The 947,613-nt window shown below is 40.7% G+C and overlaps 12 protein-coding genes, 3 long non-coding RNA genes and 1 pseudogene across 52 annotated transcripts; 10 read left to right on the top strand and 6 right to left on the bottom strand.

Moving 5' to 3' along the window:
- The first annotated feature begins 4,887 nt into the window (after window positions 1–4,887).
- Window positions 4,888–28,788, top strand: HHIPL1 (HHIP like 1). Its single transcript, XM_061376494.1, has 9 exons — window positions 4,888–5,187; window positions 11,408–12,054; window positions 14,289–14,432; window positions 14,673–15,001; window positions 16,881–17,007; window positions 17,855–18,000; window positions 21,044–21,125; window positions 22,887–22,969; window positions 25,580–28,788. The coding sequence occupies exons 1-9, from the start codon at window positions 4,924–4,926 to the stop codon at window positions 26,182–26,184; spliced, it is 2,427 nt and encodes an 808-aa protein (XP_061232478.1). The 5' UTR covers window positions 4,888–4,923; the 3' UTR covers window positions 26,185–28,788.
- A 5,929-nt stretch (window positions 28,789–34,717) lies between these two features.
- Window positions 34,718–57,265, top strand: LOC133224681 (cholesterol 24-hydroxylase). 4 transcript variants are annotated; one of them, XM_061376424.1, is made up of 15 exons: window positions 34,718–34,868; window positions 39,788–39,865; window positions 40,172–40,253; window positions 40,803–40,876; window positions 41,910–41,996; window positions 42,639–42,777; window positions 43,606–43,716; window positions 44,499–44,655; window positions 44,987–45,049; window positions 46,125–46,197; window positions 46,640–46,724; window positions 48,574–48,684; window positions 48,942–49,030; window positions 49,918–49,984; window positions 57,059–57,265. In XM_061376424.1, exons 1-15 carry the CDS (start codon window positions 34,741–34,743, stop codon window positions 57,113–57,115), a joined length of 1,401 nt encoding a protein of 466 aa, XP_061232408.1. In that variant the 5' UTR covers window positions 34,718–34,740; the 3' UTR covers window positions 57,116–57,265. The 4 variants fall into 4 exon arrangements, with proteins under 4 accessions (XP_061232408.1, XP_061232407.1, XP_061232409.1 ...); XM_061376423.1 differs by lacking the exon at window positions 57,059–57,265 and adding an exon at window positions 50,859–52,446; XM_061376425.1 differs by lacking the exons at window positions 43,606–43,716; window positions 57,059–57,265 and adding an exon at window positions 50,859–52,446.
- A 1,899-nt stretch (window positions 57,266–59,164) lies between these two features.
- Window positions 59,165–67,830, top strand: LOC133224566 (extracellular tyrosine-protein kinase PKDCC-like). Its single transcript, XM_061376122.1, has 7 exons — window positions 59,165–59,831; window positions 60,012–60,134; window positions 62,224–62,495; window positions 63,619–63,698; window positions 63,791–63,895; window positions 65,359–65,535; window positions 66,964–67,830. Exons 1-7 carry the CDS (start codon window positions 59,304–59,306, stop codon window positions 67,065–67,067), a joined length of 1,389 nt encoding a protein of 462 aa, XP_061232106.1. The 5' UTR covers window positions 59,165–59,303; the 3' UTR covers window positions 67,068–67,830.
- A 1,171-nt stretch (window positions 67,831–69,001) lies between these two features.
- Window positions 69,002–71,183, top strand: LOC133224571 (uncharacterized). The gene is made up of 2 exons (XR_009728882.1): window positions 69,002–69,509; window positions 70,065–71,183. It is a non-coding gene; the product is annotated as an uncharacterized LOC133224571 (long non-coding RNA).
- A 30,572-nt stretch (window positions 71,184–101,755) lies between these two features.
- On the top strand, window positions 101,756–235,443 carry EML1 (EMAP like 1). Of its 11 annotated transcripts, none has more exons than XM_061376214.1 (25): window positions 101,756–101,949; window positions 175,321–175,503; window positions 180,894–181,026; window positions 186,594–186,641; window positions 189,921–190,055; window positions 196,232–196,260; window positions 197,706–197,732; window positions 199,854–200,084; window positions 200,887–201,016; window positions 205,213–205,362; window positions 206,824–206,893; window positions 208,794–208,904; window positions 212,721–212,816; window positions 213,347–213,481; window positions 214,951–215,050; window positions 216,394–216,548; window positions 221,309–221,434; window positions 221,690–221,821; window positions 225,149–225,216; window positions 226,734–226,822; window positions 227,301–227,398; window positions 227,522–227,609; window positions 227,808–227,903; window positions 233,444–233,574; window positions 233,885–235,443. In XM_061376214.1, the coding sequence occupies exons 1-25, from the start codon at window positions 101,922–101,924 to the stop codon at window positions 234,008–234,010; spliced, it is 2,715 nt and encodes a 904-aa protein (XP_061232198.1). In that variant the 5' UTR covers window positions 101,756–101,921; the 3' UTR covers window positions 234,011–235,443. The 11 variants fall into 11 exon arrangements, with proteins under 11 accessions (XP_061232198.1, XP_061232196.1, XP_061232197.1 ...); XM_061376212.1 differs by lacking the exon at window positions 101,756–101,949 and adding an exon at window positions 145,713–145,995; XM_061376213.1 differs by lacking the exons at window positions 101,756–101,949; window positions 197,706–197,732 and adding an exon at window positions 145,713–145,995.
- LOC133224725 (translation initiation factor eIF-2B subunit alpha-like) lies at window positions 219,974–221,185 on the bottom strand (annotated as a pseudogene).
- Window positions 235,444–245,297: 9,854 nt separating the features above from the next.
- Window positions 245,298–400,923, top strand: EVL (Enah/Vasp-like). 8 transcript variants are annotated; one of them, XM_061376429.1, is made up of 15 exons: window positions 269,710–269,924; window positions 273,679–273,789; window positions 326,687–326,855; window positions 334,256–334,433; window positions 380,778–380,841; window positions 384,291–384,352; window positions 388,384–388,613; window positions 389,271–389,392; window positions 392,783–392,843; window positions 394,878–394,944; window positions 396,260–396,326; window positions 396,430–396,492; window positions 398,779–398,845; window positions 399,223–399,280; window positions 400,317–400,923. In XM_061376429.1, the coding sequence occupies exons 1-15, from the start codon at window positions 269,902–269,904 to the stop codon at window positions 400,352–400,354; spliced, it is 1,380 nt and encodes a 459-aa protein (XP_061232413.1). In that variant the 5' UTR covers window positions 269,710–269,901; the 3' UTR covers window positions 400,355–400,923. The 8 variants fall into 8 exon arrangements, with proteins under 8 accessions (XP_061232419.1, XP_061232421.1, XP_061232416.1 ...); XM_061376435.1 differs by lacking the exons at window positions 269,710–269,924; window positions 273,679–273,789 and adding an exon at window positions 245,298–245,592; XM_061376437.1 differs by lacking the exons at window positions 269,710–269,924; window positions 273,679–273,789 and adding an exon at window positions 269,191–269,456.
- A 3,181-nt stretch (window positions 400,924–404,104) lies between these two features.
- On the bottom strand, window positions 404,105–431,574 carry DEGS2 (delta 4-desaturase, sphingolipid 2). 3 transcript variants are annotated; one of them, XM_061376442.1, is made up of 4 exons: window positions 430,996–431,574; window positions 427,132–427,231; window positions 411,303–412,045; window positions 404,105–404,939 (listed from the first exon to the last, which is right to left on the bottom strand). In XM_061376442.1, exons 3-4 carry the CDS (start codon window positions 412,017–412,019, stop codon window positions 404,796–404,798), a joined length of 861 nt encoding a protein of 286 aa, XP_061232426.1. In that variant the 5' UTR covers window positions 412,020–412,045; window positions 427,132–427,231; window positions 430,996–431,574; the 3' UTR covers window positions 404,105–404,795. The 3 variants fall into 3 exon arrangements, with proteins under 3 accessions (XP_061232426.1, XP_061232424.1, XP_061232423.1); XM_061376440.1 differs by lacking the exons at window positions 427,132–427,231; window positions 430,996–431,574 and adding an exon at window positions 423,863–423,899; XM_061376439.1 differs by lacking the exons at window positions 427,132–427,231; window positions 430,996–431,574 and adding an exon at window positions 421,296–421,730.
- Window positions 431,575–431,878: 304 nt separating this feature from the next.
- On the top strand, window positions 431,879–455,826 carry YY1 (YY1 transcription factor). The gene is made up of 5 exons (XM_061376438.1): window positions 431,879–433,000; window positions 442,584–442,746; window positions 451,506–451,566; window positions 454,078–454,236; window positions 454,737–455,826. Exons 1-5 carry the CDS (start codon window positions 432,304–432,306, stop codon window positions 454,917–454,919), a joined length of 1,263 nt encoding a protein of 420 aa, XP_061232422.1. The 5' UTR covers window positions 431,879–432,303; the 3' UTR covers window positions 454,920–455,826.
- An 8,312-nt stretch (window positions 455,827–464,138) lies between these two features.
- SLC25A29 (solute carrier family 25 member 29) lies at window positions 464,139–473,454 on the bottom strand. Of its 2 annotated transcripts, none has more exons than XM_061376447.1 (4): window positions 473,349–473,454; window positions 471,768–471,811; window positions 467,171–467,254; window positions 464,139–466,563 (listed from the first exon to the last, which is right to left on the bottom strand). In XM_061376447.1, exons 1-4 carry the CDS (start codon window positions 473,380–473,382, stop codon window positions 465,820–465,822), a joined length of 906 nt encoding a protein of 301 aa, XP_061232431.1. In that variant the 5' UTR covers window positions 473,383–473,454; the 3' UTR covers window positions 464,139–465,819. The 2 variants fall into 2 exon arrangements, with proteins under 2 accessions (XP_061232431.1, XP_061232432.1); XM_061376448.1 differs by lacking the exon at window positions 473,349–473,454 and adding an exon at window positions 469,804–469,838 and having other exon boundaries at window positions 471,768–471,795.
- A 7,334-nt stretch (window positions 473,455–480,788) lies between these two features.
- SLC25A47 (solute carrier family 25 member 47) lies at window positions 480,789–496,093 on the top strand. Of its 4 annotated transcripts, none has more exons than XM_061376445.1 (6): window positions 480,789–480,811; window positions 492,942–492,985; window positions 493,269–493,340; window positions 493,597–493,779; window positions 494,784–495,057; window positions 495,793–496,093. In XM_061376445.1, exons 4-6 carry the CDS (start codon window positions 493,618–493,620, stop codon window positions 496,077–496,079), a joined length of 723 nt encoding a protein of 240 aa, XP_061232429.1. In that variant the 5' UTR covers window positions 480,789–480,811; window positions 492,942–492,985; window positions 493,269–493,340; window positions 493,597–493,617; the 3' UTR covers window positions 496,080–496,093. The 4 variants fall into 4 exon arrangements, with proteins under 4 accessions (XP_061232429.1, XP_061232428.1, XP_061232427.1 ...); XM_061376444.1 differs by lacking the exon at window positions 480,789–480,811 and adding an exon at window positions 486,664–486,967; XM_061376443.1 differs by lacking the exon at window positions 480,789–480,811 and adding an exon at window positions 487,226–487,316.
- A 5,275-nt stretch (window positions 496,094–501,368) lies between these two features.
- Window positions 501,369–525,402, bottom strand: WARS1 (tryptophanyl-tRNA synthetase 1). 2 transcript variants are annotated; one of them, XM_061376428.1, is made up of 11 exons: window positions 525,330–525,402; window positions 520,309–520,525; window positions 519,012–519,219; window positions 512,718–512,826; window positions 511,738–511,857; window positions 511,139–511,321; window positions 509,812–509,912; window positions 508,435–508,547; window positions 507,173–507,346; window positions 503,170–503,310; window positions 501,369–501,839 (listed from the first exon to the last, which is right to left on the bottom strand). In XM_061376428.1, exons 2-11 carry the CDS (start codon window positions 520,420–520,422, stop codon window positions 501,681–501,683), a joined length of 1,422 nt encoding a protein of 473 aa, XP_061232412.1. In that variant the 5' UTR covers window positions 520,423–520,525; window positions 525,330–525,402; the 3' UTR covers window positions 501,369–501,680. The 2 variants fall into 2 exon arrangements, with proteins under 2 accessions (XP_061232412.1, XP_061232411.1); XM_061376427.1 differs by lacking the exon at window positions 525,330–525,402 and adding an exon at window positions 523,428–523,475.
- A 2,958-nt stretch (window positions 525,403–528,360) lies between these two features.
- Window positions 528,361–599,818, top strand: WDR25 (WD repeat domain 25). Of its 2 annotated transcripts, none has more exons than XM_061376422.1 (6): window positions 528,361–529,944; window positions 567,901–568,048; window positions 576,372–576,502; window positions 591,300–591,470; window positions 598,114–598,158; window positions 598,544–599,818. In XM_061376422.1, exons 1-6 carry the CDS (start codon window positions 529,231–529,233, stop codon window positions 598,763–598,765), a joined length of 1,431 nt encoding a protein of 476 aa, XP_061232406.1. In that variant the 5' UTR covers window positions 528,361–529,230; the 3' UTR covers window positions 598,766–599,818. The 2 variants fall into 2 exon arrangements, with proteins under 2 accessions (XP_061232406.1, XP_061232404.1); XM_061376420.1 differs by having other exon boundaries at window positions 528,364–529,944; window positions 598,018–598,158.
- An 11,413-nt stretch (window positions 599,819–611,231) lies between these two features.
- On the top strand, window positions 611,232–614,387 carry LOC133224587 (uncharacterized). Its single transcript, XR_009728889.1, has 3 exons — window positions 611,232–611,264; window positions 613,256–613,302; window positions 613,912–614,387. It is a non-coding gene; the product is annotated as an uncharacterized LOC133224587 (long non-coding RNA).
- A 6,085-nt stretch (window positions 614,388–620,472) lies between these two features.
- On the bottom strand, window positions 620,473–797,358 carry BEGAIN (brain enriched guanylate kinase associated). 10 transcript variants are annotated; one of them, XM_061376411.1, is made up of 9 exons: window positions 797,236–797,358; window positions 794,448–794,577; window positions 748,505–748,533; window positions 701,573–701,662; window positions 688,055–688,216; window positions 679,710–679,776; window positions 629,182–629,289; window positions 625,777–625,860; window positions 620,473–622,587 (listed from the first exon to the last, which is right to left on the bottom strand). In XM_061376411.1, the coding sequence occupies exons 2-9, from the start codon at window positions 794,493–794,495 to the stop codon at window positions 621,211–621,213; spliced, it is 1,965 nt and encodes a 654-aa protein (XP_061232395.1). In that variant the 5' UTR covers window positions 794,496–794,577; window positions 797,236–797,358; the 3' UTR covers window positions 620,473–621,210. The 10 variants fall into 10 exon arrangements, with proteins under 10 accessions (XP_061232395.1, XP_061232398.1, XP_061232396.1 ...); XM_061376414.1 differs by lacking the exon at window positions 701,573–701,662 and having other exon boundaries at window positions 797,236–797,357; XM_061376412.1 differs by lacking the exon at window positions 797,236–797,358 and having other exon boundaries at window positions 794,448–794,588.
- Window positions 797,359–917,289: 119,931 nt separating this feature from the next.
- On the bottom strand, window positions 917,290–919,707 carry LOC133224588 (uncharacterized). The gene is made up of 2 exons (XR_009728890.1): window positions 919,618–919,707; window positions 917,290–917,553 (listed from the first exon to the last, which is right to left on the bottom strand). It is a non-coding gene; the product is annotated as an uncharacterized LOC133224588 (long non-coding RNA).
- Between the last annotated feature and the right edge of the window lie 27,906 nt (window positions 919,708–947,613).

Here is a 947,613-nt window from a genome sequence, read left to right as displayed (position 1 = left end):
TCGTTCCAAAAAAGTAACATTTTTGTGGTTGCTAATAAAAAAAAAAAAGAAGCTTATTCTCTCCAAACTAGAGAAGAGACTGAATGGTTCTGGGACAGAAGCATGGATCCAGCTGGATTTTCCCTTTTCAGTATGGGCTCAAGCTATGATTAACCACCTTTTCTTCCAGTGGAATATACTTGCTTCTGTAACTGAGCTTTCCCACTTCTCAGAGGGAACTAAAAAAGCAGGGTATTGTATTATGCCTTGGATCACTGATGAGAAAAGGCTCATTTGTACAATTCACTGAGCAACTCTTTTGGTCTATTTCTTGTTAGAGACAAATTATATGGCTGTATGTAATTTTCAACACAAAGGATTCAGATGTTACATAAAATCAATACAACACTTTCTGAAAAGAAACTTACATTTTAATGCCTTTATTATTTCTCTTGTGACCAAAAAGTGGAAGAGTTCCATGTGCTGTAAAATAGAACCCATTCAAGCATTGTTATTTATTGTTCTGTTGCTGTTACTGCAGGAAAATAGTAGTAATTTTTAAAAAATCATTTCTGCATGATCTGCTTTCATGTGAGCTGATAAGAAAATATGTTATTTTTGCATGTGCAACACATAAGGACTGCTTACTGCCCATATGGTCTCTTTAGGGCCCTTGCGTTAGAATTCCTATGGTAGCAAGTTGTGAAGTAAAAGAAGCGAGGGAGTTCTCTGCTGTAAAACTGTGACATCCTTCCTGTGCATAAAATGAGCATAAGAAGGAGAGGAAAAGCATTTATCAGTGTGCCACCTATATGGAAATCCTGGATATCATATGCTATGGCTGAGCTCTGCTGATTTACACCATCCAAGGGGCTGCCCCAGTGCTTTCTGCAACATTTGCTGTGACATACAACACAGAGACCTGGAATGTGCACCAGAGGGTATTGCTGAAGCAGGAGGAGGTGCTTCTTCACAACAGGATTAAAACTCGCATGGTTCTATTACCAGGATAAATTAGGTCTTTGATGCTGCAGCAGTACATTTCATTCCACATCTAAATCATCCCAGCATGTCTAGAAGCAGCAGGATTTCTGCTTATCAAATCCTCTGACAGTATTCTTGATATAGAATGTGATATTGCTGACACTGGGCTGGCTTCTCAGGTTTCTTGCATTAAATGCTTCCTCCTAATATCAAAATGTGTTGGTAGGCCTACCACAGCCTGTGTGGCTTCAGCTACCACTCAGCACATACATGTGTTGCTTGACAAATCACCTTAAATGAGAAGATGCCGATTTGTTCTCGACTGTGCTGTAAAACTGTTCTTGCATCTTTCCAAAGCCTTAATGCATTTTTTCTGTTGTTCATGTAGAATACTAGAAGCTGTGTGAATGAGCAGTCTCCATGCCAGCAGGTCACTACCATGCTGCCAAGCATGGATTCTGTTCACTGAAAAGCAGGTGTTACCTTGCTCACATCTGTGGGTTTGTGTGTACATGCTACACACATGCACATGCACATCTTCTTTCTTGTGTCTTCTTAATAATAATCTGTTCTCAGTGTCTCTACCAGCAAGGAAAATAAAACACTTTGGAAGACAAATGAGGAACAGAAGGGTTTCACAATCAGATGTGTAATGAGAAAGCAAAGCTTAATTTCCTCTACAAGGAGTTATAGCCCTGTGTTTAATTCCTGACTGTTAGGTTTTTAGGGATGGTGTTCACAGTTGGCTTTTGTATGAGCAGTGTGTGCTTTACTTGTTGAAGCTTAGAGTATTAAATTCCTCTCAAGGATGGAGTTCCAGACACTCGGTCAAACACTGGTCATTTGATCAAATGTGATTACCTTTCTAAGCAACATTCTCCCCATCCCATGTATACTAACAAATTCCAGCTTATGGAGAAAGAGTGAAGAAGTCTGGATATTGAGCATTCAAGGAGTTCATCTTGAGGAACATAAGACTGTCCTTTTGAGATGTGGAGTGCCTACAATTATCAGTTGCTTTAATTGTCTCTAAGGACTTCAGGTTTGATAACCCAAAATGATCAACATTTTTTCAATGTAGGCTTTTGGTACCTTAATGTCTTGTTGCTTGCAAGCACATACTGCATTTACACACTTGGCTTCTTGAATTTAATCCATCAGTACAAATGCTGATTCTGAGAATCGACTGAAGTCAACTTGGAAAACTCATATGGACTTCAGTGGTAATGGGAGCAATCTTAACAAAAAAAACCCAAATCAAATAAACAAAACCCAACCAATCAAACAAAACCCCCAGACAAATTACATGTTTTCAGTAGCTGATACACAGCACAAAATATTCAACTGGTTGATTCAGGTCATTAAGCACAAGGACAAGTGTTCAAATTATCCAAATTAAAAATGAGTAATTTTAATATGAAACCTTCTGAGTAGCAAATTCTCAAGGTACCATGTGATGCTGGTGAGTACTACCTAAATCAAACCTCACCCCCATTCTGTAACTGTTCCACAGATGCATGTTATTGCCCTCAGGTAGCAGCAAGGGCAAATTCTAATTCAGCACCTCAGGTTAAGGACAATAGTTCCACTCCTGACCTTAATCCCTAGCAATGGCTTGGCAGAGAGCTCATAAAGAATGAAAAGGCAGTGATTAAAATATCAATAAACTACACCTTGAAAGACTGCCATGGAGTGGGTGAGCATTGACTATCCTCATTTTGTGAAAGGGAGAACCCAGGCAGAAGGATAGTGACTTGGGAATCAAGCTAGTTGAGTCTCCAGGGAAGTGCTGGAAAGAAAAGCCAAGAGCAATGTGCTCCTACCAACCACAGCACAGATCCCTCAAACACAGTCCTGGAGCTCCTACCTGTGGCCTGGGAAGCCTCTAATTAGAGCTCACAGCAAGATGTGAAACAAGCTGTCCTTGACAGAACTAGCTTGTTAGAGAGTACGAGGCAGCCACAGTCTCCATTTCAGCAGAGCCTTGACCATGAATAGCCATTCAATCCCCAGCATGAGGGGTAACTGAAAAATTGCCTTGCTGAATGAACAAAACACTGGGAGTTCTGGCATCGGCGTGTGTATTATAAACGCAAACAGGGGACTTCCCAAAGGTATTTAATGCCATTTTGCCATGATGAGCAGATCAGCACTATAGTTCTAGTTCTGCAGTTCACTGCTAAATATGCGGAGCATTGAGTTTTCCTTTCATTTCTGAAATGTTGCATGGATGCCAAGCTAATCAAGAGCTGTAATAGCAAATCGAGAGGCTATAGGATAAATCTCATTATCACAGAAAATGTTTGGTTACTGCAATCCATTCTTTGCATATTAAGCATTCTTGCAATGTTAATTACCAATAGCTAAAAACCATTACAAACACTGAGACAACAGTGTTAACCACAGGAATAAAAGATTAAGCGGTGTAAAGAAGAGATGCCTTTACATCAACTGTTTTTACACAAATATGGGGTGTATAACTGCATACACTTTTTTTGCATGGCATGCAAAGTCTTTAGGGGCAGCGGCTAGATCATGTGCTTTCCAATGCATTTACCAAGGTCATCCATGAAAAAGTGTGTGTAAATGACATATAATAAAGGGCAGGGAATTCTCTAGTGAGATTATCAGGTATTCTGGTTTCCTGCACATATGCAAAGTTTTTAGTGACCTTAGCAGCAGTTACATAAGCAATACAGAGAGCAAAATAAACTTGTGCTAAATGCTGTAGCACATATGGTCTCTTGACAGGATGTTCCAAGCCATGCAGTGATTTTACAGTCCATATGCACTGTACAGCAGTTCTTTGGTCTCAAAGCAGGAGTCAAAAATAGCATATCAGCATGAACTCCATATTCTTTGTCTTTTATGGGCAGTCTGCATGTTAATATTGAAATGCAAAACAACTGTGGCTAGCTGTGTTTAACAGCAAAAAGAAAAAAACCACCTACATGGACTTGAACTTAATAGCTGGCAACATCACATACAACACAATACATAATATGCAAAAAACCCAGCATTTGGAGTAAGTATTTTCCCAGGGTATGCCATGAAGCACTTTCAGGTAAGTATCATAGGTAATTTTATTTCATTTGGGCAGGGAGTACCTGAACTGGAGGAAGCATGGAGGGAGCACCACTCTGAATGGGGGGAGTATCTTTCTAAACGACAGTATGTTGCCCAGGCTATCTAAGGACACACAGTGTAAGGACTACACCAGACCTCTTCTTTCCAGCCTTAAAGATTAATCTAACCAGAATATCATCCCAGGATGGGATCGCCACAGGATGCCAAAGGATGTAGAAGCACTAGCTGTACTGAAGCCAAGTTTCTTGGTTTTAAATATGTCCATCACCCCTATAAACTCCAAGTGCTATTATCTTTCATATTTTGGTCATCAAGAGATTAAAGGGCACAGCCGAGTCCAGCAGCCAACACCTGAGGAGCTGGTCCGAGGAACTCGTTTCCAGCGTGCTACACAGGAGGGTCACAGCCCCCCGCACGGCACGCTGTGCGGACTGCACAGACAAGTATCCGCCAGGTTGTGGTCTAGCTGCAAACAAGTAAAAGCGCCTTTCCAAAGCCATCACCCCAGCGCAAGGGTGCCGTGAACGTCTCCAAAAGCCCAGCGCTGCCGGGAGGGCGCCCAGAGCTCTTGTGTCCGCGGCGCTGACCTCACCCGCGGCACCGGGGGGACCTCGGGGCGGGCGCGTCGGAGCGGCCGCTCTCCGCGCCCCTTCCGCAGCGGGGGGAGCGAGGCGGCGGGGCCGACCGGGGCTCCGCGCAACCCGGCAGGGCAGCGGATACATAAACACACACACACACACGCACACACACACACACACACACACACACACATACACACACACACACACGCACACACACACACACACACACACACACACACACACCCCGCCGTTCGGCAGCCGGCTCGTCCAGGGCGCAGCGCTGCGGGGGACCATGCGGGGTGTCCTCGGCGCGGCGCTGGCGCTGCTACTGGCGGCGGCGCTAGGGCCGGCGCGGCCGCACCCGCAGTGCCTGGACTTCAAGCCGCCGTTCCGGCCGCCTCGGGGCCTCGCCTTCTGCCGCCGCTACGCCGAGTTCGGCTGCTGCGACCTGCGACGCGACCGCGCCCTGCTCCAGCGCTTCTACCGCCTGAGCGCCCGCCTCGACGGGCCCACGTACGCCGCCTGCGCCGGGCACCTGCAGGACCTGCTCTGCCAGGTGAGGCGGGGCTGCTGCTGCGGGGGGCTTTGAACAGCGCAGGGAGTGTCAGCCGTGCCGTTAGTTCCCAGGCCCAGGCAGGGGTATATGGACCGCCCCACAGGCACATCAGCCGTGGCATGAGTGCCTGGGCACAGGCACGGGTCCGTTGGCACACATATGGGTACATCAGGGATCAGTGCAGCAGCCTAAGCATGTGCTTCCAGGCACCGTCAGGAGTGACTGTCCATCATTAGGTGTCCCAGTGGACTTCTTGTCCTTTGGCAGGAATGGGGATCTTGCTCTGCTTTAGTTTATGAGTAGCAGTGCTCTGAGATGGGTATATAGGCAGTTGCAGTTTTCAGACATCCCTCACTCTCCCATGGTTGGATCATGGGACCTGGTGAAGACACCCAGGAGGGGACCCGCCTGCACAAAACATGTTCCTTGTTACACCCAACTCATGGGATCAAGTGGTTTGGGTTTTGTACTGGGTTACAGCGTGTTGAGCTGGTTTTAAGCATGTGCCAGTTCCTGACAGTCCTGATGATGGGTGCGGAGTAATGCCTGAGGATGTGGCCTAGAAACCTCTGTAGTGGCCATCCTGCATAGGGAAATTACCACTCAGAGCTGATGTTCTGTGGCCAGATGTAATAACAGGATGATCACAGACTGCACAGAGCAAAGTGTCTGACCTGATCATCAGTGGTGGCCTCGTGTGTATGAAAATGCCCCTGAGACAGAGCAATGTCAGCTCTGTGCTGTGCACGTGTAAATCTTAAATTCATTCAGACACTGGAGTCTTGTCTACTATGCTCAGATGGGATCGGAGTGGCTTTTCGGAAATCCTGCTCTTAGCATTTTAGAAGGTCCCTCTTGTGTTGCTGAAGTGTGAAGAGAAAAACAACCCCTTTCCATATCTACTTCCAGAGATTTGACTTCTATTTCACCTCACATTGGTTTGGAACCAATAACCTTTGAATATGTTCCCAAAACAAGAGGTGTCCAAAAATCCATTTGCAGATAGGAAACCAGTTACCAGTGCACGCTAAGCACTCCTCCTGCTCTGAAAGCAATGAGTAAGTCTTATGTACATCACAAACCCGACCACTGAAAATTTGTTTAGAATCAGTGAAATATTTCAGTGTGGGAAAGTGATTCACTGGGATGTTCTGAAGAGCTCAGTGCATGACCAGCCCAGACAAAGCTGCAAACCCCCACCTCTGGCCAAGCAAGCACGAAATATAAGTTCAGGTATTGCAAGCACTCCAGAACACTCTGCTTCCATTCATTAGAATCATAGAATCATAGAATAGTTAGGGTTGGAAAGGACCTTAAGATCATCTAGTTCCAGCCCCCCTGCCATGGGCAGGGGCACCTCACACTAAACCATCTCACCCAAGGCTCTGTCCAACCTGGCCTTGAACACTGACAGGGATGGAGCATTCACAACCTCCCTTGGGCAACCCTTTCCAGTGCCTCACCACCCTTAAAGAACTTCTTCCTTATATCCAATCTAAACTTCCCCTGTTTAAGTTTTAACCCATTACCCCTTGTCCTATCACTACAGTCCCTAATGAAGAGTCCCTCGCCAGCATCCCTATAGGCCCCCTTCAGATACTGGAAGGCTGCTATGAGGTCTCCACGCACCCCTCTCTTCTCCAGGCTGAACAATCCCCAACTTTCTCAGCCTGTCTTCATATGGGAGGTGCTCCAGTCCCCTGATCATCCTTGTGGCCCTCCTCTGGACTTGTTCCAACAGTTCCATGTCCTTTTTATGTTGAGGACACCAGAACTGCACACAATACTCCAAGTGAGGTCTCACGAGAGCAGAATAAAGGGGCAGGATCACCTCCTTCGACCTGCTGGTCACGCTGCTTTTGATGCAGCCCAGGATACAGTTGCATGTTCAGGATACGGTTGCATGTTCAGGACGCAGCCCAGGATACAGCTCATGTTCATTTTCTCATTGACCAGCACCCCCAAGTCCTTCTCCTCAGGGCTGCTCTGAATCTCTTCTCTGCCCAACCTGTAGCTGTGTCTGGGATTGCTCCGACCCAGGTGTAGGACCTTGCACTTGGCATGGTTAAACTTCATGAGGTTGGCATCAGCCCACCACACAAGCGTGTCAAGGTCCCTCTGGATGGCATTCCTTCCCTCCAGTGTATCAACCAAACCACACAGCTTGGTGTCATCAGCAAACTTGCTGAGGACGCACTCAATCCCACTGTCCATGTCACTGACAAAGATGTTGAACAAGACCGGTCCCAAAACCAGTCCCTGAGAGACACCACTCGTTACTGGTCTCCAGCTGGACATTGAGCCATTGACCACAACTCTTTGCGTGTGGCCATCCAGCCAGTTCTTTATCCACCGAGTGGTTCATCCATCAAATTGATGTTTCTCCAATTCAGAGACAAGGATGTCGTGTGGGACAGTGTCGAATGCTTTGCAGAAGTCCAGGTAGATGACATCAACTGCTTTACCGCTGTCCATCAGTTCCGTAGCCCCATCATAGAAGGTCACCAAATTGGTCAGTCAGGATTTCCCCTTAGTGAAGCCATGCTGGCTGTCACCAGCAACCTTGTTGTTTTTCATGTGCCTTAACATGCCTTCCAGGAGAATCTGCTCCAAGATTTTGCCAGGCACAGAGGAGAGACTGACTGCTCTGTAATTCCCCGGGTCATCCATTTTACCTGAAAACGGGGGTTATATTTCACTTTTCCCAGTCATCGGGAACTTCACCTGACTGCCATGATTTTTCAAATATGATGGCCAGTGGCTTAGCAACTTCATTCATTATATATACAATTTATACCCTAGACCTGAATCAGTAAGTGTGTTTCTGTGACTTATTCAGCACACTTCTGTCTCTCATACATCACATAATTTGTGATTTATCTCAAATGTGATCAAATTATTTTGACAAGTGGCTTGGCTTGTACTTGTGGTAAGAATTCTGACCTTCTCTGAAATTGTGATTTACTACATGGTGCTGTTTCTGTTCCCTGTGGAAGGGCAAGTGGAAGACCAGTGATAGGACAAGGGGCAGTGGGTGTAAACTGGAGCATAGGAGGTTCCATGTGAACATCAGGAAAAACTTCTTTACTGTGAGAGTGACAGAGCACTGGAACAGGTTGCCCAGGGGGCTTGTGGAGTCTCCTATGTTGGAGATGTTCAAGGCCCGCCTGGACAAGTTCCTGTGTGATGTACTCGAGGTTACCCTGCTCTTGCAGGGGGGTTGGACTAGATGATCTTCTGAGGTCCCTTCCAACCCTTGGGATTCTGTGATCCTTCACTCAGTGCTGCCTATGATCCCCCAACCCCCAAATCTTCCCCACCCAGAATCAAGCTGGGAGGATGCCTTTGGCCATGGGTGAGAGGAAGGCTGCAATGGGACATACCCCCTGCCTGCCCCATGGCTTTGACACCCAGGGCAGCAGGCCTCACAGTCTGGATGTGGATTATTGCGCAGTGGGATACAGGACACCAAACTGTGGGAGAGCAGATGCCTTGTTCTGCGTCTCAGGGAAAAGCTTGCCTAAAGGTTTTTGTTTCCAGGTGGAAGTGGACAGGGAATGCCAGGGGTTATGTAAAAGTCAGGCTCTAAGGAGTCCCATTGCCTTCTTTGGGCTGATAGCAGCAGTAGATAACCATTGTTTGATGAGGGTGTTTGTCCAGATTCAGACTGCAGTTCCTCAGAGCAATAGCTGCTTCTGAATTCCTGGAGCAATTAGGATGGATTTGGCTAACTTGTCTCCATGTCACTTATTTTCTAATGAGTTATTTTCATAGTGTGAACTTGTTCCATCCCTACTGAAGTTACTGAACATCTGCCCATCAGTTCCTTGATTATCATAGATTAAAATGAATGAATAGACAATGCCATTTAGAAATGAGAATGCAGATCTATTAGTGATGCTGGACTGTGTCTGAATGTAGAGTTGAATGGTGTTTTGAGTTAGTGAACTGACAAGATGATGTGAAGGGTGAAGGACCACAGCATTTGCTTCAGAAACTGAGAAATTCAGGATCAGTCACCAGGCTCCACCTCTTGCAGAGTACAAGTTGAAAGATACTCCACATATGACTGGAAAATACCCCAGGCACAAGCTTGGGTTCTGTGTGATGGATCTCTGAACATCACTGCCAGCATAATGCTCCTGTAAACAGATGTATACTACCAGGGATGTGGTAAGGGGTGAGGAAGTTACCCACAATTGCTGTTCAAACACACCTGAGGCTGGGCCCACAGCAGTAAAGGGACAGGGAAACCATACCACTGTGCTGTTTTTAATGCCAGTGCTGAAGCCAGGACATTGCTTTATAATGCATAAGATCACTGTGTGCTTTGTTAGAGGCTTTCAGAGAACCAAGAGCACCCCAGTAATCAACCAGGGGGCTTCCTCCCTCTGAATGTGAAACCTCCCTAGGCAGCAACAGACTGAGCTCCCATCCAGCCTTGCCTTTCTAAAAGCCCATTCTGTCTTGTTTCAGTTTGTCTTCTAAGGCCAATTTTTCAGTCATAACAAATGCATGGGCAAATGCTTCGGCTCTTTCTGTCCCTGGCACACCTCGTGTAACTGAGCTGAGTGCCGTTACCCAATCGGCCTGTGTAATTTCAGTGCTTTGTGTCACGCTCAATCTCCTTTTTAGTACATTAATTGCTGCTCATTTGAACGCATAATAACCTTCATTTTGCAATGAATGACTTGACATTCCAGGAGGAAAGCTTATTGTGCACTAATGATCTGTTGTATGGCCTCTCAGTTTATTATGGTATGTAATGGAAAATAAAAATTAAATATTGTGTGTACTTATCAGCTAATTTAAATATTTCAATATCTCAGATGTTGTATCTTTTCAGCTATTGAATAGTATAATAATCTGCATTAAGAAATAGCTCCCTATAGGTTTAGAAACAGCTCCCTATTTTTTATTATTCTTTTTTTTAACTGAGCTGGTTTTGCTTAGGTGAAATGCCAGCTAGGAATTAAAAAATGCAGAATTTATTCAAGAGGGATAACATCTTCTGACCTTTCTTGCCTTAGTTATTTACTTAACCCTATTAAAATGACTGAGCCTTCACAGAGTCATATTATATTGGTTGAAGAGCACTTTTGAGATGATTGTTGAGAAGATGCATTGCAACTGGAAAATATTGTGTGCTTATTACAAGGAAAAGTCCTTCCAAAGCAGAACTGAGTTCTTTTGGCCAATTTGTAACTTGCAGACAGTTTTACTGGATTTCAGCTTTTTACGTAAGGAAAATATGCCTGTAGGAGTTCTCATGATGGAGAATACAATGAATTGTGTCAACTTGATTCAGTCCTTGGGTAGATTTCCAAGGCTGCACCATTCATAAATGAGGGCTGAGCTGCAGTTGCTGCCGGTGGACCTCTCTTGGACTACAGCCGTTTGGTGTTCACTGTCTGAAATCCTGTAGCCTGAGCACTCCCTGCAGAACTTGGTGGCCAGTGTCATGATTACAAGATACATTTCACTGCATTTCACTCCTTACAGTCAGGTATATAGCTGTCTGTAGGCAAAGATCCATTAGCAAAGGCAGGTGGACCCCAGCAAGGATGGAGTCTAGCTGCCTTTATATCACAGTGTATGCAGTGATAGCATCCCAGGCTAGGTGCACTGTGCAGTACAAAGGATGGGCATCCTTCTCCTCTCCTCCTTCTCATCCTGCTCCTTCCAACCTGCAAATCGTACCTGTGTTTGAGGTGCATGTCTGGATTATCAGATGATGAGGTATGAAAGTTGCAGATTTTGGCCTTGCAGACCTTTCCTTTTCCCTCCTCATCCTGGAGATGCAGGACCTGAATCTTCTTAGCTAACTATTAGGTTTTACTTCTGTGCTGTGATCAATCTGCTCATTATTCCACAGAAGAAGTCAGAGCATCCAAGAGAAAAGTGTGTTTTTCCCCAGTGCAGTCCACTGGGGTGATGTAGCAAGATATGTGGCAATGATGGTTTTCTTGAGTTAGTGCTATGTTTGGAATAAATGAATAACAGCATGAGGAAGCCAGCTTTCACCAGGAATATTGAAGATCATTTCCATGAATGCTGAGATAAACCCCCTTTCTATGATCTCTTCCTGTGTTAATTTCTCTTCAGAATAAACCACAATGTATGTTGTAATTAAGGTGAATTTTCTCCAGTTAGTGTTGCTGCTCAGCTGTTTCAGATCTGGTCCAAGAAATTGCCTGAGGCTTTTTCTCTGTCCCTCTAGGAATGCTCTCCATATGCAGCTCACTTGTACGACGCCGAGGATCCCTCCACCCCTGTGCGAACAATACCAGGACTTTGCCAAGACTATTGCCTGCAAGTGTGGCAAAAATGCCGCTCCATTTTTCACTATCTCTCTGCAGACCAAGAGTTAATTGCATTGGAGAATAACGCAGCAAAATTCTGCCGCTACCTGTCCTTGGAGGACACAGACTACTGCTTCCCACACCTGCTGGCGAACCAGAACCTTAACCAAAACCTGGGGTTGGTGACTGCTGATGCAGAGGGCTGTCTCCAGCTTTGCCTCATGGAGGTTGCCAATGGGCTGCGCAATCCTGTTGCGATGGTGCACGCCAACGATGGCACCCACAGGTTCTTCATTGCGGAGCAGGTTGGCCTGGTGTGGACCTACCTCCCCAATCGATCCAGGCTTGAAAAGCCATTTCTGAATATCAGCGAAGCCGTACTTACCTCACCTTGGGAAGGAGACGAGAGAGGTTTTCTAGGTATTGTCTTCCATCCTAAATTCAAATTTAATGGTAAAGTGTATGTCTACTATTCAGTTCAAGTTCATTATGAAGAGAGAATCCGAATCAGTGAGTTCAGAATTTCTCCTGCTGACATGAATGCTTTGGACCATGGTTCTGAAAGGTATTGTACACACGTTTCTTTGGCAAATGTATGTGGATCTCAGAAGGCAGCTTGTGCCTTTTCAAAGGCTATTATTGAATGAGGCTTATTTAGCTGAATATTGTTCTTGCATTCTAGTGTGTTAGCATATTAGTTCAAGTCTGTTTATAGCATATTGAGACAGAGAATATGCATGTCCTTCATGGATGAGCTGCAAGTGCTCAGGGATAAAACATTTACATCTCTCAGTTCTTCTGTGTCATCAGACTTAGCTGAACATTGTTTAAACATTGATTACGGTTAGTATTTTGAGATTCGATTTTTAGTTGGTGCTTTTTTGGTATTGTGATGATTACCCTTTAAAATGGACTTCTGCAGTGCATGAGTGAAATTCATTCCAAAGGTTATTAAATTCAGTATGAACAAACGCAGTGATACTGGACTGAAGATGGATTTGGGCCCATATTTCTTTATCTGGATGACAGCTCAACCCTGTGATATTACTAATTTAATATAAAATTAACTAAAATGAAAGCCGCTATGTTGTTACTGAGTGCATTTTGATTGGAAATTTCATTTGTTTGAGTCTGATCCTGCAATTGATCCACATTAATATGCACAAATAATAAGAGATTTGTTTGTGTAGTAAGTCTATAGATTTATAACCGCATAATAGAACCACTGTTTTAAGAGACCCTTTAATATTATGTCAACATTTTTGCTTTGCTAGAGGGGTTGTATTAGGAGCTTTCCAAATACTCAGCAGTGGATGATTCTAGCTCAGAAATGCATGTAGCTTAATGTTTAAAAGAGGATGCTGATTTATAAAGAAATTACAGTGTAAGCAGTACTGTAGATAACAGGTAAGGGGAACTGAAACGTGGTCCTCAGGAAGGCAAGTCCAGAGTTTAAACCTGCAGAGTCAGGGCCCATGAACTCTCTTATTAAAACATCCTCAGTCTCTCCATTTGTAACATTTTCTGTACTTGTTTAGCCAATGGTTAGTACGGCAAAAACTTAAGAAAACAAAATTATGGTCCGATTGTGCTTGTGTAGGCACAGGTCCCACTGACTTCACCCTGAGATGCTGCCCAAGAGGGAGCTCAGGCCGACATGTGGTGTGCATTGCCATAGCAGGAAGGCATGTGTCTGTGTGTCCACAGATTTCTGCTTGATGTGTTTTGTTTTCTTCTGTCTTATTTGGAAGGATGAGAAGGATTCATCTTTGTATCCATATAGGATCCTCCCTGCTCCTGCAGCTGGAGTCTGTGAGCTTGTGCACAGTTGCCTTAACTCAGAGGTGGTGACATTTCGCAGCAGGAGACAGTAATTACATAGTTGGGTTCCTTCCCACAATTTGCAATCTGATCATGATTGTAGCTATCAGTACTTTCAGAAGGGAGAAAACCTGACTAAAAATGAGGTGGATAAGTGATTATTCTAATTAGGTTTGCAGCTATTAAGAGGCACTGCCAGCATGAAATCCGGACTTCTTTAGAAGCTGGAGTAAAATAAACTTTAATTATTATACCTAGGAACCTCCACTGCATATATTTGTGGCTTTATAAAGTTATACTTTATGTATTTCACTCTTTTCTTACTATGAAAGGAGTGCCAGGTGCATGAAATAAACATAAGAGTCAGTTTGGATTCAAAATTAAGGTAAAGGTTGTTGGTACTGCTTTGAATAACCTTTGTCAAAATGTTAATTTGTTGGTGGGGCTCCTTTTAACCACTCTTTAAATTCATGAAGTCCTGTGTAATTCTCATTTAAGGATTCTTCTTTAAGAATTTAACTGTTTCTCAGTGTTTGAAAAGTTTTAGGTTTGTCTTGACAGCGCCTGTCAGGATGGTGCCAAATGCTGGCCAGATGCACAGACAGACAGGAGTCCTTTCTCTTGCAGTTCACAACCGGATTTAATCTGAGATGACTTTTCTTAAAAAAAAAAAAAAAAAAAGAGTTTAGTAAGGGGAAGGAAGAATCAGAGGAAAAGTATGATTAATTAAAAAAACCTTCTGTCATGTGACTTCCTAGATTTTCCTTATTGCTCATCTTGGTATTTCTGTAATCTGGAAAGTATGCACGAATTATTTAAGATTAGAAGACCATCTATGCCTAAGCAAAATGCAGTAATGTGGGTATGGAGGAGTTTCTGTCGAAACAAATCTGTTTCTGATGTGTCAACATTAGAGTTGCTCTGCCTTTTGTTTAGGGATTGTGCAATAGGTAATGCCTCCTCCCTGTTTTCATTTAGGATAATCCTGGAAATAGAAGAACCCGCTTCTAACCATAATGGAGGAGAGCTGCTTTTTGGAGATGATGGGTATCTCTATATATTTACTGGAGATGGAGGCATGGCTGGAGATCCTTTTGGGACCTTTGGAAACGCCCAGAACAAGTGAGAGTGGACCCATCCCTATGGCAGCTCCACACAGCGCAGTGGGTCGTGGGAAGTCAGTGCTGCTTGAAGGCTTACAGTTGTTGAGATGTTTGTTTTTCCAGAGATGTTGAAAGACTTGTCTTTTCCAAAAGAAGAACAACGAAACCCTAGACATCCCAAAAAAAACCACCTCTGATGTTTAACCAGGGTCTAGTTTTATTTCTTTATTTTTTCCTTTCCTTTCTTCTCCCAATATAGATCAACTCTGCTGGGCAAAGTGCTGCGGATTGATGTAAACAACAATGACCGCGGGCCTCTGTACCGAATCCCTCCTGACAACCCTTTTCTTAATGACCCCAAGGCTCGCCCTGAAATCTATGCATATGGAGTGAGAAACATGTGGCGCTGCTCTTTTGATCGGGGCGAGCCTCACACCAAGGAGGGGAAAGGACGGCTCTTCTGCGGGGATGTGGGGCAGAATAAATACGAGGAAATTGACATCGTGGAGAAAGGGAAAAATTACGGCTGGAGGGCGAGGGAAGGGTTCAGCTGTTACGATAAAAAGCTTTGCACCAACTCTTCAATGGGTAAATAGATGTGCTCTCCAAATTAACTGCGCCTCCCACTGTGCAGTTTTGTGCACTGTCATTTTTAATTCCTGCCCTCAGAGCCTGGCTGCCTGATGGAGGTTTACATCTTTTTTTGAGATGTAAACCTCTGTTGTCTCAGGCTAGAAGGAAACTGACTTGGGAATACATATTGAAAGTCCAAATGTTACCGTTTTTGAGTTAGGAGGAAAAGGAAACACGCTAGCTGCTGTTTTTCTAGGTGGCCTGTGTTAGTCAAATTCCTGGGTGATTCTGTGATTTAGGGGAGCAATTTAATGTTTTCCACATAAAGTAAGCTTCCCTGCAGAAGTGAGAAGAATTTGGAGCAATTGTATTTCTCTCCATAACTCAAAAGTAGTGTCCTTATTTTTTAAAAAAGAAAGAAACACATTGTGTAATCTGGTCAAACACTGTACGCACTGCCCGCTTTGCAGGCAGCAGAGTGCAGTGTATTTTTGTTTCTTTTAGCTATGCCAAAAAAAGGAAAACCTTATTGCTTTCTTTTAACTTTTGAAACCTGGATGCAGGGTATTTGCTGGGTGGCTAAATTCCAGTGCCCGTGTGAAGTCAGACTGTATTGTGTTGCAAGGTCTGATGTGACCACATCCTGTGCTGGAGCATCTCCCCTGAGATTCAGGGGGCAGTAGGCTGGCACTGATTTGCACTAGCCAAGATTCTGATATTTTTTCTCTTCTATGAGCCACATGGTGTTGTTTGACTTCCTTTTATTAACTTAGTTTGACTTCCTTCCTTTTATTAACTTAGCTACAAGTACAGTGGCAGTGATTGTTCTTTATAGAAATTTGGAGCACAGGAAGCAGATTTTTTGCACTGCCTTTGCTGAAGCAGTTCTCAGAGAGCCCGTTTAGTGCTCTCCTGTGTGACAGCGTCTGTGTGAGCATTCATGGCAGGCACTTTACTGACATCTCCAGGGATTCAGAACAATTTCTGATGCCTTTAGAGACGCTTTTGTTAGAACAGTGAAATGTCACAGCCCCTTTAAAAAGGTAAGTGCAGCTGAAGTGTAGAAAACACCTGCTTTAGATGAAATGCCACTGGTGCAGGTTCCTCTCTGGCAGAGCTGCTGGGTTTGCTGCTTGAAGCATATCTGTTACACCAGCAGGATGAGGAGGGGTGAGTACCACGAGGAGATACCAGGAGTTCCAAAAGAAAGAGGAAGAAGCATCTAGTGGAGACTCAAAATCAGGGCATCTCCCCCTGTTTTGCCTCTGCCTTGTGTTTTAACTTGTATTTTACAATTAATATACCAGTACTACACTTTGCCTGTACCATACCATAAATATTTGATGGTCTTTTCAGGTTAAGCTCCTCTGTGTCAGAGAAACAGAAGCTATTTGTGCTGACATCTGACATATCTTTTCATCAGTGCCTGCAGTCTGGAGTTACCTCTCTCTATTTTGCCCTTTCACCCCTAAAACAAAGCTGCATTGGGCACACATCTCTGCATGGGTGCAGTGACTCTAAGAATAATCTGCAAATTTGTAGCAAAACCAGCATCCTGTAGAAATGGGCCAGAAGCTGCACTAACAGAGCTGGGTTGGAGGGGGAGGAGAAGGGCTCAGGAGGACAGTGAGGTGTCTGGGTGATAGAGAGCACTTGGGCTTACCAGGGCTTCAGCTTGTATTGCAAATGAAACACTGACCAATCTCCTTTAGCTATGGTGAGCACAGCCAGCTAGGCAGGGCTATCAAGCGTGGTTCTGAAAAGGTGAAAATCAAACTAAGTATGACTCCATTGGCACTTCATTTGTACTGTGCTAGTCTCAGACCTGTCTAGAAAAGCGGCTGTTCTGCATCGTGTAAAGCAAAGTAAGTCACAGATCTTTTCTCTCCTACAGATGATGTGCTCCCAATTTATGCATACCCACACAAAATGGGGAAATCAGTTACGGGAGGCTATGTCTATCGGGGTTGTGAGTCTCCAAACCTGAATGGCCTGTACATATTTGGTGATTTTATGAGTGGGTAAGTAAATACTTCAGATACTTGCTGAGCTGTGCCCTCAGCCAAGCTCCTCCGGTGGTATTACACCTGTAAGTGCACATGCAGTCTAACAACTGAGGCCATGCTTCTACTTGCTGGTTGGAAGCACCATACAAAGCCTGACTGCTCATTCCAGAGGGTTCACATGGCATGTTTTACATAACCGTTATTCCATGGTGCTGTGCATTCCAGCAGCCCTCAATGTCGCTGATCCACATTGTGCCAGTACAAATAAAAAGGCAATGATATAATGTTCATTTAAAGTCCTGGAAGTGGTGTACAAAAGCATTCAAATACATCCTAACCCCCTCCAGATGCTCTGATGCAATGTTTTCAGACACTGAAGAAACAGAAAGAAAAAACTACATTGTCTGGCATTGAGTCTGCTGAAGACCTATGGTGAGGCAGGCATGAGACTGCCTTGTTTCCCCTGTGCCTTTGCCACTTCTGCATCTCCAGGTCTCTTGTCTGCAGTGCCTGCACTGCCTGCCCTGGGTGATGCATTGGTCCTGGGTGGTAGAGAGGTCACAGAGCTGCAGCGAGGCCAGGCACTCTGTGTATCTGGCAGCATCTGCCTCCTCCCCAGTAGTCTGATATCCCTTAAACCTTCCCCTATTGTGTTTTCATGTGCGTGTGTTGCCCTAGAGAGACAGGGTCTTGTGTGGGCATATACTTGTTTTAATATTAACTATCCTTTGTTTTTGAGGAGCTGCAGTTCGTGTTGCAGCTGATGTGGGTATGAAGCAATAAGGATCCTTCCAGCTGTCTTCATTAATGTTCATAGATCATATTCTTGGTTGTGTTGTGGAAGTGTTATTTTGCCTTGCAGACGCCTGATGTCTTTGAAGGAGGATCATGCTACTGGAGAGTGGCAGTACAGTGAAATCTGCATGGGGACGGGACAGACTTGCATGTTCCCTGGGCTTATCAATAACTATTACCAATACATCATCTCCTTTGCTGAAGATGAAGCAGGTAATCCTCTAACTTTGTCACTCTGAATGGTGTGCTTGTGGCTTCTCTTCAGAGGAAAACACCAGAGAAGGGGTCAGAGAGGGCTCTTGGGGGGAGTAGAGTATGATGGGGGGGCAGAGCAAGACCCCTTCAGTCTTTAAAAGTCGTATCCCAAATATCAAATCAAAGTTGCAACCCTAATTTTGAGGCCAGTGTGCCAGATAGTGCCTGCAGGGGGAACTGGAGAGGCACATCCCTCGGCGCTGGGGCTGTGTGCTGTTGCCTGCACACCTACCCTCTGGGGGGACCGGGAACGAAGGAGTAAATACAATAAAGCACAGCTTAGAAAAGAAACCTCAAGGTGCCATGCCTTCGGGAATGCAGGCCCTGAGAAGATGATACCCAAGAGAAAGAAAGTCTATGCCTCTTGGCTAGTCAAGGAGGCTGTTAGTGGTTTTAATAGATGCAGGGAATCAGAGGTAATGAACAGTAATTATGAACCCACTCACCCAGGCCTGGAATATTTGTACCTCTTGAGGAGAAGCAAAATGAAAACTATGCTATGTCTTGAGTGTAGGCATCTGCAAAAGTCTGCTTAAGTCCATGTTTTATTAGTGCCAGCTCGGATTTTGCCTTGCATAGGGCTGAAGGATGCAGTCTCAGTGGAGCTTTGCATAGCTATATTTTTTAAGACTGGAGACATTTTCATTCTAGAAGGGAGATGCTGTGATTTGAAAAGGAGAAAATAAAGAGTCGTGGGTGGAGGGAAAGCTGGTGGCCTCTCCTTTTGGTCATACAAGGGTTGGTTAATTGCCCAGCCCTGCAGTGGGGCAGGCAGAGTGTGCAGCCCCCCGGCTGCGGATGGCGGCAGGATGAGCCCTGCGGTGTTTAGCCTCCTTGCTAGCTAGCCTTGTATGTAACTTGGAAATGCAGGAGTTGATGTTCTGCCCTGCTGTGGGGAGGTCTTGGCTCGTGGTCGCAAGCACCTGTGTCCAGAATGCCCCAGTTTTTTAACATCTGTTTTTCCTGCAGATAACATTAGGTATGGATGATGCACAAACAAAACATCCATTGCATGCCACATAAATGCAAATTTTATCATGTAAATGCAAATCATCTGGGTTAAGCATTAGCTCAGAAGTTTGGCTTTGGAATTCTGTCTTTTGGGGAGGTAAATATATCTCCTTTAATGGTTAATGTTCACGGAAGTTAGAGATGTTTCACAGTGCTGTGGTGAGAAGGCTGTCTTATCCTAAAATCAGCATAACTTAACTTAAATCAGCTTTATGCCAATTCAGAGGGCTGCTAAGTGCGGTATCAAGCCATTAGTTGTGGCCCTTGCTCATGCCCTCATCCTGCAGGGCAGAGTCTGTGCAAAGGGGGGCTAAAACCCTGCTACCCTTCTTCTGTCCTGTGCTTTTGTGATTTGCACAAGCACAGCAATGCTGAGTGGAAATTGGGGCAGGAGTCTGTTCTCAGACGTAGGTATTTGCCTTGTGTTTGCTTTATTATAACGGAAAAAAGTTTGTTGGTAACAGCTTAGGGAAGTTGCTTTATCTGCAGTGAAGAGTATTCTCTTGCACCTTTATGGTGTGCTGGGAATCTTGGGTTTTACACAGCTTGTCTTTTACAAGTTTGTTTTAACAAGCTTTTCTTCACAGAAGTGTTTTCTTTTTGGGGTTGTTGCTCCGATGAATGTTAATGTGGCTGGTGCACTGGATGTGTGTATGTGGTTGGGGACACCTATATATTTGGCTCACTGCACAGCCATTATAAAGCCAGCAGCCCCATTCCCTGGCAGCTGAATGTGCTGGGGACATCCCAGGCACTGTGCTATGTGTGTGGGGCACACATGTGACAGCCTGTGTGCTTCATGGCCTGAGCATCCATATTTCTGCCTGGTAATTTCCAGGAAAGGGGGGTGGAATGTAAACCACCCATCACTGCACCGTAAGACACAGTGACAAGTGTTTCCCACCACTGTTTGCATCAAGGCTGCCTGTGGCCTGTCATTAATGGAGTTCACCAGAAAAAGGAAGAAATCACCCAGGGGTTGCTGGGATGCTGGGAGCATATGGAGGAGCTCAGCCCAGGGCAGAGCAGGAGAGCAAGGAAGAGGAGGGAGGCTCAGCAGCCAGCACCAGCTGCCACCAACTACCCACACCTTCTTTTGCCCACTCTGACCCCTCTGCTCCTTCCCCTCTTCCCATTGGAAGTATGGGTACCCATAGGACACCCGAAGAAATCTGCCTTACCAAGCAGTTCTCTGTTGCTGCTGCTTCTTCTTTTTTTTCCCCTTTGAAAAAAAAAAATCGGAAGTGTATTCTTTCTTTCCAGTTCTTTTCATTGCACCGCTCAAGAGCTTCAGCTGGCAAAAGGAAAGGAAATTGCTGGAGGGATTCCTTATCCTGGTGTCACCTGCACAATGGGAGCAGAAGGATAGAAATGCAGTTAAGAGAAAATAAGTTAAATAAAGGGTGGTGGATATTGTTTGGATGAAGGCCAAGCCCTACCCATGTGGCTTGACAGAGCTGTGATGAACCAAATGCCTTTCGTGTGAGATACACCTCACTGTGTGCTAGACAAGCAAAAGCAAAATCTTGTTCTCCTGTAATTCACCCCAAAGGAGCACTTCGTCCAAAAGAGCAGAAGACAGTGTGATCATTCTTAATTTCCTTTCATTTCATTTTGAGAAAGGGAATTCAAGGTTTGGCTGTTTTGCATTAGAGAAGTTAAAGGGCACAGAGCAGACTGAGATGACAGCAGAAGTGTGGGCAGCTGAAACTGCAGTGGAAACTTGTCCAAATAATATTTCATGACAATATGTAAAAGCTACCACTCACTAAGTGTATTTTATGCCACTGGACTGTGGATGAACTCTCACTACAAACCCAAACACAAATCTGACTAATTTCCTTTGGTAGACAGATCCCCACATTGGTCCCACGTTTCATGATGCCCTCTGACCTGTGATGCAGAGTTGATGCCTTTTTGCTGTACAGGACAGAAGCTCTATGGAGAGTTTTCATAGCTGTGTCTGTTTGCTTTTTATCTTTTTCCCCAGGGGAGCTTTACTTCATGTCCACCGGCGTACCAAGTGCCACGGCTCCCCGTGGAGTGGTGTACAAAGTGGTGGACACCTCTAGGTATGAGATGCTTTTGTTGCAAAGCCTGAGTGTGGTGAAGTGTGTGTCCAGATGTGGATGTGATGAATGATATTGACTGAATAACTATCTCTTCTCTTAAGCTGGGCCCTTCTGTGAAGCTTCATCAAGGAATGGCTGGAGCAACCCATTGTGGGTCTGCTTTGCTCCTGCAGTTGTGGGAGTCTACACTTGTTATAGGGCTTCTTGGTGTTATATGGGTTGGGAAATTTGTTCCTGAAAGCTAAGGGAGGATTTTATGGGTGTTTTGTCCTTCTCAGGCAAAGTTTCTCTAGATCCATGCCCCTAAGGAGGCTGTTTTTCCTCAAGGTGTTTTCTCTCAGTTCCTCTCTGTCCTTTGTAGCCAGCTGCATCTCCTGTAAGAGTCCCATGCACAGGAAGCTGACCTGCAGCATGACCTGCAGTGCTTTCTTGCACAAACCAGAACTTAATTCAAAAAGTACATTATTTTTTGTATTTCAAAGAGGAAAATGTCTTGGACAAGGAAAGAATACCACTGTTAAACCTTCTGGATCCTGTGTGTGTATCTGAAACTGGGCAAGGCAGGGAATAACTGTGTTTCATTGGAAGATTTACAACTGTTTTTTTCCATCTTACTGTTTTTAAGCATTACTATTGTTGGCTAAACACCAAACTACTTTCAGCCAGACACGGAGAGTAAGACTTTTGTAGCTTTTATGTTGTTTTTGTTTTCAATAGATTACATTTACAGCTTTAGCTATCTGAGCACTTTGAATAAAACCACTTGTCTGGTTTTATGTTGGAACCAGACTCCAAAGTTAAGCAACCCTCAGAGCTGCTGCGTGTTTTCCTCTGACTCTCTTCTGTCAGGAGCATTTTCCATTATCTAACACAGTGGCAGAGTTCCTGTAAATTGTGCATTAAGAGGCCGGTATTACGCAAGGTCTGCAAAATTAAAGCAGAAGTAAAAAACAAGTCCTAAGTTTAAAAAGAAGCTTCTTTCATGTGCAGAGTACAGAAAAAAATCATAAGAGTAGGGAACATCCATGTGTCAGTAGTAGAGAGAGAAGCTCTTGGCTTCCACAGAAATACAAAGGCAAACAATCCTAATTACAAAGGAGTTACACCTTCCAAATGCAAATATCATGCATTTTTGAACCAGTTTGAAGACCTCTGAATACTGAAGAAGTCTGCAGATTAACAAGACGGGAAAAGTGATGATGAACTGGATGTAAGTTCTCAGAAGTGAGATACACCTCCATGGCAAACCATGCTAAGAGGGAATTTCTGTAGGAGACAGAGCTCTTTTGTGAAACTAATGCATTTCTGGTACTACTTTAGTAGTAGCTAGCCTTTTGTCTGGCCTTTATGTATGAATAATAGCGTGTTATTTTGCTTCTCTGAAGACAGTCGGAAAACTTGCATACACGTGACCTTTATGTCAGATGTTCAGCGTATACTGTAACTTTTTTTTTCAGTTTGATTAATCTTTCTGTGATGCTTGAACCTGCCAATGTTTTATTTCCTTAATGGATTTGACAATGGCAAGTGAAAACACAGCCAGAGGACTCCACTCCCTTGTGAATATTTGGACTTTGATCAATGCAGAGATGTGATTGTTTAATTATGTTTTCTACTGTAAGAGATTACATGGATCATTTAAACAGACATAATTTTTTTCCCAATGAGCATTACATTCTTAGAAAAACAATGGGAAGTAAAGACTCTCAGTGCCAGGAGAAAGGAATTAATTGTGCACTCTACGTGCCCCTTTTCTTGCAGGAGAGCACCACCAGGAAAATGTCGAATTGAGCCATCGCCAGTGAAAGTAAAAAGCAAGCGCATCCAGTTTGTGCCAAAGGAGAGTGAGTGTCACTGTTGCTGTTTACTACTGGTGCATGTTAGCTGGCAGTAAATACAAATTCCAGGCTCATACTATCTCTGTGTGTGTGGGGACCACCCAGAACTTCACTCTTCAGAGTATCCTCAAAATTAATGCTTACCAGCTGCTTTTGGATAAGAAGAGTTGGTTCAAATAAGGCATAACATATTTCCCCCTCTCCTGGCTATGTGAAATCTTCTCTGTAGTTTCTGCCCCTTTTCCCTTTTCCACGTTACATCATGCCTGTTTCATTACCCACCAACTTGGTTTCCCTGTAATTGTTTCTAGAGTGAGATACTGTCTTGCTCAATGGCACTTTTCAATGATAAGTGATTTTTTGCTGTGCCTTCAGGTAGTGAGGAGCACTTCAGGAGCTGAAGGATATGATGGCTAAAGGGTTGGGAAATAGCTCATTGAGCAAGATGAGAGCTGAATCATTGTTAGATGTGAGAGAATATGGGATGAGAAAACACTCCCGAAAAACTTGAAGAGATCAGCCATTCAGGTGAACTTTTGGCTTATCCAAACCCTCCAGGGCTTTTTGCTTGCTTCATACTAAATTAAGTATTTTACTGCTAAAGCTGGAGCACTCAATGATGTTGCTGAATCTGCAGCAAGACAAGTACTATTTATGTTAAGTGCGAAAAATTAAATACACTATTAGGATCTCAAAATTAAGATTAGGCAGCATCATCTTTCTTTCCCCCTGTGCATTTTGTTTACACACGTAAGTACCTAGGAAGCACTCTAACAACTTTATCATGAAATTACTATTACTGCAGGAACTCAAATGGCAGAATACATGATTTAATTTTTAATAACATTCATCATCTTACACTGCATTTGAGTCATTGACAGTTCCTACAGCTTTGACTTCAGGTAGGAATTATGGCACTCAGCACCTTGCAAGATGAAGTCTTTAAGGCGGAACAAGATCTAAGGCTAATTATTGACTGTTGACGTGTCTGAACACTCACCACATCTTCAGAAACATTCTCCTTTGCAAGCTATGCATGCAGTTTCCAAACATTAGTTATCTGGTTTGTGTTCCACAGTTCTTGTCTCTGCTTAGGTGTTGTTCTCTATGCAAGTCCAAAGTTCAGATTTTTAAACTGTACATATAACTAAATCTTTTGGATTTATTTACAAGGTAGTTTTCATCATGAAGTAAAGCTTAGAAATGGTGGGAGAGATTCTGCTAAGCGTCTCAAGAACTAAATTCATTTTTAGCTGAAAACCAAGCATGAAAAATTTGATTCAGAAGCATGCAAGCAAGGATTTGTAACTGTAAATATTTTGCTGTTTTGGGTAGTGTTTAGTATGAATGCAATAGAATCACCAAAGCATGTGTCTTGCTTTAGCAAGATAAGTGCATTTGCTGGAAGTATATTTAATAAATACCTTAATGAAGAGTAATATACAATAACAACTTGATTCAGTGCAGTGAAAAGCATTCCCAGATGACTATTAGCTTTCATGCAGTCCTACATACCGTTATATGGATTCCAGGATTTTAAACTGCTTTGCCAGATCAGTCTCCAGCAACTGAGGTGTACACAGGTAGGGCTTTCGTATCTCTATTGCCTTCAGAACCTCAGTTCCAAACCTCAGTTTCCAAAGAAGGGAAATCTTTTCAGGCCACAAATACAATTTGGAAAAACTGGACCACTGCAAGGGTTTGTCTTCTGGGGACAATAGATATTAAGCATGAATAAGTCAGTCATATTTTTCTCTTGTCTCAGTACTACAAAGCACATGATGAATGAGAACAGGTAAATCTAGGATATAATTCAAAAAGTTGTGATGTCTTTGCAAATGTCTCTGACACTTCCCAGCTCAGTCGATTGTTATTCTGAACAATTCTGAATTGCTTCTTTCTGACAAGGAAAAACTTATTTTTATGCTAAAAATAGAGCCCATGTGAATAAGCAAGTCCAGTAATGCCTGGAAACTGTGACAGCAAAGAATTTTCAGCTCTTCAGAGTTCAAGACTCTTTTTTTTTTTATATAAGGAAGAAAAAAAAGCAACTCCAAATCCTGTTTTATGTGTTGTCCTGGCAACTCCGTTCCCTTTGCACATTCCAGTTGCCAGAGAGAATTGATTTTGAATGTTCCTGATTTCAGCTCCTCTGAATAAAGCATCTGACCCAGTGGGGAGGCCAGCGCTCTTGTCTAGTAATGATCCAATCATTAGTAATGAAGAGAAGGGCAGAAACAGTGCTTGTCTTCAACATGCTTTCAGCAGTGGAGAAGGGTATGGTGGGGAGCTCCGCTTCTGACTGTGAAACTCCAGTGCCCACCCTTTAATGTCCAGGCTGAGGTTTTGCCAATAAACTGCTTGGAGTTTCCTTCCTGAAAGAGGCTTGCTTGTTGGCATTAAGCCCTGCAGTCCTGTCTGCTAACTAAAAGCAGCCGACATCTTTTGCTGGCAAAATACTGGTTCACCAGGAGCACTGTTACTTCTCAGCATGATCAAGTAAGCAGATTCCAAGAAACAAGTAAGTAAAAAATCAGTGCTGGTTTTATGTAGTTGTCCTTACATGTTGTCCATGGAGGGACAGACTCATAGTTTCCTGTTTTTTTTCCTCAACAGAGCTGATTATGAAGACACCAACACCACGTCCCCAGCTGAAGGCTATGACGGAGGCCCCACGGGGTGGCAGGCCGGACCCCGGAACCCCCCGCATGCCGTCTGGGGACTGGGTGGCACAAGTCCCACCACCACCAGGGAACCGAAGCAGGACATCCACCACAGCAGCACCGAGTGGCAGGGCCTCCAAGCCCAGGAAGGGAGCAGAGAGGAGAGGACAGCGCAGGAAGAAGAAGCCCCCCAGCACAGCCCCACCACTGCAGAATGGCGCCGTGCGGTTGATGCAGCAGCAGAACCGCGGCCAGAGCTGGGGCCGGGTGGAGGTTTATATTGATGGAGAATGGGGCACAGTGTGTGACGATGGCTGGAGCTCACTCGGTGCTGCTGTGGTGTGCCGCCAGCTGGGCTTCCCCTACGTGGTGCGGGCCAGCAAGAAGGCAGAGTTTGGGGAAGGATCCTCCCTTCGCATTCTCCTGGATGATGTCCAGTGCTCCGGACAGGAGAAGACGCTACTAGAGTGTGCCCATGCCGACATCGGCACACACAACTGCTCCCATGAGGAGGATGCTGGTGTGGTATGCAGCCAGGAGGAGGTGGCAGACTGGTGACAGAGGAGCTGGGGAAGGCAGCTGAGGGACTTGGAGCATGTCTCTTTCTTGCCCAACACCCTAAACCAGCGTCAGTACTGAGGAGGGTGTGCCCTGCCTTGAGGATGATGAATGTGTTTGAAGTAATCTTGTAGTTTTCTTCATATTCTTCCCCATGCATCTGTCTTGGAGGGAAAGAAAAAGTAAAATGAAGCAGTGACATGAGTACGATGAGGGCAGGCACTGCGTTTCTACCCCAAACATCAGCCAATATTGATGAGAAAAGAGATGTATCCTGTTGCCCTTTCTGAAATACAGCCTTCCCCAGCTGTGCTTCCCAATGTTTTGCCAAAAACAGATTCCCAAATGACCCTGTATCACTCCTGCAGAAGTGTTTGTGTTATTTGGCTTGCTTTGCCACCTGCAGCTCTGAGTGGTAGTTTCTAACTATGCATAAATCTGTGCCTTCCTTTGTAGAATACAAAAGTTGATTTTATTATTTTTTTTAACTTTCCATGCACTAGTTTAAAGGAAATGATTCCTCTGACGTGCTTTTTATTGATATAGGCCTACTGGTCATCAAAGGTGACTGTGTCCAAGCGAAATCAGATGAATTAGAAAAAGTCATTGCATACTGCCTGGAAGATATTTCTGCAGTTTACACTAGCCTAAGTGAAACGAAAATCTGGCCTTTGTTACATGAACAGGATCGTTATCCAGTTTAACCCTGAAGATAGTTGTACATGTTTCCCAAACATTGTGAAGCCAACATGTTTTTGCACTCAGTTTCCACAGGTGCAAATAACTAGAAAAGAGGTAATGCACTGGAGCAATCATCTGGTAACATTTACCTATTTTTAAAGGATATAAAAAAATGCAACACAAAAGTAATTTTGTCTGAAATGTGTTTTTCACCTGTGTGATGATTGGAGACACGTGTTCTCCTCTTGTGGTCTCTCTGCATTTGATAGCATTTTGCCTAGGGTTTTTTTTTCCCTGTTGTAATCAGGATAGGTTTTATCTTGCTGCTTACATATGAACATGGGAAAAACAAAATAAATGTAAAATGACTAGTGCATCCAGAAAAGTTCACAAGCAAAACCCAGTATGTAAAGCTCTTACTGTGGATATTTACTTCAATTCCCTGATTAACTGTTCTCTTTAGCCTAAAACATTGATGTATAAAGTAGATAAGTTTGGTTTAAGTATTTTTTCTGAACTTTCTGATATACTTATTAAATATTTTCAATATTAAAGAACACCTTCACTATACAAAACCAGACAGTCAGAAAAATAGCACTGTCTCCCTGCTTCTTATGAAGTATAAAGTGGAGAACAAACATATAAAGTGCCTTTTGCAAAATCCTGCTCATTTCATTGGAAAACCTACAAATGCCATCAGGCACCAGACTGCCATTAGGCTTTTCCCATTGCAATGAATGTGCAAATGCTTTTGTTTAACCTGCAGAAATTCACTTCAGGCACATCAAAACGTTCAGGGAACAAGAGAGTCCTTTGTAAATTCTTCTGTTAAAAGAGCTGGCACCTGATGAGCTGATGGGACTCCAGGTCTGGAAGAAAATGAAAAGCAGATACAATCTTTCTTCTTCCAAATTCCTCTTCCACTTCTTCTGGCTCCTTAGCCAGATTTCATCTAGCTCTAGCTGTGAGATTTTAAGGAGAATCTTGGTCATAGTTATGCTTAAAAACTTCTGGTTAGAAAAAAGGCCTGCACAACAGAAGTTACTCTTGAGATGATTCAAGGATGCCTGCCATAGACAGGCAGTCTCTGGTGACAGCGAAAGGCATATGGAAACCAGCCCACAGGGCTCTTGCCATTGGCAAGAGCAGGCTGTACTGTGGCTTGGCTGATGGCAAACACAGAGCCGTACACCCCCGTGTTTGCTGACGGTGTTCCACAGAGGAATTATTTATCAGCATAGAAAGAAACAAAACTTGTAAATAAGTTGGGTTTTTTCTCTCTTACCCTTTCTCCCAGCCTACACTGAGTAGGGAAAGCATTCAAGTGGGAGCATGACCAGCTCCGTACGCATGGATGTGTGTGTGTGTTTGTGCCTGCCAGCTCAGTATGCTGCTATGATGCTGGGAAGATATTTCTGACCATCATAGTCCCTTCCAAGCTTGAAATGTATCTGTTCTAATCCTGGTATTTGTCAGTCTAGTTCCTTGGTATTTAAATAATGAGCCTGTACTATTTAAAGCACAGGAACACATGTGCATTTCAATACCTGGTATGTCATCTGCTGTTTAATAGGATTCTTATTGATAGCTTTTTTGGTTGTTTTAAAATGCACTTGCATACCAAGATGTCACACAAATTCAGCTTTAGATAAATTAATAAACCCTGCCGTTACATTTGAACATGCCAGTAGTCTGTGTGGATGCTGTTTCAGGATAAAGGTCTTAAAATAGCCCAAAATAATGCTGGTTACCACAGTGTAGCCGCCCTTTTGCATGTGTTACGTAGCAGTCCCAGATTTTGTCCCATAGCAATATGGTTTATTGCCTTCTCTCCTGATTCACCTCTGTGACTGAGACTGGAGCATCTGCATTTTTCCTTACAGTTTTCCTTTCCTTATGTTAGCACAGGTACATCACACACAGGATGAAGCATATCTCTAAGGGAACAATGTAGACCCAGCCTTGCTACATCTTTTTCTCTACCTCCAAGGCAGAGTAGCTCTGTGTGAAGCGCAAGGGTTTTTTTTCACTTACATTGCTTCTGGTACCCAGCAGCCAGCCCGAGGACCACCCATGCTGTGTTGCAGTCTGTGGTATAGACATTATCTTCAGGCCAAAATAATTTGAATTTGACCATGTTCTTTCCAAGACATCCAAAAGACAAATCCTCCCACATGTATCTAGTAAAAAAAAGCCTTAATATCTTGCTGTCAAAGCAATGGAGAGACAGTGAAATAAGTAGGGTGATGCAGTGGGGATGCTCATTCAAATGCTGGCAAACCCTTCTGGGTGCTGCGCCCTGGATGGAGCAAACCGTGAGGACATCCCCCATGCTGGGGGAGCTTGGCCTCTGCCCAGCTTCCCTGTGACAGATTGCAGGGTATGAATAGCACGAGGCACATGTACCACATTACTGAGCACAGCAGCCTTCAATTAAATGACACTGAAGCCATGACTCCAGTTCAGAAAGCTCACCAGTGGCACTGTGGGCTACACTGGCACCAGGAAGAGACGTGAGCCTGGGGGCACAACTTCGCATGCTGCCAGGGTGTTTCTCCTGCCTTCATCTCTCCTACCAGCCCCTCCTTCACCTCTCGCCAGTCATACCTTCATGCTGGGCCTCAGTATGGCCAAGGGAGAACAGCAGCTCATACACTGCTGCCCCCACAGCCCAAACCAAAACACTCCCAGGAACACACTGAGCAAAGCCTGCCTTTTCTTTAACCTGTTAGCACTGATATGGTTGTATGGGGTGGGAGATCCACAGTACAAATCCTTCCTGCTGTGCATTTGCTCAGCCCAGCACTGTTTGGTTGTGATGAACATAGAAATTCAGAAGTGCAGAGGAGAAAACCAGTCACAACGTATCAGTATCCAAGCCCGCTTTTCCTCTCAGAAAGATGCCAGTAGACCTCTTTAAAAGGTCAGCTCAGCATGTGAGATGTGTTGGCCCCCTTAGATACTTTCATACACAAATACATATTCTTCTATATGAAAAAACATGTAGGCATCATTTGATAACTAATAACTTCATTCCAAATTTAAGTTTTAAGAATTCACAGTTTTTCCTCTGTGAACAAACAGGACCTCAAACAAATTTGATGTGTGTCTGTCTCTCGTTGCCTTGTACATGTCTTTCCCAAGGTTTTCATATCTAGACTTTAACCTGGGGCACAGGTGCAGCAATAGAACTGCTTTGATCAACTTCTTAATGTAGTCAGAAAAGTAGCTACGATGGAAGCAAGAATCACTCCTTAACAATAATGTGGTAAATAGGGATGCTATTTTTAAAGAAAAAAAGTAAGGCTCTAGTGTTCAGTCGGCTGTAAGCACTGACATCAAGCAGCTTGTTCCTCAGGGGCATTAGCTGTTGGCAGTGACTAAACCCTTGGACTGTTTTCTTTATTATTAACCATCTTGCCAATTACTTGCCCACTCCATGCTGGAAAACCTTACTGACTGAGAAGGATCAGGACCTCAGTGTACATGAACTGGGTGACAACTGATTCAGTGTGAAAATCACTGGAAAGGTCTGTATTTAGGATTTTGTTTCAGAAAGGTATGGTTGACTCCTATATCCAGTGTAGTTTGATCTGTGGCGAAAGATCTGCTGTGTAACCATAAGCACACAGCAGCAAATACCTTCCCACATGGTCCCTTGCAAATGACTAGTAACAGAGCAATCACTGACTGAAGTCAGTGGAAGGAAGGAAGGGCAATTCAGGTAAATGTCTCTTCTGTATTTGGCAAAAAATTCTGTATGATCTTTATTTAAATAAGTTTATCTACCTCACTACTTTTCACATTGGCTGTCATAATAGTAGTAAAAACCAGACAGATACTATTACCTGGCTGTCAGGAGAACAAGGTGTGTTTTGGAGGTGTACTTCAACGAGTATTTTGAAATCTGGTTCTATTCCTCTGCCAGTGTTGCTCTGAGCCAGACAACACTCTGCTGGCATCGCAGCATTCGTATCCTGGGTTCAAAGATACGCAAAATATGAATTTATCTGAACTCTCAGGATTAAATTCAGTAGTAAACTGAGCTGCAGTCATGCAGCAAGAAGGCTTGAGAATACACATTTTCTGTCCTGAACTTTCCAATCCTTGGAGCAGAGAACTTTATCTTTTGCACTATTAAAACCAAATTATTATTTGCCACAATGTAGCAACTACATGGGATGATTAAAGGGAGGGAAGTTGAGGCACACTGTGCACAAAAACAATGAGTATGTGGGACACTTCCTGCAGGATTGCCCATGGGATTGCAGAGCTGCTAGTGCTGGACAGAAGGGCCAAAATCCCTGAACAGCAGTTGGTCCTTGGATTCCACCTAGACAGTGTTTTTGCCTAAGAAAGGAGGAGATGCATAGTAAAACCAGTTCTGAAATTTGCATTTTCGCTGAAGATGGATGAAGTGCAGTGCTCATGTCCCAGATCTCCACTAGTTCCATATGGACCTTTAGATAGGGAGTGAGGTCTCAGACTGTAAATTCTCCAGGAGAGGTACTAATTTAATCACCATCTGCACTTAACCAGTAGCACACAACAGATGGAGACATTTAACAATAAAATTAAAAGCTCTTTATTTAGAAATGCATTTTATTGGTAAATTCAGAGCGTCCCAGGATACTCAGCCCTCTGGCTGTGTGCTGCCGAAGGCATTTCCTAGCACAGGGGATGCCTGTGCTATGCCTTCTTCCTGTCCTCACAGTCTATACAATGCTGGACATCGAGGGAGAGCAGTAAATATTTTCAAACCTAAATAGCTATGCAAAGATAAGCAAAAGAGCAGGAGTTTGGACTAACCCTACATCCCATCAGTTGCAAATCACATTGTAACTTCACAGCGGTTAACAGTTCCCAGCGCTCTGCTCCTCTGTTCGGCTTCCAAGTTTTGTGTTTATGGGAATGTGCAGGTTGGGAAAGTGTCCACGCGATGGCAGTTCAGTTCCCAGCAGAGAGGTGACAGACGACGAAGTTCAGTTTGCCCAAGCTGCACTCCTTTAGAGCAGCGTGGGGCTCCCAGGCAGGTAAACATAACAGCCCCTTGGTGTCCTTCACTCAAGAGTATAGAAACACGTTAGAACACAAGCAAAAGGTTTTATTTAAGCTTATCTTTATGGCCTGAAATAGAAGGTAATTTCTGTAGTCTACCAAGGCTGAATACTCAGGGGAGTTATCAGCTGATAATTATATTTGCATGATCAGCTGTACTCTGAGAGCTTGCCTCATCCACTCAGGGATCAGAACTATATCGCATGGCCTCTTTATCCCATCAAAATATATAAAATGCCAAATACTTTATCACCACCACGTGAGCTGCTCACAAACAAGGTACAAGCAGGAATTTTCCACAGGAATTATTCCAAGAGTGATTTCAAATGAAAGAACACCTTATAAATAGTTCTGATTCTTGAATTATGCTGAAAAGAGCACTGATGAAACTCAGAAAATCCATGTTTCATCAGGAAGATAATTGAGTGGCTTTAAAAATGTGGTAACATTAGTTAGCTTTACTTTTTAAGCACTTCCTCTGGGTGATGCTATTTTTGTGATTAGCTGTATTTCCTAGTGATGGGTATTCATATCATGATATCATGATATATATCATCTGACCAACAGGAAGGAATGATAGCTTTTTTTTCTGAAGAGGTTGTAAAAACCCAGCTTTAACAGGCAAAAAAAAACCAAATCCCCCCCCAAAAACCCAAGCCGCTGGTTTCAATTAAGGTAAACTGAAATAATATTTAGATAATATTTTTGTGTTTGAGAGCATAACAATGATGTAATTTCCAGATTAAAAAAAAAGAAAAAAAAAGGTCTGTGTGAATGTACGTGTACCCTAACCAGAGGGGGAAATAATTTCAGGGTTGTTGCAATTATTTTGAGCAAAACAAGGAACTAGCAGTTCAAGAATAATCAGTGTTGAGATTAACAGAAAGAAAAACAATGTTTAAAATAAATACAACCATAAATGCTCCATTATGTACTGACAGAGACTGGTTTCCAGCATTTTGCACCATTTGACCAAGAGTCAGTGATCTGCTAGTCTCTAACACAAGCAGAAACAACGCAAGAAAACAAAAGAAAACCTGCAGATTGTGGCCGTTTAGCACAGCCATTGCTTCAATTTGAAAACAGAAGCAACCTGACTCTTGGAGGCTTCTGGCAGATGATTGCTGCATCAGATGAACAAAACCGGGGGGTGCCGTAAGTTACATCCTCTTCCTCCTGCTGCAGAGAGGCATGGCCATATGGGCGCTGCCATGGGAGGGAAGCAGGGAAAAGTCAGCCCATTGGAAATGGCAGATAAAAACTTCAGCAGCCTCATATGGTGCTGTGAAACAAGTCAGAGACCCACAGGTGGCAAATAGATATTGATAAAACCCCAGGTAGCTTAGTATCCTGTGTCCAGCCAGTTGAGTAAAGCTTGTGTAGAGGAAGAGCAAGTGAATGGCGTTGTCCTGTGAAAGTCTGATAGGCAGGTGGTGTGGGTGCTTTTCTCTGAAGGGCATGATGGGGTTGAGGGCAGAATGGAAAGACAGGAGGATGCACTGGGTGGTTTGTGTGCCCTCTTGGTCTTCTTGGGCCATTTGGGGTTCCTTACCTGAAATCTCCAGAATGCAGAGCTCCTGCTGAGGCCAGTGACAACACCTGGATTCATCCCACATCACTTTCCTTGGCTCCTTGTGAGCCAGTGTATTCATTTAGCATCCAAAACAGCTTGTCACCATGAGTTCCTTCATCTAACAGTTTGTTGTGAAAAATATCTTCCTCTTTCCTGCTGCTATCATTTCAGGGACTTCCTCCTTGCTCTTGAACAATGCAAAGTAATGATTGGTTTGTCCCTACTTATCTCCAAACCTCTGATGGTTTTCCAGACCTCTATCACAACCTTCTCCCTCATCCTTTTGAGGCTAATTTGTTCTGTCTCTATTTCTACACCTCTGCTGAGCTGGGAGGAAGAGCATGTATGGCATTCATACGCAGTGGGTGTGCTCTGGCTTTATAGAATCCTCTATGTACTGATATAGTTAGGCATCTTGTTCACTCACTCTCCTACCTCTAATCACTGCCAATGCTCTGCTTGCTTCTTTAATCTGTAGTGAGCATTAAGCTGACATTTCCTGAATGAATGCCGCCACTGAATACATATAACAGGTTTGGACTTAGATACATAATTTATTTTTGCCTGTGAATTATTTTTCATTTACCAAAAATGAATTTTCACCACTTTATAGCTTGGTACCTTGTGTCCTGCAATCCTTATGCAGTTTGTGGCAGCTTTAAATCACCTGTTTTGAATAGAAGTGTATAATCTCTCATTTCCATGTCTGGATGATGAGTGAGTACATTGTATGACACAGGGCCCAAAGCAAACTGCTCTGAAAGTCTTCATCTATTGATTCCTACAGGCATCAATAATATATTCCCTCTGCCTCTTCTATTTAAGCAGTTAAAAGTCAACAAAAAGCCTTTGCCTTCCTTGTCCTGATTTGGCTTAGTTTGTGTAAGCCTTCAGCAGTGAGACTTACTTAAAATGCTTCTGTAAACAAACATGAGGATGCAGCATCCTTCCTGACCTGCTCATGCACTGGTACAAAGCACACCTCTACCCAGGAAAGCAAACATATGTATGTACATATACGTACATAGACGTTCATATATATGCCTGTATATACCCTTCGCTGCCAGGCAGTTACCCGTGGTCCTGTAACCCAGCGCTCTTGGGTCAGCGCACCCCCACCGCCGCCGGTCTCTTTAAGCGAGGCCGGCCCCGCCCGCAGCCGAGGCCTTTTCCGCCCGCTCCGCAGATCTGCGCAGGCCGCCCGCTGCCCCGGGACGGCGTTGTGAGGTGCATACTCGGTAGTAATGGAGGCGCTGAGGGCAGTGGCGGGGCTCCTGCTGGCGCTGTGCCTGCTGGCCTTCGGCCTGTACTGCTGCTATGTGAAATACATCCACATGAAGTACGACCACATCCCCAGCGGCCCGCGGGCGAGGTAAGGAGTGGGCAGGCGGTGCGGCAAGGGGGGATTTTCAGGCGTCTGCAGGGCGAGTCACTCCGCTGGCATTAGCCGCGATGCCCGTCGCCGTGACCGCGCACAGCAGCGGACATAGCACCTCGGCCGCGCTCTCTGCAGGAGCCGTGAGACAGTGTCAGCGCAGAAAATAAGCACTCCAGCCTGTGGCCTGCGGGGTGGCCGGGCCGGGCCTTGCTGATGTGGGCAAGGGCAGCGGCGAGGAGGTCACACCAATGGCCCCTTCCCGTGAAAGGTTGGCACAGTAAGGCGTTGTCGGGGACTTTTGCAGCGTTGGCTCGGGCTGGCGTGGTGGGATGTGCTGACCTGCATCTCCTTGCTTGCAGCGGCATGAAGCGAGTGGCACAGTTGCCTATCTCAGTTGTGCGCTTGCTGGTGAGACCAAAGAGGGGCCTGACAGCACTGTCCATGCAGGAGGGGCCCTGTGCTATCCCAGCACAGCTTGCCATCCTGCACAGCTCCAGCAGGCATGTTGATGCCAACTCCACCAGACACCTTCCTTGTGGGCTTCCCATCCGATATAACCTATGGGTGTGTGCGCTCTCCATCACATGCCACAGGAAAAGACACCACACCAGCACTTGTTTACATAGCCTACAGTTTAAATGGCTCTACAGGGACACCAGGCTTAGCTGCCTGCTGCAGAAAATATATGGACCCACTTAGATATAAATATGATCAGACAAAAGCCGTTTATTGCAAAGCCTTAACCCCTTATATACTATTGCTTACATACAGTGATTTGGCATATTATAGAATCATAGAGTAGTTAAGGTTGGAAAGGACCTTAAGATCATCATGTTCCAACCCCTCTGCCATGGGCAGGGACACCTCACACTAAACCATATCACCCAAGGCTTCGTCCAACCTGGACTTGAACACTGCCAGGGATGGAGCATTCACAACCTCCCTGGGCAACCCATTCCAGTGCCTCACCACCCTAACAGGAAAGAATTTCCTCCTTATATCCAATCTAAACTTCCCCTGTTTAAGTTTGAACCATTAGCCTTTGTCCTGTCACTACAGTCCCTAATGAAGAGTCCATCCCCAGCATCCCTATAGGCCCCCTTCAGATACTGGAAGGCTGCTATGAGGTCTCCACGCAGCCTTCTCTTCTCCAGGCTGAACAGCTCCAACTTTCTCAGCCTGTCTTCGTACGGGAGGTGCTCCAGTCCCCTGATCATCCTTGTGGCCCTTCTCTGGACTTGTTCCAACAGTTCCATGTCCTTTTTATGTTGAGGACACCAGAACTGCACACAATACTCCAGGTGAGATTTCACGAGAGCAGAGTAGAGGGGCAGGATCACCTCCTTTGACCTGCTGGTCACTCTCCTTTTGATGCAGCCCAGGATACGCTTGGCTTTCTGGGCTGCAAGCGCACACTGAAGCTGGCTCATGTTCATTTTCTCATCGACCAGCACCCCCAAGTCCTTCTCCACAGGGCTGCTCTGAATCTCTTCTCTGCCCAACCTGTAGCTGTGCCTGGGATTGCTCCGACCCAGGCGTAGGACCTTGCACTTGGCATGGTTAAACTTCATGAGGTTGGCACCAGCCCACCTCACAAGCGTGTCAAGGTCCCTCTGGATGGCATTCCTTCCCTCCATTACAAGACAAAACATTGACAAATGGGTAGGTCCAATGGAGGGCAGCCAGGATGCCCAGGAAGCTGAGTGCTCAGCTTGCTTTAGGTGGAGAAGCAGCTGCTGAAGGGCAGAGTGATCCACTATCCATTTTCAGCTACCTGATGGGTGGTTATGGAAGTGTGGAGCCTGACACTCCTTGGAGTTCTGAAATGGACAAAAGGCAATAGGCACAACTTTTTGGCCAAAAAGTGTCTCAAGGGAAATCCCAGTTGCATGTAAGGCAAAACATTTTCACCATAAGGGTGAAACCCTGAGTCATGTACCATGTGTACCATAGCTCTGAAGTTGACTGGCCTGGAGCAGGGAACTTGACTGGTTGCCTCCAGAGGTTCTTGCCAACCCAGATTACTCTGAAATGGGATTAGTCCAAATCCAAACACTTCTCAGCTGGGACTGTATCTGGTAACCTGGAGAAGAGCAGCGCCAGAAGGCTTGTGTCTAGATTGCTGACCACTGGCAGGAGGTTGTGGTCAGCAGACCTGCTCCCCAACCAGCCAGTCCACAGCCTGTGTCCTTTTGAGTTGTTACTATGTCCCACATGCATGACTTTCCCTTTTTCCTTTATCAAAGGGCCCTTTGATAAAAGCTTAAGAAAGCCTTATTTTTAGGGTGAAGTACAACAGAATCTTATCAAAACCTCAGACTTTGCCCAGAGTCTTACGGCTGCATGATAACAAGATTGTATTAATGTCCTTAATTTCCTGGGCTGATTTATTTTATTGAAACTAATACAGCACATCTCTAAAGGAGACCTGTGCAGGACAGCCTGGAAAAATGAGTCTTGGTGGCATTTTGTACTTTTCACCCCATGAATGGCTCACCTGTGAAGACAGGAGGTCGTCTCTTCAAAGGTTTGCTTCATATTGAAGATTTAATAGCAAGAAATGGGTAAAAAGGATTCTTTGCAAATACATGTTTTCAGCTGATAGTGTCACATAGTTACGTATGCCAAACCAAGCCCTTATTATTTTTTTTTTCATGGCATGCAGTAATTAATTGGGACTTCCCATTAGCAGATTAACACTTTAGGCCTGTTGTAACACCTGACTTAATTGGGTAATGATGCTACAGCAGGTGAAAAGTATCTGAGGATTCATGTGTTTCACGAGAGGAGTCATGAATGGGACCTTGCCTCATGTGCTGCAGATAAAGTGGGTTTTGGAGCTTTAGCTAATGAAGAACTCATCTGGTACATTTGGGGCTTTCCCGTCTCTTTGGAGTCCAGTTACACTGGAGGAGTCAAACAAGTGGAGAATTAAAAGTTTCTGTAGATGTTGGGGAACTTAGTTGAGTGTTTGCTATTTTAAACCTGTATTTTATTTTAAAATAAGAGCCTGGTTTTCCCCTATTGCTTGTTTATACTGAAAAGGGTGGTGGCATTGCTGCCTGTCTCAAACAAAAAGCGGATCTCAAATATACCTTGCTTCATGTCTCACCTGTGTGCCTGGCAAAATCTTGGAGCAGATTCTCCTGGAAGGCATGCTAAGGCACATGAAAAACAACAAGGTGCTTGGTGACAGCCAGCATGGCTTCACTAAGGGGAAATCCTGCCTGACCAATTTGGTGGCCTTCTATGATGGGGCTACAGAACTGATGGACAGGGGTAGAGCAGTTGATGTCATCTACCCGGATTTGTGTAAAGCGTTCGACACTGTCCCACACGACATCCTTGTCTCTAAATTGGAGAGACATCAATTTGATGAATGGACCACTCGGTGGATAAAGAACTGGCTGGATGGCCGCACACAAAGAGTTGTGGTCAATGGCTCAATGTCCAGCTGGAGACCAGTAACGAGTGGTGTCCCTCAGGGATCGGTGTTGGGACTGGTCTTGTTCAACATCTTCTTTGCTGACATGGACAGTGGGATTGAGTGTGCTCTCAGCAAGTTTGCCGATGACACCAAGCTGTGTGGTTCGGTTGATACACTGGAGGGAAGGAATGCCATCCAGAGGGACCCTGACACACTTGTGAGGTGGGCTGATGCCAACCTCATGAAGTTTAACCACGCCAAGTGCAAGGTCCTACACCTGGGTTGGAGCAATCCCAGGCACAGCTACTGGTTGGGCAGAGAAGAGATTCAGAGCAGCCCTGCGGAGAAGGACTTGGGGGTGCTGGTCAATGAGAAAACGAACATGAGCCAGCTTCAGTGTGCGCTTGCAGCCCAGAAAGCCAAGCGTATCCTGGGCTGCATCAAAAGGAGCGTGACCAGCAGGTCAAAGGAGGTGATCCTGCCCCTCTACTCTGCTCTTGTGAGACCTCACCTGGAGTATTGTGTGCAGTTCTGGTGTCCTCAACATAAAAAGGACGTGGAACTGTTGGAACAAGTCCAGAGGAGGACCATGAGGATGATCAGGGGACTAGAGCACCTCCCTTATGAAGACAGGCTGAGAAGTTGGAGCTGTTCAGCCTGGAGAAGAGAAGGCTGCGTAGAGACCTCATAGCAGCCTTCCAGTATCTGAAGGGGGCCTATAGGGATGCTGGGGAGGGACTCTTCATTAGGGACTGTAGTGATAGGTAGGACAAGGGGTAAGGGTTAAAACTTAAACAGGGGAAGTTTAGATTGGATATAAGGAGGAAATTCTTTCCTGTTAGGGTAGTGAGGCACTGGAATGGGTTGCCCAGGGAGGTTGTGAATGCTCCATCCCTGGCAGTGTTCAAGTCCAGGTTGGACAAAGCCTTGGGTGATACAGTTTAGTGTGAGGTGTCCCTGCCCATGGCAGGGGGGTTGGGACTTGATGATCTTAAGGTCCTTTCCAACCCTAACTATTCTATGGTTCTATGATTCTGTTCTATGTAAGAGAGGAGTTTGGCCAAATTTTCCTTCAGAAGTATGCAAAGCTGGTGGGGACATTCCACTCACAGCTGAAGGAAGGAATGATCTCTGAGTTTTAATGCAGATGTTCAATTTGAAGAGTTAAACTTTTTTATTCAGTTTTGCAACTGAATATTGACCAGTGATTATCCTTTAATGCAGCAGCAATAACCATCTTGTCCTGCATCTCTGCACTGGTCTTTCTGGCTTCATGAGTGAGCAGCCTGAGCCCAGTTCCCTGCTTACTCACGTGAGGGCTGGGTATTGGCACAGCTAGGTGTTACTTTCCTTTTTCCTTACAAGGAGGAAACCATGAGCAACACTTATATTGCAACACTTACATTGCATCACTGAGCACAAAGGTTGCAATCCATACAAAACCCTGTGTTTGCATTCTTGTGACACTAAACCTTATTTTTTGCAGCTTTTTATTTGGACATCTGCCAATCTTATGGAGAATGCTGAGGAAAGAGGAGGTGGTGCATGATTTCTTCCTACAGTGGTAAGTTGAGACACATCAGTAACGTCAAATGGAGTAGCCCTGTAGCACAAATTGGAAAATCAAGGTGCAGACACCCTGAATTACGTATTTAGCATCATTCAGAAGGTTGGTAGAAGAGCTAGGGAGAGAGCATTGATCTTTCTGTCGATGGCTTTATGCACTGAAGGCTGCAGTAGCTCCCAGTACCTGCTGCTTGGTCCTTAAAGGTTATTAGGTCTGAACTGTTACGTGTTGGTAGTTTGTACCATAATTCTCTCTCCTTCTTTTTTTCTTTTTTTTTTTTTAACTTCCCTTCTCTTCTTGTAGGGCAGAGAAATATGGACCTGTTGTACGGCTTAATGCCTTTCACAGAGTCTCAGTAATGGTTCTGAGTCCTGAAGGAGTGAAGGTACTGCAAAATAAAGCTGAATCAACAGTGGGGATTGGCCTGTCCCCCCAGAAAGAGGGAAGTGGTGCCTGATGTTCAGGGCAGCACAGTGCAGCCAGTCTGTCCCTGCAGAGAGGGCAGCTTTGGCTGGGTTAGTACCAGATGCTCTGCTCACCCGGCTGTCATGATTTATTTTCCTCCTCAGTTGGTTGATTTACTTTGTTACCTTTATTTAAACAGCCGACAGAGCAAGCATCCACCATTCCTGAAAAGCAGACTCTCTGCAAGAGCTTAATATCTCTAATGAGCAAGGCAGAAGGGACTGAATTTCTTCCTCTAAATCTTTGCAATAACCACAGAGTGAGATTTCGGGTCATTTGGCAAAAAGTACTAGAGGCATGCAACACAAGCTAGTGGCACAGGAACTGGGAAATTAGGGCACATCAAATAATTTTCTAGCCTTCAGCCTATTGCTATAGGAGGAAAACAGTGAATATGTGAGCAGCTTTTTATGTTTTGTCTGGGAAATGGACAACACTCAGTATTCGCTGACCTGAGATTTGATTTTAGGAGTTCTTGATGTCACCACAGTACCCAAAGGATCGGTTCGTATATGGTCGTATCTTCAACATATTTGGTGAGAGGTAAGTGAAACCCATCTAAAGCTGTAGTGATCTGAAAATCGCAAGATTAGTAGAGTTGCAGGCATGACACGTCTTTTAACTCAGACCATTTACCTTTGCGGGGATTAATGACTAATTTCAGACATACCTAAGAGTGTGTATCTGTTAAATTATGTGCTAAGTCATATGTCTTCCCAGGCAGAGAGGAGGTTATGTTGGATTTCTTTGACCTTGATCATACTTTTTTTTCCCTATGGGTCTTCAGTTCGTCTCAGAACAGTTAGCTCAAGACCATCATCAAACTTCTCGCTTAAATTTTAGAGGACTGAATTATTCCTTAATACATGGGACTTTCCACCTCCTACGTCCAATAATAAAAAAGGGGATTTTCTCTTAGGCAGAAGCTTTTAAATGTATAATAATCCAGTCATAGAATCATAGAATAGTTAGGGTTGGAAAGGACCTTAAGATCATCAAGTTCCAACCCCCCTGCCATGGGCAGGGACACGTCGCTCTAAACCACATCACCCAAGGCCTCGTCCAATCTGGCCTTGAACACTGCCAGGGATGGAGCATTCACAACTTCACATATTCCAGTGCCTCACCACCCTAACAGGAAAGAATTTCCTCCTTATATCCAGTCATTATCCAGTCATTACCTTAATTATTTGCATAGCAGTTGTAATGAACCAGCATCTTTTTGGACTCAGCGGTCCACACCTACCAGGCAAAAGTATGAAAGTTTAGATTGGATATAAGGAGGAAATTTTTTCATGTTAAGGTGGTGAGGCACTGGAATGGGTTGCCCAGGGAGGTTGTGAATGCTCCATCCCTGGAAGTGTTCAAGTCCAGGTTGGACGAAGCCTTGGGTGATATGGTTTAGTGTGAGGTGTCCCTGCCCATGGCAGAGGGGTTGGAACTTGATGATCTTAAGGTCCTTTCCAACCTTAACTACTCTATGATTCTGTGTGTAAGACTTACCCTTGTGGCTGCATGGGGCTTGGCTGGCTCCCTTGGTGAAAACTGTTCCTGTCCTTGTTTTCCTAAATGATAGGTTCCTAGGGAATGGCTTGGTAACTGTTTGCAACCATGAGCATTGGCACAAGCAGCGGAAGATAATGGATCCAGCTTTCAGCCGAACGTAAGGCAAACATTTCTGGGATGAGCTAGCTGTAATTTCTGCTGTATTTTCATGATTCTCTTCATCATTGATCCATTGTGTGATATTTAGAAAGAGGTAAAAGCTCCCAAACATTTTATGCCACAATCACATTTTGCTTAAGAGTCCAACACACCATTTCCATGACTAGCATAATGTGACCAGCCTTCCCATGGGGTGGTGGCACCCATATAAGCTCAGTGATGGCAGAAAGATCCCAGGCTTGTGTATCCAGGAATATGGTGATGGCTGCTTTATCCTATTGGAAAACAGACCTTAGGGTCTTACCATTCATCTGATTGATAAGCAGGGGATTGTTCTGGTTTGTTTGTTTGTTTGTTGCATTGTGTTTAGGGTCTGAAGATAAAGTCCATTTGCTTTTGCATGCACAGGGCCAAAGCTCTTTGCCATGATAGCTGTTGTTTACATGGCAGGGTGGAGTAGGGCTGCTGTAAGAAGAATTTAACTAATTTTATCTGTTTATTTTTTAAAGTATTAAGGCAAATGTATTATTACTACTAATAATAACATCTTTATGCTTTATGGAAAATAATGAAGGTAATTTTGCCTGAGCAAAGATGTCCTCTCCAGAGCCCCCATCACTCATTCTTATTGATTGTTCAGCTACCTGATGGGTCTGATGGAAACTTTTAATGAAAAAGCAGAGGAGCTGATGGAGAAGCTAGAGGAAAAGGCAGATGGAAATAAAGAGTTTAGCATGCTGACGATGATGAACCGGGTGACTATGGATGTCATTGCAAAGGTACCAGCTGTCTGCTTTCTTGTTTCCTCTGCAATTGGCAGGAAGATATAAAAGTAACGGGTACCAGCAGCAGGACGGAGTGAGGAACTGGAGCCAGGGAACAAGACCTTCATTCAGTAGTGCGAGAAGAACTGAAGGACTAATTGTGTCATAGAATCAGCTAGGTTGGAAAAAACCTTTAAGATCATCAAGTCCAACTGTTACCCTAGGACTGCCAACTCCACCACTAAACCATGTCACTAAAAGCCTCATCTAGATGGGTTTTGAACGCTTCTAGGGAAGGTAATTCCACCACTTCCCTGGGCAGCCTGTTACAATGTTTGACAATCCTTTAGGTAAAGAATTTTTTTCCTAATACCCAGTCTAAGCTTCCCCATGCGCAGCTTGAGGCTGTTTCCTCTTGTCCTATCTGTCACTTCATTTTGGGCTGACCCATAGGAAGGGGCAGTTAGGCAAGGGACTGCACAGCCTGAGTGTGGCCTGCAGGACAGGGATCATTTGCAAAAGCCCTTACAGCCTCATACCTCACATCCCTCTGTGCCAGAAGAGGTGGATGTTGCATTGTTGCCATTATATGTCAGAATGAAGTCTGCCTTACACTGGCTTTTCCCTTCTTTATGCAAACAGTTTGGATGAATGGAGAGTAATAGTAAATTATTAATCCTCCGAATAAGGAGGAAGTAAAATGTAGATACTGCCCTTCCCTTGCAGTCTCCTGCAAGGCGGGGTCTACTCTGAGGTATCTATAGGCGAAAAGGCAGTGGAGTGAGGCAGCCATAGGGAGCCAGGAGAATGCAGTGAGTTGCCTTTTTCTCTCCCACTCCTCAGGTAGCCTTTGGCTTGGAATTAAATGCACTGAGCGATGACCAGACACCTTTCCCGCATGCTGTGACCATGGTTTTGGAGGGAATGACCAAGATGCGTATCCCCTTCTTGCGGGTCTGTATGCTCCTTGCTTCGGTCTTCCCCCTTTGTGTCCACATGGACCCTCTGCTCCTGCATGAGTTAGTGGCTTGGAGCTGTGCAAGGCCCATATACAATGGGGAAAGTCATCAGTATCTCTTCTCCAATGTGCATTAAGATAAAATGCAGTAAAGCTTTATAACACTTGCAAAACTTACATTTAATGCTTCCTCTCTGCCTTTTCTCCACCCATGCATGTGTCATCATCTCATACGGCTTTACACTTTCACACCCATAGCTACAAAAATTGTGGGTTTTGCCGTTTTCCCAAGAAGGATAGCAGCTATCACTCAAGGTGGAAAAAATCTGAACAGTCTTAAAATAAGAAATTTGGTTTTTTGACCTAATTTCATATAGTAGGAAATTATGTGTGTAATACAAAATATTTAAGTTGAAAATCATTCCAGTTTCTCACAAAAGCTGTAGTTCAGGCTTTTAGAGCTCCTGTTTTCCTTTTTGGGTCCAGAGGTGAGATTCTGTATTGCATGCTGCAGCTTTTTCCATGGAGAGGTGAGGAATTTTGCTTACTGTGTCCAAAACATCAGCTCTGACAAAGCAGTACATCAGCATGCAGTGATGGAAATATTTCTCATGTCAGCCCAAGCCCTCTGCCTTGGGGATATTCACTTTGTTCCGTGGAGAGCAGATTTGTGACAAATGTAGCTTAGCAGAAAACAAGGTGCTTGCTTGAAAAATAACACTGGCAATGTATTTTACCAAGAAAAGGAATAAAATGACTGAAGAAATTCTGTATTCAGTACATGCCAGGGAAACGGAAGCTGGTAAAGGAGGTCCAGGAAAGTGTGAGGCTGCTGCGGCGTGTGGGGAAGGAGTGCCTTGACCAGAGGAGAGAGGCCATCCGGAGTGGGAAGGGAGACACACTGGATATTCTTACGCAGATACTGAAAGGAGATGGTAGGGAACGCATTGCTGTTTGAGTGAATTTCTCTGTGTTATGATTTGTCATGAGATTCAGGGGGGATTGTTTCAGAAGTCTGAACTTTGTGAACGTTGGCCCTTCCTTAATGTATTTTTCACACTGAAGATGGTGAGAGCAGGTTTGAAACTTCTCTGTTTGTTTGTGTTGGATGAAATATTGATTGCAGCTCAGTGCCGAGTTGAATGTTCAGCATCCCCTCCCAATGCCACCTCAGACAAAATGTGCAAAATGGGGCAGAGCAGTCTGGCTGTTCCAGATGGTGCATGGCGGTAATTTCTAATCTTGTTTGCTTTTCTTTCCTGACAGCTCTGGAGGAAACTAGAGATGATGAAAATATTCTGGATAACTTTATCACTTTCTTTGTTGCAGGTTGGTATCTAACACTTGGATATGTTGCATGGGAATCTGTACTTGGGGGCTGTCTTACAGGGCCATGATTAACATACTTGCTCACTCTATGTGATGCTGCTGTAACAAGGAGTCACTTGCTTGGAAGACAGCTGCATTACACTGGCATAGGACCAGCTGGGTGAGGTCGGAAGAGAGCTCAGTTTCTCATAGGCAAATGCAATGTTATCCTCCTTCAGGCATATCAACATAGCAAATAATGCCAGGCCAGTGGTTTCCAGCCTGCAGTGCAGAGGGCACCACTGCTTCCTGGGGTGCAGTGCTATTCCTTATGGGGTTCTGCTCTTCCTCCCTGATACTGCTAAATCTGTAACATGTTCCACGTGTCTTCATGTCACCCCACCCACATGATTAAACACAGTTCTTCCCTTAAGAACATTAGTCAACACTTGGTAGGAGAGGGCACTGTCAGGCCTGTCAGAAAAAGCAGGGGCTGAGGTGAGCACATGAGGTAAACAACTTAGAAAGATAAGTCTTGCAAGTCAGTAGGATTTAGGTTCCTAAGAAGGTGAGGTACATACACTGTTCTTCTGCAAGAAAAACGTTATTGCAACAAAGACATCTTTGTAGAAGTCTGTTTTTAAATAGTACATATGCCCATCCATTAAAAAATTGAAACTATCCTCATAAAGCAGACATTTCAAGGAAAGATGCTTAGAACTCAGTTTTCCCTCAGAATCAGTAAGTCCTTGCATCACGGCAGAGTGGTGTGTCCCATGATGTGGCAAGGCAAATACTGAACCTCACTAGCCTGTATGTTAGGGAAATCATGACCAGTAGGTGCCATGTGCAGGCACTGAGTTGAGCAAGATGGTTCGTATCTTTACCAGCTACAACTTGTTCTTGTCATTCCTGGAAGCTCCTTATGTAAGATTTATAACCTTTTTAGTATTTCTTTTCATTTCTAGCATACTTGAAATAAAACATCTGGGGCCTGACATTTAAAGATTCCTGTTTACAAATCACACTAACAGACCATCTTTCTGTCATGATATTATTTCATACTAACAGTGAAACCTATTTTTGGTTTCATTAGGTCATGAAACCACTGCCAATCAGTTGTCATTTACTGTAATGGCACTGGCTCAGCATCCTGAAATACTGAAAAGGTATGTGTGCTCCTGCTTGCTGTTAATTTTGAGGTGAACTTATTGATAAGGATTATTAAAAAGTTAGGATAAATTCCCAGTAAATTCTAGCCTCCCTTCAAAAATAAACAGTTTCATTGTCTCAGTATATTTAAAATATAAAAAAAAGCTTAAGGGGAGTTATTTCAATTCCATCTAGCTGGTGAAGTTTTTTATTTCAAAGCCTTTATACATACTGGTCCTGAATCCTACCTGATTTGCCTGTGCTGTACACCCACTGCTGGTATCAGCCGATTGCTGATACGAGGAACAAGTTCAGGCAGGCTGGCTGGAATCAGTAGGCATTTAGCCTGAGGATGGGAGTCAAAGTCCAACTCAGTGTTTGGGAAATTACAAATGTAATTGTCAACTTGCCTAGCAAGAAATGGGCGTCTGCAGCTAACCATTTTTAATTGAACTGCAGGCTTCAGGCCGAAGTGGATGATGTTCTTGGTGCTAAGAGAGACCTTGACTATGAGGATCTTGGCAAACTCACCTACTTATCTCAGGTACTCCAGGAGTGAGGTAAAATATCAATTGTAGCTGTTTGTTAGCCCCTCTGCCGTGTCGTGGAGAAGCCCCACACTTTTAACATTTTAGGGACAATGTCGAATCTGATCCTGATGGTGTTTGCCCCCAGAGAGTCAGCAAGCAGGTACCATGAGCCGTTTGCAGCAGCCCAGGTTGTTGGGAAGGATGCTCCTCAAATTGTTTTCCAAAATCCCACACAATTCCTTCACTGCTTTCCTTAATTATTAGCAAGCTGGGAGCTAGAGTGGAGTTGCTTAATCCCTACCTGTTTATGCTGAAACCACAGTCATATTTAAAGAAGGGTTTGCAACTCTGAGCCCAACCTGTGTCTGAATCCCACACACTTCCCAAACTCACAGCTCTATTTTTGTTTGATTATTTTTAAAGCATTTCCAGCTATGATCTCACCATGTGCCGTAAACTCAACAGGATTTGAGGACGTCCAAAAATAGAGGGTAGTTTTTGTAATTCCAGTTTTTTATTACTCAGTCTTGACACCCTCTTCAGTCACTTGGGGGGTTGGGATTGAATAAAAGAAAGTTTGGTCCTAAGAAAGAGGTCTTGTGTATAGAAGTGCTAGTTGGTAATGAACTGCAAAGCCAGGGCTTGGCTACTTGCCAGTGTTTGTATTGCATGTCCTTTTTTACAAGAAGGGGGATACCAGTAGCCCTCAGGAGAGGCTGAATTGCAGCCATGGCAGCTATTCTTCTGCTTAGATTTCCATGTGATTTTAGTATTGTGTTATGATTGCTTTTCTCTTAAACTGCCCTGCTGAGGAGATACGATGCTGTTTTACCATTTGATGTATCCTATTCCACAAATCACTGTGCTTTGACAGTAGGTGCATTTCAAAGGTGTATTTCTCCTAAGAAAAAGGCATCTCTGTGTGATTACAGAAATCAACAGGCTTTTCCAAACACCATCACAATTATACCACTCCAATTAGGATGAGGTATCTAAGCCTTTCAGTTTTGAGACAACTCATATGACAGCCTCTCAAAGCAGATTATTTAATGAACAAGCTTGGATCTATACAACCAACATCACAGTCATCCTTGGTCAGAGCCAGTCCAACACTGAAGTATCAGAGACCATGGGACTCCTCTCCTGCCAGTCAGGCAATTCTGAATCCTTTTGTCCATGCTTTATTTTTCATTAATCCACTCATGCATACACACTTAATTGCATTTGTAGTGCGATGCTAATGTGTGCTGTTAATTAGGTTTCACTTTGATGAAATAAACCGTTCTTACAGCTCACTGCCACCTAAAGAAATGGTCTCACTCCATTTATTTTAACTGGCTGTTCCCTATTCATTTTCCTTTGCCAAGTTGCTTTGTCATTTTGGTGCTGTGACCTGGCTCAGCTCCCTGAGCAGCAGAAGCAGGACAAAGGTAGGAGCGGTGCTGAGAGTGGGAAGGAGATGGGAGCAACCAGTCATCCTCATGCCAGCCAGCACTGGGAACAGCTCATCAGGAGCATGAGAGTTACGTCTCAAAGACACTGTCTTTGATTTTGCTTCCCAGTATTTTTTCACTTAGTTGTTGACTTGATTTCAGGTGTTAAATCAGTTCAATGTGTGGGATCTCTTGTGGTTCTACTTTTTTTCTCTGTGTTTTACCAGTTCTAAGAAAGAGCCAGGCCTGAAAGAACTGACTTAGCCGTATATTTTGCCCACAGGAGTCCAAGGCAGGTACATCAGCATCTATTCCACAAGCCAAAGCTCCCATTTAGCTAAAGTGAAAGGCCATAGGGAAGTAATTAGTTTTATTTCTGCTTCCTACACTGTATTTACAAACTGACCTTTTGCGCTTTTCACTGATGCAGGTTTTGAAGGAATCGCTGCGGCTGTACCCACCCGTCCCAGGGACAGTGCGCTGGACAGACAAGGAGCATGTCATCGATGGCATCAGGATTCCTGCAAAAACAACTCTCTTTGTGAGTTCCATCCACCATCAGCAGCTTTTAGCTGCTGCAGTTGATCCAAATGTGATGGATTTGTGTATCAGGGGGCAAAAATCCTCCCTGAGCATATTTCTACCAGCCTCTCTAAAATATTGTCCAAAACTGGGTTAAGAATTTGGATTCCTTTTGTCTGGGGTATGGAAGGAAGTTATGATTTTGTACCCATGACAGTGAAAAGGCATTTTCAGTGTTCTGCTCCTGACTAATATAAATAAACTCTTTCTTGACAGTTCAGCACTTACATAATGGGAAGGATGGAAAAGTATTTCAAGGATCCACTCACTTTCAATCCAGACCGATTTAGCAAAGATGCACCTAAGTGAGTTTCTTTTTATTCCTAGGTTATTAAATATGTAATAAGGTACCATTAAAGGAAGAGATTTCAAGGGGGAGGGAGAGAGGAATAAAACTGTTTTTCCATTCCAGTATGAGTGTTGCTAAACCCTTATCCAAATGCAAATAGAGAGTCATAATGCACAGCTTTTGTTCAGAAGTTCTTTAGGCCACATGATATTGTCTAAAAAAGACCAATTCTAATGTTGTGTAATGTTTGTATTGAGGTCAAAGCTTTGGGCCAATATGAGGTTGAATATTTTGCCAATACAAACATATAATGTATGGTAGCCCTGGCTCCAGGATGCTTGTTATGTCTCCACATTAGAGAAGGGACAAGAGGCTGAGGGATAGAAGATGCTGTTCAGCCACAGGACAGGCAGCCTGATCAGTAATCTAATCAGTAGTCAGGAGTGCAATAGGAGGGACCAGTTACCTAAACAGATGGTGCTGATCCCTGCGTCTAGCTACTTTATGAGTCATGGATTTTGCTTCAGCTTAGTCTGGTCTCCTGAACCAAATGCCCCTTCACTCACATGGTTCAGAGCTGCTCGAAGGAGCAATAACTGAGTGGATTGTTATGTCCTCATGATGGGCTGGAGAGCATTTAGAGTATGCTTAACATTTGGCTTTGAAATAAGGTTTGCACATATCAGAACAGCTCTAGAAGCTAAGTCATGTACATGACAAGGAAACTTGTTGCAGAGCTGTACTGCTGCTCTGAAACAAAACCATGAGAATGTTGAGATTTTCTTAAGTGAGCTAGGTGAGTTGGTATTTAGACCATTTCCTTGCTGCAGTGATCAAATATTCACTTGTTGCTTGTAAGCTGTCGAGGTGACAGTTTAGAACATTTTTTTTTTTTTTTTGCAGGCCATATTATTGCTATTTTCCATTCTCTCTGGGACCCCGGTCCTGCATCGGGCAGGCTTTTGCACAGGTGAGGCCTGGAATGACACTTTATTAGTGAGCATTGGGTCAGCTCAGGGTGTGCTGGCTGCGGCTGGTAGTGATGGTACCAAAGGCCACACTGATGGTGTGCTGGCCCTCTTTCCTCTAAAGGGAAGATCACCACCATGCCCATGACCAGGAATGTCTCTCAAATGCTATCAGACATACATATATCAAACTGGTCCCGTATCACTCCTGCACTCATTAGACCAAAGTGTCTGCAGGGGAGAGGGCAGCAGGCTGTTCTCCCTCTGAACTCTCCTGGGTCACCCTGCTTGAATCCAACCCCATTGATGGGAATTGCAGTCAACATCCCTTTGCCAGCCAGGGTCAGACACACGGGGGGTATGCAAGGGCTTAAGGGCCCTCCCATGAGTGCAGCTGGCAGAATCAAGACAGGGAAAACATCAGCCGACAGAAGGGCACAAGCCAGAATTGGCACTGAGGAGGTGAGGAGGGGGCTCCTTGGATGGGAGGAACAACTTAATGAAGTAATGAGCATGGCAGGGAGCATTTCAGAACAGCAGGAGGCCGGCTCTTCGGGTCTGTGCTGTTGAGTTCATCTAAGCAACAGTGCTCAAAATCTTCAGGTTAAAGTGCTTAGTTTTACACTCTGATTTCCAAAACGGGGTTAATGCATAAACACAAGGACTGATCTTAGTGCCTGTCAGTGGTCCTCAAATCCAGGAAGCCCCAGGTGATGACTCTTCCTGCTCAAACTCAGCCAGCTGCATTAACAGAGTAACATTTAACTTTTAAATCTCTGTATTGACAGAGCAGCATGACATAATACACTGACTGTAAGAAGCTGCAGTCCAAGCTGTATTTGCTGTCACTGATAATGAGTTTGCTTTTCTTAACAGATGGAGGCGAAAGTGGTGATGGCAAAACTGCTGCAGAGGTTTGAATTCGAGCTGGTACCAGGGCAGAGTTTTAAACTCTTGGATGCTGGAACCTTGAGGCCACTAGATGGAGTAATGTGTAAATTAAAGCCAAGGAGTGTTGAAAGAAGCTGCCAGGAGTGACTACTCGGGGAGGGAAGCATGACATGGTCATGTTAATATATGTTCTAATTTTGAAGATCTTCACACTAATCAAAGATTAGATTTTTCAGGCACCTTCAGAGGGTTACTGGACTGAAATTTTTCTTAGCCTTCCTCATAATTTACTGAAGAAAAATGTAGGAGTCACTCTAATGAGCATCTTCAGTCTGGAAGTGTACCGGGAACTGCAAAGCCTGTTATTTTCTTGGGGGGCTATTTGGTTCTGACCAGTTTTGGAAAAGAATGTCCTTTCACTGGAGTATCTCTGGAACTCCACAAAAACCTGCACTCAAATCCCAGCTGACAGTTTCCACTAAGCTTCCTTACAACACAACATGGTCTAAGTAAGCCCTTGGTGGGGAGTTTCCTACTTACACAGTGAAATTGGAAAATTTTGTAGAGCACAAGATTTGGGCTGAACTTGGGAAGAAAAGCTTGGAGATATGCTCTTGGTGAAAGCAATTTTCCCATCCCTACTGTAAATGAGAAGAACAATTAATAGGAGCAATCTGAAATGAAAATCAGAAACTGATGGGACTACTTTCCCTGTTGCTATTGCCTCATTTTTATTCAGTCTCTCCTACCTTTCTTCCAGTATCATTAAGAGCATAGATTCCCAGTCCATGCTGCCAAAGGGTGCTCTTCTGCTTCCTCCCCACAGCTTGTTCTCATTCTCATGAGACACTGTTCCTTTTTATGGGGGCCCTTGCTGGGTATATTTTAACCTGGACCATTTTCCCTGTCTGATTTACCGTGAAGGTACACCAGGACTTGGATGAGATGGTTTAGTAGGTGCTGCAGGGTTGCTGGTAAGTGCCTGTAGCCAAATGCTGCTTAAAGAGATGTTGCTGCTGAGGTGTGTCTATAACTTGAGCCACAGGCAGGAAAAGGCCCTGCACCCCCTTCTGCCAGTGTGCCAAAATTGCCCACTGCATGTAGGCTTGCAGCCTAGTTCTGCTAGGGAAAAAAAGTATCATGTGAAATTGCCACTTCCCATAAATATGTGGATGCCTCATATGAGTTTGGGCCTCATCTATCATGAAATACAGTAAATTCAAGGCATTTGATGCCGCCATTGTTGTTTCTTACCTTTTTGAATTGAAAGGGCAAGAACACAGTCGGTACACTGTCAAGTTTCCGTACCAGGAGTGTAACATGAAAGAGCTTTCCCTGTTGTACACCATTTCATTCAGTGCAGCAGTGGGATAGGAGGCCAAGAAGGGTGATGTGGTTTTTGGTAATACAAGCAGTGTCATATAATGTACTGATTTACACCCTGCAGTACCAATAGCTATATTGCTAGTGAAGGTTTAGTACATCTATTAGTAGACCAGCTCTTCAAGCCCTTGTGCTGGACATACTCTTGTATCCTTCTAGACATTAATAAAAATGTCATTGGAAAACCTGAGGACTTTCTTGCTGGATGTGTGTTCCTGGGAGCTGATGTGTTCAAGAGCAGGATGCTCAATGCCTTTTGGTCTAGATAGGCTGGTGGTGTAACAAAAGGATGAATTGTGAGAATATGTCAAAGGGAGGGAAGGATCTCAGTGGTGCGGGGAGCAATGTATGCTGTGAACAGCACACAGCTTGATAGACATGCTGGCAAATTGTGCCATGGAAATGTGAGGCACAAGCGTGCCAGCTCTTTGCTCTGCCCGAATGACTTAGCTGAAATGCATTAGTTGCACAAACAGGTGTTGCTTTCTGCTCCCCCTGCAATGGCTATGGGCACCTCCAAGGAGAGCTTAAGGGGAGTGATAGCATGTTAAAGCCCTGCAGAAAATTTTGTCAGACCTTATCTGCCTGAGACCAGAGCTTTCTGTCTGCTTAGTGCTTACCCTCCTTCTTGGATGCTCTTTCAGTTCTTTCTGCAAACCCAAATGCCATCCAGCTCTCCAGGGACTGCTGACACGGGCCTTTCTGCCATTCGGACCCCCAAGAGCTCTCGCCATTGTCGCCTGTCAATGCTGATTGCCTTCCAGCAGATGGCAAGCTCTCACTGGCGATGCACCTAACAGGAGCAGTGCTCTTCATTGACAGCTCCTCTTTGGCGACAAGCTGTCCTGACTCCTTCAGGACATCCTACCATAAGATGATACCCTGCAGTGTTGTGCAAACACTCCACAGTGTTCTCATGGCTTCATCCTGCACCCCCAGCCAGGACATGATCCCTGCTCTGTCAAAAAAAACCCAAGTAGGGTCAGGAAAGCTGCTCCCTGGTGCCCTGAATGCCATTTGGGTGCCGGTACAGGGTTTGCCAAATGCTGTGGAGAAACTTCAGGCCAGAAGTGGCTTTGGAGAAATAGCTGTGTCTGCCATAGGCTGTAAAAGACCTGGGAGCTGCAGCTTCCTCAGACACCACAGGAAAAGACAGTTTTCCTTATTCTGGGAAAGAGAAAAGTGTTACTTCACTTCTGGAGCAAACAACCACTACCTGCACCAAGAATTCTGCTAGAGATCATGGTTGATAAGGCAAAAAAGGAGAGCAAGGTCTGTCTCCCCAGTGCTATTCCCAGCTGGCTGTAGGAAAGTATCATAGCTGTAGCTATTTTTTCCTGTACCCTTTTCCTGGCTTTTGGGCAAAACAAAGGAAAACCTGGAAGTGGCTGCTGGGGTGGTTTTACCCTGGGTGCCATGCAGCGCAGCTGTGTGTGGGATGCCTGGAGGATGGAGACAGAAAGGTTTCTTGGTTGACATGGAACAACAAAGCCAGGCTGCTTGGGGCAGCTCCTGCCCCTGCATCCTGCAGGCAAGAGCCTGTCCTCTGAGCTCCTCTGGCTTTCACCCTGCTCCAGATGCACATGCTTGCAGATGGACAGGAACCATCTGGAGGCAGCCAGGAGCTCAGCTTGGCAGGACTCAAGGTAAGCAGCTGCCTTCACTAAAGGTGTGGGCACTGGTGGTGACACTTACTCCCAAGAGTCTGTCTTTATTAGCAGTGTCTAGGTCTTCATCTTGTTCTGACACATGGCTGGTGCAGGTTTCTGATGCAGGTTTCTTTGATCCCTTTCCCAGACCTATAAACTCTTTGCCTCCCTCTTCTGGACTTACGCCCAGGACTTTCATATATGAGTTCAGAGCGAAGACTTCCCTCCAGGATTTCTCCCAGTTGTTTTTTTTTTTTTTACGCTAACCCAAGAGCTTCATTTTATCCCATTTAGATCGGTGTTGAAGACAAGACATGAGGAAAAAGCTGCTGCCTAGGCCTCTTGAGAAGGAGGGAACCGATTAGGGGACATGCACCCAAGGAGCCTCTGTCTTTTAGAAGGCAGCAAACCCCCTCACTGCTGGCAAGGGAGAAGGTAATGCTTTTTCACCCCAGCTAGTCTGGAGCACAGGAGACTCTCTGGTTTTGCATCTACACCTCATGTACAGACTCACCTACATCTCCAGAGGTGACCCCAGCTCTAGATTAGTGCCAGGACAAAAGTGGAAAACATCTCCACAACTTTTCATGAGAGGAATCTCATCATAACCCTTGCAGGAAGCCAAGAGAAGCTCAGAGGCATGGGATTCAGTCATGCTGATTGAAACTGTAGCTCAGCCTCATATATTCTGAATGGGGACAGCCTTTTGCTCCATCTATAGCCTCTGGAGGACTAAGTGTACATAAGCAAGCATAAAATACTGTCTTTCTTTGCTGGAGTCAGGTATGCAGAGCACAAACCAGGATATTTCAGGCTCACCTATCCAGCAGTGGTCAACTTCTAGTTACTTTCTTCACTGCACCAGCTTTAGAGCACTGTGCTAGGTGTGTGTGGCACATTTAATCACTGTATGTTCAAAAAACCTGGGGCTCCCAGGATGTGGTGCAAGCATGCAGGTTAACCGTACATGTATTTGAGCTCGGTGTGGTTATACGATGAGAGCTGTAGAAGGAGGCCTTTGCTGCATCCAAGCAACATTTGCTATTGAGACAACACAGTCACAAAGCAGGTCTCCACAACACAGCCCATTCTTCTTCTAGCTCATATGCTAGCAAAGGCAATAATGTCAGAAACTTCTTTCTGCTGTGTTACAAGAGAGGGATGGCATGTATTGGGTCAGACAACTGTTGTGCCTTCTCTCAGTTTTCCCACAAATTGCAATATCTTATGTTCTCCCGGACTTAGAGACAAAAGAAGTACTTGCAGACGAGGTGATAATACCTCATTGAGGCAGTGGGCTCACTCTTCTTCCCTCCTTTAGTGATACCAGTGACAAGGGAGGCACCAGCAGGGTCATTGTCAGCATCTCAGTGGGATCATTTTAAGGTTTCTCCATGTTGCTGCCCATGCCAATGCTTTTGTCTGCTCTACAGGACACTTGGTGACATTATTTGTAATTAATCACTGCTGGTCTGCCTCGTGGTAAGGTTTGGAGGCTGCACCCAGGTTACGCTGAAGCTGAAGGGGGCCCTTTCCCTGTGAGCTCAGTCCCTTGCTGTAGACTCGCTGGCCCCCAGCAGCAGGTACTGCAACTCAGGGAGGCTCAGAAAATGGAAATTAAAACGACATAAAGAGGTCAAAGCTAGTGAACTCAGAAGTCTTTTTACTGTGCCTTCCCTTCTCATGTGATGTCTCCATGTGAAATATTTGGTGGCAAGTCCTGCCCTGCTCACCATGCCCATGTACTGGTCCGTGTGAGCTTGCAAGTGGTTTTTGTCTGTCACTGAACTGGCAGTGATGGGTGTTTTATGAAACAGGAAGTACAGATTCAAATATTCTCCCTTCAAGCCCTGAAGTGTCTCCTGGACTTGTCTTGCTGTCTCAACAGGCTTTGTGGTAGACGTGGTCAAAGCTATCTGCCTCCCACTACAGTGAGCAGGTAGACTCCTCTCTGAAGGGAGTTTGCTCTCTACATTCAGCACTTCTTCGTCCCTCCCAGGATGCACAATACACGAGGTCTACTCTGAATCAGTATTTTTTCAGAACAAGCCATCTTCTGATCCTCCTCCTGCCAGCAAAGGCCCCCAGATTTGCTGGGAGTGGAGCAGTGCTCAGAAGCAGAACCTCCTCAAACACTGGTACTGTTTCCTCTCTCTTCAAAACACTTAGGTGACACCTATATTAACAAAGTATGTCCTGGACCTTTCCCTGGCACTGAAGTGGACTGAGACAAAATAACTGTGTCTATCGAGCTCTCTTACCCTTCAAAATAGGGTGGTCATGTGCAACTTGTGTATCAGGAAGGCTGTCTGGCACATCTTGACTCCAAGATCATACCAGAAATTGTCAGGAGAGTGACAGTGGCCAGGGGCTGCTCTAACAATGTAGCTATGGGGAAGATCATGTACCAGAGACCTAGGAATGTCTCTGTCACTTTTAACTTTTCCAGTCTGTACTAGTGCGAAGCCTGCCCGCCTTTAGAGTCAGTCTGTATTGATAGGCTAACCCTAATAGCAGTTTGTTTAGTTCCGATACTGAACTTCTGCCTCTCATCCTTCCCTTTCAGCTCTGTGCCCTCCCTCTTTCAGCAATGCTGCTTTCCACACATCTCATTCTCTCTGAAAACATCACAACACTGATGTCTCATGGTCCAGTTGTCTTTCTTCTCTTTGGTCCACCTGTAGGATTTGCTTCTGCTCTAAAGTGCCCCAGCACTGAGCTCCAGTTGAGGGTCTTGCACTCTTTAACCCATGCTACTGTCCTCACTGGAGTGGTGTGGGAGAAATTGTTCCTCCAGTACAGACCTATTGTAACGACATTAAAGAACTGCTTCCTCCTTTTCAAATGGACTTTATTTGATTAAGCCTCATTCTCAGTTCAGTTCCTCAGAAGATCACAGCACTGTAAGCTACAAGCAAGCACTGGAGCATCTCCAGTACCTGAGGCACCAGCAGCATCCAGTAAGAGTTTATGCTGGATCCACCCTGAGGATTCTTGCAGGGGATACTGGTGCCAAGCACTAGGGAAGACTCCAGTTCTGTGGGGTCTTTAAGCTTGTCTGGTAAGGGTTGATCCTTGTCTCGCTTACCTTCACCTTCCATCTCTTCCCTTGTTACCTCCTCTCCCTTCTTTTGTTTGTGCAGTGCCTCCAAGGAACTAAAGGACACTCAAATGACCACCTACTCTTCTGCTACATCCTTGCTGCAGTAGTTTGCCCTGTTTCCCATTTAAGGCATCAGCTCTAAAGGTGAGGCCACCTCTTGAGCCATGGTCTGCAAGAAGCCTTGTACAGCAGAGCCATGATATTGGCAGGAATCCTCAAGTGCTACTATAAGGCAAATAAATAATCAACCATTATTATTTGTATGTATCTGTGAGTCTTCTCTAATAGACCTTGGTAATATTACAGTGCTGAGGACAGGCTAAATTAGATAATACTATGCTCAGCTGGCATCTATTCCCTTGGAAACAGAGGTAAAAATGCATTTAATAGCTCTTTGGTGACAATGAATTTTAATTATGACACAGGTGTATTCCCGATTTGAAAATAAAGATGTTAATTAAAGAACTATTAAGGTTAAAAAACAACAAAGGAAATTCAGCTGCTGAAAGAGCCATGCTAGGATCATGCCTCTAACCTGTATGTGTGTGGATTACTATAGGCAGCGAGATTTCCTCCTTTATTTTATGCACTGGCAGACTGTGGGTTCTGGAACAGACTGTGGCCAACTCTGTTTCTGGAAATGTCCTGGTGAATCCAGAGTTCATTTTTCCTCCTGCCTTACAGAGCAGGGCCTTACTGTGCCCTCCTGCAGTGCTTCTGACCCACAGGCTGCTCCAGTGAAGCTGAACCAACAGGAAGTGGAGAGGGAACTTTCTGCAGACTTTGGGGAAGAAAGCTATTTATAAGGGATCACTTGTATTCATTGTTTCTATTAAAATGGTCTTGGGGACTCACTGGTCATGATAACTGCCTTGCTGTAGTCTCTGAAAATCTCAATCCTATGGGCCATGATATTAAAGTCGAGTTTCTTAGGGAGGTTTCACAGAGGCTCCTTTGCAGGGGTGGCTTGAGAAAGCAACCTGAGCAGTGTGCTCTGTGTTGTGAGTCAGGAGAGAGGCAACAGCACTGCTGTACCTTGAGGGAGCCCAGGAGGAGCAGACGTGTCCCAGGGCAGCACCAATACTGCAGGACTGAGCGGTCCCACTGCCTGGTCACGGCTAAAACAACCCCTGTGTAATCTCACCCACCACCACCGCTGGTCTCCTGGTGCAGGCAGGAGGGCTGTCATGAGGAGGCTACCTCACCAGGCTGAATGTCACTCTGATCCCTCTGGGGAGGGTCCCTTAGGCCGGTTGTGCCATAAAAGATTACAGCAGATACTGCAGTAAAGCAGGCAGAGAGGCAGACCGTTGTTTAATTTCTAACCCAGTAGTGCAGAGGTAAATAAAAAAGTGAATCAAGCTTCTGGGCTGGTGTTTCAGGCCACTCAGGGAGGAGAGCTAGCGGTATACTGCCTGCATCAGAAGCAGATTAAATGCATCTGCCTTTGGCCTAAGCTAACCCCACTGAGCTTCCGCACAGCAGCGCCCGGTGCAGACAGGTGTATAAACGCAGGGACAGAGAGGAGGCAGCACTCCGCTCCGCTTCCTCGCATCCATCCCGGCAGCGCTCTCTGTGCAGGTGTCTGCGTGTGGCAGAAGGCAGCCCTGCGCTGCCTGTGTACCACCAGCCGTATGGATGTCCTCACAAATAAATGATATTGCATTTTCTGCCTGGATTGGCTGGTTTAGGCAGAGGGGGTTCTGGTGGTGTCTTTCCTGGAAAAGAATTACAGTTCGATGCTTTCGCCAGCGTTTTGCTGTTTCAGCATTCTAACCAGAGAGACTGCCAGCGTTTGCTTTCTTAGAAACCTAACCTGCGGCTTTTCGGAGGCACGGGAACGTGGTATCTCAGCTTGTGCTAACTTTAGTCCGTTTCCAATCCGTCGGGTGCACTCTGCGGTAGCCGTAGCAGGACGGACGGATTTCACACCCGTAAGATCCACGGGTTTTGCCATAAACAGCCTCCGTCGGGAGGGCGGGGGCAGGCGTCAGCGGGGATGTACCGCTGCTCGCGGCAGCTTTGATTCCCACCGCGGGCCGCCTCTCCCTGAACCTCTTCGGCTCTGCCGCGCCAGCGACCTCCCCTCCCCGAGGGGATCCGGTCACCGCCGCCCCGTGGGCCCCTCTCTGGGAGCGGCTGCCCTCGCAGGACCGGGCCGTGCCGGGGGTGGAGGCTTCGGGCGCGGGGAGGCTCCCGCCCGACACGCCCCTTCGGCAGCGCTCGCCTTCCCCGGTGCGGCTCAGAGCGGGCAGCAGAGCGGCCGGAGTCCGCTGCGGCGCAGCCCCGCTCCCCATGGCGGCGGCGGCAGCAGCAGCAGCAGCGGTGGGGCGAGCGTGGCGGGGCGCTCGGCTGAGCGCGGCCGCGCTGCTGGCCCTGCTGGCACTGGCGCTGCTGGCGCTGACGGCCGGGCGCGGTGGCGGTGGAGGCAGCGGTGTGGAGCAGCCGGGATCCCCGCCGCCGCCGCCGCCGCTGCTGCCGCCGGGCTTGCGGGAGGAGTTGCGGCAGAGGCGGCGCGACCTGCGGCGCCTGAAGGCGGCGGCGGGCGGCGGCGAGGCGGCGACGGGCGGGCTGGGCTGCGGCGACCTGAGCCTGGCGACGGGCGTCAGCGTGCTGGGATGGGGCTTCACCAAGGTGGTGGCTCGGGCGGCGCTGGCGGGCGGCGGCGCCGTGGCCCTCAAGTCGGTGCACGGGGCGGGCCGGGAGGTGCGGCAGTGCGTGCAGCGCTACGGGGCGCCGGGCGGCTGCCGCCGCCTGGCCACCTACAAGCTACTGAAGGAGGTGACGCTACTGCAGCGCCTGCGGCATCCCGGCATCGTACAGGTACGGCGGTGCTGCGCCCGCGGCACGGAAACCTTTGGGGATGGGGAGGGGGGAGGCTCAGTGCTGGGGCTAGGCCGATCCGCCCGTGTTGCCCTCTGTGTCACCGTGGGGGGGACACGACACGACCCGCTGGCACTGGCAGCGGCATCCCTCTGACAGTCGTTTTTTCCATCCCCACAGCTGCACGGTCAATGCTATGATAATAGCGGAGATCCTGAAATACGGGTCACAGCTATGCTGGAGCTGGGATCCCCCCTGGAGATGATTCAGCTTCTGCAGACCCCCTGGGAGGAGAGATTTAAAGTAAGAAAACAAGACAAAGGGAGTTTTATCAGTCACTTTTAGACCGCAAACTGAGTAAATGTGAAGAGCCCCTGGTGACTGCTGGGCAAACGGGGTTGTCATGCTGACACTCTGTTTGCTCCCGAAAATTGTTCTTAGATTGGCTTGCTTTCACTCCTTTTAAAGCACATTAACATTGCCCTAGCCTGGCGTCTCAGGGTTATTGTCCTTCTCTCTAGGGCGATGTTAAAAGAGCTTCATCTGGGATGAAATGGCTACAGAATCTTTCTCAGCAGAGGAGTGGTGTTTAATACCCAGTATTACACTATATTGCTGATTTTGCTTCGATGTTGTTCCAATCCACAGAGGGGTGTCCGTAGCGAGGCCCCTCAGCAGCATGGTTCTGACTGGGGAAAGCTGCCTTGCCACACTCCAAGCTTGCTGTTTCTGTGCATTACCTGTCCTAGGCAGCTAGCTGAGCAGCCTGTCTCTCACCATATGTATGTCTGATGTTCCTCATCATAGCCCTTTAGGCATTACTGTAGTACAAACACTACTAAATTGCTTTCCTCTTGCTGTAGTTTGCGTCCCTGTTAGTGAGATCTGCCTTGTATCCTAAGCATCCTCTTAAGCTCCCCAGGAACATAAATAACTTGTGACATAGCACTTATTTTGGTTATAGCTTGTATTACAGTTTGCCTCAAGGTCTCGGTTGGGGGTTCACTACTACTTGCTTGGTTCTCAGGACGGAAGAGAGCATCAGATAGAAGCATGGATACCTTAATGTCACCAAGAAATGCTTTAGGCAAAATAAAAACACAGCAGAAGTCCCAAAATAAAAATCCCTGCCTGCATGTGGTCCTTAATGTTGAAGAGGAGCCTTGCCATCCAAGGCAGAGGGGAGTGTGGCAACTGCGCTTGCTCGGCAGCGGGATGTGAAGCTGGGATTCCTATGATTGCTTCACTAATCAACTTAAAATAGTGTCAGAGCTTCCAGAGTCATTGCTGTTGGCCTACAGAATTCCCCTTATGCTTACAGACTGTTTCATACTGGCTTCTACACAGCTTTCCCAGCATCTCATCTCAAATTAGTCAAAGCTCTCCTGCAGAGCTAGAAACCCATGATGCTGGATTAGCTGTTGGTAAGGTCTGGTACAGTGGCATTAAGGCTTTAATAATCTTTTAAGTGATAAAGACATGGATTCAGGATTTACACTGGTACTGTCTAGTCCTGTGTACTAATTAGGGCGTCTAATGGATGGGATTCCCCTCTGATGAGCCACATCAGATACCAGGGATTCTGCAAGCTGTTCCAAGTGAACAAACCCTCACGCCTGCACAGATCACTATCACAGACAGTGAGGGGTGGCACGGGTCCGCCTGGCACACCTCGCTGATGATAGTCTGATGCCAGGGCTCCCGATACTGATTGAAAACTGATGCAAAAAACTACTTGAACAAAGTGGTGTTGCGCTGTGCATGTGCTCTGCTATCTCTAGTTTGTTCAAAAATCATTTGCCGAGCTTTCTGCTGGATCAGGTGTTGCCTGACCTTTCCCAGCTGCCAGAAAGATGACATAGAAGCAAAAAAGCTGGCAATAAGTACATTGCGTGCTTTGGCTAATTCTGCAGAAGCACGATTGTGTGCCCAAATTCATATTGCTGAGTGATGCAGCAAGGCATGAATCTGGTATTAATGACCACGGAGCCTCAGTCTGTATGGAGCAGCATGGGGGAAGGGAGGGGAATGTATTAATTCTTTGCCGGAGTGGGAAAAACCCCGTCTAATTTCAGCTAGCAAATCAGTATAGCTCCTGAAACATGAAGGCTGCTATTGTTTTCCTCACAGCTTTCTCCTCTAGTTCCTCTAACTGCAAATGTCTCTCTTTGTATGTGCATGTTTTTTAAAAACGTTGCTAAACTACTTACCAGTCAAATCCTGTGGCAATGTTGATAATAAATTTTGTAGCATACATATAATTACCTTTTAAGTACCATATGCATTTTTTGCCTTTAATTTCATTGAATGCTCCCTCCCCTTTGTTCTACTTCCAATTTAATAGCCGGTTTTCATCTGTTTTTCCCATGCATATTCATCTTCTCTTTCTCAGATTTGCCTGAGTCTTGTGGAACTGCTGTTTTACTTGGCACATTCTCCTCTGGGTTCAATAGTCCTCTTGGATTTCCAGCCGAGGCAGTTTGTTATGGTGGATGGAAACCTAAAAGTGACAGACATGGATGATGCCAGCACTGAGGAACTGTCATGCAAGGAAGATAATGACTGCACACTTGACTTCCCTACAAAAAGCTTCCCTGTCAACTGCTCTGCAGTTGGGAAATGTGAAGGAATAAATGAAAAGAAGAATCTTTTCAATGCATATCGGTATGTCCAGAGAGATGGGGGGAAAGATCTGGGGTGGCTGAGCTCAGTCTGCCGTGTAGCCTCTGGCACCTTGTGTTTCTTCCATGCAGTGATTCCCCTTCACCTCTGTCAAAGGGTAGTTAAGGATTGCTTTGAAGCAAGTTTATTTTCCTTATAAGGCAGGAAAACAGTGTAGTTGCTGTCTGGTGAGAATGAAGGCATCTTTCTTCTGCTGCTCCCTTTCCCAACGTCCTCTAGAAACCTGCCCCAAAGGTTGCACCTGTGAATTTATTGTTTGCCAAACAAGCTCTGGCACTTGACTTCCGTGGGCTGTGTTTGCTGGAAGGAATGCAGTGCCAGCTGCCTGCCACAGCCTGCCAGCTTTGAGTCCCCACTGCTGGGACCAAGCAGGCTAACTCTTCCCTTTAACTCCAGGTCTCCCTGTGGAGACTATGGGAACCTATGGAAGAGCAGTGAAACAGGAAAAGGGCAAGGGGCTGAGATTGCTGTGGCATTTGTTATAGGCCACCAGCTGAAAGTGTGAAGACTTCGCTCACCATTGATGCTTGGCAGGTCGAGTATGGGGGGAAGCCTTGGCAGATGGATATTTACATAGAAGGACTTAAGGAGCCTGAATTTGCAGGGTTCAGTGTTAAAGGGCAAATCCCTGCATAGATTACTGCAGCCTTGCAGTAGCGAGCTTGTCTCTTGTGGAACGGTTCTCTGGAAGCTTGAGGGAATGAGTTGTCCTGCTTTTCCAGGGACAATAAGAAGGCCAAACATTTTCAGGGCAAGGGAAAGGTCTTGCGTGAGTCTTCTTTTGGTTTTGGTTTTTTTTTTTTTGTGAGAAGTGCACTGCTTAGTGTACAAAATGGGCCCCGAGAATGAGGGGAAGTTCCATTGTGTGTGCCTTTGCAAGGTTTTCACGCAGTGGTTGCCAGCATGCTGTGCTGCAAGGACCAAGCTTTCAGCCCAGCTCACAGGAACGGTCTGTGAGATACCAATGAAGGGCTCAAGCATAGCTGAACAAACAAGTAGAATTACTAGTTGCATATGGATGCTGGAGTCACAGGAAAATGTAGACAACTTAATTACCATGGAAATGAAGCGACTGCATTCTCATCAGTGTGTGGGATTTTTGCAGGTATTTTTTCACCTACCTTTTGCCACACTCTGCACCATCAGCTTTGCGGCCCTTCTTGAGCGATATTCTGAATGCAACAGGTACCAGCTAATATTCATAAACTTCTTTATTAGAACTCTCTAAATGTTATTTTTTGAATTGCTCATCTTGTCATCTTTTTCTTTAAATGTAGGTGATTTGCGATATGGAATAAATGAAACCCTGAAAGCTTTTGAAAAGGTTTTACATCTCTACAAGTCTGGGCTCTACCTGCAGAAAAGACCTCTGCTTTTAAAAGGTACATGATTTTGAATGCTTTAAATAACATGACTACTGAGGGAGTGAGGAACTTGGTAACTGGTCAAATTCTGATCTCCCATACGTTCAGGCAGGGTGTAGTCACTGGGAAAAGCACCAAAAGTATCTTTTTCTTGAGCAGTCTTTTGTTGTTTTTTCATGGGAGCTATGCATGATTGCACTGCTTTGCAAAGTAAAAGCAGTGCAGACAATCTGGCCTCCATATGGAGGTATGCTTGCACTGCTTCTAAATACTCTTCTTATAATGCACACCAGTGTTTCAAGTGAATATATTTGGGATTGCTTAAGTGAGTAGACAAGAGTGGCAAACTGAGTGTTTCCTGTCTCTCTTCAGGGTCATCTTATCCTATGGACCAGTAGGTCAGTTTTCCAGGCTGATATTGAAACTTCCCATTTCATTTGGTAGCTTCTGGCTGTTTAGCACAGGTTATTGTGGGAATGTGCAGTGGGGGGATGACAACACTGAAATGAATGTGGCAGAGGAGCTGGGGCATGGGTGCCCTCTAAATTTCTTCTTTTCTGAAGACCATCCTATTGGACCTGTGGATAGATAAATGAACTTTTATGAGGAAGAGACCCATTTGGTGGTAGAAACGAGGCTAATCAAAAGGAATGCTTCAAAAGCCAGTGGTTACTGTGACTTACATTTTCCTGAGTGTTCACTTGAGATGGAGTGGCACTGGTGGCCTGCAGAAGGAAATCTCTTTATGTGTGAAAGAACTGGAATTTGCACCATTATGAACAAAGACATCCTGTCATTTGCACTGAAGGACCAGCAGCTTTAACAGAAATTACTAATATTTTCCAACAACACCTACCTGTTGGCTTCACAACTTGCCCAGTAGCAATGTGCCAAAACAATCACCATCCTAGGGGTGTGGGAAGGTAGGGAGAGACTCTTAGTAGTCAACGAACAATAGCCTGAACATGTCTGCTCAGGCTTGTCAGGTCTTTTGTATCCCACTGGAGCAAGAGCTGGCCTCCCTTTCCCCCAGTGAGGTTCCTAAGTCTCCCACACCTATGGGTGGGCCAGCGTGTGCCCCATGTAGCTGAGTGCTGGATCTGTGATGAGCTGGTTCAGCTGTTGGGGCTGGGGTGTAGGAGAGGCCATTGTGGTGCTGGCTTCTCTGGAGAAGCAGCACATCAGCTTTCCCCTCTCACCTCTGTGGTCACTTCCCTGCCCCTTCACCCTTGAGAGCTCTGCTCCCTCCCTTACATCTGTGGAGAAACTGCTGTTGTGTGCTCCATAGCAGAACCAAAAGTCACGATTTAAGTTTCTTTGAACTTTGCAGCTGCACTCATTCCATTAGGTACATCAGTTCAACCTATCACTATCACATTCCTTACAGCTTCACTAAAGTGCAGCACACTAAGTATATAGTGTAACCAGCCACTGGAAATGCAGCTAAAGAGTTTCCCTAAAAACCTTCTTCCTGTTTCCAGACTACATCTCCCTAAAGGGCTTCCGAATGGTGGAAGGAGAAGACTACAAGTGCTGGCCCTCCTACAGCCATCTGAGATGCCTGCTTTCCGTTCACAGTGCTGAGGAAGCTGCTGCAATCTGTAACTCCCAATTGCAGTGTCAAAGCTTTATCATCACCCAGCAGAGGACCTGGACAGGTGAGCTTGGGCAAACGTGATGGGGTCCTGCGGTCCTGCTATGTGGTGCCCCTGCTTCCTTAGTCATGAGTGGGGATGATGCTGCTGCCCTCCTTGTGCTGCCATGAGTCTATGGGTGCATACAAAAACTGCCTTCCTTAATCTCAAGATCAGATGGCTGCTGCGGTGGGCATCGAAGGATCCCCTGAGTGTTCATAAGAAAACATGAAAGAAATTACATTCTCTTTCTGCACTTTCTTTCCTCTGCAAATTTGGCACAGGACAGCTAGGCATTATTAAACAGTTACTTATTTCATGTAGAGATAGCCTCACTTTGGTGTTGGGCTAAATGATTCCTGTGGTTGTATAGTTTGCTAAAGCTGTGGGGTTTCTATAGATGAAAGAAGCTATGTAAAAGAAGGTGGTTGCTATTGTTATAATTAAAAGAATCATAGCTTACAAGTTGTTATCCCCTTTATCAAAACTAAAGCCCTAAACCAATGGATTTCCAAGTTGTCCCTGTAATTAGCTCTGATTATAGCTTCCTATGGTTAGCAGGTTTTCAGAATTATTATAAATCACCTCATTTAACTGACACTTCAATCACTGGCTAAATTGTTACTTGTGAAGTGAAACACTAAGTGAGGTAAATGGGTGTTTTCACTCATGATGGTGCCAAAGAATCATGTCTTAGTTGGCTTACAAGACATGAAAAAGAAACCCCAAACACCAAAACTGCCAAAACCACAGCTTTTCCATCGGTTCGTGTGCAATTGGCATGTGGCTAACTATTGACATAAGGACGCTTATATCAATGCAATGCTCTTTGAGCTCGTTTCACACCAACAATGGACTGTGTGAGCTGTGTCCAACACATTGCATCTGGTTTCTCACAAGGCAGCTGTTAATTGCTGTGTTCAGTGCCTGGCTGCAAGGAACCCCCTTAAAACAGCAGTGGGGATGAAGAAACAGCAGTGGGGATGAAGAAACAGCAGCAGAAGACCCTTCCTGCTGCTCCTGGCTTGAATGCTGTTCCCTGCCATCCTGCACCATGCCTGTGGTCTGTTAATATTTCCCTTCCTGACAGTTTTCTTCCACATTTTTGCAGTTCATCTTTGCAGCCAAATATGCCAAAAGTGTGTGGCTGAAATGCCGAGTGCCTAACTTTGCCACTTGGATTAAGAAGATTTGTGGGAACATGCTTAGTTCCTCTTAGGGCAGCTTGGTAAAGCAAATCAAGATGTAACAGCCTCTGGGGCCCGATTGTGTGTTGCTTGTGCACATTCAGTGAGCATCTGGAGTTTGCTGGGAGTGTGAAATACATCTCTGGCAGGGTGGAGTGGCTCTCTGTTGAGTGAGCTGTGTGTTGCTATGTCTTCTGTAACAAATAGCGTGGGTCAAGGTGAACCTATGTCCTCTATTAAACTTGGGTTTTTATTTTCTTTCCAGGACGCCCACTCGCCTCATTTCAGAGTAGCCTGACTGATTTAATACCAGATGCTAACGCTGTAGTCTATGTTAAACGATCGCCTTCCTCAGGGGAAAGACTTTAGAGACAATGAGATCACATAAAATGATCCTGGGAGGAACAAACCACTGGGGAGAATTTCATCTGCTGAAAAGAATGGCTTATTTTCTTTTGCTTTGGGATGGGATCACCCTGCCAGCCCAGATAGAGTCAGATGCTGCTGCCTCCTTGATCAAAGCTCAGATTTCTCATTGCAGCCCTGCTAGCTTCCGTATTTGTTCCCACACTGCTGTTCTGCAGTCCCAGTTGTAGTCAAATGTCGCTAGACTGTGCAATCCTTCGCCTTGCTGCTTTGGTAACCAGCTTGTCAGCCAAGAAATAGAAATAGCTGCACGGGCTCCAGCTTGGGTATGCTTAGTTAGTTCAGTCACCTCTGAAAACCTATGGATAACACACCTTGGAGAAGACAATGGCTCCTTCTGCAGCTGCCGACCAGGACTTCATACCACTGCAGCTGTAGAAGACTGGATCTGAGCTATGGGGCCAAGGTTGCAGGGTTGGGATCCATAACCAGAGGTTGATGATGGGGGTGGTCTTCCAAGGAGGGTCCTGATTCCATTCCTTCCAGGGCAGGGGAGGGAGGTATCGTATAAGTCAGCTTTGGAGCCAAATGTCTGCATGTTTGGATGCAGGATTTGGGTTTGACCCTATGTGATTTGTAATGCCAGATCCCATGTATCAACCTTGAAGGTTTTTCTCTGTTACTTTCCATGAAAGAACAAGACATTCAAATTATTTATGTGTAAGGTGTGACTCTGTATGATAAAGAATTACTATGTTTATTCTAAGCATGCTGTGAGAAGTTTTTGTCTAAGTCTTTACTGCAACCAAATGAAGAAATGCAGTCGTTTCTCACCTTGAGCTCAGCTTGCATCATTACCCACTCCTCAGGACAATCTGTGAGTGCTCTGACCTGTGTACGAATATGCCTGAGCCCCTTGGGCACTTAGGTCTTGGAGAATGTTCTGTGGCTCTGCTTGCAGACTCATAGGTGTAGAAGAAACAGTCTGGTCCCAAGAGCCTCCTGCATATGCCCTTCGCTAAAACGGCCATTGTAGATGTGGCCAATGAAAAAAAGGCAGGGGTTAGTCTAGTTTCAGGCTGTAGGAGATGGCAACATAACGTTCCACTCCTGAGAGTGCCTGGAAGCAGTGATCGTGCAGTACCTCATACAGTACCTCTTCTGCTGTAGCGCAGTTGGGGAAAGCCCAAAGCACTGCTCACCTAATGCCTTGCAGGGTCTCCAGCCTCGTGCAGGAGAGCCACACTGCAGCCTCTGTGTAATGCCGTACTGAGTTTTCCACATGGCCCATAATTCTGGTGGAAATGACAGCTCTTGGGACATTGCCATTGACTCCTTGTAGCCTATGACGTTGTGGCTATTTCCATGTGGACCTCTGTAGCAGCTGGGATACCGTCTGGCTAAAAATGCCTGAGTTCTTGCCTGGGGTTGTGCTGTTTTTCATGACCTGGTTCTGTGTTTCCTAGTGCAGGATCTCACCTTTCAGCTTGTTAGTACTCTATTAACCCACAGCAATGCCATTGCACGTGTGCTCTCTCATGCACAGCAACGCCTGCTGCTTACACTAAAGCTTGAGGACTCTGATAGTCATATCAATTAAAGAGAATTCCTAGTTAATACAACAAGAAGGCTCTTCTTAGTAACGGCCACATTGCTACAGGCTTTGTGATGGCAAGGCTTTTTAAATGGACAGCCACAGACCACTCTGTCCATTACAGTGTGTCCTGTGGAAGTTGAAGGAAAGCTCCTGCCAGGGGTCCACTATTGTTTTACATTGAACCCACTGAGCAGAGCTTCAGGCAGGTGCTTTACATTAGCAAGGGGTAATGAGTGTTTATTCCATGTCTCTCAGGCTCCTGAGATACAAATCAAAAGTATATTCCTCAGAGCAAGAGCAAGAGCAAGGGCCAGCCTGAGGTCATTTTGGTGAGGAAGAAACAGAGAGAGAATGCAGAAGTTAAACTGATTCCGGTTTGTGTTAGAACAATATTCCCATCCTAAAAATCTCTCCTGGTAAAAAAATTTATGTGTGTATTTTAGCCATGTGACGCTCCTTTCACACTGCAGAATTTTCCATCAAGTTTTCATTGTGTGACTGCCTGTCAGGCAGTAAGGTTCAGGCCCTTGGCACACGGGGCAGGGTATGTCACTGTCACTTGTCTTAATGCAGGTTCCAGCTTCAAACATGCAGTTAGTGCCTGGGAGCAGAGGCCCTATCATCCTGCCTTAAAAGGTTTGAAGACACAGTGCATAGCAAATAATAATAATAATAAATAAATAAATAAATAAATAAGAAGGAAAGCCAGGCTTCAAGGAATCCCAATGCTTGATCTGCTCTTGCCATTGCAAGTGGCTTTTGGAGGGCATTTAGATCACTCCCTGCAAACAAGTAGGTACATTCTTAGGACCTGGACCCCTATGAGCACATTCACTGTGCTAGCTGTCGTGGTTTAAACTCAGCCACACAGCTGCTCCCTCACTCCCCTGCTTCCTTCCCCCCTGCTCCTGGAGGGATGGGGAGGAGAATCAAAAGAATGTAACTCCTATGGGTTGAGATAAGAACAGCCCAGTAAATAAGGTATAACACAGATCACTGCTGATACCACCAATAATAATAATGATAAGGGAAATAACAAGGGAAGAGAATACAACTGCTCACCACTCGCTGACCAATACCCAGCCCGACTGAGCAGTGATCTAGCCCTTCCGGGTAACGGCCCCCAGTTTACATCCTGGGCATGATGTGCTGCGGTATGGAATACCCCTTTGGTCAGTTTGGGTCAGGTGTCCTGTCTCTGCTTCCTCCCGGCTTCCCCTCCTCCCTGGCAGAGCATGAGACTCAGAAAGTCCTTGGTCAGAGTAAACATTACTGAGCAACAACTAAAAACATCGGTGTTATCAGCACTGTTCCCAGGCTGAAAGTCAAAAACACAGCACTGTACCAGTTACTAAGAAAGAGAAAAATGACTGCTACTGCTGAACCCAAGGACACTAGCACAGACAAAGAGCTAGGGCACAGGCATACATTTATGTCCAATTCTGTTCATGTGCTAGAGACTTAGGAGATGCTGCAAATACGCTGGTAAAAGCGCATGCACCATTCTCACTGTATGTCTGCTAGCTCCCCACAGCACGTAGCACCTGGTGGGCATACCAGTTTTAGTGGTTTGGAGTGACATCCCAGTGCAGCCCAACGGTGTCCAGAGAATGTTGGGTGAGGGAAAATGTTTTATCACCCCGCCACATCTAGAGCTATAGTTTGTCATGCGTTTGAGGAAACATAATCACTGGAAAAAGTGGTTCCCACCCTGCTTTTCCCACCTTCTTGCTGTTATCATCTGCTAAGAAACCTTTTCCAGTGGCTGTGCCAGTTTAAAAGCATGTAGAATGAATTCTCTGCTAGCCTGCAGTGAGCAGCTTGTGACCACCAAGCTCCTGCACCAGGGCTGTGTGGAGCACCCGGGGTGCTCACAGCCCAAAGGGGATGCTACAGGAGCAAGCATCTTCTCTACAGATTGTGGGCCCATGTGGTTGGTTTGTAGTGTGCTATCTTTATGTCTCATCTCACTCAGTCAGTCTTTATTCAGTCTATCCTTTTATTAAATTATAACTGCCTCAAGCAACTTCAGACTTTCAATGCCAGTGAAAATTTCAGTGCATGCCTAAAAACTGTATTTCAGTAACTATGGTTTGTATGGAACTCAGATACAAAGATTTGCTGCCCTTAAAAAAGCTCCCAGTTGCTGGAGTCAATTTGTCTCTGCTGTCGCTGATCAGTATTTGAGCCACCATCGTGCAATATGTAACGGAGGAAAATGCTTAGAAGGAAACAGTGGGAGATCAATTGCAATGGAAACCATGTGTGTTGGAGGAATAATATTTACCTAAATGTGTCTATCACTTCTTCCCAAAGGATGCTGCCATTAGGAGAGAATGGATATGAAAATGTTGCCTCCATAGATAAAAGTTAGGAATATCATTATTTTAAACACAAACTTTAATATTCTTAATTAATTCCATGTTGTAAAAACAGAGATAAAGCCATATCCAGGAAGAATAATACCATGTACTCCAAAGATACAAACCGCAATTTAATAAATAGCAACAGATGCCGCATGACTCATGTTCAGTATGTTTGTGCAGGCTTTAACATAACTGGTGACTTCATGACAGATTGGGAGGCAGAGCAAGAAGGACAGACCCTGATAAAGAAAAAGCAACTCCTGGAGCATCACACAAGGTTGAAATAACAGTGAAAGTCATATCTGTATTCTTACATGAAGTTCTGCAAACTTTGGTGATCATCACTCAAATAAATGAACTTTCAAGTTAGGTTTGGGAAAAAACAAGAGTTTATTACAGGCAGCTGCAGGCCCAAATCACACATGTGGATTAACATTAATTTCTGTAAGGTCTCCTATAAATTCATGTACCAAGCACTGATCCTTGTGGGTAGCAGTCAGAGCACTTTGGTCCTATCGGGTTGAAAGATCTGGTTTGGGGTCCAGTTTGAGGAATTAGTGACATGCAACTCCAGCATCGAGAATAGCCCATGGTTACAGCTTGGTAGGACTTCAGAGTGAATCTCCCCCCCTAACTATAGCACTTGCAGCAATCTTTCTCCGTGGTTCCACTGTCCCAGTTTACCAAAGTGCCATCAATAACAGTGTGGAGATAGCAGTGGTGAAGGCAAACTCACGGAAGAGAATTTTGTATGAGAAAGAACCATGAGCCTCTCTGCCTCCTCAGTAGCATGTGCTTAGTCCAGGATGGTGGATTTGTCCTGAATGGTAGCTCCTGGTTAATGGCAAAATGTTTCAGAGTACATCAAACAAGTCTGAGTGCACCAAGGAGGGGTGATAGCCAGAGGGAATGTCTGCCAGACACCTCTGCTTGAATTGACCTCCTGACTTTGTGCGAGGGCTCCAAACAAGGGCTTGTGCTTTGGAGCAGCCCTCCTGGCCGGCCAACCCAGATGGCAAAAGCACTGGGTTTACTGGTAGGGGAAACTCCCCAGCGTAGCTGTGGAGGAGATGGAGATGCTGATGGCTTTTTAAGAAATATATAATTGGCCTTTCTGGGCACCAGATTATGTCCCTGCACTGCACTGACTACCACAACTGCCCTATCCCAAGTACCACAACCACTGTTCTTCCCTACCCCATAATCTATACCTCAGGCTGCACTCAGGTCTCTCCCTCCTGTCACTTACTGACCTCCCACTCCCCATGTGCTATCCCAGCCCACACATTTCTTAATTCATAGACCCACACCCTCAACATTCACGCATGGCCCCACAGCCTCTTACCTTCACAGCCAAAACCACAGGCGGTGGTATGAGTGGGGAGCCCTTGTTTCTATACTATCAGAAGCAGAATAGTCCCACATGTAGCAGGAGGCCACATCTGAATGGTGTGACCACAAGATCACCCTGCCTTTGATTTGTAACCTTTCTCTTCATCTACCATCAATGAATTTTAGATTAACAAGTACTAAATACAATGTAGTAATAGCCTCCTGCAAACAACCAGGGTTAAAGCCATGCATTAAAACTGCAGTGCTTAGACTGCATTGTGTTATTCACATGGTGCCTCACACCTTCCAAATCCAAGTCTAAGCAAGGCTTAAGAAAACGCATATTCCTACATTACATTGCATTTATCAGTATTCATCCTCAAACCCCATCAAAATCAATGGGAGTCTCTCATGGACTTTATGGCTGAAACCTTTCGCCCTACTCACAGTACTAAGATGCAAGTAGAAAATGAAGTAAAACATCAGTGTCTCCTAAAGCTACAAAATAAACACCCAAATTTCCAGATTCTGTAAGTTATATTTCCCACATAATGTCTTTAGCAAGTGAATTGTTTTTCTTTTCTGGGAAAAGTCCTGCTGCAAATTCCCTCACTACTTCAGATGACAGATCAGAGAGTTCAGGCTTAGACTGAAAGCTTGATAATGGAACCTGGGGACACAAGTTAATCATCACACTGGGGAGCCAGGGAGGCAGTTTATGAATATCTTGAGGACACTGGGGTGCAAAGGAAATTCTCTCAGAATGGAAGGAAGAAGCATGTCAGCATTGCTGCTGTGTCTCATCTGGTGCTGTTCCTCATTCACTTGGAGAGGGAGTCGTCAATTCCCACTCCTAATTAATCTCACCCTTGTTTGTTTCTTTTGATTCTTTAAACACACAAGAGACAATTCACAGTCCCTCCCAGTGAAGTTAATGCCATGGTCTGCATTTTTCAGAGCTTGACTCTTTCACTTTGTGTAGCAAAACTACTGTTGTAAGACTATGTCATGTTACATGACATTACCTCTGAAACAAAGAAATTGCACCAGCCTATATTCACTTGTACTATAAAGCAGTGTTGAACCCCAAAGTTTTACTGGCACAGCTAAAGGTCAGTTCAAGAAGTGCTCTGGAAATTGTCTAATCGTCTCAACTGGCTTGCTCATTCGCTTGCTGTATGGTAAGAACAATTAAAGCCTCTACAAAGACCCTTCTAAACCAGCAAAATATTCTTCAGTTCACCCAGGGAATCTTAGGTAGAATAACTGACTTTTCAATTAAAAAAATAAAGTGTTTTAAGAACTGTATCTAATTAAATAGTTTTTATTTTAGCTGAATACTTCATCTTTGAAAGAACTCAGTGACGTGTTATTTTAACAGTGCTTCCTCCATCTTACTAAGATAACACAGAAGCATAAGGATTAGTCTCTCATCCTCACCTTCTCTGTTTTCCTCCTGATAGCAGCTGCCATTCAGTGCTAATGGAAAAACCCACATGCACAGGCTCTGTGATGCTGCCAGGGAGAGGGAGGATGGTTGGCAAAGCCTCGCTGCGAAGGACCCTGTAGGATGTCACCCAGGCTGTCAAGGGAGCTGTCACCCATAGGCTGGGGACATGGAGATGGCATCCCCCTTGTCAGAGCCCTTTGCAGCATCACCCTGACACAGCCCCACCAGGAGAGAAGGGCAATGGCTGGTGGCCGATGGCCAGTACAGAGCTGTTCAGTAGGCTGGCAGCCTTCAGTAGCTAGCAGGCTGCATCTGCCCATGGGAGGAGGTTGGAGGCACTGCATGGAGGGATACTGTCTGCCCATTGCTGCCTCTGGCAGCGTGAATGGAGGCAGAGCTCCAGCACCCACCAACACAGACTGGAACCGCCTCCCTACGTCCTGACATCTTTCAGCCTGTGGTCTGAAGCATCGCCACCCTAGGCTAGATCTGATGGTGATTTGCTAAAAAGTGCAATGGCCAGCATGCACTGTAGCTTCTGTTTTAAATAGAGATATCAGGAATTCTTTGGAGACATTGTTTAGCAAAGGAGCTTCAGTCCTGCCAGTCTGTAGATGAACTATCTTGGGAAAGTGGAATTGTTCCCGTGCCAGGAACCAAATCAAAGTTATACCTTCATCCTTAGAAGTGCAGTTTTACCTTGCCTGACCCTCCCATCCTCTGGAGGACCCTGAACTTCAGAGGATGGGCTTTGCACGTTCATGCACAGGAAAAGAATAGGGAGAACAAACAAACACTCCACCCTCTTCCACTTATGTAAGATCAGAAAGAGTGTAGACTGAGCCCAGAGGACTGGATTTATGGATTCAGAAGAACCTCGTTATTAAAATGTTATGAAAGTTTTCCTCTCCTTTAAATGCATAAATATGCAGATGAAAGGAGCCATGTGATCTGGCCGCTGGCCATGCTGCTGCAGGCTCAGCCTAATTATCAGCTGCCAGCTCCACTGCATTTTAAGTGGTGAACATGATTAAAGATGCACAGACAATTGAAGAAAGTTAGATCAGTTCTTACAAGGCCTGCTTTTATTTTATAACCACATGGCAGCTTGGCCTTGGGACTGAATCTGCCCTTACAAGCTGAGGGAGAAAAGTTCTGCTGATCACACGGTTTCTTTTCAACCACAAGCTCCACTTGCTTTTGAATTCATAATATTCATAGCAAGCTGTTTGCCAAGGCAAACTGCTTTCCTTCCTCCCCCTAAGAAAAGAAGGAGTCTTAAGGGGACCAGGTAGCAGAGGGTCAAACACTGCAGAAGTGTGGCCCAAATTTTCACAGTCTCCCAAGCAGAAAAGTGCTGACTGTTTTCAAGGGTGTTGTAGTAACAGCATTTCTGGGGGTTTCTCCTTTCCCTAGGGATGGAAAATATCACTGAGAAACCCAGATAGTTTCACGCACTTGGGGGACAGCTGCGGTCCTGTGGGCAACTGAACTCCTCTTCTAGAGCTGCCGGGTTCTGAGCTGTGTCAGTGCCACTGCAGCAACAGCAAGGGCAAATAGCCTGGCAGCATCTATCCTTTTGTCATCCGCATTCACTGGGGGATGGAGTCTGGCTCTGTGAAGTGGCAGATCCATCGAGTCTCACATGCTGGGTGTGAATCTCATTCCATGGGCTTTTGCCTCAATGCTTCCCACAGCTACACTGGGTCTTGTGCCTTTCCCAGCTCTTTTCCTGGGCTTACTTGGCTACTTTCCTAGGCTCTGCTTGGGAATACACCATGCCTTGAAAAGTGAGTGGCAGGCTTCTGAGTAACCTTAGTTTACTGTCTTTTCATGGCTTTCCAGAAAGACAAGTCTTTCCAAAACACAGAGATCTGGCTGGTTTTTAGCACCACCACAGAGTGTGGCACAGCTACCCGCTATGGTCCTGGGAGCGAGCCAGTGTCTGCAGAGCCACTGCAGCCCATCCCCAGACAGGCTGGGGTCACTGCATGCCTGCACATCCCTTGGATGGGCACAGCAGTTCCGTGCCACCGTGATATGCCAGGGCTGTGCGTGGCAGATCGGTTCCCCTATATTCATCATCTCCAGAGAAGACTGTATCTTAAGCTGACCAGGTAGCACTTTGCACTGGAAGGGTGCGTCTTGCTGCCACCTAGTCAAGGTATCCTATTTCATGCATGTTCTCCTATTGCTTAAGCAGATCCCCAGTTTCAGCTGGGATTTCAAGGTGCCTTGGGCATGCATTGACTATGTGCGCACCCAGACAGCAGGTTCCCTGAAGAAACACCCTGGCCCAGGGCACCACGTATACCCTGTCTCCAAGCAGCTCACTGCAGTGTTCCCACAAGGGGCATTTGCTCGGGTGCCACCATGCTGCATGCCAAGGTGCTGCCACCTCTGCTGTGAAGCTGTGGTTCTCCATGGCCACAGTCATGGCCCTGTGCTGCAGCAGTGCTGAGTGGCCAGCATGTGGGGTGCTGTGGCCAGACAACTCTGCCACAGGGGTGAGGCCTTGTCCAGGGTTTTGTGGCTGGCTACAGCAGAGGCAGCAGTCTTGGCAGTCTCTGTAATGAGCAGAGAGAAACAGGCCCTTTCTGGGGTAAAGCATTTGACCTCTGTTAGCTAGGTACTCCTGCACTGGATGAATTACATCCTCAGACCACCTATTGATTGTAGAAGCAGCCCAGCTCAGACACAGACATAGGAAAAGAATCCTATGCAAGGAGCCTCTTGCCAATACTCAGCAGTGTAAGCTAAGAGATACAGCTGGCGCACTCAGTGAGCTGCTGGAAATGTGACTCTATCCTTCTGCTGTGCTGAGGTCTTCAGGACAGAAGGGGAGCCAGGCTGTCTCCTTGCCCCCCTGATTTGCGAGTTAGATACTCACAAAGTCACTTCATCCTTTGAAAAGGAGCAGCACACAAATGAATGTAGCTCTATCTTTACAAGATTAGGGCCTCCTCCAGTTTCTTGCTGATTAAACCACCTTCCAATGGATAAATTGATGGGAGACAAAGCTGATTATTATGTCTTGTAACTGGGCAGCCCCCATAGCCCCATGCTCTACTGCACTAGCTTTGGGGTTTTAACTTTCTTATGTCATATTATATTTGTCAAGACATAAACCAGTTAAAGAAATGCAGCTCCTCCATGCCAAAGTTATGTCTTAGGAAGCCCCACTATAATTTTATGTTTCCCTCAAATGTTCCCTGTTTCAATGGTGAGACTGCAGCACTGCTGTTGTTCCGGGATAACCAAGGATCCTTAAAGACCCAGTTTATGATTACAGATTTGCTAAGGTGGAGATTTCCTTTTTCGCTATTATGCTTGCCCTGAGCTGCTTCCCAGATAGTGTTCTCCCTTTTAAGAATAAAGCAATGTTGGGCAATAACTGCTCATTAAAAGCTATTTCAAAACATAATTTCTTTCACTGTTTGATAAAATACACATGCCTCATCCTGGAGATTACTCTGTGGCAAAAGATAAGCAAAATGGGCCAGTTATCAGTGTTAACTATCCTATAAAAGCCATTCCATACTGATCAAATATATACAGTCTGTTTTTCCTAAATCATTAATAATGCATAAGCATGCTGCTCTTTCTAGTCTCAGGCAGATGCCTCTGTATTATAATCCCGCTCTCACTAACATATTTTCTGGTAGAGGAAAAGAGGATTAATCACATGCAGGGAACAGCAGGAATATATATATTTTAATAATTCTCTGGTTTTTGTTGTCGGCATTTGTTTGCATTTAAACATGAGGACGGGGATAGGAAGGGGTTTCCTGTCAGTCTGCTGGCTCTTCACTCTGCTCCTCCAGGGTTGCTCCTGAGGTGCTGCTACAGCTGAGTGTTAGGACTTCTGAGAGCCTCTTCCCTGCAAGCAGCTGCCCTGAAGTCAAATGTTATCTGTAGATTTGCATCCCAACCCTGCTATCAACTCACTATTTATCCACACTCCAGCCATATAATAGTGTTCCTTTGGGGGTAGTGAGCTGTTAAATGGATTGGTTCAGTGGCTGAGGAAAAAAAAATATGTGAATACATTTACAAGCCAAGTTCACAAACCCTTTTAAAAACTCCATTTTTTATCAGTGAAGTGCAGGAAAAACACAAATAGTTAAATTGGAGAGTGAGAGCAAACAGGATCATTTGACTGGCTTTGCCAAGCCAAGGCAGCATCTCACCCACTGCCAAAAGGGTGTCACAAGCTCCTTGCTTGCCCTGCCTCCATGCTTCTGCCAGGTATCTGGAGCTCCTGCTGTCTGGAAAACCAGTTTCACCCACCAAAATGGCAGGAAACTTTCCAGGCAAAGAAAAGAATGTAAGTATTCAAGATTAGAGAGAAATAGATAGCTGAATAAATGCCAGACTAGGACAGAAGCTATTGAGGAATTAGCATCTATTAGCAAAGAAAGGCTGGAAAAGAGGCAGGAGGACATGGAAAGTATAGGAGGAAGGGCAGAGCTGCAGCACAGTTGTCTCAGCGTACCACGGTACAGAACCATTGCCCATGTGCTTTCATGCTCTATTAAAGTAAAAGCGAATCTGTGTTTCTGGAAAAGCTTTCTCAGCACTTCTCTTGCACCATCCTCTATAGCGGGACTGCCTCACAGCTGGCCAGATCACTAGAGAGCCAGAAACTAACCTGAAAAATGTACTGGTACTAGTAAGGAGAGCCCCTGATGGGGAGCGTGTAGTCGCATGAGTGTGGTCAGGAGGCCACAGAGGCAGTGGGAAGGTGGCTGAGACCCAGGGAGCTCCACAAACCCCACTTATCCATCAACCACCAGTGCAGACAGAGACTGACTGAGGTTAATTAAGGAAGTGCACTCTGCCTCTCCACTCCAGTGGCTGGGGTCTTCCATCCTGAGGCTTCTTACAGCAGCTTCTGAACCATATTTAATGGGACTTGGAATTGCAGAATGCATGTAATGGAGCTCTAGACGTCACCTTGTCCAACCTCCCTGCTCAAGCCAGTTGCAGAGAACTGTGTCTAGATGGTTTTCTAATATCTCCAAGGAGAGAGACCCTACAACCTCCCCAGCCAACCTATTTGCAAACACAGTGTGAACAACCCAGGTGTACATGCAGGCTCTCTTCTACAAGTGATTTCAGGGAAGACTTCAAGTTTTAACATGAGGGGTACTTCATTTCACCATGATGCCAGGACTCCCGTGTCTATTTGTCCCTTTATACGATAAGGCAACAGAGCCTGCTCTACCACGCCATTTCAAACTTCCTTTGGCCAGTGTTGGCATAGGCTCCCTCTCCCCAAGTGAAGATAGCTCCTCCAGGCCCTGAGGAGCACTCCCATCCTCCTGACCCTGCAAGGAGCCAGCACAGCTTACCTAGCAGAAAGCAATTATCCTTTTTTGCCAGGTCAGTTTTCTGCTTGTTTATTTTCCCAAGCTGACTTACCCCATGCTCAGATAAACATCAGTGCCAGCAACCAGGCATGCAAGAGGGGCTGGGAAACCACACAGGATGAGACACATGGTTAATGATGCCTAACTGTTGTGTAACCAGAGGTTGAGCTATTCAGGTGACTACTCGTAAAGCTCTCAGCCTCAGAAAACCCCAAATCACTAGGTGTAATACTGCACAAAGGAGTTCCTCATACCCATTCACTTCTATTTTGAAAGCACGGTGAGGAAGGACAGGATGATGGAAGTGCGATATATTTTGGATGACCCCAGCTGGAAGAGGTTTCATGCATCTTTTCTATATTGACTCATGGCCTGCTTACTGATGGCAACCATGTGCTGTCTTACAACAGCAGCAGAGGCAGACATGCTCTTCTTCAGCTTCCTCAGCTGTGCAGGGACTCTGCCAGGCTGAGGGGATGTCTGTTGGGGAAGGGGCTGTCACATGCTGTCCTTAGTGAGGTCCCAGAGAAGATCCCAGGTGCCCTTGGATGCTTCACACACCAGCTATTGCACTGCTGCATGTTGTAAAGAGCTTTTTTCTGAGGAAGAGCTGTGCTCTCCACAAGTCCTTGTGCTTGTTAGAAAGAGCCAAGCATACAGTTTCTTCCATGATCATAAGCTTCCTTTCGACTCTGCTGGTGGAGGCTGGTACGCAGTTTTGTCACTGTGAGGCTTCTTCTGAAAGCTGGTCCCAGGGCTGCAGGCAGCTGAGGCTCACCAGAGAACTGGCATGCTCAAAGTCACTCACAATGGGTTTAATTTCCTTGCAAGCCATTTACAGTTTGGGTCTGTGGGACACACAGTAAAATTTAAAGGGATGGATTGCATATGATTTGTGCATCTATCATCATAAATATAAATCATTTTGATCACTTAGCCTTCCACCAGAGATGAATTCTTCCCCTCATTTGAGTCAGTAGAAGAGAATCCATAGCCATGACTCAAACCCACAGCTAAAAATTGTGAAGAAAATATTCATCAGTTTAAACAGGCAGAACCCAATGTTCTTCCAGTGTTTCTGAAAAACAAAAGAACAATTAAAACAACAACAACAACAAAGTAGGAGGGCTGTATCACCAGGTGGTGCCAGGGTATCTAGGGACTAATGCTGGTGAGCCAGCTAAGGCTTGGCTGTAAGTGAACAACACCTCAGAAAAGTTCTAAACCTGAAAATAGAGCTCTATTAATGAGCAAAATGGGTGTTGGCAAGGCATACATGGCACAAAGGTACTGGGATTTAGGATTTAGGAAGAACTTGCCTTATGTGCCCTGTTTTATAGCCAGCCTTGCAGTAATGGCACCAGGCTTCCTTTCGGCAGTGATGAAAAGTTTTCATGTTTCCTTCATGCTAACAAAGGACACCTTTTAGGACAGCTTTCCAGGAGACTTGCTGGAATTTCCAAGCTCTCCCTGTGGCAGAGGCGATGATCCTGAGCGGCATTACTGTGGGCTCCCCTCCTTGTGCCTCTGGCTCAGCCCCACCTCAGTGGAGCTGTATGGAGCTGCGCTGGCTCCGTGCTCTGCTGTTGTCTACACAAGGAAAAGAGTGCCTGCTATGAACTGTTTTTAAGCTGTTTTAATTAAACTGATACCAATCTTACTAATGTAAACACAAAATAAGAAAAAAAAATGTATCCCTGCTTTAAATCCTGTGTAACGTAGCAAATGGATGGTAAACAGAAGGTTGAAGGGAGGGTTAGCTGGCTTGTGCATGTTTAAATGTGGAAGCTGCATTTAACATTTGATTTAAAGGCAGGCAATGTAAGCTGCTGCCTAGCGTTGACAGAAGGTAGGACAGCAAAAAGTTAAATTTGCAAGAGTGAAGCCATTCTTATTATTCCTGTTGAAACTGTCAAAATCTAAATTCTCAGTGGATTTTAGTGTGAAATTACAAAGTTACCTGGAAAAGGTGGTGCCTGTGCAACAAGTGCTGTGGCTGGGAGGAGGCAGGAGAGGCTGGGACAAGGAAGCATTGGCAGTGCTTTTGAGGAAAGGCTGAGCTGCCTGAGCTCAAGGGGTAGTGTACTGCTGGCTGGATGGATGTGGTGGGAGTTGCTGTTGTAGATCCACCCTGGGGATGGTCAGACTTTCAGAAAAGCTTCTTGTCTTGGCCTCAGGTCCTGGTGAATATTTCAGGTATGTGAGGTTCCTCCCTGTGGCTTCTCTGAGACCACGGAGACTCCAGTAGAAGTGTGCCACAGAAGAGGAAAACAGACACTTGCAGACTTTTGGCTGCATTGTCTGGGATGAAGTATTGTGGGAAGCAACCACATCTTTTTCCTCAAAGACCGTTTGCTGTGCTCTCCAGTCATGCTCTCCTGATGCCAAATGCACCGTATGGAAGTTTGATTCATCAACCAGATGTGCTGGGAAATGGGAGAGGCCACAGGACAGCCTTTCCTGAAGTGCTGGGAAGGACAGATTCCATGGGCTATGCCTCTGGAGCAGAAGTCAGGAGCGTGCAGGATGGGTTGAGTCTGTTTGGTCAACAGATTTCCCTGCTGTTCATCAAAGTGAACTAACTCATAGTGCTTAGTACTTCTTCAGGTACTGAAACTAAGTTGATGATACACTTGCCAGCTCCTGCATGCCATGGCCCCAGTGCAGCTCCAGAGGTGGAAGGGGATGCTCAAAGGTGGCTGCTCTGCAGGCTCCCAGTTCTTAACCGCTAACTTCTGCTGCTGAGGGCAGTGCTGGCATGGTTCATTGCCTGGCCACGTTACTAAGGCCTGGGGTGGAACTATGTTGTATATCTCTCACCAAGATAAGTCCCATAAGATCCAATGGACAAAGTGATGCTTCCTATCCTTTTTTTTCAAGTCAGATTTGGTAGATAGAGCTGCCACATTGTTATCAGCCCTTAACATACCTATGTGAAAATCCAGAATCAGAAATGAATTGCTGCATAGTCCAACCAAGAAGAAACGGGGCGTTTTGGGGCACTTTCTTTAACTGCTGTAGAATTAAATACTAGGAACTAAAAATTTACTAGTTCAGATGATCCTCACTTGTCTATACAGGCAGAAAAACTGAGGCAGCCACCTACCATCACCCACCGAGTTTGCAGCAGAACTAGATAGAAAGCAACAAATTCCTGAAGGTATTTTTGCTGGTGTTTCCCAGGCTGACTATGAAAAGGGTTTGTTAACTTCAGCACAGAGCTGTGCTAATGGTGACTTCTCAGCTCCTGACACAGAGCTGCCTTGTATCTGTGCAGCTTGGGCATATTCCCTGTGGCACAGAGAAAATAGGTCCACCTTCAAAAGGCTGGACAGATATGACAGATTTCCTGTCTTGAGCCTTATCTGTTAATTTAGGCTTTATCCCCATTGTAGGTAGGGTATTCAGAAGAGCCTGATATTGTTGGTAAACTAACACTTGCACAAGTACTACTGTAACTGGTTATGATAGAGAAGAATCATACCTTATCCTGCAATAAAATACGAAGACAGCATACACGCTGGGGAAGTTGTATGCTAACTTAAAGTCAATGCAATAGCAGCACATCAGAAGAGTCATACAATTAAATGATTTCACTCTTTCCACCTTCCATTTAGCAATCAATGAAAGCTGTCCCTTCAGGGAAAAGCTAGATGAGGGAGGAGCACTCGGCCCATTGTTTTGCCTGGGGTGCAAAAAAGAAATACACCGTGATTTATATGTTAATGAGCAATTCTTGTTAGGCAATGCATTCTGCAAGGTGTTGCAATGGGGGACTGGGTGGTTGATCCGTCAGAGGAAATTAATTCATCATCAAAGCAAGACAGGGAGCTCCCTGGTGAGAGCTGTAAATAGGACATTGGGAGAGTGCTGGGTGGCATGTCCCTGCCATTAGAGCTCCCATTGACAGTTCCGCCACTGCATGCATTCAGGCTCTGGCTCACACCCATTATTTATAGAGCATTTCACATTCCTGGTCGGTATCCAGTAGATGTTGGCTTCAATTAGAATAAATTCTTATTGATTAAGAGGAGATGGGCCGGCTGATTAGCTCCTTAGGAAGCGGAGCACGCTTGGCAGAGGGCAGGCTGGGATTCTTGCAGAGGCAGGAGCGTGTGGGGCTCTGAAAATCTGTCATGGAAGAGAAGTCTAGATTAAATCAATTCATTGAGAAGTCCATTTAATAAAGATAAATGGCTAACTTCATTAGGGAATTAATGATAGGCCTGATTAAAAATCCCAGTGGGAGTCCTGTTGACTTCAGCAAGCTTCTGATCCAGCCCAATATTTGCCTTAAAGCCATGGTCCCCAACCTTGGTCTATAGGCTATTGAAACCTATGTGCTTACAGCCAGGCAGTAATCAGAGCAGACACACTGCCTGCTCTTGAGCTAGATATAAATGGAAACCAAGCATCTCGAAATGCCAAAAAAAAAAGGACAAGCATCTTTATTTACATTAACGAGGACTTTTTTTTTTTTTTTTTTTTTTTTTTTTATACTCCAGAGAAGAGCCTTAGCTGGACGAATGCTCCAGGAGCGTGAAATTGCAGCACGTTTTCCCTTCCCCAGTTCTTCCTGCGTTATCATGAACACTGCAAGATCTAGACGCCGTGATTGACTTCGCTGCGTGTTTGGGCACCTGAGACATTTAACTCGCTAACGGCCTCATGCTATGTATGACACACACCGCTGATGCGATTACACACTCTCCTCTTGCTCGTCATAATAGTGGCTGGATGCCTGCGTTCATTCAAATCCTTTACCCATGACTAAGCTACCCGGACCCTTACCGGTGTGCTATCACGCCGAGACTTGTCGGGTCGGGGGGCTCCTGCCCCGCCCCCGCCGCGCCAAGGGCTGAGGGTCCCGCCGCTGCTTCCAGTCGGGAACGGGGGAAAACCGCCCAATGCGTGCTGCAGCGTTACCCTCCTGTGGCCAGGACCTGCCGGTGCAGGCAGAGCTGCCGGCACAGGCAAGGCAGCTCCGAGCAGCACAAGCGCTACGAGCAGGGAGCACAGGCAGGGTTGCTGCGGGGAGCACAGGAGGCCGTACAGGGGAGCTGTATGGAAGGATGGCGGAGGCGGAGCTGGAGGGTCCTAGAGCATGGAGAAGAAGGGTGGGGAACAGAGAGAGGAAGGGAGACAAGGAGCTGAGCAGGCAGTAAAGGGGTGCATTGAGGAGACAGAGCACTGAGAGGTGATGGATGAAGAAGAGTAACACTTAAATATGAGTTTGGGGTTTTTTGTTTGTTTGTTTGTTTGTGGTTTTTTTTTACTTCTTTTCGCATTTCCTTCTGTTATTTGAAGAATGTGTGTCCCATTGGGTTCCTGGGTACTCGCCCAATGTGTCAGGTATGAGCTAAGGTAGGGATACCAAGGTGGCCAAGCTGCCTCCCCTGCTATTTCCCCACCCTAGGGACAGTGTGACCTTGCCAAGCACAAAAAACAAGTGATGGGTGGGATCAAAAGAGAAAGGCTTCAGCGTGAGTCTCTGACACTGATAAATCCACAGGAACAGCAGTTCTGTAAATGATGAATGAGTCCTTTCATTATTCATGCCTATGTCAGGTGCTGCCAGGGAAAGTCCCATTGCGATCTGCCGTTGCCTGCATGCTGCCTCGCCAGAGATGCTGCTGCTGCTGCCACACGGGCAGGTGCTCATGGGATGCAGTTTCTGTGCAGTTTTGATTTGCCAGATGAAACACCGGGGCACAAAAGTGCTGCTGAGACACCACTGCCTTTTGTGGGTCTTTTTTTTTTTGCTGTAGGCCATTAGTGGATAGGTTTTAAAGTTTAATAGAGTCGAGGTATTCAGTATTAGCAGCTTGTGCTGTAGGTCACACAGCACGTTACGCAAGAGGATAGACTGAAGGATAATAATGATGTTTTCTAGTGGTTAAGATCTAAAACAGGTCTCATCTACCATTCTGTCTGTGGTCAGCAATAGGAAGGAAATTCCCTTGGTGTTCACACACAGAGGAGCAGGAGTAAAATCACTTGAGCTGGACTGTACTTCAGTTCCAGGGTTTTCACATCTGGCCTAAACCTCTGGATCTGAGTCTGGGATGCGCTGCCCAGGAGGGATGTTCATATCTGACCTCCATGGCTCTTGTACCCTGCAGCTGGAGCTCTAATTGCCCATGTCATTATCACTGCCTGCTGTGCTGGAAATGTTATCAAGGAGTACGGGGATTCGCTAGAAAAGCTCCTTCCAATGTAGGATGATGTAATTATTGCCATCAGAGAAGGGAATGACTAATAGGGATCTTCAGAGAGCATTTCATTCATCCGTCGCTCCATGGCTTCAAAGACAATTTTAAAAGGCATAATTAAGTAGCTCAAGTGCTAAAACTGCCTTGGCTCTTTTAGCTAATTTCTTTCCAATACCAAGATATAAAGTGGACAATAATTTCCCAGCAGGCCAGCATCTCCACCTTTAATAAGCTAATGGAGTTTACATCTGTCTGCTCTCCTGTTTTGCTCCTGCTGTGTATTTCTACCTGTTGTTCACTATTTTCCCTGCTGATTCTAGTAATAATCCCTGGAAGAGGTGACTGCCCCACTTCCATCTCACTCCAGCTTTTCTTTGCAGAGTAGCTCCTCACACACACAGCAGAATGCTGGGTTTTAATAACCATTTGTATTTATATGAAAGATTAGCCTGATTTTGCAAGAGACTTGAACAGGCTGTTTCATTTATCACTCACCACTGGCCTATTCTCTAGTTTGGTAGAGCGTAGGATGTTTTTCAGTCTTTCTGGGCCTGCACAGGGACAAGCTGGACATCAGCATGGGTGACTATGCTCCCCTGCTACCTTAACCAACCATCCCTAACATGAACCCACAAGCTGATACTGTTACAAAGGCTCCTTTGCTTAAAATATTCTACATAGCACATTTCTACACATTTGAGACTTGTGGGTTTTTTTTTTTTACTATGAGGATGACTAAAATAGGGAGAAGTCCTATGTAACACATCTGTCAGGATCTCAGAGCATGACCATGGTGGCCTGCCCCTTCCTAACTCACGGATGCTCACCCCATCAGCTAACAATTAGGGGCTTGCTTTCCTAGCACAGCTACACTGTGAATGGAAGCAGGGAAAGGGCTGCATCTGCTCTCACACATCCCATGAGTGTGGCATCCTTGCCTCTGTTAACGGGGAATGAATGACTGCAGTTCATCCCTGCTTCTTCTAGTGAGGTTGTCCTTGTAGTAGTCCCTGTGGTATCAATGTCAATGTTTTAAAACCATGCCAGGGACACAGCCAGGTCCCTAGTTCCCATTGAATCAAGTGCCTTGTAGTATAGATTTTAAAATGTTCTTTTCTGTTAAAGCAAGTCTATCTGCTTTAGGTTCTTTCTTCAGTAAAATGTCTTAAAATGAGTTATTGAAAAATAATTTTGGAAGGGTAAACCTTCCCCTCCCCACACAAATGTTTATATAAGACCAAGGATGCTTTTCTGACCTTTCTGGATTGAAGACAGCATCCAAAAATAGCAAAGCAGGTGTCTGGAATTCCTTTATACCTGCATGTGTCAAGAGAGGCTGCTAAAATTAATGGAACAATATCAACATAAAGGAGGGATGATGAATTTGATTAGTTTTATTATTTGCCCTAGTGCTACTGAGAGGTGACAATCTGTTTGCAGGAAATACTGCAAGACACTTTCAGGCAGATAAAGACCTCAGCAAATGTAATACTGAATATGGGGCAAACCTACTGAGCTTCCTAAATGATTAACTACACATCAACTTTCCCACACTGGAGACTAATTAGCAACAGCAGACATTTTGGTAGGCTATTCAAAACTAGGCCAGACATTTTAATCTGATGTGTAAACCCAACCTTTCTGCTCCATGGCTGTGGTTAAATGAGCTGTGCTGCCACAGGATGTTACACACCGGCTTTTTCCTCACTCTTCCATCACTGGATACCAGTCCTGTTTTGAAGTAGGCAGCTGTTATGTCAGTCCCTGACACCGTGATGCACAGCCCAGCAGCAACAGCACCAGTCAGTACAGCATCGGTCATGATGAGCAGGAGGCTGAGCTTGCAGCCAGCCTGTCCCAACTGCAGCAGCCTCTGCAGAGGCTTTGCTGGGTGAGGTTGGTACAGTCCAAGCAGCTGCATCAGCGAAGATGGGGCTTTGTGCTATGAGCTGCATTTGAAATCTGCCTTGCTAGATTGAAATTTTCAGATGGGAGCTTTCTGAGTTGCCCAGAAGAAAAACTCATATTTAAAATAATGCTTAGTAATAACAGTACAAAAGGCCAGGTTGGATAGGGCTTTGAGCAGCCTGGTCTAGCGGAAGGTGTCCCTGCCCATAGCAGGACAGTTGGAACTAAATGATCTTTAAACCCCTTTCCAACTCAAACCATTCTATGATTCTATGAAACTTTGCTGCTCTAGGTGATATCTCACCACCTGGTTATAAGAAACTCTTAAAAAATGAATTTAGACAGAAACTAATACAATTTCCATCACTCATTTAACATTTATGAAAAGACTATATTTGGTTGTGGTTAAAAACCTCTGTATTAATTACTTAATTCTTTACAGACAGTCAAATTCTGTTTACACTTTGATGAAACTGCTAAAAAAAATAGATGGCAACTTGTAAAAGCACAAGAAATCTATACATGTCCTTCATTTAAACTCAGTACAGTCATTTCTATTATTAATGTATAGGTGAGAGAGGGAATGTACAGATGTGTGTACCTGAACCAGTTGCTAAAATACTTTTCAGTCAACCTACTAAGATGATAATACTGGTAGCCAAAAATAAAGCAGGTATGTTTATAAACTATTGCATGAAGAAGAGGTAAATCCATTATAACCATGCACTTACAATTGCAGAAAATTCAGGCATACGTTCCTTTGGCTCGTATATGTGTATTCCAGTGTTATGTACATAGCATATAGATTACATATGTGTTATATATGGTATAACTCTAAAATAGCAAAAAATACCATTTCTGTAGGTTTAACGTTCAGCTGGTTGGAAGAATGCGCTAGCAACTCCATCAGAATCCAGGAGAGGGCAGTCATATATATATATGTCCACAGGGTTTAGAAGAGCTTTATAAATCCATGCACACGCAAAAGAAATGGCTACTCTAAAAAACAAAACCAAAAACAAACCAAAAACCAACCAACCAAACCCCAATCCCCCCCCCCCCCCCAACATTTATTTCAGCTTTCATGATTGCAGTGCTGCTCTCAGACTAAAACATGACCCTGAACTTTCTGAACCATCAGTCTGGGGTCAAAACCAGTGCTACAGCCAAAGTTTTAACAGACCTCCTAGACAAAGCCGCATTATAAGCAGCTGACAGATACTAAAGCACTGCCTAAAGCTCAGTATAAGTACGATGGAGCGGGTGATCAGTTGACATTTTCTCTTGGGCACTGCTTTGTCAGCAAGTCTTGCAGAAGAACTGCATTACCCCTTCCCTACAGCTCAAGCACCTCAGCAACAAGTTAGCAGCTACATCACTAAAAATCATTGGAAAGGTGCTATTAGTCTCTTTTGTTATGCTAATAACAGGTGGAAGTCAACACAAGTATTAATTGCAAACCTGTTCAGCTGAAGTGCTTTGAGCCAGGCAGGACTCCTAACACAGCTGAGAAGCTTTGTGTTTTATTTTAATTAACCCAACAAGGAAGGCAATTGAAATGAAATGTTTTCAGTTGTGTTCTCCAGCGCTAATCAGCAGCTCATTATCTTTAATCGCACTGTTTCCAGCTCCATAAGAGAGGGATGAGCCGGAGTCTTCTGCAGGTAGGGTGAGCACAGCAAGCAGAGGGTGAGAAGAGAAAGAAACCTCGTGCCTGTGTACACAGAGTTGGGTCTTGTCACTGGATTCAGGGGTCTCCTTTCCAGCTCCTTCTAGGGCCTGCGCTTACCTGTGAAAATGTGAGACTTTGAATTCTTAAGGAAATATTTACAGCTTGCAACTGTTTCCAGTTCATTATTTTCCTACATCTTCCTTTCCACCAGTACAAGGCGGTTAATCAGAAGAATGAGAGCTCTGTTAACTCTTGCAGCCTTTGGGTACCATGCTCTTTTCTACCTTGGTTTCTGGTGTCTTGCTTCTCTGTCCTTAAGACCCTCACGTCCAGTATTGATATGCCTGTCTCCTTTAAGTGTTCTTTGTCACTGGTTTAATAATCTGTGCCACTTCACTGAAGTTGCTTTAGTCCCTGTGTTTTGGGAATCATTTTGGAAACATCAAGTATCTGCATGAGCCTCAGAATTTCAAGGTTTGATAATTTTCCTCATTCTTGTGTATTGTCAGTCTTGCAATATTTAATACTGATAAATTTATTTGTGTTACTCATATAAGGACTATTTCTATGGCTGCAGATACATGCATAAAGCAGTATTTTGCAGTATTGTATTGTATGGTGGAAGAGATGTGGGTAGTGGATAATAAGCTGTAGACGAATTACCCAAAAGAATGGAATCTTTGTTTGGAAGATTCAAAAGCCAAATTAAACCCAGTGCAATCTAGAAAAAGAACTAGACAAAAAGCCAAGTTTTGGATATGGTTTTATCAAACCTTATCCAATAGATGGAGTTTGCAGAGCCATCCCACCTCTGAGGTTTTATGTATCTGCATCACTGATAAGAGCTAGCAGTGTCTGCTATTGCCAGATTCCAGATTAAATAGTTCACTATAGTGCAAATGCAGGTGAGCAGCAGGGTAGACCTTAGAGCCAGAACACCAAACATGAAATCCTACTTTTGGATATTAAAAGTGCTCAGGGGAATGTACAGGGTCTATAACCAAGCTGTAAGTATTACATACTGTTGGGTATTGGCCTGGTCCCCTGAGGGCTAATGGCAGAGCTCCCACTGAGTTCAGTGCTGCTGAATCAGGTGCTATGTGATTGCCTGGCCCCTGGACAACTAGGAGCAGAGTCTCTGCAAACAGTCTGTGCTGAGCTTGGAGATGGTCCCTGCCACTGTGGCACTGTATCCCTGAGCAGGGCTGCTGGATAACATTACAGCATCTCCCTTCAAACAGAGGCACCAGGCTCAGCAGCCTCAGCTTTTGCATACTACAAAGCCCAGGGAAGGAGCAAAACCTATTTTTTTTTTCCTCCTCATAACTTAAGATCCATAACTTGGTGTCTGAAAGCCTTTGGGATCCTATGGTTCATACCACATCAGGTCTTCTCAGAGTTAATGTCTGTGCATCTCCATCCTGTTGTAAGCTATTTGTTTTGTGATGGATGCAGTTCACATTGTGTGAGGAGATCTTGCACAAAGGCTACCACTTTTTTCCTTCCTTCCCCCCCATTCAAATCGGTTAGAAAAAACGTAGCTCATCCAATAGTTAGTAGGTACATACACCCAATTGCTTTATTGTTCCTCATATTTTGGAGAGCCTCTGTAACCTCTTCATAAAGGTGAAGGAAAATGGCCATCGTCATTATGAAAAGGATGGGTGTAAGTGACCACCAGAAATATTTATCGTGGGTGACAAGAGCTAAAAACTAGCCACTAGCTGGTGCTTAGAGCACCAGCCACAACCAGACCACCCCTGTTAGGAAGTGTGTGATGTATTTCAGGTTTCCCACCCATACTGTTAGATGCCATGTAATGCTGTGGGTCAAATCTATTCCTAGCGTTAAGTTCAGTGAAATCAAATCGTCTGCCTTTGCATTACTGGTGCTGCAGCAGGGACTGGTTTGGCCCATGGTGTTTAATTCTGATTATATTCAGTTTGAATTAGCGTTTGGTTATTTCACACAGTAGGCATGCTTTACGTTTTCTCCTCACCTTCTGCTATGTGTGCCCCCATGCATCTTCCTCCATCTTTGGAAAATTATTCCTCTTAATCCTGTTGTACCTAAGTGAAGTATTCACCAGTGGAGAGAGAAAGGTGGATTAGCCCCATATCTGCTCACCTCTCCACTAAGGAGTGGGGTGAAGCTGAGGGGTTTTGCTAAGGGAAAGAATAACAGCTAGTACTGTTGATAGAGGTAGAAGTAGAAAGTCTGCCCCAGGACAGCTTGTCAAATGGAGCCTCCTGTGCCATTAATTATTGTTCCAAGGTGCAGATGAAATACGTATGTGATAGAAGAGGTTTGCTTTTTAATGTCTTGTTCAAGCAATTTTTTAAAGAGACGGCATCAAGCCGAGTTTTCAGCTCGTACATAGCAGGTTTTCTTTCCTTGTTGCTCATAGACTCCTGTCATTTCATTCCCAAAACACAGACTGTAGCTCTGGTTACAGAAGTTAGTCAGAAGGCTGACTTCTTCCTGGGGAACCCATGGGAAGGACTCTAAGACTGACAGACTGTCTGTGGCCACATCAGCTCTCACATCAATATTTAGAATTGTGAGAGCAATCCCAGAGTAATTTTGTTTATTAGGGAATTACAATTTAAATGGGACTACACAGCATAGAAAGCATAATGTGAAGAATTATAGTTCAGCTCTAGTTAGTATTTTTCTATTTCATATCAAAAGCGTAACAAGACCTTTAATTAAAACATAACACGAATGTACAAGTTACAGAAGTACACTGAGATCTTGGCCAGGGCAGGAGCTCCAGTGGTAGGTGCAGTGTAAACAAGCAGTACAAACCAGCTCCTGCCCCAGACAGTTTGCAAGGGGAAACTTTGCAATCTACAGAGGGAAACTGAGGCAGGGAGAAATTTAATCTTTGATCAGTGTCACAGAGGCGATCCCTGGCAGAGCCAGGAACTAAACTTAGCCTGCTGAGTCCTGGCGGCTGCAGCCCTTTCCCCGGGACAGGCTGCATTCCTCCCCTGAATACTGTAGAGCAATAAATAGCAGCAAGCAGGGAAAAGGAAAGGAGAGCTGGGGGCTCTCCACTGGGGCTGGAGGTGACCTGATGAAGCAGTGAAATAGCCATGGAGGAGGATTTGCATCTGGGAGAGCTGTGTCTCCTGCTTCAGAGTGGCATGGGGGGGATGGGCAGTGGAGGGAGGAAGGTCAGGAGGAAAAGTGAAAGTGATGAAGGTGCATGCCAGAAACAAAGAGGCAAGTTTTCAGCTTTGCCCTGAGAGGGCTGAGCCCTACAGGGATGGGTTTGAGGCCAAGCACAGCCCTGCTGGGTTTAGGGCGTTATTGGGCAGCGGGCCCTGGCCAGCCTTCCTTCTGAGATGGGAGCAGCCCCTACACCCCTGCAATGATGACAGTCACTGGCTTGCTATAATTTTTTGTCCTCCCAATTTTTCTAGCTGCAGCAGTGCTTGTTTTCCTGCTGGGTTATCTAGAACATCCCCACCACATCACAGCCATCTCCCATCGCTTCTCTGGCAGCCCCTGCTGCAGTACTGATGGCACACCAGCCTCCCTGTTCGATCTACACCTTCCTCCTGTGTAAGCCATTACCCTGCCTGTGTCCCCATAACCCTGCCTGCACAACTGGCAGGGCTGGAGGTGGCACACACAGGCCAGCTTCAGGGCTCTGTGCATGCTACATGGCTGGCCTGGCCACACACACTGACTGGTTCACAGTGCCAGATTACCTCTTGTCAGGCAGCCTTAAACTGGTCCACTCTCTCCCCTTTAATAGATGTTTTCTTGGAGCTGCAGGAAATTCAGCACCTTTTGGACCTCATCATTGCTTAGATCTAGCTGGTAGGCTGAGGATTTATTACCAAAGGGAGTGTGCAAACCTTGTTTCTTGAGGAAACAGCGATGAAAATGAACATTAAATTGGCAAGAAAGCAGCCAGCATACTTTGCCTGTAGACAGGAGTATGGTAGTTATTTCAGTGCCAGCAGTGTGTGTCTTTCCAACAGCTTGCTTTAATCTGAGGAGCCTCACCGAAGAAGAAGGGAGACCTTAGGAAGGGAGGACCAGCAGCAAAGGTGTGTTTGGCCAGGCTGCGCCCACTGGGAGGAGTGGGGAAGGCAGCCGTAACCTTTATAAAGTGAGCAGCCGGGTTTCTGACTGCGTGTGTGCTGAAAGGAAACGTGTACTTTGCCTTCTCTCTCTCCTCTTCCCCTGCTGAAAAATTCGTCTTGAAGGAAAAACCTTCTCTCCAAATGGAAATACAATTGCCACATTGCCCTTTGCAGCAGAAGGAACTTGACATTTGACCATATGTGGAATTTCCTTAGATGTGGACTCTGCGGAGAGATGGATTTCTCTTAGGCTTCTGCTCCTTTCTGAATTAAAAGGAAAAAAAAAATCAATGGTTGTTTAATTTTCAGCTCTTCAGCCTTGGGCCTTCTCTGGTCTATTCCATGCAAGTTTAACTGCTCATTATTAATAAGGTTTTGTATCTTTTAAGTATAATTTTATGATAAAATGGAACTAACTGTATGCTGATACCGTATTTCCAGAATGCCAGGATCCCTGATTAGTCACATTAGGGGTGGCCTGGGAATGGCTCTTCACATCTGACTCTGCTCTGCACTACCTAACCATGATTTTATGTGCATGGTGCTCTTGTTAGCTGTATTCCAGGGCTCCAGAAGCAATCGTTCACCTGCTACTTCTAATTAATTTCATTTCTGTGGATTAATAACATGATAGATGAGGAATGGATCCAGAATACCTCAGGAATACTGACTTGGGTTTGTGCCGAAGAAGCACAGTAGGGACAAGGTGTCACTAAGAACTTCAAGAGGCAGCCCCAGGGGATGTTGGGAGGCAGCAGCATCCCTGGTTCTGCGCTGAGATGGGAGCTCTTGGTTTTTTTTCATTGCATGTGAAAATGCTGGGATTCCCATAACTGCTCCACTCCAGTGGGTGCGATGCCTGTGTGCAGAAACGGCAGTGGGAGAAATTTGGTCCCCAGATTAGACCTGGAGGAGAACTGGAGGGTGAGAAGGAAGAAGCAGCTTCATGCATCAAATTAGGAAACTGCAAGGAGGCTTGTCCCTACAATTTTAAACCATAAAATGTTTGATCTGTGCTTCCTGGATGCCTCACACTTTTCATGAGCACTGAATGGAAACACGGACTTTTTTTCTATTACCTTTTTTCTTTTTTAGTAACAATAAGCAAATTAGATTTATTGAGACTCTCCTGTTTGCAAGCAACACTCCAATTTGACAACCTGATTTAGTGAATTCTCCTGTTTGCCTGCTGTAGAGCAGAGCCCAGGCTCCCCTGCCACCATGCCACAGCCTCATGGGGTGAGCCTAGGAAATTCACTTTACTCCCTTCCAGGGTTTCCTCCTCTCCATGCTGGCAGGGGGGGTCCTCGATCTCCTCCCCAGGGTCTGAGTGCCTGTCACGCTGCAGTGCCTGGCTCAGCACTGAGATGCTGCATTCCTGGCCCAGGCTTCCCACTCCCAGAGCTGATTTTAACCACATCAAGGCAGTCTTGAATTTCTCCTTGAGGCAACTGGAGGTGCATGTAGTGAGAAACATCAATATTGGAGAACTTAAAACAAACTTAATCCTGTTTTCAATGAAAACTGCTTGGAAATACTACTTATGTGCTATTGAAGCAGTCACAAGGAAGTTTTCCTTTTGTACCAGCTACATGCCTCACCCTAAACGTGACTTAGAGAGGTCACTTACATGGTAATAATCTGCTTTATTCACTATTCCCACAGAGTCTTGTCCCCTTTGCAGAGACTGCCAGCAAGGTCACCGCTTCCGTTAATTGTGACTGTGTTTATTGTGAGACAGAGGCGGCTCCAAATGACTGAGAATGAAAACTCCTCCCAGATCATTCCTTCTGTTAAACCCCAGTGACAAACATTTGCCAAGAAGAAAATAAAAGCAGGTTGTAAAGTGCACCATGTTACAAACTTCACAGATACCCAGATTAATAATTTCCCCTGCTGTTCAACTCTTATTCCATTAACAATCCCTTAATTCTGTCTTCTAGCATGGCAGACCTTTGCTCTGTGTTGTGGAGACAGCATTTGCTTTGGTAGAGAAGATCACTTGGACAGGTGATCAGATGGAGCATTACCAGACCTCTCTGGTGCACCCTTTCTGGTCATTCCCAAAAGCATAGTTTGCTCCTGTTCAATTTTGGGATGAAACTCTGATTTTTTGGCTACTTGTGGCTAACCTTGGCCAGTGGCAATTTCAATGACATATTTTCAGCTTGGTGGAAGCCTCTTGCTGTTCTTTGCATAGAGCACGGAGAAAGTATCTCAGGGAAATGAGAGATCCTTTATTTGAAGGTAGAATTGGTTTTGGCTGTTGTAAATATTCGGCATTGGTAATGCACTCTCTGGGCCTGGTTTTAATAAAGACTGAAGGTGGGTGAAGGTGCAGGCTCCCTTTGACCTGTGGTGGAAAGGAGGAGGCTTTTGCTTCCCCAAAGCACATTTCAGTAATCCCAGGATGATTCAGAGTGTCTGACACCTCACCTTCTTTTATTACCAAACTGATGTCCTTAATCATGGATGGCTGCAATTAGTCCCCAGAGCACTGACAGTACATGACAAACACTGTGGCTTTTGTCTTCTGAGAGGATGATACTGCACCTCTGTAATTCCTCTTGGGATTCTCCAGCTCTGAAGCCTTTGTCAGCCAACCTTGGATATACAAGCTGTCTAGGGAAGTTATTGATTCCTCTTGTCTCCACCTCCCTGCCCAGTCAGGCTGATTTATAGGAATTTCCACAGGAATCACTGAAAACCTGGCAGAGCTCATTCATTTGTGAAACTTCTAAAGACTTCCCTCATGGCAGAGACCATCTGTTTGCCCGAGTGCTATTTTTGCAGCTGCCAAATCAGGTTTGCAAGACTCTCACCTTCTCCTCAAACTCACCACTTGATACCGTAATATTTACATTCAGGACTCAGCACTCTTTTTTCCACCGGATCTGTGTGGAGCAAATGCAGCTATGCTTTGCTGTGCAAGACTCAGTCTTAATCCCCTTGAACCAAACAGCAATAACGTCATTAAACCCAGAAGCAGCAAGATCAGATTGAATTTTCTGTTCACTGTGAGACTATTTAGTAACACCTGGAACATTTGCAGAGGAACCTCTCATTAATGCTAATTGCAACTGTGCATGAAAATCTACCATGTATTGGTGGGAAAACAGCTTCAGCCTTGGTCCCCTTGTGCTGGGTGACTCCTGCAACGCCTGCCAGCAAAGGGCCACTTGTGTTTATCAGCAGATGCTGAAAGCCAGGCTCACGCTCTCGCACTCACCTTCTCTCCATCCCTGTGAATATGCCCTTCACTTGAGAGCTAGGGCAGGTTCATTTTGGTATCCAGTGTGTCAGGAGACATTACCAGCAACAACTGTGACAGCTCAGAAGCCAATTTTGTCCTTTAGATGTAGTTTTTCTATTTCCTCACTTAATTTCAGTGGCTTTTGTAACTCCTCCCCAGAGGATAGAACCACTTATAAATTAGATGAGACTAAAATGCCACCAAGATTCAGACTATCCACTCAGTTCTTCTTTAAGATAAATCCTCTTCCGAGTCTTTGATCTTCTTATATTATTTACCGTATACTTGCACGCTTGCATAAAACATTTCTCTGTGAGCCAGCAGTTATCACTGGTAAGGTTCACATTCCTTGCACATAGCTGGAATTTCTCCCCCATTTTCTCTTTGAATGTGCAAAATTATTTTCCCTGCCATTGGATTGGTGTCATCTGACATAGTTAATCTTCTAATCTTCTCTCTGGGGTGACATCAGAAGAGATTATGCAGACGTTTCCTTTCTTGAATACAAAGCTCAGATTCAATTGTGACTGGTGAAAATTGTGTTAATAAAATAACTTTAAAAATGGAAAGTTATGATATATAACTGTTATTATAGCTATTTTGCTAATACTTTTGTATTTGTTCTTTCCTAGAGGACTGGTTTAGCTGTCATCTGTATCTTGCCTTTTTTCACTCAATTTCCCTTCACTGGATGCACCCACATGAGATCCTGTCAGGCATCAGCTTCTCTTGTGGTTGCGTTATTACACTTCCCATCCATCAAGTGGAAATGTGAACAGAGTATGTCAGAAAACAATAATGAAATAAAATCCCAATTATTGGGACTTGCTGGGCGCTCTGCTTCTAGTATGAGCTGGGCTGCTTTCCTCAGGGCAGGCTTCTGCAGATGATGTGCAGAGCTTGAGGCCTATCTGACAGCTCTGGAGCCATTTCTCTGCAATGTGCACATGGCACAGCATCCCATGGACCCTAGATTTGGCCTGCAGGTCCCCTAGGTATGGCCAAGGCCCCACCAGTGACTCAGGAGCAGGGGAGGACTGGCCAGCATGGTCCCCCCTTGCTTCTCTGCACTTCATCTGGGTGCAGTTCCAAAGCTGTGGTTAATTTTACCCCTCACACTACAGGCCAGAAAATCCCATGCTCTCCCCACCAGCTGCAGGGTTTTTCAAGGGTTGAAAACCATTCTTTGCTAACAAGTTCTTAATTGTGACTCCCAAAGAAAACAGCATGAGGAGCAAAAGACTTAAAGCATGTTCTGAATTTATTCAGCTCATCTATCAGTGAAAGCAGGAATATTAACTTGTTGATGAGTGTGGGTCATGCTCCGTAAATGCCCCCGTGCCTGGGCATGGTCCCCACCAGCAGGACTGTGTTTTGGGCCCTTTAGTGCTCTGAGAGAAGGTCACCCACATCCTGATGCCAACCTCCTTATATCAGCCTGCAGTTTCTCTTCTAGCCCTATTCCTCCCCTCCCCCTGCCCAGGCTGTGAATCCTCCCATATCCAACAGGCAGAAATCTCTTCACACAGCAGGGAAAACCCAAGGGAATTTGCATAAATTAGAAGGGAGAAGAGCATTTCAGCCGTTCTCTATTTAAACTGTGTGGAAATCACACTGATGGGAGATAAAAATGCCTGCCAAAGCAGGCAGTAAGGGGCTTGCTTCAATCTCACGGAAAATTGAAGGTTTAATAATCAGATCTGACTTGGTTTGCTAACTTGTGAGTTCTCTCTGCCAGGAGAGAGAAAGGCAGAAGGAAGGAGAACAACTTGCCTATGCTGCTACAGTGGTGACTAGCTTAGCGAAGCCAGTGGTGCTAGCCACCAGTGATGTTAGCAGGTGGCCAGCATCTGGCAGGGCCTGAGATCCCTGTGAGAAGTGCAGTTCCCTGCTTTTCCTATTGAGGTTTGGATGAGACTGGCTCCATCCTTGAATGAGACTGAATGAGAGGTGAGTCAGCAATGGCAAAAGCCCTGGTCCAGCTGGGAGTTTTTTGGGTGGATCTGGCCCTCTGAATGGTCAGAGGGTTGAGCCTGTCTGGATGTGGGAAAATTATGACCCCTCATGGGATTTAAAATCCTGCATACTAGATTTTCCAAGGCATTTAGGCACTTAGATCAGGAGTATAATGGGATATGTAAGCTTCTAGTTTAGAAAGTAAGTCCTGCTAGATGAAGTATTTGGGCACTAAGGTGACTGTGTACTTGTACTGTTGTAGATGTCCTGCATCCAGATTTTCCCACATACATCCTCTTTCCCTAGACATATCAGCTCAGCTCCAGGTTCTTGGTGCCTCAAAAGTCCTTTGCACGGTCCATAGTGTGGCTTGTCTGCAGGATTTGTGGCATAAACAGCAAACAAGACATTTATCTTTCCTCCTGGAAAGCTCCAGAGAGGCCACTCTAGCAAGAGATTAAGTATTTCAGGATGCATCAGGGCAATGCAACTGTCCTGGACCAAATGAGTCCAGTTAAACCTTCTTTAGGAAATATTCCAATGACTTCCTCCCGTACATTACATTTACAATCCCCCTCACTGTACTTGTCGGGATTTTATGCAGTGGACTATCTGTCAGTACAAGTATGAAGCAGAAAGATTCATGACTGGTTCTCATTGTGTGTTGAGGGATAATCATCTTTTCAGTTCCTTGGAAATCCCAAGTGAGAACAGTTATTGACAGGCTTTTATCACATTTCCCACATTGTTTTAATACACCTAAAATAATATGTGTTTTACTTCCTACCTTTTATTGTTTAGTTCAATCTTTGGCTTTTGCATTTTTTGCCATGATAGACACCAGGTTTATTCATAAATTCCCCAAACTTTCTCCTTTTAGGCTTAAATTTTCCAGGTTTGGTCTTTCTCCAGGAATCAGCATGGATTTACTTCAGGATGAGGAACAGAAAAAGTTAAAAGAAATGCTCAGTCTTAATATAAATAATAAAAGAAGCCTTATACCTTCTCAAATAAGCAACACAGTAACTAAAATATCCAGAAATAGAAGCTATTTTTTTAATTGGAGTAGTCCTCATCAAAGGAAAGTGTTTGTGAGTGTCATTGTAAAAACTGGGTCTGATTTGTTCAACTTTTGACTCCATGGATAACTTCATGTTTAGTGTTTCACTGAAGAGCTCTCCCAAGGCCAAATCCTAATAATGGTTCTGGCAGACAAACTCTTGCCAGCTTTGCTGTAATAGTTTAAGATGTATTTGTCCTCAACATTCTTTGCCCTCTTGCAGAAGATGTTGACTCCCTGTAGAAGACTTGGCCAAGGACAACACAACAGTGGTGACTAAGGCATGGGTTTCTTAACTTGCTCTTGAAGATGAGCTGGAGCTAAGACACCAGTCTGTGATGTGGTGTGCCTTGGCTGCAGGCACTTGTCCAGCTCTGCTGGAGAGCTCAGACCTTCAGTGGAGGAGCACCAGCACACAGCTGTGAGAGGTAACTCCAAAATCGGCTGCAGCTGTTTGCTCAGCAAGGATGGTGAGATCTTGATCCTGCAAATACTTATGCATGTGTTTAACCTTATAACTGTGAGTAGTTCCAGGAACTTCAGTGGGGCTTGATGTTGTACTGGCACGTAGATGCCTGCAGAACAGGGAGCCTGCATTTGCAGAGAGTCCAGCTAGGAAAGCTTCAATTCTCACACATTGGAGCAATATGTTTCTGCAGCAAAATTGCATCGGAAAAAAAAGCCGTGTGGTCTGATTTAGGACTTCTTCCCTTCCCAGATGCCTACTGAGATTAAGATCATACATCTCCACATCTCCCTATCTTCCAGAGGATCTAGGGACTGCTCTTTGAGTCTGTGGTGGCAGCAGGATGGAGAGGCTAAACATGATGCCCCGTGCTTCTCCTTTGTACAGCTTCTTTGGCAAAAAGCATGACCTGAAGCTCTGTTTCTCCTCAGAGCTGCTCTTCAGGTAAGCCTTACACCAGTGAATATCCCTGTGTTGTTGCATGAGCAGATCTAGAAGCAGCCCCTGACAAGCGCTGTTCCTGGAATGATGCCAACAGATCTTCATGCTGGCAGACCCTTATGGCTATGGGAGACTCGGGGCCCTCTCACCTGACAGGCAGCCTGAGGGATGATTTTGGGAACATGTAACTATCTACATTTGCAGTTATTTTAGCTTCTTAGTCACTGGCCTGACATCCTGAATTGAATCTGTGGCTAGCTATGCTGATGAGTAACCACCACAGTATTAAAAAGCTTCTCTTCAGAGAGAAAACAGGTAGAGCCAGCAGTGCCAGCTTTTGGGTCCTTAGACTGAGGCATCTAAGTAAAAACAGCCCAAAATCTTGAGAGATGCTGAGCACGCTGAGCAACCAGTATACTTCACGCAAGTTAATGCTTTGTTCTTCAAGGCATTTTGAAGAAAGGTGGGGGCTCTGATAGCTCATTCCCCTGAGGAGCTGTGTTTGGCCAACGGTCTGGAAGCGTTTCCCAGAGTCCCCCCCAAAGAGCCTCCCTCTCCTCTCAGCCCTCACAGCGGCTCTGGGTCCAAAGCCCAACATTTGTGAAGGGCTCAGACACTAAAGGTCTATGTCAGGTAAAGCTCAGACTGCCCGACTGTTCCCAGAAGACAAAGTGGCAGCAAACCACCCCCCAGGTGCTGAGGACACCTACCAGCTCCCACACATCTCTCTGCCAAGCCTACCATGTCTCTAAAGCTGCCAGAGCCTTTGTTTCCACTTCATTCAGGAGCCTAACGAACACACCAGTGTGCAGTGGCACCCTACTGACTGCTCTGGAAATCTCATACCAAGCAAATTCCACATAAACATTTCCAAAGATTAAAAAAATAAGTTGTAGGAGCAGCCACAAAACACTTTACTAAGGCAGCATTAAAATGGCTTATTTTGAGGAAGCAAAAGGCATGAAGTTACAGAGAAATCTGTGCTCACAACAATATTACATACCTCAAAACAGCCTTTAGTTACAGTGTTGAAAAAAACCTGTTTTTCAGATATAGAGTATAAACAGAAGATAATTTTTTTCCTTCCCCCTTAAACAGATACACCCTGGCTCCTGCCCCATCTTCAGCAGCAAGTACTTCTGCTCAGACCCTTCCTTAACCTGTAGAATGAAAAGATACAGAGCAAGATGTCAGAGCATATTCCCAACCCCACCACGTCCCCCCTGTACCCCCCTGGGAAGCAGGAGTGCTCCAGTGGTGCGGCTCCCAGCACCAACCCCACGGCACAGCAATTAGCCCAGTTCTCCAGCGCAGATTTGCAGCGTAGCTCTTAAAAGCCGTTTCATAAATATTCGATGGCCTTTCCGACAGGGTAATGTGCCTCTGTGACATTAAAGAGGAAACTCTGCGAAGGGGAGGGATGACAACAAATTTATCCACCAATAGCACACTCTTTTGGCACAAAAGCACATTCTTATCTTTACATCCCATAATGAGAAGGCAGGGACGGGACTGTTGCTACAGCTCTCTGGGTGGGTAGATGTACAGTGTAAGAGAAGGGTGGCTGTAAATTGTTAGATATTCCCCCCCCTGCCTTTGCAAGCAGAAGGACCGGTGCTTGCAGTCCTGCTGTGGTTTTCCTAAGCCCCCAGTGAGGAGGACTTCTCGCACGATGTCAGACTGCGAGGGACTGCCTGTGGGTAAGTGCCAGATTTATATTTACCCCAGTGTCCTGCCGACTAGTTCACATTCTCAGATTGCAAAGTCACACACAAAGCCGTTCGCTCTCAAAGGGAGCTGGAACTGCAGCAGGGAGAGGAGAAACTCCCTGCAACCACTGCAGATCCCGGTGCGGCTCCTTACTTGTCCGTGGCGGAGGGCTGGTGTGGGTAGTAATGCCTGGATTTTCTCTAAAGGCACAGGGGAAGGATCGGAGGAAGGTTTGGGAATCCAGGCAGATGGTCTGAAGTGTCTGTAGAGATGATAGCATTGATGTGCATAGTCTCAAGCTCGCAAAGCAGAGTTTCCGGGGATGTGTCCTGCAGGACCAAGCGTGCCGCATATGTGCCCTGTGTTCATGCCTTGATAAAGCTTCCGGGATGGTAACAGATGCCGCAAGGGCAAATAAATGTAATGCAAAGGGTTTGTTTGCTGAAAGGAAATAGAAATGTATCTTATTTTCAAAATAAGTGTCTTACATGTTTTACTTATATGTGGGAAGGAGACCTTTACTGGCACTTACGGCTGTGTATGTCAAACTTCACTGAGCACAAGAGCACATCAGCAAGAAACATGTTTCTCTGGTTTTTTTTAAACTTCTATAGGAACTATAAACACTCACTGGAGTGTCTGCACAGAAGGAAACTCCTGTCAAAATGCTGGAGTAGTTCTCTGCCAAGGCATTTTACTAATAAAGAGATGGACCACTGGAAACATCTTTTTAGTTTTGTTTTTCCTTTTGCCATGGCAAGCATTTCTGTTTTCATATATATATTTTTACATAGACATACTGTATAACACTTGTGTTTCACTGGCCTGTGAAGGCTGTATCACAGAGATGAGGATCTGGGCTTAAAAGTGTAGCTGGAGAAGAAGGTGGCTGCAGCAGTGCTTTTTTTCTCCTCTCTCTGCTTCCATTTTACAAACACAAGCTCAAGTTCAATAATGCGTACTCAAAGCCAGAGTGGAAAACTATAAATTATGTATGTGGTGCAGAGCAAACTGCACCATCCGCAATCCCCTGTGCTGTTGCTAGTGTTGTCTAAAGAGAGATGAGGATGAATATTTCCTGCTTAACTTCTCAAAGGGCTGATCTGTTACCAGCAAAGCTTCCCTTCTGCAGACTTTGATTTAAGGGCCTGACCTCAGCCTGCTTGTTAAGCACTCTGAGTTGAGGGTGGGATATTTCAGTGACAATATTTAGCTGGCATCTGATATTAATGTTGAAATTGATACTGGCAGTGCATGGCATGTTGTGTGCAGAAGTTACTGATATCTCAATTACCTTTGCTGCTGAAAGGTCTTAGGAGGTTTCCTCCATAAAAGTGTTTGTAGATGCATGATTTGAGGGAAGGAAGCAGTTTGTTATGGGCTAGAATGAAAAGTAAAGCCAAAGTCACGTTTAGATGTGGACATGAATCAGGAATGTGCCACCATATGCAGAGGAAAGGTTTGTTTCTCTGTGTTCCCCCAATAGTCTTCCTGTGTTCCCAGAGCTGACGGGGCCTCCATTCTAGCTCCCTGGTAGCAGGGCTCACCCTGCCTCCTGCTGCTCTGACCCATGCTGGGCACAAATAACAGGTCATCACAGCTGAGTGGCCACCCCACTGCATTATTTTCTGGTTTGTGTATGTATAAATGTGTGCATGCATATATGCATGTACAAATACACACAAAACCAGCACTGGAGATAGAAATGGTGGCACTCCTGTGCAGTTATTAAGCAATTTTAGTGAACCAATTGCTGACAGTCTTCTTTTCACGTCAAGGTATTTCGAAATCAAATAATTCTCTTTGTGGTTATTCATCTTTTACTAGCCAGTTCAGAGTTTAAAACTTTAGCAGTAAAAAAATCCATTAAAAGGGTTGCAAAAGTCATTATCAGACTTTCTAAAATAATGATTAATGTCCACTAGTGCAGAAATACCACTTTGCTGACTCCAATAATCAGAATAAGTCTGGCATTGTACTTTTAAAATACTTGGTTTTGCATGAGGCCCGATAATATAGCTGCAAAACGGGGTTGCAGTGACAGATATCATTAGCACTGCGATGTGGCTAGAATCCAGAGCCCTGCTTATAACACAGACCGCACGGACGTATGCGTGCGCCCATGTATACACATGCACACCGCTATAAATAAGTTTAGCCAAAGCACAATATTAGTGTCAAGTGTATGTGTTGCTTCACCAACCAACAACCTGGAGAACAGCGGATTGCAGTTACAGTAAATTAATGCCAGAATTTTTAGCCTGCTTTCAGCCTACACAGGAATGTAGCAAGAACAGCTGCGTAATTGTTCCCTCAGACAAGCAACTCAGATGGAACTGCTGAATACAATTAAATAGCTGGGTACGAAAGGGCTGATATACCACAATTCTTCACAGAGAAGCTTTATTCAGTAAGAAGATCCTACTTCTATGCTGGAAATTATTATGCAATTTTTCAGGATGAAGACATTGGGTGGTTTTAATTCGCTGTTTTATGTTCACTTCCAGTGTGGCTGCACCTTTTCACTGATGTCAAGTGGAAAATTAAACATGTGATGCAAACAAAGTTTTATGTTGTTATTTGAGTGTAGCGCAGAAGAGTTAAGCAAAGGATCCTAGATGTCAGATTGCAGATTAACTGTAAGCATGTGTACAGTTATTTTGGACTGATTTAATACCAAAAAAGGCCTTTGAAAGCATCACTATCAAAATGATCTATTAGTGAGCAAGTTTCTAAAATTTACACTATTAACTTCCCAATGTATCACAGGGAACTAAAGAAGAAAGATCAATCACTTCAGGGCAAATGCACTCCTATTGCTTTCTTATTAGCAATTACTGGCATACTGATGCTATCCATTAGTGCCAGCTGCATAGATTTCCTGTCATTCCTACATGCAGATAAAAGAAAAGCACAACAATTATTTACAAGTATACTTTTGTGTGCATTATTTTTCTCTGTAAGAAGACATAGTTCAGTCTCCGTACGACTGAACAGCTTTTCAAGCACCCAGCATTTTGGTTAGGAATATATGAGTCATGATGGTTCTGGTTCTTAACACAATCCTTTTGACTTCAGGAAAAAACCCTCTGAAGTCATGCAAAGGTTCTTAAAGTGCCTCTTTCCTTATTTTCTTATTTATCTTTTCAGCCACAGACTGACTCTGAATGGCATGAGGAACTTTTTGTGGATAACATCACTTTTGCAATAATAGAAGGGATTCAGCCATAGTAGCTGAAGATTATATTGCTGAAGCAGGAACAGCTATTCAGACACTGCTTCCTCTGGTTTTTACTACAACAGGGCTAAGAAGGGAAGAAACAGAATTGATGTAGCTTGTTCTGCAGCAGATGTCATGAGAATCTAACTGAATTTCCCTAAAATCTCTCCCAAACTTTTACTGGCCTTGTTCCAACAGAGGAGGAAGCAAGACCTTTCATCTGAAATATGTTCCTGACTCTTTAGTTAAATACTTCCTTTCAAAGCTAAAATTACACATTTCAAACGTGTCTTTAAGACATACTGGAACCAATTTGCTAAAATTGGTGTTTTCAGAATGAGGATATCCAGAAATCTACAGGAATTTAGATTTTCTGAAATTCAACACATACTCTTCACTGTCGGGGGGAGTCCATTCAGCTCTGTCAGAAAGGCTGCTAGTGAGTGAGACCTCCAGCTCCCACACTGGGCTGTCTCTAACCCGTCACTATGAAATATAACACAAATACATTTTTGTGACAAAAAAAAAAAGATCACTGGAAATGACTCAGCACATGCATGAGCAGTACTCCTCTCCAATAAAACTGCCCACTTTCACATACTCAGAATAGGGCTTTGCTTTATATTAGTCTTTCATCAAGTTTGGTAAAAATGCCTAGTTTTTGCAGATAACTTTGTGTCCATTTAGGGCTGGAGCACCATATCTGCTTTGTAGTTTAGACCTTAGGTAAAAAGTCTTGACTCAGACATTAATGTTGTCATGTGAGTGGTCCCACTGAATACTACTTTTTGCAGGGGGAGACTTTAAATAAAAGGCAATACACTGAAACTGCTTTGCAGAATTGCTGTACAGAGTGCATTTAGTCCCCTGGGATAAGCAGGGAAGTGGCAAGGAGATTTTTTTTTTTCAGCACATCAACCTGCTGCAGATTAGAAAGATAATGGCATTTCTTAAGCATCTCAGGAAAGCAGTCTGCAGGATAGATGACAGCTCCTGACCCCATGAAAGCCACCAGCTCTGGCTTCCATGCTTGGAGCTCCCTAGGAACATTCCCTGGCCAGGAAAAAGTGAGGCAGGGGTGCTGGTACTTTTGGACCTACAGAGCTAGCTTTGCAGAGTGAGGATGAGCAATCTTGCAGTCAGTACTCTTAGAAACAAAAAAAGCAAAACCATATAAAACTTCCAACTTTAGGAAAGAATGGGGTTGAAGCCTGAATAAAGTGACTGTGGATGCCTACTGTCATTGAAGGTATGCAGCCTTGCTCAGGTCACTGGAGTTAGGTGCCACTGCAGGTTGCCTGAAGTCTCTCTATGGATTTAATCTGAAAGTTTATGAGGCCGGCCTTGCTCATGGCTAATTTGCTACATGCTCTGCTGCTGCAATGGACATGGCTGAGTCAAATGTCTTAAAGAGAGAAGGAAAAATGTCTGTCTGTCAGACAGTATAAATCTTCAAGAAAGAAGCATTTCCAAATGCCAGCATTTACCCCGTTTGAATCATAGAATCATTTAGGTTAGATGAGACCTTTAAAACCATCAAGTCCAAACATTAAGCCAGCACTGCCAAGTCCACCACTAAACCATGCCCCTAAGTGTCACATCCTCACATCTTTTGAATACCTCCGGGGATGATGACTCAACCACTCCCCTGGGAAGCCTGTTCCAAAGCTTGACAACCCTTTTAGTGAAGAAATATTTCCTAATATCCAATTTAAACCCCCCCCCCCCCGGCATAGCTTGGAGCCATTTCCTCTTGTCCTATCACTTGATACTCAAGAGAAGAGACCAACATCCACCTCACTACGACCTCCTTTCAGGCAGTTGTAGAGAGTGACAAGGTCTTCCCCCAGCTCCCTTTCTTCCATGCTGAACAACCCCACTTTCCTCAGTCAAGTTTGGTAAGTCTGGTCAGAAGATTAATGTAAATTATTACAGCCGGTCACAGATTTACCAATAAAGTGTTCTTCTATCAAAAAAATACAGAGGTCACCATGTCAAAACGCTATATTTTGTCTACAATTTCAATACATTAATACACATCTAAAGACTACATTTAAATATTGAAATCGAATGGGAAGTAAGACAAAAAATATTGGAATGTATGGGTAAAATAACCCCAAATATAATATCTGGATTCTTTGTCCCGGTTTGATGCAAATGAAACTAAAATCACAGAGTTCTCTCAGCAGCTGGGAATACTCAGGCTGACATAACTCTGTAGCTCCCCCTGGAAATGCTGCGGGTCCTTGATCTGCCTGAGCAGTGCCTTGAGCAGCAGAGGCAACCACCACAATAATGAAGCAATCATTATTTTTGAAACATGAGGAGGTTTTGGAACATGAGGATGAGGCAAACAGCAGTGGAAAATGAGTGACTCCAGTGCCACAGGAATCCATGTTTTGCAAGAAAAACCCCAGCAGCAGATTTATGGTGACAAGCAAGCCCCCCTGTCACAAGGTTGAGACCTGCCAGAGGCACACCTGGAAAGTGCTCTCTTCCCATGAGGCATTTCAAGACATCCCCACGATCCAAAACATTCAGACAACTGTCCATAAAGGGTTAAAATTGCCTACGTGCAGCCTTCACCTTCTTCCGAGGCGGGTGAGGGCTGAGCCTTGCTCCCTGCTGTGGAGGGACTGCCTGCTTCGAACACAGCCTTCAAAGCCATGATGCTGCGGTGCCCCAGCTGTAGCCTGTCCTCATCCACCTTACCAGATTTTTTCTTGGGGAAAAAATATGCTTTTCCGTTTGGCAGAAATCTGAGGCTTCTCAAATCAATGGAGCAGTTGCTTCAGTGCTGGGAAAGGGAGAGAGCCAGAGAGCTGGAGCACTTGTGTAAAACACTGTTTTTGCACTGTGTAAACACTGTGCAAACCCTGTTTGCACTTGTGTAAAACACTACAGATGGCAAAGCTGGTTCTTTGTCATCAAAAGCATAGAAGCTGTTCTCTGCTGCAGCCAAGCTTGTTCTCAACGGGAGTTTAGCCCAGCTCAACCAAAAGTAGCATACCTGTACATAGCAGTGTAGTACAACCCCCATTTACTACTCATAAAGTTTCAGGTTCAAAGTTTTCACCTTTTGGAAACAGGAAAACTATAAACGCTGCTGCCAACTTCCTTTTCCTCCCCTGAGATTTGGTTTAGGATTAAGCACAGGCCCAGAATCCCCGGTCCTGCTCTGCTGGCTTGGCAGCCTGGCCAGCCACTCTTGCCCTGCCTCCCTGTGCCTGCTGCAGCGGCATGGTGGCTGGGGACAAGAAACATGGGTGTCCAGGCTCAGTGTCACAGTGGTGTGTTTCCTGCCGGAGTACAGGCTCAGAGGTTTACTGCAAACAGTGTGGGAGCAGCAGGACACAGGTGTCCTGTCCCTGGGGCTTGGCAGCAGCTAGGTGGGAGCTGACTATGTTCCAGGAGTGTCCTGAGCAAAGGCACAAGGCTAGTCTGCATCTTGAGCATCTGCATTTAAAGCGTAGCAGGTGAGGTGTGCTGCTGGATAAGTATCTGGCTGGTAGGCAGGCAGGGCTGCGCCTGCTCAGCGTGTTCCTAAAACAAAATGTAAGTATGTGTGCTGTGTGCTACTGGGGTTCCAAGTGGCAGGTATCTGAGCTGGCAGAGGCATTAACACCGTTTTTCAAAAGTCTAGGTTTACAGAAATGTACTGAAATCATATCTAAGAGTATAAGAGAGGTTTTATTTCCTTCCCCCCCCCCCCCCCTTTTTCTTTTCTTTCTGAGTGTGAGTGCTGAGGAAGGAGAACTGTCTCAGGCAGTCATTAGAAATGGTTGAAGTTATCATGAAAGCTGGCAGGTGGGAGGCTGGTTAAGGATCTAGTTAAGGAAATACAGAAAATGCTACATAATTCCCCAGTGCTCTTCCTCCCTGCCCTGTCCCACTGACAGGAGGATTGTGTTTACCTGTAGAAATACTTGGAAGCTGTAGTTTGTCCAAGGGTCTGTGATCAAGAGCACTTGCACAGGCTGTACAGCAATATGTGAAGAGGCTAATTCCATGATGTTTACAGTAATTTAAGGCATGCAAAAAACAACCGATGTGTTTTTTCTCTTCCTCTCCTCATGCCTCACAACATCTGCAGCATTTCCAACATAGTCTGTGTTAAGCCATCGGCATTTAGAAGCTGTAATTGCATTTAACATTTGTTTCTTGCTGTCTGGAGCCCTCTCTTGCTACAGACCTGGTTTGTAGGCTGTAATTTAGCGGGTGGGACACCCTTCCCTTATTTTGCCATTCAGACTCCAAACTAAATGCCCAGTTTGCCCTCCCACCAACCTGGTGAGTGTTAGTCTCTCACGTAGTCAGTTGCTTCTCTGTCCCTGTCATTTCTTTCCTTTCTGTTTGTAATCACCATGCACTAATGATTTCCACAGATAAATTTGTTGCATTCAGGATTCCCTTAGATCTCAAATCTCCTCTAAAACTCACCGGAAAGACTGGCAAGATCCCCCAAATGCTTTCTTCCTTGTGGGAAAGAAACTCTGGGGCAGAGGAATGGGCTCCTGACAGATGCCAGGTGCTGGGCATGGACCATGTGGATAACGCCCAGGATCTGTTCCCTGAAGGAGTTCTGGGTTCCATGGAGCATCTGAAGTCACCATTGAGTCAGCGGGGCACGTGGGGACTGGTCAGAGCTGCTCTCTGGTTCTGTACGCAGCCTGTCAATCACAGAAATTGCTTTGGGAGGAAAAGCCTGTCTTTGCAAGTCCTCACTCAGATGAGTCCAAACTTGGCTCAGTAAATTGGCTGTGGCTGCTAAGCAGTCACAACAAATTCCAGTAAAATTTAGGAAAATATACTGCTGTCTCCATCACAGATAACAGGGAGCATTTCAGAGAGGTTTCATCTCAGACAACTTCTTACCACCACCCGGGCAGGAACCACCCAGCACCCCATCACTGCTGTCAGCACCATTTGCATGGATGCTGTTTCCATCATTCAGTGCTCCTTGGGAGAGCAAAGGCTTTCAGGCACACCAGTTAGTGTGAGGGAATTAAATGAGGAGTTTAGAAAGATACTTGAAAAGCTTAGGTTCAATCTCCTCATAAATCCATAGACAATACTTGGCAAACTCAGCATTTTACATGGATTTCATCTATTTTTCAGACAAATACACTTATTTGCTTATTTGCTTATCTGACAATAAATATGCTTACTTATACAGCATGTGTGCACACTTACCCTTTGTGATGTGCTCTTTTTGGAGCTGCAGGATATGCTGTGTCTTTGCCAGTACCCTTCAATCACACAGCACACATAGAACACTTGCCGGTAACTAATAAAACCACTGTAAAAATGTCAAAATCCTTCCTGCTGCAACCGGCAGTGGGTGAGGAGTCCCAGGAGCTGGGGCATATTTGTGTGAGTAGCAGCTCACCTAGTTCACTTGGATGGTCCTGGTGGTTCCTGCTTCCTCCCAGAAGCTCTGATGAGGGAATGACCCTGTACTTCAGCAGCTCCATGTATTGTAAAAATGTGTCAGACCCTAGAAGGCAGCCAGGTACCCAGGCAAGGGGACTTCAGCCTGAAGTCAAGGTTGGGTAATAACTCCTGTAGCTAGATAACTGGCCTAAAGAGGTCTTTCTGACACAATGAAGAAACTAAAGCACATGAAAAAGACCTGTGTGCAACATCTTGGCACCTAAGTGTTCTTCACAGATATGCAAAAGTCTGCAAAGCTGACAGAAGGCTGAGGGTCTCAGGATGTGCTTGGTCGTATTACAGGTTAACTTCAGGCTGGACTTTCAATTTGTGTATCTCCCACTCTCTGGGGGAAGGAAGAGCTTTAGGAGCCTGACCTGGACCCCTTGGAGTCAAGAGAAGCCTTTCCATTCACTCCAAGGAATTTGGATCATGACTCTTGAAATCTCATAAATACCTTTATCTACTTGAACCATAGGTACAGACAGCTGGGGCAGCTCCGTTCTAAAGACAAACAGCCTGAACACTGTGCGGTGAGGCTGGTGAGACCTCACCAGCAAGCACTCTCATGGTGGGTGAGAAGCACTGTGTATTAGTCATACATTGTCCCAGCTTGATTGCTCAGAGAAGTGTATTTTTGTTTGCACCTAATTAAAACTCAGTGACTGTTTTGTATTTGCCCTGCTGCAACACTGCTAGGTATGACTTAGCAGTAAGTCACAGCCATGTGTGTGGTATTATTCAGAGTTCATATGTGAGAAACTGAGGCACATCAAGGTTAAGCCAAATCCAGTTCCCGCTGATGTTGGTGTCCAATAAGAGATCCTGAGGAGGTCGTCTTTCAGAGCACCCAGCACAGCACTGTATTTCATATAGTCAAACTTCATTGCAAGCTGTAAGTGTTGGGCATAAACCAGATCTGTGGTCTTTGCTCTGATATGAGAAGATAAGGAATCTGTCATCAGTGACCATTTGTAAAAAGCTTGGTTTCCACAGTTGCCCTGTGGAGCAATTCTCCCTTCAAGAGCTGCTCTGCAGCTGAGGCACAGATGCCATTCAGTTCCCAGTAACACTTTTCAAACTGTCTTAGCCTGAAATTGTCCTTAATCTTCTTGGAATTGCATTCTATACCATGTTCAGTATTTCCAACAGGTGAAATTGTGATGTTATGATAAACAGCTTATTGGAACCACATACGTCATAAAGTACAAAATACTCTGACACCTCACCTAGTTCTGTAGCAATAAGTATATGCGTTATAATACCTTGATAGTTCACCAACTGTTTGAAGACATTTCACAGTGTCAACAGCCTCACACACAAGCACCTCTGATACAGGCAGCTTGTTGGTGGGACACTATATCTCACATTTTCTACAGCTCTTCTAACCCAAATCAGAGGCTCCCAGGTTCATCCTGTTGCTACAACAGTCAGTGGCCTTCTGACACCTGTCTGACTTAGACGTGAGATTGCAATCCATTTGTGCTGCAGGCATATGGACTGCATGTGGAAAGGATTTTGAGAAGGAAATTATTATTTCCTGCATCTATCATGAATTCCAAATTGTATATTCAGGCATAACTGTTGGAAAACAGAGAGTACATTGATGAAATGGAAGCAATTTCTCTGGGAAATTTCACCTCAATGGTTTGATTTGGTTTAGTGCTGCCAGCTCTTTGATGTTTGTCATAAGCCTCATAAGAGGTATCTTGATTCTTTTTTTCTAAAGCCAGGTTTCTTGGGCCATGAGGTTTTGGTGGTTGTCAAGATGTTGATGCAACGTCTGTTTTCACCCAGTCGGCAACATATGGAGAGTCTCATGCCACTGGAGAGTGAGGATATTTTATTTTTTTAAGACATTTTGGGAAGGTATTTAAACATCTAAGGCATAGGGAGAAGCATCATGTGGCAAAGCGCAAGAGAATGTGCACCGTCTGGAACAGATACGGCAGGATGAGGCACACAATGCTCACATGTGTAGCCTGGAGAATAATATTTCTCTAACAAAAACTGTCTTTTTAAACACCAACCACATTTCTGCATGTTTTCATTTTGAGTCATTTAATGAAAAAACATTGGAGCACTCCAGGAAAAGCTTTCAATCTGCTCAGTTTTATGCAGGAGGAATATTTGTTTTCTCAGAAAACTCCTCACGTACAACTATTTGGCTTCTTCAGATTTTTGGGGAGCCTCCCCACACATGAAGTAGCTGAAAAGTCTTTGCTGTCCTTTACTACTCCCTGCCTACACTGTCCTATGAAGCTGGGGGAGTAAGAAGACAGCTCGACACTCTGCTCTTACTACACTGGAAGGAGACTACCACTGAAAAGTGACCAGATGACACATTTTTATCAAGGCATAATGAGTCTCCCTACAGTAGGAGCCTCAGTGCTCAGATCAGTAAAAACATAACTGACATAAAGTAGGCTTCATCACTGTTTCAGCCTCTGAGGATCAGAAGGACCATCAGACCCTGAGCATGAGCATTTCCCTGATTCATGCTGCCATTGGAACCTCTGCAGGACAGGTCTGTTTCCCAGATCATCATGTGTACTCCTGTGCCATGTCCCTGCAGGGGAAAGGAAACAGAAGAGCACCCAAAGGTGCACAAGCAAACTCGCAGACTCACTACCCTATGGCTATGAGACACAATGGTAGTCAAGAGCTGAACATCCCCATTTTGACCAAGGGGAAGATGCAGGCTTAAGAAATAGTCAGTTTTCTTAAACTGGTTTTACTTTCTCCTGCAGAAATGTGCCTCAAAGGTGAGTTGCACGTTTAGCATTTGTTTCTTTTCCTAATGAAGTTCAGCAGTTGGGTTATCCTAGATAATGGTGCCAAATCTGTAAAGATTTCCTTGTTCTGAGGAAATTGCTCAGCTGACAATCTGCCTTGTTAATTAAGCTGCCTTCAGGGACAGAGAAGAACTGGAAGCAACAGAATGCTTTAATGAGCCGATGTGAAGGGCAAGACAAGGCTGTAGCATGAGTCCACCCCAGCATGGCTCTGAGCCCACCCAAACAGCTGTGGCTGCCTGAAGAATGCAGAGGGGCAAATGCAGCTGGAGTAGTTTCTCCAGGCTTGGTCACGTTCCTCTGTGCAAAATCACTCACTATTTGCAATGAGTCCCTGACCTCACCCCTCACCAGTAGCTAAAGCATCTGATGAGCCTATGTACTTGAATTTCTGTGTATTGATCTGGTATCAAACATCTATAAAAGGTATGAAAAATCAGTAGGAATGCTAATTCTTCACTGAGCTTCATCTGCAGTCAGAGATAGGCCCAGGTTTCTGACCAGAGCTGGAGGTTAATTTTAGTTCAGTAAAAGGTTTTTAAATCCTTGGTTTTGCTTCCAATATTTCCCAAAAGCCACTTAGGAGAACTGAGTTATCTTCCTTGTCTAAATTCTCTGGCTACTGATGATGCTTGGCTGCTTTCTCTGTATTTTCAAGGCCATATGCTTAATTTAGACAAGGAGGGGGGATATCTTCTCTGGACCTTTATTATATGCATTACTCACTGACTGCTGTGGGCACAATGTGATTTAAAAGTCTCATTAACTGCACAGCCAAGCAAGTTTGGGCTAGGAAGACTGATTTCTTCTTGACACCTCCTCGAGTTTCACATGCCTTTCATATGGAGCACACTGCTGCAGGCTTCCAAAGACTTAGGACCACTTCTTCCTTTCTGATATATTATCTTAGGCAGGTATTTCCTAAAAGCTCTCTTCAACTGTGTATGTGGTTCTTGAGACATCCTAAATAAGTGATGTCCCTACTGCAATACAGTACTCCCTGGAGACACCCAGCCTGAGACCTCTCTGCTCTTCCTTGGTTCTTCCAGCCCTGCCCATCAGCTGCTGCCTTCCTTTCTCTGCTCAGCAGCAAATACTGGGAAAATACCTTGGTTTTATCCAGAGATGGAATAGGAAGTATTAAAATACCAATCATAAGAGGTTAGGGTTTTCTGCATCTGAATACTCATGGAGTAGAAATGCAAAAGCCATTTTCTACTTGCAGTGAATATTATGAGAAAATTTCTTTGTGCTTATTAGAGAAAGGACCTTCTACTATTTTCACAGCTTCAATACATGCAGGTTTATCCAATTATTATGCAATAAAAGTGGAACTCTACCAAGTATCCAATGACAACCCAAGCCACTATAGTGAAATTTGAGTCACTTGTTCAGGTCACTGAAAGCCCAGAAGGGAATTACAGCCTTTAGCAGGGTTCATTTGAGGTATACTACTTAAGGTAATAGGGTTGGACAATCTCATTAAGATTTATTTCCACCCCATTTAAACATGGGTTCAAAAGTACAGCTGGAGCTGTACTGGCTTTATCTTTGCTTATGGAAGAGATTGGAAAAAGAAGTAAACAGAAAGCACAATTGGTTGGGCCAGGACACTGCAGTATATAGTGAATACACACTTGCTTGGAGGCTGAGGAAAACAGAACTGACTTTTATCCTTCTGGGATTTAGGAGATATTGCATTATTTTGGGAAGGAGGGGATAACACACAACAATTGCCTCTGCTCTTTCCTAGTGGCAGTTTATCATGCTCACCGGACTTGTTCCAGGCCTGAATTTGCTCATACTCATTTGGGAAATGCATGGTTTAGGAAAAATACCTTTTCAAACACTTTGGCTTGTGTTGCAGATTCCCTAAGCAGTCAGAGATGTTTACAAAGCTGCCAGTGCATCGAGCTTGTTCTCCCTCAGATAACTGTATATAGTGACAGTAATCCTTCTATCATTCTCTAAGCGCTTGTTCTTGCTTCTGTTGAAGTCATCCATATTGTAGGATAATTTGAAGCATTTACTTTCTCTGCTTCTTCAGTATAAAAGAAGCAGAGAATCCTTCCACCTGGGAGAGGAGAATTTGCTAGATAGCAAATGCAGAAGCCCACTAAATTTGCTGCAGTGTCTTTCTGGTAAGTGGGAATAGATACTCTGGGATGTTTCAAGCGCTACAGAGAGGTTGCAACTACCAGAAGAGACTCATGGTGATCGTGGCCTGAAGCTAGGGGCTTTAGGGATCAGACACCCTGTAATCCACAGGCCAAACTCAGGCTGACAGCATGGTCCAGCTCTTCTTACAGCAGGCAGCAGCTGGGCTGTTCTAGGGCTCACTCTCATGGGAGGGTGGACTGCAGGCTGCAGGGCCAGCACCAAGGGGGGCTTCAGCAGGCAGATGATGCAAACAGCAGAGGACATGACCTCAAGCATGTCCTTGGCGTTGCTTTCACCTGGCAACATACCCAAGCCCTTCAGTCTGTGAGTGTATTTTCTTGTTTGGGCAAAACTCACTGCACTCTCACCCCTCTCAGATTTGGACTGTCCTTTGTGGTTTACCGAAACCCAGGGTAAATGAGTACATCCAGAGGCCCCTGGAGATACCAAGACAGGGAAATGCATTTGGCTCCCTCCTGCCTCCCTCCTTGTGTGAGAGGCTTGACTTGGGAGAAGATCCAGCATTGCTATTCTCCAAGTATGATTTCCTTGGCACTTGTTTGATGCATAAAAATGTACAATCAACACTGCCATACAGAACAGGACTAAGATTTGCATGTTTGGAAGAAAACTAAGGGGTTGAATAGAAAGACAAATGGGGTCGTCAATTCTAAGGACCCATTACCATAGTATCAAACCAGTATTTACAAAACTTCTTTGTGAAGAAGTTTCCATAGGCTCTTTCCTTCAGTTTCAGTTAAACTCAACCTAGTCACTGCTCTGGATTTAAGCTCTGCTCCAAAAGGCGTGTAATCTAAACATGGAAACATTTAAGTCATGTGCTAAAACAAGAAAATGAAGCTGCATAGTGCAAGCCAGTGCCATGTGAGGACCCTCTGTGCTGGTGCTAGTGAAGCTGCTACAGCTCCACTGCATGGAGCAACAGACAGGGAAAACTCTCTTGCAAGCTCCAGAGCTGCTGTGCTGGGGGAAAACTATCATGCAAACCCCAGAGATGCCGTGCTTGGAGGAGAAACCCTCCTGCAAGCCCCAGAGCCGCTGTCCTTAGGGGGAAACCTTTCTGCAAGCCCCAGAGCTCCTGTCCGCAGGGCTTGAGGCTGGGCCAAAGCTAACAAGAGCTGCCTGGGCAGCTTGACAAGGAGGACATAACGTGGCCTCTCTGCATCTCTGCAGCTGCCTTTGCAGCACTGCCTAGTGCATCTGTGCACTGTTCTCTCATACAATGTAGGTGTGCTACAGCCTGAAAGCACCGGAATAAAGCCCCATCTGTTTTCAATGGCTGAGTTGTGTGAAATACAGTTCAGACTCTGGCACAAAGAGGGGGGAAATTAATAGGGTATTCAAACTTCATTCTATTTTAATCTGGAATTATTAAGGACATTTATGTTTTTAAACACAATAATTAACCTGACAGAGTCCTATTAAAATGCTTTATATAAGATCATTAGGAGTTTCTGTGCAGTATCATATTTATTGCAATTAGCAAATATTAGTGGCTCAGCTGAATGGCAAGATATTTTTTTCTGTCCTGCTTCTCTTTTGTTCCCCCACCTCCTGCCTCTCATAACCTAAGCATAGCCTAGATTAGATCCTTTCACACATCCGCCTTTCTGTCTGACAAGTCCTAAAGAAGGAGAAATTAAAAAAAGGAAAATACATAGAAAATTAACCAGTAGTAGCCTCTGAGAACTCAAAAGAGCCTCTTAGACTAAGTCTGCACCAGTGTCAAGGCTAGCAGCAGTGCCAGTGGCGTTACTGGCACTAAGTCACTTAATTCCAATATGATTCAGAATCATTTGTAGCTATCAGCTTATTCAGAGTAAATCCTCTTCCTACCAGGTCTTTTGTTTGCCATCTCTTGACAAGCTATGTTGCATATAAATGAACTCACAAGATGTGTGAAGGAGGGATATATTTTCATTTGCACTGGAGTTTCATGCGTACAATTGCTACTATAGAGATATTAATAATGAATAGTAGTAATAGTTAATTTATCCAATCCTTATTTTTGTTTTGTTTCAGGGTTTTTGAGCCCTTACTCAGATATAAAACGTGTGAAATGAAAGGGAGGGAGGCTCCTGAATAAGGACAGGGCCCCATTTTTAGAAATACTTAGATATTGCTCCAGTCAGTGGCAAAGGGTGGCCCAGCTGGCCATCTCACAGGATGACTGGAATTTAGCCTGTGAGGTCCTTGGTGGTTCCTGAGTGAATCAAAGGCTGCTAAGCCACTTCAAGCCTACAGAGAGCTTGGGTTCCCAAGGAGGAGCAAACGTTTGGGTACCTGAGTCTCAAATCTTTTTGTGAGTGCTGGAGCTCCAATACAAGCACAGGTTTGGACCTTTCAGCCCAACTTGCCACTTCTGTGTGTACCTGAGTCCTGACACTGCTGAGCACATAAGTACTAGTGCTTATCCTACAGCTTCTTGAGAAGACTCAAATCCTCTAGCAGAGGGGAGCCTAAGTAACTGGGCCAGGATGTTGTGAACAGATGGTGTGGAGAAGCATTTAGGAAGTGGCACAGGAATTGGTACTAGGCCCCCCACAACAGACCTCGACCTTTTCCCTAGCGATGCCGTGTGGCTGCACCAGGGAAGGACTGCTGGTCCCCTGCCAAGCTCCAGCCCCATTTGGCTTGTCTGCCGTGCTAGACATTAATAATCTTCCTGCTCTGCGTGCTAGCCTGCACTGCCTGTGTTTGATGATAGCTGGAAAAGAGTCTGAATTTTATGAGGCCATCGGAGGTTTTTTTCTTTTTCTGGAAAGAGAGGAAATAAAGGTGCCCCTGTAGCTCACCCATTATATAAAAATGCACCCAATCATTATCTTCTTTGCTTGCAAAGAACTCTCTGCAAAAGTGCCAGACATGTGGAGCAGCAATCAGAAAAATGATTTTTCATTTACTGTAAACATCAAACATATCACATGAAGTGCAGAGACCAGAGTTTAGAGCGTTCACGTGGGGAACTTGGGCAATGAAGGTCCTGTTTCAAGGACACCCATTCCACAGCTATTAATAATCTAGACTTAAGGGCCCAATTTCCGGATGTTTTCTAGTTCTGTTCTTTTCTACTGGATCTGCTTGGGTCTCTGTTTCTTTTCCCAGCTGATGCCTTATCCTTCTAATGCCCTCCGGCAGGACAGCCTGCTACTCAATCACTTGGTAATCAATCTGAGTATTTTGTGCAGGGGATCTACTACAAGTTCTCACCACTGAATAAGAACGAACCCCTGAAGGGCATTGAATAGTGCTATGTGTCACTGATACAAGCAGAAATTATCAGTGGCAAGATTCTTGGAGGTAGCTTGCAGTCCTGCTTGGAAATCTTATTCCTGAGTCTGCCTCATTTCTTATTCAAATCTTTAACTGACTTCAGGGAGCTCAGCTTGGACTTACTGTTTAGGACTAAATTTAGGTTCCTAACATCTTAAAATCTCATCTTTTTTTTTTTTTTTTTAAATTGTTTGACCCAAATATGCATCAGCTGACAAGTGTATCTTTGTCCTCTCGTGTCTTGAACAAGTGTAATCTTTATGGCATGTACTGGTTGAACTGAAAAATATCATTGATTCCTATTTCCATTGCCTTTCCAGGGATGGATTTAGGACACAGACTAGAGATTAATGCCTTGGCTGATAGAGAGGAGCATTAAGAGTGGAACCAAGACAGGGTCAGATTACACAACAAAAAAGAAACACTAGCTTCAAGATCCACTACTAAGCAGAAGAGAGCAGAATATCTTATGGGTGAATTTGTCAGTATTTCAAAGCTGGCCTGTTGGAGATGAAGCTAGCTAGCACACTACAAAATAGAGTCTGTGTTCCAGTTATGTGAGCTGTGATTTTGCACTAGTTGGTTCACAGAAAACTTGAAAAGGAGGATAAATGTTGTCTATAACCCCCGTTGCCAAAGAAAATATAAGTGGTATTATTTTCAGCTGCTTACTCATTCAAAGGGAGCCACAGCACATGAGTCTTGCTGTGCTTTTTGGCTGCTGGGAGCCAGCAGCTTTCCTCTTTGAGTGGGGAGCTGTGCATGCCTGGCTCTTGAAGGAAACCGGCGATAAATCACAAGATTGCTAATGTTGCCTTGCTAACGTGATGTGTGTAGTCTATGCATGTGCAGAATGGATCGTGAATATGCTGTTGGAAGAGAAAGTGTTTGGGGAAACTTTTACAAATGGGAAGACAAATATGCTGGTATCTCTTGTGCTCCAGTAAGGACACATAATATTATGCCTAAAGAAATCGCTACCTTTATCAGTGGTGACATTTCCTAACAAAGACAGATTGTGTCTACAGAGAGAAATAAAAAAGGTGACTGCCAAATAATATCAGTGAATGTATCAAGAAAATACTATTTTGTTGCCAAAAAAAATAATGACATTAAAATCTGCTTACATGGCTTGTCTAAATATTCGAGACTAAATATTCGATAATTAAGTAGCACTACCCAAGAGTTTTATTTATTATTCCCTAGTTATCCCACTGAAACTTAAATACGTCAAAAATGACCCTTAGCAGTCAATATTAAAACCAGCTATATCTTATTAGTTACCAGGCATCCCAACAACAAAAGATAAAAGATGTCAAACATGAGATCCGATTAGCAAAGTAAGTAAGAAAGCATTAAAGCAAGCAAGAAAGAACTGTTAATTACAGCATCCCAGTTTTGTTCCCTCTGAAGCCAGTATTTATGGGCACACTAAGTAGTGATTTTTCAATCCCAGAAAGGCCTGACTCAGCCACGTGCAGTTGAAGTGATACTCCTGAGGAAAATGAGGTTTTGGTTCCTCTGTGTTTGGGGCTTATGTCAGTAACATCAGTATACACTATTGCCCTGCTCTCTCGACTAAACTACCTGATTTACTTGCCCTTTACATTGGAGCAGGCATAAAGAAGCCCATAGTGCAACTGAATCTTGTTCCCTCATTCTTCCTAGGGGTTATTAGTGATGGGCAGAGCTTGCTTACAAAAAACATAGGATAGTTCCAGAAATACAGTGATATTGCAGCAGGAAATAAAAAAAATCCAACAGGTCCAAACAGAGCCTGCTTCAGTTTCAAAATGCCTACCAATAAGCTCAGTCATATGTTCATAACCTGCCACTTGCACTACAAGGATGTCACCAAAAGGCCCAATTTCATTTTCTCCCAATCCACGGCAATTTAAAGGACTGTGATTTAAATCCTGGTCATCACCTCGAGTATGTATGATTGGGGGATGGGGAGTTAAATCACATAAAGCTTTCCTTCTCACATGAAGCCTTCTTCAGCTGTGCCTCAAGAAGCTATTCAGCACAATTATTTATTACTTGCATAAATCAGAGCAATGCAAAGAGGTCTGTCACTGAAGTTTAACAGCAGATTTCTGCTTCTGTTATTGTTCCAACAATAACTTCTAACCTGAGAAAGGGGTGATTCCTTGGGTTTGGGTTTTGTTGTTGCTTTTTTTGTTATTTTGGGGTTTTTTGTTTGTTTTGCTTTGGGCTATATATATATATATTATTTTTATTTGTGTGTGTGTGTTTGTAATGCTATAGGCTTCCAGGAAAAAAATAGACAGTGATTTATTTACGAAATTCCTGGTGTGGGAGGAAGTCATGCTTGGGTCTCACTGCCATGAAGGGAGATAAATAGACTGTCCTAATATATTTAGCTAAAGAAGATATAACCCATAGGAAAAAAGACTGAGCAAGACTAGAGAGACATATACAAGCTGGCAAGGGAGATACTGAGCCAGAGAACAGACTGTTTAGATAGAGGCACTTATGGGTACTCCCCACCAACAAATGAATCATCGAGGACATAACTGGCTATTTTTAGCAGCAGTGCCTACGTTTCCTTTTACCTCAAGAAAACTGTGAACTACATAGGAGCCACTGAAAATCCATATGGAGCAATGCTGAGATTCCTTGTATGGATGGGATGGGCAGGGCTCTGAGTGCCCTTGGCTTGGCTCTGCAGCAGGGCCCACAGACATATATATAGTTATATATAAATGTGTGTCTGTGCAGAAGCAGTTCATTCTCCCAACATATATCCTCATGTGCTGGCTAGAATGGGAGTGCTCAGGCACCCTTTCTGATGCCAACCCCCTTGTTCCTATGCTTTTCCTCAGCTCCTCTGCAGGGATCAGGGAGATTGCATCTTCTGATTCGTAATCATTGCTCTGGGCAAAATCCTTTGACTTCAGCTCTGGGGATCATGATTTAATCCAGTAATTTATACCAATAATGGAAACCAGTGAGTAACACAATATTTGTTTTTATCATTATATTCGCCATTTGGAAGTAAGGGACTGTAAACCCCTTCTGATTTGTAGCAGGGTATTCCATTTATGCATCCATAAAAAAGCAAAGATGTCTCCATTGACAGCACTTAACAATTTTCTTTATTACTTTGATGACTATTCACTTTGAATGGAAAGTGCTTTTCCGCACTATTGAAGCACAGCTAGTGTATAACCTTCGAGCACTCAGAAATGCTGAGGTGCTACAAGGAGAAACACTTAGAGCACATCCTCTCTTCGGCATATGCTGCCCTGCTTCAGACCCCTTACGGCTCACTGCCTGCAGTGCTGCTGTATCACGCACAAATCAGGACAAAACATGCCCTGTGGCATCAAGAGCGGAACAGAGCTGTTTCATTTGCCTTCCGGTTTTGCATGGTTACCAAAAGGATTTTACATTAGATTCCTCGTATGAAATTGGTGGTAAAATCTACACAAGTCTAAGCTTGTTTCATAAGCTTTTATTGGCTAGCAGAAACAGTGAGTGCTTGTCTGGTGGTGGGGGATATAAAGGCTGTAAGTTGAGAGGCTGCTGTTCAAATCCAGCAAATCAGCATAAAGCCCTCAGGATAGTACTCTTGTTGCAATTACAAGTAGCAGCTATCAGGAAAAGGAAGGTTAGAAGACTGCCACGTAGCGAATAATAGAAATGTTTCTCTTCAGCTGTTTGCATGAATGCTGTAGACAAGGATAAATAGTTGTTACCATAAAGTTCTCAGGGACAAATCGATTACCATCTCTGTCTCTAGCTGCCTCTAGCTTTTCCTTACAGGAAGCAATGGTGGGTCACCAGTGTGGTCATTTTAAGCTTGGTACAAAAAAAAAAAATAAACCTGATTTAAGAGTCTCCTTGTGTGACCTTTCCTTATATTCGTTTTTCTCACACAAACAGCCCCAGTGATGCTGATGCTAATAGGTAGATGGTAGAGACAATTTCACTGTGACTGTTAGAGACGGGAGACAAGGAACAAAAGCTCCTTTCTGAGAGCTGCCCATCCATCTCAAATGCTCTGACTGACTTCACCTCATGTGGGACTGACTGCTTAGAAAAACCAACACTGCCATCTTTTTACCACGTTTACAGGATCACAGCCTTAGGATACACAAAGCATTACTCACTTCAGCTGATTCCATTAATGCCAAAGACACAGGCTTGCACTTACCCTGTACAGGCTGTAGAAAAGGCTTCTGTATGAGAGGATTATGGCTACAGTTCAGATGCTCAACATTTCCTAGTAGAAATATTTCACAATGAAACAATAGCATCACTAAGAGCTTGCAATGCATGAGCATCTGCTTCATTTCTTCCATTCGAGTCTCCCTATTTCTTTTTTTATTTTTTTTGGTAAGGTTATGAAGAAGATCAAAGCTGACTGCTGCTGTTCTTGATTTTTACAAAACTAGTTACTTACTTAGGAAATAGAGAAAAACTTCCCAGGCTCAGCTGTACAACATAATCAAACTATCAGTGCAAATTGCAATGCCATGCCATGTCAGTGCAAGTGGTAAGCTGAGTGGATTTCCAGTGGCCTGACATGTGCCTATCTGAGCATGCTTGTATGCAAACACAAACCCAGTCTGTCATAAATTATGCAAACCATGGTATCTTGCATCTAAATATTTCCCCAGCTCTGTGTGTTTCCAAACATACATATTTCTGAGTATGTAATGTGTGTTGCTCAGAGCTGAGGCAGGTGCACCAGCTCTTCTGTTTAAATCACAGATGCTGTAGGACATTTCAATGGATAGAAAAAGTACTTCTCTGGGTCATGCCAGGTATGAAAAACAAGCAGTCTGACAAGTCCACACAAGGCATCCAGCACAAGCCCTCCAAATTCTTTTATTGCAGGGCATGTACTCTCCTTTTCCCGTGACCTTCCCATCCTAAGCAGGTTCTTATGACATCACCTTAATGCTGTGGCTTAAAAACAGCTTAATTAATTTAGTGTCTATACATTGCTGTCTGCTGCCATTGTAACTTCCACATAAATAAAAAGAAGTTAAGGCACCCAGCTGCCTCTCATGCAGAGCCCTTTGAGTCCTGGACAAAACCCACCATCTGCTCTGGGGGCATCACTGAGGAACATGAAGTCCATCCCCGAGGAACCGGCCCAGGGAGACCACAGTGGAGCACCAGAGTTCTGTGCAGGTCACTTGATTCTTCTGTTACTTAATTCTACATTGCTGTTGACATGAGGATTAACTTGCATTTTATTACAGCTGGGATTTTAACTCCATCTACAAAGTAATTAATTTTCCTTAAGTGTGATGGTGGCTCAGTGTTAAATAGTAAGTAGGCAGGGTTACTGCAGTGATGTTTTCTGGATACGATACTGTAACATGGCATCTGTTCCTGTATTGTCTGATTTTAAATGCTACAGAAAAAAAAAAATCATTCTGATTCAGAGCTGAGATCTGAAGACCTCACAAACTTGTTTCTTTTTAAGTATTACTTGTTCATGGTGTTTTAGTGTGGGTTTAGAACAGAAAATAGCTTTCCTTTTCCTTCACTACATTCTGGAAAGCAGACAGGTGGCAGTAAAAAAAAGGACTACAAATCTAAAGCAATCTATAATGCCATTAATGGTTTAAGTTACTTTAATAAGAAAGGATTTCTTGCTTACTATTTTGAGATTATACCTAACTGTACTTTCAGTTAGTAAGGAAAAAAACAAGATAAGCAATCAAAATACCTGATTTTAAATATATTTCATTTTCCTAAGTAGTAGACTTGTAGATCTTTTTATGTTACTCATTAGCTAACAAAAGTAATCCCCATCCTGACATCTAGGCAAGAAAATCCAGGAATGGAGTTCACGCAGAGGCTAATCTATGCAGATTAAATAGCTGTATTGTCTTTCTCCCTGAAGTGTACAGCTTGGCAGCGCACCCCAAAACAAAAACCCTATTTCAAAGAGAAGAATGTGTTGTATTTCTAACCAGGTTCAGAAATACCATCTATCTCTTACCAAGGTAGAGGGACTGCTGTTTGCGCATAGCAGTGACTTTGTGATCTGCAGGTGTAATCCCAGGAGGTGCTGTCAGTGATTGTTGTACACTGCCAATGCCCTCAGCAGTCTTTCTCTTCACAGTGCTTGATCCCACAAAGCTGCCTGAGTCCAGCAATTGGCATCACAGAACCAAACAGTATTGTATTAATCATGCATTTATCAAATCTGGGCTCTGCATGGTGATAACAGGTTCAAAACCCCTTCTGACAGCCGCAGTGCTGTATTATAGAGCATGTGAGCAGCTGAGACAGCCCAGGTTGAAGATGATACTTTTGGAGCTGGCTGCTTTGTTCAGAGAAAGCTTTAAAACAATGTTAAGCTCGCTTTTGTGAATAGGCTCATGCACACTGAATATGGAGGTGATCTGTTAAGGAGCTGAGGCACTTCATCCCATCACATGCCAAGTGTAGGGATGTGTCAGACATCCAAGAGCTGTTACAGACAGTACAGTTTGATGTCTGAAGCTGTCTGACTGGGAAGTTGAACACCAGGCTTTGTGGAAGAACAGACATTTTTCCTTTCTAATAAAAATCTTTGAGAAGATCCTGGGTCAGGTATTGCCTGAAGTCAGTAACAGATTGAATGGGGAATCCATCCTCATGGGTGGATTCTCAAAACATTATTTGTTCAAAATAAAGAGAGAAGCTAGCTAGACATGAATAAATGATACTACTTTTAATCATACTGTTGGAGTTCATGTTGCCCAGCATGTGCAGGAAGGGAGCCCCCAGCATGCCAGGCACCTGAAGGAGGTGGAGATAGTGGCTTTTGGTGGGTACCATGCAGATGTGCAGAGAACAGACATGTTGGGTTGCCTCCTGCACATGTTCTGTTATTGACACTGAGCCATGCGTGCAACCGGGCACTTTTCCTGCTTTTACTGTACACTGATGTTCTCGCCCAACTGTGACATCCTCTAAGATGTTTTTCCATCTCCTTTAATCAGATTAACCAGCTGCTCATGCTCTTAGGACACTGACTCTGTGGGGATGTATTTCAGACCTTGCCCTGTCTTGCCATCATATTTCCCCCCTTAACAGCTGTGTGCTTGAAGCAAGGGGGTTGTGTCTGGATTGATTTGCTGGGGCAGCTATATTCTGTTTTCTGTGAGAAGGGCCCTTTTAGTACCCTTGGACATGCTGCACTGCACTTGTGTTCCCTCCAAAATGGGGCATGAGATCGTACCTTCCCTACAGAGATGGCAGGGGCAGACCTGGACCATCTACTTTGTACTGGTATCATCTTCCAAAACATGTTAAGGGATGCCTGCTGGAAGAAATTAGTTTTTTATGTCCCTTAGGGTGACACTGGGCCCTGTGGGGTTGTAGCAAGTGATTGAGTTGTTACCTATGGAGAGGGCAAGCTGCCACCACAGCTGAAGCTCCTGCTTCTTAGCAAGGACATGATAAGGAGCTAATTTGTTGCTAATTTGCTGTAAATAATAAGCAAAATGGGTATGTGAAACTGACCATGAAGATTTCCCATACTTACATGGTGCCTGTTCTCCTACTCAGACTTTAAGATGGCATATTACTGGGGATGTAAGCCAACTTTTTCATTTGTGTCCATAATCCATATACACCACTGAATATGTATGCAAGCCAATGAATAAATATTTCCATTATTATGTTTGCAGTCTGAAAAAAATAGCCCAGTTTTCTGAAAAGCATCAAATATATCCAAACTAGAAAATAAATGATTTTCCATAAGTACATGCATTTCAGGATACCTGTTACTTTGTTCTTAAAACAGAAGGAGAGCTAATTGCTGATGAAATCAGGAGTCACCCTATCAATCAGATGATCAGCAAAAAGCTAGTGTTTACAGGACAAAGCCTGAGCTTTGCTATGCTCCAAAGCGCCTAGAAGCTGTTGCCATCACTATTACTTTTTGCTGTTAGTCTCCAGGATCTTGAGCTTTACTGCAACTGGGCTTGTGAAACAGTAATTATTATGAATATGCATATATCTTTCCGCATAAATTATTTCTGACACATGTTTTAGTAGGGCAACAATGATATATGAACTAGACAGACTGTAATTGTTTGTATGGAGTTATTTCTTATTGAATGTCAGGTATTTTTACTGTGGTGTTCACTACAGCACTGAAGTATTGACTTTGTCTCCCTGAACACTAAATACCATTTTTAATAAAAGTTTACTTGTATGGAGCTGATATCTCTGATGCTGTGTTGGTTTCTATATTGTTTCTACAACAAACATTACCTGCAGAAGATGAGATAAGGTACCTGCACCCAGCTCCTACCCTGGTTATACCAGAGCTGAAAGCATTAACTGTACACGTTTTGCATAGCTTTTGCAGAGTTTTACATATACTGTCTGGTTTTACGTATCCTTATGCTTTCAGCACAAAGCTGCAGGTATATTTACACATTAGAAAGGCTGGATAAATGGTGACATGTTCACTACCCATTTGCCCTTATCACTAATTATAAAGCTCGTCTGTTTTTGAAAGGAAAACTAGTTTTAAGTTAGCTAGTCTACTGAAATGCAACTATTTATATTCAAATTTCCTTTTTGCCTAGAAATTATGATGTTATGAAAAAAAGTATATTTTTATCATTTCTTCCTTAATAATCACCAAATACGGTTGTCAAAAACAGTGAAATAGAAACATTTTAATTTTATAGTGTGAGAGGTCTTCTGGAAACATAGGCTTGTGTTGGAGTCTTTCTCAGAATATTTCTTTAGATCCATCTGTCAAAGGAAGATACTAAAAACGGACATTCTTTTATCTTTTTATATATTATGGGCCTAATTTGACAGCTTTTTCACATTTCCTGTTGTTTTCATTGCCGTTCTGAAACATTGATGATACCATGTAGGAACAATCCCTGGTATATTTATTTACTATTTTTGGATGATGAAATTTTCCACATCCCAATTTCTAGGCTTATAAGCATCAGTATTTAGAATTATTGACTCCTAAGCGTATTTATGCTGTTATACTGTCAGCACCAACTCAGAAACATTTCCGCCCCACTCCATCTTCTATATATGTCACCCTATCAAAATCCAGGTTTCTTTCATATTCTGTTTAGGTGCTTACTCCATGTCTCTTTTTCACATCATCTGTTGTTCATAGATGGATGCAGCAGTGTGTCATTACATTCCTAAAAAGTGCTCAGTCAGCTGGGGTAGGAAGGAAGCTGGAAAGCTCTGCCCTACAAAAGCCTTGCTTCTCTACCACAGTACAAGTGAGCATCATGACATCCTTCCCCTGAATGAAGCTGTAATATCAGCCTGAGCCCGTCACCTCATTTGAACTCCTATATTCTGTACAATGAAGAAAAAGGTTTTAATTTATCCAAGAACATCCCCATGAAAGGAGTTTTAAGTCATTTCACCGATTATGAAATCTCAGCCATGAAACTCTTATTCAGGCAGAACTACTGATGGGAAGATCCCTATTACAGCTAGATTATTTTTTTTTCTCTCCTAACAATAAAAAACCTGCTTCATATTATTATATTTTGAATGAGGGCTTCTATGCATTAGGGCTTTAATGATCTCACTGTTGCCAAGTTTTGCTTCCAAAATCCCAGGGAACATTTTTACCAGGCCTATTAGGTAATACACATAACTTTTGGGCACAAATTCACTATCTCCTATTCAATGTCCTCACACTAGACCTTGCCAATGACACAGATGTTCTTTTTCCATAAATTCCATCAACCATGGTCTGGGAGCCATCATTTTTGTTGTTTTGTTCATCTCTGCTTTGTATGCATTTGTTATAGTTAGTCATTACCCTTTAACAAAACCCTTTCTGTCTAATTAAGCTTCTCTTCAAAACAAAATTTCTGAGGTAAAATGAAGAAAGATCGTTCTTTGCTATGGGCCAGTTTTGATGGTTTTGTAAGCATCAAGAATATCCTGATGGGATAGAATTTTAGATAGTATTAGATTATTTTACATAGACTTTAGATAATATTTAAGATGGGAAATTTGTTATTGTCGCAGCCAATGAATAAGGAAATATTTATTTCCAAATCTCAGCATATGTCAGTTATACATATTTTGCAGTGCTTCCTTCTTTATAGACTTATTTCTAATGGAATAGCTCACATTTTGTCAAGCTAAAAGTAGTTCTAAAATTTATGACTCGTTCAAGTACTACTTTCTATTGGGCATTAACCACTTCATATTTTCTAAAGATTTGAAGATCTGAAGTGCTGTAATAAAATACATTTGACTCCAAAGCAGTTTCATTGAAGTCTTGTCCTAAGAAAATACATAAATCTAATCAGTGATTGAAATCTGGGCTGATTCTCCAATCCTCAAATAACTGCTTGCCCTAGAGCATCAGGGCTGCTGTCACTATTTAGGGCTCCTGCTGTGAATCATTCTATCAAGGAATGGCCAGCTCATCTTCGGTCATTCCTATTCTATTACCTTTCTGTATTGCTTAAGAAACAGTCCTGTACTAACCAGAAGATTAATAACATCTCCTAATTGGTTTTGTTATCCTTAGAGATGATGGGCCAAATTAATCCCTGTTAGAGCTCCATTAATCTTTATGGATTTACACCCAAGATTAATTTGTCCCCATGATACTAATCACCTGCTGTGTGGTCTGTGGAAAATCACTTAACTTTGCATGTCGGTTTTCCATCCTGACTGGAAAATGGGGGCAATACTTTTAAGTTCAGTGAAGACAAACACTCCTATGATTGGTTAAAATGGAAGATAACTTTTAAAGAAAATGCACATTTCATTTCTGAATGTTAGTTTCAGTCTGCACTTGTTTTGTTGCCTCTTTGTGAAGCTCGGATAGGAACATCTCCCTTTGCAGGTAAGGATGTGCCTGCTGTTTATACTGAGCAGTCTTGGTACTGTAGGGCTTGGAGGGAATTTATGTGCTGATTATCCCAGGCCCAGGGTGTCACACTTCAGGTTATACAGAAGTCACACGCTCACACCCAGAGGCAGAATTTGGCTTTTCTCATTTCTGTTTCATTTAGGCCAATTTCAACAGCTGTTCCCCAGTGAGAATCTTACTGAAGATAGCAGAAATTTTGTGTAAGTAAGGATTACAGGATTAATCCTTCTATCTCCACTCATGTTTATTTTGGCACTTGTTTAGATTGGAGATCTCCAAAGCTCCCTAGCTCATGTTATCTTCATTCTGCTCATTGATATACATCTAAAAGCACCTCTCGTGGATAAATGTATCAATTTTATTCACCAAGGGAGTTCTATATTTGCAGAAAAAAAAATCTGGTAATGCCACTAATTAGATAAAACTGGAATTTCATGCAGATAATAGTAAAGAATCTGCTGATAAGGTTTGCAGCATTTATTTTAGCTGGAACCCATGCTAAAGGTGAATAATAAGCAATCCATCAGTTAGATGACAAAAAGTACACTGGAGTTTTACAACACATTCCCTTTTAATAACCCCAGGAACTATTACCCAGCCAGAAAATATATTTGTTGAAACCTGTTCTTCTCTATTTATGCATATTTAGTGTGTTGAATTGCCCATATTAGCAAATATGTGTATAATAAAGAAGTTACAGGATCAGTTGTAGTCTTTTCTAGTAAGAAAATATAGAATAAGATTTAATGATCTTTGCAAAAAAAAAGAAAATGCAGCTTGTTCAGTAAAGAAATAATTGTAGGGTTTTGACATGTATTTCATACATCACCTTTGAGAGATTTATAAATTGCTATGGAAGTGCAAGTATTTTTCATCTGCGTGTTTTATTTCACAGTCAGTATTACCTGTTTCTTCTGAAGTCTAGATATATAAAACTGTCTTACCTCCTTACTGGAATTCCAACGGGCATGCTAAATATACACTGAAATCATTGTCAATTATTTATTTTAGTTGGCAAGGAAAAATATTTTTAAAGTTTAATGAAGCCAGCAGTGATACACAGTTCCATGTTGCTGAGCAACAATACTGGTGGCCAGCATTTTTAACGTAAAAGAATACACTATAATCATGTTGATGCTTCAGGGCTCCGTGTACCTCCCTCAGTAAAACTCAGGGGAGCAGGATCAAAGGGCTCAGCGGACTGCTTGAGCTCACTGAATTTCTCATGACTAGATGATCTTTAAGGTCCCTTCCAACCCAAAGCATTCTATGGTTCTATGATTCTAAGAAGCAGTGGCTTGCAGGTCAGGAGGGGAAGTCTGGGACAGCCCCCAAATTCCACAGGTCCCAGAAACCCATGAGGAAGGAAACTGTCACCTCCTTCAGGGCAGAAACGACTGAAGGATTTGGGTAAAATGAAGAGGAAGCTTGAGGGTGATATAGAGAAAAATTCAACTCTAGAGAGAGAGTAGTTCGTCTGTCTCTTCTCGGGGTTCAAGGATAAAGAGACATTAAGCAAAGTAAGAGGCATGACATAAATTTGATTAAAAGAGAGGCTTTTGCATAATACATAATTGATCTGTGGGACTAAGTACGTCAGAGTGCTACCAAGGCCAAAAGCATAAAAGATTAGGAGAGTGACTAGCATTAATACAGGCCATGCAATCCTCATTAGCTACATGAGGTAGAATTTAAGACAGAAAAAGGTGTGTGTATATAGATATAGATATATATATATTTGAGCTTGCCTCATATACACGCATATATATGTGTGTATATATATGTATCTATAAATATTGATCTTCATGCTTGTTAGGACTAAATAGCAAAACTGGGAAGAAAATTCTCCTGAGGACAAGCTATTTTATAAATGCCTGTTGTGTGGCAAGCTGAGGCCCATCTGGTGTTGATCCAGACAGAGCACAGGTCTGGGTTATCCTGGTAGTTCTTGTTCATGTGGTGTTTTTTACGGATTTCTCCCTGTGGGGTGGCTCTTGCCTGGGGCTACTTCCTTTGTCTTTGAGCCAAATCCCAATTCAGTGAGACTTCATCCAGGGGTTCTCAAAAGCCTCTGTGGCTTTGCAAGCAAAAGGAGAAGCCTTCCCACTTGGCAAGGCCACGGAAGTCGCACACTGCCTTGACTGAGTCTTTCCAAACATGTCCTTTACAGATAAAAGCAGTTCCAGCTGCATGGCAGTCCTGTGAGGAAAGGTGCAGGGCTGGAAGGAGCAGAGCAGAACACTGTTTCCTCCAGTGCCAGCTTCTGTTTCCCCCTGATAATAGTAGGGCTGAAAATACGCAGCACTACAGCTCCCCAATAAACACACGGGTGCAAAGCGGTACCAGATTATCATCTTGATTTGTGTGTATTTTGAAAAGTGTACTCCGTGCCTACTGGGAATTATGTTTTTGAGCATTCCTTTTTCTGTACTCTCTGAGTCATATTCCCATCATTCCTATACCTCACAATATTTTCCCATTGCCATAGTGACTGCCTGTGAAGAAGGCACAGCCTAGTAACTTCAGGTTTCTACTGAACCCAAATTGCCTACCAGACTGGACCTCTGCTTGAATTTGTCTTACCTCAAGCAGATGGTATGAACTAAATAGTGCTTTTGCTTTTTAAGAGAATCATAGTTCTTTTGCCACACAAAGGTGATATTGCCACCTGTCTGATCAAAAAGTTCTGCCACCAAATCATCATTGGTCTGGTCCTGAATCTTCTGAGTACGTCCAACTCCGTAAGTAGTCAGTGACTCCAAACCTGAATTCTCACAAAGCAGCTAAATTAATTGAATTTCAATAGTAAGGTACTCGCTGCTTACTTGCATTTGTGTGTGCTCCTCCTCCCCCCTTCTGCTGAATTGCTTAAACTTAGAAAGAGTTTGGACCAAATCCACGTTTCTGAACACCTCCCTCTGTTGGACACAGGTCCAAATGTCACAGCTTTCTCAAATGTCGTACTACTACAACTAAGCAGAATGGCAAACCTGAGTTTCACAAGTGTGAAGATACAATTTTAAACTTTGTGGTTTAAGTTCTGGAACATATTAAAAAAAAAAAAGTATTCTATGAATTTCAATGTGTATCTTAGATAATATAAAAGTCAGGTTTCTCCTGTAGAAACTCCTTCCGTTAGCACTGTGAAGGGCAAGTCCAGAAAACAGATAATCTAGCCTTCAAGGTTAATGATAATTTTCAATGCCTGCTTAGGAGATTGTGCCACTAAGAGATAAATCATATTATATTATTACTCTTTTATGGGATAAAGGGAGGACAGTTTGTACAGAATGCCTTTATGTGTAGATGTCTGTGAATGCAGACAAAAGAGGGGCATAAATGCCTTTCATCTCATATAAGGGAATAATATAAACACACCCAAACATTTGATTCTGTCCCTAGCCGTACTTTCCGATATGAAGACACATACAGGCTGAGCTCACTTTAAAATATTTTCAGATGTACTGATTACAGATGCTCAAGTGCGTCAAGCCCAGAAACAGCTCTCCTCTCTGCAGGTGTACGTGTCTTCCTGCTAAACAGCAATTAGACACTTTTAACTGAAAGCAAATACTGCAGTCAGTGTGAATAGCCTTTTTACTTCATCAGCTTGTTGAGCATTGTAGGAGTGGATCAAAAAAAAAAAGGGAACAGAGTAGAAATATGAAATCCCAGACATTCCATATATAGTTTTGGAAGCAGACAGTAAGGATACCTCAGCCCTAATGCCTACTCGGGCTTTTGCATTTCACTATTGCAAGTGTGATAGATTTTTTGCCAAGTTTTGACTCTGCTTTGTACCTTCTCATAAGAGAAAAAGGGGCCTTAGCTCATTTTATAACAAGCACTAGTGGACTGTGACTACTTTGTGCTGACCTGACCTGACACACACCAGTGACCATGAAGGATGTTTATTCATCGCTAGCCCCCAGAATAGTAGCACGATACACAAGTGTTCAAAAAAGTGGCTTAATTATTTGGTATATCAACTTTATTTTATAGTATGATACTAACTAAACTGTTTTCTCCATCAGCTTCTCTGGGGGGGGTAGTAGGAATATGTTGCCAATGATTTAAATAGGGGGAAGATTTGATCTCCTTGGAACGGAAAAATGGAGTAATGTCCTAATTTATATTACTTCACCTTGATAGCAATTGAGAGAGATTTTGTAGGTAAAGCAGGAATTATTTGAAGCACTCCAGCCAGTTATTTGTGAACCTCATGTGAGAAGAACAGCAAAATGCCCATGGAAGTGGGCCTGCAGCTACTGTTCTCCAGAAAGCTTAATGGGCTGGACAATAACTCAGTGAGGTGGATCTCAGGAAACTTAGGCTGGAAAAAAAACTTGAGAGTTCATCTAGTCAATGTGAACCAAGACAAGACCATCCATATGATATCAAACAGGACATAAATCTGTCTAAAATGATCTTAGAAATGTTCCATCTGTGCTCTGTAACTCCCAGGCAAGTTATACCAGTACCATACTGCCCTTAACAGTTTGAAAGATTTTTTATTTTAATGTCTAATCTGGATGAGATTTTTTCTTGATACAATTTAAGATGGACTTGATGCTCCAACTGAGGTGTTGCTAATGCTCAATAGGGTAGAAGGATTTCTTCATACATTTTCAGAATTATTCATGAATTGCATTATGATGCTTGACTTTTCCACCCTGCATAACAGCTGATTCAGTGTTTGGTTTGTGGTCTCTCTTTGGTCAAGCTATTTCCTAGCCAGTTATTACCTACTTTTCAACAGATAATTCATGTCTAAAGGTAGTCCCTTGATCCCTTCTACTGGTCCTTGGTATGTTTTACTTTGCTTTTACACGTAGTTCCTTCAAGCTGCCAAGATCTTTTTTGGAATTTTAATCTGCCTTTTGACTCACATACTTGCAGAGCTCCCAGGCTGCAACCTGCACATTTGCTAAGTATGCCTCCTGTTCCCCTTTTCAATCAGTAATGAAAATGTGGACTATAATGGGAGAAAGGACAAATCTGTGCAGAATCATATTTCATACATCCTTCCATTCTGTGTCACTTTTTAGGTATAATTACCTGAGCAGTCTTACATCTGTTAGAACAGGTATAGCAGGGTCAGCGAGGTTGCTTTTCCTTCTTTGTTTATGAGAGTGTCATAACTGCAAAAAGCCTTACTAAAGTTGAGCTGTGACACCAGCTGCCTTTCCCCTGTCCACAGCACAATACAGTCAGAAGGAGCTAGACTGGTTTGATAGACTTTGTTCTTACAACTGAAGCTGAATGCTACCCACTTCCTCTTTATCTTCTAGGAACTTAGAAGTAGTTTGCTTAAAACATCCTAAATTTTTGGGCAGGAATTGAATTTAACCAGACTGATCAATAATCTCCTAGATCCTTTCCCCCTCATTTTAAAGACTGGCACCTTATGCATCAAATCACTCAGAGACAGTAACTACCCATCCTGGGATCAGTCTGCCCTAAATCTGAATACAGTGCAGCCATGAGATGAATCAAACTGCAGAACTAATTGATACTAGTAACAATCACCTTATTTACTAGGTTAATTTTCAGCTGGATCAATGCCTCCATCCAAACCATAATGCACCCTTCCAAATCGCTGTGGAAATGGGATAAAGGCAGGCAGCAAGGAGGTAGGAATGGAGTGGAGCAGGGAGGATGTAACTACATGTTTCGCAACACTACTGGCTTAACACATTTGTTGAAATACAATTTTTTAATTTAATGGAGATTTAATGGAGACAGATACAAAAAAAAAGTCACTAACTACTTGTACATCCCCTGTGTCATCTGTTGATAGCTCTCTTGCACCCTTGAAGTAGTGGACCAGCACTCTCCTGGCCTTCTTCATATGCATGTAGAATGACATCTTGTAACCTTATTGCCCCTGTTTCTATCTTATTTTGTGCTTGCCTTTCTGATTTTACCTCAACATACTTTTGCCATTCATCTATACTTAGCCTGAATAGCTTAAACCCTTTCCATATACTTTTTTTCTGGTAGGGTCAGAAAGGAGATTGTGGTGAAGCCAAGGACTTTATTACTACATTTCCTCTCCTTCCTCTACTCTGGGATAACTTGAATTTCTGCGCTCAAAAGGAAAACATGCAGGGATGGAAAACCCCTTGGTTTCAGTCTTCATATGCCATATTTCCTACTTTCACATGGAAGGAAATGGTGAATGAATGACACAGCAATAACTCTTCATCAGACAAATGGAAAAAGTACAAAATACTTACTCCTATCAAAACTTTCCCCTAATTCTATTGCTTGACTACGAAGCAACTCTAAGCAGGACATAGCCCATGGAGGGCATGAAGCAAGAACATTTTTTCTGCAGTCCTCCAGCAGTTCTGATCTGCTTAGCATAGCTAAATGTAAACAGCTATTTTGCTCTTCTTCTGGTCTCTAACTATATCATTTTCCACAAGTTCACATGTGTAACAGCTGAAAATCATAAGTCATATGTATTCTTTTCCATCATAAAGTATTATTTATTCTTGGATGGTGACCAAATGACATTTAAAATAGTGAAGCTGGCAAAATGTCCTTTTACACAGTCTTATAGAGGTTTTCTTTAAAACATCTTGCTGATATGAAATGAATGCCATCAACTTGTTTGAAATGCATTTCTTTCTTAATTGGTCATATGACACTAAATTGCGTCAATATTGTTAAGCTTTTTTTTCCCTGATGAATTGATTGCTGAATAAGAAAATAGTGCTGATGTCTTGAAATAAAAAATGTCAGGAAGGAATGGGGAGACATTATAGATGTGTAAATTGAAAAATCTGTATGAAGAATTTTGACTTTGCCAAAAGAACTGTTTCATTGAATGAAGTCTCTGATGAGCATTAAGCAGATAGCTAGGTTATTTGTAATTATTTCCGTTTATAGCGCCGTAAAGCTATATAACACTTTTCCTAACAAATAAAAATTGGTGAAATCAAGACTCCAGCTGTAGCTGGCAGTGCTCTGCAAGGTTACAGCAGATGAAGGCTTGGCCCTTGGCCTATTCTACCCATCCCTTAGTCTAGAGGGACTCATTCACCTTCATGTGAGAGTATTTGTCTAATGGATGTTTTGGGGAAAAGATGCAAAATTCTTTGTTGCAAGATTTCATGGATATCTGAAAAATATACCACTAGCTGGTTATGGCAAAAACATTAACTAAACTGCTATTGATATGTTAAAGAGCTGTTTAAGAGGAATAGTGAGAAGGGAGAAGTAGCAAGTAAGTCCCTGCATGACAAGGCTGAAGGCTGATGTTTAGAGCAAGATCCTAGCTTGGGCTGCACAGCGGTCACACCAGCCCTTCATGAGCCAGTGCACACTGCAGGCATCCTTAATTCTTTTGTTCATGGCTGCATCTGCTTATATAATTTATGGCACACAATACATATTTTTCTTTTGAGATTCATTCTGTTCTTTATTCCATTATTTATTTTAACAAAAAGTGGTGCAACAAGGAGGGGTTATCAGGCATCAAAAAGCTGAAAAGAACTTATCTTTGTGCCCTTTTTTCCTTGAATTATGATTGCACTAATGACAAAATCATTTCCCTTATCTGTAGTTCTTGTTTTCTCTTGCTTCTTTGAAAGCTTGAGACAGAAATGTCAGGTGGTGAAACACTTAAGAATTAAAGGAAGTGTTTTTAATATTAGGTAATTTGGTATCTGAAACAAATGCACGGTTGTTCTTCATGCTTGGATGAAGGCAGCTGGGTGGCAGGGCCTAGGCTATTTCTCAGGGCTTCATTCAGAGACTGTCATTATTGTTCCTATTACTTTTTCCTCTGTCCGGGACTCTTGAATGCCACCACCAAAGAGAAGAATGCCATGCATGGTTTCCCCTGAGGAGGATTAGTAATCCTACACCTTGCACTGGCTGGCAGAGGTGTTGTAAGAGCAAACAGCATTCTTTTCCCAAAAGCTAAATATTTTATTTCTATAAGGATCTGATCCTACAATTTACATTCTAATGTCTATTGATGCACCTGGGCAATTCAGTAAAGGCTTCTTTGCTTCAACCACTTACTTTGGTGTATTTTATTTTTTAAGTCAAGACAAAATGAAAAGTGGAATTTATCTAAGTTTCTGGATACACTTGCTATGAATATACAGAAAGAAATTACTTTGAAAGAACACGTGTAACCCAAAATTGCTTTGATCACACTGTGGGGCTTGAATGATCCCACAGACCAGAACAAACAAGTTTCTTCCAAGCCAAATTCTGTTCCAAAGTAAATAAAAAAGTTTAATTCAAAACAAAACTATGGTAACCTACAAGAATAAAAGCTGTAGCCCATGTTTGAAAATAGGGTAATGTAATGCTAGAAACTGTAGGAAAGGATTGCTGTCTATTGCTTTTTCCTTGAGCCAGCTGAAGTTTACATTAGCCAGTGATTTAACTGTTTTCTTCCATCCCCAGGTTGTGTCTTGGGATCTTGTACTGGGAAAGCAGAAATGGGTTAAGGCAGCAAAAGCAGTGGAGGGATGAAGGTCTCAATGTAGGTGGTCTTGGGCTTCAGCAGATATCAAAGAAATCTGTGAGTGTAGTGGGCTGAATTTCCCGCTTATCCCTTGTAGGTCACCCTGCCTTCCACCCTCTTGGTCCTCCACCCGCTCAGGAAAAGCTCATGGAAATTCAGTGAGTTTGAATCACTGGAGTTTCTATTGTCCCCTGAAGAAATAAGCCACACTGTACAAATGGAACAGTCTCTTCTTTCTTCCCATACCTCTTTTGGCATAATTAATATTGTATTTGATGAAAGATACAGGAGGTGGATAAGCAAAATGTGAAACTAGCTTAGTAGAGGCAGTAAATGGGCATATGTGATGACAGGAGCTATGACTGCAGGTAAAGTCTCGGCAGCTATTTTCTACAACTTGTTTAGGAGCACAAATTAGCTTTCCCAATAAACCCCCAACTAAAAGCAAGTGTAACATATGAAATCAGTAAAAGAAATGCAGTATTTTTTCCAACTGCCTCTCAGAAGACTCTTGCCATAGTTAATTTTCCATATCAGGGCAAATTTCCGGTAACATAAAATACCAATTTTAACTTTTATTGCAAATGCAGAAAGTGACATGAGATTGGCTAGCCCTTTCTAGCATTAATATATTGAACGGATGTGGTGCTTCATCTTGCACATACATTTTTATGTCTGCTGTATTATTTACATGGCTGACAGTAAATTTTCCTAGTATGTATCAGTTCCTGTGAGATGCCTTTAATTTTGCTGGATCCTGCAAACAGTGAAACAGTGATGTGGGAAAGTAGGAAATTATGAATATGAGTTCTGATAAGGCACAAGTTTAAACCACCATCCTACTGACCAGAGAACATAAAGAAGTGATGAGATACTTCCCTCTGTTCACAGGCGCTGTGGGTATCTGCAGAGAGAAGACCTGTCTCTCACAGTATAGCTGACATACATCCTTTGGACATACACCCAGTTTTCTGCTTCTTGGTTTTACGTATTCTTGCAAATTATTACAGTCAAATCAAAGCATTAATTTTAAAAATTTAACAGAATGACTATTTTAGTACTGCTTTGTGAAAAAGGGGCGATTTGTGTGGACAATTTGCTATGTTGTTATTTAAGTACCATTAAAAAAAAAGAATATCTACCTTACAGTTTTCTCTAGTATTATTCTCCTGCAATATAATTCAGAAGGTATAGATTTATATTGCTGTGGCTTTGTATAAACAATGTTAAATTGTAAAAAAATGTGACTTGAATATATGCACAAAACAGACTTCTGCCATATTTCATGCCACAGTAACATCTGTATATTCATAACATAAAAACTGAAATAAAAACAGTGATCTCAGCCATGTGCAGGAGGGCTGATGTGGTGCTAGCCACACAAAAGCATCTTTTCTTTTTGTACTTGCTGAAAGCATTTCTCAATGCCTACATGCCTGAGACTCCCCAGGGTTTCAGTGAATGCAGGAAAGGTGCTTCTGCTGGGAAGGAATTCCCTGTGCAGAGTGAGACAGACCTGTTAAGGATGACCCTCCTGTGCCCTGGATAGTGAACTGGTGAACCTCGTGTACCTGAAACCAGAGAAGCCACTCTCACAGGAGGTAGGCTTCATGTCCCAGAACACACAGATCTCAACTTGCTATTGGAAGCTTTCAGCCTCTATTGAGGGCTGAAAACACCAAAAATAGGGTTGCAGAGCTGAGCTAGAATTGAAAGCTTTCAAGGAGTATGTTGAAGAGTGGATGGATCATTTCTTCACATAATGCCATCCATCATTGTGCCTCTTCACATCAATCTCTCAGAGTATTAATATATCTGAAATGCTGTTCCCATCAGCACAGATTGCACAGAAGGTGGAAAAGGAGTTGCATTCCTATGTGTCTGTAATGAATTTTTGCTTCTCATTAGTTCAGTACCATAATATCTGTGGATGTAACAAGCCTGCAGTTGGCCTTTACATACATTGATGTTCATTGAACCTAACTTGTTAGGGGACCTTAGAAAATAAAGATTTTTCTATTGCAGGCACTATGCTTGAAAGCACTTCATAATAAACCATACAAATAATACCTTCAGTGTTTGCAGGCAGGGTAGTCTAATGCTTAGTGCATTCAACTGGTAGTTGATCTGGTTTGATTCTGTCACTGACTTCCCGGTGTGACTTTGGCTGTGTCATGTTTTCCCTCCCATTTTCCAAACAAGCAAAATAAAGACAACATTTAGCTCAATAAGTTGTTGCAAGTCTGAAAGCACCACTGTTTCCTGAGCAGTCTCCCATCTTTGAATGAGAATCATAGATGTGCAAAGCATTATGCTTTTCATCTTCAAAGCTTTCCCTTTGGATTTACAAATTAATCAATCTGCAAAGCAATATTTTTTTTCTCCTGGGCAATATGAATCAGAATACTCTTATTAATTATAGGAAAAAATCCACAATTCCAATATATGTCATTTGAAACAACATGATGTGTACAGACATATTGCAACATATTTTCATTTGAACTGTAAAACATGCATACCTTTGATGGTTTCATCCCACATTTGTTATACTGTATTTTTAATGTGTTCAGACAGTGCTGGCATAATGGTGATCCTCCCCTTATACCCCATCTTTCCCACAAGCATGAAGCATGCTTTGTAGTGACATTCATGAAGACCCCTGCTGTGGTTGAAAGCTAGAGTCCTGCTATTTAGAATGAACAATTATTCCAGTGGTTGAAGTGTTTTCACAAAGGAGACTGGTCGGCAAGGCACTTCTTCCTTTTCTACACCACAGTAGGAGAGGAAATCCTTATTTGAGCCTATGATAGGACCCTGACAGAGAACCCCACTCTAATACTTGGAGATAGCCTAGCGGTGAGGAAACTTCTGAAGAATGAAGACAATTTATTCACTGCATTAAATTATCTTGAAAAAATCAAACAATCTCTGATGCTGCTCACTGAAGAGAAAGGACAAACAAAAAAAAAAACCCCAAAACAATACAACCCAACAAAAACTGTCTAAATCAGGATTTCAGCAGACTTTAGGCAGCTAAATCCAAAAGTTAACCACAGACTCCATCTCTGCTAAATTCTGATCTCATCCTGCACGTGCCTAAAACCCAGGCACTGTTTCTTCCTTACTGGGGCTGCTGTGGTGTGTAGCATGCTGCTGGTACTGATGCTGCCTAGTACAGGCCCCCTGGCTTCTTCCCAAGCACCATGTCCTCCAACACTGAGGCAGAGCACACTGCGCCTGTGAAACAAGGTCTTTTCTCTGACACCAGCTTTCAGACCACCTAACTCCCAGTGCTGGTGATAACAGCTGGAAGATGTGCCCATTTCTTCTGTCTTGAATGAGTGATAGATGATTCAGGAGAAGCACATGCATAGTACCTTGTGTTTTGGATTGCATTCTGTGGCCAGACATCAAGTGTTGCAGTGCTTCTGTTCCCTTGTGGATGAAACCTCTGACTCACAGAGGAAAAGCAAAACTTGAACAAACACGCAATTTAAAACCTTCCAGGCTCAAGCAGAGAATGACTGACTGCTGCATTAAGTAAGACTGTAGATGGTGAAATGAACTCTTATGTCTTCAGTGGAAACACAGTGAGCTACAGAACTGAGCTCAGCTCCCTTTGATCATGCTGCAGTAAATGTGACCTATCAAATGATCGCTAAAGAGCTTGAGGGGCTCTTCAAAAGTTAGTCATGGTAAAATAAATGCTGTCATTATTGACTGATAAATTTTAGCAAAACCAGCACATTTGCTGATGCTGCTAGATGCTCTGCCCAATAATTTCTCTAGTTACAAAATATGGGTCATGTGTGCAGTGTCCCAGCTTTCCCGATCTGTTCAGAAGACATGTGTTGCACTGATCTGAAGGAACCTTCCAGCCCCTGTGGTGAACCAAGCCCTCACCACCTGTAAACTCTGATAAGAAGGGCCCACTTCACCTGATGCCATTAGCAGCTTTGCACAGCAGGCTTTTCCACTGACAGCCAGGTCCCAGTGCCCTTCCCCTACAAAGTGCCATCATTCCCACTCCCTGAATAGGCCCACTGAAGGCATTGGTGTACAGCACAGACCCAGGTGACAGGTATGAAGGGCACTGTCCAAGCTATCACCACACAGTAATAACACCCTGATGCTGTCAAATAACAAAGACACTGAAATGATCCAGAAAGGAAAATCTCTCTTCAAAAGTTCTTCTCTACCAGCCAGGCAAAACATGCTTGTATTGGGCTTTTTGTCTCAGCTAAATGCAGACAGTACAGAGATAAGATTTACCTAATCAGTGTCTGCTATTCTAGGGGAATTTAAGAGGATACTGTAACTCAGATTTGTTTCATACTGATATGGTGACTGAGACAGCATGCTCCTGACTTAAGAGTATTGTTAGCTATACTGTTGAGAGTTATGAACTACCATACTTCTGATATGAACCTGCTATAGGGTATTTTTTGTACGTATTAGTAATGAAATAGAATTAAAAGAGGAACAGTAATACATAAAACATCAAAATTATTTTACTATAGCCTATTAACAGGGGGTGAAAACAAGCTTCTTTACCCTAAAATTGGAGAATTAGCTCCTGAAAATTCAGCTAGGGGTGAGTAAAAGCTCTTTTGTTCTCACTTAACAAATAGTAATTTGTATTACACTACTCAGTACATTGAAACTGAAATTTAAATTGTTACAAAATACAGCTTTCACAAATGCAACACCATAGAGTTTCTGATGCTGTGAATAATAAGTGTGTACAAATGTACAGTAGCAATCCTTCTCTGCATACATCAGTCCCACTATATTGCTCAGGGTGCCACATTCTCATCTATATGATCTCCCATTTTCCGATGCACCAGCTTTGATCTGTACAAATGATTAAAGCTCTGGTTTACTGAAAAACGGACAATAAAGTGTTTTCATTGCTTCATCACGCCATCAGAGTTCCCAGGCACATTAGTGCATGCTTCCAATCCAGTGTCCCACTGTTCCCACAACCAGGCCGAATTTCATTTTGTGCCTTGTGGTGCAGTTTAGTGTAGAAAGATTGAAACAGGTCTCGAAATCATTGCAGTTAAATTATGAAACTGTTTTCCTTTTCTAACCCTTGCCCTCAGAATATAATGGCATCATAGCAGCATGATCTGATCTCAGACTGGAGCTGAGATCACTTTCTGTCACATCACTGAGCTGATTTGCAGCACGGTGAGCTGATTGATAGGCTCCACCTGCACCTTTGCAACTGATTTTGGTGAGTAATCTATCATTAAGGCTTTAGATGTATCTTCCTTTAATGATGCCACATTCAGGTCAGGTTTAGATTTGAGTTTCTAAATGACTTTTAATTTCTCCTCACCAAAACAGTGCTATGCTTCCCCTTTTTGTCCTTTCTTCTGCTTTGGCAGATACTGTAAACGTTATTGGGCGTTTACTTCTCTTGTCTTTGTAGCACTCTCACTGAGAACACATTTTTTACTATAGACATAATACTTTCAGATAGCAAGGATTTCACGGATTTGCCTAAACTTGCACATCTGAAGGAAGCTTAGGTTAAGCCAACACTCACATCTTACGGCAAGTACATTACTTGTGCTGAAACTGTTTCTAGCCGGTGGAAAATTAACATATTTGGACATTTCTCAACTTCAAAAAGAATAACGTAACCATGGATGGCAATAATGCTTTAAAATTAAGGAAATGCTTAATTAAAGTTTGTATTAAAAATGACCTTCATTTTTCTATTATTGTAACTTGTATGCCCAAAATCCCATGCATGTAAGTGTTGACGTGTGTACAAGTTTTTAGAACAACATGGCATTTGTGAAAAGTTTGATGGCTTATGAATGAAAAGGTCATGAGAAAACCTAAGGGCTCTGTGTTAATTTTAAAGATGAGGAAGAATCACGCCTCATTTAAAACATTCAGAAAATCTATTGTCTTTAGCATTTTCAAAGTAATTTTCTCTTCCATGCTTCTTTGGGTTTTGGGTTTTTTGGGGTGTTTTTTTTTTTATATAATTAAACTACCACAAATTTCTGTTATTCTATAGCCCATGGCTACAAAATGAAGTTGTTTTTGTCAGATACAAGTTAAGCACTGTCGGGCTGCGTAAGTACTTGTGTTGGAGATTACTTCAACTTCACCAGTATTGGCACTGGCAATTCAGAAGGGAGCACTTTTCACTCCACTTTAATATGGAACTGATATCTCTGCCTAATTTTATAGCATAGTTTTTGTGTTAGCACTACCATGGTTTAGTGGTTGGTGAAAAGACTCATAGATACCAGTCCCATGCCTGTAAGGGGACCCACGTGATGGAACTGCTCTACAAAAAGCTGCTGAAAGGACTGAGACCTGAAGAAATGCTTTGTTAAGTGCTTTGGCATTTTTCAAGATGAGAGGTGCTATGGATATGTAATGCATTATTTCTCTTGTGTCTTTGGAGAAGCTTGAAATAAAAATGCCTTTCAGTCACTGAACACTTCAACATCCCTAGCACAGAAACTGAAGCCCATAAAATACCAGTTTTGTGCCACTACTCCCATCTCGCCATGAATGAGTATTATACATAGACAAAATTATTGAAACCAGTTGAAATTATTTTAGTATCCCGTACTGGGAAAGTGTATAATATACTTCACATTAAGCAGTTAAAACTGTATAAAACGTCATGGCAAATTACAGTATGTATCTTTATGATTGCAGGAGGGTATCGATCACAGTATTATCTTGACAGCTATCCTGTAGCCAGCGACTCGCCACTGCAAGCAGTGGAGGAGGACACGAGGTACAGTTACACGCAGTCTGTTGCTTCAGTCGAAGAAGCGACAGGAGCTTCAGCCAAAGCCGCGATGAGCAGCATTGCTGCGGCTGGGGGAAGGGATACTGAGGCCGTGCACTGCGCTCTCCAGCCGACAGGCTGCCCCAACGCTACTGCACAACTTCTGTCCCGAGTCCATCCTCATTCTGATCTCTCTTGGCGGTGCCGTACTTCTGTCTCAACCCCCCTGGCCACCCGGCGGCTCTTCCCCTCCGCAGAGACGGAGGTGTCAGTCCTCAGAACGCTCCGACAGGCTGGGTACCGCCGTCAGGGCACCTCGCTGCGGCACGGGGAACAGCGGCTCTCAACTCTTTCAGCCGGGGGCCCGGTTTCGCAGGGGCAGGGGCCGCCTGCTGCGGTACGGGGCCTTGGCGGGGCCGCTGGGGGGAAATGGCCGCGTCGGCCGAAAGCTCGTCCTCCCGCTGGAGCCAGCGGTGCCCCGGCCCTCACCGTCGCGCCCTCCCGCCACCCGCCCAGCGGCTCCCTTCACGCGAGATCCCGCCGGCCGTGCTCTGACAGCGCTCCGCCGCCGCGATCTCCCCTCCTGCTGAGAACCCCGGGCGGAGACCGCGCCACCAGCCGCGGAGCCCCAGGACGAACAGAGGAACGACCCCGCAGACGGTGAGGGGTGCGTCCGAACGCCCCACCGCCCCCCGCCCGCCTCGCCGTGACGGCGCCCCGCCTCGCCCCGCCCCGCCCCGCGGGTCTCCCCCCTCGCCTCGGCGGCGGAGCGGCCGCCGCCCCATCCGCGGCGGAGTGAATGGGTTGCTATGGCAACTGAGTGAGGCAGGCAGCAGGCCGCCGCGGCCCCAGCCGCCTCCGCTCCGCAGCGTGTGGGCGAAGAGGCAGCGGGCGGCAGCCGGGACCGCCGAGGGGAGGCCGGGAGTGCAGCGGCAGGATGGAGGACGGTTTCTCCAGCTACAGCAGCCTCTACGACACCTCCTCGCTGCTCCAGTTCTGCAACGGTAAGGGCGGGGGCAGCCTGCCGCTGCCGCCCGAGGCGAGCAGAGCGGGGTCCCGGAGCGCCGGCGGGGCGGAGACGGAGGCCGGCGCTGGGAAGGCAGCGCCGGGAGCGGGCCTGCCGGAGGCTGCCGGCGGCGTCTCCGCCGCCCAGGGCCGCCGGGCTCTGCCGCGTAACTCGGGGAGAGGAGGAGGAAGAGGGAGGAAACTTCACCCCCCTCAGCCTTCCCCATTATACAGCTGGAAACCTGCCAGCCTCGGCGCCGGGGTGCCCCTGTGAGGAACTTCTGCACCTCCTTCACGGGAATATGTATAGATACGTGTGCGTACGTATACCCTATAGGTGTATGTGTGCATCTGCCTCCAAGGCAGATCTGGTAGCCCAGGCTATCGCTCACCGCTGCGTGTCTCCGCTGCGCGTATGCCAACGAACATGCATACATATATACAGCTGCACATCATACAAGTATGTATGCGACCGAGCTGTGGGTGCACGTATGTGACCCTGAGCCGCGCACGGTCCTTCCGCCCCCCGCACCGCTCTGCTCCGCTCCGCTCGCTCCCTGGGGAGCTCATCCAGCGGTTGTCCACACCAGCCAATGACAGTTCTTAGGTGTCGGATTCCTGCGTGGAGTTACGGTAGTTAGTCTGCAGTTATTGATTTAGCTTTGTGTTATTTCTTAAGGTAGGGGTTATTGGGGTGGTGGCGTCACCTAGGTGGCAGTGTGAGAGAGGAGCTGCTGGGCTGCAGTGTAGGGTCGTAAAAAAGGAAGGAGGAGGTGAGGAACTCTCCTCAGAGGAGGTATTTGAAGATTGGACTGTGTAGTATTTGGGATTATTCTACTAGGTAGTGTTTCCTGTTATTTGAGGGGAAATAAATCTAGTATCCTAAGTGATACAAAGAGTTCTTCATGGTAAACTTTGAACTCGGAGCACTTAATTTTGATTCTAGTTATCGCTTCCCAGCAGCAAAAATGGCAAGCATTCACAATCTCATATTTAATAAAAAAATGAGTTGTGGATCTCTTATTCCTCCAGGTTTTAGTAGCAGTCTGGCTTTCTACTGCTATCTGAACAGCTGGAGTCATGTTCTATTAAATTACTTCATGACAGCAATGGCATCAAATGTAGCTGCTGTTTCTTGTGGAAGAAATGAAGACGATAAATTTCATGGGGGGGGGGGGTTGGTGTGTTTGTTTTTGTTGTTGTTGTTGTTTTTTCTTTTTTTTTTGTGATGTGATGCAAGAAAGGGGCAGGTTAGCAGAAAAAAACACTTGTAGACCTTGAGATTGTGGGAGCAGTTTTTCAGGGCATGAGGAGTCATGTGTCTGGGCTCTGCACTGTATTCTCAGAGCTCTTCAGGAGAGAAAACTATGACTATGTATGGGGGTTGTACACTCATAGCAGATGCCTGTTTTGCCTGAACTTAATAAATATTTCATTGTAAGTACTTAAAAAAAAACACCAAACCCAAACCATACAACAATCTATTTCAAAGTTAGTACTCTCACCCGTTTATAAGCAAGCTCTCCTCCTACCAAAATCCTCAGCCTTTGCTTTTTATGGTGTTCATGGTAGTAACATGCATGTGGGAACAGCAGGAGTAGCAGCACTTTCTGAATAGTTTGAATAAGCAGAGTTGCTTATTTCTGAGAACCGTCAATCACGATTTTGTAACTCTGAGCACCTATTATACATGATGGAAATAAGCCCCATGTTATTTCTGTTGTGCATAGGTTTTAAAATCTTGGTTAATCATCAAGTCTTATGTTCTGGAATGTTAATGATGAGATCACTGCCTAGATGTCATCTCATTGCAGATAGTGAGCTCAAGGGCTGTTGTAAACTTGCATTATTCTGTGTTTATAAAAGAAAGTGATTGAATATAGAAGCCTTTCCTTTATGAGTGAACATTCAGTGAAACTGTATTAGATGAGATGAGTAAGAACAAGAGAATCAGGCCTTTGTGGACTGCCTTGAGGTGATCAGATATTTCACACGGGCACACATGACCCATGAGTGGAAAAAATACAGATAGAGGATGCCAGTGAGGATTTTGAGTTTAGAAGAGGAAAAGATTACTTTACAGGGAAGTGGAAAGCTTTTGCAAGTGTAATGGGTAATATGAAAGACGATGTGAAGTTGGGAGTGGGGCAGACATAAAAAAGAACCAAACAGAGCTAGAAAGTAGAGGTGAGAGGGAAAATATGATTTTGGTATAGGATATTATGAAATACAGAAATGGTTGATGAGCACTTAAAGTGATCATCACTGTATCCTGTAAGTTTTTCTGTTCTGAACATAGAGGAAAGGATTAATTTTAGTTCTACAAGTAAGGGCATGATGGACTTTTCTGATGGTCTCAAAAGGAAGAAGTCATAAAGAGGTTACATTGTGTTTGGAAAGATTAGGATACAAAGCCTGCACTCCTGTAGACGAAACTGTGGATCACCTGCAGGGGAGCGACTGAGCTCTAGCCTGGGTTCAAGGGTGGCTGCGGTTTCTCCCACCTCCCGGTCCGTTCTCCCTGCTTTGGGCTGGAACAGCCACAGAGGGCGTGGGGCAGGAAGGGAGCAGTGGTAGGCAGGAGGTTGTGATGGGGATGAAGGAGCAGGATCTTCGCTGTTGGAAGACAGCAAAGAAAGGAGTAATCTGAAGGCAATCTTCCTCTCTTAAGAGAGAAAGCCTCTCTTTCTCTCTAGAAAGGACATAGGGTTCAGGAGAAGAGCTTGTATCTTTTTTTTCCCTCTCCCTGCTTTACTTATATGAAGCTCTAGTCTGCATGATTGTGTTGTAAGGTATGGTTATGGCTTGCAAAAAAAAAAAAAAAGGTGGTAAATGGAGAAGGAAGAGAAGAAAGTTGAGGAAAATACATTCATTTTGAGCTGCATGTCTAAAATCTAGGGCAAATATTTAGCACAGCTAGTTCAAAGACACCTACTTTCTTCAACTCTTACAGAACAGTGAGGGTAAGGTTGGTGTTTTGAGAAGTGTTGTGTTAATGAACACAGGTGTCAGTCTGAGGTAGCATCAAAGCAAGACATACAAACTTGCATGTGATTTTAGGTAAGTTATTTCATTCTTGTTGCCTTAGATGTAAACTCGGAGGAAAGTACATGCCTACTTTCAGGAGTTTATTGCATTTGTTTGAAATCCCCCACATGATTTTCAGAGGACAGTCTCTTCAGATGCACAAAATGTTTTGCTAGTTGTAGATGCCTATTCTGTTTGTTTGTTTCTTAAGGAAGGCACTAAAATAACTCTTCTTAATGCCTGTGTTAAGTACAGTTCTGAACTTAAATCTCACTTTCTAGGTAATGAAGACCATTACTGGCTTATTTTGTGTGTTGAAAAGTAGAGCTTGGTTGTAGATGCCTTCCCTGGTATTGATTTCATTTTTATGTAGTTCTTGGGTAGAAAGCCATTATGTTTATCTACAGTCAGTCAGGGTGTTAATAGTGTTTTATTTAAGCTGAAGATAAAAGTGGTAGAATACTGATGAGGCAAGATAATGTAAAGGTTTCTAGCTTCTGCTTAAAAACTGATGGAAAGAACCATGCTGGACATGAAACTCTGCGGAACAAGGCACATACTGGAATTAAATACAGTGCTTATCTTACCTCCAGTTGATTTATTGAGCCACAAGAGTGATCAGTAGTGATTATAGGCAGCATGAGGAGGCATATACGGTGTGGGCAGAGGTTTGTAGGTCCTCTGACCACAATTCTCTATCCTCTTAAAGCCGTAACAGTGACCTAATAAACATGGCCTTCACTGTGCTAATGGCTGTAGGCAGGGTTATTAGGCATGTAGAATGTAAAGGGTAAAATCTGTGATTCCTGTGCTCTGCAAAATGCTGTGTGGACTAAAAGAAAGAAATGTGAATTTATCCTTGATCCATTTACAACTTGTAGCATCTTTTTATCTATCCCACTTGGCTAGTGGGAAAATTTTAGCTGTCAAATGGCTATTTCTGCAATGACAGACGCCTTGCTTATCAGAAACTTCAAATGTAGAGTATCTGAGTAAAGCAGTAAAAGTGCATAACAAATTCTTTCTTAATGAAATTGATTTGTTTGGCAAGGGATTCCATAATATTAATTACAGTTCTATTTAACTGATTACCTGAAGTGTAATTGCTAGTAAAAAAATCTAGAGTTTGAGAAAATTTTGAAGTAATACCAGCTATATTACTGTTTATGTTAGAAAACCCAACCCTCTTAAAAAGAAGCAGTTCCTTTTTACTCCCCTCCTTCCCTCCCAGGTCACCAAATCATATATTGAGGTTTCTGACATGAATGGTTTTGATAACCATTAGTCACTGTTTAAGTCATGGAAAGTAAATTGTGTGAATAAGTCCATATACTGTTTTGCTCAGTTTATTTCCACTTTCAATCTTGTGCTTGTGTAATTAATGACCATTCCATATAATAAATCAAATATACATACCTTTTCTCTCGACTCATGTATCTACAAGTGGATTGATGCCCTGTCGTTGAGGAAGTGAATGCCACAAACAGGAAACCTTTACGGACAGTGTTATTCTGGCAGTCAGCTTTTCTTTCCCATTTGATTATCTGACTTCCTCTGCTAATATTCCCAAACGCTTTCAGTTACCGTCTTCCTATGACTGGACCAAAATTGCATAGTATAGTATGGATTAGGGAAGTAACAATGGTAAGTTCAACCTTCTAGCTTTTGGGTCACTAGTTCAAATCTGTGGAGGCTTGGAAGAGACTGTAATTTGTTTTATTGTGATAACTTCCTCGGAATAATGCAAAAACAAAATTAGATTTAATTTAGTTCTCACTGGGCAGATTAATGCACTGTGTGTATGAGGAGATGTTGCAAGAATGTTCACAAAGATGTTGCAAACATGTTAATAGCATTATGCTGCTTTGTTGTTTTTCTCAAAATTTTGTAACAAGAGAGACAGGCAGAAGGCTTAAACCAGGGCATGTCTTTAGACCTGTTCTGTCCAGGACAGAAGTGTGTTTTGAACTCCAGAGTGGAGGACATGCCCTACATGAAGCTTCTATCGATTTTGTAGGACAGAAAAAAAATTTATTACCTGGAGCTGTTTGGACAGCATTTTCTTTTTTTTTTTTTTTTTCAATACTTTCATAAATGTTTGTTGTGTTTCTTACAATCAAACGCTCAAATGTAATGCTGGATTGGGCTCTACATTACGTGTCTTTTCCATGCATTTTGGGACTATATAGAATATAAATGGATTTCTTTTATCAACTTGCTTCTAGAACTTACTTTCTTCTGGGATAAAGGGGAGGGGTGGCATACAGAAACACATTTTTTCGTACATGCAGTAATCGAACGCAGGATAAATCAGTATGCCAGGAAATAAAAATAACTTGCCATAATGGACACTTTCACAATATATATTGTTAGCCTGTTAAAGCTTAAGCTGTTATTTTTAATAAGACCCTATATAAGTAAAAAGAATTTGTTGCCCTTTAATTAGCTGTGTATTTCCAAATAATGAAATATTAAAACTCATTTGAGTCATGAATACTGTTCATTGAAGTTACTAGAATTAATTTTTTCTTTCTTTTTTTTTAAACTGAGCTTTTAAAAACAAATGAAAATATAGACCAGTTATGAGAGATGCTTTCAGTAATAGGCAAAGCTCAATACAGAATCTGTGTCAGTGCTAGCAGCATGGAGAGAAACTACAAGTATCAAGTATTTTATCATGAATAAAACAACATACAGAATTTCAAATGAAAGCATTGGGCTCTCAGCAGGAAAACATGCTTTATCTGATCTTCAAGGAGTTTTTAAAAATTCAATAATACTTTACTGAGCTGATAAAATGTGTGTTTTAAAGTCTAATTAAGAATAGCAAAACTCAGATTCTTTTATTGAAGCTTAAACGATGAGCAAAAATTCAAATAAGGATTAAAATTATATTAGAAGTACATTATTAAAAAGTGAATACATCAAGAGGCAGTGAGGGAGTACACCAGTCAGCAACATACATTTTGCCAGGTTGTATCTTGACTTCCCTCCTGTTTCTCCTTTCCTTCAAAATTTAAGACGAAGATTTTAAAGTTGATGTTGCAGTTCTTTTGTCAAGAGAAATTTTGCAAAGCTGTAATGAAGAACCTGTCTTTTGATCATTAAAATCTGGAGGAAGATGTGAGAGAATAAATAGGAAGGTTGTGTGAAATGGTATAATGACTACATTTTTATGGGATGCTTGTTTTTCTCAAATGACACTAATTGGACAACCATAAGGAATTGTGAAAGCTTAGAGGGAGCGTGGGAGGAATTATGGGTGATGTTCTTCTTCCATGAAACACAATTTAAAATGTTTGTCCATTGCATAATTAAAATGTGGAAGTAGCTCCCTGAGGTTTTTTTAGGGAGGTGGGGTGGGGATAATGATATGTTAACATGATTTCACCAAATTAATTCTTTGGAAAGTAATTAAGTGAGATTGTCCTCACTCCATTACTTCCTCAGAGTGAAATCTGACATGGTCCATCATTTTCTTCTCTTGCTTTGAGATGACTGATTATTAAATAAGTATAATATACTTGTTTGAAAACTAGTATTGGGTGTCTCTAGTAGTGTTTTTAGTTACTGTGAGATGTTGAAACTAATTGAATTCTTGGATTTAAATACGTGTGAACAGGAACCTAACCTAAGATTTGAAATGTGAGGTTCTAAAGATACATGATAGATGAGAACATTTCAATATATAAACAGAAAAGTTAGAGGAACAGTCATTGTTTCAAGCTAGTAAAGGCAAATATTTTTTAATGAAAACTTGTAAAGAACCTTGTATTTCATGAAAACTGGATGTTTCTTTTTCTTACAACTGTGGTGAAAAAGCACAATAAATGTAAACAGCTTCTGAGATTTCCAGTTGCAGCTCCTGTATACCCAAGTGGCGATGACAGGACAATGCTGTCTAGAATTTCCCTGAGGCTGTGCAAGGTTTTGTACTCTGAAGTCAGCAGGGTTAGGAACAGGTTATTTGTTTGTTTATTTCCCTTTGGGGAAAAAAATCATCCTGAAACTTGAGAAAGATGCAAAGATGCTGACAGCCAGTTTCATGTTTATTTTATGTTTGCTAAAGGTAATTACTATTCTGTTGCTTCCTTTCCACCTCCCTGTCCAGCATTTCTCTGTTTTATGTAGACCTATTGTTGCCTATGAAGCATCCTTCCATTTCCAAAATGGAGATGCTGCTTTAAACAGCTTGCGAGTCCAGCAGGTGAGTCCGCCTCCTGACCCTGAAGTAAGCACGTCAGACTTAACAGTGTTGCATGACATGGTCCTGCTGCTCAGTGTCTGATGAATTGCATGCTGACAGAGGATGGCTTCTTGGAGGTGAGCAAGGTCTGTGGCTAGATGGGTGGTCTGGCAAGGCTAGCTGGGCTGCAGGGGGCAAGGGGGCCTTTATCTAAACTGCTAAAAAACCTTCCAGTCATTAGCATATCCTGAGACTCAGGCCAGCCTTTATTCAAATCAGTTTGCACTGCTGCCTTTTTGCTTTGCATCTTCCAAGTACAGGCCAAAATAGTAAGACAGCGACAGCCAGGACTCTGTGCAAGTTACCTGAAAAATCAGGCCATCTTTTTTAGGTTCCTATCTGTGAATCTAAACATTTAGTTCTGAATTATTTTAAAATTGAATTTAAGGAGTTTGTGTCCATGGGTTGTATGAGGCGTGGTTACAAACCATATATAAAATAGCTCAGTGTAACACAGTAAACAATAGCTGATGTGATTTGGGGTGAGAGATGAAATCCTGATGCTCTGCAGGCAGTAGGAGTTTGGCTGTGGACTTAGTAGGACCGCAGTTTCAAACTCTGGAAACCCTTATGGCAAATTCCACTTGTGTCTGAGAAAGTGAGGATTCTTAGAAATTTTGGCTCTAACAGTAAAAAATATACACCTCTGTAATTTAGCTAATTCTGATTAATGCCATGCGTGGAGGGAGGTGTGAGGGTAAGCTATGCTAGGCAGTATGTGTGTGTGTGATTGAGATCCTTGTAGTGGCTGTATTTCAGTTTGAAAATAAGTAATTTCCTCTGTGTTCAGATGTTTTAATGAACTAATTAGGGATCCTTTGGGACCGAAGATTTTGTACATAAATTTTTTAAGTTAAGCGTTTGTATGTTTTGCAAGGCTTGAGGCCTTCCTGTGCTGAGAAGTGAGAAGAGATCCGTTTTTAATATTCAGAGATTTGCTGTGTTCTGGCAAATGTGTAGGCTGGGGTCAGCTACTGGTGGCATGGAGATAAACCTTTCCTCGATGGTGTGCTGCAGGATCTGCAGCTGAAGGGCAGAATGCTTTAAAAGAGAAACTTGTAAGATGCAGTAGCTCTAAGATGTTGTATTTTAGTGCTTTAGTATTTTAGAAGGAAATGTGGGATAAGAGGAAGATATCTGTAAAGCAAAACAGTTTACAGTGAGGACTCGAATATCTGTATGTCTGCATTTACTGCGGACTGGCTCTAACCTGATGCCATGCGCCAAAGAAACACACAGCAGTATTCAAGTGCTCCCAGTGCGCTCCTGGAGTGCAGTTCCAAGATTTGGCCATGACATGAATCAGAGGGGTGATTGGTGATTATTGCTGTATGAGTACCCTCTGGGTCCAAACTCAAATATGCAGAGGGAGACAGTTGTCAAAGTTAGCAGGCAATGCTGCTGGCACAGCTACAGATGGGGTTCTTGTGCTGAGTTGTCTTTGAGAGATGTTGTCTCTTAGTCTTTGGTCTCTTACCATTGTTCCTTCTAATTTGGGAAGAAATATGAGTCACTCCTGAAAAGTTTCTCACTTGTTCCACTCTGTTCTTCTTGAGAAGAGATTCTTAACATCATGAACAAAGGACCATAGGGTTTGTGTTGGGCTTGAACACTTCTGTAGATCTGAAGACTTATTAATGGTTTGTTTATAAAAAAGCTTATTATGGTCATTGATTGTGTTCCGAACTGAAAATGGAAAACTCTTGACTTACTTTTAGCAAAGTGTAATGGATCAGATAAACTAAAATCAAGGCTTTACCTTTACTGAAAAATCTAAGCCCATCATTTTAAGGGGGGGGAAAGGGATGTGGGAATAGCAGTTTATGTGGGCTTTTTATTATTTTAATAGCTCAATGTTTCCACCTCTGATTTTAAAGCTAAAGGATAGATATAATAAGTTTCTTTGGTTAAGGGATTCCAACCCCTTTCTTGGTGTTACTGATTACTGCGTGGTGGGTTTTGCTTAGATTGTTTTTGGTACATTTGTCAGTCTGTTATCCGAGAGATTTACAGTATGTATATTACCTGCACCAGTCTGAAAAAATCTTTTTATCACACTAGATGTCTTTCAGAACAAATCTATAGCTGAATTAAATCATTAGTGATCTGTACTGTATTTCAGCTGTCTTTTATGACCTGGGTGCTTTGTTTTGGTTTTTCGAAACAGTTAGGAAACTGAGTCCTTGGGATTAAATGTTTGGCTATCGAATTGAAAAATGTTTGCTGCTGTGTTAAGCGAATGCTTTATAACTAAAATTCATGGAAGCTGGAAAATAAGTTTGTTGGTATGGTCTCCCAAGAGCACTAAATCTGTATCTACTCATTTTTTTTATGGAGTTCACAGTTGTAAGGCATTAAGGTGAAACTTTGCAGCAGTGAACAGAGTAGTGTGGTTTATTCCAGCATTTTCTCATGTGTAAATTATTTGAGAGATTCCATTCTGTAGCTGTTATTCCTAAACAGGATAGTACTGCTGGGACCCTAACCTTACATGAGTTCATGCTCCTGAGTGACTGACATGCTTATTTGTAAAATTTGCTTAAACAAGGGGAGTCAATACCAGGGTAACCTACCACTTCCCTAAAATATACCTTTCTGATACACCCTGATGTAATAAAATCATTCTACTAACTTTGAAGATCAGTAACAATAACAGCTAATTATTTTTGTTTGGTTTTGGTGTTTGTTTTCAATTAAATGAAAGGATACAATATAACATAGATGGGAGCGACTGAATAAGGTATGTTAAAGATGACAGGCCTGATCCTTTAGTTGTTATGCAGTAAGAGGGTGTATAGAGTTGCTCAGGAGTAAAGGTTAATAAACCAGAGAGCTGTGGGAGCTGGAAAGTAACAGCATAAAATTCAGGAGTCTGAGGGTAATTGGATTCTTGTCTTGGGGACAAACATGATGGCACCCCCGTCTCAGTCATCCATTCCCATTTTCAGGCTATGGTGGCTTGGGCAGTTAACATACCCCATGCAGCTGCTTGGGATGAAGGTCTTGATTCCTCTTATCTCTCTTGCTCTCCGTGGTTTTACCCACTCAGCACTTGACAGACTAATTTGTCAGAGCTAATTCAACGTGCTAATCCAACAGGAAAAAAAAATTATCTCTGCAGTGTTTGTGTGTGGTACTTCGGTTTTGCTTTTGCTGGGTTAGTTTTCTGCCACGTTGGAGAACTGAATCAGCTTCCAGTGGCAGCAGAAGATTCATTATAGGAGGAGCAAGTGCTGCAGGCAGACTGGGTCCTTCTAGATTGGCCATTGTGTCTTGTGGAACTGGATCCTTGCTTTTGTCATTGCAGCTGCTTGTGGCACCATGTGTTGCACGGCATCAATAAATTAATCCAAATTAGAAGTGATACCCCTCTGTTTTGTATTGTAGCAGGTAGAAGCGGTTCCTTTTTTTCTGTGTTGTGCCAGGTGTAGTGGTGATAGAAACAAACACAACCAAACTACAGGGAGAGGCAGGCAGCCGCTAGAAGACAGTAATAAAGAAGAAAAGTAATTTTTAACTGCTGCAAGTATGATTTATAACTGAATTAAGAGCCCATACAGGGTGGAAAATTACATCTGCATCATCAATTTCATTTTCAGTCCAGTTACCTGTTCAGAGTAGGGTGGAATAACATATTTTTTTTAACCATTGAGATACTTGCATTTCTTTGGTGAATGTTGAGCTTTCGTGGTTGCTTTCATGTATGTCTGTGTGTGTTTTGTGGGGTTTGGGTTTTGTTTTCTTTTTTCCTCGCTGGAAGCTGTGAATCTCAATATTTTTTAAAATTCTTGGTATGTTCTTTGCAGAATATGACATCAGATTTGGTTAAAATAAATCATAGTTAGCCCCAGGCACACAGGTGTACTCACAGTATTTTTATACACAGAAATTTTAATTCCTAATTGCAGATCCTCTACTTTTTTTTATAGAGCTTTAAAACTTTTTAACTATGTTTTCCGTAGAACTTAATTTTGTACTTTTGAGAGAGAAGTAGAATTTCTATTAAAAGAACAATGATCTTTTCTTTCTTATATTTTCTTTCTTGGAAACATACTGGTTTCATGGGCATGTTGGTCAGATTATTCCACAGCTTTGCAGGAAAAAACCACAACCTAAACCCAGAATTAATCAGTAGCAAATGTCATCAGTGTGATGCTCTCACTCTGTTCTCGAAATTAAATCTGGCTACCTGCAGTTGAAGCATTTATTTTGAATGCATCAGATTGATTGCAAGGGGAAGAGAAAGGTCCACAAGATCTCTGTCCATTGAGGAGTTCAAACAAAATACTCTTGCAGGAGCTAGCAGTCATCAGTGGTCCTGTTTAGGAAGTATTAAAAGCCTTGCACTGAAGGGAGTAGTTATCTCTCCTGTTTTTTCACTCTTTGCTTCCAAAAAGTTTAAATAAGCCTAAAGCACCTCTAGTGATTCCTCCAAGGCTCTGTGGATTTTGCAAAGCCCAGAAATTACCTGGTTGATGCTGGGTTCTTAACCCTGGTAGCTGTGACTCAGAAGGTTGAGAGATTTGTGTGCATATTGTTCCAGGAGGGGTAACCTCAGGGTTTTTCCTCCCTTCTAGTTTTTAATTTAAAAAAACGTTTAGCCTCGGGGAGCCCTCTCAATCCAAGCCTTTTACTGCCTCCTGAATTTGGCAGTTGCTTCTCTTAGTTTAAGTCTCTAGGCATGTGAGATGTGAAGCTTTGAAATAGCTGCTGTCTGGGTGAAGCCTCTCTGGAGGCAGGGAGAAGCATAATAAAGTTTGTGCTTTTGACATTTTATTTCTTTGTAGCAAGTAGATATTTTAGCACAGGAAAAAGTGAAATGGCTGATTTTTAGTAAAGACCCTAAAATTGCAGAATTGCAAAGTCTGTGTGTCTTTGGTTTTAATACAGAACAATTGCTAAAATTGAGGTGGGGAAAGCCACATATTTTTTGTCAGAGTTTTAGTATCTACCATTACAAACTAGTTAATCCATTTAAGAAGCAGAACATGAGATTCAAGGGGGAGATATTTTGTTACTGCCCAGTTTTCTTATGTGATGCCCCATGGACCATTGACAAGAACCAAGAAAGTTGAAAGTATTTGGGAAACCAACAGAAGATTTTGGATCTTTGTCTGTTTCTACATGATGTCTGATAGTCCCCTGTTCAGCTTAGCAAGCAAAGATGTGCGAAGTCTATGGCAGTCTATATCCCAAACAGCAAGCATAGGAAAAAAAATCCCTCTGCCTTCACCTTTCCTAGCAAGGCTTTTCAGATGTTGTCTCAGAACTGCTCATGTGCTTCCTCCAAGTATAAAATTCATATAGGCCACCTTCTCCTGGCTATTCCTAAGTTTTTCCAGTCTGGCTCCCTTAAAAAGAGTGTCTTGAGAGAGTGTGTTAGAAGTAGGACAAATACATCAGGAAGGAAAAGAAAACTATTTCAACATCTTGACTGGCAGTGTGAAGGTCTTTCTGTTTGGCTGTTCCTAGCTGTGGCATAGAGCACTTCCTACACTGCTCAGGTTAGTATTAATGAGGATTATTAGGTTTAGTATTGGCTAAAATACAGAAAGTGATTTGAAAACTACTAATGTCATTGCTCAGTTTACCGGGCTGTCTGGGCTTATCTGCTGCAGACATCCCAGTGGCATGGGGTGTCATTTCAGCTGTAGTCCAGGGCACAAACCCTGTGCAATATGGGGAGCATGCCCCATGGTGCTCTGCAGAGGCACTAATGTTTTCCAAATCTCAGTTTGTTTAATTTGGACCATTTGGTTCCAGGTTGAGCAAGGCAGCTTGTTGGGATTGTGAATCAAAGTTGTTTAATCAGTCCTTACTGATGCCTGATGTCCAACAGAGCAAACATTTTGTAAGCCAAGGAAAAATAACTGTTGTCATGACTTCTGTGCACTGTGGAAGCTTTATCACTGTGTAATTGTAGTAGTATGTTTTTAGTAGAAACTTCATTTATATTAATAGTCTAAATGATCCATTTTTACTTGCAGTTTATTATAGTACCTTTTGCTTTGCTGTGTAGATATTTATTCAGTTTTTATTTGTACATGGCTATTTGTCATACTAAAATTAAATGTTAGACGTGTATAAAAGTTTAAAATCTATCTGTGCTGGAAACAGCAATTCTGTGACTCCCTTGACAAGTCAGCAACTTTCATGGTTGTGAAATCTTTTCTTTTTTTTCCAGGTATAACCACAAGAACTGATATGTTGTTGCTCTTAGGAGTCCCTGTTACCTGTCCTTTAGTGTTCTATGGTTAAGAGCTGCATACTAAACCTCAGCTATAATATGTTGCAATCTGTATGAGCTGAATTCCCACATCCACCACTGTGGGAGTAGAAACTTGAGGCAGTCAAACAAGCTCAGTCCCTCAAGCTTCTCCTAAGGTGGCTGGTGCAGGGTGCAGTAAAGGGGATTCTTCCAACCTTTTACAGGCACACACCTTGGAAAACAGATGAGTGTTGTTGAAGTGACTACATCTTTCAGATTTTTTCATCCTTTTTTTTTTTTTTTTTTAATGATAAAAGTAACAGCTTCAGGAAAAAAAAAAAGCAGCTTTTGACACTTGACAGGCTTCCACTTGATAATTAGATAGTAAAAAGGTGTGGGTTGGCAAGGCGTTAGAGATGAATGATATGCGAGTTCCTATGCATTTTTCTTTAAGCACTGCTGTGCTGAAGATGAAGCCCTCTGCATACTTGTATAAAGCAGAGGTTTTAGAGTGAAAACAGATTGTATCCATTTGAAATAAACCAAGAGAATCTGAGGAAATCTACTGGCACTCTCATTTCTATTCCTGAATAGCTCCTTTGTTTAGGTAAGAAGTTCTTAATACAGCATGTTATGTGTATATTCTTAGAACTGTGTGCCTTACCTTCCAGTTACACCCAGTGGTTTCTTCACTTTCACATTACCTTTCTGGAGTAATAACCTTTTTCTTGCAATGTTTATTCTAAGCTTACCCTTCCTGCTTTTACACCCTGTTGAGGGTGCAGAAAGGAGCAACTGAAGAAGGGTTTTGTAGTTTGTGCTGAGGATGAAGAATGGACAGAGGGAAGGCAAATGGAGTAGTGGCTTGATGCAGCTATAGTATATGAAATTTGTAAGTAGTTCACAGGAAAATGGATTATGGAGAGATGCGTATAAGATAATAGAAAATACATGGCATTTAGTATTCCTGTGGGATTTTGGGACATTTAGTTTACCCTTTGGCAGGTTATCATCAGCTGTCAAAGGTAGTGGTGGTAGCAGGATTGGGTTCAGGTAGTGGCAGTTGCCCCTCTCTTTTTACCATGTTTCTGTCTGCATGCTTTGGGTTTTATTGCATATTCTGGGTGTTGTGCCTGCTGGGAGCCTAATTCCACTCTTTTCACCTTCGCACTGGATCCCAGCTCCTTCCCATGACAAACAGGGCCTCAGTCCTACCTGCTGACGCCCCCTGAGCTGCTAACTGTCTGCAAGTACTGGTGGGAGTGCTCACCCCGCATCCTGGGACTGTGATTCCTGAGCACAGCTCGCAGAGGTAGTTGTGTCCCTGCGTGTATTGACTTGAGATACGGGGCAGTCTCTTCCATATAGTAGCAGCAACAGCTGCCTGTCTTGCTGGGACTTGTCCGTGGGCAGTCAGGAAGCAGTTGTGATGGCCAGGTCCATGCTGCCAATTTTTAGATACCATTTTCTCTGCAAATTTTTAGTGCCATTTTGATTTCTTGCAGGAGTTTGGCACTGTTGAGGGAACCCTTTTCCCACCATGCTGCTGCTCTGTCCTGTTTGACAGGCTGCTAGTCGTTCAGAAATCAGATGAGAGCTGACAAAACAGCAGATGATATTTCTGCTCTGCATTCTGTTGTCTCATAGTGCTGATGTTCATTATGCTTCATATACAGGTCTCAGCAGCACATGTGAATGTTCTCCAGCTTTTGCCCCACCTGTGTAGTCTTTAGCCCTACAAAATAGCTAAGGAGACCCTGTCTGAGGCTGCAGGTGTAGGAGTGGGTAATTTTTTTTCTACCTATGATTGACACAGGGGACATCTTTCACTGGATCAGGTTGTTCAAAGCCCTGTCCAGCCTGGTCTTGAACACTTGTAATGGTAGGGCATCCACACCTTCTCTGGGCAACCTGCTCTGGTCCTACTCCACTCACCACATACTGAGCAGGTAGAAGAGCAAAAGCCTCCAGAACCTGTAGTTCCCTGAAGAGTTTGTAAGGAAATGCAGATTTGAGTCTTCTCTTTATTCTGCTGTAGGCAGTTGTCTATGAAACTAAGTAATTCTTTTGTTTTCTGGTACAGATCCACTATTTATACACTGTTCTTGCTTTTGGTTTTTTCTGTGGATGAAGTAGCAAGCAGCTAGAAAGTTCCAACACCAACACCACACAAAATAGGAAAATTATTAAGTTTTCCTTTCCAAGCTCTGGGAAGTTAGAAAATGTTAGAACTAAGGCTGCATAATGAGGCTTAAAACATAACTGTTTTATTCTTGTGTTACAAGATTTTATAATTGCTTCTTCACCCCCTTTAATTTTCATAGGAATTGTGTCTCAGTCATTTCACAAGACCGACTTTTCCTAAATCTAATAAATCCAGTAAATGTATTTAATGTAAATTTGAAATCCAGTAAATATATAGACATTAAATTTGATAACCAGTTCGAACGCCTCTCTTTTTCTGTCAGAGATAGTAAGGCATGGAAGTACTTGCAATACAGAAAAAAATACATATCAGAATTAATTATATTTTTCTAGGAATTTTGCTTTTAATGAATAGGAAAGTGGGAACTATCCCATTCTGTAAGTAACTACTCAAAATGTACTCTTGTTTCTATTTAAAAAAATAAAGTAAGGTGTGAATAGAATACAGTTGCTCAAGTGTGTGACTCGTTTGCCTTAATGGCACCCATTGCTGGAGGTGTTGCTTGTTGGCTTCAGTGTAACTGGGGATGCCTGATCAACCAAATCCCTTTTCAACTTTTGACTTTGTGAATATGAAATGCTTTGTTTTAGTGAGGAATCAACATTTGGAAACAGTTACAAATAAGACCCTCCAGTATGAAGAGTTTGTTCACTGGCTCATAGAAGCTTTAGCCCTGAGGGTGAGACTTCTCTGCCATGGAGAGAGCCTGACTTCTGGGGCTTCCATAAGTGGCCATGTTAAATTTTGGGAATATGACCTTCTGATATCTGTATTTTACCATGAGATTATTATGTTTTTTGTCTTTTTCATGACTAAGTATTTAATGCTGAAGCTTTTCTGTACTAGGTTTTACTTTTGTCTGTTTCCTGCTAAACTGAAAGTTATTTTGAAAAAGGTATGTCCTGCTTGCCTTGTCTGGCTTACAAAACTGGTGTGCTGTGAGCAGAAACTGTTTTCTGAACTGTCTCTTCTGTGCTGTAGTGAGAAATGTTTTCCAGTCAATTTCAGCCTTTTTCTCACCTCTCATAAATCTAGAGATTTCCAAGTTGAGTATGTTGCTCGGCTTATTGCCCATGGAAGTCACTGTTCTGTGCTGTGTTGAGGAAGTTTGCTATACCTGGGTGCTGTTTTGGGCAAATCTTATCACTGAAATAATCTTTACATACTTGGAGACCACTGATCTGTGTTCAGGACTACTTCTAAAAATGTGGCTGTTTGAATTGTACTTAAGGATTGTAAAGTTAAGTTGTGTCTTGGCATGTTTTGAATTTGACTTCTGAAGCTGTAGCCTACAAAACAAAACAAAACAAAACAAAAAAGAAAACAGAAAAAGAATCAAATAAGTAAATAAATAAATTCCAGGTTCAAAAGTGAGAATCCTGAAAATATTAAATTTATTTAGTTCAGTTTGCTATACTTCCTTACCTAGATTCTGTAGACTTGGATTACAGAGGTTTGACTTATGTGAGGTCCACCCACATCCAGGGCTAAGAAAGCGGAAGAGAGCTTTTGCTCTAAAGCTGTATGGCTTTAAGAGCCATACAAAGCCTTAAAGGTTTGTCTTTGCTGGTAATATCTACCTCATCATGAAGGCTGAGGTTCAGATGTGGCTTAGTCATGTGGCTACAAGAGCTTTATCAGCCAGACTTTCTGCACGGTTTGTTCACACTAGTAGTTCAGCTCAGTTCCATTAGGAGATGCCTTTTGGAAAAGGATTTGCTCTGCACAGCCTTTGCCCATCTAATCTCTTGGGTGAAACTCATATGGAAGAAGTACTGACTGCCGCCAGAAGGAAATCAGTCCCAGAAAGTCCTTGAGGGAGAGGACCGGTCATGAGCCAGTCTCTGCTTGGACCTTGGCCTTGGGCTTGTTCCCAGCCAAGGGTGGATCAGACATCAGCTGGCACTCTCCCTTTTACAGAGGACTCTTTGTGTAGCCTTGGGGAGATAAAATACTGCATTAGTTGAACAAAGCATATTTGTAAACTTCTTTTGACAAAGATAAAAGCTATAAAATAGATTATCTCTGTCTCCTTGTTTCTGATTCCATGAAAACCTAGATTTCTTTTAAAAACAGGCAAACATGCATGATATTAAAATATTGCCAAATACTGTGGAGGATGGGGCAAGCCTTGTGGTGCAACTCTTTAGCTCTCACAGGGTGGCAGGACCACATTTACACAGTATGCTGGGAATGGCATTGCAGCTGGGTGAAATCTGTGACAATGCTATGCATCCCACTATGGTAAAAATAAGAATATGATCTCATGCTAGGGAATCCAGTTAAAAATAAAAAGAATGCAAATTGACTTCAATTAGAGGAGTTGCATTTTAAACCAAATAGTTTTTCAGATGATGTATGTTTTTCTGTTTCCTGAAAGTAACCTGAAATACTTTTTTTCTTTTAAGGACATATAAAGGGATTTTCTTTCTACTCTGTATTCTAAAAAGCACTAAACCAGACATTTTCCTAATTGTTACCGGGACACCTAACACTACCAAATTCAGTATCTCTGGCTGTGTTTGAGTCCTTGGCAAGGGCAGTTTGTTCTTTCTGCATTAACGTCAGTAAAGATTTTGCGCTGGAGAGAGGGAATGTGTGATCTGAAGGTTTTAGAATAAAATATTATATTGCTGTTAATTATATTAGTGAACCAAATTATATTGCTATTAATTATATTCTTGAACCTGTCAATTAAATGAAACAAAGATTTAACCCGAATTGAAGATGAAGATGGACAATAAGGGAAAAATTCCAGTCTGTTGTGGGCATACCGTGTGCTTTTTTTCCTCCCCTATCCAAGCAAGGATGTCACTATTTAATTCAGGTAGTTCTCATGAACACTAGATTAACTGGCAGTAGTGACAAAATTGTACATTACTATGAAAGACAGTTCTGAACAAGATGGGATTCAAAAGAAGACTTAAAATAGTTTTCTAAATTTGATTTTTTTTCCTTTAAATATTTAGATTGTGATTTATCTTTGTGACAACTTGTAATGAAATCTAATGTTATACTGCATTAATTACAGCAACTAAAATATTAATAAGGTACAGAGTTCTGAAGAAAAGTCAGATCACTGCTGGAAGTGAAACCATTAGCTGAGAACAGGTAACCAGAGTTTGCAAAAGTGATATATATCTACTTTTGACCTCAGTAACTCCTTGTGCAGGTGCAGGTGGGATATTTTATTCTTTTTGTGTTGTGTTGCTTAGTTTGCATCTACAGATTAAATTGAAAGTCAGATAACCCTTTAAGAAATGTAAGCAGAATGATGGGGGGTTATCTTACAAATAAAAGATATTGGTTAGAGGCGGAGATTTTCCAGTTCTTAATTCTCAAAGGATACACCTTTGAAATGAGACAAAACACAAACTATTTCAAATTGATAACTATGGTTTACTTGCTACTGATGTCATCTCAGCTTTAGTAAATCTTTAATTTCTTAAATGGAAAAAGTTGGGTTTTGTTTATGCATTTCTTAATTTTAATAGTGTTTTCAATAGTTTTTTACAAACTTATCCATATATGATTATAATTTCCATTAAAATGCAGATTTAATGAAATTGTAAGTAAAAACTTAATTGTCCAAGTAAATTTGAGTATCAGTTGCCATTCTAATATTGAATATGGGGATTAGAAAAGTGAAATGTATGATAACTTAAGCAGTTTTGTAAGTGTTTATATAGTGCTATCTCTATTGTAGCGTAAAGGCTGCATTTAATTGCAGATCAGCTAGTGCTGGGGAGGGACTTTGCATTAGGGACTGTAGTGATAGGACAAGGGGTAACGGGTTAAAACTTAAACAGGGGAAGTTTAGATTGGATATAAGGAGGGAATTCTTTCCTGTTAGGGTGGTGAGGCACTGGAATGGGTTGCCCAGGGAGGTTGTGAATGCTCCATCCCTGGCAGTGTTCAAGGCCAGGTTGGACAAAGCCCTGGGTGGCGTGGTTTAGTGTGAGGTGTCCCTGCCCATGGCAGGGGGGTTGGAACTTGATGATCTTAAGGTCTTTCCAACCCTAACTATTCTATGATTCTATGTCTTAGTGGTCTCTTGCTAGTGTGAATAAACTTTTCTCCAGGTAAATAAGTAGTACACACAAACAAGATAGAATAAAATTATCAGTAACTTTTAAAAGAGCTTTCAATCACTTTTCTTGCCTTCTAGATAGTCCTGACTGTGTCTCTTTGCTTTACTTGCACAATTGAAAAATCCAGTGGAGACATCTGTTTTTAAATTTCTTTTTAAAGGCAGTGAAGATACATTGATCTAAGTACTGGTAAAGTTTCTGATAAAAAGTTTTCTATGTACCCATGTATGGTGTTTATATGAATGTGGTTTAAAACTAATTTAGGAGAAGAAAATCTTGCATTTTAGTTCCTTCTTTTTGTCTAATGGTGCTAAACAAGAGCCTGAGGTCTTATCAGTGTAAATCATGGGATGAATTTGAATTCATGCTTTGCCAGCTTTTGTAGGATGGCGTGGATGCTGGGCCATAGCTATGATGTGGAGATGGGAGTTCTTGTAAATATTCTTCCATGTTCCACAATCTGTTTTCTTTTTGCTCTTAAGGGTGTGGCATAAGCACATCCTCAGCACATCCTGGAGAAGGTGGTAAAAAACCCAGCTCTTCTGCCCTGGGATATTTTGATTAATTACCCAACTGGTTCCTTTCTTTACAAGTTTGTATTTGGCTGTATCTTCAGCTTTTTCAACTCCAGGCAGATCCTGCATTGTTACTTTTCTTAAAGCTACTATCCTTGCATTAATATTATGCTACAGAAAGTTGTCTTTACTCTCCTGGCTTTTGTTCACAATGTTTTTTTGGTTTTTTTTTTTTTTTTTATGGTACAGACTAATCCCAGCATAATATGGAGGAATGATAATTTGTTAGAACATTTCCTATTGATTTCTGTGCTCAATGGCACCATCATGTTAATTCTGAACTGTAAAGAGTTTACATTGATACATCTCTTCTTGGGAAAATTCCTCTAATTTATTGATGTGTCAAAAAAAAAATATTTCCATCTTCCACTTAAGCACTATTGGGCGAGAGAATTTTTAACTGATTGATTTCCAAGTAGAATCTCATCTACCATCTGCCAGGGAAAGAACAGTAAGCTGCTGGTTATAGCTTCACTGCTACAGGCAGGTCAAGGGCACATGCTTATAATTTTGCTACAGTGATTGCTGACTAATTAGTCACAAGGAGCTTTCTTAGAATCTTCTCTTAAGATCATTTTCTTCTCTCCCATTTTGTTAATGAATACGGTGCACCCAGCTGTGAGGCTCTGAGTGATGATTGCTCTTATGGATTTATCCTTTGAAATTCTGCCTCTAGTTTTAGGAAATTATATTCCTCATATTTAGTTTCTAGTGGTAGAACTGTAAAAGGACAAGTTATTCCTCAGCAAATGTTTGGAAATACAGTAATAAGATTTTATGAATGCTGGGCTATAACAGCTAGCTGTATTAGAGGAGGGAAAATACTGTTCACAGAAACAACCATCTGTAGTCCATACATAGTAGATTAAGAAATATTTTTTATTACATTTTTTATTATTATTAAATGGTTTAGAAGTCGTCTGTTATCACAAGATGATGCTTTACATTGGTGTTAGTGTGGTCACCTAGCTCTTGGGTTCCCAGTGCAGTCCAGAGTATGGCATTAGGCAGATGTGTGGGATAGAGTTGTCGTCTTCCTTTTTTCCTCCTACACATACGTATCTTGTCAGGAAATGGAAAAACTAATCTGGTCTGTTCAGATTACTTACTCAAAGATGTACCTGATTGTACTGAACTAGGGCACGTCCTTGCAGTGTTAATCACTCTTATCTTAGGTACATGTATTAGAATAGGGATTGAGCTGAAAAGTTGTCCCACCTGTTCAGAGGCTGCAGGCATGTATACATATATAAGTTTACACATAGGCATGCCATTGTTCCAATAGGTATCAGGTTTAAAGATTAGATGTGATTTTTGGTTCCTCACAGTCAAAGGTTTCCAGCTAAAAAAGCGAGTATGATGCTTGCGCTTTTATCCTATTATATGTACTTCTACGAGAAAACACAATTAGAGTATTTGACATAATAAAGGACATTCCTTTAGTGTTCAGCTGGCAACCAGTTTTGATTTCCAAACCTTCAGGTAAGGCAACATGGTTTTATAGTTTTATCCTTAGATAAAAATTCCCATTTCTTCTCTAACCACACAAAATAACAAGATTAAATAGGATAACATTATTTTGGGCTTCAAATCCACTTGTTTCTCACAGCGGAAAGCTCTAATCTCGTCGAATCAGGGTCTAGCAGACCGGTCCAGTATGTACCAGACTTTATGATAAGCTGTTGCCCATATGTGTTGTCATTGTCCCCAAGAGACAAGCCTGGAAAGCTGCTGCTGTGTTTTCAGGTACGGTACAATGTTTTGCATTAGAAAAGTGGATGGAGAAGAGATATTTAGTCTGTGAAATACTGTCGACACTAATCTTTTAAACAAAGGAGCTTGGCTTGGCGTTGTCAAAGGAAACTAAACCTGCTGTTTTATTTTTCCATTGTTCTATTGCACATAGAGTCTTTTGGTCTGCAGATGACTGCTGACCTTACGCCACAGAAATTGCTACAAGAATACTTGGTACTTTCCAGATCTTCCATCTAAGCCTGGCGATGGGTGTCATGGCTGCATTTCCCTGTTTATGTGCCACAGTAAATTGCTCGTGTCCATTTTAAAATGCAGATGGGTGTCTCTCTTCCTAATTCTCTTTTTCTCTCTGTTGCTGTCAGTTCAGACTGTATCTATCAAATAGGTCGTCTGTCTGACTTCTGTGCCCTGTACTCAAAAATGAATTAAATGAACCGAAAAGGGAGGACAGGATTTTAAAGACACAGGAGATGCCTGCCACAGAGTGATGTTTTTCTGCTCTGTTAGAGTTTCAAGCTGAACAGATGGCATTGAGAGAGGTGAAGCAGAGAGGTCATTTGAAAGTTAGTGGTAGTGTAACTCCTAGGGAGCTTAAAGAAAATAGTTTAAGTAACTCAATTACTTGCATGACATCTCAGTAATGATGTGAGCAGGAGAAGGGGAAGTTGCCAAATGTGTGCCAAGTGACATGTGTCACATCTGACAGTTTTGCAGAAGTAGTGAAGCCCCAAAAATATGGGCATTTACTAGTGGGAAAGTGTTTCTGGAAGTGCAGCATCTTCTATGTTCTTACCTACTTTCTAGTATGTAGGGTCAAATCCAGTCTATAGTTCTCCCTATCTAAATTCAGCTGTGGGATTTTGCTTTTTTGTGTGCTTATTTTTTAATAACTGCTATACTCAACTTTCCTTTGGTGTCATGGGTTTTCTTTTCTGCACAGCTACTGTGTTCTGCTGTACTGTTGGCTGAATGCTGGGGGTGGAGAATTCCTTTCTGCCCATGTTTCAATAGACACTAGTAGTGGTCATGAAGTTCATAGAGATTTCCAAGGAATGTAAATAGAGATTTCCAAGGAATGTAAATACTTGCACCAATTAATTTCAGGTGAAATGCAAAGCATGATGCACTTACCGGTATCTCGATGATGGAAAGTATTCACAGAATCCCAAGGGTTGGAAGGGACCTCAAGAGATTATCTAGTCCAACCCCCCTGCAAGAGCAGGGTAACCTAGAGTACATCACACAGGAACTTGTCCAGGCGGGCCTTGAATATCTCCAATGTGGGAGACTCCACAACCCCCCTGGGCAACCTGTTCCAGTGCTCTGTCACTCTCACAGTAAAGAAGTTCTTCCTGATGTTAACGTGGAACCTTCTATGCTCCAGTTTACACCCATTGCCCCTTGTTCTATCACTGGATATCACTGAAAAAAGCCTAGCTCCATCATCCTGACACCCACCCGTTACATATTTGTAAACACTGATGAGGTCACCCCTCAGTCTCCTCTTCTCCAAGCTGAAGAGACCCAGCTCCTTCAGCCTCTCCTCATAAGGGAGGTGTTCCACTCCCTTATGAGTGGAACATATATCATATATATCATCTTTGTGGCTCTGCGCTGGACTCTTTCAAGCAGTTCCCTGTCCTTCTTGAACTGAGGGGCCCAGAATTGGACGCAATATTCCAGATGCGGCCTAACCAAGGCAGAATAGAGGGGGAGGAGAACCTCTCTTGACCTACTAACCACACCCTTTTTAATGCACCCCAGGATGCCATTTGCCTTCTTGGCCACAAGGGCACATTGCTGGCTCATGGTCATCCTCCTGTCCACCAGGACCCCCAGGTCCCTTTCCCCTTCACTACTTTCCAGCAGGTCAACCCCCAAACCTGTACTGGTACATGGGGTTGTTCTTCCCCACATGCAAGACTCTACACTTGCCCTTGTTGAATTTCATCAAATTTCTCCCCGCCCAACTCTCCAGCCTGTCCAGGTCTCGCTGAATGGCAGCACAGCCTTCTGGGGTGTTAACCATTCCTCCCAGTTTAGTGTCATCAGCGAACTTGTTTGAGCTCAATTCAAGTGTGTTGGCACACTCTATGCTAGAAGAAGTGCATCTGTATGTAGGTGGTGCTGCCTTTTCACTGCCATCCTTTGCCATGTTTTCTATCGTGTGGTTTATCTTTAGTTTTTGTTGGAGACCACTGCTGGAATTTGCTTCCCCAGAAAGCTCTGGTTTTCTGCACAGTGTCTTCAGGGACAACTCTGATGAAGACTGATGAAGACACTAATTTTAAAGTGTATTATAATAGTGTCTAGCAACAAGACCCCCCATTGTGCTAGGTACTTTACAAACATATGATGCATTACATGATGATTACATCCTGAAAAGTTTTGGAAGTACATCCTTTGCAACTTGATCCTGTTAACTGGTGCTCCAAAGAGACCATGTACATTGAATAAAGTCAAATTTGTTTGCCAGTCTTTTGAAAATCAATACCTAATGTTTCCACTGCTTCATCAGCTGCCAGGGTCTGAGCTGGATGATTTAGCTTCAAAATTAATATCTGAATAAGCAAAGGTGGAATATGTTAAATGAAGTAGTTCTTCTGGAGGAAAAATGCCAAGCTTGTTTTAATGAATTCCTACACCATTAATGTACTGTTCAGGTTTTCCTGCAGGTAAAATCTATAGAAAATGGTCTGCATTTTCACGTACTTTCTTCTAACTAATAGTGTATGTATGTCATTTTGCTTTAGTCTACATATAATGAATTAATATTGAAATAGTTCTTGTAAGCAGCATACACATCCTGTTGTTGGCCTTGCTTCAGATGTTTCTTCACATTTGGCTAAATTCAAGTAATAAATTGCTGAAAAACTGAAAGACACTCTGGAAGCAGATTAATCATCTGACTCAGTATTGTCTTATACTTTGCCTCAAGAAATCTTTCCAATCTATGAGATCATAGATTAGCTGGTTGGAAAATTTAAAGAGAGGCATGAAGAACATTCCCTTTTTTTGCAGCCTTCTCTTTGAAACCTGTAAAATCTCAGCAAAGCATAAATGACAAATGACTCTTCTTCCCAAACTTTACCACAAATAAGTATTACGATGCAAAATCAGACATCTGAATTGATACCTCCTCATTTCATCTAATTTTGGAAGTTGTAGGTGGCATTTATCTCATGAGATTTATGCGTACGTGTTTGAGACAGTGATTTAGACTTGTATTATAATCCATAAAAAGAAATGAACACTTGTAGAAAGCAATTCACTACAGATTTCTGAAAACAGATTGCATAAATTTCACTTCAAAAGTCCTTTTTCTTTCTATAAATGAAAGAAAAGCAGTGATTAAGTCTGACATGCTATCAATGCTACTCACAGGTAGGTGATACGGTGTCTGTGCTTTCTGTCCATGGGCAAAGTGGTAGTAGTGACTGATAAGTAGATCTGACTCTTGAAGGCAAATTATTTGGATTTGTAGTCTTCTTCATATGTCCCTCAGGATGGTGAACATCTGTGGATTTTGACAGCTAGACTGTAAGGAGGTCACCAAATGTATTGACACTGATAAAGAGGACTTAATGTTACTGAATTTAGTGTTGCAAAAAGTAACAAGTATTGACATAATGGTATTCTTATATTGTAAAATTGCAGAAAGGTTTGTGTATTATTATTGCAAATTTATTTCTCCATGGATTTCTTTTAAAAGCATGTTTTTTATATTCTTGGATTCATCTGGAGTGTTTTGGGAATCATTAGTGCAAAGTGCTTTTCTCTCAGTTCTTGTAACCGTACAGCCAAAGAGCACGTGTAACCCAGCTGCTGTGTGAATGTGTATGCGTACCCTGTGAGGGGAAAATTCAGCCCAGGCTGGACCCTCCCAGGGCACAACAGTCAGTGGTCTCTTGTCACCCCAGAGCCACCTTCTTCCAAACCCTTGTGCTCCCCTCTCAGCTCATTCTGTGTGATGTCCTTGAGGCTATGCTTTATCAATGAGAAAATGTGGTACTAGGTGCTGTAAGAGATACAGTTGCTTTAAATTTAATATTCGCTTGGGAACAATAATAAGATTGCGGCTTTACTCAGGCTTTAAATTGCATTACAAATGTGTGCTCTAAATTTCCTTGCATATGTTCTTTGCTGTGAGAATGAGTGTTCTTTGCTGCTGTGTACTGCAGAGGCAGATCACAAGTTAAGCTAACAATATAGGTTTTGCTCTTGTGGGCAGAGTAGATGACATTTGTTTCGACTTTTTTGTTGTTGTTGTTTGGTTAGTTTATCTCTTTTTTTTTTTTTCTGATACCATACCTCTTTGCTTATTTGGCTGTGTTGAAGTTGCAACTTTGTTGCTCAACATACTTGGATGGAATGATCTCAACAAGCAAGAACATTCCATCCTCTTACTTGCATAACAAACAGGTTATGCTTATTTTATAATTGCTTCAGTAAGCATAGTTATGTTATGTACTGTGTCTCTTTTCTAGCTAATTTGTTTATGCAAAAGGCAGGCAGAAATGTGGACTGGACTCTAAGAAATCTTAAGTTGCAATCTTAGTGACAGTTGTTACAAATATTATTCTTCATCTTTGGAAGGGAACTGCCTTCAGTGAGGTAACCACCATAAAAAAGCAAGTTGTATGTTGCAGCAAGGGTGAGGGTTATGTGGTTACGTTCCCAAGGACTGGGAAGAATAGTAGTGTCCAGAGCAAGGGTTTGCTGGTGCCTGTTGGTCAGTGAGGATATGAGGGGAAGAGTCAGTGGCTGCTGAGGGAAGGGGGAAGAAGAAAAAGAGACGTATCTCTTAGTAGTTATTAGTGGAAGTGATGTCTACAGGGCTGTAAATGAACCAGTGACACTGGTTTACTACTTGGAGATTTATGTTTGAGTAAAAGTACTGTTTCTACCCTCTTAAAATTAGTGAAATTGATACTTTTATGAGAATGTTTTCTTTTCTAACAAGGGCTAACTTGTTTTAACACTAGCTGATTTCTCTCTGATTTACTTCTCTGCCCTAAATTTGGGAATTTGCTATTTCTTGTTTACTGAATTCAGAAGAAAACTATGCCCTATTGTACTGGATTTGGCAGAATGGCTGAAGTTTGAATTTAGCTTGTATTGATTAGATCAAGCTTTTGATTTGGTTGCCTATTGTCCACTATGCTAATCCATGTTATTTCCAGCTGAGTTAAAGTGTAAAGTCATTAGAGCAGCGTGGGCTTTTTGTTTGTACAAGGAGAGGTTAAGTTCTGCAGTCAGCTCATACTGCTGCCAGAATGGCTGCTGATCTGAGTTTGGGGATTAGTTACCTGTAACAGCTGCAGGACAGAGCACTGTGCTGAGCAGAAGTCTGATTAGGCCAAAGTCTGGAAAGCTTTGTCATGGGGAAAGTTTCTCAGCATTTTTTCAGGAACTTGAATTCTGATTTAGTTTGTTCAGAACCAGATACTTACATTACCACTGTGTTGAGTTCAATAATATCCTAATGTTGATATTTTAAATATGCTCTGAAAATCCTGTAACAATTAACAAGCAATCTAAACTGTATTAGCCTATAGCTATTTATGGACCCTCAGTATGTTTATAGTCTTTGTTTCTGAGTTCTTTCTAATTCAGCTTTGGTAACCACAGATGGCTCTTGGGGGTCCAAGGGGTAGGGAAGCCAAAATGCAGTTTATGAACAGATTTTAAAAACAGTTTATATGAGTTTAATAAATATTTTTCTTTTAATTTTAAAAGCAGTTTTTCCCCAGACCCTTCAGATTAGAAGCTTGTATGTATTAAGATTTCTGGACATGCTTATTAAGTTCATTTAAGTGCACTTAGAAGCTGTTGCTTTCCTGTTTGAAACAACACTTTGGTTTAAAATTTAATATTAGTTATTATCCACGAGCCATTTAACTTTCATTTTATGCCCTTGCTCAAAAGAAGTGGAAAACTGGTTTGGAATGGAGGAAAATACACAAGAAATGAAAACAAATACCAGCTAAATACCAGCTTCTTCACAAAGGGAGATCATCTTTACCAGAAGAAATATGTGCTGTGGACTTGTACTGGAAACAAGGGAGATGTCAATTATGATTGTAGATAGTAGCATAAATATCCATGTTTTCTAAACTAGAACTTACTAAGTCTTCAAATGAAAGCTATATTCCACTCATCACTTGACTAACATCACTTCAAATTATCCAGTAATTTAATACCCAATTTTTCTTTTTTTTTTTTTCAGGTTTCAAATCCCCCTAGTTAAATAAAATCCTGCAGTTTGCTTTAAAAATTACACATTTATTTTTTTTCCTTAATAGATACCGACTTCAACATCTTTGGTCTTGCTTTTGTCTTCCTTTCTTCTTTTTCCTAACTTAATATTGTAAGAAATTACAGTGTTTCTACATGATAGGAACTGCAGTGGAATAAAAGTGCTCATTTAGGAAAAATATTCTTATTAGTAGTTTTGGGTGGAAAGAATGTGTAGTTCTCATCAGGGAGCTGCAGGCTTTAAGCTTCTGTGGTTTATTTCCAAATAATGGGTGAATTGTATGCAAAGTAATGACCCTTTTATGATTTGCAGAGCTAAGTGTACAATTACAGAGTAATTCTGAATTTATTTAAAGTTTCTATTTCAGTCAGAGGGAATGTTCTCATAACGCTGCTGGTATAAATAAGGAATTAGCAGATGGGGTTAATATCTGTTCTCCAGTCTATGGACAGTAACTTCAAAAAATGTAAGCCTGTAGGTTGCTTATCTATGTCTAACATACACATTCTATCACATATGTAAGAAAGAAAAATCTGGAAGGGTGTGTAGCGCATCAGAAAGTAGAGCTATCTACCTGAATGCTTGCCAGTGCCAGAACTGTTTTGAGCAGGATGGTGAAGGGTGATGGTTGATCACTCCTGTTCAGACATGTAGATAATTGATAGTGGGGCCCAATTAACAATAAGTAGCCCTGAAGCCAACTTCATCATCACATCTTACGTAAGCACTCAACCTGTTTCATTTATTTATTTATTTACCTGATTATTTATATATTTGTTTCCCTGATTATTTATGTATTTATTTCCATCTCTTCCTTTTGGACACTTAAAAATTTTATTTCTCAAGAAATCATCAGGTCTGAGGAGAACCTTGTTTTTACCTGCAGCCAGTTATATAAAGTATTCCTTGATGGTTATACACTGTAGATAATTCATATTTGTCTGCTTTTTTACTTAGATGACAGTGCCTCTGCTGCAAGCAGCATGGAGGTAACAGATCGCATTGCCTCTCTGGAACAACGTGTCCAGATGCAGGAAGATGACATCCAGCTGCTCAAATCTGCCCTTGCTGATGTGGTTCGACGCTTGAATATTACAGAGGAGCAGCAGGCCATGCAGAACAAGAAAGGACCTACCAAAGGTTTGTATTTCAGATATATGTAGAATAGGTAGTGCAATTCAATGAGTGTTTTATATGTATTAAAAGAAGTTATTCTTTAGATCTTTAAATACTCAGAATCAACAGATCAAACTCAAAAGACATTTGAAATTTTACCTGTTAAAAAGAGCGCATAAAAATCCAAGTGGTTAAATCTGTGAGCCTTCTACAGTTCCCATGAACAAGCAAAGCATTTGTGTATTCTTAGTGCTTCATCCACTATCTACATTTAACCATGGCTACCACTTCCTGACTTCTGATCAAGATTAGTTTATGAACTCTTCAGAGAATGCATCATCTTCTGTGGGTGAAACACCTAATAGTTTTGTTTTGTTTTGAAATCCAAACCCATAAATTTAAGTCAAATGTAATTTCAATGTAATTAAGAATATCTTAAGTGTCTTGTGGCAGGCATAGCCAAAGACAAAGCTGTAAGCTAGCACAGAGAGGACATAACCAAGGAGATGATGCAACACCAGCTGCTCAGCTATGAAGGAAAGGTAGAGCTGTGGCTGGTGCCTGACTGTTCCAGAGCAGCAGATTTAGGGCCAGCAAGGTGGCAGGTGTGACAGACATTGCCCTTTGAAATATAGTGTGTTGTGCTGCACCATGATCTGTCTTTGTTCCTGCTTGGCAAGAATGAGTTTGTCTGTACACGAATCAGAAAAGCTGGAATCGAACATCCAGCACTTTGCAGTAGTAAAGTTTTACTAGAACCCAACCAGTGTGATTTATTGTAATCTTTGTGGCTACAAAAGCCTGGGAGACTCTATCTCCAGTTTAACAGAATGCATGAGGTATTTTTGGGTAGTCTTAGGACTCAGAGTGGTAGCAGCCTAGATGTAGAAAGTTTGGCTGACTTAATAGACTCTCTGTTGTGTAAATTAAGAAATTGTTTCTTTTGGGATCCTGATATGTATTAATATAAATTTAAAACTAAATTCACATTGGAAATATAATATGTAATTAAGGATTCATAATTTTCTCAGTTGGAAATTAGTACTTCCTTTCAACTTGCTTATTTATTTGTGACTGCAACAGATATTTACTTTTAGGCATTGATTTAACAGAATAGGTAAGGAACTCCTTAATTCATTTGCTGAACTGAGAGGTGTTTGTTATCATGCTTTGTGCCTGGGGATGAGGAAAGGAGAAAGGGACAGAATTACAGAGGCAAATTAGTTGATTGTACATTGTGCTTAGCTGTCGGACAGAACACCCAGTAAATGTCTCTGGTCTTGTTTTCTTGTTGTTTTTGCTTTCTGCTGTATTCTCCTCATTTTGTCTTTGATTAAAAAAAAAAATAATCAGATAAGTTAAATGTTACTAAAGATGGTCTCTGCTACAATAAAATGTTCCACCATATCTGGTTGTACAAGGGATTCAGAGGCTTTATGTTGCCTGTAAAATAGATATTAAGTGGTGCGTGGAGGAAATAAAGTCTAGTAATTACTACTGAGTTGTAACTGAATCTGTTCTTCTTGCCTGCTGGCTTTACTTAGCAAAACACAGACCAGATTTTCATGGATCCTCTGAGCAGAGTTGAACTCTAAATCAGGAGATGCTTTCTTGGTTGTGACAGATCGTTAAAGCCCTAGTTCAATGTACATTGAAGAAAAGCTGCTGTAAGCCTATCCCTCTGCCTTTTATGGCTCTTTGAGGGGGGTGGAGGGGTGGGGGGTGTGGGTGGGTTTTTTGTTCGTTTGTTTTGTTTTAAATGTGTATGTGGCATGGATACTTCCTAATGAATGTGTGAAACCACAGTGTAAGAAGTTTTATTGTGATAATGCAAGTGGAAGAATACAAATGCCAGTTGCTCTTCCATTACAAATTACTGAAATGAGTCCTGATAATTGCCAACTAAATCCACTTAATTTCTGGAAATAATTGCTACTGTAACAACTTATGAAAAGAGCTTTAATTTTACTATATATCAGTTGTATCATTAGTGTATGGTCAGCTGTATTAAACGTACTCTGTAACATGAAGCAGAATCTGAAGTATTCTGATCATTTGTTTCTCCCAGCTGCTATTTAAAATATGATGGCCTATTTTTCCTGTCATAGGCACAGCTAGTTTATAACAAATAGCATGCAATTACTTAGCATAAGGTGAAGCTGAATTTCAGTATTTTAACTTGGAAAGCATTAGCATTATGGAAGCTCCTGGTGGAGAGAGACTGTTAAGAGAGGAGCTTGCATAGACATGGGTGAAACTGGAGTTGTGGCCTCTTGTGTTTCACCACTTGAGTTCCATGGACGCAGCCTGTCATTAAATGACTAATTTCACATTTAGAATTGTAAAAAATGGAAGTTGATTTCACAGTGTGTCACAAAAATCTTTTCTATATAAAACGGGTTTGAAGCATATTGTATGTTGCTTCTTTCATCTGATCTATAGATGGAGTAGATCAGGGTTAAAAATGTATGTGTGTCAAGGGAGGTTTGGAAAAACAGCATCCCCAATGTACTGTTTAAAGTGTGGATTGAGAAGCTTCATGGGACAGAACATTAAATTTCTGAGTACTTCAGATTTTAAAATTGATTTCAGTATTTCAAGTGTCAGCCTCTTAAACCAATAATAGAAAAAAGCTTGAGCTTGTTTTCAGTCTTTGTGTGTGTTCTTGTTCTAGACTTGAGCTAGGCAGCTTAAAAGCAGTGTACATAGTGGAAAGCAGGCTGCTTATCTTGTCCATTTGTGGAGCTCCCTCACTAATGGTGATTTGGGGTTTTGTTTGTTTTGTTTTGTGTTTTTTTCCCTCCCCTGTTCCTTATTTAATTCAGCTACTTGGTGGAGTTCAGTATGGCTTCCTGCCTTTGTTTTACTTGTGTTTGTTGTTCTTTCCTTTTGCAATTATTAGTTTGTTTGTAAACTTAACAGCCCTATTAATCCATAGATCAGAGTATGATTAAAAAAGCTGCTGCTGAGGCTGATAAACATGTCAGTCCTACTACCACAGGTAAGACCTTGAAGCAACAGAACTTCCAAAATACATATTACTGACAAAGTAATAATACTGATTAGTGCCACTTACTGACTTCTAACATCAATGACATGTTTGGGGTTTGACTGTTATGTCAGTTACCACTGGTGTGAGCTAGCTGTTGTAAATAAAACTAAGCAGCTCCAGAGTAAAGAGTGGATTAATTGAATAACATACAGTTTTTCTGTGTGCTGTGTGAGAGATTCATGGTGTTGTTTTCTACACTATCTAACCATAGGGCTAGATCTTTAAATCTCTAGTTCCAGAAGTGTGCGTTCTGGGTTGGTGCTGGATTTGAACCAAAACCTCTGTTAAAGGTTGCAGGTGTTATTCCTGGCTGCTGCTAGTTTCAGTTTCCTAAGGTTAGGAGAGTAAACAGATTCCAGCTAGTTCATTCCAGCTTACTTTTTAATAGTCATTTTTTTTATAGAACTACAAAGAAGGAAAACAGTTTAATTACTTGTTGATTTAACTTTAATTGTTGTTCTAATTTATGATCTCAAAGCCTTGTTAAAGTTTTCTGTGCTACAGAGGTCTAGTCAGGAAACAAATCCACAACCGGTCAACTGTAGCTATCTGTGAATCTGTAGTATGCAACAGAATCAGTTTTGTACATACAGATTAATTAGGGCTTTGCAGCGATCAGTCAGGAAACAAGCACTAGAGTGTCCATCACTAAACTACAGAAATAATTTAATTTGGAAGAATGAATGCTGTAGCAGTAAATAGGATCATGATATCTGAATCCCTTAATTAAAACCAAAAAGTAAAAATAGACATGAGAAGCTAAAGTACAGTAGATTTTAGGTGTTTTATATAAGCTCTGAAGATAGCGTTAGCCTGTTAAAATAGATCATGGAAGCCAGGGCTCAAGGGCACCATGAATTCAAGTCTTGTTTAGCCTTTCTGTGAAGCTTTCAGTAAAATCAGGGAGCCCTTGCTCTTCCCATCCTTGGGAAGATCAGTACTGTCTCGCTCTATTGATACCTGTGCTTATAGGCTCTCGGATCCTCAGTGAACCTGGAGAAAAATTTCTTTGTTGTTTTTATCTTGTTTTCCTGTTATCCTTCAGTCTTCTAAGCCAAGTAAACCTTGTTCCTGCAATATTTCCTTATCAGTTGTTTTCTAAATTTCTTTACTCTGAACAAGTAAATCATGAATATGTAACAAGTGTATATTCTAACAAAGTTTCAAGACAGAGTTTGTCTTGAAAGTTGCATTGCCTGTATTTACTGACCTAATCTTCTCAAGGCACAGGCTTTCACATCTATTTTCTTTAGTTCAATATCTGAAAACTTAAGGTGAACAATGAATGCTTGCCATCGGTGCTACAATTAAGAGTTATATTATAACTTAGGATTGTATACATCTTTAATGTTTCAGTTTAGTTTTTTATATTATTTATCCTCAGCAATCTGTTTTTGAAGGGTATTTGTAGGCATTCTCTCTGCAATCCTCTCCAACTTCAGTGAAATTTTATGTTCCTTAAGTGACTTGTGACTGCTGCCTTCTCTCAGGTGTTGTTTCACTGAAACCAGAGACTTTTGGGATCTTTAGAAAGCAAAGTTCTTTCAAATTTCAAGTGATTCCAACCTTCTTCCCTGCTGCAGAGAGAGCACTAGTCACGTTTGTGTCTGTTTTCAGACTATGGTCCACTGCAGTTTTCATGTTTATACTCATTGCTTGCAGGTTTAACCACTGTTTGTTTTGTAACTAATTTCTAATGTACTTGAATGGGACTTTTCTGTTATTCTAATATTAATTATAGGTATGACATGTATATGCTTTTTTAACCCAGTGTTTGATCAGAAGAAGTAGATATGTCAGCTCATTAAGTCTACTGTTATGCTGATTTCAGTTACTTCTTCTGACTAAATGGCAAAATTCCTCCTGTCAAACATAAGCCCACGTTCATTGAAAGAAGACCCTTAGGGGGAATAGGGATTTCTTAATAGATAATTTGCTTGTGAAAAACCTGCAAGGACATTGAGGGGTGAAGAGCAGGAGTTTGTGGGATGCCAGCCTGCCTTCATTTTTATCAGTCCTCTGAATTCTATCCAGGAGGTCAAGAGACTTTGGTATCTTAAGAGAGTCTTTTAAGAGAGCAGGATTGTTTTTGGTGGCGATGACTACCATTGCATTTGCCAGTAAGCTCCTTAAGCTAAGATAGAGTTTTACAGATGAGAAAGGTTATAGACTTGTGTGCATAAGCCATACGCAGATGATTGACTTGATATGATCAATATTGATAAAAATCCTCTTTGTTATATTCCTTATCTATGGTGAATTTGGCAATAATGAAAATGATACTTTAAAATATTCTTATGTTGTTTCGGGTAAAAAAGAAGGCAAATTAAAACAATGACTCCATCTTATGCTTGTTTTATAGCAAGACCGCTGGTACAAACCCTGCCTTTAAGGACTACTGTTAATAATGGAAATGTGTTACCAAAGAAACCAAGTGGCTCTTTACCTTCCCCATCAGGAGCTAGAAAGGAAACTGCATCACCAGCAGTAAAAAGGTATGCATCGATCATAAACCTTATAATTGCAAAATTGGTGGTATATTTCATCTTTCAAGCTTCTAGATGTGTGGATTTTCTTACTTGCAAAGCAATGGTCTATATATTTAGTTTGGAAAGGAGAGATGGATTTCATTCTAAGAGGCTTTAAACTTATTTGTTCTAATTAGAATTAAGGTTTTTCCATGAATATTGAAAGAATGCATAATGCTTGGTCTACTAGATTGTGTTTGTTTTTTCTTGCTAATACGGTTGAGCATGTAGAAAACAAAGCGTTTCTACTGTGCTGCTGCACGACATGAAACGTAGTTGAAGAACTGTTTTAGTAGATAGTAGAAAATGTATAGTTTAGAGAAATTGCTGTCGTTACAAATCAGTATGTTACCTTTGGCTTTCTCTCACTTAAAGTTATTATGGAAACTGCATGTGCAATATTAGAAGCATTTCAGGGAGGAAGAAAATTCCACGCCTAACACATAATTATGCAAATGAAAGCATCCATCTTTAGATTTCTTACCATTAGTATGTATTTAAGTACTTTTAAAAATGACTGCTCTCTCTCAATTTGCTCTGTGTGTGTAGTTGTTTTTAAGTGGGCTAGATGTTTTATAGATCTGAGTTATAGGATTGAGGTGGATTGGGTCCAGCAAGTCCAAGTTACATGTGACAGTTATTGAGGTTCTAATCTGCTGTATGGTTTGCCTGTATAAGCTAATAGCATGAGGTTTTATTTAATTTTCTTACATTGTTGTGTGTCATCCTCAGCATCTTGTAGTGATGATGCTGTCAGCTCTGAGGGGGGCAAGTTGTGGAGATGAGAGCATTAATCTAAAGATCTGAGGTCTCTTTTGTAAAGAGAATTTTTCCTTAAAGGAGAGATGGTGACTAAAGATATGCCACTCTTTGTTACTGTGATGAAGGGAGACTGATTTTCCAGGAAACTACACGTTCGGTTACTGCAGAGAAGAGAGAAGCTGTGCTATGTGTAATCAAAACTAGAAAATAACTTACTTTTGTTGCACAAGCGCAGTCCTGTGAGCTCGTATGAACTGGGCTCGCTGCAGCTGTAGGTTTTGGCAGGTTAGCCTGAGCAGCCCTTAAGACAAGGAACTCAAATACTGTATGAACAGTATAAATACCATTATCAGAATTATATTACCAGAATTTTGAAAATGTGTGCAAAATCAGTGTTTAAGAAGGAATACTGTTTTGTATATGCTGAATTTTTAAAGAAGTCTGTTCTTTACAAGTCTTTTTTTTTTCTTCATTCTCATAATAAAGTTTCAAGTGGTAATTATGAAACACATGAGAGAGCACAAACATTGGCATACTTTACTTGTGGATAGAAGGTATGATTTCTGAGAGTTCAAATTCCACCCCTAAGGTTCAACATAATGCTTTCTGCCACAGAGCAGGGTGGATGAAATGCAGGTCAAGATCATACTTGTGTTTCCTGTAGTAGGAGTGTCCTTTGCGTAATTCAGGTGGTCCATCAAGTATTGCTGCAGCCTGTAGGTGTTATCCTAGATCAGGGTCCCTGTAGATAGGTGACACCCTACAGGCCTTCTACCTGATCCATATGCAGTCTGGATACCTGGAGTGCTGGGGGGAAAATATCTAGGGAGCATCCTTAGGGAGTATTTTTGGACTGTCTTGGATCCTATATGAGAGAGTCTTCCACAGGTTAAGGATTTAATGTTCCTTCATTATGCTTTATCCTTTCTCTTTGCTGAAGAAGCTAGACTGAAGGTGCTTTAAATCTGCAGTATGAAGATGTATATTTGGTTTTGGAAAAGAAAAAATACAAATGGGCACTTTTGCTAAAATAGATTGACACTTAAAGAGTGCTTAGGAGAGTGGAGTTATTCTGTGTCCTGAAAACAGCAGCTATAAATCCAGGTGCTGTGGAGTCCCCGTTCTCCTCAAAAGCCATAAAAATCTATATTGATTTGCTTTAATACGCAAATGTTGTTCTTTTATATTTTATAAATTATAGTGAAATATATTTCTGTGCCTTGCCTATAAATATACTTCATGAGGAAGAGAGTAAAATGGTAAGGACCCCACCAGTGAATTACTATACAAAATGTTTTTTGGTAAATTAATGCCTACTCTTCTCATTTGATAATGAACATTAAAATAACTGATGAGGTTTCATGTTTTTATAGTGAAACATGCTCCAAATATTCAGTATTCAAAGATGGGAGGGGAGTTGGAACTAGGTGATCTTTAAAGTCCCTTCCAGCCTAAATCATTCTGTGATTCTATGACGTATCGAGTGTTCCAAATGGCTGTCTTGCAAATAGTCAAATAGATTAATCCATTTTGCACCCATTAAGATAAACTCATTCATGCTTTGTATTTATACTGGACCGTTTTACCTTCAGGAGCTGTACGTGTGTATACATAAAACAGTGATGGAAATACATCAGCAAGATCAAATAGCTTTTTTATTTTTAAGGTGTAGGACTTGTTTATTTGTGTTAGAATCTTCACTCAGTGTTGAACAGTTTATAGATGGCATGTAATTTTGAATATTTTTTTCAGTTACGATTTCTGCTAAGCAGTCATGTTTTTATAGTGCTCTTTCCATATAAACTAATTCCAAAACTGCTGCTGTTTTGTAGTGTAAGTTTTCTTTAGTCCTAAATATAGTAATGTGGCAGAGCAGCTTTAATTAATATCACTTACAGATGTTTCAAAACTTAATTTCTGCTTAGATAATTTTAAGTTTTCCTATACAACATAGATGCAGAATTGAAAGAAAAAAAAGAAAAAAGGCAAAATTTGAAAAGTGATAGAAAAAATAAGAAATTCGCCCCCCCCAAGTCAGCTTCTAAACCTTTGGTCTGCTGTTGGGAATTACAAGTATCTGCTCGGATTACTACAGTAGAAAATATCATCTTCAATTTTTTCTTACCTGTGACCATATTTTCAAAACATGCAAACATCCAGCTGAAATGGAGCCCTTCCCAAATGTTTTACTGAACAGACTTATGAAAAGGGGGGTTAGAAACAACTTCAGATTCCTCTGTTCTCTGCTACTTTCACCATTTGAGTTAGGAAGTGTGTGATGTCCTATTGAAATGCCTGTCCCTTGAAACAGTATGTTATGTGTATTTATATATGTGTATATATATATGTGTATTTATATATATTTATATATGTAAATGCTTATATATATACATATATATAATTATATATGTAAATAATCTGCGTGGGGACTGAATGTGCATCCATACATTCCTCTGCTTAGAAACAGATGTACTTGTGTGTATGTCTGCAGACGCAGTCTTATTTCTTACAATAGCTCTATTTAAACGTGTTGGTTAACTCATTTGAACCTACAGGTTGGTATGTGGTTTATTTGCCTTGCTGGATTACCAAGGAGAGGCAGTTCAGAGGTCACTACATTTTCTGATTTCCCATTTAATATTTGAAATGGAAATGACTTCTTCTGACAGGAATATAAAATTGGAGGTAATAAAAAAGGCTTGAGGCTGAAAGGGTGGAGCTAGCAGGCTTTTATTTGTGTTCTGCCGCATATTCTCTCAATGACCTTATGCAAATCATTTAACCTCTATGTGTATTAGTTTTCCATATGTAAACCATGTATCTCTGGATATCAGTAGGTTGTTATAGTGCTTAATGTGATAATTAGATCCAGATCTTGCAGAGTGTTCGGTAACCTCAACTGACTTTGACTTCAATTAGAATTGAGGGCACCTAACCTTCCTTCCGCATTCAGGTATCATATAGTCAGCACCCAGTTATCCAAGTTACGGAAGGAATGAAATAATCTGAATAGAGCAAAACCACAAATCCAAAACATAGGTGAATTGGACTATAAAAGTATATGGTGGTAATACAATGCAAGACAGAAAGGCTGGTGATACAGGGGCCAAAAATTCTGATCCAGCACCAGTAGGTGCTGCCACACTCAGGACCTGGGTGCCCTGGGAACACAGCTGGGCAGCTTCCAGGTGCAAGGCAGCTAATGCAGAGCTGAAGTGATTTTGTGATGGGCTGGATAATCACCTGACACGGAGAACTGAGAGTTTCAAATGCTGCCATATTTTTATTCTGAACTTTGTGCTTGGAATAAGTATTTGAAATTATTCAGAATAATATGAGCTTTGTGTATTGTGAGCAAGAGTTTCCCTTCCCCCATTCTTTTGCATGTAATATGGCTTGAAGTTCACTGCTTAACACAAAGTTTGTCTTTGGAATTTGGCCAGTGCACAGTAGTAATGTTTTGTGTTCCCTAATAAAATCTATGGGTTTGTGACTCATCTAGGATAGCTTTGTTTCCAAGAGGTTTTGGGGGAAAAAAGGAAAGAAAAAAATAATTAAGGGGGGAGAATGCAGACAGTACCTTTCCCTGTAGGGATGCTGCTTCAGGCTGCAGGCTAACACATACTTTGCCTTTCAAAAGGAGACAATCAGTCATTCTTTCTTCCCCAGCAGATTGCAAAGTCATACAATGATGCAAAACTCTGACAATGGAGATCAAAAGGAAGAAGCTGGAACAAAGAAAACATAAAGATCTTTGTTTGTAGGGAGAATAAAATACTTTAATATGATAAATTCCTGATCTTCTAAACTCCAAACACATGGCCCCTAAGAAATTGTTCAGTCGCCTGGAATTAATGTTCTGTGTTCTGTTCTGAGGGTAGCGATGGTTTTTAACTGGCACATACACAAACTCTATATCAAACCTTCAATTAAGTCTCCTGTTTAACACTTAACTCTCAAAGAAAATGTTTTAAAATAAACAGAATGTAAACTAAAAAGGAAATCCCTCTCCACTGACCTTTGAGTGGCAGAACTATTATGCCACTTCACCGTATCTCTAGCGGTTAAAGTTGTTAGTTCATTTTGCTCAAAGACATAATGAAATTAAAGTCATATGTTATTCTTGAATTTATTCTAATTGATTTAAATGAGGATCAGAAAGAGAGCTAGACAAGTTTCAAAATATTGATATCATCAGTTACTGTCTTAAGATGATTGTGCTATTTTTTAATTTATTAAAAGGCTTTTTTTTTAATTGGCAAAATTAAATATATCTTCAGTGTATACATATATATATATATCAATTGTTGCCAGATTTGTTCACCACAATTCAGTAATGCAACCATCTGAAACATTCATGCTATGCAGTGGTATATGTACGTATATATGAGGAATTATTTTCTTGTCTTTATTGTTGCTTTTTTAATAGTCTTTGTCTTCTAGCCAGATCATCTGTCTTGTTTCTTCAGCTAGACTATTTGATTTTCTTTTTTGTTGTTTTGAGTGGCTTTACAAATGGTTGGTGTACTGCAACATTGCTGAGATTTTGTCATTCAAAGATACATTGGTGTTCTTAAATGTATGGTTTGAAATGATCAAACATCTGAGTCAATAAGCACTGAGTTTACTCTTGCACGTGACTTCATACCTTGAAAGCATGCAGTTATGTCTCTTAATGTAAGTTTGGTTTAAATGTCTTGTTTCCACATTTTATTGTTGCATTCACTTTTTATTCTGCTTTGTTTACGCACCTCTCAATCTGGATTAAGCAGGTCTGTGAATCTTCTCAATGCATGCAAACTGAAAAAGCCTGCTGTAAGGTGAGGGATCCTTAACTGAGCTTCAACACTACAAAGCTATTGTTTTTCCTTTCCATTTCAGTTAACCACGGTTTAATACAAGCATTAACATGGTAGAACTGTAACTGTTATTCCCATTTTTAGCATTTTCAGAAGTACATGTTTCAAACATTCTCATCATTGATAAATGCATTACAAAACTTTGATAATTTTAGCATGACATAACACAGATACCATAACTAACATAACTTTTATTATAGGGGTGTTTCATTAGACCACACTGCTGTCTTAAGCTAAAAATTGTGATACCAAAAGTTATCTTTTTAAATAATTGAAAATGCTCTCTTTTTGTATCACTAAAGTGAAAGCCAGGTGCTGGAATCCAGTTAATAGTGTTACAAACCTGTAAGTTAAATGAGTATTTTTCTGTCATTTTAAATTCCTCCTCATATGACAGTGTTTCTACTGTAGCCATGGATATAATCAGTGGTGTTTAACACTACAGCTACCAAAATGTGTGTACACCAAAATTGAGTTAATATGTTGGAGTTATAATCCTCATTTCCTACCACCTGCTAATAATTCTCACTGGGCTATTGTTGTTGTTGTTGAAAGTTTAAAATAAAATTTTTGAAGAGATAGCATTCCTAGTTAGTTTAAGCAGTAATGAATGTAAGCCAAAAGAGTTTAAAAGAATTTTGTTCTTGTGGTAAAAGTAGTTTTTGTACTGATGTGAGACTTCATTATTCAGAAAGAAGATAGCATTGCACTTCTAAGCTTTAGTCCCACCCATTCGGGATTTTTTATCCACCAGTTCATCTTCTGAATGTTGATAGCTATAAAAAAAAAACACAACCAAGCAACATTAAAATTAGTTTAATATTGCTTCTGAAACTTACGTTTTTTTCTAACATTAATATAATTTGGTAATTTCCTTATTTTGATTTCAGTGTAGGCTGATATTGCCTATTCTTTTCCTTAACCAGGAAAAGATGCCAAAACGAAGGCCTGATCCTGTAAAATCACACAGAGAAGATATTTTTGCAAAGACTCATGCTAATAAAGCTAATAAAGCCATTTTATTTGAAGAAAAACATCTGAATATCAAGACTTGATTTTTTTAACTGGAGTAGTATTAAATTGGATGATGTTACAAGATGCAGGGAAAACTGTTAAACGCTAACAGTATATTATTTGATTTACTAGAGGAGGTTTTTTCATGCATTTCACATTGAGATGACTTGGATGATGTTAGGCTAGTGTAGGAGACACTTATTTCTGAAATGGAGACAGAATTCTTTTTACTGCCTTTTCCCTTCTCCTAGGAATGTATTTTGTTCTGTGCCTGTGTGTAACTTTGCATTCTGCTTGCTCTCTTACATTGCCCTCTCCACAGAAACACTATTTTTTAAATATCAGCTTAATCATTTGAATCATCCTTAATTTTAATACAAAAATGAAGCACTCAACATCTGGCCTACCATCACATGTTCCAGAAAGTCTTTTTATCAAGCTGCCTGAGCTGCATCTTCACATGTGCCTGCTCTGTTGATCTCGCTCTGGATGAGGGTTTCCTTTTGGAAGGGCGGTTGCTTTGCAGGAAGACTCTGATTCTGTTAATTCCCATAGTTTCTGTAACTGAGCTTCAGCTGAGGTGTTGAAGCATTCCTCACCATGCTGGTAAAGAGACATGAGGGAGCAGGAATATATTTGTTGGGTTTAATTTGGTTTTGCCCTTTTTAGAAGTATATCAGTGGTGGTGTACATTTGATAAGCTGAATAATTTTTTTACTAGAAAGAAAAGTCTATCTCATTTGTTTTAGTTATGAAGAGCCAATGCCTCTTACACCACATATGAAGTGGACAGAGCATGAGAAGCTGGCTGAGGAAACAGAGTAAGAATAGTTGTTACAGGCTAATGGGGAGCTTTGGAATAGTCCTCAGGGATGCTTGAGATGAGCCTTACGGTAAGCAAAGCATCCCTGGAGGTGTACGGACGTCAAGGGGGAGCTGGCTGGAACTGGTGAAAGGGGTGGCTGGAATGAGACTGGGGCTTGAAAGAGCAAGAACAAAAAGAACCGACATTTTCACAGAGGGAGTGAGCTTGAGGTTGGGATTTGGATAGAGAGGTATGAGCTTAAAAGCAATCATTGGTGTCCATGGCTTCTGGAGTGAGAGAGTTGCTGAAGGTGGTCACTTAGTTACTGGGATGTTATGGTTAAAGGACATTTCTGTTCTGCTCTTTGAAAGGGAGAAAACAGTACAGGACTGGGGGTAAGGAGTAATGAGACCCTGACACTGAGTCCTGTAATTCAGGCACTGCCATGGGGAATGATTCCTGCCTCAGACTGGGTAATGCTGCTTGCTACTCTCTGCTGCACATGGAGTGCACCAAAGTAAAAAGCATCATGCAGCTCATGGCCTTACCCTTAGCTGGAAGTGCTTCCTACCCTTCCTAGGAAGCACTGCTTTGGGGAGAAGTGCTTTGGACTAAAGACTAACCACAATAATTTATTCCTATTAAGTGTAAGCTCTGAGTGGTCTTCTCATTCACTTACTAAGTTATACTTCTGGTTTGGCTCATGTTTTTTCATCAGAGAGGGCTGGATATCTAAGGGGTGCCATAAAGTCATTCAAGAGCTCCCTGATAGTTATCTTGGCAGGAAAGATGGTTGAAGAGTGAGAGACAAGGCAAGCTTTAAGCCTTTGAGAAATCCCTTGTCAGGAGATGTGGGAAATCTAGTCATACATGTAAGTAGGAAGCATACTTTTTCAACAAGCTAATAAAAAACGCAGGCTTGTTCACCATTAATCGCACTTTGGGGTATGTTAAAGCTAGCTTTGAACCACAGAATAGTTGATACTGAATGAAGACACAAAGTTAGCTTGCTGGTGCTCAAATTTTGACCTACTTTTGGCATTCTCTGTAGTCTGCCTGGAGCTGTAAGGTAATATGCTTTCTCTTTAAATCTTTTCCCTTTCTGATTAAGAAAGTCCAAAAGTCCAGAAGAGTGGAATAGTATTCAGAGATTTGAAATGCAGTGTGGAAAATAGGTGTTGAAAATTACTCTATGATACTGGTTTAGCCTGTCTTCTATTTCATGATTAAGGAAAAAGCAGTATGCTTGTTGCACCAGGTACTCAGCAAAACTGTTTTTAACAAATCAAGTTATGATTAAGAACAAAGTTGTGGTTATTTTTAGGCTCAGCATTCTCCTTGATATATTTTCCAAAAATATCTGTTGCAGACATAAGTGCTTTTACAAGTGCTGCTGTAAAACTTGCTCCATTTTTTATTAGCACTATTAAGAGAACCAGTTCAACTGAGCGTGTGTCCCCAGGCGGTCGGAGGGAAAGCTATGGAGATTCCAAAGGGAGTCGCAACCGCACTGGATCCACCAGCAGTTCATCTAGTGGTAAAAAGAACAGTGAAAGGTAATGTTATCTAAATATCTATCTCCTTTCTCTGCCTACTGCCCTGATGATGAAAGCAGTTTCTTTAGTGAAATTAGTTTCTCTAGTTTTGCAAATATTGGGAGCTTTTTTTATTTTTTTTATTTTAAGCTCGAACAGTTGGACAAAAGTATATTTTAAAACATTTCAGATAAAATAGGTTTTCAAATTCAGATGACATTTATTTGACTGATTTCCAAACCATAAACAATGTGAGAGAATTGGAGTTGCCTGGAAAAGTTCGTAATTATTAAACATGCTCTTTTCCATTATCTTAATGGTTTCCTGTGGTGTTCAAGTTCCTGGAATGTACTTCTTCAAGTTCCTGGTTGTGGTACATTGACCCCAACTGGTAGTTAAGGACCGCATAGCCACTCCCTCTTCCCAGACAGGATGGGGGAAGAGAACAGGAAGAGCCAAGGTGGTAAAACTCATAAGTCAAGATAAAGGCAGTTTAATAAGTGAAGGAAAGAGGAAGAATGAACAAGGGATGGAAAGCAATCACTCACCACCACCCACGTGTAGACTGGTGTCCAGCAAGTCTCTGGGCATGGCCACTTTGGTGTGATTGTCAGATTAAGGAGAAATTGAGAGAGATCATAGAATCATAGGGTTGGAAAGGACCTTAAGATCATTTAGTTCCAATCCTCATGCTACAGGCAGGGACGCCTCACACTAAACCATGTCACCCACGGCTCTGTCCAACCTGGCCTTGAACACCTCCAGGGCAACCCATTCCAGTGCCTCACCACCCTTACAGTAAAGAACTTCTCCCTTATATCCAATCTAAACTTCCTCTGTTTAAGTTTTAACCTATTCCCCCTTGTCCTATCACTACAGTCCCTAGTGAAGAGTCGTTCTCCAGCATCCTTGTAGGCCACCTTCAGATACTGGAAGGCTGCTATGAGGGCTGAACAGCCCCAACTTTCTCAGCCTATCTTCTTACGGGAGGTGCTCCAGTCCTCCATCATCCTCGTGGCCCTTCTCTGGACTTGTTCCAACAGTTCCATGTCCTTTTTATGCTGAGGACACCAGAACTGCACACAGTACCCCAAATGAGGTCTCATGAGAGCAGAGTAGAGGGGCAGAATCACCTCCTTTCACCTGCTGGTCATGTTCATGTTCATTTTCTCATCAACAGCACCCCCAAGTCTTTCTCTGCAGGGCTGCTCTGAATTTCTTCTCTGCACAGCCTGTAGCTGTGCCTGGGATTGCTCTGGCGCAGGTGTCGGTTAAACTTCATAAGATTGGCATCTGCCCACCTCACAAGCATGTCAGGGTCCCTCTGGATGGCATTCCTTCCCTCCAGCGTATCAACCGAACCACACAGCTTGGTGTCATCGGCAAACTTGCTGAGGACGCACTCAATCCCACTGTCCATGTCAGCAACAAAGATGTTGAACAACACAGGTCCCAACACCAATCCCAGAGGGACACCACTCGTTACTGGTCTCCAGCTGGACATTGAGCCATTGACCACAACTCTTTGTGTGCGGCCATCCAGCCAGTTCTTTATCCATCGAGTGGTCCATCCATCAAATTGATGTCTCTCCAATTTAGAGACAAGGATGTCGTGTGGGACAGTGTCGAACGCTTTGCACAAGTCCAGGTAGATGACGTCAACTGCTCTACCCCTGTCCATCAGTTCCATTGCCCCATCATAGAAGGCCACCAAATTGGTCAGGCAGGATTTCCCATTAGTGAAGTCATGCTCCCATGCAAGTACTAACCATAGAAATAGAATACAGTGATGGCTGTCTCTGTGTATCTTTGATGATGCTTGTCTGAGGGTTTCAGACTTACGATGGTCTTGAACAAATAGGTGATTCATTGAGGTTTGTCCGTATTGGTCAATTGGTTCTCTCCTGTATTTCCTGTTAGTCTTGGCTATTTCATTTAGCTGGTCCTATCCCAGTTTCCTATGCAAAAAGTGGTGTTGATGGTACTGTTTCACTGTCTCGATGACGATGTGACTATAGAAACACAGTGTTAATGAAGATCACATAACAACCTCATTTACCTGTTCTGTCTGGGCATTAGTGCCATCATAGGAGTCATTGAGCTGCTCATAAGCCGATGATATGGCACAGAGCATCCATTTCTTTTCCTCCCTTCAGTGTCTTTGCTTGATGTAAGGAGTGGCTGAGGCTGTTGTGTACTAATGGACAGCCTAAATATGAGTGATTACAGTATTAATAGTTTGTTCTCTGGCTTATTTTTTCAGCTATGAAGCAAGAGAGCAAGTGTGCAAAGCTTATGAAACTTGTGAGAGGCTTAGCAAATTACAGCAATAATGGAAAAATTAAGAACACTATCAGACAAAATATTATAAAATTGTAACTAAGGAAAATGTAATATTTATACAAACTAAAAATTGAGCCAGCTAAATCTTACTGGTATTGTGTGTCCATGCATACAAATGAGCTTTTTATAAGCTGACTGAATTCTGCAGGACTAAAGGGTAGGTTTCTGGAATATGAACAGGAATATTTCACCTACCAGTGGTGACTGTCATTACATTTCCAATTTACTGTAGCAATTTGCTGTAGCTTTTGGAAGAAGTTTTAACAAACATATGGTGGTCCTGCAGTGTCCTTTCTCGGAGTATTTTATTTTGTATAAAAAATTTCATTAGATCAAGTCCCCAGAAGGTGAATTTTATGTGTGCTGTTCAGTGGAAAATATACCTGTCAAAATCTAAACACAGTGCTTTGCCAAAGCTGTTTTTTTTTTAAGATATCCCTGAGTTCCTGCTACCCGTGTAAGGTGATAACTATCTGAAATTAGTAATATGTTAAAGCTGCTATAGACATAAGGCGAGAACATCAATTAGGTTGTTCATTTAAATTAAAGAAAGATAAGACTTCTAGTAGTTGCATAGAGGTACTGTACACTTGAAAAATGGATTCTGAAGTAGTTGAGAAATAACAACATTATGACATAATGATTACCTGCAAAACGGTTTTGCTTCCGCTCCAAAGTTGATTACGGTACTTGAGAAGCATTTTTAATTTTTTCATAGTATTGTAAGAGAAATCCAATGCTTATGTCATTCTGCAGTTTTTAAGCCACAAATGGTTGAGCAACACCACTGATCAGATACCAGTTACTTTGGACTGAAGGGAGAGGTCCAGCACACAAGTGATGTAGTCCTTACATAATGTGCAAGTATCCCAAGGAACTAATTGAGAGCATGTGTTAGATTGCTGTAGCTGGACCTAGTGATGTTGGTGCCACTATGAGAACAATCATTGTGTAATTGGAGAGTTTTCCGTGATTTCTGTCACACATTAGCCTCAAGGTGTTCAGCACCACAGCTCTTAACTCCTCCAAGAGTGTCCTTATCCTGTGGAAGAGGCTTGCTAAAGACTTGCCTCATGTTTCCTGTTGAGGCTGCGCTACTGCAAAATATAAAGCAAGAGTCATGGGATTAGTGAGAAATGGCCATGATTCTGTATGCTAAGACCTAGGCAGCTAAGGCTGTCCTCGTAAAACTGTGTATGTATCAAAGGGGAAGAGAGAGTTAGTTAACCATCTACTCATAGCCTTATTATTAGTATCATTGAACCTTATGGGTGCCTTCCAACTTGAGTTATTCTGCCTTGGGTCTTGTGATGAAGCTTAAAGCAAAATGCATCCCAGAAATCTAAAAAGGCAATCATGATGTTATAGTTTTTTCAAAGTATATAGAATTGTAGCCTGTTACACAAAACCATTATGCTATGGAAAGCTATTTTTAGGAGCTTTAAGCATAAGGAGTAAGGAGATGGCTGTAATCTCCTGTGCTACTCTGGTGTATCCCAGCTATGAGCCAGGGGTAAGCCTTCTGAAGGGTTATCTAAGTAGGAAGTGACTCAAGTTAATGAGAAAGTCTAGTCAGAGCTCTGAGCTTTTGTTTAGTTAGGGTTTGCATAATTAGAAAGTACTGATGATTTATTTTATTACTGACATGAATCAGTCTTTCACATTAACTTGGTTAGCTTGAATAAGTCAGCATGGTCTCTTCAGAGCTAGGGACTCTTTGTCTCTAACGTGGCAGCATTTCTGACTAGTATTTCATCTTATAAAGCTTTTTTTTTTTTTTTCTAAAAATACCTTCATTCATAAGATGTTAATGTGGGTGTTAACAATGGCAACACATCATGTTATTTATATAGATGAGATTGGCTGTGCACACCAGCTTGAAGCATGAATTTTGTCACATGATTAATACTGATACAACAAAAAGTTCCTAAATTGAAGGGTAGGATCAGTAGAATTTGTTTTTGTTGTTTTGGTTTTATCATTATGTAAATGTATTATTCTCAGTGTAAGTGTCAAATCAAGGCAAAAGAAATCATAGAATATCATAGTTAGGGTTGGAAAGGACCTTAAGATCACCTAGTTCCAACCCCCTGCCATGGGCAGGGATACCTCACACTGAACCATCTCACCCAAGGCTCTGTCCAACCTGGCCTTGAACACTGCCAGTGATGGAGCATTCACAATTTCCTTGGGCAACCCATTCTAGTGCCTCACCACCCTCACAGTGAAGAATGCTATGGTTTAAGCCCAGCCAGTAACTAAGAGCCATGCAGCTGCTTGCTAACTCTTCCCCTTCTTCCCCCACAGCTTCCGGAGGGGTGGGGAGGAGAACTGAAAGATTGTAACTCCCACAGGTTGAGATAATAACAGTCCAGTAACTAAGGCATAACACAAATTACTACTTCTACCACCAATAATAATAATGATGAGGGAAATAAAAAAGAGAGATAATACATTTCCTCACCACCTGCCGACCAATATCTAGCCCAAGCCCAGCAGCTATCTGGGCCTTCTGGGTAACTCCCCCCAGTTTATATACTGGGCATGACGTGCTGTGGTATGGAATACCCCTTTGGCTAGTTTGGGTCAAGTGTCCTGTCTCTGCTTCGTCCTGGCTTCCTGAGCCCCTCCTCATTGGCAGAACTAATGTTCTGTCATTCACCAAGAAACAATTGAGTATTTTCTCTTTTATGTAAACTTTTTGGAAAAGCAGGATTCAAGCTTTGTTTTGCTCCTTAAATCCAGAAAGAAACAAAGACATGAAGTAAGTGAACACCCACATGTGCAGTGATACAGCACTCCTATCACTCTTCATATGTAGAGAGATATTGTAGTTAAGAACATACTCCTTGCTTTTTATTACAGTTGTAAACTGCTTTGGAGTAACAAATCTCACTGACTGGGAACTGCCCTGGTTTCGTCTGCGATAGAGTTAATTTTCTTCCTAAAAGCTGGTGCAGTGCTATGTTTTGGCTTTAGTCTGAGAACAATGCTGGTAACACACCAATGTTTTAGTTGTTGCTAAGTAATGCTTACCCTGATTGAGGGCTTTCCAGTTTATCCTGCTCTGCCAGTGAGGAGGGGCACAGGGAACTGGGAGGGAGCATAGACAGGACACCTGACCTAAACTAGCCAAAGGGATATTCCGTACCACAGCACGTCATGCCCACTACATAAACTGGGGGAGTTAACCGGAAAAGACTGATTGCTGCTTGAGTTGGACTGTGTATCGATCAGAGAGTGGTGAGCAATTGTGCTTCACTTGTTTAGGTTTTTTCTTTTTTTCCTCTTTTAGTTATATCTCTCTCTCCCTGCTATCTCCCTTAACATTATTGTTATATTGTACTTTGTTTCAGTTATTAAAGTGTTCTTACCTCAATCCGTGTGTTTACATTCTTCTGATTCTCCTCCCTGTCCCGCCTGGGAAGGGGGGGAGGCAGGGATGAGTAATCAGCTACATTTGCTGGCTGGGTTTAAACCACAATAGAAACCAAAAGTAATGCAGCTGCTCATGACCACTTTCTGTGTTGTCTTATAACTGGAATAACTTTGCAGAAGAGGAGGATTTGGTAGTTAGTGAAGGGAAATCTATAGTTTCAAGAATACAAGGAGAATTGAATGTGAAAATGTTAACATCTGCCGTCAAGGAGCCACAATGTATACTGGTTTTAACTGTGTCTACCTGGAGATTTACATTGTAAATAATTGAATTGAAAAAGTATTTTTATTTATATGTGTGCACAAAAGTACTTATATCTTTTGTGCTGCATTTTAAATTTTATATTGTTGCCTTTATATATGCTGACTATATGTGCATGCTTTTTAAAACAGACATTTCTTCACTGTTTTCACAGCAAACCCAAGGAACCAATGTTCAGTGCAGGTAGGAACTTTTTAAAAATTTTAAGCAGATAACAATTGTGATAATATAATAGTATTGGGGTTTGGTTTTGTTTTCTGTGGATGCCTAAAAACTGGCATTGGGGATCTAAACATACTTAACAGGCTCATGGTGACATATTTTTTAAAAAGTTTTAAAAAGTAAAAAATTTTTACTAAGTTTTATTAGCCTGGTACAAAAGTTTATTTTATAGTTGTTAAGTAGAAAAAGGCCATGTCTTCTTACCTCAAATATGTCTTCCCTTTCAAAGCAATATTAAGGTTCTGTTAGTTACAGTATATGCCAAGTTCCACCCATGATACAGTCATGTTAATTTAGTCATAAAAGGGAGCCCTGAAATACTGTTAAAGAATGCCACATCTGTCCCAGTGCCTTATAACAAAATTTGTCAAATTCCAAAAAAAAAAAAAAAAAAGTTTTTGTTACTACAGTTTTGGAAATCTATCTTTAATTTGAAAATCACTTCATTTTTGCCCACTTAGATATTATTCCTGCAAACAGATAATTGAGAATTAAACAGTAGGTGTAAGGGAAAGCAGTTTGTCCTTGTCATTAGACAGTTACATAGTTTTGAACAATTGTGATAAAGATACGAAGCTGAATAGTGTATATGTAACAGTTACTTTTGTTCTGAAAAACCAAGGACAACTAAAATAAAAGCTTTCTTTTAACAGCATAAGGAAGGAAAAAAACTGATGATTTATCAGATATTTTTATAATCATACAGTTTTTCATTCATTAAGCTGAAAAAGTAGAAAGTCTTCTGTTCAGTGCACTGTTTGTTCATCATCCAACAAAGCTCTTAAGCCAAATTTCAGGGTTTATTGTAATTGATTTTGAACTCAATAATGTATAAAACTAAGTACCTACTTGAGTCTCTTGTGAGAATAGAATCACGGTTCATGTCCCTTTCATGAAAACTGTTGGTTTAGAAAAAGAAAACTGATTTGCACAGAATGTACTTTTCTTGTGTAACATTTCTCCTTCCTTTGCACCTTATAAGCAAGAAATTGCAAAAGGTATTGTGACACTTTCTCTATAGATAAATATCATTAATTAAAGAGATGTGACACTATTAATACCCTTCTCACCTGGATGAAATTCCTACTAAGATTAATGTTGTGGGGTTCTTTCCTAAGAAAGTTATACTTGACATTTTACTTACTTTAAGCATATAGTTGCATAATGGAGCCTAAGCTAGTATTTTAATGATAGAAGAAATAAACGGAGCCCCTAGGTGGAGGAAAATGGTTTTGACTGTAATTAACCACTTTATGGCATGGAGTATGGCTCAGGATTATGTCAAGCACTAGGTTAGCTTCCAGCAGAATGTAACTAGACACCCTGTAGAGCAGGTATTTAGTGAGTTTATTGTATTCAAACACATCTTTATCTAGCCCTTCTGTCTCTGTCTCTGTAATCACAAGGGAAGCGCCGTGTGACACACTGCAAAGGTAGGCTTCAATTCCAAAACCTCATAGCTCTCGAAGCAAGATGGTGCTGGTGGGATAAAAGCTCAATGTATAAACATCTATTTTCTAACTTGTGCACATTTTGCAGTGTTAAAACTTTTCTAGTTCTTGTCAATGAAACAAAAATATTATGCCATGTATAATACAGTCTGCTGAATTATAGCCCTCAGGTGCACTTCAGTAATAATAATGGGTTATAATTAAATTCCTGTGGACTTACTCCGAAGAATCTGAATTAGGAAAAAAAAAATGTTGAGAGAGCTATATGGCAACACGTGGATGTTCACTGTGTTTGAAATGGCGTTCTGCACTTCTGCTGAAATTCATATAGAATTGCCCCATTGTTGGCTGTTCTGCTGTTAGCCTAACATGATTATAGAAGCCTTGGTTTTTCCTGTGCTTTTTCTTACTGAGTAGACTGTAGATTTTTCTGAATGTTGAATAAATATAACTAGGCCTCCAACTAATTTCCCAGTGCTTTTTGCTTAGTGTTGTAAAGTAGAGGTATGTTTGGTAAACATACTGTATTGTTTTCTAAAGCTTTAATTTTAGTGTAAATGTGCATATTTGATGCATGTTTATGTCTGTGATAGAATCACAGATTTATTTTGCTTTTTAGATATAGCTAGATGCTAACAGTTTTTCCACTAATCAGCATCTTTCAGCTTTGCAACAAATCTAAAATTTCACAAGGCAAAAGAGTGTTTGTTCTAAAGGCAAAGTCTCTTAAAGAGTCTCTGCCTATGTGTATTCTTTGTACAATTTTATGCCTGCAAGCAGTAGTGGTCTCCTTTCCAGATCCTACTGGCATTTTATTTCAGTTCAGTAACTGTTAATCTTTTCAGTTATTTTCCACAACAATTTCAAATTTACAAAGTTGCAGATGTAAAAGATACATTTGTCTAAAAGTTTCATTATTGGTCTGTCTTTGTAGTTTAATGATTGTCTGTTCTGTCCTTGCATCTATATCTTCACATTTAGAACTTTGCTGTCTTAAACTTAGCTAAGAAAAGTACAATGACAAGTATGTATATTGATTATGTAGATAATGTATTTGGATTAGTGCCAAAAATAAGTACAGATGGAATTAATATTACCAAAAAATTGAAATAATGTATGTATTTCTATACCCAACCTAGTTAGCCTAAGTTCTTCTTTATATTTAGGGGAGTGAGAAAGGCATTCTTAAGGTATTTATATACTTGTGTAATTTACTATACTTGCTTTTGGACTTCTGCTTTAAAATGTGATTTATTTGTCCAAAAGTACCCATTTCTCCCTATTTAATACAGAATTTTGAGTGACTAGGCCAAATACTTTCACTGTAGATGGCTAAATGCAAGTTTTGAGTCCCATAAGTTTCAGGTGAGAAAAGCAGTTCAATGGATTAAGCTTTTGTTCATTCCTAGACTGATAAGCACAGTCAGTGGTTGTCAGTGCCAAAAATCGATTGACTTCCAGTGCACCAGTATCAGTAGTATCGGCATGTGTTTCAAGCTCATTAAATAGATGTTGCATGTGCATACAAATAGTGCTGTAATGCTCTGCTGTTTAACGCTTTACCCTCTATATTTTATTTTCCAATGCAGATCTATTAGAGTAGATTTTTAAAAACAGTTCCACTATTCTAGCATTTTAACAGGCATCTTAAACTCCAACCATCTGTCACTATTATTTCATCATCATCATCACCACTGCTTCTTTTTATCATTCAGTTTTCTGTTGTTTTCCTTATATGTATGAATTCTTTAGATGAAACTAGAGAGCCTTAGCTGTAACCTTACTGTGACAGATCAGGTAGGTCTTTTTCCCAAATGAGTTGGTCTCAAGGCAAAATACACATATATTTAGGCATTAAAGCATAGCTATAACGTTTATTTGTTCAACCAATAATTTGTATTAATTTAGTGAGGATTTGTAGAGTATGCCTATTTCCAATTAAAATAAAGTCTTAGTTTTCAAATTTTAAAAAAGATATAGTTGTATTATTAACAATTCATAGCATAATTTTAGCAGTCCTAAATTGTATAATTTTTTTTCATTTACATGATTTTGTTACTTTTGCCCTTCCATTTCCTCTGTGCCCACGATTATTCTGTCTAGTAACTCTACAGATGTCACTGACTCCAAAACTGCTTGAGTCGCATGAGAACAAGGCTGAACCCCTTGATCTGCCGATGGAGCAGCAAGAGCCAGCACGTTCTGAATCTGGACAAACTTCACCAGAAGTTCACAGGACACCCACTTTGGCCTTGCCAGTTCCCAAAAGTCCTAGTCAGACCTTCATGGCATTTCCCAGATCTCCTAGTTTTATAAGCCCCATGAAGTCCCCAAGTCAGTACTTCCAGATCTGTTATTAATCTTGCTTCTCTACCCCAAAAATATTTCTTACCAGTTCAACACATTACTTCTAGTATTTTCTTCTAGAACTGTTCACTTCTGTCAGCCAATTCAGTTTTTGTAGCTTCTTTCCTGTATGTCATTTTCCTTTCTTTTATTGTGCTGTCAATGTTGTCATTCCTTTTTTCAATGTTTAGTAATACTTAAAGCATGTGTCTTTTCTGCATGTACATCAGCATGATTCCTTTTACTAACTGTTTGTGTTCCTTATCCTCGAATGTATCTCTAACACTGTATCGAGTGTAAAGCATATCTTTACACCGAGATGCAAAGAATGCGACTGCGTGTTGGAAAATACTTTAGATGCTGATGCTCAACTGTAAATACTGATTAAAAAATAAAATTAATTTAAGTGGTATTTCTGTGTTAATTGTAGTCTTTGATGTTTTTCCTTTAGTTTTTTAAAAATGTAATATTGAAACATTATTTTTCACCAAAAAAGTTTTGATTTTAGTCCTTTCAGTTTTGTAGTCCTTCATGACATTGTTTAGTCCTAATTCTGCTGCTCAAAATCTTTAGACGGAAAGGGACTTTGAATGTTAAAAAAAAAAAAAATCTGCTTAGTTGTTATGATAAGAGGAAAAAAAAGTACTGCTTAATTTCTAAGTTTGAGATTGCACGTTGTTCTGTAATTGTAACACACCAGACTGTTAAGTGGGAAGGGATGGAGGAGCATGGGAGTTCTCCACTGATGGTTTTTTTTTGTGTAACATTAAACATTTCTGACCTTTTGTAGAGGAAGGATACGTAAAAATGTTTCTTCGTGGACGTCCTGTTACCATGTACATGCCCAAAGAGCAAGTGGAATCTTACAATTTGGAAGCAAAAGTAGAACTACCAGCCAAGAGGCTTAAACTGGAATGGGTGTATCCTTTCTGTGCGAGAGGACTACTGGAAATCAGTAATTTCTTAATAATTTGTTTTAAATAGTTATTCAGGCTGAAATGTGGTAAAATAAAGCTCATGGGTTCATTTCATTACTGAAGCAACATTCCAATGTAAATAGGTGTTAATTTCTTGAGGCTGGAGTTCTGTACCTTTGTGAGGTAAAGAGTGGCACCTTAAAGATTTTGCTTAAATGTTGCCTGAAGGTTAAGTCTGAAGCATGCCAATTAGCTAAAGATTAAGCTAGGCATATTGCAAGAATATAGTGAGCTATGATTATTAATTAAAGTATGCATAAAACAGGCTCAGGTTTTTTGCTGATTCTTGGCAGTAATCTGCTGGCTTAAACTGTGTTTTCTAAAATGTGCAGCACTGTCTTTTAGAGTAAGTTATAATCAACTACAGTACTTAAATAAGCCCTGAATTGAAGAATGTTTTGCAACCAACAGGTGCTTAGCAATAAAATTCATAAGCTACCATATATAAAATAATGTTTGAATTTAGATTTTAAACTGTATTTAAGCACCATAAACAGTGAACAACCAGAATTTTCCGCTGAATTCTTTGAGTGGACATAATTATAGACTTTTTAAGAAATCTGCGTTTCATTGCATACAGAAATCTTCACATTTCACTTTTAAATGTAAAAAGAAAATACATTCTTTATTGAAAAAAGAAATATTTCAGCTTTGTATAATCTTAGCAATAGGTTTACTATGAACACAATAAGATCTTAGTCTATTTATAATATCCGCTATCTTTAGAGGAATGAAGTCTTCATAAGATGTTCTATTTTAAGAAAGAGACTTTTTTTTTTTTTTTTTTTGGTCCTAAACAGTGCAAATAGGAAGTTTCTTTGTCTTCATAAAAAAGAAGACAGGCTGCATATAGTCTTTTTTGGAGTTGTATAAATAGAACTGCATGTGGTTTCAGAATGCACACAGAGAGTTTCCAAAAGTCCCATTGTATTCACAGGAGATTAATGACAGATTTAGTAACCATTCTTGCCATTTCTGTTGCAGCTGAGCCTGTAGGTTCTACCCCACTCTGCTGGAACTGCGTAGATAATGCATACAGAAACAACTGAAGTTTAGTTAAAACCCAAAAAATCAATAAAATTAATAAAACAGCTGAGATTAGAATGTTAAATACTGCATAAAGCATTTTAGCATCTAATTGTTGTACAGGCTCGCTCCATATATTGCAACAAAATTGAATGATGTCTTTTTATACTTGTAAGGGGCACCTTGCTTAGGGGGCCTAAGAATGATACAGGAGAAAGTGTCATAATGCTTGCTGAAACAGCAAAAAAAACACCCATGAAACAAAACAGATTGTTATTTGCAGTGTGTAGGTGGAAGCTGAAGTTAGTATTTCAGACTATTATAAGAAGTGATAAGTAGAGTAGGTCATAATTTCAGTCTCATTAGTTTCTCACTTAAGCTTACTTAAGTAACTGAATATTTGCCAGATGGAGTATTATTATTAGTTTGAATATTCATATGTCCTTTCCGGTGTGTATACCCAGCAGAATCCTTTATGTAAAGGTTGTGAATCAAGAAATTATGGATTAGTAAAATGATCTAACTAACCCTAAATGGTTACTGAGGAGGATGCATATTTTTCCAAAAATGCCATGCAAACCTTTTCAGATTTTAATTTATTTGCAGTTAAACTCAGTCATGATATCCATACTTAAAAGTTATGCTCAATAGAAAGGTGTATGAAAGGTATATGGAAATTATATATATATGAAAGATGTTTAAAAAAGCCCCAACAAACAAGGCAAGCCCAAACCAAAAACCCAAAACAAGCAACAACAAAAAAAACCAATCACCACAAAAAAAACCAACCCCCCTCCAAAAAAAAAAAAAAAAAAGAAGAGAAAAAATAATGCCTGATTTACTGACTGTAGTGATGATAAGAAAAGCTGGGGAGAGAAGCATAAAATAATTTAAGGAGAAAGATGAAGACTGCAGAAAACCTACCAATACTGCAAGCATTTGTTCCAGTTAAATTGTGGAAGCCAATTGGATGGTAACCAAAGTGGAGTAGGAGACAAATCTTTGTAGCAGACAAATCAGCCTCTCTATGGAATTACAGCCAGAAATGCTTTATAACATAAAAATGGGGACAGAAAAACAGGATATTGGAGGTGAGGTGGACAAACGGAAAGGGCAAAGCAGTCTGTAATGGAAACAGGAGGATGAAAATCTAATGTGTATAGATTTCAGGGCACACGTTGAACCGTAAAAAGGGTTTTATGGTCATGTTAGCAGGTATCTGGGTAAGCTAAAAAAGGTTAAGGGCACATCAGATATAATCAGACATGAAGAAACAAATGACTGAGTGTTGAAGCGTGAGGGCTGGAGCAGAGGTGGTAAAATCTGAGTGAGAAATCAGCACTGGGAACATTGGGGTGGGAACAGTGATCTGCACAGATCCATTTGAGACCAGCTCGCTTGGCAATCAGGAGGTTTGAAACAAAAGCTGCAGGCCAAATGAAAATAAAAGGTCAAGATAACATTTCCTGAAGTGCCAACTTACCAAATCCAACTTGAAGCCACTGAATCAGAGTGTGGGAAAGAGTGAGGAGAAGGAGAGATCAACCCCAGGAGTTTGCATCTGACAAAAAAGGCTGATAGAAACCGAGTGTTTGACAACAGCAATCATGCAAAGGGTTGAATGCAACATTATTCCCCTCAGGAAGAATTGTAAAGAAAGGGGATTTTCCCTAAAGAATGTAATCTTTCCCATTTAATAGCTATTTTTATGTATTGAGATTCATTCCTTTTGAATGTCTGTATAATGTTTTTACTTCACTTTTTAAAAAGGTTCAATTTCTTATGCTAGCTTCAACTGCTTGTTCATTATAAACTTGATTATATATTGTTGAATTATGGGTGTTTTATGTTGGCTTCAGTTAGTAATGGTATCTGGCCTTACAGAGGAAAATAAATTGAAACAAATACTGTCCAGCAATCTAGAGTGGTTAACTCTAACCATTACAGATAGGTTCAAAATTGATAGTGAATGCTTTGTAATTTGAAGATCTTGCTGTTTCCATGTCTTCAAATTTTAGTACCTCGAACTTGAAGGAACTTTGGCTGAAGTATTTCAATTTGTGAGTCCATAAGCTGTATTTTTGAATGCACATCTTGATGGTTGGTATGCAGCACTAACTTCTGCATTTACTGGGAAAGAAACAGTAAGCTGTTACTTCTAAATTTAAACAAGATAGCTATTGACTTTGCTTCTTGAATAACGTTGACATGAGAATTTTAGCTTGACTGAGTTATTATTGACCACAGAGAATAGTGCACAAGTATCTTCTTAATATCATATAATTGGGGTTTCAGTACTTCTCCATATATTTATCACAGCCAGCTTCTCCATACTGACTGAATTAGAATGCAGTCCTGTTTTGCCACAATTCTGCTAATTCTGTTTCTCTCAGTTCCCATAAAAAAGGAAAGCCAAAATAGTTTTAAGTCCCTAATGACTCTTCAGAAGAATAAAACTACATAATTTGGCTGAATTAACATTCAGTCAAAATGAGATTGTATCTGGATTAATTCCAGTTATTTCATTGGATTAACTTTAGTGTTGATATGACTAACATCAGAATCTGGGCTGCTGCCTTTGAAATACTATGAAAATAAATTGGAAGGGGTGATGTAACCCTTTTACAGTTTTGTATCCATCTGGCTGGTAATGCCCAGAATAATGAAATCAATCAACCTGCACAAAGGATAATGCAGTCAATCCTGATGTAATGCAGGGAGATGTACTGAATGATTTATTAGCGTTTCTGTCAAGTCTAAATTTTTATTTTAATTAGTCAAGCAGTGTAAATAGTAAATACACTTGGGAGAAAATTAATATTGCCTTAGTCTGGCATTTAGCAAATTCCAGGGGATAGTGAAGGGATAGTATGTCTACAAATTACTGTCTTGTTTACCATGTATTTTCTGTAAGAGAAGTATAGGTTTTCAGTAGCTCACTAGGTCTCTATTCTAGTAAGGAAGAGAGTTGGAAAGACTGGCAAGTGTTAAAGCTGTGCTCAAGCCAATAGGTGCAGACTTCAGGAAATAGAGGGGCGAGAATCCCTTTTGGTTTTCATTATTTTTGACATTCTTCATTGGTAGATAATGTTGCAACTTGACCAACATGCTAGCTATGGATATAGGGGTCGGGATTGCCGCAGTAATCTCTATCTTCTTCCAACGGGCGAAACCGTATACTTCATTGCATCTGTAGTTGTGTTATACAATGTTGAAGAGCAACTGCAGAGACATTACACTGGTCATAATGATGATGTGAAGTGGTAAGTCACCTAATAATCTTTCTTTTTTCTTAACAAAACAGTATTCAGGGTAGATCTACTCATTTTCATTACTGTGTTTTTAGGATGATTTAACATTAACTTCTTCAGACTTCTTCCCTTTTTTAAGTGGGATTGAATTAAGTCATCTTCACCTGGGTCCGGGTTCCAGATACAGGTCCTTTAGGTTCAATCTAAACAATGAAACAGTTTTAATCTCATCTGCAGTCTTTATTGTAGTCTTCAGGTATGTCTACATCATAGCAGATATCCTGTAAACTAGTACTGCTAGCCATGTAGGCATTTTAGCTTCAAAGTGATTTAGCTGTGTTGAAGCTTGAAAGATACTAGATACCAGGAAATACCAGTATCATTAAATTGAAATCTAAATAAACATATGGTTTATTTTGACAGTATCAGTGCTCAAAAAGAGCATCCGTATTATATGATGGGCCCTAATGTATGAAGTTAGTTTGACATCCTTCTTCAGATTAAGCATTATGAAACACCTGTTGTCTCTCAAAGCCAGATATAGACCTGATAATCTTGTGAGCATGTTTCATGAAATTGAATTATTTGTATAATCTAGTTGTTTTACAAGGAGATTTTAAACTTGGACCTGTTCCATCTCATGTCTTTCTTTCAAATTTTCTGACTCCTTAGATTATTTCAAAGCTTTCAGGTTTATTGGAAAGAGGATACATTTCTGCATTATAAAGCTGAATGTATTGTTGCCACAGTTCATTTTCCAGGGTACTTGGCCTCCAGAACTGTATGCAAAGCAGGTATAATGAAAAAAGAATTGTGAGGATTTAGGGCAAAAATAGACTGTACCCCAGGCTTTAATGCAGATTTTAGATGTTTTTTTTCTTAGAGACGTAAGTTAACATTGATCACAGTTTTAAAATATCAGTTTAATTTTAGAATCAAAATTCCTAATTTGTTTATCCTGTTCTTGCTTACTGAAGGACTTTTTTTACCGAAAAGTATTAAGGGAAGTTGGTGTCTCCGTATAAAATCATTGAGCGTATCTGGTCAATACAGTCTGAAGAGCAGTGTTTGAGTGGATACATCAGTTTGATCTGGAAGATTGTCACTAGACAGCATTGACTGTACTGACCAGATCTCTGGAACCTCTGATTAGAGATGACTGAAATTAGATAACTAGCTCAAGCTGTAAACTCCTGGTAAAGTAAGCTGCTGTCATTTAAATCTTGCTGAGATGAATGCAAACATGAGTGAGACTGGGGCTTGTTTGATACATGGTTTTGGGTATTAAGGCTGAAATTACTGTCTTGTTTATAAGGAAAGAAGAGTTTTCTGAATGAAAGAGCATGAAAATTATTTTCTGAGTTCTGGGTTTATATTTTGAAAATGTTTACATGTCTGCTATGTGATCTATGTGACTAAAATAGGGCTATTTATTATAAGCTTATATTAAGTTTGGCCTCTCTCCTTTTTTAGCCTGGCTGTCCATCCTGATAGGATCACTATTGCAACAGGTCAAGTTGCAGGGACATCCAAGGATGGAAAAGTGAGTGATTCCTTTGCTGATGTATAGTTGCTTCTATTTCATAAAAATATATAACTGAGAAGATACATGCTATATTCTTTTCATGTTGTACTAAATTGGTTTTACATTTTAGAACTGAAAGTAAGGAAAAATTAATTTGAAAGTGCCTATTGCATGCTATCAGTTATCTAGTTCCATTATCAAGATTGGTCAGTGGTTATTACTGGTTCCATTACTTTCACAGACTGAAGGTAAATTTGGAGATGGTCTCCAAACGAGACATAAATGGGTGAGGCTACAAAAGAGATTTGAGAGGTCAGATAGATATTAGGAAAAGGAAGGGGAGGAGCAGAGATTAAACTGTACAGTATAAAACTTCATTTCTTACCACAGCTACCAAAACTAAAACATAAATAAAGATGGCTTTGAGTTATTTGCCGGGAAAAAAAAGAAACTCTTGCCATCATCTAGGCAAGAATATTTTTCTATCAGTTATTACCTGTATTATTGTAAAGCTTAGCTGTAGGCTAGGAATTTATTTGAACAGAGTAAGATGAAAATTGCTCTGAAGAGCTAAGACAAGTGAGAAAGAATTGGGTACAAGCAGAGGCAGGAAACACGTGAGGAAAGCAGAATATGCAGCTGATGTCACAGCCAAGCTATTGTGATTTTTTTTTTTTTTGTAGATATCAAAGAAGAATTTTAGGATTAAAAACTATTTTAAATGAGGAAAACAAAATCCCAGTTATGCAATATAAGTTTTATGCAAAGATAACTTAGTTGACTAACATAAACTATTTAAATTCATGGTGTGTTGGAGAAGTTGCTGGTATGTATTTTTTTAACTTCAGAAATGTAATTACCATTTTATGGTGAAATAAAATCTACAGGTTTGATGTTTACACTTGAGGGGAATGTGGTATATAGGAAAGCTTATATAAAGGCCATTTATATAACTAAGGTACTGGAGTGGCTTTGAATTCTTGTTTTCATGTATTTATGTTAAGAGCAATTTCATTACTTACAAGCAAGAAAGACTGATAGCTGTTGTGTTTTGTTTTGGTTTTTTCCTGATATTGTAACAAACCAAATTCATTTTATTTAAAAGGGTAGGGAAAAAAGGGGAAATAAAACACGGCCCTTGTTGTTTTTCTTGCAGAGGTTGATGGCACTGTGTTAAACTCCTATTTTTAAAAGAAAACTTTATCATCAAGTCCTTCCTGGGGTTCCCTCTAGTGGACTTGAGGAGCATTTCTGTCTCCATGAGGTTGAGCCGGCGTGGGGCTCTGTGCTGTACAAGGTCAAAGATAGAGGGAAGGAAGGGGCAACCATGTAGCTTTCACAGAGAGCTGGATCTTGGGCCGTTGTGTATAACTTGAATTTTATGTACAAACAGCAGTCTAGTTCTGATTACAGTTGCAAAGAAGAGTCAGAAGATACAGCTCTTTTTCACAGCCGTTTGTATGACATGGAAATTATTACATTTTAGAAACTCTTAAGCTTGTTTTTGCATTTCCTCTTTGATGTTGACCAGTTATCTTGGTTTCTACAATTTAAAGTGATGATCCTGGACCTGCAAGTAAGTCTCGTGGTGCAAGTTCATCTACAGCTTTCACTTAATGAAGAATGTCTCAGTTCCTATTAACTTCTAGTGAACTAACTGATATCACTGAGAGCTGACATGTTGTATGCTCTGGATAATCAGTCCAAAATACTGGTCCTAGGCACAGTAATCAGTGAGTCAGTTATGGTGTATCTGTGTTGACATGGGTGAATCTAGAGGATTTATGATCATTTTTGTATCTTAAATTGTGATAAAATGTTTTGGAGTTTTTTTTGGATGAATTGCTATTTTAAAAAATCCTGATAGGGTTTTTTTTGCCACCATTGTTTCAGCTGTTTTTTTCTGTCTGTCTTACAGCAATTGCCTCCACACGTGCGTGTCTGGGATTCTGTAACTCTGAATACGCTGCATGTCATTGGAATGGGGTTTTTTGACCGAGCTGTCACTTGCATTGCTTTCTCTAAATCTGTAAGTAAAGTGAATGAATAGTCATACTAAGAATCAATGCTGAAAAGGTCCTTGAAGTCTTTCAAATTTAGCTGCCTTGATCAAAACAAACTCCAAGATGTCTTTTCTCTCAGTTTCCTCTTTAGAGGAAGAAAGCTTTCAACCCAGTGGTTTCCAGCAGTTTATAATGCTGTTAAATTTAGCAGTATCTCAGCAGTCTCAGAGACATGTGTTGTGCTTTTCATAATATGCAATTAATTTCTTCAGGACATGGAGCTGCAAAAAGATTCGTGTTCTTGAAATTTCAGTATCGTTACTGCATACTTTATCTGCATCCTTTAACACCCTCACTATGCCTAAAAATGACTAATGAAAGACCTTTAGAATGGCCTGTACCACTGATTTTGAATTAAAAAAATGGGAACTCCCATAAGAGAAGCAAAATCTTTTGCTTGTAAACAATAAAGGCATATTGATAAAGGATTGTAAAGAATTAGATTCCTGGTTTTAGCCTCTTGGCACCATCCTTTGAAATCTGCTCTATCAGGGAGGTAAGAAAAGATGACATAGGCAAAATTCAAGTCCCATATGAAAAGATAAGCCTATAACCTGACATGTGCAAGTCTAGAAGCCCTCCATGTAGAACGGAATCCATAAGCAATGTATGTGATGGTGTCCAATTGTCTTAGCAGCATTTTTAGAAAGGAGGGGGCAAAATGGTGTATTTCCTAGGCAAAATGTACTTCAGTAAGAGTTTCCACGATTACTTGAAATATATTGATGACAATATTATATAGAAAGTAGAAAAGACATGAGTGAATCGAGGGAGTTGGTGAAGAATACAGAGGTTAAAGCCAACACAGTTCAAGATGACCTTTGAAGGATAAATAAAAAGTAATAACAAGGAAATACTCTGTAAATAACTTCCTGGAGGAAGAAATAGGCACTTAATGGAGGATTCCTCCTGGTAGATGCCAGAAGAAAGTGTTTAATATATTTTCTTTATGCTGTGATTTCACAGTTAGAGCTTGGCCAGTCTTGAGCATCACTTCCTATCCTGTAGCAGTACTGCTTATCTCATGTTAGACAGCCCTATCTTCAGGCTACTCAGTCCTGTCTCTGTCCCATCTCTTGAGTTGCCTTGGCACAGTTATTTTTGTAACTGTGTCTGAAACGCGTATTAGGGGCCTGATTCATCAGGAAAACAACCGAGCAACCTCATACAGAAACAAAATTAAGCAGAGTTTGCTTGGGTATTCTTTTCATAGAATCATAGAATAGTTAGGGTTGGAAAGGACCTTTTAAGATCATCAAGTTCCAACCCCCCTGCCATGGGCAGGGACACCTTGCTCTAAACCATATCACCCAAGGCCTCGTCCAACCTGTACTTGAACACTGCCAGGGATGGAGCATTCACAACCTCCTTGGGCAACCTATTCCAGTGCCTCACCACCCTAACAGGAAAGAATTTCCTCCTTATATCCAATCTAAAGTTCCCCTGTTTAAGTTTTAACCCATTACCCCTTGTCCTATCACTACAGTCCCTAATGAAGAGTCCCTTCCCAGCATCCCTGTATGCCCCCTTCAGATACTGGAAGGCTGCTATGAGGTCTCCACGCAGCCTTCTCTTCTCTAGGCTGAACAGTCCCAACTTTCTCAGCCTATCTTCATATGGGAGGTGCTCCAGTCCCCTGATCATCCTAGTGGCCCTCCTCTGGACTTGTTCCAACAGTTCCATGTCCTTTTTATGTTGAGGACACCAGAACTGCACACAATACTCCAAGTGAGTTCTCACGAGAGCAGAATAAAGGGGCAGGATCACCTCCTTTGACCTGCTGGTCACACTCCTTTTGATGCAGCCCAGGATACACTTGGCTTTCTGGGCTGCAAGCGCACACTGCCAGCTCATGTTCATTTTCTCATCAACCAGCACCCCCAAGTCCTTCTCCACAGGGCTGTTCTGAATCTCTTCTCTGCCCAGCCTGTAGCTGTCTGGGATTTCCCTGACCCAGGTGTAGGACCTTGCACTTGGCATGGTTAAACTTCATAAGGTTGGCATCAGCCCACCTCACAGGCATGTCAAGGTCCCTCTGGATGGCATTCCTTCCCTCCAGTGTATCAACTGAACCACACAGCTTGGTGTCATCGGCAAACTTGCTGAGGGCGCACTCAATCCCACTGTCCATGTCAGCGATGAAGATGTTAAACAAGACCGGTCCCAATACCGATCCCCGAGGGACACCACTCGTTACTGGTCTCCAGCTGGACATTGAGCCATTGACCACAACTCTTTGTGTGTGGCCATCCAGCCATTTCTTTATCCACCGAGTGGTCCATCCATCAAATTGATGTCTCTCCAATATAGAGACAAGAATGTCGTGTGGGACGGTGTCGAACGCTTTGCAGAAGTCCAGGTAGATGGTATCAACTGCTCCACTGCTGTCCATTAGTTCTGTAGCCCCATCATAAAAGGCCACCAAATTGGTCAGGCAGGATTTCCCCATAGTGAAGCCATGCTGGCTGTCACCAAGCACCTTGTTGATTTTCATGTGCCTTAGCATGCCTTCCAGGAGAATCTGCTCCAAGATTTTGCCAGGCACAGAGGTGAGACTGACTGGTCTGGAATTCCCTGGGTCATCCATTTTCCCCTTCTTGAAAATGGGGGTTGTATTTCCCTTTTCCCAGTTGTTGGGAACTTCACCTGACTGCCATGATTTTTCAAATATGATGGCCAGTGGCTTAGCAACTTCATTTCTTCCAATATTGATCTGTTCCCCAAACAGGCTCACTCTATGATAGCCCAGACTTTTGTGGTGCCTTAGCTCAAGAGGCAGCAGCAAGCAGCTGTGCTATAGGTAGCAGAGGAAGGACTGTTCGCTGCCAAAGGACTGCTTGTGTAACCACAGCCTCAGTCTGTTCCAGCAAGCGCATCTGCAGTCAAAGCTAATGCAGCTGATGTCAGGAGGCTACAGAAATCATATTTGAGTGGGTTGGAAAGCAATTAGGCATTACTGGATGGTTTATTCCACTGTAAACATGCGGCTAGGAGTAAACACCAAAAGAAATTGGGAAAAACGAACCAAAAAGTACCTTCCAGATACCTACTGCTTGAAAGAAAGATCTGATGTTTGTACAGCAGTTCCCATCACTAGTGAGACTGATGTCAGTCATTTTCCCTCAGTTCAGGTAGAAATCACAGTTGGAGTTCTTCATCTGGATTTTGGATTCACAGATATGAAAAATGGGTGCGAACTGGAAAATGCTAGGAAATATGGCACATGAAGAAAAATTAAAGTAATTAGAGCATTAAGATAGGAAAAGACTGATAATAGACGAAACTATAAAAAAAATGTCTATCAGGAATCAGTTGTTTTCTGTTTTTTTTACTATGACCGATTATTCCTATATGAAGAGTAATGTTTTTCCCTGAGTCCGTTCCAGGTCTGAGAAGAAGCAATTGGATTATTATTACAAAGAAAGAAGCTCAATATAATTATCAGAAAAAGCTTTCTTAATAGAATAGAAAATGATGTGTCATTTGCCTTTATAATTTCTATCACTGGATGTCTCAAAAGATAACCTACATCATTCCTGACAAAGGCTGCAGTTTGCATGATTTAGTCTTCTAGATCTCTTTTTAGCCCTATTTTTTAATGACCTTATAAATTATTATATTTCATGGAGATCTGTGGGATAATTTACAAGTATAATAATTAAAGTGTAAATAGATATAAACATTTTCACCTACACCAAAGTATTTAATTATTTTGAATGTGTATTTCTGTGTTTCTCATGTTGGTTGGGCTATGCATTAATATTTTCCATGTTCTTCCTCAGAATGGAGGAAGTAGCCTATGCTCTGTGGATGACTCAAATGACCATGTGCTTTCTGTGTGGGACTGGCAGAAAGAAGAAAAGCTGGCAGATGTCAAGGTGTTGCAATAAGATATTTAATACTACTTGCTTGTATGTAGATCTGGATTTCTTGCCTGAGATGTCTTTCTATCTTTAACTTCTTGTGCCTTTTTAAAATTTTCATCTTATAAAAGGCAAAGAACATGACGGAAGGGAATATTTTATATCTGTTGAGATTATCCCAATAGTTTGGGGTTTTGTTTTGAATTTTGCTATTTTTGTCATTTTAGAATTGATTAGAAAAGTCAAGGCAGCAGTGATAAGAGCATGCACATAAATGAAATGTCTTAAATTAAACTTTAAATGTGTTAAACTAAACTTTTCATTACCTGACATGGTTTTGAAGGATAACTTGTGATTCGAATTTATAAAATCCTAAAATCCTCTGACTTCAAAGTATTCTACCGAATTCTCCTGTGTTAATGAATAGTTCAGAATTTGTATTGTACTGAGAGTTATCGGTTTATATAACTAGAGAACCGTTTAATAGTGTTTGTTTTTCTTTGAGTTTTAAATTTTGATGCAATGTTTTTCTTTTTCCCTCCAAGTGCTCTAATGAGGCTGTATTTGCTGCAGATTTTCACCCTACTGATACAAATATAATAGTTACTTGTGGAAAGTCACACCTTTATTTTTGGACACTAGAAGGGAATTCCCTTATTAAAAAGCAAGGATTATTTGAGGTAAAGTATTTCTTTAATTTTATGTTAATAGTAAGTGCTAATAACAACTGATCATTATTAAACCTGAAATTTTGCAGAAGCTCAGGTTGTATTCATGATATGACACAGAGAACGTTTCCACGGGTAAGACTTCCACAATAAAGTTTTGAAATATAATTAACGTTTTGTTCCCTGCATCCTTTTTCCTATACTCTTTATGCCAGGTTGCCCCTGTCCATCCTGTCCTGTCCTGTCCTGTTCTCCCCTACATAAAATAAAATTACCTCAGGTTTTCTTTTTTTTTTCTTTTTCTTCTCTTTTTCTTTCAATTTGTCAGAAGAAACACTTGCAAAACCACATAAATTATGTGACTATGAATATTCTGTATGAATATTCTTACCTGTTCCCCTGTTCTGCTCAGATACATGCATGTATGTAATTCAAATACAGGTTGAGCTGCCCACCATTTGGTAAATGTAACTAATTTCAAGGTCTGAATTTGGTTTTGTTCTTAAATGTATATAAGCTCTACAGCAGTTGCACGCACAAGTGAGGATGTGTGCAGTGACTGCAGATAACTCAGATAACTCCAATAGGGCTTACTTAATTGCTTGTGGAGTTGTGGTTCACAAGAACAGTCAAAGCAACCATTTTGCATTGTCAATTAATATACCCTGTGTGGTATCAGGAGGAAATGCTGAGATAACATATTTAAATTTTGTTACATTTTATTTTAGTTTTCATTCATTTTTAACTCCTGAGCTACTTGGACAGATTTCTGCGTCTGTTATGGCTCTGTTATTCTAATAGTTGTTGCTAATGGAAAAGTGCGGTGGCCCTAGTTGAGAGCAGTTCTTAGTTTGAGGGACAGAGAGGGTATACACACTGGTAGCCAACAAACATTGTAAGTAATGTCCTTAGAAGCTACTATCTAATGAATTTTCTTTCTCACTCTACATTGCACTGTTTTGTTGCCATCAGTATCTTAAATGCAGGGTGTTGAAGCAATGTTTCCTTTACTGAGCTTTAAGATTCTTTCAGAAGATGATTTCTGAATTCTTATCCACAGCTAAACTCTCTAACAGTATTCTTCTCCTAGAAACTTTGGAGTTAAAAATTACAATAATAAAGCTTGTTTGCCTCTTTGGCCATTTCTAAATACTTAAAGCCTTTAGGGTTATGCACAATTTGGGGGACTTGGTTTATCTCAGAGCATTCTTGATCTGATGTTAAAAGTTGGCAAGGCCGTATCACTTGCTCTATCTGGAACTTGTAATTAAAGGGTGCAGGATTGGGCCACCAGCCTCAGCTGATCCATCTTTTGCCCTTGCAAGGACAAGTGTTTAGACTGTAGAAATGTGTTTAACTCCTGTGTAGATATTTAAGTAATAATACAGCTGTATAAGACTAAGCTAAATTACTCAAGTGTATACTGTTAAAATGAATGGGTCATGTGTTGCTGTAAGTGTATATTTTTCATAACCATGCAGAAACAAGAGAAGCCAAAGTTTGTCCTGTGTGTGACCTTTTCTGAAAATGGTGATACTATTACAGGAGACTCAAGTGGAAACATTTTGGTCTGGGGGAAAGGTAAGGCAAGATTTAAGCTATTAGTGAAATTGTAATACAATGCTGTGAATTTTTACATGAGTGCACCCTCACTTTCAGAAGAATAAATCTTATTTATCTAGAGTTCTTTCCCAGGACCAGTCCGGCAGATTATGTCTGGATTCTCCTCTATAAGCACCTAAAGAACTGACAAAACACCTACCTGACTGCTAGAGCACAAAGTCCTATAGAATGTGCTCCCTACGGTCAAATGTTTAATCACAGAGCCATGCTAGCATGTATACTTTTTACTGATTTAAGAAATGCAGGAAGAGTTCTTTTCCTTAAGAAGTGTGGTAGCAAGAAACACTGTTAATATAACTGCCTATCTCCAGTCTCCTATACTATCACTCTAGAATTTTCGAAAGTTATGCCTGTTGACACACACTTTAAAAAAGACATCAAATAGCTGTATTTGTTTTCATAGAAAGTCAAGCTAAAATATATGCAGATCTAATTGAATTCCTCAGCTTTATTTCAAACAGACAGATAGGGTGAACTTCCTAAAAAGCATTTTCTAGTAAGACGAATTTTTTTAAGCAGCAGAAGGCACTGCCTGCTGGAAGGCAAACAGCAGCAACATCCTAAACATAGATAGAAAGAAATGGGATTTATAAAGGAAAAATTAGTTGTTTCTTCCTAACTTGCATCAGCCCCTTGCTTGTGCTAAACGTAGTTAACCAAGCTTTGATGCAAGGGGCATATTTAAGTAATAGAATCGTTAGTAATCATTTCTTTATACTTCATAATAGTAATGCTTCATTAGAGATGTTTAATTTAGTTGTTTTTGGAAGTGTTTTGAGTCTAAGAACATACTTGAACAAGCCATGTACATCAGTAAAGAAATACAGGCTCTTTAAGAGAGTGATTGAGCACTTTCTGCCAGGTATACAAAGACCTCAAGCTTGGGTTTTGGTGCAAGCTTGGCGTTGGAAGGCTGTGAAATATCGTGAGAAGATAACAAGTGACTGGGTTATGGTTTCTTTGTTCATGAGATGAATAGTGCTACTGCACTAGCAGATGTCAAACGGTTTAGCTTAAACACCCACAAAAAAAGTTTAACCTGTTTTACTTTGTGTTTGAACTTCACTGAGTGTGTATGCTTTTAATTTCTGAGCCTGGGGAAATGCACTCTTAAGATGTACTACTTTAGTCTCTTCTGCAGGTTTGCATGTTTTGGTGCAGCACCCCATGCCCACCATTATTATTTTATAAATACAATCCTTGTCAGGTAGCAAAGAAACAAGGTAGGGTGAGGGAGGAAGGAAAAAATGAGCTATTAAGCTGAGTATTTCAGGAGCAATGCCTTCTCTCCTTCTATCCAGGTACCAACAGAATAAGCCACGCAGTTCAAGGGGCACATGAGGGTGGAATATTTGCACTGTGTATGCTGAGAGATGGCACATTAGTATCAGGAGGTGGAAAAGACCGAAAGCTGATATCTTGGAATGGAAATTACCAAAAACTTCATAAAACTGAGGTAATATAATCTATATTGAAGTTATTTTAGCTATCTTCTGAAGAGACCTTTTTAAATAATTTTTTTTCTTACGGATACATGTTCTGTGGGAAAGCAAATCAGTGGTAAACTGCAATATCAATTGCATCATCAGGTGATTCCTATGATAACCTATTCATTAACATAGTATTTCCTTTTTAAGACCTATGGGAATTGGAAAACAAATCTTGTATTCATACTTTTTTGTATTCTTTCTTTCTTTCTTTGTAATTAATAAGGTGAGAAAATTTTTCACTTTAGGGTATTACAATACCAAAATGGGTTTGTAATTTCATAGAATTGTAGGATAGTTAGGGTTGGAAAGGACCCTAAGGTAACAGAATCAGAATAGTTAAGGTTGGAAAGGACCTTGAGATCATCCAGTTAAAATCCTCCTACCATGGGCAGGGACACCTCACATTAAACCATGTCACCCATGGCTCTGTCCATCCTGGCCTTGAACACTGCCAGCAATGGAGCATTCACAGCTTCCCTGGGCACCCCATTCCAGTGCCTCACCACCCTTACACTAAAGAACTTCTTCCTTGTATCCAGTCTAAACTTCTTCTGTTTAAGTTTTAACCTATTCCCCCTTGTCGTATCACTATAGTCCCTAGTGAAGAGTCGTTCTCCAGCATCCTTGTAGGCTACCTTCAGATACTGGAAGGCTGCTATGATGTCTCCATGCAGCCTTCTCTTCTCCAGGCTGAACAGCTCCAACTTTCTCAGCCTGTCTTCGTATGGGAGGTGCTCCACTCCCCTGATCATCCTAGTGGCCCTCCTCTGGACTTGTTCCAACAGTTCCATGTCCTTTTTATGCTGAGGACAGCAGAACTGCACACAATACCCCAAGTGAGGTCTTGCGAGAGCAGAGTAGAGGGGCAGGATCAACTCCTTCGACCTGCTAGTCACATTCAATTTAATTTTCTCATCAACAACACCCCCAAGTCTGTTTCTGCAGGGCTAGTCTGAATCTCTTCTCTGCACAGCCTGTAGCTGTGCCTGGGATTGCTCTGGCGCAGGTATAGAACCTTGCACTTGGCATGGTTAAACTTTATAAGGTTGGCATTAGCCCACCTCACAAGCATGTCAAGGTCCCTCTGGATGGCATTCCTTCCCTCCAGTGTATCAACCAAACCACACAGCTTGGTGTCATTGGCAAACTTGATGAGGGCACACTCAATCCCACTGTCCATGTCAGCGATGAAGATATTGAAAAACACTGGTCCCAACACCGATCCCTGAGGGACACCACTCATTACTAGTCTCCAGCCGGACATTGAGCCATTGACCACAACTCTTTGCGTGTGGCCATCCAGCCAGTTCTTTATCCACCGAGTGGTCCATTCATCAAATTGATGTCTCTCCAATTTAGAGACAAGGATGTCGTGTGGGACAGTGTCGAACGCTTTACACAAGTCCTGGTAGATGACATTAACTGCTCTACCCCTGTCCATCAGTTCTGTAGCCCCATCATAGAAGGCCACCAAATTGGTCAGGCAGGATTTCCCCTTAGTGAAGTCATGCTCCCATGCAAGTATTAACCATAGAAATGGAATAGAGTGATGGCTGTCTCTGCATATCTTTGATGATGCTTGTCCGAGGGTTTCAGACTTACGATGGTCTTGAACAAATAGGTGATTCATTGAGGTTTGTCAGTATTGGTCAATTGGTTCTCTTCTGTATTTCCTGTTAGTCTTGGCTATTTCATTTAGCTGGTCCTATCCCAGTTTCCTATGCAAAAAGGGGTGTTGATGGTGCTGTGTGAAACAGTGTCTCACTGACGATGTGACTATAGAAACACAGTGTTAATGAAGATCACATAATAACCTCATTTACCTGTTCTGTCTGGGCATTAGTGCCATCATAGGAGTCATTGAGCTGCTCATAAGCCGATGATATGGCACAGAGCATCCCTTTCTTTTCATCCCTTCAGTGTCTTTGCTTGATGTAAGGAGTGGCTGAGGCTGTTGTGTACTAATGGACAGCCTAAATATGAGTGATTACAGTATTAATAGTTTATTCTCTGGCTTATTTTTTCAGCTATGAAGCAAGAGAGCAAGTGTGCAAAGCTTATAGAATCATAGAATCATAGAATAGTTAGGGTTGGAAAGGACCTTAAGATCATCAAGTTCAAACCCCCTGCCATGGGCAGGGACACCTTGCTCTAAACCATATCACCCAAGGCCTCGTCCGACCTGGCCTTGAACACTGCCAGGGGTGGAGCATTCACAACCTCCTTGGGCAACCTGTTCCAGTGCCTCACTACCCTAACAGGAAAGAATTTCCTCCTTATATCCAATCTAAACTTTCCCTGTTTAAATTTTAACCCATTACCCCTTGCCCTATCACTACAGTCCCTAATGAAGAGTCCCTCCCCAGCATCTCTGTATGCCCCCTTCAGATACTGGAAGGCTGCTATGAGGTCTCCACACAGCCTTCTCTTTTCCAGGCTGAACATCCCCAACTTTCTCAGCCTATCTTCACATGGGAGGTGCTCCAGTCCCTTGATCATCCTCGTGGCCCTTCTCTGGACTTGTTCCAGCAGTTCCATGTCCTTTTTATGTTGAGGATACCAGAACTGCACACAATACTCCAAGGGAGGTTTCACGAGAGCAGAGTTAGAGGGGCGGGATCAACTCCTTCGAGGTCACGCTGCTTTTGACGTAGCCCAGGACACGGTGGCTTTCTGAGCTGCAAGCGCACACTGCCAGCTCATGTTCATTTTCTCATCGACCAATACCCCCAAGTCCTTCTCCTCAGGGCTGCTCTGCATCTCTTCTCTGCCCAACCTGTAGCTGTGCCTGGGATTGCTCTGACCCAGGTATAGGACCTTGCGCTTGGCATGGTTAAACTTCATAATGTTGGCATCAGCCCACCTCACAAGCATGTCAAGGTCCCTCTGTATGGCATTCCTTCCCTCCAGTGTATCAACCGAACCACACAGCTTGGTGTCATTGGTAAACTTGCTGAGGGTGCACTCAATCCCACTGTTCATGTCACTGACAAAGATGTTGAACAAGACCGGTCTCCCACCACCGATCCCTGAGGGACACCACTCGTTACTGCTCTCCAGCCGGACATTGAGCCATTAACCACAATTCTTTGTGTGTAGCCACCCAGCCAGTTCTTTATCCATCAAGTGGTCCATCCATCAAATTGATGTCTCTCCAATTTAGAGACAAGGATGTCATGTGGGATGGTGTAAAAAGAAAATTTTAGATCTTTAGAAGCTGTAGTAACTTTTTTTTTAAACAGTGGTCCATCATATGCAACACGTTGGTTTAAAAACTCAAGAAGGCCAATAATTACATGAATCCTTATAATGTCCTCTCCTTACCATGTCAATATAACTTGTATCATCTTCCAAGGTCTTACGACTGTGACAGTCACTGAAAATGATGCTGTTACGGATAGAGTTTAATTACTTCATCACTGACAGCTGAGGGAATAAATACATTGAGGTCTGTAAACAGTAATCTAATGAGTGATCATGATGTGTAGTCAGTCCAGGGATGCTCCTCTGTTAGGTTCTGATTTGATTTTAGAGTGTCTGCTTTGTACTTAAACTTACCTGGGACGTCCTGCTGATTCAGAGGGAAAAGCCTCACAAACTTGAAACTTTCAGCTACCACATAAAATGGTTTATTCTGTGCTTTTGCACACACAGCAATTCAGTTGGTGCCAATCTTGTTGATAATGCCACCACTTTCAGCTGCTCCTTCAGCACCAACACCAGGTCCGCTTTCTCCACAGTGTAGCCAACTGTAACATCCAAAATCCGAACGGGAATGTTCGGGTTCCTCAGGGTTGTGCCATTTTTTGCCCTGCTTGATCTGGCTGCGATTCAGTGGCATAAACACTGCATCACTTCTTTGCCTCAACAACTGCTTTCCTCTTTTCCTAAACGATATGAGGATTTTTTTTTTTTGAGGTTTTAGTACTTAAATTTTGTAGTAATTTCTTGGTTAGTGTTGGGTTTTATTTAAAAAAAAAATTCCAAAAATTAATTTAGTTGTTATGTAGAAACTTAAAAGACTAAAGCAAAATTTGGGCAAAATTGCATAGCTGTTTACATACCGAACATAACAGAAAAATCAGCATAAAACTCTGAGGAAGGGTTTCAACTATACTATATGGTATTAAATGTTGCAAATATATATGCAGCTGGAATGACATGTCTGTTTTGGTAATTTAGTTTTTCACACAGCACAAGGTATATGCTGCTTGTGCTGTTTCTAACCATGGCATCCTTCTTTTTCTTTTATTTGTTCATACAGTGGTATTCCTTGTTATGTTAAGTTCAAGGGAGGATGTAGAATTTTGTATTTGAGATTGGCATTGACTCTTCCAGAACATAGGCTGCAATTAAATAAACATTAATTGCAGGAAAGTACTAGTGATACAAAGCCTGACACTAGCCCTGAATAGAAATGTAGAAATGTCACAGCTGCAATTAAAATACGATCGAGTCAACACAGCATGAAGGAACTTCTGTTTGTTGAAATACTTGGTTTAACTGTACAGTGTTCTGTAGATAAGGATGTCTTTTATTGTAGTGTTATAAAGATCATTATTGAGCTGATGCAAGTGGTTACAAACTTTTGAAAGTCAGGCATATATGTTCATTAATTTCTTCTCTATGCAGCATTTATTAAAATGCATTTGCTAGGCCACATATCTTTAAAAATAGGAACACTTGGCAAATTGTCTGATTTTTTGTTTGTCCCTTATGTCCACAGATTCCAGAGCAGTTTGGTCCAGTAAGAACTGTAGCAGAGGGAAAAGGGGATGTTGTATTAATAGGAACCACCAGAAACTTTGTCCTGCAGGGCACACTAACAGGGGATTTTTTCCCCATTACCCAGGTAAGCTGTTGTCTTACAAGAACCTTTCAAAGTGTATAATAGCAGTAAGTTGCTTAAAGTTAAGTTTCATAGCCATGCATCTATTTGATTCATTATTTCAGTAATTTTGGCAATAATATTATAAATATGCATTTATCTAAGCCAACATATTTTTCTAATGCTTTAATATATGGTTTAGTAATTTTAATCCTATTTAAACATCTTTAGTTACGATGGTGCCATCCTTCTTGTCAAAAATTATTTCTGTTTGTGTAGGGTCACACTGATGAGCTCTGGGGACTTGCAGTCCATTCCTCTAAACCTCAGTTCTTCACTTGTGGACATGACAAACACATTACACTCTGGGATGCAACCACTCATCATCCTATCTGGAACAAGATTATAGAGGTACAAATTTATTAAACACAACTCTGCTCTTATAGAACTTCTCAAGTCATTTAGGTTTTCAAAAGATAATTGATTAAAAATGTCTTCAAGTATTGAGGGATAAAAAAGAGAGTAATAAAATTTGTCTTTCTGAAAATGGATGTAAGACTCTTAAAACCAAGAATTATAAACCTAGGTTATATGGGTCCATGTCCTATATTATATAGAAGTGTGGTTTGGGGGCCTTAAAGCTCGTGTTGATAAGACTTTCTAAATATAATACATCTGCAAGAAGTGTATGCTGCCGCATCAGGTTGAAGCAGTCTTAACAGAAGAGCATTTGCCAAACAGTCTTTCGTAGTATCCCTCTCCAGAGATATGGACTTGTTAAATCATCCTTACTTGGTGAATGTGGAAAACTGAATTTATTCTGTCTAACCAAGGTCATATGTTTTAAGGTACATATTTTTGTTGAGTTCTAAATTAACTGGAGAGACCAGATCAACAGTTCTGGTGCCCCACAGATGGAGCTGTGTTTCCATAGTTCAGTGCCTTGGTTATAAAGACAGATTGGCCTGTAGCGTAAGAACTTAACAGAAAGGAAAATAAAAGTAGTTATTTCATTCTTAAAAAAAAAAAAAGGAAACCAGTAATAGTAAGGGTTTGGCCTGAGAATCAGGCAGATAACTGCGTTTTCCTACCTTCTAATAATTTTAGGGCTTAAGATATGTTAATGTGATTTGGGTTCTCTCCCCTTCATTCTTTAAGAATACTGTAGTTGGGCCTCAAGGGAATGGTCAAACCTTGAGGTGCACCAAAATCTTAATGTGCTTGCAAATCTCTTTAACTGCTACGAGGATGTCAAATGGAAGATTAAATAGATAGCAGCACACTTAGGTTATGAACTTCAATAATAAAACATATTTTTAGAAACCAGTGAGCAGTTACAAACCAAATTTTCCTGGACCTGTCTTGGTAAACTCTCTAAGAAAAGATTACCCCATGCCTTTTTTGTTCTGAAATACAACAATAGCAGTGCACTGTATTGTACAGTAAGGAATATGAACACATTAGATTGCAGATGTCCTTCATGTGAAATTCAGAGTGGCTCAAACAAAGATACAAGTGGAAACTTTTACATAGACCTTTTTCGTCTTCAGCATAGAGTTTTATTGTGGAGACTTCATTTGATTATTTAGAAATAGCGCACGACTGGTTTTGTGCAAGCTTTGTTTATAAATATCCTGAAGTGGGGAGTAAAACCATTGGTACCACCTTTTATGCTTTCCTAATAAGTTTCTTTTTTTGTCAAAAAAAACCCGCACCATTGTTTGACTCAATTTCAGGTACTACTATGATCCTTCGCTCAGTTTAAATGTGTTTTTGTATACTTGCTTCTTGCTCAAAACCACTGGGAGAACAAGAAGCTAGTACTTCTGATACATTTCTCATTACAGAACATTTACTGAGGAGGGCCTATAGTCATTAAGAGAAGTGCAAAATTTGGCACTTGTTTGCAGTTTAAAGAAAAGAGCATTTAGATGTTTGGTTTGATAGTGAAACATCATTAGTGGAGATAAGCAAAATATAGGGAACAGGAACAAGTCTATTAATCAGATAAGCTGTTGTTTTAGAAATAAAAATACATAAGTAATCATCAACTCAAAAAAGGGTGTAATTTCTGTTGTATTATCCTTTATGTCCTCTGAAAAACAGAGCTGGAATTTAGCTTATTATGACTTACAGTGGCTTCAATTAATACTTAGCAGTGGTTTTCCAAACATAAGGCATTCTCTAAGAAACTGTTGTTATTGAAATATTTAAGAAACTGCTTTATTTACCTGGATTCTTTTGAAAAGGTTGATGGCAACAGCAGTAGGGCTATTAAGCTAGACTTAGATATATTTCTTTTCCCCTCCAAGTACGCACTGCTTCATTAAGGCAAGATTTCTATTGACAATAATCTCCTTATTAGCCACTTGAAATGTGTGAGACTGTTTCATAAATCAGTGATTCATTGTCCAAAGTAAATAAATAATTTTATGTTAACCTATTTTTGTCTTAGAGATCTATGTAAAATCTTTTTAATGTGGTTGTGAGTGCAATTTACTGCTCAGTTTACATGCACTGTTTGAATCTCCAGTTTATTCAGGAGAATATTTCAGCATTCACTATGAAATTATACTTTAAAAAAATCAGCAAATTTTCCTTTCTGGAATACTGAAGTGGATTAGAACATGCATACAGAAATCCTGCATCTCAGAAATTCTCTGAAATTTCTTGAGTGTTAGTAACATCTCTGAAATTAGTCACTTGGTTAAAAGTAATGAGCATATCCCTTATACCTAACCTTTAGGGCTAGTAATTACAAATCAGTAGAAATGTGAACAAATTTACTAAAATGGCTACAATGTGATACTGGTTTAGGATATAGAAAATCCAGGAGGAAAGCATTTCTGTGAGATATATTGCTGGATTTTTTCAGTTTTTTTTCCTGCCAAAAATAACTAAAATGCATCAGAAAGGGAATGGGGGGAAGCTATTTATTTGGGGACTTTCTGCAGTAACATGAAGGGCTCTGGTGCTCATTCTTTGTAACTGAACAAGTATTAGAAAGAAAACGCTTACCTGTTTTTTAGGCATATGTTTAAATTGTAAGAAAAACACTGCAATTCTACCTCCATAATAATACTGCAATTCTGTCTCCATAATAATACAGTATGCCTAGTAAAATGTTTTAAAATGTCCCATAATAATACACTATACAAAGTAAAATGTTTTAAAATAGCATATCAAAATAAGAAACCCAGTTTATGTGCTAAATCTCCCACTAAGCTGCAACTGGCAGATGCTGAAAAAGGTGTTTGTGTGCTTAGAAGCTAGACGTTAGCCCTCCATGCAAAGTGGTACATACCTTTGTTGAATAATTGCTTGTCCTTTAGACAGTAGGTAAGCTGCAGCTTTGGTACTTAATTCTTAGTTCAGCTCTAATTTAAGAAGTTATTTTTATCTCTTACTTGTTTGTGATTTGTTGAGAAGCTGCCTTTGCCAATGTTACTGTTATGAAATCGCTTGCCAAGTTATTTTTAGATAGTGAAGAAAAAAAAACAAACAATGGGCTTGTATGGAGGGGGATGGGAATCTATTAGGTAATATTTCAATCAGTTAAAAATGCTTTTTTTGCCTCAAGTTTGTATTGAAGAGGAAAAAAAACAACCTCAAAACAAAACACTAAACCCCAAACAAAACAAGACAGACTTACTCTGCTCCTGAGACAGATAATTGAACTGTGTTTCTGTTCTAACTTGGACTGGTAAAAAAAGTGTTCTTCCTTCTGAAACATTTTAGGATCCAGCACAGTCCTCAGGTTTTCACCCCTCAGCATCTGTTGTTGCAGTAGGGACACTGACTGGAAGGTAAGATGTGCAGAGCTACACCTGAGGCACCAACACAACATGATACTTCCAGGTCACCTACAAGTTCATGATCTTGTTTTGCAGATGTATGCATGACATGTATTCATTCCCTATTGATTTCTGTTGAACTTCAAAGTGAAATTTATGTTGCCTTAGTGCCTAGAAACCCTAGCCTTAGACCAGTACCTGTGTTTGCTGAGAGATGGTTTCTGCCCTGGGAGAGCAGCAATCTAAGATTAGTGGGAGGAGGTGGATTTGAACAGGGCAAGGTGTCTAGGTTATCAGTGAGGCCATATATGTGAGGTGCTGCCACCATAAGTGACCTACATCTTAAATCTTTGTGTCCATCATGGCAAAGGAGAGACTAAAGAAGGAATTTGAGATAATGGGTTAACTTTGCAGATAGTTTAGAAATCTCTGAGTCCTGTAGGGCAGTGTAGAGGAAATTGCATATAAAAGAAGTTGCTCATTGGAAAATGTAGTGAGTGGTTTATTATCTCTAATGCAGTGACAACAAGAGGCTGTAACAAAAATTTGACAAATGTTCCACTGTGCTAGACACAGTGTAAAAATGCATATTAAGAGACTTGTTCTGTCTGAAGAGTGTAAAGCAAAGACAGACAAAACCGAGATGAAAGACGGTATCTTTCAGGGCAGATTGAGCCCTTAGTCATGTAGTGGGTCAATGGTGGCCCTGGGTATAACCTTGGAGGTCTGTCATAGGAGGCAGTGCCTTTGCCATAACTTCATCCTTCCCTTTAATGTCACTTGAGGGCAGACTTTGTATATATATATATATAGTATATAAAACAGTACCACTTAACTGAGACCGTATAGGATGCTTGGAGGTTAAGAGCCAAGAGTGTTTTGGGCTGTATATCAATTCTAAATAAAGGATTTATTTTACTTACTGGGCAAAGTAAATCAAAAGGAGAAGCTTTGAAAGGAATCTTTACTTTGTCTTTAGTAATTTGATGCAAGTATTGAGTGCAAATTTTATCTTTATCCTATCTATACATTTTCACAAATGAAATTTTAGTTCTTTAAAAGTAATTACATTAGATAAAAAGTTAATAAATCAATTAACTTAAAAATAAATAAAGAAAAATAGCTAGTCTTTCAACAAAAGAGAATGGTCCTGATTCTTGCTTGTGTTTTCCTTTGCCCTAGGATTTAATGTAGGCATCAATTTAAACATCAGCATAGCATAGAGGAAGGGCATTAAAGGAAGTCATTATATGTAATGCTTACTTTATTCTAATGCATGACATAGTAAAAAGACTAAAATCTGAAAATTTATATCAAGGTCAATGTCTGATTGTTTTTCTGATTAAAAACATGGGAAAGAAACTATCTTTGTCTTAAAGTAAAAACAAACCAAACGAAGTAGCAGTTGCTGTTTTTCTTTTTTGATGTAAAACTTATGCTATTTTGACAGAAGAAAAGTTGGTCAAGATTACATTAGATTTAAATGCCTTATGGAATGATTTATTGGCCTCTTTCTGTATTTACAACAGGTGGTTTGTGTTCGACACGGAAACAAAAGACTTGGTCACTGTACACACAGATGGAAATGAACAGCTGTCTGTAATGCGTTACTCACCAGGTTTGAGAGCCTTTATTTACTGGGTAAAAAAAAAGAAAGTGTTGAATTTTTTTTTATTAAATTTGGGTTTGGTTTGTTTTAAAATAATTCCCCACTTGTCATACTGAAGTTGAAAATAAATACACCATGAAACACCAGCAACACTGAATGGGTGGTGTCTTAAGCTCTAGTTTTCCTTCCCTCACTCCCACACATATTCAGTATGGTTTCACTGAAAAGAAAAAACCCGAATATAACTTAACTGCACAGGTTATTGCAATCAGGTTAGTCCTAAATGGACCGTGGCTGCTTCCAGAAGTGTCATGTGCTTTCAAGAATAATGTTTGCTGCATAAACTTGCTGTTTTGTAAACTTCAAACATGCATTGATATTCATCTGCAAAAGAAAAAAATAGAGCAATTCCTCTTGCCCATGACACACTAACTTCTCCTAAGTTCTTTCTTAGAGAAATAATTACAGTTCACTTTTGTGTTTATAGATGGAAACTTCTTGGCGATAGGTTCCCATGACAACTGTATTTATATATATGGCGTAAGTGAAAATGGAAGAAAATACACAAGAGTTGGCAAATGTTCGGTAATTAACCTTTTTCTCCTAGTTCAATATTAGTAACTTAAGCATGTTTTGTAACACTGTGTTAGTGCTGTCACATTTAGAGATAGTGTTAGTGCAGTTAATACAGTATTTTTCTCTTTGTAGGGTCATTCCAGCTTCATTACTCATCTGGATTGGTCTGTTAATTCACAATATCTTGTGTCTAATTCAGGAGACTATGAAATCTTATACTGTGAGTAAGAATTATATTTAGTCCTTTTGTGCAAAGTTAGGGCAGTCTAATGCAGACTTGAAATTTAAAGGAGACCATATAACTGCCAAGATAGACCATAGGTTTTAATTCATCTGGTGCAATCAAAAGTCTATACAATTTGAGAATTCAAGATGTTATCATCTGGTTGTTGGTTTTGTTTTTTTTTTTCTTTTGTAGGGATCCCCTCTGCTTGTAAACAAGTCGTGAGTGTTGAAACAACTAGAGATATAGAATGGGCCACTTACACCTGCACTTTAGGATTCCATGTTTTTGGTAAGTATATTGCAAACTCTTACCATTCTTGTTATTAACAAATCCTCGGATTGCCAACTCTTTCTTATGAAACATAACTATTCGTATTTCAGGAAAAAATGCAGAACTTCTGTTATGCCATTTTTATTACAATCTGTCCTCTTATTTCAATCCAGAAAGACTCTGGTTTAATATCGTTGCTAGCTTCAAGTACAAAAATTATAACAAAAGTAGGAGACAAGGAAGAAATCGCACACTGCCCTTTCTGTCACACTAGTTACTTCTCATAATTTTTATTCAAAGTACCAGTTCTATGGAATTATTTAGGCAGCTGCTGCACCAAATCCCCTTGCCAGAGCTAGTTTTGCTTGTAGTAGGTGCTGTGCAAACACAAAATGGCTGACAAGTCTCCTTTATGAAGTACTTGCAATGTATTTTGATACATTATATAGCATTTAGGTGAAAGGAATGCAGGAAGAAACAAGAAAAACCTAACAAAATCAGGACAGTTTTTTTCCATGGGACTTCGTGTGTAGAGCACAAAGCATCATTATGCTATGCACGCAGATCATTACAAAATGTGAGTATGAGAAGCTCCTGTTCTTAAGTCCTCAAGATAAAATAGGAAGCAGTGGTAGAGTTCAGAGAAGAGTGTGGTTTTGTACAAGCAGTAAGCATTGAAAATTTTCACCCATGTTTCAACTAAAATAGATGCAGTAATGTTTTTCCAGGCAGCCAGAAAGGACGTTTTAAGCACCTAAAGATGGGATGGCAGTATCAACATGCTGGGAAATCACATTCAAATTTTATATAATTTAACTGACAAGCAGTGCTTGGAGATCACTACAACATGCAGATTTAGTAATAGGAGGAAATCCCAGAAGACTTGGCTGCATGTTGACATAGTGTGCTCCTCATAAGAGGGGTGAAGGCCCTTATAGTAGAAATGTTAAGGTATTCCTGGGGTTTGAGTATATGTGAGGCACAGTTGCAGAGCTACAAAGTCTTTGCATTTAGCATTACAGGTTCAAATATTCTGACATACTACTTTAAGTGAGTATTTCTCGCTTTACAATTTGGATTCATGCAAAATATAGTGGTGTTAGAATATGGGGCTGCTTTTGGTGCATAGAGAGTCATAGGAGAGGAGTGTCATACCTGAGAGGGGTTTTTTCCTCTTGCTATAGATCAGCTTTTGGAGCCGGACCCTGGAACAAAATGATCTCCTGGGCCAATGGGGAATTTGTGGATACTGCATATACATTGTTATACTTTCAGTCCTCCATGCTGAACTGGTTTATTGTAAGCTAAAGCAACAAGGACAAGGATAATAAGTAAAAGTAACTGCTAAGTTTTCATACTTATCACAGTTATTATTTTAGTAATTCCATAGAGATTGTGAAGATGTTTTAAAGTAATTTTAAAGCAATAGAATATAACTTAGAAAGGATATACAATGCACAAGAAGAAAATATAGCACCATATATACTGAGGATTCATAGCTATACACTTAGGTTCAGACTGGGAAGTTGCAAAGATAATGCATAATAATTGTAGATGAAATGGTAGCAGGGTTATACTGTTGTTCATCCTTCCAGCACAATCAAATGGAGATTTTTTTAATAGCTAGCAGTATCAGTCAAAAAGGAATTGCGAAGAATGTGAGCTTTTAACTATTCCAGTCTCTTTTGGGAAAAAAATTGCACTATAGTGGCTAACCTGCAAGTTCTCAAAATTCTTCTGATACAGGAAATAGATAAGCACTTCAAGGGGAGTTTCTTCCAGATTTGATTCCAGGGAGTTGGAAAGAATTTGCTGAGAAAGTGAATGAATCATGTGTAGGAATGACTGTGGAAATAGGGAGGTGTGATCCTTAGTACAGGAAGCAAAATGAGCAACTGAATGGAAATAATGGACTTGAGGGAGGCAAACTGCAGAATCTAAAGCCCTGTTAGGGAAGATCTGAAGCTGGGGAAAAGGCGAGATATGGTAGTTCCTTAGACGGTATGAAGTGCACAAACTGCTAGCCCAGAGGAAAGATAGGAGTGACAGCAAGACACAAATTTGGTTAAAGTGCTGTTGCCTTTTCCTAAAAGGAAGAGGAATGCAGAAAGTAGAATCTGTTGGAGGACCAAGGAGACACATAATCAAAGCTAAAACATAAATGCATATGCATCAAGCACAGAAATAACAGAAGGGCCAGTGACAGTATTCGTCTGTAATGCAGAGAGGACAGAGAGAAGACACTGCTAAGGCTGAAGTCTTAAAAAACCTTAACACTTCTCTCTCTTTTTTTAATGTCTTTATTCGAAGACTTGCTGCAATCTGATGTTAGCCCAGTTAGTGCCAGTAATGAAAGGATAAGACCTCTGCTTTCAGTAGGGAAGGAGTACATTGGAAAGTTTTATCTGAGTGTGAGGAACCTTGTTCCATCTGTCAAAACAACTGGTTAGCATAATCTCAAGACTATTAGTACTTATTTTGCAGAGAACAGTCTGAGTACTGGAAAAATGGAGAAGAATGAATGTAATACCTGTGAAATCATATATTTACCTTCAGAGCTCATGTGGAGAGGATAAAAGTGCAGAGTTAGTGAGTAGAATAATAAATTGAAGAAGCTTATAAATTATAAATTGGAAACCAGTAATTTTGGAAATTACTCTACTATTCAGTACTTTGTGGCCTCAGAGCAGCTAGTATGACCACTTCAAATGCTTGTCAGTATTGCCCCACTTTTTTACAGAAGAAGTAATCACATCATCAAGGATATGAGGCTTCTATTATGTTGATTTTTCAGTAGCTGCTGGCTGACTGAAACTAGGTGTATTTTCTCACTCTAGCAGAACCACCTAAAAATCACAACTAATACGCATAGCACTAGCAGGTCAACATAACCAATGGAGAGGGGAAGGAATATTGATCTGTTGAACACCTGTCTTCAAGCATACAAACTGATTAGTCAGCCTGGAAATGTTTATAGAGACAATTCAACTGAAAATCAACAGCATACAACGAAGTGTATTCAAGGGAGGATATTTTAGTGATACAAACACATGTAATTGTGAAGGACTAAAGACATTAAGACACTTACTGAACTGTATGCCTTTGCAAGAGCCATGTGCTGCTGGATATGCAAGTAAGGCATCAGTGCGTATCACATGCCCCATTTTGGAAAAATGGATATTTGAGAGTGAAGGACAGGAACAGAAGAAATGTAAGATGCTGTGCAAAGCCAGACAACACTGCAAGCAGGACAGAGCTCAGACTGGTTGCATTCAAAACTGACTAGAAGAATATATGTTTCATATTATATTTGTTTGAATATATTTATTACTGGCATGTATATAATTACAGTGTATATAATTTGTAGGTGTTGTGAAGCTGCAGGATTAGCAAATTGTCTTGAGAAATAGATGACTGGTATGAAAAAAAGAGGCAATTCAACAGAGGCAAATAGGAGGTTATTCACTTGAACAGCAGAACCCAGTTGCACAAATACAGAAGGGAGGAGAGAAGGTGAGAGAGGAGATCTGCACAGAAAGATCAGATTACTCTTGCAAACTGAACATGAGTCAACAGCATTATGCTGTTGTAGGAGAGGCAAATGCATTAGTGGGATGTGTAATGAAAAAGATACCATGCAAAATGTGAAGTAATCATCCATTTATCAGTATCTGCTCCAGTTGCAGCTGGAATAGCTGCTTCTGGTTTTTGCACATTGGCCCAACAGATAATGTGCTGAATAATTATCCATCTAAATACTGTTCTGGGAGAAAAGATGTAATTAATGCATTTTAGAGATGAGGAGGAGAAGAAAAGCATAGCATCAGTCTTCAAATATAAGAAAGGAAATGGTTGTCTTTCCATGTCTGCAGAGAATGGGGAAAAAACCACGTAGTTTTTCAGCCAAGCGGATTCACTTTACACATTAAAAAAAAAGGCTATGAGGCATTAGAATAAATTTTGTATCCCTTCCCCATTTCAAAATGGCAGTCTTATTTCTTAAACCATTTCCTTTATCTCCAGCTTGTCACAGTGACTTGTTGAGAAGACTCCTGCCTCTTTTCAGCTAGCATCTGATGTTCATACAGCTTCCATTTTGTCAAAGCAGTTATTTAAAACAGTTTGTCTCTTCATTCTATGTGTTCATAACTCTGCAAGTAACAATTACCATGTTTCTTCTTTGCACCTTCCTTTAAGCCTCTTTTCTACTGTCCCTGATCTAGCAAAGAGGTGATTCCACACATACTAGGAGAGTTACGGGCAGTCCACAAATCAGTACTTTGTGTTTAATTTTATTTACTCCAAATTGTAATTCCTTATAAAGGCATGGAATCACTTCCTCAGTGCCTTTGAATACAATGATATAGTGCAATGATACAAAGACTGTATTTGGGCAGAATCCCATGTGGGTTGAAGGCAAGCTCTTTCCACAGTGCAGGGCAGATGGCCTGCTTTGGTGTTATGACTGGCCCAAAGAAGGAGAAGCTGGAGTGTGCCTGCCCTGCCCACAGGCTTAGGCATCCTTCCAGGAGATGGAAGGGCAAGCAGGAGGAGACTCAGACTTAGCCACCCTGACCTGTAATAACAACAAAGACCATGCACTCAAGTGGTGGGACTTCAGGGGGACACTGCAGAGGATGTGTGACATAGGGACTGTTATTGAAAATTATAATGCCAAACCATAATGGGAAAACACACATTATAACTGATTATGTTAGTTGTCTCTGAAAGTTAGGTGTCAATTATGTTGAGTAGGGATTAGATAAAATCTGAATTACAAAAATGATTTAAAAAAAGCAAACCACCGCAGTACTGCATACATAAAATGAAACTGTAGTAACTGGTTGGATTTTGTTACCATTGCAGTTTATTACAGGCAGGTATTCAGAGGCTTTAAAGATGTGGCGCATAGATTGGGTCCTTGCATTGATGAGCTTACAGTTTAATTTTAGAACACCACTTTGTGCAAGAACAGCAAGCAGAGTATTTGAGGAAGTATGAGAATTACAGCAAAACAAAAGCATTTTAAAAATTTATAGTAGGTTCAGTTTCTTTTTGAGGGATCTCTTAATTATTAAAAACATTTTAAACTATATAAATTCTTGTTTCATAGATTTTAAGCTTTAGTAATATAAAAAGTGTGTTGAATCATATATAGGTAATTTTTCAGACTACAGTAGTATAAAGTATGTTAGCTTATACATAAGCAGAAGGAAAAATAAAAGCAGTAACTTATTTTTCTACATAAACACATGAAAATTGTTTTAGACTCAGACACATGTCCATAATTCAGCAGAATTCTTTTTTTTTTTTCAGAGTAAAAAGCACTTTGACTAGGGGAAATACGGTGTTTGTTTATGTGCTTGATTTCCTATTAGTATCTGGTCTTTGCTGGTATGGAAGTACACATAGTGGCTCAGCAGCAGTTATAGTTCTCTTTTTATCTTCTCTCTTTTTTTTTTTTAACAAGTAATCCTTTATTAATATTTTAATAAAAACTTAAGCTGTCACTTCAATTTCCTTTACGAAAACCTTTAATTAGTCCCTCTGTGTTTCAGGTGTATGGCCTGAAGGTTCAGATGGAACAGATATCAATGCTGTCTGTCGATCGCATGGGAGAAAACTGCTATCAACAGGGGATGATTTTGGCAAAGTACATCTCTTCTCATATCCATGTTCACAATTTAGGGTAAGGTGTTTCCAAAAAATTTACTCTTGTAATTTGCAAAATTGCATTAAGTGTTGTTTTCCTATGGGCAACAAAACCTCTGAACAGCAAACGAATATACAAGCCCTCTCCCCAAACAAAAGAATGCAAATATGTTTATGCCTGAGGGTTTTACTTAGGGTTAATCGAAACTACAATTAAATTTAAAGTTTAGCTTAATATCAAAATACTTTAAGGGAATGATGTGATGCCTTGGTTTCACTGTTGTATGAATGTTATAACAATACGATTTTATGACAGCTTATATTCTCACTACTGTGGTGTTTTCTAGGCTCCAAGCCATGTGTACGGTGGACATAGTAGTCATGTAACTAATGTAGATTTCCTCTGTGAAGACACCCATCTCATCTCCACAGGCGGAAAAGATACAAGTATTATGCAGTGGCGAGTCATTTAAGGGAAACATCAGTGTGAACATACACAGTTGAGTCAACCATGCACAGAACTTATGTATAAACTGTATATTTAAAACTGAACAGTATGTTTGCAGTTTAGCCTGGTCACTGTGATTTTTTGTTTAAAAAATTCTTACAAACCTCAGGAAAATGAAGCCCTGTGCTGGTTATCTTACTCAGTCTAGTGATTTATATTTTTTTCATTGTGTCACACCTTAAGAATGATCGTTTTCTGTTGTACAATACACAGTACAGTACAAGTTTAATATAAGACATGTGGCTTGACAGTTTGCAATACAGTGGTATCAGCAGAATGTGACTATCTTAAATGTTTTCTATAAACACTGCTAAAATGGTCACAAAAAATGCCTTTCAAAGACTGTATATATGTGCTTATTTGTTTCACTATCTACACTTTGTACTGTATATCTACTTATTTAGAAAAATTTATTACAGTGTCAAGGTACCGAATAGCTCCTGGTGGAGGATGAAGGGTAGATGCAGAAAGTATAAACTGAGATGTAAGATGCAAAAACTAGTGTTCTAGACCTAAAAATGTGAATGCTGGTAAGTTTGCATTCTCTTGGGAACAGCACACCTTGGGAATCACCTGTGAGGAGCTGTGTTCCCTTTTAAGTGAATCAGCAGGTTATGCCCAGTTTGACCTGAATATCTCAGCAGGGTTTACAGATGTCTATGTGGTTCAGGTGTTCCATATGAGTTTAAATTAAAAGTATTTTTACTTGTACATGATCACGTTCTTTTTGAAAACAGAACAAAAAAGCTTGGCCACATCCCCATTATTGGTTGCTGTATTTAACTAATATGTATATTAATCCGCATGATGCTATATTGTACATGTATAAGATTTTAGCAGTTCATAACAAATGGTAAGGCAATCTAGCTTTACTTTTTTATGCTTATGGATATTGTATATTTGTATTTTAAGACCAAGTAGACCAAGTCTAAAGATATCTTTTTAAGTGTACCATAAACCTGCAGAGGGTAAAAGAAGTCTTCGAAGCCTACATGAGATATTAATGTGTAACTTCTGGCCCCTGTGTTTTGTGCATGGATGGATATTTATAGTACGAAATAAGATTGTGTTTTGCAATGAAGTAATAGTGGAGGTGGCATAAAATGGTTAAGAAGGCCTTATCAATGTTGATTGTGACACAGATTGAAATGTATTGTTTACTTCAAGGAATGTATCTGAAGAATTTAAAAATGGAGTTTTAAGCTCTCTCAGAAAAGGTGATATTAAAATTTTGCTTGTAATGGACAGTAAACATTAATTCTCTGAACTCTAAAGCACTGGTTGTTTAGAGTGATTTACGTAAAATGGAATCAATAAATTTTGAATTTTTTTTTTTATTGCATCTCCAACCTCCTACACTGAAAGTGCAGGACACCAATAAACATGTATTAAAGTGTATTTTCAATGCATTCTTCCTGTTTAGTGAAATATCTTTGTTTCAACATGAGAAACTTGTAGAAGAGAGGGCTTTACTTAATGACTCACACTTGTAATTTCTCTATTAGAGCTGTATTTGAAAATATTTGGGGAATAAAATCTAGATTTTTGGGGTACATAATGAGTGAACATGATGCTGGAATGTGATTCTTAATGCACGCCTAGAGGGTGAAACTCCACAGCAGGGAAGGACAGGCCACATGCTTTCACCTGCAGCCTGCCTTGGTTCTGCCTCTAGTACACATCAGTTATTTCTGAGTGCTCAGCTGGTGGAGGGGTGTCATTGCAGTGCACAGGGCTATGCTCATGGGAAGAGCTCCTGTGTTAAGAGCTTGTTCTCAGGCAAGACTTTTCAAGGCCAGGGTTTTAGGGACACTTTAACATGACATTATCTATCAGTGTCACTGAAGGAAGAGGCTTTGCCCCCAGATGCAGCACAAGAGTTGTTGTGACTATAGGGAGAGCCCAGCTGGAAGATGGACCCCAGTTAAGATCACTTCAGGGGAAATACAAAAAAATAAAGGCCGAGCAAGCAAACAGCAACAGAGAAAATCCTCTTTGTCGTCAGTTTCCGCATCTGATTTAGCTGTGCAGCTGTATCAGTCCACATATTGAGCTTCTACAGAGGAAGGAGCAAGGTGAAGAAGAAAATAAATGGGCAGAGGAGCAACTTCTGATCACGATGTCAATATCTCTCTGTATGAAGTGTGTGAAACTAAGGCATAATTTCCCTACCATCTCTAGGGTTGATCCAGTCCCAAGAGGTTTTAATATGCAAGTGACAGGTTCTCATCTTGTCTGGATACTTTATAGATTATGCCACAGTACTTTCTGTTTATTATTTATTTTGTTTTGCTTTTGCAGATGGGGTACTTTCAGGTTTTCTGCTTTCAGAACTGTAGGTGATTTGTCATTACTTGCAACAGAGAAAACAGAAGCTGTAAATTGGACTGGGTCATTTCCTTTTCATCCTTCTCCCATGGTGCTGCTCTTGGGATGTGATAATGTATTTGTGATCCCTTTCTTCATTTTAAACTATTATCCCTTACAAGAAAAAGATGAGGAATCCTGCATGTTCATCCCTAGTGCCAATGATCAAAAGGGGTTTTCAACAATCCCATCCCATCTGTGCCTCTGCTGCTCCTCCGTTTCTAACTTTTTGCTGTTAAATCTGTCTTTGTTCCTCTATGAAGACCTGATAAACGTATTAACTGAATTGGCACATGGTGGATAACATCTTGAGCCAAATATCTGTTTGATGACTGTTAAAGTGATTCTTCTGTCTTTATCCAGGAAATACTACACAATTTTGCCATTGTTATATATAATCTTCAGCTCTCCCTACTTCCACCCTTATTCCTTGGCTCTTGGGTTTATTTGTTTTCTTGGGAGTGCTCTCTTTTATACTTTAAAAGAGAAAAAAAAAGGGGGGGCTGGAATGGTGTGTGGAAGAAAGAGTTATTCCTGAACTTGGCATATTTCATCCCCTTAGCAGCACCTGGGACTCTTTCACCTAATGCTCACTCTGTAGCAATTGTCTTTTCCTGACCTTCCATGGAGTGTAAGGCTGGTTCTCAAGTCTGTGGCTGGAGATACAGCCAGGCTTCTTCTGCTGCTCCTTCCCTCCCCTGATCTTGGCAGCAGCATGGGTAGCATTGCTCAGAGATTCATCTCTTCATGTTTCTTGTGTACTGAAAACCAAAAGGGGAAAGGAAAAAAACAATAAACAGCAGTGCTACACAATACAATTACTCACCACCTGCCGACCGATACCCACCCTGACCCAAGCAGTGATCAGTCCCTTCTGGTTAACTCTCCCCAGTTTATTTATAGGGCATCACGTGCTGTGGTACGGAATACCCCTTTGGCTAGTTTGTGTCAGGTGTCCTGTCTCTGCTTCCTCCCAGCTTCTTGTGCCCCTCCTCACTTGCAAAGCAGGAGAGGCTGAAAAGTCCTTGATCAGAGTAAGCGCTAAAACAACTAAAACATCAATGTGTTATCAGCTCTGTTCTCAGGCTAAAGCCAAAGCACAGCACTGCACCAGCTACTAGGAAGGGAAAAAAATAAAGGTTACAGCAGAACCCAGGACACACAATCTTAGATTTGGAAATATTTTTAGGGAAGGGATTTTTTCTCTCTGTTGCTTTAGGGAGATTAGCAATGGGATTTTGAAATCCTACACTCACTGCAACAGTACAACTGTCATGCTTTTCCAAAATGATGAGTGTATGTATTCAGGTAACGCTTCTGCATCAGGATACTCAAAGTAATTAGCTACTGAAGTTGACAGTATCCAAATCTTAAATTATACAGAAAACAGTACATATGTTTTCAAAAGACTTTTTCTGTTCTCTGCTATATGCTTATACAATAAATGCAGATTTAATCTGCTTTTTAGGTTCATTGCCCATTTTCAAATAGTGGCTTTTCATGACTTTGTTTACTTCTGCCTGTTTCCATATATTTATGCCCTAAAGGACACGTATTTGTATTATATCACAACTTTTTCAACTCAATTCTATATGTACCATTTGAATTACTACCTTTGATTATTTACTATTAGCACAGAGATACTTCTGGTAGTGCTTGGTTTTGACAGGTTGTTGAAACCTGACAAGTATTAGTTAAACTTAAACAGGAATTTCAGGTTAAATATAAGGAAGAAGTACTTTGCTGTGAGGGTGGTGAGGCACTGGAATGGGTTGCCTAAGAAAGTTGTGAATGCTCCATCCCTGGCAGTGTTCAAGGCCAGGTTGGATAGACCCTTGAGTGGCATGGTTTAGTGTGAAGTGTCCCTGCCCATGGCAGGGGGGTTGGAACTTGATGATCTTAAGGTCCTTTTCAACCCTAACTATGATTCTGTGATTCTAATTTCCAGCAGATGAGCTCTACAAAAAGCAGTCACGGTATTAAAAAAAATAAAGTAAAAAAATAGCAGTGAAGCAAGAAGATAAATGTAAGAGGAAGTAGTTTTTCAGTGCTATTGAATTAAAAAAAACTCCAAAACACACCGTTTCAAATTATTAAAAGAATCTTCTCACAAAGCAAATCAGTTTTGTTAAAATGGATTTTTTTACTCTTCTAATTAATACAAGGGCATGTTTCCTATGTGAAAAGTTTAGGTCAAATTTATTCTTCTAAAGAACTAAGATTAGAGGATATTGCTTCCCTTCAAAATCATTCATGTGGCAAGAATGTCCAAGAACAAACGGAGCCTTTTTTGCAAAGGTTGGCATTTTTCATCTCTACAGGTTCTGTTCAGAGAAGCAGGAGGTCTTTTTGCTGTGTTTTCTCCTCCATCCCTGGAAGTAGGGCTGCTGATAGATCACTTGATTGCATCCTCAAAAATCCTACAGATGGCAGAGAAAATGTCACTTTAATTACTGGTGAAAAGAACAGACTTGGGAGAAGCCTAAACAGAAATCTTTCTCTTCCATTGCTGGCTGGGATTCAGAGACATGCTGGAGCAGTCTGATCACGGCTGTGCTGCTCTGGCTGTCACAGGCTTCCCTTCAGAAGACTTGCCTGAAGGCAGAGCATCTAGCCCAGAAGATGGGAGATAAGGAACCGACTCCTGAGGGCAAGGACAGAATTGCACCCAGATCTGTCTGCTCCTTGACGGAGGCTGCTGGATGAGTGAGTACCTTAGCAGTTCATACTCTTGCTGGGAGAGACTGATGTTTCTCCTTAGTCATGCAGTTCCGTGGTTATTTCATTTTTCTTAATGGAACAACTTTGCTCCCTCATTAAATAATTGTAGAAGACTACATGATCATTTACATGGAGGCATTGAAGACAGCTCAGCCAAAGCTGCCATCTCATACTGTCTGGTAGACCTAATTTGTGTCAGTGGTGACACCAGTGGGCTCATCTGTGAATGCCACTGGGGGAACCTTTGTCAGCCAAGACGGTTTGCAGCATTGTGGGTTCCCTTGGTCACCTGCCAAATGTGGAAATACAAGAAGATGCCTCCTTTGACAGAGCCGCTATGCTGTGAGGGTCACCAGATTCTGTAGGCACTTCCTGTGTTTTGTCTGTGTTGTTATGAAAGCTTGAGATCTTGGACTCCATGAAAAGTGGTTCCTCCGCACCAGCTTCACAGTCCCAACTCAGCACGGGCTTGGTTTTACCACCTTTGGCTATCTACAAACTATATTAAATTAAGGCAGACATTTCCATTTGCTTGTAGTGGACATATCTGTACCTTAAAAGCTGCTTCTTTGCGTCTAGTCTGAGGTGCTGAGGTTATAACCATGAGAGCAGAAACCTGTTTTCTGGGTCTCTGTGCAAGTGAACGGGCTTTTAGTAGGCACTTCTAAAAGATGAACTTTTTCAAGTCTGACCCGTGGAATTGCCTAAAATAAACATGTAGCCAGAGGGAAGCAAATTCAGCTGTTCTGTGGATTCTGGCCATCAGTGCTATGTGAGCTACGTTTCCTACAGATTCCAGATTGTAGGCTAAAGAAATATCCTTCAGGCTGTTCAGTCATTATGGTTAGAAAGCAAAAATTAAAAAGGCTGGATGAGTTCTGCAGCCACATTAGATGACTGTAATTTGCCGTTGCCTTGCATTGCCCTTGCACTGCAGAGGCGTGCTGAAGAGGGAACTGTCTGCTTGAGGCAGCCTGAAGAGAATGCCTCTCTCTACAAAATCAGTTGCCTTGGCTGTTCGTTCTGGATTCAGTTTCTCATTAAGATAAATGTTAACATTTAGGGGCTCCTTCCTTCCTGCCCAGCTTCTCCTTTTCAGCAGCTTTCATTGACATCATAAGTCCAAATTCATGACATCAGTGTATAACCACGGGGGAGGTTATTACAGCAGAGGTTCAAGCGTTTGGCCTCCTTACAGCACCTAAAAAAGAGCAGAAGCTGAGCTCTGAGAGTCCCTGTCTATGGCTCGAACAGTTGGAGAGCAAGCTGACAGGAGGCTCAGTTTAAGTGAAAAGCCCTCTGGCATTTCCCGTATGCACAGCTCCTGCTCAGCAGCAAATCTGGCCATGCGCAGTTAGGCAGCCTGGAGTGACCCAACTACTTCTGACTTCAGGAGCACAGCATCGCTTCTGTGCTGGGATCTTTGCGATTAGTTTGGGTGAGAACACTGCTGCTTTTGCTAAGGAAAAATCACGGATAGCCTTGAACAGATAAGACTCTGCCAGGTCCCCAAGGTCTGCCTGCAAAGCAGAGCTCTACCCAGCAGCAGCTTCCTGCTTCAGCCTTCCTAGTGATTGTAAACCCCGCTCTCCTGAGGCAAAATGGGAAAAATATAAGTGCCAGTGGGCTCCTCCCTTTCCAAGAGAAGGTACTGACTATCCCACACACCATCCTGAGAGCACAGTTTGGACCCCTCCTTTTGCTGGTTCCCATCTTCACTTGAGGAATATAATAAAATACAGAATTAAAGTATATAAACAATGTATTTTTTTCCTACTTATTCTCTGCTTTTTCCTATTCCACTCCACCTTCTTGTCTTTTTCCCCTTCTTTATTCTTTTGTTAAAAAGATTTAGCCCTTTTCATCTAATTTTCTATTTTCTTCCTTTCTTGTCACAAGAATCCCAAACCTCTGTATTTCCCTCAGTTTTCTGTCTCGGTTCTCTTACTCCCTTCAGCTCCTGCCAGACTCTTCTGCCACTTTGTCCTACCCTCTTCTTGCTCTTTCCTCCTCACCCCAAGACTGGATGAAGCCTTGCTAAAGGAATCCAGGTTTTGGGGACTCTGGTTGCAGCTTTATTTGCAGTCCCTGCAGCATGGGCCACACTGGCTGCCTGTGCAGCAGTGGGTGATGTGCGCTGTCTTGCTGCCAGGGCCTCACAAGGGCTGCCCTTTGGGCTCCCATAACAGATTAGAGGTGGAACTTAGACCTTTGCCAAATGGTCCTGAAGATGACAGGGAATGTTTAGGTGGCCAAGCACTAGGGCATGGTAATAGGTGGAAACCGGACTGAAGCCCTCTGAGTTTTGGGAATCACTGAATCACACTTTGTGGCTGACTTTGGTGAGTGTATTCTCTCTCCCCCAGTGAGGTGCCTGTGAAATTGTGCAACTGAAACCAAACTTGAGCTTTGGTGAAGTTGTAAGTCACGTTGTCTGAGGAACAACTGTTCAGAAATAGATGTGTATGTGTATTGCTGGACATGGTATAATGAATTGGTATAATGAATTCCTTTCAAGGGTGACTTCCACAAGGCTAAATCCTCCATGCTTAGGAAAAGCCTTCCAAAAAAATCCATGTAAACCAGGTTATTGTGGACAATAGTGTGGCCCACAGAAAAGCTTGAGAGTTCCAACAGAAATCTCTGAGCTGGACAAATTCAGTGGGAAAAAAATCCCTACAAGACTTTTGCAGCAAGGGCACGTAGCTCTGCACATGGCATTGACTCACTGAGAACAGCTGGATGACCCTGAGCTCCTGATAGGAGGATATTTACAGAGGATGTAGCCCCAGGCTGCGTGACTGTTTAGGGAGGGTGTCCTCCTCCTCCTTCTTCTCCTCACATGAAATCTCTGAAGTGGCAACAGCAGTTGCTGCAGCAGGACCCTGAGGGGGAAAATCCATCAGGGTTTGCCACGCAGGAGGTCTCAGCCAGGAAAGACACACCCCAGGGACAGCAGTTTGCTTGTGCAGGTCTTTGTGAGCTCTGCAGGAGGATTCGCAGTTAGGGGTGTGAGGGGAAGCAGGAAGGCCAACAAGGCCAGCAGGATGGAGATACACCCTGCTGGGTCAGCAGTTCACCCTGGGCAAAGACCAGGTAAATTGGCAGGACTATGTCTGGGGTTATATATTTGTTCATACAAATTAACAGCTTAAGTCTCTTGGAAGTCTTACTGTTCTTATAGCAATATAGTGTAAGATGTGTCCCAGCAAAACAATTACACGGTTGAGTCATGAATTTCTGTCAGTGAAGTGATGTGGTGGGCACCCATGAACCTGTAGGAAAAAGCTGTGTGGATTCTGATACAACAGAGATTTTTTAACACTGATCCCCTCTTTCTGTGCCATTAGTGGCCAGCAAGATTAACATGTGTGACTACATAAATTTTCTTCTCCTTTTCTCTCTTGCTTCTTTATGTAAGAATAAATAAAGCAGACAGTATAATTGACCAGTAATCTTACACATTCTGCATTTCTGCGTCAGTTCTCAAACTGCCTCATGGGCAATTAAGCCTCCCAGGCCTCTGCACGGGCAGACATTGCACAAGTTTATAGCCAGTGAGGTGTTGCAACGTGCCCAAGGACAGCACCTCTTCTCAGGAGGCAATGCAGGTACGGAGCTGCAAGTGGTGGTGCCCTGCCCGGGTGTTTGCAGTCCCCTGTGGGCAGCTGGATGTGTCAGCACCGGGGCGTGCAGTGGGTTTAGTTTAGCTCTTTGTAAAGACTCACGAGTATCTCTGCAGCACCAGATGCCCCTTTCTGCCGTGCAGCCTGCACACTCAGATGAAGTCTCTGCAGAAGACGTTTTTGCTCACTCTAGTTTTATTTCATAACCATGGTACATTTTGTTGCCTATTTGATTTGTGTCTGTTATAAACCTTGCTGAAAGACATTACATTTAAAAAACCCACATTATCAGTGAACTCACATATGGATTTACTCTTTGTGTTTTAAATTCTAGTGCAATTACCACAAAACTTTCTATTTTAATACACATCTTCCTTGCCTTATGCTGTCTCCCATATGTTGCATGCGCTGGTCAGTGACCCACACTCTAAAGGATTAGTCAGATGATAGTAATGAGAAAATAGGTTTTATTTTTGCTCATTATTTCTTTGTAAGCTTGCTACTTTCATCGGTGCCATTGCAAATTATGGGGGTGAGATTTCTCCAAGCCACTGTCACTCTGGAGAGGCTGCATATCAGATCTGTGGTGTGACACAGTTATTTCTTTATACAAACAACACCTAGTGTGCCTTCTAGGAAATTTAGGACTATAAGCTTTAGTTTCAAACAAATGAGGAGGCCCCTTAGTAACAGGGGGAACTGCTTCAGTCAGAAAGACCTTCTCTGTCTGAAGGGAGCTTGGATTAACTGGTGGGGTGACTTGGGAAGAGGGTGGCCCAGACCTGCCAGGGGACTCTGTCCTAGTGAGGTACGGAACAGATGGGGGCTCCATCCCCCTGACCCTTCAGTAACTCTGTCCTCACTTATTTTTTTACCATCTTACTGGTAATTGAAAACAGCAATTATCAGATTTGCTTTAGCTATCACGAAACAAGCATGGCCTTGAATAAAAGGCATACACATTATTGCTACCACAAGTTTTGTTGCTGTCATATTATTAATGTTATTGTTGTAGTATATTTTCATTTGGAATGGAGCTGCCATAGGCAGCAGCAAGACTTGACAAGCCAATAGTGAAATAGGTCTCTAGGGCATCAAATTTACAGGCTTGATTTTTACAACATTTATTCTAGAGGCATAGACTGCTATTACAGTAAAAACAAGTGTTGCATTGGTTTGAATATTTGGAAACCTCAACTTTTCAGAGAAAGAGAAAAAAACCACAAAGTATTTATATTAAAAATAGCCCCCACAGCTTTGCTCTGTACCCCATGCACAGGCTGTGCTGTGCCACATTGCCTCCAGCATGGTCCCATTGCCTGCTTGCTTTGCACCCTGGGTACCTTACCAACACTTGGCCCAGCTTTCCAGGAGTACGTGGGTGCCCACAGCCCGTCTCCCTGAAACTGCCACTGCACACAGGAAGAGGAGCTTTGGCCTCCTTGCCCTGCATGTCATGAGCGGGTGGAGGTGGGTCTCAGGGAGCGATTGGAGCAGTGTTAATTGGGGCACAGATGCATGGAGCGAGGGAGAGGGACAAAAATCACTTCTGTTCCAGACACACTGTGCACAGACTTGCTGGCTGCCTGGAAACCCACTGCTTGCTGTGAGATTACATGGCTGCTGGTTTGTGTTTTTTGGGGGTGGGTTTTTGTGTCCCAAGTTGGATGCTGCAGAACTGCGGGAGATCTGTGGGAGAGGAACGCACAGACTGTCAGTCTGAAGAGCCTTTAATCTTGAGAAGTGCCAATAAAATGATGGTGACCAATGTATGAAAAACTTGAGAAACAACTGCAGTTTTTGGTCCCTTATTGTGCCAGACCCTTGAAGATATCCAAGCGACACCATTCTCAGTATCATCTTTTTCTAATGGGTGGTGTATGGGAGGAAGCAAACAGATGTGGAGAGGGGCAGGGGAAGCTTCAGTTTCTGGACCAGTAAAGAAGCTGTTTCCACTAATGGAGATGCGATTCGCCACTTGCTTCAGAGAGCTGGCAGGAGGTGGCTGGAAGAAGAACAGAAGGCTGGGATGTGGAGTGGGGCACGAGAGCTGCCAGGGAAGAAGCAGGGCTGAACGAAAGCCCAAGGGCAGCCCGTGGTGGGGGGAGAGGCAAGATGCAGAGAATGGACTCAATGGCAGCAGTGAGAGACCTCGGTAGGAAACTTCTGGGGCAAGCGTGAAGGGTGAAGGGGCAGAAAACGCAGCTCCCCGCAATACCAGCTGGAAATCGAGTTTTTGCCCTTGGTTCCATTCACAACAGCACCGGTTCTTAGCGCTGGGCCCCTATAGCACTCCGCAGAGGAGAGGTCTGCCACCGCGGCACTGCCCCTGCTCCAGCCGGGACGCGGCACCGTCAGCTCCCCGATCCCCCGCCGCGCCCCAGTTGCCCGGAGCCGCCGATCGCTGCCACGTTCTGTGCGCGGCCGCTGCCCGCCCCCCGCTGCCCGCCCCGCCGCACCTGCGCTGCCCGAGGGGGACCGCGCCGGGCTCCCCCCGCGCTCCGCCCGCGGAGGCTGCGCGGGGCGGGGTGGGGCGGTGCCGCGGCCCCGCCGCGCGTGGGAGCGGAGCGGCGCGGGGCGGCGCGGGGCGGGCGGTGGCGGCGCTTTGTCCTGCCCACAGGCGCACACAGGCACACGCAGCAGCCGGGCGGGAGCCGGCAACATGGCCGGGCCGGCGCAGGGGCTGCCCGCCGCCGCCGCGCTGCCCGGGTAGCGCCGCGGGGCCCGGCGCTGCGAGTGGGGCGGCGCCGCCGCCAGAGCCCCCCCCCCCCCACCTCCCGCACTCCGCTGCCAGCCCCCGGCCGCGGCCGCCGCGCCCCGCAGGGAAGATGAGGTGAGTGCGGGAGGGCGGTCGGGGATGCGGAGCGCACAGAGGGGGTGCCGCGGGTCCCCCCGCGCTGCTGTCATGCCGCGGGGGGTGGGGATTTCCTGTGCGAGGGGAAGGCGGCGGGGAGGTTAGGCAATGCGGCGCTTCCTAGTCCTTCACCGGATGGATAATGCGAGTGGGTGGTGACATTGCTGGCGCGTTTGACTGCCGGTGCCTGAATCTGAGTGACAGATAACCGGGGCGGTTGCAGGGGGCTGTGAGCGCTGCGGGAGCGGTGCTGCGGGGCACGGCCAGGCACCCCGAGCGAGGAGCCTGGGGCCGCACTGGGGCTGTGCGGGGAGCTCCGGAGGGGAGAGCCGGCGAGGCTGCTCCCCAGCATCCAGCACAGGTCGTGCCGGCTCTCCTCGGCAGGCAGCGGGTGCTTCAGCTCGTAGTTCGATCGAGGTCAGTTTGTCTGTTGTGAATATGAAAAGCAAAACAACAGCAACAAAAAGCCCCAGTAAAACCAACCCACAGATTTCCTGCAGCCAGTGAAGCGCCTTGTGAAAAGAAGGAAGGAAGGAAGACATTATTTGTTTTAGTTCGTACTCTTCCAAATCTCTCTCTTCCCTCATTTATTCACGAGTTCACTGGAGCTGTCAGTATCTCGGAGCAACCCAGCCCTCTGATTCATCTTCTAATACTAGTGCTTATTTCCATTTAATTATTACCTTTAGTAAAGTAAAACCGCTTAAAAATGGAAATAACTGTTTGAACCCAGTTACCTTTCTGTGGTTGATCCTTGAATTGCGAGGTTGGCGTTGCTCCTAGGATGCACACTGGAAGTCTAAAAGCCCTTGCCTGCATTTACAGTTACTCCTGGCACTATGGTGTGTGTCAAAGTCTTGGAGCTACAGTGACTTAGTTAGTAATTTAAGTTGCCCTTAGTGTTTGTGAGTTGCTTAAAATTATGTTCTCGTGGAGGGGCAAAAGCCAAGAGCCAGGAGTGTCACATTGTGACTGGCGGCCTAGACCCCTCTGATCTCCACACAGGGGGGATATCTGCATCAGTCTGCCCTGGTCTGATCATGGTGCTGCTCAGAGACCTCCAGAGATAAGTCATCCAACACAACAGATGGCTGTGAAGTTTTCCCTTGCGCACTCCCTCCCATTCAGTTAGTAGCCCAGTTGGAAGAGGTCTTCCCCACGATGAAAGGTTGGTAGAGCTCTTGCCCATGAGGAACCTGACTTTCTGACTCATATCACATCTTTCACCCCCGAGAACATACCATACACTAGTTGGAAGTCTGCAACAATTTTGAGTTCCTCCCAATGAAGGTACCGTGCTCCTCATAAACTTCTGCAGTTGGTGGTTGTGCTTTTCATTGAAAGAGATAGCAGGAAAAAGAGAGACCCACAGAGACAGGCTGTGAATTAGGGTACTGTAATGCACCCAAAGTAGTGCCTGCGAGGAGAGCTAGGGCACTCTCAGAGAAGGTGTGAACTACAGGGTGTTTTGGAAAGAAAATGCAGCTTAACTCCAGGAGGGGCTTCAGGACTTCCTCATGTCCTCACTTTTGAGGCTGATGGATGGGGTGCTTCTCTAGTTGGACACCTAATGCCAGGCTATGTCTGGTCTAGATGAAGGGAGCTAGCACCCCTAGCTGGTCTGTGTGTGCTGCTGTGTGTGAAGGGCTTTGCACCATGCCCTTCCCTGATTTCCCTGTATGACACTTGACATTTTCAGGTGTATCACACTTACCATATTTTTTTCTTATTAGTGCCACTTTTATATTGTAATATACCTGCTTTTTTTTGGTGTTTTGTTTTTGAATGAGTTCTTGTTTGTAAATATTTCTATTACTGATTTTTTCCCCTTGCATATACAGATCTTTCTGAATAGATTGTACTTATCAGTAATTATATGTCTGAAAATCACCTTAAATATTTTTAAGTAAAAATTCATGTTCAATAAATATAGGCTATATCATTCCAAAAGACCCTGGCAGGCTCTATAAGCCATGTGTGTTTTATTTATATTGCTTTTTTTGGTGAATAGATTACACAATCGCATTTATGTGGTGGTTTCCATTTTTTGATAATTTCTTTATGCCTTCACTTCAAAGGTATGAAGTGTGTGCATAGTGGGTGTACCACAGGTCTTGAAACAGATTATAGTAGATGTTCTGTCTCAAAAATGGATTAGGATTCCTGGGTAGAAAATGCTGAAGAGCAGAGGTGTTATTATCTCTTAGTGTTAAAAATACTGCTTTGGTACAACAAATGTTGAGGTTATTCTACAGCAGAGTTTTATTCATGGAAGTAACAGAATTAGCTCATCTTTGGGAAAATATCTATGAAAATTGCCACAGATCAAAAGAAGGTCTTTTACATTCTGTCCGCAGAGGTGTAACCTCACATTTCTTCGTTGTACATGTAGTTTATAAGGCATCTGTGTTTCAGTGGACTCTGTTCTTAAAAATGAAAACCAGCTGCAGCTTTTTGGGTGTATCCCTGAAAGAAATCTTCCTTCCCTCTCCTTGCCATGACTGTGGTGAGTGTAAGTTGGCTCCCTGTGCTGTGGTCCCAAGGCAGTGATGTGGGGGAAAGCCTCCCACTTTAAGCACTTTCTTTTTTTCTAAACAGAACACACAGTGAATATCCACAGATGGAAACAACCTCTAAATAGGATTATTCAGGTTGAAACTATACCTCGTTATTCTTTTGTGGTAGCACGTGCTTTAATCCAACCCAAGGTTAAGGACTTCAGTACAGAAGTTGCTGTGGAGAGCCCTGTCCCTTAGCACCTTCACATTTATAGAGTTTGTTAGCTAAAGTCAGCCTTTTTGTTCTATCTCTGTACAGCTGCCAACTGGAAGCCCTGAAAAGCTGTCATATTTAGCCCTAATTTAGAGGGATGGAGCAACACCCTGAGAAAGAGAACTGAATATTCATAGTATAAACCTGTTCAAATAACAGGAAGCATATATACATCATTCTTTTTAAACCTTTTGTTTTCAGACATAAGCAAGTAACATCTTTGAGTTTGTTCCAATGAGCACAATATATTGAGCATTTCATCATCTTCCACGTTTTCTGTTCGTTACGCAGTTCATGAGATAACTCTGGAGTTTTCACAGTGCTTTTAGTTTGCTTGGAGGGTAGCGGGAGCTGTTTGTATGAAGTGTGAATTTCTAAGTTGTCTTTTTCTTTACTGTTTGTTTCTGTTTGCATTTGTAACACAACAGAGTGCGGTGTTTGCATTTATAATGTCGCAACTGGGGCTACTGACCTCACTGGACTACTGGCCTGTGTAGCCCAGTGTACTGTCTCCTGCAGGAAAACAGTAGCATCCCCTGAGATGGATAATAAAATCAAGTTGTCTGTAAAGTTTCATTGAACCTTGTCACTTAGTAACTGATTTCTGAGCTGGAGTGATGTACTTGTAACTTGGCTGATTTTTGTTTAATGTCTTGCTATGTTCTGACTTCTGCTGTGTGCCTTGGAGTTGTGGTGTATGTGGCTGTGGGGTCCTGGGGGTAGTTGGGAATTGTCATACCCCCTTCTGCAGTCAAGCCTTTGGGTATGTTTAGGTTTGCAGCCTTTCAAGCCAAATCTGTGGTAGGCAGTTCTGCTGGTGTCACCCAGTGCATTGGCTGTCACGGTTTTGTCAGCAAAATCCCAAGTGTGGACACTGTGCTGCTGCCAGAAAATTGGTTTTGTTAGCTCAGCTTAGATCCGTAGAGGGGTAGTTTCACTCTAGCTGCAGACAAACTCCTCTGTCAGCGAATGCTGGGCTCTGCCAAAGGTCACACCATGATGGCTAAGCCATGCAAGGGCAGGAGCAGTGGGTCACTTGGAACCAAGCAATGATGGGTTTTCATCAACATACCCTTACTGTCAGGATATGTGAACAGGCAGGCCAGTTGTACCTCCCTCATGCGAATTGTTATTCTGTATACTTAAAAAATAAGCTTATTTTACCCTCTCTGAAATAAAGCATAAACTCTGGATAACTTTTTATGCATTATCTCTGCTTTGGAGTATTTGTCTTGTATTCTTGTGCTGGTATAATCAAGGCTGAAGGTAGTCTTTCAGGTGTGTGCAGGTCTGTTTAGCTAGGTGTTGTGATTTTGTGTGGTATTTCACTTCTGTCCTTTCCTGGATCACTAGGACTGTGTTAAACAACAGACATCCTAATGCAAAACAGTTCCATTAAAAGTGTGCCATGATTAAAGGTGTCTGCATAGTCTTTCTTTGTACTTGGCTAGTACAAAGAACTTGGCTAAACCAACTTTGGTTGGTTGAACACTTCTCTTTTTTTTAAGTATTCATGTATTTCTAAGTATTTTCTGTTTTCTTCACAGCCACTGCAGAGCACAATCAGATCCACAGTGCTTACCCTTTTTCTTTTTCTCAGCCTCGTACCTAGGTCCAGTTTCTCAGGAGCAGGGAGGAGAGGTGGAGTATCTGCCACTGTTTCTTCACCTTGCCCCGTTGTTTGCCTTTAGGCAATTTTCATCCACAGTCACCTACCCAAGACTTCCATTTCCTTTGCCTTTTGATCTAATGCACTGTAATGAGGGGAAGCATCCGAAAGCTACCCTACTACAGCTCAGAGCTTCTGCCAGGATGCATCTGAGCCTTGCAAAGCCCCATCCATTCTGGAGTACAGCCTTAATGCAGCCCAGGGAGAAGATACCAGACCTCCAGGCAGGCTGCCATCAAGCCCCTGGGGTGTAAGTCGTGGCAGCACACAGCTTTGCTTGGATTCATCTACCTTGCTCCTGCCTAATTAGCCCAAGGGGAGCTTTGCAGTGTAAGGATAGGCTATTGCCCACTACCTGGCCCAACGGGGTTGTTTCTGGCTTCCATGGTAGGTAGTGGAGTAACCAGATGGTTCATCCAGCCCGTTCCCCTTGTAATGGCTGTATGCTCATGGGTGTGTGCATACATCACCCGGTAGCGCTCCACGTATTTCAGCCTGGGTTGTGACTGTGCAAAATTGAAAACAGTTCAAATAGGGTCTTTTTTAATGGTCTTTTTTATTTTTAATTTCTGAGGTATTTAGCACTGCAGAATGTTTCTTCTTGTGAGGCTGCATATTTGCATTGGGCGAACACTCAGGATGGTATTGACAGTCTTTCTGAAACTATCCTTTACTTGAGAGTTCTAAGAGTATTAGAGTATCTATTAGAGAAGATGGACTGGGCAAGTCTTTACTAGAAATTTGAGCCAGGAAACCCCCTTCACATTTCTGGTTATCCAAAGTGCCATTCTGTAACATCACAGCAAGTAGAGAAGCATTAAATTTCACAGGACATCTCACAGTCCTGGAGTGGGAGAGACATGTGGGGGCCAGAAACTTTTGATTTTCCTTCTTGTTGTTGGCATCCAAGCCTTACATTTGTTTCAAGCTCTGTGTTAGTTTATACATTTCTTCTGAGTTCTCATTCCTGCTCCCCTCAGCTGTGCCAACTTAGCCATTTGTGGTTTGGTGGGGTGAATCAGATCATGAAGTCTTGACACAAAGACAGAAGAAAAGAAAATTCACACTTTCCATGCACAATGGGTGTATATACAGGGCAGGAGCAAGCAGGAGGCTGCAGGGTTGAGGCAGTGTTCCCTGGCACCACCAGAAATGCTCATAAAACTTTTTCTCCAGGGAATGCTATTGCTGCAAATTAAAATTTGGCTTTTACTGAGACGCTGCTCCTGCTCTTCCTCTTCCTGACAGCAGACCCTCTTACTCAGGCTCCCCAGTGCTTGCACTACAAACTCTGTAGCCTTGCTGGTAGTATGGATGAGTATTTTCTAACTACTATAACCATGTTCCCTGTCTTTTAATTTTAAAACCATTTCTCCTTGTCCTGTCGCTACAGGTCCTAGTAATAAAGAAGTCCCCATCTTTCTTATAAGCCCCCTTTAAGTACTGAAAGGCTGCATTAGGGTCTCCCCAGAGCCTTTTATTCTCCAAGCACCCTTCTCAGCCTGGCTTTATAGCAGAGATGCTCCAGCCCTCTCGTCATCTTTGTGGCCTTCCTCTGGACTCACTCCAACAAGTTCATGTCCCTCTTATGTTAGCAGCGCCAGAGCTGAATGCAGGACTGCAGGTGGGGTCTCACAAGAGTGAAGTAAAGTCCCCTCCCTCGACCTGCTGGCCATGCTGCTTTTGGTGCAGCCCCGCATACAGTTGGCTTTCTGGACTGCATGTGCATATTGCTGGGTCATGCCCATGTGCCGGTTTATTCCCTGGAAGGCACTCACCATTGAGTGCAGATCTCATTTAGGTGAGCAATTCATTTCTCAGGCAGTAGGTGTCATTCCTGCAACTTGAGATCTCATAGGTTTCTTCTGTCTTTCTTCAGATTTACATAGGTGACAGGATGGATCATTTTTTTTATTTACTGGAAAGAAAAAAATATGTAAGCTTCTTAGAGCAGCTCAGCTTAATGTAGTACCATGAACTGTAGTGTGCCACGGGAGCAGGCATGGGTAGATGCTCCAACAACAAGGACGTAACAGTTCGCAGCAAAGCTGCTCAGGCCTGGCCTTTGTCAATGTGGTGAGCTCCATGGTGCAGATACGCTGTGCTTCCTCAGCTGGTCTGCGACTGCTATATCTCTTTACCTTTCTGGCTTCATTTCTTTATCTGCTAGAGGATGGCAGTACTCACCTGAGAGGGAATTAAGATAATTAAAGTAGCTAAGTCTCAGCCTAGCACAGGATTTAAGGATATGCTTAAGCTTGGTCTTGTTGAACTCCTTGCTTTGCTAGAATGGAGTCTCCTGTTCAGAAAGCATTTCTGAGGATGACGAGCACATTTGTACTAAGTGCTAAGCATCGCAGTACATTTCCTCATGTATTGACATCTCTTCATTCCCTCCTTCCCTTTCTTCTTTTCCCTTTCCCATCATTCACTGCTTCTTCTTAGTCAGCATGTCCGTTGCTTCCTTCCTGTGCTTCCTTCCTTTATCCCTCATCAGTAAGCCACTCCCATCGTAATGAAGAGATCCAGAAAATACACTGAAATGGTATTAGCCAGAGGCAGGGCCGTAGTCACCATAATCCCTTTAATTGTGTGCTGTATCCTTTTTTTCCTGTAGCTGTACACAGATCAGGAGATTGGCTGCATGGGTGTTCCCTGAGTGTATGGTTGCATACAGCAGGAACAGCTAAATACAACCAGGACTGTGAATGCTCATGGTAAAAGGTTAGCTTAAATAAGTAAATTCAAGTGGAAAAGATGTAGTTGGAAGTAAGGTTGTTACATGTGTGCTGGATGAGTAGGAGTGTGTCTTTAGCACTGACTAGCCCCGCGCTACTCAACTTGTGGTTTGTGGTCCAGAGGACATCAAAATACAGTTAAAAAATGCTTACAAACACCTTTAAAAATCAGAGTCAAAGAAATTAAAATCATTACATATGCACATATATTTCATACAGTTTCTATGTATGTACACATGTCCACTAGTTCCTTACTGTTCTACTACAGTTCAAATATTTTTGAAACCAAAATCATCATTTTATTAAATGACTGTTTTGTCTGTCACTCACTTTCCACCTGCCAAACAGTACTGGGATTTGAGGTAATCTGTGAATTGCTTTTTGGAAAGGATTTGTGATTTAAAATGAGAGAAATACTGGACTAGCATATTTTGACAGAATGAGGTAACTTTAATATTATGACTTTGTCATGAATTAGTGTTGAGTGCTGCAATATATTTGCATGCTAATCTTTCTATTAAATAACTGAATACATCATCTAGGTGAACCTAAGTCAATTTTTGATCCCACATTTATTACATTTAGAAGTAAGGGTTTGAATCGTCCAAATAAAGCAGCCTTGCTATTCTCAGGCAATTAATTTCTTTCACTAGTCAGGTACGTGGAAAGGAGAAAACGTGGACTTATCTATTCATTTTACCTGTATGCTTAATAAAATGTCCTGTATCTCCCTATCGTTTCGCTTGTCTGGTAGTAAGAGCCATCTGTGAGTAGGTGAAATGAGGAGTTATGTTCCTTCATTGTGCTTTGGCACATTCAGTGTTTTCCATTAGAGGAGTTCATGGAAGTGCTGCTTCATCAGCTGCTGCCAAAGTGATCTGTAACTCACAACGTTGTTTCGCGACTCCACCTGTAGCTCAGCATTGTGATGGGTCCTCCCTGTGCCTCCACTGGTAGCCTGGCATTGTGATGGATCCTCCCAGAGCCTGACCTGCCAACTCTTGCCTTTGTATTTATTTGTTTTAATTAACGTTGAGCTGTTAAACATGACTTCCCAGCATATGAATCACATACAACTGCCACCTGAATTGCTGTGGTGAGCGGTGATCTCCGGGGCTGTCTAGCTCATTGCATGCCCAGAACAGACCAGTGCAGTGCCTTGCTGTGCCTGCAGGTCAGCCTGAAAATGGCCATCCCCCTCCATCCACGGGTGTTTCAGCTGCCCACATCTGATGCTGGAAGCTGGAGGAAAGCCAGCTGATGCTACGGCATTAAGGTCCTAATCTTGAAAAGACTTGTACACATTTGTGACCTTATTACTGGGAACAGCATCCTTGATGTTTGTGAACATAATGACTGTTGTGATAAGACCACTGACCGTAATAAATGTAAGTACATGTGCAAGTATTGACTGGATTGGGGTCTGAGGGAGCAGTGAAGGCTTGCTTCTTGAGGGCAGAGCGCAGCAGGGGAAATATTTTAGCTTTTAGGAAGGGAGGCCAAAGCTACTCTATTCCTGTCCTTTGCATGGAAATCCTCACTTTTAGCATATGCAGATAGGAACATAAGCACCTCCTGTTTAGAATAGTCCCTCCCCATATAAACCATTATTAACTGAAAACCTGGCAGTAAGTCAAAACCAACCCCTGCCCTCAGGGGAGCAGAGGAGGCGGGTGTGTGGTACAAGGTGTGCTGAGAAGCTCTGGGGAGGGCTGGGGCCGGTGGAGCCATCCTGGCAATGCAGGTGAAGTGAGTCCTTCCCTTCTGGGGGTTCGTGAGCACAAATGAAAATGAGAAGTGAACAGAAGGGTGGGCAGAGAATTCAGCATAACTGAGGAATGTGTGTGTGTGTGTGTGTGTGTGTGTGTGTGGTGAGGGTCTCACTGCGCCTGTCCTGTTGAATACAAGGAACGTTTTGCAGTTTTCAAGATGTCACCCATGGATGAGGTTCAAGGGCCTGCTTGTCTCTTCTGTCCTGTCTTGCTAAATAAAAATAGTGCCAGAGCTGCGTGACTGCAACCCTTTGCAGGAACTCGAAACCCTGAGCCAGCAGACTATTTTAAAATTTCATGGTATTAAATATGAGAGTGTTACAGAAATAGCGGAGGGGAGACTGAGCCAGGCAGCAAGCTAGGGAAATGGAAGTGAGTTTGTAAGGGCAATGCGTATGTCTCAAGCCATGAAGCTTGTTCAGAAGAGTGCAGGGTGAATGCCTCCCATCATGCATTTAGCCGTTACCACTGTCCTGAGCATGGTGGGGGCTCTGGCACTGCTACTGGAGTGGGTCTGGTTTAGTCAGTGCTCTCAGGCTGAAAGCAGAGTGTTGTTTTCCGCTGTCTCCATCCCCTAAACCAGTTCACCATGAAGGTGTGCAAATGTCAGGATCACATCAGCAGTGCTGCGGGGCATGGGAGGGAAGGCTGTGGTGAGGCCAGGGCAGTCAGGGCAGCCCGAGTAGAAATGATGCTCCATGCAAACCCTCCTCTCAGTGGTGACTTCATGCTTCCAGAGCTGAAGTTGAAATTACTGCATGGTCTGATAAACCCAGTGGTTTGGTAAGGATGGCCATACTGAATTCCTTACTCAGGAATGCTTTCTGTGGCTTCTTATTCTTGACACTGGTCTCTAGTCTTTGATCTCTTTGTCACTTTGGTCAAAATCTGTCACTGCAGACTTTGTTGCACCCTGGTATCAGCTGTCATCTGTTATTGCCGTCAGTGTTTGTTCATCATCCTTTTGCTTCAAAGGTTTGGACACCTTTTGTGACCCTTGAAAGATGATAATACTGAGTGGACACTGCAAAACAAACAACACAGCTAGAGGTTCCCTGAACAAATATTTTAGAGGTATGCTTGGGTATTTTAGAGGCTATGGTTAAGCCTGACCTTGCTGGAGTCCTCATCTTGTATTTGAACACAGGGGGATTATAATCTAATGTCAATTTCCATGTCTGATTCACCAACACCCATATCAATATGATATTCCTGAATTGCAGTTCAGCTTCACAGATGGTACCTGCATCGCAGAAAATATTAGAAGACTAGTGCCCTAAATACTTCAGATTGCATTTGTCTACACATCTGTGTATACAGAAAAATCTCTTTAATGGTAAAAAGCATAGACACGTAAGAGGAATGTGAAGAGAGTGTGCTAGGAGACTCAGTGATGACTTTGTAAGTGCTGAAGCAGAGTAAGTAGAAGTAGAGAAGATCTTAAATCTGTGAATACATGACAAGTAATTTTAACACATCTGCCTGAGAAGCAGACTTTTATGATTTTTGTTATTTTTTAAAAAACAACAACTTTGGTAACTTCTGTGTTTTCCTAATGGTACAAAAGACATCAAATATTTTAGTGAGCTGCTACTTAAAAGGTAACCACATCAAATACCTCAGCTTCCTTGAGGATTGTCTCAGTTTTCTTCAAGACATGCATTTCTTAGGACCCATCGCCATCTGTCCAGCTATTGCAAATGCAGGAGGGTGGAGAGGACTCGCAGTCTGATTCTCTTTCTCCAGCCTCTGAGCTCCAGAGGATCTTTAGTAAAGACTGAGAGACAGGAGAGAGCCTTCATGGAGAGTGAGCCCTGCCAGTGTGTTGTCAGCAGGATACACAGCTTCTAGTACCCCTTTCCTGGGGATTTAATTCTTTGACAGCTCAAAACTGTTGATTTTGGGGGGACTTTTCCACCAGCTCTTCTGTTCTCTGCTCTCTCTCTCCCCGTTCTAAAGCTGTCTGCACAAGGATATGAAGGAAAATTAATCCAAATCACTTAAAATGTGAATGCAAGGTAAATTAGGTAAACTAAATGAAACCATTGTATATATTTTCTGATTCAGCGTTCAAGTGACCTTAATTTGATTAAGCTTAATTCACATCAAAGCAAATTGTACGAAATATGAAATAGGGTTGATTTAATTAATAGTGAGTGTGTCTGCAGGGATCTGATGTGGTTTGATTCATTACAGAACTGTTAATTCAGGTTACCTTTCTAGAGTTTTCTCATGCAGGTAAACCCTACAGGGCAGTTTATTTGTTATGCCTAAACTGGTGTAATTGTGTGTTTATTCCCTCTGGCTCTAGAATGACCTTCCCACCACTCTCCTTGTGTAGGACTTTGTGAGCGTTTTGCTGTTGGATGTCTTGTTAATCCAGCCAGAGAAAATCCGTCAATTTTCTGTTGGATCAGCCAGCTTTTGACCTGGTTTGTGGCTGCATGGTGCTCCTCGGGGTAAAGGCAGGAATGTGAATGTGTAATCAAGGTGGAGAGGCTGAGACTCGTTTCACCTCAGGTCAACACTCTGTGCAAGAGACATCTTGCTTTGAGCACAACTCACATGCTGCAAGTTCACCCTCTGTTGGGATATGTAGTTGGGATACTAGAAATGATGAGCCGTGCTGGGGTTGCTTGAAGTTAAGTACCACCAAGTTTGATTTGCTTGGTGTTTAGGTGCAACTGTCATGTATTACTTGCCTCTGGCTTGTACTGTTCTCCTTTGACTTATTCTCTCCTTTGTGCCTATGTAGTACTATAGCATGTACATTTTGAATAGCCATCACCTAAGTAGCTTGTTCTTTCAATATACGCAAGCTCTACTGACCCACTTTCTTACTGCTTTACTTTCTCTTCTGTCCATGGCTTTACAGTTCTGTGAGTATAATTTTTGCCATATGATTATTAGAGGTTCACATTTTAACTGCAAAGATGGGATAACTGGAATGGCTGAGACGTGCAAGTTTTTGCATATGGTGTTTTTTAAAGGCTTTTTTTATTTTCAAAGGACTGTGGAAAAAAAAAATCTGATTTCATAGTGCTGTGCTTCAAGTGTAAAGCAAGTATCAGAACTGAAGCACCTGATCATTTTAAACAATTTGCTAAGTTGCAACTGTTGGAGCAGCTTCAGAAGGAAAAAGGATAATAAATATGAACTAGATAGAGCAAAGTTGATCTTATTCTGTGACTCTTTTTCTTTCTTTAAAGGTGAGTAAATTAGTCTCTGAAAAGTAGACTAATGACTTGAAACCTGGCTTGAACTTAACATGAGCTCTCACTTCAATGCAGAAGTCTTTGAACTTTTGGAGGCTGGAAGGAATATACCATGCTTCAAAATTTGACTGAAATCTAACCCCTGAGTACTAGGATATGCTGGCTGTCCATGTTAACATCTTCAGACCAATAGCATCCTGGCTTGTATCAGCAATAGTGTGGCCAGCAGGACTAGGGAAGTGATCATCCCCTGGTATTCAGCACTGGTGAGGCCTCACCTCAAATACTGTGTTTAGTTCTGGGCCTCTCACTACCTAAAAGATCCTGAGATGATAGAGCATGTCCAAAGGGCAGCAAAGCTGGTGAAAAGTCTAGAGCACAAGTCCTGTGAGGACTGACTGAGGGAACTGGGGTTGTTCAGCCTAGAGGAAAGGAGGTTGAAGAGAGATCTTATCATTCTCTCCAACTATCTGAAAGGAGGTCGTAGCAAGGTGGGTGTCAGTCTCTTCTCCCAGGTGACAAGACAAGAGGAATTGGCTTCACATTGTATTCAGGGGAGGTTTAGCTTGGATACTGGGAAAAATTCCTCCTCCAAAGGAGCTGTTAAGCATTGGAACAGGCTGCCCAGGAAAGTGGTGGAGTCACCATCCCTGGAGGTATTTAAAAGATGTGTAGATGTGGCACTTAAGGACGTGATTTAGTGCTGGACTTGGCAGTGCTGGGTTAATGGTTGGACTTGATGTTCTTAAGGGTCTTTTCTGATGTAGATGATTCCATGATTCTATGATTCACACCTCCTAGTTTCAGCTCGCACAAGGAGTAACTCCAAAATTGTAGCCAAAGGGATGCTGTCGGACTCTTGAACCTTCCTGTGATTATTTGGTTCGCTTTGTCAAGAAACCAGGCTTTGAAACCACCAAACTGTGCCCATCTCATCCTGTTTTAATATCAGCACACCCAGACACATAAACAATGTGCTTCCTCATGAGGCAGTGAAAATCACTGAGGCTTTGAAAAGACATGCTCTTTAAAGTCATGGCCTTATTTGGAAAGTTGCAAGAAGCTTGGCTGTCACAAGAGAATATTTTGGCTCTGTGACAGTTTCCTTTATACGGTTCTTCAGCAAGGAATCACCTGTGTTTCTGCAGTGATAACTTGTAAGTGTTGTGTGCCTTTTTTCCCCTCCCCAGGAGTATTAGCTGGAGGAGAACCCAGTAGGTTGGTGAAAACAGGCCAAAGACCTGGTTGGACTTCTGTCTGGTCCAGAGTATGTAAAAAAAAAGAAAAAAAGTAGGGTTTCAAAAGTGAACTGAAAACCTGGTATTTCAGTATTCCTGAGGAGATTCACAGATGTTTCTATCACAATTATTCATCTATACCCTTCTTTTTTCACTACTCATTTGCTGAGTGCTACCTTCGGTTTATGTAAGTGTGGGATTGTTTAGAAATAATCCATTCTGCCATCACCCTTTTGTTCCTTACACTCGTTGGGAATGTTTCCTTTATGTTCCTGACACGTTAGGAACTGTGGGGAGGATAAAAGAGCCTTCATGATAAAGATTAATAAAAAACTGAAGGGAAGGTGTCAGAGACAGTACCACTTTAGTCTTGGAGTTGTATGGAGAGAATGAGAAGATTATCACAGCAGCATTTCAAAATGATTTCAGGAGAGGTAGTTGAAAGGGAAATAGAGATTAGAGAAGAAAGTTGTGATTATAAGCTAAAAATCGCTGTGGCCATTGCTGAATCCCGTGTCCGTATGATGAACCAGTGGCATATAACAATATTGCAGAGTTAAGCTGCAGTTTAGTGAAGTCCTGAGGGAAGAGGACCTCCAGGCCACACTGACATTGGAGACCTGAGGCACAATGGTGAGCAGCATCACATAGATCTGGTCATGAGACTGATACCAGAAAGGACACCCTCAAGCATCAATGGTACTGTTAAATAATACTAGTTTTTGGAGGCGTTGAGAAGTCAAGGGACAGAGGGTGAGGCAACATAGTCTAGCTGTAGGACTAGTACTTACTCATCAGATTTTACATCCCATGAAGGGTACACATCTCCCCAGGATATCAGATCCTCTCCTTCACTATCCTCACTAGGTTTGCTTTGATCTGTTGTTGTACTGCCCTGCCACTGGAGTGTCCAGGATAGTATTGGGCTAGTGCTGGTACATATTTGGAGAAAGGGCAGGTGGAGGAGGTGGTGAGCCTGGAGCAGAGACAGCCCAAGGGTCTAGCACTACTTGTACTTCCCAGGCACCAACACTATCTAATAATCCTAATATCACTTAATATTATGCTCATCTAATAGCAGTCTGAGGTAGCAAAGAGTGGTAGCACCCATGGCAGCAGATGGGAAAGCAGGATACTTGTAACTTAAGAGAGCTGGAGCTATTTGCAGACTATATGGGGAATGCAATTAGGAATGTGAAGCTGGAAGGAGCAGGCTTCAGGGACAGGCTGATCTGCAGTGCTCTGAGATAGTAATGTGAGTTCAAAATGTGGAAGAATGCCTCTCTGTGGCTGGAAACTTAGTAGGAATTTTGTGAGCAATGGGAATAAGTTTTGGATAGTATTTGAGGTTTTGTGATTATCTCTCATATTGTGCGTCTTGGGCATTCATATTCAGAGCCTTGCTGTTTCTGTCTTCCATTCCAGGGTCACTGGGATGCACTGACTGCTCTGTAGGTTCACTTATTAGAAATTATCTAAGTCAGGATTCAACTGGGATGTTTATCTACGATGATCTGTCCATTTCCTTCAGGAAGTCATTCATACTCGGAAAGACAAATGTATCTCATGTTAGAGGACAGGTCATGCTCACCTCTCTTTGCCTCCAAAGTAGGATTTGGCTCATGAGTAAATATTTAACATGCAAATATACGAGTCCGTAGTCTAAACTGAATTGATGCCTAGTTCCATTGCAGATGATCCGAAATACTCAAATGATGGATGGGTGGCGGATGGTCATGACCTGTGGGACACCAGAGCCCAGCTTAATACCAGACACTGTATATGTGCTTGGACACCCGGGTTTAGGCAACTGGTTTGAACCCCAAGCAGTGCTAGGCAGGATGGCAGTGAGACTGCAATGTTACAGCAGGAATGCAGTTTGGAGGAAGAAGCTTTTGTTTGCTGCAGGTTGCTCTGGGGTTTGATGTACAAATATGAGTCAGTGGATCTAAAGCCAAGACCACTCTGATTGCAAAATACACTCCTGATTTCCCCTTCTGTCATTTCCTGGTCCTGTACTCTGCCTTTGTGCAGTTTTGAGGTGGACGAAAGTGTATCCCATTGCTTTTCCCAAGGTTGCAACCCAGTTGTGAGACAGACTGGATGTATTCTGCATGGGATGCCTGGTGTTCCAGCCTGGGGGATGAAAAGGACTGACTCAGCACAGATAGGGAGGCAATAGGTGTTGTACTAAGCTTGATTCATTGTAGTGTAAGGCAGTTTGTACTGCTGCTCCTTACGTGGCTGTAAAAATGCTGCTAGCTCTACCGTAGGTAGTTAATTACAGTTGTATAGCCGAAGTAGGTGGTTTTTTAATGAGAGAAAATGAGATCATTCAGTTGACAAATGACAAGCTGTGCAATTATTGCTGGCCAAGTTGTATGTACATGTGACCTCCTACTTTGCTCTTGCTCCTGAGCTCTCCTACTTTCTTTTGGCTACAAGAAACATTGCTGGGTCTTGAACAGTAGAGGCGGATGGCCAGGACATGGGGGCCACTTGGACAGGTTGCAGTACTGGTTTGATGTCTTGAAGCTACCGCTAGTGCTGTGGGCAGAGGTCTGTCAGAGCCAAAATGAGAGTTCAGGTTTCATCAGTAACTTTACTACGCAGTCCTGAAGCAAGCAGTGTGACTTCCCTCACTCTTCCATTCCCCACCTCAGAAATCTGGGCCTTATTAGATAAGTCATAAGAAAATTAGGAGAGGTATGGAAAAATCTGGGCATAGAAAGCAAAACAAGGTGCCTCAAACCTATGTTTGCTTCATTGTGAATGTTAGCGTTTATCATTTTGTTAGGAAGCTGAATCTCATCTCCGCTACTATTGGAAACTAGAGAACTGATGATGTTCAGATGATACGGGGTCCTGAAAGCTGCCTGGTTTCATGGATTGTGTAATGGCTTTTGCTGGTTTTGTAATTTAGATGCATTTGACTCTAAAGTGTAGCATGCGACCTATGTAAAAAAGATACTTTTGTATTCATTTTGACACTTTCTCTAATGAAAGGGTCAGACCTAATGCTGTTTCACTAAGAAAACCCTCTCCAAGAGTCCTGCAGGAGCAGCAAAGAGCAAGAGTTGTGATATTTCTCAGGTTCTTAAAAAATAATAATAAAAAAATCAGTTTTTCAATCTTCATTTTATCTGAAGAATAAAGAATACAAACATAGTATTCAAAACAATACTTTGCAACTTAAACTGCCTGCTATTTTGTTTTGCCATGGAATGTCATAAAACATATCTCCTTGCTGTACCTGGCTCAAAAACATTGGGTCTTCCTGGTGCTTTGCAAATAAGTTGGTAAAGCTGGCAGAAACCTACACCTTGGCTGCACTGACCCTTTGCTGAGTGCAGTTTGGCCAACCCATGTGCAATTCAGAGAAGAGCATCCCTGAGCTGTCTCCTGTGTTGTAGAATATACTCATGGCCACCCCTAACTTTCCTCCAGCCTTATAGGAAGAAGGCAGCATGAAGTCCCAGAGTTATAGTCTGAAAGCACTGGTGGTTCTTGTTACAGATTGTGTATAATCTTTTTCCACTATGTGTTCTTTGCCTAGGGAGCATGCCTTGTCAATAAGTAAATTCCATGAGAGATATCATAAAAGGAAAAGGTTGTGGGAATTACCTGATACTTTTCATGCAGCAGCTGCTGTAGCAGTCAGGCCCACTTTGGGAGCAAGCTGTGCTATGCCCAAGGGATGCAAAGGTCCTGGTCACACAGCAGGGACATCTGGAAACGATCTAATCCAAGCCCTGCTCAGGACCTTGTCTGGTTGAGTTTTGAATGTATCCCAAGAGGGCGATGCCACAGCCTCTCTTGGCAACCTGTGCCAGTGTTGACCACCCTCATGGTAGAAAAGTTTCTTCCTGTGTTTGAATTGGATTTCCTATATTTCAAAATCTGTGCCCTCAGTCTCTTTTCCTGTCACCTCTGAGGAGAGTCTGACCATCTTCTTTACTCCCCTGTCATGTATTTTTACATTCATAGTGATGAATGTGTCTATAAGGAAGTGATGGGAGACACCATCAAAAGCCTTACTGGAGTCAAGACTTGGTGCAGAGTAGGCCAGAACCTGACCTGTGTCAGGTATGGTGTCAGTTTTCTCTGTATAGAAGCATAGCTCCGCTAGCATCAACACCACTAGCATCGCCCTCCTGCCAGCAGTGGGTTAGGGTATAAAACTGCTGATGGGCCTTGAGGAATCAAAACTTTTGTATGTTCTTATGGGGGTGAGCAAATTATGTTCTGAAACTGCCATGGCTTATGTCCAGTGCTGCTGTTGGAAGCTGTTTCCGAACAAAGAAATCCACAGTATATAATGAATAATCACTTTACACATTTATTCTAGCATCTTTTGCATCCGTTGCAAGGGAAAGAAAAATTTATTCTTTTTTGTTGCTGCTGGAGGCAGGGGCAGTGTACATCTTCATGTGACAGCACTGCAGCTAAGTTTTGGCAAATTCTTCACCATCAGTGTCTTCCAGCCTTGTATGTCGCAGGTGAAATTCTGGGTCATGGTCTGATCTGAAGTTTGACATTATGTCCATGTAAAATCCCTGTAAGCTAAGAGCATATAAGGCTTTGATGCTATGCTTTTATGCTATGGGGAGCTTGCTCAACAGATGCGTGGTAACCATGGAGTGTTATCGACTCTGGTGTGAGGTTACTTTTGGCAGACAGAAGCAGAAGTATAAACTTGGCCTTGATTTCTCTCCTGTCTCTATTTAACTGGGAAGTAGAGAGGCATAAGAAGACTCAGTTGTTACTAGGAGTACTCTTCTAATGTTTACCAGAGAAGAGGTCAAGTAGATGAGATATTTTCCATGCAGAATACGTTCTGGCCTGCCAGTATACGTGATAATGAGTCCCCAGTTCAGTAGGCACTAATGTGCTTGTCTGTGTGTGGGAAGTTGCTTGCTTCATGTTGGCTGCTGCTTTTCACTACAAACATGCTACTGTATAATTTAAATCCTTATAAGATCTGGGCCATTGGCTTCCTGGGAAATGGCTAGAAGTTACGGTGTTTATGGTAGTATGTGAATACCTTTATTTGTATTCATGTCTAAAGTACACAGGTTTGTGTTTGTTGATACATGATGTATACAAGGCAAAACAAATGTCCCAGGTGTGCTTCAGTGGATGACTGTGGTTTATTCAGGTACTGCTTTCATATCTGTTGACATTTCATTTGACAGTGGTGATAATGCAAGTCTAGTTTCAGCCTCCCACTTCTCTTTTTTTGCACTTAATCCCTCAACAACTTGGAAAAAATCAGATTGACTGATTACAACTACCTTGAAGGAAGTTTCCAAATGGAAGCCCACAGTTCCTTTTATGTTCTTGGAAAGAGTCCTCTATGTCTGCTGCTTTGTGCTTGTAAAAAATAAGATGCTATTCAGCAAAGATATGGAAGGTATATGGTGTAGTTGTCAGGTGAATATTGAGGCAGCATAATTCATAATTACTAAGGGGACTTCCCTGTGCAGTATGATTCAAATTAATCTGTGCTGTATTGAAAAGGCTGTGGTTGATAATTGGAATAAATAATACATTACTGCCTTGCACTTCATACTCATCTAGCCCTGTATCTTACCTTGTAAGGGATTTTGTATGCTTTGAAATAATTTTTCATAAGCAGGCAGGAATACCCGGGTCTTGGTCATATCAACCAACATTTGCAAGCTGTACAGGCTGAATCTTAGTTTTTGGATGTTTGGTGCTTTGCCCATATTCCTTCTTTTACTGATTTGATGTTTATCTCAAATATCCTTGTCGGTTGCTGGCTGTTACGTCTTGTCTGCGTAAAGTGCTAAGGACCTTTTTCATTTTCAGCTTTATATGGCAATCAGCACCATGCAGTGATGAAGTTGCCTGAATATTTCAGGCACCATTGCAGTGATCAGTATGTTAGCAATCCGTATAGAGCTTTCAGTTTTCATCCCGACTGGCTCAGTTCTGCTGGACTGCAAGTTGTGACTTGGTGCTGTCCCCAAACGCTAATTAGAAAATCAGTAAGAATCCCATTCTCTCTAGTTCACTTCAGTGCATCTTCCCTTAAGCACTAGAATAAGGCAGATGGGGCTGTGTTTGGAAAAACATCCCATTTCAGCCCTTTGAGATGCTCTATGCTCATCTGCACCTGGTACAGAGTATCTGTTAATGAAAGTGGTATGTGCTACTCCCAGTATGATAAGAGTAAAGCTGTGGGAGGAAAACATGGGGAAGACCTCGCGTCAGCTGTCCTGAGGTCAGGCCAAGCCTCGAGAGTTGCAAGACATAGGTCATATTTGGGACAAATACGATTTTTGCTGGGCAAATATGTATGTTCTGTGGTACTTTCAAGCTACATAAATGGGGATGGAACACAGGCAGGATTTTGTTTTGGTGAAGGTTTAACATCACAAAATCAAACTTTAGTGGTCAAACTGGAGATCAGAGTGTTAAAGGAGCTGTCTGAATGTGGATTAGACTATTCTTGTGGACCAAAATTAACGTAGCATTTTAAGGCAACATATAACAGAAATCACATTGATGAAAAGAGGAATAATAATGTTAATTTCTGCCACATCCACCCTTTCCTTTAACAGCTGAAGGTTTGTGTTAATACTCCAATATTGAATATAGCATTGCTCTGTAAACCTTAGGGCACTGTAATTATTTCTACAACTTTCCACAAACTAAGGTAGCTATTCCTTCTTCTATTTCAGTAATCCTTTTAAATCTTATTTTCTTAAGCCCAAGAAAGACTTCTGAACTCAGAGACAATCCTATTGAAAGGAGATTTTTCAGCATATTCTTAGATGCTGCCTGTGATCACCCTATCTTCCACTAGGCAGAAATGTTCAAGCTGTGGTGGATGTATACCTATTATATATGCTCTTGTTGGCTCATTTCCCTTCTTTCTGTTTTCCTCAGGAATGGAAGTAAATGCTGGCTTTTCCAGTGCACTTGTGGTTTTTGTTTTGTTTTTTTTTTAGAATGGTCTAGATATCACTTCAGTATAGTGATAATACAGGCTTAAGACATAAGTCCACTGTTCTACCAGCTTTTTCCTTACTTCAGCAAGGGAATAGATAATTAACTCATTAAAATACCTCAGTCTGCTTGTAATCTGATAATGTCATCTAGGACTTGACTGAGGCTTTGGTAGAATCTCAGCTCAAATACACTGATACGCTGCATACCAATAATGCAAGATGTGATTCTTGCAGAAACTAGGTTCTTATGCATGGTATTAGCACATACCTGTTGATGTGTTGATAGCCTGTATTAGTATCATAATACCCTGTAGTATTTATGTAGCATACAAGGGCCACTTAAATACTAGCTAAAGCCAGAATTTTCATCATTATCCTCTTCCTTGTTCTGGTTTGTCTATTTCCGGGCTTTCTTTATATCCTTTGCTTCCTTGTCACGCTTTCATTAAGTTTGACAACTTCTGTCACAGTCACACTTGTTTGTTAGAGCCTGGAATTACATCTGCAATAAGCTTTTCAAAGTCACTGATCATCCTCAGTGGTAGGGAAGCCCTCACTGTCACATCTATCCGGCCTGGAATCAGAAGGTGAGATCTGGGTCCTACAGTTCCTGTTACATTAACAGTCCCACCCAATCTTTAGTGTCATTTTAATTTTCCTTGACATGATTTGGTTTTATGGCAAAGTGTGGGACACTTTTCATCAGAGGTCTGGGCTGATTATACAGCCAGGCAGGGAATAAACAACTCCTTGTAAGAAATTTCGTTGCTGGTTGTGGTTTCTATCTGCTTCTGGAGACCTTCAGTCTGGCCCAGGGCATGAGAAGATAGTCATCTTTGCTAAGAAGTCATAAGGAGGTATTATAATCCTGTATTTATTTATGTGTTTTGCCACTGCATGCATTCATGTGACTTTCTGAAGCCTCTGGAGGTTCTGTTAGCTAATTGCATGCTGAGCCTTATTCGTGTCAAGAATATGACGTGATGGTGTCACATCTTACCATCTAATATGGGAATCCTAGTAATTAATTAACCAGAAGTGACACTACCGGTTATCTCACAGGACGGGAGCCCTGCTCTTGCTGTCTGTAGTGCTATGGGGCATTTTGAAAATGCTGGCTAAAAAAATTAAGTTAAAGTTATCGTACTGAAAACTTTCGGCAGCTGACCTCTGCTGAATAGAAAAGCTTTCTGGAGGATGTTTGCCTTCCAGGTCCTTCACAGTGAACTCATTGATGATGGAAGCCTTGACTTGAACAGTTGACTATTTATTTGCATAGTGGCTCTTAAGAAATTGCAGAAATTGGAAGACCAGACTGTCAACTGTGTTTCAAGAAGAATGAATGCTTAGGGGAAACAGTACATTTGCTGTTAATTCTGTATATGGCTTTTTATTTTAGCTAGCATGAAAAATAAACACATTTCAAGTAAAAAACAGCCCTCCTCCACTTGAATTCAAGTTAGAGGAAGATTGGGGTGAACAGGAAAACAGATCAGACTTCCCTCGTTCACCCTTGAGGAATCTTGGCTAGCTCTGTCTTTGAAGGTAAAACCCTGTTTCTTACAAAGTCAGTAGCAGAACACTTGCTTGACAGGGGCCACTTCACCCATGTCCAGCTGCTTGAGTACTGTATACAGTAAGCATACTTCTGGTGAAATTCAGCCTAACATGGAAGATGACTTTTCTTGCCAGTTGTATTTTTCTCCTCTCCACTAGCTGTAATCTTTCATTAGCCTGTAGCCAGAAGCACCTACCTCACAGTCCTTTTCCTGGATGCTTATGGAATAATTAATTTCTGTCAGATGGTGTGACTGCATGTGTTTTGGTGCTCCTGCAGCGTGCCTTTATTGTCACTTAACACTATCACATTTGTTTAAAAGGAAATAAAACAAAACCCAAGGTCACTTCTACATTAAAACCATCATGTCCCACATAAATGCGGATTTTCTTTGTTTCCAGTGCTGGTGGTTTCTTTTGCCATGAAAGCCTTTCCCTTTTACTTCAGCCCTTTCTGCCTTTCACGGATCACTGTGTCCAGGAGATGTGGCTGGCGTTACTTCAGATGCTTTTCCAGTCTCTGAATCCTGTAGCTCAGTGGGGCAGCCACTGCCCTAAAGCAGGGTGAACCTCAGGTGCTGTAGTTGGGTCAGGATATTTCAGACTCCAGCCAAAATCATCCATATTTCCTTATACTGGAAATCAGCCCTAGTAGTAAAAGAGGCAAGTCAAGGTTGGGAGCAGACCTAGAGGATTTGTGTTCTCCCACTGCCCCATTCTCTCTCCTACCCAGGTGAGGGGTTGATTTCCCAGGATTTGAATCTCTGTCATTTCCAGCAATCCTGTCCCTTAATCTGCTCTCTACCCAGCAGCCAAGTGGCAGAACCTGTTCCCTTTCTACCTGCACTATGCTGGCATCCTTAGGTGGCTAGACGCTGTTGTGGCAAAGATGCTGAGGCTAAGCTAGTGGGTGCACATGGTAAAACCTCCTTCCGTCCCTCCTGAGCACCATTGCAGAGTTCAGCTGTGGCTCTTGGCAGCCTTGGCAAAGTCTTCCCAGTCTCTCCCATGAATAAGACCCATGCAATCCCTAAACAAATGGGTAGTGGCATTCGTCCAGCCTGTGAGTCTTTTACATCCAAAATTTCCAAGGGTCTTGCTGTGGGGATGGTGAGCTTGGGCTCCTGGAGTTTTGGGGTCTGCTCCCCTGCACTATGAGCTGTGTTTATTCAACCAGGGTGTGCAACATACCACATTATTTCAGAGGAGCAGATGCATTGTCCATTGCTGAGCTATTCCAGGAACATGCCCATCTGCTCCCACACTCCACTTCAGTGGGCCTGCCCTACATAGAGTAGGTGCAAACTTCACCCTTGAGTCCAGGGTACCTTGTTGCTTCGAGTTCTCCCTGCTGTTGCTGAGGCTGGTCCTGCTGGTCCAGGGTGCATGGCACAGGGATGGTGTGCCTGGCCTGGGGGAGATTGGCTCTGGTTTATCACCCCTGGGTGTGTGTGCAGCAGTGATGCTCTGACCCCAGCGCTCACTGTGCTGTTGCCATGGAGATTGCGTGTGCTGTTGCTAGGCAGCTGAAGCATCTTCACTTGCACACTGCAATGCCACGAAATTCTCAACTTTCCTCATCGCTGTCTCCCTTCTTTGATTTCGCAGCTATGACTCCTTTGGCTCTTATCCCACTTCATTCAGTTGCACCGCTGTGATTTTGTGGTGTTAACCCTGTAAACCCTAAAAAGCCTGCATGGCACTGCAAATGGGATTTATGGCAACGAATTCAGGGCTGAAGGAGTTAAAGCGGTTGGGTATAGACTACAGAGGAAATGATTTCTAGCAGATAAACTACTTAAAATGTTCTGGCATTCATGGAAGGGGAGGTTTGTGGCTGCAGTCTTTTGTTCCATCACTGATGGTTCATATGAATAAAAACACAGACTAAAATATCACTGCAAGGTAAGAAAACTAGCTTGAATGGGCCTAATTAATCTCTTTGGTTAAGATATATACTTAGGTTTTTAGCATCCTCTGCTTGCATTTACTGATTTTAATTTAGCATGTGAATGGTAATTTAGCCGTGGGGCCTGTCATGAGCAGTATTTGACTTATTTGGCTTGAATAATAAAGATATCAGCCTGTATTCTTGGAGTATACTGCATTAATCAGACTTGCAGGAATGATCACATGGTACTCTATCGCCTTTTCCTGTTAGCTGCTGCTTGTCAGCAGCTGGCTGAGCTGTAGGCTGCAGGCCAGTATCTGCATACCCTTTCTCTTCAGAATATTTCAAATATACTGTCTCGTCATTATGCATTTTGCTGCAGCTTGACAAACTAAATGGTCCTCCTGCACGTTAAGAAGATTATTTTAAATTTCAGAGCATTTGTGTAGTTACTAGGCCATGTATGCATTTGAAGAATTCAGGTAGGCTCTCTGTTTTATACATCAGTGTGCTTGGTTTTTGTTCTCACAAGGGTTTTGCTGTGTAATGTCAGTCAGCTCTTCAGTTAGTTCTTCATGTGCAAATATTTCTCATGTTTTAAAATCTCTACCCTCTGCATGGGGAGAAGTGCTTGAGGGGCAGGATGCAGGTAACGGTAGCTAACCGCATGATGAAGTGCAAAGCTGGGTAATTGATTATATCTTGCACAGATTTCATCGCTGTGCAGCCAGAAGCAGCGAGTACAGCCTAGTTATAAATATAAACCAGAAACTGTTCTGTTTAAAAGGGGTCTTTGCTATTTTTGGGTCTGGAGAATCTGGCAGATGCTCATTTGAGATAGAATACTGATTGTGATTGAGAAGAGAAATTTGATGTTGGGATTGTATATAGGATTATCTTTTATGCTGCTGCAGAGTATACGTCTCTTTTTCATAATCTTGTAGCCGCAGAATTCTGTATGAGTTACATTTAAAATAACAGTATGGTTAAGTTTGTTGGGGTTGGTTTGTTGTTTGCAAACATTTGAGCAACTGCGATTGTTAGGATATAAAATTAGCACCTTTTATTTGATATTGGTTCTGCTCAGTATTGCCTCTGCCCCCTCTCCTCATTCAGTCCCACCCCCACTATAACTCCATCCTTATGCAAGTATTGAGGTCTCTTAAAACCATAACAGATTTTTTTAAGACATGAAACCAAATTTCTGCCCTCACTATGAGAGGTGATTATTTTATCTGCAATAAAACATTACTGGACTTGAAAAAATTCTGGTCAGTAGTTATGGGGGGGTGGGTTTCACTTCTTTTTTTTTATTTATTTTGTTTAGTATGTTCAGTTCTTGTAACTCATGTTATAAAATTGTCCAGGTAAAATGGTGACAAGGTTGTAACAGCGTTAGTGATCACCTCATGATATGTTTGTCTATATATCATTATTATAATGTACCTTAAAAATACCCTTTTTGATTCAGAAACAGAGATTATTTGAGCGAGTGTGTAACTAGAGAAGAGGATGTATCCTCTCTGTATATACAGTGTATATACAATGAGCATTCTCTAGCAAATATTTTCAGATGAAACGTTCTAACTTCAGATTAAATATTAACATTATTTCTACCTTTTGTTAAAGCATTTAATGCATTGGCAATTTCCCTTACTTGTGATTTGGTAATTGGCTCTATGTGGAATTAAGTGGTGTCAAAAGCAGTAAAAGCAGGTACAAGGCATCCCCCACCTGCCCAAATGTCCTGATTCTAGCCTTAAGGGCTGGGGAGATAGAGGCTGATCATGTCTACTGTTGTTGTGAAATGCAGTATGATGCTGTCTGAGGGAAAAGATTTTACTGGAAGACCAGATAATGCTGTGTAACTGCTGTTGTCATAGGGCTGTCAGGAGATGCTTGAAATCTTGACGTAGCTGATTGTTGGCAGTAAATTAAGCTGCAAATGGGCCCCAAACTCAGCTGTGCCATTTACTAGGCCCACAGAGCTATTTGTATTTCACCCAGTTGGTTGGGTCTTGTTCTTAATAGAGTGAAACTCTCAATAAATCTACAAAGAAGAAAATAGGTATTGTAAAAATTTTGTTTTAAAAACCTTGGCTATCTTTCAGTGGCTTTCCTAGGCGTCTTGGGGCAGGAAGACACCTACTTTTATGGCAAGAATGGTCAAATGCTGATTACACACCCATTAGGCTTATTAAATTACTTGACCTCCTCTCTTAGACTTGATTTGAAAATAGTATTAACATTTCATGTGCAGACTGCTAGACATTTTCTTTTAAATCTTAACTGGTAGGGCTGCGGCTTCTGTATAGCAGTGTTTAAATGGCATTTATTTTATTAGGCATTTCTATGGTGTTTTGTTAAGGTTGTATCTGCATATTGATGGTTCTTTTATGGTATGATTATTCTCATGCCTGTGGCTATATTACATTTTGATGGGATCAAAACATAGCTTGCAAGATGAAGGAAAAAAAGGGTCTATTAGAGCAGTGGGGTGTAAGTCTCAGTCCCACGAACTCCTGGAATCAGAGTTGATGGAGCAGTAGATGGCACTCTTCTCTGGATTACTGGCCTCATGCGCTTAGTGGCCCCATGCTCTTTACAGGTGCCATTTTCCATGTGCATAAAACTTAAGCTTGCACTTCCCTCTCATTTTGACTTTGATGTGAAGCTGGTGCTCATGTGCATGCTGCAGAAGCATGGCTGTTTCCATCTTCCAGTGCAGCTACAGGGCTTGAGTAGCCAAGTATCTCGGGAAGCAGTGATCCCACTGGTGCCTGCGCATGGAAACCCCTGCATGTCATTTTGGTATGTGCTATCCTACATTTTCCTTTCTGCCTTCACACTGGGCCTTAAAGACCCGCAGGACCCCCTGTATGGATGGTGGGGAACGTGGCGGCCCAGCCCAGTGCTAGGAGGTGTCACCACAGCCTGGCTGCCCGAGTTCCCCATTGGTTTCAGTTTGATATGTCTTTCTTCACTTCCCCGGTGAAACAGTGCTGGGGTATTTTTGTGAAGTTTTAAGCAGTTGCTGGATCTCCCTGCAGAAGTGTCTCACTTAAGGGCTATAAGTGACCCTGGTGTGCTGTTTGTGGAACACTGAGTTGTAAAGCCCTTTCGGATGAAATACTAGTCCTGCAGTTACTGGCTGGATGAACGGAGACTTAACCCTCAGAAAAAACAGTGGATAAATCCATCAAATAATCGCATACTTCCTTGTATCGGCCAAGCTTGGTTTATCTTCCTCTTGAGAAGAACCTAATATCCCCTGAAAGAAACTTCAATTGCTTTTAAAGTGAGGGTTAAAGGAGTTAAGCCTCTTCAGAGTTTATATAGGCTCCTGGTTTCTATGTGATACCAGTTGGGTCCATTTTCTTACTGATTTCCTGCTCCATCTTCATAAAGCCCCAAAGCTCACGTACATTTTGTTTATAATTGGAGGTAAGATTGCTCATCAGCCACACTTTCATGAGCCCCTGCTGACCACTCTGCTGTCAGATGACTTTGCACACGAAGCAAAACAGGAGGGTTGTACAGTTGGCCACAAGCAGTACCCCTCTTTTGGTATCTTCAGATTTAGCTCTCTAGCAGCAGAACACAAATGCATTTTCTTTTGTTGCTATGCCTTTATCTTTCTGGGATATTACTTGATATTCTTCGCAGTGAGCTAGTGTCTTGTCTATTTCTGCTATACCGCCCACCATAGCATTGCAGTATTTTTAACTGCATCTTCTATTCCCCCGTCCACTGAGCAAAACTGAGAATGCTACAGGAAGGAAAATGAGTCTCTGAAAGTAAGCTGGCTATGAGCAGCGGAAAAGGAACCTGCTGATGAATAGAAAGCAAAGTTCAAAATGAACAGTGGCACATGTGGCACCTCTCATCTGCTGGTACCCAAAGCAGCAGTCAAGCAGTGCCTCCTGGGAGTAGGTGATCCCCTGTGTCTTTGAGCAAATGCAGGCATTGAGTTTATCTTAACTATAAACATTTCATGACAGAGTTTATCTGCAGAAGTGGTTCAGCACCAGGGAATTTTGGTGCCCTCTATATACTTTCAAGGTTCAGCTGGACCACCTTATCTAGACTGTGCTTTTGCCAAGATGGGTTGGAGGATCCAGGCAGATGATCCTTGAGGTCCCTTCCAACCTGATTCAGTTCTGTGATTTGGTATTCACCAAATTAGTGAAGAATTCTGGGTTTAATGAGATTCTGTGGATTGAATCCTTGTGGCAGGTGCCCATCAGATGCGTGCTCTGACTTTAGCTGCAGCATTCACAGCATCACAGCCAAGAGTTCAGCTACCTCCTGGGTAGGTGGCACATTTATTGAAGAACAGTGTAAAGGGTGAGCATGATAATTTTGTGAAGGTGGACATGATATTAAAACATAAATGCAGGTGTCTTTTCCTTCTCTCTCCCCCAAAGAAATGGCAAGATGATTTAAGGAAGGGACAAAAGGCTGGTGCTCCAGACAGGACTGTCTCCTGCTGAAAATTCCTAAGAAGGGAGCCTTTTAAATAAACTAATTTTAAGAAGTGCAACTTCTGCAGTCTGAATAGACAAGCAGCTTTAGGAAGCTGTAGGAGAAGCACTTGAAGGGATTTAGTGGTGTTGTGAATTGCTCTTTAAAAACAACATGAAAAGATTGCTGTTCTTTTCTGCAAGAAATATGATCATATTGATGAGCAGGAAGCATCAGGAAAGTTGCCAAAGGAGTATTCTGGTTGCTACAAGAGAGTAGTTTTTGTGGAGAGGGGTAATGGGGTTGCAGCGCTACAGATCAGTGGAAAAAATTGTCATTCCAAGTCGGTGATTTTGACCTCCCAGATTAGATGGAGCAGCTAGTGAAAAACACGCCAAATAGTGCACTTAGTCTTTTCTGACAAGAGAGAAAAAGAATTGGAGTGTAACTGTTGTCAGAAGGTGTTAGCACAGAAAGGAGAAAACAAGTTCAAAATGGAGAAAACCCGAGGGTGGTATTTTGGCAAACCAAAATCAGTATCTCAGCCCCTTATAACCTGCATTGCTGAACTCACCAATTGCGTTGTCATGTTCAAGCTATCCTTCAGGTGCTTAATAAATAGCCAGAAATATGTGAACAAAAGCTTAAAGTGGCCAGCCCATCTTCAGCAGACAAGTGGTGCTCCAGGCCTACCCAGTCTCTGCTTGCTCAATGCTTCCTTTTTGGTTTTCCTCCACCAGCGAACCAGCTGGCTATCTTCCTCTCATTTGTCCATAGGTGAATATGGGCAAATTGATACAAAACTTGATAAAAATACATTGCTGAGACAGAAGCTTTTGGTTGCACACAGGAATTGGCAAGTCTCATTGTTCACATTGCAAATGTGAATATTCCGTACGATGCATCTCATCAGAGAAAATGTGTGTGCCCAGAGGGGTGCAAATTATGATTCCTGTAGATCCATAAATACCCTTTGCATCATTTGTCTCTTAAGAGTTTACCCTTTGGTTTGTGAACAAGAAGCTAAATGCTGTGTGTTTTTTTCTGACACAAACTTGCTCTAAATTAAAAAAGGAGGAAAAGGAACTAGTTTTGCATTTTCCTTTTGCTGAAGGTAGTTGCCTGAAATCTGCCCTTTGGTATTTGAAATTGATTTTAGAGCCTTTATTTTTGGACAGTTGTTATTTATCCACACAAAGCATACACCCTGAGGAAATGTGGCTTCCTTAAACAGCAGATTGAATCAAATATTTTTGCTGACATATTTTTCCCTGTGACAACTGACACTGCAGTTGCCACATATTTCAGTTGTTTAGCACAGACATTTGAAGAGAAGGAGGGAAATACTTCTAAGGGTGTAATGTGAGAATACCATTGCTGGGAATAAAGATAAGCACCTACTAGTCGCACAGTGGCTATGTTGTAATATTTCTGCTGAAGAGGAAGATAGAGACTCTTTGTTATTGATGGTGGAGTTAGGTTTGGACAGATTTTAAGGGGAAAATATCCTGATGCCTGGCAGTATAATCTCATCCCAGCTATAAACATGAAAGGAGATATATCCCAGGATATTCACTGGATTAGAGAAGCTCTGGTGTTTATGTTAGGTAATTTCCAGTAACATTAAAATCAGTGTAAACTGTGGGGTGTGTATTTGGTGCCTGAAACATGGGGCTGTCTGTGAAATTATGAAGTGTTCCCATCTTTTCCCTGATCCAACTGTACACCCTACAGAACAACAGCCTCACTGGTGTCAAAGGCTGTGTTTGGCTACCTGAGATCTACTGCAGTAAAATTAATTTGCGAAACCAAGAGATTTCCTCTCTGTTCCTTTGCCTTCTAGGCATGGTAACCTGGTTTTGCATTTTTCTGTTGTCTATCTCATCTCCTATACATGTTTATCCCCTCATCCGTTTTTTTTTAGCAATCCTTGCAGTAATACAAGCACGAATTGGCTGCTGTTGTTTGATGAGGATCCACACGCACTTTTCAGAACTGAAACTACTTATGAAGACGCATGGAAATTGATGTCTTTAAAGTGAAAACAAGCACACGAGTACAGATGGTTTCTTAAAAGAACAGAATTTATGATAACTTTTAAGTCCACCTATGGGCATCCGTTATAACAAGTTACTCTCAGTCCTGCCTGCCTCTTTTAAGCCTTAATGTAAAGTCTAGAAAGATTTGAAGCACTTTAGCTGAACTTTCATGGAAAACAGCTGCTGCCCACTGCTCCTTATTGCATTGCCAGCTTCTTAGGGCTGGATGCTTGATTTTGCTATTGTGGTGTCTTCCAGAGATGCTGATTACCTCTGTATCTTAACTTCAACTACATGACGTCAGGGATGTCCTACTTCCCTCTTGCCTTTTTTTGTGCAGCAAGGCCAAACAGGTCAGATTGTTTATCTTGCTGTTTCTGCTATTTGTAAGGTAGATACAGGATATGGGGGCTTCTTCCTGTGATGCATTTTAGTCCTTAAAGGTCATCACTGCTTTTGAAGGGGAAAATTTATTTTTCTACTTATTCTAGCATAAGTTGGGCTGGACTCATGACCTTGTTCTCCTGGGAGTTTAGTTGATTCCTGCAGGAATCAGGAGTACAGAGCTGGATGGGGTGAGTCATGCCTCTGTCTTTTTACAAAGGAAGGAGGGTAGTACCTCACAACATCTGCTGCTAGGAGAAACTGACAACACATAGCATGAGCTCAGACCCCATCCTCATGAGCTTTATGTTCATCAACTAAAGGTGGAGAAGATAGGGTGCTTATGGGGAGACAAAAAATGACACTAAAGGTGATGCTGCGTTAGTAGAAGCACTTCTCATCTGAAGAAAGCAATGAGCCTTTTACTCTCCCATTGGAATTTTGTTTGAGAACAGGCAGAAAGCAGAAGTTGCTCCCTGCCGTTCCTACACAAGAGCCTCTGCACAGAACTGTATCTCAAACCCTCCTCTAGCTTTAAGAGTTTTGCAAGCCTGGGGCCTTGTGTCCTCAGAGACTTTCTGGGTAAGGTGTGTATATTCACTTATTCAGCCCAGGATCATACAACCTTGTGTGTTTTAGATCAGCTGCCTGTAAAATGAGGTTGAAACCCCCATGATTTAAGTGGCTCATGCAAAGCTTCATGAAGGTTTGTTAAAACACACACAGGAGCCAACAGGACAGATGAAAAATCGAAGTTGAAAACAAATGTTGAAGTTTCTTCATACTGATGTACTGCTGTGTTTGCTTGTGAGATTACACAGGATTAAAAAAAGTGTTTAGAGTTTCTTCTCTTGAAGGTAGTATCTACAGTTGCAGATTACTAGCTGACCAGCAGCTGGAGAGCTTCTTCATGCCACCCAGGGAGAATATGGGTTTAGTTTCACGCTTTGGACTGCATAGCACTGCTGGGTCTCTCTCCTTTAGAAATCATTGCTGCCTCCTGCTAGAGACTAATGTGGCTCAAGTAAGGATATGAGAAGAAAAAATTGTCCATTGGCTGTTTATTCACTGTATTACCTTTCAAAACCAGGTAGAGAAAGTTGACCCTTGGGTTTTTTACACTTGCAACTAGTGTAGAGCAGGGGAAGGTGAGGAGAGTGAAAAGTCTGTGAAATAGTTTGTTTCTTTCTGTCTAGGTGCAATGTTAGCAAAGCTGAGTTCTGAAGAAGAAAGAATGAGAAAAAAGTAGAGGAAAACTCCCAGGCAAAAGATGCACGTAGCAGATGGAGCTGATACTCTAAAGTGCCATGAAGTTTGGGGGGTAATGGTCAGCAAAGATGATTGCTAGGCTGGGCTCAAGGATAAGGGCTCTGTTTCACAGATGTAGAGTTGAGGATTTGAGTCTGAAACTGAATGAGAATAAAGCTTTTCCAGGTCTTCTTTAGTGAAATTACCCACTTTGATACTCTCCATTGTAGTACGATTGGAATGGATCTGATGCATGCTGTCCCTGTGTTGGTTCAGGATATGAAGGCTTAGAATTCTACTTTGCCGGATTCTGGATGACTTGGGATGAAAAACTGTTCTTAAAATGACACTGGGTTTGTTTTAAATCTGGATTCTCCACATCTTAGGCAAGTGTCTTACGTATTTTGCTACAGAGCATGAGGGATTGTGTTGTCTTTATGGAAACCAATGTATTTCCGTGAAATATGCTATTGAAGTGCTGTTGTAGTGGTCATGGTCAAATGATATAAATGAAGCAATGTTGGAGGGCAGAGGGAACATCTCTTATTAAACCTACTTCTATAACTGGCAAAAAAAGGCAAGCTTATGATTATGCAAGCCCTTTGCAGATCTGAGATGGAAGCTTCAAACAAAGAAAAACATATCAAAGTCACCCAGAGAAAGATAATTCTCTGAAGTAAAACTTTGACTTCTCTTTTCATTAAAGTATCAATTATTAGCAATGGTGTAAAGCCTCAGACTGCACTTTGTTTTTCAGTGCTAAACAGTGTGGGAAATGTGATTCAAATTTGCCTGTGTGTGCTGCAGAATGGAGGGAGCAGCTACATAACTTTGTAGAAGCTGCTATTTTCTTACATCTGTGATTTTTCAGTCCATCCTGTTGTGGGAAAATAAGTCTAATAGATGAAGACTTCTTCCACAGGAATACACTAAAACTGGCAAGCTATAACATCTCCTGTGTGATTTCTACATCATCAATGAGATGTATTAGTAAATGTTTGATGGAGCAGTATAGGTAAGCAGTGGTGGTCATAGCCTTTTCAGAAGCACATACAAGAGGGACAAAGTGAAGAAAAAAATCACTTGTAAGCCGGAAGGATGCTGTCAGAGCAAATGAAATGCATTTTGGTTGTGACCTTGTTACCAGAGAAATAGGCTCTTGCCTAGAGCCTGTACCTTAGGACACACACAGTTACAGTACTGTTTGCTCATAAATAAATGCATGTCCTAGTTAAGCCAGATAATTGCACTATCACTATATGTCATTTGAAAATAGAGAACACAGTGCAAGCTTCATCATGCTTTAAAGTGAGTAAGGCAGCTGTTGAGTCAAACGTAGGCATGCTATGCAATGCAACTGGACTCATCTCATTACAGTATTGGGACACTTCTGTTGCAAGAGAAACAGCAAATGATTTAGGAATCTGAAGTACTTAGAAATATACAGGGTGAGCAAAAAAAATCCACAACCACGTTTGGAAAAGGATCACCTTCTGAACTTGAGGATGACCCTTCAGAGTGTACTGGCTTGTTAGACAAGATATTTGGTGCTAATAATAGGTAACTCATTTATGGCAATAATCCCCTATAGCAATTTTTAGCTACTCATGTAACTAATAGTATTTTCAAAATGCATTCAGAGAGCACAGGCTAATTAAACAAAGATAGGCATTTATGTAAACTATTTATAAAGTGCAATTTGTAAAGGAGGAGAAAGAAAATGTCCTATCACAGAAGGTGAAATATACCCACAGGGTGCAGCACATGTAGGTTACCTAGGTAATTTTACATGAAAAAGATGTCTGATTAGTTGTGGAAAATCCTGGCATTGCTGATAAAGGTGCAACATCTTCGCTTTGAAGGTTGCAGTAAGAGAAAATCAATTCTGAAATACAATGTGATTTCCTAGCACTGAGATTTAGGAGATTGAGAGGTTGCTTGGGGGGAGACGCAGTGCGCTTGACATTGCCTCTGCTCCTGTTGCAGTTGCACTTTTTCTGGTAATGTTCCCCTCTCCCCCGAAAAGGATCACATCTATGCCTGAGTGCACAAGTGCTGGGTGTGGGTGTGAGCTCAGTCCCTGAAGCTTCCTGGCTCCCTTCTGAGCTCCGGCCACTCTTGTGTGACTGGGTCTACGTCAGGGTAACCTCTGTTGCCAAATACTGGGGATTTCAGCTGGCTGCCATTGCGCATGTAGGCGAAGGGAGAGCAAGGGGTCAAATAAGGACCAGTTTTCCCTGCGGATGTGTGATTTGGCTTCTGAGGTCCGGAATGTTGTTTTGCTTTGCTTTATTTTGGTTTGTTCTGTCTGCAGTATCTGGGTTCAGTCTGGTTGGCCAGGTGATGCTGAGGACGGCAGCACCAGCTTGGAGGTTCAGGCAGAGAGGCTGGGCAGCTGCTTCCTTGCTGCCATGCACAGGGTTTGTTGTGTTTGGGATCCTGCCAAGGTCAGAGAGCCTGCTACGATTTTAATTCTTGGGCTTTCCCCCTCCATGGGTTTCTCCAGTATGTGTTTGATCCAAGTACAGCACTCAGTTGGTCGTCCGGCAAATTAAAGTTTCTGGTGCTTTCTCAGGCCTTCTGAGGTTTCTTTGCCTGCAAATTGAATGTATATAAGTTAAAACAACTAATCTAGGAAAGCAGTCAGGTCTTTAGTTGTTTGACAGTAGTTTAAAAGAACGATACAGAGCCTTTTGGTAGGTACCATGAAGAGAAACTTGAATTGTAAGAACTAATTTTGAGACATGCATCCTGTTTTATTCTTTACTGAGCCCATCTGGTAGAGGAGCTGTTGAGAAAATTTCATGTAATGGAAGCAAAACCCTGCCGTTGTGTTGATACAGTGGAAAAAATACACACCATACTGCAGCTTAGCATCTGTGGTTTAAAATGATGATGAGTAAAAAGCATATTTCCAGGGCTTTCTGTGTTGAGCAGATTATTTAAACACAGCTTCCTTCAGATGTCTGACTTAAGCCATGGAAGCGCTAAGTAAAAAAGTCAGAAACTTGACTCAGACTGCTCACAGAAACCATTATTAAACTTTAAAGGAGGCAATGAAGCAAGGATTAGATGTAGCTGGGTGCAGAAAATAGCTGTGGAAAGAGGTGTTGCTTGTCACTTTGAGTTTTACTTCGATGTTCATGCAAGCTGAGGCGAGCAGGGACAGAGCTGGTGGACAAGTGAGGAGGGGCAGGTGCACTGACCTGGCTGGAATCAGCCTCTCACACTGGTGCTTGCTGTAACCCCTCGAAATGTGTGTCACTGGAAGCCATTCATCCAGGAACATGGGCTGGAGGAATCATCTGTTTTTCATGATCAGTGTTTAGTGTGCAGACTCATGTCTTCAGCCCAAAATCTCTGTAACTTTGAGAGGGGATCAAATCAGACAGTGATGGTTGAGCCAGAGAACTGAGGATTTGTCTCTAATGCTGAGATTTAGTGCAGATGCTACCAGAAATGGTACATATGTGCCTGTGGACACGGGGCACTGTGCTTCAGACTGCATGCACCACAGCAGGTACCTGCCTGGAGCTCTGTCTGCCCCTCACTGAGGGCAGCCCTGCGCGAGGGCTGGAAGCTCTCAGGGAGTTGGGGGCCTCCATTCAATCAAAAAGGGGCAGCACAGCAGTGATGTGATCACAGTTTTTTGGGGAGAGGCGGAAATTGGTGTCTGACAGTTGTAACTGGGCTGAAACTGGTCTCAGTTGCTGTCAGCATGCTGATTTCACTGCAGCACGTATCCTTCATGCCATGAGTGTGGTCGCAGGAGTCTGCCTTGGCACCATGCTCCTCCAGAAGTTTTCCTTGCTGTCTTCTTCCCCTCAACGTGGCAGTGTGCAGCCAGCAGCCTACCTGGATGGGGTGCCCCAGGGTTTCTGCAAGCCACAGGAGCTCCCTCTTTGCTTTGCACAAGGTGCTGGGGTGTGTGTAGGATCAGTCCCAAGGCTTTTCCCAGAGAGTGGTACTGTAGGGCAGTAATTAAAAGGAGCAGAGATGTTTTCAACCATAAATGTCAAAGAAGAGGGAGGTTACTTACGCATGTATTAAAGCCAGAGAATTGGAGGGACAGGGTGTTCTAAATCCAGAGAGGCACTGATGAGTGAGGTCCTGGGTCCACTGGCCCTGCCATGCATGTCTCTCTGGTCCAAGCATGCCTTCCCTCTGAAATAAGATTGTATGTGTGTATATATACATATACATACTTACATGTCTGTATATTTCTGTGTGTGTATTTCTACCTTGTGCTGTAAATGGAAGCCATTTTCAGATTAAAACGTTTGTGAGCACTTTCCTTGAGCTTTCCTTGCTGTAGTTGTCAGAATTAGAAGATGGAGACAATGATACTTTCTTCTGATTTCTAGCCCAACTTACTGTGTACAGTGAATCAAGTGTGGCTTCTACACAGGAATTATTCCTATTTGTCCATTAGATTTGACAAAAGGCTACAGATTTGTTTACATTACCAAAATTCAAATCTATTTGTCTGCTAAACTTAATGTCACAGTGTGTGGGCTTTTACATAAATACATAGATCTATTTATATATAGTCATATTTAGGCAGAAAGCAAAGGCTGGTTTGTTTTTTTTTTTCTCCATTAGCACTTGATTTTAATGAGCAACAAAAAAAGGAATATGTTGGTAAACTTGCAAAGTGTCATATCAGAAGATACAAATCCCAGAGAAATAGGCACGTGAACACCACTGACAAGGACTATCAAAAAAAACCAAACCCACAAAGCCTCACACATGTAAAATAATTTCAGCTGGTTTAAAGGTAAATATCAGATAAATGCTGACTTTGTAATGGTGATCATTATAGTGTTCATAACAGTATCTCTGTTTTGATGAGGGGCCCTGGAATCCCAGGATACTTTAAAGATGTTCATCTATTACGACTTACTATTCTTGCAGAATTGTAATTATCCATGCTTTACAGGTAGTAGGAAGAATGAAGTTAAATGACATGCCAAAGGTCAGATTCCACACTAGATGTAGTGCTGGGAATAGGGATCATTACTCAGATTCTTTCAACCCATAGTCTTAATTCAAATGTTTGAAATGGAAAGAAAGCCATTGCCATGTTGGGAATTGAGATTTGAGATTGCTCTTCAGAAAGCTGGTAGCCTTCTGCTTTTGACTTTTTCCTGCAGTGGAAATTAGCCCCACTTTCAGCCATGAGAGAATAAGCAATGCTGTGGATGCAGTTCTGCACATGTCTGAAATGGGCTTTAATTCCCCTAACTCTGAATGTCTACATCCAACCTGGCCCCTATAGGCTCCTTTTGTAATCAATGGAGAGAAAAAGCTGCTGCTAATGTGATTCATCTGACCTGTTTTATCCACCTACTTTAGGATTAGATGAAGCATTCTCTAGAATACTTTTATTACTCCTGATTTTAATGGAGTCCAAATAATGAACTGAAACTTACAGGTTGTCTGCAGTGGATGAGGTGAAGCAGAACTCAGGACAGTGCAAGTGGCTCTAAAACGTCATTTGGCCCAAACTGTGGCTTACAGCAGTTTACCTTTTTATACTGGGGTTTTACATGTGGTACTTTCATTTTCTGATCATCGTTACTCCAACTTCTGGCCCATGTGGTTTAATGTCCATTAGCTTTAACTAAAGTTAAAGTACAGACATGGGAATGACCCAGGTACTGCCTCATTGACTTGAGTGGTATCACAGCTTTGAATTAGGCTTATTGCTTGAATGAATCTTTTTATTTCAGGAAAGTGAGTAAATAAGCTCCCTTGTAAAGTGTCGTGTTAGTCAAGACAGAACTTAGCTTGTGATTAGGGTACAAACACAAATACAGAATGGCTTCAGTGTTACTTGGGATGTTTCATGCAGCTCTGATTGTATCTCTTCAAACAAGATCACCTACTGCTCTCTTGTAATGAGCATTTTGCAGTTCTGTCCTTTGTTTCTCTGATGCTGACCGTACCCCAATCATGTTCTTGTTCTTTAGGTTTACTTTAAATTCTCCTTGAAATACATTTCTAATGCAATGTCTGTGGTGCTTACACAGCCATTGGAAGACCACCTTTATAGAGGTACTCGAAGCCCTACCACATCAATATTCTCAGGTTAATGTATCCTACCTGATCTTGCATGTCTGTATATATTCACACACAGGCTATTTGTAAAAGCCCTCCCTGTGTGCTGAGTTGTATGATGTGCCTTGTAGTTTGCGGACACTTTTTTTGCTTTGGCTGTGTTTTGAACAGGTAATAGCACCTAAACCACTTAAATTTCTGTATTTAAAAGTCCAGAGAGCTACCTGTGCCTGGGTAGCTCTCCAAAGCTATCCAAATGAGGAAGACTAAGAATAGATTCAACCTGGTGCACCCGACAGACTACTACCTGCTGCTGGTCTTCCAGACAGGTGAAGGGGAAGCTGCTTCCCGCAGTCTGAGGGGGATGAAGAAAGACTACAGGGCCTTGGGGCGGATGGTGAAAGAGTCTGGGGCTCAAGTGATCTTCTCCTCACTCCTTCCATCTTCCATTGATGATGTGGGACGGAATGGGAAAATTCAGCCCATAAATGATTGGCTTCGAGGCTGGTGCGTCAGGCAGGGCTTTGGATTCTTTGGTAACGGCTGGTTTTATAGGGCACCAGTCTGGACAGTGGCACGTGAGAAAGGTTTATCTCACAGAGGCAAAAGGATGCTGGGGCACGAATTAGCAGGGCTCATTTGGAGAGCTTTAAACTAGATTCGAAGGGGGATGGGGTTGTATCTGGGCTTGCCCCAGTGGGGCAGCACTCCAGAATTGATGAAGACTGGGAGGCCTCCTATAATCCTAGGGTGAAATCGGTGTGCTCAGCTCACTCCCTGAAATGTCTGTACACCAATGTGCGTAGCATGGGAAATAAGCAGGAGGAGTTAGAAACCTGTGTTAAGTCAGGAGATTATGACCTGGTGGCAATTACAGAGACGTGGTGGGACAGCTCACATGACTGGAATATAGTCATGGACGGCTATGTCCTTTTCAGGAAAGACAGGCCAGCCAGGCGGGGTGGTGGGGTTGCTCTTTATGTGCAAGAGCAGCTACAATGCGTTGAGTTCTGTCCAGGGACAGATGATGAGCGAGTTGAGAGTCTGTGGCTGAGAATTAAGGGGCAGGCTGGCAGGGGCGATACTGTTGTGGGGGTCTGTTACAGGCCACCGGATCAGGGTGAGGAAGTTGATGAGGCCTTCTACAGGCAGCTGACAGCGGCCTCACAGTCACAGGCCGTGGTCGTCGTGGGGGATTTTAACTTCCCTGATGTTTGCTGGAAGGACTACTCGGCAACCCAGCCGCAGTCCAGGAGGTTCCTCCAGTGTATGGATGATAACTTCCTCATGCAAATGGTGGATGAGCTAACCAGGAGAGGTGCGCTGCTGAAGGTAAAGGGGCCCAAGATAGTTGGTTGGCATTCAAGGACTGCTTTTTCCGAGCTCAAGATCAGAGCATCCCGACACGTAGGAAGTCAAGGAACAGGGCCAGGAGACCTGCGTGGCTAAATCAGGAATTGCTGGGCTGAAGTATACTGAAGTAGAAGAGGAGAGTTTACAGATCATGGAAGGAGGGGCTGGCCACTTGGGAGGAATATAAGGCTGCTGCTAGAGGATGTAGGAAGGCAGCTAGGATGACTAAGGCCTCCTTAGAATTAAATCTGGCAAGAGCCGTCAAGGACAGCAGAAAGAACTTTTTCAAATACATGGCAGGTAAAACTAACACCAGAGGCAATGTAGGCCCGCTGATGAACGGGACAGGTGCCCTGGTGACAGAAGATACAGAGATGGCAGAGTTACTGAATGCCTTCTTTGTCTCTGTCTACTCTGCCGGAGGCAGTCCTGAAGAGCCCTGTACCTCTGAGACCTCAGATGAAGTCAGGTCAACGGAGCGGTCTGCCTTAGTCGATGAGGAATGGGTTAGAGACCAGTTGAGCAATCTGGACATCCATAAATCCATGGGTCCAGATGGGATGCACCCGCGGGTGCTGAGGGAACTGGCGGAGGTCATTGCTAGACCACTCTCCATCATCTTTACCAAGTCTTGGGAAATGGGAGAGGTGCCTGAGGACTGGAGGAAAGCAAATGTCACTCCAGTCTTCAGAAAGGGCAAGAAGGAGGACCCGGGTAACTATAGACCAGTCAGCCTCACCTCCATCCCTGGGAAAGTGATGGAACACCTTATCCTTGGTGCCATCTTAAGGCATATCAAGGATAAGAGGGTTATGAGGAGCAGTCAACATGGCTTCACCAAGGGGAAGTCATGCTTGACCAATCTCATAGCCTTTTATGAGGAAATAACACGGTGGATGGATGATGGTAGAGCGGTGGATGTGGTCTACCTTGACTTCAGCAAAGCGTTTGACACAGTCTCCCACAGCATCCTCGCAGCTAAATTGAGGAAGTGTGGTCTGGATGATCGGGTAGTGAGGTGGACTGTGAACTGGCTGAAGGAGAGAAGCCAGAGAGTTGTAGTCTATGGGGCAGAGTCTAGTTGGAGGCCTGTGTCTAGTGGAGTGCCTCAAGGGTCAGTACTGGGACTAGTATTTAATATATTCATCAATGATTTAGATGAGGGAATTGAGTGTACTATCAGCAAGTTTGCTGATGACACTAAGCTGGGAGGAGTGGCCGACACACCAGAAGGCTGTGCTGCCATCCAGCGAGACCTGGACAGACTGGAGAGTTGGGCAGGGAATAACTTGATGAAATATAACAAGGGAAAGTGTAGAGTCCTGCATCTGGGCAGGAACAACCCCAGGTTCCAGTATAGGTTGGGGAACGACCTGTTAGAGAGCAGTGTAAGGGAGAGGGACCTGGGGGTCCTAGTGGACGACAGGATGACCATGAGCCAACACTGTGCCCTTTTGTGGCCAAGAAGGCCAATGGCATCCTGGGGTGTATTAGAGGGGGGTTGGTTAGTAGGTCGAGAGAGGTCCTCCTTCCCCTCTACTCGGCCCTGGTGAGACCTCATCTGGAATATTGTGTCCAGTTCTGGGTCCCTCAGTTTAAGAAGGACAGGGACCTGCTGCTGGAGAGAGTCCAGCGCAGGGCAACTAAGATGATTAAGGGAGTGGAGCATCTCCCTTATGAGGGAAGACTGAGGGAGCTGGGTCTCTATAGTTTGGAGAAGAGGAGACTGAGGGGTGACCTTATTAGTGTATATAAATATATGAAGGGGGAGTGTCACGAGGATGGAGCCAGGCTCTTCTCAGTGGCAAACAATGATAGGACAAGGGGTAATGGGTACAAACTGGAACACAAGAGGTTCCACTTAAACTTGAGAAGAAACTTCTTCTTAGTGAGGGTGACGGAACACTGGAACAGGCTGCCCAGGGAGGTTGTGGAGTCTCCTTCTCTGGAGACATTCAAAACCCGCCTGGACACGTTCCTGTGTAACCTTATCTAGGTGTTCCTGCTCCGGCAGGGGGATTGGACTAGATGATCTTTTGAGGCCCCTTCAAATCTCTAGCATACTATGATACTGTGGTAATAGCTTCTTTCATGATCTACCTACCTGCTCATTGGGATGCTGGAGAAGTCATGGAGAGAATTGCAGGGGATTTAAGAAGTTTCTTGGTGTAGTAAACAACTGAAACATAAAAGTGGATATGTTAAAGTGTAAGCTGAACTTCTCTTACCTGTGACTTATACTGGCAATCTGTAACTGTTCTAATACCGGTTGGATGATACTGTTTTTCTGCTTTGAATCAATTAGTTAATGAAGTGGGATAGCTGACATTTGCCTGAAACCACTTGTTTTTCTGAAGTGTTTTGTTTTTAATGTCATCCTAGACCAGCCTAGTTTCAGTGGTGCGCTACTTCCTAAACACTAGAAAGGAAATTTACGTCAAGAAAATAATCCCTGTGCTCCTGTTAACATCATCTTGTCAAACTCTCAGATTGTTGTGTTTTGTGTAGAGAAATTGGGGATCTTCTCTATGCAGTACTACTTTATTCCTGTCCTCGTTCTGGGTTACAATTCATTAACCAGTGAAATAACAAGGAATAACGAAAGCAAACAGCTCCAGCATGGATCTTGAACATGGCTCGTGCTTTCTGAAAACTCGGGGAGGTGGCCTCATTACATCTAGATAACATGTTAAATCCCTTCTCACAAGGCTAACTAATAACTCTCTGTTTTAAAAGTTGAGCTCTGGGAGAAGAAATCCCATATCCCGTCTTACACCTGACTAAGCTTCTCACTAATCTGAGAGATGCTGTCAAGCTTTGAAAAGTGCATGTGAATACCCTAAGCCAACAGTTACACCAACTGAGCTTATGTTGAACTGCAGGCTACAATTACCTACACGGGCCTACAGGAACTGATCTTTTCTTCCCCTGTTCTTGCCAGCTGCAATGAGTGAACTTGACTGTTTACTGGGGCATGCTTCCAATTGTCTAATTAAATATTAAGCACATGAATATGTCAAAGATTTTTAACGTTACTGTGCTAACATCTTCATCGCAGTTATAATAAACTACTTGCTGTCCCTTTGGTTTGGTTTTTGGCTTGTTGTTTATTTTAGAAACGAATTGATAGTTTTCTTCTTGCCGGTTACGGCATGGAAGAGAATGAACTTCACGGTGAAATTTGGCTGTAATAAAACACATAATCTGTTTTACTTAAAGAAGGCATTTTTTTAAAGCAGCTGGTTAAATACACGGGTATTCTGGTTGAGGGCAATCCAATATTAAAATGGCATAATGTGGCAACAAACTTTCATTTAAAAATGAATGGCTGACAAAAATAATTAGTTAAACACCCTACTGTTAATTATAGTGGCAGATATTTTTGTTCTGGAACATGTGTTTAAAAGGTGCTGCAGAACTAAGCCTTCTTTCTAACAGAAAATCAAAGACTGCTTAGAGTCATCTAATGGTTAGGGTTGGAAAGGACTTCAAGATCATCTGGTTCCACCCCTCTGCCATGGGCAGGGGCACCTTCCACTAGACCAGGTTGCTCAAAGCCCCATCCAGCCTCGCCTTGAACACTTACAGGGATGGGGCATCCACAGCTTCTCTGGGCAACCTGTTCCAGTGCCTCACCACCCCCACAGTAAAAAAGTTCTTCCATATATCTAATCTAAATCTATCCTCTTTCAGTATAATACTGAAATTGATCTTTCAGTAATAAAATATTTTATATAAAAATACTCTTTGTTAATTACAAGAAGCAATTACTCTTTCATAAATTGAATTAGTATTACCCAAAATTTAAACTCTTGTTTAAAGTCTATTTAATCAACTAAAAGGCTTGATCTCTGCAAGGAAAATCTTTTAAACTGTGAGTTTGGAGCTTCTATAGTTTTCTTGGGATATTAAGGAAGAAAACTTACTAGAAACCTTCTGTAAGAGGCCTACTTGGACATGTGAAGAGAAGTATAATGTTTCTGTAAGGTGGGAGGGAGAATGAGATGTTACTATTTCATATTCCCATAACAATAAAAAGAGGCATGGTGTCTCCAATTACACCAATTAAATGAATAAAACAGTAACTTTCCTTCTTATTGAAACACCCCTACTTTATACAGGTTTGTTCTCTTCTGCGGCCTTCAGCATCAGAAGCTCTTTATAGCCTGCCCTCACAGTTCAAAGTCCAGGGCAATTTTATATTACCTTGTGCCCAAGGTGAGAGCTCCTCACAGAAGGCACCCAAGAGCTGCGGGAAAAGGGGGAACTAGGGTCACCAGAACACTTGAACCTGCAGGAGTATAGAACAAAGAGCAATTGTGGGTATCCTCCTGTTCCCTCTTCTGGCTGCCCAGTTCAAAGCCATCACTGGAATAAAGACATAGATGAGTCTAGTCAGAAATGGCTGGTTGGTAGGTAGGTAGCTAAGTGACGTGAAAAGTTTCATCTAGGACTTATAAATCCTTTTGGAAGTATTAAACCATTCTGTCTTTTTCCATGGCCTCACCTCTCAGCCTTCATGGATTCCTCCCTTGGTGGGGACCATTTTTGCATCCTTCCCTGAGCCCTGCCAGCTGTCAGTTCATCACTTTTACCCCCAGGGCTGTCATTCCTGCCTACCTTCCCTGCCTGTCAGCTATCTATCATAGACTTCAAAAGTGCTGTTAAAGACCTTCTGCAGCTGTCAGTGGGATGTGGTTGCCTGTGTATCAGTAGGCTGTTGTCTGATGCTCCCCAGCAGTGTGGGGCTATGCAGAGACTATGAAATTCATCAGGACAGATAGCAGTCAACTAACCTGAACTTTGTACGTGCATTGGTGTGATCACAGCTCTATCAGTGCCAGGATAAATTTTAACTGAGTTGTAAGCATAGAACTTGAAGCCACACCTCTTGTTTGCAGGCTAGGTGCAGTATTTGTTCTTCTGCCATCCTTCTCTGTGAAACAATTTGTCTTTCCTACACCAATGCGCAGCATCCAGTGTTGTTTTGATTAACTGGTCACATTTTCCAGAACGTATCATCAGAGAGAGCCCCCTGTGTCTCACATTATCATAATCTTACTGCGTGCTTACGTGGTCTTGCAGGCATGATAAGAGCCTTGTTTTAGCAGTGTTGTGTCTTGGCTCAGCCTTTGCAGAACATGAGGCATGTATGGCATGCAGGAGCTCTTCACTGAGTTTGAAGAGCTAAGGTAGAAAGTCCTGATCCCAGCAACTTCAGCAGTTTAGTGCAGAGGATTGTTGGATTTATTCTGATTGCCACTCCTGTTACAGAGACCTAGAGTCAGGATAGGTTTCAGAAAGGAGATGGTGGGATGTGGTAAGTGGATTTGGAGCAGGGCCTTGGGAGACCTGGGGTTTCTTCCTAGGTTTGTGCTAACACTGGGGCGACTTTGGGCAAAACAGGTTCATTGTCTGCAAAATGGGGAAGTGAGACTTCTGGGGTACAAACCTACTAAGGTTGAGACACTCTTCTTTAGGAAACAGCTTCTACTTAGGCATTTTTCTGTTAAGTATCCCCTCCTGGACAACGCTGCTTCTATATTTACATGTCACAGTGCTTTATAATGTTACTCCCCAGAAAAGCGCATCTGTGCAGGAGGTGAGGAGATACAAGCTTTAACACATTAATTCAAATTTAGCCACCTCACCATGAAAATATTTAAAAGTACTTTCTCCAGATAAGAGGTTTTCTATTGCTAGATGTCTTCAAAACGAATGTGCTACCTCCAGGCAAACACGGTGTCTTGCTATTGCTCATAACAGAGTTACTTTAAATTTTCTGCCTTTACTGAGGAAATTATTATCGTTGTTGAGGATTCCTCCATTAGTCTATCAGGGATGCTGTTAGTTAGAGAAGTAGATGAGTCATGTGTAGCCTTGTGTTTCTTGGTGCGTGTTTGCAAACCTAATTTTAGTCAGTCTACTCTATTCTGCTCTGCCAAAATTAGATAACATTGTTACAGCTATGCCACTGCTAAAATCAAAAAGATTCTCCAGATAAATGTAATTAGGAAAACCAATTCCCTTTAGCTGTATTCAGTCATGGATCACAAATACATCCATTATATATATTTTTTTAACAGGGTACCTGAATTTGGGGTTCTAAGACTGTTCTCAAACCCATTGTCTTCAGCAGGCTTTGTAGCAAGTCCCTAACTGTACACACATCTAGAAGTGTGTCTTAGCATTTCCTGTGTGTCTTCTGCTTGCAAGTAATTGTTACTACTACGACTGTCTTCTGCCTGCAGATGTCCTCCTGGGGCACAGTGGCAGTTCAGGTAAAGATTTCTTGATTTGGCAGCAAATCATTCTGTTAATTTTTGAGATTTTTCACTGCCTCCATTAGATTTGTGAGTACCTCTCACACTAATGAATTGAACTACTTTGTCGTGGAGAAGTAGGGGATCTGATCCTGATTTTACAAATCCTCCTAGTCTTACTCTCCAGCTGATCAGTGCTAGGTGAGAAGAGTTGGATTCAAGTCAGGATAATGGACCCAAGTTTCACAGAGAACTTGAGTGTACAATTCAAAGCATGTGCTTCAAAGTTTTATGATAGCTTAGGGCTTAAACATATCTTCATTGCTTTATCAAACTGAACTTAGCTAATGTACAAAGTTACTCTGCTTTTGGACAAGTTTGTTAATATAGGGTTCTGCTCTGTGAATCCAATCTGAAGATTATGCAACCCTGGAGAGTGGTGTAGAAGCTCACTGTAATGATGAGGTTAGGTGGTAGAGGTTGGGTAAGCATATTTGCCTATCCAGATACTCGGTGGTATTTTGTATTTATTTTCAGAGATGCACAGCTGCCACAGCCCAACACTGTGAGGAAAGAAACACCCTGGAGATTTAGCGGATGCTGAAAGAAGAGGGGGAATGGGTAACAGAGAGAGGCATCCACTTACAAGCGGAAGTGAATATGGACTGGGAGAGGAGCAGGACCTCGAAGAAATATAGCTAAACACATCAGCTGTGCGGATAGCCTTTGCAAATTGACTATTAAATGGTACATCTGATGCCACTGCAAGAGGCTTTTTGCAGTGTTAGTTACTCCTGATTAGATTTGTGAGATGTACTAGATGATGAGTCTATTTAAACATCTATTCATATTCTTGCTCTAATGTGGTTTAGAGTCCTGTGTGGCTTATATTTGGTGTTGTGAGGACACACTCACACAGCCTCTCTTCTTTCTTCCTGTAACTCTTCTTCTGATTTGCCAGCTGTGGCACCTTGCTCCTAGGATCTCTTTGGCTTTTTTGTCTAAAAAGGATCAGACTTGGAGTGTCTGTACTTGTGTTTCTTTCCAAATGCTTATGCTGGGGGAATGAGCTAAGATGGAACTTAGATGAGGCTTCTTGCACGATGAGACTTCTTGCTCCTCCACTTCCTCCCAAACATAACCAGTTGTCAGCCAGCACACTTTACCTCTGTGCAAAGTTTACTGCCTAAGCGTGGAACAGGCAGCTAGTGCCAAACAGCAGAAAGCGACTGCAGTGGTTAAAAAGGAGAAGCAGGAGTGACCTGTCTCCCGAGTGTGGAGCCTGCACCAGGAACATGTGACTCATGCTTTGGACGCCCATTTCACACTTCCCTGCAGCTGTGCCGCATCTCACATGCCTACAGAGCTGTGCTGCAGGGCTCCTCACAGCTTGGGATCCCACAGTTGCAGCTGGCCTGTGACCAGCTATCCAGCGTGGCTGGAGTGCAGGGCTGTGGAGTAGGAGAAATGCCAGGGCATGGTTCAGAAGGAGATGTCTAGAAAATCTCCTAAAAATGTATCACTTAGCAAGATCTTAATGCTAAAAGAGTATTATCATATGGCACAGTCAAGAGCGAATGTGGGATCTCATCCTCTGGGATAGCAACAACCTTGGGAAGGGAGACAGAAATCTCTCCCTCGTGGCCTTCTTGATCCTTCAGGCCTGCTATCTCTTATCCTGAGGGTTTTTCCCTTTCCTTCTACTGCCAGGGCCCTGCTACATGCCAAGGGAGGGAAGTGCCTTTGCTTTCATTGCACCTGTTGTGTGGGTAAACAGGGATTCACTGCTGTTGACATCGGTCCACAGGCCCTGCAGTACATTTAAGTTTCTTTCAAACAAACAAAGCATATTTGTAGTTGCGCACAATGTTTGGCCATGATAGCAGAGAGCTCTAGCAGGTGTCTTTAAGGCCTCTAGAAATGAGACAGCAATCCCCAAGCGGAATATGCAGTGGGCTGTTTGCTTAGCTAATGGAAGCTGGCCAGCCTCCTCTGGATTTGACCCCGGACAACTAGATTAATGCAAACCCCAAAAGCCCCACTTGTTTTCTTTCTGTCAAGCAATGTCCCCTTCTGTTCCATCTCTCAGCAATCTGTCCTGCCCCTTCCTGCTGCGTCTTTCCGCTTCACCATTTCCCTGATCTTCTCCCTTCTCCCTCCTGCTCCAGGGATCAGACCTATAAGTCCAGTCACTTGGCTGGGGTAACACAAGAACAGTCCTGCCTTCTTGGCACTTCAGTATTCCAGGAAGCAAATACTGCCTTTAGTGTTGCAAAAGGCTGATGGAGAACTGCCAGGAGGGAGGTGAACTTCTGTGACACATGCATGCAACAGCTGTGCTGGCACCAGCAAGTTGCACAGGAGAAGTGTTGGACTGGCATTGCAGGAGTGATCCTGTAAAGCTGAGCTCTGTGTGAGGTTAGGAAGCGCTTGAGAAGCACAAGACCCTGGAGCAGCCCCTTGGCAGGTCTTGTTCCTGGACTGCATGTGCCAGCTGGACATTTGCCTTCTGGTGGTGCATTTCCATCTACAAGTCCTTGTAGAGGACCCATTAGAGCTCTTCCAGGTGCTAGCTGTGGCTGAACCATCTTGCATGTCTGTCAAGTGTATTGCTGCAAAAAGAGTGTCTTGTAAGCCAGCAGAGAAGGCTTAGATAAGAGGGTATCACCAGCCTAGTGTTGGCTGAGTTAAGAAATAAACAGCAAAATGCTTTATTCTCAGGATTTTTTTAATTGGATAAAAATATGAGCAGACAAGTAAAAAAGACAGCTAAATGTGTAACAAATAGAGAAGGTAATGGAGTTAACGGGATTAAAGTTTATCTTGAAAGGTGTACTTGTAATTTTTTATTTATCCTGGTGTCTCTGTTAGTGGGGCTTTAATAATGGCATACTCAGCAGACTTGGTTAAAATGAGGACTTAAAGCAAATAACACTTTTATTTAAAAAGAGATTTCAAATAGGAAACAGCAGGAAAAACAGGTGTTGAAAACTGTAGGCTGAGAAAACCATTATTAGGTTATATTCTGCCATTAATAGATCTGATTACCTGGTCATTATTCTGAACACTGTTTGCAAAAGGTGGGAGATGTAAGAGATGCACTGTGAAGTTTTGCTATGGGTGTTGAGATACTTCTGTAGCTACATGTCAATGCATGGCTGAGCAGCTTCAGAGGCTGGGAGAAGCTTCTTTGGCTGATACTTGGTTAGAAGCAGCATCCAGTGGTAAATTATGACTGAAATCAGAAATCAGTACCCCTGTAAATGTGAACTATGGAAATGAAATTAGTGTCTAGATCTCATTCTGAAACAAGAGGGGAAGCTTTTAGTGAGCATGTACTGTTGTTAAAACTAAGTAATATGGAAATTCACACAGGGTGGAAAACCAATACAAGAAGGCAGCCCAGTAGAAGGACTTAGGGGTTGGGTTTTAATAAACCTCAAATATGTAAAAGATAATGTCTAACCTGTATTTTATACTTATTTTAGTCTGAGAGCTTTGTCTGTGTGTGCCACAGCTCATTGCTTGGCTGGATGAAGATTTTTGCTTGATTGCTTTTTTTTACCTTTAAGAAAGAATTGTTATAATCTGACTTCACTTTAGGATATTTTATAGTCAGAGCTACAGGCTGGCTCTTGGAGTTATACAGAATATCTACTTACAGAATAGGTGGGATGCTGAAAGTAGTTTGCATTTGAGTGTTAAACCACCATTACCTCTTCCTCCAGAAGGACAGAGCACAGTGTTCATTCCTGTTAGTTCACCTGCATCAGCTGAATAATGCAAATTCAAAACTTGTAAACTGAATAGAATAAACATAAAATCAGAGTTTGGGGGTTTTGCTTGGTTGGTTTGGTTTTCTTTCCTCCTGGTGTTCTAATTATGAATAAAAATGTAATCAAGGAGAACTGTTAGCTCTAAAGCTGTGGAGGAGACCAAGCTGAAAGTCTGTCAGTTCAGTGTGATGGCAGATGTTATTTTATCTTTATTTAGTAATATTTTTAAAGTTAATTTTTAGATGGCATGGAAGGTGTTATGTAGGCTTATTTTTCTATGTTGTGAATTTAAATTAAAATTCCCATCACTACATAGCATGGCAAATCGAAACCAGAAAAAAAGGCAAATTGTACATAATTCACTTTTGTCTAAGTTAATGTAAAAATTAAAATTCTAAATAAAGGTATGTTTAATCTGTGTAATTCCTTATTGTGTTCTCATAGGAGAATACAGAACAATGTATTCTCCTGATCACTTAAGAAAGCAGTAAGTTTCTTCTAACCAATGCGAGTTTCCTTTGGGAGAAGAGCTTAAAAAAGCAAAAATGAAAAACAAAATGGAGATGGTGCAGGAAACCCTGTTTAATTAATCTTACTGATTTAAATCATAGTATCAGTGATACAAGTCAACCCATGTACTTAGTGCTTTTGCAAGAACAATCTGCAAGCTCCCGTGGAGATGAAGGTAGTGGGCTCAGAAGGAGCCTGGGCAGTGAAGAGGGAGGTAGTACCCTGGGCAGCAGCAGTCACCCCAGCTCACTGCATCTCTGCAAGCATTTCTCACTGCCAGGGAAGAGAGCTGGCCAGGACAGAGACCTGCGGCGCAGACCCAAGGCAACTTCCGCAGTGGTTGTGAAATCGTGCTCTTAAGTCCTCTTATGAAACTAGCCTTTGCTTTTATTAGAAAGGTTTTAAAGTATCCCAAATTGGAAAGCAACACTTAGTTTCTAGTTTAATGTGAATAAAAGGATATTGTAGGCAAAAATTGTGGGTTTATTATTTGTCATTTTTTTTATGATGTTCATCTATAATAGTTCAATTTTTCTGTTTTCTGTAAGAGAAATAAATCACCATTATGTGCTGATTTCTCCTTATGGTTGTTTATTGTAGTGTGATGGTTTGTTCTGCTTTCAAGTGTCATTAATCCCCAAGAAGTAAATCAGTTTCTGAATAAGCTTTTCTTTGTTTTATTTGACTGGGATTTAATTCTCAGCATTGTTTAAAACGCTTTTCTTTTTATGGAGGTACCTTGTTAGGAAGTGCAGCATGAGAATGGTGAAAATATAGAGACTGTAGTTGTCTCCTGTTACTTCTGTTATTTCTCCTTTTCCTTTCTCCTTCAGCCATATGTAGCTGTCTAGGGTTTGGGGTGAGGTTCTCTATAAGCATAGTGGTTTGCTTGAAAAGGGTGAGCAGAGGAGGAACTGTGATGCAGTCTGGTCTGGGGCTCCTTGTCTGATTCTGGCTTTGCTGCTCACCTGCATGGTGGCTTTGGGTGAGTCTTCTGTCATCACCAACTGGAAGTAACTGCAAGGTAGCATTTAGTCTTGGGTGGTGCAGCATCTGTGCTGATGTCTCTATGCAATGGAAAATTTGGACTTTCTGTACAGGAAGACTTGCTTCAGAGCTGACAGTGAGACAGAAGAGACTCATTAAAACAAACAAAAAACCCTCAGTAAAACCAACATGCTACGAAAGAACTACCACAAACCATGTAAGTTGCCTCCCATGCTTCTTTACCTGCTCTTCCCAAGCAAATTTTGTGGCACATCAGCCAAGAGGCAAGTAATTAAAAGCACTCCAATACTGTGTCCCTGAGAGGAGTCAACAGAGAGGAGTTCTGTCTCATAAGCAGTGGTATCTTTGGGAGAGAATGATTCTCTTCTCTGTTCTCTTCCTTGTTTCTCCCATAGGGAGTATTGTGGTGATGATCCCAATTTAATTCAAACAGAATTGAAAAATTGATGCTGTGTGTGGCAGAAGTGGCTTGTTCTCACTCTAGTCAGCTCCAGAGGAAAAGCTCCATAAGACCACTGGGCACTTGGAAAGGTTTCAGATCTAGAAAGAGATTGCTGGTGGTAGAGTCCCTGCTCTGTTGGAAACACAGAACACTCTGGTGGTATGCAAGGCAGCAGTAAACCTCTACACAGAGCGGCAGAGGAGCCCATATGGAGAAGATAGCATACATGAAAAGACAAGAAAAACAAGGATAATTTGTTTCTCCTTTTTGTCACAGGACAAATTAGGGGGGTTTTGTTTGGTTTTGGGGTGGGTTTGGGTTTCGTTTTTTTTAGTTTTGGTTTCTGTGGGGTGGTTTTTATTTTGGTAGCGTCATGTAAATTATACCTTCTCCTTTGCAGAAAGGACTCATAATCTCTACGACAATAGCTTTTATCAGTTTGGGGCTAGTCTGCACGCGTGATGATGATGCTTCACTGTTGTGTCTTTCTGGGCTTTTCATTTGTCGCTTTAGATCTAAAATTTCTACTTAAATACATTTGGGTTGATGGAAACTAACAGTATCCCTTGTTCTAAGGGAGGGGGAGAGCCTTTCTGTTGACTGGAATCTGAGGTGCAGGTTCAGACACTGGATTTGGCGTGGATGTGTGATGTAGTTGCAGAATGAACGTATGAGATCGGCAAAAGGATCTCTGAGGAGAAGAGGTAGGTATAGAAAAGGCAGAGATAGGGATATCTTGCAAAATCCTCAGAAATGCCTCTGATGAGGAAGGGATATCTTCGTTGCTGGAGAGAGTTTGCCATCATATTTAAAGAATGGTTACTCAATCTGTCTTCAAGACTGCTACAAGAAATAAAAAATTACATCTGCTTCATTGAAATTGACCCTTCAATCTGCAGAAATAAAAGAACTGGTGGCTTTTCATTATGTATTGAATGTTTTATTGTAGTATCTACTGTCCCTCAGGCAACCTTGCTAATATACTCCAGCATATGTAAATGATGTGCTCTGAATAGGCAAATGATTCCTTATCAGTAATGTGCGCTGCATAACCCTTGTGCCTTAGCAAAATGCCAAATCTGCAGTGAAATCTGGTAGCTGAATAATGTGTTGGGTTTGATGCTGCAGCTGGCTGTGGGCATGGAAAGGAAGATTCTCCAGCCCTGGCAGTGGGACTGCTCTGTGGAGGACGACACTGGAGGAGGTTCAACCACAGTTTCTCATTGAAATTGGAAGGCAGATTTTACTACAAAGCAGTGCCCAGGACCAGCTGATTTGGCTTTCTCCAGTCCCTTCATACTCCTTTTTAAAAGCAAAGCAAATTTGTTGAAACAGAATGTGCCCCTGCTGCTAGGCTTGGGGGAATACTCAAGATGTCCTCTTACGACAGGAAGCGCAATGCAGCAGTGTCTACCAACACCAAAATGAAAGAACATAAACACAACTGTGTGTTGTATTATGGGCTTCTAAGTGATTTTTTTCCTGTTTGTTTCTAATTTAAGAATTGCAGTAAATCATTATAGGATGAATGTATCTTAGGAAGTAACTCGTGTTCTAATAAGGATGTCTGTGTAGGCCATACTATATACTAAGTGGCACTTTCTGTCACTCTGTATGTCATCAGAGCTGTTTCAGAGCATGTTTTCAGCTGTGTCAGCCACTGGATATTTTAAAAAATGCTTTCCTATTATGCCATTCTGCTACTGACTCAAAGAAGGAATACGGTACGGCCAGCTTTCAAACTGGTGCATACTCTGTCTGCTTCAATGAAATCAGTATTTTTAGTCTCCACCTACCCTGGCCTGGGGTTATGTTTGTGAACTGTATATCAAAAGAACATTTTATCATCACAAGTGTTTGAAAATAATTTTCTAAAATCAATGTTCTATTTTCTTTTAAATTTGCATTTAGTAAAAAATTCTCAACATTTCTTTCCTCTAAAAAAGTTAGGGGCTATTAATCATGGGAGAAATACATCTGATATTATTTTCCCCAGTGACACGGTTTCATCTGTACTATGCCCCACATAATTCTGTCCTTACCACAGTGCCATTCCAGAGGTTACACCCAAGATAAATTTATCTCAATGTATCATAGGTTATTTAGCCATTGAAATGCGGGGTGGATGGGGAACCCAACACAAAATCTGGCTGTTTCTGTGGGTGTGCACAAGCTAGAAAATCTGCTGGCAGCAAACGTGGCTCATGGCAAAAAGTTAGTTGCCCTGATTCTGTCTTTTCAAGAGTCAGAGAGACAAAGGTAGCCCTGAGCCTCCTGAACCAGCAGTGCCAACCATGAGGCATGTGGGGGTGCTCTGCTTGCTGGTGCAGCTGGATGTAGCATGCAACTCTCCCTGCATAGCACCAGCCATCATTCTTCATAATGTCTGTACCTCACAGAACTGATTTTACACAGTATTTCACTAAATTCGCTATTACACTAAAGGTCATCTCCACTCTCATAGTTACCTCTTTATGTGGCCCAGCACTGTAAAAATGAGCTGCACTAATGCTGCAACCGGACAGGCAGAGAACCACACTGTGTAGCTGTAGGAACAGAAATGTATGTATGTCCATCTAATACTGATGTGTTAACTTCAGAGCTGCTCAAGGGTCATATCTTCATCCAGCGAATGGACAAAAATTGCCATCCTTTCTCTCTGCTTCCCTCAGCAATTGCTTATTGTGGATTTTTAATTTCTTTCTCCAGCAATGGTCTGCAACCTTGAATTGTGCTAAAAACACATGCCAGATTGATGATCATGCCACACAGGCTTGGTAGCAGGGTTGTCGTAGTGCAGCCAGCATCCTCCTCATGGAGATTACAGCTATGAATTTCCATCTGCTGTGACTACCTACAGTGTGATTCCTGGGTATGGGAACGTCAGTTGGCTCCCAAGGCTGAACAGGTTTCCATTTGGCAACCATCCCTGCACCCCCAGCATCAGTGCTATAAAGACATCAGCAGTAGGTCATTTGCTTTGAAGCCACAGTCTATAAGCCTGCAATTATATATTTTCCTCTACTGCATTATACTGGTACCCAGATTGGTACCTTGTGAGACTTTATGCACACCTTATAGCTTTCAGTCCAGTAGCAGTCATCTCTTTTGCTGGCTAATCAGAAGTGTTATTGTTCAGTATTGATTTTTTTGGAGGGGGAGGGGAAAGAAAAAAAGAAAGCTTCAAACCTTAATACCTTAATTAAACATGGTGTGAGCCAAGCCTGCAATTTCAGGATGGCAATGGAAGAAGCAGATCCATTTGGAGGGCAGTAGGCTGAAAGCCTCAGCAGCTGTGAAGTAACATCCCTTCTTGGTATGGCAGGCTCAGCACATGCAGAACTTATTGTCTGACTTTGGAAACCTCTTGAAAACTTGACCTACATGCTGCTGTCACCCTGCACCCCATCTGGCAGTACTGGTCCCTTCTCCTCAGCCCTATTTGCTCTGACTGCTCAAGCAAAACTCTGACTGTGGCTTGTGAGCGTATAATTCTGTTGAAACACTGGTTTCCTGGTGTGGGTTCCTGTAGCATCCTTTAGACAACCCTCCCCCTAACCATAGGCATGGTCCCCTTATGAACACTGGAAGTTAAGAGCTCATAGATTTCCCAGTGGAAATTCTGAGAGCTGTGAGCAATACTACTTCGTGTATGTGACTGGTGTTACTGGGACACCCTGGATGAAGCTTCTGGGGATTGTGGAGTTGAGATTGATCCCTCCAGGAAGCATTGGACCCTGTAGGCTGCAGCCAGTGAAACCGACAGCTTTGAAATGAACCTCGTGAGGGATTTTCAAGCACTCATTCCCAGGATGTTTCTAAATAGAGCCTGTGATTACTCCAGAAACCACAACTGTAACACTTTGGAGGAAGAAAAAAGGCTTAATAAAACCAAATGTGTTTGTTAACAGTAATTCACAGCAGGCTCTGTTTCTGGTCCTGCCAGCTGCCATAGTCTGCAATGGTTGCATTTAGCCAGCCTTGAAAGCAGGAGCAGGACAGGCTCTGGAGGAAACCTTCTGCTCTCTCCTATTGCCTGGAGAGAGAAATTGCTTTATAGTGATGCTTGGAAATCATGTGCCAGTCACATGCTAAACAGGTAACGAGGAAGAGGAGTAAAAATATGTGCAATAGATTTGAAAAACTTTCTCACTGAGGTATCAGTCTTTTGGGCCTCCTATTACTAAGGGGCTTGATTCCTCCCTGTTTTGTTCCACATGATGGTTTGTCCCTGCAGGGGCTATGTAAAGCACTGTCATATCAGATGCTGTTTTGTAACACTTGGCTTGTGCAAGTGCTGACAGCAATACCGGAAAGTAGCATTTATTTCTTTTTACCATGGTATGTTCTAGATCCATCAGGAGTTGCAAATGTTCTAGGATAAATATAGCTTGTTCCTTTGCTAGCTCTGAGCCTGCTTTCCTCCTGAAAAAAAGGAGGATATGGTGGAAAGGAAGAGGCATCTCCCGTGCTATGACAAATCTGAACGGTGACATGTGGGAACAGGATCTTGGACTTTGAATACCACCATAACACCGTCTAACTGTGAACTGAACCATGCATGATGGCATTATGCAGGCCAGCTCTGTTCTCTCACAGACTACTTGGAGAGTGCATTTACACCATCCTTAGTTTCTCTATTGTAATGTTCATCTGCAACCTTCCACACAAATCTGTCTCCAAACTCCTCTCCACAGATGGCAGCAGGAGCTTTGCGTTTCTGAACTCATGCTTCTCAGGTCAGGTTCTTACCTGGGGCAGCTCTCCTCTTTGATGCACATGCTGCATCACCCACCTTGTCTCCCTTCTCTTGATTCATTAGCAGTAGCTGTACCTCCTGTGTCCTAGTATCTTGTTGCTGCTATGTGTATGTCTACCCTTTCCTCTGGCATTTGTGGTATCTGCCTTTAGTGTCCCAGTTTTGCTTAAATGGTCTGATTTTTGGAGCAGAGAATTTCAGGGAATGGAAGGATATGTCCTTGCAAATGAGAAAAGAACTCTTACAAGATCAGTGGATTTCTGCAGTATAAAGTGAACTTGAGGGAGAAGAATCTCCCTCATTCCTCCACATTTCTATGTCTTTTTCCCCAGAGTATTGTAAACAGCAAAACTGCTGCTGGAAAGCACTATCCTGGTGGTGGAAATGGCTTTCTGTGGCTACTTAACAATAACTGGGGAGATCAATAGGGACTAGCAGCCATTATGCAGTGAAGAGTGAATGATACGAACTTTCTCTCCCCTGCTGCAGCGTATAGTGTACCATGGCCCTCTTTCCTTCTTTATACATGAGTGTTATTTCAGGCTTGATTTTTCTTGATTTCAAGAAAAAGGTGCTGATTTCACTGTATTGAGGCAATGCAGAATTTTGCTGCTGTTCATAGGGGAATGTCTTCTCATAATCGGCCTTTCAAGCATGTTTGCAGGCTTGCAAGTCCCTTCACCTTAATGTATTTTAAAATCATCTCATTACCTTTCATATATATATGTCCATGTGATGCATTTGGAGCTGCATGGGAAAGACATGAGCTTCGCATGCCTGCCTTTAGAGTGATGCTGGCCGCATGGGATGCCAGGCAAAGCAATGTGGAATAGACTTTAAAAGCTGGGAAAGAAATGAAAAGTATTCATAAAAGAATGGGAGGCATTTGGTGTAATCTACATATTGCATAGTCTTCATTTTTTAAGCTTGAACAGCATGCTCAAATTGTTAGAAGTTAAAGGTTAAATTGGTTCTTTCAGAAATAATTGACAATACCAATTGCATTGTAGTGGTTTTGAACGCTGGACTGAACAGTAAGATAAATAAAATTTACATTTTTGTTTTGAGCATTATCATATAGCTCTAATTCAGCTTAATGAGTCAATTATCCACTTGCAGAAATTAATTACAAAACAGGCTCTAAGAGTGTCCAGGATGGGTTATGTCCAGCAAGCAGCATACTGTGGGATGTAATGAGTGATGCTGAGTCTCTTTCCATCTCTGTAGCTGTAGGAGACTTCTTTCCTCAGAATACAGGAGGTGGGAATGGAGAGCTTTGGTCTTGAACTTCAGTAGGAAACCTCCTGTCCATCTCTTATACTTAATATTCTGCTTTGCCTTGAGTAAAAGTGGGCTTAAGAGCATCCTATATTGGGGAAAATATTTGAGGGGGGGCTTGTAGCCAATTGAGCTGCAGTGTTAAGGGCTCTCCATTGTTCTAGGGTGCTTGGATGCTGCACAGAGCATTTCCTGCAGGGATTTTGATCTGTAAAATGTTAAGCACCTGTCTGTAGCAATGATGCAGCTCATGTCAAGGGAATATTATGCAATAGATCAGAGTTAAATTAAAACTCACTTTGTGTATTTATAAATGAGCAGAGGTATCTGTTTCCATCCTTAGGAGAATTTGACACATGCAAATGTGACAACCACAGTCTCTGGTGGTTGTCATAATTTTAAATGAAAAACCCAGAGAGAACAAATTGCTTGTGTTTCTTCTTGACAAAACTGGATTACATACGATCTGGAAGGAAATACTATACTCGGCAGACTAAAACTGATTCATGTATTGCCTCTTAATCTTTCAGCGTTAGCACTGACTGAAGTTGGGGTTGTTTTTTTGGGATTTGGAGGTTGTTCCTTGTAATCTCTGAAAGAAGTTAAGCATTGAATTGATTATTTGAATATTTAAAGGGTGCACTGTGCATCACCATGAATGCTGTGATCTTTAGAGGCACTGACAGCTTTCCCTCTGGCTGTTAACATGTCTACTTTATACAACATAAATGTCAACATCACTACTCCTCTAATTAGAGCAGTAGGTCAAACAGTGTCTTTGTAGAGGAACCTGAGCCATTAGCCATGTTAAGAAGCAGCCCCTTTGTTAAGATGGATTTTTTTTTTAAGGTTTTTATCCTGTGACAACCTACAAATGCTGTTTTCCAGAGTGAGGCATTTTGCTTTATGCAGAAAAGGAAATACATAAAAGAGATCGTCCCTCAACCCGCTCAGCCACCTGAGCTGAGAAGCAAACCTTCCCCAGCAGTGCCAGCTCACTGCAGGTCTGACCTGCATGGATTTTGTTCTGTTCAAACACAAGAAATGTATGTTCCCAGAGACACTTCAAATACTAATAGTACTGTAAGCTGTAGAAGCTTATGAAGGTAGAGAGATATAGTGCTGTCCTTTAAAACTGTTTTCTGTTAACTCATGCAAAGCAAAATTGTCATGATCGTCCTCATTTCAGTATTCTACTGGAGGCACCACTTTGGTTTTGCCTTTTCTCATTTGTTTTTAAGTAGAATTTAGCACCATTTCCGTAATGATAGATCTTCCATTTAAGACCAAGAAACCAATACTGACCATCTCGAATATCTGAAAGATGTGATTGCTATTTACAGTTTATCACATTTATTTTTCTGAGAGTCTTTGCTTCTCTGAAATTGCTTCACTGAAATTGCCTGTGGCATTATGGAAATAGATGGGAAGGTATTTTTAACGAGACATTGAATTCAGCATTTTTTTAATATAAAATAATGTTAAAATGTTTTAAAATACATTTAAATAAACTTTTTTTCTATTTTTATTTCTGTGATTTTTTTTTTTTTTTAGTGCATAAGTAGTTAGTGAGTCTCTAATGGATATTCTCAGATTCCAGAACTGCAGGATTTTTCCTAAGTCAAATGAGCTAACCCAGGCAAGAGCTACTTTAATCTGCCTAGTGGTTTCTCTGGAAGGTGAGTGACAGCAGTAGACAGAAGTCACACAATGTTTCCTCCTTAAAGAAAAGCACATTGAAGAACAGTGGCTAGCACAGACAGACAATGGATGGTTTGGGCCTGGTTTCCCTGTTCTATTTTCTCATTAGCATTTGGCACAATGCCTTGTGCTTCCTTTCTCCTGGATTCATCACAGATTGAATTGGTAGCTGAGAACCTGAAATTGCTTGCAGTGTCTCAATGAAAAAAGTCTCTTCTCCCTTTCTGCTGTGCCCCCCCCCAGCACCGTGCTGGCATGCCGCCTTGGGGGAGCTGAGGCTCCTGCAGAGGGGTGGTCTTCCATTTGTTGGAGAACCTGTGCCTTTACTGCCATGGGTCCTTGAAGTTTCTTTGTTTTGTTTTGTTTGCTTTCTTCTACATTTGCTCAGTGACCATCATAACATAGAAAATTAAAGCTGTTCATACCCCCAGACAGAAGCTGTATTCGCAAATTTATTATGCCCTTCTCTGAAGAGCCACTGCTGCTTCTGCCAAGTTAACTGCAGCAGATCTATGACCTGGAGGCTGCTCTTCAGTAGGCTGAAATTAAACTATTCAACACTTTTCCAGTATTGTTAATACTGCTTCTATAAAGAAGCTGGGGCAGAGGATGCCAGGTGCCAAGTCTCCCTTGGATTTTAGAGTGGTATCTAATGTACTTTAAGAAATCCCAGTCTTACCACTAAAAAACAAATGGAACTGAAATAACTGAGTCAAGCTTAAATTGTTTTTGTTATTGCAGGACAGATGTATCAATTGCTGTCTTTTAACTAGGTTTTCCACTTCTTGTTGAATCTAAGTTGAAGGACTAAGGTATACTGTTCCCCCCCCCTTTTTTTTTTTCAGAATAAAAATGTCCTTGTATGTGCACCAAAATATTGCAAATAAAGAGAATGAAATAATTTTGTCTGTTGTGTGTAAAAGAAGTTTTACATGAAAATTATACGTAAGTATAACCAGTTTCTTAGTTTGGCTCACATTGGCCGAGTACAAGTATGACCTGTGGGCTCTTCTGGCTCTTGGCTAAGTGATGCTTTCTGCACCCCTGAGCACAGGTGGCTACTACATTTAGGAATGAGCTGGGGAGCTCTGTTGTTTTGGAAATGTGGGGTTTCCACAGCTCACACACCGTCTGTACCCTGGTTATTTGCTGGTAACCCTGCTCAGCAGGAGTCATTTCTTTCCCTCCCTCACCTGGTAATGTGGTAATGTCTCTCACACTGCTCTGTGCAGTTCCTTGAGGCTCCAAAGTCAGAGCTGGGAACTGAACATGGCAGCAGTATGGCAGCGTGCATGGCAAGCACTTGGCAGTACCTGCCTCAGGCATGTTACAGACCAACAGAGCCTGCATAGAAACCAAGACATAGAAAACCTCATGTATCAGCAGGACTTATTCCCATTTTTTAAGTGGCAGTGGAAATGAGAGACTGAGAGCAATGAGGCATTTGGCACATCAATTAATAGGTGTTGTTTTATTCTGTTTGGCCTTTTCTCTTGTTCTGGGGCAGGCAGTAAGGAGTCCTGAAGAGCAAAATGCCACTATCCAATAAAGATACAAGGGAGAGATGGAAATCCAGCCAGATGCTAAGGATTCCATTAGCTATATAACTCCAAGCTGGAAGCTGGAAATTGTTCCCTGTGCAGGCTACCATAGCCATCAGGGTGAGGCAGGGCAGTTTTGTCTTCACACATCACGTATTTCAGAGGAGCATTCCCCAAACCCATGGTCTGATTTCCAGCTGTGATTGTATTATTAAGTAAATAAAGACCATTGTCTGGGTGTTAGAAGCCAGTCAGCCTAGGCAGAAAGAGATGAGACAGGCAAGGACAGGCAGAAATACTGAAGAGAAAGGCTTGTGGCAAAAAATGCAGACAATACTTAGGAAAATGCTTCTTTGAAACTGTGCTTCCCTAACCCAGTTCCAGTGCCCATCACAGGAACAGAAGCTGGATTTGAATAGGGGTCTCAGAGGTCAGTGTTTTATTCATTGAGCTGTAACTGCTTGAACTGAGTCTGCAGTCCAAGAGACAACTCAGAGCTTTGCCTGATTTGTATTATGTTTGCACTGTGGGAAATTGGTTTCAGCAGACCAGATAATGCTGAAACGTTGCTCAGCTGATAATACAGCAATTACAAAGTTCACTGTGAAAGATCCTGCTGTGAACTGGCTAAAGGTTTCTGCATCAATTCTGGTTTTGGTAAGGTCTTCAGCATATAGCGAGAAGGCAGCATGGATGTAGAGGGAAGATGTTGGAGGTTATGGCAATTTATTAAATCTGTCAAAAATCGTGTGTTTTACTTTGGTGTTAGTTTTTTGGTTTTTGTTTCATTTTGTTCTTTTTTTTTTTAATTAACAATTTAATTGTAGTACAGCTTTGGATGTTGATTTCCATGTTCTTGTCAGGGATGAAAAATAATGGTTGCTGCACCTGAAAGAGGAATTTGCCTTTTGATCCCACCTGGCCATGGCCGTTAGCATCGCTGTAGAGGCTAGGGTGCTTTAGCACTGGCCAGGTGGAAGATGTACTGCAGGTAGTATGTTGCTCCTTCTTAGAAATCCTCCACCATCTCATGTCAGCCCTCCTGAATTTGTTATCTTGGGAGATGATGGACCTTTGAGAAGTTCAGGAAGGTTTTAGCAGGAAAGAAGAGTTGAGTTACTTTTGAAACCTTCCTGCTCTCTATACCAACCTCTTCTTTCTGTAACCTGTTGACTTGGGAGTAACTTTTTGTTCTCTTTATTTTTTTTTTTCAAAGCATTGTGTCAGTTATGCAAAAGAACAGTTCTAAATGCTTTGGTGCTGTTATAATAAAAACAGGGTGCTATTATGAAAGCATGTCTTGACACACAGGCTGTTGAACAAATGCTCCCCGTCTGTATATTGGCTCGAGGGCTGAACTTCTGTATTAAGCTGGAAGGGTTATCATTTGGCAAGTCTGTCTGGAGTGCTGATAAAAATATTGCATGTATTAGGCATTAAAAATTGTCAGAGAACTAGAAAGTTATACTTCTTTTGAAAAAGTGTGTAATGGCTAACCACCAGAAGGCTGTGCTGCCATTCAGCGAGACCTGGACAGGCTGGAGAGTTGGGCGGGGAGAAATTTGATGAAATTCAACAAGGGCAAGTGTAGAGTCTTGCATGTGGGGAAGAACAACCCCATGTACCAGTACAGGTTGGGGACTGACCTGCTGGAAAGTAGCGAAGGGGAAAGGGACCTGGGGGTCCTGGTGGACAGGAGGATGAACATGAGCCAGCAATGTGCCCTTGTGGCCAAGAAGGCAAATGGCATCCTGGGGTGCATTAGAAAGGGTGTGGTTAGTAGGTCAAGAGAGGTTCTCCTCCCCCTCTATTCTGCCTTGGTGAGGCCGCATCTGGAATATTGCATCCAGTTCTGGGCCCCTCAGTTCAAGAAGGACAGGGAATTGCTTGAAAGAGTCCAGCGCAGAGCCACAAAGATGATTAAGGGAGTGGAACACCTCCCTTATGAGGAGAGGCTGAAGGAGCTGGGTCTCTTCAGCTTGGAGAAGAGGAGACTGAGGGGTGACCTCATCAGTGTTTACAAATATGTAACGGGTGGGTGTCAGGATGATGGAGCTAGGCTTTTTTCAGTGATATCCAGTGATAGGACAAGGGGCAATGGGTGTAAACTGGAGCATAGAAGGTTCCACGTTAACATCAGGAAGAACTTCTTTACTGTGAGAGTGACAGAGCACTGGAACAGGTTGCCCAGGGGGGTTGTGGAGTCTCCCACATTGGAGATGTTCAAGGCCCACCTGGACAAGTTCCTGTGTGATGTACTCTAGGTTACCCTGCTCTTGCAGGGGGTTTGGACCAGATGATCTCTTGAGGTCCCTTCCAACCCTTGGGATTCTGTGATTCTGTGTGATTCTGTGATTCCCAATACAAATGAAAAGACAAGATGGAGAATCTAGGAACTATAATGAACTTTCACACTTGTAAGATGTAACTGTGTTTGCTGCAACTTAGCAAGTGTAGATTTGCAGTCAAAGGAATTTAGGCGGTCTGTTTTTACAGCTCAGCACCACAGAATAACTGAGTCTTCCATGTCTCATGGTTGTTCAAAGATGATTTGGTTCTTCATACTTCTTAATCAGCATTAAATTAAGGAAAAATCATTCCATCCCCCCTCTTTTAAATTGTTACAGCTTTCCTGATTGGCAGAAGGACTTTAAATTTCTAGTTTAAAGTTCTGGAAATTTTACTGAAAATTGTTTTGCCTTAGGTTTTTTTAATTTCCAGTCCTCTTATATTTCCCTTTGCTGGACGCTGTGGCTCAGTAGAAATAGAGGATGCTGCTTCACAAAATCTTGGCATTTTTCTAGACCTGCTTTCTCTTAGAGCTCAGATAAGGGTCTGTATTATTTGTCGTCTTACCACACAATGGTCTCAAAGTGAGCTGTTCATAAGACAATCCACTGGGGTATGGGAAGAAGATACTAAAAGCTCAGTAGTACATGTATATAATTTATAAAGCAGTATATATTGGGGTGAATGAATTTTTTTCTGATAGGAGTTTGGGGTCGAAAAAGTTGGGAGTACATTTTCATTACAGGGGATTGCTTTCATAAGATTTAATGAAATCATCAGCAGGCTACGGGTAGCCAAAATGCCTAAATTTATTGCCTGAAGTGCTTTTAGTAGAAGTTTAGTCCTGGATACTGTTGCGCATAGACATCAGCAGTAAAATTATATTGTATTTGGCAATAGCCTGAAGCTGATTTTAAAAGGGAATGTGCATGCCATTGTGGAGGCTTTGGCAGTTGTTGGCTGCAGATGTAGGAGCTGAGAGCATGGTTGAAGGTGAGTAGCAATTCTTTGGGAGGCCCTTAACTACCAACCTCTCTTTAGATTGCTTTCTGAAGGAAATAAGGCTTATGCAGTTGCTTCACTTTTGTTACATCCTTTTTGATCTCAGCTGTCCCAGTAGCTGAGCAGCAGACTCATAAACATCAGTCTAGTTTGACAAAGGAATAAAAATCTCACTGATTCGTGAGACTCAGAAAGTGAGTGGAGAAGAGAATGATTCAAACTGAAGCTCCTCCTGAGGTAAAGGCAGCACATGGTCTAGATGACCAGCCACTTGCTGCCAACCTGCATGTGTTGGGTAGCTGACCATTTAGTAGACACATAACCCCTGAGAAGTGTTGCTGTATTGTGTCTCTGCAGGATGGGAATGTCACAGGGGACGTATCAAAGTCAAGAACATCATTTTAGAAGATGTAAGGAAGATTGCTAGGGGAAAAAGAGTGCAAATCATGGGAAAGCAGGAATACTTCTGCCATTATTTGACAAACACTGCACACAAACAAGTCTGGTGCACAAATGTGCTCAAGGATTCTGTTTCAATTTTGGCTTTCATAAAATATTTTTATCTGCCAGGCAATGGGGACAAATCTTTGCCAAGAAATAATGAAAGGAGGGAAGGGGGAAAGGAAGGGGCTGCTGGGATAATTTTTCATTTGTTTTGTTCAGTATTGTCAGTAGTTTTGGACAAGGGACTTTCTTACTGTGCATCTCTTCACTGGCTCTTCTTGTGTTTGTTTTTACTAAAATAGTCTGAAAATCATTCTTCTTGTAAAAGAAGATTACAGCATGTTAATATAGAGGTTTCTGAGTATAGTTTATTTACATTTGCTGCTGGTTTATGCCCACCTTGAAGACGGGTATACCTTTTCCATGCTGGAAATCTACAAATGATCAGACCTGCTATGTTCGCTTTTTGTCAGAATGAAGATACTTAATCTAAAAACGTCCTATGACTCAGGTGCACAGATTGTTTCTTGTGCCCAGGCATAATCTGTTATTCTTCCTATCTGAAGCATATCTGCAAATACACAGATGATACAAAAGGTAAGTTTCTGATGGAGCTGAATTTTCCCACCAGCTTCAGCAAGGATAGAGCAGGTATCAAGTCACATAAAACTAGCTCAACATCCTGTTAAATGTTACAAGGGAATATTGTAAGAGCTACTATTTATGTACTATAAGACAAGGAAAAGGTGGAAGGAATATGGATGCTATAGTGTTGTTATAAGAGCTTCCCTGCGTGTGTGTTCCACAGTGTGTTGCATGGTGGTGAAAGATGTGGTGAGTTGACATGACAAACTTCTGGCTGTACCCATTCCACCTTCAGGGATCCTTCTGCAAGTCGAAGTTTCCCTTCAGACTACTGTTCCCAACCTGTCCTGTTCCAAGAAGCACAAATATCAGAAGCAAGGATAGACACAAGCCCATTCTTCATCATGGTGTGAAGCAGTCTCTCGTCCTCCTGTAGCCTTAACAAATGCTGTTGTAGGACATCTTTCTTCGCTAAGCAGTAGAGATCACCAGCTTCTGCAGCTGTCCTGCACAGCATGGCCTTCACTTCGCTGTTGTGCTTTGGGCCATGACTTTTAAGGGGTGGTGTTGCTGTCCTGAAAAGTGCTTTCCCAATGAATATCAAATGTTCTCAGTGTGGCAGCCTCAACGCCAGGGAGGCACATGCCTTCAGAGATCTTCAAGTAATAAAAATGCAGTTAAATGTAATTTCTGATAATTTTTTGTCAGGTTCTTGCCCTTTTATCTCTGAAGCTGTCCTTACATGCCTTCTCTTCACTCCAGCATCAGAAACATCAGAAAATCACTCCTTATCTTCACACCTGCTAGGCTGTACCTCACCCATCCATGAGCCTCTAAAAGGCTTATGATAGAAACACTTCCACTGGGTTACAGTGACCAGCAGCATGCTATAGAGGTGTCTCACAATGCAGGTATCTTATCTGCTCGGTAAAACACGATATTTGAATTACATTACTTAGTGGTGGATAGCATTAAATAGCAAAGGTTAGTACTAGAAATGAGCAAGTGCTAGTTTGGAGTGAGAACTTCCTAACCTCACTTTAAGACCATGGTAAAGTTGGTATTTCTTGTTTCACATCCAAATCGTAGAAATGTATATGACCTCCCTGTAAATCAGGAGCTACAAAAATAATGTATGCAGTTCAGTTCACCATTGCCCACAGCTGCTGGAACCACTCATGATAATCAATGTGTTTACTAAAGTGTAAGGGAAAATGTAAGCTGAAAGTGAAAATACATCTGCTGTGGAGCAATGTCGGGGATTAGCATGTGTTTGGTGGCATAAACACAAGAATGTTTTTCAGCTGATAACCCAAGTAAGTTTGTATTGACACTCAGATCGCTGCTAATAGCTCTTCAGATCAAGGTCATTGCTTTGCTTTAACATAAAAATAAAAATACATGGAAAAGAAAAGTACACCTCTTAAAAATTTCAGTACAGAAGAAGGTTACACACCAAGTGCAAGGTCCTGCACCTGGTTCAGGGCAATCCCAGACACAGCTACAGGCTGGGCAGAGAAGAGATTCAGAGCAGCCCTGCGGAGAAGGACTTGGGGGTGCTGGTTGATGAGAAAATAAACATGAGCCAGCAGTGTGCACTTGCAGCCCAGAAAGCCAACCGTATCATGGGCTGCCTCAAAAGGAGTGTGACCAGCACATGGAAGGGGGGTGATCCTGCCCGTCTCCTCTGCTCTCGTGAGACCTCACTTGGAGTATTGTGTGCAGTTCTGGTGTCCTCAACATCAAAAGGACATGGAACTGATGGAACAAGTCCAGAGGAGGGCCACGAGGTTGATCAGGGGACTGGAGCACCTCTCGTGTTAAAATAGTCTGAGAAAGTTGGGGCTGTTCAGCCTGGAGAAGAGAAGGCTGCGTGGAGACCTCATAGCAGCCTTCCAGTATCTGAAGGGGGCCTATAGGGATGCTGGGGAGGGACTCTTCATTAGGGACTGTAGTGATAGGACAAGGGGTAATGGGTTAAAACTTAAACAGGGGAAGTTTAGATTGGATATAAGGAGGAAGTTCTTTACTGTAAGGGTGGTGAGGCACTGGAATGGGTTGCCCAAGGAAGTTGTGAATGCTCCATCCCTGGAGGTGTTCAAGGCCAGGTTGGACAGAGGCGTGGGTGACATGGTTTAGTGTAAGGTGACCCTGCCATGGCAGGGGGGTTAGAGCTAAATGATCTTAAGGTCCTTTCCAACCCTAACTATTCTATGATTCTGTGAAGGTTTATAATAGTCTCTACTATAATTCTCAGCCTCTGGAAAAGACAGATCATAGCTTCAACTGAGGCTACTTATGGGAGCAGTAACTGCTTCTTGAGCAGGTGTTACTATGAGTAAGGAGGTGCCTCCTGCCTGCTGCAAGGAGATGCCTGTGCTGGTGGCTGCAGTGAGATTAGAAGATACATGACGGCTTAGAAGATACAGTCCTTTGTACCACTGGCTGTCATGAAGCCACATGGGAGTGTTTGTTTAATACAGACTGTAAAATGTCCCAGGCACTCAGGACTCTTAAGTACTTTCATACTTCCAGGGGAACTTTTCCTGGGAAACTTTGATCATATTAAATAAATTTCCCATGATATCATAACGCTCCATTCATTATAAATGTGCTGATTTGCGGATGTGCAATTAGCTGACTCAAGCAAAAAAGCAATATAGATATCCTGTGTATGAAGTGGCAGTTTATTTCTCTCCATATGGTCTATAACTTGTTCCATGTTGTTTAACGTGGGGTCTGGGCTTACTGCCCATTGCTCATCACAGTTTATAGGGAGGAAAATTGAAGGCAGCCACAGAGTTAATTCTTTGCAATACCGTTATTTCCTTAATGCATTACCTAAGCTGTTTGCATCAGCCAAAATAGTCTTGAAAGCAGGTGAGTCCTGAGTGTTCCCTCTGCAGAGTGAAAGTGGAGAGGAAATCATCTTAGAAAAGGGCACTGCATAAACTGAGAGTTGGGCTTCCCAAAAGGAACAAATAGGGCTCCCAAATCCTGCCTCAGTCCCTTTAAAGGATTTGGTATATATATCTATTTTTTTCCTGACATATGTTTATTTATCTCTACTTGAAATACCAAGGGTTAAGTCTTGTCCCTCTTAAGTCCATGCAGAACTTCATTGGACCTCAGCAGTGGTGGGGCTGCACCCTAAATTAAGCCTCAGGAAGACTCTCATGTAAAATGCGCTCAACACAGGATAATTGTTTTGCTGTCAAAGTGGCAGTTAGTACCTTACCTCATTCACATTTTTAACTCTCATAGTACTAAATAAGTAAATTCTACTCTCCAGTATCTCTCCTGCTCCTTTAAAAGGAGTGGAGAGCATGAAACAAAACAGATTTGAGAAAGAAATAGCATATATTAATGTACAGGGTTAAACTTCTGAGAACAAGGAATCTTTTTTTGTCTTATCAGCATGTTTAGCAGTTGCAAATCTCAGTGTATACGGAAATGCCTTATATTCAAAGGTTATTAACAGCTGTGACATTAGTTGTGCAAATCTCATATATTTACAAATCTGAACTGCATATTTTATGTTTTTATGTAGCATTTATGCATATATTGATGCAATTGCCTTGTAGTTTATGAAATCTGAGTGTACAATTTCAGTGTGAACTTTTTGATTCCTTAATCATGAGGTCATTAAACGAAAGCCATTGCCATATGCGAATTTTGAATTCTGTGCAATATAGTAAGATGCCTTTTGGGAGTAACAGTGAATTAAAACCAACAGATACATGTATAAAAACTTCATTTAAGGTGTGAAATACATGTTTATTAAGAAAAGAATGTTTTAATCATGTCTGCCTTCAAATAACTCCTAGGTGGTTACAGGTTTATTTTTGTATTATGACTGTAACAGTCTTTTTAGAGTACACGCCACACATTCTACAGTGCATCTCCAAATCATTTTATTTAGAGGTGAGTCATTTTTGAGGCTGAGATGCTTACCTTTCTGCATTCAGCTTATAGCTCTAAGGATTTAAAATATGTAATGTGTCTTACACAAATCATGTTTCATCTGGTAATGAAACTCTCTGAAAAAAAATAAAGCGAGAATGCAGTACTTGGATGTCTTTGCAACGTGAAAATCAAGTATATGGCCAGCAGACGTGCTGCTCGGAAACCTATGGGAGTATTCACATGCTTGCAACTAGAGCCTTGCTTCTGTGTTCAGGAATCCTGATCTTCTCACACAGATCTCAACACATGACTGAAATAATCTCTTTATCCAGCATACGGTCCTTTGTGAGGACTGGATAGAAATCAGCTACTGGGTCTTATTTGTCATTTGTCCCCGAGTGCTGTTTCCTTCTAAGTGCTCCCTTTCTAGTTCAGGTCAATGGAGGCATTTTAGCAATGCAAAGAGGTGATTAGAAGCACTTCTGCTGGAATGTATGCTGTAGTGCTTAATGAAATTAATTTGGCTTATGACGAGGGCATTGAGAGGCAGTGCTGGGCTTTGTCCCACTCACTGTCACTGTTTCCCAGTGTGACATTGGAAGTGTCAGTAGTGACCCACTCTTTTCTGTGCTTCACGCATGCACAGTCCTACCAGGAGCTGGGGAGAAGCTGGGAGCTTTTGTGCCCAGGAGAACCGAATCTTTAAACCCAGATTATTCTAGTTGATATTGTTGTAGCTGATACTTGTGTGTGTAAGGAGAATCATACCTGCTTGGTTTAGCAGGTAAACTGTTCTGACAACAAAGTGCTGTCTCCTTGCCCAAAATCAGTGATAGTGTCGATCCCAGACACGTGAAATCAGAGAAATAAAAAGGCTGCTCAGATCTTTCCTTAGTTCATTTTCCTGCATCTCTCTGCCTAGAACAGTGGAGCTGATCTGGGCAATTAGTGATTTGAGTCCACAGGTATTTGGAGATACATTTTTCAGGTTATGTCCTTATTTTATAAGACATGCAGTCTTATAAACATACTTACAAACATACATAAGTACCGTTTGCACAGACAAACTCTACAATAATAGTCTAAGTGGTGTATGAGCTATACAGAGGAACTGCCACTTGCCTAGTTGAAATCCCAGAAAGAATTATATTAAAATGCTTCATTAAACAGAAAAAAAAAAAAAACACAAGAAAAACCCAGGGGAAAAAAAAAAAGAAAAGAAAAAAGAAAAGCACAACAGAAAAAGCATTACTTGAATGTCAGCAAGAACTTTTATTTGTTGTTGGGTTTTAAACTTCCCCCACCAGCTGAAAACTGAAACCCTTCAGTTGCACAGAGATTTACTGCAGAGGAATCGGAAGCTGCAGCTGAACGAGAGATGGACTAACAACTATGGGATCAAGTAAATTTTGACACCCATGTTTTCACTAGCTGCCATTTCACCAACAGTTTCTGCAGATCTTTCAGTTAGACCATGAAAGTGATCTTTTGTAACAGGAAAACTAGAGAACATGAAAAAGCACTCTGCTCCTCTGCTCAGGTAGAGAGGCGTTTGCAGCCCTTTCTCCCCAGCAGAAACTGCTGAAGTGTTTATGTAGCTGGTGTGCCCTGCCAAATTAAGCCTATTTCGTACACTCCTCTCTTCTTGCTATATTAAATGGGGATCTAAGGTTATTCACATGTGCGTTACACTCTGAAACCACTGCAAGGACATGAGGTATTGTATAATCTCCTGAGGACTGGTCTTCTCAGGCCTTTTCAGGTTTTACTGTCATCAGTGTTTAAGTTCTGGCAGATGTGCAAAAGGCATCAAAGTAGATGAGAAAGATAAGATTTTGTGCAAGGCTTTAGAGAAGGGAGTTAGTTCATTTGCATTGCAATTAGGCAAACTGGGTTTAGATTAGGTAATGTGCCTGTTTCTGGTTTGTGCAATGTCCGGGTGGGCACAAAGTGGCTAAGCAAAATGCTGTAGAGAAACACAAATGGGTGGGAACCCTCCCTCCTTCCACATGCTGATCCTACACTACCTTCCTGGGGCCACGCCATGACATGCTCAAGTAGTGGCATGGTAGAAGTGTTTTCTTAATCTATGTGAATTTTAAAAGTGCTATTAAGGTAAAGGATGTAAATTTGTGAACTCGATTTGTATTACTAGGCCATCTTTCTGCCATAGCCAAATGGCAATACCCAGTTAGTGGAGTGGCAAAGCAAGCAAATGACAGCCTGTAGAGATACAGCAAAGGAGATGGAAGCATTATTGCAGGGAAAACCCAACTTCCTTGTTAACGGGAATGTGGATGCATGCAAACACATATGTGGGCAGCTCATGGCAGGGTTGAAACAAAAGTTTGTAGTCTCTCAGGAGTCTTTTGTAGGCACAGTGCAGTCAAGGAGGCTTAGTTTTGCAAGGCACTCCATTAAAAAAAAGACAGAATACTGGACAGAATTGCCTGAAAGGTATCAGTGGATGGCACATCTTCTACAGCAGAAGCTGTGAGATAAGGTATCCTCCTGCTTATGGCTATGACCTCTACAGTGGTTACTTAAGGCCAAATCCCATATGCCATTTGTGGAAGGCTTAGCATGGGACAGGCAGGCAGGGGACACATGATAAAGTCTCATCTTCGCTATCCCCAGGTGCCCCAGCTGGCTGGAGGCCTGCCTGCTGCTGAGCCACATGGGCTCTCCCAGCTCCTGGTGATGGAGGGCAGGCACGCACTACTTGCACAGCCCGTGGAGCAAACTTTGTCTTGTTTTGTAAATGTTAGAGATTTCTCCCATGTCCTTCTATAAACTGCTTAATCAACTACCTCCTTCCGGGAAGATGTTTCTTAGTTTCTGCATTTACGGTGATGCCCAGATAGGATCATAGGGTTGAAGAGCAACCAGAAAAAAGCTTTTGCTCTGGCTGGACCTTGATTTATCTAGGTGTAAGGCAGCTCCCATCTCATCTCATCATCTCATGGGAGATGAGTCAGCATGCAGTGTCCTGGGGAGCACCTCCCATATGAAGATAAGCTGAGAAAGTTGGAGCTGTTCAGCCTGGAGAAGAGAAAGCTGTGTGGAGACCTCATAGCAGCCTTCCAGTATCTGAAGGGGGCATATAGGGATACTGGGGATGGACTCTTCATTAGGGACTGTAGTGACAGGACAAGGGGTAATGGGTTAAAACTTAAACAGGGGAAGTTTAGATTGGATATAAGGAGGAAATTCTTTCCTGTTAGGGTGGTGAGGCACTGGAATAGGTTGCCCAGGGAGGTTGTGAATGCTCCATCCCTGGCAGTGTTCAAGGCCAGGTCGGACAAGGCCTTGGGTGATATCGTTTAGAGTGCGGTGTCCCTGCCCATGGCGGGGGGGTTAGAACTAGATGATCTTAAGGTCCTTTTCAACCCTAACTATTCTATGATTCTACGTGCCAGTTCGAGTCTGGGGATGGAGCTGACCCCAGCCAGCTGGTGGGCAATGCCAGGTTGGCTGCAAGGCAGGACGGGGCCCCTGGGTTTGGTTCTGCAGCATGCAAACGCCCATGCCATAAATGAATAATAGCGATATTTTCTGTCTGAGGTTTGTTTGCTTTTGGTTTCTCTTGGACAGTGAACCTGTACCTTGAGAAAATAAGCAGAATGTTTTTAATATCCATGCCACCAATGAGACAAAGGCAGTGCATCTAATCTTAATCTATATTGTTTGGACTTTTGTTCGGTAAATTAGCTGTAAGAAAGAATACATTTCTTCTTTAAAGTCTCTTCCCCGCCCCTGCTGTACAAGCGTTACTTCCTGCCCTTCTGCTCTCTCAGTAGCGCTTCCCTTTCCTGTTTTGGTTATAAGCCTTCATAGAGACTCCTAGCTTGTCTCCTTGCCAAATTTGTCTTCTCAGTAATCAGGTGAAATAGTCTATTTTGATTTAACCACACGTGCTGGATTTGAGTGTACACTCCTGTGGGATTACCTGACCAGGTCTTCCTCAAATGGCAGGCACGTAAGTATCTGGGAACCGAGCAGGGAGGCAGGGAATTCGTTGACCAGTGTTAATGTGACTGGATGGGAAGGAGAGCATGCATTGTCATAAATACAGAAGGCTTGTGTTTTGGTTATAGCCTCATGAGATAATTTATAATTGTATAAAATGGAAATTAAGCTTTTATGGAAATGCTACATTAATATGCATCCCCTAGCAGTGAGGGAGAGGTTGACTTGACAGAGTGATCCTCTTTCATTCCTGGTCTGCCTCTCTGAGCTCCAGGGGAATTGTCGCAGGTTTATTTGCATTTCTTCTGGGATTGAAGGGAAACCAAAGCAAAGCAATTCCAGCTTTAATGAAAGATCTTTATGTTGATTTCCTGTACTCACGTATGAGTCTGCCTCTCCTGATTATTAATGATTATGATCTTTCAAAACCTTTGTTTAAGGTACTGTTCTCCTGAAATATGGGTATGGCTAGCCCATGAGTGAGAGCCGTAAATCATGTATTTTCACTTGACAGTTCAGTTTTGGGTTTTGAATAATGTGTATTTTACAAGATTAGTTACCTGTCGGTTTTATTTCTGTAATTTAACGGTGAGGGAAAGTAGCTTATATTAATAGCAACCTGATCTAGTCAAGTTGCTTTTTTACTGGTTTTGATTAACTGGGTTGATGGTGTTTCCCCAGGCCATTTGCTAGATTAATTTTTAGGAAGTTCTAAATATTTACTTAGGTTTTAATTTTAGGAACTCCCAAAGTATATCTTCAAGGTGGTGTGCAAAATCTGAAAGCGAACCACACTTCACTGCAGAAAGAAATGTTGTGTGAATGGAAGCGTTACTGGAGCAGTGGAGTTTCTCCATTAAGAAACAGCAGCAACCCTACCTTTTTGGAGCTGGTGGCAGCTGAAGGGCATGTTTCCTGAAGCATGGCATGGCTCTGGGAGTCTTCTCAGAATTACTACACTTCCTCCGTGAAGTGCTTTTGCAAAGCAGTTCTCTTAAAGCATGTTTTTAACATATTGAGGTACTGATGGCTGGAGTTCCCCTTAGAATCATTTGCACCCTTCCGCATCAGTTTGCAAAACCTACCAAAAAAGTGGTGGGTTAAAATTAACTCCACTGTGTAGTTTCAAAATCTCAGCAACATAACCTAAGCAGATGTGCTGCTTTACAAGGGCATCAATCTGCGGCCGCCCTGCTGGCCCTGAATCTCCACTAATTGGTAGATGTGCTATTTACATGCCACGGCGGACACCAAGAGGTCAGGGCTCTCTGAGGACTTTCACTGGTGGTGCTGAGGTCAGAGCTGTTTTGGACTGGCTCTCAGGCCCAGGTGGAACACCTCTTCCCCTGCGCTGTCGTTTTGCATATGTGATTTTTGTATTTCTGCTCATTTCTCCCATGCCCAAGAGCACTGAGGGGTGTCAGAAGGTTATGTAAGTTTCTCTGGGCATGCCAGGATTGCATGCATGTTCCCAAATTTAGCAACTCGTCTCCCAGAGTCCTGGCTTAGTGTGGGACCTGGGTGCAGCACAAACTGTCTCTTTTCTGGTTTGCAGCTGAAGTATCTGCAGTAGATGTCTGCAACAGATACTGGACGAGGGAATTCCCACTGGGTATGCCAGTGTAATAAGGAAGAATTCAAACTGAATGTCTTACTGCTAGCAGAGAAAAAAGAGTAACTCTTAGATACTCTTCCTTTTGGAGGTGAACTGGTGTTCATATTGCTCCTGTTAATGCTGTAGGCACTAGTGTTTCCATTTCCTGCTCTGTAAAATATGTATTTATCTTGCAGGTGTGTCATTAATTTATTTAGCAGTGTCAATCTGTTTTGAGAGCTGCTTATAAAGGAGGCTTTATTTTTGTACTATTTTCTTGTAATTATTTAATATTGAACTGTTTAGATGCTGGAGTTTAACAGCAGAGAAAGGTGACGGCCAGTCACCTGCAGCAGATGCTCAGTGCAAAACACTCATTTCCCACTGGCAATGCAGCCAAAGCCCAGCACCAAAGGCAGGTCTGCAATGTGTATATGCAAGATGGGCAGGAGACCAAAAAAATAGCAGCTCCCTTGGGAACTGAGTTTCACTTCAGGCTGACTGGGGCAAGGGCAGCACTGCTGGCAACCAGGAGTGATTGCCAGCTGAGGACTTCTGACTACTGGTTCCCAACTGGGTTCGTTTTTTAAGGCGTCCCAGGAAGTGGGACTCAGAAAAGCAAATTGAGGCAGTCATTGTGGTACCTCCATGTTATATATGAAACTGTGACTGCCATTTTTCTAAATGTCTGCTAGACAGTATTTGGAGGTCTGCATTTCACTGAGGCTTAAAAGCTCCCATCTGGATCTAAAGTCCCTAGGGGCTTCTGCTGTCCTTTACTGTGAACAAGTGGCTGGGTACTGTTGTTTCACTATGAGGTTTTGCTGTGTTGCTGAGGGTGTATGCTCTTCAGTGCTCTGGGACAGGGGTAGAGTGAACGATGGTGACACCAACTGTCCTGCAGTTTGGTTACAGAGGGAAGTAGACTTTGAAATAGGAGGTCCTGGAAGGAGTCACAAGTATGACTCTTGATGTGTTGGAGAAATGAGGCTCCCAAATAGAAATGGGATCATGAGTCAAGCTGGTGATGAATCTCTGGTGGGAAAGCTGGACAGCCACTGCACTACAGCAGGTTTTATCTGTAATGAGCTTGGATCTCAGGTATGGTCTATATGAGCCTGGAAGACCTGACTGACTTGTGTGCAGAGGGTCTCCCAGGTTTTTTTGTTCTGTAAATCCAGTTGTCAGAGAGAAAGGTCGTCCTGTTTCTATAAAGACTAATTCTAAAACACTTTCCCTGCATTACTCTTTACTGTAGTGAAACTGATGAAAATGTTTAGCAAATTAGTCCACTGGAGTTTGTGGTACTCTTTAAATGCTCCAGGAACATGACTTGTACATTAGTCATTTCGAAGTTAGCAGAGACCACACATCCCTGTACACCAGATTTTGTATTTATGTTAGCTGTTTAAACTAACATCGAGAGAATTCTATCAGCTTCTTAAATCAGCACCAGCGCCTATTTGTTGCACACCAGGTTTAACCATGGTGGTTCAAGAAAAGAGTCACAACTGTGACTTTCTGTAGGCAGACTCATTGGACACGTAGAGTGAGATGTGTTAAATAATTTGTGAATTATCTCACATGTTGTGTATGAATATTATTATATTTAAATAATTGTATTATGTTATGAATATTATTGACTTATGACACTAATAAGGATTACTAGATAAGTCCCCCAAAAAACTTAGTTATTAATCATTTGAAGGTTGAGGCGGGTGGACGGATGGGAAATGGAAATAAAAAATAAGGTAACTGTTTGTAAAAGCAGCTAAGAATGCCAGAAAACAGCTTGTTTGAAGGTAAGAGAATCATGAGCAGCTTGAAACAAGGAAAATCCATAATAGGTTCAAAGCATGATAGCTTTATTTCTATCAGGGGAGCTTTCACAATGCTAAGTGAATGTCTGCCCTGAGGAAATGGTTGTATCTGTAAATACAAAGGGTAGTGGAAGTCTCCTGGTCCAGCTGACATGCCTGAGTAGAGCCCACAGAATTTGATATTCACCCCTGAATTTGGTTAGTTAGTCCTGGTCCATGGTTTCCCCACTCCCAGCCTCCACAATCATTACTGTCATTTCATGCCCCTCTGTGTTTCTTCCTCTTACTTAATTACTTGCAGTCAGCCAAACAAATCCATTAAGTCTTATTATACAGGCATTTTTTCCCTATGACTCCCTGTGTTACCTTTTCCATACTCCTTGGTGGCTCCTTTAGAGCTATTAGACCTTAATAATCAGAAATTTACTATAAAACCAGAAAGAGCGAGCTGCAGTTTTAAAGTTCTGCGAAGGTGGAAGAGGAGAGAATTTCTTGATGAAGCCATCTTCACTGCAGCAGTGTCTTGAAGTGCAGGCTTGCTGTTGCCCCTGACTGCTCTCCCAAGTGCAGCAGTCTGTGTATATTAACTGGAACCTTTAAGCTTGACGTGACTCATTTGGGGCTGTAAGTGCTGCTGGTGCTGTAGCTAGCACTACAAGGAGGATAAAACAAAACTGTGTGGCCCGCATGTGTGCTTGGCTGCCCACTCTCACCAGGACTGAGAAAGAAGGGTCAAAGCTAACCCTTCAAGGAAGGATTAACTCCAGATCAGCTAAGCTGCTAATTTGTGAAAACAAATCCTAAACAGAAGAGACTGTGAAAAAGGGCTACGCAAAATTAAGCAAACAGTGTTACGTTCAAACACTTCTCCTTTTTCAATTTATAGTTTCATAATATTGAAACAATATTCAATAAATCTCAACAATGAATGCTGGATTTTAGATACCAGCTGTGAACAAAGGATTTCCCAGTGCAGCCTGCTTCTATCAGATAGGAAGTTAAGCAGATTTGCTTTGACTTCAGGCAAACAAGTTGTCATGGTGCAGAGGTTTGCCATCCCACAGATGTAAAGCACTGAGGAGAAAATGCTTTCAGAATAAATAAGGGTGGGTATTAGGATTTGAATGTAAGACATCCCTAGGAAGAGCTCCTTCCCCTCCACATTTGAATAAGATGTCTTACATCTGTCCTAGAGCAAAGTGTAGTATGTTGGAGTAGATGTTATGCAGAAACCTGAACAATGATGTAAGTTTCCTTTGCAATGCAATTTTTATCTTTCTTACACATAACTGCCTGTAGTGGAAACTCAGCAGATGAGTCTGACCACTTGTATGTTAATGTAACGTAACAAAGACCTAGAAGAGTTAGTAATATTTGGCATGATGTGTGGAACCTGGTGGATCTTCTCCAGCACATACCCATTTTTCAGTAACTCTTGTGTTTTCTTAGGAAAAGAAGGCAACTTCTAGAAGTCTACAGTAATGATTTTGTGTATGAACTCTAATACCTGCCAAACTCTTCTCATGGAGAAGGCCTGTGACTATGAGCAGTAGTGTGAATAAACCCCATATTTATTACCTGTTGTGTGTAGTTGGTGTAAGTATCAATGGTGTAGGGTCCCAGAAATAACAAGACAATTTTGCTGGATCTTTCTGAAACCACTGTTCCTGGATTACATTTAAAATAGTAGACTCCACAGAGAATAATAGATTGATTCTCACTGACCTTTGTAAGAGTAACATTTTCTGGGCTGTTTTCAGGGAGGTCGCTTAAAGTGGCAGTGGGACAGTTGTCCTTTTCGTGGGTAGGACAAGTAAAGAGTCTTCAGGCATAGAGTTACAGCTCCATTTAGGGTGAGACATCAAGCTAGCAATGGGCTCCTGGGGGCATTTTAGGTTTTGAAAGATTGATGAAGTGCTTTGTAGGAATGGACTCCCCTCGTGCTGTACTTGTTTTATTTTCCTTTCTGTTATTTCACTGGAGGCCAAGTAACAGGCTTAATCCTGTTTCCATTTAAATGAATGATGAAAAAAATCCATTGACTACAGGGAGAGCAGGGATTGAGCATGGTGTGTTGTTTCATGTTACAGTAACAATTCATTGTCATGCATTAAATATTACTCCTGGAGTCTATATCCATATTTCAGCCTTGGGGTTGTAGAGGGGCTCTTTGCTGCAGTTTTTAGTGACAGCAAATTTTAAAGGCAAAGTTGCTGGATCTACTGGAATCTGGGTATGGCATGATGAATATCATCACAATAAGGCCATAATGTCTGTATGGTTAGGTGCAATCTCTTTAAGTATAATTTAATTAATTTTGACTAATTAAGGAGCCCATGGTAATTGTGGGTTCCAGAATTAATTTGAAATGGAGACAACATTGAGTCCCAGGCTGGCTCTAATGAAACCAGTGATGTGCTCTTGGTTACTTCAGTGCAGTGAGGCTTGTAGTGACCAGCAAAGCTTGAGGAGAAGGACATGGTGTCACACTGACCAAGTGTGACTCTCCCAGTAACCACATTTCCTGGGAGCCTTCACACTTGCTGGGCAGGGGGTTGCTGTGGCCCAGGCAGCTGATCCCCCCACCAGCTCTGGTGCTGGAGCTGCCATGAGACACCTGATAGCACAGTGCACCCGTGAGGATAGCACCTCATGGGCACCATCCAGCCACACCAGAGATTAATTTTAGCCATTGCACTTCCACATGGCAAAGCTAATCCCATATACTTGCCTTTTTGCTGATGCATGTCTCTCCCATCCTCCCCATCTGTGAATCCGAGACTGACTGGGCATCCCTGGGCATGTCTGGAGGATGCAGGCAGCGCCACCGCTGCTGCCAGTCTGCGGTTCATGCACCAGTTGGAGGATTAGGCGTACTGAAGTGAGCTCAAATCCCTCAGCTGCTAGTTTCAGATATGGAGAAGCTGCCACAAGACATTAGCTTACCTTAGAATAGGGAGGGAGAAGTATTTTCTTGGTAAGTGTATCAGCAAAGCCACAGCTGTTCTCCAGGTGTCATGTGCAGCAAAACAACAGCAAATAGTAGATGAACTTGATTTTACAAATTCTGAAGAATATAATAAAAAGTTTAGTCTTTCTGACCTGGATATATTGTTCCAGTACCACAGTCGAGCTGTTTCCATGCTATGTGATAAAAATACGATTAATTCTGAATTTTCTTACCTTATTATTTAGGGAAATGATTGTCAGCATAGTTGATCCATCAGTAAACACTGTGAAGAGTTTTCAGGCTCTTACCTGCAGCCTGGGGGAGATCTGTGAGCTGCCTGGAGGCTATGGAAAGTGACTGATAAAACAAGCCAGGGTCGGTAGGCTTTAGTTTGTACAATGGGGAATGCATCTGCCATGGCAATCTTTTTTGAGACCCACAGATCGGAAAAGATTGTAAATTGCTGCTGTAATCTACCCAGATCCTCTTAATACTTACAGTAACGTGTTCCCTTTCATTAAAATGATGACAGTGATGAGGTTAGGTGTGTTTGGGTTTGGAGCAGTTAGTATGAGTGGTATAATTTGGCATGGTGGCAGTGCAGCCAGGACAAGAGTTTAGCATCAACCAGGAGCTTCTAATTCATTTCTTTGTGTGCTAGTGAGGCATTACTGAGGCAAAGCCAAAACAAAGACATACATGCAAGAGAGGGGAAAAAAGGGATTTTTGTGCAAAGCGGATTACCGCTTGACATTGCATTGCTGAAAATTATTTAATACAGCTTGGGCTAAGGAAGGGAGGCGTATGTAAATATATAGGTCTAAGGTTAATAGGATGGTCATGATTTTTGCAGGTCTTAAAACTTAATAGTTTTATTTAGCCCTAACATACACTATTTGCTTGTTGGAAATCTCTGTTGTATTTGAAGATCTCAAATCTCCAAAGTTTGGAGGATTCATTTTTTCCTTTGTGTAAGGAATTCCTGTATCTTCTGGTATAAGAAAAGTGACTGGGAAGTCAGGAGGGTGGGAATTTGAAATCCTGATCTGTATTGACACGTCAGCTCAACAGTATTTGCCAGTGGCATTTCTTGTACATGCAGAATGTGTTTTGCGTGAATCAGGTATAGGTATGTTTGTCATGAATATGCAAGCAAGAGGTAAATAACTGATGAATTTCTGTGAGTCAACAGAAGAAAAATAGTTATTAATGCCATAGAAAATGATGCAGACATTTGTGGATAATGTTTTCCTACTTTCTTTGCTACTTGGATGAAGGAGAAAAGAGTTGCTGTGTGTTCTGCACTGTGTATTCTGGGACTTCTAAGTACGTCAGCGTGGCTGGGTATTAGGTGTTAGCTGGATTAACATAATTGATTTCCTCAGTTTACCTAACATGGCTTTTGGTTCAAGATCTGCTTGCTTCCAGTTTTAAATGTGTAACTCAGCTGTGGATGTCATGTTTCTTGTTTCAGTAAGCTGTAAAATATTGCTAAGTTTTCATGCAAATGCAAAAGCCTTCACATGCCAATGGGCACATAAAATAAATGGAGCATTCATACTGTTGGACAGTTTTCATAGCATTTAAGTGATACAGTTTATTCCTCAGGGCCTAATATTTTTATATAAAATAGATTATCAGTTCAAAACAGCAGCATGCTGGAGGTTTTTTAATTCTATGAACACATACAAGCCAGCTTTAGCAGAGAGATTGCGCTCAAAGGATTAGCAGATCTCTTATGAAACATATGTTGTAAGCAGTGCTGATAATTTCTGTTCGTTTCTTTTCCTTTAGATGTTTTCAGTAGTATACAGCAAATTCACTGCTTTTTTTCTGATTTTGTTGTTTTTGCTCTCCAGTGAACAGAGTATTTGCCAAGCCCGAGCTTCAGTTATGGTCTATGACGATACCAGTAAGAAATGGGTGCCAATCAAACCTGGACAGCAGGGATTCAGCAGAATCAACATATACCACAACACAGCCACTAACACCTTCAGGGTAGTTGGAGTTAAACTTCAAGATCAGCAAGTGAGTAACTGTATTGGGTTTCCTGTAAATTAACCTTTGATCTCATTTCATACCATCAGTTCTATGCTTAATGCAGTCTAGCAACATTTCCTGTTCCCTGCAAGATGCCTATGAGTCTGTTTACAGCATTTATTCAGATTTTGTGTAGGTTTTTTGCACACAGAATGTATTGCGATTTACTGGTGGTTTTTTTTGCAAACAACTTTCGGTATGTGCCAGGATTTTAATTTTATTCCCCTTTCATTTTTGCTTATGAAATGAGTCTTATTTCATTCTGCGGAGTTTGTTCTTAGCTCCACCTGACATACTTTCTGCTGTTTTTGTTTCATAAAAATAAAGCAATCATTCTGCACTGCCATCTCGAGTGATTGTTACATTGCTGTGGTAAGCAATTAGTTCCTTGTAGTGCACTTTAAAATTCTAGGTACACACTGTGATCTGATTTATGGCAGCCTAAGTCTGCGGGGCCTCATTAGGTATTAAAGGAGTTAAATGGGATTTAGATTATCAGAACTGCTATCAGGCCCCACTCAGCCACCAAAGCACTGTGCTCAACCTGGGGCTGCCATGGCATGGCTCTGGGCAGCCTGGCTTGCAGGTTTGCTGGGCAGCATGTGCCATCAGAAGCTGTGTAACCAAAAGGCATGCTTAGACCCTAAATTACAGAAGTTCATTTGGGCGGAGTAGCAGTGCTATACTATAGTGCGATTTGCATTTTATAGCAGAAATGTAGGAGTCAAGGACTCCCTCTGTGTGGTGTCATGAGGCTGGTACAGCAGTGGCAGTCCCCCCCTGCCCAGTCTCCCTGCCTCTTGTGCTCACCTCGAGCCCTCACCCTGGCAGAAGAATCAGGAAACAGTGGGCAACTGATTCCTGCTGGTTCAGAAAGTAGTGTTGCTTTCTGCGAAGATGTGATGAGCACTGCCATCAGTGTGAGACAGGCAGGGCCAGGGCAACGCAGGGCAAGCCAAGGCAGAGAGCTGGAGCTGAGCCACTACCATCTCTCATCTGCCACAGATGTTGAGTTGACTGATCAGCTCATGGAAATGCAGATGATATCCCTCAGCTGTAATGACGCTTGGGCCAACTGGAAAAGTTAGGTTGCTTACTGGAAGTGTTAATGACCGCTATGCTGTCCATATACACAGTGCACTTTTGAAACATCTGCCATATCTCTTGCCACTTCTTTTATGCTCCTCAGTAAAGGCAGTATATAAATGTAGTTCCATTTCAAAACCAGAAAATATTTTGAAAAATAAGTGAAATACAGTGACTTCTTAGTGAGTTGTGAAAGCCAGTGCTGCTTTATAACAGGCCATGCTGATACATTTTATATAGACAGCAGGTGGATGTAAATTATTTTCATGAGACTACAATCTAAGATGGGTCTGACTAGGCTATGTAAAACAAACAAAAGTCATAAAGTCTACATATATATATGTAAGGGATACCATGTACTAGAAGTCTGTCTTAATCAAAGTATGCAATTTAAAAAGTAAGATACATTAAAAAATCAGATCTTTCTCAGATATATTAAAAAATCAAATCAGATCTGTACTTTAAACATGCTTTACATTAAGTGTAACATTACGTTTACTTGCAAATGTTCCTTCTAATGAAGAGGCTGCATGCCATCTAAAACTCATCTCAATACAGAAGGAAACAGATAGAATAACATTTTTTTTTTAGACTTTAAAGACTAAAATTCCTCCCTTGAACAAACAGTTTCTCTTAGTCATTTAAAACCATTTAAAAGAAAGTATTCATCTTGAATATGATTACAAAAAAAACCCCAGTATTGTGAATTCAAGATGGTGTAGCATAGTAGTATTAATAGGAACATTCTGAAAGTCTCAAGATTCAGAACTTAGTATATTTTATATGAGTCTCACATGGAATCATAAGCTTGCTAAGTATTTGCATTTAATGAGAAGAAAAATTAATTCCAGTTTAAAAAATTCTCTACAAGCCATTTCATGCTTGCTCTCAGGTTGTGCTAAATCACACTGAAAATGAGGTTTCAGTAATAGCTGTTGCTTTGCCAGGAAAGCCGTATTTTTCTGAAAAGGACCAATCGTATGTGATTTGGCATATAATGAAGCTGCACAGATTTTCAAGAATTGAGCAGCTAGTTTAAAAAACATCACACGACAATACCACGGAGGAACCATTTTAAGTTTTATTGTATACTCTTTGGCGAGGTGCAGACCAGAGTAATCTTTCTGACTTCACCCTCGTGTGCCTTTAATGTCTCCCTTTTAATTTTTGTTAGTTTATATTATACCCCACTCTTTAACTTTCATCTCTTTTTTTTCCCCAACATGTCTTTTTCTGTAGACTCCTTTATTCTCTTTGTCTAGCTGCCTTTCTGTTTTCTAGCTGGTTTTTTTTGTGCACTTGTTGGAGTTTATGATACTGTCTTCACATGCTGCTTACCTTATATGTATTTATCTTCTCTAGCTGACAGTGTCTAAAAAGTTCACTGCTAAGAAATATGGTTCTTAGAGTGGCAACTCAAGCATCATTCTCACCACCAGGAAGTGGTCACCCAACTTCTTGTTCTCCTTATGTATGTGGGTGACATGCTTATCACATGCTTGCATGCAAAAGCAGTGCTGAATTCCCTTTTCTGATCTGCACAAATGTGCACATTTGCATAGACTCATGCTGACATGAATGGTAATCTTCAGAAAGCCAGAAATAGACTTTTGAAGCTTTGAATTAGTCACAGAGGGCAGAACTGGTTTAAAGCTAAGGCCGGATCAGTGCTACAGTCATTTCATATCATGAGCTTCCATGTTTCCTTGCAGCCTTTGTTTTCTCAAAGCCCAGCAGTTGCAAGCAAATGGTTCACCCTCTTGTTGCAACTTGCCAGCTGTCCTTGTAACCTTGCCTGTTGTAAAGGCAAAGCTCCAGTCATCACGCAAGAAGTTCACAAAACTAAAAACATGCAAGTGGTCCATCTTTATGGCATAACTGACAAGCTGTACCTCCACAGGTCAGAGTACTGATCAACCAAGGGCTTAAAGTTATGGTCTTACATCAAGTGACTTCAGCTCAGCATGATGTCATCAACAAAAGGCATGTGCTGAACAAGTTGGCGGGGAGGAGGGTGCAAGTCAAAAGTGAATCATACCTTCTCCTGAGGGTCTGGTGTATTGATGTTGCTAAGAAGTGAATGTAAAAACAGGGCCTTGGGGAAGGTAGGACATTTTACATTTGAGCTGAAGCCAAAACTGAAACAGGGACAGCATTCATGGGGTATAAACTAAACCACATTTTTTGAAAAATAAAGAACCAATTAATCACTGCTGTGATTTATCAGAAGCTGGTCAGGTTTAGGCCTGCTTACAGAAATGAAGAATCTTGCCTCAAATGTACCAGGTTTTAGCTGCTACACCATATCCTCCCTGTGTTAGCAGCCACAGGACGGCTCTCCATGAGAAAAGTCTGAGCCCTGGCAATGCAGCAGGCCCCAAGCTCATACGAAACTTGTGAACCATTTCATGCTCTGGAGAAACAGACAAATGTCTTGTTCCGGTTCGATAAACAAGCGTATGGGTGGTGAGACTACTGTAAAAGCTCTTCCTGTGATCTTGCTTGTGGTTACACCTCAGATGCAGACCTGAGGCAAACTTGATCCCTTCTAGCCCCATTCTTGTGAGTCCTGCCAACCACCACCATCATCGTTGCTGACAACTTACAACCGAGCAGTCTGCGAACTGCAGTCATAGGGAAGGGCTTCTTGATTTTGAGCTTTTTAATAGATACTAAAATTCCCTTCCTGCCCCAGAGAGCCTGCGTTTCAAACCGAGATGAAAGAGTGAAAGACAGTACCAGGTAGAAGTGAAGTAAATCTTTTTTTAACATTATATTGATGGGAACGTTGAAAGGTGTCAACATATTAATACTGTGCACAACTGGTCTGTAAAACTCCTTGCTATACAAGATCACTGAAATCCAGAATTTAATAGGTTTCAAAACAACACAGATATTTCTATCCATAATGAAACTACTGTGTTTTAGGATAAAAAATACTAAAAGGGGTGGAAAAACAAAAATAGGCACATAAAATGACACGTTTCATCTTTTAAGACAAACTCCAGGTGAAGATTCTAGGAAGAAATGCTTGTAATAGACAAATCCATTACTTATTTCCGCAAGATTTCCAGTAAGTTTCTCTAATTCATCTATTATAGACTACAGTTGAAGATTACCAGCTGAATTGTTCGTCTGCTCAGCATGGCAGATGTTATTGTACTAACATATGAAGCTTTAGAGTAAAGATCCCTTAGAACCACCTGTAAAAACCCTCCTATAATTCAAACAGGGAGACCTTCTTTGTTTTAGTTACTGCTCTGAAGCACTTACTTATCATGTGGAGCCTTGCAGTCTCCACACCATCTGTACAGAATACCGTTGTACATTCATCCTTAACAACAGCAGGAGCTTCTTTTTCTGTTTTCTAGAAACATTAGCCAAAGGAGATAACATAAGATTCTGGCTATTTTATGTTTCACTTCCCATTTTTAAACTCTCTGTTTTGACTTTGGAAACAAGGTATTACATGTGTAGGCATCCTGATGATTACTGAAGGTCAATATTCAAATTCTATCTTTATTCAACCGAAGGGATCAAACCATCAGAAGAGAAGGGATTCTCTCAGTTCCTTGGGTTAATGTTCTAGGAAAGCAAATTTTGAACGGTTTGCCTGACTGCTGTCAAACAGGTTTTGGCATAGTTTTTTGCAGTTTTTGTTTTTCATTTTAAAACTGCACTACACCCTCTTGTGCTCTTTTGACTTTAATAGTGCTGTCCTTTGAAACAGAAGGTTCTTTCACCAGGTGAGAAATACTTTGCAAAGCCTGGCAGAAGCTCACAGTCTTTCTAAACATTTACTCAAAGGTACTAGCTGTGCCTTCCCTTCTTTAAGCTGCTTGGAAGTGGTAGGAAGACGTAAAAATTGGTATATGTTAAAACTGTTGAGTTAGTAATCTGGGCATGAGTCTACTTGACACTCCAAAGACTTCTTAATTGTGAGCAACATTGGTCCAGGCTCTCCCAACGCTCGGTGTTAGAATGGGGGTGATGTCACCATTTTTCCAGACAAAAGGGCTATCTAAGCTGTCAGCTGTAAGAGAGAGTTCGTGGCTTTGCTCAGTGATCAGTGCAAGGTGGTTTCTGCATCATTCTGGTTGGTGTGGGTGGCTTTTCATGCCGCATGCTGGCAATGTGGTTCCCATTTTCAGGGAACCAACTGTTAGGAACCTGCGTACCAAATACAGACTGCTCTGCATCTCCCTTTGGATCACAGATCAGGAATCTATGAAATGTCCAAAAAAAGCAGTGTAGGTCTGATTGCTGCCCAGTGCATTTACATGGGAACTTAAGTGGTTTGAGAGCAAAACTTGGACCAGATACTGAATGTTCAATAACCATCAGGATAATTTATACCTAAAGATAGACCAAGTATTCAAAGACTATCTGCTGTCACTGTTTAATGCTGGCTCAGGTAGGTAAATGCAGTATACAACTAGAGTATATCTGTAACTATATACTTAGAATAGTGGCTTCATTGCTGATTTCCGTATTTTTTATATATTAGTATAGTATAATTATCAGACATACTAACTGTATAAATGAGACAATGTCATCCTTCAAAAATAGGAATGTGTGAAGAACAATTTGCTCCTTTTGTATTAGGTGACTGTCCAATGTTTTTCTGACAATTTGAATTAGCAATCCACTGGAAAGTCAAATCTCAGAGGTAGGAGTCATTCATCTTTGAAATTAGTTTTAAAACTAGCTTTTATAATTGAGAAGAATTATCAGTTATCTAGCAAAAATATTGCTAATCTAAATAAATACGTTGGGAGTGTCTTAGATGCAATAAAACTTTCCAAAGTACTGGTCAATCAGACTGCAAAATAGATGTATTTGTAAGTTTTCTGGTGTGTGGGGCCCGCCTGTATCAGTAAATACTGTGGGCAGCGTTTATTCATTACTGGCTCTCTGTTCCCTTGTATTCAGTTGTTGCTCCCATCTTACCAAGTCCAGGATGGTGAGATTTGCTCTGACAGTGAGCTCCCTGACAGTGTGCACCAAGGTCCCTCTTCCTACTCCTGCCTACCTCTACTTCTTCCTCCTACCACTATCCAGCCTGGCTAGTTTACAGATGAGCCATACAAACTAGTTAGATTTCCATTGATTGGCTTTCAGCAAGGACCAGAAACTGGGGGATTGTACTGGCTTTGATAAAACTCCAGTCAAAATAACTCCATTTGTAGAGACAATCTCAAATATTGAAAACCAGACTTGCTGTGTTTGAATAATGAACTTCAGACTGTCCCTGCTCATAATTTTAAGTTTCTCTGTCCCTGGTTCCCTTCTGCCCCCAGCCTGTGTCGGCTGATGAAGAGGGAGCCTCCATTTCCTATTTCTTCTCTGTTTGCAAGTTATCTGTGCCTATTTATGAGAATAATTATGATCCCTTCTGTTGTCATTTTGTTTCTTAAATTTGTTTCACAATAGAACGCTGTTGTCAGTCCACAGAGGGGTATCTCAGGGGTGCATCTCTTCTGTGGGTTCTTCTGGCTTATTAGTGGTGCAGTGGACACTTCTACCTTTCCACCTTCAGCTAGAGCAGCATTTGGGGGTTTTGCATTAGGGGTTTCTGGTTGGATCTCAGGTGTCCCATGTGCCTTGCCCCAGCATAAACAGGGCATTGGCCTAACTATTCTATGATTCTATGACTGTATTTAGCAGATTAAATCAAAACATGCAGAAACATCCTTCTACCGCAGTCACCTCTTGCCTGGAATTAATAGCATGTACACCAAGGGAAGAGGTGGGAGAGGAAGTGTTTTCTTACCTGCTTTTGTCATTGCCTACCTGATCTGAGAAAAAAAACCTCTCTCAACGTAAGAAGTTGATGGTGATCAAGCACTTGAGAGGAGGAAGGCAGAGCTGGTGCAGTGAGTTGAACATTTGTCTGCTGTATGGCAGGGTTAGTGCCAAGAGCTCTCTGTGGCTCTTTTTCTGACAATTGCGCCTGATCATCCTCCAAAAGAAGGCAGCAGCTGCTGGCACTGGTTGCTGACATCTGTCTGCAATATTTGCACAGCTGTATCCTGCAGAGGTGCTCTAGAAAGCACAATCAGGTAATAGATTTTGCAAAACTAGCTTGCAAGCCCTTAGGCTGAATTGAACCATTGTAAATCTCACCCCCAGATGTGAGTTTTCTGTCACTGAAACACAGACTGCCTTACCATACAGCTGTGTAGGAGCTACCATACACATTGCCTCTACCAATTTAATTAACCTTTACCAAAGGGTTGGGTTTTTTTCTCCACTGAAGACAGAACTGTTTTTAATTTTTGCTCCTCTGTTTCAAATCACAGGTAGTGATTAATTACTCAATTGTGAAAGGATTGAAGTACAATCAAGCAACACCTACCTTTCATCAATGGCGCGACGCACGGCAGGTCTATGGCTTGAATTTTGCAAGCAAAGAAGAGGCCACCACGTTCTCCAATGCAATGCTATTTGCTCTGAATATCATGAACTCACAAGATGGAGGTACGTTAGCAGCCACTGCACTCTTTATTAAGCTGTGAGATTTTACAGTGCTTGTTATCAATCACCTGGCACAGTTGTCTTGCATAGTATGCCATTATAAAACATGTTATTATCATAGAATCATAGAATAGTTAGGGTTGGAAAGGACCTTAAGATCATCAAGTTCCAACCCCCCTGCCATGGGCAGGGACACCTCACTCTAAACCATATCACCCAAGGCCTCGTCCAACCTGGCCTTGAACACTGCCAGGGATGGAGCATTCACAGCCTCCCTGGGCAACCTATTCCAGTGCCTCACCACCCTTACAGGAAAGAATTTCCTCCTTATATCCAATCTAAACTTCCCCTGTTTACGTTTTAACCCATTACCCCTTGTCCTATCACTACAGTCCCTAATGAAGAGTCCCTCCCCAGCATTCCTGTAGGCCCCCTTCAGATACTGGAAGGCTGCTATGAGGTCTCCACGTAGCCTTCTCCAGGCTGAACAGCCCTGACTTTCTCAGCCTATCTTCATTTGGGAGGTGCTCCACTCCCCTGATCATCCTCGTGGCCCTCCTCTGGACTTGTTCCAGCAGTTCCATGTCCTTTTTATGTTGAGGACACCAGAACTGTACACAATACTCCAAGTGAGGTCTCACAAGAGCAGAATAAAGGGGCAGGATCACTTCCTTGGACCTGCTGGTCACACTCCTTTTGATGCAGCCCAGGATACAGTTGGCTTTCTGGGCTGCAAGCGCACACTGCCAGCTCATGTTCATTTTCTCATCCACCAGCACCCCGAAGTCCTTCTCCGCAGAGAGAAGCTGGTAGACAGCCTTTTGATCTGCATTTGCTGTGGTATGAATTGTACATGCGTTCAGGTTTTCCTCACCTCCCTTCCAATTTTTGTGGTGCCTTAACTCATGATAGGAAATCAGTAGTTATGTGGGAATGCCTCAACAGGTAGATAGCCCACTGATTTACGTGCATCTGCGTGTGCATTGTGTTACAGGTAAGATGGCAGAATATAGCTTTCAATAAGCAGAAGCTAAATTATCAGCATTTTATAAGGTAGGACTCAGAGTTGATATTTCCATTGTGTTCAGTGTCAGCTATAGCCATTGGCTCTTGTGAGCTGGCATTCAAGAAGAGGAGCATGTGGCATCTCAGTTATTTCATAAGGTAAAATGCAAAGGCTTGTACTCTGGACATTGACTGATGTTCTTCCTAAGTGTCATATTGACTGTAGTTGAAATTTGTGAAGTTTACTGTTACATGAAATTGTCATTGCAGTAGCTTGATGCTGCTGCATGAAATGGCCCAGAATGAAGTCCTGGTTTCTTAGTGGAAACCAGTTTCTGGTCTGCAGTATCTGAATGAAATTCTGTCCTCAGTTACACACTTACGACCTCCCTGCAGCTCCTGGGCTGGGAACAGAATCCTATGTGATGTCTTTTTCTGCAAAATACACACCACAGCCCTATTATCCCTTTGAAAGTGTAGTGAGACAAGGTTTTCATCACTTGCTGCCACCCAGCTTTCACTGAAGTGGTGATGAAGGGCAGCTCTCTAGAGAGGGGCTGTCTCCTGATGATCTTCAATACAAAAATATGCCTTCCTAAGAGGTGTATTTGTGATATGAAAGTTTGTATTTTTCTTTTGCTGTTCCTGTTCATCCTCTTAAGTTGACAAATCAAAAGTCAATAAATGACTTAAATTCTGAGCTGTATTTAGAACTGAATTCTGACTTCTTCAACTTGAACCTTTTCAGCTGCAGTTGTGCCACAGCAGGAGACTGCAGGAGGAAATCTAGCTAACACTCACCAGTCCTAAACTCATTCAAGTGTGAAGAGTGCAGAGCTCTTTGGTTACTCATATGTGCTCAACCCTTTTAGACCACCAGATGAGACTCCCAGTCTTTGGATATTGCAGCTGTGGTCTTGATGTAGTGATTGGTTTACTGTCTATGATGAGTCTGCCTTTCTTCCAAAAGCCGTTAAGTTTGTTTTGTGGATTTTTTTTTTTTCTTCCCATCTATCTCATTCTGTCAAAGGGAGTGAGGTTTTGACAGGATATTGAGGTCGTTCCAGGCAAGTGCCTGGTGGAAACACAAGTCTCAAGATAAGGATTTTTTGGTCTTAGGCTAAAAATGAAAGAAACTATCTGAAAATGGATACTTTAGTTGTGTTAGCTACTCCTAATAAAAACAACAGGAATTTTTAAGGAAGTATTTTTGAGTACTTGAAAAGGCTATTAGGTTTCTCTATGAATGTACAGCTAATAATAATTTGCATTTTGTGGAGTATTCTTTTATTCATTTACACACCAAAGTAAAAACCTCTAATTCTATAAAACAAATTCACCAAATATGCATTTTTATCAATTGTATCAATCAATAAGAATTATTCATATAAATATTTATCTTTAAAATTACATTAGCTACACATTGAGAACAGATTGTATTGAGGACTTTTATGTCATAATAAATTTCCTAGTTATTGCAATGATCTCAGCATGTGAGTTGACAGCAGAAGTGCGTAGCGGTTATAAGGTATAAAATGTTTTTTCAGATCTGCTCTTCTAGGCTCATACAGCCCATAAGTTTTTGTGGGTATGAATTAATGTAGATAGGAATTCACATAAACACACATATCCATGCATCTTTTCAGACACTGCCACTGCCTGCATACTCCATCCATTCTGCTGCCTACATGGTGCATTAGGGCTTGCTTTTTCACATGGAAAAATCATTAGGAAAGAAAGTATGTATTATATCTATGCACCCATGTATTAAAGTTGCTCATGTGCTTATGCAGATGGATGTGTGCTTTAAGGAATGCTTTTGTACACACAGAACAGCTTACACTCTTATAAAACCCTCAATCAAACCCAGAGAGTTAAATAGAGGTTCCCTCTGGCACATTCACAGTACAGAATACCCTATCTGTCTGCTAGCTCTACAGACTGAGATATGCTACACACACTATTTGGTATGTGCTATTTCTAATGTTTACTTGTTTCATATATTCCCTGCTGAGATATTATTGTGTTTAGGTACTGCTAATCTTCCCATAGTTGGATACAGATTCTGGCTTCCATGACTGCTTCTCCTTTCATTCTACCACCCACTTACATAGACTAAAATTAATCATGGTAGACTACAGCAGAAAATTTGAAACTGCATCATACCTTCAGCAGACCTGGAGTCAGGGTTCTGTAAGATTTGGGAAAATAACTAGTCACTGTTGCAGAGCCGTGGTGTGGGTTTTTGAATGGCGAATTAGTTTAAAAGGAATTATAGTAGTCTGTGTTTTGGGGAGCTGTGTTTTTAGGCCATGCTGACTTTCAAATGAATGAGTCACTTTAAATGAATATACAGTTGTGAACTAGCATTGAGAATTACTGTACTGCCCCACTTCCTCACAAGAGACTACAATATCAGAGATCATTCCCTGCAGGCGCTGATCTCTCTATGCTGCTTACATGGGGCACCACTGAAAACTGAACTGAGTGCTTTGTTAAATGCCTACAGTTAAATGGCTGAATCAGATCCTATACCCAGCCTGTGTTAACCTTGCTTGCGTGTCAAGATCATCCCTGGGGAGGGATTCTGCTCTCGTGAAACCTCACTTGGAGTATTGTGTGCAGTTCTGGTGTCCTCAACATAAAAAGGACATGGAACTGTTGGAACAAGTCCAGAGGAGGGCCACGAGAATGATCAGGGGACTGGAGCACCTCCCATATGAAGATAGGCTGAGAAAGTTGGGGCTGTTCAGCCTGGAGAAGAGAAGGCTGCGTGGAGACCTCATAGCAGCCTTCCAGTATCTGAAGGGGGCCTATAGGGATGCTGGGGAGGGACTCTTCATTAGGGACTGTAGTGATAGGACAAGGGGTAATGGGTTAAAACGTAAACAGGGGAAGTTTAGATTGGATATAAGGAGGAAATTCTTTCCTGTTAGGGTGGTGAGGCACTGGAATAGGTTGCCCAGGGAGGTTGTGAATGCTCCATCCCTGGCAGTGTTCAAGGCCAGGTTGGACGAGGCCTTGGGTGATATGGTTTAGAGTGAGGTGTCCCTGCCCATGGCAGGGGGGTTGGAACTTGATGATCTTAAGGTCCTTTCCAACCCTAACTATTCTATGATTCTTCCCAGGAGTGTGATATCCCAAAGTTTAAGAAAGTTGGGAAAAAAGCTGTAGTCTCAACTTGATGTGTAGTTCTATTTCTGCAGTGGATGGACTCATACTCTTACCCATGGGGAGGGCTGGCCATATTACATGTGGCCAAGTTTCTCAGTGCTGTGGTGGGAGCGTCTCCCAGTGTGCATCCTCGGGGTGGGGTGAAGCAAGCCCTGCACTGCAGGAGCTGAACGCATACTCAGCTCAGTCTTGTACTTTGTAAGGACATTAATGATCATATTAGGAGTATTCTGAAATGAGATAAAATAAGACTAAAAAGAAGTAATAGTACAAATGTGTACCATCCTTTCTTTGGAAGTTGACAGTTGCCTCACTGAATCACAATTGTTTACCTGCCAGCTTGTTTATGTGCCTAATTATTTTGATTTCCTTATAAGGTTCTTTAATCTGTTCTCCTTTACAAGAAAAAATGAAGAATTGGTCCTGAGCCAGCCTGCAAAATGAGAGCAAATGATAACATTGACTTGCTCATTACCAATCTCTTGCTTATGGTTCTTTAATGGTGTCATTTAGTAAGACCATTAATATGACAAGTGACTTTGCCATTAAATTACTTTTCTTTCATGGGTGTTCTCTTCGTGAAGCCAGACCTTTTATTGGCATAAGTTACCTGGTGCAAGGAGTGTCACCAGCTTACCTTGTCACCTGCAGCCTGCTTTCACTAGGGACAGAGCATCACCCCTTCTGGATACTGTGGGAAAGGCATTTTGCACAGATCCTGCCTGCAGGCTGTTTGATGTTTGATAAGCAGATAAGGTTCATGTTCTTCAGGGCTTATATCCTCTTAGCTTTAACAAATGCAATGACCTGTGGCAGCACAGCACAGTTACTGAAGTAGGACATAAGGTGAGGAAAACAGTAAGCTAAAATGGGTAAGTTCTTCCCTGGCATAATTTTGTAGAAAAGCTGTTGGTGCCCATGATGAAGGTAACTCTGTGGGGCTTAACAGAGCCTATACACACTCTGTGTTTCTGCCGGTGAGTGGTTACACTTGCCTGACAGGGACAGTGAGACTATTTTCTCTCCTTTTTTGCTTCCCGGATTGCTTGGGGCATGCAAAGGAATGACTTAATTTCTTCCCTTCCTTATTTGCTTACTTCAGACACTGTCCTTGTTTCCCTGCTGGGTCCTGACAGCACCTCCATGGTTCCATGCCGCAGAAGGAGTCAGTGGCTTGGCTTTGTGGCTTGGCATTATCGGCTCTGAGGGCATCTTGGGCTTCCATGGATTAAGAGCTTAGTATCTCTTGGAGAATATGTGAGAGTCTGATCTATGCAACCCACTGGTAAATGCTGTTTATGGCATAGTGAATGTAATATATCATGGACTTTTGTTTTTCTTTTCACATCTTTGTCCTGGGGACCTGGATAGTTATTGTTGACTTGCAGTGCAAACCCCCCCTTATTTTAAAATGTAAATACTACATGCTAGAAAGCCTTATTGCTGCAGAGTTAGTTAGAGGTCAGCTGTCTTCTCTGGCTAAGAAAGGAGAAGTTGCAGGCAAGAATGAAATAGTAGGAGAGAGGTTTGAAGAAAATGAATAGTGATACTTTTATATTTTTTTATGCTTGTAAGAAAGCTATTTTCTTGCTCTGGCTCACAGGCCACATAATATAGACGTATAGGTCATGGAGGGTGCAGAGTTCAGCCCTGTGCTTTATGACATGGAGTTTCACAAACCCAACTTTATCTACGGGGGGGCGTTCTGGCGCTCAGAAGGATTGCTCCTCACTCTTCTTCTGATTAGCAGATCTGCTGGCTTTTCTTTTCCACCATTGTGAATTATTTGACACGTATTTCTTCAGCCGCCTTTCCCATAGATGGATTTGATTAAGTTCTTCAGAGTTTGAGATCTTTTTCCATTCCTTCAGTCATTCTGCTCTTATTCTCATCCAGAAGTGACTGAATTTCTGTGTTGCTGGGAGGAAATTCTTTGGAAAGCACTGTGAGTCCTCCGAAATAAGGGGAGAAATAAAAGAATAAAGCATCGATTCATCAAGCAATAGATAAACTGGCAGCATACAGTATACATTTGCTCTACAAGTTAGATGCCTTAAGTACTTGCAAGGTTTGTGTCAGTGCAGGCTGTGTGTGGAGATTATGGTGCACTGGATTTCAGATGAAAGTCTACACAAGTTGCATTTTTTTTTTCTAGTTTTGTGATGTTATATTCAGTTCATTAGAATTTTTCAACTAGACCCACATCTCTCTGTATTTCAGTGTCACTAAAGTGTGACTGCTGGGAAAGTCAGTCAGCTGCATTCATCTTCTACAATGCAGTGACTGGTTTTTTGATAATATTGCCCCAAGACTTCCCAGCACCACAGAGGACACAATGTGGGAAGACAAAAGACTGCATCTTCATTACAGTACTGCATAATACATAAAATAACTCATCAATAATGGAGGGGACCCACCAGAGAGCACAATGTCCACTTGCAGCCAGCTGGTTCCAAAACTGTGCTGGTGTAAAGGGATCTGTGCTGAATGCAAGGTGCTTCGCATACTGCACTGCGAACTCATTTTCCATGCTGTCAGGTGTGTTGGTGCAGATTATAAACCACTAAGGTGGTATATTCTGTGCACATTGTACTTTTAAGTGTGCTAATAGTATTTAAAGACTTGTGTAACTTCATGCTGTGCAGACAATGCAGGACTATAAGCATGTCATTCTGCTGCCCATCTTTTCACCAAGTCTTTCCAGAAGCTGCCCCTATTTATAATGCAGTCTTAGAGAACTTGTAAATAGCAAATGTTTAAACTTACTAGTGTAAATATGATCCATGTGGTCAGACACCTAGTGCTAGCCAAAATAGCAACCCACAGGCAATGGTTAATTGAGTGTATGTTAAAAGTACAAAAAGCTTTTGCTCGTTTAGAAAACAAAGGAGCTTTCCCAGGAGAATAAATCTTTCCCAAGTGACATCTTCCCAAAGCACCAGAGAAAGGTTTAGAGAAATGAATTTCAGAGTTTTTCCAGCCTACTCCAGTTTCAGTATAAACTTTGGTTGCTCAGAAATGCTCTGCAGATAGGGCAGTTTCTGATCTAACTTGCTGCGCTTTGTAAGTCAATGAAGAGGGAAGGAAAATTCAAGTAAGATTGAGTTTTTTCTGTTCATATGCTGCATTGCTTTATCACTGGAACTGTTCCCGAAAAAATCCACTTGACTTATAAATAACCTTTTAGTATATTTCTTACTATAGGAATAAATTTCTTTCCTTGCGAACTGGACAGAGATGATCTGTTACCCAGCAAACTAAGTGTGAATTTATTTTCCCTGCCATGTGCTCAGTGCATCCTCCTCTGCCTGACCCTCTGAGAGTGTAAGTCCCTTGTGACCCCAGCTGAAAAACATCAGCTCAGGCTATAGCAGCACTTGTGTCATGCTCCCAAGGCTCTTACTGTGCTGATGGGGTTGACAGTCCTAAAAAAAGCCCACTGCCCATGTTTCCAAATCAACCAACACTTCTCCTCCTGGAATTATGGGCTCTTTCCTTGCAAACCTCCCCTGCCTGCACAACGGCTCAGTGCCCTCTTCTCAGGTTAACCTGTGTTTCCTGTGGTGGACAGATGACATTTATATGAACATTTATATATGATATTTATATGAACCTGGGTACACTTCATAAGCTGAGTTCACATTAAGAGAAACATGTTTAAAAACAGAACTGGAAGAAGCTGACCCATCTGGAAGAAGCAGTGAGTAAAGCTGATTAATTTGCATTAGTTTGGCTCCAGCTGACTGGAGCACAGGAGGTGACTTGAACTCCTGGACAGATAAACTGGGGTTACAGACTCCTTTCAGTGTTAGAACTGTAAATATCATTCCTGTTACTCATCTGTCAGGAAGTCTCTTAACTGTTATTTAATTATTCTGCTGTACAGAAATAGGCATCACTTTTTTCAAATCAGTCTTTCAATCCCTCCAATGGACAGGATCCACAGCAGAAAGTTTTCCAGGGCAGTGAAGTGCTCTCCCAGTGTTATGCTAATAAAAACCCATGGCATGTTGTTTGTATGCATCTTAGCCACTTTTCTGCAAGACTCCATTATACCCCTGCTTAGAGCAGCAGCAGCGCTGGAGCTGCTGTCGCATGGGTAGAACAACAAAAGGTGCCTCTGTTCTTTGAAGAGCATAACAAATCTAATGGCTCTTGAGTCTCTTGATGATGTTTTTTGCCTTGCTGAATTCTTCACTAAATAAAAATTGCTTCAGGAAGGAAACTGGGGGGAGAAAATTGTTGAGAGATTTAAGAGAGTCTTGTGCACACTGAAAGTGAAAACTTCTGCTAGCAAGACTCTTTAGCACTGTTGCCCACAAACCCTGTTTTCTGAAGCTGTGCCTGGCTCTGCTTCACTGACCTGTGCAGGCAGTGAGCAAAGGGATGCGTTTACACCCCAGCCTGCCTTCTTACCTTCTTCATGAGTGCAGTCTGCGCTTGCAGGCCACAGCTCTACAAAAAACAAGCATATGAAAAGCAAATGGCTTTTTGTGATGGAACAGTATTTTTCCCTTTACCTTTTCCAATTCCATACTTCGGCATGTTGAATCTCAGTACATTTTGTTTTGCTCAACAGTAATAGTCTTAAGTAATTAAGGTAGGTTTAGGTTATTAGTTGCTTAGCTGGTTATTGGTTTTTTTTATTTAGTAGACTTCCCAGGTTCCTAGCTAAGAGCCAGACCTTACAATAGTTTGTCTCTACACAATAATTCATACACTCTCCTAGGTATGATCCCGATCCAAACAAGTAGTAATTGTGTGACCACAATCATCCCATTAACAATAGTAAAAAGGTGGGCATCTGTAGCACAGTGTTTTGTACCTGAGCTGGGCTATCTGTGTGGCCAAGGAACAGTAACAGATGCTCCTGGGACAGTCGGTTACACATTTTAAGTGTCTCTGTCAGGCAGCTGTAAGCGAAGTTCAGCTTATTTTTCTTCTGTTTTCGTCACTGACTGTAAGGGATTGCTGCTAAGAACCTTTCTTTGGTTCATGAAAATTTTGCTATGATACTCTCCCAAACTTTATAATTAGTGGATTAATTCCTCCTAATTATGTTATAACTAATTTGTAATGGCAATAATAATTAAACATCTAGTTTAATAATAATAAATTAGGGATGTGGGAAATAATATGTATAAGCTGTATTTTTCGTGATGCTCCATGGATTTCTCTTGGAAAGCTAGTGAAAACTTGTAGGAATACATGTGCATTGTGCATGTCCTCGTGTGTGTTCACATGAGCAACACACATCAGATTATCACTTCTCCGACTGCAAACAGAAAGTCTTTGTACATGCTAATTTTGGATTTTATGCCAGAAGTGAACTCAGCGAGGAATTCACACATATATAGGTAGAAGTCAGGAGTAAGTTGCCAGGTTGAGAGGATTTTTCACATATAAAATTGATTGTGTTTTGTATTTTGTTCTCAAACTCTGCTTTCATTACGTACCATAGAATACTGTATGCACAACACTCACTAAAAACCTGTCCCTGGTCAAAACACACAGTGTTTAGGACCAGAGAACTGAATAGGCACTGCCAGCAGTGCAGCTGAGGAGGGAGGACACAGCTCTGCAGTCCTCTCCAGAGGCAGGCTCAGCTGAGGGGAAAGTCTACTGCTTAATTCCAATCTACCGAGTGAATCGCCATATGCTGCTGCCAGCAAAGAATATAGAGCAAGTTCTGCTGCTGGCTGGTAATCCCCAGGAGCTCACCCAAAGTCTATTAATTGCCTGCTTAGATGACTCCACGTGATCATCCAGCATCTTATTTTTCAATGCCAGGGACCTGAAAGCTCTAGGTTGTGTTGCATTCTACAAGCAGCATCTCAGACCCTTATGGCAATGACTTTTAATTTTTCCAGTAAATCCTAATGAAGCAGTGCAGCTGAAAATAGGGTTCGTTTAATCGAACTTCAGCCATGTAAATTCTAGGCATCTCATCTACAACAATTGTATAGTTTCCTTTCCAATCCGTGGATGGCTCACCTCGTGGTGATGAGTGTGGATGCAGCCCTGTGCTGCTGCTGGCTGGTGGCTCAACAAGCCACACAGTCCCTGTGACACAGCAGGGAGCAATCCACAACCATGATAAAATGGAACAATCTTGAGTCATCCTGCAGCTCAGGAAGAAAGTAATCTGCTAATAGGTGATTTCAGTTCACGAAGTGCCTAGCGTTTGCACTTGTACGCACTCAGCTGCACAGCAAGGAGAAGGCAGTGTGATTCAGGTCTTGAAGGTGCATTTAAGAGTGTGCTCCAATTCTACTGGTAAAAAAGACAAGCCCTGCAAAGCAATCACCATCAATCTGACTTGCATGGATTGCTTTATCTGTTGGTCTTGATTAGTATTCCAGAGTGCTCTATAGAAAACATCGGTTTTAATTCTTTTCCCTTCACTGCTAGTTTCCAGGGACTCCCTCTGCTGGTTAGTGCAGCGCCTGAAAACTGAGTGTACATCTTCGTCTGTGCCACACATAGATAGCAAGAGTAGATACTGCAGGCACAGCAATGTGAGGGAGAAAATTAAGCTTATTTATTCCCTAAATGCAAGGAAATTAACAGCAATTACTTACTGTACTGGTTTTGTACTATTTTGAAGCAAGCCTATTCTTTAAGCTAAGGGAGAGAATCAAGTGCTTAAATAAGCCATTTTCCAATATTGACTGACTCTTTCACAAGAAACTCATCTTGTGCTCCTCTTAATTTCCCCAGAATCTCACTGAGGTGACAGTTTAGTGCCCAAGAGCTACTGAGTGCTCTGTTCTCAGTTCTGGTTGGTGGGATCCAAGGATTGTGGGGTGGATGATGGCCTTCCAGTAGCATTGCCTTTGCTGGCACAAGTAAATGCTCAACACCCACACTTTCACCTGTCTTAGACATGTGAAGAAGCATCTGCCTCTTTGTGTCTGCAAAGCAGTGCTCCATTTCTTCACTTTTCTCTGAAGCAGTGAACACTCTCTGTGTATCTGCTGCTGGTATCTCTGTTGTTTAACCAAACACTTCTGAATCCTCTGAGAAATCACCCATGACAGCTAGACTAAAAGATGTTGGCTAGAAACTAGTCCTTATACATGGACCAGAGAGCTGATACTTCATAGTCATTCAGACTGATGCCCCCAGTTCCATGTGCTACTGTAACTACCCAGTGCTTTTTGCTCTCATCTCCAGGGCATTCCTCCAAGTCCTTTCTAAGTCGTCCGTTTTTATGTCTGTCTCCCTTCCTCCTTTATGGAGACAGTATAAACACATAACCATTTCCATAGACAAGAATATGTGCTAATATCTTCCCTTGTCTTAACCAATGACAAGCCCCAAAGGCAGTTCACCCGTGATCTGCAGGTAAGCACTGAGCATCCTGATCCACCACTGCTCCTCATCTGAAGGTCCAGTAAGAGGGAAAAATGCACTGACAAAGGCATCCAAGAAGGAACTGTTGCTGTACTAATGGCATCCTATCCCAGCAATGTAATTAAACAAATTTTGTACTTTGCAAAACCAGGTACCCATATCATCGGAAAAGTAAATTTTATTTCAACTCTGTGTAGGAGATGATTGTGAATTTGAGGCCAATAGTTACAGAGTACCACAACCATCCAGGCAATAGATAGCAAGATGATTGTATTTTAACACATAATCAGTGGAGCTATCACTTACAATGGGAACATAACTTTATTTGACTCTAAGACCATGCATAATTCAATGTACGAAAGTCCTTTTCATTGAGATCTTACACAAGACTCAGAGGACATGAGAAGGAGCTAAGGGAATTACAAATTTAATTCTTCTAATTTTCTAGTGGTGTTCTGCAAATTAGCAGAATGCTACTGTGGGGAAGCTGGGAGGCAGCTGGCTTAGTGGTGCTTCTCATAAACGTGCTCCCACTATCAACTGCAGGAGTTAAACAGAAGCGCAGCTGTAAAACTAAATCGCATGTGGAAGCTGTGGGCTTCTAAAGTACTGCCCAGGAGACAATGCAAGAGAGAGAATCCCAATGTGTTTTGTAAGGCAGAAATTTTAGAATCAGTTGTTTGTAGTAGGTGGCAATGAGCTATAATTTGTCATCTGCAAGTGCTCTCTTGTATGATGTTGTCAAAGCAAATTAGTGTAACTATTGTGAATAGCTTTCTGCAATGAATTATTGCAAATAAAAACATTGTTAGGGATAAATCTGTTGTATTAGTATTTGAACTGATCATATGTGCATTGGTCATGCTGAGAAAGTTGCCATCTAAAGGTTTGACATATAAGCTAGAGACATATACTGGGGGAACTGGGAGAAGTATAGGATCTGACAGTCTTGATCTGACATTCCTATCTTGTTTCTCCTGAAAGAGTGTAGAAGTTAGGAATGGTAAGGTGGGAGGGAGCCAGCCATATAGACATTAGAGAACACTTGCTATTTTCAGAAGGGCCTGGATCCCCAAAGCTAGCTATGGTAAGTTAATGTTTCCAAACCCCTTCTTCCTGGCCAACGCAGGCAATGGTCTTGCTCCAGGCTTCCTCAGACTTCGTCTTCTGTGGTCATAGACTTCAGATGGTAAGTTCAGACTCCCAATACTGAGCTCAAACTTACAAGTGGTGGAAGCTGATAGTAAACTTCCCATGGTACAAAGCCCAGAGTGTCATTCTAGGAAGGAACAGTCTTAACACACCCATAGCTGGTTGTGTGGCTTCTCTTGGTGCTGTCGATGTAGCCGTTGCAACACAAAAGCCAACATACAGTGTGGCAGTGTCTTTGCAGCTGGTGATACATGCAAGTTGGTCGTGTCTGTACTTACAGCCTACTTGGGTGTTCACTAGGAGGAATATCTTGGGTTTTCTCACACCTTTAAAAACAAACATACTGTCACAAGTCATTGGGCTTTGTCACCTCTTGACTGCTTGAACTCACTAAATGTGATTTGCTTGTTCCTGTGAAGAAATTGAGCATTTCCTACAGCATGGCAAAGAGGAGCAGGACTGCAGCTACCCACGTGCCACTCTGGTGCTTTGTGAACAGGGGCAGGAGGATGTTCAGAAGGTTGGATATTGTCAGAAATTCATCTGACTATGGATTGTCCTGAGCTTTAATAGATGCTTAATTCCACTTCACAGACATCTGTTTTTTCTTTTTCTGGTATACCATAGGCAACCAGTATTGTCATCCACTATAGAAACGACGCTGCACATTTAGATCTGAGTGCTTATTTGCACATTTAGAAGTGATGCCCCTGCATCATTTACAAATACATACACTTCAATTTCACTTCTCAATGCTTTGCCAGCAAATCTTACAGGATCCTTGCTAAATGAAAAAGAAAACACTTTGAATCAGCAAAACAGCAAGGCTAACTGAACTCGGACAAAAAGAAACAAGCCTTTCAGTGTCCTCCAGAGCCTGCCAAATCACTAAGTGCTGATGATGACTAACAAAGGTGGCACATCTAGTGCAAAGGCTGGCATGTGCAACACTGCAGGAGGGGGAACCTTGTCTGGGGATGGAGGGATGGGTGGATGTAGGGAGCTCCTTACACCCCTCCTAGGGTGGATGTAGTTGCTCCCTGCAGCACTCTGGAGACGCAAGGCCAAAGTGTGGAAGGGTTTCTGGATCTGCAGCAGAAGCAGGAAGCACGAGGAAAAAGCTTGGTCCCTGTAGAATCAGCAGCAAAACTCCTGATTCTTTGAGATAAGTGAGGAATTTACCCCTACTTCGTGAAAGGAAGAAGGGTTTGAAAAGCATAACAAAGGAGGATCCAAAGGGGAGCATGCCTCATGCTTTCTGTTATTTCATTCTTCAGCTCTCTGACCTTTCTGATCACTCTAAATCTAATATTTAGACTTCCAGGTTTAAGCTTGAACAATAAACGTAGATGTATTGCTCTTCAGGCAAGCTGGCATTTGATTCCTTTTTTTGCTATCTGCTGTAACATCCCTGTAAGTCAGGAGTAACTGTATTTTTTGACAATTCTTCAGTGATTTTTTTTTTTTTTTGCAGATGAAATTGCCCCTGAGTGGCCTTTCATTATCTCATCAGCCTGAGAGTGCAGCCCCAAACTGCATTCTTTTTGCTTATCAGAGTTTACTGCCATGTCCAGAAACTGCCCAGCAAGGGTCGTGCTGTATACATTTCTTGCCTTAGATCCAATTATTTTGCAGTTAGATCTTTCAACACCGCTGTATTTTTAAATAATGTTTTCCCTGACACTGCAAATGGTGCAGAAAGTTGTAGGCAGGCAACAACCAAATTCAGCTGTTAGAGTTGGGGGCAGGAGGGTTGATCAGCAAGCCTTAATACACAAGGAGACTATTTTTACAGTGACACATTGAGAGGCTATTGAAAAACCTCAGCAGTGCACAAATATATTTTGCCCATGCTGTAAAGGCCAGCCTCAGCGTGTTGGGCCCTTCAGCAGGGGCTGAATATGCAAGTGCTGCTCCAGTCTGTCATACTCAGGTTTTTCATGCATTTCAGTGCCACAGCTTATATTCATTCTAGTTTCTCTTCAGCTTCTAAAGTTAAATTACAGATACAACAGATTTATGTATTTCTTCTGGAGCATTCTAGAGGCCCATCAAGCCTGAGGAACTCACCAAAAGGTCTACACCAGGCATGGGGTGGGTGCTTGTCATAGAATCATAGAATATTTAGGGTTGGAAAGGACCTTAAGATAGAATCACAGAATCATAGAATAGTTAGGGTTGGAAAGGACCTTAAGATCGTCAAGTTCCACCCCCCTGCCATGGGCAGGGACACCTCACACTAAACCATATCACCCAAGGCATCGTCCAACCTAGCCTTGAACACTGCCAGGGATGAAGCATTCACAACCTCCCTGGACAACCTATTCCAGTGCCTCACTACCCTAACAGGAAAGAGTTTCCTCCTTATATCCAAACTTCCCCTTTAAGTTTTACCCATTACCCCTTGTCCTACACTACAGTCCTAATGAAGAGTCTCCCCAGCATCTATATGCCCCCTTCAGATACTGGAAGGCTCTATGAGGTCTCCAGCAGCCTTCTCTTCTCCAGGCGAACAGCCCCAACTTCTCAGCCATCTTCATGGAGGTGCTCCAGTCCCCTCATCCTTGGCCTCCTCTGGACTTTTCCAACAGTTCCATGTCTTTTTATGTTGAGGAACCGAACTGCATACAATACTCCAAGTGAGGTCTCACAGAGCAAAAGGGCAGGATCACCCCCACCTGCTGGTCAGCTCCTTTTGATGCAGCCCAGGATACGGTTGGCTTTCTGGGCTGCAAGCGCACACTGCTGGCTCATGTTCATTTTCTCATCGACCAGCACCCCCAAGTCCTTCTCCGCAGGGCTGCTCTGAATCTCTTCTCCGCCCAGCCTGTAGCTGTGCCTGGGATTGCTTTCAACCCGTCTGCCATGGGCAGGGACACCTCACGCTACATCATGTCACCCAAGGCTCTGTCCAACCCCACCTTGAACACCACCAGATACATTCACACTCCCTGGCACCCATCCATGCCTCACACCTACAGAAAGAATTCTCCTTATATCCAATCTAAACTTCCCTTCTTTAAGTTTTAACCCATTACCCCTTGCTCTGTCACTACAATCCCTAATGAATCGTCCATCCCCAGTATCCCTCTAGCCCCCCTTCAGATACTGGAAGGCTGCTATGAGTCCTCCACGCAGCCTTCTCATCATTCTCATCAATGGTGACTTCCCGTCAAAGTCACTATTTCATCAGTGGTGGGAAAATTGTTTTCAGTGGTTTTCAAGGTTCTCTTAACAGAAACCAAAAACTTTTCCCCAGCAATGTGCTACATCTGATTGTACCTATCATTTTAGTAAAATCAAAATGGAACTTTTGACCTTCCTAAGAAGATAAAGCACGCATTTTTCATTCTGAAATTACCTTCTACTTCACTTTTCTTTTCAAATGCAAATAATGATTATCTTGAGGGCAATAACAAAATCCCAGCTTTCCAATTCAGAAGAAAGAGAAATTCAAGCTACTCATTATTTCTTGTTTCCATTTTAAAGCTGAAATTCAAAGCAAATTACAAAAACATGAAGAAAACACCTGTTTTGTTGCTTTTTTTGAAGCCAAAATGAAACATTCTGATATTTTTAATGAAAAGGAATATCTTTTACTCAAAACCAAACCCCCATACAATTCTATTCAAATTCACACATTGTCTTTAAATTTTTAAATTAAACCCTGAAATTTTACTGTAAGTTCTTTTTTCACTGCTGTACTCGAAGCAGTAATGTGGTAGTGATTCCTGGTCAGCAGTATCTTGGATTGCTGGATTTCACATTATTTTTATTAACGGGTTATTTTTAGCAGTAATATTCATTTGCAGCTAACGTGAGAACAGTAGCTATTTAAACAAAACTGCAAAACATATTGTCAGCTTTCACACCACATAAATTAAGCCAGTATTTTCTCAAATTACATGAGAAACAGATATAGTAGGGTGTTTGGTGTTTTTATCATCGATTCTGAAAGGGTATCTTTTTTTCATTGGTGTTTTTGAGGAGAAACTTGCAATATAAAATGTAAAATATATATATAAAATATATTGCTAATATAAAATTAAGCAAATGTATGCATAAAATCTGAAGGAATGTGGATGTAAGGAGTAGAAAGCTGTATAAGTCAGAAGTCCTTGCCCTTGGCCCCTGGCCGTGCCCACATGTGCCTGCCCAGGGTTGTCCCTGCTACTGACCTTCCTATTTCTGGGTGCAGAATGGATGGAAACACATCATTTTGAGGTGTCATTTCTGGGGCTGTTTCATCCTGTGTTCATTATAAGCAGTTGTGCTAATCAGCCGATTTATGGGTTTTATTTTTCTTTCTTCAGCACTGTGAAAGGGATAACGATGCCTCTGTTTTCTGTTTTACATGTGCTTTAATTTTAAGTGGATTTGAGCTATTTTCATTTTAACCTTGGTCAGAGATTTTGAAGTGTCTTTACCTGGGCTTTCGTCACCACATTTCAGCATTCTCACTGAGCTCAGTGCATACAGAAGTTACTGATAAATCTCATTTTCTTCCGTTTTCTTCAGCTGGAGCATGTTTTTCCCTTCATGCAAGTTCCTATTAATGTAGGTTTTTGAGGATCAACTGTAGTCTGTAGGGTTTCTACCATCAAAACCCAAGTTGTTCAGAATATGTCCTCTGCAATGGGTTTGTCAACAGAGGTGGTTGGCCTGAGCAAATTTAAACCAATCTTTTTTTCTCCCTGTCGCTGGTAGAGAATGGACTTCCAGTGCTTTTACTTAAGTGTTCTGGTCATATTGTCAATGGCTTTTTATTTAAAAGAGAGCAAACCTGAGATTCAACTTGTTGGTAGGGTGAAGCATAGCATCTGAGCTGGCTTCTTTGTGCACAGCATTAAAAAAAAAAGAAAAGAAAAAAAGAAACTTCTGTTTTGAGGTGATATATTTTCATGGTATATACAGTTCTCCTAAAAGGAGATGCTCCCACTGCTAGGAATCAGGTGGTACATTTTTATAGGGCTCAGTGAACACGGCTTGTAGTACATTGGAAAAGAATTAAATCCCCCAAGTCAGTCAAACAGCCAAACAATCTAATAGCCAGGAGCCCTTGGTATGAAACTGTCTCTAAAAGAGGAATAACAGCTGCACCTTGTGGGCTTGAAATGCCTTGCAGAGATTAAGGAAAGAAGTCCTTTGTCATGACTGGCTTTCATGAAAGTCTTTCATTAGCTGACTTTCAGGAGTTATTGTCAGGGCTTTGTCTTCTCAGAATAGATCTTTGTTTTGGGGTAGTGAAGATGTGGACACATTCACAATGATGACTGTGTAGAGAGAGTATTATTTAAGGATTTATGATCATTTGCATGTCAGTTTAAGGTCCTGTGCTATTCCCTGTGTGAATTAAACACAGTTATGAAAGGTATGCGCTTTTCTGATGTATTTCTATGTTGAATTGTGGTGACATATTATCAGATGAAAGTGCCTGCTCCCATTCATTAAAATCCTTTTGTATATGGAATACATATAAAAATAGGCTTTGCATTGTATATGTGAATAGAGTTCCATATTCACACAGATTTTTATTTAAAAGAAATTATAGGTTTGTACCATGCACTGGCTTTGTCTAGTATCTTCTGATTTACACATTTGGTGGAAGCCAAATCTGTTGAGACCAGCAGGTTTATAGAACACTCTCTATTCCTGCTGAAGACTGAGTGTAATACATGAAATGATTGCAGCATGATTGTTTTTTTTCTGAATGGCCTGTTTTAATGTGGCTTGCGTGAGAAGCTGTCTCTACTTGCTAATTCAGCTGACCTCTGCTCAATTTCACCTTTCGCTTGCAGTTGAGCTTTGTGAAGAGATTCACAGAGCCATTATATAATTAAATTCAGTATAACAGAAGGCAGATATGCAATTACACCTATATTTTGTTTTATTTTCCAGCTGTAAAGTGTGGTATTTTTCCTTCCTTCTTTCTTTCTTTTTTTTCCTTTTTTTTTTGAGCAGATCCAAGCAGAAGGGATGGCCTATCTCAGCAATGAGGATTGGTGGTGATTTGTAGTGCCAGCTTAGAATAAATGCATATTGCAAGTTTAACAGGACAAGTTAGGTTTAATAGTTGGTTTATTCGAATATTCTGGTATTTTTGTAGTAACCTGACAGCAGGCCTGCTGTGGGCCCTGGTAGCATATCCTCTCCTTGTGCTTTCTGCAGAAATGAGAAAGGATGTGTTTGCTCTGGGACACCATTTAAAGCAAGCTCAGTCATGTATGTGTAGTTAAATGCAGTAACTTACGTGTGTGTAATGTCTGATGGGATGGAGTATGTAACTGCTGAGGGGAATAGGAGGAGGATGGAGTACTTTTCTTGGGGTTTTTTCTTCCTTTGTTCCCTTGCTCAACTTCCGTTCAAGACAGAAGTCCAGTTCAGGAATGAGCAAGTGACTGCTATGCAACTATATGAGAAGACCTGAGCAGCTCAGTGCTCTGTGCTGTCCTGGGAGTTAAAAACTCTTCATGTCCTTCAAAAGCAAGCCCTGTCTGCCTTTTTATGAGCCTGCAAGTCCTGGCTGCCCTCTGGTTCCAGCTGGTCCAGAGTGTATCCAAGTGTATCCAGTCTATCCAAAAAGCTGTCTGTTGGTCTCCAAATTGAAGCCAAAGAGCCTGCCTTGTGGATTTGTCCTGGTTGAATGGAAACCATGAGTAAAGCATATCAGCTAGTCAGGAAGCAGAAACGTATTCAGCCTCTCCAAATCAAACCTTGTCAATGGGAAGAGGATAGGCTTTGGTTTCCACGCTTTTAGTTCACAGAATTACAGAATCCCAGAATCCCAAGGGTTGGAAGGGACCGCAAAAGATCATCTAGTCCAGACCCCCTGCAAGAGCATGGTAACCTAGAGTACATCACACAGGAACTTGTCCAGGCGGGCCTTGAATATCTCCAACATAGGAGACTCCACAACCCCCCCGGGGCAACCTGTTCCAGTGCTCCGTCACTCTCACAGTAAAGAAGTTTTTTCTTATGTTAACGTGGAACCTCCTATGCTCCAGTTTACACCCATTGCCCCTTGTCCTGTCACTGGACATCACTGAAAAAACCCTAGCTCCATCATCCTGACGCTCACCCTTTACATATTTTTAAACACTGATGAGGTCACCCCTCAGTCTCATCTTCTCCAAGCTAAAGAGACCCAGCTCCTTCAGCCTCTCCTCATAAGGGAGGTGTTCCACTCCCTTAATCATCTTTGTGGCTCTGCGCTGGACTCTTTCAAGCAATTCCCTGTCCTTCTTGAACTGAGGGGCCCAGAACTGGACACAATATTCCAGATGCGGCCTCACCAAGGCAGAGTAGAGGAAGAGGAGAACCTCTCTTGACCTACTAACCACACCCTTTCTAATACACCCTAGGATGTCATTGGCCTTCTTTGCCACAAAGGCACATTGCTGGCTCATGGTCATCCTCCTATCCACCAGGATCCTCAGGTCCCTTTCCCCTTCACTACTGTCCAGCAGGTCAACCCCCAACCGGTACTCGTACATGGGGTTGTTCTTCCCCAGATGCAAGACTCTACACTTGCCCTTCTTGAATTTCATCAAGTTTCTCCCCGCCCAACTCTCCAGCCTGTCCAGGTCTCACTGAATGGCAGCACAGCCTTCTGGGGTGTCAGCCACTCCTCCCAGTTTAATGTCATCAGCAAACTTGCTGAGGGTACACTCAGTTCCCTCATCCGGGGTGTTGATGAAAATATTAAACAGCACTGGTCCCAGCACTGACCCCTGAGGTTCTCCACTAGTCACAGACCTCCAGCTAGATTCTGCCCCATTGACCCCAACTCTCTGCCTTCTTCCTTTCAGCCACCTCTTGATCCACCTCACTACCTGATCATCAAGCCCACACTTCCTTAGCTTACCTATGAGGATGCTGTGGGAGGCAGTATCAAATGCCCTACTGAAATCCAGAAAAACCGCATCTACCGCTCTACCATCATCCACCCACCTAGTTACTTCCTCATAGAAGGCTATAAGGTTGGTCAAACATGACTTCCCCTTGGTAAAACCATGTTGGCTGCTCTTAGTGACCTCCTCAACCTAAAAGCACTAGATGTCTTAGAAAAAATAATAAATAGATTTATTATTCTGCCAAGGTTTATTTGATTTAAAATTCCCAGTCTGAGGGGGGAAAGAGTATAATTTCATTTTCTAAATGATATTGAAAGGTTCCTTATGAACTGAAAAGAGACCAAGAAATGAGAAATATTTTCCTTTTTAACTTGTGCCTTTTTTAGGACAGTAAAAGATGACAGGTAGAGAAAGTCTGACAAAAAATCTTGTGCTTTGGCACAGAAGCAACATAAAGTCTTTCAGACATCCGTATTGTGAAAATTATTTCTTTTCAATTGTTAAAGTGGAAGCACAATATAATAATGCTTCCCGGGCTGCTGTTGAAATGCATCACTTCTATTTATTCACTCCAGCCCAGTTTCAGGACTGCAGCTGAGTGTTTGCTTAGTTGTCAAATGCAACAGTTCAGATTTCTGTTTAAGTGGTAGGATTCCAAATGGTGTTGTAGTATCACAGTGCAGAAAAGCAAAGTATTGGTGTTGGGAGGTTTGAGAGGACTCACTATGCTGCCAACTTTTTTCCCAAGCGTCCTAAACCCCTGGGGCAGGAAGGAGATGGGCCACGAGACCTCAGCTCCACAAAGGCCATACGCTGCTCTGTTGCCATGAGCTCTGCAGTTCAGGGCACAGTCTCATTATCACAGGTAAGAAGTAGTTTATAGATCTGTTTCACTGAGAGTGAAATTGTGACCTCAGTCGTTGTGCAGCGTTACTGATGAGAGCGTGACCTCTGGAAGAGAGAGACCTTCATCATCAGGAAAATTTTAGATTTCACGTTTCCTTGTCATTTGTTGCTTGTCATTCCCATCTTCAGTCAAACATACCTTTGTTTATTCCTCAAGATACCACACAACAGCATGACAGCTGCACACAGCATGTATATCTGTCAGAAAGAAAGATCACAAGGAAGGATGCCCTTGAGAGACATTGAGATCCTTCTCCCTGAGCACAGCCGCAGTTTCCATCTGCAGTGTCCAATCCCTTACCCATCCTATTGTCCGTCTCTGTGTTAATGGCCCTGGCAACTGAGAGCCCTGACCTATGCACCATTTTTCTTCTTACTTTTCCTCTGGGCATAGACCTGAGAATAACATCTTTTTTTTTGCCTTTTTCATCCTTTCAGAGCATGTCCAGATCTGTTGACTCTTTCTTCTTGTGCTGTCCCTGGGTCAGACTCTGGTCTTTCACACGCACCCTCTCTCAAGTTATGGCAGGGCTTTTTGGGGTGCTCACGGCTGAGACGCCTGGACTACAGCACTGCCAGCTGCACATCCAGTTAGGGTCCCAAGCAACCCAAATCAGTGGAGCATCACCTGCCAGTCACAGTGGTGGATGCCTCCTCCCTTGGCTGTCACCATTCTTGAGCCTGCAAGCCTGCATCCCCTCCATGAGCTTGGCACATTCTTGCCTCATCTTCAGTTTGTCTTCAAACAGGCAGCAATGTTGCCCACGGTCAGTTGGTGAGGACACGCAATGAGAGAGGCACAGGACAGGAAGATTCTTCTGTCATTTCAGTCTTGCAGCTGCCCCCCAGCTTCCCTTACTCTGCTCCCCTCTTCCCTAATTTTGGACAGGAAGGGCTTGGGCAAGGGGGCAGTGCATGTGGGGCATTTAGGCAAGCACAAAGCACTAACGGCTGATTCTCCAGTGCCAGGTTGCAGGTACAGCAAGCAGCGCTGGATCCTGGAGACATGGTGCAGTACAAAGGTTGACAGGAGTTGCTGTGCATTACCGTGAAAGAGGGTGCATGCAAAAAGGTGGCAGGGGTAGAAAGAAAGAGCATCCCTGTGTTGTATTCAGTCACATCTTTTACAGAGAGGAGGTTTCCTATGCAGTACTCCACACACACACACACACACACACACACACACACACGGTTTTTAGCCAGCAGCGCGGAGGTATAGAGCAACCAGCTGCTCCAGACTGGAAACCCCTGCACATATGAGAATGGTCACTCACCACAGGTCGTGAATTGGCATCTGTGAAAGTACACACATGAATAATCTCTCACCAATATGGACAAGAGGTTTGCTTGTTTGTGCTTAGTCCTATATTTTCAGTTGGGAGTTTAAACTGGAAAAGAGCTGCAAGATCTGTCTGATCTGTCTGATGTATGACTGTGTGTAAATTGCCATGGTAACCGCTGCATCGCATGTGCTCAAGGCATTTTCCTAAATGCTGCAAGAAGCTGTAGATGTGTTTCTTTATGCAGCTCAAAGCCAAGTTTCGTTAAGCCACTAGCTGTTCTCCTTTTTCAGTATCTCTTTCCCTTTTCTTACCATTATCAATTTTAGCTCTCTATTTTTAATTTTCCTTTACAAATATGAATGCTGTTTTGCAGCACCTTATCTGTACTAGAACCCCCTTTTAATTACAAGAGCAATCACAACCTAGAACAGCTCTTCTCTGACACAGAAGGATTTAGAGTGGCATTGGAGAAGCTGTCATCATTTAGCTCACAACCTCATTTGGGAATTCTGAAGTCTGCAAACAGTGTTCCAGGTCAAAGATCCTGAGTTGTCACATTCTCATGAAATTATTTATTATTAAATGAACATAAATCGTTTGGCTTGGACTACTTTGCTGTAGCATATAGGATAGTATTGTGTCTTTCTGGAATTTTAATACTAAGTCAGCATCCTACTTTTTGGTCCCTTGTTTCATACAAGGTCATCTGTAACAGCAGAGCTTAAATTCAGGAAACCATTTAGGAGAATATTAAGTATACTTATGTACTAAATGCTGAATTATCTTTGAAGTACCTACCTTAATTAAGATCTAAAAGCTGCTTATGGACCCCACAGCATCGGGAGATAACTCATTTTGCAATAAAAATCATGTTCAGATGAAGTTCCTTTATTTGCTCTCCATATGCTGCGGAGACCAGTGATACTTGCTTCCTTAATTTCCTCAGTGTCTTCAGACAGCTATTTAGGAACCTCTGGAGATCATCTACTCCGAGCAACTGCTTAAAGCAAGGCTAAATTCAGAATTAGATCAGGTTGCTCAAGGCCTTTTCCCAGTGAGCATTGCCAAGAATGGCCACATGTCCAAGCCCTTATTCCAGGGCTGTGCCTTTCCCATCATGAAACACCTGAGCATGTGCACCAGCAGTGAAATTGTTCCTCAGCCTTCCCTTTACTGAGCTGCACAAGACAACTCTCCTGGCCCCTTTGCATGTGCCATTTGCATCCCCCAGGCATCTTCATCACCCTCCACTGGCTCGTACGACTGTGTCAATGGTTCTCTTGTATTAGGGTCCAGAGCAGGTGCAGAGTTGACTCAAGGCCAGTTACGTACAGAGGAGTGATATTGCCTTTCATCTCAGCTTTCCTCCTTCCAGGCCAGTATTTAAAATATCTTGTCAGGGTGAGAATAGCAAAACACAAGCATTTCTACATTAAGCTCCATCTTGTCAAACATGAGGGGAGTCAGCATCTCCCTGGCACAGTGCAGAAATCAGTGTGGGAATAGAAGCACACCCAGTGGGGTAGAGCACTTACCCTGCACCTAGGTAGCTTGCCTGGGTTGCCCTGCCATGTTGAGTAGGCATGCCCTAAGGAAATGAAACAAACGGGATTATTGCTTCATGAACAAGAAGTATTTCTTTTAATGTAGGGTATATACCGTATCTCCAAATCACAGCTGTGCTTCCTGGGAGTGTGGAGTGTGAAGGGTAGAAACTCTGGTGTTCCCCAAAGAACCTGGAAACCAAAGAGCCTTCTAGTTTACCTGTTCGTTGTCAAAGTGTTGATAATTATATGTTGAAAGTAATGAACTTGTCAGTATTGTGGTAACCATAGATTACATGCAAATTGAAAACATAATGTTACAACAATCTTAGGTGTTGTCTTGTTTCTCCTTACATCAGTAAAAGGATTTCCATTGACTTCCCTTGGGGGTTTTGTGTGATGAGTGTCTGCTGTTATTGTATTGATTTCATGGTTACTTTTTGTGTAGTAACAGAGTTTTAGCTAAGAAACACCAGATTCCTTTATTTCTTTCCATCAGTGATGTTTTATGTTTATTAAAGATGCGTCTGAACTAGAGAAATAGGAATGAGAGCAAACTGTATTGTTACACAAAAGTTGGTTTAGCTATCAGGAATATGCAGACATGTCTGCAGAACTCCACTGAAATTTAACAAGTAATTAAGCTTATCTCCTCAAATATAGGATACTGTTATTAGCAAAGCATTTAATTAGCTGTCCATTGCAATAGAGCTGAAAGCCAAACACCTCATCTGACATTTTCCAAGTAGCCTGTCTGTAGTTCACAGAGCAACAGTTTGAGACTGTGTGTCATGTAGAGACTAAAATTTTGCTGCAGGGAGCTTTACAATAATTGTATTACTATTACCAGCCAAAAAAATAAAAGAGCACTTTTTTTTTTTAAACAATTAGAAGACAAATTAAACTGATCTGACTTCAGACATGGAAAGAATTGTCTTAACAAATGCCCTAAGAAGGTGAAAAAGTAATATAAACCTTCAGGACACTTTGAATTGTCCAATACCAGTGTTCCGGCTTCTGCTCCAGCACAGCTAATGAATGACAGAGGGGTTTAAGAAAAGGCTTTTGTGACACATCCTCCAGGTATCAAAACAGTTCTAGGTAGGATTAAGATGAATGGCAAGGAGTACTTGTGGAGGGGTTTATATAGTAAGGTGCTGATTTCATGTTCTCTTGACTCCTTGTAATGCCAGGAGAGGCAGGGTGCTGGCTCCTGCTCTGCACAACTCAGCTCTTTGCAGAACTGGGCCTTTATCTACCACTTCAAGCATATTGTCCCAGATCAGGCAAGCACGTGACTGTGAAATAAGATGTCTTCACCATTACCTTCTTCCATGAGATGAAAACAAGGATATTGACAGAGACAGGGATTTCCCTGTGGTTGCAACAGCAGCACAAACACCCCATATGAGAAGACTTCTGTGCTTTGGGTTTCACTGAGGCATCCTTGGTGTATTTTGTGTTTGTGTCTGTCATACAGATTAAGGCTCAGGACACCGCAAGGCTCAGGGCTTGGCAGCACTCCTCCCCATCTGGATGATGGGTGATCTTGCCTAATGGGAGTATGGCCAGAGGGTATCCCTGCCTCTCAAATAGGAATCCTTTATTAGAAGATCAAGACTTAGTTGCCTAGATTAGGATCAGTCCAGGACAGGGAGAAACTCCATGCATGTATTTGTCATCACCTAGTAAACTGTATCTAAAAATAAAACCACGACATCATTGACAGTAGCCCCCAAGTAAATGATTTATTAATATGGGTTAAAATGTTTATTTTCATGATATTTTTTTAAACAAGAATATTAAGCCAAATAATTGCCTTAATATAAATTATCCATATATATTAATGTGCGTTTACTGTGTAGTATGTATTAATATGCGTTACTGTGCGTATCCGTATATATTAATGCATTTACTATGTAGAATGCTAACACTATTTATAGGAGAAAATATAAAAACTGAAATTCATTGGATAAATGTTTTGCACTACAATTAGGTCTGATGCTGCTTAGTGTGGAGTTTCTATTTGTTTAATTCAAGATGATGTGCAGGCAAGACTGCAGAACAAGAAAAATACAAGCATATATTTAATATTACATTGTTTGTTCATGCGTACTTTAGCTAAGGTCTTGGTACTATATGATTTCAGATTCTTTTTGTATGTCTGTAATCAATATTCAGGGTTATATTCTCACATAAAGTATGTTCTCTCTGCTAAAGATTCTGAAATATACCTTGAAGTTAACACAGAAAATAAGGCATATGTTCAGCCCAAACTTTGGTCTTCCTTATGCACATATGGACTGTAGCAATAGCTACAACCAGCTATGTGTGTGAAAATCAAAGGGCAGATGTTGCTTAAGCACAACTTTAGCAATGTGAAACTACTAGACTTTCAAGGACTTAGACACAGTACATTCAGAACATGTGCAGTCCTCATTTTTCATTTCAGCTAGGGAACAGGAAAATGCTGTTTACCCAAGAGGATACATCAGCACAGAAACCATCATCATCTAGGCTCAATTTAGCAGGAAATCATGTCCATTGGGTTCAAAGAAGTACACCACTGAGTTCCAGGTGAGGGGCTGGTTTTTAATAACATATTATCATAGAGTCATAAAATGGTTTGGGTTGGAAAGGACCTTAAGATCACCTAGTAGCAACCCCTCTGCCATGGGCGGGGACACCTCGCAGTAAACCATGTCTCTCAAGGCTCTGTCTTAACCTGGCCTTGAACACTGCCAGGGATGGAGCATTCACAACTTCTTCAGGCAAACCTGTTCCAGCGCCTCACCACCCTCTCATTAAAGAACTTCTTCCTGATATCTAACCTGAACTTACTCTGTTTGAATCCATTACGCCTTGTCTTATCACTACAGTCCCTGATGAAGAGTCCCTCTCTGGCACCCTTGTAGGCCCCATTCAGATACCAGATTGCTGCTATTATGTTTAGCTTTCACTCTTCATTCCTATTTGGGGTAGAAGTGCAAAAGACATCTAATTCTGCGCATTATACTATTAAGGAGTAATACATTTCACTAATAATACCTTTCACAGTAATAAAACTGTAAAAATATACTAATAAGTGATTCGATATTTTTTTTGTCAATTGAATAGAAAAATGTAATTTGGTGTGTGTATCAAAGCAACTTCAGAAAGTATCACTGTGTTTGAACATGAGTCATTCTTAAAAAAGCATTCATACCATCTGTTAAAGTTATTTAGCTCTATAACTTTGCCTGTTTTGGATACTTAATCTCTTGACAATCATTTTAATGTTTTGTACTGTGTTCCTCTCTAAGTTGCTACACTTAGAAGAACTAAAATTGTTAGTGCTGTGTATTTTTTATGTAACACCCTAGGCAGAAAGAAACTGACAAGATCCAACCTCACCTTCGCTTTAATTCGTAGGGAAGGATGTTTCATTATTTTCCCCCACTTTGAAGTATCTCTGAAATCTCTTTGGCACTGAAATCACTCTCTGAAATCAGTTTGGCAGGCCTCTGAAATCTCTTTTTAATGATACAGATGAGAAATAAATATGTAGAGGAAGAAGTCAGCATGCAGAGTTTGAAGAACACAAGACATTTTGAGGCTGTGCCATGCAGGGGGGTGGGAGCAGCATCTCAGTGTTGGAGGGTGTGCATTCCAGGTCCCTGGGCTCCTGGCCCTGCCTCTGGCTCAGCAGCCAGGCAGCAGTTTCTCTCATTGTCAATGAACCAGCTGTTACGGCAGATGATCGTGCTGAATTTCAGGTCATTTGATAACTAGGGCAGGCAGCCGTGTTTTGCAGTTCAGCTTGGGTGACATGTAGATTAAGAATTTCATCAGCATGATGCAGAATTGCTCACATTTCTCAGTTGCTCAGGTGGGTCTGTGCTGGGGGTGGGGAGGGAGTATTCAACCATGTCCTGTCCTTGGCAACCAGATAACAAGAGCTGCCTCCTGCTTGGCACTTATGCATGTGAGAAAAGAGCAGGATGTTGCTAGTTTTTCATCTTTGTTATGAATGACATTCAAGAGTGGTTCTTATTTAGGCTACCACTTAAATCTGCAAGCTGTTTGCAGGCTTGGTAGGTTCTGCTTGGTCATGTCAGCTGCTTTGTCAGTATGAATTGTGGTGCCAGCTTCTAGACTTGCAAAGAAATTCTTGCACCCATGTCAGGGAAGGCAAGGGGAGCTTCTGAATTCCTTCAGTGGCTTGGCAATACCTGAGAGGGGATTGCCCATAAGGAGCAGTAGAGGAACAACCTAACCATGCTTCTTGCTCAAGCTGCTCATAAGAAAAGTGGCAAGTCTTGCTCAGCGCCAGGGGAAGGATTACTGTAGAATTCTGGGGAAAGCAGCTGGAAATACTATGGTAATTTTCTCAGCTTGGCAGGCTTTTTAGTTTTAATGGATTCCCAGAAGAGTCGAAGAGATCTTTGGTGTAAAGGAAGTGATAACAGATGATGCTAGATTCCTGGATTTTTGATTCAGAAGAGATCAATAAAGCCATCTACTGTAACCTCTGTGCTCAGACCTACAGTGTTCTGAACATAAATTCTTTACCAGGAAGCTAATGTTCTGTTTGTGCTAGAAAGGCATACTTTAGAAAGCCACAGTCTCGATTTAATAACTGCATGTGATAGGGAATCTACCACTTCCCCAGTTAAGTTTTCCCAACTGGCTCATTATCATCACTGATAAAATACCGTATCTGAAAAGATACGCCTTGCCTCTGAGAGCACTGAGCTCAGGCACCTGCCTTGCTGATGCTGATACACGGTTTCCAAACCGGACTGTCTGGTCTTCTCAGCACTGGGCAGGACATGGCCAAAGTGCCCTCCAAGCAGGAGATCAGCACAGAGAGGGGCAACAGGGGTATGCTGGGGATCTGAAACAGCACTGCTGTAAGAAATGTGGGAAGAAAGGCAGGCCTATGTTAGATTTCAAGAAATAACCTTGAAGAGCCTTTTTGGTGTGATCAAGGTTGGTTTTCATTAGAAGGCAGTCTCTGCCCTCTCTTCCCCCAGGCTTCTCATAATATAGTAAAAATCACCTACAATTCAAAATGGTAAAAATTTAGGGAGAAGACAAAAGAACAAGGCAATAGGTATTTTGACAGAGAGCAGGCTGCTAAAGATGCTTGCCTTATTAGAGGTGGCAGCTAAGACTTGTTTTCTGTGTTTCAAAGTGAATACGCCCTTTAAGGCAAACAAGCTATTTTTAACTCTCATTCTGGCAAATCCTTTTTCCCTGTGCTGGCAGGGAAGATATGTGCCCTGTGTCAGAGTTGTCTCACAACCATAAACCTCATCAGCCTTCTTTCAATAAGGAAAGCCAGATAATAGGACAGAAAGTTTGTCACCCAAGCTCAACGATTAATAAACCACTCCTCATTTGAGGGGATGAACAGGGAGGAGGGAAACCTGTTTCATTTAGGAGGAATGGTCCCATTGTGTGGATGGTGAGACAGATCCAAACAGGTGTCTATTACTCACTAAGAGGAGTGTTTGCACGCTGTGCCCCCCACAAGGCTTACTCTGGCACACCCAGCAGTGAGTCAGAAGTGGTGCACAGGATGGTGAGCAAAAATACAGAGTGGCATTATGTTTTCTAAACCCTCCCTGATTCTATGGGTATTTTGGTAGAGTCTGTGGCTTAGTCTCTTAGGATTAAACTCATCCCAGCTATATTTACACAACTGAAAGTCTGGTGTGGAATCTCATCCAGGCTCCTCCTGTAATCAGCAGAAACACACGCTGCCAGGGAGGATTCATCCCTCTTTTGGATTGGCACTGTTAGGTGAGGAGGTTTTAGGAGACTCGTAACACAACCAGAAGTTTTCAAAGCTGAAACATTTTTTAATTGTGCTCTTTACAGGAGTTTGGGGCTTCTTTGTGTGTGTCAGGCTTTCTGCATTATATGAAATATACATCATAGTCACCTGCAAAATGGCTGTTCTTATTCTCAGGGAACAGAATGCACTTTCTGAACATTTTCAAGTGAATCATAATCAATTTGCAAGTTTAAATTAATTAAAGTTAAGCCCTCTGAGAAGTATCAAAACTATGCATTTCCTTTACACCAAATGATCATAATAGCAGTGTAGCACAGACTTCAAAAGTCCCCATCAGTTAAATTAATGAAAATTTTTTTGCCAAAGACAATTTAGAAAGCAGTATGTTGTAATACAGGTATGCTACTAGTTACCATTTAATTGTTACCATGCTATGGGCTACTCACAGGCAGCAGCTGAAATAACTTGCAAGAGGGGCAACTGTCATCAGAAATGACTTACCAGCCTTCATCTTCCCTGTGCAGCTATTTTGCCCCTAGCAGTACCCTGCAAAGAAAATATATGTAAAGTGCAAGCATACCTTTTTTAAATAGTTCAATTTAGTACCACAAACACTGATTTAATCAGAGCATATTGTTGGAGAATGCCATCAGTACAAGATGCTCCAATGCAGATAAATTTCTGGTGGCTGAAATCTTTACTTGAGTTTATGGGGGTTTTCTGGGCACAGTCTGTGAGACTTGCACCTGCTTGGAATGCTTCTTGCTCTTTTTTTCTTGCAGAAACTTCCTTCCAGTCTTGCATCCTAGTCAAAATTGCTTGTAACTGGGAATATATATTAGGCTCTAGTTTTGAAATAGATGCTGTGCCTGGTGGGTCTTCTCACTCCCGTGGGTAAGTCTTGGTTCCGGCACCTAAATCTGGGCTGTCCATATAAGGAATGAAGGTTATGTGCTGGATTCCTAGGTCAGTCTCAGTCCTTTGTGCCAGTACTGCAGATAGTGAAATTCAGGAGAGGATCCGTCAGTATGGGCTGGGCCAAGGTCTTTGTGCAGGGAGCAGCTCCAGAGAGACAAAGTGTGAAGATGAGTGGGGTGCTTTCTCCCAAGTCTTAAATATGCTCCATACAGTCATACTGCCACCAGATTGCTGGGGTGTGTGTGAATGTGGTGTCTGTAGACTATGTAGTGATGGGGAACACTTGGGTTCTTTTTTGCATGGCACCCAAGAGTCCTTTGGAAGTGACAGTGGAAATGGATGTGAAGAGCAGAGAAGAACAAGTTTAGCCTGATTCAGTGTAATTGGCTTCTACAGATAGAACAAAATATTTGACATTGATTCTCAAGAAAATAAACTGGTTTCCATCTTCAGGACTACAATGATCTGGGCAACGGCATGATGATGGTGTTTTTAGTATATTTGCCCATCTGAGGAACTTAAAAGTTCAGTGTTCTTGAGTGTTTTCCAGAGCTCTCTAGAGTACAAACCTTCTCAGAGTGTCAGTGGATAAAGACACTACTAAAACCATTAAACCAAGCACTCAATTCACTTCCTAGTGTTACTTCAGTTTTGGCACGGCCTCTAAGTTCTTAGCTGTGTGCTGTTCAGTGCCTCCCCAAGCATGGATAATAGATATTTGGACTAAGAAAGGAAAGCAACTTTTTCAATTAAGGGCAAAATGTACAGAAAGTAAAATGACACAAGTTTTATCAGCTGTCTATTGGCTTCTATGTGCACAGTCTCCAGATACAATCAGTAGGTGCTCAAACAGATAATTACAGTCTTCCTGCAAAAGGCTTCATGTAGGAGAGCCACCTGCCTGCCTGATACCACTTGCAGGATCAGAGCTGTTCTTTATTTTTACTGCTGCAGATTGTGAAATCACACTTTTCAAACTTCTGTTTGGAAAAAAGAAGTGTTTTTCTAGCACATCTCCTTTTAGAGGACTGCTGCACCAGGTAAGTGCTGGGCATGGAGATTTCTCAGCCTTTGTTACAGACCCAGTAGTGATTTATATTTGTCAAAATGCAATTTGCACAATTGATATCCTCTTGCAAGGATTACAGGAGCAGTTAGCTGAGGAAGTGTTTGCCTTCTAGTCAGCTGGTATTGGTTAGTGCTCAAAATATGGTCAAGATTGTTTTTTATACTGGAGTACTAGATGGTCAGTTGAGTTGTTACTTAAAATCTTTGCAAGTGTTGCTCATTCAGGGATCATCTGTCCTGCCACAAGCAAGCTGGCTGAAACCTTTGGGAAGGCAGGAGTCAAATTATGATAGTAAGAAAGTAGGTTTTTTAAGGGATTTATGCCCAGTACCAAATGCTGCATGGCAGATTATCACTTAGAAGTGACTTCCACGCAGCTGGTGGCACATGTGCCACACTTTAGGAATCCCAGTACGGGTGTTATAAAAACATTTGGTTGCAGTGTTTTCAGCCACACCTGAATTACTTTTTCCCGTACTTAGACCAACACTGAGAGCATCCAGCAAGTCATAACTTTGTCCAAAGTAGAAAGCAGAGGTGGTCATACTTCCAGGGCAGCTGCTTTCTCAGGTTCTTTAGTTATTTTTTCCTGTGGTCCGCACTGCTGTTTCCCACTTCTGGAGGTCACCTTATGGCTCATGTGATAGTGGATCCCAGTCTTCATTTTAGAGTCAGAAGTGATGGTAGAGTCCCTGGGGGAACCTCTTTTCTGTCCATATGTACTTTCCTTGCAGATCATCTAAAGCCATGCTGTGCCATTCAGTCATCTTGTGGCACTGGCTCTGCTGCCCCACTTTGTGTTTAAATGGGCTGTTTAAAAATATTATGTTAACTTTAGGGTTAATTAGAGGGAGAAGTAAGCATACTCATTTACTCATTTTCCTGTTGCATGGCAGACTGTTGGCAGGGTGTTTACTGTGCCAGTGGTAAATCTGGGCAAGGATCTTCAGGAATTTGTTAATCTCTATTAGATCAGTCTGAGATGCTTTTTGGCCTTGAAGGATATTTTTCAGCTTTCTATTAGTCATGAGCATATTTAACTCCTTAGACACCACAATCTTAGTGTGTAAGACAGAATAAAGAAAATGTGGGGTATCAGATAGTTTTGGCCAATTAAGTAACTGAGTTAGATGAATTCTTATGACAGAATGAAGTTGTTTGTTTACAGATTCACTCATTATTTTTGTCTATTTTTTCTAATTGTCTAAATTGTGTAGTACTATTTTCTTTTGAAAGAGCAGGTGATTCTAGAGGTTGCACAGAGTAAGTCAGTGCTTCAGAGGTGAGAACTGATATTTTACACCAGCTAGATGCTTCTCTTCATTGTGAGATATAGGAGGAAAGCACAGGAGAGCATAAAGGATTTGGAGTGTCTTCAAAACTGAGAATGCAATGTTGTGATCATACTTTTTTCTCTAGAAAAGTAGAGACCTAATGATAAAATATAGTCTACAGTTTTATCATTTATATGTCAATTTTGTTTATTTAAATGTATTTCTGGATTTTTTTAAAACCTTCAGAAAGTAATTACATAAGACCATTGACATTTATGGCTATGGGAGCCTGAATTTACACTCAGGTTTGGATGTAATATTCCTGTTTGCTTATGTGCCTCTAATAGCTTTATAAGCCAGCAAGCAAAAAACAATGAGCATATGCAGGTAGATTTTAGACCATCTGTGTGCCATAGTGGAAAATATAGCTTGCTATTAACAGAGGTTTTGCTGCCTCAAATATTGAATAGTTAATATTTGTTTTGCTGCATCTGATAGTGGAGCGTACCTAAGAGGTATCAATATTGTAGACTTACAATGGGACATAAATAATTCATAACAACAAGCATTAGAAAACATATGATAAGCAGCTTTGATATTAGAATATCTATGTTGTAGGAGGCAAGGTGCAGGGAGAGAACAACTACCGAGTTATGCTGAATATGTATCGTTTGAGGATAGGAATTGTTCTGATACATTGCAAGGTAGTTATGAACCTGTCTCCACCTGGGGTTTCACCTGCCCTACCCACAGGAAGAGCCTTATAGTTTTTATTCAGTATATTCTAGAAATTACATATTAGATAAAAGAGCTACCTTATGAGTTCAGTGGGTCAAAACATTAATCGATCTAAATCAGAGTAGTGTCACTGAGGACTACTGAGATACATCCCCTTAAACTAACTATGACATTGCTTGGGGAGTACAAGATCGGGCTGTGTAAAGTCCACTGCAGATAGAATAATGCAAAGGCAAGGAGAAGGGAAACAAATGGGTCAAAGGACTGGCGATAAGGCAAAGGTGACAATCTAAATACTGTTTAGCCAGCCTCCTCATACAAATGGTCCATTAACTTCAACCTGATTGCCTCTGAGACCTGCTGTACTTGCACAGAGAAGAGGAAAGTGATTAGCAGACAAACTAGAAAGGGACAGAAGTGTTGGGATCACAGGAGATCAGGAATGCTTGAAATAACTGGAAGCCAGTAGACAGGATTTTAAGCCACACATACATTTCTAAATCCAGCTTGTTCACACTTAAATTTGCAGACTAGTGCTCAACATTCATTGCTGGTGTAAACCTGTTGACTTCAGCAACTACACTGCCACTGAACTTGATCCTGCATGTTCATTTGCAGTCAAGCTAACTTTCTGTGTATTCACACTTTGCATTTATTGTAATTACTTGCATGTAAGCAAACATATGGTGGTCTGATTGGAGCAGGAGGCAGAAAATGTAATTTCTTTATGACTTGCCCGGTATTATGTGAAAGTCCAGACAATGAAGTCTGGCTTCAGACACCCTGAAGCGTTGTGATAGGTGAGGCAGAGGATCCAATTAAATATTTAAGTGGCCGGGCCCACTTTGCTGCTGCAGCAGTGGATAGATTACACCTGATGAAACCTGGTCTGCAGCGGGGCGGTTGGTAAGTGCTGGGCATGAGGAAGGTGCAGGGGGGAGTGTGCTGAGGTGGCTGCTGCCATACTATGGTTAGCAGGGAATGGATTTGGCACTGCTTCTGCCTCTGCCACTGTGACTGCATCATCCTGTGCCGAATGTCTTGTAGGTTATGGAACCTCCCTGCTGCCTTGCATGTCCCATCCCTTGCATGCCATGTTCTGGTGGGAGCTGTCCTGGGAAGTGGGAAGGGATGCTTGCACCAGGTTGCTTTGCATGTAATGTTCTGTGTGCTATCCAGTTGTGCTGGGAAATTGCTTGCAGCTGTAGCTCATTGATGGATTGTATTTTGCTTGCTTTTAATTCCAGCAGGTGGGCAGTAGGATGTTCGCTATGATTCTATGAAATGACCCATTAGGTTCAGATGGCATGAGCATTAGTCAGGGCTGTTAAATCAGGGAAAGTCATTACAGAAAGAAAGTGGGATGATGACTTCTGAATCAGTGTGTTGGATTGCTTCTGTCTTTATTTGCTAATGAATAGCCTCTGTATTCACAGAATAGATACTGGTTTAAAAAAATAGTTATAAACAAGGGCAGCATTTTATACCGGCTATAGGTACCTGGATATATACCTGCATTTTTTTCTCCATAATGACCTGCTTGAGAAATCCAAGCGCTGTTAGCTTTTTAGGAAATGAGGATTTGCAGGGTTGTGTAGGGTTGAGGGATCAGGTTGAAGGAAAATGGTTAGATTTACTATGGACCTTCCTGATTACAGGGACTTCTACTTGCCTTAAGCAGAGAGCTTGGCTTTTGGTGTGTGAATGGGATCAGGTGCTGTATTTGATTTTTTTTGTGGTTACTGTTTATCCATTGAATTTATTACACTTGTGAGTTTATTATCAAGGAGTACTGCCCATTTCTAATGACGATTTTTCATGGCTTTGGTTTTGGGTTTTTATTTGGGTTTGTTGGTGTTTTTTTTCTTTTTTCATAAATCCCTCAACTATATCTCCATTTAGTTATGTTTTGTAGAGAATTCCTCTGGCTTCCAGCACTCTGTCCAGGTACAGGTGCCCATCCTAGTTATCTTACAGAAGTGTTGGGTTTAAATCTCAGTAAAATGGATCTTAAACACCCAATTTACATCTAGTTAATGGTTATAATGTGGTGTTTCCTATGTACATGTGCATGTTGCTTTGGTGCACATATGGGACCTTGTTGTTCTCCATGGTGTGGAGAAGACTGCCTGAGGAGTTTACTCTCTCACCGGAGAGTGGAAAAGGAAGGAGACATTTAAAAACTCATAAGATTCTGTGAAGTTGGGCCATGGTGCTCTAGACATCTCAGGTGCTGCACCAGGCTACACTATGTAGCTGTATTTTTCTGATTTAATATGTCAAAAGTCTTATTGTTAAGCAAAACTTGAGATGATGTTTGACCAGCTAAGTATATAAATAGCTGATTGAACTTCTTTACATGTCCTGTTTCCCTGTAGCTTCAGAGATTTTAAGGGATTCAATTTGTCCCCAAAAAGGCTTGAATTCCTGTTTTTTATTTGATGTAAGGAATTTTAAGTGTGAAGTGGGTATTAACGGGTATAGGCATGTATTCATGCAAATACACACATGGTCACACTTAACTGAAGGAAGATACTCAGTTTGTATATCGTGGAACAGTTGCACGGGGCTTGAGATGTCAATGGGAAAGTGCTTTCTTAGCTCAGTGGTTCTCTTACTGCAGAGCACAAGGCCAGCATGGCCAGTGGTCACTTCTCTGTTGGGACAGCACCTGGCAAACTGTCACTGGAGCGAAGCAATTCATGTCCTCATTAAAACCAAATTCAGGAAAATACCTTTGCAATGCAAGCTATATTTTAGATGCTGTGTACTAATTTACACCCTCAGCTTCTTCAGAGCATCTACTGCCTTGGCTCTGGCATTAACCAGATCCCCATGCAGTGGTGGGGATGTGAAAGCTTCTCAGTATGGCCAGTGCTTCAATTTTAACAAGAGTCTGATGATATTTGCCATTTCTTGAAGCTCCATTACTGCCTAAAGGCACAAGATTATGACTTAATCTTAACCTTTATTGAAAAATTTCAAACATGAGTGTGCAGGGAAGTAGGCTTGATGCGCATTCTAAAAAACAATAAAAAAAGGTGTGGAACAGAAAGGAACTGAAGTGCTTGTGGGCTTGTTTATTTAATACTAGCAACCGTGGGGTTTGTTAAATACTTTTTTTTTTTTTGCTAGTCTTCTGGTCCTGAATTGCATGGAATATTTTTTTCACTTAATGGCACTGGTTGACATCTTGTCCCTTTGCCTTGCCTGTATGTGTTTATAAAGCCAGCTACATTGGAATTGCAGCCTTAGAAATTCAACAATAGCTTTTTTCCCTTAAGAAATATTAAATAAAAAAGAACTATTCCCATAGCATTCCATGCACATACTGTTTTTTTCTCAGAGCCAGAGGCAGTTCCCAGAACAAAAGCAACTGGTCATCAACGAAAGAGGATGCTTACTTATCATGAAACTGCCTGTGGAAACAAGGCTCTAAGTGAAGCAGAGCCCCAGTGTCAGCCCCTGCAAAGGAGGGAGGTGCTGATAGTCCCCCCCCCACTGCTGCATGGCAGGTGGCTGCCTTATCTGCCTCTATTTCATTAGTGATTAACTGAGCAGATGCTGAATTAGTTCTTTCTTGCTCAGAGCTCAGTGCAGCAAACAGAATCCCCCCGGGATGCTCCAGTTCCACCTTCCCCTACCCTACACAGGTTTCCTGTGCTCATCTTACTGGCCATACTCTCAGTTTCTTGGAAAGCTGGCACTGCACAGGGTCTGGTCCTGGCCCAGCACATTCACTGGGTTCTGCAGCACTGGGGCCCTATCCAGTTAGCAGTGTAGGCATCACTTTCTGCTTTGCTGCCACCCTGAAGGGTCCTGTGCTTGAAGCACTTTGCTGGGAAGTGAGCGACCAAGGTTCAGCCACTTCCCCTGCCCAGAGGGAACTGCACATTTAATTTCCCACCTCCTCCCACCCCAACAAGTTCATGCTATTCTATATCACTGTGCGTTTTTTTCTTCCTGTCAGGGCTGAGTTGCTGAGAGGAAAATAACTCCCAGTCCTCCTGCAATTCTTATATTTTATGTGAATCAGTCACTGGATAAAACACAGGGAGTCCAGACCAGACACGTGGACACCCCACCCCTGTTGCATGCCCTAACAGTGGGGATGCAGGCCTCCCACGCCAGGTTGCGTTCTGACCCCTGATAGCCCTGGATCCACCTCGTTGTGGAAGGCTTCCTTTTTGCACAGTGACCTATATGTAGTTTTAAATTTCTTTTAAAGCTGGCTGTACTATCTTTCATGCGAGAAGTAAACCAAGCTGTGCTCCTGAGCTGAGGCACTGATGCTGAGATAAATGCACCAGAGCCATGTCCTTTACATATTAAATATGATCCCTGCTGTCAGAATGCAGTCGTTTACTGCAGGAGCTGCTTTAGCATCATCTCATCTTTATTGCATTCAGAATTAAAAGAAATAAGTTTTTCTCCTCCAGCTCAACCAGGACACCAGCATGAAAAATCATCAAATGTTGTGCCAGTGCCATGACGAATAAACAGCCAGGATCAAACAATAGCCATCATATTTTATGCAAAATAACTGAATGAACAGCTTTAGCAGTTGAGTCAAAGGCATGCTGGTTTCATGTTCATGTGTTCAGTAGCACTTCGGTGGTGAATTGAAGACCATTTCTAATCATCTTGCAGCATGGGATCTTTGCATGACCTTTCTGTTCAGTAACTCCTCTCTGCATCTCAGTGCACATGCACAGCTGTGTGCCTGTGCACGTAAAGACCCCTGCAATTCCATTTGTTGGTTTTCCTTAGAAAGATAAAAAAGGGACTGTGCACAGTGCACACACCTGTACCTATGTACCTGAACTAATGATAGGGTAGGGCACTCCCATGTTAAATACAAGGCTTGTTTTTCCAGCTCTGTCACTGTCCTTAAATCTTATCTACATCAGAAAGTTTCAGTGGTGAATGTTAAATCAATTTTTAGTTTGAGTGAACAGAACTCATATAGCCCCCCTGTGCTCACACCCTTATTTCAGTTTAAGGAGGGTCTGTTTCATGTTAGATTAATGTAATCTTACAGCTAAAAGGTGAAAAAACAAAATAAAGCAACCTTGGGAATGGTGCTTTTAAGAGCTTCTAATATGGGGGTTTCTACAGCTCAGCTGAGAGTTGGCTCCTGGATGCGCACAGCTCCTTGTCTAGTGTAGTATAAGGTAAAATGAGGTTATATAAAACATCGCAGGGGTTGGTTTTAAGAGGATGTTTACTTTGCACTGCCACAAACTTGCAACACTGTCAGTCACCAAGGGACAAGGGAGGGAGGTGGAGTTTTCTGGCACAGAGCTGGAAATGCTCATTTCACTGCACTCTTCTTGCCATAGGTCAAACCAAATTTAGTCTGCATCAGAATAAGAGTGCCTAAGGTGACCTTTTGCATAGGTTTAACTGTGTCAGTAGCAAATTTCACCTGTAGGTAAATTGATGCAACCAAATTTTACTTGTGCAGTCATAGTGTAATTGAGCCACTTAACTTCTGCCTTCCGGTGAAGCTTAATTAAGACTGATAAAGTTATTTGCAGTTCTCAGAGAAAAGGTTTGGTCCATGTGTAAATGATGTTATAGAAGGTGTTTAATGTACTCTGTTACAAATGTTGTGGAGGCACCCAGCCTGTGAATAACTCTCTCTGAAACTCTTTTCAGTTCAAGTTAATGTTTAATAGGAATGAGGCAAACACTGCCTGAAAGCAGGCTTTGTGGCACTGCACCCAGACCCTCCCTTCAGTGGGTGTGCTCCCTCTCTCTCTGCCAGGGTGGTTTTGCTTATCATGAATCAAATGATCCAACAGGATCCTATAGTCGCTCTGCAGGACATGTAAGAGTCTAAACCTGCCCGCATGGAAACGCTGTGGCAGCACATGTGAGGCCTGTGGCTCTCCTCAGCTGCAGTGATGGGGCACAGTGAGCAGGGTGACTCCTCTTCCAAGCCGTTTAACTCACCATGGACATTTAGGTCCACATGGCCTGGTTGTACTAGCTTGGGCCCCAGGAGTAGGCATATCTACATGCTTATCTAGGCTAATTAGGTCGGTGCTTTGTCCCGGATAATTATCTCTACTAATGAGTCAGAGTGCAGTGTCACCAGCACAGCCATGATGCACCCGGTTCCTGTGCTGGCTCCTTCAGTGGGCACTGACTGTGGCATGTGGCTGTGCCAGGATGTCTCTGGCTTGTGCAGTCCCCATCAGGACAGACTGAAGGGGACAAGAGCAGGTTGAGGTCCTCAGCGCAGAGGCAGATGTTTGAGGTGCTGACAGAGTGTTGGCAGCAGCAGTGTGATTGCCCAACAGCAACGGCAAGAGCTAAAATTACAGCCAGGCTGTGGACGGAGGGAAGCGGTGGTGAAGGAGGGGCACATAACTTCTCCCCTCCAGCTGGAGCCCACTTGACCACACACCCACATCGCAAGGCTGTGGGGTGCTGTGGGATGGTTGGGGGAGATCAGGCAGCAGCACTGCTGGGACCGAGGAACACCCCCAAGTTTGTGGAGGTGAAGGGGAGAGGTTATGGTGAAGACCGCAAAACGCACCACCCAGCCGAGTCCTGGTGCAGGTTTGCAGGTTGGCCCCAGGAGCTGGCTGCAGCCTGTCCAGGGCTCCTTCCCCAGTGCCCTGACACGAGGAACCATGGCCCAGACCATGCCTGAATGAGGACACTGGGATTAGCTTTGGTCAGAAATGCTTTTTACACACAATTTTTTTCTTCTGTCACATTCCTGGGATACAAATGACAATGGGTTGGACCTGGTGCCTGAACCTGAATCTCCCACAATCCAAGTACCTGCTGAAACCATCAAGCAATGAGGGAGAGCTGGCTGGCTGTCTCTCACCTCCTTTCCTCCTGTGGTCTGCTCTGGGTATTTTTTTTTATTCACACAAAATCATCCTGTTCTGCTCATATGCAGAACAAAAATTTTCCATCTCATGAATTTAAAGTTCAGATATGTTTCTTATTTCACTCTGACTCGGGACCCTTTCCTTAGCCCACCGCATTCATCACACTGGTCAATAAGCACCATGGAGGCTATAGGAGTTGCAGAAACCCTACCTTGGTCTGCATCCAGTGTCTATAATGAATAAAAGATCTGCAAATGCGTTAGATTGGACCTTCTGCATTGAAGAAGCACAAAATCCTGGCTCCTAATGGAAATGGGCCTACCTTTGCCGTTTTCTTGAGTGCATGCAGTCAGGGGCATTTGCTGTCATAGCATAAGTAAAAGAGGGAAAAGAAATACTGCTTGGGGCTACCCCAGCAGGAGAAAAATGAAGACATTGTTCCTGTCTTCTTGTGCCTTCCTGCCACAACTATAACAGAGTGGAAACTGGAGCATGGGTTTTCCCTCAGTGACAGCTTTGATCCTATTTTGTGACTGGCCATGAGTCCAGACATCTCTAAGCAGTAGTAGGTTGCAGTAGTGCAGGACTGGCCACTGGCATATGGAAACCATCAACCCCACTGTGAAGCAGTGCCTTGTGCCAGGAGTTCCACATTGCCGTCTTTAAGGACAAGCTGGGGACGGACGGGCAGAGCCAGTGCTGATGCGGAGGAGCAGGAGGAAGAGCAAACATGAAACTGTGTGCTCCCAAATTTGCCTTGAGCTGAATCACAAGATGCTTACATAAAAACGTGGTTAATTATTACCAGCCAAGGAAGTGAGGAAACACAGACATTCACAGTATCTCCTGCATTAATTAGTTGCTAAAATGTAGATTGCAACAGCTGTGAAGCTGCAAACTGGTCAGTAGCAAAACAGACTCTCCTGGTTATTGTGCTGAGAAGCACTTTTCTCTTTGAGAATGATCTCAAAAGCTGTCAGGGTCAGAAGCATCTCACAGGGCAACTGGAGAAGCATCTCTAAGCAAGGATGCCAACACCAAGAGTACTTACGCTTCATGTCTGCTCAGGTCTGAGAAATATCTAAAAACGTGGAGACGAGTTAAACCTAGAAATCCACTTGTGTTTAAAAAACCCTCAGTCAAACAGGTGTTTGCTGTATGTGCACTGCCGAGAATACACGTAGGGAACCAAGCATAAAAATAACCCCTGCCTTTCAGTACTGGTATGAGCTCTGGCTGAGCAGGCTAAAAGCAAGTTTAAGGATGAGAGAAACAAGAAGCTTCACCATTACAGAAACTGAAGTTTGCAGAATTCACATCAGATGGTGTTTCACCTGGGTCTGCTGAGAAATCAGGATTAGAATGGGAGAAAAATCCAGTAGAATTTATGTTTCGGGCAATGAACAGACCCAAAAGCTTGGGCTGGACTTTTAGATCTGTTGCCCGCTCTCAGGCAAAATCAGGGCAGGCCAAAACAGAAAACATCCAACCTTTTACTTCAGGGTTTGCAAATAAAGACTTCATATTACTGTATAAAAATGCTTTGTTTGAGTAAGATCACAAGCAGGATACCAGAAGGAATTATTGCTTATAGTCATGAGTAACACATACAAAACAACCAGTGTCAAACAGAACTGGTGTGTTTCCTCAGTGGTGGCAAGAAGAGCTGTAAGACCACTGGAGTGTGACTGCCCTTAACGCCCTTGTGTCCACATGCAACTTGCCTCAAACTCTTTTCCAACCACTTTCAATCAATACAAACAGGTATCCCTGTTCCCACAGGCTGAGATTGACCTCTGCAGCTGGTCCAGGCTTTTCCTCAGGTAGCATTATCTTACCAACTTTTACCCCACAGCTTCTTGTTTTACACAGGAGAGAAGATAAGGTACCTGTTACAGCTTCAGTTCTCCTCTTCTGTTCATGCTTGCCTTTTCTGCCTCCCGACTTTGTTAAGGTACTTCACTGCTCAAGCACATGGAGAAGAAATTGTGTTAAACAAAACTAACGTGCAGAAGAGGACATTTAAAATAGGATGGGATATGAAGTGAATGCAGTTTACTTCTCACTACTGGTCACTAGTGAAGTAGAAGTAAAATGAGTTTGGAAAAGATTTAAATAAATGAATGATGGTTTACTGCAGTGTGTTGATTGAGTAAGAAATCTAAACTTGTAAAAGAGGAATTAGTCATTACTCAGAAATCTTGTTACATGTCAGGGTCAGAAAAAAAACAGTGTCAGACCAATTACATTCATGATTCCCAGAGTGAAATTAAGATGCAAACGATGTCAACTACCACACTCAGTCAGTTTGTTTGTTATAAAAAGACAATTATTATAAAAAAGGAAATTATTATAAAAAATAGTGATAGGACAGATCAGAAGAAAGATAAAAATTAAGCAAGCATTCAGAGTGCAGAAAGATAGTCACCACCGAGGATCCAGCGGTGTACCGAGGGTCTGTAGTCGTCGTCTTCAGTGGTGGGAGTCCCCCAGGGTCCATAGTCACCATCAGTGGAGGGTGTCCTGCATGGAGATGACCTTTTTCCCCTTTTGTTATGTGTTGGTGGGAGTACTTCTGTTCTTAATGTCATGTGCTGCACATTCCTGGTGGACCAGTTTCGCTGGTCTTGCAGCCAGCTCTTCAACTGGGTCTCCAGTTCAACTCTCCTGGAGATAATGGGCAGCAATTTGTCACACCAGTCCTTGAGATAATGGAGTCCCATCTCAGCTGCTCACATCCATCTGTCAGACAATGGACAATAGAGTCCCATCTCAGCTTCTCACACCCATGTTCAAGATAGTGGAACTCAGCTTCTCATACCAATCTTTGAGACAATGGACAGTGGAGTCTGATTTTAGTTCAGTCTCTCACACATGATCAAGATACTGGTGAAAGAATTAAGGTGCTTTGGGGACCATACATTCATGTACCCTGTGCATCTGAAGAGTTGTCTGTCTTTTTAAATTAAAGTGCAAATAAAAATACCTGCAAATTTGTCACCACTTATACAAAGAGTTTTCAAATGTTTATTTACTGAGTCAGGTCTTAAGTAGCTTCTTTTCTTTTGGTTGGGTTTGTTTGATTTTCATCTTATATATCCAATTCATGACAGTGCCCACAGAAAAAAGAAGGTGGATTTTTTTTTGTGTGGTGTTGATAGTCTGGTGTTTGATTCCTTCTCTGTGTCTAGTATTAGTCAAACTGGCCATACTGACTTATTTTTCTGGGCATTTGGCCCCAAGAGAAGACTCATGTCAAAGTACTGGATTAAGATGGCATCATTAGAGCGTCCTATACACTTTGACATGATTTATAGCCAGGGAATAATTGTTGTTTCTGCTGTGTCATCCTCTGGCCTTTCACGTGGGTGCCTAATTTTAGCCCTCTTTCCATCAAAGTGCTGTCTTCTATTTGATACTCTGAGTCCTTATACAAAGGAAATCTTTTGTGATTAAATCATATGCAGCGATGAGCATGGTAAGGCTTTTTATGGTGGAATTTGTTGCCCAGTGAGGAAAATGTAACTGACTTAAACCTTGAACATCCTTCACCTGGAAGTCTATTTATTTAAGTATCTCACAGGTATGTGCCTGTGAACGTGCGTGTCACCTGCACACACCAGACCCAGGGTCCAAACCGGTGATGCTAATAACTGTGTAGAGTCTGGATCAACTCCTTACCTGTCTTCCTACTAAGTCACAAGTTGTTTACATTCACACTGTTAACTGCTGCTCAGGGGTAGCTCTGGCCTTCTTTCGCTTCAGTGGTGAAGATGCACAGTACAAGCATTTACACAGTAACATGACATCCTGGTTGCACTTTAAACACCTTAAACATGCGAGCCTCCTGCTCTGTGCTTCCCAAACACCTGCAAATTTTCTTTCCTGAGGCTTGCTTCCAAAAAATCTAATCCCCCCCACTTCACTGTTTTGTGTGATCTTTACAAAATGTGGCATTTCTGTCTAAACAGTTTGCTGAAGGCCTGTGGCAAATGATATTAAGTTGTCAGTCATGAGACATAAAAGAAGTGAAATGTCTTCACTTCATACCCAATCCAAAGGTATTTTAAAATGTCAGAGCATTTGACTCAGTGGTTGTCACTGGCTCCATTTTTGGGATACCCAAAACTGGAATACATGGGCCCTACTTCCAGAAAATGCTGTGTTCCCTTTCTGCAAATGTTAGTCCTTAAATACATTTCAAAAATATGCACAGTTTCATCAGGATCAGTCAGCTCTGGAATTTCTGACTGATGCATTTATGCCATCTCGCCAGTTTTCACACAGTCATACTTTCTAAATTTGTTTCTAGATGACATTCTGCCTAGCAGAAACATGTAAAGAAACTGGAGAGAAATATCCTTAACGATTTGTGAGTGACATATTTGGGTTTGTGTTTAATTCTTGGATAAGTTTTAAAAGGATGAAATTTTACATTTGAAAATGAAAGAAATAAGATAGACATAATACTTTCAAGCATATAAGTGACCTGTTTCTCAGTGCTGTTTATCAGGAATATTGCTATTTCATTTCCTAGAACTCTTCTCTCTTTAGTCTCACTTGAAACCCACCTCTTCAAATCAATGGAACAATCCTCCTTCCACCAAATGCAGGACCACTGTAGCTTATGTTACCAAGAATTATTGTTATTTTCAGAATAAATATTTCTGAAAATAGCATCTAGTGTCAGTACACTGATTAAATGTCCAAGAACAGAGATTAAATGATCAGAGTCAACAGAGGAGATGTGACTTAAAGGGCAACATGCATAGTTGGGTTTTGTTGGTGAATACCAGTGAAAGCTCACCTTGATGTGGGTCCTGCAGAAGCAGAAGACTGACAGCACTGTAAAAAGAAAAGCCACCTTTGTACAAGGCTTGTTTAATTTTTCATTTCCTTGCACCTTCCATCAGGTAGCATCACCAGGTAGCTGGTGATGGGCGTCCATCACCAGCTCAGCATCAAAGCAGCACTAGCTAGCATGTATGCTCATAAACTCAGCATTGTGGCTGAATCACTGTGCAAGCACAGAATAAACCAGGGATCTGAACTAGATCTGAACTCTGCAGAAGCTAGAGATGCACCCCAGTGCGATGGACTGCCCTTCCATAGGACATTTTTTGCAACACTATGGATCTTCACTGTCTCCAAGGGGTTAGTATATAGTCTACAGCTTCGATGGTGCCAAGTTTCTGAACAGTGGACAAATCTGCTCACACATTTAGGCATTGGATTCTCTCAGTGGGACTGAAGATTTATAGGAGGCTATGATTTGTGTAATAGGAAAAAATTAATTAAAAAAAATCAAGAAGAGGACAATAATTCTTGAGGTTTTTCTCTCACAGTAAGATGGAGAAGCCATTACTCTGAGCGGCACTGTTTTTTGGAAAAGTCAGCCACATTTGCTTTCCTAATTGCATTCTCTCATTTTTTTCTGTAGGTCCAGCTGCCCAGCGCCAGGTCCAGAATGGGCCATCTCCAGATGAGATGGAAGCACAGAGAAGGTGAGTTCATCAATTACGGTAGAGTTCTAGTTTGTAGCTTGGATGAACATGCAGGCCTTGATTAGCAATAAGCTGTTCTTTTTGCTTGTATCTATTTTAAGCTGATTCTAAGTTTCTGTATTGCTAATGATTCTGTATTGGCTTTTAAAGGGTGAGGTGAACTGAAGCTCTAGGCAAACTCTTTGCTCAAAAGCAAGCAATGTTCAGAGTTAAAGACAAAACACGTTTAGAAGAGATTTGTAGAGTGTGTGTTTCTCAAGCATATTAAGTAAGAAAGCCTAGCCTTTTCCTGTTCTGGATCATCTGCCGGTGGTTGACAGTCATATTGCCCAAAGAGCATCTGATGGACTGCACGCTGAGTAATAGCTTAGGCCCTTTTTGTGTGTAGCTATTTCCTATAACATATGTTGTTCCTTTTATGAATGTTTTTTCTCTAAACAAAAATAATAAATGAAAGTATAAAGTCATGCCCTTCACCTTTACACTTACATTACACTTGGTGCCATTTTCACACATGTCCTTTTCTCTAGCTGCTAAGAGTGTTCTTCTTGACATCAAAGGGGAGGTGGGCAGGAATCTCCATAATGAAATTATGAGGCCCATCTCATGGCAGCTTTGCTGATTCAGGCCAGACTCCTGTGGCAGCGATAGAAATACCTGGTGCAGCAGTATCCCAGGACTAAGGTTTCATAGGGATTTACATATGACTATTGAACGGGTCAGCAGATAATATTTCACTTAAGATTTGTAAGATTTACTATGGAACAGCAAAGCTATCACAAAGGCCAAAGGAGAGCTCCTGCTCACCCAGAGGTGGGGGGATGCTGCCTGTCCTGGCTGAAAGGCCTCATCCAGGTCTTCATTTAACCAATAGAAATCACTGATTCTTCAGACCATATGTAACTCAGACCCCAAATTTAGGTGTCTAGGTGTCATGTACATTTAAAGTGTGAGCAGCTTAACTACATTAATAAGAATATATGTATATTATTTTTCATTTAGAGGCAGTAAAAGCCTCTTACATAGGTATTGTCTGACTGCTACAGGGCACATGGTTCTAGGAAAGCCTCTTCTGCTCCACTGGGCTGGAATAAGCTATGCCAGTAGATGCACTGCTTCTGTACTGGAGGATTTTCAGCTTTAATTATGCTGATGCCTTCTATAAGAGAACAGACCTAATTTTAGGCCTAGCTTTTTTTGAACAACTTACAAGCAGGCAAGAAAATCAAGTTATGATAACTACCCTGCAGATCTGTCTGTTTAACAGGGTTTTAGAGACCTTTACACAAATGTTAGAAGAATATATTTTTAAGTCAGAGTATAATTTGTCCCCTCTCATACTTTACTCCTTGCACACTCCTTAAGCAGCTCTGTGCCAATGTCAGGCCTTATTTAGTTCCACTGGAATAAATTGGATTTCCTAAGAGTGTAGGAACTTCTCTTTTTAGCACTTCTTTAGCACTAAACTTTAGAACTTCTCCTTTTTCCTTTAGTGTGGGAGACACATATAAGCTGCTTCTGCCCAAGTGCAGACAGGACTGGCAATGGCTCACCCTTATTTGGGGGAGCACATTGCACTTCTTCTGCTCTGCAGCAGCTGTAACAACTTGAAGATGTCTTACCCATATTTCTTTCCTGGGCTGTCAGACTGGGGTTTTCCAAGTCTGTCCTCCAGATAAGTCTAGAATTTCCCCCAGGTCTAATGTGGAAAATCTGTGTGTCGTTTTCCATCATCAAATTTTGCTAATAAATGCCAAACTAAGGTAGGGGATGGTATTCTTAGGAAATCCTTGGTATATGTGTTTACTACTGAAATTTTAGCAGTGCAGTTGATGCTGTTGCATTGTGTTCAGCCCATATCAAGTATGAGCCAGGGTATGTATTGAAGTAAAGATTTCTATTTATTTGGTTTAAAGTGTCAGAGTTTAAATGAAACTAGTTGAATCAGCCATCTAAGACTGTTATCAAAACTGCCCCCTTTGCAACTCTAATAATTTTCTCAGATGCCTAGAATAGCCTTCCAGAAATTGCCTGCATTTGATGGACTGCATGTCCTAAACATAAAACTAGTTTAGGATTGATCCCTCCACTGTGAAATCATGGATTTTCATTTCCCATCTACTGAATTAGAATTGAAATTTGGGAAATTTATTTTGCAAATTAAGACATTCTTTTTTCCTACCTAACATACCTTTATATTTCTGGACTTTTTTTCCTGTTAAAAAGCTGCTCTTGGCATGTAAATAAGATAGATTTTTATTATTTTTTTTTTCCTAATTGCAGACTCAGAATGAGACAAGTAAAAAAATTTAACAGGGAGATCTGTCTAAAATGTTATGTAAGGAGTGAAAATAGAAGTGTTGCTTACAGTTAAGCTTGCCTTACTGTACAGATCATGAAATAAAGCCTTTGCAGAAGGAAGAAATCTATGTAGTTAAGGCTGGACCAAACATATTCAAGGCAAACTTGCCCTAGAAACCATGGAAGAAAATTACAAGAAGCCTTATACCCAGTGCTTCAGTAAGGTAATTTCAGAGTTGGTTTAGAGTTGTTGAAACCTGTAGCCTATATCCAAAAAAAAGCCTGGCAAATATTCTAGGTTTTAGCTATCAATCTTCTTAACGAGAGAAACGACAGGGTGGGTTTGTGGCAGGGGTCAGGTACGGCTCTTTCTGCTTGCAGCGTGCAAGAGAAGACCTCTGCTGATAGACCTTGGGAACTGCACATCTCTGGGAAGCGGAGGCAGGGAAAAGGCTTGGCGGTGCGTTTCCGTGTGGGATACCAGGCCTGGGGAGCACAGGAGCTAGCAACTCCCGGGCAGTAAGGTGCCCCAAAAGAAGCAGCACAATGTTGTGATCAGCTTTTCATTTGTGGAAGAAACACGGTGGCTGGGGTCCAGGAGAGGCTGTGCTGGGGTGTCAGGCTGGCAGCCAGCCTGGCAACACCAACATAGGGCTTGGATGTGCACCTGGTGTTGTACAGTCAGCACTTAAGACCTTCCTTATGTTTTCATTCTCACACAAGTCCTGTGGGCTCTTGATCATGAAAGACGCAGGACTGTGTCATTTTATCTTAATCTTTCCTAGCAATGCTCATGCATTTCAGATTAGCAACACTCATGGCTGCTGTGCTGTCCTGGCCTTGGGCACTGACTGTTCCTCACACAGAGCCCACTGAAGAGCTATTTTGAATGGATCATCCAACCCCTGCCATGTCCAGCAGGTACAGGGCAATGTCCTAGTTATATTTCCCCAACGTGTGCAGTGGCATCGCTGCAGCCAGGGCAAGTGAGATCAAACCCACCTCCATCTCAAGGGGTCAGCATTTCTGTGATGGACTGGCTCACACCACCCAAGACATACAGCTTGAGTGCTTCTCAGTATGTAAAGCTTTTACTCAAAATCATAAAGAATACATAATGACTAAGGGTTTTTGCATTGCTGTTTTAGACAAGTGATGGAGCAACAGCAACAGCGCCAGGAATCTCTGGAAAGAAGAACCTCTACCACAGGCATGTATCAAACCAAGCAGATATAGTCTCTTCTCGCTTGTTTTCTCTAGATGTAGTTGAGTTCTGTGTGGTGCTATGCAAGAGCTAGACTGCTACAAGTGGTTATAGCTATGATTAGATTTTAAAGCATTTTCAGCTAGAGACTTACATGCATTTGGGCATGGTTTTGCAGAGGCTCATGTACAGGTGCATGTGCAGGTGGAGCTAGTGCAAAAGCACTTTGAAGAACTTGTACAGCTGAGGGGCACTTTAGGCATACCAAGGGGCTCTGGCCGTGCTTCTTTCACCCCCATGAGGAGAGCAGGTAGCACAGCCACCACACGAGTTGACTCCACGTTTCCAGGGGATGTCAGCACACAGTGGTTAATGTGCTGGATGTGCCAGGTCAGGCACTTCCCATTACTCTGCAGCACAAAACAAACTACAGCGCAGAGGAAAATATAGCTGTAGATGCTCACTGATGGGGATTTTGTGATCATGAAGTGGGGAGTCTTCTGTAAGCTTGATGGAAAAAATATATATATTTAATGAGCTTACGAAAATCTTCTATAGCATATTAAGTTCCATTAAGCTGAGAGATGACAGGAATAGCTTATAACAACAAAATGGCTTTGCCTCTCTGAAAGAAGGCAGAGCAAGCAAGCCAAGATGGCCATCTTGTGTTTGGGCTTTTGTTTTGGGGATTTTTTTTCAGTTAATCTGACCACATAAGTGCAGTGTTTTCCCTCAGCTGTTACAGCTTTTAAGGTTTTGGCTTGAAACCAGTTCAGACATACACACATATCTTAGCAACAGAAGTTGTTGGCCTCTGTTTCAACAGAGGTTACTGTGTACAATTCTGCATAGGGAGCATAGCCAAAATCCTGCCTCAGGATCTGTGAGGAGCAGGAAGTGGTTCCCAGGGGCTTCTGGCTGTTCCCTCCCTGGCTGCAAGGTGGCCACTGCAGTATTCAGCATGCCTTTGCAGCTCCCCTGGTGCAAGGGTGGTGCTCATGATCCTGACTCAGATTCACATGGGGCGTGGAGGAGCTTCACTGGCACTGGAGCAAGCAGCCCATCCCGTTCAACACATGCTCAGTTCTGCTGAGGATTGGAAACTCCCATGCCAGTGCCTGCACCATCTCCTCTTTGCTTTGTTTGAGTTTCTGTTTGCATTTACTTCATGGTTCCTTTTTCTCCGTTACGCTTTGCCTTGGTTTCATTCCTGCCACGTATCCATCTTATTCTTTTCATTTGTCTTTTCTGTTCTTTAAGTTTCCACCTGTCAGATAAGCGTGTGCTCTGCCCTCTCTCAACCCCAGTCTCCTCCTCCCACCTGCAGTGACTGCGGTGCTCCTGCCTCTGGTGCTGTGCCCCTACCAGCACCTCATGCCAGTGCTGTCTCTTCGGCACCCACTGTCCCCGAGCCCACTAGTCCATTCTCTTTCAGACCCCTCTGGACAGCCAAAGACACACTGCAGCTCCTGCACAGTCACTCAACCTCTGAGCTGCAAACAGTCCCAGGTACCCCCTCTCCAGCCTGCCCAAACCTCAGGACCATAATGCCAGGCATCAGGCGAACCTCACTGTCTCCACCGCCTCCCCATCCTTCCCACTTCCCCTTTGCCTCTCGCCAGACTCTCAGGCGCCTTTCTCTTTCATGCTCTCCTTGGTCTTCTGCTTCCTCTGCCACAAATGCACCACCTCTGCAGAGGGGTGATGTCCTGCAACCACGAGGTCCCACTATCCTGCCTTTGATTCCTGCCCTGTCTGAGAGAGTCAAGGGACCTACAGATAAAGCAAGCCAGGAGACCTTGGCAAATGTGCCTCTGAATGGCCATCCTGAAGAACAAATTGCTTTAGGCCCCTCTGTGACCCATGTGAAAAGTGCAGACAGGTCCTTCTTTCCACACCTAGGACCTGCACCCTCTTCCCGACTGCTCACCATCATCACCACCCCCAGCTTCTTTGTCCAGGCTCCCTCCCCATCCTCCCATCCATCATCACATCCTCCTCAGCAGTGGTATCAGCCCGTGTCACACTGTCTTCCATTGCCTCCCCCTTACGCTGCTTTGTCTGAGGTGACTATGCCCAGGAGGACCCCTCCTTACATGACTTCATCAGCCATTGCCCACTTGAGTAAGTACTGATTTTGAATGAGTTGTGACCTGTACAAAGCCTTAGCTTTAAGCTGTTTAAAAAGCCCCATTGGCACTGCCTGTGACCACTAGAAAAAGAGCTGAGAGACCAAAGAGTACTTCTGCTTCATGTCATTTCTGAAAGGTGTAAAAGTACTGAAATCACTCACAACTGGTCCAGGGACCCTCTGAGCTAAAAGCAAGGCAGAAAACAAGAGTTACAGGACCAGGGCCCTGTAGCTGGAATCTTGCAATGCATATTCTTACTGTATTAGCCCAGAAGGAGATTTTTATCATTCAGCAGAGTCAAAATGCACTTTGCGGTACAAACCCTATTTTCAGCTGGTCCAGATGTAGTGGATGGGCTCATCTGAAGCTGGAGGCCAGATCTGCAGTTGACTAGTTGTATAAGTACTGGTAGAGGTTGTGATTTTTATTCTTTTTCTTCACTGATATTTCTGTTACTAGCAAAAGATGTAACATGGTTTTGTTATAGAATCCCCTGTGCTTGTGTAACTTCCTGGTATAAACTACATTTGTAGTGGAGGACTTATAACTATACCTATTCCAGCAAACCTTTTTCATTGCAGGCAGATCAAGAACTTGGGTCTGCCACTTTGCATATGGTCTTGATTTTCAGTGTTCATCTTAAAGCCTGTGGAGTTAGAACAGTCACAAGTAATGCCTATTTGCAATTCAGTTCATACATCTTTTCACTCGGATCCATTCCTGTTCATAACCATATAGAATGCTTAAATAATGTGCTTAGAAAAGGAAGAAAACTGAGACATTTCCTTTCGCTTTCTGTTAAAAATATTATTGCAACCACTAGAGGCTCAGTCCTTCTGATAAAAGCCCTTGAAATCTACTTAGTTCAATAAAGTTATTTTAAGCTCACATCAGTCCATTATTTTGACTCAGTTCAATTTTTGCCTCAGGCTGTCTTCTAATTAGGTGGGTGTAGTTTTGCAATTACAATTAACTGTGCCCAGAATGAATTACTGGCTGTTATGTTTGTGAGCCAAAGAGGGGTTGAAATGTTTAAATTATTTCTAATAGCAGCTGTGGTTCAGTTCAAGAATGGAATTGGGAGTGTGAAATAATGGCAGAAATAACCACAGAAATAAGGCAGTATTGTAAGAAAACCTAGATAAGAAGAAAAACAGGCTGTTAAATACAGTTCCCAAATGATCCTCAGTCAAAACCTGCCTGTCTTTCAAAATAACACATCCTGAACAACTGAACTTGTGATTACATGTTAGGAGCAGCCTGTTCTGAGAGAGTATAATGTGAAGAAATACCCTTGGGCAGGTGCATTTGTTCAATTGACCCATTAGAGACAGACAAAACAGTGCAACAGAGTTACCCACCACCAGCCCCTCCAACAGGCTGCTGCTGAAGAGCTTTGCTGAACCTCGGGGCGCTTGGAGCTGGAGTCTCCCCCATTGTTTTTAAGACTGGCTGAGGCCATACACCTTGCATTAGCAGAAAGGAGGCTGTGTCCCTGTAGTCCATGAGTCTGGTGAAAAACTGATGTTAAGTAAAGTCCATGGAGTTGGTTGATGCTGTTTATTATCTGCATGTGGAAAGCTATGAGACAAGTGGAACATGATACTTATGGACTGGGAAGTGTTGTCTGTGTTTTGAGTTCACCACAGAATAAAACACTAGCTCAGCCAGGGAGAAGAGGAGAGAAAAGGCTAGTTTATCAGTGACAGGGTGTTGCAGGACACACCTGTAGCTGATTGACCACTGATATAAGTACCGTTTCCCATTTTCCTATATGCTTGGTGCTTCCTTGCGTTGATCGCTCATCATGCAGTCAGGTCATGACCCTGGGAGCAGAAACATGACCTTGTGTACAGGCTGGAGGAGATAGTACGTCAAGTGTAACTCGTGTTCTCTGCATTTCAGGCCCAGCACTTCCACCTGGTCATCCCAGTGGCGCTGCTGTGATCCCCACTTCGTCCGGGGGGCCCCCACCTCCGCCACCCCCCCCAGTCCCTCCACCACCCATGGGAGCTGCGCCCCCCCCACCTCCCCCCCTGCCGGCAGGCGCTGGCCAAGGGGCTGGCACTGAAGATGGGTCAGTGTCAGGGCTTGCAGCGGCTCTGGCTGGTGCCAAACTAAGGAGAGTTCAACGGGTAAGGAGGTGGCACCCGGACTCCCCCAGGGTCTCTTCTCTGCTGCGGGAAAGCCTGGTGCAGCTTGGTGTAATGATCCGCAAATCCAGTGTGAAATATGGTGAAACATGCTTCAGCTGCACCCCCTTAGGTGAACTTTGAAATGTGAATTTGTAGGGCAAATACAGCTGAGCAGCAGATGTTTGGTGGAATTCCTCCTCCTCAGAAAATGTTAATTATCAAATCACTGTGAGTTATCACGTTGCCAGGATTTCAGTACTTCTGCAAAGCCCACCATTGCACTGTTAGTGTTTTCATTATAAGTGGTTAAAACTATGTCATGATTACCACAAACAGTGTAGACTGTTGAGGCAGCACATCAATGGGTTGTCCACTTAGGTAAAGGTTGCATAAGCATGCATAAACATAATCATGAACAAAGAGCACTCTGGGGGTGCTCTGAAAACTCTGGTTTTTTTCATCATTTGCCTGTATATTTGCCTCACCCAGACAGCTCCTGGTCTTAGTAAGGTCTTTATTCCAAGGCAGAACACATCCTATGCCTGGTTTTGGGCTGTGATGTTGATGACTTCTTCTAATAATTAGGAAAACTGATCATTGAGGGTGTGGTTGTAAATGAAACTTTTCATTAATTCCAATGCTTATTTCTGTCTTAAGCCAGAAGATGGTTCAGGAGGGTCCAGCCCCAGTGGGGTCTCCAAAAGTGATGCCAATCGAACAAGTAGTGGAGGAGGCGGAGGAGGACTAATGGAAGAAATGAATAAATTGCTGGCAAAAAGGTTTGTATTCAGACTTCAAGTAAGCACTAGCGTGAGCTCTGCAGCAGTTGTGGAGCAAGATGCTGTCAGTTTGGTTATCAGTGGGTCACTTTGATGCTTCTTTGAAATTTGACCAGATCTACATAGATGCTAGTCACCAGCATTGCCGGGTGAAACTGTGTATGTATATGCATATATACATACATATATATATATCTGAAACTGTAGATGTTGCAGCAATGATACTTGGCAGAGTTTAGCTGCTGTAAGAAATCCTTCAGTGTGGTAGCCTTCAAAGATGGTGACAAATATATCCTCTGGACTTTTGCCATTTTACCATATCTATTTCAAAGTTACTGTATTCAGATAGAGTAAAGTATGAAGAAACTTAAACAAATTATTCTTTATGCATTCAGGATGCTGAACCTAAAAACATAGCAGAAGTGCAATAAAAGGGCAACATCTTGGCAGGTGAATTGATTCTCAGTGCATTTCAGACAGGCTAGCCAAGTTATTCTCATATAAAGTGAGTCATGATATATCAAGCTACCAGCTGTTAAAAGACACTCAATTATTCCAATTATTTTTTTCTTTCTGCTTTCCCCTGATTCCATCAATAATGTTATGTCAGACTCCCAAGCTCCTAGTGTTAGATGTTTGATTTTTAGCTCTATCTTTTTCAATGTATGAATAGTGAAAGAAAAGGATAAGTAAAATAATGAAGAATAGGTACAGTTGTATAGTGCGCAAAGATGGAGTTCTTAAATATATTGTCCAATACAAAAACAATTTCCAGTTCAGAGGATGGATACGCAACACTATAAAATGTTCCCAGCAGTGTAAAATACCAAACAGATCACTTTCTTTCTTTTCTGAACTAAAATAGCTTAACAGCTTTTAATAGTTATTTACTGGTTCACCTTGTGATCTATTTTGTGCTGCTGCCTGTCAAGACTGACTGCTGAACTGAATGATGTCTGTAAGCAAAGTAAGGTTCCGTGACTAGATGCTGGGGTAACTCCTTCACAGTATCACACAGTATCACAGTATGTTAGAGATTGGAAGGGACCTCAAAAGATCATCCAGTCCAATCCCCCTGCCGGAGCAGGAACACCTGTTCAAGCAAACAAGTTAAATGGACATCTCATATGCTTGGTTATAGAAATCCTGCAGATTTCTGTGGTTCTAGTCTAACATGTACTCCAGTACAGCTTTTGGCAGTGGGTTCTGGTGTCTTCAGGTATTCAGGGTCAAATTCTCTCAGTATCTTAACGAATAAGCTGCACTACCATAAGCATCCTTTCCCAGGGCATTGACAGCAGCAGAAATGTTTCCTGAGTTTTGCTTCATAAAGCCATGGAATTGTAATGAGTTTTCAGTCAAGGGTGCAATCTGGCCACATGCTATTAAACTGTTACTGAGAGGATTTCTTCCGGCTCCAAAGCCGTTTTTATTTGTGATGACATAGAAAAGGGAAGAACCTGTCAGTGTGTTTCAGGTTGCTCTTACCGAGCTGGCAGGCAGGAGTTAAAAAGATGGTTTCTTTAAACTGAGCATGTTCAGTACAGAAATCACTGAGTAACAAGCCTGGGATACCAGGGGCCCTTTGCTGAGCAGAAAACCACATGCTCAGAAACAGGGAATGTGTCTAATGCTGGGTAAGTAATGAAGGAAAATGCTTTTAAGAGGTCAGGTGGTATAAAATACTGCTCTCTAGTATTCGTGTCCCCCGTGAAAACAGCCCTTTGCTTCAGGACTGAAGTGCAAGCAGAATAATGAACTCTCTCACAAACTACTATAATTTCTAGCCCAGTTAAGTTTCTTGCAGGACATAAATCTAACACTGGTCTCTCACCTGGGCAAGTATTTCCCTCACTGAAATTCATAATCATCGTAAGCTTTTTTCTCAGAAGAATCAAGTCAATATTAGAAAAAGAATATAAAAATTAATACTGATCCAATAAAATTATTAATTCAGTTGAATATCTGGAAATAATTCCCACAGAGCACCGTGTCCTACAAACGCATGTGTTTTACTCCTAGTTTTCTGTCAAATTTACATAAAAACCTCCAATTTTTGTATCCAGTGAGGATTTTCTTTTGCCAGTGATATGAAAAAAAAAATCCTTTGACAAATCTGTAGCAGTGCTTTGAAACTCAGAAGCCTTTCTAAGTGTCATTGGGATTTTTTGTTCTGTGAGATTAATTTTGTCCACTTCAGAAGCAAGACTAAATGAAAAATCTATCATATTGGTGTTTTAAAAAACGTCTGCTAAGGGTAGCATTCACGGGTGGATAAGGATCATCATAACCAAAGTTCATGTGGAGACTACAGCCACAGTTCCCCTAATTGTCTAAAATGGGAAATCGGATGTCTAGAGAATCGGTGCCTGGCACACTGGAGTACTCTTTAGACCCTACATAGGGCTTGAAAATCAAGAATTTGGTTTTCCTCTGCCAGTGTGGTTAACACCCGAGAAGTTTGACCATGTGCTCTTCAAAGATAAACAACCAACATCTTTGCTTACTCTCATGTCCAATTGATCCAGTGAATGGACTGCAGCTGTTTGCCACTGCTTCTCAGAAAGTTTTGCCTCTCCTCAGGAAGCAGGACAGTGTGAGAGTCTCAGGTGCTCAACTTCTGTAGGCATCACCAACACTGTCACGGGGTTTAGGAGCTCTGCTGCCTTTGAACTGGATTTGAGACTCACCAAAGGCACTTGAAAACCCAGGCTGGTGCACTTGGTTTCTGGCTTTCCCACCCTGAGGGGAGAAGGGGTCTTCACTGAGCAGAAACAGTGCCTGATCATTTCCAGTGGGGATGGACGTGGGTTGAAGGGCTTTTCTGACTCTTATCCAATCACATGGGATCACTGCCACAGCCGTTTCTCTGAGTGAGAATAGGGATGGGGAGGGATAAAGGACAGGTGGCAAAATGATCCTGGAGCTAGCTGAGAAGTGTCATCTTTGCAATACCCACCTGAGCCACCTGGGGGACGGTTAGCTTGGTCTTAAGAAACCCTTGGTGATTTGAGGTGTTCATCTTGTGTTAGACCACAGGAGCCACCATCTCCTCAGCCCTAGAGAGAAGCCATCCCTTTCTCACCCAGTTTCATATCCAGCTGTGCCTCCTTCCCCCACTGCAACACATTTCCTTGTGCTCAGCACCCTGTGTTCCTCTGTTAAACAACACCTCATAATTTTGCCCCTCTCCCTGAGTTGTATCACCAAGGTCTGTATTCCTCCCCTCCATCCTAATCCCACGCAACCAAACACATCAGCCTTTATCACATTCCCTTGGATGTACTAAGTAAATAAAAACTCCCACCAGAGCCTGAATCAGCCTTCCCACATGGAAGATATGTTTCTAGAGGGTTGACTGTGTGTCCTATCTCATGTTCCTTTGCAAAGGAGGAAAGCAGCGTCGCAGTCAGACAAGCCAGCTGACAAAAAGGAAGAGGAAAGCCAGAATGTAAGTGAAAGACTCCTCACTGTTCTGCTCTTGCAAATATGTTGATGTGCTGCCTTGTAAGCCAAAGTCCTGTGCTCATTCACTGTGTGTGGCAGGCAGTGACAAGCAGTGCTGATCCAGGAATAGATTTGCACATTCAGTCAAAAGCTAAATGTAACTGCTTCCACCTTTCCTGGGAACAGCAGCCTATAAACAAGAATTGCTGCCTTATTCATAGGTGAGGTATTGTCCAAACTAGGTTAATAGGTGCTTTCTCATGGTCTGATCCAAGAATTGTAGGTATGGTAGGTTCTTGCTTCATCAGAAAATGCATTGAATCTTCTGATAAGTAAATTTGAGATAAAGTTTATGATTCTTATTTTAAATTTGCAGTTTCAGCTAAGCTGAAGTGGATCATCAACTATGTGGTGTAACTTTGGATTTGCAGCCTCCATGCAAAGCAAGAATCAGCTCACTTCAGATCCCAGGGTGCACATGCAAAATGTCTGGGGGGGGGCGGGGGTGAAGGGGCAACAGTGCATTAACCATTAGACCATTCAAAGGTTAAAATATGTGTTCGTGATACCTCCACTAAAATGAGATGCTAGAGCTTGAAGAGCCTCAGAGAACATTGAATCACCTCTGTTTTAACTGTTCTGTTTTTGTCCACAAAAGCAAGTAAGAGGTTTTATTTTACTCAGTCTTTATGCTGAACTTGATGCACTGATTTTGAGTTCAGCATGCAGATTAAAACACTTATTTTTTACCCACTGAACTGGTAAAGCATGGGAGACCTTTCCAGTCTCAAAAGAGACCCGGATATACACTGGGTCCCTTCCCATGTGGTGCTTTTCTGGGCTGCTGCTCATACAGCATTCCTGTTGCTAACCAGCACCCTCATGAAGGCTCTCTGTCATGGCTGCAAGTTTGTAAAGCATTGTGTGTGCCTTGTATCACCTATATAGAGATCTTGCCACCAAAGACAAAGTAACAGCTGCTCAGTAGGAAATCCACTTGGAAAATATAGGTCTAACCCTAGTCTGAAAGGTTTGTAGCAAGGGCAGGCATAAGCACTTTGCACTGTTTAAGGAGAAAAGCAGTTATTTTCACTTGTTCCTCAAGGGATGCTTCAAGCATGGAATTTGCTTACTGAACCCTCTAGGCAACCATTGCTCTAAATTTTGCCCCAAAGCTTGTTTTGAGCCATGTGCTCAGAGATGAAAGGCACTATTTAGCTTCTAACTATTCAGCCTCTGCTGTCTTTCTGCCCTTTCTTCTCTCCCACTGAAACTCTGCATTAGTTTACATCCTACATCAAACTTTTTGATAGCACCAAACTGTTCCGAAATGTGTTTTAGAGGACATCTGTTTGACAGGTATCTTGAAGACACTTTGTGGTGAGGGACCTTCTGTTAGACTGGGTGCAATTCCATTTTACAATGCAGAGTTAATGCTTTTCCTGAGTGCGTTGTGAGGGTTACTAAATGATATTGACATATCAAATGCAGAGGTGAATGTTTTATGATCTGTTATAAATCTCAGAAAAAAGAGTCCAAATATGTGATGTAGTGTTTAATCTTCTACTTAGGAGGGGTATTGGATTACTTAGTTACCTTTGGTAGTACCTGGACTATTCTTACTAATACCAGTAGTTCTCCTGGGCTAAAAGGCTGGGATCTGGCCTACTGCTCCTTCAGACAGCTCAGTTCCCATATCTAAATTTGGGAAGTGGGTGGATTGTATATAAACATCAGCAGCCAGAACTTTAGAGTGGTAATGCAGCCTGGTTTGGTGTACAGGGGTGAGGGTGATTCAGTGGAATCGTGAAAAGATGTCCATATTATCAAAAATTAAAAAGTATGTATTTTGCCATGCTAAAGGGAGAGAAAGGTTGAAATCTAAATGAACTTGAGCCCATACCTTGGCAGTAGTGCCTGTTAGACATGCTTGGAGGAAACTTGCCTTTGTACCACCTGTGTTTCAACTGTGTACAGAGCAGAAGAGGACTCTGCTTCATCTCCAGAATTCAGTAATGTCCTGTTTTTCTCTTTGTAGGATGATGCTATCACCTCTCCTTCACCCAGTACACGAGGTTCCACCCAGCAGCAGCAAAATTCATCAGGTATTAAATCAAACTACTAGTGTTGTAGTTGTCTTCTTAATCTAGTCTTTTCCAGCACTTGCAGACTCTGGGTTCATCATCCTACTTCTGAATACGACTAAGAGAAAAATTCTCAAATACCTGTTGTTTTAAAAACTATACTCATAAAGAAATTGTGATTTTATACACTTCACAGCCAAGACAATGCCAATACAGCCAATTTAGTTAGCGGGGTCCAGTCATGTAACTAAGGATCCGTGTCTTCAACATTGTGAAATCTTCTAAGAGTAAAAAAGCTGTACTATTTTCTTTTTTGTAGTGTAGCTGTCTCCTGGTTTATGCAGCTGGGGAATGTGTCTTGGTAGCTTGTTGCAGTGAGCCTGATCCTGAGATTTGCTAGGTGAAATTAAGGAACCCCCAAAATATGTTTTTCCCAAGACGAGTTGAAATGACTGTCTCTGAGTAGATAAGCTGCAAGCCAGTCAGATTCATTCTTGCATCAGTCTTGGCTTTCATATGTGCTAAAAGAAACCTTTCTGAAGGGAATGGGTATTTAACCATACCAGCTTCCTTTTGAAACAAAGCCACTATTTGCATGCTTTGCAAGGAAAGGGGGAGAAGCTAGGAGAAGATGCATGTAAATGAGGAATGATATCTAGACATTTCCTGAGAGTGACATAATTCTTTTAAGGAGCTTTTTAGGACCTCATGGAGGAGCAACCCTTGTGCATGAAGCTGTGGGTTACTGAAGTCTCTGAAACAGTTCACTTTATTTTAGGAGGGGATTAAAACAATAGCAAGCATTTTCAGTAACAGGTTGCTTAGTGCAGCTTTTAGGAATGTTCTGCAAGTTAGAAATCTAGACAACATTAAATTCTCTGTGGAGATTTGCATCATGGGGGGTCTCACTATTTTTAGATACACCCATATTTTCTGCCAACTATGCAAACAAAAAAACTAGGCCTTTTAAACTTAAAATATAAATAAGGATTGTACGTAATAAAATAAGCCTTATAGCAATTAGCCTGTATTTCTTAATAGAAATGATTTATGCATTTCCTCCTACTGATCCAGTTCCATGTCTTTTTAGTATTGTTTAACTATCTGGTGCCTAATTAAAGGGATCACTATGCAGATTTTTGCCAATGCTTTCTCTGTAATACAGGCAACCTCTTATATTCATTCAATATTCATTCATCCAATCAGTCCTGCTTTCCTGGGTCTAAGTCGCTCATCCTTACTGAATGAAAGCAGCTGTGTAAGACAGTAAACTTCAGGATATTTTTATCTTTAGAGAAAAAATAATCAACAGTAACTTTTAATTTTTATTTTCCAGACTCTGGGAAGAAGCCATGGGAAAGGAGCAATTCTGTTGAAAAACCTGTATCTTCATTACTTTCTAGGTGAGCTGCATGGGGTGTCCCTCTGGCTGGCTAGCAGTTGGGATGGTCATGCTGTCCTGTGGCATGTGCACAACTCATTTCTCGTTTCATTCCATTGCTATAGAAATCCATCAATGGTGAAGAGCTGTGAAGCTAAGAGCCCCACACAATCCCACGTGTCTTCTAGGTACTGGCTAACAGCCTAGCTTCTTAACCGTCTTGGCTTGTCCTTTGGCTAATCCCATCGTTCAGCACTAATGTTTGTCTTCTGTGACGTCTTTTACTCATTCTCTTACATTCTGCTTTGTCTGTCGCTGCACAAACTGTGAAGGTGGAATGTGTCGTGTCAAAGGCTTGTTCCATGGAAACAGCCCCCTGCTCAGGTGTGCACAAGCATCACAGACATTAATCACACTTTAAGCAAGCGCTTAAAGCATCTATGCTTGTGAAGCAGAGGCACAAGCTTGGCAGTACACTGTGTCATGTGAAAGGCAGGCTTTGGAGCATCTTTTTACAGCAGGTACAGGATGACCCTGCCAATCAAAGAGCTCTTCATTGTCCAGCCTCTGCAGAAATTCAAAGCCAAGGCAGAAATATCTGAGGAGCTTGCAGCTGGGAGAAGGAAAGTTATTGCTCCATCCGTGTAACTGCAGTGGATGCATGAGAAAGAACAGCAAAGCTTGGTGCAATAAGTTAACATCAAGCTGTAAAAAGTTCTAGCCACAGAAAAGGCGTTCAGAAATACAGGGTATAAAAGCTGGCAGGTGTTAAATCCGAGAAGCCTGAAGTAGGACTCCAAATGTCCCATCAATGTGAACAGCCAAGCTGCAGTTTTATCACCCATATTCTTACCAGTACAAAGATTGAAATGAAGTTTGTTGGACAGCTAAAGAGACTTCCTTCCAGTGCTGGTCTTGAATGACACAGTGTTACTGCAGTAGTGGACACTGAGATAGATGGATAAGCTGAATAAGAAGGCAGAACACAGGCTTGCGTATGTTTAGCATTCACTGCAAGAGATGTCTTTTGGTTTACACTATTATGTATATGATGGTGCTGATAGTCTGCAGGGAGAAAGTTACCAAAGGCAACTATCTGCATGTACTTGCTGCTATGTTAAAGATGCTGGAACATGCCCTGCGGAAACATTCAGAGGGATGCATCAGTGTTACTAGAACAAAATAATAGTCTCTCCAGTTCTCCTAAAACCAATGGGACATGTTGTTTCTAGGAAATAGGTGAGAGTTTTAATATAGAAAGACCATTCATTTTATTCAGTTGGGAATGAAACATGGGCTATTTGAAACAGCCATCAAGTTTTCACCAGCTATCTTCTATAATGCCATCTCTTCCTGGGAGGAGGACTAGTTCAGTGGGAAAAAATCCCTTCTTAGTTTAATATCTGGAGTGGTGCTCCATCTTTGCTTGCTCAAACAACTTCTGTGGGAGGAAACAGAGCAGGTTTCCAAAGCCCTCTCTCAGCAGTGACCTGTTTCCATTCCTGTTCAGTTTGATGGCATTTGTATCTGTCTTAATTCCCAGCTTAGCTGTGAGATGGTAGGAGACCTGTTAAGATTTTCCTGAGAAGGGGTTGCTAGAGCAAGCATACTTTCAGGACTGACAGAATCTCCACCATCCCCCAGTTTGGGCCCAAAGATGATGGCAAAGTTATTTGAAGCTTTTCCTGTTATTTAGATAGCATAGTTAATTTTTGAAGTTTTTTAGAGTTACTGATTAAAAGAGAAAGTCAAGCAGCTTCTTCTTTCTTCATTTTATCAGCCATCGTCAGAGTTCAGCCCACTGACTTAATAACATCCTGGAAGATCGATAGCACTCAGGTGTACTAGCCAGATTGGTTTTGTTTATGACTCAAGAAAAAGTACCCGTGCTACACAGTGTTACCAAGAAGCTCCACTTAAATCAGTCATGCCTTCCAAGGAAAGGATTACTGGGTTATTACTTTTCCTGTAATATTTTTCTAACTTGTTTTCTGCTATTACTTTAGCACCAGTTGAAGTCTAGGTGGCTAGGACAGGGTTGCTATACAGAAAACAGACTGAGAGAAAACCAGACATGTAGCTTGCAAATTTCAAATGCTGTAATAAAACATATCATTAAACAGGCTTTATCCCCTGAAGACATCTCAGCATTTTCTAGTCTGAAATCATTGAGACTCCCAACACCAAGAAAAAAACAATAAACAGAGCTTCATTGCAGTCTTTGCACTCCCTCCAGTATGTCTGCAGTAGGAGAAAGCAGCATCTTTGAGGGTCAGGTTGCAAACAGGAGCAGTGCTGCTCGCCAGCTGCCGAACACTCTTGAACAGCACAATAGGGAGCCTCTGGTTCAGCACTCAAAACACAGGTGCTCCTGCTCTGGGGTGTGTTTCATCCACACTATCAGGCAGGTGTAACTTAATGTCCACTGCAAGGAACTGATGGGCTTTTTTAATGTTTTTTTTCCCTTTCTCCAGGATGAAGCCAGTGAGCAGCAGCAATGATGTGGCTATGGATGCCTTAGATTTTGATCGAATGAAACAGGTGAGTGTAAAGGTCTTTCACACCTCAGAGGACTGATGAGCTACCCATTTTCCCCCATGCATGCGCTGTACAAGCAAAACAGCTGTTCAGTCTTCTGATTTCCTCTACAACTAGGTGCTTAGAGGAGGGCTAGATGGTAAGCAGCAAGAGAGCACAATCTCACTGCTATTTCATCAAGATGTCTGTACAGAAATGGGCAAATAAATATGCCAGTATCTTCTGCATCCTTGGCCTGGGAGTGCAGATGTAGCTGTTAGTAGTGCTAGGCTCTGATCATCAGAGGAGGTGGGGGACAAGCACAACCGTGTTAAACTTGCATTTTCTTCCACCAGTTAGAAGGAAATTCTGAGCAGCTGACTTGTGTTTTGTCTCATCAGGAAATATTGGAGGAAGTTGTAAGAGAGTTACACAAAGTGAAAGAGGAGATAATTGATGGTAAGAAAGAGAAAAATTATTATTTTTCTCATCTTTATGACTAATTTCCCATAGATAAGATGATAGGAACTGCAGAGAGTTCCCTGGTGTTTTCAGACTTCTATGAGCAGCTCTGATTTATATACACGTTTGAAGAACAAGCATCTACTTTAAGTGAGCTCTGATCGTGACACTGTGTTTACATCCTTTATTTTTATGGTGTTGATGAGCATTTTCACTCCCAGCCTGTGAGAAAATCACTGGCTGGTGTTTCTCACAGGTGAGAGGATGAGAGATGGCCTTCCCATAGCATGTCAGTTTATCACAGTCAGGGAGCGTGAAATCACTTGTAACTAGCTGGCCACACAGGTTCGGATGAGGAGAGGACAAAGGTACCAAACCGAAAATCCATCCCGATCATCTTCTGTAGGTTTTGTATTCTTGTAGAGCTATTTCAGACCTTCATTCAATTCCAGCTTTCCAAATAGCCATGTATTTTTATAATTTATTGAAAAGTACAACTGTACTAAATGTATCAGTACTGTTTTACAAATTGCTGTGCAATATATAACTAAATGTGTTTTTCAGGGCCATTATTGAAATGCATAGCAAAATCTGTATCTGAAGCCCACATTAGGGCATATGAAGATGCATTTCCACACCCTGCGCTCCCCATCTTAGATTCACATAGAAGGGGAAAGAGAGGAGACTGTAAAACAGCTAAAATCCATTCCCCATCCCCTCCCCCTAGACCTGTGTGCTCACAAACCTTTGGGCAATTTGCAGTTGAGGAGACCCTTGCTAGCATCGCAGCAGCTTGGCCCTCAGAGCCTTCCTAGTTCATTCCAGTGCAAAATAAGACATTCACATAAACCGCAGATGCAACTTCTTAGCACCAGTACTGCAGTTTGCAAGCAAACAGCTGCCTACCCTTACTCATCCTTTTACCCTCCACTCATTCTTTTACCAGCGTGTACTTTCTGCAACCTCTATACTTAGCATTTTCCATCACACTGGGTATGACATTACGCATTAACCTTTTGGTTTGGTTTTCTAGCCATACGGCAGGAGTTGAGTAGAATCAGTACAACATAATGATTGCAAAGCATTTGGACGGTACTAAGAATGCTAGGAAGATCGGATCATTTCTAAGTGTACCAAGGTCATGCAAGATGGTGAGAGAGGACACCGGCACTGTCTTTGTTCTTATACCCTTTTTATTAGCAGACTCAGCACACTTTGAAGCTTGCTGCTGCCTTGGATTCACTTCATTTTAAAAGTCTTAATCTAAAGAATATTAAATTTTAAATTTCTGGATTTTTTAGATTTCATCTGACACTGCACATTGGATTTGTCAGCCTTTTTTGTATTTTGTATTTGCTTATTTAAATGTATTACCTTTCTTTTTAGTAGTAGATAAGAACACACGTGAACCATTTGCTTTTGATAGATGACTTCAAAGTCATTTTACTAGTAGTCTGCAATGTAAATGAAGATCCTTGCCAACAGAAATGTATTGAGGCATCACAAGAAGAAACAGAGACATGTTAGTTGTCAGCCAACAAGTTCTTTGTCTCAGAGTTATCACAATATAAAAAAATGGTACGTCAGTGCATCACAGTATCTGTGTTCATATTGGTAATAAACTGTTTATTGTCCACATGGCCCTGCCTTTCTTTGTTTCATTCATCACTTGAGCTGCACTTTTACATCACTTGAGTTAATGAGAGGAAAGTGACTGAGACTCACTGTGGGTTGACAGCTCTGCCCAGCCATTGCCACTGAGCAGACCCAGGAGAGGAGGCAGGGTGAGGTGTGCTTTGCAGTTAGTTGTAAAATCTTACCTGCTTTGGCTTGAAAAGCATGGGATTGCTCTTTAGCACTCTTCAAATTAAGGCTGCCTTTTAGAAGACAGTCTGGTCTTTACAAAGTGGGTCTAGTGCAGATTAAATACAAAAGTCCATGTTTAATGCAATAGTGAGCTCCAGCCTGACCCTGATGCTGTTAGCCGTTTAATGCCAGCAGGAGGTGAGAGACAGGTTAAACAGTGAGGTAAGATTCCACATGGGAATTAAAGCTGTCAGACATTGATGTGCACCACAAACAACAGCCCCAGAAGCACAAGAAGGAGCCTTTCCACTAGGAAGAGCACAGGCAAGGATCCGTAACAGCAAAGATTATAATGATCTCATACAGTAGCTCATGTGTTTCTTAGTTATAAACCCATTTAATGGCAAACCTGACAATGTCAAGTATTTTTCAGAACTGCTGCCTCTCAGATAATCACAACCATTCTGTGAAACTCTCCCATAATCTTAATTAAGCTTGAGGAAGTTGGGGGCTGGCATGGCTCACGTTCTCCCTTGGAATGTGGCATTATGCCTAAGGTCAGTAATAACCCTGTTGTAATTCAGGCCAAGTGTACACCCTGGATATGGTGTGCCCTCTGTTAACATCAGCCACCTGCTGTAAATGAGTTTTTCTTACATTCTTCTGCTTTTGCAGGCCTCATATAATTAAGACATAATAAGCTGAAGTTTGCACAGGGCCACTTAATAGCTGTAGGAGCAAGGTGTGCCCGAGTCGAAGGGGAAGCTTGGCTGATAGGAGCAGGAGAGCAGACCTGGCAGCACTAGCACTTTGCTGGTTCCTAGCTTATGGGGACAGGGGTGCCCAGCGTGGTTTATTTGCAGATGCCAGAGGATTTCCCCTCCCAGACACTAAGTCAGGTTGCCTGTTTACTCTGTGGAGAAGGGTGTCCTTTCATGCTGGGCTTGTTGAGCCATTATGACAGGGCAGGCCATAGGCATTTTACATAGCAGAAATCAAAGCGGGCATTAACCTCCACTCCTGGCTTCAATACAGCAATTTTATTCCTATCTCGCTAGAGCATTAGTGTGGCCACACAGTGAAGTGGATCTGAATTTATTATTAAGTGAAGAGAATAAACCTATACATAGCCCTAATGTACTTTTAACCCAGACCCACATACTCTGTGTTTATCAAAAAAAACCCTGCTGCCAACATTAATGGTCATGGCCAAGACAAATGCCCATGCAGAGGATGGGATCACAGCCTTCTTCAGCAACACCCACACACAGTGAAATAGCTCACACCACACATCTGCCCATACCAGGCTTCCAGCCACTTCAAATTCCCAATGGAGGTGGAAAGCACAGAGCAGGAATTACCCGGGCAAAGCAAGCTGGGACCATAATGAAAATATTGATGGGAGGCAGGATAAGAAGCAGTTGCCAGGTTGGTTACCCATGCTTACAGCATAGCCTCTGTGTCAGGCTAGGCTAGTAATCTGTAGACCGCATATGTCAGTGCATTATGAAACAGCTGAGTAAAGAACTATAGAAAGGTCACTTGCCATAGAGGAGAAGGACAATAGTCAGGTTGAGGAAGAGAGATAGTATAATCTTTATTGTGGTTTTTATATTAACTTGCTAAGTCAGCCAGGAGAGTTCAGGAAGGATACATGAAGTTGAGTACATGATCGTGAAGTGCCAGCAGCTCTGAAGGGAATTAATAAAAGCCTGAAGCTTTCTGACATGAGCACTGATACAATGAAGTTAATGGAGGTTCCCATACCAAAACCTCTTCCTCTGGGAGAAAAATAAAAGGCTTTAATAATTAAGATACAACATCTTAAGCACATTCTTCACTGAAGAACCAGTTAAGTCTGAAGTGTCAGAATAGGCCCCAGTCTTCCTCTTCTTTTCCAGAAGCACAACCCACTAACCAAAACAGTATCTGAATGAACTAGTATTCTGGCCCTGCATCACAAAGGGTCTTGCACTGTTGAGCAAACCTGTGTATGTACCAGATTCATCAGACAGATGAGAAAAATGGAGAATGGGAAAATGGAGGAGGAGGAACCCAAATTGGAGCGGACTGGCTCGGCTGCCTGATGTGCCAGGTAGCAAACAGACAGGCTTACTGGATCCAGTGATGTAGAAGGAAAGAATAAAATTATGCACATTAAGGAAATTGGGCTTCCCAGATCTAATAATATACTTTGAGGAACCAATGAGAATGCACTATAATCCTTTCCTTTGCTACAGACATGGATTTCCAGGAGAAAACATAAAAGTTAAATTGTTAGAGGGTTAGAGTATAAGAAGGCCTTTATAGAACTCTTTTAACCATTTATTAAGGATAGAAATAAGTTGTCCGCTTTCCAGGGTGGAGCAGTTATTAGATGGCATCTGAATTCCTGACCCACGAGATACTGTTCTGCTTGGAGAAAGGTATGGTGAATAAGATTTTTGAAGATACAGAATTATTGATGATAGCAGAAGTTTATAGCTTGAGAGTTTAGGCAGGACAATTCAATTGTTCCAGTGGTTGGAAATGGCAGGTGAAGGCTAATGTCAATAGCCCGAAGTAAGACATGTAGGGAGGGAAACTACCCTACCTCCAAGTGTATACCTTTGACGCCATCAGAGGCAACTTTTAAAGAGCTGGAGAATCAAATGCTTCCCAAATGTCAAGTTGGTGTGCCTGAATGATAGAGGAAAAAACTTACAATTATTCTAAAACCAGTTAGGAACAAATCCCACTGTAATGTCTCTATGTCTTCACTGACACATACTAACTCCTATGCACAGAAAGGGGTATAATGTAGAGAAGACCAACAAAAGTGATCAGGAATGTTAACAACCTTGGTAAGCAGTAATTAAAATGAGAATCCTTTCATTCCCAAACAGACTTACAGTGAGGAAATGGATGAGAAACACAAAGTTTTGAACACTGTTGAGCAGGTGGGTGAGAAAGGACTGCCCATTTTCTCCATGTGCACATCCTGCTGCTGATCAGGCAGCCAGCAGAAGACTCCATACTACAGTTCAGCTCTGCCGGTTAGCTACAATGAGTTATATCTGAAGAATAGAAGTGCATTCAGAAAAGGTTTAGACAAAGTCCTGGAGTAAAGGTCAAACAGCAGCTACTGAAATAATGACACAAATGTACAAAAAACATACACATACTCCATTGCATATACAAAATCTCAGCTACCAGCAATTATCAGAAGATACTGGATTAGATATGGCATTGAACTAAAGGCACTCTTGTGTTCTCCAGAAAGTATTGTTTACTACTGTGTGCCAGTCTTCCCTGCTTCCACAGTCCCGTGCACACAGAGCATCTACATCTTACCTGGCATGAAGCAAAACCAGTCCAAAACTACACACATTCATGCTCACACATACACGCATCAAGCAGTCTACATTCAGATAAGGCCAAAACTCAGATGTAGGCACATGTGGCCCAGGAAGTTAATTCTAAGCCTAGGCCAAAGTTCATATAATCATAGCTTACTCTAATTTCTCAAGGTTACATACACAAATATCCTTTATTAAAAAGTATCAATAGTCTAAAATAGTGCATCCAGTTGCTTCATTTCCATACTTCTTCGTCTAAGGAGCACACACCAATGCCAATTCAGCACACACGAACATCCTCCTACTTTTGCAGAGAAGTCATTCAAATGAACAAACACAACACCAATGCAGCTGGCAGAGCTAGTCTATTAGCTTGCTTTTGCCAGCTTGCATAGTCTCTTAACCCTTGAATAAGGACCAATAGTGTCATCAAAAACGAAGTCCCACAGAACCCGAATCCAGGACTGGTGATGTGGAAGGTTATCGTAATATTCTGCTGCAATCTTCTTCACCTGGAAGAAGAGAGAGAAAAAGATCTATTTAGCTGCAGTGTCAAGTATTCAGTCCTTGCATTTAGATCTGATAGCACAGCCATAACCTGAAGTTACTTGTTATTGCTTGTGAGCCTCTGAAGTTCAGCCAAATGAGATGTACTTAAACACATTTAGATACTTCTTAGCAGATTTCTGATGTAAACTTTGCCTCACAATGTCAGAATTTGAAAGATGATGGATCACTGCCTTCAGTCAGAACTATTTTGTCTCATTTTGGTGGTGGAGTGATCTCCACAATAAGATGCCACCTTAAAAATCAGTGAGAATCCACCTATATTTAAAGCCCTGTTCACCACTTGTAATACTTGTCTTCTGAGGGTTCGGGGTAGGAGAGAAATACCAATTGAAAAAATACCAGACGCAGCCTGGCCTGCGCTTTAGGGCTTTTTTTCCTTGGTTCTGCTGGCGTGTTTCAAATCTGAGAGACGGGTTCCTCCAGCAGGCAGAGGGAATGGCAAGGGTGGTCTGTCCCCCTCAGTCTGGTGTTAAAAATGCTGCGAGATTCATTATTAGGTCAAAAGTCTAATAAAATTTCACCCCTTTTACAAATCTGCAAGCCTTAGGACTGTTGCCATCAGAGAACCATTGTGCACCACTGGGGGTGGCACCTGTAGCAGGAGTAAGGCTGGAACCAGAAGACAAAGAGGTTTCAAACCTGGCAGATTCAGGGAACTATGAGGATTCCCAAGTTGTCAGTAGTTCCTGCTCTAGCTAGGTGCTCTGCTTTCTGAACACACTTACGAAGCAGCAACGTCTGCTAACTATTGTACACTTGCACATAAACTGCTTGGGCATGGTTTTATTGCAGCTCGCCTCCCAGGCACACAGCTCTGTTCTAGAGTAGTTTGTCTTGCTGGACAGCATGACTCCTCTCTTTAAAAACCCTGCAGGATTTTAAAGCCAGCTATGCTGAGCACAGCATGGGTTTCCAGTGAAGAGCAAAAGGGTTACACAGAAATTGTCATCCAGGAGGAGAGTCTCATCAGCATCTGAGCTGTAACAGTGGAATCTTAACACAGCATTTTGACTGTAAAAAGGTAAGAATCCCAGCAGAAGTTAAATTATAAGCCAGTATGGCTCACTGATAGTTACCTCATTAATTCAGCTTCCTAGCAGGCACTTCCCTGTGAGGTAGCTGGGTAATGTACAAGTTTCATTAAGATCGTTTACCTTGTTACCTCAGCCCCTAAGTGTTCCCTGTGCTCATGGCATGGTGATGCTGTGTTGGAGGTAGAAGATTCAGTTAGGTCTGGTTGTATTCTGCCTCTCACTGAATACCTCTGACTTTCTAATAATTCCCTATATCCTGCTTTCAAGTGTTGTTCTGTAAGCTCCCTTGACTCCCCTGAATGAAAACCACTAATAAGGCCTGCTGCAAACACAGAGGGAGTTTCAGACACCCAGCCCCAAAAGCTTCACTCCGGCTCTGACATGGTCATTCCGTAGCACACTGCTGCTTACAGACCTTCCCTCCTACCTCCATTTAGAAGTTCTGCTTGAATTTTGACTTGCAACAGTAATATAGCCCTCATCCATACTAGCCAAGTTCATTTAGCAAGTCTACCATTCCCCTCTTCTCCAGACAGTTTTCTTGCTCACAGAAACAGTGCTCTGAAGCAGACACATTTTCTCAGCTAGTTATCTACAGAGTTCTTGATCGCGTTAGTCTGATGACTATGAGGGCTTCAGAAAGTCTTTTTGTATTGCCCCTTGCACATGGAAGCAGATGGCTGGAGATTAACAGAAAACAATTCAGCTCCTAGGAACAATGTCTCAGGCAAGGGCTGTGCCCTCTGGCACTAAAGGCTAACTAAAAATTACCCCAGTGATGAAGCAGGAAATAAAGGGCTCCAGAAGAGGCCAATAAACAGCCCATTTATGTTCAACCCAGTAGCTTCTGTGTTTTCAGCAAACACAAGCAGCAGTATAGTCCAGGCATAGGGCTGAAAAGTTCAGTGGACACGACATGCAGGTCTGGAAAACTGCACTTAAATATATTCCATACACATATTCTGCAGCTGCATCATGGATTTAAAATGGGCACCTAGAATACAAGTGTGATTTCATAAGATGATTAATAAGAATAATCAGCCGTGAATTTTGAAGCTCATACACATCATATTCTGGAATCAGGCAGCCTGCTTCAGCATCAGCTGACAGAGGAGTTGCTTGTTCACCAAGTATATCTGTTTAGCATCTTCCTGCAGTGTATGGTGGCAGCTCATTCTGGCTGAGAAGGTCAGTATGGAAACCACAAGAGATAATCAGGGGCTTGCACTGGAGTGTAGGTCAGTATGCAAACCACAAGAGATAATCACGGGCTTGCACTGGAGTGTATCACCCTAGATCAGCCATGGGACAGTGATTCACACCTACATGAAGTGATTCTTGGCTTTGCGCCCAGCAGCACCTTGTGCAGGAAGGCAGGCAGCACTTCCACCATTGGGAAGGTCCCTGTGCTCTGGGCAGGGCAGTTGTATGGGATGCACTGAAACAGTGGAGAGGGGAAGGTAAACTACAGTAAAATATTTGTGACAGAGGAATTGGGAAAACGGAAAATAAGGGTCTTCTTACGGAAAAGACAAGGAAGTGTGTTACATGCATCTTCCCATTTTGCTATCACATGGCAGGAAAGAATTTTTAAAACGGTTTCTCTTTTACAACGAATCTATGCAGAAGTTTCACAACAAAACCAGCTCATCTATTATAATTTCTTTCAGCATCTCCATATGTAAAATAAAATTATCATCTCCTCCATACCTACCATAAAATCTGGGGGTGGGAGGACAGAAAGTAATTATGTTTAAATGCAGATTCCCTTTTAAATACAACATTTAACTAAATCTATTAAGTATGTTTGAGGCTGAAAGAGTCATCCTCCATGTTGCATTCTGGGTGCAGTACAAAACCTGCAGTTTCTGTATTGCAAGTTTTGCAGCCAGATTATAGATAGTCTCAAAGAGGATTGCACTGTGATGAAGTATTCCTAAATCCTGATCCTGACTTCCTCCTCAAGCTCTCCATATTGCTTTGGAGAGAGCCCATGGAAGGATAACAAGAGATCACAAAATCTGCAAGAAGCTTATCAGGCACTTGGCATCTGGTATCTTTAGGCTTCTCTTAAAACAGATCAAGATGGTAGGTAACAAATCACATCTTTTAGACTGAAACTTTGCTTCTGGTTTTGTGCTTGTAGAGCCCAGGAACAGGACTCCAATCCAACACCATTGTATCTGGTAGGTGCAAAAGTTAAATGCGACCTAGTATATCACCACAGCTGTTATAGACCCTTTGTCCTGGACCTATACATAACCTAGAGATCCTTATGACAAGACTGAAAAAGTTTTCTTTAGAATGCTAGAAAGCACATTACCGAAGCTTATTCTGTAGTCCTTGATCAGCCCTGGAGCACTCAAGCTAGCCTTCCTGGACATCACAGGGTTAATGCAATCTGCAATTCAAAACCAGCACATCTACCATGTTTTCCAGTCTTGTCTGTCTAATAAATCTGGTTTCATACCATGTCTTTTCCCACAAGCTTAATGAGTAACTAGTTTGCCTCTGGTAATGCTGCAGTTTTTATTGCAGTTTGTAGGACAAGCTGAGTTTCTCCTCCTCCTGTCCCCTCTCTGATAAGTATATTCAATCCTCCAGATAACAAAGAATGGCTCTTTTACTCATTTCATAAGCAATGCAATGTTTTATAATTATAAGGCTTCATGAAAAGACTGATCCAGTCCTACGTTTTTTTTTTTAAAGCAGGTCCTTCATTGTAATGTTAAAGTTCATGCTCTCTTGCATAGTGTCTATTATACTAGTGGGAAAAGTTCTTACGTCACTCATCCTTAATATCGATAAGTTTACAGCACAGCCTAACTCTTCCTCTTTCAAAGGTCTTTCCAATGGCAAACACATTACTCAGAACATTCTGAATGACACACCTGTAACAAAGGACAAAACTGAATTTACTTTTCTGATAAGCAAGCAGAAGAGCCAGTTAGTTTCCAAGATCCAGTTATTCTTTGATCCTCTTTTTCCCCTGCTCTCAATCCTGCAGGAACTAAATAAAGATCTTTATTCCACTTTTTACTTGCCAATTATTAAAAACTAAAATATGTATACTGAAAGGTCATCCATATTACACAATTCAGCTCTTTGAAGTGCATAAGAGACTAGAACTGAAAAAAACGGACTTCTGTTGAGTGAGGAATTTGCTGGGAGGTTAAGCAGAGGAGAGCAAGGGAAGGATTCTACCCCTACCTGCAGTGGAGCTCAAACGTTAAATCTCTCCAGAGAGAATCTGTTCCCTTATCTCTTTCTGCTATAGACAGAATTTTTTCTTTATAGAATCATAGAATAGTTAGGGTTGGAAAGGACCTTAAGATCACCAAGTTCCAAACCCCCTGCTATGGGCAGGGACACCTCGCTCTAAACCGTATCACACAAGGCTCTGTCCAACCTGGCCTTAAACACTACCAGGGATGAGCATTCACAGCTTCCCTGGGCAACCCATTCCAGTGCCTCACCACCCTAACAGTAAAGAACTTCCTCCTTATATCCAATCTAAACTTACCCTGTTTAAGTTTGAACCCGTTACCCCTTGTCCTGTCACTACAGTCCCTAAATTCTTCTCATTTTGTAGCAAAAAACAAACAACTTGTTTTAACGGACAAAGGATTTTCTTCAGTAACTGTTTGCCAAAGGACTTTCACCTCCTAATACATTCTCACTTGTGATTGATCACTCATGAAAGACTCAGTTTTTCATATAGTTCAGACAGACAACAATGACTGACAAGCCTGGTATCTCCTTCACCAGCAGTGCAAGTCTCAGTTGCCTGAGAGTGAGAAACATATGAACATGAGCCCATCAAATTCAACTAATAACTCTTTCCTCTTCAGACAGGAAGGCAGACACTTCCAGCTGCTACACTGCCTCAAGTAATTAGGCTGAACTATTTGTGGGGTGGGTGGGGAAGAGCTTTGCAGGTCTCAATCAGGTCTGGTGCAACAGTCCCAGCAAGTTCAATTAGTCACTCACCTCCCTTGTGTAAGATACAGAGCTAACCTTTTCTTCTATTTACATTTCAGTAATTTAAGTATCTAAGCCTATCTAACAAGTTTGAACATTTCAAACTAAAGCTAAGCTCATGCACTTCCCCACTGAGCTATCGGGTGTATCAGCAATGGGAGTGCCTGTCAGGAGAACTTCACATGTGAACATGGGCTGCCAAGAATGGCCAGCTTCTTCAGGACAGACTTCCAGCAGTAAAGGTGTGTTAAAACAGAACTACAGGCTATACAGAGGCTCCCCATACTCTTCTACACCACAAGAAAATCTCCTCTTGCTTCGAATCTCCTCTCAGACTGTTTCTGTGACATTAAACCATAAATCAGGGTTTGCCTGGACATACCATCATAAAAGTTGCACGTGTTACACAGGAGTGAGAGGTCACAGCTCCTGAACTTCAGGTTCCTCAGCTCTATCTCCAACTTTGCATCGGACCAGCAACAGAAGATGTTTCCTTCCTATTACGCCAGAGGATTTGTATGTAGGAGTAATACTTTGAAGTCACATACCTCTAACACTGTGAGCACCTGTTGAGGAACCCTCGTATTAAAACCCAGAAGAGCAGCTACGTACCTGGAGGCAGATTGAAAACCATTCCTAGACACCTGGGCTTTGCAAATTTGATTCCCACAACTGATAAAACATAAACAAAAAGCAGCTTGACTTTCAAAAGAGGAAAGCCACAGCACTTTCCCAATGACAGATCATCCTCAGTTTCTGTGGGTGGGGCAGCAGAGCTAAAACAAGTCATGGAGAGCGGGGCTTTATTTTCTAGTGCTATTTGTGTCAGGCTAGAACATGCCCCAGTGCTTATGTCATCTGTAATATAGAAAGACTTTTGTTTGATGTTAATCAAGAAATATAATTAGCAGATTGATCATTAGACAAATTTCAAGTAGTAATTGCCACCTGCCTTCCTTTAGCTGGGCCTTTAAACTTTCTAAGAGATGAAAGCTAGTGGCTAAAGGAAGAAAACTGAGAAATTTAGAGCGTTGTTGGAGGGTTTTATCAAGAAGTATTTCTCAAGCCATATAAGGCTCAGATGTTCTTGTTTCCATAAACTAAACTAAATATTACAGCAGTTTGGTAGCCATTTCTCTCAATCTCCTGCTTGAAATGGATGAATTAGAAAAAAAAGAAAAATAAAATATTTTTTCTTTTCAAAATGATCCATTGCTATGATTTGGAGTTATTTCTTTGAGACAGTCTAGCAGCTCTTATAAAAATCCAATTCACTCATGCCATACTCACCATTGGCAATCTGCATCCAGGAATGCTGGGGAAGTCATGATGCTCCATGTGGTAGCCTACATTAAAGGTGAGCCAGTTCAGAGGTCCATAATAAGAGTATGTCTCATACCCTTTTAAGAACATGTAGTGTTCAGCTATGAAGTGTCCAGAAATGGGATGTAAACCCATGCAAAGAATTGAACCTGCTATTAAATAAACAACAGGTTTGAGCCCCCAAAGGTAATAAATTATAAGGTCTATGGAAAACTGGGCAAGAGCATTAAAAATTTCCATCTGTGTAATTGCTTTGGGGTTCACATACAGTGGTCTCAGACTGTAGAACAGAGGCTGGAAGAAAAGCCAAAGCAGTTTCCGAAGAGGCGTACAGAAAAACCAGCCTTCAAAGTCTGTGGGAATGTCCACATCCAGGCTGTCCCCACCAAGATACCGATGATGGTCGATGTGGTATTTCTTGAAGGAAGCAGAATAAGGGACGCCAATAGGCAAGTTGGCAAAGACTGCAAACCATCGGTTCCATTTGGTCTGCTTATTCCCAAAGGCGACGTTGTGTGAAATATCATGGATGGCTAGGGTCAGTGAGTGGTTGATGCAACCCCCAAAAGCATAAGCCCAGAAGATAATCCATTTCCAAGGTAAATCTTTTACCAGGTAGCATGCTAGAAACTGCAGGAAAACCATTCCAGATACAATCCACTTTAAATGTGGATCTGGTCCCATCAGAGTCTTGATTTCTGGATACTTTGCTAAAGGGAAATATAAAGAGAAACGTCTCATTAGTTCACAGTCAGGTATACGTAATCACCACTGGGCTCTCTATTTTCATCACCCTCTGTCTGAGGTCCTAGATTTATCAAATGGCTATTCCAAAGTGGAGTTGCCACTACAGTAAAAAATTTTACTAATGTATGGCTTCTATTCCCACTTTCAGCATCATGTTCAATTGTGGTCGATATTATTAAATATAAATATATAGAGTCACATAAAAAAAAAAGACAGTCAATATGTGCCTTCAGAATGGTATTAATATGCCAAACCCATCAGGTTTAAGCTCTAAGAAACACCTTCTGTAAGTTTTTTATTTCCTTTTATATTTTTCCTAGCCCAGATACTATATTCCACAAAGGGATACAACTGCTCTCTTTGTAGCCCTTTTCACACTGTTGCTTCAAATGTACAGCAGAGAAATAAGGCTGAGCAACAGGCTTGTCAGGTTTTGCTCTGTGGTTAGATGACAAATGTAGCATTAAGAAAAAATAAAATTCCTAAGTATTTGAGTGTTCACCAGTGCTTACAGCATGAACAACTCCTTACACACGGTAACATCACAAGAAGGTCAGCAAAATTATCAGGAATTTGTAAGACAGAACATTTTTCTCTGTTCCCATTCATTAGCTTGTTCCCAAGTCACATACCAAAACCAGGCATGAAAGTCGCATAGAGTGCAACAGCTCCATGCAGTTTCACAAACGCTACAATACAGTATCAGGGAGACATGGCTTGGCTTGACTTGTGTCAGGCCAAGACCACGTTACTGATCTGTGGTTCTACTGGCTATTTGTTTAGCCTTTTAAGAAAAAGAAAATACTCAGAAGTGCAGTTTATCTTCCAGGTGCTGTTCATTGCTTCGGGCCTCTTCTTTACAAACCCATACTTCTCACTTCCACTATTAATGTACACATGAATTTTTCCACTGTTTTATGGCCTTTAGCCATATATTGGCCTCCCTCCTTTAACTCATACTCTGTATTTATCAGTAATTACAGCTTACATAGATAAGACTGTATGACAAGTCACTCCCTCTGGGCCCTGAGGTTACAGTGTGCTCCTGTAAACTTGAAGGGCAAATTTTACAGCTAGAAAATTTTTATTAATTTTATGATAGAGAATATCACCTGACTGTAACAGTATGGTATCAATGCAATAAAATTGGATTATTATGATTTTCATCTATGCAGCTGTATATACTACAAACACTGTAGATGATACACATAACTTCACGTGACCTTCCAGGCAGTGGCAGGTACTCAGTGGCGGACTCAGAGAAGGTTGTTTATAGAAATGAACCCTGACAAGTCTGCAGGTGCTTCATCAGAAACATGAAACACTATTTAAGGAAACATGTTGATGTGGTCATGCTCTGCTCATGCTTCCAACAAATTTTGAGCTTTCTGGCCCACTTCAGCCCAGCTTGACAAAGGTTAGATGCAATAAAGATGACACAAATGCTGTGGAAGCTGATGAAAAAAGAGATACCCTTAATTTTTCCTCTTATGAGGACAAGGGGCAAAAAACACCATGAGGAGTATTCAAGCAAGAGAGCTATTACCCTAAGTGGTGGGAAAGGTTTTCAGTAAAATTCGCTGGAAAGCCCATGGTTTTTGTTTTGCTGTTTTGGTTTTGCCCTTGTGTTTGCAGTTTTTGAAACTATGGTTTTCACACTAGGAATGCTAGCATACTAGAAGTTGTTCTCTGGTACCTACACAGGTACCAAAATTTTACACTAAGTGTTGGTATATCCACTCTAGAGAATAACTTGATATAATGACCTGGCCAGAAAATCTGTTACAGAAATAGAATTTCGTGTAGCTTAATGTCCTGCTTAGGGGCATCTGTCCAAAACCAGGAAAACCCTTTAATAAATCAAACCACCCCAAATTCTCAGTCATGCGGTTGGTGGAGATAAGTTACTGCAGTCACCAGAAGGGATGAAGAAAGGTAAACCAAGCAAATCTGTTGCTCAGCCTGGTCAAATTGAGGCCACTTTGACCAAATAAAAATATATATATAGTTTTAATGGGATAAAGAAATGACTAAGAGATGCTTTATATTGTATTTTGAGGAAAATTAAAGTTTTCAACCTATTTCTCTCTGTGGCAGCTAACAAGGACTGCAGATTAGATTTAAGAGGTTTCAGAGTAGCGACTGCCAACCAGCAGCAACAGTGTCTGCAAGCGGCAGTGCAGGTAGGCTGCATTTATCACAGGTGACTGCTATTAGGTAACTTGACAGGGTTTAATATTAAATTCAACACATTATTAACTCCAACAGTAAATTTTTGCATACTGGTTAAACCACAAGACTGTCTGTTTATCATTAATACTGATAAACCCTTCCTGTTTCTGTGGCATGGGGTGACCTCAGGGAGCTAAGAGACCTAGGTCTGCTTGGCTCACAGGAGGCTAAAAGCCCCACTGGTAGAGTAGCCTGCTAGTACGTAGACCTTTTGGTTCAGGAACACTTCACATGCAAAATGTTGAATGCTGACCCTTTCAAAACTTGAGGCCACATACTCTTCAGCAAGACATATTTAATATCAGATCAAGTGATCCTGATGTCTGTGGTTTATATGTAACATGCTGACACAAAAATGTGACAACATCAATGTGCATCTCATTTTTCCCTCATGTTCATGCCTTGCAGTTAGCTGAAGCAATGCTCGTAAGGCAAGATAGAGCACTTGCAGTTGAAGAACCTGGATAACCCTGTAAGGCTGCTGAGAAAAGTGTCTGTAGATGCTGCTCAAACCAGACGTCAGCCATCTGCACATCCCAAATGTAACAGAGAAGACACAGGGCTACTGTGCAGTGCTGAACCAGGAGCCATAAAGGACTATCAGACCTGTGGCAGCTACACATTAAAGACCACCTTCATTTCCTACACATTGCACTTAGAAAAATAAACAGACACCTACTCTTGAAACTGCTAAACTTTCACACTTCATATGAGCAGAGATTTTCATCATGCTGCTCTTTCCTGAATTGCTTCCATGTTGGTCTTCCTCAGCACTTTTCCATTACAAAAATGATCAACTATATGACCAGAGTCCATTGCTTCCCAACAAGCACTGGGTCAGGGACAACGCATGATGATGGGCATAACATGTAATCTATAGTGAGCTCTTCATTATGTAATTATGGCATGAAGGGGCACAGGAATAGGAGGTAGAGGGAAATAGAACCAGAACAGCTCCAGCTACTCTGTTGACTCCACAGCACATTTTCCACCCTGAGGCTTATTGAGAAAGTCTGTTAGCTCCATGTGGCAGATGGCTTACCCACATGTGCTGCCTCTAGTTGTCCAGACTGAGCCTTCATGTAATTGAGAGGATGGGGATACTGGTGTAGATGTACAGCAGTGCAGAAACATGACATTTCTGTCTCCAAGGTCAACACACTGCAAATGCAGTGCAAGCACTTTAGTATAGTGGGTAGATGTACTTAATAATTCTGCCCAGCCAGCTCCATGGTCTCTATATCATAACCTTAGAGGAACTGCAATCTGTACCATGACAATAAAAGACAGCATTTTGCCTTTGTACAACAGCGTGGATGAAAGAACAGCAGTCAAGAGACAACGAATGCTGCAAGTATATTTTCAGAATCACTCATGATTCTGAAACAACTTATTTACTGAATTAGCATTATACAGAGATCACTCCACTGTTGTGTGTAAGCAACAGTCACCTTTCTAGAGGCATGCTTCCCTCTGAAACACTGCTGACAGATTACTCTGACTACATATTTTTTACCTTGATGGTCCTCTCTGGAGTTCCAGGAGCGCTCACCATAGCCCTATGCTGACCCTCAGCTTGGACTGGAGTAATGCTTCCTCGAGAAGCCATCAGCTGCTAGGTCCTGGTGTTGTTCCTCCTCAGGAGACAGGAAATACCTTGTTCTGAACCCTCACTCACCCTCTATTCCACTGACGTGTTCCTAGAATGACTCAGGGGAGACCCAGTTAGACCTCAGCAATGGCACCAGATACAATTTCCCATTGATGTGACAGCACATATTTAGCTCTCACATTTTGACATACATTGATTTGGATGTGGGGAAGAGCAGGAGCTGTCCACAAACACAGTGGTAATAGAGGTTTAAAGGAGCCGCAGCCCTGCCTGCATCCACGAGAAGCTAGTAGTAACAAGAGAAGAAGTTTAATTTTCTCATCTTCCTTTATTTTGACCACAAGTGCAGTATACAGGTATAGTCCAAGTGGAGATAGTACTCAGTATAAGAATTTTAGAAGGCCTGTTATAAAGAAAGCGGTGTGGGGATTCTTGTGATGCTGCTGTCCTGGACCATGTTCTGTCAACACTAAGTCCCTGCCAGAACAAATAAGAGACACCAGGCACAAGATATTAGCTTTACTGTGCCATGCCCTATGCTGGAGCTGGCATTTGTACCAAAATAAACAAAACAAAAGAAGTCAGTTTGCTGACATGACAGTGTTTTGTGTTTTAGCAGCTCAACTCATAAACATGTTCCTAAACAGCACAGCACACCTGAGTCCTCAGCACAGAAAAGATATAAACCTGTTGGAGTGGGTCTAGAGAAGGGTCATAAAAATGATCAAAGGGCTGGAGCACCTCTCCTATGGAGACAAGTTGAGTTGGGGTTGTTCAGCCTGGGGGAAAGAAAGCTTCAGAGTGACCTTACTGCAGCCTTCCAATATACTTAAAAGGAGCTTATAAGAAAGATGGGGACAAATTTTTAGTAGGTCCTGTATCAATATGACAAGGGTTAATGGTTTAAAACTAAAAGAGGGTAGATTTAGACTAGATATAAGGAAGAACGTTTTTTATGAGGGTGATGAAACCCTGGGACAGGTTGCCCAGAGAGGTGGTTGATGCCCCACCCCTGGAAATATCCAAGGTCAGGTTTGACAGGGCTCTTAGCTCTGATCTAGTTGAAAATGTCCCTGCTTACTGCAGGGAGGGTTGGACTAGATGACTTTTAGAAGTCCCTTTCAACCCAAACTGTTCCATGATTAATTCAAACCATACATAAGCCAGGACACAGGTAGGATACACACAAAGGACAATGTGCATGACAAAAGATTCCAGCTTTGCACAATTTCCTGCCTGATTCATTATGCAAACTATTAAGAAACCTTTTTGGCCCAACTAACCATACTAAAGTTTTATATATCCACTGTGAAAGGACGAGGGTCTTAATTTTGTATTTGCCACCCACAAGCTCCTAAATCACTTTGTGCTAGCTGGTCACACAGAAGTGGCCACCAGAGACAATGCACTGCAACAGTGCCACATGGCTGGTGACAACAGAGATGGATGGTGTCAGCACATCACTATGACAGCAGCTATGACCTGTTTGTTTACACTTGTTTATTAGCTGATTCAGAGCAAAGGGATGTAAGAAAGCTAAAAGAGGGCTTCCGGCTTTCTCTGAAACAAAAACCTGCAGCATGGTGTAAGCTGAAGCCCTCAACTGCATTTGATACGTTTTCAGCAGAAGACCACAGGTGTCTAAAACAGTGACATTCTGCTCATACGATATTTTTTAGAGGTGATCCACACAGGAAATTGGCATAAGTGATGAAAGAGCAGCTATTCTGAATGTGCTCATCAGAAAACATGCACATCAATGGCAGCACTGTGCCCACATACTGCAATGTAAAGGGGAAACAAACTCACAGTTTCTTCACCAGAAGCATCTGTAATTCAAAGCTTTGATTTAAGCTAAGGAGATAAACATCTTGCCCATTTTGGTATGTTCAGTTTATAAGAATTTTCATAAATGTAAATTTTAAATATGCAACAGAAGAGTCAGCTGGTAGAAACAGCAGACTAATTTCTAGGTAAGCAAACAGAGCTGGAAGCTATTATATTCAAATCAGCTAAATGCTAAAATAAAATTTATTTGGGCTTTTTCAGTTGTTCTACCTCCTCCCCCCAGAGACAAACATCTCAGCCCTTCTACAGGATAAAGCTCATATAAAACATTTGCACCATCTCCACTCTAAAATAACTAGCCAAAAACCCAGCTATATAATTAATAATAATTCTTGGATGTTAGAGCATCTTTGGATGCTCTTTGCACAACACTGATTCAGCCCTCATCCTCAGCAGCAAACAGCACTTCCCTCAGGATCATGTGAGGCAAGACATTTTCTGACCAACCTACAGTAATTTTAAGAAGCTAGATCAAATCCACGGCATAAATGAGATCTAATTCTTTCCATTGCTTGTATTTTGAAAACTGTTTGCAGGTGAAATGATCATTCATTGTGTGCTTATTGTATTACCAGCATCTGAGCAATGATTTTTTCATCTTCTCTCAAGACCAAAAAACCACCAACACTTCCTGCTGCAAGTCCACAGTTCTCTAAGTGTTTCAATCCAATGGACCCTTACTGCCTGTAAGTAGAAATTCTACTTCTACAACTACTTATTTCTACACTAGAAGTATTTATCCTCTCTATGTTATACCCTTTGATATATCTACCTCTAATAACTATACAGCAAGGCTAAGCAGATCCTGATGAAAAAACTTTCTTCCATCAGGTTAGTTTTTACCAGGTTTTTTCCTAACACGGCTAACTGCAGGGCTGCACAAATCTTAGCCCTGACACAAGACAGTAATAGGCTTTTCGCAAACAACAGGGTGAGAGAACAGCAACAAAACAATTCCATTTCAGAAACTGAAAAGCGTGAATAACATGTTCAGGAACATGAATAACATGATCAGGAGAGAAGTGCCAGCTTGGCAAAAGATCTCCACTGTAACTTAGAAGCAGCTGGCACCCAAACAGTACCAAGCACAAGCTACATTTTAATACCTAGAGTCTAAGAGGAAGATACTACAAAGAGATAAGAAAGAATCACCCCTCCCTTGCACAAGCTGTTAATCTGTTTGCTGATATAATTATTGCCATTAGGAATCACATCCCTAATAGGTTCATCTAGTGCAAAATATCTTGCCATAAGCTAGCTGCCAGCCAGCCCAGTTGACATACACAGTTCATAGCTCTGCTGCCCAACGGGAATAGGTTTTCCAGAGAAGCTGTGGATGTCCCATACCTGGAAGTGTTCAAAGCCAGGTTAGATAGGACTTTGAGCAACCTGAACTAGTAAAGTGTTCCTGGCCATGGTAAGATGACTGGATTCACAGAGTTATCATTCAGACATATTGTCACTAACTACAAATCTCTTATAGACACCTGGGCTACTAACTCTCAAGCCAGGACATACAACTTCATGATAGACAATTATTATCTCTCAGTTGCTCCGTAGCAACTTTCAACTTTGCTTGAAAGCAAAGAAAGAAACTGCCTTATGTGTTTGCCCATATTTCTTTCCTAATGGATAAATTCAATTTGCATTTAAATCAAGTAGCCATGCCTGAGAGAGAACAACATATTAAAAAGCTGCAGCCTAAACAGAAAACAAGTTTCAGTGCCTAGCAACTAAATCATTAACCTATTGGGAGGGAAATACTTCCTTTACCAGTGTGGAATGCTGTCCCCAAGGCATTGCCATATACAGAAACATACACAACACATGGGCAATTGTAGATGTTTGTTCATATGTATGTAGGATTCTTATAGTGCACTCCAGCTCAACAGACACTAAACACTTTGGCAAATTCATATTCTAAATTCCATGGGTCTGCTGACCCTCAGGCTTTGGATAATGCAGTGGTGATCATTATACCAATATTATATGTGATGTCATGACCATTTCAATAACTTTCAGTAACAATTTGGTATTCATGACACTAGTTTCATGATCCATGCTGCCTCATCAGAGGCAGATACAGATTGTCCTGCTCACATCTTCTATGTCTCTTTCCATGTTATATGTCTTTATGCCTTTCCTTCTGCTCCCACAGCTGGGATGGAGGCTGTGAGGAAGGAGATGGACCCTGATTCCGATTGCTCGTTCTAAACCCAAAGATAGTGGGGACAAAACCTCTGTAAGTATGCGGTTGAAAGATCTTAAAAAGGGTTTGCTGCTGTAAGGGTAAAGGAGTCCAACCACTACAGCCCTTCTTACAATACAACTTCATCATGGTTTGCAGTCCCCACTCTATAACAAGACAGGAAAGCAAAAGATTTGCAAGGAGAGAGACCCACCATACGCAACCCCACCCATAGCTCACTGAAACATAGCTCCCTTGACTGGAATGATGAGTAGCATGATGCCAAGAAGCATCATCTTATATAATTTACATCATTTGACTCTCTATCATGATTGCATAGTAAAATAATTATAATTTTCCTGGATGTAACTCAAACCTGGACCAGGAGAATCCACCACCACCACGGAAAGGCTTTTGTAATTTGAATTAATTCTGGGTTAATCTATTAGATTGTGGGGAGTTAAAAAACTGCCTCTAATTATCATGGATCCTGTGCAGCACCTCAGTCACAAGCTCTGGTGCCTCCCTTTATAAAAGATCTTTTTAAAGTTTATCCTACTCATTAGAGGAAAGACAAAACCCAAGCAAACAACCCAAATAGAAACAGAAGAAAAATAAATCTTTATTAATAAAAAGTCAAAAATGTATTTTCAGGAGATATGCAACAATGTTCTGCAATAATTCTGAATTATTTGTTCTTCTCAGAAATGATCTTCAGAAAAGCCTAAAACCTCAGTCCAATAGTGAAAACCTCCCAGCCCAACATATTCATGTGCACAGTTAATCCCTGCGTGTACAAAGTGGAAATACAAGAGTACCTCACCTCTAATGAGCGGCGGGCACTTTCTCTAGCAAACATTCACCCACGTCCTCATTTGTTTTATTGCACTACCAAGATATCGGGGAACCCTGCCTGTGGGGTGACCCAGCTCTGGGCCGGCAGCCCAGGGGGAGGCTCAGGGAGGGTGGTCGCAGCCGCGGCCGCAGGTGCGGTGGGTCGCCCCGCAGTGCCACCCCGCCGGGAGCCAGCCGGGTGCAGCAGGACGCCGTCCAGCAGCCGGTGCCCTCGCTACGCCGCTCCACTGCCTCCGTAAGGCGAGGCGGCGTCGGGAGAGCTTGGGAGAGCAGCACCCGCGGGGAAAGCACCCCTCTGAGCCCACCGCTCTGCAGCCCTCCCTCTCCACAGCCTAGCCAGTGCCCCGAGCCGCCCTCACCACCGACCTGGAAGAACCCGTGCTGGACCCCCAGCTCAGCCCGCGCCTCCCCTTCCAGGGCTGCAATCCAGCCCGGCCGCCAGCCGCGACGGCGGCGGCTTCCGAGCCCCTCGACGTACCCAAGATCTCCTTCCTGCGCTGCGTGTGGGGCTGTTCCGTGTAGACCCACTCGAAGTCCTCGCGGGTGACACGGTTCCCCATGGTTTCCGCTGCGCTCCGCTCCGCGCTGCTCTTATAGCTCCGCGACCAGCGGAGGAGCGGCTCCGCCCGCCACCTGCCTCCGCCCCGCCGCCTGCCTCTCGCCTCCAGCGAGAACCGGGACTGCTCCGCGACGGGGCGGCCGCGGGGGCAGGTGCGCGGCTGCGCTCCGGTGTGCGAGGATCGGGGCTGCCCCAGGACTGGCTCGGGGAGCAGAGGACGCTCAACCGAGATTCTTCGTGCCGTGGGGGCTCCAAAGGCAGCCGAGCGAGGAGCGCGGGGCAGGCGGTGGTTTGCACGGCAGCAGGATACCCATCATGCTGCTGCCAACACCGTGGTGCCCACTGGAGCTCAACATAGCCACCGCAGCCTTCCCCTCCTGGGGGAGACTCGGGCAGCCGGGCAACACCAGCAGTGCAAGCTGATCCCCGGGAACTTCCAAGACAAGACTTTTGGAAAACAAGAGTAGTCTAAATGCCATAAATCCAACACCACAGCCCTAAGCAGAACATGACTTAGGGCGAAGACCAGTCATGTCAGCTCCTCCCAGGGGTGGAAGACCTGGGACAGTGTAAAAATGACCAGCGCCTGACACACATTTCCTTGGCCCTCTGACAAATCCTGCGTGAGCTGTTCCAGTAGCATCCAGCCTTTGGCTGGGTCACGCTTCAGTCCTGGGAGTTTGTGGCACATTTCCCAGGTCCAGCACCATCGTGGCTGAAGCAGCAGGAAATCCCTTGGTAACAAAGCCAGGCAAAGGACTTGCTAACCTTAAACTCTAAGGCAAGCTTTCTAACTCCTTTAGCCTCTCTGATTCACAAAGAGTTACATGGTGATGTTTCTCCACACACCCAACCCAAAATTAAAGTGTTGCTCTTGTTCCCACTATGCTCTTTTGCAAGCCCATACCTGACCCACTGTCCATCTGCAGCGTTTGCTATCCCTAATCATTATTCCTACCACTGACAGCATCCCATTTGCGTCAGCTTCATCCTCTGAAGACAACTTTGTTTCGTTCTGTTTCATGAATCCTTTAGCCCCCTCCCTACTCTCTTACCCTTACCAATGCCTATCATGCCTAGAAGTGAAAAGGGGCAAAAATGCAGCTTTGCAAATCTGAAATGTGAATATTTTTCAGCAATAACTTTTGCCTGCAAACACTGACAATACTGTCACCTCTTACTTTAGCCTAGTTTAGATATTTAAGATGTCTTGGTAGCACAGTCACATAAATGGTATGGGTTAAAAACCGCTAACCAAAAAACAACCCCAAGCCCCAAACCCTGCCTCTTGACTGCTAGAAAATTTTTGGAGGCTTCTTTCAATTTTTTATATTTTTTTCCTGAAGTGGTCTAAATACAAACCCTTGAATGTTTAATGTTCAAAGAAGGTTCAGTGGAAGGAGTATGCGGTAAATGTAAGCAGCTCTACCCAGAGCAGGAGTTCAACCACTTTTCTTTTAAAGGTCAGCTCTCTGTAGGTACAATGGTTTCTTCACCTCTCCTCCAGCATAAGGTTGATGTTCTCCCATAAAGTTGTAGGGCCCAACCCAGTTAATGGACTGCTAACCCAAGTTAAAGTTATTGCATGTCTCTGTAAGGAATGAATTAGGGTATCTCAGCCTAAACCTTTAATTGGCTCAGTTTCGGAGGAGAAGCCAATGACAACATGAATGTGATGACACCTTTCTGTCAATTCCTGCTCAGGAGTGCTCAAGGTGACTAAAAACCCAAATTAGTGGGGCAGTCCATGCAGTTGCAAAGAAAACAAATATGACTTAATCCCCAGAAGTTTATCCAATAGGCTAGTGCTATTGCATATGGTAAGTCTCCATGGAAAGTTAAGTATCTCCTTTGCAGGCAATGGCATTGTCTTCATGTAGCTTATTACTATAGCCTCAGCCTAACCACATCAGAAGAACAGAAAGCTTTTCTGCCTCCAGTGAGTTGCCATCTCTTTTTGAGAATAGAATTTCATGCTTTATTTTTCTATAATAAGCCAAACAAATTATACTAATTTCAGAGTAATTGTGAATGCCAGACAAATGAGAAAGGTTGGCTGTAGACCACTTTCTAGAGTTGGAAGACCTATCGTTCAGCTCTGACCATTTAGTATCCTTAGTTTTATAGCACCCTAGTAAAGTGCAAACAGGCTTACAATCATTCACAAAGGAAGGAGAAGGGGTATTTTAATGTCACCTGGCAATAATTGCCCTTTTAATGAATGCTGACTGTGAACTCCATAGGTTCATATACTCGCTACACTTTATGGCAATTCAAATGTGCTTCATACAGGCTCTCCCAGCTGTAGCCTTCCTTTCTTCAGCAATTTCCTATACGGGTTCAGGATTTCTGTCTGTATGGGAAGCCTACCTGAGAGAAATTCCTAACACGCTCAACAAAAGGAGCACAACTGTTGACACTATGGTGGGTACCACCAAATATCTCATCTACCTCGTTACCTTGTTTCAAGTACACATCATGCTCACCTTCAGCATCCCAGCTGGCAATTTCCATGGTAAAAAAAAAAAACCAAACAAAAACCAAAAATCCTTTGCTGCACTGAGGCCATGACCTACAATATGCAGCTCTGAAACAAGACTCCTGGTCCTCTCTTCCACACGGCCAGGCAAACTCATGCTTCCCCACCGAAAGGTGGCTTTCCACCAGCTGACTTCCAACAGGAATGTATTTCTGTATGCAACCCAGCAACCTCCTCCATCCACTTACTAAAGTAACAGGTGACGCAGTAAATATAGCAGGAACACCTGCACGTTTCCCAATGGCTATTGCCCTGGTGTGCAGGCCTTAACTCCTATTCTTCTGGTTGCCAGAGATTAAACTTAATGTTCTGGAAGTAAAACAAAGTTGTCTGGCAATTTTGTCTCCGAGTAAGTATTTCCTCCTCTAGAATAAAGAGCTCCATGTCTGATGACAAGCTTGTATTTTCAGTTCCTACATTATTTAGATTCTTCTCTGCCCATATAAATTGCACCTGCCTTCATAATTGATTACCTGAAGAAAACATAGCTGTATGTTCGTATGTTTAGAAAACATCCTGCAGTCATTTCAAACTGGTGTCATGCTCTGTGTTGATGTAACTAGCGACATTTACAATGTGATGCACTCTACTGCACAAAGTCAATTTTTCATAGGCAGTGGAATTTGTCAGCGAGCCACATCATCAACATACACTCCCACCAGAGTTCACTCAGGGGAAATAATTTGCCAACAAGTCGTATCTTCTGATTCCCCTCTTACTTGCGCTGGCCCTTCCCTGGCCAGTTCTGCCTTTTTCTTCCCACTGGGATAACGTGACACCAGAACAAAGGTGTTACGGAGCTGGTGCAACAGAATCTTAGGGGGAGGAAGATGTCTTCCTGTTGCCGGTGTAAGTTGTTAGATACATTTAGTTCTGTTATATGTAACCCGCCGGGTTGCGACGCGGACCTTTCATGTCGGTTCTCACCAAGCCACAATTGGCCAGCTCTCAACGAATCCTGCAGGATGCAGGCTGGTGCACGGCGATTCTGCCCGGGAGCTCCCAGAACGAAAGGCGAGGTTCCAAGGCAGAAACAGCTCCCTACACCACCAGCTCACCCCTGCCGTCCCTTGCTGTCACCCAGCCCCGCACTGCTGTGCGCACAGCGCTCGCCCACCGCAAGGCCCGAGCCCGGAGTGTGGCCACCGCCTAGTGCCGCGCCTAGAGACACCCTCCCGCGGCCGGGACCGCAGCTAACGCGGAGCGGCCAACGCCCCGCCCAACGGCTACTGCGAGCGCAGGCCGCCCCCTGCCGGCACCATGCCGCCACTGCAGCGTCTCGTCGGGCCCGGGCGCTCCCAGCGGCCGCGGAGCCCCGCTCTGAAGGGGGGCGGGCAACGGGCAGGCAGGGTGCAGGCTGGGCTGGCCTGCTGCGCCCTGCACTGCCCTCACCCCACGGTTCGCACAAGAGCATCTTACCTCAGCCGGTGGGACCACGCGGGGGTACTGCGTGTGCGGGATCCTGGAGGTGAAACCCCTGGGAACCACCTCCGGGCCGTGAGTAGTAATGCTGTGCGTGCTTTGCCTGCTACAGCTATGCGTTTTCTTTTATTCCAGCAAGTCTCGTTGTCCTGTGGATGCAATGGAAGCTAGCAAAAGGCGAGACTACAGATGACGAAAGGCTAATCTCACAGGAGCAATAGATGTGAGTTGGTTGCACTCAGGTGTTCTCATCTCCTTTAGAAATACGTGCTTAAAGAATTTTAAAATCATAGGATGGTTCAGGTTGGAAGAGACCTTAAAAATCACCTAGTTTCAACTCCCTGCCAGAAAGAGACACCTACCACCAGACCAGACCGATCAAAGCCCCATCCAACTGAAGTTTAGCAGATGTAGGTCTTCTGCAATTAATGACCAAATACTGAATGTGTTCAGGACCACTTCTGAAAATTCAAATGGAAACAATTTCTTCTTCTAAAATTTTTTTTTCTGATGTTACATTTTTACTCTTATGCTTCTTAGCTTTCTCAAAGAATCACAATCTTTCTGGAATATAAGTTACTACACAGAGTGGTTTATATTGTTCAAAGCATTTGCAATTGCTTTTCACAATGACATGTATTTGCTGTTCACACCAGAAGTACTTATCCTATGAGTAGCTTACCCTACACTCCCTGCAATCTTGGCATGTCAGGAACAGTTTCACGAGCATCGTAGTACAAATACCTGAACAGAGTATATTAACTAGACTCCCACAGCAAAAATGCTATATACAAAAAGTATCAACACTTGTAATTGATTATCCTAACATGAGAACCTAAGGGCTTTCCTTTTCATACAGAGTGTCACGTTTATGAAAAGATGTCAGTGCTGTGAAGAAAGGCATCGGATTAACACCGGGTTTCTCTCCTCCCCCTCTAAGCATTGATGAGTCTCTCCTCTAGAACCCCATGCTGCCACAAACCAAAGGTACGGCAGTTCTTTCTGGGACACAGTTAACCAGAGCAGATCTCCTCTTTCAAACACCCTTCCTAACACTCAGGTTTCAACCCAATACACTTAAACCTGATTCATTTCAGTGCTGCTGAGCTCACTCTGACAATAGGAGTGACATGGGGTCAAGAGAGGGCCTTTGTTCAACCTCTTGAAGTCAGAGCTTAGAGTAGAGGGGAAAAAAAGCCACTTGAAAATGGCTAGTTGTGTCAATGTGTGGATGGGAGTATGGGAGGAATTCCCTCTGCAGGGAACAGTTGGAGAACAACTTTGATAACAAACTGTGCTAAATGTATAGACTGTGTCATACAGTCTCTGTTTTTTTGCTCAAGAGAAATATTTTTAGCCTGTATTTATATTGTAGCAACACATACAGTCCCCTCCAGAATGGACTAGGATTTGACTATAAAACCATGAAGTAAAATTACAATATTTCCACCAATAAGTTTGGGTTATAAATCCTTCTATTATAAGCACTCTAGAAAGAAAATATTGATCAGATTTGGTTACGCCCAAGGAGTATGAGTTTTTATACTCAGACTTTAACAAACTGTCAGAGAAAACTGAGTCACAGTGTCTATTGCCATGTAGAAATCTAGATAAGCTGATTTAAGAAAAGCATACTTGCCCTTGGGCTTTCACTGAGACTGCAGCAATTTATAATCTTATTTATTTCCAACTATTTACCCTTATTCATTTCAATCCGAGATTTATTTTTCTTTTAAAATGTAATATGAACTCTAGGGGTATTTTTTTCTTAGTGCTACTGGGATCTATCAATACCTGGTGACTTTAATGGAAGCTCAGAGCTCAGCACTTCCCAGCATCATGTCTGGCGTCTGTAACCCAAGCAAACACACATGCAGGAGGAGGGCTAGGAAGTCTGTAAGACAACAGGACGGATGGATGAGAGCTGTAGGTTTGCTCCCAGCGTGTAGAATGAGCAGTTAGGACACAAATGCACACATATTGCCTATGCTGTCATGATTTCATGTATCATGACATATTATTTCCCAGAAGCTTCTGCATCTTGTGTTGTCCACGATTTACAAGATATAAACTATTCAGATGTCTACACACATCCTATGTTGATAAGTTTAAGAAGGCTGAGGATTTTTGGAAGAGTACTTTCGTATCCTGAACCATCAAATCAGGAACGGAGGAGAAAACCTACATTTTTGATCATCAGCTTTACAACTCAATAATAATTATTTGTGCTTTCCAAACACAATTAAAGGGTTAAATGTTTCTGGGGCAAGGATTAGGCCCACTGATTCATGTATCCTTTCATAGAGTCAGAAAAACAAATTACATGATCTTGTCCTTACAACAAAACCTGTTTAATGAGACTGGGTTGTCAAGTGACCATAACTTGGAAATTAGTTTGGAATGGTGGCAGTGCAAGTCCTATCTCCCTCCCTCTGCAAGATTACAGATGAGAGAAAGCCCTTCCTTGCTTTGCTCAGTCTAAAAGATGCAAGCAGACGACAAATGGAGAAGAGCGCAATAAATCTCAGCAAACTGGTTGGTGTAGGTTTGTTAGCTGCTTCGTTTATTTTTAGAAGGGGAATCTGAAGTAGGATGTGGTACAGCAAAGAAAACAGTATTAAAAGCACCAGGGGAACAAACAGAGAAAAAGAGGTGCACACAGAATTCACTGCTTGTTCCTAGGCATGGTCAGCAAGCAGAACCTTACGCTCATAATGGACCTGTAAATGTGTTTTGTAGGAGTCCATACATAAATTGGGATCAGGGATTTCCCTCATGTTTAACTAGCAGTCTGAGGAGAGAGGGCAGGGAAATCTGTGGCAGAAGCTAGTGGGCCATAAAGGCCAGGCATGGTGGTAGCTATATTAGATCAGCTGAAGATAAGGAGGCTAAATTATAGAGGACTATAAAGGTAAAGTTAAAACTGAATTTCTTACAGAGCTGCAAAGAGCTAGGACAAGGACTCTGGGAAAGGGTGGCATAGCTAATTAACACATTTATTAGTGAATTGCCTTAATGGCACCGGAAATCCTACTTTAGATTTTCTGAGATTTTTGTCTTTTTTCTTCAAGATTTCTCCTGTTTTAATTGATTAATAAGCCATTCCAGATGCAGAAGGAAAACCTGATGTCCTAAACTGGCAGAACTTCTTGATTTGTCTTACCTAGGTTTTTAACAGGTGTTAAGAAGAGAGCAACTTATTATAAACTACTGATTTTCTTTTCCTCCGTTAAGTGACTCTATATCTGGTCTTCTTTATGAAAGAGCAAAACCACCTTTAAAGCTATTCATGACATATTTAACTAGATAGGTAAGTATTATCAGTTTAGTTTATTGGTGTCGATTTACAATAGGAGGGCTAATCTTTCTGATCAAGCATCAGGCAAATTGTGTGAGAATGAGAAGAAAAAAATGGGGTATCAGAAGTTTCCAAATCAGTGGATTTGAATGGCTGAGTGAAACAAATTGGGAAAAGGGTATGTTGACCCCATTAGAGGCAAAAGAGGAGATTGTAGATGATGACTATGAAAAGGTCACTTGTTTCTCAAGTTTCACACTTCAAATTTCTTTCTCTTTCTCACTTCCATGTAAGCTGAAGGGGAAAGGAATATGACTAAAACAAAAAGAAATTTAGAAAATAAGTGATATTTGTGTTCATTCTTTCATACTTTGCGTAAGACTAACCTATTTTCTGTGAGCTTCGTTTTCTTAAAATACAACAGCTTATGTATTTAAGAAGTAATTCTTATTTAAAAGAACAGTTACCTAGTTTTGGCTTGATACAGGTGTAATAGGCTAGAACAATTAGTTTCTGCAGTATGAAATGAGAATCATAGGTTAGGGTTGGAAAGACCTTAAGATTGTCTAATTCCAACCCCCCTGCCATGGGCAGTGACACCTCACACTAAACCACCTCACCCAAGGCTCTGTCCAGCCTGGCCTTGAACAGGACCACGGATGGAGCATTCACAGCTTCTCTGGGCAACCCATTCCAGTGCCTCACCACCCTCACAGTAAAGAACATCTTCCTTATATCCAGTCTAAACTTTCCTTGTTTAAGTTTGAGCCCATTATCCCTTGTCCTATCACTACAGTCCATAATGAAGAGTGCCTCCCCAGCATCCTTGTAAGCCACTTCAGATACTGGAAGGCTGCTATGAGGTCTCCACACAGCCTCCTCTTTTCCAGGCTGGTTTCTGCATACTGATGGGGGATGACAATTTACTACAGCAGATTTTAAGGAAGGAACCAGAAAAAAAACAAAAACAACAAACCAGATAAATCTGAGGCATCTAGAGCTTGTAAAGAATATATATTCTTATTAACTTATTTGTTATGGAAGCTTAAAAATAACTTTTATTTCTAATTGAAGGTTTTAAATTTTTTAAATAAAGTTCCCCTGCCTCCCCTCCCCCGACTTTTTAAATATGGCTGAGAAACAAGCTGGAGTTCTGAAGATGGGGAGTAAAATGATGTGTGGAGGGCAGGAAGATAAGGGATTATCAAGGGAGTAAATTCTGCTGCTATTTGGATAGAGGACAGCATTTTCTTTTAAACACTTTTTCATTGGACAGCTTGCACATCTTTATTTTTGCTTGTATTTGTTTTCTCACCAAGCATTTGGAAAAATTGTCTAATTCTTGCACTTAATGAAAAATAGTCACATGCAAGTTAAGCAAATTATCTTGCTCGGGATGAAGAGAATTGTATAATAGAAAAAAACACAAGATCTGATGAAGAGTATTTGCTTCATGTAACATTTCTCAATGAAAAATAACGTAATGTGAATGTTGCAACAAAATATTAAAACACTGGTTTTAGGCCAAAGTATGGGGAAAGTAGAAAACACTAGCAATATTCAAAATAAGTTGGTTCTGATGCTTACAAACTTCAAAGTGCCTTTTCTGTCCAAAGTTATATATTTGTTTGCAATAAAACCACAAAAATGAAAATAAGAAAATTGTTAAACTACTATCACTAACCCAGACAAAAAATTACATTGATAAACAAGAGAAACTTGCGACTTTGTTCCTATATTTGACAAAGCTCATTTACACTAACACCTTCACCCAAAATAATCAACCCAGGGCCTGATCCCACTTGCTCTAGTAAATGACAGCTCTGGTGTGAATTCAAGAGCAGAACAGAGTGCACGTTGAACATGTAGGTGAGACTACTATTTTGTCTAAACAAGCTTAGAATAAAAAGTGTATGTGAGTTGTGCATTTTTCCCATTAAAAATGAATAAAGAGTTCTGTAATGACTCACCATTTTTTATTATGCTTAACTTTTACTGCAGTACAATGGAGACTTCATCCTAATTTTCAAATACTGTTTTTTAAAACTCACAAGCACTATTTTTCCCACACTCTTACGTTCGTCCTTCCAAGTACAGATAGAGAAGCAGAATTTATATGTAACAGCCTGGAAATCTATTTACAGGATCTAAAAATAACCTTTCAGTTTATGGGAATTTTGCAACGATAAACCCCATGTTGCAGTTTGTTAAAATGGGAGTGCTGAATATGATTGGAGGGAAGGAATTCCCAGATCTACACAAGTTAAGTAATTTTGTTGCTATTTTGATTACTTGATTTCCTAATCTCATCATTAGCCCAAGGCTCAGTACTGCTGTCTTGAGACTTGGACTAGACTAACCTTGAAAACACTTAATGCTGAGGTAGAAGAAAGTATTTCTTAGCAGGAATCTTTTATCGGTTTCTGTATCCTGGCAATTTGGGATATGAGCAAGCAAAGCAGTGATGTAGTGGGAAATGAAAATAAAAATTGAGTGCATTTTGCACTCATTTGGTTATTAGCCTTGTAAGGGGCCAGACCTGCGTAACCGAGTACACGAACTTGGTTAGTGATCTCCTCCACGGGCTGTGACTTCGGACCGCGCTGCCGTTTCCGGCGAGCTGGAACCGAGAGACAGCGCTCCGAAAGCGACCAACTCGCTTCGGGGCAAGTTCGACTGGAAGGAAGTCTGCAGGGAACCGCTGCGCTGTACCCAAAGCTGCTCCCACACCACCACCAAGAGAGGAGAGAGAAACGCTGCCAATTGCCCGTAGCTGTTCAACCGCAGAATTCAAACAAGGCGATCCCGCCTTCACCACCCCAAGGCTTCTCCGGCGAGTGCGCATGCCTAGCCCAGCGCTCCCCCGGGGCCAGCGCCCGCCCGCCCCGCAGAGGGACCCCACCGACAGCAGTCGGCTGCAGGGCAGGCAAGGGCCGGGCCCCGGGTTCAGCCCAGCTGGGAAACGCCCAGAACGCGGCCGCTGCTCGCGGACTGTGTTTTAGGCACGGAGCCCCAACCTCCGCATCACGAGACGGCTCACGCGCCGCCCCCGCCCCATCCATTAACGGCCGCTGCGGAGGCGCGCCACCTCGGGGAGCAAAGCGCGCCCCCGCGGAGGGGAAGACGGGACGGTCACCCTGCACAGGCAGAGGGGCAGGGCGGTGCTTCCGCGCGGGGAGGGGCGAAAGGGAGAGGCGGGGCAGCAAAGGGGTAACAGGAGGGTGACACCGCCGCCGGCCGATTGGCTTCGCGGCGCCGGGAGGTGCGCTCCGTATTCGCAGCGCTCTTTCATAGGCCGGTGGCAGTAAATGGGGGCGGGCGGCTGCGGCACGGCGCGCCCTCGTAGGCTACTTGGCTGTCCTGGGTGAGCCGTGGGCGCGCCAGGCGGTGCGATTGGCCGCTGGGCTGCGGGGGGGCCGGGTCCCGGCGGCAGCGGCCTCCCGGGGCTGGGGTCCGTCTCGGCGGCAGCAACGGAAGTCTCGCGAGGGAACGTAGCCGGGATTTGGCGGCTGGCTGCCTCCCTCTCGCTGGCTGTGAGGAGCTGGTGTTTGTGTGGAAGGGGGAGGAGAAGAAGAAGAGAGAGGAGCCCGAGCCCCACCATCCGCTAAGGGGAGCGGACCGGAGTCCCCTCGCTGCCCGCGGAGCTCTCTCCCCCTCCTCGCCCCGCCATGGCCTCGGGAGACACCCTGTACATCGCCACGGACGGCTCGGAGATGCCGGCCGAGATCGTGGAGCTGCACGAGATCGAGGTGGAAACCATCCCGGTTGAGACCATCGAGACCACCGTGGTGGGCGGCGAGGAGGATGAGGAAGAGGAGGACGAGGACGAGTGCTGCGAGGAGTGCGGCCCGCACCACCCACCCCATCACTACCACCACCACCAGCCCATGATCGCGCTGCAGCCGCTAGTCTCGGACGGGGACCCTAGCGGGGCGGGCGGCGGCGCGGCCGGTGGCGGCGGGGGACAGCTCCATCTGCACCACCACCACCAGGAGGTGATCCTGGTGCAGACCCGCGAGGAGGTGGTTGGGGGAGATGACTCGGACGGACTGCGAGCCGACGACGGCTTCGAGGATCAGATCCTCATCCCCGTGCCGGCCCCCGCCGGTGAGGACGAGTACATCGAGCAGACTCTGGTCACCGTGGCCGCTGCCGGCAGCAAGAGCGGAGGCGGCGGCTCCTCCTCGGCCGGCGGAGGAGGCCGAGTTAAGAAGGGCGGCAGCGGCAAGAAAAGCAGCAAGAAGAGTTACCTGAGCGGGGGAGGCGGCGGCGGGGCCGAGGGCGGCGGCGGCAGGAAATGGGAGCAGAAGCAGGTGCAGATCAAGACCCTGGAGGGGGAGTTCTCGGTCACTATGTGGGCCTCGGGTAAGTGCGCGCCAGACCCCACCCTCCCCGGGTCCCGGGCCCCACCGACGGCTGCCCGGTTCGCCTCGGACAGTTTTGTTTTGAAGGGAGGCCATGTTTTGATGTGTGTGATGGGCGCCGCCATGTTCATCGCCAGGGCAAGTATGGCGGCTCCCCCGAAAAGATGGCGGGGTCTGCGCTGCTGCCGCCGCTACTCCTGCCCGGCTCCGGCGGGGGGAAGGAAAGATGGCGGCGGCCGCCAAGATGGCGGCTGAGAGGGGTGCGAGAGGGAGGGAGACAGCGCGGCGCTGACTCCAGCACTAGGCCGCAATGGCGTAGTTTCTGCAGCAGGGGGAGGCGGGGTGTGCGGGCGGGCACAGGGTGCGGGGCGAATCCAGCCTCCTCGCTTCTCCCCCCGTCCCCGCCCTGCCGCCGCCGCTCCCCGCGGCGACCGGCCGTTCGCTCCACGCCTGCCCTTCGCCATTTCCTTCCCCGGCTGGCGCCCCCGGTGCCTCTCGGCGCCCTCTGTCCTCCTTCTCCCCCGTCTCCCGACCCGCCGCTGCCGGCCCGCCTCCCCTCCCGCCCGCCGCGGCCTCCGGCTGCCCGCTCGCCGCACCTCTTCCTCCCTCCGCTCGGGGCTGCCGCTGCGCTCCCGCGGCCCCACTGGGCTGCGTTCTAATGCCGAACGCGGTCGGCGGCCCCGGGTACGGCTTGTGCTCCATGCCGTGACCGTTATGTGCGGGGGAAAAGCCAGCCGCCCGCTGCAGCGCCGCCCGCCCCGCCGGCGCTCCCCGGCCCAGGGATGGCCATCTCCCCGAAATACCGTTTTACCGTCCGCACGGTGGGGTGGGCCTTGGGCCGCCCGTCCCGCCGGGCCTCTGTGGTAGCCAGGCGGGGTGTGGGTGGGGCCTCCCCGCTTGAGGCCAGCGGTGCTGGCGAAGGGGAAGCGCCTCTTCGCTCCCGCGGGGGCTGCCCGCGCCGCTCGCCGGCCGCGGAGGGGGCGGCCACAAACCACCGGCCCTCCAGAGAGCGCCTTGTCATGAGCCGGGGTCTGACAGCCCGGGGAGGGGGGGGGCTCTGCGCTCTGGAGGCAGAGCTGAGGCCAGGGAACCGCCGGGAGGAACGGACCAATTTCTGGGTGGCTCTCGGAGGCTGTTCAGCTAAGGAAAGGTCTAGCACTTTAAATAGGCTTTTTAGGTAGGCTCAGGGCGTCTGCGTTTTTTGAGGTTGCGTATATTTTTTGAGGAGTTGGGTTTTTCGTGGGAGTGTGTCTTGGAGTGAATAAAATTTTGTGAAGGTATTTAGTATCTGCGCGGCTTGGAATAAAACTGGAGTATGCCTGCCCTGCCACAATTTTCTGATCCTTTCCTTTAATAGTTGGAGGGGCGGAAAGAGAACCCTTTTAGTCAGTGGAAGTGTTACATTGGGTTTTTTGTTTAGATTGGGGACCTGGTGGTTTTGTTTGGGTGGCGTTTTTCTGGATTTCAGAAAAGGTACTGCTGGCAGCTAGGCTCTGTAGTCAGAGTTCTGTGCTGAAGTTATGTAAATGCGCAAAAAAAGCAGTCAAATAGTATCAGTTTATGCAACATATAAATGGGTGTGTAGTCTTTGAATAGTCGATTGGTAATCTATCTTGCTAATTGTAAATTTTGTTCTCCTTTAAAACTGATCGAGTCTAGTAAGATATACTCCATAAGATTCTAGTGTAGTCTAAAACATTTGCTCTCTGTGGTGTACAAAGGGCAGTGTCAAAGGGAGACTATTGGATGGCTAAATTGACTTGTCTGAAAAGATGTATAGTATTGTGATTCGTATTTTGCTCTCTTTAAATACAAGCAATTACTTAGCAAGTTTGACAGCGTGTATAACAGTTCTGGTGTATAGTCAGTTGACAGCCCAATGAGTCCTATCAATTCTTGGTGAACAGAAAAGGACTTTTATTTAAGATTTTCCCAAATACTATTTGAGAGTAGAATGGTGTTCTGTATGCTTCCATGTATTTTTGTATGAAGCCTCAATAAATCCACTTGGGTTTTTTTCTTAGAATTAACCATCCAAGAAAGGAGAAAAGATACAGAAACTAATACAGTCTTCTGGTTTGTGGAAGCTACCTAAGATAGCAGCATGCAAGTGAATGTATGACTCATGAGCTGGCAGGATACAGGACCTCGCTGAGATCAATTGACAAATTCTAGCATACATTTGCACTTTGAATTTCAGAGTGCCTGATAGGATGCTTCCTTAGAACTCCTGCATGCTGATTATTACTTAAGTGAAGTGAAGCATGTGTGTAATCAATACACTTGATTCTCTTCCCACATACACAACTTTTACATCAGGGCAGCCCTATTGATTTCAGTGGTTTGTTCTTTATGAGCCTAGCTGTGCAAGCTCAGTGGGGAGCAATACCCAATTGTAATTTACTGGGGGTTGAATTGCGTTGCTACATTCATGTCAATATCCATGATACAGAATACCTATTCTGACTTGACTTCTAATGTCCAAAAAGTACCCTCCCGGGGGAAAAAAAGGGGGGGGGGCTGCAAACCCACAAAATACATAGGTGAAAGAAAAGTACTGAAGTTTGACCTCCCCTTTCTGCATGTATGTGTACTTCCTCGTGCAGCTTATTGAATGGGCTAGAAGTGGTCTGAAGTGGTCAAATGCTGAGGCTTCATTGTCTGTTTTCTGAAATTTAAGAGGGGGAATAGTTGCCAGAAAAATTCCAACAGAAGAAGAACTGGAGGGGGGGCAGGGAAGGAGGGTACACGATGACCCAGAACAAGCCACTGACTTGCGAAAGGGTAGTTGCGTTAAAGTTCCCCTGCAGAACTGTGCATACTTCGTTTTGAACAAAGATAGTGGTTTTGTCTCTATATTTTGACATAATTAAAGACTTGCTTGAAGACTTGCTTGTACACTGATGTAATTGACTGGTTTAAATGCTGAGCAAAAAGTTTATCAAAAGATGAATAGTATATAAGGCCATGCATCAAGATAAAACAATGAGCCCTATATTGCTGTGCATGGGTATTTGAATTTGGAACAAGGACACTTTGCTCACTACCGTGTGGGAAGACAATATGAATTAATTCCTTGTTACTGTTTTCTAGTGCAGCTATATTAGCTTGTACACGAGTGGTACCAACTTTAGCCAGTCATAAATCTTTTTCCCTTAAATGAGTATAACATGTTTGGTAGCACCTCTAGAAATGTGTAGAAATAATATGTGAAATATACAGCAGTGTGATTAAAGGGGACGACTCAGTCCTTGTCTTGTTACTTGGATACTTAGAGGTTGCAGTACTGTTGTTGGCAATGGTTTAGACTTGCCATAACTTCTCTTATCACCTTGGTATCTATGGTGATATCAAACTTGTGACCTGTGATTACTTTAATGTGTTTAGCTTGAAACAGGAATGCTTTGTTCTAGTTCAAATTAGCTTTCTAGATCTTCAGAATGGAATTACTTGTCTGTCTTCACATGTGAAAACAGGAACTGAACAAAGGCGTTCTATTTTCTGAAAGGGTTCAAGAGGTGTATGTGATGGATACTTTAATCATGCTCCTGTAGTGTGTTTCCACTATACTATCTCATTATTTTCATTTGGGTGTCCCGTAATAGATTTAGAAAATTGTATACAATTAATGGGGCTCTCCAGTTACAGACACCAATTTGTACTAGGAAAGTTGTTTTTATTAAGTGGAATATATTTGTGTCTGTGCTAGACTCAATCATTTTCTTCAGTGACTGTCTCCAGGTTGGGTACACAATAGTGATGAGAGAGGGGAAGGTTCCTTAGAAACTTTGTTAGATTGTGCTTGTGAAACTGATTCTTTGATGCAGGAGGGCTTGGAAAAGTGGTGCTGAAATGCTGGCTCTACCAAATACTGGAATTTCAAGCAGTTGGGGCTTATTTCTTATTTTTGCAGAGGGGAAATGTATTAGTGTACATCTACTTCTAGGTAATGACTCTTGACTCTGTCAAGCTTTCAAACCTAAAATGGGTGTTAGCTTAAACTATTATTGTTAGCATAGATAATCTGCAAGGTCAGGGCTGAAATAGCACAACCAAACTAAACATTGCCCACAGATGTTAAACTGCTCAAGTATCTTATTCCTAGATGTGAAAGACAAAGTGCAGATGTTAAGTGTATGGTTTGGAAATGGTTTTTGATAATCCAGGAAGCCATTGCTGCGGACCCATATTAGAAAACTCAGGAGTTCATGTTGGGTTTCTAGAAGGTTCTTCAGAGCATCTTAAAAATACTTTTTAATGTCTTAAATTAAAAGCCTTCGATTTTTTTTTTTTTTTGCTTTTATCAGGTTGCAGGGGTGTGAAACATAGTCATCTACTGTCTGACCAGTTGTTTTACATAGTATAAATAATAGACGAGTCAGTTCTGTTGTGGGCCTATATCAAGGATAGCCAAAAGTCTTTATGATGACAGATAGGCAATCAACTTCTTATATGAAATTTTTTCATAATGCAGGCAGCAAGTGGTTGTCTGGTTCCTTTAAAATGTTAAGATGATAATTACTTCTGACTAAGACAGTAATATAGGCTTTTGGTATCCATAAGCACTGAGTCTGCCCTGACGTTTTTGCCAGTGAACCTTAGAGTATGCTAGATATTTTCCTGCAGCTGTTTTAAATATATTTTCAGATTTGAAAGTGGTTTATGGATGTGGTTGATGAACCACATGGACCTGGTTCATTACTTAAAATATCTGTTAAGTTGCCTCTCACTTTCAAACTAGAGGCTTCAAAGTTGCTATTGGATCCTTCTGTGAGAGGTCCATGTCACTTTTATGTCAGTGATTCAGAAGGTCATAGTACTTCAGCACAGTGTCTCACAAGTGTTGAAGTCAGATGATGGCTATTGATGTATGTGGTGTTTTTGTCAGTTCGTGTCTTGGTGATGTGAAATAAGAGATGGGTGACATGGGGAAAGAAGAACCTGTTCTCCATCCGTGTGTGCAAAGCATATCAGAGAGAAAGTAGCCTAACAGCTGATTAGGATAAAAATTGACATACTATGCAAAATGGAATTTTAACATTCAGAAGTTTCTGCTAAATAACTGTCTTATTTAACAAGCTAATTATGGCCTTTTGCTTCCAAAAGTGACCAATGAACTAATTTGCCTGAGGAGACTGCAGTGTGGTAGCAGAAACCAAGCTGCTCCCACAGTGCCTTAGTACTGTACTGTTGCTGAATACATCTTTTATAATGTAATTGCATTTCAACTGCTCCTAAAAACAAATGTGCTTAGCCATGTAATCATGAAATGAAAATTTAAGCTGAAATGTTTTTCATCTTTTAGTGGGTAAGCAGAATGTCTCTTAACTTGGTACCTTGCAGACAGAGCTATAGGATTAGGTTTCATTGCTTTGCTACCAAGTGAGCCTTCTGAATTCCTTTTTGCCCTCCTTATTTTCCACAGAGAAAGACTGATTGAATAACAGTGTGCTCTCCCTGCTCTGTAATAGAGGAGGAGAAGGGTGGATTGGAAAATTGGAGATCTGAAAGCGAAGTACAATGCCTGAAATCAAGAATAACTGACAGGGCTTCTTGAGTTGAGAGTTAAAGGGGTCGTCTTACAAAGTTGGGGAGTTCCAGAGATGTCATCTGGAACTAGCTACTATTCTAGAAATGTGTGAAATAATGGTTCTGAGGTGGATGGGTTTTCTGTGCAACAGAAGGATTGCAAGAGATTCAGAAGGCATAGTAATAAGAGCAAAAGGTAATAGTCTTTGGAGACAGTGTCTACCATCTTTTGTCATTTATCTGTTGCATGAAATCTGCAGTTACTATCTACAGGTTAGTTTTATCCAGTAATCTGGCTTCTTCCTACTTCAGTTGGTACTTGGGCTTGGTACTCTTAAAACTTCCAGTTATTTCACCAGTAGAAATCTGTTCTAAGTATTAGTCAAACGATACAGCTGGCTAAAATGCTAAACTTTCACTGATGTTAGGGGAAAAAAAAACAAACCCAACCAAACATACATGTTTGCTTATCTTGCATACTTGCTTTGAAGTGCTGAAGTGATTTCAGTTGAAGTTGTGTATACAGGGTATGAGAGAGGTGGGATGGAAGGACGTTGAGCATGAAGATTTGTTTGAGTATGTCGTAAAAAGGTACATAGACCAACCCAATTTAGACTAAATATCTAATGTGGTTGGGCATGAAAAGATGTTGGGATTATCTGTGGTGTCTCTAAGAAATTAGTATTTCACAGCTTTGTAAGATAGGTGAATATTGGACATAGCTATTGCAGTGACTGGTACTGCATGTTTTTTGTGAAGAGAAAGTGATTAACTAACTGACATGCATTCAAATCTTCCATATCTTTCAAAAGACTGGGCTGAAAACGTACTCCCAAATCCCTTACAGTAGGCTGCATTAGAACTCTCAGAATAGTGCTAAGTACACATTTTAAGCAGCATGCTTTATATTTGAGTCTGCTATACTCTCAGTTATTTTTAAGGAACAAGACAAAGCAGCTCAGATAGTATGTAACAGTTAATATCCTTTTACTGACTGCCTTCATGGCTCTGTCTGTATTTAGCTTGCATGGGTGGCATCCAGATTAATTTGGCATGGACATAAACTGCAGAGAGGTACTGTGCCTTATTTGTTTTGTACTTCCCAGAGGTGTCACTATAATGTGTTTTGCTGTGCTTTGGATGCAGTATGTTTGATTCTCTGATGGTTCATGAGAGGAAAAAAGGAAAGTAATTTGGTTGTATTGAGTATCAGGGCTTGTTTTGAAGGCAGAAAACATCAAGCAGTCAGCTTGCTCTGTTTGCGATGAAAATATTGGTTAACTTGTCAGCCGGAGTGAAAGTTGCTTGGACTTTACTCTCCAAACTTTGAGCTGCCTATTGCTGGTTGGTAGGGGATCACAAATGAACTTGCGATAAATTTGTGCATAGAGGACATAGACAGAATTCTTCCAAAAGTTTTCCAAAGAAGTGTGTGTGGGGGTTTGGGTTTTTTTGTTTGTTTTTGCAATGAGTTCATAGTGTCATAGGATGGTCTGGATACTAAACAGCTACTGAAGTCTGCTGCAACTTAAGAAAAGTATTTGACTTTTGGTGTGAGTCTCAGGCCCTTCTACCTTGAAGGATGTTACCCTGGCATAACACTTTAAGGTAACTGGTATGTTGTTTTGGTTTAAATCAGTTTTTAAAACTGCTGTTATGTGCTGCCTTAGAGATACAGGTTTTTGATATAGGAAAATTTGATTTTTTCTTGTTTTCACATACGTATCAATATATGAAGTGATACTTTCTTATTTTCTACTGTATTAAAGTAACGTATTCATAATTTTTCACGTTTTAGTTCAGTAGCCCATGGAATTGAATAGCTGTGAAATTGATTTCTGTGGGTGGGCTTTTTGCAAGTAAAGGCACTGAAGGCTGACTTCGTTTGAGTTTTGCCCTCACATAGCAAGAAAACGTGGAATAGAGAGTCTTCACACCATGGAAGGAAAGATCTTAAGGAATGTATGCAAAATTTCCCTGTTGACTCATTGTATCTGATCTGAGGCAGGAAATGAAAACTTGTTTCTGTTATGAATGTCATCAGACAAACTGGAAGTTCTGTGGACCTGTTGAAATAGCTTCATTGAAGGCAGCTGATCTCATTCTAGTCTGGTACATGGCAAAGGTGTCACTTTTAGCTTTCCAGAAGTTTTGTGCTCTTCTGAGTTTCATGTATTTTCTGCCTGCAGAGGTGCTGCCAAGTATCTTTTCAAAGGCTTCTGTTTGGAACAAAACATTGTTGCCAAATTGGAGATTTATTGAGTTGAATTTATAACTCCTGCAGCTGCTCTTAAATTTACCATATAATCCTTGCTTAAGGTAAATTCAGTTGCTTTCTTTAAAGCTCTGGTAAAGAGTGTCAGGTAGTGTGGTGAGTGGAAAGCTGGATTAAAATTTAAAAAATGTCCAAATAGTCAGTTTTGTAGTTTGTTTTCAGTTTAATGCTGCAGACAGTATTTTATTAGGAACATTTCTGTCTTGTGTCAGTGTTGCAGTCTATTTTCTTCTTTCACCATGGAACATATACTTGAACTGCTATTTGATCTGGTAGATCAGATTAAACCCCAAACTGGCAGTAGCATTTCTAGAAATAGCTTGGTGGCAAATATAAAAGGTAGGCATTACAAATTGAATAGAAATTTGTTCTTAGTATATAGCTTTTATTTGCATATGTCTTGACTTTTCCTTCCTACAGTAAGTTACTGATTAATGATATACTGATTCTTCCACTTTCTGTGGAAGAAAAAGGAAATAAAAATGTTGCTTCGTTTTCTGCCTTAAGTTTTGGTATTTATTTATTTATTTATTTTTTAACTGGGGGAGTATTATTTCTGTCCTACTACCTTGTATTTCAATTCCTTAAACACTACTCATAAAAGAAAACTTCCTGTATTTTTTTAAAGCCTCTTGTGTATAAAGTGATTTGCAGAATCTGCTTCCCATACACAGGTTATAAGAAGTAGTGTAGTGGCAAGTTTACTAATTTTTTAGCTGAGTAGTTAAAGCCATATGTATATACATATATTTACTGTCCTAGGTGTATTTGAGGGTGAAAACCCTGGTAGATCCCGTGTCTGTCTTCCTTTTGGTATGAGTGCTGCAGGGAGGAGCATAGGTGGGTATTTCCATTCTTTCCATTCTCTGTCTTCTTTGTGCGTCTCTGGTTTCTGATACAAAATGGCAAGACGAAAGAGGAAAACATTTGTATCTTGGTATATTCTAAGGTCTGGATGTGAGTAGCTGGTAATAGCGGGTCTTCCACATGATCTTACTACAGTCCTTCAGCACAAATCCACAGGAGGAGCTCTAGAGCAGACATAATAGCACTTAAATGGTTTGCAGATCAAAGCTCCGAATAATCTGTCTGCTGTTTATATAATAAAGTGGGAAAGATCTCAGACTGGCCTCTGCCACAGAAGAAAGAATCCCCCTTGGGAGAGAAATGTACCGTTTAGGTTTTTGGTTTCTTTCAGACCTGTCTGCAGGAGTTGAAAAACTTCAGTTTTATGGGCAGGTGCTGAAATCCATTAGCAGTAATTTTAAATTTTTTTTGTCCCTCTGTGGCACTTCTGTTGGAGGTCAGTGGAGTCTGAAGGCTCTGAAGTAAAAATCAGTAGTCCTGACATCACAGGGTAAGTATCTGCCACTCTTCTGATAAGCTTGCTTAGGTACTGGTTGCTGTCGAGATCCAAAGTGGGTATGGTGAGCGCTAGTCTTTAAGAGGTTAAGGGAATTAAATATTTAGGCACTGTTTCAGGCAAAGTGCCTTATCTTTTAAACACAGCCAACATTCATAGGATTGTTAAACTTATTTGTGTTTAACTAGATATGCAACTTTTGCTTCTGTTTTTTTTGTCACCATGTTATTCCTGTGCTCTTCATTCTCTAACTATATGGATGTCTTTTTGCTCTTTGCAATTGGCATGGAAGTCTGGAAGTACAGTGTATTCTTTTAAGTGTGCAGCAGTGGGGAATTTCTGTTGAGATACAGCCTAAAGCTTATATGATGTTTTGATCATTAGTATGTATTGAATTTGGTATTCTGTGTGTTTCAGATGATAAAAAAGATATTGACCATGAAACAGTGGTTGAAGAGCAGATCATTGGAGAGAATTCTCCTCCAGATTACTCAGAGTACATGACAGGGAAGAAACTTCCTCCTGGTGGAATACCTGGCATTGACCTCTCAGACCCCAAACAACTGGCTGAATTTGCTAGGTAAGTAGGAAGGAAGTATCTTTAAAATAAAATGATTTTCTTTTTCCGGTTTAATGATGAAACTGTTAGCCAAAATAAATGGTAGCTTTAGTACAGCTTAGTGTTCCATTTAATCATTTTTTAAAACAAGTGACTTAATTCAGAGCAGAGTAGCTGATACTGTGTTAAAGCAACTGGGTTTTATATTCACTTGTTCAATTACTTCTGGTCTCTAGTTCCTCTTGGGTAAGACAGGATCTAAATACATTGATAGACTGCATCTTTGACATGACAGAATGTAGCTTTCATGTGAGTATCCTTAAATTCTTTAGCATCAAAGGATCTGATATGTGAAATGCTGTGTTCAGGTAGTCCAGCACAAGAAAGCTAGAGTACACTATCACTCATTTACATATCAGTACCTTGACCGGAGTTACAAGGGTACTTTTACTTTCAGATAGAGGTGGAGTGGCTGAAGCTTTGTTCTACAGGAAGTACTGAGTCATGTGTCTCTTCCCTCCTCCCTCTGCAGAGTTTTTGCCTGTGGTACTGAGTGCTCAGGGCAACTGGTGTCCATCCGAGGGCAACCGCAGGATCACCAGGAAAGCCTGCTCTGGCACCTGGGAACTGTGATACTAGAGTTGTCACTGCAGCCTTTATTTGGTTTCCTACTTTGTGTGCATATGCTTGTAATTACCAAAGGCATTCTCCTCCACTCAGTGCATGGGCAGTGTTAGTCTGGTGTCTCTAAATATTTGAGCACCACTGTTAGCTTCCTGCAGCTGCTGTTACCAGTTTTTTCCCCATGTTGAGAGCCAATAGTACGTATGAAGAAGCTAGACTCATTTACCAGCTGGCTGGTTTTCAGGGCTCTGGTGCACAATTCTGACAGAGCAGATGGATGGTCGGATGTTGTTACTTTTATTCCTGGATCAGCTAGGAGAGCAAGAAGTATGTGTGGTGGGTTTTTTGTTTGCGTGTTTTATTGTTTTTTTGTTTTCTTTACCACTGGGTTTTTCAGGTAGTTACTAGGTGGCAGAAACTATTGAAACAAATCCTGGTCTAGCTTCTTGTTTAGGTGGATCTTGGTGTCTCCTGTGTGCATCTACTGTTGTTTCACCTTTTTAATCTGTTGCTTTATACAAGCTTTCTCTGTTACTCTTAGGTGTCTTTCTGCTGGAGGATTACCAACACAACCTTGTCTCACAATTGTTTTCAGTAAAGCCACTGAACTATGTATTTTGAAGATTCCTAGTAAGATAGTTTTGCAGGACTTGCTCCCTGCTTCAGGTTATCTGATCTGGAAATGTGTCAAAACACATTACAAACAGCTGAAAATGGGGTTCTATCTAAAGTGCTGGGCGGTTCTAGCTATTGATACTGTTGTTACTTGTTTTACTGTTGTGATAAAAATGATTGTGTTTTCTTCTGAGACCTGCTGAAAGTTCAATTTTTTTTTAGTGGTACTCTATAGTATCACTAAAAGTATACTCTATATATACTCTCTATATAAAAGTATTATAGATATACTCTATCACTAACAGTACACAGCATTGCTGCTCATTGTGTTTAGAATGGTATTCTGTTATTTTAAAACATGCTGAAACTTCCACTTCTATTAAATGTTTTAAGTACTGCATACCTGTCTTTTGTTAGGAAGTTTAAATATTTTCTCATAGGGTATTCTCCATGCAAATACTGAATATTTTTTTTCCAGATTGCTCTGAAGTACTTGAAAAGGTTGTCAGGATTTGGGCTTCTCAAAATGATCAGATTGCTTCTGTTAGATCTGTCTGCATATTTCTTAATGCTGTAAAATGTACTGCATCTCTGGGTTTTAGTTAGTTTTTTGTTGAGAAAATAGTGGCAGCTGGCAGTAATTTAAAATTACCACTTTTTATTCATGGTAGAATGTCCTAGGAAGTTCTAGAGCTAGAATTTTTAGCAGATGATGTAAAGTTTTGAGTTCTCTGTGTACGGTCAATTTTCTATCAATGTATTTCTTTACAGCAGATAAAATGTAAACCCCTTCAGTCAGAAGACAAATATATGGTGGTAGAGTAAGCAACTGGGGGGATATCACATTTAGCAATATCCCCAAGTTGCTCAAACCTGTGAAGAATTGTTCTCATAGCTTAAGTGTAGGTAATGTAGAAACTTCACTAATCTTCTGTTTTAAGAAAGTTGGGTTTGTTTTTTGGGTTAGGTTTCGTTCTTTTGTTATTTGTTTATTTATTTATTTATTCATTTATCTATTTATTTATTTACTTCTTGCTCAGAATCAAATTTTCTAAGGCCAGAGTAAAAGAGAGAAGAAAAAGAAAACTGTTAGATTATGTTAATCTTAAATGATTGTGTATAGCTGAGGCTGAAGAATACGGGTATATTAGAATTTGACTATTGCTTAAGATTTTGGTCCTCTTGCAGTGAAGCATGTTAAAGGGACTCCTTTTAGCTAATAACATAAGTTCAAGCACTGTTGCCTATAAAGCTCTTTTTATACTGATCAATTGTCTTGTTGATCTAGGTTGCTCTGTGCAGCATCACTGAAAAGTTTGCATGGCAAACTAAGGAAAAAAAAAGGGTTTATGTGTACGGGAATTGGGTATGGAGGTCCTAGGAATATTTTATGCTTAAAGAATGTGTTTATTTAGTGTAAAGTTCTCTGAAAGTTTCAAGCATTGCTGGTTGTTTTACAGTTCACAATTTTGAAATTCTCAGTAGCTGTATTCAGAAAACTTTGAGCAGCATGTGAGTTGAAACTTACCTTTAAGTAGCTTCATGTGCTGTAGTGTTTTTGAATAACAGATTTGTATTTTGGTGACTTGAAAAAAGAATTGTGCTCAGCCTGTGTATAAGGAAGCATGAACTGGCTAGTAAAATCATATACTCTGTATTTTGTGCAGTTGAGAGCAAGTTGTTTTGGGCTGCTTTCCTATTTCTGTGAAGGTTCTTGGGAGAATTTCATTATATATTTGTAGAAATTAGCTACTCAAAACCAAACTAGATTCACTGTTTATAACTAGACAGCTTATTTTTATTAAGATACACTGGCATCAGTTATTAGGAACAAAGTTCTGAGGTTAAGTTTAAATGGGCAAAGCTTGAATTCTAGTGGTAATAGATTTCAAGGAAGGTTCTGGTTAGTGAAAAATAAGGCAGGGGTGGTGGACTCGATGCTTGAAGTCCTCTGTAGCTCTAAAAATAAATAAACAAGCACACGCACATACACACACACACACACACACACATATATATAAAATCATAAAGATTTAAAAACTGTAGTAATTCAGCATCTGCAGTGGACTCCTGCTCAGCAACTGGGTGGCACTAGCAGAGTGAGCAGTTATGCTATCTCTTGTGATACCATTTCATTGGCTTTCGCTGCTTTTTTTTTTTTAGTGCATTTGTCATTGAGTCATGTAGGAGGAATGCAGGTCCTTTAACTCTAACTCTTACAGCTTTTCCTAGAAAAGGCTTTATACATTTTAAAACTATTGAAAATACTGAATAAACAAGCTTTGTCAGAACATTAACATGTGTTCAGTAATACATTGAATGACCATAAATCATACCTCATTGGGCAATTTATTGCCCTTTACAAATTATTTTGTTCTATTGTAGGACTCATGCATTTTCTTTCATATGCTTTAAAATGCAATAGAAAAGTGTATTTCTCTTAGGCAGTCATGTCAGAATGTGAAACATCAGTTGTGAATGATCTGCTCAGAAAGAAATAAAACCTAATAACCACATTCCCGTTTGATATGTTAGACTTGAACACTGGAAATCCCTTCAAGTGAAATAAATGTTTTATCCAGGTCTTAACTGATTACAAGTAATTCTTTAGATAGCTGTAAGGAAGTCATAACTACTTGGTAATAAAAGCTTGGGGAAGTAGCATGCATATATCTAGTTGGTGCATATGGCAAATTTGTTCTTAACAAAGCCACTAAAAAAGCTATTCGTGACTGTCCGCTCCTCCCTTTTACCCTCCAGACAGGTGCATGACTTGAACTGGCTAAAGACAGCAAAATACAGGCATCAGTAAAATAAAATTGAAAAAAGAAAAAAAAAAGAGGGAAATAGGCTATAGGTGGAAAATTGGCACAGTAGTGGGTCCTAGTGGTAAAAACTTCACTGTCCATGGCTTTATTTTCTGCTCTTCTTAGTACCTTTTCTGACTGAGAGCTATTGTGAGAGCTGCCTTCTCTTTCTCTCTGCTTAACAAAACAGAAAACAAAGAAGTGTTTGAAATATGATGCCCTTTTTAAAAGTGGCAAAACATTCTGGTCTCCTAGATTTACGACTTGGGCCTCTTTACAAGTTGTATTTGTTCTTATTACAGAGATGCTTAAAGGGCAGTAAACTGACAATTGCTTTACCCAGGGTGTTCTTTCAGGGGAGGGCAAATCTCTTGCTATGTGTACATGTGTTATTCTTCACAACAAAGCCAGTAACTATTTTTGCCAGAATCTCAGACTGAAAGAGAACTTCTAATGACATTTTCTGCCTGTCTGTAGCATAGTAAGACACTAGATGTGTGCTCTTTGGTTGTAGATAGATTCCTAGGACACCTTGCAGCACTCCCCTTTTGTCTATTTATGCAAAAGCTGGTCTAGCCAGTTTCGGGAGTTCTTCAGCACAAATAAATTCTTGCAGCAGCACGGGGCCATGATGCTCATGTTATTTCTGCTCATGTTATCAGCAGGGCAGTACCAAGGGGAATGGCAGAGCGGAGGAACAGATCAGAAGCAGCAATGATGCTGCTGATAGGGAATGATTTCCTCCTCTTAACTATTCTTATGAATGTGGTCATCGGCATAGGTGAATATCACTGTCATCGGGGACCTCTAGGATGTGTCAAAGGAGTTGCCTGAGAGAGAGTAACGCTCTTTAGGTTAGATTTATGTATAAAGGGAGAAGAAAGGATGTGAGAACACAGAATTTTAACAGAGATAAAAAAGGAAGATGGTAGAACAAGGAGGAGATTCTATACTGCTACTGTTTTTTTGACTTGGGGATTTTCTCTATTTCTAGCCTTAACATTGTTGTAACTTTTAAAATTGGATCTATCTATAAGATAATAGGTTGTGGAGATTGACAGGGATTTGAGGTAGGGATTGATTATGTCAAGGTACAGTTCTTTCAGTTCAGCTGGGAAGATTAAAAGAGGTAGGTAACTGTTACTTTCTGATATTGCACAGTGACAGAGTTGCTTTCTCTGTTTTAAGGAACTGGGTGCTCTTAATACCTGTGATTTGTGGTTTTTTTTCACTCAATCTTTATGCATGGATAAGAGGGTGCGCTTTTTTGGAATTCATTCTGTGAAGCTGTTGGGTTGCACACCTTCCAACTCCCTCTGCTGCCCCACATTCCCTCTTTCCATCCCCCTAATACAAGTTAACCAGCTTGACCTTTAATTGCAGCATCCCAGTGCCTTGATCTGAAAGACTAGCTATTCTGCAGTTGCTGCTACTAGGCATGGCCCATATGAACTAACTGCAGAAATGAAAATTCTGGTCTTGCCATGTAAATTGACTTTCTGCAAAGGCAGCCATTTCAAAAGTTCCACCCAGGTATTAATGTGTGTGTCTGTAGTCATTTTAAATAGTGGCATGTGTTAGAGTTCTGTTTTTGATTAATGTTTCAGGCTAAGAAAACTTGGACGGAGCTGGTAGAGATGCTCTACTGGGTGGGAGCCAAAAGTCTAACCACCAGCAAGAGCTACCTGCAACAGTGTAATTAAGATCAACTGCCCAGGTTCTAGTCTGGTCTCCTTTTGCAGAAAGTTAATTTTAAAGTAAGACCAAAATCTTTTATTCTACATTTGAATATGTAAGTCTTTAAATCCTTCTTTGAGTGATTGTCCATATGGATTCCACAGCCTTGTGAGCAGGACGATGTTTTTGGCAAAATGATCTGTTGTAGCCGTGCCTCTGGTGTACATGCCCTTGTGCCTTTAATCCAAGGGTCGAGCAGCTTCTTCCTGCATGTGGCACTGAGATGTAACCACGATATTGTTTGCCACCTCTTCCTGTTGAAATGCCTGCTTCTGTTTTACTGAGTAGCTTGGTTGCTTATGGAATACATAGTCTTGTTTTGCTTTTTAAGCTTAAGTTTCCCGCTTCCCATACTTGAGGGGGAAGTGAAAAGATTTTAAATCCGCCCCTTTAATAACTAAACTTTGTTGTCATTTTGTAGTCAATAGGGCTAAATGTTTTTATCCAAGTATACTTCTGGGCTGATACTCCTCATTTGAGAAACAAAGCTTGAAAATTATAAAGTCAGCTTATTCCAGAATGGACACTTACAATTTCGTGTGCCTGCTCAGGCACTGAACTGAAAAGTGTATGTTGAAACTCCAGTCTGTCCCATGTCTGACCCTCCAGTTCAGCTGTGATTGATTCCTCAAGCTTCCTGACTACACTGAACTGGAAGCTTCCTGACTACACTGGCCAGGATATTTTCTCTCTCAGTCGACTTTGACAGCCTGTTACAGATAACACTGTTGCAGCAGTTCTTTCTCAAAGACTGACTTAATAACAGGGGCAAGACACACAAGAGTTATCAGTAACACTTAACATGATCAGTGGGATCATATGCCAAGTGTAAAAAATGCAGGCACTGCCCGGTAAAGCTGATGACCGCATCTTTTGTCAGTGATTCCTTTTCTATCTGTTCTCTCCCTTTACAGGTGGTCATTTGAGACTTCAGAACAATAGTGGTTTTATTCATTATGATGATGTCACAACACAGATTTTAGGCCTAGGAATTTTTTGCTTTGCTTTTTTGGGGGCTGAGGGAGTGACTCAGCCAACACTTAACAAGTTGATAGGGTTAGAAGTAAAGGAGGTGGTTTTGGCACCAGTTTTGCTCCCTAAGGGTGTTTGTTCTCTAACAAGGCACTAAGTTCTTTCAGGTCCCATCTTGTCAAGACATTCTTCTATGTGCCCATTTCGGTCTAACAGGCACTCATTTCTATGCCTTTTCCTTTTGTAAAAAGCATAAAGACATAATAAGGAGAATCCCATGCAAAAGGGTACTTGGAAGCTTTCTGTAGGGGTACTGAAAGAAAGCCTTTGTGGGTGTGTTTTCCTATAGCCTCAGTACCTGTAGTACTATCAGTCTAGAATCTCACTGGAGAATGTAGCCAGTTAATCCCAATCACTTTTTTCGATTTAGGTATTTGATACTTAGAGAGGCTGGGTAAACTAAACACAGCACAATCATGCTCTATTGCAACTGGATTATATAAATTAGATCTAATCAATAAGGCCATCTGAGTTGAAAAGTTATGAGGGAGATTTAATAAAGAGGCTGGTTTACAGGAACAGATACAGCTTCCTGAGTTCAGGATTTTTCTGCCCTTAAATTGACAAAATGTTTAGTTACGCTGCTGGCAATGGCGCAAGAGGAACTTTTTCAACACAAATATTTCGTACCTGTCTTTTGGAGCTGTTAGTATCTGAGAATAAGGGAATTGTTAGATGTGATTCTCTCCAGTTTCTTTATTTTTGTAACATTTGTATTTTTAACCCTGCAGGAGACTGCCGTATTCTTTAGCTAGCACTGTATATATTCAGTGTAATCTGGAGGTGCTGAGCCAACAGGTGTTTCCTAAACATTGACTTAGAGAAAAGAACAAAAGCCACTTATTTCTGTTTCATTTAGAGACTACACCAGAAAACCTTTTGTTTAACTTACAAATAGCCATATGTAGTTACCTTGTCATACATAACTATGTTGTACCAGGAAAACTCATTCAGGAACTCAGATACACAGACTTAACTTCTACAACAAGGTGTTGGAATGCACAAAATCTCATTACTTCAAAGTGAATCTCCAGCTGTATGAGGTGCATTTGTTTACATCGACTTGCCTCTATTATAAGGTGGAGATAAGCCACTTCTTTTTCAATATTTTTTTTTTTTAAACAGCACTTCTGAGAAATAAAAATAGGTAAAAGTGCAGTGCACTTCCCTGGAATAGTGCCAGAGAAGTGAGCTGTATGGACACTGAGACAGATGCCTATGGCACGACTGTTCTAACATTGTTTTCTGTGTATTATATTTGAAACAAACACCTGATACATTCAAGCAGTAGTTGACTGGTCTCCTTATGTAGTCAGTGAAGACATGACACCCATGAAGTAGTGGTGAAGATCCCTGTCAGCAGCCAAGAATAAATAGATGATTGTTTGTCAGTTGCCAACAGTGGAATCCATGTGTACAGTAACTTAAAGTAAAAATAATTGCATTTTCTGTGGTTATGATGGATGTCTACATTGTCTATGTAGAATCCACAACTTGCCTGCCTTCCCTGCTTCTGTACTGTTTTCTTCTGAAGTCTTGTGTGGTGAAATACTGAAAAATGATTGAGGCTACTCTGTTCTTCATGTCCTGGTGAGAGAAAGTGAAGATAAATAGGCTATGTGGGTACTAGCACAAGAAAACTAGAGTTTTCAGAAAAAAAAACCCTATTTACAATTAGTCTAAGTCAGAAAAAAACCCAACTCTGTTTCTACATATTCAAAGGACTAAGAAGGTAGTATTAAATGTCTTATTGTGTATTTCTGAGGTCCTTCTGGAAAAGCTGAACTTTCTGAATGCCAAATTACACTGTTAATTTTATTATGAAGGTTTTGAAAATACTAAGCTGAGTAACTGATGCATGTAATGCTATCAAATAAATGTGTGCATTATCTAGGCCATTATGTGAGAAGAGCTGTCTACTAATTTTTCTATTAATGTGTTGGTTTTTTTTTTTTAATCTTTAAGAATGAAACCAAGAAAAATTAAAGAAGATGATGCTCCACGAACGATAGCATGTCCTCACAAAGTAAGTGCAGCCTCAGCTTCTGACTAGGTAGTAATTTTTAGACTAGAATTTTGTATTGGTGTTTTCTCTTGAGAATGAATAACTAAAATATATTACTGTTAATAGACTACACTCTGTTAACTGTATTTTAGTTATAATTCTTTAGAGGCTGCTTTAAAAACCTTTCACTGAATAATATATTATTCCCATTCCTTGTCTTAAGGTTAGTGCATCCCTAATCTTCTGGTAACCATGATGCACAGTCCCTAACATGCTGGTTTTACTGTTGTGATTTCCTGCCACCCAAGAATACATACTTGAAAGAATATTCTGAAAGCTGTTCAAAGTACGTTCGTAAGATCTATATATCCTCTGCTTGGAAACTATGACAGATTTGGAGTCTAGATCAGGAATCAGCAATTTATGATACAGATGCCAAAGTCAGCATTATTGGAAGACTTTGAATTATATTTCAGAGATGGAAGGTGCATCATCTTGAAAGAGGGAGAGAGGCATCCTGGAGACAATGATTCTGACCCATTGGTAGTGGGGAAGCCTCTATCTTGAATAAATGTTCCCAGTCACCTAGATTGGTAGCATCTTGCTTTACTGCATTATCCAGCTTTTGTAGAGCTTCTGTTAGCTGACTTAGTCTGTAATGAAAAAAGGCAAATACAATTTTGCTGACTTCTGGTCCAGATAAGCGATGAGCCTAGCCAGATAATCAGGGCAGACAGCTAATAGTACACATTAGAGAGCATGAATAGAAGGCTGCTTTCTCACAGCCGTAGTCTAAGGAATTTGGTGGATTCCGCTTTGTGCTTATATTTATTTCAAAGTCTTTATGTTCTACGAATACCATATATTTATTGTAGTATGTTATGTGGAGATACAGGAACAGTTACTCCTTACAATACTAAGGAATGCTGCCTTCATTTGTTTGTTTTGCTTTGTCATAGCCTCAACTTCATCTGAACAGGAATTAACAAAAAAAAAAAAGAATATTCTGTCCTTCCATTTTCTCTTTTCTAGTGTTTCTAGGCTTTGTGCATTTATGACTTCAATTTTAAAAAAGAAAAATACTGTAGAAGATGTAACTGCTCCTCTCAGAGGCAAGCAGGGGCTTTGAAATAAATGCAGGAAACTTGATGGTGTATTTATTTTGGTGCTGCTTTGCCGGCAGTTCTGTTACATGAAATGAATGGTGGCACAATGCTTCTTAAAATTAGCCAAAGAAATTCTAATGCGTGAAGATCGAACTCTTCCTGAAAGTGTCATTTCCCTTTATTTTTATTTTTTTTTTTAAGAAATAAGGCATACCTAAATGTGATTATTAGTTAAAAAAAAAAAAATTCCAGAGAGGAAGCCTGCAGAATTAACTAGTGATTTAATGTTCCTTTTAGGTTCTATTGAATTTTATGCCTATGACAGTGATGATGGTAAACTAGTTTTATGGAAGCTTAAACAGCATCATGTGGAGTACAGATAAAATTTAGTCTTTTACAGAATTTTATGAGGGATTTTGAACTTGAGGAAGACATTTATAAACCATATGATAGATGTCTGTAAATTGTCACTAAAAAGTAAGAGGTGGGGGGGAATAAGAAGGTATCCAACGATTAGGTAAAGAGAACCCCAGGTTGCTGCTGGCTAAAGTGTACTCTGGAATCAAAATGTTGATGCAGCATGGACCTCAGACAAAGACTTCTGATGCTGTACCTGAGTTAATATATCTTTTGCTTTTAGGTTGAGCTGGCAATAACGTAGGTATTCTGCCTTATTCAGTTGCCCCATATCACTTTATAGGTTTAAACTGTAGAAGCAGTGACAATCTCTTTATATCTCAGGGTGGTAGTGATCAATCTGCTTCTGCCAGTTTGGACAAGGTAGTTTCTGTAAACTGTTACCTGCTGGAAACCCTCTTGCTCCATTTCTTGTCAGCAATGAGGAGGACAGAAAAGTGGACAGAATGTTGGGAGGCGGAGTAGTGCACATACAAATGGTACTACAGAATAATCTGTAGTATATTAGAGAATATAATGCACATTGAATTGTAGTACTCAGAATAGCACATTGAAGAATGTACCGTAGGTATCCATGAACTATCATTCTGTCTTTTTTGGGGGGAGTTGTTTGTTTTGGTTTTTTTACTTCCCTTTTTTCCTTCCTTTAAACTGTAAGAGCTTTTGTTTGGTTTATTCATTTGCTTCTGTCAGAGCTGCATCTTTTCCATGAGACTGTCCTGTTACTCACTTGACTGCACATGGCTCATAATACTGGGGAAATGGTTTTGGAGGCTTTTGTTTGGGATTGTGTGTGTTTGTTTTGGTAAGCTTTTCAGATGATTCAAATGATTTGGTTATCTTTGGTATTTTTTTGGTTTTTTTTAATGTAAGGGTTTTTTTCTGAGGGCCAACTTTTAAGGCAGCACTCAGGGTGAAAAAGCATTTTAAATGTATATGCTGTAGCAGATAGATAAGCTAGTGCTGATAAAGAAGGTTCTGCTAATTGAGTGTCACTGTTCTTTTCAAGGGCTGCACAAAGATGTTCAGGGACAACTCTGCCATGAGGAAGCATCTGCACACTCATGGCCCTCGAGTACACGTATGTGCGGAATGTGGCAAGGCCTTTGTGGAGAGTTCAAAACTAAAGCGACATCAGCTAGTTCATACTGGAGAGAAACCCTTTCAGGTATTGTTAATGCTCAGACTTATGTACCACAGTTTATTTGGTGAACAGGTGTAGACTGTAATTGTAACCTAGCTTCTGTATGACTTTAGGGATACTATGTTTCTACATCCTAAAAATAAAGATGGTAAAGAGAGCAAATCTTTGCAGATTATCACTGAAAGGAGGAAATTTATATATAAAACATTTTTTCTGGTTTTAGTATGCCATAGCAAAATACAGTTTCAGATGCAGAGAAGGTGTGTTTTTAGTGAAAGCGTTTGCTTGCAATCTGGAAGTTATTTCTCTCTTTGAAAAATGGATCTACTACTGTGGTAAAGCAACCTGAAATATATATATGTATTTTTTTAAATACATTTCACAAGTGATGCTCACAGCTTCACTGATGATAACCTTTAGCATCTAGCTTCATGCATGGGCAGTCTAGTGATTTAAAGAATAATACTGTTGATAGAAATGAGCAATATTTTGTTAGCTAATGGAGTGTGTCTTCCTTTCAACAGTGTACATTTGAAGGATGTGGAAAGCGTTTTTCACTGGACTTCAATTTACGCACACATGTGCGAATTCATACTGGCGACAGGCCCTATGTTTGCCCGTTTGATGGCTGCAATAAGAAGTTTGCGCAATCAACTAACCTGAAATCTCACATCTTAACACATGCTAAGGCCAAAAACAACCAGTGAAAGTTGGAGGAGAAAGTTTTTGAACTCAAAGCATCTTACTTACAGGAGTATGAATTGGAAATAAATATGCCTCCCCTTTGTATATTGTTTCTAGGAAAGAATTTTAAAAAAGAACCCTACAAACTAAAGGACGTGTTTTGATAAGTAGTAAATAAAAAGCAAAAAACACACAAAAAAACTTTAAGGTGACGTTGCTAAGATGCTCTACCTTGCTCTGTAATCCTGTTTCAAAAGAACATGGTGTTTTGTAAATTGTGGCCCCAACCGGATGGGTCAGTTCATGAACTTGCATCAAAAAAAGACAATTCTTTATACAGCAGTGCTAAAATTGGACTTCTTTTCACATTCTTATAAATATGAAGCTCACCTGTTGCTTACAATTTTTTTAATTTTGTATTTTCCAAGTGTGCATATTGTACACTTTTTGGGGATATGCGTGGTAATGCTATGTGTGATTTTCTGGAGGTTGGTAACATTGCTTGCGGTAGATTTTCTTTAAAAGAATGGGCAGTTACATGCATACTTCAAAAGTATTTTCCTGTAAAGAAAAAGTTATATAGGTTTTGTTTGCTATCTTAATTTTGGTTGTATTCTTTGATGTTAACACATTTTGTATAATTGTATCGTATAGCTGTAATGAAATAATGTAGTATCAAATATTAGATGTGATTTAATAGTGTTAATCAATCTAAACCCATTTTAGTCACTTTTTTTTGAGAAATACTGCCAGATGCTGATGTTCAGTGTAATTTCTTTGCCTGTTCAGTTACAGAAAGTGGTGCTCAGTTGTAGAATGTATTGTACAGGCACTGACCTTTTAGTAACACCTTATAATATGTACATCCCATGTAATGGAAAGGGCAACAATAAAACAGTGGTCCTAAAGAAAGAACATGGCAGAAAATGATCTGCAAGCACAGTCTATTTTCTTTTTTTTTTCTAGAGCAGCCGTAGTTCCTCTTGATCTTGCAGAAATTGCAAGCGTAATAAACTCAGGTTTCCTTTATTCTGCATTCAGTTGCAATGATTTGTGATTAAATTACATAATTCTATGTCAGGTGGTATACCCAGACAGAATTGCTGACTGTAATTCTAATTCTTGAGTGACCTAGTCTTCTGTTAACCGGAGCAGTGGATTTGGAGGCTTGGCCATGTAGTGGTGAGTTTTCAGTGTGCCTGGACAACAGCTAGGTGAAACAGTACAGTAAATAACTAATGTGTACCTTTGTTTAGTCAAGGTAAGGGATCTTGCAGGTTTATATGCAATAAGAATACAAAGTTAGGGAACGGTAGGGTTTTGAGTGCTCATACCAGAAAAAAAAGAAAGAAAATAGTCTTTGTCTTTTGGCTGACTTATTTGACTGAGTACAATGATGAAAATTCTTGGAATCTCGTTGGACATCTTTTATTTCAAAACAGCATCTTGGAGTTCTCGGAGAACTTGATGGAGTTTTGATGGTCTAACTAAAAGTGGTTACTACTCATTTGTTTGAGTGTTCAAACTAAGAAAGTTGCAGATACTATAGTAAAATGTGGCAGATTAATAAACATAATATGCACATAAATGCACAAGTATTATTTTTTAGATGCATGCGGCATATTTTAACATAGTAAAAACTGTTGTTAATCTTTTGAATTCTGTTCTTACACGGTTAATCAAATTTTTCATTGCTAATTGAGTCCAGTTTGGTGGTAGTGGAAAAGCCATAGGTAATAATGAAACAATAGTTAAGACCAAGGGAATTTTCATCTGAACACAGGTTAATCTGAACAGGGCAGCTCTAATTTGAGGTTATTAGGGGTAAGGAAAGATGGGTATGTAATTGATTTAATTATAAAGTATGCTTTGGAACTTTGGCAGTAATTTTTATATATATATATATATATATGTAAAAGCAGTTCTTGGAACAGGACAATATACTGAGACTTTTATAGTTAAATTCTGTATACATTTAAATTAGTGTCCATACTTCTTGGAAGGAAATAAAATCAGTCCAGTAGTAGTTCTAAATGACCTTTTTTTTAGACAGTATATATGATGGTGTTAGGCTTGCTCAGGTTTGCTTTCCTATGTCATACTAGTATCTGTTTCATTGAATTGCAGGGTAAAGAGGTTCCTTGGTGATGTCAGTGCTTCATCCTTGGACATACATTTGATACTAAATTATTTGTTAAATATTTATTTGAGGATTAACTTGGAACCGAAACTTTTATTGCCCTTAGTTATATTGTATCTAATTACAAAGAGAAATCTAAAAATTTTCATCTAGGCTTCGAATGAGTAGCATTCAATACACTCCTGAGTGTAAGTAGCAACACTTAGTAACATGAAAGATTTTGCTTTGTAACTAGCTAATTTCTTCTTGGGTGTGAATAAATACTTGCATTGAGCAGCTTCTGTAAGTTATTTAAGCTTTTAGAGTATAATTGGCACATCTTGTTGATCAAAGTTCATGCTTAGCTGATTCCAGTCTTCCTTACGGATTTTCAATGAAGAAATTGCAGGCATGGAGAATAGCAACAGAGTTGACTCTGAAACCACCATTGCCGGCCTGCTGTCAGCAAGTTTCAGCTTTATGTGATCACCTACTTCAGCGTGATTTTGGGTAAGGGGAGGAGAGTAAGGGGTGGGGGAGATCCAGACAGTGGGTTTAAAGCTGGCAAAACATTTAAGTATTTACTAGTCATGCCTGTTCTGCTCATCTGATCTTAACATTTCATATTGCCTCACCTCCTTCTCTTGCTCCTGAAATGGAAGGAGACAAATTCTGTAGTTGTGTATCTCTTGGCCTCAGATCAGTTTTTAAAAGGTAGAAGTGCCTAGACTAAGTGGCTGTGACGTTTGTGGTCTGCCAGTAGCAATAAGTCCTGCTTTAAATAGAAAACAAACTGAACTTAAATACCTGTTACTTCTGGAAACTGCTTCTCTTGAAAAGGTTGTAGGAGGAGCCCAGTTACAGATTTGAAACACCTAAGTGAATAAATTCTCAGTGAAATGGAATGCCAGGACCTCGGCTGAACTTGCACTTGGTTTAAGTTACTATCTTTTTGAAGAGGCTCACTATTGAATTGAGGTGGTGCAATTTGACATGCCCCCCACCCCAGTGGCTACAAATTGTCAATCAACAAAGCCAAGTCCTAAACACATTATAACAACGTAACTTAGCAGCAGTAATGCAGGTTTAAATGCAATCAAAGGTCCTTTTCCCTCTGCTAACTCCACAGGAAAATCCAAAAGAAGCAACAGAAATGGCAAAAATATGAGGCTTTAAAATATCTGGAGAAAGCTGATCCCTTCAAAGTACCAGATGAAGAGGAATGGCGGCGGTAATAAAAGGTGTTTCCATCATGTGCCCTAAAGTGATCACAGGATATTGTATCAGTGTGTGTCTTGAAAAAATAGACGCATCAATCTTTTTACTTGGTTAAGATGTACAAACTCGACAGTATGCGCTGAACCAGAGTTTTTCAAAATGTGGTTCTCTAATGCCTAGAAGAAATGAAGAAAAATCAGGTTGTTAGGGCCACACAAATCACTATTTGGAAGTCTAATGGCTCAAGCAGTAGCTGTTACTGGCCTTGGTTGATCAGTTGTTTTATAATGACAGCATTTTGGAGTAATAAATTCTTCATCTGTACAGCGCTTTTCTTAAGTCTGTTACAGTGGCTTGAGATGAGGGAAATAAACAATGCTTGTTTCAGCATTAAGCTTTGATTTCTTAGTAGAGGCACAAGAGTTTACGTATTGCTTAAAACGGGGGGGGGGGTTGGAATCAAAGGTCTTTCAAAAGCTTCAGAACTTGGGGTGGATTTTAAAACTGAAGGTAATTTGGGTGTAAGTTTTTCAGGAAGGAGTAGAAGTTGGACTCTTATTCAGGCAGAAATGAAAGTATGCTTCTTCATAACTGTGTAAATGAAATGGTTAAAAGGTAGCACTGTCCTTGGGAAGAGTCCCAGTGCAGAAGAATGGGAGTGTGATGTGCGGAAGAGGGCGTGAGACCCTGCTGTGGAGCACAACAAGCAGAAACATCTACACAGTGATCCACAAAGGTATAAACAGATTAGAGGATAAATGTATGTGTTTGTATTATGAGACTCGGTATTCATTTTGATCATATAAATTCATTTAATGCCAAGCTGCAGAAGTCTTAACAGTGTGAAGATGGCATTTACAGCAGTGCTTAAATACCACCTGAATGGCTACCAGTCTCATTTTGTAATTTAATCTCTGATCCTTTACTCAGTTTTATTCTCTGCCTAAAGTAAACAAGCTTGGGCATGTTTATATGTACTTACAGTCATCCTATATTTTTTGTGTAGAATTTTTTTCAGTCTCCTTATTCCTCTGGAAGCAATCTGGAGAATATTGAATTTCCTTTTGGAGAAAGCACATAAGAATCAATGTAAGAGTTCATATGAACTTTTCAGATGCTGTCAGAAGAGCACTGTTTTGCTGTAGGCAAATAAGTAAGATCACCTGTAGCAACTGCTTTTTAGGCAACTCCAGTTTTGGGGCTTAAATCTTCTATTGATTTTTCCTGACAAAAAAGCTTTAAGACTGGATACTGTTTGAATACCATTCCATCTGTTGTACGTTACAGCGTGGACATAATATCCCTCTTGTGAACTGTGTTCTCACCAGGTTCCAGCATAAACTGGAAGCTCTCTTCAGGAGGATGACTGAAGTTCTGTAAAAATGGTCGATTAGGGGAAGAAAGGGATGGAGAGTTGTTGGGCTTGGGGCAGGACTTCTGTATGCTTCTCTTAAAACCACTTTTGTGTTAAGTGTTCTTGAAAGTTTCTAATTGGGCTGATAATTGGGTAGCATCTATGTCAGTGCTTTATTTTGCTCTGTACACATGCTCTTGAATAGTAGTTTGCCAGGAGATGGCAGTGAATTACCAGTTTGTACAGCATGACCAGCAGACAGAATAGCGAAATGTCAGGCTGCCTCTGTGAGGTCAAGTGTGTGTAGGGTGTGCTGTGGTGTTCAGCAGACCTTAACAGACTTGGAAGATCTGATGTTGTATAGTATTAATGAATGTGCTTTTAGCTGTAAATGGCTATTTTAGTTAGCTGATAGACATGTAAAACACCTGTGCAGTGGCTTCCTGAAGTCTCAGGTCACCTGAGAGTTAGGACCTTGCCATCTTGCCATTTGACTTCCTTTCAGTGTGTTGCTGCTCCTAATGATTGCAAGGTAATAGCAGGGCAGATCATCAGAGCGCCCCTGCATTGTTGCTCTTCAGGGAATCAAAGATCTCAAACTGCTTCTCTCTCCAGACCAGGCCCACAGTAAAGGTGTATTTCAAAAGAATGTTTTTCGTGAGTAACAGATATATTTTTGAGATACATCATAGAGCAGATGAATACTAGGCATAAGATGGGCTGCTTGTTAAACAGTAAAAGATGCATACACAAAAAAGCTTGGTGACCAGATGTGGTGTAATGTAGCTAAAGCTCATCCCAGCAGGCAGTTGCAGGAAAAATCTGTATAAAAACTGTCTTATTTAGTGTTCATTTAAGGGCTCATGAAGTCAGGTGTCCTTTAGAGAGCTGCAAGGTGCTTGCCAAGAACCTCACTAATGGTGCCAGTTGCAGTTTTGGCTTGCAGTGTTTTTGCCTGCCTCATGCATGGGTCATCATGCAGCTTGTGTTTTGACTTATTTTTCAACAGGTTTCTGTTTTTCTCAGCAAAACAGAAGCTTTCCTATACCCTGAAAGTGCTTGCCAGTGTTTATGGTTTGAAAATGGATTGCAAGGAATAACCTGCAGATAGGCCATAGTATTTTCCTTTTGTGTGGTTTCTTGTTCATTTATTTTTTATTCTTTCCTCTTGCATAGGTTAGGGATAAGGGATTTCATCTCATTTTTTTTCCAGTGTGTGAAATGAAAGTGTACAGTACTGGCAGGGAAGCAGGTATCTGCCTGGAGGAAATAAGACGGTGAGAGTTATTTTTACTTTTACCTCCTTCAATTACAGTTTGAATACTTGAACTTTATTACTAGCCTGTTTGAAAATTACCTTTGTAGACTCTTTCGTAAGTGAAAGATGGTATTAAGTGAAAATACATCAGTGCACAAGGTGTGTGGCCTGGTTGATTGCAACACTTGAGTATACCTGATCTAGTATACATCTCTGCTTAAAGCAACTAGATTAGAATCATAAATCATAGAATATTTTGGGTTGGAAGGGACCTTCAGAGGCCATCTAGTCCAACTCCCTTGCAATGAGCAGTGCAGATTGGGTCCTAGAAGCGTACTAATTTTATTTAATACCAGCTTTAGTCTAGCCAAGTCAGATTACTCCAGCAGTAGTTCTTCCTATTTGGATATATTTAGCAAACAGTGCAGACTATGAGGTCAACCTTCATTATGATTTTAGTATTTTATTGATTTGACACCTAGATATGGTTGAAATGGAACAACTATTTTACTGTTAGTAGAAAAACAGTGTTTCAGTAAGAAAAAATCAGTCAAGATACAATAATGATTGATCATATAGTCGTAGAATAGTTTGTTTGGTTTGGAAAGGACCTTAAAGTTCACCTAGTTCCAACACTCCTGCCATGGGCAGGGACATATTCCACTAGACCAGGTTGCTCAAAGCCCCATCCAGCCTTGCCTTGAACACTATGAGGGACGGGGCAGCCACAGTTTCTCTGGGCAACCCGTTCCAGTGCCTCACCACCCTCACAGTAAAGTATTTCTTCCTAATGTCTAATCTAAATCTACCCTCTTTCAGTTTACAGCCATTCCCCCTTGTCCTGTCACTACATGCCCTTGTAAAAAGCTGCTCTCCAGCTTTTCTGTAGGTCCCCTTTAGGTACTGAAGGCTGCAGTAAGGTCTGTCCCAAGATTTCTCTTCCACAGCCTGAACAACCCCAACTCTCTCAGCCTGTCAAATGATGCCAAGAATTTTAACTGTGTTACTTGAAAGTTTTAGACTTGAAGGGTATTTTGTGAACACTAGGACTTGCTTTTTTCCGTTTATATCAATATATATGGTATTATTTTTCACTGCAGACCTCTGCTTGCTTGCTTTTAATTTATTGCTGAAATTAAAGCTTAACATCACATTCTAGGTCAAATCAGAAGTGATAATAAATGCTAAGACAAACTTTTACTGTATATTGTGTTATTGTGACTATTATGTCACTTTTTTTTTTTTGTTAGCGATAACCATTTTTGTAGTTAGTGAGCATAACACTAGTACAAAAATTGCAAAGCAGTTGCATTGGGAGTTTGAAAATGGTTTATTTTCCTCTGGTTCAGTCCCTTACTGCCCATGAAATTACATAAATTCCTGGACACTGACAAGCAGTTTGCTTCCTTAGGATTTCAAAGCCTATCTCAGCTAAGTTTGGCTCAGCAAGTTTTCTGGTTCCCTACTCTTGCTGTGTCTCCTAGAGTCATACAGTCCCTTGGATCCTTCATTTATCTCTTTGACTGTGATGCTTGGTACATCACATTGCCTTGTTAAAGCTTCTGTTTTCTCTAGCTGTTTTTCTGGCAGAAGAGGGTTTGAGCACACCTTCTGCTAATCTAATGGTGTTTGGCACACTTCTGGCCTTCAGGTTGTTCTTTAACTACCCACAGATCAAAAGCCTGGCTAACAACATCTTTTAATGCCTGTTTTCCAGTATAATAGTAAATATACTCAGGGAACAAACAGATCTCTTCTCCGAAAGGTCAACTCTGTACTTGTGCTGTGGTAACTTTCCCAGTATGCTACCTGTCCTGCACTTGCAGTGTACAGGTTTTCATCCCTTGAATGTCTTGCTGCTTTTTCATGTGAACTGTAAAAAAAAGTGGTATGCAGAGAAAGGCAAGGAAGAAAAGCAAAAAAAACCAAAAACACTACTGTTGTGTTACAGTTGCAGCCATGATAAAATAGCGTCTTTAAAAACTTGGGGGGGGGGGGGGTAACTGCCTACTTTTTATTCCTCTTGTCCTAATTGACTGTATTTGTGGCTGCAACTTGTGACAGTGGTATCTCCCATCCACTAGCAGGGTGGATCATAAGAGAGTAGGGTACGGAGAGTTGATAGTAGGTGAGTTTTACTTTCGGTTAATTTTATCTTACTCCCTTCACTTGCTGGGGTATTAATAGAGCATCTCCTACCCAGTATTATGATGCTTGATAATACTTGTAGGAAGGAGGATCTGGTGAGGCGGAATACAGTTTGTCTGACTTGGTTAAATTGGATGACATATCAGAAGTCTAGTGGGAAGAAACAATCATGTTTGAAAACACTGAAACTATTGCCTAGCTTGGTTTAATAATTAGAAGCTGCACAGCTTTTGAGCAGCTAATGTCAGACAAGGTTGAAAGCTGGCTTTCTCCCTCCTCTTTGGCTTGTTGAGTAACCTCTAGTGTCTGCTACTGATTTTTTTTTTTTTTTTAAAGTTCCAGATAGATGAATTTCTGGAGAGAATGTTTTAGTAAATACTGCAAGTAAAACATTGTATGGCCCTTTCTGTTTTAATGGTGTTACTGTCCTTTAGGGACACAATGTTTGCTTATTCTTTGTTTTGGTGCCATAGTTCAAAACACAGTTGCTCCTTCTCAGAGAACATTAGGTACTTCACTGGAACTGCTCCTGGTTGGGGTTAGTTGGAGAAGGGGTGGCCTTTCCCTTTTCTCATCTAGCACCCTGTGTGGCTTTTTATTTGGAATATTGATGCTCTTTGTGAGCTGGTTGTGCTGTCTAGAAACAAAAAGCTACGTGACACAGCTTTTTGCTAAACTTGTGCATCTTGGAGCCAAGCATTCGTCTGATTCAGGTATGAATGGTGCTGTTGGCACACTTCGTACTTGATTCTGATCCGCTTTGCAGGGACCCTTGACTTCTGCAGTTGTGCAGCCCTGGTGCTGATCAGCACTGCTTAAACCAAATAAATGCACAATATGAAAGGGTGAGGCATGCTGCTAGCTCTTTGACTCTAAAAGCAGGATTTTTCTCTTAGTAGCTTTAATATCTTCGAGTGAGGTACTCACTGAAAACACCGGCTTGAAAAAGCAAGTTCAGGCAACTTCCCTCCTTTGCTTCAGTGAACACTAAGCCAGAACAAGGCACTGCACTTCCTGGTGGTGTACGGGAAGTTGATGAGGAACAAGCTGCTTCAGGTATAAGCCAGAAACCCCACTCTTTTCAAGCTAGATTTAACACAAGGAAGCATCTGAGCAAAACAGAAGAAACTTTAAAAGAACCAAAGTCAAATTTTTTTAAAAATTTATTCCCTCGATTTTATATACAGTAATTACAGTACAAAGGTGTAAATGGTCTTTGTTGTGAGTTGTTGTGCATATGCAGCTTAGTAGAGAGATTTAACATTCAATTTGAATCTCAGTGCAAGTAGGCACTAAAACATCCAACATACCTCCAAGGTATAAAAAGACATACCAGTTTTACAGGTTTCTCCAGCATATTTTGTTACAGTGCAAAATGCTATGAAATAAGGTTTCTTCAGAAAAATTCACATAAATTAAACACATATTGCACTTGTCCCAACCAAAAGGGTAACAAATTATATTTACTGAACTAGTTTATGTTTCAGAATATTCCTCACACACATGCACTCCTTCCTCCTGACTATTTGTGCTAAATATGTGTAGTTTAAATCTTTAACTGTTTATAGATCTTTGAACTAATTCAGTCCCTCTTGAGCAGACTGCTAAAGAAAAAGAAATCACAGCAGGTTAATGTAACAAGAAAATTCTCCAAATTCTATTCAGGCTTCTATCCAGTAGCACTGTAACTAAATACATAAAAATCGGCGTTGTTTAAATTCATAATACAAGTGTATTGAACATCAACAATTTCGGGTGCTTGCACCCCTGTTTTCTGGGAAGGTATAAAACCTCCAGTTCTAAACATGTACATATTTCTGCTGTACATCAAGCTGCTAAGCTAGCATTGCACCCACAAACGTTTGTGCAATACCACAGGTAGGACTTCGATTTCTGTACATCACTGGCTGCTATGGGGCATATTGGGAGAAGGAGGGCAAAGTTGCATTAACTTTGGAGAACAAAGTCTACTTGTGCTGAATCTGTGTCAATGGAATCTGTGCACTGCCAAACAAGAAATAGAGGTGAAGGCAAATAGCATCAGTGTTGCTAGATTTGAGTTTCCCTAAACCTTTACAAGTCTTGAGAGTTAAAGGAACAAGTGCATATGATTGCAGATGATAACTTTGTGCTTAAGATACTTATTAAAAGCTGAAAGGTAAGGGAGTGGCTTAGGAACAAATAACTTTTTGGTGGGTTTTTGGGTTTGGGTTTTTTGTTTTTTTTTTTTCAGCAAACCAGTATGAACAAAGTTGCTACTAAAATACTGACATATAAAGGCAGAAGAAAAGTAAAACACATGGCTAGCTGAATGCTAGTTTATGTCTTAAACAGTCCAGGGTTACCTGCAAAATGCCTCCAACATTTCATTTCTCCCCACACTTCATCTTAGAGGACTATACTTATTCCTGTCACATACAAAACCAGCATTTATTTTCTGAAAACATTTCCACATTCAACTCATTCAGAACATGAGTGGAAGAAAACCTGATTTCTGGTACTACAGCATTCTTCAGACCCAAATCTGGAGCTGCAACAGTGACTGTTGCAGGACTTTCTAAAGACAGGTTCCCATATTACTTGCATACTACTAGATACAAAGTCCTTAATAAGGCAGCAGGTTCCCATCTTACTTGCATACTACTAGATATGAAGTCCGTAATAAGGCAGTATGCATTTTATACAAGTAATGAGATGAAATCCTAACTTGACACTTAAGAATTCTTTATACAGATAGTATATGTTCACACCACTTGTGCGGATCATGTTAAAACTCAAAAATCCCAAGCAGCCAGGCTTTGGATCAGGAGAACAAACAGATAAGGTTCACAAACTAGAAGGCTGCTGTATTACTGGACCTGGTTCACATTCATGAAGATTGTCTTCTGACCTCATATACATTAGGAACACAGTGACGGTAGCAAAGGTAGCTGCATTGACAGGAAAAGCACGGAGAAGTGTGGAAGTAAGACCTCTTGTGAACACCCTCCAGCCTTCTTCGTGGTAACTCTTTCTGACACAGTCTAAAATGCCATTGTATTGTGTAACGCCTCCAACTCCATCAGCCTGAAGTCGGGATTTGATCACATCCATGGGATAGGTTGAGAGCCAGGATACTATTCCTGATATCCCTCCAGAAAACAGCAGTTTTGGAATAACATAACTGTCTTCAGCTTCACAGCCTAAATACCTGGTCATTAAGTCATAGGTCAGGAAGTAAAAGCCAAAGCTTGGAGTCTCTCTTATGAATGTGGAGACCATGCCCCTGTTGATACCCCTTAGCCCTTCCTTTTGATAGATTTTGATCAAACAATCCAGAGAATTTTTGTAGTTCTTTGTTTTTAGTTTATATTCACCTGTTCCTTGAAGCTGCATTCTTGTCTTTGCCAACTCCATGGGACAGCAGATGATACACTGGATAGCCCCTGCTGCTGACCCTGCAAGGAACTGGTTTAGAGGAGTGTCTTTTCCAAGAGCACGAAGTGTGTTTCCTTGTACACCAAACACAAGCGCGTTAATGAAGGTTAGTCCCATCATTGGTGACCCAATACCTTTATAGAGTCCAAAAGCCTAATGGAAGAAGGAAGGAAAACCCCTTTTCAACAGTTATATTCATAAACCCCCTGAAACTGTGCAGAATGTGGCTTTTCTTGCTCTCCCTTGTGTCCTAATTGTCTAGCAATAATAATAATAAAATAAATAAAATAATAATAAATAATAATTTAATCGCTGCTTAAGACACAAAAATCTAACCACTTTTAGCAGTTCAAATACAATGCTGAACACATCCAGAAAACAATCTCAGTCCTTCCACAGAAAAGTTTTTCTAGCAAAGCCCAAAGCCACCGTTTTAGTTATGGTATTTAAGCTTCAGCAGCAAAAAAATCCCTTCACCAATTTCTTCACTCATTGCTCAAATTGCTTGGATTCTCAGAAAACTAGCTATTTAAATAACTTAATTAAAATGTTACCTTCAAAATAGCAACTGTCAGTTTAGTGATCTTCATGAAGTTTCTGGCAAACTTCTGACTACCCTATCTGCCCTATGCTCAAGTGAGGTTGAGTATGCCTGTCTCTTGTTCTTCGATATTTGTAGGGGTTTTAGCAGCTTTCCCCACCCTTCTGATTGAAAATACATGAAGATACAAAGTATGAAAAGCATTAATTTTGTACTTACAGATTCTTGTTTTATGATGGATTGAAAGCAATGGAAAGTCCCACGGTAGAGAGGTTTCTCTACATTTTGAACTTGCAGACGAACCTATAAAAAGTTGTACAAGGTACCGATTTGTGTGTCAAGAACAGCCTAATTGGTAAATTAGTGTCTTGTGTATGTATGGAGATTTGCTATAGCAGTGCATATGCAAGAGCACAGGTTGGACACTGGAACACCTCATGTGGCAAAATAATTTAGAAGTATAGTGTGTTTTGATTTAATTTTGGGGATGAAAACATGAAAGTAGGAGGGTTATTAACTACTTGTGAATAATAGAACAACACTATGCGGAAGTACAAGAGGGTACACGGTTCTCTAGAATTTCAGACAGGAGTTTCCAGTACTGACTAGAATAATTACTTTCTTTAGCTGTCAAAAATACTTCTGTTCACACTAAGAAATAACTGTACAAACCTGATGTAAATATTTTTATAAAATTCTAAGCATGAAATAAGGATAATGTTTAAAAGGATGGGAACTTCCAATACCACCCCCATAGTATTTCTGCTGCCAGACCTGGGGACCCTTCACTAACATCTGGTATTTTCCAGAGGGTAGCTGGAAAGTGGCTCTTTAAGATGTGTCTTTGCATAACAGTAAAAATCAACTTGTCCTTTTAAATCTTAGTCTGTTTTTTTTAACCTGCTGAACACAAACCATTGGTGAGGGTGTGGCCATTTTAAACCCTTATTGTTAGTAATCAATTAACTTGTAAAATGGAAATGTTATGATCTGCTGGACAAATAGATGTCACTGTAACTGGCAATATGAGGGGAAAGTCCCTTTCTAGATGTTTTTTAACTTGTAATGGAAAAGTCCACTCCTGTTTTTTCCTGCTAATTTGTCCTTGACACACTTAAAGTCTCAAAGCTGCCCAGTTCATGCAAAGCCCTACACTGCAGTAAACTCAATAAATTGATTGGCAAAGTTAGGAATCTGTCTTTGATCTCTAGCATGGAGAGCTGCAGTATTCCTCAGAAAATATGCTTATCAGCCATTTAATGCTGCTGCAGCTCCAGGACAAAAAAAAAACCTTCAAGTCTCTTAGTCTGAACAGAAGAAAATAGTATCAGATCTGTGTGAAAAATTCCTGACTTTATGATCTTTTTGTCACTGTTTCCCTAGAGTAGTAATAAACACCACCCCAAAGATGATAGCCCTGCACAATGATACTGGCCTAGAAAAGGACCGGGGACATGGTTTGTCAAAATTCTATAATTGGGGTAGCTTTCTTTTTGAGACAAAAAAAAAAAAAAAATATATATATATATATATATATATATTTTAGGGGGTTTATATTCTTACAACATGTGACTTTTGATTTACAAAACAAAGTTTAGTTTTCAGTGTCTTTTTAATATGCACATTAGTGTTTGCTAGCCATGCTGAGAGGCCAAGATAACTTCATCTTCCAAGATGGAAGAGGGTTTTAAAACATTTTAGTATTAAAAGTAGGCTTAGGGTAGAACTCAAAGAAAACAAATCCTTTGTTATCCAAAGTGACGTTTGAGGGTAGGCAGATTGTTAAACCTTATCCACAAGCAAGGTCATAAATCTCAATAAGCTGTCAGAATTGGGCAAAACAAAGGTTTTATTCCATTTTCAGTTTACTGCTATGGTTTCAAACCCCCTCTGTAAAGTCAGGGGACCTCCATGTGTATGAGCTTTGGGAGAATTGCAGCTTAGGAACTTTCTTACTTTAATGTTCCTGTACATGTCTTCAGTAGTTTAGAATTAATCATATTCTGTATATAGGTTGAACTTCCTAGTGGCATAAAGCTCCCACTGTTTTTGTCTAAATAATTTGTGAAATGTTGACCTATGAAGCCTTGTTATGGGATAAAATATTTAGAAAATACTAACACTCTAGGTCCAAGAATGAAACCCAGCTCTTTCACTTGAGCACAGTGCTGATCACATAGGGGTATCCACATCAGCAAGCTACCGGATCAGGCAATGAATGCATATGAACTTTATTTCAGTAGTATTAAAATGCCATATTCAACAAGCTCTTTAGTGTGTAAAACTATTGGAAGGATGAATCATGTGCAAAGTTTAACTGTCTGTTCTATCCCTTGCATAATATTCTTGCTTTCTCCTTATTTGAAACCCCTAGTACTAAAGTTTTAGGTCCAATAGTAACACACTGTAATTTTCATGCCACTAAGGACTTGCATAGAGGTACTCTAGACTAAGCAAAATAACCCACCACACCCCCACAACAGTCCAAACATTTAATAATGTGCAAATTAAGCCATTTGGGAGTGTTTGAGCAGTGAAAATGGCCTCCAAGGATATGCAATGTTTAAGACCTCAATGACAGTGTACCTGAGGTTGTTTTAGAGCCACTGTATGTAGAAATGTGTACAGCCAGAAATGCATACCAGAAAGAAGGTTCAGAATAAGACTTTTAAAAAAAATTGTATCTTTAAACCCCACTCCCTCCATGCCCTAGCTGTAGAAGAGGGACACACCAGTATAAAACTAAAAAGGGAAAAAGCTTCATAATTCTTTTAGGTCTTTATTTGAACTAATACATTTTGGAATAAATTAAGACTGAGAGAAACAGAAGTGTTCACCTGGGCTATACTTACTAGGTAACTCTCCCGTGATGAGGCTTATCTGTCATCTACAACAAAGTAACACTTTTGCTGTTAATGAAGACAGCCCCTAGCTCAGAAAGTAAAGGCAGTTAAAAGCAAAAAAGCAATTTTATACATTTATACAACAAACCAGGGTCAAGGAGTTTGCCAGTTCTGAGAGCAGCTCAACTGTGGGTCTAGCAGGGCAAATTCACAGGCTTAATCTCTCCCTGTGTGTCCCACCATCCCCCTCCCCACTATGTGAAACATGATCAACAGCCAAAAAAAAGAGCTTTAAAGCCAAGACAGAAGTAAAATTCTGGCTTAACTAAACAGCTTTCCCATTGTTCAGTTACATTAAGAACTTACAGTCTAAGATGACTACCATTTAGCCCTTTAAACACTACAGAACTATAAAAGAGGTTAATTCTTAGCACACATACATACACAGCTAGTTTTATGCAATGTCTTCTTTTTTTTTTTATATACTGGTTATAGTGTTAGTTTTCCCACACAGAGTGGTGGCTATGCCAACTAATAACACAAACATTAGTATTTAACAAAAAGAGATAATTGTTTATAATGCCTTCTAATGGGTATGAAAATGTAGTGTGCCATGCTGGATTTCATAAAACATTTAAAGTCATCCAGAAACAAGCTATTTGCTCTACTGTAAAGCAAGATGTTTTCTCTAAAGCCAACACATCTATTCGCATTAATGGATCTGCTGGAACTAATGTGGGAGCCGCAGTTTTGCAGACACTGCAATGTTTGGTTTCATGCACTAGAAGCTATTCCACTTTACAAACCAGGAGGACCCCACACATGGTTAACTTCAGTCTGAGCACAGAATTTTAGCAGTTTTGCTGGCTTCAGTGAAATGACCCATCACCTTCAGTTAAGCATGTAAAATTTGGCAGGATGGGGGCATGCGAAGAGAGACAGCTGGCCCTGTACTACCATAAGAAAATGTGCAAGTCTGGATAATACTGCTCCTGAAAACATATACTAGGATCCAACCCAATTATTTAACAGTTAAGCGTGCCATATTCTGATAAGCATACAGGTTTTGCTATGTGAGCAGCTTGCACTTGACTAGCAAGGACTAATATCCAGGTAGGAAGGTCTGTGTTGAATTAGCCATGTGATAGAACACAGAATATGGTGACAACCTCAGTAATACTATCCAGCCCTTTGCATATCTAAATTCAGGAAGGTAGACTTATTCCAAATATAGGTCTAGTGGGTGGCATGCTGCCTGCTGCAGTCAAGTGATCAGCTGTATTAATTCAGCAGGGAATATACTGACATGCCACCTTCTATTCTTCCAGTGAGAGACTTTGGATTCAAGGATTTTAGGATTCAAATCTTATCTTTGAAGGAGCTATCCTTAGTACATAGGATACATACAGCTCCTAGACTATCAGAAAATCAATCTTAACTTGCAGAGTTACAAAAATATACTTAAAAGGAGGAAAAAGCCCCTGACAAACTTCATGCTGTGGATCTTTATGCACTTACGCCCTTTGGTTACTGTAACAAGTTAATACTTGTTGGGGTAAGTATCAGAGCTTGAGAGGAAAACAAAGCACAAGGTTTCAACCTAGTAACAAAGTGGGTTTGAGTTACAAAAGCAGAGGGAGGCAGTTTCAGCAGTTAGGGATGAACAGTTGCAGAGAAGCAAGCTTAGGACAAAACCAAGTTAAATTGAAGATTGTACTTTCTAATACAACATTTTTACTACACTAACAAACTTTAGACCAATAGTTGTCATGTTCCTGGACTGAATCATACATACAGAGCTTTTTTCAGTTCTGAATAGCTGCAGATCTACAACAGCGGTTGGGGAGGGTTGCTTCAGGCTTTCCCGCATGGATTTATGCTCCTACAGTGTCTGGGGATTTTTGTTTTTATCTCCCCCACTCCTTGAAAAACTTCTTCTGCCTAGAGACAAAGGTATTTCATAATCAACCCACCTTAACAGTGTCAAACGGGTGTCCTACCAGTACTCCTGCAGCACCTGAAATAAAACAAATGCCATGGTTATGACTCACAGGTTTCTTCTTTCATCAGTTTTCTTCCTGAATCCTTGGGGCTGCAGTACCCCAAGCAGTACTCCAGACTGAGGCAGAGCCTTATTGGTAGGCTAGGGAAAGAGCATCGTATCAAGTCAGAAGATGAGACACCTACAATTCAGTCGTTTAAGCCAACACTTGGTGCCTTTATGCTCCAATCAAGCTCCTGGGCCCCGGGGGGGGTTGAGGTGTGTGACTACAGAGCATGCCACACTATACAGGATGGTCAGCAATGATTCTGAGCCTCAGCCCAAGGTGAGCCCAGTGGGCAGAAATCACAGGTTTCCTCTGAAGCAAAACGTTTCTCATACATGCCACCCTGTGGAGGCACAGAAAACCTGGAAGTTTCCCTAAAGGCAGAAAAAAAAAATCCCTGCACTCTGCCCACAGCCTTTCCAGATGCAATGGTAGCACCTGCAGAAGGACCACGCATTACCAAAGCCTTCTGCTTTATTCTAGCGTCAAAGGATTTTTTTAGAAGTTATATGTAGGCCTCTTCGTTATACCAATCTGGATACATGCATTTGACAAGTACTGGCTGAGGCAAGGAATCCTCTGGCTCTGTATTACTCTGAACCACTGATCCATTTATGTTTGCTGACAACAGCAAGAACTACAAAGAGTGGTTCAGTGCACCTTCTTGCGTTGGCAGATAACATCCCTCCCTCTTCCGAGAGGATGTGGCAGAAGTACAGTGCCCACTGTAGGATGGTGTAGTCCAGGTTGTTCAAAGCCAGCACAACGGCAAGATAGTCCAAATCACAAAAATAGCGATGTGCTGTGTTCAGCATGAAAAGACTGGTGGCACAACCAATCCTGTGGGATCCCTGTCGAGGCAAGGATCACTAGGAAGAAGGCAGAGGCTGAAAAAAAAAGCAAACAACACAAAACAAATTCTCTTTGCCAGGGTGGCAAGGAGAACATCAAACGTGAATATCTGAAAAGACGCGAGAATAAATCTCCTGAATGCAATTTAACAACTGCTAAAAATAGAAGGAGAGCCATAAGCAGATGCACAGGGACGAGCAAGGCGAGCATAAGCATTATCTCCTCTTCGTGTTCAACCTCCCCGCTACGGGCCTGCTGCTGCCCGTGTGCTCACCAGAGAGCTCCCTCCCCGCCAGTCAACGCATCCAGCCCCTTCGCGCAGGCCGGGTTCTGCCACAGGCAAGGCGGCCGTGGCCGCGCTCCTGCGGGAACCCCCAGAGACCTTCCGCTCCCCCTGCCCTTCTCCGGGCTCGGCACCACCTGCTTCGGGGCGGCCGCTCCGTCCCCGGTGCCCAGCTCAGATCTCCGGTCCCACAATAAAAGCGCTGCGCCCAGCCCTTGCCCTCCCTCCGCCCCCCGCCTTTTTCTCACCCATTTTCCCCGCTATTTAAATTTTTTTTTACCCCCCCCTCCCTTCCCCCCCTGTTTTCCTTTCCTCCCATCCCTTTTTCTTTATTTTCCTTTTTCCCGTTGCCCCCTTTTCCTGCCCCTCACCTCCGACGCATCCAGCAAGGAAATCCAGAGCCATGCTGGCACTCTGCGTCCCCGGCGGGGCCCGGCCCTCGCGCGATACCGCTCTGCGCACTGCCGCTGCCCGCCCCGCCGACCGCCCTTTCTACCGCCCGCCTCCCCCCGCGGCAGGAGGGGGGCCGGACCGTGCCTGCGGAGGGGCGGGCACCGGGACAACTCCCCCCCGCCGTCCGCAGCCACTGGCAGCTGCGCCGGGCGGCTCCGGGCAAAGGGCGGGACGGGACTGAAGCAGATGGGGGCCGGAGCCTTGCGGGACGGGACGGGTCTGTTCTGTTTTGCAGCTACATCCGAGCAGTTAACCTGATGTAAAGGCAGAAATAAACATTGGAGGCTGGGATGTGGTGGTCTGGGGAGGGCGATCAGAAGTCAGAGCATCCCTCCTGCTGAGAATCAACACCCCGAGCTGTTTGGGGTGGTTAGGGACGCTGTCCGCGTCGTCTTGCATTCTGGATGAGGCATCCCTGGGCGCTGGTGGTTGGAAAGCCCGCAGAGCTTATGCCGGAGGACTTTGGAGGGGGTGCGTCTTTTTAATAGCGGTGAAACGCATGTAACACCTCTTCTATGAAGAATGGCTGAGAGAGCTGGGGTTGTTCAGCCTGGGAAAGAGAAGGCTACAGGAAGACCTTGTTGTGGCATTTCCATACTTAAAGGGGGCTTATAAAGATGGTGAGAGACTTTTTACCAGAGCCTGTAATGGTAGAAGAAGGAGTAACCATTTAGTCCTAAACCTGAAGATACAGATTATAAACAAAGAAGAAATTCTTTAAGATGAGAGTGCTGAGGTGCTGGCACAGGTTGCCCAGAGAAGATGTGGCTGCCTCGTCCCAGGCAGTGTTCAAGGCCAGGTTGAATGGGGCTTGGAGCAATCTGGTCCAGTGGAAGGTGTGCTTGCCCATGCCCAAGGGGTTGGAACTGGATGAGCTTTAAGGTCCCTTCTAACCCAACACATTCTGTGATTCTATAACAGACTCCCCCACCAGTGTTAAACCAGAGAGGAGAGGAAGGGCTGCACTAGGAGATGTGGGCTCTAGGCTAACTCCTGCCCCCATGGCACAGCTTGAAGCACAGGGATGAGACCCTACCTCTGATGGTCATGGCCACAAATCAGTAACCTGCTGCTCATGGGATTTAGCAGAGACCTGGATCTCAGTATTACACATTGCTGTCGAAGAGGCTTCTCCTGTACCCTCCTCTCAGGCTTTTCTTGGTTTGTATTAACTGCTTTCTTACTAACATTACCTGCCTTCAAGGTTCCCTGCTGATGCCAGAGACTTTAAATAGGAAATTCAAGCTGTTGACAGTTTCAAAAGGGAGCCCTGTTTAAGCCACTCCTTGTCTCTGCAGGCAACGTCTGAGAAAGGGGCATACCAGTGGCCTGGAACAGTAATCTGCCTATTCAAGCTTTGCTTAGAGAGAGCAACTTCCAGAAGCAGAATGGAAAAGCAGATGGATTTCTCTTTTTTTTTTTTTTTTTTTTTTTTTCCCAATTGTCACGGCAGCCCTTTCTCAGATGTAGCAGCTCAATACAAAGCTGATAAAATCTTGCAGTGGAATAGCATATTAAAAGTTAAGTCAGCTTTTCCTTTCTGTGCAAACAAAAAACACACAGTGAATGAGGAAAGAAAAGGATCTTTCCCAGGAGGTCAGAAACTACTACTACAGAACCTGCCCAATTTAGCTGCTCTTAGACCATCATTACCATTAATAAGCAGATAAGACGAGAATGCAAAGCACACAATGAATTCCTGATCTTTCCCATACCTTCTTCCAACCCAACACTCATTTGGGGCCCTTGTCATCTCTAAACTCTGTCAAATCAAAAGAAGTGTCTCCAGGATGCTTTTGATTCTCTGATTCACATACATGTTCTACCTGGGGACAAGCAGCTGGTGTTAGAGAGCAGGCAGGTAGGCTGGTCTTGCCCTTTGCCACAGCACAGAGGGCTTTGGGAGCTGCCCGCTCCTGTTGTACCACACACTGTTCTACCTCCTGACACATACCTTAGACCTTGAGCCCATGCACTGTCAGCCAGTACTTGAAATAAGACAAGAAGCCCCAGACAGTCTTTTTCCTAAGTAGAGGTGGAAGTGAATTTCTGGGAATCTTGTGTGCTCTGGTATCCATGAAAGGAACTACAATCATGTACACAGCTTTGCAGGTGAAAGTCCAGATGTTATGTACCTCTGCCTTGCAGACAAACCTCAGAAGGATCAGTTTGGTCAAAGTGTTCCTGGCCAAAGTGGTTTTAATCTGTTATTAAATCCTCTGATCTCCCAGGCAATCTGCCTCAGAGAAATTACCTTCTCCCCCAGAAGTGTTTTATAACTTTAATATTTGCCCACAATGGACAGGGAAAACATTTCCTCTCTCTTTGCAGGCATTTATTCGGTTATCTGAAGACAGCTTCAATATTAGTCCTTTCTTCTCTGAATTATATTGATTATTATCTTTTGACCTCTGATTCTTCTAACCCCCTCTTCAGCTGATCTGTAGTTCCTTGAACTAATCATTAAAGCCTTGCTGAGTGAGTACTGGGAGATTATCTTGGATATTTGCAGACAACAACTCTTTGTCATACATCTGAGTATGAGATCGGATATTTGTAAGAGTCGTAACATAACATTTTGCTCATTGTGGGCAGCCTGTGATGCATGATGCTCCCCAGACCCTTTCCAGTAGGTCAGCTTATGTCACAGTGTTCCCTGTCTTATATTTGCCATTCCTTCCTACATAGTCATTTCTAGCAGTCCATTCTAAATGGGGTTTTCCAGATTGTTTTTCCAGTTCGTCAAGATCATTTGAATTCTGATCTTACCGTTGATGTTTGTGCAGCCCCTCCCAGGTTGCTGCAATCTCCAAAGGCCTGCCTTGTTCCTGCATATTTGAGCTGTTCCTACTAAACTTCATTCAATGCTACTGAATGTTTTACTCAATTATTGAATGCTATTGAACCCCACTGGAGGAAGCATGTACTTCAAAGGGGGGTGGGGGTGTGGGGGGGTGGTGTTGTGCTTTACATATTAGTGCAGAGAATGTCAAGGGCTCCTGGGTATAAAGTTTGAGATGTCAGGGGTTGATTCACTAAGAAATGAGCATGGCTTTAGCCCCACTGGGGTGTTCCCTTTTGATCATTTTTTCTTGCTTGGGGTTTTGGTTTTGGTTCAAGTTACACTTGTGAGGCAGTGTTGTACGATGGTATAGAACTTTATTAAGAGGGGTGTGGAGGCAGTGAATCAATACATGTGCTTATATTTGTGCGTGGCTTTCATAGGAGCTTTGCAATAAAGGGAAGGAGGTCATATAGCTCTTATATTTTAGTAGTGTTACTTAGGCCAGACATTTTGCCTGTTGGTCCAGGGCCCTATGTGTGCAGTAGAGACATACTTTTGGAGAGGAAAGCTAACCTGACACTCAAGGAAACCCAGATTTAATGGTTCTACTCTACTCTCAGGCTGTTTTTCTAGATAGTTCAAAAGCTATGTCTGATCTTGCATCCAGTTTGTTGATGTGTGATGCCTCCAGGTCAAAGCGTGACTCATCTGTTGGGAGTTCTTGTGCCCTTCAGGCTCCATAGATCCAGCTCACCTGTGACCACTTTTCTTTTTATTCTGCTAAGGGAGATCCAAACATAACTTGCAACTGGCTGAGTTGCATCCCCTAGAAAGATGGAGTAAGGAGCTGTGCTTTTCCTGCTTTCTTCTTCTTTGGGAGCACTTTGCTTCCCTGCTGGGTAGTGAAATGGGGGTTTATGAAATAGAGAAAGTAGAAAAGAAAGAGCTAATGGCAGCTTGGAACACATATAGTCTACCAGCACGTATGGCAGCTGCACTGCCACATGTCTGAGAGAAAAGGTTAAAGTTATAATTTAATGTTATCCTTCAAAGACCCCTTTCTCTTTGTCCTGTTGTCCCTCAGGTCTGAAAGTTAAGGTGGAAGAGGTTTTGCAGATGATGCTGGAGGGATGAGATAACAGAGGCTTCCTTCATTCTTGTGGCAAGAAGTGAGTCTGTTGGCTGTCTGTTGTCCTTGATGGCACCCAGGTCTGGGAAAAGATGAGCCCTAACAGAAACCTGGGAAAGGGAGCTGGCAATGTAGGAAGGGGAATAGAATAAGGCCAAAAGTAAAGAAGCAGTAGGGCAGCGTTAACACTGCAGGTAAACGAAACACAAAGTGCAAAAGCAGAGTGAAGAAGGAAAGGAACAGGAATGGGGAGCTGTGACAAACTCATAGAAATTCTGGTGGCAATGGCATACAATAAAATGCACATTGTTGACTCAGATGTTTCAAAATCTTTCTGTTTGCATGTGAATTTGTCATCAACTGGTCGTGTCCCACTAGACATGTCCCAGTAGAATGTGGAGGGTCATGGGTGTCCTGAGGTTCTCCCAGCTCTTCCCCACAGCGTCAGTGGGGCCTGGCCAGCTCTGGGATTACATGGCATGGAGAATTTCCTTTCATACAGCCCTCTGCCCTCAGGCCTTTCTTTATCTTCTGCTGCATCATCACAACTTCAGTACTCATTATGTTATCAAGAAAAATGCATTGATTTCTCTTTTTATTTTGAGGGGGGACTGGATTTTGATCTTCCTAGCATCCTGAATCACTCTTCAAAGGCTCTCTGGGGCAGCAGTTCTCTCTATGCCCTATTTATGATGTGAACCTAGGCTGCATACATGCAGCTGTTTGAATGTTGCATTTACACTAGCAAACTTCTTGCAAGGAAAACCTTGCATTTTCCAGAGACTGCAGACCAGCATAACTGAGATTGAAGATCAGCTAATGCTTTACCAAATGGCTGACTATCTACAGCAGTAAAAAATAAATCAAAATGGTGAATGAGAAAAATACTGGGACATAATAGTAAGTGCATAAGAAAGAAGCTGAGCTGGGCTGGGTGGAAACAACTAGTGTCAGGAAAAGTATCTTCTCCAGGTGAATTCACTGAGTACCTTTGTGTGGATTCAAGTCCATTTTCTTTGTTTTCCTAAACACAGATTGTGTGTTTAGGAACACATCATTGCCCCACTTGTACTCATTGCCCCACTCAATGTTATGTTGAGACAAGTCATCAGAATACCCCCAGATCCTCAGGATGCAGATGTGTTTGAAGACAGAGTAGCAAAGATGTTACTCAAAGAGGCCTAGGTGCCTTTATTATCCGTTAACTTTATGACCTTGGGTGGGTATTCTCTGTTGTTATTATCCCACTGACTTTAAAGGTATTGCCTTTCAAATGTTGAAACATCGAAGCCTCATCAAATCCCTTGTTGAGACTGGTGTTTCAAGGCATGATATGTAACTGACTCTTTTGTACAAAAGTCAAGTGCTGCTGAAACAAAGGTGCTTTGCTTACGGATCTGCTGATGGGCAGGGGTTTTGTTATCCCCCCAGATGTTCTGGTCAGGATCCCAGGGAGTGAGGCCCCTTCTGTTCCAAGGAAAGCCATGGCAGTTTAACAGCTGTCTAAGATACTTATCTCAGATGCTGAACCTGCAAGAGGTGCTGCAGGAAGGGAGTGTCTTAGTATGGCTATAAATTGTAAAGTGCCCTGAAAAGTTTGGTGTGGCTCCAACTTTCCATGCTTTATCCTGATAAACTGAGCACACATATCTTCTGAAAATCCTGACCCTTGCCATTTTAAGTGGCCAAGTTCTGACATGTGTCTACTGTTGTTTGTCTCAGCCTCTGCTCCATGTGATATCATGTGTATGGAGGAGCGATTTAGTTTGGGTTAAGATTTTAAATATACTGGTCTGCTGGAGAAGGCAAGATGAAGGAGAACAACCTGCACTTAACAGTCAACAACAGGCAACCTGGTCTAGTAGAAGCCATTGTCCTTGGCACAATCTTTAAGGTTCCTTCCAACCCGAACCATTCTTTGATGTATCATCACTCTGAGGAATAATTCATCCCTGTTCATAGTATGTTGTCTTGTGCTTTGTTTGAAATACAAATCCATAACCAATGCCCTGGGTGCTTTCCTGAGAAATAGACAGACTGAAAATTCAGAAAAAGCTGCCTACAGGCATTTAGTCCAAAGTCGTTTCCCTGGCATTATCTTTAATTTCAAAGATCATATATACTTCGAGTTCTGTTAACTAAACTGCTGAGTCTTTGCATTTTCTGGTGTGTTTGTTTTTTAAGCAGCCAGCAAATAGACTGGAGAGAGTAGACCTGCACAAACACAGCCCTATGCTGATCTTGGCTTCTCTTATCATAGGTCCCATCTTTATTCTCTGGCCTGTTCTAGTACTATGATGCCTTAGACATGATAATTGGTTTTTATGTATGTTTGGGGAAAGGAACCAAGTCCAAAGTACCTGAAGTATTATGAGGACTATGTCCTCTTATGTTTGCTGCAGGTGGAATTATTTTTTTTGCTGCTGGCCTTCCTTGGAGAAGACAAGAAAACTGCATGTGCATGCGGTTTGCGACACGAAGAGCAGATCTCCAGCAGCACCCAAATGCTAAGCTACTTAGCAGCAGTTTTAAGATGCCAGAGACCACAAAGAGGCATGCTGAGATAAGTGGGTGGGCACTGAGTCCAGTTACCTGAATTAGTAACTATCTGTCAGCTCAGCAACTTTATGCATCTCTCCCTCTGCACATTACTCAGTCACTCATCAAATGAACTTGTGACTGGTGACAGTGAGCAAAAACTACTGGGAAATAATTCAGAAAAGGGAGATAAAAACTCAGGAGCTGGTATTTTTATGGTATTTTTCCAGTCTAGATTTACGGACAATATAACGTAACCCTCAGGCTGCTTCTAAAATGTACACTTATGTCCATTTTATCCGTAAGAACACTGGTAAAGCTGACTTGACCTTGGAAAAGAGGAGGCAGAGGTGGGAGGACAGCCTCCTCTGCCTGCCTCCTGTCTTTGTTTTTAAGCCACCTTGTTCTTACAGGAACGTATCTGTGAAGCAAATTGATTTTCACTGCCAAAAACTATACAAATATATCTTCAATACCATGTACTTCAAATCCTCTGGCCCAGTTTGTATCCACATGCAAAGTCAATGACTGGGGAAACAGGTCTCCATCTGAATCTAAGTGCTAAGTAATTCAACAGTGCAGACACAGAGTATGGTGCACCAGTTGGTAATGAATGAGGAGAAACAGCAGAAAAAAAAAGCAGGAATATGTTGTGAAGCAATGCCACTAAGGTTTATGTACAAACACATTTTTAATATCCTGGCCTGTCTTCAAGGCAGCTTCCTGCCGGGTCACATGTAGGCTTCCAGCTGTCATGTGGAGTATGTTTGTTGTTGCATTAGTCACACAGAAAAGGCACCCACTTCTTAGAAACTGAAAGAACAGGTTTAGCAGAATGACTAATGTGCCTTTGCAGAAACGTCTCCACTACTCTGCGAGATGGGTGCTCCTATGGCTCCTCAACTAACGCCAGGGAAAAGACAAGAGTGGTAAGTGTGGCTGTGAGCTTCATATTTTACTTGGAGACTGGTACTGTTAGTACTGGTATCTAGGTATTCTTTGCTAATGCTGAGAGTGTTCCTGAAAAGAGGAGAGGAACCTAAATTTTTCTCCATCTCAAGCAAATGAAAAAAGTCAGGTTAATATTGGAAGCACAGAATTGAACACCTGCTGATGGAATGGGTCTTTATTTCCACTAGGACAGTGCACACTGCTTACAGAGATTTACAGCAGAAATCTCTGAATTAGTAATGATCAAGCTAGCACAGGTATCAGCAGTTCTTTTCCCCCCAACAATATAGGCATCTCCTCTGGCATTAAACTTGCTTTGTAGCAGAATTTCTAAGGGAGATGCTTTTGTTTTGCTTGAATGCATTAATTAACTCAGTGTAATTTCACTTGTTTTCCACTCCTGCAAGATAAAGTCTTGAATTCTTTTGTGTATATCCCCTCTTAACATAAGCTTATAATAATATTTAGAAAACATTCTCTCTTCTAAACTCATTGGTGCCAGGTTTGCCAGCTTAGTATACTTATAGCAATCTTTCCCATGTGATTTTAGCAGCTGATATCAAAGTCCTAACTAATAATGCTTTATAATTCTAGAGGTGTGTTTTCTTCCAAATTTCCAAGTAGCTCCAAGGTTACTAAATTAAATCAAATCAGCTACTTCCAAAGGAAAGAAAGACTGTCAGCTAGTCATAATGATGTAGCATCTCATACATTTTTCACCAGTGTATAGCAGACATCTAAGTGAGACATAGTTTGAGAATATTGAGAAAAAGATACAGACATAGCCTCTGGAGAGAGCACTGATATTGAACAGCATTACCAGTGGATTTGGGGCTTGTCACTGTTCTTACCACAACAGCTATGTTTTACTGCCTAATGGCTGAACTACCCCTGCTGAAAAGGTTGAGAGTTGTATATTAATATAATAATAAAGAGTATATTATTGCTTGGTGAGGAGGAGGAGGCCAGGAAGGTAAGTGCCTCCCTCTGCTCCTTGCCCTCCAAGGTCATTGACTATGTGTTCTGTTCATTAAAGTGCAGAAAATGCGCAAGAGGTTGGAAAAGAGGCTCAAAGTGCAATTGGAAAGTCAGTAGCTGTCCTGAAATCCCCTTGCTCCATCACAGCCAGGAGTCATTCCAAAGTGCTAGCAATGTTGCCTGGCAGAAAATCCCTTCCCAGAGTTGACTGCAGTGGTGCATGAACTGTCACATTTCCTCCTGCTTAGTGTAAAGATCGGGACTTAGAGGGAAGATTTATATAACATTTTAAAAGAACCATGACACCAATGCTATTTTTAATATATATATACATATAGATAGATAGATTCACATGGGTGTTCATGTAGGGTGGGTGCTAATCTTGCTACTTCTAACTTGTCCCATGATTTATTACCAAACAGAGACTTATTTCAGTGACTTCATGACGGTGGACACACACCACTGTGCTGAGGAGACTAAGTATAGGGAGACTGAGTGACTTGCCCAAAGGCAGAAAATCTGTGTCATTTCTTAAATTACTGCAATCATCTTCAGCCCTCTTGGAAATGTATCATTGTCCCTTCCCTTGGAAATGCGTGTAGAAACATTACAACCTTCTATCAGCTTTCCAGAAGTGAAGTCACTGAGCACTTATACCTGGCTAAAAGTGATGCAGCTGCCGATGCACAGAACGGTTTCCTTACCAGTTTTGTTTGTTTTGCTGTGAAATTCCCGATACAAATGTTTGGGTCCTTGGAATTATTGATTTTTCATTAGTACCTGAGGTAAAGGACAGTGAGGCGCTTTGATTAGAAAATCCACACTACAGCTGGAGCCAGGCGGTTCCACCCCCTTCCCACCCACCACCACGCAAGCCAAGCACCAGGCTTTGCCAGCTCAGCACTGCTGGTGTCACTCTTCCCTGTTCTGCAATGTGAAAACACCCCCGTGACGTAGCAGGGTAACGCTGTTTGAACAGCCTTTTCAGTAAAGGATTTGTGTATAATAAATAAACTGGAAGGGAGCTAATGGATATGCACATGTGTGTGGTACCACATAGCACAGGGGCAATAGAAAATGCAGCACATTATGGCAGCAAATCATGGCACCAAATCTGGCTTGACAACCTGTCAGGTGGTTGCAGAGTCGGAAGAGAACAGGCTTCTCTCTTGCTTTGCAGAATGGGTGGAGCTGGAAATGTCCTGGGTGGGAGCTGTGGAAGGAGAGGGGTAAAGGGATGCCCCTGTTTTTGTCTCACCTAGATGTTATTCAACGTGATCACAAACCTAAAGTCTCCCTCTTCACGTTTCCTTTTGCTCCACATACTTTTATCAGTCCTGTGGAGCAGTTCTCTCTGCCTGGGTGGGCAGACAGCTGCCTCCTCCTGTGTAGCAAATGGAATGTTTCATCCATCATGCACTGTGCATAATTAAGGCCTTCCTCACTTCTCCATGACTTAGTTTCATAATTTCTTGCAGATTACTTTGTATCGCAGATTGCTCCATGTCATATGTTTGTATTGCTTTCATCTGATAGCACCTTCCACACTCTGCTTTCTCAAAATCCGCTGTGAAATTCAGCCATTTTGAACAAATCACTCTTAAACAGTTTGGTACTGGAGGAACAGATTTGTGAGGTCTTTTCGTGGAGTACTATCCCTTGTGGACGCTCAAAGCATGTGTTTTGTGTGTTATTTCCCAGGGCACGCTTTGAGCAGACCACCTGGGTTGGGACCAGGCACTTCTGTTTATCATAGAATCATAGAATGGTTTGGGTTGGAAAGGACCTTCAGATCACCAAGTTCCAACCCCCCTGCCATGGGGGGGAACCCACCCTGCATAGATGTGACAGCTTTTTTTTTGCAAGCTGGACTAGCAGTGATCTCTCAGTCCTTGGACATTGTATCAAAGAGTGACAGGAATACTCATATTTGGGTTGTCTTGAAGATATTTCTGATAATTCAGGATTTATCTGAGCTGGGGTTTTGGGGCTGTCTCTGTTGACCTGTGGCAATAGGGGGCTTGATTCTGGGAAGCATTTCTAATGAGGCTGGTATCAGAGAGCTGGTATATCTCTGAAACCTGGAGAAGAGGGGGTAAGGGAGGAAGCGCCTTTAGCAAAGCATGAAGAACAGTGGGTTCTCAAGGACTCCACACCTTTAGGAGGACTCCTGTCAAGGAAGGCTGCCTTGAGGGTCTCTTTCTTTAGAGGGGAGTTGGTCTGTACTGTTTGGGGCATGCCAGCGAGCAACAGCAAATGCAGTAACACAGGTTTCATTTCTCAGAGAGCTTTTCCCTCATGCCAGATTGCACCTTCTCTGTACTTGCTTGTGTGTGAACACTTCAACACTTGTGCAGGGCTCCTTTTCCAGAAGGCTCTGCCCTCACAGCCATCGTGTAGCAGCTGGTCGAGTCAGATCAGGTCACACAAGTCCAAGTCCTGGCCAGACACCAGGAATAAAGACTACAGGAATGGAGACTACAGCAGTGGCCACTGTGTTCGCCTGAGGCTCGTGTTACCATGCTAAGCCCCGTCAAGGCAAATGTCCCTGAAGTAGCTGTGTTATGTGCATTCCTCCAGAGCTGGCTGTCCCCAGCGACACCTTTATGGGACAAGGTGAAACATCGCAAGCCCCAAAATATTCTTCTTTCAAATGTCTGCCTTGTGAGCAGCCTTTATTTACAGAGCAACTCCAGTCAAGTGGAAAATGAGACTTCTCCCGGTATACCTCCGTATCTGAAATCATTATCAGAAGGTTATCAAAATGCTTGAATTTGGAGTCATCTTTGTGCTACATAAAGCGAACTAGCATTTTGATAGAAGCAGTGTGGATGAAAGTTAAAATACTAAAAAGGGTTAATTTTCTGTTGCAAAGAGAAGGTTCTGGGCTGTCTTGGTTGTTTGTTTTACTATCTCTGAAGGTTTTGTGAGGAAGATCCACTTCGAGCTGTTCAGCTCAACTAAAGAAGGTAGACCTTTTGCTTGGTCTTGTGACATTTCATGGGAAATACTCCAGTCAGCGTGACGTGACAAACAGTCTCTGTTTTCCTGCTGATATTGCACCAGTGCAATAAAGCAATCTTTTCTATGAAATACATACAAGAATCCTGCCCCCCAAATGACACCCTGGCCATGTGATGGGAGGGAATGCATGGTGACACTTTCATGTTGGGAATATAATGAATATCTTCACTTTGCCTGGAAGTAGCTCCCAGAAAAGCCATATTAAACAGTGGTGACTAAACAGTAATCCAAAGGCCGCAGTGGCTGCTGTGGTGTGGGCTGGTGCAGCTCAGCAGGTTCCCCAGTCCCTGCAGGAACCAGGAGTCTGGAGGCTCCCAGGCAGCCCCTCCACAGGGGAGCTGTGTTCTTGTCCCCAAGTGTCACTGACACAGCAGATGCCACAGCCGGTCCTGCTGCTGGAAGGGGCCTGCAAGGACAGCAGCTGAGAATGGATGGTTGGAGAAGCGGAAATGTCACCTTTCCCTGCACTTGGCATGTGTGCGCTGTTGATGAACCATTAAAAACTGCCCTGGGGTCGCCAGGTGTAACAAGGAAGGGCTACTGAGTAACACGGTGTGTTTTAACAGACAGATTGTTGCCTCTCTAGATAATATTTTACTTCTGGTTTGAAGTTTTTGCTGTCCTTGCATGATGTTACCCTGTAATAAACTGTTCTGTCATGCACAGAAAATGTTCAGGGAAGGACGTGTAAGAAATCACGGGAAACAAGCTTTTAAAATCCTTTAATTCTCAGTTCCCAGAAACTCTGAGGCCTCGCAATGAGCTGTGCTGTAAGTCATTGACACTTCAGCCTATCTAAAATACGTACCTCACTGAGAAATAGGCTCTTGTGAAATGTGCAGGAGAGCGCTGTGGACCAAAGTCCTCAGCTCCTCTCTGCAGCCAACGTGGGGGTGATTAGCTGTGAAATTTTCTTTTCCCTTTGCTGCCCATGAGCCTTGGCTCTGGCCCTGGGAAACCTGTTCAAGAGGAGTACAATTCAGGTCACAACTTGGCAAGCCCCTCACTGCATTAGGACTTTGGTTTCCAGGTTCAGTGGGGGTAAAACTTCACCTCTCCCATGTAGATGTGGCAGCCCTCTGGTATGTGGCTGTTGTGCAAAAATAGGCAATATGGCATTATCTTGATCTCTTTACTAGCAGGTCTCTCTCTGTGCTTCTCTCTTTACCCTGCTGAGAACACTGACCTGTGCTGGGGGTAAATTAGGAAGAAAAAAATAGGTTCTGGACCAGACTCCTGGCAAAATCCACCTCCCATCTCCCCTGAGGGGTAAAACAGCGGAGTATGGGCAGCAGCAATTGTGATTCCTGCTCCACCACTGAACTCAGCAAGGAACTGACACTGGAAAGGGGATTGGGAGACTGAGCAAGAAGTGAAGAAGCAAAGCTCCTCCAGGGGCTGGGAAAACTGGAACTACCCTGCAGTCTGAAAGGGAAACAAGCACATTGTATGTGGTTGGATTAATTTCTGGGCTTCACTACATGTATACACAATGAGCAGGTAATAATTCATTGGGAAACAGGGTCAGCTCTGTGGGTTAGGAAACCCCAAAAAAATTCCTTAGAAAGGGCATGAGGAATTTTCCTTGATAGGAGTCTGCTCCATCTGAAGGAGGAAGCGTGGAATGGGATGAAGGAAGTGTCCCATATCCAGCCACACGTGCCACTTCTCCACAGCACAGGGCAAGAGTGACCTCTGGCAAACAAGCATGCAAGACTGTCTTCTAGGGTTAATAAGTACAATGGGGAACGGTCCTTTCACATCCAGCTTTATCCTGCAAGGCACCACCCCTCGTGATTTTCCAAGCAGAAAGGCAATGGGAACAGCGGCTCTGGCACAGCGTTGCAGGGCTTCACAGGATTACTTATTCAGTGTGCCTGGAACAGCTCCAGGCTTCCCCTCTCTGTCTCCAGTGTACAAATTCATCAGATATCCACAAGGCTCACAATCCCTAGAGGCAAGAGAAGACAGTAGGAAAGGGATTCATACTCCAAATCACTGTCTCCGAAGGACCTGCGGGGCTCTGGAAAGACTGAACCGGTATCCTCCTTTCTTCTACCTCCCTAACGCTTAGTCGGGGTAATTAAGGCAGCAGTCAGTCTGGATGGATTTCGTTGCCGGGGCCATTGGAGGTAAATACATAAGTAGTGCTTGTTGATGAAAGCAGATCGCTGTTTCCTTCTTGTCCAGCTAAGGACAGGTCTCATTGGCAGAGCTGAGAGTCTTTCAATGGGGGCTTGTTAAAACTGCATTCTTTGCTAAATGGAAAATGTCATCCAAGCAGGTTCACAGACTCACTGGAGAGGCAGTGCTGCAATTTGGTCAGCTGAGGTCATCACCCTGCAGTCTCCTCCAGTCTAATTGTAGTGGATCAGGGCAAAACTCTGGAAGAGACAAAGTGAAACATGCTGTGTGCAGACACAGATGGGCTGGTACTGCCTGGAGAGCAAAACCTCATGTGTCTGATGCCTGGGGGTGCTGGTAGGCTGCTGGGGTCATGGCTCTGGAGGGCTGAGGATGGGAACTGTGGGACAGTAGGGGAGGAAGCATGACTTTGTTGCAGTGAGGAAGGTCTGAATGAATGACCTTTGCATTATCTTGGGTTAAGATGTGTTTGCAGTTGTGATAGTGTCATGCAGGCATGCTGCGGAGCAGGCTTTGATCTGGGAGAAAGTAGGTTAGTTGTAAATAAAAAAAGTGAAAGGAGAAAAGTGTGATTTAATTCCAGCCGTTTTCAGCGCATGTGCTGCTCAAACCCAGATTTGCTTTAAACAACAAAATATAGCCACTGGTTTAATTTCTTTTTTAAATCTTGTCAGATTAATGGAGTATCAAATACCAACACAAGAGCTTTGGCATTGCTGCCAGAAAGGCCAGGTAAACCTGAGACACCCAGTCCAAGCCTGGATGTCTGATCTCGCTTTGAGATCGGCTGGAATTTGGCAGTTTCCTTCACCAGGAACAGCAGCCTGTGGTCCTGGTGCAGATGTGCGTTTCCTGGAAAGCATTACGATTATTTTTACCTTGCAGTCCCTTACTGCTCATCACCCAAAATGTGCAAGTGGGGCAAGGTCTGGTGTCTCAGCAGCATCCAGCCCCGGAGGTGCCTATTGCTTGGGCTGTTGACTTCCCTGGGGTACTGGGGGACCCTGCTTGGCAACAACCTTTCATGGGAGAGGGGGATACAATTAGCCCCTCCATGACAGCTTCCCTTTCTCCTCCTCTTTCCTTACTGACCTCAGAACACCCAGCGGAGATGGGAGCCCTGTGTTGGGGCTCACAACTGCATGTCCATCCTGTAGGGATTCACCAAAACTCCTCTGAGACTTCATGTTAATGGTGGGGCAGTGATGATTGCATTCACTGTTTGGACTCCTTTCCTTTTGTGGGCACAGCTGGAGCTGGGTCACTTAAAGATAATCTTGTTCTGCAAGAGAATATGGAAAGCTGAAAACACAGTTTCATAGTGACAGCTCACCTGAGCATTCTGTCCCCACTTCCAGGCAAAGCCATGGGTTGTGTGGTGCCCCCCATCCTGGCACTCGCATCATGTGCTACCCAGCCATGCGGCAAGCATCTCCCATGGGTGCCCTGGAAACAGGTTCAGCCTGGGAGGATGCCAGCTGGGAAGCTCCAGTGAGGACCAGAAATGTCTGCATGTTTTAAGGCACTTTACTGATCTCAGGGTGTCACAGAGAAAGATTTTTTATCCTGTCATTTGTGTTCAGCTCATGGCTTTTCTAAGAGGGTTAATGCAACTTTCCTCTGGCAGAAAGAGGTGTTTTCTGGAATACTGGTCCCTGCTGGGAGCTTGCATATAAACATGTGTGAGGTACCTGTACAGGGCTTTAGGGCCATGGTCCCTACCCCACCACAGGACAGCTTCCTGGGATGGGACAGCTTTCCTGCAAGAACCGGGATGTTTTTGGTGCTGAGCTTATTTCATGGCTTATGTTAGAGCTGAAGCAGTTTTCATGTTCCTATAAGGGCTACAAACCCAGCTGAAGTGCATCAAACAACTCAAAAGGCAACACAGATAATAACAGGGTTTCTGTTTAGTAAATTACATTCTTGTGACCTTGACCTGTTTTCAGAGGGTTTTAGAAAAAGTGTGGCTTAAAGCACCCCTGATAAATGGCTGAGATGCTGCTTGTTTTAATCCCATGTAACTATCCAGCCTGGCTCAGGCATCTCCTCCACAGAGCTATTGCTTCTGTGGCCATGGGATAACCTCAGCATCTTCAGCCCAAGAAACAGTGACCTGCTGTGAACCCAGATGGAAAAAAAACCATGAAAGAAACATGCTTAATGACTGTGGAAACTTTCAGTGACCACCAAATGGGCCTGCATGTTGCAGAAAGCAGCTAATCTGTAAGGATGTCCTCCTTGGCCAATAAAGCTGAGCAGGAGATTGGACTAGAAACATCAAGAGATCCCTTCCAACTCAGTTTTTCTTATGATCTCATGTATGTTCTAGCCCTGCTGTAGCAGCAGCCTGAGTCAAGACAGGTGATTGATATTGATGATTAGGGCTATTTATGACTAGGAGATGACTTGACCCTTATGCCAGGTATAAAGAATTGGGAAGGGGATACTGAGGTTTACCCAGTGGTTTTAGGGCAGCAGGGTCTGTAGCACGCCCAGGCTTTTCCCCATCCTGCTGCAGGGTTACATACCCAGTCACATGCAGTTCAAGGATAGATAAAATAGTCCACTTATGGAGGGAACATGCTGTCTTGTCCATGCAACTAAAGCAGCTCCTACTGGACACTGCCAGGGTCACATTACTGGATGGAGTTCAGCTTCCTTAGGGTATGGGGCACTTCTTATGTTCTCAGCTCTTCAAAGAAGTTTGAAAGCTGTTGTCTACCCATCCAGCATATGGACCATTATTCCTGCTTCTCTGTGGGTCTCTCAGCCATGGGGTTGCCAACAGCTGGGAACTGTGGCAGCCTGCTGGGCTGCTGCTTGCTCTCTGCTGATTGCCATTGTGGTGGTCACCATGTCAGGATCCCTTCTTATTTGAATTGCCTGGTTGAAGACACCTGATTCATGAAAGGATGGTGAGTAGCCGAGTTTTGTACCTGTGCTCTGTATGTGTGTGTTTGTAGGGGATGCCGCAACCTCTGCACAGTACCTGAGAACATCTCAGATAAAGTAGGCATAAAAAATATCTCACTAAACCCCAGAAAGATCATTCACCTGATCTTGGTAGTTATTTTTGTCACAGCTTGTGCAGTGTTACTCAGCAGGAGTCCCACAGGAACCCTCCCCAGTATGCATGCTATACATTGCTGGTCTTACTCGATTCTGCTGTGCAAACAGGGCATGTGTGGGTCATGCTATCTTCGTCCTGGGCTATTTATACTCTGTGAAATTGTGCAGAGCCCTTCCTTGGCCTTTGATGGACTTGGCTGAGCTCCTCAGCTCTGACAACTTAACTGCTGAGTGCTTTGGCTCTTACAGAGTTTGGTTCATGGCAGGCGGTGGTTGTTTAGAGGTTTGGGGGCTCACTTCTCCACTTTGGTGGCAGCACCGAAAAACTTATCTTTATGGCCTCCTCTCAAGAGGATTTTGATCTTTGCTGGAACCAATCTGCATGGAAGCCCTTAGGACTGAGAAGCAATGGGAAACAGCCTGGTTTGGGGCAAACCTGCTTTATTTTGTCTATGTTGCTGTTGTCTCTGCAACTTAATGTGTAAACCGGGCAATTTCTCCAGAAGGGAGGACACTTAGAATCACAGAATTATAAAACAATTAGGGTTGGAAAGGACCTTAAGATCATCCAGTTCCAAACCTCTGCCATAGGCAGGGACACCTCAAGGTGTCACCCAAGGCTCTGTCCAACATGGCCTTGAACACAGCCAGGGATGGAGCATCCACAGCTTTTTGTCAAAGGCTGATGCAATCAGCCCTGGTTCCTGATGTTCATGAGCCAAGGCTCTTGAGCCTGTGAGGCAAGCGAGGGTTGAGCTGTACGAGGCTCACAGTGACCCTGCTCATGTCTGGTCAGCTCATGGCCACTGCCTCTAAGGTTGAGGAAGGCTGAAGCTGACGCAATGCCAAATCATTCTGTCTGGGATAGGGTGCTTGGGCCAGGACACTGCACCTCTGAGGTCAGCGCTGTCACACTGACAGTGACTTTTGTACTGCTCTTCCCTGGCTGGCAGGGTCCATGTTTGCAGGCTGTCTCTGCCCGATGGCCGGGAATCCCAGACGGTGCAGGTGGCCCTGGGTGACTTTGTGCGTTGTCACTCTCTGCCCGGATCAGAAGCATTGCTCCTTCCAGCCATATTATTCTGCTGGTATATTCCCCCTCACTATCTATCTTCCAGCCTGATCTCCTTTTAGTTTTGAAATACAGAAGGTGGACCCGTTTTTCATCTTCGTTGCTGTTTATCTGGTGGCAGATTTGGTAGAGATTTTTGAAGAATAAGCCTCATTTTTCTGCAAGCAAGATACTGTTGGTTGTTTTCTCCTGAGTAATGCGCTTGGGGATCATCTCTCGGTGACTCACACCAGCAACTGCTGATTTTTTCCAAAACAAAGTAGAGCCTTCCAGAGCTCCCAAGCTGCCGTGTAACCACACATGAACATGCCCTGTGAAACGCTCATGGCTACCAATACTTTTCAGTATCTTGGGTTTTGTGTTTTTGTTTTTAAAAGAAGGACTCAATCAGAAGCAGTTTCCAACCTGTGAGCCACCGTATGTGTGCTGTATCTTTGACTGCCTGGGTCCCCATAGGGCTTATCCAGCACTTTTACGAACTGATCTCTTAAGTAACTCACATGGATGTAGCTCTGTCATCCCCCCAGCCTGATTTCCTCTCAGATGACTTTGTGGTTGATATACTAGGAGGAAGTTAGCTGGTCAGCCCCTTCATCATCTGTTGATGTACAATACAATAGATATGATATGAGATGCATTTAAACCAGAGATGGGAAACGCAGTGATGTAAGGCCAGGAATGGTGGGTGTTCTCTTTGTTACTGTGAGCAAGAGAAGTCCACATTGGAGCTCTTTTACTCTCCTTATCTGCCATTAAGGCAGTAACTTTGTCTCATGGGATTAACATATTTTCAGCTCCAGTGGCTATTTTAAGGTCTCAAAAGAAGACTGGGTATCAATAGAGGATTGACCCCCTCACATGCCGGACATGCCATCAGTGCTGCAGGTGGGGATTCAGCAGGTGTGCAGGCCATGCTGCCTTGTGCACACCCAGTGCTAATTCCTCACTGCCCCTTAATCCTGCTGATCCCTGAGCGGCAGAGGGCAGGGGGCACCGCAGACCAGCACCACTGGTTGTCACACCAGCCTGCCAGGGCTCCAGCAGCCTTTGCTTTTGTTCCTTGTTCTGCTTTTTGAAGCAGTGCTGCATACAAGAGATGAGATGTGCTCCGGAGGCTTAGTGCAGCATGGTGCCATTGACCCTAGTACCCAGTGAATTCCTCACCCAAGGTCCTACATGTGCTTTGTAAGCTTGAGCCAGGGCACATCCAGTCCCTGGCGTGCAGGAGGCAGCAGGAGTACCTCTTCTGACCTCCAGACAGATTGCTCAGAGCCTGTAATGTGTGAGGGTCATCCCTCTTTTATAGATGTCCTTGTGAGAGCTGCTTTTATTCCCTAACATTTCCAAGTTAATCATGGAGAACCAAAATTGCTCCAGAGACCCTCTTGTCTGAGTGGGGCGCTCTGCACCTCACATGAGGGTGCTTGCTCATAGTCCAAAGATGCATTACTCCCTAAGCTGAGAGAGGGAACAAAACCAGTCCAATATACATGTAATCCCTTCAACCTTCCTTCAGCAGTGCTATCAGTGTTTCTCCCAGTCCCAGCTTTCACAGTGGTGGTATTCCTCCTGATAAGTTTCCCATGACGCTCGGATTCCTCCTCTGAGCCTTGGTCTTGCAGAGAAATCTGCACACTCTGCTCTGTCATTCTTGGCCCAGGCGTCAGCGCTGGAGCTCGGGAGAGGTCTGGTGCCAAGCACAGCACGGCTCCGAGGCTGCATTTTTCTGTCATTCCCCTAATGCCTTTCTCTGACAGGGGAAAACAGTCTGTTGTGCCATGTGCTGTTAACCATCTCCTGCACGCTCTCTGTTTCAGGTGGTCTAAGCACAGCAGTGGGTTATCCGCTGGACACAGTGAAGGTACTTGTTAGAGCTTTATTTCTCGACTACAGATTGAAAACAAACAGGCCCTTTGGCTTTCCCCCTCGTTTTTTAAAAAATCTATTCCCATGACAATGCTTTCATTTTTGTTGACATTTCACTTTATTTGGTTGTGCTGCTTTTCTCTTAAAGAATTAAAAAAGTCAGTTGTTTGGTGATGCTATTTTATGGTTAATTGTCTGGTTTGCTGCTATGGCATTTGTTGATTGTATTTTTTTTTTAATCTGATATCTGCATTTTAAATTTGCCCCTGTATTTCTAGGTAAGAATTCAGACTGAGAGGCGTTACAATGGGATTTGGCACTGCGTTCAGGAAACATACAGGACAGAAAAAGTAAGTAGATCCCATCAGAATTTCTGATAGCAGTCATGGATCCTTGTTTGAGATAAACAGAGCTGCCTCTGCCAGCTTGGGAAGGATGGGCAGCAGTTGCATATGGTCATTTTTTGGGAGAAGGGTCAGGATGAAATTTAGCTTTGCCAATGATCTGTAAGATGCAAGTAACTTTTGGCTCAGCTATGTGTGGCCAGTAGATGCTTTCCCATGCCATTCCCTCTTAAAAGTGTTTTTTCCCTCTGTTTCCAACTAGGTTTGGGGATTTTACAAAGGTATGTCTGCATCAGTCCTCACGGTATCGGTGATCTCTTCTGTTTCATTTGGCATGTACAAAAACTTCCTTTGTGGCATCTGCAAGCTGCGATACGGGGCTGCAGATGTGAAGCCATCCAAGCTGGATGTTTTCCTTGCCGGCGGTGCTGCTGGTGCTGTCCGGGTACGTAAACAGCTGGAAGGGAAAGAACAAGAGATCTTGTTAGCAGACACAGGAGGCTGGAAAAGCAGTGAATGTCTGCTGTCCAGGAGGCTTTGTTTTCACAGGGGGGTCATGCTCTGCCCCCTCTCTGGTCAGCTCTGCCGCATGGCTGATTCCTGCTGTGCAGCTCGTGCTGGATTTGGTTTAGAGTGCCAAAACACTTAAGAGCATGTTGTTAAGAATGACATGGGCCTTGGCAGCACAGACAAGGACGTAAAAACAGCCTGGGCAGCAAACTTTCAAAGTGACTCTGATGGTGTGTTTGTATGCAAAACTTAACTCAGTGTGTTACAGCACAAGCCAGGCACGGTGTTGCTGTAGAAATGGGTGGTATGTAAGCTCTGCCTTGTCAGGACTCAGAACTCAGCAAGGCATCACTGAAAAGTGATGCTGCCTGGCAAATGTGCATGATACCAGGATAGGGAGGTGAGGCTGAATCCAGGAACAGTTTCCCATAAGCAGATGGATTTCTGTGAGCATCTGCAGATGACCCAATGGCATGCTGGGCAGAGATGCATATCCAGTCACAGGCAATCCTCTTACAGAGCAGTCCAGATGGTCAGGTTTCTAGGTGTTTCCTAGCAGGCAATGACTCTACACAGGCTAATTTTTTAAGTCTTTATGGCCTTGGTTCCAAATATAGATAGATACAAGAGCCCTGATGTATGTTACCCCATAGCTGAGGACATCCTCTTTTCATGCCCATCTGGTTTAACAAGTTGTTACAGGTATATGATACCTTCTGTTGATTTCTGCCTCTCCTTCCACGCAGCACAGTGCAGCTCAGACATTATGTCCTGCTGCTGCTGGGTGGGATTTAGCACAGAGAGAGGGAAGGAGGCTGGAACTCCCTGGCTTCAGAGAATATTATTGCCTGAAAAGGTGGGAGACAAGCAATTTGCAGGAGGGGGATCAAACCACTGTTTAAATGTGGAGGGTTAAAATACCATCCTCTGATGTTCCAGGTTCTATTTATGGCTCCTAGTGAAGTGGCCAAAGTCCGCATGCAGACTCAGAGGAACCCACATCCTTCCATCACATCTCCCCAACCTGTTTCCAAACCAAAGTACCGAGGATCTCTGCACTGCCTGAAGGTGATCGCCAAGCAGGAAGGTTTTGGGGGTCTCTACAAGGGCTGTTCTGCATTACTCTGCAGGGATTGCTTTTCTTCTGCAATATATTTCCTCACCTATTCTGCTCTGTGTGACTGGCTCACACCAGCTGGGAAAAATAAACCAGGTAGGCACCAGAAAGCATCTGGCATTACCCGCAAAAGTGGCTTATTTAGTACCACTCAGGCTCTCAGCAAAAATCAGCCAGTGTCCATAAAATCTCACCCAGATGTGATCTGTTTGCTTCTTGGTGCTACAGGGCCACTTTGCTGGCATGACCTTGCCCCTCAGCAGCTACTCCTCTCCATACAGGAGGGGTATTTATGGCATGCTCTGGTGCCTAGTATGTGGGTATGAAATCGTCTTAATGCAGAAATAGGACATAGGACTAGAAATGAAACGTGGTCAAACCTCCCAGGAGTCATCATGGAGCACAGGTCAGGATCAGTCCAGAAGTCCAGGGGCAGAATTAAAGACACTTCAGTTTCCTGGTTGTGATTTAGCTCTGAAAAAAAAACCCTGTCCACTTTGAGAAAATATCAAATAGGTGACAATTCTCCCTAAGAATTTTAAGAATCAGTAGATCCAGCTGAAGAGAGCGTGATCAGCTCTCAGGCTGCATCACATCTAATTCGTGCAGTGTTAAAAGCGCCATGTAGGCGAAAGCAAGCTGTGCAAACCACGGCAAAAATGCTGTGAAATCAAGAGGCACATGGTTTGTGAGATCACTGGAACTGGAAGAGCTGGGCAAAATAACTGCTGAAAACCACTGAAGTTAACATTAGTTGACAAATCTGAGATGCTTGTGGCTATATGAGTGCAAGGCTGGGAGTTAACTGCTCCTCCCTTCTCTCTCCTGCAGATTTCCTTGTTGTGCTGCTTTCAGGTGGTTTTGCTGGAGTCCTGGCCTGGGGATTTGCTACTCCCATGGATGTAATCAAATCACGGATGCAAACAGATGAATCGGACCAGCACAAGTACAAAGGCCTTGTCCACTGCGTTAGGGAAAGTGTGAGAAAGGAGGGTGCAAAAGTACTCTTCAAGGGACTGGGTTTAAACTGTATTCGTGCCTTTCCTGTGAACATGGTGGTGTTTGTAACGTATGAAGCTGTACTGAGATGTACAGATTATTATTTAAACAAAAAATAGCTTGTTCCACTCTATTCTGAGGTGTGTTTCATTTAGATTGTTTTTGTAACACGACATCCACAAACAGCTGCTGAATGCTGTCTCCTTTGATGGGCAGCATAAGAAGCATGGGCATTTCAGCACAAAGCTGGATAACTGACAGCTTTGTCCTATTCTTATAGGATTACAAACTCACCAGGGAGCCTTGGCCTTACAGACAACTTCCCTTTTATCTTGTTAATGTATTTAGACTGTATCCACTGCTTAGGCCCTTGAAACATTTGCAAATATTGATGTTCTAAAAGGCTGCTAGTCTGATTAGAGATTTTGGTAAAGGATTAATTTTGTTTTCTACTGGCACAGAAATAAATCCTCACAACCAAGGCAAGGGTCGGGGGCAGTCTGTGTAAGATTCAACACTCTTCAGTGTGTGCTCTTTACATATAATGCCTGTATCACATTCACTGAGTAACTTGCATATTTGTGCTTCAGGCTGCAGCTTTTCTTTCACAGCTATAATTCTCCCAAAGTACTCTACAATTATATCCCTTTGGTGGCAGCTGAAACATGACTCTTTTTGCTTTTTCCTGATGTTATTTAATGAGTGGCAGACACGTCCTGTTTACATAATCGTACTAATGGCCTCACTGAAAGTGAAGCCAGGCACAGTTTCCCATAAGCCATGTAATTTCTCCTTGTACAACCCCGAGCCCTACAGCATCGGTAACCCTACAGGCTGACAGTACTGCAGCTCTCCAGAGCTTGGCACAGCTTTGGAGACAATCTGTTCTGATCCTGGGTAGGAAGAGATGCAAAACCTCTTTGCTTCTCAAAGGAAGGCTGCCATAAAATCTCCGCACTAGCAAGTTAAGGAAAGTTGCAAAGTTGTAGAGTATAATGAAGATGTACAACTTTTAAAAGGTGCATACTCTTCTCCCTTTACACTATGCTGTCAGGAGCAGCCAAGTGTTTTTTTTTTTTGTCATGGGTATGTTTTGAAAGAATTTCTGACTTTTCTATCAGCTCTTTTTCACAAAGGTAGGAAGCTTCATCAACACATCACTTGAAGAAAACAACATCCACACTATTGCTTCAGAAGATAAAAACCCTAAACCCAGAAATACTTTTATTTGCTCATCCTGGTTCTAGATACAGCATGTATTTTCTGTATATGCTGTAATTCCTAGATGACACCATCTGGAGCAGACTGGACCCAGCTTCTGTCAGATTCTGCTGAAAGTGCATTTTTCAGAGGGAAAGAGGAAGCCTGTATTTTTAAAGGAGTTCTCACATTCAGGGTTGATGCCCTTCTGGCCCACGGCCACTTTTAACCAGTTAACATGGCTCTGACTACACTGACAGCAAATTTGCAACAAGCAGGACTTGTCAGCTACCCTGGATGTGTAAAAAAGGCTCTTGTGCTAGAACAAGTTTAAAAATCTCAGGTATTATTAGGAAAGAATAAAGGGAACCTCTTCAGCTCCAGACAGACCAATAAAAAGCTCCAGAACTGTCCTTCTGAGATTTAGGCCTTCAACTGGCTTTTAAAACAGGCTCACAGACATGTTATCCACCAGTCACTAAACTTGAGTCTACCCAGACCTCGCAGCTGATCCAACAGGAGGGTTAAAACACCAGGCAGGGTCTCCTACCCTCACCTCTTTCTGCAAGGGATGCATTTCACTGAGTGCTGTCCCACCTGTGCCTGGTTGTTTTCTGGAATCAAACTCCGTTAAGCTGTATTATTCTCAGCCAACCTTGTTCTCAGGCATCATGTCCTTTGAACAGAGACAGTTACAACATGCTTGCAAATCAGACTAAACAACCATTTACTCTTAGGCAGTGTTGATACCATCCATCGTCAGCCCAAGGTTTGAAAGTAAAGTAGCTCAGCTTTCCTAACTGGCTCAAGCATTCAGATAACTAAAAATGTCTCTTCCTGTGGGTTTAACTGAAATAGAGCTGGTTTCAAGAAACAGCAATTACAGATGAATTGTAAAACTGAGTGGGAATGACTGCAGAAGCCAGAACTGTAAAGCCCCAGGGTATCCAGCACCGTGTAAAAAAGTAGGTTCTCATGTGGCCTGAACAAATGCTATGCGCGAGGTGAGTTGTATCTCCAGGCAGCATATTTCAGGAAGGTAACCACTTTGCAATCCATCCTATTCACAGCCCTTTACTCGAAAAAGATATACAGCATATGGGGGACAACCTGCCTTAGAGCAAGAACTCCTCTGATTCATGCTGATGCAAACTATCAACAGGTACAGGAATTGACTGTAGAAGTACTGTAAACACAGGCACATAAGCATGAACTGATTTTTGTTTAACAACATGACACACTGTTACATACTATGTACTTCACCACACTCACCCCCCAAGCTGGGTGTTTGGCTTCTGGATTTCAGAATTTGACTGCTTTCTTTTCTGATTTATTTTACCTTGACCTTCAGCTGCTCTGATAATCATAGCACAATTTATTCTGACAAACTAGCTAGCTGAAGGCCAGCTAACAGAATGAAGACACCACATTTGTTGTGCTGAAGTTGGGTTTACTTTGCTGTAGGGCACTGCAGCTTGCTGTATAGGTGTTTTTTTTTTAGTAATAAAGTTGGTTGCCTTGAAAACAAGACCTTTAGAAGAGAATGTGCCTCTTTCTTTTAGATGGCACATTCTGCCTCATGTTTTCATGTTGCTGATAGTTCCTGTTTTCTCTGACAATGCTAATGGATATCCAAGTAGGTTTCAGGAGGCCTCTTGGTGACTGTGGAGGAGTCATATGAAGCTACTTGGAATCTGTGCTTTTCAGAATACAGCAATTGTGGAGGATCATGTTTCCATTTAAGTACTAGTCTTTACGCCATACCTACTGAAGCATCATTGTAAACGGGTCAAATCAACCTTCCCCTATTTCTGAGATGGCTGTTGTGCACAAGGAAATGCAGCATCAAGTCTTGTTTGCAATCAGTTAATCTGGAGAACTGACTCTTATTAGCTTGCTCTGGGAGCAAGCTGAAGTCCACCTGGTAGGATTGGATAGAGGGGGTTGTAAGGCACCTTATTTCACTACTTAAAAGGCACTGGACGTCAAAACAAGGGCCAGATCTATGAGATGACTAAATCAACACCTAAAAGAGTAGGAAGAGAGGTCAAAAATAGAGTAAGTGTAAATAAAACCTTTTAAATTAAAAGATAAATAAAAAAAGATTAAAAAAGAGTAAAATCAAAAGTTTAATGCAAACTTTTATCTACATTTTTATTACAGTGAGATGAACAAAATATGAGCAAATTGAGGAATTCTTAGATATTTCACACCTACTTTTGAAGACTGCCTTCTCTTGTCTTTTAAATACTCTTGGGACATGAATTGTAATTACAACAGCTTTAGGAATCTGCTAAGACTCCTCTGAGAAACTAGAAACTATCATTTCAGAAGCATGTTTGTAAGAATTCATCAGAGTACTTGAGTAAGGCTCTTGATCAGTAAACAAATACCAAACAATTTTATCACATTATTTTCTAGAATGTTCAAAACAGATTTTAACTGTTGTGTTATAAAATCAATCCATATGGTTAATTGAACACCACTATTTGTTTCTCCTACCGCATATTTCCCTTCCCTAAATAGCTAAATAAATTCTTGCAGGACAAATCTACATACAAGATTTTAAAGAAGAAATCTTTCACGTATATCTTAAAGATGGTCATGAGAAGACTGAAAGAACAGGAAGGTCCTAATTAAAGTCTAAAGTAAATAAGAATTAGTTTATTTACTGCTGGAAATAAGCAGCTGGGTTTTTTTTTTGTCCATAAGGATTGCTCCACCACTTTACAAAAAACAGCTTTTGTACTAATTGTTAAACACTTGTTAGCATGTGGATGCTATGTCTGTGGGTTATAAAGACACAGTCGCTAGTAAATACCTACTTTGATACATGCAAGTCAATGACATTAGTGATGCCAGCACATGTAAACTGTGAAGAAAAAGACAAAAGCTAAGCACTGCTATTTTCAGCACAAGTTTGAAACACATGCAATAGGACTAAATTTGCCTCGAGTTTCAGTCTTTTCTTGGTCCCTTGCACAAACATAATTTACATACAGTTTGGCCCACAGACATTTCCATCTCAGAAATGCAAGGTCATTGCCAGAGAGGACGTGTATGCTGCGTTACAGAACCGCTACTGGTGGGATGGCAGCAGCATCAGCTTCAGGCAGCATGAGCAGCCCAGCATGTTCTCACATACTAACAGGCTGATCCAAGGTCTGTTGAAGTCAGTGAGAAGACTCACCCTTGAAAATGCTCCCTTAACCCAAGTGTAACCAGCTGACTTCAAGGGTTTACAGTGAAGTGAAAAGTGTGCTTTTTTTGGGTTTCTTTCAGAATGCTAGTCAATATATGTCCACTAGGCTCCATAGTACACAACCTGTTCAAGCTTAGATCTTTCACACCTCAAACTACCTTTCTCATATTTTTAAATGATTTGAAAATACCACACACCATTACCCACCTGTGTTATGAAAGGTATTTTTATTTGATGTAGATAAGACTACATCTGGGCTAGCAACTTTCTATTCTATGTAAAACCAAGATAGATCTAAGTTTGCATTCAGCACTGTACATATCAAACCAAATCAGCCAGTAATTTGATCTTTTTGTTCATAAATCATAGCAAAGCCATTGAAGTTCTTTTTAAGAAAGGAGATAATTAAATAGTATGTGAGGTATTTTAACAAATTATACTTTCTCACTGGAATACACCTTACAGTAAGTACCCCTAATTTAAATGACTTGGTGCAATAGAACAGCCAGTACTAGAAGTATCCAGCAGTTATTTCATTTTCACAGTATGGTTTAACACTTGATATTTTTTATAACTAGAAATAAAAATTTGCATGCCTATACTAGCTTGCACCTGAGAACATTAACAAACTTTACAACCTTATGATAACCTCCTCCCTCCAGAAGCAGTCAGACCGGTTAAACAGCTGCAGAAACAAAAGTACAGTGAGATTTCTGTGACTTGCTCCAGGTCAGAAAGGAAGGCTATAACAAAACTAGTCTGATGCTCTTTCTCTCATGCTCAACTTGCAGATCTCCATTCTTTCTGCATCAGTCCCAGGCCTAAGTACTGTGTAATCTACTTTGTAACACGCACTATCTTTTTGTGTGCAGCAAGTTCCCAGTAGCTCAAAAGGACATGCGGTCTGCTATATCAAGGTACACAGTATAAAAGAAAATGGAGTTACTAGTTATTAAGTTGAGGTATGACCTCTTACCAAGGTATTTAGAACAATTTACAAGTTAGGTTTTATCATCAAAATGGAACTTTTATTTTATATTTTCAACATGAAATACAATAAAATAACAATGCTGTACTGAAAGACATGCTTTTCTGCAAGATTGGGCAATTCTATCTTGTATATTCTGATTTTAAATAGATACAAGTCCTATTTTAAACTTTTCCTGTACTGTGACATACATGTTAATTAACACATTAACAGCAGTATTTATAAAGCACTGATTGTAGGCTGTACATAACTAGGGAGTGATGACATACAACAGAAGACAACAGTTATTCGGTTTTGGTTTATCAGGTGATAAGTTACATACACATTTCTTCAAAATTCAAAAGCTAGCTTCCGTGGAGTCATGAACTGCTTCACCATTTCATCTGTGACCTGCTTCCGTCTCTCTTGATGAGCTGCTATCAAGGGCTGCAGTGTTTCAATGAGTACCTTCTTCAGCTCCCCTGTGAGCAATTCCCCACTTGTGTATGCCTGTCAAGGAAGTGTTGATTGCTAAATATGGTGCCATATGGAAAAAGACTCATGACAAGTACTGCTTTAAGAGCCTGGCCCTAGCAAATACAGATTTGGATGTCTTAAAAATAAGCACATGCCTTAGAAGACCATGTGGTATCACTCTGAAGATGTAACTTGCAAAATTGCTTGTTGCCTTCTGAAAGATTAAGGCAGCTGTGCAATTTCATATGTGACAAGTTATATGGACTAAATAAGCTACATTCACAAGAATTTAACTGGGAAATCCTGTAATTATTTGGAAGAAAAGGTGTATTTTTCACCCCAGAATCCCAGTTCAAAAAAGTCACCTTAAGCTTTTTTCGCAATAAGTACAAATTCTCACTTGGGGGGGGGCCCCCCCCCCCCACTGCATTTAGGTATGAGATCAGACGTGATTAAAATATCCTTTTTACAGCAAAGACACTCAGAAACTATGTTCACACTAGTAGTCATGTTCACAGCTGGGAACTCATTCAGTTACTGTGATATTGGAAATAGCACAGGCTAACTGCTGATGGGTTCAGCCCTGGTCAACCTTGGCTGGGGCAGTTCAGCTACGATATGAAATGGCAATCTTATCTTCTCTTGCCATCAAGCCATCTGTAATACCAATTCAAGCTGTTGTTGCTGATGCTTACTCAAACCATTCTGTGAGTCTATGAAACCAATGTGACATGGGTACTTTCAACTGTGGATACTGCCTTCCAGAGAATGTTTACTGCCTAGTGTTGATGACAACTGTACAGCTGAAGGAAGTGTAGTGTTTTGCTACCAACCCCTGGGGACAGAAGTCTGACAGATAGGTTTAAGGAAAATGCCAGTTACATGAAGCATTTTTTGCTTGGGAACAGAGAATCAATTCCTCATAACTACTGCATTTCTTGTGATAAGAAAACACCCCAAACCCTAGCAAATTTAGTTGTGAAGCTTTCGTACTTTTGCACAGTATATTGGTTTGTTGCACATAAGGAACAGGCAGAGTGCATTATACAATAAAAATAACACTAATCCTAAGGTGGCTTCATTTGAAAGGTAGGGGAAATGTTCTACACAGTGTTGGAGCTCTTTATGAAAATACTAGGAGTTTATTTATTTTTTATTTATTAATTTTTAAGAAGAGATGGATTGGCCTGTGATAAAGAACACTGCAAATAAATACAGATATTTATATTGAGACTTGCAAGGCTACAGAGTGCAAGAGTAACACCACAATTACTTTCGTGCAGCAAGTTCACAGGAGGACTTGGTTACAGCTTTGTCCTTACAATAAGGTATGAATAATATTATCTTCAACTTGGTTACTTACCTGCTTCAGTTGTTCAAGCCTGTCATCATCTTCTAGGAAGAAAGTCAGGTACATAAAAGACACGTCAACATCACAGTTACCTCCATACTTCCTATGCTCTTCAATGGTATCTCTGCCTCCTGAGAAGGCATGCTTGTTAATCTGAAACAACACAAAGATTTTATGGTATAATTTCTCCTAAATTCTGCACTGCTCTATTGTAAACAGAGGTGTATCACGATCCTCAAAATTCTGTACTAAGGACAAGGGTGAAGGGTAGTGCAAGTTAACGCAGAGCCTCAGGACCAACACAGGGTGGCAAAAGGTCATTACAATCCAAAGACAAAAATGGCTATATGCATATTCCTCAAACTGCATAATCAGAATGAAAATGAATCAAAATTAAGAATAATCCACCCAAGATTTAATAAAAAAAGTTTTAAGTCCCTTTTGCTGAAGCAGTTGACTCTCGGATAGAATTTGTGCTCACAGGAAATGTACTTCATGTAAAGAAAAATTAGATATTCACTTCATCAAGAAATTAATTTTGAAAGAGATGAAGAAGGCATGAAGAATTTTGAAGACATCCTAGAGAGAACTTTGGCTCCTTCTCTCTCCAGTGAAAAGGAAAATAAGAGAAAGTGAAGTTAAAGATTACAAGTCTGGCTAGAATGGCTAAAATCAGAAAACGCCCAGTTGCTCAGTATGAAAACTGAATAATTCCTTCCTCTCTCCCCTCTCTTTCTAAGCATAGCTTCCTATGGGCAGATGAACTGCACTGGTGAATACACCTACTTGCTGATCCCATTCCCAGTAAACTCAGAAGCCACTAGCGTATTTTAAAACTTTACACATGTACAGAGTTCTCAGAGCATGCTAATCTTCCTGCAAATTTAAAGAAAATAAATTGCCAGGAAAAGGAAAAAAAGTACTTCTCAACCATAAGTGGAGTTTTCATTTGGCTCTTGTATCTTTTCAGATACCACCATCAACCAGCCAAGAGACACACATACATCTGAAGCAGATTTTTTTCTTTTTTTCAGTTCTGATATCTAGGAGCTGTTATATATTTACAATTTCTGAACATTCTCACTATCTGGATGACTGTCTAATGCTTTTTTGAATCTTTCTAACCACCACGTTACAGATGATGTTGTGGCAATGAATTCCATTAAAAAATGATGCACTGATGAGTGTCTTCAGAAAATGAACTGCCATCTGCCACATCACATCTATTCTTATATTGCAGGACAGCCTGAAGACCTGTCTCAGTATCTGTAAAACTAAGTTTTTACATATTATTTTGCACTTGCCTCTCTCTCCTCTATTAGACTTTTGAAATCCTTGGTATGAAATCTTTTCTGTCATCCATCTCTACAGTTTGCCTTCTTACTAAAGGGAGAGGGATTAAACACAACAGGCCAGGTGAAGACACACTGTTGTTTTATATGAAGTGTTTTCTACATGAATCTCAAGTTTATTTTTTACATATTCTGGCACTTAGTCTTCGACTGAAAGTTTCAACGATTTATTTATAATGATGAACTGACCTTTTCCCTGAATTAGTACAGACAGAATCTAAATAACACTTTCTAGGAAATCAAATAATTGAGCTGTAATTTGATGCTTATAGGTGTAATAAGAATAGTTTATTATAATGTTGACATTTATCTCCTTGGATTTCCCAGACGCTTCTCAGCCTTTCTCAATATCTAGTTTGTTTTTCATCTACTATTATCTGTTAAGTTTTTGAACATCATTACTTTATTGGCCATAACAATATTTGATCTTTCACTCCAGCTCTATTTCCATAAAGATTTGTTTCTGACAAGCTTCAGAAGCTGAAAAAAACCCCAGTTCGTCCTCTGTTACCCAATACTTGACATTATGTTCAGAATTTTTTCTTTATAGCTTTACACTCCAAGTAGCTGGAATTATTTTTTATTTTTCCAACTAATTTAAATATACCAGAAATACAACTTATTAACTGGACATAGGACATCTTGGATCTTTTTGCAGATTACTAGCTACTTGCCAGGTAAAGAATGGAAGAATATTACCAACATTCACACTAACCGTGTATTCTCTATTCAGAAATTACAGTTTTATTTAAAAGGCAACTCTGTAACTGTGCAAATAAACTGGAGTTATTATAATCCAAACACATGAAGAATTTCAATTCCTCAAAACAGTTCTGTTTAATCAGTTTCTTCATAAGATAACGAATGTATCTACAAGATGGCTGTAGAAGAATCTGAGCCACCATGGGTTCATCAACCATAACAGAACCAATCCAAGCCCACCCAGTAAAACAACATACACATCCTTCTTGTTCTGACAGTTACTTAATGTCTAGTTATCATGCCTATATGAATCCTTTTGCACAGACTGATTTATATTTGTGTTTTTTAAATACCACAACACAGGTGGACTTCTGCCAAACAAGATGTACTTTCTCTTGAGCTTGAAAAAGCACTCATAATGTACTCAGACAGGAGAAAATACCCCTTCTAAATCTTAGGTGAAATTCAACACAGTATTTGTTTGTCAGTTGGAGTGCATGGCAGCAGCAGATCCCCAAGGCTCAATGTCCAGCTGGAGACCAGTAACGAGTGGTGTCCCTCAGGGATCAGTGTTGGGACCAGTCTTGTTCAACATCTTTGCTGCTGACATGGACAGTGGGATTGAGTGCGCCCTCAGCAAGTTTGCCAATGACACCAAGCTGTGTGGTTTGGCTGATACACTGGAAGGAAGGAATGCCATCCAGAGGGACCTTGACACGCTTGTGAGGTGGGCTGATGCCAACCTCATGAAGTTTAACCATGACAAGTGCAAGGTCCTACACCTGGGTTTGAGCAATCCTAGGCACAGCTAAAGGTTGGGCAGAGAAGAGATTCAGAGCAGCCCTGCAGAGAAGGACTTGGGGGTGCTGGTCGATGAGAAAATGAACATGAGCTGGCTTCAGTGTGCGCTTGCAGCCCAGAAAGCCAACTGTATCCTGGGCTGCATTAAAAGGAGCGTGACCAGCAGGTCGAAGGAGGTGATCCTGCCCCTTTACTGTGCTCTCGTGAGACCTGACTTGGAGTACTGTGCACAGTTCTGGTGTCCTCAGCATAAAAAGGACATGGGACTGTTGGAACAAGTCCAGAGGAGGGCCACGAGTTTGATCAGGGGACTGGAGCACCTCCCGTATGAAGATCGGCTGAGACAGTTGGGGCCGTTCAGTCTGGAGAAGAGAAGGCTGCGTGGAGACCTCATAGCAGCCTTCCAGTATCTGAAGGGGGCCTATAGGGATATTGGGGAGTGATTCTTCATTAGGGACTGTAGTGATAGGACAAAGGTAATGGGTTCAAACTTAAACAGGGGAAGTTTAGATTGGATATAAGGAGGAAATTCTTTCCTGTTAGGGTGGTGAGGCACTGGAATAGGTTGCCCAGGGAGGTTGTGAATGCTCCATCCCTGGCAGTGTTCAAGACCAGGTTGTACGAGGCCTTGGGTGAGATGGTTTAGAGCGAGGTGTCCCTGCCCACAGCAGGGGGTCTGGAACTTGATGATCTTAAGGTCCTTTCCAACCCTAACTATTCTATGATTCTAAGTGTTGTAACTCACACTGTGCAACACTTGGTGCTCCCAGCATGGAGAGGCAGACAACAGAAAGAGCTGTTTATTAGATTTACATCATGGCTTGTCAGACTTCAAAACTATGGCAACATTATTTTCAGAGCAGGAACCTCCACAGCTCTTATTCTTACACCACTGCTATGCAGACATCAGAAAAATAAACACAACGTTTTGTCCATTATTCTAGCTAATGTTTGTACTGTTTGACTAATAGGCAAGGCAAAAGGATATGTTTGATAGGCTAATAAAATTTGCATAACTCAGTCAATTTGCCATGAAATGTATGGGAAAAAGGATTCAGATATGTTTGAAGATAAATTTAGAAAACTGTCATTGTAACCAGGAGGACCACCATTCATTTTTGTTATAAAGCTTTTAACTCTCAGGTTTTGTAGGTCCTTACCTTTGTCTTGATTTGTTTGGGTGTATCTGTGAGGAAGATGGAGGAGTTAGGGTCACTAGCACTCATTTTCGTCTGTGCTCCTTGTAGGGCTGGGAAGAAGACTGAATGCAGTAAGGCTGGCTTAGGTTGTCCAATTCTAGGTGCTACATCCCGGGTCATTCTAAAATAAGGGTCCTAGAACAACCATCAATAAAAATACAGAATAAAGCTGAAAAATGTAATGTAAAAGCTGACTAGTGCAGACTCCTTCATGCTTTAGCAGGTGGTCTCAAAAATAAAACAACCAAACCCCAAAAAAAAAAACCCAAACCCCAATATTTTCCAGAATCTACTTCAAATCCAATTCATCCAGAGGAACAAACAAAACCTCTTTTTTCCATCTCCATAGTTTTCTTATACACATTGATTCCCTCAACTAGGCATATTTACAAAGATTTACATGAATTCAAATAGCTGTGAGAACTATGCTTAGTATACCAGCAGATGGATGAAGACTAAGATGCAAACTTCCTCCGAAAGTGTTTTAACAACCAGCACAGAATCTGAAATAAATCAGTGATCAAGCCAGCAGTGCTGGGCTGATGATCTGACTTAAACCAATTGTAATATTAGTACATAATATTGTGGCTGATGAGTATAATTACATCACTGACCCTGTGACTAAAATAGCTAAATATTCAGACAGTGCAGACTTTGATTTCTAGAAACAATACTTATTTAAAGTAATGGCACTACCACTGTCATTTGTAGCTGATGTTCTTCTAATCTCTCTATACAGACCTAAATTGTTAAGGTTCTGCAGCCTTTTCAGCAAACTACTTCAATGCCTCTTTATTCTTACTGACAGAAGGTTTTTCCCTATGGTCCGATATAAATCTCTTGTGTTGCAAGTTGAGCTCATTAAGTCTTGTCCTAATTACCAGGGAGATGGCCAAAGATTCTTCCTAGACCCATGTCAGTATACTTCTGCATAAATTTTAGTGTCTTTGCTTTCACAGATTTCAGCTCACTGTGAAATGGGTTGAGATCAAGAAAGATCCAAGACTGGCAAGAATGAGTAATGCACAAATACATATAGTTGGCTTAAGCCTTCATATTTGTCAGCACACAGCACAACATACTTCTAGCTCTTCCAGCTTCTGCCCCAGAAAGGTGCTTGCAGGAATGTTTTACAGATGTTCCAACATACCACCATGACGCTTGAATCGTACATCATAAAAACAAATCCATGAAAAGCAAAGTAAGTAATACGATTTTCTTACCTGATCGATAGCACATGGGATAAGACACTGAATGTTCTCCTTGCCATTGAATATCTGTGGAAATGATGAACTGAAGGATGGAGCGGCTTGAATAGCAGGAAAGCTGATCTTTCCTAGGAAACAGTATATTTGGAAAAGCTAAGCAGCCAATACAAGCCATGATAAATAGAGACAACTTTTTGAAATATGTCAAATGCACAAGTAAATCATTCAGATACTCAGTTGAAAACAAACAGCTATCTTTTTCAAGCAGTCTTGCCTTATCTGAGGGAATCTTTTAATCTTTACCTTCTATGATGTCAAAAACCTTCAAAGTAACATAGAAACTAATGAAAAGAGGCAGCCTGTGATCACAAATGTTTCAGAAAAGGTTCATCAGCACATAATCTCTTCATCATTGAACTATCTACCCTCCCCAGAAATTCAGTTGACTATATCATCACCCTGAGCTGCTCTTTTTTTCTTTTAACTCTTTGTGAGAATGACTGTAGAGCTACTTATTAGGCAAGTTCTGCTCTAAGATCTTAGAATCATTGCTATATGCATGCTATGTTTATGAAGCATCTCAGATATGCCTAGTTTTCTTTTTTATACAGTGCTTAATCACAAGGTGCCCAAGATGCTTCCTTGATCAAAATCCTCTTGGAAAGAAAGCCAAGGGCAGATTTTTCCAAACACATAATGAAGCCATTATCACAATACCAACTTTCATTAGAGCATGCTTAAAATAAGTAGGAATCTGTTGCTTGGTTACAGCAAAGGCTAAAAGCTGTCACTGGCCTAATTACTGGTCAAAGAACGATGTTAGTGCTCAGGACACCAAGGTTTTAATGCCATATTTGACACAGAATACTTTTTTTTTGGCCAATGTTATAGAAACCTGCAATTGCAGTGAAATAAATGGAAGACAGAGTTACTCAGCACCTTGATAATTAGGCTTTTGAGCACTCCTTAACTTTTTTCATATATGCATATGCATGCATGTGTGTATTAATACGAAAGAGAAAAGCTTCTATATAAATTTGGAATAAAAATTTCTAGGAGGCATACTTGACTATAACTCCATTATTAAAAAACAAAACAAAACAAAACAAAAATACAAGGGAAAAGAACAGTTCTCTATCTTGGGGATTCAACATTGGTCTTGTATTTTGCTGCTATTAAGGTTGAAAAAATAGCTATCAATCACGCTAGAAATTTCACTGTAAATTGTTTTCTATACTGAGGGAACCACAATAACACCCTTTTAGAAGAGCCTAGAAACATGGATCTTCTTGCTTTTTCTATCAATTTCATGATACTAATCTCTTTAAATTATTAAATAGTGCCATACAGAGTGAAAGTAATCATCACTTCCAGTAATGCATTATTTCCTACCAATGCAATCACTGTCTGTAAAGCCAAAGATTCCTTTCACTTGGTTAAATGTAACATGCTTCTGAACTTTGACGACATTTTTGTAGAATCCAGTACTTGTCCTGTGAGAAACAAAGTAGAAAAATAAAATGAAAAGAGCAGAAAAGTGCAGGCAGAAACTACAAGCTAAGAATGTCATAAAACCTGCAGGATTAAATCTCACTGTTTCAGATTTTCTGTGGCCCACTGAGATAATAATTACAGAATTATTTACAAAAGAACTTTATTCCTTGAAATTTTAATTTATTCTTCCCTCCCCTCAACATTTACTGCAAACATTTACTTATCCTTATGCTTCTCTGTGAACTGAGGCAACCTAAATGTATTACGTCTTCTGTGTTGCTTGGCATCCCCAGTTTGTATCCCATTCAGGACACTGCATCTTGTCAAAGTAATAGTAGCTCAAATCCTCCAAATTCTTGTTTTCTACAGGCTAAATTCCCTGCTTGTATTTCCAAACCAAAAATAGCTCAGCAGCTTCTTCCTTTTTTATTTCTGCTGAGGAGCTGAAGCAAAGAAATAGCGATTCTGTTATTCAGCCTTATTCAGCCATAGGGCAGATCTGTGTTAATGACACTTTTCTAAGGCAAGAAAATCACAGGAGTTAAAGGAAGAAAAGCTGCTTTGTAGGTTCCACATTCTGGGGCTGTATGTTATACAGTTCATCTCTAAAATATACATTCTCTCATCCAAATCTTTAGGGAAGCTCATTTCCCCACATGGAATAACAAAGCTCACAATTCTGGTTCTGAACTCTGTCATAAAACTTATTCCTTCTGAGAAGGCAGTTCCCATAGACACTTCTTTTTCTTAAATTTTCATTAACTTTACTCAAAGTCCAAATAATAATCTTGCATGCTCTATTATTAAATTAATTAATCACAGTTGCTGAAATGCCTTTTGTTAACACAGATAAAGTGGAAGCACACCACAAAGATTTTGATAGAGTGTTAAACAAATCAATCTGGAGGTTTCTTGGAGGTTTAAATATTTTCAAAATTTAGCTGGTTTACAGAATCACAGAATCACACAGAATCCCAAGGGTTGGAAGGGACCTCAGCATTGCACACAGAAGTATTTTTTCATATGTTATACAGGAGAATGACAATACTATATACACAAAATATTAGACAGCCAAAAAATTAATTATGTTTCTATTGTAAGTATTGTAAAACTTGTCTTGAAGCTTTCAAATTTAGACACATTTATCAAAACATTGCTGGATGTCAAAGTTGGAGAGAAAATAAAAGCATTTCTTCATTAGAGCCCTAAAGAAATTTATACTTACCCCAAATAGTCTAAATCAGAAAATATAAAGGTTTTATTGATGTCAAAACCACATGCAATGATGTCTTTTGCATTTTCTTTAGCATACTCATATGCCTTCTCGGTTGTCATGTCCTTCCATAGATATTTCTCATCATCAGTTAACTGTATAACTAAGGGAACATCAAATACTTCTTGCAGCCACCTAATAAAAGCAGGAAGATTTTATCTCAAAGTAAGTTGAAATGAAAACGTTAAGTCATGCAACTAAAATATTTTTATACGTTGAAACAGAAGTGTATAAAGAGGCCTGCTTCTCCTCTTTGCATGGATATGCAGTTGCTGATGTGAACAGAAACTGCATTATAGAGCAATGTTACCAAGTCTCACCACAAACTAATTTTTAAGAAGAGCAGAAATTCTAAGGGATGCCACAGGGCTAAGAGTGCAAGGAAGAGGGTTTCATGGCAACACAGGGATAATGATAATTTTAATGAAAAGGTAAGATTGCATTGTTTAAGTTCATTAATATTTAGCTCACATAAGGAGTTCCATAAACCATGTTCAATATTTTCTTAGGAAAAAATGTTTTGATTAACACAAATAGTAGAAATAACTTACTTTGTGAACACAAATGGGATAAGATGACCAACATGCATTGCCTGAGAGGATGGCCCTCTGCCTGTATAAAGGTAAAAGGACTTCTTATTTTCATAAGCATCAAGGATTTGGTCCATATCTCTAAAGAAAAAACAGAGAAAACAGATGCAACTCTTTAGGAAGAAACATCACAGCAAAAAGCTTCTATTCAAAATCTGACTCCTTCTGAAGCCAAACACACTTATAAAATATGGTATGTTAAATGTCCTAGAAACAAAAGGGTTTTGTTTGTTCATTTTTATGTATTGTCCCCTTCAGACTTCATGAAAATAAAGAAAAAAAGAAATTAAAAATCAGTATTTAAATTTAAATAGAAAATGTATAACTTTTGGAGTTACTTAATTGGATACTAATTTCTAAAGGCTAATTAAAAGAGATGGAATAATTTCTCAAGTAGGTTCAAACAACCAGCTTGAAATGGTATCCGGTGGAGGCTATGCCCTGGATCCTGCTAAGGCACTTAGCTGAAATGTGCTAGCTGCTATGTGTTCTAAGAATTAAACAGTGTAGATGACTGGCAGACTGGTGCTTAAGGTTATTCCCTGAGTCTTTTTTATACAACAATACAGATGCACAGGTCCCACAGGCCATGTCAACCCTTGTTTAAATCAGCATTGACACCATATGAGCCCTTAAGCTCACTGCTAGAACAATGCTTTTGTCTGGCTGCTAACATAGAATCAAAGTGAAACCTGTATAAAGCAAAGATCCTGTGCACATTTCTTCAATTTGGGATTAGTGAGGACACATCAGAAACAAATGCAACCAGGGGTTTCAAATGTTGACAGTGGAAATCTGCAGTAGTTGCTAACTTCAAATGACAGAGTTGGTTTTCCTTGTTATAGAAGAACATAGCCTTTTGCTAGTCACAGGTTCCTCCCAAAAATGCTCACAGAAAGTCTAACAGGACCTCTCTGAACGTTAAACCAAGAAAAACTCACCTGTGAGAAAAAAAGATTCCTCTACGTAGAAAGCGGTGAGGTTTTTGCCCAATAGCTCTTTCTATTCGCTTGATCAGGTCAGTGTCAATTTTACTGCTGCCAAACCGAACTATAATCATAAAATGTAAAAAAAATTAAAGCATAGCACACTTGCAACCAGATCTTGGATCACCAAGAACATACCGACGCAACCTAGATTAAAAAGAACATCCTCATGTCTCAGGTAAAAAGGCTGGATTTTCCCGATTCTTCCCCGAAGTCCCAGTAGTTATTCATCCCCAGAAATAACTCTATGCTAGGAGACCCAATCCATTCACAACATGTAGTACTGCTCTATCCATTACTGATTATAATTGCAGTCTCCTTACAGCAGAAGTATTGATATTCAGCACAAAAAAATATTACAAAGAAATATATTTAGGTCAATAACTTGGCCTAACTAAGCCATAGGATAGAAGTAGCTGTGAGGCTCTAAATGTCCCTCTGTTGATGTCTGATTTTTCACGGTTTTTTACTTGTCAACTCCAAATGCTCCTCTGCAAACTTAATTCTGCTTTCATATGGATATGGTTACAGACACTGCTCCCCTCAAGAGGCTTGAAAAGGTAATGCATAATACTCTTAATAGCAACCAAGCAGAAGTTGTTACTCGGTGGTTCAGGAAATCAGCTGATTAATAAAACAATATTTTCAGATGTAGTCATTTCATTCAAAAAAGGTTTTGACAGAGTGGAATAACAGTATTTCTTCCTATTCCAAATTGAACTGGGGAAGCCTTTTATTTCTTCAATAAAGTTTCCTATATTCCAGTCCCATTTCTTGTACCCTAATAAGCAGATCAATGCTCTGTGATTTGGATTTGATAAACATTTGATAAAATCAAGACAACAATCTACTCTTTGCTACTATTGTGCTCCATGCAGCATTGGAACAATTTTCACTTTTAATTACAGAAATGCCAAAGTATCCAAGAGAACAAAACAGAGACTCTGGATGTAAAGGTAACATTTTATATGCACAAAATATCTAAATCCATCTCTTATTAAAGAGAGACTGCCCTGGCAAATTCCATGGTTATAAGACACACACCCACATGGGAGAAGCACTTTAGGTCTTCCTGACTATAACAGAAAACAATCATTCCACAGGGACATATCACTAACACTGATAAATTTCAAATATCTTGACAGTTTCCTAAGGAAATTGGAAACACAGAAATTAATTTTAAACCATTCATTATGCAGCTAGTAAATTATGGCTTACAGAACTACTTAGCTCTGCTCTGGTGAAAACAGCATATTCCTAAGTTTTCAATTATTACTTGTTTCTTGTTTTTTTTTTTTTTTCTTTTCCAAGCCAAGAACCAGTGACATTAAAAGCCTTCCTGCAAGAATATTGTAATTAACAAAAATGGTTACAATTACTGTATTTATAATCATTAGTATTTGTTGAACAGGTAGGCTTCTAATGTTACATCGTAGCACATGGCAACAATACCTAGCTGGACAGTGCAATGGTTTACATCACTGGACAACAGAGACAGACTGATGCTTGATTCTAGCTGGAGGCAGAGCTCTCTACCTGTGCTGGTTACCCAATGTAATACAAATCATTTTACAAAGAAAATTAACTCACTGGGGGAGCAAGGAATATTAAGCACATTGGTGTAGTTTGAAAGTAAATATTCAGATGCAACTTGTGTATTATAGTAGACTAATTTCTTCCCCAGAAAAGGGAAAGAGACCTTTAATCCCTTTACAGCACAGGTTCTCTAAGAACAACTTGGAGGCTATTTTAAGGCTTTACATACATCTCAAAAAAGACTACTGAAAACCATGATCGTCCTAATCATTGAGACTGCAGTGCTTCCTAGGGATTATGAGGGATGGGACAGAAGAATCAGACCAATATGTACCCTGGGCCACTGCAATGCAGAGAAGCTCTGAGCAGAGGGAATTCCTCTTCTACACTCTGGCTGACAATGGGGATGTGTGTTTAAGTTTGTTACAGGAACTGTTTTTTAATTTTGTTATATGAACAACCTTTCACAAACAAAAATCAGGAATACCCGCTTAAATACTCAATTTTGACAGAAGCGTGGTAATGTATCCAGTTTGAACATTAACCTGGAGGTACGTACTTCTGCTGTTCCAGACCCTCTATATCCACTTAATTTTCTTATAGAATTACTGGTTTTGCACAGCATTAATATAAGGCTTTGCATATACAATTAAATTTTAAGTTAGTAGGAATTAATTTCTAAATGGGAGGGAATACTAGGAATGCTAGCATAGAATGGTTTGGGTTGTAAGGGACCTTTTAGAGGTCATCAGTCCAACCCTCCCTGCACTAAGCAGGGACATCTTCAACTAGATCAGGCTGCTCACAGCCATGTCCAGCTGGACCTTTAATGTTTCTAGGGATGTGGCATCTACAGGTTGTTCTCTCAGCAACCTGTCCCAGTGTTTTCATAACCCATACTGTAAAGTCTTTCTTCCTTATATCTAAATCTACCCTCTTTTAGTTTAAAACCATTGCCCCTTGTATTGCTACAAACCTTGCTAAAAGGTTTGTCCCCATCTTTCTTGTAAACCTCCTTTAAGTACTGAGAGGCCACAGTAAGGTCTCCCTGGAGTCCTTCTCTTCTCCACGCTGAACAACCCAACTCTCTCAGCCTGTCTTCATAGAAGTGCTCCAGCCCTCTGATCATCTTTGTGGCCCTTCCCTGGACCTGCTCCATTTCTTTCCTGTTCTGAGGGCTCCAGAGCTGGACAAATTACTTCAGAAAGTGGTCTCACCAGAGTGTAGTGAAGAGGCAGAATCACCTCCCTCTGCCTGCTGGCCACATTTTTGATTCAGCCCAGGATACAGTTGGCTTTTTGGGCTGTGAGCTCACATTGTCGGCTCATGCACAGCATTTCATTCACCAGTACCACCAAGTTCTTCTCTTCAGGGCTATTGTCAATTCCTTCATTCCCCCAACCTGTCTTCATACTGCAGGCTGCCTAACTCAGGTGCAGGACCCTGGCCTTGTTGAACCTCATGAGGTTCACGCAGGCCCACTTCTTGAGCTTGTCCAGGTCCCTCAGGCATGCCAACCACACCACTCAGCTTGGTGTCTATACCATTATCCAATGGGAAATGAGTTCTTGCTTAGAATTGTTCATTCACTCCAGATGAAGCAAGCAGGGTATCATACTGACCCATTAAAATAAATGTCACTAAAAAAAGACAAATGCTGATACATGGTTCAGCAACCACTGCTTTAATTCATATGTTTTCCAAGCATTATCACATTTGTTTGTCCTAAGCAAACTTTAATTACTGAATTAATTTCTTTCTAGCAAATAAAAGGCATTACAAAATGGCAAACTAATTATAATTTGGATGAATGCTAAAAAGAGAACAAATGAACATGAAAATGTTTGATTCAGCAGAACAATAGCAGCTGGTAAGAGGCTAATCTCACAGAAACAGAAAACATAAGGTTTATCAGCTAGCCCCAGGTTAATGAGCTAGCCACCCCAGAAATATTTGTGTACTGTCATGTAAAGTGATTAAAAAGTCTCTGATATATAGAACACTTCACTGGAAATGCCTAAATATCTTCATTAAACAAACATTCACAGGTTGCACAACTGCCATTTCTTTGCCCATCTTCATCTTCCTGGTTAAAAAATAGGGTAATTTTTTCCTACCTATTTTCTCTCATGAGGGTGTTCAAAACATTTTAGGCTTTCTATCCACTAAGAATCTGCTTTCCTAAACAGTTTCTGACAAGGACATAGTCTCTACTCCTTAACAAGCTTTTAAAAAATTCTTAGCATGCTTTGGATCTCTAGTGTTTTTACACTCGTGTTTTACTAGCTTTTACCAAAAGACACCTTTCAACTTGCTGTATGTAAGAAGTCCTGACACCTGTCATATTCAAAGGCATATTTGCATTTTCTGAAAATTTATTGTGTACTTTTTCTTTTTTGCCATTGCCATATTATATTTGCATACAGGAAACTAATACCCTCCTATTTGTTATACAGTAACTTTATTGATCAGGCCAGTACAGACAGAACAGTCACAGCATCCGGGAAAGGCTCCTGGGGCTGGAAACGCCACTCCTACCTTAAGTAAGGGCAAGAAGAAGGAATTGTGGAACTACAGGCTGGCCAGCCCCACCTCAATCTCTGGGAATGTGATGGAGCAAATAATCCTAGAAACCACTCCCAAACATTATTAAAGACATGAAGATGACTGGAAGTAATCAGCATGGATTTATGAATGCAAAATCATGCCAGATCAACCCAACAGCCTTCTGTGATGATATGAGTAGCCTACTACATGAGGCAAGAACAGCAGATATTTTTTATCTCAACTTTAGTAAGGCTTTAGGCACCATCTCCCATCTCATTCTCATAGCTAACTCATGAAGTCTGAACTAGATAAGTGGATGGCAAAGTGAATCAAAAATTGGCTGAACTGCCAAACTCAAAGGATTGTGTCCAGCAGCACAAAGTCCAGCTGGAGCCCAACATTATTTGTGTACCCCAATAGTATTGGCTACTGGGGATAAAACTATTTAACATCTTCATTAATGATGTGGATGATGGGACAGAGTATACCCTCAACAAGTTTGTGGGTATCGCCCAATATTGCGAGGGGTAATTGATACAACAGATGGTTGTGTTGCCATTCAGAATGACCTTGGCAGGCTGAAGAAATCGCTGACATAAATTTAATGAAGTTCAACAAAAGAGAACACAAAGTCCTGACCTTGGGGAGGAATAATGCCATACACTTATACAGGCAGGGGGCCAACTGGCTGGAAAGCTTGGCACAGAAGGACCTTAGGGTCCTGATAAGACTGAATTGAACATAAACCAACAACAGTTTTGTGACATTGGAAAGTCAAACACTTTATGTGTTGCTTTAGGAACAGCACTGCCATAATGTCAAGGGAGGTGATCCTTCCCCTCTGCTCAGCACTGATGAGACATATCTGGAGTACTGGATCCAGTTCTGGACTCCAGCTTGAAGAGGACACCCAAAGTGAATCCAGCAAAGGGCCATAAAGATGAAGAGCATGTAGCATCTTTAGTATGAGGAGAGGCTGAGAGAGCTGGGATTGCTGAGCTTGAGGAAGAGAAGGTTCAGGTGGGGTCTTATCAATATGTATTAATATGTGATTAGGGGAGGCATGGGGAGTAAAGAAGATAGCACCAGCCTGTTCTCAGTGATGCCCAGTGAAAGGCCAAGAGGCAACAGGCACAATTTGAAATAAAGGAAATTTCATTTAAACATATGAAAAAACATCATATTGTGCCTATGGTCAAATACTGAAACAGGCTGCCCAGGAAAATCATGGAATCTCCAACCTTTACAATAATAAAATTCCTACTGCACAGGGTCCTAAGCAACCTACTTCAGTTGACTCTGCTTTGAGGTTGGGGGTTGACTAGACAACCTGCAAAAAAATCCCTGGCAACTAACTGCTTTCTATCACTTGCAATATTCAGCTCACTGAATTATCAGCATGGTTGATAATGTAACACACAAAGGTCTCTCATTCACCTCTCTGCCCTCTGCTCAAACAAACAAAACAAAAATTCTATGGATGTTCATGTCCAGTGCTTAGCTAACAGAAACTTTCTTCCCAAAATACCTTCAGGCTGTTTTGCTGTGCAAACATACATTTAGGTGCATCTAGGATAATCATTTGAGAAAAATATCCCTTTCAATTACATAGTGCTTTTAGCACTTCTGTTTGAGTAAACACAAGCACCCTGGAAACTTTCTCTGGTAAGCAGATTTTAGGTAGCACAAAAATATCCTTTATTGTAAGATCTATCAGATGTCTATTTCTTGGCCAATATCTTTAATTATTATTTTAAAATGGGGAGGAAGAACAGGAAGTTTATCAATAATGAGCAGTAACTGTTTCATAACCTGAAGTTGCTAGGCTAGCATTCTCTGAAAAATTTCCAACACATCACTTGATCAAGCAAAATGACTCATCCACTAAATTCCCCAATCTGCTAGTACTGTAAGTAAAAACCCTTAACCTAACCCACCCTTCTAGGGTAGATCAAAAGTTCATACCTATACACACATACACAAACAATTACTGGGAAGAAGGGCATTGCTGTCAGGCTTTAACATGGCTTTAGAGAACTGATTTACAGTGACATCATGATAATCATGATGGTTTTGATCAGGATTTTTTGTGATCCCTTGCTGTATTTGTGGTCATTAGGATCACTTAGATTAAACTCCTTAGTAGCAGTAAAGAAAGAGTTATACCTATGAGTTTATCATAATCCACGCCTTTAGCATTTGAAGTCTGCACTGTCCAGGGGTCCACAAAATCTTCATCCTCTTCTTTAGTTGTTCCATTGTTTATTAATACAAGATCTCTTGGAGGCAAGCCTGCCTGATAATCTTGTCCTGTTGCTGATTTATATGACAGTTTTAACGATAATAGCATTCTCACTGCTGCATCAATTTCATCCTGAATAAAGGAAAAAAACCTGTTTGCCTTGATATACTTAAGATAGGTAATTACACTAATGTCCTAACCTTTTAAAATCCTGCATCCATGCTTTGACTTTAACTGCATTATTCATAAACTCTAAGTTTTAATTTACATGTTTGCAGCGTTACTACCAAAGGTAAAAGAAAAGCAAGTAGCAGGTAACCAGTTTTTACTTCACAGAATTTAGAGCATCACTACTGCCAAGATATTTAAAGCACCACTGTCTCACTTTTCAATTTCTGCCTGAGGGAAAAAGAAAATGCATGCCCTTTTTTGGGGGGCATAACAAACTTAACAGTTTAAGCACAAATTACTAAGATACATAAATATAACTTCTTGTCTAATTTACTTTAAAATGCTTTTAGTGGTCCACCTTAAAATTGTTCATTAAAATTAACTGACAAACTTGAAGAAAAAATAAAAAAAAAATTCTTCACAACTTTCATGGTTATGACCTTTTAAATTCAAGGCTATTGTAATATTTCATGCAGGCAATAGATAATAGAAATATATAAATACTTGACTCCCAATTTTCAAGGCTTACTCCCACAGGCAATACACTAAGAGAACCCATATTAAAACTGAACTCTCTTTGCCAACATAGAGAAGACAGGACAGGGAACTTGAAATTAATGGCAAACTACTAAATTAATTAAATGAGATTAAGCAGGGACTGTCAGTACAGTTACAGAAAGACATATTTACTAGTGTGTACAAATACAACTGAAGAAGATTTTAATGAAGCATCTAAAACCATTGAAAAATGTGATACAAATTTTACTTGAAAACCAAATACCCTGAATCCTGTCACAGCATGGCAAGTGGCTAAAGCAGACTTCTAAGCCTATGACTTTCTTTTCTTAACTCAGGAGTAAAAAGTGCTCTTGCTAGTGACTACCTTGCTCCAGGTACGGCTACAGTTCACAAAACGGACATAAATGCTTTTAAAAAGATTTTTTTCTTACTGCAATACAAAAAAGATCTTAGAACAATCATATTCTTCATCATTCTTAAAGGCAGACCTAGCTTGGAAAAGGATGGGTTCAAAACATGAAACAGAAATACCTTTGGTGCTTTTCCTGCTTTCAGTGCTCTGACTTTCTCTCCTTGTTCAGTTACTCTTTCAAACAGCTGGAGCGGACTGAGAGACTTCAAATCACAGTTTGGACTATCAGCCATTTTGCCAGACTGCAAAAGACTTGCTTATTTACAATTCAAGTAAATTTATTGTCTTCCAATTCTTTGGCTAGTAGATTCCGAACAGCAGCAACAACAAGGAAAACTGTAAGGCAAAAAATAGTGTATTTTATTCTTTTGTGTTTATCTTGCCAACTAGAAGAACAGAATAAAAGTACAAAAACTACATTTACCTAATTCTGTTCATATCAGATGGATAAATGTGGAGGCATCAACACAAGAAGTTTCAATTTCACACAGAAATGGACCGAGACTGACAGAGTACCTAATAAATTTAGAGATTGCTTGTAATGCTGTCTGTTTTTAACACTAGAACACCTTTTCAAAGACAAACTCTTGCCAAAAGTAAAAATAATTAAATATATTATGATTCAGAGCATCGCAGAACAGTTGGTAGAGGTTATCCTATTCTTCATTAGTTAATGGTTTTGCACTACTTGATATCCTGTCAAATTCTGAATGAGATTTTTATGATTGTCATATGGAATTCTGTCTTAATATATGTAATGTAGTACTTCAGCTCAAAGAAAGATATGCAAGAGAAAAGCTTAGTCATCTTTACTGCTTTCCTCTAGAGGTTACAAAACACATTTGATTATTAGTGAGAAATGCTGCTTTCCAAAGAATCGGTGGGTACGCAACAGGCTATAAATTTAAGGAACTATTTTGCTTCTCAGCAAAGCGTAGGAAAAATCATAGGAGGTGGGTTAAGATGATGAGATAGCTGAGAATAATAAAACAGCAGCCTTCCTATGTCCAACGTATACACCTTGTTCACTGGAGCTTCTTAGCACAGAGCATTCCCATGATTCCACAAATGGGCTTCTCTTCCAGGCTAATATCATTGTACATATTAACAATAACACCATCTCAAAGTTTCTTACCAGCCTAGTAATTAACAGTGACTGAGACTTTGGTAAACTACAACTGCATAGTTTACAGTACACTAACAGAGAAAGTACAGGAAGTTAAACAATGCTGTTTTGTTAAGTAAGCATACTTAACATACTTACATGAAACATACTTAAAGCATAAACATACTTAAACTTACTTAACACAAACGTACTTAAAGTGTAATGTTTTCTTATCAAAAGCATTAAAATAATTTTCACTCTACCTCAGAAACATCTTGATCTTTTCCCAGCAGTTGTAATCTAAAATGTTATAAAAAGCTCTACTGTACTTAATTTTAATGAATACACTGAACACCTCTTAGTAATTTCCAAGACACAAATGCCTGTAACATGGATTACATTGAATTAACTCGTACTTTACTACACATGCCTCCCATAAAGGTTGGCACAGCAGTTACTGATATCCCAGAAATTTCTTCCTCTAATGTTAAATGATAAACTGCCTTCAGATGACCTCTGATCTAAAAATACAGTTTTATTTATGTCTAAGAAATCCAGTGAACGTTAGTAACCTGCTAGGAATAAAAATCCATTTCAACTGCAAAGGAAGAACTAATTATCTTAAAAAATCCTTATTTTCAAAAATTATTCATGCTCAGCAGCTCTCTGTACAAAATGATGAGTTCTTTAGAACTACAAATGCTCTAAATATTTTTTTTCATAAAAATTCAAGCATCATGCTGTTTAAATATTCAGAACTGAGGATAAACAAGCTTTAACTTGACAGGCAAAGAGAATTTAAAAACCATTATGGTTCTGGTTATAGTGAGCTTGCCATATTTACACAGAAGAAAATAAGTATTAAAAATGGGTAAGGAGGACACCATCTGTCAGAAAAACAACATTGTAAGTGAAAATGCAACTATCTCGAATCTATTTGGGATGAACATACCATAATAACAAAGTACATAGAGAAGCACAGAGAGAATTATAAAAGAATTTCATAAACTGTTAAAATGAGTTAACAGTGCAGATCCTAATGACAAAAGTACATTTTCCATGAAAACTATCACTGCGAGTTGTCCAGTGTTGTGAAGTGCTGCCTCACAAACTGATGTGGTCAATTTATGCAATCACCCAGGCTACTGTATAGCTTTTTTACCTGAGGAAAGCGATGTCATCTTAATTCATAAATTTATGCTTATTTTACCCGCACTGTATTCAGACATGATTGCAACAAATTCAACAAAAGGTAATTTCATTCTGAGTTGCAAACAGTGGGGTGGTGGAGTATCGCTGTCACAGCATGGTTTAGTGGTGGACTAGGCAGTCCTGGAGTAAAGGTTGGACTTGATGACCTTAAAAGTCTTTTCCAATCTAGTTGAGTCTATGATTCCATACCCATGTTTATGAAGAAAGAACTCTGTGCCCATGTAAAGTGCTACTGACTTGTAAAGGATTATGTCTCGTTGGAGACACTCCCTACCATATTATGAATCCATTGCTATGCATGGAGCATGACTAGACTGAGTTACAAGATACATACATAAGTGACTCATATAAGCTGTTAATAAAAATACATGTTCATTTGGCTCCCTTTTCCCAGAATTAAAAAAGAAGAAACAAAAGCATGTAGCAGTTGCATTAGTTGTTCACCAGTATTTCAAAGCCTTCCATCTACAAAAATAATCAGCCTAATCACAACCTTGGTTATATTTACACAGTATATATTTAAAGGCTGTAAAAAGGCTTCACCTGCCTAGAAAACTTACACAGGTTGATTCGGTAACTTGCTGGCTACCAAAACATATCTGTCATTAAGGCTTTGTTTGTCAGACAGCTGCGGCATTCCCAGATTTCAGCTTCAGTTTAATACCAAAAGAAAGCTAAGAAGCATATCTGTCCACCTGCTAATTTAATTCACTTAAGTCTTTTAACACTGACACCATGTTGGGCTTCCATAACTGACTAAAATAAGGCTAACATATTACCAGTAATACTTAAGTATTACTTAGTTTTTAACCTAATCTCGATCTTTTCAAGTTTGATTATTTGCAGTTTAACAGCATTATTCTGAAGAGGTAATCTGAAGCATATAAACAATTCTCTGATGTATTCCTGCAGTTTACTTACATTCTTTTATTTGGATACTAGTGTTTTTTTCATGAGCACAAGATAAAGAAATACACCCTTTCTGTAAGAATATGCCAGTTATATTTACTGGCTTCAAATTTTACAAAATAGAATAATGTAAATAAGAATTAACCTTTGGTGGAGAACAAATCGTGATTTGGTGCGTTCCTGAACAAATATCCTTACTGACAGATTACATCTGCTCAGAAATGCTGAAATGGCAGAGTTGAAACTGAGCACATATAGTGGAGAGTGGTGAAAGAGAAAGACTCTTTAAAGATTTTGGAATATTAGGGATTTAAGCTGAGCGAAGTATCACAAAATACAGTGCATTTTCATTAAGAAGCAGCAAAAGTTATCTAGGCATTGTAACAAGAGATATTATGATTACAGAATGTAAAAGATATTGACTGCTACATAAAACTTATCTCTTTTTACCTCAGTACTGTCATTACTTGCTGATGGAATTCAAGCCAGGAATTCAGTAATATGGAATAGGTCTGTATCTTTTGATATCCATAACTGCAATTGTGAACTGCTTACAAGAACATTTGGATATTCTGTACTTTATCAGGACTTTTTTTTCGTGCTCTCTTATTGATACTATAAAAGCCAGCAGTTAGATACTGTTGATTTTAGACACGTGTCTAACATATAGACACAGTATCTAATTGCTCTGTTAGACACATTAGATACTGTATGCAGACACATGAGATACTGTATGCAAACAGATCTGGAGGGAAAAAATGATACATGAGAATGGACTACTAGGATATTCAGGACCAGAGTCTTAAATGAACTTAAACACCTCAGCACAGTTTCACAGTGTGAATTTAAAAGCCAAGAATTGTCTGCTTTTTATATTTATGCAATGCATAGTAACTTGTAAGGGGCACTGCTCTTGTGACCTTTTCAGAATATTAGATCATCATGAGACAAAATAATAACTCAAAAATAATCCTTGGCAGAGATATCAGGAAACAACTATGTCCTCCTCTTTCCAGCTGGGTGACAACCACAGTTCTGTGATAATTTTCACTGTTTCCTATCTGATTTGGTAAGTTAGAGACCAGAGAATCAAAGAACAGGGCTTCATGTTATGTTAAGAAAAGCTTTTTCATGACAAACATTTCATGAAAGAGAACAGCAATACAGAAGTCCTGAAAAGGTTTTCGTGATGAATGAAAGAATGTGAATTTAATTCTGACAGCACTTATGTTCCTGAAAACTGTTCTGCCTCCTGGAAATAAAAAATAAAAAGTGAAATTAAAGCAGGTAGTATACACACAGATGCTGTGAAAAAAATACCTTAAGTACTCCAAAACAGGCTGCATTTTATAGTAGCCCTACCTTCCCAACCATGGCAATCATCAGCTTCTGTTTGAAAACACTAAAGTGTGCAAGGCAATTTCCTGAGATGATAATATGGCCACTCAACCACTCTAATCTTTAGAAAGTCCCATATGAATCTCTACTATCCCAGAACTGTTAAGAGCTAAGCTCTTGTGCAGGGATGGTCATGCATGAGATTAACCAGTAAGCTAATGTTTCTAACCTGCCAAACCTTCTCTACCACACACGCCTGCCCGGCCAAAGCAAAGGTCCTCGCCTGCTTGGGCTGGGCCGCATTTTCCAGTGACCAGAAACCCTATTCCCCGTCACTCGCCAGGGAAAAGGGCTTTTTCTACTGCCGCACCGGAGACGTAGCCACGGGGACTGCGACCACGCAGGGAGCGCAAGGAAGAGCCCTCAAGCATACGGACATGCCCCGGAGGCAAGGTGCCCAGCAGAGACCCCCGCTCCCAGCATGCCGTATCGGTCACGGGGCCGCAATAACCGCCTCTAGAGCCCCTCTCCCGCCCGGGTGTCTCGCCGAAGCCCCAGGCCGGGCCCTGAGCTCACCTCCCACCGGAGCACATCCAGACCCAGCTCCACTCCACTCAACTCTCCCCTGTCACTGCCATTGCATCACACCCCACCAGCACGGCACTCACAACTCCCGGCTGGGAAACGCATGCCCGCGGAACCATTGCTTCCCACTGTCTTCCTACTTTCTAGAGTAACCAACCAGATGAAACCCCTCTACATCGCCCACAGCAGTGGTAGAAAAATTCTTATACGCACGGAGAACTGTAAGCTAACCCCTGCTCTTCCCAAGAAGCAGTCCCTAGTCGAAAACTGTAACACGTGGAACGGTTTGAACGGAACGCCCTGTTTCCACCCGGCGAGCTTTTAAACACGGAGCCGCTGTAGGCTGGTTGGTGAGTTCCGGGCTACGCGGCCAGTGGCGGCTGGTACGGCGTAGGTACCTGTGGGGTGGAGCAAGCGGCCCTGGGCACGATGCCGGCCTCTGCGGAGGGACAGCAGTAGAGGTGGCCCCACTACTGGCCACGGCGGGTGGGTGCACAGTGCGTATGGGTGGAGGGAACGACAACAGTTCTGGTGCCAGGAGAGACGGGAAGGAAGCGGGGTCGGGGTGCTTTGGCGACCGCAGTGCTGCTCCTTCGGGCGGTGCAGTTCGGGGTTTGGGTTGGCGGTCGTTCTCCCCGCCTCGGGGCTGTGGGGCGGTGGGAGCGAGGAAGCGCTTGGAGAGGACTCGGGGCTGTCCGGCCAGGGTGCGAGTTAATCTCGCCGTGAGCGGCTGGCAGTGCTGCTCCCACCTCTTACGTCGTATCTCGGATGACTTTCGTGGTTTCTTAGCTGGTGTGTGGCGTTGTGCGTGTAAGCCTAACGCTCTTTGGTTTAATGCGTTCGGATAAATCGGTCATGGGAAAAAGACAACCAAAACTTTATAAACTTCCGTGTTAGCTCAGTGCGTTGTAAGTCTTGTTGTTAATAAATTCGGTCTACTTACAGTATATTTCCAGTGAAGTACATTCTGTCTTTTCTCCCCCGTGTTTTTCTTTAGTTGGGGCACTATGATAAACTTTGGGGTGGTGTTTCTTTAAAAGCAGATGTTGAATGGGAAATCTTAAGATGGCAGAGTTGTGTTGTTGTTACAAAAATACTAATGCTTATGAGTGATGTGTGTGAGGGGAAGGATTTATCTGACCCGTTACTAACCAAATGTAATGGGACAGCTTCATTCTTGTATGTCATAGGAAACCTTTTTTTAACCTTGCATGTGCAAGACACCGTCTCTGAATCTTAGCTTAGGGTTTTTCTTGGTGTTAAACCAAACTCCAGTAACTTTGAAAGTCCAGCCCAATCCAATTGTGTATCTTCATTTATAACTTTCAGCCAGAGGTTAGCTTCTTACTGTATTTGTTCCTTGAACAAGATGCTTTTTGCCTGCGTCCTGTTTCCAGTATTGCAATACAAATAGTAACTACTTGTTTCAATTACTGGAGTCCTTCAAAGTTACTATAGATTTGCTGAGAAATTTCAATTTATTACTAAAGTCTTCAATTTACTCTTTTTGAATTGTTATTTAAGTTTTCCTCAATCACTGCTTATTTTTTTCCTTTACACTGTTTAAGTGAGATGCTGGTTTAATAAATGAAGTTGCATTATTAGAAAAAGAATCTTTCCTTGCTCTTAGTTGCTCTCACTTTCAGCTGTCATAAACTTCAGATACAGACAAAATGTCCTCTAGAGGGAGACCTTGATGCTTTTATGTGCCAAAATGCTGGTCACCTTGTTCCAGTTAAGCTCTTAATCACTTATCTTGGAAAGATCTGTTATGAGGTTCATAGGAACCTGTCTTCCACGTTTGTGCTTGGAATTTCATTACAGAATTTAGACCATAGCCAATAACATAACACTTCCGTAGGTTAAGTGAAGCATTCTTGTTTTAATTCAGATAGATCTAATTCTGAAGTTTGGTGAGTAATCTTTACAAATTCCAGAGTACTACTACTCCTGGAGTAGTATTTGGATGACCTGCATTTGTGGCATCAGTTCTGCAGATGCTTACATAGATACTGACTTTCATACCCCAGGTTCCAGTATAGATTGGGGAACGACCTCTTAGAGAGCAGTGTAGGGGAGAGGGACCTGGGGGTCCTGGTGGACAACAGGGTGACCATGAGCCGACACTGTGCCCTTGTGGCCAAGAAGGCCAATGGCATCCTGGGGTGTATTAGAAGGGGGGTGGTTAGTAGGTCGAGAGAGGTTCTCCTTCCCCTCTACTCAGCCCTGGTGAGACCTCATCTGGAATATTGTGTCCAGTTCTGGGCCCCTCAGTTTAAGAAGGACAGGGACCTGCTGGAGAGAGTCCAGCGCAGGGCAACTAAGATGATTAAGGGAGTGGAGCATCTCCCTTATGAGGAAAGACTGAGGGAGCTGGGTCTCTACAGTTTGGAGAAGAGGAGATTGAGGGGTGACCTTATTAGTGTATATAAATATATAAAGGGGGAGTGTCACGAGGATGGAGCCAGGCTCTTCTCAGTGGCAAACAATGAAAGGACAAGGGGAAATGGGTACAAATTGGAACACAAGAGGTTCCACTTAAACCTGAGAAGAAACTTCTTCTCAGTGAGGGTGACGGAACACTGGAACAGGCTGCCCAGGGAGGTTGTGGAATCTCCTTCTTTGGAGACATTCAAGACCCGCCTGGACACGTTCCTGTGTAACCTTATCTAGGTGTTCCTGCTCCGGCAGGGGGATTGGACTAGATGATCTTTTGAGGTCCCTTCCAATCTCTAACATACTGTGATACTGTGTGATTCTCATTTTAATCAAGATGCTTTTAAGGACAGTTTATATGTTGACCTAAACCAAGAATTTCAGCAGCTGATCTCAAAGTGGTGTGGGTTAAATCAGTTTAGCATAATGAGTGCTAGCAGCTGGGCAAGGAAACAAAGCAGAAATGAAGTGTCCCATTTATTCAATCCTAGCAACTGAAAGTTAGCAATACTTCTTGATTATAAACAGCAGAGGGTGAAAGATTATTTCTACAGACACATGAATTATTTGAATGTAATTAACCCTATAGTCCACATGCTTCGTCCAAATTATTAGCAGAAGCTTGGTGGGATTGTTATGGTGATGAGTTATTCAACGTGTTACATACACTGTCTCTGTATGAGATTTATAATTTACAGACACTTCGGAAAAATTTATTCCACTGTAAACAAGCATCTATGCTCTTATTTTTTGGTGAGTAAATGCAAACAGCAAATTCAGTGTAGTTTCTGGCATAATTCTGTCCTGTAAAAATAAAGGCTGTGTGGACCTTGCTGTGTGTACACATTTGGAAAATTTCCTCACACTGGAAGACTGCTGAATGGGTTGTAGAATCACAGGGGCAAAAACACATGTACTTTTTTAGTTGCCAGTTGAACCCCTTCATACTTCTTTCAAGTCATCTGCACTGTTAAGAAATAGATATTGTTAGACTGACTCCAAAATAGTTGTAGTATTTGTATTCTTTGAAATATACGCACCAAAACACTGCATAATCTTTTTTCTGTGTATGAGGGGAAGTGCTGCTGCAAATAAGGTAAAAGTGATTTGCAGTACTTATTTTGCAAGTTTGTTTTCCTTTTCATACTCATTTTTATTGTTTTATGGTATGCAAATGCATCTCTGCAGTGCATTAAAAATGTATGTAAAGTGCTTGGAGGCAAATGGTGGTGCATAATTGACTGTGCACATGTGTTATAATAGAGGAATAAATTCCATTAATAAAGAGTAATAAAAGTTATGTTTTTTTTCTGTGAAAAAGAGCATATTTATATCCTTACATTACTCATGTTGCAGACTAATAAATTTTGCTCTGAATAATTGATTCTTTATTTTAGATCATATTTTTGGAGGATTCCAGCACAGAGGTTTCTGGAGTCTGCTGTGTCTAGCCATAATGAGTTTGTCACTGGTTGCTTATGATGATTCAGACTCTGAGACAGAAACTGAAAACACTGAAGTCCCCAATACTTCGAGCAAACAAGCAAGCCAGCCAAGTTCTTCTGTGAATTGTGTTCAGTACTTTGCACCTGGTAGTTTGGGTACGAAATCTACATATGAAATGCAGCCTACTGAGAACATGGACTGTTCTGGCACAAGCACTGCTTGTGAAGATGCCTCTGAGCATTATGTACAGAATAACAATGCTGATTTGACATCTCCTTATTTTAAGAGCGCATACTCTGGCCATATTGCATTATGTATGTCCTACAAAAACTATGAACAAGCATCAAGCTCTTCAACAAACTCTGGAAATGTCGTTTCCCACAAGAGAATACACAAAGACAGTACTACTGCCATAAAGGGGATTAGACCGTATATCCCTAAAAGATTGCGTCAAGAAAATTCCAGTATGCCTGAGGAAAAAGAATGTGATCAGAGAGAAAACTCAGATTGTGATGTTAAGCTAGGCATATCAGGAGAGCAGACTTTGAGAAAGATCTCTGAATTAATTAAGCCATATTTGGGATCCAAATATAAGTTAACTGAAGTCCCCAAAAGCTTAATATTCATGTCTAAACACAGTGGCCCTGTCAATGAAATCCAGTGGTGTCCTGTACGGGAACAAAGTCACATGCTTCTCTCTGCTTCTATGGACAAAACAGTCAAGGTAATGTACAAGATATTTTGCGGATCAGTCATCAAACATTAAAGTACGCCATTAGATAATGATCTGGGAATAACATAGTTGCTTGTGTGTGTTTAACAGTTCCAATGTATTTGGAATCTGAGGAGCTGCTTTTAAGTACATTTGCAAGTTATGAACTTGCAGCCTGATCCTTCACTATACCTACAATTTTTTTTTTTCTTGTATTGGGCATGTCAGTGTTTTAGAGCTTAAGTTATATTTCTGCGGTGTCATTTCTTGTGATGTGTATTAATGTTTTCATTATTTCCTGCTTTAGTTTCATAATGGCCATAGGCACTGTGGTCTGACTACAGATTTTGCCTTCAGTCATTAAACAATTGACTGCCAATACTGGAATAATATTTTGAGGAACTTCACCTTTCTGTCAGGGCCTAAGGTCTGACAGTTCAGTTTTTCATCTGAACTGATGTTTTGCATCCCACAAAGCTGTCCCGTCATGATCTAAGGAGTCTTCCCACTTTAACGTTGTTTCAAGGGTTAATTGTTCAGTACTTGAAGTGAAATTTCCTTCTGGCTTTAGTGAATTTGGCTTCATTTTTTTGTGTATTAATTTATTCCAATGAGTCTTATTTTAACACTGTGTAATATAAAAGTATTTTATGTGTGTGTTTTCCCAGATACAGGGCTAATGCCACCTCTGGGTTCAAATGGTAGTGTGAAGTGGGTTTACACAGGTTTTAATAAGAGCGTACAGAAAATGTCCTTCTTGGTGGAAGGCATGCTTTATTGTATTTAACATAGCAGGTACAATTATTTTAAAATTTGACCCTTTAAAGTAAGCCTTAGTAAGTAAAGAGGCAAGAAGAACACCCATTGTATCAGCCTGCTTCTAACGCCTCAGGAGAGGTTTCAGAACTTTAAAACCTGATTTTAAATTCTGATTTCATGTAGGAAAAATACTGTTAAATTCTCTTTTAAAATTGAGATTGTTTGTTTCTTTTAAACTATTTTGCTGATTAGCTTGTAGTGGAGAAATGGAGTTTCATTTAGTTTGGCTTTTGTATGACTTTTCTTCTCTTAGAATTTTTTTTTCTCTTTCCCCAGTTTTGCCATGTGCTCACTTTTCATCTTTGAAGCAGTGATGTTCTTGATTGTTGGACAGAGTTTTTGCTTTTTTCTCCGAGTGTCTATTAAATCACTGATGCTTGCAGAGAAGTCCAGATTTATAGCATGAATCAAATTTACCCCTCTCAGTTGCCTTATCTTCTCTTCAGTTATGACTTCACTGTTTCTGTAGTCAGCATAACATATCACACCATCACACCAAAGCCTGAATACTTTGAACTGTGGTTAATTCCTCCTTCATGTTCTTTCTCAAGATTTTTTTACATCTTTCTCTTAAAGATTAAATGGAGGAAAAAAGTACTTTTGTTTTTCTTTGCAGGTATTCTTTGATATATTGAATAAGCTAAATCTTGCGTGTTACTTGAAGAACTGACTTAGGAAGACACTAAGATATGCAAAAAGTACTGATGGAGGGTTTTGGTAAATAGCAATTTAAATTAGGACTGTATGAAACTATGCACCTCTAACTTAAATATGTCTGAATTTGACTTTTTTGTTTTAAACTGTCACACAATATGCTTAACATTTGTTTACCACCCCAGAGGCTCATTTTACTGATAAGAGGAATTATGGATGTATTAAATTTGGTAAAACAATCTAAAATTAAAGTTGTTACTGCAATGTAAAATTATTAAAAAATGGAAGTAATAGCCTGTCTTGTATTCTAAGCAGAAAGAAAGATTACTGTTTGGAAGCATTCCTTAACATTAAAGTTGTTTTTTGAAGAAATTTAGTTGCTCTAGGTGCTCCAAACCATGGTAATTTAATATAAAAACTGGCAATACTTCAGAGCATGTGACTAAAACGTTAATAAAGTAATAATATGACTGTTACAAAGTATATGAAAACACACTTATGTATTTGGGAAGGTTACCTTTAGAGAAATGCCCATGAATGTTTCCTGCTGTTATTTCTTAATGAAATTGAAGACTGTAATGTTATGAGCAGTAGGATCTTCAATTTGCACCTTTACACAAGTATCTTTCAGGCCAGTAGAGGGCACGTTTAGATAAAGTATTGACTTGATGTTACCAAACTTAATTTCTTCAACTTTCTAGGGTCAAGAGTCCATAAATCTGTAATGACTGTGACAGCAGTAGTTTATCTTCTGAGAATTTTTTGGCTTCCCGCTGCTGCCTGAAGTTCTGCATTTTCTGATATAAGCATAAAGCAACCAATTGAAGATACAGATGCATTTTTTTTTTTTTCTGATCCTGTACTTTCCCACAGCTTACCTTTTTTGCTGTTTTCATCCAAAAACACCTGCTTAGAATTGCTAGTTTAAATCTGGGCACTGGAAGTTGGTCCTCTTTAATGGGAATTTACAGACACTCAAGATGTTTGCACTAGTTATTTTCAACATGTGATTCAGATAAAACTCAAAACAGAGTTAGAAGCCCAAAATCCCTGTATGATCAGAGAGAGTAGGCAATCCATGGCCGCAAAACTCTGTACTTCCAATTAGTCATGCGAATAGATGTGACTGAATGTTTTAATGTGTAAATATCTTGGATTTAACCCTTACATTCAACCTATGCATCAAGATATATATCTTGTGAATAGTTTAATATTAGTGGAGATTTCTCAGAACTAAGAGTTCTATCTAAGCATATCTGATTCAGTATGATAGTTTAAGTTGTGCTTAAATAAAAAGATCTTTAGTTGAATGCAATTTTTGTAGTATTTAGCCAGTTTTGCAGTTTTAAACCTTTTATCCATTCTTATGTGCTTATTTTCCTCTTGTACTATTTCAGTTAATTTTATATTTTTCGTTTAAAATATTTGCTCTTAATTTTTTTGTGTATGGCTGCGTTTTAAAAAACCCCAGTTATCAAGTGGTACAATTGAAAAAAAAGCCACACCAGCTCAGGGCTGTAATTCTCTAGTGTAATACTTCTACCAGCAGATGGGGCTCCTCAGCATTTTAAAAAGGGATGGTGACTAAACTGTGCCTCTAAAGACTGGGATGATTTAATATTTGCCTCCATGTTGTGTGCTGAAAGACCAAAATTGAAAGTTTATGCTTGTGTTGCAAAAAGTATAAGTTAGAGCTTCATATGGGAAGTGATACATATTGCAGATTAATTGCCCACAGCTCTTCAAATCCAGAGCATTAATACAAGAATATTCCATTAAGAATTTCATTCTTAATACAAGAAAATTCCATATTACATTTGTAAGGAATGGGGGAGGGAAGCTTAGATTTAGGCTTTGACAAGTCTTTTGCCCTCTATTTTCTTAGAATTCCAAGGAGGCGAAGCAGATAGTACTTCCAGTTCAGGTAGCTGGAGAAAGGGGCAAGAAACCTGATTCTTAGTGAAAGTACTGTTGAGAGCTCTTGCTGTGACAGTGCTCTTCACTACTGCATTTTAACTGTATTGTCAGTGGCTTATGTTTTTACTTTAAGTATATATTTTAAGGATTGTGAAACACAATTGATTAAATTTGTTTTCTTTAGATAACACTTCTTAGCTAGCTTCTGTTTGAATAGCTGCTGTAAATGAAAATTAGGGTGCTACTCTTGTTTTTGGTTTTGCCTACTTAAAACCCCAAAATAGTGTTTGTGATTTTAGTATTTCATCTAGTATTTTTTGCATAAATTTTGAGACTCAACACAATTACTACTATGTTTGCATAGTGTGGATAGTTAACGTTTTTGGTTTAGAACGCCAAATATAGAATCCAAAATCACAGGTTACTGTTGAATACAGCTAGGTAGCATGTCTCTTGCAAGACATGTTTACCAGTTGCAGAAACCACTATCTTGCATTTGTATTGTTAGTGTTTTTATTTGGGAGACCTTGTAATAACATAGCCACAGAGATGTAAACATTTTCACTAGTTACTGATACTGGACTTGGCTTTTTAGCAACTATTCATAACTTCAAGCCTCGCAAACCATTATTCCATATTTCCTCTTTTGTCTTAAAATTAGGGTAACATCTTTATATAATCTTTAAACTTTCATTTGTGTGTTCCTGATTTTCTGTTTAGAACATTACAGCAGATATTCTATTTGTTGCAAAGTATTTTTTTGTTGTTATTTTTTAATTTTGAGCACTTTCATCCTCCATTGATGAACAGGACCAAGGAAAGAAAATAATGTGATTCTTCAGTACACAAAATATGTATTAATAGCCCTTTAACGGGATGATTTATACACATTTTTGGAAGTTTGTCTAATGTATTTTTTCCCTATTTGACTAGTCGAACTGTATTTCCATTTAATCTATAAATATGTGGCTAAATCTGTACAAGGAAAGTAAAAGTCTTTAAAATTTGTTAATAATGTCAGCCTGTTGAACAGAGGTGTTGCCTACTTCTCATGACTAAGAACACAAGAACAACTGTACTGGTTCAGACAGACCAAGGCTCTGTGTAAGCCCAATAGTCAGTCTCTAGTAGGGTCCATAAGTTGCTGCCTGGAGAAAAAGCAAATCAAAGGTTTATATTGCCTTTAAGTCCTCTTCTGGTCTTGGCTTGTTTTCATATCAGGGGATTTCTGAGTTCCAAAGTCATTAATCTTTGTAGTTTGATATCTGAAGAGTTCTCTTTCAGATATTTCTGCAGTTTTATGAGACTTGGTGATCATTAGATCAAGAGTGGTATATTACCCATAATGGTGATATTTAATGATTTTGCTTCCAGTAATATATCAAGTACTATGATAAATACCATTTTTATTCATACTTTCAAAACTTTTTAGTATTTTGCAGTTGTGTGTTCATTAGGAGAAAGATAGCATAGTAATATATTCCAGGAATTACTTATTCTTGGTCTGTTGTATTGGACTGAAAGCAGTGGAACATGGTAACCTCCATTCATCCATATAGTATGTGTAGCACTGATGGTAGCAATTCAGATTTCGTAGTTACTGCTGTTACTCTGCATCGAGGTAACAAACTAACATTTCAGTTTTCAGCCATTCTGCACACAATTAATTTGAAATAGGCAGTGTTTCTTTCACTGTTCTGTCAGATGCATGTGTTTTTAATGAGGAATAAATTTAAACTGACAGCATATCTCCTATACACTCATGTATAGCTGTCAAATGGCCATAGCCCTGTCACTGCTAGGCCAGATTCAAAGTCTTCACTAAACATTATTAGCTATTGTGCTGCTGGTACCCTAAGTATTGCAATTCTTAGATTAATGTTTAAAATCTAATTGTGGCAGTGCTCCTTTGACTATAGCTGATGCATAAGATGAGAATTTGGGGCAGTCATACTATTTAATACGTATATTCAACTTTAACTTAGAAAAGATATATCTCTGATGTTGGTATGCTTCTAATCCTGTATTTTAAAAATAACCAGTTCTCCCTTTTATCTTGGAAGTGGCAAACACCTGTATTCCAGAGCTTATGTGCTGCTTACCTAGATGCATGAGAAAAGCTTTGCTTTCTTGTTGAAGAGGCCACTATCTAGGCTATTCTGAAATAGCAAAGCTGACATTTCTTTACGATGCCTTGTTCTGGCCTTCTTCCCTTGTCCATTTAGAACTAAGTATATTTTTTTTTAATCACTTTAAGCTTGCTAATGGAAGGAATGTGCTTGACCATAAGTTAAAGCTTCTGACTGTGCTTAGGCTAGATGAGAATTCAGGTGAAGATGTAATAGCTAGCTCTCACACAACTGTTCTGCAAAAGCCATTAACACAAGTCAGCAAAGAACAGTCCTTGAAGGTGGTGGATTTTGGTCTCTTCATCCCAAAGGTATGTGTAGGTAAGGGTTGTTCTGCATTTGGCATGTTAATACCTAGATACGGTTAGAAATCACTGTTGCATAGAGATGTATTTTTTAATTATTTTGTTTCCAGCAATGCTGTTGTCAAGGAAACAGATCCTTGTAATGCCTTTGTTCACTTTCTCAGAATCCACAGCTGGAGATGACTTGTATAGTTTATTTTATGTTTTTTAGTAGTTGACACACTCTTGTGCCTCAAAGGATTTTTTTCAAAAGAGTACATTTTCTGTATAAATAACACCATCCTGATCTCTATGCTGTTTGATAGGCCATTGGTTTTTTTTTTCCTTCTGCAGTAACAAGAACTAAAATCAGCCCTGCTTTGGATCAGAATTTATCATAACACTTGTGTGAAAACTGATGATAAAAACCCCACAAAACGAAAACCCCAAACCAAAACCAACCAAACAACCAAGACCAGCCTCCCCAAAACAGGGCAAAAATGCAGTGAACCTTTCAGTTTCTGCGTTAGATTTTCAGCTCTGTAAGGGCATTAGTTTTTCTTTGCACTTGGAAACGTCTCCTGAATTACTATCTAGTCAAAGAATACAAAAGTAGTACCTCAGATGGTATTGCAAAGCATTTTTGACTGCTTTAAGGTCATGTTGGAGGATGTGGCTGTGGGGGGAAGAGCCGGAGAAGATGGGTATTTCATGGCACAGCTAATATGCCTGTGTTTCCCCCTAGAATTGGGAAATTACTTAGAGAAAAATTCAGGAAACGTAGCTCTTCTAAGAGCTGTACAGTTAATGGAGTCTGGCTGTATCTTGAGGCTGGCTGTAGGTCCTCTTCAGTTTCTCTTCCTGTGAAGCTTCTGCCATGTTTTTCTCTTTTATTCAGCTGCTTAGTTTGATCAAACTAGGACTTGGGGATGCTGGTCAATGAGAAAATGAACATGAGCTGGCAGTGTGCGCTTGCAGCCCAGAAAGCCAACTGTATCCTGGGCTGCATCAAAAGGAGTGTGACCAGCAGGTCAAAGGAGGTGATCCTGCCCCTCTACTCTGCTCTCCTGAGACCTCACTTGGAGTATTGTGTGCAGTTCTGGTGTCCTCAACATAAAAAGGACTGTTGGAACTGTTGGAACAAGTCCAGAGGAGGGCCATGAGGATGGAGCACTTCCCATATGAAGATGGGCTGAGAAAGTTGGGGCTGTTCAGCCTGGAGAAGAGAAGGCTGCATGGAGACCTCATAGCAGCCTTCCAGTATCTGAAGGGGGCCTATAGGGATGCTGGGGAGGGACTCTTCATTAGGGACTGTAGTGACAGGATAAGGGATAATGGGTTAAAACTTAAACAGGGGAAGTTTAGATTGGATATAAGGAGGGAATGCTTTCCTGTTAGGGTGGTGAGGCACTGGAATAGGTTGCCCAGGTAAGTTTTGAATGCTCCATCCCTGGCAGTGTTCAAGGCCAGGTTGGGCGAGGCCTTGAGTGAGATAGTTTAGTGTGAGGTGTCCCTGCCCACGGCAGGGGGCTTGGAACTTGGTGGTCTTAAGGTCCTTTCCAACCCTAACTATTCTATCATCAATTCTTGAGGGGAAAAATACTGAAACCTCTGTGAAATTTGGTTGACATTGACCAATAGGAGCAAAGTGGCCACAGGTGACATGCACTGGGGGCATGGCTTTTTTTGACAGTGTTATTTCAAAAACCTCTCTTTCTCTGGAAATTCAGAAGGGTGAAAAGTGACTTCTGTATATTCTTAACAGTGATGTGGAAGAAAAGACTCTGTTTTCTCATGTTACCTAAAAAGAGTTTTGGTTAGTTGTGTCACTACTTAGAGAAAAAATCAAGAATATTAAGTTTTTATCTATTTTTCTTAGAAACCCATCTGTCCTGAATGGCTGAGTTCCTCACTTCCTTTCTGTTGAGGACTCTTCCAGCTGTGTACTAAGTGTATCTGAAATAGCCTATATTAGGGAAATAAGCAATCTTATCCTCCCCTCCAGCATAGCCCCCCTGCCAAGGTAGAAACAGTCATAGAGATGTCTATGAAATAGTGTCTCTAACAAAGCTTAACTGACAATGTCATAAAATAAGCCCTCCAATTATGTGTAGGATCTGTGTGGGCAGCTACTGTGCAGTCTAACATCACAGTATCACCTGTATGATGGTGTTACCCCCTTTTGGATGCTTCAGTGGGATCGTTGGTGAAAATGTTAAGATTTTAGTGCTTGGAAAATGTTGAACTAGGATGGTTTTAAGTTCTTAAGTGACTGTAATACATTATGGAAGTTTTTTTTTTTTTTTTTAACAGTTGAGAAATTGTGAAGTTTTTTTGCTGTTTAAAAAATAAATAATATCAGTCTGACTTTGCTTCTTTTCTGGCAGTCTAGCTTTATAGATGCATCTTTGATACTGCTATTTTTTTTTTTTTAAATAATCTGCTAACAAAGCTACAAGGCACCTTATGACTTCAATTCCTTAGCTCTCTTGGTCTGTTGATGTTGTCAAGGAAACAAATTCTTGAGAAGCTTTGCTTTATTTTTTCAGGTTCTATAGAGAGATTACCTGTGTAAGATTTATCTAGCATCAGGAATAGAAAAAAAAAAAAGAATTGCCTCAAGTTTCTGTTCTTTTTAGTATGTTCATGTCCTTGTTTTTTTTTTTTTTTTTTTAAGGCACATTTTGGTTTTGGCATGTGTGGAATATCTGCATCTGTAAGATCATAATATTAGTGAATGTACCAGAGATTGTTAACACTTGTTCTTTAGATGAAGCCTGATAGAAAGAACTTTAATGCTATTTTGCTTTATCTCTATAAAGACAACTGTTAGTGATAGATTCTCTTTAGATTAAAGGGGGAAAGAAACATTAAAAACTCCCTTGTTCTTTAGAAAAGTTGCTTCACTACTGTGGAACTAATGGCTTACTGTCCTTTATTATGCATAACATGTTTCATTGCATTAATCATCCCTGTGCAAAGAAAAGCATTTTGTGGCTAGTCTGGAACTGTGTTTGATTTATCGTGCAATACCTTTGTGCTGGCTGACTGGCTGATTTGGATACTGTGACTGAACTTCACCTTCAGTATGCTTGTGGAGGCTTATTTATTTATTTATTTAAAGGAAACTGCTGATTTTCCTCAGGGACACATCTAAAAATGTAGTTATACAAATGTCAGTTGGTTAACTGATTAAAGATACTGGTCATGACAAATAGTAAAGACTGCATGTGCTTGTGTATTATGTATGTGCCAAATCTGTAAGGCATTGCTTTCTAAAGTCATGTTGATCCTGTTCTCTGATCTTCTTGTCTTTTTCCAGATTGTGATTTCCTCATTTAAAAAAAAAAAAAAATAAATTCTCATTCTGAATACTGGGACCTGTGGTTGGAATTCTGTATTGTTACACAATGAAGAAGGACACAGCTGGTTCCCTGTGGAAAGGGCAGTTAAGGATGCAGGTGGTTAGGGATGACATAGTCATATAAACATGTTAAGGCTTGGCAGATACGTTAAAGCTAGCACTATGTTAACAATGTAAAAGAAATTAAAATTAATTAGGTGGTTCAGTCTTATTCTGCTTGCTAGTATTGAAGTAGTACTAGTTACGAATGTCCTCACTGGCAGCAAAACACATAGCTGCTTGACATAATTAGTAGTTTATTTTCATAATTAAATACCTAGTTGTGCTCATGTTTGAGACTGGGTTATCTCGGTGACATCAGTGGGTTTCAGATTGCATCTATTTTACCACAGCCTAGGATTTTATTTTATTTTTTTTCCAGTTATTAACTTAGCTTTGGGAATAAGAAACAGTTTATTTTTCAGTTGAAAGAATGAAGAGTTCTAAAGAATATGTTACTTGCTCAGGCTCACTGATAAATGAATGCAAGATTCATTAAAGCTGTGGTTTTCAGATAACTGTTCTAAGTCACTAACTGTATTCTGCCCCTCATAGATACTAACTACTTCATGCAAGTGTGGGCAATAAGGCTGTAATAACTACTTTTAAAATAAGAAAGCTACCTGGTGAATGCTGCGGATGGGACAGGACTTGCCTGTAAATGTGGATTAGATTATTTCTTAAAGATAGAAATTTGTCCTCAAGTACAAGGGTTTACCATTATTTTTAGAACTGTTGTAGCAATGTGTTACTTTGTGCTATTGCACTAATACTTCCAGTTGTGCAGCTGCTTACAATGTATCCAGCTCTGTTGTGCTGTCAAGCAGTTGCCACTTCTCTCATGTTTGGTCAGGGGAGCTCGTGTGTAGCTGTTGTCCCTGCGGTGTCAGGTTCTCCCACTAGATAATATTCAAGAATGAGACAACTTAAATTGCTCCTTTTAATTTGTTGTGTTTGTGCTTATTTATTTTATTGTCTGTATGAATAGAAGAGATGGTTATCAAATTTTCATATATGTGAATATAGCACTATAAAATTGTAAAGCATGAGTGGCCTTAGTTGATTCAGTTTTATATTAAAAAAAGTGATATTGAAGTACAGTACAAATAGGTAAGTTTTGAATTTTGATAGCCGCTGTTTAACCTGAGCTTAAGGAAAAAAGCCCAAAACCAACAAACAAACAACTTCAGAGTTGGTCAGTGTTGTTTTTTTGTCTCCTGCTTTCAAGGACTAAGTCATAGGTCAACAGCAAATAGATGTTTCAGAAGGTGGGGAGTACAATTGCTAAGACTGTACTTATGTTCTGTCTAGAACAGTGTTTCTTATTCCAGCAGTGGGTGATCAAAATCTATGGGATGCAAGTATCTATGGGCTATGTTTTTTTTGAACGTATCTATCCAGTCCTTAGTTACCTGTAGGAATTCAGGACACTTCAGATAGTTTGCCTTCAAAGTGCTGTAAGGCTGAAACTGAGGTGTTTAACACTTAAAGAGTCCCTTTTTTTAATAGAGCATAAATGTATGTGACTTGAGAAAGTGATTGATACTAATGAATATGATACATAAGGGTGAAGGGAAAATCAGATTATTTAATACATGGCTATAGTTATTTAGCTTATTATCTCCTGAGGAGTTGTAATACATTTGAAGTTCTCCTTTGTGTGCTGGTAAGATATTGACTGCTTAAGTGTTTTCTAGACATGAATACTAACTACTAATAGCCACGACTGTGACTACTTTTTAGGTGTTCTGAACGCATTTATATCCTTCTTAACGTACTGCTGTTGCAGTCTAAAGTCAAAATGCCAAATGTATGTCATGTTATTCTTTTCCCATATAGTTTCAGCAGTGGAAAATTTCTTCTTATTTATTCCTTCTATTATGTGATTGTGTTATTCTAAAAAGGCAGTACCCATGGAGAGTGCGCAGCTGCTCTGTGGGGATTAAAAGCTGCAGTATCTTTGAGGACATGTGCCATAGCAGTTGGCCTTCAGTGAATGTCTGTTTGCCAATGTGGCTTGCTTTAGGGTTAACCAAACTTTTTAAGTTTAGTCATGTTAGTGTAATGTAACTTCCCACTGCCCATTTTATGCAGCTGACCACTTATTTGGGATCAGAAGTAGGTCTCATTAAATTTTCCAGAAGTGACTGTTACTGAATTTGTAAGAAGGCATTTCAATGGTATTTATGGTGTTCCTGCACAAAATAAAGAGAGGGACAAGAAATATCTATACAAAGTTTTACTCCTCCACTGTATTTCTTTTTTTGGATTAGCCTAAGTAGGTTCTTTCACTTTTTTTTTTTTTTCTCTGAGGTGTGCATTGAGCACTTGTTGGAGACCTACAGTTGTGATTTTATTGACTGGTTCAGTTGAAGATTGCTTTTATCTGAACTTGTCTTTAGTAGGAGTGCAGCAGCATGGTCTTAATTCTCAGTGTTGTTCATCTCCAGAGATTTTATAAACATTTTTTTCTTGATTTCTTAGTCTGTTACAGCTTAAGAAAACAGATATTGGGGAAGATGGGTAACATGTAGATCTCTTGAAGTTCTCCCCATGCCTGGAATTAGGAGTCTGAGATGTATGTGCTGTTTAAGGTCAGGTAATCTCCTTTCGCTGATGAGAAAAAGACCAGTGCTTTCTTGGAGGATGGCATCCTCCTGAGCAATGTCTACTGTTATAACCAGGGTACAGACTTGGGGATTAATAACCAACATTGAGTGTTGCATACCCTGCCCTGTTCTCTGGGCAGTTGGCATTGCCAGTGCTTGTAATGTGCCTTTGAAGCAGGTCACTAAATGGGCCCTTACGCAGCTGGGCAGTAGCAGGAACTGTCTTTTAGACAGGAGTTTATTGGCACTGTGCCCTTTCAAAACATTTGATTTCTTTTTTTTTTTTTTTTTTTTTACCTAGACAGATTTCACCTTATTTTTCCCTCCCAACATAAACATTGACAAAATTTCCACCAGGAGAGACTTTTCAGGTATAGACAAACTGCTAGTCAAACTGGGTTGAGAGATACAGACCAGTAGGACATCCTTACAGCATATAATTATTCACACTGATATTTTGACTGATTAAAAATCTATGTTGAATAGCTGGAGAATAATAAAGTAAACTTAATCTGTTGTACTTCAGAATGCTGTCTCAATGTTTCTTTTCCATCTCGGAGCACATCATTCATTAATCTCTTTTCTAGCAGAAAGAAGCGTTTTTTACTCGTAAAAGAATAAAGGATAAAATACAAGGCATGACTATTTTGACACCATAATTTTGGGGTCAGTTTTTTCCTATTTTCAGGGTGTATTTCTCCAAGAAGTCTTGATCAGGACCAAGATCAGTGTCCTGCTCAAGCCTCCTTCCTTCTCTGAAGACAGTAATGGTTATAACCTTTTCCCCCCAACAGAATCATTTCAATGATTTTTCTGATTTTTCACATTTTTACATTATACATTGTATTTCATCCCTGAATTTGGTTGAATTTTTCTTTTGGTAATGCATTTGACTTGGCTGCAAACAAGACTGAAGAAAGTATACAATGAGGGTAGGGTATACGATGTGGTATACAGTGTGCAAAGTAGTGGTATCCTTGGCTTGATGATGAATACTTTCAAACAAGGATCCTTCATGTTAGTCTTGTGCTCTTGAGTTCAGTTAAGGAAGCTCAATCATTATTGGTTTCATTTCCATCTCATGGTGTAAGGAATTTATTTTTAACTGTCTCTTCTGAGAAAACAATCAGAATTAGTGTTTGGTTTTTTTTTCTTCAGCTTTTTCCCTGAAGGGGAGTTTCTTAACAAAAGCCACATACTTGCATTTGAACTCGTATCTCTATATTAGCAGGTAAGCAAAGGTATCCAATTTTCCAGAGCAACAAAATACTTGATTACAGGTCTAATGATAGTTTAAGAGGTGTTTTCAGATATGCTAAAATCAAGGGCTTAAAGCAGATGAACTTAATTATTTTTGTGAATATTCACAATCACATTATGTGCTTTAAATGTCACATTGGAAATAGTGCCTCATTGCTAGTTAATTAACAATAATTACTCAAGGTAGCACTTACGTTTCTGGAATTTCTTACCCACTGTGAAAAATGTTGTTTGCTACTAAAGGTTTAGCAGTATAAAACCCAGGTTTTACTTAAAGTGTTACTATTGCTTAGACCTTTGGTATGTTTACCTCTGGCACTGCAAGGAGAATCAGTTATTGCATTACATTTCCTCTGCTACATCTGGGCAGTGTTTTTAATATCCAAATCAGGCTGTATATATTTTTTTGCTTTTTGAAAAAAGCAGTCACTTTTTATTTTTTTTAGCAGAGAAAGAAAAGCAGTAGCAAATTAGACTGTCAGTCTAGACCCATCATGAGGCATTACGAAGGTTTGTTGGCATATTTAGCTAAAGAAATACGTCTTATGATAATACCAGAAGGGTTTTTTCAGCCATAGCACCTATGCTCCATATGTCTTTCTCTCTGGAAGGATTCTTTTTCTTGGCAAAGAGCATTATACAAGCCAAGATAGCTTACATTGTGTCGTGGTTTAACCCACAGCCAGACAGCTTGTTACCCACTCCCCCCCTTCTTGCCCTCCCCCTACTCCTGGGGGAACGGAGAGGAGAATCAAAAAGAAATGCAACTCCCATGGGTTGAGATAAGAACAGTTTAGTAACTAAGGTATAACACAAATCACTACTGCTACCACCAATAATAGTAATGATAAAGGAAATAACAAGGGAAGAGAATACAACACCCCATCACCAGGTGACCGAAAACTTGCCCCCCCAGCCCGATCAAGCACCAACCCATACCTCCTCCAACCCTGCAGTCCACCCAGTCCTCCCGGCTAACTCCCAGTTACATCCTGGGCATGACGTGCTGTGGTATGGAATACCTCTTTGGTCAGTTTGGGTCAAGTGTCCTGTTTCTGCTTCCTCCCGGCTCCCCTCTTCCCTGGCAGAGCATGAGGCCCACAAAGTCCTTGGCCAAACCAAAATATCATTGTTTTTCAGCTCTGTTCCCAGCCCTGCACCAGCTACCGAGAAAGAGAAAAATGACTGCCACTGCTAAACCCAGAACACATTGCAACAACAGAAAAAAAAAAAAAAAATCCCAACAAAAAATCCCCCAAAACCAAACCCCAAACCCTCATAGATCCTAGAAAATCTTCTCTCTGTTCTAGTTTCCAGCTTCCCTCTCCTATCTTCTCTGCCTTTCACATAGCAACTTAATTTAGATGTCAAGGGATTCTCGTCAAGCTTTTTCCTTCGAAAAAATAAATCTTTCTTCCTTGTTTCCTTGTTTGCAGAAGCACACTTTACATGTGATTGTGTCTGTGTGTACATATGTATTAAAATATATATACTTATGTATAAAGAGATTTAAATGAGCGGAAAACCACTTGTTGATTCTTGTACATACAAGCTGGATATTCTCTTTGCATACTTCATTCAACTGTGTGGATTGGGTGTCCATTGAAATCCTGGTAATGTATAACTACAGAAAAATTTTATTGTGAAATATATTAAGTGTCTTACAATAAAGTTTTTAACTTGTGACAGCATTTGCAGCATGCTAAACAGATGTTTGAATTCTCAGACATCCATTCAAAGTTATTCAGAGAACAGCAAGAAAACCTACTGAATTTTAGAAACAGTCATGAAGATTAGTTAAACTAATTGTCTGTGCTTTGTGCAGTGGGAGTGGAGATGACTGCATGTAGGTGAAGGCATAACCAAGGGAGTGATCAAGGGAGTGTTTAGAGTGGTGAAAGTAATATAGTGATGGCAATGCAGATGAAGAAGCTGAGTGATAGAAAGCTAAAATAGTGACATGAATTTAATTGTGAAGGGTCTTCAATGTATTATGTGAAAATAGCATTGGAAGTGGTAAGCACTTTGTCGGAGAAACTTCCCAATAATAATTTTCCAGTTGTAGAATAACTTGGTGACCAACTAACTGGTTTTGACTGTAAGTATTTGGAGGACATCATAGACCCATCCTAACTGAATGGTAATGTTCTCAATGTCAAAAAGCTTTCACCCATGTCTGCTATGTCAAATGGGTTGAAACAACTGCTTAATTTTTTTCCCACCATTATACATGAAGGACTCTTTTCTTCAGAAGGACTGATGAGAAATCTGTTTTTGGGTATTTGTGTACAGAGCCTGGCTTACCAAAAAACTTGATATGCAGCTGCTGACATGGTGATTGTTTATTTTATAAATTGTTCATTTATATGTGCTTAAATAGGAATTAGATACTGAAAAATATTTTCAAAATTGGCCACTAATCTTAAAGTTTTGCTAATATGCAGAAGCCTGTAATTTTGCTGAAAATTCAAGTAAACTGAACCCAAAATATTTACATTAATTTTTATTTTTAAAATTATTTATTCAGTACTGCAGTGATAGGGAAGTAAATGCAATTAAATACTTCCATTAGTGAAGTAACACTTTCTCTAGATGTGTCGTACTGCTGTGAGAAATACTGAACCAAATTCTACCTAATGAGTGGTTGTATGGCTTAAAAGTTTATGTTGCGGTAGTGCCAAAGACTTGAGCACCCTGGGATCTGTGGTACAAGTTTTGAGTTCATGTGTCTGTTTCAGTGCTGCACTGCATAGAGCAATCAGCCAGCTTGGGCACTAGGAACTGCAGAGCTGGCTTGGTGTGATGCCCTCTTGAGGCAAAGAGGTATTCATCTGGGATGAGTTTAACCGTGGGATGTCTCGTGCTAACCACTGTGCTGATGTGATGATCGAGTAGGTTTGCATATGCGAATGTAAGCAGAGGCAGCCCTCACTGATAGAACAGAATAATTGTGTGTTCTCACTTTATAAAATAAAGTGTTCATCAGGCTTTAGAAAATAAGTGTTTAGGAGGAGCAGTGGTGCTAATTTTGCAGGTATCTAAATATTGCATTTATTTACATAGTTAAAAACAAATGAGTTCAGTGTAAATGCCAGACAATGTTTGAAAATGTCAGTATGTTCATATTTGCTCCCATGATAACTCTGTCATTAATTCATAGTTTTATGTCAACATCCAAATAGGAAAAAAATTTAACTTGGCTCTAGACTTCTAGTGTGAAGTCTTACCAGTTTCATTTCCAGCTTCTAAGGTATGCTCTTATACCATTTGTAAAGTGAAAGTAATACTGTCTCCTTAATATGACACAACCACAAGTGTGCAAGCTTGTTACTTAATGTCTAACCTATTACCATAGAATTATACAGTAGAATCATAGAATGGTTAGGGTTGGAAAGGACCTTAAGGTCATCAAGTTCCAACACCCCTGCCATGGGCAGGGACACCTCACACTAAACCATCTCACTCAAGGTTTTGTCCAACCGGTCTTGAACACTGCCAGGGATGGAGCATTCACAACCTCCCTTGGGCAACCTATTCCAGTGCCTCAGCACCCTAACAGGAAAGAATTCCCTCCTTATATCCAATCTAAACTTCCCCTGTTTAAGTTTTAATCCATTACCCCTTGTCCTATCACTACAGTCCCTAATGAAGAGTCCTTCCCCAGCATCCCTGTAGGCCCCCTTCAGATACTGGAAGGCTGCTATGAGGTCTCCACGCAGCCTTCTCTTCTCCAGGCTGAACAGCCCCAACTTTCTCAGCCTATCTTCATATGGGAGGTGCTCCAGTCCCCTGATCATCCTCGTGGCCCTCCTCTGGACTTGTTCCAACAGTTCCATGTCCTTTTTATGTTGAGGACACCAGAACTGCACACAATACTCCAAGTGAGGTCTCAGGAGAGCAGAGTAGAGGGGCAGGATCACCTCCTTTGACCTGCTGGTCATGCTCCTTTTGATGCAGCCCAGGATATGGTTGGCTTTCTGGGCTGCAAGCGCACGCTGCCAGCTCATGTTCATTTTCTCATTGACCAACACCCCCAAGTCCTTCTCCGCAGGGCTGCTCTGAATCTCTTCTCTGCCCAACCTGTAGCTGTGCCTGGGATTGCTCCGGCCCAGGTGTAGGACCTTGCACTTGTCATGGTTAAACTTCATGAGGTTGGCATCGGCCCACCTCACAAGCGTGTCAAGGTCCCTCTGGATGGCATTCTTTCCCTCCAGCGTATCAACCGAACCACACAGCTTGGTGTCATTTTCAAACTTGCTGAGGGCGCACTCAATCCCACTGTCCATGTCAGCGACGAAGATGTTGAGCAAGCCCGGTCCCAACACTGATCCCTGAGGGACACCACTCGTTACTGGTCTCCAGCTGGACATTGAGCCATTGACCACAACAGCCAGTTCTTTATCCACTGAGTGGTCCATCCATCAAATTGATGTCTCTCCAATTCAGGGATAAGAATGTCGTGTGGGACAGTGTCGAATGCTTTACACAAGTCCAGGTAGATGCCATCAACTGCTCTACCCCTGTCCATCAGTTCTGTAGCCCCATCATAGAAGGCCACCAAATTGGTCAGGCAGGATTTCTCCTTAGTGAAGCCATGCTGGCTGTCACCAAGCACCTTGTTGATTTTCATGTGCCTTAGCATGCCTTCCAGAAGAATCTACTCCAAGATTTTGCCAGGCACAGAGGTGAGACTGACTGGTCTGTAATTCCCTGGGTCATCCATTTTCCCCTTCTTGAAAATGGGGGTTATATTTCCTTTTTCCAGTCGTCGGGAACTTCACCTGACTGCCACGATTTTTCAAATATGATGGCCAGTGGCTTAGCAACTTCATTTACCAGCTCCTTCAGGACCCACAGATGGATTTCATCAGGACCCATGGACTTGTGCACATTCAGATTTTTAAGATGGTCTCGAACCAGATCCTCTCCTATGGTGGGCCCAAGTTCTTCATTCTCACAGTCCCTGCGTCTGCCTTCCAGGACCTGGGTGGTGCGGTCAGAGCCTTTGCCAGTGAAGACAGAGGTAAAGAAGTCATTAAGAACCTCAGCCTTCTCCAAATCCTGTGTAGCTAGTTCTCCCAAGAGCTTCCTGAGAGGGCCTACGTTCTCTCTAGTCTGTTTTTTATTTGCTATATATCTGTAGAATCCCTTCCTGTTATCTTTAATATCCCTAGCCAAGTTTAATTCTAACTGGCTTTAGCTTTCCTAACCTGGTCCCTAGCTTCCCGTACAACATCCCTGTGCTCTTCCCAGGCTGCCTGTCCTTGCTTCCACTTTCTATAAGCCTCTTTTTTCATTTGAATTTTCCTCAGCAGCTCCTTATCCATCCAAGGAGGTCTCCTGACCCTCCTGCTGCACTTCCTTCTAGTTGGGATGTAATACTCCTGAGCTTGTAGCAGGTGGTCCTTGAATATCAACCAAGAGTCTTGGGCCCCCCTGCTCTTTAGGGCTATATCCCATGGAACCTTACTAAGCAGGTTCCTGAAGAAGCCAAAGTCTGCTGTTTTCAAGTCCAGGGCAATGAGCTTGCTGCATGCTCTTCTCCTTACTGTCCTGAGGAGCTTGAACTCGACCATCTCGTGATCGCTGCATCCGAGGCTGCCCTGGAGCATCACATTTCCAATGAGCCCTTCCCTGTTGGTGAGCATAAGGTCAAGCATGGCCCCTCTCCTTGGTGGTTCCTCTGTTACTTGCAGAAGGAAGTTGTCTTCCACACAATCCAGGAACCTCCTGGATTGCTCGTGCTGGGCGGTACCGTCATTCCAACAGATGTCAGGGTGGTTGAAGTCACCCATAAGACCTTTCACTGTCTAGATGTACATTAGGTTTGCAAGTTACCTACCAATGCCCTCTGGGATAAAGGCCTTAATGAAATCATTATTTAGCACTTATTTTTTTGGATTGACTTATATGATAGGTTATTTGAGATTTTGCAGGAGAGAGATTAAATCTTTTCAGGTATGAAGTACAGAAACTGTAGGGCAATCTAAATGATGTTATAGGAACTATAGTACAAAGAATATTGAACACATTTGCAGTCTTGTTATTTGTCATATGAATGCCAGGTCTCTTTCTGTCTAATGGATTGCATAGATATGCAAAAGAGAAATAACAAAAGCTAATCAGTTTTGTGTTATGTAAATCTGTTAATATGTAGATACTTGAGTTCTCTAAAAAAGAAAAAGAAAAACTCTGAGCATCTAATGATGCATGTTGATGTTGTGTAAATTGCTTGGAGAAGAGGAGCTGCTGTAATCACTTCACTTGAAAAGTGAATATATTTAAAAAGAAAATAGGATGACACAGCCGATATACATCTGCACTAAAATTACTGTGAATCGATCAAGGCTCAGTTAACCTGAGACAGTTGGAGTAATGCTGGTGGGGGTTTTACCAACTGGCAAAACACGCGAACACTGTGCCCGTTTTTTCAGCCTAGGCACACATGCATGTAAAGAACAGGAAACAGTACAATGGCTCCAGCATGGTGGAGATAAATGTGAAAGCAAAATAGTTTTGTCTTTAGCATGGAGGAAGCTGGAAGGGAAGGTTAGACTTCTTTCAGTCCCAGTAAGCTTTTTGACATGCTTAACAGCCCTACATCTGTGCCTCATGAGTGTGCCAAAGAATAGTTGCAGTGATGGCAGCACTGAGTGAAAAAAAATGGGTTCTGTTGTGTGTTTGGAGGGAAACTACAAGACAAAGTTTAAAAAATGGCAAGATGTTTTATAACTGGCTTGTTTCATTGATAGCCACTGCAGAGCAGGATTGTCTCTACTGCATTTAAATGTTAGGAATATGCTGAGGGAATATCTTTTGTGTGTGCTGCTGCACACATTAAGGAAAACCTGTATCGAAGACTGACATCCCCATTTCTGGTGCAAACTGTTTTCTTTGAGTTGGCAGATTCTTATATGAGGCACTGAATATCCTGGAAGCCAAACGTGAATCTTTGAGAAATCCCGTGGTTTTTGGAGCATCTGCCCCTTACACTTCCCAGTATCTGCCTTTTATACTCCTTGTGAGTGGCTAGGAAATGCAAACATCCATAATGTAACAACCACTTGTATCTCACTATGTTATTCATTCTGTGATGCTCTTTAGCTTCCAGTATTTAACAGTATTTTTCACAGACTTCATTCTGGATTCTACTATGGTGAGCAGTCCTGAATTAATTATTTATTTAGATATTAAAATATGCAGCCAAAATCAAGTATCTTCAAATCCATGGTAACATGGATCATGCACCTTAATATGTATTCATCTTTTTGCAGTTCCCAGTGTGTCTAGGTTAGTATAGTTTTCAGATGTTGCAGTTTCCCTGCCTTTTAGAGAGACAACTAAATGCTGTGTGTAATTTTACCGATTCATTTGCCTTCATTTGAGGTCTTGGTACTGCAGTTGAGGGAGCTATGTAATTCAAAGGATGATGAAATGGTCTGAGGAGCTGGTACCTCTCTCCAAGGCTATTTGCTGCCTTGCACGTGTCTTGCTGGCCTCTAAAGGGCTCTTAGCCAACAAGGCTATATTTAGGGTGGTCTGGTACCAATGAAAAGCAAAACATTTTCCCAAGTCTTTGAATAGGGGAAAAGGGTAAGAATAGTGCTCTTGCCTCTCTTGCACCTCCATTCTTTTGGAATCTCTCCTCCTAAAGAACAACAACAACAAAAAAAAAATGGTAAAACTCTACTTGTCTGCCAAAATAAAAGTCAAAAGAAGGATCAGTGTGTTTGGAGATCTTGATCTCACTACATGAAGAGTTTATGCTCAAAATGGCTGTAATTTTCTAGTGTCTTTTAAGATGATACATAGGATAGAAAATATTCTAACATAAAAATATGTGCTTTTGCAAAAGAAATCAGTGTGTTTTGAAAGTGTATTGGTATAATTTCCCTGAAGTTTTTAAATGAGCAGGCAACATAAAATGGTTTCAGGAGATTTTTGTTATCAATGATGTTTTGGTTTCAGGGAAGGAAACTCGAACTGTGAAGATTTCACTGGGTGATGTAAAAAAAATACCTAAAAGTAACAAAAATAAGCATGTTGGTTTTCTCACAAATTTAATGCTGTAAAGAAATGTAACTAATAAAAAGCACTAGCAACTGCAGAATGATTGTGTTTTGAACAGCTTTATACCATAGGTTCTAACCAACATGTGAATTAAACCTTTAATATGTACTACCAGAAATTAAGCTACTTTTGCACACCACTCTGTATACTTGCTCAGCTTGGTTATAGTTTAAAGAGATGATAAAATTTGATAGCTTGCTGCTCAGCAATCAGTCCTGTAGAGAAATTTAGGTGATGTCTAAGGAACGCTGAATTGTGTTAGTACTGCTTTTCATTGCCCACTTCCTTGGAAGTATTTTTAAATAGCGAGATTATCTTACTGATCTTGTTTTAATATCTTTTCGAGGGGTTGAACCTGTGCTACTTGTGCTGGTCATTAAACAAGTAAGACATATAGCTCCTACTGTATTTAATTTCTTGAAACTGATTTTATCACTTTTTAAATGTGCCTTGTATTCCAATGTGATATTAAAAATAAATGCATATTTGAAACTTGTAAAAACTTCTTAAAAAAACAATATTCTGTTCCACACACAGTGTACATGAGTAAACTTTGTGTCTGTGAAATTCAGAGCTTGGGGCCAAACCTTAACTAGATGTTCACTGCTACGGAAACAGCGAACTGAAGTCGGATGGTTCATGACTGCCTTATGAAACCCATTAAAAAAAAAACCCAACCAAACCAACCAACCCAACCAAACCAAAGCCACTCAAAGTCCTCTCAAACAGTGAACTGCAGCTTGTTTTTATTAAGTGAATATGGGACTACTCCAGCATTTAAAAATGTTTTTAATTTAAAAATGTCTTTTTAGAAAAAAAGACAGCCTCAAGTTTAAAAGCTGTTTATTTAAATAGTGTTCAAAGGTTTTAAGATTTAAAGCAGATATTGATCCTTAAAGTATGATGCTTAAAAACATAGGATGCTGCTTTATCTTGTCCTTTAATGTGGTATTTAATATCAGAGGTGCAACACATTATGGGATATTCTTTCATTTGTAGAACCTAGATCTGTCTATGCTGTTTCATAATACTGTTGTCACTATTCAAACTCATGATTGATTTTAACTGCATAAGTTATTCTTAAGGTTCTAGTTGTTGTAGATATTGCTTAAACAGTGTATATATATATATATATATATATATATATATATATATACAGATGATTAGTACTTTGACTCTGAAATGTATTCTGAGTTGGCTGGGGAAAAATTTTTCACTTCTAAATGGTGTGGAATAATTTATTCCTCAGAGAAGATGCACTGGTTCCGAGTCTCACCACCCTTCATGCTTTCAGCATGTAATTATTAGAGCTGAAAAATCAGCTACTTTTGAAGATAATAAATTTTCATTTATTTTGGGTAAGAGGTTCAAAGCTGAAGTACCTGTATAACAAATGATAGGCCAAAGCTCACACAGTAGCGATCATACTTCAATAATGTAATGATACTCTAAAAATATCATTTAATACGTAGTAGTAATGTCTTAATTCTGTGGTTACTGGATCCTCAGGAGCACAGGTTACTTCTAAGAGATCCATAAAAAGTAAAGTGCGTTACTTGGCAGTCTGCGTAAGGGTTTAAGGTGGCTGCATAGTCTGTGTCCCCGCTGGGGGTTTCTTTCTGTTCTGGAAACTGAAATAGATTGCAACTCATTTTAGTATTGCTTTTTTTTTTTTTTTTTTTTTTTTGAGTTGCTGTTGATGTTTGTCACTTATAGCACACTCTTTAAGTCTTTTAAAAACATATTTGGGACCAAAATTGTTTCCCTGAGCCCCTCTCCCAGGTGATGCCTGTGTCATCTCTGCTTATCGTTAGGAAGACATATCTGTTCCGCATTCAGCAGCAAGTCGCTTATGTTGTGATGTGGCTGTACTGGTGTGTGAAGACACGATACTGCTCTGTAAGCATTGTGTAAGCTGTGGTGTCACAAAATGCTGAGGCCTAGACAGCTCTTTCTGACCTGTCTCCTGTCTGTGAAACTATTGATCAGTCACTGTGGCAGAACCATGTTGAAGTAACTGCTAGTTTAGGTTTGTAAATTCATCTGAAATAACCCAAGCTTTTCAAGGAATGGCTTATTCCACCTTTGAGGGGAATGATCTTTCTGATGGAAAGTGAAGCTAATGTTAGAGAACCTCTTCACTGAAAAGGGAAGCTATCTTCAGTGCCTAAAGGTGAAGAGTCACTATGTATTTAATGAATGTAGAAGTAATTTTTTAATATTCTTCCAAACACAAATTTTATCAAGTGGTCATAAATATATTGTCTAATTGTTCTTAACTGCACACTTATGCTTTATATGTATGAAACCACTAATTGCTTAATCAGAAGTTAATAGTGATGTTAATATGCTCTCAGGAGGGTAAATTTTATTACAAGCTATAATATCGAGAGATTAAAATCCAAATTTCAAACTAAATCCAAATCTTAAAGTTTATTAACCCCCCACCATCAACTTCCATTGGCATTAATGACTCGTGTAAATGGCAGCACATCTGGAAATTGGATCACTTGGATCTTAATTCTTAGATGAGCAAGCAGAAGGTTAACAAACTTTGAAATTGCAAATAAAAGAGCGGAAAGGAGAGTGATGTAGTTATTATGAATTAGAATACCTCTTTTTGGTGAGAATTGCTTTTTGCTCTTTAAAATGATGGTATGACTTGTAATGACGTAGCTTTAGCGTTGAAGTTAAATACTATAATGGTCTTTTAATGACACCGTAATGGTCTCTCTGAGGATTTGCACTGACATAATTTTACCTTCTTATAATTGTGCTTCATAATGGACTGTAGCAGCATGATTTAAGGTCTCCTTAATTTTTTCATTGTTTTTTTTTTTCAATATAACAGATGCTCTAAGTTACCATTCTGTGAAATAAAGGAAGTATTGTTTTGTGTTTTTTTTTTTGTTGTTTTTCTTTTGTTTTTCTTTTTTTTTTTTAAATTGTTCTGTTAGGTTTATGTTCCACACTGAAATATTTTTGTCGGTGATATGGACAGTGGGATTGAGTGTGCCCTCAGCAAGTTTGCTGACAACACTAATCTGTGAGGTTCGGTTGATATGCTGGAGGGAAGGGGTGCCATCCAGAGGGATCTTTGCACACTTGTGAGGTGGCCAGTGCCACCCTCATGAAGTTCAACCAAGCCAAGTGCAAGCTCCTACACCTCGGTTGGAGCAATCTCAGGCACAGCTACAGGTTGGGCAGAGAAGAGATGCAGAGCAGCCCTGCGGAGAAGGAACTGGGGGTGTTGGTGGATGAGTAAATGAACATGAGCCGGCAGTGTGCGCTTGCAGCCCAGAAAGCCAACTGTATCCTGGGCTGCATCAAAAGGAGCATGACCAGCAGGTCAAAGGAGGTGATCCTACCCCTCCACTCTGCTCTCCTGAGACCTCACTTGGAGTATTGTGTGCAGTTCTGGTGTCCTCAACATAAAAAGGACATGGAACTGTCGAAACAAGTCCAGAGGAGGGCCACGAGAATGATCAGGGGACTGGGGCACCTCCCATATGAAGATAGGCTGAGAAAGTTGGGGCTGTTCAGCCTGGAGAAGAGAAGGCTGCATGGAGACCTCATAGCAGCCTTCCTGTATCTGAAGGGGTGCTGTAAGGATGCTGGGGAGGGACTCTTCATTAGGGACTGTAGTGATAGGACGAAGGGTGATGGGTTCAAGAAAAGGGGACGTTTAGGTTGCATATAAGGAGGAATTCTTTTCTGTTAGGGTGCTGAGGCACTGGAATAGGTTTCCCAAGGGAGGTTGTGAATGCTGCATCCCTGGCGGTATTCAAGGGAGGTTGGACAGAGCCTTGGGTGAGATGGTTTAGTGTGAGGTGTCCCTGCCCATGGCAGAGGCATTGGAACTTGATGATGTTAAGGTCCTTTCCAACCCTAACTATTCTATGATTCAATGGTTTTTGTCTGTCTTGGCAATAAGGTAATAACTGAGTTTTGTAAAATTTGTCTGCATTGCTTAATGACCCTGTGTATTGAATTTAGGAGAATTTCTCATGATGCACTCTTTATTTCATGTGCATGTGTGACTCATAAGCTAGGTGTCATGAAGGAGTTTATTATGTATCCAGTGTTTGTTATTCTGTGCAAGTAGCCTGAAAGAGGGTGCCTGTTTAGCTTTGTTATTTTTGTGAAGCTTAGGTGTTGAATGAAAATAGTTCACTATAAATCTGGCATGACTTCAGTGCAACAGGCACAGGTGTAGATATACCCCAATAAAAAGGGAATTTTACAATGAGATGCTGTGTCATGAAAGCACTTTGGTATAGCTGCTGTGGAATAAATTTGAAACTTTTACTGTGTTTCCATGTACATGACCTGACAGGCCAAGATTTCATCCTGTGTTTTTTCATGCTTTGACAGTTTATTTCAGTTCTCATCACAGAGATGTTAATTTTGGGTAAACATCCTCTGTAAACAAACTAATTCTAATCTGTAGCTTCAGTTTCTAAAGGTATCAGTGCCTATTTCTGGATAATTATGTAATACTCTAGCATTTACTTTAAGTAAGTGTTTAAATGTTATTAGCATTCTGATATATCATGTAACAAGGTCCATGCATGTGTTGCTTGTCAGTGTTTAGCGATGTCATCTGGACAAGGAAATGTGTGTGTATGTGCCATCCAAGGAATTGAAAGTGAAGGCCTCCTTCTGAGAGGTGGTGAAATGCTGGAGGATTGAGCTTGTTTGTCTAGAAATTGCATATTATTAACAGGGGAAAAATATTAAAAACCACCAAATGTAAATAGTGCCTTGTCCCAGCTATCGATCTTGTCTGTCTTTCTGTAATTCTAGTCATGAATAGCATCTAAGAAATAGGAATTCACTATTTTCCACTTTTTTTTTTTTTACTTTTTCCATTTTTAAATCAAGGAGATGGAAAAAGTTATTTGCGTGTGAGATTAGTATGTTCTGAGAAGAATACAGGACATGGGGTAAAACTTCAGCTTTTGATACAATAGCAATATATAACTTCACAAGTTCTGAAGCAGAAATGTCTGTGAAATGTTTATATCAGTCTTGTTCAGTTTCTTACCATTACTCTTTTTAAAAGTAACTTATATGTTTCTTAAGAGTTCTGTTTGCCAGTTTTAACTTCAAAGGCTTCCATGGAGTCTACATTAATTATTTGTATTGGAAAATACCCTGGCCAATTTGTATACTTTAAAGTCTTGTATGTTTTCAGTATTGATTGGCTGATTAGATCTTCCATGTGCTACAAGCTGGCTTTTAAAGTATGGAATCACTAGGTGTATTTCCAAGAGTAGATGGCAAATAGACAAGCTTAGGTTAAGTGTAGTAAATCTTGTTATTAAAGCCTTACCAAGAATGTTCCGTTATTGTATACAGTCAGGTGGATTCCTCTTGTGATAGTGGTGTGTGGTGGTTTTTATTTTTAAACAGCTATAGAATAGAATAGTTAGGGTTGGAAAGGACCTTAACATCATCAAGTTCCAACCCCCTGCCATGGGCAGGGACACCTCACACTAAACCATCTCACTCAAGGCTTTGTCCAACCTGGTCTTGAACACTGCCAGGGATGGAGCATTCACAACCTCCCTTGGGCAACCTATTCCAGTGCCTCAGCACCCTAACAGTAAAGAACTTCCTCCTTATATCCAACCTAAACTTCCCCTGTTCTTGAACCCATTACCCCTTGTCCTATCACTACAGTCCCTAATGAAGAGTCCCTCCCCAGCATTCCTATAGGCCCCTTCAGATACAGGAAGGCTGCTATGAGGTCTCCACGCAGCCTTCTCTTCTCCAGGCTGAACAGCCCCAACTTTCTCAGCCTGTCTTCATATGGGAGGTGCTCCAGTCCCCTGATCATTCTCATAGCCCTCCTCTGGACTTGTTCCAACAGTTCCATGTCCTTTTTATGTTGATGACACCAGAACTGCACACAATACTCTGGGTTAGGTCTCACAAGAGCAGAATAAAGGGGCAGGATCACCTCCTTCGACCTGCTGGTCACGCTTCTTTTGATGCAGCCCAGGATACGGTTGGCTTTCTGGGCTGCAAGCACACACTGCCGGCTCATGTTCCTTTTCTTATCGACCAACACCCCCAAGTCCTTCTCTGCAGGGCTGTTCTGAATCTCTTCTCTGTCCAGCCTGTAGCTGTGCCTGGGATTTCTCTGACCCAGGTGTAGGACCTTGCACTTGGCATGGTTAAACTTCATGAGGTTGGCATCAGCCCACCTCACAAGCGTGTCAAGGTCCCTCTGGATGGCATTCCTTCCCTCCAGTGTGTCAACCGAACCACACAGCTTGGTGTCATTTTCAAACTTGCTGAGGGCGCACTCAATCCCACTGTCCATGTCACCAACAAAGATATTGAACAAGACCGGTCCCAACACCAGTCCCTGAGGGACACCACTTGTTACTGGTCTCCAGCTGGACATTGAGCCATTGACCACACACTCTTTGTGTGTGGCCCTCCAGCCAGTTCTTTATCCACCGAGTGGTCCATCCATCAAATTGATGTCTCTCCAATTTAGAGACAAGGATGTCGTGTGGGACAGTGTTGAATACTCTGCACAAGTCCAGGTAGATCACAGAATCATAGAATAGTTAGGGTTGGAAAGGACCTTAAGATCATCTAGTTCCAACCCCCCTACCATGGGCAGGGACACATCACACTAAACCATTTCACCCAAGGCTTCGTCCAGTCTGTTCTTGAACACTGCCAGGGGTGGAGCATTCACAACTTCCACGGGCAACCCATTTCAGTGCCTCACCACCCTAACAGGATGACATCAACTGCTCTACCCCTGTCCATCAGTTCCATAGCCCCATCATAGAAGGCCACCAAATTGGTCAGGCAGGATTTCCCCTTAGTGAAACCATGTTGGCTGTCACCAAGCACCTTTTTTTTCATGTGCCTTAGCATGCCTTCCAGAAGAATCTGCTCCAAGATTTTGCCAAACACAGGGGTGAGACTACTAGGCTGTAATTCCCCGGGTCGTCTGTTTTCCTCTTATTGAAAATGGGGGTTATATTTCCCCTTTCCCAGTCATCAGGAACTTCACCTGACTGCCACGATTTTTCAAATATGATGGCCAGTGGCTTAGCAACTTCATTTACCAGCTCCTTCAGGACCCGTTGATGGATTTCATCAGGACCCATGGGCTTGTGCACGTTCAGATTTTTAAGATGGTCTTGAACCAGACACTTTCCTACAGTGGGCCCAAGGTCTTCATTCTCACAGTCCCTGCGTCTGCCTTCCAAGACTTAGGTGGTGAAGTCAGAGCTTTTGCCAGTGAAGACCGAGGCAAAGAAGTCATTAAGAACCTCAGCCTACTCCAAATCCTGCATAGCTTCCTGAGGGGGCCTATGTTCTCCCTAGGTTGTTTTTTATTTGCTACGTACCTTTAGAATCCTTTTCTGTTATGCTTAACATCCCTAGCCAAGTTTAATTCTAACTGGCCTTAGCTTTCCTAACCTGGTCCCTAGCTTCCTGGACAACATCCCTGTGCTCTTCCCAGGCTGCCTGTCCTTGCTTCCACATTTTATAAGCCTCTTTCTTCATCTGAATTTTCCTCAGCAGCTCCTTATCCATCCAAGGAGGTCTCCTGGCCCTCCTGCTGCACTTCCTTCTAGTTGGGATGCAACACTCCTGAGCTTGTAGCAGGTGATCCTTGAATATCAACCAAGAGTCTTGGGCTCCCCTGCCCTCTAGGGCTTTATCCCATGGAACCTTACTAAGCAGGTTCCTGAAGAAGCCAAAGTCTGCTGTTTTCAAGTCCAGGGCAATGAGCTTGCTGCACACTGTTCTCACTGTCCTGAGGATCTCAAATTCAGCCATCTTGTGATTGCTGCAGTTCTACATTGCTTCGTCTTCCCCTTTGCAGCTGAAAATGTCAATGTTTTCTCTTAGTCTATCAGTATTTTCTTAAAATCATAATGGGATGATGGCAGCTAAAAGTACACTTTGGATTAATTTTTTATTTTCCTGTTAATGGCAAAACCACCTGAATGAAGCTTCGCAGTTAACATTTATGGAGCCTTCCTTGGCAAAAGGGCTGCTGAGTTTCTGTGGGAGGGAAGATTAAAATAAAACACAGCAAATAATTGGAAATGTATTTCATAGGCATGCTTAGTATGTTAGTGCTGCCTCCTGAAGCTAAATGTAATGCTTGTACTTAACTCAGCCTTTGCTGGATTCACCAGAATTAAAGCTTGCTTACATGTTTTTCAAATCAGTTTTCATACTACCGACTAGTTTCTAGCAGTACTTGCTACCTTGGGTAGCAGTATGTTACTCATAACTCAAAATGGCTCTGCCTGGGTAAAGCCCCATACAAAAAAGAGCCATCTTAAGTTTTGAGTTTTGTATTCTGTTGTTTGTGGGTTGGTTTTTTTTTTGAATTTTTTTTTTAAAAGTAGATATTCCACTTTATTGGTTTGATGAATGTACTTTAAAGATTTTAATATTAAAATTCTTGGTGGGAAGAAAATGAAGTAAGATCTTATGCTGGCTTTCTCAGCTAATTAAATTTGTTATATTTTGCTACTTTCCATTCTTCTTTCTACAGTAGTAAGGGTAGTCTAGTAATAAACTATCCAAATAGAAACTTACACAGATATTAAAGCAATAATAAGGTTGGCTCTTTTTTATCAGTCTCTAGTCCTGTGCTTTGGGTTAGTAAGATAATTGTGTTTTGAGTTATGACTGCTATAGCAAGAAGCCTAGTGGAAATATGTAAGTGCTTTTTCAAATGACAGCATTGATATATGCTTCTTACACCATGTCTAGATTAGGAAGATGGATGTCATTTAAAATATGTTCCCTGGCACACTTTTAAAAATTCCTGGAGTAAGTGTTCAACACATCTGAAAATGTGTTAGCTTTATCTGGCTTTACAGAATCCTGATGAAAATTTCTTTTTTTTTTTGGGGGGGGGCACTTGGCTTACACTCGGGTATGCCCAAAATGTCATCAGTCATTGTCTATCTGAATATCTATTTACGCCCTTCATGATTGTACAAAAATAAGTTTATTAACACTTAGAGGATACGTTCTAAGTTGGACCTCAGCTCATAGTTTTTCCTAGACCTTAGGTCTGATTTTTACACAGTTTAACTACATGTTTAGACAAAAGAGTGCAAAGACAGTGACCCATTTTCTAATTCTCCTTTCAAAAATTTTACCTTCTACTTAAACTAGAATATTTAGGTCACTATTTTAAGAAGACACAAATTGAAACATCAACATCCAAATCTTCCTGTAGTTACTCTAGGAATTTATACATATTGCATTACATGCCATTTGAGATCAGAATTTTTTCAATCATGGTGGCTGGAGAGACTTAAGTACACTTACTAGTTCTAGTGCTTGGCTATTTATAACCTTTCTCCTGTTTGTTCCTTTTTCCTAGATTTCACTTGGCTCAATTCTCTAAACGAAAGAATGTACCTGTTTGTGAGTGACTTCTTATCCTTACTGCTATTGGTTAGAGATAATTAAGGGACAACGCTTGCAGTGCTGCCCAAACCTGCACCTCATTCAAGTGGGGAATCTGAAGAAGCAACATCAGCAGCAAATGTATTTTTCTAATTTTACTGTGGGAGTACTTCTGCCCTCTGGCCCATTGATTTTCAAACAATCTTTTAAACTACAGTTCTGAGCCTACTTTGCAAACCAGAAAAAGCATGAGTTTTTGGAGACAGTGCAGGGCTTCCTTTACTGTATTTGTTAGAAATTACAGTATTTAGATATTAATGAGGGCAGAAAAGCAGTATGGTCCACGGAGTACCATTCTCTTAAATCTGTGCAAGTTAGCAGGTATATTTTTTTTCCTCCTTGAAACACACCAGGGAGCAATGGTATTTGAAAAATGAAAAGCAGAGGGTCATGTCTCCAACTTTGTGTCTGTGGAGCAACCTGAGCATGCTTTGGAAGGTAGCAGCATATATTCTAGTCAAAGCATAGTAATTCTTCATTCTTTCTGTAACTCATTACTATCCTACATCATCCTAGAACAGGACTCTTTCTTAAATGCCATCTTTGTATTTAGATTAATTGAGAAGTTGAAATGATTTCTTGCTGTCCGTGTAGCCACTGACAGAGGAAGTTGGTAATCACAGAAGAATAACACAACTTGCTTAAACTGAGGGGCAAGAGTTCTGTTATTTTAGTATGGATGTTATGTTGAAATTAACTTGAATTTATCCACTATAAAGTTTTAAATTTTGTTATACATGCTCCAGAAAGTAATTTCTTGTTTAATATTCTTGGTTTGCTCTGCTGTAGTTCCTTTATGCATCCAAATTCAAAATGCATACAACTGAATTCCTCATACTTGCGCCCAGCCTCTAATTTGTAACAATTTATCACAACTTAATCATTGTTCTTGGGTTCACTGTGCAATTATAGTGACTGTCTGTTTGAATAGATGCACCTTTCTCTTCCTAAAAGTAGTTTCTTTACTGCAACCAGATTTGCTTGGAGGCAAGCATATTATAGATAGTCATAGAATGACAATGGAAGACATGCTCACTTCCTAATTTATCAGTCTCCATATGCTTTATGAGCTCTCACATTACTTTTGTTATTCTGCTTGTGTTGCTGTGGCTTTTTTTCTAGGAATGAATGCCTAATTTGTATGGTAAGTAAGATAAAAGCCTTTATTTTGTGTCCTATGAGCTGGTTGATAGCATAGCAGACCCCTGAACATTCTTCTGTGGCTGCTGTTCATTGACCTATCAAGCGCTTACCCTCCCATTCTTTTTTTTTTGTTTGGTTGGTTGGTTGGTTGGTTGTTTTTTTGTAGAGATTTACCAGGAGATTTTGTATTATCTTCAACCCAAAGTACTATATTTTTAGGGGCTGTTTTCCTGAAAGCTTTCAGTCAGAAAATAGGATCTGGAAACACATCATCTGTAATAAGTCTTATCTGCTGTATTGATTGGTTGCTTATGTGATTTGTGAACTTTTGATCTCGAGGGTGAGAAGGTCTGTTTATGTTACCTAAAATGCTGGTTGCAGTTTTTATACAATATTCGTAAGCTATGTGGGAAAGCAAGCAACTTCTAAAGCCTTTATTTCCAAATATCATGAAAAATGTGAAAGAGCAATTGAATTACAACATGCCTTGGAGAAAGTAAAATGAAAATTGCTTTTCTAAAAGAATATGTAGTATAATCTTGTCACTTGAATGTTTGTATCTGCCATTCTGGCACAATATATTAATCCTAGCAGATAACAATGTAATCATCATACTTTCTATAATATGAGAGGAAATGAAATGAAGTGAAAGCTATTGATGGAAAAGAAATAGGCAATGTTATAAATAGTGAAGTACGTAAGGGTAGGAACTAGTAGGGAAATATGAATGAGCTGACAACTTAAAACCAATTTTAATAAGACTGGAAAAAATGTAATTAAAAAGTTCATGATATCTTAATGCCAGAAAGGCATTAAATATAATCTTTGAAAGTAACTAGGTAATTTCAAAGCTTTGAGTCTTGACTATGTATTTCTTTCAAATATCGCAGAATTCATTAGTTTATAATTGTAGGTTTAGGGGAGGTAATACAGAAATATGTGTCTTTTTCCAAATAACAGTTGCATATTTCATTGCTTTGGGGGTTCTTTATAAGGATGGACTCGTTACTATTTATAATGTAAAATATTGCTTGAATCCATGGCAATAAGCAGTATTTTCTGGGTAGCAGGCTGAAATGTGTGCTTTTAACTTCTTAGTTCAGCAATTAAAATCACATCTGACATCAGAAGATAAAAGAGCAACACCACGTTTAATGAGAGTTTAGTATTTCATCTAGAAATAATACTGAGTTTCTGTAAGAGCTGAGTTTTGAAGTCAAGCAGTTGATCTCTTGGTAAAAATAGTTGATTATAAATCTGTCTTCATTTGACAGATGCATGATAGCGTCTAGTCCTATAATGCTTGATAAACATTTCAATGCCTATGAAGGAGATACGTATGTATCTCAGCCTGTGTATTTTTTAATGAACTGTTCCCCCTGCCCAAGTAATTTATTATGTACTAAATATGTAAGCCTTTATTCCAGGTAAATCTTATGAGTTTATTTTATAAAACTTTTTAAAAAGCATTTGTTATTAGATAAGCTTAAAGTTCACCAGCCTTTGGTGACTTTCTAAATGGTTCGAAGACATCTAATTTCTTAAAAACACTTTGAAAATAAAGCTGTGGTTGTTACAACCATGACTTCATAGTGTTGCAGCCTTTGCCTTCAGCTTTAGACTGCTCTTGGGTGCAAATCCTTTTTCTGAAGCCACACGGAAGAATGAGTTTGGGTCTTTTTCTGGGAAAGAGTCTGTGATTCCTGTTCCTCTTTGGCAGGCAAAGCATGATCAGCATTTTCACTCATTTGAAATAGGAATTTTTTACTGGCCCTAATTCCTAGGGAAATCTCATCTCCTGTTTTGTATCAGGCTCTGAAAAATTTTTCTTTTGAGACTGAAGTCTGGTGGCTGTATTATAACCCAGTTTTATATTCCTAGCAGAATTGCCACAGTCTAACCCACTGGTTAGTAACTGTTTATCGTTTACCTTGGTAATTTAGAGAATTCTGGGTTCAGGCATCATGGTGGATGCTCTTTGGTCATTTCATCAACTCTGTTGGTTACTGCTATGCAGTCTTTTAGGCTTATTGTTCTATTTTAGTTTGAGCCAGCATACCCAGCATATGGAAAAAGTGAAGAAAAAATACTAGGAAAAAATGAATTTCCACACACATTATTCTTGAAGCACTTGGCTATCTCAGTTGCAAGAAAACTTCTGAAATGCCTGCCATCCTGGAGAATCTGTTAATCTGACATCTGAGTGTTTGTTGGAGGCAAATTCACATGGGAAGGACTCATATAATTTTTTAAATGACAGTGGCTGCCTGTTTGGAGTAAGCACCAACTGCTGAGTTGGCATTAGTCTTAAGCTTTGGATAGGCTACGTTGGAACTCTCCCTCTAGCAACATTTTCCCCTAATTATGATTAAGCAGTAGAAATACGCAGGAATAAGGAACTACTTAAGAGACTGTAGGAAAATGCAGACTTGATGGTGGCTATGTGATGATCCTCTGATGAGAGTTGAAGCATCTTTCCTTGGTAATGAAATACAGTAGATTCTCCATTTGTTGGTGTAACATGGTTCACATCTCTGTCACTTCTAGGCATGGAATGGTGTTTGTAACTTGTGGCATACACATTCTGTTATAGTTGAGCATTCACATCTCCCACCCTTTTGTAGTTTATTTGTACAGAAAGTGCATCGCTTGTCCTTTAATTGTCTTGATTTCAGTTTTGCACACCCATTTTTGTTTGCACACCTTTAAATGACTTTCTGTGGGTATGGTTGCATTTCTCAAGTGATTGCTGAAAAGTTAACTGTAAATATCAAATACCACTTGCAAATAGGAAGCAAAGCTTTTCTTTTCCTATGGAAGATGAATATTGAAACATAAAGCTCTGAAACTGTTCTTCAGGGGGCACACTGCACTGTATCACTGTTGCATCAGGACACACACTAATGTGTCAAAGTTACACTGAGCTAAATCCACCAGATGTGAGACTTTAAGGAAAATCCCAGGTGGGTTGTATGGAACCATACCTAGGACTGAATGTGCCTGGGGAAAGCTTGCAGAGCATTGCCACTGCACAGCAGGACAGGGTCTGCCATCTTCTATTGCCTTGTTTAACTTCTCTTCCCATTAGGCTGCAAAGCCACAGTAGAAGTGGCAGCTCTCACCGTTATTTCAAAGCACATTAGTGGGCTCCAGTGAATTGCATGGGACCGTACGTTGATGGAGGTCTGTCCTAACTCTTCTGTCAAACTGATGGATTGTATTAGTCATTAACTGTGGGGTTTGGTAGCCAGACCTGCAGGGGTGGCCTGTATGGGAGGGGGTTGTGAGTTCCCCTGTCACACATACTGAAGAAAGGGCACAGCCACAAGGACGCGCGAGGAAGCAGAAGGATGCATGTGAGGACACACACAAGGCAATGTGAGGAGATAAGGAAAGAGATGTGCAGTTGGACCAAGGGAGCATAGAAGCAGTAAGAAGCAAAGAGCAGGGGATGAAAAGAATGAAGTGCAATGAGAGGCAGCAAGAAACCTGTCCTGACCCCAGCCTCCTGTGATGGCCATTCTCTACCGGGGATGTGGAAGGGGATGAGTGTATCACCCAGTAAAAACAAGTGAAGCTGGGGTAGGAGCAGGGGAGGAGAAGCACTGGACTGAAGTGGCACCTGAGGAAGGAAGGGGTTCCCCTAAGTGCTCGTTTAACTCTTGGTCTTTTTTCCTCAACACCTGAATCTGTTATTAAAAGTTTATGTTAATTCACAATAAAGTGAATTTCCTCAGTCAAGACTACCTTGCCCACGTGGCTCTAATTCCAGAAGGCATTGCACCATCATCATTATGTGAGCTAAAAGACCTGATGAAAAGCTGAACAGTGGGGAGAAATGCAGTGCTCAGTAACTTGTACCTTGTGTGTAGTCTGTGGTCTCATTCACAGGATTTGATTGCTTGTTGCATTTCATGTAATGAAGGAAAATGTGCAGTTTTAGGGGTGCGCTTTTTGCGTTTACACACATTTTTAATCAAGCAGAATCTCAGAAGTGCTGTTGAACTTGCTTTGCTTCATACTTCTCATGAAAATTGAGTTTCATACTTAATCATTAAAACATGACAGAAAAATATCTGAAGCATGTACCATCCTTTTTTCCCTTTCATCTTAGTTCTTTCATTAGCTTCCTCGAAGCCCTCCAAGACACAACTGACCCTTTTTTTAATACTGTGAATCTTAAAATAATCATTAAATCTCATTAAAGCAGAGAAACTTACTTTCAAAAGCAGTTTAATATTAAGATTTTCCTGATTTCTTTTCCTGTGATAGGGTAGAATACGTATGGTACGGCCATCACGGTTCCAGTCTTACCTGACTGTTAAAGTAATTAATGATATTGGTTGCTTTGCATTGCAGAATTGTGCTCCATGCTAGAAGATTCTTTGAAATAATTTTCTGCAGTGGAATGCTATCTGCTGAGTTTGGACTATGTAAGAATGATATTGTCTTAGAGTCCTTTTTGTTCAGTGAGAAGAAAATATGACTGAAGATAAAAATCCATTACCAAGAGTCTTGCTTTTTTATCCCCCTTTACATTCTCTTGTATTGTGAATTGTGCTGTTGCCACAGCAAAGTAAATGTCTACTCATGTTTTCTGATTTACCAAGTTGGTTTTATTTTTAATGTCCTTTAAAATGCACAGATATGCAGTCAATTTTATTTTAGTGCTAACTTCAATGCTCTTGTGCTGACGTACATTAAGGTTGAATTGTTTCTCACTTTAAAAAAAAAAGGTGGGTTTTTGTTTTGTATTCTCTTAATTGCTTAATCTGTTCCTAGCATTATAGAAATGATCTTAGAATTGAGAAGTTGATTGGAATAGACAAAATTCAGAACAAACTTTGAAGATCCTAGGCAGTTTGCTTTCATTCTGCAAGTTCTTGCAGGGAGAAAGTGACACATCTTGAAGTGCCATGAAGTAAAACGGTGACTTTAAAGCAATAAACTTCCTTGGGTTTACTGAAACTGCAATAAAACTGTCATGAAGCACTGTCAAAGCATTGATTTATTTGTACTACTAATATTAGAACTAATAAAATGTAGGATTTACTGGTATGGTTATAGCATTTGTTATCTATTTTATTATAGAACTCAACAGGTATTATATTGCATTTTGCAATCATAAAATATTTTATAATCTTTTACTGAAACAGAATGTTGATAGGGAAAATAATTTTGACATTTATCCTTCTCTCAGAGGTGAGCATACTGGATATTTTTATGGGTCATTTGTTGCTAAACTTTTAATTTTAAAACTGACAAAAAGAGCACCATGGAAAGGATGTGCTTTTGATTATTATGTACTATATGTGGTAACTGAAATTGTAATTCAGACTAGTTCTATTCTCTAAAATATGTTATTTTGGAACAGTTGCATTTCACTTTAAAGATTCTTTTTAACATATGAGTAGGTCTGTCTTTGTTCTAAAAATATTAGTTGTTATGTACTTTAAAAAAAATGATGGATAACTAGTAGAACATGATTTTTAGAAATGCTCAGCATCAACCTTATTCTGTCCAGAAGAAACTGAAAAATTACTTAGGCCACTCCTTAGAAGTCTCCATGTAGTTGCATGATGATATTCCCATCTGCCTCCTCAGTGAAGTGAATTACAAACTGAGTGAGAAATATTACAGTAGCCTATCTATAGGCAGATGTGAAAGCTGTAATCTGCTAGCATTCCTTTTACTCGATAGAAAGCAAAGGCATGATAGAGACAATAATTTGGAAGAAAAGTTATTTTAAGAGCAAATGTATTTGGATATGTTCCTGCACAGAGGTAGGACAGCATTATGAGTGGGAAAGTATTACATGAATAGCCATTGACAGCTGTGTAGACATTTCAAGAAATGAAACAACTCATAAAGTCATAAACCTTGGCAGTGTTCAAGGCCAGGTTGGATGGGGCTTTGAGCAACCTGGTCTAGTTGGAAAGGCAAGGGGGCTTAAGATTCCTTCCAACCCAAACCATTCTATGTTTCTATAGAAATGTAGTCGTGATTTGTGCCTTGTTAATAAAATGCGCTATTTCTTATAAACCATGCTATTATTTCAAACAGAATTCTACAGCTTAGCAGTATTTGAATTCAGAATTCAAAGCTTTCTCAGCCACAGTGATTTGCTGTGGCTACTTATCAATACATTGAAAAAAATGCCATGATTCTTCATGAGGTTTTTGTTTTCCTTTTTTTTTTTTAAGGTATGGGATGCTGTAGATACAGGCTGCTGTTTGAAAACATACTCCTGTCACTCTTGTGCTGTTCGAGCTGCCCAGTGGTCATCTTGTGGAAGAAGGATCCTTAGTGGGGGCTTTGATTCCATGCTGCATTTAACAGATGTAGAAACAGGTAAAGATCACGTAAGGGGCATTATAGGATATATTTATCGAGTACAGATAACTTTGTATCTCACTAGCCTTATTCTTTCTTTTAAAAATATAGATAAAATCTGAGTTGCAAGTTAGAATTATTGAAACATGGCCTCACTAAAAAGTCTCGGCAGTTAAGGGTAGTTGGAGATAGTTAAGAAAATTCAAGTATCTTTAACTTCATGAACATATGTAATTTCTATCATCAGATACAGAATGTGTATTTTTTGTATGCTGTGTCATAATCCTTCATTAAAGTATTTGAAGAGCTTCTTAAAGCTGACTTCAGTAACATATATACATATGGTTAATTTAAATATAGGCTTGTATCTCATTCTCAGTGGGATTGGTTTTAAGTTTGTGCTTAAAGTTAATTATTTTTAATTTTTTTAAATAGAAACTTAAATTCTGTTATGAAACCTTGAGACTGAACCTGTGTTGTTTTGATGCAGTTGTGATTTGGGATTGGAATGTTGTGACCTTAGCAGCTAATTTCCAGGATGCGTTTCTCCTCATGTTGCCTTCACAAACTAAAGTGGTTCTATTAGCTATATTTCTTTTCTCCTTTATGCATGTTACCAGCATTCAAATGGCAGCATTCATTGGGGCTGTACATAATAGGACACCTCTGCGTGTGTATAAATGATTAGACCTAAAATAGTAGCTTGTCAACTGAAGAGATGTAAATTTATTTTTTCCACTTAATTTACTTTTAAATGTTTAACTCCCGCAAAGGTGCAATTTTTTTTTTCTTGGTAAGACCAGAAAAGAAATACTTACAAAAATTACAAGCAGTTCTCATCTAGGAGGGTTCTCTGTTATGTAAAGGAAGTACATTGTATGCAAGTATCTGGAGAGCAGTAATCCTATTCAGATGAACTGGGAAAGTGGCCAAGGAAATTTGTGAATATTGTTCACGTGAAAAGAAGATTCTTTTCCATGCTGTAAGATTTTATTTTTCTCAACACTTGTCATACCAGAAATATTTAAATTCAGTGGTGACTGGAAGGGAGCTGCCATAGTTTGGGAATGTAAAACCTGTGACACAGTTACCAAATATTGATGTTTGAGAATATTGATGTTTTATAATGGGATAAAAGAGCTTTATATATCTGATATAGTAATATTACGTGAGGTTAATGTACCAAGTCATTAATTTGTTAAACTTACTGTTAAATTTTTTATTTTCAGTCTCATTGCAGCAACCTTCTAATTTTTAGCCTCTTATATATCTGAATCTTACTAATGCGAGTTGTGCTTACAAATTCTAAACCGAATGGCTACATTCTTAATGGGATTTATAGCAGTAGAATAAATTTGATGTGCATGAGTGCACAGGGGATTACTGTGGGGAAAATCTCATTTTATAAAGCAATAGAACAGATTCCAAAGATATAATGATATAATTTAATTATATGCTTTAATTTCTAACGTCTTTTTGACTCAGCTGTCCAGTAGTGGGATAGTAGTCTGGTTTATCTTGTTGGTAGTGTTTCATTTGGATGAAGGTACTTCCGTGTTTTAGGCAATGACAACAATAACAAATTTGAAACCAACTTGTGAGTTATGTAGTATTTCTAACTACTTAAACTATGTGTAAAGGTAAAATGAATGCTTATAATCCTTGCAAATACCAGATATTCATTATTGCCTTCTTTCAAGGACACGGGATTCCTTGTAACTCATGCGAGCTGCGATTGTAATGTTGATGTTTAGACCTGACTTAGTGACACACACTTCATTTGCAAAAAATCACACAAGTGATCAGAATTTCATTGTAATTTTCTATACATACAGATCAGTTTCTGATTTCCTTCTCTTTTGTCAATTCTTTTCAGGGAAACAGGGCAAGCAGTTTCCCTCTGGAATCCAAACCAATTTGATATAAAAAGACTCATTTCCATTTGAAAAACACTAAGATGGCTATAAGGTTTTGATTTACATTAGTTCACTGAATCATTCATTCCTCCTCACTCTTCATCAGTGCTGAGATGATTTCTTCTTTGATTAACTTCAGATAGTTGTTAGAACTGTTCCTTCACAGAGAACTTAGATGCATTTTTGGATTTCGATCTTAATTACTGTCTGTTGCTAGACTGAACTAACTACCAGTGTGTTTAAATCCAGTAAATGCATGCTGATGAGATTTTATAAGCAATAATGCACAGGCTCTGTGCTCTGTCTCTTCTTTAGGTTCTGGTTCAGCGTTTTTCTTGTCATGTTTGCCAAGGTCTAATCATTCTTGTCTTTTTCAGTATGGATTCTATATATGTCATCTGTGCTATAAATGTTTCTACATGTCCTTCACCAAAAGAAACCTAACAATCTGAAGAGAATTACTTTCAAAAGTTTAGTAAAGGTTGCAAATGGAGCTTAGAACATGCATGGTATTGAGCTGCTTAGTTGGAGCTTGTTTTGTTGTTTTTTTGTTTGTTTGTTTTTTTGTCATTTTGTGATTTTGTGTTGATTTTCTGTTAGGAACATAGTTTCTGCCCTATTAAATCAAAATTGTAGTCTAGCTAATTGTTCTGGGTCTGATGACAGCTAGTTACAAGATTCTTCAAGAGATGTGCCAGCATGTTGTAACAAGCAGCGACAGAATAAATTTCCCTGGAAATCTCGTTTCTAAGCTTGGACTTAAGTTTGGGTATCCCTTGTCCTAGGAGGTTATATGTTCTGGAGTGATTTTTTTTTTTTTTAAATATCTTTGTGATCTGAACTTTGGGATAGAAGCAGACACTGAAATCTCATTAATCACAAAGCAGATTTTTTTTTGTTGCTGTTGGCATAGAAATTGTCATGCAAAGGTAAAACACATGCATGAAATCTTATCCTGAGTTTTTTTGCCATCAAACTGCTTCCTCTTGTCAAGTGTCTTTAATGAAAGCTCTTATATATAGGGAGGTCTAAGATGCTGCAAGCGGGGAAAATGGGCTAAGAGGAACCTCATAATGCAAAGTCCTGCATCTGGAATGGAATGATCCTGTGCAACAGAACAGTCTGTTGCTAAACTGTCTATAAGGCAGCTTTGCAGAAAAAAACCCTGGGGGTTCTGAAGCTGAAGATGAATCAGCATTGCTTTCTTGCAGCAAAGGTTACCTTCATCTCGGGCCAGATTTGTAAGTGTTTACCTAGTACATAGAGAAGATTATGACAGGCTCTTTTCAGAGATGTGCAGTGAAAGAGTGAGAGGCAAAGGACAAATGTAAGAACACAGGAAACCTTTTGCTCAACTCAAGGGTCATCAAACACTAAAGCAGGCTGTCCAGAGGGACTATACTTGGAGATACTCAGATACTTCAGTAACCCCTAAGTAACCTGCTGCAGCTGGACCTACTTGTTGAGTAGGGGTTTGGACTAGATGCCCCCTGGAGGTTCAACCTGTACGGTTTGTTGATGCTATGATGGAAGAACAGGGAAAGAGAAGAGTTCAAATTATCGTGGTACAACAAATTCACTTGTCCTGGTTTGATGAAATAGACACTGTTGTACAAGTCTTCTTTTTCTAAATTTGTTTTTTTTATAGATCATCATTTATTATCTTAAATGGTCGTCCATATTTCTAACCTCAGGATAGTCAAGCTAAGATGCTCCACTTTTCTGCAAGTGGTCCATTTTTCCACAAGAAAAATTCAGTTTTCTTGAAAACTGATGTACTTATTCAGTGCATAAGTCTGATCTGAAATATGCATAAAATACTTAAAGAATTCAAGGTTATTCATGTGCTATTTGCATGAGTGGTTCTTTGGCTGCCATTTATATGAGGCATGTTCAGTACTGCAATGTGGAGATTTATAAATATTAGTAGATGCAGAACCTGCAGCTGAGCTGCCTGTAAAGGTTACTTGTTAATGTTTTTTATTGTCCTATTTTATATAAAGTATTTTTTATAAAAGTGAAACTTTCTGGCATTTTTCACAAATGTGATAATAATGCAGCAGTCTGAACCAGCTAGACTGCCCGGTTCATCTACTAGCACCACACTTGCAGTCAGTTTCTAATAGTGGTAGTTCAGACACTTTGTTGTTTACAGATTAGTAGGTAGTGCTATATTCACAGAACACTGAAAAAAAAAGCTTTTAAAACAATTCCAGGTCAAGTATATTTGACATTTAGCTTTTATTATGTCCAGATGCAATGGAGATGCTTTACCAACTTTAGGAAGGTAATTTTAATTTTAAAATTTATTTATAACTATTTTATTTTTGGAATATATGTTTTATTCATCAGTGGATTTTTTTATTAGACACAAATAATTGGTACAGTAGCATAGGCAGAACACTGGCCAGATTGGTACTATTTGCATATTACAGATACTTCTCATTTCTTTAATACTATGACAGAGGGAATGTTCCAAGACATTCTGGCACATTTCCTATGTTGCCAAATGCTGCAGTTATATTTTAGTTCATGGACTGAGCTTGATTTCAAATATAACTTCCTCAGAGTTTTATAATGGGAAATATAATTTCCCATTATTTTGAAAGTTTTCACATTACCATGGGCAGGATACTGAAATTAGGCTGTTGGTTTTGAAGGAAAGTTCAGATTATATATAATGTGGTCACTTAAAACTGTCAGGGTTTTTGAAAACGAAACAAACTTTTTGCATTATTTTGAGTCTCTTAATGGAACATTTTGTACCCTCCAGTAGGATGGTGCAAGTTTGTTTTTCTGTATTTTCTTTTATATTCTAATTTGGTAATCCTATAGATATAACATTATTGTTAATAAATATAATTGTATTTGTTCACGTAGGAGATTCTGGTTCACCAGGACAAGTGCTCATACATAAGCATCACCTCAGGAGAGCTGTGACTTCATTCTATTCCTCCTCTTCTCTCCCAGTAATATGTTGATAGTATGTTGTTTTAATATGCATAAAAGTTTTCTACAACACTTCAGAAAAAAAGCCCAGTTGACGTGATTTTGTTTGTTTTTTTTTTTTTTAATGCATATGGTCAGGGAAGTTCTTATTCAGCTAAGTGAGCTTACTCTCATGTCCTTGTAATGTGGCTTCACTTTTCCTACAGAATAGTGTAAGGCAGTGAATGATTCTGGATTATGCAGGTAGGGGTGTGAACCTGAGAACCACTAAACACAGTTACAGAAGCATCCTGTGCTCAGTAACTGTGCTGATATTCCCTGAAAAATTCACCATGTTAAACAGCCTTTAAAATATCTGATTTCATAGTTGAGCAGTTTCACAGTAGGCTGCCAGAAACATATGTTCAAGATCTTTTAAAAGATTTTTTTCATACTGCGTATGTTACTGGTGAGCCTTTAATAAATGAAGAATTGAATTAAAGCACTTTAAGAATAAAAAACACACTGTAAAGATGAGGTAGATCTTGTTACTGAAATTGTAAAATTAAAGATTGAGAGAAATATTTGTTTTCTGCTTTTGGAAGAACAACCTCTTATACAGGAAAATGATATGGGATATAGATTTTCCCTCTATTAGCCAAATAGATTTTTAGAAGATATAATTTTTTACAGTCTATGAGTTGGTTGAATCTTTGTTATGCTGCCTTTATGAACTAAAATGCAATAAATATATGTACAGTAAGTATACACAAGCTTGCTGAATTATACCTGTTGTATTCTTTTGTGGATAAGAGAGTCTTCTGCTCGAAGAACATCTTTCGCAACATATAAAATAAGGCCCCCAAAAGTTGTATGCTTAATGTTAATCAGCTGTATAGTTTTAGAGAAAAATATACCTAACTGTGAATACCGACTTCCAGGAAGGTGAAGCAGGGTCTCCAACAAACACTGAAGCTGGGTTTCCCAACCCATGTAGCTTAGATCCATCATAGCATGGTTGCAGCCTGGAAAGCAGGAAATTCTGCTTATGGTAGTAAAACACACTAAGTAAAGTTTGCACAAAAGAGAACTAAAAGTTGAATTTGTTGTTTTAAAATACTGGATTGCATGAGCTGTTTTGCCACATATCATGTTCTGCAGTGATCTGTTCTGTCTCTCGGATATTTTTCCTAAATATCTGAAGTTCAGAAAGATATACAGTGACAGATTTCATAACTGTGTAGAGAATGTGCCTGAGTACTTCAGCTCTGCAGTCCTAATATATAAAAGGAAAGGTTCAAGGGATATATTCAAGATTCAAGGGATATATTAATATCCCTTTAGAGAAGAGATTCAGAGAAGCCCTGCGGAGAAGGACTTGGGGGTGCTGGTCGATGAGAAAATGAAATGAGCCAGCAGTGTGCGCTTGCAGCCCAGAAAGCCAACTGTATCAAGAGAAACATGACCAGCAGGTTGAAGGAGTTGATCCTGCCCCTTTACTCTGCTCTTGTGAGACCTCACTTGGAGTATTGTGTGCAGTTCTGGTGTCCTCAGCATAAAAAGGACATGGAACTGTTGAAGCAAGTCCAGAGGAGGGCCACGAGGATGATCAGGGGACTGGAGCACCTCCCGTATGAAGATGAAAACTTGGTGACTACACTCACAGATTGTTTATTAAACTAGATACTACTAGGAACCAAATTCCTTTAGGAGCAAAGAGCTATTAAACTGACTAGTGTGTCTCCACAGGGAAATCCAATATTTTCTCAAGTGTTGAGGATGAGAATAAGATGCATGTGTATATGACCTTTCTAAAGCTTGCAAATGATGCCTGGTAGTGGTGTACTTGAGAGCAATATCTTGTTGTTCCTATAATTAATGATTTTAATATTTTCTTCCTTCCCTGTGGATTTTTTTTTTTTTGTGGGTTTTTCTGGTTTTCTTGGGAATTTTTTTCCCTGATTCTGTAGCTTTTGGGGTACTGAAAGCTCCCATGGTGAGATATGGTCACTGTTGCATATTTCTTGTAGAGAGAAACTCTGTTGCCCTTATGACTTTTTTCTCTTTTGGGGGAAGGTACTTACGGACTAAATTAAGTCTTTCACTCAGTAGTGACAGAGAGACCCTTTAGATCTTGCATAGGTAATTAGTAGAGAATCTTTATAAAAAGAGCAGAAAACCCCTACAAAAAACAGTGTTCACATGGAACAACACTCACCCCTCCCTCCTGCTCCCTGCAGTCTATTCTCCCTGGCCCTGCTAGCTCAAAGAACATGTGTGATGAAGTAAAATCTCTCCTTGTTAAAATGAATAAATAAATGAATTGACAAGTCTTAGCCTCTTGACTGTAAGTTGAGTTCAGCAGATGGAAATGATGATGAAATCAAATAAATTGGCTCCAACTTCAGCATAAAAAACCTCATCTAATAGCAAGTAAATATATCCATCACCAACATCTTTAACTCAAAGTATTTTCAGTTAAGAAAGCCTGTTGTAAGAAAGCCCTTACTTGCTGAAAATGTAGATTAATGAATATTCTAGGGAGTTTTTGCCACAATATTTTAAGGGTTTGTTGTGTGTGATTTTTTTTTATTTTCTTATTTTTATTTTTTTTTACATCTGCAGTACCTTCTTCACTGTGGCTTAAAGCAGTAACTTTATTTACTGTAGATCTTTATGTGTGATACATAGAAACTAAAGCACAGTTGAAATTGCAAACTGAGTAAATGTACTTTTCATGGTGCATACTGCTCTTCTAAAAAATGTATTTCAGCAAATGCATTAGTATCATGAATTTGTTAGGATTAAAAGAAGCAGTTGACTGTGGAAAAGTCGCATAAATTAACCTAGCTGAATGCTGTTGCTTTTGAAAGTGTCGACACTCCAGATGATGCTAACCACAGGATCCTGCAGAGATTAGTGTACACAATTAAACGTTGGGAACAGTGTATCCATGGGAACAGCTATTGCCTTCATATGATGGTATGCAAATTATTTCCTACTTTCAAGATGAAGTTTCACTCCTACCTTCACAGAAAGATAAGTAAACATCACAAGAGTTGTAGTGCAGTTTGGGTATGGTATTTATGTAAAACAATATTTTGTTCTAGGTATTTTTATCCCTCTGAAAGAAAGCCTATGGCTTCTCTAGGAAAACATTCAATCATTGGATTTGTGGATTTAGTCCCTCATGTCAACTGAACTGGGACCTCGGTGGATCTCCTCAGTATGGGGAACTGCTTGTTCTCTCCTTTCAGTAGGAAGCAGTCAGTGGTGCTGAAGCCCATGAGCAGGAGCAGTTTCACATGTATAGAAGTTAGTGAGGTCAGTCTTGTATTTCCAGTAAATCAAGAGTAGTCCTAGATACTTGAAATGTGTTCACATAAACATATTCACTTTTGGTAACATTGCTATTTTTAAAACCAGGTTGAAATAGATAACATATTTCATTTTTGTTTTTGCTCAAATGTTAATCTCTGCTTCTTACTTTATTCTAGGGAAGCAGATATTTAGCAGCAAAAATGAATTTAGGATCAGCTCACTGAAGTTCCACCCTACAGACTCAAATATTTTCATTTGTGGAGGGTTCAGCCCAGAAGTTAAATCTTGGGATATAAGGACTTCTAAGGTAATGGAAATCTTTCTTTCTGTTTCTCTTTTAAAACATTTCCTAGCTTGGATGTGCTATGCATTACCAATCTGCTAGATGTACTGGTCTTTCAATGAAATCTTACTCTGGTATATTTTGCATTTGTCATTGATTTTGTTGCCATTTATTAATATGAACATTTGTAAAGCTCATGGAGAGGAACATTGTACACAAAAATATTTTTGTTTGTTTGTTCATGTAAGTATGACTAACATACAGTTGAATTAAAGGAAGCCTTTTTGAGGCTCATTTTGAGGATTGTTAAAAGCAGTTGTGTACTAGGAAGCAGTACAGCTAACTTGCTGTTCAAGCTGCTACATGTGGGTCAGGATGTGTTTAACTGTATCTTTTGTATAGAAGCTTGGAGTAATATTTACATTCATGAAGGGTCACAGAGAGGCCTGTATAGCCTGTGCCTTCATCATGAACCACCAAAACCAGTGTGCTTCCAGCTGCCATTCAGAGCTCAGGTATGACCAGTGCTGTACTCTGCCGGTGGAAACATAAGGCAAGCCGACAGAACAGCTCAAAGAGCAGCAGTGACTGTAAAGTGAGTTGTTTTCCTTTGAATTTCTATGTGGGTAGTTCCTACTCATCTTAGTTAGCCATCTGTTTGCTCTTGAGGGTGACAGGAGGGATCTGAAAAAGATAAGATTGTTTATCCAAACTTTGCCTTTGATGTACTAAGAATAATAGGTGAGAGATGTAGGGAGACGCATTTCATGTATGAGGGCTCTAACAGGAGAGCTCTGAAATCATTATGGGAGTTGCACTACTGAGAAGACACAGTATTCTTGTACAATTAAGAATCTAGTTCCTGTGCTGCAGTTGTTCCTTTAGATTTGTAACTGTTTTAGAAAAGGATTTAACTGTATAGGATCTATACCATAGGCTTCCCTCACAGGTGATCAATCACAGGTGATACTTGCAGTTCAAAGTTATGCTTCAAAAAAGATTATTCCCAACCCCCTCACCCCAGCAATTCTGATACCAGAGATTGTGATGACGTACCTGAGGACTATGCAAAATTGGCATTGACTCAGATAGAGTTAGGGGGCTAAATAACACATTAATGTTTGTGGAGATGTTAGTTTTGAGTCATCTCCTGAGTCTGATTCTCTCCTATTGTCAGTATCTCTACCAATCAGTGGTATTTTGGTTCTATCTTGGAACAGATAGTGTGTCAGATGGTGTCACCAAGAAAAATGGCTTGAAAAATGCTGTTCTTGATCATTTTCCCCATTTATGAAGTGTCAGAGTTTCAGTAGTGCTTTCCCTTGGTACAAGATGAGGTATCAAGCAATGTTTTATTCCAAGCAATGAAGACAATAAATGTGTTCATCTTTTAAAGCAGCTCCTTTCTCTTAGGTTTTCAATTCTGGTGGTGCCTCAGCTCAACTGATATGTCTGGCAGACCTGATTGTAGTTCAGGCCTGATTGTAGTTCAGGCCTATGTAAATACATACTCACAAAACAGTTCCTTGTAGATAGGAGCAGGTCTCAGACAGCGTGTTCTTTTTCACCTGGACAGAAGCTGCAAAGCAGCCTGTGCATCCCAGGCTGTGGTTGCCAGATATTGCCAACCACCTTAGCTTGATGTTTCACAGAAGGTGCCTCTTACAGAAATATGTGCATGTCCACGCTACAAGACTGGAGTTTTCTGACTGATAAAGGGTGGTTTCACTGTCTTGGAAAGTCTTCTCCATGAAACTGTTCCTGAAAAGTAACAGTAGAGAGGAAATGTGACCTTCATCAATGAAAGGTGTTTGCTGGAACGAGAAGAAGGCAAGTGTAGAGAGATGTAGAACATAGTTTGCATGAGTCATTATTGCAGTGAGGAGCAGACAAGTGTGTTGAAATGAAGCTTACAGTAGATGATGGAAAGATAAGGGGCAATGTGCAATTTGTGAGGTATTGCTCTTTGTAAAAGGCCTTGTCAGCAGGCAAAAGAGCAAAACCATACTGATAAACTGTAGACTAGCTCACTCATTCATTTATTCTGTAATTCTGACTACCAGAAGCTTGGCTTGAGATGGTGTTCTGATATAGTAACTTTTGGGTAAACTACATGTCTAGCAAAATTGCAGGGGAAAACTGCAGTTTTCAGTACTTTACCACTGCTCAGTTATAAGAAACAATAGTTATACTTGGGATTGCCTTTCTGTAGGTTGCAGGGGGTGACATATAAGCTCTGTGTGTGTATGCAGGCAGAGCCAGTAGTGAATGCTTTCAGTGACATCTTGTGATTCATTTTCAGAGGACAAACAGACACCATGAAAACCTATTTATATCTGTGTAGAATAGTAACATCAATACTTAACGTTTTATTAATTTGAAGGTACATCTGGTCTAAACCAGCCCTCACATTTTCTACTAATTAGGGAATATACTGTCTTTATGAGATTCAAACAGAATCTGATGGTATCTTTATGCTTTACTGCTCAGATCTTGGTATTTGTTTTTTTGTGGTTTTTTTTTTTTTGACTCCTTGCTTACTTATCTGAGCAAGGTGCTTTTTTTGAATGGGTACAATAGTATATTTATCTTTCCATAGGCCATTACATGTCCACTTCTAATATTGTTGCCAAAGTAGGTGATGCTCAGGATTGTTAAATTATGAGGTTTTCTTTTTCATTGTGAGTATTGCTGTTGTGGAACATGTCACAACATTGCATGCTGTGACACTCTTTGATCCCATCTTGCAATGTGATTTCTCAAAAAAACAGTACATTTCTGTGGCCAGAATGCTGTATACAGCTAAAATGAGACTAACCGAATAATGCATTTTTATTTCTGTGACCCACCATAAACTCATTTTTCAATGCTCAAGCTCCAGTGTTGGAACCTGCCTTAAAGAGCTGTTGACCTCTAATGAATACACACAGTGGTGGTCTCTCTACCTGCAGGATACTCCAGTGCTTAAAACGATTGTCTGTAACTCCACTTATGTAAGCTGATGCTAATGAAGAGATAAGGGAAACATCCCACCATATTGCAGGAAAAGAATTTCTTTCTGAGAGAATAATAAGTGAATGAAAGTATACTCTAACAGGTAAAATAGGGAACCTTTTAGGCTTGGTAAAACAAAAGCCCCAGCCTCTTTCTTTTGTACAGAGCCTTTACTGGGTTCTCTCTAGAAGTTTCTAGAAGCTGTTGCCTGCTTTATTCATTAGGAAATAGTTATATTCATGTAGAATTTCACCAGCTGGAAATCTAGCCAATTAAGTAGTGCACAAGCAATATTAATTTTAATAATAAGCAGTCTCTAATCACCTTGGAAAGTGGAAAGCTTGGGTTTAGCCTGGTAACAGATACTGATCCCTTTTTCTTTTGTTTGTTTGATATGTTTGCTCATTTGAAAACTGTAATTTTGTATGTACTATGATTGTCTAAAGCAGCAATGTGGTTTATTGTCTTACTCTGAAACCTTTATAAGGGGGGAGAGAGAGCTTCTGTTATCCTTTGATATTTTTCCCCTGATACGAGGTAGCTGTAGCTGAGTGATAGATATAGATTGTTAGACACCTGTATTTGTATTGATTTTAAAATTAGAGCTGTGTGCGTACCGAGTGAATGTGGAAGGTCATAACTGAGTGGGGAAAATATAAAACTCTGATTTGATTGCTTATGGCTTCTTCTTGCAGAATGGCAAGTATCACGTATGCATTATTAATGCAAAATAATGTTACATTTCAAACTCTCAGTCATGGAACAGTATGTTGGTTAGGCATGAATCATCAATATCATCAGTATCTCATCTCTTGCTAGTTTGGAGGATTTCAATGGATTCTTCAGGAATTCCTACTTTCGGCTTATATTGTTATCTTTATTCACAAGATAAGACCAGCACACCTCATGTGTTTTCCATCTTACACAGTTATGGCCATACTGATTGAATGAAGTGTCCTGGCCAGTCCTGTTCTAACAAATGGCATTTGGTCTTAACTGAAATAGATGTCTGAGGCCTCTTACCATTGTTTCAGCTTTGGTGCAAACTTTAAAGCACTTTCACCCTAATTCATCACAAGATTTTCCTGTTGCTGGTTCCTTCAAGTTGTTTACCTGTCACTCAGCTTGGAATGATGTATGAGTGAACTAATGATTCTTTTTGTTCGCATGATCATACTACTGATAGCGTTTTTGGACTTTGCAGCATATTTTGTCAACAGAGCGAGCACCCTAAATCAAGAGGTTGAATCTTGTTAGTCATTGCCCATTGAAAACTCAATTTCAGCATTCACTGGTAATTCTATTTCAGAGGTCATTCTTTAGGATATACACGTGTTTTAACAAACTACCCACTTGCACATCTTAAATTTAGCTATGTGAGGCAAAATAATAATTGCATATCAGGAAATGAGGGATTTTTTGGTGGAAATTCAGGCCAAAACATTAAGCATCACGAACATAGAGAGAATGACTGACAACAAAACTATTATCCAATTACACATACATGCATTAGTTGAAATATGCAGCTCTATGCCACTGTGCCACATTGACTGCTGGTGGGAAATGACATAGAATAGGTGGTAGTGGTATTTTTCCAAATTAGTACTTCTGAAATCTCTCTTTGATTTTATAGACTGGAAGTTTGTAGAACAAGTTACTAATATTTATTCATGTATTGAATGTGGTATAAATACTGGGTTTCTAAGTCCCAGAGAAAATGTATGATGATAGCTTTGAGGCAGTCTTTCAGCTACTAATACATTGAGAAGTGTACACAGGCTATTAATCATAAAGACAGTTATAAAAAGAAATAAAAGCAGGGATATTGAAAGACATTTATTGCTATTCCTGTTCTGTTGAACAAATAAGCAAAATGATTTCAAATGTAGCATTGTGTATTGAGCTAGAGGAAGAATGAAAGAACAATAAGGGAGTTAAAATCTTCAAGGTAAAGGTAAGCAACATACTTCGGAGAAATGAACGGATGGCATAGCTTGTTAACTGCTCAATGAAATGTAAGATACACAGGCATCTCAAACTTAGAGAGACAAGTAATCAAGGCCTGAGGGGGGAAAAAATGAAAGAATAGAAAAGGCAGTTAAATAGCATGTAGAGTTTTATTATAGTGGTATTCATTTGTGTTAAACCCAGTTTTGTCTCTGGTGAAGGGATTATTTTGGAGATCTTATATTGCTGTATAACAGATTCATTGCATTTATGAAACACTTGGAGAACGTTTATAGAGACTTTATGAAAAGACCAGAAAGCTTGGAAGTGAGCTGCTATGTTAAAAAACCCCAAACCAAAACCATCTCTGCAGTGTCTACCACAGAGAGAGAATCATATTGAACAGCTGCTGTGGGATCTTTGGACCTCGGAACTGAACCAAGAAAAAAACTGTGAAATGCCCTGTAAAAAGAACTGTGCAATAACACTAAGACCTTAAAGTACTTATGTATTTAGGAAGTATTTCCTTTCTCTGAGCTGTGGAAGAGCTTCTTAAGATGTTCAGCACAAACCAGTTGAATTATACAGTTACTCTCCATTTTGGCTGAACTGTATTAGCTTTTCAGACAGGAGACAATATATATTCCAAACACTTATTCTACCTGAAATTTTGATATTTCTTGAAGCACCAAAGAGAACATAGGGTTGAGACCTGTATCCTTTAGCTAAAATTACACAGATGTAATATCAGAACAATGCTACAGCTCTACTGCTAATTTAAAGTTAGCCAAAGGAGCTCACATTCCTTACCACATGAGTGTAACTTGTCAAACTGAGTTGAATATTTACACAAGCCAGCAAGGTTTGCATAGTGTAAAGCAGGGATAGTATTATCTCTGTTGAAAGGACAAAGAGCACTCAAGAACTTGCATCTAAATGTATTAATTTACATTTTCTAAATGTATCCATATAATTATTTTAAAGTTTTGTCTATTTCACCTTTTATTTACATTTTGCTTTGATTGACGAAACATTTTGTAAGCATTCAGGAACTGGTTCTTTATCACGTGCATACAGAAATGCAAGGAACTCTAAAGGTAGGGAGATCGCTAACATTTTTTTTTACTCTGTTAAAAACAGAGGAATAGTTTATTCAGCTGTTAGATGTATTCAGTTCATGTGTTCTGTCTCATAAACCACTATTGGAGCTTTGGCAAGAGCTATCTGCTGTAGCTGTCAGAACAGCAAGTCCTGAGGAAGCACAGCACAGTGATCCAGGGAGGGAATAAGTGGAAGGTGACAGGGCTGTGGCTCTGATCTTTAAATAATATTAGAAGACCTCCATAAATGCAAATACACTCCTTATATTAAGCAAGGAGGGAAAAGAGAGGAAGGGCATCGACCAGTGGAGACCAAGTAGTATGACCTGACATGGCCACAGAACAGACTTGGGGGGAAAGATTGGTTATAAATGTGGGAATAAATGAAATTATTAAAAAAAAGTTAATTATGGGAGTTAAGCAGAGGTTGATTGTATGAAGTTTACTTGATGTTACTCTACAATGTTGGACTTTTTTTTTGAACAATTAGAGAAGCTGAAGAAGCAGCATCCATGTCCAAAATTTTCCAAAGCCAAAATTAAGGAATCTGGCGGAGCTATATTAATTTTGCATTCAGTCTGTCACTCCATGTGATTTCTTAAAGTGAAAAACATATCTGCATGCATTACTTCATCCCATTTTCCTTGCCCCCTTAAAACAACATTAATTGTAGCAATGTATTATAGTTCAGAGTTCCATTTTTAGGCCATTTTTCCTGATCTTCCAAAGTATACAAAGGCCATCATTGGTTACAATATTTTACCAATGTTTTCATTGGTTACAATATTTTACCAATGTTTTCTTATTTACCAAGCCCCCAGGAGACCCTCCAAGTTCTTTCCAGTGTGCCAAAATGCACCCAAAAGGATTCTTTTTCAAGATCTCTTCACTCTGCTGATTTTCCATTATCAATCTCACATTCACACACACACACACAAACAGGATCCCCCAGACATACTCCACAGTTACAACACTTGAGGCAAAGACAGAGACTTAAATTCAACCAAACAAACAACAGTTAATAACACAGTTATAACATCCTGTCACCAGTACCAGAATCACAAGACCAAAATCATTACTGTAACAAGCCACAAAATAAGACGAATACCAGTAGAATCAAAATCAATACTTCCTAACCCCTATGGCTCAGACCATATTGTAACATTAATAGGGGGGTTTCCTTGAACCTTTATAGTTGACCAGCCTGTCAGTGTCCCAGGAAGGACGAGACCGTTGTGTCCGACCATCCTGTCTGTGTCCCACTGTGGGAACCACATGGGACAGCCTGCTGTATTGGAGGGTGATTCGACTAACCTATTCAGGGACCCATGCTGACAGCATCACTGAATCAAATCCCTTATGGGCTGTTGATAGCACACTGGACCCGAAACCATTTCCACAAGACACCCCTTGCGTCTTGTAGGACCCAAACCACAAGATGCCCCCTGCTTAGTTATAACAGTCTGTCACTGATACCAAAATCACAAGACTAAAATCCTTAATGTAACAAGCCACAAAATAAATCAAATACCAACAAGATCCAAAACCATTTCCACAAGACACCCCCTGTGTCTTGCAGGACCCAAACCACAGGAAAGCCCCGTGCTTCCTGTGAGTGTATACCAGTAAAATCCAAAACCTTTTCTGCACCAAAACCCCACAACACCCCCCACCAACCCAAACCACAAACCCCCCCCTACCAGTAAAATCCAAAACCTTTTCTGCACCAAAACCTTTTCCACAAGGCACCCCCTGCATCTTGCAGGACCCAAACCACAAGAAGCCCCCTGCTTCTTGTGGGTGTATACCAAACGGACGCTAGCAGCCAGGTATGCACCTTTATCTATGAGATTTCCTATCTCGATTTACGGAAAGCTTCCAAACCATGCGTACGCTTACCAAACCAATTTACCAAACCAATTTACCAAACTGAGATGCCCCCTGCATCTTACAAACTGTATAAAAGAGAAGAATACCTTTTATGAGATGGTCCTTGTCTGCTCCCGCAGTGATCTGAATGAGTCGAGGGGTCCCTCCAGGAAAAATTCCCCAGGGTTCTAGGGAGCCCTGTCCTCAGCGGGTCCTGCAGCCGAGCAGAGAGGGTCCCATCTGGGTCGCCAAATTGATTCGGAGAAAACTCCAGGAACAAACTTGCCAACAAAGTTTTCAAGCTGACAAGCAGGTATTCTTTATTGTGGCACTGGCAGACACGGGGGATAGCTCCTCCTAATGTGTGTTCCCATATTGCTATACAAGCCATCCTTATATAGTCCCAGGGCATACATACATATTCATGAGGCTACATATGGATTACATCATTTTCCAGAGAGTTCCCGCATGCGTACAGAATTGTGGTGGTGGTCTCTGAGGGTCGGTTACTTCTTCCAACAATCTTCATCACTTCTGGCCGCCTTTGAAGCACGCGCAGTAGATGCTCATACCAGTTTAATTGGTTCGTTAGCACCAGAGAGATAATAATCCTCCTGTCCTCCTACTTAGCAGTTGGTTTAACCATAGCCCATCCTGGACACCTACCATTCCCAGATACTCCTTATCTCTGTGTCCTGTTCTTCTAGACTGTTTCTCTTGAAGCTATGTCAACTATAATGATTTATCTTGTGAGAATTCTCAGTATGTTCTCTAGCTGTATTCTATGTTTTTTTCTCTATGTATCATGCACCTCAGTAATTTTCCATTGCTACTGTTACAAAGCCATCAAACTTAACATTACTTAAAACTAATTCTAAGGGTTTCCATATTCCATTTTGTGATTTTGTGCCTGTTTGTCTCAAGACTAATGTATGTACTGTAAAATGAAAAAAGCTAAAGGGGAGAACTCAAGAAAAGAATCGGGGAGGTATTTGGTGACATGCTTCAGGCATGGCTCCAAATGGAGACACCATTTATTATTTTAATTTTGAAAATATTTGTTACAGAAAGTATTGCACTAGCACAATCAATTATAATAAAAAAGGATTTAATACCATGCAGAGAAAATGCCCGCGACTTACTAGTAATAGGAAGAGTACAAATAAATACGAAAATCCAGCCTTTTGAGATTAATAACAAAATTTTGTCAGGACGTAAGCAAGGTTTCAAAAAAGATGAATGCAAAGTCAATGTGTTGGAGTGATAGGCAAATTTGAGGAAAATTTAGATTTGAATATATACACAGAATTCCCATTTTTGAAATTCAGATCTTATAAGCTATAGAATATATTTACTAGAAAATGGTGGAAGCAGTTTGAGCTTTTAAAATTAGTCTAGAAATGCACTGCAGAATTTTTATTATTATCAGAGACCAACACAGAGTATAAACAGGGGCTTCTCCCCCATCTTCCCATCTTGCTTTATTGCTCTGGATTGAATATTGTTTAGCTACAAAATTTCAGCTATCATATATATAGTTTTACGCTTAAGAAAATAAATCTTTATGTTGAGCTATTTGTCTGTACTTGAGTTTATAAAGAAAGAAGCCAAAGTCATTAAAACACAGTTTAAAAATTAATGAATTCAGAGTGCAAGTGCAGTGCATTTAGTTCCTTGGAAACATTCTATTGCAATTTCTTTCAGATGAGATGCTGTCAATTTCAGTAGCATGTAGCATTTAGGAAACTTTAACTATGACACTAATGAATTTGTCTCTGGATAACATATAAATATGAAAAAAGGTTGTAGAAATTGGTGGTTACTTGCACTTCTGGTTTCTATAGAAACAACCATTACATTGTCATGTACTGATGGTATTAGGAAGAACAATGTAATTAAAATAAGATGATTTATTCAGTTCTTTAGAAAACTAAAGATATTCTTCTCACAGTTTGAGAAAGCCTGACTGTAACTATGGACAAAGTTTGAAGAAATCTGGTGAGGCATACATTTGTACTTGTGTAATGGTATTTGGTTTTAAATGTGAACATTCAGAAGTCCTTTCTGAGTGTGAAGACACATTTTATGTGGATGTATCATATACATGAGCAGTCCTGCTGTGTTTATTTGGAAACCTCATATGGTGGTATCTCAGATGATAATCACAGACCTGTCTGTCTGTGACAGACAATCATAGCAGCTGCTCCCGAGGAGACTGAAACGGGCCAGAGACAAAACATGCCTCTTGGTGGAGCGTGAGTGTTCAAATGAGAAGCTGTTGGGGAATAACCATTCTGGTTTCAGCCCATTTCTAGACAAATTTTAAACCCCCAGCAGCTACCAGTATGCTTTTAAACAAACAAGAATATGAAAGCATAGCAAACTTCATCTCTACTCCCAGCAATGGTTACCCAGACCTTTCTAATGTAGAGTGTGGGGACTTTTTGCACCACAGATACTGTCTTTGTCTTTCATGGTCTGTTTAAGTTTTCAACTGTAGAATTGGTTGTTCTTGATTTTTCTCTCTCTCTTTTTTTTTTTTTTTTTTTAATGTCTGCAACATCCTGTAGCAAAAAATACAATTAAATATGTATTGTGGGAAGAAGCATCTTGTTTTGAATCTGCCTTCTGCTAGTTTGGAGTCTGAATTCTTATCATGGAAGAAATCAGTCACCTTCTCCATGCCACTCAGACTTTATTTCTGATACTTTCAAATTCCCCATGGTTGTCCATTTCTGTACTGTAAAGTTCTGGTTATTGCTTCTCATAAAAAAGCTGTTCTGCATCTTGGATGTTCCTCATCTGTTTCCTGTATACAGATTTCACTTATCCTATTTGAGATGAGGAGATAATTTTAAATAAAATTCTGATGGGAAAGTATTTTTTCTCTAATAAATGGTTGACACTTTCCATCACAAGAATCCTGTGCTTTCTCAAGCAATCTGAAGTGACTTAAAAAAAGAGTACATTGTTCATATCGTAGTCATCTGTTTTAGCACCTTAGTCTCTAGAATAGATCAACACAAATGGCTTGCACTGCAGTAGATAAAAAAGCTTTTATTTTGTGCAGAATTAACTTTCTCTTAAAGTGCACTTTTTATTACTAGTAGTGCTCTATTACTGTTTTGCAGAGGAAACTTAAGTCAGTCCCCGATTGCTTTAGTTACCCAACATACCTACAGGAAGAGACAGTTTAATACCAAAGCACTCAATCTAAAAAGGTATGACAAGAGGTGGAAATAAAAATATGGCCATTTTTATAGGTTGGAAGGCATGGCACTGGCTGATTAAGGTTTTTTTCCATGACCATCCAGATTACATGTAGTCCTGTTAGATTTGTTTTGAGATCTCATCTGCTGATGCTCAGGACAATAAGAGCCCATTTCTTTCTCACCACTTGCTTAAAGTTGGAGGGACTTTTTAGGAAAGTGCAGTGCATATAGATTACAGGGGACCAACACAGAGCTTGGGTGAGCAGCAGTTTCTGAACTGCTTCTGTTGAGGCTTTGGGCTTTCTTGACAGACAAAATACCAGGCATTGCATGTACATTATGCAGCAAAATATTATAGAACACCCATCTGAAGTATATACCTTGAATTCCGTATCACAGCATGGTTTTCAAATCATCAGAACCCTAAGAATCTCTTTGAAACTGACTTAATTTGCTTAAATTACCTTTGTTGAATGCCTGCAGCCATGAGCTCTTGCCTTAGTGAAGAAGCTCTATTATTATGTTGTATTGTGTTGACACCAGAAAGTATTAGGACTTCTTTTGAAATTATTTCTTTTATGTACAGGAAATGCTTAGATTGAAGAAGTGGACTGTGTGGATTTCCAATGCTTATTTGTGATAAATCTGCAAATAGAAAAAGGGCAAAAGCTGTTACTAACAAACTAAAGCCAGCAGGGTAAGGAAACTGGTGCTTTCCCCAAGCAGGTTCCTCAGGCATGTCATGAATTAACTGTCTAAGGTAGAACAAATCAGGTTTAATTATGAGTACTTTTCTGAGCAGCAGTGTTGCAAAATTTGAAAGCTATCTTTATGGAAGAATTTAAATACTATGTATATCAAGTTCCCAGCTGCTTGTTAGTTTATTGTTCTCTGAGTCAGCTCTTACTGTGTGGTTTGAAGATTAAATAGCATAGTTTTTCTGAGGTACATATGGAAAAAAATGTTTTTTTTTTTTTTTTACTTATTTTTATGGATCTTCCAGTTGCAAAGCTAACATACATGGGTAATTTAGTTAGGTGTCCTATTAACAGACAACTGTATATATGTAATGATTAACAGTGAAAATGTTTAGATTATTAGTGGCAGTTTATGCAAGAGCCCAAGAGGATTTCAGCAAAACATTAAAAGCATGTGCATGTTACTTACTGCATGTAAGTATACTGCATACTCTACTTTTTCCTTACTGAGAGATTACTGTTGCTTCAAACAGACAATTTTAAGTCCCAAGCCTAAAAACCCCTTAACAGTGCTGAACACAGTGTATATATGGATATGTGTTTACATACATTTCACAAGGGGTTTTTTGGAAGATGAAGACCTAAACAGTACGTTTGAGTTTTTCACCTTTAAAATAAAAGAATATTATCCAATTACTACCATGAAGCACCGTTTGGGACTTTATTATCATTTATTGCTCTATATGGTTCTTCGTCATTTCCCAGCACCAGTTGGCCTTTGTTTCTGCCTTCCTGTCCCTGTTTCTACATGTTTATGCTACTCTGCACTCTGATCTTGCCAACTCTTCAGTTGGGACTTTTCACATCTGTGAAAGTGCCTGCTGCTAAGTAGCTGCCTCTTCAGTCTGTTGGGGTGGTAGAGCCTTTTGTGCCCCCTCTTCTCAATTTAACTTTATTTCAGGTCACCTGCAGTTCCTGTATGATTTCTCATTTCTCATTCCAGACAGCTGTTGTATTTTGTGGGTTTATTTTTTATTATTATTTTTATTTTTGCTCCTACAGAATACCTTCATATTCTACTTTACTAATGACTATTGACTTCCTTTTATAAGTCTTTGAAGAAATAGCGGTGTGTGGTGATTTCTCCATAAAGGAAAGTGGAGGCAAATATAATTTTTGGCTTTGCAAAGTTTAATTGCTTTGTATATCATGCATATTCCTCGGCTGAAAAATCTGACGAGAGCAAGTAACACATTTATATATTCATTATCTTAAAAAAGCAGGCAGATTGCTGAAAAGCATGCCAGGTCTTTGAGTCTGCAGGTTCAGATCTTGTTGATGAACTTACAGGGTGTATAGTGTGCTTGCATGAGTGAGGTTCTTCAGTGAATGCAAACATTGTCTTTCTAAAGTGTACATTTCACAGAGCCTATGAAAAGCAATTGGAGCAGCTGTTGCTGCTATCCTTCTACATACCAAGATCACAGGAAGCAGGGATGCAAGGGACCTCAGGAGATGATCTAGTATATTGCTACCGCAAAGCAGGATCTGCTATCTGAACATTTCCAAGCAGTCATAGACTTTTGAGCTGAAGGGAGTAAATCGGGAAGTTCTCATGTTGTGTTTGATATTTGAAACTATTTTTCTTTTACTGGTTAAAGTATAAAGCAGAGGTATAATCCAGGATTTTTCACTGTGACACCTGAAAATTATTTTTATTAAAAAAATGTATGTGCTTACGGTATCTGTAACAGTTATGGGCCCTAGAATCGGTAGTCCCGTGTTGCTAGGAATGCAAAGTAGGCACTGAAATGCCTCACAAAGCTGGGGACTGTTTCAAGCACTCTCTCTGCTCTTTTCTTCTAATGACATTAGAAGGACTAACCTCTCAACACCCTGTTGGAAGTGCAGGCAGCTACTTTTTAGCTGTCTTGGCAAGAGAGATATATATTTAGATATTAATAAGTAAGAGTCTTCCAGTGTCCTAGTTTCAAGGATCACCATATTCAGAGAGATGGATTCTTTTGATCTGGCCATTTGCCTTGAAGTTGCTCTCTGCTGGAGGCAAATAAGAGAAAAAGAAAGCAGAAATATTGATTTGCAAAATTCAAAGTAGACAACACAGATGCAGAATTTCATGAAGAGTGGTGGAAAGAAAGGAAATTCAAATGGCTCATATATTCTTTAGAATATTTCAAAATCTCTTACATTTTAAGATCCAGGTCACAGGCTGTTAAAAGATTCAGCATCTGGTGGCTGAGGACCCATTTCTGTATGGATCCAACCCACTTTGGTGTGAATTGACATTTGCCTTCTTCCAGTTTTCTAGAATGCCCCCCGATCTCGATGACTTCTCAAAGGTTATGGAGAGCATCCTTGCAATGATGTCAGCCAGCTCTTACCCTTGGGTGGATAATGTCAGGGCCCACTGATCTGTAGGGGTTAAGCCCCTGTAACAGTTGACATACCAAATCTTTTTTTTTTTTTTTTCCTCTGACAGTGGATCTGTGTTTTCATCAACGTGGATTTTTTTGTTCCCAAGTCCTGTGGCCCAACTGCTGGTAAAGACAGAGGTGTAGAAAGCATTGAGAACCTCTGCCTTTTCAGCATTGCTAGTAACTAATTCACCTCTCTTGTTCAAGAGTGGGAAAATATTTCAATTATTTACCCAATTTTAATTATGTACCTAATTTCAGTTCAAGCTGAGCTTTTGCTTTTCTATCTGCATCTCTGCACACACGGGCAATGCTCTTGTAGTTCTCAGTGGTTCTACTTTTCCATCTCTGGTACTCTTCTCTTTTGGTTTTGAGCAAACTTAACAAACAGTTAAGCCAATGGGGTATTTTTCCTTCTACCAGTTAAAAATTAGGTGCTTTTTCACATATTACATTTGTTGTTTATTAATACAAAGAGAATATGTTGGTTATTAATAAAAAGAGAAAACTTAGTTTATTGTGTTTTTCTAATCTGTCAAAAAATAACAAACTTTTTTATCCACTAGGTGTTAAGAGTGTACAAGGCTGCTCTGCAACAGACATTGGACATACTCTTTCTCCCAGAAGGAAAAGAATTTCTTACAAGCACAGATGCAGTAAGCCGTGACTCAGCTGATCGTACCATTATTGCATGGGACTTCCAAAGTGCTGCAAAAATCTCCAATCAGATTTTCCATGTAAGATTAACAACTAGTATTGTTTGAGATTTAGCATTTCATGCTTGTCAGTGTTGTAAATAATACTTTTAATTTTCTGAAAGTTCATGTGATGTATAAAATGCTCTTACTGTAAGTTGAGGTCTTTGTTTAGTTCTGTATATATATATAAATATATATATATTTAGTTCTGTGTGTATATATATATATATATATATATAGTCTTGGAAGGCAGATGCAGGGACTGTGAGAATGAAGACCTTGGGCCCACTGTAGGAGAGGAATTGGTTCGAGACCATCTTAAAAATCTGAACGTGCACAAGTCCATGGGTCCTGATGAAATCCATCCGCGGGTCCTGAAGGAGCTGGCAAATGAAGTTGCTAAGCCGCTGGCCATCATATTTGAAAAATCATGGCAGTCAGGTGAAGTTCCCGACGACTGGAAAAAGGGAAATATAACCCCCATTTTCAAGAAGGGGAAAATGGATGACCCGGGCAATTACAGACCAGTCAGTCTCACCTCTGTGCCTGGCAAAATCTTGGAGCAGATTCTCCTGGAAGGCATGCTAAGGCACATGAAAATCAACAAGGTGCTTGGTGACAGCCAGCATGGCTTCACTAAGGGGAAATCCTGCCTGACCAATTTGGTGACCTTCTATGATGGGGCTACAGAACTGATGGACAGCGGTAAAGCAGTTGATGTCATCTACCTGGACTTGTGTAAAGTGTTCGACACTGTCCCACACGACATTCTTGTCTCTAAATTGGAGAGATCAATTTGATGAATGAACCACTCGGTGGATAAAGAACTGGCTGGATGGCCGCACACAAAGAGTTCTGGTCAATGGCTCAATGTCCAGCTGGAGACAAGCAACGAGTGGTGTCCCTTAGGGATCGGTGTTGGGACTGGTCTTGTTTAACATCTTCGTCGCTGACATGGACAGTGGGATTGAGTGCGCCCTCAGCAAGTTTGAAAATGAAACCAAGCTGCGTGGTTCGGTTGATACGCTGGAGGGAAGGAATGCCCTCCAGAGGGACCTTGACACGCTTGTGAGGTGGGCTGATGCCAACCTCATGAAGTTTAACCATGCCAAATGCAAGCTCCTACACCTGGGTTGGAGCAATCCCAGGCACAGCTACAGGCTGGTCAGAGAAGAGATTCAGAGCAGCCCTGCGGAGAAGGACTTGGGGGTGTTGGTCGATGAGAAAATGAGCCGGCAGTGTGTGCTTGCAGCCCAGAAAGCCAACTGTATCCTGGGCTGCATCAAAAGGAGTGTGACCAGCAGGTCGAAGGAGGTGATCCTGCCCCCTTTGCTCTGCTCTTGTGAGACCTCACTTGGAATATTGTGTGCAGTTCTGGTATCCTCTACCTAAAAAGGACATGGAACTGTTGAAACAAGTCCAGAGGAGGGCCACGAGGATGATCAGGGGACTGGAGCACCTCCCATATGAAGATAGGCTAAGAAAGTTGGGGCTGTTCAGCCTGGAGAAGAGGAGGCTGCATGGAGACCTCATAGCAGCCTTCCAGTATCTGAAGGGAGTCTACAGGGATGCTGGGGAGGGACTCTTCATTAGGGACTGTAGTGACAGGACAACGGCTAATGGGTTGACTCTTAAACAGGGGAAGTTTAGATTGGATATAAGGGGGAAATTCTTTTCTGTTAGAGTGGTGAGGCACTGGAATGGGTTGCCCAAGGGAGGTTGTGAATGCTCCATCCCTGGCAGTGTTCAAGGCCAGGTTGGACGAAGCCTTGGGTGATATGGCTTAGTGTGAGGTGTCCCTGCCCATGGCAGGGGTATTGGAACTTGATGGTCTTAAGGTCCTTTCCAACCTTAACTGTTCTATGATTCTGTGATACACAGAAAAAAAGTAGAGTACAGCTAGAGAACATACTGAGAATTCTTGTACAACATAAATCGTTATAGTTGACAGATTTAAGAAAAACAGTCTAGAAGAATGGGACACAGGGATAAGGAGTATCTGGGAATGGTAGGTGTCCAGGATGGGCTATGGTTAAACCAACTGCTAAGTAGGAGGACAGGAGGATTATTATGTCTCTGGTGCTAACGAACCAGTTAAGCTGGTATAAGCATCTACTGCGCGTGCTCCAAAGGTGGCCAGAAGTGATGAAGATTGTTGGAAGAAGTAACTGACCCTCAGAGACCACCACCACAATTCTGTACGCATGCGGGGAACTCTCTGGAAAATGATGTAATCCATATGTAGCCTCATGAATATGTATGTATGCCCTGGGACTATATAAGGATGGCTTGTATAGCAATATGGGGACACATGTTAGGAGGAGCTATCCTCCGTGTCTCCCGGTGCCGCAGTAAAAAATACCTGCTTGTCAGCTTGAAAACTTTGTTGGCAAGTTTGTTCCTGGAGTTTTCTCCGAATCAATGAGCTAGAGGCTGCATGATTCTGAGCTTCTGGCTGGCCTTATAGCACGACAGTTTTTTTGTGGTGCCCAACATGGGGCACGAAGGGTTGACATAATGACAGATCTGACCAGAGTGTGTCTAAGTGTATTTGTGATAAGCATTCATTGTTTTGGATTAATAGTCACTCATCACAATGCTGATTTATTGGTTCTCAAAGTTGTTGCTCTTGACCTCGGAGTTTCATCATGTTGTACCTTACTTACAGCCAGTATTTGCTGTGTTACTGTTCATCAGCTGGGGACCTTGGGTTGAGGTTCTTGTTTCATTGTACTTTATGGTAATGACTTGTAATACAATAGAATCATTGATTGTGCACTGATCTGGCTTGCTTTCCCAGTGTGTTCACCACCTCTTTACTTTGGGAGCTATGTAATGTAAGTGTTTAGCAATTACACATCTTTTTTCCCCTCCTCGGGTGGTCAACCTGTGAAGGAGACATTCTCTTACCTTCCCACCCTGCCTACCAGACTGTTTACTGCATAATCTGAGAGTTCTGAAGGTTTTGAATGGCCTTTGGGTACCCTTGAGACCTGCCTGCTGATTGTGATGGGGGTCACCATGTTGGCATGCATAGAGAGTGTGTTTTATCCATGACCATTTCATCTGATCTCGAAAGTTAAGCAGAGTCAGGTTTGGGCCTTCTCTAGGGCTAGACGATGATATAGGAGGACCAAGAGAATTTCCCCAAGGCTGAACAGTCATGAGTGGCAGTGTGTGTGGGATAGTATGGGCAAGTATCTAGGCCAGTGGGCCCCTCCAGTGCTTTGGAACTTCACCACTGAACAAGTGCAAAATCCAGAAAAATTTGTAAACCATTTAAATTAGGTGTGTTGTCATCCTGGTCATACCAGAGAGGGACGAATCATGGCAATGTGCTGGGGATTGGCCTATGCTTACAGAGACCTGTTCAAAACCATCCAGTACCTTCAGAGGGAAAAAAACTCTGGATCTGATGGCAGAGCAACCAACAACACAGCTACTCTAACTGCAAATACAGCAACTACACCAACCCGTGTGACAAGTACAGCAGCTACTCAAACTCTGACCACAACAGACAGCGCAGCTACTCCAGCTCCAAGCACAGCAACTACACCAACCCCAGTGACAAGTACAGCAGCTACTCTAACCCCGACAACACATACTGCAGCCACTCCCTTCACAGTGATGATCACTGCAGCTAAACCAGAGTACCAGTTTGTGCCAGTATTGGTTGCCCCTGTACGAAAGGGGAAAAGCAAAAAGAGACAAGAAAGATGAAGAAGCAATGGCAGTGCACTTACTACCCAGGACAGCATCTGATCAGGAGTGATATCACATGAATCAGAGGAAGAAGAGGTGACTTCTGGATCCGGGACCTCAACCGAGCTACGGAATATATGAAAAGATTTTACCCATCAATCAAGGGAGCGCATCATCACCTGGTGGTGGATGGGACAATGGGGCTAACAGTCACGAACTATAAGGTACAGAAGCCAAGCAGCTGGGATCACTTGCTAGGGAAGGGGGAACTGACAAAGCAATTGCAAGAGAGAAACAGTCCCTCAGCCTTTGGAGGTGGCTCTTGGCAGCTGTGAAAGAAAGGTTTCCATACAAAGATTATGTTATGAGTCATTTGGCCAAGTGGACTGACTGCTCTAGAGAAAGGCATCCAGTCTCTTATGAGTTGTTCGGCCAAGTGGACTACTCTAGAGAAAGGCATCCAGTCTCTGAGGGAATCAACCATTGTAGAGATGATCTGTCACAAGATGAATGCTGGGGATGCACCCATAGATCCAGATGAAGTCGAATGTACACAACTCATGTGGTGGAAATTTACATCATCATATGCACATTCACAGGCAACAGAAACCTGGAGTGACATAGTACCACCAACAGTGGATGAAATGATTCATAAATTGTGAGAGTTCAAAGACAATCTCACACCTACCATCATTTCAGCTGTGGAAAAACTGTCCCAGGAGTTCAGACAATTGAGAGACGATCTATCTAATCTACCCAGCTCCCCACGTGTACCAACACATGTCTCAGCTATTAACAAGAGGTGCCCTACTGCTCAAGAGAAGATACAGAAGGTGTACACCACGTGCCACCCTATGGTTTTACCTGTGGGATCACAGAGAATACATGAGGAAGTGGGATGGAAAACCTACCTCAGCTCTGGAGGAACAGGTGCGTGCATTGAAGAGGTCAAGGGTGATCATCCCATGAAAGCTGAGGCTTCAGTCTCTGGTGAGCAGGTTCCCAGATGGAGTGGAAGAACTGATTTTACTCCAGCTCCTATAATAAAGACATAAGTGACCAATATTGTGATCACTATTAGAGGGGCCTTGCCTCCAGCCAGGTGAAGGTAGTAGATGATTGGATTTACTGGACTGTGTGGCTCAGATGGCTTGGCACATCAGTCATCAGTCCCACAGAAGTATAAGGCTCTAGTAGATACCGGTGCACAGTGTACCCTGATGCCATCAAGTTGTCAAGGGGTGGAACCCATCTGTATTTCTGGAGTGACAGGAGGATCCCAAGAGTTGACTGTACTGGAGGCTGAAATCGGCCTGACTGGGAGGAAGTGGCAAAAGCACCCCATTGTGACTGGTCCAGAGACTCCATGCATCCTTGGCATAGACTACCTCAGGAGAGGGTACTTCAAAGACCCAAAAGGTTACCGATGGACTTTTGGTATTGCTGCTTTGGAGACAGAGGAAATTGAGCAGCTGTCCACCTTGCCTGGTCTCAGAGGATCCTTCTGTTTGTGGGGTTGCTGAAGGTAGAAGAACAAGCGCCAATCGTGACCACAACAGTGCACCGGCACCAATATCGCACCAACTGGGACTCCCTAATTCCCATCCATAAGCTGACCTGTAGGCTGGAGAGCCAAGGAGTGATCAGTAGGAACTGCTCACCCTTTAATAGCCCCTTATGGCCAGTGCAAAAGTCCAACGGAGAGTGGAGACTAACAGTAGGCTATCATGGCCTAAACGAAGTCACACTACCATTGAGTGCTGCTGTACCTCACATGCTAGAACTTCAGTATGAACTGGAGTCAAAGGTAGCCAAGTGGTATGCCACGACTGATATTGCCAATGCATTTTTCTCAATTCCTTTGGCAGCAGAGCGCACGCCACAGTTTGCTTTAACTTGGAGGGGCGTCCAGTACACTTGGAACCGACTGCCCCAGGGGTGGAAACAGAGCCCTACCATCTCCTGTGGGCTGATTCAGACTGCACTGATACAGGGGCAAGCTCCAGAATACCAGCATAACAGCACAGTGCTCCTGTAGATTACATTGTGCTTTCTGATCCCTTACTGTTAGACCCAGTTTCCCCCCAGAAGCATGCAGTGCTGTGCCATGGAGCATACTCCCAACCAGGCACACTGCCTAATCCAGTTTTGATTTCTGTTCCCAGTACCTTACAGTACCCAGAACTTCCTTCCCAGTTCATTACTTCCAAACCACACAATAAAACTAGTCTGATGTTCTTCCTGTTTTGCCACATAGCCTGTGAGTTCCAGTGGTCACTGTCAGCCTGTAGACATCACACGCAGATACATCGTGCCGCCAATGCTCTTTTAGTTTGTATTCATGGCACTAAAATTCAGCACTGTGCCTTTAAGTTAGGCTGAAACTAGCAGAGGTTTGGACCTGGTGAAAGCTTTGCGAGAGCAGTTGATTTCTAGTGCAGTTGTCATGCAGTTTTTCAAAAGTAATCTTAATTCAGTCTCAAATAGGAGCACTAGACTAAAGCCAAGTTTTTGGTGTTTTTTTTTTTTTAAAGATATTTATGAATTTACACCCAGCAATAGCCTACATGGCAAATCGCTGTCATAAAGAACTTCTTAGTAGGCTATTGAGTACCATCAAGTTGGAGTTACCTTTCTGCAGCTGTTCTGCAGGAGATTTTGGTCAGCATCTATGGAACCAGGGTAGATATTTCATTTAAGATTTGTCTTGGTGTAAGACTTTCAGTGGATTGTAATGAGTTAAATATCTTTTCTATAATGTATGCTGTGGTTATGACTTACGTATACTTTACCTTTTATGGTCTTCCATAATGTGATAAGATAACCTGAATCATTTCGACAAATCTTTTGTTTCATACAAAACTTTCTTTAAAATTATTTTCAGGAGCGTTACACTTGCCCGAGTCTGACTCTGCACCCAAAAGAGTCTGTGTTTGTTGCTCAGACAAATGGGAACTACATGGCTTTGTTTTCTGCGCAGCGACCTTACCGAATCAACAAGAAGAAAAGATACGAAGGACATAAGGTATCCTTCTTTACTGGGAACTTAGTATCCAAATCTAGAAACAAGATGGTTAGCAGAGTACCTGTGCTTTTTAGTATGTCTGCTAATAGTGGTTGATTATAAATCAGTGGTAGATATTAATTGGCTTCATTTGCTTTCCCATGTGCCAGTCTATTTTGAATCATACGTACTCTGAAGAAAATAGTTACTAGAAAATGCTATGAATACTTAATAGCTTGTTTAAATAAGTTTGTGTTATAGCCGTGTCTTATTAAACACCTGGAGAAGTCCTTAGTGTAAGTTTATTTAAAGATACAATTTTTTTTGGTACTGTATTCTTTTTCAGTATATCACAATGAGCTTTCCTTACCAGCATCAGGAGTTACACTGTTATTGATTTTCACAGGTGGAAGGTTTTGCTGTGGGCTGTGAATTTTCTCCAGATGGAACACTTTTGGTGACAGGAAGTTCAGATGGCAAAGTGTTTTTCTATAACTATCATACTGCTAGGATTATTCGCACTTTGTCTGCACATAACGAAGCTTGTGTGAGTACAATATTTCACCCAGTCTTGCCATCACTTCTTGCAACATGTGATTGGGCTGGAGAAGTCAAGATCTGGCAATAGCAAGCAGAGTTACTTTTCAGGCTGTCTTCTGTTAGTCTGTCAAAGGCACAGGAAATAAACCATGGTATGCAATGTGAAATTTTGTTGTGATGTGGTAAACAAAGAGGCTGTTGTCTTTTCTTTTATGACCTCTAAGTGTATGCTTTCATAATGCAGTTAAGATGGCCTTGTCATTAGCTGCTTAGCAAGTGTTTTTACTCTCTCCCTCAGCCCTGATGACAAATTTCTGCCTGTGACAATTTTTTTGTGTCTTCTGCTACTCATCTGGCCCCACCCTGGTTTGAGTAGCTAAACTTAATAAAATTATTGCTCTTTTAATGGAGCTTTTCAGTGCAGCTTTCTTAAATCAGGCTGTGTCATAGAATTATTTAGATTGGAAAAGACCTCTAAGATTGTCAAGTCCAATCATTAACCCAGCACTATATAACCTTATGTCTCTACGTGTCACATCTACACATCTTTTAAATACTTTCAGGGATAGTGACTCAGCCACTTCCCTGGGCATCCTGGTCCAATGCGTGACAACCCTTTTGGTGAAGGGATTTTTCCTAATACCCAGTCTAAACCTCTCCTAGTGCAACTTAAGGAAACTTCCTCTCATCCTTACCAAAAGTTGGTGAGGACATATTATTTAACAGAGGATGACATTCAGATCAGTTAATACCTATTTTATCTTCCTGGGATTTCTTTTCGTTGATTTAAACTAATTTTCACTAGGTTTGCTCCCTGACCTGGTCACTGAGGGGTTGATGGGCGCTAGTGTAGTTCAAGGTAAAACAACTTCCTTGCACAAAAAGGGGGAAGATCACAGGGCAGGTGGGAATGCTTCTTTTGGAAATGGGTGGATGTCACTAGCTCAATTTATTGTAAAATGCCTTCTGTGAGTTCCAGGGAAAGGGAAAGGTGTGCCAGATAATTTGAAGCTAATTTTGAAGTCAGTAAATTTGTGTTCTTGAAATCCTGGTGTTTAATGATGAGTTTTAAACTTACATTTATGTAAACAGAGCAAAACTATATGTAAACACTTTTAGTGAAAAAATAAATGGCTTTTTTTTTTATACATGGTTTCTGTATTTCACTATTTTACTCCTGTTGTCAACAAGTCAGTACTCAAGACTATTATGGAATTGCTAATTGGGGGGGGAACTTTTAATATGGTACCTTAGTTTATTGTGAACACACATGCATTCCTCCATACTTCTTGATGTCATGCAGACACAGAAAATTGTGATAACACTGTTTAGTGCAGGGGATATTCTTTTCCACATTCAGACAGGAATTGGGCTATTCTGCAGCAAATAGAAAATTCATTAGGCCGTAACTGTGTGTTTACAAATGTATAGATTGCTTGTAAATGCCTTTGAAATTTGTATACCCTTCACTTGTATTGATAGGTGTATGTATACATACATATATGTATATATCACTGGAAAAATGGTGCCTGTGCATCACATAAACCATATACCCAACCTCGAATCCATATAGATATGTGTTACCTTGCAGTGAGTGCTATAAGATTGTTTTGGTCTGATTAGTCTTTAAACATATTTTAACATACACTGGATAATTGTGTTTAGTAAATTGTCTCTGTCATGGAATCCAGTAGTCATATATAATAGCTATTTTTCCTCTGTAGCATCTTTTTATTCTTCGGATCTTTTCTTATTGGCACAAATAAAAGGGGGGTTTATCCATTTTCCACATACTCAGTTAAAACAGATTTCCTGGAGAAAATTTTTCAGAACAGTCTTGCAAATGGCAGATTTTAATTAATTAACGAGCAAAATGTTCCACAATAAGCCTGTACCAAGACTGGGGGTCCACAATTATATTGTTTGGTATGTGGACCAAGATATTGTAGCTGCATGGTTTTAATCATAATATCAACAGTTATGATGAGTGTTAACACCAGACATTACATTTTAATGAACCATGCAATGTAGCACAAATAACTTTTGTTTGTTACTTTCAGACTGTTCTCAATTTCTTGCTTCCTTATTTTGCAATTATCTGTTCGACGGGAGCCTGAATTTTGCACTTCTCATGACTGTGCCTCTAGCATACAAGCCAGGTGGACCCCTTAAATGACAACTGGTTCAGTGTTTTGTTGAGTTACTCCTAATTCAGGCTACGAGATCTTCATAGATGTCAGGAGTTCAGCTGAGAGTGAAGTAATAGTTGCCTATCAATCACTGTGCAGGATGAATGATGGCACAACATTTTCTAAGATGTCCTTCCTTCCAGGTATTTTAGTTCAAAACGTGCTATTGCTCTTTAAAACTTCTGGAAACAGGTTTTGTCTGTATGGGCAGCATTGTAGTCCTGTTATCTCCACAGGACTTATCTGCCTGTTATTTTATTAAATAGTATTGAGAAAGGCATCTGAAATAAATGTGAGCTCATGGTAGTAATGCTTTATTGGGTGAAGCCTCAGCTTAGGTGAAGGCTATTCTGTAGCTGAATGAGCTCTTAGCACATTCAGCCCCATTTCAGAGCACGTATGGGTAGAGTAAAAGATCTGAAAGAGCAGTCTTTGGGAATCATTGCACATATTGCATAGAAAAGTGACTGTATTTTGTAATATTACCTGTGTTTTTACTTATGTCTGAAGGCATGATTCTGATGTTTAGTGTTTATTCTTCTTTAGACTATTTTTAGGTGAGTGAGGTAAAAGCTAAAGTTTGATTAAAGGTAGTAAAGAAAAATAAAAGAAACTTGAAACTGTATAATCTTGAAGAATATTAAAATTAGGACTGCATTTGTGTCAGATGTCCAAGATGGTTGGAATTTTAATTACTTATGAGATTCAGCCAAAGGTTTTATAATGCAGTAAAATGATATTCACAGCATTATCTTGTTAAAATCTCTTTCTAATATGAAATTGATTAAGACACAGACTGAAACTTAGTCCTTGGAAATATTTTAGGATGGTGCTGCCAATTAAGTTTTCATTATGATTCAAAGACAAATTCTTCCTTGTAATCTTATGTAATGAACTGCAATAAAAAAATACCCACATTGCTCCATGACTCCGTAATTACGAAATACTGTTTGTTCTGCAAACAAGGATTATTATGTTCCAGTGATGCTTTTAGAATGTAATGAATTGTTGGTTTATTAATTTTATTCATAAAGTTATAATATAGAAATTTTTGAATCTTGCTTTAGGAACAGTTCTTCTAGCTTTATATAGAGCTCTCTAGGGCATCATATATTAGAGCTGAGATCTCTAGCATGTTGAAATGGTCTAGGTTGCATAGATAAACAAGTCAGATTCATTTTAATCTATTTTCTACTGCATGAAACCATTAATAATTCCAATCTCTACCACTTTATTATTTGCTACTGAAGCGTTATTAATTTGGGGTGTCAGAGGATGCAGCTATTCAACTGTCTTTATCTCAAAAAACCTGTTAATTAGCAGACAGTTATTAAAATCATAGTGCTCACTCAGCTGAGAAGTCACTCTATATTTCAGCTATAGGCCTAATCATGGAAATAAGGTATGGCATTACAATGGGATGACTCTTTCTGTAGGGGACAGGCAAATGCAAGGATGAGGACTATGTCATCCTCACCATTTTCTTTTCAGTTTTTCTGTCCTCACTTTGTCTTCTGCATTTAACTATATAATACTCTATATGTTCACTCTACATTCATCTTCCCTTCAGTAAATTTAATTTTGCTGTGCTCTGTCTTTTGGCTTTCAGGCTTTCATTCCAGCTGTCACTAGAACGGTAGCCAGAAATGCCAGAGCACTTTGCACTTCGTTCTTGTATTTCTGTTTTACGGTTTTAATGAGGCTTGTTACTTTTGGAGGTTCTCCACTTTTTCTTAATTTCTCTTCTGTTTGCTTTTGTTTCTGCCTTCCATTACAGGACCTTTACAGACCCTTTGTATTATGACTTCTCCTACAAAGGGTACCTACATCAATATCTTAGTTTGTCAGGAGTGTACTTTTGGGGAATAAATAATGACAAACAAAAAGTCTCCCAGTTATTGCCACTTTTATAATGCTTTGGATCACATAGCACATAAACTATACTTCTTTCAAATGAACCTAAATGAGGACATGTACCTTGAAGGCCATACTTAACATGTCCCAGCAGGTGGGACTATACTAGAGATAGTTCACACTATCCCTGCCCCTACCAAATGCAGGTAGGTTAGATGCTGCATTTTCAGAAGTGATTCAAACTTTACAGATTTACTCTTGTTAAGCCTTACTACTTGCTAACGTAAACGTAGCTTCACGAGTTTCAAAGAGCCTTTGGCACTTTCCCATTGATAAATCTCTCACCTGTCTCTTTACAGAATCATAGAATCATAGAATAGTTAAGGTTGGAAAGGACCTTAAGATCATTAAGTTCTAGCCCCCCTGTCATGGGCAAGGACACCTCACACTAAACCATATCACCCAAGGCTTCGTCCAACTTGGCCTTGAACACTGCCAGGGATTGAGCATTCGCAACCTCCCTGGGCAACCCATTCCAGTGCCTCACCACCCTAACATGAAAGAATTTCTTCCTTATATCCAATCTAAACTTCCCCTATTTAAGTTTTAACCCATTACCCCTTGTCTTATCACTACAGTCCCTAATGAAGAGTCCCTCCCCAGCATCCCTATAGACCCCCTTCAGATACTGGAAGGCTGCTATGAGGTCTCCATGCAGCCTCCTCTTCTCCAGTCTGAACAGCCCCAACTTTCTCAGCCTGCCTTCATACGGGAGGTGCTCCAGTCCTCTGATCATCCTCATGACGCTCCTCTGGACTTGTTTCAACAGTTCCATGTCCTTTTTATGTCGAGGACACCAGAACCGCACACAATACTCCAGGTGAGGTCTCACAAGAGCAGAGTAAAGGGGCAGGATCACCTCCTTCGACCTGCTGGTCATGCTCCTTTTGATGCAGCCCAGGATATGGTTGGCTTTCTGGGCTGCAAGTGCACACTGCTGGCTCGTGTTCATTTTCTCATCCACCAGCACCCCCAAGTCCTTCTCAACAGGGCATGACTCACCACTCTGTGCAGGGTGTCATATATCTGTGTTTTCACCCTTCAGAAAGTGGAAATACAGAAGTTTAATTTATGAAGGGAAGATAAAGTAATTTTAGAAGCACTTGATCTCCAGTGGCAGTATGACAGACTGGCCCCTGCCCAGAGCTTGGTGAATTCTGCCACACGTGCGGAATGACTCCAAGCTGGGACAGAGCAGCCTAGTCTGTAATGAGAATGGTGGATCTTTGGATGGAAGTAGGGCTCCCTTTGATGGTTTCAGATGGAGGTTTAAAGGAATTAAGCTTATACACCTCTCTTTCCCAGTCCCTGGATATCCTTCTAAGCAAGCTTATTTAGAAGCCTACCATAAAGTACCTCTATACTGCACAGAAATGATAAAGCTTTATCCAGATATAATTCTCCCTATGTCTTGACCATTTTGGATTACTGCCTCTTAAGATTAATCTAAAAACTCTTTCAGGAACATTTTGGAGAAGGTTGAAATTCACCAAAGTTACAGTTCAGACAGCTTCAGCTGTTCCATTTGTCTCCAGTTTCTATTAACAAGGCCATAAAACTCAGGTATCCTTCTTAGTTCTGAGTAAGATTTATACTGACAAATTGTTTGAAGTGTGTCCTCAGAAGAGCTATTTATGTACAACTTGTGCGTAAGCATACCATCCCTGGTACAGACGTGGTTAGCTTAAGAAAGCAATTTTCCTGTGTTCAGATTATTACCAATTTCTTATGAGGAAGTAGCAAGTGCCTCAGAATATCATTAAATACGTCACCCATGAATTATGTTATTTTTTGTGTTTTACTGCATAATGTTACTGTATAACCACCTCCTTTGTTACATCCTCAATAAATAATACAAGGAAATTCTAGACCCCTTCTACCTCATAGTGCATAGGAAATTGAGTATTAGGTAAAGAATGTCATACTTTATAAAGCAAATCCGTTGCCTTGCTAAGGCAAGCTTTTCTTGTTTCTTATATGTCAAGATTAAAGATCCATTAGCCACAGCCAGTCTTGGTGGTTAATGTCACATCTTTGCTATTTGTTTCAATAGATAAAAATACTTGAAATGCAGAAACCATTTCAAATCATGTACTGTTTTAGTACAAAAATGAAAATGCTTATTTATGCCGTTAGCATGAAACATGCAATCTGTGAACTTCAGGCATGTCATGGACTAATTTTTATTTGTTGTAACCTCAAACAGATAATGTTTTGACCCTCTATGCGTCCTCTGAATGTGGGCAAAAGCAATGAAGTTAAATCTTAATCATATGTACTTTTCTCAAACATCAAACACGAGAGATTTAAGAAACAAAAATCCTGAGAGATTGTAATACTGGTGAGGGAAAAAGAGACACGGGGTTCTCTCTGCAAGTACAAAGGAAATAACAGCTCTGTCAGTTCACTGGTACTGATCTCAAACTCTTTTCAGTTTTGGTTCTTTCCTAGTTGTTAGTGCCTCAGAAACTAAATGGCTGTTGGGAATACTCAGGTGAATTGCACCCTCATGTAAAAAGATACCTGTGTCATTGCATGCTCTCTATAGGATGTGTGGTATATACAGATCTGAATATATACAGACAGACGTTCTTGGTGTTGGTGCTAAATCACTGTATAAACCAAAGACCTATACCAAGCCCACAAAACCTGTACTGCAAGACTCAATTCTACAATACTTTTATGTAGCACTGACTTTCGTGGATGTATACCTGAAGTGGGAGGGAAGGTGGCAGCATGCAGCCAGAAGCACAATGTCTCAAAGTTTTCTAGAGTTGTAGGAGATTAGAAGGAAAAGGGAGAGAATGTGCTTGGAGGATAAGCAGCAACATCAGGTGAAAAAGTAGCAGAAGAGAAGATGAGAAAGGCAAGATGAAAATGGAGAAGAATGGATGTGGCTAATCATCAAATAAGAGAAGGAGATGTGAAATGCTTAGCACTCTTCACAGACGTGTACACAGGACCGTTGCATCGGGAAAAGGAGCGGGCCTGGCTGTGAAAAGTAAGGGCAAATATGAGACACAAAAGTGTGAGGGTCTAGTAAATTTCACAGACCTTGTCTTCTAGTGAAGGGCCTGTTGTGCCCTTGGTCAAGAGGGTGGCTTTGGGAAGCATGAGCAGGCTGGGGCTTCTCATGCTTCAGCAAACTGAAATCACTGAAGCTGGGAAAATACCTGCTAGGTGAGCACAGTCTCTGGGCAGCAGTCTTCCTGGAGTGAGGAGGGACCGGAGCAGAGCCTCTGTTCTCATCAAAGTCTCAAGCTACTACAGCTAGGGGTTACTCCATGGTCCTTTTCAAATGGACAAACCTCACTGTGCTCATCCTGTGACCCTGCTAAAGATGTGGAGCAGCAGTAAACTGGTGACAGTCTCTAGCTAATAAATGCCTCTAGCTTGCTCAGACTTGATTGCCATGCTAGCCAGAGGTGAGAGACTTTCTTTGACCCATACTGCACCTACCTATAAATGACAGTGTAAATTTGCCACAGGTCTGTGGCTGTGCTTGCAGCACAGCCCTGCAGCACTTTAGTTTTCAATTAGTAAATTCTGATGGTACTATAGCAGTCTGGTCACAGCTGCTTCAACATCAGGTGAATTGCAAAATTCACTGGAGAAGATGTGCACTTCCTTGGGTAATTGGCATTTTGAGAGCTTTACAGGGAAGGCAGTGAAGACATTGTATCATTAATAAAATAAAGACAATGCTTTGGGGATTCCAGCATCTGACATAATTTACATTTGGACCTCTGGTCTCCAGAAATGCAGTTTTTAATAATCTTTTTATTAATGATGTATAGAATGTTTTCCTTGTTTTTCAACACACTAGCTGAATTATTGCATTAATTATGCACCTTCAGGGATTTTTACTATTTGATGCATTCTGAATGCCCTTCAGAGAGAGGGAGGTCTGCAAATGCAAAGTCTGATGAAGTTTCTCTGATGGAACTGGGAATTTCTCCTCTTACTTTTGCAATTGCTTAAATTGAATGCTGTCTTTGGTGCAAATGAACAAAATGCCACTGGGATAATAGACAAATGTGTCCTTTTTTTATAAGAGGAAAATGTTACTAGTAGCTGGGCAAAACAGTCCTTGCCTTAAATGCCTGCATTTTGGCCAATACAGGTCTTTAAAACAAAAATCCTGTGTCCAAACTTGAGCATGCTCATACAAATACTTGACATACAAAGTGGCCTTTGGAACTGGTATTCCACCAAATGAAAACTCCTACTTTTCTGTTGCTGTTTGACTGTTTGATGGTCCGGGCCTTAGCAGTGTAGGGGTTGCTGTTCTCTTGCTTCAGGAACAAATAACAGGTAGACTTGAGGCTCCTTTCCTCACTTTTTTCTCTACCCTCCCATTTTCCATTGATTTTAAAGGATGCTGAAACATTTCCTTGGGGACTGCAGTCCTAAAAACAACCCCAAAATGAAACCAAAGTATATTGACTTGCTCAGTGTGTTTTAAAGTGTCTTTTACTTCAGTGTCTGTCAAGGGAGACCTTTAAGAGAAATCATATTCTTCACAATCTGCACTGAAGTCTTAAGATAGCATTTTTAGTCAAGTTAGGAAGTCCATCTGTACTCAACTTTCCACCAAACTCCTCTAGTTTATTAAATTCCCATTAAGTTTTGCATGAATTATTCTTAAACCTGAGATGTTCTTGGAAGGTGGCAACTGTATGAGAGAAAACAAAAGTTTTGTAAGATAGCTTGTCAGAGGAGAAATTGGCAGTAATTTGAGTTAATTATGACAAAAATATCAATGGATTCTTCAGACATTTTCTAGAGGGATGTTATTTTTCTTCATAACATAAGGGCTCATCATTTGCTCCTGAAATTAATAGCTCTGTTTTTATTTTTAGCATTCATAATTAGACATTAATTTTCTCTCTGAATGCTTACATTTCACATTCTACAATCATTCCCTTTTGATCAAGTACTACTCTAGATCTCTGTGAGAAAAAATCATGACAATTAAGTACATTTGAAGTGTTATTACTTTATCTGGGTGATTTATTTTTAGATTCATGTGGAGCACGGTCCCATCCATGCTGAAGTCTCTGTCAGACAGAGACAACTCAACAGGAATTCCAATACAGGTTTCCACGCAACGTCACTGCACAGGTCTAACCCTCACCAGCTCTTGCACAGATCTTTATGCCTTTGAAAGTAACTTCTGCCATATATCTCAAGCATTGTTTTAAACTGCCCCATATTTTCTTGTTATTTTTTCCTTCTGTTTCTATTTCTGCTTGTCAGTCCTTAGAGGCTCTTCAGGACAAGGACCACTGCATTGTTGAATTCTGTAATGCACCTTTCTCATTAGGAGCATAACCACAAAGAAACCAGTTTGTCTGGTCTGTAGAGAGTGTGTCAAAGTGTGGTGGTAGTAGCTATGACTGGGAAGTTATTAAGTACATATCAGCAAAATAGTGGCATCATTGATCTCTCTATTTTGAGTGCCATCTTCCATCAACCAAGTAATAGGATCATTTGTGAATACATGAGACAAATTCTTTCCTGTTCATCTAGGTGTGCTGACTAGTTCTCCAGAAGCTAGCCTTCAGAACAGCCTGTCATCTAGGCAACTGTTAGGAACATTTTACGGTGTTATGGGATGTGCAACCAGAGAGATGATAAAACTTGGTTTCTCTTTAGTACTGCTTTCACCTATATGTGTCTAGGACACAGGTGATAGGCTTGAACATCTTCTACTTTCTTCCTGTAACACACTGTAAAGGTAAAAACCATGTTATTCTTCCTAGATTAGTTATAGAACAGAAGGTCCTGAAGCCTTGTTTGCAGAAGACGACTTCACAGGAGAAGACATTGGGGTGAGAAACACATAATGCACTTGCCACTTCACTCTGTAACTTCCTAGGAGAGCTCCAGCTGTGTGATTACATTGCAGGTCCTTTGTGCCAGAAGGCTGTGTGCCAGAGCCCTGTCCTCCTAACAGCAGGGACCCACGTCTGCATGAACCTCATGCAGAGCCCTGCGAAGAGCAGGTGGAGCCAGATTTCTGTGTGTACTTTGGGAATTACTCTTACTGGGTTTTGGAAGATTTGGTAACAGATGTTTTAAAAGGATGTGCAGGCCCTGGACTAAGCATTCAGGATGTATTTATGGGCAGTTGCAGTGAGAAGTCTTGCTGGCATTGGTAATCCCCACTGGTCATGTAGTTTACCTGGTTCCAAAGCATAAGGGTGCAGTGATGTATTGCAGCACCTTTAATTTAGAGTTTGATCTTTGATCCATCTAAACCTGTGATAAAACTGTCTCTTTGCAGAAGGGGAAACCTAGTGTTTGGGGAAGGAAAGCAGACTCCTGTAAGCTTTTATATTGTATTATGATTTTTAGGAAATATTTTGAACACTTTAGTGTAATAAATAAAATAAATAGAGCCAATAGGTTGCCCTGCACCTTTATGATGAAGAGGGAAATAATCAGTAGATCCCATACTCCAGAAGGCTGAACACATTGGATGTCAGCCTGAAATAATGAATTCTGCTCTGGGCTGCACAAGAACCAGTTTCTAACTGGCAGCCGTTTCAGGTAGGAGCCTCTTGTGCAAAGAGAGAATTTCAGGGGAATGAAACCCTCATTTTTCAAGGAATTGCACTTCTTTACTGACTCATTTGTTCCTCACTCTAATGTCATTGTACAGTTCTCCATACTGTTAGCTTTCTTTTTTTAAATTAAGGTTTTACTTGTGTGTTGGCAGCCTGCATTTAATGTGGCTGGGGTAAAAAATTGTACACCCAGCTTTTATAATGCATCCAATTTACTTCTCAGGTTTCATTTCAAATGCTCTTGCTGAAGGGCTGAAACTCATCAAAATTATTAATACAAAATTTTTAATGTAAGGAAATTGTAATGATTTAAGTACTGGGAATAATACATGCAAGTTTGCAGGCTTAGAAAATATCTTTGGTAGAAAATATCTTCCTCCTAATCAGGGTGTGGGTATACATGCAAAGATACATGAGTGGCACAGGAAAAATCTCTGCTATTTTCCTAGGCAAGCAGTGCAATACAGCAGTCAAATGGAAATTAGTTTGTTAAATAGAATTCAGAGCAGGTTGTGGTAGCTGCTGGGGAGGTTATACTGACAAGGATCAAGATGGGTAGTTTATCTGAAGTTTGTATTTGTCTAAATTCCTGAATAATTTTAATGTGATTCAGATGTATAAGGCAATTAAATGCGATGTTCCACCACCAGATAGCACAGTCTGTGTATCATCAGTAAGTTTAAAATGAGCCCTAAAGCTTTTATAAGATTTGGTGTGTGGGATGTCCTAGGATGGCTAGAGGCATGAGTTGAATGTACTGTAAATAAACCATGGCATGAAAACTTTCACTAGAGCCCAGAGAGGAGTGAAAATGCTGATGAATGTCAAAATGATAACTTTTGAATGCAGTGGGTAGCTCCTGCCTCACACACGTAGGGCTGGAGCAGAGAAAAATTGATTAATTCAGCTACAACAGTGAGGGAGAAGCCTGACTTTGACAGCACCATTAATTAGGAAAAATTTTCAGAGGCAAGTTGAGCTATATATTTTTTTTTTCATCTTTTTTTCTACATTTCTGAGGAGCTGCTGCCCTAGTGCCTACTCCACAGATGCAGGGCTACAGCATGATGATTTTCTCAGGTCTCCCCATCAGCCTGTGGGAAAACTGAGAGCTGATCCTCTCCTGGTTCTCATGCTCTATTGCTTGGACAACAGGCAATAGGTTCAGCAACAATAATGGTAAACCTAACTGCAGCATGAGGCTCTGGGATGTCCTCAGGTTTAGTTGCTGTTTTCTCCCTTGTTCTATGATGTGTCTCACTTCATTCTGTTTGTTGTTTGTTGATGTACAATCCTCAGCCAGAGTTGTATACCCCAAGACACTGTACACATGCCTCTTTCTCTCTTGTGCTCCTGCTTATTTTTTACCTCCTTTTCCACCCCCAGTATTCACAGCTATGAGGTCCCTGCATTGTGCATGCCACGAATGTCAAAACCTGCCCAGACAGCCCACGGTACCTTTATCACTGATGCAATGAGGACATGTTCCCATGTGGAGTACAACTAATGTTACAACATCTGTATAGCAACTGAGAGCCTTAAAGGAACCATCCTAGATTGTACTGGTGTAAATGTGATCAAAATCTGACTGTCACCAGGCTCTGAAAGTCCTACTGAAAAAAAAGACTTTGCTTGTTGCCATCTGTCAGCAATACTGCATTCACGAGGCTTCTTGTAGGCTCTTGCAAGTTAGCCACCTGCTGAAGAGAGTGAGTGGGCTCTGCAATGAAGTGGGTGTCTCTGGGAATTACTTCCTTGTTAATAGCTGTACCAGTGCAGTGAACTCTCAGAGCAGTCCTGCCTCTTTGAAGCCTTCCTCTTTTTCTTTTTTTTCTTTTTTTTTCCCCAGGAAGAGCTGTTTCTTTCAGCAGTTGCGTGAAGCAAGAGAATGTGAAAAGACTCAAAGCAATCTGTAAGTATCAATGTGTAGCTAGCGTGGGTGGCTCTGCTGGAAGTCGGTGCAGATGTGTCAAGGTTGTTTGTAGCAAGGATGGTGCCTTTTTCAAGTAGATCTTTTGTGTGAATTGATAAATAGCATTGGCTTGCAAGCAAGTATAAATATAAACTGAAGAGTTTTTAAAATGTGGTACCTGTGATGTCAGTGCCTGTAGAAACATGAGGTAGAGCCCAGCGGCCTTATAGTAATTTCTGAATGCTATACACTGAGACATTTGCTCTGTTTCAGTTTAAGGAAGCTTTGTAAGGAGAAAGGACTAGCAAGAGCAAGGGAGGGCCTACAGTAACAAGCTATCTGCAAACACTGGAGGGTACCCAAAAGCGAATACCAGATTCCCTGACACTGAGGAGCTCTGTCTTTCATCTCCTGCTAAGCCTAGGGGACTGAAAGGACTACGGTTGGAATCAGAGGCTGGAGCGGTTTCCACAAAGACTCTCAAGATGCAGGGGAATTTCTTGGTAACACTGTAGTGAAGTGCAGGCAGCCACATACACATCAAAAGAAATCGTTCTAGCTGAGGTGGGTCTGTGAGAGGGTGAGCATGCATTTAGCTGTTTAACTATGTTTTCAGACTTAAACAACATGCTTGGCCTCAGAAAGATCAAAGTATACCATACTTGCTCTTGATCTTAGAGAAAGGAAGGGGACTACTTGGACTTCATCCAATGTGTGAGGTATGCTTAGCTGTGCAGTGAGGTATTCTAGCCCAGGGTCTGGCCTATGAATAAGAAATTTTAGATTTCATACCCAAAATGAAAAAAGCTAAGGATAAGAAAACATAATATTTGGTAAAGCTATGCAGGTAATGCAATATGCATGGCCTATGCAATTACAATCAAGAGACTGTTATGTCAAGCGCTGTATAATCAAGTAATAAGAGACAATCCATCCTTCATACACTTACAAGATAGAATTATACTTACTTTTCTTAAGGATAAAATACAAATGTTGGACAACCTAACTATTTGGCAGGGCTTGAGAATTATATGTGTATTTTCATGAGCTGCAAGGTAGGTTGTTTGAGTGGAAGCTACATTTTCCCTCTAAACAAAGCAGAAATTTATAGCTCTAACTAAAATAGTCTTAAAAGTGAGAGTCAAGTGGAGTTATGAGGAGCTTAAGCAAGAAAACAAGTTTAATTGGTGCCGTCTAGAGTGCTAAAAGGTGCATTTAAACTTCATCAGCAATAGAGAATGAAAGAAAACTGAAAGACAGTCTAAACCTATTTTAAAGAAAATACTTGTTCAGGGTTTTTCAAAATGTGACTTCACTGGATTAATTTTGTTTCCACACTGTGGCTTTCTGGATTTTGAGATCCCAGCCGTGAGCTGTTTACTGGCATTCTTTTCAATTAGACCATTTCTCCTTGAGTGACAAATGTTCTTCTTTTAAACTGGTTAAGTCTCAGGGTTGTTTTTCCCTACTGACACAAGTCAGGTCATTGTAGGCAAGACTGACAGCTCTAGCAAAAAATGCTGTATCACTGTAGCTTACAAAAGACGTTTTATTTTTCCTCTTTGTAAAGCGGTTTTTGGGGGAGGAAGCCAAAATGAGAATGAAGAAAATAGTCTCTGTTGCTAAAAGCTTTTCTCTGGGACTTCTTCATAATGTACCTGAAAGATCAAGGGAACACAGTAAATGCTGTGACCAGAATGTTTTACTGCATTTTGTGCTGACACAGCCATCATCCTTTCTCAGCCTCCATTCACTTATCTATCCTGCAGCTTGTCAGGAAAATTTAAGCTGGTCCAAAACAGTGAGGTGCAAGTTCTCAGCTCAGTTACACATTTCCTCTGGGCAGCTCCATTGTGTGTATTTCTGGGCAAAATTTGAAAAAAATCTGTTTTATTGTACATGAGCACCAATGTCTTAGAAATATTTTGAAATTTTAAGAGTTTAGATGCACAGGGTAATTTTAGAATTTTCTTTCTTCCTTCCAGTTTCAGTTGTTGCCTTCCTCACCTTCAGGCTATTGTGGACTCTGAAAGCACAGGTGAGTGGGGATGAATTAGTAAATGATGATTCAGCTCCTGTGCTAAGACTGAGCTTGAGAACTTGAGCTTCATTCTTTATCTATTTCTTAAGATACAAACACAAGGCCAAGATCCTTAAAATCTGTTAAAACTAAAATAACTAGCTTCTTACTGTCTCACTGGGATTAGGCATCTTCGTGTAACTCTCTAGGCTTTGGGGATAAGAGCATTTCCCTCACTTATGGAAGGTAAAGACTGTGAGGTGCTGAAGGTCCATTGAAGTAAACTGTCAAATTACGGTCAAGTAAATAATAAACCCTGATTTATCTCCCTGCCAAAAATAATCCCACCAGAGTCAACCCTTGTAATTCCTCAGTTAGAAGTGCTGCTACTGTTGTCTTTACCTGCTCAGGTCAGTGGTGCACTAACTTCCTTCAGGTGAAAGGTTGCATGCTGTCCAGACTTTAAGTGTAGGGCTTCGTCCTCATACCACCCTACATAATTGGTGTCCAGGCTAACAGGCTTTCTACCATAGCAGAAAAGCTAAATAAGGGTTTGAATGGGAGCCTGCTGAAATTCATAACCCTTACGTGCTGAGAATACTATTTATTCCTTGCGATCTGTTTTAGGATGTCACATGTGAAGAACTGGAATGGGGAAGGATGCTGAGTGACACTGACATTACAAGTATAATTACTTTGGGACTTGCTGCTGTTTCTCTTCTAAATCATAAAGCTGTCATTGCTCAGCCAGGTATAGTAAATACTGGTGTGGCTCTGCAGCTTGTATGGGTGTCATCTCTGATTCAGAAGTTATGAGGAACAAATCTAGATGGGTGAATAGATTGAAATATGAATTAATTAATGCTGACTTAAAAAAATGAGAAGTTGCCTGAATATTCATAGTTAGAGTATTAATATATATATATGTTAGTGATGGCTGTGCTGCTGAGCAGGCATTTCTCTCCCACCAGGGATGTTTTCCCGTGACTGCACCTTGTATAAGTCACAGTTTTGGCCCTTGCAGATAAAGACATTCTCCTTATTCTGGGATGTAGTAATTGTCTCCAAGGATGACTCTTGCCTCAGAAACGAGCAGCAGGAGTGGGAGGGACCTTGTCACATCTCATAGGTGTAGGATGTGGGGCTGTCAGCAGCCTTGAGTAGCTCCCATCTAGAAGAAAGCAGAGTGCACTTCTCTGCAGCATCTATACTGCAGAAGCCTGTAGAAGAGAAAGCTCATGGGGCTCTGAATAGCAGCATTCCAAAACCTGCGAAGAGGTCATCAGGAAGACACGGTGGCCTTAGACAACAAACTCGTGTCTAAGAAAATATTGTGGGATAAAAAGCTGTTTGGGGACCACTGATGCTCCCCATCTGAGCCTTTTGTCTACCTCTGCTGCAGATGGATGCTTTACTCCTATATCTCTCTGGGTGTCTGACATACAGCAAGCTGCAACTTCAGTTATACTTTTCAAGGCTTTAGGAAACTTTGACAGTGTTACATGGCAGTAAAGATGGTGTTAGAATCCTGTTTCCTTTGTTATTCCCAGAAAGGTGGAATTCTTATCTGTTCTGTCCTACTCTTCAGAGGTTTGTGGGGATTTGGCTTTGTGGGTATTTGGACATGTATAGGGAAAGTTATTTGAGAAAGAAGGGATTTACAAGGTAAAGTCTTAATAAATCTGTTTGCACTTTGAAACCTAAATTTAAGACCTGTTTGTTAAAATTGCTTTACTGTGGGGAAATGTCATTTTAACTCTTTTGAGGCAATTAAGAAGTTATGGGCTTTTGTAGGTAAAAGTCCAGCAGTGTAGCTTGGCATGAAAATGCTCAGTAGCTATTAGTTGGAGACAGAGTATATCTACACTTTGCTGCTGTAAAGGATTAGGATAAATTGCTTATATTCAGACAAATTCTCATGGCACTTAGTGGATCTGCAGATGATGGTACATCTACAGGTAAAGATACAACCACATCACATAGGACTTTGCTCAGCTGCTCACTTAAATACATGATCATCAGGTCATGTTTCTCCTCAAGACTTTATTACTTCATATAGAATGTGCATATAGAGGAATTAAAATACCTGAGAAGTGATAATAGTGGCTTTTTAAGGGAGACAGCCCTTGGATCCAAGTGTTATAAAAGATTGTTTACTGAAATTGGAGAATATTTGAATTGAAACTTTCTCAAGCAAGGAGAAAAAAAGGGACCTATATTTCCACAGATTAAAAGTGTAAAACCAGCAAGTGAAAAGGGCAAGACTGAATGTCAGTGGAAGTGCATTCACTGCGCAAGCAGCAAAACCGTTTATTGCATAAGGATTCAAGTTACTCTTTTTAGCTTCAGCTAAACAAAACCTCTCAATGACTAGGATAGCTTTGCTAACACAGTCAAAACACCTAAGAGTAAACAACTTGAGAGAGAGGCTGTTAAAGAATGACTGAATTGTTATGTTGTTTTATAACAATGAGGTTTTTAAAAAAGACATGGAGGAAAGATGGCAAGACCAACGAAAATCTTCTGATAATGTTGATATAAGACCATGTAGACAGGAACTGCCAAGTTTTAGTGCATACAGATCTGGCTGACAGTCATTAGAAGATGCTGCTTACACTGAGAACTGTTGTTAGACCCAACTTACTTGTGAAAAGTTGACTTAGCTCTTTTCTGAAAAGTCACATGGATCTCTGAGGCAGGAACTGCTGTATGGTGGTTACAGGCTTACAAAACCTGCTACTAAGGAGCCTCAGATCTGTTGATCTGGGGAGACACTAGAGCCTAACAAACCTGCAACTGAAATTCTGTGCAGGACTTGAAAAAGGCATAGCTGACAACAAATCCTCAAACTTACCAGTGACGGAAGAAGAATTCAAAACAACCCTACAGGGCTCAAGTCCCTCATGAGCAAACCCAAAGCTCTTTGAGGACATCCAGATGCTACTGTGTAAGCGCTGAAGAAATTCTAGGCAACACTGAGGGGGAGTATATAAAAATTGCTTTTCCAATGCACTGATTTCCAGTAGAAAACTCCCATTCTAGAAACACGGTCTGGCATTCTTTGCATCAAAATGCAAATCTTTAGATTTGGCTATATGAAAATACATTTTGTTTGAGTAAGGCTTTTCTTAAGGATGTCTCTGACCAACTACCTACATTTATTGAGAATTTTAGTGCTGGGAGCATCACTCACACAGTTGCTGTAGTCTGCATAGTCCTCTCCTTTTCTTGTACTGCTTTTTGTACAGTGGGTTTGAACATCTCAGTGTTCATATGAAAATATTCTGGTTTTCAGCAATAGAAAGGTGAGGAATGTGTTGCTTGAAAAGAATTAGAAAGAGCTAGAGACCTGAAGGGAGTATCTTTCAGGGAAAAACTGACAGGACTGCATCTGCACAATTTAAGCACTATTTAAGGGGAGATAATAGTCTGTAAGGATTACAAGGTTGTAAACATGAATGGCAAATAAGAATTCTCTAAGAAAGTCCAAAGGATGTCAAATAGTATTTTAAAATTAAACATGGGAAAATTAATCTAAGTAGCTATATAATCATGTTCTCTGATAGATGTTGGAGCGGAAATTCTTTTTAATTAAAAGTGCTGGAGGGGGAAAGGATTATTTTGATAAATGTTCTAGTTTGTGGGAAGAAGTTAGAAACTGTTGAATTGAAAACTACCTATTTTGTGGCTTGTCATAATTTAAACCCAGAAATATGGCTATTTCTAGACTTCTAAAAAGTTTAAAAGAAAGTCATATGTGTTATTTAAAATTATTGAGATTTTTTTGCTTTTTTACTTTTTAGTCTTAATTTGGAGTGATAAAAACTATTTTCACATCTCAAAAACCACATTTACTTTTCATGATTTGATAATACTTATTCACCTATGTTCCTAATGAATTGTATCCTAGTTCCCTGGTATCTTTTTCATATTCTTATCTATTTTATTATATGATTTTATGTGCTTCTCTCTGATCTCTTTCAGCCCCCTTTGTTTTTCCCTGATCAGTGTTCTGTGTCATGTACATTTTGCTTTCAGTTTTCATTCATTAAAATGACATTTCTCATCTTCTGCTTCACCGCACTGTTGAGGACTTGCCACTTCTTTTCCTCACCCTTTCTATCCTTACTCATGGAAAGTGAAATAATTTATCAAAGCAAAAATCCTGCTATAGGTACCTATAGACCCTCCATGTGGAATTTGGCTACTTCAGACATTACCTGGAAAATTGAAGTTTTGTAACAACATGGAGCTATCTTGGCATTTTTATAATTCTTAAGAGAAAATCGAACATTTATGTCCTTGGGAAAATCTATTTTGAGGTAAATTATTAGAAACTAGAATGAAGAGGTCTATGACACTTTTCTTTGGTTGAAGATCTATGTTTTGTGTTTCTGGAGTCATTTGTCATTAAACAAACATAAGAGTAGGGTCAAGTTCATCAAACCACACCTGGTTGAATGAAAAATTGAAGTAAGCTGTTCTGAGGACAATGTTTTAAGTGCTCCTCTCCATCAGAAATCTCCTAAAGAAAGACAGTGCTCTGAGGAACACTGCAGCAGAGAGGCCTAGCATCCCTTTCATCTGGGTCAGTGTATCTTCACCCTCTGAACAAGATGTCGTTGATTTGCTCTCCCATCTGCTGCTTTGTCTGTTTTTGATGATGTTCAATGTCCCAAGAACTCAGTCACAATTTAATCTGTACTTGGCCCCAGCAGGATCTCTGATGGCACAACAGAGCCCTCCAAAAGTTACAGTGCACAGCAGTGAGTTTTGAGAGACCAAGTGAAGGCAAGTGCGTATAGTTGGTTTTAAATATCTCCAATTACATACTCCAAAAATCTCTATGGCAGGATTTTTGTAATGATTTTCTCCCAGTATGAAAACTGAAGGTAAGCACAAAACTAAGACACCACACAAAGAAAATATAAAGCTACTGTGAAAAACACCTAGTGCCTTTCTAGCCTCATGCCTCAGGTCTTTCTCTGTGGTTATCTCAAGAAATCTAAACTCAATGCACTGAAAAAATAGATAGAAAATCCTTTATTATAATCTTTCCAAGCTCTTTCTGTTTGGGAAAATTAAACCAAGCCATAGTTAAACCCATAAACCTGAGAAAATTTAGGTAATTTATTTAAACTTTTTTTCTCACATTCATAGAAAATCTGCAAACTTTCTGTCAGTTTTTCTAAATAAGGAGACATTAAAATTAACACATTAAAACTGAAAAGCTTTTCTAGCCATTTTGATTGATTCAGATGAAATTTGTTGGAGGGTTACATATTGTTCTCTAACAGAATTCATTATAGAAAAATGTCACAAGGTTATAGACTATTTTACAAGGAAACCCCAGTACTAATTGGCTGAAAAGACTGATTTCAATCAACATATTAGTGCACATGAACTGGGAAAAAGCATCAAGTGAAGCATAGAAGCAGACTTTGAAACTGCAGCAATATAAAAGAATATAATAGAACAGGGTATTAAATAGTCAGACATAATATCTAGCAGAAATTTAGTTTTGTGTAATTGCCAAAATAGCAGTTTAGTCTCAAATATGAACGGTATTATAAAAGGACTAGTCTGATACTGCATTCCAGTTCATAAATATCACTATTTACTCTTCCATAGCTTACATATTTTCTTAGGTGAGAGAACAGTTAATTTTCACCTCTTGCATACAAATCCTTCTATTTGTTGACCACAGAAATTAATGTCTTGCCTTAGACATTGTCTAAGTTTTATATACCTGAATGAGTCAACAGTGAAGGTTTTTTATATGTTTTCTATCTTAGCATTCCAAAGGTGAAATAACAGCTTTTCTGGATCTCCAGGTCTATTTACTGCCTTTCAGATTCTGCCATGAGAAGCAGCTGGCCTTTGGAAGATTTATTCTATGGGGTTTTTTTATGGATTTTGTGGAATTAACCTGTGGCACGACTTGCTACTCATACTCTGTGTGTGCTACTGCTTTTGTCTTGAAATAAGCCTTGCTTTAGAGTTATGTTGTTCCTTATGTGGGTGATACTATTATCTACCATTGTTCTTCACAATGTGGCTACAGATCTCAAAGGAACTCTACAGATCCGATGCCAGATCTTCCAAACAGCATAGCAAGTACTTGCACACAATAATGGTCCATTTTTTACGTTATCCATGAAGACTACAGAGAGCAATGAGAATTAATGATGCCAGATGCATTGAGTCTGTGGCCTCGTAATTTAATATACTTATGTAGGAAACTAGTATTCCTATAGTCCTGGTTCATAGTTATTTGCCAGGTAACTGCTTTCAGAGAATCCACAGAAAACATATCTTTTCTTAATAGGTATTGAATGGTAGGCCATTAATTTTGCTTTATAAGGAACTAATTTAGACTTCCACAGTGATATCACTGATTACTACCACAGATCGCACTAAGTAAGGTCTTTCCTCATACATAAGCTGGTGAGAGTCAGTATTTCAAGTACAGGACATGTGTTCCATAAAGACAAAAGAATTGTTAAATATTTATTGCTGTAGTCTGCCTCTTACCAAACAGCAATACTAAACCCAGGGAGGAAATCCACATGATTTCCCTTTTTCTCTTTTTTGTTTTTCTCCTCTTCTCCTTTCGCTCTTTCCCTCCTGCTACTGTCCAAGTTATACACTCCTTAATCATGAACTGGTGAAAAACAAAAAACTTGATGGAGGAAATGGAAAATGTACAGGTAAAGCTATGGCTTCTCAGAGCTAGGGGTGAAATTCCCATATGCTGCAGAAGGTCAGACTTTCCTTAAGATTTAGAAAAATTCTTTTGTTTGGAATACCAAGCTATATAGGAAAAAGAGCAGCTGTGGAAGGTAACAGTCCTAAAGACATAAAAGATCGTGTCGAGTATGTGTGTAATGGAGGAGGTAACTGAAGTCAAAAGTTTTCAAGTAGTTTTCAATTTTCTTTTCAGTGTGCAGAGCCTTGCTCAGTGGACAAGCTTGTTGATACACAGTTTTCCTTGTTTACTTTTCACAGGCTGATGAGAAGCCATCCTTCCACACCCAGACTAAGAACTAGTTCTCTGGAACGTACAGAGAAAGGGCAATCTAAACCAGGATCCTCACTCATTAAGTTTTGCTGGATTGATGACAGCCAGAGCAATCCCATATTCTATTGTCCAGGATATGTTTTAAGGAAGGGAAATATACCCCAAAATATCTCCACTGGTGTCTTTTATTAAGTAATGCAAAATACAGTATTAATTATGACACTGCATGCATTTTAGACAATATAAATGCAAGCCTACAGAAAATGTGACAAAGAAACCCTCAATTACTTTTGAGGTAGTATACAAGGAAAAATAGGAAAGCAGAAACACAGTGGATTGAAAGAACAAAATATTAGTATCACTTTGTGCATACATTAGTCACTCATAAATACATTTGTATGAAATAACTTAAGATACAATTCCATTCTTGTTAAAAAATATACTTCTTCAAATTCACCATCTTTGTTTGCTTTGTGGTATTTTATATGACATTTTGTGGTATTTTATCAAGTGGATTTATTTTTTATCATCGCTGTCATGATTTTACCCTTTTCCTCCTAGAGTTCAGGCACGGATGGCCTCATGCACAAAAATAAATAAGAAACCTGCTTGAAGGGAAAAGAATTCTGCTCAAATAGCTTAGCATAGTCTAATAAATACCATTTTGTTTATAAAAATATTTCAGGTTTATAAAAGAGGGAAGGGGGCAGTCTCCCATGTGGAGAGGATGTTAAGTGAAAAGTGCTGTATAACATTTTTTAAGAGATTTTGCTTTAAACATATAGTACCATTATGAATATATATTTTATAATAATCCTGTTTCTTAGAACCTTATTGTTCATTAGAAGTATCAAATGCTCTTTGCTTCCTTTTGCTTGTTGTCTTATTGCCGATTTGGAAGACACTTAGTTCAGAAGGGTTCCGTATAATTGTGCTTTTGTAAGGCTGTCCTTCCGAGTCAAACCAGTACTCCCAGTCCGCTGAAACTGCTGCTGCTTGCTGTGAATACCTGAATGGCTCCCCTGCTCCATGGAAGACTGGTGGATTTCTGAAGCCTCCACTGAACTCTGATTAAGGGATTCTGCTGAGCTGTTGGGGCTCACGTCCACATATTCTCTTTTCAGTACTGGGCTGCTTTCAATGTTTTTGCTACTGCATAACTGGACGGTGATCCTTTCATTTTTTTGGTCTCTTGATTCTTTTGTTTTGTAAGTGGGCAATTTGTCCTGTTTACAGCTAGTGCTGATGTCAATATTTAGGCCACTCTCTGCTCTCAGGAAGCAAGAATCCACAAGTCTGCTTTGGCAGATATCGTCTCCCTCTGAGCAGCTATCTGCTTTATAACTAGCATAGATGGGGCTTGTTCGACTGTCTCCTTTCTTAATAGGGCTGCTGTAGTACTGCTCGGAAAAACTACAGGGTGACAGCCTGTCTGTGTTCCTGTAAGAGTATGCACCAATGTCTTCCACACTCAACTGCCTCCATCGCCCAGGCAAATCTTCTTCTGAAAGGTGGGTGTTCCTGCACTCATTCCTCATTTTCTGATTTGCTAAAGCCTGCTGTGGTGTTATGGCTGAGAAATGAAAAGGTTCGTTTGCATACGGAGGCACAGTCCTTGTAAAAGTAGGTGAGTTCTCATTGTCGTCAGTGGCAAGCTCCATGTGCTGTGCAGGTTTGGACTTGGCAAACCTAGGACTTCCCTGGTGCTCATAACCTGCAGGTGACTTTCTTTCAAATAGTTCATCTCGGTTGCTCATGTAGATTGCTTGCTGAGAGGCTGTCAGTGTGTTGGCTTGGGCATTCTCCTTCTCCTCGGATGTGACGCTGAAGCTGGAATAGGAACTGGAGGTCGGCAGAGAGGTAATGTACTCTGGGAAGGCTTCATGAGAGAAGCTGGAATGGAAACCGTCTTCCTCAACGGTGCTGTCTGTGGAGTTCTGGGACCGCAGGAACCCCATGTCTTTCGCTTGTGTGTCCACACTCTGCCTCCTCTCCCTCCTCCGCTCCTCAGGGCAGTAAAGGGCAGTGTCACTGCAGTAAATGTCTGACTTGTACTGGGGTCTTTGTCCGAGTTTTCCCTCAGAGTCCTGAAAACTGAGATCCTTTGTAGATGGGCTTGATAAGTGTGAAGACAAGCAGTTTGGATCTGGTTTTTCCAGTACTTTGGCAATGACGCAAGTGGGTATGGAATCAGCGTAAGATGTGTGACACAGGGGGACAGAAAGGCTACACCCATGTTTTTCCAGATGGATGCTGACTCTTTCCTGAAAGTCAGATGGCAACTGTAACATAAAGATGGCAAAGGGGAAAGGAGAATAGAGTACATGTCAGTACTGTTGTCTGCTTGGGCTAATACAACATGGATAGATGAGTGCTCTTTATAAGATTACATAGCTCACAGTGATGGCCATAATCTTTGTGCATTTCTGAAAACAAACATGATCTAATTACTTTCATTTATTTACTTAACATTTGGAAATGTTCATCTGCTTCCTGTCATTGAAAGCATTTTGAAACTGAAAGGTTTCCTTCCAAATTAATTCAGGTTGGATAGAAATGATACAAAGAATGTAGAAAGCAGTCTTAAAAAGGCAGGTAGAGAACTGCAGCCTACACCAACACTTTCCAGAGAGTGTGCATGAGTGCAATTTGCATTTGGAATGTGGGGGTACAGAGGTCTCTGCTGGGAAGAGGAAAGACAAGGAAGAGATCTGGTCTATTCTATTTTTCTTTTGCCTTTGAGCTCATCTTGCCTCCAACCCAGTGCCAAATTTGCTGCTGCCCTCCAGCGTCACATTTGATAAGCAATGCTGTTTGAAGAGGTAGGAAAGTTGGTTTCTCTGACACTTACTTAAAACAGTGGTACGTGCTGCTATGGCAGCAGCTGGGAGAAGAAAATCAGACCAGTTTCCTTGCCCCAGCAGTTGGTTATGGGCTTGTCAGATCAACAAATCACATAAACCTCAACAAGTACCCGTCTTCCAGCAGATGCTAGCTGACTGCTTTTTTGGTTTCTTTACTACACTGACAAAAATAAGAGCTGAAGCCTGAATTTACATTATGGTTCCTGTGACGGAGTAGTCAGAATTAATCAATGTCTGCTATGCATCAGAAATTATATAGTTTTTACAGAAAGTCAGGATCAGCTCTGTGGACAGCAGTTGCACCTGCTATTCTGTCATATAGACCAGAAGAGACTAAGAGACCACATTCCTTGGTGTGGCTTGAAAGTCTGGTAGGTAATGTCTATGCAGGTATCACTAGTCATTTTTTATCTGCCTTGCTCATTTCAGATCTCTGTCAATGATCAGACAGGGATATAAGAGACAGCTGCATGATGTTTATCACTCAGCATTTCCTGCTGGAAGTCAGAACTCATGTTTAGACTAAGTTTTGAGTTTGTGACTGTGATAGCTCCCTTGAAATCCATGTTGATTTGCACCACTTAGGAATTTCTTCCTGGCTAAATTTTTATTGACTCAGCACTTTACTATTTTAAGTAGAAATCAAGTTCCTCTACCAAGTAATCAATGGTTATCCTTCTAGCCCTAAGGATCTCACTCCCTCCTTTACTTTGTTTCTCTAGGGAAGTCAACCCCAAAAATGCTGAAGTCATCCCCCTCCCCTATACTTTAGGCAAGAGAAATTTAAGGTGCCTGTTCCTTGTAACCATCTTACATGGTATAGATATACAAGATATAGAGCTCCTCTTTTAGATTCACATTGGAAAGTTTTTGAAGTTGGTTTAATCCCCAAAAGTCAATGTATTCAAAATATGGCATGTTGTGAAATGGCATTGTTAATGTGGAGTAGGATGAGTGTTTTTTCAACCAACAGGCCTTCCAGGATTTTAAATTAATCATTATGCTTTCAATTGGCTCATATGTCTTCCATTGGAAATAAAGATTATGATATTGCCAATCTGCTGGCAGGCAGTGATATTAGTTGTGACAAGTACAGATGCAACAAAGATTGAATAAGCAGGTTGTAAAATAGGGCTACTCTAAATTGTCACAGAAATGAGGCAAAGAAATACAGCTTATTTAACATAAAATGCTATATGGGGCAGCTATTATTTTAATACCAATGTTTGATCTATTTTATATATGCTATTTAGACTATGAAATTCATTGAGAAAAAGAACGTTATTTTCTGGGCATTGCAGTGGAAACTGGAATTACTAAAATGACATTGCTGTCTCATTATTATATTGTACTATAATTTAGGCTTCTGGATAATATACAATACTTTGTCAGGCAATATTCACATTTGTAAGGAATTTATTGTCTGTGATGGTATATTCACACTCACTAAATTAATAAATACATGGACTTATGAGTGAAGACTTTGCCTATTTAATCAAGTGTATGACAGTCTGGGAAATTGTTGAGAGGTCCCACATTTGTGATAGTTTTCTGCAAGTGAACCACTAAGTACTTTTAAGGTCCTAATTTGTGCTAACAAGTAATGTGCTTTCAATGTGAGCAATGATAATTTCTGGATATGAATTGCTAAGAGAAGTCAGTAACTGGAAAAAATAACAGAACAAAGATAATGGTTAATTTGGAACTTCTGTCTCCATTCCAGAAAATCACTGCCCATTTGATGGAAGAGTCTTGCCGTATCTTTATTTACCAGGGTTGTTTAGTGCTCTGAAGCCATCTACTGCCTTAGAAATGGTTTATACATTCCACATTCAATTTTGCATCATCCCATTGAAGAACTGCACAAGAGAGACCATTTGAAGAGACATTAACCTGATGGGACTGATGAAAGTAAGGCTTTCTTTGTGACCTTCACCAAGGCAATGTACATGAGGGAGGTGCTATTGCTTTGTGTAGGGCCTGCATCCCTAAAGATAGCCTTGGTCACTAAGACAGTATTTACCTCCCCTTTAAAGAGTCTGTTTCTCAAGCCTACTTTCCTTGGAAGCAACTAACTAAAGTTTACACCTTGGAAATCAATCATTCAATGCTCTGGTTGCTTTAGAACAAGATATTTGTTCTGTCAGTCCATTTTAAAATTTGGGTTTACAAATTAGCTGGACTGGAAAATAGCTACAGGAGGAAAATTGATAGTATCAGAATCTCTGATGCTTGTAGCATGTCATTTCCCTACTCTCAAGTCCCAGTTTCCCCCCAGCATTTTGCATTCCAGATTTCTCAGCACTTTGATTTTGCTAAAGCCTTTATTTTTCATGTGATCAGTGCAGGCCCTTTCTACTGGATAGCAGAGGTTTTGGGAAAGAGAGTACCTCCAAGTTCCATCACTGGCTGTGATTTCATCAGCACCTCCCTCAGCTGCACTGAATACCAGGAGGTGCACAAGCCTTCTTGTTGCTTAAAGAGGGTGGGGGTTGTGGAAAGCAAAGCCTTAAGGTCAAACAAGTTCTGGAACTGACACATATAAAATAACCTGTTTTCTATAAAATATTTATTTCTTCAAATATTCACCAAGGTCGGTCACATTACCTCTGAAAGCTTATGTGCCCTGTCGTAATTCTTGCTGCACTGGAGCAACTGAGCAGCTAAATTGCAGTCCTTCCTATAGAGCTCCTAGAAAAACAAAAAATAGCCTGTTTTTAATTGACTTGGGGGAAATTTGGAGCATAGTTTAACTTTTACATGCATTAAGATTCCTTGTTTCTTGCATGGTCCTGAGACGTTTGTTCCTTTGCTCCTGAGAGCTGATAAAATTACTAAAAAAGAAAATTTCGAGAACTCTTGCTACAGAACACTAATCTGCATTTCAGAAGATGGATACTTACCATTAGGAGCTGGACTTTATACTGTTAGCATGCATGGTGCTATGAAGGCTAAAATAAATATGATCTTTTAAGTAAAAAGAAAATTAAGAACAGACAATTTTTACTGAGTATTATCCAGATTAGATGATACTAAAATGTTACTTTAGAAAATGCTCAAATAATCTTATGAGACTGTGGGAGAAATTTATTGCAGAAATATACATTATATTGTTTTCTAAAAATAAGGCTTTTGTCTCTTTATGAAACTTCCTTGCTGGTTCCTGACTCCTTCCATGTCTTGCAGGACAGAGCTATACAATTATATTAAATCTCAGTGCAAATATTTGATGCTGCAGAACAGGATATTTTTACTGGCTAAGAAATTACCATGAGAATTCCACACAGGGAAAAAGGAAATTTAAGCAAGCTACTTATATCGTTTTTGTATTGAATGGCTCCCACAGCCTATTTAATAGGTAAGTTCGCTACACAGATTTGCTCTTCATCTAAATTTAATGGCTGTGTAACTGTATCTTTCAACAGCATCTTTGGGTTCCTGAAGGTGAGAGTTGTATGTTGCTTCCCCTGACCTAGGTGCCATTACAAAAATGTTGGCTTCAGAAGTTGACTTTATAGGTGACCATAGATAGAGAAAGCATAAAGGTAGTATGGACACTAGGCCGTGTTAATCTGTGAAAATCAGAAAACGTTTATAAAGAAAAGGTGTTGAATATTGAAACAATTTATTTAATTTTTCTGTGGAATTAATGTTATCATTTTATCATATGCAGAAGTTTTCTATAAAAAGTAAAGGTAGAAATTCTCTCTGCTTTGAAATGCCATTTTAAAAGTATTCGGTAATATCAGGTGCAACAAGATGTTCCTGGGAGTCTGTGGGGCATGGGGTTGTAAATATAGTTTTCCTATGACCATTAGTTCATTATATCTTCATATTCAACGGTCTGTAGATACTCTTGGTTTGTAGTAGGATTTTTTTTTTTGTATCTATGTAAGCCTACATACATAACACTTCTGCCTTAAGTGTGCTGGGGAGATGCATTCATTTATGTAGGTCTTAGATTTTATACTAGAAGACATTGTTTTTATTCCTGAAAAATTCCTGGTTTTATTCCTGTGAAGCAGCAAACAGTAGGAAACCAAGAATTCAGTTTAGAAGCAAAATATGTTGTGTGCACATGTGATCCTGACATGTTACATGCACATTAAATGCATAATGCGGTGCAATGTATAACAGACAAGAACTCCAGGTCCCCTATGGCATTAGTAGGCACACAAAAATGAAATCACTCCAAAATCAAATCCTTTCTTCAAAAGCTGTGTGCCTCTGTTTCTGTGAAGTGGTTGTCATGGAGAGTACAAAAAGCATTTCTGACGCTTTATTTTTAGCAGCTTTAAAAATTACTACAGAAAAATGACATGTGAGTTAAAAGTGCCACGTGTACTTTGTTCTCCGTATGCTGGTACATGAGACTGGAGTGACTCTGTCCTTTGTAGTTTACCTGAATGGTAACAGGCCACATATGTGGCAGCTAGAACAGTAATTGGCAATTAATGCCAAAAATGTTTCCCATAATCTAAAACATGTATTTGCATCAAAAGCATAATTTTACGTATCTGTCAGAAGAATAAGGAGTAACATAAGTGAAGGAAGAAATACGGGCAAGACAAAAAGATGTTCTCTTCATGTAGGATTCTTCAGTTTAATACCAACTCTACTTATTAGATACAATCTTAATAGTTTGTTTCATAGTTCTTTATTTTAAAATTTGGAATTTATCCTTTACTTTCATTTGTGATGATACATAACTAAGGGCAAAATTCTGTCTGTGAATTAAACTCAAGTATAAAAAAATGGGAGGCTTTTGAATCAGTGTAAGCTGCCTTTTAAAAGCTATGAATATTGAAAACTCTTCTTCAAATTGGGCCCAAACCTGACCCCATGAAGTAGTGTAAATGCATGCATGCTTACTGGGAGAGTTTTACAGTTTTTTTTCCCCTTCTATTTTAAATCTCAAATAACTCCACTGATTTCAGCTGAGTTCCTCTGGATGTATATCTGTGCTTATAAAATCTAAATGTAGCCCATTGCATTTACCACATTCCATTAGTTACAGCTATTAGACTTATAAAGTAACCGTTGTTTCAACACAATTTCTGTCAAAGTAAAGGATCAGATTGTGAAGTCTTTGTTTCCGTTGGAAAGCTATTAATTGCATAGGCACAATTCACATCAAGAGGCATATTAATGGGATCAAATGCTCCCTGGTTTGATTAAGAGTTCATATGAAATATGGGAAGTTTTAATGTAAGATGCTGAAAAATAGGTGCTAACAGAAACATGTCTTCTGTAGATGAATTTTTTATTAAGGTTCTAAGGAATGGCATAATAATGAACTAAATGCCTGCACTCTTCCTCTCTTTGCTGCCTTTCTTGCCCTGGAAGGATTTTATGATCTTGCCAGCTGCAGTGTGCATGCCAGTTTTCAGCAGTGTTTAATGAGATGCAGGGTGACAATTGCAAGAGATGTTCCCTTTTTCATTCCACACAGAGACAAGTAAAATGTCACACATGAACCACAGCTGGGGAAAACCTGACTCTTTCCAATAATCTGAGCAACCAGGTTGGGTCAATCCTACTTTTTGCTAGTAGGGCTCACTTGTGCTGGGCATCTCATTTCAGTGAACAAAGATTGAAAGATCAGAGGAACTGCAGGAAATGTATGGGTCCACACTTAAATTCTTATGGTCAAGTCTCACTCCACACGTGTCCACATAATAGCTCTGAGCATGTGCTTCTACCAGTTTGCTGTGCCAGACTGAAACTGATGGCAAAATCAATACAGGAATATTGCCATTTCTCAGGACATTTTTTCATCAGTTTTGAGTTTGACATAAGGAAACAAACATAAATGAAAAGTCTAAGCCCAACCCGATAGCATAAGGAGAACTGAATTGACAAAAAAATGGAGCAATAAGCACGGATTATAACTATCAAGGTGACAAGTTACATTTTGTGTAAACAATAAGAAATTATTCTTTAAATTCATGGGCAGTGCATGGCTTTATTTCTGCATATAGTATCAAGATACATCCATAATTAGATACTTACATTGTCTTCTGACAACTTATCTATTGTCACCTTGGCCTCTATTAAGTGATTATTGAGTGCAATTATTTCATGGCTCAAAGCCCGTTTTTCCTCTTCATAATGTTGACCCTGTGTAGAAAATGGAGTAGTGAGTGTTTTTTCTACTGTCAGAATATTTCAGAAAAAGGCCCAAAGGTTGATGTAACTCTCAAATCCAGGGAAAAGCACAACAGACTTCCCCCCTCCTCCCTGTTTTTTACTGATTTCCTTCAGCAAACGAGGCAACGTACTTTAATAATATACAGATCAAACTGAACCCACATTAGGAACCTTCACAAAAGGCCATAGCTAGCCTGTGCAAAAGCATTTGACTGAGTATCAGCTATTCCTTCTTCATCACAAGACAGGGTTTCTAACTTGGAAGGGACTTGAGCTGATGTTGGCTTTTGCTACAAGAATGTTTCAGTTACACCATTAGCTCTCATTCTTGGTGGAGAGGTATAACAATATTGAAAAAGGAAAGTAGCTGTGTTGGAGCCAGTTTCCTTTTTAGCTGTTGACTGTTATGGCTGCTTTAAAACCCCTGAATGAAGATGTTCGTTTCTCAAGGTGAATGTTTGCCTGATTGCAGGGTTAACACTCATTAGCGAAATGCAGCCCCCTGTGGGATAACAGGAAAACCTCTCGCTGCCCACTAATTTAATCTTGTTACCAGTAGGCTGTAATTCTTTATTATAAATGCAAAGAAATCAGCAGGAAAAGTGCCAGTGGTCTGTCCCATACTGTGTCCCACTTTCATATTGCAGTGTTTATTGCACTGCCTCATATATCAAAAATTATTTTGAAACAATCATCCATATTTCTGTCTCCAGGCATATGTTAATGTTGAAAAGTATGGTAGCTTCTGAATGCTCCAGCTGAGATCAAGGCATCTTCTTTTGTGCTCAGAGTTGTACAAGACCATGATAACAAGGTTTGCCAGTTATCTGGAGCGTTGCAATAAGAACAGAACGGAGGGTAAACTTCAATGTACACCTGTTTCATTCTGCGAACTCAATCCAGTGGCTAATTTACAATCTCACTTCCATTCTAAAATTGTTAAAGTAATTTGTGAAGGACCTTCTCCAGTGGGATTACTGTATTAGCTACTGAAATTTCCCAAATGCGATATTTCTAGGGTCCCACAAAAATCTTCCTTTAACGCACACATGACATTGTCAGCTAATTGACAGCAATGGGAGTTCTCTGTTTTGAAGTCTGAATGAATATCAAGGTTAATTATCCAGCTGGAAGGCACCATGGTATGATAAAGAAGGGTGACTAAATTGGAAGTTGCAACTCTTGTGCTAAGTTGCTATTTAAAGAAAAACATCTTCTCAAATGGTCTAAGCATGCTCACTGCTCGCTTTAAACAGCACAGATATGATTTAAATGTCTTTGTGAAGGTCTGGACTATCCTGTGTCTATGTCAGCTTTTTTTTTTATCTGTTGCCTGCTGTTGCAAGACCTCTGTCCTGACAGACCAGCTGTGCCTTGAGGCTGGTTCAGGCTTGACACCTCTCCCATCCTCGTTCCCATGGATCAGGTGCCCCTGCTAGCTGCCAGGAGAGCTATATCATGGAGAGCCAAAGTGTGGTTTTCACAGCTTGCAAGAGCTCCAACCTCACTGATTTTAACAAGACACGTGATTTTAGGAGCTAGCATTTTAATTAGGCAGATCAACACAGTTTTATATGAAGCCCTTAACTCTTATTGATTTTGTTGTGAACCAAGCAACTAGGCACTTTGTAGACTTCCTGGACATCTGTACACCTCTGAAAATCTGACTCTTTTGAGAGTAAGACTGAAGATTATATTTTCAAAGGTATTTAGCTGCATAATGAAGTAGACAAGTGGCTAACTAAGTACCTGGGAAAAACATGTCCCCTCAGTTTTCCAAGTGATTTCATGCTTTTGAAGGATCCAGGTCCACTGAGTACAGACTTAATCTTCCAAATAAAGATTTTATCAGTCCTTGCATGAAAAGTTGTCAGTGGCAGGGCAGCTGATTTGCAGGACTGCCTTTTGTTCTAATTCTCTGATCTCAGTATGTGTTGCTTTCGCCTAACTAAATTGAACTATATATTGACATATATTTTACAGATCATGAAAGATCATCTAATTGATAACTTATAGCCTTCAGCAGAAACTCATAAACAGACAGAAGGATCGAGCCTTGGATGCAGTACTTTCCATTGCTTTGAGTAATGCTGAATCTGACTGAATTATGGTTTCCTTTTATTTCAGTTATGATAACTTTTGGGCTTTCTCTCTGACTGAGTGTGACTTTAAAAAATATTCTGTATTTGTTGAATGTAAAATTTGCTAATTCCAAATTTATACTCTACAGATAATTTTATACTCTTAGCAGATAAACACGGAACTAATTAATGAACATCCCAGCAGTGCTGTGGAGGAGGCAGAGTGAGAAAGAGGCCATTCCCAGTCTTCTTCACCAGTATGCGTTTGCATGTGCATGTCACTTTTGAGATCAGTGTTTTTGACATAAGCAAAGTCTGTCTCATTGTAGCACAATGAACCGGCTTAAGGATGGACAGGACCCTGAAGGGCTTTGCATGTGGATCACATACTGTGTGTCCATCTTTGAAAGTTCAGGGTTTCAGCTGGATTTTACTGTGGTCCAGAGGTGGCAACAAGAGAACAGAGACTTAACCCTGACACCACCTTGAACAGTGCAGCTGGAGTAGATGGTAGTGCTGGATCATTGCATTAGAAGGATTCCTGGTTACTGGGGACTGCAACTTTGAGCTCTCCAGTTCCAGTCAGACGATCATATTTTCAGCATCAGGTATAGATGTCAGAGAGGGATGAAAGGAGGATGGGAATCACAGTATCAATGCTGTGATTGTGAGTTACGAATAGAAATGCTTATTTCACTTACAAATACTTTTGGCAGCTCCCTCTATTTCTGGTAGCTTTTAGATGCCTGGTCCTCCTGCTCTTCCATAAGGACGGTGATGTCTCTACTTTTGACACTGTTTCCTGCTCTGGAGGTGCTAACAACCTCTCTCTCAAAACTCAGTAACAGATGAAGTTAATGATGTTATTGATATGCCAATAGCTTGCAGCTGGGTTGAGGGTTCCTTAAGTCCACTCCAAAATGCCATAGCTATAGGCTGGAAAGGGCTCAGCTTCTGATGGATCTTTGTTCAGAAATCTTTGTTGAGTCAGCTCAGTGCATCTTGCCCCTGCCTCCTTCCCCGGCACAGAGCCAGCATAAAAGAATACAGCTCCGTAGTGTTTAACTAACAGGAGAGAACTGCAGTCATGTGCCCACGTCTGAGTCAGAACAAATGTGCACTGCTGGGTGACTCCAGCAGTGCACAGCCCTCACAGTAATGTTGGGAGATCCAAGCTCTCACAGACCTTGTTCCTAGCCTGGATGAACCTCGCTGCTTCCTTCTCAGATCTGATGAGAGAATTTGGTATCTGCTCTTGACAAAGGGATCAAATGATATAATAAAAGATATAACCTCTGTGTGAAACTTTGTTTTTATTATAATTTGTATCTATCATAGTGACAACATCCCTCATATATTTACAGATCCACAAAAATATAAGGTGTCACTTTCAAAAGTGTTTGGTATAATCTAATTGCTGCATCTGTTATCTGTGGCATAAATGGGGTGAAAAGAATTTTGGTAGGTTAATGCAGCATGAAATAATTAATAGAGAAGTGTATTTTGGAAAGGGGCAAAAGCTGGATAAAAAGATCTTCTTTTCTTTCCTGTTAGTTGACCTGCAAAGGTTCCTACTCTAGTCCTTCAGCAGAAATGGAGCAGCCTAAAAGCTGGCTGTCTCTCTGGTAACGTTTCAGTCTCCCTTTAAGGCTTTCCAGCATCTGGAATGTGTCCTGCCTTAAAGCAGTGTTAGCCTATTAGTCTAGGCTAGGCTGCTTACTGTCACCTCTGTGCTCCTGCAGGAGCTTTGAGATGTGTAGAGACTTTTTGAAATCAGTCTCAATTTTGCAAATAAGCAATGCAGGTCTGTGGAAATGTCAGCCTTTTCAAACATGGCAAAGTAAATCTGCTCTTCATGTGCCTGTAAGGAGCATTTTAATGTATAGCATTTCAATGATACTGTGAGAATAATCCAATGGTAGTAGTGACCATCAAGGTATCAGTGGTCAGAAGCATTCCTTTGGAAATAGCTCTTCATAAGTAATGCCTGAATGATAGACAAAAAGAGAGACGTGTTCAGTAATGAATACCATCCAAGTGGCAAAGGTACCCCATCCTGAATGCCTGCACAGAAGTTTACTCTGATGTTTCTGGATGCAGAATACAGGCAGAACTTCTTTCTTCACTACTGTGCTTGTCCAGGAGGAAGATAATACTTCCTGAGGAGAAATTCCCCACCTTTTTTAGACCAGTGTAACACTGTTACCTTAGTACTTTTCTCACAGAGGACTACTCATAATGTTTGTAAATATTAATAGGTGCTGTAATGCGCCTGCTAAGCAACTGGAATGTATTTACTGTTCTGTGGATCACAGTAAACAAGTTCTTACAGGGGTATTCTTTATATAAGGTCTGCACATTTTAAGGAGGCACATTATAATCTCATTGAAACCATGAAGGACAAAACAGTGCAGTTGCAGATGACAGAAAACCATGAGGAGCAGCTGATACACCAGAGGGTTGTGCTGCCATTCTGAGGGACCTCAACAGGCTGGAGAAATGGACTGACAGGACCCTCATGAAGTTCAACAAGGAGAAGTGAAGTGTTCTGCATTTGGAGGAACAAACCCATGCACTGATGTATGCTGGGACCCACCCAGATGGAAAACAGCTTTGCAGAAAAAGACCTGAGCCAGGTGGACATCAAGTTGAGCATGAACCAGCAATGTGCTTTTGCTGTGGAGAAGGCACAAGGTAACCAGAGCTTCATTAGAAATGTTGCCAGCAAGTTGAGGGAGGTGACCCTTCCCCTTTACTCAACACTGGTGTGGCTGCACGTGGAGCACTGTATCTAGCTGAGGTCCTCAGTACAAGAGAGACATGGACATATTGGAGAGAGAAACCAACAAATAGCCAGGAAAGTGATTAAAGGATTGGAGCATCTCTGTTATGAGGAAAGGCTAAGACAGCTGGGACTGCTTAGACTGTAGAAGACAAGGCTCAGGGGGGTCTCATCAATGTGTATAAATCCTGAAGGGAGGGTAGAAGGCAGAGCCAGGCTCTTTGAAGCTCTGCCTAGTGATAGGATAAGAAGCAATGAACATAACTAAAACACAGGAGGGTCCTCCTGAACACGAGGAAATACTTTTATTGTAAATGTGACTGAACATTGGGAAAGGTTGCCCAGAGATGTTGGGGAGTTTCCAACTTAAGAAATAGTCAAAAGCTATCTGGATGTGGTCCTGGGCAGTCTTCTCTAGGTGTCTGAGCAGAAGGATTGGACAAGATAACCTCCAGAGGTCCCTTCAACCCTCAACCATTCTGTGATTCTGTGAGTTCTGTAACAAATTATAGCTGCCATGTTTCACTTGACTGCTGTGATAACTAGTATTCAGCATCTGGGGTTGTTATAATGTATGGTATTTTAAAATCCTGTTACTAGCAAATAATGTAATCTGCCATAGAAGTAAATGTTCCTGTTGTTATTCAAAAATTGAATATATAATTAAGGCATCACTAGGTTGTAATAAAATAGGGAACAAGTATGCATTGAATATGGCATGATTTTATTTATATTTTTTCCTAGTATTCCATTGAGACTTCAAACAGACCTCAGGTTAGACATGGTGCATGTGAATTTATATCTTCTGGAGGCAGTGAAGCAGCATCTAATTATTCCTGATAGTTAGACTAATAATGGAGTATGAGAGTGTGTTATTTATCACAAAGGGCACTCAGATGCTCCATGCATGCTCAGTGACTGTTCAGTGATGATACTTCAATGATAAGTAAGGATGAATTTGTTTTATAGCATCTGTCAGTGCATATCTCAGATCATGCTGAGAAATAAATAAAGTAGTCGTCCCCTGTGGAACTGAGAGTTGGGAGAGTATGTAACAGTCTCTCCCACCAGGTGTGGAAAATTTCTTTGTTAGAGAGGTAAGAATGCAACTTTGTTCAAGCTTATGTGCTCTCTTCTTTCCATCCAGCTGTGTCATGGTCTCTGCTGAGCAAGGCACAGTTTTGAAATACAATCCTTGAGCCAAGAGACCTCTTAGCTGCTTGCTAGCAGGGTCTTAAATAGAAACCAGGGTGGCGGAGGGATGACTTGGCCAAGGGTATATACAACAATGTGAAGAAAACAAGAATTAGAAAACTTGTGGTGGAAATAAAACCTTTTATCTATTGTAACTTACTGTTAACAGCTTGCACTGTTTACAGTACTTCCCCATAGACCATATGCATAGCATGTTTTATCAATTGGCTCATAGAAAAGCAAAATATGGTTTAGATTTGCAGATATTACTGGATATTCTCTGCAGTTGTTCTTGACTTTTAGCGTTACTGCATGTTAGTTTCAGCTCTGCAGATCTTCATGTTAATATGACAGTTTATATGTTTATGTGTGTGCATGTTTATGGATGCTTTAGAGCTATATAAGTGTATCTGCCAGTTAAGAGCCTAGCTATGGATATCCCCTACTAAAACTCACTTGCACCCATGGGCAGAAACTATGATAAAAAAAACAACCTGACAAGTTGAGAACAGGTAAGAATAATGAAAAGACGTTCGAATAAATAATGAAACTGCATCAACTGATACCAGTTTGTAACATAATCCTTGAGGTACAGGACCTGATGCTGATCATTGGTTGAGAGCACCATTTACTACTTACTACATTTTTGGTTTTAGTACTTTATATAATGGTCTGATTTTGGTTTTACAGTAAAATGAGTATTGAAAGGAGCTGTTTACTTACACACTCACTGAACCCACTAGTCTGTTTAAGAATGTGCATCTTTACAAGCAGCTAGAGAAAGAGAGACAAATATTTAGCTAGTTTATAAGGTAATTCTTTGTCAAGTTACAAAAAAGCTCCTGCAGGAATATGTAGGGACATATGCAGAGGCTGTAGGAGCACCCTGACTGAGCACCCTGACTGCTTTTCATGATGTACCACTGTCTCATTTTGCTTCTCACTGCAGTAATCCCCAGAACACCCATCCTTGTCTCAACACCTCTTCTTAATGTTAATAGAGCCTGGCTTTCAGGAACGCTGTTACATTACAGTAAGGAGTGACTAATCCATTATATTTATTCTATGCTATATTACATATTTATTTAAAGTGATTTTCTGTTTCCAAGCTGCCAACAGTGCAGGCAAGGCTGCACTCTTCACAGGCAAATATATGACATTAGGATTTTAAAATGCTTTTTTTTCAGGAAGGGTCAAAGAAGATATGCTGTTGATATGTCTTGTGCCTAAGATTTTACCTACTGCAAAAATCTATGTTGTGTTGGAGTTCTTCCATGTGAAAAAGAGTGGCAGGAGCATTATTCCAAAGTGACAGGCCTTTCTTATGGTGAACATACAGGGTAAAGGGAAGTGAGAGCTGTATGAGCCTTGGGTTGGCTCAGGAAAAGACTCAATTGTCCGCCCTTGCCATAGATTTTTTTTAATTTTGTAATTTTACCTAAGAGCTCATCAAAATAATTAAAAATAATTATATGGTCATAGTGAAATGAAAGGAATAGAGGCTTCAACTGAGCTACTGTAAAGAGCAAAATGTTTTGTTAAAAAGAAAAAGAAGTTATGTAAATGGGTAAAGAATGAAAACTATCATTACTGCAGGCCACACAAAGTAGGCTCATCAAGCTTGCAGCTTGAAGCTGTCACTCTAATGGCTGTTTGATGCTCAAACTTACTAGCCATGGAAATGGAGAAATTACTGGAGAAAGGTTATTGCTTAGAATCTGCTTAAATGGACTATGAAGAGAAAGCTCCGTTAATTACTCTGAGTAAAGAAATAAAATGGCTTAGGAAGGAGAAGATAGGATTCTGAACTTTGGAATCTTATATAATTCATATTAATTGCAGATCATTTTAATATGCAAGTGAATTCTAATTAGAGTTGAGTACCTAAGCAAGGGCAATTTCCCAACCAAAACTAAGGATAGACTATTTAAAGTACTTTGCTCTTTAATATTTTGTTCAGCTCTAGGAATTTTTAAATTCACATTTCCTGTCATCTTTTGACATTTTTTCTTAATAATTAGTCGGGTAGAAAAAAATAAACTCCCCTCCCTTTCCCCTTGTAATTGCTGTCTTAAAATAACTGTTCAGCTAAATGCTCTCTCTTGGGAGTTAAGATACTTCTCTTTCAGAAAAGTTTGCTCCGATTTATCACACTCCTGTGGCAAGACCGACTTTCCCTCTCTAGGTTTATACTTGCACTAGAGTGCACAATATCCATTTCTGCAGTGAGGACTTGTGCTGAGCAAGATTTGTTTCCAGGCCCTTCTCGGTGTTGCCTGACCAGCTCAGAGCCAGTGCTCTGTGCTTGCAGCTGTTGTCACAATAGTGATCCTGGTATTAGTCTGATTGCTGTATTATTGGTATCCTGCAGGCTTCTGTCTCCTGACTACCCCAGGTCACATCTAGGGCTCTTCCTCTTGTTGAATTCAGCTCTTATAAACATGTCCACGTCCAATGTGTCCGTACCTTTATATTCTGCTCATCTCATCTCTAAAATCTGTTTAATATACACTGGGATATTGATTGGAAAGATTTGGTAAGCTGGCTAAAAAACTGCAAGTCAGTAGAGAGAATAAACATCATGCATTTCGTTGTTTTTTTTTTTTTTCCCTGTGTGAATTGGTCTCTCCTTTTTTATTAAAAAACATCTCTGCTATTTACTTTGTGAAATCTCATGATGTGTAAAGCTATTTAAGGTTTGGTGGGGTTTTTTCTCCCCAGTCAACCCCAGGTCCTTGAGAACAGTCTAAGAAAATCCCTATAAGTTCTTTTCAAGGCAGATCAGGGAAAGTTCATTAAAGTAAAATGCTCTGTTCAAATATCCAGGCCCTCAGGTCTTGCTGAACAGTGTCTTTTGGAAGCATGACAATTCAAACTGCCATAACCAAGTATAATGACTGTATTAAATAACTAGTGTGAAAAAAGACAAAAAAAAAAAGAAAAAAGAAAAAAAGGGAGTCATTATGTAAATTGCTTGAACAAAATGAGAATTTTGCTTCCAGTCCTGCTAAAATATTACTCAAATCTTCACTGCTTCCTAATGCAGTTCTCTGCAGAGCTGTTTTATTGGTAGGTTTTGTAGGGCTTTGTTTAAATGGGTTTAACTGTGCCTCTGTGGAATTGCTGAGATACCCTGGGTGAGAGGTAGGCAGGAGTATGCTAGAAAGCTGAGGTGAAGTTTGCTGCATGGTTGTGGCCACATATGGCTTTGTCAGGTAAGTTTCATTTGATCCTCATATTAGGGCCACTGTTTCTGCTGACTACTTCTTGAGGAGTAAACTCTTCTGCTATAAGGAAAGGCTGCAGAATAGCTCTCCCAATGTACTAAGATTTACTATAAAGGAAGTGCAACACTTCCTCCCCATCTGACTGCTGGGATCAAATCCAAGGAAAATAAAACACATACATTTTTATGAAAGAATTTGCTCCTACAAGCAGATGGGAAACTCACTGCTGTATGTTCCCTATGTTGCCATTCACGGTGGTCACTTGAACTGCTGCCTGCAGAGTCTGTGTAGATGAAACTCTTCTTTTTGGTCAAGAGAAATGTCATAACCTTTCTTCCACTGTCTTGTTTGAATCAGCTCTACTCTCCTCTGTGCCATTTCAGAGCTACGCGGAATTTCATTTGTGTCCTTAACTATTCTGCATTATATTGTAACTCCACAGTCCTTTTTTTTTCAGTCATGATTTTGCTTTAAAAGTGGTTTGCTGCCACACTGCATTTCATGGCCCCATCAAATGTGTTGGCACAAATTTCTTGTCATCTTGAAAGCCAGGCTGATGAAAAATAACCCTTTAAAATGGAAAAAAAACCCCTTTGTTTTGGAACGAGATCTTTTCAGCTATCTTTGCCATTAAGGAAAGCATACAAGGATTCAATACCCTCAGTATTTCTTTGTGGCATTCAGAGATCTGGCTCACAGACTGAATACTGTCCCATACTATCTCAGAATTCAGTTTTATTTCACCCTAGAACTTTGCAAAAATTTGAATACTGTGATTTCGGTGATATAATTTATCATAGTTATATTAAGTGTCTAAGGTATTATTTTCATAACAGCTTACGAATATTAATACCCTCTTCAGTGGAGGCTAAGGCAGGCCTTCCCTTTATTTATGTGTGGAGTGTCGTTAAGTCTAAGTCAGTCACCTTCCTGCCTTCTTTCAGTCAGCATAAAGATTTTTTCAAAGCATGAAATTCCTCATTGCAGAGTGATCTTTTTTTTTTTTTTTTTTTTTAATTTTGAGAATTGTCAGAGGAGCAGCTCTCCAACAGTGCCTGTTTTTCTCCGTTGGCTGACAGAGATGTTGAGGATAACAATTCTTCAGACATTTACATGCTAAATAGAGAACTAGCTTTTATATACCTAAAACCAGGTAAAATGAAGCTTACTTTAAGTAACTAGCTCAATGGCATACAAATCATGTTTGGCAGAGGAAATGACTGAATCTCTATCTCTGTATCTCCTAAGACATAAGTCTGGTAATTCATGGGAGGCTTGCATTTCTGGGTCTGTAACTGTCCCCAGGGAAGAGCAGTGTGAAGGGACTTTGCAACTAATGTGAATCTAGCTGAGACAGACTTTCAGTAAGTAGATTGGAAATAACTTGTTGCCAGCTTTAATGAGAAAACCTCAAGAAATAGAGAATATGCTACTTCCCTGGGTAACAGAAGCTCTATGTCTCAGCATTTGCAAACACTTCTCCCCATTTGAACAGGTCTGGATCCTGAGTGTAGTCATCATTCTTGCTTTGCCTGATTATAAAGCTGTCTGATATTTAGCGTTTTCTCCCTGTAAAGACACTTATACAAGTCAGTCATCTTTCTTCACTACACTGAGTTCCTTCAGTCTCCTGCTGAGGCAGCTTCTTTAATTGTCAGTCTCACTTTTCAGTTGTCAAGCAGCTTGAGTGATTTTCCACACCCTTTAAAAAAATGTAAATATCAGAACTTCATCCACTGTCTTCAAACTAGATTTTCTCTTGTCTGAAACTGTGGCAAAATTATTATTCTAATATACTGACTTTTTCCATGGTTATACAAATACTGTTTTTGTTGTCCTTGTCATGGCATGCTGCTGGGAGCTCACGTTGATTTGTTCAGCCAGTCTGACTTTCAGAGTTACTGACCTTTCCTGAGTTTCTGCTTTTCAGTGTATGACCCCCTTCTTCCCCCACTTCCCCCTTTGCATTTTTCTTGATACAGTCTGCAAAGCATCTCATAGATTTTATGCTTCTAGGTGTTTGTGGGAAAACATGTTTTGACTGAATGGGCAGAATATATTGAAAGGGACTGGTCATTCTGAATGGCTCTTTTCTATGAACAATTAAGAATGTTGCTAATCTTTTTTATCTCATTTTATCAGCAGTAATTTCATGTTTACTTTAAAGAACCTGTTGGAAACACGGATTAAGACTGAGAACAGTACCAATCACTGGGCTGTCCTGATCCAGTCCTCTGAAAGGACTCTTTTATAATGGAAATACCCCAGTGCCTGCTACTTTTTTAATGTGGCTTTTTAGTAATTCTGTAACCCATCTACTAACTGATTTTGATAGTGTATTACAATAGTTTTATAATCACAATCCTATGAACTGGTGTTTGTCATGTCTTACTATCAAAGTATATCTACCTGTTTGGCTTTGCTAAAGAATTTGTGGTTTATTTAACAATTTCTCATAAAAATCTGTTGACTTCCATTATTTATACTCCTGTGATTTACTTTTCTAGTAGCTAAATGTCATAATCAGTTTGCATTTTGCACTACCTCTATTTACCCCCTTCTATGCTTGATCTCTTGCATGTCAGTGCAGACAAGCAATTTTCCACCTCTCAGAATAATCCCAGCTTTCAGAGACTTATTTAAAATAAACATCAGCTTGCCACATTAATAAGTATTTTTAATTTAGCATGGAGTAGGAAGCTGCGAATCTGCTCAGGCAGCTCTTTTAAGACTTAAGTAGAAGGTTATGTAGGCTGCTCTTTTCTAAAACAATATATTTCTTGCAAGCGTTCCCTGAGACATATTGCTCAATGTTTTCTGTAGTTTTCATTGAATTTGGAAGTTGGATTGCAATTGGTAGTAAAAGAATGTTCTGGCTTAAAGCAAAGTGTGTCACAAGATCTCTGCCCTCTTCTAAGAGCACCTAAATGAAGAGGAAAGATGATCAACTGGTTTCTGTCCTACATGGCAAAGCAAGTGGCATGAATCACCCCAGTTAGGTCAGAAGGAGGTATTTTTGGGCACTGCTTACAATATGGGCTTTGCAAAGCTGGTGTAAGAACATTGCAATTACAGCATAATCAGGAGAGAGCTGCTTCACTTTTGGAAAACACAGGCCTACAGAACCAAGATGAAAATTTCCCCAGTATTACTGACCCTGAGTTTTGAGGTAGAACAGCAGAAGCATTTAGTATATATCTGGGTGTTACACTGAGTAGCATCAAAGCTGGAAACTCTGTCTGTAATGAGTTTTTCAGTCTAACCTTTGCACGCTTGATTTCTTTTCTTTTTTACTGTGCTGTTTGCCAAGTGATATTGCTCTGAATGTTAATTACTGCTTATAACTAATTTACTTTCAGACACAGCTTTCTAGGAAAAAGAAAAAAACAAGACCCAAAAGCAAACCAAACCACAAAACTTCCTGGTAAACACACAATGTTAAAGAAGTTAATTATTTTTAATTTGCTTTTTTGTTAATCTGGATTTTTTCCTTTCTCTAAGGGATGGTCATTCAGTCATGGATGCCAAAATCATTTGGCAGCTCTTCCTTCCTGCCAAGGAAATATGAACAGGCCTGGGGATCTGGAAGGTAAGCTATTCTCTGGCATTTAGAAAATCAGATTTACATGGCATAACCAATAATACTTTTCTCACTGTGAAGAGTAAGACTTTATTAGCCTATGGGAAACATAAATTTTGGGCAGGAAGTTAGGCCCCAAACCTGTCAGAAAAGGAAGGAAAAAGAATAGACTTGTGCTTGAGAACAGTGCTGTTTGATGGTTATGGCTTTGATCTCGGAAAAGAACTTCCAGGGTACTCCTTATAAAATTTGGGAAGAAATGGGAAATACTTGTCAGAGAATACCACCACAAAATTAAAGGATGGAGGCCAGACCCAAAAGCACTGATCTAGAAAAGTCCTCCTGTTGCTTGCCTTCTGATTTCTTTCTCCCTCCATCTTGCTGTTTTTCAAAAGTATTTCTAGGAATATGACTTTAAAATCAGAGAAAATTTTGATCTAACTAGTCTGACTTTGTCCTCAACTTTTAGTTTATGACTTGCTTTATTGGCTTCTGTTTTCCTTGTATTTCCACATTGTTCTGTTTGAACATATCCTCCACGAAGCATAGTATATTGCATTCCCAGTTGCCTTCAGCACTGACATCTAACATGCTGGTCCTTTTCTACATGTTCCTGTCATAACATTTTATGCTTTAAGAATAGGAATATAATTTCTTATTCAGTAACTGAGGTCTTCTTATTTAGAGAAATGTGCTAATGTAGAGGACACTGAAGAGCTGCCTTAATTCTCATTAATGATAAAAAAATTGAGTCAAGGATTTAGACAAAGTCTCTGTATAAGGGGTTCTTTTATCCTAATTTTTAGCTTTGGCTTTGAATCTTAACAAACATTCTCTCTGTTCTGCCATTCCAAAATAAGAGAATTATTTCTCCATGTGTGAGTATATGTAAGGCTACAAAGAGGCTAAACTTCAGGCAACCTGACAGCTAAAAAGTAGTATTGAATGCCTTTTCACTGCTCTCAAGTTTCATCAGAAGTCATAGAGTGATTCATAAAGGTAAGGAGGTCAAATACATTCTGAATCAAAACTTTAAAAAATCCTTTTCTGTAACTTGCTCTGGTAGGGAAAGGTCCCTACTACATGTGTGGTCCAGAATCTAGCCCCAGTTAATGACTTAAAGTAGCAAAACTACAGCTTGGTTCCCTCTCAATGTACCTGTTATATCTGTAGTAATAAAAACAAACCCTAATACAGACATTTTTACATGTGTTACAGTATAATTTAATACAGGTAGGTAAGAGGGGAAAAAAACCTTTCATTGCAGGCAATGGAAGATCTATACTGTTTAAACCTCATAACAGCCTGTTCTAACTGTTGTGGTAATAAAACTAGGCACTCTTGGGAGGTACAGAAACACTTCCTACTCCTCTGGCATGATTTCAAAGTCCATATTTTCCAGCAGATTAGATACAGAAGGTTGACTGAAAGCAATGTTCTAATTGCTATTTGATAGCTAACAAAAATGAAAATTAAGAGCTGGCAGGAAGTGCTGTGTCAGATTATTGGTTCTCTAAATCTGTCTTGTGTGAAAATCCAGCCATTCATAAATAATGTAGCTAACCCGGTAAAAAAACATGTGTTTTTTAATGGGTTTTCTATGAGCAAGAAGACCACTCATCAACTCATCTGATCCATCTCACTCATGCCATTTACTTTTCAATCAGCAATTACTGTGTTTGAAGGATACATTTTTTTTTTTTCCCAACTGGTAACTGATAGAAAAATCCTGCAGAAAGCTGGCTAACATTTTGTGAGATGCTTGTTACCTAGTTAAAGAAGGCTGAGTCTGTACATGTCCCCTGCATGACCCAGTGCAGTAAGAACCCCCTAGAGGTGTCTCACTGGTCCATGTAGCAGAAGGTCAGTAGCGGAGCAGCATGTCTACTCCTTGGGTTTGGCATTTTGTGAAAGCTTTGAGCTGTGGTGGGCTGCTCTGAATGGCCATATGAGTCTGTCCGGTCTTCCCTGGGAAAGCCTTGATAAGGGTCATCCCACATCAGCATCAATAAGAAGAAAGGCTGCCACTGATTTGGGCCTAGAGTCATATCATTGACATAAAAGTGAATGGGAGCATGAGGACTGTAGGAGAAATGGAAATGAAAAATAAAAGTCTAACAGTGAGATCTTTAAACTACAACATGTACGAAGACTTCCCCCAAAGCACCAAGTGCCCTTGCAGAGCTGTTTCATTGCTTTGCAGACTGGAAAGACCTGTCACATCAGGAGAGATGCTGGAGCTGAGTAAGGCAGCCTGATCTGCCCCCTGTTTAACAACCAGTGCAACTAAGAAAAGCCAGTGATGTATGATACTAGTAGGCAACTCTCTCCTGAGGAGTTGGAGGCACCCATCTGCCAACCTGACATGCTCTTTAGAGAGGTGTGCTGCATACCTCATATCAGGGGTGTCGCAAAGAGACCACCAAGCCTTGTACAGTCCACTGACTGATACCTGCTGGTGTTGTTTCACAGCCAGGAGTCTGAGAAGTATCAAAAATTATTATAGAGCCCTGGGAGAGGTGGTAAGTGACTCTGGAGTGCAGGTAGCTTTTTCATCAGTCCTCATGGTCAAAGGAAAGGCTTTGAAAGGGCCAGTTAAATCTGGGTAATCAATACAGTGGTTACAGGACCGGTGCAACAATCAGTTCAGCTGCTTAGATGGTGGGACTTGCTTTGAGAAACACGGTCTGCTGGGGGCTGATGAGGTCCATCTGTCAGAGAAGAGGACGAGTGTCTTCAATCACACGTTTTCCAGACTGGTGAAGAGGGCTTTAAACTAAAGCTGGTGGAGGAGGGGAAGATAAATCCATCCCACTCCTACCACTTTAATGCCAGTGGCAGCAGTAGATGCCTAGAGCCGGGGAGGGATTTCAGGTCAGCAGGAGAGTACCTGAAGTGCAGTGCAAAGGACTTCAACCACTCCAGCCAATAAGACAGCTTCATTGGTGACCCAACATAAGTGCCTCTATGCAAATACACATAGCATGGGGAATAAACAAGAAGAGGTAGAGACATGCACACATCTCCAGGGCTGTGATCTTATTGGCATCATGGAGATGTGGTGGGGTGGTTCCTGTAGCTGGAGTGTTGGAATGGAAGGGTACAGGTTCTTCACAAAAGACAGGCAGGGGAGATTAGGAGGAGGTTTTGTCCTCTATGTCAGTGACCAGCTGGGGTGTATGGAGCTCCACCCAGGAATGGATGAGGAGCAGACTGAGAGCTTATGGGGCAGGATTAAAGGGAATACAGTCAGGTGACATTATAATGGAGGTCTGCTACAGACCACCTGACCAGGAAGACTGAGCAGATGAGTCTCCTGTAGACAAATAGGAGCAGCCTCATGTTCCCAACCCTGTTCCTCATGGGGGACTTCAGCCACCCCAGTATTTCTTGGAGGGACAACACAACAGGGCATAAACAAACCAGGAGATTCCTGGAATGACTGATGATAACTTCCTTCTCCAAGTGACAAAGGAGCCAATGAGGAGAGGTGCTATGCTAGACTTTGTTCTCACTTACTGGGAGGGACTGGAAACATGAAGCTCAAGGGCAGCCTTGGCTGCAGTGATCATGAAGTGGTGGAGTATTATGGCAGCAAGGAAGGCACACAACAAGCTTGGCACCCTGGACTTCAGGAGAGCAGAGAGTGGCCTTTTCAGGGATTTGCATGGTAGAGTACCATGGGATAAAGCCCTGGAGGGAAGAGGGGCCCAAGAAAGCTGGATAATATTCAAGGATCACCTCCTTGAAGCTCAGGAGTGATGCTGACTTCCAACAGACAGGAAGTCAGGCAAAAACACCAGGAGACCTGCATGAATGAGCACCATGACAAAAAGAAAGCCTGCAGAGAGTGGAAGCCAGGTAGCCTGGAAGGAATACAAAGAAACTGTTCAAGCATTCAGGGATCAGGCTGGGAAAGTTAAAGCCCCAGTAGAATTCAATCTGGCCAGGGACATCCCTGACAAGAAAAGCTTCAGTAGTCATGTCTGTGATAAAAGGAAGACTAGGGTAAATGTGGGCTCTTTCCAGAAGGAAAAAGGAGACCTGATTATCCAGGACATGGAGAAGGTTGTGGTACTCAATGACTTTTTTGCCTTTGTCGTCACTAGCAAGTAAGTGCTGCATTCACACCACCCAGATTCTTTATTGCGGAGGTGATGAGACTGTCGCAGGTTGCCCAATGAAGCTGCGGGTGCCCCACCCCTGGAAGTGTTCAGGGCCAGGCTGGATAGAGATTTGAGCAGCCTGTTCTAGTGGAAGGTGTCCCTGCTCATGACAGGAGGTTTGAAATTACATGATCTTTAAGGTCCCTTCGAACTCAAACCGTTCTATGATTCTATTTTAATTGTCACTATTTATCACTGTCAGAATTGAGAACCTTAATGTATTCTTTATAGGAACAAAATCTCCTGAATTATGCACCAGCCTAAAATGTTCCTACTACAGGTGACTCAGCTTCTCTATGCATTATTTAGAGTCCTGTGATATCAGTCTGCTGCTGCGTAACTGCAATCTATACCACTCTTTTCCACTGGTGTGTTTTTATGAATCCCTAATTCTAATTGCAATCATTGGAAACAGTCCTACTAATGGACTTCTACAGTATGCATTCATCTTCATCTAGATTTGTTTCTGTCTCTAGCAATATTTTAAATATCAAGTAGAACTGATGGTGACTCCTAATTTTGGAGAATGAAAGCTGAAATCATATTTGCATTTTTAGTCTAAGAAAAGACATTTCAAGAACATCAAAGCTCTGTGCTAGGAGATTGTCTGGAAGATGTGGAGCATCATGAGAACAGGAAGTTAAGATACTCAAGAGCTCTGTGAATAGGAAGGGATGGAAACAAAACTTTACAAGTGTTTAAACTATATGTCATGTTAGATCCCTATACCCTGACTCTGGTATTTTTTGTGTTAATGTGATGTAGATGCAGAAGAAAGGCTTGAGTTATGGCTTCTTTTCAAGCTTCAATCAGAAAATCACAGGCCAAAACCCACACAATCTCTTACCCTTTCAAGAACTTCGACATTTCCAGAAGATGTTTCTTTCTGTCATTGTTGTTCTCGTGTTACATAAATAAAGTTGCCTGAACATTTAGATATATTTTAAGGGATTCCCTCTAAGGTTAGTTTTCCATTATTCCTGTGTTTCTAAAAGATTTTTTTCAAATTGTCACCATGAAAACTCTCTTCTGTATTTCAAAATGCAACGGAAAAAAGAGCTTTATAATAGAATTTTCTTTCCAGGCTTAAAATTGAAAAAAATTACTATGTGCTCATAACATGAATGAGACACACATTTCTTTTAAAAGAGGATGAAAATCCAATAATCTCATTGGAAAATATTATTATGTCAAAGCAGATTTGATGAGAGAACCATTTTATCATGCAAGTTGTGAGGATAAACAGGAATTTCCAAATTAAAAAGCAGAGTGTGTGTGTGAGTAAAATCCCTCCAACCTGAACCTTTTCATAACAGTGATGTTAATTCCTCTCCTCTCTCCTCTCCCAAATCCCTCTTATCTGCTGGATAAGAGTTACAACTGAAAATCCAGTCAGAATATTCATTTTTCATCTCCTCAATTACATGCAACAGTAGTTCTCAATGACAGCTACTATCAGGTCCCATTCTTAAAGTTACTCGAATTTACTCTGTATCTCAACCTATGCAGGACCCTGAACACCCCACTGTTCTGGTAGTTCTAACTATGAAAAAAACAAGGGTTAACAAGTACTGAATATGCTCCTGCTCCCTCAGATTGAGTACAGAGGAAATTCAGTGGTCAGAGCTGGAAAATGAATGACCTGAGAGTGATGACGATCTAACTAATACTCCTGCTTCCTCAAATGCCTTTTGAGATCAGGAGAAATAAAATGTATTTTTGCCCTTTAGGAAGTATTAAAAATAATTAAAGTCAATTATGACCGTAATACTGGAAGAAAAAGTCCAGGTGCCATATGGTGTTATAGCATATACAAGCACTGCAAAGACAATCACACACTGAAGCAAATAGAAATTTACTGCTGGGATGTTACTGTATTCCCTAATATTGCAGTAGTGCCTGGGAGCCTTATTCATGGACCATGACCACATTTAAGAGCAAAATGCCATGCAGAGAAGAAAAATTAAGAGATCCCAGTGTCAGTGGGGATCATTATAAGCCTCAACCACCTGAACATATTTCAGCCAAATCCTATGTGCCTGTAGATAGGAGCCTGATTTTCTTTGTTAAGAAAAACTTTTAGGATTCGAGCTATTATATCTGCATTATTCCTTTGGATTCATCCTTAAAAGATGACTCTTGCCAAAGACATACAATTCTCAGATCTCTTCACATGGCGGAAAATCTGGAATATTTCTAATATGTCAGCTAACATGTACACATTTTGTGTAAACAATGCTCAACGAGTGATGGGTGGAGGCTGCTGCCTTGCACAGGGGATGCTGTCATGGAGATGTTGATGCTTACCTAAAAATGTGATTAAATGGTAGTATTCAGAATAGGAGAAATTACCTTTTATGTTCTATTTTAGGCCGTGTTTCTATGTCTTTGGATATAATTCTGTATCAAATTCTGTGCTGGTAACTCACTGTATCTACTCTTAGCCTTCATCATTGCTTTGCTTTCTCTCCCACCACCTACTCCGCTTTGTAAGCAGTCAGCCCCTGTCACTTTTGCTCTAGCCAGACTCAGCCTGCAGCCTGCCAGCTTTCAGCTGACTCCCTGACTTCTGTTAAATATCAAGGAAACAAGGACTCTTTCTCACTGGCTTAGATGATTTTAGTTGTAAGCTCTCAGTAGGCCTTTATTTTCGTTTCTGGCACACAACATGATGCCTGAAAGAGTATACAATAAGAAAAGAATGAATGTGTGTTGAATGGTCAACACACTCAAGTGTGTATAGCCAAGGAGAGTAGCCCTGCAACTGCAGACCACTTCTGAAAATTTGGCCTTGGTCTCTGTGAGGCACAAAAGTATTTGAAAATCTGGCACTACACATATAAATGCATTGAATACAGAGCAATGCAGAGAAAATGCTCAATTTACAAAGAGAAATGCTTGAGCCTAACAGTGCATTGTGCTAGAAATGACCCTGTGAGCTAGAGTCACAGTCCTTGCTAGTGCAGGCAGCTGTGTTGTAAATCCTAAATGTAAACTGATCGGCATCAATGTAGCTAAGCAGTTTAGCTGCCCTTAATAAAAGTTGTTCTAGTCCTCTAGGGATCTGCAACCTTTGCCTAATATTCAGGATAAATTTATTACTGGTTAGTGTCTATCCATTTGTTACTGTAGCAGCAGTGTCTTTTAGCTTAAATAGCTCTTAGCTTCTGCTAAGTTTATAGAAACTTAGACTGATGAGTTTATATACAGCAATCAGAACCCTCACAACTTTTATTCTCTTAGGGTAAACAAGACAGCATCTTTTAATCTCATTTCAGAGGATAGATTCTTCATTTCCTTGATTATTGTAGTCCTGTTACAGACAGAATTAATCTTCCTTGCATCTGGGTGCCCAGGACTGCATATTGTATTCCAGATGGCCTCATCATGGTCTTGTTCTCTAAAAATGCCTCACAAGGGACATCTGAAACCAAATTACATTTCCAGCTATGATTGAATAATCAAGCCAGAATTTTCTTCTTTTCTGGCACTTCCAATGGGTGATCGCTTATTTGTAACAGATTTTTTCATTAGTTTCTTGGCCATATCTTTGTCCTTCCTACAGGTGGCCACATACCCAAGTAAACTTTTGAAGCACAGGGGCCTTGATGCTCATGTAGTTACTGGAGTAACACAGCCAGTCATTCTAAGAAGCTGATAATAGTTAAACTGATGCTGGGAGTGTCTATCCTTCCCTGTTGAATATATAGAAAGAACATGGGAATTTCATGTTCCTAAATTGGGTTGCTTGGTTAGGTGGGCAGAATCTGGCCCTTTGCCAGAGTTTAGTGTCTGCTGCAGAATTTTGTCTTGCTCCTATGACCCAGGGGCATCCATTCTCTCATATGCTTTTCAGTTCCCACCATGGGAGCATACTTGCTGGAGCTGATGCAGGACAAGTGATCAGTGATTGTAAAAAGGCAATCAATTAGCTTTCTCTGACCATAAAACTGCATTCTGGGTTCCCTAGGATGTCATTGGTTCAGTTGCCTTTTCCCCTAGCATGATTATATCCTGCTTCCATGTAGTAATTTTCTATTTCATATCTTCACTTGTGCAAGTCATTATTTTCACTTTGTTCCATGTGAACTTCTTTTGGGGCTATTCTGACCACCAATTTCTCCACTTTCCTTTTAAACAGCTTATTTTTTTTCTTGTCCTACTATTTACACAGAAAAGGTTCCTTCTGCTGAATGTTTTACTTTCCATGGTGAAGTCAAGCTCACCTTGAGTTTCGGCAGCTTTTACTTTATTTCTGTGCTTTATGAAATACATGTTTCTCCTTCCAATCCTTTCAGAAGTGCTGTTTATACAAAATATTACCTGGGAGGCAGTTCCTCATTTAATCTCAGAACTGCTCTATACATTTAATTTTTCCCCTCTAATTCATTGTGAGCAATCCTGTATCTTTGATTTTGAGATCTTTCAGGCCTTTTTTCACATTGCAGGTTAGAATCATAGAATCATAGAATAGTTAGGGTTGGATAGGACCTTGAAATTATCAAGTTCCAATGCCCCTGCCATGGGAAGGGACACCTTGGGCTAAACCATATCACCCAAGGCCTCATCCAACCTGGACTTGAACACTGCCAGGGATGGAGCATTCACAGCCTCCCTGGGCAACCCATTCCAGTGCCTCACCAGCCTAACAGGAAAGAATTTCCTCCTTATATCCAATCTAAAATTCCCCTGTTTAAGTTTTAACCCATTACCCCTTGTCCTATCGCTACAGTCCCTAATGAAAAGTCTATCCCCAGCATCCCTATAGGCCCCCTTCTGATACTGGAATGCTGCTATGAGGTCTCCACGCAGCCTCCACTTCTCCAGGCTGAACAGCCCCAACTTTCTCAGCTTATCTTCATACGGGAGGAGCTCCAGTCCCCTGATCATCCTTGTGGCCCTCCTCTGGACTTGTTCCAACAGATCCATGTCCTTTTTATGTTGAGGACACCAGAACTGCACACAATACTCCAAGTGAGGTCTCACGAGAGCACAGTAAAGGGGCAGGATCACCTCCTTCAACCTGCTGGTCACACTCCTTTTAATGCAGCCCAGGATATGGTTGGCTTTCTGAGCTGCAAGCGCACACTGCTGGCTCAAGTTCATTTTCTCATCAACCAACACCCCCAAGTCCTTCTCCACAGGGCTGCTCTGAATCTCTTCTCTGACCAACCTGTAGCTGTGCCTGGGATTGCTCCGACCCAGGTGTAGGACCTTGCACTTGGCATGGTTAAACTTCATGAGGTTGGCATCAGCCCACCTCACAAGTGTGTCAAGGTCCCTCTGGATGGCATTCCTTCCCTCCAGCATATCAGCCGAACCACACAGCTTGGTGTCATTTTCAAACTTGCTGAGGGCGCACTCAATCCCACTGTCCATGTCAGCGACGAAGATGTTGAACAAGACTGGTCCCAACACCAGTCCCTGAGGGACACCACTCGTTACAGGTCTCCAGCTGGACATTGAGCAATTGACCACAACTCTTTGCATGCGGCCATCCAGCCAGTTCTTTATCCATCGAGTGGTCCATCCATCAAATTGACATCTCTCCAATTTAGAGACAAGGATGTCGTGTGGGACAGTGTCGAACGCTTTACGCAAGTCCAGGTGGATGACGTCAACTGCTCTACCCCTTCCATCAGTTCTGTAGCCCCATCATAGAAGGCCACCAAATTGGTCAGGCAGGATTTCCCCTTAGTGAAGCCATGCTGGCTGTCACCAAGCACCTTGTTGTTTTTCATGTGCCTTAGCATGCCTTCCAGGAGAATCTGCTCCAAGATTTTGCCAGGCACAGAGGTGAGACTGACTGTTCTGTAATTTCCTGGGTCATCCATTTTCCCCTTCTTGAAAATGGGGGTTATATTTCCCCTCTTCCTGTCATTGGGAACTTCACCTGACTGCCATGATTTTTCAGATATGATGGCCAGTGGCTTAGCAACTTCATTTGCCAGCTAGCAACTTCATTCACCAAGTTCTAGAATTTAGTTCAGTTAAACAGTCATCTTAATTCCCCTGAATTCTGTCAGTCCAGAATAGTTTCAATATCCTTAAATTCCGCTGCAGAAAAGAAAGCCAGATCTGCACATACAAATCTGATATTATTCTGTCTCTAAGGTATCTCTCAAAAAGTGTATTTCTAAATATTGATTTTATTCTTTAATGATAACCATTTGAATGCTTCTGAAAGTTAGTACTAGTTGAGCTTCTCAAAGTACTTTTTCTCAGTGATGTGGATCATATCCCATTTACAACTGTGTGGACCTTTTCTGTGCACTGATTTCATGGTGACATTGTAGTGACTAAGCTATCTCCTCTAATTGCACTCCCTGCTCTCTGTAGAAAGTGTCTTTAATAGATACTTTGATAAAAATTAGTAACAAAGAAATAATCTTGTGTTCTGTTACACTTCTAACTGTGGTTTTATGTAGCTGTTCCCAACCCAGGCAGTGAACTAGTTTCAGCCCAAGCAGTATCCCACATTTCTGTTTACTGGATTTTAGTTACCTTTTCTATTGTATTGTAAGAATTGTGGAAGAAAATACTTATATCATGGGAAATGTTCGTCCAGACCATTCACATCACTATGAAATGAACAATTTCAGCTCTTCCTCTGAGTATAAATACAGCTCAGACAGAGTTAGATCTCTTGGGTTTGTGGGGATGGAAAGAAAAAATGGATATTTTTTTGTGCAGATCTCATCTAATTGGGTGACTTTCAAGTAGATTAAGCTAATCGCACTGAAATGATGGGGTGCATAGCAGTTAAAGAAACTTAGAAAATTTAGGAATTCACTTGTGTTGTGGTTTAAGTCCAGCCAGTGACTCAGAAACATGGAACCGCTTGCTCACTGTCACACATTTTTTACCCCTGGCTCCCAGAGGGATGGGGAGGAGATTCTAAAGACTGTAAATACTGTTGGTTGAGATAAGAACAGTCCAGCAACTAAGATAAAACACAAACCACTACTGCTGCCACCAATAATAATAATGACAAAGGAAATAGCAAGGGAAGACAATATAAAACTAAAAGAGGAAAAGAAAACAAACATAAATGATGCACAATACAATTGCTCACCACCTGCTGACTGATACCCAGCCCTACCTGAGCGGCAATCTGGGCCTTCTGGGTAACTCCCCCCAATTTCTATACTGGGCATGACATGCTGTGGTATGGAATGCCCCTTTGGCTAATTTGAGTCACGTGTCCTGTCTCTGCTTCCTTCCAGCTTCCCTTCCTCCTTGGCAGAGCATGAGATTGAAAAGTCCTTGATCAGAGAAAACGTTACTTAGCAACAACTAAAACCATTGGTGTGTTATCAGCATTGTTCTCAGATTAAAGTTGAAAACACAGCTACTAAAAAGGAGAAAAATAACTGCTACAGCTCAACCCAGGACAACTTCTTAGATTTACAGTGCTATCCATAGAAAATTGCTATCTTAGCTCTATCTTTTCTTACCATTTCTTACCAAATTAGGCCCATTCCTTAGGCATATGCCCTAATACACCAGAGTTTGAGCAGAGGATCTTTAAAAGTCAAGACATGAGCTAAAAATCTTCCTGTACAGATAAGGCCTGAAGCAGGCTTCTATTACCTGATGACATACAGCACATGGACGTGCTAATTTAAAATAAACCGTGGGCTACAGACTTTGGTTGACATCTTATTCTTTGTTTATTTAGTTGTTCTGGTGTGCTCGCTTACATGCTCTTTCTCTCTTCTCCCTTCCTCTCCTCCTCTTTTCCACTGACATTAAAGCTAGGACTTTGGAGATCCTTATTTGCTCACCCAGTCAAACTCCAGTGAGATATATTTCACTTCTTTCACAGTTTATATCCTGGGATGTTTGGCTGAAGGTAATTTTAGCTCCTTGAAGCATGTTAGAGCAGGGCTGGGATTTCAGTTATCCTTGTAAGAATGAATTAATAGGACATAAACATGCCACTGGAAGTAAATGTTTGCCTTTAATTTTGGAAAGAAGGTAAATTTGGAGATTTTTTCATCCTCATAGGAAGAAAAAAATCTGCTACACCACCAGTTCCATGTACCTTTTAATTAAATTATCTAATCAAGATGCTTTTGATCTGAATATTATTGTTCTGTATTACAGTCCAGGGGGACTGATCAGTCTTGAATTCAGCTTCCCATGGATAAGCAGAAGCATGTGGCTGAAAACAGGATGGTCTCTTAAACTACCTAGAAAATTCTCTTAAGAGCTATTTCAGAACATGGGGATTAATCTTAGTTCTGTATTTCAGCTCCATTTCAATTCTTTAACTGTTTGCTTACAGTTAAATAGCCCTTCAGCCCATTCTGAGGGGCTTTTATGCAGACATCTGTGTATATCAAGCACATAGATACTTAAGTAGAATACAAGCTGGTGATTTAAATTGGGTTATGGGAATACCACTGGGAAAGGCTGAACAAATAAAAGGAATAGTTCATTCATCATTTTGATAGCATTTAGCTTGCCTCGTAAAGTGTCAGGTTTTATTGCTCATACAAGGACTTATGCCACTACTAAAGAACGATGTTTCAGCTACTTCTGTTCAAACTGCAGAATGTGACAAAACTCAGTGGACTGAATTCTACTTACTATTTAGCACCTAAATGCCAACTAATAAAGCAAAGTGGAAGGGCAGTGTTTGGAAAAAGCAACTGTAATATTTAAAATTTGATGGTAGGGAGAATAATAATACCTAAACCAAAAACATCTGTCTTAACACATTGAAATATAAGGTTTTTCCAGATTCAAATCTGTTGACATTTCTGACTTCATATTGCATTAAAATAGCAAGGTGTAATAGGATTAAAGCTTCATCAAAGCACCGCTTTTGCTCTAAAAATCTTGGTGTGAATATCAATCACTATGGAGAAATCTTGCTAGATACACTCCTAACTCTTCCTAAGCCTGCCACTGCTTTTCACCCAACCTCTGCACCCAAAGTTTTAAAGAAAATCTTATTTATTAGCACTGACAAATCATATAGGCTTGCACAGATTCAGGAGTTATGCTGCAAAAATGAAGGATGAGGAAGAGGCGTGAACTCACTGGTTTTGCCCAGAATGTCATTTCAGAAGGGTTTCCTCCAGAGACCTATAGTGTAGATAGCTCCTGCATGCTTCTGCTTTGTGAAGTGGGATCCCTGCACTGTTCATGTATTCTCTAGTCTATTTTTGCTTTGAATCACTGCTGTACCTCGTGGGAATTGTTGCTCATTCAGGGCAGATGGTGCAGAGATGTCAGTGAGACAAGGAAGCAAATGACAAATTCCTGGGATACTTTGGTGCCATTTCTGATGCAGACTGTTCAGTTGAGTTTGCAGTTACAAACTAAACTCCTTTTAATTACTTTCTAAATGAAAAACTAAGGTTTCCCATTAAAAATCTGACACTTTCTGAGAAAAAAAGTCCATTACCATATTGGAGATCAAGCATCAGACTCAGTAATTTTCCACTGAAGAAGAGTTTAAACAGAACTTTTCTACTAGTCTTATAGAAGGTCTTCTAGGCTTTTATTCTCTGTTTCTACTAAGTTAAAGTTATCCACTCCTGCAGAGAGCAATGTAGGTGTCTGTCTGTCTTGGATGTTTCTGAATCATATCCAAACTCTGATTAATTTTTACTGATACATTTACTTATGGTTTTCCCCCGGCAAATAGCTGGACATAGCTTCTAACTGAGTCCCACAGTATAAATAGAGTAGCAGTTTGCTAATGGGCTATGTGAAAAAAGGTGAAGCAGGAAAAACTGTGGGAGGTGGATCTAAAAATATCTTGGTAACGTGCCTAACCAGGAAGGAATGAAATATAAGCTGTTGTTCTCTCAGATTTATTTTGTTTTCATGGTTTACCCTTCTGGCTTCTAGGTTACATCAGCTTACATTTTCCAAACTGAATATTTTATTGAAACCAATAAAAGGTCTAAAAAACAGAAGAATTGTACTAGTCAGGCCAGAAGCGCATCTAGCCTACTACCTGTTCAAGAGGTGCCCAGGGTAGTGTAGAAGAACAGAGCAAGCATGGAGTTGTAATTTCACAGAATATCCTCTCAGCCTCTAGTAATTTGCAATTTAAGGACTTCCTTACTTATAGGTGGATACTACATCTAAGTAGTATCTTCTCACTTTCTTGATCCAGATGTGATTTTACCATCTGTAATACCCTGTCACAAGAAGATCTTTAAGTAGGTGCTATGTGGATAGGTACCACCCCTTTTTTGTTTTGAATCTGTCACTTGCTCCTGTCAGGTGATGTCCTCTGTTTTTTTCACTGGCTGGGATGAGAAATCATGCCTGTTTGCTTGTTCCTTGCTTTCCCATGACTTTTTAGATGTCTTTCCTGACACCCGCATCTCGCTGCCATTTCTTCCACAAGCTGGACAGTCCTGTTCATGTATTTGCACTTTGCATGGAACATTCTCCAGAGTTGTTTAATCCTGTTGCTCTGAGTTCTAGTTTATTATTTCTCCTATATCTTTTTTGAGATGGAGAAACCTAAGCTGCACACACAAGTCAGCTTATGGATGCACCATTAACTTTTACAATAGCATAATAATGTTCCCGTTCTGTTCTTTTTGGAGATACTGGTGGATGAAAAGCTAGTCATGATCCAACAAAGTGAGCTTGCAGCCCAGAAGGCCAACTGTATCCCTCACAGCATCAAAATATGATGGCCAGCAGGTGGTGAAAGACTGGAATATGTTGCCCAGGGATGTGGTAGATGCCATAACCCTGGAGCCATCCGAGGTCAGGTCAGGTCGGACTGAGCTCTGAGCAGCTTGATCTAGTTGAAGATGTCCCTGATCACTGCTCAGGTTTGGACTAGATGACCTTTAAAGGTCAGTTCTAACCCAAACTGTTTTATGATTCTATGATCTCAGGGCATGTGTGAAGTTAGAGCTGGGTTTCCAACAAGCTGTCAGTCACAGCTCAAAAATACAATAACAACTTTATTGTCCTTATTCTGAGTGCATACTGTGACTTCCACATCACAACTTTCCAGTGCAGACAATTAGACGTAATGAGTATGAAGATATATATCTGGGGTTAACCAGTTTGTTTAGGCATTTGATTGCATCATGTCCACTCATGTGTTGTGTCCATGTTATCTCATCCCCATATCCCATTCTTTTTTTTATTTTTGGAGAAAATTTGTCTTTAGCTGTTAAAGACATCTTGTAAAGCTAAGGCTATGACATTTCTCCTGGTTTCACCAGTCATCTGCTTGGTATACCATTCTGTTTAAGGATGTGCACAGTCAACTTTAAAGCTCTAATTTTCATGCTTTGCTTAGTGTTTGGTTGGAGAAGTGGAATGATTGGCTGTAATAATGAACTGTTCTCGCCTGCAAAGTAAAATGAACACATTCATGGGTTCACTTCCTTCTGCTGTTGGCGCAGGCTGCTTTTTTCAAGCTGATTTGCAGTGGGAGCTTATCTCTAGGTTCTGGCTGTGAGAGGAACAGTAAACAAGCCTAAGCAATTAAAGTAATGTTCATGCAGGTGCAAAGAGCCTGCACAAAGCTCTGTTTACTCTTGCCTTCAAGCCCCTTTAATCATCATTGCAGAGCTTAAGTTGTACATGAAGCTTTTGTGTGGTGTATTTCCCACATAGAGTATCTGAGTGCTTCTATGTCGCTATACAAATCCTCAGCCCTGGAGATACATCTGGTACCAGAATAGCTCTGAGCATCTTCTCAGTCCTTAATGGAATGAGCCACTTCAGTAAAAAGTGGGTGAGCTGGACAGTCTCCAAGGTCATTCAAAGGTTTATAGTACTGCTTAGTAGCATTGTAAATAATAATAATAATAATAATTCTGATCTGTGCAGTTCTACAAACAATAAATAGAGGCAACAAATGTAAAGACAGTAAAATGTTGAGAATCAAAGGTTTCTGAAAAGCATCTGGTTTACCTTGGTAATTATCTGCACATCTAATGAAGTGTAAATCCCTGTGGAAATTAATATAGCACTGGGATTGTCTTTTCTGCAGCTTAATATAATTTTTTTTTCTCTGCTAAATGAATCTCTTTCTGTTTCCTTGTGCTACTGCTACTCTAAGATTGAGCTGTTAAAGTTGTATTGCAAGGTTTTTCCCCCAAAGCTTTATTCATGCTATTGAAATTCACAGTAAGTGCTTATTTCTTTGTTTTTTTGGTGCATCCTAAAAAATGAGGGATTTATCTATTAGGTTTACATTAGTGGTGGCCTAAGGGGGCAATTTCAGACAGAAATTCAATAATATTTTCAGCAGCAAACTCTTCCTTGAAGAGCAGAAGAATCACAAGGCTGTTGAACTGATGCATCTGCTCTCTGGTAATCTACAACAAAATAACAGTTGTAGCCCATTTATTATGAAAAGCTTTATGTATAAGCAAATATTTGAACAATATGTACTCTATCATTGGAGGAAAGGTATCTAAAATTGACTGAGTCATAGACTTAAGAGTTTAAAGGTAATGATAAATCAGATAATATAATCTCATCTATAAATTAGTTAATTGAATTCCAGTCTTTCATTAAGACCGATATGTGTTGGCTGAGGAATATCTATAATGTATGTGAATTTTGTTGTATCCCCTGTCAAAATATTTTTTGTGAATTTCTCTTTGTTGGTTGCTTTGCATCTTGTTTTTGTTTGTTTTTTTTTTTTTCTTTCCTTCCCCTCCCCCCCGTCACCAGTTGATTTCAGGTATAGAACTTGCTGTCATGTCTCTCATGAGTTTTATTCTCCTGTGAAAGTATCTGTGTATCTGTTTTTCCGTTGGTATCTTCTCCTCCCAGGCTGACCAGGTAACACATTTTTTCTCACAGCCAGGATATTACTGGGAGGAGAGAATAACAGGCTGTTAAAAAGAAAGCTGGAGAAATAAAAGAGAAGAGCCACCATCAAGCCAGTCTTTTTATTCACTCTTTCTCTCTGGGAATTAGAGGGCAGCCTCATATCTGAGTGACAAAACTGACCAAACGTCTCACTGAGGTAGGTCATATTGGAATTTTGGAATAACTGAAGATGATGGAGTAGAAGGAAAGGAGTTTTTCAAGGGTGATCCACACAAGAATCTTGGGCTTCTAACCTCTTTCTCCTATTCCTCTGGAGCATGGAGCTTCATCTCCCCTCACTGCCATGTAGATGACCATTTCCTACAAGAACTGCCTTGGTCTCCATCCTTCCTTCCCATACACTTGGCAGAGGATAAGGAAGATGAAGGAGGTGAAAGCTTTTGTGTCTACCTTTCCAAATCTATCCAATTCCAAATCTGTCCTCTTCCACATCTATCATCCCACAAGCCCATTCTTACACTAGTAAGAATACTCTGTTCCTCTTAATTCAGTACTTGCTTGATGAGATACAGAAGCCATCTTCTGCAAGAAATGAAGGATAAAAAATTACTGGCCTAAATCATACACCTTTCTGGTAGGGTGTTAGTTGGTCTGTACTCAGTGTGTTCATGTATTTTCCCAGTTACACATTCAAATTAACCTGACAACTGAAATGCAAGATTTACTTGCCCTTTATTTTGGCTTTTGTACAAATATGTTTAAATTGTCCTATTTTTTTTTTCCCAAACATGATGTGATTTTTCAATCATCATGAAGAAATGAATCCTGTAGATTACATTTTTGAATTATTTGACTTCTACACTTGTTTGTTAAAAAAACACATATATATTTAATCTGTCAACTATTTTTTTGAGGGAAGATGGAGTTGAAAAACAAATGTGAGAGTTGAGGGGGGAGGGTGGACAAATGCACAGAAATGTCCTTTTTTGTCTCAGAAAATATTTTTCATGCTTCATTATGGCAAAGCAGGCAAAAAGGTTTGAGTTTCATGCTGCAAGTGTAAAGCCAGTCCCTTATGAGTAATGGCTGCTATTCTTAAAGGTTGTCATTTTGGATATAACACATTTAACAGAGGCTTGCATACAACACTGTCCTATTGAAAAGTACTAAGCTGTAATTTTTCTTCATGAGCATACAACAGCTGGAGACATCTGCTCTGGGAAGGAAACTTGATGACTTGGGGAAAGGTGAAGATTCCTGGGAGAAATAAACCTGGAGCCCCTGGAGGCAATAAGACAGCCATACATGGGAACTGGTGACTGAGGTTATGGTTCTTCACATCCAGTTAAAGCATTTTGCCTTTCAACCCACACACTTTAAATATCAGGAAGTGCTTTGCAAACTAGCATCTTGTCATGGTTTAAACCAGGACATACCTCCATAAGACATATCCCTTTTCTGGAATGCATTCTTCAACCCCTATTTGTAGGGAAAGTGCTGCTGAAGTCACATAGGATAGCAAAAGTCTCTGGATTTAAGTGAGATAATGCTAAAACCACCATGCAGAGCAAGTTAATTTGAAAGAGTTTAATTAGGATAACCAGTTTATAGGGATATCTCCCAGGGAACTGATTTTGTCTAATGAGAATGGATGGTAGTATCTACTGATTAACTGGAAGAGTGTTAACATATGTTGACTTAATAGGGAAGGAGGACTCCAGCAAGTTTCAAAGTGTGTTCAAGGTTTTTCCTAGCTCAGAAGAGTAAGGCCTGACTTTGTGTTACTACTGTCAGAAGAGATTTTATTTAGTAATGAATCTCATTCAGACTGTTTTACACACAAATTCTTCCTTCCACCAGCAGATTCCCCAACTGTGATATAATAAGGGAAATATATATCTTTGAAAAGTCAGACAATCTGTCTTCCTGCAATAAATACAATTAGAGAGAGCTTTAAGGTACCTTAACAGAGAGAGGAAAAGATGCCAATGGACACAGCAGACAAGACAGGATTGGCAGATGCTTGTGATATTTTAACAGCTATGTTCCTAGACTTTCTACCCTGTTTGCCTTAATTGGGTGCTAAAAAATTATTCCTACTCTGATCACTTCACAGACTTATATGCTTGGCTTTACGGAATTTGTTGAAACCCCAGCTAGATCATTGTCTTGGTTTCAGCTGGGATGGAGTTAATTTTCTTCCTAGTAGCTGGTACAGTGCTGTTTTTGATTTAGTATGAGAATAATGTTGATAGCACACAGATGTTTTATTTGTTCCTAAGTAGTACTTACCCTAAATCAAAGGCTTTTCAGTTTCCAGTGTTCTGCCAGCGAAGAGAAGCACAGGAACCCAGGAGGGAGCACAGACAGGGCAGCTGACCTAAATTAGCCAAAGAGGTATTCCATGCCCCATCACGCTCATTACATAAACTGGGAGAGTTGGCCAGGAGCTACCAATTGCTGTTTGGGATGGGATGGGTGAGTGAGTGGTGATCAATCGTATTGTGCTTCTCGTGTTTTTCTTGAGTTTTATTCCTCTCTCTCCCGTCTTTAAATGGATATTATTATTATGATAATCATTGTTATTATTATATTTTACTTGATTTCAATTATGAAACTGTTCTTATATGAACCCGCAAGTTTTACTTTTTCCTAATTCTCCTCCCCATCCCACACTGGCTGTGAGGTACTTAGTTGCCAGGTGGGATTAAACCATGACAATCATGTACAAAATTTTGCCTTCAAAGTTCCTTTTAATGTCATGTCCAAGATATGTCTCCAGACCTTGCTTGTACTGACTTTTCATATCCTTTCCCTGTGAAACAATTTGTGTTTCTCTAAAATTCTTAGTATCCAAGTTTAATATAATTTGGAATGTCTTATGCAGTGTATGCTGTAATAAACTGTACTTTAATACCGATTAATGTTGCCCTTTGATTACCCTTAATTACTTGTATAAAGTCACCTTTGTTAAGAGCTTTTACTCTGAATTTAAAATTCCCTCCGGGTACAACAAGGTCCTGCTGAGAAGGTTCACATTTAAGATCTCCCTCTGTTGAATTTTAGTACTGTACCCAGAGATTCAGGGCAGAAAAGTTTGAGTGCAACAGTAACACAAATGATTGATACAGCCTCTATCAAAGTTACCAAACTTTCTAATTTCTATATTTGCAATGTTAATGTTTTCGATAAAATTGTCAGTTAACTTGTCTATTATGGTATTAAAAAACCCTAGCTGCCAGAGCTAAGCTTTGCAGGAGTCAGCTACACAGTTATTAAGCACATTAAAGTAGAAGACAGCAACAAAAAACATTTTTCCTTCCTCCTGGCACCTTTCATTTTTGCAGGTGTTTGACTGTATTTCAGGAGTTCTAGTAGAAAATCTATGAAAACAGGTTATTCCCCAGGATCCCGTTTTACTGTAAAGACAGCAGTTTACATCACCATTCTGCTCCTTCCTCATTTCTGCTTCCAATTCTTGTTACTTCTTTCAACTTTCCAATCTATTGCACTGTTTCTGTATGAGACCAGACCCCCTACTAAGAAACTGTGGTCATAGAGAAACCATTCCACTTTTCTCTCTAGCCACCATTTTCCAACCCCCAGCCTGCTCCTATTAAGGTTGTCAATCATCTGAAGACTTTTGGATTCAACTGCCCTGTCTGGACTCAAAGCATTCTTCCCCAACAGCAGTATCCTACTCTATCCTCAGCCACTGTAAGCATGATTCCTTTACCTGTGTAATCACAACATCCTCTATCACAACAATAGGACAATGGCTGGTCCTATTCTGTAAGTAGGCACCTACTGAGGCCACTTTCTTGTGCACCACATGCTCTAGCTTCAGCTTTCTTATACACAGGTGACTGTGTTAACAGGACAAATATACAGCAAACATGTCTAATCTGGAGGAAGTATGAAAATAGTGTTTCACACTCCATAAGAAGTGTGTAACTTTGTAAGTATTTACAGACTTTTGAAACTATAAAAAATGTATTGCCGAAAAAAAAAAGGGGGGGGGGGGGGGCAAAAAGCAGCAGTCCCCTGCCAAGTGTCCCCCTGCAATTTCCTGCAGCAGCTATATATCAATAAAAGCATTTCATATTCCAGGAGAGGTGTGGGGTAGAGCTTTGTGTTTCAAATAGGAAATAATGGATCTCATCAAAGGAAGTATTCATCCAATTACTAAGTCATTTTCAACATGAAAAAGTTGCATCTACCAGTTGACTTTGATACCTATATCTTCTCCCCAGGCATTTGCTATTGTATTCTATGGATACAGGGTTATGCTTAAAAATACTGCATTTTCACTATGAAACCTACATTGACACTATTAAACCTGACCTTGTCATTCTTCCTCTTTAGTCAAATACTTCCTTAAAACTCACTTGGTAGTGTAATAACAGATAGAAAGTTCTAAGAAAAAGTCAATTATCTGAAAAAACAGATTCAGGAATCTTGGTCTCTCTTAATTACGTTAGCAAATTTTGACATCGTGACCAAGAACTTACCATCCTGCAGTATTGGAAATCTCCTCAGAATTACTTAGGACACCTGTTACTGGTGCAGGAGGAGGGAACAGAGTCTCAGTAGGAGGCAAAAAGATACCTGGACACACTGCAAACTCACAGCATAAGACTACACCAACTCTCATGAAAACCCAATATGCTGCTACAAAGCTGAGTGGCTTTAGTGTCTTTAGTAGAAGGAGGATGAGAGCAGGTGGAGAAGCTCAGTAAATTTGTAAGAGGATCTCTGTAGAATTGACCTTTCTCTGAGGCTTTTTCCAACAGTTGAGACATTAAGAGGCGATGATCAAAGCCCTTAGAGCTCATCAGATTTTGATTAAGAAGCCCCAGGCTTTAAGTCACAGGGATCCCCTTCATATTATACAAAACATTTGTTCAGATCAGGTTAAAACTGGTTTCCCCTTTATAATAAATCAAGGCTTTTGTAACCCTCAGACCTTGGTAAAGTTATTGTTTTGTTTTAAAAAGCACTGCTGGAACAACAGGAACATATCCCTTTTCTGGAATGAAATTTTGTACCCTGCTAAACACAGAATGATACTTAGAGATGCTACTTGTATAGTCATTTGTACAAGACCATATTATCTCACCCCAGCATACTACCAAGCATTGACACGGAACTTAGAGAATCATGCCTGGAATATGAATTTAATGTTTAGATAATGTACAGAAAAAAACCATACAAAGCTCTCATCATAAATACCCTGGCACTGGGTAGCTGTCTGCTAATTCTTCAGTGCTTTTGGCTGAATAGAGTCCAGTAAATATGAAAACTGTATTTAGAAAAGGACGTATGCTTCAGGCCCTTGAGGAAAGCTCTGCATACTTGAGTAATAATTCTTGACTTGTTTTTAATGGTTGTCCTGCTTCTTTTCCCGGTTTGATACACTGTTTTCAAGAACAAATTTTATGGCACCACCTTTTCACGGATTGGAATTTTTTTTTTCCTAAATGTTTGAATCTTCAGTCTTTTTTCTTCTTAAGAAGGATAATTTTAAGTGTTTTTCTCTTTTAGGACACAAAATAATAAATACAGATATCCAAAGCGAACAGAAGAAGGGATTCATAGCTTTAAATGACACAGTATTATCACTGTCACAGGAGCCTGCTATTTATCTCTCATAACTTAACCTTACCTCGCCATCTGCAAGTAAGGCACTGGATAAAGCTGTTTCTAGTCTCTAATTGGTAGAAGAGGGGTGCCCAAAAGGTGTTTATGCCCATGGGCTTTGACACTTGTTCTAAGGTGACAGTCATGGTGTAGAGGTGTTTCCACCTCTTACTCAACAAGAGAGGAGCCCAGGAACTAGCTGAACCCTTATGCTGAATTAAGTCTGAAGTAGGTGACATCAAAACACTCATTTTGTCTTAAGTTCTGACTAGTGCTTTCTTTTATTAACTTTGTTGAAAATCTAGTAGGTGAACAAAAGTGAAACTCTTAGGAAAAATAAAAGAATAAGATTTCTCCTTCAGGGCTCGTTGCATTTCCATTATTTATAATAGCATTTAGTTTTCTTTCAATCATCTGGAAATTCTCCATGGTTCTAAAATACATATTAAAACCTCAAACACCTGTTTTATATGGTCATTTCAAACCCTGAATCTGTGCTTATAAGATTTGCTAAGTTAAAACCATCCATTTTTAGTTATCTGTGCTTCCTATCATCCTCAGTTACTATGAAAATAAAAAATATTTTGTCATCTCATGATATAAAAACATTTTATTTTCCCAAACACAAAAAACCTAATTGACTTCTCCATTACAGCCAATGCACAACCACCATGCCTAGTAGGTAAAATACCAAAGTCATTGTTTAATTTTATTCTAGTTATATAAACTTCAGCTGCATCATTATACCTAGTATCTTACAAATTCTTTTCCTGTATCTTTTTGCTTACTTCACCAATTCTTTCTATTTCTGGGCTTGTAATTGGTGTACTGACTGCTATTTGTTCCTCTTTCCACCTGCTACTTGCATAATTTCCATTTTATATAGCAGGTTTTACTTCTTCTTTTAAAGGTTTTTCATCATAGCTTTCTTCTGTTTTATTTTTAAATGTGGGATCTGCTTGTAGCAAAACAATGTGAATGGTGATTGGTAAGTGTTTAAAATCTTTTCTTCTGGATTGTATGGCTCAAAATAATGATCAGTTTTGCAAGATTCACTCTTTTGCATGAAACAAATATATTAATGTTTTGGGGTTTATTTTGTGTACAGATATCAAATGTAATAAATTCATGATCTGTCACCTCTTAAAACACAACTCAAAGATGAGTCTGTGTTCTTATAATGAAGGCAAAGAGAAAATTCCTTCATGTTTAATGCAGCATTTTCATAATCAGAAAATTGTTATTTATATTTTTTAGCACTATTAAAGAGATCTTTATTACCTGTAAGTGACCAGGATCATAGGTCATTGAAGATGAAGATAACAGCATTTTCTTTTTTTTCTTCTGTGGGCTACAAATAGCTGTTTATATTGCACAAATTGTGGCAATGTTATGGTCTGTAGCAGGCACAGATCAGCATGTGATCTGCCTCTGCCTTTTATTAATAGTTGAGGAATATTCAAGACTACTATTTTAGAGTTGCCAGGGGCAATACAAAATACTCTTCCCAAGCTCTGCAATCAGCTTGATCTATCCCAAACAAGCTAATTCAGTCTTTTTAGTTGCACAAGTCTTTTCCATGAGCTTCAGTCATAGTCTGGCACCAATGCACATGCATTGCTTCCAGTTCTTCTAGTTTATGACTAGATTCTTAATGCTGGCATAATACGCAGCTCTTCTTATACCCTTTGGTGACTGGATCGTTTTTATCATTAACATCTTGATATTATGGCAAATAAGAATGCTCAATTTTTTTCCTTTCAACTTCCTTTTTGTTATTTTGGTTGACATCTGGCTCACAAGTTCCACAGACAGTACTTTCCTATTTGCTGTTGCAGAGTACAGCCAAACCAGCTTCTTTCCTCATGGCAAACAGATCAGGATTCCACAGAGCCTAAATCTGCCACCTAAAGCCATATGCTTAGTTAGCAACTCTCTTCCTGGGCCTCCTGCTTTCTATTCTATTTTCTTTGAAGGATAGCAAGGCTCTGTGACCTGGAATTATAGGGATGGTTTCCATCTTTCAGCAGTCTACTGATGACTTTTCTTTTGGAGACAATAAATCTAACTGTCATTAGTCTGTGAGGAAATTACCATTAAAATTCCTCATTCTAATCTCTGAGTCTTTAAAATTGTGTTAAATCAGCTCAGGGAAGGGTATATGTAGTTAACATGTTGGAAGAAGCAGACCCATGCTCCTTTAGCAGTCTCTTCCAAAAGGACTTCTGGCCTGTATTTCTTCTTCCTCATGCAATATATTCTCACTCTTTATTTTTCACCTCTGGCTATTTACCCAGAAGAAAAATTCCTGGAAGCTGAGCAATGAAAGCTGGGCAAGACCATGTAATGAAGGTTTACCAAAATTTCATTGCAGAGAATGAAACCAATTACACGTATCACCGTGGAGTAAAATAAGCCTTGTTCGAGTGGTTTCCCCTTGTGATGTTACATTTACTGAGCTGATGTGTCACTGTAACTGGGAACCCTGAGATGTGGATACATTAATATAACAGTATGAAAATTCGTGGAGGAGCAGAGCAGGTACCAAGGAGGCATCTAATGGGGAGACAATTCTCCAGTCACCACGGGATGGGAAAAGGAGAGAGCTGCTTTCCTTGGTACAAAGTGTCTCACAGGGCTGTCAGTATCTCTCCTGCCTACAGACTATTTCCTTCCCCAGTGCACTCCAGAAAAAAATATATAACTGGGTTAAAAAAAGTGATCAAGGGAATACATTCAGCCTGAGGTTAAAAAGTTCTGCTTTCAGGTTTCTGCTGGCAGTATGAGCATAAGGGTTTCTCCTGCTTGTAGGGTAGGCTTGGTGTAGCTCCAGGAGAGGGTTTTGCTTGCTCATGTCAGGTTGATAAAGTCAGATACATAGCTTTACATATGGGAAATCTTGACAAAACAGGTTACATGTCCATGTTTTGCACTCCCTACATTCTCTCATTAGCATCTTGAGTTGGTTATTGGATGGTTGCATCCTATTAGAGGAAATCAAATCTAGATTTCTGATAGATTTTAATCTGCTTTCCTGGCATCTTATACATAAATTAAAGTTTTACTTTATTCATCCTTTGCGTATGTATGCACTGCATTCTCTGATATCTCGCTGCATCCACACTAGAAACTTGAGAGAAAAATTGCTAAAATGTTTAAACAGGAAAGTATAGAAGTTTTTGAAAAAAAAAAAACAAAACAACCCCAAAACAACCCTTGAACTATAAGGTAATTTGAGACAAAAAAAGTCCCAATATATTGTACTGTGCTCTCTTCAATTAAACCTGCAATACCGAAAACTATGTTTTGTGACAAAACAGAATCCTCTAATACTTTAACACCACCCAACACTAGAACAAACTTCATTGAGCTTACTAAAGATGATGCATTAAGATCCATTCAGCAAATTATGCTTTAAAAACTGCATTGAGAGACTTGGGCTAATTTTATTAGAGGTTTTAATACTGATTTTCTGTCTAGTAGTTGGATAACTGTAAAAGAACTATTTATTAATTTAAAGCTCCTACAGCTGATTGATGCATGCTAATGCATTTTAGATTTAATAATCACATCTTCCTTAATTGAATTGTATTTGCTCAGACAGAGCATATAATTAAATCAAGTCTTCTCTAATCCTTCTCATGCCAGATTATTCTATGGTACACTGGGGAAGAATAGTCAAAAGTATTAATTTAGTTAATTTAAGCTCATTGAAAAAATCCATAGTCACACTGTGGATATTTGGGATATTCATAATTTTCCAAAATAAAAAGATCTATTTTTCCACATATATCTTCTGCAATAGTGAAGAATTGTATAGAAGTGGCAAGACTGAAAATAAGGCTAAGAAGGAAATAATTTGAAGAAAATCCAGGAAATTTATAGAGCAGACAGTGAAATCTGCGTACCACATGACCAGCAAGCTACTTCAAAAAATGCCTTCATGGAGATCAGGGCTATCAGAGGGAAAACAGAAAACAAAGTCAAGACATTTCTAAGAAATCACAGAAGAGAAGAAGGAGAAAATGTTTTACGGAGACTGAGACGCCACTGTGCTTGCATGCACCTGGACGGCTGGTTTCAAGACGCAAATCCAGGACCAAGGGTATTCCAAGATATAAAGGATTAAAAAAATTGGCTTGAATGAGGAGAAAAAGTCCATTAGAGTTGGGGATGGATTTCATGAAGACATATCAAGGAAAAGCAAGAAAGGTATTTGTAAGGCAAGAGATTTATCTGTCAGCTGAAGTTTTTGTAATCTACTTTGCCTTTCTACTAAAAGAGTTACAAGTGAGGAAGATAGAGTTTAGGCTTAGAAAGGTTTGCTTTTTTAACACCTTTTTCTGCTTACTGTGGACTTCTTGATGTAAGAAAAATACAGGAATATAATTCATAGGGGGATGTTCAAGCTTAGTATTTTCTTTTTTTTATGATAAATCAGAGGAACTGAATATATGGATGTCCATAACAATTTAAAAGATTTAGTCTGCAAAAAGAGAGCTATGGAAATAAGCTGTATCTTTTCCCTGATAAATGATGTGTTGTCTCAAATCTAAATTACTTATCTGATCTAATTTGTCCATCAGAGCTAAATTATAGAATTTATCCTTTTTAATAAACATTGTTTTCTGATTAACAATTACATGCAGCAGAATCCAATTTCTCTTCTTGATTTCCAAACAATATAATGTTATTAAAGATAATATTGTGGGGCTATAGAGTTTTGTCTGATGATTTTGATCTTATGCTCTATGGCATTTCAGTTCAAGAAAGATTCGCTCTTAACATCAAATTCAACCTTGTACTAGCAAAGGACTCATAAAAATTTGTTTCCTTGACTACTCAAAGTCACAGGCTTGAAATTTAATTCCATAGCAGTAAAGGAAAAACCTGAAATTGACACTGTTATATAATTAATAGCATATCAGAGAAAGAAATCTGGTTAGTGAAGTGCTGTTGAGACACTGCTTGTGAATTAAAGGCATGCTTTCCTTGCAAGTGATTTGTAAAACTTATACAAGATAATGACTTTTCTTTCCAATACAAAAAGTACTCGTGTTGGTCTTTAGTGTCTCTTCATGAGGCAAGCACACGTTAACTTAGGTCAATAGGAGTATTGCCTTTCAGAGCAGTGTACATCAGTTCACATGACTTATCACTGATAGCTGTAGGGGTTTGCTCCTTGTTTGAAATAAGGCTATCACTGACAGTTGTAGGCGTTTGCTCTTTGAAATAAGGCCAACATACATGGCATACAGTATGCAAAAGTGTATGCAAAAATTTTATTATATTATAATAAAAACTGCTTACATCTGCTCCTCCTCCTGAAGCTGGTCTTGTCACAGTGTCATCTGGAAATATTCCTGAGGCTTTCAGTTCAATGAGTACCCTGTGTCTAATATGAGCTTGGGGTAAAGGCACCTATCTCCTCTTACCCAGCTCTTTTGGAATGGAAATCTGAGCAGCAAATTTATGTTATAAACAGGAAAACTTTATCTAAATTCAGTGGCTGCAAACCTGGTCTTAGCATGCTAAGGAAGGATTGTGTCAATCATTCCTCGCCTAGGTTCTGCTTAGATAGACTCTGATATAAAATATGGATGAACAGGGTACCACTGCACATACTGATTGCTCCTCTAAGGATGAATTAGCTGGCTGCTCATCTTTTTAAAGTGCTCAGGACTTTACTCTAGGCACTAGATATCTTCTGTGGCAAAAATATTCTTTTCAGTTTATAACTGTTTTATCTTGCTGGCTTAAGACCAGTTCTTTACGAAACCTTCAGTACTGAGGATCTGCTGTTTATAAATTAACATAATCAGTTCATTGCCTAACCTCACTGACAGCAGGACTAACTTATTGGAAGCCAGAGGGATGGTTTTGCTTGCCATAAGATCCCTTGGTCTCCTGCAGCATTGAAGCTCTCCTTGAAAAAATATCTTACCTATTAACTTATTAAAAGCCTTTCAAAGCTGGCTAGTAAACTTCATGGCCTGTGCTCTTTCTACTAGCAATTTAGGTGAAGCTGACAAAATGTGCTCATAGTCTTTCTATGTACCTATTATCTCCCATATTTCAAATCAGTGACATGCCTTGCCAGGGTAGAGGCCTACTGGATAATAAAATGCTAAATAAATTATAGCTGGAGGGTATAGAGATGGTGTTGATTGATGCTGAAGTCAATGTACTAGTATCTTTGGAGGCTGTGTTAGTGACAATAGGTTGAAAGAAGAAATGTTTGTTTCTAGAGGGAAAAAGAAAGAAGTAGAAGATTATGTATTATATCTTGGTGAACAAAAAGGACTCTGCTGGAGCTACAGGCCACTTGTGGTAAAAAAATTGACCAAAGATAGAATCATAGAATAGTTAGGGTTGGAAAGGACCTTAAGATCATCAAGTTCCAACACCCCTGCCATGGGCAGGGACACCTCGCACTAAACCATCTCACCCAAGGCTTCATCCAACCTGGCCTTGAACACCAACAGGGATAGAGCATTCACAACCTCCCTGGGCAACCCATTCCAGTGCCTCACCAGCCTAACAGGAAAGAATTTCCTCCTTATATCCAATCTAAACTTCCCCTGTTTAAGAGTCAACCTATTAGCCGTTGTCCTGTCACTACAGTCCCTAATGAAGAGTCCATCCCCAGCATCTCTATAGGCCCCCTTCAGATACTGGAAGGCTGCTATGAGGTCTCCATGCAGCCCTCTCTTCTCCAGGCTGAACAGCCCCAACTTTCTCAGCCTGTCTTCATACGGGAGGTGCTCCAGTCCCCTGATCATCCTTGTGGCCCTCCTCTGGACTTGTTCCAACAGATCCATGTCCTTTTTATGTTGAGGACACCAGAACTGCACACAATACTCCAAGTGAGGTCTCACAAGAGCAGAGTAGAGGGGCAGGATCACCTCCTTTGACCTGCTGCTCACGCTGCTTTTGATGCAGCCCAGGATACGGATGGCTTTCTAGGCTGCAAGCGCACACTGAAGCCGGCTCATGTTCCTTTTCTTATCGACCAACACCCCCAAGTTCTTCTCCACAGGGCTGCTCTGTATCTCTTCCCTGCCCAGCCTGTAGCTGTGCCTGGGATTGCTCCGACCAAGGTGTAGGACCTTGCACTTGGCATGGTTAAACTTCATGAGGTTGGCATCGGCCCACCTCACAAGTGTATCAAGGTCCCTCTGGATGGCATTCCTTCCCTCCAGTGTATCAACCGAACCACACAGCTTGGTGTCATCGGCTAACTTGCTGAGGGCGCACTCAATCCCACTGCCCATGTTGCTGACACAGATGTTAAACAAGACCAGTCCCAACACCGATCCCTGAGGGACACCACTCATTACTGGTCTCCAGCCGGACATTGAGCCATTGACCACAACACTTTGTGTGCGGTCGTCCAGCCAGTTCTTTATCCACCGAGTGGTCCATCCATCAAATTGATGTCTCTCCAATTTAGAGACAAGAATGTCGTGTGGGACAGTGTCGAACGCTTTACACAAGTCCAGGTAGATGATGTCAGCTCTTCTACCCCTTCCATCAGTTCTGTAGCCCCATCATAGAAGGCCACCAAATTGGTCAGGCAGGATTTCCCCTTAGTGAAGCCATGCTGGCTGTCACCAAGCACCTTGTTGATTTTCATGTGCCTTAGCATGCCTTCCAGGAGAATCTGCTCCAAGATTTTGCCAGGCACAGAGGTGAGACTGACTGTTCTGTAATTTCCTGGGTCATCCATTTTCCCCTTCTTGAAAATGGGGGTTATATTTCCCTTTTTCCAGTCATTTGGAACTTCACCTGACTGCCATGATTTTTCAAATATGATGGCCAGTGGCTTAGCAACTTCATTTGCCAGCTCCTTTAGGACCCGTTGATGGATTTCATCAGGTCCCATGGACTTTTGTGCGTTCAGGTTCTTAAGATGGTCTTGAACCAGATCCTCTCCTACAGTGGGCCCAAGGTTTTCATTGTCACAGTCCCTGCATCTGCCTTCCAAGACTTGGGTGGTGTGGTCAAAGCCTTTACCAGTGAAGACCGAGGCAAAGAAGTCATTCAGAACCTCAGCCTTCTCGAAATCCTGGGTAGCCAGTTCTCTCAGTAGCTTCCGGAGGGGGCCTATGTTGTCCCTAGTCTGTCATTTATTTGTCATGTACCTATAGAATCCCTTCCTGTTATCCTTAACATCCCTTGCCAAGTTTAATTCTATCTTATGTTGACGTTCATATACACCTCTGACACTGTTCTCTGAGCATAAGGGATGCAAGTGAAAGAAGACATTATCAAAATTAGTCTTTCTCCATCCCTCTTTTCATTTTCTCTCCACAAATATAATTGTCTTCTTATCTCAATTAATTCCATATTCCCTTCTGTACAGATAAAATGACACGGTTTTGAGTTGTGTAGCTGCTATATGATTTCCAAAAAGTGTTTTTCTTTATTTAGAAATGAAATGTATTATAGAAACAGGTGACAACCCCCCTGTAGCAACCTGGACTGAATACCAGTACTCCACTTGTATATGGTTTTCTTTTCCTTTCTTTTTTTTCTTTTGTTCAATCTATGATAAACGCTGTCTGCCATTTTCTGTTTGTTCTGTAGACAGGAGTTAAGTAACTGGCATTGTAAATGAAATCTAAGAGAATCTAGGAAATGCATTGATCTTATTTGTAGTCAGTGGATTTGCATAAATAAGGCCTTTAAGTTATTTTGAAACTTGCTTCTTGCTTCTCAGTGACCTTAGCTAAGACACTTTCCTCTTCTGTGCCTTATTTTCCACATTCATAGGTGATACCAGCTTTCACTGAGGACTTTGAGATGAGAAGAGCCTTCTTCAGAAGGCCTTTTCAGGCTTATTCTTACTTCTTCATTTCCCTTTCTTTGTGGTGAGTTGGCAGACATTCAAAGGCCGAAGACACTTACAAGGAAGTCACAGGTCAAAGATACCCACATCCCAGAAATATTTCTATTATTTTCAGTTACTTTGAAAACAACAGCTGTTTCTATTCCCAGCTTGTCAAAATGGTAGCCCCAGGGGGTGTCCTGGGATGCAGAGCCCTAACCATGGAGATCAGGATGAAGAAAACAATCAAAAACCTCAGGTATCAGAAATGTATACTGGGGGACAAGAGATAAGACACATGTTGAGAAGGAAAGAGCTCTGTCATCATGTAATAGAGATGATGTTGGAAGCAAGAAGCACCCACCACCACTTTACTGCTTTATAAGGCTGTAGTCATGCCTGTGGAAGAAGTCCTACTGAGAGGGAGAGACAGAAGAATAATCCCATGGCTTTGGAAAAAAATGGAAACTAGTTTTCAGAACAGTCTCTTGTGTTCACCTACAACAATTAGGAAGAGGATGGACTGCCTTATGAGTCTCTGAGGAAGAAGGATCGCTTTGCCAGCCACATAACAGTGGGATAACAATGGGAAATGAATCTCTATTCAGACAGAGAAAAAGAACTGAGGATTACTGAAAGCCTGTGTGCTTGTGTGAAGACATATTCCAAATTTACCCAGAAGGATTCATTTGACTGCAAAACTAATGGATCTACTCAGTCTGAGCCTATCTAGTTGCTGCAGGTCTTAATGTGTGTAGGTTTAAAAGGCTGATTCTACTGTCCATTTGGCAATAAGTTTTTACTTGAAAAATGAGTGTGAGAACAGCCAGTGAGAGATGGAGGTCTTTAATACAAAATGCCTGTAAGCATAAAAAGGTAAAACCTAAGGTCCTTTTAGAAATGCATTTTTTTCAACTACTATTTTTATAAATGACTTGTTTCTGTGGCATTTATAGTCATTTCCTTCCTTAGAAATGTTTTTTGCAGTTGTTTTAGTCCACAAAGCATGGACCTTCTCTGGCTTCTGCCTTAACTAACCAACCAGTATAAATTTCTTTTGACATTCACAGCTGTCTTCACTGAATGTGAGCAAATGAGCCTGTCAGGTTGAGCTGACTCTAAACTTTTCTTGTCTTTGGGATGCAAATCCTTTTAAGTATATTTAGGTAATCTCTGTTAGATTTTCACGAGACATACAGTGGGGGGAGAAGCAAGTTATTCTTCATAAAGAAAAGAAAATAAAAAAGATGTGCTTTAAATCACTCCTTTCAAAGTCACTGTCAAATTCATCATAGAATCACAGAATGGTTTGGGTTGAAGGGACTTTAAAGATCATCTGGTTCCAACCCTCTGCTATGGGCAGGGACACCTTCCACTAGACAAAGCTGCCAAAAGCCGCATTCATCCTGGCCTTGAAGACTTCCACGGATGGGGCTGAAACATAATCATGTTAGGCTTCTGCTTTTGTTAGGTTTATGTCAGAAACGGGCGTCTTCTTCATTGCCTTCATCTTTCGTATATGATTTAAACCACACTGAGGGGTAACTGGTAGCTGTCTTGTAGCTGTCTTGGGAGACTCAGGTACAATCTAGTGACCAGTTTAAATTCCAAAGCCAAAGCGATGGGTTCACCCTGCTAGTTAGATGCTTTTGATTCTTGACTGAAATTGTTCATCAGATTCGTCACCACTGTCCATATTCTTTATCTTCTGGGCCTGGACTTCCAGCAAGCTGCTTCCTTTAAAACAACATTTCCCTGACGCAAAGCCTTAGAGCACCACATAAAATTCCCCAACTCATAATAATTATTCGTTGGATTTCCTCATATAGAGATGCTTAGGAATATCTTATGTCCAGCAGACCGGAAAGCCAAAGGTATTGAAGAGTTGTATAAATAACTCTCATTAATCAGCAGAGAGTATATATTATTTGCTGTACGTTGTACTCCTCCTTGAGCTCATAGAAAGAAGCAGCATAAAAATCAGTGTAGTGCTCAGATAGTTAAGTGTTTCAAACACGATTATCCTTAACACAAATCCCTCTTTACTGTTGGTTTATACAGTAATTACTTCCAAATTTATGGCAGAGTCACACCCTCTAGCCTGCTTAATGTAAATGAAAAATCAAGCACTAATGTGATATAACAGTTTTCATCTTGTCAGATGATAAAATGTATAATGCCTGATACTTGCTTTGCAGAGTGGGGAACCAAAGTGCCAGTAGCTATGGCCAAGGTGGGGAGCCTTGCAGGGCTGATGGAACCAGTGGGCAGCATCTCCTACACATCAAAGCATAGGAGTCCAGTCGTGTTGCTGATGTCTGACAGCATTCAGTATTGCCCACACTACCGAAAGGTCCTGCTCTGGTGCTGAGGGAGAAAAAAACAATTTCCTGCCTTAAAAACAGCAACCAAATCCAACAGGACTTTGAAGAACCAGAGTTTGGCAGCAGGCTTGAGGGATATGAGTTGGCAGTCCAAGGTGTATGTGGGAGTAAGGGTTTATGGACTGGGTACATTGGTTTATCTGCTCTTTCCCCAGGTCATCAGAGGGCTTTGTTCCTAACCATACAGCTGTCACCTTCCATATTCGCCACTAATGCTGCCTGTGTATTTTTGCATTAGTTGCATATAGCACGTATTTTAGATTGAACAGGGGTTTCATTCTGGCTTCTTGAAGGACTTTGCATGAGAAGTGAGCTTATACCATTGAGCTGTCTGTCTGTCAAGCTGTTGCTTTCTAATTACAAAAGACAAAATTTAGGGTGTTTCTGGAGAATGAGGTCTCATGAGCTTTTTGCAGCTGGATTTCCATGATAAAGTTTTCAGCAACATTCAAAATACAGATGGGAGAGAAGAAATGGGTGTGATTTTCATTGGCAATTAGGCTTATTAAGCAGCTCTTATTAGGTATTGGTTCTTCCCAAATGTAGATACCACTAAAAATCTGGCTTTAAGGGTAAAATTACAGGAACTAACTGCAACCAAAAGCCTTAAAACTTCAAAAGCTTTTTAAAATACATTGCTTAATTCCAGTGATGATCATATGGGGAATACCGTTGGACTGAGATCATATACAGGATTTATTAACATGTGGTTGGGATGCCTTGCATAATTGACTTGTAATTGCTGTTTGTGAGCAACAAGACCATGGCAGAGCATCCTTGGGAAAATCAGACAAGTATAAGGGAAAATGCGGACTACTTGTGACAAGTAGTGACTTGGAACTAGATATTATAAAAGGTTCTTTAATTGAACAGTCCTGTGATGTAATCACAGTGCAAAATTTGAGGACTCTGTTTAGTCTTTTCCCACATCTTAATGGAAAAAAGAGTTATAAAGCTCAAATATTTAAGAAGACAGCCTGTATATTCCTCTGCTTAACCAGTGCTTACAAGGTGAAACAAATCTTCTCCAGTTAAAGACCCAGACTGTGGTAAGAGTGAGAGTTTTATGAGTAGTGACAGCAGAATTTTAGCTCTGTGCTACATCTGCCTCTACTGTGCTATATGTTTGGTCTTGCCCAGTTTAATACAGCAAACTCTCCCAGCACAGACTGGTTTATATTTTGTATTTTTATTTCCAGTTTTGATGTGACAGAAGTTTCAATTGGATACAACTTGCCACGATCAGAAGTGTGCTCTCAAATTTTTTAAAAAATATTTTATAGATTTGCACTCAAAAGGAAGCAGAGTCTAGAAGAAAAATAACAGCTGCTTCAGCTTCTTTTCTGTGATTGCTAATGAATTTATGATTATTTTTTACATCCCTTATACCAAGAGCAGGAATGAAAGACTTTAACACTCAGGATCCCAAAAAAATTAGAAGAGGGTGGCCAAGGTGAGTCCTAGATTAATTATGATGAGCTGGGGCCAGTCACTGGTAGAGAGGGAGTTGTAAGGGCAGAGAGAACATGGTCTCCTGTGAGCATCCCAGGTCACCTGCAGACAGGGGGAGTGAGGGACCACTGCTCCAGGGATCTTCTTGTTCCTACTTGTTGCATTTGGACACATAAAATGGTCAAAACTTGTGTATGAGTCTGAGTGCACATATGTGTGTGTTTATATACATAATGTACCTGTGTATATAAAGAGATGGGGTGGGGGACAGAGGGAGAAAGTAAACACATAGTTTGTACATTTGGATATGTATAAAGGTAGAGAAGTCAAAGGCTTTTGACTCTGGAATGACAAACTGAGTAACTTAAACAAATATACATGGCTGTTCTTCCTAAGCAGGAAAAGGAGAGAAAGGTATCCAATAGCTCTGTCCTCCATAAGCTGTTGATTAACCAGACCAGCTGTTATTTAATCCAACTTTCTCTGAAGTATTGAGGGGTTTTCAAGTGCCCTGAAAATCAGATGGTTTGTCTTATCTAAATCAAATATGGTAGTATGTTCCTCATCTTTTTGCTTTCAATAGGATTTCAATTTGACATTTGTTTGGTTTTGTGTCTTCAGTTTCAATTTTTCAGACAACAAAGCAGTCTGGAGTTAAGTGCTGTACAGACTCTGGTTGATCTTCAAGCCTTTAAAGCTGCCTTCAGTGACTGTCATATTAGCGGGATATAAAAAGGTAGAGTGTTCCATGCAACCAGCCTTCTTTCTTTCTGTACTGTGCTCTGAAATAATTTCTCAGGGTTTTTAAGTGGATGCTTAAACATCAGGTTAAAAATTCTTTGCTTTGATCTGAAATACCTGATAAAAAAGCATGGATTTTCTAGAGTCCCTCTTTCTATGTTTGTAATATTTTTTTTACCAGTCAGAATGCCTCTACTTTATTTATCTTTTGTAATGCATATCTAATAAATTTCAGGCTGCAGATCAAGAAAAAGTCCCAAAGGAAAAAGAATTAAGAAAAGAAGAGGGAAGAAAAAAAATGAGAAAAAAATTTATACTTGCACAGTGTTTATATAAATTTATGAACAAACATCACTATAACCCAAATGTAACTTTGCCCTGTTGTTAGCCGGTTACAAAGGCATCAATGTTCTATTCATTGTCAGCTATTTCAACAGACTGCTGAGATAAGAATGATGTTATTTTCAAAGATTTGTTTCACATTTCTTAGTAAAGGCTGGTATCTCTCCAGTGTGTTGCCACAGTCCCTATTTACTGTGAAAGCACAATAATCTGTCTCACTCATTCCAAGCTGCCCACCTATGCAAATGTTACATATGATGCTTGTGTAAAATGCAAACTTATCCTAGCGTCCTTGTAGCTGTACATCAGGACTCTGGACCTATAAACCTTGTGCTTACATGTATGCATTATGCTTTCTAGGGCCACACCAGGTCTGGGGCTGGGTGGAAGTGGACGAGAGGACCACTGATCATCCTGAGCCAGGAAAGGAGGAAGTGGGTCAGTCTACAATTCTAAACTGAGGATCTTTGGAAGTTTAAAAATTTCCTCTTTAAACCTTACATTCACATTTCTCTATAGATTTTCTCCTAACAGCAAGTCCGATGTCCCAGCAGCATTAACAATGAGCCAGGGCACTATTTCTTTTTAACATCTCCAAACTATTTTGCATCAGTGGAGCTGTCTTTCAATACTAGTCCTAGATGTGAAACCCATAAATGGCACAGTGATTTCCTCACTGAGTTATAAATTGGCCTGTGACAGTGACACTGTGGTTGCAGACACATGCAGATTGGAAATTAATACACTGAGATTGAGAGTTATGACAGCATATAAAAGTCAGACCATTCAAGCTCTATTAAATCCCTTAATAAAAGCTGAGTTAAAACATCTAAGAAGCATGAGAAAACCTTGCATTACCTTATTTAAATTTGTCATTAATGAAAACATAAATATTTAAAACCCATGAAGTTATTAACTAAATTAACCAGAATTATTTTGAAGGTACAATTTTCTCATCCAGATCATCAGCCAGTGGAATTTCTGTTTAAACTGATAGACTTATGCCACCACACACAGCTTTAGCTCTGAAAGCTGATACTGATAAAGTCAGTATCTTTTTAAAGCATACTACGTTTGGAGCATTAGGGTGTTTATTTTTTGTCACAGATACATATACATTTGTCCTATGATTTAAGAGCCATAAACCCACATTTAATTAAAAAGGAAAGTTCACTTATGACAACTTACCATTCTGTAAAGTTTATCCTCCAGATCCTGATTAATTCTTTGTAAGGCTAGGTAATTGTTTTGTATCCTAAAACAAAGATGATATAATGTAATTTAATGCATTGATTTTCATGTTGTTCTTTACCTGTAATTTTTACATCAGTAAAAAACCTTGGCTTGCAATACTTGAAATCTTCTTTTTTATGACTCCTGTTGCAAGTCAGCGGTTGTCCTTGAAATGTAATTACCACCTACTTCCTAAGCAAGCTTCTTTTTTCATGTTTGCTTACTATAATTAGCATCAAATTCCACCAGGAAGTGAAAATATGTTTGCTGTTCTCCACTTGTGCGCAGATATGCATCACAGCATGGGAACTTGCACAAAGAGATTGTAGCTTTACAACAGGCTCAGGAATAATATGCTAGAGAGGAAGCTTGAGCTGTATGCTTTCTTATGTGTCTTTTAGTACAGAAAAAGATTCATGTGGCAATCTTAATAAGGAAAATTGCAGCAGAAACCTAATGACTGTAGCAAAAACACCATATAAAGAGAATATTCCTTCTTTTTACAGAAGTTCAAGGAATTGCCTGTTCTCAAGAGGTAAACATATCCTCTTTCTCCAGGATATACATTCAGATAGCTTAGCCTGGAAAAGGTTTATTAGCACCAAAGGATTGAATAGCCTCACAAAATGAGGCTTCCCTGCTTATTATAGAAAGATGCACCGAAGTTTCAATTTGTACATCTTTAGGTTGCTGAGATGGTAACCTTGGTATTGTAATAGACAAGCTGCACTGCCTGTGGGAAAAGCATCATTATTTTGGTAGGTGTGAGAAAGGTTTCCTTTTCTCTTCATTGAAGGTATGGAGGGTAGCTCCTTGGTCATGTTTGCACATACCACCTCAGCAGGATGTAAAGCAAATGTTAGAAGCTCAGCTGTGAAAACTTTGTCTGAATACATCTATATGTTTGCACTGGGAATCTTAGGTCAACAGGTCAAAGTATTTCCAATAGTGAGTTGATTTTAGGTAGAATGCAAGTGTTAGGGTTAGTTCACTGTAAGAGTGATCACAGATTTAATGCATGTTTTTTTCAGCAGAAAGCCACTGCTCTGAGAAGCCTGGATCTCTGTGTAGCTTCCATGATAATCAGGAAGGGACTGGGATTAAAGAAGTCTCTTTGGTTTATTGTATGTTTAGGAGTGGTTCTTAAAACTGGAATGAAGATTTGCATTTGAACCATGCCATTGACAACTGAGGGGTCCAACTCACCCCTTTGTGGCAGTGAAGCAATGTGATGGTTTAGGTCTCTCCCTGTATCTGTTACCATGGAGATTTTCTTTCCAGTTAAATGATAAAAATTCTCTGTTCAGGACAGGCCAGTGGCTCACAGTGCCTCTCACAGGGCATGCAGTGCTCTGGTTTGAGGCTCCCAGTAATATGGTAACATCTGCCCCACAGACCTGGGAGGGGAGTTCTGTGCAGGGGACATCTGCTCTGTGGGCATAAATGATGACACCCCCATGGATGAATCTCCCTGAGGTATCAAGGGTCAGCCCAGCCTCAGGCCATCCATTTCAAATGTGCACTGAGAGCCTGGGAGAAGTTTCAGTGTCATGTATATTTTGAAGAGCTATAGAGTGGAGATTTTCTCACTCTAAGGTGGATTTGTGGTACAGTGTTTGCTAAGGTGGTGACCCAAATGGGCTGAAAATCTGTGAGACTTGAACTAACCTGTGGTTTGGTCATTACTCACCAGTTCTCACAATGCCATTGTGTGAATATCTGTGTGACTTAAATGATTGATTGAAGTTTCCGGATCTCTGTATTGTCTGTGCTCCAGTTAAAAGCAGCATTTGCCACTAAGCCTCTGTATAGACATTTATTTGTGCAGATCTAGGTATACTTGGGATTTTCATGGCTATTTAGCTGTCAACACAACAGAGAGAAATCTCAGGGTGCCTTGTACACAGTTTTTCATGGCACCGTCAAAATCAGAAGTTATTTTGGTAAATTAGTGGAAGCAAAAAGGCTTAGATTAGCTTTGCCTGCAAACTGCTACTCAGCATAAACATAGTTATGTTTTGCTGGTAAGGCTGTGTGCTGTGGTGTGGAGAAAAAGGATTTAAAAAGTATGATAAGGCCTGCTGCCTGAGACCTGAAGTGCCCCAGGTCTGTCTGATCTCTTCTGTCATGGTCTGCAGTTTTTCTCTAATAAAGCAAAATAGAAAAGGTTAACCTTGGTTTTCACCCAGGCAGCTTGTGGCTCAATTAGAGGCAGCGTTAAACTGATGGAAACTTTTAGCACCTGAAACCTCCTAAAATTTTGCATGTGTTCAAAACCACCTGTATAAATTCCTGAAAGAAAAGGGGGAAAAAATATTGGTTCAGGACTTTTCTAGCTCAGGTGTCTCTGGTCTGTTCTGCAGTGTAGACCTACAAGGAGAACTCAAGGAAGATCCTGAAGTTTTTATTTCTAGAACTTTGAGTTCATTAATAAAACCAGCAGTAACTGCTAATTGCCACTTGGATATCTGGCTTGTGAGGGTGGCAATACAGCACTGGGTTTCCTCCTCAGCTTCTGTTGGTACTTTTTCTCTTGATATATATTATGGCAAGGTTGGTTACCATTAGTATAGTTGCTCTTTGATGGCAGCACTTCCATGCCATAGAGGATTTTTGCAAGAGCTTGTCACAGTCTGCTTCTCTGCTTCTGATTTCTTTTTTCTTTGACCATCGAATTTTCCTCTGTTGTATGTTTAGGAGAAAGTAGGCCACAAACCCTGGTTCTCTAACACATTAATTTAGCATGGATAAAACCTGACCACGTCCCAGTAAAATAAAATCCAATCTAATTGAAAAATCCACATTAAGTAGGAAACTGTGCTTCAAAAAGTGTTTCTATTGAGAACAGTATGCAAAGGTAGTCAAAATAAGCACAAATATGTGCACACATAAATAAGGACATATGCATGCACATATTTGCATATAACCCAAACTGGAAATCCACTGTGTCAAAAGAAGTGTCAGCAAATGTGGGTGGTGAGGAGAGAAATGGACTTAGAAATATTTGGAAGAAAGTGTTAAAGGGATAAAAGAGGAACAGAATAGTTAAATTAATCTGTGGGCAACACTGTAAAAAAAATAAAAAAAATTGTGAAAACTTCAAATCTGAAAATGACCAGATAGACAAATTGTAACAGCCTTGTTTGCAGAAAAAATATACCCACATAACCTGAACGTTGTATGAAACATTTTAACACTGTAAATCAGGCTTCTTTGTGATGAAAGCAAACAGTAGGTCAGCTTCGCTACCCTGTGAAACTGCTGTAAGAATAAGCTCCTGTGGATCAATAACTTATTACCATTTTTTGATGGCTTTCCTTGTTGTTTGTATTGTTAGGTGATACCCATGTACCTCCAGGTGCATATATGGGCATGTATTAAATGCATGTTTAGATTCTTGACCAAAATAGGGTCAAATGAAAAATATTCTGACTATATTGAACATTACATGTCTGGGTTCTAACCCAGCAGACAACACACTCTTCTCTAAGACTGCAGATCACCACTAAAGAAGAAATCTGCAAAAGCCTTTGTTTCTCTGTTTCCACTCAGTCTCAAGCCCTCTTAAGGCCACAAAATACATCTAAAGTAAAACACAGGCTTGAGCTGACCTTCTTGAAAGAAGAGAATTTCACCAAAAGTGCAGCTTAACTTTGAAGAGTGACTGCTAAAACAGTAACTTCTTGTTCAAAAATCCTTTCTTCTCTCTGTTGTCACCAGTTGGACTTTCTCACGAAAACAAGGGAGTTATCCCTTCACTTATTCCAAAGCTAAAACAGCTACAGGATTTCTGTTCAGAACACCCTGTCAGTCCATGAAATATCTTGCTTTAGGTGAAACAATTGGGGTGTGTGTGTGTGTGTGTGTGTGCAAATCTCTGTATGGGTTTATTTCTCATGTTCTGGCAAAAGGAAGTCAAGGAAGAGGGTCAGGAGGCCTACGTGGCTAAATAGGGAATTGCTCGGTATGCTCAAGTGGAAGAGGAGAGTTTACAGGTCATGGAAAGAAGGGCTGGCCACTTGGGAAGAATATAAGGCTGCTGCTAGAGGATGTAGGAAAGCTGCTAGGATGACTAAGGCCTCCTTGGAATTAAAGCTGGCGAGAGGGGTCAAGGACAGCAGAAAGAGCTTTTTCAAATACATGGCAGGTAAAACTAACACCAGAGGCAATGTAGGCCCGCTGATGAACGGGACGGGTGCCCTGGTGACAGAAGATACAGAGATGGCAGAGTTACTGAATGACTTCTTTGTCTCTGTCTACTCTGCTGGAGGCAGTCCTGAAGAGCCCTGTACCGCTGAGACCTCGGATGAAGATAGGTCAACGGAGCGGTCTGCCTTAGTCGATGAGGAATGGGTTAAAGACCAGTTGAGCAATCTGGATATCCATAAATCCATGGGTCCAGATGGGATGCACCCGCGGGTGCTGAGGGAACTGGCTGAGGTCATTGCTAGACCGCTCTCCATCATCTTTACCAAGTCTTGGGAAACGGGAGAGGTGCCTGAGGACTGGAGGAAAGCAAATGTCACTCCTGTCTTCAAAAAGGGCAAGAAGGAGGATCCGGGTAACTATAGACCGGTTAGCCTCACCTCCATTCCTGGGAAAGTGATGGAACACCTTATCCTTGGTGCCATCTTAAGGCATATCAAGGATAAGAGGGTTATGAGGGGCAGTCAACATGGCTTCACCAAGGGGAAGTCGTGCTTGACCAATCTCGTAGCCTTTTATGAGGAAATAACACGGTGGATGGATGATGGTAGAGCGGTGGATGTGGTCTACCTTGACTTCAGCAAAGCCTTTGACACGGTCTCCCACAGCATCCTTGCGGCTAAATTGAGGAAGTGTGGTCTGGATGATCGGGTAGTGAGGTGGACTGTGAACTGGCTGAAGGAGAGAAGCCAGAGAGTTGTAGTCTATGGGGCGGAGTCTAGTTGGAGGCCTGTATCTAGTGGAGTGCCTCAAGGGTCGGTACTGGGCCCAGTATTATTTAATATATTCATCAACGATTTAGATGAGGGAATTGAGTGTACTATCAGCAAGTTTGCTGATGACACTAAGCTGGGAGGAGTGGCCGACACGCCAGAAGGCTGTGCTGCCATCCAGAGAGACCTGGACAGGCTGGAGAGCTGGGCGGGGAATAACTTGATGAAATAAAACAAGGGAAAGTGTAGAGTCCTGCATCTGGGCAGGAACAACCCCAGGTTCCAGTATAGGCTGGGGAACGACCTGTTAGAGAGCAGTGTAGGGGAGAGGGACCTGGGGGTCCTGGTGGACGACAGGGTGACCATGAGCCGACACTGTGACCTTGTGGCCAAGAAGGCCAATGGCATCCTGGGGTGTATTAGAAGGGGGGTGGTTAGTAGGTCGAGAGAGGTCCTCCTTCCCCTCTACTCTGCCCTGGTGAGACCTCATCTGGAGTATTGTGTCCAGTTCTGGGCCCCTCAGTTTAAAAAGGACAGGGACCTGCTGGAGAGAGTCCAGCGCAGGGAAACTAAGATGATTAAGGGAGTGGAGCATCTCCCTTATGAGGAAAGACTGAGGGAGCTGGGTCTCTATAGTTTGGAGAAGAGGAGATTAAAGGGTGACCTTATTAGTGTATATAAATATATAAAGGGGGAGTGTCACGAGGATGGAGCCAGGCTCTTCTCAGTGGAAAACAATGAAAGGACAAGGGGTAACGGGTACAAATTGGAGCACAAGAGGTTCCACTTAAACCTGAGAAGAAACTTCTTCTCAGTGAGGGTGACGGAACACTGGAACAGGCTGCCCAGGGAGGTTGTGGAATCTCCTTCTTTGGAGACATTCAAAACCCGCCTGGACACGTTCCTGTGTAGCCTTATCTAGGTGTTCCTGCTCCGGCAGGGGGATTGGACTAGATGATCTTTTGAGGTCCCTTCCAATCTCTAACATACTGTAAAAGCTATGACGGGGCAAAGTTGTTGTACAAGGTAGGGTCTCAAGGAGAAAACCCAGCATGAACTTTGGAGTCCAGTTTTGGTTCCATGATTGGTATTTGATTTTTTTTTTTAATTTTATCCTAAAAAAAAAAGAGTTATGCTGATCACGTCAGATAGGGGACTACAGTGAGATATATGAAAACCCCAATCTCTTTTCAGGTACTTTTCAAAGCTGAACTTATGCTTTACAGTTAATACATTAAAACTTGCTCAGCAGTGCCCTGCTTTTGCTCCCATGAGAAATAAAGAAAAAGGCCACGTCTAAAAGTTTGTAGAGAGGTCAAAAACTTGACCATTAAGCCACATAAATGACCTCCTTGTTTGGCTAATAGAGGGGAGGCCTAGCAACAACACAGGTAATTCTGGATAAATTAAGATACTAAAGGCATTCATTCAGAAAGGAATATAAGTGGATGGCCATTCAGCTCTCAGAAAAATTCTGCACTTAGTTATGGAAGTTTAATAACAGAAATGTTTTCTAGTATGTGAGTGAATCCTGTACACAGGGCTTATTTATTTTGGGGTTTTTGTGTGTTAATTTTTCTCCCTTTATTGCTCTTGAATAAAGCAAGAGATACATTATTGAAACTAATTCAAGTTTCTCGTTTTTCTCACACTGATTTTCCTTGTGACATGTTGTTGACATGCTTTTGGATGACAGTTCTGTATTAGACGTTATCCTTCTCCAGGCTGGGAAATCTAGTTCAACTTGTGGTATGCCTTGCTATTCTCAATTGAAACATATTTCGCGCTCACCTCATAAACTATTTTGGACTTCAAATATGATATGTCTTCAGGGGAGTAATCACCTTCCTGAAACATAATTTCTAATGTGAGTTTTCTTTGTAATACAGTACAATGGCTCATTAGAATATTGGAAAGTCAGTTCTACCAATCTGATGTTTGGTGTAGATTCTGCCTAGAGCAAAGGAAGACTGCCTAGCCTGAGTTTTGAAGGGTGCTTAAGTCATCAGTGTCCAAAAGCTAGGAAGCCCCTTTGTTCTAACAAAAGTTGAGTGGTCAGCACCTCTGCTAATTTATGGCAACTGTGTCTGAAATAATTCTTCAAAAGAGTACCATCAATCCCTGTCTTGTAATGTACTGGAGCAAACCTATGTCAAGAGTGAAGTTACTTTTCACAGCTCAGTGAAGTGATAGGAAATACACTGTTAGCAAGAAAACAGCATGGACAGCCTCCAGACTGCTCTTGATAGATGTGTGTGGATTTTAGCCTTATCGTAAGAAGTGTCCCTGGTTAAGGAAGTGTTTAAGTTATAAGATCACATTAGGTTGTTTCTTAATTTGAGGTCCTACAGCTTCATTCTCTTTAAAATGTGGATCAAATGATTAGACTGACTTAGTTTGTTGGTGGTTTCTGGCTTTCTTTTGGTTTGGTTTTTGCCTTCTGCAAGGAATAAAAGATATTTCTTTGGGTATGAATTGGGTCTGAAGCCCTGGGATGATTCATTCTGAATTTTGTTTTGACTCATCCAATGAGCTAAATCAAACAGTTCGATTATCTACATCATTTTAGAAACATCTCACAAGAAATGCAAATACATTCCTGCATAAATGGATAATTTTAGGTTCAGAAGTTTTGCAAACAATGAAAAAATTGATACTAAGAATCACTGATAAATTTAAAGCTAGATTACAGACCATTTTAATCAGCACCAGGAATGTCAGCAGTGCATGCGTATTATAATTTATCATTAACATTAACTGGGCCCCTGATTTGCAATGGCTCTGTACCACAACTTCAACAATTTTAAATAATAGGTTTTGGTATCATTCCAATCTATTTGAGACTAAAAAGTGAATGATATGCTATAGCATAATGTAAAATGTCATAATAGCATTTGAATTGTACATAGTCTCCGCTTTGAGTGGTGGAAGACCAGATTCTATTCTGTTGTATCAATGCAATGGAGAATAACAACAGGAAATGTACAGCTAAACTAATGATTTATCTCTATATATAAATTATAAGTATATATATATAGATATATAGTGTGCTTATAATCTTTGTATGTGTAACATAATGTGGCATGAATCCACATGTATATTTACATATAAAGTGTCATATATGCAGTTATATTTGTATATTTCTATATGCATATTTGCTATAAATACAGAGACATTTTACATATCACATGTAAATAACTTCATGTATGTAGCATATGTTTGGATAAATGAAACATGTATATTCCATGTGAAAGCTTGATGCATAATGAATAATAAGTTATGTATGTTTGAGACTATATGATTATATTTTTATTCATGCATCTTAATACAGCCACTTATAAATTCCTAAAGACTGTTTATTTCAGAAAGTTAGTTACTAACCTTCTCAGTTTTTCAGTTACTTTTTCAAGTTCCTCCTGAGCACGTCTCAATTCTATTTCAAGATACTGACGTGTAGAATCAAATTCTGTTTCAAGCATTTCCAGTTTATGGGTAGTGTACGATAGACGCTTTCGTAATTCCCCCTTCTGTTCTTGCAAAGTACTAGAAAAACAAAAACCACAGCTGTAGAATTTAGCTGCTCCCAAAAAGCTTTTCATGATCCACTCTTTGATCAGTTCCCTAGAGTATAGGCTGGCATTAAACCAGATAAGTGTGCTTAGTAATTTGTTTACTTCACTGTGAAAATCTGATTTAGACAGTTGACTATCTTCCCATCCGCCCTTTCCAGTGCATTAGTTGCTAATATCTCATTAACTAATATTTTGTAAAAGAATCCTCATTATAATATAAAATACAGTAGAGTTTGGTTTCAAACAGGACCTGTCATTTAGAGTTATCTTAATGCACCATGACTGAAGTAGCAGATATCTATAAAGAAGTATTTCTAAATAAACTGTGCAAAACTATTTCCTTGCTAATAATACAAGTAATATTTTGTGGGGAAAGAAAATTTTATCTTACATGATTCATTTTCCACCCTAATCCCTGGCCATAATGCTGCTGGAGATGGTAATAAATAATTATAGTAATTCTAAAGTTATAGATCGTCCCCATTTTCCCCCTTCTGTGGGAGCAAAGAGTATGACACAGATGTGATCCTTCATTTTTCTCAGTTCTTTCACTAACAAAGAGTTTATGCCCTGCTTGAATGCTAACTTCAGTCATACACTTTGGCTAAACAAACACTAGGCACAGAATTTGGAGAAATGAAGTTTTCAGTGTTATTTTTCTCTTTAATTTAGAGATCACATAAAATAGCATAAAACTGTGAGATAGATACAAGCAAAATTTTTATCATGAAGGTCAAATTGTGATCTGCATCCAGATAATCCCTCTGGAATTTCAGTGAACCTCAGGCTCCTTTTCGTGCTTTACTGGAGCTTGGCTGTGTGACTTCAGGTAAGCCATTTCTTATCTGCACAATCCTTTTATCCTTATTTATTTAGTTTGTAAGCTCCTAAGTTTTCCAGCACGTTTGCCAGTTATATAGTAGGATGGGGTTCTGGTCAGAGCTGGTGTTTTCTGGAGGTGATTGTAACTTGGTTCAGATGCTGCAGTCTCAGTACTGAGCTGATCTCTTGACATCAGGTGGGACCTCTGAGACACTTATGGAACTGAAGTCTGCTGTCACCTAGAGACAAAAGTGCTACTATATGATGCATTGTGAATTGTCTTGCTTGTTTTTAATCATATGATAAAAATAATTCTTCATAAAAGAATGGCAAATCTTGATTCCCTTTGATGTCAAGTGAGTACTGCCATCAGTAGAATAACATTTTGGGTCTTTAATTAGACAAGAGAGTTGGGAACAACATGCCATTCTTCAAGAAACACTTATCTTAGCTGTCTTCATTGTTACTGCCTTCTCTATAAGCTGTGATAGGAGCTTCAGTAACTTAATGTAAAAGCTTTACAGTTGCTGCTTACTTGATCCATGCAGGTTAGAGGTAGGAAAAGTTTAATGTTTTGCCAACACAGTGCTCTATTTCAATTACACATATTGCGTGGTTGCAGTTACACTTAGATTACTACTTGTAGTTATATTCTCTTGATATAACCTAATGCAGACATTCAATGCAGCTCCAGGTAATGTAGTCATTTAGCTTTTATATTTCACTTGGTGAATTAAACCCCCAAGTTATCTAGTGAAGTAAGAATCTGAACCCATGTTGCTCATTTCTGCATGTCCTCATTCATGATGTTACCACATCACACTGCTTTTCACATGCTCTGTTTATAGCTTGGTTTTGCCAGTCATCTGCTTATCTTGGGAAAGAATAGTGGTTAGTTTTCCTTCCTGCAGCCTTGCAACTTGGTTTTTCTTCCGTGAAGTGGGAGTTACAGTGTCAAAACTGTTTAGAGTGAAAAAAAGATTTGATCTCAAGTCTGCTGCTCTAAAAATCTAACCACTAGGATTTGTACTAAAAGTAGACAGTCGATTCTCCAGCTACAGTTTCAGATAAAAATGACAAGGCTGCTGCTTTATGCTAGGCAAGTGCTGTTAATGCAAGTTAAGCCATCTCGGGGAGGTTATAACATCCTGATGCACTTGGGAGTTTTGGCCACAGGCAGAGTTTGACCTCTAGGGGGAAGAGGGGCTGTAGGAGTACAAATATATTGGGAATGACATGTTGAAGTCAGTAATAGCTGGAAACTGTTTAACAAAGAAAAAAGAGATAAGTTAATGGCCTCCAATAACTTTGTCTTCTACTTCCTCATGCAGGTACCTTTTTGCTTTGGGTCTCAGTTTTGTGAAGATTAGATAGGAACAAAGCACACAGCTTCTGAAATGAAGTTGCTTCTGCATATGCCTGTGTGCCTAGGCCCATCTATGTGGGGAAATTTGGGCTTCAAAATTTGAGTTCTGGATAAATCTTGATCTTTAGGTGTAAGGCAGTGATTTGTTAGGGTCCCAGTTCAGAAAATTTTTGAAGGATATACTTCACTTCAGGCTCAGCTTTTTTTTTCACTTAAAGCTCACTTTGAAACGTTTGTATTCTTGAATTTTTTACTTTCAAAGTGGGATCATTCATTCCATTATAATTAAGCCTATTTTAACAAGCTTCACTGAAACAGTTTTCATACATGCACTCTTCCACATAATGCTTTGGGTAGTAAAGCACAGCTGTGTCTTTGTACAAAATAAGAAAAAAACCCCAGACGTTAAGGCATAAGTTAGGAAACTTCAAAGACCAAAGTTATTCTCCTTCAGCAAACCATAATTCTGAAAAAGCTCTTCTCATTTCCACCTAAGCTAGAAAGATGGGGTGGCATCCTGATACCATCCCAAACATAGCAGAACTCCTGTTCAATGTCTGCTTTGGTTCATCTGACACAAACAAAATCAGCTGGCTATTTTTGAAAGAACTTTTTACTTTTAGACAAGAATAATAACACTTGGTTTATGATAGGATTAAAGATGTAGTAGTATGTGGTTAACAGTGAGTAATTATTAAAGTACAAGTTATAAACAGAAAATAATTTTAGAGACCATGAAATCATGTTTTTACATGAACATGCTGATTAGCAGAAAATTTATAGCCACCTTTAAGGAAAGGGAGAAGGAAAACGAGAAAAGGAAAAAAGAAGGAGAAGGAGAAAAGGAAGGAGATGGGTATGGAAGGAAGGAAGGAAGGAAGGAGGGAAGGAAGGAAGGAGGGAAGGAAGGAAGGAAGGTAGGAAGATATTTATATATATAGTTATATATATGTAACCAAGAAAATAATTAAATGGGAAAAAGTACAGCCAGTTGAAAGGAGAGTACTTCTTCGCAAATAAAATATGTTCTCTGGGAATCTGGTGCTAGGTCTTAGAAAACACATATCCTGTATTTTGTGGTCAAAGTTTCAGGAAGAAAGTTTAACAGCTGGAAGGAATGTGGAATTACAGAATGGGTTCAAAAATCCTGTAGAGTAGGACCTTTTGTAAAAGTGGTTCTCTTTTCCTTTAAATAAGCTCTAAAGTCCTGCTCTTTTACAACCAGTGGATTGCAAGTCACTACCTATTTTGCTTCATTAAAGCATTTCTCTAAAAACAAGGACAGTAAGTACAATACTAAATATTTAGACTAATGGAAGAAAACTTCTCAAGGGAAGCTACTTTAAAGGTTATTAAAAAGAGGTCTTCAGACTTTCTAAAGTATTATTTTCATCAATTAGCTCTTTTTATACTCATAAAAATGTAAAGTAAATATGAAAACATATGTTGACAGAGAAATTTGTGGTCCCAGGTATTTTATCCTTGCCAGTTCCTGACATATTTAAATTCTGGAGTTGTTCCTTGCAGGACACTTTAAAGCCCTCTTCCCTCAGACAGTGTTCCTACAGAGAAATTCCAACCCTCAGTATTGAACCCTATTGCTGGAGTTGATCCTTAACAATAATTCAGAGGCTGTTCAAGGGAGATATTATGACGTGGGAGTTAGTAGTGCTCAGGGTCTACATTTAGTGAAAAGAGGTTTATTTTACAGGAGAAAAATGAGAAGGCTGTGCAGGCAATTTCAAATACCACCAGATACTCTGAGTACTTTCCTAACATTAAAATTTTGCCATCCCAGCTTGCACGAAAGTCGAAACAGAGATGTTTTTATTCCTGGTGTTACCTTTCCCTCTCCAGTAGGCATCTGTCCATAAAGGGCAGTGAGTGGTCAAAATAGTTAATATTTTCCCTAAGTATTCTTGCCCGCCTGCACATGAAGGTGAGTACTGATGTCACTCTGTACAGCTTCAGCCCCAGGGAAAGGTGTGCAGGTTGATGAGCACAATGGAGATGGACAACATGTACCTATCACCCTGCAGCTGTTGGGCAGGATTCGTGTGTAATGATGGCTGGAGAAGCTCCAGGTGAACATATTTCCATTGGAGCATTTCAGGCAAAGCTAAGATACCATGTGGCGATGGCCTATTCTGAGGAATACAAACAGGTTTTCACTGTACCTGTTACCTGTCTGATCTTCTGCCAGCTTATCTGCCTGGCAGGTGGCCTGATGACAGAGGAGTGCTGGCATGCAAAGTTGGGGCTGTTCAGCTGCCTGGGGGCCAGAAGATTTCTTGAGATTATCTTTGGACAATCCGCAAAGAGGGTGCTCCCTGATCTGTTACTCCCTGAGAGTAAATGTCTGTGGTTCTGCCCCATTGTTACAGCGTCCTGGAAACCCCATATTTACACCTGGCTGGTCAAACTGCTTCAGCGGCAGCACTTTCACATCTGTCTGCCACTCCAGGGCTTTGATTTGTAAATGGTTCTGGCATGTTGTTTAAACCCATTTTTTGACCTATTGAAATTCTCCCTGAATGATTGCATTCCTTCTCATAGCTCTAGGATTGAGTAAACCAAAGTATGATTAGCGGTATTAGGAAGGAAATTAGCAGTGAAAGGAATGCAAAACAATGGCAACATAAATGCCCTTATCAAATATACTGAAAAAAGCATATTGAAAGATCTACTTTCTGAGCAGTGAAATAGACCTTTTAATGCAGCTGTGAAATCCTAAGTCAAACTAACAGCATTTTGCAGGTAAACTTCCTGCCTTGGAAGAGGGAATGTGTAAGTAGCAATTAACTGGGATTGCGGTCTGGGGCCTCTGAGTCTTGTACTTGGCTTTGACAAACGTACCTGGTGCTATTCCATCCAGTCAAGTATATTAAGGCAAGACTGACTTGACCAGAAAAAAATGTCAGTACTGCTGATCTGCTCTGGCTCCCATTCTTTGTCAGCTGTGATGAGCAGGCACTATCATCAGGATGAAGTTTATCTGATCTGTTTTAGGAGACTGCTGTTAGATGAGGTGACACAAATCTGGAAGTACCCATTTTCATTAATTACAAAGGGAATCTAGTCAAATAGCTCAGACACACAAAACTGCATCTCATCTGCAAACTCTCCCTCTTCCTGACTCAGTACTGTGTGTATGAGATGAGGTAACAGCATTCTCTTTCTTGTTTGTTTGGACTGTGTGGAAGCCCACAAAAAAACCCCAACCAAACAACAAACCACCACTAAATGCTTTCAAAGTGTTTATCAGATCTGTTTCATGTCTGTGGTGTGTCACATTCTGCAAAAGGGCTTCGTAGGATCAGGAATTTGGGAACACTGAAGGAAATTTAAAATATAGGTTCTGAAAGAGAATTTCAAAAAACATCTTTTCTTCTTCCAATCTGTGTGGCTTTATCTAGGGAAAAGTAAAAACCAGTCAGCCTTGCATGTTGTGAAAGAGTCTGAAGAGCAGGAGAGTATCTGGGAAAGGTCAAGGGACCACTTGTGAATCCAGCCGTACTGTGCTGACTTACACCATGGAATGGCAGCCAGGAGTCTGGCTTTGTGGTGGGCAGCCAGAGAGTCTGGGACCAGGTTTGTGCACTTGTTCTGGAAGTAATTTCCCAACACGTCTGATTGAGACTTCTGTGGACCTCTGAAAAGAGATGCTTAGCTAAAGGAGCGCAAGCAGCCACATTCCTGGTTTTGTTTCTGATCTTTGAACAGAGCCTACCATCACAGAGACAAGAGCAGTCATCCAGACAGGAGGCAAGGCCCCAAGGGACCTCTTCTTGACATGTAGCTCACACCCGAGAGAGCAGAAAGCTAGGGATGGAGAGTCTGGGGACATTTAGCAGAGATATCAATGTGTCCTTAGTGCCACTGTATTGCTGCTCAGTAGAGCTGGACTACACTGCAAACTTCATCTTGGGACTACCAGGGAATGTTGACTTCATCAACTCCTGCTAATCCATGGCTAGTGGTCTGCATTACCAAGGACCTTTTATTCTAGCACAGCCCTACTGCTGGTGATAGGGCGTGGCTCTGGCATGGGTCAAATGATGTCTGCATCCTCCCTTGGGTAGAAGTGCTGCATGAAAGGCACCCCAAACCTTGGCTTAGGAGGAATAGCTTTGAGATGGTAGTTGTGTCACTAAATTTGAACCCTCAGCAATATTTTTTAGATTTTTAGTTGTTGGGAAATTAAACCCAAGCATTTTACAAGTGTTTTTTAGATTAATGAAAGATCTTTAATGAAGCGGCAATTGGATTTCTATGTTAATCAAGTTTTGATTATGTGTTACATGATTGGGGTCACCATTTCAAAAAGCAGTTTTTGTGGCTACCCTCGCAGTTGCTCCATCTGATTAGGAGGGGGATGGGATCAAATTGCAAAGTCTAGATCCAGATTCTGAGAATCCAGCTACAGAATTGAAATTAATTTTATGGGGGAAATAGATTGTGTTGCTGCACCTTAGACACAGAGCCCAGTCCACAAATCCCAGTGTCCTTGTGCTCTTTATTGAGCATCTCCTCTAGTACCCAAGCAAATACCCAAACAAGCCTCAACAATGTGTATCCAAGTTCTACAATAAGTATTTTCTTATAAATTCAGGCTCACACAAACTTTGTTCAGATCACCTACTTTTTTGTAATTTTTCACCGTCTTTTTTTTTTTTCCCACTATAGCACATCCACCAAATGACTCCACTACTTTCAAAGAAGTTTTATAAATATTTGAAACTCTGAAGTATGAGCAGTTTGCCTGTCAAATTGCATGCAGATCTTTCCTTCCTATAGATATATATACACACATAGAGACACATAGCCACATATATAGATAGCTTTCTGTGTGGTTTTTGGTGTGGGATTTTTTTTTTTTCAAGTATTAAACCATTTGAATTTTCTTTCCAGTACTCATTTCGAAATAAACAACCTGAAGCTGGGGTTGGATTGTGAGAGAGAAGGCCTATACATATGTTTCAGAACAAATGTGTGGGTGATACAAATCTGAAGCTCAGATATTTTACAGATGACTGATGGAAACAAAACAAGTAACAGAGTCCTTTTCTCAGGTTCTAGGCATTCTGTCAGAATCTAAACCAGAGAGGAGGGATGCTTTATCAGGACCAATAGAGTCACTGGGAGTGGAGGTGGGGAAAAAGAGATGTTTAGCAGCTGATGTCCAAATTGCTGTGGGACAGATCCTTATATGAGAGCTTATTTGCAGCACCTTGGAGCACGGATATATCTATCCTGAAACAGAAATACTGCTGGAGTTTGGAAGGTAGATTTTCTTCACTTAGGATGTGACTACCTGCCTCTTGCATAATTTGCACAATTAAAAATTCAGACCAAGCAGGAGGTATTATATGATAAATATGTCTAAACTCTATTGGGCTTCTTCATAAGAGGTAGAAAAGAAGCACCTATATTAAAAAAAAGCTAATTATGTTTTGGTTATACAGATCAGACAGTCTTTCATTGCAGAAGGGAAGACTTCTATAACAAGTATATGAAACCCACAGACACATCTATCCAATAGAGTGTTCAATATTAATCATGATGTGAGGCAACAGAGATATGAAAATCCAGTTACATGTTGAGATGCAAAATGCCCTTAGAGGACCAGCTCTCAACACTGAGTTGTCTTAACTGAACGCCATCATTGGAAGTGGAATATATCAAGATTTTTTAAATATGTTCATAATAAAGACATACAGATTGTCCTTTGTTTAAAGGTACTATTCATAACCTAAGGCTTTGAATGGATTGAATGGAAATACCATGAATAAAATTACAACTTTGAGAAATAGAAACTAAAGGCGTTGTGATTGATTTAAATGAGGTTTCTTCAGCAGGCTATTGTGATTCCACCAGCATGCTGAAACCTGCAAATGGCAAATGAAAATGAACAGTGAGAATCCAGACCTGCATGTAAGGGAGCATGTTATTGTGCAGATCACCAAGAAATCCAGGGTACAGAACAGCTCATGGAGACAGAAAAATGTGGATTTACAAACCAGGACGTGCACTGTCCAGCACAAGCAGCTGCACTGGCTGGCCCAGAACTGTGCTTGATAGAGATCTCCACAGAGACTGAAGAGTTGAGCCAGGACACATGATCTATGAGGACTGATTTAATACTTCTGCTAAGTTGATTTGGGCCTGGAGTATTTAAAATACATTTCTGTTTCCCATTAATGGGATGACAGCTTTTGTTTATGAGACACTTTTGAGGTTAAATACTGGAGTGTAGTCAGGCTGGCTGTATGAGAGAAATAAATGTAGTGCACAGTGAAAAGGAAGGAGCCTTGTGCCCAAATTCAAGTGACTAAAGCGTACAGAAGTAAAGGCAGCAGAAGCTGTCATGATTTCTGCTTTCTTTCAAGCTGCCTCCAATACATCTGCTAGGATCTACCTAAAGTCTGTGGGGACCAACTGATTTCAGTTCTGGCAGGTAGTCAGTGGCTTAAATGGAAGCCATTAAGTTCAGTAAGTGATCCTACATAAGTCTGAATAAGGGCTGCTTCTGTTCAATTTGTTTCTCTGTGTTTCTAGAAAATGAAGGGATGAACGGGTAAAAAATAAGGTCACAAAAGAAGAAAAAAAGCATGCAATTCAGGGAAGAATACGTTTTCTGGCTCATACTCTAAAGATGACTATGCTTATTTTCTCATGGTAATGAAGGCGTCTGCTCATGTTCATGCCCTACTTCAAATTGCCTGCATTATCCAAATGTTGCCTAGTGCTCTCAACTACATCTGTAATGAGTCAGCTGGTGAAGCTGGGAGAGAAGAGAGTTAAATTCTGGTATGGCAAACTTCAGCCAGCGTTTATACGAGAGAGTAAAGACATAACTACCCTGTCTTTTCCTAGGGATGAAGGGATATTTACACTGCTTGCTGCCCAGACTGCTCTTGACATGACTCTGGAAGAAGGTTCATCTCTGTAAGAGCCGCTGTTTTCCGTCTTTTCATAGGCCAATATCTTTGCACAAGATGTTTGGTTAGAAAAAATGCTGAGTTAGAGTGCAAAGTTGCAGGGTACGAAAGGATAAGAAAAGTGACAGAAAAGGCTGACTGCAACAAATACTTTTTTCTATAACAAAGGCTACTGGGGGGCAGGGGAACTGTCTCACACAGAAAGTGATTTAGAGTTGTTGAACAGATGTTGCCAGCTTTTTAATGTCTGGCAGCCTGCATGGCATCTCACTAGGGAATTCAGACTACTACTCAGTGATAAGAAAGGATCCAAAAAAAAAAAAAAACAAACAAACAAAAAAACCCACAGAATGAAGTATTGAGAAACTGAGGTAGCAAAATTAGAGGTAGACTTCAATTTATGATTTGAAAGCCAAAGAGAGCTCTCCAGGCAATTGAGCAAACTGCCTTCAGTTGCAGCAACTCTCCTTACAGCTTTGAGTGGCCAGCTTCTAGATTGCCTTGGTTTGTAGTCATGGATAAGCACTCCCTCTGGAAATTACTGAAAGCAGCCTGCCACATCAGCTCACAAGCTTATAAAGTTATATTTTAATTGTGTCATTAAACCTTTCTCAGTTTTGCTTTTGTCTCTTTATCTCTTTACCTTCCTGATTCATCTGGATCAAGCTGTGCTGGAACACGAATATGGTTCCTACTGAATTGTTCTGTTTATTTGCAATAGGACATGTAATGAGAATTGGTAAACCCACTGCCCAGGAGCAAGCTGGAATGTATCTTACTCTTTCTAATAAAAGACTGAGGTTGGAGGTGCATAAGGGAGTACTATAGGAATGTAGTAGGGAAAGAATTTTATTAATGCTTCATTTGATATAAAGCATACTGACATAGGTAGATGGGCAAAGTTCTCAGCTTAGCTATATCCTTGCTTTCCAAATCCTTTTCTTTTTCCTCTAATTCGAAATTGATCTTTGTCTAGCTCAAGGGACTCATTTTAGTGGGCTGGATTAACATTTCTCATCAGAAAGGTTATGCTAAGCAGGTGCAAAAAGTAAATATACTCTTTTGGCTTCATGACCAGTCAGACAGAATTACTACTGGGACTGGGACTGGGGGTAGGAGGAACTGCAGATGTAGCTGCTTTTTTTTTCATTCTAAACAGTGTTTATTTCCTTCTTTGAGGAAATGACTGAATTTTCTTCTTAATTATATCTAGTCAGTTGCATTCTAATCTTCTTTTGTGACAGAAGACCTACAAGACAGGATCTCATCTTTTATCTCTTAACTTGAATCCATAGGTGACTTTAAAAAAGTGACAATGCTTGCCAGATATTACTAAAGAGCATGGGAGATATTGCTGCTGTTGGTTAGAGTGAGGTACAGCACTGACCCCGCAGACACATTCAGTAGCCATTGGTGTGTCAGTTCTAATGCAGTCTCTGCTCTTTATCATTTAGTTCCGCCATCACAAACAGCTGCATGATATAACTTCAGTGACATGCTAGAGAGGTGAGCTCTAGGGACTTTTTGGAAGGTTTTCTGGCAGTAGAATAGATCAGTGGTTTGTTAACACAAGCAAATAATTAAATTAAATACATTAATAAATTGATTTAATGAATTGATTACATAATAGTCCTTAACCTGGGCACACCCAAATTCTCAGCAGTTCTTCAGCTTCTGAGGGAAACTGTTACTACACACAAACGTGTATAAGATGTTGAACAGGAACGATGAGAGGTACTGGCTGCTATCTGAATGAACTTATTTTGCCTGAATATTTCCAGATATTTTTAGTTTTCCTACAATAACAAATGATAGTTCTTTGATCAATTTGATATTGCAGCAAAAGAAGAGAAGGGAAAAAACAGAAAGGAATTGCCATCTGTCATCTTTGTCTAATTATTTTAAGCCCTACCTTGTTTTTATACACTGCAGCACACTATTTTAGGACTTGTTAACTGAGAACTCCTCTAATCCAGAAGAGTATAATTGAGTTCACCTCTAGCAAGTTGCCCACTGTTCAACATGCTGTGTCATCATTTGATGCAATCTTCCTCCCAACATTATGTCATGATTTATTAGTTCAGTCAAGTCTATTTCATCCTGCTCCCCTAGCTGAACTGGCTTTTCAGTGCAAGGCTCTGTTTTGTTGTCTTTTATTCTGTGGGTATATCTGGACGGAGAGAGAACAGGACCGCATTCCTCTGAACTCCTGTTAGCAGTCCAGCACTCTGACATTAGCTCTTTACTTTTTTGACTGAACCAGTAAATGAATGAGGTCTCTGCAAGCTTGGAGGGAACAAATCAGGCAACAGGTATTAATCTGAAAAGATGCTTGCACAATTCATGTGAAAAGCAATACCCAAAATGCTTCTTCAGAGGGGACCCAAGAGCCCTCTCATTTCACGTACCCTGCAGAACCACCAGCTTAATGAACCAGAGTGAAGAAGCAGCTACCTTACTATAGGCTTTCCCAAAATTCCTCGATATGGATTACCTAAACACAGGGCACTTTTTTTTTTTGTTTGTTGGGGTTTTTTTTGTTTATTTTTGGTGAATTGAGACTTATTTTAACACTCTTGCTGAAATTTTTATTGCTTTCTCTTTAGTTTCTTAAAGACTAAGGTGCATGAGGCTTGGTGAAATAGAATCTATCCTAATTTTGTAAGTGCCAACAGTTGTGACAGTTGTAATACTATCTTTCATTTTCACAAATGAATGTTTTCATTTTGATTTGGTTTGTTGGTTTTTTTTTAGTTCCTTCAGCAAGCTGATGTTTTTTAATATAATTGGAAGGAAAGTTTCCAGATACATTTTTAAAATCTAGATATCTTGGATCAGTGTGATTAAAATGTGAGTTAATGAAAAGCAAAGAAACAAACTTTCAGGAAATACTAAAATCTCCCTAAAATTTTAGATCATTGTGGGTCTTTTAAAAAAGACAGAGGGAAATGAAAAATATATTTCAAAGGCTGTTTATGTTTTTTTTATGCAATTGCGAAATATCCTGAGCTTTGGTATACTTGGAGGTAAACTGTGATATTTTCCTCAGGAGAGTAAGACACTTTTCTGTTGAGCGTAAGAACTAGAAGTGGAAAACTAGAACTAGAAGGTAGGAAAAGACTCTTTCCCCCCCCCCCCCCCCCGAGCCCTACAGAAGGGCAGTTTTATATTTCCTGATCATATTTCACTTTGCTGGTCATCTCCTGTTACAAGGACAAGCAGCAGAACAAAGTTATTTTTGCATCAAGCTTTCCTAAACCCAGATAAAAGTAGAATGCATGTACAGAGCCCCAGGGTACTGAAAAAGAGGAATTCAAAACACTTTTCCAAGATTGTTGTTTTCTTCACTCCACAGAATGTAGACTGTGCCAAAAAAATCCAGAAGAATCTCACTTCTGTTTTTCCTACACTAGCACACTCTTAAATTGAAAATTCACACTAATTATTCAAAGAAAATCAATAGACTGCAAGAAGGCAATCTGAAGCTTAGCCTGTCTTTACTTCTTTTTATCTAATTATTTTCTTACTTTGCAATATATTTTGATATTTCATATGTCATTGAAAATTATGTAATCAGTGAATGACATTTCTTCTACATACCTGCCACTAGAAACAAAGTCAAAGGACAAAGAACAAAGAGTATATTCAGGAGAAAAGCAGAAGAAAATCTAATCAAAATATGGAAAAATGAATCATTACTTAAACTTATACTATGGGCTGCATAAGAATGTAAACTAGAATCAGTCATAACTCCTCCACCCTTTTGACATCTCTGTACCTATAACATTGAAAAAATCCTTACTTCAGGAGACTGACAATTAGTGTAAACCTGATAAAGGAGAGAAAATACATACATACCAGCAGTTGAGAAAGGTGCATGGATAACTGTATCATCAACCATAAAACGCAATGCATCTGTATTATAAGAACGACTCAGCCAGAAAAAAACATTAACTGGTAGTAGGCAGCTGTGGCTTTTTTAGATTCTTAAAAAACTTTCAGTTTTTATATATGTTAATAACAATTATTACAGGCCTGGCTGAAGTAAGCATCTAGACTACTATTCCCCTAGTTCAGAAAACATAGAGCAACTGAACGATGAAAGACTACAGAGTGACGTGAAGAAATGACACATTTTTATGGACATCAGAAAGTTAGAAAGAAAGCATAACTTCACAAAACATCACTTATTAGTTACCTGTCCCAGAGAGTAGGTGAAGATTTTGCGAGCCTGCCCTGGAGAATTCTAGGTTGCCATAGGCAGGTTGGCACCCAGGAATTTCGTACCCTGTAGCATGAATAGAGGATAAACCATGGCTAGGTATGGCTCATAAGACATACGAGTGATAACCTAGCTAGATTTGCTGCATATTAGTAGGCTATGGCATAATTTGGTATTAATTATTATTCAGAATATCTTACTTTAAAGCAGTATTAAATCTACAAAACAAGGTGATGTTACAGCACACACATTTAGTGATTCTCTTGTATGACTATTGTAGATCAGAATAAGCATTTATAATTGACCTTATGGTGGCTTTAAATGGGTGCTGCTCCATCTATTTTACTGCAGAAGCATTAAGATTTGTGAATCGAGCCCTTATATTTTTGCATTGTAAACACATCAGATAGATTAAACAAATTTGTGCTTTGTTCAGAGAGGGTCAGCAAAATTCCTTCTGAGCACTGTAGTGAGAACATGTTTAGCAGCTTTAATTAAATTTGGGCTGAGGTTCAATTTCCACATACCAGGTTCCATGCATATCTAGTAGCAGCAGAACAATAGCTGCAAAATGTTTACTGGAAATGAAAAGAACAAAGAGAAGCAATCTGAGCTAGCAATATAAGCTATGAATAGCACACAGCAAAAGCAGATCCAGAACCCAGGAGAAGGCCAACGAGGCAGGCAAATTAGCAATGAGAACTGTTGCCCAACATTAGCATCAAGCAATGCTGGTAAGATTCAAAACACACTGTTCGGTCCTTAGTCAAGAAAATTCTCACTCAATTCAAAGGTGTTTTTTCCTGAGTAAAATCTGAGTAAGGACTACCATATTTGGCCATGCTGGATAACTCATACTGTATTGCTGTGTTCCTCTGCAATAGCAGAAATGCAATGTCCTTGAAGGACAAACTCAATAAAATATCAGTTTTTCCTCACTCAAATGTATTCATATTTATGAACCAGAGTTTTTGCAGAAGTTTTCCCTGTGGTCAGTGAACACTGCACATGCAGAAAATCCTACCTTCCAGTTTTCACTATCAGTTACCAGTGGGTACTGCAAAGTAGGGACCTCCTGGACCATGAACACATCTTTACATATAGGACACATTTCAGAACTGTGCTACACAGAGCAGCAGAGAATCTCAGTGTTTATGGGAAAGGAGAACTCTGCTGAGACTCTTGCCCCTGCTCTAAGCCCACTCTGGGACCAGCTTCATGTCAAGAACTCCTGGCAGCAAGATGATGCTCTTTAAAGCACCCTGAGGAAAAGCAGTAAGTGAATTCCAGTGCATTACTTGTACCACAGAGTTATTCATTGAATAAGGAAGGAACATTTAAGTATCTTTTAAATTATTCCATACCGGACTTGGATTAAGTATGTGAAGATACCCAGAGACAACAGAAAAATAAGGAGACCTGAGGTTTAGGTGTTGTCATCACATGCCCCTTACATCAATATCAGCTTTAAAATTGAAGTGGAGGTGAGAATAAGTCTCTGCAATCTGTAACTCCCTGGTATTATCGTCTCTTCAGCGAACTGTATCACTTCAGATTATGTATCTCTCACAGCTTTTCTGACATTCTCAATCTCAGACTACAAATCTCATAATCAATAGGTGTGTACTTACTTAATACATACCAGTTCTGTGGTCCTTCACTGTGTAATTTTGTTCTCAACTGTGGGTGTCAGGAAAACAGTTCATTGCAGGATTGCAGAAATTGGAAATGGTCTCTACCTGACTCTCCACTTTGCATCTTCATATTTTTAGGTACAAAATTGTAAACTGCTTACAAAACTAAGGTCTTTGAAATCTTAATTTAGAGAAAAACCAGTGAGTATTCTTCCATGTAGTCTTAATTTAACCTATCTCATACCTTTACCTGATATATAAAAATAGCTTTGCTATAGATAAACTTGACAAAACACTTCAAGGTTGTGAGACATTTTGACAGAGAGGGGAGGTGTGCAAATTCGACTTCAGCTGTTTGCTCAGTGTTTTTCCTGACATCTTTTTGGTAGAAAGTCCCATGTAATTGCTTCTTAAATGAGCTAATGCAGAGAAAATCTCTCTGCTCTAAAAGTGGTGGTCGTTCTAAAGCTCCCCAAAGAGACTTAACATCATGTCTCAGACAAGTGTCAGTTGTAGTCAGTCTAATCACATTCTCATGTGCAAGGCCCAATAATAATTAGGAACTGTAAGAGTTATTTATTTGCCTGATTTACAAACACAAGAAAGAATTTGTCGGTTTCTGCAATTTATGTGGGATATTTTTTTATCACTGGAAAACAAGACATCAGCAAAGCATACCAACATTTTTGCTTAAAGCAGCTGTAAATTTTAAAGGAAACAAAATGGAAGAAGCTCACAGTTCTGTTACTGTGTTATTTCGCCTCTGAAATAACAGTTGTAAGAAACATAAGTATTGAAAATAGTGAGCAAAACTATCTAAAAAAAGTACTGTATAAAGTATAGAAATAGAAGTTTACTACAGGAAAGATATCAGTCCAAAAATCCCTTATGACAAAGTATTTCAGATTATCAAATTTTAATATTGCTTTTTGTGATGCTGTAGCATGATGAAGTATCTCATTTTCCTCTTCTTCCTACAGAGCTTCCCTTATCCCTCACTGATGTGATTGAGACCGACTTCACTGTCAAGAGCGGTTTGAATTTGGGCATACTGCTGTAGTAGTCTTGGTTTCCTTGTCTTGTCCAAGAACATGCAGTATGTTACTTCAAATACTGTCTGAGGCTTGTGTGACAATAATCACAAAGGATACTTACAGACCTGTAGCCAATTTGAAAAACATTGATTTCTCAGTTAAACGTGATCAACACTTTATTTCACTGTCTAGAGAAGAGCAAGTAACAATTTGTCAGTTTTGGAGGCAGATGGTGATTGATCTACTGTGGCTGAAGTAAACTCATAGAGACTGCTTTGACTATTTTAGAAATACTGAAAAAAAGTAAACACAATTCCTCTTCTCTTCCCTCTCCATATTTCATAGCTGAGTATAATTTACATCATCAGATACGTATAAAGATCCCTGACTCGCGTACTGTTCAAACGCACTGCTCTTTTTATGGTAGGAGTACTCAGTTAGCATGTGAAGGTGCTGGTAGCAGGGGCACTACAGAGGTGGCTTCTATGAGAAGCTGTTAGAAATTTCCCTTGTATCTGAATGAACCAAAGCCGGTAGCTCCAAATTGGAACTGCTGCCAGCCAAACCCATCAGCAATGGCAGTAGTCCCTCTGGGGTAGCACAGTCAAGAAGTGGGAGAAAAATCCAGCACCCATCACCCCCGCCCCTTGGAACTGTAACCAGAGGACTGAGAATATGAGAGAGACAACTCTGCAGACACCACCAAGATCAGTAAGGAAGAAGGGGAGTAGGTGCTTCAGGCAGCTGAGCAGAAATTCCTCTCAAGCCCATGCGTCCCCTTACAACCTATGGAAGCTATTGTGATGCAAATATTCACCTGTAGCACATAGAGGGCAATGGTAGAGCTGATATCCACCTGCAGCCCATGGAGGACCCCATGTTGGAGCAGTGGGATGCAAGAAGGAGGCTGTGACTCCTTGGGAAGCCCCTGTAGGACCTGTGGCTGTGGAGAGAGGAGCCCACGCTGGAGCAGGTTTGCTGGCAGGACTTATGACCCTATGGGGAGCCCACACTGGAGCAGTCTGTTCCTGAAGCACTACTCCCCATGGAGGAGATCCATGCTGGAGCAGTTCATGAAGAACTTCAGCCAGTAGGAAACACTCATTTTGGAGAAGTTGCTGAAGAACTGTCCCCAGTGGGAGGGACCCCATGCTAGAACAGGGGAAAAGCGTGAGGAGTCCTCTACTGAGAAGAAACGAGCAGTAGAGACAAGAGTGTGATGAACTGACTGCAACCCCCATTCCTTGTCTGTCTGTGCCACAGTGCAGGTAGTGATAAAGAAAATTGGGAATAAAATTAAGCCTTGGAAGGAAGGAAGGATGAAGAGAAGAAGTTTGTTGTTTTGTTGTTTTTTTTTTTTTTTTTTTAAGATTTGGTATTATTTCTCATCCTAATCTAATTTGATAGGTAATAAACTAAACTAATTTCCACAAGTCATGTCTGTTTTACCTGTGATGGTAATTGTCAATTGACTTCTCCCTGTTCTTACTTAGACTCGTGAGCCTTTTGTTATATTTTCTCTCCCTTTCTAGCTGAAGAAGGGAGGGGTAGAATAGCTTTGGTAGGCATCTGGCACCCAGCTCACAGCCAAGGTCAACCCACAGCAGGAAACACATGGCTATTTCACAAGTGCCAATGCAAATCTGAATGAGTCTTCTGAAGTAATGTGGCTTTCAGAAGTTTGAGAATTTAATGGTTGCTCCACTTGTAAGTGGAGAACTTGGTGAATAGACCTCAGCAGTCTCTAAGCAAAAACCACTCTAAATCTTACATGTGTTGAAGGGAAAAGGATTTTCTGTAGAGCAAGAAAGAATGTGTCCTGTTCTGATTTTAGCTTAAAGTAAGTGCTCTTTAAGACCTGAAGGAGATTGGAAAGTCACCTTTAATGGGATTGTGCTATTTATGATTTCTGTACTTGCTCAATTTATCCCTATTTTACCCCAGTATGAAGAAGCACAAGAACTGCTATTTTTATTTTTTTTTGCTTCTTTTAATACCATGCAGCTATTTTAAGGTTATGCTTTTATAAACACTAATAACCCCAGATGAAACATTGACAGAGCAAGGTGGAACAATCACAGGGATACCTTGGAACATACTGTCACGACTCTACCTCCACCTCCCATCCTCCTCACTGAAGAGGTACATTGCAGAGATGCTGATAGAGCATCACAGACTTGCAAGATGCTGTCAGCTGTGCTTGCTACCTACTTTCCTACCAGTCATGCCAATGTAGGTAAGTGGCTGTCACCCCCAAGGAACAAAGGCTGGAGTTAATATAAATGTCAAAGAATACATTTTCTGTGAGGGGGTGGCAGCTCTATTCCTGGAGTTACCCAGAACTGTCTATGACCTCAGGATTAAATAATGTAAAACTGCTGCAAGACAGCAACAGTATATCTTAATTAATATTTTAAATATAATTCCCTGGTTGAAAAACAGAGTCTTATGGAACTGTGCAATCCCCCTTTTGGGGTAATCTGCAGGGACTGGACCAGTAGCTTCACAGTGCAGACACAGATCTGGGTCTGCAGTGTCTCGGAATATAGATTAGGAATGTCCATCAAGTTTCACATTTCCCTTCAGCCCCTTCTTGTTGGTGAGAACTGGGTCCAGCATAACATCTCTCCTCACTGGCTCCTTTGTTGCTTGGAGAAGGAAGCCATCATCAGTGCATTCCAGGAACCTCCTTGATTGCTTACGCCCTGTTGTGTTGACCCTCCAAGAGAGATTAGGGTGGTTAAGTCCCCCAAGAGGAACACGGCTGTGAACATGAGGCTACTCCTGTCTTTCTACAGAGGGCCTCATCTGCTCAGTCTTCCTGGTCAGGTGGCCTGTAGCAGACCCCCAGTATAATGTCACTTGTCCCTGTGCTCCCTTTAATCCTGACCCATAAACTCTGGTTTCTCATCCATTCCTGTGTGGAGCTCCATGCAACCCAGCTGGTCATTGACATAGAGGACAACACTCACTCCTCATCTCCCCTTGCCTGTCTTTCCTGAAGAACCTGTACCATTCCTTTGTGTATCAACAAAATGTAAGGGTTTATGACTAAATGGATAAATGAAATTTCTGTTGTCAAAATGCTAAGGCATCATACCTTCTGTGAATAATGGCATGGCAGACAACATGAGCTAATCAGCTTCGATAAATTTCTAATCATTAACAATTAGTTTAAGGTCTCAAAGGAATCCATGGAAAAAGACCATGTTTTTTCAAACTTTTGCTAACTTTATTTCATTAGCTGGGTACCCTTGTTTGCATATTAATATCCCCCACTGGTTTGGATCTAGTTATGTATTACAACAAAATCCAAGACTGTGCAAAGCTTTGCAAGCTTGGCAATCACTTCTCTTGGTATTACTGTGGCATTTTATTGTGGCTATATGACTTCATATTTTGTCATTCTACAAATGCATGAAATATACTAACTGATCTGAAATTTAACAGCTGGCTGAGTAGAGTTTTACTGATGATTGGATTTGGGGGAAGAGGAACAGGTGCAGAAACACTCCCTCCTGCAACTACAGAAAAATATGATAAGAATTAGTCATTCAGTATCTGCATGGAAATAATCATAAATTGTTAATAGCATTTCATTTGAGTCTCCCACTTGGGAAGCTGTTCATCTGCGCATTGTGAAGAACATTAGCTAGCTTTACTGTCTTGTAGCTTATAAACTGTTCCTACAGAATAAAACCAGTCACACTCTTCAGGATTATAGATCATCTTTGCAATATAATGCAATGTCGGCTTATAGATTGTATACTGCTTAAATGCATTTTCATTTTTCCTGTGGGAAGCAATAGCGATAAATGCGTTGCATAGGTGCCAAAATACACCTGTTGTCTGTAGACATTTTCCGCTGGAAGTACACTTCCTTGTATGTTTTATAGTTCTCATGAAGTTTCAGTATTAGTAATGGGTCTCCAATGCTGGCAATGATAACATCTAACAGCTTCTCTCAGGCATTTATTTTGATTATGAATTTTTGTATAATGGCAGAACTCAGTTTTGATGAATGCTTTTCCACACGCAGGAGTACAAATATCAGACTGACCTAAGTGCTGTCCTTTCCTCCATTTCCCTTGGGTCCTTTACTTCAAATAGACAAATAAGTCTTGTTTATAATGTAATTAGGCTGTCATAAATAATTTCCTCCCTACTTTTCCTCTGTTATGAATGCTTTGCTCCAGTGTTCCAGCACTAGATCCATTTTTTGCCCTTTTTTATGGTTTGCCTTCAAGTAATCTTTACAAAGCTACAGCTTTCCCCTCTGAGCGCACCTAACAAAGATTTGTTTCAACATGGAGAACATTATGGGATAGCAGTCAGTAGGTATGTGGCCAAGGAGACTTTTGTGTCTCAAAGTGAATTTTTATCAATTTAAATGAGACAAATTTGGAAAGATGTTTGAATTTCCTAATACAGATTATTAGGATGCTTAAGGTATCAACTGCATAAACTAACAATACCTTAAAAGTTACCCTCTAAGTCTTTTATTGCCAGTGTAATTCTCTCTTTTTCCCATTTTCCTGCAGTCTTTCTTGGAGCCTCTAATTTTGGGAGCTTAAGATAATCAGTGACTCATTTTGTCATCTAGGAGTGGACTATGTAAAGAGACTTTTCTAAGTATATGGCTGTATTTACAGTCGACATTAACTGTGCTTGTATTTGTATTTCATACCTTTTCCAAAATCTGGTATGATGTTTTTTAAGTAGGGATGTAAATGTGTGAACAAAATCATACTGAATACAGAATAGGATTAACTTTACTGAGAATATCAGCTCTTCTGCGCAAAAACTGGTCTGCGCTTCCATGGTTGCAGCAATACATGCCTGCTGCCTCCAGAGATTCTGAAAGAACTAATAATCAGAAGACATTCCTTTAATTTGACATGTTTAACATGGTAACTAGAATAAAGCTAACACTTCAGACTGAAATATACTCCTTTTACCCCAAAGAAATATCCTAAATTATCGTTCAGTAACTTTCAGTTAATCTCTGAATACATAGGCCAAAGATCTGTTTTCTAAGCAGCTGCAATAAACTATGGTGTGAGATTTTTCAGCAAGAGAGGGAAGTGCTGGCATACCAGGGAAAGGGCAGTGATGTTTCTCTGGGAACGTTATGCTGCATCCCTGTCACCCGTTTTCAAGAGAGGGATTCAGTCTCAGAGAGATGCACAGAAAAGGCTTTTCCTGAGACTTAAGAGTCATGTTTGTTAGAAAACAAACTCAAAAGCAAAGCTGGTCTAGATCAGTCCAAGAAAACAAAGTAGGGATACATCTGCCATTTTAAATATAACAGGGAGTGAGGAAAAATTATTTCCTCTAAAGAAAAGCGATGGCATAAAAAGAAAGGGAACTGAAATGATCACAATTACATTGTTTTTCTGGAATTAGAAGACTTCTAATGACAGAACAACATGGCTCTGGAACAACCTACCAATAAGAATAGCAGATAGAAAGCTACTTAGAAGATGCATTAACGTACTTGCTTGTAACTGCAGATAACTATTAAAAAATATCCAGGTCCCTAATTGTCTTTTTTCCTATGTCGCTTTTGGACAAAAAAGTTATTGCCAGTATATTTATATTAACAATAGATATCAGTCCTTCCAAATCTTCTCCCCTTCTGTATTCAGTGATATTCAAGTAAATTCGTACCTGTGGGAGAATAGAACCAGGTACCAGCACAGTGCTGCCAACGGGGGAAGTCAGAAATGGAAGAATTCTCATTGGGAAAGCCAGTTCCAGTTCTACCTTTCAGAACCTGATGTAGCTAATGAATTTGTCATTTTATCTCTGCTAGCAATGCATTTATCAGTCTGACACTTTCACGTGTTTACAATACAATACTGCAACAGAGCAGTTATATTTTCAATTGCGAATACCATGATTACAGAGGTAATGTCTAGAGAAACATTCTCAGGAGATGTTCTCAGGCAGCTTAAAATCAATACAAATGAGGAGCATTTTACATCTTTTCAGATCTGGCTTCTGGTTTGTATATAAACCTCTTATCTTTTACCCCTGAAGAGCATGGATGCACTCACTGTGGATAGGTTTCTACATTCATTTTGCCGAGAAAATTAAGCACAGACTGATGTTCTTCAGAATTCTGCTCACTGCAGAATTGGTAAATGTGCCAGCAACTGCCCCAGAGTATAATCTGAGCTATTTTTCTTTTACGGTTTGGTAGGTTAGAAGAAGGAATTAAAAAAAGAGACTAGATTTCAGTTCAGAAATTGTTTCTTTTTTTCTATCTGCTCAGAAACCCACTCAAGTCCTCGTCTCCTCTCACCATAGATTTAGATTACTTTTGCTAAATTCTCTCTTAGTGAAGATGTTATTCATCACTGGCTGTACCTCTGATGAAATAATTCAGTGGAATTGCCTGGGCTGGTTGGCATGGAATTTTTCCGTTGCATTTCACACTGTCCCATATGACATCCTTGTCTCTAAGTGGGAGACATTGATTTGATGATGGATAGACCACTCAGTGGATAAGGATTTGGCTGGATCATCACATCACAGAGTTGAAGTCAATGGCTCAATGTCCAAGTGGGGACCCGTGATGAGTGGTGCTCCTCAGGGTCAGTACTGGGACCAGTGCTGTTTAACATTTGTGGTGGCAACATGGACAGTGGGATTGAGAGTACCCTCAGCAAGTTTGCCAATAACACTAAGCTGTGTGGAGTGCTTGACATGCTGAAGGGAAGGGATGCCACCCAGAGGGACCTTGACAGGCTAGAGAGGTGGGCTTGTGTGAACCTCAGGGCAATCCTGAGCACAAATACAGGCTGGGTGGAGGATGGATTAACAGTAGCCCTGAGGAGCAGGACCTAGGATGTCGGTTGACAATAAGCTCAAAATGAGCCAGCAATGTGTGCTTGCAGCCCAGAAAGACAACTGTATCCTGGGCTGCACCAAAATAAGTGTGAGCAGCAGGTCGAGGGAGGTGATTCTCACCCTCTACTTCAGTCTTATGACATCTCACCTGCAGTACTGTATTCAGCTCCAGGACCTCCAAAATGAGAAAATATGGACTTGTTGGATTGAGTCCAGAGGAGGGCCATAAAGATGATCAGATGGTTGGAACACCTCTCCTATGAAGACAGGCTGAGAGAGTTTGGGGTTTTGAGCCTGGAGAAGAGAAAGCTCAGGGGACACCTTAGAGCAGCTTTCAGTACCTAAAGGGGGCCTACAAGAAACCCGGTGATGGAATTTTTAAAATGGAATGTAGTGATAGGACTTTAAACTGAGAGAGGGTAGATTTAGATTAGATATTGAGAAGAAATTCTAGTGGGGGCAGTGAGACCCTCACACAGGTTGCCCAGAGAAGCTGTGGCTGCCCCATCCCGGGAAGTGCTCAAGGTCAGGTTGGATGGGCCTTTAAGCAACCTGACCTAGTGTCTTTGCCCACAGCAGGGGGGTTGCAGACAGGTGATCTGTAAGGTCCCTTTCAATTCAAACCATTCTATAATTCTATGATTCTGTGATAATCCTGTATGATTATCATGTTGTCTCATTCCATCTTGTACTCTGGAGCTACCTGAAATTGTTTTATGTGTCTTCTATTATAAATGATTTTCTGTTGTCTTAGGTTATACTAGATCAATTTTGAAGACACTTATCCATGACTGCTACATTGGTCTCTCCCATACATCAAATAAACAGTATGACTTTCAGTGTAGAGAAAATCAGCTCACTTCTCTGTCACTCTGCTTGCTCTTCCACCATTTTCCTTTCTTATCCATTTAAAGTACAAGTTCACTGAGGAAGAGGAAATCTCTTAGGATTTAGAGAAAGTGGCATAGAGTATAATGTATCCTTATTTCAAGGAGGGACTTCAAGAGATACAGTAAATAGAAAATGATTGGAAGATTCTGGTGGGGTCACCTGTTTGGAGGGGCTTTTGAGAAATCTAGAAAAAAGGCTAGAAAGAAAATATCTGAGGGATGGCAGTCCTTCAGATAGATGAAAACCATCCCAATACTGTCATAGAATAGAATCATAGAATCATAGAACAGTTAGCGTTGGAAAGGACCTCAAGATCATCAAGTTCCAAGCATCCCTATAGGCCTCCTTCAGATACTGGAAGGCTGCTATGAGGTCTCCATGCAGCCTTCTCTTCTCCAGGCTGAACAGCCCCAACTTTCTCAGCCTGTCTTCATATGGGAGGTGCTCAATCCCCTGGTCATTCTCGTGGGCCTCCTCTGGACTTGTTCCAACCGATCCATGTCCATTTTATGTTGAGGATACCAGACCTGCACACAATACTCCAAGTGAGGTCTCACAAGAGCAGAATAAATGGGCAGGATCACCTCCTTTGACCTGCTGGTCACACTGCTTTTGATGCAGCCCAGGATATGGTTGGCTTTCTGAGCTGCAAGCGCACACTGCCGGCTCATGTTCATTTTCTCATTGACCAACCCCCCCAGGTCCTTCTCCGCAGGGCTGCTCTTAATCTCTTCTCTGCCCAACCTGTAGCTGTGCCTGGGATTGCTCCCACCCAGGTGTAGGACCTTGCACTTGGCATGGTTAAACTTCATGAGGTTGGCATCAGCCCACCTCACAAGCGTTTCAAGGTCCCTCTGGATGGCATTCCTTCCCTCCAGCGTATCAACCGAACCACACAGCTTGGTGTCATCGGCAAACTTGCTGAGGGTGCACTCAATCCCACTATCCATATCAGCGACAAAGATGTTAAACAAGACCAGTCCCAACACCGATCCCTGAGGGACACCACTCGTTACTGGTCTCCAGCCGGACATTGAGCCATTGACCACAACACTTTGTGTGCGGTCGTCCAGCCAGTTCTTTATCCACCGAGTGGTCCATCCATCAAATCGATGTCTCTCCAATTTAGAGACAAGAATGTCGTGTGGGACAGTGTCAAACGCTTTACACAAGTCCAGGTAGATGATGTCAACTCCTCTACCCCTGTCCATCAGTTCTGTAGCCCCATCATAAGAGGCCACTGGATTGGTCAGGCAGGATTTCCCCTTAGTGAAGCCATGCTGGCTGTCACCAAGCACCTTGTTGATTTTCATGTGCCTTAGCATGCCTTCCAGGAGAATCTGCTCCAAGATTTTGCCAGGCACAGAGGTGAGACTGACTGCTCTGTAATTCCCTGGGTCATCCATTTTCCCCTTCTTGAAAATGGGGGTTACATTTCCCTTTTTCCAGTCATTGGGAACTTCACCTGACTGCCATGATTTTTCAAATATGATGGCCAGTGGCTTAGCAACTTCATTTGCCAGCTCCTTTAGGACCCACGGATGGATTTCATCAGGTCCCATAGACTTGTGCATGTTCAGTTTTTTAAGATGGTCTCGAACCAATTCTTCTCCTACAGTGGGCCCAGGGTCTTCATTCTGACTTGGGTGGTGCGGTCAGAGCATTTGCTAGAGAAGACCAAGGCAAAGAAGTCATTCAGAACCTCAGCCTTCTCCAAATCCTGTGTAGCTAGTTCACCCGAGAGCTTCCTGAGGGGGCCTACGGTCTCCCTAATCTGTTTTTTATTTGCTATGTACCTGTAGAATTCCTTCCTGTTATCCTTAATATCCCTAGCCAAGTTTAGCTCTAACTGGGCCTTAGCTTTCCTAACCTGGTCCTTAGCTTCCTGGACAACATCCCTGTACTCTTCCCAGGCCACCTGTCCTTGCTTCCACTTTCTATAAAACTCTTTTTTCATTTGGATTTTTCTCAGCAGCTCGTTATTCATCCAAGGAGGTCTCCTGGCCCTCCTGCTGCACTTCCTTCTAGTTGGGATGCAATACTCGTGAGCTTGTAGCAGGTGATCCTTGAAGACCAGCCAAGAGTCTTGAGCCCCCCTGCCCTCTAGGGCTATATCCCATGTAACCTTACTAAGCAGGCTCCTGAAGAGGCCACAGTCTGCTGTTCTGAATTCCAGGGCATTGAGCTTGCTGCATACTCTCCTCACTGTCCTAAGGATCTCAAATTCAACCATCTCGTGGTCGCTGCATCCAAGGCTGCCCTGCAGTGCCACATTTCCAACGAGCCCTTCCCTGTTGGTGAGCACAAGGTCAAGCATGGCCACTCTCCTTGTCAGCTCCTCTATTACTTGCAGAAGGAAGTTGTCTTTCACACAATCGAGGAACCTCCTGGATTGCTTGTGCTGGGCCATACCGTCCCTCCAACAGACATCAGGGTGGTTGAAGTCACCCATGAGAACGAGGGCCTGTGAGCGTGAGGCTTTTCCTGTCTGCCTATAGAGTGCTTCATTTGCAGATTCCTCTTGATCAGGTGGTCTATAACATATCCCCACAGTAATGTCTCCCATTGCTGTTTTCCCTTTAACCCTGACCCACAAGCTCTCTGCTATGTGCTCACCTGTCCCCAGACAGAGTTCCATACACTCCAGCCTATCCCTAACATAAAGGGCAACTCTCCCTCCGCACCTGCCAAGCCTGTCTTTTCTAAAGAGTCTGTAACCTTCCACTCCAACAGCCCAGTCATAGAAGCCATCCCACCATGTTTCTGTGATGCCTATAATATCATACCCCCGTAGACGAGCACACATCTCTAATTCCTCTTGTTTGTTCCCCATGCTACAGGCGTTTGTATAGAGGCATCTGAGCCGAGCTCCAAATGAAGCTGGCTCATTGGCTGGAGCAGCCGGAATATCTCTGCATTGCTCTGAGCATTTATTATAGGTGCTGGCAACTCACTGTGTGTGTTGGGATGGAATGATGCCCCCCCTCCCCCAACACATTTAGTTTAAAGACTCCTTGACCAGTCTGGCAAGCCTGGTCAGATTTGTTTGGGGTTAAATTCCAGATTAGCTAAAGTAAAGGTCTGAAAAATATTTCATTATCCTGAATACCATTTTAAACCAGACAAATACCAACTAAAAGGTTGAGTCCAGAATAATGCAAGAATCAGAGCAGCCTCAGAGGTAAAGAAAATACACAATTTCACTAGCCTGTGAATGATAATTGCCAGGGAAGATGGTAAAGATGGAATGAAGAAGCAGGAATGGTGTTCCTGCTCATGCGAGAAAAAGGGGCCATGAGTGTTGCCTCTGCAAGAGGGATGAGCAAGAGTTTTCAGTCTACTCACAGCATCCTTTCCTTTGGCAGTAACAGTGGCAGGTCTCTGGCAGAGGCAAACAGGCTGCTGCCCCAGCAACTGCATACTCTGTCTATATCTAGAGCTGGCTCTGAAAATTCTGTTAAATTTCAGGGCTTGAATTATACCTGGTTCAAGGCCCTTTCTATGTTTTGAAAGTGCTTGGGGGGGGGGGGGGGGGGGAAGTATTGCAAAACAGAATTGCCAGGTGTGCAATCAGGCACAATTAAATCTATTATGAATGGTATGAATTATCTCCTTAAAAAAATATTAGCTATTGTGGAACATGTCTCATGTAGCAATTAAAAAATGTATACACTGAGGTGAGTCTTATTACTGCTTGGCTAAGTTCTGTCATGTATTTCTTCATACTTTCTAGGTTTGCCAGAACTGGCTGTGTTGCAAAAAACAGACTCAGTCTTTATCCAGATGTACATCAGTGAGTCATGACCACGAGACTGCTGTATTCAGTATAGACAATATGTAACTACGATAACAGCAAACAAATGGATACTTTTAAAATTAGAGAGATATAAATGCAGAATATGTAATGGTGAGAATTCAATGACATGGAATAAACCTTTCAAAGGGAGGGTATAGAGGATTTAAGGTAAGACAGGCTCTGAAGCTGGCTCTGAATCAAGGAAGTCTGCATATCCTTGTCTGAAGTTCAGGTCCTGTTTTCAAGACATGAAAAGTTATTCTCTCTAACCAGTCTTACAGACAGCTACATTTGTGATTCTGGAGTGCCCTGGGAGGTTGGACAGACACTGAGCTGCCTTGGGCCAAGTGGCTGGGTTCCCCAGCACTACTGTGGTAGTGGTACAGGACCCAGTCACAGTGCTTCAAATCCACCTAAACCATAGGGACAAGCAGTACAGAGTCAGCAGAGAGCCCAGCAGCAGTGATCTCTTTTATTAGCAAGTACCCAGTGGTGACAGTATACATCCTGGACTTCTAGTGATTTGTTCAGGGAACACTGCTTTGCTTCAATTTGAAAGACCTCAGTCCTGTTCCTACCTTTCCACAGAATATACTGTTGCTAAGTGGCTATTGCCACAGATTTCCATGCCTTCCATTGAAACCTGGCATTGGATAACTAGAAGCACAAAGTCATGAAATCAGCAAGAAGGGAGAAACAAACAAATAAACAAAATATCTGTTCTGTAGCTCTTGTTTCCTTGATATATTTTTCTCTTCAGCTGATTAAGTACTTAGAGCTCTTATTCAGGTGATCTGAAAGTCCACCCTGGACCCAGGGATTGCTCCTTGAGGTAGTGCAGTGCTTGTACCTTGTGTCCAAAATATGATTTGTCTCAGATACCAGAAGAGCAAGCATGCGTGACTTAGGTGAGGTATGCTAATTCTAACTAGGCTGTGCAAATAATTGAAATTTTAATACATTCTTTTGGATTTGGTTGCAAAGTGCAACTGATGGCTAATTGCGTCTGAGGTTTGTAACAGTGTTAGCTTGTTACAGTACAAACATGGAAACCAGAAGGTCTGATCTGGTACGTGATCCCCTCAAACAAAACAAAAACAAGTACAGGAAGCCAGGGAGGAAGAATTTACAGTATCATAGTGGGGCCAAGACACACAGAAATCTGGCTTCTACTTGTACAAGCTTTACTGCCCATAAGCAATTCAAATCAAATTCACATCTCAGCCAAAGGATAGCATCATAATACCTCCCTAATGTATACTGAGGCTCTAGGTCAGTCCTGAAGGAGCTGGAAAAGTATCATGTGGCCCATTTATCCAAATTTTTTAGGGATGTGAGGTCAAGCATGCCTGTGAATAGCAGACTATATATATTCTGTTCACTCCATGTAACTTCTGATCCTGTAACTTTTCCACAGTCTCTGCTAAAATGTGTCATCTCCTTTGCCAGAAATGTGTTACTGCTTAGTAGCTGGGTAATGGGTTTTGTCTCTTTGCAAAAGAGACTGGCGGTTTCCTGCCAGTTCCAGACCAGAGCTGCAGCCTCTTGGCTCCTACAAGTGTAGAAGGTATCGGATTAAACCAGGGTAGGTTGGGGGGTTGTCTCTAGGTAAAAGAACTGCCCTTTTTGACTTCTGAACTGGGAAAAGCATCATGCCTGATAAACAGAAACCACAACTCAGCTAATGAAAATGACGGGGACTGGGTAGCACCTGATTAACAGATAAATAGTCCTCTTCAACCCCCATAATCTGGGTGGTACTTGCAAAAGTTAGTGACTACTTCATAACATTATTGTCTAAAAGGGACCTCTGGGAATGTGAAAAGAGGTGTTTGTGGGAGAAAGAAGCCCTAAATAAGTTGGAGGACCCTATGTCTGTGTTTAAGGTAGCTCAGGCATGAAAACTGTAATCCACAATTCTTAGATAGTTGATTCAGAACAGTTTAGCTTTTCTTTTTGCTGTGAAATGTTCACTTTGATATATAGAAAGAGAATTTCTGGAGCTGAAAGGCTACACTCCATCAGCTTCATTGGTCTTGCTTGTACATTGTTCATTCCTAACACCCCTGTGATACCTTCTGTATAATGAGAACGGAAAGTACAAAAATAAAGAGAGGTGTAACTTTCCTATGTCCTTATATTTCATACATACAGCACAAGACCACAGAAAAGATTGAAATACCTATTCTGTCTGAGCAGTACCTGTTCTGAAGAAAGGGTGACAAACTTGACTATCACCAGATGATAGCATCAGAGGCTGCTCTGGCTCACTGTTAACCACTGCAGCTAGTGAACCTCTAAGCTCTTGGTTTTACAGCTTAGGAATGTATTTTTCTCCATTTCTCTGCTTCTGAGCATAGCTAAACAGTCAATCTTGTTAGCTATTTCAACAGCTGCTAGACACTCTTTCAATCTCTTTTTCATCCTCTTTTGGAAAGAAGCTGCACAATTCCATTGCTAGTGGAAGGCTTAGGCTTGATCCTGGCAGCTGTTTTACACCTTTAGATGAGCAACCTTGAGTACTTCTTGAGTACTCACAGGAGTATCCAGTTAAAGTCTTTATGGCTTCTGACAGATTTTTTCTTCCTGACTCTCTCCTTTGCAAAGTGTATTTTAGCATACTTACTGGCAACTACCTCTTTGCTGAGAAGTGACATTCTTTCACGGTCTAATGCCCAGTATCTTGTTCCTGTCTTGTTTTCATGTAATCTGCTTTTAAGAGCTCTAGACATCTTGGCAGAAGGGCTGAAGCATGCTCACTACCTGTATTTCTTGGCCTTTTACTAATAAGAGAGTTTCTTTGCTCCCTATGAGCCCTCAAACGAACAAGGAAGAAGAATGCAAAGTTCTACTCTCTCCCTTGCTCTGTTAAGTGCAAAAGGAATGGCAGTTCCTGCACTGCTGGGAATAGAGACATGTTAAGCTGTTCGGATAACAAGAGGGTGCAAGAGTAGAGGCTCAGGTCCTCTGCCTGCATCACTAGCCAACATCTGGTATAGCAGTGAAGATCCACAGTTTTTTTTCATAGAATGTGTCTTAAAGGCACATTTCGATACTTCAGGATGAATTCCTTCCCTTTGAAGTTAATGAAGATTCAGTGGGAATTTGTACTTGAGTTGATTCCCAGTGAGTTCTCTGGATAGACCTGTGGCAAAAGTTAACAGCACTTGTATCTCATGATATCAAAACATCCTTATGCTCTTAAGTCTACTAATAGATTACGTATTTACATCGTGGCAGAACCATGTTGCTTTCTGACTCCTGAAGACTAATCCAGGAAGATGATCAGTTCATATTAATCAGACCTGAGTTTGCAAAAACCTCCACATATTAGAATGATCTGTCCCTTTTCATTGCATTTCTTTCTCATTTCAACGTTTCAACCAAATAATTTGTTTTGGACAAGTAGTCTGAGATAAGTCTACAGAATTGAGAAACTGAGCGAGAAAAAGGAAAATTTAAACATTAGCTAGTGATACATTCAGTTAGCTGTGCACATTTCTGGTTTATAACATGATAATTGAACTGCTGAGGTGAGTAGCCCGAGAGAGGATGCCTTCAACACCTGAAAGGGGGGAACTTCAGCGCTCAGGAGCCTCAACTCAGAGTGGCAAGAGCCACCGAGGGAGCCTCAAGTCTTCGACAGGACCTGCCCAGGAGTTGGCAGCTCAGCTGACATGAGCATGGACTCACATGGGTTGGTGCCAGGAAGGATGGCACCAGCCCTGAGTGGTTAAAAACCCGGCCCAGGGAACATGAGTGACCAGGGCATGGAGTGGCAGCTCGTGTGGGCAGGCGAGCAGGATGGTGAGCACTCTCCTTATGACCAGGGCCCCATCTGGGAGCTCTGCCCTGGCTGCCCCGGCAGTGGCCAGCATAGGCACCCAGACAGAGCTGATGAAAGGGGAGGCTGCAGTGCAGAGCTTGGAGTGTAGAGAGTGCCTGCACTGGTCTGGTGCGGGGAAGGTGCACAATGGGCAGGGCTGAGCTGTGGGATGCTGTCAGTAAGCTGAAAGGTGTCAGGGAAGCTGAGAGGAAGCAGGAGTGCTTGCTCCAGGCCCAAACTGTGCAGGGGCCTCAAGCATCCACTGTAGCTCATGGAGGAAAGAAGAAGGCCGTTAACCCGGGAAGCTGGGAATTAGTAACAAAAAAAACAACGAAGTGGGTGTCAGTGGGACTTATTAGACCAGGCAGCCTCTCTGCAACACCCCTGATCCGTGCCCTGGTAGGCAACACAACTCCCTTGAGACTGGGTCAGGCTAACAGATAACTGCCTCTGTGTCTTTCAAAGTAGAGTCCCCTACTACTATAACTCACTGCTTTTTCCTGGCAGCATCAGTAGTGATCTTCTTCAGCAGCACACCATCTGGCTGTTTCTGGTGTGAGTGTGTCTCCTCATTAGCCCCCTGCAGAACTGCAAAGTGGTTCTGGGTGGGGACATCAGGTTTAGGAGGAAGCCCCTTGCTTTTAATTGTCCTCTTCCTCCTTTCTGGGGGGAATAACAAGGAAGAGAATACAGCTGCTCACCGCCTTCTAACCGATACCCAGCCTAACCCAAGCAGTGATCTAGCTCTTCTGGGTAACTGTGCCCAGTTTACATAGTGGGCATGAGGTGCTGTGGTATGGAATACCTCTTTGGCTGGTTTGGGTCAGGTGTCCTGTCTCTGCTTCCTCCCAGATTCCCCTCCTCCCTGGCAGAGCATGAGACTCAGAAAGTCCTTGCTCAGACTGAACATTACTAAGCAGCAACTAAAAACATTGGTGTTATCAGCACTGTTCCCAGGCTGAAAGTCAAAACCACAGCACTGTACCAGTTACTAAGAAGAAGAAAAATGACTGCTACTGATGAACCCAGGACAATCTGTCACAGATCGCCTGATCAAGAGGACACTGTGGATGAAGTCCTCTATAGACAGACAGGAACAGCATCATGCTTGCAGGTCCTTTTTCTCATGGGGGACTTCTACCACTCTTATATCTGCTGGAGGGATGGTAGGACACGAAAGAAGCAGTCCAGGAGGTACCTCAATTGTGTGGAAGACAACTTCCTTCGGCAAGTAACAGAGGAGCTGACAAGGAGAGGTGCCATGCTTGACCTCGTGCTCACCAACAGGGCTGGTTGGAAATGTGATGATCAAGGGATTGAGCACCTCCCATATATAGACAGGCTGATAATGTTGAGGCTGTTCAGCCTGGAGAAGAGAAGGCTACGTGGAGACCTCATAGCAGCCTTCCAGTATCTGAAGGGGGCCTATAGGGATGCTGGGGGGGGACTCTTCATTAGGGACTGTAGCGATAGGACTAGGGGTAATGGGTTAAAACTTAAACAGGGGAAGTTTAGATTGGATATAAGGAGGAAGTTCTTTACTGTAAGGGTGGTGAGGCACTGGAATGGGTTGCCAGAGAAGTTGTGAATGCTCCATCCCTGGCATTGTTCAAGGCCAGGTTGGACAGAGCCTTGAGTGACATGCTTTAGTGTAAGGTGTCCCTGTAAGGGGAGTTGGAATTAGATGATCTTAAGGTCCTTTCCAACCCTAACTATTCTATGATTGTATGATTCTAAAAGAATTTGTATACTGAATATCAGTAGTAAGTGTGGGAATAACACACTAAAACAAATGCGGATTTTGTGCGCCTTGTAGCAAATTATGTAAGGATTTCAACCTTTGCTAAATATTTCATTAAGCGTTATGGAAAAGAAAACTTTATTTCCATTTGTAAGGGCTTTACATCCCAGTGTGAAAAGGACTTTCATTTCAGACAAGTCTTGGTCTCTCATTAGCTCCTATGGATATGCTAAAAATATTAATAGCTTTTTTGACTTCACTGATACTCAGTCTTTCCAATTCTACACTTTTTTACAAGACAGGAATTTACTGATAGCATCCTTAGCAAGTTGATGTCAAACTGACTACAATTAACAGTACGTTCCATTTCCATTTCCCTTCTTCAAACGAGGTTGAATGATGACAGTACAAGTCAACAAAAGTCTTTAAAGTAAATTAAGGTCTGTCTAAATTTCTATAACTTTAAGATTTTTTTTTTTTTATGGTAGGCAGCAATTTGTAGTACGCATTCCAACACCATTCTCATCATTTGGACCCGACAAAGTAAATGAGTAATAAATGTGAAACCGGAAAGGTAGGTGCAAAGAAAATGCAGTTGTCTGGATTTATTGAGCCCACTTGATGGTGTTGAAATTATTTTTTTCTTATTTTTATAGCTATTCATTCTGTTCTGGCCTGCTAGTGTAAGTCAAGCCCCACACAAATGAATAAAGACATAAACTTTTCTTATGTGTTAATGAAAATGATTTACTCTAAAATTAGAGTGTCTAGTGTGGCACAGAATAATAGATACTGAACAACTTGTTCCCTTCTCTGCAAATTGAAGTATAAATATGAAATATAACAGCTTTTGGTTAAAATGGACAGTCCCAGTAATTCAGAATGTGGAAACACATGGGTAGCCCCACTAAAGACAAATAAGGAGCAGGCAGTGAATCACCACAAGTGCTGTGGAGGTAGAATACAGGCCAAGAGGGTTGGGGTATGCTTCCTACACCATACATGGACACTAAATCATCAGACTCTGGTGACTGCACTGGGGCATAGGAATGCTTTGTTGGAAGGCTTTGACTTAGAGGTTATCTTGTGCAGGTGGGCTAAAGGAACTGACTCAAAAAAAAAGGAGAGTTGCTCCCAGCACTGGATCCTTCCAGAATTTGCTGAGGATTATATGAAAAGTTCTTGAGAGATACCACTAGGATTTGGGAAGCCTGCAGAAAGAGATGCCTGACACAGCTCCTGAGAAGGTTATTGTCAGTCTGTGCTGCTCCAGATGAACTGTGATGGGGAAAGAGTTGAGAAATCCCCATTTTGAAAACTTGGACTGAAGGAGAAAGTTTAAAGATGGGAGACAGAAAAAAATAACACACTTCTTTCTCCAACAATTTGTTAGGCATTTGTGCCTCCTTATTCACCACAGCTGAGGTCTTTCTTGCCTGGGGCAGCTGTAGCCTCATAGGTCCTCTGCAGCCTGGGAAAGGAGAAGTAAGTGAGCTTTATCAGACACTTCATTCCTTCTAAAGCAGAGACTTCTACCTTTGTGGTGCCTAACACAGACAATAAAATCTAAACCCAAGGTCCCCTGCAGAGAAATTTTAGGCTGAATTGTCAGTTTACAGGACTGCTGTTGAACCTACAGTCCAGGTAAGCTTTCGGTTTGACTTAAAAATAAGGTTTATAATACGGCTTTAGGTTTTGTTCCTCATACCATTTATTTAGTGTGACTGGGAGAGCTGGTTAAAATTTGAGGTTGAGACATTTGAAGTATCTACAGTCTTAGAACAATAACGCTACAGTGAAACATCATTGGTGTGAAATACTCAAGTATGACATTTTAGATGTAAAACTATGGTAGAATTTGTGTACTTAAGGTTAGGGTAATGTTGAATAACCTTGGGTAAGATCTGTGCTTTTGATGCTGAAGTGCTGATGGCAGATTGAAAATACTTTTCCCGTGGTAAATGTCAGACATGAAGGTTTTAAGTTACGTACTTAAAGTTATTGGACTTTTTTGTTTTGTTTTTCAATTTACATGCTCTTCTCACTTTTCATGGAAGGTACGTTTGCATCACACAGTTGGCAAGGAAACCTCCATATTTAACAATGTAGATGCAGTGTTGGTGTTTCTCTCTTGTGGCCCTGAAGCACTTAGGGTTATGCAAATGCTAAATAAGCTACATGAAGCACTTTCAGACATGCATTGTAGCAAACAGTCTGCAAACAGTCTGTGGGCCAAATTAGCACTACTGTGTTGGTTAGTGAATGTGTACATTACTGTTATTAAAAATGAATGCAGCACAGTGGCTTCATTTTTCAAACAACAGTTTTAAGATCATGAAGGGGCAAATTATGGCCATTTATATATGATAGTATTGTGTATTGTGCTTAATTCTTGTATTTCACAAACCAGACACAGTATCACAGGCAGTATTTGCAGAATACGAGAGGAGTGTTTCATTTTCCAATCTCCACCATCTTGGTGACTATAAGGTTTTGAAATTATATAACTGGTGCAAAGAAGGTAAAATTCAGGACCCCAAATTATGAGTACCTTCTGACATGTTGTTTTCTGAGAATGAACCACAGCAATAAATGTGTAATGGACACTCAATGGTCAATTTGTTACTGCTATCAGTGATAAATATCTTATTGCCTTAATCTCCCTCTCTCTTATGGTTCAGGGGTAAAGAAAGCTTGTGCTTGAAGGTTTATCAGATCTGTCTTTTATCTTGTCATATGAATACACTGTGGGCTACACAGTTTATCTCCTTCTCTCCTAGATTATCTGTCCTCTGCCTTTTATATCCCTGTTTGTCTTTCTTCAGCTACTCATCTAATCAAATCTCTCGGACAATCTAAACAGAAAACAGTGCACAAAGAAACAGTTAAAGTTATCACAGGTTTTATGGTAATGGAAAACTGAAATAAATAGCTTGGGCCACAAGGGTGTACTCTCTACTATCATATTCTATAATCCATTTAATCAGTTGATCAGGATTTTTCTTAAAATTGATTTAGTTTTAGGCTTTAGCCCCATTTTTGTGGTTACAAGTAGATTTTAACTGCAAGACTGAATGTATTCCTGGTCAGTTCAGGCTCATTTTTTTTTTAATACTTTTGCTGTCCTGCAGGTTAAAGCATTTATCTCCCCCTCTGCTCATTCATACCTTTTGTCTACTTATAGAGTATAGCAGCCAACATGGTTTTACCAAGGGGAAGTCATGTTTGACCAACCTTATAGCCTTATATGAGGAAGTAACTAGGTGGATGGATGATGGTAGAGCAGTAGATGTGTTTTTTCTTGATTTTAGTAGGGCATCTGATACTGTCTCCCACAGCATCCTCATAGATAAGCTAAGGAAGTGTGGGCTTGATGATCAGGTAGTGAAATGGATCAAGAGCTGGTTGAAGGGAAGAAGGCAGAGAGCTGTAGTCAATGAGGCAGAATTCAGTTGGAGGTCTGTGACTAGTGGAGTACCTCAGGGGTCAGTGCTGGGACCAGTGCTATTTAACATTTTCATCAACAACCTGGATGAGGGAACTGAGTTTGCTGATGGCATTAAACTGGAAGGAGTGGCTGACACCCCAGAAGGCTGTGCTGCCATTCAGTGAGACCTGGACAGGCTGGAGAGTTGGGCGGGGAGAAACTTGATGAAATTCAACAAGGGCAAGTGTAGAGTCTTGCGTCTGGGGAAGAACAACCCCATGTACCAGTACAGGTTGGGGGTTGACCTGCTGGAAAGTAGTGTAGGGGAAAGGGACCTGGGGGTCCTGGTGGATAGGATGTCCATGAGCCAGCAATGTGCCCTTGTGGCCAAGAAGGCCAATGGCATCCTAGGGTGTATTAGAAGGGCGGTGGTTAGTAGGTCAAGAGAGGTTCTCCTCCCCCTCTATTCTGCCTTGGTGAGGCTGCATCTGGAATATTGTGTCCAGTTCTGGGCCCCTCAGTTCAAGAAGGACAGGGAACTGCTTGAAAGAGTCCAGCGCAGAGCCACAAAGATGATTAAGGGAGTGGAACATCTCCCTTATGAGGAGAGGTTGAGGGAGCTGGGTCTCTTTAGCTTGGAGAAGATGAGATTGAGGGGTGACCTCATCAATGTTTACAAATATGTAAAGGGTGAGTGTCAAGATGATGGAGATAGGTTTTTTTCAATGATGTCCAGCGATAGGACAAGGGACAGTGGGTGTAAACTGGAGCATAGGAGGTTCCATGTGAACATCAGGAAAAACTTTTTTACTGTGAGAGTGACGGAGCACTGGAACAGGTTGCCCAGGGGGGTTGTGGACTCTCCTATGTTGGAGATATTCAAGCCATGCCTGGACAAGTTCCTGTGTGATATACTCTAGGTTACCCTGCTCTTGCAGGGGGTTTGGACTACATGATCTTTTGAGGTCCCTTCCAACCCTTGGGATTCTGTGATTTTGTGATTCTGTGAAGAAGGTGGGTGGGAAGGAGAGGGGGAGTAGGGCAGTGAAAAGAGTTACTTGGGAATAAGTGAAGTTTAACAAGGCATGTCTGTGTAGTTGAGATATTTCTTGAATCTGGAGATTAACATTTTATTCTCCTTTGTCCTCCTGCTAGTGTTGGTTTAAGACAGGTATATCAACTGATTGTGAGATTTGGCTCCATGAAAAAATAATTGCAAAAATCCAACTAAGGGAAATGTAAGGACAAACCTGCAAGAGCACCCTCGTGGGGATGGTTAAAGTGTACTGAGCAAGTTGAGACCGGGCACTGGTGGAAAGGGACTGACCAAAGGTTGTGTGAGGACAAGAGTGCTCCTTCTGTTTCTGTCTTGAAGACTGACCTCTTCTACCTCTTCCCTTCTGTATAGGTAGTCTTCTATAGAAGGCTATCTCTTCTGAAGACCGATTCTCTTCTATGAACTCTGGATCCCATTTACTTTTGTTACTAAAGCAGTTTCATTTTATCCATAAAGATCGGATAGTTATTTTGATAATTGTTTTAAAGAGGGCTTGCTGACCGCTGCTGTTGAAACCCTGCTTCCTGTGTTCTCTGAATGGTATAGATGTTTGTTTACTGCTCTCAACTTCAGAGCACTTTTATCACCACAGTAACAACGCAATGAGGTTTTTAAATGCATCGTCTCTCCTGGCAAATTTAACAGCAGTGAACCAAGGAGACCTGGGCTGAAAGCCCAGTGTCAAGCCAGGGAGGGAGCTAGATCTTCTTGCCTCTGAATTCTGTGTGCAGTGCTGTACCCTTTGCCCAGGTGTCTTTGGTTTTGCTGTGCTTTGCAGGCAGGCCTGGGGTGGTGGCAGTGAAATGAGAAGGGTTTCATCAGAAATCACTCTTCTGAAACAGTAACATGTTCCCTGCATAACAAGGCTGCATGCTTCCCTGAGAAGAATCCATTCCTTGGCTTAAGCTAGGGCAGTTCCAAGTAAGAAGCCTGTTCTATGGCAGAAGCACATGTATTGTAAATGTCAAATTACATGTACTTTTCTGTGTCGTTTGTAGCACAGGCTTCAAATATTTTTTGTTCAAGTAATGCATCTTGGCTGAGCAGCTGATAAGGAGACAGATTTATTTATTTGTTTGTTCATTTGTTTTCTACCTTGCAGATACTTTCTGTGTGGCTTAATCCCTTCCAGTCCTAAGGAAAAACTTTAATCTTCTCATGTATTCTTGTGAGCTGCACAAAATAATCCCAAATAAAATTTTTGTCTCATGACCTTTTGTCCTGGGTTCAGCAGCAGCAGTCAGTTTTCTCCTTCTTAGTAGTTGGTGCAGTGCTGCGTTTTTTGACTTTAGCCTGAGAAGAACACTGGTAATACACCAATGTTTTGAGTTGTTGCTATTACTTACTCTTATCAAAGGCATTTCTGTCTCTCATGCCCTGCCAGTGAGGAGGGGCACAAGAAGCTGGGAGGAAGCAGAGACAGAGCACTTGACCCAAACTGCCAAAGGGGTATTCCATACGACAGCACATCTTTCAGCAGGATTCGATCTGCACAGGGAAACCCTCTTCAGACATGATTACCAGCTGGGCTTAAACCACACCACCTTCTTTGTTAGTATTAAGTCCTCTCCCTTCACTGGTCAAGTGAAGTCCTCCAGGGCAGGTTAAAAATTCTGGCAGTAAATTGTTGCATTTGTCTGCTCTGAGCAGTCCCATCGACTGCTTGACTCAGTGACACAACTCTTCTTACCTTTGGTGCAATCTGATTTTCATTATGGCTTGTTTTAACAACACACAGTCCTCTTGGCAGATGTTTTTGTAATTCTACAACCAAGCAACCCTCTTTCTTCTTTTAGGCTGAATCCAGTATTGTAGTGTTCATAGACTGGAAATGTTCAACTTTTCATGTTGAGGAAACAATCTTTCTGTGAGGTCACAGAATTAACAGGAATCTTCATTAAAAAAAAAAATAATATTCAAACTAAAGACTTTACTCCTCCAAAGAAACCTGAAATATGCTAGATGGATTTATGGGATCTTGAGCAGGGATTTTAAAGATTTCCTCAGAATGCTAAATCAATATGGGTTACTGTAAGATCTCCTTAGGAAGAGATTGAAACCACCTGGTTTTCAAAATAGGTGGTGTTTATAAATTACAATTCACATGAATAGCTTATAGTGAGAGGAGAGTAAGAATGGGTAGTCATGGACAGGCTGATTACACTGTACTGGAAGGCCTATTGATTGGGCAGTGCATCCAGTCCAGAACATTTAATAATTTTCTACTTTGCTTAGGCTGCTTTATAGCCCTGACTTGGCATGGTTTTTGCCTGCGCATGTGGGTAATGGAATAAAAGCAAAGGGCTCTGAGGGAATATTGAACTGAAGAAACATCATGTACTACAAGTAATAATCTTTTCTAGGTAGGTGTGTAGAGCTTGGTAGCATTTTCTTTTATTGTTATTTTATTTTGCAGCATCAGGCACATAACTGTGCCTGGAATCACACCATTCACATCCCTGTTGTAAAACATGACAGTCATCTATCTATTAGTAGTAATGGCAGTTTCTTAGCAGTGTTAGCAGGGGTGATTGGAAAAGAATGAAGAATTCCACTGTTCAGTTCCAAACAAAACCCAGTTTTATACAACTGTGTGTCATACATCAATTAATTTTCTCTCTAGCTCTGAGCTGTAGCTAAACTGTGTGCTTGCAGCATACCTATTACTGCAACACTTAGACATTTTCAGATTCAGTGTTCAGAAGTGTCTGATGTTTATTTAACTAATTGGGGAAAATACAGACTATCCACTTTTGTAAATGAAAGAGCAAAAATTAATCAAACAGTAACCACATTATACTGAAGTACTAGATCAACTAAGTTAAAATGGAGTTCCACACTAAGATTAATTATGCTCTTTCCTTCCTGTTGAGTAATTATATTCAATGAAAATAATTCAGTACAATTCAGTACAAGCTGCCATTTCAGCAAGTATTTAGTGGTGTGTAATGGGCAGAAATGCATATCCTGATGTGTTTTATACAAGAGACTTTTGCAAGCCTATTCCATTTAGTCTCTGAGAAAGGACTTTGTATGTTCATGGGAAATGTGGGGCCTGGCTTACTGGGGTCTTTGAGAACTGTGATATAATGAGTGCACTTTTATGGCAGCTGGAAAAGTACTTTCCCCTGGGCACAGGCTCTAAAATTGAGGTGTTTTGTTTAGGATTTTTTTTTTTTTTTTTAAATCTCCCATACAAACGTTTTCTGAGGAAGTGTGCTTAAGGAATGGGAAGCACACTGGGAATGGAGTAGGAGAGATGGTGTTGTCAGAGATGGTACTGAAGAGTTCTTGTGAGGCACTGTGGTGAGCAGGAGCAAATGGAACTTTTGACTTTCAGAAGCTTCTTGGGCATTTACTGTTGTGACCGTTTCACATCCTTGGTTGGCACAGAAGGACACAGATTAAGGTGCTCTCCAAACTGACTGGCTGGAGCAGCCTTCCTTCTGAGGCTCCAAGTCTGACCCTGTCATCTGTTCTCTACTCTGTTCCTTGTTGTTCTCATTAAAGCCCCTTAGATTGAGTCCCCAGAGGAAAAAGCAGCCCTCAAATTTTGTCAGATAATACATCTATTGTCCTGGACAAGTGTTGAACCCCATATTCCATCAAGTTATTTGAAGCATCTTATTTCCCACAACTGCAGTTGTAGGGGTACTTTCTTGAGATTTTTTCCTTGAGGGACAAGTTTTGGATCAAAAAAAGCTTCATAAAGGTTTTTCTAAGTATTTTGAAACTTATCACCCATTAATTAGTTAGCATAAGGTGGACAAAAGGGGCATCAGGCACTAGAACACATTGCCCAGGAAAGTGATAAAATTACCATCCCTGGAGGTATTTAAGAGACATGTAGACAAGGTACCTCAGAACATGGTTTAGCAGTGGACATAGCAGTGTTAGGTTTAGGGTTTGACTTGATCGTAAGGGTCTTTTCCAAACTAAAATGGTTCTATGAAACGAAGATGTACGTGCATTTCCCCCCTCCCTTTGGTTTCCCTCAGTCCTGACAGAATACTTCCAAAGAGATGGCATTCAATTGTGTTATAACTTTGTATAATTGTTTTTATCAAGCAACCCATATTCTCATGTCTCAGGAGATTAAAATTTTTCTATAGGTATTCTAGTAGTTATTTACGATATTTATACTCTGGCTTTCAACTATATCCTTACATTGTATTGACTTCAATAAGGCTCTAGTTACATTGCCAGTGTTAGGCTTTTGGCTCTTCATTTTTACAGTGATAATTAGGAACCTCATCAGGTAAAATAGCACACAGTATTTCATGCATGAGCGTAAGGATACACAGAAATCTAACACTGGTATTGTGCAAGCATGGAATGAATCACCTAACCACAGCTACAAGGTATGTGTATTTCTACACATGAGAAGTGTGTGTGTGTGTGTGTGTGTCTTCATGTCTGCCTACATCTGTTCACAACCTAAAATTTTTAAAGGACAATAGGAAACTTGTCATTGTAATTTCTGGATAGAAACACTTTGTCTCTTTTTGGTAAACACTTTTCTTTAAATGAAATAGAGTTGCAAAAACATAATTATAACTGATTGAGCTTGATGTTTTATCAGAAATTACTCTGCTGGATGGCATATTTCACAGGGGAGAAAAAGGAAATACTTATGTCCTTGAATTGAACCATGTAAAATAAAAACTACTGAAATGAAATTCATCTGCAGTTGACACAGATATTGCCCTTCAAAATCCAATTCCCTCCAATAGGAATTCTGGTGTATAAGGGACCTGGACTGGGGGTAGGTACAATAATAGAATAAATTGGATGAAAGGTGCTTCTGGAGGTCAATGGCCCAGCTTCCTGTTCAAAGCGGATTTGGTCAGAACAGGATTCTTAGGGCCTTGGCAAGTCATATCTTGAAAATCTTCAAGGCTGGAGATTTCAAAGTTTCTTTAAGCAGTCTACATCACTCTTCCTCTCCCCTATGGTCTGGTCAGGCCTTTGCCAAAGGCAGAATTAAATCTGAACAAAATGCACACCAAGAAAAGCTTTCTATTTAAAGAAAATCAAAACCAAAGCCAAACCAGTGATTCCACAAAATTTGCTACTAACTTTTAGGAACAGAATAAAAACTGGTGAAGGGAAGAGAGGGTTTGATTCCAGTTTTGTTCTTGTGCTTTAGTATCACCACTGGTGTGACTGCAGGAATGGTCACAAAGGCACTTTCTCCCAGCTTTGTGCTTCTTAGCCAGCTCTTCTGAGTGCAGCTGCAGTGTTTATTCATTCTCATTCCAATCTTTCTTCCTTTGATTTTTTTTTTTTTTTTTTTTTATTTGGATGCATGACACCTTCCCTGCTAGAGCAAAATGCCACAAGCAGACAAGGTGCCCACTTGTGAAGAAAAGCAGCCTGATGTGGAAATCGCTTCCTTGAACTCCACAGATATTTTTCCTTCTTTCTCTCCCCCTCTCCCCTGTCATTCTCTCTGTTGGAAAGATGAGGCTTGCTGCCTGCATTGCAGAGTGCAAGCAGCTCAGGCTTAGCATTATTTTTAGGAAGAACTTTTGAAAGTATATATTAGGGAGAATCCAGTGGCAGTTAGAAATGGATGTGTGTATAAGCAAGTGTGTATTTATAATGCTTCCAAGCCTGATACTTGAATAGATGCAGAACTGGTACAGTTTTCCTCTTGGAAACCACAAGAAGCTAGGGGTGGCTGTCTAGAAGCCACAGATAAGAAAGGAAGGTGAGTGCCTTAGAAATCAGAGCTGAAAGCTGCAGCTATGAAAAGGGAACATGTAGTGCAGAATCCCTGTTGCTGAACCCTAGGATCAGGTAATCTCATGGCCTGCCCAATGGCTGTGAGCTTGGAACTGACAACCATAGGCTCTTTGGTGCTGGGCTATGGAAACTACAGTTGCTGAGCTTTTTCATGTAAGTGCTGAATGTTTTGTTTTAAATTACATGCTTAAAATGTCCATTTGTTCCCATCTGAATATAGTCCATTCAAACTTGCCAAGATTTGTGTTCTAAAATGGGAACTGATGTCCCATTCTTTACAATCACTGTATTAGCACTCAAATAGTCTTGCTATCCAGCTGGAGAGTTCTTTGAACAATAGGAGCACCTAAATATGGGAGATCCATATCAAGAATGCAATTTCTAATGTAGAATTTGAAGTCCAAACAGTACTTCGGAGAATGCGAGCAAAAGATACAAAGATCTAAGAATCATAAAATAGTTAGGGTTGGAAAGGACCTTAAGGTCATCTAGTTCCAACACCCCTGCCATGGGCAGGGACACCTCACACTAAAGCATGAAACTCAAGGCTTTGTCCAGCCTAGCCTTGAATACTGCTTTGGTGTTTTGTTTTTTTTTTCAAATCAAAGCAAGTATATAACTTCAAATGTGAAGAACTGCATAGACAGTATCGCAATACCATATTCATCTAATGAAGACTGAAGTGACTCATAAGTATACATAAAGATGTAGATTCAGATAGCAAATACTAACTCATGCAATGACTCTTCTGCAGATCTGAATCTTCCTCTGGTGTAGTACTAATCAATAAACTCCTATGTCCTATGTATAGCACCTGGTTTTTTTTTTTAATATATTTGAATATATATTTGAATTTGATAACCACTTTATGGAGTTGGCCCATAGTTTTCTACAGGCTTAATTAATGTTGTTCTTTTAGGCCAGAAAAGCTCTCCATCATCCTCATTTTACAGATGAAAAGTGAGGCCTGAAAATGTAAAGGTCAGATGCATACAGTCATTAGAATCTGGAATTCCTTCTGAGATGTTTGCATTATCTGCATATTTGGTGTTTCTGAGAGGTAAAGTAAATTTCTTCAACTTACGTGTTTCAAGATTTTCCTGCAAAGATGCTTTGAGCTTAGGTACAATGGTCCCTCTTACTAAACAGTCTTCTTTGGTTTCTTTAATCCTTGCCTGTAACGGGTCTGCATGGCGTATCCTATGTCATCAGCTGTTTTCTGTCAACAGCTGCTACTGCACTCCTGCCCCTCCTGCCTAGATGTAGTTTGCATTACCCTCAGTGACTGGGCAGCAAAAATGGCTCAGGTTTTCCCACATAGTAGAAGAGACTCTCCACTTTGTTACATCCCTCTAAATGCCTCCTCTAGTGGTTTATGCAAGAAGAAAAGGATCTGAAAGTCTGAGTTCTTCTGCTGCCTGTTTCACCTAGCCTCTGCCACTGGTAATTTGTTTTTAAATGTAATGGATAAGCTTCTGAGCCATCCATCTCCTCCTTTAACCACAACTTCTTTCAGTGCCTTAGTGACTGAAAAATTATATTTTCATTTAATGTGACTTTGCAGTGAAACATTTAGATAACAGGCAGCTCTAATATTCTGACATCACTGAAGCTATTAGAAGAATAAATCAAAGAAAATTCTCCTGCAGCTGCCTATGCAAAATGGTGAGGATAGGGCGGAAGCCCCCTTACTACAATGATACACAACAGCAATTACCATAAGCTGAAAATGGCATACAGAAATGGTCATTAGAATTGAGCTTCTCTTTCTGAAGCTGAGAGATGTCAGGAAGGGGGGGGGGGAACCCCACTATTGAAAGTGGAAGTCATGTTAATTGCCTTAATTTCACACTTTGTGTTTTATTTGTTATTGGATGACCTTTTTTTAATGCACAGGAAAACCTCAGAGTACATCAGAGACATTACCTGTAGAAACTGCAGTAACTATTTTCATCTGAATGCGGTTGAATCTGCTCACACTGCTGGTGGATTTAGCTCTTAAAACTACTGCTGGTGGTACTTGGCTTGCAAGAATGTATGCAGTAGTTCTTATTCAGTATCCCTAAGTGATGTTAAAAGCTGGTGTCTGTGCAATGAACAGCATAGATTTTTTTTATTTTTTTTTTTTTTTAGATTATTTGTACTTGAGAATAAGTTAAGGAGAAGTCTGTGTATCTGCATCCTTCCTAATAAGGGTTTTATGTTGCTGTGCTGTGGAGCCAAAATTGTGATGAGAAGAAAAGCAGTCACAAATGATTTTTGAAATAATTTGTGGAATGGGGAAAAAGCAAGCAGTACTGTGAGCATTTTATTTGGCTGAGGAATGTTATGCCTTGGAACTTGCTCCTCTTGTTTGGCTGGATAAAACTACTCATACCAGACATGGTTATTCTGCTCCTGGAGCAAGAAATTTGTTCCCTTGTCCTAATTTCTCTGTCCCTTTTGTCTTAAGGCAAATAACTTGCATGTACTCTCTTGGCTTTGACAGAAGCCCCTCAAAGGACTTGAAGAAGTCACTTAACCATTCTTAGTCTTGCCTTTAAGAAGGCAATAATGCTTGCAGGAGCCTCATAGGGTTTCTGAAACATGGTTGACATCCAGAATTGTAAATGTTCATTTATTGGCCAAACAAACCTACACAGTGCAGATGCAGAAAGTAATGATTTCAGATTTCAATTTCTCTTTCTGCTATGCTTCCACTCTTTGTTCAAGGAAGGGTAGTAAAAAAGGCATGCTTTATATTTTGCTTACATTACAGCTTCAATACAACATTTACATTTTTAATGCTGATCTAGTGGGGTTCTTTTTATGTATCTGATATTCAAGTACTTTAATGATTACTCACATCACTCTCATTATGCAGGTAAACAATATATCTACCTTTACAGTGTAGATAATGCTGTACAGCTGATGAGGCTTCAGAATCATTAGAAATTTGACCTTCCTGTCTCATTTGTACTTATGAATCTAATAATAAATAATCACATGTGGAAGAGTCAATATAGAAATAATGTAATACACTTCTTTTAGTACCCTAATTCAACAGAACAAACCATGAGAAGCATTTGAGTAATTTACTATAGTAAGTGCTCTCAGCAGCTTCTGTATTTCAGCCGTTTGGTGTTCCAGCATGAAGATAATTATCTTGGTAATTAGTTATATTGTTACTTAATAGGACCCAGACAATATTCCATTTTTGAAAGAACAAACCTTTCCGTCTATATCTCTCTCACCCATTAAAAAAACAGAAAAGTTTATCTATGAATCTCTCCTCTTGCCAAAGGTTTTTCTTTTTTTTTTTTTTTTGTTTACTACTTTCTCCAGAATGATCCCAGTTATTGAAAGACCGCTTCTGCTTAGCAGTTGCGTTGATGGAGCTGCAGGAAGCTCCCTCTTGCATCTCTCTGAGAAAGACACAGGAATTGCTTCTGAACAAGTGGGACTAGCAAGAGAGTGCAAATGAGGGGAGAGCAGTGGTATGCAGCACTGTGGACTGAGACCACAGAACTGTCCTTGGAGGTCTGGGTTTCTATTCACGTGGGCCTCCAGGGAAATAGGTAAAATGAAAAGTTGATGAAATGGACTGCCATTGAGTGAACATCAGTCTCTGAAGTTTGATGAAAATTAATCTTTGTTAGAGCTGTATGACCTTAGGCAGGGAGTTTTCAAACATTCCTGGAGTAACAATGGTGAAAATCAATAGTCTGAGGATACAACCACTTCTTGGGAGATTTAAGCTTTAAGATGGTAGCTTAAATGAGTGATTAATATTCCCACACCTGCTTCGGTGGAAAGCATCTGAAGCTGACATTCTGCAGACCTAAGTCATCATTTGGGAATTGGTGAAGCTCTTGATGATTAACGAGGAGAATCCCTCCAAAATGTTAAGGGCTGTCAAATGCCTGAGAAAAAGGCGTAAGGCTAGGGAGAGGTGGGGAAAAACGCTGGAGAATTTTACATTTGAGTGTATTATGACCTCAATAAAAAGACACTTCCCCCAGTGTCACCCTCTCTCTCAAAGTGGTATTTATTGTTTCTGTTTAAGAGGAACAGACTGTTGTTACTCTTTTTCTTTTTTTTTTCTGTCTTACATACTCCCTCTGTGGTACTATTTCTTATGGCCTTAGCAGAAAACAGCTTGTACCTTTTATAATAAACAACATTGTTTCTAGTTTATTTAATGCTTCCAGATTTTGTGCATTCTGGGAACTGGCCTTGTTGTAGTTGTCCTTTAGTACAACTCCAGCTGTAAGGAACCAAGATTTTCTCTCTAACTTTTTGACTGCATAGAAGATGGTCTTTTCTTCTTTTTTTTTATTCCCCCCCCCCCCCCACCCCCTCCCCCAATTCACTTAGTGACTCAAACTTCACAAAGTACGATTCCTACTTCTCACCAGCTGGTGGTCCATATGCCGCTGCATCTCTACTCTTGTAAATACAGGTTTGAAGTCATGCTCACAGATAAGACTTTTGGTGGCTAATATGGCAATATGTTAAAATGTCAAATGATGCAGAATGAGTGAGTCAGGATAAAAATAATAAAAAAAAGGAAAGGCGGTATTCTACACATTCGTAAGACTTTCCTTCTAAGGGGCTCCCAGTAGTCTGCAGACATCAGGGGATTTCTCAAAGTCTGACAGAGTGAGCACAGAGCTGGGATTTGGGATCTACAGCATCTTGATAGAAGCATCTGTGAGAGGTAGTGGCTCCCAGCTTCTCAATGTTGTCTACCAACATATTTAAACTCTAAATTAGACACAAAAAATAGTCTGGCACATTGCCATGAAAAATTGCCAGCTTCTAGTTGAAGCTCTTTATTGCTCTACTCTAGAAAGGGTTCCCCTGAGGAGACAGAAGTTTGTGACTTAGTGCTCAAAAAAAAAGGGGGGGGGATGGGGGAAGTAAAAATTCTTTGAGCTTTGACAGTGCTTCAGAAAGAATCTGAATGGCTGTGGCTGCAACCTGTCTATAGTAAGACCATTGGATGTTTCAAAAACTTTAACCTCAGTCAATGTTTTCAACCAAGTAATGGCAGCACCTTCATCACCTGCATTTTAAGCAGATGTGTAATCTGTGACCTGTTATACTTTGCCTTTCCATTGCATAATTGCCCTTAATTTTGGCAATCAGGGCATGACTCTGCAAACCAATGTCCTAATTTCTAATGCTGAAGGAAACAGGGTAAGAATAGAAAATGTAACTAACAGCTTTCTGCAAAAGTGTCACCATTAGTAAAGGGATAACAGTTTTCATTGATTTTTACAGATTCTGCCATTAATAACAATCTGCCATTAATTAATATCAATTCTGCCATTAATACCAATGCCTTCTGCCACTGTGAAAGCTGTAGTTAACTAGTCTTCAGTTCAATGTCTCATAGCAAAAGTATAAGGAAACAAGTTCTAAGTGGGTTTTGGAACCTTAAGTAGTTTAGTAGGTTTGTGTCATTAATCTATGCTGCACGTATACACCAGCTATGTTTCCAGTTACTGCAGAATTGTAGCAGGCAACACTCTAGATATGAGAGACAGGAGTATCACACGAGTGCTTTGTTCTTCACATGAATGTAAAAAAGTATAAATAACATTGCCCTTTAGATAAAAGAATATGTTGCTTTCTTAAGTCTCTTTCTGATTCTATTAATCTCTCTACAAAACTGTAGTCAACTGTTTTCAGCTTGTGTGGTCTGTGCAAACTGATATGTAATGTAACTAATCTATGCATAATGAGGTAGATAACACTCACAAAGGAGTTGTAGTGCTGGGAAAAATTTGAGTCCTCCAAGGATACAGTAATGGATTCATTCAGTTACTTAGAATTCAGTATGCAACCATATCTATGCCTATTTATATCTTAAGATGCTTTCCCAATGTTGTGTACATAGATATGATGAATAAGGAGATGGGACGGTCTATAAATCTAGGTTGGCAATTTAATCAGAACTTCTGCTCTGTGTGCCATGATAATTAGTAGTTCAGTGCCATAGGAACCTCAAGATGAAAATCCTGGTAAACTTTGTTTTTATTGTGCAATAGGATTTGGAGAGCAATTCAGAGTCTGGAGGTGAGAATGCAAACGCAACTTCATAGCCACAGTGGAGAACTCCAGTCCACATTGTATTAGTAGCAAAGCATTCATTAGAATTTTACTATCTAAACTGTTACTGAAGCTTTCCATGATTCTTGAATCCAAGTAATGTGTATCTTGTCACTTGTTTGCTACATGTTCCTAGGTTATCATAGAAGTTGTTTTCCACAGTGGACTGTGGGAAGGTTATTGCTACATTAAAAAAAAAAGAACAAAAAAGAACAAAAAAGCTTTTAGATGAGAACAAACGTTCTTCAAAGCTAAGCATATTAAGCAAAACTGGTTAGATTAGCACTGTTTCTGTCAATTGGCTCCAAGTGCGCTTTGTGCTTTAATTAATGGGACATCTCTCTGAGTTTTTTTTTGTTACATTTAGATGATATTCAGTCCTGGTTTGTATAGAAAACCCTCCAGAAGCTCACAGCATGTGAAATCCGTCAGTTCTAGTAACTGAATCTGCTGAGGCTTTGTCAAATTAGAAAGCATAGCACAGTTACAGGAAAGCAAGTTGAAGTCTACAGTTACTGTAAAAATCTGCATCAGCAGATTTGTCAAGGTGGAGAAAAAAAAGTGTTCCTGTTGCTGTAAGTTACCCGTTGTCTAGAAATTTTGCACCATATGCAGTCGATAGCACAGCTTTACTCTTCTAAACTGACATTTCTTAGCAGACTACTTGTTTAGTGCCATAATTTATTATACTCTTAACTTGTCAGAAAAAAGAAATCATGACTTTTAGGATGTGATTTCTCTTGTAGACTGAGAAGGAGGGAAAGGGGGCAGGGAATTTGCTTTGTTACCAAACAGTATAGGTCAGCTAAATTCGGCCCAAAGAAACCATGTCAGACTTCTCTGACTCATTTCTTCCCTCTCCTGCCCATATGCTCTGTTGCCAAAGCTACTGCTTGAGTTATACAAAGGGCTAATTAACCTTCCTCATGGAAAAGCCAGGACTCTCAAATTTGGCCCTTCCTTTACATGGAACTGGAGAGGGCTTTGTATCTCCTAGAGCCTGACTGCTTTTGGTTCGCTGTAGCGAGTTTAATAAATAACATCTGACGTAAAGCTGAGGCACAAACTGATGGCATCTTGTGAAGGACTGAAGAAACGTGAAGACAGGCTTCAGAAGACTCCACAATTAGGGATGTCATTTTAGCAAGGGGTCTCCAGCACATACCATGTCAGTTCTAGCTGCAGGGCAAAGGTGCTTCTTTGATTTCCACAAGTGAGAACATGGAAGCAAAATAAATGACATATGGGGCTTTCTATCAGCCCACCCCTGCAAGCTTGCCAAATATCTGGGGCTCTAGAGCAAAGACTGGCTTTAAGGGGGCTATCCTAGACTACATTTCAAAGCACGGGTTGAAAATCTTCTCAGAAACCTGCCTCTCATGCCCATTGCACATGGTGGTATTGGTACAGTGAAGACAGCGATAAGCCGGGAAGATTTTGCTTTTCCTAAAGCCTTGTGAGAGGTCAGAAAGAAGTGGAACTGTTGATGCTCAGATTTGGCAGGATTGCACTGCTGATGTGGGTTAAGAAAGCAGGCACTTCCCAGTGTAGCTCTGCCTGGCACTGTGTTTGTGAGGTTCCAAAAGATGGCAGAGTGGGAGGACTAGGGCCAGCTGCTGTGCAGATTCAGACAAAAATAAGCCAGGCCAGCCATGCACACCTTTTAGCTAGAGCTTGTCTATGAATTCAGCACCAAAAAAGCATAGGACTGAAGGCCCATTTGGACTTGTATGAAAGCTGCTTGCTCTGTTTTTTGACTAGGACAATCAAAGTTTCAGGTGTGTTGAACTATGCTATTGCTTTTCAAGAAATTTACTTAAATATTATTGCTGCTCTTTCACCACTCTACTTGCATTGCTGTGGGCCAGTTTGTTGGGTTTCTCATTTTTATAGAGTCTTTGGAGTATCTGACTCACTTGATCTTTCAGTCTTTAACTGTTGGTGTCTCGTCAATCTAAATCAGAATGCAAATACAAGAAAAAACATCAGTGCTATTCACAAGCTGAGAGACAAAACTAAGCATAAAATTTATTTTGAATTGAAATAGAACTGTTTCTGTGCTATAGATTGCTTGTATGCAGTCTAAAAATCTTTATTTTGCTACAGAAAGCAGCACCTTTCTCCTCAAGATGTGATTCTGTCTGTGAATGTACTTTATCAGTTCCCCATTGAGTTAAGTATATTGGTTAGAGCTGCAAAATATTTATTTTTAAGCAATTCATAAATGTGCATGAAGTTTTGGAATAGATTTTGTACATGTCCGTCTGGACTGTTTCTGGTTTAACTCCCTGGAAATACTGCTTTCTTGTTACAGGTCTGAGATGGAATTCATACAATGAGGAAATAATATCTCAAAGGGCAAGTGACCCAGCAGTTCCAAACTTAGTTAAATATGCATGTGCAAAGTCATTTGCCATGAATTTACTGCTATTTAAATGTCATTTCAAGCACCTACATCTGTAGGACTTCTTGGCAGTAAGACCAATTATACAGATATATAGACAACTTCTTTTTCTATCTGTATACTACTCTGTACAGACAAAGCATTGAAAACTATCTTAATTTGTGCAGTACCTTGGTTGAGCCAGGATCCCTGAGTTAAATAACAGCACAAAGATTTAATAATTTTTAAAGAGAAACACACAGAAAAGAGGACTGATGGTTGCTTATCTCTTCAAATTGCCTACTGGAAGAATATCTTGGGGAGCGGTAAGGGAAGAGATTAAGTTGCCGTTCATTGCTGGGAATTCCAGTATAGCTCCTGGAAGGCCCTAAAAATAGAGCAACTCCTTATACTGATCCTCTTGTCTGAACAGTAGTTGCGGATAACAGAAGCATAAAATGAGCTCGTTTGACTTGGTTTGTATAGAAACTTCAAAGTTAAAGGTCTTTGGCATGGATGGGAAACTTGGTTTTGTTGAACAGAGGGCAGCAATTTGAAGGCTTTGGGTCATGAGAATTTCTTGCAAACATGAGGGGTTTTGTAGCACAGCAGGGACTCCTTAAAGAGCCCAGTAGCTTCCTGAAAAAGTTTGAAGCTCCCCTTTTCTTCTAGAAAACCCTCCACCTCTTTCTTTTCCTTCTTTAATAATGGGCAAAATCAAGGTGAGGTGGTCAAAATAAGTATTTTGCTCCAAGTAGCTTAAATAGCTTTTGTGTAATAATGATGTGCTAGTATGTCATGCAAGTAATTCAACTACTGCTTTGCCAACAATATTACTCCCAAATACTCTTTGCCCTCCTAGATGCAGATCTGCTGCATGAGGGGTGTGTATGTTCTTGCACACAACTTCTTAGTTATGGTTTTGCCAAAAGCTGGGCAAATTCAGGCTGAAAGCTCTATTTGTCAATGCTTTTCAGAGCTTTACAAATGTGTATATGAAGGTAGTCATGAGGCAATATAACTGCATGTTAATGGAGGCCTTTTTTAGCCCAGTATGAGCATTACTACAACCAGGCAATGAGCAGTGACTCTGTACTGTTCAATGAGGTGGATCTATTTACTCCTGGAAGAGTTGAATAACAAGAGTTGTACAGTTCACATGAGTGGAAGGATGGTCACACACATGAGGGAAATCCAGCAAGGAGCTACAGGCAGTTAGGATCCTGCTATCCCACTCAAGAGCTCTGTAAATTAGACAACCTTTGTATTACTGAATTCCTAAAAGCGCAATCATAGCTCACTTTCTACTGCCCATTTTTTGGCATATTGTCTTCATGCTAAGTTGGCTCTTGGTTATCACTAAAACATTAAGACAATTCATCCCTTCAATTTTTTTTTAATGTGCAAAGCTTAATAGTTTGGATATATTTCAGATGCTTTTGATTTTTAAAGAACATTGAATCAAATGTAGTGATACAGAGTTTTTATCTGAAAGCATTTCAAAGACACTTGCGTGTAAATCAAGAATTGATTGTTAAATTAAATTGCCTAAGCCATGCCAGCAGCAGCAGAGCTGGCAATTGCAGAAGTCTGTAATAAAGTTTTGCAGACAAGTTATCTCCTTCCTTTCATCAGTGTGTGCAGTGTAGCAGCAGCAAGCATTCAAATTGTATTTGATTTCACAACAGAGCACACTCAAGTGTGGTTCAAAAACTATACTGCCCTTGAATCATTTGGGGTTTGCAGCTTGGAACCTCTTATAATCTTCAAATTAGAGGACTGTTTTGTTCCTGCTGCACTCATTGCCACTGTTTGCTTTGTAAGCTGCTGCTTTCACTGTTCAGCCCATATCCCCCAGTAGCTTTGGTCAAAGCACTTACATTAACTGAAGCCTAGTTTTTATTAGCAATGATGGGGGAGGCAGAGAGCATCCAATTTTCTCACCTTTGAATTTCCTCACCATCAAGGATCATTGCAACTTAGGAGGAGACCCAATAACAAAAGAAACTGTTCTGGAAGCTATAAAGTTTTAAAATAACTACAAACACTGTAAGAAATGCACTTTTTTTTTTCTTTTCTTCATTTTTCAATATTTGTCAAATATGCACCCTCCATTTTTTTCTTGAGCAGCATATAGTATTAGTCAGTGATGCACTTTGCCTTGCAAGAAAGGGGTAGGCAGAGCATTATTTGTAAGCTTGGTGTCACCCAGGTCCAGCCTCTTCCCTGTGACTCACTGCAGCTCACAGTCGATGGCATGGCTCATCTCCTCCTACCCACTTCCTTGGTCTCTTCAGATGTTTGCTCAGCTCCCACTTTTTCCTGAAGGACACTTTACACACCTATACCTGGCTTCATTCAATCTGTTTCGTCCTGTTTCTGTCATGTTTCTTGTCTGCTGGACACAGTATCCAGTGAATATTTACCTAGACCTAAAAGATATTATAACACAATAATGGTTATAGTGGCTGTCTGGAGATGATTCCTTCCATAGCAGCGTTACTACTTTATAGATCCTTCTTTCAAGCAGCAGACAGCAGTCCAGTGCACAGGGTTACAGGACAACATAACAGTAACACTCCTGCCTCAGCTGAAGTCATGCTGATTTGACTGACTAGCACAGGTAGCAGTAATAGTGGACATGAAGTGTGATGGATTTTAGGAGGGGCTATACTAGCATATTGTGCCCCTGACAGCATTAATATCATTCTCAGAAGTGCTAGTATCAGTAGATCAGCATAGCTCTGAAGCCCAGCCAATCCCAGTTCCAGGGCTATAGTTCCCCTGGGGCTGTGAATATATCCTTACGTGTTCATTGCTCCCATCCCTGACAACCACCAAACTTAAAGCTGAGCATAGTCTCAGTGGGAGAGATATGTGTGGTTTAGTTGTGCTGCAGTCACCCCTTGGATGGCAGCATGAACAAACCAAATGCCCCGAAAACAGCACTGCAGGGCTGTCCTGCTGCTGGGACTGTCTGGGAGATGAAAACATCTTGCAAAGCAGAATAAAATGAAAACCTGCTTTGCTTGTCTGAATATGTTAGGCAGCTCTATTTTCATTTTCTTTTTTCTCCCTCCCTCTTTCAACATGGACCCAGCATTCACCCAGCTAGGTGACTTCTCTGTCATAACTTTTAATGACCTCAAGTTTATGGACCTTTCACACCAGCATTTCCCTATGCTCTATTTCTTCTGAGCTTGCCCTGTGCTTTTTCTTTACCTGTGTCCTCAGCTAGGGTTTCAAACCCCAGTATCAGCTAAAGCCTGCAGATACTGCCGAGAAGATGCTGGAGCTGCTGCTTGCACAGCCCAGCTGCTATCCTGTGATATTGTGCCACTGTAAAAGGCAGTGGATCCCAGCATACCAGCTCTGGATGTGAAGACAAGACCTAGGGTGAAGTAAGCCATGTTTGTTGGTTGACTTTCTGGGGAAAAAAAAATAATTATCTCCTTCTCTTCGCCTAACAATGGTAAAACTAATGTAGATAGAGTCTGAGTGAAGGAACAAAACCAAGGTGGGGATAGCAGGAGATTGCAGTGTGCTCATTAGCATATGAAGAGCCCAAATGCAAGAAAGGCAGCATGATCTACTGGGCATTTTGGAAGGTATTCAGTTTCAATAAACTGCTGCAGAAGCTTTTTCCTAGGACTGCATATGCCTCCGATCTTCCTTTTGAAGACACTGATACTCCTTCCTTAGTGCATTACTTAGTTCATTCTTGCAGATGAACTCAAATGTACTTGAGAAAAGTCCAAGTCAAAAATTTAAGACTTAGATTGAGTTCCTGACTTGCTACTAGCTGTGTATGCAAGCAAATCACTTTGTTTTAGTCTGTTCTGAAACAAGTACTACAATCAAATGAAGATGTTGCCTCACAGGTTCCTTGAGACACGGATTATTTTTATCAGAGATCCCTGGGTGGTTGGTAAAGTGCCACTATTGACACTACCAAAATAAAGTAATCCTCAGTTGCGGAATATCATGGTTACATTGCAAAGTAGAAAGTCAGCTTCCTTACAAACACTAATTATGTGAGCCTGGCAGCTGATGCTGGTGATGAAATGTCCTGTTTTCTGTGCTTTTAGATATACAGTTCAGCCTATTGTGCGTCTTGAAAGCTTAGAACTAAAATACTGATTTATAGCATTTCTGAATTGCCACTGAAATTTTTAGGAACATATTTAAAGACAGAAAAAACTTCTATTGAACAATATCTGTTACCTTAAATGACATTTCACATGGAGTGAGCTCCTCTTCATTGTAAGAAACACTGAGAATTTGGTCAATACTTGTGTAAAAAAAATATAAATTTTATATGTATTTATATATAAATATATATATGGAGGTGCCTTATGCCAAACCTTAAGTAATTTTTACTTGAAAGATTAAATGTTATAACCCGTATTTCAAGTAGGATTAAATGGAAGCAAACAAAAATCTACCAGGATCTTGTACAGGAGATGTGGTGGAACTGGTCTGTCATTTGCACATCTAGACATGGTATGGATTTGATCTGACTTAAAGGAGCAGCTTCCAGAGTACAGATCTGCAAGGCCTTGGAAAGCATGTGCTTCTCCTGAACACATACACCAAAGAGTTCAAAATAAAATATAGTACAGGTATATTTGAAATTTAATTAAGTAACATTTTCAACCCTTGTTTATAGACACAAAAAAGAACCAGATCTAAAAAACTGTGTTTAAAAGCTTATAGTCAGAAGTAATTAATGTTTAAAGTGGCTGTATAACCATACACAGCCAACCTACATAAGTGCAGGTCCTCAAGAGGTTTGTGATTAGTAGTTAGCCTTACTTCCTGCCTAATATATTGGTACCTTGAGATGTTATAAACACTATGTACTACTAAGAACTGTTCACAGTGTGAAGACTTCATTGCAGTAACTGATTCGTCTAGTTGGAGTTTTAGCACAAAATAGCATGTTTCCACTTTTAGAGGAAGTTGTCTCTGTGCCAAGCTAAATACCAATAACCTCCTATCTCTGCTTCTTACTATTCTTTCCACCTGTAACACTGTCATGACAAACTCCTGCTAAAAAGGACAGGATGTGACATTGCAGATCACAACAGCTCCTTGGTCTGCAAGGAGAATTATTACTTTGTTATGTGAGAAGAATTGCATCTTTCCAGCTAGATTCTGAATGAAGGAATGTAAGAGTAAGGGCTGTACTATTTCTTGTGCTGCCCTGGGTCAGTGAATTTGCGGCTTAATAAAGCACAGGTCATGTGGATCAATGATCACTGGATCAATTTTGCAGGGTCCTACATTTGCCCCTCTGAATGGGTATGACCATTTCAGTCCTTGGGGGTGCCTCAGATGCACTAGGCTGAAGAAAGTGCAAAACTCACCCAAATGCTTCCAGAGCTGCCTTAAAGTGTTTCATCCTAGGAGCCCCCAAGGACTGTTAGTGTGGAGCACTTCTTCTGAAAATTGTGAATCTCTGCACCTCTTCTTTGTATTGAAAATACTTTCTTATCTTGAAGTGCATTGTGTAATGCAAACCTGGATTTTTCTAATCCTGAGGGTTTTCAGCCTGGGTGTCTAGGTTGTCCTGTGGTTATCCACCTTGCTCCTCTTCTCCTGTTTCTTTAACAAGGCTTTAGTTTGTTTCCATTTTGCTAATTCCAGACCCCCTTCTCCTCCCTTTCTTTGCAGGAGTCTCATACCCTCTGTGCAGCCCAGTTCCACAGCTGATGAGGCTTCACCCTCTAGTCCTTGGGTCAATACCATCCCAACTGTTATGGGATAGCACATTCTCAGCTGGTTGTGAAAAGAGTGGGAAAGGAACTAGTCCCAGGGGATAGGGCAGAACAAATCTAAGTATTATGTAGGAATGGCTTTTCCTGAGATGTTACACTAGTTTCTACCTGTAACAAAAAAAAAACCAAAACAACCCCACCAAACCACCAAAAAACCTTTCTTCCTGGCCTGTTCTCCTTTTGGTTTCTTTCTTCCTTCTCTGAGGTTCAGGCTAATTCTCTTCATGGCCTCTTTGAAGCCAATCTACTTAAAAGACAAGGTAATTTTTTTTTTTTTTTTGACCTGGGTGCCAGGCTTGTATAGGTTCAGGAAAAGTCTGATTCTCTCAGGTCTTGTGGATTCACCAGGTATTTAAAATATGAATTCTGTATTTGATTACTGTTTCTGTCAGTTTGCATCCATAATGATGACTATAGACAGGGAGCCTGGAAAAGTCTGGGAGGGAGCATCTCAGGTTTTGTCATCAGTCCTGCTGAACCTCCCCCAAACCAGCTCGTTTCTGTGCTTAGGAGTGCAGGGAGCCATTGCACTGTCAGGTCACGGGGACAAATGTCTGTCAGAAGCAACTTTTACACATAAGAATTGTAAACAGAAAACTTCATTGACAAACTCCTGACACAACCTGACCCTTTGCTTGTTGGAGTTAATAATTAAACTCCTACTTCCTTCAGTGGGACAGTGTGGGCTTTAGATAGATTACATTTAGGTTAGGTATTAAGAAAAATAAATCTTCATTATGAGGGTGGTGAGACACTGACACAGGTTGCCCAGAGAAGTTGTGGTTGCTCCATTCCTGGAAGTGTTTACTGCCAGGTTGATTGTGCCTTTGAGCAACCTGGTCTAGTGGAAGGTCTCCCTGTCCATGGCAGGAGGGGTTGGAACTAGATGATCTTTTAAGGTCCCTTCCAACCAAAGTCATTCTGTGATTTTATGATTCTATGATCTCAATAGTGCTCAAAGAGTACTGAGGTGAGGGTTGATGCATGCCTCACACCTGCAAAACTAGGGTGCTAAAACAATAAAGCTTTAGGGTTGTTTGCTCTTGTCATAGCAAATTATTTCTTTTTCAGAATATTCCTGAGCTTATTCTTCTGGGATTTACAGCCTGTTATTGCAAATGTGGAAAGAGCTTGTCTACTAAAAGCACAGGCCAAGGCGTGCTCAGGAAAATACTACAAGTATTGTATTGCGTTCTGTTTATGCTCACATCTTTATCAAGCAAACATGTAAATATATATCTGCTTGCATCTTCTAAGAGAGTAATTCATGATGTGAGTAGGCAAATACCATAGGTGGTCTATTTTGGAGTTTTTAATACACACAGGACCACATACCAGGTGCTTTCTCAGTCATTACTCAGGAAAAACTCACAGCTTTAACATTATATTGCTTATATAAATGCAAAACCATAGTACACTGTACAGGGGTTTGGCTTTTGTTTTTTTCAGCTCATGAGTTATAATCCTTTCATCATCATGAGACAGTACAAAAAATTTACAACTGAAGCACTTTATAAGTAAATTCTATTAGAAACTTTGACGTGTGTCTTCAAGTCCATTGTAAAAGACTTAACCTCTTCCTTTTCAAATGAAAAACAGGATTCTATTTCCACCTCAGAATTTATTAAACACTCGTCCCACCTCCATTCTTTCACATTTGTCACTTCTTCCCCAGTTATCTACAGAATTGCAGAACTTTTCTGCACTTCTAATAACTCAGATAGCCATTTCAAACTCAAGGAATCTAAAAGTTGTGCTTGGACAACAGTTGTCACTAATAAAACTGAGTCACCACGTTCAGAGAAGGAATTTGGGCTTGTCCAATAAAACCAAATAAAAACATGCCCAGTGTTTTGGGTTATTAAAATAGGATCCATAAAGTATTTAAAGGGTATTAAGAAGTTCAGCTTTTACTTATCCCCTTGATAATACCTGGAGATCTTATTAATACACAGGATTTTTTAATTTATTTTTTAAAAAGAACTAGAATGCTTTCTTCTTTTCTGTCATAATAACATACACAAAAGCAGTATCCCCCAAAGCAGACTTGCACTCAGACATGAGATGGAAAACTTATGTTTATAAAAGCCATCTCTATTTGCTTAAAGCAGAGAGATGCACTGAGAGAGTAGTACAGTATGACAACATTTTAAACACAGAGGAGACAAAATTTATCTGGCCAGTATACAATACAAACCAAAAATTGAACACCAATGTTACAGTATTATATTTAAACAAACCACAGTAATTTGATGCTTTGAAGTCAAGCCTATATTTTCTTCAGCTTTTTCATGAATTATTGATCCACTTTCCTTATTAAATGGAATGGCAGGCTCTTGCAGTAAATGGACAAGTGACTACAACATTTATATAATCACATATCCTCTGCATCTGGCAGTAAAAAGTGTTTGTGTTTAAAACATCCTTTCCGAATAGACACCCCTGCAAAAAAGATTTACTAGAATAACCACATTCCTTTTCTTTTGTCTCTCTCTAAAACACAGCTTCCCTTGCATCATCATGCAATCCAGCATTTTACACATCGTATTAAGCAAAATATTTTCCAAGTGCCTGTATCATCCATTGTGCAACAGAACATTTCTTCTCTCTAATGAGATGTAAATAAACTGTCTCACTTACCTTATTTTCTCCATCTCTGCCGCAGAGGCCTACAAGAAATCAAATAATAAGAGCAAGTGAATGAAAGAAAACATTCACTCTGCAGATTTATGCATAGTTAAGGCTTTCCAAAGGGTTTTCGACAAGTGTCTATAAAACGAAGATAAGTGAACCCCACATCTGCATTAGCTGAAAATAACATTGACAGATGAAGTGGGGAATAATGCAGCACGCTGCAGGAACACTGTATACCCACGAGCCATGGGCAACAGAATGACTCAGTTGTAGCGCTGAGGCAGAAAATGGGGAGGGAAAAAAGCAAGCAAGCAGCAGCAAGTAACAGGTTACTGTGCCTCCCGGGTTTCCGAGGAAAAGTTGAAATGCTGTGCTACCCTCTGCACGGTGGGCATGGCAGCAATGCTCTGCTGGGTGGAAAACGACAGTGACTTCATCACACGTGAATCCCGAGTTCAATTCATTATTTCTCGCGGAGCCTGGCAGATGGAAGGGGCACAATCTTGCCTCCTTATTGGGAGTTTGAGTAATCAAATTAGTTTCCTTAAGTAATGCACTCTCTTGACAATTAGCATCTCAATACAGAGAGGCTTTTCGTTAACCCTTTCAGTACTCCTCCACGCTGTAGCTTGCTGCTCGTAACTCTTTGGGCTCCTCTGCCCTGCTGCAGACAGGCTCCCGCTAATCCGCTGGCAGCAGCTCGGAGCTCCTGTAACACTGAATCCTTACACACCCAATCATTTCACTAACCTGCCTGAATTCTTTTTACTGAAGAGATGCTGTAAATCCCTACTTATGTACAGCATAGACACTCATTAATCTCTCTGCCATTACTTATATCAAAAACATAGTCTTGTTAACCCTTTGTTTTCTTTTTCATTGTTATTTTGTGCAGATTGTTAACATCTGCTTCCATTTCATTTTATCGCATCACTGGCACAGAATCCCTTAAGTCCTGCTGGCCCTGCTTTATTGTAACTAAGGAATGAGCACTCAGAGCAGTCTTGCAATCTCTAGAGCCAGATAAATCCCAGCATCACAGAATCTCTTATTTATACTGAAGGTATTCCAATTAACCACAAACACTTTAACCTTACAGATTAATGGCTAACAGTCATGTTTGAGCATAAAAATAAAATAAGATTAAAAATAGGGAAATGAAATTTAATCAGTTAAACAGCAGGAAAATTGTCAAACTGCCTAATAAATCATCCCAAATGACAAATTGTTGGTTCTTCATTGGGTCACTCATTTTCCCTTCTTCTCATTAACTTTTGATTTGCCTATTGGATGGGGGTTTTTTCAGGATGATTTCTGATGATATACACTAAGGATTTTAGGCATTCACCATAACTTGATACACTAGAGGCCAGGTGCAGGAAAAACCCTCCTCAACTTCCTGGTAACAGATGTTATACAAGTCTACATGGTCCCTGCATGTCTGTTGGAAGCACAAGGCTGTCCATGATAGATTCCAGATTTTGAGATTAAAAATCTAACCTAGGGACACATAGCTGCTTCCTCTGATTTGTAGGTATTCATGTGCATTCCACAGTATGAAGGAAATAGATTAAACATTGCTGACCAGAAAATGAACCACAGGGGCTTTCTCCCTTGGTAATGGAAAGCTACTAGCAGTCTCATGGACTTGCCAATTTGGCTTTCCAGAGGTGAATTCTCAAAAACTGCCTTAATCATCATGTTCATGTCATTCTGGGGAGACTGGACATAGTTTTCTCCAGGGAGTATTGCTTCGTTTTAAGCTATGAGAGTCACTCATGAAGATAGAGTAATTAGAATATCTGATTTCATTCCTTCTATTATGACAATATCCACAGACATAAGGGAAAGCTACTTGTCCTTCCTTTTGCTCAGTGCTTTGAGATTTGCTGTACTTATGGAGTTGGGTTGGGGGTTGTTTTGTGTGATTAAAGCACAGGATGGAGAAGAGGAGCTGTAGGCTGGCTATCTGGCTGTACTCATCTGTGAATGCAGGTGAGTCATTGGCTGCCAATCCCGACAGGAAATTAGTGGGGAAAAAAGACTCAGCAAATGCCTCACACCAAAACAAACTAGAAAACTAAAGCAATCTGCAATTACTTCCCTATGAACTATTCCCTCCCGCACCCCCCCCCCCTTTTTTTTTTCTCCTGTAATATAAAGGCTTCTTTTTTTACCTCCTCACAGTAAAAGCTGCTTATTTTGTGTAACATGGCCAATTCTCCTTTGCACCTTTAAAAATGTTCTCCTCTGTCTATCCCTCACAGCTTGTGCAGCAAAAAGAGCGCTCCTCTCTGATGTGGGAGCAATGGGTTCAGCTCAGTCCTCCTTGAAGAGGCTGCTCTGACCCTGGTCAGAGCCCTTTCTGGGCTGCAGTGCTCGATTACTTCTTTTGATGGGGATCCACTCCTAGTAAATATATAGGAGCACACAGAATGAATAGAGTCTGTGTTCCTTGGGGAATGTCCTAGCTTTTAGTCTAGAGAGTCTAATGAGCATATAGGAACTTGAGACGGTGAAACCAAAGACATTTAGCTGTAGACATTTAGCTTTCATCCAGAGCAGTTTGTTCTTTTTCAGATAATTATGTTCTTTAGGAATATCCTTTTTTCATCCATTTCTTTTTCCTCTTTCCTTTTTCTTCTTCTTCTTCCTCTTCTTCCTTGTTTACTTTTTCTCCATTTCTGTTTTCCTCAAAAACCTTAACAATTAAAAATTATTTTAAAAGTGTGAGTTTCTGAAGCAGCTCTGTTCCAGTAAGGTGATATTTTCACCAAGACAAAATTGCTATTTCTTAGTCAGGCCACTACCACTGATGTAGAAGTTCAGAGTTACATCATTCTTCCACTGTTCTCTATGAGGGTTCCTATCTTCATGCCTTCATAATATCCTACTGAATTGATTTTAAAATTTATTCTAAACAGCTCTGAATTGGCCACTTTTAAGACAACCTTGTCCTGAAAGTGCTGTCCGACCTATTTGAAGAGGAAAGACTGAAGTAAAGGTTGGCATAAGAATGTCCTTTACAGTTTGTCATTCATTCATAAGTTGCTGTTTGCTAGTGGGTTGATTCATTTCAAGTGCTTCTTGATGCCTGAATGGAGGAATGTAATTGAAGCGGCAAGATTTTTTTTTAATAAATTCCTTTTATTAAGATCAGTATCAGTAATTACCTTTAATTACAGAAATATCAGATGTTATTTAAATACCTGGTTTTAAAACAATATCAGTGCATTGTGACTTAAGAATTTATTTAATCAGCCTAAAAATAGTATTTTTTTTCTTTTAAAAAACCTTTAGTCTCAGTAATTCAATACCCCATATTTCCATATACAGTCTCCTACTTAAAATACTAAGACTAGTCTGAAGATTTTCCTTTTTACATAAGTACTTGGTGTGGCAACTTTGCTTAGAAGCACTTTCAGGAAATGTCTAAGAGTACTGGTAGAAACTTGACTTGTTTCTGAGCATTTGAAGAAAAAAAGTATAAAACACAGAACAACTGTCAAGACTCTTTTTCTGGAAGCCCTGAGCATTTAAAAGTCTGTTTTGGAGCAGGTATTCAAAAAGCAGATCAGTTGTCCTTTTATTTTTTTTTTTCTACCCCCTTCCTTCTCTCAGCTATTTTAGATTGCAGGTTGTCATGGTTTAAGCTGAACCTAGGACACAGGTTGATATTCTTTGAGAACAAAGTCATTCATTGGCTTGAATGAAAGCAGGGATGCTGTTAATGGAACCCCCAAGACATTTTACTGTGGCTTTTTTCCCTTTAGAATATGGTTACACTTTTTCAGACAACATGACAGCCTTGAGTTGTTTTTAAGTAAGCAGAGCAAATGAAAAATACTGTGAACCCCTAATTTTTTTATCTTTCTGTGTTTGATTAATGAATCAAACAACTTCAAGACAATGGCAAAATAGTAACACAAAAGAGTTCATATGGTAATCTAGTTCTTTAATATTTTTTTATGTTATTGGTGTCTATAATGTTGATTATTGAATCAATACCATTTAAATAAAATAGTCATGTTGATGGTCTGTATATCATTCTATTCAATTCACATGGTGACAACACCGGTAAAATACTGTGTTTATGTTTTATAACCTTTATTGTATCATTACTTTCTGAAGAACAAGCAACCATGAGATTGTAGATCTTTTAGATGTCTAATGAAGTTTCCTTCTCACTTAGATAATGAGCTTAATTTTCATCCTTCTGCATCTTCCAAATGTATGTGTGAAAAAGAAGGAATATCCTGGAAGATTTGGTTGGGTTTTTTTTCTTATTATTTTTGTTTTCTTGGTAATAGACATTTCATTTTAGAGGGAGGGACAGGACTCAGAGCCTGGCTCAGTGCTCATCTGTCTTGCCAATATGTTCAGTGGATTTGCACTGGTATGTTGGCTAGTTGCTACCAAATGTACGAGAAAAAAAGTGTAGAAGAAAGTTACTGTTGTTTAGTGTTGTGGGAGCTGCTTTTATTTCTGTGATGAGGAAAGCTGCAAATCTGAGTTCATTCACAACTAAAGTGCTCTGGACTTCTGGGGTATTTGTTAACTACCACATATGTTCAGTCACAACTATTTCTCTTCAACATTTCTTTTGTGATTGCAGTTCTACGAAAGTGTTCTGATAGGAACCACCGTGTCCATTTTCCTTTTTTTACTATAGGATTCAAGAGTAAAATATCAGATTTAATAAAATATACAGACTGTGTAGTTTGATAGAATCAATCTTTAATTAGACTCAATCAAATTTTAGACATTTTTTATTTAGGCTTTAAAGTACCACTCAAGTGATGCCTGAAGAAAGACTAAAATTTAATCAATATATACTTCAATAGAACTAGAGGAACCATTCAGCTGCATTTGATTTGTCTTCATGTATTGAATGTATCTAATTGATGTTTTTGAAGGAAGACTCTGTAAATCTCTTCCCTTAAATTATCATAGAGATACAAACAAAATTGAGTCCAGTTCTCCACAGTTGTATTTGTAATAGATATTTTATTCAGAAAGCATCTCCTCCAATCATACTTCCACATTAACGGTCCATGAAACATCTACACTATTCTCAGACCATTTGAAGACAGCTAATACATAAAAGGTTGACACTTAAGGAAGGAGGCAGAATCAGTTAAAACTAATATCCTACATCCCTACAATAATAAGGAATTTCTTGGGATCACTGGGCAATTGCCCCTGAAAAGAGGAAAATCACATAAAGAATTGGAGTTTCATTAAGCTGTGTGGTTTCTGCATGTTTGACCTGAGGAAAGCCATCTGTCATCCAGTTTAGACATAAGTAACAAGGCGTACGGAATAACAAATCTCTCAACACCACCGAAAGTAACATTGCACCTTCCCACAACCCAACATTGCCTCCATGTCTGGGGCCAACATCTGATGCTTTTTAAGGTCGACAAAGAAATCCTTCACAATGAAATTAGGTGATAAATAGAAGATCAGATGTTTGTGACTAACTGCATACAAGAAAGATATGTCATAAATGGACTCAGTACAGAAATAAATAAATAGTCTTTTTATTTCTTAGAGCAGATGACTAAGTTGAGCATCCAGAATTTTCACACCACACCTGAATGTGCATCCCCAGACCACCACTAGTCTGTTATGAGATGTCCGTAAGGATGCTGGATTCAGTCTTGAAAGAGTTGGAATGTTTTTCCCCTGTGTGTTCCCAAACACTACTAAACTGATTGAAATCAGAGGGTAATTTTAACCATATTAGATTTTGTATGATCAATTTATGTCTGTTTGATCTTATACCAACTTTATGTTTAAAGCTTATTACTTGCACCCTGTTTTTTAAATTCCCATATGCATGTATGAAGAGATGCATGATTTAAGAGGAAAAACAAGACATGATTCTTTAACAGCCCTTAGAAGATTATACTCCTTTCCCTCAACTATTTCATCTCCCTTCTCTAGATCTATCCCAAATTTACTCAAATCTGATTTGAAAGTTGGTAAACAGAGCTTGTGTATCATGTACTCCTTGGCAGTACCTTGCATAATAATAGGAACGCTTCAGTGATTCTAAAGAAAATATATCTGCAGTGCATCTTAGGCTTGTCTCAGATTTCCGATGGTTCTGTCACATTGGAGGCTCATAGCTGTTTTACAGTGAGCAATACACCTAGATCTCTGTTTCTCTGCTGCCTCCACATGATGAGCTGCACAACATGAAATCTTTATATGGATGATTCTGCATTAAATTTCATCCTGTTTCTATTATTCTGCTTATAAATAAAACAGTTCTTGTATGAGCTTCCTAATTGTTCTCAATACCTCCAAATGTATTTATCATTTAGGCAAAACTGTTTATTGACTCAGAATCACTAACAAGAATTTGTAACAAGATGTGTCAAAAAAATTTCTTCCAAAGTTCCAGAACCTCTTTTTAAACTGGCAGAATTCCTTTTTAACATGCTACTTTTTTAAAATACAATTTTCATTCTGGTTAATAATCTTGAATTACTCTCCATTATATCAGCTTTAGACAGTAATTCTTAGCTGATCAGTTTAGGAACTGTTTCATGCAAATCTAGATAAATCAAGACACGTTCCTTAAGTATGAAATCGGTTCACTTAGCAGAAAGTTATTTTTGCTAAAAACTGTTGTGTATTATGCCACTTCTGTGTATCCTTGATTGCTGAGCTTCAATTCATTTCATGTTATATTTTCTCTTTACCAGTTAGTATATAATTTTTGAACCAATGCACACAGTGAAAAGCTTTGCTTGACCGCTTGATACTTCATGTGACAATTGATCAGGATTTTGGGGATTATCACAGGATTCCCGATGCCACCAGGGTGAATAGACTCAATCTGAACCATCCTTAATTATAGACTCATAGAATCACAGAATAGTTAGGATTGGAAAGGACCGTAAAATCGTCTAGTTGCAGCCCCCTGCCATGGGCAGGGACACCTCACACTAAACCATCTCACCCAAAGCTCTGTTCAGCCTGGCCTTGGACACTGCCAGGGACCGAGCACTCACAGCTTCCCTGGGCAACCCATTCCAGTGCCTCACCACCCTTACTGTAAAGAGCTTCTTCCTTATATCCAATCTAAACTTCCCCTCTTTAAGTTTAAACCCGTTACCCCTTGTCCTGTCACTACAGTCCCTAATGAAGAGTCCCTCCCAGCATAATTATAGGCCCACCTATCAAACTGATGTCTCTTCAATTTAGAGACAAGGATATCGTGTGGGACAGTGTTGAACGCTTTGCACAAGTCCAGGTAGATGACATCAACTGCTCTACCGCTGTCCATCAGTTCTGTAACCCCACCATAGAAGGCACCAAATTGGTCAGGCAGGATTTCCCCTTAGTGAAGCCATGCTGGCTGTCACCAAGCACCTTGCTGATTTTCATGTGCCTTAGCATGCCTGCCAGGAGAATCTGCTCCAAGATTTTGCCAGGCACAGAGGTGAGACTCTGGTCTGTAATTCCCTGGGTAACTGATTTTCCCCTTCTTGAAAATGGGAACTTCACCTGACTGCCATGATTATGGTAGTTTCTGTTAAACCTTGCTCATTCTTAACTGAATATCCTACAATTATTCCCATGTCCACTATATTTACTGAAAGATGAGGCAAAATATCCCTTTAATAATTGGACTGTTTCTAAGTTATCCTGAACTTCTGTTATGCTGAACTTCAGCATACACTAGGTCTTCTTTTGTTTTTCTTTTTCTGTTCATATGGTTGAAGATCTTTTAGCACTAATCTCTTAAAAATCCTTAATAAAGCCCTATATCACGAAAATTTTGGCTGAAAGAGACTGGGGGGGTAACCCCAACAGAAATAAGAAGAAAGAAATCTTGGGTGTTTTTCTCATGGCAGGCCATTTGGTCTTCTGTGTACATACTACATGCTTGAACATGTATCAATCAAATTAAATTGAAACTGTACCCTACATTCTTCTCTTTTGCGTGCTTGGAAAAACAGAATTCTCAAACTGTTTTATTTCCTAATATTTTGGGATCTTTATTTTGCTTCCTTAGTTTCATTTTCACTCTCTGAAGTCTCAGAGCCAAATTCCCAACAGGGATAAATTAGCAGATCTCCAGTGAAGTCAAGCCTTGCTGCTTTATACCGCTAGAGGGCCTGCTATTAACTGGCTGTTCCAGAGAATCAAGCTGATTTCTGTCACTGTCGCACCCAGTACTCTCAGCTAGCATGAAATACCATAGACCCTCTCAAAAACCAGTCCCAAAAGAACCCATATGTCTTCTCTACATCACTTGGCAAACCGTCCAGTGAAACCTGAACAAAGACTATTGAAAACAGATGGGTTTCTGCCTTAAAATGACAGTTCAGGCTGCACTTTCATTGTTCAGTATGCTTTTTCTCAATCAGACAATTTGCATGTAATTAATGTGTTTAAAGCATGCATTTGTATTAAAATAGTCCTTGTAGCTGACAGCAAAGATAAAGATCCATAGTGCTAAGAGCTGTACAAACTTCTCATAGGAACAAGAAAGACCTTCCTGGACAACCTGTCCAGCTAAAATAGATGCATGGAATATTTCTGTTTCCTTTATGATGCAGAGACACAGCAGCACTTACGTGAGAATGGCTTGATTAACCATGTTTTCTTTACAGTTGTTCAGCATCATATGATGATATAGAATTACAAAAGGTTGAAATAGTGAGGTGAAACCACACTGTTTTTCCAACTAACCCTCTGTACACTTCACTTCCAGCTAGCTTGACTCCAGTGTGACACCGCCAGCTATAGTATAACTTTAAATATTATACATGAGCAAAGACTGAGGAGCCAGAGGAAAATGCAATCTAATTGACTAACTGAACTTGCGTCTTTTAAACTAATACATTGCAATAATGACAGCACGTTGACAGTATACTTGTGTGGGTGTCTGTATTACAGACATTGGTAACTGTAGTTCCATGCATTGCATGAAAGTATTTAGCCACATCAGATGTCCTTTAAAAAGCTCCTGTTTGTCAATAGGTAATATAAAGTGATATTAGAGACAGTCAGGAGTAACTGCATTATGCTGGTAAGCTGCCCCGACTCGTTAAGTATGGCCATATACTGAGTGGGATCAAAGCTTGAGTCATCATGACCCAGGATGACGTATGAATTCTAACATAGCTGATCCTATGCATTTCTGTGCTTGCATCTTTATACCTCTATATATGCCTCTACATACTGGAAATGTTTTGTTTATGAAAGTTGGCAAAGGGAAGTGGGAGAAAGATGAGAGGGGGAGCAGAACTTCAAAATTCCTACATCCTACACTTGTAGAACTGTTTGCTACAAAACATGCATTTTCTGTTCTAATTATACCTACATCTACATCTGTGTAGGTGATAAGAGTAATCACCTGTTGTTCTGTTAAATAACGTTTCACTTTTTATTGCCCCTATTGTTGTCACTAGATTTGTGCCCACATGCCCTGTTTTCAACACTACCCGTAAGGTAGGCAACCAGAATGCTAAAATAACTAGAAAAATCCTCCTAGTAAAACGAAGACTCAAATAAGTTAAGATAGTTGTTTTAAAGCAAGGAAAAAATGGCTGTAAAGAGAAAGGAAAGAAACCATTTTCTATGATCAGTGTGGATTGCATAGGAAAGAATATGCTCTAGGTAAAGCCAAAAGATTTATAGAAAATGTTAGGGGGATTATTTTAGTTACAGAAATTGCCCATAATAGCTGTGTAATGTCTCATAAAGTTTAGACGGTTTTACACCCAACTTCACAGTCTTGGGGTGGGAAGACAGACTAGACACCTTTAAAAGTCCTTTCTGACTCTTCTGACTATGCCTGCTCCCCCCCAAAAAAGGACAATATAAAAAAGCATAAACATTTCTTCCAACAAATGGAATTTGCTCTATGCTTTGCTGCCTTCAATATCAGTCCGTTCCTAAGGCCCAATTGCTTCTCGGGGACCCATGAACTGGGAGTTTAAGTGAGTCTCCTAAAACCAAGACATTTGTATTCACGCCTTTAGCATTTATGAACTTGTCTGTAGACAGGGAAGAGTAAAATTAACAAGGTATAGCAACATACAGAGACAATGTCACAGATATTTTCTTGAAAAGAAAGTTAAACTTCAAAGCTTTCACTTCTGCTGTCACACAGCACTGGTGGAAAACAATATCTGTTTATTGATTCACCTTATTTTTGTTACCCCATTTCCAACCAATGTTGGTGTCAAAGTTATGCCAGTGGGTCTATATCTATTTCTGGAACAATGGTTATTCCAGTGAATAAAAAAAACATGGCCTGTGGTAGATCATTTGGATATGTGCCTGTAATTTTTTAAGGGAATTTTACTTAAGCAATAGAAGAATGAGGCCAGAGAATAAAATTAAGATCTTTGATCTTCCTCTTTCAAACCAGTCTCTTTACCAAAGGAATATGATCTTCCTAATAATATTATGGATGAGATAAAAAAAATTATAAATCTCCCCAAACCCACAGCAGACTAGAAGGGAATTAGGATGTTACTTGAATCAAAGGAACTGTTTCTAGTCAGAGCTTCGGCTTACGCACCAGGAAAATCTAAGTCTGGGGAAGAAAAGAAGAGATCTAGAAGTGTTGATAGTTGATGCTGGTTTTCTTTTCACCACATGACACCAAGTGCAAGACATATTCTCTATGTCTGAGCCCTCAGTAATGTTAGGATAAAGGCAAAAAATGCACCTGTAAAACAGGCTTAAAAAGTTGCGTGCCCCAGACCTTCACAGTTACAAAGTTTCTTCTGCTCTTTTCCTGGAGGATGAATAATGGTGAAGGGACCATTATATATTCATATTATATTCATATATTTACGTAACATGTAGATTTTTTTTATATAGATAACTCACTAAGAGTCTCAAGATGGTGAATATTAATTACCATCAAATTAATGTGTGATGGAAGAGATGGCTCAGAGAGGTACCTATTTTACAGAGAGCTTGAGTTCCTTAAGGGATTCCCAAGGTTGGGCATTGATGTTGAAAGGTAGAAGAGACTTGAACCTTACTACCCCAGGACTTTTGCCTCTTTTTATCCAGGATATGAAAGTTAGGAAAGCTTCTTTTGCCTGCTGCTTTCTATACTCCTGCTTAAGAGCCAGACAGATTCTCCCTCCAATATTGTCTAATAAGTAAGGCAAAATATCTCCTAAGCTGCACCGATTTAGGTTTCTGCAAAGCCAGAATGTTACTGGTCTCTGTCAGCATTGTTGAGTCCAATTGTGCCATTGAAATAATTTTAAGTATTAGGTGCCTTCTGTACTGGTCTTGGATGGTGTCTTAATTGCTACAGAGTCATAAAAGGTCTTTTCTTTTTATGTTCACTGTGCAGTGCATTAGCATTCTTCTAAGGATTTCTTTTCTGTGATTTTAAAGACGTCTGTTCGTACTCCTACACAAAACGTGGAATTGTTAGGCTTTACTGTAGAGACATTAAATCAGACTCTGGAGATTCCTTTGTCAAAAAGGAAGCTGTATTGTTAAAATTACATCTGGCTTTTCCACGTGTCAGATTTCACAGGAGCATTGAGCCTGTATTATCTGGTGGCTTTGCTCACAGTCTTTCTTCACGTGGTGCTATTTTTAGATTTTCATCCTGTTCGGATTCAATTGTCTAGTTGTCAAGGAAAGCAAGAGAAGATAGCTAAGGTTGAATTTGTCAATAAATCAGCCATGTCCATTGTTACTATTACTATAGACCAGTAACGAGTGGTGTCCCTCAGGGATTGGTGTCAGGACTGGTCTTGTTTAACATCTTCGTCGCTGACAGGGACAGTGGGATTGAGTGCATCCTCAGCAAGTTTGCCGATGACACCAAGCTGTGTGGTTCGGTTGATGTGCTGGAGGGAAGGAATGCCATCCAGAGGGACCTTGACACACTTGTGAGGTGGGCTGATGCCAGCCTTATGAAGTTTAACCATGCCAAGTGCAGGGTCCTACACCTGGGTGGGAGCAATCCCAGACACAGCTACAGGCTGGGCAGAGAAGAGATTCAGAGCAGCCCTGAGGAGAAGGACCTGGGGGTGCTGGTCGATGAGAAAATGAACACGAGCCAGCAGTGTGCACTTGCAGCCCAGAAAGCCAACCGTATCTTGGGCTGCATCAAAAGGAGCGTGACCAGCAGGCTGAAGGAGGTGATCCTGCCCCTCTACTCTGCCCTCGTGAGACCTCACTTGGAGTATTGTGTGTAGTTCTGGTTCCTCAACATAAAAAGGACATGGAACTGTTGGAACAAGTCCAGAGGAGGGCCACGAGGATGGAGCACTTCCCATATGAAGATAGGCTGAGAAACTTGTGGCTGTTCAGCCTGGAGAAGAGAAGGCTGCATGGAGACCTCATAGCAGCCTTCCAGTATCTGAAGGGGGCCTATAAGGATGCTGGGGAGGGCCTCTTCATTAGGGACTGTAGTGATATGACAAGGGGTAATGGGTTAAAACATAAACAGGGGGAAATTTAGATTGGATATAAGGAGGAAATTCTTTCCTGTTAGGGTAGTGAGGCACTGGAATGGGTTGCCCAGGAAGGTTGTGAATGCTCCATCCCTGGCAGCATTCAAGGCCAGGTTGGACGAGGCCTTGGGTGAGATGGTTTAGTGCAAGGTATCCCTGCCCATGACAGAGGGTTTGGAACTAGATGATCTTAAGGTCCTTTCCAAACCTAACTATTCTATGATTCTATATAATCTTACCATAGTGGGGACAAATACCACATTCAGGTACGTAGAATTGCATGGAGTTATCAGGTTTTAGATTGAAATGATGAAGTGCTTAAATATAATTACAAACCAGGTTTGAATCATTGCAGAATAAGTACGAGGTTATCAGAAGACTCTGGAGGAAGCTGTATTTTTGCTGAAAGGAACTGACTGTAGTCACTTTGACCACAGCTAGGATTTTGCACTTTTTCCCTCTCTCCTGCCCCTTTTGTACCCATGGGCACTTTCTTCTTATACTTTCACTGCTATATGAAGAAGAAAAGAGTTTGGCTGTGGTATTAGAAGAGGAAAGTAAAGGATCAGATCCGAACATTTTCTTATCCTGGTGCGTGCTACCAAATTGAGGCATTTATAGTTAAATTGTATCAGGTTCAAATTCCATGAAAAGGATGACTCCAGTGGGCTACAGACTGGGGCTTAATATTATGATGTTACACTGAGCAACGGAAAAGCCATGAATGAGAAAATAAACATTTCTTCACAGGTGAATACCTTTGTAACATATACCTGTTTAAACGGAACTAAAGGTACCAATCCAGCAAAGCAGAAAACCCATATGCAGTTATGATCACAAGTGTAATTTCACTGAAAATAGTGCTCTCTTATGCTTAGCATAGTTCCTGGGTCCTGAAGAATACAGAATTGTGAAGATCACCAAATTATAGCCCTCAGTGATTTTCGAGGTTCTTACTGTGGACTCATGGACACTGTAACAAAGCCACTCTGATTTAGAAAATACAGGATATTTCCTTTAATGAAGATTAGGATATGTGGTCAGTGTGGCACAAACTCTACAATGGCACCCCTGTCACTGAGTATGTGTAGCCTGAGATGTTCAGGTGCCAGGGAGACAAGTTCACTTGCTGTTGCCGCAGCTGTAAGCTAGGAGGCCCCAATGGTGCATTGAGCTGCAGGTGGTAAAGGTGCTGATTTGAGACTGCTTGGGGTGCTATGCATGTACGGAAATGGAAACGGCTGGTTGGAGATGGCAAAACTTTCACTCTGAACTGTGTTAAAAGAGCTCAGCACTTTCTATGCTGCCTGAAATCTGCCTGCACACTGAAATCAAGTTTCTAGATATCAGACACACAGATTAAAAAAGGATTTAAGGGTGACATAGATACAAGATAAAATACCTATTTGGAGAAATCCAACAAATCTTAAGTTTTCCTGTTCTACAAATTTAAGGTTAAATCACAATTTTTAAACAATAAGCCATAAACTTCAATTGTTTGAGTGCTCTCTGACAGGAAAACCTGATTATTGCTAGTTTGCTCTTTGCCATGCGGAAGATTTGCAGGACGAAATACCAGTCTCCTAGCAACCAAAGATCCTCTAAGAATCTTCTCTTTGATAGTTCCTAAAATATGTTAATGCCACTAGATACTGCAAAATAGAACACTGGGACCCACACCTAATGAAATAAGGAATTTTGATTTTACATCCTCAGTACAGAATAACAATGCAGTAGTCTGCAACTGCAGCACACTGCCAACAGTGACCCAACCCAGTTTGAGTTGCTAACCATTTTTTGTTTTGTTTAATTAGATTCTCATTACTAAATCCCAGTTGTGCAAATGCTTATACACATAACTGAACATTAGTAGTCCCAGTGAACTTCATGTGATTATTTATGTGTTTAATTACTTGCAGGACTAAAGATTTACTGTCTGAATTTTAGCAGACAATATTTTAAAGCACTGCTTCTCTCCCCCCTGGTTATCTACATGCATCTTATTAGGAGATTATTCTTTGACAATGGTACACATATGCTGAGAAATAGAGAATTTAAATCTTTGAAAGAAAATTTCAAAGCTCACATTCACATGGGAGATTTTGATTCATCAATTATGTTGTCCTCCCAGCATCCAGAGAGTGCCTCACCCCTCCAAAGTGTGTAAATCTCTCAGGGTTCAGCCCTGAGTGCAGGAGGAAAATAAAAAGGAGCAAGCGTGTTAATCAATTCAAATGCCTACTACGAGGGATAGCTAGAGTTGTGTGCCAAGAGACATCAAAAGGGCTACACAGATGTAAGCCAGCCTGAGGTGCAAGACTCTGCATTTATTGTAGAATCCCAAAGGATATATTCATGCTGCTGCATTGCTATTTTTAATGAATGAAGCAGGAAGGACCATAGTGCCAGGCAGAACTTGTTGGAAGGGACTGAAATTCCAGATTTCTGAAAAATAAGCAAGAGAATTTACAAATGTTTTTTAAAAAGGATTCTTCACCCTCAACCATGTCTTTATGAAGAGACAAAAGAATTCAAAGAAGAGCAAACTATGAAATAGGTTCTCAGGAATCTTGAAATTAGCAAAAATTTAATCCTGCCATATGGAGCTGTGCTATAAGGAACATAAGGCTGCTACAAGTCTGTAGGACAGTTGTGATAATTACACAAAGGGTAGCATTCCTTACTAGTTCAGTCTGTATTACATTCATTATAGAGGCTTTACCAAGAATAAAAAGGCTTCCCCCTATTGCTTTTATAGGCAAAGGACAAATGACCATTTGTAGTCAGACTACCCAATTGGTTTATTTCAGAATGAACAAAAAGATGACAGAAGTGAAGCATATGAGAGGCAGTGTTGTGCTTGTCTCCTCCAGAGCAGTCCTGCCTGGGTTCTGAGTGCAAGAAGGAAGGGAACTTTCCTTCTATTTAAAACACTTCTATTTGTAGTGTATTAAAAAGAACTGCCACTAATTTCTATGCATGTAATCAGTAAGCAGAGCTACAGCAAAGAGGAGGAGGATCCTCCAGGTAATTAAGTCCTCTCTAATTGAGGAATCTGGCCTTTTTGGAGAAATTATAGACAGGTAGTTCCAGCCCTTCTAGATTTTTGAGACTGCTCAGGAATATTGTAGATGTCTGTGTGTTTGTATGGGGTTCTGATATTCAGTATCTTACTGAAGTTACTGCAAAGTCAAGGAAATTTCTGTGAGTTCTCTGGTGTGTACTGTCAGGAGATATAACCTGGCAGATGCTTATCGCAATGGTCCAAAAGGAAAACTTGTTATTTATAAGTGAGATTATAAGTGAAAAAACAAGATCTTAAGAAGGCCTAAATATTTTTCATTTTTTATTCTACCACTTATCTAGGAAAAAATGATGACTGAATTTCATGACTGTAAAGAAATATTTTTTTTCTCTATTTAACAAGTTTATTTCTTTCATAATACCCGCATCATAATTTAGCAGAACACGGAAGTTGTTTGATATCTTGTGGTATGGTAGGTACATTATGCAGACTGTCCTCCTTTGTGACTCTAAGGAATTTCTTAGCCACTGACCATATGTAAAGCTACTGACCAAGGTCAGTCAGTCTCTGTTTACATCCCAGGTGGTTGCAAATGAGACTAGGAAAAGGGACCGAAATATAAGGAGAGCCTAACAAAAGGCTATACAGAGGAGAAGAATGGGGAGGTATCAAATAATGACAGCCTATACCTGCAAACATGTCATGTTGCACTGATGAAATTTGTAGAAGTATTACTGCCTTGAAAATGTGCCTTCCAGCACTTTGCAAGGCTAATGGTTTTCTGATACATACCTGGCAAACATAGGTGGGGAACTGACTGGTTCTGCCCTTCCCTAAGCTGCAGAGACATTACAGAACTGCTGTCTTTCACCAGAGGTCAACAGAATGTCACTGGACTCTGAGTGCTTGTAGAAGAAAATCTTTTCATACAGGCCAGGGAAGGTTCTCACTTGCCAAGTGGCAATGAAAGAGACTGAAAAGGCCACTTTAAAGTAACTCAGCCAGAGTGTCCGTATTAATTACTCCAAAGAGCTTCTGGGGAAGTACAAATAGAGAGTCAATGGGAATTTCTTCCACTGCCACCAGAACTGCTGTTTTGAGGGTTGGGGTTTTTAGTTAGTATTTCAGAGGGGATGGGCATCTTTCTATCTGTGTTACATCCATTACTAGTAGGAGAATGGCAGGTTTGGACATCAGGAAGACAAGTACATAAACATGAACAAGGACAGTCACTTGCAGAGACTTGAGGATATTGTACAGGTTTGGAGAAGCGAAGAATGTCTGAGTGGAACCCTATTAAATTAATGAGCAGTGCTATATAATAGTGTCACCACATGCTGGCTTTCCAGTCAAGGTTAAATGAAGACATAGTGACTTTCTTTTAGATGTCAGCTAAAAAGGGAGCTAACGTTTACAACTGGAAAAGGGAGTGTTAGGAACTTCGATTCAATTCCTTCATCTCCTATGCATTTCCTTTTCAGTAAGCCTCTTGAACCCTACTATTGCAAAAATAGTTAACTGCATACCTGTGGAGGCTTAGGGTCTAAAACTCCATCTGTCCTATAACGTACAGTGTACCTGCACTACAAATGTCACTGTTTCTTCCTGTATATTTATGTAGCAATTCATACAATGACAGTTGCTATCCTAATTATATTTGAGTTAGGAGAGCACTATTATTACAGCATTGATTTCGATGAAAAAAGCAAGGAAAATACAACTAATAAAGCTTCAACTTGTTAAGCTTTGTAAATTGAATATATTTAGTATCTGTTAAAGGTTTTGGGTTTGACTTAGATTGCTTTTTTTCTATTAAAGAAGGAAAGTATTTCTGTGGTTTAAGACTCCATTTCATCTAGCTTCTCAAATCTTGCTTTTCAACTCAGTCTTTGTGTGACAATGGGACTAGTCAGGGGACGGATTTAAGTCTTGTTGTCTCTGTATTGATATCTGTAAAACAAAGGTTGTAAGCTGCATTTTCCAGTATCATAAATATGCAGAGAGAAGAAAAGAACTGAGGAGTTCTTTCAGAGACAAAAGGAGCTGGGCTTACTGAAAAAATCACAGGCAGTGTCATATCTGTAAAACACTTGTGCCTGACTATGGCAAGGAAAAGGGGCATTGTTAAGTATAAATTAAACTGAAGTCACATTTATATTTGTAGAGATCTTTGGTGTAACAATACAGTTGTGAATATCAAGTATTGAAATAGTTGCTCTTGTGCAGAAATAAACAAAGGGAGGCTATGCATTTGTAAACCACTTTGTAGCAAAGTGGATGGGAATTTAGGGCTGAAAATCTGTTTGAGAAATTAATCAGCCTGATAAACTCAGGGCAGGTGCACTGATAAATAGGAAACCACATAAATAACTACAAATTATGCAAGGGTATTTTCTTAAAATAACTTTCTGAATGTCAAAAGAAAAAAAAGTCACAGTGAGACCTCAAGGTAGAGTATTATCATCTTACACAGTTGTCCATTTCTTCTTTAAGCAGTGTAAACATTAGGAACTAAGGGAAGAGAGGAAAGGAAAGCAGCATTGTCACCATTGTGGCAGAATACAGCATCCATTAACCAAAAATTCATATGAAGCATAAAAAAAAGGGAGTTAGATAAGTAACTAAAATAGGAAAATTTTAGGGTTAGGGTAAAACTGTTTAAAAATGACATATCTAGAAAATCTAGGAGTAAACGGAAAACAAAAGGCTCAGCAAAGTAAAAATTTTAGTATATCTTACTAATATAGTTTCACCATTAGAATCAACATGCCATGATCCTTTTTTCATGTACGCTGTAGGAAAATGCCAGAACCAGTGAGAGTAAGCCCATCCTCTGATGTCCTTTTAGTACTGGGAAAGGAACTAAATTTATAGACAGAAATTCTCTCTCTATTGATCCCTCTGTGATTCTTGATATTTGGTTGACTGTTTCAAGAGTTTCATTCAACAGGCATATTCCTCTAGGGTTGAGAATTCATTTTAATGTCTAGTTTGATATTACTATTTATCAGGGAGGGGGTGTCGTCACCCATTTCTGTTTTAAACCAAAGGGGAAAGCAAGGATTTTCCTGTAAGTCTGCATTTCAGACATCACTAGAAAGGGCTGTCAAAATCATTTCCCCTTTAGGTTGCAGTGAGGTCAGTCTAGCAGCTTGGCTATGGCTACGGAGCCAAGTGAACCCTCAGAAAAAAATATTTCGTGGTGTCAGGTCATTCTTTAAAAAACCAAAGCTGCTTTTTTTCTCTTCAGAGCAATAACTGTTACATCTGAAATGAGTATTTAAGGAGAACGAAGACATTTTATTACACCAACTAGTACATTCTTAGAATCAAACAGAAAAGTTGTGATGTTCCTGAAATTTGATTTGGAAGAAATAAATGTTTAAAAATATGCAGAGTTTTTTTTTTTTTATTTTTCCCAGCTGTATCACTTGGCCTAATAGAAGTTCTCTTGCCCTGTATACGCTGCCTATTTATATCCTTACATTTTGAAAGCTTTATCCTTCATGTTTCCATTCCTGCAAAAATGTATGAAATAGATGTTGTATATTATTTAATACTTAGCTACCAATATATGCTGTTGTCTTCAGCTTGGTGATAACCTAAACATTCCCCTCTTCAATAATCTTCCACACCAGAGTTGCTCAGAAGTTTTGAAATTTTTGTCTCCTGGTATCATAGCACCTAAGGTCTTAATATTTCACAAGAAAATGTATGAAGTGACATAGTGGGTGATTATGCAATATCCCATACATAGGAACGAACTTTTTAATTCCTGTCAGGTAGAATTTGTGTTATACCTTGCTGCCTGAGGATTTATATACCTTCAGATAAGTGTCTAACTACTCTGATTCCTATTGATCTTTTAGACCTTCAGATTGTTTTGTGAAAATGATCTCCATATGAAACTTACTCTGTTTAAAAATCACTTCTTTTGATCAGTTTTGAATTTATTGCCTTTCTGTGACATTGAGTTTTTCATTCTTGCATTATGAAAAAATGCATTCTTGCATTATGAAACTGGAACACCTGACAGTTTTGTACTCGTGGTTTTGTATGCTTTTCCTAATCGTAACCCATTTTTGCTGACTTTTCCTAAAGAACTCTTTTAAATACTTTTAATCTGTCTTTCCTAAAATCTTTCTATTTCTGCATAATGTTGGCAAGATGAAGATCAGAATTTTTTTTCAGTATTCTAGACAAGAGTTATATAGTCACAAAATTAATGTTTTTTTCCTACCTACTTTTTTGACTACAGTAGTAGTAGCAAATCTTCCTACTCAGCATTCCATGAGGGTTTTTGTTCTGTTCCTTTCTTCCCCCCCCCATAAATTTAGACTTCTTTCCAGCAAGCACACTTGATTTGTCAGTACTGAATTTTGTCTTCCCTTGTGCTATACTTTCATCCATCTCTGTTACTTCTCCTTGAAATCTATCATCTCTTGATTGTCTGCTATCTTTAAGGATTTTTTCCTTCACTCTTCATGTGTTTTTCCCACATTATTGCTAAAGTATGACTCAGAAGTCACTGTGTTAACCTATTATTATCCTTAACTTTCATTAACTTTTTGGACCATTTAGTCTTAGAATTTCTTTTTCTTAGCTTGTTTTGAATGAGAACAAAACTTTATTTCTCTCTCTCTACTTCCTGTCTTGATTCAGCTAATAGGAGCTCCTCTTCTCTGCGGAGCGCTCCAGGACCTAGCAAATATAGCATATACAATCTTCTGGAATGACTTGGAGAACACGAACTTTGAGAAACCTTTGAAAAGGAAGTGTTGGAGAATTACACACCAGTCAAGCAAAACCTCTGTGACTGAAAGGATCATGGAGCATATCCTCTTCGAATCCATTTCCATGCAAACTGATTTCTTCTGGTGTGGGGTAATTCTTGGGTCTCTTTTCAGTCCTCCTCTTGATTTTTTTCGTCAGTCTTTCTAACATCAATCTTGTCTACTCTGTTCACAGAGGTGCAGATACCTCTATAACATTCCTATCCTTCTATTTTTAAATCCAAGGTTATGTTAGCTACTTTTCAGCTATATAGTCAGAACTCCATGATCCTCAACAAATTATGTTTTACAGTCCCCTATTCTGAAAGTATGATCTTTCCTTCTTACACCTAGATGTCCCAGCCTTCCAGTACCTGAAGGGGCGCATAAGAATGCTGGAGGAAGTTTATACAATGGTCTATAGGAATAGGACAAGGAAGAATGGCTTTAAACTGAAAGGGGGTAGATTTAGATTAGACATTAAGAAGAAATTTTTTACTGTGAGGGTGGTGAGACACTGGAACAGACTGCACAGAGAAATTGTGGCTGCCCTATCCCCGGAATTGTTGAAGGCCAGGTTGGATAGGGCTTTGGATCTTGTGGAAGGTGCTCCTCCCATGGCAGGGAGGTTGGAATTAGATGATCTTTAATGTCCCTTCCAACCCAAACCATTCTATGATTTTATGATTCTATGTATAATTTTATCATTGACTAACTATTCTATGATTATAGGATTCTATGACTATATTAATATTCTTTTAAAAAAATAAAAGTGAGGTCACTTTGTTTGCTCATTATTACTTACCACACTGTGAATATTTGTGTTGTCCATGAATTAATCATAATTTTAAAAGCTTCTTGGCAAGCGCCACTGAAAAATCTTAATATTCTTAGGCTTGATTTCTGACATCCTTATAAGGTGATTTCTTTTGAAATAACCTTTTAGAGAGCAGTTAGTCAGTCCCATATTCACCAAAAAATTGATTTATTTCTATTATATAGCTCCATACATATTTTAAAAGAAAGACTCATTTCATATTAGATCAAGAGATATTTCTAAAACATTTTTAGACCACCTATAAGAAAGTTACAAGACACTTCTAATCAATACTTTTGTGATAGAGTTTTACAAAAGCTGTTGCTTTGAAGACATTCTTACTTCTATAGTAAGTAGTTTAGTTAAATAAATGTTCAAATATAAGGCTGTGAAGTTCTGAGTGTTTGCCAAAATGTTTCAAATCAATGCTGGGTAAACTATTAATAACCAAAGTAATAGAAGCAAGCTATTTTTAACCAAAGGGAATTCTTAACTTTATCATCAGAAATTAAAACATCTAATTGTAAGTGAAATTCTACAAAACATGTTGATTACAAAGGTTGTTAGCAGTGCAGGTTTTCTCCTGTGGCTCCAGAATGGAAATCATCCTATTCCATTAAGAAATTACAGGTTTAGATAAATGTGGCCTCAACAGCATGTTGCCTTCTCTCTGATTCCTGTATAAACTGTCTTTATTTTCACAACTAGAATGGTAACTGGACAATTTTCAAGACATTTCAGGACTGATGGGCTCATCTCATCAAGCACTGATGAGATGAGCAGGCAGGTGTCTTTTGAGCAGGAAGATGAGCAGGAAGTTGGGCAGATCTGACTGTACCTCTGTGGGAGAGACAAGCTTATGGAAGGTGCTGCAAGCTTATCAGGTTGCCAGCTGACCAGCTCATATGTGATGAGGTCCTAGGGAAAGCACCACCATTTACCTCTTGGGAATCAGTCCCAAAGCTATTACCTTCTTACTTCCAAGAAGTACCTGTCATACACCCCTCAACCAGTTTTAATATACAACTCAAAGAATAAGGAAGAGTGGTGACTCCAAGCACATGCAAGTGCCTGTCTGCTTGTATTCTTTTCATTAACTAACACACTAGAAAGCATGTCTCACTGTGACTGTTTGCAAAATTAGGCTCCCAAATCCTACTAATTTGCCTTTGACTTCACGTCTCAGTAATAAGCAGTTCCACAGTAGCTATAATGTATTATATACTGATAACAGCAGCACAAGTATCATTAGACTTTCCTACTTACAGGAATTGTCATAATCCTCAAATCATATTTTTCCACAAATAAATAAAACACAGTGATAGATCATTTCAGGATTTTATGCCAGAATTGCGTGAAAAACTACAACTTGTTTGCAATGAATATTTTTTTTTCCCTGGGTTCTTTTTTTTGTTTTCTGTTTTTCATATTTTGAGAGCTAAGGTGTTACTACAAAACAGTAACATGGCTGTCACTTTAAAGTGTTTTGTTGAATGGAGACAGGTGGAAAAGCATCACTGAAAAAGAGAATTTATTTGAAGTGCTGTAGCCCCAAAGTGAACATGCAACAACCCATTTCACCAGTTGTAAATAAAAGATACATAAAGTTCAAAGAAACAGAGCTGTGCAAGTTCTGCTAGATCTGGTATTTTCAGAAATACAGGTAAAACAACCGGAAAAGATTTTGATGGTGCACCTATCATCTGTGAAACTAATGGACAACAGAGGGAATCAGGATAAAAGGGCAGATTTATATCTGACAGTAGTAAGTTCTGCGGCACTTTTACTGAAGTTAATAGTTTACAGTTAATCCAGACACAGTAATTTAACATCAAAACTGCATTACAGGGGTTTGAGTGCTGTACTTGACAGAGAAACATAAGATATTTTTAACTTTGAGCTATAAATGTAAAGTGCAAATATAGAAAGCCTGTGACTGAACTAAGCCTGAACTCCATCAGCCTTGCAGTTCAGAGTCTGTGAGTCCTGGGCTGTGGCTGGCAAAAGCAGCACCCACTGCTGGAAATCTAATGGTCCACATTATGCAGTCATTCCCTATAGATTAAAATTTTTAGGGGCTGACAGTGCACTAACCTTTTAGGTGGACTTAATTTATTTTTATTTTTTTTTTACAGTCTAACTGGAATTACATAAGCACAATTTCTCCAGCAAGAGAAATTTAGATGGCACACGTGTTCATAAGTTTAATGACCTTAAAACATCAGTGAAGATAGTATTGGAGATATATTTGTGTACATCCCACACCTTTGTTGGAAAATGCTAAGTTGTATTTGATATCCAAGAGATCTCCCTAGAAATTATAACACTTGTGAAATTACTAAAGTTTGCAGAGATGATGCCCTCATCTGGAAGAAAAAGAATGAGTTCATTTGATAATAGGCTATAGGTAACCCTGGAAAGAACCAGACTTACTGGTCTGGAGTTAAAAATAGTTTACTGCCATACAGAAATTTTCCTTTCAACAAACTGTAGCAACCTAGAAGTTAACCATTCCTTAGTTTTCTCTTCCTGTCATCCTAGAGGGACATACCCATGCTTTTGTAAAATTCTGTTATGACTAGGAGGTTCATAAGCTATACTAAGTGTGAAATAACAAAAAGGTATTAGTGTTACGATTGAGTATCAACCTGTCCTGGTAACAAAGAAAGGTGCACAGAAGTTTGCAGTTTAGTTGCTGAAAGAAGGACCAGGGAGTGACACACAAAATTCCCCATTGAAAAAGGCCTGCTCATTTTAAATAATTTGGGGAAACTGAGGATTGAAATAAACAGTTGCCCTTATCTTGAGGTATTGTGACAGTAAGCACAAGCCTCAGTTGTCCCTTAGTGCCTTGTGAAAGTCTATCCTATGCTCCCATCAAACTAGTTCCTTCACATATAGCCATCTTGCAACAGTATACCTTTACCTTGCTGACCAGACTGCACACAGTGTTCTTGAAGTTATTTCCTCTCAGATACGAAGATTATATGATATTCTAGCACTAATTAAATCATAATTTAACTTTCTATTGTGTAGTTCATTAACAGGCTGCATCTTAAAATTTTTAACAAAACCCACAGTGAGCCACAAACACTTAAGAATAGCAAGAAGAGAAGAGCTCCTAAGCTCTCCTAATCCTAAAATTTGGCAAGCACTATATAGATAAAGGAAAAACTTCAGTATGCAACAGCATAAGGACTCCTCAAACTATGCAAATAAGGGAGTTAATTGATAATTCTATGATTCAGTTTCTTCAACTTTCTAAAGTATAGTTTGAAAAACACACATTTTATGAGAGGATCTTGAAACACTACACAGAACTGATTAAGAATTATTCTTATTTTACAGCTGGGGAAACTGAGGAAGTGCCAAGATGGGCCTTTAACCAAAGTTATGTAACAAACAGGTGGAGGTAATTGTAAGAAAAGCCAGTATTATGCCCTCCCATGCTTTGGCCATGTCAGGAAAGCTTTCACCTGTCTTAGGAGCTTCCATTATTTTCCACATTTAGTAGAGGGGTCTCAGACATAGTGGTAAACCCTATAAACCTATGTTCAATTATACTTGCATTTTGAAGCAATGCTTATCTGGAAAATAGTTGTCAGTAAGACAAAACAAAAATCAGCACTGGAACAGCTGTGGTGTTAACAGCTGCTGTTCAACAGAAAATAAGGATTTAAAAGATGTTTGTTAGTTAGCTCTTCCTGACATACTACAGCAGTTCACATACACCTTCATAAAATTCCATTACAGCTTAGAGGACACATTCTAATATTTATTATAGCTATTAGGCTTCATAGTTTTGAGAAATGCAAGAATCAAGCTAACAATCTGTGGTACAAAATAACTGTTTTGAATTACGAGAAGAGTTACCTGTTGTTTTTCCTCCAATGATAGAAGTCCATTAAGAGTGGAAAATACTTAATCCCTGCTTGTCACAATGTTTAGCTAATTATTGTGTTATAGAATAGTGACTCAGCCAGAAGTGTTCATTTATTTCTTCCTTCTCAAAGAACTGGAGAGGTTATACCATGGTAAAGTGAAAGATGAAACCTTCTCCTCAGCACCCTACTCTTTGTCACTAACGTGCCAACACAGGGGAGACATGTATTTCCTTCAAGGAGGGAAGGAACACTTAGGATGTGAATGAATACAGGAAAAACAGGAGACCAACCATGGCTGTCAATACACAATTTATAGAGCTGTAAGACTGTGGTAATATCAGACAGAGACACAATAACCTGTAAAAATAATTCCTACAAACCTGAGCTCAGAAATGTAGCAGTTAGCTGTGTTAGTATCCAGCATTTGTCCTGAAGGCCTGGTGTTTGAAGAACAAAGAGTCTTTCCTTCTGAAGTTGCTACCTGCAATGTTAGCTCCTATACTCCAGAATGGTTATAAGCAAGACACGGAAAAGCTACCAGTAGCTTTTGAGGGGAGCAATCTTACTTCATTCTGTCCGTGCCTATTTCCAGCATAAATAAACAGATAAATAATAACTTGCCAACAGCTTCCCTCCTGCTGCAGGAGGTCGTTTCATATTTTGTTGGGAAATGAACAGGCTTTTTGTTGTTTTCTATCACCATATGCTTATTTCCTGCTCTGTATTTGCAGCTCCTCAGTCCAGCTCCCAGTATTGCAGTGCTGGGATAGGAATTTCCACAGACTGGCTGCACAAGGAGAGGAGAGCAAGGGGAAAGTGGGAAAGGGGAGCTTTTGTACTTACACCCTGACACTGCAAAGAGAACTTAGACCTGCATAAGGTCTGCTGTTGTAGCTGTCAATGATGTAAAAGCCATTTATTTTTAACAGGGGACTGAGTGGCTCAACAAAGCAGTCAAACTAATTTTGCTCTAATCATTTATTGTGTTCCAATTCTCATTACTCTCTGTTTTAATTGTATTTTTAATTAACTGCATTGATTGCAATTGACTGTACACTCCTCTCATTTAACTTTGCTGACTGGTTTAGCATCCATTTTGGTTTACTACAATAACAAAAAATAAACAAGAGGAAACCTCAAACTGCTGAAAAGATGAGCATATCAAGGCAAATGAAGGGGCTTTTCTGCATTTTACTGCATTTTACAGGTAAGGCAAGACCATGGGAAACTGAGACCTGCACTGCTGTGGCCTTGCTGGAGCAGGGACTGGTGGACCCGAGGCTGACATCAGGACCTGAGCTGTACACAGGGTAGGAGACACCTAAGGTAGTCAGAACTATTAAAAACTAACGGTGCCCCTGGCCCGTGACTGCTTACCAGCGGCTGTCGCTGTTTTGTTTCATTTGCTAGCTTACAGGCAGTCCCAGTTTCCTTGTTGCAAGACTATGATTCAGCTCTGAGTTTCCAGAAATAGGACGCGTCTGGTACTTTCTGTGAGCTTGCAGCACAGCGCAGCATAGCAAGCCATGCAAAGGTCTGGCTGGCTGCTGTAGAAATAAGTGCTTATGAACCAGTTTCTGAATCCTCAATAGCTGCTCATTTTAACTGTGTTCCAACAGCAGGTTTTTGTTGCCACGGTTATCTGGGGAATAGCTGTTCTTTGGAGGAAATGTCTCTATTTGCAACAGAACAAGTGTTGCTGTACAAGCAGGCCTAGTATTTATTCTTCATTTTCTTTTTCTTAAAATGCTCTTGCTATCCAAGCAGAGAGCAGGAGGCAGACACTGCCATATCACTGATTGTTCTTGCCCAACTACCATCAAATATTAATGCAAGCAGCTCATAAGCTCAACAGATACAGATGCACATTTCAATAATTTTAGTTTGTCTTTGCAGGTATTGAATTTACTGTCAGAAATTAAGAACTGTTGGCCAACAGTGCCAGGACAGAAGGCTTTACAGAGTATAGTCTGTGAGCTAGCTGTTCAGCACAGTGCTGTTGTATCCAGCTCACTTGAGTTTTTTCAATGTTAAGGTCTGAACAAGTTCTGGAATATACTTTTGGTAGTGAAAATGAAACAAATGTAGTTGTAGATCCAGTGGTGGTTTCAGGGATGGGAGGCACAGTGGCATCCATTTCAGGGATGGGTGGCACAGGGATGGGAGACAGAGTGGCAGTGACAAGATATTAATCTTGTCCTGCTGACAGGGCAAGATGGATATCTTCTACAGCACATGGCTGCTGTGCTCCTAAAAACTTCTGTCTTTTCTAGGTACTGAATATGTATTGCGCAACACAGAAAAAAAGACTTGAAGGCTTTTCCACCAAGGCTGATTTTCAGAAATGAGAAAGCTTCGTTTAAACTTGATATGTGCCTACTTATTCTTGGGAAGTCAGCATTTTGGAAATTTCACAAGCATCCTCTCAAGAGTATTACATAGGGGCATAAATATGCTACTGTAGTTTCCAAATCAGAAAAATGAGTCAATTATCCTTTATTTACTCTCTGTATTTCAACAGCAATGGCATCTTAAAACAAATGCATCTGCTTCCTAATGCCAAATTGTATTTGTCCCCCTGAGACCTCAGTCTCAACTGAATATTATGAACTACCCTCTCAGTAAGATTTTCCGATCAGTTTTACATCTACTTTTTAATGTTTCTCCCCATATTTTCCTTGCTTGCTTATGGAAATATCATGGGAGACTGTTTTAAAGCCAAGATTTATGGCATCTGCTGCTTCTTCCTTATCCACATGATGTGTTTTCCTGTCATCTAAAACTCGTAGCACTGAAGAATTTCATCTGAGAAGGTCAAATTTAAGTCCCTTTGTAAAGAGGAAGTTATGGAGACATATCTGAGCTACTCTGTGAAAAATACCGTTTTTTAGAGCTTTATGGAAAAATATGTATTTTATAAATATAAACCAGCTTACCAAATGGGGTCCTGCTTCTCCTTATAAGACCTGAGGTCAAAGTTGGAGGTTCCTCATATTCTGAAACATGAATTATGAAGTTTGGGCAGGCAGGCTTCATTTCTGAAGCCCACAGTTAGTATAAACTCCTCCAGCCTATCCTGTAACTCATAAAAGTATCTGTTCTTGAAATTTGTTGATCTCAAAGTTTTAATGCTGCAGTTTCTGATGTGAGACTAAAATCCACAGACCACCAAGCCTGCAGAGAAAACACTATTTCAAGTGCAACTTTAGCGGAGTAATGTAATACTGATTCCATATTTTCTGTTCCCAAACTGCATGCTGTGCTAAGTTCATATTAAGAAGTGAACTTTTATTTTACTCAGGTTAGACATTAGAGCATGGTGGGGAGGGGAGTAAGGTTACATCTATGTTTCTATTAATTTCATGAAGTATGTCAGTCAACAGAATTTTGAGCTGAAACCTTAGAATGAGTGGGGCAAAAATATGAGTCACCAGTGAAAAATAAATAGGAGTAGCATCTGGCTCTGGGCAGTGCCTTGCACTTGAGCCTTCTTCTGGTAGAATTCAGAGATTTTCACTATGTTGACCAGACAAAATATCTAAGTTACTTATTGCATATGTCTGTGTGAGAGAGTCACTGCATGCTGAGGTCTTCTTTTGTGATAAAATCATGCTATGGCAGGGGAAGAAAATAAAAATCATAAGCATGGCAAACACAGGCTGCTGACTGAAGGGAGAAATGAAAAATGGGTTGAAACACCTTTAAATCTTTTGTCATAAATTATACAGAAAGATTTTCAGACCAAACCTGAGCCAGAGAAAAAAGAGCTATTGATCTTTTCTATCTCTTTAACTTCCCTTGTCTGTCTCTGCAGTTTTAGGTATATCTGCTGACGGCAATTGTTATAAGCCTGTTGTAGTTTCCATTACCCTGAAAGTACCATTCCTTTCTAAAGGCACCCAAAGATGGAAAGTGAAATTGAGAGTGATTTTCAAACTCAAACGAAGGAGAAAAGTCATATTAACAAAATCACTGGAAAAAGAACACTAAACATTTTTGGTTGCCAATGTTACTTTCCTGTAGCTGGTGCCAAGAGGTATCAAAATCAATGTGAATTGTATGCTTTCAGTATTTTTTCTCTGACTGAGTAGTTGCCCCTCTGAAGGCAAATGGTAGATTTGGCTGGAAAGTGGTTTTGTGTTATGATTGGAGCCCTGAATCCTGTGCAGAAATTCACTATTCTGATAATGTCTGTTCCTTTATCCAAAATCTCCTTCCTGACACCCTTATGGCTCCCCTTTTCTATAAATGGGGGGTCAGGGAAGGAAAATGATCCAAGTACAAACCCTAACTTCAAAAATTGCAGGCTTTATGGTGAGGTGCCTAATTTCATTGAAAACACATTCTTTTTATTGCAAAGCAGCTCAGACCGTTTTTATTTTATCCTGTCTTGAATAAATAGCTTACTCTTTTAAGTACTGGCTTATAGATATCTATGCACTGTAAAGATTTTGATCCAATTTGGATCTGATGAGCTGAGAAGCTGTAAATGACCATATGCATCATCTTGGGAACATTGTAGCTTTATTCATTGTGTTTGACTAGATGAAGGATCCATTAGTGACCCAATGGAGGTGTTTTAGACCAGCCAAGGAAAATTCTCTAAACACCATCTGCTATACTGTTGCTTGTAAAGCGATGCCACATCTGCTATTCTAAAAACATTAGGCTGATATCTTCTACAGCACATGGCTGCCGCACTCCTCTTAGCAGTGGAAAAAGGAGTCAATGCCACATTATGTCTCCATTTATTTATTTATATTATTATGTCTCTAAACTGGAGAGAAATCAGTTTGATAGAAGGACCACTCGGTAGATAAAGAATTGTCTGGATGGCCGCATGCAGAGAGTTGTGGTCAATGGCTCCATGTCCAGCTGGAGACTTAACAAGTGGTGAACTTTGGGGTGGGATTGGTCATTGGACAGATTCGGCTCGACATCCTTGTCAGCTACATGGATGGTGGGATTGAGTGTGCACTCAGCAAGTTTCCTGATGACACCAAGCTGTGTGGTTCGGTTGATATGCTGGAGGGAAGGAATGCCATCCAGAGGGACCTTGACACACTTGTGAGGTGAGCTGATGCCAACCTTATGAAGTTTAACCATGACAAGTGCAAGGTCCTACACCTGGGTCGGAGCAATCCCAGGCATAGCTACAGGTTGGGCAGTGAAGAGATTCAGAGCAGCCCTGTGGAGAAGGAGTTGGGGGTGTTGGTTGATGAGAAAATGAACATGAGCCGGCTTCTGTGTGCACTGGCAGCCCAGAAAGCCAACCATATCCTGGGCTGCATCAAAAGCAGTGTGACCAGCAGGTCAAAGGAGGTGATCCATGTCCCTCTGCTCTCAGGAGACCCCATTTGGAGTACTATGTGTGTTTCCAGTGTTCTCAATATAAAAAAGATATGGAACTGTTGGAACAAGTCCAGAGGAGGGCCATGTGGATGATCAGGGGACTGGAGCACCTCCCGTATGAAGATAGGCTAAGAAAGTTGGAGCTATTTAGCATGGAAGAGAGAAGGCTGCATGGAGACCTCATAGCAGCCTTCCAATATCAGAAGAGAGCCTACAAGGATGCTGGAGAGGGACTCTTTGTTAGGGACTGTAGTGATAGGACAAGGGGTAATGTGTTCAAACTTAAACAGGGGAAGTTTAGATTGGATATAAGGAAGACGTTCTTTACTGTGAGGGTGGTGAGGCACTGGAACAGATTGCCCAAAGAAGTGGCAACTGGTCCATCCCTGTCAGTGCCCAAGACCAGGTTGGACAGTACCTTGGGCGACATGGTCTAGGGTGAGGTGTCCCTGCCCATGGCAGGGGGGGTTGGAACTAGATGATCTTAAGGTCATTTCCAATCCTAACTATTCTATGATTCTATGATTACTGGGACAAGAGGTGTTAACTATAGATGAAATTGTAGATGGCCTTCTTCGCTTCCCATATGGTTTGACGGTAACATAAATGTCACAAACAAAATGAAGGAAAGGATTCAGCAATCTGTATTTAACTGATGAAGCTGAGTAAATACTTAGACTGTTAGTCTTTGCTGAGCTCCATCTTGCCACAGATTGCCTGCTGCATGCTTCAAACTTAACATGAGGATTAAATGATTGAGGGGATATTTAAGATAGCTTCATCAGTGGAAAATTAGGTTTGTCTTTGATTTTGCATGTAGTGAGGTCAGAAAGTGCTACCATTTCTTTTAGCCATCAGCATTTACAGCTTAGAGTATTTGGCTGCTTAACACCTATGAGATGTTAGAAAGCTAATTTACCTACTCTGGAAGTTCCAAGTGTACACATCTGCATACATTTGCAATAGTACTTATTATTACTGTACCCAGAGTGGCAATTTCATAATAGTGGTGTATAAATTAGAAAAAGAGTCTGTGTTGGTATCAGAAGGAGAGGGGTTATACGGATGAAACAGGAATCCTTGGAAATACTGAGGAACTGCACCCCAGTTGACTAAAGATATAGTACTGGGTGTCCATACCTGAGTTCAATTGTTTTGATGTGTGATTTTATACAGTATTGCCAGACACAAAGCCTGCTTTGAGGGATCTGCAAATGAAGAAAAAATATCAGAGTGAAGTTATGTTTTATCCTGCTAGTAGCTCAGTGGCTATGCTCATTGTGTATGATAAGAAGTTTAGTAAATCTGAAAATTGATGGTTTTCTGTGATGTCTCTAAACAGTGAAAAGGAGGGACTCATATCTTCTTTCAATCAAATCTCAATCTTTGGTAAAGGAACTAAGCCATGTATTTTACTATCTGTTCTGACAAAACATTTTTAGATTACTGACAGCCTGATGGTCACCTTCAATTTGCAAAGCAGAGGGGAGCAAACATCAAAGCAATGTCAAGCAGGATAGCATGCCAAGAGAGAGGCCAGGATGCCAGGAAAGGTGGCCATGTGGCATTTCCCATTCCTATATGAGACCCATATGAGGCCTTAACAATATAACATGTCCCATATATGTTACTTGCTAAAGAATTGAAGCATCTAATATAGTTCTCCTTCTTAACCTTCCTTTGGTTATCTTCAGCTTCATTATTTCTGCTTTGGAAGGTAGTTCCACATTGTCCTGCCTGCTTGAAAGAGCAGGAGCAGACCAGAAAACAGGACACTGGAAGGCCTGTGTTGTCCTACTGGTTCGAGCACTGATGTGGTCAACTCGCTTCACCACTTTGCACTTTTCTTTTGGTGTCACCTTTTTCTTTTTTTTTCTTTTTTTTTTCATATTTCATGTATGAGTCAATGAAATAATAGATACTTTTTATTATATTTGAACCCAGATCTTACTTATAAACAACACTGTACTGTAAATGGAAATTAAAGTTTTGGTAGTCATTCAAAAATAAAGCAATTGCTTTTTTTTACAGCGTGGTAGCAAGCTGGAAGGGCTGAAAGAGGACTGAGAGCCTTATTGTATAAAAGAACTTTGGCCTAAAGCAATAAAAATCACCATCTTGTCTGCTTTTTCAGTGGTATTCTGTTAGAACTCATGTGTCCTAGAAACTGAGTTTCTTTAAAAATGAAAGATTAGTTGCTTTTTCTACTGCCACGGCATTCTGCCACGGCTTTTCAGGACAGGATCCTTCCTGCCTGTAAAGTTCAGGTCTGTGAGGCAATAGTTTCTAACGCTGCCTCTGCTAATGCAATCTTCTTGCAAGAAAGCCTGTAATGAACAGCGAGAATTCTTATTCATGACAGCAGAAAAAACAAAAATTAGTACTACAATCCATATTTGAGTTAAAGTTTATGGCACTTCAGCAGGCTACCTATACGGTTTCTTAAGAATTAAATGGCCTATCTGGATTAGATGCATAGGTCATCAGGATTTGAATCTTCTTGATATCCTACATTAAAGTCTACACTGTTCATATTTCTTCTTTACAGCAGGTATTATAATATCATGGTTATGTAGTTTGTGCTTCACTTGTCTGCGGGGACCATAGAAATGAAATATTTTGAGGCATATGTTGCTTTAAATCAGAGAAAGAATGAATACTTTGTTTTCAGATAGTTTTGCTAAGTTTACTGGAGGAAATTGAATTGTTTATATGGAGCCAAAGTTTGGACTAAATAACACAGGAGGCAGCATGACTGCATCAGTAACTCTTCAGGTGAGATAAGACAGGTGGCTCTAGTATCAGCCTGATCTAGGTGATGAGACTAGTGCAATTCATTCGAGAGATGAAGGACAGATGGAGATGTGAGACAAGCACAGATGCAGTTAGCATGGTAGCTTCAGATATAGAAGAAACCTTGAAACTGGTGCCAAGCTAAGCTGAGAAGCCCACCTATTGTTTTGCCATGCAGACACATCACTCTGGGGTCAGAAAGAGTCTGTAGTCATACAATGATGCTGTCTAGGAAATAAGCAATTGTTGTTGTCTCTACCTTCACTGGGGCAGTTTTACGTGGATGAGGCTAAATTATTCTCAGACATGGCCCCATAAGCATGGTTAGTTGCTGTGGAGCAAAGCCGTGTCTCTGCCCTCTCACCACCTGTCTCTTTCAGGCATATTTTATAGCATCTGAAGTCTTAACTTCCAAAACATTTGGTAGATGTACCATTATAGCAACCCAACTTTGTTTTTTAAGACATCCTCTGCATCAAATTGGAATATTGTATTTCTAGCAGCTCAGAGGGAATATTGCAGCTTAGTAAATCATTTGTATTGATCAGGCTTGACCTTGCTTGTTTTGCATGATGAGATAAAGGCATGGCTTTAGGTGACAAATGCACAATTCCTTAGGATGTGTGTGCATATGATTGCACTGATAAGGTCTGTAATTAAGTGCTTCTAAGATCTCTTGCACACAAAATATGTACTACTGATAATTTCTTATAAGATAGAAAGATACACCTCTTCTAAGAAAGATACAGGACTGCTTTCCTGTGATTGAGAAAAATCAGTGTCTAATACTGTGTTGTATATTCTCTTGAGCAGGCAAAGGTAGATACGTAATGATGAGATCTTGGAATGTTGATCCTCATTCATGCATGACTAAATTTAGCTGAAATATAATATTCAGGTTGATTCAAATCTCAAGATGTTTCAGACATACTGAGTTCTGAAGTCAAGCCTCCTGTATGATTATCTAAGAATTAATATTTTACCTGTATTTTCTCTTGGAACAATAGCAATGCTATCCAAAGCTTTCCCGAAGTCATTGGTTACATGAAGTGAATGTATTTAGGATAAAATGTAAAGCAAAAGACACAGGTGAGTCTCCTCTCATCCTTGGCTTTCTTTGAAACACACCCTGGACCTGAAAAAAAATATGTATTGTTTGGTCCTATCCACATTTTCTCTGTGTCAATCTGTCTTTTAACAGACTCTGACAAGCATGTCTTCCTAATTCTGAGAATTTTTCCATCATGTACAATTGTTTGCATACTTTTCGTGCATTTTTTCAGCCTTCTGAACTGGTCCTTCCATTTCAGGCTGAAAACATAACATAGTCTTAAGTGGTGCACCCTGCTCTGCGTTGGTGTAGGTTCAGAGGATTGCTTTCATCTAGTTAAATCAATTTTCTTTCCTGATTGTTTATCCAGTGACTCCAAATTTAGATGAAAACATAGAAATGAGAAATAATTTCAACCTGCTAGCTAGGTTACTAAAATATTTAGACCATAGCAATGTCATATCCATGTTACTTTGTAACTGCTTTCTACGTGTAAGAATTCCCTTTAACTTCAGTCACTCAGTCACTAAATGGAGCATCCTTTTTGATCCTGCTTGCTATCTGGAAATTCTTCTGTATAGATCTACAGTGAAAGTGGTTTCTGTATGAGATTTCATTTCAGTGGTAGCTATTTGCAAACCAATAAATACTTGCTTCTGAAATGTCCTTGAATATTCTGACTACTTCTCAGAAGCCTGGAAGTCAAAAAAATCACTTTAGTGGGTCTGGATCCAATATAGACATCTCAAATGCAGTGCACACAATTGTGGACACCTCAGGGTTCTTCAGGAAACATGACAGGAGGCAATGTCACATAATTTCTAAGTCACATTTTTCTATTAGGTGCAGCCTTCTTAACCTCAAAGCATGTTCTTTCATGCTCTTCGGGATGTGTGCTGATACCTCTGCTATCCTGGTTTTATATTTAAGTCAATGCAACCAGATCCATTTTTTTCTCCCAAAGATTGTCTTCTGCATATGAAAAATAACTTGACAACCTAACATGAAACAACTTTAGGCAATGTTCTATACGTGTATTCAAAGGAACATTACATAACCAAGTGTTTTTTAAATCTTTACAATAATGGCACTCAAGACTGTGCAGTTACCCTTTTGCTTCTTATTCGGCATGCTTCAGGTAAGGACTTGCACAAAACAAACTGCATTAAAGATTTTTGCATGTAGGAAACATGAATCTGTAGATGTGGTTGAATGTGTTTTGCTTTTGTTTTTTCCCCTGCCACTCCTTTCTTCGCTCATCTTGAGCTCTTCAGTCTGAGACATTATTTGTTGAGCTAAAGTGCTTGGTAACTAATGCATTTAATTTAAATTACTAGATTTAGAGCAGGCTGATGCTTAAATTGGGAGTAGGCTGATGCTTACATTAACTGAGTGGAATTACAGAGCACTCGGCAGTGTTTAGTCATTTAGTACTCAATCGGTTGGATGTTCCAATCTGTACAGTGTGAGCAAGTCCACTGGAAAAGATGGTCTGACAGATGGCTAATTGAAATGTGAAAAAAGTGTAACCTGTCATGGGCTTACGCTGGAGCCTCCTGACCCCTTTACAGGACAGCTTCCATTGTGGAGCTGGGACATGACACAATGTGCTAATTCTCTCATTGTTTCATTATCTTTCACTTCTTCTCCCTCCAGCCATCTTTGATAGGCGATAATTAAAACATCCAAGGACATGCTATAAAACCCTAAGCTTGGGTTGCTGAACACTGAATTAAATTATTATGACTGTGATGTTCCCCCCTTGCTACAGTCCTCTGTGAAAATCGAAAACCTTTCATTTCTATGTTTTTAAATTTGAATAGACATTCAAAAGAATAATACAGCAGTAGCAGCTCCCATTTTAGCAACATCTATGTACATGTCTATAGTCTTATACAATAGTTCCTGGACCTTTATTGTTTTAGCAAGATTACAGCTACTACTCTGGAGACAAAATACTATAATGTATCAGCTCAAGGTCTGGCAGCTCACGATTTCTGAAAATGCCAGGCAAAGAACAAAAATTTCCCTTTACCTTAATCCATGGGTGTAAATACCTCTCTCTCAACCAAGCAAAGGATAAGAAAAAAATTAAAACCATAAATATTTGTACCAGACCATAGAAGAAAATTTCAGCCTTTTTTTTTTTCTTTTTTCCTTCTTTTTCGTTTCTGAAGTTCGGTTGGTTGGCTGGGGTTTTCTGTTTGTTTGCTTGGGGTTTTTTGTGTTGGTTTTCTGTTGGTTTTTTTTTTTTTTTGGTTTTTTGGTTTTTTTTTGCAGAGGGTTTCAGAAAAATCAGTAACAAAATTATCAATCTATATGTAATAACTTCAGGGACAAAAACCTTAGCAATATTTTTAGGATGTCAAAAATCTCTCTGCTACTTAAACATACTGAGTATGCCGGTTCAGTATAGAGAGACCTGAGCAAGCTCTAAACTAGTGATCTTAACTACCTGAATAGTCTATCACAGTACTCTCTTCACTCTTTTCTCAGGGTGCCTTGACTGCTTATATTGAGCTGTCCTAATTCTCTCTATATATGCTTCATTATAGTGTTGAATATCTTTCTTGCTTGATCTCATAAAATCTTCCTTTTAGACACCCAACTAAAAGTACTAGGGAGTTGTACCCTATCTTTCCTTCTTCCCATGCTTTCTAGAGATGGTTTCTTGAGCTACTTAAAAAAACCCTCTACATTTGTTCCACCTTGGATAAAAATTTGGGTACACAGTAAGAGCCCACCCAGAAAGACAAACACTTCTCAAATAGTCACATTAATGGGCAAGTACTTGTCACATACCACACAAAAAAAAAGTTATTTGAGAGAGAGCTCACCATGCTTGTACTTCTAGGCAGTGATGCAGATTTTGTGGCTGGCATTTCTTTGCTTTGGGAAATCATGCTTTCTACAGGTATGCCAGATCTTGTTCTGCATGAGGCTCCATTATCAAGTGACCTGAGAGAGGGGCTTGTATCCAGTGACAAAGATTTCTCTAATTTGCGTGGTCGTGCTCCAGTCACAATGTCATCGCTTCTCAGACTCTCTAAGTCTAATTCTTCATGGGTTTTCCCATCTAGAATGTTTTCTTTCCAGCTTTCAGGAGACTTTATCTTAATATGCAAGTCATCTAAACTTCTCACACTGGATGGAAAGGTATTTTTCAGTTTAGCAGCTCGGTATGCCCTCAGGCTCATGGGATCAAGCACTCTGAAAGTAACTTCATTAATAAATTGAGAGAATTTGAGTTTAGCTTCTATTTTCTCTTCTACAACAGACAATGAACTTGATGATCCTTGACTCACCAAGCTCAAATCAGATGTGGAGGAACTGCTTTTCTTCTGAGTCTTCTGCTTCTGGAGCTTTTGGCTTGCATTTCCCACTTCTGCTGGATATAGAGAAGAATGTTCCAGTCCATGGGGTTTTTCACTCCCTTTCTGACAGGGCTTTGATCGACGGGGTCGATAGCCTTCATCCTTATTTTTGCTTTTAACAAAGCTTTTACCTTCTGACCTTGAACTACCCTGTAAATCAAAGCTATCCTCACTGGAGCTACAGCGTTTTGAGTAACTGTTCATTGTCAAATCTCCAGAGACTTTCCTGTCTGCATCAGTTCCTACTTTTGATACACACACAGTGGTGGATGCACTACATGCTCTTTCTTCAGTCACCCTGCCAACACCCTCTTGCTCTGCTGGTCTTACAGGCACAGTGCCCTCTGGCTTAACAGGGGAAATGGAGCCCTTTGACAGGGACTCCATTTATTTTTGTGTCAGCATGTCAGCTGGCATCAGTGGAAGTGGCAGTCCCATAAATCCTTCTCTATTTTGTAAGACAACAACCATGGCTTTGAAAGGCATAACAGTGCAGCCACACATTTATCACATACGCATCCCAAATTATGCATATGTTTCATAATTAGATCAATAGCACATTCTCATCATTTTAATTAGCCATACTAATGAACAAAATCTATAGGACATGAAGGTTTTCCAGGGTATTGCATGCTTAATAATGAGCATGGGCTTTCATTGATCCAAAGCAGCATATGATATATTTCTGTCTGTTGAACTGGAAACTGAGCTACCATGATGTAGATCAATATTCACTAAGTAAAGTCTGGAGTAGTTCTGTTTCAGGGCTTTTTAAAATCCAATAGTCGAGAAGGTCACACTAAAATGTCCTAATGTTACTAGTGTTTGCTATTCTATTATAAAGCTTAGTGATAGATCTGGTAGAACCAAAGAGGCAAAAGATAATGTGGTTCTCACTTTCTACCTGCTTGTTCTTGCCATAATTGTAATTCTAAAATAAATTATAATATTTTAATCCAAACTGAGATGCAATATTTCAGCATTGTAAATGAGGCTGGAGTAGTATGATGGGTTCTTCTAGTACTTAGCATGTGAAGCACTTCTCATTCTTTGCTGCCTTTATAGACAAGCAAGTTGGAATTATGAAGTGCAGAATTTCTACTTTTGCTTTGTATATTTGGGAACTTGAAGGCTAGTTTAAGTGAGGTTAAGGGCTACAGTCTGAATTTATCAAAATGAATGTTTGGAGTATTCTGATGATGTGCTGACACAGAAACTGATCAGAGAATGAACTGACTGAAACTCAGAAGTTGTTTTTTTCAATTCCTTACTTTAGCATAAGGGTGAAGTAAGTTGCTTAACCATTTTTGTCTGGTGGGAATCAGACTCTGCTTTCATCACTGTCATTGCAAACACCATGGTTTTCTAACTGATCAAATGCAGCAGGAGGAGAAAGAAAAGAGAATCAAAAGAAGCCTGAGTGACCTCCAGTAAACATGGGGTGGGGTAATATAAGGAGGATTGCTAGAAGGGATTGAGGTGAGGAGAAGTAAGCAAGAAAGTAGAATAAGGTGGCAAGGAAGGGGAAAAAATGATAGAAGAGCACATTTAAATGTATTGTACATAGCTTACAGGTCATTGGCAGCTTGGGTTGAAATGCAGTTTCATGAGCTTTTGAAGCAGACATTGTATTTAGGTCCCTTGTTAAACTTACTTTTCCCACTGCACAGAATTTATTGTCTCCATGTTGGTATTCCAGGAGTCATTTAAATAATAGTTCATAAAAGCTGCTGAAGTGTTCCAAATCTCTGAAATTAACATAGTAAGTGCATTAATTTTGCAAATAACAGGGTTACATGAAGATCCTTTTAACACATCAGAAATCAATTGCTTTTACCGGAATTACTTTCTGAAATTATTCCATATTTTCTACAGGACTGTGCCATTCCATTGCATGTTACAAGCATTATCCTGATCACAGAGTGACTTAAAATGAATAAATCCTGTTCACACTGTCTTGTATTTATTCCTCTGTCACTTGAATGTGAAAGGTGGCAGTTTAAAGGGCTGGCTAATGCTTTCTATTGTCAACACAAAGATTTTCATAACCTTTTCGATTCAGTCAGGGAGCAATACAACACTACTCTCTTCTTGTAAAGCCAGAATTTAGGGCTTTTCAGTATATTCTGATACAGACTTATGGTTGCTTATTGAAGCAAACAGGATTCCCCAAATAGGTGGGGTATATGCTAATGCATCTTAAGTCTTTTGCTTTTCAGGATCCATTAGCACTTGGCAAAGTCTGAATTCTGCAATTTTAATGAACTTTATTAATATGTCAGTTTCAGAAACAGAGTAAGCGTCATCGCTGAGCCAAAATCTGTAATAGCTTGAACATATTTGGAGAAGAGCTTTTTTATTCATGAGAGATTGGGTTCATTTGTGCATGAACAAAGCTATGTTAACTACAAGCACAAATTCAACTCTCCATTGCATATGTGCAAACTTTAACATGTGAATCTGACAGAAGTCAGTGTTACAGCCAGAAAAGTGGCTCATATAATTCTCTTCTGTTGTTAGGAATGAGACTATTTATTCTGAAATATGTAATCTGTGCCGCGAGCAAATGTAATTAAAAAAAAACCAAACAGGAAAAACAACAGGTTGCAGATTATAGGTAATCTAGGTAAGGTATATAGCACTGGTGGGGTTTTTATAATGCTTATACTGCTGCTTCTCTTTCTTCAAATGATTTCTTCAGATGATTTTAATGGCTTTAGACAAATGACATAGACCTATCAAATTATTAAGAAAAAGAAATTAAGCCATAGCTGCAAAATGATAAATAAATCATCTTACCTAAATGATACACATATTTTCATTAGTCGCTCTAAATCTTTATCGGAATAGAAGTTTTCAAAGTTTATACTAACTCTTTAGTGGTCTGTTTAAATAAATTCACAAAAATATTCTCTAGACACTGTGAATCACAGAAATTATTTCCTCTAGTCATATATTCAAATAGAGAAGCTGAATGTCAAACCAAAATGTGCTTAAGAATCTGGATGTTTGAGACTTTGAATTCTTTCATAATTTTTGATGTTCATGATTTATTTTCCATTATGTTGAGACTTTTTTTTTAAATGCTAAATTATTTTACCGTGTATATCTAAACCTCTTTGAAGACGTTGCTGATTAAAAGAATTTCTCCTTCCAGGGCAGGAAGGTATGTCTGTGAATAGCAGTGCGTTACTGCAGTAGTTTGGGCTGTACTCTTGGAACAAATACCTTCAGACATCACAAATTCTTCTGCTAGTTCTTGGTTTAAAATGCCTTTTAGGTGAATGTTCGATTGATTTCAAAGTTCTTCCAAAACTGTCATATTAACATTAAAATAAGAGAAAAACTTAGGCATTAAATTTGCCCTGCTTTAGAATGGTGAGCACAAGCAATTCTTGGAGTAATACAGTATGCCCATACAAATCAATTTAAAACTGTCTGACTTACTTAGCTGACAGACTTCACTGTAAATAAGGTGTCCTTTATTTGCAGCTCCACCATTACTTTCTTAGTTGACCTTTGGTGAACACCTACACTTTCTTCTGTAGCCAACATAAATTGTCCTTAAAAAGTCAGGGAAGGATTGTCTTTTTTCTCTGCATTGGTACACAATCTTTCTTAATAAGACCCTGATCAAAGTGACATCGCTAGATACTATTAAGGCTCCCATAGTGATAATTTGTAAGTGAACTATTTCTAGGGCCTCAGATGGATCCAGTTTGTAATTTTGTATAATTTTAGTATAATGGCTAAGATAGAATCATAGGATCAGCTAGGTTGGAAAAGACATTTAAGATCATAGAGTTGAACCGTTACCCCAGAATAGATGTTCTATTTCATTTTATTATTAATATAATAATATAAACAGCACATTACTTATTCTTCCCTGCCAAATTGGCCATTGAATCTGAAACATTTAGAACAGACTGATAGGTAAGATCACAGCTTAAGTGGAACTTTCATAATGGTGCAGTATTTCATTTGACAAGACCACAGCATTCAGTGACTTGTCTCAGAAACTTGTTACTTAGGAAAAAGCATGAAAATTTTTGTAATGGTTATTTTAACCTTATTTATATTCTAAGTGACATTTTACACAGACATCATTAGAAACCTGCATATTTTGTGTAAAAATGGAGCCTAACAGAGTTAGTTTATCTGCAAACATGACTTGATGCTATGTAATGTCTCTACAGGCCAGATCTGAAGATGTAAAATTGAAAGCTGAGGTTTTGTGGAATTAAAAAGAAAAAAAAAGTTATATTAGTTCCCCCTTCCCTTTTAAATAATATCCCTGGGTTTTTAACTTCAGGAGATTTTAATATTTTGCTAACAGTATCTAAAGCAAATACAAGCTGTCTTGTATTTGCTGCAGTAGGCTGTCATGACAACTGGAAGTTTCTTTGTATACAGCGCTGGAAGATATGATTACTTTGCGGTCAAAGCAGACAACATTCAACAGTTCTAGGACAAAAGCGTGCAAAGTTTGTATATCTAAAATTATAATTTTTGATACATTAATCATAGAATCATAGAATAGTTAGGGTTTAAAGGGACCTTCAACAGTCATCCAGTCCAATCCGCATATTAATGATAATATATCCAGGAGATTATGTACATTAAAAATAATAAACAAGCCTAAGGGTTTTCAACATTTTGATATTCATAAGAAAATTTTAGCTTATTAATGAAAAAAAAGTGTAAATCTGATTTTAAACAGTATTGGGGTTTATTCTATTTCCAAATAAGATTGGTTCCAGAGTCTTTTGTAGTCAGTGAGTAGTCTCTGATATTTTTGATCAATAATAGTTTACGCTGTTCTTGTTGCAGCAAAGGGTTTTTGTCCATCATAATGAGGTGTATTTCCTGTAAGAAATTTTGTTTCTACCTCTCAGTTGGCCTTTCAGCTGCTCAGAAATACTTCCTAAGCATCAGAGCCAAACCCACCAGAACTAGTAGGAACTGCAGTTCATTTCAAAGCTCTCAGTTTGCTCTACAGATGTGTATATCCTTCAGCATATAGTCCATTCTCAAAATAGCTATGTCCTAACTCTTCTAGTCCCTATTATTTTGCAGGTATATTCTTCCTTCCTGCATTTAATAAAAATTTTGTCACACCTTATCTACTACAATTTGCACTTAATTCAGTTGAATTTGGAGTGTTTTATGGGACCTTTCTGTTTTACAATTAAGTTTTCTTTTCAGAACAAATAATTTCAAAAGTTCAGGAGACATAGCCAAGTTTGCCTGTAGTCATTTTACCTCACTAGGTTCCACTTGAAAGTCTTGCAGTCCTAAGGAAATTGCAGCAGATGTTTGCTCTGACTCTGTAAGATCCATCTGTCTTCAGGACTAGTAGAATGAAAGTTCAGTTCCTTTATTATAATGAGTGACTGTTAATGGGAACGAGTTAAAAATCTTAAAATGAGTTTTTCCTTTCTCTATCAGTTGCTGGTAGCACAGTATCACATAATGACAAACAGAAAATTGGACAATTATTGCCACCATTAAATCAGTCCGGATTCTTTAGAAATAGTAGGTGTTATCAGCATGAAAGGGACATGAAAATGAGCTATAGTGTCTTACAGACCAGAAACACTAAAGAAACTTATGCTTCTATACAGGAATCTCCATGGTGAACAATGTCTTCATCTGACATTGAATCTAAATCTAAAGGATCTAAATTCCTTTAAATTTTCATAAATTACCTCTCCACCATGATGAAGAAAACATTTATCTGTTTTACAACAAAAAGGTGACCAAACACAATGCAAGAAATTGCTGTGCCATATTTCTTGCCAACAATCACAAGTCTGATTTGTTTAATTTATAGCTGTATACTAGACAGAGTGGTGATAAACCTGTAAGTGCTGAGCATTAGAGGAGAGATGTTTTATAGCATAAATACTGCAAAACTCTGAAAACAGTCCCTATTCTTTGACAAATGCTACATCTGCAGTAAAAAGCTCTGACCACCAAACCCAAGTCTTGGAAGACAGATGCAGGGACTGTGAGAATGAAGAACTTGGGGCACACTGTAGGAATGGATCTGGTTCAAGACCATCTTAAGAACCTGAACATACACAAGTCCATGTGACCTGATGAAATCCATCTGCAGGTCCTGAAGGAGCTGGTAAATGAAGTTGCTAAGCTACTGTCCACTATATCTGAAAAATCATGGCAGTCAGGTGAAGTTCCCAATGACTGGAAAAAAGGAAATATAACCCCCATTTTCAAGAAGGAGAAAATGGATGACCCAGGGAATTACAGACCAGTCAGTCTCACCTCTGTGCCTGGCAAAATCTTGGAGCAGATTCTCCTGGAAGGCATGCTAAGGTACATGAAAATCAACAAGGTGCTTGGTGACAGCCAGCATGGCTTCACTAAGGGGAAATCCTGCCTGACCAATTTGGTGGCCTTCTATGATGTGGCTACAGAACTGATGGACAGGGGTAAAGCAGTTGATGTCATCTACCTGGACTTGTGTAAAGCGTTTGACACTGTCCCACATGACATCCTTGTCTCTAAATTGGAGAGACATTAGTTTGATAGGTGGACCACTCAGTGGATAAAGAACTGGTTGGATGGCCACACACAAAGTGTTGTGGTCAATGGCTCCATGTCCAGCTGGAGACCAGTAACGAATGGTGTCCCTCAGGGATTGGTGTTGGGACCAGTCTTGTTTAACATCTTCTTTGCTGACATGGACAGTGGGATTGAGTGCGCCCTCATCAAGTTTGCCGATGACACCAAGCTGTGTGGTTCGGTTCATACGCTGGAGGGAAGGAATGCCATCCAGAGGGAGCTCGACACGCTTGTGAGGTGGGCTGATGAAGTTTAACCATGGCAAGTGCAAGGTCCTACACTTGGGTCGGAGCAATCTCAGGCACAGCTACAGGCTGGGCAGAGAAGAGATTTAGAGCAGCCCTGCAGAGAAGGACTTGGGGGTGTTGGTTGATGAGAAAATGAACATGAGCCGGCAGTGTGCACTTGCAGCCCAGAAAGCCATCCGTATCCTGGGCTGCATCAAAAGCAGCGTGACCAGCAGGTTGAAGGAGGTGATCCTGCCCCTTTACTCTGCTCTCATGAGACCTCACTTGGAGTACTGTGTACAGTTCTGGTGTCCTCAACATAAAAGGGACATAGAACTGTTGGAACAAGTCCAGAGGAGGGCCACAAGGACGATCAGGGGACTGGAGCACCTCCCTTATGAAGACAAACTAAGAAAGTTGGGGCTGTTCAGCCTAGAGAAGAGAAGGCTACGTGGACACCTCATAGCAGCCTTCTATTATCTAAAGGGGACCTATAGAGATGCTGGGGAGGGACTGCTCATTAGGGACTGTAGTGATAGGACAAGGGGTAACACGTTAAAACTTAAACAGGGGAAGTTTAGATTGGATATAAGGAGGAAGTTCTTTATTGTGAGGGTGGTGAAGCACTGGAATGGGTTGCCCAGGGAGGTTGTGAATGCTCGATCCCTGGCAGTGTTCAAGTCCAGGTTGGAAGAGGCCTTGGGTGATATGGTTTAGTGTGAGGTTTCCCTGCCTATGGCAGGGGGGTTGGAACTAGATGATCTTAAGGTCCTTTCTAACCCTAATTATTCTAAGATTATACGATTCTATGATTGTAAAACTTGAGCCAGCCACCCGTTTAACATTCAAGCTATATTTATAACTTCAAATATGAATTGAAATAAGAGGACAATGTAAACACAAAATGTTTTAATATACAATTTTTAAATTATTTTCATACAACAGAAGAAAAGAGTCTGTCTATTTGTCACAGGTTCATACTGCCTTCAGTGTCATATTGTCAGAGCACATTCTGTTATTGAACAAGCAGACAATTTAGTATCAGTTGTAAGCTGTTGACTGTTGTGTCATCTGCTGAAAATCGCAATGTGGACACGTGTTGTTGTGTATATTTTTAAAGCTGCCAAAAAAAAATATACCAGGCACTTGCAGCATTAGATAATGTCATTTGGTTACCCCTCATTCCCAAGGGATTTCTCCTTTTCAGACTTCCATGAAAAGAAATGTTACACTTGCTGAGTAAAGCCAGGGAAATTAAGCCACAGACTGTGATATTTTTTCAAGGGTTTTAAGAGATCTCTTCTTTATCCACAGTTCAGACAATGACCAGCTTTGAAGAGAGGAATGCAAAATGATATGGAGGCTGCTCTACAATGTAGGGAGCTGATTTGTGATCTAGTTAGGCTGAGCTTCAGATCAAATGCACTATAGCATTTTCTCCATGTTAGAATTTCTTAGCACTAAATGCTCATGATACCAGCTGCCTGAGAAATTGTTACCCTTATCCAAGACAGATGTAGCTCCTAGCTAATGGAAAATATTAGCGTCTGCAAATAACGGTTTATTTATCAGATTAGTGTTTTGTGACCGACCGCAGCTGCATACCTTGACTGTGAATGACTCCTCAAAATACCTTCTGTCCTCTGCCAACATCAGCTTTTTCTTGCTCAGCTTCTGCTTTAGCCAGTTGCTCCATGAACTCTTCTTCTCATGTTGTACCTTCTTTGTAGCCGTGCTGTAGGATGAGTAGAGCTGTAGGTCATCTGCATTACACTAGCATTTGACTCTGTGTCCACTTCATTTTATAGTCACTTGGTGAAAAGACAGTGAAATAAATGGTCCTTCTGAGGATGTACAGATGCAGAGTCTTAGTTTCTTTCACTGCTCCTTGAACATGTGTGTTTCAAGGCAAGTGTCAAATCCATTGATTCTATTCTTAAAACTGTGCTTCTTTGAGGGAGGATGGCAGTGTCATATGGCTTTCCAAAGTAGGTATACCATTTTCATCATTTTACCGCCTTTTCTCTCTTCCTATTTCCCAGCCCGTATATTATTATTATTATTATTATTTCTTTTTATTATTATCACCATCATAAGTATCTTTAAGACAGTAGAGAGAAAAAGTGAGTGAAAGAATGCAATTAGTTTTTCATGCAAAATCAGACTTGGAAAAAAAATAAAATGCACACAAATACAAAAATAAAAATACAATTCCTTTTTCTCTAAGTGGAATGAGAATATTTTCCATCCACTGAATTCTGCTTTATTTTGGAACTCATGATATTTTTTTCACCAGTTTGTTTCGTTTACTTATTCATTCCTACTTTGATGCTGGATGTCACAGTCTGCAAAGCTTTGCTGTCTTAGAAGCCATATAATGTCCCTTTTTGATGTCATACTACCTTACTGTTGAATAAAGGCTACCTAAAGTCCATGCCCGTGATGCTTCCAGGAGTATTGAAGAAATTTTTCAGTACAGCAGCATTTTTCTTGTCATCTTTTTTACATCTGTAGGAATATGTAATTCTACTAATTAAATGTTAAACATAGAGGACAGTTTAAGACCAGGAGGAAAGTCTTTGTCAAATGCATAAACCACAAAGGAATAAGATGTTGCTATGATATTCTCTTTTTTCCCCCATGTCTCGTGAGCTTATCCAAATCACAAAATTCTGTGTTAGACTGATTTGTTCAAGAGCATAATGCAGATATTCATACTTCAGAGTCAGTCAAACCCTTGGGGGTCTTGACTTTCATAAGAACAATTGACCTGGACTAGGTTTCTGGGATTTCATTAGGATCATTCTTTTGGAGAATTAGGAAATCACAAAGGATAAGGAAGAAATAAGACTTTTCATCTAGGCGATGCTGTCTTCTTGATTATGAAGTCACTGTTTCCCCTTGGAGGCCTCCCAAATGCAGCCCTCTTCCTCCTCCTCCCCCTCCTACTCTGCTTCAAAAATAGTTACCAATGATTGCTTCCTCTTGTTTCTGAATAGTAATAGCTGTGGAAACGATCAAAGCTTGTTAGTGGCATTACTACTCACTGATGTCTCCTTTAGTCTTGTGGGGATGGTACCATAAGTTTTACTACTTACTGGCCTTGTTACAACTATCCTGTGTTTCCCTGAGACTTGGGGAAGGGCTGTGGGATGTTAGACTAAACCTGTCCTTTATTGGCTTCTCATTTTTTGGTAACTTCTTAAATTCTGTTGTCATGGGCTGCTGGGGGATGGATAACTTGGGCAGGAGGAAAGTATTCTGTGAAAGTTAACAATTTGAGCTTTTGCAGCATATTTTTTATCTACATAAGAAATTATGTTATTTGAAGGTTTAGGACATACTTGTGTTAAAAGTTTCCAGGACATCAGTACCAATGCTGTAATGTCTCAGATGCAGCTACAATATAGTGTTGCTGCGTGCTGTAAATCTGTGTGTTTCAGAGTTGCATGTCATGGAAATTTGTGCTAGGCAGCTAGGACTAAATGAGAAAAAAATTATTTTTTTTGCATATGGATATGTTTGCACACCAAATGTAAAGGTAGCCCTGTGGGCTGCTTGTTCCGAACTCCTTTCTGCTATAACAATTGCAATTAAAACATAAAGCAAAATACTGCTTTTTTTCTTTTTCCCTTCAGCTCCCATAGCCCCACCCCATTTTATTATATTAAAGAGACATGTTCAACTAAGTTGTTTAAATACTCTTGCAGAAAGCATGCTACAATGTGTGTTGTTTGTTTTGGCAAATGGGATGCATTTATGTTGTTTCTCATACAAACAATTATTTCATATGTACTCTGCTGGGTTTAACAATGATTAATGAGTATTTTATGTAATTCTACAAAGTCAACAATAATAACTATTTTCCTTCAGAATCTAATACAAACCTGAGGTAGGTTTAATGTGTACATATTAGCTTTATTAATAATATTAATGCCACTATCTGACTTTTTCCTTTCTTAAAAGTAGAAATGATTTTGTTAATTTTATACTTAATGGCCAGGAGCATATTCGGAATACATATTGCAATTTTGCTGAGATCAAATATTCATGTTCCATGATGTGTATTATGAAATAAAAGATGCATAACTCATTTTAAAAGAATGTATTGTGACAGTAAATTATAAATCACTCCATTAGCTTTCTATCACTGCAGCTTTCGGAAGCTTTGTCTATATAATTTGCTGTCTTGTACCTTGATCTGTTAAATATTTCCTTCTTAAGACTGTAATGTCAGCCAAATGAAACAACAGAGCATGTTAATTCATGTTTAAAGCAGGCATTCAGTTGTCATCTTGCAGCACCACTAATTCAATGTTGAAGACTTCTTTGCTACCTGTTATCAATTTTAAATAAAAAACCAAACATGCAGTTAAGAAAAAGCAATACTTACTTGAAAAAGATTCTGCAAGGTCTGTTCTGCTACTCCACAGATTGAAATGATGGAACCAGATTTAGAAGTAGCTTATTAGGTGCATGCTGCTTCAATAGTTACAGCTTTTCTATTTTTTTAACTGAAAGATGGGATCGTTTTCTTTTAATGAAGCCAGCATAGAATGATATGCTGTCCATGTTGCTATGATAACATAAACTTGCAGAGCAAAGTCAAGCAATTGCAGAACAATTTACCAAGGGTCATTCACTATCAACTTACCAGTGCTTAACTGCATAGTTATAAAGTTTAACATCACCAAGGAGGGTCATGGTATGTCACAAATGCAGGAAATTACTAGTTAGTTATGTACACTTGAGATTGAAAGTGATTGAGTCAGTATTGTTTGTGAATATAAATAGAAAACTGGGTAGAGCCAAAATCTTTCAACTGAAACACCCACTGAATTCCCTTAAGAGGGGAAAAGGCTCCGATTACAATCAAAATGCAGTACCTACTACTCTCTACCACTCTGGTGGCTGCATACTACTTCTAGAGCTCCAGACCCAAGAAAGGAATGTAAAGAACTGTTCTGCCCCAAAGGAATCACACAAATGTGAAAAAGTATTCTGGTTTGCCTCTGATATTTGGGATACAGAATTTCAAGCATCACATTTGTGAATGTACACAAACTATTGCAACTATAAAGGCATGCAATTATTGTTATAATATCACCCATAGGTACCTACATCTTTAATAATAAAACCATACACACTTGTGGAGTTTTAGTGATACCACCATTTAAAGTATTTAAACATTTTTCTAAGAATTGTTCCTGTGTAGAACCCAACACAAATGTGTACATCATAGTGCAATAGCCAATTATTTCTACAGTATTGCACTGCAGAGAAGAGACCATTCTTTAAATTTAGCCCTGGATTTTGAAACATTCTACTTCAAATTGTCTTTTCCCCAAGGATGTTTTTGGATAGGGAGACATCTCTGACGTGTTTATCAATTGGTAAGTACTCTGAGTAGTCAGATTTTGGCTTATCCTTATTTGGCTTGTCCCAAAGACTGGGCCTTTCATCACCCACGTGAAGACAGAGGTGAACTGTCTTTTCACTCATATTCTGCATCATTAGCTTGCCAGCCTGAGGTGGGGAGGTGATCAGTGGTTAGCCACACCTCTATGCCTTGACTTAAAAAAAAAAAGGTGTTGGGAAAAGGGAATGATAATTCATTGCATTAAGTTATTGCACTGGTGCAGTTGAATTTCTACATGCATCCCAGAAAATAGTGGGCATGCTCAGGATCTTCCCCTTACAGTTGGTCCTCATGAGCTGTCAGGAGATTTGGGTTTATTGATCCCACTGAATTTTGAACATTGAACAATGCCTCAGACTTGGGTGTTCAAGGAGGCAGATCTTCCCAGCAACCTAGGGGCAAACTCAACTGCAGCATCTCCCTTTCTCCAGAGAGAAAACAATAGACTTTGCTTCTTTAAATGCCTCTAGGCTGACACTGAACTTCAGCACTCATTGCTTCTAATAGCTGCAAGATACAGACAGAGAGCAAAAGTTTCTTACGACTCATGGTGGCTTCAGTAGTAGAATGGTTCTCATGTAGCCATGGGACCTAGTAACTGCATCCCTGCTTGTGTTCCCATTTACTTTAACCACTGGTGGCATGGAAAATGTTTGGCTGCTCTTTATTCTCTTTTATTTATTTATTTTTCCAGATCACCAAGGCCACTGCATAACTCTATAGCTGGTTTTTGCATGGTAAGATCTTTTGGCTAGCAAATTCTTCCCCTGAGGCTTCATTATACATTAGGAGCAGATTGCTGAGTTCAAGCCAAATACAAATGGTAAGTAATTATGTGTCAGGACCTCCAAGACATGTATGGCGAAAGGAGGAAGAACATTGCATTTCTTATGAGAAATGGAAATATTTTTTCCTGTGCTCTGACATGAAAGGAGAGGAAACATAGTTTCATTTGCAGATTTTGCTTTTGCCGCTTCCATACTCCCAGCTGGGAGGTTAGAGAGACAAAATATGGCCCAGCCTGGTGTGTGTACCCTTCTTTCCTTTGTGTCTTCCAGGCATAAAAGTGTTTTTTCCAGGTGTTAGTGGTCAATTCCGAACTGGTCCAGCAAAATTCCAGTCCCAGTTTCAAATGAAAGTAATACAATGCAGAGAAACCCCTCATTGAAGAAAAATCCCAACATGAACTAGAAATAAACTCATATTTTCTGCATCCTTTTCCTTTTCTCTGTCTTCTTGGCTTACTTTTCCTTTTGCACATTATGAGGTGCTGTACCAAAGAAGTCTCCATTCACTCAGCGCCCCTCCTTGAGGAGAGTTTCCTCTGGAATCCATAATCCTGTTGTGAATTCCTGTACAGGATATATGAAGCATTTCAGAATGAATGGCTGGAACAGCCACTGAGCTTGGGGAAAGATACAGGATTTATGATGACTACCCTGGCTGAGAAAACAGTAATATGATTGATTCTAAGTATATCTTGCAGAACGCTGCTATTTCACCACTCATTCTTTTTCCTCTTTCTCCCTTTTCCTCCACCTCCCCCTTCTCTCAGAAAAATAATTGCTAAGAATACCCTCAGCAGCAGCAGGAAAAGAAAGTACAGTCAAGGATCAACTTGGAATTTCTGTAGTAATATGGCTGGTGTCCTTGGTCATGCCCTTTTATGGGGTGTGAACTGGGTATTTTAAAACTCATTCAGTGTGAGGGGAGCAGGTCTAAGAAGGATGAGAGAATGAATGCAATGAAGCACTTATTTCTTAAAGTTGGTACTCCAGAAGGTAAAAGACTGATACCATTGTCAAGATGGTCATTGGCTGTATATCTTAATTTGTTGGCAGTTCCTTGTGGACATGACACAATTCTTATTCCACCCAACAAAATAAGAACTCCTCCAACACATTCCAGCTCAACTTGAATGAATAACAGGGATTGCCACAGAAACACTGTTGTGTAACTTCCAAGTATTGTCTAAGTGCCTATGAAGAAAGAGTGCATCTTCAGCTGATCTCAAATAATACATGTGAAAACAGTAACAGTGCTTGAAAGATTAAATAGAAGCTTTGGAAAGTTTAGAACCCATTAGTGCCACCTTTTTACAGTTTCATCTTCTTTCAGTGTCATGTTTTAAATCCCTATTGTCACAAATACTCTCATCACCTCAAATCTAGATACAAAATAACCAAAGTTAGAAGCCAGAAAACTATTCAATACAAAATAAAGCATTACTCTTAAGTAAAAGACAATAGCTTTCTCTCAGACAAACTGCTATGGAGTGCGATTACCTTGTGTTTGCCCTGTGTATGTCTCTTCAATGGCCTTGGGGAAAGTCACTCTGTTGTTGACTGGAGTGGCTCATTAGGAGCAGAAGAAAGAATTAATCCTGCAAATTGTTTACATTGGTGCAGCAGGAATTTTGGACAAACAAAAAGTTATCCCTTTAAAATGGAAGATCTGGCTAAAGCTATTTGCTGAATTTGGCCTCAGTCTACAAATAACCCCAGCTGCTCTAGACCTGCATTTTTAAAGAAAAAATAAAAATGCTCAGCTTGTATCTTGAAGACCTAAATTGTATCTTGGCTGAGGGATTATTCTGTCTTTCTAAATCCACTGGGATTTTTCAGCAAATCAATATGTCTCATCTGGCTGCAGTACTCATCACTCTGTCAAGTGTAATCAACTATGGGGAGAGAAGAGGTGAGATAACCTTGAGAGAAGGGGTGTACTGCAAATTCAGGTAATATATAGCAAGTTTCCTTTCATGTGTGCACTAACCTTTTCTCCCACGATGTTTATCATTCTCCACACATGGCCTGCTATCTGCACATCAGTCATGTTCAACTTTCCCCCTTTCTCACCCCCCCAGCTCCCAGAGGGATGGAGAGGAGAATCAAAAGAATGTAACTCCCATGGTTTGAGATAAGAACAGTCCACTAACTAAGGTATAACACAAACCACTACTGCTACCACCAATAATAATAATGGTAAGGGAAATAACAAGGAAAGAGAATGCAACTGCTCACCACCTGCTGACCGATACCCAGTCTGACCGAGCAGTGCTGTAGCTCTTCTGGGTAACTGCCCCCAGTTTTACATCCTGCACATGACATGCTGTGGTATGGAATACCTCTTTGGCTAGTTTGGGTCAGGTGTCCTGTCTCTGCTTCCTCCCTGCTCCTCCTCCTCCCTGGCAGATCATGAGACTCACAAAGTCCTTAATCAGAGTAAACATGACTTAGCAACAACTAAAACCATTGGTGTTATCAGCGCTGTTCCCAGGCCGAAAGTCAAAACACAGCACTGCACCAGCTACTAAGAAGGAGAAAAATGACTGCTACTGCTGAACCCAGGACAAGTATGTTTGTAAGGAGATCACTCTTTCACTGGGAGATGGTCGGTCTGGACACTTGTAGGTTACGTTTTGTGTTCCAGTAAATCTTGTTTCTTCTACAAAAAAAAACCAAAAAAAACAAAAACAACCCACCAAAAAAAAAAAAAAAAAAACAACAAAACCAAACTCAAGACCAAACACACAACTATGTAAATGTCTCATTCTATGACTTTCAAGGAACAAAATATTTTACTTTTGTCAGATAAAACACACAGGCATTTGATGGTGTTAAGCTCAGAATAGTATTAAACGTAGGGGATCTAATACCACCCTGTTAAACTTATTGACTCTGATACAGCTTGGAGCAAAAAATACTTAACATTGGGTCAGCATTGCTAAGAACATGACCTGTTAGCAATCTCTACCTTTAAATTTCAAGTGTATTATTTGGTTAACTCTGGAAATAAAGCTACTAAGCTTGAATGCTTTTAGAACTATTTTTGTATCCCGTTCTTTTTGTCTGTTGCTTTGAGTCTTCATGGATTTTCAATGAGATACTGTTCTTTATACCATCTGTAACCAACATTTTTCCAATATGTTGTCAATACTGCTCCTCTGGTTATTTCTCCTAAAATTGCTTCAAGAAGGTGTAGGGAAGACAAAATAGAAAAATCAGACTCTAGATGCCAAATCAATTTGCAGAAATTCATACGCCTGTTAAGCTTTATTTAGGCAGCTTTTCAGAAAGTATGTTTGTTGTACATTGTTATATTTGACTCACTTGAAAATGAGTCTCTTTTTCAGACCCTTCAAGGTAGGAAAGAGATTTTACAGTTTTATATCATGCTAGCTAATGCCTTCCAAACCATAAATATCTGTCTTGTTTGTAAAGACAGAGAATGTAAGCTACTTCTTAGAATTGCCTTTTTAGCCTTATTCTAACTGGTGTTTCAGAATCTTTAGCAAAAGTAAGAATAAAAATTAAATTGTATAGAGTATTATAATGCTTTACATGTAGGAAAGATTACTTGTGATATAGACATAATATTCTCACTTTCTTATATGAAGAAGTTGGTCAGCAAGTAGTTCCAAAATAATGTTTGCTGGCTTGGATGTCTGAAGAAATACTGATTGTTTTAGGGTGCATGTTTCATTGTAGGACATAATAAATCTAGCGTTCTATAGCCTGAGTTTGAACAACCTGTTTTTTCCTTAAAAGAGAATATGAAGAAGTCACAGATATTTGTAGGGGCTGTAAATCACCAAGTTCCCCATGGAACCCTAACCTTGTCCATTACCCAAGTATAGCCATCAGCTCTGAAAAAATGAAAATTCTGTTTCAGGGCAGGTGCCATTAACATACTGCTACTGGGACATGACATATTCTGCCAGGTAGTATGACAGTTGCAGGTAATAATGTGGGCTGTTTTCTTTGCTGAAAGGTAGTGTCTCTCTTTCACTCACTGATGGATTGTTTCTGTCAACAAAGAACAACATACTTACTCACCATGTAAATGGCAACAAATAAGGATCAACATTCTTCTGGATTCTTATGGGGAAAATAATTTTTCAAATGTTTATACCACCTATCATGTAAACCAGTCCATTTTCTTCATCTCTCAGTCTTTTAACATGTTCTATAATTTAAATACCCCACAGTTTATTTTAATTTCAGATATGGAATCATGTGATTCTTGGATTTCACTTATAAAAATAGGAAGCTGTTTTATCAGGAATAACTGCTAGATGTTGCAACTGCAAAGATATAGAAGCATGAAACCTTGAAGTGAAAACCCAACGTTAATTTTAAACTGTAATTAATCAGTGTCATGCCTGACTCATAAAACTAGTTATCATTAGCTGGAAATGACGGTTTGTCCACATTGCGATTTATAGTTTAAAGGCATATCAGGATACTGTGTAAACAACATAACCCCTTAAAACCATGATTCAGCTCCAGATAGACTTAATCTGTTGAAAGTGCTGATCTAGACTAAACCACGTCACTCTTGAACATTTTTTTATTTTGTTGCAGAAATGGTTAAACCCCAAAACGCAAACTGTAGGTGATCCTCTATAGGTGCATACATACTTGGGATACTTTTAATAAGCCTTATTATGTTTGTAGCAATGAGGAGACTCAAAATTTCATCATCCAAATGGTAATGTTCAGATTAATTTTCAATTTCCAATCTCCAACAACATTCAAGGAGCTTCAGAAATTTAGCCTGAACTTGTGATCAAACTGACAGATTTACCATTCAGGATTGTCCTGGTGCCTTATTAGAAGTCTGCCACACAGTGTGGCATTTCAGTCTTTCACATGGATTTTAGCAAAGCTGTACTTTACACACTATATTTCATGTCTTAACTCCTGAACAATTACTTTGCTACTGCTCTTGTCCTCGATGAATTTCCCTGAAGAAATACATTGTTTAAAGAGGCTTTCTTCTGCTGAAATATCTTTCATTTCTGGCAGCTGAAAAGATCATCTCTTACTTCTGTGCTGTCAAGAGGATTATAACGAAGTAGGCTGCATGAAAAGTTACAGAATAGAAATTCAAAATCAGTCTGGCAAAAGTATTCAGATATTGATGATGGATTATAGTGATAGATAGTGGACCAACAAAACAGTGACTGTCATTATTACATTATTTTTTTTTTTTTTTATGTTGTATGGGATGCTTTCTCTTACCTTCCCTCTTGTCAATCATAGGGCTTGTATTTGAGTATTTAATTTGAGTATTAATGTTTATTTTGATTGATAGAATTGTGAATCAAAGTGTTTCTGAGAGGAGAAAATTTGTTCATAGGGCAAGTTGAATTTTCACTTTGATACAGTATGTTGCTCCAAGATTGCTCAAAATTTACATCAAATATAAGGAAGAAATTTTTACTGAAGGTGTTGAGGCACTGGCACAGGCTGCCCAAGGAACTTGTGAATGCTGCATCCCTGGCAGTGTTTAAGGTCAGGTTGGACAGGGCTTGGAGCAGCCTGGTCTAGTGAGGTGTCCCTGCCCATGGGAGGGGGCTTGGAACTAGATGATATTTAAAGTCCTTTCCAACCCTAACCATTCTATGATTTTATGATTCTGAGGGCTAACAATTTCTACTTACACACTTACTAGGAAAAGTAAAATGAATCTTCTATTGTTGTTAGAAGGTTGGATAAAATTATATTTTACACAGAATTTATGGGATATGCACCTTTGGGGCCTTTTTTTCCTGCAGAATATATTGTGATTTTTTGAGTTTGAAAAAGAGAGAGAAGGAGGAAGCTGAGGAATATTAACATGTCTATTGAGTTTAGAGCAACCATTTCAGAGCTCCCAGGTTTGGCTAAGCATGTTATTTGAGATATAGTAGTGCTTGCATCACACAGTAGCTATGGACTAGCACTATATCAAATCCTTGAATGAACAGAAATGATTATCTGGTTGTAAATGAACTATCTTCAAAATTTTTAAGACTTGCCTTAGGTAATATAGTAGACCACAGGCTAAGAGAGGCAATCTAGCAGGTAGGAGGAAGTGCTTAAAGAGATTAGCATATGTGGAATATAACTTTGTGTTAAAGAAGAAGGAAGACTGAAAGGGTGGATTCATTAAGAAAATCACTAAATTCTGATCTAGTCTAGTGTACTTATCATATAGAAATACTGATGCTTTCAGGCCGATTTGGATGAGGTTGCTTTGCTGATCTGAATGCAAATTTAAGTATTTCAAACAGTTGCATGAGATTAGAGGAGGACAATTTTCAGAAGTGTCATTTGCTGAGGTGAGTAGCTCGAGAGAGGACTCCTGCAACACTGGAGCAGGGGAAAGATCAGCGTCCAGGAGCCTCAGCTCTGAGCCGTGAGAGTTATCAGGGCGGCCTCAGGTCCTCGACAGGACCTGCCCAGGAGCCGGCAGCTCAGCTGACGCGAGCAGGGACTCACAGGGAGCGGAGCCAGGAGGAGCGGCACCAGCCCTGAGTGGGTAAAAACCTGCCCCAGGGAGCACAGCGGGGCAGTTTGCACAGCAGTTCGGTCAGGCGAGCGGGATGGTGAGCACCCGTCGTATGACCAGGGCCTGGTCTGGGAGCTCTGCTGTGGCTGCACTGGTGGTGGCCAGCGTAGGAACTCAGACAGAGTGGACCAGAGCGGAGATTGAAGTGCAGAGCTCAGAGTGTAGAGAGTGCCTGCACTGGTCTGGTGAGGGGAGGGTGCACAATGGGCAGGGCTGCACACGGTGCTCCCTGGTGAAGGTCCATCTGCAGCAGGTGGCTGAGCTGCAGGATGCTGTCAGTAGGCTGAAAGATATCAGGATAGCTGAGAGGAAGCAGGAATGCTTGCTCCAGACCTAAACTGTGCAGGGGCCTGCTCTAGTAAGTCCCACTGGCTATTACCCACTTCTGGTGATATATGTGCATGCTAGCGGTATAGATAGTAGTAGCCTGGGGAACATAAAGAAGGACTACAGATGCCTGGGAGAGGTGGTTGGGGGCTCTGGAGCTCACATAGTCTTTTCGTCAATTCTCCAGGATACGTGGGAGAGCCTAAAAAAATTTAGGAGGATTAGCCAGGTTAACAAATGGTTAAAAGGGTGGTGCCATGGTCAGGGGTTTGGGTGTCTTGAACATGGGACCCAAGTTTGTAGGCCAGGTCTACTGGGGGCTGGTGGAGCTGGTCTGGTAGGAGGCTTGCCAGACTGGTCAAGAAGGCTTTAAAATAGATGTGTTGGGGGAGGGACACATCATTCCATCCCAACACACCTAATCAAGTTGCCAGTACATGTAATAAATGCTCAGAGCAATGTAGGTATATTCCAGCCGCTCCAGCCAATGAGCTGGCTTCATTTGGAGCGTGGCTCAGATGCCTCTATACAAACACCCGTAGCATGGGGAACAAGCAAGAGGAATTAGAGATGTGTGCACGTCTACAGGGGTATGATATAATAGGCATCACAGAAACATGGCCTTATGGCTCCTATGACTGGAGTGTTGGAATGGAAGGTTACAGGATCTTCAGAAAAGACAGGACTGGAAGGCAGAGAGGGGGAGTTGCCCTTTATGTTAGGAATAGGCTGGAGAGTATGGAACTCTGTCTGGGGACAGGTGAGCAGTTAACAGAGAGTTTGTGGGTCAGGGTTAAAGGAAAAACACCGATGAGAGACATTACTGTGGGGATCTGTTACAGACTGCCTGATCAAGAAGAACCTGTTGATGAAGCACCCTATAGACAGATAGGAAAAGCCTAACGCTCACAGGCCCTCATTCTCATGGGTGATATCAACCACCCTGATGTCTGTTGGAGGGATGGTATGGCCCAGCACAAGCAATCCAGGAGGTTCCTGGATTGTGTGGAAGACAACTTCCTTCTGCAAGTAACAGAGGAGCCGACAAGGAGAGGTGCCATGCTTGACCTCGTGCTCACCAACAGGGAAGGGCTCATTGGAAATGTGACGCTCCAGGGCAGCCTTGGATGCAGTGATCACGAGATGGTCGAATTGGAGATCCTCAGGACAGTGAGAAGAACGTGTAGCAAGCTCACTGCCCTGGACTTCAAAAGAGCAGACTTCGGCCTCTTCAGGAACCTGCTTAGTAAGGTTTCATGGGATATAGCCCTAGAGGGCAGGGGGGCCCAAAACTTTTGGTTGATATTCAAGGATCACCCACTACAAGCTCAGGAGTGTTGCATCCCAACTAGAAGGAAGTGCAGCAGGAGGGCCAGGAGACCTCCTTGGATGGATAAGGAGCTGCTGAGGAAAATTCAAATGAAAAAAGAGTTTTATAAAAAGTGGAAGCAAGGACAGGTGGCCTGGGAAGAGTACAGGGATGTTGTTTGGGAAGCTAGGGACCAGGTTAGGAAAGCTAAGGCCCAGTTAGAATTAAACTTGGCTAGGGATGCGAAAGATAACAGGAAGGGATTCTATACGTAGATTGCAAGTAAAAGACAGACTAGGGACAACGTGGGCCCTCTCTGGAAGCTATCAGGAAAACTGGCTAGCCTGGATTTGGAGAAAGCTGAAGTTCTTAATGACTTCTTTGCCTCCATCTTCACTGGCAAAGGCTCTGACCACATCACCCAAGTCTTAAAAGGTAGATGCAGGGACTGTGAGAATGAAGACCTTGGGCCCACTACAGGAATGGATCTGGTTCAAGACCATCTTAAGAACCTGAACATACACAAGTCCATGTGACCTGATGAAATCCATCTGCAGGTCCTGAAGGAGCTGGTAAATGAAGCTGCTAAGCTACTGTCCATCATATTTGAAAAATCATGGCAGTCCAGTGAAGTTTCCAACGACTGGAAAAAGGGAAATATAACCCCCATTTTCAAGAAGGGGAAAATGGATGACCCGGGGAATTACAGACCAGTCAGTCTCACCTCTGTGCCTGGCAAAATCTTGGAGCAGATTCTCCTGGAAGGCATGCTAAGGCACATGAAAATCAACAAGGTGCTTGGTGACAGCCAGCATGGCTTCACTAAGGGGAAATCCTGCCTGACCAATTTGGTGGCCTTCTATGATGGGGCTACGGAACTGATGGACAGGGGTAGAGCAGTTGATGTCATCTACCTGGACTTGTGTAAAGCATTCCACATTGTCCCACACAACATCCTTGTCTCTAAATTGGAGAGACACCAATTTGATGGATGGACCACTCAGTGGATAAAGAACTGGCTGGACGACCACACACAAAGTGTTGTGGTCAATGGCTCAATGTCCATCTGGAGACCAGTAACGAGTGGTGTCCCTCAGGGATCGGTGTTGGGACCGGTCTTGTTTAACATCTTCTTTGCTGACATGGACAGTGGGATTGAGTGCACCCTCAGCAAGTTTGCTGATGACACCAAGCTGCTGATGCCAACTCTATGAAGTTTAACTATGGCAAGTGCAAGGTCCTACACCTGTGTCGGAGCAATCCCAGGCACAGCTACAGGTTGGGCAGAGAAGAGATTCAGAGCAGCTCTGCGGAGAAGGACTTGGGGTTGTTGGTTGATGAGAAAATTAAAATGAGCTGGCAGTGTGTGCTTGCAGTCCAGAAGGCCAACAGTATCCTGGGCTGCATCAAAAGCAGCGTGACCAGCAGGTTGAAGGAGGTGATCCTGCCCCTTTACTCTGCTCTCATGAGACCTCACTTGGAGTACTGTGTGCCGTTCTGGTGTCTTCAACATAAAAAGGACATGGAACTGTTGAGACAAGTCCAGAGGAGGGCCACAAGTATGATCAGGGGACTGGAGCACTTCCCATATGAAGACAGGCTGAGAAAGTTGCGGCTGTTCACCTGGAGAAGAGAAGGCTGCATGGAGACCTCATAGCAGCCTTCCAGTATCTGAAGGGGGCCTATAAGTATGCTAGGGAGGGACTTTTCATTAGGGACTGTATTGACAGGACAAGGGGTAATGGGTTAAAACTTAAACAGGGGAAGTTTTGATTGGATATAAGGAAGAAATTCTTTCCTGTAAGGGTGGTGTGTCACTGGAATGGGCTTCCTAGGGAGGTTGTGAATGATCCATCCCTGGCAGTGTTCAAGACCAGGTTGGATGAAGCCTTGGGTGAGATCGTTTAGTGTGAGGTGTCCCTGCCCATGGCAGGGGGGTTGGAACTAGATGATCTTAAGGTCCTTTCCAACCCTAACTATTCTATGATTATATGATTCTGTAAGTGTTTGATGCTATTGCCATTGAAAATTCAATCAAATCCCTGATATTTAAATATGGTGCTACCCAAGTGGCCAGCACTGGATTTTTTTGCGACCTACTAGTGCATAGAGCAAGGTGACTGTTGTTTCCTGGTTGTGTTTGCTGCCATGAAGCATCAACTGTTTTCTCAGGGGCAGTATATCTCCTTGCTTTAGCAATGTCTTTGAACTTGGCCTTCTCAGCCTTCTAAGAGTGATTGCATATTAGAGAACTTCAGGCCACAGTGGTAATCCCAGATCACTTCATGTCAATCCTTTGCTTATACCCAGTTTGGCTAGTAGGTTTTTTTTTTAATCTATTACCATCTTTTCCAGATATGAACAATATTGCTGTTTTGATATGTGTTCAGAGAGAAGAAGCAAGAGAAAATTTGCTGAATGCCTGACATAGAATCATCTGAGTAACGCTCCATAAGCCTCTGCATGATAATCAGCTCTAGTGGGTCCACAAAGAGCTATTGAAAGAGGTAGGCCCCAGAGGAACCTTTGGGGAAAATTATATATCCTACATGAATAGAATTACGTATATCTCACATGCAACCTTGTGCCACATCAAATTAGGCTGCTTTAGAGGAAGGGAAAGTACCTTAGTTCCTAGAACATGTTTTCTCCAGTTGAAGATATTCAGATCCTATATCCTAGTAACCGAGCATGCTAATAACCTTACAATAAAATACTAAGACTGCATATGAGGTACTTTATTGAGTCAGTTGCTGCAAACAAGGAGGTGAAATATTTTCCCAAATGGTGCATAATATTTTGCTACGATTGGATTGTGGTAATAATGTATTTACAATTACCTGTCTAATGCAAATAAGTAAATGCAGAACCAGCAGATTCAGAATTTGTCAAGAGTACAGAATATCTAGTTAATTCATGTTTATGTAGGTGAAAAACCCTTATTAGATTTTGACTTGAGCCCTATTTACAGAACCACAGACTCAGCTGGGTTTGAAAAGACCTTTAAGATTATCAAGTCGAACCTTTGCCCCAGGACTGTCAAGTCTACCACTAAACTACGTGTCCTGGATTTAGCAGTAGCAGTCATTTTCTTGGTACCTGGTGCACTGCTGTGTTTTGACTTTCGGGCTGGGAACAGAGCTGATAACAATCATGTTTTGGTTTGCCCAAGGACTTTGTGAGCCACATGCTCTGCCAGGGAGGAGGGGAAGCCAGGAGGAAGCAGACAGGACACCTGACCCAAACTGACCAAAGAGGTATTCCATACCACAGCAGGTCATGCCCAGGAGGTAACTGGGAGTTACCCGGAAGGACAGGGGGTCTTCTGGGTCAGACTTGTTTTTTGGCGGGTGGTATCGTATTCTTTTCCCTTGTTATTTTCTCTTATCATTGTTGTCTTTCATGGTAGCGGTGGTGATTTGTGTTGTACATTGGTTGCTGGACTGTTCTTATCTCAACCCATGGGAGTTGCATTCTTTCCATTCTCCCCATCCCTCTGGGAGCAGGGAAGGGGAGGAGCCCCCAGGTGGGGATGTGGGCCTCAACTGCTTCCAGCCCAGCACTGCTCACTGGGAGTGAGTGCACAAGCTGTCTGGCTGGGTTTAAACCACAACACTATGTCACTAAGAGTCTCATATACACTTTTTTGATAAAATCTGAAGTATCATGTTCCAGAAAAATATACTTAATACATGAAATAGATGGTATCAGGAAGACAGATTCCTGTTTTACTCTGACCAAGTAGACTAGACCTACTATCAAAATACAACTGGGGAAATTTAATTTTCCATTCATAAGTCTTGCCCTTTAATTTCAATTTAAGAAAGAGATTACTTTTGTCTGCTGTTTAGCTAGAACTGTTTATGTAGTACTGTGTTATGTAGCTGTTACAGACTTTCCTGATGTAGGAAAAAAAATAATTCATCACAATCAGTGACGAATTAAACTATCCATGTAAAAAGTATATTTTATAAAATGGCATGGATTCTCCTGGATTCATTACCTGAATGCCATCACTGTGCAAATGTGCGCTTTGTTTCAAAGAAAAGACAGCTCTAACTTTAACTGTGAAGTCCTTACTTAAGTTAGCAACTGGCCGTGCATCGTGCCTTTTACCATTAATGCCCGTCCCACCGCTCTGCTCAGGATGGGTTACCTAGTAGCTTCTCAAACAAAACATTTGGCTGACAGTTACAGTACAATGTAGCCTCCACTTCTATACTTGTCATGTGTCTTTATGAGGCAAAGTGTTCTGTTTCTCAGGGAGCGTTTTAGGGGCCAAGCTCTCTGTCCCATGTTAAACATGTTTAATTGCCACGTTTTTTTGCTATTAACATTGCTGTTCTGAAATACCTAGTTCACTGAACTAACCACAGTCTTTTTTTTCCAGCGCACAATAAAGGTGCATTATACCTTAATCTTAGCAAAAAATAACTTACAACCCTTGTAAATAATCAAAGAAAATAGTTCTTTAGAATTTTTTTCTGGACCACTGCACCGTCCCACTAAACCGATGAGCAAACTACAGCTGGGATTTGGGCTGCAGGCTCTACTATTGTAAATCAGACAGGTTGTGTCCACACACTAAACATCTCTAGCATTGGGGCTAACTAGCACAGAATAACTTTGTCCATACTGTTGATCTCTTTTAGCCTCCAAAATAGGAAAGTTACTTGCAGATATTTTCTTTTTATGTTCCTTTGTCTATATCAATTCTTAGGCTCTGCCTAGGAATAATTTAGGAAAGGACTAGTTATCTTGAGTGAAAGATGTGTCATTATGGTGGCATAGACAATTGTGTTTCATTACCTAGGAATGTTTCTTCATACTGCCCTCTAACATAGGTCTGGGCTACCAAGACAATTACATTTCTTGTAAATATTTACGAAAAAACAGCAGGAGCTCTGTTCTGTCACATTTCTATTTCTTCCCCAGTTTTCAGCTGTCTTAACTCAGGTAAAATTACAGCATTTGTATTACTGCTGTTTTATTTCATACAACTAGGCTATTGCACCTATTATCATTATCTCTGGATATTGAGTAATCTAGCGAGATCTTTGCTTGAGTCACAATCAGTCACTGTGTTTGGGAGCTGCTTTTGTTTTATTTTTACCTAGCCATTTTAATTAAATTCAATGCACCATAATGGTTCAACTCAGTGTTTTCCTGAGTTCCATGCAGAAAGTTCTTCTGAGTAGCTGCTTCTTTTACTTAACCAGCATTCATCAGTTCTATAATACTGATTTCCCAGAAATAGCAACAATTTAATTTCTTGTGGTTTCTATTCCTCTTCTCTCCACCTCCCTACCTGTATTTTTACTTATGTGTTCTGTTCACTGCTTAGAACAAGTACAGTTTAAAATCATCATGCTCTTCTTTTTTTTCCTTAGTGCATGGATTAGGAATTCTAACTTTAGATATCTAAGTTTGAATACTGTATCACCATATATAAATATATAAATATAATCCACACCTAGGAATAAGCTTGCTCCAGGTAAACTTCTCACTGCTGGTGATAATTAAATCCCCCAAAATTTAGTATGAACAATTACTTTTCCAAAGAAAGTTTGCCATAATTCTCATTAAGCTACTTTTAATGAAACTTACAGGAATTATTTGTTGACTTCTTGACTGAGAAAACATATTATTTTACACACAAAGTAGTTGAAAAGTTGAGGAATATGTATTGTGAGCTACACTATACTCCATGATAATAATCTTGCAAATCCTTACATAACAAAGTGAATAGCCGATAAATAATACCTTTTGTTACGTAAAGACTTGTGAAGATTAGGGACTAAATTTGGTGTTCTGTGTGTACTTACAGTTACTGCATTGGTCAGTCAAGAATTTCCGACATCTCAAAACCATGGTTTCAACTGTGTTAATTAAAATTGGTTTCAGATGGAAAGCTGCCTTCGTCACAATCTTTTGGCAGCAGTGAGCATTGCTATTTCAAGGTGTTTCTCATTTTCACTTAAAAAATACCATTTTTGGGGTTGAAATGGAAAGAATGTTTGCTGGAGCAGCTTCTGCTTTTAGAAGGTGAAGGGGGAAGTGGTATCATAGAATTGAATAGCCCAGATTGGAAGGGACCTTAAAAGATCATCTGGTCCACACTTTTGTGGGAAAGGGAGCCTAGATAAGGTATGTAGCATATTGTTAGAAAATATATAATCTGTTTAAAGCTTGCAAACTAAAGATAAAGAAAATTAATAAATTAATTGCACCAATGCATATATGTCAAAATACAGTCAAGCCAGTGTAAAGTACTCTAATTTAGATGAGATCATTAGACACAGAAGGATGACACATTGACAACAATGAATCAGACATTCTAAGGAAAAGCCTCACATTTCTTTGAAAATCCTGAAATACTTAAAACGATTCAAGGCCTGGGCAGAGGTAGGCCATGTTCTGACATCTTGCCAGGGGCACTTTTTCCAGTGTTCAGCCAATTTCACAATAAGATCTTTCCTTATGTTTAACAGGAATTTCCTTTATTTCAGTTTGCACCCATTGTCTCTCATCCTGTCACTGTATCACTAAGAGTTTGAGTCCATCTTCTTTTCTCCTCTCCAGCAGATTTTTATGCAGGTAGCTAAGATCCCCACCCTGACTATTCTCTAAACAATCCCAGCTGACCCAGGCTTTCTATATAAGATATATGCTCCAAACCTTTAATCATACTCATTGCCTTTCACCAAACTAATTCTAGTAAGCTTCCTTTGTACTGGGGAGTCCAGAATTCCCCACAGGTGTGTCACCAGGGCTGAGCTGAGAGAAAGAATCACTTTCATTTACCTGCTGGCAGCGTTAATCCTAATGCAGCTGAGGATGCTGTTGACCTTCCCCTTCACTTCTGTGAGAACATTAGTTTCTTTAGCACATTGCTGGCTCATGTTCAACATCTTGTCTACCAGGAGCCTCAGGTCCTTTGAAAATCTGCTTTCCACCTTGATTACACCCAGCCTCTACCAGACTTTGAGTTATCTGTCCACAGGTTCAGGAATTCTTTTGCACTTCCTTTTTTTGTACTTCATTCCTACCTGCCCATTTCTTCAGACTGTCAAGGTCTCCTTAAATAACAGCACTACCATTCAGTGTATTAAATGCCTCTCCCAGTTTTGTTACCATCTACAGACTTGCTGAGTATGCACTCCGTATAGTCATCCAGCTCATTAGTGAAGGTCTTGAAGAATATTACCTATGGCATCCATCCCTGAGGTACAGAACTAGTGACTTATATTTTACTAAAAAAAGAGAGGACCAGTGTACTTGTGTATGATAAAATGAGTAGAAAGGGTAAAGGAAGGGGAAGGGAACAATGGAATTTTGTCTACGGCTCTTCTAAGGTTCCCCTTGGTTATCTGTTATACTTTGGTATTTCCTGTTTTGCCTTCCTCCTTTAAGATCAAACTACTGCAAGGGGTGTATCTGTATGGGTTTCAATAAGTTGGTGGAGAAGGAGAAACTGTAGAGTTTACATGCATCTGCTGTAATGACATATGGAAGAGTAGTTTCATTTGCTGTGGAAACTCCTAATTGTTTTAATCTCATTTGCTGCTAGTGACCAATAAACCAGGGTGCAGAGGAAAGTCAACAAGATTCAGATATCTCAGAATTAGTTTTCTCATACACAGATCCTGAAATTGTCCAAGTGTGGGGTTTGATTTGACACCACTAACAGCTCTTATCACCTAATATAGTTCATGTATTATGCAAAAAATTGAATGAGAGGAGCAGAGATGCTGGCAGCAAGTCAAAGCTGAAGCTACTTTTTTATCTCTTGATAAAATGAATGAATGATTTTCCAGCACAGGTTCTGAACTTTTTAAGAAAGGTCACTCATTCGCTGCAAGGGAAATCATCTTTCAATCAAGTTGTCTCCCTGCTTTGGCTTAATTTCTGTCTTATCATTGCAAATATTATCTGAAAATGAAAAATAGCATAATGCGATAAAGGCGTTATTGGAAAACAGAAAATAACATCATTTCCATTATTACTGACACAAAACCAAACTGCTCTGTGAAGAAAACCATTGCAGCTGATCGAAAGCTTCCATTTTAATGTTGCCACCATAGACATATCTCAAAAAAGTGTCTCTGTAGTTGTGAATTAAGATTAGTTAGCTGAATTCCTTTAACTGAGTATTTTTTTACTAAGTGGTTTTATTTAGCATGAGTATTCACTTAGCATGGGAAGCTGAAGTTAATAGAGACTTAGACTAACTCCCTCCTAAAGCCCAACTGAAGTTACAACCTGCGCTTAGTTATGTAAATGCAGGCCTTGAGACCAGTGGAAATTGGAAGATAAAGGAGTCACATCCTTTACCAGGAAGCAACAACCATAGAGCTAAGAAGAAATTTACTGCCCACCTTGAGAAAATGAAAGAACCCAATACTGGATGAAGAGACCCCAAACCAAAATTCACCACTGGACCAAAAGGTGCATGCAAGGTTCATGGATAGCATGTAGTGGTCAGGTGCATAGAGTGTAAAGGTATAAACCCCAGGAATTTCTTTGTTCTTAGTCCCTCCATGAAGGCACCTAGCTCCAACTGTTCCTATTCCTGTACCACTCTATTAAATTATTCTTCTAGAATAGCATACCTGAGACTCCTCTCTGGGAAACCTCGGGAGGAAAATTGTCTTTAATAGTTATTTTATTTTCAGTGTTGTTCTTGCAGGAAGTCTTTCCTGAATCTGGGAAAAATAAAGAATCATTACTGGCCTAATACAAGCTCAGAGTTATGGGCATGTTTTTGGCAATGAGATAAGAACTGAAGAGATTTGAAAAAGGTAAAAGGCATTTCCCATGTGGTTAAATGAAAAGCCTTAGGCTTTTTCTAAAGCTTAGAAGGTAGAATGGAGAAGTAAGAGATAAGATAGGGTCAGATGAAAATAAAGGATGCAACTGTAATTTAAAGATGGCTTGGTAGATAAGATGGCCTTTAGAATGGGTACACACTTTCCACTAGTTACTGTGTGAGCTTGGGATAGCCAGTAAGTCTTTGGTACCTCAGTTATTTCTCTCTAAATATGTAATTACCTCACAAGAACCATGCCAGATAGTGGAATGCCCAGGAACTGCAGAGGAGTTGTAAGACCCCAAGGGGCATGAGGTGAAAGATTTATGACACACTGAGAGCAGACAATCAGGAAGATACTGAGAGATGCTGTTCAGTATGAGAGGAATGAAACTGAAACACATGAATACACTCTGCTGTTGATACACCACTGCATTGCATAAATCAGTTGATATGACACCCAAACAGTTTCTCTTTTACAAATAAGAAAACAGCAATATCAGGGGCTATGAATACTGAACCATCATCTGAAATAGCCAGTTTTCAGAGTTGTCTGAGTTTTTTTAATTTCTTTTTTTGAGGAGGGCAGATTAGAAAAAAAATTTCCAGAGGGCTTGAAGAAAGGCGCTGTTTTTAACAGTTGGCCATTTACTCAGACTTGTACCCAAGCAGTATGGTATCTGACAATAATATGTTCTGTAGAAAGAGTGCAAAAGCATTCTCAGAGCAAACTGCAGCAGAAAAAACTTCACTACATAATTGCTAAAACATGCTCAGGCTTCATTCCCCAAAGCACCTCTGTCAATCAGCTTGTGACTTCCAGTGATTCTCAAACATGTCGACTCAATATAATGAATAGTTTAATCACTGTTTGGAGATGTACACTCAGTCACTAATACATTATCATATACTTAAGCATTTTATTAAATGTTACTATTCATAACGCAAGACTCGGATTCTGGCTGAATTCTACTACTTGGATATCAAAGAGTTTTTCCTTCTAAAACATAAGATATTTTGATCATTCATTCATATTAAGCTAAGACAAAAAAACCTAGGCTGTCAGCTTTCTGTCCATGTGATCGTTACTAATTCAGTTTTACAGAAAACATAAAACCCTTGTCCTCATCTTTATAGAGTGTCTTGTAATCTGTTGCTCCAAAATACTATTTACCAGTAAACATGGTCATCAATGTCAGATCTCCAAGCAACCTGCTATAAGGTAGTTTGAGTATCCTATGAATGAACCTGTCATTTTTCTCTGAAACACAATGCAGAATAAAGCTGCAGAATGAAAAGCCTATATATGGCTTCCTGTATGACGAGGAAATACTAGCAGTATAGTAAAAATCTTCTGTTTTGTGTCTTTGGAAGAATGAAAATCAGCTTGCCATGATTAAAATCACTGTCAAATAAACAACTTGTCTTCCTTCCAGTATTTATTCATCAGACATTTTTAGTGTGTTTGGGAATATGATTATTCACTGGTGAGGAAGACTAGGTATATACTGAAAAACAGGTGACTGACACCTGACTTCAAACATGGATAATTCTTATAACCATTTTGCTTCTTGTAGAAATGCTGATAGGGAATGTGACATGGTGCTGATGTCTACACCGTGTCAGCAGGAGATATCTTTGTTGGTGACATGGACAGTGGGACTGAGTGCACCCTCAGCAGGTTTGCTGATGACACCAAACTGTGTGGTCCAGTTGATAAGCTGGAGGGAAGGAATGCCATCCAGAGGGGCCTTGACATGTTTGTAAGGTGGGCTGATGCCAACCTCATGAAGTTTAACCATGCCAAGTGCAAGGTCCTACACCTGGGTCAGAGCAATCCCAGGCACAGCTACAGGCTGAGCAGAGAAGACATTCAGAGCAGCCCTGCGGAGAAGGACTTGGGGTGTTGGTCGATGAGAAAATTAACATGAGCCTGCAGTGTGCGCTTGCAGCCCAGAAAGCCAACAGTATCCTGGGCTTCATCAAAAGCAGCGTGACCAGCAGGTCGAAGGAGGTGATCCTGCCCCTTTACTCTGCTCTCATGAGACCTCACTTGGAGTATTGTGTACAGTTCTGGTCTCCTCAACATAAAAAGGACATGGAACTGTTGGAACAAGTCCAGAGGAGGGCCACGAGGATAAGGGGACTGGAGCACCTCCCATATGAAGATAGGCTGAGAAAGTTGGGGCTGTTCACCTGGAGAAGAGAAGGCTGTGTGAAGACCTCATAGCAGCCTTCCAGTATCTGAAGGGGGCCTATAAGGATGCTGGGGAGGGACTCTTCATTAGGGACTGTAGTGATAGGACAAGGGGTAACAGGTTAAAACTTAAACAGGGGAAGTTTAGATTGGATGTAAGGAAGAAATTCTTTCCTGTAAGGGTGGTGAGGCACCGGTATGGGTTGCCCAGGGAGCTTGTGAATGCTCTATCCCTGGTGGTGTTCAAGGCCAGGTTGGATGAAGCCTTGGGTGATATGGTTTAGTGTGAGGTGTCCCTGCCCATGGCAGCGGGGTTGGAACTAGATGATCTTAAGGTCCTTTCCAACCCTAATTATTCTATGATTCTATGCTATGAAGAGATTGCAGTATAGTAAAATTGACTTGTGAACTGGAATTCATTGGAATTAAAGCAGCTTTTAAAAGCTGTACCTGCCTGGATTGGAACTTAACCAATCAAAAAGCAGTGAAAACAGTTCCACTTGCATGTGTGACAAGATTGCTTGCCCTTTTACTTGATTTCTTCCTTCTTAAGGTGGCTATCAGGAGTAAGTATAGGAAGTAACGATCGAGATGGAAGGAAACGATAATTTTCTGTATCTTCTGTCCCTATACTTCATGGGGTTTTCCTATTTGCTAGTACAGAAGGCATTTGAGATCAGAGACTTGTTCGCTATGGTCTTAATTTTAAACATCAGAGTAACCTAAACTGAAACGTCATATTTGGATTGTACATATTGAATTGTACCAATTCAAAACACAGAGGCCTTTTAGTCTGGTTCAAAAGACTCACAAAATAAGAAGTAAAATAGTGCTATTTTAACATGTGTTTTATTGAAATGTTTTGTTTACAGGCACATAGAAAAATTAGGAATAGATTTATAGGAATACTAAGAAAGGAAGTTCTCTGTCAATCCTTTTCCTTATTAAATGCCCTAGAAATTAGGTTTTAAGACTTGAGGTAGCTTGAGGCAGGTATTTTTTCTTACCTGAAGTGTCCAGGCTTCTCTCAGAGTACTTTCATAACAAACTTACTAACAGAGGTTTGAGAATTTGATTGCCCTCAATCTTTCCTGTTAATGCTGCTCTCCTCATGTCCTCTAGGTTGAGGATGAATCTCACCTTTTGAGGTGAGTAGGTTGATGGCTAAAAGCAGCATAGTTCTGAGGTGGATCTACAGCTCTATAGTTGCAAATTGTAGCACTGAGGTTTTAAGAAAATAAGAATGAGTCTTTCAACTACTGATTTGGACTTTCACCAGGGGAACAAAAGATTTTGGTTTCTGTTGCTGACTACAAAAGCAAATAAACATTTTTTAGAAGAAACACTTTTAGAAAAAGTCCAAAAAGAAGGATTGCAGATATACCCCCAAATAACTACTGTTTTTCATCTTACTTAGAGAAAGCTGGTAGGATGTTTGGGCTTATCTCACTGCATCATCAAAGGGGACTGTGCATCTCATGTCCTACCTGAGCAGGAAAGGAAAGGCACAGCTGTTCTTACTTCCTCTAGGGAGGCTGGCCCTCCTAGTAGAGTTGACATGTCTTATTTAAACTGAATTGGAAGATGTCCAGTGTAACTGCATTGTTTGTTGAGTATGCTGCTTTCCATAAATGAATGCATTAAGTGTTTCAGACTGAAAACACTGCTATTCCTAGCACCATCAACTTGCCCTCAAGAGTGCATGCTTGACATGAAGACCCTTGTTGCCATCTAGGCAACATGGGAGCAGTGCCAGTGAGTTGGATGCTGGAATGAGAAGAATGTGTCCTGTTCTCAGTAAAGAGGTAAGAGCAATGACAGAATGGAAGATGGAGATGCAGCATGTGGGTCAGGCTGCAAGAAGCAGCTGTCATGTAGGTAACTGGGATAAGCTAATTGTTCCAGCCAGGGATTCCTGGATGTGCACATTTTAGCTAGATGAGGAAAATTGCTGCCAGTGTTCCTTACAGACTCGAGAACTGCATTTCATTCTTTGCAGCTGTACTGCTCCATGCTGGCTAACCCACTGCTGCCTTCCCTTCGATCAGAGCTGGAAGGAGGCAGCTGGTTCTGTAAAATTAACGTGTCTGGATCTGTGGAAGATTCTGAAAACATGAATTTATACACAATCAATTATAAAACCTTTATGTGCAATGTGTTATTTGCTGGCTAGTAAAGCAAAAGAGCCATTGCTCTGAATTCTTATGTTTCCAACATAGCATCTCTCCAACTACTAAATTAAAACAATATCACTGGTATATGAGTGTTGTTCTAATCAGCTATACAAAGTTTTCAGTTATTCACTGCTCCCCAGTAGACAGGGGTCATTGAAATCTTCACACTCTCGTGTTTAATTATGTTTTCTTATTCATTTATTTAAGGCCATGCATTTCAACACTAGCAGCAAGTGATAGGTTTGTCTTTACACAATATCTTTAAAGAATAAATTACACTATGTACTTTCCTCAGCCCTATTAGTCTGGAATCTTTGAGCTGAATTAACTTGACTGTAATTGCAGTGCTGTGGCAGAGGCATTATGAAAAACAGATGTTTTATATAGGCATTTATTTTGAAGAAACATTCTGGTTATTTAGATGTAATTTTAAGGTAGAAAAATGGTAATGGCCCAACATAGCTTTTAATCTGATGTACTGTAGCCTAAACAATATCTGCTTAAAAGCTAGAATTCTTTGACTGGAAATCCTTATGGGAATAGCTGGTTCACTGGCTCTTCTGAGAGTTAATCAAGCTTTCAACTGTTTGGAATGAGAAGATAAGATTAAAGTTTGGTTAAATGTTAGGTGCTAGTTATTAAAGCCAATCTTGGAAAAGAAATCATTCATAAGAACAAGCTTGAATTTAAAAATAATTCTTGTAAACTTGCAAAACATTGATAGTGCCTCTAAGCCCTTTAAATGTAATTTTAAATTTTGTAGCAGTTCCTTTTGTGTCAGGATATATTTTTCAGTGCCTGAAATACTGCATGAATTTAGCCAAGATACAAGTCTTTAAGTAATTGAAGTTTGCACAAGCTCAAGAGAGACTTCAGTTTTACTGGGTGATAATGTCCAAACATTCCATCATGATTGAACACATTCAGGCTCAGGCTGCAGAAGTAACATGGACTTCATCTGTAATAGATGTTCTGGACCAGGAGAATCATGGGTACTAAAGCATAGAGCAGGGAAGCTCTCAGCTCTCTGTCTGTTCCTCATCTTCTGTGACATCTGTGCTTGCATCTTGTGAAAGGGGTGGAGGAAGAATACCTGATGCAAATGTAGAGAAAACAAAATCTGCACTACTGTCCTGGGTTTAGCAGTGGCAGTCACTTTTCTCTTTCTTGGTAGCTGGTGCAGTGCTGTGTTTTGACTTTTGGGCTGGGAACAGAGCTGATTAAAAAAGATATTTTTATCTTTTTTAAGGACTTTGTGGGCCTCATGCTGTGCCAGGGAGGAGGGAAGCCGGGAGGAAGCAGAGACAGGACACCTGACCCAAACTGACCAAGGAGGTATTCCATACCACAGCACGTCATGCCCAGGATGTAACTGGGGAGTGACCCGGAAGGGCTAAGGGGACTGCAGGGTTGGAGGAGGTATCGGTCGGGGCTTGGTCGGGCTGGGGGGGTGAGTTATCAGTCGCCTGGTGATGGGGTATTGTATTCTCTTCCCTTGTTATGTCCTTTATCATTACTATTATTGATGGTAGCAGTAGTGATTTGTGTTATACCTTAGTTACTAAACTGTTCTTATCTCAACCCGTGGGAGTTGCATTCTTTCTGATTCTCCTCTCCATCCCTCCAGGAGTAAGGGGAGGGCAAGAAGAGGAGGGGGAGTGAGTGAAAGCTGTCTGGTTGGGGTTAAACCACGACAACTACAAAATGGAAAGATGGGGACAAGGATTCTTATGAATGTGGGATAATTAAGGAATTAAGTGAAATAAGAGTTAATTGAAGTGGTAAAGAAATTAACTGAAAATGAAGAAGCAGATAGGGAATGATTGTACAGAGACAAAGAATTAAAAACACGGACATAGCTAAGGGCAGCTATAGAAGTGTAGTTTACATATGGAGTTAGTGGGGCATGGTATAAACTGCTTGCAAAAGAAGACTGATGTAAGGAAGAGAATCTTGAAGAAACGGTATCAAGCATTTTACAAGTAAAAATAGGAGACAAGGGTAGATTAAAATGTGCCACCTTATTCTACTATGTTCTATTTAAGACATCAGAACTTGAAGAATGTTTGGATAAAGATAGCCCTTTAGGTTTTAGCTTTTAATGATTTCAGCTACATCTGCAAGCACTCAAATACACCTTTAAATCCAACCCTCCAGTGTCCAGCTGTATACTAAGAAAATGAGATATATATTGTGGCAGAGGTGTTATGAAGCAACTGTGTTATGACACAGGTTTTAATTCTGTGATCATATATGTTCATACCAGGGAACACAGAAGCAATTTCTGACATTTTCTGCTGGACCTCGTGATTTTGGTGTTCATATAGGCAAATATCTATTTCTTGCACCAGAATTTTTTAACAACCAATGTGGTTAAGTTAATATAGCTGGTCTGCTATAGAAGCTATTATAATGGTGATTACTCCTGAATTGTGCTTGAATTAACCTCACCTGTTTATTTGGCTACCTTATGATCTCCATTACAGGATAAACACCATAGTGCTTCCAGCTAAATGTGTAGGAAAGAACTATATCCACAATACATAGCCAAAGAGATAAATTCTGGGTCTCCTATCATAACTTGCCTCTTGGAGAAGCCTACCTCTCTTCCACAGTAATATCCACAGAAAGGGCCTGGCTTTTCCTTTCAATATTCAGTTGCTCTATGGCACAAGCAGGAGTCATAGGACAAGAAACCTCAGCTCCTCAGCAAGAAAGGACTCAATTTTCCCTTTCCGATCAAAGGTGAGGTATACCTGACAGCTGCTCACAGGCAAGAAGGAGGAGATAAGAACCTTTCTGTAATGAAGTCGTGATGCTAGTGCTTCTATTTTTGAAACAGGCTTATTCCAGTCCTTGAACTTAAATCAAAACAATGCTGGGGTCCTGTGAGGCTGAATGGATTATATTGTCACAACCTCCTGTTCTAGCAGCTCAACTCCTTGAACAGTTTTTCATTATTTGATCCAAGATAAAGACATCAGCTTATTACTCCTGTGCAGTTCTCCATGTCTATAACTTCAGTCTTCAACATTTCCAAAGGGCACTTTGGAACCACTTGGTTTACAATGTTTTTCTTTTCGTCTAGACACTTACAGATAAGATTTTATTTTCCCCTGAGAACAGTACAACATCATCATTCCAGAAGCTAATAATTAGTAAAGGCTTTAACTACATTTATGCTTTAGAGCCTTAAGTGTTTCTTTCTCAGTATCTTAGATTTCCCATTGATGCTTCTGTGTCACGATAAACTGTTTTTTTTTTAACCTGCAGCTTTTTTTTCCCAAGCATTCTTTCATCATTTTGAAACTCCTATAATTAAAGGAAATCCTGAGTCTTTGACCGGTATTTTCTCCAGCACTATCATTTGGATTTGTAAAATTCCAGTGAGCAAGTTAAACATTATAGTTAGTACAGTGGGAAAAATTGGTTGGTTTTATATCAGTTCTCCTTCCCTATGCTTCCTGAGAAACAACCTATGTGACTTTCATAAAACTATGCTATGGTGCAAATTATCTGCTTTCGTTTTTGGTAGCTGTTGGGCAACTTCAGTTGATTGAATTCACTTGTTTGTGTCTGAGCTTTCTCTATTGTGGGTTCTGCTGATCGATACACCTTATACTGAATGAATTCAAAATGTTTCAGACGTGCTTAATGTGTTTTTGGAAAAGTGTTAGATTACATTTTTAAAAGCAAGAGAGAGAGATGTTTTTATTTCATTTTCTTCTTTTGCATTTTTGGCTGTATAATTAATTCTACTCCATGATTTGGATTTTGCTTTATGAGAGTTTATCAACAAACACCCTGGCCCTTTGTTGTGGTATTTATTTCCAGTTGTCAGAAAATCAGCCATGTTCCCTCTTTCCTCCTTTTCTGTGTAGTCACCAGAATACAATGGTCTAGAAATCTTTCCATATCCAGGATAACATTTCTCCCTTTCACATTCCTTTTCTCTCGAAAATGATTATGCATGCTATAATGTAAGAAGAAAACATTTGGAGTTTGGATTTTGTTTTCTTCTTCTATTTTGGTTGGCTTGGTTTTTTTTTCCCCACTGTCTCAATAATCTAACTGTAGTACTTGTGACTTTAATTTTGTATTGTCTGCAGTAGCAGCAGGAGGGATTCCTACCAGCAAGATAAATGGTGATGTATCTTGTACTTTTATATCAAAACTGACGGACGTGGAAAGAAACCTATATTCTGGTGTCACTAGGCAAGCATCCATAACATTTTTTCTGAGTTCACAGATCAAGTTTGACATTTGTAAATGTGTTAAGTGTATAAACCATGTCTTAATCATCAATATTTTCTTGTCATCTGTATCTGTGATGCTTTTGTGTCCTAACAAGGGTTTTCTGACCATTTTCCTGAAACTCTTCCTTGCAGTTTTCTGAAAAATCTGATCCGGTGAGTGGTAGGAATAATTCCTGATCTCTGAATTCTTTTGAATTTTTGTGTCCTGTTACATAGGTCTGTTCAGCAACTATACTGTTAAAGACAGCTGTAAGTATAGAGAAACGCTGTCCATCCTTAAAAAAATACTTTTATCTCTCAATATATTTGTGACTGATAAATGTATCATTGAACTTGATGTTGATGTCAGGAAACAACAACACAAGTTACATGACACAAACTTTGCTGAGGAGATGAGAATTCGGCATAGGTTTCCACCATCATGTGCATCAACTACAAGTAAGAAGGATCAGGAAAATGAACTGGGGAAGGCACTGGAGTTTTACATTAAGCTTCAGCTGTGCCAGAGGTAGCTGATAGAGAATGCCATAAGCTGAAAGGCTCTGTCTCTACTGAAACAGTATCCATTGCTTATCTGTGACTCATCTCTTATTGTTAAGAAAAATTCTTTAAATACAAATACTTCTTCTACTCTTCCTTTCTCTTTCAAAATAAGTTCTAAACCTTTAGAGTTCCTCGAAGTATTCACTGGCAGTGTGCTGCTGTAAGCTTAAATGTCTCCAAAATTGTACACCTTTCTCACATAGGAGGGTTGAATACAGTGACTCAAACAGTTACCATTTGGGCTTTATTTTTAAAACTGAGTGTGATATCTACCAGATTTATGGTACAAATGTTCACACACAAATCTGTCTCAGATTAGTAGTGTCTTTAGCTTTTCAAAATCTATATGCTGCCATTACAAAATCTTTTGAAGGAAAAAAAACCCATAACTCTCCTAAATGGACAAATTGTATTTGTCTTGTGTTAATATTCATGATGCTTTAGAGAACAAACATGAAAATTGTTTTCTTTATGGTATTTAAAGAAGTATGATTATCTCAGGAATGATTCACAAACATATGAAGTTTTTTCTTTTGCCAAGCAAAGCTAATACGCCTCTGTCAGAATTTTAATCTTGCACTCTCTGTTTTTTGTAATAAATGATGTTGCATATTGTATGCATTTTACATAATGACAGAATCACTGAATAGGAAAATTAGCTCCAGCGCCTAGCACAAAATGACATTCAAATATTTATATCTGTCGGACAGTGCTCCAAAGCAAGATGTGAGGGACTCTGACTCAGTTTTGGTTGTGGAGGAACAAAAGGTACCTTCATTGCTCTCTTCCCTGAAGCTGCATTTGGACATTTTTTGTTAGACAACTTGTCCCTCTGTGTGGAAATCAGGTCAGCAAAATCTCTGTGTGCCAGAGCAGCTCTGCCAAGGTAAGCGCTGTAGGGTGCTGGAGGTCACAGATGACATGCCAGCAAGGCCAGTTCTGCCTCTTTCTTTCAGTGCCATCAGAGAGGTGCTGGCCATGGGTGCTAAGCAGGTAGGCTCCCTCTACGACTCATTTGCTGGTCATTTATGTCATCTTCATCTTGTTAGACAAGAAGGATATTGATTAGGGGCAGGAGAGTCCAACCCCTAGTGTCAAACTTAATTCTTGTTGCAGTGACAAGTGGGAAGCCTCTGGTTTGGAGATTGCCAGGAGGCAAATCTGGGTAATCTTGCACCATGGAAATACAGAATGTGGCAAAAAAAAAAAAAAAAGAAAAAGAAAAAAAGGAAAAAGCAGTGTGTTTGGAACACTTTGGCAGCATCGTTTCCTTCTTATAGCAATCAGGGCAAATTTTCACTTGTTTGGAACTGTAGAATGCTAGAAGCAACAAGCAAGGGACCAGTGCAAATGGCTTGGATTCAGGTTCTGTTATCCTGAGTAGCACACATGAGAGAGATGCTGAAGATTCGAGGGGGTCCTTTGAAACCTCAGTGGAAATTTTGTCTGAATGAGAGCTCGGGAAAGCTTCAGTAGTGAGCCAGGATACAGGAATGTGTACAAGGAATGTAAGTAAGTCACCAGACATAGAATGAAGCCTATGCTTGTCAGACACTAAAATAACAGTTGCTTGCATAATCTTCATGATATAAAGATTAATAAGCTGTGTGGCAACCAAAGGTGAAGTGATTTAGAAATCTAGTTTTCAATTTTTAGAAATATGGAACAGGCTGGTTTTTATAGCAGCAGATGTAAGAGGGGAGGAGGAAGGGGCAGGGCTGTGAAGGAAGCTGCTAGATGTTTTTTAGATTGTATGAAAAGCATTTGGCTGTGAACCAAAGAAAGGCATTTAAATTCTTTTTCCCCTGAAGATAATCAGGGATCTGTAAAATCAAAATCCATGAAAGGACAGTTCGTACAGCATGTGGTTAAAAACAGTTACATGAATGTGCTAAATAAGCATCCTTTGTAGCCTGTCTGAAAGGAGATACAATCGCTCTGCAGTTTTTCAGCAGTAATGACGGGTACTGTGCAGTGTGAAAAGAGGGAATAAGGCAGCATTATGATGAAGTGACAGTGGTCAGCTGAATGTCTTGTTACTTTAGTCCTAATTTAGGACTGCTATAACCAGTATAATAGAGTCAAATCACTGACAATGTTGTACATTATTTGGAGGGGCAATAAGTCTCTTGTGCTTGGAGATCCTGCTGGATGTTGCAGTTGTTCAAGTTCTCACTAACATAAATGTCGTCATGACCAATCAGGGTTTCTTTTTCTTCATAAGCCTTCCTTTAACACCTTTCTCACCCTTAGAAAGGTGTTTTCTTATCCCATGGTATGGTTTTCTTATTCCATGGTATGGAAACTACTTTGGGCTTGATCATAAAGAGGGGGCAATTGCCATGCTGAATATTTGAGTAATGCCAAAACAATTTGATCATGTGGTGTTTGGAAACATGCTCTAGCATCAGCATGAGAGATGTGTTCCTTGTTAGATCAAGCAGAGAAACATTTATAAATGTGTTTTAAAGTATGTTAAACTTTTCAGTCCATATTTTCAGTCACAATCTTCCGTTCCTTTACTCATGTTCATATACAAACCTCTGCTTTCCAGGGTAAAAAACCTTTTCAACAGGCATTCAAAACTTATCATTTTGATTCTTATTCTAAAAGAAATTGATAAGTTGCTCAAATAGTACTGCCTCACTCTGGCTGATGTAATTTGCCACTGGCATTGGTAAACGTGATTTCCAATGGAAGGTGCACAGAGAAATTCAGCCTTACATGAAACCCGAGTGCAAGCCAACTTCAGGAGACTTAAACTCAGTCTGCAAGACTGAAGCTACAGCTGACACATTCTTTTCCTGTAATCTGTGATGGTCCTTTAATTTAAAGATACCTTATTTTGAGTCCCTGAATTGTTGTTTCTAAGTAAATTCTTTGTACAATAACTGTTCCACAAGAGAATTTGACAAAAATCAGGGTTTTGACAACTTCTAGCACCTAATGGAAACACATCACTGCATGTCAATTTTGTTTCTCAAAAGCAGAATTCGCCAAAAAGCCTCAGGGATCTGATCAGACATACAGTTACCTTTTTCATAGTGCTCAGTGCTGAAAACTATGGGGTGGAAGTACCATGTGCAGTAAATCGGTTTCAATAGTCAGTACAAATTACGGATTGTATCTGAATTTTTTGAAAAGGTGATAGAAAGCCAAAGAGATGACTGAATGTACAGCATGTAAAAGGTGGTTCTTCAATAACTTTAGGTTTCCTTAATTCAATAAAACCTCCATACAGCTGTCAAAGCTGACCAGTCACAAATTCTCTACCTACTCATTCAGCTTTTCCAATCTTTTCTCTTCCTGCCAAATGTTTTACGTGTGGATAAGAAGGGAGGAAAGATGAGCTGTGAAGGTCATCCAGTGTAGACTCTTCCCAGACAAGGTTCTAGGCTCCATTCCAGTAAAGCCAGATCTCCAAAATGACACATGCTCATATTTCCAGTGTTCAGGCTTCAAATCTGTGGTCAGATGTAATGCACTCAGCACCCCTTGGCTTCCAGCTGCAACATTCATGGCTGCATTTTTCAAAAGATTTTTGAATTATTTTTTTTTCTTTTCTTACTATAATACTTATATCCTTATAACCCAGGGTTTGTTTTTTTTTCTTTTTTTTTACAGAGAGAGCTAAAAATGTTTTTTTTTTCCAGCCAGATGATGTGAAAATGACCCAAGTAAATACTTGTTTGCTAAATTACAGAAAAACATGACAAGAAGCTTCTGTTATGAAGGTAGTGAGACTTTCTTTTCCAGTTGATTGATTGGCTGATTGATTTTCATTCTGAACATCATACAATTGTGTTTTCTTGAGGGCTTTTTCCCACTCTGGTCATTTTATTGCATATTAAACCAAGCAAATACAATATTTTTTTTTCTAATGTTCTTTTTTCTTATGTTCTGTATGAGCATGCCATTTTTTTTCTAATGTTCTTTTTTCTTATGTTCTGTATGAGACTGCCATTTTTGCCGCTTTTGCTCACTGTATTCCTGTGCTGCTTTGAAGCAGTCAATCAAAATCATTACGAAGAATCCAACTTGGAAAAACATATAAGCTTTTTTTTTTTCTATTAATAAATAAGAAATATAAGTGAATTAGTGCCATACATAGTCATATATCTGGTCTGAAGAGGCATTCAAAGGGAGAGTGAATGAGTGAATTCGACTTAGAAGAAGGTTGCTCAGAATCAGATAACATGTGGATTAGAAATTTTAAATGGAAAGCTCTACCAAGGGTACTGCTCTGTGGTTCTGCCAATAAAAACCCTAATTAGTTCAGGGGAAATTCTAGCTTACATATGAATAGAAGCAGCATGGGGAAAGGGTGCATAGAAACCAGGACAGAAGGGAACAATCTTTTTTTTTTCCTCTTTATTTCCTCAGCCTTTGAATGTTGCCTCCACAGGTAGCTCACGTTTGTGCTGAGACAGCAATAGAAAGGCTTGCCAGGCAACATAACATATATGGCTCTTTGCTGGGCTGTTGCCTCTCTGATCTCCTCTGGCTTCGAGCTCTAAAGGATCCAGTGGCCAGTGGAAAAAGGGGGTCGGCTGCCTGGGTTTTTCCTTCCCCATTCTCTGAGGCTGGGTGAGCACACTGTTGTATCTGTTCAGTTCAAGCCTTGTTTCAACAACTGACAATCAAGTGTATGATTTTGAATTTTTATTTTCTTTTTTTTTTCAATGCAAGTTAAGATATCCAAATTTTCAAAAAAAAAAAAAAAAAAAAAAAAAGGCTGAAAGTGTAGGACAACAGGGAAACACATCAGTGAAGAAAGCTTGGGAAAGCTTTGTTTTACTTTGCTTTGTCTGGGGTTTTTGTGTTTGTTTGGGGTTTGGTTGGTTTGGGGGGTTTTGTTTTTTTTTGTGATTGGTTTGTGTTTAGTTTTTTGTTTTTTGTTTTTTTTTCTGTCCTAAATGAGACAATGTAAGTGATATTACCTTCCATTGTGGCTAGATGTGGTCCATCATCTTAATGATGCTTCAAGGGACATTATAACGTGCATTTCACTAAAGAATATGATTCTCTGAGCTTGGTAAGAACTCTCTGCTGTCTGCCCTTTGGGCATATGAAAACTAGCACTGGCTTCAGTTGGTTCTCTGTATAAGGAATCTCATACATTTCCTATAAGCAACTGGAAAGTTTCACAGCCTTTTGCTCTCTCTTGTTTCATTTTGATTGAAAGTGGAGACCTATATTTTAAGCCCTCTATAACCCTTAAAATCTTCATTGAGAACAAGAGAGGAAAATTTGTTAGCCCAGAGTAGGCACAGAACTTAATTACCAATTTCTGTGTAGAATTATCTGAAAATCTGTATTCTGGCACCAAAGTTTAAGTGAGTTTTCCACTAAGGTACTGTCTAATTAAATTATCTATTGAGTGGCATTTTAACTATGGCAAAGGTTTGCCATATGGCTCCTTTTAATTTCTGAATGTCTGAATCCCACCTGTTAAATGCCTAATAGCTATATGACAGAATAAGAGTTGCCTAGAATTATTAGTACTAAAATCAAAGAAGTAAGAGAAACACAAGTGTATAATATCCAGTTTTTAATATAATTAGTCACTACTACAATAAACAGAGTGAAAAACCAAGCAAGAGCATGACTGCATTAAGAGGAGCAACACAGAGACTAGACAGATGACTTGCTGGAAGTGTTGCAAAATGGTTTAAAGTAATGTAAATACTTTAGGAAGCCTTAACCAATGGGAAGGTAAAAAAAAAAAGATAAATAGAAGATAAGAAAATAAAATGGGCAGGTTATTTTGTTTCTTTTTAATGAGTTCTCGAAACATTCTGAATTTAAACATGTGTGATGACGGACTTTTACTAACATATGATTAAAGTGATTAATCAGTTTTTTATCACTTTTAAGTTAGTCATTTTACAGGAATATATGGCCTACATAGCACTGCAGGCTTTCTTCTGTTACAATATCTCCTGTTGCTTTATTAAAACTATAAGGAAGCTTAGGTTCAATGCATTTGCTCCAGAAGAGGGTCTGATAGGTAATGACTTAATCTCTTTCATTGTGAATTTCTGCAACGTTATGCAGTTTTCACCTGTCTTTTACCAGGGAAAATTTTGGGGAAGAGTGACAGGACTCTAGAGCTTGCACTTTTTGTTTGGTTTGAAAGGTCAGTCTGTAGCTTGCTGCTAAGGAAACCCTGAAAGCAGAGCTGGGAGCAGTGCCAAAGGCAGGAGGCTTTGCTGAGCTGTTTTGGGGATCAGCTCATTCTGCCCTATTCATACTCAGGCCAGATGCATATAATGTCTACTGACATATGGGGAGATGTTTCTACCTACTCACTGAGGCTAACCGATGAACTCTATTTTGCACTGTCACCTTTTCTAGGGCAAGTTATTCCTCTGTGCCACTGCAACAACATTGTCAACAGCCATCACTTGACACATGAACACATCTGCTCATATGCACAAAAAGTGCAGGAGCAGGTCAGAGAATGGAGTCTGTCTGGTTTTAACTCTTTCCTTATATATTGTTCAGACTGTGATTCTGTTCCTGATGATACAAGCTGCCCCTCCTAAAAAGTTTCTTATCCTGTTTTGTGTCTGACTCAAAAGAGTAGTAGATACTCAGAAATAATAAAAAGTATATTTGATGACCATGGTAAAATTAAAAAAAATAATTAAAAAACCTCAAACCTGAAACCAACCAACCAACCAAATATTTATGCTCTTTCTTCTAAATTACCTGAAATGACTAACATCACTGAAGAACTCTAGCCTTGATGACCAACCTGATTGATGAGACTGATGGCATTAATATAACTGACTTTTTGTCAACACTTCTTTGAAACCATTCTAACCTTCGGTTGCATTGTCTAAAAACTGAAGCACCCACACTCACATGGATATTATTCTTAGCCTTTATTTAAAAATGCTTTTTTTGGGGGGAATATTGAAGCTGGTAGCATGCAAGTTTATGTATTAAGAAATCTGCTGTTTGTTGTGGCCTTCTCTTTGCAAGAGGAGATTTAGCCTTCTGCATTGGCTCTTAACTTCCGTTAAACACCTTTAAATATTCAGCATAACTTTTGAGTTATGTTGGTGATAATTAGTCGTAATGACTCAGGAGTCCTTTAACTGCACAGTAAAATAAACTCTCTCGGATTCCTGATTAATACAGCAGAATTCTGCCCTTCACTTATGCATGCAGTGGTGGCAATCTTTCCCTTATGTTTTGCTATGCCAGAATATGTGTATTCAGCACATGAGTTTTTGACCAGCAGGAACGTATAGCTTCTAATAGGGTGGGAAGTGGCTGGGAAAGGAAGTGGTCTGTAAGATTGAGTCCTTTTACAGACACAACCTCAACCTCTGCCAAGATGAATTTTCCAAAAAAATCTAGGGATCACCAAGAGTCCTAGTCTCTGTCACTTCTAATATGACTCAGAAAAGACAGATATTCAATTGTATTTTGTTTTCACTCAGAGAGCATTATAAAAAAAAATTGCTGAAAAAAATCCCTTTTCCTTCTGTTTCTTGTACAAATCACAGCCTGTGAGTCTCCTGATCAGATCCAAAGAAAAATTCTTTGATAAAATAAATCAGACAGCAAGCTCATTGAAGATCAATTGCAAATTAATTTTTTTTTTCACATGTCTCACAAAACGTGATATATCGAAAACCCCATATGGCCAGCTCCAGTATCTTGGTCTGGAGCTTACAGTAGGTTTTAGTCTATACTTAAGGATAGCAGATTGGTAACTGGTGCGTACTTATACTGCTTTAAGGAAACTAGATTGGTAACTGGTGTGTACTGATATTGCTTTAAGGAAACTACAATGAGAACAGTGAATGTTAAAAGGGAGCTAACATTTGCACTGGTGATATAAAGGCTAAATAACATTAAGGAACATCACCTTAATAATTTTGGTCTTTTGATGAACTGACACTGGGTTTGTGATAACACCTGCAAAATTCGTTTGCATGCTCATCCTTTCATTTTCTATCTTTTAATTTCTCTATTCCACTCTGGTAAGACCCCACCTGGAGTATTGATCCAGCTCTGAAGTCCTTAGCACAGGAAAGATGTGGACCTGTTGGAGAAGGTCCAGAGAAGGGCCAAAAAAATGATCAGAGGGCTGGAGCACCTCTCCTATAAAGACAGGCTGAGAGAATTGGGGTTGGTACTTTAGACGGTGCTTATAAGGAGGATGGGGAAAAACTTTTAAGTAGGTATTGTTTGTGATAGGACAAGGTATAATGGTTTTAAACTAAAAAAGGGTAGACTCAGACTACATATAAGCAAGACACTTTTTATGATGGTGGTGTTGAGACACTGGAACAGGTTGCCTAGAGTGGTGGTAGACTCCCCATCCCTGAAAACATTCAAGGTCAGGTTGAACAGGCTTCTGAGCAACCTGATGTAGTTGAAGATGTCCCTGCTTATTGCAGGGAGGTTGGACTGGATGATCTTTGGAGGTCACTTCCAATCCAAACTGTTCTATGATTCCATGATTTTGGTAGATGGGGAGGCTTACATTAGCAAGTCATCTGATACAAGTTTAAAAACTGAACATTGTATCAATCCCATGTAATGTTAACTTTTGAGTCTCTTAGAACAAAATTTGAAATTGCCTTGTCTGGATTTGTGTGCTTCAGCCTAGATGTATAGGAAAATCCTGATGTTCTTCAAGGAGCAGTGCACAGAGGGCGAGGCTACCTGGTGTTCCCCCCACAACTATGCTAACTGTGGTGTGAAAGATTAACATGCCAGTCTACATGTTATATTTGCTTAAAGCCATAGGAATCCTAGGCTAAGATTTTTATACTATTGCACTGCTTATACTCAGGTGCTAACATAAACTTAAAGAAGGTGAGTCTAATTCGGTCTTAGTGTAAGGAGATGAAAACAATTATTTCAACAGAGTTATGCCTACATCATAGTTATCCTGAAGAGTAAAGTGCAAAATACCTCTTGCTTAAATCCCAATAAGTGTAGACCTTTCCTGAAAGCCAGAACTCTCTAATTGTATTATTCATAAGTCAACTCCCACAAGTATAAACCAACACATATTACATCAAGTAAAGTGAATCATGAATAGTGAAGGGAATTTTAAAAAAGCAGTTGCAGTAACTGTGCATGAACTCTGAAATGTATTTGTAAATTAATTTTTTATTTCTCCTAGTCATTTCTGATCCTGAGTGCAGTTGTACCATCTTGTATCTATCACTTCTGACATACATGGCAAACCAGAGATGCAGACAGCAAACTTGCCAAATTTACCTTCCTTTTTTCTTTTTCCCAACCATATTAGTAAAACCTTTTACAGGGACAATTGCGTTTCCCTAGGAGAAAGCTGGGCAGTTTTCAGAATCACCTTTCTCTGGTGATGGCACTTGTGACTGCTTCTGAGCCCCCTTACCCTCCCACTTTTGCACACTGTGGAAAGTAATTGCATCGTTTTATCTACATTTGTGTGTGGCCTTAACAATACAGCTAAAGTCATCTTATAGATAGGTGCAACCAGGAAGTGTAATCTTCCCCTTGCACACCTCTTTCCAGTGGGATTATTGATTCTGTACTTTCTGCTGGCATTGGTGATCATCTGATTCCTGAAGAAGTATGTTAAGAAAGCTGAACCAGAAGAAAGGTAATCACTTATTCTCTATTTCTTTTTGTATGTGTGTATTTATTTAGTTTGTTAGGGTTGGTTCTCTGTTAGTTAAACTGTAAACCAACTTGGCATGCTATTAGACAAGTCCCAGGGAGGAGTCAGAAGCACATGGCCAGGTCTGGAGCTGCAGCATACTGATGAGACTGTTCCTGTGCACAATAGCCAGACACTAAGTTGACTTGGGTAAGTCACAAATGGCACATTTAAGTGCTTAAATTAGTTTGGTCTATTCTCAGCACTAAAGTGGAATTTAAAAAACTGTTCTCAACCCCCATTAAACACCTTTAAATATTCAAATGTTTAAATATTTAAGAGAGCTGAACTGCTTCTAAGAGGCTCCAACTGATCTACTAATTCAGGTCCTGATGGCCTGTTCACTCTCCCTGAGTAGAGAAATATAATATTTTTCTGATCATTTCAGAATCTAGAGTACCATTCTGGTTTGGTTGGTTGTAAAGCCCAGGTGTTCCAACTTCCAGTTGTTGGTTCAGTCCAGGATGTGTTTACAACCTATGTTAATTTTTTTTTTTTTCCTTTCAGTAATTCAGGTTTGCTGTCCAAACCAGATCCATTAATTGCTTGAGTGCTACATCAGAGTTGAGTTTGGTCCAGAGATATAAAATGTATTAGGAAATGTTTAAATGAAGAAATATTACTCTTAGTGGAAGAATTTCCACTAAAAGGCTATGAATACACAGAAAAGCAGGTATAGAGAAGAATAGCACAAGTGAGTCAACATCCAAGTCTTTCTACATTTTTTGTATTAATCTTCAAATGACACTGTTCCACTTCTTAATTTCACTTATTACTGTGATAATGGCATTCAGATTGTCAGTGCAGTGTGACAATTACAGTAAAGAAATTATCTCTAAATATTCAGAAGGAAATTCATCATTTAGTCCGACGAGTACAATAGCTCCTGCCAGCATAAGTTAAAACGACTGCTGTTATTCAAGTGACCTGTTAAATACTACCTATTACATTGGCCAATAAAACCTTGTCTCAGCAAATTAGCTCTTTATGACAATGTCAAAAAAATTGCTGTTGTTATCACTAGATCAGCTCCTTTAATTTAAAATCTCTTTTTGTGGAAAGAGCTAACTTAACATCTTAGTGAATGCAAGGAAGTTTGTTAAATTTACAGTGATCAAATGAAATCCACTCATATAAAGATTTAGTGGGAAGAATAGGGAGAATATAAACCCTATCACAAGTTTCTAACTTCTGCTCCTCTGTCATGGTACTAGGAGCTCATATGCTTCCACTGCCTACTGCAAATTTTCTTTGAGCTCCCCACATCTGATGCACAGGACAGGGAAGATGGAGAGAACCTGTAGCACTGTGCAGAATCCTAAGCTTCTTCCAGGCATCTACCCCACACTACTGCGCAGCCCCATCAGGTAATTTCCCACTGACATGTCCTTGTTTTGTAATAAGGCTTAATTTAAGTGAAGTCCATGCTTTGCCCCCTATAGTTTAGATAGCTTCAGACACACGATGCTCTGCTTGAAGTCATCCTTAACTATAAGAAAAGATCGTATGTTGTTCCCCCTGATGTTCATTGTAGCTTTTGATGTAACTCATTTTATACCTGGTTCATCTCCAAAAAACTGAGTAATGAATGGAAATTTGACTATCTGATGAAGGCTTTTTAATCTCTGGTTACAGGAACTTTAACATCTATCTCTATCATTAAAGCCTGCATCATTAGGGCTTCCCTGGGCTTTGCTTCTCATCTTTACCATTGCATATCCAAATGAACTTCCTGGCTGACATTGGATAGACTTCATAGAATGAAATGAGGGCAGAATGAAGCATTTAGTATACATCTCTTTATATCCTTCATGTCAAAAGTAACTTCCTGAACAATTTCCTGAATTTCTGAGGGATTTGTCAAAATTATCAATGTGTGCTAAAAAGATGAAAGTAGTTTTAGTATGAATAAAAAAGTATTTTTTAAAAGGGGCACTTTTAGAGTATCTCTTTGTTTAGACTATTAATTTTAATTTACTCTGGTGCTTGATGTGGTGGGATAGTCTGTTAGTCTGACAAAACCCAGGATGGCTATAGTATTTAGTTATTCCTAGTGGTTTAGTGCAATTTGTTTTAACAAAACATAGACCCAAAAGTTAGCCATTTTGGCCTTGTCCCAGCCCCATGTCGATCTACGCTTCTGTCATTCCTGATAGACTTGTCCCTTTTACTTTTGATGACCAATGGTTGTGGAGCTTTCAGAGTTACCCCTGACAACATATTACATGCCTGCACTATACTTACTACTAAAAAATTCTAATAGCACACTAGAATATTTCTTGGGGAAAAACATGCCCATTGCTTCTTGTTCTTCCCACCATGGACATCTGAAAAGGCTCTAGACATTTCTGTGTGGGTGTCTGAATAGAAGTTGGTATTCCAGTCAGGGCTTGGACGGGAAGATTGCATCATATGTCTGGTGAGCTATTCCTATTAATAGAGCCTAATGCAGTATTCACTTCTCATTGAAACAGCATGACATTGTTGACTCATGTTTGATTGACGGCCCCCAACATCACCTTTTTTCCAGGACTCCCTTGCAACCAATTGTTTCTTATTTGTGCAGTTGATTATTCCTGCCTAAATGTCTCTTACACAAAAAAAAAAAAAAAAGTAAAAATGACCCACCCTGATTAAGATTCCCCAAGCACACACTGCAGCAGTATGTCAGATTAGCAATGCAAGTTAAGCACATTTCTTCCTGGCTTCTCTGCACTCCAGTCCCTGGTTTCACATTCACCGCATGGGCGTGCAATGTCTCTAATCCTGACACTCAGATCTTTGTTTGGGAAGGTGGAATGTGTTTTGCCACTTACTGAAGGTAAATTTGCAAACTGCAAATCAAATCAGTTGTATCCATGGAAACATCACTTAAACATATGGGTATGCAGTTTCTCCTCCAGCCCTCTGATTAGGATCTGGCTGTTCAGCAGACCAAGTCTTTCTAGTTCAAAAAATAAATAAATAGGAGCATTCATTGAATCCAAAAGTCTGTAAACATAAGGGACAATTGTGGACTTTCTTAATTGATTCCATCACAGTTTAAGACACATATGTACTAAATAACATATATTTAATTCATCATTTAAAGCCTAGTTTAGAATTCCCAATTCCAAAGCATTTTTCATGCCCTTTATTGAGCTCAACTGTCACAAGAACTGGGCTAGGAAGCAGAATTCTTTGGACAATTTCAGAAACTATTTAGCCAATAAGTACTGCACCTTCTCTGCGACAGTGGTTGAAGAGCAATACTGGAATCAGTGTTCATTATACGAATTGAAGCAGATGCTGCTCTTAGTTTCTATTCTAGTAGTTAGAAACATGTTCTGAAGTCATGAGCAGAAATGTGGGAGAACAGTTGACCAGTTCATCTCTATTCTATTCCCAGTTTGTGATACTGATTTGTGACCTTGTTCAAGACATTATCTCTGTAACCCAGTTTCGCAGTTAGACAATGGTTACTAGTTTCCTGTTCAGAAATTTATCATTTTGATGGTAATGATAGTGGAGAACTATTGGAAGTCTTCTTGACTGTGATTTTTTGGCGAACAAAAAAGTTTTTTTGTCCCTGAAGAAAGGACAATCACTTTCAAACTTAACTTTCCAATGCAATATTGCAAATAATTTTTTAATCAATTAAATATTCTGCAACATTCAGTTTTGCCAAATATTCCCATCACTGAAAATATTTAGAAAAGAAAATTCAGAAGAAATTTAAATTCCACTAAAATAATTCTGTTTAAAATGTGAATGAATGTGTATAGAGAAACATGTTGCACATTCAGCTACGAAATCATCCATAGAACTTCAAATGTTTTGTACTTTCAAGTAGAAATTTCTGGGAAGGAAATTATCTGCAAACTCTTATCAAGTTGTCCTTATGCCTTTTCCTCTTTGGGAAGCAACAATTTTTAACTTCATATATCTGCCAAAACTGAACAGAATTCAGGGGACAAAGAAAAGGCAGCTGTTAATCCTTCTGCTAAATACCAGACTATGGAGATAGTAGTGGTACGAGAAACTGTCAAAGAAGAGTTCAGACAAACCCTTAATATGAGAAAATATTTGGGTTCCAGGTTAGTTTCACCTATACCAAAGACCTTTGATCATTTTTTTTTCTTTTGTTCTGCAAAAGAAGAGGCCAGCAACTTATTTTGGATTTCAGATGTGCATTTGCATTGTGAAATGTCCTCTTGGAAGGAGCATTTCTAATATTTTTTTCAAAGTAAAATGTTTAAACAGTCTTGTTTACTATAAAAACGAGAATGAATTTAAGTTTTAATAAGAAAAAAGACACTGTATGCACCATAATAAAATTGAAGTTTTCTGCTGCCTTCTGCCCTCTAGGATTTTACAAGAGACTGGCATCATTCTAATATTAATTACCTTCTGTATTTCCTAGGAATGTTAGAATTACAGTTTATTTTATGTAATGTAAATATAATATATTTATATTATGTAATTCTAATCATTACCAAGACTGATTAGAATTTACAGTTACAATCTTTTTATTAGACAGTTTCATGTAGCTCAATAATTTGATTATACCAAAAACTTAGGGAAGGAAATACATTCTGAAACAAATACAGGGAGGTGTTTTTGCATTTTCAACTACAAAACCTAATGCAGCATATGTAATATACAGGCATAATTGAAGTATGGCATTATTTTTACAATCAGGAAAAATTTGAGCACTCATGATTCCTATTAGAAGGTGATACAACTCTGGGGCCTAATTATGAAATATACTGAACAGAAAAGAAGGCTGCTTGAGTTTATTCTTATTATCGTTAAAAGGCTATCCAGCACTCTGATACAACTAAGATCAAGTTTCAGCTGCACGAAAAGTTGATATTGTTCCCTTTCTAAAATTCTTTTATGTCATCTGTATGGTAAGAACATGGTAAACTATAAAATCTCATTAAAAGACTTTGCCTCTTTTTCAGGACTTTATGATTTTCTGACACCTAAAATGAGATAAGTGTCCAGATGTCATCAGAAGTCACAGTGTGTAGGACAGATAGTTCCCTTAGGAAGCCCTTGCTTTGGTATTTTGAAATGATTACGATATCCATGTGATCTAAAAAGCATGTCCTCACTTCAGATATCTCCTGCAAGCTTCTAAAGAAGTCATACTGCCTTTAAATATATTCCTGAAGCTTGTTTGAATTTAAGGAATATAAATCAATGTAACCCCAAGTTGTCTTTATTTGCACAAGGATCTAAGAGATTTCTTGTGACAGAGAGAAAGCAATAGCTTGTCTTTCAACAGACATTTAATAGCACTAAGCATTTGGGTACCTTTACCATGTCTGCAGTATGTTGGCAGCTTTTATTGTGCTGGAAAGGTCACTGGACTAGAATGGGTCGGTGATAAGGATAGAAGAGCTGACTGTGAGCATCCCACTTGTTTGACAGCAGTAGATTTGGGTGCTCTTGGGAAGGATAACACTGACTGATGCTTCCAGGATGTGACTTTACATTAAAGAGCATGTGAGACCATCTCCAGGAAGAATTAGTATGAAAGTTATTTTCTAAAGAGGTGAAAGAGGTTGTGAAGATGAGAAATGACTGGTATGTTGAAATGTATAGTGAGAAAGAAGGGGCCTGGTGTAACTACACTTACTAGAGCTATGAAAAAAAATTAAGTTAATGTGCAGTTCATTTTCCAGTTCATCTAATAATTGTACAGGAAGCCTTTTTGTGCCTTGCTGTTGCTTTTCTTGTGTGTCTGACAGCACTGTACAGATCAGGTCTCTGTTTTGAAATAGGTTCTGCAACAGTGCTAGTGCTGTTCCTGTGTGGAATCAGTAAGGTAAAACTGTTCATACTTGCCAGCTCAGTTGGAACTTTTTAGGCTGATGATATTTAGCCTTAAGAGAGTATAGCTTCAGTTCATATTGATGATGCTCTTTTGGTCATTCTGCATCTAGGCAAGATGCTTGATCTCATAGTCCTTATTTAAGTTCTCATTAATTCTAAGGTATACGTGTTCGCATGAGCTCTTGATTATCATTTACACATACAGTGTACGTGCACAGGCTCTATGCCTCTTCTTCAACATGGCAACGAATCCTTTTTATCTAAGAAATAATGTTAAAGGGAACAAGGAAGACAGCTTTGCTCTGCAAATATGTGTGGTCTTTTTGGATGAAATATTCACAGCAAAGCATATAGCAATTTGTTTCCATTTGTTTATACACCAGAAGTCTCACTGGATTTGAGATGCTTCAAAATTTTCTGAACTTAGCTTTGGAGCTTGCTAGTACTGTGTGATTTGGGATAAGTTTTTAAATACTGTTTATTCCCAGATGAGAACTGCAGATATATAAATATCCTCATTTAGAAGGAACAATGCCTTGATTTTTTTATAATCAGTTTAAAGGCTTGTGTTTAGTTCGGTTTGTAGTTCAAGTGATAGTGTGCATTGACTTTCGTTTTATTCAAACATGTTAGCTGGCCTCTAAAAAAGATGACAATTTGTGTCCTCCTGAGAAAGCTTGCAAAGAAAGTATATGATTACAGCATTCTGTGGTACACTCAGGCCTATCAAGCTGCTCTTATTTCAAGATGACTCATGATACTGTGCATAATGGGGTGCTTTGACTAGTAATATGGGTAAACAATCAAGTAGAGAGGAGTTAGATCTGCACTGTACCCGCCACCTAAGAGTAAGAGAGGTAAGGCCTGAATAAAGGAGAATTCATTAGGCAGGAATATTTCTGTAACAAAGGCGTCAGTGCAAATAATAGCATTGAGATTTTGTACTGACATCTTAGTGTCAAAATAGTAGTGCATAATTGAATTCAAGTTTCAGAAACTACTGTGCCTCTCAAATGTTTGCATGTATTACCAGTGTTCAGAGGCTCTTAGGCACTTGCTAATAACTGCCTTTAATGTTTATTCACAATGGGAGGATTTGTATTTCTATACTGCCATTTCTGAAAATCCAGCTGTTGGCCCTGGACAATATGCAACATGCATTTCAGCTGTGCAGCCTAGTTTTTTCAGACACTGATTTGCAAAAAAAAATCATATTAGGAATGTAGAAAAAAGAAGTAATGCTCACTGCTGTGGTGGTATAGATGGCCAGTTCATTCACAGAATGGGATTTCTTGTCCTGGATCCAATAAGATCATAAATTCGAATTTATAGCATATAATAAATACATTTTATTTATTTATTCTGTTTAGCCTCTCTCTTTGTCCCAACCAATACTTCTATTTGTAATCTCACCTTTGTCCATTTCAATGACCATTTTCTAGTTTATAGGGATGCCTATAGATGCTTAGTGTACTGAGAAAAATGTTAAATGGCTTAGTGAATTTGACTCCCTACTACTTTTGATTGGAAGTGACATTCACAGTATAAAGACATTTTCACTGAAAACAAGGGACATATTCCTTGGGAGATTCTTTAAGATTTTTTAAAAGAACACTGAGAAAAGCAATTGTGAGAGGTAGACACAACTTTCTAGGTGAATCATAACTGTGAGAAATAGAAAATGGCAAAGAAACTCATAGTCCTCAAATTTAGGGACAAAGGTGTCATTATGACTCTCCTTCCATCCTTCCTCTATTTTTTTGCGGTGCAGGTAGGGGGAAGCTGGAAAGCCTTTTAGTAGATGACATTTTCTCCCTGGTGGAGAAATTCGCACTCTGTAATCAAGTTACCTTTCTATATCTTCTGTATCTTTCTATTATACAGTCTTTTTGTAGTTTAAATCCTTTTTTTTTGTGTCTTAATCATGACTGCCTTATCAGGGCTAAGCATTAGTTTTGCCAGTATTCTGTGGAGAGAGAAGCTGGGGTTTTTTATGTATTCAGATGTGGTATTCAGACACGTTATCTACATGCTGTGTGACCTGTTACCCACCCATTCTGGCCACAACATTATGCTGTCCACTTCTGAAGACACGATCTGCCATTTTTCTTCTTTGGCAGAGAAGATTTCATTTGCAGGAAATATTTTTGTTTTGTTTTTAATGGGTAGAACTTAAATGTAGTTAAAGTAACCCATAGTGATTTCTACTTGCCATTATTTATCTTTTGTAAACAGTTCTTTTATATAGGTTTTCTAAGCTCAGAAACTAATAGGTGAACCTGTGTAAGGATGAACCTCATTAAAGGTATGTTCATTTCATTCTTTGAGAGCTACTTTTTGAGGTTTGCAGCTTCTATGGTCTTTGTTCACTTTAGCAATACTTTGTTTGTTGGGGTTTTTTTATCAAGAGGATGGAGTAATGTAGAAAAGCAGCTTAACAAGTAAGGCATATTTCGTAGTTGTTTGTGTACATCAACATTTTCTCCTAAAAATAAAATCAGACTTGTTATACAAATACTATTTTCTGTTAAAAGATTTTGATTGTGAGTAATTATATTCTTGTCCTTTATCAGCTAAATGAACATTCCATTATTTTGGCCATGATTGACACTAGACTCACTAGCCTACCATTACCTAGGTAATTTTTGTTATCCTTGTGAAGTACACACAAGTATTAAAATTATTCTTATCTGTTGTGTTTCCTACTTTCCACAATATTTTTTTTCCTAAGTTGGTGCCCATGGCTCACCAAGAAGCATTTGTAGGATACTGGGGTGCAAATTCTCCAGAACTACTTAAAAAATTGAACACTAATGTAGGTATTAGCAACCCTTTTATCTACTAGTGTACGACAAAATGCTCTCTCTGGATAGGTATATCATCTGTTTTTTCCCAAGTATAGATTATAAATATTTCAAATAGTGTTGCCTTTCAGTATCATTTAAAATTTTGTCATGCCTATCAAATAATAGGTGTATTTTATTGAAACCAAATCTTGCATCTTATACATGTATAGAAAAATTTGGAAGCTATGTTTCAATTGCAACATTACTTTTCTTGCCAGATGTTGATTTTATCCTGTATTCTTAGACTTTCCCATCAGCTTTCTGTATTCTATAAATTCTAATTTACACTGACATCTATTTCTCCCATTTCCCTTTCTGTCACTTTCCATCAATGGTAAGTGCTGCCTTCATTCATCCATGAGTTGTAATGTTTTACCAGTCTCCAATAACATTCATTCATTAAGATATCTCAATTTCTTCTACTATTCCTCCAACTAATTTTTATCAACTTTCTTGAGCCTTGGCAAAAATACCCTTCTTGCTGAGCTGCGCTTATGTGTGCAACAAACTGTTTTGAAAATATCTTGCTTCAATCAGCATCAATGAGTTATTAACATTGTTTCGAATGCATCTTCAACATCAGTCCGGTAATGAACTCATCAGTATATCTTGTGAAGTTAGTCTTGTGTTAGTCTTGATAGACTTGAATAATATTTTACTGTTTGATAACAGAGCACCTCCTGTGTCTGCTTCCATAGTCAAAATCCTTGCTAATATAATTTAATTTGTTTCAAGGCACATAAATATGTTCTTAAGGACTAGTTTACCTTGTTGTCAGATTTGATCCAGTAGTGATTTATGTATATATACATTTCTATAGATCAGATTTCTACTACAGAATACAGGTACCATCTTTTCATTTTCCTTCCTCCCCAACTTTGTTTGTTCTTATCTTCATATCTTAGACATAAATGCACAGAATTGAACAGAAAGTGCTTAGATATTTATGGCAGTTTCCTGCTGCTCTTGTAAGCTTATATTGAGATTTCTATACCTGGTGTGCTGGCACTTAAGCTTGTTACACTCTAGTTCAAGAAACTAAAGCCAAAACATAGAAAGAAGAAGTTGAGATCACCCACAAATTGCTCAAAATGGGATGAACTAAAACTTCAAATTTCAGCACTCCACCTTCAAAACAGATATCTACGGGTTCATATCTGCAAACAGAGCTGAAGAAGCAACAATACTAATGAGGGGGCAGCCTAGCCAGGACAGCTGACCTGAACTAGCCAAAGGGATATTCCATATCACAGAACGTCAAGATCAGCATATAAACTAGGAGAGTTACCTGGAAGGGACTGATTGCTGCTTGGGATAGGCTAGGTATCAGTCAGCAGGTGCTGAGCAATTGTATTGTGCAACACTTGTGTTTTCTGAATTCTCATTTCTCTTTTTTTTGTTCTTCCCTATTACCAGTATTGTTATTACTGGTATTGTTTCTATTATCATTATATTTTATTTAATTTCAGTTACTGAACTATTTTCATCTCTGACTGTGGGGCTTACATCCCTTTGATTATCCGAACAACCTGGGGAGGGGGAAATTGGGTGAGGGAGCAGCCGTGTGATATTAGTTACCAGCTGGCTTTAAACCACAACACCTGTGTGTTTGAATTCCCTTTCCAGTTGTCTTTCTATTGCTTTACTGACACTGAAACCTTGGCAAGGGGAGGCTGTCAACACCTTCCAACAATTAAACCTCTTCTATCCACCCTGAGTAGGTTAATGGCAGAAACTATAAATAATACACAAGGGTTTGTGCAAAAAAAAGCCTTTGTATCATTTTTAGACTTTTAGTAAGTGCTTTCCAGTAAGATTTTTTCTGCTTATTTTAACAGCAATAAAAACAAGGCTCTATAAAATTAATATTTGTAAAAATTAATAAATTATACCTTTGCTTATCTCCAGAGACTATGAATTCCTTGCACATAATTTAGTAATTCAGAGCAACCTTTCTACCTGCATGATCTGTCTCATCTCTTGGTTTTGAATAAAATAGAGACTTTGAAGTGTATTTGGAAATTTGCTCTGTTTTTCACCTTTACTTGGTATCTGTGCAACATGTTATATATCATTGGCTGATGAATTAAAAGGCCTTTGCTCTTTTGGTTTTGTTACATTAGAAAACTTTAGTGGCAAAATCAGTTTTCACAGTACCTCTTTATAATGACAAAGGCTATATTTCTGCCAATACTCACTTGAGATTGAATTTTCTTTTCACAGCTTTCATGACATTTTCTATGTTCATCTTTCTATCACAGTTTGAGCCCCTGGATTTGACTGTTGGTGAGCCATACAAAAATCCCTGCAAGTGCTGTCTGGAAAAAAAATTGGAATTAAAAGCCTGTTAGTATTACTCAGCATTGAATACACCAAATACACTCCGGATACTGATGCAAGAAACTGAAAGAAACATCTAGCAGACTGGGCAAAGTCATTTGTGATGGACTCAGAACATAACAACAACACTAAGTATTTTTAAGGCAGGTAATTTGGGGGCTTGATCAGAACAGCAAGAAATATACACTGGAATTGTAATGCATATGTGTGTACAAAAAGGATGCTGCTAAATTTTATCTTCTTACTTCAGGATTATCAGTCCAACACACTTTGCCTTAGTTCAGTTACAGTGAAAATTCAATTTAGGTGTAACTTGACTGAAGGCTATTTTTTTTTTTTTTTACTTTTTTACTGTTTCCTATATTGAGTGCACAAATACTCATGATTTAAAAACTTCAGCTGAAAAGCGTTTGATGTCCTATGTTTTCTCTTGGCTGTTGTACCTGCTTTCAGCTATACTAGAAAGAATTAAATAATCTATCATTGCACTACAGGAACAACTTCCATTTAATTAAACCTGTGCCTTCTGCAAACCTCCATGTCAGACTCTCACAACCATTAGAACTGCAAGAGGAAAGGAGGAAACCAGAGCAGCAGTGGAGTCCCCATGCTGCAGCACTTGCCAGCTCCGCAGGGGCCATAGTAACAATCAGGTGTTTTCTTGGATACAGGGATGTAGTTTAATTAGATTAGAGCTTTGTTTGGTAGGACACCTGGGGACTATGTGAGTTATAACTTACCCAATACAGGTCAGTTAATGTAACCACCTCCATGTGAAGGGCAATGGCTTCCATCCTCAGGTTTCATTTATAAACATGTCTCTGGCAAAGTTACTGAGGGAAAAGCCTTCTCTGGCTTCAGTGAGTGAAAGGGGTCATACTTTTGCAAAGGAGGTCTGAGCAGGTTTGAATATGCATTTGGACCCTGTAGGAGGCTCAGAATAAGGAAGAAATATAAAAACAGGATAAGAATGTTATATCTCTCTAGTGTAAAGAGGCACCCTAAGCCACAAGACATGATCATGACAGTTGTGTTCAAAATGATGCCATATACCAAAGATGCCATAAAAGCCAATGGCCATCTTAATACTAAACCACATTGCTAAAGGGATAACAGAGTTCATGAAATCATTGTCTTTCATGTGTGCATTTAAGCAGGTATCCAGAGAAAATGGAAGTGGCCACAAGATCTTGACCATGGATGTGATATCCAAATAATTTTTGCAAAATGTCATTTATACCCTTAATTACTTATCTTTGACAAAATAGAGTCTTATATGAGGTTTTGTTTAGAAATGATAATGGAGTTCATATGTGAGGCAACATATTATTTGTATTCAGGCTTCCTGTGTAGCTGTTTTGAGGGGACATTTTGCCTTGCCCATTGCATGCTGAGCCAGTCAGAGCCATGCAAACAGGGCAATTGATTGACACTGAAATTATGGCTTTTCTCAACCATTTTTCAGATGCCCATCTGCAGTGAGGAAGAGTGAAACAGCCTTACAGAGCAGGCACTCAGCAAGAATTTCTCCAAATACCCCCTACAAGGTAATTATTTCCCTTAGCCTCATTCTCATGCAGGGAGTGTGGCTGTAGGTCTGGTCTTGGATACAGTAGAGGCATTTCATCACACAGTCTTTCAGGAGTGTAATTTACTCCTTTGGGGGTCTTTTATGCCTTTTCATGGGTTCAGCTAGAACATTGTCTTCAAATGCAAAGTACAGTATTTTATTATTTGTTTCTCAAGCATGACCAGTAGTTTTGTTTGAAAAAAGGAGAGGAATGGGAAGAGCACCTGCAATGAGGGAATGTATCTAATAAAGTGGTAGAAATATAGAGAGAGTGTCACCACTTAGCCAGCTGTTCTGGAAAGCAGGCTAAAAAGTACTTCAAGGCCTAAAAAAAAAAAAAAAGGTTCAGAACTTGGGCAAGCAGATGGAAAAATGAGGTGTTGAATGCCTTCAGAAGACTGTCTCTTGACCTGAAGCTACAAACCTGTAATTATGCTGACCTTTTCACTTAATAGCTAATCTAAGGTCCTAATGCTCCATTGTGGATGTAACACAGAAGAAATAGACAAAAGTTCTCCTGGAAACATATCAGCAATGATCTTTAAGCAAGAAAACCCCTGAAATTTTGATTAACTTTTTTCAAATTTTCTTTCAAAAAGTGAAAAGCTGCAGCTCTCCAGAGCTGACTTCTATTTTACTCCTTTCATCTGTCAGTTGCAAAGAGATACGAAACATTTATTTTCCCAGTCTTCCCAGAATCGGTAATAAATTGTTAGAGCAAACCATTCATATCTGGTGGCTTTTTAAATAAAGGATTAGCCCATCAATATTTCATCTCTCTCCAGAGCTGCTCTGTAAATTTTACAAGAAAGAGGTAATATGTAAAAGACTGTGGGGAAAAAGCAGTTAATTCAGTGGCAAAGAGATGTGGACAAGCAATTCTGGGAAATATTTTCTCTCCCTCCTGCTCTCTCTGTGTATATAGATGTATAGACAGGTGTGGGAGAACTGTGGGAGACAAACTGGCTGTCAGAACTGCCGGCTTTTTGTCAAAGTTGTCTTTGAGGACTTTTGCCAGCTGGCAGATTTCTGACAGAGTCAAACATAGGAAGCTATACAGTGGAATATATCTTGCTATTACCAGTATGGGTGTGTTCTTAGAAAACAACCCTACACACTCAATAATGGACAAGGGCCTTCCTTACAGGCTTGTTTGGAGGCAAACAGCAGCCCTGTGGGGATTTAAAAGAGCAATCTCTGTTCTCCTGCAGCTTTCCACTGCTTGGCCATTGTGTTAAGCACTTCAGGCTGGAAGTGCTGAAGCAAACAAAATGTGGATATAAGAACTTGGGGGCGCATATTTAGAGTTAAACAATGGCAAAGAGCATTTGCGAAAAATTGCATGTTGATTTTGAAAGGTCACTGAATAGCCTGTCCTTGGGAAGGATTCGCAGTTTCTGCTTTCTAGCCTAAGTGTCTGTCCCCAGGTGTGAACCCACAAAGTGCAATGTCACTTCTCCGTAGCTTTGTGTTGAAACAGCTCTTTGGGAGCTGCTCTCCCAAATTCTCATTTGATTTTCAACCTTTATGGTCAAAACAGAAAAGAAAGATGTTTACCTGTGTATTATGTACTCCATACTCCTACACAGCAATGACTAAGGTGCCATCAGTATATTATACATGCCAGAAGAAATGCAAAGTGACTGAAAATCATTTGCATCCCTGATAGAATTTAAATTCCAGTTCCTTGGGTTTGGATTTATGACAAAGATCTTAGGATGCAGAAAATGCCATTTCCAGAAATCCTCTGCTCCATGTGCAGACCTGATCAAAGAAAGTTCTTTCTTTTTAGCATTAAGGCTGGAATTCCTTCTGTCATCATGGAATGTATTACTGCAGTGAAGCCAAAATTTGGAGGTGTAGTGGCTAAGTATAGAAATGAAGTTAGAAAGAGAAGGGATTATATAAACAAACGGTATATGTGTTGCTTGGATCTTACTGAAAGAAAATGCCAGATGATACTTTCTCCTTCCAGATGCGGAGTAGGACTCCCATGTATACCTCGTTAAATCCACAGTAACAGGCATCCCACCTGTGTGCACTCAGCAACTATTTTGATGGTGGATGTAATTACAGTTTTGTAACTTAACTGTGGAGGCAACTGAAGTATGAACTTGCAGTAACAAAAAGTATAGTTTTGCTCTGGTAAAGATTGCCAAATGCCTTCAGTCGTGCTTGGAAACCACAGTTTCCACCCCTCTTCACCAAGACTTTGCATTTCCCATGCCATTAATTGAATATGAGATACCTGAAGACATCTGAAGAAAATCCAGTCAGAGAGGGAGAGAGAAGATTAACACTGCAGGAACTCACAGAAGGTGCAGGTCTAATTTGGTTTCTAAGGGAGTATTAGGCTATACTGGGCAAAAAGAGATATATTTCATTACAACCCATTTAACAATGAAGTTATATTGCAGCTGGCACTGCAAAAACTAGCATCTTGGTATAGTCAAATGAGGCCTGAATGTGATCAGGCAGAAAGAGACAGAGAAGTGGTAGTGAAATATTTATCATGACATGATGAAACCATCAGCAAATCCAGCCTGTTTCTCCAGAATGATAAACAAGGTGCTACAAGCTTCTCAGATGCATGGTAGGACTTTGTCTCTAGGCAGTTAAATTGCAGAATCTCCCTGAAACAGAGAGAAAGAACATGGAAAAATAACTTCCTCAACCTGAGGGAAGAGGACTGCATTGATGAGAGTTACTGAGGTTCTGCTTATACTCACTGCTCAGAAGACATGAACATGAGTGAAGGCTTGGTCATACCATGAAGTGTTTAGTAAAGTTTAGCAAAGTAGCAATAGCAAAAAAAGTCTTCTCCTTCGGTCTTCCCAGCAAAGCAAAGCATGATGGAATTCAGACCTCTAATAGCAGCAAGTTAACTCTTATATCCATTCCCCTTTCTTGCTTCCAAATCAGTATAATGAACTTACCAGCCAAACTGTCCTGACTTACTGCTAACAATTCAGGTGCAATAAAGGAAAATAGGAATTGGGCAGTAAGGAATGAATCTGAGTCACGGTACCTCCTGATGTGCAATTGCAGTTGAAATTGTAGCAATTGAGACAGCCTCTGCTGGAAAAGTTAAGGTTACTCATACCTTCCACTGTTCTGTAGAAGATGATCTTTCAAGACATCTACTATAATAACACTGTTTCTAATGTGTACAAATTATTTCAAGAAGAAGTTCAACAGTGCATATTAGAGACCTTTCAACATCTTATGGAAAAGTCTATGAAGACATTACATTAAAAACTGTACTGTAAAAACCAAAGCTACTTCCTTTTTCTTTATCGCTAGGGACACTTGCAAGATAGCAGGACTTTTATTGCTCAGAAGTGGTTCATTCACATTACATGTTCCTCACCTCAACTGAGTCTTCTTGTAGCATTCTGTTTCTATAAAGGTGGTTGTAAGGCTGCAGATGGTGTGTTACATCACCAGAAGAGTAAGCACTGATAGCAGGTCACATCTCCCTCAAATTTCTCCCTGAGATGTAGGACTTCTGACAGTTGGAGCTCAGGCTGGGCTCTCCAGAAAAGACCCTTGACTATTCTTACAAATGCATCTACTTGTTACAACACAGTCCCTATAGTATTCTCATATGGAAGGGGAAGGACAAGACATTTCACCTCTAGATCAACAAGAGGAAGCAAGGAGGATTTGTATCTCTCTTCTGTATTTCTCTTTTTGCTGCTATGATCTTCTTGGAAATTAACACAAATAGGTAGGTTCCCTCTGCACTCTTAGAGATGTGTCAAAGTTTGCAAATGATAAAAATGAAACCTGTAACAGTTTTCATAGAATCATAGAATCATAGAACAGTTAGGGTTGGAAAGGACCAAGGATCATCAAGTTCCAACCGCCCTGCCATGGGCAGGGACACCTCACACTAAACCATATCACCCAAGGCCTCATCCAACCTGGACCTGAACACTGCCAGGGGTGGAGCATTCACAACCTCCCTGGGCAACCTATTCCAGTGCCTCACTACCCTAACAGGAAAGAATTTCCTCCTTATATCCAATCCAAACTTCCCCTGTTTAAGTTTTAACCCATTACCCCTTGTCCTACCACTACAGTCCCTAATGAAGAGTCCATCCCTAGCATCCCTATAGGCCCCCTTCAGATACTGGAAGGCTGCTATGAGGTCTCCATGCAGCCTTCTCTTCTCCAGGCTGAACAGCCCAAACTTTCTCAGCCTATCTTCATATGGGAGGTGCTCCAGTCCCCTGATCATTCTCGTGGCCCTCCTCTGGACTTGTCTCAACAGTTCCATGTCCTTTTTATGTTGAGGACACCAGAACTGTACACAATACTCCAGGTGAGGTCTCACAAGAGCAGAATAAAGGGCAGGATCACCTCCTTCGACCTGCTGGTCACACTCCTTTTGATAATTATTTAGAACATGTAGAAAAGGGAACACAATAGTTAGCTGTATGGAACCCATGTTTTAAAGCTCAAATACAGCAAAAGTTTCACCAGAATTCCCCTATTTAGCAATAAAAATAAAGAGTAATAAAGTAGAAGGGAATGTATTCTTTAAAAGAAAAATTTTCTCTTAAATGTAAGTATTTTTAGATGCTGCTGCTCAATAAGATTAATAATGTGCAGCTGCCATGCAATGCAGAACTTGGAAAATCAAGTAGTAAGTCTGTGATGTGTTTCCCATCAAATAAAAGGGGACGTAAAAATAAAAGAGAAAAAGTCTGATTTATCTGAACAGTTAAAATGTCATCATGCAATCTATATAAAGGAGCTGGAAATGAAACATATTGAGGATAATATTTGCTTACCCTTGTTATAGGTGCACCATGCCTGCGGCTGATAGATGTTTTTATGATTGCAGTGTCAGCAAGAAAACCCTATTTCATAGAAATCTGCTTATTACAAGACTTAAAAAAAAAAACAACAAAAAAACAAAAAAAACAACCAAAACCTCACAAACAAGAATCTCACATAACTGTACTGTGAAATATGCGGAATACAGAAACATACACGGGAGGAGGAGATGCCTTTTCTGTTATTCCACCAAGAAACAAAGGTCTGTGCAGGCAAACTGCATGAAAAAAACCCAATTCCTATTAATTTTTCTTTTGCCAATTTAAAAGTGGCTTATATGCCATTTGTTTGGTTCAGCTTTCAAAAGGGATTTATGTAGTTCCTTATTTTACACTGAAACATAAAGACTGAAAGTATTATGTTGTTGACTTGGCTGGGAACTCCCTTTTTCAAATGTTTTGTTTTTTTCATTAACATGAGTAATCATTATTCTATGGAAGGTCCATTGACCTTGAAAGTTACCCTATTAGGTGAAACATAGTTACTTGCAATGTTATTTCTTAATTCTATAGCAACTTACTAACAATACCCTCCTCTGTATTGAAGGATAAATTTCTCTCATTCTCACGCACACCGGGCTTGTATCAGATAATTTCCTGTAATTTAAAGACAGAAGGAAAGATCAGTAAGAGTTGAGCAGACAGGGAGGGGAAATCCTTTGAACATCTGACTATGTAAATTGGACTGATATTTTTGTTAAAGATTAATTTTTTGCCTAATAAACTTTTAGAAGTATTGTTAAAGCTTTTGAGCATTGCAGCACTTGTAATGCTTGTTTTCTTCCCTGTGCATTCACAGTAGATATTTTACTAGCAGTGCTGCAAGCAAATGTTATATCATATCATGAATGTCTTTGTCAGCCCAGTGCCAGTTTCCTGGTGCACCTTCCTTTTTCATTTTTTGCTGAAAAAAAAAAGAAGGAAGAAAGTACTACCATTGACCATCTGCCCCTCTTCCAACTATGTCTCCGACAATTACTAATACCTGATTTTTTAAAAAAGTACAGGATGTATAACTCTTAAAAAGTGGGTTTCTTTCAAAATTAATGCCAAATTAATTTTTATGAACTTGAGGGGCAAGGATATTCATTAGCTGTCCAACTTCTTCAGGAGCCCAAATAATTGAAGGAGTCATAGAACTGAGGAGATCTCCAAGGTCAGCTCACACAGTTTGCAGCAAGCAGTTATTGCATTCATTAATCTCATTCCTCACATTCCCCAGGGATCCAGAAGGGCTGTCTCTGGAGAAGCTAACCTAACTAACCAGCTGCAGCAGATGCCATTTTATTCCCATGGAGATACCATGACAATTAAAATTGATCTTTTCCTCCAGTGGAGGCAAGGGTGAGTTTCTCATCCCTCATTCAGATCACACTGAGTTTTTCTGACCCAGGTGGGTATTATCTGCACCATCATCATCTGTTCTGCTGAATTTGGCCTCCTGATTGCAAATAGGAAGAAAGCAAGCCAGTGCCATAGGAAAAAAGACTTGAAAACTTCCCCTCCCTCCTGCCTTGAGTTTCTCAGAAACCACACTGCTGAGAACTACATCAAATTTGTGGCTATTGATATGCAGATGCTACAGTCTTTCATTGCATCAGGACAAAGATGACTGCATTTCCATGTCTGTTTTGCACATAAATATGTATATAATCCCAATGCCACCGCTTCCTCCAAAATGATAGCAATTGATGTTCAAATAGGACAGACTGCGCAAGACAAAAACCACAAACAAATTATGCTCATGAAATATGCTCTTCGCTTTCCTCGTTTCTGATTTTTCTTTTCCTCTGTTATACACAAAGCTCAGGCCAAGCAGGATCCCTCTGGCTCGATGTGTGGGTGGCCAATCTGGTTTTCTCCCAAGGTGACAGCTGCTTGCTTTTCATTAAGGAATATGACTGCCCTCACCTGGTGAGAACAGCACTTGGAAGCTTTCCATCCCCGTGATCTCATTGCATGCGAGCATCTCTGTCACTTATGATAACTGAGCGATGTCTGCAAAACAGTCACTCACCACCGCATAGGAGCACAGTTGCTAAAAGAAGTTCTTTAAAATACCTCCTGCTGTCTGACTTAAAAACTTGAATGTTGTAGATTCGATAATATTAAACAAAAAACTGTTCTGACATTTATTCTATTGTTACAGATTTGAAGGCATTTAATATTTTTATTTTTAATCCTGTCATAAATTTCTGTGGTTATTCAAAGAAACAGAGCTAGCTAGTTAGTGTTCGTATCCAAATCTGCTTAGTCTATCATACTTGATGATACATTATTTTGGAAAGAAAAGTAATTTCAGGGTGTATTTCAGGTAAGTCAAAAAAGGTATTTAAAGAGTGTAAGAAAAAATGTTTACATGTTTATTTTATTTTAGTTTGTAAGGTGTGATTTTGCGATGTTAAAAATAAAATAAAATAAAGCAACTTCCCTGAAACATTTCTGACAAACTCAGAGCTAAATGTCTTCAGTCATAACTTTTGTGGAGAATTTTGGAATGGTAGGCTTTCATTTTTATCTCAGAACAGATTTCAGAAATCTTCAGGTCCTCTTTAAAACAAAATTTTTTCTCTGCACAGGGCTAAGTCGGGAATGTGGAACAGGATCAGAGATTGAAAATGTTGTCCAGGGTGGCAGTTCAAGTTTTCACATCCAGTAAATTAATTTTGCCACAGTGTGAAAAAAAATAACTATTATAGTCTAAGATCCATTTTTTTAACTGCTGTCTTGGAAACTGTTTACAGAGGAGGAGCACCTTTCCCCATTGTATTCAGAGAAAGGACCATGTCTTTCCTGTACTGAGTACTCCAGAGCTAAATGCATTACTCCAGGTGGGGTCTCACCAGAGCAGGCTAGAGGGGCAAAAGCTCCTCCCTTGACCCACTGGCCACTCTGCTTTGATTGCAGCCCAGAAGGCCAGGTATGACTGGCCTTCTGGGCTGCATGCTCATACTGCCAGCTCATGTCCAATCTTTCATCCATCAGTACCCCCAAATCCTTTTCCTCAGGGGTACTCTCAATCCCTTCATCCCCTGGCCTGCATTGATGCCAGAGGTTGGCCCGATCCAGGTGCAGGACCTTGCACTTGGCCTTGTTGAATCTCAGAAGGTTCCGATGCGCCCACTTCTTGAGCTTATCCAAGTCCCTCTGAATGGCATCCTCCAAACCATGTTATTTTGGCTCTTACCTAACAGCAGTCAGTTCTGTATCATTTCTAACTCAATTACTGAGTCAGATTCTACAGCATTATTGTCTTGACCACCTGAGATATTAATGAAAAATCACCTTTGAAGTTGACTTCCCTGCTAATCGTAAAATTATGCCATTGAATGGAATAATATAAACCAAATGATTTTTTTTTTTCCAGGCGTAGTACATTAATTGTGATAGACCATACTCTCCTCCCTGGACCTATCCAGGTTAGAAATGAGGTAGAAATAATAAAGAATTTCACTAGCCTATCCACAATTATTTTTGCATTGTGATGGTGTACCAAAAATTAACATCATGAGGAACCGACTCCCTGAAAGCCATCTCACCTGTTAGCAGGAGTGGAGAGGAACGACCGTGAAGAAAAGGTCCTTGAGTTACATATGAGAGTAGAGATGACCTAAGTGTTAGCTGAGAAAAATACCAGCACCAGATTTGGTGTAAACTACAGAAAATGAAAGAAATTAGTAAGGTCAAGGTAGTTGTAAATATAAATGGTTTCTAAATGTAGGGGATCTTAAAGGGCACATAGTCAGAAGTGGAGTCGAAGAGTAGAGACACTTTTACCTTCATTAGAAACAATACTGCAGCAATCTAAAATGATGGATTTCAACTAGCACAATTTGACTGTCACATTAAAAGGCTGATGGAAAGGGTACTTTCTACAGGTCTCTGTTGGTGTGTTGATTATACCTAGATCACACACTGTTGCATGTGAAAGCCCTTGAACAGGAACAGTTATGTTCACAAATTCCCTGTGAGAACTTTGTATTGCTGCAGAGAGAGGAAAAAAATAAAGCCTTGTTTCAGAAAAAGTAACTCTTTTTGTCAATGAGAGGAATTAATTCCACACACTGGATGTTAACTTCCCAGGGGAAAAAAAAAAAAAAGTAAATTGGAGCTCTATGCACCTATCGAAGTCTTAACTCCTTTTTCTATTATTGCTAAGTAGGCTGGAGTTGGTGAGGAATGTAGGATCCCCCCGTATGCATTTCAATAGCAAGTGAGATGTCTGAGGAAAGCTATTGCCAGCATAAAGTCAGAGAGCAGCTGAACTGAGGAGTGAAAGCAGTTTTATGAGTACTCTGTGATAGCAAGGAACTTTTAGTGTGCTTCAAAGGCAAAACAAATACCATTCTGAATCATGTGTGAAAAGAATATCGTGCAAGAGAAGCTACTGCTTCTTAAATTTATTCAAAGAACAGAGCTTTGCAAATAATTGCCTTAAATAGACTACAGTTTTTTAAAACTTCTTAAAAAAGAGCCCCCTCCGTTTCTGCTCACAGGAGCCACCAGAGAGCTCTGCATCACTGCTCTTAATGCAGATAGACAAGACTGAATTGCTTCATTTTATACTAAATATAATAGATGGTGCTGTATGCTTGGGAATGATAAGCACTTCCCATTTTACTGTAACTTCTCTCCAGGTGCAGCATGCTGTGGGAAGGTAATAGCAGTTCTGCCAGAATACTTTGAGATGTCTGACATGCAATTGCTTTAGCATTTCTGCTGCTTTAGGAAAGAGTGTTTTCAGCTTTTGGTAAAGGAGAGTTCTTTGCTTTCCTGGAGGACTTTTAAAGACTCAGTCCATTTCAGCACAGAAGGCAAAGGAAATACACCCCTTGACTTCAATGAGAGTTGGGTCTAAGCCGAAACAAGAGCTGATGAATGAGCAGAATCAGCCTCAAGTGTTCTTTGCTGATGTGAATGCTATCTTTTATGTAGAGCTGAAAAGGAAAGTGGAATGGGTGTTTGTCCTCCTTTCACTACCTTCTGTATGCCTTCTTGAGAAAGCTCAAGAACAGGACATGTTTCACCCCAAATCTTAGCTCTTTGTTCCTTTGCCAATCAATTCCACAGAGCACCAGTATTCTCTGTCTCCTCTCTTCTGCATTGCAGGCCTCTTTGCTGCATATCATTAATTACTTGTTCATAGTGTATTCTTGTGCACATGCAATGTAGCCTGATAAAGTATGATAAACATATTCCTGGTCACATATCCCATTCCTGTTTGTTCATTTCTCCAGCTGTCTTATAATAACCAATAGAACTCTTTATTATATTGTTCTGAGGGTAAAGAGTCACTGTTCATTCTCGTATCTTTGAGATTAAAAAAAAATAAAATCAAAGGAATGATCACAGTATTTAAAAATACAACAAAAATATTTATTAAATATAAAAGAAGTGTTTAATAATGTATACACACTACAGAGCACAAAACTTTAAAAGTTGCAATATTCTAAAAAGCAGCTTTTAAAATTAATTACTATATTTTTTTGTCCTTAGTCTGTTATTAAACAAAAGAAAGTTGCAGGTGATTTAAAAAAAAAAAAGAAAAGTAAAGAAACTGTCATTTTTTCCACACAGAACTTCCCAGGTGCAATGGGTGCTTCCCAGTCTGGTCTGCGATTCATAGTGATTCTATGTCCATTTCCAGAGCATAATATAATTTAGTTTCCTAAACTGCATATTGTACTAACATCGAACAGAGATGGAGATGGGCCAGATTCTCTCTCTGATCCATGGTTGTAAATCCTGATCAAGGTTGCCCTGAAGCTCAGTGGTCATTTGGACAACACATTCAACTGATGTATTTCTCTGAAATGATTCTGCTCGGTTTGGGAGAACAAATTTGTCTCTAACTGAAAGATCACCGGTATTAGTGCAAAACCTGCCACCAATCTGGCCAGACTGGGGTCATTACTTTATTTTCACATGGGCCTTTCTGCACGTAAAGAATTATGACTTTTGACAATTAGGATAGTATTTATGTAAAAGTATGTCTTTTGGGAAATGAAACCAGACAACAGGAGTTTATTTAATAAATTCTGGGTTGTCTAACAGCCAGCAAAGAGTGAGATTTTAAATTGTCACCAGTCTGTTAGATGTATGTGTGTGCATGTGTTCAGATATTTGATTGTCTTTTGACAATCTGCTGAGTTGCATTTGTTGATCTTCCAGGGTGCCCATTTTATAAATTATTGGCAATGTTATTTCTAATATGTAGTTGATGTTTTCTTATATTTAATTTTCTTGTATGAGATAACTATCCTCTGTTCTTTCTTCTAGATGTGTGTCCAGACATTTGGCAACCTTCTGAGTTTCTAAATTGGAGCTGTCTTACTCTCCATCATTCTCATAGTTCACTGGGAATCAATGGAGTCTTTTCCCTGTTATTCTCTTGCACTAGGAAAAGACTTGTTTAGAGTGCACTTTTGTTCTCTATGTCATTAAAACTTGCATCTGTTTTCCAAATCTCACGAGAAATTTCATTACTGTCTTATGCCAATGTAACTATAAATTGTCATAGTCACTGAGTTGTCACCTGCATAATCAAAGTGTTTAGATTTTCCTCACATTTGCAAGATAACACCGAGCCAATAAAAGGCAGGCAATAGGAATAACAGGTACTGCCCTTTTTTGCATACCAGGCCATCCACAAATTAAAGTTGGATAAAGTTCAAAGCCATCAAAATGAGAAAAAAAGATGATGGTTTAGGAAAAATACCTCAGAAGTGATTTGGCTTATTGTACTCAATAATGTAAGTAAAAAAAAAAAGGCAACAGAAAAAAATCCCAAAGAACACAAACATAAAAGAATCTCATTTTAGTGACTGATTTCAGAAAAAGAAACCCCAAAACTCAGTAACTAAAAATTAAAATAAAAATCACCATTTACACATGATTCCTCCTCCCTGGTTGTTTTCATAATTTCTTGTTCAGATGCACGTGGGCATTTGCACTGTATTGATAGCCCCATTATAAGAAAGTGTAAACCAGATTCAGAAACCTGTTAGCTGTAGTAGAAATTGAAAGTATAAAATTGCAAGATGCTCTTGTTCTATGCTTTGTGAGCAAGGATGAATCATTGCCCAAAAAGCCATTCAGATTAAGCTCCTCTAGAAACACCCCTTCATACTCTGACTCACTGCTTGTTTCCAAAAAAGCCTGTGACACACAAAACATTTATTTGCAAAAAAAAAATTATGATAAATTAATAAATAAATAAATTATGATAAATTAATAAATTATGATAAATTAATAAAATAAAATAAAATAACATTACTGTTTTCTGTCATGAAAACCATCCTTTTTAATGTCAATTGATTAATTCATCCTGTTGGGTTAATTAGCTCTGCTCTTTCCTATTTGAAAATATATTGATTTTTAAATACATTCTTGCTGTACTCAAACTTGTAAAAAATATTGATCCATCAGCAACATTTGAGGAAGAGTATTTATGAATAGGAAAAAAAAACAACACTGAAAAGAAGGCTGTGAGACTGATGGTCATAGCTGGGCAGCGTGGCCCTACATATCTTGGAACAGGATAGGAAGGCGTGCCACCGTCAATGTAGAAGTATCAGTCAGCAGAGGCTCAAAGAGGATAGAGGAAAAGTGTTCATCTGTCTATATGACTAAGTGACAATATTTATATGGATGACCTAAGCTACTGCTGTTCAGCTCATGTCCTAAACCAGACAAAATGTTTTCATCCAGTGTGTCAACTTCTCTCCCAGGAATGTGGGAACATGGCTTAGAAAAGGATGTCAGTATAGCTTGAACATATATTATATAATTTGGAAAGACCAGAACAGTCACTTCACTATTTGCAGATCCCTTGGAAAGGCTAAATCTTACATTTAAATATTTGGTTGTTGGTGACCTGAATGATGAAATATTAGAATTAATTAGATGCTGTATACATCCCCTCATTCTAGCTGCTGCACTGTCTTCTGCTGGGGTGTTGTAGTTTGGAAGTTAATCTGTTACTGCAACAGAGTGAATTCAAAGAGACATTTACACTGAAGAGACTTCTGAATTAGTACAATTTACACAAATGTGTGACATTACTTAATGATAACAGACCAGATTGGAGTCCTAACTGCTCAGTTTTGCACAAGAGTCATGCAGTTGTGACTGATTTCATGAAGCAGCTCACATGAGTAATAGCTCAGCACTTCAAGGGATCTGCAAACTGTCTTTCCATTATTATTCATTTAATTATAACCTTTGTTAACTTGAAGTCCAGATTTACAGTAGAACATGAAATCTGAAGTTTACGGAAGCACCCCCCAAAAATACAAGATACAATTTCTGTCCAGGAAAGTCTACAACCTAGAAAGCAGTCGTGTGATAACAAGAGGGGAAAAAAAATTTTGAAAAGAAAGAGATTGAGAAATGAGATCAGTTTCATCAAAATTCGAGATATAAGTAGGGTTAGGAAGAGGGCACCGAGCATTTTTCCAGATCTGATTATTCATAGCTGCATAACTTATAGAAGTAACTTAGAATATACTTCTGTGTATCACATCTTACAATTACTAAAATTTGATAAAAATGGAACAATTACCATTGGCCCAATCAGCATTATTTTTTTTTCTGTAAAATGTCCAAATCCCCTGAAATTTATAGGACTTAGCCCTTCATAGATGAATGCAAATACACTTGGTCCAAGCAAATTTTACAAAAATTCACTAAGACAGCGCCAGAACGTTCTACATGGGTAAATATTCGCGTTTTTATTTTTGTCTTGATTTTCTTGCATTTACTTTTAAGACAGAAATTGATGGCAAATTTCAAGAAGCCACGCTAACTATTTGTGTAGAAAGAATGTTTTTTCAATCAAAGTTCAAGCTTTGCTGGCATTCAACTGTTTCAACTGATAATTCTAAATGAGATTTCAATAATTCTGCATAGTTTAAGTGGCTCAGAAAAATTTCTGCTAAAACTTATTGTAAGGCTAAGAAAAATACCTAATTTAGCCCTTATGGAGAAAAAAAAAATTAAAAATAAAAAGTTGCTTCTTATCTGCAAACTACCTGAGACTTGGTGTCATGTTTGCTGTATCCAAATAGGGTTTGCTTATAGGTCTTTCAAAAAGCTGCAGTTCAGATGTAATCTCTGGATTATCTGAACTTGGGCTCACTGAGCTAAGATTGGGACTGAAATGGAAGGAGCATGAAATTAGGACCATAAGATAGGTATGACACAAAGCTCTGAAAAAGACAGTTTGGAGAGGAGAGGGAGGAATGGGAAACTGGCAGAGAAAATTGAGGCTTTTAAAAACGCATGCTTCAATCACACAGAATCACAGAATCCCAAGGGTTGGAAGGGACCTCAAAAGATCATCTAGTCCAAACCCCCTGCAAGAGCAGGGTAACCTAGAGTACACCACACAGGAACTTGTCCAGGCAGGCCTTGAATATCTCCAATGTGGGAGACTCCACAACCCCCCTGGGCAACCTGTTCCAGTGCTCTGTCACTCTCACAGTAAAGAAGTTTTTCCTGATGTTCACATGGAACCTCCTATGCTCCAGTTTACACCCATTGCCCCTTGTCCTATCACTGGACATCACTGAAAAAAGCCTAGCTCCATCATCCTGACACTCACCCTTTACATATTTGTAAACACTGATGAGGTCACCCCTCAGTCTCCTCTTCTCCAAGCTAAAGAGACCCAGCTCCCTCAGCCTCTCCTCATAAGGGAGGTGTTCCACTCCCTTAATCATCTTTGTGGCTCTGCGCTGGACTCTTTCAAGCAGTTCCCTGTCCTTCTTGAACTGAGGGGCCCAGAACTGGATGCAATATTCCAGATGCAGCCTAACCAAGGCAGAATAGAGGGGGAGGAGAACCTCTCTTGACCTACTAACCACACCCTTTCTAATGCACCCCAGGATGCCATTGGCCTTCTTGGCCACAAGGGCACATTGCTGGCTCATGGTCCTCCTCCTATCCACCAGGACCCCCAGGTCCCTTTCCCCTTCACTACTTTCCAGCAGGTAACCCCCAACCTGTACTGGTACATGGGGTTGTTCCCCAGATGCAGAACTCTACACTTGCCCTTGTTTAATTTCATAAAGTTTCTCCCCGCCCAACTCTCCAGCCTGTCCAGGTCTCACTGAATGGCAGCACAGCCTTCTGGGGTGTCAGCCACTCCTCTCAGTTTAGTGTCATCAGCAAACTTGCTGAGGGTACACTCAGTTCCCTCATCCAGGTCGTTGATGAAAGTATCAAACAGCAGTGATCCCAGCACTGACCCCTGAGGTACTCCACTAGTGACAGACCTCCAGCTAGATTCTGCCCCATTGACCACAACTCTCTGCCTTCTTCCTTTCAACCAGTTCTTGATCCATCTCATTACCTGATCATCAAGCCCACACTTCCTTAGCTTATAGAATCATAGAATGATAGAATGGTTAGGGTTGGAAAGGACCTTAAGATCATCAAGTTCCAACCCCCCTGCCATGGGCAGGGACACCTCACTCTAAACCATATCACCCAAGGCTTCGTCCAACCTGGCCTTGAACACTGCCAGGAATGGAGCATTCACAACCTCCCTGGGCAGCCCATTCCAGTGCCTCACTACCCTAACAGGAAAGAATTTCCTCCTTATATCCAATCTAAACTTCCCCTGTTTAAGTTCTAACCCATTACCCCTAGTCCTATCACTACAGTCCCTAATGAAGAGTCCATCCCCAGCATCCCTATAGGCCCCCCTCAGATACTGGAAGGCTGCTATGAGGTCTCCACACAGCCTTCTCTTCTCCAGGCTGAACAGTCCCAACTTTCTCAGCCTATCTTCATATGGGAGGTGCTCCAGTCCCCTGATCATTCTTGTGGCCCTCCTCTGGACTTGTTCCAACACTTCCATGACCTTTTATGTCGAGGACACCAGAACTGCACACAACACTCCAAGTGAGGTCTCACAAGAGCAGAATAAAGGGGCAGGATCACCTCCTTCGACCTGCTGGTCACACTCCTTTTGATGCAGCCCAGGATACGGTTGGCTTTCTGGGCTGCAAGCGCACACTGATGGCTCATGTTCATTTTCTCATCAACCAGCACCCCCAGGTCCTTCTCCACAGGGCTGCTCTGAATCTCTATGTATGAGGATGTGGAAATGAATGGAGAATCATAATTTCTCTGCTGTGAAAAAAGCTAGTTAAGTGTCCATTCTTCTCTCACACTGATTCAGAGAATGACAACCTAAGATTGCTCTCCATTATTCCATTAGCTAAAATGACTGCGATCTCCTTAGCAGAACCAAAGGTTTACACCCTTCTATTGAATCACGCCAGTGTCAGTACAGTCCAAGATGATGGCTTCTGGAGCTCGGACTTTAAAAAGCAGGGAGTGACACTGAAAAAAATGAACATAGAATGACTTTTCTGAAGATGGAAAATGTGCATAGTCTCTTGTTAGGAACTGCAGTGGGAAAGTTTCTCAAGCATCTTTGTTTCTGCACTTTCTCTGCTTATGTGAAACTCCAGGGGTGGTAGTGTAAACTGGATTCAGCAAGTAAAATAGACAGTGTTCAGTTCTGGAGGAACAGTTCAATCTCTTATAAATTTTTGTGCTGTTCAGTGCAGAAACAGACTTTTTTTGAGAGTCGGGTGCCTCGGCCCACTTACTCCCTTATCCCTGTCTCACGACAGGCAGACCAGCTGGTGGAAGAGCCATGTTTGCTCTGTTCATTGGGCAGCTTATATTGAAATGCTGCATGATAAATTGGCAGTGTTTCCAGAAGCAGTGGGGACTAGCCAGCTTTCCTACAAAGACAGATGTTAAATATCCATAAACAGAGATACAGCTAGTGCCTGCTTTTGAGATTCTGAATGTAAATGATGTAAATTCCACTACATGATGTAGTAGAGGCAGATACTCCGAGGCAGTATTCAAATCCCCTTAATCTTGAAATGACCCTTATTCTGGCTGGAATCCTCTATCTCAAGCATCACATAAGTTCTCACATCTGCTACATGGGAAGAAGGGTCCTACAGACACCATATTTTTATATTGCATCAGTAAAACTACATTATAATCATTCTGTTATAAGTCATTGTTCTGGGAAAAAAATATAAACGTAAGCATGAAATTTAAGACTTCATGGTAATTCTTCAGGTTTGCATAGGTGTTCTTGAATTTTGTGTACTTAACTCTGTAACAGTGTGGTGTTACTGGGAAAATCTTGACAAGTGGCTGCAAAAACAAGTGCTGTATTTAATTCAAGCAGGCCAGGTCTGTGTGTTCTGTCAATTACCTCTCGCTTCATAAGTTATAAATTAGCACTTTATATGTTAGTTATAAAATAATATTTTATATTTTTTTTCAGATATTGACCCTCTTAATGTGTCTAAAACTTGGAATACTCATCAGGTACTTAAATACTTGCCTAAGCAAGTTCAAGACATAGTCCAAAGCATATTACTGAAGGTCCAAAACACATTATTGAAAAGCTGGGCCTGGAAAAACTCAATCATGTATTTATTAATGTATTTATCTGAAATGTTCTACGGATGTAAATACAGAAAGTGGGATTAACCTGGAACATGTGTGCTTGAAACATCTAAAAAACATTAAAATAGTAAATCACAAATATGTTTTCAAATACGATGATGAAATATTGTGTGATGATAAAGTATGGTATCTTTTTTAGTGAGATGTTGGAAATGTGTTTTAGTAGCCACGTAATATCCTTTTGAATATGTAATAACCAAACCCAAAAATCTCCTCACTGAAAGGGAAAATCTGAAGAGTTATATCTGGCAATTTTAAACTGGATTTCTATAATAGGCATAAGAAATGAGGTGTTTTATGGATTGCCTTAACTAAGTATATCATCGTTCTTTAACACTAATTACTAAAATGGTCATTGTTTCTGGGTCAAATACTGGAGCATTGCAATTGCTTCTTTGAAGTTTAGTGCTATTTCTTTGGCAATGGCTGAGGATAAAACAGCGCATTAGATAAAATTGCTGATCATGTGATTTCTACATCAATGTTTGATTGTCCTATAAACGAAACTAACGTAAAAATACTGGAAAAAACACCATAAATTTAAGTTTCAAAATGTTACAGCTTATTTAATCTTCCATATCAAAAGGCAGACTGAGTTTTCAATTAGTTCCATTGAAGTTGTATTTGTTTAGAGAAAATCTTTAACCCTGAGAAACTGTTGAAGAAATTTCAATAACCCTTTGTCATGAATGGGGCAGATGTCATGATTAAAGTTACATTGGAAAGACTTGCAGAAGTTGGAAGTGGTTTTACACACTTTTATTTGCTGTCTGCAAGTTATACTTAAACAGGCATTTCTATATTTAGGGAGCATCTAAATTTCTTTGACACACTTCCCCAGAACTGTGAAAGATTTACTACTCAGAATGGTTCATTAGACATAATTATCTTCATGTACACTTTTGTGCAGGCATTTTAGAGAATGCCAGAGTTGGAGTGTATCTGTTCAAAGAGCTGAGAAACATGGTTTCTGATTATAGTACACATATTTTCAAACTTAAATAGGTTAGCAGTTGTGTTTTCAATTATTTATTGGAAGACAGATTTTCTCTGCACAAACAAGGTGTTGGAAAACAGACATCACTGCTTCACTATTGAGCCACATCATTCAGTTCTCCAAAAGGGTTTTAAAAACTATACCTGTACTAGGCTATATGGCTGCTCTTATCAACTTTTGAAATTAGACAGCCCAGATACCAATATGCAAAGCCAACTTTGAATTGCCACATGGGACTTTTTAGTACCATGGACTTTGGGCAGAGATTGGTTAATTTCTTTGTCTAACTCGCCTCTCCTCCGTTGAGTTTTCCACTATGTGATCCACAAATTAGTGTTTTTTTCTGCATGTAAGATTGCATCCAAAGAATTTGTGAAACATATTGACTTCATACCAAAATACGAATGCATTTGTTCTCCAACCCAACAAAAAAAATGCTACAGAACTGGTGTTCCATGAAGTCTACATTTGTGTAAATAAAAGCTCCTGTCCTAATGTCTTAGGGTCTCTCTAAAATTCAGAGTTGGATATTCATCTGGGGTAAAAACTGCACTGCATTTATTTTCAGTACATGGAGATCAGGCACACAGTGTCTTTTTGGGCTTAATTAATCATCTGGCTGTGGAGTTTTAATCTATATTTCAAGTTGATACAAACCAAGAAGGCTCATGATAAAAATGTAAATGTTGCAGCAGATCCTTAAGCAGTGCATAATTATGAATCAGTCTAACTTGCACAGAATTTATAATTCATATTGTAGGTGATCATCAGTCATTATGTATTTCATTCTTTTTAAAGAAACTTACTCTATACTTGTCAGCACTTATACACATCTTTTATAAGGTATTGCTAATTATTTCCAGAGGGAAAGACGGTAGCAGAACTCCTTAAACAGAACGCATGTGGTTGTTGCTTATCCAGTCCCCAGCTGCTAGTGGAAGCATTACACATTTAAAGTTGATAGTATCTCTCTGTGTATTCTCTGTGTGCAGTTTTCACAGCTGATAAAATGACCTTCTCATTTACAATTGTGTAAGCTGAAAATTAATTTCAGTCAGGGCCCTGTAATGTCACCTTTGTGAAATAATTCCTTGTGCAGTGAAGAAAATTACTCTTTCTTAATGATATCTTTTCTATTTAAGCAAAATATTTTCCAGTTTGTATAAAAAACCTCACATAGTGTTAGATGAGCAAAAGAAGAGAGAGTAATGATGTTCAGGGCAAGGTCTGGACTTCTATTTTAGTAGAATGCCCAACCAAACCATGAAGTCTTAATTCTCCACCCATTTTGGAGGGGATCTGCGATGAAGTACTCCATCTCAAGGCTCATTCAAGTGATTTAAGGAGAATCATATTATGGTAATGTCACTCATCTCCATAAGAAGTCTGTACATGAGCTTTGCATTCTTTTGTGGGTATGAACAGCACAAGGGTGTTAGCTCTGTACTTAATCTAACCACATAGCCACAATCCTCCTGAAGCAATTACAAAATTTCACTACCACAAGCACCACAATCCCATCAAAATCAATCATAAAGTACGAATGAGCTGTTTGGCCCCTTCAAGAATCTATACTGGAACACCTGTAATTGATTTAAGCTTGAGTCTGGGGAAAAAGACCTTTAAAAATAATAATAAAAAAAAAAGTTCCCAGAATATAAAAATTATAATGCTAACCAGAATAAAAGATATTAGCTCAAAAGCAATTTGGAAGTAGACGCTCCACCTGGCCATGATAATTAAGGCGATAATGGCACATCTGCTCAGAAGGTTTTACCCTCATGAGGAAGAATTGATCACTGCTGGGTTTTCACACATGTGCAAAGTCAAAAGTAAGTATAGGGGCCTTATTCAAACCTCACATTTCTTTATGGATCTAATCCATAATTATTTACTGTATTTTTGTTTCTTCCCTACTTATTACTTAAATACAGTTTTATTTTAGGCTTAACTAAATATTGGGGGATAAGCCAAATTTTAACACTAATCAAAATCATAATTTTCTTGTATTCCATGACATCTTACTTGTTTTAGTCTTCTCAGTGTGGAGAGAAGAAAAAAGCAATGTAAGATGCATACATACATATATATATGTGTGTGTGTGTATATGTGTATGTGTATTTAGATGTATATGCATATACATTTGAGATAGCAAATTGTGAAAAGAAATAACATTTTAAGTGAAAAAGATGGTGCTACTTCTTAAGGACTAGATAATAAAAAAAAAGTTGACATTTTGCAAGAGAAGCTCTTTCTAATGGATTACTTCTATTAGCACAAAATTACACTTTCTGAGAGAAATCTCTTGGGGTAGGGGGTGGAAGAGGGAATTGCCAATGAGCCCCAGGTGTCACGATTCAGCTGTGATGGTGCCCTTATGATTCACCTTGCAAAAGTTATTTTAAGCAGTTTCTCAAAAACTTCCTTCTCTGTGTGCTTTCTTCTTCGCAGCGAGAGGAGTGGTTTTGTGCAGTACATCTCATACTCATTGTCTGATTCTAATGGTAAGTTACAGTTTTCAGTTCCTTATGGCTTGATTATTTGTTACCCACTTAAAGTAAATTTTTTGCATGTGAGAGGAATCCAGAGAAATTGAGGTGGCGGTTAATACTGAGTGTGGCAGATGAGAATACTTGACTCCCAAGGTACTCCAGAGCTTGAGGTGCAAAGGCTAAATCAGCTGCTGGGATAATGTTAAAAGCTGCTACAGCAGAAAGGTGAGCCCAATAATGGAGTCATAGAAAAGAGATCTGCAATGGAGCTGAGTTTTCTAAAAAAAAAAAATAAAATATGTCCAGCTTGGAAGAATATGTAACTTTGCCTATTTTTACGCCCTCACCACCAATGTTTGCAAGGGACTTCAAAGTTTACATGGTCTTCCCTGAAGGAAAATATCTTCTATTAGGAAATCGTGGTCCTCATCTCTACCTGGCAGAGCAGGATGACAGCTGTCAGTTCTTGCTGTTGGTCAAATGCATGTGGTGAATTGCAGAAATACTTTAAACTGTTGTCAGGTGTAAAATAATTTCTCATTGTCAAGCACTATCATATCAGTCTCAGTACAGAAGCTTTTAATAAGAAGTAAACCCTAAAAACCAACCTATGCTAATAAGTACTGCAGGGAGTTCTTCACTCCATGGTAGAGAATTTGTTGCTGAGTACAAGACATAAGGACACTATTCAGCCCTGGAAAGGGCAGCACAGCTGCCACTTGGAGAAAAGTATTCATCTGCTAAATGAAGATTTTCTGAATCCCAAAGAAATGGTGGCCAAAATCTTGCAAGTGTTGACCTGTCAATTGAGAGAGAGAGGTGAAGGGCCAGCTCTAGTCCCAACACCAGGATAGCAATAAGATCCACCCTGGCAGGAGGTATTTTATTGCCCCTAGGAGGAAATTCTAGCTCTACTTTCAGGGTAAGTCTAGCTACTCTCAGTCTCTGCCTTAGCTTTTTACGTACAATGGGCATTTCGATGCTATGGTCTTCTTGCCACGTTTTCTCTGCCGGGTAGATTATGAAGCTTCTCTTTTTTCCCTGTCAAAAGATGCCATAGTACCTGATTACAGAGGTCAGTGGGATCTCTTCTAGGCTGAGAATTTTCTGGAACATCAGCATTGCTTCTCCTTTCAAATACTAATTTGTATCTTTCGCCTGACTGGGACGTCCTTGAGTTTCTGTTTGGTGATGCCACAACTCACCATTGTGAACATACTCCAGTTGCAAGCAGTCCTCACAAAGACACAGTGATTCTAAATAACCTTTCTAAAATTTGAATTTTATTGTGTGGCTTGCACATACGGAGAGCTGCAGCTAGGCTTCCACCCTAGTCCAGCTTTGCTCAAAGCTGTAGTCTACCAGCAGATTTCATAGAATCATAGAATAGTTAGGGTTGGAAAGGACCTTAAGATCATCAAGTTCCAACCCCCCTGCCATGGGCAGGGACACCTCGCTCTAAACCATATCACCCAAGGCCTCATCCAACCTGGTCTTGAACACTGCCAGGGATGAAGCATTCACAACCTCCCTGGGCAACCCATTCCAGTGACTCACCACCCTAGCAGGAAAGAATTTCCTCCTTATATCCAATCTAAACTTCCCCTGTTTAAGTTTTAACCCATTACCTCTTTGTCCTGTCACTACAGTCCCTAATGAAGAGTCCCTCCCCGGCATCCTTATAGGCCCCCTTCAGATACTGGAAGGCTGCTATGAGGTCTCCACACAGCCTTCTCTTCTCAAGCCTGAACAGCCCCAACTTTCTCAGCCGATCTTCATATGGGAGGTGCTCCAGTCCCCTGATCATTCTCGTGGCCCTCCTCTGGACTTGTTCCAACAGTTCCATGTCCTTTTTATGTTGAGGACACCAGAACTGTACACAATACTCCAGGTTAGGTCTCATGAGAGCAGAATAAAGGGGCAGGATCACTTGCTGGTCACACTCCTTTTGATGCAGCCCAGGATACGGTTGGCTTTCTGGGCTACAAGCGCACACTGCTGGCTCATGTTCATTTTCTCATCGACCAGCACCCCCAAGTCCTTCTCCGCAGGGCTGCTCTGAATCTCTTCTCTGGGTGTTTTGACTTCACATTTTAAGTAGGGTAGCATGTACACATAAAAGTGGCTGGAATGCTGAGTTATGGGAAGGCATGTATTAAGGAGTTGCTGCTTTGTAGAAAAAGTTTTCTCTAATGCTAGGTCTTCGAGATGCAAAAGATACCTTCCACCCCAGTTGAATGTGCAGGTTTTCTGTGTTGTAAGGGCTCTGGGGGCTTTCCATGGCATTTGAGGTACTGAAAACTCACAAGTCAACATGCACTTTAGGGAACACCCACACAAACCCATTGGTCAGGAAAGACGGCTTTAAGGGTGACAGGTGAGTTGCAGTAATGTGACTGTGGAAGAGTCCCTAAGATGGGGAGTGCATAACAGTCAGCAGTGTTTAAACACCTGTGAGAAGAGAAATAATTCTATTGATCAGTTTGAATTGTTGAGTGGCCTTGGGGTTTATTTATAGTTCATCTTGCATAGCCAAAATTGTATAAAGTCAAACCAAATCTTTCTAATTAAGTAATGCCCTTCCTATTCACTGAATGAAATGGGTGGTTGCAAAGTAATTTTTCTGTAAGATGCCTCAGTAAGACCATATCATAAAGCATTTACTTATACAGCCAAAAATGGATTTTTCAAGTGATCTTAAACAGTGATCTAACTTAGCCAGTTTTTAGGTTTTGAGTATCTGACTTAAGCTGCTAAATGTTTACATGTTACTTATTTTAATGCAATATATTTGTGCATTTAGCCTTTTAAATTGAGTTGAGGATTTGGTCATTCTCACTGTAGAACACAGCTTTCTTAGGACTAATTGTCCATATTAGAAATTTTCAATAATCACTTTTAAGAATTCTATCAGGAATTGCTCAGTGCCTTGCTTCAGAGTAACTTAGACTCTCAGGATCTGACCAGACTATTAATTCAGTCTTGAATATCAAAGCACAGGAAAGCACAACACATTCAAACTACTTAGTGCTCTTTTTTTTTTTTTTTTTTTATTCCTGTGGCTGCAGAAGAGAAGTGCTGTGCCTTTTTTGTGTACCAGTTAAAAGAACAGACTCTTGGCTCCTCCATCTGGTTACTAAATTCACATAGTGAACTGGTTTACTAAGGGCTGATCATAAAGTAAAAGTTACTGTTGTGCAGTTTGTTGAGGGTTGTTTTTTTGGGGGTGGGTTTTTTTAATATTTTTTTTAACTTCTGATTGTCTTGAGACAGTGCTGTTATTCTAATACATTTTATACAACTTTCATAAGAAATATACTGTAAAACAATGCAATGATCTGACTGTATATACTTTCTTGCCAGTCATACCTAACATTCAGAAAATAATTGTTTTATTTAAAACCATGTCAATAGAGATGCACTAATTTTTGAGGTCTTAGTAATGAAATCAATGGGAGAAGCTGAGACTGCTTATTATCTTGTGAAGATATTCAAAGCCATCTTATATAACCATAAAACAGTCTTTCCAAGAGCTCTCTTGAGAGATTAATATGGATGTTATGCTGCCTCAGGATAATAATATGCATTCTCAGTAACTGCTTTTGGAAGACTTCTTGTTAACAAGAAATACAAAAATTATTTTTTTTACTTCATGTTTAAATAATATGGGAGGTATGAATATGGACTGGCATAAATAAAGAATGCTCATATTTAGGCCATCACTGTGCAGCAGAATGCCTACAATGTTCTGGACCTACTTAAAAAACAAGCCTCTAGTGTCACACCCTCTTCTGCAGGCTATTCTTCAATCCACCATCTTTGTCTTTTTGTGTGATTTTTGTGTGTTTATCAAATCTCTTGGGTTTTGTTACTCAACATGCAGGTGCAAACAAGCAGTAAACATTCCAGCTGCAAATACTTAATCATAACTTACTGTGCTAGAGAACTGCTTTGCCAAAAAACTCTGCCAAACAACAAAACAACAGCAACAAAACCTACTCCCACCCTCCCTCTCTTTCAGAAAAAATAGTGCAAAAACAAAACCAAAAACCCATGGGTGTCAAAATGTTCTAAAATTGGTGGATACAACTAAATAAGGCCTCAAAGAACAGGTTATCAATGTTCTGTGCTTAGCTGTTTTGTTGTATGTGAGGTGTTGATTTAATACACTTCAAGATATAATTAAAACTTGCATATTTAGAGGCAGTGGCAAAATCTGTTGCCTGCAGAACTTGACGTAGTAAAAGTGATAATTACAGGTAAGACATCTGGAATGACAGCTTTGTTGTCTGTGAAATAAAATTAGTGAAAAATCTGTCTGTGCCAAAAGTCGTACTGTGATGGAGTCATAATTGTCTTTCTCTGCTACACAAATGTGCAAGTAAAACACAGTGATATAGGGTAGAGGCTTTAGTATAAAGACATTGTTGTCTGAGATATTATAACAGCTTCCTGACACCATGGACCCCTAGGTTTGTTGTCACTGTGCAGTTGTGCCCATTCTCTAATGCAGACTGATAAGGATGAGAGAAATTGCTCCTCCTGATGCAAATGGAAATGCCCCTAGTGCCTAAGTTGAAATTGAAGCTATGCCAGATAGCTTTAATCAGGATGAGAGCTCTGACAGCATGGTACAATGAAAGCCAGTTGGTAGGGGGGAGTGATAGATACACCTGACACTAGCAGAGAACTTTGTTCCTTTTTATGGAGCCTGAGATGGTGACTGAACTAATTTCTCACAAAACCAGAGATCAACGCAGATTCAAAAAAAAAGGGCATGATGGAAAGCGTGGGAGAACGCATGCTGTAACTTACTGACCTGACCTGCCACCTTCTGACTTCAAGCATATCTTGATAAAAGCTGCTATTTAGTTTTATCTGTAAGAATTTAAATCTTCAGTTTTTAAATGAAAAATGAATTATATGGCAGGTGGTACCATATAGTTTTAGGATCACATACTTACTAATGAATTTCTGAAGTAGTAGTTGACAGTCTGTTGTTTAATTAAATCCACTAGGACTTGCTTGATGAAACTCTGAATAGTTTTGTTCTCAAGTCTGACTTGCTGGGCACATATAGCTTTAATCTAGACCATTCAATTTTCACAGTGTTTATTAGGGATGTGGGATGAAATACAAACTAGGCCATTAAATCACAGAAGCTCATGATGACTGTAGTTCATGAAAGTACCACTGGACTGGAAATGAAGCCTTTTTCAGTGTTTAAGGAAACAAAGCATTTCCACATACATGTTTTCCTTTTTTTAAATATTTTTTTCCTAAGGAGAGGACATGACAGAAAGTGCATGCAATATTTGGGCTTAGGTCCTTTCTCCAGGGGAAAAAAACTAATTATATACTAGAGATGAGACAAGGCGGAATTCAAGGGGATTTCAGCTGAATGAGGTTAGACAGAGATTAGACATCAGGAAGATATTCTTTATGACTAGGGTGGTGAGACAATGGCACAGGCTGCCCAGAGAAGTTGTGGATGCCCCATCCCTGACAGTGTTCGAGGCCAGGCTGAATGGGGCTTTGAGCAACCTGGTCTAGAGGAAGGTGTCCCTGCCCATGGTAGGGGTTGTGGAATTGGATGATCTTTAAGGTCCCTTCCAACCCTAACCTTTCTATGATATTGCAGCTGGTTGCTCTGTTTCAGTGTGCCAGGTATGTGTGTGAGGATGGGATACTCAGTGATGTTGCACATACTGGGAACCTGACAGAGACCAGGATGCCTGCTGGATTTTTCGGACCCAGGAGCCATGTGCTAGACCCATTTCATGCTCCTGTTTAACAGGCAGAGCTGCTGTGTTTCTTCAAGTAACTGTGCAAGGAAGCCTTTTAGCATATATAACACCCTTATTCATGCTCCAAGAAAGCTTTGCTAACAGTAATTCCTTGCAACAATAACTGCTCTAGTTAGTCAGGGCTGTGGAACCTTCTAGGTTCTAGTTGCTTCTGCATACTTTTTGAAAAAAGTTATATACCACTTCAAAATATTTTTTGATAATTTTCATAAATCACCTGGTCATACTCATTTTGAAAGTGTTATTTTTCCATTGTTGGGAAATTTTGTATTTTGAGACTATTTTGCCTAGAAGAGTTGTGCAGTTAGCTTTTACCTTTTTTTTTTTTTTTTAATGTGTATTCATGTTAACTATATTAATTTATAGAAAGCATGTAAAAAAATCTGTCCTTTGGGCACATGGTGTTTAAAACAGATTTTATTTTTTTTAAGATTAGAGTAATTTATGTCAAAAATGTAATACAGGTGTCTGGTCTTAACACTGTCATAGTGCTTGTTTGAGTGATCTCTTTGATATTTCATTCAGCTTGTGTCTTTATTCTTCTCCTCTGCTTTACTATTTCAGGAATACACCCACACCTGCACCTCCCACTGACTGGCCCTGTCTTTTGAGTTCACTGGCCTCATCTGTGTTGTGTGATGTTCCCCTTGTTTCACTTAACCATATACATAAAGAAGAATGAAGGTGTTTTGTTATTATTTTATTTTTCTCACCAAGTGCAATATCAAACATCCAAATAATAGAAATATTTTTCTCCCTTAGGAAAATGACACATATGAAGAAATGATGTCAAGACACTGTAAAAGTTTTTCTAACATGGCTATGTTTTACACTTACATAACACAAAAAAGATGTGACATATGAAAGAAATACAAAATCCCTGCAACCTCTCCAGCTTCAAATCTCCTTCCTCTCCAGTCCTAAAGTTCCTTGAGATTTCTTTACTGTCTAGTCTGGGAACACATCATCTTCTTAAGCACCTCTGCCTTCTTTTTTCTGCTCACCTTGCTCTTTGGTTCCTTGGAGAATGGATTCAGAAATATACTTGTCTTTTTATAACTTGTCCCTCCTGCAGATGATGTTTTCCCAATTAATTTTAAAACACATCTGGGAGAATTGGTTCTTTCTAATCATCCTACCCAAGTTAGTATTTGTTAGCACTTTACTAGAAATGATGTCCTAGTGAATGGATGATGAAAAAAATAGAAATTGTTCATTAAAGGATCTTTTCATCTTAATGGTGAAACTACAGAAATAAGACCTAGGCATAAACAATTTTATAGTAAAAACAGAAAACAAAGGGAACTGTTTAGCGTGATCTGAATGTATATAGATGACATACTGATTGACCCCTCATACTTTACATTGACATATGAATTTAATCACTGAATACAGTGAAACTGCACTTAATGTAACTTAGTTTCTAGTATTTTCCTGTGTTTCTTTTCTATGATTGAAATATTAAACTACACAATTTATCCTTAAGAATTTACAGCTACAATTTAAAGTTCAAAGTCTTAACATATGTTTTCTCTGTAATATTAGTAAGTGAAATGTGTTTGGAGATCTTTCATTGTAATCTGAAATAATTTTTTGGGCTCTTTGTTGAGAAATCATTATTTAGAAATTATATATCTTTGATGTTTCTATGGAAACACTTTCACCTTATGCTAATGAAATACAAATTATGGGAAAATGAAGTCTTTAAGCATAAAAGAGTATTAAAAGAATTTTTTTTTTTGCAGATTGGAAAAGTTTGATGCAGATATTTAATCAGTCCAGTCTTTCAGCACTGTTGTAGGTATAAATTCAGAAGTGGGTCAGGTTAATCCTGTTCAGTGTTGAATTCCAGAAGCTCAGTGTGTTATAATGAGGATAAAATAAATATGCTGTTTACTGGCAGTGACATGTCAAAGTCCTTTATTTAAATCTGAGTCTAGCTACCTGGGCTCAGCAAGCACTCTGCATATGCATATTTTCTGCTTTAACATAGTATTTTTGGGGGTTTGCTCTATCTGACAAAATGTAGTTAGCATTTACCTGCTGTGATAATTTTAATTTTCCCAGCACTGGGGAGCAGAAGGTAAAAGCTGGTGGCACTACTATTGTAATGAAGAGATGCTTTTATTCCTGGTTCTACCACATGGATAAGTTCTGATTCATTTTCTTGCCAAAGATGGCAAAATTTCTTCTGACTTCTGTGACAACTGCACCAGCTCTTCCAGAATCTCTGAGTCTTCTTTGGGCTAGACCCACTGAAGAGTGTAGGGTGACTCTGAAACAGGGTGCCTAGATGGCAGGTAGGTGGGGGAGTAGAACAAGCAATATCCAAATGGTATTTATTCACTGCATTGAACAATGTCTCCATCTATGCTCCCAAGAAGAAGCTGCTGCTTGGTCACTGTGCTTTGGGTCTGATCTGAGGGGCTCTGCACTCAGTGAGTGCAGGTGTAATCCATCACTGTGAAACGAAGCTGCCCCAGGCAATCATGGCTGTGAAGATGGTACTCTTGGAAACGTTTGCTGTCCAGTGGTCTCAAGTTTCCTAAAAGACCATCTTGGAAAAATTTTCCAAAGTGTTCTTAGTCCTGACAGCAGGCAGCGGGACAGGGTGTTGTTGATAGTGATCTTTAGGATTTTTTTTTATTTATTTTTTATTATGTGGGAAGGACAGGAAGAAAGGCAAAGTTGGGTTTAAAAATCTATTGTGGCAAATTCTTCCCCTTATCACAACAAAACCCCTAAATTGATTCAAAAATATCAAGGAATGTAATTTTTTTTTTTAATCTATTTTTGCAGAGCATGTTTTCTCTGACAGGTTATTTCAGACCTCTTGGTCAGCAGTTTCTTTTGAGTTGCACTACTTCCACAAGAAGAAATTTATGCACAGTCTACTTTGCTTTGTCATTTTAATTTTTCATTGTGAAAGGTCTTTCTAAATTCCCTTTACACTGCAGGAGAGGCATGTTTCTGCATAAAGGCCATGAACTGATACCATAAAAAGCACCAATAGGATCCTATGTGCATTTTCAGTAATACAAAAGGCTAACCAGAACAGAGATGAATTTTTTTTTAGTTACAGGCATAACATATACACACAAGCTTTTATGAATATTGGTTTTAAAAATGAAACTCTAACTGCTTCACATGTGGCATTACCTCATTCAGTGTGTGTAAACATATAAATGGATATGCAGGGATGTGTCCTTTGTTTTACCTCTCATGACATATAATAAGGACTAAATAAACCATTCCAGCAGAAAATATATTATTTTAATCTATGTACCAGATCAAACATTCTATTATGTTTCTGAAGGTACAGTATCTCACAGTATTTCATAGCAAGAGAGAAGCATAAATTTACAGTAAGCTTTAATGTGTTACCACTTACAGAAAAATGCACTCAGCACTGAGCACTCTTTATGTGGTTCTAAGTGCTACATATGCTTGGAGAATACATGTATCTTTATGCACTAATTAGTTTGGAAGAGTTGTGCTGTCAGTATTTGTACTGAAATTACTCAATAACCCTTGGATACTGTTTTTCTTTAAAAGCAAACCAGGCAATAGAAGTACCTACTTCATTCACATTAAGAATTGGCTGACTTATTAGGAAATCTGGAGCTTTGAGGAACCATGAAATAGCTCCTAGAAAAGCAACTATGAGATGGTCACATATGAAACTAGAATATGCTGCTGCCAGATGCCCCATATGGATTTTACTCACAACATACAATAACTACTAATCTTAAAAACACAAATAATCTTAAAAACATCAATAGTTGGGGGAATGATGAAGCTACTATTAGAGTAACTATTTACTCAGACTTTATTAGCCTAGATTTTGGTCATGTGACTGATGTTAACAGACTCAAGCCCTTTGCTGTCACATACGTAAGAGGAAAATATAACCTGTAGCTCATTTAACTGCTGCTGAATGACACTATTCTTTGTTAGAAAATGGGGAAATAAATTTGCCCTGAGAATGTGAAACAAACAGCCATCAGTAACTTCAGAAAGTTGCCTTTGCTGATAATTGTATTCAGGCAGAAATTTTCTGCCAATTCAGCCTCCTGCTGCCACCCACAGCCAGCTGTGTTTAGGAGCTGACAACAGTCAGAAGGGAGGTGACAGGGTTTTTGTGTATTAGGATCACAAAGTCTGAAAAAAATCAAAGTGATAATGGAATTAGAATAAATAAATTAAATAAACCCTCCAAAATTTACAAATAATTCCTTTATGGTGTCTTTTTTTTTTTTCCAGGTTCATAGAAGCAGCAACTATTTCTCTCAATCTTCTCTATTTGCTGTAGTTCTATTGCAGAGTAGTTAGGCTGAGTTTCAGTCATTGCAAAATAGGGTTCATTTTTTTCTTGGGATCTTGGGTAAAGCAGCTGCTAAACTTGGTACCATATGCTTTCATAGACCTTTCTCTGCCACCTATGATGCTTTTCAGTCCCATCCCAGGCTGGAATGGAGCCATCCTTATCCAAGGACAAGCTGCTGTCTTAAAACATCTTTTATGAGGACAAAATATGACTTCAAATAGATTAAATATATATATATATCTTCAATAAATTGCACATTACAGTAATGTGATATTCTGCTTTGACCTTTTGGCTTTCCCACATTTTTGGAGGGCGTTGTGGTTTAATCCCACCCGGCAAACCAAAGTACAGAGGTGATAACCACACTGGGCACACAAGCCAGATCAATTTCATGATCAATGATTCTACTGTATTACAAATCACTACCATAAAGTACAGTGAAACAAGAACCTTAGCCCAAGGCCCCTAGCTGATAAACACTAAAACAGCAAATACTGGCTGTAAGTAAGGTACAACATAATGTCACTCCTGTCTTCAAAAAGGGCAAGAAGGAGGACCCGGGTAACTATAGACCGGTCAGCCTCACCTCCATTCCTGGGAAAGTGATGGAACACCTTATCCTTGGTACCATCTTAAGGCATATCAAGGATAAGAGGGTTATGAGGAGCAGTCAACATGGCTTCACCAAGGGGAAGTCATGCTTGACCAATCTCGTAGCCTTTTATGAGGAAATAACATGGTGGATGGATGATGGCAGAGCGGTGCATGTGGTCTACCTTGACTTCAGCAAAGCGTTTGACACAGTCTCCCACAGCATCCTCGCAGCTAAATTGAGGAAGTGTGGTCTGGATGATCGGGTAGTGAGGTGGACTGTGAACTGGCTGAAGGAGAGAAGCCAGAGAGTTGTAGTCTATGGGGCGGAGTCTAGTTGGAGGCCTGTATCTAGTGGAGTGCCTCAAGGGTCGGTACTGGGACCAGTATTATTTAATATATTCATCAATGATTTAGATGAGGGAATTGAGTGTACTATCAGCAAGTTTGCTGATGACACTAAGCTGGGAGGAGTGGCCGACACGCCAGAAGGCTGTGCTGCCATCCAGCGAGACCTGGACAGGCTGGAGAGTTGGGCAGGGAATAACTTGATGAAATATAACAAGGGAAAGTGTAGAGTCCTGCATCTGGGCAGGAACAACCCCAGGTTCCAGTATAGGCTGGGGAACGACCTGTTAGAGAGCAGTGTAGGGGAGAGGGACCTGGGGGTCCTGGTGGACGACAGGGTGACCATGAGCCGACACTGTGCCCTTGTGGCCAAGAAGGCCAATGGCATCCTGGGGTGTATTAGAAGGGGGGTGGTTAGTAGGTCGAGAGAGGTCCTCCTTCCCCTCTACTCTGCCCTGGTGAGACCTCATCTGGAATATTGTGTCCAGTTCTGGGCCCCTCAGTTTAAGAAGGACAGGGACCTGCTGGAGAGAGTCCAGCGCAGGGCAACTAAGATGATTAAGGGAGTGGAGCATCTCCCTTATGAGGAAAGACTGAGGGAGCTGGGTCTCTATAGTTTGGAGAAGAGGAGACTGAGGGGTGACCTTATTAGTGTATATAAATATATAAAGGGGGAGTGTCACGAGGATGGAGCCAGGCTCTTCTCAGTGGCAAACAATGATAGGACAAGGGGAAATGGGTACAAACTGGAACACAAGAGGTTCCACTTAAACTTGAGAAGAAACTTCTTCTCAGTGAGGGTGACGGAACACTGGAACAGGCTGCCCAGGGAGGTTGTGGAGTCTCCTTCTCTGGAGACATTCAAAACCCGCCTGGACATGTTCCTGTGTAACCTTATCTAGGTGTTCCTGCTCCGGCAGGGGGATTGGACTAGATAATCTTTTGAGGTCCCTTCCAATCTCTAACATACTGTGATACTGTGAACATGCTGAAAATCCGAGATCAAGAGCAACAGCTTTCAGAGCCAATAAATCAGCATTGCGATGAGTGACTATTAATCTGAAACAATGAATGTTTATCACAAATATGATTAGACATGTGGTCAGATCTGCGGTTATCTCAAACCTTCGTGCCCCACGTTGGGCACCAAAAAGAACTGTTGTGGTTTAAGCCCAGCCAGCAAACCAGAACCACACAGCCACTCACTCACTCACTCCCCCCCACCTTTTCCTCCCTTCTGCTCCCAGACGGATGGGGAGAATTGGAAGAATGTAACTCCCACAGGTTGAGATAAGAACAGTCCAGTAACTAAGGTGTAACACAAACCACTGCTGCTACCACCGATAATAATAATGGTAAGGGAAATAACAAGGGAAGAGAATACAACTGCTCACTACCCGCCAACCGATACCCAGTCCAACCCAAGCAGCAATCTAGCCATTCTGGTAACTCCCCCAGTTTATATAGTAGGCATGATGGCTAGATTTGGTCAGGTGTCCTGTCTCTGCTTCCTCCTGGTTTCCCTCCTCCCAGCTTTCCTCCTCCCTTGCAGAGCATGAGACTCAGAAAGTCCTTGGTCAGAGTAAACATTACTTAGCAACAACTAAAACCATCACAATTATCAGCGTTGTTCCCAGGCTGAAAGGCAAAAACATAGCACTGCACCAGCTACTAAGAAGGAGAAAAATGACTGCTGCTTCTTAACCCAGGACAAAGGGGAAGCGGAATGTTCTGGGGTTTTTATTTCTAATACGAAGTACCTGACCAAGATCTCTTCAGAGAAAAAAAAAAAAAAAAGTCCAGAAGAGTCATAAATCATAATTTTTTATGGAATAAAATACTACTTTTAGATCCTTATAGGTTGGTAGCTTCAGAGAAGGGAGAGGAGATAAAAGGGAGACTTTCCATTTATAAGGTGTAGCTTACTTGGTAGGTTTGCTCATTTATTCAGTTTCAACCATTCATACTACTGCAAGTTGAAGAGTAGCAAGGCTAGACTTACTGGCTAAAAGTTTCACCTCCAAAGGCTGGAAAGAAAAGCTTTCAGATTAATTTCCTACATCTGGAGCCAAAGGATATGGAGATATATAGAATTCTGGACTAGAGATGAAGCAGGAACATTTTGTTTTGCTGCTTTACATCAGAAAGAACTTAAATTTCAAATGCTGATAATGCTGATATTTAGCACAAATAAAAAAAAACCGAAAACTTGAAATCAGAATAATTTAGGTTGTGAAGGACCTGTAAAGGTCACCTGATCCAACCTCCTCCCTCAAATCAAGGGATCTGGCATACCATTTATGGTTCAAAATGTATTCAGAAAATGTATGTATTATGCATCTGGAGTATTTGTGTATGACTTGGATTTGAATCTGTCATCCTGTCTACTCATGATATGAAAGTCCTTTTTTTTTAGGCATCTTCTCCTCAGCATGTCTTATATCAGTGTAAGTCCATGTCTCTTGTGTAGGGTATGTACAGATGTGTATTGGCTAGTCATGTTGTCAAGCCTGAAGTATTTATTGTTCTTATCTGCTAACAGTAAGCAGTACTTTGGATGGAGAATAGAATGCCATCAGTTCATATGTGGCAGCCAATCAGCCATTTTGGTCTCATGTCAAATAGGTCTCCTTAGGTTGTCTTCAGAGGTATAGGTCTTTATGTGAGGATTGTCAAAGAAATGGTGGAAAATTTCTGTGTCAAAGGAAACTTAGAACAGGTAATCAATCTGTTGGTCTGGCCCCAGATGAAGTTGAAGAATAAATGAAAACTGAAAGGGCAAAGTAACAACTGTTGGCCAAAGGTGTTCAGAGGAGAAAAGAAGAGGCATTTGGGAAAGAGGAAGAGCTACCAAAAATGAGCAGCAGCTGTACTTTTTAGTGAATATGTGCACCAGCCCCTAATGCTGATGCTTGAGGTCTACGTTTCACCTGATCTATCCTTGTGTTTAAATATTATGGGGAAGAGTTACTAGTGGCTTGTCACCAGAGATGGCGCCAGATACGAATATTAGAAAGGTGTAATTAGATTTCAGAGACCCACATTGGTACATAATTCCAACCCCTATATCTTGGAAATACTTTGGGCTACAATTTGGTTTCAGGGGATGTGGGAAATAAATAAACATTCACTTAAACCTTTTCTGCTCCTCAGTGCACATCCTAATGTAAGTGATACTTGGGGTTACGTTTCTCTCAGAGCTCCAGCTACTACCTGCCAAAGTGAAGAATTAATGTGACATGATCACAACAGAAAATCATGTGTGAAAATAATGTCCCTCAAGCAGTAATTTATTTATTGTTGCAACACAGTTTCTAGTCATGTACAGAGCCTAAACTAATTTATTCAACCAACCTTTTAATACCTAGCATTTCAGGACAAAGCCCACACTTTACTGCCGGCATTGTAATGCAAGAATTAATAAATCTGCAAAGTTATCTGTTATTGCTCAAAGTTATAAGTAATGAACATTTTGTGTATCACACTGATGGCTGTTCTTGTTTATCTGTCTTTGGCTGCTGTACTACTCAGATTATTTTCTGTTATCCTTGCTTTGTAAGTTATATTTTTGCCTTGTTTTAGAAGTTCTGTACAGTAAAAACTACTGTGTCTGTCTCTTGATCTTCAGTGAGTGTTACAGTGCATTGAACCTGCTCATTATTTCAATATGTTTTGCATAGATGCTTGGCAAAAAAGTGTATCTCATGCACTGGTAAAGGGCACAATTTGTGCATTTGGATTTTGAATAAAATGTTCAAAGCTGAGAAGGAAAACAAAACCAAAATGCTGAACAAAAGTGGCTGGAGGTTGACTTGAGGAATATTGAGATTCACCCAAGACGTTTTTTCTAGCTCATGTCTAGTTGTAATCAAGTGGAAAATGTCAGTTACTTTTTAAACTGATACTTACAAAAGCTAATAAGTATAACAACCACCTCTTCCAAGCATATTTTTGAATGTTCTCCTTGAGATCTTTGGTCCTGAAACCTGATTTCTGGAGCTGAAACTCTCTTAAATGGCAAAGCATCTTTCTTAACAACACAAACTTATTTTCTCAATATGATTTAAATTTCTTTCTCACCCTATTTGAACAACCTTTCCGGAACATATCAGAGGCTGCATAGTTTTCTCAAATACCTTGTCAGTCTGTGGATCATTTTTTCTCTTAATTGACATGATAGTATTTAAAGTGAAGCCTTGAAATCATGGAAGCTGCTCAGCCTGTGAGGTCTGTTATACAGGGATGTATTAGTTATTTTTCTTCCTGGTCTTTTTGTACTTTCTTGCTCCTTTCCTATACTGCTAAGTATCTAATAGCAGACTTTGCTGCAATGATACTTTAAATGTTTAGTAAATTTGGTAAATGATAAATCTGTAAATGTATATCCTTTTCTTTTTAATCCTGTAAGCCACCTAAAGAGATTCCTTCATTTACCACTAAAATCCTGCAAACTGAAATATAATCCTGGCCTAACAGTAAATAATAATACCTAAACCACAAATTAGCTCAGGAATTTGTAATACCTTCCTTACCTTTGAAGTTGAATTGAGTTGGAAAATACCACCTCTGGTAAGATCTTTCTGTAGTTCCTGGCTGCTGCAGCCTTTGGGGTAGAAGATTGTCAGGAGAGCCAGGGTATGGGAGTTGCTGGCTGTAAGAGGAGGAAGCAACACAAGCAGGTCAGCCTGAGGAGGTATTCCTGTATTTACTTTTTCTTTTTAATTTATTTTATTTTACATAACATAATCAGTTGCCAGGAGCACTAATTTTGCCTGCAGGTCTCAGCAGCTTCTGTACTAGCTCGTTTTTATCCAGTTTGTGTCTGTTTGGGAAATGCTAACCTTAATAGTCAGGAATTTAGGCCTAATTTCTGGAGGAGGTTTAAAATCAAAGTTCCCGGGGATGGGAAGAGAGGAAGGCAATGTGAGGACATTTAACAGCGAGGAGTGGCTTCAGTAAGAGGGCTCCCATCCACAGATGAACTGTTGCTACTAGCAGGAGTGCTGGTTGTGTGGAGGTGTATTGCTTGGCAAGGCTAAAGTAATCATGCTTTTACTTTCAAACTCTGCAAGTTATTATCCACCACCCTGCTGGTGTGGCGATGGGTGCCTCTATAGCCAGGGAGGCAGCACAGAGAGGTGAACTTGTGGTCAGCCCTTCCCATCTGCTCTTTGTCCCTTTGTGCAGGCATGTCCTCAGCTTGGAAACTGCCTCACTGGAAGTTTAGGCAAGAAGAGAAAATGCTGTTTGGTATTGTGGGGGACTAAAAACATCAGTCAGATGGCCCAGTTCTGGAACAGGAACAAAGAGAATGTGGAAATGCCATTTTGGAGAAATTTGAACATCCCGAGGTGCAGTCATGAGCAACCTGATTTAACCTTGAGGATAGCTCAGCTTTGAGCATGGTCTGGATCAGATGGCTGTTAGAGACCCTTTGCAACTTCAGTTGTTTTGCAGTTCCATTATTTGGCAGTCTCTGGCCTCCAGCAGCCTACCTCTCATCACTTCCTTGTCACAGGCTTTACTTCAGAGGGAAAGACTTTCTTAATCTGTTTCAGCCAAGATGTCTAGCTTTTTCTAAGAAAAAAGTTAGTATTTGCACAATGCTTCTCCCCCTACCCCACACACATTTATTTATTTACTTATCTATTTATCTATTTATCTATTTATTTATTTACCCTTGGAGAATCTTTAAAATTCTCTGGAAGTTTTCCTATTTCGTCTCATATCCGTGTTCTCTGCAGTTTTGGTTTAGACATCTGTCTGCTGACTGCTGGGCTGAGCCCATGTGTTCTACTGGTTACTTTCCTGGGATAACCCTGTTGAAGGAAAGGTAGGGTTGCTGATGTTGCTGAATCCCACATCACCTGACATGTGGTGAATGGAGCTGCATGGCCGTTCGTCACCTTGTTGTGGCAGTATCTGCTTCTATTTTGAGACTAAGTAGAATATGACAAACTTCTTTAGGAATGCAAAAAATCAGTGGTCCCCAGTTTTTCAAATGTCTTTAGACTGGAAAATAAAGAAATATGTTGGTTTCGTTAAAAAGGAATTTCCAAAACCAGGTGTCAGTGAATCTGCATTGAAAAGAAAGATATACATAAACCCTAAGGACTTTATGGAAGTGTAACTAGAACAGGATCACCAACACCACGTGGTTTTTGCATGGAGTACCAGTAGAGTTCAGAGGTGAAGCTCTGGAGTTATTTGAGTGTGCTGTATAACACACTTTAGATGGTATACTTTAGATGGTCTCAATAGAAAGAAATAGGGGCAGAAGTGACACTACTTTAAAAAAATACCAAAAAAATTCAGATGGGGGAGAGGTGGTAGAAGGAACTGCTAAAATATCTATTGCAAAAGAAGCTTTGTGGTGTAATCTATTAGTTTGATGGAGCATGTTATCAAGACTTAATTGAGATATACACATAAAAAATAATTATATATTTATATTTATGCCTTCAAAAAACATTCAACCAATGTTTCTCATTGAATGCTCTTTTAGAAACCAAAACTTGAGGGTTAAAAGAGAAAACCTTTTCTTATTTTAGAACAGCTTTGCAGTGGAGGGAAGGCATTGACACCCTGCAGAAATGCTGAGGAGTTCTGTGATGTTCTGCATGTCTGCTGGTGTCCTGGAAAATAAAGATGAAAAGTGAGGTGGCAAAACTTGCTGATGAGAGAAAATTATTCAGCATAGTCAAATGGGAATCCAGCTGCGAGAGAGGAATCTTACACTAGTAAGTGACTGGACAATAAAATAACAGAGGAAATTCAGTGTTGATAAAAGGCAGTTGAGCTTTCCGGGGAAAATAATCCTAAATTTACGTACATGCCAAATATCTCTAAATTAGCTCTCAGTATTACAGGAAGGAATCTGGGAGTGATTTCAACTAGTGCTCTGGAAAAATAACCATAGTACTCAGTTGTGGTCAAAAAAGGAAAATCAGGTGGTAGGAAGTTTTAGGAAAGGAATAAGGAAGTAAGCAGGAAATGTGGTTATGCCACTATTCAAATTCACAGTGCACCTGCATCTTGAACAATACGTGCAATTTTACAGTTGCTCCCTTTCAGGTTTCAGAGGAAATGAATAGTAATAAAGCAAGGGCAATGGGAAGCTTCTGTGTAAGGAGACAATGATTAGCATCCTTTGCCTGAGAAGATATGACAGAAAGCAGATATTCTAGATATGATATAGTGTATGTCAGGTAGGAGATCGGTAGGGAATAGTATTCACTGCTTCTCAGAACGTAATAACCAGAGAATAGCAAATAAAATGATCAAATATCAACTTGAAAATGAACACAAGGAAGTGTGTTTTGCACACAACTGCCGCTATGTGTCTGCAGGATGCTGTGGATACCAGTAGCTTAGTTGGGTTCAAAAAGCCAACAGAAGGAAAATTTGGGTAGGCTGTTCTAAAGAGGAGATACCACTGCTGGTTTCCATTTTGGAGGATATGGAAGGGTGTTTCACTGCACACGTACCCCATCGTTACACTCTGTCCCACACAAAGATTGGAGAAGATAACCGTTATATTCTTTTGTCAAAAAATGTTCTGCTGCTTTGGTCTGTTGAGAATCACATATTGCTACTACAAGAACAAATTCTGTAGTAGCAATGTATAGATCATAAATCTAACACTGCTTTTGATGCAGCCCAGGATACGGTTGGCTTTCTGGGCTGCAAGCGCACACTGCTGGCTCATGTTCATTTTCTCATCGACCAACACCCCAAGTCCTCCGCAGGGCTGCTCTGAATGTCTTCTCTGCCCAGCCTGTAGCTGTGCCTGGGATTGCTCTGACCCAGGTGTAGGACCTTGCACTTGGCATGGTTAAACTTCATAAGGCTGGCATCAGCCCACCTCACAAGCGTGTCAAGGCCCCTCTGGATGGCATTCCTTCCCTCCAGCGTATCAACTGGACCACACAGTTTGGTGTCATCAGCAAACCTGCTGAGGGTGCACTCAGTCCCACTGTCCATGTCAGCGACGAAGATGCTAAACAAGACCAATCCCAACACTGATCCCTGAGGGACACCATTCGTTACAGATCTCCAGCCCGACATTGAGCCATTGACCACAACTCTTTGTGTGCGGCCCTCCAGCCAGTTCTTTATCCACCAAGCGATCCATTCAACAGATTGATGTCTCTCCAATATAGAGACAAGAATGCTGTGTGGAACAGTGTCGAATGCTTTACACAAGTCCAGGTAGATGACATCAACGGCTATACCACTGTCCATCAGTTCTGTAGCCCCATTATAATAGGTCACCAAATTGGTCAGGCAGGATTTCCCCTTAGTGAAGCCATGCTGGCTGTCACCAAGCACCTTGTTGTTTTTCATGTGCCTTAGCATGCCTTCCAGGAGAATCTGCTCCAAGATTTTGCCAGGCACAGAGGTGAGACTGAATGCTCTGTAATTCCCCAGGTCATCCATTTTCCCCTTCTTGAAAATGGGGGTTATATTTCCCTTTTTCCAGTCGTCGGGAACTTCACCTGAATGCCATGGTTTTTCAAATATGATGGCCAGTGGCTTAGCAACTTCATTTGCCAGCTCCTTCAGGACCCACAGATGGATTTCATCAGGACCCATGGACTTGTGCACATTCGGATCTTTAAGATGGTCTCGAACCAATTCCTCCCCTACAGTGGGCCCAAGGTCTTCATTCTCACAGTCTCTGCGTCTGCCTTCCAGGACTTGGGTGGTGCAGTCAGACCATTTGCTAGAAAAGACTGAGGCAAAGAAGTCATTCAGAACCTCAGCCTTCTCCAAATCCTGTGTAGCTAGTTCACCCAAGAGCTTCCTGAGGGGACCTACGTTCTCCCGAATCAGTTTTTTATTTGCTATGTACCTGTAGAATCCCTTCCTGTTATCTTTCACATCCCTAGCCAAGTTTAATTCTAACTGGGCCTTAGCTTTCCTAACCTGGTCCCTAGCTTCCCGGACAACATCCCTGTACTCTTCCCAGGCCACCTGTCCTTGCTTCCACTTTCTATAAAACTCTTTTTTCATTTGAATTTTCCTCAGCAGCTCCTTATCCAACCAGGGAGGTCTCCTGGCCCTCCTGCTGCACTTCCTTCTGGTTGGGATGCAACACTCCTGAGCTTGTAGCAGGTGATCCTTGAACACCAACCAAGAGTCTTGAGCTCCCCTGACCCACAAGCTCTCTGTTAACTGCTCACCAGTCCCCAGACAGAGTTCCATACACTCCAGCCTATCCCTAACATAAAGGGCAACTCCCCCTCCGCGCCTGCCAAGCCTGTCTTTTCTAAAGAGCCTGTAACCTTCCATTCCAACACTCCAGTCATAGGATCCATCCCACCATGTTTCTGTGATGCTTATAATATCATACCCCCGTAGATGAGCACACAGCTCTAATTCCTCGTTTGTTCCTCATGCTCCAGGCATTTGTATAGAGGCATCTGAGCCGAGCTCCAAATGAAGCTGACTCATTGGCTGGAGCAGCCGGAATATCTCTGCATTGCTCTGAGCATTTATTATAGGTGCTGGCAACTAACTGGGTGTGTTGGGATGGAATGATGCCCCCCTCCCCCAACACATTTAGTTTAAAGCCTCCTTGACCAGTCTGGCAAGTCTCCTACCGAAAATGCTCTTCCCCTATCGGCCATGCTCCACCAGCCACCGCTAGACCTGGCCTACAAACTTGGGTCCCACCTTCAAGACACCCAAACCCCTGACTGTGACACCACCCTTTTAACCATTTATTAACCTGGCTAATCCTCCTAGCTTTTTTTTAGGTCCTCCCCTGTATCCTGGAGAATAGACAAAAAGACTATCTGAGCTCCAGAGCCCTTAACCACCTCTCCCTGGGCTCTGTAGGCCTTCTTTATGCTCCCCAGGCTACTACTATCTATATCCTTAGCACCCACATGTATCACCAGAAGTGGGTAATAGTCTGTGGGGCTTACCAGAGCAGGCAGCCTCTCTGCCACGTCCCTGATCCGTGCCCCTGGTGGGCAACACACCTCCCTTGAGACTGGGTCAGGCCAACAGATGAGTGCTTCTGTCCCTTTCAAAGTAGAACCCCTACTACTACGACCCGCCGCTTTTTCCTGGCAGCACCAGTAGAAATCTTTACTAGTGCATCAGCCGGCTGTTTCTGGCACAAGTGCGTTTCCTCATGAGCCCCCTGAAGGACAGCAAAGTGGTTCTGTGTGGGGACAACAGGTTTAGGAGGAAGTCCCTTGCTTTTAATTGTCCTTTACCTCCTTTTTTCTGTTGCTTTTTTTTTTTTTTTTGTGTCACCAATTCCTAGCTTCGAGCGTTGACAACCTCCCTCTTTCCTCCATGAGCTACAGGGGAAGCTTGATGCCCCTTCACAGTTTGGGCCTGGAGCAAGCATTCCTGCTTCGTCTCAGCTACCCTGACATCTTGTAGCCTATTAATAGCATCCTGCAGCTCAGCCTCCTCCTGCAGGAGAGCCTCCACCAGGGAGCACCAAGCGCAGCCCTGCCCATTGTGTACCTTTCCCTCATCAGAGCAGTGCAGGCACTCTCTACACTCCGAGCTCTGTGCTGCAGCCTCCCCTCTCATCGGCTCTGTCTGGGTGCCTATGCTGGCCACCGCCGGGGCACCCAGAGCAGAGCTCCCAGACCGGGCCCTGGTCATAAGGAGAGTGCTCACCATCCCGCTTGCCTGCCCGCCCGAACTGCCTCGACCCGCTCTGTTCGCCGCGCTCCCTGGGGCAGGTTTTTAACCAGTCAGGGCCGGTGCCGCTCCTCCTGGCTCCGCCCCCTGTGAGTCCCGGCTCGCGTCATCTGAGCTGCCGGCTACTGGGCAGGTCCTGTCGAGGACTTGAGGCTCTCTCGGTGGTTCTTGTTGGGCTGAGTTGAGGCTCCTGGATGCTGATCTCACCCCGCTCCGGTGTTCAAGGTGTGCTCTCAAGCTACTTAGCTCAGCAATTGACCAGATAGAAAAGCTTTCTGGACTCAACAGTTTGTAATTACATCTTTTTCATCATTTTCAGGTACAGGACCTTTAAAAACTTATGGGACAAAATATTATGGACTAAAAAGGGGTTAATCTTCATTAAATGTATATTAATATGCTATAAGTATAGCTTCCTTTGACTTATTTTGATGCTGTTATTCTGCAGGCCTTGTTATGGCCTTTATTTATGCGCACAAATAAGTAGAGCTCCTGGGCTACTCTCTAAGTTAGATGGCTGAGATACAAGAGGCTATAGGATTATGACTCTTTCCAAGGGCCAGCAGGCAGCTTAGAAAGCACAGCTGTGAATCCTACCCCTCTGTTGCGTGGAGCTGCTATTGCTGCACTCCTGTTGAGCACTGAAAAGGTTTCAAAGATGGCTTTTGTTTGTGCTCAGTAGCAGGAAATGTCTTCAAGTCATAATACAGCCTCACACTAAAGACAGTGAGCTGTGTTCATCTAAGTTACGAAACTGATCTGTTTGGAGAATTAATCTTAGTTTGTAATTAAGCCTATTTAAAGCGATTTTTTCTATAAATAGTTTATCTGGGATAGAAGTCATCTGTTATATGGCTGACAGGAACACTGCAGGATAATAGCACAAAAGAAAGTTCATGTAACAAATTTCACTGGCTTAAATAATATCTTAAGATATTTTCTGTATAGCAGTAAGAGCACATGTTTAGTACAGTTAACAGTTTCAACAAGCTAAACTTACGCTAAACTGTACAAAAATAGATACTGGAACTTCATCAAAATATGATACCTGTGTATTTTCTATAGCTCCTGTAGTTTCTGTAGTTCTAGATACACTCATAATTAAAGTTAGGCAGCTGTAATTAAAGATGTAATCAAAACCAGAATGCCACCTGAACTGAATCATCAAGACCTAACCCCTAGTTCCCTTGTCTTATGTAGAAAACAAAGCCTTTACACTCAGAAATGCTGAAAAGATTTGTAAAAATGGCTTTTCATGCTTTAGTATTTTTCAAGCCTTTTCTTATTTCCCCTTTTCTATTATATGTCAAAATACAATTATTACAAAGCATACTTCCTAATGTTAGGTAACTGATTAAACAAACAATGTGGATCAAAGGAAATTCAATAATTATGCATCTAAGTCTGCATCTAAGTTTTAAAACCCCCGTGTTTTAAAATGATGAATTATTCACAAATCGAGATGAAATAGGGAATATTCCAACTTGTGCTTTTGAAGTGTCATCATATTAATCTAGGTCACTATGTACTTCGAGAGTTTTTTCATCTCTGGAGATCTCTGCAAGATGAGGGGTTTGTGTCTCTAAATTTCTGATGGTAGACAGTCAAGAAACAAGTATTTTAAAACTTAGTTTAGTTCTATTGTGACTCAATTAATATTCAGGATTGCTCAAGGAGCTGTGAATGCTATGATCTTCTTTTAGTTTCCATTTTTTGTTACTTCCATGACTTTCTTTTCTCCCTTCCAGTTATTTTGTTTATGCTTATTAGTTAGGTAATTTTTTTAATTAGTTGCCCTCATCCTCAGGTGTTAATTTAAACCTTTTCTCCCCTGCCCCCACTCTACACAACTCTAGCCAGGCAGCTTCAATGTAATTCTGTTATTTAGAATATGCATAATTCAACAGCTGAGTGTAACCTAGGGAAAAAAAAAAAAAGGTGAGCCATCAACCCCAGATGAAAGTTTTTCAGTCAGTCCGTATTTCTTCAAGATTAAAAAAAAAAAAAAAAGAATAAAATGTATAAAATAAGTAAAGCAAAACTTGGTTCCAGTGCTGCAGATTTTTGTCTACTTTCAGATTTTTATGGTCCTTTTTTCAGGAATGAGGTATGTTTTTATTCAAAACATTTAAAAGGACACCCTTTGTGACTTTCTTAGGCTAGTCTTTTGCCAAGCAATTACAGAAGTATCAATACCATTATGTCCCTTATTGGGAGAGTCTTATTGTGCCTTCAACATAACAAAATCCATTAATGACCTGTGGGCTAGATAAATTTCAAAATACAAAGAATATGAAAGAGCAGTTTGGGTGGGGTTAATGCATGTATGCAGATGCTGGGTGAGTGGTGTTAAGATGGGAGCTTGGCTAGATTGTGTATGAGGTGTATGACCCACCACTCAAACTGAGGTCCGATCTGCCCCAGTTCCCAGCTCCAGCCTAAGGAGCCTTTGGTTCATCTCAACACTTCCACAAGCCCATTCCTTCACACAGTCGTATCCTTCCTGCTCTTGAACCAGCCGTACCCCAAAGTTCATTCCTGATTTTAATTCCTACTCGGAGATCACAAGGTCAGACTCCACAGGTCTCCCTTCCTAGAGCCTCTACCCCCATCCCAGCATCTTTCACATGAACACACTCCATTGAGCATCTTTAAGCTTTGGATTTTCACATATTGACAATAACAAATACCGGTGTGAAGTTTTTTTTGTTTGGTTGGGTTTTTTTTAAGGCAAATTTATACTAGACAATGGGGTACAACTTTTCCAGGCTGCAAAAGGAGGCAACTGGAAGAGTACTTTAATAGGATGGACTTCTCATCTGGATCATTTATTCCATTATGATTCCTGGGGTCTTCATCATCGACCTCCTTCCCTTCTTTCTGGTGCTGAATTAGACATAAACCCCTTAAGTTCCTTAACTTTGCACAAGAATCCAACAGATTCAATGAATAGTATCTTGTTTGTAAACATTACAGTATGAGGCTATAATATAATATAGTTAATATAAATAATATAATTAATAATATAGTATAATTAATATAATACTATAATATGTAATATATAATTATAATTATATAATTATGTGGTTTTATATATTATATAATATGTGAAGGATTCAGATTTATGATTTGCAAATGTACACTGCATGGGCCTGACCCTGCTGGAACAGTACTGTCTGTGTGGCCTGTGTAGGAAGTCCAGCCACATGTGGGTTACTGTCATAACAAGCTATTTGATGGGGTTGTTATGCCAGCATATGTTAGATCACATGGACAGTTAGGTTAGGAGATTTTTGTCAAATATTCCAGTTCCTGTCTATGGAAGAAAAATTGAGTCTTACCTTGATTTGTAGGTTTTCTACAAATTGGACTCATGTGCTTCTGTGCCAAATTATCTCATAACACTTTACTTCCTCGTCTGGGATAACTCATTTTATTAATTTTATTGTTTATATACATGCGTCTTTTGTCTACAAGCCAGTCAACAAAATAACCCAAATCTATGCAAAATAATTGAAGGTTAAGAGGTCTAACCATTAGAGATGATCTATAAATTTATATACCAAAGAATAATGACGAAAATCTGCTTTACACCTCACAGTCTATTCATCTGAAATTTTGGCAGGGGACAAATGTTTTTCTTGCTGTATGAAATTCTTAGAGACAAAAAAAAATCAAATACAGTGTGTACAGCTGTTAGGAACAGGGATGAATAACACATAAAAAACCAGCAGCCTTATGGAAGAGAAAAGGAAGTGTATTTTCCCCGAGCACTGCCTTTCTCTAGGATGATACATGTTAAGAAATCTCTTCTTTATGTGGCATACTTTCTCTGTTTCTGTCTTGAATTAATTTTCTATTTACCTTTACTTAGAATACTATTCTCATTTGATATCATGCCAGCAATATAAATGCAGGCATGCAAATTTAGAGCAAAAATACAGGCTGTTATAAATTTTTCCTCTTCCTTTTGACTCATTCCTTTTTCTAATAAAATAGTTGTTACTGTTTTATCAGATGAAGTGCCAAGTGAATTTGCCTGTTGTTAATTTTGCCTTTTTGCATATCAAGACATGGTTGAGCAGAACTCAAAAGCCACTCCAGACTTAGAAATAACGTTTTGTGTCCTTATGGCTGTTTCTACCTAAAGAATACAAATCAATTTAAAAATATGAAGCTTTCAAGCTCCAAAGCTGCTTCTAAATGGCATCAGATTCAATGTGCTTATAGGGAAAATACAAATCCGATGCTGAATGACTTTTCTGGGGTACAAGAAAATCTGTAACACAGTTAGGAAGAAATATAGATTACAATTTTTGATTCAACTTATTTGTGGGGTGTCCACAACCTGCCTTTCATTTTCTTCTGGTAGTGGTATTCTTTTTGTTTTGTTTTTGCTTGGGGGATGGGGTGGTTTTGGTTTGTTTGGTTTTGGTTTGTTGATGTTTTTTGGGTGTTTTGGTTTTTTCTCCAGTTAACACATATGAGGTATTTCTGGCACAGAATTTATTTGTATTTTCTGGCTTTCTTACTGTACATAATTTGATTACTTCCAGCTGAGTAGATCTGGAAGATTCTTCTGTACTTTAGGTGACAGCACCACCTAAGGAAATGGTAGAAAAAAGATCTTTGCAGAAGTGAAAGAAGAGTGGAGATACACTGGTTAAGTAGCTAAGTCTTCATGTGACGTGTATATGCATGTATGTGTGTGTGTTTAAAGAAACATGACTGAATACACTCCCACATCCTCTTGTTTAGGTGCTCATTCTCTTGGTGCCTGGTAGACATTTTGACCATTTGAATATTTTTACTGGTTTGGGGTTTTTTTTTGCTTTGTTCCCTATGGATGGTATCTATAGCAGTATATTAAACATGCCATGAGCCAATTATAGAATGGCTTAAATCTGGACTAGTAAATTAACTTGCCCCTCCAAGAAAGAGGAGCTGCATGTGAACTGCCTACTGGAAGGGTCTGTGGTGTACGCTAACTCCTCAGCTGTTGCCAGGAACAGCTTTGAAGGGTGTTATGTAGAAGATGCCAAAAGGTGTCTGGGACCATTTTAGCAGTTTAACAGTAGATGTTCCTGGGAATGCTTGAATTTCTTGGTGTAGACATAACCTATGGAGGAGTGAGGTGAAATGCAGTCTGAAGGATGGTTCAGTTTTCCTCAAAACGCACCCAATTGCTTATTTTTTGAGCACATCAGCAAGAAGCAAAGCAATATGAAGCAGCTTTGGTAGATCTGAGGGGAAAATATGCATTGAGTATGTGAAGCATATATGCAGCTTTGATCCAGCTATAGAAGATTTATTGCATATAGTTCTTCATAGATTGCCTACACCTAAAAATACAATGATAACTCTTGCTCCTGTTGAATTTGCATGGAACTTACACTACTCATTAGTGAGATTTCATGCACAATAGAAATCTTACTGGTAATTAGATCTTTTAGGCCTCACAGGTAAAATATCCATAGCTATTTGGCACACATCACTAACCTGAACTGACACCATCATGGCATGACTACAGAGAAAGATGAGCTGGGTCATCTGGTAGTCCGTTCTACCTTTTACTTATGATTCTGCAAATGATGCAGGTTTTCAAAGGTATGCAGTGCTACATAGCAGACTATTTTTAATGCAAAGCAATCTATTTCAGGTAGCTGTGAGCTCTGAAATAGAACCGAGAAGAATGAGGTTGTCAGTGAGACAGTGATCTTCAGCTGGCTGTTTGCTACAATGAGTCATGAGATGTGCTGCTGTGAACTCAAATCAGTTTTATATGCACAAAATCTATTTCAAAATACCATTAACTAGGAGAGCACTTGGGAAGATACCCTTCCTAGGGAATGCTAAACGTACTCAGAAAATCAGCTTCGTTCTCATGCATGTATAATATTATTTAATTGTGTGCTCACTTTTTTTTTCCTCCCCCCTCACAGGAGGACCACTTTCTCAGGCTTTACATCATATGAGCGCTGATCCCTTAAGCAACTATTCCATTGTTTCCCTTGTGTCCCTGCTCTATAGTGTATATTGTATAAGCCCGTATATGAAGACAATCAAATTAAATTCCATATGGAAAACTTCAACGTTTTATGTGACTTCTCAAAGAAATTTTTAATTTCCCTTGAAAGTTATGGAAAATGTTTTCAGCAGTACAAAGGGAATTAAGTCCATTTCATAAGGAACTTCATTTCCTGATTGACCTCCAGTTTGGGCTCACCTGCCTTTTAAAAATTAAGAAATATTGATGCCCTAATGGAGTCTCTAACCAGGTCTTCCCAGTTTGGCAGCTGAGCTCATAGAAAAGTCATCAGGAAATCAACCAGCCATGGGACCTGTTTGTTCTTGAATAAAAATGTACTTTAAATTATTAAAAAGGTGGGGAAGGGGTTTGAGAGAGATTTATCTTCTGCTGAAAGTTGTCTGGTCATGTCTAATTGAAAAATATTCTACAAACAACTTCAAGTACTTTGTATACAGCTTTGAGCTTTGCCCATTTTGTGAAGAAAAAGAAAGGATTGAACAATATTACTCACCATCTCTTGTAGCTTTTCTTTTGGATAATGAATATTCAGCATGTTATGTTTCCAGGAGCGTTGCTAAAAATAGCATAGTATCCATGTTTCAAAAAGTGGTGAGCATAACTGAGAATGACTTTAATGTTTTTCCTTCCTCTTCAGTCTGGTTTGTTGACTCCTTATATGATAACACTTCTACTCACCATCAAACTGCCACCTCCTTGGTAGAAAAAAACCCAGAGAAGCATGAAGACACAGACATGTGGAAAAGCGAGGCTGGAGTTAGTTACAAGTGTAGTTCCATCTGTTCAGCTTCGTGGAGGGATGCAATATACCTGAGGCACTCCTAGCATATTTTCATCTAACCTGTTCATCAGACCTCCAGAAACACTGTATCTCTGCCAATGCTTAACACTACTCATATTTTTCATCATATGTAATATGCTGCAAACAAATGATGAGCAAATGCCAAAATCGGTATAACTACCTTTTAACACTTTTGATCCTTACCTCAGTGTCCAGGGTTTATAGAATCCTCAGCCTTCTTGTTTCTTTTCAGCAGATTCTCTCCAGTTCATCACCTCGTTTTTGTAAATCAGAGCATGTGATTCAGTATTCCAAGTGAGCTCTTCCCAACAGCAGCTACCTCAGACAATTTTTACCTTACCTGAGGTGGTTTCATTGTCTTCTTTGCAGTAGGGAGTCTATCAATCCAGTATAGAATGTATTCAGTTTGCCACCTAATACGACTCTCTCACCCCAGATCCTTTCTCCTGTACTAATCTACTAACATAATCTAAACTAATTTACTACCAACAGGTATCACCAGACTGTAATGGATTTTTGTTGAGTTTTAAAGCCTGAGGTGTCTGATTCTGCTTAATAATGTTAAGCAGACAGGGTGGATAGGTAGGAAAAGAATGGGCACTCTGAGCTATGCCGATTTTACATTCACTCAAATAAACACACTTCTCTATCACACTAGGACTTTAATGGATACTAAGAAAGGAAATAAGGATGTCCTCGTAGCTTTGGGTGCCATTTAGTCTGAACCAGAGGTGTATTCTTATGATTCATGCAGGGATTAAATCTGGTAAGCAATGACTGCATAAAATAAACTGTTATTTGGGGTTTAGCAAGGCATCTGGCTCTAATTTTAGATGATCTACTTCTGAAGTTTGGGAAGGAGGGTCTGGGAACCCAAAACAACAACATCAACCCTTTCCCTCTTATCAAAAGAGTGATGTTCCAGGAGAAAGTTTAATAACTATCAAGGGTATTGAAAATGGAAACACCTTATGTCTTCCTCTCTGGCTTTATGGTTTTTCAAGACAAAACATTTTCTATAAATTCACTTTATACCATTTTATGTTAGAAATGAATATCCAGAAGATTCAGGGAAGCTTTGTGAAAAATAGTCAACGAATCATTGCATGAAGGCACTCTTACCGTTTCTTAACTAAGATGTCAGAGAACACAAAGGATTAAAAGGTTAGATGCACCCAGTACAGGGTTAAAGATGATCTAAAGCTTAATTAAATTAAACCTGGACCCCCTGAAGTCAACAGGACTTTCACTAGCTTCAGCAAAGAGTACCACCTGTTTAACTTCAACAGTGTATGACTGTGACAATGACAAATCTTTTCTGTTATCAGTTTTAGCACGCTAACTCAAACTAGATATCACTGGATATTAATTTCAAGCAAACGTCTGGCAGAAAAATATCTGTGCTCCAGCAACCTGCATTTGTAATCATGAAAACCAGTCTGAAATTATCAGTGGGCTAGCTGAATATGTCTTAATAGCTGTCCATTTTATGGTGGGTTTTGGTATTTAAGAACCATAATACTAACAGGTTATTTTCTCTTGACAAATTTTAATTCTCTGTAACTTACTTTCTTTGATATTTTTAACCACTCCATCTCATAGGAAAGGTATAGCAATACAGAAAGACTTGATACAGTGATCATTGTTTAATAGGTCCATAAAGGTGTATATAATACATTTCTACAATTGCTTTCCTTTTTCTCTCTCCCCTCTCACCCTCCTCCCAGGCTTTCGTGTAAAGATTGCAAATGATTACACTGGCCTGAGGAAAGAGATTGACAACTGCTCAGTAAAGCTTTGGGCTTTATATTGTTATCAACAATGTTGGTAAGGCCTTTATACAGATAGAAGAGTGACAATAGCATCCTCCTTGCTGACTGTTGCCATTTTACATGACCTTTGGTATATTACATTCTTTCTTCCTTTGGTGTCCAAAGGAATTTCTTAACCTTTTTCAAAGTAATCAAGTGGCATTTTCATAAGTTTTGTTCATTAGGATCCAAAACCTCTTTACACCATACTTTTTTCCTATTCTGCAGTACTGGGGAAAAAGCCTCTAACCAGGAAAGGACATAATGTAATCTATGTGTGGGAGAGTAAAGGCCAGAAACAGCCCCTTTGTCAAGGCTCTAACCACTTCGTCAATCTCTAACCGTTCCTTATTCTCAAATTTGTCTCTATGCATCATCTGGAGAAGACATTTTTTATGTTTTACAGCATCCATTAGTGTATCTTACTACCTAACCCATTTCTCTGTTAAAAAATCCTTAAGAGGATTGTTGCCAGTCACAGCATTGCATTTTCCCAGAGAGGCTTTGACTTTTCCATCCCTTGGGAGGAATAGACCTAGTCCTAGAAACCACCCACACACTCTCCTCAGTCAAGTGGTCAAGGACTATAACTTTTCGCTTTTTAATTCAAAGAAGTCTTTCTGCCAGCCTTTGAATTTCTGACTGATTATGTGAGCATAATCAGATACATGTGGAAAACAGGAGCCTCAGGTTATATTTGGCCTGTAAATTGAGTATGCATACTCCAGATGTTGAGTCTTATTTTAAGGTATCTTAAACACTTGTTTATTTTCACAGCTAGAATTCTGTAATAACTTATTTCATAAAATTATTTTTCAATAAACTCTCTTTTGTTAAAGAAAGTTATGTTGCTGTGATTCTTTTGTCTCAAATCAAATGCATTCTGAAGTTATTTTAGTTCCTACTGTGATGGTTCCTATTAAAATATAAAGTATCAATAATTATATTTTCTAAAAAAAAAAAAACACTTTATACTGGGTTTTTTGGTTTTTTTTTTGTTTAGCATACTGAGCTGGCAAATTTTTCATATTCCCTGGAATCTCACTGTTCTGCCTTAGATAGTTGGTTTTGATGCTTTGAAACAAGGACAAATACAGGGTCTGAGTTAGCACACTGAAGAAAGACATCTTTCACTGACTTCAATAGCTGTTACAGCTCACCACTTTTAAAGATCAAGCTACTTGTGTTGCCTGTTAAACAAAGATAGACTTGGTTTTTAATGAGATTTTTCCTAAGGAGTCATATGAAAGCTATTAAAGTTATTCTAGGAAATAATGTATTTCTCTACATCAGAAACTTCATTATGTAAGCTTAACACTTTCATTAATATCAGGTAAGCATTAATAAATTCTTTAGTAGTCCTTATCATATTCACAGTCTCTCTGGCTCAGCAAGGAGAAGACAAATGATAGATTTTAGAGAGCTCATCTTCTGGGATTATCTTTTTCTTTTATATTAAATGACTGTATTTCTCCATCCAAAGTCCTATGCTTATTTTTGCTATGTCAAAACCTAACAGAGGCTTCAGCTAGCATCTCAGAGATCTACTTCCTTCTATGTCTCCTTTATTACTCAAAGGTTCAATAATAAACAACAAATACCTTGCAATGCAGCAAAGCTGTTAACCAGTTTCTAAAATCCCAGTGTCTTTTTTACTTAGGCTTGTACTTAAATGCTTTGCTGAATAGAGATAGTGTTGATCTGAGGCCAGAATACATTGTCTGGGGCTATAAAAATTATTAGTTTCAGCACCAGAATTAGAACTTGAGTTCCCCATTCCCAAGCACAAATGCAGGTCACTAAACTGTTCCTTACTTCATAGTGAAGTTGATTCTACTAATAGCAATACTCTTCACTGGGGTAACAAATCAGAAAAGAATAATTGGATATAAAGGAGACATTTTCATAACATCAGCTCTTTTTATTCTGTAGTTTACATTTCTTATGAAAGCAGAGAGACTATACTTCGTAGATTTGTGTTTTTTCCTCTTGCTTTTATGGCTGGGAAGATGGCAAGGAGGTACAATAGCTTTTATTTCCACGTACCTGTGAAAATAATAATTTTTAATTTAATAAAATTAAAGTAGGAGTTTTTCCTTACCAGCAAAAATGATTTCTTCTCACAGAACATGAAGACAAGTGGGTGGAAATTTGTTCATGTACATCATGATGTACAGATCATACAATGAGTTGCTTGTTTCTTTAAAGTTATATCCAGCTAATCTTGGGACATTTGAATAACATGCTCACACCAACACACCCACCTCCCATTAAAAAAAAATCAAAAAATAAAAATTGTTCCCAGCTACTGCTGTCAGATTAAGTACGTCTTAATAAAATGCAAAAAAAAAATAATCTATGGCATTATAGCCACTGGACTTACAGACTTTAAAGAATGCTTTAGAAACCTTACAAATTCTCCCTCTCAGCATAGTTGCAGAGACTACATTTCAGCTCCATACCAGCAAAAGTGGGTTTATTCATGGATGATAAAGACAGAGATCAATTATTCAAGGCTGATGTGTCTGATGAAGGATGCTTAAACATCCATCTTCTCGTCACCCAGATGGAATCTGTATGCTTCTACTATGATGAAGATAGATTAGGCATGAATTCAGTAGAGCACTTGCAGGTGTGGATTTGACAGGGTAGGGGGCAAGAAAAAGAAAAAAGATTAAAAAAAAATAATCTGCTAAACATGAAACACGGTACCTTGTTTCACATTCATAAAGAAATGCCTTTCGGATTTTCTATCCAGACTGAGAATTCTTGTTAATAGAAGTTGCCAAAACAGATGCCCTGTTTAATGAGAACAGATGGATTTCTCCAGAGGGTCTGCAGATTTCAACAGTACTTTCACTAAATGAAATGCTAATGATCTGGCACTCTGCATCTCTGTGTAGATTAGACACCAGTAATATTATTTGTATCTGATGGAGTTGGAATGATCCCTTTTAGACTTTTCAGATACAAAGTTCTAGTATTTTGCATCACCTCCATCTCACTAAATGACACAAATGTGTGTGCTAGATTTCACTGCTTGCAAACTCTTTTGGTAGATTATACATTTCTTACAGCTTCTTCTCAAGATCTGGGGGAATATCTGGGTTTTGTATTTTAAAGATGCAGTTTCCCAAGGCAAAGGAATCACTTGATTTATTCTGGTAAAAACTAAATTTACGTGAAAAAAATTAACTGCAGCATCAGCTAGTTTATTTGAATTTCTTTCATCATAATTTCCAAATAAAATTAATCTGAAAATTTTGTAGCACATTGTTTGTGCAATTGTGCAGGTTTGTTCCTAAATCTGCCATTAGTCAATATTTCTGTTACTAAAAAAAGTAGCTCTAAACTAGCTGACTCAAACCTCTCTCCTCTTATTTCATCTAAAAAACTTCTTTGGCAAAACGTTTTGGGGTTTTTTTCTTTTTATTTTTCTGATTGCCAATATGGCTATTCCAAGACAAATCTGCTATTTGCACAATTCACACCTGTCTAGTTATATCCTTCTGTCATCTTTTTGTTTCTGAAAAGTCGGTGAAGAAAATAACACAGAATAACTCAATTATCCATGTGAATATTTTGGAGCTAATCTGCCTTCTCAGTATAAAAAAAACCCCGCAAAAACTCATTAATCTCAAGAGAAGGTTCCCTAGTTACTTGCTTTAAAGAACCTGAACAGATGATTTTCACTTCTCAGCAGTTGTTTTTGCTAAATATGATTCCTTTTGGAATTTTGCTAAATATGATTCCTTTTGGAATCATAACATAACAGCAATATTCTTCAGGAACAAATATACATACCAAAGGTCAACTTGAAAATTAGAGTCTAGGACTAAAAAGTTGACAGGACAATAAAACAGTAACAGATAAAGGAGGTTGCAATTTACAATTATTATAGTGACTGGGAAAATTGCCACTGACATTTCCCCTAAAGAAAGATCAAATAAATAAAGAATTCCTATGTTCATATACTGAATACTATCACAGAGAAAGAGGAATCGGTAACAGCCAAAACTGACAGTAAATATGGGGCAGCAGGGTCTAAAAAGAGATCTCCTAATAGCATGCATCAGTGCTGTAAACTCTGTCCAAGGCTGAAAAGTGCCAGCACAGCAGGGAAGTATGAGAATTTATTATGTGGTCTCAGAGAATAGCCTGGCAAGTGGCAGGAATCCTCATTTTGGTCTAATATTATGGCAGCATCAGTGACTTGCCAACCTGCTACTTTACATAACATTTTGTCAAGAGTATAAAATTTGTGGCAGACTATCTAATCCATGGTATTACACTGAGGAAGAAAGGACAGTTTAAAATAGCTTCAATTTGATGCAGAGCATCTTCAGTTTCTGTGACTTAATTAAAGAAATTATAGGAGACCACTTTGAGCAGACATTTGATGATGACTTCCCTTTTGGAATTAATTTTCCATGCCAGCTGTCTTGCCCCTTCTACATCCATTTCATGGACACTCCAGTTTTTGTTACTCTTTCTTATTCAGAACACTGTGTGCTGTCTTACCATACACGGTACTGAAATTCAAGTTCCACTGACATTATTGCATTCAACTATATTTGTACTCTAAAAAAAATAAGTACCAGATTTGACAGGTTCTGGATGCTATGAATTCATGCTGATTGACATTAATTATATTTCCTGCCTTTAGTCACTTATTAATCACATAATCTTATTCATTTTTCTCCTTCTATGGAGTTGCGTAGGGCTTCAGATCTGATGGGAAAAAACTCAGAATAATGCAGTGTGGGATGATGTGGTTCCAATTTATTAAATGGGTAGAAATACCAAAATCCTGGAGCTAAATAAGTAATCTTGCCAAATAGCCAGTGAAACTTCTCTGTTCCCATCCCTCATAGTAAATATACTAAACAGTCAAAATTCATCTTCAACTCTTCATTGACACTACCTTCATTACATCGGGATGAAGTCTGGCTTTAAGTTTTCTAATAGATTTTAGACGTAGTGCAGCAAGCTTGCCCACTAGTAAAAGGGATGTGGTCTGAATTCTGTTGTATGTTATACTCTGCTTAAACCTATTGAAATTCAAAACCCTTTCCTGCAGATGTGGAACAAGAGACCCATTTTGGTACTGGTGCTGAAGACCCTGTGATACTTAAACCTCATTAAACATGATGTGAAGTGACTACATTTTGATAGTGAGCCCTGTATGTGAAATGTAAATCTCTTCCTTTATCTGTAGCAGTCAAAAAGCATCATGAAGTGGGTTTTGTATTTTAACTGAATGTGGTTATAAATGCAGACATCTGTGCTGTTTGTTTTCCTGTCTGCCATTAAAATACAATAGATGAAGCCTGACCATATGATATTTATGCTGTATTAACTTCCTGATAGATTCCACATATGATTCAGGCCAGCAGGGTGAATACTGTGGATCCTTGCCTTCTCTTCACATCTCAAAACAGTGTGGAAACATCTTTCAGACTGTGGACCTAAACCTCTGCAGTGCTGGAGTCAGCACCATCCCACTGAGACAGCTGTCTTCCCCTCATGGGACAGAAAGTTTTCATACAGAGGGAGCTCTCTGTAATGTTTCTGCTGAATGATGGAGTAGCTTTGGGGCTCTCTGGCAGTTAAAATGCTTCAGGAAGGAAATTCATCATCCTTGAATTTATGAAATTAACTATAAAGGTGCCAGGAGGAAAACATTTATGAAAGTAGAAATGAAACTGTGGGAAAGGAAGAGGGAGGTTGAAGTTGTCATTCTTCTGTGGGTTTTATTTTTCTGGTACTGTTAAATTTACTGTGCCAAATGACCACCTTGTGGCTTCTTTGGCAAATTACCATAAGAATTAAATGAAAACCCTTAAATTACCACCTGAAGCTAAGACAATCTACCAGATCTGATCTATTCTAACACTGGCTTCCTGCATGACAAATTGTATGTACAGTTTGCATCACGTTAAGATAGTTGAAGCATTGAAGAAAATGTTAGAGTATAAATTACTCAGGTCTCTCTCTATATCAGATTGAGTATAAGCATGAATTCTAAGGCTTTGGGGCACCCTCCAGCATCTTCTGACATTTATAGAAAGAATGCTGTGGGCTTTGATGTATGTACAAACCCCTCTTAGTCCCTGAAAGAAATATAGTAAGAGAGAACAAATTCTTATAAATAGGTAACATTAAATGCAAAACCAACATTTAAACATTTCCATGATCATAGTTACATGAAAACTGTAAACCCAATTTGTACAGTTCACAAGGAAAAAAACTTTTATTTTTATTTTTAATTTTTATTTTTATTTTGCAAACTCAACCTGGCATTGGAGACCCAGGTGCATTTTTTCCAGCTTGTGCATCAGTTTGTAAAAAAAATTGCAAACAAGCAGCTACAGCTTGGCTAACAAGTCTGTAAGCGGTGCATAAGGCAGAATTTGAACCTAGCTCTCATTCTCAAAAGTTTAATTGGCTCCCTGGGGCAAACTGCCAAGAAAGGAAACAGATATAACCCTAGATTTGAGGTGGTTTAAAAGCAGATTCAGATCACAGGAAACGTAACCCTCAGCTCTCTGAGTTCCTTTATTTGTACACCTTTAAAGCAGGATCTTATACAACTTGTGAGTGCACAACAAGTATTTATTGTTTAAAAGCAGTAAGTTGCTGGGACTAACTTGATACTAGGTAAGACACTGAGAGTCTTACCCCCATCTTATCCTTAGATGAACATCTAAAGTTTAAGGAGACACTGAAGGAGAACTTTGTTACCTGAAACAGGCTGATCCTTATTTTTGCCAAGCTGATATTTTCACTCAGCATTCATCTCCCCAGACTTCAAGTTACTGGCTATTCCCAAATCAGCCTTCTTATTCAGGGGTTTCATTCTTACGTGGTCTTTCTTTATGTGCTCTTTCAGTTAGAGATTGCTAGGGGTTTTGACAGTAATCCTGAACCAATGTCATGTAACTGAATATCATGAAACTGGATCCTTGCTCACAAAGGCACATAATTTCAAGGAGAGGCTAAAGAACTTTAGACACCTCAGTTACTCCCCATTTCATCTGTCCTTGTGCCATCATTTTCTACAGTTTCTGAAGTGCAACAGTTAAGAAAACGAGGATATATGTATGGAAGGAAAGGAAAAGTGGTTGAAAGTTATCCCAGAAAAAAATCTGTGAGAATCTATGTACATTCATAAGTAGTGCTGCCTGATAAAGCAGATCTTTAGAAACGAACAGTTTCTGTCAGGAACAGGATTTCCACATTGGTACACATTTGAGGGATTACTTCAAGTTAATCCTACTCCACTCCAGTGACCCAGACTCCCACCATTGACTGAGGTGTACTACATGGGCAGCATGGACCTCTGATTTGGTTTTATTTAGGAGGAACGCTGCCTTCATGCTCCAAGACCCAGAGCACAGTAAGTGGAATGAAATATGCATGACTACATAGACACAGAAATCAAAAAAAGTAAAAATGTTATTCTTATTGATCTCTGTGCATAGAAGCAAATCATGGCCATCTTTAAAATATGAGATTGGAAGGCATGCTTTTGCTGTGGAGCTTTCCCCCACCCAAACATGTAGTCTAAATCTGTGACCTAACAAAACCAAGCCTGTCCAACTGAATGCATCTTTAAAGTCTGTAGCATAAAATATTGCTGTAGGTTTTGTGTTCTACACTGCTAACAACAGAAGTTGAAATCACCAAGGTTCCAGTTACTTTCTCTGACTTCCAGTACCCTGAATTTTCACCACACACCTCTTCTTTCTACTATAAAATTCTGCTACAAGATGAATCATTCTTTTGATCCTTACAATCTTGCCAAACACAAGTAACAATCCACTGCAGCTACATAATTGTTCTATTATGTTTACTACACTAGAAAATTACTGAAAACTGAAAATGCATGGACTTTTTTTTTTTTTGCCAAGAACTGGTTCAGTAACTAAGACAAAGAATTTGGACTTAATGCATGGTCATAAGGACAGTACAGAAGGCACACAGGTGTTTAAACTTCATAGTGTCATAAAGCAAGTGCTCATGAGCCCTGGTCCTCAGTGAGAAACCATTGTAGCAGGCATCATTGCATTGTCAGGTTTTTTTTCACTGCTTTTTGAAACTAGTGTTTCCTTCGCATTTGTGGTGTTGACAGCTGGCATCATACAGCTGAGTAAATTGATCTGGATTTAACACATTGCCTAAACCTTCTTTCATTAAAGTATATGGTAAATCTTTGGCTACAAAGGGGAGCATGGGCTAAGGGCTCATTAAACCATTACGATTTATTAAAACAACTTCCTTTAACACATAGTTCAGTCTCAAATTGTAGCTACACCTTAGGAGTATTTGGAGCAATCTAATTTCCCAAGGCATGAACTAGGCTAAGTCAGTTTTGTGCAGCACAGCACATTGCTCTCTGGTATGAAGCGGAGCTGCTGACTCCAGCACATACACTGGCTTTCACCTGAACTCCAGCCTCAGACTTATTTAGTAATAATACTGGTAATAATAACAGTAATAACAGAAATGGAAGAGGGGAAGGAGAGCAAAAGACGGGAAGACAGAAGGACTTAAATTCTTTATGTGAAACAGCCATCCAAGAGCCAGAAAGATGTGTAAACTTCCCTTGCAGGAGCAGGGTTGCATACAGCATCAGTGTGTACTGCCATAAAAACAATAAACATATTCAGATATAATCAAGGAAAGTTAATGCTGATACTATGATTCAAAGCTTTTCTCTAGCAAGTGGATTCAAAGAGCCTTGACAACACTTACTCATGCTGTGACAACAACTTGAGTGAATTGTTTCTCTGTATTTTCACAGGGGAAAATTAGTTTTCTTGCTCCAGACTAGGAAAGGACTTCTCAGAAAATATTAAAATAGTTGGGGACTGAATACAATATGATTCTTTTTTTCACCTTTTTGATTTTTAACCTGAGATGGGAGGAGGGAGTAGCCTAAACCCAAACAAAGTTAGCAGGATCAAGGACTGGTGAAGGATTTAGCATGCAGAAAAGGTTGCTGAATCTGCTTTGTTGTTCTTATTCTTGCTTATCTTCCAGCTTCTGCTTCCATAAAGAAAAGATTCAACACACAGAGACAGGCACGATTTCTTGTTAGTACAGTTTCAGTTCAGGACATTGAATTTATGGCAAATCTGGAGAAGTCTTTATTAAATTGTTTTCACAATGAGGCTAAATTGTTTCTGAAAGCAGGAATCAGTTTCGTTATGCCTGCCTGAGAGATAGTGCCAAACTCATTGAAATTGAGATGACTGATGAACCAGGAGCTGATGCCGAGGGACAATGCTGTGTTTTAATCACAGGAGCCAAATGAAAGCTTATTGCCCTCATGAGCACAGCGCTGCCACAAGGCAGGCTGGTTGTCAGTTTTCCCTTCCAGCCAAGAGCTGGTTTGCAGTTTTGCCTATGCTTTGTTTCCTTTCCTTATGGATGGCAGACTGCAGGCTCTGTGAGTTGGAGTGGGAGCCTGCTTGTCCTTGGCAGTTCTACCCCAAGCTGACTGGCATTACAAAAGAGCTGGATATCAATGGTTTGTTACAGCTGAATGACTCTTTTCAAGACCAGGAACCAAACATTTGTGCTTTACCAAACACAGGCACTCTCCCTAGCCTTTTTGGCTGGCTAGCATTTGTGTTAGTGCCCAGAAGCTTTACATCTTTGCTGCTGGCTGGAGGTAAATTGCTTTCCTTCTCTTGCTGATCTCTTCAGCAAGACAAGACTCTTCCTCGTGGGAAAAAACTTGTGTGTTTGCTGCTCTGGTATCTATGGAGGTCAATGGTGGCTTGGCCCTGGCTTGACACCAGGTGCCCACTAAAGATGCTCTATCACTGCCATCAGCTGGACAGGGGGGAGAAAATATAACAAAAGCCTGATGGGTCCAGATAAGTATAGGGAGAGATCACTCACCAATTACTGTCACAGGCAAAACAGACTCAACTGAGAGAAGTTAGTTTAATTTATTAACAATCGAATCAGGGTAGAATAGTGAGAAGTAAAAGACGAATCTTAAAAATACCTTCCTTCCACCCCTTCCTTCTTCCAAGACTTTACTCCAAGTTTTCTCTACTTTACTCCTCTCATCAACACAGGGGGGCATGGAATGGTGATTGTGGTCACTTCACCATACATTGTCTCTGCCACTGCTTCCTCCTCAGGGGAACAAATGTTCACACTCTTCCCCTGCTACAGCATGGCTTCCCACAGGGTCACAGACTCCTTCAGGCATTCACCTGCTCTGGCATAGGGTCCCCCACAGGCTGTAGGTGGATATCTGCTCCACCATTAACCTCCATGGGCTCCAGGGAGACAGCCTGCCTCACCATGGTCTTCACCAGAAGCTGCAGAGTAATCTCTGTTCAGGTGCCTGCAGCACCTCCTCCCCTCTTTCCTCACTGACCTTGGTGCCTGCAGACTTGTCTCTCACATATTCTTACCTCTCTCTCCAGCTTCAATTGCAGTCACTCAGTTAATAGAGTCCTTTTAATCTTTTTAGTCAAGTAGCATTTCTTTAGAGCTTTATCTTCTGAAGATAAAGCCAACAGCCCAGAAAATAAAGGTCCTTTTTGCTCTATTCTACAGAGCAGACCTGGAATATTAGGGGAAACTGGGATCACCATCACTCAAAGGTTACTTGTATTCAGCCTCTCCTGAGGGTTCCGAGTCTTGAACTGACAGGCATAAACAAATATGGGTTTTTAAAGAGCTTTTTTCTCAGCCAAGTTAACACATTTAGAAATTATATTGGGCACCTTTGAAGCTTTAATCTGCCCTGCAGTGGGAGGGTTATGTGCAAAGATTGTGGTGTTGATAAAAGTTAGCTAATTTAAGATTAGACTTGCAACATAAATATTATGATATTGCCAACTGTACCTACATTCATATCAAGGTAGATGAGAAGTATAGTAACAACTTCCCATTTTTGAGAGAAATAATATATCTTTCAATGGCTGAAATGTGTTATATTCTCAATTTGCTTTAACAAAATGCAATAATAATAATAAGTGGTTCCATTTTGAAGAATAATTTGTAGCATCGTGAATAGGCTAGATAATCAGTACATGAAATTTCCTTTTTCACCTGATTCTGATCAGACTGGATTTGCATCTGCATTATTTCTTTCTTCATGACAGAGAGTTATAAATAAGTGTGGATTCATACTTGTAAGAGATCTGGAAGATCTCTTCTGAATGGTGTTCCATTGACTTTAACAGGTTAATATCTGGGATCTTACTCTATGACCACTGAAATTAACAGTAATTTGACATAATACCTCTTCTGCTGTGTTTTTTACAGTTACTCATGATTTTTCTGTTATAATCTCATAAACCTTTCAAATCTCTAGCATACAATCAGATTCTCTGCTTGTACAATTTAGGTGAAATATCAATTGCTCCTGTTCCCATCTAGTTTGGATAGTACAGTCCTGTATGCACAATAAACCAAGAAAAAGTACGATAGTTACAAAGTCTACAGTGCAGTATTTATTGCAGATGACACAGGCAGTGGCTTAAAGGTTAGCCTGATTTTATTTTAAGAGGCTTGTCTTTTTATTTGATATCAGAAACACAGTAGGCTAGATTTTTCTGCCAGGGTAATGCGGTGAAACCGTTCCTATTTACAGCAGCAGAGAAATTTACACAGAATTTTTAAAGCTTCCACAGCAGCATATAATTAATGTTTTTTTCTATAAAAATGTTGACTGTTACACAGTGTGTCTGAAACCAAACAAACCCTTGTGAGACAGAAGGTTCTTATTATTAGGACCACAATGATTTCCTTAAAGAAATCACATCCATAATTCTTCCAGAAAGGGTCAGTGCTGTTATTTTTATGGGGTTTGGCTAAGGAAAGAAAAAAAACACAACAGCTGGGAACATGAAGAATTAGGGAAGTTTAGTCCAAGTTCTCAAGCTACTCTCTCCATTGTATAGCTTTAAGCTGGGATATGTATAAAATCTGCCATGATGTACCCTAAATATTGGCCTGTATACAGGTCAAGCTTAGAGGTTCAAATTCTTTTAAAAGTCATACGTTCTTTTAACAGCTTCTTCCCTGCCTTGCTGTGGAAAAACTAGTTACTGATCAATAGCCTACAGAGCATAGGAAACTGTTGGTCTGCTGTGAATGCCTCAGGGTTTGCTGGTTTTCATGTCTGTATTGCAAACTACTAATGTATGGAGACATTTCAAGCCTTATTTCCTTTGCTGCTAGCATCTCATAATGGTACAGCTAACTCCAAAATTAAAAATCAGTCTCTAGAAGAGATCACACCAGTGAAACAGTTTGGGGGAGGCAGGGGGTAAACATGTATCATAGATAAGCCAGAATGCCACTGGACAGGAAAATCCACCATTTCAATATGTATTTATTTCAATTCAATTCTTTTGTTTTTTTTTTTTTTTTAAGGGAAGGGAGGGAAGGGAAGGGAAGGGAAGGGAAGGGAAGGGAAGGGAAGGAAGGGAAGGGAGGGAAGGGAAGGGAAGGGAAGGGAAGGGAAGGGAAGGGAAGGGAAGGGAAGGGAAGGGAAGGGAAGGGAAGGGAAGGGAAGGGAAGGGAAGGGAAGGGAAGGGAAGGGAAGGGAAGGGAGGGAAGGGAAGGGAAGGGAAGGGAAGGAAAGGAAAGGAAAGGAAAGGAAAGGAAAGGAAAGGAAAGGAAAGGAAAGGAAAGGAAAGGAAAGGAAAGGAAAGGAAAGGAAAGGAAAGGAAAGGAAAGGGAGAAAAAATAAAAGAGAAAAAAAAAGAGAAAAAATCCCAGAAGTGCAACTGCAACAATTTTAAATTTAAAAAAAAATCACATTTGATTTCCAACATGATGTTGATCACTGAGTAATTTAAGACATTATCAAAATTCTTCTTCCAACAGGAAAAGCTTTCTGGTGCTCCAAGTAATACTTTTGCTACCCTCTGAGGTACACAGTGGCACAGACAAGAAGAGGACTAGTAGATGCTTTTATGTGTCACCTACTGCCCACAGCACTGTCATAGCAAGTGAAAACTCAACATTTGCATTTTTTTTACGGGGGAGAGGGGCTAGGGGAGTGTTCTGTGCTTTGAAAGAATTTAGCTGCCTGCCTTTGCTATGCAGAGCCGGACTGATTAATTCTAGGTCTCAGAACAACATTTTTAATTTTGTGAAGGGAATACATTTCCTGTCTTGTGGCATCTCAACAGCCTGAATTCGCAACGGCAAGAATGGTTCGCCCTCTCATGCCAAGTTTGTTTTGAACTATGGTTTCCACAGAAAGAGTTGAAGAAAGATCTTTCTTCAGCGACTAGGAGCACGGCAAACAGGGTGGGCAAACAGGGCAGGTCGAGGCAGTTTGCACAGCAAACAGGTTGGGTGGAGGCAGTTTGTGAGGCAATTCGGGCGGGCAGGCGAGGGGGATGGTGAGCACCCGTCATATGACCAGGGCCCGGTCTGGGAGCTCTGCTGTGGCTGCCCCGGCAGTGGCCGCCGTAGGCACCCACACAGAGATGATGAGAGGGGAGGCTGCAGCGCAGAGCTCGGAGTGTAGAGCACTGCTCTGGTGAGGGAAGGGTGCACAATGGGCAGGGCTGCACGCGGTGTTCCCTAGTGCAGGCCCTCCTGCAGGAGGTGGCTGAGCTGCGGGGCGCTGTCAATAGGCTGAAAGGTGTCAGGGAAGCTGAGAGAAAGCAGGAGTGCTTGCTCCAGGCCCAAACTGTGCAGGGGCCTCAAGCTTCCGCTCTAGCTCATGAAGGAAAGAAGGAGGCCGTTAACCTGGGAAGATGGGAATTAGTGACCAAAAAGAAAAAAAACACAAACAAACAAACAAACAAAAAAAAAAAAAAGCAAGGGGCTTCCTTGTCCCCATCCAGAACTGCTTTGCTGTCCTACGGGGGCTAATGAGGATACATGCACCATGAACAACCAGCTGATGCACCGATAAAGAAGATCACTACTGATGCTGGCAGGAAAAAGTGGCTGGTCACAGTAGTAGGGGACTCTACTTTGAAATGAACAGAGGCACCCATCTATTGGCCTGACCCGGTCTAAAGGGAGGTGTGTTGCCTACCACGGGCATGGATCAGGGACGTTGCAGAGAGGCTGCCTGCTCTAGTAAGTCCCACTGGCTGTTACCCACTTCTAGTGATCCATGTGGGTGCTAGTGATATAGATAGCAGCAGCCCGGAGAACATAAAGAAGGACTACAGAGCCCTGGGAGAGGTGGTTAGGGGCTCTGGAGCTCAGATAGTCTTTTTTTTTCAATTCTCCAGGATAAAGGGGAGGACCTTAAAAAGGCTGGGAGCATTGGCCATGTTAATAAATGGTTAGAAGGGTGGTGCCATAGTCAGGGGTTTGAGTACCTAGAACATGGACTCAATTTAGTAGGCCAGGTCTACTGGGGGCTGGTGGAGCTGGTCTGGTAGGAGGCTTGCCAGGCTAGTCAAGAAAGCTTTAAACTAGATGTAGTGGGAGAGGGAGTCATCATTCCATCCCAACACACCCAGTCAGTTGCCAGCACCTATAATAAATACTTGGAGCAATGTAGATATATTCCAGCCACCCCAGCCAATGAGCCGGCTTCATTTGGAGCTTGTCTCAGATGCTTCTGTACAAACGCCTGTAGCATGGGGAACAAGAGGAATTAGAGATGTTTGCATGTCTATGGGGATATGATATAATAGGCATCACAGAAACATGGTGGGATGACTCTTATGACTGGAGTGTTGGAATGGAAGGTAACAGGCTCTTTAGAAAAGACAGGGCTGGCAGGCGCGGAGGGGGAGTTGCCCTTTATGTTAGGGATAGGCTGGAGAGTATGGAACTCTGTCTGGGGACAGGTGAGCAGTCAACAGAGAGTTTGTGGGTCAGGGTTAAATGGAGAACAGAAATGGGAGACATTACTGTGAGGATCTGCTACAGACCGCATGGTCAAGAGGAGTCTGGATGAAGCACCCTGTAAATAGACAGGAACAGCCTCACGCTCACAGGTCCTTGTTCTCAGGGGTGACTTCAACCACCCTGATATCTGTTGGATTGACGGTATGGCCCAGCATAAGCAATCCAGGAGGTTCCTCGATTGTGTGGAAGACATCTTCCTTCTGCAAGTAATGGAGAAGACGACAAGGATAGGTGCCATGCTTGACCTCGTGCTCACCAACAGGGAAGGGCTCGTTGGAAATGTCACGCTTCAGGGCAGCCTTGGATGCAGTGATCATGAGATGGTCGGGTTCGAGATCCTCAGGACAATGAGAAGAATGTGCAGCAAGCTCACTCCCCTGGACTTCAAAAGATCAGACTTTGGCCTCTTCAGGAGCCTGCTTAGTAAGGTTCCATGGGATATAGCCCTAGAGGGCAGGAGGGCCAAGACTGTTGGTTGATGTTCAAGGATCACCCACTACAAGCTCAGGAGTGTTGCATCCCAACTAGAAGGAAGTGCAGCAGGAGGGCCAGGAGACCTCCTTGGATGGATAAGGAGCTGCTGAGGAAAATTCAAATGAAAAAAGGGGCTTATAAAAGGTGGAAGCAAGGACAGGCGGCCTGGGAAACATACAGGGATGTCGTCCGGGAAGCTAGGGACCAGGTTAGGAAAGCTAAGGCCCAGTTAGAATTAAACTTGGCTAGGGATGTGAAAGATAACAGGAAGGGATTCCATAGGTAGATTGCAAGTAAAAGACAGACTAGAGACAACGTGGGCCCTCTCTGGAAGCTATCAGGAAAACTGGCTAGCCTGGATTTGGAGAAAACTGAGGTTCTTAATGACTTTTTTGCCTCCATCTTCACTGGCAAAGGCTCTGACCGCATCACCCAAGTCTTGGGAGGCAGACACAGGGACTGTGAGAATGAAGACCTTGTGCCCACTGTAGGAGAGAATCTGGTTCAAGACCATCTTAAAAACCTGAATGTACACAAGTCCATGCTGGCAAATGCAGTTGCTAAGCCACTGTCCATTATATCTGAAAACTCATGGCAGTCAGGTGAAGTTCCCGGTGACTGGAAAAAGGGAAATATAACCCCCATTTTCAAGAAGGGGAAAATGGATGATGCAGGGAATCACAGACCAGTCAGTCTCACCTCTCTGCCTGGCAAAGTCTTGGAGCAGATTCTCCTGCAAGGCATGCTAAGGCACATGAAAATCAACAAGGTGCTTGGTGACAGCCAGCATGGCTTCACTAAGGGGAAATCCTGCCTGACCAATTGGTGGCCTTCTATGATGTGACTACAGAACTGATGGGGGTAGAGCAGTTGGTGTCATCTACCTGGACTTGAGCACAGCATTCGACACTGTCCCACATGATATTCTTTTCTCTATATTGGAGAGACATCAATCTGTTGGATGGATCACTCGGTGGATAAAGAACTGGCTGGATGGCTGCACAATAAGAGTTGTGGTCAATCGCTCAATGTTAAGCTGGAGACCAGTAACGAGTGCTGTCCCTCAGGGATCGGTGTTGGGACCGATCTTGTTCAACATCTTCATTGCTGACAGGGACAGTGGGATTGAGTGCACCCTCAGCAAGTTTGCTGATGACACCAAGCTGTGTGATTTGGTTGATACACTGGAGGGAAGGAATACCATCCGGAGGGACCTTGACACGCTTGTGAGGTGGGCTGATGCTAACCTTATGAAGTTTAACCATATCAAGTGCAAGATCCTACACTTGGGTTGGGGCAATCCCAAGCACAGCTACAGGTTGAGCAGAGAAGAGATTCAGAGCAGCCCTGCGGAGAAGGACTTGGGGTGCTGGTCAATGAGAAAATGAACATGAGCCAGCTTCAGTGTGCGCTCATAGCCCAGAAAGCCAACCGTATCCTGGGCTGCATCAAAAGGAACATGACCAGCAGGTCGAAGGAGGTGATCCTGCCCCTCCACTCTGCTCTCGTGAGAGCTCACTTAGAGTACTGTGTACAGTGTTGGTGTCCTCAACATAAATAGGACATGGAACTGTTGGAACAAGCCCAGAGGAGGGCTACGAGAATGATCAGGGGACTGGAGCACCTCCCCTATGAAGACAGGTTGAGAAAATTGGAGCTGTTCAGCCTGAAGAAGAGAAGGCTGTGTGGAGACCTCATAGCAGCCTTCCAGTATCTGAAGGGGGCCTATAGGGATGCTGGGGAGGGACTCTTCATTAGGGACTGTAGTGATAGGACAAGGGGTAACGGGTTCAAACTTAAACGAGGGAAATTTAGATTGGATATAAGGAAGAAGTTCTTTACTGTAAGGGTGGCGAGGCACTGGAATTGGTTGCCCAAGGAAGTTGTGAATTCTCCATCCCTGGCGGTGTTCAAGGCCAGGCTGGACAGAGCCTTGGGTGGGATGGTTTAGTGTGAGGTATCCTTCCCCATGGCAGGGGGGGTTGGAACTAGATGATCTTAAGGTCCTTTCCAACCCTAACTGTTCTACGATTCTATGATTCTGTGATCTTTTGGCAGTTGACTTCTAAAAAAGAGTAGTAGGAAAGGGACTTTCCCCCAGGATATGCAGCTTGAGGTGATGAGTCACATTGGAAAGCTTACTTTTCCTTCAGATTAGTTGAATGATATATACTCCATTTCTTCCATACTATGGGGTCTTCATTTGAGAGCTAATTAGAGTTGTGACAGGATAACATAACTTGGTGGTAGGTGGCCCATGAAATAACAGTGTCTAATTGCATATTTGCTGCAAAACACACAAAAATGTGGTGTCATAAACTAGCTGATGGAAAATCCACCATCCATTTATGTGAGCTGGGGTGATAGGCTACCTTGACTAGCTGGCTAGTAGAGTTTTCTAAATGCAGATCTACTGAAATAAATTCTCACTTCCCACTGCCACAAAGAGAGATTGATATATTTCAGGCTGACATGTGGAAAAGGATTTTTTTTCTTGTGCACATGTTGCATTTTTATCTGTTCTTCCTTTGCTGGGTGTTAGTGAAAAAAAAAACCTCCCTGGCAGAGGAAAAAAGTCTTTTCCTCTATAGCAAAACAGCACAAGTGAGAAAATAGACTTTTATTCACTTTTAGGTGAAATTAAAATTTATATTTTTGCATATGAAATTGTCTCTGAGGTAAGCCTGGGAGAAACATAGATACTGAGTCTCTTTGCAAAATATTTATTGCTTTAGGCAACTTTATAGCTTTCAGTGCCTCATATTTACATGCTTTGTGACATAAATATTATCTTTAAAAGTTTTTGGTCACCTGTATTACCACTCATTTAAGAGAGACAACATTGCTGGTTTTGGACTGTTTCCATATAGAACATGAAGTTGATTCAAAAACATATACAGTAAAGACCAAAACATTGCAAAAGGCAGGTTTCTCTATTGTAATTATAATTTCTGCATTCAAAGGTTATCTGAGCATTTTACAAACAAAAGTCAACTAGGACAGCAAGCCAAATGTACTGTCAATTATCTGAATGTACATGGAGATTAGGCAGGTAGGGACATGATGATTCAGATTGGCACCTTGAGGACTCAAGATATTGTTAGTACAAGCTACCTGGAAAAGAGTGGGCTAGTGAATCAAACTTATGAAAATATGCTAGTTAATAATTTACTGTCTATAAATAGACTTACTCCAGGTGTAAAATGACCTGTACTCTGAGATAAGAGAATCCATTTTTAAATACTGCTCCTTTATTGAAGTTTGCAGCCAGGGCAATAAGAAAAGCGCAGTTGCAACTAGGCAGACTGGGTGTGGATCTTTTTCTTTGAACACATTTGTAGAGTAATGATAGATTCTAGCTGCAGGCCACACTTTCTGTGTCTCCAGAGTCTTGTTTGAAAAGGATCAGCTAAAGCTGTCCAATCAAGTTTCAGGTCAATGTTGTACTTGAGACACGTTCAGATAATGAGCCTTGTCCCAAGGAGATGCCAGCCTAATATAAGGAAAATAATGGAAATAAAAATTATCTCTTACTTCTGTAAGATACCTCACCCGGCAGAAATTATCTTTTTTGTTTGTTTTTGGGGGGTTTTTTTACTATAACTCATACATTTTCCTAGACCTGTTTAAACCATAAAAATGATCTTTGAAAATGGCTAAAATGTAACTCTTCTGATGTCTAAGCCCAAATGGAGAGTCACTTCATAAAGATATTTCTGATTTCCTTAAGGTAATAAAAGAACCTTGAATAAGAAAGCTAATGCTAGTAAAGGCAGAACGTTTAGTAGGATAGATATTCTGAGAAGGTAGGACTTAACAGACAAGTATTTTATACAGGAACCTAGAAGAAAATTCCTGTTGAAGGGTCCAGATGTTTTCTTTGTTTTCATCTTTGTAGAAGAAATGTGTGATGGAAGAAAACAGAATTTTTCAATAAATATCAAATATTGAAGTAATGCTGGGGAAGTTAGTCTGACTACAGTTAATTCAGAAAATGTCACCCTGACAACCTAGTTATATCTAGTTTTACCTTGATAATCTAGTTTTATGGTTTGATTTTAATCTGGGGAAATCATATTATTTCTGTCATTTTTTAAAAAATGTTTCTTCTAATCAATAAGATGACTCCTGAAAGTATCTTCTACTTCAAATGCAGCTGAAACTGCAGGACTTTCAGAATTTAATTACCCAAATGTTTGGCCAGGGGAAAAAAAGGCTTACTTTACTGTTCTTTTGAGAACTGATCCAGTTTCATGACATGCTCAGGACTTTACTTTCATGTGTGGTCTACCTGACCTACCCCTGTGATAAAGCATGCAAGAAAGGAAGCATCTTGTATTTCTCCTTCCTCTCAGTGAACTCAGCTGGTGGCAGGAGCCGAGGCTGTGTTTGGCTAACAGCTTATTCTGGCTTGATTCTTTGTTTTCTTCCCCACTTCCACAAAGCCACCTATGTCCTAAGAGGGGATCCCAGCTTCAGAAAGTAGATCCACATCTTGAAATTCCCAACATAAACTGTTTTAATTTGAGCATTTGAGTCAGGCTGATTTGCATTATCTATCTTATGGATGGCAGAGTTCTTTAATATACATGGTAGCTTTGAACAAACAGCATGATGAAGAATATAAATAGCTGTTCAAAGAATATAGAAGAAAATTAAAAAAAAAACCAACAAACAGAATCATAGAATAGTTAGGGTTGGAAAGGACCTTAAGGTCATCTAGTTCCAACCCCCCTGCTATCGGCAGGGACACCTCACACTAAACCATATCACTCAAGGCCTCCTCCAACCTGGCCTTGAACACTGCCAGGGATGGAGCATTCACAACCTCCCTGGGCAACCTATTCCAGTGCCTCACCACCCTTACAGGAAAGAATTTCCTCCTTATATCCAATCTAAACTTCCCCTGTTTCAGTTTGAACCCATTACCCCTTGTCCTATCACTACAGTCCCTAATGAAGAGTCCCTCCCTAGCATCCCTATAGGCCCCCTTCAGGTACTTGTTTACTTCAACCAAATACTAATGCTGGGATATAATTTGTTTGATGTATAATTTGTCTGAGATGACATGACAGGCTAGTGTCAGAAATGACACAGCCACTAATAGCCTGAGGTAGAAGATATCATTCAGTTATGAGGATAACTAATGTGATTAGAATACATGAAATCTTAGCATGTATTTGACTAGAAGGCTCAGATATATTTGGTGCATGTCAGATTCCTTTCTGCTAATGCTTAGCTTCTATTTTTGTTGCTTAAACAAAAGAATAGAAACTTCTCTGAATTCTTATGTTACAGTTAAAGATTTTTAAATTTCACCTAAAATAAATTATCATTCAATCCCTCTCTCAAATCTATGCCTATTTAAAACTTTTGGAAATCATAGACTAAAGTTAAAAAACTATACCAACCTCCAAAGTTTTTAAACTCCAGATTCCTTATAATTTTAAATTGGCCATTAACTTTATATGATGAATATGTGAACTCGAGCCTTAGCCCCAGTTCACATATCAATAAACGCACTTTTTAATGAGTTTTGAACAAAATACTTCTATACCTTCTTATGATTTTCTTAACATGAGTAATAACTTATTGTGTTGGATTGATTCTGGATTGATACCAGGTGCCCACGAAAGCTGGTCTGGCACTCCCTCTCCTCAGCTGGACAGGGGAAAGAAAATATTACAAAAGGCTTGTGGGTTGAGATAAGACAGGGAGAGATCACTCAATTACTGTCATGGGCAAACAGACTTGACTTGTAGAAATTGATTTAATATATTATCAATCAAATTAGAGTAGGATAATAAGAAATAAAACACAAATCTTAAAAACTCCTCTCCCCTACCTTACTTTCTTTACAAAGAAAGTATTCAATATATCTTAGCACACTAATAGACTAACCTTTTCATCTTTGTAATTATTGTGGGCATTACAGAGCAGCATTGTTTCCTTAATGTACACTCCCTTACTGACAAATGTGCCTGTCTCATTCTTCCTGTCTTTCTTTGATTCTGCTGTATATAAAACAGTCCCATGCTCCTACAGCTTTGTGTGAAAAGTCATGTGTTCTCTCCAGATAAGGCTAAAGCATCAACTAAATCTTTGCTAAATCATATATAAGATTTTAGCCTAGGCTGGTAGCCAGTTAGCATTTATCTAGGTCTGCTAGTAGCCTGTTGAGGTATTCGGCCTGTTGGTGTATGACTCTACTTGCAAAGTGCAGTTAAAACACTAACACAGGGTTTTGGCACAACTTCTCCCAGGTCTGATCATCCGTACACCAAGGCCATCTCAGCTTATCACATTTTTTGCTGTCAGTGCATCTCTACTTGCACGTGTCACCGGAATTTCTTTGACTGTGTTCCGCACCTCTTCTACATTCTCTGACATTCCATAGCAGTACTCACTGGCACATAATCAGAAAAACTGTGTCTTTTCTGAGCACCATGGAAACATATTAATTCTTTTCATCTGATTGGACTTTCCTTCTCACTGTAGTGTGAATGAACTATTAACAAGGGCAACAGTGGTACCTATCTTTTCTATTTAAGACAGGTAGAAAATACCACTATATTTGTGTGAGAAGGTTTTGTGATTAACTGGGAAGGTTTTGCTGGCATGGCAATGCCTTCTTTCTCAGACATTGGTCTTTTTGTCAGCTCTCACTACCAAGTAATCCTTTGAGCAACACTGTTTAGCAGTTGTGGGCTTCTGCACACATTATCACTTTATGCTGTGGTCTGAACAATTCACTTTTGCTTTTTTGCTGATGTCTAACAGAGGAGAATGCTGTTCCACTGCAGCTTGGCAAATCTATGAGTTACTAGTTTTATTTACCAGTGAATGGGGACAGGGTGGATGGAGGTGGGTAGTGGTGGTGATTTCTCCGAATCAGTGGGCAGTGGCAAGCAGTAGCCATCAGCAGGGCAGCAGGCTGTTTCATTGCTTGGACCTGTGTTCCTGGTAAAGGGTCAAATCTCCAGCTACAACCACTCCCTGCCTCCTGATTCTCCTTTCTTGGCTGGAGGACTCTTTGGGACGCATTGTTCCCTCATGAACCACCCAAGTACCCAAGTACTAATTGTTTAGTAAATTGTTTTAGTAAAACTTTAATTATCAGTTTATTACAATTTTAATTACTAGAAGACTGGCAGATACTGAGGTCAGACTACCAAAGATATATTATTTTTAATAATCATGGAATCTGATTTCTGTTCATTCAGGAAAAATATGTTTACAAACATTTATAAGGTTTTATTCCTGTTCTAGGTAAGATTCATGTGAAGAATCATAAGGCACTTCTAACATTTACTATGCAGCCAACTTGGATTAAGCCTTGCATGAAAGATTTTATCTCTTGGTTTCCAAATTTGCAGAAGGTCTTATTATTACACTTAAGTGTAAAAATGCTCAGGAAAATCATTGCCTGCAACCAAAAGACAGAGAGGCTTAGAAAATACGACCTTAAGTGCAAAAACTTACACATGGAACGGACTGCTGCAAAGGGAACGGGAATTATTTGTTCCTTTTATCTGCAGTGAACAGGACAAGAAGTAACGAGGCTAAATTAGATCAAAGGAGATTTATGATAGACATTAGGGAAAACTCTTTAATGGTGGTGATAATTAACAACTGAAATAGTTTACCTTGAAAGAACATGGGCTCCCCATGGTATAGGATAATGAATGCTTTCATGTGCCTATATCAACCATTAATCTAAGTTAGAATGAGACTATAGATTAAGTCAGTTGTGATTTTTTATTGAATTAGATGCAGGATTGGTGATTTAGATGCATTTACATAGTGCAAATGGTTTGATAGAATAGTGATAAGGCAAAGATAGTATTACAATTCTGAAGTACATATTAGAATTAAACCTGCTGGCTTCTCTTGTTTTCTCTCTAGAAAACAATTGCAGGGTGTTTGTGTTATGGACATTTAGATAGATGTTTGTAAAATCTTTTGCTATGAATTGTAGAATTTTAAGTTCTTTTACCTGTAGACAGTGAGAAACATTTTGTGTTCTGCTTAGTGACACTGCTAGAAAGCAGAATTACATAACTGTTCTTTCATGAAGACAGGACTTTTATACTTTTGGGTCATTGCACTAATAATCTATATCTGGTCACTGATGGTGAAAGAACATGTAATCTCTTTTACAGAGATGTATCCAAGTCCTTAGACAAAAGTTTAAGGTGTGATCTAATCGGTTATATTAAGGAATATTCAAATCAGTTATTAGCTTCCAATCAAACTGCTTAGTAGATTATTTTAACCAATTTTTCCTGTTTATAACACTGTGGGGCATCCTACTCCCACTCACAAATAAAGGTTTTCGCATTTCACAGAAAAAATTATGTACTGGTGCACGAGAAAGAAAATATTTATTACATAAAATTGTTACCTTCTTCAGAGGACAATGGATTTTACCACCAGCAGGGCCTTATGGCTTTGAAAAAGTAAAATAAAGTCAGAAATAGAAAGTACTTTTGGAACCAACAGCTATTTTACAAGATTTGCACATATATGTGTATGTCTAAATAATTTATTTGCAGGAAATTTTTTTAAAGGACAATATGGAGCTGTGCTTCAGCCAGGGATCTGCATGAAGACAAAAAATAAAAACAGCTGGAAAGCAAGAGAGAGAATCCTCATGTGTAAGTAAAACATCAAAGGAAAAGCAAAGGCAAGTGGGCAGGCAGAGAAGGAGGGAATGGTTGGCAGAAGAAAATAGAAGGAAGGGAAACAGACATGAAAGTAGAAATATAAACGACATGAAGCTTCAAAGAACTTCTCAGAAGAAGACCAGATGCTCAAATTTGATACCAGGGATCAGGAAAAAAAATCAAATAAGAATCATGTAATTCAAACTGACAGAAATACAGGGCTAAATAGCTTCAAGAGCCAAGGCTGGAGTATGCCATTCCTTCTCAATATTTTTAGAGTACTTCTAGAAACCATCTCCAATCAATGAACATGAGAAACTCAGAGGAGCATTGAACGAATTGCAGAGAAGCAAGGCAAGGGCTGGAGCAGCTAACATGAAACAGAGGTTCTAGTAATCAGGAGCGGTGGCAACGTTGTCCCTTTATGGACTTCTATTCTTCTTCATAAGAAAATAGTAAGAAAGTCACAAATCCAGGAAACTGTTGAGGATCTAATTAGGACTGGAGCAGGAATTTCTATTAGTAAACAGAATAATGTTTATGAACTGTACAGAATAAAACAAAACAAACAAAAAACCCAAACCCAAACTAACCAACAAACAAAGAAAAAACACAACAGGAAAAAAAAAAAGCCCTAAATAGCCGTCCCAGGATTTGTCCATAGTTAAGACTGTAGACCCTTGAACCCTAAGTATGTTAGCAGCTGCATTTAACTCCATCATGGCCACAAATCAGGCCATTTGTAAGTGCACAAAGAGAATTACAGCCATGAGAATGACTCTGTTATGATGATCTGAACTCAAGGGAATCCCTGGCCATAGCACTTTTTTTTTTCTAGCAAGCCTTAAGGAAACCTGTTTAATTTTAGGCAGTTAAAGAGTTCAGTACTGAATTCTAAGAGCTGTTTGTTGACTCTGGATATATTGTTTCCATCCAGAGGCTGCATAAAATGTTAATGACCATATCTCTTATTTTCTCAGTAGACTAGGAAGCAGAGATTTAGGCAGCTAATTTATTATCACATGAGCATGCAAATGAATATGTCATTCTCTAAGCCTAAAGTAAGAAAATTCCATGGAAGAAAAAGATGAATCAGAAAGAGATACCTAATAAACTGCTCCTAATAACTCTGTGATTCTCCTTTAGTGAGCCTCTTATTTTAAAAGGATATATGTTTCCTGCATATAGCTTAAGGAACACTTTTTGTCCTTCTGGCTAGAATACAGTCAGACAGAGATGGCAGATGCAAACATCAAGAAGGGTAGTTGGTGCTAGGTTTTCCAGACTGGATGTCAGGTCAAGCTCCTCTTCATTGTGTGTAGGCTGGCTTGGCAGTTACAAGCAGACACAACCTATCATTAGTGGGACACTGCAGTGCATAAATGCCTAAGTGGCTTGAAGAAACTAAGTAAAAAATAAATTTTTGATGCAGGTGATAATTGAAAAACAGAGAAATCACTGTAGGATCTGAGAAAACCTGAAGAGGGTTGGGAAATGGAGGGAATATGAAAACAAAGGAGATTCATAATGGGTAAGGAGAAAAGGAAGCACGTAAGAAGATTCAACCTGCATTAATAGCATTCAGTCCAAAGGCATTGAACAGGACTGTGTTCTGCACAGTGCTCACAGTAGCACAGAACATGGTAGTACACCATGTAATAGTATCTGCCAGCATGTAATATAGATCTAGTGTTAAGAAAACTGATGAGAAATTTGCTGGAAAGGAGTATTACAGCCTATATCAGACAGAACTATAGTATGTCTACTGAGAAATCTAACCCACAGGCAGTCGGAGACTGACAAAGATTTAAAAATTGTGTCAGGAATCCGAGACTAAACAAGAGGTCTGAAGTGACTTTTCTAGTTATATTGCTGTTCTTTACTACCATGGTAAACCTGCTGCTAAAACTACAGTTAAGCAAGTGAGCATCAAAGTCCTAGTGCTCCCCTTGTATTCTTCTGCATCACTTCCCACTACTTTGGCCCACTGTAGCCCAGGTTTGGTAACTCCCAGGCCATACTGAACTCACAAATCCTGTCTTCTATCCTGATAGGAGGAACTGTAGCAGGCGATTTCTGCTGAAGCTGTAACACAGTCCTGAACTACAACTAAAACACTGTGGTTACATGTCTTACAGTACAACTAAAACACTGTGTTTACATATGTCTTACAGATATCTGTCCTTTATCTATCCAAATTGTAAAAGCTGAAACTGGGGAAGCTGTGTATGAACATTCAAGGCCAGCCTGCCTTTGTATGTAAGGCACAGGTTTCTCTTTTTTCATAATCCAGCTGAACAATTACAGATGTTCTTTCTTCACCTAACTCTGTGTTATGTCATAGGCTAAAGAAGGAATGAAATGTGTCCATCAGGTATTTCTATTCCTTCCCTTCCTGCCATTAGTTGATCCCCTAGGTCTCTTTTCCTCCCTTAGTCCTTGTATAGCTCAAAGTAGCTCCAGGTCATAGGAGAGGGCAATAGGAAATCCTGAAGTAAATTGTATACATTCAAGATCCTATGTCTTTGTTAAACACAAGACTATATAGAGAGTGATATAATAGGAAGTCTCCTAACTCTGTGAGTGGACCCAATTTCAACATATCTGGGTTTCTGCAAAGCAAATAAATTGTTAAGCCTAAGAAAGTAATTACATTTTTCCATCCTCAGTATCCCCCACTAAGGATGTGTGCAATTAATATCAGTTGTTAATTATCAAATGTATTTAACAAATTATCTAGTCTAGGATCATAAAAAATATGTAGTATGGACCTGTGACATCTGTATCCTAATGTAGTGTTAATTTCTTTTGTCTATTCAAACTCTTCTACAAGACATTAATTAGTATTGCAAAAGACGTTTCTTAATTTTATAGTGAAAAACACAGCGAACCTCTTTCATAATTCCTACCTTTCTATTTACCTCTATTCTTTTATTCTAATTGGGTAGTTCAAAGTTAAATAATTGTGGGATATTTTTCAGAAAAAGAATAGTAATGGAGTCAGTTGTTTCTTTGGTGCCTCCCCATTACTTTAGTAACCATGTGAAAAGTGATGTTTCCACAACCAGTAGGACTTAACAGAAATATTTGGTAATTTTTTGACACCTTTCAGTCAGCACTCAGCGCAAAATGGGGCATTTTTAGTGTTCTGCTTTTGGCCAGTCTTAAAGGAATGGTTTAGACTGAAACCTAGGTCTTGTAGCAGCCTTCTCTCTGGCTTGGTTGCTCAACCATTCTCTGCTGCTCCTGCATGTATGTCCTCAAGAAAATTGAGACAACTGACAGCAAAAGTCGTTATGAGTCTTCAAGACAGACCAACCAGGTCTGGTGCCAAAGTGCACTGGCATGGAGCAACTCTTCCTGTGGTGGTAGTTAGCTTGTTAAATCTGGCTCAGTGTATCTTCACATGCTACCGTGTGGTGCAGTACTGGTGATAAAAGGCTTAAGTTTCTGCTGGAGGAAACTATTTTTTGTACCAGGATCTGAATGTGGTTTTTAATGTGTCTTAGGGTCTTGTGCTTATAACAATCCACTCATTTCAGTGAGATTTCATTAAATCTATAGTTACTTTATATTGCCTTGAGGGTTTCTTTTTACTCAACAATTTTTATAATTGTTTTAGAGAATAGTATTGAACAAATCATAATAGGAAATGTAACTGAAGCTATTATCCCAGCAGTTGGCCAAGCACATTGCATTTTAAAACACTGGGGAATTCCAAATGGAGCATATGCGTATGATAAAGATAAGAATGGACATTTACAGTAAGAGTATATAATTTTCTTGTGCTCCTCCTAAACTGTTTTTTGTTGCAGATGTGAGATAATGATATAATCTTGTACTGGGATGCCACAAATTATTTGTTGTCATGCTGAATTGAAATAATTGCTTTCTACAGAATGACTGAAATTGCTTATATCTCTTTATGAGAGATGTCTTTCTTAAAAGTATTGTAGAGTTAGTAAAAGACCATTTAGATCTTCCATAAAAATAAACACAAAAGCTAAAAAAGAATTTAAAAACTTGGCCAGAATTTTCTCTAATTTTGGGCCATTTCCAAGTTTATAATGAAAATGGAAAGTTTTTGAAGACAGTCATTTCTGCTTAGCAGAAACTATTTTTTTTTCACCAAAAATACTTAATTTGAAAATTTCAGCCATCTTTAAAACATTTGATTTCAAAGGGTTACTTATTTGTCCTATCTACATATATAGAAGGAAGGATATTACATTTTTGACCAAGTAGTTTTAATGTCTGCCTGGCAATGTACAGGAATTTTTAAAAGCATGCTGGGTTTCTTCAGGAAAGAAAGCCAATATCCTCAACAGTATTGTGTATTTATTAAAAGACAGAACCAATTGAGTTTCTGCATTATCCAAGCTTTTTCTAGTTTAGTGGGGTTTTTTATTTGGGTTTTTTTGAGAGAGAAAGAGAGAGAATATGCCATTAGCTATTTTTATTTCCAATCCTCATTTCTGAGATTGTTTTGCCGAAGACAATTCATTTTTTTTTTTACATCCCCAGTAGTGCATTTACTTCACTGGGGATAATCTTGCTGCACTAAGCTGCAAGTCAGCACAGAATATAGGGGATGTATTACAAGATCAGGTAGGTGAGAAGAAGCCTTCAGTTGTCCTAAGTTTTGAAATTCTCCATAGGTGCAAGAAAATAAGTGGGAAGCAAAAAAAAACAGAACTACTCTTTGAATTTCTCCCTTCGTCCACCTGGATGTGTGATTTACTTGTTGCTCCTGTTTCCAACCCAGACAAATGACTGACAGTTATTTTGGTAAGACATCTCTCAAGCAGTCTTTAGTCACACATGGGAATGAGGGGACAGAGAAACTGAGGGCACTAGATGAAAAACACCTACTAGCTGTCTCAGTGTCCTCATGGGTGAACCCTCTTAACAAAGCACATTGTCGCATAAAGAAAATTCACCCCTACGCATTGAGCATCCACAGGGGGGTATCACTAAAGGAGCACTGATCTTCCTTTCCTCTTTCTCCAATCTGGCTGCATAGTCCTTTCAGCAGAGGTCCAGTTGCTCTCCTGAGCATTGGAAGATGCACCCTTGGATGATGATGGGGGAAGGTCAGGGCTGAAAAGGACAGGGCTACCTTACAGATCCTGTGATGATTTGGTGCCTGAGTTTTGACAGTGGTGATTCTGTAGCCCCTCACTCTCCTTACTAGCAGGAACAACAGACATCTGGTATGAGGTCCTTTGGTTACATCCTGCTTCAGTAGAACTAAAGCAAAGCTTGCTGCCAGTCAAGAACAAGCCTACTGCAGTACACTGCAATTACAGCTTTTCCTTTTCTTTTTTCTTTATATCTGTATATTAATCTGTGTATGTACCTTGGGAAAGCTGGCTGAAATCGAAAGTTCACTATTTCTTCCTCCAGCCACATTGTGTCAGTTACTCAAATTAAAATACAGACCTGCTGTGAAATAGAAAGTGTTCCTCAACTTGCAGCGATTTCCCATAAAGATACTGTACCAATCAGTTCAATACCTGTGGCTTCCTACTAAAAGCAAATGATATTTAACACCTTCTAACCAAGCATACAAGGATGTATAAATTAAGCAAAATACTTTTTTTTTTACCTTTTGCCTTTAAGTGACCACTCTGTCTCCATAGAAATATAAAGAGAATTTTTTTTTCCTTTTAGAGGTAGCCAATGAAAATAACTAGATTTTAGCTACAGCACACACAAATTCTTCCAGTAATAAAATGGGTTAATTTTATACTTAAAAATCAGTTTTCTATTTGACTTGAAAGTTTTAGTTGTATCAGAATCTCCCCTTGGTGACTAATAAAGAAATGTGCCCAATACGAAACCATAAGACCAGTGACATTTGGAATCAGATTGGATTTCGAGTCATTTGTACTTCAAGAAGTCTATGTGTCCCTTGAAGACTATCAACACAGGAACTGCTAGTTTAGATGGGAGTTATTATTTCTGAGTTCTTTCAAAGAAACTTATCCTAACAACAAGTGGAGACGTCATTTCCGTGGGACAGTAGATTGGACTCATTCAGGAACTCATTTACAAAATTCATTGCCTTCCACTAGAAATTCCAGACATATATCTATGGCCTTGTTCTCCCTAAAACAAATGTAGAGCTGGAAAATGACTTGAAAAACTCAGATGTATAAGATGAGTTGTCCTTATTATGGGAGAAGGCAAAAACCAATATTACAGATATTACCCATGCTTTGTACTGTTCCGCTAAAAGGTGCTTGATGCTGCATTAGAGAGCTGCCTTTCTGATGTTCTGGGAATGTAAGGCCAGGAGGCTTCTCAGTGTTTTTGTAGTCCTTTTATCAGACACAGAAGAACATTTCTTCTTCACTCCCCAGTATAGCGAGCAAACATATCTTTTGCATATTTGTCTTCATAAATCTTGCATATTTATCCTTTTAATTATGCTTATTGGAAAATATCCCACGCTGATTTCTTAGGGTATCTTGCATTAGGATAGAAGGATGATAATAACATTTTTGTTGCATTTGTATGCTGCAATCACAATAAACTGTTTACTTTTTCTGAACTTTCTCCAAGATTTTAATGAATCATACCTTTGCATTCACCAAACTCAATTTCCTCCAGTTTTTCCTGTAGATGTCTCAAAATCCTTATTCTTCCATTTTGAGTATTAAGGTTTTCCTGTGTTTTTAGTTCATATATCCCTGTGGAGCTCTCCATCATCTAATTCCAAAGAATGAGCCCAATCTTCCTTTTGTATAATTTAACTAATTGCCATTAAATTTGAAGATCATTTACACTAGCTTAAGACAACATCTGTTATGCCAGGATGTTGTATGGGAGTTGACATCTCAATGGACTGTGTAGCTTCTGAGCCCACTAAGGATGTTTCCATTTGTGAACTGGGAGCAGAATTTCCTGCTAGTCAGGTTGCTTGCCAGAAGGGATGTTCACTTTTGTCCATAGCTGCAGTGGAAAAGCTCTGTTTGGCTGCTTATTTTTGTTTTATGCTATGTTCCTTGAAGGGACCAACTGAGCAAGGCACAACACTCTAGAGAGCAGGAGAAGGTTCCTTCTTCCCAAGGTATGAGATTGATCATAGAAGTGGAGTTTCTGTGGCACAGGAGAGCTTAGAGAGTTTTAGCTGATAGCAGGGAGCCCATAAGTCATTCATAGACTGAGATACTAGAGGAACAGACAACAGATATCTAATTCCATTCTTTATTGTAGTTTGTACTTATTTGCTCTTTATAGCTATTAGGAGTTATAGGCCAGCTGATTCCACATAAATGCTCTGGAAACTTTTTTATTTAAAAATAGACAATATCACCCCTGAGTTGTCAGGTATGGAATGCAACCTAAGAGGGCATGCACAATGATTCAGCTATTTCAGACTTGATTTCCTTTGGATCTCATGAGTGAATATGCCCTGGTCCTGCTGATATGTGACTGTTTATTTTTTAACTCAGTTCCACCACCCCTTCAGCATCACTTCAGTGTCTGATGAGTCCCCCATAACGATTTTTCAATAAGACTATCCTTGGCTTCTGCTGTTAACAGTGATGCAGCAAGTCTACCACCTCTGAGATTACTATGTGTTCTATGAACATGCATTCTATATCCTACAAATTTTCTGGCAGGACTTTTTTTCTGTTGACAATAAATATTTGTCAGCATTTTTTATTACATTTGCTAGTTGCTTTTCAATGCCCTTGTTGCTGTTTCTTCTTTTGTTTCCAGACCTATAAGCAGTGTACCTATTTACATTCTTTCCCACCCAATCATTTCCAGGTTCCCCTCTTTTAAAGCTACTCTTTTAGTCCATGTTCCATTAAAACCTATCTTATTTGAGTTTTAAATCATTTCAGTCTTTGAAAGATCACTACAGGAGAAGGTCCAGGCAAACCCTTCTCAGAGCACTGGGAAATTAAAGGTCCCTTCATAATGCTGTTCTTCCTCTACATCCTATTAAAGGATCTAATTTGATTTCTCAGTTCTCCCAAGCAGGAGTCATCAGCAGCCCACCATCTGCACAGATCAGAAAAAAAATATGTTTCTAACATGCTTCAGCATAGTATTTTATTTCAGCAGTTCCCACGTAATAGAGAATGCTTCCAGAAAGATTCTGGCAAAGACATTTATACTTAGTTAATCATTAGCTTTTGTTTTCAAATTTGCAAATAAATATTTTTTTGACCCTTTTGAGTACCTGTTCTCTTTTAGATATTGTATGCTTCTCGTCATTGATTCTTCCACCCACCAGTGTAAATCTCAAGACAGAACATCCATTGATAAGTTCTCTCTGCGTGAGCCTGTACTTTCACTTGAAGAAACCACACAGGAAATTAGACTCTGCTGTCCACTTTGTTCTTGGCATCCATGCAGCATTTATAAAGCTTTAAGGTCTCATTGCTTTAAAAGAAAACACCGTAACTACTTAACATCTGGCAGACTGAAAGCTTACTGTATGAAAGAAGCAAATCACAGTATCACAGTATCACAGTATGTTAGAGATTGGAAGGGACCTCAAAAGATCATCTAGTCCAATCCCCCTGCCGGAGCAGGAACACCTAGATAAGGTTACACAGGAACGTGTCCAGGCGGGTTTTGAATGTCTCCAAACAAGGAGATTCCACAACCTCCCTGGGCAGCCTGTTCCAGTGTTCCGTCACCCTCACTGAGAAGAAGTTTCTTCTCAGGTTTAAGTGGAACCTCTTGTGCTCCAATTTGTACCCATTACCCCTTGTCCTTTCATTGTTTTCCACTGAGAAGAGCCTGGCTCCATCCTCGTGACACTCCCCCTTTATATATTTATATACACTAATAAGGTCACCCCTCAATCTCCTCCAAACTATAGAGACCCAGCTCCCTCAGTCTTTCCTCATAAGGGAGATGCTCCACTCCCTTAATCATCTTAGTTGCCCTGCGCTGGACTCTCTCCAGCAGGTCCCTGTCCTTCTTAAACTGAGGGGCCCAGAACTGGACACAATATTCCAGATGAGGTCTCACCAGGGCAGAGTAGAGGGGAAGGAGGACCTCTCTCGACCTACTAACCACCCCCCTTCTAATACACCCCAGGATGCCATTGGCCTTCTTGGCCACAAGGGCACAGTGTCGGCTCATGGTCACCCTGTCGTCCACCAGGACCCCCAGGTCCCTCTCCCTTACACTGCTCTCTAACAGGTCGTTCCCCAGCCTATACTGGAACCTGGGGTTGTTCCTGCCCAGATGCAGGACTCTACACTTTCCCTTGTTATATTTCATCAAGTTATTCCCCGCCATTTGGTAAGCAAATACTCAAGTAGAGTACATTATTGACAGGAGGCAGGTTCCAGACCGCACTGACCTCAAAGTCAGCAATTCTGATCATCCAAAGGGGCAAACCCTCTGTGAGAAGAAGTCTGAAAATCACGTGGTGCATCTCTATTTTGCAGTGACCTCCCATGATGGCTGTCCTAAGAAACTGTTAAGATGTGGAGGCTTGTGAATGCGTGAGCTCAAATGAGACTATATTTTGAAGCAGTTCTTGGAAACAAAATTAACTATGACTCTTAATATTTTTGTATCCAAATGTAGCATAGCATTAATTTTTAAATTATTTATTTTTCCTCTAGTCACTTATTTATAAATATACAAGCTGCCCTCCCTCACCCAATACATGTAGACACAAACAAATCGTTTCCTCCAACAGCCTTTAAAAGGAAAGACTGAGACATCTCTGTTCCTAAGTACTTGGAAGCTGCTACTATAAGGACTTGATAATTATCAGAGTGGCAAGAAAGAAGCAAGTCTTAATATGGGTTATCATATTTTCTTGAATAGTAGGATCTGCAATAAAAGTTAAATCATTCTTCACATAACAAGGAATTATGGCTGCAAGACAAATCAAATGGTAGAGATAGAGGCCAGACAGTAACAAGTTCAAAACAGTAGTGCCTTTTTTTGCTAAAGAGCAGAAGAAGATGTAACTGGGTATCTGGGTGCATTTCTGGACAGACAAAGACATGATCTGTGCTGGTACCAATTGTATTAGCAAAGTGTGGAGAACATCTAAAGACTAATTTTAGGTGGTAGTACTAGGAAAAATAAATGTAGAAAGACAGACCTGGAAGGTAGATTCTGGGGCCTGGAGTCCCAGAACCTTCACCAATTGCACCTCAAGATCTCTTCATAAATATACTAAGAACCCTGTTCACAGTAGGTGTGTTTTATTTGCCCTTGATATTCCTTCTAACAGCTTATTCAGTATTTTCTCACAAACATTGTTTAAATTTCCAACCAAATTTAATCAGTTTAAACCAATCTTGTTTTGTTCTTGCTTCTTCCTCTGCACAAGTAATTCTTTTCTGTACTCAGTGATATATTTACAGACAGCAGGTGTTCTCAGGCTGGGCTGAGCTTAGCAGTCTCTTCTGATCATATTGGGTATTCCCCAGATGCCTTTCCCTTCCCTCTGCACCTCTTAGAGCTCAAGTGCCTGGCTGGGTGACCATATGCAACTGAGTGGCTGGCATTGTGGGGACACTGCAGATTAACAAGATCCTGTGGTGCCCAACCATCAATCGTTTTTCTGAGCAACTGTGTTTCACTGGCAGCAGTAATCAGTTACAGATCCACTGTGATCTGGTCCTCATCAGTAATTTCCCACGGATGAGCCCCTAAGTGCCACTTAATAGAACTCCATCTCATTTCACCTCCTATTTATCTAATCACTCACTTATGACTGATTTTCTTTTATGGAGATTTTACCTTATGAGATTTTGACCATTTTCAACATGAGGGGTTTCCTCAGCACATTTCTATTTTTATTTTTGTACCAGCATCATTACTGAAAATATTAAACAAACTGATCTGGAAAAATACACAAGAATTCCAGTAATCTCCCTCCATCCAGCCAGACACTTTCCCGTTCTAATTTTCCTATTGCTATCTCCCCTCTAGCTAACTTCTTACCCAGATTACAGTTCCTGCACTTTAATTCCTAATTTTTCCACTTAACTAAACTCCCATGTGACACTGCTTTGTTGATATCTCGATAAATGGTTTCATTCCCCTTTCAGTTGTCTAGAAAATAGGTTTTCACATTAAAGAAAAATATCTTTTTTTTTCTGATAACATCTATGTTTGGTAGGCCCGGTTTATCATGATATTCAAAATGGAACATTCCTTTGAGAATTCCCTTACAAATGGGGTTAGAAGCTCTGCATTCTTGAAGAGCTACTCAAAACTGGTGAACAAAAATGGTGATTTAGACTAGGAAGAAACCCATGTGCAAGTCGTCATTGTTTAACATCTTGCATGAATGTTTACACACCACTTTGCTTTGAGGTTGGTTTTGAGTCAATTTAAGCAGAAACTCCAAGGGAACCCAAACTTGTTCAGTTAACAGCAAATACACAGAGGGAGGGGAGATCCACTCCAAAAGTGTTACACAGGGAATTTGCCTGTTGCTAAGATCTGCTCTTGTCATGAATATAGAGATTTGCAAAGCACGTCCCTCCCCGTGACAGGAACAGATATATGTCCCTAAATCTCCTGAAGAATAGAAAGCAATAAAATCAGACATAGGGGACATATTATATGCTTGCTGCTCACTGACATGCATTTTTAAAAGAATGAGTATAGCAGTTCTTTAAATAAAAACAGGCAAGTAGATACAGAGCCTGATACGTTAGAACAAGACTCCTGATTTGAATTCCTAAGTTCTCAGCAATAAAAGTTATTATTATTATCATTAACAGTAGTAATAATAATAGTATCATAAACACTTTTATAGCATAGCACAGAATTAAAGATGGAAGTCATCTTTGACTCATAGAAAGGCTGAATTAAGTGGGGAATATGGAAAATCCCTCAAAGACTCAGTGAAGTCATTCAAGGCATGTCTGTTGGGTGATCTGTATTTGAGAAACCAATATTTCTTTAAAGAAATAAAGACAAGCTATCTCTGGGGGATAGGAAGGTAGTGGTGAAGTATTTTTCCTTTCTGCACCAGCTGAGGTATTTGCTCACGGTGGGGAGAGTGAGTGCTGCCTAGCCTCATCTGTGTCAGATACAGAACAATCTCCATCCAGTGTTCTAAATCAGACCTCAGACATATCTTTGCATGTTTCTTATGCTTTTCCACTTACAGATATCAGCAGCTTCCACTCCAGTGAAAATGTTTTTCTTTCTGCTGCAATGTGAATACAGCTCTGCCTATGTGTCTATAAATCACTGTCGGTTTCCTTACGTATTTTATTTGTAGCATTACACTAGCATTAAAAAATAAGTGACCCCTCTGGAATTTGAAATAAATAAATAAATCCTCTTATCATAAATCTAATCCCTCTTATCAAAAACAAATAAACAAGCAAGCAAAAACCCTTTCTTTTCAAAGAATTTCTATATTTCGAGCAGCAGACCTCTGTCACTTCAGATGAGCTCCACCTCTCACCTCCCAGAGGCCAATGCAGTGCAGTACAATGACAATTGATGACTCCCATGTTATTTTTTTTTAGTATCATCAGCTCACAGCAGCCAAGCACCAAGGTTTCCCAGAGCAGCAGTTTGTGCAAGGTAACACATTGTCATGGCAACCAAACAAATGGGTCATCCCACTCCAGCTCAGTTTCATTGTTGCTTTGTGTGTAAGAGAAATGACAGCACAAGCATGAATGTGTCTTTGAGCTTCTGCAAGACTGAGCCATGTTCTCTTGCTGATCTGCCCTTGTGGCACTACCTCTTGGGGAGTCATGGGGCTTGTGTGCCCACTAAAGGGACTTGCAGATGCTTAGGTCTGTGAGTTCAGAGGGTGAAGACAAAGGGCTTTGGAGTGAAAGCAACTACCAGGAACCAGTAATGATGCTTTTTTCTCCAAGAAATCACTGGCTAGTAGAGGCAAATACAATACTAAAGCAAATGCAATAAAGTGGGAATGGGTGAGCCAAGTGCTGGTGGTGGAATAACCGGGAAAGATGGTGATGCACTGGGACAAGTGGATGACAGTGTCCTCTAAGGAGTGTGAAGCAGTGTGTCTACTTAGCACTGATTTCTTTTGACTTCTGTACTGTGCTTTCCTCACTGTTCCAGTCTTATTTTCCTTCCTCATGGTTTTTCTCATTCCCATTCTTTCCTATTTATATCCTTTCCATTCTTTTGTGTATTAATCCTTCACTGACACTCCACCTTCTACTCCTGTAGTCCTATTAGCTCACACCCACCTGGCCACTCTCCATAGCTTCTGGTATTGACTGTTTCAGCATCAATTATCTTTGGTATTGCAAGATACTTTCTATCATAAGGCCTTGGTTTCAGATAGATGAGAACTTAATCAAGTTAATAGCTATTCCAGCAGGAATTGTGTGTGCCAGATGTCTGCATGAAGAAGGTATTTTCTTGAGGTTCATGGAATTATTCTCAGCCAAAATTTATAAAACATTTCCAAGATTCAGGATAGGCCTGACACGGAGCTGGGACAAAATCATGATAATCTTAAAAAAATAGAAAAAATTTCCCACACTTTACCCTATCCCCATGATACAGAGCAGAGGTATGCAGTTTTATCAGGACATGCTGCAGTTTCCTTCCGGACATGTTTCCTGTTTTCCTTAAGAATATCTGCTCTTTGCCAAATAAGATATAAGTCCCTTAAAAACTGACACTTGCACATCTCAACAGAGAATTCTTATTGTTTATCAGATAAGACCCCAACAGGTTTACTTTATGCTTTGCATGCTGCAGGCCACAGACTGGAGTTCAGTATCCCCCAAGGGGAGGATGAGACAGTAGTGTGAAAAAGGTAAGCAGTGCCTGATCACCCCCACAATAAAGAATTTATTCCTTATATCTAAATCTAAGCTCTTTCAGTTTAAAACTGTTACTTCTATGACTATACTCCCAGATAAAGAGTTTGTCCCCATTTAAGATGACTTAAAGCCAGTTATTAGCTGTTTTCAGACACCAGATCTAATGTACTAACAAAAGAGAAAAGGCAAGAAGGGTTCTAGATTTTATGGCAGTCCCAGATATTGGAGAAGAACTGGTACTGGACAACCGAGCAGACTGTGAAAAAGTATTGGGTGCAGCCTTGTAGATGAAGAACCACTTAGGTGAGAACAAGGAGATAGAGTAGGCAGCCATGGGGAGTGAGAGGAGACACAGTAAATGAAGAGTCTCAGGTCTCCATAGAGCAATGATGCAGCAGGAAAAGAAGGAGCAGTGCAGATTTTATGAGGACCAGGGAAGGAGAAAGTGGGACTGATTGGAAAGAAAGGCTAGTTTGGGAAATCCAAGAAAGAGTAACAGAGACCAAGACAGGATCAAGAGCTATAAAATAATGTAATGAGGAAATGCTGGGAAAATGGGGCAGAAGGCATTGGTCTTACAGAGAAACAGCAGGAGCTATGCCTGGAACTGAATTAAAAATTCATGAGTCTCATCATTCACCTGTGGTCAGCAAATATCTGTAAAACTCTTTAGCAAAAGATCTCATTGCCCCACCAAGGAAACTTTCCATGACCAGCAGTTACTTCACTAGCTCAGGCTGCAGGGCTCTGTGCAGTAGCTCTAGGTGCTGCCAACACACAGGCAAACCATGAAGACACCCGGATAATGCCGCATTGTGTGACATTCTGCTCCTTTTTCTGATTTAAAAACAAACAAACAGACCAGCAGAATATTACCTGCACACTGCTTTTAAAGCAACATGAAGCTTGCAAAGCATCAGAAATGCACTTCCCTGTGCAATGTTTTTCTTAATCTTCTTGTATGACTTTATTAGGGTGAAAAGTTTGCTTAAAGGTTACACACTTCTATTGCAACAGGAATTGGGGCTCAGTTTTATGGAATAGCCTGAAAATGAATTATAGCTGTACTGTGAAAGGTGTACATTCCATTAGCCCACAGGCCAGAAGGTGTGTACTGAGGGAAGCAGAAGAAGAAAGTCTGATCTCTTCATTAAAGCTTCATCAGAACTATCTTCTACCTTGACTCTCTCCATGATGTTGTCTATAATGCTAGGCAAGTTACTAGAGCCAAGCTATTCATGCATGACAATTACGCTTTACTCATTATCTGGATCTCTTACTTTAAGGCTGAATTGATAAGGTGTTGTGCTTTCATCACTGCTTTTCATGTCTTGAAGTGCTGTGCTTTGAATGTTTAATATGCTAAATGCACTGAAAAAGTCTTCCAGTAGCAACTGTTTATTTCTTTTTTTCCACAATCCTCCGGGTATGAAATAGTTGTATGGGTACCATCTTATGCTACAGAGGTGCTCTGAAAGTATGTTAGTTTCTATTTGTGTAGCTGTTGGATAATGATATAAACAGTAGGAAGTCTCAGAGAATGTTCAGTAATTGTCTTTAGGACAGGTTTTGAAAAGTGAAAGAAATAACGCACAGGAGCTACATGCATAAACAAAATACTGAAATACTTTAAAAGATGAGTACTCAATCAGGCAGGTGTATTGTGAAAAACAGCATGTACTAATGAGATTGCAGATGGAATTAGAAACCATAAACACAAAAAGCCAAATTAAGTTTGCATAGAGATCTTCATTCTTTCATTTCCTATCTGTTAAGGGCTTGAGGTTTCAGCTTTAAGTATAATCATATAACATTGAGCAGGTTTTCTACATACCCATACTTTCCACAACAGATACAAACAAATGTTGAAATGACAAGAAAATCTCTTCCTTCAGAGTCATCAGGATAGTGCACTCTTTTCTAGATCATTGTGGTCATTTTATTTGGGTGTTGCATCTTAGTCTGCTTTTCTGCTTTCATTTTTGTGTTCTTTCACATTCTTTCTGAGTAAAAGTGTACCTTTCTGTCTTCATACAGTGCCCTGTTCAGTCAGATCGCACACCTGCTTACAGTTGCAAGATGTTTAATGCAACAAAAATATTAAATCATCTTGGTATTGTCAAAAGGACAAGGAGTCCATCACAGAGACTGGTATTTTAGAAATTCAACATAAAAACGCAGTCCTTGAGTAAAGGAATTAGCAAATAAGCAAAGAATTAAAATAAAACGCAGCCATATAAGTAAGACACAGACAAATTAAAGAGATGGAAGCAGATGAAATAGTAATAACATACCGTGCCCATATCAGAAAAAAAAACAAACAACCCAAAGCCAAACAAACAAAAAACAACAAAAAAAACAACAGTAGTTTTCCGCATTTATGCAAACATAATTAAGAGCACTGTTACATCTTTCCTATCAAACCTGTTTACCATTGTTTTCCAGAGCTGCACTTAAAGGAATAGCTATTTACTCTCCTCCTTGTCACTAGAGGCTTTTACCTATAGTAAGCAAAATGCAAGCCAGCGATCGTATAATATATGATAGATTCTTTGTTCTGTTTCCAGTTCCCAAAGCTCTGTTGTGTACACTGTGTATTACTATCTAAAAAAATATTTTTTAAGTTATATCTGAAAGGGAGAATAATAATACATATTATAGTAATTACGAACATTACTAAATGAGAAAAATAAGTTATCCAATATTACTGCATTATGAAAAAGGGCAGGACTTGAAAGATTTAGGACACATTTCTGTTTGAAGATGGGAATAGTGGTAAAATCACAATTTTGAACAAAATGCCTAAGGATTATTGCACTTTGAAGAGAAATTTCACATTTTTTCATGTGTTTAATATTCACAGACAACATGTAGATTAAACATTTAATTAGTTTATAGAAGACCTGCAAGTGTGAACAATTTATAGCTAGCATAATTCATGGTAGCAGTGAAAAAGAGGATAAAAGACAAACATAAAAACCTAACTGTTTCAAGAATGTAAATACATAGACCTTCCAGCAGAAGATCCATAGTTCATTTTAGTTTGGGAAACTGAAAATATGCCCACTTCTGTGGGCAGTATTTTCTTTGACAACAGCCATTATATCGGAAATTCAGAATGCAAGGGAACTCTCTATTCAGTTCCAGCTTTTAACATGACCTGTACTAAATAGCTCTTTTTCTCTTTTTCCTTTCTAATTTCTTTCTTCCTCTTTCCAAGCCTTCAGTTCACTCCAAAGATTGCAATAGAGTAAAGCAGAAGAAAGAGGGATGCAGGAGACCTGACCATGCGTACCTGACTTTCCCATGAGTGTGAGTTTGAACTAGTTAATTCCTTCTCCACAGGTCAGCTTTTTTCTCTGTGAAAGAGAGCCAACAACTAACTACTGCAAAAGCAGGATCACAGCATATGCTGCAAAACTCAGTTCTTTTATGTCAAATTATCTGGGTTTATTTGATTTGCAAAAATCTTATCATTTCTATTTGATTCAGGAAAAAAACAAATCACAGCTAATCTTCAGTGCCTAAGGAATGGAGATATTTCAGGCACAAAAACAACAATTATGTTCCTGCTTAATTAATTTATAATTTTAATCTCAGGACATGCTTTACAAAATCATTCTTACCACAGAAAATTCTACACAAATATGTATTAAGTAGTGGATCGGCTTACTGAAGTAGTTAATTTGTTTCATTGGAAATCTATCACTGAAAACTGTCTTTCCAAAGTTAAAGAATATCTTAGGTCTGACACAGGAAGCACAGAGCAAAAGTTGTGCATTTTGTTATATGACATTTCAGGCTTTCTGACTGCAAGTATTTACCAGCACTAATAATTTTAAATATATTTTTGTGGTACTATGATTGAACATTTGTTCTTCACTTGTAAATTCTTTTGTTTCAGATCAGACTGCAAAGAATCATAGAATCATAGAACAGTTAGGGCTGGAAAGGACCTTAAGATCATCAAGTTCCAACCCCCCTGCCATGGGCAGGGACACCTCACACTAAACCACTAAACCATGCCACCCAAGGCTCTGTCCAGCCTGGCCTTGAACACCACCAGGGATGGAGCATTCACAACTTCACTGGGCAACCCGTTCCAGTGACTCACCATCATTACAGTAAAAAACTTCCTTTTTACATCCAATCTAAACTTCCCCTGTTCAAGTTTTAACCTGTTACCCCTTGTCCTATCACTACAGTCCCTAATGAACAGTCCTTCCCCAGCATCCCTATAGGCCCCCTTCAGATACTGGAAGGCTGCTATGAGGTCTCCACACAGCCTTCTCTTCTCCAGCCTGAACAGCCCCAACTTTCTCAGCCTATCTTCATATGGGAGGTGCTCCAGTCCCCTGATCATCCTCGTGGCCCTCCTCTGGACTTGTTCCAACAGTTCCATGTCCTTTTTATGTTGAGGACACCAGAACTGCACACAATACTCCAAGCAAGGACTCACAAGAGCAGAGGGGTAGGATCACCTTCAAGGTTTCCTAAGAAATGCAGAGCTGACACATAAAATAAATCAAGGGAAGCACGTTGTATATCATTGTGAAAATTGCTTTCTCAATATTGTGTATAGAAGGATATTTTGCCAATCTCTGTTTTTCTTGTCCTTGGTTCTAAGACTGAGGAAAAGAGCTTCTGGATATGGCAAAAAGGACTGCTTCTGGCATGCTCTGCTTTATTGTTCCCATAAGATGTTCCTCTTGTTCATTTTATTTTTCAAATAATTATTTTTATGGCACCAATTATTATAAAATACTGTCCTTTATAACTCTTAAGACAGTATCTTTATGTGTCCCTTATCCAGGAGGTAAAAATGCATTGATAGAGAACAGTAGAAATATCAAACCAGATCATTTTCAACTGAAGGTTATATAATATCCTGTAATACAATAAAGATTCAATAGACCTAGACAAAATGCAAGGTAAAGATTATAACCCAAACAGAACTCAGTTTAGGTTCCATTTTATAGTTCAACATTATCATTAAAAAGAGTAATGAAAACGGCAATGGTAAAATGGCACATAAAAATATAGCAGCAGATAAACCAACTAGAAACAGTATGGAAAAGGAAAGACTCCTACAGCATGGCAATACTTGTAATGCAAAAGGGGGGAACCAAAAAAGACAATGTGAATAGTACTATGACGGAGTTAAGCTAACCTGATATCTAGTTTTAAGAGACATATAAAAAAACAGGAATTCGAGCCAATAAACATATATATACATTGGGGGGAAAGAAAAAAACACAAACAACAGAAAGTGAGTAAAGTTCTGGTTTTTGGTGTTGTTTGTTTTTTTTTTTTGTCAAAAGACAAACAACCTAAAGCCACCAGGAACATTCTGCAGGAGACAGGAAACAGCAGACAATAAATACCCATGTGTGTGTGAAAATAACAACAATGGAACTGTTAAGAGTCATATGCAACCCAAGTAAATGCAGAAGCTTTCCTTTAAAATGGCACAAAAGCAGAGAAAGCACTAAAAGTGAAAATAATAGCTTGCTTCTGTAGTTAGCAAAAAAATTCAGCTGAGATTAAGACAAAATCAGACTGATTAGCAGCTAGAGTTCTGACAGCAGTAATGAGTCTAGAAAGGCATGCAGATTGCTCATTTATTTTTTGCCAAACACCAAGTTCTCCTTGGGCTATTGCAAGCACCTAAATCCTCCATCATGGCTAGTTCAAGGCTTTAAAGACAGCAGGAAACGCGAAGTATCAGAGCTCATGTTGAAACTGCTAGTAACAGAAGATGCTAGAGGTTTTAGGGTGTAAAATTTTGTAAGTTCTCAGACTATCTATTTTTTTACTGATATGTGATGTTTTAAAAAGAAAAAGATTTCTTCATGCATTTATTTTTTCTGTTATATACTTCCCCCTATATCTGTTTGGTTTTCTGTTCACTATACATATATAAATATATGCAGAGGCATGTAAGTATCATATATAAGTAGATTCTTCACACAGAAATATATGGCACTGCTTTCTCTTTCTGGATTATCCATACATGGACAAAAACTTGAACAGTGTTTCAACGTTGAATTTCCCTCTCTCAGATATAATCTTTGATGTCTCACTATCACTTCAAACTCCATGTGGCTAAAACTAAACTCTTCATTTTGATACATATCTGTCTCACAGCAAACTGTCCATTTTTCTTTATAGTTATCCCTTTCAGCCAAAAGAAAGAATCATTTATTCTGTCTATTCAGAAAATGATAAGAACTTAGTGCCTTAATAGACTGTTTCTTTCTTTCTTGTTTTATCTCCTGTGCACACACAGGCAGCCCTGCCCTGAAATGAAGTCTCAGATCTAGCTATATTTTATACTGGAAGTAAAATTACTTTGCTAGCCTTAAGAAAGTACTTAAAAACATATTATAAAATGTAATATCACTAACATGGTGACAAAACTGTTCTGTTTCCTGTCTATTAAGAATCTAGGTGCCTATTCACTGCACGAAATCTTTCACGCTGCAGGAAAACGTCAAGATGGCGTGAATCACAAACTGAACATTATCTTCATCTCCAAGTGAGTAAAGTGTTGTGGGTATGTTGAACATATTGATACAAGCTTCCTAGCTGCTATTAACATCTGTCAGGCTGTCAAGAACCTTTTAAAGATTCCTAAGATTCAGGCTTTTTTAACATCAGTCTGCAAAGGAATGTTTTCCTGATCAAAAGATATTGTGGGATCATTTTGCAGGATCATATTGTGGGATGGGTTTGAAAGGGACATCCTGGATAATCTAATCCAAACACCTGCTTCAAGCAATGACAGTTTTACATTAGTCTTCCCATAAGTATACTTAACTTTTCCTTAAAGATATCTAATTATTTTACCTCTACTCTGGTGGCAAGCTGTCATACTATCTGATCAACCTCAGTGTTAAAGAAAATGCCTATATACCCAAGCTAAATTAATATTTCTTCCAACTACAATTCTGGCCATTACTTCTGCCCACTCCAAATTTTTGTACTGTCTTTCATGTTTTCACACACTGTGATGGATATATCTTAGCATTTGACACACTGTGATGGATATATCTTTTAGCATCTCTCTCTCTTTGGACTAAAAAGTTCTTCCAAAATTTTTACACTTTCAATGAACATATCTACGTATTCTATACTTCAAGTACAGATGCCCAGTACTATATAAAATGACAATGCTACCCTTCTAGCTCTTTGAAAAAAGTTTTTGCTTAGATTTTTTTAAATACATATGTATTCTTTCTGTAACATCTTCAGGCAAGATCTCATTTTTGCTTAAACTAGTGACAGAATCATATTTCCTGAATATATTCAATTTTACTTTATGCCTGTACTACATCTCCTTCTCCACCAGTTTCTCATCTTTTGTGCTGTGAATAGCAGGATTGAAAAAAATCTACTAGAAAAGTAAGGGGGTTTTGCTGTTGTCTTGATTTGCTTTTTATACAGTAGTTTCTTATCCCTGTATTTTAATTGCTGGGTTCATACAGTGGAATAACTTTGAATGTAGAATCTTACTGAATATTTCAAATTTCTACATTTAGGGCTGGTTTGGTTTTGGTTTTTGTTTCTTTTTCTTTTTTTTCCAGTATCAAAGCAAGCCTGGACTATGATCTCAGGGGTGGAAAAATTTCTGCTTTTCCTAACATTGAGAAAGGGGAAAATTGAATTCATTTTTGATCAAGACTGCTACAGCCACTGGAAAGCTGCCCTCGTGATGCAAGTTTTGTTTGGTCTTTAGAGTGGCCAAGATTTCATACAATTTATTTTCTAAGATAGCTGGCAGAATTCTCTGTACATCAGGAACTGGGTGATAGATCACACTGAGCTAGTGCTTTGTCAATAGTTAGAGAGTGAGGTTATAAGGATTTTCAGTGCTGGGCAAGGGAGTGGGTTTGGCTTTAACTCCAGAAAATTACTGCTGATATTTTACCTCTACACACTCTTGATACTGTTCCAATTGGGAAAAATTATGAAGATATATAAAAAAAAAATATTTTGGCAATCTCCACTAACTGTTGGCAACTGCTATTTTTGTGTGTAGTGAAATCTGTTCAGTGCAGAAAACCTTCCTTTTTTATGTGCCCTGACACAGAAGGTGCCGGACGTGACACCTGTGTCCCCACTGAAGTCTACAGGCATTTACCGCTTGCATTTTGTGAGGGCAGAAACATGTTCTTGAAGTGGGTATAATGACAATATAATTTGCTTTTCTTGTCAGTTGTATGCCAGCACAGTGTACTGAATCAGCTCCCCGAAGAGCCAGAGATATCAGAAGTAAAGCTGGTATGGGGGGAGAAATGCAGTTGTGCCCCTGGGACTCAGCAAGGAGTTTAGGAGAAAGGAGTCAATGCTCTGCTCAGCCCCAACAAGCTTGTAGGCTGGCTCAGCCAGTCTTGTCCTGTCACACATGAGGATGGGACATCCTAGCATGAGGCATGTAAAATAGTTCCCTAAGGCTCCAACCATGTCTGATGAGCTCTTTTCTAACGGACAGCACTACTCACAAATTTGCAAATCCAGGTAACAGATCCTAAAACTTTGTGCCTGTATACATCCATGGCTGACAGGAACCCTTCTAGGGATAAAGGATAAACATCTCCACTGATAATGTTTCCAACACTCTCAGTTACAAAGTATTGTTGATTTGTTGGGGAGATGGTACTGCCCTGTAATTGAGATGCTTTTCTTTCTTTTTGCAATATGTATGAGTAGCCCAGATTAATCACAGTTATTTCTCACTATCATGTGGGATCTCACATATGGTTTCTATGTGATCCTGCTGTTAGCCTCAGATTCTAGCTACCAGAAGTTTTCCAGGGACCTTTAGGACTTGTCATTGATGCAAACTCTCCATCTCCAGATTCTTGCAATAATGAAATAAAAATTTGATTGAAATTCTCTCCAGTCAAAAAAGTATTATATTAGTAGGCAAACAGGCACTTCGCAGTAGAGAATGCTCCTAGGCAGGGCGGAACATGAAGGATTCCTTGCTACTTCTGGATTTTTAGACTTTGCAAAGTTGCTTACATGTTGTTGGCCAGAAGGCTGAAGCACCTTGTTTATACATTCAGTGAACAAAAGGAAGTTCTCAGCAAGCTTAAATTCTCAATCTCAGCCTGATTTTCCCAGCAGCTTAATCTTTAACATGTTAATTATTCCTGTCTAAGAATGCAGGATTGTTGTGTGCCATTTTCTTGGAACAAATGAAACAACAGTATCTCAGTTTCTGGACAAGGATCCGTGAAGACTTTTTTCTGGATTCAGTTGTTGCAGTCAATGTCTTTGATGACCTGATCCCCTTGACTCCTGTAACAAGCTCTAAAGGAAACCTCCCAAGGTCCCAAAGTTAACATGAAAATCTCAAGAGTGTGATACCTCACTAGACCAGCACTCCTCAGTCTGTACTCACCACTCAGGTATTTTGCTGCGAAGAAATGAATATAATCATTAAGATCTCAGATGATCTCCTTATACACACAATGATTACATGTGGTTATTTACCTTCCAATTTCTAAGTCAAAAAGAAAAAGAAATTATTAAAAAAAAAAAACAAACAAAAAAAAAAAAGTTATCCTCAGTAGAAATCACTAAGATCTGCCAGAACAGAGTTACTGTAATTTTCAATGACTGTTGTGAAGAGTATGGGGATTTGGGGTAGAGTGGTTTTGGCGGGAAACAAGCTAACTAAAAGTGATTTGCAGTTTGGTTTTCACAGGTGGGAGAAGGGGAGTGAAGAGAATTAGTCTGGATTTACAGAATATTGGTGTTTCTGTTTTGATGTTATTTTTGGATTAGTACCTGGGCAGATACTTTTCCAGTGAATTCTGTTTATGTTGGATAGACTCCACTCTAATAAGAAGGATTCTGACCTCCTGGAAATAAAATTAGCAGGTTTTATTTAGATGAGTCCTGGAGTAAGTAGAAGAGATGGGAGAATGGAGATTTGTCCTAAATTCAGCAACTGAGGAAGCACTCCTGAGACACAGAAGGGTAAAAAATAGAGTTGTTCTGAAAAATAGATTACTTTTTGCCTAACAGTGTATCTATGCAAAAAAAAAAAAAAAAAAAAAAAAAAAAAACCCACAAAAACAACAAACAACACGAAACATAAAAAAACCTGAAAAACAGTCAAGAAAAAGACAATACAAAAATTGAAGTTTGAAATGGTGATTGTAACATACCATAGAATCATACAGTCAATGGATGGTTTGGGTTCGAAGGGACCTTAAGGATCATCTATAGGGGGCTGTGAGAATCATGTATAAGATAGTGAGAGTAAGATTTTCCTAATGATTTTTTTAATCAGATGCCAGGATTTGGACAATAGAGCTGACATTCAGTAGTTAATTCAGAAAATAGAAGAAACATGTCATTGTACGTCAGAGGATATATACAGTGCAAATTAGAGCAGATAATTTGACAGCAGCAAGTGTACAGATAAAACCTATGAATTCTACAAACTCTCTACTCTGAAGGTCTGAAGAAAAAAGAATGAATGATGGATGAAGCAGCCATCATTCCATTCCACATTTCCACTTCTCTGGAATGTCATTCACCGTAGCTCAGCAAGGCTTGGTCTGGTGAGCTACAGCAAAAGCCATGATGGCAAAGTAACCTTTTCAAAACTGTTAATATTTCAGTTATAAAAGGAAAGCAAGACAAGCACAGAAGGTGTGGAAGCAATCTGTGCCTATAGTCAGGTAGGCAGAGTTTATCTCAGACAACAAAACCTTTGGAGAGCTTTGAAGAAGCAGTGTCTGCCTGTCACAGCTCACTTCCAAGTGTTGTCTCTTAACCCACCCCTCATTCTCTGCTCTTCCTTTTTCTCTCTTTCACTTCCCCTATTCTTGGTTAAAACTAAAAGCTAGCATAGTAGAAGCAAACTTATTCAACCTGAGTGACATCATTGTCTTCAGGTACCTGTAAATGGTCTATCTGAAGCTAATGCATTCTTTTCAGTGTGTATATTTTCAGGCAGGTAACCTTGAATTAATTCTAGAGAAAAAGCAGACGGCTATGTAGTTTTCTTACCATATTATAGGGATCTCTAGTTGCTTCACATAAATGCAGATAAATTGCTAAAAGAGGTTTGGTGGAAGAAAGCACTAA

This window comes from Neopsephotus bourkii, unplaced genomic scaffold (assembly GCF_033783945.1).
Source record: "Neopsephotus bourkii isolate Nb327-2 ecotype Australia unplaced genomic scaffold, CSIRO-AGI_Nbou_v1 NB_1707, whole genome shotgun sequence".
Taxonomy (NCBI): Eukaryota; Metazoa; Chordata; class Aves; order Psittaciformes; family Psittacidae; genus Neopsephotus; species Neopsephotus bourkii.
The sequence above is the reverse complement of the archived record's forward strand: the minus strand, read 5'-3'. Positions and strand labels throughout refer to the sequence as shown.

Excerpts from the sequence above, each read along its gene's own strand:
- WDR25 (XM_061376420.1), top strand. The coding sequence starts at position 529,231 with ATGAGTTTGTCACTGGTTGCTTATGATGATTCAGACTCTGAGACAGAA. Across the intron at positions 529,945-567,900 it reads CTATGGACAAAACAGTCAAG|GTATGGGATGCTGTAGATAC; the intron begins GTAATGTACAAG and ends TTTTTTTTTAAG. Across the intron at positions 568,049-576,371 it reads TTTAACAGATGTAGAAACAG|GGAAGCAGATATTTAGCAGC; the intron begins GTAAAGATCACG and ends ACTTTATTCTAG.
- LOC133224681 (XM_061376423.1), top strand. The coding sequence starts at position 34,741 with ATGGAGGCGCTGAGGGCAGTGGCGGGGCTCCTGCTGGCGCTGTGCCTG. Across the intron at positions 41,997-42,638 it reads GATCCAGCTTTCAGCCGAAC|CTACCTGATGGGTCTGATGG; the intron begins GTAAGGCAAACA and ends TTGATTGTTCAG. Across the intron at positions 44,656-44,986 it reads GCAGATACTGAAAGGAGATG|CTCTGGAGGAAACTAGAGAT; the intron begins GTAGGGAACGCA and ends CTTTCCTGACAG.
- HHIPL1 (XM_061376494.1), top strand. The coding sequence starts at position 4,924 with ATGCGGGGTGTCCTCGGCGCGGCGCTGGCGCTGCTACTGGCGGCGGCG. Across the intron at positions 15,002-16,880 it reads TTGCACCAACTCTTCAATGG|ATGATGTGCTCCCAATTTAT; the intron begins GTAAATAGATGT and ends TCTCTCCTACAG. Across the intron at positions 22,970-25,579 it reads CCAGTTTGTGCCAAAGGAGA|AGCTGATTATGAAGACACCA; the intron begins GTGAGTGTCACT and ends TTTCCTCAACAG.
- BEGAIN (XM_061376410.1), bottom strand. The coding sequence starts at position 748,935 with ATGAAGTCACTGTCGTTTTCCACCCAGCAGAGCATTGCTGCCATGCCC. Across the intron at positions 679,777-688,054 it reads GTAACTGAAAAACTGAGAAG|GATACAAAACAATTACCTAG; the intron begins GTTAGTAACTAA and ends TCTTTGTTTTAG. Across the intron at positions 622,588-625,776 it reads GGGCACATAAGCTTTCAGAG|TTGCCATCTGACTTTCAGGA; the intron begins GTAATGTGACCG and ends TTTATGTTACAG.
- EML1 (XM_061376212.1), top strand. The coding sequence starts at position 145,929 with ATGGAGGACGGTTTCTCCAGCTACAGCAGCCTCTACGACACCTCCTCG. Across the intron at positions 145,996-175,320 it reads GCTGCTCCAGTTCTGCAACG|ATGACAGTGCCTCTGCTGCA; the intron begins GTAAGGGCGGGG and ends TTTTTTACTTAG. Across the intron at positions 227,399-227,521 it reads CAAGAGTTGGCAAATGTTCG|GGTCATTCCAGCTTCATTAC; the intron begins GTAATTAACCTT and ends TTCTCTTTGTAG.
- LOC133224566 (XM_061376122.1), top strand. The coding sequence starts at position 59,304 with ATGGCGGCGGCGGCAGCAGCAGCAGCAGCGGTGGGGCGAGCGTGGCGG. Across the intron at positions 59,832-60,011 it reads GGCATCCCGGCATCGTACAG|CTGCACGGTCAATGCTATGA; the intron begins GTACGGCGGTGC and ends CCATCCCCACAG. Across the intron at positions 65,536-66,963 it reads CCAGCAGAGGACCTGGACAG|GACGCCCACTCGCCTCATTT; the intron begins GTGAGCTTGGGC and ends TTTTCTTTCCAG.
- WARS1 (XM_061376428.1), bottom strand. The coding sequence starts at position 520,422 with ATGGCTGATAGTCCAAACTGTGATTTGAAGTCTCTCAGTCCGCTCCAG. Across the intron at positions 511,858-512,717 it reads GGAATCTTTTTTTCTCACAG|AGATATGGACCAAATCCTTG; the intron begins GTGAGTTTTTCT and ends TTTTTTCTTTAG. Across the intron at positions 508,548-509,811 it reads TACAGACAGTGATTGCATTG|GAAAGATCAGCTTTCCTGCT; the intron begins GTAGGAAATAAT and ends ACTGTTTCCTAG.
- SLC25A29 (XM_061376447.1), bottom strand. The coding sequence starts at position 473,382 with ATGGCTCTGGATTTCCTTGCTGGATGCGTCGGAG. Across the intron at positions 471,812-473,348 it reads CCTTGCTGGATGCGTCGGAG|GTGCTGCAGGAGTACTGGTA; the intron begins GTGAGGGGCAGG and ends GTTTTATTTCAG. Across the intron at positions 467,255-471,767 it reads ACCCGTTTGACACTGTTAAG|GTTCGTCTGCAAGTTCAAAA; the intron begins GTGGGTTGATTA and ends AACTTTTTATAG.
- YY1 (XM_061376438.1), top strand. The coding sequence starts at position 432,304 with ATGGCCTCGGGAGACACCCTGTACATCGCCACGGACGGCTCGGAGATG. Across the intron at positions 433,001-442,583 it reads GGTCACTATGTGGGCCTCGG|ATGATAAAAAAGATATTGAC; the intron begins GTAAGTGCGCGC and ends TGTGTGTTTCAG. Across the intron at positions 454,237-454,736 it reads CTGGAGAGAAACCCTTTCAG|TGTACATTTGAAGGATGTGG; the intron begins GTATTGTTAATG and ends TCCTTTCAACAG.
- DEGS2 (XM_061376439.1), bottom strand. The coding sequence starts at position 421,377 with ATGGGGAACCGTGTCACCCGCGAGGACTTCGAGTGGGTCTACACGGAA. Across the intron at positions 412,046-421,295 it reads GCGCAGGAAGGAGATCTTGG|CAAAGTATCCAGAAATCAAG; the intron begins GTACGTCGAGGG and ends ATTTCCCTTTAG. Across the intron at positions 404,940-411,302 it reads CTGGATGCAGATTGCCAATG|GTGAAGAAGATTGCAGCAGA; the intron begins GTGAGTATGGCA and ends CTCTTCTTCCAG.
- SLC25A47 (XM_061376443.1), top strand. The coding sequence starts at position 487,241 with ATGCTGTGTGCAGACACAGATGGGCTGGTACTGCCTGGAGAGCAAAAC. Across the intron at positions 493,341-493,596 it reads AAACATACAGGACAGAAAAA|GTTTGGGGATTTTACAAAGG; the intron begins GTAAGTAGATCC and ends GTTTCCAACTAG. Across the intron at positions 493,780-494,783 it reads GTGCTGCTGGTGCTGTCCGG|GTTCTATTTATGGCTCCTAG; the intron begins GTACGTAAACAG and ends CTGATGTTCCAG.
- EVL (XM_061376429.1), top strand. The coding sequence starts at position 269,902 with ATGTATGCATTTGAAGAATTCAG. Across the intron at positions 396,493-398,778 it reads CAATCCCACGTGTCTTCTAG|GATGAAGCCAGTGAGCAGCA; the intron begins GTACTGGCTAAC and ends CCCTTTCTCCAG. Across the intron at positions 399,281-400,316 it reads GAAAGAGGAGATAATTGATG|CCATACGGCAGGAGTTGAGT; the intron begins GTAAGAAAGAGA and ends TTGGTTTTCTAG.